Source organism: Musca domestica, unplaced genomic scaffold, assembly GCF_030504385.1.
Source record: "Musca domestica strain aabys unplaced genomic scaffold, Musca_domestica.polishedcontigs.V.1.1 22, whole genome shotgun sequence".
NCBI lineage: Eukaryota > Metazoa > Arthropoda > Insecta > Diptera > Muscidae > Musca > Musca domestica.
Window position 1 is genome coordinate 5,985,424 of NW_026712262.1, and position 933,439 is coordinate 6,918,862.

At 35.6% G+C, this 933,439-nt stretch overlaps 11 protein-coding genes and 3 long non-coding RNA genes across 26 annotated transcripts; 6 read left to right on the forward strand and 8 right to left on the reverse strand.

The window, feature by feature from the left end:
- Positions 1-1,679: 1,679 nt before the first annotated feature.
- Positions 1,680-453,775, forward strand: LOC101893749 (protein sprint). Of its 6 annotated transcripts, none has more exons than XM_059122991.1 (10): positions 1,680-1,720; positions 10,319-10,397; positions 135,371-136,701; positions 349,988-350,501; positions 403,002-403,208; positions 437,880-439,305; positions 439,370-440,461; positions 440,530-440,718; positions 451,965-452,791; positions 452,863-453,775. In XM_059122991.1, the coding sequence occupies exons 1-10, from the start codon at positions 1,695-1,697 to the stop codon at positions 453,193-453,195; spliced, it is 6,024 nt and encodes a 2,007-aa protein (XP_058978974.1). In that variant the 5' UTR covers positions 1,680-1,694; the 3' UTR covers positions 453,196-453,775. The 6 variants fall into 6 exon arrangements, with proteins under 6 accessions (XP_058978974.1, XP_058978975.1, XP_058978977.1 ...); XM_059122992.1 differs by lacking the exons at positions 1,680-1,720; positions 10,319-10,397 and adding exons at positions 51,656-51,955; positions 95,496-95,643; XM_059122994.1 differs by lacking the exons at positions 1,680-1,720; positions 10,319-10,397; positions 135,371-136,701 and adding exons at positions 218,634-218,845; positions 223,247-223,471.
- On the reverse strand, positions 128,099-130,510 carry LOC101894376 (N-acetylgalactosaminyltransferase 4). Its single transcript, XM_005180734.4, has 3 exons — positions 129,863-130,510; positions 129,033-129,804; positions 128,099-128,954 (listed from the first exon to the last, which is right to left on the reverse strand). The coding sequence occupies exons 1-3, from the start codon at positions 130,405-130,407 to the stop codon at positions 128,295-128,297; spliced, it is 1,977 nt and encodes a 658-aa protein (XP_005180791.2). The 5' UTR covers positions 130,408-130,510; the 3' UTR covers positions 128,099-128,294.
- On the reverse strand, positions 277,891-279,345 carry LOC131802622 (uncharacterized). The gene is made up of 2 exons (XR_009342295.1): positions 278,941-279,345; positions 277,891-277,944 (listed from the first exon to the last, which is right to left on the reverse strand). It is a non-coding gene; the product is annotated as an uncharacterized LOC131802622 (long non-coding RNA).
- An 8,025-nt stretch (positions 453,776-461,800) lies between the features above and the next one.
- On the reverse strand, positions 461,801-466,591 carry LOC131802583 (uncharacterized). Of its 2 annotated transcripts, none has more exons than XR_009342273.1 (5): positions 466,074-466,591; positions 463,501-463,715; positions 463,316-463,425; positions 462,621-463,250; positions 461,801-462,529 (listed from the first exon to the last, which is right to left on the reverse strand). It is a non-coding gene; the product is annotated as an uncharacterized LOC131802583 (long non-coding RNA). The 2 variants fall into 2 exon arrangements; XR_009342272.1 differs by having other exon boundaries at positions 461,803-462,529; positions 462,597-463,250.
- A 529-nt stretch (positions 466,592-467,120) lies between these two features.
- LOC101895192 (ATP-binding cassette sub-family B member 10, mitochondrial) lies at positions 467,121-469,677 on the forward strand. 2 transcript variants are annotated; one of them, XM_005180739.4, is made up of 7 exons: positions 467,121-467,551; positions 467,613-467,822; positions 467,886-468,088; positions 468,146-468,427; positions 468,530-469,048; positions 469,102-469,326; positions 469,395-469,677. In XM_005180739.4, the coding sequence occupies exons 1-7, from the start codon at positions 467,248-467,250 to the stop codon at positions 469,662-469,664; spliced, it is 2,013 nt and encodes a 670-aa protein (XP_005180796.2). In that variant the 5' UTR covers positions 467,121-467,247; the 3' UTR covers positions 469,665-469,677. The 2 variants fall into 2 exon arrangements, with proteins under 2 accessions (XP_005180796.2, XP_019891346.1); XM_020035787.2 differs by lacking the exon at positions 467,121-467,551 and having other exon boundaries at positions 467,685-467,822; positions 467,873-468,088.
- Positions 469,678-470,484: 807 nt separating this feature from the next.
- On the reverse strand, positions 470,485-474,217 carry LOC101894700 (protein vreteno). Its single transcript, XM_005180736.4, has 7 exons — positions 473,784-474,217; positions 472,994-473,344; positions 472,675-472,920; positions 471,818-472,538; positions 471,481-471,662; positions 471,225-471,424; positions 470,485-471,165 (listed from the first exon to the last, which is right to left on the reverse strand). The coding sequence occupies exons 1-7, from the start codon at positions 474,098-474,100 to the stop codon at positions 470,999-471,001; spliced, it is 2,184 nt and encodes a 727-aa protein (XP_005180793.1). The 5' UTR covers positions 474,101-474,217; the 3' UTR covers positions 470,485-470,998.
- Positions 474,218-479,034: 4,817 nt separating this feature from the next.
- LOC101895365 (cyclin-dependent kinase 10) lies at positions 479,035-481,545 on the reverse strand. Of its 3 annotated transcripts, none has more exons than XM_005180740.4 (7): positions 481,384-481,545; positions 480,849-480,958; positions 480,715-480,787; positions 480,482-480,656; positions 480,217-480,419; positions 479,702-480,148; positions 479,035-479,282 (listed from the first exon to the last, which is right to left on the reverse strand). In XM_005180740.4, the coding sequence occupies exons 1-7, from the start codon at positions 481,391-481,393 to the stop codon at positions 479,116-479,118; spliced, it is 1,185 nt and encodes a 394-aa protein (XP_005180797.1). In that variant the 5' UTR covers positions 481,394-481,545; the 3' UTR covers positions 479,035-479,115. The 3 variants fall into 3 exon arrangements, with proteins under 3 accessions (XP_005180797.1, XP_019891347.2, XP_058978896.1); XM_020035788.2 differs by lacking the exon at positions 481,384-481,545 and adding an exon at positions 481,333-481,350; XM_059122913.1 differs by lacking the exon at positions 481,384-481,545 and adding an exon at positions 481,020-481,065.
- A 1,787-nt stretch (positions 481,546-483,332) lies between these two features.
- Positions 483,333-488,101, forward strand: LOC101894858 (uncharacterized). Its single transcript, XM_005180737.4, has 7 exons — positions 483,333-483,473; positions 483,529-486,081; positions 486,146-486,693; positions 486,775-487,101; positions 487,155-487,292; positions 487,356-487,781; positions 487,844-488,101. The coding sequence occupies exons 1-7, from the start codon at positions 483,458-483,460 to the stop codon at positions 488,003-488,005; spliced, it is 4,170 nt and encodes a 1,389-aa protein (XP_005180794.1). The 5' UTR covers positions 483,333-483,457; the 3' UTR covers positions 488,006-488,101.
- A 928-nt stretch (positions 488,102-489,029) lies between these two features.
- LOC131802613 (apoptosis regulatory protein Siva-like) lies at positions 489,030-489,918 on the reverse strand. Its single transcript, XM_059122963.1, has 3 exons — positions 489,641-489,918; positions 489,267-489,576; positions 489,030-489,201 (listed from the first exon to the last, which is right to left on the reverse strand). Exons 1-3 carry the CDS (start codon positions 489,765-489,767, stop codon positions 489,147-489,149), a joined length of 492 nt encoding a protein of 163 aa, XP_058978946.1. The 5' UTR covers positions 489,768-489,918; the 3' UTR covers positions 489,030-489,146.
- Positions 489,919-531,394: 41,476 nt separating this feature from the next.
- LOC131802652 (forkhead box protein P1-like) lies at positions 531,395-551,986 on the forward strand. Its single transcript, XM_059123040.1, has 2 exons — positions 531,395-531,767; positions 550,390-551,986. Exon 2 carries the CDS (start codon positions 550,430-550,432, stop codon positions 551,909-551,911), a length of 1,482 nt encoding a protein of 493 aa, XP_058979023.1. The 5' UTR covers positions 531,395-531,767; positions 550,390-550,429; the 3' UTR covers positions 551,912-551,986.
- Positions 551,987-567,389: 15,403 nt separating this feature from the next.
- LOC101899975 (dynein axonemal assembly factor 5) lies at positions 567,390-571,001 on the forward strand. 2 transcript variants are annotated; one of them, XM_011293910.3, is made up of 5 exons: positions 567,390-567,602; positions 568,068-568,922; positions 569,057-570,435; positions 570,486-570,716; positions 570,781-571,001. In XM_011293910.3, the coding sequence occupies exons 2-5, from the start codon at positions 568,120-568,122 to the stop codon at positions 570,906-570,908; spliced, it is 2,541 nt and encodes an 846-aa protein (XP_011292212.1). In that variant the 5' UTR covers positions 567,390-567,602; positions 568,068-568,119; the 3' UTR covers positions 570,909-571,001. The 2 variants fall into 2 exon arrangements, with proteins under 2 accessions (XP_011292212.1, XP_011292211.1); XM_011293909.3 differs by lacking the exon at positions 567,390-567,602 and having other exon boundaries at positions 567,743-568,922.
- LOC131802624 (small ribosomal subunit protein uS14m-like) lies at positions 570,937-571,553 on the reverse strand. The gene is made up of 2 exons (XM_059122996.1): positions 571,395-571,553; positions 570,937-571,342 (listed from the first exon to the last, which is right to left on the reverse strand). The coding sequence occupies exons 1-2, from the start codon at positions 571,455-571,457 to the stop codon at positions 571,019-571,021; spliced, it is 387 nt and encodes a 128-aa protein (XP_058978979.1). The 5' UTR covers positions 571,458-571,553; the 3' UTR covers positions 570,937-571,018.
- Positions 571,554-574,708: 3,155 nt separating this feature from the next.
- LOC131802600 (N-alpha-acetyltransferase 15, NatA auxiliary subunit-like) lies at positions 574,709-580,677 on the forward strand. Its single transcript, XM_059122942.1, has 5 exons — positions 574,709-575,061; positions 576,019-576,507; positions 576,563-577,778; positions 577,848-578,494; positions 579,394-580,677. Exons 1-5 carry the CDS (start codon positions 575,005-575,007, stop codon positions 579,598-579,600), a joined length of 2,616 nt encoding a protein of 871 aa, XP_058978925.1. The 5' UTR covers positions 574,709-575,004; the 3' UTR covers positions 579,601-580,677.
- Positions 580,678-870,673: 289,996 nt separating this feature from the next.
- Positions 870,674-923,928, reverse strand: LOC131802625 (uncharacterized). Of its 3 annotated transcripts, none has more exons than XR_009342297.1 (4): positions 923,645-923,928; positions 923,377-923,575; positions 871,045-871,143; positions 870,674-870,977 (listed from the first exon to the last, which is right to left on the reverse strand). It is a non-coding gene; the product is annotated as an uncharacterized LOC131802625 (long non-coding RNA). The 3 variants fall into 3 exon arrangements; XR_009342299.1 differs by having other exon boundaries at positions 923,377-923,544; positions 923,645-923,927; XR_009342298.1 differs by lacking the exon at positions 923,377-923,575 and having other exon boundaries at positions 923,645-923,922.
- Between the last annotated feature and the right edge of the window lie 9,511 nt (positions 923,929-933,439).

The following is a 933,439-nucleotide window of genomic DNA, read 5'->3' on the forward strand; positions in this document are numbered from 1 at the left end:
TCAATAATAAATGTTACTCTCTTGCCGCTTCTGAGAGATTATAGGTGTTTGGGAAATATTGGTTCCAGATCTAGGAAGACCATTTACGTGCAACATCTACCAATAAATTGGAAATGAGCAAATTAGTTTAAGTTGCTATTATTCGAAAATTAGAGAACGAAACCTGATGGTTTTCTTTTATTATTTGTCACAATATCTTGTGGAATTCTTTCGAGTATATCGCCTATATAAATTGTATCGATTATTATAGTGTTGTAGGGTATTCAACGGTCGGCTCCGCTCGACTGCAGCCTTTGCTTACTTGTTTCTAATGTACATTTGTAGTGTTTTTTATATTTTATTTTTGAATTCGAATATTAATACAAATTTATTTTATTGACTTGATTTCTTGAGAACTGAAATTGATGGCGGGTTACATGGAAGTGTAGTACCGAATTATGTGGTAGCGAAACGGAATAGATGATATCGAAATAATTTAACGCGAAAAAAAGATTTCTATCCTTTCAGAAATTCTTCCCAAACATTCAAGATACCTTAAATCGCTTTTGCAGGTAATGATATAGATCATAACTCACGGATAAGGGTACAACCCGATTTCATATTTATATAACTATCGTATGATTTAAGCTATTTTTGGGGTCTTGGCCACTTTTTTCATATTTTGGCCCTTATTTGGCATTTTTGTTTGCTAAGGGGGTAGAGAACCTCTTCGCATAAAATTTGAAATTTTCAGAGTAGGGCATGGGCCCTTATATTGGGAAAAACCTGCGAAACAAGAACGGAATTACGGGGATTTTCCACAAGATTGAATCTAAAATAGTAGGACAATACAGTTTTATCATAAAATTGTACAATTTGTTACCCATTCACGTTGAAAATTTGCATTTATTTTGCAACCAATTTGAAACAATTTCAAATTATTGTATTTTTTATTCAAAACAAAATGTGTATATGTTTTGCTTTAAAAAAAAAAAACAAAAAAAAAATCGTAAGAATTATGTATCAGAATTTTGAGTTTGAGAGTGAGGTGTGACGAATCTAAAGGGACCGCCCTATATGAAGATGCATAATAATTGGAATGCTTTATTGTTTTAATAATTAAAAGATATACGCAATTTTATAACATTTTTGTTAAGATTATTAATAACACATAGTATTTATTGAATATAAATATTATATCCATGGTTCACAAAACAGTCGGTTTTTTGGTCATTTTCATAATTTAAAAATTATAGGATGGGCACATTTGAGACTGCACGTTAATTACAATCGAACCAAAAGTGGACCACCATTTTTCTTCAGTAGATGAAAAAATAATACTTCAATTGTTTTGAAATGTATTTACAAAATAGAAGACGGTATTTTTTTGGAATCTTTATATATTTTGAAATACGAAAAGGTACTGCGAAGCACGCAAGTTATGATCCAGAATTTTTCTTTTGAAAACCGCTATGTTTAGTTTTGAGCAGTTAAATATTTCGCATAATAAATTTTTTCTTACAAAAATAATTCAAATAAATCAATTTAATATAAGCGTTGTACGATATAATCATATTAATCCAGAATTTCTATCTAATGATAACATTTTTTATTTTGCTTTCAGAACTTTCCAAAAAGCATCTCAATAAATACGACCACGTCTGTACTGTAACCAATTACGGTGATCCTAAAAGTATGCAACAATAAACGTCATCATGACAACAGACGAAGTAATATTGCGGTAAGTCTCCACTCTCCAATTTTACGAATAACGCCAACAAACAATTGCCAACCAATAAAAATAAACAGCCAACAACAGCAAAAGCAACAACAACAATAAACATTTTGACTTGTTACTCTCGCATCTTAACAAATGCAATAAATTTTCTGCCTGAGTACCCTTGGCCTTCTTCAAACAATTTTATTTGCTATTCGCAAGCCAGTGGTGGATGGTGGGTCTGACTTGGACTGATAGATACGAAACCAAATCCAAGTAGCTACTACGTGCTGCAACGTTAGACTCCCTCGTCAAGGACTCCAATAAACATAAAATATCAAACATTAAAAATTTAACTCTAATTTTTGGTATTAGGTTTCGAGTGGAATTTTGTTAAGGGAGTTTGTTGAGTTTCTCCGCAAGTTTCGGTGCCGTAATGTTGCAAAACAACAAAACAAATGTCTGGTACTTTCATACATTGCAACAACTCGGATTATAAACGAAACAGTAGCAGCTCCGGCAACCAAATATCCGAAGAACGAAAGAGTTTCAGCTGCAATAAAGACGAATGCGAAGATGTCGTTTTAGTTATAGTTTCAATGGGTGGGTGGGTATTATCCTCGGTGTACCGCAAATAACTGTGGCTTTACAAATCCCCTTTTTTCAATTGTTCCCCTACACAATCACCATAAACAAATGAGCTTTGGTATATCTTGTAACAGAAGTAAACAGCGGAAGGATAATGGTACAAACTTCCTTTAATGCACCAAAAAAAGTTAGCTTGCCTATAACAAAACCTTGCACAGTGGTGGCGCCCAACGAAAGAAATAAAAAAATCGTGTCTTAAGTTTAAAAATGTAAACACACTAAGTTCGTTAGACACGAGGACATTTTCGAGAATCTAGTTGCTTGCTTATTTAGTTATTCTGTTTTTTTAAAGGTGGTGGTGAAAATTGGAGAAAATTCTTTAAAAGTGATGCCAAAATGATGATATTATAATGATTTTCTATAACTTATTTGGCAAATCACATGAACCTAACTTGTTTCATGGGTTGCCAGGTGATTAGTTTGAAAATTGGGCCAAAATTAAATTTTTCACATAAACGAAAAGATTTTCCAAACGTTTTAGTTGCTTTGCCGAAATTTGCCGCCATCGAAATTAATATCTGGTGTTACAGTTATATGAAGCCATATGATAACGTGGACCTCTATACCCAGAATGTAGCTAACATCATAAAAATACTGAATAATTATAAAGATGGACAGGCAGAGAGACGTTCATTCCAAATATTCTAAGATGGGTGTCATCCAAAATTATATTGGACCACGCCTATCTTGACAAAAGACTACTCAAGGTCAAATTATGCGTAAAGTATATAGTATATTGTTTTTTTTTGTTTCAAAATGGTCAGGCTTAATCCCATTATTGTTGTTTTTATAAAAACAACGTTTGTTTCCTAGTGGAGAACGGTGGCAATGTTTACCAGAGGGTAAGGCAGGGAACACCTAGGTAAGAAACTGTTTTACCAAGTTTCAACATTCGCATAATTTCATTCATATATTATTCGATTTTTTCCTTGTTCGGAAAGAATAATTATAAAATGTTTACCTTGTACCCCAAAAAGTCTTCAAATTCTTTCATTGTAAATTTTACCGAGGATAATATTTGTAAAAACATTGCACAATGGACCACATCCAATTTTTCTGTCCAAAACTATTTCAAAGTCTCCATATGAAAACCCTAGTAACCAACAGTGACTTGGATATCCGTAATCCTTATTAATTTAGTAATTAATTTAATAATATGCGTAACATTTAGTACCCATATCGAAACAATCTAAATCTCTCCCTCCTAGACACCAATAGTGATTCAAAATTGGTACCATTTAATACTTTTCGTACCATTATAGTTCGCATTTGCAAAACTAGCACAAGATTTAAACATATGGTACCAAGAGATACCAGAATATCAAACTTCGTGATTTCAGCTCTATCCCTTCAACCAATCCCAAATGAAGTTCCACTTAATACTTTCCGTACAAATATAGGACGTATTTCTAAATCACCACCAAATCTGAAGCATAGATACCACCAGTAATCAAATTTCAGATTTTTTTCTTTACCCCTTCACCCAATACCAAGTAGAGTAACATTTAGTAATTTTTATATAATTTTAGTAGACTTTTCCAAAACCACCTCTACAGTCAATCCCTCTCAACCACAGACGCCAACAGTGACATCTATTTCAAACTTCAGCATTTCAGCTCTTTAACTTTCCGCAGACCTCAATGTAAAATTTGAGGATTCCAACCCTATCACTTCACCCAATACCAAATTTAGTACTTTCCGTACAATTATAGTACACCTTTTCAAAACAATTTATATATCTCAATTCCACATAAAAACAGAGACCTCAGTATCACCCAAAACAAAATTTAGTAATATTTAGTACTCATTTATAAAATAATCTACATCTCTCCCTCCTAGACATCAAAAGTAGTACCATTTAGTCCTTTTCGTACCATTATAGTTCACATTTGCAAAACCACCACAAATTTTATCAAATTTTGGTATTCCATCTATTCTATCCCTTCAACTAATATCACGTTAAGTTCCACATATTATATTTCGAACACATTTCCAAACCACCGCCAAAGCTCAAATACAGATACCTCCAGTAATCTAAATATCAAAATTAGAATTTTTTTCTCCACCCCATCATTCAATATCAAGTACAGTACAATTCAGTGCTTTTCGTACAATTATAGTACAAATGTCCGAAGCCACCTCCACATGTCCCCAATACCGAATTTCAGATTTCAAGCAATACAGGGTGAGATGAAAAAACTAGAATCAACTTCAGACTGCTGTCATTTCTAAGCCACTCTGTTAAAATTATTGCAGACATCTGTTAAAATTATTGCAGAGACAGCTCATTATATTGTTTACAAGCGTACAAAAGCATTTTGATGAGAATTTTCCAGAAAAAAAGTTATTCGTGATGGAATTCAAGCGTGATAGTGTGATTTATTTATATTTGGCTGGAAAACCACAAGTGGCTATCGTTAGAGCACTCCAGCACTTAAATGAGAAAAACTCTTTCGTGTCTCGTACCATTGCTCGTTACCGTGATACTAGTAGCGTAGCCTGACGTCAAGGAAGTGGACGGAAGAATACAACAACATCAGCAGAAAAGGTTCCCAAAGTAAAGAAGCGCAGTGGCCGAAAAATGGCTCGTGAGCTGAACATATCGCAATATTACATTCGCCAAAAAATAAAGCCATTGAAATTCCAAAAGTGAACTTACACCGCAACAGTAAGAAAATAGACTTAAAAGAGCTAAAGAGTTGCTTCGCTTGGCCGAAAGAGGTGAACTGCCGAATTTGGTGTTCTCCGATGAGAAAACATTCGTTGTCCAGCAGTTTGTCAACAAAAAATGATCGTGTTCACTTGCCAAAGAGTTCAGCTGAATATGTGCACCTTCGGTTGGCCACCAGAACTCAAGCGCCGTCCATGGTGATGGTATGGGCCGCCATAAAAGCCGATGGTCGCTTTCCGCTCGTATTAATCGACCGTGGCATCAGAATAAATGCCGAATTATATCGCGAAAATATTCTGGAGGGTGTATTAAAACTTTGGGCACGCAAACATTTTGGCCGCAGACCTTGGACATTCCAACAGGACTCAGCACCATCACTCAGTACACGCCACCAAAGAATGGTTACAAAATGAGGTTCCTCGCTTCATTTCCAGCGCACAATGGTCACCAAAATTTCCCGATACCAATCCGTTGGACTTTTGTGTCTGGACTATTTTGAAAAGCAAGGTTGGCACTAAAAAATACCAGAGTGCCGATCACCTCAAGCAAGCGCGAATGGGCCAAAATACCGCAGAGCAAAATTCGGGCAGCGTGTAACGGTTTCATTGGTCATTTGAAGGCCATAATTCGTGCCAAAGGTGACCAATTCGAACAAATCTAAACTAATTCTAAAATTTGATGCTATTTCTGACATTTTTTGATTTCATTCAATAAAATTAAAACAAGTAAAAAGCAGTAAGTTCGGCCGGGTCGAACTTTGAACACCCTCCACCATTTGGAACGAATTAGGACATTTATAAAAAATAAATATAAAATCCATTAAAAATTCTGTTAAAATTTCTGAAGGTGCCGATATATGGGGGGATAAACGATATAGTCGACCTATATAGACAAATCTACGTCTATGGATAAAGTGCTCACAAATAACTCCTTGTATAGAATTTAAGACAATTCGTTTAAAAATGTGGCTAAAATCATCAAAATACCGAATATCGGGGGGTACAGTTTTATGGGGGATGTACGATATCATGGACCTATATAAAGAACTCCCTGTCAGGGGGTAAAGTGTTCACAAAGAACCCCTTGTGTAGAATTTCAGACAATTCCGTTGAAAATAGTGGCAAAAATCATCAAAATACCGAATATCAGGGGGTACTGTTATATGTGGACTATATGATATCGTGGACCTATATAGATAATTCTCTTTCACAAGAAACTCGTTGTGCGGATTTTCAGACCATTTCATTGGAAAATGTGGCTAAAATCATCAAAATACCGGATATCGGGTGTACCGTTATATGGGGGCTATACGATATCGTGGACCGATATCGAACTTGACCTGCCTGCAGACAAAAGAGAGATCTGTGCAAAATTGTAGCTTCCTATCTTAATTCGTTTAGACTGTAGCGTGATTACAACAGACGGATGGATAGGGCTAAATCATCTTAAAATTTTACGCTGATAAAGAATATATATACTTTGTTAGGTCTAAAATGATTATTTCGATGAGTTACAAACGGAATGACGAACTTAATATAACCTCCATACTATGTATGGTGGAGGGTATAAAAAAAAATGAAAATGATGGCGTTTGACTTTGTTGCAGTTTTTTTATCTCACCCTGTATATTTCGTCCAATATCAAATTGTACCGAAAAAAGAACTATTTAGTACTTTTCGTACATGTGTACGTGCAAACTTTCTTTTCTACATTGGTTCTTATGCCAAATTTTTAAATTTTTAGCTCTATCCGTTCACATAGTACCAAATGGTACCAATTTAGAAGTTTAGAATTTGCAAAAACCCTTTGGTACGTACATCATTTGAGCCCACCGTACAAATTATAATGATTTCAACACTGAAACATCCAACTAATCTTATCCCTTTCCTGCGATGTTCACAACAGGTTTTCCTTTCAAGGCTAGCAGACATAATCGTGCATCTCTTCTTACCATGGCACAGCTGATCCTTGGCATGTTTTCGGAATTCGAGTTGGAGTAAATTGCAATAATTTGTTAACCTGACATCCTCGACGATAGTCAATAGCTATTGTTGTAACTGAAACAGCCAGGATGCATACCATATAAGAGTAGTCTCCCGAAGGAAGATGTGAGGTGAGCTGTAACTTCCTTGGCGGATTCTTGTTACAACAATAGAAATTTTTTTGTGTCGACTCATCATCATCGTCGTCGTCATTGACTTTTGTTAGTTGATTGTGGCAAAAGCCAATTTTCCTCAAATTCTTTCTTTCGGTTGCCAATTCGCCATTACAGTTGGGGTCCTTTGTTGCGCGCACGTGTTCGTGTGTGAGTGAGATAGGGACGGAGGGAGTTGGGAGTGATGTTGATACTGTTGTTTAAACAATGCGTCAACCGGGGCGTATTGCATACAAAAATACGTTTAATTTGCTGACATTAAACTGACAACAATGCCGCCTGTCTGACAAATTTTTATCACATTCGAGACGGACAGGCAGACAGACAGACGTAAGGTGAGAAGATCCCTTGAGTGTTGAGATTTAATACACAGACATGCTGTGGTTTAAAGAGATTTCTCTTTTTTTGGTATCATCTGTAATTATAATGTGTTGCAGTGAAATTAATTAATTGGAAGCAATGCCGAGCGATTTTCGGCTACAAATAGCAGCCATAGCCTACGGAAGATTATGTTTACATGACATGTACCTGAATGCTGTTAAGAACCTAGTCAGGAAGCACTTTAATTTTAAAATCGCTTAAGTAATGGGATATTCATTACTTTTTGATCCTCAGCCCTGATACAAACGATATATATCACTTTATACGACTAAAACGGTGTTAGGCCCTACAGGGTGAGATAAAAAAAAAACTAAAAAAAAGTCAAACGCCATAATTTCTGCATTTTTTCAATTTTATTGAATGAAAGCAAAAAATGTCGGAAATAGTATCAAATTTTAGAATAAGTTTAGATTTATTCGAATTGGTCACCTTTGGCACGAATTATGGCCTTCAAACGGACAATGAAACCGTGACACGCTGCACGAATGTTGGTTTACTTACTTATCCGGAAATTTTGATGGCCATTGTGAGCAGGAAATGAAGCGAGGAACCTCATTTTGTAACCACTCTGTTGGAATGTCCAAGGTCTTTGGCCAAAATATTTGCGTGCCCAATGCTTTAACACAGCCTCCAGAATATTTCCGGGATAATATTCGGTATTTATTCTAATGCCTCGGTCGATTAATTCGAGCGGAGAGTGACCATTGGCTGTTATGGCGGCCCACACCATCACCATGGCCGGCGCTTGAGTTCTGGTGGCCAACCGAAGGTGCACATTTTCAGCTGACCCCTTTGCCAAGTAAATACGATCATTTTGTTTCTTTACAAACTGCTGGACAACGAATGTTTTCTCATCGAAGAAAACCAAATTCGGAAGTTCACCACTTTCGGCCAAGCGAAGCAACTCTTTAGCTCTTTTGAGTCTATTTACTTTCTGTTGCGGTGTAAGTTCTTGCACTTTTTGGAATTTCAATGGCTTTAACCCGAGATTATTTTTCAATATTTGCCGAATGGAATATTGCGATATGTTCAGCTCACGAGTCATTTTTCAGAAACTGTGACGCGAGTTTCGATCAAGTCGCTTCTTTACTTTTCGTACCATTTTTGCCGATGTTGCTGTTTTCTTCCGTCCACTTCCTTGACGTCGGGCTACGCTACCAGTAACACGGTAACGAGCGATGGTACGAGACACAAATGATTTATTCACATTTAAATGCTGGAGTGCTCTATCGATAGCCACTTGTTGTTTTCCAGCCAAATATAAAAAAATCACACAGCTGTGGGACGAGTGGCTTAGAAATGACAGCAGTCTGAAGTTGGTTGCCGCTGTTTCATCTCACGCTGTATATAGAAAATTTTCAATACCAAAAGTCCTGCAGAACAAATATACATCTCAGCTAAGCTAGAGTGATTTCTGCAAACGGACGGACATCGCCAAGTCGACATATAACTTAATGCTGAGCAAGAATATTAGAGATGTTAGAAACTGTATGACAAACTTAATATACCCTATGAATGGTGGAGGGTATAAAAACAAAGAAAAAACCAGTTAAAAAGCAGTAAGTTCGACCGGGCCAAACTTTGAATACCCTCCACCATTTGGAACGAATTTGGAAATTTTCAAAAACTAAAATCCGTTAAAACTTCTGTTATAATCTTAAAAGTACTGAATACAGCCGCTTTATTGGTGTCTATACGACGTGGACCTACATAGGCATTGTTTGTCATAAACCATTATCATATTCAAATTAGAAACTTGAAATAAACGGCGAATAATGTAGCTAAGATCATCAAAATACCGAATAGAGGGAGGTACCGTTATATGGGGGCTATATGAAAACGTGGACCTACACAGACAATTTTCTATCTTAGGCTGTAGTATCCACTTCGAAGCAATTATTCAATTAGTCTCTACTTGAAACAATTCCGATGAATAATGTCGCTAATATCATCAAAATATCGAATATCGGGAGGTACGGTTATGTGGGGGCTATATGAAATGAAATATATGTGTACAAAATTTTAGCCTTCTATCTCAATTCTTTCGAGAGATAGCGTGATTACAACAGGCAGACAGACATTGCTAAATCGACTTAGAATTTTACGCTGATCAGGAATATATATACTTTGTTTTGTCTGACATGAGTATTTCGAGGAGTTACAAACGGAATGACAAAGTTAATATACCCTCCATAGTATGGTGGAGTGTATAATTATAGTTACTTACAAAAACTGGATCTGTCAATGTCAAATACATTGGGTTACTCAATGCAACGCAGCAATTGATGCTCGAATTTCCTAACAACTCCTTTGGCTTACAGGAAATGCCTCCACCTCTCATTACAAATTTTAAAATTTTAGGCCTATACGTTTGTCACATTTAAATGATAAAACATAGTTATTACCATTTTAGCACTTTTCGTACGCTTCTAGTACAAGTTTTCTAAAACCCACCTCCGAACCGAAGGTTGACCCTGAAGAATTTAAAGATTCTATTTTCTATTTAAAGATCCTATACACATAAAATAATGTGGACTCTTCCTTAATTTCAATTTCGTTAAGAGTTTTATGGTGATCAAAAATAATTAAATAACTATTCTTAATGGGTGCGAACGTAAAATTGACTTTTATGGTTATCTTTAAAATAGCTTTTTTTATACCCTGCTGTAGGCTTTGAATATTGGCAATGAAAGACGAGTGTGTCAATGAAATTATATTTAAAATAATTTTTATTTCTTCTAATTATTCGTGTTTCATATTTTTGCAGACGTGATAAAGCAGCTGAAAATGGTGAAGAATATCGAGAACCACCACCTCGTTTGCGGGGTCAAAGTACATATCTGGCGGTAAGTTGTGAATATATTTCACATGCATCTTTGCATTGTTGCTTCCCTTTTTATGTTTATTTTATGAATAATTTCAATTTCATTACAACTCATTTGTTATCAGACAATGTTTTAAAACACTGCAAGTTTTAAAACACTGCAACCATCCTGTTTTTGGCTTGCTGCCTGATTTCTGCGGACCGACGGATGAATGGATGATCCATTAAAATTATTTTGATGCTGCAGAGAATAACTCCTGGTCTGCTGCTGATTTATGAACTGAATTTTAATGGACATCCACTGTCGCTGCAAATCAGGTCGCCCTGATTCGCGGTTGTTCGTCGTTCACGACAATGGTGAATATGTCGGTAGGCCGTTGCTTAACCAGATGTACTTTATGAGATTGTCCATTCGTCTGGTGCTTTGTCAAAATGATCTTTATGCCTACGTTTACGACATTATCGTCAATTGTTTCCCGAGTACATCATGACATTTTGTGTATGTGTGTTCTCCGCGAATGCCATTATTTTGCCTTCGTTGTGCGCACATTTGCAGTAAATTTAATCCAGAACTGGCAAAATTGTATTTTAGAATACCCCAAAGCTGATACTTTGATTACATTTAAGCACTTTATGTTCGTAATGATGTGCCTCTTTGTCTGGTGGGGTATGTCATACCTCGTCCTTTGTCTGCCCCACGCCAAAAAGACATCACACATTTAGCTTTATTAAGATGTGAATAATGCCTCAGCTTTCAGCGAGAAAGCTTGGAGTAATATAAATGAACATTCAAATCGCTCTAAGCTGAAGTGTACATTATCAGGCCCATAGATGATAGTTATTATTTTTTTTAGATGTACTCAAGAATAGCAAGGTACGTCGACTTTGATAAACATAAAGCGTATGATAACAAGTGAGAGTGTATTTTTGTTACTTACACTGTATAACAGCCAGTATGATGGGGGTGGGGAATTGAAAGTGGAGGTGATAGTTTTTAGTTAGAAAGTCCCAAAAGGGGACAAACTGTTTTTGGGGCCCATTTATATAGCCTTAACAACACGCAAAGGGCCTCAAATAATTTGGTACATAATTTAAGACTAAAATTTGATACAGGCACTTGTGTAATAATAATAGTTCTACATGTATATTTGAACATCCTATGGGTCGTATACCGACACGTTTTGGTATAGCCGCCTATGGAAAGATATACCCCGTTTTCAAGTATTTTTTTTTTTTACATTTTAGTCATATCTACACCCTACAAGGACATTCTGTAACATCTTGAAATATTGATCCAAGATATAGGATGTTAAATATGATTTTTCCTGTCTCGCCTGAGTCGATCTAGCTATGTATGTCCGTCGGTCCATCTGTCCATGTCAAATTGTAACCACGCCACAGGTCGTAATTAGAGCCTGATCCTCACGATATCTTGCATGGAGGTGGGGTTAAAGTCAAATTGTAAGGGGAGAAATATTTAGGGGTAGAAATGGACCAAACAGAAAATTTTCTTGATTTTACAGTGACGTAGTTTTGCATGGGGCAAAAGCCTATTAATTTAGATAGTCATCGAATTATATTAATTGTTATGTAAAAAAATACGGAGATTTCCATTAAACCGCGAATATTTTTAATTCTAGCGAAATCACAAATACATGGAAAGTTCACTTCTGAACGTTATATTGATGATTATATCCAAAATATCGCATATATAGCAAAATATATACAGTCTCATTTATCAAAGAAGGGGATATTAGTTAGACCGCTTATAACCCAAAAACGGATAGACGGATTATGACAATTCTCATAAATTCAGAATTCTTTTTGGCAGAAAAGAATAAAATATAATAAAATCGCATTAAAATATCTGTAATATTTTATGCTATTTTTTTATTTTTTGTTATATTTTTTTTGGCATGATATTTTTTTATTTGACCAACAATATTGTATTGAAAATTTTGTAATAATTTCTATACCACCACCATCCTTCTACTCGAAATACTCATGGTAGACTTTACAAAGTATATATATTTTGGATCAGCGTAAAATTCTAAGGTCATTTCCGTCTGTTTCTCTGTCGCTATATTTTGAACGAATTGAGAAAGAATGTTAAAATTTCGAACACATGTATTTTTTTCCGGTTGGCAGGTCCAAGTTTTCGAATAGCCCCATATTAACGGTACGTCTCAATACTTGGTATTTTTATGCGACATTATTGGGATTGTTTCAAATTTCGTATTGGAAATTCTTAATGGGTACCACAGCCTATGACAAAAAAATTACTTATGCAGGCCCACGTTTTCGTATAGCCCCCATATAACGGTACGTCCCAATTTTCTGTATTTTGAAACATTATTCACCGGAACAATTTCAAATTTCGTATTTAAAGTTTGTAATGGTAACTACAAAATATTGCGTATGGAGGTTCACATTTTCGTTTAGTCCTGCCCGTTATTCGGTATTTTGATGATATTAGCGACATTATTCACCGGAATTGTTTCAAATTTGGCATTTGAAGTTCGAAATGGATACTACAGTCTGTGGACCCCCATATAACGGTACCTTCCAATATTCGGTATTTTGGTGATTTTAGCGTCATTATTCACCGGATTAGTTTCAAATTACGTATTTAGAATTCGTATTGGGAACTACTGTGACAGAGAATTGTGTATGCAGGTCCAGGTCTCATATAAGCCCCATATATCAGTACCTCCCTATATTCGGTATTTTGACGATTTTAGGTACAATACTCACCGAAATTGTTTGATATGTCGTATTTGAAGTTCGTAATGGATGCTACAGCCTGTGACAGATAATTGTCTATGCTGGTGCAGGTCTACGTATAGCTCCGATAAAACGGTACCTCCCTATTTTACACCGTTTATTTCAAGTTTCGAATTTTAATATGGTAATGGCTTATGGCATACAAAGCCTATGTAGGTTCACGTCGAAGAGACCCTAATATAACGGTTATATTCGCTATTTTAAAGATTTTAACAGACTTTTTAACGAATTTTATTTTTTGAAAATTTCCAAATGGTGGAGGATATTCAAAGTTCAACCCGGCCGAACTGCTTTTTAATTTGTTTACTTGTTTAACCTTACAAAAGTATGTTTTGGAGGTATTATATTATATCCAGGTGACAGTGATAGTCCGATCTTCACCAAATTTTGCATGGGGTTAAGGTCAGGATCAGAATTGAAGTCTATTGTTTTGGAAGATATTCGCAAAATGTTTAGGGTTTGAAATGGACCAAAAACATAAAAATGTCTACATTTTGCAGTCGCCCTACACTTTTCAACTAAGGACAAATAGACATGAAATTTTTTATGAAGTTATAGTTAAGAACAGCGCTGAAACATAGCATTTTGGATGGTCATCGAATAATGTTTAGCTGGTGAACTGGACCACAATTTGCGGTGAAAGAACACCAGGATTACCTAAATCACAAATACATGTATGGTGCGCCTGACCTTTATGATGATTTCGTTGACGAATAAAGCCAAATATCGTGGTTTCGGTCAAAGCGAAGATAAAATTTTAGCAGGACTATGTGACATTATTTCAAGAATGAAATGAAAATATAACATATATATTTCTGTTTTTACCGAATGCTTCGTCAAATGATGATGCTTTTTTAGAGATCGTTTGATAAATAATTAGCTTCAACACTTTGCTTTTATTATGTAGTAGATTTGTGAATGTTTCTTAGGGGAATCTTCATTCTAGTCAAAAGGGTTTCAGATCTGCAGAAACTTTATCACAAAATGTAGTGTTCTACGGTATGAAAAGGTCTGCTCCGCCCGCCTAAAGGCCTTGCTTACTTGTTTGCACACTAATTTCGACAAATTTTTGTTCTAAATTTTTTTTTGGTTTTTATTAAGAAGAAACTATCCTGGCAAAAACATATTAATATATGCCCACGTTTTGTATAACACTTATATGAAGGTATCCCCTGATTTCAGCTATTTTCGGGGTCTTGGCTCCATTTTGGCCCTTATTTGGAATATTGTTTTATAAGGGAGTAAATGCAAGAAAATTGTCCATGTAGGTCAATGTTTTGGAATAGCGCCTCCTGATTTTACCTATTTTGAGGGTCTTGACAACATTTTGCAATAAACTTGCTAGCCAAATTAAATATTATCTGTTGGTTTTGCTGACAGATGTATACCCCCAGCCTTGCGCTATGATTAATCAAACTGATGATCATTTAGGGGGGAAGTTCCGATATTATCTGACCTAAATCTGATGTAAATGTTGCAATGCACCAGTTTTGGGCTATTTCGACTATTTTCTTCGTATTTTATGAGATATGTTAAAACCCTTTGTGAGGGAAGACCAGAAGGAGTAGGCGGATGTATCTCATCTCCATAGTAAATCTTGTGTTGATGGAAATATTAGGATGTGCCAATTTAGAAAAAAATCGGATGCTTATTTCGCCTTTTATGAGAGTCTTGGTTGTGGGAGAGGTACAAGAAGGAGTGGTTCCGCATCTTATGTTGGTGGAAGAATTGAGATGTATGAAATTTGAAGACAATTATTCAAAATATTGACCCTTTGTGTGGTGTATGTAACTTAAGGTGTGAACTGATATATCCTATCTCCACACTACATCTTGTGTTGACAAAATTATTGAGATGTGCGAAATTTTAAGACAATCGGAATCTTATTTAAAATTTTATAAGAGTTATAATTATTCAAAATTTTGACCATTTGTGGAGGAGATACTTGACAGAGTGCGCCAATATATTCCATTTTGGTACCTGACCTAACACTGATAAAGATTTTGGGATTTACAAAGATTGTTAAAAATTTGAAGTGGAGCGATATTGACCATTGTCGAAATCGATCTAAGTATGATAATAATATTATGATGTGCCATGTTTGGACCAAATCGGCCAGTCAGCCAAAAAAAAAAAAAAACAGACGGATGGATGGACGGACAACCCTTGATCGACTCCAATTGTCCTGAAACGGATTTGGCCCAACGAGACCTAGGCTATTAAACCGTTATTAAAAGATATGACGTATTAAATGATATATACCCTCCGTGGCCACATGGCTGAGGGTATACAAATTTGTATTAGGCTACTTTGGAGATAGGAAACTATCTTACAGAAAAATTTCAACATAGGTATACATTTTGGTATAGTCCCCACACATTGGTACCTCCCAATGGTACTTACAAACAATTATCGATAGAGGTTCACGATTTGGTACAACCCTTATATACCCTTTATTTTAGTTATTGCGACAATCTTGGTCATATTCTGCAATTAACTTGGTTTTAACTTGACAAAGAAGCTTTTCAAAAACGTCTCCTCCTGGCGTGCCAAATATGTCCCAAAACAGAACTTCATTACAAGAGTCTCGACTAAATAAGATAAACAACTAAGAAGAAATAATTCAAACAAATAGATGCGACCCTGACATGATATGTTAATAAACAGACAAAATGGGGAAGCAGAACTCTTCTACCGCTCTCGTCACGGTCGTTCGGATGAATAGAACTCAAGAATCATGCAAAAATAAACTTCCAAAATGCCAAATTGGCTTTGGGAGTAAGGCGAAAAATGGCAAAAATATTACTAGCCTCTTTAGGATGAAATTGTTTATAACTGCTTGTGAAAAATATGATTACATTAGAGGCCAATAAAAGCAATTGCAGCAGCCGGAGCAGCAACAAAGGCAGGCTGACAGACAGACGGACAGCAGCATCATCATCATCAGCAGCAGCAGAAATGATGAAAGAGCTCTAATAAAAATTGTTCGTTCATACCTCGGGGTATAGTTAATTTTCAATGATGTCTGTTATTTTGTTTATTTAAGAGCACTCAATAGACCCAAACAGAAGGTGACGAACATACAGACGCATGGACCGTTTTTCTGTTGCTATTTGTTTGTGCAACTTGCTGACCATTTGACTGTGCGTCCCATAACTACTGATGAGGCAATAAACCAAGAGTTTTTGTTGTATGTTTGTTGTTCGGCTTTTCGACTTTGAATACGTTTGCCTAGTTAGTTAGGCATCCATCCATGCATCCGTGTACAAACTGTCATTTATTTTCATAATTTTTCATATTAATTTGCGAAATCACCTCAGGGGGCCGGCCGCACTTCTTTTTCAAATCTTTTGGCGTTTCGTTTTTTTCTCGTGGCCATCGTTTTCTTCCTTGTAACATGGCTACACAAGGGGTAGTTGGTCGATGTGGAGGGCACGAAATGAGGTAAACAAATTCAAGTGACACTTGACTCTTGTCAAACATATCATCTGTACACACAAACAAACATGTGACTGGTGGTTGTGTCTGAAAAGTGGTTTCCAATTGTTATTAGAGGTTATCTGCATCTGTGATAGTTCCATTCGATCCGTTATTAAATGTTGATCAGCCGACTGCATGTGAAAGATGCTGTATTCTTAAAGAAGTGTGAGTGTGTGTTAGTTCTGCAAATAAAATTAAATTCAATCATTGCATTTTCATCTGCACAGTGGTTCAAAATGTCATTATGATGTTGAAAATTGAGTAAAAATTTTCAAATATGTTTGTGTGTGTGAAATTTGAAGTGAATTGGATTCTTATTTCCCTTTTTTTTGAGCGTTTTGTTTTTCAAAATGTTGAACCTTATGTGGGGAAGGTACGAAAAGAAATGGCCCGATCTCTACCATCTTTATTACAGATCTTGTGTTGATGGAAATATTGAGATGTACCAAGTCTAAATGGAATTGGATATTAATATCCAGTTTTATGAGCTTCTAGGATATTCAAGGAGTGGACTGATATATTCCATCTTAACACCAGACCTTGGAATAATAAAAATATTGTGATATGTGTAATTTGAAGACAATAGGACTCATACATCACATTTTATAAGAGTTATAAATATTCAAAATTTTGACCCTTTGTGGGGGAGGTACTTGATGGAGTTGACCGAAATTGTGCATTTTCGCACCTGACCTAGCACTGATGCAAAAATTAGGATTTGCAAACTTAGAGCAAAATCGGATTATCATTTCTCTTTCTGTGCAGTGAAATATATATTTTTTTAAAAATTTCTGATATTGCCCATCTCCGAACTCGATCAACGTTAGATAATAATATTACGATATACCAAGTTTGTACCAAATCGGATACTCCCTTCGAGAGTTATCGTGTGCAGCAGGCAGACGGACGTACGGTTATTTCTATATCGACTCTAAATATCCTTATACGGATTTGGTCCAAAGAGACCTAGGGTCTAAAACCGTTATTTCGATGACTCATGTTGTGGCTTTATCAAATGATATACAGGCTGAGGTTTAAAAAAATGCAACAAAATCAAACGCCATAATTATATCTTACACCATAAGGTGGTCAGGGTATTATGTCTTTGTGCATTTGTTTGTAACAGGCTAAAGGACACGAGATAGACCCATAGTTCCTTTTGATGATCTGCATAGAATGGCATTCTGAGTCGATTTATGCATGTCCGTCCGTCCGTCTGTCCATGTATTTTTGTAAACAAAGTACAGTTCGCATTTATTGCCCTATCCAGATGAAATTTTGCACAAATCATTTGTTTGGCCCAAGGACGAACCCTATTGAAATTGGAGATAATCGGTCAAAATTAAGATATAGCTCTCATATATTTCTTCGTCCGATTTGCACCAAACGTGTAATATCAGTCCGAATTGTATGGAATTTTGCACGTACGATCATGTTGGACCTGAAAATAAGTATGCCAAATTTGATCGAAATCGGTTCAGATATAGCTATAGCTCCCATATATATTGTTCATCCGATTTGTTATTTTTGTCCTCCGCAGCCGTAATATGCACTCTGTAACAACAATATTTGGGGAAATATATAATTACAGCTTAGAAATACATTTTCTACATTTTATCGAGATCGTGTATGATTGAACTCTCCCATAAGAACTTTTAATTGTTATGTGGAGCTCTACTAAATTAGCAAAGTGGTGTCGGAACGAGCATCAAATTTTAAAATAAATTTAGATTTGTTCGAATTCGTCACCTTTGGCACGAATTATGGGCTTCAAATGGCCAATGAAACCTGCGCTATTTTGGCCTATTCCCGCTTGCTTGAGGTGATCGACACTTTGGTATTTTTTAGTGCCAACCTTGCTTTCCAAAATGCTTCAGACACAATAGTCCAACGGATTGGTATCCGGAAATTTTGGTGGCCCCTGTGCGCTGGAAATGAAGCGAGGAACTTCATTGTGTAACCCTTCTTGGGCGGCGCGTGCTGATTGCGATGGTGCTGATTCTTGTTGGAATGCCCAAGGTCTGCGGCCAAAATGTTTGCGCGCCCAAGGCTTTAATACACCCTCCATAATATTTTGGCGATGATATTCGGCATTTATTCTGATGCCACGATCGACTAATACGAGCAGAGAGCGATCATCGGCTATTATGGCGGCCCACAGCATCACCATGGCCGGCGCTTGAGTTCTGGTGGCCAACCGAAGATGCACATTTTCAACTGACCTCTTTGGCAAGTAAACACGATTATTTTGTTTGTTTACAAACTGCTGGACAACGAATGTTTTCTCATCGTAGAAAATCAAATTCGGTAGATCACAACTTTCGGCCAAGCGAAGCAACTCTTGAGCTCTTTTGAGTCTATTGTCTTTCTGTTGCGGTGTAAGTTCTAGTACTTTTTGGAATTTCAATGGCTTCATCCCGAGTTCATTCTTCAAAATTTGCCGAATGGAATATTGCGATATGTTCAGCTCACGAGCCATTTTTCGGCCACTACGACGCGGGTTTCAATCAAGTCGCTTCTTTACTTTTCGAACCATTTCTGCTGATTTCGCTGTTTTCTTCCATTTACTTCCTTGACGCCGGTCTACGCTACCAGCATCACGGTAACGAGCGAGACACACAAGATTTATTTACATTTAAATGCTGGAGTGCTCTAACGATAGCCACTTGTGGTTTTCCAGCCAAATATAAAGAAATCACACTATCACGTTTGAATCCATCACGAATAACTTTTTATCTGGAAAATTCTCACCAAAATGCTTTTGTACACTTGTACACAATATAATGAGCTGTAACTGGAATAATTTTAACAGCTGTCGGACGAGTGGCTTAAAAATGACAGCAGTCTGAAGTTAGTTGCAGTTTTTTCATCTCACCCTTTAGCCATATGGCGGAAGGTATAATAAATAACCACTTGGAATAATAAAATATTTGTTTTGGAGTTTGAAAGAATTTGCTTTCATATTTAAGTACAAAAATTAAAGAGGTCACAAGATTCACTTTTGGCCGAACAATTCCCATTTGGAAACATAGTACAAATTTTAGGTCGTCAGAAAAACTGATACACGACGGTTTAATTGTATTCCTCCGGACATGTGCTTGGTATAGGTAGGACTTGGAAGATTTTATTTTCTTGACTATCAGCTGCGTGAGACTGACATCTTCTGGAGTTCGTGAGAAAAGCAACTACCTCGGCGTAGGTCGTGTGTTTTATTGTTTCGGATAATAAGTCTATGAAATGGGGATTCAGCTTAGCACTATTCCTGTTCGGCAAGTCATTCTATTATTCTTTACATTCCTAACCGATTCTAATCTAACTATATTCGATTTGTTTGCCAACAAGAAAATTTAACCAGTGACCCAGAGCTTTGTACACTCTGTGCTGCAGTACCTCTTTATTTGGTGCGATATAAGCAACTTATTTTGCCTTTTAAATCTTAAGGGGTTAATTCATTATTTTTGAAGTTACAGATAATGCAGAGTGTATGTAGTTGCGATTACCAGCAGGGGCATATGTACCTGTTAAGATTTGTCTTCTCCTCCGAACAAAATCAAAAATACTACTATTATTTCTTATTGATTATTTAATCGCACATTGTATTTTCATCCGTTCCACTGTTTTCTTTTTCACATTTAGTTTTTGTTTTTCTTTCTGTCTGTCCGTTGTCTGCTGCTCCAGTCAAACTGTGATGCTGTTGTCTAGCCGCTGCTCGGATGATATGTAAACACGCTAATAAATTTATTACCACATGCAATGCATTTTGACTGAAATGCTGAATTCGCTGTGGCAAAATATCGTGTCCATCGATGTTGTTGCCGATGTTGATGTTCTTGCATTTGCATTGAAATTCTTATTTACATTTGAGTGCATCGGCTATTTTGGCTGAATGGATTTCAGATATACCAAGCAGATTATCATTATCTTGCTTTTGTGTTGTTGTTGTTGCTGCTGTTATTTTGTTTGCGGCTATGATTGTTTTCCGTCTTCTTTCATGCCCAAGAATATGGAACGCTGGATGCGGTTTGCGGTGGTGGCAGTGATGTATGGTGCCAGTGACTGCGGCAAGTGTCACATCGTTTTGTCGTACTTTACATAAGTACGACCGACGAGTACACAAGGTGCCACTTTATGGTACTCTTTTAGCATCTCATCTTGTCATTTTGTTTTGTGGCTTCGGATGACATTCGTTCGGTCAATTTCAACTTGTCACATCTGTCTGTTTTGTAGCATTTTGAAATGACACGAAAAGATGTTGTAAAGAATTAAGTATTTAGTTCAGAAACTAGTTTATGGGGAAGAAGAAGAAGAGAGTGATTATATATCTATGGATCTAGGAAAGACATGGTGACGTTGTGCCTGGCAAATATTGAGAAGGACTGGAATTGATAAAATATATATCTGGTCTCAACTACAGGTTAAAAATTATTAAAATATAGACTGGTTTTCATTTTATTCTTAGGTACGAAAACTTCTTAAATATAATATTCGAAACGAAAAGGTGCTTTAAATATTTTAAAGTTTACCTTCTCGTCATTCCAATAAATCATATTCCAATGCATTCAAATCCCAAGATTTTTTCAACCGAAGTTTTTTTTTTTAATCAGGTTCGTATGGACCCACAGAATGTCTTTATTGTGCAAAATCCACAAATGACCAAAGTGCTAAAGGGCAAATATTTCTTATGTGACTATAAAATAAAAACAAAAAACTTATGGATTTATATTGTTATTTTTTTCACATTTATTTTGAAACACCTGAAGTATAATTTCTTAATTTTTCATTTAAAACTGCAATCTTGTAATTCATAAAATACAATGGTCTTTACTAATGACTATGGATATTAGGTTGGGGTGTCCAGAAACGCTTTGATCCAATATCATAATCGGTGGTAAATTAAAGCGAATGATCGCGATTTGTGCGTAAATATCATTCACAATGTCAATAAATTTTCGGGATGCGAAATTGTTACTAAATAAATAATGTTAGAGTCAAATGTAATGCTACATTTTCCAAAATTTATGTTAAGCATTTCATTACTTTAAGGCTATTCACACAATTTGTTATCAGAAGGGAATCGCTTTATAGTATAGTACAGGGGTGCAAAAGTATTCATCCTATCGGAAAATACTACACATTTTACCAATAGCGCCTAATGAAAAATCGTACAACTTCCGATGTTTTTTGGCTGTAATTAAGACATTGAATTTATCGCATTTTCTGATAGGAGAATTACTTTTACTCCACATTGTATATATTCATAGTATTAGTGCAATAACATTTGTATGTTATATAGTATGTGTGTACTACTAGCATAAGGAAGCTATCTCCCAATCTTAATCTATTTCCAGAACAGAGTTTGGCTTGCTTGTTTGGGATACCATAGTATTTTGTTGTTGCAAAAACGTCAGGCGAAATCCCATTATTGTTGTTCCACTATTTCCACTAAATTAGACGGAGATTTTTAAAACATACTTCACATACATGTAGTACTGGGTATTTTGTCTTTGTTTGTTTTGTGATCTTCATTGAATTCAATTCTGAGGCGACATATGCATGACCAACCGCAGATATAGCTCTTAAATTTATTGCGCTCAAAATGTGTAATATAAGCTGATATATGATTGATTTTGTGACATACAAGCGAATTTAGCCTAGAAGTAAGTATTATTTATTCATTCCGTTTGTATCGCCCCATATAGAATATACATTCATTATCAGAACAAGTAAAAAAGCCGAACTTTGAATACCCTCCACCATTTGGTACAAATTTAACATTTTTCATAAAAATAAAATCCGTTAAAAAGTCTGTTAAAATCTTAAAAATACCGAATGTAGCCGTATATTAGGGTCTATACGATGACGTGGACCTGCATAGGCAACTTTTGTAACAAGCTAATATAATATTCAAATGCGGAACTTAAAAAATATGTTTATAATGTAGCTAAAATCATCAAAATACCGAATCTAGGGAGGTACCATGGGGGTTATAAAACGTGGACCTGCACAGACAATTTTCTGTCATTGGCTGTAGTATCCATTACGAACTTCAAATGCGAAATTGGAAATAATGTCGCTAAAATCATCAAAATACCGAATATCGGGAGGTTATATGGGGGCTATACGAAGACGTGGACCTACATGGCCCATTTTCTGTCTTAAACCATAATATCTACTACGAACTTTAAACATTAATTTTGAAACAATTCCGTTAAATAATGTCGCTAAAATCATCAAAATACCGAATATCGGGAGGTACCGTTATATGAGGGCTATACGAAGACGTGCACCTACTTGGTCCATTTTCAATACCAAAAGTCCTGCATATATAATACACATTTGAGTAAAATTGTATCAACCTACTTCATTTCGTTCGGAAGCTAGAGTGATTTCCACAGACGGATAGACGGACATTGATAAATCGACATAGAATTTTATGCTGATCAGGAATATATACTTTGTGGGGTCTGAAATGTATATTTCGAGGTGTTACAAACGGAATGACAAACTTAATCCACAACCGTCCAACATATTATGGAGGGTATAAAACAAGTAAAAAACATTAAGTTCGGCCGGGCCAAACTTTTAATACCCTCCACCTTAAGGTAAAGGAAACATTAGAAGAAATGTGGCAAAACCATTTAAATGGCGAATATCGTGAGGTACCGTTATATGGGGGCTATACCAAATCGTGGATCTACACATGCAATGTTTCGCCAAAGGAGCTAGAACCCATTATGACCTACAAATACCAATTCTCAGACAAATCCGTGAAAAAATGTGGCAAAAATCATCGAATATCGGGAGGTACCGTTATACGGGGCTATACCAAAACGTGGACCTATAATTACAATGACTCGGCACACGAACTGGGACCCATTATGGACTACAACTACCAATTTTCAGAGAAATTCTTGAAAAAATGTGTCAAAAATCATCAAAATACCGAATATTAGAAGGTACCGTTATATGGGGACTATATCAAAACGTGGACCTATACATACAATGTTTCGCCACACGAGCTAGGACCCATTATGACCCACAAATACCAATTTTTAGACAAATCAGTGAAAAAATGTGGCAAAAACCATCAAAATACCGAATATCGGGAGGTACCGTTATATGAGGGCTATACCAAATCATGGACCCATACATGCAATGTTTCGCCACCGGAGCTGGAACCCATTATGACTAACAAATACTAATTTTTAGACAAATCCGTGAAAAAATGTGGCAAAAAAAATTAAAATACAGAATATCGGGAGGTACCTTTATATAGGGGCTATACCAAAACGTGGACCTATACATGCAATGTTTTAAAAATTCTATGTCGTTTTAACAATGTTTGTCTGTCTGTTGAAATCACGATACAGCACACATTAGTTGACGTAGAGCTTTAAAATTTGGCAAAATAGCTTGTACTTCGCCAAGGTTGGCGGTTTTGAAATTTGGGATAGCCCCCATATAATACTTCTCGGTATTCGGTACTTTGTTTGTTTTAGCTACATTTTCCTCGGATTTGTCTAAAAAGTTGTATTTGTAGTTCGTAATGGATTCTAGCTCCTGTTGAGGAATATTGTATATAGATCCTCGTTTTGTATGAGTTTTCCAAGTTTGATATTAAGTGTTAGTAACGTGTTCTACTTTTTGTGTAGAAATTGGCTGAAAAGGTCCACGTTTTCATATCGACCCATATATTGAATATTGATTTTTGGGTTAGTTCATTCCACATTTCTTATGTCGATACCTATACCTCCTGCATTTTTTAAATTCCAGACACCTCGTTCACCCAGGTTTCCATGTAAAACAATCAATGGTGCATAGCATTCCACCCTATTACAAACGTTTATGTGGTTTGTGGCAATAACAGTTCCATCGACTTCTAACGTTTGAAAAAGGTCATTTCGGTTTATCCACTCATGGGGCACTCCAATCACCGTCACCACCACCACCACTACTACCAATTGAAAACACTCAGTGATTCCGGCCTCTGTGAGGCTAGTCTTTAAGAGACATGACGTCTCTCAGGTGTTTCGGTGTTTCAATATCGAACGTCAAAACACGACAGACAACGACGTTCAAACAAAACACAAAAATTCGATATTTTTGATAGTTTGTTAAACGCTCAAAACAAGATAAAGAATAATTTGCTGTTTCGTTTAGATGCAACGCTGTCGTTGTTGTTGTTGCTGTTGTTGTTAAAGGTAGAAAACAATTTTTCAAAACAAACCAATAACATGAACGGTGATGCAAGGAAACAAAACAACAAAAAGCGAGCAAATTAAGAAAAAAAAGTTAGGAAAACAAAAATCGAATTGAACATTTAACACCACCAAACCCATTTTAATTCAAATATTATGTTTTATGCAAATCTATATTCGAACTAAACCCAAAACAAACAAAAATATCTAACGAATCCGATTACACACTCCACAAATCGATGCTGGAAATTTGAATACGACCAGGGAATTTCAATTGGCAGAATCGACGGTCATGTGAAAAACTAAAAGTCACAAATTAACAACCACCACCACCATCAACAACAACGACTACGACGATAGCTTGTTGAACGAACGTTTCGAATTCAATCTATGACTGGGGCAAATTGCTGAAAATGTTCGAAATCAGCATGAGAAGTGATTTTGCATTCGGACTTAGACGGCGAAGCAGTTCTTAATTTGCATTCGAGCAGTGGCCGTTGTGATTGTGGCTGTCATTTCGATTGCCATTGGAGTGCGCACAGCTTATCGTCGCGGTGCGTATTAACGGCTTTAATTGCACCAAAATTGCAGATTTTTTTTTATTAAACTATGAATTAAATTAATATTTTTCCAATCTAAATATTTTTAAGTATGTAAATAATAGGCAAGTCGTTATCGTGTTGATTTGTGCAAAATTTGAAAGTTATTAGTTAGTGTTTATTTTTTGGGGATTGTATTTGGGTGTTGTATTGTTTTTGAAATGCTTTTTTTTCCCGATTTCATGAAATTATGCACAAAATTTATTGAAATACATATTCGAGAAAGTTGTTTAAAATATCATATAGTCGCTATACTCACATTAAATTGCACAGTGCTACACAAAAAGTAATTACAAGGAAAATCCAGCAAGTTATAAAAGTAGGGCTAGAAATAGAAAGTTTACAGAATGAGGTAAAAGACTGCTACAAAGTCAAATGCCATAATTTTTAGATTTTTTTTTTATTGAATGAAAGCAAAAAAATTCGGAAATAGCATCAAATTTTAGAATAAGTTTAGATTGGTTCGAATTGGTCACCATTGTCATGAATTATGGCCTTCAAACCGCCAATGAAACCGTCACACCTGCTCGAATGTTGCTCTGGGGTATTTTGGCCCATTCCCGGCGAAGCGCTTGCTAGACTCGACTCGACTTTACGGGTTACTTAAGTTACTTAAGACCGAATAATCTCGACATCATACCGATCAGCACCATCCAGGCACTATCGAGCCGTCATCCACAGCCTTATCAAGCCAAGCCCTCGACCCGAAGACAATTGTCGTGGAGCTAACAGTACGAATCCTCCTAGCTGAGATATATCAGCAACTTACTTTAAACTTATACTGCATCACCAATATACCAATTCACATGTTAATCATAATTTAGGCACCAAGAGGTGATAATAAAGAATTGAAGATTACCACACTCGTGTTTTTACTTAAGATTCGTGGGTCCTTGACCCTGGCTGCGACTGAACTTACCTGAGCCTTAGATGAAACTACTCGTTATAATAAATATTCTTAAATTATAGCTTGAATTAAAAAGAAAATACATTCACAAAATACAACTGACAATCAGATGATTAACTTAGAAATGTTTATGGTTTTTTTTATTAAGGATTTAATCATTTGATTTCTTAATTTCATATCTATATCTATAAAAGAGGAAAATGTTTTTCACGTTTGTTTGTTTGCTTGTTTGTAATTTATGGACTCGAAAACCGCTGAACAGATTTTCCCGAAAATTTCCATGTATACTACAATATCGACTGAAAGTAACATAGGCTATATAGATTTTGATATTCCACATGGAACTGGAGATATGGCATCAGAATCGGAGGTACCTCCCCAAAATTCATATTTTATATGCACATATCTATTGATCGATTACAGACAACGTCTTCAAATTTGGAATAAGTGACAGGATTTGATTAGAAAATATATCTGTCAAATTATATGGGAATCGGTTCAGATTCGGATATAGCTCTCATATATATTTTCGCCCGATTTCACGTCACATTTCAATGAAATTTGGAATGTGTAATGGAATTTGATTAAAAAATATGTTTGCCCAATTATATTGAAATCGGTAATGGAGTTGGATATAGCTCCTATATATATTTTCGACCGATTTCGTTTTTTTGATGCCCCAAACACGATATGTATGTTCGATTCCAATGAAATGTGAAATATGTGACAGGATATGATCAGAAAATAAATTTGTCAAATTATATTGAAATCGGTTCAGATTTGGATATAGTTCCCATATATATTTTCGGCCGATTTCATGAATTTGATGCACCAAACACGAAACGTATGTCCGATACCAATGAAATTCGGCATGAGTGACTAAATTTGATGCAAATATAAATTTGCCAAATTATATTGAAATCGGTTGAGGTTTGGGTACATCTCCCATACATATTTTTCGGCCGATCTCGTGAATGTTATGTACCAAACACCATATGTATGTCCTATTCCAATGAAATTCAGAATGTGTGGCGGAATTTGGATACAATAATAAATTTGACAAGTTAATTAGATATCGGTTAAAATTTGGATATAGCTCCCATATATGTTCTCGGCCGATTTCACATATTTTATGCAACAAACACGGTATGTACCTTCAATTTGAATAAAATATGGAAGATATGACGGAATTTGGAGTAAATGTAAATTTTGTCAAATTATATTGAAATCGTTTCAGATTAGAATCTGATTTTATTAAGAAGCATTGACCCACAACGCCTTTGCAATGGTATTTGGCTAACGAAGACGTGGACCTGCAGAGACAATCTTCTGTCATAGGTTGTAGTATGCATTACGAACTTTAAATAGCAAATTTGAACAAATTCCGGCGAATAATGTTTCTAAAATCATAAGAATACCGTATATCAGGAGCTACCGATATATGGGGGCTATACGAAGACGTGGACCTACATAGCCCATATTCAATACAAAAGTCCTGCAGACATATTATGCATATGAGTAAAATTTTATCAATCTACTTCATTTCGTTTGGAAGCTAGAGTAATTTCCACAGACGGACAGACATTGCTAAATCGACATTGAATTTTATGCTGATCAATAGTATATATACTTTGTGGGGTCTAAAATGTATATTTCGAGGTGTAGCAAACGGAATGACAAACATAATGTACCCTCCATACTATGGTGGTAGCGACATTATTTACCGATTTTTTTCAAGTTTCGCATTTGAATATTGTAATGGCATATTACAGAAAGTGCCTATGCAGGTCCATATAGTCGTATAGACCCAAATATACGGCTACATTCGGTATTTTTAAGATTTTAATAGAATTTTTAACGGATTTTATTTCATTGAAAATTGCCAAATTTGTACCAAATGGTGGAGGGTATTCAAAGTTCGGCCTGGCCGAACTTACAGCTCTTTCACTTGTTTTAAACTAATTTTAAGTTAGTTTTAAACCAATTTATTTCCCCGCAGGGATACTACTCTATACTATAGACAGTGACTGCGACTTCAATAGTCCATCAGCTTAATCCAATTATTTTCTTCCCAACATTTCCCACGAATAAATGTGTTCATGTCGTCTTCCAAGTCGTTAATTGAAGCGGGCTTGCCTGTATACATGTGATCTTTAACATAGTCTCACCAAAAATCGCACAATCCTGAAAGCAAAATAAAATATTCACCGAACTTGCCTCTTAATAATTTGGAGACGTTCTTATTTTAAGTGAACACAGTTTCATTTCAATTTAATTTGTAAAAGGTTTCTTTTAATTTGGAAATGTTTTATATATGTATGACGTGAAGAGCCGCGGACAATGTGTGATGCAAGGGTGTAGGTGTCATAACTTGTTAATTAGACTAGCAAATTACAATTGGAAATGAGAAGCATATTACCAAGACTGTTCGTTTAACAAAAGGAAATAATTTAGTCCTCTTATAAAATTACAAAACAAAAAAAAAACGGTATAATTGCCAATTTAGCTATACAACATTAAATTGCTAAACAAAACTAATATTTCATAGAAACTGTTTGTACTTTTGCATTGGATTATGCCCTGTGGACATATTTGAGGGCAAAAAAAAAAAAAAAACAAACAAAAACCTAAATAAAATTAAAAAACAAACGTAGCCTTCACTTAAACAAACTTGGAAAAGTCAGCCGTTTACTTTGAAAGCTATTTTTTCGTTTGTTCAATTGTCTCTTGCGGCTAGACAAATAGTTTTATTTGCTTTTGGAGCTCTTTGTTATTGTAATGCTAAACAAATCGTTAGAATGTTCTCAACAGTAGTAACTGTAACAAGAAGGTTTTTTTTTTTTTTTTTTTTTTTTTGTATTTGCTTATTTAGCTGAAGTGAGTAAGGACGGCTTAAATTCATATTTGAATTTTAATCAAAATTGCTAAAAAATCATGTGATAAAAACTTTTTAAAATATTTTGATATCGGCAATTTATAACCTAATATTATTATGACTCATAGGGTAGTGAGTTATATCTGAACACATATTGAGAGCTTAATTTGTTTGGTAATCTGAAGTAATAGTCTTTTTGTGACATAAAAGGTACTACCTATATTGGTTGGTTTCGTTGTTGGGATCAAATCGGATACACCCTTCTAGAGTTATCGTGCGTATCAGCCGGGAGCCAGACGAACGGATACTCCTAGATCAACTCCAAATGACCTGAAACGGATTTGGTTAAAAGAGACTTAGGGTCTAAAACCGTTTTTTCGATAAGGCACTTTTTGGCCGTATCAAATGATATACCTTATGTTACCATATGGCTGAGGGTATACAAATTGGAGTTGTGTCTTTCTGACACAATGCCCACAAATCCACTAGAAATTTGTCACACCGCAATTAGTTGTACTAATAATAAACAGCATCTGTCGGAGGGTTTTCTACACTCAAAGAAAACAGCATTCTTAGCAAAACCTGGGAAATATTAAAACAGCATTCTTAGTCAAATCTGGAGTATGATCAAGACTCTCGAAATTAATGATAGCAGGAGCTACTCTGAAACATGAATCCAAATAGAAAGATATTGCTAAAAAGCGTCCAATGAAATCAAATTAAAGCCTATTCGATTGGAAAATATGGCCAAGACCATCGCAATAACTATAATCAGGTGTATCTTTATACATAGGCTGTACCAAAAGTACACTTTTTGTGGGGGTTTTATAAGTGCGATTGAGCCAAATATTATGTTACACCTCGAAATATTGGTCCCACTCATAGAGATGGATCTTCCTATCTCGCCGAGTTAAATCGATCTAGCTAAGCATATCCGTCCATCCGTCTGTCCATGTAAATTTGTAATTGAAATGAAAATGCAAAATATTTAGGGGTTGAAATGGACCAATAACAGAAAAAAAATCCTTATTTTGCGGTTATTCTATAGGCCACAATTATGAACCATTAGACGCCGAAATTTATATGGAGTTAGAGTTTATTACTGGTCAGATGCCTACCAATTTGGTCATCGGCCATCGGACAATATTTAGCGGGTAAAATATACCATAGCTCTTATGTCAAAAAATACGAAAATTTCCACTACACCGCGAATATTTTTAAATTCAGCCAACTTATAAATACATTTAAAGGTCATTTCTAACCATTAATAGCCAAAAAATCGGATATATAGCAAAATAGGTACAATATATATGTAAAAGAATAGATCTTATTGATTCTGCTTATAAGTCAAGAACCGCTGGGCCGATTTTCACAATTTCCATCAATTTGGAATGGTCTCTTGCCAGAAAAGGATAAAATCTAAGAAAACGGGGAAAAATATGCCAATAAAAAGTGCACATCTTTTGTTCTATTTTTGTCATATTTTTATCGCATGCGATATTTTCAATTTGACTTACAATTTTTAATTGTAAATTTTCTAAATGTTTACACCTCGCAACACTACGTTTTGATGGTATTATATACATGTCACAATTATCCTCACCAAATTTTGCATGGCGGTAGGGTTAGGGTCAGAATTAAAGCCTATTGTTCTTAAGAACAAGGCTAAAAAAATTAACATTTTTCTAATTTTGTAGTCGCTCTATAGGCCACAATTGAAAATCAATCGACACGGAATTTCGCATCAGAAGAGAGTTAAGGACAGGGAAGAAGTCTAGCATTTTGGATGACTATCGGGTTATGTTTAGCTGTAAAATGGAAAACAACTTTCGTTTGAGATTGTTTTGAATACCTAACAACACGACGGAGTGCTTAAAAATTGGCCAAATTCCCCGTGTCAAAAACATAAGGGTAACATCTGGGCAGGGATCTTTGACATTAATTCAAAATCGAAACTTTCCAAAGTGGATTTGGACATAAGGGGACTTCGAACATATTGTAATGTTGTAGGGTATCATATGGTCGGCCCGCATGGCTATAGCCTTTGCTTACTTGTTTTAAATAACTTGTGTATATAATAAAAAAATTAAAATGCCAACATTTAGTGGATTTAAAAGAGAACAAGTTAAGAAGCAGTAAGAATACCTTTGAATACCCTCCACCATTTGGAACCAATTTGGAAATTTTCAAAAAATAAAATCCTTAACAAATTATGTTTAAATTTTAAATATACATAGGCATTGTTTGTCATAAGCCATTACAATATTCAAATTCGAAACTTGAAATAAACGGAGAATAATGTAGCTAAAATCATCAAAATATCGTATATAAGGAGGTACCGTTATATCGGAGCTGTGCGAAGACCTGGACCAGCATAGACAATTATGTCACAGGCTGTAGCATCCATTACGAACTTCAAATACGACATCTCAAACAATTTCGGTGGGTACTGTACCTAAAATCGTCAAAATACCGAATATAGGGAGGTACTGATATATGGGGCCTATACGAAGACCTAGACCTGCATAGGCAATTTTCTGTCACAGACTGTAGTTTCCATTACGAACTCTATATACCCCTGCGAATAATGACGCTAAAATCATCAAAAAACCGAATAGTGGGAGGTACCGTTATATGGGGGCTATATGAAAACGTGGACCTTCATGGACCATTAATGAACTTAACCTGCCTACTTCGTTCGAAAGATAGTGTGATTACAACAGACAAACAGATGGACAGACAGGCGGACATCGCTAAATCGACTTAGAATTTTACGCTGATCAAGAATATATATACTTTGTTGGGTCTGACATGAGTATTTCGAGGAGTTACAAACGGAATGACAAAGTTAATATACCCTCCATGGTATTGTAGAGGGTATAAAGATTACCGAAACGTAAAAATATACCAGAAAGTGAATCGATATAACTCTCTTCTGTATACAGAATCATGAATATAATCCAAAGGTATCAGTCAAATTTACTTCGTTGGGGGTTCGATCTTTAAACGAGTACAAGTCCACTTGGAATTCTTCAAAACCGAATGCACAACAAGGTTCTATTGTGGAGTTTCAATTTTTAATAATTTTGCAGTATATTGTAACTTGCTACGATCCAGTTTAAAGGGATCAAAAAGACCCATTTGTCGACCCAAGTGGATTGAAATATTTGACAAAAATTCTCGTCTTTTATATGCAATATTGCCGAAGACACCATATACCTTTCGGCCAAGTGACCGAAAGAAACTTTCTAACTTGTTGTTACAAATATCGACATTTTAATCTATTATTTAATTTTGTAGAAATACACTGCTTATTTAGGAGATAACCGAATGGTTAACTTAAAGATAATCAAAGGAAAGCTATGATATGATGATCGAGAAACCCAATTTAAGTCAAATTCGATTGGCTGTCTTCGTTTTCATTATCCAGTAAGTTAAAAAAGCTCGACCTAGGTTCTACAAGTTCATGATCGACAATCAAGTCATCAACGGCAACAACACTAAACATGAATTGTAACGTCGCTCATCATTTTCAGACGCAAACACTAGAACGCCTCTGAATGGAGGATATGATACGCATTTAAATGCTTGCAAAAATGCCAGGCGCAATCATACCATCATAGACTCGCTCGCATTCTTACGGCTATTTTGAATGTTCTACGCATTCTTGATATCGTGTAACTTTGTATGCCACGAAATTTTGCGTTACATTGCCATGCATCACAAAAACATCGAAATGGGGAAACGCAACATCATTTTAGGTTTTTATTTTTATTATTCTCGTTCTTGTTCTCAGCTGCATAGCAATGGCATTTAGTGCTGGCGCAGAGCGTCGGTAGCTCCAAGCTGCGCCCGATAGTCATCAGCTGCGCTCGCTTTCTTGCTTTGGATGGATGCTATGCATCACTGGATTTTGATCTCTTTGATGGCATCAGTGTTGTGCGTTCATGTCGGTACTGTCTTCTGTCAACTCCGTCAAAGAACCAAATAGACGCAGTTTTGGCAACATGTAGCAGATTTAAGTGTTGCCACGCACAGGAATGGTTGGGCTTTTCTTTGTGTTTAAGTCGGGCAGTTATATCATTTTCATTTTATATCAAAAGTATTTGTGTTTAATTTCTTGTTGTTGTTGTTCTGAGGACTGAGGGTGTAGGCCGCAGCTGTGAAACTTTAAGGTGTATATAGGACTGGTATTCGTGCACAAACTCTTGTGAATGTGTGGGAAAGGTCTGGAAAAAATAGATGCAGATCAGTACTACCTTTAAATGATTTTTATTCAATCCACCAAAGAACGGGGGTATATTAAGTTTGTCATTCCGTTGTAACACCTCGAAATATAAATGTTAGACCCCACAAAGTAGACATTCTTGATCAGCATAAAATTCTATGTCCGCGTTTTGGGATAGTGCCCATATAACTGTACCTCCAAAAATTCGAGTTTTAGATGATTTGTATCACACTTTTCATCTGAAATATTTCAAATTTGGAATTTGAAGTTCCAAATGGGTACTACATAGTATGGCATAAATTTGCTAAAACAGGTTCACATTTTTGTATAGCCCCCATACAATGGCACATCACTATATTCGGTATTTAGACGTTTTTAGCGACGTTTTCCGTCGGAATTGTTTAAAATTTCATTTTGAAATTCAAATTGAGTATTACAGCGGTGTTCCCTTTTTCCAAAATCGCAATTATGGCATTCTGCAACATTACCATAATTACCAAAGTAATGTCGCAATCTTTCCCAGCGTTGTTCAAGAGTATACAAAACCCGATTCGTTCAGCGGACGGAATTGGCCTTAATAATTGTTCAAGGCCTTAATAATTGTTCAAGTAAGAATGCAATAAAATTTGAGGATATACATGCAGGGTGAGTTTAAAAAAATGCAACCAATTTCAGACTGCTGTCATTTCTAAGCCACTCGCCCGACAGCTATTAAATTATTCCAGTCACAACTTATTATATTGTTTACAAGCGTGCAAAAGCATTTTGGTGAGAATTTTCCAGAAAAATGTTATTCGTGATGGAATTCAAGCGTGATAGTGTAATTTCTTTATATGTGTCTGGCCATAAGCGGCTATCTTTAGAGCACTCCAGCATTAAAATATGAATAAATCTTTTGTGTCTCGTACCATCGCTCGTTACCGTGATACTGGCAGCGTAGCCCGACGTCAAGAAAGTGGACGGAAGAAAACAGCAACATCAGCAGAAGTGGTTCGAAAAGTAAAGAAGCGACTTGATCAAAACTCGCGTCGCAGTGGCCGAAAAATGACTCGTGAGCTGAACACACCACAAAATTCCATTCGGCAAATATTGAAAAATGAGCTCGGGGTAAAGCCATTGAAATTCCAAAATGTGCAAGAATTTACACCGCAACAGAAAGAAAATAGACTCAAAAGAGCTAAAGAATTTCTTTGCTTGGTGGTGAACTGTCGAATTCGGTTTTCTTCGCTCCGATGAGAAAACATTCGTTGTCAATCAGTTTGTAAACATACTAACAAAATGATCATTATTTGCCAAAAGGTCAGCTGAAAATGTGCACCTTCGTTTGGCCACCAAAACTAAAGCGCCGACCATGGTGATGGTGTGGGCCGCCATAACAGCCGATGGTCGCTCTCCGCGTGTATTATTCGACCGTGGCATCAGAATAAATGCCGAATATTGTCGCGAAAATATTCTGGAGGGTGTATTAAAGCCTTGGGCACTCAAACATTTGGGCCGCAGACCTTGGACATTCCAACAGGAAAGCAAGGTTGGCACTAAAAATACCTAAGTGTCGATCACCTCAAGCAAGCGCTTCGCCGGGAACAAAATACCGCGGAGCAATATTCGGGCAGCGTGTGACGGTTTCATTGGCCGTTTGAAGGCCATAATTCGTGCCAAAGGTGACCAATTGGAACAAATCTAAACTTATTCTAAAATGTGATGTTATTTCCGACATTTTTGCTTTCATTCAATAAAATTAAAAAAAATGTAAAATTTATGGCGTTTTACTTTGTTGCAGTTTTTTATCTCTCCTGCGAGGAGCCTAAATAATTACTCAAGAGAGGATGAACAAAAGTTCCATTAGTTTCCATTTGGAGTCGATCTAGGGTCGTCCGTCCGTCTGCCTATCTGCCTGGTGCACAAGATTACTCTCAAAGGGAGAATCCGATTTAGTATCCAAAGTTAGGACATTGTAATATAATTATCAAAATTATATCGATTTCGAAAATGGTCATCGTTCCACCCCTTCCAATACCTCCCACTTAAAAGCTGAAAAATATCAAAGAAAATAATATACCTCATATAAAGAGAAACGACCATTCGATTTTGTGAAACCTTAATAAATCCCAAAAATTTTGTCAGTCCACTCCATCAAGTGGACTTTTAGAATAATTGTAACTCTTATATAACAGCATAATTACCGATTTTAAAAATTTTATTAGTTGTTACTGTCCCAAAGTTTGTCCATCTCTGTACCTTGCCGAAGGCATAATGATGTGTAAAAATCTCATTTGAAAGCTGTCAGACAGACAATAATATCACACACACAAGCACACAGAATGCACCAAGGCAAAGCGGAGGCGTATACAAACACGTCTGTCAGCCTGTCCGTCCGTCCTTCTGTCTGTACGTCATATCGCCTAACTATTTTATGAATACCGGCAGTTGGTTACAACTTTAAAGGGGGCTATTTTTAGCAATTTGCTGTTGTAAGTGATGTACGAACATCTTTTATTTGTAATGTAATCGCAATTGTTCATCTCTTTCTCTGCTCAAACGATATCGGAGTTTTTCCCCGCTTAGAGATCTTGTGAGGATTAATAAAAACTGGATAGGGAATACTACAACCATGACACACAGACAATCAATTCGCCTTCGTATTGGACGAGGTTGCGGCATGCTGTATGAAGGCGGCCGATAAATGTTGTATTGATATTTTATACGAATGTATGTAGTTCCTTCTAAAACTCCTCTTCAATTGATTTACGGTGCTCTGGCATGGGTCGTTCTTCGATCGTTCCTCCATTTATGTTCTAATGTGTGGGTTGTTCGTAATCGTAATCCATTGCCAATTTTAGGTATATTGACTTTCATGTGGAGCAGATTATCGTCTTCCTCATTGAGAGTCTTAAAAATCAATCATGTGTGCTAAGCTTGGGTGTCAGTGTCCCTTTAAGTAGCTGTACAATGAAGATATTGCAAAAGGAAGACATAAACCACTCGTTGTGGGTCATGAGGGTTATCTAAGAGATTGAATGGCCACTACTTATATTTATCGTCAGTCACTGCAGTTCAAAAGATCACTTTTGGATCTTGAGAAATTTATTTTCGTGGAATGGCTAGGACTTAATGCTTGTGTGCACTAATATCGTCATCTAAGGGGATGATTGAAATCAAGCGTTCATTGGAAACGTTTGAAAGTATTATTGCAATTTCATTTTGATAAATAATTAAAAAAAAAAAATAAGAGAATTGCATTTGAGTAGAAACAAATACAAGTAGTAGTGCATCTAATTGTATTTTTTGTACAAAGCTTTCTTACTGAGAATTCAAAATACCATAATTTTTCAAAATTAAATAGAAAACATGGCCAACACGTAAAAAATACTTGAAATCGGAGTAATATATTACTATTCGAAAAAGTGGACCCATATGTCCCATTTTCTGTACTAATGATTCTGGATGTAATTCAAAGATCTATATCAAACTTCAAAGATCTATTCTAAATATTGCGAAAAATATCTCATATTATAACTATCCCTTTGTATATGGTCGAAACTAAAGGCCTTAAGAACGTTTTGCCTGTGAACCAGAAGCTCCTTTAGAGTTTTCATGGCAAGATAAACATCAAGGGCATTTGGCATTTTCAACAACCCGTACTGACCGATATTATAAGAAAATTTGCAAGATATATTAGGTTTTTTAATAGTTTGTTATTATTTTCAATATAATTTTCATAAAAACTGTTGTGAGAATATTTTTTCTTTTGACACCTTCTGCCAATTTAAAAACTTTCAGGCATCAAATTGAAAAAAGTCCAAAGAAAATTGATAAAAAAAATTAAAGAATATTTTATTTTATTTGGGAACGGTGATGCAAATTTATTTATATATTAAATATACAAGGGGAATAAAAACTTCCATCTCCGGTGAACATTGTACATATAGGTCCACGTTTTCCTATAGCCCCCATATAACAGTTCCTCCCGATATTCGGTATTTTGATGGTTTTAGTCACATTTTTTACGGATTTGTCTAAAATTGGTATATGAATTTCATGATGGGTTCTAGCTCCGGTAGCAGAATTGAACATCTGGGTCCAAGTTTTCATATAGCGCACATATAACGGTACCCACTGATATTTGGTATTTTGATCATTCTAATCATATTTACCAAGGATTTTTTTTAATTTGATACTTAAGACTCGTAATAGATAACATTCCTTGTAGTATACAATTTCCTATATAGGTTCTCGTTTTGGTAAGGCCCCCATATAACGCTCTATGCACTTTATTGTTTATTAAAAAGTTTAACTATATTATCCAAACGGAGTTACTGGTATTTGTAGTTGAAAGTGGAACACTTTTAAATTCAGATACTAAATGTTTTCTTAACCCAATGGTGGAGGGTACTTAAAGTTCGGTCCGGCTAAAGTTAATGTTTTTTACTTGTTAATATGCTCGTATATGAATTTCTGGCGTCATGTTAAGAATTAGACTCTTGATGTCTCCTAGAGCCTATAGTAGAATTTTATGACAAATAATTTTGGTAAATATTCTGACTTGCTACTATCCGTTTTTAACAATATTTTTAAAGGGACTAATAAACCTCTATATAAATTAAATTTCCTTCATTTTTAGTTCTACTTGAATTGAGTTTTGTCGCATAGTGTAATGAACTAGGAACTAGTTTCGTGATCTAGTCCAGACAAAAGAGGTGAACTAGATGTAACTTTCACTAAAATTAACAAGATTTAACAACTCTACAAGGCATGGATGAAATGCTTTTGTTTCCTAATGTCAGTCTACTAAGATTTCGGACTAGCCAAATATCTACTTCACTTGAACTGTTCACAAACTTTTGCTCTTGACAAATTCGTTGATGAAATATCGACCATCTTATCCATATGGTGTTATGGAGTTATAGATAATCATTTTCTTACTCATTGAAAGACAACCACTCTGAGTTTTAATTTCTCCGTCTGTCCGTCTGTTGTAATCACGCTACAGTCAAAATGAATTAAGATAAGAACTTAAAATTTGGCACAGATCTGTCTTTTGTCTGCAGACAGGTCAAGTTCGAAGATGGGCTTTATCGGTACACGATATTGTATAACCCCATATAACGATACTCCCAATATTCTATATTTTGATGCTTTTAGCCACATTTTTCAATGGAATTATCTGAAATTCTACACAAGGAGTTCTTTGTGAGTATCCCCCGAAAAAGAGAACTATCTATATATGTCCACAATATCGTATATCCCCTATATAACGGTACCCCGATATGATTTTAGCAAATTGTCTGAAAATTCACACAAGGAGTTCCTTGTAAGTACTTTATCCCTTAGAAGAGAATTGTCTTTATAGGTCCACGATATCATATACCCACCATATGACGGTACCCCCTGATGTTCGGTATTTTTATGATTAAAGCTAAATTTTTCAATGGAGTAGTCATAAAATCCACACAATGGGTTCCTGCTGGGTGCTTTACCCCTTAGGAGAGAATTGTCTAAATAGGTGCACGTTGTGTTATAGCGCCCAGATATTCGGTGTCTTCATGATTTTAGCGACATTATTCACCGGAATTATTTCAAATTTCGTATATAAATTCGGAACCGTTACTACAGCCTACGACACAAATTACTTATGCAGGACCACGTCTTCATATAGCCCCATTTGAGCGGTATTTTTTCGAAATCATTCATTGAGCGGTATTTTTTCGAATTTTTTTTTTTTTGAAAATTTTCAAGTTACTTACAAATTGTGGAGTGCATAAAAAGCTCGGCCCGGCCGAACTTAACTGCTTTTTTTGTATTTTTTAATTTTGTAAGAACATGTGACGACGACGAAGACTTACATTGGCTCTGATATCGTCGGTAGAGTTTTTCATGTCGACTTTCATTTTTAAGTGCTTTCTCGACAAAATAAAAATGGACAAGTAAAAAAGCTGTAAATTCGGCGGGGTCGAACTTTGAATACCCTCCACCATTTAAAACGAATTTGGCAATTTTCAAAAAAAATCTTAAAATACCGAATGTATACGACGACGTGGGACAGCATAGGCAACTTTTGTCATAAGCCATTACAATATTCAAATGCGAAACTTGAAAAAACTCGGTAATTAATGCATCTAAAATCATAAATATACCGAATACAGGGAGGTATCATTATATGGGGGCTATACCAAAACGTGGACCTGCACAGAAAATTTTCTGTCATAAACTGTAGTATCCATTACGAACTTCAAATACAAAATTTGAAATAATTCCGGTGAATAATGTTGCTCAAATCATCAAAATACCGAATATCGGGGGCTACCGTTATATGGGGGCTATACGAATACGTGGACATGGCCCATTTTCGAACTTAATCTGCCTACTGGTAAAGTATGCATGTCCGCAAAATTTTAGCCTTTCATATCGATTCGTTCGAAAGATCGCGTGATTACAACAGAAAGAGATACGGACATCAATCGTCTTATAATTTTACGCTGATCCAGAAGATATATACTTTGTAGGGTCTATTATAAATATTTCGAAGATAAAAAATAACAAGTTCAAATCACTTTGATAAATTAGTTAAAGAATTGGAAAAAAAAATAAATAAACAGCCGACGCTGTCACGGAATACAAAAAGTGACGGCGGTGTCGACGTTAACATGTAGAATACGGCCGAATATCACAGAAATAATATTTGCATTTAAATTTTCATGTATACTAATGTTAAAAATTAGTCGACAGACATTTGTTCGATATCTTACATTGATGTGCCGTAATTTTTACTATTCCTAAATATAGCACTACCTTCGATCTCCACGGAATAATAATGTTAACGCCATTATTCCCATCCCCATATATTATTGAATGTTAAGGGTCCTTTTTCCTCTTTCCTATCAGTACAATTTATCACATTCCATACAAATGTCAATGTTTTTATTAAATTGCCTCTTGTAAAATAGTTCTCATGTCTAAAAATGATATTACTGAAACTTGTTTTCCAACAAATATACAAAAAAAAAAAAACATGTTTTATTTTTTCTTCTAAAAAACAATGGGCAATTATGCGATGCAATTTGCAGACTCAGCCTAAGACTGTAGTAAGACATTAAAAAAAAATACAAAAAATGCTGATCGTAATCGAAAGATGAGCTAAGCAAACACAGAAATTATTTCGACCAATTTAAGTGTCGAATTGTTTTGACGATGTTGAAGTTTTTATTGATGGCGAGAAGACGACCAACCAACCAACCAACGACCATCAGCCACGAAGTTCATTTGTTTGCCTCACTCTCATCATTTTCTTTTCTTCCCAGGAACGGAAGATGAGCATGGCTAGCTAGGAGTTTATAATTTTTGCTTTCAATTGCCTGAACACTCGTGCCAGTCCGTTCAACATCAATCCACATGCTTTGCCGTCGGTCTCTCTGTCTGTCTGTCCATCTGCATAATTTGGAGGTGTCTTCCAAATCTTGATAAATTTGTTTCGTTTTGTCGTTGATTATTTTTAAAGTATGTGGTTTTTTTTAAATTTAGCCATTGTAGTCGTGGATAAGAGTTGTGAACCCGACAGTGCTCCAACATATGTCCGTCTTGTGTTTCTGCCAAAAATAATAAATATTTCAATTAAAAATTATTTTTGGCGTTTGTTTTTGTTGTAGAAATAGGTATATCCTTATTAATATCAAATAGAAGAATAGCTTTTTTAAAAAAGCAAGCAACCTAGTTTTAATCAACGTGAACTTTGTCAAAATTTTAGGATAAAGTTGATTTTAACCTAGTTTGATTTTTACATGTCTCCTGACCGGATATGTTTCGAAAATGCAATTTGTAATCTTGTAATTTTTTTGCAAATTGTTGCAGGAAGACCTCTGTTAAGACAAAACCTCTACAAAAGAGATCAATTCGACAGATAAATTTTGACAAATTTTTTGCTGAGTTTTTGTAAATTCTTGTCGGATAAACTTCTTTTTTGCAATCATTTGCAACTCTCCCAGTGACATCCAGTTGGTTTTGATTAATCAGCGATTTACGTTGATTGGTGATATCCATGCTCCGTTACTGTTGATTAAACCTCAAGAGCCGATTGACGATACCGTAATAGTCGACGAAACGAGATCATTAATTTGTTGCGGCAAAAATTTCCTGTCCCTGAGATATTATGATTTAAGAACTTTTAATTTCTTCCTTTAGGACCACATGAAAGATAAGATCTTTGCCAACATCCCAACGATGATTTATGACTTCAATGGTGGAATTCGTGAGGATATTTAGGACATAAGGCAGGCACTTTCCGATTTGGATATCGGAAAATTTTATGAAAATAAAAAGGACATTCAAGTGTGCTCGTAGTGGCCCTTTGGCTGATATTATTATACCCTCAGCAAATAACCTCATCGAAATAACCGTTAAGACCCCAGGTGTCTTTCAACCAAATCCATTTCAGGACATTTGGAGACGATCTATGTTTGTCCGTCCGTCCATCGATAAATCTAAAAGGGACCATCAGATTTGGTCCTAACTTGGCAGATCTCAATATTTTGATCAAACTTAGATCGAGTTCGGAGATGGGCAATAGGGTCAAAAAGTCAATTTTGGCAGAAAATAATTTACCTCATAGAAAGAAAAAGTATAAATGAATTTTGTGCAAACTTTATGGACAAATAGACAATATCATTTGACTCCATTAAGTACCTCCCCCAAAGGTTCAAAATTTCGAATAATTATAAGTTATTAAATGTGAAATGAGAGCCCGATTATCTTCAAATTTCACACATCCCAATACTTTCATTAACACAAGATCTGGTGTGAAGATGGGATATATCGGTCCCTCCTTTGGGTACCTCCCCACAAAGGGTCGAAAATTTGGAATAACCCAAATTCTCATAAAATGATATATAATATTTCCAATATTTCCAGTAATACAATTCCCTAATTTTTATAGGGTTTCTTAACCCCATGGTAGAGGGTACTGTGGAGGGCAAATTGTTTCTTTTTTTTTTTTTTCAAACCAGCTGATTACGGAATAAAGAGCAGGTCATTACCTTCTTACTTACTGCTAATACATAAAACAATTTGTTTACCTTACCTCTTAATGTGTTATTCGGCTCATACAGCTTCTAATTAGACGAGAGTCCTTGATATTCGAAATGATCAACATTTTTCGTTCATTCTGGTTAGGAGTGTTTTAGATCTGGAGAAACATTGCCACAAATGTTGGTGCTGACTTGTTTGGAATAGTAAGATTGACTGGGTTCCATTTTAGGTTTATTTATATTAAATTTCAAAAATTTTTCATATTCATTCTCCTTTCAATCATTTGACATGCATTCTCAAACTGACAGAAATTCCCAGCTCCAAGTGCTGTCCTGCACGCCCATAGTGTATGGGCCGCAAAAAAAGAATGGAAATAAATATCTATAGAAAATATAGAACATGGAGAATCGTCTTCGGGTTAGAGTCTTTTTAAATATGGCGTTTTTGACGGAGATCATTTAAAATTAGTCCAAATCTGGCGAACCTATTTTGATAAAACTTTATAGCAGCAACGTTAATCATTCGTATAACAAATATTAAACAACCTTTAAACAATATAAATAATATCCAAACACTATTCTTAAACGATGCTAAAATCAAACCACTCGAAATAAAGCTGTCAATTTACAATCCATAAATCAAATTTCTCCACCTCCCATAAAAATAACACCAGAATTAGTTTGACTCGTTGCTACCGTACCACTTCTAATGCCAAAATAATATATTCTTTTGAATAGCAAAATATAAACAATGTCTAATTCTTCTACTGTCCGCCGGCATACTGCTCAGTCGGATTTGTGGCTATTACCAACGGATGCCTGCTAAAACATATATTTCGATTTTTAGTTTCTATGCAAAAATACCCTGCTTACAGAGATCAAAGGTGATAATTTATGGTTTAACCTAAAACGCACCTTGATTGCATGGCAATTGGAGATTACGTTGCACGTTCCTTAACTTCGGCTGCAGCTGCTTATTCTATGGCTTCTTCTTCGTCCACTGCAACTTTGTAATTGCATGAGAATGCAAAATAAATACAGCTCAATGGATTTCGAATATAAACGAAATCGCGCCAATAAAAAAGAGTGTCCGATAGACCTCGCCGAATGTCGGTGAGGTAATGTGAAACCATTCAATTTCAGCACCTCCATTGAACGTCGTATTTAAATGCTGTGGCCTTTTTCATTTCTTCGCTTCACTTCTATGGCAGCGGTAGTAAATATTTGGCAGCGGTAGTTGATAATCACAATTATGAAGTACCAACCGCTTAACAACATTTCTGTAGCTAAATTCGAATACGAAGACGACTGATGATAAATTGCCATTCGCAGAGTTCCAAATCTTAGAAACGAAACAAAGCTGGTCATAAATCTTTTGCAGACGCAACGAAAGATAGTTATTGGAAATGTAGTGTCAGAAAATAGGTCTACCACGACTGGGTCAGCTGCCGACAATGTCATGACATTTCAAAAGCGAAACTGCAATGAGTAATGATCTGGAAAAAATCAAAATATGAATATTTGTATTAAACTTAGCTTGGAAGCTATACATAACAGTGGATGTCTTAAATGCTTTATTTTTGACACTTTTTTATGTTAGAACGTTGTAAATATTATGTTACCAGCAACAATTTGGTAGCCTTATGTAAGAACTCTCGGATTTCTTTTTAAGATTTTTCCAGAAGTCGGTATTGGTACCCTGATTCCGGGAAAATATTTTTTTTTGAACCGACCCGGATCCACGGATATTTGACCAGTTTGAACCTGTATGGACAATATTCGTATCATTTGAAAGCTAATGAAAATAAATATCCAACATGATTAGTACGTCTCGGGAGTTGTATCAAAATTACCGATATTTTAAACCCGGATTTTAAAAAAATACACCAAAAGCCGGAAGAGACCGCATTTTGGGAGTCCATGAAATATAGGCCAATTAAAGTTGATACTAAAATAACCTTTCCAAAATTCTAAAATGTGTGTAATTATTTTCCTCCAGAGTTACAATCTCTGAACTCGGACGACCCGATTCTGTATAGTACAATGAGGGGATGATTTCAATATACATAACTTAACTTCGCGTAGCCGCTGTTGGACTTACCCAGATGAGGAAATCACAAGGCCCGGTCGAAGACCTGCAACCTGTCAATTTTAGAAAAAAAAAAAAAACAAGTTAAAAAGCAGTAAGTTCGGCCGGGTCGAACTTTGAATACCCTCAACCATTTGGAACGAATTTGGACATTTTTAAAAAATAAAATCCGTTAAAAATTCTGTTAAAATCTTAAAAATACCGAATACAGCCGTTATATTGCGGTCTTTTCGACGTAGATCTACATAGGCTTTGTTTGTCACAAGCCATTACTATATTTAAATTCGAAATTTAAAATAAACGGTCATTAATGTAGCTAAAATCATCAAAATAACGTACATAGGGAGGTACCGATATATCTGAGCTATACGAAGAACTGGACCTGCGGAGACAATATTCTGTCACAGGCGGGAACTACAGCCCAAATTCAAATACGTAATTTGAAACTACTCCGGTGAGTAATGTCGCTAAAATCATCAAAATACTGAATATAGGGAGGTACCAATATATGGGGGCTATATGAAGACGTGGACCTGCACAGACAATACAAAATTTGAAACAATTTCGGTGAATAATGTCACTAAAATCATTAAAATACCGAATATCGGGATAGGCTGTAAGAAGACGTAGACCTGCACAGACAATCTCCTGTCATAGGCTGTAGCATCCATTACTAACATCAAATACCAAAATTGAAACAATTCCGGTGAATGCTAAAATTATCAAAATACCAAATATCGGGAGGTACCGCTATATGGGGGCTATACCAAAACGTGGACCTACATGGGCCATTTTCAATACCAAAAGTCCTGCAGACATTATATACAATTGAGTAAAATTTTATCAATCTACTTCAATTCGTTCGGAAGCTACAGTGATTTCCACAGACGGATAGGCGGACAGAGGGGGGGAAAGACGGACGGACATCGCTGAATCGACATAAAATTTTATGCTGATCAAGAATATATATACTTTGTGGGGTCTAAAATGTATATTTTTTGAGGTGTTACAAACGGAATGTCAAACTCCATACTATGGTGGAGGGTATTAAAATGTCGAAAGTTTTTATGAACTTGTATAATACCCAGTAATGAATAACGACTGAATACAGAATCTGTATCAAATCTCGTGCTTTTTCCATTTTATGGACAATCTCTTTATACCCTCCGCCATATGGCTACCATATGGACAAATCTTCCAAATCCCAATATTTTCGTCAGCGCAAAAATGGACAATATCGTTCCACTCCATCATGTACCTCCCTTGCAAGGGGTCAAGATTTTTAATAATTATAACTCTCATAAAATACAAAATAAGCAACCGATTCTCTTCAAATTTCGCACATCTCAATACCACTCCTTCTGCTACCTCCCACGCAAAGGGTCAACATTTGAATAACCAAACTGACACACATCTCAATATTTTCACTAAAACAAGACTTGGTGCCAAAATTGAAAAGGAGAGAGAAGGTTGGTATCAAATTATAAAATTCCAAATATCGTGATGTACCCGTGTATTTCGGTATGGGAAAACGTGGACCTGCGTAACAATATTTTGTTACATTCATTAAGAACTCTAAACAACATTCATTTAAATACAAATATATTTTAGACCATAGCAAATAACATAATTTTTGCTATAATGTTTACAATGAAAAAAAAAAAAATAAAAAAATAAATTAAAAACAAAAAAGTACTAAATTACACCAAAATAGCTATCTCGCAATGGATAATGATGATGACGATGATCATAATCGGAATGTTTTTTGGTATTCTGTTTGCTTTAAATAACCACAGACTTGTCGTGAATGAACGACATACAATACGAAAAAAAAAAAAATAATTCCAATACAACTCGCCAAGATCAGCAACAATACTTTACCCAGATAATACATATTCAAAATTTGTTTGCGAAATTACTCACAACCATGAAATAGGTATTGAAAACAAAAGTAGTACGGCTAAAATCAATATCGACTGGGTTATCGCTCGAATAAATACTGGCAAGAAAAACAAACAAAAGCCGTGTAGATGTCGACACACAATCTTCTTTCTGGGTTGCTGTTGCTGCTTCAATGCTAGGCCAGACCAGACCAGACCAGACTTGAGCCAACATAGTACACATCCATCATGTTTTTTTTTTTGTGTCTTCCACCCATTACCCTCCGTTGCAGAGATTACCGTCAATGGAGGGTTTCTCTTTATTCACGAGAAACATATTTGTTGAGATACTTACCTTTCAATATTTGTTTATTAACAAAACCAAAAAAAAAAAGGAAAAAAACGAAACATATGGTAAGTGAGGAGTTTAAATATTTTGTACCAATCGACTATTATCAGCGGTTGGATCATATTTAACCCGTACAATATTTCACTTAAATATTTTGTTTTTAATGAACCTAACCACTAAAGAGGTGTTAAAATTGTTTAAACTCTCTGTTTGGTGTTGAGCTGGTTTAAATTGTTTTAAAAGTGTACACAACCATTAGTTAAAGTTCAATATATTGAGCTACGACTAATCAACAAAAATAAATTATGTTGATTAATATATTTAATTGGACATCAATGCTTTGGATTATATCTGAAGAACGATTTAAATTTAATTTATATTTGTGAATTCAAATATTAGTGTAATAAAAATTTATGATTTTTTAGATTTTCTTACCAAATGGTAATATAAATGTATAAATTCACAATTACTTACATATTCATTGCTTTCTGTTTATATTTATAAAAAAATAAAAATATTTTTTATTTCTGTTTTCAGGTAAGTCTCTTAACTTTGTTTTATCTAAATCACGAAATCTGAAAAAAAGTGGTAAGTGAATTGCACAGATTGTATACATTCTGTCTCCATTGTTTTATATTTATTAAATATGACATGATTTTTGAATTAATTTTTCATGAGTCAAATGTCCAAGAACAAATCGTGAAATATAGGTTACATATACATACATGAATGCTGTTTAATGTTACTGGCTTATGTAAAATGCCTTGAATTCTTAACCTCATTTGCTGGGCTAAGTTTGAAAATGTTGGATCATTATGGGTTACAAGTTGACATGTTATTAATTCACAGAATACTTTTAAGTAATTTAAATATTGCAAAATTGACATTGAAATGAAAGTTTTGGTCAGTTAATCGGATGTCTGATATTGAACATAGAATTGAAAATTATGTAATCCCCATGTAAGGTTTTTTGCCCATAACCCCCATAATAGTGTGGGGAGCATGACCGTTTGATGTGGCGATTATGTCCGAAAATATTTGGACATTATATATATTTGGCACCATTTGGAAAGGCAAGATGACTGATATTACGATAACCATTATGACTCCATTTTCGACTTTTTAGGGGTTTTTCAAAAAAGTTCCGGTACAGAAAATCACATTCAGGTCGAATAGCTAAATGTTTCCCCCACGAAAAAATTACTTTGCCGTACCTCATAATGGAGTTTATAGTTTTGGATATAGTCCTCATTTATAGGGGTTTTGTGTCAGCTATTTTCTGGTGATTATAACAATTTTTTTTGTCATAATCCCCATTCCATAGATAAATTTTAGATATTTTGAAAAAAAATTAATTTGTGGCGGGTATTCATTGAATATTGAACATCACAGATCTTAAAATGATAGGACTGTACAAGTCTGGTATTTTATCCAAAAAACTTTCGAGTATGTATTCTGCAGCTTGAAGAACTTCCGCTTTCCATCTATGCGTATAATACTTCCTCAGGACTCCTGTACACATCCCTGGAATCACATTGGAGTCAGATGGCTGATTGTGTGGGAGTTACCAGAAGGAGTGTAGCAATATTTTTCTACCCTCCACCATACTAGGGAAGTTATATTCATTCCGTTTGTAACTCCTCAAAATATTCATGTTAGACCTTTAATTGATATTCTTGATCTGCCTAAAATTCTTATTCGATTTAGCGATATCCACCTATCTGTTGTAATCACGTTATTTTTTAAACGAGTTAAGGTAGAAGGTTACTTTTTTGCATGTATTTGTATTATGTCCGTAGAAATGTTAAGGTATCTCCTGATATTCGGTATTTTGACGATTTAAACCACAATTTCGAACGGAATTGTTTAAATTTTGATACGTGTAGATCGTAAGGGACTCCACCTCTTCTGGTAGATTATTGTCTTTATAGGTCCACGTTTTGCAATAGTGTCCATGTTTCGGTACTTACTTCTGTTGAATTTAGTCAGTCAGGAATCAGAAAGTAGTTTAAAATTCAGTATGTAGATTTGTAATTGTTTCTGTCTTCCGTAGCATTATTCAATATTTTTTATATCACTCATAAAGCGGTACCCTCGAATATTTGGTAATTATAACTACATGTTTTTATTAATAGTTAAAAATCACAGTAGTAGGAAATCGTTACAATCGACTTTACGGGTTTGAATACTTTTTACCAAGGAATTTCACTGCAAAATTGGAAGAGGCTCAAAATGCAATCAGTATAAAATCATTCAATTCAGTATAAAATCAGTTTCATTCCATACATTTACAATGGAGATAAAGCACGATTTAATTAGGTTTTGATTTTTACACCCTACGCCACACTATGGAACACGGTATTACGCCTTGTAACATGCTGAAGGTAACGAAATAGACCCATGAATCCTTTTTATGATCTTCGTCATAGTAACCTATTCTGAGTAGATTTATGCATGTCCGTCCGTCAGTCTTTGTATTTTTGTATACAAGGTACAGGTCGCATTTATTGTCCGATTGAGATGAAATTTGTATACCCTACGCCACAAGGTGGTCAGTCTTTGTGCATTTGAGGATCTCCATAGAATCACTTTCTGAGTTGATTTATGCATGTCAGTCCGTCTGTCCATGTATTCTTGTGAACAAAATGCAGGTCGGATTTATTGTCCGATTGAGATGATGCACAAATCATTTGTTTGGCCCAAGGACGAACCCTAGTGAAATTGGAGAATGTAGTATGCCAAATTTGGATTGAAGGTCGGTTCAGATATAGCTATAGTTCGCATATATATTGTTCATCCGATTTGTTATTTTTGTCCTCCGCAGCGGTAATATGCACTCTGTAACAACAATATTTAGGGAAATATATCAAATACAGCTCAAATATACCTTTGCCAAATTTTATCGACATCGGTTCCGATTTGGATATAGGTCCCATATATATCTTTATCTGATTTCAAATTAATTTTGCACCAAATGGGCAATACAAGTCCGAATTTAAAAGACACAAATGCTTCGGCATATTTAGTCCTTTGAACTTTAAATTATACTTATAATCATAGCGTGTATGATTGAACTCTCCCATTAAAACTTTTAATTGTTATGTGGGTCTCTACTAAATTAGCAAAGTGGTGTAGGATATCAAAAAATCGGTCCCGCCCGACTTTAGGACTTTCTTTACTGGTTTTTCCACTGCCCCATTGAAATTGTTGTGAATAGGTCCCAATTGTTTATTGTGCTCCATATGTGAAATATTCATCCGAATTGGATGTATTTCGGCATATCCGACCGAGCTTAGCCTAGAATTAAAAAAAATTAAAAATTGGTTAAAATGGATTAAGATATAGCTAAAGCTTCCATATATATGTTTTATTCGATTTGGTGTTTAAGTCCCTCACATTCGTAATATGTATTCTACAACAATTATATTTGATTCCAGGTATCTAATACAGCTCAGAAATACATCTGCGAATTTTTACACATACGACCGAATTCAGCCTAGCAGTAATTCAGCAATTCAAATTTGGTTCATATATATATATAGCTCCCACATACATATATTTCATCCGATTTGGTGTTGAAGTCCCTCACTCTTGTAGTATGCACTCTGCAAGCAATGGCATTTGGTACCAGATATCTAACACAGCTCAGAAATGCTTGTGACAAATTTTATCGAGATCGGTTCAGATTTGAATCTAGCTTCCATATATATCTTTATACGATTTCACGGTTTTTGTGCACCATATATGTAATATCAGCCCAATTTAGATGGATTTTTACACATTCAAAAGAATTTTTCCATTTGGCGAAACTCGGTTTCCATATATCGATTGCCCCGATGTAAGTTATTTGATATGAGAGGCACAAATATCTCCGTCAAATTTGGTCGAAATCGGTTCAGAGTTGGAGATATGTAAAAAATGTTCCTAGTTGGTATGATCTACTTCACATAAATTCTCAATGAAAACTTCTATTTTTTCCGATACTTCTATTTCTGAACTCGAAATTGACTAAAAATCGAAAATTTAGTAACTATACATTAAAATAATTTGACATTCAAATAACCTATTAAATTATAGTAATTCGGACAAACATATGTTAAGCAATTTCCTTGATATTTCAAGTTTAAATAGGCACCAATTTTCCAGTTAATTTATTGGAAACTTCCTTCAGCTATTCCAGCAAAATGATCTCCAATCATTATCTCTTTCTACAAAAAAAAAAAAAAAAAAAAAAAAACATTGGGCGCCATTCGTTGCATTCCGATGTTTGTCACACGTTGTGATTCAAGTTCAGTCATTTGGCGACGATGGCCACTTCAGGCAATAAATTTCCCTTCTTCATTGCAATTGCTTCTTTGTGCATTATAAGGCTATTAAAAACAATAACAAATCTTTCTTCATTAGCTCGCTGACTAGCTGCTGCCGATCCAGCTAGCCAGTGGTTGCACGAAGTGTGCTCTTCTTCTGCCTGCTGCATCAGAAGTAGTGAAAACCAGAATCTACCTCAACACGAAATCCATTCGGATAAGATAATTTCTGTTTGAGTGTTTATTTTTAGGGAAACCATAACAAAGTCTGCAAAATGTGCTCAACCGGTTTCCCAAAGCGTACTACTCAAAACAAACCGAATGTCTCCAATTCTTATCGCCAGTGAGAGCTCAAATCCATGTTCATCAGTTTGTACGTTCGCTGAGTAGCAAGAGAAACAACAAAACCACCACAACAGTCTCTGTGGAGAGTTGAGATACTCAACACAGCCGGCAAGTAAATCATGATTATGTTGTTGTTCTGCTGTGGTGTATTGGCGTTGGCTGGCTGATTAAATGGGGAGACTCTCATAACTCCGCAAAATGCTATGGACATTTAGTCGATCGCGACTTTAGCTCTGGCAACGTAATGGAATAGCGTGCGCGCGTAATGCCATCGAAGCCCCACCAAATAAACAAGAGTGTGCTTTGTTGACAAATGATCAAGTAACGACAACCGATTTCAAATTCGCATCTTATGGATACGCGTTTCTTAAGTGTATGGATGTGTGTGTGTGTGTTTTCGTGTTAAAATTGTTAACCCAAAAAAAGAGGAAGAAGAAAGCCTATTAAAGAAATCTTAACGCCTCACTGGTGTTTTCTGGCGATCTTGCCAAAAAAAGTGGCCAGCCAGCCAACCAGCCAATGGTAAAGTGAAGCGAGAGAAAAAAGTGATGAATAAAGCGAAATAAATAAATATTTGCCAGCCGCGTTGTGATGTAATTGCATTATGACGATTATGATCATGATAATGATGGTGTCACTCAGTTTGTCCGCCAGCAAGCAGTCTTTTCTTTTTTAACTTGGTCGGTCTAAAAATAAATAAATAAAATATTTTTGCTGTGGAGTTATTCGTAGAACAGCACGGCGACAACTGCAACAACATTAATAATAAAAACAAAAGAACAACAAAAACTACGTATCTCAACTTGCTGCCAAAGCCATAAAAGGCAAGTGGGATTTTTTTTGTAGTTTTTCTTAACGCGAATCGCCAACAAAGAGTCGTCGTCGTCTAAAGTTATTGAGGAAATTGTTTAAAAAATAAAAGTAAAATTGCGCGTATCTAAAGTGATCTAAAGCCCATTTATGGTCGTTTAAGTGAATCTACCCGGTCAAGTTTTAAAGCCAAGCCATTGATCATGAATTTCAGTTCAGTTGAGTGTGCATTTGTCCGATCCGTTCGGGCCTTGTGTGTGGATGGGTGTGTGCCTTCTTTTGTTTTGTGTTCGATTCGGGGTTTCGGTGTTCACTTTTTATTTTTGCAACAACTCCTGTCCTCCGCTCAAGTTCAAGTTCAGCAGCAACGCTTTAATTCGTTTTCAATGCCGGTGTCATTTATGGCATAACGACTATGACTTCAGTGTCTTCAGCAAGAACAACAACCAGTCAATATAATAATGATGACTATTATTGTGATAATGATGATGACAAGGATGATGATGTTCCACAGCCATCCTATGTGTTTTAATTTTGCCTGGCTTCCTCTCTGTACGAATCTATGCTATTCGTTCACTTCTTCATATTCTTGTCGTTTGATGTGATCCTATGAAATGCCTTTGCAGCTTTTTATTCGTTTTGGGAGAACAAACATTCATGCCGAATCATATAAAAATTACACAGTTGAACGCCTCAGTTTTCAAAATATCACCCTATGGCATATTATTTAGACGAGTGTATACGAAAGAAATTTCCATTGCTACGACTGACGGAGTTTTCCTTTATATTAAAAGTCATAGAACATGAAAAAAAAATAATAGTGAGGGGTATGTTTACTGTTTTCAGTGAATACAAATATTTGCAATGTATTGTGGTATTAAAAATGTGGAAAAACATTAAAAAAATACCTTCAAAACTTTTAACTTTCCAAACAGTGTAAACGGGTGTATTTCGAAATGTGAAGATATAAATATCGCCAATTTTGCATTGGCTAAAACTATCAAAAACTTTTGAAACCTGGATCGAAATTAATAACTCTCAATGTTTATTTAAAAAATTGTGAAAGTGTTAAAGAACCTGACAGCTTGACATAAAAATTTTATAAAAATATTATATATACAAAAATTTTCGATTTAACAAAGAAAAAGTTTTATCGGATATAAAGTCTATTGTTTATAGAAAAATTTGTAAAAAGTATAATATCTGAAAATTTTAAAATTTTTTTGAATATAATTTCATATTCTGTTCAAGAAATGCCGACCAAAAAATCAGAAAGATCTAAGATCTCGGTGATCGCCTCTTTGGGAAATAACACGATCCGGTATCTTTGCCCTTAAAAGAGCAATGGTTTCGTCTTGTTGAAAATAAATGTTGTTCCGATCAATGCCATCTAACTCCGACAATAAATAGCAATAACACTTCGGGTTTTCGAACCCCAGATGTGAAAATTTAGCTTTTTGTCGCAGCAACCTAGTCGGCCAAGATGATTTTTTCCATTATTCTCCGAGTGCTTTACTAAACTGACTGCAAAACTTTCAGCATTACTATATTCTCTGACATCTATAATAATTGTAAATCTCAGAAGATGAAAAATAATTAACCGATGAAATACATTCACCTACATTAGGCCTAAAGTGAATATTGGATCGGCCAAAGTCCAAAGAAGGTAAACAATTTTCTATCTTAGGCTGTAGTATCCATTAGAAACTTCAAATACCAAATTTGAAACAATTCCGGGGAATAATGTCACTAAAATCATCAAAATACCGAATGTCGGAAGGCACCGTTATATGGGGCTATTCGAAGACGTGGACCTGCACAGACACTTTTGCTGTCTTAGGCTGTATTATCAATTTCGAACTTCAAATACCAAATTTGAAACAATTCCGGTGAAAAATGTCGCTAAACTCATCAAAATACCAAATATAGGTAACCTCCCCTCCTCCCCGTTATATTGGGGCTATAAAAAGACGTGGACAGACAATTTTCTGTCACAGGCTGTAGTATCCATGGCGAACTTCAAAAACCAAATCAAAAACAATGAATGTATATACTTTGTGGGGTCTAAGGGAGGTATATCCATTTCTGAACGGATTTTCACCAAATTTGATGGAGGCAATTTTACACCTAATGCCTAATAACATTGCTATAGAGTGCATGATATCGAAAAGAATTAAATTAAACAAGTAAAAAACATTGAGTTCGGCCGGGCCAAACTTTAATTACTCTCCATCTTAGGGTAAAGGAAACATTAGAACCCATTATGACAAATTTTAGACATATTAGTGGGAAAATATGGCAAAAAATCATCAAAATGCCGAATATCGGGAGGTACCGCTAAATGGGGCTATAAAAAACGTGGATCTATACATACACACAAACCCATTTATCTAATTTAGGATTCATTTGTTTAGGAAATTGCTAATATATGTGAATTCGACAGCCCTGACATTCCTGGACAGTGCTGGTGATTTGAAAGAAATAGGTCACACATGGAATCCACACATTAAATGTAAAGCTACATACCATTTTACTCTCCTTGAGAGACCATCAAAACTCCCATAAAATCAAATCTCAGCGCTGTGGCGAATCTTTAAATCGTCTTTAACGGCAATTTTTCAAATAAAATTATAATGTCTGTAATTTGTCGACAGCTCCGCCCAAACAATGCATCCATCACCATGGGGGGAAACGAGTTATCTGACTTCTTTTTCGTTTTTTGGTTTTATTTGACTCAATGTGAATAACTCCTACCTTCTACATAAGCGATTTTTTTTTTCGAACACATTAATATGCAGATTGTGATGATCAGAAATGAAGAAGAGTCAAAATCAAATCCAACTGCATGACGCCAACGCAACGCGATGCGGCTTTTATTGACAAAGAAATCAACGAAGAAGCAAAACAAAAATCACAAAAGATAAATACTTATATTAAAAAGCAAAAGTGAAAACATATTCAACACAAAAATAATAAAATAATCAATAACAAATAATACGAATGCTCGATCGTATCAAAGGCGATTCAAAAGATAGTATTTCATTATCTCCAGTAAGAACCTCACAGCCATCATCATCATAATGATGATGAGCTTCATTATCAGCATAAAAGAACAACAAATAAAAGAGTGCAAAAGAATAACAAAGAAAGGATGAATGTAGTTCGAGGGTGTGTGTGTCTGTATGAAAACGTCTTCGGAACGTTAATAAATGCCACAACAAAATTGAAAAAACCAACAACAGCTACAGAGAAAACATTGCCGGCTTAAGAAACTACAAAATTGAAAAAAAAAAAAAAAAATAAAAACAAACAAAACAAAATAAAATTAATAATCAAACAAAGGATTTAACAAAAGAAACCTCAGCACACAATGGCAGTGGTGAGCAAAAGTGAACAAATCAAATGATTCAAACATGTGTTTTGAGATTAAAATATTAAATTATTTCAAAAATAAAATGCAAATGGTTTGTTTACTTTGTTCGCAACGTAATCGGCTAATTTGTTTCGACATCGGTAATCTTTCCATCTAGCGTCTCATAAATTCCGAGTCTGTTCGACAACTCGTACTCGTAATGTAGATCGTAAATAATGATTTCGAATCTCAGTTAATGGTGCCACTGCCACTGTGGCCCCTTGAAAATGTCACAAATGAGATAATTTAACAATTAATTGAGTGAGTCTTTATAAATAATTCAGAGCTGTGTTCTCGATGCTATCTATCTTGGCCAACAAAATACAATGTAAATGTCGCCATGCCAACATATTAACATGACAAAATGTCTAATGAAATATTTAAATTAAGTGAATACTCAAGCCTTTACCGAGTGGATGGTTATAAAATAATTTAAAAATAGTTTGAAGAATTTGCAGATTTTGTTTTTATACCCTAAGTCATTTGGATAAAGAGTGTATATATCATTTGATACGGCCAAAGCGTATCTTATTGAAATAACGGTTTTGGACCCTAGGTTACTTTGGACCAAATCAGTTTCATGATATTCGGAGTCAATCTGGGGTGTCCGTCTGTCTGGCTGATGCGCACGATAGCCTTCGAAGCGAGTATCTGATTTGGCCCCAACTTGGTACATCGTAATATTATTGTCAATCATATATCGAGTTCAGATATGGGCATTATCGGTCCAAGCCTTCTGGTACATCCCACAAAAAAGGTCAGTTGTTTCACAGGAAATAATTTACTTCATAGAACAAGAAATGATCATTCAATTTGGTTTAAACTTTGCATATCTTAATATTTTATAAGTGCTAGATAAGGTGCTAAAATAACAATAACGATTTACTCCTACTCTTCCTCGTGAAGGGACAAAATTTTGTACAATCACAAGGTTTATAACATAGAAAAGAGGAGTTCGATTGTCTTCAAAGTTCGCACATCCCAATATTTATAATAACCCTAGGTTCTGACACTACTTCCACTATCTCCCTCACAAAGGGTCAAAAGTTAACTTGTTCTAATTTTATTTGATTATTAAGCAAATAAAAACGCCTTACGTTCGGCCGGATCGAACTTTTAATACTCTCCCCCATGAGGTATACCAAAACCTTAAAAAATTAAAGTATCGGGATTTAATATTGGAGTAAGTTCCATTCTTGCCATTGAAATCGGTATCAAAAAGTCTTCAGAATACCATTGACTCGATAATATCGATTTCCTGCCAGAGTATTTTTCTTATTTATTACGAGTTTTAAATGTCGAATTTGAAAAAAATCTGTTAAAAATTGAGACTGGAAACACCTAAATATCAAATATTCGGAGGAACCGCTATGTGGGTTACAAAAGAAATCATGTGTCACAGAAGACAGAACTCTATGCAAAGAATTTTAAACTATTCTGCAGAAAAAAAAATCGGAAGAAACTGAAGTATAGGGACACTAGGAAAACGCGATGTATAGATCTGCCACAGGAGGTAAAATCTATTACGAACCATAAGTATCGTATAGTTAACAATTCCGTTAGAAAAAGTGTCAAAATGCCGAATATCGGGAGGTTCCATTACATGGAGGCTATTGGAAAACATGGACCCATATAGATAATGTTCCCGCCACCATAAGTAGATAACATTACGAACCCAATTTCCAACGATTCTGCTGAAAAATGTGTCTTGTGTGACCGATATTGCCCATTTTCGCACATGTCGAAAAAAGACACGCCTTTTCAAAATCTAAGCCTCCTATCTCTAATCGTATGAACTCCAGCGGAATTAGTTCGTACGTTCCTTAATGTTTACACCTTCTACCATGTGAGGTTGGCCTTAAAGGCTTAATATTTGTTTCAGATATTGTTGGACGAAATAGGATGCATTTCCAACAGCTGCCCATGGTCTAACCCATAGCTATCCTCATAGCTAAATGTATAACATCTGCTCTATTCGTTCACTCTTGGCACATTTAGTACTCTTCGTACACGTTACAGTACACCTTTCTGGGTTCACTCTCTTATTTAAATGCTACACTCTCTCCTCTTCTAAACTCTATAACAAATTTAGTACAATTTGGTCCTTTTTGTTCACGTTATGTTACGCATTTCAAATTAGTCTTCTTATTTCTCATAACGCTACGTATTCACGGTGATCTCATTATCAAAATTCATAACTCCAATTCATTTCCCACATTTTAAGACAAAAAATTAGTACTAAATATCAACATGCCACCTTCCTCAAATCCAAACCCAAAACCATATTGTACCAAACTATGTTGCAGCAAATTAAGTACCATTTGGTATAATTCTTACTATTAGTCTGTCGTACACAAAATTAAATCTCTAGCTTTCAAATTTTTAATTCCTAGCTCAATTTCTTCTCCAAATAAAATATGTAATACCATTTTATATTTTTCGTACTTTTTAGTACGTCTTTCAAACCCACCTCCAAATTTCAACCCCACACACCAACTAAAATCGCATTACATATATCAAGCACTATCCGTTCACCCTATACCAAATGCAGTACCATTTAGTACTTTTCGTATAATTTAAATATGCGCACCCAAAAAAAAAAAAAAACATTTGGAACATTAAAATTCAGAATTTTAGGCCAATCTGTTTGACAAATGCATTGGATACAATTTTTAGTACCTTTCAGTACACTTATGTTCGATTTTTTAAAAGTACAAACTTATCTCAGCCCTACACAGCAATATTGACCCACGTGCTAAATTTCAAGATTCTAGTTTCAGCCTGGGCGTTGATGAATCAGTAAGTGAAAAATATTGGAATTTGCAAAACTTGAAGACAATCGAAATCTTGTTTCGAATTTTATAAAAGTTGTGGTTACACAAAATGTTCACCCTTTTCGAGGGAAGCACTATAAGGTGTAGGCCGATATTGTCCCTCTTCGCACTTGACCTAACATTTTCACCATTATTAGAACTTACAAAGTTTTATCAAAATCGGATGGTCCTCTCTCTTTGCATGAGGTAAATCAAACCTGACTAAGTGAACCGATATTGTTAATGTTTTAACTAAATCTAAGTTTGATGAAAATTATTACCGAGTACCGCTAGATCGACTCCTAATTACCCTAAATTGATTTCGTCCCAAGAAACCTCGTATCTGAATCCGTTATTTTGATGATGTGTGTAAATGATTTTTAATAAAGGTACGATAATACCAGACCATTCAAAATTCGGTTTACGAACTTTGATGTTCTTTTGCTTCCCTTTTCTGTCAAAAATATAAGTAGGATGGTGATTTTCGAATTGGAGAAAATTAGACGTAGTTGATACATGTGGATTATACCGTTATCGATTAAAAACAAAAATCTGAATGATTACAGCCTCTATTCAATGAAGAAAATTTTTGAAAATGTCATTTGCTAGAATTTCACTACAAAAAAATTGAATTCATATATGAACTTGTCTTTACTTTATCTCACCACTGTAAAATGTTTATAAATTAAAAAAGAGTAAAAGAACAACAAAACAACATTTATTTCGCTCTGACTTCACGTTCTGCACTAAAAGACAAATAAAAAGCAGCAAGAAAGAAATAAATGTAAAAAAACATTAAGACCAGAGAAAATGACGTAAAAAACTGAAGAGGATCTCCATACGCCGTTGATGTTGTAGTACCATTAAATGTTTGACTTTATATTGCAACAATTTGTAAGTAAACATAAAAAAGGCAAACCAAAAAAAAATAAATTAATAATAATAATAATGAACGTCACCATGTAATGACGACAACTTCGAGACCCTTTCAAGAGCTCAATCGATGACGACATCAATAGTAATGATCATTTTAACTATGTATCGACATCTTGCCCCAAAGCTTATTCCACAGCTCTATTAAATTAACTTATACAAAAAAAAGAATAATAACAATAATATTTATTCAGGTGGGGAGGCACATGATTGCAATTGTCTTATCATTTCCATTCAGTATGCAGCGCCATCTAAGTCCATAGACATTTTAGTTGCATTCGAAAGGAAATGAGTGGAAGGTATACCTCCTGTCAATATCTTTTTTTATTTTTTTTTCCTGTAGGCGTTTTATATCATGCAAAAATTCTTGTTAATAATTTTGGAATTGCGAAGATTTCCGTGAATTATTTTTCTGAATTATGGTTATTCGTTTTGCAATTCGTGGCTGGCAATCAAAGAGGAAACCAAGAAATTTCTAAACCAAAAAGAATATTAAAGAACGTACCATGTACACCCAGCCCCACTATCACAAATTGAAACAAACTTATTTGATTGGCATTAATAATGATAGGTTTGATTGTTTTCAGTTTGTATACCTTCCAATATATGGTAAATTAAATTTGTCATTCCGTTTGTAATTGTTTTAAGATAAAAGTCTTCATCAAAAAATAAATAAATAAATAAAAGTAAATGAATAAAAAAATAACATGATATAAAATGAATATACAAATAAATAAATAAAAAAAGAAAAAGACGAAGAATATGTCGACTTTCAGGTTTTTCAATTTTTATATCCCCCTTTTTGGAAAGAAGGGTTTATTGTAATTTCGTTTTTAACACCTCTAAACATTCAGATAGGCCATAAAATGTATTTATTCATCATCAACATAAAATTCTTAATCGATTTAAAAATGTCCGTCTGTCTTTGAAATACAATAGTTTGTATTGTGTCTAGAATGGTTGGTATTGCGATATATCGGTCTAAATTTTCGATATTCGGTATTTTCATATTGATAGTTTTAGCAAACCTTTTTCACGATTCTTTTTCTTACTTTAGCATTTAGAGTTTCCCATGGATTTAATTCAATTTAGGTATTTAAGACTCGCAATAGATAACAATCCTTGTAGTAGAAAATCTATATCTATAAAAGAGGAAAATGTTTGTATGTTTGTTTGTTTGTTTGTAATTTATGGACTGGAAAACCGCTGAATAGATTTTCCTGAAAATTTCCATATATACTGCAACATCGCCTGAAAGTAACATAGGCTATATACATTTTTGAATTTCCACTTGGAACTGGAGATAAAGCATCAGAATCGGAGGTACCTCCCAAAAATTTAAAATTTTATATGCATATAATTATTGATTGGTTGAAGATACAGTCTCCAAATTTGGAATACATAACGGAATTTGGAACAAAAATAAGTTTGCCAAATTATATTGTAATCGGTTCAGATTTAGATACAGCTCCCATATATATTTTCGACCGATTTCGTTTATTTGATGCCTCAAACACAATATGAATGTTCGATTCCAATGAAATTTGGAATGTGTGACGGGATTTAATCCGAAAATAAATTTGTCAAATTATATTGAAATCGGTTCAGATTTGGATATAGCTCCCATATATATTTTCGGCCGATTTCAAGCATTTGATGCACCAAACACGCTATATATCCCCAATTTCAATGAAATTTGAAACGTGTGATAGATTTTATCTAAAAAATTGATTTCCAATTACATTGAAATCGGTTCAGATTTGGATATAGCTCCCATATATATTTTCGGCCGATTTCATGTATTTGGTGGACCAAACACGATATGTATTTCCAATTGTAATGAAATTTAAAATAAGTAACGGAATTGGGAGCCAAAATGAATTTGTCAACTTAAATTGAAATCGGTTCAGATTTGGATATAACACCCATATATATTTTCGACTGATTTCATGTATTTGATGCACCAAACACGCTTTGTATCTCTAATTTCAATGAAATTTGGAATGTGTAGCGGAAATTAAAACAAATATACATTTGTCAAATTATATTAAAATCGGTTCAGATTTGAATATAGCTCTCATATATATTTTCGACCGATTTCATGTATTTTATGCACCATACACGATATGTATGTTCGATTCCAAAGAAATTTGGAATATGTAACGGAATTTTGATTAGAAAATAAATTAGTCAAATTATATTAAAATCGGTTCAGATTTGGATATAGCTCCCATATATATTTTCCGCCGATTTCACATATTTGATGCACAAAACACGATACGTATTTCCGATTCCAATGAAATTTGGCATGAGTGGCTAAATTTGGTACAAAAATAAATTTGACAAATTATATTCAAATACGCTCAGATTTGATTATAGCTCCCATATATATACTCAGCAGATTTCACATATTAGATGCACCCAAAGCGAGAGAGACAAAATCTGTCACCAGAAAAAATTGTCAAATTATATTGAAATCAGTTGAGGTTTGGATATAGCTAACATATATATTTCCGCCAATTTCATACATGTTATGCGCCAAACATGATATATATGACCGATATCAATGAAATTCAGAATGTGTGGCGGAATTTGGTTACAATAATAAATGTGACAAATTAATTGGAAATTAGTTAAGATTTGGATATAGCTCCCATATATATATTATCGGCCGATTTCACATATTTGACGCACCAATTTCAATGAAATATGAAAGGTGTGGCGGAGTTTGGTGTAAAAGTAATTTTTTTAAAATTATATATATAACAAAGTATGTTGCTATCTCGAATTCACTAATTGCAATAGAAATGCCACTCAACTTCAAAAGATTGCAGTTTACTGCACGCTTGGTATTTGCTATGAAAAAAATAAATCCGAAGGACAAACCCTTCGTGTATGTATGTAGAAAAGCAGTATTCTAATGGTTTTGGTTATTTACGCATTAAAGTAGTGCAATAATTTTTTTTAATTTTTAAATTTGTTTTTTTTTTTTAACCAACATATATTCGTAAATAAAATTTTGAATGCATATAAAATCAAAAGGGGTAGCGAAGCGCACCGGGTTCAGCTAGTTGTCTATATAGGTCCCGCTATAATCCCCCATATAATCCTTCCACCCACTTTTCGGTATTTTGATAACTTTAACGGCATTTCCAACCGATCTCACTGGTATTGGAAAAGTTTGAATTCAGATCCTTTTTTATCTAATAGTGAAAGGTATTAGAAGTTCAGCCCGGACGATTTTTACTTCTCTGCACAAATAGTCAAGAATAAAGTTTCCACTTTGACTGTTTAAAATATCGGTTAGGATTTAAGTATATAGATTTATACAAGTTTTATTAAATTTAGTTTTTTTTGTGAAATAAATCATAAGCAAGTAACAAAGCAGCTAAGTTAGACTGGGCCTAAGTTTTTATGACCTCCACCATGTGGAAGAAATTTTAAAATTTAAAAACCAGTAAAGAAAGTCTTAAAGTCGAGTGGGCCGATTATATGAAACCCTACACCACTTTGCTAATTTAGTAGAGTTCCACAAAATCATTAAAAGTTATTATGGGAGAATTCAATGATACACGCTATAATTATAATTATAATTTAAAGTTCAAAGGACTAAATATGCCGAAGCATTTGTATCTTTTAAATTCGGACTTGTATTGCCCATTTGGTGCACAATTAATTTAAAATCGGCTAAAGATATATATGGGAGCTATATCCAAATCTGAACTGATCTCGATAAAATTTAGCAAAGTTATATCTGATCTGTATTTGATATATTTCCCCAAATATTGTTGTTACAGAGTGCATTTTACGGCTGCGGAGGACAAAAATAATAAATCGGATAAACAATATATATGGGAGCTATAGCTATATCTGAACCGATTTCGATCAAATTTGGCATACTTATTTACAGGCCGAATTTGGTTGCATGTGCAAGATTCCATACTATTCGGTGCACAATATTCCATTACACGTTTGGTGCACAATAAAAGGCAAATCGGACGAAGGTATATATTGGAGCTATTTCTAAATTTTTACCGATTATCTCCAATTTCAATAGGGTTCGTCCTTGGGCCAAACAAATGAGTTGTTCAAATGTTCACTTGGGTCGGGCAATAAATGCAAACTGTACGTTGTTTACAAAATGCATGGACAGGCGGACGGACGGACATGCATAAATCGACTCAGAATGTGATTCTATGCAGATCATCAGAAGGAACTTTGGGTCTATCTCGTCTCATTTTGCCTGTTACAAACAAATGCACAATGACCCTGATCACCTTGTGGTGTGGGTATAAAAATATACGTCGAAAAATACCGCTCAAATGAAACCAGTTATATGTTGGCTATACAATGAAGAACTTTAAATACGAAATTTAAAAAAAAAAATCTATTAATAATGTCGCTAAAACATTTCTCTTCCAAGAGATAAAGTACCCAGAAGGAACTCCTTGTGTGGATTTTTAGACAATTCCATTCAAAAAAGTGGCTGAAATCATCAAAATACCGAATATCGGGGTACCGTTTTAAGGGGGCTATATGATTTCCTGGACCGAAAAAATATTGTACGTGTATACGCCAATATAAATATTTATTTATAATAAAACACATAACCAAGCCTACCAAATGGTTCTACGTTCCTTTGATACTTACAATGCCGAATCCTCATACGAAGATATCTGCTGCGAATGTGCAAAATACCTGTGATTCATCCAAATTTCAATCCAGTATTTACTTTAAAAATACATTTTGCATTCCGCATTTGTTTCCTCTCCTTTAAATTAGTTGTAATCTGCATAATCTGTGCATTTTTAATTCAACAATTGTATATTTATTTGTTCAAATGTCAACACAGCCAACGCTGCAATGACTTTATCTTTGATTAACATTTTAAAATGCAAAATAATATAAAAATGTGGAACATATGAATAAATTCCATACGAATATGCATACATACATGTGTAAATATGGGGTCTTTGAACTGCTCTCCGAAGCTAAAGTTGGTAGTTTAATGTTTGTTCAACTGCATATAAATGAATTTATTTATGCGTGGTGTTAGGGAAGAGTAGTTTGGGTTGAATGCAGTTCATTGTGATATACTGAAGGAAGGAAGGGAACTATGGTGGAAAATTAAACATTAAAATTAATAAAACAAAATAGGCGGGTATATATAGGTTCCTCAAGAAAGTTGGGATTTATTTCCGATAACACCTTCATCTGTTTTTCTAGGGGGATATGTAAAAAGAAAATTTTTAATGTGGAAACAGCTTTGTGTTGGATATTTTAAGTAGGTCTTCCCGACCAATTATTTTTATATTGTTACCTCAAAACTATAGGACCAATTTATGCAAATTGTATTAGGTGTGCAATTCAAAAAAATTGAGATTCAAAACTGCTTCCATCAGTATCAGGGGAATTCTTTACTTTTTTTCTCATTTTCTGTTTAATTTTTGAAAAAATATAAAATGTTTGCGTGTATTATTTATATTTTTTTGACAAATCAGTTGAATGTTCGCAGATATTTTTTAAAGAATTTAAATTTTAATTCGATCAATCAGTCGATTTAGACTGACATTTCGACTTTCTATGCAAAGAGTTTTTGTTATACCGTTGTAGAAGTTATAACTATTTGTATGGACAAAGCCATGCCATTTTTAAAAGTATTTCCAAGAGACTTATTATAGAGGTTGGTTAAATCCTCTCTGATAAACTGCATCACCAAACACTGTCAGAATCAATATCGAAAGACAAAATAATATAACAAGTAAAAAAGCTATAAGTTCGGCCGGGCCGAACTTTGAATACCCTCCACCATTTGGAACGAATTTGGCAATTATTAAAACAATAAAATCCGTTAAAAATTCTCTTAAAATCTTAAAAATACCGAATGAAGCTGTTATATTAGGGTCTATACGACGACATGGACCTGCATAGGTAACATTTGTAATAAGCCATTACAATATTCGGTAACAATGGAGCTAAAATCATCGAGATACCGAATATCAGGAGATACCGTTATATACGGCTATACGAAGACGTGGACCTGCACAGACAATCTCCTGCCATAGGCTGTAGAATCCATTACGAGCATTAAATACCAATTTTGAAAGAATTCCGTTAAATAATGTCGATAAAATCAACAAACTACCGAATATCGGGAGGTACCGTTATATGGGGGCTAAACGAAGACGTGGACCTGCACAGACAATTTTCTGTCTTAGGCTGTACTATCCATTACGAACTTCAGATACCAAATTTAAAACAATTTCGGTGAACAATGTCGCTTAAATCATCAAAATACCGAATATCGGGAGCAACCGTTATATGGGGGCTATACCAAAACGTGGACCTATGGCCCATTTTAATGCAAAAAGATATAACATATATTTGAGTAAAATTTTATCAATCTACTTCAATTCGTTCGGAAGCTTGAGTGATTTCCACAGAGGGATAGACGGACGGACATCGCTAAATCGATATAGAATTTTATGCTGATCAAGAATATATAAACTTTGTGGGGTCTGAAATGTATATTTCGAGGTGTTACAAACAGAATGACAAACTTAATATACCCTCAATACGATGGTGGAGGGTATAAAAATCAGAGATCATTGAACTAGAACAGATTTGAAACTACTAAAACGTGCCTCATTAGAATAACGAGCTAAGACCCCCGATCACTTTGGACCAAATCCGTTTCAGGATATTTGCTGACGATCTAGGGTTGTCTGGCTGGTGTGGTCTTGTAGTATCCGATATAGTTCAAAATTGGAACATTATAATATCATTGTCAAACTTAGATCGAGTTCGGAGATGAGCAACATCGGTGCACTCTTCTGCCACAATCCCCCAAAAATATCGAAATTATGATATAAAATGTGACTGACCACTACTTCTAGTACCTCCCCAACAACGTGTCCAAATTTTGAATAATTACATCTCTAGTAAAATGCGAAATAAGTTTTTTCAGGTTTCAAGGTTTCTTTAGGCATCATATATTGTATTTCTACATGTGACATTTCTGATCGGAAATCTTTCAAAATGTGTGTGACCGGAAATTGTCCATGCAGGTTCACGTCTTCGAATAACCTTCGGATGATTTTAGCGAAATTATTCACCGGAATTGTGTCAAATTTTGTAATTCCTAATGGATTCTACATTCTACGACAGAAAATTGCATATGCTGGTCCTAGTCATCGTATAGTACTCATAGGCTCCCAGACATAATTCTCACGGACATTATCCCCATTGCAAAATGGGGATTATGACCGTTCTTTTGGTACTAACCCCCGTAATGTCGGCTTCCACAACGTACACAATCCCCATGGGGAGTATGACGTTTGCTGTGAGGACTACTTACAAAAACCGGACATACCCAGAGGAGAAACATTTCAAGCCCCGGACGAAGGCCATCTATTTGCAAAAAGTTTAAAATTTAGAAGACTTTGGTTCGCAATAGCCGGACATACCTACTCTCAATTTTTTCACTCACCTGTTTATGTCTGCATTTGTTTTGAACGTACTCATTATGATATTATGATGGGGATTATGTCCGCTACTTCTAGGGCATTATGACCGATTTTTTCTTGGACATGATCCCCATTCCATTATGGGGCTATGACCGAAAAAATTTCATTATCCCCCGAATTGTAATGATTCTTTTTTTTTTGGAAAATTTGCAAATTCTTTCCAAATGGTGGAGGGGATTTAAAGTTCGGCCCGACCTAACTTACTGCTTTTCCTGGTCTTTACTGGTTTACGTTTTTATGATGTCAATAGAACCTATTATAATACCAATGCAATATATTCTGAGGATAGGTAATAAACAAATAACTAAACCTTCAAATGAAAGCATTGAGGCTTGTTATAAGATTACGATTCATGGTTAAAACCGGCACCCTTCCATACCAAACCGCTTGCAGTCTATGTAGCAGCAATAATCTGTTGTAGTGGCATAATCTCCCAACAATTACAAAACAATGGAGTCGCAAAATGAGTAACTCTTTAGGCCACACCTTAATGACAGATTAGATGATCGGTAATTTAAATAATGACAAATCTACTGGACAAGGACCACAATTCACGAACGTTGTAAATCGCTCATCTGAAGATTCCACTAAACGTCAACATCTTTGCATTCTGCTCAATCGCACCCAGTTTGAGTTCAGAGTCGACATAAAATAAAGTCACAACATTCTCGAGCGGGGTTGTCATGTTCCGCAATTATCTAAATTGCCACAATTATGGCCAATTATTTTCATTATTTTTTTTTCTCTTCACATTGTCGTTGATGTGCGTTTTACACACGGCGACGAATACAAGCTCTCTGTACATGCACTCTGCTAAAAGCTACGTGCAACATGTGTCCTCTTAACACTTCAAGTGTCTTGAGACAAAGATCTGGCCATAATTATGGCTTGTAAGTTTTGGCCGTAAGAAGAAACAACAACAGCAACAACGAGAAACAACTAAGATAAGGCTTATGTGTCAATTGTGCCAAAACTTATCTGTACATGTTTGTGTTGTGGTTGTTACAATCGGAAGACGGCAGACACCCCGTCACCACATCCATATCCGTTTGAAGTAGCAAACCGCTGTTGAAAAAAATCGAAATTCAATTGATTTTCAATTTGGAATTTCGAAAAAAAAAAAAACATAGTCTGCTAGCTGTGTACGGTTGGTTTATTTATTTTATTTAACTGAAAAGTGCCTACAAATTGTTTGATCTTGTGTTCTTTTGAATTGTAATAAAGAGAAACAACAAAAAGAATAACAATAACAAAAAACACATTAAACTGGAGCAACAATTAACAACCAATATTGCTTTGTTTACGATTTTGTCTTGGCTTTTTATTGCCACGACTTTTTTGTTTGTGAGAGAGTCTGGGCCAACTGAACAACCAGTCAGTCAGTCGGTCAGTCGGTTGGTCTATGGTCAATTGAGGCTTAAGGCGGCGAGCAATAGCGTAGACCAACCACTTGAGGAAACATAATATTCACTACCCATGACTTCTTCGATTCACGCTACAGCGTGGCGAATGACAGCCAGCGAGCGCGGGCAGATGACAAACAAACAGATAAGACCCACTCGCCGCCGTCATTCAATGACCACCATTCCTCGGCTGTTCTGTTATTGATACACATTTTAACTCACAATTAATTTGCAACAAACAGGCGGACGGATGGATAGTCGAACGAATGAACAGGCAAACGAAAGCAGCGTGTAAATTTCTTTAGAAAAACCTATAATAAATCCAAATAAATCATTGCGTCATTCGTTATTTGTGTTCAACTAGCTCAGAATGATGGAGTCGGTCAGTCAGTCAGTCAGTGAGTTAGCCGTCGTGAAGTTTGCCCTGGCTAGAATTGTTTTTTTTTTTGTGCTTTGCCAAAAATATATCCAACAACACAATAAAACTGAAGTTTCGAAGAGATCATCAGAACAGAAAATCGTGCCCGTAATTGCTATTTAGTGGCTCACAATGGAGAATACAATTTTACAGATGTTGTTCTTATTTTTTTTAAAGAGAATATCGGTCAATTCATTTAAGCTAGTACTAAAGGCGGATCTTAACAACGAACAATGCTAGTTCTGGGCTCAATACAATACGGGCAAATTTTGTAGGAAAACATTGTAACACAAATCTACACAAAAGTGAACCCATTTAATACGTCTTGATAAAAAATATCGCGATGTGTAAATTTTAAAGACGAACAGAAACACCCATTGGAAATTACAGGGCGTATAAGCCAGGCAGGCAAACGAGCCATATGATATTGTTTAATGTACCAAAAAAAAAAAAAGTAAAAAACTATAAGTTCGGCTGGGTCGATCTTTGAATACCCTCCACTATTTGGAACGATTTTGGCAATCTTCAAAAAAAAAAAAAAAATATTTATTATTATAAAATAAAATCCGTTAAAAACTCTGTTAAAATCTTAAAAATACCGAATGTAGCCGTTATACAACATTTGTCATAAACCATTGCAATATTCAAATGGGAAACTTGAATGAAAAAATCGGTGAATAATGTAGGTAAAATCATCGAAATTCTGAATATAGGGAGGTACCGTAATATTGGGGCTATACGAAGACGTGGACCTGCACAGAAAATTTTCTGTCATAGGCTGTAGTACCCATTACGAACTTCAAATACCAAATATTAAATATTTCTTGTAAATAATGTCGCTTAAATTATCAAAATACCGAATATCGGGAGGTACCGTTATATGGAAGCTATACGATGACGTGGACCTGCACAGACAATTTTCTGTCATAGGCTGTAGTACCCATTACGAACTTCAAACACAAAATTTGAAACATTTCCGGTGAACAATGTCGCTTAAATCACCAAAATACAGAAAAAAGGGAGGTACCATTGTATGGGGGTTATACCAAAATGTGGAGCTATATCAACCATTTTCAATACCAAAAGTCCTGCAGCATAATATACATTTGAGTAAAATTTTATCAACCTACTTAATTTCGTTCGGAAGCTAGAGTGATTTCCACAGACGGATAGAAGGACAAACGGACGGACATCGCTAAATCGACACAGAATTTTATGCAGATCAAGAATATATATAATACTTTGTGGGGTCTAAAATGTATATTTCGAGGTGTTACAAAGGGAATGACAAACTTAATATACCCTCCATACTATGGTGAAGGGGGTAAAAACAAAGTCCTGAAGTGGAGTATATCTTCCAGAACTATCATCCTGGTGACATAAATGTCGAAGAAATGCATCAGAGGTACAAATTCGACCCAGATAACGAAAATCGAATAAAAATGTTAAGCTCGGCCGGGCTGATTTTTTATTACCCTCCAACAAGAGATGAGAAAAACGTTTATGAATAACTGTATCTGAATTTTATATCCGAGCGGGCTCTATTGTAAATCATATATACTCCAAAATACTCCAGACACAATAGTCCCACGGATTGGTATCCGTAGATTTTGGTGGCCATTCTGCGCTGGAAATGAAGCGAGGAACCTCATTTTGTAACCATGTTTGGGTGGCGAGTGCTGAGTGCGATGGTGCTGAGTCCTCTTGGAATGTCCAAGATCTGCGGCCAAAATGTTTGTGTGCCCAAGGCTTTAATACACCCTCCAGAATATTTTCGCAAAAATATTCATCATTTATTCTGATCCCACGGTCGATTAATACGAGGGAGAGCGACCATCGGCTGTTATGGCGGCCCACACCATCACCATGGCCGTCGCTTGAGTTCTGGTGGCCAACCGAAAGTGCACATTTTCATCTGATCACTTAACGCGACGATTTTGTTTGTTTACAAACTGCTGGACAACGAAAGTTTTCTCATCAGAGAAAACCAAATTCGGCAGTTCACGACTGTCCAACCGCCAAGCGAAGCAACTCTTTACCTCGAGCTCATTTTTCAATATTTTCCGAATAGAATATTGCGATATGTTCAGCTCACGAGCCATTTTTCGGCCTCTGCGATGCGGGTATCGATCAAGTCTCTTTGTTACTTTTCGAACCATTTCTGCTGATGTTGCTGTTTTCTTCCGTCCACTTCCTTGACGTCGGGCTACGCTACCAGTATCAGGGTAATTGAATGCTGGATATAGCCACTTGTGGTTTTCCAACCAAATATAAAGAAATCTCACTATCACGACTGAATTCCATCACGAAAAAATTTTATTTGGAAAATGCTCACTAAAATGCTTTTGAACGCTTTTAAACAATATAATGAGCTGTCAATTGAATAATTTTAACAACTGTCGGACGAGTGGCTTAGAAATGACAGCAGTCTGAAGTTGGTTGCAGTTTTTTTTTTTCATCTCACCCGTACTTCACATAATTTTCAAATATAAACGTTTATTTGTTACGGGTAGCTCTATTAAATATGCATACTTGTTCAGGGTGTCATAAAGTCGATACCGCCTCAATTTTGACCTTTCTTCACTGTGTATTTTAGACGTTCCTGTAAACACGTGATTTCAAAACAACTTTATTCAATTTTCATGAATTGCACACAGTTTCTTGATTCCAATGTAGCTCTGGAGTCTTTATTTGCATTAGTCTATGGTATAGGGTTTATAAGCTTCTATCTGTCTAACACTTCAATGATATTCTCTCAATATCTTATTTCCTATCATATGTACTTTTTTCATAGAAATAAAGTTCCACGACTTACAACAAATTCTTTTTTTTTTTTTTGTTAAATAAAAAAAATCAATCACTTTTTGCATGCAAAGGGGGTCAGTTTTTTTATTTAATTTATTATCTTTTCCGGTTCATTCGAAAATATTGCAAAACAAACCTGAACATTGTCCGTGTATTTGATAATAACCATGTCTTTTGGTGTCAATAATCATCACAAAAAAAGTTTAATAACTCAGTAATCTTGTTAACGATCAGATCGTAATCAAATTGAAATTAGTTTTAATTCTTAAACCCAACGCGATTGAATATCGGCGCTCATTTAACAAACTCGGCAAATCAATTCATTCAAAATAATTACTAGCCCGGTATTATTTGTTGTTTCCTAGCTAATCTTATCATTTATACCGCTCTCATTTTCCCATTGTGTTTTCTCGTTTCTCTTGTTTCAACTGCTCGAGAGCAGAGCTGTTCGAATAATAATAACTTCTAACCCATGTAGATACTGATAACGCGAAATAAACACAAATTTACTTGGCGAATTCCATATCATTACGGTTGTCAAGATAAGAATCGCGCAAATTGCGGGTGATTTTTTTTTATTTGATCGCTTCCACTTCTACGGCATTCGTCATGTTTCTCATGAATTTTAATGAAACTATTTGGTTTATTTTTAATTTTTTATTGTAGGTGCAATATAAGGGGCATATCTCCCCCGCGCCACTCGCCGCCCCAAAAATTGCCTTCTCACATTGCCATTGTTAATTCATTTATATATTCTTTGCGATGACTCTACCTCTACCTCTGTCTCGACGGCGATGATAAATGATTGCGTTGGTTGTACTTGACAGATTTTGTCTATCTCATTATCTAACTCTGTGTCTCTGAGTTGTTCAGCTGTTGAAGTGAAGTCATTGTACCACAACGAGCTGGAGCTGGAAGTTTAGAATCTGCAACAATGGTCGTAATTGCCGTTCACGTTTGTAGCCATTATTTGTGTGACGATGATTGGTGCATAATAGGATTAAGGGTCACTAATGCTAAATGATGTATTTATGTATGTATATGTATATAAGGTGGAGGGAGAACGCCATGCTTGAGTTGTTATAGTTTTAGGAAATTGTATGCCAAACGAAGTTAATTTAAAGGAAGTTATTATTTAGTTCCATAAAAAGAAACCATTTGGAAAAATCATCAAAAAAGTGGAGCGATGTTCACACTTATTTTAGAGTAGGCAAACTATTAGGTCATGCTTACTTTGATGAACAGCGGGTACTGATTTCACATTTTGTTGCTAAAAATATTGGAAGATTAAGGAAGGTTTGGGCAAATATTACCAAATTTTACCAAATTTTTGTCAAATTTAAATTATATAAGGGACTTCCGTCGCTTAATATGATATTTATATTTTTCAATCAATGGACGGAAGTTCTCCCAAGGAATTGAAGTTTTCCAAAATTTTGTTTCTAAAGTGACTGTATTTTGTATTTTAAAGAATACAAGGGTAAAATAAATGTGCACAAAATTTGATGATCTTTTTTATACCCTCCACCATACATAGTATGGAGGGTATATTAAGTTCGTCATTCGAAATAATCATTTTAGACCCAAAAAAGTATATATATTCTTGATCAGCGTAAAATTCTAAGACGATTTAGCCCTGTCCGTCCGTCCGTCTGCTGTCATCACAATACAGTCAAAACGAATTAAGATAGGAAGCTAAAATTTTGCAGAGATCTCTATTTTGTCTGCAGGCAGGTCAAGTTCGAAGATGGGCTATATCGGTATACGATATGGTATAGCTCCCATATAACGGTACCCCCCGATATTCGGTATTTTGATGATTTCAGCCACATTTTTCAATGGAATTGTCTGAAATTCCACACAAGGAGTTCATTGTCAGTACCTTATCCCTTGGAAGAGAATTATCTATATAGGCCTACGATATCGTATAGCCCCCATATAACCGCACCCCCCGATAATCGGTATTTTGATGATTTTAGCCACATTTTTCAACGGAATTTGTCTATATAGGTCCACAATATCGTATATCCCCACATATGTAGGCACCTTCCAATGTTAGGTATTTTAAAGATTTTAACAAAATTTTTAATGCATTTTATTTTTTTGAAAATTTTCTAATTCGTTCCAAATGGCGGAGGGTATGCCCGAATCTTGCTCTGCGATATTGTGGCCCATTCCCGGCGAAGCGCTTGCTTGAGGTGATCGACACTTTGGTATTTTTTAGTGCTAACCTTGCTTTCCAAAATACTCCAGACACAATTGTCCAACGGATTAGTATCCGGAGATTTTGGTGGGCGTTGTGCGCTGGAAATGAAGCGAGGAACCACATTGGGTGGCGCGTGCTGAGTCCCGTTGGAATGTCCAAAGTCTGCGGTCAAACTGTTTGCGTGCACAAAGCTTTAATACACCCTCCAGAATATTTTCGCGATAGTATTCGGCATTTATTCTGATGCCACGGTCGATTAATACAAATTGAGTGAGAGGGAGGGGAGGGACCATCGGCTGTTATTGCGTCCCACACCATTACTAACGTCGGTGCTTGAGTTCTGGTGGCCAACCGAAGGTGCATATTATCAGCTGACCTCTTTGGCAAGTAAACACGATCATTTTGTTGGTTAACAAACTGCTGGACAACGAATGTTTTTCATCGGAGAAAACCAAATTTGGCATTTCACAACATTCGGCCAAGCGAAGCAACTCTTTAGCTCTTTTGAGTCTATTTTCTTTCTGTTGCGGGGTAAGTTCTTGCACTTTTTGGAATTTCAATGGCTTTACCCCGAGCTCATTTTCTAACATTTGCCGAATGGAATATTGCGATATGTCCAGCTGACGAGCCATTTTTCGGCCACTGCGACGCGGGTTTTGATCCAATGGCTTCTTTACTTTTCGAACCATTTCTTCTGGTTTTGCTGTTTCCTTCCGTCCTCTTGCTTGAAGTCGGACAACACTACCAGTATCACGGTAACGAGCGATGGTACGAGACACAAAGGATGTATTCACATTTAAATGCTGGAGTCCTCTAACGACAGCCATTTGTGGTTTTCCTGCCAAACATAAAGAAATCACACTATCACGCTTTAATTCCATCACGAATAATTTTTTTTTCTGGAAAATTCTTACCAAACTGCTTTTGTACGCTTGCAAACAATATAATAAGCTGTCACTGGAATAATTTTAACAGCTGTCGGACAAGTGGCTTAGAAATGACAGCACTCTGAAGTTGATTGTCGTTTTTTTATCTCACCCTGTGTACCCTCTGTAGCCATATGACTGAGGATCTAAAAAATAGTGCATCAGTCGACTACTACCGTTTGCACAACCAACTTAAGGTTGGTTCAATTCGAACCCTATAACAGTAATTAAAAATAACGTTTCGAAACCGAAAACCACTCGTGTATTTGGGCTTCTTCATATATTCCAGGCGATACGTTGAGCAATTTTTAAAGGTTTACAACGCGATGTTGACGCCATTAAAATTTAACTTTAGATACACCTTTATATTAAAGTTTCAAGATACAAAAATGTCCTCGGAAAATACTCCTGGCAGTCGATTGTAGTTATTACCCACTCAAACTGTCAGCAATGAAGCAACCTGGCAATGGAGAGTCAGTCAGTCAGTCATTGCATTCATTTTTGTTGTAACAGAACTTGCAACTAAAGTTTATGCTCGAGGAGAAATGAAAAGGAAAAAAATGCAAAACTTTGTTGTTGCCAAAGTACGAAGACGATGGCTTCCTTGCAATTGCAGTGTTTTTGCTGCTGCTGCTGTAAGGCAAAATGCCTTGCGACTTGGCATGTAAATTGAAATTGAAATATGCAAATTAAACAACTTCAAGTTCAAGGAAACTAAACACGCCTGTCAGTGCTCTGTTGTTGTTGTTGTTGCTGTTGAGTAAATTCTAAACAACATGAAAAGCAGAGGTGTAAATTTGCAACCGTTCGCTTCGTTCATTGCACTCATTGACGACGACAATACCTGGCGATAATCAAGAGCCAAGACAGGCAGACGGACAGACAGACAAATGGGACAGACACACAAAGAATTGCAATCCATCCAAGTATTCGTCCAAACATTGATGTGGGATGCCTGGCGGTGTAAATTCTTGTTCGGATCGCAGTGGAGTCAAATGTGAAACGCCTTAGACGCCGGCAAGTTAATTATGGCACTTAAAACAAAAGCAGAATAAAATAAAATTAAAACAAATAAATACCTAGGCTATTTTATGGAATCAATTACTCAGTCAGTCAGTCGGACGGCCAGTCAGTCACTCACTCACTCATTAATTTGTGTCTATGACCAGCAAGTTGGACAATTGATTAACAGTTGCCCGCATGATCTGCAAAGCAGTTCAATGACTTTGACTTTGTTGCAACAATAAAATGTTTGCAGTATCATTCAATTAGAATTGAAAAAGGCTTGAACCACATGGACGTGGCTAAGGAGGGGACAAAATGTTTCTCCCAAGCTTTGGGAAATTGTAACCCTCGAAATCATTTCATATTCCAACTACCTCAACATTAATTTTTACATAAAAAATCTGATGATCTTTCATCCTCCTCCCAAGAAATTGCCAAAAAAATAATTGTCAACACTTTTACACAACGCAAGCAATTGAAATGTTCACGAAACCTGGCAAGGCGTTGGATCCACAAAATAAAAACTTCATTTAAAATTCAGCAGATACAATGCGGACAGGACAACAAAACGAAAATGAACACAACAAAGACAAAAAACAGAAAAAATCTCAGTTTATTCTTGGAGAAATTTAAGCGGTTTGATTTTTATTTGGCTTGCATTTGGTTGTTGACGACCGAACGACAGTCCGGCCGTCGTCATACCTTTTTCAACAGAGAATTAAGAACCGTTTTACAAACCGAAGGGCATTGACTTTCTGCCAGTAAAAGCAACGGGCAAAGGTTCTCAAAAAGGCCCATACGAAACTCACAATAACAAAATGCAATTCCCGTTTTGTATGTGGTAAAACAATTGACCAAAATCAAATGAAATGAATTACAGCACGGCATAATCAGTCACATTCACCTTTTCGTTCTGGGTTAGGTTGTAAAACAAATCTGAAAATAATGTCACAGTGTTTCTCTGGTACATTTTTTCGTAATCTTACTAAAGTGGTAAATGCAATGGTGTCGGAGGGTGAAGGTTAGGTTAGGTTGAAAAGAGAGGCGAAAACGATCGCCACATGTCCTGGTTGACATACACTTAAGCCAATATAGGCTTGTTATGCGCTCTACACTAAGAGGTTCTTGAAAGAAGACGGGTAGTTTACAGCCTATTGTAATTGATATTCAGTCGCCCTTACAAAGTTCCTTAACAGTTTTATTTCATTTTTCATGATCTGATTTAGGTCTGGAGTCGTTCTCTAAGAATTGGTGTCTGATATTTGCAGACGCTGGGCAGTGGGAGAGAAAGTTTCATCATCTTCCCTGCATGTCCTGCATATGCTGTTATCTGCACAACCTATCTTGTACAGCTGAGCTTGTAGGCCAAGGTGACCTGCAATTCTTCGTTTTTATCTCATAGTTTTTTTTTTTTTGTGGCGTAAGGAGCCTCTGTAGGGATATATGGGCGTTTCTTGTCCATGTTTTATACCCTCCACCATAGTATGGAGGGTATATTTAGTTTATCATTCCGTTTGTAGCACCTCAAAATATACATTTTAGACCCACAAAGTATATATATTCTTGATCAGCGTAAGATTCTATGTCGATTTAGCGAAGTCCGTCCGTCTGTGGAAATCATTCTAGCTTCCGAACGAATTGAAGTAGATTGATTAAATTTTACTTAAATGTATATTATGTCTGCAGGACTTTGGTATTGAAAATGGACCTTGTAGGTCCATGTTTTGGTATAGCCCCCATAAAACGGTACCTCCCGATATTCTCTATTTTTTAAGTTTCGCATTTGAACATTGTAATGGCTTATGACAAAAGTTACCTATGCAGGTCCATGTCTATGCGACCCTAATATAACAGCCACATTCGGTATTTTTAAGATTTTAACAGAGTTTTTAACGGATTTTATTGTTTTTGAGAATTGCCAAATTCGTTCCAAATGCAGGAGGGTATTCAAACTTCGGTAGGGCCGAACTTACATCTTTTTTACTTGTTAACTCTAGTCGTGACGCATTTTCGGTGGCCGGCCTCGTGTTGACACTACAGTTCAGACACTCTGCAATCGTTCGGACCTCCGCTTGAAGGATCGTACTATGATCGGGCAAGCGAAAAGAGATTACGGTATAGGTTCAATAAAAAGATAAGATATAAAATAAAGATAACAAATAAAAGAGATTCAATAAAAAGTCACAGTCCCGCATTGGTGTGGGATACTGACCTAATTTACTTTGGCACAAATTTAAAAAAAGTTCGTTTTCTTTTTTTAAAAGTAGAGTTGAACTCTCCGTTTAATTTCAACACATTCACTTTTTGCACCATAGTACTCGTAAAGTGGGCACACAAAGTTTGTATTCCATCTGTAACACGTCGAATTATATCAGCATGAAACGCTATGTCGGACAGTAAATCGAAATCATTTTACCTTCCGAGCGAAATGAACTAGGCTGATAAAATTGAACAGGATTTTTGGTATTAAAAATGTACTTTTAAGGTCCAAGTTTCGGCATGACCGCCACATATATTTTTCTTCAGATATTTGATATTTTATTTCGGTCTCTTGTTCTAATTTTGTCGTAATGGGTACTAATGTCTATGACAGAAACCCCCTTTATAACGGTACCTCTATATAGTCAGTATTTTGAAGATTTTAGCTACAATTTTTACAAGAATTTGAATTTGAAATTCGCAATGGGTGCTACTTACTATTGCAGAAATTCCTGTATAGATCCGCGCCTTGGAATAATGAGTTACCTTCCAATATTCGGTATTTTGTTGATTTTAGCCACATTTTTTTTCCAGAATTATTTCAAACTTTGTTTGTTTGGGTTTCATAATAGGCACCACCTTCTTTCTCTGGCAGCTAATTGGCCCTGGAGCTACACGAGGGCTCCCGAGTCACTCCTGTTTGAAAAATTCGAAAGGGGAAAAGAATCGCTCGAAATAGAGTGAGTGTTTGCTCTAAGAGTGAAATCGAGCAGAGAAAAATGTTTTGTTTGTTGATTTGTGATGATCGCGTAAAAAACAAAAGCTTCACAAGTTTTTGCTTTTCCGGTTTTAGCTCCAGTTTCAAAAACTCGGCTACTTTCGCGGGCTGTAGGTTTGCCAGGGCAGCGTTTTGTGAGAGCCTGAATTACACGTCGGGCAGACGTTTCGCACAACTTCTTCAATTCGTGCCCAATACGAATTGAGACGACTGCACCATTCTGAATGTAATTGCGCAAAAACTGCCCTAGTTTGTCTAGGCAGCCAACGTTCGTCAGCTGCAATGGATGGGGTGGACTCCGAGGATGGCATTCAAACTGTAATTTATGATGGCATCTGTGACTATATTCATACTGAGAGGTTTCGTAATTTAGAGCATTGGACCTCCCTTTCTAGATCATATATGTTATTCGTGACACGCCTGAGTGGGGGAGTGATGACTCCCATGATACAACCCAAGCATGTACTGCAAAGAAAGCATATGGTTATGCTGACATAGGGGAGTGACCTTCGCCTCCTTATTTAGATGTTCCACTGCTGCCATAAGGAGAAATCCTGTCGCAGTTCTCAGGGCAGTATTATTATAGGTCTGTATTTTATTTCACTGCGTACAAATTATATTTGCAGACCACACTGAGGCCGTATATCTGACCACAGGCCGACCTATAGCGTTGTAAGAGGTCAACAATGTCTCCTAGTTCGTTTCCCAAGTGCTGCCATTGCCTTCCACCGCCTTAAGGACCTCGTTCCTACTCTTAATTGTGTCGCAGATAGCTTTGGCATGCGCTTACGACTTAAACATGCTGTCGAATGGGGTAATTCGTGTACGGATTATATTTCTCTCAACCTGCACATTCAACTCTGTTCTCATCTCCGCAGACCATGTGGTAAAGAGTGTGGCCGTTGATTTGGTGACGGATGTCATCAATACAATGATATGTCATCAATGCCGGCCCGAGAAATTTCGAGGAAGGTACATAGATGTTTAACGGTTCCCCATCTTGGGAGTTACCCTGTTTCACTCTATGGGATTTGGATTTTTGTTTCGGAATTCCAGGTACGACTGGCGTCAACACATGTAGTTGATTATCCAAGGTTACTCGGCCTGAGGGCCGAAACAGTATGGGGTTTATGACTACATCAAATTCCTTTGATTAGTCAAAGACTACCAACACAGTTCTATGACACGGCGTGGTTTGGTTTAATCCTCGACTGATATGTGTAGATACGGCGTATGTTGTGGACGGAATCCATGGTGATGCTTAGTATCTGGGTAGCTTACTTTGATTCTGAAAAGAAGTAAAGCCTCAAGAATAATTGCTACTGGCGACGAAAGCGAAATTGGCCTGTATGAGTCGCTTTTGCTGGCATCCTTGCCTGGCTTCAATAGCAGATCCGCCCTGCCCATTTTTTGGGTTTCGGGAACGATGTGGGTGGCTAGCGACATGTGGAGAACTTTTGTCAGGTACTCCAACATTTGGATGACTTAGCATTTCAAACGACGTTTGCAACATCACCCATCGTAAACTGTGGTGGTGCCTCCTCGGCGGGAAGAGATCTCGCACTCTGGATCCTCAACAAATTGTCGGTTAAAATATCCAGCGCATCTCTACGAATGAGTCGCAGTTACGTCATTAAAAGTGAACATTTGGTTTTATGCTCTATAGGTAATCGATATTTTAAATACCTTACAAATTATCTTAATTCACATCAGATGCCCGCATTATCCCATGTATCGTTTTGCAACACTGTGTTTCATTTTATTGTCCAGAACGTACAATGTGCTGATTGTCAAACATTTATGCTAACAAAGCACTGACAGTAACAACAACAACAACAACCAATAAGGGACAGCATCTTCCCCAAAACAATATTTACAATAGCCCCAACTCAACAACAACTTGGCTGAAAGCAACAAGTGAAACATGCGTCTTATTTGTGCCAGAGGCTCATAAAAATCTTCTTAAAGGAATTTTAAAGTGTAAGGCTTGTTTCCAAGACGTTTTTGTTGCTGTTGTTGTGTTTATTCTTAGCAAAGTCCACGCAAACCCAAGATGCAGCAAAACTTCGTCCAAAAAAAATCTGATGGACGAATGGCCTGGCTAAATGCCTGCTGTGCCATCACAACGTAAAGGTGTTGGCTGGTTGGATGGGGTTTTCCCCCCAAAGTGTCTTGCGGTTTGCCGGCCGGTTTGTCGTGCCACAGACGATGACGACAAAAGGTGCAACATGTTAATGTTGCCATGAAAAAGGGCGTTTAAAATGCATCAAATTGAAAACGACACCAAAAGGATTACCTCCTCTCTTTAGAGTTGTTTTTGCCTTCTTGATATTCTGTTTTGAAAACTGTCTGCCCGCCTGTCTGTCTGTCTTTCTGAACATTCTTATGCCAATTTAATGGTAATGAATGCATAAAGGTCAATGGCATGGCAACTATCAGTGTAGGATTTTTATCTGACTTTTGCCAACGAAAGGAAATAAATAAAAAAAAATCCGATAAGACCAGATAAGGAAGTTTTGATTTTTTTTATTGTTGATTTTGAATTCAGGAATTCAATACAATTTGAGATATTCAATGGACATTTAATATTAACGGACATTGTAAAAAACAAGGTTTTCAGTTACATTGTTTTGTTCCAGGAAATTGGTTATTTCGGGGTTTCCATACAAGAAGACATCGATCAGTTTATTTTGGAATATACATTTCCAACTTGGGTTATAGGGAAAAAGAAATACATTTCGTTGACATCGACATAAATTTACCGCTTGATATCAACCTCGAGTCGGAATTACAGACACAAAGACAGATATGGAAAAAGTAACTGACCAATAAAAATATGAAGCGTATATTGAATTTGTTTTATTCCCTTTGTAACTCCTCAAAATAAGTATTTTAGACCCACATACAATTCTCTGTCCATCTGCTGCAATCTTTGTAGCTTCCGAACGGAATAAAGTAGGTGGACAAAATTTTAAACTAATTAACATTGGACGGTATCTCCGAATCTATGGTATTTTTGGTATCTCCCAAACATTTCCACCGAATTTGCTGTAAATTACTAATAAAGAATTGCCCGCATAGGCGCAAATTGAGTGTAGTGATACCTCCCGACATCCAGTATTTAAAATTGTCCGAAACAAGCGGTGCTTCACGTTCTCAGAAAATTTTCAATAAATATAACTTTAGTTTTAATGATTTAAGCCAATTTTTTCAACAGATTAAAAGTTGCTGTCAGTGTCTATGCAGCTCTAGCATTTTTCTCTCAAACGTATATACCAACAGTGGAATCTATATTAAATTTCATACGTACCGCTCTACCCTAAGATCCAATCAGAAATTTATTACCATACTTTTCGTACAGTTATACTACGCATGTCGAAATCCATCTCTTTCTCTCCACCCTGGACACCAACAGTGACCTCGATATCAAATTTCAGAGTTACATCTATATCCCAAGTCACAACGGCACATTTTGTGCACTTTTCGTACGTCCATATGTACGCATTTCAAAAATCACTTCCTTCTCCCAACTACAAACGCCAACAATTACATTCATATCAGTATGTAGGATTTCAGCTCTTTTCCTTCACTCAATATCAAATTTAGGTACTATAATTGTACGCAAGGTACTATTTCCAAATTAATCATTTCTATATCTCAATCCCATATATCAACTGAGGCCTCAATATAAAATTTCAGGATTTCAGCTCGATTCCTTGACCCAGTACAACATTTTGTATCAATTAGTACTTTTAATACAAATATAGGACGCGTTTCAAAACCACCACCAAATCCCAACCTCTGATACCAACAATTATCTAAATAACAAAATTCAGAATTTTATATATATCCCTTCACACAATACCTAATATATTACCATTAAGTACTTTTCGTACAATGATGGTACACATTTTCAGAATCAACTCCATATCCTAATCACAGACACCAACAGTGAAATCTATATCAAATTTCAGGGTTTCACCTCTGTTCTTTCACCTAACACCAAATGTAGTACCATTTTGCACTTTTCCTTCAAATATAGGACGCATTAAAAACCACCGCCAAATCTCAAACACAGATACCATCAGTACACTAATTATCATATTTCAGAATTGTAAATCTATCTCTTCACAGAATACCAAATTTTGTACCATTTAGTAATTTTCATACAACAATAGTACACATATCCAAAACCACCTCCATATTTTCAGGCTACACATGTACAGCGACCCTAATACCAAATTTCTGTTCTGTTTACCCAATACAAACTTGTAGCAAATATAGTATTATTTGGTACTTTTCTTGCACTTGTGTGTAATACACATTTCCCAAAACCACAAATATAACAAACCAACCACCCCCAATACAACATTTCCAAATTCCCGCCACATCGGTTCACCCTATAATAATCTGTTCCAAATTTTGTACCATTTTGTGTAAAATTTCTAGCTTCAGCCATTTCGTCTGGGAGTTGATTCTTTTTTAGTCACTATTCCTTTACAGGGTGAGATGAAAAACATGCAACCAACTTCAGACAGCTATCATTTTTAAGCCTCTCGTCCTACAGCTGTTAAAATTATTCCAGTGACAGCTCATTACATTGTTCACAAGCGTACAAAAGCATTTTGGTGAGAATTTTCCAGAAAAAAAGTTATTCGTCATGGAATTCGAGCGTGATAGTGTGATTTCTCTATATTTGGCTGGAAAACCACAAGTGGCTATCGTTAGAACACACCAGCATTCAAATGTGAATAAATCTTGTGTCTGGTGATGGTGTGGGCCGCCATAACACCCGACGGTCGCTCTCGCTCGTATTAATCGACCGTGGCATCAGAATAAATTTCGAATATTATCGCGAAAAAAATTGGAGGGTGTATTAAAGCCTTGAGCACGCAACCATTTTGTCCGCAGACCTTGAACATTTGAACAGGAATGAAAAAAAAGGCATTTCAACAGGAAGAAATCTGACAAAAGCCATTAAAATATTGAATATCGGGAGGTAAATCGTGGATCAATACCAAAACGTGGACCTATAATTACAACGATTCGCCACACGAATTGGAACCCATTATGACCTACATCTACCAATTTTCAGACAAATCCGTGAAAAAATGTGGCATAAATCATCAAAATACCGAATATTGGGAGGTACCGTTATATGGGGACTATACCAAAACGTGGACCGATAAATCTCATTTTCAATACCAACCATCCAAGACACAATACAAATTGCTCTGCTTTACAATTTTGGCGCTCTACGTCAAATATAGTGGGCTGTATCGTGATTTCAACAGACAGACAGACAGACGGACGTCGTTAAATCAACTTGGAATTTTATGCTGATTATGAATATATATACTTAATGGGGTCTACGACGAATATTTAAGGATGTTACAAACGGAATAACAAAGTTAATGTACCCTCCCTTCCAAGGTGGATGGTATAATTAAACAAAACTTCATATATCATACTAAATTTTCAGATTTTCTAGGTTTTATATATTATTCAAATTTTTTATTTTATGGAAAAAAAAATTGTTGGAAAAATACCTTTTACACCAATTCCAATTGCTCGAAACTAGTTCAACGTCTCCATATGTAAATCTTTGAAACCAACAGTGACTTCAATATGAAACACCTTCGGTGGCAGACACTTGTCTGACAAGATTTGCATTTTCGTATATCCCCCATATAACGGTACACTTGGAATTCGATATTTGGACGATTTTAGACATATTTTTTAAACTGCGATTCCTCAAAGTTGGTATTAGGATTAGATCCACGTTTTCTTGTAAAATATCCCTAAACTGGTTACTTGATGACGTAAGCCGCATTTTCAAGAGAATTGTTTGAACTTTGGTATTTGAAATGCATTCCGTTCCCTCTGTTAAAAAATTCTTTGTATGATCCCAGGGTTTAACAAAGCTCTTATATAACATTACTTTCTAATATTTGGTATTTCGATAATTTAGCCGCATAATTTTTATACCCTCCACCTTGGAAAGGAGGGTATATTGAATTCGTCATTCCGTTTGTAACATCGCTAAATATTCGTCGTAGACCCCGTAAGGTTTATAATATGTTTATAATCACCATAAAATTCTAAGTCGATTTAACGATGTCCTTCTGTCCGTCTGTCTGATTTCAACAGACAGACGGACAGGTATTCGTTGATCATAATGGGTCCTAATTCGTGTGGCGAAGCATTGCATGTATAGGTCCACGTTTTGGTTAAGCCCCAAATAACGGTACCTCCCGATATTCGGTATTTTGATTACTTTTGCCACATTTTCCCACGGATTTGTCTAAAATTTGGCATTTGTTGGTCATAATGGGTTCTAGCTCCTGTGGCGAAACATTGTATGTATAGGTCCACGGACTCTAATTTTTCCTTTACTCAAAGGTGGATGATATTAAATGTTCGGCCCGGCCGAACTTAGTGTTTTTTTACTTGTTAATTATGGTATTACACCTCCGACATTATAGACAGATTGTAATAAATGCAATTTTCCAAATGCTGTTGGTCACAAAAGTTCGGTTCAAACGAACTTAACCGCTTTTATAATTTCTTCCCTAATATAGGAGCGGACTTAAGGCTTCTTATTGACTTTTAAATTCCGTAAATGGAATCCCTAAAACAATATTTTAAATAATTGCCTTAGATTTGTCCATTTTTTTACATCAAATTCCAACTTTGATCAATGACCCTGACTAAAACAGTAACGAAATAATTTTATCTTCAAAAGAATCATGATTTTGATGAAATCGACGAAGCGCAATTAATTGTAATTGATGCAACAACCACAATAAAATAACAAAAATACCGAAAAAAAAATTAGCAAAACCTATGTTTTATGCCATTGATCAGTAAACCGTGAAAAATTCTTTTCAACGGATGCAACGAACTATGAAATTAACTCGAACAAATTTGTAGGTCCCACCACTCATACCACAATACAACATTCCAAACTCCATAGACATTGACCGTCCGACGTTCGGTAGTAGGTTGTAAATGTGACGAAAAACGACAATACTATGAACTTCTAACGAGCGCGCATTGAGTTCTTGTTTTCCGCTAGTTTTTTTGGAAGTAACTAAAAAATTACCAGCTCTTTGGAATGATCGGAGCCCAATTGAATATCACCCACCCACACAATGGCTGCTGCCAACAACTTGACTTCGCTTTCGATTTGGATAAAATTAAATCGCACACCATTCGAGAGTCATTAAAAACTTGTTATCCGTCTGTGTTACGTTTTTTGTCTTCTCCTCGTTTTCGGTTAAATTCGATAAGCGTTCACACATTTTTTTGGAGGGGGCTATATTTATTGTAAAAAGTATAAAACAGACGGAGACTAGACCAGGTGAAGCAGCTCAGATGCCGGTGGAATTCACATGTGGGCACATTTCGAAATATTTGAAATAAAACGTTGTTTTATTATAAGTCTATGGTGTAAACGACACCGATACGCAGCAGCAGCGACAGCAGCCATAACACCAAAAAATCCATATTAGATAAAACAAATATTAGCCTCTGATAAGCGGCATCATTTGAATATTTCTATGACAGAGAATTACAGAAAACTTCGTGGGTATTGTTGTCAACAACAACTGAATTATGCAAATCAGTTCGGAGCCTACTTTACATTAGATGTGATAAGCACGAGCTGGAATTTACATATCTGCTCACTCAGTACCATTGTCCGGAAGACTTTAGTGCTTTACAAATATGCCAGCCGAAAATGAATTATTACAAGAGATGCTGTGTTTAATTTACATTTTTTGTTTCTAATATCTTCAAAATCCATAGCTCCAACTTGCTGTAATACGTATTGATGACATTATTAAGTCTATGTATAGATAAGGTGTGGAATATTTTGGCTTACAAATCTATGACTTAGCCGTTTTAAGAGAACAAATTCGTGCCATTTACACCTTCCATCTAGGCATTGTTTTATGTGATTGTTACATAGTTGTTGCATCATAATTCTGTAGCCGGCTCTTTCTTCATCATTTTCCATTGCAAATGGATCAGCGTAATATGTATGTCGATTTAGCCATTTCCGTTTATCTCTCTCTTTCCGTAGAAATTACTCTAGATTTTTGAAATTATTTTTTTTGCTCGGACAGGTTGGTATGATTGTGGCTATAAAGTCCTCGCATTGATATAGCCCGAACGGTAGAGCCAGATTGAAGTCGTTTTAGTTATATTTTTGAACCGAATTTACTATAAATAGGTAGGTTGGGTTCCCTGTATGTAGGAAACACCCTTGCGAAGAAATGTCCATATAGATCCTGGTTAACATCCATATAAATTTACCTCCATATAAATGTTCCTCCAAATATTCCGTATTTTTATAACACGGGTGAGATAAAAACAAATGCAACAAAGTCAAACGACATAATTTCTACTTTTTTTTTAAAATTTTATTGAATGAAAGCAAAAATTTTCGGAAATAGCATAACGGCCAATGAAACCGTCACACGCTGCCCTAATGTTGCTCTGCGGTATTTTGGCCCATTCCCTGCGAAGCGCTTGCTTGAGGTGATCGACACTTTGGTATTTCTTAGTGCCAACCTTGCTTTCCAAAATACTCCAGACACAATTGTCCAACGGATTGGTATCCGGAGATTTTGGTGGCCATTGTGCGCTGGAAATGAAGCGAGGAACCTCATTTTATAACCATTCTTGGGTGGCGCGTGTTGAGTGCGATGGTGCTGAGTCCTGTTGGAATGTCCAAGGTCTGCGGCCAAAATATTAGCGTCCCCCAGGCTTTAATACACCCTCCAGAATATTTTCGCCATAATATTCGGCACTTATTCTGATGCCACGGTCGATTAATACGAGCGGGGAGAGACCATCTGCTGTTATTGAGGACCACACAATCACCATGGCCGGCGCTTGAGTTCTGGTGGCCAACCGAAGGTGCACATTTTCAGCTGACCTCTTTGGCAAGTAAACAGGATCATTTTGTTTGTTTACAAACTGCTGGACAACGAATGTTTACTCATCGAAGAAAAATCAAATTTGGCAGTTCACCACTTTCGGCCAAGCGAAGCAACTCTTTAGCTCTTTTGAGTCTATTTTCTTTCTGTTGCGGTGTAAGTTCTTGCACTTTTTTGAATTGCAATGGCTTTACCCCGAGCTCATTTTTTAATATTTGCCGAATGGAATATTGCGATATGTTGAGCTCTCGAGCCATTTTTCGGCCACTACGATGCGGGTTTCGATCAAGTCGCTTCTTTTCTTTTCGAACCATTTCTGCTGATGTTGTTGTTTTCTCCCGTCCACTTCCTTGACGTCGGGCTACGCTACCAGTATCACTGTAACGAGCGATGGTACGAGACACAAAGGATGTATTCACATTTAAATGCTGGAGTGCTCTAACGATAGCTAGATAGAAATCACACTGCCACGCTTGAATTTCAATCACGAATAACTTCTGGAAAATTCTCACCAAAATGCTTTTGTACGCTTGTAAACAATATAATGAGCTGTCACTGGAATAATTTAATAGCTGTCGGACAAGTGGCTTTGAAATGATAGCAGTCTGAAGATGGTTGCAGTTTTTTCATCTCACCCTGTAGTGACTTGTTAGTCCGTTGCCTCTAATCTTTTTGTGGCCTGATACCCATATGAGGCATACTGATCCTTGTGTATCCGTTCTGACTTGGCTGTTATTGCCTTGTTGGCGAATTTACTGTCCGTGGAAGTATTTATGGTTTCTTGCATTCCCGCCTAGAGAGCCGCAGTGGCATTCGGTAAGCGGAGAGAGATTTCATTCTCCATATCTTTTGAAAAGAGGTCTTGCGCCGTTCTCTCTCTCTCTCCTTGACTCTCCGTCCGTCAAACAGCATCTTCCGAATAGCATACTTGCTAAGTCTCCGGTGCTCTATGCGTCCATTGCCGGCCTTTGTGTTTCGCCTAGTGTAACTAATTTCTTTTCTGGTACTCGGTAAGAAATTTTGCAAGCTGCTACAGCTCCACATTACAAGCTTACCTAAGTTTTCATAGAAGTTTAAGTCTTTCTCAATTTTTTATACTCTTTTTCAGTTATAAGAATTGAACGCTATTCGAATAACTGATTTATTTTTGGATGAGTGATAATTTGCAATAAGAAATGAATATTTTGAATCGATGCCAATTCAAACTACTTAAAATGCATTCGGCGAGCTGCACTTCATCAGTGTCATCCTTCCTCCATCAGCATTAACATCGCCATCTTCTTGTTTATTTACATGGCAACACTAGACATAGACGACTGATTAAGACATGCATGCCTGTCGCGCATCATACCACCAAGAAGCCAATGGACGATGATCTTGCGACGGAACGGACAGACACATGTGAATATGTATGTATGTATGTAAGTATGGAGGAATTTCGAATGCATGGAAAGGAGACAACTTGGACATAGGCAAGCACATGTTATTGCAGATATGAATTTGAAGTTGTCGATGTTGTTGTTGCTGCTGCTGATTGCAATAGTCAATAGTTCAATAAATCAATTAATATTTATGAATGCTGATGATAACAAACAAGGCAGACAAACGGCCGACTTAAGGCATTTCATGCCGCACAGATCTTCTCGTCCGTTCGAAGTTTCTCATTAAGACGAGCAGCTTAAGGCTTGTTGTTTATTGACGCAGATGTTGAATTTGTTGTTGCTTGCTATTCGTTACTTTATTTTGTTGTATTCAATTTTATTTAATTATGCCAACCGGAAAACAGTTTTCAAATTATTTCAGCTGTTTTGCTTAGAGCCATCAACTGGACAACACATCAATAAAAGCAACAGAAAAAAACGTTAATAAATGGAAACGGTAAACCGAACCTTTCTCAGGCCTGTTGTATTTCAAATTATTGGATAATTTATTTATAGCCATTACTTTGGCTTTTTATGGGAAACTTAATTAATTTCCAATGGCATCTAAAATGGACCACAGCAAGTCCAAAATATAATTACCAAAGAATCATTTTTCGTGGAATAGTATCGCATTTCAGCCAAAACAACTTTGTATCTGTTTATTCTACGCGTAGGAACCTCCCAAATTCTGATATCAATTAACCAAAAAAAAAAATCGAATTGAAAAACCACAGCCACCAATGGGTTAGAGCCAAGGCCGAATTTCTGTTGATTAACGATACGATAAATGATTGTACTCCGATTTGTACTGATTTTTGTGTAATTAAACGTAACAAATTAATCTCATTAACCGTAGTTTGGCTAACAATGAACACTTCAATGGCTTTCCAAAAGCAATTCAAGCGGATCATGAATCTAATCATCATGGATGATTGGATTACTGATAGATAAAACGTGGTTGGAAGATATAACGGCGAGACATGAAAGCCGTGGTGAAAGTTGGATTAATATCTAAAAATAATAAATATGTGAATAACTACGAAGCTCCAATATTTATGTAAATATAAAGCATAAAAAATATCTGTGAAAAAAGTCGCAGCATATTCTTTAATATTAAACTTACTGTTTAGAGCTCGCATTTTGCCATTATGTACAATCTATTCTATTGGCGTATACATAAAATTATAAAAATCGGACATTTCATTCAAAATTGAGGGATTTTTTCATTGATTCGGAACAGGAACAAATTTTTAAGCCCGAAACTTTTTTATACCCTACACCACAAAGTGATAAGGGTATTATGTCTTTGTACATTTGTTTGTAACATGGAGAAGGAAGCGAGGTAGTAAATTTTGAAGATCTTCATAGAATCACTTTCTGAGTCGATTTATGCATGCCAGTCCGTCCATGTAGTTTTGTTAACAAAATATAGGTCGCATTTATTATCAGATTGAGATGAAATTTGGCAAACAAGATTTGTTTGGCCCAAGAACGAACCCTATCGAAATTGATTCATATTTAGATATAGCTCCCATTTATATCTTCAAGCGATTTCGGGTAAATTGTGCACCTAAAGACCAATATCAGTCTCAATGGAATTTGAATTTTGGCACATCCAACCGAATTCAGTCTAGAAGCAAGTGCATTCAATATAGCGGTGTAGACACAGCTATAGCTCTCATATATAGACTTCATCCGATTTGGGATTTTAAATTCCTTAAGTGCGTAATATGCACACCACAACAGTAATCTATTGTACTAAATATTTGATACAGCTCAGAATAATTGTTTAAAATGTTGTCAAGATCGGTTCAGATTTTGATATAGCTCCCATATACAGGGTGAGATGAAAAAACTGCAACCAAATTCAGACTTCTGTCATTTCTAAGCCACTCGTCCGACAGCTGTTCAAATTATTCCAGTGACAGACATTATATTGTTTACAAGCGTACAAAAACATTTTGGTGATTATTTTCGAGAAAAAGGTTATTCGTGATGGAATTGAAGTGCGTTTGTGTGTTTTCTTTATATTTGGCTGGAAAACCACAAGTGGCTATCGTTAGCATTTAAATGTGAATAAACCTTTTGTGTCTCGTACCATCGCTCGTTACCGTGATGCTGGTAACGTAGCTCGACGTCAAGGAAGTGGACGGAAGAAAATAGCAACATCAGCAGAAATGGTTCGAAAAGTGAAGAAGCGACTTGATCGTAACCCGCGCCGCTGTGGCCGAAAAATAGCTCGTGACCTTAACATATCGAAATATTCCATTCGGCAAATATTGAAAAATGAACTCGGGGTAAAGCCATTGAAATTCCAAAAAGTTCAAGAACTTACACCGCAACGGAAAGAAAATAGACTCAAAAGAGCTAAGAAGTTGCTTCGCTTGGCCGAAAGTGGGGAAATGCCGAATTCAGTTTTCTCCGATGAGAAACCATTCATTGTCCAGCAGTTTGTAAAGAAACAAATAAATGAATGCCGAAGAGGTCAGCTGAAAATGTGCAACTTCGACTTGCCACCATGGTGATGGTGTGGGCCGCCATAACAGCCGATGATCGCTCTCCGCTCATAATAATCGACCGTCATCAGAATAAATGCCGAATTTTATTGCGAAAATATTCTGAAGCGTGTATTAAAGCCTTGGGCACACAAACATTTTGGACGCAGACCTTGGACATTCCTACAGGACTCAGCGCCATCGCACTCAGCAAAATGAGGTTCCTCGCTTCATTTCCAGCGCACAATGGCCACCAAAATCTCCGGATACCAATCCGTTGGACTATTGTGTCTGGAATATTTTGGAAAGCAAGGTTGGCACTAAAAAATACCAAAGTGTCGATCCCCTGAAGCAAGCGCTTCGCCGGGAATGGACCAAAATACCGCAAAGCAACATTCGGTCAGCGTGTGATGGTTTCATTGGTCTTTTGAAGGCCATAATTCGTGTCAAAGGTGACCAATTCGAACAAATCTAAACATATTCTAAAATTTGATGCTATTTCCGACATTTTTTGCTTTCATTCAATAAAATTGAAAAAAATATGGCGTTTGGCTTGTTGCAGTTTTTATACCCTGTCCGTCTGTCTGTCTGTCCGTCTGTCTGTTGAAATCACGATACAGCCCACATTATTTGATGCAGAGCGTCAAAATTTAGCAGAATAATTTGTATTGTATCTAGGATGGTTGGTATTGAAAATGAGATATATCCGTCAACGTTGTGGTATAGTCCCCATATAGCGGTACATCCCGATATTCGGTATTTTGATGATTTTTGCCACAATTTTTCATGGATTTGTCTAAAAATTGGTATTTGTTGGTCATAATGGGTTCTGGTGTTTCCATTACCCTAAGGTGGAGGGTATTAAAAGTTCGTCCCGGCCGAACTTAATATTTTTTTTACTTGTGATACCCTGCACCATACTATGGAGGGTATATTAATTTTGTCATTCCGTTTGTAACTCCTTGAAATACTCATGTCAGACCCAACAAAGTATATATATTCTTGATCAGAGTAAAATTCTAAGACGATTTAGCCATGTCCGTCTGTCTGTCTGTCCGTCTGTCTGTCTGTCTGTTGTAATCACACTATCTTTCGAATAAATAGAGATAGAAGGCTAAAATTTTGCAAACATGTATATTTTGCCAGTAGGCAGGTTAAGTTCGTAAATGGGCCATGTAGGTCCAAGAAATCATATAGCCCCCATATAACGCTACCTCCCGATATTCGTTATTTTGATGATTTTAGCGACATTGTTTACCGGAATCGTTTCAAAGTTGGTATTTGAAGTTCGTAATGGATACTACAGCCTAAGTCAGAAAATAATCTATGTAGGTCCACGTCTTCGTATAGCCCCTATATAATGGTACCCCCCGATATTCGGTATTTTGATGATTTTAGCGACATTATTTAACGGAATCGTTCCAAATTTGGTATTTATAGTTCGTAATGGATTCGTAATCCTAAGTCAAAAAATGAGCCATGTAGGTCCACGTCCTCATATAGCCCCCATATAACGGTAGCCCCCGATATTCGGTATTTTGATGATTTTAGCGACATTATTTAGCGAAATCGTTCCAAATTTGGTATTTGAAGTTCGTAATAGATACTGCAGCATAAAACAGAAAATGGGCCATATAGATCCAAGTCTTCATATAGGACCAAATACCGTACCCCCCGATATTTGGTATGTTGATGATTTTAGCGACATTAATTACCGGGATTGTTTCAAATACGGCATGTGAAGGTCGTAATGGATACTTCAGCCCATGCCAGAAAATTGTACTTGTATAACGGTACCCCCCATATACGGTATTTTAATGATTTTAGCTACATTATAAACAGATTTTTCTTCAAGTTTCGCATTTAAATATTGTAATAACTTATGACACAACTAAACTATAAGCATTCGGAAGTCTTAAGATATTAACAGAATTTTTAACGGATTTTATTTTTTGGAAATTGCCAAATTTTGTACCAAATGGTGGAGGGTGTTAAAATTTCGGCCCGGCCGAACTTACAGCTTTTTTACTTGTTTTTATCTCACCCTGTAATGGTAATAAATTTGGTACAAATGGATTTGTGTGAGTCGATAGGCCTGGAATCTTTAAAATTGGAATTAGGATTACTGTTGAAGAGTAGGATTGGGTTATGTACTAAACAGAACTGAAATTGATATAATTTGGATTAGGGTGAACTGATAGGGTTGTAATCCTGAAATATTAAATTGAGATTACTGTTGGAGGGTAGGTTATGTAGGAACTTTTGGAAATTCGTATTTATAGTAACTTAACGTTGTGAAGTATTTAAAAACCCAGTCGGTTTAAAATGTCAAATCAATTGTGTTAACCTGAAGATTTATTTGAGGTAAAATCTTCATAACAAAGGTTAACCCGAAAAGAAGCTCTGACGTAAACATGTATATACTGCCTTTATGTATACTAAATGTCCGCATCCAAAGTAGCAAGCATTTGCTATTGCTTGATTTCAGCAGAGAGGCAGACATTCTTAAATCAGATGAGGTCAAGACTTCTGATAAATCAAGCCTGTTTCTTAACAATTTTGGTATAAATTTCCAAAGTACTTCAACGCAAAATTTGTTTGCAGCTCCAAGTTTTTGGGGACATTTCTGGAATGCTGAAACTATTTAAATCTGCTTAAATTCTCAATTATGTTTTATTTTTCATTTCACTCAAAAACCCTTTTACCCCAACTAAAATATTGAGGTGTATTTTTTATCGCCAAGTCTCCAACAAGTTGATATAAACGTCGATAACATTGGTTGGTCGTCGTGTGACCAATTCAATAGCTATTTTTGGTTTTGTTTACAAAAGTCATAAAAATTTATTTATATTTATTTATTGTTTCAATTTATTTACTCTAGAGATAAGCTAAGCAACAGAGGAACAATGAAATGCCAACAAGAAGATTTTTTATGACATAAGGTCAGTATGTTTATGTCTGGGAGGCTATCAAGGAATATGAATATGAAAAGGAATATTGTTGAGGTAGGGCTGCTTTTTCATTACGGGATACAGTTCGGAATTTATGGGATTTAAATGGGAAAAATTTAGGTCTGAAAATCAAATAATTAATAAATAAATAAAGATTTATGAGTTGCCGTTCGAATGAGATTACAAATTGTGGTAAACAAGTGAATTTGAAGCTCAACAAAACCGATACCAAAAAATACAAAAAAAAAAACCAAACAAAAAATAATGAAAGTAAAAATTGCATTGGCCTGAAAATCAATTAAAATCAAACAAGTGTAAAAATTGTTAAATACAAATATTTATCAGTGGTTAAGTGAAATCGCCATAAGCTTCCTAGAAAATTTCTCGCTTTATTTTGCGAACAAAAATTAAAAAAGCAACAACGTATGTTAATCTTGTAGTGCTGGCGATAGTGACCATAACAATTGCATTTCCCGCAGTAGCTCTTACAGCTGCTACCGCGCAAAAGAAAAAAAAAACAAAAAAAAAATGATTTCAATTTGTAAAAACCCCAATCTGCTGATATTTTCTCAACATTAATTCCTTCCACCATTTAAATCGAAAAAAAAAAAAAAACAAAAAAAGGAAAAGTCGAAAAATTGCCACTGATGTTCGCTACTACAATGTGATATCTCTTTTTCTCCTCCTCCTCCTCCTCCTCGATTTCTTTTCGGGTTTACTCTATTCTACTGGAAATTCAATCATTTTTATGGATTAACTTGTATTAAAAGTGACAGTAGCCGGAAAACTCTTAAATCGCTGGCGACAATGATGAAGTGAACGAATGGGTGTCGTCCAAACCAGAGCTAAAGCAAAGCAGTTTTCATTCACCTCTTTCAATGCAAATGGTAGCACAACTGAGTGAGTGAGTGTGTGTGTCTGTGTGTTTGAATCCAGCGGCTAAATTAAATGTCAACAACTTATCAGTGGCATCATCATCATCGTCGTCATCCCAACTCTTTTTCTTTTCCAAATAGCATTTGGTGCCTTATCGCCAACAGCCAACAGAAAGTGAAAATTAATATTGAAAAAATAGAAAAGAAATACAAAAAAAAAATTCATTTTCATCCGTTTTTAATTGGAAACATCTACAGAATGGTTAATGCTGTCATGGATGCCATTGCGGTAAGTTAAATGGATTTTTTTCTAATTTTTACTCACCACAAAATTCATTTATAACTAAATTTTAATTGCAAATGGTTTTTATTTTAAATATATCAAATCATTAATATACCCAATGTATATGATTACTAAAATGTGCAATGGGATCGTGGTCAGAGACGTATTTTCCATTCTGGACTTTAAATTTGGATTAGAGCATCGTACGGGGTGTGTCATGGCAAAACAATAGAGATAGACTCATTTGCTAAATCAAATATGGAAACCCATTTTCTGAAGTACTAGGCTTTGTCACCTTTTTCAATTAAAAATTATTTTCATATCTGAAATATTCATGTATGTGCCATCCGTCATATTTTACACAAAATAATAAATATTTAATTATTTCCGAAGTTCCTAGGCACATAAAAAACGTCCATATCCTAGGAAGACGAATCTCATTTAGCTTGTCTTAAGCTTTCCCGGGGGCAGGGAATTTTTAACCTGATATATTATAAAACATTATTTTTTCCCAGATCTTCTCAAAATAAGTCCTGTACATCTAGATTGTAAATTTAGATCATACATTATAGTCTGAAGTGTTACTGCCTATTATTATTACTATCTCCAATTATCATGTTTTTGAAAAAAAGGCTCAATAAATTAATCATAAAATCTTTCTTAAGCTTAAACACATAAAAATAGAGATTTTAGTTACTGTGTAGTTTTCTAATGACCTTCTATTTTAAGTCAGTCTTTAAGCATCGAAACCCCAGAATAACCAACTGAAAAAATAAGTAAGAAAGCTGTAAGTTCGGCCGGGCCAAACATTGGATACTCTCCACCATTTGGAAAGAATTTAGCAATTTTCAAAAAAATAAAATCCGTTAAAAATTCTTTTAAAATCATAAAAATACCGAGTGTACGAAGACGTGGACCTGTACAGACAATTTTCCGTCTTAGGCTGTAGTATCCATTACGAACTTTAAATACCAAAGCAATTTAAATAACAAGCAATTCCGGTGAATAATGTTGCTAAAATCATCAAAATACCGATTATCGGGAGGTACCTTATATGAGTGCTATACGTAGTCGTGGACCTGCACAGACAATCTTCTGTCATTAGCTGTAATATCCGTTGCGAACTTCAAATAGCAAATTTGAAACAATTCCGGTGAATAATGTCGCTAAAATCATCAAAATACCGAATATCAGGAGGCTACATCAAAACGTGGACATACCCATTTTCAATACCAAAAGTCCTACTGACATAATATACCTTTGAGTAAAATTTTATCACCTAATTCATTTCGTTCAGAAGCTAGAGTCATTTCCACAGACGGACAAACGGACGGACATCGCTAAATCGATATAGAATTTTATGATGATTAAGAATGTATGCATATACTTTGTGGGGTCGAAATATATATTTCGAGGTGTTACAAACGGAATGACAAACTTAATATACACTCCATACCATGGTATATGGATTCTGCTATATGGATTCTGTATAAAACGCTGGCAATTTTCTGTAATGAAATAAAGGTTAAATTCCGAATTACAATCTTCTACCAATATTATAGCTTAACAAGCCGTGATGCTATCGATCTTCATACTTGTACTTGCTCCCGCAAATGACATTTTGAAACAAATTTCAACCATTCTATAATCTAGCTTAACATGACTTTTGAGGTCAATATTTCAGTTGTCACATTCTTCTCTGACTTTTATACTTTCCAGAAGGCATGAAAATGACAAAATATTTTTAGTCGGAAACAAATCTAAATTTTACTAACTGTACGCCCCTATTAAGGGAAGAACTACAAAATTTAAATTTGACAATTTATGGACATTAAATAAAGAAAATTGTAATCGTATGATTGCATGAGATTACTTGGTGATTGTGGGGAGTGTATAAAACCCAATAGATTTGTTTAAAGTCACCAATTACAGAAAACATACCATACTACTACCATGAAACTTTTGTTAATTTTCGAACTCTCGAAATGTACATAGACATTACTAGTACTCCTCTCCTTTGGTGTAATCTCTGTATAACGATATGTTCCAAATTTTCGATATTTTGAAGTATTCTATCCAAAAATTCCAATCATATCAACTGCATATTAACGTCTAGAGCTATTTGTAGGTCAGTTTTTCCATAGTGAATAAAAATGTATTTGTAGGTCAGTTTTTTCATAGCGAATAAAAATGTATTTGTAAGTCCTATATTGTATACCGAGCTACCTCCCACTTTGAAGTATTCTGTAGGTTTCAGTCTCATTTCTTTCAAAAAGTTTTCAATATCGGACCCCGTTTTAATGTAAACTTTAAATACAGGAACCCGCCGATTTTAAAGTTTTTTATGGTCCAAATATTCCAACCACAGTAGCTGCAATTCGAACATTTAAAATAGTATCGGGTAGAAAATATCCTCACGAAACATATTCAGTGAACGGCCGACATTTTTGAATTACCCTCAGGTAGAATAACCCTAAAATCAATATTTAAATGACCGACAACACTTCGTGGTGCAGGGTATTATGTCCTTTGTGCATTTGTTTGTAACAGACAGAGGAACTGAGATAGACTCCCAGTTACTTTTAATGATTTTCATAGAATCACATTTTGAATCGATTTATGCACCCCGTCCATCTGCCTCCGTCTGCCTGTCCATGTATTTTTGTGAACAAAATATAGGTCGTATTTATAACTCGTTTGTTATGAAATTTCCCATACATCATTTATTTGGGCCAAGGATGAATTTTGTTGAAATTGGTAACAATCGGTCAAGATATGGATATATCTTCTCTATATATCTTTGCTAAATTTCAAGTTTATTGTGCACCAAAAGCGTAATGTAATCTAAAATTTGATAAACTATAGAATATACAATCGAATTTAGCTTTTCTATGGTACCAAATATCAGATACAGCACAGAAATATCAGTGCCAAATTTTATCGAGAACGGTTCAGAGTTGGTTATAGCTCCCATATATATCTTTATTCGATTTCACGTTTATTATGCGCCAAATCGCTAATATCAGCCCAAATAGAGTGGATTATGTCACAAACGACGTAATTCTGCCTAGAAGCAAGTGTGTCAAATTTGGTTACAATCGGTTCAATATAGCTATAGCTCCCATATATATGACTTATCCGATTTGGGGTTCAATTCCCCCATATTCGTAATATGTACTCCACAATAATGATATTTGGTACCTAATGTCAGATACAGCCAAATTCGAAATCGGCTCAGATTTTGATATAGCTACCGTATATATCTCTTTCGATTTCTAGAATATTGTTGGTAAAATGTGTAATATTAGCCCAAATACGATGAATTTTGGTAGGTACTACCAAATGTGTCTTAGAATCAATCGGTTCAGATATAGCTGTAGCTCTCATATATATACGTTTCATCCGATTTAATATCTAAGTCACCCAAATCCGTATTACATATTCCATAACAAGGATATCCATTACATGATATTAGGTGGATCCTAAAAATACCTTTTCCAAGTTTGGCGAGATCGGTTCAGATTAAGATATATCTGCACTGTAACGCAACTATATTTGGTTCGAGAGGTCACATACAACATAAATTTACCATAATCAAGTTTGGTGGAAATCAATTAATCAATCACATAAGAAACTATATATGGATCTTCCTATCTCGCCGAGCTTAGTCGACCTAGCTGTATATTTCCGTAAGACCGACTGTCCATATTAATTTTTAATAACGGTATATGGTCAGAATAGAAGCCTTTTGCTTTTGGAGATGATCGCAAAATATTTTGTGTAATAGTATGGGGCTAGAGTATTGGGGCCGGGCAGAAGCCAACCAGTGGATGGTCATCAAATAATATTTAACGTTAATAATATGTATAGGGTGATATATACAATCTCATATATCAAAGAGGAGGATGTTGGTTAGATCGCTGGACGGACTTTTACAATTCTCACCAATTCAAAATGACAGAAAAAATAAAATGTAGAAAAATCGCATAAAGAGATACTAATGAAAATGTGAATATTTTTCTGTTATACTTTGTGATATTTTGTCATATTTTTTATAGCATGAGATTTTTTCAATTTGACTTACAGTATTGAATTGTACATATTAACTGTACAAAATTTAGCACAGCAATTTGTATAGTGTCTAGGATGGTTGGTATTGAAAATGAGATATATCGGTCCACGTTTTGATATAGTCCCTGTATAACGGTACCTCCCGATATTCGGTATTTTGATGATTTATGCCACATTTTTCACTGACTTGTCTGAAAATTGGTATTTGTAGGTCATAACGGGTCGCAGTTCGTGTGGCGAGACATTGCATGTATAGCTCCACGCTTTGGTATAGGATTATTTCTGCCACATTTTTTCACGGATTTGTCTGAAAATTGGTATTTGTTAGTCATAATGAGTTCCAGCTCCGGTGACGAAAATGGGTCCACGATTTGGTATAGCCCCCATATAACGGTACCTCTCGATATTCGGTATTTTGATGATTGTTGTCACATTTTTTTCACAAATTTGAAAATTGGTAGTTGTAGGTCATAATGGGTCCCAGTTCGTGTGGCGAATCATTGTAATGATAGGTCCACGTTTTGGTATAGTCCCCATATAACGGTACCTCCCGATATTCGGTATTTTGATGATTTGTGCCACATTTTTCACGAATTTGTCTGAAAATTGGTATTTGTAGGTCATAACGGGTTCTAATTCCTTTGGCGAAACATTACATGTATAGGTCCACGATTTGGTATACCCCCATATAACTGTACCTCCCGATATTCGGCATTTTAATGTTTTTTGCCACATTTCTTCGCGTATTTGTCTAGAAATTGGTATTTGTTGGTCTTAATGGGTTCTAGCTCTTTTGGCGAAACACTGTATGTATAGGTCCACGTTTGTGTATAGCCCCATATAGCCGTATTTCACGATATTCGGTATTTTGATGATCTTTGGCACATTTTCCCATGAATATGTCTAAAAACTAGTATATGTGGGTCAAAATGGGCTCGAATGTTGCTTTTACCCTAAGGTGGAGGGTTTAAAAGTTGGCCCCGGCCGAACTTAATGTTTTTTTGCTTGTTTAAAGCTCGTATGTTTTTGGAAAATATTGGTTCCAGATCTATGATGATTATTCGAAAAGAGGAGCAATTGTGGTCAACATTTTCTTTTATTATGTGGATGATTTCTTTAGGAGAATCTTCATTCTAGTCAAAAGGTTCAGATTTGCAGAATCTTTACAGTAAATAGTGGTCGGCTTCACTCCACTCTCTTCATCCGCTCCACCATAGTCTTCTCTTACTTGTTTTTATTTTGGGTTTTATCTCTTACAAAAATTGCCCATTATTAACTAAATTGGAACAATTCTTAGATCACTTTCAGAATTTGTCAAATCTTTGTTTTTTTAATATCACCCACAAACAATTGAAAACTGATCATGCGCCCACAAATAATATTTGCCCACAGTTGTTATCAATTTTATCAATGATAAATTTTATTAATTCTTGAGTGTTCTTTCTAAACACAAAATTTTCAAAACCTGAATCAGATAACGCTGATGGTTTCTAAAACCAATCAATTGTGACGTAAATTATATAATAGATTGTTGGACTTTGACCCACATTTGAAAACATTGCAAAACATCCAGGCCAATTCAACATCACACAATAGAGTCTAGCCTTTTTAGTACTTTCTTGCAAAATGTCAAAAATACACATATGTTTTGTTTTGACAATTAGATTTCTCTTTATGTGGGCGTCCATTGGTCAAATATAACTTTCGAACTACTTCGCAAGTGGCTTCTCAAATAACACGTTATTCATCCGAATGACACATTTCTTTAACTTGTAAGTTCCCAAAATGTTATCTGAGATTAGAAACGGAGAAAAGATCATGCATTTATGTTGTTGAACATCTAATCGATTGCTCTCCCAAGATACTCTTCACATTTAATCCCTTCGACATGGTATCCGGAACTTTATGTTTATTTAAAAACATTTTCAAGTTTGTCTTCGATCTCCATGACAAACTTCAGAACTCAAGTGGATTGGGATTTTCTCCCTTGGTTTGACCATTTTCTTGGTGTTGTGGAGTTGGATACCGGTGACGGTGGTGGGGATTGAAACACAACAGCTTTGCGCAAAAAAAAAAAACAAAATCGGATATCATTTTGTGTCGTGTTCATGTTTATGTTATTATGTCACTGCCTTCAAAATTTTAGCGTTAAACGCCTTTATAAAGTACTTTGTTGAACTGTAAAATTAGCACAAGGCGTGGGAGTCCACAGCACTCCAAGCAAACTGCTACGGGTGCTATGGGGCTTAGCTGACGTTTCTATGACAGTGCTGTGCAGTGTTTTGTTGCTTTTGCAAAATTTTGTATGCATGTGTGTTTCGAGTGTTAGCCGGTGTTGGTGTTGGTCACAACAGCGGTAGCAGCAGCAGCTGTTTGTACCGACAATTGTTTTCATTTTCCTTTTTTTGTGAGTTGGCAAATTTTATTTTATTAATACGATACATTTTTGGTTGTTTTTTTTTTTTTTGTTTTTGGTTCCCCTGGTCATGGGGAGGAAAAAAATGGCATTTTAAATATAACTTGAAATTGTACAGGGTAGACCAAACCCAAGATTTGAATTTGGCTAATTGCCATTGTTAAGAGAAGAGAATGACTTCATCGGCCACCAACGTTTAGATAAAATTGAATTATTACGGTAATTTCGAATTTGGGTTTTCAAATTTTATTTATAATAATTAAGAAAAACATTTCTGAATTGTGATAATGAGATTTAAATGACGTTGGGATAGATTTTAAATATGCAGCTTCCTATAAATATGAAACAGCCACTGTTTTCGAAATCCAACGATCCATTGTATTTAGTGAAGAAAAAAATAATAATCGAAAAGAGGAAAGGAAATAAAATAGCAAAAAGGGAAGCTGCAGATAAATAAGATTTAAAAATGCAATATATAATTAATAAAAGAAATAAGTTAAAAAGCAGAAAGTTCGGCCGGGCCGAACTTTGAATACCCTCCACTATTTGGAACGAATTTGGAATTTTTCAAAAAATAAAATACGTTTAAAAATTCTGTTAAAATCTTAAAATTACTGAATATAGACATTATATTGGGGTCCATACGACGTGGACCTACATAGGCATTGTTTGTCATAAGCCATTACCATATGTGAATAATGTAGCTAAAATTATCAAAATATTGTATATAGGGAGGTACCGTTATATCGAAGCTATACGAAGACCTGGACTTGCGTAGACAATATTCTGTCCCATCTTACGAACATGTCCCACATTACGAACTTCAAATACGACATCTCAAACAATGTCGGTGAGTATTGTTCCTAAAATCGTCAAAATGCCGAATATAGGAAGGTAATGATATATGGGCGAAGACGTGGACCTGTATAGACAATTTTCTGTCATAGACTGTAGTTCCCATTACAAACTCTAAATACGTAATTTGAAACGATTCCGGAGTATAATGACGCTAAAATCATCAAAATAAAGAATACCGTTATAGAGGGGCTATATGAAAACGTGGACCTTCATGGCCCATTTACGAACTTAACCTGAATACTGGCATAGAAAGGGATGCAAAATTCCTTTCTTTTCTTTAATTTTTTAAGTGTGCCGGGGAGGAAATTATAAAAACCAATTTTTCTGTCGAAAAAGAGTTCAACGTAATGTAAACCTCGGAATATAACAGTGACCTTAGTATCAAATGTCAACATTTCAGCCCAATCCCTTCAACCAAAACCAAATTTAATAACATTTAGTAAGCAAGTCCAAAACAATCTTCATCTCTCCATCCTAGACAGCAAAAATGATTTAAATTTAGTACTATTTAGTACTTATCGTACAATTACAGTTCACATTTCCAAAACCGCCTACATATTTCAATCCCAGATACCGACAGAGATCTCAGTGTCAGTTTCCAGTTTTATACCATCACTCAATACCAAATATAGTACTACTTAGTGCTATCAATATTCTAAATATCATTTATTTATTTATCTCTATCCCTTCATCCAACACCAAATCTAGTAACATTTAGTACGCATATCCAAAACAAATAACATCTTTCCCAGACACCAAGATTGATCCAAAATTATTGCCATTTCGTACTATTCGTATAAATATAGAACACATTTCGAAAAAGTTATCTTTAAATCAAATTTCAGAATTGTAATATTGTGTACATTAGTACAACTCAGTATTTTACGTACAATTATAGTACACATTTCCGAAACCACATCCATATATCCAAATTACTATCTATACCAAATTGTATCAAATATAGTAGTATTTTGTATTTTTGGTTCACATATAGTACACGTTTTCAAAACTATCTCTTTTTAACAAACGTAATACCACCCAGAGGGAATACCGAATATCGGGGGGTACCGTTACATGGGGGCTATACGATATCGTGGACCTGCATGGACAATTCTCTGCCGAGGTATAAAGTACCCACAAGGAACTCCTTGTGTGGATTTTCAGACAATTCCGTTAAAAAATGTGGGTAAAATCATCAAAATACCGAATATCGGGGGGTACCGTTATATGGGGGATGTACGATATCGTGGACCTGTATAGACAATTCTCTCTCAGGGGGTAAATTACTCGCAAGGAACCACTTGTGTAGATTTTAAGACAATTCCATTGAAAAATGTGGCTAACATCATCAAAATACCGAATATCGGGGGTACCGTTATATGGGGGCTATACGATATCGTGGACCGATATAGCCCATCTTCGAACTTGACTTGACTGCAGACAAAAGAGAGATCTGTGCAAAATTTTAGCTTCCTATCTTAATTCTTTTAGACTGTAGCGTGATTACAACAGACGGACAGACGGACGGACAGGGCTAAATCGCCTTAGAATTTTACGCTGATCAAGAATATATGTACTTTGTTGGGTCTAAAATGATTATTTCGATGAGTTACAAACGGAATGGCAAAGTTAATATACCCTCCATACCTTTTTTGGTGGAGGGTATAAAAATTCTAGCTTCAGCCTTTTCGCCTTGACGTTGATTCTCAGTCAGTAAGTCAGTTATTTCACCACTTTTTATACCCTACAACACTATGTGTTGGGGGTATTATAAGTTTGATTGCGCCAGAATTTATGTAACACCTCGAAATATTGGTTTCCCATATAGGAAAGTATATATGGATCTTCCTAGCTCGCCGAGCTGAGTCGATCTAGCTATGTATGTCCGTCCGTCCATCTGTCCGTCTGTCCATGTTAATTTGTAATCACGCTACAGGCCCGATCCTTACGAAATTAGGGTCAGTATAGAAGCCTATTTCTTTTGGAGATGATCGCCAAATGGTCGCAATTATAGACCAATCGACGCGGAATTTCGCATGTAGCTAGAGTTTAGGGCGGGGAAGAAGCCTACCAAATTGGAAAAATTCAAAATTTTTCATTAAACCGCGAATATTTTAAATCCCAGCGAAATCACAAAGCCATGACTAGGTTACTTCTAATCTTTACATTGATGTTAACATCCAAAAAATCGGATATATAGCAAAATATGTGCGATATATATGTCTATCAAAGAAGATATGCTTAAAAGATCTTTTATATGTCGAGAACGGCTGAATTGATTTCGACAGTTCTCATTAATTCAGAATGGCCTCTTGGCAGGAAAGAAAAAACGTCTAAAAAAATCGCATAAAATAACTCTCTAAAGATGAAAATATTGATTTTGTAAAGTTTTCTCATATTTTTTCAATTTTGTCATATTTTTGGCATATTTTCATTTTGAATTAAATATTTGGTAACATTTCTACAGCTAACAAAACTAAGTAGTTAGGACATCAGGATATCATATACAGATCGCATTTATGGCCCGATCCTTACAAAATTTTGCATGGGGATAAGATGAGGATCAGAATAGAAGCCTACTCTTTTTGGAGATGATCGCCATATATTTAGGGGTTGAAATGGACCAACAAAAATTGTCAGCAGGTCGTAATTATCGCCCGATCCTCACGCACATTTGAATGGGGGTTACCGGTCATTGCAAAAGCCAAGCAGGTTTGGATGACCATCCAAAAATATTCATTGTGTGAAATAGTTTGCCAACTTTTGTAGACAAAATACGAAAATGTCCATTCCAGTGACTTTTTGAAGAATTCACAAATACAGGAAAGACGCACTTCTGACTATTTCGTTGAAGAATATAGTCAAATGTCTGTATCTCATATAGATGCGTTTCAGTCAAAAACCAATAATAAATGTTAATCTTTTGCCACTTCTGGGAGATTATAGGTCTTTGGGAAATATTGATTCCAGATCTAGGCCATTTACGTGCAACATCTACTTATAAATTGGAAATGAGCAAATTAGTTTAAGTTGCTATTATTCGAAAATTAGAGAACGATGTCACAATATCTTGTGGAATTCTTTCGAGTACCTCGCCTATATAAACTGTATCGTTTATTATAGTGTTGTAGCCTTTGCTTACTTGTTTATATATATAGATATATATACGACATTTGTACATTTTTGGCCATACTTTTTCTCCTCCCCTCGTAGATTTCTGGTAAGGTGTACCTGAGAGTACCAACAAAAATCCAAAATTATATTGCATATTTTGTGTGACTACAATTTAAGCACATTAAATGCATTTACTTGAAATGCTACCTCAGAAGGTCTGATGCCAATGTTTTCCAACCCTCGCCTTCTTGTGTTTTGACATAAAGTATTTTATTTGGCTTGTTTAATGTCAACATGATCTTTTCAAAATTCGCCAAATAAAAAACAACGATATTAGCCTGTGAAATGATGGAGCATTACATCCATCACTCATACAACGACGACGAACAACCAGCAACTATATCTAAAAATACAACAACAGGAATGCAACGCATTTCAAGACAAGTGTTCATGTGTTGTACGCCCAACAAAAATAACACACTCAATTTACATAGAAAACATACACACACACATAAACCAAGATATATTATAAAAAAATATGGTTGGTAGTTTCCTTGGCCCCTGTCTTTAGGCCATACAGCCGTAGAATTGCTTGACTGTTCATTTAGTTACTATTTTATTTGATTTTGGTGCTGTGCTGGTACTGCTGCTGTTGTTGTTATGATTTTAACGCTACTGACATTCGACATGGTCGTGCGAATAAATTATGGCCGAAACAAGCCCTGAAAGGCAGTCTCATAACCAGAATTACTAAAAATCAACAACCACAGCCGTACCAACCACTACCACCACCAACGCCATCCATCGGATTTTTTAAGATTTTCGTAGAATATTAACTACTTTTAATGGATAGCCTAAATGGTTCGTGGTGATTTGCGTTTTATTATCAAAAGTCAAATGTTATTGATGGAATTAATCTTGTTTAAATTGCTCATAGTTTGTTTTTTTCTTTTCTATTAATTGATATGCCTTCAAAAAAACAGTTAATTGATTTTCATTGGATATTGGAAACTTAGGTGATTGTTTTCTTTTTCTTAATATAAGTTATTGATGATTTTTCTTTTCATATACGCTTGCAACAGGCCCCATAGACACCACAATTGAACGAGGAAAATATTTATTTCCCGATTTTCCCACAAATGTCAAGGATTAACTATATTTTTTCATAAAAACCAGTAAAACGTATCAGTTGGTTTTGCCGTCAGATGCATACCCTCAGCCTATGTCAGTTTATTAAAATATGTTCTTAAAATATGTCTTGACTTATTTAAAATGCTGAAACTTTATGAAGGAGCTACCGAAGGAGTGGACCAATATTCTCATCTGAAATAACTCTGATATAAATATTATAATATTATATGAGATATGTGATATTTTTTGAAAAATCTTGAAATGTGCGTGCGCGTTATACTGATAAATATATATGGAAGTGCAACATTTTGAGAAAGTCAGACATCTATAGCCACTTTTTGGGAATAATCTGGTGTTATGCACATTAAGCATTATAAACCGTGAATCTTTGTTGGAGAGTAAAGGCCTGTACAAGACGAATTGTATGAATTATACTTTTTTTGACACACTGACTTTGTCTATTCAATCATGTGCTATGTATTTGGTAGACAATGACAACCAACAACATCCCCCATTTTGGTTTATGTGTGCCATTGTCTAAGGTTCGATCGTGGCATGGCTGACTCGAATATTTGCATGCTGTTCTCCATAAATGCAGGTTGTCGACGATGACATCGAACAATGTCATCGTCAAATTGTGTGTCATTTGTGTACGTGTTCTTAAATTGAGAGAGTGTGTGTGTTACTTTCGACGGTGAAGATGTGTTTTTGTGTGTGCGGTAATTTTGAAGTAACAAACACGGCATACATATAAAAGTGAGTATGAAATTAATATTTAAAAAAATATTCTTTATGACGTAGTTGAGGGCAGAGATATAAAGAACATTTATCAGTTTTTTTTTAATAAGGATTGACATTTTGTATTGTTTCGTCAATAACCGAAATGTGAAAATTTTGTGTGGACCAATTAGAAGTACCTGAAATATGTTATTATTCGCCAAGAAATGCTTTATTACAAAAATGTATTTTTTTCACATATCGGAAAAAAGGTAGCGATTGCGCTTTGCCTTTGTTTCATTATTGTTGTAATTTTTGTGGTAAAACATTTTTGTATGACACACTATTCAACATCCCCTTTTATTGGTCATTACATGTTTTGACGATAGGTTTGAGTCTGACCGACATGACGAGACGTCGAGCATTTGGTTGGATGTCATGTACTGTTATGCGTTTGATCCAACAGGGCACAACATGACGAGCGTTTTCTCTCCATGGCATAAATAGAGAAATATGTCACATTTGCAGCCCTTTATTGGAGAGGTACCAGAAGGAGTATGCCGATGTCTATCAATTTCACACCGGAACTTGTGTTAGTAAAAATAGTGTAATACATGATATTTGAAGAGAATCTGATGCTTATTTCACATTTTATGAGAGATTCTAAAAGTTGACCCGTTGTGGGGGAGGTACCAGTTGGAGTGGTCTGGTATATTACATCTCCACAACTGAGTTTGTGTTGATAGAAATAGTAGGATATGTGAAATGTAAAGAGAATCTTACGCTTATTTCGCATTTTTTGAATGATATAATTATTTAAATTATTATTTTATTCGAACCACTGTGGGGGTGGTACCAGAACGAGTGGACTGATATATCCTACCTTCAAATCAGATTTGGTGTTAATAAAAGTATTGGAGTGCATTTTACATTTTATATTGAAGTGTGTTTCACACTTTATGAGAGTTATACTTATTCCTTTGTGGAAGAGATATTTCATAGAGTGGTCCGATATATTCTGTATTCACACCAAATCTTGTATTGCGGACTCTTTTCACATTTTATGAGATATAGGGGGGGGTATGTTGTACCAGAACGTGTGGTCCGATATGTTTCGTATTCATAACAGGTCGTGTGTTGCTAGAAATAATGAGATGTGCAAAATTTGAAGCACTGACAAATATATTGGGATTTGCAGAGATTGCACAAAATCGAATGGTATTTTCGCTTTCTATGAGGTAAATTATTTCCTTTGAAAATATTGACCTTTTTGGAGGATGTACCGGAAGGAGTGGACCGATTTTGCCCATCTTTTAACTCGATCTAAGTTTGACAATAATCTTATGATATACCAAGTCTTAAATCGGATATTTCCTTTGAGAGTTATAGTGCGCACCAGCCCGACAGACGGACTGACGGGCGGACATCGCTAGATCGACTTCAAATGTCCTGAAATGAATTTGGTCCAAATAGACCTAGGGTCTAAAATTTCGATGAGGCATTTTTTGACCATTTAAAATGATATATACCTATGTGGATGGGAGAGAATAAAAAAGTTATTTCAATAGACCAGAGAATCCATAATATATATTTATTCTTGGATACATGGCTGAGGGTATAATAATACGCAATCCAGATCATTGCGATTTTAAATGAACATTCCTAGGCTACAATATTTTGGGTACTCGACAACAGACAATAAATGTTTACAAGAATGCGCAGCAATTGAAATTAGAGCATCAATTGAATGAACGGCAACGATCATAGGTGACCTACCTATTTCAAAAGTAGTTTTAGGCTACGGCGGCAACATCACTTTCAATAATTTAACACACTTCTTAAGTGGATTCGCTTAACATACCTACAGAATAAACTGACCCACAATTGAATTGCTGGTAATTGAATAATTTCCATGTCTTACACACTGGGATCCCGTGGATAGTTTAAAGATCTGAATAATAAGCATGAAATTATTTTATTACTCGCCAATTGCGGTAGTAGCTGTTTTAGCTACAATTATTTTATGATGTTTATGGTGCTAATCTTTTGACGGAAGATGAGGAATCATACAAGGCCCCGTCACACGTCGCCTCTATCTAATAAGCTTACTGCATGCGTGTATGAATCGTCGTGCGTTGTCTTTCAATTGTCCATGTCGTCAAGTGGCTCAAGCATTTCAACCTGTTGCTCGTACACTGACATACATACACAGATATTTATGTCATTATGACGACGACAGCAACAGGCGATTTAAACCCCATCATGCATCACAACATCACGCATCAAACATAGCCCTAATAAAGAGTGATAAATGGCAATTATTTTCTCAAGCTGATCATTCGGCGTAAAAGAATTTTGCGTGACCAGCACCAGTAAAATTTATGCCTTGTTTTTTGTTCGTGTTTTATTGCAAATAATAACATTTTTTTCTAATGCGACATAGTTCAAAAGTTATTTATTTATATTTAATTATTTCGTGTGTATTTTTTGATAATATATGAGACATTAATCGGAGTTATAAATTATGTCCATATGTAATGTAAATTTTGTTGCGGAATATCAACTCGGAAAAAAACACCATCGCCAAATAATGGATTTTCTAACCAGACGTAACTACTTGCCAATAAATCTTTTATCCCATTATTTTTTCAAGGACCTGTAACCTGACATAAATAGTTATTCTTCGACCATTAAAAGTCGGAAAATACACACAAATTTTGTTTACTTCATTGCCTCTTGAAGTCACATGGAAATTTTCGGTAAAGTACTCAGGTTACTAGTTACTTGTGCTGGAAGAGCACGAGTTTTATACGATGCTTACTCTCGAATCTTTTGATTTATGTGGTAGTTCCCACGAGTTAATCCTCTTTGAAAAATACGAGTTGAAGTCTAAATGCTCGAGCAAGAAGTGAAGTCGAGTAAAAAAACATTTTAAACGTATTTCGTTGTTTCGCTTGTTGCTGTACTCCACAAGAGTGGAATCTGCTCGAATTCTAGCGAATTTTATTACTTACTCTAAAAACGAGCAAAGCTCACTCATATATTCTTGATCAGCGTAAAGTTCTAAGTCGATCTAGCAATCCCCCAGTGTCTGTCTATTGTAATCGCAATATCTTTCAAACGAATTGAGATAGAGACTACAATTTTTCATACATGTGTATTTTGTCAGCTGCAGGTTATGTTCGTAAATGAGCCATTTTGGTCCTCGTTTTAGTATAGCTCCCTGTACCTACATTCATATGGACGATTTAACCCACATTTTTCAAGAGGATTATTTGAAATTCGGAAATTCTACCCCCCTGTGACGGATCATTGTATATGTAGGTACACGTTTTCCTATGTACACGTATTGTAGAATTAATTTTCGCCACATTTTCAGGGGAATCGTTTAAATGTATGTAGAGTTTGTAACCACTGCAGGAGGAAATCGTTATATCGATCGTACATCGACTGTACGGAATTTTAAAGACTTTCAAAACGAACGTAACGCGTTTTTACTTGTTAATACTTATATTGGAGCAATGCAGCTCAAATATAAGTAGAGAGTAAAACCAGCACGACATCTACTATTCACGTCGGTATGATAAATACCACAAGAGGGGCAGGATGAAGCGAGGAGCATTATGAAGCATCAGATTTCTTTTCGAGTTTATTACCTGTGTCAGGCGTTAGCCACTCATATCGTTCTCCCGCTACTGAAGGCAGATAAGGATACATGTAAGGGTGTATTCAAACATTTCTAAGGTTCGCATCAGGAGCTTTTAGGATATGGTGATATTTTCCATTCAATTTAACCCCTTCTACTTTGGAAAACAAATTGCAATCAAGCAGAAATATGAGAAGTACCGGTATATTCCAACATATGTCATGTATCCCGCCAATATGTATTTCATCTTAATCCTTCATCTAGTCTTGGCAGAAATCCTATAATGTGGGAAAAATTCATTCACACCTAATCGAACTTTAATAAAAGTATTGCAAAGCACGAAATTTCAACCAAATTAGACTCAGACGAAGTGGACCGGTATAAAGCCCATCTTCTCATTATATCTAGTATTGATAGAAATATTGTATTGAGCAAAGATTGAAGAAAATCAATGGTTAATTTCGCATTTTATTATACACAAAGCCATATGGTTACAGAGGGTATATATCGGCCAAAACGTGATTCATCGAAAAAACGAGGTTAGACCCTAGGTCAAGACATTTGGAGTCGATCTAGCGATGCCTGTTTGATTGGCTGGTGCGCACGATAACTCTCGAAGGAAATATCCGATTTAAACGTTATATTATTACCAAACTTAGATCGAGTTCGGACATGGGCAATATTGGTCTATTCCTTCTGGCATCGCCTCCACAAAAGGTCGACATTTTAAAAAAATATATATATTTCTCTACACAGAATGAGAAAGGATAATCCGATTTTGCTCCAACTTTGCAAATCCTTCTAATTGTATTCGTGCTAAGTAATGTGAGAAAATGGAAAATATCGCTTCACTACCTCAAGTACCTCCTCCACAAAGGGTCAAAATTTTGAATAATTGTAAAATGGGAAGTAAGAGTCCGATTGTCTTCAAATTACACACATCACAATCTTTTTATTAACCCAAGGTCTGGTGTGAAGATGGGATATATCGGTATCATACCGACTGATACTTTTAACTTATTTTTCTTATATATTTATTTTTTTTTCCTTTTTGTGTGAGATACATAATTTTGACAGGATCTGCCAATTAAAGCTAATTGATAACCCACCTTGAGTGTTATAATGCGGACCAGATAGACGTTTTGCCGATATAAAATAACAGAAATCCATGTTACCAACTTGGGGTACGAGGGATCTATAAGAATAGACGAAAATGCATCCCATTAGTCAGAATATTTTTGCAGTACTTGTTTAGGTGTCACCATGAGAGATGTACAAATCATTCCATCAAGAGTTCTCAGGCTCGAACATGAATGAAATCATCTGAATTAACCTGAGACAGATGATTTCACATATATTCGTAGAAAGGAACGATCCTTGCCAACAGGTCTGGTCGTGGATGTTCAAAGTTCAAAGCAAAGAGAAAACCTCATCAGCTGAACTGAATAGTTTTCGTGTTCATATTAACACTGCGATTTAAACTATTCTGCGTGATTGCCATAAAATCCTTTCATATAAAATAATGATGATGTAGCCGTATCAACTCGTAGTTGGTATGATAACATACTTTTTCTCGCCATCTCCTCACAATACAAAACAGCAAGGTAAAGACAGGCAAATTTGCATAAGATTGCAATTGCAAAACAGATATCATAATGATCAAATGGAAATTTATTCTCTTGTTCCTGGCTCTGACCGACACTTGAAAATCGTCGTTATTTTTACGACCAATCTGTTCAAATATCATAATTTCTCAGCTTATCAATGTTAATATACAATTTACGATTGTTGATCGTTTGGAGTGCATTTTTGTTTATTATTTACATGGAAACGATAGTTTCCGATAGCTTTACAATGCAAATTGAATAGATTTGAATTTATTTCACTTTAAAAAGTGAATTGGCCTTTGTAGAAATCCACACACACGCTCGTAAGTATATTAAATGTTCGAGTGCTTGCGATAAGGTTTGTGTTCAAATTATGTGGTTATCCAAGAAATAACGCAACACTTCAATGGCACTGACAGAATGTCTGACCTATCGTCACTCTTGAAATGTTGAGCTCTATAAATGTTTGACAGTTGTTAGATATCCCAAGTGTCTGTTTGTTTTGCTGCTCTGAACGCCATCTCCTCCCTGCAGCATAATTTATGTTGGCCTGTGTGTGTCTTGTGCATTTGGTGCGGCCTCTTGTGTCTTGAGTTCGAAATGCGTTTCAAACGATTATGTAAATCAATCCCATCTTTCATCGCAACCAACTAAGCCATTCAGAGATATGAAATATATTTTTATTTTATTTGACGTTTGCCGCCCCAATGAGAAGGAAATCAATTGCCTCTTTCGACATTTCAATGTCAGCGTCCATCACAATTTTTCTTAATAACATTTGTTGAGTGCTATGCTGTTAGATAACATTGGAGGAAAAGAGTTTCGTTTATTTCAATCTTGATATTTGTGTGAAGTTATCATTGCCTTGTTTGAGAGCAAATATTAAAAGGAAGTAAAAAATTTGCAATCAAATCGAATATAGCTTTAAAACTATGCGGTTTGATCTTTATACACTACACCACATAGTTTTGTCTTTGTGCATTTGTATGTAACATGGAGAAGGAAGCGAAATAGGCTTATAATTAGTTTTGACGTTCTTCATAGAATCACTTTTCAGTCGACTTATGCATGTCAGTCCGTCTTTCAATGTATTCTTGTGAACAAAATGCAGGTCGCATTTATGAACCGATTGACATTAAATATTTCTTTGGGCCAAGGACGAACCCTATTGAAATTGGCGAAAATTTGATCATATTTAGATAAAGCTCCCTTATATAATCAACCGATCTCGGGTTTATTGTGCAATAAATCGCCAATATCCAAATGATCTGAATTTCGGCACAGCGGACCGAATTCCGTCTAGAAGCAAATACACCAAATTTGGTGAAAATCGGTTAAGATACAGCTATAGCTCCCATATATATGTTTCATCCGATTTGGTGTTGAAGTCCACCACATTTGTAATATACTTTCAACAACAATGATATTTGGTGCAAGATAGCTTATAGAGCTTGGATATACCTTTGCCAAAGGCTAAGATTTGGATATAGCTCTCATATACAGGGTGAGATGAAAAAACTGAAACCAACTTCAGACTGCTGTCATTTCTAAGCCACTCGTCCGACAGCTGTTTAAAATATTCCAGTGACAGCTCATTATATTATTTATAAGCGCTCAAAAGCATTTTGGTGAGAATATTTCAGAAAAAAAAGTTATTCGTGATGAAATTCAAGCGTGATAGTGTGATTTCTTTATATTTGGCTGGAAAACCACAAGTGGCTATCGTTAGAACACTCCAGCATTTAAATGTGAATAAATCTCTTGTGTCTCGTATCGTGATACTGGTAGCGTAGCCCGAAGACAAAGAAGTGGACGGAAGAAAACAGCAACATCAGCAGAAATTGTTCGAAAAGTAAAGAAGCGACTTGATTGAAACCCGCGTCACAGTGGCTTAAAAATGGCTCGTGAGATGAACATATCGCAATGTTCCATTCGGCAAATATTGAACAATGAACTCGGGGTAAAGCCATTAAAATTTCGCAAAGTGCAAGAACTTACACCGCAACAGAAAGAAAATAGACTCAAAAGAGCTAAAGAGTTGCTTCGCTTGGCCGAAAGTGGTGAACTGCCGAATTTGGTTTCCTCCCATAAGAAAACATTCGTTTACCAGCAGTTTGTAAACAAACAAAATGATCATGTTTACTTGCCAAAGAGATCAGCTGAAAATGTGCACCTTCGGTTGGCCACCAGAACTCAAACGGCGTTCATGGTGATGGTGTGGACCGCTATAACAGCCGATGGTCGCTCTCCGCGCATATTAATCGACCATGGCATCAGAATAAATGCCAAATATTATCGTGAAAATATTCTGGAGGGTGTATTAAAGCCTTGGGCACTCAAACATTTTGGCCGCAGACCTTGGACATTCCAACAGGACTCAGCCCCATCGCACTCAGCACGCGCAACCCAAGTGTGGTTACAAAATGAGGTTCCTTGCTTCATTTCCAGCGCACAGTGGCCACCAAAATCTCCGGATACAAATCCGTTGGACTATTGTGACTGGAGTATTTTGGAAAGCAAGGTTGGCACTACAAAATACCAAAGTGTCGTTCGCCTAAAGCAAGCGCTTTGCCAGGAGTGGGCCACAATACCGCAGAGCAACATTCGGGCAGCGTGTGACGGTTTCATTGGCCATTTGAAGGCCATAATTCGTACCAAAGGTGACCAATTCGAACAAATCTAAACTTATTTTAAAATTTGATGCTATTTCCGACATTATTTGCTTTTATTCAATACAATGAAACACAAAAATGTAAAAATTATGGCGTTTGACTTTGTTGTAGTTTTTTTTATCTCAGTCTGTATATCTTTAATTCGATTTTAGGTTTATTGTACAAATAATGGCTAATATCAGCCCAAATCGAGTGAATTTCGGGACGTACGTTTCCATTTTGTGGAACTCGGCTCCGATAAAAATTTTTTAATAATTTTAATAGAGTCAAATTTATTTGGTATAAAAGATTAAAATGTCTCTGTCATATTTAGTGAAACCAAACTATAACTGCTCTAATTTATTCATAGATCTCATTCTGTACAGACGATTTCATCCAATTGGACATCCATCCATCCATATCCATTTTTTTTTAATTTCATGATTTATATTTTCTGTATATAATTGAAAAATTTAAGATTTGTTTTAATAAAGTCATAATTTCAATATTTGTGTCATAGTTTCACTTTTAAGACGACACAGAAGATATTATAAACCTGACGCCATTGTAGTCCATCTTCCAACATAAACAAAGCTATAATAATTTTTCATTACCTTTCCAAGATCTTACCATGAGATAAATAATTTAACAATAACAATAAAAAAAAATTATGTCAAATAAAAATTAAAATTACAAAACTAGGCTATGGCCGAAGATATGGCAAAACAAAACATTTAAACGTGACCATGCTCGAAACAATGAAAAACATGCTGCGCCTAAATTATTTCAGGTTCCATTCGAACAGAGTTGTAAATTATTGCTCACTAATTTGCCATTAGTACTCGGCCATTGTTTGGAGTGCCGCGAATTGTTTAGCCAGCAGTCGGCTATCAAATTTCTGGCAGTCATTCGAAGCTAAACACCCGCCAAGAAAGGAAAATTAAAGTTACACGATTCCACGGTTTGCGGGCGGGTTGGTTGATACATTGCAGCGACAGTTCAATGAAGTAACAAACCGAAAGCACAAACAACTTCGTACAAATTTGTTTTATTGTTGTAACACCTCCAAAATGTTGTTCGTAGTTAATTTAACCATGATGGATTGCTTCCTGAACATTTTGTACTGCTAATGCGATCAAATGTCTTCGCAGTCGATTATTTTCTTTAAAGGGATTTGTAGGAGAAATGGGATACGAAGTGGGAAGAAGAATACTGAAATTGAAGAAATGTTTAAAGTTTTTTACAGTACGAAAAATTATTGTCACTTGATTCCTGAACTTACAATTATTTTAACGCCCTCCACTATACTAACTTTGTCATTCCATTTGTAACTCCTCGAAATAATCACGTTACACCCAGAAATTATATACAATATTTATCAATTTTTATTCGAATTAGCGTTATATGTCTGTCCCTTTGTTGAAATCACGCTTTATTTCGAAATAATTGAGATAGCAGGCAAGTCAAATACTAAATTCGCTGGTAGAAATATGTAAATCCAGGTTTGCCAATAGCCCCTATATAACGTATTCGAAGTTCTTAATGAGTATTATAGCCTATGACAAAAAGTTACGTATGCAGGTCCACCAGTGCAAGTCAAAAAGTTGCATATGCAGGTCTTCGTATAGGCCCACTTTAACGATACCTCCCGATATTCTATCAAATTAAATTAATTAATTGCCAAATTTAAGATTTTTAGTACATCCAATACCAAATTTAGTACCAAATCAGCTCTTTTTTCAGTCATACCTACAACCAACAAACTTATATCAACTTTACTCTTATACCAAATCCCATTCACAGAATATCGGATGGTACTAAATTTTGTGCCTCTTAGTTACTTATAATTCGAATTCCTAAAAAGACCTTTGGTACAGATATCCTGCACCCCATCTGCGACCCGCATTCCAAATTTCAGAATTCAGGTTCTATCCGTTTGCCCTTACACGTATAGATCAAATTTCCAAAACTAGTCCAGTTTCTCCTAAAATATAATATCTACATTTTTATAGCCTCCACCTTGAAAAGGAGAGTATATTAACTTTGTCATTCCGTTTGTAACATCCCTTAATATTCGTCGTAGACCCCATAAAATATATATTTTCATGATAAGCATGAAATTCAAAGTCGATTCAAAATTTGGCACAACAATTTGTATTGTGTCTAAGATGGTTGGTATTGAGAATGAGATATATCGGTCCACGGTTTGGTATAGCCCCCATATAACGGTACCTCCCCATATTCGGTATTTTGATGATTTTCACCATATTTTTTCACAGATTTATCTAAAAAAATGGTATTTGTATATCATAATGTGCTCTAGCTCTGGTGACGAAAAATTGTATGCATAAGTCCACTTTTTTGTATAGCCCTAAATAACGGTACCTCCCGATTTTCGGTATTTTGATGATTTTTGCAACATTTTTCACGGATTTGTCTAAAAATTGGAATTTGCAGTTCGTAAGCTCCGGTGACGGAACATAGTATATATAGGTCTACGCTCTGGTATGGGTCCAATACAACGGTACCTCCCGATATTCGGTATTTTGATGATTTTTGTCACATTTTTCTACGAATTTGACTACAAAATTGTATTTGTAGGTCATAATGGCTTCTAACTTCGGTGGCTAAATGCTTTGTAATTCGAAATTTATCATTGCCCCTATTGGAGTGGCCGCTTATGACTGAGCCTTCAGATTTAAAACAGTTTGAAAGTTTTGCACACATTAACAAACCAACAACGTTTTTATACCCTACACCACAAGGTGGTCAGGTGTCTTTGTGCATTTGTTTGTAACAGGCAAAAGGGAACGAAATAGACCCATAGTTCCTTTTGATGATCTGCATAGAATCACATTCTGAGTCGATTTATGCATGTCCGTCCGTCTGTCCATGTATTCTTGTGAACAAAGTACAGTTCGCATTTATTGCCCTATCCAGATGAAATTTTGCACAAATCATTTGTTTGGCCCAAGGACGAACCCTATTGAAATTGGAGATAATCGGTCAAAATTTAGATATAGCTCTCATATATATCTTCGTCCGATTTGCCTTTTATTGTGCACCAAGCGTGTAATATCAGTCCGAATAGTGGAATTTTGCACATACAACCAAATTAGGTCTAAAAATAAGTATGCCAAATTTGATGGAAATCGCTTCAGATATTGCTATAGCTCCCATAAATATTGTTCATCCGATTTGTTATTTTTGTACTCCGCAACCGTAATATGCACTCTGTAACAACAAAATTTGGGGAAATACATCAAATACAGCTCAGAAATACATTTGCTAAATTTTATCGGGATCGGTTCAGATTTGGATATAGCCCCATATATAACTTCGTCCAATTTACATTTTATTGTGCACCAAACGTCTAATATTTGTCTAAATGGGATGGAATTTGGCGAAGATCGGTTTAGATATAGCTATAGCTCCCATATATACTGTTCATCCGATTTGTCATATTTGTTACCCACAGCCGTAATATGCACTCCGTAACAACGATATTCAGGGAAATATATTAAATACAGCTCAGAAATATATTTTCCAAATTTTATCGAGATCGGTTCCGATTTGGATATAGCTCCCATATATATCTTTATCCGATTTCAAATTAATTGTGCACCAAATGGGCAATACAAGTCCGAATTTTAAAGATACAAATGCTTCGTCATATTTAGTCCTTTGAACTTTAAATTATAATTTTAATCATAGCGTGTATGATTGAATTCTCCCATAAAACTTTTAATTGTTATGCGGAGCTCTACTAAATTAGCAAAGTGGTGTAGGGTATCATAAAGTCGGCCCCGCCCGACTTTAAGTCTTTCTTTACTGGTTTATACAGTTATTCTGCAAACATTTTTTTTTCTTAAGCTCCAATAGTTGCTACAGTCCGTATACCTCCAATCTTCAAATTGTTGGTACTTGAAAGGGCTCCAGTCCATTATTCCACAGAACTTGGTTTTAATTGAATAAAAATTCAAATTACGGAAATTGTTTTAATTTTTTCATATTTTGATACAAACCCCATAGCTATAGCTCCCATAAAATGATTTCCAACAAAATCGATAGACTGGGCAAAAATATCAATTGTCTTAATTATATATCAAATCGAATTATAAATACGATCTGAACAATTTCGCCTCCATCTTTTTGCTTCAAATAAAATCGTATATCACATTTGGCTTAGGGTAAAAATAATTTTCAGACATAACTCAAAATTTGATTTTAGGCAATCAGTTCATGTTGCTTCAGTCAGTGGTTTTCAACCAAGGTAAAGCAAAAATAAATATGTTTTGAGTTACCGACAAAAGTCGATAAAATTAATATGCTTATAATTTCGGTATTTAACGAAAATTTTCTGGAATTTAGAGACGAAATCAAAGTAGTCGCTAAGATCTACCTATAGATATCAACGTTGTCAACTTTAACTTATTTTTTATAAAAAAATTTTGGGTTTCAAATTTACCGATTTTTGTCGGTAACTCAAAAAGTGAGTTAGAGAACCCCACTACTAATGTATAAAAAAGTTCTACAATTTGTAACAAAAGATATCTCGATCCAGTTCGTAGTCGCCTTTGGCCAAATGCTTCCTTCTGTGTAAAAAATTCAAAAGTAGTTCACATCTAATACAAGAAATCAGAAAACAATCAGTGATATGGAAATTAAAACCGTTACAAAAACACTTCCCAAGATATTGATCTGCAACAGCTCTCCGATATTATGGAAACAAAACATCGCTTGTGAGCTCTCACCATTCACAGATGCCATGGCATTACAGCCAACCAGCAATGCGATGAACATGACATGCATTTAGCAATTAATAACACCATTTAACCAGGGAAATTAGCCGTCTTTAAATGCAACATTAGACGACACCAACACCAGGAAGACCACTCCAATCGGAATCATCATCATCATCAGCAGCAACTTCGACATCTGCCTGCAACCACATTAAAGTGTATCAAATTTCTTGGATGCGGTGGGTTCATTAGGTGTTTGTGATGTGGTGCGCTGGGTGCATGCCCACAGTTTCAGATGCAACACCACTTGAGTTGAGGCCAGCATCGGTGCTGGCTAACAACTCTATATTCAAGTGTGGTAATAAAAGACAATGACGATGAATGACGACGAATCCGATACGAATAGTGTGGTTTTGTGCCAAGTGTGTGCTATTGTACCACGGCGAACTGGTGTGAAGATATTGATAACAATATTCAATACAGTCACGGGTCATTGCATTGTGACAGGGAAGACATTCTCTTTTTGGTATTAAATGTTAAATAAGTAAGTTAAATAAGTACAGCTCCGAATTTCATCACGTATTACATCACATATTGGTAATTATACCCCACACCACATAGTGGTAAGGGAGCGAGTTAGACCCACAGTTACTTTTGAGGATCTACATAGAATCACTTTCAGAGTCGATTTATGCATGTCAGTCCGTCCGTCCATGTATGTTTGTGAACAAAATGCTGCTCGCATTTCTTATCCAATTGAGATGAAATTTTCCAAAGAAGATTTGTTTGCCCCAAGTACGAACCCTCTTGAAATTGGGAGAATCGATTCAAATTTGGATATAGCTCCCATATGCTGCCCGAATATTGCTCTGCGGTATTTTGGCCCATTCCCGGCGAAGCGCTTGCTTGATGCGATCCACACTTTGGTATTTTTTAGTGCCAACCTTGCTTTCCAAAATACTCCAGACACAATAGTCCAACAGATTGGTATCCGGAGATGTTGGTGGCCATTGTGCGCTGGAAATGAAGAAGGGAACCTCATCTTGTAACCATTCTTGGGTGGCGCGTGCTGGGTGCGATGGTGCTGGGTCATGTTGGAATGTCCAAGGTCTGCGGCCAAAATGTTTGCGTGCCCAAGGCTTTAATATACCCTCCAGAATATTTTCGCGATAATATTTGGCATTTATTCTGATGCCATGGTCGATTAATACGAGCTGAGAGCGACCATCGGCTGTTATGGCGGCCCATACCCTCACCATGGCCGGCGCTTGATTTCTGGTGGCCAACCGAAGATGCACATTTTCAGCTGACCTCTTTGGCAAGCGCCGATCACACGATCATTATATTCGTTTACAAACTGCTTGGACAACGAATGTTTTCTCATCGGAGAAAACCAAATTCGGCAGTTCACAACTTTCGGCCAAGCGAAACAACTCTTTAGCTCTTTTGAGCCTATTTTTTCTGTTGCGGTGTAAGTTCTTGCACTTTTTGGAATTTCAATGGCTTTACCCCAAGCTCATTTTTCAATATTTGCCGAATGGAATATGCGGTATGTTCAGCTCACGAGCCATTTTTCGCGAGCGACGCGGATTTCGATCAAGGTACGGTAATGAGCGATGGCACGAGACACAAAAGATTTATTCGCATTTCAATGCTGTAGTGCTCTAACGATAGCCACTTGTGGTTTTCCAGCCAATCATATAGAAATCACATCACGCTTGAATTCCATTACGAATAACTTTTTTTCTGGAAAATTTTCACCAAAATGCTTTTGTACGCTTGTAAACAATATAATGAGCTGTCACTAGAATAATTTTAACAGCTGTCGGACGAGTGGCTTAGAAATGACAGCATTGAGAATTGTTTCATTGTTTCATCCGCTTTGGTGTTTAAGTCCCTCACATTCGTTATGCGTATTCCAGAACAAAGATATTTGGTACGAGATATCAGATACAGCCCAGAAATAACTCTGCCAAATTTAAGATCGTTTGGGATTTGGCTATAGCTAAGATATATTCCTTTATCCGATTTCAGGTTTACTGTGCACCAAATGGCTAATATCAGACCAAATGGACTGAACTTTGACAATTCCGACTGAATTCAGCCTAGAAGCACGTACATCAAATTTGGTGAAAATCGGTTCAGACATAGCTATAGCTCCCATATATCTGCTTCGCCCGATTTGATGTTAAAGTCCCTCACATGCGTGATATGCACTCCACAACAATGACATTTGATACCGGATATCAAATACTGCTCGAAACAATCTCCGCCAAATTTTATCATAATCGGTTCAGATATTTATATAGCTTCGATATACATCTTCATCCGATTTTACGGTTATTGCTCACCATATATGTTATATCAGCCTAAATTGAATATACTTTTCATGTTCAATCGAATTTTACCGTTTGCTGAAACTCGGTCCGGTATATCTATTGCTCCAATAAATATTTTTTAATACAATCCTTATCGATGTCATATCATGCACTATAGCGCAATATTATTTTGTTCATAGTTGGTATGATCTGCTTCACATAAATTCCTAATTTAACCTTTTTTTGTTACGGGAGCTCGAACTAAATACGCATTGTTGTGTTGGGTATCATATAGTCGGCTCCGCCCGACCTTTGACCTCTCCTTCTGGTTTTTATTTTTTTTCCATTAGTTACCGTAATAACCCATTGACCAGATACTGTACGCATACTTAATTTGCCATGCTCTCTCTCTCACATCACACATCACAACACATTAAACTTGTGGTCTATGAGCATTGTAAGCCATCAAACCACTTAAGATCTCCCATGGCAAGTGATAATCATGCCGCCGAAAAAATAGACATACTGCAGCAACAACAAAGTCTTGTCTGATGCACCAAAGGCACAGATGGTCGGCCGGTCGTCTGGAGATACCTGTCACAGTACTGTTGTTGTTGGTGTCGATGGAAAACTAAAAACCCATTTAACTTTTCACGGATTTGCTGTTAAACGTTAGACAATAATTTTCGGTATGTTATTGTTTTTTCTCTGAGTTGTGGTTTTGGCTTTAAGCCTTTGTGGTTAACTTTAAACTGAAATCAACAGTTAATTTATCCATAATGATTGATTAAAACAAGGTCATGAGGGTTGTGGCACATGCATTTTTTATAGCTGCTGCATGATGTTTGTCCAGAGATAACATGGCATATGTGTGTGTTTAGATATGATTTCTCACAAGCTTCTTGCTTATTGATCTGAAGAATTTGGCGGTCTTTAATTATGGAGGTGCAGACACTGTTGTGTCACAATTTCCACACATGCTTGTGTCGGCTAAATTGTTTGCATAATCCATGCAAAACATGGGAAAAATTGCAAATATTTGAAAATTTGTGTTCAAATCAGAGGTCGGCAACAGTTGAAAATTTTCCATAGATTTGCGTATTTCAGCCACTAACGAAATAAAACAACTGCTTGTGAGTTACTTTTAAACATAGAAAAACTCTATTTCTTTTAGTTTTTAGTTTATCGAGGTCCACTTCGTGGTTAGCATTAAATAAAAGGATTTTAACAATTCTAAAAAGTATGGGAGTAAACCTAACTACATTACAACAACAAAATAACTACGACATCCTAAATAAAATGCCAAGTTTGTTCTATAATTCTAAAACTAGAAGAAACAAGTAAAAACAGCAGCTAAGTTTGGCCAGGCCGAACTTTTAAACTTGAAAAACTTCCCAAAAAATCCGTCGAAAGGGCTATATGAAGAAGTGGTAATTTCCAAAACAATCCGTTGAAAGGTCTGTATGAATAAGTGGTAATGCATATACTATTTTTTTGTCATAGGCTGTTGTACCCATAACGAACCTTAAATACGAATCCCGGTAAAAATGTCGCTAAATTAATCAAAATAGCGAATATCGGGTGCTATTCGATATAGTGAACCTATATAGAAAATTCTCTTCCAGGGGTAAAGTAATCCGAAGGAACTTCCTTATGTGGATTTGGCTACATTCATCAACATACCGAATATCGGGAGGTACCATTATATGGGGAATATACGATATCGTAGACCTATATAGACAATTCTCTTTCAAAGGGTAAAGTAGTCACAGAGAACTCCTTGAGTAGAATTTCAGGCAATTCCATATAAAAATGTGGCTAAATCATCAAAATACGGGGTTCCATTATATGGGGGCAAACGATATGTTAGACCGCTATATTCCATATTAACCTGCCTGCAAACAAAAGACTGATATGTACAAAATGTTAGTTCTCTACCTTAATTCGTTTGACTCTAGCGCGATTGAAACAGACGGGCAGGGCTAAATTGTTAGGTTTAAAGTTATTATTTCGATGAATTACAGACGGAATGACGAACTTAATATATCTTCCATACTATGGTGGAGGGTATAAAAATGTGGCTAAAATAATCAAAGTACCGAATATCGTTTATATGGGGCCGTTTATATCGTGGACCGATATAGTTCGTCATCGAACTTGGCCTGTCTGCAGACAAAAGAATGATCTTTGAAAAATTGTAGCTTCGTATCTTAATTCTTTTTGATTCTAGCGCGATTACAGCATAATATCGGTCGGACATAAATTCTTATTTCGATGAGTTACAAACGGAATGACGAACTTAGTATACCCTTCATACTATACACGAGTATGGTGGAGGGTATAAAAACCGATTGGTATTTGAAAATATTTTCCTCCACTTTAATATGATTTTCTAATAATTCTCAGCCTAAGAAGACTTCCCAACTACCAGCTTTCCAGAAAACCATTCACTTTAATTGACTACTATATGTTCCGTTATCTCCTTTAAAAAAATCATTTATAGCTTCAATGGTTTACATTACTGACAACACCTTGCATTGCCCCTAACATCTTTACGACCAATAGCCGCCGCCTAGATGAAGTGTGTGAAATTAAAATTACTGTAAAATGCCATCAAATTCATAACTCATCAATATTTATGTACTGAAAAACGCAACATCGGCCAGCCTCAGACATAACACTGGCATTAACATCAATGGCACGAACAGATAAGAATTCCGTCTGTCGGTATGGCTGTCTGTCCGTGCCATAACTCCTTTAGAAACAATGGAAGTTATGATCGCTGCTAGTCATCTATCTGGCAATTCATTCAAACAATCTCCCATCTTTCGTTTGTATCTAGGCTGGCTGTTTGGCTAGCTGGATGGATAGATGGATGGATACGCGTTTGGGCATCAATCGTTAGATTGAACGATCGATCGTCTGAACGGTGTGTCTCGCGTTTCCAATGAACTATTCGACTATTAGGCGAAACATAAAAATCTCTTAACTACCAATATTTCAATCAATTTTTGACATCTGAGCCAGCTACTTGATGTGGAACATGTGTTTTCGTATAGACGTAGTAGTAGAGCCAACACAGTGGTCAGAGAGGATATCACAACCGTCGATCGTGAAACCAATGCCTGTAAGAAGCAATTCTTCGTTGTTGTAAAAGATGTTGTAAGACCTTTATTGATACACTTAAGCTGTAGGAGGAAAATCCTGATTGCCCTGCTTGCTATTTTTCTAATATTAGATTCGAATTTTAGAAAACCAGTAAAAATGGAATTGAGTTCGACCGGGCTGAAGTTTTAATACCATCCTCAATTTGGAAGGAAATGCAAAAATTAAAAAAAAAAACCTTTATTGGTGGCTTCACGAAGACGTGGACCCGCATACTCGATATTTTGTCACAGACTGTAGTACACATTTACAAACTTAACCTGCCTAAGGGCAAAATACACATATGTGCAAAAAAATTATCTCAGGGAGACAGACGGATTCTAAGTAGACTTAGAATTTTACGCTGATCAAGAATTAGTTGGATCTAACAAGAGTATTTCGAGAAGTTACAAACGGAATGACAAAGTCCACATTATGGCAATAGTTAACCAACATCGACCGATTTTCGGTATTTTGAGGGTTACTGCCACAATTTCTAACCAAAGCAACTGAAATTTAACATTTGGGGTTTTTGGTTGGTCTGTTCTGTTCCTGCAATAAAATATTCACTATAGGTCCACTAATTGGTATAGCCTCCATATTACGGCACTTCACGATTTTCGGTATTTCGAATGTTTCTGAAACAATTTTTAACCGAAATAGATAACAATATGGGTTTCACTATTTGTTTTTTTATACCAAAGTATGGAGGGTATATTAAGTTTGTCATTCCGTTTGTAACACCTCGAAATATACTTTTTTAGACCCCACAAAGTATATATATTCTTGTGGAAATCACTCTAGCTTCCGAACGAAATGAAGTAGGTTGAAAAAATTTTACTCAAATGTGTATTATGTATTCAGGACTCTTGGTATTGAAAATGGTGATGTAGGTCCACGTTTTGGTATAGCCCTCATATAATGGCACCTCCCTTTTTCGGTATTTAGGGTGATTAAAACGACATTACTCACCGGAAATGTTTCAAATTTGATATTTGAAATTCGTAATAGGTACTACAGCCTATGACAGAAAATTGTCTGTGCACGTCTTCGTATAACCCCCATTTAACGGTACCTCCCGATATTCGGTATTTTGATGATTTTAGCGACATTATTCACCGGAATTGTTTTAAATTTGGTATTTGAAGTTCGTAATGGATACTACAGTCTGTGATAGGAGATTTTCTGTGCAGGTCCACGTCGTCGTATAGACCCTAATATAACGGCTACATTAGGTATTTTTAAGATTTTAATAGACTTTTTAGTTATTTTTTTTTTTTTTTTTGAAAATTGCAAAAATCTTTCCAGACGGCAGAGTGTATTCAAAGATCGGCCCGGTCTCATAGAAATAAAGGTTGTAGACCCTAGGTTTCTTTAGACCAAATTCGTTTCAGGACATTTATTATAAAATCCGAAATAAGCATCTATTTCTCTTCATATTTCACACATCCCGTTATTTCTAGTAATCAAGATCTGCTGTGAAGATGGGATATATCGGTACTCTCCTTCTGGTCCTTCTACCCACAAAGAGTCAAGATTTTGAATATCCATGAAACTCATAAGACGCGAAATTAACATTCCATTTCATTAAGATTTAGTACATCTCAATATTTCCATCCACACAAGATATGTTGTATAGACGTTAGATCAGATGAATATGAAAATGAAATACTTTTGTCGACTGTATCTGGCCCCACGCAAATTTAAAGATTTTCTAAAATTATCATTATTATCATTCTCGAAAAGTACTAAAATGTGTTACATGCCGCACCAATATATGTGGGGGTGAGTTAAGCGTGAAACAGCTATATTTTGAAAAAAAAAAAAAAAAAAAAATGGTCTAAAATATTTATCAATGACTATAGGTCACTAATTACTAATTTCACCACTCCACAAAATTATCACTTTTATCTACTGTAAAATTGTCTTATGCATTGTCTATGCTTTTATAGGTCTTAGACTAAAACGTACTTTCAATTAATTGTTGTGTTCCTCTCTGGAATATCTTACACGGAACACTGGGACACCGAACTAAACTTCGTGAAGTTTGTGTGGTTATTGCCTCTTCAAAATTTATTGATTGAGATTTCGGTTGGTACAACAATTTGAAATGTCTATCTGGCATGTAACATCCCATCATTGCGGGTATGCTTATCAATAAATCTTATATGGCTTTTAACAATAATAAACGTTAAATCAATTAAAAGATAAGAATCTATTAAAAACAACAAAACAAGACACATTAATCCAGGCCAAAGTGGAATGTGTCCAACAATTCTTCATTAATTGTGGCAAATTGCCATTTCATTCGGGGATTGCTGTTGTCACATGCATTGGCTATCACCGACATTTGATCACCCTGCCGCACTGCCTCCAAACAGTTGATACCAGCCTGACCATGGACCAACCACTTGAGCTCACGATCGTAGAACCAAAACTGATTGCCACCCTGCTGATGGCATGGCCACATCAAGACCTTTGAATTGGGATTTAAACCTGGAACATCCAGGCACAGATCGCCATCATGTTGACGTACATCACGATGTTCGCTTAATTCCCAGAATTGATTAGGTTGAGGAAAGGTTTTGTTCTCGGCACATGGATATAAGCCCACTTCACTTTGGCGCCCATTGTTGAGTGTATCCAGACAATACTGGGGGAAGGCAAGACTTTGTATGGCACCAGAGGCATAATTCTCAAATTGATCAACGGGATATTTCAAGAGCAAGTCTGGAACGATTTCATCTAAAAACCATTGAAAGGACTTGCATTCTAAAGTCTGGCGAAGTTCCTGCTGTTTGCTTAGATCACCAGCATCCAAGTTGTGATAGAGTTCAGGATTCTTTTTGTAAAAATGATATTTGTAGTCATCCATCCAAACCTCTGCCACACGTTTGTGGTTCTATGGAGAGAGAGAGAGGGAGAGAGAGAGAGAGAGCTGGATTACTAACAGTTACTTTCAGACTGGAATTTTACTTACCCTCGCTACGAAGTTGTAATCTCTGGGTTTCTCCTCCGTTTTCCATGGTCCCCGGAAAATGTGTGCCACTCGTGAACATGGCACATCATAGAGGTAGCCACCACACATCCAAATTTTAAAACTCAATTCATATTGTTCGGCTCCCCAGATATCCAAACCCTCGTCATAGCCACCCAATTCCCAAAAGAATTCTCGATTTATGGCAAACAAACCACCCATCATTATGGGATTGGGATACGGCATGGAGCTGTCGCCGCCAAACTCCGGTAATTGAGGTAACATCTTATACAGCATAGACCAATCGAAAGCCCCGCGGACGCCTGATTTTTCAGCAGCTCTATATTGGAAAGTGGCATGTTCTATGACATCCACAATGGGACACGTGGCAATTCTGTGATTTAAGGCAATCGGTTCCAGTAGAGGTGGCAGCCAATTATAGGAACACTCAATGTGGGAATCGAAGAACACCAAAACATCGCCTTTTGCCATGCGAGCACCCGCCAAGCGAGCTGCAATTAGACCACTTCTCTGTGGCAGCCGCAGAATTTTTACTAAATCTCCAAAATTTTGCCCAACATATTCGTCCAAACGATCCTTGAGATATTCACGAACGCTGCCATCATCCACAATGATAATTTCCACCAAAAGCTGGGGAGGGGTGCGGTTTACAATGCTATGCAAAGTTCTTGCCAGAACGCTAAAGTATTCGTTGTAGAAGGGGATGACAACACTCACAGTGGGCAACTGGGCTAAATAGGGTTTCGAAAGACATCTAAGAATATTAGGAATAATTACAAATTGCACAGAAATAACATTTAACCACTTCTTACCCTCCAGGTCGCACATCAAGTACGGAGCGATTAACAGAAATTTGATCAGAGAGAATGGCATTGAAACCATTTTCCAAAGAGGTCTTTTCAAGAACTTCCGATGGAATATTACTTTCAAATGTGGCAGCTTGACCTTGTTCTCCCAAGCCCTGCCGTTGTTGATCAGCTCTAATTAACTCCAAATCTTCCCAATCTTTTCGTAGACCAATGACTTCTGGCAACCGAAAATAATCGACATTAATGGAGATTTTCTGTTTCTTTCGTTCGGAAAAATAATTTGTTAAATTTTCCTTGGGAATTCGTAAGGGATGCCGTTTTGGTGGCCTGGGTGGACGTAGTGTCGTGAGTGGTACATCATTTCGAAATGCTGGTGTTACATCTTCGGAGGTGGAATTTTCCTCTGTGACTGCCACGTTATCTGTTTTGGGGGTTCTTCGGTCCACGAATAGAGTTGCAAATATGGCCACAAAAAGAGCTGCCAAAGCGTAGAAAACCGGTTTGTAGGATTTACGATGTTTTACGGCGCGCTTTTTGATTTTTGCCATTTTCTATAACAAAACGGTGATCTTCAAACTAAAAATGTGAACTGTTACCGGAGAATGTTGGCTTTGAACCACCCCCGACACCAACTACTAACAGAATATTGACTTGACACCAATGTTCGATGTCGACTTCGATTTCTCTCAAAATAGTTATAATTATCTTAAAAGCCTTTTCTTGTGAGATACCCACTGAACTACAGACATTTTGTTGTTTTACAATAATTTTTCAGATAAGAAATTCTGTTAACGATGGGTGTCTGCACTATCTTCGACAAGTTATGACGTATTGATACATCGATACAATGAAGATATTTCAATGACGAATACCTAGTCTAGTTGTATTGAATAAAAAGAATATGCTTCATCAAATTTTGTGTATTGGACTATATAGGTCTAAGTTTTGATATAGACCCCCTCCCCCATGAATTTAAGGTGCTTTTATTACCTCAGTCAGAGCTTGATGATCTGAAATTTGCACGGAAAGGGAAAGCCACTACAATGGTGTGGATGATGGCTTACAAGGTCCGTTCTTTGCAAATTAAACACCGAAAAACCTCCAAGTTCGGCTTAAGTTCTACTAGCAGCAAAGTTTGTTTTTGTACTGATGGACTTTTTGTCCACAACATCTACATTGCTTCCAATGCATACACCTGTTATAGTGCTGCTGATATATACTGCTCGAATACCAAATCTTAACACATTTTCAAAAGTGTTACTTCCTAAATGATGGAATACCCTCAAAGTCCTGCCCTGCAGAAATTAGCTCCTATCTTCTTGTTGGGGTGTTATAAGTCTGATTTGGCCCAAAAGTTTTTAACACTTCGAAGTACTGGTCCTTATATAACGATCTTCCTATCTCGCCGAGCTGAGTCGACCTAGCTATTTGTGTCCCTCCGTTTTTATACCCTCCACCTTGGAAAGGAGGGTATATTAACTTTGTCATTCCGTTTGTAACACCCTTAAATATTCGTCGTAGACCCCATAAAGTATATATATTCATAATCAGCTTAAAATTCTAAGTCGATTTAACGATATCCGTCTATCTGTCCGTCTGTCTGTCTGTCCGTCTGTCTGTTGAAATCACGATACAGCCCACACTATTTGACGTAGACGCCAAAATTTAGCAGAGCAATTTGTATTGTGTCTAGGATGGTTGGTATTGAAAATGAGATATATCGGTCCACGTTCTGATATAATCCCCATATAACGGTACCTCCCGATATTCGGTATTTTCATGATTTATGCCACATTTCTTCACGGATTTGTCTGAAAATTGGTATTTTTAGGTCATAACGGGTCCATGTACGTGTCGCAAAACATTGCATGTATTGGTCCACGTTTTGGTATAGCCCCCATATAAAGGTACCTCTCGATATTCGATATTTTGATTATTTTTGCCACATTTTTTCACGGATTTGTCTAAAAATTGGTATTTGTTGGTCATAATGGGTTCCAGCTCCGGTAGCGAAACATTGCATGTATGGGTCCACGATTTGGTATAGTCCCCATATAACGGTACCTCCCGATATTCGGTATTTTTATGGTTTTTGCCACATTTTTGCACTGATTTCTCTAAAAATTGGTATTTGTGGGTCGTAATGGATCCCAGTTCGTGTGGCGAAACATTGTATGTATAGGTCCACATTTTGGTATAGTCCCCATATAACGGTACCTCCCGATATTCGGTATTTTTATTTTTATTATTTTGATAATTTTTGCCACATATTTTTGCGGATTGGTCTAAAAATTGGTATTTGTAGGTCATAATGGGTTCTAGCTCCGTTGGCAAAACATTGCATGTGTAGGTCCACGATTTGGTATACCCCCATATAACGATACCTCCCAATATTCGACATTCTAATGGTTGTTGTCAAATTTCTTCTAATGTTTCATTTACCCTATGATGGAGGGTATTAAAAGTTCGGCCCGGCCGAACTTAATGTTTTTTTACTTGTTCCTCCTGTCCATGTTAATTTGTAATCGCACTACAAGTCACAGCTGTGGCCCGACCTTAACGAAATTGCACTGTGTAAAGATCCGAATGAAAATCTACTTTTTAGAGATGAATTAAAAATATTTAAAAACTGAAAACTTTCCTGATTTATCACTCAAATAGTCAGAAATTTCACATGGGTCCGTATTTCCGTTCCAAATCCAAATCAGCGAGAGAAGGTAGTGCCGAAGGTAGTTATAAGGGAGCTATATGAACATGTGGACTTGTATAGGTAATGTTCTATCAGTAGTAGCTATTACAAACTCCAAGTGCCGATTTTGAAACCATTCCGGTAAGAAGTGTAACAAAAATCATCAAATATTTCCGAATATCTGGAGGTACAAATATACAGGGTGAGATGTAAAAACCGCAACCAACTTCAGACTATTCCAAAAAGTGCAAAAACTTACACCGCAATAGAAAGTAAATAGACTCAAAGGAGCTAAAGAGTTGCTTTGCTTGGCCGAAAGTGGTGAGCTGCCAAATTTGGTTTCTCCGATGAGAAAACATTCGTTGTCCAGCAGTTTGTAAATAAACAAAATGATCGTGTTTACTTGCCAAAGAGGTCAGCTGAAAACGTGCACCTTCGGTTGGCCACCAGTACTCAAGCGCCAGCCATGGTGATGGTGTGGGCCGCAATAACTGCCGAGGGTCGCTCTCCGCTCATATTAATCGACCGTGGCATCAAAATAAATGCCGAATATTATCGCGAAAATATTCTGGAGCGTGTATTAAAACCTTGGGCACTCAAACATTTTGGCCGCAGACCTTGGATATTCCAGCAGGACTCAGCATGCGCCACTCAAGATTGGTCACTAAATGAGGTTCCTCGCTTTATTTCCAGCGCACAATGCCCACCAAAACCTCTGGATACCAATCCGTTGGACTATTGTGTCTGGAGTATTTTGGAAAGCAAGGTTGGGACTAAAAAATACCAAAGTGTCGATCACCTTAAGCAAGCGCTACGCCGGGAATGGGCCAAAATACCGCAGAGCAACATTCGGGCAGTGGCATCAGAATAAAAGCCGAATATTATCGCTAAAATGCTCAGGAGGGTGTATTAAAAACATTTTGGCCGCAAACCTTGGACATTCCAGCAGGACTCAGCATGCGCCACTCAAGAATGGTTACAAAATGAGGTTCCTCTCTTCATTTCCAGCTCACAATGGCCGCCAAAAACTCCGAATACCAATCCATTGGACTATTGTGTCTGGGGTATTCTGGAAAGCAAGGTTGGCACTTAGAAGTACCAAAGTGTCGGTCACCTCAGGCAAGCGCTTCACCGGGAATGGGCCAAAATACCGCAAAACAACGTTTGGGCAGAGAGTTTCGGCGACGGTTTCATTGGCCGTTTGAAGGCCATAATTCGTGCAAAGGTGACCAATTCGAACAAATCTAAACCATAAAATTTAAAAAAAAAATGTTACAATTATGGCGTTTGACTTTGTTGCAAGTTTTATCGACAGTTCACCACTTTCGGACAAGCGAAGCAACTCCTTAGCTCTTTTGAGTCTATTTCCCTTCTTTTGCGGTGTAAGTTCTTGCACCTTTTGGAATTTTAACGGCTTTGCCCCGAGCTCATTTTTCAGTATTTCACGAATAGAATATTGTGATATGTTCAGCTCACGAGCCATTTTTCGCGAGCCACTGCGACGCGGATTTCGATCAAGTCGCTTTTTTACTTAGCGAACCATTTCTTCTGATGTTGTTGTTTTCTTCCGTCCACTTCCTTGACGTCGGGCTACGCTACCAGTATCACGGTAACGAGCGATGGCACGAGACACAAAAGATTTATTCGCATTTCTATGCTGAAGTGCTCTAATGATAGCCACTTTTGGCTTTCCAGCCAAATATAAAGAAATCACACTATCACGCTTGAATTCTATCACGAATAACTTTTTTTCTGGAAAATTCTCACGAAAATGTTTTTGTACGCTTGTAAAGAATATAATGAACTGTCACTGGAATAATTCTAACAGCTGTCGGACGAGTGGCTAAGAAATGACAGCAGTCTGAATTTGGTTGCAGTTTTATCATCTCACTCTCTCCCTCTCTCTTTATAACTAATAAGGTTTGTTAATAATATGTTCATGGTAAGGGTTATTTTCTTGAACTTCGTTTGCAAAATGCATATGCAGCTCTGCATTTACTGTAATTTAATTCGTCAAATCCGATTTCTGATTTGTGGGTATGTAACTGCTGTATGAATATACTTTTTAGCAATTAGATGTTGTCAAATGCATTAACTTGAAAAAAATGCAAACATATTCTGCGAGTTACCTTTTTAATTCTGACATGTATTTTTTTAATTCTTTGTGGAAAAGCCGATAGTTTCAGGGACTTTAGCAAAGTTGGACATTTGGCAAGAAATATGTTAAACTGCCGGCATTTCTTTTACAATTCATTTTTTTCTTTATTTTTGTGCTCACTTCATCCCTATGACACGATAAATTTAAACCAAAACAAATGAAAAAACTTATTGAAAATAACATCTCGTGTTTCAGGAATTATAATTAAAAAATATAACGTTCCGAAGCGTTAAGCGTGAAGTAAGTGCATTCATTTATTCGTTGCAACGTTGTTGCAAATTCCTTTCACTTATGTAAATGCTTAAGCAAATTCACCCGCTCCATACATCTCGAATTCACTGATATTGAACAATGGAAGAACAATGGCAGGTGGTTACTTAAAATTCTAACAACGAAAGCGTCAAACATGTTTCGGAATGAATACGAATTGAATTTCAATTCCATACGAACTGGCCGCCAAACCTTTTTCCTTCTTCTTTGAATTGGATTTAATTGACAGATTTAAATGAGAACAAGTGTGGAGTGGAAGCAATTAATGATTTGTAGAATATGTAAATGGAAAATAATAATTCTTACATTTTATTATGGAGGCCTGCCAATGCAACAACAACATTCACATTTAATTAATAAAATATTACTTTGTTTTCTTCTCCTTTCATTGCAGCTCTTGAGCTCATTGGCCACAGACTTGGATATTATGCTCAATGACCTGAGGTCATCGCCCAGTTCACGCCTAAGTTCAAATAACCATCACTTGCATGTGCCACGTTCCGCCACCTCAACGTACACACCGTTCTCTTTTACGAATATTGGCACGGCATCCAGCTTCACAACACCAACAACAACTACAGCAGCAACATCATCCTCCTCCCCAGTGACAACGACAAATCACTCCCATCTATATCGACAAAGTGCATTGCGAAGTAATTATCCACTGAATGCAGAACATAAATCTAATAGAGATGATAGTGGCTGCGACAACAACAACTATCGTTCAAATCAACAGCGACAGCAACAACAACAGCAGCAGCAATCAAAAAACAGTCAAAGTTCATCAGTGTTACAACAGCGCCAGCCAACTCCACTAAGTGGAAATCGTAATCAACAGCATCAACGTTTCAATCAAAATACAGAAACAAACAACAACAACATCAAATACTACGAACAACAACTGGGCACCACTGCCGACTATGCCAATAGTGACCGAAACAACAACAACAGCAGCAGCAATGGAGCCAACAACAGTAGCAGCAAACATCACATTAAAGAAAGCATTTCATTCACAACCATCGCCAAGACCGGAAGCTGTGACAGAGCCAGCAACGATAATAATTTCAGTGTCGGCACTTCAGGAACTCCATCAGTTTCTGTCTCCTGCACGTCGACGACGACGACAACAACAACGACAGCAACATCATTCCAGGGATTTTCAACAGATGTTACCCGTGTCTCGAAGCTACCACTGTACACCTACCAACATCGGCAGTTGCAACAGCCCCAGACGCTGCACATCAAACTGTTGCAGCAACAGCAGGCCACAAAGGCCATAGCATCGCAAATAACGGAAGCCCCAACGGATGCTGCTGCAACCACACAGAATGTGGTCAATAGACACAAGACTATGGCGTTGAGTGATGGAACACTGACTGGGACCACCGGCAGCAATCCGAGTAATTGCTCAGCAACAACAGCCAGTACGAGCAACACATCAACTAGAACAACCACCACAAATCCATTATCGACCACATCAACATCTTTGGATTTTCGAATAAATGCATCAATAACGGCACCTGGAACAGGAACAGGAGGAGGTGGTGGTGGTCGTGGTGGTGCACGAGGCTCCAGCATTGCTAGTAGCAAATCACATCATATTTGCAACATCAATACTTCGTCCACAACAACAACTACAACCAGCAGCTGCAGTTGGCAACTACAATCGACAACATCAGGCCATGCCGCCGCCGCGACATCATCATCAACAACAAGTTTCCTCAGGTAAGTGCCGACCACAATTGCAATTGCATACTCCAAGTGTTCCATTTGTCTTTAGCGCGTTTGTCATGCCAGCTCTTCATCATCAAAGGCAGGCAACGGCGACCGGCTGGTCTGCCTAGAATCCATTCAATTTCTCAATGATTAAATGTTTCATTCATTAGAAACATTCATTCGTTTGGCCGTTTATTTGTCCATTGGTCGGTCGTTCGGTTGGTCGGTTGGTCAATCGTTGGCTTGTACGTATTTATCAAATAATTGGGTTAATTTTATGCTCCCATCCTCTTTCTTTCACATTTAACGTTAATTTCATGCTTAAACATGATAGCGCATTGGATATCATTGTGCAACTTTACAACAATTGTGCCCGGCATCTAGACTTGATTATCATAATTGCGGCTAGTGATATGTCATCTTGTATTGTGGGTTAGGAGAACGAATGGGCAAAATCAGCGGCAACGTACCGAGAAAGAAGATCTCTCTAGAGTTAAAAGGAAGTGATTTACTTAAGACTAAAATTTAACAAAACAAAGTTAATTCCAACCGATTAGATTTTACTCTCAATTGAAAAATACTCGCGAGTGGGAGTACTCAATGAGTACGAGTTTAATAAGAAATTTACTCTTCAATATTTGTTTTATGTGGCAGTGCTTTCGAGTTCTCCTGTTTGAAAATGAGGGCAAAATGGACAGAGCGATTACCCTAAGAGTAAAGTCGAATTGGAAAACATTGCAAGAGTAGAATTTGTTCGATTTCGAGCGTAATTTACTCCATTGATGAGATTTATGCACACTAGCGTTTCTGTCTCTTATTTTCTGTCATGAGTGAACCATAAATAAATAAACTTATATGGATGATTGTCTGCCAAATTTCAAAGCTTTACATGAAATTATGTGGCGCGTTTCTTGATTTTCATATTCAGCCGATGACCCAGACTTAGAATTTAATGCAGATCAAGAATGTTTTATTATTTTGTACCAGAAATGTAGAAATATTTCGAGTTATTGAAAACCGAAAAAGTTAAAAAGTATCAGTTTGTTTTACCGGAAAATGTATTCCATCAGTACATCATTCCATATGTACATCAGATCTCTTGTTGAGGGAAATATTTAGATATACCAAGTTTGAATAGAAACGCTGTCTTGTTTCGCAAGTTATGAGAGACTTAAATATTGTGATCTCTTGTAGGAGAGGTAGTAGAAGGGGTGGGCCTATATCAATCATCTTCACACCATATCTTTTGTTAGTAGTTAGAGGCTAATATCGCATTTTATGGGCGTACTGTTATTCAAAATATTGATCCCTTTGTGGGGAAGGTATCAGAAGTAGTGGAGGGATATACTTCATCTTTATGATACCCTACACCACTTTGCTAATTTAGTTGAGCTCCGCATAACAATTAAAAAGTTTTTATGGGAGAATTCAATCATACACGCTATGATTATAATTATAATTTAAAGTTCAAAAGTCTAAATATGCCGAAGCATTTGTATCTTTTAAAATCGGACTTGTATTGCCCATTTGATATATATGGAAGCTATATCTAAATCTGAACCGATCTTGATAAAATTTGGCAAAGATATTTCTGAGCTGTATTTCATATATTTTCCTGAATATCATTGTTACGGAGTGGGTAACAAATCGGATGAACAATATATATGGGAGCTATAGCTACATCTAACCCGATCTTCACCAAATTTGACATACTAGCTTCTAGACTCAATTCGGCCGTATGTGCCACATTTCATCCCATTTCAGATGAATATTAGATGTTTGGTGCACAATAAAATGTAAATCGGACGAAGTTATATATAGGAGATATATCCAAATCCGAAACGATCTCGATAAAATTTAGCAAAGGTATTTCTGAGCTGTATTTGATATATTTCCCCAAATATTGTTGTTACAGAGTGCATATTACGGCTGCGGAGGACAAAAATAACAAATGGGATGAACAATATATATGGGAGCTATAGCTATATCTGAGTCGATTTCAATCAAATTTGGCATACTTATTTTCAAGTCCAGTCTGATCGTACGTGCGAAATTCCATACTATTCGGACTGATTTTACACGCTTGGTGCACAATAAAAGGCGAATCGGACGAAGATATATATGGGAGCTATATCTAATTTTTTACCGATTATCTCCAATGTAAATAGGGGTCGTCCTTGGGCCAAACAAATGATTTGTGCAAAATTTCATCTGGATCGGGTAATAAATGCGAACTGTACTTTGTTCACAAAAATACATGGACAGACAGACGGACGGACATGCATAAATCGACTCAGAATGTGATTCTATGCAGATCATCAAAAGGAACTGTGGGTCTATCTCGTTTCCTTTTGCCTGTTACAAACAAATGAACAAAGACATAATACCCTGACCACCTTGTGGTGTAGGGTATAAAAATGTTTGGAATTTTATGACTTGAAGGAATGGTCCGACATATTCCAGAAGGAGTGGACCAATATTGCACATCTCCGAACTCGATCAATGTTTAATGATAATATTACGATGCGCAAAGTTTGGACCAAATCGAATACTCCCTCCGAGAGTTATCGTGCGCGACAGCCAGACATACGGATGGACGGACATCGCTAGGTCGACTCCGAATGTCCTATGGCAATAGCTAATGTTATTGGGTTATATCCTCTAAAATTTCCAATACCAAAAATTCCATTTCGTAATATAGCTGATCTATACTTTCCTATCCGACATTATCCATATTAGGAGCTTAGTTAGGAAGTGTCAGTCGCTTTGTCGGCAGGTATGTACCGTCTGAATATGACCCTTTATAAATACCTCTTTGTGGTCAAGGTAGCAGGAAGAGTGAATTTTTATATCGTAAAAGTACCCACTACTTCGCCAGCGAAAAGTCTACCTTAAAATGTTTGATGCGTTCCAACAATTCATATGAGGCGTTTTAACCATCCACCATAGTATGGAGGGTATATGAAATATCCATTTCAGACCCAACAAAGTATATATTTTGGATAAGCATAATATTCTATTTCGATATAGCTTCTCTCTGTGGAAATCACTCTAGCCTCCGAACGAAATGAAGCTGGTTGATAGAATTTTACTCAGATGCGTTGTAGGTTCGCATGTTTTGGTATAGGCCCCATATAACTGTTCCGACTGATTTAAGGTTCTGTTTGGGGGTGTTAGTCACAATTTCAAACCGAATTTGCAAAAATTTGGGAGTATGAGTTCCTCGTATGAAGGAAACATCCTTGCAGAGAACAGTCAATGTAGTTAAAAGTTTTGGTATAGACCCCATATAACTATACCTCCAGATATTCGGTATTTTGATGATTTGTGTCACACTTTTTCACCTGAATTGTTTCAAATTTGGAATTTGAAGTTGCTAATGTGTGCTACTGTCAGTGACCGAAAATTGCCTATGCAGGTCCACGAATTTGTATATATTCGCCCCCAACTATATCCGTGTTTTCATGCTTTTAGCGACATTACTCACCGGAATTATTTCAAATTTGGTATTTGCAGGCACCACCTTCACTCGCAGATAATTGATTGTAGAGGTCCACGGATTCGTATAGTGCCCATTTATGTATTCAGATATTCGCACTTTTTCACACTTTTTCATCGGAATTGTTTCAAATTTGGAATTTGTAATGGATACTATCTTCTATCACAAGAAATTGCCTATACAGATCCACATCTTCGTATAGCTCCCTTATTAATGTATGTTTACGATAACTCTCGAAGAGAGTATCCGATTTGGTCCATACTTGGAACATAGGTCAGGTGCGAAAATGAAGAATATCGGCCCACTCCATCAAGTACCTTCCCCAAAGCGTCAAAATTTTGAATAATTATAATTCCTATAAAATGTGAAGTAAGTGTCCAATTTGTCTTCAAATTAGACATATCACAATTTTTTTATTAACCCAAGATCTGAGGTGAAGGTAGAAAATATCGATCCACTCCTTCTTGATCCAAAAAGATTATAAAATCCGAAATAAGCATCCGGTTCTCTTCATATTCCACACATCCCATTATTTTAATAACAAAAGATCTGCGGTGAACATAGAATATATCGGTCCTACTGGTACCTCTCTTACAAAGTGTAAAATTTTTGAATACCCATGAATCTCATAAAACGCGAAATTAACATTCGATTCCATTTAGAGATACATTTATAGGGGAGGAATAATCACAACAGAAGTTAAAATATATGTAAACAATTGAACATTGGCTGAGGGTATACATCTGTCGGCTAAACCGACTGATACTTTTTAACTTGACTTTTATTCAAAACTCCATACATGGTACTTAATTTTAAGTCTTTCAAGGTTTTATATATTTTGAAGGTCACGGAAGGGGATATTAGCACAACCTTTGCACATTGCATATGTATAAATCAACAGTGACCTCAATATCAAACTTCATAAAGCTCTATCTTTTTATCCAATACCAAATTTTTTACCGTCAAGTACGCATATCTGAAACAATCTAAATGTTTTCATCTTAGATACCAACAGTGATCCAAAATTACTACTTTTCATACAATTATAGTACGCACTTCCAAAAGCTCCGCAATAATCACAGACACCAACAGTGACAGCTATATCGAATTTCAACTCTATTCAATCTCTGTTCTATTCTATACAATATTTAGGACTATTAAGTACATTTCGAACAATTAATGTACACATTTCCAAAACCACCACTCAATACCCGATATCAACAGAGACTTCAATATCAAATTTCACGATTCCAGCTCTTCCAGATATTTTTCACCGAGAGATATTTTTAATATCAGGAAATTCCATTCAAACATCTGACTGAAATTATGAAAACTACGAATATAATGAGATACCGCTAAAAGGGTGCCATATGAAAACGTGGACCATTTCTGCAGAACAATGTCTGCTCTTCACCTTATGAAGAAATAAATTTATCCAAAGTCAGAAGGCTTAAATTAATTTTAAGCTCACCGATTAAATTTCCACCACATCTTTACTTTGTCTCTTTCTCCCCGAACAGTAACTTTTAATGTGAGGTTCGTGTCAAAGTTCACTTTTTTATTTGCTTCTATCCTGTTGCCTGCCATCGCATCGCAGCAAAAAGTAAAAGATACAAGGATAAAGTGTTTTATTACTTGTAGTTCTAAATGAATTCTTTATGAAGCGTTGTTGTACCGAAAACTAGACATGTTCAGAAAATAAATACCACAAACGTATATTCTTCTTCGTTCATACACGTAACTGTCTGCCGGGCTCGATATTCCATAGAGCCAAAGGATTCTGGCAAACAGGCAAAGAGACAAGTCCTCTGACCGAAGGTGAGACAGATGTAAACATTTCTGCAACTGCTAAACCCACATGGACACGATGCGAAAATAACCGCCATTCTAATAGCTATGTGGGTGGGGTGGTAGGTATGTTTTTAGCTTGGGATGATTCGGTTTGGGATATTGAAGTTCAACGATAGTCATGATGTTGTTGTGGTTGTTGGGGTCAACATCAATTATTGTTTTTTTTTTTTCATCGTTTTTTGGCAATGTCCCTCCCTGTGTGTGTGAGTTTCGAACAAGGTAAAAGTCTCGCCAAAAAGGGCTGTTCGGCAAACATTTAACATGTGTTTTTGTTGTATTAGAACATGTAGTAGCTCGCTAGTTGGACCACTAGAAATAACAACACCAACAAATACACACAAACATTATTTTGTCATAAAAAGACAATGGCCAAACCTCAAACTAAAAACCAAAAATTTTCAGATGAAAACGTGGTTTATTGATTGAATTTTGTGGTCATCTGTGAGTTTTAAAATAACATTACGCTCCAATGAAATTGTCTTTGTTACAGTCGTCGACCATGAATGGAAATAAAGTGAAACGGAAAAAACAAAAAACAGAGAAGGAAAGTACATAACCCAAAAATGATCAGATCTGAGGGCATATATCTTCTCTCGCTTAGCTGCAATAGGTAGATATTTATGGAATGGGCATAAGTTTATTTAAAAGTCTCATGTTGTGCAAATATCTACCACCAACCGGGCAGCAGTCATTAATTACAAATACTCGACAAAGACAAAAAGAACAGAAAGCAGGGCTAAACATCGTTTATAATTCCAATATAATAAAACAAATATTTGTCAACTGGACATGGATGTATTTATTACATATCCAATTGAGTTTGGTATGTGGCATTGATCGACTTTAATTCTTGTGGAAATGCATTGAAAATTGAAACTTGAAAACAGTTCAATGGTTGTAAATTTAATTAAAACGTCACTGAAAACTAATAAGATTATGTGAAAGGGTTGAGAAATACAGAACAAAACGTATCGGTCGGTTCAGAGAGTTAAATACCCTCTGCCTTAGGATGACACATCTTCATCCGAGACCTGAGTTATAAGATATTTGAACATGCATAGTTTGAAGAACATGGAAATATGAAAAAATCTTTTTTTTTTGGGATATAGAAGCAAGTGGATAAATATTGTAAATATTGCCTCCTTCCGTTCCGTTATATGCAGGGTGAGATGAAAAAACTGCAATCAACTTCAGACTGCTGTCGTCTCTAAGCCACATTTTGGCCGCAGACTTTGGAAATTTCAACAGGACTCAGCACGCGCCACCCAAAAATTATTAAAAAATTAGGTTCCTCGGATACCAATCCGGTGGACTATTGCGTCTGGAAAAATTTAGAAAGCAAGATTGGCACTAAAAAATACCAAAGTGTCGATCACCTCTAGCAAGCGCTTCACCGGGAATGGGCCAAAATACCGCAGAGCAACATTCGAGCAGCGTGTGGTTTCATTGGCCGTTTGAAGGCCATAATTCGTGCCAAAGGTGACCAATTCGAACCAATCTAAACTTATTCTAAAATTTGATGCTATTTCTTGCTCTCATTCAAATTTAAAAAAAAATGTAAAAATTATGGCGTTTGACTGTGTTGCAGTTTCACCCTGTATATTGCCATGTGCCAAATTTGGACATTATACTTCACTCCCCTCCCCTTTTATGAGATATATGATATATATGTATATATCGACTCTAGCCTCTAGGTTTCTTTGGACGAAAGCTATTTCAGGGTATTTGGTCCATTTTTCCATAGATATGTCAAAATCGGCTCATGCTTTCTTGTACCTCCCCCACAAAAGGTGAAAATGTTCAAAGACAATAGCTTTCCTTTTAAGAAGGCACGTGGTATCTGATGCCGTTTAAATTTTACATATCTTTATATTTGAAAAATCTTTAGGTCCTCTCATATAGGGAGTCAGCATCCTTCTAGAGCCTTCCCAACAATAGGTCAGAATTTTGAATAATTTTATCTCGCATAGAAAGCCGATACCTTAGCCGAGGTTTCTTTTAACTATACATATGAAGTTGAAATACTACCTGACCTAATACCATCACCTGCATTTGGAATTTTCCACCCCGGAGAATTTTGGTTGGGAACGTGGACTTGTGAGTACCGTTGAGGGGAAACTATAGAAAAATATAAAGTTCTCTTCCTCCAAAGTAGCCAAAATAACAGTTTTAAGCTAAATCAATTGGAAAATGTGGTACAGACCCTCGTAATAGGTAAACTCAAGAGGCACCTTTATATGGGTACTACTCCAAAATATTCTTTGATGATTCTCTATGAAGAGATTTTCTACCCCCTTGGAAACCAAGAGTACAAATAAGGACCAAATCAATTGAAACGTGTGGCCAAGTCCATATAAGTCTTATACCAAAACGTATTTTTGCAAGTATGGTTTCTTCTTTCTAAGAACTCATTTAGTAAGACAAATATGGCTAAAATATAAAAAATACTTGAAATAGGGGGAATACCCGTATATGCGGACTATATCATACATATAGACATTATCCATAGTTTGTACAAATAATTCTCCCATAGGCTTGCATTAATTTTTTCTTATGTATTGAACGAATTATTTGAGGCTCTTTCTGAATGGTTAAAACCCCATATATAATAAACTCTAAAAAAGTTTAGCCTGGCTGTTTCACGATGCAATAGGTCTAGTGTGTAGTTGGGTCTTATAGGACTTTTCCTTCTGATTCAAAATATTGAATAATTATTATTCTTAAAACAATACAACGATTTCCTTCAAATTTCGAGAAAATTGAACATTTCTACCACACAAATATCTAATGAAAATATGGGATGCGCATATACACACCTTCTGGTCCCTTAGAAATAATTGTCTGTTTTCTTTCAATTTTGCACATGCCAATATTTTTATCAGTACTCGATCAAATATGAAAGCGGACTATATCGGTCCATTTTCAGGTACACCCTCTACAATATTTCAACATTTGACAAAAAAAAAAAGTTCGGCAGGGAAATGTTGACCTATATAGAAATTGTTCTACTAGAGGAATAATACATGGTATCGTTAAATGCGGGCTTTTGGAAAAGTGGACCTATATAGACAACATTCTGCCACAGGGGGTATAAGCCGTTATGAACTCTAAATAGTGAATTTTAAATTATTCCGTTAGAAATTGTGGCTAAAATTGTCCAAATAGCCAATATCGGGAGGTACGACTATATGGGGTCAATACGTAAACCTATATATGGACCTATATGGATAATATCCTGCAGGAGGGTCCTACCTATTATGAACTCTAAATACAAAATTTTAAACTTTGTTGGGTCTAAAATGATTATTTCGATGAGTTACAAACGGAATGACAAACTTAATACATCCTCCTCACTAGGTATGTGGAGGTTATCAAAAATATACTTATGTCTCATGTAAAGTGAGGTGAACTCGAAACCTTCTAAATCGCAATACTTATATCAGACCTCAGTTAGAAGCGAACATGGAAAGTATTGGTCAATTCATATTTATACCTCCCCCAAATATACTCAAAATCTTGGCTTCGCATGCCCGAATATCTCGCATGGAGATGTGATGTGGTGGTATATACGTTTTGAAAGCTTACATTGCTTACAGCCATATGGATACACAGGGTACATATCATTTGACACGGACAAATCGTGTTTCATGGTTTCTTTGGATAAAATCCATTTCCGGACATTTGGGGTCGATCTAGGGGTGTCTGGTGCGCACGACAACTCTCGAAGGGAGTATCTGATTTGATCTAAACTTGGTACATCGCAATACTATTGTCAAACTTAGATCGAGTTCGGAGACGGTCCACTCCTTCTGGTACCTCCTTTATTAAAGGTCAAAATTTTCACAGAAAATAATCTGCCTTATGGAGCATGAAAAGATCGTCCACTTTTGTTCAAGCCTTGCTACTCTTAATAATTGCATTAGTGTTAAGTCAGGTGTGAAAATCGGTCCACTCCATCAATTACCTTCCCCACAAAGTGTCAACGATTTGAATAACCAAAACGCTCTAAAAATCCAAAAAATTCAATTAATTTTTTTTATAAACTTTTCCTCTGATTTTTTTAAATTCGCAAATAGTTATATCTATTTTTTTCCTATAAATTTGGAATTTTAAATTTTGATTTATTTTTAAAATTTTAACAAAAATATCTCTTAAAACATTTGATACCATTCTTTCTCCACTATTTAGTATCCGTTGTTTTTATAAAAAACCAGTAAAGAAAGTCTTAAAGTCGGGCGGGGCCGACTTTATGATACCATACACCACTACAAATATTGTTGTTACAGAGTGCATATTATGGCTGCGGTGGACAAAAATAACAAATCGGATGAACAATATATATTGGAGTTATAGCTATATCAGTACCGATTTCGATCAAATTTGGCATACTTATTTGCAGGGCTAATTTGGTCGTAAATATTCATACTATTAGGGCTGATATTATACGTTTGGTGCACAATAAAAGGCAAATCGGACGAAGATATATATGGGAGCTATACTAAATTTTTACCGATTATCTCCAATTTCAATAGGGTTCGTCCTTGGGCCAAACAAATGATTTGTACAAAATTTTATCTGGATCGGGTAATAAATGCGAACTGTACTTTGTTCACCAAAATACATTGACAGACGGATGGACAGATGGACGGACATGCATAAATCGACTCAGAATATGATTCTATGCAGATCATCAAAGGAACTATGGGTCTATCTCGTTTCCTTTTGCCTGTTACAAACAAATGCACAAAGACATAATACCCTGACCACCTTGTGGTGTAGGGTTTAAAAATAACAAATGTGACTAATCCGGTAAAAGTTATTTCTTAAGACAAAAAAATAAAGTTAATTTTAAACTATACGAAAATGCTCCTCAAAATTTAAACCATGGAAAATAGAAGGAAAAAAATAAATATACTTCCTCAAGCCTTTTAAAGCTCACCATCATAAAATAATTGATGTTAGTCAAATAAAGCCCAAAAATCTTTTAATGATCTAAAGATATTTATATTCGCCCAATGTATTTCTTTATCCATCTACTACCATCAATCATTACAAGTTCTACCATAAAAAATTTGGCACATTTATGGTCAATCTCGTATACTTTATTTTAAAGGTCTTTATTTCAACATCATTAATTACAAGCAGATGATAGTGTTACTTGACATGGATATGGGCATTTGAATAATGCCTACAGTATCTGATTACTCAAAAATCAAACCCACACAACAGCCACACACATGATGGCGCTTATTAGCCCGGTCTGGTGGCGTTACAGTCATTAAAAGAATTCCTAATCATGTAAATTAGATGATTATTAAATGCCCCTCACGTCGTCATCTATTTTTTTTTTTACATTGTAACTTTGACTTAACAACAAAGTACGGCTACCCATTGGTGTCGCATTCCATTTTCGTTACGCAGTAGCGTCGTGTCGACGCTTGATTTTTGCTGGCCATTTGTAAATATTTCGAGTGACAACAGCAGTACAAAATAAAGTGACAAACGTGACAAATGCAAATAAAAATCGTCAGCAGATATCGAGGAGAACGGCCGCCGGCATGAGTGCGGACAATATGACATATGAGTAGTTTAGGATCATGTTCTGGCATCTGTGACAGCCTAACGGAATGACTAACTTACTACTCTCTAGTCTAGTCTTGTATGCATGTCAAAAAAAAAAAAAAAAAAAAAAAACGGAAAGAGTAACACAAAAATCAAAAGTCAGTTAGCCTCCACGCTTTAATATTATGATCCGTCAACGGGTTTGTTATTTTCCAACACCCATTGCCACCAGTCGAAAGAGCCCACCACTACCACACAGACCGAAACACAAAGTGTGACTTATTGAGTTCTTCGGCGTAAATGAAATTCATACGAGTCTGGCCAATTTGTGTGAAAGAGAAAAATTGCGTGACATTAATAAATGGCGCCGCATCGTATAATGTCATCACTGGTGATATTCACACAAACTTCGAGAAAAAGCCTTTCACCATCATTACCAACCAACACTGTTACACACAACCGCCGAGAAACACTTTTGATGAAATAACCATTTTACAGTTCCAAGATGTAAATTAGGTGGCCGTGTCAACACCATTTCTCACATACTGTGGGAAGGAAAACTTTTCGGTATTTTTTCCTTTAATACAAGATCTAAGGGCTTTAGAATTTAGTCCTTCTTGCACAAAATGTTTTTCAAGACATTTGGAGTCGATCTAGCCATGCGTTTCTGGTAGGTTCTAATGATTACTCTCGAAGAGAGGAACCGATGAGGTACAAACTCAGATCAAGTTCGAAGGTGGCCAATGTCGGTCCTTTCCATCTGCTAACTGCACTATAAAAGTTTCAAGTTGTTCATTTTAAGTATAGTTCAAAACCTACACCACTTTGCATATTTAGTAGAGCAATATGTATGGAGGAGCTATACCTATATCTGAACCGATTTCCACCAAATTTGACCTACTGGTTTCTAGGCTCGTACCAAATAAGTACCAAAATTCCATTCTATTTAAGCTAATATTACACGTTTGGTGCACAAGATGAAGATAAATATGGGAGCTATATCCAAATATTAACCGATCTCGATAAAGTTTAGCAAGAATATTTCTGAGTTATATTTGATATAATTCCCCAAATATCGTTGTTACAGAGGTATTATTACGGCTGCGTAGGATAAAAATAACAAAATATTTGAACCGATTCGATCAAACTTATTTTCAGGTTCAATCTGGCCGTACGTGCAAAATCTGTATGGGAGCTATACCTAAATTTTGACCTATTATCACCGATTTTAATAGGTATAGTCCTTGGGTCAAAAAAATTATTTGTGCAAAATTTAATCTGAATCTAAATTTGAAATATACTTTGTTTACAAAAATACATGGACAGACAGACGGACGGACATGCATAAATCGACTCAGAATATGATTCTATGCAGATCCTCAAAAGGAACAATGGGTCTACCTCGTTTCATTGTGCCTGTTACAAACAAATGCACAAAGACATAATACCCTGACTACCTTGTGGTGTAGGGTATAATAAGCCAGTTACCACTTTATACCTTCAGCTACAAAGGGTATATATCATTATATGCGGCCAAAACGTGCCTCATCGAAATAACGGAATGGTCTAAGATCTCTTTGGACCAAATTATTTTTTGGAGATTTGGAGACGATCTGGAGATATTCGCTCATCTGTCTATCTTGATGAATCACACAATATCTTTTGAAGGGAGGATGCGATTTGGTCCAAACTTGGTACATCGTAATATTATTGTCAAACATAGATCGAGTTAGGATCGAGATGGGCAACATCGGTCCACTCCGTCTGGTACCTCCCCCACAAAAGGTCGAAATTTTCAAATAAAATAATTTATTTCATAGAAAGAACAAGTAAAAAAGAAGCTAAGTTCGGCAGGCCGAAATTTGTATAACCTCCACCATTCGGAAGGAACTTGAAAAATGTCCAAAAATGCAGTCCAAAAATACCGCTTAAATGAAAAACTTTGTATGGGGTCTATACGAAGACTTGGTCCTGTATAAGTAATAATTTTTGTTATGGGCTGTAGTACCGATTCCGAACTTCAAATACGGAATTTAAAATAAACTCCGGCGAATAATGGCCCTTTTATAATCAAAATACCAAATATAGAGAGGTGCCGTTGTATGGGAGCTATACAAAGACGTGGACCTGCATAGACAATTTTCCGTTGTAGGACCCATTACGAATTTCAAAGACGAAATTTGAAACAATTCCGGTAACAATTCTACGGCAGCGGGTTCTACGATACCGGATTGACCCGAAACAACAACATCCTAGTTTCGGCCAACGGCTGTCAACCTAGTATGTACATGTTAGTGTCTGTTTATTATTCTGCATTGGTGGCAGCATATTCCGGAATGCTTCAATTGGTCCGTGCCGGGATTGAGGAAAACCCCGGACCTTGGTTCTGCTCGGTTTGTCAGATCTGTTTCGGTGCGATGTAATGGATGTAGCGAATGGGTGCACTTTAAGAACTGTTCCGAACTAAAGCGTTTGCGAGACTACAGTGAAAGGGATTATGTTGCGAAGTGCTGCAATAGCGTAGTCCCCTGCGAGTTCACTTCTTTGTCGTCCTCATCAGAGGTGTCGTCGGAGTATGGAACTCCACTGCAGTCTCCAGAACAGCAACCAACACCGCAGCATTTAACGCCACATGTTGCCGTTCCAACTCCGGATTGTGCATCGTTCTTGCAATTCAAATGCAACGGACTTCGAAAAATTCAATATCGTGGACCTATATAGACAATTCTCTTCCAGGGGATAATGTAGTCACAAGGAACTACTTGTGAAGAATTTCAGACGCTTCCATTAAAAAATGTGGTTAAAATCATCAAAATACCGAATATTGGGTGTACCGATATATTGGGTCTATACGATATCGTCGACCGATATAGCTCGTCTTCGAACTTGACAGATCGGTGCAAAATTTTAGCTTCCTATCTTTATTCGTTTTGACTCTAGCTAAATCGTCTTAGAATTTTGCGCTGATCAAGAGTATACTTTGTTATGTCTAAAATTATTATTTCAATGAGTTACAAACGGAATGACAAACTCAATTTATTTCCATACTATGTGTGGTGGAGGGTAAAAAAGGATCATTCGCTTTTTTGTAAACTTTGCAAATCCCAATATTTTTGTCCAGTGCTAGGTCATGTGTGAAAATGGGCACTATCCATCACTCCATAAAGTACCTCCTCCACAAATTACAAAATTTGAAATAATTAATAATGTCGCACATCCCAATATTTTTACTAACGAAATATCTGCTGTGAAGATGTAATATATCGGCCAACTCCTTCTGCTACCTCCCAAAAGAGTAGACAAAACGCTCATAAAATTCGCAACAAGCTTCCGATTCTCTTCAAATTTCACGCATAGCAATATTTCTTCCAACAGGAGATCTGGGGTGAAGATGTTAGACATCGACTCACCCCTTCTGGTACTTCCCCCACAAAGTGACACAATGTGCAATATTTATATGTCTCATAACATGGGAAACAAAATCGCCGATTCTATGCCAAATTTTTCAGAATCCAAAAAATGTATGCGGACTGGAATGGACAATATTGGCCCACTCCTTCGTAACTAAATGTAGTGCAAATTTCTTAGGAAAGCTTAGTTAAAACATAGGAAATGTTTGTAATGGTGGTGGCTAAAGAGAAACCTCCTTTTTTGCAAAAAAAAAACTGGAAGTTTGAGTCCAATTTTTGACAAGAAAAAAATTTCCAAGAAAGTAAAAATACGAGCTCAATGGATATTAAACTCAAGAGACGGGAAATTTTAATAAAAAGTAAAGGGTGAAGAGTACATTAAAATGTTCAAGACCACATACCGTACACTTATTCATGAATAGCGTACAATTTTATGTCCATCAGTTAAAATTACGTTAAAACTCGCGCTTAAAAATGGAAATTATGGGTCGATATTTAGATATAGCCCCTATTTCGGAACCTCCTGACTTTCGGAATTTCAAATATTTCGCCTGTAGTTTTATATTTCACTCTCTATGTGCGTAGATTCAGTCATTCCAAAAAATCTTCAATGTATTTATATCTCACATATAATGGAACTTTCGAATTTGAGTAATTTCGAGGATAGTCGAATTGGCCCTGTTTTTCCATTTTGAAGCGTATAAATAGCGTATAAATAGCTCGTACATAACGCCATATTTAATCACCACACTAAACCATTACTTTGTTTTGTATGGGAATGTAAAAAAGCTCGCCTTAGGAAATGGTGCAACATAACCGCCATGAGCTTAACAACATTTTCATTTTCAACTCTAACCCAAAGTGATGATAAAGGTCGCTGTCATAAAAAGCTGTTAGAACTTGTGTTGTGTGTATGCCATGATGATGGGGTTAAAAGGGTTTCTATGCCGTTTTTTGTGAAGTTTTTTCTAGTGATTTTTTTACAAATGCCGGAGTATTATTCGAATGCCTTAAACCCTATTATAAGACCGACAACATTTTTTATTGTGGATTATATCTCAAATTAGTAAAACTCGAGTTACTTTCATATCATCTGCAATGGTTGGATTATCGTAGCTGGCTAATTTTTATTATCCGAACTTACATTAGTGTTACACTCCTTTGGCTCTGTTATTGTTTCCCTTTTAATGGCAAATGTCTGTTCTTATGTTTGTATGTGTATGTCTGTGGGTATACTATCTGTCTAACTAAATGTGTAATGCTATCTCTCATTGACAATGTGTGCGCGTGTGTGTGTAGGTGTTGTTTGGGGGGGTAAATATGTTTGTCAAGGATTAATTAGGGGTTCTACAGGTGTTGTTCGCCTTGTGGTTGTGGTCGTTTCATCTTCATTGTGTCTGGTAATTTTCAACAGCTTTAGATGTCTACGCCCCCCCCCCCCCTTTCTTTATTATAACTCTTCATTATCATCGTTATTGTTGATGTCATAAAATTAGTTTAAACAAATCCACCTAATTAATTTATATGTTGATATAAATATATTTACATTTTTACAAGTGTTGAAACATAGACACAAATACTTGCCTTTATTAAGGAAAAAACATAATGAGATGTGGGGAGTAATTTAGGTAGAAGATAATTAAGAAAAGCGTAGAAGGGTTGGAGACATCTAGTTTTCTCTGCTATTGACGTTATGAATCAGTGAGTATTCGTTTAGGCTTCACTTCATTATTCCGTTTGTAGCCACTTTTTTCAATGGAATTGTCTGAGAATCTACACAAGGAGTTATTTGTGAGTACTTTACTCCCTAGAAGAGAATTGTCTATATATATTCCACGATGTATACGCAATATAACGATACCTCCCGACATTCCAGATTTTGAGGATTGTAGCCAAATTTTTTAATGAAATAAAATTGGAAGTCTTTGTGAGTACTTTAACCCCTGGAAGAGAATCGCTTACATAGGACGATATCCAGTATTTCCATGATTTTAGCGACATTATTAACCAGAATTGTTTCAAATTTCGTATTTAAAGTTCGTAATGGGTACTATCACCTAGGGAAAAATTGTCTATGCAGGTCCACGTCTTTGTATAGCCCCATACAGCGGCACCTCCCTTTATTCGGTATTTTGATGATATTAGCGACATTATTCATCGGAATTTATTTCAAATATCATATTTAAAGTTCGGAATCGGTACTACAGCCTATGACAAAAAATTACTTATACAGGTCCACGTATCATAGCTGCTTCTTCACGGAATTGCTCTAAATTTAGAGAATATGTAACAGGTTCTAACTCCGGTGCTAGAACTTTGCTACATATGTTCACCTTTTTCCTATAGCCCCTATGTAACGGTACCTCCCGATATTCGGTGTTTTGGCTTTATTCTTCATATTCCATAGTAGAATTTCATGACAAGTGGAATGTGGAATATTTTAGCTTGTTACGATATCGTTTAAAGAGAGTTTTAAACGTATTTTAAAAAAGGATCAAAAAAATACACCTTTGTTCATTCGATCGAGGGTTACAATTCTACTGAAATATTGTATCTACAATATTGTCGAAACCTAAAACGCACGGATTTCGAGGGATCGAATCTGAAAATTTCCAAAAGTGTTGAAGAGGGCGGAACTTGCGGCCCCAATTTAGGTAACTTTGCTATCTAAGCTTTCAAAATGCCGATACACTTGTCTTCTTGTTTTAGCTCTACTTTCATAATCTGCGGAATTTTCCCGGTAATTATTTTTATTTACATTTTTAAAAATGTACCAACTTGTTTTTTACAGTATATCTATTAAGGATTTTTATTATTTCTTGGTTAATCAAAATCCTTTTTCAGATCGGGAAATAAACTTCTTTCATTAACTGATGCACTAGACATGAAAACTGCTACAATTTTACAACCTTTTATATTGCAGTGTGACCATAAAGAGTTATTGTTGGACACATATTTGATACAATTATTTTAGAGCATGTCAAATCTTGTTTTGAAGATCTAAATGTATATTGGACCTGCAGTTGGGTTTAATTTTGCATAAAAGCTATTTGATATGTTCAAAATGTGCCTCATTCAAATAAGGGTCTTAGACACCAGTTTTTAGTTAAAAGAAATCCGCTTTAGGACATTTGGGGTCTATTTTGCGGAGTCCGTCTGTCTTTCTATGGATGTATCCGATAATGTCAAAATTTGGTACATCATAACTTTTTTATTGAATTTATGTCAACTTCGAAAATTTACAATTTACACAAAAGTTCAAAGTTTTCAGAACAAAATTAAAAAATCTTATTAAATATATCTGATATATTTCAGATGCGAAAATCAATAGCATATGTCCAATATTTGTGGTACCTCCGCTGTAAAGGGTTACAATTTTCAAAAATTTTTATACATTCCAATATTTCTATCAGCATTAGATATAATAACAGTAAGGTTAGGTTAAAGCAGTTGGTTTAACAGCCACTCCACTCGGCGACCTGCTGGTCCATTGTGTTCATCCTAATTTGGAGAAAATAGAAAATAAAATAAGGAAAAATACATTTTCGGGCTAATTGAAGCATAACTTCTGGCTCGGTTTCGGAGAAAAGGGAAAAAGTCGGGCAGAATTTGCTTACCCAGTAGCTTCTGTCTGGCTCCGAAAAGAGTTGAACAGTGTCAGAGTAAGTGATCCACCGTCTCGGTTTCCTCCTCCTCCTGACAAAGCCTGCAGTATTCAGTGCCGTCGCACCCCCCAAATGGAAAACATAGCCCATATATTGCTGTGACCTGTGATTAAACCCAACACAAGCTTAAGTGAGATTTCGTCATGGAGATGAGCGACCTTGATCTTGCTTCGGAGATCAATGGTCATATTTTCTTGGAGACATTACATCTCCTTCCGCCTGTCGACAGTCACCGGTCCATCCAGTTCACTGATTCTATTTGATTGAAGGATCTCCGGATTCTCAAGTATTCACAGAAGACCCCAGCACTTTCCATCTTTGAACCATCGGTATAGACGGCTATACCGTTAAAATCCGGCTATAAATTAAAATCAAAGCTTTGCCTGGGTGATATAGTCGTATAATCATTGGCTATAGCTCGACCTCCTATGTTCCCCACATAATTAAGAATGACAGAGTGGCTCCGCCATTGGCCCGGTACATTGAGTCGCAAGGCACGCCTAGCAGCCTGTTCCTCTACAAATATACTTAAGCCTTTTAAGTTGAGTAGGGTGACTAGTGCATATTGGGGTGTACTCCTAAACGCACCTGCAATTAGTAACGATACCACTTTTTTGGCTTTATCAAGAGATGCTGATTTAATTCAAATCTGTTAAACTCATCCTGAAGTGTCATCAAGGTAATATTTGGTTCAATTTTTTCCAAATCAAACTAGGAAATCACAGGTTTATAGACGGTAGTCAAGAAAAATCCGAGTTGACCTCACCAAAAAGGATAGCAAAACAAATTTTAGATAAGACCTGATTATGATTATGCGTATTCCGTATATGAGATGAGAATTGATAATGATTGTATCTTCCTTCATTAAATGAGAATGATTGAGTCTTCCTTTACGAAACGTTTCCAATCGATTTGATAAATACTTGTGTGATGTGTGGTGGTTATATCTAATTTATAAGCTTTGCACGTTTCTCTTAAAACTGTTCATGTTCTGTAGAAACTTCTCTTGTCTCGAAAGGTTCAAGATATTTGTTATTCCTTGTTTTTTGTAATATTTTAATATTTTATTGTCAGAAAATTTTTGAAGTTTCCCACAGAATGCTTCTCGTATTTCATTGTTTTTCAATGCAAATGACCTAAAAACCGACATTGACCCACCCATAAGTAAAAAAACCAACAATATAAAAATTGGGTCCCTTGCGGCAACAAATTATGACAACAATGCTCCCAAAACATTAGTTACTTTATTCAAACGAAGCTCAAAAATCTGACTAACATTTTTCGAAATGTTTATATTTGCATGTTACTGTTTCTCAACATATTTCAGATTGTCGTTTTTCAGACAACGACAAAATGCTGCAATCTCTGACAGCAATGCACTTTACAGGCAGCTATATTACCTATCGAATTTCTTGTGAACCAAATAGGGGAAATCATTTGGATATCTCGATTATACCACACTTCGTGGAGTTCAATTCAATATTAAATGCAACTCAGTCTGTGACTCTTGCCAGGGAGCAAGGCAATGGCTGGAACACAGTCAAGTGTTAATAAATCGTATTTAATTGATTGATAAAAATCGAGAGAAAACACTTTAATCTGGCCAATTGTGGAGGGAGGGGGAGTTAGGCAAAGCCAATCTCCCATTGCTAACTGGGAGCCACTTTTTGTGCCGTAAACCCCAGACAGACAGACACACCGAAATTCAACATTTGAGCCTTTGCAAATGACTGCGCATGTGTACACCGCACACGGTTTCAGTTTGCTGTTCCCAGGAATTGCCACAGAGTCCAGGCAGGGAGTGACTTTAAATGTTATCTGTCTGTTTGTCCGTCCGTCTGTCTGTCTGCTGCCTGCTGCCTGTTCCCCAGCCGACCTGTCTGTCCGACTGTCTCACAAACTAAGATAGATGGCGTACTTGCAGAGGCAAACATATAATTTTTCACTTAATATAATTACATGGTGGCACGGTAAAATTCACTAAATGGACCGCATAACAAATTCAAATCCCATGGATTTCAATAAATTTCACAGTTTGTGTTCATAACGCAGTTGTCTACTGGATTTCGCTACCAAATGAGTGGGTTGTGTATGTGTGTGTGTGTGTCAAACACCGTATAATGAAATGATTCTTAATTATGGTCACATTGAAACGATGCCATGGATCACCATGAAGCCGCTTGTCATTCAAACGGATGCATTTCCAGGCTTTGCTATTTTGTGGCGAAAACAAAAATTATGCAAAAATGTCATATTAAATATTGTTTAGTTTTGAATATTTGTAAATTAACCGGAAATCCTTTGAAAATGATACAAATGTTTTAATGAAAGTTACTCATGGCTCTATTCAGAGCGTAACATTATTTACTTCGCTACAACAGAATGTTTATGGAGTGCTTACATTTGCATTCATTTAATATGTCTATGAGTGTGTGTTTGAGTGTGTGTTCGAGTGTGTGTGTGTGTGGGTTTACAAATGAGAAATTGCATTCGAAATTGACTAGCATTTTGATTTACATAATTTACAGACTATTTGCTCTAGTTGTCAAATGACGTTTAACAATGCATTTCAAATGACTAAAAATTGAAGATGCCATGTCATTAATTGTGAAGCGACAGAAATATAGGTTAGGCAATGCTGACTTGAAAATATAACTTTAAAATCATGTAGAGAGTATGTTGTTGTCAAAAGTAGTAGGTTTGACATCATACATGTGCGGATAAGGTTTTTGCTGTGTACATGCAACGGTTTCGGATATATTTGTATTTGGAGAAAGTTCTAGCTAAAATTTATAAAAGAATTTCTCATCTTTGATAGAACTTTGAAAAATTTGGCTGCTCCGTCGACATTTTCTATTGACTCGGGAAAAATAAAATTTTCCTTGGCGCGTTTAATAGCAGTGGGTAATTTTTTTTTTAGTTTCATAGAAAATAGTCGAAATAACGGTTTTAGACCCTAGGTCTCTTTGGACTAAATCCGTTTCAGAACATTTGGAGTCAATCTAGCGATGTCCGCCCATCTGTCTGGCTGGCTGGTGCGCACGATAACTCTCGAAGGGAGCATCCGATTTGGTCCAAACTGGGTATATCGTAATTTTTTTTGTCAAACTTAGATCGAGTTCGAGGATGGGAAATATCGGTCCACTCCTTCTGGTACCTCCCTCACAAGTGATCGAAATTTGCTGAAAAAAATGGTCTTCAAATTTCACATATCCTACTATTTTTATGAACCCAAAATCTGGTAGTAAGACGGAATATATCGGTCCACTCCTTCTGGTACCTCCCCTACAACGGGTCAAAATTTTGAATAAAATTAACACCCGATTCCATTCAGACTTGGTACATCTCAATATTTTCACCAACACAAGATCTGTTATAAGGATGGTAGAGATTGGACCGTTTCTTTTGCTACCTGCCCCACATAGGGTTCAAAATTTTGAAAAACAAACGCGAAATAAGCATCCACGTCTCTTCAAATGTCACACGCACAAATGTTTTTGCTAACACAATATCTGTTGGGAAGATGATAGATATTTGCGAACCTCTCTGGTATCTCACCCACAAAGGGACAAAATTTTCAATACTTTTATCTGTCATAAATTGCGAAACAACTCAGCGATTCTTCACAGCTTGCTATATCTAAATATATGTCTCTCATCCAGAATCCTGAGATGAATATGAAATGTATGATTTCCCATAAATTGGATATAAATGTTCGATTTTCTTATATATTCATAATAATATTTATATCATATTTATTTAGGTCCGATACGAAATGGACAATATTGAGTGACTGTTTGCCTGAGCAACTCCCAGAAAAAAACGTATATAATATTGAATTTGAAAATTTGTGTTTGTTTGAGAATTTAATGTATGTCACTCCCGATACGAGAAATTTAGAGATTTGTAATAAATGTACAAAATCTTTGTTTTTATACCCTTAGCCATATGATTACAGAGGGTATATATCATTTGATACGGCAAAAACCGTGTTTCATCGAAATACCGGTTTTAGGCTCAAGGTCTCTTTGATAGAAAATAATTTGCGTCATAGAACAAGAAAGGATCATCCAGTTTTATTCAAACTTTGCAAACCCCAATATTTGCATTCGTGCTAGGTGCGAAAATGGACAATATCAGTCCACTCCATCAAGTGCCTCATCCACAAATGGTCAAAATTTTCAATAATCAGAATTCTTATGAAATGTGAAATAAGAGACTGATTGTCTTCACATTTCACACATCCCAAAATTTTTCGTAACACAGGCTCTGTTGTGTACATGGAATATATCGGTCCGCTTCTTCAGGTACCTCCCCCACATCGGGTCTACATTTGAATAGCCATGATGCTCATAACACACGAAATACGCATCCGCTTATTTTCAAACTCGGCTCTTCCCAATATTTCAACCAACACAAGATCATGTGTGAAGATGGAATGTGTCGGACCATTACTTCCTTTTCCACAAAGGATCAAATGTTAAATATTTATGTCTCTCAAAATTTGCGAAACAAGTCAGCGATTCTATTCAAACTAGGTACATCAAAAAATTTCTGTCAACTAGAGATTTGACATGAATATGGAATTTACCATCTCACTCCTTTTCACAACTCCACCACAAAAAGTTTTTTTTTGTCCACAATTATTCCCATTAAATTGATAGTCTGAATTCCTTTAAACTTTGCACATTTATCAGTATATCTGTTCCCCTATAACTGATTCCTCACTCATACAGGGTGAGATAAAAAAACTGCCACAAAGTCAAACGTCATAATTTTTACATTTCTTAAAAAAAAAAAAATATTTAATGAAACCAAAAATTGTTGAAAATAGCAAGAAATTTTTGAATATGTTTAGATTTGATCGAATCTTCACCTTTGGCACGAATTATGGCCTTCAAACGGCCAATGAAACCGTCACACGCTGCCCGAATGTTGCTCTGCGGTATTTTAGTCCATTCCCAGCGAAGCACTTGCTTGAGGTGATCGACACTTTGGTATTTTTAGTGCCAACCTTGCTTTTCAAAATACTCCAGACACAATAGTCCAACGGATTGGTATTCGGAGATTTTGAAACGAAGAAATGAGCGAGGAACCTCATTTTGTAATCATTCTGTTACCACGGTCGATTACTATGCTGTAATGGCGGCGCACACCATCACCATGGCCGGCATGGAGTTTATTTTCTTTCCGTTGCGGTGTAAGTTCTTGCACTTTTTGGAATTTCAATGGATGTACCTCGAGCTCATTTTTCAATATTTGCCGAATGGAAAATTGCGATTTGTTCAGCTCACGAGCCATTTTTCGGCCATTACGACGCGTGTTTCGATCAAGTCGCTTCTTTATTTTTCGAACCATATCTGTTGATGTTGCTGTTTTCTTCCGTCCTCTTCCTTGACGTCGGGCTACACTACCAGTATCACGGAAACGAGCGATGGTAAGAGACACAAAAGATTTATTTACATTTAAATGCCACGAAAGCAACTTGTGGTTTTACATTTTTAATATAATCCTTCTCGAAGTCATATTATGTCCTCTATAGCAATGTTATTTGGTACGAGAGGTAAATGCCTCCGTCAAATTTGGTAGAAATTGATTCAGAGTTGGATATGCATCCCATACATTATTTTCCTCTGATTATAAATGATCTAAAGCTATAATACGCATTCAAAAAAGGTTCATGATTGGTATGATCTACTTCAATGAATAAAAGGATAACTCTACTAAATATTCATAGTGGTGGAGGCTATAATAAACTCTGCCCCACCCGAATTTTGACTTTGCTTATTATTCATATTCATATATTCTCTCCTACTTTGTCGAACTCTAACAATATATTTGACCTGCTGTAGCCCTTTGCTAAGGACTTCATATTCTAATTGAGCCACTTTCAAATATAATATCCCATATACTGGACTATTAGAAGCCGCGTGCACCGGTCTTTTGATAAAAAAAACCAACTTATATTCGTAATGCTTACTGCTCCATTGCAGACAAAGCTTGTTTGTGCCGAAGTCCATGCAATGCAGAGTGTACGATTTACTTGCATTTGACTTATTTATCCATTTCAATGAATTGACTGGTGAGCTGTTTTCCAATTGGCGTCAAGTAATTGATACTTTGGCCCAATAATGGGGCATACAACACAACACAGACACAAATACATGCACATACACATATACATATCAAATTGGATTTCCATGTACAAGGCGGTGTTTATAAGCTCACTAATAAATACACTTTCACATGGTTCATTTATATTTAATAAATACTTATGTATGTGAGTATGTATGTACGTATGTATGACTGACTTGAATCGGAATATCGATATCTGCACATGTCATAAGATATCCATAAAATTGGGTCACTAATATTGCTGAACATTGTCATTAATTGTCTGTTTTGTTGTTACTTCGGCATATCGGTCATTGTGTCCGACAGGCATGGTGGAATTCTGGATAATTCCTGTTGTTTACAATTTAAATTGTTGAAGTAAATAGGCCAATAAAATATTTATTAATTTGATATTCGATAGTTCAAAAAATGTGGAATATATTTGTTGTCTGATGATAAAAGTGAATGTCATTTGAGAGTATTTTGTATGAATTTCGTACATAACCTGAATTATTGGGTGTAGGATATATACAAAAACATGTCAATTGGAAATTTGTTTTCATCAGTGGTGAGTTGTGTATGTGTATATCATTTCATATGCTGAAGTGTACCATGTCTAAGTATCAGATTTAAATGAAAATCCATTTTCGGATATTTAAAGAGGTGATATTCGTTCATCTGATCTATCTTCTTCCCCGCCTGACTAGTGCATACGATGACTAGGAAGGATCTAAAATTGCAACATATCATAGTTTTTAGCAAAATGAGATAGATGTTTAAAAGGGACAATAATTTAACAATAATTGTTTACCTCATGTCAAGCAAAGGATAAGGTTACAAATAGTATATCACATTACTTATATGTGGTACCTCTTTAAAATGTGAAATCAGTGTGTCTTTTTATACCCTCAGCCATATGGCTAGAGAGGATATATATTATTTGATACGGTCAAAATGTGCCTAGTCGAAAAAACGGTTTTAGACCCTAGGTCTCTTTGGACTAAATCCGTTTCAGAACATTTAAAGTCGATCTAGCGATGTGCGTCGGTCCGTCCGTTTGGCTGGCTGGTGCGCACGATAACTCTCGAAGGGAGTCAAACTTAGATCGATTTCGGAGATGGGCAATATCGGTCCACTCCTTCCGGTAACTTCCCCACAAAAGTTCGAAATTTTCAATAAAATATATTTTTTTCACAGAAAGAGAAGAGATAATCCAATCCTTTCCGATTTTGCTACAATTTGCAAATCCTAATATTTGCTTCAGTACTAGGTCAGGTGTGAAACTGGACAATATCGGTCCACTCTATCAAGTACCTCTCCCACAAATGGTCAAAATTTTGAATAATAACAACTCTCATAAAGTGTGATGTAAGAGTCGGGTTGTCTTCAAATTTCACACATTCCAATATTTTTACCAACCCAAAGTCTGGTGTTAAGATGGAATATATCGGTCCACTCCTTTTGGTACCTCCCCCACAAATGGTCGAAATTTTCAAAAATATGTATTTTTTGCACAAAAAGAGAAACGATAGTCCGATTTTGTTCCAAATTTGTAAATCCTAATATTTGCATCAATTCTATCGGTCCGCTTTTTCTGGTACCTGTCCCACAATCGCTCAATATTTTGAATATGCATGAAACTCATAAAAAGCGAAATCAACATCCGATTTCATTCCAGACATGGTACATCTCAATATTTCCATCAACACAAAATCTGTTATAAAGGTGGTAGAGATCGGACCATCACTTTTGCTACCTGCTCTACATGAGGTTCATGATTTTGAAAAACAAAACGCTCAAAGAAAGCGAAATAAGCTTACAACTCTCTTCAAATTTCACACATACAAACATTTTTTCTAACACAAGATCTGTTGTGAAGATGCTATATATCTGTCAAGCCCTTCTGGTACCTTAGCCATAACAAGGGTCACAATTCCCAATACTTATATCTGTCATAACTTGCAAAACAGGTCGGCGATTCTTTACAACTTGCTAAGTCTGAATATTTTTCTTATCCAGAAATTTGATATGAATATTGTAATTTATCGGAACTTATGATTTCGCATAAAATTGGATATAAATGTTCGATTTCCTTAATATTTTGCCGATACTAATATTTTTATCTGTATTAGATGAAGTATCTGTTACAACACGCATCTTTCCACAGTTTCCAAAAATTTGCATATATCTCATATAAAGTGGAGGTATAGTCCAAATCTGTCACGTCGGTATAGTCCAAATCTGTCACATTGTAATATTTATATCAGACGTATGTCAGTTACGAATTGGCCAACTGCCTCGGAACCTCCACCATAAAGTGTCAACAGTTTGAATAATAATGACTCAAGGCTGGGGGCATAAATCTGTCGGCAAAACCGACGGATTCTATTTTACTTGTTCTTCAAAAAATCCGCACATGCCAAGATCCCAAAAAGCAAACATAAATCACATTTAAATTGAACGGATAATAAGTATTTTAAAGAGTCACTGATAGAGTGCAGGATAGATGTACTAAAGGTTTTCGAAAAAATCGCACGTTAAGGTTACGAAAAGTTCTAAAATGGTACTAAGGTTATAAATGGTATTCTGTGAACGAATAGAGCTAACGACTTGAAATTTGGAATGACAATAAAGGTTGCAAAGTAAGTCTGATATACGAAGGTTGTTTCGGAATTATGTACTAAGTGTGCGAACTCTACTAAATAGCACTAAATTTGGAATGGTCTGGTTTAGGTATAAGCTATAATTTTGAAATTTTGTATTGGGATCCCTGGTTCGTAATAAAGATGTGGGTTTAAAAATCTGTAATACAAGCGCACGAAAAGTACTAAAGAGTACAACGTTTGGTACAATTTGGCTTTGAATACATAGTGCTTGAAATATGAAATTTGGCATTAGGGTCGCTGTTCATGTGTAGTCTGGACATATGTAAATAATTGCGTGAATGTGTACTTTAATTGTACGAAAAGTACTAAATGGTACTACATTTGGTATTGGATTAACCGATGTATATAAAATTCAGAAATTTGATAATTAGATTACTGAAGGTATTTGTGTTTGGCGGTGGCTAGGAAATGCGTCCTATATTTGTACGAAACGTACTAATGTTGGTATTGTTTTAAAGAATATGTCTAGAATCCTGCAATTTGATGTAGAGGTCTCTGTTGGCATCTGAAATTGAGATATGGAGGTGGTTTTGGCTGCTATCAAAATTAGGTATTGGCCGAAGGGATAGAGCTAAAATCCTGAAATTTAATATGAATGTCACTGTTTTGAAAATATGTACGAATTGTACTAAATTGTACTATATTTTGCGAAATTTGAAAATGAGTATTAGGGTCGCTGTTTATTTGTAGACATAACATATGGAGGTGGTTTCGGAAATATGTACCATAATTGTACGAAAAGTACTGAATGGTAATATATTTGGTAAATCTTAGGTAATCTTGGTATCTGAAGTTAAGATTCGGAGGGTGGATTTGAAAATGCGTGCTATAATTGTTCGAAATTTACTAAATTGAATTCAATTTAGTATTTGGTGAAGGAATAAAGCCGAAACCGTGAAATGTTATAATGCGATATGAGAAGGTTTTGCAAATGACTACTAATATTATTCGAAAAGTGGTACTAAATACGGTATTGGTTGAAGGGATAGGGCTGGAGTCCTTAAATTTGATATTGAGGTCTCTGTTGTTTGCTAGAGTTTACATATGAAGGACTTGAAATAGGTTTCGAAAAAAATGGATGTGGCTACATTGAACAATGGTTGAACTAATATCCTCCTCGGTAGACTTCAAAATGAAAGATTTTGAAGACTTTTTGTTTTAAAAAGTGAATATTTTCTATTATGTATGAAGTTTTTTTTTTTAAAAAATTGTCAAACTAAACAAGTTGTATAGTTTGAGTAATGAAAAGGCCTAACACCAACTGTTGGAACGAGTCTATAGTTTTAAGGTGGACTCTTTGCTGAGGCACTTGCTAGTAACATATCTTGTCACCTATACCGAATTTTTTTTGCGCATTGTTAGTCATACGTCTATCGAATACTATTGTTGATTTAAAAAAAAAACTTCCTAATCGAAAATTATGAACTAAAATATTCGATTTTTATATAAAAAAAAAAAATTGTGATTTTATTTAAACATGTCCAATTTTTTAAATTTTTAAACTTTTTTCCACGTTCATTACCAAATAATGGGATTATTAAGTACATCAGTAACTACTTACAAAACATGAAGTATGTGCTAGCCAACCTGGCACAAAGAGCTAAAAAGATTAATTCCATTATAGAATACCAGATTTTTTTATAACTTAACAAAACGTAATTTGTATACCCTCCACCATACTATAGAGGGTATATTAACTTTGTCATTCCGTTTGTAACTCCTCGAAATATACATTTTAGAAGGTCCGTTACGATAAATTCCGAATTTAACTAGAGCCACGAATTTAACAGAGAAAATAACATAGCTATGTTAACTTAACAGAGCTACATAAAAATTGTTTTTTTCCTTAATATTTTTGATTTTTAATTACTTATCGTATAAAAACGCTTACAAAATGCATTATATAATCATAATTAAATTATATTCCAAAGATCGTAAGGCAACATACACCTATTAACTCGTAGCACAATACTATGTGCCAGGACAATTTTACACCAAACTGTGCCTTCCAGGACAATTCTGCCGGCACAATATGGGTATCTACGGAAAGCTTTTGAAGTCTACTATCCATTGGCATTAACAAAATTATAGGAAGGTCCGACCAGTTCCGAGGTATATGGTCATTTCTGGAGGTATCCTTGGAACAGGATAACTCCATTGGCCAATATGCCTTCCAGGACAATTCTGCCGGCACAATATGGGTATCTACGGAAAGCTTATGAAGTCTACTATCCATTGGCATTAACAAAATTATAGGAAGGTCCGGCCAGTTCCGAGGTATATGGTCATTTCTGGAGGTATCCTTGGAACAGGATAACTCCATTGGCCAATATGCCTTCCAGGACAATTCTGCCGGCACAATATGGGTATCTACGGAAAGCTTATGAAGTCTACTATCCATTGGCATTAACAAAATTATAGGAAGGTCCGGCCAGTTCCGAGGTATATGGTCATTTCTGGAGGTATCCTTGGAACAGGATAACTCCATTGGCCAATATGCCTTCCAGGACAATTCTGCCGGCAAAATATGGGTATCTACGGAAAGCTTATGAAGTCTACTATCCATTGGCATTAACAAAATTATAGGAAGGTCCGGCCAGTTCCGAGGTATATGGTCATTTCTGGAGGTATCCTTGGAACAGGATAACTCCATTGGCCAATATGCCTTCCAGGACAATTCTGCCGGCACAATATGGGTATCTACGGAAAGCTTATGAAGTCTACTATCCATTGGCATTAACAAAATTATAGGAAGGTCCGGCCAGTTCCGAGGTATATGGTCATTTCTGGAGGTATCCTTGGAACAGGATAACTCCATTGGCCAATATGCCTTCCAGGACAATTCTGCCGGCACAATATGGGTATCTACGGAAAGCTTATGAAGTCTACTATCCATTGGCATTAACAAAATTACAGGAAGGTCCGGCCAGTTCCGAGGTATATGGTCATTTCTGGAGGTATCCTTGGAACAGGATAACTCCATTGGTCAATATGCCCTCCAGGACAATTCCGTTGGCCGTATCAAATGATATATACCCTCTGTAGCCATATGGCTGAGGGTATAAAAAGCGATGTCCGTCCGTCCGTCTGTCTTTTTGGCTGGCTGGCCGCAAAAAAACAAAGAAGAAAATATGAGATAAATTTATTATAATTGAAATAATACAATTCACATATTGTTATTTTGCACATTATTTTAATAAAATTGTGTTTGTACCAATATGAACAGTTTATTTGGTTCACGTTCACTGTTGTCCTTTCATGTAGTTGCATTTCTCATAACAAACCATTCCCTTTAGTATACATTCAAGCTAGCGGCCATCAAAATGTAAAACTATTGTTTTTATTTAGATTGCGAAATCATCAGTAGTGTTGTGGCTCAATCGGTAGGCGGCTGGCGCTGAGTTATTTTTGTTGATTGCGACTCAGGTGACCCTGGTTCAATTCCTGGTCAGGTCAGTTTTTTAAACACAAGTTTTTTTTTAAAGAAATTTATTAGTTGAATCATTTTCCACTGATACCTGTATTTTTCAGGTAAAATGAAAGGCAAAGGTATTTTTCGAAAGAAAAAAAAAAACAAACAAATAGACATACACGTAAATGGTCTGAGAGTTTTACGTTCATCAAGAATATGTATACTTTGTTGGTCCTAACATGATTATTTCGAGGAGTTACCTAGCGAAAGACATGTATATATCACAGAATTGCGATGATTAAGGGCACCAAAAAAGTTGATAATTTGGTAAAACATGGTAACCCTATGAATTTATTTTTTTGGTTTTTTTACCGAAAAATCATACTTATTGACTATACATATTGAAAATTAAGGTGTATTTAAGAAAAGAATATGTGGATATTGGAAAAAAAACCAAAAATATAGACATTTAAAAATTTTGTCCCCGAATTCAGAATGTCCTCTAATAATTCGCAGCCCCTGGTGAGATGTAGATATATATATGATACGATATAAATATATATGTTGTAATTATAGCTTGTAATATAATAAAATACTTTTATAATACAATGCCTTAAAATGTACTATCGCTTCAAAATATATTGGTGAAATGGGTTCCACTGCAATTTACGTTTTTAAACAATTATTTTTTAAATTACGAATGCACAGCACTATTCTCCATATATAAGCTCTACTCCAATAAAAAACAATTTGAAAGCAACTATTGAAATTAACTTTTAAAAGCTAATTTTAAAACACTCTTACGTAAGTAATCGTATTGTTCTTTTATTTTCATATAATAATTCTTCCTGCTTTTTTTTTAAAATTATATGTCAAAAAGCCAGACAGACCTAATGTTTCACTCAATGGAGCTTTGAATCGAAGTAACTTCTCCGTTGACGTTATTAACCACTGTTAAAATTTGAAGTTATATAACATTTCAATAGTCTATTAAGGTCAACAAATACGCTTGTCATAGATAGTGTTGAAAAACTTAAATTTTCACCACGATTTCCATTTGAGTATGTTATATAACAGCATTTCTGCATTGATCTATCTTAACGTTCCAAAAAAGAAAAAGAGACAGATGTATACACTCATTTGCAAAAAATGTGTTTTTCTTGATTCTAAGAGGTTTGCATAATATTTGAAATTGTGAGAGGAGAATCTTCAATGGATTGTTGATAGTATAGTTCAGAATGTACATTTGGCACTTATTTTTCACCACAGTACGTAGTGCGGTGGGCCAAGCGGTGTGTTTTCGGACCTGGTGGTTCGGGTTCGAATCCCGGAGACGGCGCGAACTTTTTTCTTACCTGTTTTTTTTTTTTTTGAATACATTGTTAGTATGTTATGTGAATTTTGAGCGATCTGTAAGATTGCCCAAAATAAACCTTTTAATTTTTTCATTAACAAATACTCAGTTACTGTAAATTATATTATTATAGGGATTTCAACAAAGTTTAGCGTAGCGTAACTGTTTAGAAGCAATGGTTGCTTTCCTTATTTATTGCGGTCCGGGTTCAATTCCGGGTCGGGACACTTTTCTCTAATGACCAAATTGTTCCGTCAACATCTAACTGACTGTACGTACATTTTGTATTGAATTTATACTTAAAAAAAAAAAAACGTCCGAAATGCCCAAATACCTTAGAATCTGTGTGTGTGTGATGTAACACACCCACTCACTTTGCTGACAGTGGTCCGGGTTCAAATCCAGATCCCAACAATTTTTTTCCGCATATTTTTTCTTAATGCCAATGGATAGTAGACTTCATAAGCTTTCCGTAGATACCCATATTGTGCCGGCAGAATTGTCCTGGAAGGCATATTGGCCAATGGAGTTATCCTGTTCCAAGGATACCTCAAGAAATGACCATCTATCTCGGAACTGGCCGGACCTTCCTATAATTTTGTTAATGCCAATGCATAGTAGACTTCATAGGCTTTCCGTAGATACCCATATTGTGCCGGCAGAATTGTCCTGGAAGGCATATTGGCCAATGGAGTTATCCTGTTCCAAGGATACCTCCAGAAAGGACCATATACCTCGGAACTGGCCGGACCTTCCTATAATTTTGTTAATGCCAATGGATAGTAGACTTCATAAGCTTTCCGTAGATACCCATATTGTGCCGGCAGAATTGTCCTGGAAGGCATATTGGCCAATGGAGTTATCCTGTTCCAAGGATACCTCCAGAAATGACCATATACCTCGGAACTGGCCGGACCTTCCTATAATTTTGTTAATGCCAATGGATAGTAGACTTCATAAGCTTTCCGTAGATACCCATATTGTGCCGGCAGAATTGTCCTGGAAGGCATATTGGCCAATGGAGTTATCCTGTTCCAAGGATACCTCCAGAAATGACCATATACCTCGGAACTGGTCGGACCTTCCTATAATTTTGTTAATGCCAATGGATAGTAGACTTCAAAAGCTTTCCGTAGATACCCATATTGTGCCGGCAGAATTGTCCTGGAAGGCACAGTTTGGTGTAAAATTGTCCTGGCACATAGTATTGTGCTACGAGTTAATAGGTGTATGTTGCCTTACGATCTTTGGAATATAATTTAATTATGATTATATAATGCATTTTGTAAGCGTTTTTATACGATAAGTAATTAAAAATCAAAAATATTAAGGAAAAAACAATTTTTATGTAGCTCTGTTAAGTTAACATAGCTATGTTATTTTCTCTGTTAAATTCGTGGCTCTAGTTAAATTCGGAATTTATCGTAACGGACCTCATTTTAGACCCCTTAAAGTATATATATGTTTGGTCAGTGTAAAATTCTAAGTCGATTTAGCGATGTCCGTCCGTCTGTGGAAATCACTCTAGCTTCCGAACGAAATCAAGTAATTTGATATAAATTTACTCAAATGTGTATTATGTCTGCAGGACTTTTGGTATTGAAAATGGACCTACGTCTTCGTACAGCTCCCATATAATGGTACCTCCCGACATTCGGTATTTTGAGGATTTTAGCGACATTACTTACCGGAATTGTTTCAAAATTGGTATTTGAAGTTCGAAATGGATACTACACCCTAAGACAGAAAATTGTTTGTGCAGGTCCACGTCTTCATATAGCCCCCATATAACGATACCCCCGATATTCGGTATTTTGATGATTTGAACGACATTATTTACGGGAATTATTTCAAATTTTGTATTTGAAGTTTGTAATGGATACCACAGCCTATGCCAGAAAAAGTCTGTGCAGGTCCACGTTTTATAACCCCCATGGTACCTTCCTATATTCGGTATTTTGATGATTTTAGCTACATAATAAACAGATTTTTCTAAAGTTTCGCATTTGCAAATTGTAAAAGCTTATGTTGTCACGTCGTCGTATAGACCCTTATATACGGCTACATTCGGTATTTTTAGGATTTTAACAGAATTTTAAAGGATTTTATTTTTTTTGAAAATTGTCAAATGCATTTACAGCTTTTTTACTTGTTTGTTTTTGTTTATATGTCAGATTATAAATTTTGAAAATTTTTCTCTTTGTCTCACAAAAATATATATTTTCACTTTTAAGCCTTTTCTATATCTGATTATGCATTTACATACACACACACATACAAGTAAAGCTAAGCCCCTTAAATTGAACCCTGAGGCGATGTAGTCACCAGAAGAATTGTCTAAATACGAATAATTGCAACATTACGACATTTGACTTCTGACAATGTTACTGTCTCAACGACAACAGAAATACCAACTGCCACCGAGCAACTGTGACAATGGTAACAGCAACAAACATTAACAGCAGCACGACAACAGCAACAACAACTGCAAACAATTGTACCGATCGTATTACTCAACAAATATTCTTGCAATATGGGTACAATGCAAGCAACAACAACTGCAGCAGAAGCGACATCGCCAACGAAAACTGAAAGCGAAACAAAAACAGCAACGATAACAACAAGAAAGCCGAGAAAAAAAACTGCAACACAAAGTGTTTGTGTTTGAGTTGTTGCACATGCGCAAACAAATATGACAAATGTTTCGCTTCGTTTTGGTAGTCTATTTGTGTTTTTGTTGTTGTTGTTGCTATTCGAACTTCTCTTGTGAAGGCACCTCTGGTTGGATTCATTGTTTGCCACGTCTCCCATTATGGCCAGCCAGACCAGAGTGTGCATAAAAGGTCTGTGTGTGTTTGCGACAGTTGCATGTCGATCCACCACTGCTAAACATTTACTATTATTTTACTATTCGCTCCTTTTGGCCAAGTTTAGAGAGCCAATAAATATCCACGACCATTGGCTTCCTATGAAAGTGTTTTGTACTTGGCGTATATTTTTTGTATTGCTCTTGCAGTGGGTTTCGTTCGCTTTTGGTCGCTGGTAAGTAGTTTTATTTGCAAACAGCAAAATTTGCTTATTTGTGTCACCAGCAACTGTCAATTAGTGTCAAACTACCAATTTTATTGTCATTTGTATGTTGACAAGTGCAATAATACTCGGCTGTACTAATAACAATAATAACTCTATAGTCGTGCAATGAGGGTCGATTGGAAATGAGAGTTATTCGTAAGCGTCTGGTAAAAAAAAATAACAGGGCAGTATAAAACAAACAAGTTAAAACGCCATAGTTCTTACATTTTTTCTTAAATTTTATTGGGTGAAAGCAAAAAATGTCGAAAATAGTATCAAATTTTAGAAAAAGTTTAGATTTGTTAAAATTGGTCACCTTTGGTACGAATTGTGGCCTTCAAAAGGCCAATGAAACCGTCACACGCTGCCCGAATGTAACTCTACGGTATTTTGGCCCACTCCCGGCGAAGCGCTTGCTTGAGGTGATCGACACTTTGGTATTTTTTGAGCCAACCTTGCCTTTCCAAAATACTCCAGACACAATAGTCCAACGGATTGGTATCCGAAGATTTTGGTGGCCATTGTGCGCTGGAAATGAAGCGCGGAACCTCATTTTGTAACCATTCTTGGGTGGCGCGTGCTGAGTGCGTTGGTGCTGAGTTCTGTTTGACTGTCCAAGGTCTGCGGCCAAAATTTTTGCATGCCCATGGCTTTAAGACATCCTCTAAAATATTTTCGCGATAATATTCGTCATTTATTCTGATGCCACGGTCGATTAATACGAGCGGAGAGCGACCATCGGCTGTTATGGCGGCCAACACCATCACCATGGACATGCTTGAGTTCTGGTGGCCAACATATTTTCAGCTGACCTCTTTGCCAAGTAAACCCGATCACTTTGTTTGTTTACAAACTGCTGGACAACGAATGTTTTCTCATCGGGGAAAATCAAATTCCGCAGTCCACCACTTTCGGCCAAGCGAAGCAACTCTTTTGAGTCTATTTTCTTTCTGTTGCGGTGTAAGTACTGGTCCTTTTTGAAATTTAGAATTTCAATGGCTTTACCCCGAGCTCATTTTTCAATATTTGCCAAATGGAATATTGCGATATGTTCAGCTCGGGCCACTGCGACGCGGGTTTCGATCACGTCACTTCTTTACTTTTCGAACCATTTCTGCTGATGTTGCCGTTTTCTTCTGTCCACGCTACCAATATCACGGTAACGAGCGGTGGTACGTTACAGAAAAGATTTATTAACATTTAAATGCTGGATAGCTCTAACGATACCCACTTGTGTGTTTCAAGCCAAATATAAAGAAATCACACTATCACGCTTGAATTCCACACGAATAACTTCTTTTCTGGAAAATTCTCACCAAAATGCTTTTGCACGCTTGTAAACGAACGAGTGGCTTAGAAATGACAGCAGTCTGAATTTGGTTTCAGTTTTTTCATCTCATCCTGTATAGAGAAGATCCTTGCAAAAAACCGTATATATAGGTCCAAGTTTTGAGATATACATATAACTACATCTCAGGATATTCGCTATTTTTTTAATACTGTGTCGCATTTTCACCGGAAGTCCTTGTTTTCTGGAGTTCATAAGGGTACACTCATTAATTGCTGAAAATTGCCTACATAGATAAACGTCTTTGTATAGACCTTGTATTTTGAAAATAATAGCCACATTTATTAATTTTCTTTTTTTAATTTGATATCGCAACTTCCTATTAACAGGCAAAATATATACTGATTAAGTACAAAATCTCAGTAATTTTAAAGGCATATTTTGTAGTGGTACTATTTAAATAGTAGAGGTTATTAAAAGTCTAGCCTGGCCGAACTTAACTCCTTTTTTACTTGTTTACCTAATAGAGGAGCTATGCATACACAATAATTGGTGTCTTAGGACGAGCATGTGCATTGGCAAACTTTTCCATACTGTGGAGGGCATAATAACTTTGTCATTCCGTTTATAACTCCTCTAAATACTCATGCAGGACTCTACAAAGTATATATGTTTCTGATCGGCGTAAAATTCCAAGTTGATCTAGTGTTTGTCTATCTAACTGTCCCTCTGTCTATTGTAATTACACTATCTTTCGAACGAATTGACTGACGAATTTAAAAGACAAAAATTAAGTTTGTAAATGGCCATGTCATTTTAAGTTTTTGTATACATCCATCGGTATTTGAAAGATTTAAGACACAATTTCTAACAAAATTGTTTCAAATCCTGTATTTTGAGTTTGTAATGGGTTTCCTCTCTCGTTTTCCTTCCCATTTTTGGTATTGTAATGACCTTAGCCACGTTTTTTTAGCGGAATCGTTCAAATTTCTATTATAGAGTTTGTAGTGTAGTAGCTTGCCTGAATAGGTCCATGTTTCCTTATTTCCTTCATTTAGCCACATTTTGAACAAAGTTCTTTCAGCCGGGCCGAATTATGAATACCCTCCACCATTTGGAACGAATTAGAAAATTTTCAAAAAATACGATCCATTAAAAATTCTGTTAAAATCGTTAAAGTACTTAATATCGGAAGGTGCCGATATGTGGGGGGATATACGATATTGTGGACCTATATAGACAAATCTATATCTGGGGGTAAAGTACTCACAGAGACAAAGTACTCACTCAGACACTTCCGTTGGAAAATATGGCTAAAATCATCAAAATACCGAATATCGAGGGGTACCATTATATGGGGGCTATACGATATCGTAGACCTATATAGATAATTCTCTTCCAAGGGATAAGGTACTCACAATGAACTCCTCGTGTGGAATTTCAGACAATTCCATTGAAAAATGTGGCTGAAATCATCAAAATGCTTAATATCGGGGGGTACCGTTTTATGAGGGATATACGTTATCGTGAACCTATATAGACAGTTCTCTTTCAGGGTGTAAAGTCCTCAGAAGGAGCTCCTTGTGTGGATTTTTAGACCATTCCATTGGAAAATGTGGTTAAAATCATCAAAATACCGAATATCGGGGAGTACCGTTATATGAGGGCTATACAATATCATGGAGCTATATAGACAACTCTCTTTCAGGGGATAAAGTACCCACAAGGGACTCCTTGTATGGAATTTCAGACAATTCCATTGAAAAATGTGGCTAAAATCAAAAAAATACCGAAAATGAGGGAGGAGCACCGTTATATGGGGGCTACACGATATATTAGACCGATATAGCCTATCTTCGAACTTGACCTGCCTGCAGACAAAAAACAGATCTGTGCAAAATTTTAGCTTCCTATTTTGATTCGTTTTGACTGTAGCGTGTTTACAGCAGACGGACAGAAGGACAGGGCTAAATCGTCTTAGAATTTTACGCTGATCAAGAATATATATACTTTGTTGGGTCTAAAATGATTATTTCGATGAGTTTCAAACGGAATGAACGATTTAATATACCCTCCAAACTAAGTATGGTGGAGGGTATAGAAATGGCATACCTAGTTTCTTGGTGCAGTCCCATGTAACCGGTACCGCCAAATTTATGGTATTTTGATAACTTTTATCATTTCCCTGTCAAAGATGAAATGAAATTCCCGCGAACATTAAATCCCGATGCTTTTATTTTCAAATATTTTTTACCTCATGGTATTTCATGATCCCGTAATATTAATATTGTTTGCGATTCCCATTTGTATTCTCCATTGGCCTCCTCAATTGTCCAATCCACCTCTTAAACAAAAAAAATCACAAACGGACTTGTTGGTGCGATGCTGTTAAAAACCACTTAATAAGTGAGTGGTAAAATATTTGTAGTTTTTCCAAAAAACAAAATTCCATTTTTACAAGAGTGGCTGGCCCACTGAAATAATGATTGGTGGTGCTGGGTCAGATATTTGTTAGCCGTTTGTTCAACACCTTTGAACCAAATGCTGCTGTTGTCATGGCTGCCATCGCGTTGCGTGAATTTATGCTACGCGCTCTTTGCGAATAATAAACAAAAATTGCTGATAAATTATTTCCGATTTATTATAAATTAAAAACAGGTTTTGTTGTGCTGCGTTGTGTTGCGTGTGTCTAGTACGACTTACTGACTGACTGAATGCACATTTTTAATTAAAATTTCAATTTAATTTATGACAGTTTAAACAATACACCAGCCATTCATACCAACAGAGCAACTAATTGGCGTACTTTGATGTCGATCTACTTGGTTTCACATCTCGCAGCGAGAGTTCTCTGACCCACCTCTGCATTGGAGTTTGAATTTCAGATAGTTGTAGGTATTTGTTGAAATTATTACAACAAAAAAAATGCGTTGGTATTTTTTGCAGTGCAAAAGCATTCTAAATCTAAGGTTGATTGTGCAATTGTTGGATGCCAATATATGGGTATTTCCATACTGGAAAAATTACTTTAAGCAGTGCTAGAAAGGAATTCGCCAATTACAACCCCATGCCTCTATGAAAAGTGGCCATTGAAGTTCTAAGACATAATTTTCTTCCTTCATCAAAATGTTTTGTGGAAACCCCCATATGTTCCGTGACAAATAAAACTCAGTTCAATTTATTTATTTATTTTTCATACTTTTTTTCTACTAATTCAATTGGTTTATTGTAATGCCGTTTACCCTCGTGTCGCTTTGTATGAATAAATTCAAAACAACCTACTTGCAACGTTTTGTGGCATCCAAGACAATTTATTTGATCACTGCAAAGTTCAATGCATGAAGGTGTTATACGTGTGAGCCTTTGGTGTATGTGTGTGTTTGTGTAATTTGACTTCTTTAATGTTCAAACAAGGCGTTGTACGCTTCAAACTCATGCCAAGTGAACGAGGAAAATAAATTTTATTCGCGAGTGTTTTTTTTTTCTGCTGTTGTTTTCTCTATTTTTCGTGTAGCAAACAAATGTAAAATAAAATGTCATAATAGTTTGCAAGAGGAGTAAGATTTGTTCAACATCTCCCTCGGTCTGCCACTCATATCCATTGTGTAATTTTTTTAAAAAATCAAATAAAACTCCACCTAATTTCTTGCGGTTTGGGATATGAAAACCGGAAACTGTCAATAAAGATATATGATTCAAATTGAAAAACTTTTTTTTTAGCTTTTAGTCATAATATGGCAAAATAGAGACACAAAATAAAACTTTTTACAATTAAAGTTTCTCACAAATTAAAACAAAAGCATTACTTTTATAGAAAAAAATTCTTACCAATAGTTATAGAAAAAATGTATCTACAAAATTATTTCTTATCGAGAAATCTCTTAAAAAAATCCATAAAAATCTTTATGGGTTTCACGACGGCTGGGGTAAGCTCAATCGTTTCCGGGTTCTTCATAAGGACCCTCAAAACCTTATCAAAAGAAAAGAGTAGAATTCTTTCTTTCCTGGGGGGTAAAAATTCAGTGTTTTGTAGATTTAAATACTAAATTACAGTCTACTCGTGCCTAAAAATGGATTTAAAAGTTGTTTATTTCAGAGGTAACCAGGAAATAAGTATTTTGCTTTTCAGGTTTAATTGATGATCGGACATTAGATGTTTACGTCCCTCGGGGATTCTAGTTTTGTGATTCGATTTCTTGAAGATCTGTAGATAATCGGGAACTATGGTGTATGGACGTCGGGTTCGGGCTGTAGACGATTTTATTGTTCGGGTTATAATTGGGAACTCTGATGAATCACATTCTGCTTACAGTTCTTTCATGATGATGATGCTCCGCTTGTAGATGATTTCGCGGCTCGGATTATAGTCGGGAATTCTAGAGAAACAGGGGTTCGGCTCGTGACGAGGAGTAAATGACCGGGAACTCGTATTGGAGCTCGGAGGTCAGTTAGTCAGGTTATGCCACGACCTAAGCTTCTCTATCAATGACAGCTGTTAAAATTATTCCAGTGGCAGCTCATTATATTGTTTACAAGCGAGCAAAAGAATGTTGGCGAGAATTTTCCAGAAAAAAAGTTATTCGTGATGGAATTCAAGCGTGATAGTGTGATATCTTAATATTTGGCTGGAAAACCACAAGTGGCTATCGTTAGAGCACTCTAGCATTTAGATGTGAATAAACCGATTGTGTCTCGTACCATCGTTACCGTGATACTGGTAGCGTAGCCCGACGTCAAGGAAGTGGACGGAAGAAAACAGCAACATCAGCTAAAATGGTTCGAAAAGTAAAGAAGCGACTTGATCGAAACCCGCGTCGCAGTGACCGAAAAAACTACTCGCAATATTCCATTCGGCAAATATTGAAAAATGAGCTCGCGGTAAAGCCAGTGCAAGAACTTACACCGCAACAGAAAGAAAATAGACTCAAAAGAGCTAAAGAGTTGCTTTGCTTGACCGAAAGTGGTGAACTGCCGAATTTGGTTTTCTCCGATGAGAAAACATTCGTTGTCCAGCAGTTTGCAAACAAACAATATGATCGTGTTTACTTGCCAAAGAGGTCAGCTGAAAATGTGCACCTTCGGTTGGCCGCCATAACAACCGATGGTCGCTATCCGCTCGTATTAATCGACCGTGGCATCGGAAAAATGCCGAATATTGTCGCGAAAATATTCTGGAGGGTGTATTAATGCCTTGGACACGCAAACATTTTGGCCGCAGACCTTGGACATTCCTACAGGACTCAGCACACGTTCCTCGCCTTATTTCTAGTGCACAATAGCAACCAAAATCTCCAGACACCAATCCGTTGGACTATTGTGTCTGGAGTATTTTGGAAAGCAAGGTTGGCACTAAAAAATACCAAAGTGTCGATCACCTCAAGCAAGCGCTTCGCCGGAAATGGGCCAAAATACCGCAGAGCACAATTCGGGCAGCGTGTGACGGTTTCATTGGCCGTATGAAGGCCATAATTCGGGCCAAAGGGCTAAACATATTCTAAAATGTTATGCTATTTCCAACATTTTTGCTTTCATTCAATAAAATTTAAAAAAAAATGTAAAATTATGGCGTTTGACTTTGTTGCAGTTTTTTTTTTTTTATCTCACCCTGTATATACCTTTCGAGTTTTAAATTTGAATAAATATTTTGACCCAGATACATAGTTTCGGTTAAGAAAAACCCCCTAAAGTTATTCTGGTACATCTTCTTTAGTTTTGCATTCACAATTAGTTCGTCGTCTAGTCGAAGAACAATAATATTTAATAAAATTGTTCCGCTTTTATTCATTAAATCAATTGCCAATCAAATTTACAATATCAACATTGTCCGAATTGAGGTTGTATTAATTCAATCATAACGAAATTGTTCAATCAAATTGCACTCAATTCGAATCATTTCCAGTCTCCGTTTGTTTAACATCATCACCAATTCAGTTGACTGGGAAGTAAACATGTCATTCCTTATGTTGTTGTCAAACGATGTTGAGCCAAATACTTTTCAATTAAGCAATTGAGTTCAATTTATCCGCCACCAATGAAAGACAATGAAAATATTTCCTAAGACTAGATTTGGTTAAAAAAAAAATTAAAGCACGCTTTTATGAATGTTGCTAATAAATAAAAAATATATATTTTTTAACTTTTATGCGAATTTTCATGGCTGTTCCTTTGTCTTCTTTTCCGATTGGTATGTACCATGACGACATAAATAATTAAAATATTTAATTACTATTAAAACATAAATAATTTCCAAAGCCTTAAATTATCTTAAATTGTTCATAAACGCTTTGTGTGGCATTGTGTTGTATTCAATTCAAGTGTTGGGGTCGCTCCCTATGACGGCCAAGTGTGAATTCATTGCATGGCAAGTGAAAATGGTTGTTGAAACATTTAATAAATGCAATATAAATCATTACCAACATTTCATACTGACTCACTCACTCACCCACACCTAGGCACTAGACCTCAACACACAAGGACAGCCACAGTTGTCACCATATTCCACAGATTCCCTAACAGTTATGCCATCATCCCCACTGGCTACCATTACTTGGTTGGGGATTGCAGTACGAGCCGGTGGCAGAGAGTAACAGACGCAAAATGAAACTCATATGGAGTCATATCGTGATGTTGGAAAGGACTGCTTACACGAGGGTTGGCTTATATAGATGTGTGTTTTAATTAAAGAAAGTTGGAAAAATATGTTTTCTTGTTCTCTCTTTCTCTTTTGGATGATAAATTGAAAATTAGAAGGGTTAGACCCAGATAGGGCGAAGCGAAGATTACTACATCCTATAAGCTCTCTTCTCTTAAGTTTCTGATGGTTGATGTTACGAAAGTCATCCGAAACATCGAGTGATCCATAGCGTTGGGCCCGGACGAAACCGAGTATCTTACTAAAATCCTCAACTTGTCGTTAGCCACCCATATAGTTATCTGAGCCTTGAAAATGGGAGGGGTGATACTGTAAATGAAGCCAGGCACGGGTGCTAGCAAAGGCTAGCTTCAACCAGAGCCAAGATTCAACCGGAACAAGGCGTACCACAGAAGGATAGTTGAGGCTCTAAATTTAACAAAGGCCTTTGATACTGTCAACCATGTCACGCTGTTCGATGACGTTGAAAACACTACTCTCCGACCGAGTTTGAAACGTTGGACTGTCAACTATATGTGCGGACGCCAGTCTTAAGTAGAAAACAGAGCCTCATTGTGTTCTCCTTGGAGGGTAGTATCCCTGGTACTGTTTAACCTCTACCTTTCTGGAATTCCGCGCCATCTAAACGCCATTGGGTGTCCTTGATGGCATATGTGTCAGAGTGAAAATCTGCGAATATGAGTGCCAAACAATGGAAAAGTATTCAGACCTGTCAGAATGCCGCTTTGATAACTGCCTCCTGAGACCAGATTGCCTCCTTCCGATCCTAGCGAACGATTTACATGAGGAGACGAAGGTTCTTTCAGCATAATCAAATGCTTTCGTTCCATACCTGATTGGTTGTTACCATGTGAGTCAGCCCAGCCATTATATGATGGATTGTCAGGAAGGGCCTGCATGATAAAGAGAGAGAGATCCAAGAGACAGTCTCTAGATGAGGAAGCCTATCAGGCAGGTCGGAATAGCACTCACACTGATGTAGTCGCCGATGTAGTTAACCATTATAGTATGAATCCCATCCCGCCTGCCTAGACAACTAGTGTAGTTTTGGCTCAGCTACCTTCAGGGTGGTGTAGCCGCCTCAAATCTATTGGGCGCGAGTTGTTGGAGACGTACGGAACGTCTGCTCAGCGTGTGTACAGGTCCGCACAATATGCTGCATCTTTTAGTTGTCCTGCCAAACCTACCCACCTCACTCCAGTGGAAGCGGAAGCAGAACTGAACTACAAAGAGTAAAACTCTAGTAAATACGGAAAGATCTGAATCTAAAATCTGATCCGACTTAAGCGTGATTAAACGATTATGTTGTGCAAAGTTTTGATAATATGGGGTACACTATGCGCAAAATACGAGATATGCGTTTGAAATTTTTTACTTTTAACAGAGAAAGTGGACCGATAGCATAGGATCTGTAATTGCAAAAATATTAGGATGGGTTAAGATTGAAGATTGATGGAAGAAAGTCAGTAATTTATATATCGCTTTATGGTCGTTTTGATTCTTACAAATATTTTCCATTGAGGGTTGAATCGGGAGATCTTGTCCATTTTCATCTTCATACCTTATTCTGATACCAAGTCTAACAAAAAAAAATCCACAAGGAGTGACTCGATACGCGAACCGAAAATGCAAATTTTTATAAATTTTCTAAACATTTTGCTTGAAAATTTCCATTGTTGTCATTTGGGAACCCCGGAAATCCTGGAAATTCCTTTGGGAACCCGAAATTCCTGTGGTGTTACGATGTAGAAAGTTTTGACAAAATGAGACGAATACAGCTAGTGAAACCAAATGTCACTATAGTGCACAAGAACAACCGGTTTTTGTGAGGTAACCCGGGCAAGATTTCCGGGATATCAAATCTGGCATACCTCGAAAAAAAGTATTTGCTGACGATTTTTTAACTTCATATCTTAATATGAAGTCAATTTCTCTTCAGAATAAAGTGAAAAGTGGATATACGCCGCCTTCACTCTCTAAATATATATAGAGCCCATTATATTAACGACAATGATTGAAGTCATAACCCCACATCCAGTTTGTAATTAATCTCGCTGTAAACTTGGATGGTTTCGAGAGATTTCCGAAAATTAAATGTCCTGCATCCCGATCTTTGGAACACTTCAAAATTCGCAGAATATACCTCACAAATATGTTTAACTTCCGCTCTTTCATATGTCTTCGTGTGCGTGCCTCGATCATACGAACCCAACTAAAGGACCACCACCTCCACCGCAATGCAATGTGGCCCCATGGCTGTCACAGTGGATTCACAACTAAATGGGATAGACATCTTTTTATAGCCAAATTCTTGTACAAATACCATGGTAACCATATTTTGAAGCAGCTACAACCAAAAAATACCACAACAGAGATAGACTCAAATGCTACAACGACAACACAACGTTGGCCACAAACCGGTAGGAACACAAAAACGCCGGAAACATATCCTCCGTAAGGTCATAGTCTCATTCCAGTCTACTGAATAAATACGAAGCGACAAACACACAGACACACTCGCACTCACACATAAACCTTAATGTTTACAACATTCGTATGTACCACCACCTCCACCCCCCACGCAACCACAACAATAGTAACATCCAGAGAATAAAAACAAAAGCCATAGCGTATGTTTGTAACCTCAACACGCAACATTAGTTGCTGCTACTGCTCATCTCCATGTTCGGTCTGAATGGTGATTGTGTATGTGTGCCATAGTTATGTAGTTGTTGTATTACACATTGTCTAGGTGTGAGTTACAGTTTTCTCGCATCACATCACACAGCGTGTCGTTGTGGGGAATGGGATATAGGAGGTTACCTGCAGACATTCAAAATACCCTCATCGTTTTATGAGGTTGTCACGCTTTTTGTTTGGCTGTGTGCGTGTATTTTATAGCAAGTGTGTGGGTCACATGATGAGCATGATGATGGTGCCTGTGCCAACGCATTATTCCCATTGTTGTGCAGATGTTCGTCTCGGTCTTCCACCTAGGAATCCTTACAGGAAACACAACAACTACGAGAACAAAACACAGTCTTTTGGCATGCTGCGGTCATTATGATGTGTCCGCTTTGTGTGTGTTGTTGTAGTTATTGTTGCTGCTGGATGCATAGGTCTTACCAAAAACACAACCAACATTAATTGCTATCCATAAATCAAAAAAACTTTTCTTTTTTTCTTCTTTTGCGTGGGGAAATTTGCTACAAGTCTTTGCGGCGTTATTACCGTAGTTGGGACAGAAAAGTTACATTTAAAATATTGATTCATATTTGAAGAGTTTTAACGTTATTTAATCTAATGTTGAAATATTTAAAAAAAATATGTTTATAAGAAAATATATATAAGATGGTGACGTATGAGTTATATTCGATGGCTAGTAATGTTACTCATACGCTGTTAAATTTTAATTTAAATTTGTGTTTGTTTTTTTTTGTTATGGCACTCTTCGAGTAAATATGTGATATGATATTCGAACACAATTATGATGATTCCATTGTTGAATATATGTTTATATAAAGTTTTCTGGACAATGTTTCTACATATCTCATCCAGAAATGCGTTTAGAAACACCAAAAACAAAAGTATAAAATATTTCTTTAAAAATATAAAAGGGTATACCATGGTCGGCTTGCCCAAAAACTATTAACCTTAATCTATTAAACTTAAAGTAAAACGATATTGATTAAGTTTTGTTATATAGAGACTATAGTTCGGAATTTGCAAAAAAAAAGGAAACTAGTTTCCCAAGCAGAAAGCTAAAGGATCAGGTGGACATTTTTGACAAATTTTTAAACGAAAGTCTTTCTTACCGTTTCCTCCATAATATATACTATTTAATTAGTTTTTTTTTTTTAATTAATAACACCACTATTGCTTTGTCCGAATCAGAAAGCCTAAATTGTTGCATTATTCATATCCCATCTTCAAACTATATAAAGTTGAAGGAAATATTTAAAATTGGGACGTTATTAGAAAATATGATATTACATATTGGGAGATATATGATATTAAAAATGTTGCCCCTTGTAGGTGAAATGGATTGATATTATCAATTTTATACACTACAACACATAGTGGTAATGGTAGCACGTCTTTGTGCATTTGTTTATACAATGGAGAAGGAAGCGCAATAGATCCACAGATACTTTTGAGGATCTTCATAGAATCACTTTTTGAGTCGAATTATGCATTTCAGTCTGTTTATCCATGTATTCTTGTGAACAAAATACAGATCGCATTTATTATCCGATTGAGATGAAATTTTCCAAACAATATTTGTTTGGCCCAAGATCGAACCCCATTGAAATTGGTAAGAATCGGTTCAAATCTAGATATAGCTCCCAACAGATTTCGGGTTAATTGTGCACCAAATGGCCAACACCATCCTACCGAATTCAGTGTAGAAACAAGTAAATTAAATTTGGTGAAAATCGGTGTAGGTGTATATCTATAACTCCCATATATATGTTTCATCCGATTTGGTGTTAAAGTCCCTCACATGGCTTCCACAACAAATTAATTTGGCCAGATATCAGATACAACTCAGAAATAAGGTTTACAATTTTACTAAAATCGGTTCAGATTTGGATATAGAAATTCGGTCTAAAACCAAGTGTATATATATATATATATATATATATATATATATATATATATATATATATATATATATATATATATATATATATATATATATATATATATATATATATATAGGCCGAATTTCTATATAACTCTGCCAAATTTTATCGATAAGGATAAGGTTTATATATCTTCGATAAACATGCTCATCATACTAAATAAATTCTCAATCTGAAGTCTAAGTCTGATAAAAATCAAATTGGATACTCTTTTTTTAATTGTATGTGTTTTATGCGTACTGGAAGTAATGGCCCGAAATTTAAATGAAGTGCGAAGATGAAATGAAAGTGATAGAAATAAAAAAGTCCTTTGGAAGTTATCATCCCCACCACCCAGCTATGAAGTCGGACCTTCCAAAGAAAAATAGGATATTTGAACCGTTATTACGATAAGCAAATCCATTTAGCTAAATGTTTAAAAATATACACATTTAATTTTCTCTTCATCCAAACCTACATAAAAAAAAAAAACGAAAATATAAATGTTGAGCCTAATTCTCTAAATTTGCCCGTTTGTCTGTTATATACTGCCTGCTCTTTTATATTCTTGTATATAATTTTCCAATGTAATATAAAATATCAATTCGAATTAAATAAAAAATAAGTTTTCCAAAATATTAACTGAGATATTTTCAAAATAAATGATTGCATCCTTCTCTAACTTGCAATGACATTGAATTGAATTTAAGAATTAATTTTATTTGGTTATAAGTTATAACCCCTTTCCAAAACCACCTCCTTGTATCAACCCTACGTTCTAAACTTGGTTTATATACCAAAATTCTTACCTTTAATTTATCAACATTTAGTACATTTTAATACTTTTGATGACCAAAGGCTTTGTTGAATTTTGAAAAATAAGTGTATTATTTAAATTCTCATAATCCCTTCCTTAAATGCCAAAGTTTATACCATTTAGTACTTTTTGGAACGATTTTGAAAACTCGCCTCTAGGTATCAACTCCACTTCACAAAATGACTAATATCAGATTTCCAGATCTATCCCTTCCTCATTTACAAAATTTAGTACCATTTAGTACTTTTCGAACTTTATAGTGCAAATTTCCAGAAGCATCTTTAAATCTTAAGCCTACATACTAACAATGGCCCCAATATCAACATTTCAAATTTCCAGCTCCATCCGTTCAACCAATCCAAATTTTACCAAATTTAGAACAGTCCTTACACTTAGTACATATTTCAAAAATTTCCGTCTTATATCAACCATATTTACCGAACTTATTTTTTATACCAAACTTAGCATTTTTGTTCAATGCTGAAAGTTGAAAATATCGACCCAATCTTCCTAAGTGGTTTCGCAAGTTAGTAGGGATAAAATTTGTTTCACAAGTTATTAGAGATAAAAGTATTTAAAATAGTGTCGCTTTGTGGAAGAGGTACCAGAAGGGATAGGTCGTTATCTATTGACTTCACGCAATACTTTGAGTTTATAAAAGTATTAAGATGTGTGAAATGTGAAGAGAATCGGAAGTTTATTTTGCATTTTATGGGCTTTTTGGTAATTTGAAATGTTGACCCCTTTTGTGGAGGAAGTGCCAAAGAAAGCGGGCCCATATCTGCCATGTTCACACCAGATCTGGTGATCAGAAATATTGGAATCAGAAAAATTTGAGGAGAATCTTATATAACTATTGAAAAATTTGACTCGTTGTGGGGGAAGAATGAACCGATATATCACATCTTCAAACCGTATCTTGTGTTGAAATATTGGTAGGTTACGAGTGTGAAAATAATCGGATGCTCATTTTGCGTTTCATGAGCCTCAAGGCTATTCAAAATTTTTACCCCTTGTCGGGGAGGTACCAGAAGGAGTGGATCGGTATCTACCATTTTCACTCCAGTTAAGAAATTAGAATGTGCGAAATTTGAGGAGAATCGCGTATTTATTTCGTATTTTATGAGTGTTATGATTATTCATTCCAGAGTAGACCGATATTCTCCATTTTCGCACCTGACATTACACAGTTGCATTTATTAAGATTTGCTAGCTTATCACAAAATTGGATGATCTATTCCGTTTTATTGGGAAAAATATATAATAATATTAATATTTATAAAATTTCACTTCACGTAACCAATGACTTAAAATCAATATTTATATTTTAAAAATATTAAAATCAATATTTACAATTTTTTATGCCCGAATACAACAGTGTAAAGAAAAAAAAATAGTCTACAGAAAAGTTATGTCATTTTGTTGTTGCAAAATATTTCGGAGTAATCCCATTATTGTTGTCGTTTTTATTAAAACAACGTTTGTTTTCTTAGTGACATCAGAACAAATGTTTACCAACTTCGAGCGATTCATTCTTCCACAAAAAATGAATTTGACAAATATTTATTTAAATTTTCCAAAATCAAATACATTTAATGCAGTCATATGTCGAAAGCTTACAAATGCTAGCTAATTTCAGTAAATGCTAGCTAATTTCAGTATAACTTTAAAATCATTTACAAAGGAATTTCAAAACAATGAATTCCAAATGATTCTACCTTCACCCTTTGCTGGCTGTCAAAATTATAGTAACCAATAATAAACTGTTGATTCCATTGTGCCACAAACACATTTCTCGATAAACGAGTAAATTTTCTTTCAATTTTTCGTAGTCACGTGTTGTCCGTAAAACTAATTTGCACCTTTGAATCCTTGGGGCGAAAAAAGTAGGAGGGTCAAATAAGAATTTGACTACACCCTTTTTAATACCAAAAAAAAAGTCTTATCAACCATTTCGCTAACCTGTTCCTTTAACAAAAAAAAAAAAACTAAAAGTATTGCGGTCATAAAAATGTTTCCGTAATCACATTTGCGAGCTACAAGATGATCAGTTTAAGGAAAACAACAAAGGAACAATGCCATAAAAATAAACTAAAAACCATTGAAATATTCCCAAATAAAAGAAACTAAACTCTCCTAAAATTGAGAAAAAGATGTGAATGTTGAAGCAATTTGTTTTCCTTTCCGCCTTTTGAATTGCAATTTTCCTTCCGTTTCCGCACGTTGCGTGGAAATTTGTGTGGCCGACTAGCATATAAACAATTTGGGCCACTATTGCTCTCCTCGCTGTGGCTATGAGATGGCGTCTACTGTTCCGTTCGGTCTTATCATTTGGTGGGCTTCAGTTTTCTTGGCGTTGGCTTATCTCGATAGGGTTTGAGTAATGGATTGAATTTCATGCTAGTTTTTTATTCAGTCATCTGTGCGAGTGTCGGTCGGTCGTTGTGTGGGTATTTTTCTTCGATATCCCAGAAAAAGTGATTTTCGCTTCTTTTCCTTAACGATTTGATGGTGAAAAGTTTTTCCATTGTCACGATTGCAATTTTTGATGCTGCTTTCCGTTTTCTTTTTTTATGAAGGGTACGGGGTGGGTTTTTGTGGAATAGTGTGAAGTGGTTGAAAGTGATTCTACTGTGTCTACCTGTTGTTGTTTCCTGCCAATGGCTCGGCATGACTTCCAATGTGACCCTTGTGGGCTCATAAAATTGTTTTCTTTTCGTAGTGATAGAGTGCCTTGGTGAGAGACCTAAAGAGTGGGGGATGCTGGTATTTAATTTATTGAATTTAATAGCCTTTAAGATTGTTCTGTGTCTACTTCTTTTTGATACTTTTTAAGGGTGTATAAACAAATTGATTTAATGTTTTCCCTATTTCGTCTTCTATCATTTTATTATTTGCTCAAACACGACTTTACTATTACTTTTGTAACAATGTTTGCCAACATTTGACTCACTGGAACAGCAATACCTAATTCCTCAACTTTCAGATATATTTCAAGTAACTCCGTTTAATATTCAAACTAATTTTGCAGTCCACCAAAAAAAAAAATAAAGTCACATGTTGCCACAATGATTATCTGTAATCCACATAGACTGGCTTTTTTCGATTGGTTGGCATTATTTTTTCATTTTCGCTTTTTCGTCCCCATATCTGCATCTGCGGGTTACTTGAGTTTGTTGCTGCATGGGATTATCATTAATCAAATCGACATTGCTGTGACAACCTACATGAACATTTTGCATGGGCTCCAATAAGTTTTTTGGTGACTCTACGCGACCCACTTGCAAATGTTCGCACATAGAAACGTAATTTACACACTTGCCACGCCGCTTGCCAAACTTTATTCTAATCTGCTGGCTGCCAATAACTTTTGCTTTTACAATTTTTCCCGTCGCGATTTGCTGCAGCATGAGATTTGAAATTATTAAATATGACTTTTTGATAATTTCACATTCGATTTTGTTGGACATAATTTATGCCATACTCATAGTGACGATGTCTGTGCGGTAAGCAGGTTTAATTGAATGATCATTAGTACTTTTAGTTCAACGCAGGCACTGTTTGTTATTTTATTTGAATAAAATTTTTATATAACATCGCTTATTTTGTTCTAAACGTTTCCAGAATCAAAAGTTCACTCTTTCTAAAGTTTTTTTGACGACAGAGAAAAATGGATGTTCAATTCTGAATTTCCATACCTAATTCGGCAAAAGTCAATTCTTGTTTTAGATCTTTTCATGTGTAGATTATCCAACAGATGAAGAATCGATTTTTAGATATTTTAATAGCAAAACATTCAAACAATAAATCCATCAAAAATCAACTTACGCATCTCTATTTATACACTACACCGCATAGTGTTAAGGGTATTAGGTCTTTCGTGCATTTGTTTGTAACATGGAGAAGGAAGCGTCTGAGGACCTTCATAGAATCACTTTCTGATTTGATTTATGCATATCAGTCCTTCCGTCCGTCCTATCCTTGTGAATGAAATGCAGCATTTATTATCCGATTGAGCTGAAAATTTTCAAACAATATTTATTTGGCACAAAGACGAACCCCATTGAAATTGGTGAGAAGCTGTTCAAATTTAGATAGAGCTCCCATATATATCTTCAACCGATTTCGGGTTAATTGTCCAATATCAGTCCAAATGACCTGAATTTTGTTACATTTGACCGAATTCAGTCAAGAAGCAAGTTCATCAAATATCGGTTCAGACAGCTATAGCTCCCATACACATATTTAATCCGATTTGGGGTTTAGGTCCCTCACATTCGTAATATGCAATCTACAAGAATGATATTTGGTACCAGATACCAGCCCAGAAATTCCTCTGCCAACATTTATCAAGATCGCTTAAGATTTGGATATAGCTCCCATATATATCTTCAACCGATTTCGGATTAATTGTGCACCAAATGGCCATAATCAGTCCAAATCGCCTGAATTTTGGCACATTCGACTTAATTCACTCTAAAAGCAAGTACAATAAAAATGAGATGAAAAAACTGCAACCAACTTCAGACTGCTGTCATTTCTAAGCCACTCTTCCGACAGCTGTTAAAATTATTCCAGTGACCGCTCATTATATTGTTTACAAGCGAACAAAAGTATTTTGGTGAGACTTTTCCAGAAAAAAAGTTATTCGTGGTGGAATTCAAGCGTGATAGTGTGATATCTTAATATTTGGCTGGAAAACCACAAGTGGCTATCGTTAAAGCACTCCAGCATTTAAATGTAAATAAATCTTTTATGTCTTGTTCCATCGCTCGTTACCGTGATACTGTTAGCGTAGCCCAACGTCAAGGAAGTGTACGGAAAACAGCAACATCAGCAGATATGGTTCGAAAAGTAAAGAGGCGACTTGGTCGAAACCCGCGTCGCAGTGGCCGAAAAATGGCTCATGAGCTGAACATATCGAAATATTCCATTCGACAAATATTGAAAAATGAACTCGGGGTAAAGCCATTAAAATTCCAAAAAGTGCAAGAACTTACACCGCAACAGAAAGAAAATAGACTCAAAAGAGCTTGGCCGAAAGTGGTCGAATTTGGTTTTCTCCGATGAGAAAACATTATTGTCCAGCAGTTTGTAAACGAACAAAATGATCGTGTTTACTTGCCAAAGACGTCTGCTGAAAATGTATACCATGGTGTGGGCCGCCATACAGCCGATGGTCGCTCTCCGCTCGTATTAATCGATCGTGGCATCGGAATAAATGCCAAATATTCTGGAGGATGTATTAAGGCCTTGGGCACGCAAACATTTTCGCCGCAGACCTTGGACATTCCAACAGGACCCAGCACCATCGCACTCAGCACTCAGCAGCCAACCAAGAAAGGTTACAAAATGAGGTTCCTCACATCATTTCCAGCGCACAATGACCACCAAAAACTCCGGATACCAATCCGTTGGACTATTGTGTCTAGAGTATTTTAGAAAGCAAGGTTGGCACTAAAAAATACAAAAGTTTCGATCACCTCAAGCAAGCGCTTCGCCGGGCCAAAATACCGCAGAGCAACATTCGGGCAGCGTGTGACGATTTCATTGGCTTTATGAAGGCCATAATTCGTGCCAAAGGTGACCAATTCGAACAAATCTAAACTTATTCTAAAATTTGATGATATTTCCGACATTTTTTGCCGTTTTTCAATAAAATTCAAAAAAAAAAAAATAAAAATTATGGCGTTTTATTTTATTGCACGCTGTATATCCTTAAACCGATTTGAGGTTCATTCCATTTTGGGAAACTCGGCTCTGATATATATGTTTTTAATATAATCCTTCTCCAAGAGATATCATGCACTCTATGGTTATGTTATTTGGTATAAAAGATAAAAATGTCTCCGTTAAATTTTGTTAAAATCGATTCGGATGTGAATCCTTAAAGAACAAGAAAGGATCGTCGAATTTTGTGGAAGTTATTCTCTTTAAAAATGTTGGCCTTTTTTGGAGCAGGTACCAAAAAGAGCGGACCAATGTTTCCCATCTCGCAACACGCTCTAAGCTTCACAATAATATTACGATGTATCAAGCTTGGATCCAATTGGATAGTTCATTCGAGTTTTATCGTGCGCACAAGACAGCGAGACAGACGAAAGGATGGACGGACACCCCTAGATCAACACCAAATGTTCTAAAACAGATTTGCTCCAAAGAGACCTAGGCTCTAAAGCCGTTATTTCGATGTGGCCCGTTGCGGCCGAATCAAATGATATAAAACCCCTGTAGCCATATGGCTGAGGTTAAAAAAATCCAAAGTTTCATAATTAAGGATCACATTCAATATTTTGAGGTGTTCAACATTGAGGCAGCCTTTTACAACATGTGTATTTGAACGTGAGAGCCGACAATACATCCACAAGTCATCCATGTGGTCGCTTCTTAATTGTACTTTTCTTGCTTATTTGGTAATCAAAGATCGTACCTAAAATGTTTAGCCAGCCTGCCAGTAACTTCATCCTATTGTCATGAACGTAATCTATCAGTTAGTGTGTCAGAGTCGTACAATTTTGCTGGTGTCTGAGTCGTTAAAATGTTAATCCGTTAATAAAATTCTTTATTTCTCAGTTATCCTATTGAAGATTTACTTTGTTCTTTGTCATAAATAAATAAAAAAAGGTGTATTGGGTATTTGAGGTGCTTAAATACTTCAAATTCTTCCTTCCTTATGAGTGAGCTAAAACTGGAAGCTCATCATATGCATTGAGTCCTTTTTATTTGCAGAGGAACTAAATTGTGAAACTTACCGTCTTTATGGTGAGATTTTCTTACGAGCAAGACTTCCTTCCTTATAGGCGAGCTTAATCAAGAAATATTCTTTCTTGGATGAAATCTTGAAAAAATCATGTTATTTCTCTCTTTTTTGCCTCCAATGGGCCTTACACTGGACTGGGTGTAGCTGCTTATTTTGTGTCAGTAACGAATGTATAACATTCAAAGATGATTTTTCTTTTGATTTCCGTTTTCTCTATATATGTTACACTGCCTTGTTTGTGCAACGGGCCCATTAAGCAGGCAACCCTCTCCTTCAACCTCACGGTTGTCAAATAACCATTGCCGAAAATGTAATTACTTTTATTTACAATTTAATTTTTCATGTTGTCGACGTTTGACGTACAAATACGATGTAGTTTTTGGCGCTCAGCCTAATTACCATGTTTGGGATATATATGGAGCTACAAATATATCAAATCATCGCTCAATATTAAACATTTTTACACTGCTCCCTAAAATATGCTAGCCATCTTGAGTTGTCACAAACCATCCACAACATAGCATCCACTTTAAATGTAGCTGTGAATTTTTGGTTTAGCCTGAAAGTATACTCTGATATTTGTTATTCATTTCTTACAAAACCACAACCACCCTCTATGTGAGCAACAATACATAACCATACTTATTTTAATTGCAAATAGTAACAATTTTAACAGATTTTTTTTGGTTTGTTGTATCCCCCCTTCTTCATTTTTTCTGTTTGTTTTGGCATAACTTTAGCTATTTGCTGTTGTGTCCTTTGTTGCCTTGGCATAGTGTGAATGATAATAGAGGGTAGCCGTAGTACAATGAAGCCATTTACATACGAGAACTAGAACAATGTCCTTTCCAGCAAATGAACCATTCTTCGAGAAAAAAAAAACAGTCTAAATGACTAGAAAATAAAACATTTAAATGGCATGAAATATTTTGTTTACTTTAAGAATGAAAAGAAAATGTAGACATTTACACCAAAATAAAAACAAATAAAAAATAAAACAAAAGTTTAAGGAAATACTAAAGAGATATGAACAGTGTTGACATAACACCCGAAATGGCGCCCAACTGATTTCATAAGCTAGGGTATGGGTGGGTGTGTGATATAACTTAAAAAAATCATATTTCTTTTTGTTTTTATTTCATCGAAAGTGAGGGGAAAGAAGTTTATATTGTATGCCCCCCTTTTGGCCCCTTTAAAGGGTGCTAAATTCTAATGACATCCTTAGGAAACAAAAGTGTCGAAAATGAATATTATTTTGTTTGTCTGTGGAGGAAAGAAAGTATGTTTTTCCGAATATTCTGTTTTTATTATTAACATTGCTACATAAAAGTTTATTATCTGTCTTGGTGGAACAACATAAATTTCATTTTCTATTTGAAAAAAGAAGCAACAAAATATGTAAATTTTATTTCAACGCCAAGAGTCTTGATTTCTTTGGAATATATTTTTGTTTGCCAAAATGCTTAAACTATGGCTAGGAAAGAGGTTTTACCTTATGAATAATGCTTATTTCTTTTATTTTCTTTTCTTTCCAGGTAAGCTTTTCTAAGATCTCAAAGGGCTTTTAGGACTGTAAGTGATTTTATGCATTCAATTTTATTCTGCCAATTTTAATAATATTCCCTTTTTCCAAAATGTCTGTATAAAAAAAAATAAATAGAAGAAAATGTTTTTTAACCGTACACATTAAGTCAATAAGAATGAAAAATATACAAAATGATATGTATTTGATTTAAATTGTAAGAAAAAAAAAAAAAAACAAATGTTTTGGCATCTTTCTTTTGTTTCTTTACATTTAAATCGACTTACATTAGCAATACCAAAATGGTATTTTCGAAAAAAATATATTTATTAAAGAGCGAACAAATATCATTTAGATAATTGAATCAAAAATTACAACATTTAATTACAGGATTCGTGTACATTTGTTTCGAATACAGTAAGAAATCGAACCAACAGTTCTACATTATAGTTGACAAACAAAAATTGTAAAAATTTGTAACTATTCCTGTTAAAAGGAGATAAATTTTAAATTTTTCCGCGACGCCGTACAATTTTCTAAAAATACATTTTATTTTTATTTATTTATTGAATTTTAGTGGTCAAGGAATTACTGATTATTTCGTGTGGCAAATCCTGATTTGTAAGTAGTACTGTGCAAACTCGTCTAGCGTTTTTTTTTTTCGCTTACTGAGCAAGTTCCCTCCTTTTCCACATTTTTTATACCCTCCACCATTTTATGGAGAGTATATTATCTTTGTCATTCCATTTGTAACTCCTCGAAATATTCCTGATAGACTCTACATATTCTGGATCAGCGTAAAATTCTAAGATGATTTAGCTGACGGTCTGTGTGTTTGTCTGTCTCCCTGTCGGTCTGTTGTAATCACGCTTTCTTTCGAACAAATTAAGATAGAAGGTTAAAATGTTGCATATATGTGTATTTTAATAATAGGCAGGTTGAGTTCGTAAATGTGTCATGTCGGTCCACGTTTTCGTATAGCCCCCATATAACAGTACCTTCCTTTATTCGGTGTTTTGAGGATTTTTGCGACATTTTTTGCCGGAATTGTTTTAAATTTCGCATTTGATTTTAATGGGTAATACACACTATTACAAAAACAAAAACATACTTATGTAGGTCCACGTTTTCGTACATCCCCTGTATAAAGGTCTTCATTTAAACAGTAAAATTGAAAAATTTCAAGTTCTTTGCAAATGTATTGAAAGTTCGGTCCGGTCGAACTTTGCTTTCTCGAAAACTATGAATTTTAGGTATCTAGTGTCTCTGGCAATATTACTGCTTCTTCGTACCTTTGTAATATGAATTTCTTAAATTCCTTTCCTCTATAAACCCTTCGTACAAGGGACGACCTTCATACAATTTTTCAAAACTGTAGTTCTTACTAGTCGGTATATAATAATTCCGCCTTTAATTGCACCATTTGTAACATTTACCTTAATGTTTTCCCTCACTTCACCTACAGGATGAGATAAAAAACTGCAACAAAGTCAAACGCTACAATTTGCATTTTTTTTTTAATTTATTTGAATGAAAGCAAAAATTGTCGGAAATAGCATCAAATTTTAAAATAAGTTTAAATTTGTTCGAATTGGTCTCCTTTGGCACGAATTATGAACTTCAAACGAATGAAACCGTCACAATCCGCCCAAATGTTGTTCTGCTTTATTTTGGCCCATTCCCGGTGAAACGCTTGCTTGAGGTGATCGAAACGATAATTTTGTTTGTTTACAAACTGCTGGACAACGAATGTTTTCTCATCGGAGAAAAAAAGCAAATTCGGCAGTTCACCACTTTCGGCCAAGCGAAGCAACTCTTTAGCTCTTTTGAGTCTATTTTCTTTCTATTGCGGTGTAAGTTCTTGAACTTTTTGGAATTTCAATGGCTTACCCCGAGCTCATTTTTCAATATTTGCCGTATGAAATATTGCGATATATTCAGCTCACGAGCTATTTTTCGGCCACTGCGACGCGGGTTTTGATCAAGTCGCTTCTTTACTTTTCGAACCATTTTTGCTGATGTTACTGTTTTCTTCCGTCCATTTCCTTAACGTCGGGCTACGCTACCAATATCACGGTAACGAGCGATGGTACGAGACACAAAAGATTTATTCACATTTAAATGCTGGAGGACTCTAACGATAGCCACTTGTGGCTCTCCAGCCAAATTTAAAGAAATCCCTCTATCACGCCTGAATTCTATCACGAATGCCTTTTTTCGTGGAAAATTCTCACCAAAATACTTTTGTACGCTTGTAAACAATATAATGAGCTGTCACTGGAATAACTTTAACAGCTGTCGGACAAGTGGCTTAGAAATGACAGCAGCCTGAAGTTGGTTGCAGTTTTTTCATCTCACCCTGTATTGTACCATTTTACACCTAATCTCGTTTTATTTTGTAAATTTTATGAACGTGTCGTGACTTTTCAAAACTACGCCCAAAGGCAACCCACGTATAGAGCTTCAATTCTAGCTTTTCAGTACTAAAATCACAATTCCGTCTTAAACTGCACCTTCCGTAGCATCTCCCTAGCTACGCCCCTTTACATTATCACCTCACCTCTATGCCAAACATCAGGGTTCTATCTTCAATCGTTTCGCCTATGCCTTGATAGGCCCGTCAATCACCTTTGTATTTATTGATTATAATGCGGCTTATCTTTCACTTACATAAAAACTTTTTTTCTAAATTTTCAAAATTCTTAAGAGTGTGTATAGTTTACTTGTCATTATTTACCCTTTGTGTACAATAAAAATTTACTTTGAACCCTTTTTTTATTGTGAATCTCAAACAAATTCAATGAACTAAAACAGTCCATTATAAAATACAAAAGAGTACTTTGTAATTTGGCAATTTTCCACACATTAAACTTAAACAGAACCCTTTTTTCAATAAACTTACTTCTTAAAGAAAAAAATTGTTTTCTTAAGTTGGGAGTATGGATAACTAAAAAAAGAATGTTTGATTCTGGACATGTGATGCCCAATAGCCATAAAATACAAAGTTACATCAGTTGTATATGTTTCAGTTTGGCAACCAACAATCAACTCAAGTTTTCCCCCACTTTCATGGGTGTCTTCAACTTTTTGTTTGTTAAAGTGAACAGTTGATTATAGAGTTTAAGTATTCACCCTCTCGAAGTTGATTTGTTCTTCTTCAAACTCCCACACGTTTGATTGGCACATGTTCATATGTTATTTGGCATATGTTTGCCCCACACCAAAAAGTCTTGTGGACTTTGATTGTCCGTCTAAGGAAAATAATTCGACTAATTAGATAATTGCTTTTTTGTCCTTCAAATATAGAGAAAACGAAACTAATGAAATGAGTTCATCCTCAATTTCATCATAATGAGATGCGTTCGAAATGAAAACTAGGACAAAATAGCGTACAGATACGCTACGTCTTAGTCATCAATATCTATAAACTTTGAGCAAACTTTCGGCAAAACACATAACAACGTTTGGAATCATGCCCATATTGTTTTCTACTTTTATTTATTTAATCGTTATTTCTAAGGAAAACTTTATTTTCCTTGGTCTACTTTAGCCAATGAGGGGGGCACGAGGATTTTCTTAAATGTGGATAAACTTTGTTCTTGTTAATCGTTCGCCATTATCGATAATTAGACTTGAACACTTTTGATTACATGAAAACGGAGTTATTTACGTTACTTTAGCCTAATCGATATTTTGTGAAATAGTTATTAAAGTCAAATTACTACAAGAAAACTTTTAAATAAGACATTATCAAAATAAATATATGTAATTTACCGGAAAGTCTTTCGTTAACAAATTATTTCATATTTAGGTGTAATTATACCAATTTCGACGAGATGCTTTTTTCGAGCTTATATAATATATTTGTTGTTTTCTGGAAACCCCCTAAGTGAACTTATGCCAATTTTAAGTTATTGGTACTACCGCTATTCAGAACTCTAAAATACAAATATTAGAGAAATGTGGGTACCTTGTTATATTTATATAAGACCTGGTTCAGATACAGAATGGACAATATTTACCAACCCTTTCGGTACCTCTCCCATAAAGGATCAAAAGCTTGAATAACCATAAAATCATTTACCTTACTGCGGCTAACAGGAATTGTTCATTGGGAATATATTTTTTGGCTGACTCTCATTAACTTAAGTGGCCTGTAATTCATTGACACAGCAGCTTCGGACTCGCTGTCTCACTGGACCTTTGAGCTAACTGTTCCACATGAACTTCTGTCTCACTATCCCACAAAGATTAGAGAAATGTGGGTTCCGATTTATTTTTGAAAAACTTGTAAGACCCGCCTTTTTATAGAAATATTTCCAACACCGGCAACTGAACCAAATATGCAGTTCTATTTTGTAAAATGAAATATTTTAAAATTTATTTCAAAGTTTCATGTCGAAATCCTCCTCCTCAGTTTTCAGAAAAATATAAACCGCATACTCAATAAGTAAGCAAAAGCTAGTGCGTTGCCGACCAAGTGATACCCTATAACACCACAATGTGTTGGAAGCCTCCTTAGGTCCAAATTCATTTTGGTCGTTTTTAAAATAATGCAAAACAGTTCTGAAAAATGTTATCTTTGATTTTTGACCGGTGGCATTCGCCCTCTGTCATGCTAATCAATATTCAAAACAATTTCATGCAAAAGTTGTGGTTCATTTCCCAGACTAAATATTATCCGATGGCCATTAATAAAAGTATGCTTCGGCCTGTCCTAAACTCTAAATCTCATGCAAAATGTTGTGTCCATTGGTCTTTAATTGTGACCTGCTGAGCGACAGTAAAATCAGATATATTTTTTATCCATGTCAACCCCTAAATATTTTGCAAACATCTTCAAGGACAATAGGCTTCTATTATGACCCTATCCTTGGCTCCATGCTAAATTTCGTAGGATCGGGCAGTAATTTCGCCACGTAACAAATACCATAAACAAATAGTGTTGTAGGGTGGGAAAAATGTTCACTTTTTTGTTGGTACGATTTTACCCATTTTTAGATTTTATTCTTTTCCTCCTAGAAATCATTCTAAATTTGTGAGAATTGTGAAAATATCTCAAGCCGATCTTGAACTGAATCGTGGTCTAACTAACGCCCCTTCTTTGATATATAAGATTATATTCTTGCTTTATTTGCGATATCATGGATATCGGCATCAATGTAACGGTCAGAAGTGGCCTTTTTATGCAATTGTGAATTCGCCAGGAGTAAAAATATTGACGGATTACTGATGCTGTTAATATTTGTTGTACTAAAAGTTATGGTCTATTTCACCCGCTATATATTATCCGATGACCATCCAAACTGCTAGCCTCAGCCCTAAACTCTAGAGACATGCTAAATTCCTGTTGATTGGTTTTAATTGCGACCTGTAGGGCAACTGCAAAATCAGGAAATTGTTCCATTTTTGTCCATTTCAACCCCTAAAGCAATATTCTGACCGTAACCCTACCACCGTGCAAAATTTTGTGAGGATCAAGCCATAATTGCGGCATGTAGCGTGAAAACAAATTAACATGGACAGACGAACGGATGGACGGGCATACATACCTAGATCGATTCAGCTTATCCAGATAGGAATATCCACATATAAAATCCCATGTAAAGCACCAATATTTAAATATTTTGAAACAGAGTGTTGTAGGGTGTAAAAATACAAATTTAAAAATTAAAAAAAAAAAAAATTATTTAGGCTTGGGTGGAGGCATTTGTCCGCGCTATTGGAGCATACAGTCTCATCCTCTATTTTGAGGACGGGCATAGAATGTCAAGTTCCAATCATCACGTGTGTGTTCCAATTGCCAAACGGTGCTAACTAACTGGTCCTTATCTTATCTGCTTGTTACCTCTGGCCTTGAACAACTGGCTCCGTCGGCTCCCGCTGCCTTGTTATTTTTCAGACGGAATTCGATACCATTATTTGGAATTTGTGCTGCAGTATCGTCGTCATTACCGTTATTAAATACCAACAGCTTTCCATATTCTCAGCACACTATCATTATCTATTAACATATTGTCGATCATCTCTAGACGAGCAGTTTGGTGTTTCACTCTTTGGTAAAATTGCAGATTCCATATTGGTTCCTCTCCTTCTCATTTTTTTTCACACTCCCCGCATTTCTATTTCTTTCTTTTTTGCGGAAAACAGATTTCTTCTCCCTCCTTTTCTCCCTAAACATCTATCGTGTGCTCACGTTGCCACTTTTTCTAGGGTGCCCTATATGTTCCTTTTGTTTTCCTCTGTAGCATCAAGACACTCCTGGTCGTACCATGACTTTGTTGGTGTGTGCCTCTGATACCCAGGTACGTATTTTACGGCCGTTTATTTGAAATATCATGCGCTGTTATGTTATCGGTACATAGAAACAATTAAGTAAGTAGAGTTAAATACGCTGTAGCCCATTCCATTACCACTCTAACCTAAGATTTATATAAATATTAAAAAGGACCACGTTTGGGCTATATAAGGTATTTTAATTGTTTTACTTGAAATTTTTGAGAAGTTGGATAAGAAAAGTAATTGTTAGTTGCCTAGAGTACGCTGATCAAGAATATATAATTTGTGGTGTCTAGAAATCATGAGTCAACAATTTAAATAATAAAATAAAATAATAAAAAAATAAAAATCTGAACACCTGGACAAAGTTGAACACTGCATTTTATAGAAATACCATGACATTCGTACTCAAAATCAATACGGCTACCCTTTCGACATATATTGGTTTCAGAAATATTTCCCACTCCCACTATATCATTTAATTTCCAATAGTTATGTTTTTACCGTAGCCAATGCCATACACTCACACATACAGTCATAAGGGTGAGGGTATAACAATACTCCCCACTAACCATTTACTCTCTCTCTCTCTCTCTCTGTTCTAACACTTACTCTAGCGTTTGAGTCAATTTCTATAAGTGGTTCTTTAAAGACTTATAAATTTTACTTTCACTTTTGTGAACATTCACAAAGTTTCTTTTCGATTTAGCGTGGGATTTCAATACTCGAAGTTCAACACAACGAGAATCCCAGAAGTGCTAATCTATTCAATTTCCAAAACAATTTATCGTTTTTTAACATTTATCCCAATGCAAATTGTACAACATGGCATGTTTTAGAATTTCCGCTCACGTTTGGGTGAATGTTTTTCTAAAAACCATAAATTAAAGATTCCCCAAAGTGCAAAACAAAACAAAATCAACAAAAAGAGAAAAGAATAAACACAAAATGCTAACAAGTGTTAAAATAGAAACAAAAAAACATTGTTCAAGGAAGTCCGAAATAAGTTTTTGCAATTTAATAAAAAACATTAAACATCAACGAAAGTGAATAGTAATGTGTGGATGGTATTATTACAGTGGTATATGAAGGGATAACGTTCGCTTAGGTACAATAGTTGGCAAAAAGTTTAGCGGTAAACTTACATATATCTTATATTTCTGGTATACACATTGACCCTTTAAGGGTGTTTAAAGTTTTTTTAGAAATAACTTTGAAAATTCGTTGAAATTCATTTCTAAGAAAACAATACATTAAGGAAGGCTATAAAAATGTAATGGCTATAAGCCGCGAAATTTGCGAGTTCGATGCCAGTGACGGATAAAATACAGACGTAAATTACTGTAAAAATTTCTGAAAATGCAGCAGATTCTTAAAATACTTATTTTGTATGATATTGTATTTGGTTAATAATGACGTACAAATCGGTCTGTAAGTAGTTAAGACTGCGAAATTTGATCCATCAAGATAATCCACTTCTGCCAGATCTCTCCAACATTTCTGCCGTTATCTCGCCAATAAAGTCAAACGCAATAATTTTTACATTTTTTTTTTTAATTTCATCGAATGAAAGCAAAAAATATCGGAAATAGCATGAAATTTAAGAATAAGATTGGTTCGAATTGTTCACCTTTGGCACGAATTATGGCCTTCACACACTGCCAGAAAGTTGTTCTGCGGTATTTTGTTGTTCCCGGCTTGAGGTGAGGTGATCGACACTTTAGTATTTTTTAGTGCCAAACTTGCTTTCCACAATGCTCCAGACACAATAGTCCTACGGATTGGTATCCGGAGATTTTGGTCGCCATTGTGCGCTGGAGATGAAGCGAGAAACTTCATTTTGTAACCATTCTTAGGTGGCGCGTGCTGAGTGCGATGGTGCTGAGTCCTGTTGGAATGTCCAAGGTCTGCGGCCCAAATATTTGCGTGCCCACGGCTTTAATACACCCTCCAGAATATTTTCGCGATAATATTCGGCATTTATTATACCCTCAGACATATGGCTACAGATGGTATATATCATTTGATACGGTCAAAATGTGCCTAGTCGAAATAACGGTTTTAGACCGTAGGTCTCTTTGACCAAATCCGTTTCAGAACATTTTGAGTCGATCTAGTGATGTCCGTCCGTCCGTCTGTCTAGCTGGCTGGTGCGCACGATAACTCTCGAAGGGAGTATCCGATTTGGTCCAAACTTGGGACATCGTAATATTTTTGTCAAACTTAGATCAAGTTCGGAGATGGGCAATATCGGTCCACTCCTTCTGGTACCTCCCCCCGCAAAGGATCAAAATTTTAAATAATTACTACACTCATAAAATGTGATGTAAGAGTCCGATTGTCTTCAAACTTCACTCATCCCAATATTTATATTAACCCAAGGTCTGGTATTAAGATCGGGCCACTCCTTCTGGTACCTCCCACACAAATGATTGAGATTTTCAAAAAAAATATTTTCTGCACAAAAAGAGAATCGATAATCCTGATATTTACGTCAGTTCTAGGTCAGGTGCAAAAATGGATAATATCGGTCCACTCCATCAAGTACCTCCTCCACAAAAGATCAACATTTTGAATATCCATCAAGCTCTTAAAACACTGAATTCAGACTTGACATTCTCAATATTTTCATAAACGCAAGACCTTTTATTAAGATGGTGGAGATCGGACCATTCGTTCTGGTACCTCCCACACAAAGGACCTAAGTTTTGAATAATATAACAAACAATATTAACAATATTACTGTATTAGATGAAGTATGAAAATGGAATACTTCGGTCCGCTATATTTGTTACCTGACGCATATTTCCATTTTCCGAAAATGTGCACATATCTCATATAAAGTACAAGAAGTAGTCGATATAGTCCAAATGTGTCACGTTCATAACTCAAGGCTGGGGGTATACATCTGTCGGCAAAACCGACTGATACTATTTTACTTGTTCTGATGCCGCATTCAATAAATACGAGCGGAGAGCGACCATCGGCTGTTATGGCGGCCCACGCCGGCGCTTGAGTTCTAGTGGCCAACCGAAGGTGCACCTTTTTAAGCTGACTTCTTTGGTAAGTAAACACAATCATTTTGTTTGTTTACAAACTGCTGGACAATAAATGTTTTCTCATCAAAGGAAACCAAATTCGGCAGTTCACCACTTTCGGCCAAGCGAAACAACTCTTTAGCTCTTTTGAGTCTATTTTCTTTCTGTTGCGGTGTAAGTTCTTGCGCTTTGTGGAATTTCAATGGCTTTATCCCGAGCTCATTTTTCAATATTTGCCGAATGGAATATTGTCATATGTTCAGCTCACGAGTTGTTTCGATCAAGTCTCTTCTTAACTTTTCGAACCATTTCTGCTGATGTTGCTGTTTTCTTCCGTCCATTTCCTTGACGTCGGGCTACGCTACCAGTATCAGGGTAACGAGCGATGGTACGAGACACAAAAGATTTATACAAAACATCTAATGATAGCCACTTGTGTTTTTCCAGCCAAATATAAAGAAATCACACTATCACGCTTGAATTCCATCACGAATTACTTTTTTTCTGGAAAACTCTTACCAAAATGCTTTAGTACGCTTGTAAACAATATAATGAGCTGTCACTGGAACAGCTGTCGGACGAGTGGCTTAGAAATGACAGCAGTCTGAAGTTGGTTGTAGTTTTTTTATCTCACCTTGTATATACATGAATTTAACATAGCCCCAAGAAATTAGCTGATTATAAAAAGGAAGAAGCGTTCGATGAACATTCTTAACAGAATTCAAATTTTGGTAAAACAATTCAATGATTTGCAAGCGTTATTCGTTATCAATCGTCCCGGTAAAATTAATTATTATTTAAAGTTTGATTTAGCTTGGAGTTACCTTGAGAAAGAGTAGGCATACGTATTCCATTTTTACACGAGATTCTATATAAAAAAATCGAAAAAAATCGACGTGCAAACTTTGACGAAAATCAGTCATAGATCTCCGTCGTAAATGGATGTTTTTAGTCAAAGTGTTGACTGTGGGGTAAATGAAGGAAGTGGACCAATATTATCAACATTCGCCCCTTAAATTTTATGTAAATTTCAAGGTGTATTTGAACTACTTCCATCGTCCCATATTAGATTTTTATATTCATATTCATTCATAGATTTTTATATACCATACTATGGAGGGAATATCAAATTTGTCATTCCGTTTGTAACTTCTCGATATACTCATGTTAGACCCTACAAAGCATATATATTTTGGATTAGCGTGAAATTCTAACTCGATTTAACTGTCCGATGTCCACCTTCCCTTCTGTTGTATTCACGCTATCTTTCGAACGCATTGAGATAGAATGCTAAAATTTTGAATATATGTGTATTTTGCCAGTAGGCAAGATAAGTTCAATAATTGACCATGAATGTCCACGTTTTTGTATAGCCCTCATGTAACGGTATTTCTTGATTTTTGGTATTTTGATGACTCTTAGGGACATTATAGACCGGAATTGTTTCAAATTTAGTATTTTAATTCGAAATGGGTACAGTCTATAGCAAAAAATTGCGTATGCAGTTCCATGTCTTCGTATAGCCCTCATATAACGATACTTTCCGATATTTAGTATTCTGATGGTTTTAGCGACATTATTCACCGGAATTGTTTAAATTTCGAAGTTATTCGGATTCGGTTCTATAGCCTATAACTTATGCAGATCCTCGTCTTCGATTTTTATTTAAGCGGTATGATTTAATTCTCATAAATTTCCAAAAAAAACATATATTTTTGTTATATGTAGCTCTACTATACACTTGCTCCAACATTAGCCAAAATATTGGGATGGGCTAGGTTTGATAGTAATTGGTCATCGATTTTACATATTACGAGAGTTATTATTATTATTCAAATATTTTGCCTTTTGTGAAGGCGGAACTAGAAGAAGTGGACACATATTTATTGTAAATATTGTTATTGTTATATTGTTCCCTTTGCTCAATATGATATTTTAATGTTTTAATATATTTTCGGATTTTTTTTTTTTTTTTTTGCAAAATTTTCAACGATTTGTGGAAGGTTCCGTGAAGGCTGCGCATCGATCTTAGTTAGGAAAAAATTCTACGATATACCAAGATTGTGCCAAATCGGACACTAATTTCGAAAGTACAGACAGATTGCCATAGATATATTTACTCAAAAAAAAGCGAATCGAATTCTTGATTTAGTCTAAACTTTAATTGAATTGCTCTCTTAAAATGTTTCTAAAATATTTCTCTTCATATTATATCTGGTGTGTAGCGGGTTAAGTATTTTCCCTTACGTTACTCTTATAAATTAATAATTTCATGTCTACTGCAGCATTCTCTGCTTTATTTTGTTCGGTTCGTCTTGGTGACCTTATTCGGGTATTTTATTATAATTTCGATGGTCGTTTAACAATAATACCACATCCAATAAAAATATTATCCATATTGAAGTTGTCCTGGAGCACTTAAACATTTTCTATGCACTGTGTCGTCTTCAGAATTAAGGCCACGATATTTTTTTAAATATACATACATATGCATGTAAGTTATCTTTTTCCCATCATAAATTAAAATGGATTTGTTTAATACGCAAAATATAACAAATGCAGTTCGCAGTTCTTAGCCACAGCAGATGAAAAGCGCCATGGCAATTATAAAATGGTACATTATGAAAATTAAAATTAGAGCATACTTTTAGGCTTACAACATTCACACCCTCTACTTTGCTATAGAACTCACACAGAGTGCTTTCAGACTTGTAAAAACTGTGTTTTCTTCAGGATCTAAAAAATATAGCTGGAATGCATAAAACATTCTTAAGAGTTTGTGGATAAAGTTAATGTAAATATTGTTGACACAACCAAAAAGAAAAAAAAAAGAAAATATTTTTTGAAATTCAAAAGTAACCTCATCTACATATGAAAGTACCAACATAAACGCACGACTTATGAGTTATCCGAGAGTGTAGTTAAGTAAATAAACACACATACAGTTATGTACGTATGTTTACAAGGAATGGCGAATGTGCAACTGTGGTAGTGGTTGCAAATACGCCAAAAACCATACTAAATATAAAATAAAATTTTAATCCTCTTTTGGAAAACTCTAATGGAATTTATGTGTTTTAAGCCACACGCATACTCTCACATATTTTGGCCCGTGCATAAACATACGAAGGGTCTTTGGATGTCGGTGTATGATGCGGCTGTTGATTATGGGCTTATGTCTGTATTTTATGGTGAATTGTGTTGGGGGCCATGGAGATATGGTATATGGCGTTACACACACACACTCACATTTACTTACCAAAGTTTGCAATGGTGAATTAGCAAATTGCCTGGGGCGAACATTAACAGCGTTTGCAACATAAATTTCAATGTCAATCTGTGGTTGTAAAGTTTTGCAACAACAAAAAGAATGAGTGTGTTCTTGAGATTAACTAAAAAGCTTTTAACTGAATTTAAAAACGAACAAACGATAAACACAGTTTTGTAACATATGTACTTTTAGACAACATTTGTGAGGCAATTGGAGCAACCGATCCATTTCTTCATTTCATACAACCCTATGGGTTATATGTATAATCATTTTACAAAATATAGGTCATGTCGGCCAATGTTTTGGTGTGGTCCCCACATAAGGGTATACCTCGATTTGAAGTATTTTTTACATGTTAGCTTTAATTTCAGCCAATTTTGGCCAATTTGTGTTATTAGAAAGAAAAAAAAAAACATCCTTGCAAAAATATCAATATAGACATTCGTTTTGGTATAACCCTCTTATGAAGGTATCCCCAGATTTTAACTATTTCCGGGGTCTTTGACACATTTTTCAATGGATTTTGGTCCTCATTTGGCATCTTGGTTTCTAAAGAGGCAAATAACCTCTTCGCAGAAAATGTTAAACGTGGGTCAATGTTTCGGACTAGCTCTCATATAAAAGTGTCTCCTCGCTTCAACTATTTCGAAGGTCTTGAACAAATTTTCAACGCGATTTGGCTAGAAATTTGTATGTTAGCTATTTTGGGGAGTGGAGAACCATCTTACAGAATAATATCAACATAGGTATATGTTTTGCTATAGTCCCCATATAACGGAACCCCCACTAATATGAGCCAAATCTGTGGACTACTATGCTTTAAAAAATACAGGGTGAGATGAAAAAACTGGAACCAACTCCAGACTGCTGTCATTTCTTAGCCACTCGTCCGACAGCCGTTGAAATTATTCCAGTGACAGCTCATTATATTGTTTTTTTAGAAGCGCATTTTGGTGAGAATTTTCCAGAAAGAAGTTATTCGTGATGGAATTCAAGCGTGATGGTGCGATTTCCATATATTTGGCTGGAAAACCACAAGTGGCTATCGTTGGAGCACTCCAGCATTTAAATGCGAATAAATCTTTTGTGTCTCGTACCATCGCTCGTTACCGTGATACTGGTAGCATAGCCCGACGTCAAGGTAGTGGACGAAAGAAAACAGCAACATCAGCAGAAATGGTTCGAAGATTAAATAAGCGACTTCATCAAAACCTGCGTCTCAGTTTCCGAAAATAGCTCGTGAGCTGAACATATCGCTATTATTCCGTTCGGCAAATATTGAAAAATGAGCCATTGAAATTCTAAAAAGTGCAATAACTTACATCGCAACAGAAAGAAAATAGACTCAAAGGAGCTAATGAGTTGCTTCGCTTGGCCGAAAGTGGTGAACTGCCGAATTTGGTTTTCCCCGATGAGAATACATTCGTTGTCCAGCAGTTTGGAAACAAACAAAATGATCGTCTTTACTTGCCAAAGTGGTCAGCTGAAAATGTGCACCTTCGGTTGGCCACCAGAACTCAAGCACCGGCCATGGTGATGGCTGCTATGATGGGCCGCCATAACAGCCGATGTTCGTTCTCGCTCGTATTAATCAACCGTGGCATCAGAATAAATGCCGAATATTATCGCGAAAATATTTTGGAGGGTGTATTAAACTCTTGGGCACGCAAACATTTTGGCCGCATACCTTGGACATTCCAATAGGACTCAGTACCATCGCACTCAGCATGCACCTAAGAATGGTTACAAAATGAGGTTCCTCGCTCCATTTCCAGCGCACAATGGCCACAAAAATCTCCGGATACCATGTGTGTATGTGACGGTTTCATTGGCAGTTTGAAAGCTATAATTCGTGCCAAAGGTGACCGATTCCAATAAATCTAAACTTATTCTAAAATTTGTGTCAAAGGTGACCAATTCGAACCAATCTAAACTTATTCTAAAATTTGATGCTATTTCCGACAGTTTTTGCTTTCATTCAATAAAATTTGCCTGGTGAAGGTTATAAAAACAAAAGAGTATTTGAAAATAATAGAATCAGCTTTCGAGGGAATTCTGCTCCCACTCTAAAGGGCCCACAGCATACTCACTCTTACTTGAGCTACATCGAAATATAGCTCATAATCAATATAGATCATAATCGATTTATGTTTTTACTCCTAGGAAGTACTTTTGGTACCTTTCGGTACTTTTCGTACCTTTTGATACTTTTCGTAACTTTTGCTACTTTTCGTACCTTTTAGTACTTTTCGTACCTTCTAGAAACCACCTAAATGGGTCTATGCCACTGGGAACACAAACTGCCGATTCACAGCACATTGGGTTGAGATATGACCTAAAACACAAAAATTACATAAATGGGGTTATGGTGCTTTCTTGCAATTTAAAGCACCTCCCTTCTACGAAGTGATGACTCTGTAAGCCTTCTGTTTAAAGATGGTATTATTACTGTACATAGATTTTTTATTTAGAAATGCCTTTAATATAATAATATAATAATTTCCAGACAAATTAAAATTTAACATTCTTCGTAAAAGCTCTTTTAAAGTTCAAAGCATATTTTACGATCCAATTTACCTGAGAATGGCAGCCATTCATAAAAAATCACTTAGTCATATTTATAGAAATGACTTAGGCGTCGACACCAGAATGGGATACTTTGTAATTTTATTTCGAAAACCAAATATGCACACTTTTGTTACAAATTGTCTGGGCTGTGCTGGTGTCATTCTCAAGATTTTTAATGGTCCACAATTCCTTGAGTGCTCCAGTAGTTTTATGGTTTTTGGCATGGAATTCAAATGCGGAAATTTAAGCAAAAACGTTACAAACCCTACGGCGGGTGAGGGATGTATTTACTTGAAAACGGCAACAATAATGACAACAACATAAGAATATTCCATGTTCATAAAAACTTACAACAAATGCAGACAGATGTGACCATAAGAGCCCTGGCTCGTCTTCTCCTCCTCCTCCTCCTACTTCGTAGTCTTCTTCCCCTTGGCACTGTTGCTGCAGCAGATAATAATGATGGCAAAAGTGGAATGCGTGTTTGAAAACTATGCCTCAGTGAGCACAAATTTGCTTCCATTGCAATTTTCCTAATATGCCTCTGTTGGATCGGTTCGGTTGTTTGCACTTCTATGTGCACTTAAATATACGTTTTTTCCTCTCCTTAACTAGAAGTGCCAAACATAAGAGTCTTAAAATTTCTGTTGAAAATACCTCTATTCGAAATGTTCAATGTGGAATTGTAGGTTAATGGGTCTGTCTACCGCTCTGCTACGAGTGTCTGATATCCGGAGTATGTGTTTCTTTAGAAGTTGCGGAGGAGAGGAAGGCGAAGCGAAACCACCTCGGCAGTAGGTGCTTATTATTTGCAATTACTCCACCACCATTAATGAGTAGTTTTTTCTTTTTCGTTGTTACTCTTGGCATTGCAGTCACCGAAGAAAGTTGTTTCGGATATGTAATTGCGTTCAATTAATTAACACTCAAACCGTGTGAGAAATCACTAAATTTTTCATAATTATTTGAAATTAACAACATGATGTTGAACACCGTCAAAGGAAATTGCTATGGCGCCATGGTGAAAATGATAATAAATTTTAGATAAATAAATGTTAACAAATTGCCTATGATTGGGCTTGAAACAAGAGGCTTTAAATGAAACTACGAATAGGGGGAGAGGGTGAGGGTACGCTTTGTTGGAATATGTATGTGAGTATGTTAAATTTCTCATATCTATAAATATAAATACATTTATACCGCATAAATATACAGGGTGAGATAAAAAACTGCAACATAGTAAAACGCCATCGTTTTTACATTTTTTTAAATTTTATTGAATGAAAGCAAAAACTGTCGGAAATATCATCAAATTTTAGAATAAGTTTGAAATTTGATCGAATTGGTCACCTTTGGCACGAATTATGGCCTTCAAACAGCCAATGAAAACGTCACACGCTGCCCGAATGTTGTTCTGCGGTATTTTGGTCCATTCCCCGCGAAGCGCTTGCTTGAGGTGAACGACGCTTTGGTATTTTTAAGAGTGCCAACCTTGCTTTCTAAAATACTCCAGACAGAATAGTCCCACGGATTGGTATCCGGAGGTTTTGGTGGCCATTGTGCGATGGAAATGAAGCGAGGAACCTCATTTTGTAACCATTCTTGGGTGGCTCGTGCTGAGTGCGATGGTGCTGAGTCCTGTTGGAATGTCCAAGGTCTGCGGCCAAAATGTTTGCGAGCCCAAGGTTTAATACACCCTTCAGAATATTTTCGGGATAATATTAGGCAAATATCAGATGTTATGGCGGCCCGCAACATCACCATGACCGGCGCTTGAGTTCTGGTGGCCAATCGAAGGTGCACAACTTCAGCTGGCAAGTAAACACGATCATTTTGTTTGTTGTCAAACTGCTGGACAAGGATGTTTTCTCATCGGAGAAACCCAAATTCGACAGTTCACCACTTCCGGCCAAGCGAAGCAATTCTTTAGCTCTTTCGAGTTTCATTTTTCAATATTTGCCGAATGAAATATTATGATATATTCAGCTCAGGGTTTCGATCAAGTCGCTTCTTTACTTTTCGAACCATTTCTGCTGATGTTACGGTTTTCTTCCGTCCATTTCCTTGACGTCGGACTACGCTACCAGTATCACGGTAACGAGCGATGGTACGAGACACAAAAGATTTATTCACATTTAAATGCTGGAGTGCTCTAACGATAGCCACTTGTGGTTTTACAGTCATATATAAAAAATCACACTATCACGCTTGAATTCCATCACGAATATATTTTTTTCTGGAAAATTCTCACGAAAATGCATTTGTACTCTTGTAAACAATATAATGAGCTGTCACTGGAATAATATTAACAACTGTCGGACGAGTGGCTTAGAAATGACAGCAGTCTGAAGTTGGTTGCAGTTTTTTCATCTCACCCTGTATATGGGAGCTATAGCTATATTTGTACCGATTTCGTTCAGATTTGATATACTTTTTTAGGCCTAATTTGGTCATATGTGCAAAATTCCATACTATTTGGGCTGACATTACACGTTTGCTGCGCAATATGATGGAAATCGGACGAATGTATATATGGAAGTTAAATCTAAATTTTGACCGATTATCTCCAATTTCAATAGCGTTCGTCCTTGGTACAAACAAATGATTTGTGCAAATTTTCATCTGGATCGGGCCATAAATGCGACCTGTAATTTGTTTACATAAATTCATGGACGGACATGCATAAATCGAATCATAATGTGATTCCATGCAGATCGTCAAAAGGAACTATGGGTCTGTCTCGTTTCCTTTTGCCTGTTACAGAGAAATTCACAAAGACATAATACCCTGACCACCTTGTGGTGTAGGGCATAAAAAGGAAATAGTGGCCATACAATTAATACATTCTACTTGGGGTAAAAATAAAAATAAAGAAATACCCTTTTCCGCATACGAAGTGGCAGGCATTTGGCAAAAGCTTTACACTGCGAATTTGATATTTCCAAAAAAATGGACAATACGAAAGTTTTGATCTGTATTTTTTGCTTCCTAATATTTGTTTAGATTTTTATATGTTTCACTGATTAATCTCCTTCGTTTGTTTAATACCGACAAGACAAACTGTCTCTCTCTCTCGCTCTCTGTCTGAAATTGTTTAATCATGAACTTGCTTTTGTTATAAAACAATTGGCAGTCATCCATGAAGAGAACTTCCTCTTTCATCAAAAAAAAAAAAGTTGCTTCGCTATGTGGGTTAACAACTTCTTGATGTCACTCATTTCTTTTGCAATTTTTTTTCGTCTTCTTCTTCTATACACTATTTTTGCCATTTATTCGCTGTGATCCGTCTTAGCGATAAGTTGCCCCTACTGACCATCCAGCACTTGTTTGGCAAAAATCCAAATATTTTGCTATTCACCATTAATTACAAACTCAAAAATCTGGTAATATCTGTTATTTAATTTATTTCAAGTGTGTGTGTGTGAGTGTGAGTAGACAATCATACACACACATATATACAAGTCGCAACAGATTCCCAGCCATCTACGCGTTTTTCTAGTTGCAATCATTGTCGAGGTTAGTGACATTGGTCTTGGCCAATAGCCGGCGATCATCGACCGGATGCAAAGAGGTTAGTTAACCAGACCAGACAAGTGGGCTTAGCAAGTCGACTCAAGGAGCTGCATGGGAAGTTGATTCGGACTGTTGCAAAATGATTAGATTGTTGATGGATGCAATCTTCGGTTTCAATTGGCTTTTTTTCATTTTTCAAATGTTGAAATGTTGTTGTTTTACAAATGCAATTGTATTTAATTGGTTTCATCGGCAATATCTATAAAATAGCTTAATCATATTTCCAAGAATACATCGCAAGCATGTGTTCAACTTTGCCTTCTATGGAAAAGGGTGTCATTTTTCACATATTTAAAATGACAAGCCAAAACTGCGTAAAACCAATCCTTTGCCTAAGAATTGTTTTCAAACCGGATTTAAACAAAGGGATTTTTTATTAAGATACAGAATGCCTTCTTTCGATGTCGAAACACAAAAACTCCAGATGTGTTCTTTGTCTCAAATTTGCAATTTTCGCACCGAATTCCATTTACGCTACACTACATGAAATTACTGTATCATTTGAATGGAAGAAGATGTTTTTATTACTTCTTCTTTGCTGGGCAGTATTTTTCGAGTCCAATTGATGTTTTTTTTTTTTACATTTTAATATCAAAGACCCACAACGATTCTTTGATGACACTTCGACTCTTTTTTGATTTATAACCATTCAATATTGGCAATATTGGTATCAAAGGGCCACAACGACACTTTGACTCGGCGATGATTTTTTTCTCACTTCTAATATCGAAGGCCCACGACGGTATTACAGTTTTTGATATCAAAGGCCCAACATGATATTTTCCTATCGTTTCAAGTCTAATTTTTCCACTTTAATTATCCAAAGCCCACGGCGGCACTTGATTTTCACTTCATTCAGTTTTAATTATTTTTTATTAATATCAAGAGTCCAAGACGGCACCTTGATTCTGATTAAATTTCGCACTTTCTCACCATTACTTCCAAAGGTCTAAGATGGCAGTATGTTACTTCTCCAATTTATTTATTTATTTATTTTCATTTTGTAACCAAGGCCCACGGCTCTTGTATTTCACCTCAATGACTCATTATTAATACCCAATGCCCTATTTTCCGACACGAAATTCATGTTAATGTTTAATGTTTTACCGTGACCCACGACGGTACTTTATGGCTTGTTTTGGCTGTACTATCATAATTATGACTAAGATCATAATAATAACTGATCTACTTGACATGAACTTTTGACCTTTCTTTGCGGGTGTTAATAATAAATGACTGTTTTTATACCCTCCACCACAGTATGGAGGGTATATTAGTTTCCGAACGAAATGAAGTAGGTTGAAACATTTTACTCAAATGTATATTATGTCTGCAGGACTTTTGGTATTGAAAATGGGCCATGTAGGTCCACGCTTTGGTATAGCCCCCATATAATGTCACCTCCCTATTTTTGGTATTTTGGTGATTATTCACCAAAAATGTTTCAAATTTGGTATTTGATGTTCGTAATGGATACTATGAAAAAAATTGTCTATGCAGGTCCAAGTTTTCGTATAGCCCCCAAATTATGGTACCTCCCGATATTCGGTATTTTGATGATTTTAGCGACATTATTCACCGGAATTGTTTCAAATTTGGTATTTGAAGTTCGTAATGGATACTACAGCCGATGACAGAAAATTGTCTGCGCAGGTCTACGATTTGGTGCAGCCCCCATATAATGGTACCTACCTATATTTGTATTTCGATGATTTTAGCTAAATTATTCACCGATTTTTTTTTTCAAGTTTCGTATTTGAATAATGTGATGGCTTTTGTCAAAAGTTGCCCATGCAGGTCACGTCATTGTATAGACGGTATTCTTAAGATTGAACAGAACGGATTTTATTTATTTTTTTTTTAATTGCCAAATTGGTTCCAAACTTACATCCTTTTTACTTGTTTTTAATATCAAAATTGGAGTCGGGCGAAAGATGGGCGAAAAATGGCCTTATGTCCACTTAAGCCAGTATAGGCCTGTTGTGCGCTCTTGGCTAAAGGTTGTCCTGGGTTTGAGTTTTCTCCGCTCCCATGCCGACTGTCTATAAGTTCACGGAAGTTCTTTTAGATCTTGAACTGAAGCGGAAAGCATTTTCACCTTCAGTGCTTTTGGTGATTTCAATATTCAACGTCTTTAGATTGTGTCCCAATTCAAAGCCGTTGTTCTTAACCGTAAAGCAGCTGCCCTTTGGTTGGCTTTGTGGGAGCTTGAGCTCAGAGCACGGTCAAACATTAATAAGGATAGAAATATAAACTGATATTTCGGTGGGATGACAATCTCACTAACAGGTTCCCAAAAAACCCAGCCCGAAGCTATATGTCCGTAATATATGCATGTCATTTATGAAAGTCATGTCATATCCTTGACATCCACCGCTCGATGGTCTGGGTATGCTTATTTAATTCGCAGCTAAACTACATATCCGTGGGACGTTCAGTTCTTCGCCGCCACTATGGTAGATCTGAACATGGAGCCCTAAGACATAATTTAGCCAGTCGACGAGGTAGCCTCCAATTATTAGCATTTTTAAGGTCTTCGATACAGCTGTTAGGTAACCCCGAATTTAAGATATTTTGCATACAACCAATTTAGTTGTTGTAATTTAACATTATTCTTTTACCATCTTCTACAAGTCACCTTTGTGAATAAGACCATTTACTTATTACAAATTTAAAAAAGTGTAAGACAGATAGTACGGACTGGTCTGTAGTTCATATGGGCGGTGAGAGGACAATCCCTGCTCACTTTCTACCTATTCCACCAAAAACATATATAATATCTCATCTTAATATCCCTTAAATATTTTATATATAGATGAAAGGAAAAAATTCATTTTTCCGAATTCTGAATCACTGTTCACATTTAGAGATAAACTGAATTTCAGTATATCTGAATTTTTGGATTAACTGAATTTTTGAATTTCGCTAAAGGTCAGGGTCGGCGTTGACATACCAAACTATAAAATATTCTCCTTTTAAACATCCTAGATAGATAGGGATCCAGCGAAAGGATTGTGTCTGAACGTTTACTACACAAGCTATATCAATTATAAATAGCAGATATTTTAGAATAACCTTAATAATCATAATAGGTTGAAGGTCACACTTTTCATATTCGATTCAAAGGTTCATTTTATCATAGAATTACACAACGTTGCAAAATGTCGAGTTAACAGATTATGCCCTCCATTTCAATGGAAAAGCTTCTGTTTAAATATTTAGAGTTACACACCCGGCTTTTAAGGATGGTTGATCTAGGGCAATTTCATCAGAAGCAAAAGCAATAACACCGATCATCAACAATAAGAACCATATGAATCATGTTCAAAGACGTCACAAAGATCAACGACAGCAACTTTTGAAATATGGAATCCACGGAAAACCCCTTCTCTTTTAATAACAATTTTACAGCAGTCAGTCGTCATAGCAAGAAAGCAAAAAAAAACATCAAACAATAACAACACTACTTGAAACAATAACAAAACGTGCAAAACAATGTACAACAACAACAGAAACTAGAAGAGCAACAATAATTACGCGGCAACTATCTCAAATCTTGGAAATAAAAACAAAACAATGCCACCAACAATGGATATCTGGATGGTCGGATGGATGGCACAATGAGAAGAGCCATAAGGCACACCACCGGCGGCAAACGTTGGGCGAAAGCAACAACGACAACATCAATGGGCCAAAGAAAACTTTGCCACATTCATTCAGCCACACTCTTCCAACACACGTGCAATTCGTTCGTAATCACGAGTCAATGCGACGCTCGACCCTACTCGCTGCTGCTCCTAACAACGGCTCTTTCCGGAGAGACTACGACAACACAAAAATGACGACGACCATCATCGAAGCTCGAAGCGTCCAAGTAAGTCATGGTGAAATGTGTGCTACTCACGGTGTAAGAACGCACACATGTTTATCGCACAAGTGCATGTGGAGATAACCCAGCAAACTTAGCCGCCTCAAAAAGAACAATTTATAGGTTAAGAAAAGATAATGACAAGTACAATCCAGAGATAATGGTTCAGAAATTCTCATGCAATACTCAGGCACTTTATGTTGTTTGGCGGAACCACGTCTAAGGAGGAGTTACATTCAACAAATATAAATGCAGATTAGACGTCAAATTACCAAGGGGATGGTCGAGTGAAAAAAATGAATCGTGACATACCATTTACATATATACATACAAGCGGTCACTACGACTACGTTATGCGTAAATTACTTTTTCACGTCTCTAAGTCATGAATTCTGGGATGGGATTGCATCCCGGGTGTGTCCTTTACAACTTTGTAGGTCCTAAGTACCCTCGTATCCCTACATATCATTGAAGATCTGGTTTGGGTCCTTATTAAGGTCTCTCGCAGCCTTGTAGACCCAGCTTTTGATTTTTTAAGGTCTTTTTTTAAGGTCTTTGTGGCGTTGCATGTCCTTGTGGATTTGCTTGAGTACTTATTAAGGGCTCTTGCAGCCTAACGTTGATATCCTGGCGGACCTTGCTTGAGCACTTGATATGATCGTTTTCTATCACTATATATCTAACCTGAGTACTTATTATGGTCTCTAGCAGCCAAAGCTCCGCACACCCTCATATATCTTAGTAGTTATTCTTCGTAGCTTTGCATACCCTCGTCGTTCTTGCTGGTGTACATATTAGTTTTTCTGTAGACATAGTCTTACATTTCTTCGTACGCCCCGCTGGTGTACTTATCAAGGTCCCTGTTCTATAAATCCACCCGGTTGTATTTATTGAGCCATCCCGAATCCAAAGGACTAGTGTACTTAGTCAGTCTACAATATTTTGCTTCCCTGCTACGTAACAAGTGTACTAAAACGTGGATCTATTTAGACAATTCTCTTCTAAGGGGTAAAATACTAAGAAAGAACCCCTTGTGTTGATTTTATGACAATTCAATTCAAAAACTTGGCTCAAATCATCAAAATACCGAATATCGGGGGTACCGTTATATGGAAGCTATACGATACCGTGGACCTGGGTGAGATAAAAAACTGCAACAAAGTCAATCGCCATAATTTTTAATTGTGGCCATTGTGCGCTGGAAATGAAGCGAGGAACCTGATTTCTTAACCATTCTTTGGTAGCACGTGTTGAGTGCGATGGTGCTGAGTCCTGTTGGAATGCCCAAGGTCTGCGGCCAAAATGCTTGTGTGCCCAAGGCTTTACTACATCCTCCACAATATTTTCACGATAATATTCGGCACTTATTCGGATGCCATGGTCGATTAATACGAGCGGAGAGCGACCATCGGTTATTATGGTGGACCACACCATCACCATGGCCGGCGCTTGAGTTCTGGTGGCCAAGGAAGGTGCATATTTTCAGCTGACCTCTTTGGCAAGTAAACACGATCATTTTGTTTGTATACAAACTGCTAGACAACGAATGTTTTGTCATCGGAGAAAACCAAATTCGGAAGTTCACCACTTCCGGTCAGGGTAAAAAAACTCTTTAGCTCTTTCGAGTCTATTTTCTTTCTGTTGCGGTGTAAGTTATTGCACTTCTTGGAATATCAATGGCTTTAACCCGAGCTCATTTTTTCAATATTTGTCGAATGGAATATTGCGATATATTTAGCTCATGAGCCATTTTTCGGCCACTGCGATGCGGGTTTCGATCAAGTCGCTTCTCTACTTTTCGAACCTTTTCTTCCGTCCACTTCCTTGACGTCGGGCTACGTTACCAGTATCACGGTAACGAGCGATGGTACGAGATACAAAAAATTTATTCACATTTAAATGCTGGAGTGCTCTAACGATAGCCACTTGTGGTTTTCCAGCCAAATATAAAGGAATCATACTATCACGCTTGAATTCCATCACGAAAAACTTTTTTTTCTGGAAAATTCTCACCGAAATGCTTTTGTACGCTTGTAAACAATGTAATGAGCTGTGACTGGAATAATTTTAACAGCTGTCGGACGAGTGGCTAAGAAACGACAGCAGTCTGAAATTGGTTGCAGCTGTATGTTAACCATTTGGCCCGCAATAAAGCGAGAAAAGATATCTATGGGAGCTATATTCAAATCCAATCCGATCTCGAAAAAATTTAGCAAAGGTATTTCTGAGTTACATTTGGTATATTTTCCTGAATATCGTTGTTACGAAGTGCATATTACGGCTGTGGAAGACAAAATTACAAATCGGATGAACAATATTTATGGGAGCTATAGCTTTTTCTAAACCGATTTCGACCAAATTTGACATACTTGCTTTTAAACTCAATTTGGTCGTATGTTCCAATTTCCATCCCGTTGAAACTATTTTACAGGTTACTGTTTTGACATAATTTGTTCTTTTTCAATGGAAAATTTAACCTTCTCTTGAAGAAGTTCCGAAGGGCTACACATAAATGCATTTCTCTAAACGCAATATATAGACTCAGCATTTTTAATAATATTTAAAAATTTTGCTTCATCTTTTCCGAAGTATTAGGTTAAATGATAGATAGAGGTGCAAAGTATCAGCGAGTTTTATATTTTTGGTCTTGAAAACGATAAATTAATTTATAACCTCTGGTGATAAAAATATTTAACAATTTCAAATTTTCCTCAAGAGAAGAGTGAATTTGTGTTATATAAATGTGTGGAATATCTCCTATCAAGTAAGTCTACATTCAATAAAAAGTTCCACAATGTTTGCTGGGCATCATATATCTGTCATGCATGTGCCTCAGTGGGTCTCTTTTGCCGGATGAATGGCTGACTGATTGTGTGCGTGTGAGTGTGTGCTTGCGTTTGTGTGGAAATTATCCAATGGAACTAAGAAATTTTTAGCTGGATCATTAGTGTAAGATTTAGTCGCCGAAAAACTTTCAAACCGAACGAATGCGTCCAACGTTGACGTCGTCTGTCCGTTTATTTCTTTTACAAAGAAACGAAAAAGAAGAATAATAAATAAAAAAGAAAGAACGACGCAAAAAAAAAGAAAACAAAACGAAAAAGAAGAAAATTCTGAATCTCATAAACGAAAAGACTGACTGACTGACCAAGCGACTTTTTGGAGCGGTCGGTAGCCAAACGAATTCGCAAGTGGTGTGCGATCATCTGACTCGTTCATTCGGGCGGTCGGCCGGCCGGTTTGTTTATTTTTTATGCGTTTTGTTTATGTCGCGGGCAGTAAAACATGTAATAATTCTTATCGTCCATTATACACACACACACACACACACGTACATGCAAACCGAAGTATTATGTATCTTTTGGATAGCTGTAAGAAGACAATATACCCGAGTCATACCAAAGTCCCGAATTTGCGTGGCAATGATTCATGATAAAATTAAAAAGAATTTATTTTACACTGACAAAAGTATCTGGAATACTTGTTTGTATTTTTTTATGTTTTTTGACAACGGTACTTACCATAACCTATGTGACCCAAGCCCCTGAAATACCCGATCGTTTTTTTGTGCAAAATGAGGAAATGAATGAATGTAATTCCAAATCACCGGCCGTGTATGAAGAAATATTTGAAAAGTGGCTGCATTTAACCATGTGTGTCTCCAAGTATATGAGTGTGTGTGTGTAAATACATTAAGAATATGGTGTTAATGTGTATAAATTATGATTGTCATGGATCAAATAATTTAAAAAATATGATTTCCAATTGTGACACCGCACACATATCGTCCAATACAAGTAACGGCAAAGTGTTGATGCAACTCAGCAAAATTTTATTTCTGTGCTAATTCCAAATCATAAAACATGGATTAAATATAATCCCCAATATATTCATGATATGAATGGTGTTAAATGCTAAATTTGACGAATAAGATGTGCGTGTGTGTGTGGTAATTAAATACCATTGGCAATATATGTAAAATAAAAAAATATCTGAAACGTTTTCCAGTGAAAAAAAAAAAACAAAAAAGTATTTTGCAATAGCTACACATTTCTGAAAAAATAAAATTTTTCTATATCAAATTGTTGTGTAAACAGAAACATTCTGTAAAATATAAAAGAGTGAATTATTTTCTATTAATGGGAACCTCTATGGTCTATTGATCGTTATGAATTATACGACAAAAATTAAAGGCTTTGGGGAACATTTCGGACAATTAATTTTGATAACAGAGAATTAATTTAATTCAACTTTTTGACAAAACGCAGAACTCCAAACGTCCTATTCTTGTGAATGCATAAATTTTAACCAAACCTGAAGGTTTTAATATCAAAAAAATCCAGTTTTTTTCATTACATTAGGGTCACTTTTAAATTGTAATATTATTTTGTAATCGTTACGAATCTGAAATTCCAAATTGTACGACATCCATTGAAGAAATTTGCTAAAGCCAAATACTCCGAAATCAAGGTTTTATGTCAAAATTACGCCAAAAGTGAGAAATTACAAATAAGTTATTTTGAATTGGAGTCTAGAAAAAAAGGGATACCTTTAGGACTGCCATTTTAAAAGCACAACATGTAAAGGGCGAACTTTTCATACCCTCCACCACTATGTTTGTCAAAGAGAAATTTTATAATGAAAAGAGTAGAACATGTTAACTTAGAATATCAATCTGTTTTAATTAAAATAAAAATAACACAAATAGCGAAACCCGTATTCACATGTAATTTGATTGGAAATTGTGGCAGAAACCCTCAAAATACTGAAAATCGGGATGTAACGTTATTTTAGGGCTATATCAATTAGTGGACCACAATCGCAGCTGGTTTGGTTGGAAATTATGGCAGAAACTTTCAAAACAAGGAAAAATCGGGAATTACCGTTGTATTAGTGGACCTGAATACCAATTAGTGGACTTGAATGGTACCTTTTTTGCAAGGAGAGAACAGATCTACCGAGAACCCCAATTGACAGGTTTCAGCAAATTTTATATATTGGGGCAAAAACCTTCAAAATGCAGAGGTACTATATAATGGGGCTATACCTAAACATGGACCCATTTTCAATAAAAACCAATTAATCTTCGTGCCAAATTTTTGAATTCTAAAACTCTATTGTTCAACAGACAGACGGACATCGCTTAATCGTCTTATAACTTTACTATAACTTTTCTAGATAGGGCCACGATATCATATATCCCCTATATAAGGGTTCCTCCCGATATTCGGTATTTTGAAGATTTTGGCCATATTCTTCAATGGAATTGCCTTAAAATATACACGATGGGTTCCTTCTGAGTACTTTACCACCTAGAAGAAAATTGTCTGAAGAGGTCCACGTTTTAGTACAGCGCCCATATAACGGTGTACCCAAATATTCGGTATTTTCATGATTTTTGCCACAATATTCACGGGAATTGTGAACCGTTATTACAGCCTTTGACACAAATTACTTATGCAGGACCACTTCCTTTGTCAATTTTTCAACTTTCGGCCTTGCCGAACTCAGTTGCTATTTATACCCTTCACCATTCTATGGAGGGTATATAAACTTTGTCATTCCGTTTGTAACTTCTCGAAATATTCATAATAGACCCTACAATGTATATATATTCTGGATCAGCATAAAATTCTAAGACGATCTAGGGATGTTCGTCCGTATGTCTGTAGTAATCACGCTATCTTTCGAACGAATTGAGATAGAAGGCCAATTTTTGCATACATGCATAGTTTACCAGTAGGCAGGGTAAGTTCGTAAGTTCCCGATATTCTATATTTTTATGATTTTAGCGACATTACTTACCGGAATTATTTCAAATTTGGCATTTGAAGTTCGTAATAGGTACTACTGCCTATGACAAAAATTTGTGTATGCAGGTCCAAGTCTTCGTATAGCCCCCATATAACGGTACCTCCCGATATTCGGTATTATCATGATTTCAGCGACATTATTTACGGGAATGATTTCAAATTTCGTATTTGGATTTCGTAATATAAACATTTTTGTATGCAGGTCCACGTCTTCGTATAACCCCTATATAACGGTACCTCCCGATATTCGGTATTTTCATGATTTCAACAACATTATACACCGGAATCGTTTCATATTTCGTATTGGAAGATTCTATTGGTTACTACAACCTATGGAAAAAATATTGTATGCAGGTCCACGTCTTCGTATAGCCCCTATATAATGGTACCTCCCGATATTCGGTATTTTGATGTTTTTATCGACATTATTCACCGGAATTGTTTCAAATGACAAAAATTTTCGTAAGCAGGTCCACGCCTTCGTATAGTCACTATATAACAGTTTTCATTTAAGTGGTAGTTTCCGGAAGTGTTTTAAAAATTTTCAAGTTCCTTCCAAATGGTGGAGGGTATTAAAAATTCGACCCGGCTGAACTTAACTGATTTTTTACTTGTTTTTTTCTTGTTTTCTAATAGTAGACGGTATTAGAACTTCGACCCAACCGAATTTAATGTTTTACTTGTTTTATGCTAGTCTTGAAGACCCCATAACTCCAATGAATATTTAGAGGTGTTACAAGGGGAATGACAAATTTTATATAACCTCCTTTCCGATGTCGATCTACCAATTGTTAAAGCTTACATAACACTGTGCTTTTAAATTTTAAATATTTTGAAGGCCTTCGACTCTTTCTTTTCGAAGCAAATTAGTATAGTTTTGCGATTCAGGTTTTACGATAATGTAAACTCTTCTGGCTACGATTTTGGCGATCAGGTCTAGGTCACATCTTCCGGGTGAAGTGACTGCAATTGGATTTTTGTAGGAAGAGCACATCCTCCATGTGAATGCAGAATGTCCCTCATATAACCATATCTCCGTATTATCGGCTTTTGTAGGTCCAAGAAACATTTTACAATTGAATTAGGGTCTTAAGGACAACATATTTGGCCATGTTTAATATTGCGCTTTAAGTATTTTTGTTATACACAAAATGAAAAACGGAATTTAACTCCGTATTGCTTTGTATTTAAATTAAATATTAATAAAAATCACTAAGTGTCATAAGTTTACATAAAATGGGACATGAATGTAATTGAAACCCATTTGGTAAACACGAATGAGGGTTAAATGTGGTGGCCATGTATTCGAAAACGGAATATTTTGAAGAATTTATTGTGGCACTACTATTAACACTTTTATCCCCATTTCCATTTTTATCCCCGTTCAAATGGCTGTTCTTGCTTGTTGTATTTATATAATTGTTAAAAAAAACTGAATGCTGATACCGCTCAATTTCCCTCGTCCAAAACGCAATACTTTACTTAATAAAATATTTTAAAAACAACCTTGTGAATTTATAAAATTTAATAAATGATACAAAAACAAAAAAAAAGTGAATAAAAATTAAAACCATAAATAAATAATAAATAAATGTGACAAATAACCAATATATTTAATCAATCATCCTCATTGTGTGATGTGCCAAACAAAGTGTATCTCAAATATTCAATTCAGTCCGAAATATTCTCAACTTAATAAATGGCCACTTGATTAAATTCCTTGCCTTCCATAAAATATCTACGTATGTTTGTTTATGTGTGCGCGTAATATATTTATCAATTACTTTTGAAAATATGTGTCATGCAAACGTCAACTTCTTCATTGGCTTTGTTCGGAAAAAAAATGTGAAAAGTTTCTTTTGTCTTTGTTTGCAGAAAAGTGTTTTATGTGTTCTCAATGTAAAAAAAATAAACCAAAATAATAAATAACTTTAAAAATTAACGCAAAATCATCATTTATGTCTCGCTTCAAAAATTGCCAACATTCGAAAATTCTATTTTCGTTTGATTAGCTGATTGCTGTTTTATGGAATTTTACAAGGCAATGATGACAACCAGCAGCATGGGGCGCAATTTCTTTGAGAAGCTATTCAGTTTTCGGTATGTATGTACGGCGATGACCCTGAAAACAAAAGTTTAATGTTTTATTTGTAACTTCAACCATGGGCATATAATATACGATTGACGATATGTATACTTGTCTGTGTATGTTTAAAAAAACATACAATTCTTGTTGGAAACCGTATTTTTCCTGAACCTATGACAATAATTTATTTCCCAATCCGATGTCAGATTAGGACTCCACTTTATTTCCATGGCGCCATTTGACTTATTTCTCCCCAGATTATTTAAATCTGTTTATTTTCATTTTCATTTAGGCCACATTTACAGCCCTGAAAGCTATCAACGCCCTGCAAAGATTTATAGGTCGACAAAAAATAGCTAATAAATATTATTTTATTTGTGAAAATATTTGTCGTCTTGTATACGCACAACATAAAATCATTAAAAAAGGAATAACTAATGTTAAATTTGATGGAATCGCAATTCCCAAACATAAATCTAGCAGCATTTGCTTTTATAATTTATAAGGTCAAATTACACATGATGTTAGAGTCATATGTAATGTGACTTTTTCCATAATTAACTCTGCCATTTTTATAGGAAAATCCGTTGCACATTCCAAATTTCATTTTATCAATTTCATTTGGTGCATCGAATACATGAAATCATCCGAAAATATATATGTGAGCTGTATCGAAATCTGAAGTCAAATTTTTGGAAGAACAAATTCCGTCAAACTATCAACATTGTTATATATATATATATATATATATATATATATATATATATATATATATATATATATATATATATATATATATATATATATATAGCGTGTTTGAGGCATCAAATTGGTACATGGGAGCTAAATCCAAATCTGACCCAATTTCAATATAAATTGACAAACAATTTTTTAGACAAAATTCCATCACACATTCATATCTGCATTGAAATTGCAGATACATAGCGTGTTTGAAAAAAATCGACCGAAAAATTATAACGGAGCTATATACAAGTATGAATCGATTTCCATATAATTTGAAAAATGTATTTGAAGAACAAATTCCGTCACACAATCCAAATTTAATTGAAATTGAGGATATATAGCGTGTTTGGTGTATCAAATACATGGAATTGGCCAAAAATATATAGGGTAAGATAAAAACACTGCAACAAAGTCAAACGCCATAATTTTTATTTTATTTTTTTTTTTATTTTTTTTAAATTTTATTGAATGAAAGCAAAAAATGTCGGAAATAGCATCAAATTTTAGAATAAGTTTAAATTTGTTGAATTGGTCACCTTTGGCACGAATTATCGCCTTCAAATGGCCAATGAAACCGTCACACGCTGCTCGAATGTTGCTCTGTGATATTTTGGCCCTTTCCCGGCGAAGCGCTAGCTTGAGGTGATCGACATTTTGGTATTTTTTAGTGCCAACCTTGCTTTCCAAAATACTCCAGACACAATAGTCCAACGAATTGGTATCCGGAGATTTTGGGTGGCCATTGTGCGCCCAAATTCAGCTCACGAGCCAATTTTAGGCCACTGCGACCAGGGTTTCGATCAAGACGTTTCTTTACTTTTCGGACCATTTCTGCTGGGGGCTACGCTACCAGTATCACGATGGTACGAGACACAAAAGATATATACACATTTAAATGCTGGAGTGCTCTAACGATAGCCACTTATGGTTTTCCAGCCAAATATAAAGAAATCACAGTATCACGCTTGAATTCCATCACGAATAACTTTTTTTCTGGAAAATTCTCACCAAAATGCTTTTGTACGCTTGTAAACAATAAAGCTGCCACTGGAATAAATTTAACAGCTTTTGGGCGTGTGGCTTAGAAATGACAGCAGTCTGAAGTTGGTTGCAGTTTTTTCATCTCACTCTGTAAATGGAAGCTATATCCAAATCTGAACCGATTTCAATAAAATTTGACAAATTTATTTGTAGAACCAAATCCGTCGCATATTTCAAACTTCATTCAAATTTGAGTTATATGACATGTTTGGTGCATCACATATATGAAATCATCCAAAAATATATCTGGGAGCTACATTAAAATCGGAACCGATTTCAATATAATTTGATAAAATTTATTTTTAGAACAAATTCCGTTACTCATTCCAAATTGTGTTGGAATCGGATATACATATCGTATTTGATGTATGAAGTACATAAAGTCGCCCGAAAATATATACGGGAGCTATATCCAGATCTGAACCGATTTGATTATAATTCGGCAAATTTATTTTTGTACCTAATTCCGTTACTCATTTCAAATTTTATTGGAAAATAAATCGGCCGTAATTATGTATGGGAGCTATATCCATATCTGTACCGATTTCAGTAGAATGATATTTTAGACCAAATACTATCACACATTCTAAATTTGAAGACTCCATATGTAATCGTACATTTTGAAAAAATCTGTTTAGCGGTTTTCAGTCCATAAATTACAAACAAATCAAATGTACACTTTTCGCTTTTGTAAGTATAGTGGAAGATGTAGGGAGCTCCTTAAAGTAGGCTGTAAAAACGTGAAATATAAAATGTGAACAATTCACTTTACATATGACTCTGTCATAATGTGTAATCGGGTCTTACGGAATAGCAAACTGTCTGTAACGCATCTGACAAAATTGTATTATCGAACTCCTTGTAACAATTTTAATATATTTTTGTGTTATCAATCTTAACTATTTTCCTCATTGCCCCCAACCTTGTTATTTTGTCTGCCTATAATGTCGGAGGCTTAAATAAATTATTACAAATTTCACAAAAAAAAACCAACTTCACCCCATAATTACTATCAACAATAAAACATAAATAAAATCCCAGAAAAAAACCTAGTTTACACAAAAATTAAAATATTTTGCAAGACATTCACATTCATTGTGTATAACAATTGTTGTTATTTTTTTTTTAATTTAACTATGTTTGTGCCATTGTTAAGCTCCAACATCTATCCAACAGCGAGCATCTGCATATATTTATGGGCTTTGGCAAATCCACGTACTCTGCTACTTCAATACAATATGTTATAACTCTTTTGTTTTTGGGGGGGTTACATCGTCCGTCAATAGTTGTGTAATAACATTTCTTCTTGTTTTTTCTCTGCCAAGTAATGAAAATAGCATTGGGCCAATATTTAAACTGAAAATTGCAAATTGCATAAAATATTAGTCAGTTTTATGCATGACATACATACATACCTACCACATGTAACAAAATACCCAATGTAACTTGCTATTGATAATGGCATGATTGCAATAAACAAATATTAAATAATAATTATTTAAATTGTAATTTGTGTGCGTGTTTTTTTTTTCTCTTTATTACTAATCATTATTGTTATGGCATATTGAGATTTGAATTTCAATTCATTTTCACATGTCGGAGAGAGGTTTTGAAACAAAGTAAACTAGAAATGAATGCAACCGAAATGATTAAAATGCATCATTTATCCCTTTATTGAGACATTGATTGAATGCCGCTATAGACGACTGGGATATGTAGCTACTGGCGATAGTGAGGCAACAGGAGCGTAGACCGACTATTTTAAAGAGTTGGATGAAATCTGTCCCAGCAAACACATCCATAATTAAATTATTATGAGCTCCTATTCAAATATTGTCAGTCATCGCCATTGAAATAGTCAGAAGTGTTATTACTCTGTTATTTTTTTATCCTACACCACTGGAAACAATTGGAATTTATAATTAATGATGATTTCCCTAGATTTGATTATATTTCTCCCATAGATCTTCCTCTTCCGCTCAAACTATATGACGAAGAATATATTTTGACACAAATAGCCGAGTTCAGCTTGGAAGTAAGTTTATGAAGAATGGTGAAAATCAGTTCAGATATAGCGATAGCTTCCATATATTTTTTTCGATAAATCACAATGATATTCAGCATTAGATATCAGATAATACCTAGATACACCTCTATTAAATTTTTTTCGAAATCGGCTCGGATATAGATATATCTTCACATTTATATTTCCTTTGATTTCATGTAGATGATCCACTAACCATGCTACGAACGCTGAACTTCTTTCATGTCTAAGAACTTGCCGACTGACCTGTAGATAAATGAAAGGAGGTTGTGAGATCTTGTCGGGCCGGAGACTCCCTTACCTATCGGAATTGGGATAACCCGAAAGGTACAGTTGACCAACAAAAGGATGACAGCTTGTGAAAGAGTATACCCAGTAATGATTGCTTTCAATAATCAAAAACCTCCATAAAGGCGAGAGTCTTACCTATGCTGGCCGAGGTCCGGGTATTATCTTATACGAGAAGGACGTTTCCAAAGTAGAGTAATCTTTGCTGTCGTTCCGGTCTGCAATACTTGCTCAGCATACCGAACAGGAAGTTTTTGTCCGAGAGGTAAACAAGTTACCCGAGAGTCCAGCACTACCTCATTGACGAGTCTTTGAGCACTACCACAGTTTGTGTACCAGAGCTAAACGACGTCTCCGATTTCAAACCAAACCAATAAAGGTCTTAAGAAGGCAAAGCCTTTAAAAATTCCAGTCAAATCACCCCCAAACGCTTGCAAGCCCTAAAAATAGCGGCTGGCTTACAGCTAAAAAGCAATTGCTGTCCCGTCGACAAGGTACTCGTATAGGTTGATGACAACTGATCCAGGAACTAAACCTCTTTTGCAGAAATATCAACAACAAAAGACGACCGAAGCTTGGCAGTCCGAAGCTATAACCCATTATGACCAACAAATACCAATTTTTAAACAAATCCGTGAAATTGTGACAAAAACCATCAAAATTCCGAATTTTGGGAGGTACCATTATATGGGGACTATACCAAAACGTGGGCCGATATATCTCATTTTCTACACCAACTATCCTGACGATCTCCTTTCCAAGGTGGAGGTTATACTATTGTCAGAATATACAACAGCAGTCATTGTATCCATAGTAACAACAACAGCAACATCATAATCACAAGAACATGCGACGATAGCAATGAGACCAGCGTCAACCAAACACCCCAATATTCGTGGGCCGCGTTAAGTACAATTCAGCTTTCGGCAATATGCCCTTTACCGCATAAGGCAAATTATTCTCATTCACTTGGCAATGCCAGTCACATAAAGTGTTTCGACTAGAATGAGATCAACCAAATTAAGACCAAATCGATCCCATATATCCCACATATATGTTGCATTCGATTTTATATTTGAGCCTTCTCAAAGTCATAATATGCACCCAAAAGCAATGATATATGTAATGAGAGGTCACAAAGAGTAGAAAAAAAAATCATCAAATTTAAAAGAAAACGATCAATATGGCTATTAGATCCATTCGATTTAAAAGTTCAACCGTTCTAAAGCCAAATTCGCATTTAATAACGAAAATCGCAAAATTGCTAAGTGGTGAAATAGTGCTTAATTTCACAATACTTTGATATTTTTCTGAATTCAATTTCGTCCGCTGGCTTTGGATCAGAGTCGTTAGATCTTGTAGTCCGACGACGAGCTCTCTCAGTGCCGCTGGTTACTCATTACATGCTATGACAAAATTAAGTCATCTTTAGGAATAACTCACTATTTGTTAACTTATTACAACGCAGAGGGTATGTAGTATGAACAGACCTCCGAAAAACTCAAGAGTGAACCTCGCTCGGAGTCGAGCGGGCGCATCCTGGGAGTACAAAAACAAAACAAGCAAAACTTAATTTTTCGGTTTCGCTCGAATAAGGACGAGCATACTTTGCTCGTTTTAGAGTGAAAGTAAAATTCGTTCGAAAACGAGCAGATTATACTCCTGCCGATTTTTTTTTTTCATACCGTTGCTATATCTCCAAGTATTTGCATTTTCTCATACCACTACAGCAAACGACATAAGACCAAACTATACCAACAAAGCACATAATAGCGTTGTTGCTGTTGCATACAAAATTCCCATAGCCCAACACAAAACAGCCAACAAAAATATCTTTTTCTGCTCGATTTCATTTTTAGATTATCACTCTATTTCGAGCGATTCAGCTCCCACTATAATTTTTCCAATAGGAGTGACTCGGGAGCATTGCCACACAAAAGAAAAGAGTAAAGAGTAAAAAACGTCATATAAAACTCCGACTCTTCGAGCAATCCCTCTCGCGTGCAAGTTTCACTCCCGAGTGAAAATGAGTAAATCTATGCTCTGCATTTAACTACCAAAGTGTATATTTGTTCCGGATAGTTCTGCTTAATATGTATAATGGCTTAGAGTATTTTTTATTTATTTTGCCGATGCAGAGTCTCAAAGTCACAGTCTTTGGTTTTGTACTCGAATACTCACACTATGTGTAGTAGCAAAGAATTACTTGGTATTGAGGAAAGTAAGTTAATTTTCTTTGTAATTTTTATAGGGAATGACCCTATACAAATTACCTAGTAATGGACTATTCGGTTAACATGGCGCCCAATTTTTGCTGGAGTGGATATTATACCACCCCTGTTCCGAACAATACACAATGTGGCACCAATTTAAAATTAGGGAAATATAGTGCCCCCCTACACATATCCTAGGCAACGCCACTGCCGAATGAGGCTAATAAATACTTAGCAACTCCATTCCGCTTTGTTTTATTTTCAATTCATTTGCATGCAAATTTTCAAATTTCTTTGTAAAAATGCAACAACATCAACAAACAGGGAGTGCTTTTCCATTTATTTGTTTGTTTTTGTTGTTGTTATTTTTGTGTTGCGTATGTTGCAACTATGCAGCTAGCATGTGAAGTACCCGCAAAGTTCGTCGAATTGTGGGCAAGGAGGAAGTTAATAAAGTAGTTGGAAGATGAGGGGATTATTTCTACACTGCTCTTCATAATGCATTCGCAAGGCATTTAAATAGCAGTGGCATTTGTGGAAAAGTGTTTGAAAATTGCAATTTGCAAACGAGCAGTACAACAACAGTTGCTAGTGAAAAAAAAAAAGATAAAAATTGCAACAACAAATAACAAAAATAGAAATAAAACGTTTACGTGATACAAATAAAGTGCGATAAGAGGCAACGCGAAGCCATCGTCGCCACAAGTAGAGATAGAGAGAAATGGAAAACAATTTGTAATTATTAAAAACACATTCGACAATGCAACGCATGGCGTGGCATTAAACTGAAAACGAGTGCGCAAAGTGGGCATTTATGGGATTGTGAGTTATGGTAGCAGCCATGACAGAAATCCCGACCATGGCTGGCCTCCTATCACCATGCCACCAAGCCAAAGCAGCAATATGTCAATTTTCCTTGTGGCGTCTCCATCAGTCAGTCAGCCAGCCAGCCTGCCAACTGACTATTTCTATTCATGACTTGTCCGTCGGTTGTACTTATTGTAGGATTTGTATTCATGTCGAACAATGGGTGGACGTATGACTGGCTGGCTGGATGGATGGGTGTAGGCATATTTGGATGATATAGAACATATTGCTTCGTTGCCCAGCCAACACTGGCAACTGGTCCAGCACTGAAGTCTGTCAACCCCTTAAGGCTTCAATTGGTCTATTGTGTCTTGTCCCATTGTTGGAGAATTGCTGCTAAAGAGATGAGAATAGTTGGATAAAGGCAAAACAGACGAGATGGGGAATCCAGAAATGTAGATTTAAACAAATGGCAAACTGCAATGTAATTCCTCTCCCATTCCCAATTGCTGTTCGAAATTATTTTTCATAACAAAACTGAATGCAATGCCACTCTGCACTATAGCAGCAACAACAACAACAATGCTAACAAAATCAAATTCAAATTCTAGACATGCAGATAGATGCAGGCATAGCTGGCTGCATTTGTTTCCCATCTTTGTGTGATCTCGTTTTCCTTCTTTCTTTCTCGGCATATCACATCGTTATATGGCGAATTGTGGATTTTTATTGAAATACTTTGTCATGTGAGAAAGTGTGTGAACAGCAGCGCTTCCTCGTGCACTTTCTCACTTTCCATTGAAATTGCATGGAGAGGCACTTGTACATTTTTAACAAATATTTTCATTTCATATGGGATATGAGACTGTCCACGACAGATGAGCGTTACAGCTACTAAAAAAATTTAAGCAGTAAGGAAAGGACAGTCTGGCGATTCCGACTATATACTGCCCTAAATAAACATACGTTCAAATTGGGAAATTGCATGAAGCAAATCATTTCAACTATGATCGTTATTGAGAGCATATTAGGTCTTAAGAGCGGTTGAAGCTTGAAATTGGATGAAACTAAAACATGGGAGATACATGGTGAGATAAAAAATTGCAAAAAATTAAACGCTATAAATTTTACATTTTTTTTTAAATTTTATTGAATGAAAGCAAAAATGCCGAAAATAGCATCAAATTTTAGAAAAAGTTTAGATTTGTTCGAATTGGTCACCTTTGGCACGAAACGGCCATGGAAACCGTCACACGCTGCCCGAATGTTGCTCTGCGGTATTTTGGCCCATTCCCGGCGAAGCGCTTGCTTGAGGTGATCGACACTTTGGTATTTTTTAGTGCCAACCTTGCTGTCCCAAATACTCCAGACACAATAGTCCATCGGATTGGTATCCGGAGATTTTGGTGGCCATTGTGCGCTGGAAATGAAGCGAGGAACCTCATTTTGTAACCATTCTTGGGTGGCGCGTGCTGAGTCCTGTTGGAATGTCCAAGGCCTGCGGCCAAATTGTTTGCGTGCCCAAGACTTTAATACGCCCTCCAGAATATTGTCGCGATAATATTAGGCATTTATTCTTATTAATACGAGCGGAGAGCGACCATCGGCTGTTATGGCAGCACACACCATCACCATGACCGGCGCTTGAGTTCTGGTGGTCAGCCGAAGGTGCACATTTTCAGCTGACCTCTTTGGCAAGTAAACACGATCATTTTGTTTGTTTACAAACTGCTGGACAACGAATGTTTTCTCATCGGAGAAAACCAAATTCGGCAGTTCACCACTTTCGGCCAAGCGAAGCTCCTTTGAGTTCTTTTTCTTTCTGTTGCGGTGTATGTTCTTGCACTTTTTGGAATTTCAATGGCTTTACCCCGAGCTCAATTTTCAATATTTGCCGATTGCAATATTGCGATAAGTTCTGCTCACGAGCCATTTTTCGGCCACTCCGACGCGGGTTTCGATCAATTCGCTTCGTTACTTTTCGAACCATTTCTGCTGATGTTGCTGTTTTCTTCTGTCCACTTCCTTGACGTCGGGCTACGCTACCAGTATCACGGTAACGAGCGATGGTCCGAGACATAAAAGATTTATTCACATTTAAATGCTGGAGTGCTCTAACGATAGCCACTTGTGGTTTTCCAGCCAAATATAAAGAAATCACACTATCACGCTTGATTTCCATCACGAATATTTTTTCTGTATTTTTTGTAATTTTCGGATTAAGATTCTTGCTAAAATCTCCCTTTAGTACAATCCCGTCTAGTCAAAATAGTCCACGTCAAAATATTCTACACAATTATTTATCATAAATCCTATTGTAGGCCCTAGAATAATTCAAAAATCTAAATCTTACCTATACGCAAAGAATTAATGTAAATTAAAATTACATTTTACGGTTAAAGCCGAAAGGATATTGTCATAGTCAAATCTTGCGGAATACCTCTCAAACCAAAGAGGTCCCTTTGTATATGGTGAAATTATATAAAGGCTTTAACAAAAGTTGGCCTAAGAACTCGAGACTTCGTTGGGGTTTTGATCTACAAGAGAGTACTTGATACTATGCACTTGGAATTTTCCACACCCAGAATGATGTTTAACAACTCATTCAAAAAAATGACCATATATACATATATATATTTGATATGAACATACTTAAAAGTTCAAAAGAGAGATTCGGTTTCTTCGTTATAGCGATATGAAACAGTGTTCAACCTTTTATCCAAAATTTTACAATTCTTGATAATGTAGCACCATGAGGGATATTTTCTCTTCAAGCTGCATTCCTTTCCCTTCCTTCATCCTTCATCTGGACCCACACGCGGACAGTGATCATCATACCGAATTTCATAATTCAGATCTGCCACTAATCTCTATTAGGTGCGCATTTTCAAAACTGACATCACCTCCGTTGCAGCAAAATTCCATTTAGTACTTTTCGTACATTTTAAAGTACAGATTCCTAAATCCATCCAGATAACCGCTATAGACCATAACATAACAAAAACTGAAAGAGTCCTCAGCAAGAAGATAATCTGCCCTATTTCGAACGAATTTTGCTCTCACCCTAAAACGAGCAAATCATACCTGATCTCACTCGAGCGAACCAGAAAAAGAGAGTTTGGTCGTTTTGTTTTTTTGCTACTCCCAGGATTGCTCTCTCTCTCTCTTTCGACTTGGAATGAGTTTCACTATTTACCTGATTTCGAGCAAGTTTTTCGGAGGTCGGAAATATCTAACATTGATACCTTTACAAATTCCTGTATTATATACCGAATTTAGTACTATTTTTTATTTTTGTGCACTATATACCATGCATTCTCATATTCAGCTCCTTATAACAGGCATACCTCTCAACTTTGATTCCAATATGAAATTTCAATATTTTAGTTCTATCCGTTAAAATCATCATGGTGCCAAATTAGTGGGTTTTTAGTAATTTTCGTACACCATAAAGTTCGAATTTTTCTAAATTTCTAGTACAAATTTTAAAAATATTTTTTCGGTACAGATTTCTGGTGGTTTTGATCTCCCAATATTAACGATACCATAATTATTATCGTTTCGTATTTTCCATACCCTTTAAACTTTTATCACAACCTTATTTCTTAACTCTGCATTCCAGGTTGAACCACATCCAACAATTTCAAGATTCTACTTTAGCCGTTTCGTCTGGCCGTTGAAATCAGTCAGTCACTCAACTCTTTTTCTTTTCATTTGTTTGTCGAAATACTATTCAGGACATTTGGAAGCGATCTAGAGATCTTGTCTAGTTATAGTTCAATATAACGGCAGTATCCAATGTGGTTCAAAATTTATACAACATAAAAACTACGAATTCGGTTTAGATCAGGTGCAATATCGACTTACTACACTGGTACATCTCACACAAATCATATATCGCATAATAAGTGGGGGAGTAACATTGGGATCGAAAATTTACACATTTTAGTATATGTATTAAATTTAGGCTATTATGAACAAAATCGTTCCACCATTTATGTTGGCGCCCACACAACGGCACAAAACGTTGGAAAAAATAATTGCCCATTTTTTATACCCTACACCACAAGGTGGTCAGGGTATTATGTCTTTGTACAGGCAAAAGGAAACGAGATAGACCTATAGTTCCTTTTGATAATCTGCATAGAATCACATTCTCAGTCGATTTATGCATGTCCGCCCGTCTGTCCATGTATTTTTGTCAACAAAGTACAGTGCGCGTTTATTACCCGATCCAGATGAAATTTTGAACAAATCATTTGCTTGGCCCAAGGACGAACTCTATTGAAAGTGAAGATAACCGGTAACAATTTAGATATAGCTCCCATATATATCTTCGTCCGATTTGCCTTTTATTGTGCACTAAACGTGTAATATCAGCCCGAATAGTATGGAATTTTGCACATACAACCAAATGTATGGCTATAGCTCCAATGTATATTGTTCATCCGATTTGTTATTTTAGTCCTCCGCAGCTGTGATATGCCCTCTGTAACAACAATATTTGGGAATATATATTAAATACAGCTCAGAAATACCTTTGCTAAATATTATCGCGATCGGTTCGGATTTGGATATATCTCCCATATATAACTTGGTCCGATTTACCTTTTATTGCGCGCCAAACGTCTAGTATTTGTCCAAATGGGATGAAATTTGGCACTTACGACCGAATTGAGTCTAGAAGCTAGTATGTCAAATTTGTTATATTTGTTATCCACAGCCGTAATATGCACTCCCTAACAACGATATTCAGGAAAATATATGAAATGCAGCTCAGAAATATCTTTGCCAAATTTCAGATTTGGATAGAGCACTCATGTATATCAAATGGGCAATACAAGTCGGAATTTAAAAGATACAAATGCTTCGGCATATTTAGTCTTTTGAACTTTAAATTATAATTATAATCATAGCGTGTATGATTGAATTCTCCCATAAAAACTTATAATTGTTATGTGGAGCTCTACTAAATTAGGAAAGTGGTGTAGGGTATCATAAAGTCGGCCCCGCCCGACTTTAAGACATTCTTTACTGGTTTTAAATTACGATATGTGGGTTCAACAGTCAAAATTAAAAAAAATATATATAACCTTAACCATAGGAGTGTGATTGCAGATGTTTGGCGTTATTGAACGCCGTTTGCAATATTCGCAGATCGCTACCAATGTGGCCATAACTTTAGTTTTTGGAACGTACAAATTAGAGTTTTTTTTAATATTCGTTTAAACACGTTTATTGACATTCCTAAAATACATAATTCACTTTTATAGATATTTGAAGATCAGTTTCATATGGAATGTCCCATACGTGCATATAATGCTGCATTGTTGATGTGGATCCACCTCCTTCTTAGACATCATTATTTTCATCATCACTGCCATTATCGCATTGTGGTGGCACAATGGGAAATCTACTTTTCCCCCTCGCACAACAACGCGCTGAATTACAATAATTTAATTTAATGCATTTTTCGTAGTATGGAAATCTTTTGTGAGTGTGTGTGTGTGAGTGGTTACATGTGTGGCTTTTCTTTGGAAAGCTTTTCTACAAAATAAAACAGCGCAATTTCATGTAAATCAGATTTCTATGACTTGTTTTCTATAATTTTCGGCAGAATAAAAGTAATCATATGAATCAGTACTGCAATTGAGTGAGGAAGACAACACAAGTTATTACTTTGAAATGAGAAAAAAACGAAAAGAAAACTATGCAAATAAGGTTAGAATATAAATATGTTTCGCCATATAACAATGAGTATAACTTGCTATGTTAGTTAGCCTCTTTTGCTTTCCAACACCGCATTCATTTATTCTTTTTGCATGATTCATCGAAACACCCCGAAAATAGCAAGAATTTCCGCATTTCGTAGTAATCATTTTAAATCCCAAACTGGCAATTCCCCCATATAATAAATGAAATGAATGGCCGGTCGGTCGCACCACGGTTTCATTTGCTAAAATGTGCCTAATTTTTATGACAAACTACATTGACAAATTTCATTGGTGAAATGTCTGACTGTTGCAGTAACGAATACAACACAGGCGGACAGATTTACAAAACCATCCGTTGCCATCAATAAAAATAATCTCCTGTTGCAGCCAAATGTGGCACTGTTGTCATCAACTTGTTGCAAATGCACTATTTAATGCGGCTTGCAGCAGAACTTCAGGATGCCTACAGTCAATTCTATTTTTTTGCAATTCAATTGAGACGTATATTTTCAAAAATTGAATTAGCTGCAGCGGCTTGTTCTTTTAGCGGGTTTACAAACTGAAATATGTGTGATATGAAAATCATACCATAGTATGGAAGGTATATTAAGTTTGTCACCTCTAAATCAGCATAAAATTTTATTTCGATTTAGCGATGCCCGCCCGACAGACGTCTGCCCATCAGTGGAATTCACTGTAGCTTCTGATCGAAATTAAGATTGATTGATTTTTTTCCCAGATGTATTTTGTGTCTGCAGCACTTTTGGTACTGAAAATGCGTCAAGTGGGTCCAAGTTTTATTTTAGCCCCATATAACTCTACCGCCAGATTTAAGATGTTTGGTTGTCTTAGCCACATTTTTAACCCGAATTTGCTTTCAATTGGCAGTTTGTGTTCCCTGCATACAGGCAACATCCAAGCATAGAACTGCCTATACAGGGCTAAATAAAAAGACTTAAACCAATTTCGGACTGCTGTCATTACAAAGCCACTCGTCCAACAGCTGTTAAAATTATTTCAGTGACAGCTTATTATATTGTTTACAAGCGTTTGGTGAGAATATTCCAGAAAAAAAGTTATTCGTGATGGAATTCAAGCGGGATAGTGTGATTTCTTTATATTTGACACTCCAGCATTCAAATGTGAATAAATCTTTTGTGTCTGGTACCATCGCTCGTTACCGTGACACTGGGAGCGTAGCCCGACGTCAAGGAAGTGGACAGAAGAAAACAGCAACATCAGCAGAAATAGTTCGAAAAATAAAGAAACGACTTGATCGAAACCAGCATCGCAGTGGCCAAAAAATGGCTCGTGAGCTGAACATATCGCAATATTCCATTCGGCAAATATTGAAAAATGAGCTCGTGGTAAAGCCATTTACATTCCCAAAAGTGCAAGAATTTAAACCGCAACAGAAAGAAAATAGTCTCAAAAGGTCTAAAGAGTTGCTTCCATTGGCCGAATGTGGTGAACTGCTGAATTTGGTTTTCTCCGATCAGAAAACATTCGTTGTCCAGCAGTTTATAAACAAACAAAATGACCGTTTTAACTTGCCAAGGGGTCAGCTGAAAATGTGCACCTGCGGTTGGCCACCTGAACTCAAGCGCTGGCCATGGTGATGGTGTGTGCCGCCATAACAGCCAATGGTCGCTCCCCGCGTATAAACATTTTGGCCGCCGATCTTGGACATTCCAACAGGACTCAGCACGCGCCACCCAAGATTGGTTACAAAATAAGGTTCCTCACTTCATTTCCAGCGCACAATGGCCACCAAAATCTCCGGATACCAATCCGTTGGACTATTGTGTCTGAAGTATTTTGGAAAGCAAGGTTGGCACTAAAAAATACCAAAGTGTCGATCACCTCAAGCAAGCGCTTCGCCGGGAATGGGCCAAAATACCGCAGAACAACATTCGGCCAGCGGGTGACTGTTTCATTGGCCGTTTGAAGGCAAAAATTTGATGCTATTTTCGTAATTTTTTGCTTTCATTCAATAAAATTTTAAAAAAATGTAAAAATTATGGCGATTGACTTTGTTGCAGTTTTTTTATCTCACCCTGTATACATTGCGGCGTATCCAATGAGAATTTCGAGGCTTTACCAAATAAATTGAAAGTTCGTTAGAGACAGATTCCGCTCTAGCTAGTTCGTCTGCCTTTTCTTTACCAACAAGACCCTTTCTCCACTAAATTGCCCTAAATACTTCAAATCTTTCAAGGGGTTTGGCCCACTCAGCCTAAAACTGTCTCTCTAACTTGAGTTTACCCATCCTCCATTCCCTTATTTGTCATCTACACCGTATTTTGTAGATCTCATGCTAAAAAAAAAAAGAATTCATAAAAAATTTCCTCATTCCAAAATTACAAGTGCCAACAACAAATTTGTCTCTTCGCATTACATTTTGTCGGGCAAAATGTTTTGCATCGTTCCACATTTTGAAACTGCGACTGACATACTCTTGCCACTTGAAGGTACTTTGGGATGAGAGGGAATTTCTTGGAAAATTCGTTTTTCTTTCAATTTCATCTGGGTTTCTTTTCTTTTTCTAGAAAATATCACATATTTTTAGAATTTAAGTGGTGTTCTTTTTGCGAATAAGCAGCAAAATTACTAAAACTGCAACAACAAAAACAACAAACAAAAAACATGTTGCACTACTTAAGTGCAAAGTAATGCAGCAACATCAGCAGGAAATTTTAAAGGTTTTTTTCTTCTAAAAATATGACAAATAAGTGCTTTAGGCGTTTAAATACCCCGCCCGACTCTGAGAGTGTGTCAATAGTTATTAGAAGTACGCCTAACTGGGCAATAAAACTAATTTAAGTTTATCTGATGTTGTTTCAGCAGACATAGGGCCTGGCTCGGTGCTCCTCAAATGTGAGGTGATGATGAATAGGCCGAGCTGTTCACATTCTTAGTCTTGTGGATTTTCACTGTAGACCACATTTTATTACAACAGGATGGATAATGGATTCTCTTCTTCTGCTACTTAAACCGACAGACCATCTACAATCCGTATTAATCATGGCCATAAAGATACGCTGTACATTCATGACTTTCAAGATGTCGAGCTTGAAAATGGCTTCTTGTGATGATGGCGGCGGAGATGATGTTGCTGTTGATGTTGATGATAATGACGTCTTCGCTCGGATGTTGTTTGCAATTATAATTTTCATTCATTCAACCTCTCGAATTCATTCCGTTTCATTTCACTCCATTCTGTCTTATTCCATTTCATTGCTCCTGGTTTGCTGCTTGCAAAAGATAATTGCTTTCGGCATTAACTTCATTTTGGGAGAGGTTGTCTTATCCGTCCGTCCGTCCGCCCGTCGCATTGCTGGTTGTGAGTGAACCGACTTGCCGTGAGATGTTTGTTTGGATAATAAATTTAAACTTTGACTGTTTATAACTGTTTCTTTGTTACTTGAATTGGTAAATTCATTAAAAGTTATGTTTATTCTCTTTTGTGGAAATGTTTAAAACTTGTTTTTCTCCATTCGCCACCGAACAAAAGATAATTCTACGTTCTATAGTAGTTGGGGTATTGAATTAATTAGAATTCATTTCGGAACTTGGGAAATAAAACTCTCAACAAATTATATTTTATAATATAGTTTAAGTTATTATTTATTATGGAGAAAAAACCCTCCTGAACTATAAAAAATTTATTTTCTCATAACTACAAGCAATAAAAAGTATCGCAGATATTAATTGATTATTACTAAATAAGAGCTAAACACTAAGCGATGAGGATATTTACCAAAAATAAAAAATATATATTTTTTAAAAGAGGTTCTTAGCTGCCCAAGAAAAACTCATTGCAAATCGGATTACCAACCCATTATTAATATAAGGCATAATGAATGCCTTGTCGCGCGAATTATTCGACAAAAAGTAGTTATTCTTTGTTGTTGACTTTTTGTAGTCAAATAATAAGAACTTAATTCGAAAAAAAAATTAAATTCGGAAAAGTAATTTTAAAAAGAAAATATCTCTAACCGTTAAAAAGGTACAGAATTTTAACGATTCTGAACCACTGTGCGGAGGATTTGTGCATTTTTAACGGTTTTGGCCATATTTTTTGCAAAAATTAATAATTCAAAAACTTTATGGGCAGAACGCCTCGTTAAAAAATCATCAGTGTGGTCAACAATTTGGAATATATTGAAAGCTCTACATAATTAATACTCGACGCCTTACCCTACTAAATACCATAGCGAAGAATTTATATTTGTATACCCTCAGCCATTTGGCTATTGAGGGTATACATCATTTGATTCGGACAAAACGTGCCTCATCGAAATAACGGTTTTAGACCCTAGGTCTCTTTGGACAAAATTCGTCCGTCCGTCTGTCTGGCTGGTGCGCACGATAACTGTCGAAACAGCAACATCGGTCCACTCCGTCTGGCACATACCCCCCCCCCCCCCCAAAAAAAAAAAAAAAAAGTCAAAATTTTCACAGAAAATAATTTACTGCACAGAAAGAGAAAGGATGTTCCGATTTTGCTCCAACTTTGAAAAAAACTAATATTTGCAGCAGTGCTAGGTCAGGTGCGAAAATTGATAAAATCGGTCCACACCACTCAAGTACCTCACACACAAGGGTCAAAATTTTGAATTATTATAGCTCTAATAAAATGTGATGTATGTGTCCGATTGTCTTCAAATTACACACATCACAATATTTTTATTAACCAAAGGTCTGATGTGAAAATAGAATATATCGGTTTACACCTTCTAGTACCTCCCCACAGAGGGTCAAAATTTTGAATATTCTGGAAGCCTATACAACACGAAATTAACATCCGATTCCATTTAGACTGGGCACATCTCTATACTTCCATCAACACAAGATCTGTCATAAAGATGTTAGAGATCCATCCATTCCTTCTGGTACCTCCCCCACATAGGTTAAGGTTTTGAAAAACAACCGCTCGAATTTCATACATCTAAATACTTTTGCTAACGCAAGATTTCTTGTGAAGATGGTATATATCTGCAAACCCCTTCTGGTAGCTCACCACAAGGGGGCACAATTTCCAATACTTATATCTGTCATAACATGTGAAACAATTCGGCGATTCTTTACAACTTGCTATATCTAAACATTTCGCTCAACAAGAAATCTGATATCAACATGTAATTAATCGAAATTTATGATTTCGCATAAGATTGGATATAAATATTCAAATTCCTTCAAATTTTGCACATACCAATATTTTTATCTCTATTACATGAAGTATGAAAATGGAATACTTCGGTCCGCTATATCTGTTACCTCACGCATTTATCCACATTTTCCGAAAATTCGCAAATATCTCATATAAAGTGTAGGAAGTAGTCGATATTGTCCAAATATTGCACGTTGAAATATTTATGTCAATGTTAAGTCAGATACGAATTGGTCAATATTGGCCAACTGCTTAACCCAAAAAAGGGTTAACAGTTTGAATAGTTATAACTCAAGACTGGGGTATAAATCCGTCGGCAAAACCGACTTACTTGTTCCATTTCTTTCTAGCAAAAAATCTCTTCCCGAATATTGGGTTTATGAGGAACTTTTTTTCACCAGTAACCACTTACAAAGCAGCATCCTGTTCCTTATTGACATGTACATGTCAAGATCCAATAGATGGCGCCAAGAACCAATCAGTTAGTTCAAAAAGCAGTGGTTCTCTTTTTAAAACACCACAAATAATTTGTATACCCTCCACCATAATACGGATAGCATATTAAGTTTGTTATTGCATTTGTAAAACCTCGAAACATACATTCTAGATTTTATTCTTCATCAACAAGAAATTCTACTTCGATTTAGCGATATTCGCCCGACCTTGGAAATGGAACAAAATGAAGTAGGCTGATAAAATTTTACTAAGATATATTACATGTCTGTAGGGAGTATGCCCAAGTTCTGATATATATATATATATACAAATGATTGTGTTTACTATATATATATATATATATATATATATATATATATATATATATATATATATATATATATATATATATATATATATATATATATATATATATATATATACATATATATATATATATATATATATATATATATATATATATATATATATATATATATATATATATATGTATATTATATTATATATATACACAGGGTGAGATGAAAAAACTGCAACCAACTACAGACTGCTGTCATTGCGAAGCCACTCGTCCGACAGCTGTTAAAATTATTCCAGTGAAACCTCATTATATTCTTTACAAGTGTACTAAAGCATTTTCGTGAGCATTTTCCACAAACAAATTTATTCGCGATGGAATTTCACGATAGTGTGATTTCTTTATATTTGACTGGACCTCGTTACCGTGATACTGGTAGCGTATCCCGACGCCAAGGAAATGGACGGAAGAAAACAGCAACATCAGCGGAAATGGTTCGAAAGGTAAAGAAGCGACTTGATCGAAACCCGCTTCGCAGTGGGTATCGCAATACTTCATTCGACAAATATTGAAAAATGAGCTCGGGGTAAAGCCATTAAAATTCCAAAAAGTGCAAGAACTTACAACGCAACAGAATGAAAATAGACTCAAAAGAGCTAAAGAGTTGCTTCGCTTCGTGGTCGAAAGTAGTGAACTGCCGAATTTTATTTTCTCCGATGAGAAAAAATTCGTAGTCCAACAGTTTGTAAACAAACAAAATGATTGTGTTTTCTTGCCAAAGAGGTCAGCTGAGAATGTGTAACTTCGGCTGGCCACAGGAATTCGAGCGCAGGCCATTGTGATGGTGTGGGCCGCCATAACAGCCGATGGTCGCTCTAAATACCGAATATTACCGCGAAATTTTCTGGAGGGTGTATTAAAGCCTTGGGCTCGCAAACATTTTGGCCACAGGTCTTGGACATTCCAACAGGACTCAGCACCATCGCAGTCAGCATGCGACACCCAACAATGGTTACAAAATGAGGTTCCTCGCTTCATTTCCAGCGCACAATGGGCACTAAAATCTCCGGATACCAATCCGTTGGACTATTGTGTCTGCAATATTTTGGAAAGCAAGGTTGGCACTAAAAAATACCAAAGTGTCGATCACCTCAAGCAAGCGCTTCGTCGGGAATTAGCCAAAATACCGCAGAGCAACATTCGGGCAGCGTGTGATGGTTTCATTGTCCGTTTGAAGGCCATAAATCGTGCCAAATGTGACAAATGCGAACAAATCTAAATTTATTCTAAAATTTGATGCTATTTCCGACATTTATGCTTTCAAAAAAAAAATGTAAAAATGATGGCCTTTTTTTATCTCACCCTGTATATTCTCGATCAGCATAAAATGATCAGCGGTGTCAGTTCATCTTCGAAGGTTAATCAAATTCTACCCAAATGTTTATAAGGTCTGCAGGACTTTTGGTTTGCAGGTACCATAGTACCACGCTATGGTATAGTCCCCACATAAATGTACCGACAGATTTAGGGCATTTTAATAAACGTTTTTTTTACCCAAATTTCCTGTAAATTAGTACCTTGTGCTCTAATAACGTAAGATATATCCTTGCATAGAACTGTCAATATATGTCTAAGTTTTGGTATAGTCCCAAATAAGAGAGTAATTCCTGATATTCGGTACTTTGATAATTTGTGTCACACTTTTCGCAGGAAATGTTTCAAATTTGAAGCTCCTAGTGGGTACTACGTCCTATGACAAAAAATTGCTCATGCAGGTCCACGCCTTTGTATAGCCTGTCTATATTCTGTATTTTGATGATTTTAGAACATTATACACGGATATTGTATCAAATTTTGTATTTGAATATCGTAATGGCCTATGACAGAAAATCGCACGTCTTCCTAATGCATGAATATAACTATAACTCCCAATCTTCGATATTTTTTATAATTTCACCAGTATTTTTCAACTTTTTTTAATTTGCGAATTCCTTCCAAATGATGGAAAGTATTCAAAGTTCGGCCCGGCTGAACTTACTGTTTTTTACTTATTTCCCTCCTTATATGATTGATAAGAGGCAAAGAATTTGTAGCTATAACATATCAGTCACAACAGATTACGGGGCGCAAATCTGAAGATTTGATAGTTATTTTCATTATAAACCTATTTTGTATATCAGTCCATTTCATCAAATTGGAAGCAAAATATATCCAATCAATGGTGCCATAATGGCTGATGAATCACGTCAAATCCCATAAAGCTGTTGCCATTACAAAGTTCAATCTGCTTATGAGTAATTAGAAATATCGCATAAAAAATACTCACAGTCAAGAAGTGGCACTGCCAACTCTTTGCTCCACTAGTAGATGTCCCGCTCCCTTCACTCTGCATTTATAATTATTTTCATTTTTCTCACAGAGTCATTTGCCTTTTGTTGTTTTATTCTGCTTTGTTTTTTAAGATGATATTGTTGCTGTTGTGTTGATGATGTCGCTGATGTTGCTGCCAAGAAAATTATTAATTTCCCCCTTGAGAAACATAAAGCTATGAAGCAGGAAAAATGTTTTAAAAAACACCGCACAAACACAAAAAAACACATCTAATGTAAACAACCACACAGCTCAGGCGAAAACCAACAAAAAGTACTAAATGTAAATAAAACAGAAGAAGAAGGAACAAAGCAGAGTGGCTATTGCTCCGAATTGCTAACCCAATGTAACCATCTGTAACAATGTGGAACCACACATAAGAACAACCAAAAAAAGGGGAGCTTTGGACACTAATGGATGTGGGGCATCAGAATTATTAAAATAAGGAAAAAGAAAGTATTGCTAGGGTTGGAATGGTTTGCAGGGTGTGAAATAATTAAGGAAGGGGGAGGGGTAGTGGTAAGAATGTGTGAATATTATTTCATAGGGAATCCAAGGTCCTGTCTTTCTCTCTCTGAAATGTCATCAACGATATCTTAAAAGGAAACTATGTATAAAAAATTAGTATGGACCTGAAGAAGTTTTTAAATTAAAAACGACTCATTACCAATGTTCATACCAAAGAAGAGATCGAAGATGCTACTTTTCGAATGTGAATTTCAGCAAAATATTTAAAAACTTGGTCAGTATATTAGTAATAGATTTATAGTATAATAGATTTATCATTTGTCGACACTTCTAGAGTTCAGATGCCGTTTTCCAAAAAATCGCATTACCAAATAATGGATTTATGAGGTAATTTTTATGACGGAGTGCAGTAAAGATTTACCAAAGGGTTTGGAAAATTCAAACTTTCAGGTTACGAAAAGTTCGTAAAATGATATCATTTGGTATTATGTGCACGGATAGAGCTAAAAACTTAAAATTTGGTATAAGAATGGAGGTTGGAAACTGAGTTTGATATATGAAAGTGGTTTTAGAAATGTGTGCTTAGTGTGTGAACTGTACTAAATTTGGTATTGGATTAATGGATAGGGCTGGATTCCTCAACTTCTCACTCTCTCTCTCTCTCTCTCTCTCTCTCTCTCTCTCTCTCTCTCTGTTAGTATCTAGAATTGAGATATGAAGGTGGTTTTGAAAATGTGTAGTCGTAGTCGTAAAAATAGTACTAAATTTTGTATTGGGTCATAAAATAGAGCTGAAATCCTAAAATTTGATATTGATGTCACCATTGGTGTCTTTGTTAAAAATATGGAGGTGGTTTTGGAAATGTGTACAATATTAAAATTACTAAGTTGTTCTATATTGGGTATTAGGTGAAGGGATAGATCTGGTTTGATATTGAGGTCTCTGTTGGTATCTGGAATTGAGATATCGAGGTGCTTTTGGAAATTTGTGCTATAAACGTACGAAAAGCACTAAATAGTACTAAATTTGGCATTGGATGAAGGAATAGAGCTGTAATATGATATAGAGGTCTCTGTTGCCATCTGGTTTTGAGATCTGGTGGTGATTTTGTAAATGCGTACTATAATTGTCCAAAAAGTTCTAAATGGTACTACTTTTGGATCCAAGTTGTTTTCTAGGGATTATATATGGAAACGTTAAAATAGCTTTGGATAGGAAAATTGGATGTGGGTACACACTCCGCTAGACTTCAAAATGAAAAAATGTGAAGAATATTTGGTGTCAAAGGTAAGATTAGTAGGAATATCTTTCCGAAAAAGGAAAAACTTGAATCTGTATTAAAAAAAATTATTAAAAGAGTAAAGTAATTTACTGACTGACTTAGGGATTCATCAACGCCCAGACAAAACGGTTGAAGGTAGAATCTTGAAATTTTGGGTGAGGTCCAAAGGGGTCAGATAACGTTGCGTTTTTTTTTTTTTTTGGAAATTCGTACTAGAACGGTACGAATAGTATTAAAAGGTACTAAATATGGTATCCTTTGTATTTGAGGAAATAGTAGAGATAGAACTCTTACTCGTACATTTGGAATGAGGGTCACTGAAAGAGTGTATGATAGATGTACCAAAGGGTTTTTGGAAAGTCGCACTATAAGTGTACTTCATTTGGTACCATTTCGTAGTATCTGAACAGGTAGAGCTGAAAACTTGAAATTTGAAATGGGATTCAAAGTTGAGGAGTAGAGTCGATGTACTAAATTTGGAGGAACGGATGGAGCTTGAATCCTGAAATTTGAAATTAATAATACTGGCGGAGTTTTGGATTACGATAAGGAGGAAGTTTTTGTTACCGAAGATGCACATTTTCAGCTGACCTCTTTGGCAAGTAAACACGATCATTTTGTTTGTTTACAAACTGCTGGACAACGAATGTTATCTCATCAGAGAAAACTAAATTCGGCAGTTCACCACTTTCGGCCAAGCGAAGCAACTATTTAGCTCTTTTGAGTCTATTTTCTTTCTGTTGCGGTGTAAATTCTTGCACTTTCTGAAATTTCAATGGCTCATTTTTCAATATTTGCCGAATGGAATATTGTGATATGTTCAGCTCACGAGCCATTTTTCGGTCACTGCGACGGGGGTTTTGATCAAGTCGCTTCTTTACTTTCTGCTGATGTTGCTGTTTTCTTCAGTCCACTTCCTTGACGTCGGGCTACGCTACCAGTATCACGGTAACGAGCGATGGTACGAGACACAAAAGATTAATTCACATTTAAATTCTGGAGTGCTCTAACTGTGGACTGTGGTTTTCCCGCCAAATATAAAAAAATTACACTATCACGCTTGAATTTTATCACGAATAACTTTTTTCTGGAAAATTCTGGAATAATTTTCACAGCTGTCGGACGAGTGGCTTAGAAATGACAGCATTCTGAAATTGGATACGCAGCAACAAGGGTGAGGTATATACTTTTTTTTGGATCTGACATGAGTATTTCGAGGAGTTACAACCGGAAAGACGAACTTAATATATCCTCCATACTATGTATGTTGGAAGGTATAAAAAGGCCTAACACGATCTCTTGGAACGAATATAAAATGTTAACTTGGAATATTCTATGACGGAATAGTATATAGACTAGTATATAATATAAAACTCAAGTGACCAGAGAACTAATTACTGTCAGAAAAAATACAATACAAAAAAGAAAACAAAAGATAATATGTTACTTCACTTTATCCAACGTGCAGGTTCGAGTGAAGCTTAAATTGAAAATTTCATTTAATTACAACAGTTAGCACACGGAAAGAAACAAACTAAGTTACTAAAAATTTCATTATCGAAAGTTCTTTTCTCCAACCCAAATTCCAGGCTCGCATTCCCCCACAGGTCGTCGAATCATGCCGATGAAACAAAAAATAACAAAACAGCGCTAAACTACTTAGTCTTTGTTTTCATGCGATTCCCAATGCTTTGTGTTGTTTGTTGTTTTTATTTTCGTTAAAATTAAAAAACAACGAAAACTTGCTTATTACTTTTTCTTTATTATTGTGGTTGTTGTCGCTTCTGTTGCCTCTGTTATTGTTGTTTTTTTGGTAATAATGTTTGAGCAAAATATTCCCTTTGGCAATTTACAGGTTGTCAAAGTATTTCCGTCCGTCCTCTGTTTCGGAACAAGCCAAAATTTATTTACTCTAAACAACATTTTGTTGTCGTTGTCCTTGTCGCTGGTGGTGCCCGGGTGCCCCTGTATAGGACATAATTTCCTTAAAGTCTCACAGGATTTAAACTTATGTTGTTATCCACAAGTGGTGTGGGGGTGGCGGGATATTTGTTGCTACTACCAAAAATGTTAGAAGCGAAAGTGAACTTGTTTCGAAAACTTCCGTTTCCGTTTTACGAGATAGCATTGAAAGTTTCGAATGAAACAATTGTCTGTTGTTTGATGGACAAATTTGCAGAGAAAATTGTTTTCGGGAGAAAAACAAACAATTTGTAAAATATTTATGAAAATTGTCAAGTGTTGTTTTTGTTTTCTTTGAAATCCATTGGGTAAAGCAACTTTTTTTGTTAAGCATCCATGAGGGCTTAACAAGAACTTGATAAATTCTTCCACATGGGATTTTTTTGTAATTGATTCTTTTAAAGTTATTCTAAAATAACAGAAGATGGCTCATTTCATAGTAACTAAATTGAATATTCATGGCAGTTGAACGTAATATGGTTATCGGTCCAGTTTGAGTTTTAAAATATATTTTTATCCTAGTATTTAAGTCACTTTATTTAAAACGAATATTTTTGGACTTTTCAGTAATTCTTCTTCCCATGTACCTCATCGAATAAACGGTCTTCAGGACATTTGGAGTCGAAATCGACAGTCTGTTTGGCTGGCTTGTGCTCCTTATAACTCACGGAAGGAGGAAGTAGTATTTTTACCAAATTAAGATCAAGTTCGACAAAAAAAAAAATCATACAACAAAACAAGTGGATTAAAAAAATCAATGGCTTCTTGGCCTAAAATCCTGGATTTTTTTAATCCTTTTTAGCTCTTTTTGTCCAAAATTTCTTGGAGTTTTGATAATATTTTTAGAGATTTCTATATAAAAAATTGGGAAAACACTATGGTGGATGTTATGTTAAGTTTGTCATTCCTATTCTATGTCGATTTACCGATGTCCGTCCGTCTATCCGTCTGTGGAAATCACTCCAGCTTCCGAACGAAATGAAATAGGTTGATAAAATTTTATTTAAATGTATGTTATGTCTGCAGGACTTTTGGTATTGAAAGTGGGCCAAACCGTTGACCTTGGTTTGGTATAGCACCCATATAACGGTACCTCCCGATATTCGGTACTTTGATTATTTTAGCGTCATTATTCACCGGAATTGTTTTTTTAAGTTGGTGTTTGAAGTTCGTAAGGAATACTACAGCCTAGGACAGAAAATTGTCTGTGCAGGTCCACGTCTTCGTATAGCCCCCATATAGCGGTACCTCCCGATATTCGGTATTTTGATGATTTTAGCGACTTTATTCATCGGATTTGATACGGCCAAAACGTGCCTAATTGAAATAACGGTTTTAGACTCTAGGTCTCTTTGGATCAAATCCGTTTCATGACCGTCCGTCCTTCTGGTAGGCTGATGCGCACGAAGGGAGTATCCGTTTTGGCCAAAACTTGATGCATCGTAATATAATTATCCGACATAAATCGAGTACGGAGGTGGGTAATATCGGTGGCCTCCTTCCCATACCTCCTCTACAAAGGGTCAAGATTTTGAATGATTATAACCCTTAAGACATGTGATATAAACTCTAATTATCTTCAAATTTTGCACTTCTCAATATTACAACACAAAGTCTGGTATAAAGAACATACCACTCCTTCTGGCACCTTCCCCACAACGGGTCAACGTTTGCACAGATCAGTCTTGTGCCACAGATTTGTCTTTTGTCTGCAGGCAAGTCAAGTTCGAAGATGGGCTTTATCGGTTCACGATATCGTATAGCCCCTTATAACGGTACCTCGCAACATTCGCAATGATAATGTCTGAAATTCTGCACAAGGAGTTCTTTGTGAGTACTTTACCCCCTGTACGAAGATTGTCTATATAGAATATCCCCCATATAACTGTATCTCCCGGTATTGGGTAATCTGATGATTTTAGCCAAATTTTTCGATGGAATTATTCGAAAATCCACACAAGGAGTTCCTTGTGAGTAATTTATCCCCTGGGAGAGAATTGTCTATATATAGATCCACGATATCATATCGCCCCCATATAACGGTATCCCACGATATTCGTTATTTTGATGATTTTTTTCGGTATTTTGATAATTGTGGCCAAATTTTTAAACGGAATTGTCTGAAAATCCACACAAGGAGCTCCTTCTCAGTAATTATCCCTAGGAAGAGAATTGTCTGTATAGATCCTCGTTATAGTATAGTACCTATATAACCGTACCTGCAAATATTCGGTATTTTCATGATTTTAGCGACATTATTCACTGGAATTGTTTCAAATTTTGTATTTGAAGTTCGGAATCGTTACTGGAGCCTACAGCAAAAAGTACTAATGCAGGACCATGTCTTCGCATATCCCCCATATAATGGTTTTCATTTGAGCGGTATTTTTTTATTGAAATTTTTCAAATTTCTTCTGAATGGATATGAAAAAACTTAGCTGCTTTTTACTTGTCTTTTGCCACAACGTTTAATTGTTATTTGATTGTTCCATACATATTTCCCTTTATGCCATAAACTTTATACTTAATCTAATCATTTTCAATTCAAATTAACGTCTTAATTTAATTTCTACTTCTTCTCTTTTTTTCTTGCAGGTAAGTGCACCAGTTCCGGGTAATTTATGCCGAATTTTTATTATCAAATTTCACGTAAGTTTCATTCTGGCCAACAACTTGGGCCATTTTCAATGGAAGTTGTGTTTTAATTTGTTTGCCATTTTAATTACAACAACCAAGTGCTGCAATAAAATCGAAAAACAACAAAAAAGCAATGAAAATTTACTTCTCCTCACCACCCAGACGTCGACCCCAACCCCAAGTTTCGGCGAATTAATGAAACCAAACAACTTTAGTTGACCAAATGACTTTTACACATGTTAGACAAACAACCAGGCCAACTACCCCAACACCGACCCTTCGATTAGTTTTTATCATGCCCACCGCCGCCGCTGTGGGTTGATGGAAAAAATATACCCCTGGGAGTAATGTGTGGTCTCTATTAAATCACTTTGAAACAAACAAAACGAAAAAAGAAACGCTACCAGGAGATAGAGAATTCCCAGGAAAAGTCAAAACATAAACATTCGCAAATTGCTGAATATTTTGGCAAAAGGCAATGGAACGAAAACAATAACAAACACCGAATAAAAGGGAACAAAACTATAACATATCCGTTTTTGCGCTTTTCCATATGAGAAAATGTTTCCTCAACCGCTCCGCGGTTGTTGGTGTTTATTGCCCGGTGACATGTAACACATTTTGCGTGTCACTCAGGCATTTGGAATTAAAGTCGTTGAAATGGAAATTTAATGTGTCACCAAGGTGGCTGGTGTGTTCGGTAAGCTGTTGCTCTGCTCTGGGTCGGTAGGTGACAATGGATTAAAGTGAATTCCAAGAAAACTAAAGAATGCTCCTCCATTCGCAACTACAACTTTAACAAATTACCAATGAATTGTAATTCGTGCAAGAGCAGCGTTTATACTCGCATTGTGTTAGTCTTTACCGCAACATAACCAAAAAAATAACACTCAACGGAATAACTATTGTCTGTCTGATGAGTTGCCAAAAAAATATTATTGTAGTGAAAATTACCAGAATATTATTAAGCAATTTATTTAATGTGCAAACGTCATGTTCATGGCCAAATTAAATGAAGAAAAGGAAAATTGCTAACTGGGCTAATTGAATTTAATGCGATTTGGAAATAATTTTATGGTTTTGGTCTACTTAAGCTCGATTTGTGCATTAACCGACGTAGTTATTTGTGCCTTGACAATTGCAGTATAAAAACGGAGATACAATTATTTGAAATTCCGGGATAGAAAATCAATATATTCAACTTTGAAATTATTCTTAAAGTAACATTAATATCCCAATTAAAACTAAAAGTTGTAGATGTTTTGATTTGAAAATTATGTCAACTTCAGATTGGATAAGGGCTGCCAACAATTGTAGAATTTAATGTGTATACATTAGGAATGTCTTTATACACATAGGCTGATAAGATTCTATATTAATTTAACAATATCTTGTTTCCGAACGGAATGAAGCTAGTCGCGAATGTATTGCACGTCCGTACAATTTTTGGTATTAACAAATAAAAAAGCAATAAGATCGGTCGGGCCGAATTTTGAATACCCTCCACCATTTGGAATGAATTTGAAAATGTTCAAAAAAATAAAATCCTTTAAAAATCTGTTAAAATCTTAAAAATACCGACTATAGCCGTTTTATTGAAGTCTATACAAAGACGTGGACCTGTATAAGCAATTTTTGTCATAAGCCATTACAATATTCAAATACGAAACTTGAAAAAAATCCGGTGAATAATGTTAAAATTATAAAAATCATGAAAATACCGAATATAGGGAGGAACCGTTATATTGGGGCTATACCAAGACCTGGACCTGCATAGACAATTTTCTGTCACAGGCTGAAAATTTCATATACGAAATTTTAAACAATTTCGGTGAATATTGTACTTAAAATCGTTGAAATGTCGAATATAGGGAGGTTATGATATATGGGGTCTATATGAAGCCCTGGACCTGCATAGACAATATTCTGTCATAGACTGTAGTTCCCATTACGAACTCTAAACTCGAAATTTGAAACAAATCCGGTGAATAATGTCGCTAAAATGATCAAAATGCCGAACAATGGGAGGTATCGTAATATAGAGGTTATACGAAGACGTTGGCCTGCATGCGCAATTTTTTGTCATAGGTTGTAGTACCCATTACGAATTCTAAATACGAAAATTTCCGGTGAATAATGCCCCTAAAATCGTCAAAATATCGTATATCGAATAACGGTAGCCGTTGTATGTGGTCTATACGATATCGTGGATATATAGACATTTTCCCTCCAGAAAGAGGTATCTAGTATCGATTTTTAGAAAATTCCATTGAAAACCGAATATATTCCACCAAAATACCGAATATATAGAGGTACCGTTATATGGGGGCTATACGATATCGTGGACCTATATAGACAATGCTCTTCCAGGAGGTAAAGTACTCAGAAAGAACTTCTTTTGTGGATTTTCATACAATTTCATAGAAAAATTTGGCTACAATCATCAAAATACCGAATGTCGGTGGGTACCGCTGTATGGCGTTATACGATATAGTGGGCCGATATAGCCCATCTTTGAACTTGGCCTGCTTGCAGAGAAAAAGCTGATCTATGCAAAATTTTAGCTTCCTATCTGTATTCGTTTTGACTCTAGCGTGATTACAACAGACGGACGGACGGATTTGGCTAAATCGACAAAGGAAGGCTAAATCGAAAATGTTATTACTGTTATTCTTATTTGAAATTACTTTACGATCAAAACATTATTAAGACTCTCAATATTTTTTATATTTTGATAATAGGGTGATATTAAAGCCGAAAATATTTTCTTCGATGCTATAAATATAGTTTCATTTTCAAAAATACTTGTTACTTATTTTATTCTTAATATTTTATTTTAGTTGTATGTATTATCTCTAGTTCCATCTTTTTGCATTGCTATACCAATATTTCATATTTTTGCTTTGTCGACAGCGGACACATTTCACATGAAAAATGTTCCATTCCATTTTTTGGAAAGAAAGGTAAAGATATGAAAACACGATATTTACACAAAAATGTCAACCTACTTATGCAAAAATAGCAAAAACTAAAATCACCGACAGAAATGGAACATTCATTTAATGTCTCTCAAACAACGGCGAGTGAAAAAAACGGTCATTTTAATCAAAAAGCATGTACGTATGAGTATTGTGTTTTTGCAATCAGTCTAAAAGTATGCTATGCTTCATTACCGCACATTTATTTTCCAACTAAAACTGGCGTGGCGTTTCCATGCTGGTCTTATTACTCTTTTGTTGCAATGATGTACAACGAATAGAAAGAAAATCTAGATAAAACGGAAATATTTCCACATTCCAATTATAAATATATGTATATGGTGTAAGTATTTACCAGAACTAATATTTATTATAGATCATTTCTAATCATGAGTAGCATCATTTGTTACTGTCTGTTGTTATCTTTAACGTTGATGATAAACAAAAATAGTTGGAAATCGTTTTGCATTCCACATTTAGCAAATATATACACAATTTGTATTATTTTTGATAATGTCCCCACTAATAACTGGGAAGAATATCCGATACACAATTTTGTGTAACTTTTTAGGAATTAGAATTATAGACTCCCATAACATGGTCTACGATCATAACATGAAAGTAAGATCCTTTAAAGTTTTCGAATATAATAATGCATTTTTATACCTGTCGTACTGAAAATACATATTCGTTAAAAACTGAAATTATAGCTAAAAATGGTTAGCGTCAAAGGCCAAACACTTCAAGAAATATATGAAAAAGTGTATGCTATTTTTATACCCTCCACCTTGGAAAGGAGGGTATATTAACATTGTCATTCCGTTTGTAAAATCCCTGATATTCATCATAGACCCCATAAAGTATATATATTCATAGTCAGCATAAATTTCTAAGTCAATTTAACGATGTCCGTCTTTTTGTCAGTCCGTCTGTCTGTCTGTTGAAATCACGATACAGCCCACATTATTTGACGTAGACCTTCAAAATTTGGCACAACAGGATGGTTGGTTGGTATTGAAAATCAGATATCGGTCCACATTTTGGTATAGCCTCTATGTAACGGTACCTCCCGATATTCGGAATTTTGATTTTCGCCCCATTCTGCATTTTAATAATCCTAGCCACATTTGGTATTAAAGAAGATTTGATTGATGACAATCCTTGAAGCATAAAAATGACTATATAGGTTGTGTTTTCACAGTCTGCTCAAGTTTGAGAGATTGACAATAGCAATCCAGTTGTAGGTATAGTCCTCATATAAAAGTACCCCCCGATTTATTTTCTTCTGACGTTTAGTATTTAGCATATCATATGGGTAAATCCCGTATAAAATTGGAATAGGTATGTCACGCATATTACGTCAATTTTGTTAAAAGGAATCCGCGTTTTGAAATTTCCCCACACAGTCAGGGGATTGAATATATGTTTGTGTTTCAGTCAGACCACAGATTTCCTCGTTTTCACTCGGGAGTGAAACGGGATTGCTGAAAGAGTGAGAGTAGTGTACGAAGTTTACCGTTCACTCTTTTCTTTTGTGTGGGAGCGCTTCCGAGTATCTCCCATATAAAAATCAGAATTGGAGGCGAATCACTCGAAAAATAAAAAAAGTATTTGTATATTGTTGGCTAAATGTGTTTGTAAGTGTGCGTGTAACAGCAAGCCGATTTTGATGTTGCTGTGAACTGTGAGAGATGGGAATGATCGTGTACCAAATCGATGAAGAAACGAACAGTAGAAGCAATAGAGCGTTTTTTTCACTTCCGGGAATTCTCACCTACTGCGATTTTCACTCCTTAAAATTATCTATACAGGACCAAGTTTTGTACTTATCCATATAAGGGCGACTGCCAAAAATATTACATTAAAAAATTACAGGGAAATCCCTATGAAAATAGTACCAATGTTGAATGTAAAAGCAATTGTTCAAGTTAGCAGAAATTACAGTGCGAGACAAAAAAAAACTACAACAAAGTCACACTCCATAATTTTTACATTTTTTTTTAATTTTATTAAAAAATGTCGGAAATAGCATCGAATTTTAGAATAAGTTTAGATTTGTTCGAATTGGTCACCTTTGGCACGAATTATGGCCAATGAAACTATCACTATCATACTCCAGATACAATAGTCCAATAGTGCGGAGATTTTGGTAGCCATTGTGCGCTAAAAATGAAGCGAGGAACCTCATTTTTTAACCATTCTTAGGTAGCGCGTGCTGAGTGTGATGGTGCTGAGTCCTGTTGGAATGTCCAAGGTCTGCTGCCAAAATGTTTGAGTGCCCAAGGCTTTAATACACCAGAATATTTTCGCGATAATATTCGGCATTTATTCTGATGCCACGGTCGATTAATACGAGCGGAGAGCGACCATCGGCTGTTATGGTGGTCCTCATCATCGCTTGAGTTCTAGTGGCCAACCGCAGGTTCACATTTTCAGCTGACCACTTTGGCAAGTAAACACGATCATTTTATTTGTTTACAAACTTCTGGACAACGAATGTTTTCTCATCGGAGAAAACCAAATTCGGCAGTTCACCCCTTTCGGCCAAGCGAAACAAGTCTTTAGCTCTTTTGAGTCTATTTTCTTTCTATTGCGGCGTAAGTTTTGACACTTTTTGGAATGTCAGTGGTTTACCACGAGCTCATTTTTTAAGATTTGCCGAATGGAATATTGCGATATGTTCAGCTCACGAGTCATTTTTCGACCACTGCGACGCGGGGTTCGATCAAGTCGCTTCTTTACTTTTCGAACCATTTCTGCTGATGTTGCTGTTTTCTTCCGTCCACTTTCTTGACGTCGGGCTACGCTACCAGTATCACGGTAACGAGCGATGGTACGAGACACAAAAGATTTATTCGCTTTGAAATGCTGGAGTGCTCTAACGATAGGCACTTGTGGTTTTCCAGCCAAATAAATCAAAATAGCTATATCCCTTCACCCTTCACCCAATACCAAATTGAGTAATATGAATTACGCATATCCAAAAAAATCTTGATCTCTCAATAGCCACTTGTGGTTTTCCAGCCAAATATAAAGAAATGAATTGAGTTCTATCACGAATAACTTTTTTTCTGGAAAATTCTCATCAAAATGCTTTTGTACGCTTGTGAACAATATGATGAGCTGTCATTGGAATAATTTTAACAGCTGTCGGACGAGTGGCTTAGAAATGGCAGCAGCCTGCAATTGGTTGCAATTTTTTCATCTCACCCTGTATATTTTTCTAATTTCGCTTTGCCCCAAAACCCACCCTTCTGCAGAACATTAATGCAACTTACATCTATCCACCTCAACCTCAACGCATATTTATAAACCCACCTCGTTTGAGGCAAAGCTTTCATATGAAAGCTTTTTGTTTTGTGGAACTAAAAATGCCGGCACACAACATAACACAAAAATGCCGGCAATCGGTTTTATGTGGAACGCAACAGATAGTCGGGAATGTGTCTATGTGTTGGTATGCATCCATACACACACACACGCACACACAGATACTATCTAATGAATTATGGTAGACATTCAAAAAGTACATTGCAGTGCAGTTGGATAATTTATACACATTTAATTTGAGAATAAATACACCTGTTCGACGACTACTTAGTGGGGTTGGGAGTAAAGTGGTACGATAGTTGGGAGATGTTTGAATTTTCTGGTGAAGTTATTAAAATAGGATATAAATATTTTTGTAGTTTTTTGATATAGCTATGTTTAATGAATGGGTAGAATTATAAAACTATAAATGTGGGTCTCCGCTGGTGAAAGGGTTGAAGTACGGTTGAGGTCTTCAAACTAAAAGTGTACTAATTGTACAAAAAGGTGTTAAATGCTAAATAATGGTATTAAACAAAATGAAAGAGCTATAACTAACTCCCGGAATGTTGATTGGCGTAACAATGCCGGAGAGAGATGCTTGGGCCGGCGGTGAACCTCCTCTGGACGGTCTGGCCATATACACAAACGGTTCCAAAATGGATGAAGGCATCTCAGCGTAGATTCTTGCAATCAAGAAGGGAGTCGAAATGCTAAGAGAACGTTGTTATAGAATAAGAGCACCGATATTCAGGCGGCCTTTAAACCCATCAAGTCAAGTGTCATTAAAACTAGAGTCATTCTTGGCTGCAAGAAAGCCCTTCTTGAAATGCAGACGCTATTTTCTTTCGAATTGAGGAAGAAAAGAAAAACTTGACCTCTCCATAGGTCAAACTTGACCTCTCCATAGGTCAAACTTGACCTCTCCATAGGTCAAACTTGACCACTCCATAGGTCAAACTTGACCTCTCCATAATTTCCTGTCAGACATTCAAAATCTCTTATTTTACATCTACTCAATGTCAAACACTTAGTTTATGGCAGAATATATTTTTCAAATCTTAAAACTCTCTCCTAAAAAATACGCCAAACCTTGATGTAAACACAACATTTGCATGAAGTATTTCTTTAAAACATGTTGTTCAACATTCTAATAGAACCAGTGGTAAATTATTCATTCTTATTTTTATTACACTACTTAACTATTTTATTCCAACATTTTAATCTCTCTATGAATCATCATCGTTAACTATGCGATTATCCGTTTATCTTTGCGGTTTCGTTTTATTTCTTTCATTTTCATTCCACTGGGTCATTTTTGTTTTCTATTCAACAGTTCATTGCACCAATATCTCCATGAATCGCAGTTTTATACATAGATACTGGCAAATCAACAGCCCCTCCTTTTATGGCAAAATAATAGCTCTCTAGTTTCAACGTACGTTCGTCACTCCCTCGGCTCGTCTCTCTGCCTCCCAGTCTTACATACAACCATAGTGAGTGAGATAGATAGCAAGAGATCATATCAGATTTTCATATCCGCGATTAAATTGTATTCTCCGCAAACATACACAAAGTGGATACGAATGATTCCAATCGATTGGTAACCATATAATAATAAAAAAAAAACAAGAACAACAACAAAAAACAAAAGCGGCAACTATAACAACAATGACATGTGTTTTACTATTCCATGTCTTGGGAGTATCCCCTAACCCAACAGCTAGATTTGTAGCTGATTATTGTTGCGATATACGAATGATTATGATGGAGAGGATGATGACGATGCTAATGTTGTTTTTTTTTTTTTTATTAGGAAGATGAGTTTGGATCCAATGTAGAGTAGGGTATGTTTTGTTGTAGAACACTATGTGGCGCATGAATTATGACTAATCTGGCTAATTTGTCGAATCATCCAAGCTCAGTCGAATCACTTGAATCACTTGAGGCTATAATCCAAAAATTTAGAATAAGATATACTATTGGTATCCCTATACTTATATTATATATCTTTCGTAGGAAGATTTTCCCACACGAAGACAGGAAAATATAAATTTCATTTTTCAGAGATATCGATTGGAAAATATGTCAAAGACCCTCGAAATAACGGAAATCATGGGCTACAACGTAAATAAGTAATAGAACTTCAAAACCTTCAAAACAAACAAAGTCCATCGAAAAATACCGCTCAAATTAAAAACGTTATATAGGAGCTACGCGAAGAAGTGGACCTCCATAAGTAACTTTCTGCCATAGGCTGCAGTACCGAATTCGAACTTTTAAAACCAAATTTACAACAGTTTCCGTCAATAGTGTCGCTAAAATCGTCAAAATACCCAATATCGGGAGGTACCGTTATACCACAGAGAGGCAGGCTGATATCGGAAAATCTACTTATAATTTTTCGCTGCTCAAGAACATATACTTCGAAAAGTAAAGGAGCGACTTGATCAAACCCGCGTCGCAGTGGCTAAAAAATGTCCTTGAGCTGAATCTATCGCAATATTCCATTCGGCAAATATTGAAAAAAGAGCTCGGGGTAAAGCCATTTAAATTCCAAAAAGTGCAAGAACTTACACCGCAACAGAAAGAAAATAGACTCAAAAGAGGTAAAGAGTTGCTTCGCTTGGCTGAAAGTTATGAACAGCCGAATTTGGTTTTCTCCGATGAGAAAACATTCGTTGTCCAGCAGTTTGTAAACAAACAAAATTATCGTGTTTACTTGCCAAAGAGGTCAGCTGAAAATGTGCACCTTCGCTTGGCCACCAGAACTCAAGCGTTGGCCATGGTGATGGTGTGCGCCACCATAACAGCCGATGGTCGCTCTCCATTTGTAATAATTGACGGTGGCATCAGAATACATACCGAATATTATGGCGAAAATATTCTGGAGGGTGTATTAATGCCTTGGGCACGCAAAGATTTTGGCCGCAGACCTTGGACATTCCAACATGACTCAGCACCTCTGAACGCGCCACACAAGAATGGTTGCAAAATGAGGTTCCCCGCTTCATTTCCAGCGCACAATGGCCGGATACCAATCCGTTGCACCATTGTGTCTGGAGTATTTTGAAAAGCAAAAAAACCAAAGTGTCGATCACCTCAAGTAAGCGCTTCGCCCGGAATGGGCCAAATTACCGCAGAGCAACATTCGAGCAGCGTGTGACGGTTTCATAATTCGTGTCAAAGGTGACCAATTCGAACAAATCTAAGTCATTGGGTTAGGCAGAATATGGCAGCACCGGTGCCCTCATCCATCTTGTTGATGTCTGTTTCGCCACTAGCCCAGCTGCCCTTATCAGGTATCATAACGTCAATGTAGTTTAAGTCGAAAAAGGTGGGCATGTAATCACAAATTGTATTACGTTCACTTAGGATATTCCGACTTTTTGAAAAGTCTAGGATTCGTGCATGACCAATCCGTCATAATTCGGCATTGAAATTGATTTTGTGAAGATCATTTACCTTCCGACTCGTTCTTTAAGTTACCAGCCATTCCTAGTTTTTTTAAGTTACCAGCCATTCCTAGTTTTTCGTAACCTATTTTTTTTTTAAATTTTTGTTCCGATTCACTTCAACTGCTTAGAAATTGCAACTGTCTCAATTGCCAGACCTGATGCTGTTCAAATGTATTTGTTGTTTATTTACTTTTTCCAAAGGAGGCATGGTGAAGATGTGTCATAATTTCTTTGATATATTTCATATTTTGTATCTGACAGATACACAAACAATAAATACAAGCGATACTTTTAATAAACAACAAATGGAGATTAAAGAAACAAATCCAACATTGTTGCTGCTTCGAGACAATCTCCATTATTTGCCATTAAAGATCAATTTAAAATATATTTTCAAATTAAATGAGAGATGTGAACCAATCGCCACTGGTCGGCCACCGAGGCGGGCAATTAAATACAGTTAAACGATTTTTTATCAGCCATTTTTATGGACATTTAATGATAGAGCATCTAAACGAAATTAAATAACCATGGCAAAAAACATAATGCCATACAAAACTTCCTATTTGTTGGAAGGCTGTAATGGTAGTGGTGGTGGTGTTTGCTCTGACCTATATCGAAGACAGTCACATTAAAAAAATAAAAAACGTTATAAATAATAAATATATCAGGCCGAAAAAATATGACACAAATTTTAGAAATTTGTATACAATTTAATGCTGTTCCAAGCCATTAAGAGAACTGTTGGTACGTCTGACTGGGTGCCAGCAGTCAGCACAACACACCCACTTCCAACTCAACGCAAAGTAGAGACAAGACAACCAAAAACCCATGAAAAGAACTGGAAATCGCACAACAACACATGTTGCACATACCAAATTCTGGGGCATGTTTTCTTTCGCATTTCATCTTTCATTGAATATTGCAACAAAACGATGACATGAAAAAGGTGGAGACGACGATGATGATGCTGATGAAGGAGGGGGAGATGCATATGGAGATAGTAATGGGGGTTTGCAAAAAAAAGCCAACTAAAAAGTTTCTTTTTCATAGTTTTTGTCTTGCTCTACTCTAAATTTGTTGGCTGGAGTTTTGGGTGCATTCATGAAATTGTGTCTTGTGTCACGACGATAAAGAAATTACGCTTTGCTAAAATCGAAGCGAACCACACACAACGACTGAGAGAAAAATGTAATTAACCCGGGTGAACTTTGCCAAGCAACTCGCATTATGATGATCGGGAGTCATTAATGAATGGCGCATACGATAACAGGCAACATCAACCCCCACCCTCTCCCAGCACAACTTGCCACCACAACTCCATCATGGCAGGCGAAGAAATGAAGAAACAGAGATACATAAAATCAAATTAAAACTTTGGAAATCGCTACTGCTTTGTGTGTCCGAACCGTTATTGATGCAGTATGGCCACACACACACGCACACTTGCTCAACTTAATATGAAACATACGCTAAAAGTCCCATTAGTGTTTGATTGCTTGGTCGGTCGATCCGTCGTTTGTTCGGTTTGGACATGTGCTCGCTCGAAGCACTTTTACTTTTGCTGAACAGCGTTGTTGTGGCTGGTATTGATAGAATATGTGACCCGGGCTTCTGTTTACATGTTCTAATGACTAATCGAAAGCCTAAAAGCTGTTTCTTCGCTTAAACGATAGCCAACTAATCTCAGTTCTTAATTTGTCTTTTTCCAAACACAATTTAATAATTTAGCACACTTTCGAAGATGAAGATTAATGTTCTAGTGTAACGTATTTTTTTTTTAATTTTTTAAAAATATAATCCTCAGGGGAGGAAATAACCGTCAGGGGCCTAGAAATTAAAACATATTGAGCACAAGTAAATATGGTGTGGAGGCATAACTTATCTGTTTATACCCTGCACCATGAGAAAAAAACTTCGAATTTTGAATATTTTTCTCATCGAACTATTCTGTTTCATGATGGAAAGTCCAACAGAAATGGTTTCTGCAACGATTTTTGTTTGGGGAGCCATCGGGTATTAGGATATTCACTTTACCACCTCAAAGAGAAATTTCACACAAGGAGTTCGTTTTGGCTATTTTACCCCCTGAAAGAGAATTCTCTATATATGTCCACAATATCGTATAGCGCCTATATAACGGTAACCCCCGATATTCGGTATTTTAATGATTTTAGGCACATTTTTTAACGGAATTGTCTAAAATTCTACACAAGCTGTTCTTTGTGAGCACTTTACCCCCTGAAAGAGAATTGTGTATAGACCCCCCCCCCCTATAATCGTAAATTTCAAATTTCACTAATTTAGTTTATTTTTTGACAAATGTAGGATTTCCTAGTATTCTTATAATTTTACTGTCTAATAGCCAGTCTGGGTGGGGGACAATTCAAACTGGATTTGTTCTATGCCAAACTTTTCAAGGCCATTATATTGCCTTTACTGTATACAAAAAGCTTTGCAAATAAAATAGGTCTGTGGAATATTTAAAAAATCATTGGTTTAAAAAAATTTTCCATAAAATTATTTGTAATTTCTGAAAATGTTCGGTCTGGTTCCAATAGTTGGTATATGCCCCATAAAACAATATTTTTGATATTCTCTCCTTAAATCGACGCTATCGCCGACTTCTAAGGATTTTAGGGCAACAGGTTTGTTCATAATACAATTTTTATTTTGTACCTTAAAATTGTACCTTAAATATTTTAACAGTTTAGTCTTTGAATATAAATAGAGAACTAAATAAGAACTTTTTTCCTAAACTACCACTTTACTCTTAACGAGCATGAGCTGTAGAAAACTTTAAATTCTATTCCCTAAGCATATAGCAATGAGTAGGCCCTTGCCATGATATGCATGACAAAATGTAGTTGTTTATGGCTAATGACCACTGGTACTGACCTTACATCATCTATTGTATACTTTTACATTTCTTTGGGTATTTTATTTAGGCATTTGTGCTTACAATTTAAGAATTAACTTTTGGGGAATACTCGTAGTAACATATTATACTTGAAAATATTACATATTTTTAAAAAGTATTTCTCTTGTATAATCTGCATTACACTGTGGTATAGGATTTATATCCTTGTGCATTTGTAACCCTAGTGCCTTTTGCTTATCTCCATAAAATCGCATTTTAAGTCAATGTATGTTTTTAACCGATTAAAAAAAATTTTGAACAGCTTTTTCTTTTTCCCAATAATGAAACCTGTTGAAATTGGTTAAAATCGGTCCAGACTGGGATATAGATTCCATATATATTTCCCCCAAATGCGTAATATCAGCCTAAATAGGATGACTTTTGTCTAATACGACCGAAATTACTAGGTAAAATTTAGACATAACTATAGCTGTCATACATTTCAACCATTTACTTAAACAGGTCCACATCTCAAAAAATTCAGTTTCGAGAAAATCTAATATTATTTTTTATATATAAATTTGATTTCCCGAATTAAAATCATTTTTGCGCAAAAAGTGATGTAGCTATAAGTGTTTCATACACTCCATATCAAGTTCTCTTTGATTTATGTCAGACCCCAAGTAAATAAAACAGCACGAGTTCTACAGATATAATTTGATGAAATAAATGATATAAAGATAAAGTAAGATTGATAGAAAAAATAGGAAGGGGAACTTAAAAACCGCATTTTTTAATTATGTCACTCTTTTAGTAAATGTGCGATATGTTTTATCCAATTTCGTATTTAAGTCCCCAAAGTAGTAATATGCCCTGCATATTTGATACAAGATTGCAGATACATCATAGAAACAACTAGGCCAAATTTTGTTAAGATCGGTTTAGATTTAGATGTAGCTCCAACATATAATTTCCTCTAATAATGCACGTTACTTTTGTCCAATAAGCTAAATTATAGATCATATGATGAGGTTTTGACTACAATAAAGTCTGTCAATTTAGGACCACATTTAGGACCACGGATTTAAATTGGAGCCAAAGTCAAAGAAGGCACTCTGATTTGAAATGAGATGTCACATCCACGTCCAATTATGTTAGTTCCGTTCGATTTGAAATATAAACAAGTAAAAATGCCAAAATCTAAATTCGCTTCACCATGGAGTAAATACAAATTTTAAAAATAAAAGTTTTGGAATTAAATATTGTGCTCACTTCTATTTTGGCCAGTGACCTTGGTTGGTATAACATATAACAGTAACGTAAAGTTACTATCGACTTTACGTTTCCGATTTTCCACTGAAGCTATTATCTATTGAAGATTTAAAATATCAAATCTAAAAAAATGTGAATAATGACAAAAAAATTACGTGTAATATAAGAAATCATGGGCCTATTCCAGCATTCTTCGACCATAGAAGACTGAACCCATTACTACTACATACCGAATTGTAAACGATTACAATGAAAAATGTGGCTAAAATCATCAGAATACCAAATACCGAGAGGAACCGTTCTAGTAAAACGTAAACTCGTAATCGTATATAGGCAACGCTCTGAAGAACCCATTATGAGCTCTAAATATCGAATTGTAAACGATTCCGCTGAACATGGGATTAAAATCATCAGAATATCGAGAGGTACTAAATATTGGACTTCTTAAACAATTCTGTTAGAAAATGTAGCTTAAATCCCTAAAATACTGAATATCGGAAGGTATGAAAAAGTGGGCCCATATATACAATGATCTGCCATAGGTGGTAGAACCCATTACAAACTCAAAACACCGAATTTTAAACAATTCTGTTAGAAAATGTGACTTAAAGACAAAATATTGAATATAGGGAGATCCAGTTGTAAGAGAGCTTACGTAATCGTGAACCAACATGGCACACATATGTGCAACATGTTTGTTTTCTGTATTAATTTGTTCAAAACTTAGGAGTTACAAACGGAATTATAAAGTTAATATACTCTATGAAATATGGTGGAGGGTATAAAATTAGTATCTCTAAAACGCGAAATGATTCACCATTTTTTTATTTTCACAAATCTCAAAAATGTCTACAAATATTAGATTTAGTGTAAATACCTCTTACTAAAATACTCCCCTACTAAAATTCACTCGGTTTTGCCGATAGATGTATACCCTCGGCCTTGAGTTGTGAGTGTTGACCCTTTTTGGGGGAGGTTCCGAAAGAGTGGGAGCCAATATTGTCCAAAGAAATAAGTCTGATAAAAATATTACCTTATATGAGATATATGCAAGTTTTTGAAAATATGCGTGAGGTACCAGATACAGATAAAAAATATTGGTGTGTGCAAAATTTAAAGGAAATTGATCATTTATATCCACTTTTATGCGAAAACATAAATTCCGATAAATTACATATTAATATCAGATTTCTGATTAAGAGAAATATTTATATATAGCAAGTTTTGTAGAATCGCTGACTTTTGACACGTTTTGGCTCTATTAAATGATATATACCCTCTGAGGAAATAAACATACGGAAAAATTAAAATATCACCTCAATGCTCCTTTCTCTACCTTACCCACAAATGGTTAAAATTTAAAAATTCGGAATGAATCAAACGTGGATTACCACTAAGTACAGGCTTTAATAATCTTAACATTTATTGATATAAAATTTAGGTCTGTTGCAAAAAAATAATATCTGTCTACTCTTCTGTTACAACTACCCCCACTAGGGAACTCAATTTTTATAAATTATTACAATAAAATTACAACTTATATAAAATGTGAAATAGATGATTTTTTCCAAATTTTGCACATATTTTTCTTCCGAACTGAAATATTGGCAGTTGTTAATGTAGGTTGTAAGAAATCAGAATCACATGAAAATCATGTTGAATTCTGAGCCCAATTAAATAATAATTTTGTAATTTCCATACTACCTAATTAAATTATTAAATAAACTCAAACTTTACATCAACAGTGATCGTCACGCGAAACTTAACAATTCCTGTTTCAGTGCTTTCCCTGAAAAACTGTGTTGAAATAGAAAATCACATATCGTACCTCTTAAATAATACAAACTCTAAAGAAGATTCAAATTTTAAATTTTCAATTTTTCTAACGTGTCCACAAAATTATCGTATCGTTTTGGAATCCCTCAATCCACCATTCTCCTACAATTTTCACACAATGCTATAGATTTATGGTGTGCATTATTTATATTCTCACACGACAAGCTTGAAATATTTATCGCATGCGAGAAATATTCATGCAACCACTCGGAGAAAGAAAGAATTTTTACAGTTAATGCTATCTTTGGAATGTCAAAGTATCTCGAAACTTGCTTAACTTAACATCCACAAACCAGAGAACTAGACGGTGAGAGGGAGAGTATAGAAAAAGACGGATAAAGTTAAAAAAGAAAAATACAAAAATAACAAATAAAATCAAAACAAAAAAGAAGAAAACAAAAATAGAAACAATACGACAAGCCAGACACGGTAGAATTCAACCACCATGTGAGCAAAGGCAGCTAAATTGAGGCTCTCTGAGAATTTTTAGAATTTTATGTTGTGCTGTGTTTTGGTTGTTGAGTTGTTGTTAGTGGTGGTGGGTGACGGAAAAGGAAACGCCAACATACCACACATCATCATTGTATGCGGCAATGCTGCTGATGGTGCTTAGTTGCTGGTCGTGGTGGGGTGGAGTGGGCAATAAATGCAGCAGCGGTGGCATGTGCAAAGTTAAATATAGAAGGTATTTCTTTTTGTAGCAAGCTGGATTCTGGAGTTTTCGTCAACGTTTTGCAAAAGTTTATTCTCGCTCTCCCGTTGTGTTTCTTGGTGAGAGAGAGTAAAAATTAAAAATTGGATATGTGGAACATAACTGATAAATGGAATGCAAATAGCGGAGTAAAGCTATGCCAAGAGAGCTATCGCAAACCGTTTTGGCTCATTCGTGTTTTTGTTACAGACGTGTACGGGTCGTGTTGTCGCATAATTTTCTTGGACGCGCGGCGGTTGATACTTCCACTTGAAAAGTTTGAATGATGTTCAGTGAAATATAGTTTTTATTGTGGAAATAAAAGTGGTGAATTGTAAAGGAATTTGAATGAAAAGATAATTAATATTGAAAAGTTTCAATTCGAATTATAAACCTTCATAAGGTGTACCAATAATTGGGGATCATTGGAAGTGATTGGAATCGGAAAAGAGTGAATTTCGGCCGATTGTTGTTCTCGGTGAAGTGCAAAGTAAACTTGAATTGCCTGAATTACATTAAAAAAGTGTTGAAATCGGAAATTGCAATTTTTGAAGTCCCTTGCGTTTGGAATTAAAAAGTCTAGTTTCCACTATCCATCCCTCTCTCTCAAAAAATAAAAAAAATACAAAAAGAGAATCCAAAAAATAAATATTTTAAATAAAATTTTTAAAAAACTTTAAAACGCATTCAAGGAAAATAAAATAAAATTAAAATTGTGAGCTTTGTGTGTGTGAGAGAACAAGTGTGTGTGTGCCAAAAAGCAGCTGAGAAACAAAAACAACAACTAAATGCCATAAAAACCAACAACAACAAAAATAACAAATTTTATACATTGCAGAATCGAATGTGAGTAGTAACAAAACAATAACAAACAACCAGCTTTGCTGGCTGGGTTGTATTGCATTCATTGCCCAGTGGTGAATAATACCAATGTAGGTGTGAGTGAGCGAGTGTGAGTACCACCATGTGAGTGTGTGTGCGTTTGTTTGGTTGGTTTGTTTTAAACAACGACGTCTGCCAAACAAACAATTAAAAAACCAGCAGTAACAACAACAACAACTGGACGGGCCCCAACAATATAGTAGCCAGTGGGTCCGAGATGTTGTTTTTGTTGTCGTTTTGATTCGAATTGTATTTCAATTCGCCAGAAACATTATTTCTTGTTTTTGTTGTTCTTATTGTACTGCAGCAGCATTATTTGTTTATTTGAATTACGGCTGCCGCCGCTGTTGCTGCTGTCGATCATGGTCGGCTGGCCTTAAATTGCGTAAAAAAGTCTCATTTGAATGGGACACCAAAAAAAAAATTTTCAATTGAAATATTTTTTTTTCTTTATTTTGTGAGTCTACTAGATGCCCATCTTTTTTGAAACACTTATTTCACCACAAATTTCCAATTAATTGAGACTATTTTTTCTGTGGCAAGTTAATTGGTTTGAGTTACATTTCTTTTATTAATTACAATTTCAATTTTGTAAAAAAATAACAACAACGAAATGTCTAAGAATACTGTGCTTCACGCTCTGAAAAGAAGCTGTTTCTGGGAAACCTAAAAAAAATGAATTGCAAAAAAAAACTTAATAATAATAAACGCGAAACCAGGCAAAAAGTGGAAAATCATAACAAAGCAAAGTATAAAAAACATGAAATGAGTCATTGAACTAGGCAAACGAATATCACAGACGACGGATCAACGTGGTGCCGGCCATAAATTTGGAAATATTTTAATTATTTTTTGTTTTGAATTATGAATGAAAAGAGTATAGATGTGAGAATCACATTTTTAAATCTTTTTTTTACCTGAATAGATATTTAGATGTTTCGAATTTCAAATATAAATCTCACATGTTTTCATAAAACGTGTTATTTATAAATAAATAAAATAAATCGCGAATCTTTGTAAAGCGGACTCATGATATTTGAGATCACATGCAAAATATGCAAAACATATGCCAAATATATGCAAAATATGCTAAAAATGTGAAAAAGTATGCAAATAACAAAATAATTAAAAATAGGATAGAAGTCGGGTAGTTAGGATTTATGCTAACCCACAGCCTGGTATACGGATGGGGTGCTTCCTCGAGAGTTATTTAAAGTATTTCATTAAATAAAGTTTTATAGAAGTTCAACAGTTTGGGGACAATAAAAACTTAAATAATATATAAAAACTTCAGGGTTTTTTGCATGTAACGACGGGTTCTTTCTCGTTCAATTATATTTTTCATCTTCCATCTTCACGTTCATATATTTTGTATATTTTTGCGTATTTTGCATATATTTGCATATTATACATATTTTGCATATGCCCTATATGCAAAACATTATAAAATATGCCTATGTCGTTTGAATCTATTTGAATAAGACCCCATATAGTATGTCTATATTCATGGTTAGCATACAATTCTAAACCAATTTAATTATGTCTGTTGAAATTGCGAGACAGCTCACATTATTCGAAGGAAACATTTGACAAGATAGTTCCTATTCTATCGAGGATGGTTAGTACTGAAATTGAGATAAATCGGTATAAGTTTTCGTTAACCCCCATATAACGGTACTCCGCGATATCCGTTATTTTTACGGGTTATATGGGTTCTACCGATGTCAGAGCATTATCCATATAGGTAACCGGTTTCCATATAACGATACTCACCGATATTCGGTAATGATACAAATTTGGTACTTAAGACTCGCATGTATAGCCATTCTTGTGGTAGCAAATTGTCTATATAGGTTCCTGTTTTGGTATGGCCTCATATGGCTCCAGCCGAACTCACAGGTAATTTAGTTTAGAGTGGAACACGCTTTAATTTTTATAATTTTATTTAAAAATGTTTTCTTTAGACAATGGTGGAAGGTGTTGCAACTTCGTCCCGGTCGACCTAAATGTTTCGTTACTTGTTTTATTTGAAGTATTCGAAAGATTGTAAATATAAAAAATCGATATGTAGCGATTAAGCATACATAGGTAGGAAAATATATTATTATAAAGTCAACCATCGGATAACTTTAAAATGAGCTGTGGAATTGCAATAAAACACGTTTAAAACACAGCAAAATTCCTTCCACAATTTACTAAATGAGCGACATTCCGAAACATGTGTTCATATTTCAAAATATAGACATTTTGAGACCTTTGTCCACCATGGATTCTGGAAGTTATGGCTAAAACACATTAAATATCAAGCAAAGACTAAAGTAAGTTAGGACAGACCATTTGATACCCTACAACACTACAATTTGCGGTAAAGTTTTTGCTGATCAGAATTCCACTAAGAAACATTCCCATATCTACTACATAATAAAAACAAATTTTGAACCAAATTGCTCCACTTCTCAAATAGACATCATAGATCTGGGACCAATAGAATGAAGAAGCAGATGGTTCACATTCAAAAATATTTTCCATGCATATTAAACATTTTGTTATTTATTTCTTGAAAAAATGTCACCTAGTCGTCCTGCAAAAGTTTCATCTTGGCTTTTGACCACATGACTTCGTGATGCAAATCTCCGTAGCATTTACCCTATGTCGTGTTATGTTTATATTCCTCTATATGGTTTTCCGTATCTCCGATATTTGGCTACATTCATCAACGGTATTATTTTCCACAAAATTGTGGTCTATTTCACCAACTAAATATCATCCGATCACAATCCAAAAATTCTAGGCATCAGCGCAGAGAGGCACTTAAACACAAAATCAGATGAAACATATATATGGGAGCTATAGCTATATCTGAACCGATTTTCACAAAATTTAATGTAATTGCTTCTAGACTAAATTCGGTCGGATGTGCCAAAACTCACTGCATTTGGACTGATATTAACCATCTGGTGCAAAAACGTGAATTCGGCCGAAGACATATATGGGAGCTATATATAAATTTAAACCGATCTCGATAAAATTTGAAACAAATATTGCTTGGCTGTATCTGATATCTGGTACCAAATATCATTTTTGTGGAGTGCATATTACAAATATGGTGGACACCAATCGGATGAAACATATATATCGGAGATATAGCTATATCTGAACCTATTTTCACCAAATTTGATGTACTTGCTTTTAGACTGAATAAGGTTGCTTCTAGACTTAATAAGGTTTCTTCTGGACTGATGTTGGCCATTTGCTGCACAATTAACCCGAAATCGGTTAAAGCTATAAATTGGAGCTATATCTAAATTTTAACCGATTCTCACCAATTTCAAAAGAGTTCGTTCTTGGCCCAAACAAATGATGTTTGGAAAATTTCATCTCAATCGGCTAATAAATGCGACCTGCATTTTGTTCACAAAAATACGTGGACAGACGGACGGAGGGATTGACATGCATAAATCGACTCAGAAAGTGATTCTATTGCGATCCTCAAAAGTACCTACGGTTCTATCCGGCTTTCTTCTCCATATTACAAACAAATGCAGAAAGACATAACACCCTTACCACTACGTGGTGTAGGGTATCTAAATATGTGTACCCTTGCCCTTACTGCTTAAAATCTAGGTAATTAGGTTGATTTTTACTGCTACCTTTCCCATAATTTCATAAACTTATGTGTTCCATACTTGATTTGGTTTTTATGCCAGAAATATAACAAACCAATTTTGGATACGCTTCTTTATACCGTTCGAGAAAAAAAATCTGTTCAGAAGATATATAGTATTGCCTAAGAAGCGAATGAACCAACACTTCCCTTGAACAGTGTTTAATTTTCCTCTGTAAATGAAAGCTAATTCTAATAACAAAAAAAAACTGCCACATCCTTTCTTGGAATTTATGCGTCTTGATCTGGAAGCTTCCCATGGATATTTGAATACAACATTGAATTGGTGAGTTGTGGATTTTTCCTAAGAATTGCGATAGGGAACTGAAGGATATTTATCTAAAACTATCTGATAATTTCCTTTGGAAAATTTTATATTATTTCATCGAGTACCTTCCTGAAACTTTTCTCTGAGGAAGTTCATTTCAATATTTAGTGTTTTAATTGATCATTTTATCTAAGTAAGGCACTCCAAAAATTCCTTACAAACTTGGCCAAATGATCAACATAAAACACCCTTTTATAACCGAAAAATTGTAAATGGTTTTTATGATCTCAACATTGCCATAAGGTACCCATCATTCAACAAATACGGCGCACAAAATGTTAGTTCTGGGAAAATATGATTGCTAATTTCTAACAAACGTGTGTGAGCACCGCACACGTCTGATTTTTTCGCTTTTTCATATTTTATTTATTTGATCGATTTGTTTGGCTCAACATAAGCTTTTGTTCTTTTTCACTCTTATCATTGATCAACTAACAAACTAATTATTATTCGAGTCAATATTTATGTGTCCGGTATATTAATCAATATTAAATGGCTCAATAAAGAACTGATAATTCTTGATTCGAATGGCAATTTGAATTTGGTAATAATGTTCGTGATAGTGGAATTCATTTGGTGAATGTGAATTCGGGAACACTATCAATCGAAAAGGCCATCACCTTATTTCAAAACACACCAAGACTCTTATTAAAAAAATAAGATGCATCAAACCACTGCCTTAGGCAGCTGATTAAAACTGTGTTTTAATAATGTTAATGCATTAACCCCTGTGTGACCTCTTTGCCGCATGGTTTTTGGGGGCAAATGCCTGATATTGTTGATTTTGCAATGTCCTCTTTTTTCCGTTCGTTCCTACATTCATTTGAGTTGGCTGCCATGCTTCAATATTTATTCAAGTTTTTGCAATATTTATATTGTATGTATTTTTTTCTTTTTTACTTTGCCCGGAGGCCCTCATCTCACAGCATACATAACGCAGGTTTTTGTTCCTGTTTTTGGGGTTTCATTTACGTTCGGTATTCTATACAAGAAGAAATGAAAAATAAACAGAAAAAAAAAAACCGAAAAGCAAACAGATTCATCTGAAATGAGTTCAGACATGAATTCGTTGGGCGCCACAACTCATACATTGCTGGAAGATGGCTTTCGGAATGAAATAATGATGAAAAAAACTCTTAAATAATTATGACTATAAAAGGAAATAAAATATTAAAACTTAAACAAATTGACTGAATGATGAAAAAACGGCAAAAGCTCTGGCTCATAAGCCTCAGCAACGTGGAATACTTACGTACCAACCAACCAACCAACCGACCGACCGACATGGTTCTGCTTGAGTTCTTCTTTAAGATTGCGTTTCAGTGGCTTTTTATGTTTCGAGGGCATGGCATTCTAGTTCTGAATTTTTTTAAGTGTAAACCAAATTGTGTGTAATTAAAAGAAAATGTTTTTTTTTTTTTTCAAAAAAAAAAAAAAAAAAAGCGGCCTACAACCCATAAATTAGTCTTGAAAATTAAAGTTTAAAAACCTAGATTTCCTCCTATCTCTCTCCCTATCATTAATCGAACTTTGGCGTTGAAAGCACTCACAATCCAAATTGCCACAAATCAAAAGCGAAGCGTGTAATCACACATTTTGCTTTCTGAATTGGCAAATATGGCTGGCAATAATGAAATAAAAATAAAAATGTAGATGATGAATTGTCAGTAATAGCAAATAATTGCCATTATTATGAGAGTAATAATTTTGCAATTATTTTGATGGATGTTTACTTCATTCAGCTGTGGAAAAATACTTTTTTTATCTCTCAAATATCACTCACTTTCGAGGGTGCAAAGAATTTATATTTTTTAAATAAAAAAAAGGAAGGATGGAGGGGGATTTAACCCTTTATTTATCCAAAAACGGGTGGAAATTGTTTTATCAACTTAAAGCTGACGGGAATCGCATGTTATCTGTTGGAGGGGTTAGTATAAATAATTAATTTTCCACAATAAATTTATCACTTCGCTAAGAATCACAAACGTCGGCTTACTGTTTAATCTGTTTCATAATGTGGCAATATCCTCATCCTTTTAGGAATCAGATTCTATCAGAAGTCAAAAACTGATGTGGAGTAAAATCGAATTTCCTAATTCATGTTTTATTTTTCTTTCATAGGGGCTTCGACGAGTTCTGCATTGCCATCAGTAATTTTATAATGCTGGAAACAGCAACGAAAGCTTTAAGTCGTCAAAATTCGATTCTAAGTCAGTTAGGCAATTTTTTTCAAAGTCAAATCAAAAATTGTAAAAAATCGACATTTTGTAATATTTTTATCAAAACTGGCAAAGTACAACCGCATTGATTTATAAATGTTTCTCCAATAGCAAAGCTTTAAAGGAAGCAAATGGTTGAAAGGTCCATAGGTTTTGGATAGTGGAAGGCCCAAAAGATACATTGTTTATCGCCATCAGTGAAAATCCATGCTATTGACAAACATTGTTTGGCTCTCCTCTATGAATTTTTAAAATTTAGATGCAGCTATCGCCATAATTTGCACAAAAACAAATAGTAAGTATTATCTTATAATATGAAAAATGTAGAACGACCATTAAACTTACGTTCAAACTATGGATATATAATCTAGCTATGAAGCTATGAATAATGCGGATCGACTGATTCCGTTTCAATACCAATCTGCTGAAAAAGTATCTGAAGTTGGGTTGAAACGTAAAATGGAATCTGAATCTCGATGGTTTAAACGCTGTCAATATCATCGCATATTTTCAGCGGCAGTCGAATATGTGCTAAAACCTGAAGAACAGTTATTTCTCTTTACCTGCAATTTTCATAACCGCATTTTGACTTTTACTGGCCCACAAAACATTTTAGTCAACATCTTTATACCCTCAGCCACATGGTTAGAGAGGGTATATATATCATTTGATACTGCCAAAACATGTCTCATCAAGTAACGGTTTTAGACCTTAGGTCTCTTTGGACCAAATCCGTTCCAGGACACTTGCTGTCGATCTAGGGATGCCCGTCCGTCCAACTGGAGTATTCGATTTGGTACAAACTTGGTACATTGTAATATTATTATCAAACTTAGATCGAGTTCGGAAATAGGTAATATCGGTCCACTCCTTCTGATACCTCCCCCAAAAAAGGTCGAAATTTCCAAAAAAAAATATGTATATTCTATTGCACAGAAAGAGAAAGAATATTCCGGCTTTGATTCAACTTTGTAAATCTTAATATATTTGCATCAGTGTGATATTTTGGTCAGGTGCAAAAATTACAATATCGGTAATTTGTGATGTTAGAGTCCGATTGTATTCAAATTACATACATCACAATATTTTTATTAACCCAAGGTCTGGTGTGAAGATGGGATATATCGGTCCACTCTTTGTGGTACCTTCCCCCACAACGGGTCAAAATTTTGAATATCCATGAAGCTCATAAAACGCGAAATTAATTTCCGATTCCATTCATACTTGGTACATCTCAAATTTCCATCAACACAAGATCTGTTATAAAGATGGTGGAGATCCGAACACTTCCTCTGGTACCTCCCTCACAAAAGGTCAAAGTTTTGAACGACTATAAAATCCGAAATAAGCATCCGGTTCTCCTCATATTTCACACATTTCATTATTTCTAATAACACAAAATCCGCTTGAAGATGGGATATATCTATCCATTCATTCTGGCTCGTCCCCCACAAAAGGGTCAAAATTTAAATATCCATGAAGCACAACTCTCATTTCAAATTTTACACATACAAACATTTTTGCTCACACAAGATCTATTGTGGAGATAATATATATCTGCGAACCCCTTCTGGTACCTCACCTACAAAGGGTCATAATTTTCAATACTTTTTTTAATCAAAAATCGAAGTAATCTTTGCAGGTAAATAAAATTAAGCCCCCTGTATTTTGTATATCTATGACAGTGCAGTTAAGCAAGAACATTGTATTTGGGCGCCAATTTTCGACCCTATATTTTGATGCATAAAATATGTCGATATATGTCGGATATGTTGGGTACCGACTAAAACTGTGTTCATATTAGTATTAAATCATAATCGGTTATTCTGCAAGGAATATCTGTGTAGTTGTCGGTTTTTTTGTGGCTACGTAATGACTACTTATTTCGTATGACATGGGCTTTTTAAAATAATGTGTTAGTAATGCGATTTGTAATGAGTTTTTGATTGCCTGACATTTTCGAATTTTTTTATTCCAATACCTCCATACCAGAAAAGATTTAATAACAAAGACGATTGACTTCGACAAAGTCAATATTTTTACGAGTTCCTCGGCATATTATTAGCCATTAGCTAGCGTAAATGTGTGTAACGCCCCTGCAATATTGTAACTCATAATGGGATACCAGATTACTAAAGTATATTTTACCATAAACAGTCTTTAAGATAACCAAACATCCAATTAAGTTTTCCGATGAGACGACCATTCCACTTAAAAACAAACTTGAACTCCAACGCAGATTACGCTTATGGTCGATAAATGATTCTTTAATTGAAATAAAATTTTAAAAATGCCGACAACATTACGAATTCAAGAATTCTCAGGGCAAACAACCGCAAAGAACAAAATCTCGGTTATTTCATGATAATCACTTTGATATTTGCATCAGCAGTGGCAGGGCGAAGTAACTTGGCTCTCTACAGCAGTGCTCTTTATGACTAATAAAATTTAATGAAGTAGAACTAAAATCATTACAGGGCCTATACTTCATTTCACTTCACTTCAGTGACTTTCACTGTTTTCTGGCTGCTCAGTGTGTCATGGACATGAAAGAATATCACCAACGAGGGCGTCATTCCGCCCTCGTCACAAAAAAAAATGAAAAGAAAAGCGGGGAAAACAGACAAATCCCATTTGTTTACAGTGATGACATTTCGTGTTGAATGTGGGTGTTATATCTTAAATGTATGTATGTCAATTGTTTAGACATTTAGCCAAAAACCAAAAAGAGAAGACAAGGCAGCACAACTTTTCTACTGGAAATTATGCTCTAAATTGATATATTGGGAAATTGGCACACTTATTTAACTTATTCAACTTATTTATAGACTTGTGTCAAAACGAAAATAAACTTTAAAGGTTCGCTGCAGAGAAACCCCCCAACAAAAGAACAAAATTTCCTATGAAAATTATTAAGGGCCGGCTCATTACTCTGTTCACCAAGTAATCTTATTATGGTAAAATGATTATGTGGCTTTTACCACGGCCATAAGGGTTTAGTGGATGAACAAGCGATATGCGGTTGCTGCTGTTGCTGTTTACACGACTTGTTTTGAATGCCATGAAAATTTACATGACAGGCGGGGGGCGATAAAAATATTAATGGAATATTAAATGAAGTGCCTCAATAAAATGAGGGCTATCATTTAAATTTTGTAGAATTTTTAATTTTTTATTTAATAACCTTTTTTCAGTGGAACAGATGTTGTCATTCATGGTAACTTAAGTAAAGAAGCTTAAGAGAAATAAAATAAGATGTGGTCAATTTCATGTAAAAAAGAAGTCACAACCCATCAAACCCTTACGGGAACCACCTTCAACCCTCTAAAATTTATAATTTGGAGTTCACCAAATTATAGTTAAATCCATTTAAGAAATATGATTAAAACCTTGACAGTCAGGCATGTCACAGAAGTTTTACGAAATCGATTTATTTCACCTTATCCAAATCGTTACGATTTGCTTTTGCTTCTTCAGCACTCGAACGTTTTGACTAATCCGGAAAAAAAATCATTTCACATTTTTGAAATAAAAATATGGTAACTCCATGAAAAAAAAAAATCGTAAACAAATTATTGACAATTAAAAAAGGAGTTTGAATTGTTTTTTATAATATAAACACCAAAAGTAAAAATGCCAGGGGCTTCAATACTTGCTGTAAATGATGATGTAATGAATAAATCAGCGGTCTACTGAAAAAATTCGTCGCCGGACATTGAGGAACGCATCAGATCCTTTATCTCACTCAAATGCAGAGTAAGGATCCACCATTTTTAGTCCATTGTGTAAAATAATGTAAAGTTAAGAACGAGTCGTATTTGCTTTTTCCTGTTCTACAGCTTATTTAAGAGTTTCAAGTTCAACTATTTTGACTTTCATTTCGTTCCGTTCACGCATTCTCTTTTGCATTTCAATATTATGTAACTGCTCTTCCACATACTTTTTTCCAGGATGTTACAAAGTCTGTCCAACTTTTCAGTTTGTTTTTTCATTTCCTTACTGTTACCTTCTAGAATTTTACAAATTTTTTCCAAGTTTTGTAAATGAGAATTTTCCTCAACTAAAAGCGCATTTAGATCTTGCTTTGAGGGAGTTCTTGCCCGGGGTCTTTTTACTGCAGGCGTGGGTTTTGCTTTTGTTAGGCTGCCCGACACTTGTCTTATTGGTGTAGATGGCGGAGAACACGATAAGCTTTTATTTCTAAGTCGTTTTTGAATAGGTGTTCGCGAACGGTTTTCTTCCAATGTTGGTGTTCTTGGATCAATTGCCAATGTAGAAACATTTTTAAAAGCAGCTGGAATGCATGATCTTGGTCTATCTTTTTTATTTAAAATCGAAGTGGTCTGCTTTGAAGTTGAGGGTGAAAAATTAAGCTCTTCGTTTTCAGATTCACTTAAAACTAATTGACTTGATTTTCGAGTTCTTGGAATATGTGTAGATGATGACGAATCAAAGTTTTCTTTTTCAGAACAACTGAACAACAACTTACAAAATCCGCAAAGCTTACTGCACCACCAACTCCATCGACACTTTTATACAATCCGCAAATTCTGATTAAACTGTTCTCGTGTTCACTGAAAACATATTGATTGATATCACCACCACCAGTTCCTCGCAAGTCCTTTTTATTATTTTTCATCATGGATTAGAAAAATTTTTTGTAAAATAAATTCCAAAAACATGTTCATTCTAAGAGAATTTGGTTAATACAATATTTTCTGTTAAATGTATGTGTCTTCTGTTTATTTTTTACGTTAAAATCACTAAACATTTCAATTTCACCCCGCTTTTTGAAAGTGATATCAAAACGCAAAATTTTTGCGTTTTCCGTTTTTTAGAGAAGCTAAAACCGTTTTCGTTTTCACTCTTGAACGATTTTACATTCTGTGACATGCCTGAGTATCTAAATTTTAAACCGTCCCGATCGCGTTTTGGACTTTTGGTCTTTTCTTTCATACGGAGTTGATCGAACCTGCAAGAGTCCCTAAATCGGGCGTTACCGACCTATCAATATGTCGACCAACATTTTCTATTTTTGTATAAAGGTTCTCGACTTACTTAGAGCGGAAATTACATGTTTTTAATCACTTCTGTCAAATCAGCGATATCTTTATATGGGTGCCTTGATGTGAACCTGTATAGCCTATCTTTAAACTTGGCTTTGGTACTTGGCTAAATTAATTTAGAACTTTAAAATATAGATATGTACTTCCTTGGTTTTAAAATGATTTTTTTGCGACTGAGAATGACAAATTAAATATAGCTTCAATAGGTTGATGAAGAATATAAAAATGCTGCTCAATTTTAAATAAAAATGTGGTTGACATAAGTGCCGCCTCCTTCATTACTTGTAATGACTACTGCATGCCCTCTGCATTAACAGTAACTCAAAAATAATGACATCTTCATACGAATAATGAATTATTTTTATAAAATTTAAAAATATATATATTTTTTTTTTTTTATTTAGACTATAAAACCTAATATAGCTGTTTGTAATTTTCGCTCCCACATCTAGCAAAAACCTTTTTATACCCTGAGCCATTGAGCTAGATGGTGTATATACGAGTAGACCATAACTCAAGGTCGGGTGTGAAGATGGTTCCTTCTGTTACCTCCCCTACAAATGGTCAAAATCTTGAATATCCACGAAATTAACAACCGATTCCATTTAGACTTGGCACATCTCAAAATTTCTATCAACACAAGATTTGTTATAAAGATGGTAGAGATCGGACCATTTCTTCTGGCACCTCCTGCACAAAGAGTCAGAATTTTAAACAACCAATACGATCATAAAATCGGAAATAAGAATCCAGGTCTCATAAAATTTCACACACACCATTATTTTTACTAAGACCAGATCTGCTGTGAAAATAAGATATATCGGCGCACTCCTTCTGTAACTGCCCCTTTAAGGATTCACATTTTTAAAAAACAGAACGCTAATTAAAACTCGAAATAAGCATCCAACTCTCTTCAAATTACACATATCCAACATTTTGCTAATGCCAAATCTGTGATGAAAATGATAGATATCTGCCAACCAGTTCTGGTACCTCAACTACGAAGGGTCACAATTTCCAAAACTTATATCTGTCATAACTTGCGAGACAAGTCGGCGATTCTATACAACTTCTAAATATTTCTCTTAACCATAAATCTGATATGAATATGTGCTTAATCGAATTGGTCAATATTGTCCAACTGCTTCGGAACGCCCCCATAAAAGGGCAATAGTTAGAATAACCATAACTCAAGGTTGGGGGTATACATCTGTCGGCAAAACCGACTGATACTATTTAACTTGTTCAGATATAATTTCAAACATTTAAATTCTAATTTCAGAATTCTATTTGTAATTCGAATTATTCCAATTGTATTTTGAATCATTTAAATTGTAATTCGAAGTAATGAGCTACTGCTGCACAGAGTGTGCAAGTGTGACTACATTTCCAAAGATAGCTGCTCCAGCTCCACGCGCTAGCAATCGACCAAAAAAAAATTGGTAAGAGTATGTGTTTCATTTAGCATTTTTAGTTGAGACAACCAAATACCCCCTGCGTTACCATAATATCTAAAATAATGACAGCTTCATACCTTTTGCATTACCAGTAAGCAAAAAACATTCGTAAGTCTTCGCTGGATTCCAATGTTTTAATGCCATTGATAGCTCAACTTTAAAGATAAATTATCAAACATAACAAATTATTCCCATAAAATTTGCATGGTAAAATAGCTTACTTTCATCATACCAAGTAATTAGTAATGGCGGCACAACGTGGGCACGTTCGCTACAAAAAAAGAGAGTTTGCCCTCGCACAAAAAAGTGGCCATAAACATTCGATAATCTTAACAGTTAAAAACATTTAATGATTTTAACAGTAGCTGAGTGCATTGGGTACATGGGCTGCTCAAATACCAATCAGAAGATCACGAGTTCATCCTCTTCATTAACAAGATAAATAAATAAAAAAATTAGGTCTTTTTACATAGAACCAATGCTTTTGAACTGCTTGTTTTCGTCCCTTAGTAACAGTTTGATATGCATTTATTGACATCTCAAAGTAAGGATCGGAAGGCGGTTCTGTAAGCGGTTACAATGGGCAAAATGTTCTTAATAAAGCCATTATTATGAAATGCAATTTAGTGCTGGGTATTCCAGCTCCAATTTCAAAAAACTATTTTTGAAAAGATAAATCAAAACATTATCTTTAAAAATAAGTCAAAAAGAATGAAACCTTTTCGGTCTTTCTCAATACAAGGATATTTTATAATCTTATTTTTAAGACATATTTTCATTAGATGTTTTGTTTTCCCTCTTCCTTGTATCCTTGTTTTGCCTATGCAGGACAAACAGTCTTACACTCTTCTTGCTCCTTTATAAGATAATGTTAAAAGTAGGTTACTTGACAGTTAATTCGATAATGTTGTCCTTAATTATAAACTTCTGCCAATTTGAACAATTTTCCGATAGGAAAATATCAGTCCAATACAATCTCAAAAAGTTTTCAGTGGTGGGACATCTTCTTCTTCTTTTCGAATTACCAAACATTTTTCATGACAACTCTCAATTATCTCATTACCAAAGCAAAAACCACAAACTAAAATGTGACAATACCAAAAAAGCAAATACCATAAAATAGGGGAGCCAAGGGGATATTGGAAGAGTAAAGAACTTCGGTTTGAGGCAAAAGTTCTGTTTTAGTCACATTCAGGTTGGAATTTTGTGCATACCGCACAATAATTTTCTACTTGCCATACTTTACAAACAACTAAGCAAACGAGCAAAAAGAAGTACTGACACATCAGAAAAACTCGACCAACCGCAGCTCCGATAACAACAACAAAAAAAGTATTGAACTTTTTTCTGTTGTGTGGCATTTTTTGCTCGCTGCTGGTAATTTGGTTTGTAAATAGTTTGTGTGTTTGTGCGACAGCACTTTAGAGATAAGCCAACGAATAAAGTAGGGAAAACGAAAGTTTAATAAACGCTGATATAGACCACAAATGTAAATGAACGCTTCAAGCATGTTGGTAAAGGTAAACGGTAACCAAAAGAGCTGTAGTGACAACCGGCTAAATGAAATTGCAGTCAGTCAGTCGAACAGACCGACAGACGAAACCAGACCAAGATAACAACAATGACATAGGTAATGGATGGAAACAAAAAAAACTCAGTTTGTTTTCTGTTTTCGGGACAATTACAGACAGCAATCCATGAGATAATAAATATTTAGACCAACCAAAAGCTGTGTCGATAGATAGATAGATGCACGAGCATATTTCGATGTTGAGGTATTTCGATATATTCAAAATCCATTTACTGCTGATAACAAATATGTATGTATTAATATATATATATATTTGGGTGATAATGGTTAAAAAAAGAGGTTGCCCCGGTTCACTGCCGTCATTAGTATTGTCATACATATGGCCTTATCAATGATTTCAAAATACGGAATGAAGTGGAAGTGGAAGGGGGTGGGGTAGTGGTATGATGTCAAACCTAGTAGAATGTGGGGTACTTTTTGTTGCATTTTTTCTTCATACTTTCCGTATCCGAAGTGAAATGCTAACCTGCATTTTGGGAAATATTGTAGTACCTATATCAATAAAGGACTGCCGTAATTGGCTGACTGAATGACTTCATTAACGTCCAGATGAAACGGCTAAAGCTATAATCTTGAAATTGAAATTTTGGGTCAGTGTCACTCTTGGTCCGAAGGAGTCGGATAAGGCTGGGAAATTTGGAAATTTGTACTAGAACGGTACAAAAACAATTAAAATGTACTAAATATGGTCCCCGTTGTATTTGAGAATGTAGAAAAGGACTTTTGGAAATTCGTACTATAAGTGTACGAAAAGTATAAAATTTACAATATTTAGTACCATTTCGTATCATGTGAACGGTTAGAGCTAATAAACTTGAAATTTGGAAAAGAGTCGATCTAAGGAGGTAGTTTTGGTAAACGGTACTAAATGTAGTACAATTTGAATTTGAAGAAACGGATAGAGGTGGAATCCTCAAATTTTAAATCATCATTACTGGCAAATTGTAGGATTGGGATGTGGAGGAAGTCTTCGAAATTTGTTATTATGTGCACGAAAAGCACTAAATGATACTAGATTTGGTACAATTTCGATTTGGGTAAACCGAATTCTGAAATTTAGAAACAAGATTTCTGTTGGGCTGTATAATATATGTAGTTATGAAAATGTGTACCAGATGGTACTACATTTGGTACAATTTGAATTTGGGTGAACCAATAGTCGTTCTTTAGGATTAGCATATGTAGGTGAAATTTGTACTTATATGTACTAAATAAAGTACAATTTGTATTTGAGCTATCCAACAGGGGTCGAATCCTAAAATTCGGAATTGGGGTGTGTAGGAAGCTTTGGAAATTCGTTCTTATGTGTACTAAATGGTAATAAATTTGGTAAAAATCGAAATTGTGCCGAACCGATGGAGCTGGAATTCTAAAATCTAGAATGAGAGTGAGAGAAAAATAGATGGAGTGCAGGGAAGAGGCGCCAAAGTGTTATGGGAAATTCGAACTTTAAATATAGACAAGTTAGAAAACAGTGCGGAATTTTGAATACCCTCCATCATTTGGAACGAATTTGAACATTTTCAAAAAATAAATTCCGTTAAAAATTTTGTTAAAATTTTATTGGGGTCTATACGACGTATTCAAATTCCAAACTTGAAATAAACGGCGAATAATGTAGCTAAAATCATCAAAATACCGTATATAGGGAGGTACCGATATATCGGAGCTCTACGAAGACCTGGACCTGCATAGACAATTTTCTGTCACAGGCTGTAGCTTCCATTAGGAACTTCAAATACGACATCTCAAACAATTTCGGTGAGTATTGTACCAAAAATCGTCAAAATACCGAATATAGGGAGGTACTGATATACAGGGGCTATGCGAAGACATGGACCTACACAGACAATTTTGTATCTTAGGCTGTAGTATCCATTTCTAACTTCAAATACCAAATTGGAAACAATTCCGGTGAATAATACCGATAAAATCATAAAAATGCCGAATATCAGGAGGTACCGTTATATGGGGGCTATATCAAAACGTGGACCTATATGATCCATTTACGAACTTAACCTGCCTACTGACAAAATAAACATGTGTGCAAAATTTAAGCCTTCTATCTCAATTCTTTCGAAAGATAGCGTGATTACAGCCGACGGACAGACATAAAATCGACTTAGAATTTTACGCTGATCAATAAGTTACAAACGGAATGACAAGGTTAATATACCCTCCATTGTATGGTAGAGGGTATAAAAATGTTCAAAAAAGTTTCTTTACTTCAAAAAAGGGACCATTTGGTATTATAAGGCTAAAAACGTAAAATTGCGTATGCGAATTAAGGCAGGTAAGGAAAGTAAGCTTGATTATATGAAAGCGGTTTTGGAAATGTGTGCAAAGTGTGCGAACTGTACTATATGGTACTAAATTTGGAACAGTTTGGTTTAAGGTGAACAGACGGAAGTGGAATTTTGAAAATTTCTACTGAGATCCCTGTTGGTGGTAGGCTTGTGATAAATAGGTTGTTTTTGGAAATGTATACTACAAGTGCACGGAAAGTACGAAATTGTACTCTATTTGATATTGGGTTAAAGGGTATGGCTGAAATCCATAAATTTGATATCGAGGTCTCTATTTTTATCTTGAATTGAGTTATGGAGTTGGTTTTGGAAATGTGTACTAAAATTGGACGAAAAGTACTAAATGTACTTAATTTGGCATTGAGGGGAGGAATAGAATTGAAATCCTGAAATTTGATATAGATGACTGTGTTGGTATCTGTTGTTGGAGAAGGAGTAGGTTTTGCTCATGCGTACTATAATTGTATTAAATATGATAATGGGAGAAATTACAGAGCTCAAAGCCAGAATTTTTATATTGCATATATGTAAACTTACCCTGCCACCAACATCACTCAAGCCCCCTTATTTTTTTACAGTTTCGATTGCGAACAAATAATTCGAAACCCCATTTTTTTTTGGTAATGGCCGTTTATGTTGTGATGTTATTAAAAAATGATTTGATTTCTTTTTAGTCCTCCAAGTTAAAAAATGTATACAATACAATATTCCACACATGGCTTCTGTAAATATTATCGCTTAATTCCACTTCAATTGTTTGCAATTGTAATAATCAATTTACAATGGCAAGCGGCTTCGTCTGTTCGTAAAAGTTTTAAATCGTGTTTGGAATTTTTAAATGAATCTTTTTAAAATCCCACAAAAAAAACATTAGCCACCATCACTGGATGAAAATCTGGCCAGCTGCCTGGCTGCCTTGTTGGTTTAAAATGTCATATCTCTGTATCGCCATAACAAAAGAAACAAGTAAAGAATTTTTAAAAATGTAGATTTATTTCCAATGGCAGATTATGAGCACCGCCAAACGATGTATAAACGAACGAGCGCGCGAGCGAATCGTTGTAGGTTTATATCACATGGCTGTCTGCCTGGTCTTGCATGTCTCAAGTTTCGCCGCCAAGTGTGGGAGTTATTTTCGTAATTATATTTTTGCTTTTTTCTCTCGCTTCCATTTTGGATGAAAACAATTTTGCATTGTATTTTGGCCAGAATGTGAACTCGTGTAGCACGTGTGTGAATGGCATTGTTGTTGTTGTCTGCTACCGCTTTTGTTTATTTCATTCATTCATTCATTCGTTTGAGATGAAAAGCTAGAGCTTATCTAACGACAAGTACACGCACTGCTTAAACGATATCACAAAACAAAGATAAAAGTAGCTGCTCGAGAAGCAAAAAAATAAAGTAATTTAAATACTGGCATGTCAGTACAATGTAAATGTCACTCACACACAGACACAATGGCAATGGGTTAAAGTCAAGTTCATCAGATTTAGATAACAAAGAAAGTCATTTAGGGTTTTATAAAAGAGATTTCAGATATTTTGTAAACACATTGACATTTTTTCTATGAAAACATTTTTGAATGATAATAATATATGTTACCTTGTCCCGAATAAGGGGAACAGGTCCTGATATTTGATTGGAAGATTAAGCTTACGCCCCTAGAAATGACACTGAATAGAGGTCGAGATACATAGAGTGATTGGCATAACGGATTTAAAAAAAAAAAACGTATTTCTAAATAATGGATTTATAAATTTAATGTTGGCACTGGTAACTACTTACAAAACGGCATCTTAACTACTTATTATATCATAGCTATGTCAAAGGTTGTAAGTAAATACAGGGAGAGATGAAAAAAACTACAATCAACTTCAGACTGCTGTCATTTCTAAGCCACTCGTCCGACAGCTGTTAAAATTATTCCAGTTACAGGTCATTATATTGTTTACAAGCGTACAAAAGCATTTTGATGAGAAGTTATTCGTGATGGAATTCAAGCGTGATAGTGTGATTTCTTTATATTTGGCCGGAAAACCACAAGTGGCTATCCTTAGAGTACTCCAGCATTTAAATGTGAATAAATCTTTGTGTCTCGTACCATCGCTCGTTATCGAGAAATTGGTAGCGTAGCGTCAAGGAAGTGGCCGGAAGAAAACATCAACATCAGCAGAAAGGTCCGAAAAGTAAAGCAGCGATTTGATCGAAACCCGCGTCGCAGTGGCCGAAAAATGGCTCGTGATCGCAATATTCCATTCGCAAATATTGAAAAATGAGCTCGGGGCAAAGCCATTGAAATTCGAAGAAGTGCAAGAACTTACACCGCAGCAGAAAGAAAAAAGACTCAAAAGAGCTAAAGATTTGCTTCTCTTGGCCGAAAGTGGTGAACTGTCGAATTTGGTTCTCTCCGACGAAAAACCATTCGTTGTCCAGCAGTTTGTAAACAAACAAAATGATCGAGTTTACTTGCCAAAGAGGTCAGCTGAAAATGTGAACCTTCGGTTGGCCACCAGAACTCAAGCACCGGCCATGGTGATGGTGTGGGCCGCGATTGTCGCCCTCCGCTCGTATTAATCGACCGTGGCATCAGAAAAATGCCGAATATTATCGCGAAAATATTCAGGAGGGTGTATTAAAGCAGACCTTGGACATTCCAACAGGATCCAGCACCATCGCACTAAGCACGCGCCACCCAAGAATGGCGACAAATGGCACAATGGCCACCAACATTTCTTAATACCAATCCGTTGGACTATTGTGTCTGGAGTATTTTGGAAAGCAAGGTTGGCACTATAAAATACCAAAGAATCGTTCACCTCAAGCAAGCGCTTCGCCGGGAATGAGCCAAAATACCGCAGAGCAACATTCGGGCAGCGTGTGACGGTTTCATTGGCCGTTTGAATGCCAAAGGTGACCAATTCGAACAAATCTAAACTTATTCTAAAATTTGATGCTATTTCCTACATTTTTTGCTTTCATTCAATAAAATTAAAAAAAAATTAAGAACTATGGCGTTTGACTTTGTCGCCGTTTTTTTATCTCATCCTGTATATCATTTGATGTAGCCGATATTGCATGATGTACATGAAGATTAGATCCTACGTTTTTTTCGAGCAAATTTCTTTCAGTATATTTCGAGTCGACCTGGGGCGTCCGTCTTTCCGCCAATTCATCTGTCCAGCTTAGTGTATCGTACTGGTGTATACGGTTTGGTCCAAAATTCGTACGTCGCAACATTATTATCAAATTTATATCGAGTTCGGAGATGGGCAATTTCGGTCCACACCTTCTGGTACCTCCCACACAAAAGGCCAACATTTTCAAAAAAAAAATAAATTGACTTCGTATAAAGAGAAAGGATCATTCGATTTTGTACAAACTTTGCAAATCCCAATTGTCATTTTTGTCAGTACTACGTCAGGTGCTAAAATGAAGAATATCAAGTACCTTACCACAAAGGGTCACAATTAGGAATTATTTTAACTCTTATAAAATGAGAAATAAGGGCCCGATTGTCTTCAAATTTCACACATTTCAATATTTTTATTTAGACTAGATATGTTGTGAAGGTGGGATATATCAGTTCAGTCCTCCTTGTACCGGACCACTCCTTCTGGTACCTCTCAGACATCGGGTAATTTTTTTTTGAATAATTACATCTCTCGTGAAATGGGAAATAAGCATAATATTATCTTTAAATTTACTAACGCAAGTTATGGATGAGAAGTGGATAATATTGCTCTATTCCTTTGGTATATCCTCCATAAGGGATCAAACATTAACTGACATAGGCTGAGGGTATACATCTGTCGGCCAAACCGACTGATACTTTTCAACTTCTTTTTTTCCTCCAAAAACTCATGACTTTGTGGTGTTTGAACTCCGTCTAATCAGCTAAATATCGTTCTTAATTCTGCCTTTTCAGTCCGAAGTCGACTAAAGACGATTTTGATGTTAGATTTTTGTAGTGTAATTTTGCCAAAGCATGATAAATTATTATTGATAATTATTATTAAAAGAATAAACATCAAAACTAATCACAAATCGATTCCACTTTGAAATACCAAAAATGGATTTATCCATCAATCAGAAACCGATTTATATATGTCTATTTAAAACCATGCACTTTTTTGCTGCAAATATTTAAAATTACTTTACGTTTATATTCAACTTCATTTACTTTCCAATTTTTTTATAATGTTTAGGATACTCAAAACTGCCTCTGTTGTAAATTACAAATCCACAATCATGCCACCAACAATTTGAGATATCAAATTCAGAATTCATATACATATTTATGTAATTTTTTGTTACACATACGAATGTGGGATGTCGACTGTATTGGGCATTGCCAACTTAAAAGCCAATTTAGAGTTTTGGCCATAAAAAAAAAAAAAACAAAACTTACACCCACAATCCAAAAACAAAACCTCTTTGGCACAACAATATTCCATAAAAAGCTGCATTCAGTTCTTCATATTTTTGTTTATGATTCTTTTTTTTTGTTTCGTTCGACGATTGCCAAACAGAATAAAATGGAAAATTAAATTAAACGAATTCCCTTGATTTGGTGATTTATTGAAGAGTTGGCGTGATTTGTTTACAAAAATATGCGGGCATAACGCGATTCAGTTACAACACGACGATAAAGTTAACACCTACGTCTTGGCATTAGGCCAATTAGCATAAATGTGGTGACATCTGGTGGTAACTTAATTTGGGAAATAAAATCGATTTTAGAGGGGAAAAAATATTTTTTTTATTATTGTTTTAGTCAATTGAGTGCTACGCTGCACTCAAGTCAATTTTTTTAAAAAGTATTCACCAATAACCACTAGCACCTGACAAAAAGTTGGCCATCATCTCTGTCTTACGTGAACCACTTTATGGCTGGATCTAATAGGTTTGTACCCTTAAAACAAATAAAAATATATTTTCTAAACGGATTTCCAGAATTAAATATTTATTAAAAAACGGTTTCTTTAATCTACCTTAACTTCTACGGCTTATTCATGACATCTTCATATGTAGCTGCCATTAAATTGTTAAACTTCATAAGAATCTTGGGAAAACCTCCAAAATACGCCTCCAAAGATTAATCAAATGTATTTTCTTTTTCTAAAAAGAAACAACATTTTTTTTTAATGGATCCACCATCAAGGTGTTGCAACCGGTTCTTTAGACTTGTGTGGCAGCCAATTTGTCGCTGCAGCCAATCAAGTTTAGGTTGCAACGCTTGTTCGTTCATTTACCCAGCTATTGAAAGTTGTTGCATTTGATTTTAGTTTTTTTGTTTTCAAGTTTGATGCGTTTAGATTTATAATCCATCTCGTTTGGTTAGTTTTTTTTTTTTTTTTTTTTGTAGTTTCGAAGAGGTGTTGTTCGAGGCACCTTCACCTGTAGCTTGGATTTGTTTTTTTTGTTTTGTGGCTAATAAAATTAGTTTGTAATAAATTGTTTATCGTTAGACAGCTGTCACAACCAGGGTTATTTTAAAGTCTCAACACAAAAAACAGATGTTATGGGCCTTAAGTTGTTTCACCTTTGGCTAAATAAACTCAGTTATGAATCAGATTTTGGTAGCGTTTAAACAACCAAAAAACATGTAGGTGCCTTACAAACAGCTGTTAGAATTAATTTTTGAAAAAAAAAAATTATTTTCCTTTCAATGTGAGAACGTAGCATCGATTGGATTTTTTTGTGCCTTCTTCTTCAAAAAACTGTAGTATGTGCCGAATTGAGATATGTGTTTGCATTGTCAAATGTTGTAGGTCTACATAGGTAAAAGTAGTTTTAAATTTGTTCGTCCCAAAAGTGTGGTATTCAAAATTTTGACCCCTTGTGGGGGAGGTACCAGAAGGAGTGGTCCGATATATTCCATTTTCACACCATACCTTGGTTAATGAAAAACATTGTGATGTGTGTAAGAAGGTATGGTATTGGATGGTTGGTATTGATCCACGGTTTGGTATAGCCGGCATATAATAGTACCTCCCGATATTCGGTATTTTGATGATTTTTGCCAGATTTTTTTTAACGGATTTGTCTAAAAATTGGGATTTGTAGGTTGGTGGCGAAACATTGTACAGTGTGAGATGAAAAAAAATGCAACAAAGTCAAAAACCATAATTTTTACATTTTTTTTTAAATTTTATTGGATGATAGCAAAAAATGTCGGAAATAGCATTAAATTTTAGAATAAGTTTAGATTTGTTCGAATAGGTCACCTTTGGCACGAATTATGGCCTTCAAACGGCCATTGAAACTGTCACACGCTGCCCGAATGTAGCTCTGCGTTATTGTGGCCCATTCCCGGCGCAGCGCTTGCTTGAGGTGATCGACACTTTGGTATTTTTTAGTGCCAGCCTTGCTTTTCAAAATACTCCAGACACAATAGTCTGGAGATTTTTGTTTCCATTGTGAGCTGGAAATGAAGCGAGGAACCTCATTTTGTAACCACTCTTGGGTGGCGCGTGCGATGGAGCTGAGTCCTGTTGGAATGTCCAAGGTCTGCGGCCAAAATGTTTGCGTGCCCAAGGCTTTAATACAACCTCCAGAATGTTTTCGCGATAACATTCTGCATTTATTCTGATGCCACGATCGATTTATATGAGCGGAAAGCGAACATCGGCTATAATGGCGGTCCAGACCATCTCTATGGCCGGCGCTTGAATTCTGGTGGCCAACCGAAGGTGCACATTTTCAGCTGACCTCTTTTCATTTTGTTTGTTTACAAACTGCTGGACAACGAATGTTTTTTCATCGGATAGAACCAAATTCGGCAGTTCACCACTTTTGGCCAATTTTCTTTCTGCTGCGGTGTAAGTTCTTGCACTTTTCGGAATTTCAATGGCTTTACACCGAGCTCATTTTTCAATATTTGCCTAATGGAATATTTCGATATGTTAAGCTCACGAGCCATTTTTCGGCCACTGCGACGCGGGTTTCGATCAAGTCGCTTCTTTACTTTTCGAACCATTTCTGCTGATTTTGCTGTTTTCTTCCGTCCACTTCCTTGACGTAGGGCTACGCTACCAGTCTCACGGTAACGAGCGATGGTACGAGACATAAAAGATTTATTCACATTTAAATGCTGAAATGCTCTAACGATAGTCACTTGTGGTTTTCCAGCCAAATATAAAGAAATCACACTATCACGCTTGAATTCTATCACGAATAACTTTTTTTTCTGGAAAATTCTGCTTTTGTACGCTTGTAAACCATATAATGAGCTGTCACTGAAATAATTTTAACAGTTGTCGGACGAGTGGCTTAAAAACGAAGCAATCTGAAGTTGGTTGCAGTTTTTTCATCTCACCCTGTATTAACCGAAACTGTTTCAAATTTAGTATTTGCAGTTCGTAACGGGTACTACGGACTCTTGGAGTAATTTTCTTACACAGGTGCAGGTTTTCGTGTAGCTCTTATATGTCGGATATTTGCAAAATTATTTACTGAAATTGTTCCAAATATCGTATTTTCAGTTCGTAACTTGTCCTACAGCCTGTGACAGAAAGTTGCCTATGCAGGTCCAGGTGTTCGTACCATAACGGTACCTCCCTATATTGGACATTTTTACGATTTTTATAGTTTTTTTTTTTTTTTTTTAATTTCCAAATTCCTTCCAAATGGTGGAGGGTATTCAAAATTCGGCCTAGGCCGAACATTCAGCTTTTTTACTTGTTTTCTACTTATTATAAAACAACTCTAAAAAAGAGGTCGATTAGTTGTATAGAAACATTTTTTTCACACCTTCCCGTACATGTGGGACCATCGAGTATGAATGCGATTCTGAGTCTCATCTACAGAATAAGGCAATACATGAGTTAGAACTAATAATGTGGCTTTTTGAAAGTTATTGGATATCAGTTTTGCTTTTTAAGAATATTCTGGAGAAAAGTTGACATCTTTTCTCATTCAAAATTTCCAGATCTCTTTATTTATCTACGATTTTGATACGCTCCCTTTTCGAAGCCGTTGCTTACCCGCCTCTGCATCCATTTATTTAGCATCCTAATTCACATTTGTGTATCTTCTCAAACTACGTTATCCGAATGTATCATATTGTGGCATATAAATGAATGTAAATGCCATTGGAGAATTAACTCATCACATGTTTCTTATAAATCTCCATCAAATTGTAGAGTCTTATTAAATTTAATTCAATTAATACTCAAAGTCTCCGGGCGTACTATGGCAAATCAGTCGGACGGATAACCTTCGAAATGGATGTGTATGTACACTCAAATAATTGCTTAAGATGGCAGGCATGAACTTATATTTTGAGATGTATATATCTGTAGCTCTTTTTTACAATTTAATGTGTGTACGTATGTATATATGTGAGTGGTAAACCTCAAGAGGCAACAAGACCAATAATAATACCCATAATATGTAAATATGCATACATAACCACAAAATGCAACAAATATGCATTCTGGTTTACCCACCAGCCCTAAGCCCACATTTGCCATATAATCCCACAGCATTACAGACACTCGGCCAGATCCATAAAATTGCAATGAAAAGAATTTTGAATACAAACGCAAAACGCATTATGGTCTCCTAATACAGACTACCACCTCTTGAGAGCTCATTTTCATTTAATTTTGGAGGACGACTGCCAAGCTAACCATGTGATGAGTCTTTAAATAAAAACAAGAAAATTCTGATCATTTCTTTCCATTGCTAAGCAAACGCCAGCTAATCGATGAAAAAATAGACATAATTGAGCACAAGATCATTAATTCCCACAACAGATATTTTTTTTCTTTTTTGGTAACTTAGCTGGGTGTGTCGCTGATATTTATCCAAATGCCTATTGTATTTGTAGCGACAGCAGTGGGGGATAGGCCGGCATGTTAAGGTTGGGTTGGTTTGGCAAGAATATCAATTTTTTTACACATTTTTAACGAATTCTTTTATGGCATTACATTTCACGTTGTTAGCGAAAAACACAAACGCTACCTTTGGACAGTGGCAGTTTGGAATTTTAATAAAATGAAACAATTTCGAGGGTTGTGTTTTTAAATTCAAACTAATTTGAACCACTGTGTCCAGCATTCCATTCATACCATTTATGTATGCGTCGAATGGAGAGAGAGCGAGCGAACGAACGAGCCTTATCTTAATCCCACAAAATATCTACTTTAATGATATCCAAACAATTGGAGCCCTTTGTTTATTGACTTGTTCGTTCTTTCTTTTTCTCGACTGGAGAAATGCAATGCCACACTCATAGGCTTATGGGCCACAAACGCCGACCGGAGTATGGAATGTAAAAAAAAACACGAAAAAAACTACATCGAACATTTATGAGTCTTCCCGGCCAATGGCGGTCCATGTTGTCGGCAAATATATGCTTTTTTAAATAGCCTTTAAGAAATGTAATGCCAAAAAAATTACTCACCACTGGCCACCAAACGACATGCAGCTATTTTTGCCATAAAACACCAAAGAGACAAAAACAGCAACTCCAATAATATTGTAGAGTCTTGTACGTGCCTTGCCACAAGTTGCATAAGAAGCCCGTTGGCGGGTGCAAGCGGTATGCGTGGTCAGTACGAGATATGATTTTTTAAAACAATTTTTTTCTCATAGGGCCTGAAAGAGAGGTTGTGAGAGAGAGGGGCGAACAATGCCAACTACCAACTTGCTTTGGATGCAGTTTGAACAGGAAATTCATCTTTTTCCATTGGAAAATTATTGTGGTTGCTGCTCCTTCTTCTTCCTCTTCTTGGTTATGATTTGTTGAGCTCTGGCCAGTTGTGGTGGTATAATCGCGTAAATGATGTAGTGGTTAAATTGTGGCAAATGTGTTCTAAGGTCGCAAAAAAACAAACAAAAATTTATGAGCCTTAAAAACTGGTCTTCAAAACTTATTTTACTTATTTTGTTTTGGAGGTTTCCTCGTTTTAGTGGTCGAGAACATTCCAACGGTATCTGTAGTTTCCTTTTTCAGTTTTTTTTCGTTTTATCTCGAGTAGTAGGAAAAAAGACTTAAAATGAAGTACTGTGGTATAGAAGTACTATATCTAATTCTAAATAAACCAAAGAAGACAAGTATCGGGATGGGGTTTAAGTTGGGAAAACTACTGCGCTTTCCTTAAGAGGAACTACATCTCTTCGCAGTTGTAATTCGAATAATTTTTGATTTAATTCGTAACATTTCATTTGTACTTCGAGAATTCCATTTGTAATTTGTAATATTTCATTTGCTATTCCAATTGTTCCATTTGTTATTCATATCATTTCAATTTTTTCTTCGATGTTTGTATGGACAATTCGAATTACATATGGAATAATCCGAATTACAAATGGAATAACCATTTCTGCTGATGTTGCTGTTACCTTGCGTCCACTTCCTTGACGTCGAACAACAATTGGAATTCTCGAATTACAACTGAAATAATTATAATTACAATTGAAATTTTCGAATATAACAACAAAAATGTTTCGAATTACATCTAAATAAGGTGTTGTTCTTCCTTGAACTGCCGGGAATATTTCGAATTTCAAATGGAATAATTCGGATTACAATTCGTATTCTGGAATTTCAACTAAAGCAATTCTAATTACAATTGGAACTTTCAAATCACATTTCGAATGATTCGAGTTACAAAAAGAATTCTCAAATTACAGGGAGAGATAAAAAACTGCAACAAAGTCAAACGCCATAATTTTACATTTTTTAAAATTTTATTGAATGAAAGCTAAAAATGTCGGAAATAGCATCAAATTTTAAAATATATTTAGATTTGTTCGAATTGTCACCTTGGCACAAATTATGGCCTTCAAAGGCCAATGAAACCGCCATACGCTGACCGAATGTTGCTCTGCGGTATTTTGGTGCATTCCGGGCGAAGCGTTGGGTTGAGGTGATCGACACTTTGGTATTTTTTAGTGCCAATCTTCCTTTCCAAAATACTGCAGACACAATAGTCTAACGGATTAGTATCCGGAGATTTTGGTGGCCATTGTGCATTGGAAATGAAGCGAGGAACCTCATTTTGTAATCATTCTTGGGTGGCGCGTGCTGCGTGCGATGGTGCTGAGTCCTGTTGGAATGTCCAAGGTCTGCGGCCAAAATGTTTACATGCCCAAGGCTTTAATACACCCAGCAAAATATTTTCGCGATTTATTTATCTTGATTTATTTATCTCGATTAGTAGGCGATACGCGGAGAGCGATCATCGGCTGTTATGGCGGCCCACACCATCACCATAGCCGACGCTTGAGTTCTGGTGGCCAACCGAAGGTGAACATTTTCAGCTGACCTCTTTGGCAAGTAAACACGATCATATTGTTTGTTCACAAACTGCTGGACAACAAATGTTTTCTCATCGGAGAAAACCGAATTCGGCATTTCACCACTTTCGGCCAAGCGAAGCAACTCTTTATCTCTTTTGAGTCTTTGAGTAAGTTCTTGCACTTTTTGTAATTTCAAAGGCTTTACCCCGAGCTCAGTTTTCAATATTCGCCGAATGGAATATTGCGATATGTTCAGCTCACGACCCATTTTTCGGCCATTGCGACGCGGGTTTCGATCAAGTCGCTTCTTCACTTTTCGAACCATTTCTGCTGATGTTGCTGTATTCTTCCGTCCGTCCGTCACGGCAACGAGCGATGGTACGAGACACAAAAGATTTATTCACATTTAAATGCTGGAGTGCTCTAACGATAGCCACTTGTGGTTTTCCAGCCAAATATAAAGAAATCACACTATCACGCTTGAATTCCATCCCGAACAATTTTTTTTTCAGGAAAACTCTCACCAAAATGCTTTTTAAGCTTGCAAACAATATAATGAGCTATCAGTGAAATAATTTTAAAAGCTGTCGGACGAGTGGCTTAGAAATGAAGCAGTCTGAAGTTGGTTGCAGTTTCATCTCACCCTGTACAATTAAGATATTGCGAATTACATCTGGAAAAGGTGTAGTATTTCTTTGAACTGCCGGAAATAGATACAACAATATCGCTCGTTCCTCTGGTTCTGGTTCCTTTGGTTCCATCATTTGCTATTATTTCGACTTTGTTCAACACTCAGTCTTAGAGAACTAAGTTTTCCACAAAATTTCGACACTAAAAAATATTCAATATCTCTATCTTTCAATTAGCAATCACACTATCTCCTTATAATTTCTTAATCAAGAATTTAAAAAAAGCGAGCCTTATATTTACTTTATATTCAATCAGTCCTCCGAAAGTCTCGCTCGAAATCACGCAAAGAGTGAAAGTCTCTCTAATTGGAGTGGGAGCACTACTGGAAGTAGAAAAAATCGAGTATACTTTCCTTTTCGATGTCGCTTTAATAAGAGCGAGCGTGTATTGCTTGTTTTGAGAGTGGGAGTAAAATTCCCTGAAATTTTGTCATAACGTCTTTGTGTTTGCATCGTTCACTTTTCTTAGCTGAACCTAAACAAGGTTTCAATTTATTGACCCTATTTCTCTGACCTTTGTGTAGTTTAAAAACATAGCGTTATATTTGCTTTATATTTAGTCAGACCTCCGTAACTTTCTCTCCCTCCCTCTCGAATTCGAGCAAAGAGTGAAACTCGATCTGATAGAAGCACTCCTGGGAGTAGAGAAATTTCGCGCACACTCAATTTTTTCGATGTCGCTCGAATAAGAGCGAGCATGTTTTATCCGTTTTTTGAGTGAAAGCAAAATTCTCTGGTAATCGAGCAGCTTTTGTTAGAGTGTCGAGCAAAAATATTCTAAGAACTCCAATAATCTAAAATCACTTACCACTGTATGTTGTGGTAAAATAAGCATTTATTGGTTTGGCTGGTTCGCTTTTTTGTTTTATAAAGACGTGATGCCATAAACTTTTCTCTTTACCCCTCTCCCACTCTCTTACCCGACTTGGAATGTCGTTTCCTTTCTCGTTAGCGCGGTGTTGTTGCCGTTGTTACCATGAATGCATCTACATTGAATGGACCAGAATTCTTGTACAACTTTTACAACTTTTTGTTTTGGGATTTCTTTCCCTCCACTCTCTATCTCAGCTCTCCCCTACTCCAAAACATCTTGACCAGTATCAACCCACTTTTTACACAACAGAATAAATAAGTGGGCAACTGGCTAACGAACCGAACAACTCAACAATGCAACGGCCAATATCTGGTATTTGTTTGAAGAGTGGAAAGCAAACCAGTTTTGTTGAGGGGAGGCCTTTTTTGCTCAAGTTGCAGTCATCAATAACCTGAAGGTAGGTTGATACGTAGGTAGGCGGGTTGGTGCAGAGGTGCAGACTGTGGGGGTGCCCCACATGCAGTTCAAACCTCCTACGAAGCATAAAAGACTTCCAACTGCATGGCAATGTTGGAAGTAAGAAAAAAAAAACAGCAACAACAAATGCTACCATCGATCGCTGTTGTTTATGAATTGAAAACAACAGCTCTTCTTTGTTTTCCACCTTCACATTTTTGACCTGATTAGAAAGCAAAGCAACAACAACAGCAATGGCACATTTAAGAATAGAAGTCGAACACCACTGATTCATTTGCATAGTAGTGGCCAGCAATCTAAAAATAGCTGCCAAAGATTAATTGAATTCAATTCAATTTTTAGTGCAACGCCTTGCCAGCCATCGCCGTCGCCTCGAAACGAACGAACGAGCGAATGAATGAATGAGAATTCATGTTTGTTTAATCGAATCACTGGGCCAGTGGTGCTAATAGAGCAAAAGCAAATTTTCAGAATTTCCCAAATAGACAGACAAGGGGGGGGGGGGATGAAGAGGGGTTGAATTTGCAATGAAATGTTGACCATGCAAGTGATTGGCTGGTTCCTTGGGTAGAGTCATGTAAACAAAAGATTTATATTTTCTCCATTACGGAACCTCCTACGGTGTAACAAAATTAATCTCAGATTTACTAGGTTGCCTTGCCATTGGAGAACTCTGCGTGTTAATAAAGTTGTTCTCCATTAGATACTTCTCTTCTCTGTATCCTCCTCTACAAACACATACGAGACATGTAAAGCTATCGGCTAACAGAGGAATCACATGAAACTCAGCGTATTTTCAATTAGAGAAAAATTACTTTCCTACGTGATGTTATTTCGAACAGAAAAAAGGAAGAACAAAACATTTTTTTATTTATTTGTTTATAACAAAAACACACATGCAAACAGCTGGTCGATCGGCATACGAAAACAAAAAACGCCGACAGCTAGACACATAAAAAGTTTAGTACCTTATTTAGAGGGAAGATTTTGTAAATTTAAATTGGGCTTTCTATGGACAATGTGGAGGGAGAACAAGGGGAGGGGGAACAACACATCTGTTGTGGGTGCCAAAAGGCGCAGAGTGTTAAAGGTGGAGGCCGGAGTGAGCCGCTAATGCGGCAAAACACTTAATTAAAAACGACGACAGATATATTTTCGGGAGGAAGTAACATTTTTTTTTCGTGCACACAGGAAAAAAAAAGTAGAAGCGGAATAACAACGAAACCTTGAAAGCATAAATCGAATCTTTCAGCAAATACTTAATGTGTCTGCCCATATTTGGTCGGTTTTTTTTGATAAAAATAAAAATCGATTCTTAAAGAGAAAATTAATGTTCTGCCATTGAAAGCTATTGAGAAAATTTACAGGGATTTCTGTTAAAATAATTAATAAGTTATATAAATGAAACAATGGTACAAAAAAAAATATTTTTTCCTTAAAATGGGAAAATGTTGTGGTTTTGCAGGACTAAATTGAAAAATAAATACTCAATGTTAGTCTAAATGTGTATCTAAATGGCATCAATGCCCTAATGCTCATAGATGGCTACATTATTCCTACATAACGTATTCTGTGGAAAATATTGAAAATATAGGAGGCTATTTCAAATATGGACTTTTTAAAATATAGTGACACCCTACAACACTGTTAGATCTGAAGCCAATATTTTTAAAACACGTATGATCTCTACAAATTACAAAAGTAAGGCATCGGTATTTGACGATGTCGGTACATCATCCGCAATTGGGTTCAGAGAGCAGATTAACAAATTCAACTGTTAAAATACTTTTCTCGAAGCCTAATTATACCCTCCTACACAATGTGTATAATGTTTGCAAAGTCTTGCTTAATCCACTTGATAGCCTAGACCTTGCCGCTTTGACTTGCAGTTTTTCTGGCTGATACAGAAACGCGAGTCTGGAATAAGGTTCTCTTCAAAGTAGGTTATCGTATTCTATGTTTCTCGAGCACCTGCTACTTGACGGATTGGGAGAAGATTAAATAATTTGTATTATTTACCCTCCACCATAAGATGGCAATTTCGTTTGTAAACCCTCAAAATAAATATTTTAGACTTTACGAAATATACATATTCTTTTATGCCGTACAATTGTTCTCCAAGTTAAAATATATCTATAATCTAACGCCCGAATCGGTTCAGCTGTAACTTATCAAGATGATAAGATTGGCAAAAAAAAACTTCAACATAGCCCCATTAAACGGTCGTCCCCGTTTGAATAATTTGATGGTTCTGGTTGCATTTTCCAAACAAATTAGCTGCAATCAGAGCTCAGATTTGCTTGTTTCTACTCCCGAGTGAAACTTGCTCATGAGATGGACTGCTCAAAGAGAAGAAGTTTACTCTCAACTCTTTTGTTAATGTTGGAGCGATGGAGAGATATTTCTGTTCCAAATAGAGTAAAATTATATATTTATTGCTGATTTATGTGTATGTTTAGTAGCAGATTTTGATATTGCTTTGGCCTGAGGGGTGATCGTGTACAAAAGCCAAGAAGAGAAAACCAGGTGAATTTTGTGTATTTTTATGTTACAAAAGCAACAGCGATATTATAAGTTTTTTGGTACAGATTGGCGACAATTGTCTTGAACGTGTTACGTTTTGTGTCGCTTGCAGTTGCCGCTTGAGAAAACACGAAGTAAAACAACGGTATGACAAAAACTAAACGAGTTCACGACAAGAGTGCGAAACGGGCAATATATATTCATTCTTATTCGAGTGACATCGAAATTTTTCTACTCCCAAAAGTGCTCCCTCTCGAATTTGAGTAGAGAGTGAAAATCGCATTTCGCATTAAAATAGGGTAAATATACTTTCTTTTGGATTCTATCTCCTATGGTAGAACATTGTCCACATAAGTCTACGCTTTCGATATTTGTTATTCTGTTGAATTTAGCCACATTTTTAACCGAATTTTTGAAAATTTTGTTTCACAGTTCGTAATGAGTATTACTTCCGTATCATAATAATATCCGTATAAAATCCGAAATATAAAATAGCTATAGATTTTTGTCAGATTTTGGCATTACTTTTTTTCTGACCCATAGTCGAACAAATTAAAAAAAAGTGATTTTCTAAACTTTTATCTCATTTTTCTAATTAATATTAGATTTCCCTAAATTAGCTCAATCACTTTGCTCATCTACACGTGTCGTTGCCGTTTTGTTTTTCCGATACAAAACTTTTTCACTTTTCATTGCCTATAAGATGTTCCATGTCAACGATCTGTCATTATCACGGGGAATCGCTTCTTTGTATGTATGCTTGAATATACAAATGTGTGTGTGTATGTATGCCAGCTTTTGTATAGGCTATCATTCGCATGCATATGAGGGGGCTGTGGCTGGATATAAGCGGTGACACGGTGCACGTTATGCGAACGGCTGTTATCACATCACCCATAAAAGCTGCGTCTATTTGTCTGGCCACTTGGCTGTTTATTCTATCTGTGCTTGGTTGGCTGTCTGTCCGTCGAACATGGGACTTCTTTGTCATACTTGTGTTTAAGGTTGTATTTTGTTTTATTTTTGCTATTTCTAGCTGCTGCTGTTGCTAGCTTCTGTTTTGTGTTTTTTTGTTTTAGTTGTCATTGTAACATATCACTCGGATAGTCTTGGCACACAGTCGTCGTCGTTGATGTTTACAAACAACACTGAATGAGAATGAGTGTGAGTGTGAGTGTGAGCTTCTTAATGTTACGATAATTATTGCAACATTTGTATTCTTAACTTTTCTTTGACAGTCGATGTTTTTGTTTTTATTTTTTTATTTATTTGCTAAAGTTTTTTATTTATCATTAGTGGTTGTTTGTTGTGTTTTTCATTTTGAATGATATGCTGACAATATTAAATGCCGTAAATTAGGTATGTCGTGTAAGGTGATTTGGGTTTACGTAAATTATTAATTAGTAGCTGCACTTTGGCATATTACTTTTGATTAATATTGAGTATGGTCTTATGGTCTTGCATTAATATTGAGTATGGTCTTATTTTTTATGCAAATCAGATAGGAACGAGTAGACTTTGTGTTCGAGTGAGTAAAATCCGCTCGTAATCGAGCTAATTTTTCTCTTCCCAAGTACTCTTTCAGTTTCATTTATAAGCATTTATATTTTCTAACCAAACAATCGCAAAGAAAACAAAGCCATGAACGCATACATTAGCATTTGGTATAGCCCCCATATAATGGTACCTCCCTATAATCGGTATTTTGATGATTTTAGCTACATTATTCATGAATTATTTCAAATTTGATATTTGAAGTTCGAAATGGATACTACAGTCTATGATTTTAATGATTTTGGTGACATTATTCACCGGATTTTTTTTTTAAGTTTCGTATTTGAATATTGGCTTATGACAACAGTTGCCTATGCAGGTCCACGTCTTCGTATAGACCCCAATGTAACGGCTATATTCGGTATTCTTAAGATTTAACAGGATTTCTAACGTATTTTATATCTTTATTTATTTATTGATTTTTATTTTATTTTTGTTTTTTGAAAATTTCCAAATACGTTCCAAATGGTGGAGGGTATTCAAAGTTCGGCCCAGCCGAACTTACAGCTTTTTTACTTGTTTCAAACAGAAGTTACTCCCGCTTTTTGGAAACCCTCTGACATAAAACAAAAGAGTGGAACGAAAGAGTTGTTTAAAACTCCTACTCTTCGCTCGCGAGTAAAATTGAAAAAATTTATGCTCTGATGCCATGTTTACGAACATCCATTAACTTTGGCATTCCGTTTGGAACTCATCGAAATACTCTTGACCCTGCTAAATATCATATAACGGTACCTTCCAATATTCGGTATTTTTATGATTTCAGAGACATTTAGACCGCAATTGTTTCAAATTTTGTATTTGAAGTTCGTAATGGGTTCTACGACCCATGACAAAAAAATTTCTATGCAGGTTCACGTCTTCGTATGGCTTCCATATAATGGTTTTCATGTTGGCGGTATTTTTCGAAGGGTTTTTTTTTTTTTGAAATTTGTCAAGTTCTTTCCAAATGGTCGGGTGTATTAAAAATTCGGCCCGGCCAATGTTAGCAGCCTTTTTTACTTGTTGTCTATTTATTTCTTTCACGTTTCAAAGTATAAACTTTAATTTTGGAGTCGGACGCGCACACTCTGTGCCGTTATTACTCATTACTTTGTAATGACAAAGGTATTTTCTTTCACTTTTTATTTTTTAGGATTAAGCCATTATTTTCAACCTACGAGTAACCCAGAAGGTAGTTTATGAAGCTCCTTTTAATGGGTTATGCTGCTCCTATACCTTCCAAGTTTGTGCTGGTTAGTCATGCATTCCATTTCTCTTAGATAATTTCAAAAAATTCATTGGCCGGTAATAATTTGTTGAAAATTCTACTCAGAATTCTACCGGGTATACTTCTTATTTGTTTTTAATTCTTACCTATCTTTCTTCTGGCAAGCGATCTTTGTTTTTGTGGGCTCTAACAGTTGTCCAAAATTTTTTTAGTTTTCATTTTTGTTTTTCTTTTAGTAGCTATCCTTTGATTGTGTCTAATACGTTTTTCCATCGTTTAGAGATACAAAACATTTCAATCACTCCTTTAGTTTTGCTCCACTCCATGTGTGAACTGGAAAAATAAAAGAAGATAAAACAAAAATCCACATACACAATTCCATTGCCCAGTTCCCATCTCTAATCTTCTCCAACTCAACTATGGGGATGGCAAATATAATTGCTTTCTATTGAGGAGCAGCAACAAAAAAGCAAAGGAACAAATATCTCTCAACTGAAATTCTGTTTTTAGTTTTGAATGATTGCAGACTGAAAGATAGATAAAAGAATGAAGTTGTGTGGAATTGTTGTTTTCTATGTTTTATTTTTCGACTTCTTTATACATCCCTATCTGAAATGTGCGCGGGACGAAAATTCGAATACATGAAACGAAAAAAAAACAAAGAATCGAATTTTTATCTTGGCATTTAGAACAGAGGCAGATAGTGTGCGAAAACTGGTTGCTTGATAGCATCAACCATTTCTTTTTTGAAGCCAAGCAGGCCTGCTGACGGCCACATGATAAATAATAAAAGAAGGTAATTTGATAGTTTTTCTCTTTTTTGGTGAAAGAAATGCAATGAGCCAGAAAAATGTTGACAAGACGGAGAGTACTTCACATCCTATAAATGAAACACTACGCAAAAGATAGCAAGGACTTTATGGTGAAGTTTTAAGCTCACTTTATAATTTCAGTTTAGACGATTTCACAATTTTCTCCATTTTTCCATGCAGTTACATGACATTGTCGTTTTAACTTGATTTCCCCGTTCATTCATACATATTTAGTTTATAGCTACTCCAATATGTCAACTGTCACAAACAAGCGTATCATATTTATGATGAACGACCGATCGACCATACATGAGTTTTTTGCTTTTTTGGTTGCCATGTAGTTTCTCTTCCCCAGGCATCAGCTGTCACTCTGTAGCTGGCTCTTTTACTCAATTCCAACACAAACTAAAATGGCCTTAGCTAAATGCCATTTTTATTAAACAATTTGTCCACTGTCACAGCGGGAATGCTGAAGAGACTAGCCTATTATGCCGCCGTATCCATTGTCATTTGTTATTCAATAGAATAATTCTAGTAAATCTTGATTTTTTGAATGCCACTAAATCTGAATTCTTGTGACATCTCCTCCATAAACTGTCTGCTGGGCTTTAGTTATTTTCAATGTTATGCACATCGTTTGGTAAAATTTTACAGAATTTGAAGATATGATATTTAATATGAGAAATATGGTCAATTATATTATGTAATTATTGGTCATGAATGGGTGTGGGAAATGGACCCTGACCCATTTCACCTGGCACAATAATTCTCTAACAATAAAACGATTTTTTTTACAAAATTATAGAAAATTACACATGATAATCTACAGGGTGAAATAAAAAAACTGCAACAAAGTTGGACGCCATCATTTTTATATTTCTTAAAACTTTATTGAATGAAAGCAAAAACTGTCGAAAATAGCATAAAATTTTAGAATAAATTTAGGTTCGAATGGTCACCTTTGGCACGAATTATGGCCTACGATTACTATGTTACGATACTATGTTGCTCTGCGGTATTTTGGCCCATTCCCGGCGAAGCGCTTGCTTGAGATGATCGACATTTTGGTATTTTTTAGTGCCAACCTTGTTTTCCAAAATACTCCAGACACAATAGTCCAACGGATTGGTATCCGGAGATTTTGGTGGCCATTGAATGGTGAAAATGAAGCGAGGAACCTCATTTTCTAACCATTTTTGAGTGGCGCGTGCTGGGTGCTATGGCGCTGAGTCCTGTTGGAATGTCCAAGGTCTGCGGCCAAAATATTTGCGTACCCAAGGCTCTAATACACCCTCCAGAATATTTTCGGTCGATTAACACGAACGGAGAGCGTATGCAGTTTTTTCATGTTACCCTGTATATTCTATATACATTCATACCAGCATGCATGTATATACAGGGTGAGATTAAAAGACTGCAACCAACTTCAGCCTGCTATAATTTCTAAGCCACTCGTCCGACAGTTGTTAAAATTATTCCAGTGACAGCTCATTATATTGTTTACAAGCGTACAAAAGCATTTGGTTAAAATTTTCCAGAAAAATAGTTATTCGTGATGGAATTTAAGCGTGATAGTGTGATTTCTTTATATTTGGCTGGAAGACCACAAGTGGCTATCGTCAGAGCACTCCAGCATTTAAATGTGAATAAATCTTTTGTGTCTCGTACCATCGCTCGTTACCATGATGATGATAGCGTAGCGCGACGTCAAGGAAGTGGACGGAAGAAAACAGCAACATCAGCAGAAATGGTTCGAAAAGTAAAGAAGCGACTTGATCGAGCTAAACATATCGCAATATTCCATTCGGCAAATATTGAAAAACGAGCGCGGGGTAAAGCCATTGAAATTCCAAAAAGTGCAAGAACTTACACCGCAACAGAAAGAAAATAGACTCAAAAGAGCTTAAGGGTTGCTTCGCTTGGCCGAACGTGGTGTACTGCCGAATTTGGTTTTCTCCGATGAGAAAACATTCGTTGTTCAGCAGTTTGTAAACAAAACAAAATGATCGCGCTTACTTGCCAAAGAGGTCAGCTGAAAATGTGCACCTTCGGTTGGCCACCAGAACTCAAGCGCCGGCCATTGCGATGGTGTAAGCCGTCATAACAGCCGATGGTCGCTCTCCGTTCGTATTAATCGACCGTGGCATCAGAATAAAATCCGAATATTGTGACGAAAATATTCTGGATGGCGTATTAAAGCCTTGGGCACGCGAACATTTTGGACATTCCAACAGGACTCAGCAGCATCGCACTCAGCACGCGCCACCCAATAATGGTTACAAAATAAGGTTCCTCGCTTCATTTCCAGCGCACAATGGCCACAAAAATCTCCGTATACCAATCCGTTGGACTATTGTGTCTGGAGTATTTTGGAAAGCAAGGTTGGCACTAAAAAAATACCAAAGTGTCGATCACCTCAAGCAAACGCTTCGCCGGGAATTGGCCAAAATACCGCAGAGCAACATTCGGGCAGCGTGCGATGGTTTCATTGGCAATTTGAAGGCCATAATTCGTACCAAAGTTGACCAATTCGAACAAATCTAAACTTATTCTCAAATTTGATGCTACTTCCGACATTTTTTGCTTTCATTCAATAAAATTAAAAAAAATGTAAAAATTATGACGTTTGACTTTGTTGCAATTTTTTTATCTCACCCTGTACATCAACGTTAACTCACCATTTCAAATAATAATATTTCTTTCTAATGAAGTGCCAAATTCCATTCTCTTATTGCCGACTCCTAGCCAGCCAGCCTTTCATTCATCACATGAAGCCTTTCCAAACAAGTTGGAGAGGTTTTTTGTTTTGTTAACAACTTTTCTTTAGATCTTATTGTTGTTGTTACTATTGTAAAACGTAATAATAATAACAACATATACATAGCTCTAACATGTTGTGTGGCGCCCAATAAGAAAAAGTTGCAAGTCTGGTTTGAGTTTTTTGTTTTGTTTTTTTTTTTCTTTCTTCTAAAGCGAGGAAACATTTGGTGCATTCAACAACTTTTCAATATTTCTTTTTGTTTTATGAGAAAGAAAATGTTTATAATACTTTTCAAAGATTTTTTGGTTTTTTCTTGGATTTCTTCTATTGTTTTTATGCGATGACTGTGGATATTTTCCTGCACTTGTTCAATAGAAAGAAGCTGGCAAACTTTGAAGTATGGAGCTTCAAATGAAATATTAATGGAATGGATTTGAGGCAGGCGCTGCATTGCTATATTTTTTCGTTAGAAAGCGTTATAAATGCCAAGCGATTGTTTTTCTGCTTTAACTGACAATGGACATTTGTTTCTGGTAAACGAGCAGGCACAAGTGGCAGTTTTATGAGTGGAAATTGAAGTTTTCTTTTTTCGAGGGAGGTGGGGGGTGGCTTTTGCCCCGGTGTTTTTGGTGAATAGTGGTCAGTGAGTAAGAGCTGGTATTTAATTATATATGATTTTGATTATCTCCATAATTGAACAACAAATAAAGAAAATTTACAAATTGCTAAATTACAAAAAACAAAAAAAAAAAAAAAAAACTGGTGAAAATATTTATCAAACCCCTGCAATTATGAATTAAACACTAAATAAAGCTCTGCACATTTCTCATGGTTTTTATGGGAGTTTTATAATTATTTTTGTAAGAAATATTTTTTTTCATTCGGATGGTGATTAAAAAACCCTTAGCATTTAGTTTTTAAATCAGCCTCCTCAAAAAAACTTCCTTTCATAAGAAACATCAAAATTTCATGCCAAACCCACATTAACCTTGAAAAGGATACAATATTGGCTGTCATACACCATTTTCACAGAGAACTGAAAAAAAAACTTTCCCACTGCACTGCACTTGTGTAGATAAAATCCGGGTTGTGTCACAGCCATACGGCAGCACCATACTTGTCAATAAGATGATTAAGGCATTACAAAATTATCCACTAAACACTGGGCCACACCCAACATTTGCTGTATGAATGGAAGGTATGGAAGACATGCAGCCAATACCAAATAAAGTAGGAAGCAATTGATTCTGGCAAATTATCTATAATAAAACACACGCAGACAACCAGATAGGTAGGGGTTGGTAGCAAATTTCGCCAAAATAAAAAAAAATCGATTTGAGATTTGGTTAGCGTGTGAAATTCCGCAAAATACCCTAGCGAGAAAAAAAAAACAATCCCAGCAAGCGATTCATTGTGTCTTTGTGCAAATGTCAAGAACTTTGATTTAATGTCATGTCGAATACTCGGGGTTACAACAGAGCAGGCTGCACCACCTTTACTAGAAACCCCGGGAACAACTTTGTTGTAACCGCTTTTGACAGCCATACATGCACCGCGCACCGGGAGGGGAGGGAGGCCAAAGTCTTGGGCAAAATGTGAAACGTGTGAATTGTATATTGATGAACTCTAATGGTTGTATGGTTTGTATGATTGTATGTTCGTTCGATTGCCAACAAATGATGGTTGTATTTGCAATAAATGATGTTCGGTTTCTTTTGCTCAAGAAACAAAGGAAAAACACACATTCACATGCTGTTAATGCGTGTGTATTCTTCTACAAAAGTTTTCCCTGTTTGCAAAGAACATGACCGATAGAAATCGAACACCATGGCCACGTGAGGGTGAAAAAGTTTCGCCAAGTTATGTGATATGTGAATTTCTTTGGTGGTGGGAACTTATCCTACGGGGCTACAGTGGGGTGGTGGAAATATTTTGAGGAAACAAAGAATCCGAAATAAATAAAAAATCTAAAGAAAACATTTAAAAAAATTAAATTTAAGAAAAATTCGAAGCTATTAAAAAAACTCTTCGAGGCCATTCGTTAAGACCTTATGATTTCATATGCAATTCCGCAATAGTTGTAAGACTTTGGCAATTATTTTTGTTTTTTTCAATGTTTTTCCAAATTTTGAGTTCACGATGGTCCAGTTTCACAACTATCCATTATATTCTTCATAGAGGTTGGATGAACTTTTGAATTTTTCATTGATACTCTCCACAATGTGGGAGGTAACCAAAACCACTCATCGAACTTGATATTAGTTTAGAACGAAAATCAAGGGTATATTTTTAGAAATTCACTTTGATCAACATATGTCTATACTTTATTGGATCTTTAATGAATATTTTAAGAAGTTTAACGAAACATAAATGAAGGGGCCCTACTAAAGATCATGGAATCGAGGAGTAGGTACTTGCAAGATTTGAATACCCTCATTCTAAGGGATACAGAGGTTATAGAAAGCAATTGATCGGCTTTTGGTCCAAAACCTTTTGCACGAAAACCTCTCATGGTTATTTGGAATCAATATAGAGAAGTCCGGACAGATGACTGTCGAAGTGGGCATATTTGATATGATCACAATTTTGCATAACCATATTATATACAATATTGCTACAGTATTTCTATAAAATTAAGATCGAGTTGGATGATGGACAAAAAAAGGTTCGCCAACAGCAGTATTATTCTTAAATCAGAAGAAAAGAAGGGCAATATCTTCCTACTCCTTCTGCTACCAGTTCCAAATCTGGAAGTATATTTCTCTCTCTCTAAAAACGGTTTCCTAAACATTGTAAAAGCTGGGCAGGGAAAATTTTTCTAAAGTTCCATCTCCTCCCCCGCAAGTTCTGCAAGTACTTGAGTCCGTAACATTCAAACTGTTTCTGCAAACCCAGATATCCTTTTATTACACCCGCTAGTCTGCTCGTTTCCCCTTAAGTATATTTGTACTACCTCTGATAGTTTTGCCCATTCTAGATTTATGTTCCTTAAACTTCTGGCATATTTCGCCAGTGAGTTTGCCCGCTCGATATCTCTAATCTCTTTCGTGGTACTGATTGCCATATGATGCATACTGATCCTTGTTGAATTTAACTGTTGATCTCCGTTCTGTAGTTCAATACCATTCTTGACTTGACTCTATTGGTTTTTATTGCCCTGATGGCGAATTTACTGACCGTTAGTATATTTATAATATTTGGTCTTATGTTGGTGCTTAACAAGTTCAGATCATCTGCGATCCCTTGGATGTCTGCCTGGAGAACCGTAGAGTGATTTTGTAGACAGAGAAAGAGAGATTTCGGTCTCCAGGTCTTCTACAAAGAAGCCTAGCCGCGATTTATCCTCTAACTTTGAGCCGTCCGCTAAACAGCAGCTTCAGTATGGCCTACTCGCTAGGTATCCGTTGATCCACGAGTCTCTTTTCCGGGATTAGTGAGTGTTTCTCACAGTGCAACTAATTTTGTTCTGGTACTCTGTCAGAAACGGTCTCCTCCAATGAGTAGCCTGCTGTGACCTGCATAACTGTTAACTAATGGTATGTTGTGTGACCTTTATTGATCCACAATTCCATTGGTTTCGGTCTCATGGCTGCGACAGCTGATTCATACCTAATCTCCACTTCTATTACGTGAATATAAAGAATAGTCTCAAAAAACCCTATTGGTTAGTTCTCATTGTCCCGCTGATGACACATTTTGGACCAACAGTAACCTCAATATCAATTTTCAGGATTCAAGCTCTATCCAAATTTAGTACCATTGAATACTTATCGAACAGTCATAATACGCATCCCCCAATTCATCTCCTATTCTCAAAACTATATATCAACAGTGGCCTCCATATCTTATTTCAAAATTTCTGCTCAGTACTAAGACCCATTCCCAAATTTATTACCATACTTGTCGTACAGTTATAGTGCGCACATACAAGCCCGCCTCCTTCTTTCGAACCTAGGCACCAACCGTGACCTCGATATCTAATTTCCGAATTTCAACTGTATCCCAATACCCAATGGCACATTTTCATAGTACGTATTTCCAAAATCAGCTACTTCTCTCAACCTTAGACACCAACAATGACATCCAAATCAAATTTCATGATTTCAGCTCTATCCCTTCAGACAGTACCCAATTTAGTACCACTTAGTACTTTTCGTAGAAATATAGGAAGAATTTCCAAACCACCGCCAAATCTCAAACACAGATACCATCCTTAATTTAACTATCAAATTTCAGAATCGCATCTCAATACCAAATAACGTACCATTTAGTACTTTTCATGCATGTATGGTACACATTTGAGAAATCTTCGCCGTATGTCCAAGCTATACAAGAACAGCGACCCCATACCAAATTTCAGATTTCAAGCACTATCGGTTCACCCAATACTAAATTGTACCAAATAAAGTACAATTTTTAGTTTTCGTGCACGTACGTATTTCCAAAAACCACCTCTTTGCCATAATCTACCGCCAACAAAATGCCAGTTTCATCCGTTCCCTCTAAACCAAAACTGTTTCAAATGTAGTACCATTTAGTACTGTTCGCCCACTTAGTACACATTTTCAAAACCACCATTATATATCAAGCTTACCTTTCAACCTTGATTCTCATACCAAATTCTTTTTTTTTTCCTGCCGTTCACATAATACCAAATTGGAAGTTTAGTGCAATTTATGAAATTTTTATAACCTTAAAGCCTTTGGTACATCGATCTTGAACTCCCTCAGTGACTCACATTCCAAATATCAGAATTCTAACACATTCCATTTGTCGAGTATAAAGTATTAAATTTTAGTACACTTTAGTACTTTTCGTACACTTGTAGTAAAAATTTCCAAAATCCTAGCCTTATCAGACTGACCCTCGTGCAAAATTTAAAAAGACTAGACTATAGACTTGTTTAAATAGACAAATGACTATAGATTTATTTATTTGCTTATTTCTTCCTTTATTTACTAATTTATTTATTTTTATTTAGTTCTGTAGTTATTTTTTTACTTTTAAACAATTTTTTTATTTTTATTGTTATATTATTATTTCACTATTTGTGTATTTTTTATAGAATATTATTATTTTTATATTTATTTAACCATTTATTGCTAAAGTATTTTTTTTTAATTCATGTGCCCTACATATATCGATAATTTCCTTCCGAAGAGACCACTGTTCGGTGAGAACTAGAAATCACCCTTAAATATTGACATTTATTGTTCAAGGAAACCATCATTTATTTTTGTTGTGTTTGTGTGTGTTGCTTTTCAAGATCGTTGAGTTTATGAATTACGGCTAAACTTTCTTGTAGCGTTGTGCCCGGGGAAAATGTTGCCACGGCCTTGGTCAGCGGGGGTATTGTTTTTCAGGGCTCGGTTACACTTTAATGGTCAGTTACATGAATTCCCTCCCCCAATTGATGTTGGTAACATGACATTTGATTCATTATTTTTTCTTCAATTCATGCCGCTATTAAAGTTACAACAGCTGGATCACGCTTCTCTTTTTGTGAATATCAAGGACATTACGTAGAGAAAAAACTGCCATGGTCTTTTTCTCCCCCATGTTGCTGGAATGAACGAACAAAAGGATATCCGGCAATTACAGTGTCAAGTGGCAGGATTTTCATATTCATATTGTCTCTGACTTTCTTACCATTCTTCTTCATTAAAGCGAACAGGCACGTATGCTCTGCTCATGCATCGTGAGTTCGTGTGTGTGTGTGTCATTGGAGAGCGACAAAGGAACACGAAAAAGGACTTTATGATATCATATTAAAATTTACAAATTATTTTTAATGCCATAATTCCTTTTGTTCTGTTCTGTTCTCTTTCATTCTTCTTCATTATTCCTGTTCACTTTAAGCTACACCAGCCAGGGACTCATATCATCCATACCAGCAAAGTATGTCCTTAAAAGGGTTGTTGTTTATCCTACACGACAATACTCCAAAGGATTGAAGAGTCATTTTGTAGCGGTGTATCGTCGAAAGAGAGTGTGTGTTTGTGTGTGTGTGTACGAGCGTGATTGTATTGTTTATGCTTAAGCCGCTTGATATCCTTTTTTCGGTGTCGGTGATGATACTGCTGCTGCTGCTGTGAAAGCTCTTCGAAGTTTTATGGCCGTGTTGATTTCATTTTGCTACTCTGTTTTGGTTTGGGAGATTTATGGGTTCTTACCATTAGTCCATGCAGATTAGCGTCTGCCATTAAACTCCGTGGATGACATGTCACTGCTGGCGTTTCAATGCCTTATATTTTGACACTGTGTGTTGTTGCTGCCTTGTTTTTATGGCCGTTTATTGATGTTTATTTTATAGTCCTTCCCAAAACAGTTTTTATGTTTGTTTAGAGAGTGTTCTTTCGGTTTTATTTTTTTGGCATTTTGAGAGTGCTTTTTAATGGCTGAGAAATAAAAATTTGCCTTAACTAACCAAATTGTGTTAATTAATGAATGATTTTATTCGTTTTATTTTTTTTTTTTTTGTGCTGTTAATAAATGTGTTAATACAAACCACGTTTGGTATATTTTTAGCGGATTTTTTGGCGTGTTTGTGTGAATTTATTAAAAATTAAATTTAAGCAAAAAATAAAGCCATTTTAGGAAATAATAAATCTTTATTTATAGGTCAGTGATTATATAATATCTTTCATATTAGCTTTCCCAAAATATGTGAACCACCAACCTAAATCAGAAAATATCCCAATTTCGGAATTCATTATATTTCCTCCAATAAATCATATTTCTAATTAAGAGGCTCAGCTTTGGTTTGGCTTAATCTGAACTGGTCGATTTAAAAAAAACTAAGTCACGTTTTGAATTATTCTTACTTCGAATACTTTTAAAATTTAAAAAAAAAATAAGTTGAAAGGAGTTTTTTTTTTTTTGGTTATATTGGCTGAGGTAAACTCAGCTGTATCCAGGGTGTCCATAAACCTTACGAAATTAGAAGAATAGATTTCTCCCTTTCCTTGAGATGAAAATCAGATTTTTTATTGAAGTACGAAAGTACAACCTACTGGTATTCCAATGCGATAGTGTTGATATTCAGAGGGTGGCAAACGGTAATTATGATGTAGCGATGTCGGGTTATTCACGATTGGTACTCCGGTGATTGATATAAATTGATTAGCCGGGCATAAGATAATAGGATACTCGCGGATGATCCTTGGATGTTGACAACTGCGGATGATGGTGTTGACGATTCACAGGTAATCGGGAACTTTTATTTATGACTGTCGCTTGTCAATGGGATCAATGTAATCAAGAATAAGGATATTGTGGTTCGGATTGATGTCAGTGTTCGGGATGTTGACGATTTGAAGGTAATCGGGAACATCAATGAATGGTCATCGGGCTGACGAGTGCTAGATAATCAGGGTTTACACCGGTTGTGGAAATGTTGATGTCCAGGTTTTCGGAGACGGGTTGATGACTCGTGGAATAATCGTTCGGGGACGGCAGTTCGCTGTTGGGAGAAAATTTCTACGTCATCTTAGGTTGTCAGGGTTTGAAAGCTCACTGTGAGAATATACGGGAGCAGATTGCCGAAAGCTAAATTGTCCATTACGTGGCCAATGAATATTGAGATAATTGGTTGACACCGTTCTCATTGCTATCGTCCTATGTTCTTGTGGTCTTATTGTTGTTGTTGTAATGGGTGTGGTTGTATGTTCGGAACATTATATGTTATGAAATCATCAATTTACAATGTGTTTCTGCCAGGGCTCCGATTTGTTCGATTTTATGCAAGCGGCAGCACTTATTGGGTTTATCTGAAGGCACTCGAGAGCATTCTGGCTTGAAAATAAGACAAGGGTATGACAAAAACTAAAAGAGCGCCAGACACGTTTTCTATCGTATTCTGCTCTTACCCGAAAACGAGTAAAGCAGGCTCGCTCTTATTCGAGTTGCATCAAAAACTGAATATGTTCGGTTTTTTTCTACACCTGCAGTGCTCGCGAGCGAGTTTCATTGTCGAATCGACCTTGTGTGAGAATTACGGAACTCTGATTTGGATAAAGAACAAATATATGGAATCAAGACCAAAGACTTTTACCAAAATCTGACAGTTTCTTGAACATTTTTTATAGCAATCGCAACTACTTATTTTTCGTTCTACCAGCCCATTATTTCACAAGGGCATGCTACCCATAATAGAATAGTTGATTATATTAGGCCAAACTAGTAATGCAGCAGGTATTTTGTTTACATTAGTCGTTAACGGTATATTGGGCTAATGCAGCTTCCTGTGTGGTATTGCACTTGAAATATCCTGATTTGTAATTGGATAACGAAAAAACCACGATAACGATCATTAAGTCTAAAAAATACATTTTCATTAAAAACTCCTCTTAATTTACTCTTTATTTCCTCGTTCACTTACATAGAACACCGGACTTGCAACCTTCGGCTTTGTAGTCGGGTGAGCACATTTTGTGCCGATGTTTCGTCCTTACTTCGTCGTATTGTTTAAGAAATGAACCAATATTTTCAACCTACTGGTAATGCTAATTGTAGATTGTTTACGTTACTAGTCTCGACTCATACAACTTCCAAGTTTTTGCTGGGTGGTATTGAACCCGCAACATTCGTGCAACTTTTCTCATTACTTGGAAATGTGTAAACGAAGGTCTTTTACTTCGATTTTTTTTGAAAAATTGCTTTATCTCTCACCCACAGGTAATGCAGGTGGAAGTTTACCTTGTAATGCTGATCAAGAATAAATATTTGTGTGTTCTGAAATGCTTATTTCGAAGAGTTACAAACGGAACGATCAACTTAATATATCCACTTTAGCGATGGGTATAAAAATATTATTATGAAATCGGGGATCGCATATATTGTTTTCATGTAAATCAGCCAATACATTCTTATTTAATGTTTTTCAATACACTACGTCGGTCAACACACTTGTCGTATTTAGGATTTTAGACACATTTACAAAACAAAAAAAAACTCCTGTCGAAAGTGTAATCCCTTCCAAAAATACCATTATCTGATGTTTCACACATAAATACGTTTTATACAAATGTCTTTTCTACTTATCCAGTTTGTATAGCTTCAGAATTTTTGCTTCACAGTGTTAAATAAATATAAATATATTTCGTACTATATATAAAATGCGCCATTGACATCTCCAAAGGGGAGAATATGTTTTGCTAAATATAGACATTTATCTACCTCCTACCTTTCCACATTTGTAACCATTGATCAACCCTTCAATGTTTGAATCATACACATTTCTGTTGTCTTCATACCTTACAAAATAACCTATGATTTATTCATTAAAGGGTTTTTGGCTCTAGACTGGTCCATAACTTCAAAGGTAGATTAGTTGTATGGCTTTTGAAGTTTTTTGTTGTTATTTATTGTTTTTGTTTTGAAACACCACAAGAAAAAAAAACACACCGAAATAAATGAATATTCCAAGGAAAACGGAAGAGACAATATTAATTCAATTGCAACAACCCCTTTTGCGTTATCTATCCAAAAAAACCGTTTTCTAGTTTGAAAAGGTTCAACAGCCACCAGTTGTAGTTGGTGTTGGTCTTGTTTGCTGTTATGATATCCTTTTTACCACCATTTCAATCAATTTTTTGGTTTGAAAGCCTCGCTGGCTGAGTGGGGGTTGTGAATGAAACGACTCGGATCCATCGAATGGAAATGGTATTGTTGTGACAATTTTAGCACATTTGTCATTAACACCACCCCTTGCCCCTTCGGCATTGTCTTTTTCGGTCCAACTCGTCTCTTTTTGTTTTCAATTTTCTAATTTAATCATAAATTATGACTTTAGCACGTGTAACATAGCCTACAAAGCGTACATGACCAGAACCAATTGCTGAATAGAGTGTGCCCAGAGATAAATGAACACGAATGGTCGCAGTGGAGGGAGGGGAGAGTGGAACGTGTTTACTTCAAAATATTTCAAAATAAACAAACATGCCACACTTTCCTGGCGTTTATCTTAAAAATGATGAACATAATTTCTCATGTTGTCAAACATTTGTTTTTCACACTCTACACTTTCCAAATGGAAAATCAATTTTCTCCAACATTTTCTAATGGAAAAAGGGGTTGGTAATACAAATGGGGGGTAGTTTAACTAATAGACCTTCATTTAAAATGATTTAATTGAATTGATTCTTTACGATTTTCAAATATTGTTCTGTCATAAAAACAAACATGTTCCGAGCTTGTCATACAACTAAGTTGCATGTTCTGTAATTTTCCTTTGAGGGAGACTAATATTTTCAAATGAATTGCAACCAAGTCACGCTAATATGTTCAGCTGTCTGTCTGCCCGTCTGTCCGTCCGTCTAGCTGGCAATTGTAATTGATAAATAAAATCACTTTTAATTAAAGAGCCAGGGCTCAAGTCAGTTTGCTGTGTTTTTTGTTGCTCTTTTCGAAATGAAAATTGTATTCAAATTAGTTGGTGACGAACGAGGTTCGTCATGTTACATGTTCGTTACTGATTTCAATCGTAGTTTGTTGTCTAAACACGGCAATAACAACTCACGAATTTGCAATTTGAGGTAATTAAATGGACCCGGGTAGAGGTCCAATTTTTGTTGTTGTTCGCCCAAAGCAAGATAAATGAAATATGACCATTAAAAAGAATTGTAACAGAAATTCGAGCAGGGAAGTTGATACGTGAGCAGCCCCCACAGCAACAATAGATTTTGTTGTTTTTTATTTTCCTCGCATTTCAAATAGATAATTATGTAATTGAATTAAGGCTTTACAAACAAACATTCCTACATTTACACACATTTACTTACATTTCTTGGGTTATTCGTTTGACAGGTCAAACAAAGTCGTTAAGTTTTGAACCGCAGTTTAAATGAGGGCAATTCGACACCAAAGGTTAAATTTAAATCACTGTCTTTACTTTGTGGCGGATTACATTTTTAATGTAGCCATTTAATGGGGGAAATTTCAAAAAAGCTTTATGATTTCGATTCGAAATACACCGTTAGATTGACCTTGGGGGATTTCTTTTTCGAATATGAAACTGGAATGAATAGCCTCCAGTGGAGAGCAGTATATTTTGAAGGGCGAATTGAGAAAATGAGAATAAAAACCAGAAGGAATGAAGTAACAAATGAGAGCCTTAAACGGAATAATTTTGAGAGAAAAAAGTTAACAAAAGGCCTGAAAAAAACTGTTTTTGTTTTGAAATCGGGTTCTTGCCTTTTAATTTGCAAATTCTGTATTTGGATTGAAATGTGGCCAAAATGTAGTAATTCTCTAACTGAACAAAAAATCTCATTAAAAAATGTTGACTTTCGGCAGCTACTACTTACGAAACAGCAGCCTAACCCTTTATATCGACATTGGCATGTCCAAGGAAGTAAGTTTTTACCAAACTGTCATGCCTAAAATTTGAGTATACCCCAAAAGCGTGACAGGAGGCGGGGGTAGTTTTCATACCCAAACCTGGTAAGATACGCAATACCTAAGCCTTATGGACATCGTTCTTACTCAAAACCATAATTAACGTGCATACGTTAAAGGAAGTTCAGTGGTAATCTAGAGCACCTTCGATAAAATACGTATACACTGGCAGTATGCATTGATATCGAACGTGCTTCCAATAGCGTCACCTCAGATACACTCATCCAATCCTTAGTCAACTTCCAGGTTGACCAGGCTCTCAGGGCTATATGACGTTGACATAAGACACACAGTTGTTCTAGGAACGCCACAGGGAAGTACTTTATACCCTCTCTTGTAGGTTACTATCATAAACAGTCTTTTAAGGACTTCAACCAACGGAGGATTTGAGCCAATCTGCTTATAAACGACGTTATAATACTTCTGAAGGAAAGAGAACTGACTTGTTGAGCAAAAGGTCCAGAACAAGAAGCCTTAATATAAACCCAGTATTCAGTATACAAAATGCTTAGGGAACGACTCCATACCAGATCTAAATCAGACCATTGTATTAGGTAATTTACCATGAACTTAACCTACCAAACTGCCAAAAATAACTAATAAATAAGATCAAGAAAAGCTGGCGTTATACATTTGGAACAATATTCGTAATTCGAGAATTCCATTTCTAATTCGAAAATTCCATTGGTAATTTGAAACATTTCAATTGTTTTTCAAGAGCTTCAATTAAATTTTAGAACTTAAATTTTGAATTAATTCATTTGGTTTATGAATTTTTCCATCAGCAATTCGAATTTCAAATGGAGTCATTTGAAATTCAAATAGAATAATTCAAATTACAAATGGAGTTCTTGGATTGCAACTTATATGTTTCCGATTACATCTGACAAAGGTAAAGAGTTGAATTTACGCTTCATTTTTATACCATATGCCTTAGTATGGAGGGTATATTAAACTTGCTCGTCTGTCTGCAGGCAGGTCAAGTTCGAAGATGGGCTATACCGGTCCACCATATCATATAGCCCCCATATTGGAATTGTTTGAATTTCAGTGGAATTGTTTGAAAATCCACACAAGGAGTTCTTTCGAAATACTTTAACCACTGGAAGCGAATTGTATGTACAACGGTATCCCCTGTTATTCGGTATTTTGATGATGTTAGGGCCAAATTTCGTATCTAAAATTCGAAATAGGTACTACAGCCTATGACAAAAAATTGTCTATGCAGGTCCAGGGGGTCGTTTAGCCCCCAAATAACAGTACCTCCCGATATTCAATATTTTGATGATTTTAATGACAATATTCACCGGAATTGTTCCATATTTCGTTTTTGAAGTGAAAATACTACAGCATGGACAGAAAATTGTCTTTGCATAGCCTTCGTATAGCCTCCCTATATTCGGCATTTTGATGATTTTAGCTACATTATTCACCGAATTGTATGATATTGTCTATGCAGGTACAGCCTCTTGGTGTAGCCCCCATATAACTATACCTCCCTATATGCCGAATTTAGATGATTTTAGCGACATTTTTCACCGAAATTCTTTCATATTTCGCATTATCAAAGGATACTACAGCATGTGACAGAAAATTGTCTTTGCAGGTACAGCTCTTCGTATAGCCCCCACATAACGTTACATCCATATTTTCCGTATTTTGATGATTTTAGCTACAATATTCACCATTTTTTTTTTTTCGTATTTTAATATTGTAAGGGCCAATGACAAAAGTAGCCTATGCTGGTCCGTGTCTTCGTATATATCTCAATATAATGGCGAATTCCTATAGTTTTAAGATTTTAATAGAATTTTTAACGAATTTTATTTTTTTGAAATTTTCCAAATTGGTTCCAAAAGCTAGGTTTGGCCGAACTTAATGCTTTTTACTTGTTAGATTACTGATAGTGCATAGGGTATGTAGTTGCCAGTGATTACTTTCTGCTATAACAAGTAAGGACTAACCTCGACTATGACTTATCCGACTACAAAACCGAAGATTGTGGGTTCTTAGCGACTGCATGTCGCACGAAATAAGTAGTTATTTTCCAGCCACTTAAAATCGAAAAAGAAGCACTTATTTAATCGACTTTTCGTGGTCGAAGTCCCCAAAAAAAAAATTACATATTTCCATACCAAAGCCAAACCATATGAAAAGCCTTTGTTGAAATAATGGGTTGGTAACTAGATTTGTAATGAGTAAATTTGCTGGGAACTCATCGTACTTTTTTACGTTTTCTTACATTTATGTTGCAGTTAGACACGAAGAATTTTGTTTTTTATTTTTCTATTTTTTTTAAGAAAAAAAAAAAAACTATTATTCTCAGCGCTTTTTAACATCAAAATTTTATAGGTTATTCGGCTGGGCTGCTAGGTTTTCAATCTCTATTGGCAACAATAAATCCAAAGAATTTATGAATAATCTCAAGATTTATCACATCATTTGGTAGATCAAAGAATTGTTTCTGCTCGCCAAAGATCATACCAAAAATTAAAAAAAAAATATTTTTTACCGCAACGATGCTATTTATTTTTTCCCTCCATGGAAAAGGCCAATAGAAATCTCATAAATTGGAATGTGTTAAAGGCTTTCATCTGCATTTTACCCAACCGTAGACATTGGATCAACTCAAATGCTTATTTATGATGTGTTACACACACATACACGCAAACCATTGGATTTTCTCATAATTTTTGGGATTTAAATTTATGATTATTAGACAATCTGCTTAATCAGTTTTACTCAGCCTCAGGCTATACGACAAATGACATTCATTAATTTGACCTTCAAAAAAAAAAAAAAAAAAAAGGAATTGCTTCTTCGTTGTATTTAAAAATACACAGCCCTTGTGCTTTTGTTTCATTTTTTGTTTGTCGATTCCAGTGGCGATAAAAAATCGTTTTTACATTTTAAATAAATTCTGGGTGATACGAGTATGACAGCAGTGGTGTACCCCTGGTGTCCACACAATTGAAATTGTAATGTTGTTATTTTTTACTACATACATACAGAATGTGTGTTTGTATGTATGTATGTTTAAAAATTCTAGTTGCTTCACAGTGGAAGCGTTCTGTTGTGACACAAGTCCGTTGTCGTCGAGGTTTGGGGGAGCTATTCAAAATTACACAGCTTAAGCGAATGGCTAATTTTGGATGCAAAGAGCATATGTCGAAATGGTGGAAATTAAAGCAAACATTTTGGCGCCAGTTATTTTAAATTAATATCATAAAACGAGAGTAATAAAAACAAATCGCATATTTATCGAATTGTGTTGTGGTGTGTGGAGGATGTGGTATGTGGGAGGCGACAACATTTCAGCGAATATTGACATTGAGTAAATGTGCGACCGCCACTCACAGCCCGACTCCAATGTTGTAAGCTCCATTGTTGTAACATGTGTTACAATTGTATGCGAATATTTGTTGCTGTCATTGTTCTTCTTATTACATCTGGGAGTTCAATGAACGGCGTTACTTTGAGTGTATTGAAATGCTTTGAATATTATTGTAAAATGTTATGACTAAATATGAATTGATTTTGAATAAAAAAAATTCAAATGGAATATTTAAAAATGTAAATTTAGAGTCGAAACATGCAACAGTCAAATTTTAATCGCAGAAAATCATGTCCCGGACGGTTCATGGTAAAGGGGTTAAGAAAGCCAATTTGTAACTCGTATCTAAGTTATAAATGCAATGTTGTGGTTTAGGTTAGAGAATAATGATGAACTATTCCATAGGAAATGACAAAAAATTAACATTCTGGCTTCCCATTTTCACATGTAAGCCCAAGTTGAAGTCACATAATGTTCCGTAAATGACATCTGCGTCAGAAGAAAAGAAAACTTATTTTATATCCAAGGCATAATAGGTATGATCTACAAGATCTAACAGTCTAATGCCTATTTTTTGACGACATTTTTTTAAAGCTTTACAAATTTCTTGCAAATGTTGGAGGTTATTAAGAGCTAACTTAGGTGTTTTTACTTGTTTTTTAATAAGCCCGGTTTTCCGGTCGGAGTAGTCTTTGGGAAGGACTCATAGTCTACTCATAAACGTGATCCTATGTACAGGGTGAGATAAAAAAACTGCAACAAATTCAAACGCCATAATTTAATTTTTTACATTTTATGATTAATTAATTTTTTTATTTTATGAAAGCAAAAATGTCGGAAATAGCATCAAATTTTAGAATAAGTTTAGATTTGTTCGAATTGGTTACCTTTGGCACGAATTATGGCCCTCAAACGGCCAATGAAACCGACGCACGCTGCGCAAATGTTGCTCTGCGGTCTTTTGGCCCATTCCCGGCTTGAAGTGATCGAGACTTTGGTATTTTATATTATATTATAGTGTCAACCTTGCATTCCAAAATACTTCAGACACCATAGTCCAACGAATTGGTATCCGGAGATTTTGGTGGCCATTGTGCGCTGGAAATGAAGCGAGGAACCTCATTTTGTAACCATTCTCGGGTGGCGCGTGCTGAGTGCAATGGTCCTTTTGGAATGCCCAAGGTCTGCGGTCAGAATATTTTCGCGATAATATTCGGCATTTATTCTGATGCCACGGTCGATTAACACGAGCGTAGAGCGACCATCGGCTGTTATGGCGGCCCACACCATAAACATGGCCGGGGCTTGAATTCTGGTGGCCAACCGAAGGTGCACATTTTCAGCTGACCTCTTTGGCAAATAAATACGATCATTTTGTTTGTTTGCAAACTGCTGGACAACGAATGTTTTCTCATCGGAGAAACCCAAATTCGGCAGTTCACCACTTTCGGCCAAGCGAAGCAACTCTTTTGAGTCTATTTTCTTGCACTTTTCACGGTAACGAACGAAGGTCCGAGACACAAAATATTTATTCACATTTAAATGCTGGAATGCTCTACCGATAGCCACTTGTGCTTTTACAGCCAAATATAAAGAAATCACACTATCACGCTTGAATTCCATCAAGAATAACTTTTTTTTCTGGAAAATTCTCACAAAAATGCTTTCGTACGCTTGTAAACAATATAATGAGCTGTCACTGGAATAATTTTAACAGCTGTCGGACGAGTGGCTTAGAAATAAGAGCAGTCTAAATTTGGTTACAGTTCTCTCATCTCACCCTGTATAGCCACTTTGGTAAAAAGTCATGAGTAAGGTATCTATGGTTGTATCGTGGAAAAGTTAATCATATACTCTTTTAGATTAGAGCTCCTTTTATTAGAACTAAAAAACAGACTTTCAAACACTCTTTGAAATGAACTATTTCACCTTAAAACGCAAAAAAATTTAAGTAAATTTGGATAGAACGAAAAGTAAAAAAAGATATTAAAATAACACTTAAACAAGGTCTTCTTTTGGTATCCATTTTTAATAATTTTGTCAAAGTGTCCTCTGCTCGTTTCCACGACTTGCACACAAAACACATTTGCATTGCCAACGGAACTGTTTCTAAATTTGATTCAATTTGATACATTTTAAATTAGCTTTGGCGACGACATGAAATGCATACCAACTACGGATTTCACTGCAGTCCGACATCGAAGCCATGGAATCAGGGAATGCATTCAAATGCCAAACGCATTGCAAGAGCGGTTAAATTCAATTGAAGTCCACAATGTTTTTGTCAACACGTTTTGCTTAAGCTTGCCACCCGGTAGTTGGTAGTCTGGCGTTGTTTTTGTTGCGATAATAGAGTTGTTTTAATTTATGATTCTTCTTTGACTTTTTTACGAAACGAACTTCATAACCATTTGCGATGTGACTGTCAAATGTGCAGCAAGTGTGTAATAGGTTGGCTATCCTAAAAATTGTACAAAATGACAAACAATTGAAAAAAATTAGAATTATTGGAAGAAGAAATTCCAGTGGAATGGGGGGGGGGGTATATAAACTTTGTCATTCCGTTTGAAACATATTCGTCGTAGACCCCATAAAGTTTATATAATCATGATCAGCGTAAAAATTTAAGTCGATTTAACGATGTCCGCCTGATTGTTGAAATAACGACAAAGTCCACATTATTTCACGTATTCAAAATTTGGCAGAACAATTTGTATTGCGTCTAGGATGGTTGGTATTGAAAATGAGATATATCCGTCCACGTTTTTGCATAGCCGCTATACAATGGTACATTCCGATATTCGGTATTTTGATTGATTTTTTGATTTGATTTTTTCCACAGATTTGAAGGTCATAATAGTTTGTACCTTCGGTGGTGAAACACTGTAAGTAAAGGTCCACGTTTTCGTATAGTCCCCATATAACGGTACCTCTGGATATTCGGTGTTTTGATGATTTTTGCCAAATTTTTAACGGATTTGTCTAAAAATTAATATTTGTAGTTCGTAAAGGGTTCCAGGTCTAGTGTCGGAACATTGTGCATATAGGTTCACCTTTTCGTATAGCCCCCATATAACGGTACCTCCAGATATTCGGTATTTTGATTGATTTTTTTCACATTTTTCCACGGATTTGTCCAAAATTAGTATTTGTAGTTCAAAATGGGTTTTAGTTCCGGTGGCAGAATATTGAATATTAAGGCCCATATTTTCCTATATAACGATACCCATCGATATTCGGTATTTTGATAATCCTAGTCACATTTCCCCACGAAATTGTTTCAAATTTGGTATTTAAGAAGATTTGGGAGATGACAATCCTTGAAGTATAAAACTGTCTATAGAGGTTGCCGCTGGCCCACATACAACGGCCTCACCCACTTTATGGTTTTTTATACCCTCCACCATTCTATGGAGGGTATGGTAACTCCTCGAAATATTCATAATAAACCCTACAAAGTATATATATTCTGTATAGTATATATATTCTAGCGATGTCCATATGTCTGTCTGTCCGTCTTTTGTAATCACGCTATCTTTCGAACGTATTGAGATAGAAGGTTAAAATTTTAGTTTACCAGTAGGCAGATTAAGTTCCTAAATGAGCCATGTCGGTCCACGTTTTCGTATAGCCCCCATATAACGGTGCCTCGCGATACTCCGTATTTTCTTGACTTTCCGACATTATTTACCGGAGTTATTTTAAATTTCGAATTTAATGGGTACTACAGCCTATGACAAAAATTTGTGTATGCAGGTCCAAGTTTTCATATAGCCCCCATATAACGGTACCTCCCGATAGTCGGTATTTTGACGATTTCAGCAACATTATTCGGCGGAATCGTTTCAAATTTCATATTAAAAGATCTTAATAGGTACTACAACTTTAGGCAAAGAAAATCGTATGCAGGTCCACGTCTTCATATAGCCCCCATATGACGGGTTTCATTTAAGTTTTAAATTTTTTGAAAATTTTCAAGTTCCTTCGAAATGGTGGAGGGTATTAAAAGTTCGGCCCGGCCGAATTTAACTGCTGTTTTACTTGTTTTTTTTTTTTTTTTTTTTTTTTGAAAAGTAATATTCACGGTCTTACTGGCATTTGTAGTTTAAAATGGAACACGTTTGAATTCAGATACTTTTATATTTAACGAAGGTGAATGGTATTAGAAGTTCGGTCCGGCCTAACTTAATGTCTTTTCTTGTTTTTATTATATTGTTTAATAAAATTTATTCCACTGCAACATGTATACGCCACTGCGTGCGCCACAGCACATTTTTCTTCCATTTTACTCCGACGAATAGCCAACCCATTATTTACTCACACGTAATATTCACCAAATATGGTTACGTAAACAGTTATTACGCCTCCCATGTCAACGAGGGGAGGAGGGGAACTTATTAATAGCCAACTACAGCTACTCTTTGGAAGCCAATATTAATGAACCATAATCGAAAGTGATTAATGATGGTTAAACACTTTTTTTCTTAACGAAAAGCGAAGAGAAGTAAAGCGGGAAAACGTAGCAACAAAAAAAAGACGGCTACAATTACAGTAAATTGTTGTCTGTCTGTCGGCTTTGCTTGTTTATTGGATATTGACAAAACGTTAACATCTCAAATGCGTAGAAATTTCAACACAAAAAAAAAACCTTAACTACAATGGACATAAATGGCGAATGAACGGCCAAAGATGAGAAATAAAATCTCTTAAGTGAATGACCATTACTTTGGTGCAAAATTGTCCCGAGTCATTGCAATGGGGCTGGGATAATAAGTTGAGATGCGTATGTGTGAGTGTATATTTTGTGAAGATAAAAAAATAACCGTAAAATACCATTAATGCACAACAATGCTCTTTCTCTCTCTTGCCCTATGTTTTGTCGACAATAAATGTTTCCCATTGTTGTTTACTTTATTAATATTAATAGCAATAGCAACAACAACAATTACAACAATAATCATAAAAATATTTAATTTTTACAACATTTTTGTTGCAGAAATGTCAATTGTATGACCATTGACCATTTTGTTATCCACAACAAAAAAAAAACACGTTCGAAGTTCGAGTCTGTTCGAATGAATAATGACTCTCAATCAAATTGTCATTAAAAAGCCCCCCTCCTCTGAATTGAATTTGCCATTTTGTGAAAGAAGTGAAAATATGACTTAACAATTACAATAAAATGTGTTGTAATATTTCAGAAAATGTGAAGTTTAGTTACAGTGAACATTTTATTGATGAAAATCTTAATAATGACATGGGTTAAATGGCCTAACTATTCTATAAATAAACATGTTTTATTCAGCGTCCACTTTAAGTTAACAAAAAGTGTCTGTGGGCTAAAATAAAAATAATTTCCAGAAATTCATATTATTAAAAAAGGCCTATAGAAAGATAAAATTACAGCTCAAAGGTATTCCAAAATTTAAAGTTAAACTTGACACTTTGGTGTCGATGTTGGCTAGGTCTGTTCGGTTACCCAAAAATGTACAACTATCGTTCACAATAGTCACTTAACATAAAAGTTCCCCGATTCGAGAGAGAAATGTCGACAGTTCATTCACTGAAAGTTTGCATATTCTTGACAGACAGGTTTTTTCTTCTTGAGAAGAATGATTGCAAACATTTGTAGCAAACATGTTCCAGAACCTAAAATGTAGTACCAAAATTTACTCGAATTTAGGCGAGAGTACGCCTGCGAGTATATTCTATTTTTCTATGACACACAAATAGTAGCGAGCAAGCTTTGTTCGTTTTCAAGTGAGAGTACAATTCGTATGAATTCGAGCAGATTCTACTCATTCCGAGTACCATTGTTTTATTTGTAGGAATGTGGATTTTTTCAACCAACAGCTACAAACGAAATAAAACCAAAAAAGCGCTCCGGCCAATCTGTGCCAGCAAATCATAAGATAGACTCTAATTTTCTGCTTTTTCTCTTCTTGGCTTTTGTAGACGAGCATCTTGACTTCACCTCATATTTTTCAAACAAAAGAGTGGAGGGTAAACTTCGTTCACTCGAGAGTGAGAACAAGCAAATCTTAGCTCTGATATTTCTATCAAATTTAAGTCGAGTTTTGATGTTCGTCATACAATAACAAATTTGAAACCCACAAGTCAACATCGGAGTCCGTTCCTAATTAACTCTATCGTTAAAGAGCGTTGTCACCAGCGTTTTTTAGACACGAGAACTGAGTGCTCTCCCTTGCTTCTGTGGATTTTCTCTACAAAGTTTGCGTACACCATTTCCCCCAGGAAGTAACTCGTGAGCGCTCCCACATAAGACAAACAAAAAAGTGAAGAGTTAACTTCATGCAAAACTTCTACTCTTCGAGCACTTCGAGTATATTTCCTACAAGAAAATGTAACTAGTAGTCCGATTCTGTAACTTTTTGACAACCTTACTCATTGTTTACTTTACAAACAATACTTAATTAATAAAATATTGAAAAAAAAAAATTCAAACGATAAAAGAAAGTTACACATTAGACCTATAAATGTAGATGTTTTTCTTGATATTCCATTTTCGTACGAGCCCAAAAGTACGCAAGGTTTAATATGTTTTCAATATGATTTTCTATTCTTCAAACAATACCCACTAAATAAGTAAAAAAATCAATTGTCGATTTTGATTTGATAAGGCAAAGTCGAACATTGGTTTGTAGCTAATTAGATAAAATCGGAAATCGACATTTTATTGAATGCAAAACTCGAAGATTCTTAAGTCCTATTTTTCGATTTCGTAAATCTTGCGCTGACATTTTATTGAAGGCAAAACTCGAAAATTCTTAAGTCGTTTTTTCGATTTCGTAGCTACTTTGATCTTCTGTTTTTTTTGTCGCTCATGAGAGGACAACTAGGTATCTTTGGCCGTTTCCAAGTGCTGATGATGATCATGGAATTATCGATACTTAATTGATCTGTATTCCATCAGGAGGTCTTGTACCTCAGATATCGCCCCAGTTTTGAGAACTAAAAGCTGCGTCTAGCGTCACCAACTCTTTTCTATGGCACTTTTTTAATATAGCTGCACTATTTATGTTTAGCTGCACACCTTATTTTAATACCTGTCACCAAAAGATAGGGTACTTAAATTATGAAACCCATTTTTAACATCAGCAAAAAATATCATTACCAAATAATGGCATCAGTAATTACTTACAAAGCAGCATCCAAAACACATATTTTAACACGGGCATATCATAGGAAGTAACTACTTACCATAATACCATTAAGAACCGACGAGAATGAAGTAGTTCTATTTTTGGTTTGTTTTGTTTTACCTGATGAGTTGAACAAGTAATCTTCTAATTGGAAGTCGGGCGCATAAGAACACAGCCACGTATATGTTCGTTGACAGGTTTTTCGTATTATTTTTTCAGACGTCGGACGTATTCTCGTTACTTCGTATAATAAACATTTCTTATTTTACCTTATAAATACTACAGAAAAACTCATTATTTTTATGCATATTAGTAATGCAAGGGATTGCACCTGAAATTCTGAGAAAACTCGACAAAGTGAGGGTCAATATACCCTAAACAAATAATAATAAAAATTTCCAATATGAACAAAATCTTCAAAATTCCACCTGGAACACAAAATCCAAAAACCAATTGATAAAAATAGCCATTTTTTTAAATTTGTAAAAACAGCTATTAGCTTAAAAGGCATATCCAACACCTTAGTTAGAATTTATGAATTATAGAAGATTTGGGCCCGTTTCCAATCGATGTGATATGATATTTTATAAAAATGCCGTAAGATTTATCTTGGCCCAGAGATTGCCACCTCATTTTCAATTGTACCTGTGGAATTTAGAATTTTAAGTAATGAATTTGAATATTTTAAAATTTTCTAATTTTTTACTAGTAACTGTCATTCAGAATATTTGGAGGTTCCATAGCTAATGTTTCTAGGTGTCGTTTACAATTTTATTAACTAGATAGCCTCCCTAAAGACTTTAAAACTTATTCATTCCAATACCACAACTTGATGTGCCCAAGAATTTCGTTTCACATTTCTGCACACACAGACAGTCAAAATTCATTTCCTTTTCGTTTCGCTATTTTAATTTCTCGAACATATGGTCTAAATGCAATTCGATACAATTTATTACAGTAGCTTCCCCCCTTGGGCATAGCTCAGGAGGGTTGTTTCGTTTGGTTACAAAAAGAAATGAGAAAAAATATACAAATTTATGAATGGCTCTGGCTGACTGACTTAGTTAATGTTACGACGATGGAATGACTGAATAAATGTAAATGACAAATACCACAAAAAAATGGATGACGATGATGATGTTGACAACGACAACGACGATGATGATGATGTTATTATTATTTAATATTCATCAAACATAAATAATCAAACGATCATATTTACACCTCTGTCGTCTCATTGACTTGGCTGGGTTTTGGCTGGTGACTGCATAGGAAAAATATCAATTTCCATAAAACCAAAAGAAAAACGAAACAATAAAAGAACGAGACAAACGTGAATTATTATCTGTGACACACAGACACATACACACACAATGACACTTAGGCAGTCAGCCAGCCAGTCAGTCAGTTGTACACAACAGTGTTGACAATGTGAAATGAAATATGAAAATAAAAATATGTTTGGAAATCAATACAGAAATTCCGGTGCCATAACCTGTGCGGGGGAGGCACGGGCACAGCCATCGAAATTCAATGGAACTGTGAACGGGGCTATCAAATGCACCAACCCAACATTCATAAATGTGCGCCATTAAAACAACGCCTCCCTCGGAACAAATGTGACTTGGAAATTTATGAAATATGATTGACAAGTGTTGATATTTAATGAAATTTTCGAAACCATAAAAATTCTATCAAAAATAAAAGGAAGGGAATTCCAACCAACAATCACATCGACTCACACTCACTCTCACATGGCTACAGCGGTAAAAAAATGTATTCGATTTCGATTTTCGGTGATTCTAAAATAATTCTTAACTTTCAGATATTCAAGAAAAGCGCGTAGCAGCTTCAACCAAAATCGTTCTCAAAAATGTATTTCTAATTACATTAAAGACATTCCAAACCACAAATCCTGCAAAATGTCGGCCGATATTATCAAGGAAAGCAAAACCAAGGAGGACCATTTAAATGGCAATTCCAAAGTCGAAGTTATTGTTGCCGCCAAGTCGGATAAGACTTTAACCAAAAACATTGACTCCAAAGATGATTCGTTGCGTAAACGCACCTCCCTGATCATTGTGCCCCAAAAGGACTCGCCCAGCGACACGGAGGACCAAAAGACCATAACACACAACATGAGCTCCTCCACTATTGATACGGAGAATTGCAATGAATTGATAACGGATGCCAAACAATCTTCGCTGAGCAAATCCTTTGACTCATCCATATGTTCGAATCACTCTTCCACCGATGAAGAGGATCTCAATGAACATAAAAACTCCGCGGCAAAAGCTGGTAAAATCAACAACAAAAATCGCAATTCCTTGGTTAGTGTAGATAGTTGTGTTAGTCGTTCGAACACCTCGGCCTCATCGTCATCATCCACCTCCTCGGAGTGTACTTCGTCGGGCGATGATGTTGTCCTTGATGATTATCACGATTTGGAGAATGGTAATGTCAGCATTGATGATCTTGAGGCGGAACGTAAAAATTGCATTTCCAACTCGTCGTCGTGCATCGATGATTATTCGTTGCGCGAAAAGCTCCATAATTATGTAAATGCCTCCTCAAAGCAGCAACAGGACAACAGTGTGGGTGGTGAGGAGGAGGAGGACCGCGAAGCGGGTGGTACGGGTAGTTCCACTGACATTGATGAGGGTAACATTGAACCCGACGAAATCGACTCACAGCCCTGCAGTCTGCCATTGCAGTGCGATGCACTGTTGAGTCCACAAGAGGCTCCCATGGGCAGGCGGTATGCGGAAGTGGCTCAATTTAAGGGCAATAAACGGTAAGTAGAACAAAATTTACTGAAGTCGATGTTTCATGGGGGTGAAATTTCAAAGATTCTTATTCAAATGAAAGCTTTTTAAGAGATATTTGAATAAATAAATATGAGTGATTTACATTCCAAAGAAAGTCAGCGAGGCATTAAATGAAGGTACCAACAGAAAGAAAAACTAAATAATATTTTTCTTTGAAAAACTGAAGTTTTTTTTGGAGTGAAATAGGGAGGACTTGGAATAATTTACTTTTGATCTGAAGGATAAATTTTTTTCTTCATTTTCAATTGTCCCCTCAACGTTTCACTAATGTCTTTCCCCAAAAATATTAGTCTTTTGCTTTTTATAGATGATATAAACACCCACATTGTGACACATTCCATTTTTCCACCCTACAAAAAAATCTGCTCCATTCTTAATAGTCACTCCGTCAAATCCATCAATATTTCACGCGGGACAATCATAAAAATTGGAGCATAAAATCAAAGACGTGTGACGAAACCGAAAGCCATTAATCATCCCTGACACAAGTTCTCCACTCGATTAAATTAAACTTGAAATGTCAAAATGCAATGTTTCAAAAGTTAACCTTTTGACAGCTGGCATATTGCTGGCTGACCTGACTCGAAGAGATTTTCCGAAAGGGAAACAAGGCATAATAAATATTTACCATTTTTTATGAAATACTTGTCATAAATTTTATATCCCACATTATGATGTGTAACAAATTTTATTTTATTAGTTATGAGAGAGAGTGCCACGAGTAAAAACAATAAACATTGCAATAAAATTATGTTAAAAGGGGCGATAATAAAAATAAAATTAATATGTTGTTGTAATGTATTCATAAAATACAATACTCAGTACCAGATATTATGTTCTATATGTAAATTAATGGGGAGTGGGGTTTGGGGAGCAATATTTTCGACAAAGTATTATTAAAATGAGCCAAAAGTTTGTCCCTTTGTCGGTACATCCTTTCTAACGAATTGAGATATAAGATTTAAATTTAATTTTTTAAGGAAGAAGGCAGTTTGAACTGCCTACGTATCAGTCCCATAAAACGATACCCAGAGCAAAATCAATCAATGTGGGCAACCTTTTTGGTTAACCCTTAAATTTAATGAATTTTTAAGAATTTTCGGATCCCAGCTGATAATGTTTCGGTTAGTTTTGTTTTCTCATAAATAAAATATCTATCAAATCCCGATGTGGTACAGATTATTATGCTGAAGGGAACGAAATAGATACATATTTCTTTTTAATGGTCCTCATAGAATCACATTCTGAGTCCATGTATTTTTGGTGGCATTTATTGTCTGATTTTGTTGAAATGTTCCACAAATAATTTGTTAGCTCCAAGGACGAACTTTACTGAAATTGGTGAGAATAAATTTCAAATTTATTGTGCCGCCATATGTATAATATTCGTCCAAATAGGAAGCATTTCGACACATCTGACCGAATCCAGCCTGGCAGCGAGAACTTCATATTTTATCAAGCTCAGTTCCTGTATTTCGGGTTTATTGTGCACCAAATGGTTAATATCAGCCAAAATGGCATATACAACCGAATTTTGTCTTGAAGCAAGTACTTCAAATTTGGTGAAAATCGGTTAAGATATAGCTATAGCAGTTAAGCTATATCGGTTAAGCACCATGTTTATGATTCATCCCATTTGATATTTAAGCCCCTCCCCTTCGTAATATGCACTCTACAACAACGATATTTGCTACCAGATATCAGTTACAGCTCAAAATTACCTCTGCCAAATATTATAGAGATTTGGATAAAGCTTCCACATGTATTTTCATCCGATTTTACAGTTATTGTGCACCAAAGATATAATAACAACCCAAATTCGATGGATTTCTGCATATGCAACCAAATTTTTCCATTTGGTTAAACTGGGTTTCACTATATCTAGTGCTCCAATATAATTTTTTTATCATATCATGTACTCTATAGAAATATTATTTGGTAAGAAATGTACAAATGTCATCGTCAAATTTGGTGGAAATCGATTCAGAGTTGGATATACCTCCCGTATATTAGTTCCCTCCGATTTCGAATTATAACTGCTCCTAAGCCATAATTCCCATTCAAAAAAGGTTAATAACCGGTATGGTATTATTCACATAAATTCTCAATTTTAACATATAGTCGGACCCGCCCATCATTTGACCTTTCTTTACTGGTTTTATCTCAGATATGCTATCGCGATAAAGACCTAAAACGACTCTCAAAAACGTTTATATATAGCCGAATAGATTTGATACCAATATCCAATTTTACTAGCGGTAAAGGATGCCGCAAATATGGGAACTTCGCAGGATTGGGGCTTGGGAGCCTGTAAAGATTTGAATGTATTGATCTGTTTTGGGAATACACACGTCGAGTCTAGATCAATCAATCAATCAACTTTTGGTATCACGAAGTCTAGTAAAAATCGCAAATTCGATTTTTTGAAAATGGATCTTTGTTCGACCTTCATTTTGCATTGCATTTTGCAGCGCTTTCGTTGTAATTTTCACTACTTTAATGTACCCAAAATCAAAACACTGTCTGTTTGGCAGAACTACACCTCAAACTTAAAAATCGAAATCGATTTAAATAGACTTTGGTTTAAAAATTTAAAATCGAAAATCAAAATTTAACTGATTGGACAACTTCGAAAAACTTAGCAAAGGACACATAAGTGTTGAGACATCTGCACCATTCTCAGTGTAGTTAAATTAAGCTGGGTTTCAGGCAGCTAACGCTCAGAAACTCTGTGACAAGTTTCCGAATGTGTAGGATCCATAGCCTGCCATTGACCAACATGTTCCCCTTATCCCCAAACACTTTCCCTTAAAAATGGTTCACGTAAAAAGGATTACTCGAAGAGCAGGCACCGTTCCGAGTCACTCCCGTTTGAAAAATTAGAGTTGGAATTAAATAAAACAAGAGTTTGCTCTAAAAATTAGTGAAAATATTTTATTTCCTGACTTGTGTGTGCAAGAGCAAACCGAGTAAAGAGGGGGAAGTGTGATGAAGAGGATGTAAAATACATAGAAATACAACAACGGTATGACAAAAACGAATGCTCGGCAAAAGTAGAATCTTCTCATTTTTGAACAAATATTGCTCCACTTAAAAAAGAGGATAACATGCCCACTCCTATTCGAGCGACATCGGAAAATTGAGTTTCCAGAAAGTTTCGCTCTTTGATTAAATTCGAACGAATTTTCCGGAGATCTACTTTTTACCGTAGTTTATGGTCACAAAGACTTCCCTATTGAATGGAACATTCGTCTTCACAGTTTTGGTGGCAAACCACGGATTTAATGATAAATATTCTTGGTTTTTTTTTATAAATACTCTCAGCGATAGAACTATATACAATAAGACATAGAATTCTATAAGTATAATGAGCAAAAAGTTCTCTAGACAAATATAGACTTCTTCCTATAAAATAAAGAAAAAAATCATATAAAGTTACTATATCGGGTACCTGACTCTCTATTAATGTCACACGTCGTTTGAATAACTGAGTGAAATCATAAAGATATTCTTCGTATTATTTGTGACTTTATTTTTCGTTAAAATTGGGTTCATTTCTTTTTTCAAGAATTTTAAACCAGAATTCCATTTATAATTTTAGTCTTTAAAAATAGTAAAAAGTATTTTATTTATGTTATTAAAGATTTTTTGTCTACGCATAAAACAGTAAAAAGAACCAAGATTTATCTCAGTAATTTTAATGAATTATAAAAATGTTAAGTGTTTTCCCTGCCTTTGAAGAAAAGTTCACCTAATTTTGAATTTGACTAAGGAGGAAAAATACCTTATCTCGTTTAAACGCTACAGGATTGTATTTTAAAATTTCTTAAAGTCAACATTCCACAAAAAAATAATACATTCCCAGACACGAATATTTCTATCCCTAGAATTTTTTACTTTAACCAAGAAAGAATCTATTCTGAATCACTGTACTTCGGTGTTCTTTTTTTCATTTCTTTTTTATAAATAACTCAGAGTCGAAAACCTAAATTTCCACATTTACTTCCTAGAGATTTGGTATCAAAAATCAAGAATGAATGTTTACATTTTGGTATTACAGTAACTTAGAATGGTAGTTTCTTTATATTCAACATAATAAACACATTATTTAACAGTGACCTTGAACCGGCCGATTATTTTTGATTTTTCCGTAAACAAGGCGCAATGCTATTGTAATAATTAATAATCTGGTGATTATCCTAGATATTTGAAATTATTCTTCTTTGGTATTCTTAAATACCAACATGGCCTTATAATAACTATGCTCTCTAAATTCGTTTGAAATAATATTTTTCAACATTTTCTCTTTTCATCTTCAAGTCTCACCTCTACCACGCCACAAAAAAAAAAAATTCTTTCCCAAAGAAATTATTTCATCCCAATTTAAAACAAATTATTATGTTAATTTACATTTAATACTATTAACCTCATAAATTTCATACTAATTCCACCACTTATTTCTAAACCACTCCGCCTCCGGCAATAATCCTTATACAAAGCCCACAATTAAACTTCTATTGATCCCCCAATATTACCATCCAATTGCCATGGAACAAGGAAATGCAAATGGAAATTTAATCGAAATAAGAGTAGAAAAAACCAATCTCATTAATTCCAACATCCGAAACACTTGAAATTAAAAGCGGGTTGGTCGACATCCTTGGAAATTGGAACACCAAAATGGGAAATCTGGATAAGCGAGAAACAACATGTCACGGGACAAAGTGGAAAATAAGAAACCAACTTGTTGCCCCAAAATTTAGTTGGAATGCCCATTCCACCAAAGACCGAGTGTGCCACGTCATTGCCTGTTAGTGAGTGAATATTTGTGTTCCTAAATACAATGCCTCACTGTGACGATATGGGTAAATGATTACACTGAAGTACACAAAAATTCCCTGCAGCAACCCTCCGCTGGTTATACATCTCAAATATGCAGTTGATGCTTGATTCTTCACTCTCCCTGCTAACGCTCTACCAACCCCCATTAGGTAACTGCTAACTACCCACTCTGCTTGCCTTGAAGAAAAAACGAAAAAGAAACGAATTACCTCTTCAGAGAAGTATTCAAATATAAGCTAGTCGTGTAACGACATGTTTTTCACTTTTGTGGGGCTGATGTCGAACTCATTGTCGTTCTGATGATGGCTGCCATTATTTCAAGCTTAACTACATTAATTAAACATACAATTTTTTTATTGTTCTACCACCCGACGTACATGTGTACCTGTGAGTGAGTTTGTTTTTCTTGTAAAACATGAGGGTTGCCGGTAATGGTTTGTTGTAGCTTGAGGTCTAAGGTATGGTGTTGCTGTGTACTTTTTGGTCCTGCAAGGCATTGCAAAACCAAAAAAAAAAAACAAAATCTTTTCCTAATTAGCCCAGTTGTTGTAAATGTTATGTGTCCTTCAAGGTTTCTTTACTGTGCTATCAGCAGCTCTGTTTGGTGATATAACCTTTTAAAGCAATGCTTGAAAATTGTTTAAATTATTTATTAAAAACGTTTGTACTCTAGTAAGTACATTGAATATTTTAAATCAGTGAAAATGCCATTAACGTAAAATGAATGTGGAAATACTAAGTATAGTTATAAAAAGCTTAAAGAGCCCTAAAACAATTTGATGCACAATAAAAATCAGTAAAAAATACAAATACAGGGTGAGATGAAAAAACTGCAACCAATTTAAGACTACTATGATTTCTAATCCAAGCGTCCGACAGCTGTTAAAATTATTCCAGTGACAGCTCATTATGCTGTTTACAAGCGTGCAAAAGCATTTTGGTGAGAATTTTTATGAAAAAATAGTTATTCCTGATGGAATTCAAGCGTGATAGTATGATTTCTTTATATTTGGCTGACCACAAGTGGCTATCGTTAGAGCACTCCAGCATTTAAATGTAAATAAAACTTTTGTGTCTCGTATCATCGCTCGTTACCGTGATACTGAGAGCGTAGCCCAACGTCACGAAAGTGGACGGAAGAAAACAGCAACATCAGCAGAAATGGGTCAAAAGTTAAGAAGCGACTTGAGCGAAACCCGCGTCGCAGTGGCCGAAAACTGGCTCGTGAGCTGAATATATCGCAAATTCCTTTCGGCAAATATTGAAAAATGACCTCGGGGTAAAGCCATTGAAATTCAAAAAGTGCAACCGAAAGATAATAGACTCAAATGAGCTAATGATTTGCTTCGCTTGGCCAAAAGTGGTGAACTGCCGAATTTGGTTTTCTCCGATGAGAAAACATACGTTGTCAAGCAGTTTGTAAACAAACAGACCTTAGACATTTCAAAAGGACTCAGCACCCGCCACCCAAGAATGGTTACAAAATGAGGTTCTTCTCTTCATTTCCAGGGCACAATGGCCACCAAAATCTCCGGATACCAATCCGTTGGACTATTGTGTCTGGAGTATTTTGGAAAGCAAGGTTGGCAATAAAAAAATACCAAAGTGTCGATCACCTCAAGCAAGCGCTTCGTTGGGAATGGGCCAAAATACCGCAGAGCAACATTCGGGCAGCGTGTGACGGTTTCATTGGCCGTTTGAAAGCCATAATTCGTGCCAAAGGTGACCAATTCGAACAAATCTAAACTTATTCTAAAAGTTGATGCTATTTCCAACATTTGTCGCTTAGATTCAATAAAATTAAAAAAAATTCTGTAAAAATTATGGCGTTTGACTTTGTTGCAGTTTTTTTATCTCACCCTGTAGTGTATATTATTGCTTTGGGGTACTTCAATGTCATATCGGCTCAGACATATAGCTATATCTGAACGAATTTTCTGCAATTAACAAAAATTTCTATCAGGTCTAAATTCATTCGTATTACCCTAATCTATTCTATTTGGTCGGATAATAAGCACATGGTGTACAATAAAAGTGAAATCAGTCGAAAATATATTTGGGAGCTATATCCAATTCCATATATTTCGTTAACGGGCCAAAAAATGAATTGAGTTTTGTCTTAGTCGGGCAGTAAATAGATCCTTTAATGTGATTACAAAAATACATGGATAGACGGATGGAGGATCGGCTTCGTTTGTGATTGTATGCGTATCCCCAAAGAAACGGTTGTCTATGGTATAATTCGCAAAAATAACTTTTCATAATCGATTTCCGACTTTGAGCCTAAAAATGTGCAACGATTAGCCTGTTTCTTTTAATACGGGTTGCCCATATTCGACGGGCCCATGACTCTTTGGGCCCATTCCAATCGACGAGGCTTGTCCGCAGGCAACATTCTTTGCGTCAATTGAATTTTGTACGGGAACAAATGCAAATCAATGCGAATAATCCGTTGTAAAGTGGACCGAGCCATGCCCAACTGCTGAGAACGGCGTTTTTGGGATGTTCTTGGGGACCTCTCAATACTGGCTCGTACGGCAGCGATATTCTCGGCCGATCGCCTTGGTCGACTTTTATATGGCGTCTTCGGATTAGAAAGAGCCTTACCAGTCGAAAATTTTTCGTATAAACGCTTAATGGTGTTCTTAGAAGGCGCACTTCTCACATTTTTTAATGTTTTAAAAGCACGTTGAGTTTTCACAATTGACTTCTTCTGTTGAATGTAAATTTCAACTATTTCAGAGCGCTCGCGTGGCGTGTATTGGTTCATGGTAAAAATCTGCTTGGACTGACGCTTCAAACGCGGTATGTCATTAAGCGATGTGACATCTCTGTCAAAAGTTATGGCGTTGCCAGATGGGTCCGTCGAATATGGACAACCCTGTATTGGCTACCAAAAATGCATATGTAAAATTCAAAAATCGTTATCGATTTTCGTTTGGTATTGGTATAACGATTTTAGCTTAAGGCACGAAATCGAATTAAACTAAGTATTCCTAATTGGAAATCTTAAAAAAATGTTTTTTACTGCTAGAGTAGTCTCCTGTCCTGCCCTTCAGGCTCATCTAAAGAATGTGAATTTTATTTGGAGCAAACTTTTCAATGTTCCCATATTTTAAAATCCTCCAGAATGTTGATCTCATTCTTACTAATGATTTATAGAATGGCCTCTCTTCCTCCCCGGATTTATTCGTGACGTACTTGTGGTTATACCCTCGACTACCAAGTAGCCAGAGAGGAACATTCTTCAGATTTTTAAGGACGGTTATTAGACTAATATTTTCAAATTAGGACGTGAAAATCCTATCTCTGGGTTAGTTAAGGTTAAAGGACGCGCCTTTTGGTAGCCGCTCCACTTCGAGAACTACTGGCAGAAAGAAAATAATGGTGGGAAAAGTGAAGGTATTACTGGTTATAAGGGTGGCCCACGGCTAGAAATCTTGCCGTGTCGTCTTTAGCCACTTAAGTCTCCTGGCTAATTGAAGAATTACTGTAGAGAACGACGACAAATCATGTGACACTTGTTCCCCCACCAACCGTTGTCATGTTAATGAGTACTGTGCAGTGGCAAAGTAACTGTTCGATGATCTCAATTTCTTCTTCGTCGAGGTCATTGCCCTCACCTTGCAGTGACCTATGATGATACCCACCACAAGTTTTAAATCAGGTTTCGACAAGGACCGTAGCGATTTTGTTCTCTTCTACGAGAGATTTTTGGAGATGCTTCATCTTTTTAAAATTTCCAAACCTCAAATAGGTCTTCTTTTGGATAATTCACGAGTGAGCTAGTTCAACTGAACAATTGAATGCAAAAAAAAAAAAATAAATAAATAAATAAAATAACGAAATATGAAAAAATGACTATTGAGTTTTACCTAAAAAAGTGAAAGAGTTTCAAAATTGAGCAGTTAACATTAATAAAATTTCGAAGATCTATGAACAAGCAACACAAACCTCCTGAAAAAAGAACTGAACGACTTCAAAAGAACTGTTTTAAGAGAGTCAATGCAGATTCAATTTTAGATTGTTTATTAGAACAGTTCGAAGAACTTCCATTCTTAACGACAATTAAAAAAATATATGATTTAACCTATTAAAAGCAATGAACTAACGGGAACTAATAACACGAATGGGTTATATTAATAATATTAAGGAACTAGTTCTTCTTGAGAAAACAAAAGAAAGTAATCGATCCTCTTTATAAACCAGCTTGGTCAACAGCAAAGACAAGCCGTTGAACAAAACAACTTAAGAACATTATAGTTAAATAATAAAAATTGTTCTTTAAATATTTTTAAATTTCCTTAAATTTTTGTATTTTCAATAGGCTAATATGTCGTAAATTTGAATTAAATTACGTAAAAGTGTTATGGTTTTAAAGTTGCATTCATAACTCCAGTGTACACCATATGTACATTACGAAAGTTATTGGCACTACTCTGCATTGGCGCCCAACAGTTGCAATAAATGTTGTTGACAAGACAAGTTTTTAATACATTTTTATGTGTCTTTCATACATGTATGTATATATGTACTAAACAAGTATGAAACGTTATGTACCCTTGGAGTCAAATAGGGATAATCACACTGATTATTTATATAATAACCATATCCTGTATGGAGGCATATTCAATTTTAAAAGCTTTAAGTCATATGGGAAAAAATAAAATTATTCCAGATTTTATGTGTATTTTACACTCTACAAATGTATATAAAATTAAATTGTCAATATACTTTGTATAGGGTATTAGCCAAAATACCATGACGGTCCATTTTTTCATCAAATTAAAAGTGTGTTGCGCCGTTTTCAGTTTTGCTCGCTTGCCAACACATAAAAATCGTTAATAGTTTTATGAATGCGTTTGACGGCATGTTCAACACTGGGTCGGTTGAGAAAATGCATTTTTTATGCAACAGACAGTCGTCATAAAACTAGGAAAGAAAATGGATGACAGCAACAAAAAAAAACGGCTATTACAGAAAAATAGTCATTAAATGAAACCAAAACAAAGTGCCATATAGACAGAGAGACCGGCAGACAGACAGACATAGGCACCCATCACAACTTCAACATATTAAAAGAAACACGCACATTCGTTCGCTTTGCAATCGTTACGTGGCATTGTTTTCAAATTAGTATTCGACGAAAATACTTTAGTATGCCAATAAACCGCAAATTGTATTTTAATTTTAAAGTCATTCTCTGAATGCAGTCAAAAGAAAAAAAGAAAAAAAAAGAAAAATAAATGAACAGCCGCAAACACAGCGACATCATAAAGCTTTGGCTGTCTGGCTAGCTGTTGCTGTGAGGAGAAACTAGAAAAAAGCCAAAATGAATGAAAATCGAAGAACATTTTCAAATAGAACGAAACCGAAATGAATGAAGCCAGAACACAGTGGAGAGGCATTAGAACAAATGTGGGTCAGTCATTTGGGTGTGCGTGTGTGTGGGGCTGACGCTGCCTACCCGGAACGTCACAGCCACTGAACGAATTTTACTCAGTTTTTTTTTCAAACACCCCGTTTATTTCTGGCCTACCCAATGCATTCTAATGTTCTAATAATCATAATGGCAAAAATAATAAAGCTTGTTAAATACCAACAACAATAATGCCAATTTGAAAATGTATGCTTTGGAATTTTTATGATGATGTTGTCGCCCGTGTCATAAAAACATATTCAATTATTGGAATGCGCAATTGAGTTGGACACCCCTTAATTGCATTTGCATTCCACTTACGCAGCGCCTACTCGACGTTAGCTCAGGAAAAGTGGACTTGGACAGACAAATAATGTGGCATTTTTCTCTAAAATGTTTTGAATGTGTGTAAAACATTATTAAAAAAATAATATTTTTAATGCTACGGAGAAAAAAAAATTCCGGAAAGGAATAAAAAATTGAATTTTAAGGGCCACTATAAAAGCTTCCGATAGGTAAGGGTAGGAAGATATCGGAACGATAAACTGTTTTAATACTCTACAACACTCTGTGGTACAGCGTGTTTCATCTTTGTTCATTAGAATTCAGCCTAAAAGCAAGTTTATAAAATTTGGTGATAATGGTGGAATATGAAATTCGGTACAAAATGAAATTCGGTTCAGATGTAGGCATTGCTTCCATATATATACTAGCATGGTTTCATCCGATTTTATAATAAAGCAATAGAATTTGTTACGAGAGGTCACAAACATCAGATCTCCGATCGTGTACAAAAGACTGGAAATAACGGTTTTTGACTCCAGATTTCTGGACCAAATCCGTTTCAGGACATTTGGAGTCGATTTAGCGATGTTTGTCCATCTGTCTGTCTGGCTGGATGGTGCGCACGATAACTCTGGAAATTAGTATACGATTTGGTCTAAACTTGGCACATCGTAAATTTTTTCTCAAACTTAGATCGAGTTTGTGCCCATCTACAAACATCGGTCCACTCTTTCTGGTACCTCACCTACAAAAGATGGAATTTTTCAAAAAAAAAAAATAAATAAATAAAATAAATAAATAATAATAATAATATTTTATTGCACAGAGAGAATAATCCGATTTTGCTATAGCTTTGCAAATTTTAATACTTGCATCAGTGCTAGGTCAGGTGTGAAAATGGACAGGTATCTCCCCACAACTCTTATAAAACGTGATGTGAGAGTCCGATTGTCTTCAAATTACTCATATCACAATATTTTTATTAACCCAAGGTCTGGTGTGAAGATGGAACATATCGGACCACTATTTTTGGATCCACCCACAAAAGCGTCAAAATTTTGAAAAACCACGAAGCCCGTAAAAAAATTAACATCCGATTCTATTCGGACCTGGCACATCTCAATATTTCCATAAACATAAAATCTGTTATAAATATGGTAGAGTTCGGATTATTTCTTATGGTACCTCCCCCACAAATGGTCGAAGTTTTGAATATCCATGAAGGTCATAAAACGCGAAATTAACATCTGATTCCATTCAGACTTGGTAAATCTCAATATTTCCAGATTTCCAACACAAGATTTTTTACAAAGAGGGTAGAACTCGGACCATTCCTTATGGTACCTCCCCCACAAAGGATCGAAGTTTTGAATAACCAAAACGATCATATAATCCGAAATAAGCATCTGGTTCTCTTCAAATTACACACATCACAATATTTTTACTAACCCAAGGCTTCGGTCTACTCCTTCTGGTACCTCCCCCACAAAGGGTCAACAGTTTTAAATACTCATGAAGATCATAAAACACGAAATTAACATCCGATTCCATTCAAACTTGGCACATCTCAATGTTTCTATTAAGACAAAATCTGTTATAAAGATGGTAAAGATCGGATAATTTCTTCTGGTACCTCCCCTACAAAAGGTCGAAGTTTTGAATAACCAAAACGATCATAAAATCCGAAATATGCATCTGGTTCTCTTCAAATACACACATCACAATATTTTTATTAACCCAAGGTCTGGTGTGAAAATGGGATATATCGGCCTTCTACTTCTGGTACCTCCCCACAAAGGGTCACTATGTTGAATATTCATGAAGCTCATAAAACACGAAATTAACATCCGATGCCATTTAGACTTGGCACATCACAATATTTCTACAAACACCAGATCTGTTATAAATACGGTAGAGCTCGGACCATTCCTTCAGGTACCTCCCCCACAGAGGGTACAACATTTTTGAAAAAACAAAACGCTTAAAGAAAGCGATATAAGCATCCAAGCAAGATATTTTGTGATGATATATATCTTTCAACCCCTTCTGGTACCTCACCCAAAAAAAAGTCACAATTTCCAATACGTATATTTGTCATAACTTTCGAAACAAGTCGGCGATTCTTTACAACTTGCCATATCTAAATATTTTTCTTAACCAGAAATCTGAGATGAATATGGAATTTATCGAAATTTTTTATTATTGAAATATAAGAAAATTGGTAGTGCTATTATTTTTTCACTTCTGTACATTTTTCCAGATAACCAAAAAAACATTAAAAAATTCTTACAATAATATTGGCTAAATCCATAACACAAAAAAAAAACAATAATAAATAGAGATTTTTTACCATTTCCCATTTGACAGCCCATCATCCAACTTATCCATTTCAATTCCATTGACCTTCACGATGGCCGAAAAAATTTCCCTTCAAAATCCGTCCATGTGTGGCTGAGTGAGTGACTATTTGTTGTTGGTGTCATGGGGATTTCATCAGTGGATATTTTCGTATTTTCATTTTAACGGTTTGCTTTGGTATGTCTCATTTTGTGGATTTCTTCACACGACATGTGTGATGTCGACTCTGGCAGATTCTGATTTTAGCATTTGTAAAAATAAATAAATATTTTGTAAATAAACAAGTTGTTGTTGGATATAAACTTAATTAGGTGAAGTGAGTTAAAATTTCAATAGAAGTACCTTCAGGGGCACCACTTACATAGAAACTGCTAAAAATAGAGATACAAAAGTTTCAAATGAGTTAAAAATCCCAAAGTCGACTTTCGCATTCGATTTTCAAAGTAAAGACCATAGACAAAAACATGCAAAGATAAACATTTTTACCCTCCAACTTGAAAAGGTTTGTAACATCCGTAAATGTTCGTCGTAGACCCCATAAAGTATATATATATTCTTAATCAGCAGAAAATTCTGAGTCGATTTAACGATGTCCGTCTATCTGCCTGTCTGTTGAAATCACGATACAGCCCACATTAAAATTTGGCAGAACAATTTGTATTGTGTCTAGGATGGTTGGTACTGAAAATGAGATATATCGGGCCCCGTTTTAATGTGGCCGCCATATAACAGTACCTCCTGATATTCCGTATTTTTCGCGGATGTGTTTAAAAATTGACATTTGTAGGTCATAATGGGTTCTAGCTCCGGTGGCGAAACATTCACGTTTTTGTATAGCTCCCATGTTACAGTACCTCCCGATATTCGGTATTTCGATAATTTTTGCCACATTTTTCACAGATTTGTCTAATAGTTGGTATATGTAGTTCGCAATGGGTTCTATCTCCGGTGGCGGAACATAGTATATATAGATCGACGTTTTGGTATAGCCCCCATTTCACGGATAAGTCTAACAATTGGTTTGTAGGTCATAGTGGGCTCTAGCTCCGGTGACGGAACATTGTATGTAAAGTTCTAAAGTTCCGCATATTCAATACTTTGATGATTTTTGCCACATTTTTCCACGGATTTGTCTTAAAATTAGTATTTTTAGGTCATAATGGGTTCTAGCTCCTGTGGCGGTCCACGTTTTCCTATAGCGCACATATTTTGATACCCACCGATATTCGGTATTTTGATAATCCTAATTATTTTAAATAATCTAATTGTTTCAAATTCGGTATTTAAGAAGATTTGGAAGATGACAATCCTTGAAGTATAAAATTGTCCATAGATGTTCCCGGCCCATCCACTTTATGGGTTTTTGAAAAGTTTAACAGTATTATACAAAAATCCACTCCACATAAGTTGAGCACTCAAATTACCATAACAAGTCCGATATGTATCCGTATTCTGACTGCCACCAATTCCCAGAGTAGTCTACTTTGTGTTTACTGCCGGAAAACTTCCGTTTTATTTTCTGAGATTTAATTATAAAAAGCAACAACTTTTACTTTTCAGTGATTTCCCCATGGAATAAAAACAAAAAAATCAGAACAAACTTTCAATCGCCGAAGGTCAAAAGCTCTCAAGCTAATGGAAATAAAGTTAAAAATGTATCTCTTTAGCAATGGTGCATAAGGATTTAAAGTTTCTCTTTTTAAAGGTCAGAGTCCAAACAAGATTTTTTGAAAATTGAAAAATCAATATTCATAAAAGAAAATATTTATTTTCTGAAATTCCCCTACAAATAATATTCTTTTCAAACTTTCATTGGTGTTCATATTTTCATTTCAATTTTCTTTGATAATCTCTCGAACAATATTTTATTTGGCAAATAATGGTTTTCTCTGCCTCCTTTTTACTTTGTGATCCATCAAAAATCAAACTTAGAAGTGCACGTAGCAGCATTCATTTCTATTGTTCGTAAGTATTATAGACGAGAATACGAGAACTTTTTATTCATATGAGAATAATGCAGGGAAACAAAGACAACAAAAACTTCTTTGCATTGTTTGTAGTTTTCAATTTTGCCAAATAGAGAAATAAAGAATCCTACCTAATGCGATGCTGATGCTATGACTGCATTCTGCTTGCAATGCTCTTTGAAAATTTGTTTTCAAAGCAAAACTGATTTGAATGGAAAAAGTTTTCATTGACAAATTTCCTATGGGAAAAGTTTTTGTTTTTCGCTGTTTGTGCATCCTTCTGGGTGTTTTTCTTTTATTTTCTTGAAAGTCAAAAATGATTATGTTGTTATAGACATTATAGAAATATGCAAAATTGCTTTAAAATACTTTAAATTAATGTTTCTTAATAAACCAACAAAATATGTTTATAATATACAGTGTGAGATAAAAAAAACGGCAACAAAGTCAAACGCCATAATTTTTACATTTTTTTTTAATTTTATTGAACAAAAGCAAATCATATCGGAAACAGCATCAAATTTTATAATAAGTTTAGTTTAGTTCGAATTGGTCACCTTTGGCACGAATTGTGGACTTCAAACGGAAATGAAATCGTCACATACTGCGCGAATGATGCTCTGCAGTATTTTGCCACATTCCCGGCGAAGCGCTTGCTTGAGGTGATCGACGCTTTAGTATTTTTTGTGCCAAACTTGCTTTCCAAAATACTCCAGACACAATAGTCCAACGGATTGGTATCCGGAGATTTTTGGTGGCCATTGTGCCCTGAAAATGAAGCGAGGAATCACATTTTGTAACCATTCTTGGGTGGCGCGTGCTGAGGGCGATGGTGCTGAGTCCTGTTGGAATGTCCAAGGTCTGAGGCCAAAATGTTTGCGTGCCCAAGGCTTTAATGTTCGGCATTTATTCTGATGCCGGCAGTTATGGCGGCCCACATTTCGCCGGCGCTTGAGTTCTGGGGGCCAAGCGAAGGTGCACATTTTCAGCTGATCTCTTTGGCAAGTTAACACGATCATTTTGTTTGTTTACAAACTGCCGGACAACGGAGAAAACCAAATTCGGCAGTTCACCATTTTCGGCCAAGCGAAGCAACTCTTTAGCTATTTTGAATCTATTTTCCTTCTGTTGCGGTGTAAGTTCTTACTCTTTTTGGAATACCGAGCAATATTCCATTTGGCAACTATTGAAAAATATATTTGCCGAATGGCATATTGGGATATGTTCAGCTCACGAGCCATTTTTCGGTCACTGCGACACGAGTTTCGATCAAGTCGCTCCGTTACTTTTCGAACCTATTCTGCTGATGTTGGTGTTTTCTTCCGTCCACTTGCTTGACGTCTGGCTACGCTATCAGTATTACGGTACGAGCGATGGTACGAGACACAAAAGATTTATTCACTTTTAAATACTGGAGTGCTCTAGCGATAGCCACTTGTGGTTTTCCAGCCAAATATAAAGAAATCACACTATCACGCTTGAATTCCATCGCGAATAACATTTTTTTCTGGAAAATTCTCATCAAAATGCTTTTGTACGCTTTTAAACAATATAACGATCTGTCACTGGAATAATTTTAACAGTTGTCGTACGAGTGGCTTGGAATAGACAGCAGTCTGAAGTTGTTTGCAGTTTTTTTATGTCACCCTGTACATATGGGAGCTACATCCAAATCTGAACCAACAATTTGTCAGAAGTATTTCTAGGCTGTATCTGATATCAAATATAATTGTTGTGGAGTGCATATTACGAATGTGGGGGATTTTAACACCAAATCGAATGAAACATATATATGGGAGCTACAACTATATCGGAACCTATTTTTATTAAATTTGATGTACTTACTGCTAGACTGAATTCGGTTGCATTTGCCAAAATTAAGGTCATTTGGACTGATATTGGCCATTCGGTGCACAATTAACCCGAAATCGGTTGAAGATATATATGAGAGCTATATCTAAATTTAAACCGATTATCATTAATTTCTATAGGGTTCGTCCTTGGGTCACACAAATATTGTTTTGAAAATTCCATCTCAATCGGATAAAAAATGCGACCTGCATTTTGTTCACAAAAATACATGGACAGACGAATGGACTGACTGATGGAATGACATGCATAAATCGACTCAGAAAGTGATTTTATCCGGATTCTCAAGAGTAACTATGAGTCCTTCTCCATGTCACAAACAAATGCACAAAGACATAGTACCCTTAACACTATGTGGTCTAGGGTATAAAAAGTATAACATTTCAATATATCACCTACTGCTATGATACGGCCACCTGTATTATTGTACAATTGTAACAGATTAATTTGACAGACTCGAAAATATTCAAACAGGCATTACCTTCAAGCTATGCTATGGTTGTAACGCGGACATGTCTTGTTAAATATCTACCATTTCTATAGATACCGCCAACAATCTCGAAAATTTGTTCGCAATCGATTTTGACGATATCTCTACTTCAAATACATCATAGAACTCAGAGGGGCTTATTGGTCGGTATGCACCTTTGTGTAGGGTTTCTCTGACGGAGGTCCGTTATTTTAATATAGCTGGTACCCATAGTCTCACGTAGTATCCCCACATATAAGGTACTTACGAATATGGTCAAAAATACCATGCTCCTCGTTTGGAGGTTAGCTAAACTTACTTTATTCTTCTAATTAGCCGCAATTTCACAGTAAAATTTTTTCACCGAAAAAATCTACAGCTTTAACCCGATATAAATTATAATTTCTAGTATCAATGTTGCTCAATCCATTTGTAAATGTTATTGTTTACAAAACCGATAACTGTAGAAAAATATTTACAAACAAATATTCAAAGTAATCAAAAAGCAAACATAATAAAATTTCTAAAAAAAATATGAAAAGCAAATAAAGAATCGAAATCAAATTGTGAATCATTGCAAACACATGTATATGCATTACTAATAATTGCCACTTATTTGATATCGAAAAAATATTTAAAAAATCCGAATAAAAAAGTTTATTGCCACTTCAAATCGGCAGAAAAAAAGGCCAACAAAATAAAAACAATTCATTGCACACTTTCATTCTTAAATGCATGCCAAGCAACAAGACCCGCATTCAACAACTTGCCAACAAGTTGTTCAATTGGACTTCCAACAAAGTTGTGTCGATAATGTGCTTTTATTTTTTAACCATTTTTTTTTTGTTGGTATTTATTGGTGCAATAAACTTGGCTTAATTAACATAAAACATGCAAACTTCAAACTCCTTTCAGGCAAATGAAAACACACACGCACACGGTTTGTTCAAACGAAGGAGTTCAAACTTGGTCATAGAACAGCAACAACAACCAAGCCAACTCTGAAATTTACATTCAACATACCATGCCTTAGCAGACAAAATTTAATTAACTCGAAATTAATTTCCCCAATCTTTTTTTGTTGGTTATTTGCAGATCTTCCGATTCCACATTGGCTTCAGCAGCAACAACAACAACCACCCATCACCAACAGCAACAGCAGGGCTTAAATGCAACAGCCGGACAAAACAATCAATTAAAATCGAACGCAACAAATACTGCATCGACAACAACGTCCGCTACAAATAACAACAATAACAACAACACAAGCAGTAGCGGCCTTAGCAGCCATCAACGTCTACCATTTTGTGGTTTAGATTCCATTAAAGGAAGTGACAATAATGGTGGAGATGGCTCGCTTGGTGGTGGTGGAGGTGGTGTTACTGCCACTGGTGGCACGACTGCAGGCGGCAAAACCAATTTAAGTTTTGATCTGAATCTACAAAACGGCAACCCATCATCGGGACACAACATCATGTCGCACGACAACGCCTCGGAACAGTTTCATTCACTCGATGCCACCGATAGCTGCGGCGATGGCCAGTTTGAAGATGACATGCAAGCGTTGCTGCCAAAATGTTCTCGGCTATCTAGAGATGAACTAAGTCAGGTAAGCTGAGTGATTGTGATGGATAACTTTTTTTCGATTTTCGGTTTTCAATTTTATTGAATATTGGGAGTTTGAATTGAATAGAAGGGGGAATAAATGAGTGTCAAAATCGTCGTAAATACATGTGCAACAGTTTTCACGGTTTATATGATCACAAAATAGCATCATAAACCCTTATTTTTAACATATTACTTATCACAGGACGTAAGCACTTACCAAATTTCCACCGAGAGCCAAAAATAGGTAAAAAAGCAATAACACAACAGGGTGAGATAAAAAACTGCAACAAAGTTAAACGCCATATTTACTATTTTTTAAAATTCTATTGAATGAAAGCAAAAAATGTCGGAAATAGCATCAAATTTTAGAATGAGTTTAGATTTGTTCGAATTGGTCACTTTTGGCACTAATTATATCCTTCAAACGGCCAATGAAACCGTCACACGCTGCCGGAATGTTGCTATGTGATATTTTGGCCCATTCCCGGCGAAGCGCTTGCTTGAGGTGATCGACACTTTTTATTTTTTAGTGCCCAAATTGCTTTCCGAAGTTCTCCAGACACAATAGTCTAACGGATTGGTATCTGGAGATTTTGGTGGCCATTGAGCGCTAAAAATGAAGCGAGGGACCTCATTTGTAACCATTCTTGGGTGGCGCGTGCTGAGGGCGATGGTGCTGAGTCCTTTTGCGTGCTCAAGGCTTCCATACTGACCTCTTTGGCACCTCTTTGGCACGAATCTTTTCATCTCATCGGAGAAAACCACTTTCGGTCTAGCGAAGCAACTCTTTAGCACTTTTCAGTCTATTTTCTTTCCGTTGCGGTGTAAGTTCTTGCTTCTTTTCGAACTTCAATGGCTTTACCCCGAGCTCATTTTTCAATATTTGCCGAATGGAATATTGCGATATTTTCCGCTCGCAAGCCATTTTTTTGGCCACTGCGACGCGGGTTTCGATCAAGTCGCTCTTTACTTTTCGAACCATTACGCTACCAAAATTACGGTAACGAGGGATGGTACGAGACACAATTCTCATTTAAATGCTGGAGTGCTCTAACGATAGCCACGTATGGTTTTCCAGCCAAATATAAAGAAATCACACTATCACGCTTGAATTCCATCACGTATAACTATTTTTCTGGAAATTCTCACCAAAATGCTTTGGTACGCTTGTAAACAATATAATGAGCTGTCACTGGAATAATTTTCAGAGTGACGCTTTCAAAAAATTTCAAAGGACTAATATTCTCCGATCACCCATCAACAATGTTGCTCTTTGTAGTATATTGTTACCCTTTAAATTTTCAAATACCCTTCCCTTAATTTCGAAATATCCCGCTTTATCCTTCAAATTATATATTAAACGAGTAAAAAAACATTAAGTTCGGCCGGGCCAAACTTTTAATACCCTTCACCTTAGGTTAAAGGAAACATTAGAGCCCATTATGACCCACATATACCAATTTTTGGACATATTCATGGGCAAATGTGCCAAAATCCATCAAAATACCGAATATCGGCAGGTACCGTTATATGGGAGCTATACCAAATCGTGGGCCTAAACATGCAATGTTTCGCCAAAGGAGCTAGAACCCATTATGACCTACAAATACCAATTTTCAGGCAAATCCGTGAAAAAATGTGGCAAAAATCATCAAAATACCGAATATCGGGAGGTGCCGTTCTGTTCTTATTACAACATTCGTATCCCTTAGGTTTTTTGGAAGACGAGAGGGAGACTTACTTCTTTATATTTTATCCAAAATAACTGAAACTGAACTGAACATTGTTTTTTGTATCTTAAAGTTACCCCTTTAAAACGTTGTAATAAATCCAACAATTACACAATAAGATTTAAGGATGTTTCTCTGATAAATCACAATTTTATTTATACATAGATTTTTTTTTATTTATTTATTTTTTTCAAAAACTTATTCTCATATTCTAATTGCTTTTTCACTGAAAACAGAAATCAATAAAATTACACCCTTGAGCCTTGTTTCCGTATTTTTCTCTCCTTTCCCCACTCTCCTCCTCTCCTGATGGAAATCCTTTTTTTTCTGTTTTATACGCCTCAAGGCAAATAAATTAGACGGTTTTCAAAATTCAAACACATTCACAAATCCAAACCCGGCAGACATCTTTTTGTTTCATTCCTTTCTCATTTCTTTATTTGTTTTCTTGTCTGCTTCCCCCCCATTCTTTTTTGTTTGGTTCGTTGGGAATATTCCGACATTTACACTGTGTTTTTGTGTTATTTACACTGGCTTATGAGTAATTTCACAAAACAAACAGCCGTGGCATGAAGTCTATCTTTAAGAGTTATTTATTCGCAAAAGATTCACCTTCCAAATGATGCCTTCCACCCCACCTTCGGCCAGAGCAACAGTAGCGGCATTATCAACATCAGGTGAGGAAAAACAATAATGGAATGGGTTGTCTGTCTACCTGCAAATACTTTGACTTATGGCTGTTTTGAGTTATTTGCATAAATAAGGACATTGTATCCTTGTTTTATATGTTCTCGCAAAATGACATAAATTTTATTTCAATGCAAAGGATTTTTCTGTGGGCTTTAAACGGCAAGAGCTGTTGCGGAAATCTTTAAAGAGGAATGTTTGTATTTTTATTTCCGTTTCAATGTAAGGTGTTTTTGGTGTTGTGAAATGATATGTTTGCGCTGAATGATGGACTCCTGATGCTGCATATGTATTTTATGATTTTTTATGATGTGCGAAGTTTGTATTGCTTTAAATACTCACTACTCTCTCTATAAAATACATGATTTGTTGGAAATTTTGTAATTTTATGTTAGAGTTACCGAAGGAAAGGAAACGATGTTTCCAGTTCTCCCACTAGATTTTATATTGGCAGAAATGTTGATATTTGAAAAGTTTGACAAGATTCGAACAGGAATTTCAAAATATTTTAGAGTAATCCATCACGATGCTGACCTTTTGTGAAGGAGTTTCCGGAAGAAGTGGAACGATATATGCAATATTTTATCTCAATTAGGTCTTGGGAGCAGAGCACAGATTTCCTCGTTCTCATTAGCGACCGGAATTTGTGAGATTTTTATATAATGTTTACTCTTTACTCTTTTGTTTTGTGTGAGAGCGTTTCCGAGTCACTCCTGTTTGAAAAATTAGAGTGGGAGCCGAATCGCTCGAATTAGAGTGAGAGTTTACTCTATGAGTAAAATCGAGTGAATGTTGCTGTACTCTGTAGAAGAGGAAGGAAGATGGGGGTATTACCGTGTACAAAAAATACACATACATAGACATACAACAACGATATGATAAAAAAATATACAAGTGCTCGGGAATAGTAGAATCTGCTCGAATTTTTCTTCCACTCTACAATGAACAAAGCAAGCTCGGCCTTATTCGAGCGAAACCGAAAAATAAAGTTTTGCTCGTTTTCTTTTTCCCACTTCCAGGAGTTCGACTTGGAGCAAGTTTAACTTTTTCCTCGAATTTTACCATGTTTTTTCGGAGGTCCGCTTGGAAGTATTAAATTCTCGAAGTTATTCTTAAGTGTACCATACGACAAGGTCATGGTTAACAATTCCAGTCAGAAATTAAAACGCAACTCTTAATCAGCTCCAAACAAATCAAGATTCAAACATTAAAATGCATTTTTCTCTAAACATGACATATACTCGCTTTCGACATGAGGCTGAGGGTATAATTACTGTTTTGATGTCCTTTGTCAAAAACGATATAGATATTTTTGCTCATGTAGGTCCAAGTTTTCATATAGGCGTACCTCCCAATACTCATATGACGGTACCTCCTAATATTCGGTATTGTGATGGTTTTAGCGATATCATTAACCGGAATTGTTTCAAATTTCGTATTTGAAGTTCGTAATATTTACTACAGCCTATGAGAAAAAATCGCGTATGCAGGTCCACGTTTTCGTATAGCCCCCATATAACGGTACCTCCCAATATTCGGTATTCTGTTGATTTTTGCGACATTTTTACCAGAATTATTTCAAATTTTGTATTTAAAGTTCGTAATGGGTAACAAAAACGAATACAACATCTAACGATACCTCCCGATATTCGATATTTTTATGATTTTTGCGGTATTAATCACCAGAATAGTTTCAAATTTCATAATTGAAGTTGGTAATGGTTACTATAGCCTCTGCCAAAAAAATTCCTTATACGTCTTTCGTATGGCCACCATATAAGGAGTCTCATTTGAGAGGTATTTTTCTCCTTTTTTTTTTTTTTTTTTTTGAAAAATTTCATGTTCCTTCAAAATGGTGGAGAGAGTAAGAAGTCCGGCCCGGCCGAATTCAGCTTTTTTTACTTGTTTCTGATCATATGAGTAGGCTTTCACTTAAAAATTCAATTACTATACTACTACTATTAGCTTATATCCCGGTTTCTAATGAAAAGATTTGGTAAAGCCTGTTGCTTTCCAATAGCTTCTAATTTTTCAATTAAATTTTAATTTATTTTAAATTTTCTTATTGTAACTTGATAGTCATAGATGGAAATTAGAGTTTTAGTTGTGTTTTTTCTGTTAGGAAATAGCTAGGAAAAAACATTATGAATGCAAAGATATAAAGAAAACCAATAGAGTTCATGTTATGCTTTTAAAGTCCATTTTATCTCCTTATAATAAATTGTTGCCAGTAGGACCAAATCTTATATCCCCAAGGGTGCATATGCATTCATATACTCCTTGCATAAATCTAAAAACCATTGACCATTACACAGCGGCATTGAAATCCTTCCATTACCAGCTTAAAATTTCCCATCAAATTGAGTTCCATCTTCCGAGCAACGAAATCAATTAAAAAGAATTCATTAAAAATTTGGCCACAAAAATGTGTCTACATTTTATTGAAAGCCAATAAAAGCAAATCACAGACACATCACATCACAGATACATTCATCACATCAGCCATAACGACAACACAACACCCCCTCTTGTGATGGCGCTCAAAGGCCTATGGTCGGTCGCCTTGTGTTTTGGCAAAGAGGATTTGACTCGGCTTTGAAGATGAAAATATATTCAGGACCAAAGAAGCGCTGTGAAATCTGCTACTTACGCACATGTTGCAAATGGGGAAATTACACACATATCATGATGTCACACAGAAACGAATACAACATCGTTTTAAGAAGGCATACAAATAAAAACGTACACAAATAGCACAGCTATCACAGATGCTTGTGTGTGTGTGAGTTTACTTTATGCATTAAGACCAAATGACAACAGACACAAACAAGTGGGTAATAATACCATCAAATAAAGAATTGTAGCGGTAGAAGTTCAACGAAACAGACAAACACGACGTTAGGCAGACACTGGAAGGCAGACGTTGCGAAAAGGACGAAAAACTGATGGAGGGGGAAATATCTTCACCACAAAAGCGTAGCACTCTCAGACGTAACATAAAACGCAAATAACAAAACCTCAAGGGATGCACTTAAAGCATATAAATGTCACAAATACGCACGCATTCATGCACACGAATGTGATACACTTGTGTGTATTTGGTGGGAGTGCGGAAGGGCGGGAGAGGATTCATGTTGGGCGGGGGGCAAGAAGAAGTAAAGAAGTACAACTACTTTAAACTATCATTCAATAAATGTTTAAGTCATCAGGAGGCGCAGAAAGATTATAATTCCTAACAAATCATATCGGAAGTAGTCCTTACATTTATGGAAATATTTAAACCTTTGGAGAGAGTATTAGCATTTTTAGAAACCCATAGTCGACTATTATACTATATCTTGATGAAGAGCTTTAATCGTGAGATCCTATAAAGTATGCGTAAATATTCTTAATTAGGCCCATATTTTTTCATATTAAGTCAGTTCAAAGATCCTGATATCATACCACTAATCTTTAAATTAAGATTATATTCTCTTATTTTTTGATCAATTTTCCCTCAGAATTTTTCCTAGCTAACGCCTGAAATTGACATAAAATTTCATTTTGGCGGAATTTGCCAAAAGAAGAAATTTTCTTCACAAAACTTTACTATAAACCTAAGATTAAACCATATATCCCAAACCACAAAGGGCCACAATTTCCATATTTACAGGGTGAGATAAAAAATTGCAACCAACTTCTGACTGCTATCATTTCTAAGCCTCTCGTCCGACAGCTAGTAAAATTATTCCAGTGACAGCTCATTGTATTGTTTACAAACGTGTAAAAGCATTTTTGGTGAGAATTTTCCAGAAAAAAAGTTATTCGTTATGGAATTCAAGCGTGAAAGTGTGATTTCTTTATATTTGGCTGAAAAACCACAAGTGGCTATCGTTAGAGCACTCCAGCATTTAAATGTGAATAAATCTTTTGTGTCCCGTACCATCGCTCGTTACCGTAATACTGGTAGCGTAGCCCGACGTCAAGGAAGTGGTCGGAGGAAAACAGCAACATCAACAGAAATGGTTCGAAAAGTAATGAAGCGATTAGATCGAAACCCATGTCGCAGTGGCCGAAAAATGGTTCGTGAGCTGAACATATCGCAATATTCCATTCGACAAATATTGAAAAGAAATGAGTTTGGGGTAAAGCCATTGAAATTCCAAAAGGTGCAAGAACTTACACCACAACAGAAGGAAAATAGACTCAAAAGAGCTAAAGAGTTGCTTCGCTTGGCCGAAAGTGCTGAGCTGCCGAATTTGATCTGATGAGAAAACCTGTATTATCCTGCAGTTTGTAAACAAACAAAATGATCGTGTTTACGAATATTATCGCAAAAATATTCTGGTGGGTGTATTATAGCCTTGGGAACGCAAACAGAAGTAGTATCTCTAGTTCCACTATTTGAGAAACTTTCGGTCAGGCTATTTTCACCGAATTTGTAATTTCGGTCCTCTACATATTTCAGTCCTCAGCTAAGTCTAACCCACACACATAACGGTACAAGGACGTGGATAGGAGGACTGGGATCCGGGTCACCCGAAATGGTTATTTTTTGACAATTTCCTAATTTGTTATAACAAATTATTTTATTGCATTGCTGAAAATTCCACACGCAAATTAAATTTTTACCACCCATTAAATATAATGAACAAAATCACCACAATTTGTTAAATCTTTGCACCAAAAAAAATCTGATACCTTTTGTAATGGAGCATAATGAAACAATACCGAAAATTAAGTCATAAATACGACAAGAAGTGTTCTCTTTTTCCCTTCCAAACCGCTGGCCAACAAAATGATTCGGATTCTTTATTATCCCCCAAGCAAGAATGAATAATATCCGCTTTTGATTCTTCGCTCCTAAAAGTATGCAGCATGAAAATCAAATTTAAAGTAATTTTCACTGCATAAAATAAATCAAAACGGAAGGAAAAACTGTACATATAACGAATGTAACGAACCCAAAAAGAATAAAAAACAATGATATATAAATATATGTATGTTTTTATGTATGTAGATATGTATATATTTGTGGAATATAAACCAAAAACAGAAATTATTGGAATACACTGCCAGGAGACATTGTGGGATTTTCTTTAAGGGTTTCAGAAATGTTGGCTACCATTTCATTGTCATGAATGTCTTTCCTCTGGAGTTATTTGTAGATTTCTTTTTCTCTCTTTCTTTTTCGACTTTTTTATATTTCACAGCAATTTGGCTGCTGTTGTCTCTGAGCCAAGGCTGCACCATTTTTTTGTTGCAGTGCCTTTCATTGCAAATGCATTGGACCATCCTCGTCGTCATCATCAACAAGTCTGGCTGGCTGACATTGACTATTTTGTTTGCAATTGCATTTTTTCTCTCTCTACCTCGTCTCTTAAGCCTGTTGACATACAATGATGTGACAATCAAACAGAAATGATATATTTTCCCAGTATCGTTTACAATCAAAAACAAAAAAAAAAAAGAAATGATTTGCATTTCTTTTGTTTTTCCTTTTGTTTTAATTTTTTGGCTATCCTTGAAATATATTGAAAATATGTATTATCTTTTTATATGAATGGGAAAATTGTTTTCTTTCCTTCGGGGGAGATTGTGTATTACAATCAGAGAAATTAAATGAATGTTATTCAAAACAATTAATAGCTGATGTTCTATAAAAAAGACATGAAATATTTATTTCAGATATCATTTATTATTATTTATATATTTCTTACACTGATTATTCATTTCAAAAATAATTATGGCAGATAACCCATAATTATATCATAATAATTCTTCGTCGTATTCTATTGTGATTTTGTATTAAAATCAATCAAACGCTCCGAATAACCCATTAAAAGGCAATATTAAAAAACTATCTAAAATATGGGCTATTCTTCAAAAATACAGATAAACCTATTTCTCCCATTACTGAGAAACATCGGCACAGAGTATACGTGTCCGACTATCAAACGGAAGCTCATGAGCTCAAGACTCAGATTCGGCTAACGAAGAAAAATAGTTAAAAAAAACCAATGAGTTGTTTTAAATGAAAAACTTTAAAAAATATCGTTACATTTGTAAGAAAGACGTAGTGTAATTGTTGCGTTCAATACCGGACAGAGTAAACAAGAGAATTATAGTACAAAAAGAACATTTATTCTTAAACTAAAATAAAAATAAATAAAATAACTTATTATTTGGTCAATATACCTTCGACACGACTGCTGAAAATTGTTTAGCAACTCTCTTCATTCAGTAACGGATTGCTTGCTGGGTAGTAAAGCTGGTAATAAATTCGGTTTAGCTCTTGTTATTTAAAAAAATTGTCATTCCATTTCCATCCCTAAAATCGTACTAAACCCTTCATCGTAACAAAATTGGCGGTGGATAACTGAGCGACTCCTGAAATTTCACTCTAAACAACATTAAAAACTACAAAGTATATGCAGGGTGAGATAAAAAAAAAACAAAGTAAAACGCTATGATTTATACATTTTTTTAAATTTTATTGAATGAAAGCGAAAACTGTCGGAAATGGCACAAATTATGGCCTTCAAACGGCCAATGACGCTACCCGAACGTTTGCTTGAGGTGATCGACACTTTGGTATTTTTTAGTGCAAACCTTGCTTTCCAATATACTCCAGACACAATAGGTCCAACGGATTGGTATCCGGAGATATTTGGTGACCATTGTGCGCTGAAAATAAAGCGAGGAACCTCATTTTTTCACCATTCTTGGGTGGCGCGTGCTGAGTGTGTTGATGCTGAGTCCTGTTGGAATGTCAAAGGTCTGCGGCCAAAATGTTTGCGTGCTCAAGGCTTTAATACACCTTCCAGAATATTTTCGCTACAATATTCGGCATTTATTCTGATGCCACGCTCGATTAATACGAGCGGAGAGCGACCATCGGCTGTTATGGCGGCCCACACCATCACCATGGCCGGCACTTGAGTTCTGGTGGCCAACCGAAGGTGCACATTTTCAGCTGACCTCTTTGGCAAGCACACACGATGTTTGTTCACAAACGGCTGGACAACGAATGTTTTCTCATCGGAGAAAACCAAATTCGGAAGCTCAACACTTTCGGTCAAGCGAAGCAACCCTTTTGCTCTTTTGAGTCTATTTTGATTCTGTTGCGGTGAAAGTTCTTGTACTTTTTGGAATTTCAATGGTTTTACCCCGAGGTCATTTTTCAATATTTTCCGAATGAAATATTTCGATATATGCAGCTCACGAGCAATTTTTTGGGCACTGCGACGCTGGCTTCGATCAAGTCGCTTCTTTACTTTTCGAACCATTTCTGCTGATGTTGCTGTTTTCTTTTGTCCACTTCCTTGACGTCGGGCTGCGCTACCAGTATCACGGTAACGAGCGATGGTACGAGATTCAAAAGATTTATTCACATTTAAGTGCTGGAGTGCTCTAACTATAGCCACTTATGGTTTTCCAGCCAAATATAAAGAAATCACACCATCATGCTTGAATTCCATCACGAATAACTTTTTTTCTAGAAAAAAATGCCAAAATGCTTTTGTACGCTTGTAAACAATATAATGAGCTGCTGAAAATGATAGCAGTCTGAAGTTGGTTGCAGTTTTTTCATCTCACCCTGTTAATCCAACATGATTAGACATTGAGTACGACCTCAATAGATGAACAAGGTTTCTCTTAAGTTTTTTCATATCCTAGGGAAATTGTTGCCCGAGAGTTTTTGAGGCATAGACATAAAAATTTTCACAAAATATGAAGTAAAATATGGACTATGAGCAATATGCATATATTATATACATGGGATGGAATATCCGATATAGGCCAAATTTGGTCGGGATTATATTTACATTAGATATTGGTCAGAGGTTAACATAAAAAATGTTGCCCCACTGCTTCTCGTACCTCCTAGGATGAGATTAATTTTGAATAGTTTAAACTCTCGTAAAATGTAAAGCAGTTTCCGATCTTCTTCAAACTTCGCAAATTCAAGTAGATTGCAATAGATATCGCATCAATATGTGATTTGTCGTTCGATAGTTTTAATTGTCTTAATTTTTCATTTCCTTTTGTCTCGTCAAACTTAGCACATTGCAATATTTGTATTACGATTAGGTCTAATGGAAAGTTGCTATATGTACTCCAAATTGTTATGGTACGTGTCCCAAAGAGTGTATGCGTAAATAAGTGGTGAATACTGGGGGTATACATCTCTCGGAATATCGACAGATACTTTCTAACTTGAAACCATTTAGCATTTTATATTCGGAAATTTTTCTTAATATTGTCAATGTTTTTGAGTTGAACTGGAGTAGTATTTTTGAGCGAATTGTTACCTGTGTATTTTCTAACACCTTAATTAATAGCGTTAATATTTAAATTATTCCAAAATGTGGAACACTTTTATAAGAATTTATTTTCTTCATCAACATACTTTCTTTCAAACTTCGATTGCAAAAAGGTTGCACTTTGTGTCGTATACTCGATGTTTAGCAATGTTACTTATACGCCCCCATTTTTTTAATGCGATCCATCTCATACCCGCATAATGAACATTGAGCATACCACTACTCAACGCACACATTAACGCAATTTCATAAACTACAACGAATAAAGGCGTAAAAATCTGATGACAGCAATATTAGTACAAAAACATAAACAATTCACTGTAATCGTTTCGGGACACGCATACTCAATCAGACCAACCACTCTGCCACCAAGTAGTTTGTGGAATTTCTTCTTGCATTTGCTACGGGCGTTGCCACGCAGACAGACAGCCAACCACATCATGTTGTGTGTGTGATGTTGTTTTGTGTTACAGATATTTTAATTAAATATGCATAATAGTGCAGTATGACACACATGTTTGTCTGTCTCTCGATTGCCACAACTGTCTGCTTCGCTCTGTACTCGGTATCACATTCATTTGTGTCACCTAATTTGCCTTGTTTATGAAAATTTTCTATTCACACACAAAGTCAGTCAGCCAGCCAGCAAATGATACCAAAAACACAATCTGCAAATCATTCTCACTCACTCAATTGTTTTTCACACTCCCAGTTGAGGTCCTTTAATCTGTCTCTCGCACTGCTCTGCATTGTTCTCCTCTAGTCGCAGTGCTGTTTCTTTTGTGGGTGTGAAGTATTTATGTGTAATTTACAAAGTATTTTTCCTATTTGCATAACTAATTACGGTACCAAATTGATTTGTCAATTTGTGTGTGTGTGCGTGCAGAGGATGTTGGTGTGTGTGTGTGCATATAGCTGTGCAATTGTTTTAGCTTTGCGTGTGTAGTAGGTTCTATTGCGTGTCTTTATTGTCTGTAATATCTTGGTGTTAACATTTCTCTCATTCCCCGCACAGCCAGCCTAACTATGATGAATGTTGTACGTGATTGGGAAATTACAACATCATGTCATTCATGCCAACTAAACGTGTTCAATAGGGTGAGAGGGCTTTAATTGAAATGCCAACATTTGTTGGGTCTGAGTTGAAAAGCGGGATTTGTTGATTCTTTCACTGGAAATTTGCTCAACGGAAATCAATGGCGGCTATGACCATGAAATGTTAAAGGACATGGACATTTCATTATTCACGGATTTTCTTTTTCGAGTTTCGTGCCTTCATTATTTTTAATAATGATGGTCATTTGTTGTTTGTTATTAATGATGATGCAAACGCAAACGTTAGGCAAATAGTAGAAATTTTGGAATTTGTAGAGATGGTACACGATGAGTAAATATTTACAAATTCATTTTAGGTTACTAATTCGGATATTATTCAAGATCCGGTAATATATTTTTTGGCTTTGGCAGTAAAATTGACTTTTTCTATAACATGTTATTTGAAGTATAAATAAGTTTAAAGGTCGCTGTGTGCTGCCGGGCTGAATGTTAATTTTTTATAGAATATAGGGCGGTATCTTTATAACGGGTATATACCAAACAGTGGATCAACCCGAAAGGATCTTCAAACCCCTAATATGGGGAAATTTTCAATTATAGTCATTTCCAAAAAAAGTGTGGTCAAACCGCTCGAAATAATTGAATTGAAATATCATTATATGGCTATATGAAGACGTAAGCCGATTTCTATGTTTGCATGATTCTAAATACCAAGTTATGATGACCTTGGGTTGTATATAGGCCAGTATCAAAATATGGATCAATGTTTATTTTTTTATGAAAGCCCTTCTGTTAGAAAAATATTGCAAACATCACTACCTAAAAGTCAAACTATATTGTCCTGACTGCAGAAAAAACGTACAAAATTTTGTGCAAAATCTTAAGTTCCAATCTCAAATCTTCAACCTTCATTACAACATACACTCCGGCTGAGGGACATTGCCACCACGAGTTAGAAATTTAATCTGATCAAGAATACTTTTACTTTCTTGGGTCTAAATAGAATATTTTCTCCATTTTGAACTCAGGATAAACTGCAAGTCTCATCAGGCGTGAAGATGAACAGTATAGATTCACTCCATCAAGTACCTCCCCCACAAAGGGTCAAAATTTTGAGCTTATACAACTCTTACAAAATGTGATGTAAGAGTCCGATTATCTTCGAATTTCACTCATCCCAATAATTTTATTAACCCAAGGTCTGGAGTTAAGATGGAATATATCAGTCAACTCCTTCTGGTATCTCCCCCACAAAATGTCGAAATTTTCAAAAAAAAAAAAAAAAAAATATGATCCGATGATGATCCGATTTTGTTCCAACTTTGCAAATCCAAATATTTGCATCAGTGCTAAGCCAGGTGCGAAAATGGACAGTATCGGTCCACTCCAACTCCCCCACAAAGGGTCAAAGCTTTAAATAATTACAACTCTTATAAAATGTGATGTAAGGGTCCGATTGTCTTCAAATTTCACACATCCCAATAATTTTATTAACCCAAGGTCTAGTGTTAAGATGGTACCTCTGGTACTTTCCCAAAATAGGTCAAAATTTTGAATATCCATGAAGCTCATAAAGCGCGAAATAAACATCCGATTCCATTTAGACTTGGCACATCTGAATATTCCTATCAACACAGGATCTGTTTTTAAAACGGTATAGATCGGACAAAGGGTCAAAGTTTGGAATAACCAAAACGTTTATAAAATCCGAAATAAGCATCAGTTTCTCTTTATATTTCACATATTCTACTAACACAAGATCTGTTGTGTAGATGGGATATATCGGTCCTCTCCTTCTGGTACCTCCCCGCACAAGTGGTCCATGAAGCTCATAAAACACGAAATAAACATCCGATTCCATACAGACTTGGCACATCTCAATATTTCCATCAACACAAGATCTGTTATAAACATGGTAGAGATCGGACCATATCTTCTGGTATGGGGGGAATAGGGTTCAAAATTTTGAAAATTAAAACGCTCAAAGAAAGAGAAATAGGTATCCAACTCTCTTAAAATTTCACACGTACAAACATTTTTGCTAACACAAGGTCTGTTGTGAAGATGATATATATCTGTGAGTCCCCTTCTGGTACCTCACACACAAAGGGTCACAAGTTACCAGCCAGAAACCTGAAATATGGAATTTATTAGAATTTATTAGGTTATAAATGTCAGATATTCTTTTAATTTTGCCCATATCAGTATTTTTATCTGTATTAGATGGAGTGTAAAAATGAAATACTTCGGTCCACTATATCTGGTAGCTTACGCACATTTCAACATTTTCTAAAAATTATCACATATTTCATAGAAAATGAAGGAAGTAGTCGATATAGTCCATATCTGACACGTCGCAATATTTACATTACATTTATTTAAGTTCAATATTGCCACATTCCTTCGGAACCTACTCCATATACGGTCAATCGTTTGAATAATAATAACAGAATTCGAAATATATAAAATTAATCGAACATTACCTGAGGGTATACAACTTTCGGAAAAATCGACTGATATTTTAAAATTGTTTCCAAGTAATAATAATCCGAAAATTCCCAAAAATGTGGAAGGGTCGGGGTGAACTTTTCCCCTTCTATTTAGTTTACTTTGCGGTGTAAAATTTCCAAACGCCGAAACACATGTCTTCTATCTTTAGCTTTACTTTCATAATTTCATAACCTTTAGAACTTTTCCTGTAATTATTGAAAAAAAAATTGAATTTTGTCAAGGATTCTATCGGATCTTTAATGATTATTTTAAAGAATTACAGAGCAATGAAAATTTTACAATATTCCGTACGCTATTGTGTAGGAGTATCTATTCACGAAATATGTAAAAAATCACACATCGACATTTTTTCTTGACTAATAACTGTTCTTAAGTAAAGCCTCTCCCGCTCTTTTCCATACTCTCAACCAGCAACTGAGCAAAGAATAATTTACCAAGTCGATGAGACATTCACTATATTAGAAAAAAAAGGTATCCATAATTTTCTTTAGACTCCATCAAGGGTTCATTTTACCCAAAAATGCTTATCAAGTCATTGTCCTCGAGTATTTGAAAGTCACAAAACACTTAATTGTGGTATGGGCCAGTATGACTTTTCAATAGGGTGTTTAGGACGAAAAAGAGTGTTCGGTTTCCTGTTGCCGCAAATCAAAAGCAACAATCCCTTTTTGTGTTGCAGCAAGGACAATTTTCAAAGGATTTTGGCTTTACTCAGACATATGGCCACAAGTTTGCCTATTCTTCACATTTCTATTAGTTTCATCCAATCTCCTCCCTAACCCCACACATTTTGGTGTGTGCTTATATTTGTTGTGGTTTATGTTTTAGTTTCCGGTTATTTTGGTTTGCTAATTCTCCACTACAACTACAACAACTCGTCTACGACCGAGAACATTTTTTTGTTCGTTCGACTGTCACTGACATGGACAAGGTTTTCTTTAGCAAAGCCCCATTTCCGCCTTGTCTTGATTTGTATGGCAGTCCTTTCATACACCTATCGTATATGTAGCTGTCTGTGTATTTAGTTAATGTTGCCAAAGTAAACATTGTCTCTGATCCTGTGACAGTATATACCGCCCCCTCTCTTGGCCAACATTATCTCGTTTTTTTCGTCCAGCTCTTATGCTGTTGTCATCAAAGCCTTTCTAGCTATTAAAGCTAATGTTGTGCATATTGATTTTGTTGCTTTCTTCAGAGATTTGCATAAAAATTCTAATGTTCCTCGATAGACACAAAAACACTCACACACACACATTGGAGATTGTCAAAGGATACAAAAAATGTTTCCTTTCACTTGAGTTTTTCTGGTTACAAGCTGTCTTTTGTTTTATGCAAATCTAAAATGTTTATTTGCATTTACATTTCAAATAATAGTTTTTACTATTTGCAAAGAGATGTTTGCAAAAGGAACTTTTGGAATGGGGGAGATATGTGTACGAAAAAGACAGGGGTTTAAAGACATTTTCCTAATCAAAGTTGTTGTGTCGAAAAATTCCAGCATTTTGACTTCAAAATGGGTCCAAAGTAATAGATTTGATTTAAAAATATAGGAAATATTTTTTAATTGAATGAAAATAATAATAATTATCGTTTATATATGACCATAAATCGCACACTCGATATCTTCTAAGAGCTTGTCATGACTTCACGTAGCGAGAAAAAGGAACTGCAGAACAGTTTCACATCACTGGGAGAAGTAGGGACTCATGTGTGTTTTTGGTTCAATAACATTCACCCTTGCTGAATTTATGAACAGGTTCAAACTTACTCTCTTTCTCAGACACGTGCCTCTTCAGGTCGAGCACTTCCCACTGTTAGCACTATCCATAATGGCCATAATCGAAATAACGGTTTAAGAACCTATATGTCTTCGGGTTAAATTTTTGCTGAAATACTCAAGCGAGTTTCACTCTTTACTCAAATTCGAGCGCTAGCATAACTTGGAGTAAAAAAACAATCAAGATAACTCCACTTTTCCATGCCACTCGAATAAGAGCAAGTAGAGTTTTCGAAATCAAGCCGAGTTCTCTCCTAATCTCTCCACACTCCTTGGCGAGTACTCTCCTGATTTTGTTATGCCGTTGTATTTGCCACTCGAATAAGAGCGAGTAGAGTTTTTCCGTTTTGGAGTGAGATTAAAATCCGCTCGAAATCGAGCCGAGTTCTCCCCTAATCACTCCTGTCTCCTTGGTAAGTACTCTCCTAATTGTTGTTTTACCGTTGTATTTGTGCGTATGTTGAGGAACAAGTTGAGGAACATTATCGCCAATCTGTGCCACAAATTTTACCAGTCTCTGCTTCTGTCACTTTTGTCTTCTTGGCTAATGAACACAAGCATTTTGACTTTCACTCTTCAAAAAGGAGTAAGTCGAGAGCGCTCTCATATAAATCAAAGGAGTGGAGAGTATATTTCTTGTAAGACCCCCAATTTCTTCGAGCACTCCTGCTACCGAATATGTTTCACTCGCGAGTAAAATCAAGCAAATCTGAGATCTGATATTAATATCAAACCCAAGTTGATTTTGTATTCATCTCCATACAATAATAAATAAAAACCCCTACAAGTCCACAAGTCAATATCGAAGTTTTTCCCCGTTTGTTCGGACTTTATTTTCATAGCGATACAATCTTCAGACTTTAATTTCGTCTATAAATATGTTCCTTAATTTTTCAATTCCAATTCAGATTAGTTCGTCGAATTTGTATGTCTTAATGCAGAAACTGAAGTTTCATCTACCAATACAAGCATTAATTATTAGCTTCATTAAAATGTGAGGTTACTTTTATTTCAGTCATCTTCTTTGTCAATTTGCCATTGCGGAATATTGACCCCACGATTCTTTTATAGCCGGCATTAATCGACTGCCACTAAAGAGTTTAATAACCAGTTTATGACCCGGTTGATATGTTATTGGAAATTCAAATATATGTTAGGATTTTAACGAAGCAGAACTGAGGCAAATAATACAGTCAATGCTAACGAAGAACAAAAAGAAGAGGAACTTGCAAACAACAGATGCTGCCAATGGCTTGATAAACCGAACCTGTTAGGTCAACAACTTGCACTTGCAACGAAGTTTGAGGATTATTTTGCAATTCTGTTCAGTCTAAAGATGTTTTATCTCTACCTCTCTCTCTCTCTCTCTCTATTTGCAACTCCATGGTTTGGTTAAAAAAAGGAAAGCTTAAAAAACAGGCAGACACTTTTATCGTTTACAGTTGTTTTTGTTATTGAATATTCATAAATAATGTTAAAGTTCATAAACTCCAAACCTGCAGCAGCATTGCAACCGGCTACTAACCAGCCTGCCTGCCAGACATGAACTTCAAACGCACAAGGATACCGGTAGCAAAAAATCAATACAGCTTCATTCAACAGCTGTTGAGTTTGGGAGACAATCATACACATATTGCGACAATCTTCTCTGTGTAGGTCTGCGTTGCATAGGCTTCCTCGCCAGCCCCACCCCCTTCCGATTCTTTGCTGTAAATTATTTGCATTTGTTGTTGTTGTCACTGTCGAACATAAATCGTTTACGAGAAAACAATTAAAAACAGTTGTTTATTGTTTTATGTTTGGAAATGAATAAAGTTTAGCAGTTTTCTCCCGGTCCGTCTGTCTGTCGGTCTGTCTCACAGTTACAGCAGTGAACTGCCTGACAAGATTTTACATAAATCAAAAGGAAAGTTTTTAATCAAGACATCCGTTTTTGATTCCTTCCGCTGCAGAAAATTTACAAATTTTGGGAGTTGAGAATTTTTGTCATTAAAATATAAACAGCATAATGACTTCCTCCTGTTCTGAATAGAAAATTATTATGGATTTGAAGATGGGGGTGTTGTGAATGTGAATTAAATTTAATGTTAAATATAACTACATGATTTGATAAAAGAAAAAGGAAGGATGATACTTTTTTGGTTGGGGATAACCAGACCTCCACAAAAATAACTCGCGGTCGAGTGAAGTGTGAAACTCGCTCAAAGTCGAACGGGAGCACATCTAGAAGTAGAAAACACAAAACAAGATAACTCTCCTTTTCCGGTTTCGCTCGAATAAAGCCGAACATACTTTACTCGTTTTAGAGAGGGGGCGAAATTCGTTCGAAAACGAGCACTCTTTTCGTTTCTGTTATACCATTGTTCTGTTTTAGATATTTTTCGAACCACAGCAGCAAACGCGTTGAAAATCGTTGTCCCAAAGGTGTAACAACAAACATGTAAGAGTGTTGTTGGCTTTGTTCAAAAATCCACCGGCCTGTTGTTCTTTCTTTTCTTTGATGTAACGGTCATTCTACTCTGCGAAAGATCACTGTAATTTTTTCAAAGAGGATTGGCTCGGGAGCTCTCAAATTACTCAAAAAGAAATTGAAGACTGAACTCAGTATAAAGCTCCCACTCTTCGAGCAAATCCTCATGCGAGATTCCCTCCCGAGTGAAAACGTGCAAACCTGTTGTCTGGCAAGAACTAATATGTATGCAAAAATCGAAAGAAAATACTACAAGAAATAAAAACAGACAAAAAAATCGATCGCAGCCTTTTATTATTGATCATAAATGGAAGGACAATATATAGACCGATATTGTATATTTCAGCACCTTTTCTATGATTGATTGACAAATCTATATCTATATATACAGGGTGAAATAAAAAAACTACAACAGAGTCAAACGCAATTTTTCATGTTGTATTGAACGAAAGCAAAAAATGTCGGAAATTGCATCAAATTTTAGAATATGTTTAGTTTTGTTCGAATTAGTCACTTTTAGCAGGAATTATGGCCTTCAAACGGCCAATAAAACCGTCACATGCTGCCCGAATATAACTCTGCGGTATTTTGATCCGTTCCCGGGGAAGCGCTTGCTTGAGGTGATCGACACTTTGGTATTTTAGTGCTTTTCAAAATACTCCAAACACAATAATCCAACGGATTGGTATCCAAGGATTTTGGTGGTCATTGTGCGCTGGAAATGAAGCGAGAAACCTCATTTGGTAACCATTCTTGGGTGGCGAATGCTGAGTGCGATGGTGCTGAGTCCAGTTGGAATGTCCAAGGTCTGCGGCCAAAATGTTTGCGTGCTCAAGGCTTTAATACACCCTCCAGAATATTTTCGCGATAATATTCAGCTTTTATTCTGAGGCCACGGTCGATTAATACGCGATACGTGGAGAGCGACCATCGGCTGTTACACACAATCACAATGACCGGCGCTTGAGTTCTGGTGGCCAACCGAAGGTGCACATTTTCAGCTGACCTCTTTGCCAGGTAAACACGATAATTTCGTTTGTTTACAAACCGTTGGACAGCGAATGTTTTCTCATCGGAGAAAGCCAAATTCGGCAGTTCACCCCCTTCGGCCAAGCGAAGCAACTCTTTAGCTCTTTTGAGTCTGTTTCTTTCTGTTGCGGTGTAAGTTCTTGCACTTTTTGGAATTTCAATGGCTCATTTTTTCATATTTGCCGAATGAAATATTGCGATATGTTCAGCTCATGAACCATTTTTCGGCCACTGCGACGGGGTTTCGTTGCTGTTTTCTTCCGTCCACTTCCTTGACGTCGGTCTACGCTACCAGTATCATGGTAACGAACGATGGTACGAGAAACAAAAGAGTTATTCACATTTAAATGCTGGAGTATTCTAACGATAGCCACTTGTGGTTTTCCAGCCAAATATAAAGAAATCACACTATCACGCTTAAATTCCAGCACGAATAACTTTTTTCCCAGAAAATTCTCAGCGAAATGTTTTTGTACGCTTGTAAACAATATAATGAGCTATCACTGGAATAATTTTAACAGCTGTCGGACGAGTGGCTTAAAATTGACAATAGTCTGAAGTTGGTTGCAGTTTTGAAGAGTGACAGACTGGCTGATTCATGAACGCCTAGGCTTGATTTTTTTTTTTTTTTTTTTTTTTTTGAAAATTCGAACAACAAGTGTTCATTCACTCTGTTGGTCAGAAGGATAGATCTAAAATTCTCAAATTTGGATTGAGTGTCACTGTATATACAAAAGAAATTTTGTAATTTCGAACTAAAGGTTTACTAAACGTACTAAAAAGCGCTAAATTTCGTACCATTTTCTATTAGTATAAGACTTTTTTAGTTATTTTTAGGACGGAAACCCTAGATTTAGAAAGATTTAAAGGCATATTTTGAAGATTTCCTAGTAAGAAAGGCGAATAATATTTTTAAGGATTACCTGGCAAAAATCGTGGACGTTGTAAGAACAGATTTTAAGATCATGATATGTGGATATTTTTATTTGTGTGTATTTTGTTATATCTAGCCTGTTAAGTCGAAATATTTTCGAAAGCCAAATTTGACCGAATAAAAATCGGTAGCTTGATGAGCTGATTAGTTAGTTTTGACATGGATTGTCATTTCATTTAGAAGTTACTACTAGTTTTCCGTTTCTTAACTTTCTAGGTAAAAAAGTTTTCAGAGAGAGAGCGAGTTTACATTTCTCTCCTATCCTAATTTTACTCTTAAGAAGTTACGATCACCGACAAGACAAAAAGTAAATCAATTAAAGATTTTAAACGACGAGAAGATCTATCAAAATATATGCACATTTTTTCCTTTTTTATCAAAATTCAAACCTCATTACTGGCATAGCAGATATAGTTGCGTTTTAAAGTCAAAAATCTAATATATATTTTTATTTATTCTCCTATTTCTGCACTCTTTAATTTTTAGAAGTCATTGACTTTCTCATTCACGCTGCCACATTATAATCTGCCTGCACCAGAGACAAAACAACCGAATAGTTGCTTCAACAATTTACTGCATAAAACTGTTGGGGGATATTCCAGCGCCTCTATCTATCTGCTGAAAGTCTCCTATGGCGATAATGTCACGTTGCATATCTCCAAGAATTGTGGTCATTCATTTGCTGGCCGTTTTATTGCCATTTGGCGCAGCAGTCCAACAAAGCAATGCCACCAAAGAATACAAAAAAAGAAGAAGCGCACGCTAAAAACCACTGGTGGGGCACCGGCCAGCCAACATCTCGTGCCACACTTTATAATGATACACTTTGCCTTGTTATTTCGTCTGTCCCTCCCCATTGTAACTGTGGTCATTTGTGGTTTTCAAATTATGGAATAGAACACACACAGAAGTTTTTTTTTTTTTTTTGTTGATTTCGATTTGGTATGACTTTTTTCGTTCTGCTTCTTGCTGCTGCTAGACTGCTGGCCAACTGGTTTGGTTGAGGCCTCATCATACCATTTGTATGTGGTTTTCTAGAACATTTGCCATTTCAATGTCTACGACAGAGAATCACTACAATGAACATGACAAAATCAGTTGCGGTTGTGTGTGTGTGTCTGTAAATGTTCGAAGACATATGTAACATATGTGAACTGCTGCAGTCTCATGGGTGTTCACCGGCAATGGGAAACCTGCAACGAGTCAATGGGCCAAAATACCGTCAAATGTGGATAGGAATTCAATACTTTCTCTAAAATTCTTCTACCAATGTTTATAAAAACAAATTGGTATCGTCAATAATTTTCCATACTTCCAGTTGGGTAGGCAAAATAGGGGGTTTTCCAATTGTGGGAGACTTCCCAAAACAAATATTTTCAATAAACTTTTGCATGACTCAATAGGTTTTTTACCAATTTTTCGTAGATATCATCCATGGCCTTATAAGAGCACATCCAGGTGAAAACTTTCGTAGCTATCCACTTTCTTGGCAAATTGTTAGCTTGCGCCACATATTGGCCATACCAGCTCTCACGCCTTTCTCTGCAACATAAGTATCGGGATTTTAGTTCGATTTTTTTCGGCGCACTGCGTTATTTGTAGCTATTAAAATATTCACGACTACAAGGTGTTGTTACGTGTTTATCAATGGGAAATTTGTAAAACCGCTACATTGGAGAACATAAAAGATGGAATATTAGCGAAAAGGGAATCGAAATAATGCCAGATGGATGTGTTGAAATATAGCCTTAGAATTCATGGCACAGTGTAATGTTTTGTCATTGTTATTTCAAATTGATTCTGAGTAAATATTTCTACGTAGAGAAACAGGAATAAGTAATTTCAAATATATTTTAAGAGGACACTGTGATTTTCAAAGGAATTCGACGACAAGCCTGAAGAACAAAATGCAGATCAATTGATCTATTTTCTCTATTTTGAGTAATCTTTTGTTGTTGTTATAGCAGCTATATTTGTCTTGACTGTCCCTCTCATTAGATTCTGGTTTAAATATTCAGAAATACGCCATCCATTGCTGGATATAACGACAGATCATCAGATGTAAATTGGGTAGAGTTGCCAGAGCACTGGATAGGTTGAGCGTTTTAGCCGGGCCTTTGGAGGACGAAAGATGGTCCTAACAATATTTTCTTAAGATCATTAAATCTGTTCTGATCTTTTTTCCGATTTTTTGAATATCGACCCTTGATGAAGGAGATACCAGCAGAAGTGCTCTGACATATACCGTTTGCACTCTGCGTCTACTGATGTCAGAAATGTAAACAGTAAATTTTTACAAATTTCTCCCTTTGTGGGGGAGATACTGGAAGGACTGAGACGCGTTGTCTAGTTAGGTATTCCCAAAGATTTATATGAAATTTATATTTTTGAACTTTTGAACAATTTTTAAACTCGATTTAAGTTTCATAAAAAATAAAAACGGAGTATCAGGCATTGCCTTTTTTAGGTTGGAAATTGAGGCAGAAAAGATATAGAGAATTTTTTTGGGAATAGATTTTGGGTCTAGTGAGTACCCTAAATGTCAAGTTGCAAGGAAAACAGTTTGACATTGTTGGGGAATCCTTCAAAATAGGAAAATCGGGAGGCACTCTTATATGAGAACTTTACCTAAACATGGACCAGGAAACCCTTTTTCAACTCCATTTATCCTAGCAAACTATCTTATCAACTATTTTACCAAATTTCAGAGCTCTACATAAAATAATGTGGACTCTAAACTGATTTCAATAAACGGGCATAGTAAAATCGACACAAAAATTGACATCTGCAGATCAAAAATGTATATCTCTTCCAGGTCTTCGACGAATATTCCAAAGTGTTTCAAGCGGAATTACAAGAAATTTGTATGCCCTTTTTCTTATGATGGAGGGTATGAAAATTCTGCAAACCGAAGCGGATGCACACTTCAAGAGTTATCGTGCACACCCGCTGCCAGATAGACATAATCGTGTACAAATAGCCTGAAACGTATTTCATTATTTCGATGGGGCATATAAAGCTGAAGGTTCAAAAGTTACAATCCTTAAATCTACAGCTATTTATTATCTGATCTTCAAAATCTATTTAACAGGGTATTGGTATTATTGTGGCAGCAAACCAATAATGAGGTCACACAGAGAGCGAATTTAGATCTTATGCTTCCTGTCAAATTTGTTTCTTTGTTAAGTCCATAGGAAAGGAAGAAAACTCAAAAGAATATTTAAAAAATTTAGATTTTGACGTTGCACACGAATATTTTGTATAAAAATTGAATATTTTAAAAAAAGCAACAGCTGGCTTTACCATGTCACCCTGCAAATACCCCTGTAACCGCCTAACACTGATTGAATTTTTCTTTCCATCTCCAAAAAACGCTTCGGGTTTCACTTCTTATATCTAATTACGAATTTACATAAATCATTGAAATGGCGGCCAACGTGGGTCACAGTGGATTTAGCGATAGACTTACTTTTCCAGCATAAAAAATTAAAAAGGCATAAAAACTATTCCAAAATTCAACATATTAACGTAAAGCTTACATTTTTATATCAACAATATTACACAACAATGTCTATTTTGCTACAGTGGCGCCCAACGTTGAAGATGTTTTTGCAATAGCGAACTATTCAAGTTAATTACCTATAAGGTCGCCTACTATTCATTTATCATAAAAATTTCATCCTACCTAGAATATACAGTCCTACATAGGAGACCAATATAAAAACATTTTTGCAGTGGCGCCCAACGTAAAAGTTGTTTTTACAATGGCGAATTAATTTAATTATTTAACAATAGTGGCGCCCAACCTACAACGTATCATAAAAACTATCATCCTAACTGGAATGTACGTCGGCATCCAATATCAAAAATTCTTTTGGATTTTCACTTTATCTGAGGCGCCTATGTACAAATTTTGCAGAATTTTCATCAATATTTGCTTGTCTTTTTCTGAATTCCATTAAAGAAACCAAACGAATTCTTATCCTATTCTAAGATTATACTTCATAAATATTTAAGCCACATCTTTTGTTCAACTTGAAATCAAATCATAACACATCCCCCACAGTGTCACAGCGTAACGATATCACATTGTGACTCGTGCTCTAGGCGCTACTAAAACTAACAATTGCAGATGAACATTTCACAGATACTTTGTAAAACGCGCATAAAATATTGAAAGGACAAGGACGGCAGTAAAATAGCGAATTCCCAAACAACAGCAGCGGCAGCAGAATAGTAAAATTCATCCAACATTTATCAACTGTTTCAGCAACATCAAACAGTCACCATGCCACAACATATGAGTGTTGGCATGTGGAAACGACGGTTATGTGTGTTCGCATGTATGTGTGCTGAACAATATATCTATTCGTGGGAATCCTAAAAGAGTTATGGCGGCAACAAAACAAATAAAAGTTGAATGGAGGAAAACCCCGGGAAAAATAAACCGAAATAAAAAACAAAAACGACAGAGGTGCGCAATGCGACAGTGCTAACGACAGTGTTAAATATTAACAGAACAGCAACAACAACGACGACAATGAATACAAGCTTCAGTGGTAGACAGACAGACAGCAGCCCTCTCCATTCCAGCTCAATCCTTTGATAGTTACTGCTGCAGCTTTTACTAATGGAATATCAACAGCAGACAAAATATTTCGCTGCAGCCATTGTTAGACGGGAATAAAAATCTATATGTGAAGTGAAAAAAAAAACATCTATACCCCGAAAATGTATATATCTGTATCACCATAAACTGCTAACATCTTATCTTGCTCGATGAGTCTGTGGGCAATCCAAAGCCAGAGATACTTGGCTCAGATGATGACATAGAAGTCCGACCCAACAAATTGTAAATTGCTTGCAACAGTCTGTTGCACTTCTGAAAAGTTGGTGTTTTTTCTCCTTTTTCGCTTTGCTTTTTGCCATAAAAGATACCAAAACATTTTCTTAGCCAAGTTGTCGTTGTGTTTACAACTTCTAGTTTCATTTTTTATTTTGGTCACAACCCTGACCATGAAATTCTAAACTGTAACATACACCGTCGTCTACCTCAACTATTTCCACTTCATTTTTTTTCTTCGTCTTCCTTCTCCCATCCAGCCAAGTTTTCCATTCCACAAAGACACACGACAAGACAAACAAAGTTGGAGAAGTTGTGTAAACTTCTTTCACAAATTCAACTTAACGTTTTGCAGACACTTGTTTACCACTAGAATGTAGCCGGAAGGTCTTTGATTTTTGGTAGAAAGGAGTTTATATCTGGAAAATGAAGAAAGTATTTATTTTTCATTTAAATTTGTTGTTGAAATAATATTGAGAGTTTAAATGTACTTATGCTAGATAGATAGCAAACCGATTCCGGATTAAGATCAGTATTTTATTAGAGAATTATCTTCCGTTTTCCATATTCTATGAATGGAGTTCATTAAACAAAAAATCCTGATATTTGATGTGAGAGAGATAACGAAACAAAAATATAGCACACTGTTACAACGCAGTGAGCTGGCCCCACCCAAAGAGGTGGGGTTGTTTGAGAATACACTATCTAATAACCGCGTTAATAAATTATGAAGGAGATAATGCGAACTGGCCTCATTTTACTCATTTTCCCACGCCGCGTAGCTTTCGAACAAAAATTATATATTGAAAAAAAAATATGAAAATAATTTAAAGAAAAAATAAGTTATGAAAAATTGTGGAATGTTTTACCACCATTCCACTTTCCACACTTTACCGATATCAACTCGAAGTGTTAGAGAATTAAAAGCATAAAATACCAAAAGAAAGAGATGCGAGAGAGTTGATCTATAGAGAGAGAATCTACGTTAATAAAAGAGTAAAGTACTTGACTCTCTTAAAGATTCATCAACGCCCAGTCGAAACGGCTGAAGCTAGAATCTTGAAATTTTGGGTGAGGGTCATAGTTGGTCCGAAGGCTGTTTTTTTTTTGGAAATTTGTACTAGTACGGTACGAAAAGTACTAAAAGGTACTTTTAATGTTCCAGTAGAGCTAGAACTCTTTAATTTGTAAGGAGGGTCACTGACGGTTTTGCCGATTGTAAATTTGAACTTTAAGTGTACGAAAAGTACTTAAATATACTACAATTGGTACCATTTCATACCATATTAACGGCTAGAGCCAAAAACTTAAAATTTAAAATGGAAATCAAAGTTGAGGTATGGGGTTGATATAAAAAGGAAGCTTTATGTAGATTCGTGCTTATGTGTACCAAATTTGGTACAATTTAAATTTTGGGAGATCCGGTAGGATTGGAATGCTAAAATTTGGAATTAATACTATTGTTGGAGTTTATGACTGATATATGAAGGCAATTTTCGAAATTTGTACTTATGTTCACGAAAGGTACTAAATTTGATACTGCGTAAGCGGCTACTGCTTGAAACCTGAAATTTGGCATTAGGATCACTATTAGTGTTTAGGGTTAAGATATGGAGGTGGTTTTGGAAACACGTACTAAAAAGTGTCAAATGGTACTAAATTTGGTATTTGGGTAAGGGATGGAGTTGAAAGTCTAAAATTGGGCATTAGGATCGCCTTTTTTTGTGGATTTGTAGATACGAATAGTATTAATTTTGGTATTTGGAGAAGGAGTAGAGCTAGAAATCTGACATTTGGATGGAGAGTCTTTGATGTTGACAAACGAAACACTTTTTATAAATGCAAACAATTCCTGTACCATAAGGACTAAAATGCACTCAATTAAGAATTCTTTGAACGGAGATTGTTAAAAAATTGAAATTTGGTATGAGAATCAATTCGTGGAAATAGGGTTGATATATGTAGGGAATTTTGGAAATGTCCACTAAGTGTTAGAACTGTACTAACTTTTGTATAGACTGTAGGAAAATATATAGAGTGGGAAAAGGAATAGAAGTATGCATGTCGGTATTAAGATCACCGCTATCTATATGAAATTTAGTCATATTTAACAAATGAAGAAAAATACTAAGCTACAAAATCTATGTACCCATTTTTAGACATTTATTAGACAGAAAAGTACCATTTTGTACATACGTACATAATTTATCATATACAAAGCAACTTTTTCGATGTGTATTGAAATTTGGGCTACAATTTATAACTTGAAATGGTGATCTTTTACCTAGAAGAGGAAAAATAATACCAAATTGGTTGAAAAACACCGCAGTCACCTTTTTAAGGCGACATATATAATCGTTATAGCGCCCAACATGGGTCCCAACGGAGTTAACGATAGGCTTATTTTACTAACATCATCATCATTATTTTACTAACATAACATCAACTGGATGATAGACCAGCTTGCAATGTTCGATACATATTATTAACGATTTCGTTTTATTTGTATAATGAGAATTTCTCTGCAATGGCGCCCAACATGGAAGGTGATAAAATTTGCTTGTTTATTCCCAAGTTTCATTAAAGAAACCAAAGGTTTCATCTTTGTAGGCAATGTCGTTACAAATTTGAAAACTCATCTTAATAGATCCAACGGTGCCATGGGGAACGAACAATTTGTTTCTATGACAAAAAGAAGTAACCTTTCGTCTGAAATATATCTCAGCCACCCGTATAAATTGGTTGACTGTGATTTTATTCATTTCCAAATTTTTATTATATTTTATTTGTTTTAGGATTCTGTTTGTGAACAAATGTGTGATGAGATTGCCCTAAGGCAATTTCCGTACTTTTTTATTTAACATTCAGATTTTCATTGACAAGAAATTTCCCCTCTATTTGAAAATCGTTTTTTAAAATATTCAATACTTCTTTGTCAATCACTGCACAATTCCCAATTCTTATCTGCCACGGAACAGTTGTGCCCTTTTCTTTTTTCCTTCTTTTGGCTTACCCTCAAGAGAGAGAGATCCAAAAAAAACGGAAAACCGTAATAATAAAAAATAAACTTAAGGTTACACTCGGCAATTGTGGCAAACAAACACTTGTAAAGATTTCAAATCCCATCAAACGGATATACCCTCAAACAAATAAAAATACAAACAAACAAACATTCGAACATTCTTAGAAGCAAACACTTTTTACTAATAATATGCAAATAATACACCGAGCAACTGTTTTGGAAATTTAACGGAGGATGGTGCATAAAAAACTACCCGAGTTAACATTCGTAACCAATAAAAGGGAAAACAACCCCATTTCTTAAATATCCTGCCCTTGACAAGCTAAACAGAAAATGTAAATAAAGCCATCCAAAGGAGAAACGAAGACGTTGGCGAAGAAAATGCAATTGCCATTTGTGCGTATAAACCTCATAATGGCACTTCAAATAAAATCTGAATATGACATTTTAAAGACAATTTCCCACCAAGACTATTTTCAATTTCAAAGCGTGCCATATGTACCGGGCTTGGCGGGGATTATGGCATCTTTTCCACCACTTTTTTTGCTTTTGCTCACTCCTCCTGTTGTGATTACAAGTTATGATGTTTCTTCGTTTATTCAATTTTCTGCATTCGGTAGCGTAAAAGCATTACGAAATGAGTATTTATTTGTGTTTTATGTATCGTAAAATGTGCCCCCGGTAGAAATGGAATGTTATCTCGTGTTGTGAATGTTATTGCAACGTCTTTTAGCGCAGAATTATGTTTTCCATTTTTTTATTTTATTTTTGTTGGCTTAGAACTTTTTGTTCCTTTTAAGTCTAATAATATTTTTAAAAGACTTTTTCATTTTCTCTACTGGTATTCAGTTTGCAACTAGGCATTAAATTTAAAAGTACCCTACAAAAACGTGGGAAGGATGTTTTCACCCTGACTTGATTCTAAATATTGTAATACATCTTGAAAGTAACAATTTCAACTAAATACATCGATTCTTGAGATTTTTAATTTCTTTAAATTTTTGAGCCAAAGTTTCGTAACCCACCTATCATTTGTGTTAATTTGTGCTTATCCGAACTAAAAATGAAAGTTATCGTTCGATTTGGTTTTAAGATGTCTGATCGTCGAATTTGGCGTTGTAATAAAAGTAATCACGTCGACTTTTCGATTTTCTATTTTGAAAGTTGATATATATATTTCGATTGAACTATAGTTCAAACCAGTAGGGAAAGGTCAAAATTTCGGCGAGGTCGACTAAACAGGGTGGGATGAAAAAACTACAACAAAGTCAAGCGCCATAACTTTTACATTTTTGTTTAAATTTTATTGATTGAAAGCAAAAAATGTCGGAAATAGCATTAAATTTTGGAATAAGTTTAGATTTGTTCGAATGGGTAACCTTTAGCATGAATTATAGCCTTCTAACGGCCAATGAAACCGTCACAGGCTGCCCGAATGTTGCTCTGCGGTATTTTGGCATATTTTCGACGAAGCGCTTGCTTGAGGTGATCGACACTTTGGTATCTTTTAGTGCCAACCTTGCTTTCCAAAATACTCCAGACACATTGGTATACGGAGAAGCGAGGAACCTCATTTTGTAACCATTCTTGGGTGGCGCGTGCTGAGTACGATGGTGCTGAGTCCTGTTGGAATATCCAAGGTCTGCGGCCACCATGTTTGCGTGCCCAAGGCTTTAATACACCCTCCAGAATATTTTCGCGATAATTTTCGGCATTTATTGTGTTGCCATGGTCGATTAATACGAGCGGAGAACGACCATCGGCTGTTATGGCGGCCCACACCATCCCCATGGCCGGCGCCTGAGTTTTGGTGGATAAACGAAAGTGTACATTTTCAGCTGACCTCTTTCGCAAGTAAACACGATCATTTTGTTTGTTTAGAAACTGCTGGACAACAAATCTTTTTTCTTATGGGAGAAAACCAAATTCGGCAGTTCACCACATTCGGCCAAGCGAATCTGTTGCGGTTTACGTTCTTGCACTTATTGGAATTTCAATGGCTTTACCCGAGCCCTTTTTCAATATTTGCCGAATGGAATATTCCGATATGTTCAGCTCACGAGCCGTTTTTCGGCCACTGCGACGGAGGTTTAAATCAAGTCGCTTCTTTACTTTTCAAACCATTTCTGCTGATGTTGCTACGCTACCAGTATCACGGTAACGAGCGATGGTACGAGACACCAAAGATTTATTCACATTAAAATGCTGAAGTGCTCTAACGATAGCCACTTGTGGTTTTCCATCCAAAGGAAGCATACGATTCTTTCCTAAATTGCCACATCCCAGTACTTTCACCAACACAAGATTTTGTGTGGAGCTGAGAAATAGCGGACCACTTCTTCTTCTACCTCAAACACAAAAGGTCTATATTTTTTTATAATTATAACCCTCATGCCATACGAATTAAGTCAACGATGTTCTTCAAACTTCTTCGCAAAAACATTCCTACCCACCATAGATATAATGTTAAAATGGGATATATCGTTTTACCCCCTAACTTTTAAAAAATGTTGAATTATGTACCGACATTTTTTTTCAACTCCGCACTATGCTATAGTGTCCAATCCTTATGGTACGTCAGAATCCTTATGGTACGTCAGAAAAAAACGCGTCGGTCGGTCGATATTTTTTGTCTTAATACATTTCCTCATTTTTCGGATTTTATTTAAATGGTTTAGTTCAAATGTAGCGGCATAGCGTACCGCACAGTCATCCATCCCGCCCATAGCCTTCATATATTTGTTCACTTCTCTTCGGTATTATTTCTAGGCATTGAATTACATTTTTTGATTTGTAGTTTTTCTTCTAACCCTGACACATCGCAGCACTCACACACGCAAAAACTCAAATATCTTCTAAGGACTATCTGGTGAAAGGAGATTTTTAGTCTTTTCGTTTTCTTTGTGAATATTCACTCCCTCTGCAGCCCCCTTCTTTTTTGCTAAGATCTTGTCTATTTGATTCTTAAGCTTAAATACAGGGATTATAACAGCATTTTTGTTTCTAGATTCTAACTGGTGTATATGTGTGTGTCTGTGCCTATGTATGTGTGGGTGTGTGTGCGGGGGTTTATGAAGTTAAGAATATTTTAAGATGATTTATGTTCCATTTTAAGTAAAACTTTACATTGTTAACTCTCGCTGTAAAGCCAGTGTAGCTGTAGCTGAAGCCGTCGACATAGGAATCAAGGGGCATTAATATTACATGCTTTTTACTGTCTGTTCTTCTGTCTGTCTGTTTGTCTCTCTGCCTGTCTTACATTTGTCTGTCTATCCTTGTTTTTGTCTCCATCTCTTTTTTAAAACGACTTGAAATTGTGTCTGTTTATTTGTTGCACAGCGGTGAATGAATCATCATGAAGATTAATGAAATTATTTAAAAATATTTCGCCAAGCAAATGGAGCATCCCTAAATGGCCTTTGAATTATACATTTGCTCTAAATGGTTTCATTCGTGAGAGAATTAAACAAATATGCAAACACATTAGGATCCTTATTCAAAGTCCCCAAAAATAATAATATAGGAACATAATATTTCGTGGCATTATTTTTCGACAGGTTTTCAAAATGACTACCTTATGCCGTTTATTTGCGGTTTTTATCAATCTAACAAATGAAACCCACAATTTTCTAGTCATTCAATCTGTTACACGACTTTGAATTAATCGACTTTTGGCATTGATAATTCATTAAGGATACTCTTCACATCGTGTTAAAGTCATATGTAAAGGGATGTTTATAATTTTTAATTAACATTTTTGAAGAAGACTTTTAAGGGCACAAAACAATTTTTGTACATATACAGGGTGAGATGAAAAAAACTGCAACCAAATTCAGACTGTTGTCATTTCTAAGCCACTCGTCCGACAGCTATTAAAATTATTCCAGTGACAGTTCATTATATTGTCTACAAGCATACAAAAGCATTTTTGTGAGAATTTTCCAGAAAAAAAAGTTATTCGTGATGGAATTCATGCGTGTTTTCTTTATATTTGGCTGGAAGATCACAAGTGGCTACCGTTAGAGCACGCCAGCATTAAATGTGAATGAATGGTTTGTGTATTGTCCCATCGCTCGTTACCGTGATACTGGTAACGCAGTCCGACGTCAAGGAAGTGGACGTAAGAAAACAGCAACATCAGAAGAAATGTTTCGAAAAGTAAGGAAGCGACTTGATCGAAACCCGCGTCGCAGTGGCCGAAAATTGGCTCGTTAGCTGAACATATCGCAATATTCCATTCGGCAAATATTGAAAAACGAGGTCGGGTGAAGCCATTGAAATTCCAAAAAGTGCAAGAACTTACACCGCAACAGAAAGAAAATAGACTCAAAAGAGCTAAAGAGTTGCTTCGCTTGGCCGAAAATGGTAAATTGCCAAATTTGTTTATCTCCGATGAGAAAACATTCGTTCTCCAGCACTTTGTAAACAATGAAAATGATCGTGTTTACTTGCCAAAGAGGTGAGGTGAAAATGGCCACCAGAAATCAAAAGCCGGCCATTGTGATGGTGTGGGCCGCCATAACAGCCGATGGTCGCACTAATCGACCGAGGCATCAGAATAAATGCCGAATATTATCGCGAAAATATTCTGAAAGGTGTATTAAATCCTTGGGCACGCAAACATATTGGCCTCAGACCTTGGACATTCCAACATTACTCAGCACCATCGCACTCAGCACGCGCCACCCATGAATGGTTACAAAATGAGGTTCCTCGCTTCATTTCCAGCGCACAATGGCCCACAAAATCTCCGGATACAAATCTGTTGGACTATTGTGTCTGTAGTATTTTGAAAAGCAAGGTTGACACTAAAAGATACCAAGCAAGCGCTTCACCGGGAATGGGAAAAAATCGGAGAGCAACATTCGGGCAGCGTGTGACGGTTTCATTGGAAAGGTGACCAATTCGAACAAATCTAAACTTATTCTAAAATTTGATGCTAATTCCGACATGTTTTGTTTCATTCAAAGTCATTTGACTTTGTTGCAGTTTTTTCATCTTACTTTGTATATAATATACTCGTATTATATTCATATCACACTTATACTATTCATTAATACACACTATACTATAAAGCGTTTCCTTTCAAATAACAAACTGTGTGAAGCCCCTCAAAGTATGCTATGAAAATACTTAACATAAATGTATAAAATGTAGCTTTACATATGACTCCAACATTATGTGTTGCCAGCCTTTAAGTCGACTGTTTCTTGTAATAAAAATAACAAGTTCAACTGTCTGCAATGGATTTTCGTTTCTTATAGCTTTCACATACAAAATCTCCACCCGAGTTAAAATTAAAAATTGGCCAATCACAATAAATTATATGCATATTTTCTGTAGTGAAATTTATTGTGATTGGTCTATTATCAGTATCTATCCGGGTACAGATGTACTTTTACTCTAGTAGTAGCCACGAAGTATGCAACGCTTATCGTTCACGTAGTTTTGTTTGTCTTCTCTTTTAAGAAGGTCTAAAATCATCATTCCTGTTTTTGTGATTGAGATTTTAGTCAGATCTGGTTTGAAAAGACAAAAAAATTGAAATCGATGTTTAACTTATTGAAAATCATCGAAAGATCCAAGACTCATATTTTTGTCAAAACCAAAAGTCAAAAGCCTTTAAGTCGACTTTTGCTCTCCTCTACATATCTACATTTTCTACTGAAGATACAATTTGCCCTTGACAAAAATCAAGATTAAATTCAAAACCCAATATAATAATTCAATTCCCGAAATAAAATATATAAATTGTTCAAAGCCAAATTCCCTCTCAGTGCTGGGAAATTCAACAAAAGTAAAGAGGGGAGACACGTACAAAACAAAAAATGCGCAACAACGATTTAATTTAATTTGATTCATTTCAAATTCATTTATTATTCTCCCCTCAATGGCACATTGTCACAAAGTCAGTGGCTGACTCGTTTTTCTTCTACACGCGTTCACTTCCCGCATTGTCCAGAATGTAAAGTCAGCACTAACGGAAAAAAAGAGGAAACAATCACAGCCGCAATGTGAAGTTAAAGTCCGAGTTGTTTGGACTGCTATGAGAGAGGGTGAGGCAGAGAGAGAGAGGGAGCCACAAATGTTTTTGACACATGAGCTGGACAGTTTCATTTCTTGTTCTATTTTAACTTTACTTTTGGGTAAATTCATCTTCCTTTCTTTTACTGCAGAACTACTGGTTGGTTGACAAACGCTTAGCCAATGGACAGCAAAAAGATTAAATGTTTTGTCAGAGTAATCCAAGGGAGAAAATGTAACGAAAAGACAAGTAAAAATATGTTGAAGTCCAGCGAATTTTGGCTATGCTATCCTATACCATGAAAACAAAATTTAGTTATAGGTTGGCGATTCAAAGTAGAAGAGTAGTTATTTATTCCTTTAGTTCTGTGTTTGCTATAAAAAAAACGAATTTTAGTTTCTTTGGTATAAAATTAGTATACATTTAAGAGCTATAGGAAAGTTTAAAAAACACACTAAATGCATTAAATTATTATTTGAATTAATAGTACGGTCCACAAAATCTAATGTTTGAAGATTATTTCATGCAAATGTTGATCGAGATTGAGCCTCAAATGGTCCATACGTTTTCATAACATATTTAGCCGGTAGCTCTCGAATTAATACTTCAATATTCTATTCCAATGCGTCAATTAAAGCGAGCTCGTTATGAGCTTTAACATAGCCCCACAAAGAATATTCTAAAGGCGTAAAATCGCAAGATCAGGATAAGCGGCTAATTGCCCGGTCCGAACGTTAAATAAAAAGTCCACCGAACTCGCCTCTCTATGAGTTCATTGTTGGCATGTGGCACCGTCTTCTTGAAACCACATGTCATGCACGTCGAGCTTTTACATTTTAAGCAACAAAAATTGGATATCATCTCACGGTAGTGCTTACCATTCACAGTTACGTTACGATTCGCAGTAACTTTGAAGAAGGTGACAATGATGCCCACAAACCGCACCACAATGTGACTTTTTCTGGATGCTTTTGACAGAAAGCAACATAATCGTGCAAATTCGATGCGAAATTTAGTCGCAACGGCTCGAATATTCACTTAAGAGGGTCGAATCTGCTTATTATTAAACCATTGAGGCTAAAACAAACCTCATCCCTGAAAAAGCGTAGCGCCCGGTAAACTTTCTTAACAAAGCGCGCATTTTGATAATAAAATTTAATGATTCGCAAGCTTTGCTCGGCTGTAAGACGATTCAGAACTGGCAAATGATACTACCTCTTTAAACAATCCCACGGCAGCGGGTTCTACGATACCGGATTGACCCGAAACAACAAGATTCCAGTTTCGGCCAGCGGCTGCCAACCCAGTATGTACATGTTTGTGTTTGTTTATTTTTCTGCATTGGGAGCAGCATATCCCGGAATGCTTGCTCCGGATTTTATTGGTCCGTGCCGGGATTGAGGAAAACCCCGGACCTTGGTTCTGCTCGGTTTGTCAGAACGTCATCCACCACAGATCTGTCTCGGTGCGATGTAATGGATGCAGAGAGTGGGTGCACTTCAAGAACTGTTCCGGATTAAGGCGTTTGCGAGACTACAGCGAAAGGGACTATGTTGCGACTTGCTGCAGTAACGCAGTCCCCAGCGAGTCCTCTTCTTCGTCGTCCTCGTCAGAGACGTCGTCGGAGTATGGCACTCCACCGCAGTCTCCAGAACAGCAACCAACACCGCAGCACCTAACGCCACATGTTGCTGTTCCAACTCCGGATTGTGCATCATTCTTGCAATTCAATTGCAACGGACTTCGAGGCAAAATAGATGAGATAGTGGAATTTATGAGTCGGAGGAATATTAAGATCGCAGCGGTGCAGGAAACCAAGCTGAATGAAAATTGCAGCCTACAACGTTGTTATGGTTACAACGTACTAAGGAAGGATCGCACCAGAAGTGGAGGTGGGGGATTAGCGTTCCTGTTACACCATTCTGTTCAGTACAGACCTATCTCGCTTGAGCTAGTCTCTAGTGACCCATACATGGAATGTATGGGGGTAGCAGTCAAGTGTGGAACTGCCGAGGTAGAGGTGCTTAATGTGTATATCCCGCCGATTAATAGCTGTGAACCACGTTATTTGCCTGATATTAGCCCATTATTGGTAGGCAATAACCGCCTGGTACTAGGGGATTTTAATGCCCACCATGAGTTGTGGCATTCCGTCCTAGGTAATGACCAGAGGGGATCAGCGCTGGCAGAGCAGATTAACTGCTCCACATTCTGCACGGTTAACGAGGATGCCCCCACCCGAATAAGAGGAGAGTGTCACAGTTCGCCAGATTTAACCATAGTGTCACCTGGTCTGATAAATGACGTGACTTGGCAACCCGTCATTTCTCTTGGCTCAGACCATCTCCCGATAATCGTCTCCATAAGCAGGTCGCCCGATTTCATAACCTCTGAACGCCGCACTTTCCTTAACCATGGGAAAGCTCACTGGCCAGAGTTCAGAGAATTCACCAACCGCCGCTTCAGAGAACTGCCCAACCCTTCTGATGTTCGGGTAGCAGAAAGGATTTTCCGAAACATCATCAGAGCTGCAGCCGCTCGCTATATACCTGCTGGTCGAATACCCGAGATAAGACCAAACTTCCCAGCAGAGGCAGCGGGATTAGCAAACGAGTGTGATGATCTCCGTCGTACCAACCCTACTGATCCTAGAATCAGTGATTTGACAGTGGAAGTCAACCGGTTGGTACAGGAGCATAAGAGGAAAAAGTGGCTAGACCATCTGAAGTGCTGCAACATTGGAACCGATATGAGTAAGCTGTGGGTAACGGTTAAGTCGCTCTCGAACCCTGGAAAAAAGGATGATAGGACCTCAGTCACTTTTAACGACGTAACGGTGACTGATCCGAAGAGGTGCGCGGAATATTTTAACCGACAATTTGTCGAGCACCCCGAGAGTGATAGGGCGAAGCGAAGAGTACTACGTCGTATCAGATCTCTTCCCGCCGAGGAGGAACCACCACAGTTTACGATGGGTGATGTTGCAAATGTCATCCGTAACGCTAAGTCATCCAAAGCGTTGGGCCCGGACGGAATCTCAATGGTAATGTTGAAGCAGCTGGATACGCCGGGAGTCGAGTACTTAACAAAAGTTCTCAATTTGTCGCTAGCCACCCACATAGTGCCCGAAACCTGGAAAATGGGCCGGGTGGTCCCGCTACTGAAGCCAGGCAAGGATGCCAGTAAAGGCGAATCGTACAGGCCGATTTCGCTTTTGTCGCCAGTAGCAAAGACTCTTGAGGCTTTACTCCTCCCCAGCATTAGAGGAAGCTATGCAGTTGCCAACCACCAGCATGGATTCCGTCCACAACATAGTACCACAACAGCATTACACGCCATTTCCACACATATTAGTAGAGGACTAAACCAGAACAGGCCGTGTGACAGAACAGTGTTGGTAGCCCTTGACCTATCAAAGGCATTTGATACGGTCAATCATGCCACACTGTTTGAGGACGTACAGAGAACTACCCTCCGGCCAAGTTTGAAACGTTGGATAATCAACTATATGTGTGGACGCCAGTCGTACGTGGAATTCCGGAACAAGAAGTCCAAAGCCCGTAGAGTGAAACAGGGAGTTCCCCAAGGTGGGGTGATATCTCCGGAACTGTTTAACCTCTACCTTTCCGGAATTCCTCGCCCTCCAGACGGCATTGAGATCGTAACGTATGCGGATGATTGTACGATCATGGCGTCGGGTCCAGTGGTCGATGACATATGCGAAAGGTTGAACCCATATCTCGCGGAGCTTGCCGCATACTTCCACGCGAGGAATATGAAAATATCCGCCACGAAATCAACGGCCACACTCTTTACCACATGGTCTGCGGAGATGAGAACACAGCTGAATGTTCAGGTCGAGGGGAATTTAATACCGACCACGAACTACCCCAAGATTCTTGGGGTAACGTTCGACAGCATGTTCAAGTCGTCCGCGCAAGCCACAGCTATCTGCGACAAGATGAAAAGTAGGAACAAGGTCCTCAAGGCGCTAGCCGGCAGCTCTTGGGGTGCGGACAAAGAAACCTTGTTGACCTCTTATAACGCGATAGGTCGGTCTGTGGTCAACTATGCGGCTCCAGTGTGGTCTGCGAATACTAGTGCTACGCAGTGGAAGAATATCCAGACCTGCCAGAACGCTGCCCTGAGAACTGCGACAGGGTGCCTCCTCATGACACCAGTGGACCATCTACATGAGGAGGCGAAAGTCCTTCCCTTACGTCAGCATAATCATATGCTTTCGTTGCAGTACCTGCTTGGGTGTTACCGTGAGAGCCATCCCAACCATCACATGGTGGATAACTCTCCCCCACCCAGGCGTGTCAGGAAGGACATACATGATCTAGAGAGGGAGGTCCAGCGCTACAAGAGAGAGCCTCTAGATCAAGAAGCCTATCAGGCAGGTCTGAGTGGCATTCACACCGATGCAGTCGCGGATGCTATTAGCAGTTATAAAGTGAATGCCGTCCTCGGAGTCCACCCCCCATCCATTGCAGCCGAAGAACGTCAGCTGCCTAGACAAACCAGGGTAGTTTTGGCGCAATTACGTTCAGGATGGTGTAGTCGCCTCAATTCGTATTGGGCACGAATTGATGAAGATGTGCGTGACGCCTGCCCGGCGTGTGATACAGGCCAGCACAATACGCTACACCTTTTTAATTGCTCAGCCAAACCTACCCAACTCACTCCAGAGGATCTCTGGCTACAGCCCGTTAAAGTAGCCGAATTTCTAAACCTGGAGCTGGAACCAGATTAGCAGAACACAAACACACACATGTACTACTGCTACAACAACAACAACAACAACCTCTTTAATTTTAGTAAATTGTATTACAAACTTTAGATATTATACAGTGAAACAAACCACGAAACGTGCGTGAGCTGTTTGAACCAGTGTTGCCAAAAAATATAATAGCTAAAAATCAGACTTTAATTTGGCAATTCAAAATCAAATAAATTGGTGTTTCGAGTTTTAAAAAAGTATGCAGCAGAAATGCCCATTACAAATCTGGTTACCAACCCATTATTTTAAAATAAGGCATGTCGCTCGAAATAAGTAATTAGTAGTTGATCCCGTAAAGCCCATTAATCATTGATCGACTTTTGCCTACAAAAGTCTTTATTTAGGAACCTGTTTATCGACTTTTATTGTAATGTGGTGAGCCCTTATTTAACTGATGGGTTGGTAACCCGATTTTTAATGAGATTTTGTCTGAGTAGTGTTGCCAACAGTTACTATTAGCAAAGCATCCCATACTTTTTGACTCGTATGAAAAAAATGTTATTTATACAAACTTTGAATGGGAAATCGAAATTCAATTACGGAATGACGGTGCAGTTGTACATCCGTGTTTGTACGTTTGAAATAAATTTCAGAAGTCCACTTTTTTGAATTCATTTCGTTCCAAAAGGCCCGATACACCTTATTATTTCAGCTCTATTCAATGAACTAGTTCGTACTTTTACCTTATTTTTGAGTCTGCTGCTGACTCAGTCATTAATCTGTTGGGATATCCTTCCTTTTCTTTTAACCAAAATTTAGACTTTTCAAACCAGAAGCCGACTAAAATCGATTTCGATTTTAAGTTTTTGTGATGTGAAATTTTGCGAAACTGGTGATAGGATAAGCTCCGTTCCAGAACCTGCAAGAATCTTTAAGTTTTGCAATTTTTATCGATATTATAAAAGAAAAATCGGTTAACGTAGTAAAAACGTTTACATTCTCGCAGTTCTGGAACAGAATAATTGATTGTTTAACATGTGTGTGGAAATTATTAAAAGAATGGAATATTAAAAGACAACCACAAATCTATATCTCAAAATCGTAAATGGGCGAAAAAGTGATTTTCGTAATCTTTGGAGGCAAACAAACTAATTGATAGTCGACTTAGGTATCCCTATTTAATTCGTAGTTCGTCAGACAGTTTAAACTACTTTTCGTCATCCATCGCTCACCTCCAGTCGGGTTTTCCTTCTTGTATTATCCCTATCTTCTTCAACTTCATACTCTATTTCAGAAAAAAATACCACCCTTCTTATTCGGTGAGTGGGGTCGTATAAAAATTAATGATTCCTCGTCAAGGCGACAGCAAAAAATAATAGTCAGCCAAAGGAGAATGTTTAATAAATGTGCTAAATATGTAATAAAGTACGTGTAACAGCCAACAACAGCGCCAGTTACAACAAAACAAACCATTACAAATGCTGTTGTTGTTAAAAGGAATGAAGAAACTAATGTGTCGTTTGTTGCAACATCTGTTGAATTTGATGTGACACAAGGAAAGTTTTTCAGACAATCGGTCAGCAAAAACAACGAAACACGAACAGGAGAATATGTGACAATGAAGTTTAATGGAAAAAAGAGGACAAGAGACAGTTGAAGATTATTAGTTAAATAAATTATATTTTAACTAAAAACTGTGTACTCTTTGAGGAGGGAGAGAGTGAGAGAAAGTTACATGGATAGTAACTGCAGTTGAAACGCATTTTTTTTGTCAATTTGTTGAGTTTTATTAAAACTTTCGGGGCACAACGTTTTTTATAGATTTAAATGTGACTTTTGTGGGGTATATTCAGTTTTTATTCTAGGAATTCGATTTCTTACCAGAAGTTAAAGAGAAAACATGTGCTTAACTCTTAAGAGAATAAAAGTACTACCATGGCAAAATTAAAAATGGAGATTTACACCTTTGAAATGTACGCACAACTTGTGTCCAGTGCCAAATAATACAATATTGTGTATAATTGGAGATACTTGGCTTCAATTCACCAAAAAAACACAATTGTAAAATAATTTGAAATTGATAGATAAAGTCTAGAAATATAAAAGTTTTGTCATTACCGATTTGGCAAATGAGACTGCCTCTTTAATTCTACCATAATGTTAGCCTTCTTCGCATAGAAATAGCCTCAACATATCAATATGTAAATGGTAATAAATCATCAAAGGCAACTATCCCCATAGTCTTATGCTCCCACAAAATATAGTTTGGTTTTCCAATATTTTCTTTATGACCTTCGACTACTGTGCAGCATTTGGTTGCTAGGTTCCATTTTCATGCTAAAATAAAAAGAAGATGTTCCAAACCAAGTCTCAATTTTTGTTTATACATTTACGATGCTTTGTGATTTTGCTATACATACACCCTAACCATGAAAAGGGTTTCCAGTCGATGAATGTTGTTTTATGATGTGTTGCCTGGTTATGTGCCTGAAGGACTCTTCCCATAGGCATCATCGACATATCAAGAGACAGAATCCGAATCATAAAAGTATCAGCATCACAAGGTTTGCTTCAGTTTTCATTTCATGTTGGTATTTTTTTGTGAAATTCTAACATTCTCTGCACCGACGATGGAGTGCGGTTGGCTTAGTAACCCAGGTTTCCTTTGGTTTGTCTCTGATGGATGGGTTAAATTTTCCTGGATCTGTTGTTGATGTCGAGTTTTTTGTTCGTATTCTTTTTCTATTTTAACAAAATGATGTTGCCAAGAGCAATTCTGCAATAGACAACCGCTGTGCGAGATGTATAGGGATGACATAGACGACGATGGAAGACCGAAATATTTCTGTCTTTGGCACTCAACTGTAACTTAAATAACAAAATAAAGATTTCATTTACTAATTAAGTTGGGGAAGAAAACTTATTTAAATTTCCCATCGACAATGGAAGCAGGAAGTAATTTTGTTAAATTACATTTTAAATGAGTTGTTTGCGCTTTAAAGAGTTGTCATAGATTTAAAGGATATTTAAGTGTATGGAGAATTTCAATGGGGAAGCAATGGTAGACTAGCCTCAATAAAAAGAGACAATTTGGATTCAAAATTGCATTATTGGGCTGATTTAAGGTATTGTAAAAACAGATGCTAACTTCTTGTTTTGACAATGGAATAGGACGTTTTTACACGCCTTGCTAAGTCCCTTTATGGCAACTTTAGACAAGTCAAAATTAAAATGGCAAAAACACACAGAACGCCAATGCGTTTGCCGTAAAAATTAACCAGCCATATGTTAAGCTTATAATTCGAGCAAAAATATTAAAATCGCGTGTAGAATGGTTTCACAGAATGACATTCATTCGTACACATGTCATTTTCAATGCTGTCCATGTTTAGCGTTTTTTTAATAAACGCAAATGCAAGACTCTTTAAGAGCATTGCGCTAAATATTAAGAAATGGTGTTACACAAAACAGCAACATTTGTTTCAAATTACAACAGATATTACTTTACATGCATCGAAGTGGAGTGAAGAGAAACTTTAAAATGAAAAAATGTACACCTAGACAGGATTACCTTGGCATTATAAGACTTTATTTTAAAGCACAGATGTTGTGAAGTAGTGCAGGTACAGTGAATTGTGGAAATATACGGATTAGAAGGAACTTACTTTGTGGATTAAAAACTCAAAGTCAACATGGCCATGTCCGTCCCACGAAATTAAATAACGGAAAAATGTCACTGGATACCGTTTGTTTGCAGACAGGCCAAGTTTGAAGATGGTACTAAATAGGCCACCCGTTAACTTTATCACCCCTAAGGTTTCAGTTAAAATTTTCAACTGAATTATATCTAATTTTATTTTTTGGTACCCCGTGGGTAGCAACAGTCTATTATTTAGTATGACCTCATAAACGGTTTGGAGGAGCGTACCATTTTTTTTTTTGTATTTATTGCTTTGAAAAAACCAAACATTTTTTCAAAATCGTGGACTAGAAGAATCTTTTGTTGTAAGCTCCCATTAAGGGTATTAACTAGATTTGAATAGTTTGAATCATATTTATGAAAGAAAATCTAGGCATTTCATTCATATTTCGTCTTATTAACTCATTTTAAAAATGTACAAAAAGGCAAATAAATGAAAATAACTTGTGCGTCTAATTTTGAATGATTTTGACTGAAAGCTGGCATAGCCTCTGGGCTGTTTTTAAGAAGTTTTAAAAAATTTGTTCTACCTCCCTGGTTTAAAAGCGGAATTGCAATTAAGTACCAGAGAAAGAAACTACTGCTGAATTTCCTGTAATTAAACTCAATTGACAGTAATTTTGATATCCAGAGCTCATGGGAGAAACTTGTATTAAATTTAACCCATTCTGGACTAGCCATGCATATATGAAACCCCAGTTTCAACATGGGATTAGGGTCTTCTAATTCGGAGGTACTGATCGCAATTTATGAATTCCCTTTTTTATGTTTTAAGCATAACACAGATTTGTTCGTTTTCACTCGGTAGCGAAACTTGCTCGCGAGCAGGATTGCAGTTTTTTGCGTAGTCTACTCTTCACTCTTTTGTTTTGTCTGGCAGAGCTCCCGAGTCACTCCTGCAAGATAGAGCAAGAGTTTGCTCCAACAGAGAAAATAAAATTATTTTTTAGCTGATTTGTGGGTACCAACCGATTTTGATATTGCTATGTACTGTAGAGGAGGGGGTAGAAAGAGAGGTGGTGATCGTGTGCAGAAAAAATACACATACATGGAAATACAACAACGGTATGACAAAAACTAATAGAGTGCTCGGCAAGAGTAAAATCTGCTCGATTTCGAAAGAATTTCGCTCTCACTCAAAATCGAGGAAAACATGTCCAATCCTATTCGAGCAACATCGAAAAATGGAGTTTACTCGATGGTTTCTTTCCGCTCCCAGGAGCGCTCCTGCTCGAATTCGAGTGAGTTTCACTTTTTGTACAAATACGAGCGGGTTTTCGGAGATCTTGTCGAAAACAAATGCAGATTTTAAAATTTTTTCACTTTTGCCTTCAAATCATGGACAATAAAAACGTGGACAGTATAAAAATGAAAAATCTATGATCTCAAAATAGGAAATCGATCAATAAAAGTGGACTCTTGAACAGAAAAAGTCAATTTATCGACTTATAGACATTCATTTTAGACCGAAAGAATTGTTGCATAAAGTTTGAGCCTGGTTCCGCTCCATAAGACTTTGATATCAGATGGTGAGTACCTTATGCTGGCAGTCTCTTGTAAATCTTCGGATGGCCCTGTTGGTAAGGTACCAACGTGGTTCGGAACTCAGCTAGTCAAAACTCGTTTGAATGAACATGTTTTACTCTAAACCGTAGTACGACTTCAATTAAAATTAAAAATAAATTCTATATTAAACTCAAGATTTTCTGTTTCAAAGCCTCCAAAAATATTATTTATTTATTTTATTTATTTATTATTATTATAATTATTTATTTATTTATTTTTTTTTTTTTTTTTTTTTTGCAAAAATGTCTTCTGTCTTTGACGAGCAAAAGAAAATTCTAGCGAATTGTGGTTAAAAACTTCCAAAAAAGAAAGTGTTGAGGTTGGAGGATATACTGCAATGTCTATTTAGACAACTAGTTTTTCTCAAAAGAAGTCGGTTAATACCAAACCACCTACGGCCATAAAATACCGAATAACGGATGGTACCGTACATGCGAACTTCCAATATATAATATGTACAAAATTTAAGCATTCAATTTCAATTCTCTCAAAGGAAGAAAAGATAAAAACGTAAAGGGAATATATATTTAGAGTTTCAAAGATATATCTTAAATATTGAGATCTCTATCGTGACGGACAAACGCACAGGCACACAGATGGCCTTACCCTTATGGACGTATAATTTGACTCCCAAAAAATCTCATTACCAAATAATGGGGTCATGACGTGCATTTTGGCGTCAGTAACTTCTTTAAATTCTGCCAACCTTATTTTAACATAGACATGTCGTAGGAACTTTTCAAATTTCCAACAAGAGCCAAAATAAAGTTTTAAAGCAAACGTTCGATTTACAGAATTTATGGAGGGGTTGAATTTGGGTTCTCCTGGTTGGTAGTAGGGCAAGCAATCTGTAATAGGAACCTGACTCTAATTTCTCGGTTTTTATACTGTCAAATTAAATCTAACATCTTTTGTCTAACACTAGCTTTCACTTTTCTTGCCCACATTTTCCTGGCCCAAACCCAGTGTTCTTGCTAATGCCTTGGCCTCTTGTTTTACATGGTCGCTAATAGAAGTAGCTATTTAACAAAATATCTATGCTCAGGTGTGTCTCTTGCCCTCTGCTAGATCTCTCCGCTACCTTGTCGCCAGGGCAACTTCATTACGTTTTTCTTGTCTCATTTTTTTTTCGTTTCTGTGTGAGTGGCTTTTTGCATCTACGGCAGACAGAACGGCATCGAACGGAAATGCATACCTTTGGAAGAGAAGTTGAATCGCAGCCAACAGCAGCCCTAGTCGCTTTATTGGAGTTCATATTTCAGCGTAAATACAATATTATGCAAATGTGACGACGTTGTCGTTGTTGTTGGCTTCCCCTCACGAAAAAACAACAACTAACAGCAAAATATAAATATGAGAAAAATATCTAAAAGTGAAAAAAAAAAACAAACAAAATGCGAAATATTATTCTTTTGTTTGCCTTTTGATCCGGCCAAACACAATTTAAGTGCGAATTTTTCTTGTACCACCCCCTCTCCTCCTTCCCCTAGTGGAGTATCAAATTTTTGCCATTCAAAATGTCATTTATCGTCACATTTTTATGCAAAAAATCCAGTGATACCCAAGAGTATCATCGTCAACACAGAGCTCCATCACCATCATCTGTCGCCGTGTATCGCCCAGTGTTGAGTGTATTTTTCGGATTTACCACGGTCACATTAACAACACCCGGTTGGTTGGGTGGAATCATCATGAGTTGCCATTATTAGGAGGGGGATTGAGTGACAACGTTGTTGACTTGCTGCTGTTGTTTTTGTTATTTATGCAAAATAAGAGAAACAAAATCAAAAAAAAGTGACGAAACAGTCATCATAAATATTTTGCACGCTTCAATTGACACGCGTTTCGTTGGTGTAAACATTTTCGTTTGGTTTAAGCCAAGCAGCAGCAACAACAACAACGACAAGAAAAAATCGATGCAGGAAGGAGTGGGAGGATTTTACCTAGAGCGCACACAATGATATAAGGAGGTGCCTTATTTCAATAGACTGAGTGGTATTACTGCAATATTTTTACTGGTGTTTAAACAACGCCCCTTCCATCCACCGGCATAGCCTTCTTCCTGAAGCAACGTATGCATGCATCCTCAAAAAGACAGTGTAAAATGATCTTTTGATATTGTTTAACAACAACATTGTGTCTGCTGTTGTTGTCGTCGTCGTTAAAGTAACAACAAATGAAAAATTACACAAAATAAACGTCGGAGCAAGGGAAAGTGTTTTTCTTTTTTTGTGTTTTATATGAGAAAGTGTTTCATATCCGGGGGAGGAGGGATGGCAAACATGTGTATGGAGACTGGATTAAATTTGTGGCATAAATGTGGAATTTAAATGAATATTATTGGATTTTATTATGCAAAATGGAAAAAAGAGAAGGAAAATAAATAATAAAAATATTTAAACTTTTTTAAAGAGTATGAATTTAAAGAAATTCTTACTGGGTTTGGCTTTATAATATTCTTTATTCCTTTATATAGAAAATTTCAAGTCAAAAAAGGTCTTCGCCAGTCGCATAAATAACATAACTTTCCAGGATAATAAACGCAAAAAGAAATAAGAAATAAAAGTAAAAGTTCAATTGCGCTAAAAATCAATAACACCAACAAAGGCCAGAGGCTGACTGCGCGCTCAAGCAAAAGATGAAAAGAGGAAGAAAAAAATGAGTGTTTAAGCACATGTGCCAGACCTAGCCCAGCCCAGCCCAGCCCAGTCCAGCCCAAAGATCATAAACAACCACAATGACAAAGAGTTAGGGTCAGTTAGGCAGACACGCGGGAAAAAACTTGTTCTAAGATTAAATACCCTGCAACCACAAAACTTGAAGAACTTTTATGTGTTCCCCCATTGTGCAAGGCAATAATTAAGGAAAAGGATTCTTCTTCTTCCGTTAACTTTAGATTTATTTTCGGAAATTCCAAAAATACGAGTAGAATAATTAAAAAAAAACATTAGATTCGACCGGGCCGAACTTTTAATACTCTCCACTTTTGAGTAAAGAAAGCATTAGAACCCATTATGACCCACAAATATCAATTTTTAGACATACTCGTGGGAAAATGTGCCAAAAGGTACCGTTATATTGGAGCTATACCAAAACGTGGACCTATACATACAATATTTCGCCACCGGAGCTAGAACCAATTATGTCCAACAAATATCAATTTTTAGACAAATACGTAAAAAAATGTGACAAAAACCATCAAAATACCGAATATCGGAAAATACCGTTATATGGGGCTATACTAAAACGTGGACCTATACATGCAATGTTTCGCCACCGGAGTTAAAACCACTAATGACCAACAAATACCAATTTTTAGACAAATCCGTTAGAAAATGTAGCAGAAATCATTAAAATACCGAATATCGGGAGGGGACTATACCGAAACATGGACCTATCAATTTTCAGACAAATCTGTGAAAAAATGTGACAAAAACCATCAAAATACCGAATATAGGGAGGTACCGTTATATGGGGGCTATACCAAAACGTGGACCTATACATGTAATGTTTCGCCATTAGAACCCATTATGACCAACAAAAACCAATTTTTAGACAAATCCGTAAGAAAATGTAGCACAAATCGTTAAAATACCGAATATCGGGAGGGGACTATACCGAAACGAGGACCTATACATGCAATGTTTCGCCACACATTATGACCTACAAGTACCAATTTTCCGACAAATCCGTGAAAAAATGTGGCATAAATCATCAAAATACCGAATATCGGGAGGTACCGTTATATGGGGACTATGCAAAAACGTGGACCGATGTATCTCATTGTCAATACCTAGACACAATACAAATTGTTCTGCCAAATTTTGACGCTCTACGTCCAATAATCTTAGCTGTATCGTGATTTCAACAGACAGACGGACGAACATCGTTAAATCGTCTTTAATCGAATTTTATGCTGATTATGAATATATATGCTTTATGGGGCCTACGACGAATATTTAGGGATGTTACAAACGGAATGACAAAGTTAATATACCCTCCATTCCAAGGTGGAGGGTATAAAAATATTAAGAATACCAAGTACAGAACATTTGTGTGGGTATAAATGAGATGTATGGGACCCATGTGATCAAATCAAAAACATTGATTTTGATTAAATCGAATCCATTCTATCTTCAAGATAGTGATGACCCCTTACCTCGAAAGTTCGACTAAGGAAGCTGTATATAGTAGACCGGTTCCAGAATATTCAAGAATCCTTACTTTAACAATTTTTGCAACTATTCGATAGTCTCCTCAAAATTCTATATACAGGATGAGATAAATGGGCTTCGCTTCACCGAGAATGGGCCAAAATACCGCAGAGCAACATTCGGGCAGCGTGTGACGGTTTCATTTGCCGTTTTAAGGCCATAATTCGTGTCAAATGTGACCAACTCGAACAAATCTAAACGTATTCTAAAATTTGATGATATTTTCGACATTATTTGCCAAAATTTAAAAAAAAATGTAAAAACTATGGCGTTTGAATTTGTTGCAGTTATTTTATCTCACCCTGTAGAAACTCTGGAGAACTGCTCAATTCTTTATAGACTCTTTTATAGCCATTTTAGTGAAATACTGCCCCATTGTGCAGCTATCATTTATTGTCTGTTAAAAAGAATCTATACCCTACCATTATTATTATACCTCGAAGGAAAGCAAGTTCTCTTGTCATTTCTTTCACATTCACATCTTAAGATTTACAGTTCAAGTGTCGTCTAGTTCTTTTTTTTTTTTTTTTTTTTTTTTTTTTTTTTGTTATTCAACTCCTGGTACGTACGTCAAAGGAATGTCTTTGTTGCAGACAATATTTATACGTTGGATGTATGTATATCCATGGACCACTTCAATTTGATGACACATTCACACCAGCCCAAGTGGGGAAGGTGGGCTTGGAAGAACCCATTTAGATGCCGGTTACATCAACATTAAGTGTGAATATCACTGCAGAATAGAATGCGTAGAGTAATTTTCAATTTTGTGTCAGCATAGAGGCGTTCCACGTTAAAACGCTGCAGCTACGCCTTTTTTTTTTTTGGTGGACAAATCTCAGCGAAAAATTCCTCAAACAATTTCAGAAGCGAGCAAAAAGAAACCTGGGCGTTTACTTTTCTTTTATTCGATGACATGTCAGCAGCGGCATTGGCAGTGGCAGCAAGGAAACTACATTATAAAATATACAGAGAGAAGTGAACGGAAATTAAGTTGTTTGCCACTGTACTCCGGCAAAGATGAGGGAGTAGCCAGGGAAGGAGGGCTGTATATGTGGGATGATTCCAGACCAGAACAGGACTAAGTGATTTTTAGTGCGTGTTTAATTGAAAGGAAAACCTATTCTTCTTGCCTTATTTTTATGCTTTGCTGTGACATTTTGATTTAATTATTGTCTCCGATTTGAATGGAGAGGAATTTAATTTGATTTTAACAATGCGAAAAACGGAATTGGTCTATTAGGAAAATTATTGGAAAAAGAGAAAGCAGACACAGGGATGGGCAATGATGTGGAAGATGCTGTAGTTGTGGGGTAAAATAAGGCAATTTTATTAAAATAAAGTAAGGCGAAATTCGACTGGAATGACAAATTGATGGAAACAAAAATTTGTAAAACTTTCTCGGGTATTGACGGAATTTGTCAAAATATGAGATTTTTCAAGCAAAATATTCTGAAAACATCTGCAAAATAATCATTTAAATTCTAGTGCTAAGAAAATGTGAAATGAAAAGTTATCAAGAAAATGATTTGATTTTAAATTTTCATAGAACAAGAATCCAACCGCTTTCCATTTTATTCATAGGTTTGAAGTTTTAACACAACAGTGTTTACTAAATCGATGATTGATGATTGTTTCAATATTGGCAACAGATGAAAGGTAGATTTTTGACTTTATAGGTGGTTAACTAGAAGAATTAAAAATCGAAACCAAAACAAGTAAATCTTCTAATATATAAAAGATAAATGATACTCAACGCCCAGACGAAACGTCTGAAGGTAGAATCTTGAAATTTTGCACAAGGATCAGTCTTGGTGCGTATACGTGTTATTAGGCTGATTTTTTTGGAAATTCGTACTAAATGGGGAAGTAGTAAAATTTGAATGGGACAAACGGAATGAGCTAGAATTCTGAAATTTGGAACGAGAGTTACAAAGTGTTTTTTGGAAAATCGAAGACTATCAAAAGTTCTAAAATGGTACTAAACTTCTAAAGTGGTACCATTTTGTATATATCAACCGATAGATTTAAAACTTGAAATTTGGTGTGAGAATGACGGATGGAAACTAAGTTCGAAATATAAAGGTGGTTTTGGAAATGTGGACTAAATGGTACTAAATTTGAAACAGTTCAGTATAGGGTGAATGGATGAAGATGAAATTTGAAATTTTGTATTGGGGTACCGTCAGTAGTTGGTTTATAATAATGGGATATTTTTGGAAATGTGTACTACAAGAGCACGAAAAGTACTAAATAGTACAATATTTGATACAATTTGGTATTGGGTGAACAAATAGCGCTTGAAATGTGAAATTTTGTATTAGGGTCGCTGTTCATGTGTTGCCTGGACATATGGGGTTGGCTTTGGAAAAGTGTATTTTAATTGTACTAAAACAACCAAGTCGAACTAAATTGGGCATTGGGTGAAGGAAAAGATCTGGAATCCCGTGATTTGTTATTGAGGTCTCTGTTGGGATCTGGTGTTAAGATCTGATGGTGGTTTTGTAAATGCGTACAATAATTGTAGGAAAAGTACTACATGGTACTAGTTTTGGATCACTGTCGGTGTTTTGGATGGAGAGATACACATTGTTTTAGTTATGTGTACTAAATGTTACTAAATTTGGTATTTAGTGAAAGGATAGTACCGAAATCCAAAAATTTGATATGAAGATAGCTGTTGGTTTAGAGAAGGAACTGGTGTTGGATTGCTTCACTTACACTAAAGAGTTGCTTCACTTGGCCGAAAGTGTTAAACTGCCGAATTAGGTTTTCTCCGCTGAAAATGTGCACCTTCGGTTGGCCACCAGAATACCGCAGAGCAACATTCGGGCAGCGTGTGACGGTTTCATTGGCCGTTTAAAGGCCATAATTCGTGCAAAAGGTGACCAATTCGAACAAATCTAAACTTCTTCTAAAATTTGATGCTATTTCCGACATTTTTTGCTTTAATTCAATAAAATTAGAAAAAAATGTTTGACTTTGTTGCAGTTTTTTATCTCACTCTGTATTTGCACTAAATGATACAAACCAGCAATTAAATGGTACAAATAGCAATAACTTTTTGAACCCATTATTTGCTTATGAGTTTTTGAGAGGACGCACCAGAAATATGAAATTTTAAAGGTTGTTATAAGCGTCATCGTAGGAGTTATCGTATTTTTTCCTAGATTATTATGTCTTGTAAATTATTGGAAAATTACCCATTATTTTTCAACGCACATAACTTCGTAATTAGTTAAGTTGTTACAATCCTTTTGCTGGGTATATATAAGTATACCTATATGGTCTGAAACATGTGACATTTTTATTGCAAATAATACAGAAGACGACAAAAGTAACTACAACCAAAGCAAAAAAAAAAAAAGAAATTAAACATAAATGTTGGCACTCAAGCATAAAGTCACCCCAACGATGACACCACATGACATTTTCATCAATTTCCTCGGCCCACACTCGAGCCAACTGGGCATACGCATATCATGTCCTTTGGACAACTAACTTGGCTAACAGACTGGAAAAGAACAAATGTCTGCAGCAAAAACGGTAACATCTGTTTGGACAAATTTACAGATAATGAAACTTAACTCTGGCTAAAACTTTTAAGCCAGAATATTTAACAATGCCAGGATAAAAACAAAAAAGCCTCTTTCGGCCCTACTCTTATTAAAAATCCCATATTTATTTGTATTGGTGTGAGAGGAAACATGTTTTGAATAGATCTGTTTTTCATGTTTACACAAAAAACGCACACACACACACAATAGCAATTGTTTAAGCCGATTTTGTACAGAAGAAAAGAAGGCTAATAATGAATTTAGCCCAAAAGAGAAATAAATAAACTTTTAACCCATACTTTTTGTCAAAACAACTTATTCATATTTTTCTCTTTCTCCCTCTCTTTACAGTCCCGTACATCTCTTGTTTCGAGTTCAGATGGTGGCATTCTGGCCGAGGGTGAAACATCGAGTGAAACTTCCCGTGGCTCGGATGATGATTCGCCTCCCTGTGATTTGGGTCTGGTGGAGCGTTTGTTGTTGACACATCCAGTGTGGTTTTTACCCGGCATTCAGCGTTCAGGTGCCGTTCATTTTCTGCAAGGCAAAGAAGAAGGGGTAAGTAGAGCTGTCATCACTTTTTTTTCACTTTGCCCGTTACAAATTTAAGCCCAAAACATGGTTGAGAGCATTGCCGTGAAAGCAAGAAAAAAAGGAGGGGAGGGAATACCTGCTTAGCAACTGAGTAAAATTAATTAGCAAAAATTGCACGGAAATTTTGAGTCATTGACTTTTTATTGAAAATGTGTAGAGAAAAAAATAACGAAGAGAACATCATGCATAGCTTTGTCCTCTGTAAATACACGACAAAGGTAACTAACAAAGGACCAAGGATTTCTATGAGCCCCTTTTCAAACAAAGCCACCATAATAATGAATTCTTTAAAGTTTTTTTTACATTTTTTCTTTTACACGCAAAAAAACACAACAAAGCTTTGACATCAAAGGTTTTGACGAATATTTCGTTAATAAAATTCGAATATTTGCAAAGGCAGGAGTGCTGCATTTTCTGGGTATTGGAAATTTTCAAAACAAAAAACTTGTCCATTGTATTTTAACAAAGTAAATGAAAGCCAGTGAAATTTTGAAGGCAATAAATTTTAATTATCATTCCACTCACACTTTGAAAGCGTTCCGAAATCTCTAATGTATCTAAAGATTACAAAACTTCGAAAACGAATTTAAACGAACAGGGCAAGATTGTTTTTAAAATGTTTAACTTTATAGGGACTCACGTTCACAGGATCCTGTTTATATCCTCCACTTTCCAAACAATCCCAATAACAATTAAGCTGCCCCAATCAAAGTTACAGTTATACCACTTTCAGAACCAAACGTAATTTCCACTATATACCTTCTGCAAAACCAGAAAACTGAAAAATAATTAGTTATTCTCATCAAATTTTGAAGTTGAAATTTTACTACCCCTCGAACTCTTTTCGAGAGAAATGGAATAATAGAGTCAACTCATTTTTATACCCTCCACCATACTATGGAGGGTATATTAACTTTGTCACTCCGTTTGTAACTCCTCGAAATACTGATGTAAGACCCAACAAATTATATATATTCTTGATCAGCGTAAAATTCTTTGTCGATTAAGCGATGTCCGTCTGTCTGTCTGTCTATCCGTCTGTCTGTTGTTGTAATCACGCTATCTTTCGAACGAATCGAGATAGAAGGCTAAAATTTTGCAGACATGTTTATTTTGCCACTTTTGTTTTGTTTTCATATAGCCTCCATATAACGGTACCTCCCGATATTCGGTATTTTGGTGATTTTAGTGACATTATTCACCGGAATTGTTTCAAATTTGGTATTTGAAGTTCGTAATGGATACAACAGCCTATGACAGAAAGTTGCCTATGCATGTCCAGGTCTTCGTATAGCCCCCATGTATAAGTACATCGCTATATTCGGTATTTTAACGATTTTAGGTACAATACTCACCGAAATTATTTGAGATGTCGTATTTGAAGTTTGTAATGGATGCTACAGGCTGTAACAGAAGTCCAGGTCTTCGTATAGCTCCGATATAACGGTACCTCCCTATATACGATATTTTGATGATCTTACCTACATTATTCACCGTATATTTCAAGTTTCGAATTTGAATATGGTAATGGCTTATGACAAACAAAGCCTATGTAGGTTCACGTCGTAGAGACCCCAATGTAAGGGCTATTTTTCGGTATTTTTAAAATTTTAACAGAATTTTTAACGGATGTTATTTTTTTGAAAATTTCCAAAATCGTTCCAAATGGTGGAGGGTATTCAAAGTTCGGCCCGCCCGACTTACTACTTTTTAACTTGTTTCTATTCTGTTTTTCTCTTAAGAATACTCCCGCTTAAATTCGACATAGTTCTACTCTCTACTCAAACACTGGCGAGTATTTCAGAGTTCTGATTATTTATATCGGTCTACGTTGTTTTGTATAGTTCAGCAACAATATCCAAACGAATATGCTGTAATTTTACATTTCGAGTTCTCGATAAGGAGAGTTTCGTCTTGCATTGCAACTTTTTTTAGTGTAGATCCCTATTTTATGAGCTTTCATTTTTAGTACTCTGATGGATTCAGAACTTGGATTGACGATCCAAGTTCTTAGAGAATATAAACAGCATTTGCACAAAATGTCCAATATAGGTCCACTTTTTAGTGTAGCTCATGTGGAGACATTAAAAATGACGGACCGTACATTAGTATTTTGAATTCCATTTCCATTTTGCTTTGTTTTTATTCATTGCTTAACTATTTTACTATGTTGACAATTATCCCATTATTTTTTTTTTAATTCTCATTTGAATATAAATAATTTATAGAGAATAATTAAAATTTGTCACTCGGACACAATGTTAATTTTTAATTGTACTAATTAATTTGTTTTGTTGTTATTGTTTTTTTTTTTCTACATTTTTATTTTCAAATGCCAGTTACATAATGAAGGCCTTTGACAAAAACAAAATTGAGTGTTTATCATTTCTGTGGTTGGCCACAAACAGCATTTAATTACATTTATTTAAAGAATTATTTGCAAACATTAGCCGGCTGTTGTCGTTTCCAACGAACACATCTGTTTGTTCGTCCATTAAATTATAAGGTTTCGATTCATGCATTATCGATTTTTTTTTTATTTTGCTTTTTTGTGTGGCATTCGAATTCAATTGAATGTCATTAAAAATTCATACGCATTCGCATTTTACCACCACCAATGATCGCCAGAAACCAAATGGTGTTCATCTGCATTTAAATGGAAAAATGTTAAAAAAACGGATTTAACAAATACTGAAATATGTTTTTTTCCACTGAATTATTAAAATGAATTAATGCACGTTTGGCATAGCGAAAAAAATTGATTAATAAATTAAATTACAATCTTTTTTTCGCCCATTTTGTCGAACTGGCTCAGCGGAAACAGTATTGAATTGAATCTCGAACAATGGTAAATTATCGTAAATTACACAATTTCCATGGATTTGTTAAAAATATTTCCACAATTTGCAATCAATTACTACGGTTTTGGTGTTTTTTTCTGCTGCTGCTGCTGTTGTTGTTGTTTTTGTCTTCTTTTTCCTTTTGTTGAAAATTTGTGTGATAATTCGTTGGAAATCTCTGAACATGTGCCACATACGCAACTCATTTGCGTATGGTTATTTCAAACCAACAAAAAAAAAGAAGTTGCGATTGAAAAGCCGTTGCCAGAACAGTGATGCCCATTGGAATGGTTTTTAGTACCACACATCGGGTAAAATGATGGAAGAAAAACTAGGTAGACTTTTACACACTTCAACACCTGTAAGTATAAATTATAGGCAGATCGGTTGTCCTCGAACTCCATAAAATTTGAAGAAAATTTTGAAGTTCCATGGACTAATGCCAATATTAGAAAATATGGAATATTTTTGTGAGATAGGGTTTTACCGGTTACCAATGGAAAATGCCACGTGTAACCCATTCGAGTGAAAAATTCGACTAGGAACCTCAATGAACCTATAACTTGAAGATACCCTTTCATGGGGTTATACCAGGACCCAAATCTACATTAAACAATTTTTGAGGGAATACCAAACTTAATTCACTTTTTCAGGAAGATGTAGGGGCTTACGTCAGAATGTGAAACGATATTGAAAATTTGTCGAAGATCGAATCTGAATTTTAAGTGAAATCAAATAGCTGAAGAGAGGCTATGCCAAATACAGGGCGAACTTGCGAAATTCCATTGAATGATAGCAAAAAATGTCGGAAAAATTATCAAATTTTAGAATAAGTTTAGATTTGTTCAAATTGGTCACCTTTGGCACGAATTATGGCCTTCAAACGGCCAATGAAACCGTCACTCGCTGCCCAAATGTTGCTCTGCGCATTTCGGCCCATTCCCTCGAAGCGCTTGCTTGAGGTGATCGACACTTTGGTATTTTTTAGTGCCAACCTTGCTTTCCAGACACAATAGTCCAACGGATTGGTATCCGGAGAACCTTATATTGTAACCATCCTTGGGTGGCGCGTGCTGAGTGCGATGTTGCTGAGTCCTGTTGGAATGTCCAAGGTCTGCGGCAAAAATGTTTGCGTGCCCAAGGCTTTAATACCCCTCCACAATATTTTCGCGATAATATTCGACGTTTATTCTGATGCCACGGTAGATTGATATGAGCGGAGAGCGATCATCGGCAGTTATGGCGGCCCACACCATCACCATAACCGGCGCTTGAGTTCTGGTGGCCAACCAAAGGTGCACATTTTCAGCTTTACAAACTGCTGGACAATGAATGTTTTCTTATCGGAGAAAACCAAATTCACCACTTTCGACCAAGCGAAGCAAATCTTTAGCTCTTTTGAGTCTATTTTCTTTCTGTTGCGGTGTAAGTTCTTGCACTTTTTGGAATTTCAATGGCTTTACCCCGAGCTCATTTCTCAAAATTTGCCGAATGGAGATTGCGATATGTTAAGCTCATTAGCCATTTTTCGGCCACTGCGACGGGGGTTTCGATCAAGTCGCTTCCTTACTTTAATATAGACCTGTGTGGTAATTTTTCCTACAAAAATAGTTCAGATGCTTCTTGATAAGAGATTAAGCAAGTTTTATTATTTGTCTCACATACTTTATAAGTTATGATCTTTTCATCGATAGATGTCCTTCCTACAGGAAAATCTCAATACTCCTTTAATATCTTTCGGATAGCACTGTTTTTTTTTTTTTTTTGTTTTTCAAATGCAAATTACAAAATACCAACTCATCCGTTAGTTGCTAAATGAAAATTGAAAAAAAGAGGTAAAATCCATAGCAACAGACAAACATCAATACAAACACACGAAATCCGCACAAAGCAATTTGCTTTAGGTGTGGTGTATGGTGCAATGCGTAACAATAACCAGCCAACACGTATAGTCAGTCAGAGAATGAAGCTTCGTTTTTTGCACATCACCAGCATAAACATTCGAGCCTATATTGTTGCCACCACCGTCTCCCACCGATGCAAACTCGAACGAACAATCAATGACGGCTCAGCAATAACAACTGCTAACAGTACCGCCAAAAGCAAATTCATTAACGCATACCGCAAACCCTAACGAGCCAAACGATGAAAACACGGTGAGGAAGGGGGGTGATGGCAACCAAAACAATAGCACACCAGATCAGCCACTGTATTCATGGACCGAAACCAAAAGCTTTTTGTGCAGGCGAAAGAATATTTGAATGGAGGAGGAAATACGCCTGCAATTTATCTCTGTTTGCCAGCCAAAACGAAATACTCCAGAACGTAGTTCCGAATTGAAAACGAAAGACAATTCAATACGTTTTGCGTAAAACTAAAAGCAAAAGTAAAGCAAGACAATGACTGAATGAATGAAAGAAAAACCTTCGTGGAACACCACAGACCAACAGAGATAACAAAAAACACCGATGATATTGGGGTTTTTGTTTCTTTTTTTGTGAAACCAAATACTACTGCCATGCCGTGGCTACCATGAAATGCCGTCATTTGAATATGAAGACAAGTCATAGTCATCGTCATATTGAAACGTTTCTGGTTCAATGGCTAGCTTATCCGTGCATCCATGCAGCATTGCCAGCAAACGTACGTGTCGTTCCCTTGGCGAATTTGAAAACCATTTTTTCCTCTGCTTAACCAAATTGTTTAAAAGTCATTTTCTAGAAGATTTTCAAATGAATTTCAAATATCTTCTCACATCCCACTGACTTGTGTGACAGAATGGACCATGTTGTGAGTTGGAATTGAAAAATTATACTAAAATTACGGTTAAGCTCTAAGAAATCCTCTTAGAGTATCTGTCAATGTGTTATGTGAACGAAATAGAATGAAAGATAAAGCTAAAGAGCGCCACTATATGTTACAGTGGACACAAATATCTGTAAAAAAATGGGAGGAAAGTCGACTACTTCCAAAATACCTGCTAAAGGACTTATATCTACAGAAAGCTTGAAGAAGTATTTTACCAACCTTGCCTAAGAAAGTCTTCTGTGTGCCGAAACACTGGAAATACATTCCATCTATTAAAGGGCTTAAAAATTTTTAGTTATCAAGGTCCTAAAGAGGTCTTCTATTTATAAATGACATTAGTCTATAGCATAAGGCATAAGAAAGAATTCATCTCAACAGATGACCTGAAAATGTCTGTTAAGGTCTCCTTTATATAGAGGATCTATAGAAGGTGCAGAGAAAGGTTCTGGGCTATTCAAATGTTGGCAAGACATTAATCTCATTTATTCAAATTTATCCTTACGTACTGCCTTACAAAATCATTCTAGCTTACATATTCTATAGATCTGAAAAATGTATAATATTTTTGAAAAACTTTTAGATTTTTTACGATTATCTTCTATTGTTTATAGAAAACCTGAAGAAGAGGTCTTACCTTTAGAGAATATGTAAAAATTGTCTACCTTCAGAAGACCCAAAACAAAACAAAACAACAGAAGACCTTAAGGTATGATTCGTAGCAATAGAAATCCGTCTACAGGAGATTTTCTGTGGTTAAAAGATATGCCGAAAATGTTTTATATTCCCATTTCCCATTTTTAAGAAACTGAATAAGTTATTCCAACTACAATACCCCATAAAAGGTATGCTATCCATTGACAAAACCACCTGAATAGTATTGAAAGAAAGTTGCTCTGCAGTATTTTGGCCCATTCCCGGCGAAGCGCTTGCTTGATGTGATCGACACTTTGGTTTTTTTTAGTGCCAACCTTGCTCTCTAATATACTCCAGACAAAATAGTCCAACTAATTGGTATCCGGAGATTTTGGTGGCCATTGTGCGCTGGAAATGAAGCGAGGAACCTCATTTTGTAGCCATTCTTGGGTGGCGCGTGCTGAGTGTGATGGTCCTGTTGGAATGTCCAAGGTCTGCGGCCAAAACGTTTGCGTGCCCAAGGCTTTAATACACCTTCCAGAATATTTTCGCGATAATATTCGTCATTTATTCTGATGCCAAGGTCGATTAATACGAGCAGAGAGCGACCATCGACTGCTATGGCGGCCCACACCATCATCATGACCGGTGCTTGAGTTCTGGTGTCCAACCGAAAGTGCACATTTTCTTTGGCAAGTAAAGACGATAATTTTTTTGGTTTACAAACTGCTGGGCAACGAATATTTTCCCGTCGCTTGGCCAAATTCGACAGTTCACCACTTTCGGCCAAGCGAAGCAACTCTTTAGCTCTTTTGAGTCTATTTTCTTTCTATTGCGGCGTAACTTCTTGCACTTTTTGGAATTTCAAAGCCTTTACCCCGAGCTCATTTTTCAATATTTGCCGAATGGAAATTGCGATATGTTCAGCTCATGAGCCATTTTTGGGCTACTGTGTCACGGGTTTCGATCAAGTCGCTTCTTTACTTTTCGAACCATTTCTGCTGATGTTGTTGTTTTCTTTTTTTTTCCTACGCTACCAGTATCACGGTAACGAGCGATGGTACGAGACTCTCTAACGATAGCCACTTGTGGTTTTCCAGCCAAATATAAAGAAATCACACTATCACGCTTGAATTCCATCACGAATAACTTTTTTTCTGGAAAATTCTCACAAAAATGCTTTTGTACGCTTTTAAACAATATAATGAGCTGTCACTGGAATAATTTTAAAAGCTGTCGGACGAGTAGCTTAGAAATTACAGCAGACTGAAGTTGTTTGCTGTTTTTTCATCTCACCCTGTATAGCGTTTGCGATGTATCGGGTTGGTTGGTGTTGCAAAGTATTGGGAAGAAATTCTCAATTTCCTGTTTGAACATTTCGACTCATTATTCGCCGAACGTTCCTGTGTAGTTTTCGACGTTTTATAGTTAAAAACCACCTCACTAGTCCAAGTAAGATGAAAATGCCGATTCTGGCGCAGGAATTTAACAAGCCATTAAAATAGTACCGGTAATTGCAGCTGTGTAGCCTAGTCACACTCCAAAGTGCCCAGTTTTCAATAGCATATACACAAACCTATTGATGATCAACAATAACGGTTAATCACCCTGTAACGCATGTAGTGAATGTTGCGTTCAGTAGCATGGTCACAAATATTGTACTGACATTTAGTCAAGATCAGAATGAAGTAAAGTATAGCCACTAATTTAAGGTAATAAAGGTTCCGGACACTAGATGGCTCATAGTTAGAAAAAATCCATATATAACTTACAGTCAAAGTACTTATGTGTTCACACCTTAAAGTATGCTTTAAAAAAATGTAGGATTGACATTTTTTCATGAGGAAATACGATTTTGGCATGAAAACATCTTTATATAGAATACCTGAAAAGGTCCTGTTCTAATAGACGACTTACGAAAATCCTGTTTCAAGTTTTATAATCTTAAACATCGAAAAATAAAGATAATCCTCCAAGCCATTTGAGACTTGGGCATAACAATTCAATGACACCTTTCTCTTCCGTTGCCCACTGTGCCCCAAAACGATACTCTTGCTTGTTGTGATTTCCTAGTTTGAAATGCATGACCACAAAACCGTATGCGGTCAAATTTCGGTGTGCGTACCAAAGTGTCCAACTAACGTCTGACATTCCTCGATCCCTCATCATCCCCTGATAAAGACACAATATGAAAAAAGAGCACACAAAAATAAGACACAACCTAACAGCTTCTCAAGGGAATTTGAAAAGGATTCAATTTTCCAGAAAAAAAAACGCAGAAGTAAAGACAAACCAAAGGAAAACTACAAACCAATTTAAAGATAAAGGCAATGCTACCGAAATACCAAAAACTGTGAACGAACTGCTAGACTTTGCACAGCTGAGCCAGGGCTCCCTGCGTCTTAATAAAAAATCAACGAAAAAATGCGTAGGATAAGTGAAAAAATGGGAAGTAGTTCATAAATGTAAACGACGAAGCAAAATAAACCCAAAAAATCCAAAGAAAGCATCAGGCCAATATAAAGTGAAAGCTAAAAGTGTCCCGTTGAGCATTACTTAATGTCCTTCCAACAGTGGCAACAAAAATAGCAACATCTTACCGTCTACTATGGGTAATATGAAGATATGGAGCGAGAGAGAGAAAGAGACTTGTCATATAACATCAACTGTTGTCTTTGATGTTTTTTTGTCTTCACATCATTTTGTCCCTTAACCGCCATCCGTTGCATTCTGTTTACCTTCCATATTAGACAAGGGATTTGTTTTCTTATTGGCTGTTGGGTTATTTGTTTCAGTGATAGCTGAATTATTTTCTTCCGACTCTTCCACCACACACTCTCCACCTAATAACAAAGCTCATTTCATCAATTTGAATAAAATATGAGATTTTTATTATTGACTCAATATAAACTAATGGCCACCAATGGGATCATAATGATGCAGTTCAACATTGGTTGGTTGGGAAATCAAAACCTTATCGTTTCACTTGGATGTGTAAGTTACGGGGGTAGTTTTAAAAATATGTTTCGAGAAGATGTGCCACAAGTTGTATTTTCAATTTCGAATTTTTAACGGGGAAAAATCGAAGAAATTGTAAAATAAGTATCTTATTTTGATAAAAATTATTTCTAATTTTTTTAAACAAAATTTAGAGAAAACATAAAAAGAAAACTCGTCCATTAAAAATTTGTTCTAACAAATCTAAATACGAAATAAGAAGAGTCCGATCTACGTTTAAAAATTGTTTCTCAAACTTTCAAAATACCGAGATATGAGAAAATGGAGTCAAAGGTAGATTTGTACTGGTCATTTTATCCAAAAAGAAAAAGAGAGGAGAGAGAAGAGAGAAGAGGACAATGAAAAATAAAAATACAACAGTTTTGGTTGAAAATTATGGCTGCTTTCTTTAAAATATCGAAAATAGCCACATTAGATATAAATCTTAATGAAAATACTTATAGTCCCCATTTGCGATATTTTGAAGAATGCAACCATAATTTTTAACCAAATCCGTTGTATTTTCATTTTTCCTTGTCTCAGGAGATATAAACCCTCTCTATATATCCTAGACCACATAGTGGTCAGGGTGTTGTCTTTGTACATTTGTTTGTACCATGGTGAAGGAAGCGAGATACACCCATAGTTAATTTTGAGGATCTTCATAGAATCACTTTCTGAGTCGATTTATGCATGCCAGTCCGTCTGTCCATGTATTCTTATTAACAAAATGCAGGTCGCAATTATTATCCGATGAAGATGAAAATTTTCAAACAATATTAATTTGGCCCAAAGACGAACACTATTGGAATTGGTGATAATCGGATCAGATTTAGATATAGCTCCCATATATCTTCAAACGATTTCGGGTTAATTGTGCACCAAATCGCCAATATAAGTCCAAATGTACAAAGTACATCAAATTTGGTGAAAATCGATTCAGATATAGCTATAGCTTTCATATATATGTTTCATCCGATTTGGTGTTTAAGTCCCTCACATTCGTAATATCACTCCACAACAATGATATTTGGTACCAGATATCTTATAGGGCTCGGAAATGAATTTGCCAAAATTTCAGTTCAGATTTGGATATAGCTCCTAAATATATCTTCAACCGATTTCGGGTTAATTGTGCACCAAATGGCCAATATCTGTCCAAAAGTCCTAAATTTTGGGACATCCGACCGATTTGTTATTTAAGTCCCTCACACTCGTAATATGCATTTGACAACAATAATATTTGATGCCAGATATCTTATAGAGATACATTTGCCAAATTTTATCGAGATCGGCCCAGATTTGGATATCGCTCCCACATATATCCTTATTGCGATTTCAGGTTTATTTTACAAATAATGACTAATATCAGCCTAAATGGAGTGAATTTCGGGACTTACGTTTGCAATTTGTGGAAATCGTCTCCGATATATATCTTTTTTAATATAATCCTTCTCGAAGTGATATCATGCACTCTATAGCAATGTTATTTGATATAAAATAATAAAATGTCCCCGTCAAAGAAAAATCGGTTATTATAGTAAAATCTTTTACATTCTTTACAGGTCTGGAACAGACAATTAATTTTAATCTGCTTGAAATTTTAAATTTAATTTAATTGTGACAACTGGGGCGTATACATTATGTCATTAATAATACGCCAATTAGATGACTTAGCTAGGTTAATCAAGTCTCTACTCTCAATGTTTAGAATTCCTCAAATTTTTGTTTTCCCCAAACAAATATTCTACATCTTTATTTACATGATTACCCATCCCAAACATTACACATCCTTCCTACCCATCCCACGTTCCGTGTTCTTCGAATTGCCCATTTCCATTGATTTTCTGTGTAAGCTTTCAAATTTCTCTTCTTTAGATTCTTATTCTTGATTGCTTCTCTCCATCGATAGTCGAATAGCTTCCTGAATGTCATCAATTTTTTCAGCATTTGCTTTTTCCAATAACTGAACTGTATCGAAGAGTTTTTGACGCTGACGAAAATTATTCACGTCGATTGCATCGACATCAGCCAATTGAGCTCTGACAATTCGATTTAAACGTTCATGTCGTGGAGTGATGGTAGCCATCGGCTTTGGGAGATTTTTCATTTTCTCACCTACTTCTTTCTTTAGGTTTTCCAAAACTTTTAGATTTTCTCCATCTAATTTGTAGATTTCATCTATGCGAGACTTAAGTTCGCTATGAAGCCTTTGAGCCTTGGTTGTTTTGAAAGACGATGCGGATTTGGAAATGGACATGTTTTATTTTACAAAAAATGAAAAAAAAAACAAATTTATTATATCTATTTGAAATATATTTCAATGAATGATGTTGGAAAGAAATAAAGCAACAGTAGTAAAATAACATATCTTTGGCAACTATTACTCTCCGAGTTAATCCCAAGGCCTTTAAAAGGTCGGCCAAGAAGACCACTCTTCACCACCGTTTAACAATACACTTAAGGCTAGTATAAACATATTGTTAGGAGTCGTATGTAAAGCTACATACTTTGAGGAGCTTCACACAATTTGTTAACTAAAAGTATAGTATATATCAGGGCTTTGTTTCGCAGACATTAACATCGAGAGAGTTACTCTCCAAGCAGTTCTAGAGTCCGAGCAGTTCTGGTGGTGAATTTAGTGATCGATGGTGATTGTATGCATGGTGTGGTGAATTGCCCATGGGCGAAAGTCATGTTTTCTATTTTTATCTCTATTTTCCACCAAGCCTGAATCAAGGCCTCACCAATATTTAATTATTTCAATAACCCATCAGCTTCAGATAATGTGTTCCTTTGTTTGTTTTAACCCACCACCACTATCTTTCAATATTTCTCTATCTTGCAACCCCACACATACGCATTTATCTCCGCATAAACGTCCATCGTTTTTTCTGGCTGCTGTTAAACACAAATAAAAAAGTTCCCCCCACCCGCTATGACAAAATATCCAACATGACTGACTATCGTATATTAATGACCCTCAGATTCCTTCAAATGCTGAAGGACTCTTCTCCTTATTGCCCTTCATCGACGAGCATTGTGTTTGTTTTATTAAATGGTATTTAGCCAAGAGTCATTAAAACGAGATGCTGATCATGACGGCAACGACGACGATGATGTCTGCGTGCCAATAAATGAAGCAAATTCCATGTTCCGGTCGGAGGTCAATGGAAAAACAAAATACCCAAACATAGTTGGGAAAAATACACAGGGGATTGTGGGGGGCTGGGGTGGCTGAAATCAAAAAGTATTTAATTACGATTCGAAAATTTTTTCGCTTTAATTAAAAATCAATCATTTGTTTGTTAAACAAGCAATGGAAACCTTAAAAGCGGAATGGGAAATTAACCATGACAGACAGATAGCTTCCATTCGCATGGGAGGAATCTTCAATGTGGCGCCAATTGTTCGATGATGATTAAAAGCAGATTCCTCAAGACCCAGCTAAGCTGGGAGGCAATGGCTTGTGGTTGGTTGAATGCAAAAATCAATGTTGTATGGACAATTAAATGTTGGAAGACAATTACAACAACAACAGCAATAACCATAGTGATTATCGTTTAGGAAAGTTGGGCTGGGAAAACAGTTATCCAGTTACCCTTGTTGACTAGCGGCTGGCTGGCCGACAGACTGGTCCGGTAATTGAGGTTGTAGTCGTTTACGCTGCTGCTTCAATAATTAAGTCCGGCCAGTAGGAGCAGCACATGTTTAATGTTAAACATTGGACCATCCGTCATCCATCATTGAAATGTGGTTTCGTCTACAACAAAACAAAACGAAAAAAACAACAACAACTGTTAACACCACAACATATCCTTATTATCCTGCAACAGCAAGTATAAGGTATAACAAGTCAACGGTCATTGCCAAGAGGGGGAATGGACATTTTTTTTTTCAATTTGTTTATCATTAAATATTGAAAAGATAGCATGGCTAGCTTCGTTGATATCCTGTTAAAGGGAAGTTTACATCGTAAATCACAGTCCTTTTTCCAATCATTGGTATTTTTTTCGTTGTGGTCTCTATTGTTGATGTTGTTGCTGCTGCTGCAAATATTATTTGCAATGGCAGTTTGATGAGCGAGTATTTACCACAAAATGTAATTAGCAGCAGCTGTTGGCTGTACCGCAATCCACATTTGGTAATATCGAGGACCATCAATGGCAACCATATGGCCGAGTATGTGGTCATTAGTTAAACTCAAGTTTTTATGCAGTAACAGTTTTTGGGGAGATATGGAGATTATTTAATTTTCTGTTAATTCGAAAGTATGCAAAAAAAATAGCTAGATATAATATTCAACAGTCCACTAATAAATTCAGAATCTCATATCTATCCCTTCACCCAATACCAAATTTAGTACCATTCAGTACTTTTTGTACAATTAGAGCACACATTTCCAAAACCTCATGTTTCAAGTCCAGATACTAACAGAGACCTGAATATTAAATTTCAGAATGTTATCTCTTTCCTTTAGCCCAATATCAAATTAAGTACCATTTGGTACTTTATGTGCAAATCCGCCAAACCGCCCAATCTCAAGCACAGTAATATAAATACCAAATTTCAGAATCTTATCATCATCCAATAACAAATATAGTGCCATTCAATACTCTTCGTATAATTCTAGCACACATTTCCGAAACATATGTCCAGGGTACACATGAACAGTGTGTAACAGTAACCCTTATACCAAATTTCAGTTTTCAAGCACTAACTGTGCACCCAATACCAAATATAGTACTATTTGTGATTTTCGTGCGCACGTAGTACACATTTCCTCTTTATCGCAAACCTACCACCTACCAGGGACACCTATACAAAATTTCAAAATGCCAGCTTCATCCGTTCGCCCTAAAACAAACTATTCTAAATTTAGTACTATTTAGTACACTTCTCACACTTAGTACGCATTTCCAAAATCGCCTTCATATATATAACTTATTTTCCATTATAGATTCTCATTCCAAATTTCAATTGTTTAGCTTTATTCGTTCACATGGCACCAAATGGTATCAATTTAGAAGTTTAGTACCATTTTAGAACTTTTCGTAACTTTAAATTTCGAATTTCCAAATATCCTTTGGAGTATCTATCCCGTTCTCCATCAGTAACTCCCATTCCATAATATTAAATTCTTTGTGCATATTATTATTGAGTATTATACCCATTGAGTACGAACTTCCTGAAGAACCTGCTAATTTGGCCTTTTATCGGTATCATAAAGGAAAAATTGGTTATCGTAATAAAACTAACATTTTCCAGATTCTATATAATGTAATATGCACTCAATATTATGTGTCCCTGTTATGTCAAAGTTTTAGCCTAAAACTTAAAATTCTTCATTGCATTATTCTCCCATTCTGGCTCTGCGCCTTTTTTTGTATATTTTTCTATATTTTCCCCTTTGCTCCCAATCAAGGTCCACTCTGGTTATTTTAATAATTTTTTAATTTAACCTATCAACATCGAAATGTTACTTGTTGATTTGTAAAAAAAAACAAACAATTAACTGCCTAACTCACCATACCCCCTAAGCTGCCAGATCAAACTCCTTGTCTATTTTTTTACAACTCCAATTATATCTCTCTCTTTATTGGCATTTTAAAATAACAAACGTTTTTATATCGTTCACTTTTATTACTGCAACTGGGACCGGCGGAGAACATTAAACAGTATTGTAACTGATTTTATGAACCATGAAAAGGCACTGGGATGGAGGGAGAATAAATATGCGTTTTGATTGCTGTCCCTTTTTAACGGTTTTCGAAAATGAGTACAGAATGAATATCTCGCCTTTATGGACCCAGCAATAAACACAGCCATATGATTTTATTACAACGACTCGCTAACTGCCAAAGGGGGTTTGGGAGGGTGGTTGAGAGTTAACATTCTACATTTAGGCCCCCTTTAAAGGAGACCTCATCTTTGGTGAGAGATGACAAAAATGCTCCATTTGCCAAATGATGTTTGACATTTATGACAGCAAAAATAGTAGGTGGTAGCCCTTTCGAGAGTGCTTTAAGGCTGGACGCATTGTCAATCAACCTTTTTTCCAATGCACGTCAGTTACAACGTGTGTCTATTAGTTCAATTGAATGGGATTTCAATTTATGATTTTTAGTCCGACGACGTCACCGTCGATGATGATGATAATGGCGATGAGTTGTGAGATGTGTCATTGTTGATAAATATTTCATTAGAAAAATTTTTTTGAATAAAACCACAACATAAATTTACAACAAATGGCCATTGGTGACCAGGCGGAGAGGTAGAAAGTGTCAAACACACTGTCCTACCCCCGCACCCTTACGGCACATGGACAATATTTATGGCGGACATTATGTTAAACACTCATCCTGCCATAATAAAAACATATTATTAACAGCTTTGGTCACAAACAAACAAACAAACTGACTGTCTGTCGGTCTCCTCCACATATTCTGTCATCTATCCATCCATCCGGTCGTCATCAACATTGTATCCTTTCTCTCGAATAGGCTTTCATGGCAAAAATCAACAAAGGATGCGTTGTATATGCAGCTTATCAACATCAAATGCTCATTGTTGTTGTTGTTGTTGCTGTTGTTGGACAATGGGATATTAAATATTTTCCAGTCGCTGGTGCATCATCTGCAGGCTGTAATGTCCTTTTTTGTGTTGCTTTCATTCTTAACCAGGAGGATCTACAAAAAGTCCTGACATCATGGTGATGGTTTTCCTTACTTTTTCATCATTTTTTCCTGTCGTTCCATTCCAACCTCCACAGCCTCTACCTCTATCAAATGTTATCTTTTCATGTGATATATGTATTCTGGATTGTCCATGTCTGAATTGCGCTCCTGCAAACAATTTATAGGCCTCCTACCACCACAAGGTGTGCAAGCAATTCAAATGTCATTTGTGTTCTCGTGTCTGCCGTTGTTCGTTCCTCTTCGCTGGGCAAACATTTGCTTTTACTTATTGTTAATGTATATTTTTGTGGTTTATACTTGCGTTAACGGTTGGCTTTTTTTCTGGCTTGTGTTATCGCGTTCAATGTATTGCATGAGCCTCACACCACCCAGTGTCCTGACCATTTATTATTATTTGTATCTAACACCAGAAACCAATGTTTGAAATGTTTAATCGTTTGAAACGATTTTCAATTTATTCAATCCAAAAATGGGAGAAAAAACATAAGTCATACATTCATATGCAAATATATTTTGCAATCATTTTATTGTTCTATCAAAAACATTGCCATATTACAAACCAAAAGAATTGTTCGTATGATGAATGTGTTTCGCATGGATTAGAGACTTTAAAGCAAACAAAAATATATAAAACTATTAAAAATGCAATGGTATTTGAATATACCATTGCAAGTTTTTTTATACATATATAGAAATAATAAAAACTAAAAAATCTACCACAATTTTTATACTAAACGTAATAAAGTGTTGAATTTTTAGTTACTCCTCTCCTTATTATTCAATTGATGAGATTAATGGAATGTTGTCGGTTTTAAAATGTCTATGAGTAAAAGATGTTGCATAGTTTAAGGATGATAAGAACAGACTTAACCACACTGTCACCCAGTCTGTTAACTGACGGGGCTTGGCAACCCGTCATTTCTCTGGGATCAGACCATCTCTCGATAATCGTCTCCCAAAGCAGATCGCCTCATCTCATAACCTCTGAACGCCGCACTTTCCTTAACCGTGGAACTGTCCAACCCTACAGATATTCGGGTAGCAGAAAGGATTTTTCGAAACATCACAAAACTGCAGCCTCTATTTGTCGAATAGCCGAAATTAAACCACATTTAACAGAGGACGTGGGACTAGAAAATGACCCTACTGATCCCAGAATAAGTGAATTGGCACAGGAGTATAAGATAAATAAATGTGGTTAGACCATCTGAAGTACTACAGCATTGGAACCGAACTGTGGGTAGCTGTTATATAGCTCTCGAGCCCTGGGAAAAGTTTTATTGGACCTCAGTCACTTTTAACGACTGATCCGAAGAGGTACGGGATATTTTAAAGGACAATTTGTCCAGCATCCCAAAGCGAAGAGTACTACGTCGTATCAGCTCTCCTCCCGCTTCGTTCCCGAAGTCTGGAAACTGGACCAGATAGTCCCGCTTTTGAAACCAGGCGTGGAGGCGAAGGTGAATCATACAGGTCAATTTCTCTTCTGTCGTCAAAGACTCTTGAGTCTTTACTCCTCCCCAGCTATCCAGATGCTAACCATCAACACGGGCTCCATCCATAACACAGTATCACGTTGTTGGTAGTCCTTGATCTATAAAAGGCGTCAACCAAACCACACTGTTTGAGGTTGAAGAGAGAACTACCCTCCGGCCAAGTTTGAAATGTTGCATAATCAACTATATGTGTGTCGTATGTGGAATTCCGGAACAATTAGTCTAAACCCCGTAGAGTGAAACAGAAGTCCCACAAAGTAGGGTGATATCTCCGGAACTGTTTAACATCTACCTTTGCGGAATTCCTCCCTTACAGACTTTGGATAATCATGGCGTCGGGCTCTGAGTTTGAAGTAGGAAACTTCGATGCGAGGAATAAGATAATATCCGCCACTTAATCAACTGCCATACTCTTTACCACATGGTCTGCGGAGATGAGAACACAACTGAATCTGCACGTAAAGGGAAATTTAATTCCGACCAAGAATTACCCAGGATCCAATGGTTCACATTCAGCCCATGTTGAAGTCGTCCGCGCATTAATAGATATCTGCGAAAAATGAAAAGTAGGAACATGGATCTTTATGCGCAAGCTGGCAGCACTTTGGGTACGGCAAGGAGACCCAGTTGACCCCTTATAGGTCGGTATGTGGTCAGTATGGTCTCCGCATATTAGTGCTACGCGGGGGAAGAACATCCAGTCCTGCCAGAATGCTCCCCTTAGAACTGCGACAGGGCGATTCCTCATAAAACCAACGGACCATCACATGAGGGAGGCGAATGTCCTCCTCGTACGTCAGCACAATCATTTGGCTTCGTTACAGAGAGCCTCTAGATCAAAAGGCCTGAGTGGCATTCATACTGATTCAGTCACGGATGCCATCATCAATTATAGGATAAATTCCGTCCTCGGAGACCCTCTACTTTTTTACTTCAACTACAAACAGTAAACAGGTTCAACATTTTCATTATTTTTCCGTTATTATAAGTTCATTGTAAAGTTGAGTGAACCTTAGTAAAAGTTGGTAAAACACCAATCGATGACTGCCAAAGGCGAACCAAATGCAAATGTAACCCCGTTTTCGATAGCAAATATGGTGCATATTTTTAGGCTCTTAAATGAATTATCAAAGTTCAATATTATTTAATGCTATTCCATTATATGATATATTTAAACAAACACAATATTAAAGTTCACTAAAAATAAATACGAATTTAACAAACATATCGGTATATTCCCACTGGCTATTATAAACAATGTCTGTTCAAAACTAACCACAAAAATAAACGGTAAAAACACAATTTGTTTATTTTGATCTAATTTATTTCCACAAAATACATGCACATACACACACACCCATACCCACACTCTCTCACAGACATAGACAAAAATAATAGTCATTAGCACAAACATTTGCAAATGAAGTTTATTTTATAAACGTCAATTTCCGTTCGCCTATGCAGCAGGCGAGCGGGCCAGACTTGACGTAGTTCGTTTCGTTTGTTCAAATACAAAACAGAAAAAAACCCCACATTTCCGAAATTATTAACATCAAACATCCATTCGCTTTAGTTGGCAGACATTTCCATTCATTCATGCGCCATTCAAAATGATGTTGCAAAAATCGCCTCCAGAGTTGATTTAAAATTATGACGTAGCCCCATTTGCAGCAGACTACAATGCAATGGCATAGCAACCCACATCGTTCGTGGAAAGGCCAGAGTCGTCGTATCAAATATTCAATCTTTAAAGCGCTCAACATGACAGTTACTGTCATAACAATTATGTTGCATCGACGAGAATATGCCACAGCTACCTCAATGGCCGCTTACCCAGTGTTGGGGGCGGCATTCAGAAGCGGTTAGCGCTGCTTGGTTGATTGCCTTTGCATCGACATACATCGGCATTTGTTTGAAGCTCGAAGCAAAAAAAAAAAGTTCATTTGAAAATGGATTTTTTGTGAAGTTTAGTTGTCAGAACGCCAAAGGCTATTTACTAAGCAGGAACGAGACTGAACCGTTCAACCCCCTCCCCCCTTTACATTTCTCTTCCGATGAATGAGTTTTCCAAAGAGGGTTTCAAGTTATTTTTCATACATTCTAGTTTTAAGTTTTTCTTTTTTGAGGAAATATCAACAACCATCTTTTATTGGCCCACACATAAGAAGCGTTGTGTTTTTATTTCACATAGCAGCTTTTACTCTACACTACAGGAAGAGGAACTAAAGTTGGTTTCTGAATTTTCTTCAAAAGTTACAAACAAAAATGTACAAGAAGTGCATACTAATGCTTCTTTGTGAGCGAGAAAAAGTAGAACACTCTGTACGGGTCATTAGACTTTGTATGATGTGTGGGAGAGCGAGTGTGTTGGTGTGTGTGGAGAGTATGCATCTGTCAGCCAAAATGTTTTCTTTTAACCATTGTTGCGAATTGCTTTCAGACCCAAGTACGTCTCCTTCGACACTTGAATGTGGTCGGCTTTAATGTATTCCTGTTTTACCTGTTTTTCCCCAAATCCTGTGTAAATGGAAATGGGAAATGAATGAATGCTCGGTTTTTGTTGATGTTGCTGTTGTTGCTGTTCTTAAAACATATTTGCCTAAAAGGTGTTGCATGCTTTTAGGATGATTGGAAAAATCTTAATATTGCTTATAGTTTCTCGGTTGGAAACTATTCATTTCCAAGATTTTTTACGGAATGTGGATTTTAGTTGTAAGTTTTTGCGAACAACGTCTACTTTACACGTCCTGTTAAAGTCAAATCTAAAGTATGATTTCCACCTTTTATTTGGCATTTTATGGTATACTCTTAGGCCTTGGAATATAGCATTAAGAATATTGCTGTTTTGTATGTCATACTTATTATGTGGTATAAAATATTTCTAAAACTCATTTAAAAATGGTTGGGACCTCAAAAAAGTATCTGAAAAATTGCTGAATTTAAATTTGAGTCCAGTTAGAATGTCCAAGGTCTGCGGCCGAAATGTTTGCGTGCCCAAGGCTTTAATACACTCTTCATAATATTTTCGCAATAATATTAGGCATTTATTCTGATGCCAGGATTCGATCATTTTTTTTTTTTGTCTACAAACTGCTGGACAACGAATGTTTTCTCATCGGAGAAAACCAAATTCGGCCAACTTTCGGCCAAACGAAGCAACTCTTTAGCTCTTTGGAGTCTATTTTCTTTCTGTTGCGGTGTATGTTCTTGCACATTTTTGAATTTCAATGGCTTAAGCCCGAGCTCATTTTTCAATATTTGCGAAATGGAATATTGCGATATGTTCATCTCACGAGCAATTTTTCGGCCAATGCGACACGCTTCATTACTTTTAGAACCATTTCTGCTGATGTTACTATTTTCTTTCGTCCACTTCCTTGACGTCGGGCTACGCTACCAATATCACGACAAAAGGTTTATTCAAATTTAAATGCAGGAGTGCGCTAACGATAGCCACTTGTTGTTTTCCAGCCAAATATAAATAAATCACACTATCACGCTTGAATTCCATCACGAATAACTTTTTTTCTGAAAAATTCTCACCAACGCTTGTAAAGAGCTGCCACTGGAATAATTTCAGCTGTCGGGCGAGGGGCTTAGAAATGACAGCAGTTGCAGTTTTTTCATCTCACCCTGTATATTCTATACAATACTAAATAATATGCCTATACAATGTTTATATTATATTTATTTTAATAAATATATTAATTGACGTGTGTCTTCAATAAAATAATCTTTGAAGCTCCTTAAAGTATGTTGGAAAAATGATTTACATATGACTCTAGCATAACATGTAATCAGACCTTAAGTCAGATACGCATATTCGAAATGGAGTTATCTTCTTAATTCTGCAATAACTCTCACTTTAAACACCCAAAACCATTTTTAAAACATAAACGAAACGCTATGCTATACAAAATATAGATTGTACATTGCTGTGTATGAATGTATAATCAATCGTTTTCTGTTATATAACAAATTATTTGAAGCGCCTTATAATATGTCAAATAAATGCTTAACAGAAACGTGGAAAAAGTAGCTTTACATATGACTCCAACATTATGTGTACACTAGTCTTAAGAAAATCTAAGCTTAGTTTGTAATTTTAAGTTCGCAACCAATAATTCTTTATTTATTCCAGAAATTCGAGAGAAAATAATGCCAGAAAAGTAACAAATAATATTTAAAAAGAAAACAACAAATTTCAAAAAGCTTTTTTCCATTCTTACATTAAAATGTTAATTTCTTTATCAAACCGCAATGCTTTAAAGATTTTTGTGGAATACTTTAAGGCTGTTCGCTTAGCATTTCTTGTAATGACTTTATAAGACCGCCACACATTTTAAGTTGAAAAGTTATTTCAACAAATTCGAAGGTAATTAATGAACCTCACCAAAAAATACTCAAGTTCATATCGTCCATCAACATCATTTAGCACCCATCATTGCAGAGCAGCCAACCTCTAGACATCCTCTTAGGGATTACTCTAATAGGCTTATCGTCTTAACAACAACAACGGCAGCAACTACATACTGTGCTACCACAGAACCCAAAAACAACCAAGAATTAATACCCACGAAACCATGGAAAAATTGTATGTGGTTTCCACTCTCATTACGGCCAACCAGACAATGAATTTCCAAATAAACTGAACCAAAATAAAAGAGAAAATCATTCGCAAGTCTAAAAGCCAGAATGAAAGTAATGAACTTTTTAATATACTTCCATGAAGAAGTGTTCTTCCTAGTATGTATGATGAAAAAAAATCAATTAAGAAATATTATTAAATCCTGAAAGTATGCAATACATAATATGTACAATTTTTCCCAATTTTTGGTATTTATATTGAGCGATTTAGAACATATTTTTATGTGTTCCTCACAATTTGTAAGTTTTAAAAATAAGGCTTTAGTATATAAACTAAATACGATACAATTTTACAATATAATCTTATATTATATTTATACCAAACTTATAGTAAGTTTACAATATACCGAATTTGCTAAACCGAGTAGGTTCATGTTTCCAATTTCTTATATAAATATACCATAAACATATACACTTATAAGCCACTCTTAAGGGTTTATTTATAATTTGAAAATTGGTTAGAGAACCTAAGAGTATACTATAAAAATGTGGAAAGTTTATTTACGCTAAGTGTCGGCGGCAAGCTGTTCTTGAAATAATGAAGACAGTAAACGAACTGCTCAGGAAAAAAAATAATCTCAACTTTAGTCTAATTTCTAATTTTAACAATTGCCCCACATTTTTATATGAATAGGTTGCTGCTTCAAATAATGTGACGTATAGACTAGGCTTTAGATTTCAATTATATTATAAATTCCCATTTTATCTGATATTATTCAATTTTAAATTGCCCAAAAATATGCTAATTATAATTGCGCAAAATATGTAATGCCATTCACATCCATGAACATTTCAAATGTTTTCCATCCTTATTCTTCAACTTGTTTCTCTTTGCACCAAAAAAAAAGAAAACTGAAATAAAATTAAATCTTTCAAATGCCCTTTGGATATGAAGTCTATGATTTGGCAAAACTTTTCATATTCACATCATAAAAGATTTAACAAGTGATCCCAAGTATAGCAGTACATAAATATGGCTGGTCTGAGAATCGGACATTAAGCGGAGCAGTTATGCAAATTTTTAATACGCACATACAGCACACACAAACATATTTACAAACATTTATAATGCATGAGTGAATAACTTGATGTTTGGTATTTGTATTTACGGTACAATTGTTTCGAATCAGAATTGTAAAGTTTCGTCAATAACAAGAAGAGCTCAGAACAGTAAAGTCTTGCGTTGATGACCATCACTCAAAAGCAATTGATTTTATTATACAGTTGAAGGCTCGATTATAAATTATGTCCTATGTAAACTGAATTTTCCATTATTTATATTTCAAATGTTCATAGCATACTTTAAGGAGTTTCCAACAATTTTAAACTTGAAAATACGATATGTAAACTATGTATATAGTATACACTATACATTACTTATTCAATACTTTAAGTATATTTATATTAATTTATACCTTATTATGAAGCATTTCTTTCTAGATTAAAATACAGTCTAAAAATATGCTATAAAATACTACAGTTAATTGTACAAAAAGTCACTTTAAATATGGCTTTAACATCGTGCGTAATCTAGCCTTAACTAGAACTGTTTCTGAAGATCCAAATCAAATACTACGTAGTTAAAAGACTTACTTGAAGATTGTTACACAAAACAGTTTTTAACGATAACACACTTTGTTATAGGCAACACCCCTACTTTTTCCATAAACTACTTAATAATACCCCTTTTTCTAAATCCCAATATTCATTACTGAGAGGCCCTACTGTACATATATGTGTATGGGTATATTTCAAATTTCCAAATTCCATTAACGTTTCCGATTTCCGTTTGTATATTGTCGCAGTGCAAACTGAAAAACTTCAACAAATGTTGAATTTCAAATATCCAAGACCACTTCAAACTACCACATGACTTGTTAGCATTCAATACACGATTTGAGAAAATATGCAAAATTGATGTTATTGAATATGTAGTGCGAATGTTTGTCAAAAATACCCCACAGCCAGTGAAACAGCAATGAAAAGCTGCTCAACACCACCCCCACTCCCGCCATGTCGAGCAATCAAACGAAATGAACGCTGTGGCTCATTGACGAATTGATGTCCTTGATGCTAAAAGGAAATGGGATCACAAGAAGTACATATTGATAGAACAAGTGGGGAAAGAGTACTTCACCACACAATTCATGATGGAAAAAACCACTGAAGTAGTTTTTAAGGTCATTTTTTGCGGGGGAGGGAATTTCAATAAAAAAAAAACTGTCAACTCTAGAAAATTATCCTTTTCATGTGTTTGAATATGCAATGAGAGGATATGTTGAACAAGTGCTTGCGGTTGTTGAACAATTTCAATATAAGGTTCAAATTTGTGTTAAACTTGTAAATTGTTTTATAAAATAATTGTATATTTTTGGGGGTACAAAGAGTAACTAGAGATTTGAGTGGAAACTAGTAAAAAAGATTTATGTTGCGTAATTCGGTGAAAAGATGAAATTTTTGAATATTTGTCAAAAGTACATGGTTATGCTAACGTACGGGAAGGACTTTCAGCCTCATATACATGGTCCACTGGTTTCATGAGGAGGTAGCTTGTCGCATTTTTCAAGGCAGCATTCTGGCAGGTTTGGATATTCAGTCATTTGGCTACATAGGGTATATATCATTTGATACGACCAAACGTGCCTCATCGAAATAACGGTTTTAGACCCTAGGTCTCTTTGGACCAAATCCGTTTCAGGACATTTGGAGTCGATCAAGTGAGGTTCGTCCGTCTGTCTGTTGGCTGGTACGCCCGATATTTTTAGAAGGGAGTATCAGATTTAGCGTAAACTTGGTACATCGTAATAGTATTACCAAACATAGATGAGTTCGGAGATGGATAATATCGATTTACTGCTTCTGGTACCTCCCCCAAAAAAAGGTCAAAATTATCAAAAATATTTTACTGCACAGAAAGAGAAAGAATAATCCGATTTTCTGCTCCAGCATTGCAAATCCTAATATTTGCATCAGTGCTAGGTCAAGTGCGAAAATGGACAATATCGGTCCTCTCCATCAAGTACTTACCCCACAAAGGGTCAAAATTTTGAATATCCATGAAGCTCATAAAACGCAAAATTAACATGCAATTCCATTCAGACTTGGCAAATCTAAATATTTCAGTCAACACAAGATCTGTTATAAATATGGTAGAGATCGAACCATTCCTTCTGGTAAATCCACCACTTAGGGTTCAAGATTTGAAAAACAAAACGCTCAAATCCAACTCTCTTCAAATTTCACACACACATTTTTGCTAAAACATGATATGTTGTGAAGATGATATATATCAGCGAACCCCTTCTGGTATCTCACCTACAAATGGTAACATTTTTCAATAATTTTATATGTTATAACGTGCAGAACATTCCGTTCAACTTGCTATATATAAATATTTCTCTCAACCAGAATCCTGAAATGAATATGGAATTTATGATTGCGCATAAAACTGGATATAATTCTTTGATTTTCTTGTAATTTTGCCCATACCAATATTTTTATCGGTATTAAATGAAGTATGAAAATGGAATATTTCGGTCGACTATAACTGGTACCTCACGCATATTTTAACATTTTCTAAAAATTAGTGAAGGAAGTAACCAATATAGTCCAAACCTGGCAAGTCGCAATATTAATATCATATTTATTTAGATGCGATACGAAATAGACAATAGTCTCCTGCAAAAATTCAATATTTTAAGTTCAACTGTTTCGTCTGGTCATTCATTATTGAAGCAATGAAGCAATGTTTTCATAACCGTTATAAGTTCCAAAACTAAAATATGGTTTAGTATCTGAAAATATATCAAAATGTTTAAAACTTAATATTTTATTCATTTTCATACTAAATTCCAACCTTAACAAACTATTTGCCACTTAAAAAAATAATTAAATTACATCCCTTTGATTTCAAAATCAAAGACTCTTCAATTCTCATCAATTCTCTGTAACAACAAACATAAACAAACTTGCTGTCTGTCATTCGAGTTTGGTGTGAGATTGCATAGATTCCAAAGCATGCTTTTAGGCTGACATTCTGTATTCATTTATACGCCTCTCGAGTGTTTTCGCATGAATGCATTGTCGTTCGTATTTTTTTTTTGGCGCGCGCGTTTTATTCCAAGCGATTACACCATTAAACCTCAACTCTTTTTTGTCGGTTTTGCTGTTGTCTGTCAGACAACACGTTTTGCAAGCAAACCAAATTTGAAGCCAAGGGCAAAAACAGCGGATGTGTACAAAATTTTCAAAAAAGTAGACTTTATTTGTACGGGCTCAAGGCTCTAAGCTAAATTTCCTTGCAGAACTTATTAAATTTAAATTCTATGTAATTTTCCTGAATTATACAAACTCGATGGGGAGTGAGTGTAAATTGCCTTGGGCTTTTCGAGAAAAAATGTATGCTGATTGGTCTGCTGATAAGATTTGCGGAAATGTATGTGGTTTTTTGTGTTGTGGGGTATTCTGGTGATAGGAATCCAATCACGAGGGAGGTTTAAGTATAACTGCAAAATCATACTTACCAAATAAAATACAAATTGTAGTCACTACAGTAAACAGTAAAAATTGAGAGTCCATCTAAGCATATGAGTTTGTCGGTACTCATACGCCAACGTTGGGCAATTTTCAATAATAGTTATCTGGTAAGAAATTTAATAAAACATTCCTCTCCGTCTGACTGTCAAAGTGCATTTAAATCTTGTTTTATGACTTTATCTACACAACTACAGGCTTTCGAGGCTCAACATACAACCAGCCAACCAAACTATGAACATAAAATTCTAAAGGTTTTCCCAAGTTTTCTTTTTCACCAACCACCAACCATAAAAATGCGACTCAATCAAAAGACTTAAAAGAAAGCAGCAAAGTCCACAAAAAAAGGAAATTGCAAAATTTCAATAGCTTCTTTTATGCAATTCTTGTTGGCCATCGTTTTCCAGGGTTTGAGGGTAGCAATAAATTTTCCATGTAGCCATTGCAAAATTTAGGGCCATGCACAGAAGGCATTTTCTGCAAAATTGATGTTGGACCCTATCAAGTGCCATAATAATATTGACTCTGTCAATAACAATTTCAAATATATAGCAAATACTTGGTTAAATTGCATTTGCTTATTGTTTGGACCGGTCCGGAAGTTTATGATGATTATTTTGACCAATCTACTTACTAAAGACCATGGCCAATGCCATTGTACAAACGGAGGTAAATTACACATTATCGAACAAAACTCATTAAATTGTATAAATTATACGATCGCTTGCGAACGATAAGCAGAATATACAATAAACGTTAAATTAATTACCAAGGATGTAGAGATGCATGCATAGCATCCGGTACACATACATGCATGCTATAGTGACACATGGTAGGAGCATTCTGTGCATGCATACACACATATATATGAATGGGAGAAGAGTTCTTTTGAAATAAATGCTGCATGAAAAGAGATAAGACAAATGCTGATGCTGTATTGGTGAAGGTATTGTGTAAACGGGGATCCAACAACGACAGGCGAGTGGTGTATATGTGTATGGGACATGGCAGAAAAGGTGTATATATTTGAACCGCACATAACCGAGTTGGAGAGTAATTTTATTCTTAGATTTGGCCATTGGACGGATATGGTCAAAAACAATTATTTTGAGTTTTCTCACTGAGTGCATAAAATCTCTCATATGTGCAACATATTCATTTTCCTTCCCCCCTTTGATATATATACAAATTAATATTACATGAATATGTTTGCTTGTTTGTTTGTTGATAAACATTATTGTTTCCGTTTGTGCCTGCAGCCACACCAGATCAACGATTAACAAAAATTTTGAAACAAAACAGAACACAAAATGATGCCATTAATTTTCGTATTAATGCCCCTCGGAGGCATTGAACATAAATTCGCAGGGTCATAAAGAGTATTGGAAGGATTCCAAGGTTAGCTATTTTCGCTAGTCCAAAAAAAATGTTTTTTACATTGAAATGTAAACACGAATTGGAATAAATGGTTGGTCCAAGTTTTCAACAAAGTCGAGGTTAGACATTTTTAGCAAAATCTTAGAGAATTTGGTTGGAATTTGCAAAAATCTATTCAAACCATTTCGAACGATAATCAATAGTACTTTGAAATGTGTGTAACCAAACTCTAAATAAATTCTGTACTATGCCTCAAACCTTTAAGAGTACTTGAACAAAATATGTCCCTTGACCAACTTGAAAATATGTCACAGAAATGAAAGTTAGTTGAAAATATATCCATAATGCGACGCTTAGCCAAGGCGTAACTTAACGGTGAAGCTGTGCTTATAATCACGCGATACTCAGAGATCCATATTGAAGCCATTTCATAGAAGCCTTTTCTGCACATCGTGTTGGAGTCATAGGTAAAGTGAGTTTATTTACGTTTATAGTTTTTTATTGGTAGCATAGCTTTAGGCGCTGCGGGTAATTTTTAAACTTTAAAGAAACGCATACTATTTAAACTATATATTTTTAAAACGCTAAAGGTAAATGTGGAAAAAGTAAATTTACCTATGACTCAAACATAATGTGTAATCTCACCTTAACTAAATAATCTATAACTTGGCAGTAGGGGTTCTCGGTCGACGAAAAATCACCCTTTCATAAATTGTTTGTAAAGGTAACCCTTTGAAGGTTACTTTAAAATTTTCAGAATAGAGTAACGTTTTCTACCCGTCCCAGGATGATCTGGCGATCTTCTAATTGGTAGTCAGGTATACCCTGCACTCAGCCTCCATTAATTGCTGCTTAACAACTTGCGTGTAGAGAACAAGTCACATACTATGTACACTTGGTAAAAAAACAAAAACTGCAACAAAGTCAAAAGCCATAATTTTTACATTTTTTTTAATTTTATTGAATGTCGGAAATAGCATCAAATTTTAGAATAAGTTTAGATTTGTTCAAATTGGTCACCTTTGGCACGAATTATGGACTTCAAACGGCCAATGAAACCGTCACACTCTGCCTTGCTTTCCAAAATACTACAGACACAATAGTCCAACGGATTGGTATGTGCGCTGGAAATGAAGCGAGGAACCTCATTTTGTAACCATTCATGGGTGGGGCGTGTTTAGTGTGATGGTGCTGAGTCCTGTTGGAATGTCCAAAGTCTGCGGCCAAAATGTTTGCGTGGCCAATGCCTCAATACACCCTCCAGAATATATTTCTCGATAATATTCGGCATTTTTTTTTTTTTTTTTTTGATGCCACGGTCGATTAATAAGAGCGGAAAGCGACCGTCGTCTGTTATGGTGGCCAACACCATCACCAATACCGGCGTTTGAGTTCTAGTGGCCAACCGAAGGTGCACATTTTCAGCTGACCTCTTTGGCAAGTAAACACCCTCATTTTGTTTGCTTACAAACTGCTGGACAACGAAAGTTTCTTCATTGGAGAAACCCAAATTCGGCAGTTCACCACTTTCGGCTCTTTTGAGTCTATTTTCTTTCTGTTGGGGTGTAAGTTCTTGCACTTTTTGGAATTGCAATGGTTTATCCCGAGCTAATTTTTCAATATTTGCTGAGTGGAATATTGCGATAAGTTCAGCTCACGAGCCATTTTTCTGCCACGGCTACCCGGGTTTTGATCAAGTCGCTTCATTACTTTTCGAACCATTCCTGCTGATGTTGCTGTTTTCTTCCGTCAACTTCCTTGACGTCAGGCTACGCTACAAGTATCAGGGTAACGAGTGATGGTATGAGACACAAAAGATTTATTCACACTTAAATGCTGGAGTACTCTAACGATAGCCACTTGTGGTTTTCCAGCCAAATATAAAGAAAGCACACTATCACGCATGAATTCCATCACGAATACCTTTTTTTCTGGAAAATTCTCACCAAAATGCTTTTGTACGCTTCTAAACAATATAATGAGCTGTCACTGGAATAATTTAACAGCTGTCGGACGAGTTTTTTTCATCTCACCCTGTATACTTGGTATAATCCTTTAATAATAAGGTATTCAAGGTACAAAGTTCTCCAAAATTATTATAATACATAATATATAACTTCCATGGGAATCTTCTTTTTTTACCTCCCGCCAATCACTTACATTAAGAAAGCTCAAATATTCATATGCATTGTCTTTTAAATCCAATAATATTGCCAATACTTGATCTTATTACAAATAATGTTCCATTCCTTATCCCTAACAACTCCATAAAGGTCATGATGATTAGATTATGGTAACGAGTACATTATACACGAAGAACGAAGAAAAAAAGGAGCAGAAGCTCACACATACTCAATAACAGCGTAATATGGCTGATACACATACATTTACATTCTCTATTTAAGTCCGACATGCAGACATGACAACATGCTGACGGTCGTTTTGCCGGCAAATGGTTGGTACGTGTAAAATTGGCTTGTTTATGGGGACACAAGTATATCCTTTTGCTATTTCGTTTCTTTTTTTTTGGCAACTTCATAAAATGCAATCTATTGGAATGTGATTTTATTAGAAAGAAATCTGCCAGGCAAGGAAAAAGAAGCAAGAAGAGCGGAGCTAACAAATCATCAGGAAATAAACTGAGAAATCTGTGGAAAAATCGTCTCGACTTTTTTCTCGTTCTGCTTTATGATAGCCGTCCATTTTTGATTTAATTTCCTTTAACGGAATTCGGTTTGTTAAATTTATCTTTTCGCCCAGACATGCATATTTTTTCTTGCTTTTCGGATTCTTTGCAATTTTTTGGTTTATTTTGAAAGAACAAGAATATGAGACAAAGTGAACGGATATGCAATTTGGTGTAAACAATGGAAATGTGGGAATGGTATGTAATACCTTAAATGGGATGAAGAAATATTAAAATTGACTAAAGTATCTTTAATTTTGAGTTACAAAACATTTCATTTTTTATTGAAGATGGTTTATGTTAAATTTTAAATTTTATAATAAATAAATTTTATTTTTCCATTTAAAATGATTCTTAATTTTAAGGTTCCTAACTACGCCCAAGAAGTATACACTCCATATTTTGACTTCATTAAAGAGGGGTGGAGAATGTCTAAGTAAATTAAACTTCATCCGACAATAATTCAAACCATTTAATTTACTTTGAACCAAACTACTTCTTTATTAATTTCACTCTTCCTTCTCTCTCTCACACATACGCACACACTCTGTAAGCGGTGTTCTTAAATCCTTATAAATTTCAATAGTTTATGGCTTTTAATTTTAGATCTCTCATTCCTTTCGGCCAGCCGCAATAAATATTCACACTAAGTCTCATTGTATGTGAGGATGGATGAATGTATGCACTTGGCTCGATAATATGTCACAAGAGTGGTATTCTCGAAATGTCCCTGGACGTGGCTTAACTTTAAGGAAATATTTTTAATAGCCCAAAGCATTAGCTTTTCCAATATCGAATCTGCAAGAGATTACTACTCTAACAAGTTTTCGTGCTACGCCACTGGCAATACCGAACAAATTGCAATAATGTTGCAATTTATGGTTGTTTACAAATTTATCGAAACCGTTTGAAGACACTTGGTGCAACACTTGTGCAGTAGTGCAGTTCGGCCGAAAAACCTGGCAAAGAGGCACACACTTTCGAACATACGTCCATGGGTATAAAGATTTCCCAGCATATTTAGATCAGTGCATTTAAAGTGTCCTGAACAATTTCTAGATTCAGAATGAATTGGATTTAACGTGTAGAATATGTGGTGTTTTATAAGTATCAGAACTAAAATTTCGAAAGATGTTTTCTGATAAGATTATAGATATTTAATTTAATTCTAGTTTTCCTAAAACTATATAATTATTGTTTATTTCTAATTTTTTTGTACAAAAAATAAAATTTATTAGTCTACAGCAGACTTTAAAAAATACTCAATAATGCATTGCATACGTTTAGGCAATCATTTTAAATAGAAATATTTTTTTTTACATTTTCAGCATCGACAGGTGTTTCCTATAGAATTTAAATTTACATTTTCGTATTTTCTTCTTAAGGTTTTATTTTTCTTTAAACCTTATTAAAGGAATGAAATAATAATTAAATAAATAATAATTAAGAAATAATAATTTAAAGTTTGATTTTAAAAGAAGAATTAATTTTTAGAAAATGTTGAAATGTGCGTGAAGTGCCAGATATAGTCGACCGGAGTATTCCATTCTCATACTTCATCTAATACAGATACAAATATTGATATGTGCAAAATTTGAAGGATAAATTCCGATAAATTACATATTCATATCAGATTTCTGGTTAGGAGAAATATTTAGATGTAGGAAGTTGTAAAGAATCGCCGAATTATTTTGCAAGTTATGACAGATATAAATAATGGTTAGCAAAAATGTTTGTATGTGGGAAATTTAAGGAGATGGATGGAGGGATTTGGATGCTTATTTCGCTTTCTTTGAGCCTTTTGGTTATTTAAAATTTTAACCCTTTGTGGGGGAGGTAGCAGAAGGAATGGTCCGATATCTACCATCTATATAACCGATCTTGTGTTGATGAAAATAATGAAATGTGCCAAGTCTGAATGAAATCGGATGTTAATTTCGTGTTTTATGAGCTTCATGTATATTCAAAATTTTGAATTTGTGGGGGAGGTATCAGAAGGAGTGAATCGATATATTCCATCTTTACACCGGACCTTGGATTAGTAAAAAATATTGTGACGTGCGTGATTTGAAGTTGATCGGATTTTATAAATGTTATAATTATTCAAAATTGATGCTGTGGACCGATATTGTCAATTGTCAAACCTGACCTACCACTGAGGCAAATATAAGGATATGCAAAGTTGGAGCAAAAACGGATTATCCATTCTTTTTCTGTGCAGTAAAATATTTTATATATTTTTTACTCCAGAAGGGGTGGACCGATATTGCCCATCTCTGAACTCGATCTAAGTTTGACAATAATATTACGATGTACCAAGTTGGGATCAAATCGGATACTCCGAGAGTTATCGTGCGCACTAGCCAGCCAGACAGACGGACGGACGGACATCGCTAGATCGACTCCAAATGTCCTTAAACGGATTTGGTCCAAAGAGGCCTAGGGTCTGAAACCGTTTTTTTTAAATGGGGCACGTTTTGGCCGTATCAAATGAAATAGGTACAAAAATTCTGGATTATGTTCAAAAGTATGATGTCAAAATACTAAAGATAATTGTGGAAATCTGTAGTATTACCATACATTTAGACGGAGGAAGAAATTGTGAAATATATATTGTGAAAAGTCTCTTTATATGTAACTTTAGTACAGACCCCTGACAAACGCTTCGAGCGAGTGGGAGCACTCCTGTGAGTTGAAAAAAACGAGAAAACTCTATTTTTCGCTTTCGCTGGAATAAGGGCGAATATGCTTTGCTAGTTTTAGAGTAGGATTCAAATTTGTTTGAGCATTATTTTGGTTTTCTCAACACATAGCCAATCTGTACCTATTAAGCATATAATAGTGATGTTGCTTTTGTTATTATTGTAAAAATTCAGGACTGAAATAATTTAAAGCTCAAGTCTACATCTCAACAATAATACATGATCTATAAATTTATCCAAAAATTTAGAATGTGCAACACTACTTTCTCAAACTCTTCGTCATCTTCAACTGAAAAAGGACTTCATTATTTCCCACCTCTCAACAGACACACACACACAAACGCTTTGTTCAAAAATATGGCAAAATTAAATGTAGCGTTAACAATTCGCTCATAAATTTATCACCCATTCCGCTTTTAAATCATTAAATTATTTAATGTCCATCTTGGTACACCTCCCCTCTCCTCCACACCACTCACCACAACCTCACACATACACAACATTGACACAACAATGGAAAAGGTCTTAGCTTTTGTTATTTCGCTTTTTTCCGGTCGAGACTTTTTCCCCAGATGCGTGTCTTCCTCTCCACGAAAAGATGAGCAGAACAAAGATTTGTTCGAAACGAATGAGGGGCAGCTAGCTGTTCGTAACTCTCCCTTGGAACCTTAACAAAAGAGAAAGCGTAAAAACTCGTAACGAAATTAAAGTTAAAAATCGTCTGTCGGTTGTTAAAGTAACGACAGCTACTTGACTATACTTAGCTGCTGCAGTTTGCCTATCATCATAGACATGGTCGGCAGATCCTTATTCCATCCATGGCCATGGCAATGCCTTCGCCGTTTATGCAAACGAAAATAAGCATTAAAAAGTTTACAGACAATGTGAATAAAAGAAATTTGGTAAAATGTTAGCGAAAGAGAATCTTATTTGAGTTATAAGTTATTTATTGGAGGAAGAAATCGCCTTTTTATACTCAAGGACCTGTTAAAATCTTACCTTCCCCCTATGGTCGTTGTTTTTATGGCACATTGTAGTAGCGTTTTGTTGAGAAGGTCAAACAAATTTCTTGGTGTTGTAATTATTGAACTTCAATCGATGACAAGGGTGACCACAGCACTTAAATCACAAAAAGGACATTTTAATTAAACAGACTTTCACTTCACCTCACACGCCACTTCCTGTCTAATAATCTTCTGCTTTCTACTCTATTTTCAGAATTTTATCGTGCGCGGCTCAAGCCAACCCAACACAATGGCCGTGTCAGTACGTTTGCCACCCGATACTGGACCATACATCGAACACTATCTCATTCAATCCAACGAAGGCATTCTTTGTCTGGAGAGTTCCCGCTTCAAATTTGATTCGATACCCTCGTTGATAGCTCATTATGCTCAGTGTTGTGATGAATTGCCCGTTCAACTCGTCTTGCCACGGGCCCTGAGAGAGGCTAAGAATCGTCAGCAGCTGTCATCGCTGGCATTGCTGGGTCAGGAGTTCTGGCGTTATCCCATGTCCTGTCCCAAAGAAAAAGAGGCTACTTTCCTCGATGCCAAATCACCCAATTCCATAACGGAAACCAGCGGCATTGGCACGACCATTTTTAGCAATTCAGGTGGCAGTTCCAGTGCCACGGGTGTGAATCAGAACAGCAAGGTGTTTAGTCCCATCAGCAATATAACAAGTATTTTCAGCCAGGCCGGTACACCCTCAGATACCACATCCAGCATGAGTTCGTTTACTACCAGCGGGGGTCAACATATGCAGCTAATGAGTCCGGAATCGGTCGATTCGGTTATTCTGACCATGTCCCCAGTAGATATCAACAATCAGCGGAACGGTATTTTGGGTCTGGGCAATAATCCGACGGACAACTTTAAAACGTCATCCAACAACCTATCCACATTCAAATCGAATGCCCTACAAAATTCTCAACAAAATAACTTTAAGAACTCAACGAAGAACATAATGGACCAAGAAATTCGCACACAAAGGCCCAAGCCACCAAACACATTGAATCTGGACTTGCGAAAGGCCGCACCAGCTCCACCAATGCGCTGGTCCAAACCCCTCTCGCCCAATAGTCCACAGCCACCAACGGACATTAATGGCCTGAATGCTGCCAATAATTTCACCGTCACCACTACCGTTACATTTTCCGTAGACAATGCCAATGCCCCGCAATTCGTTGAGGTTACAACACCAGCTGCCAATAACGCTTTGACATCGGTCATCAACTCCAATACCACTTTCCAAACATTCTCCAAACGTCTATCGCCCGAAGGTGAGTGCAAGGACACTCTATCCTCGCAAGGCTCATCAGGCGGCAGCAGGTGGCAGTCTCACAGCAGCAAGGACTCTAATAGTAGCCAACGAAACATACTGTCGCCATGTACGCCCACAAATGCTAATGTTGGTGGCAAATCTCGCAAATCAAAGTCTCGCAAGGAATCTAAACATTATCAGGAGTCGGACATTTTGGAGAGTCCGGAGATTTATTGCCGCAGCACTCTGCACGATAAAATTAGCGACTATGAAGACTTGTGGTCGCACGATCCCAGTGATAGAACAGGACTTGTGACCAGTTTTAAGCCACCGCCAGACGGCCAGCAAGGAAAACGACCCGATCTGCTAGCGGAAACACGTAAGTCAAAGTTGATTAGAGTCAGTGGCCCATTAATCCATTGTCGTTTATCTTTTATTTGTAGCTTCAATTACCTCTTCCTCGAATACAAATACAACAGCGCCTGCCGTTACTTCTTGCCCGCCTCTAACACACACTGCCGACCCGCTTACCATGATGTCCTCTGAGACGACATCCGACACTCAACAGCTGTTGAAGTTTCCCGAAGACTCTAAACCTCGATCCAGAGCTGGTCTTATCTTGCCCGGTCTCATGACCCAATCCTTGTCCGAAGATCAAGTCTTCAAGTGCGAAGCCACAGAGGGTGATGCAACACCTACTGCCCAGACCCCGGTGTCACGCAGCAAACAGGGCAGTCCATTTTATGCTGAACCTGCTGATGCCCTGAAGCAAGCTGGTCTTACCACGGCCAGTATTCTAAGACGGTCCCAGCGTGGTCCTCTACTGCCGGCAAACCATCGCCATTCGGAACCACCAAAAGGCGGCTTTGTACGCACACCCATGTGTCCGCTCTTGGTGCCAGCTGAAATCGAGAAAATTGCCGGAAGTCTGGACGAACTGAAAAAGAAGCAACAACAATTGCAGCAACAAGCCCAGCCTCAACAACAGCCCTCGAAAAGGGCCAGAGGCCGATTTGAGCAATGGCAATTGGATAGCAGTTGGGAATTTATGGCCAAGGGGGATGATAATGATGCTGAATATGGAGATTACGATTCAGCAGAACAATGGAAGGATGTCAATGCCTCGGAAAATCCAAATAAAGAGAATTCTTTAAATCGCGAAGCGAATAAAGAAAACAAACAGAAACCCTTGACAATACATCAAATTATAGCCAAGAGATTACCTGATCTTAACCTGCCCGAGTTGGTGAGATGCTCTACGCCACCTCAACAGCAACAACAGCAGTCGCAACAACAACAGCATCATCAACAAAATGGCAATAACAAACATCTCAACGAATTAAATGGCAGTCAGAAATCCTTTGAATCGTCACAAAATAACACTTGTCGTCTCTCAGCGTACGATAATGTTGAACGTAATTATGCCCTAAGTCAGTGTTTCTTCACCGGTCTAGACTCTGCACAGTCGGATGATGGTACAGTGTTTTCAGAACCATGGGATTCATCACAGTGGGATTCGTTTATGCCTCATGATGGTAAGTGCATCGTTATGATGGATCCAAAAAAAAAAATAGGAACTAATCGATGATTGCTTCTCTTTCAGATGCTACCATTAACTCGGACACCATACATTTGTCGAAATGTCGACCGGTCCTCTCAGAAGACGATACCATTATCGAAGAGCTCAGTACCAAAGAACTTAATGGCCAAGACACATTAAAGCCGAAAAAGACAAGTGGCAAACATGCTACGATTTTACGAAATCCCAGTATACGAGATCGAGAAATTCTATGTAAGTATATGCGTAGCATTGGTAATTTAAAATGTTATTTTGATAGAGAAGATGTAATATTATATTTGAGGTAGAGAGGATATTGAAATACCAAATATGACTTGAGAGATTCTAGGTGTTCATTAGACAAAAAATTTACTTTATTGATTTAAAAATCAAAAGTGATTAAAGCTATTGCCAATTATTTCGTAATTACTCACAAATATATTGCATTTATCATTTAATTGTTTTATTACTTTGTTCCGTGAACAATGGAGGCGTAATTTATTTGTTTATAGTTTCAATGTTATTAAAACACTTGACTATTATCAAGAAGCTATCAATCATCAACACTTGCACTGATTTGCGTTGCATTGTGCAAATAATTGCAATAATTACGTCATACAGCATGTCAGACATAGTGGCACTAGAAAAGTAAAAAAATACTAAGGGATTCTCTTAAGGTCTAAAGATCAACATGACTTTCAGAATAGATTATTGGGAAAAATGTTAAAGTACATAACTTTCTGGCGTCGAGTTTTTGAATTAAATATTTAAAAAAAAATAATAATAATTTTTCAAACAAAAACATGTTCCAAATTAGCTCAAATCTAATTTTAAGAAACAGTTGTTGATTGTAGGATTGCGTGCATGAATGCCCATCTATGCATTCATGCACATATATCCAATTGCAATTGGATACAAACTTTGCATACTTTAAGGCGGCTTAGATACCGTATTATAGCAAATCACAATAATACAATTTCATATCTATGTTATGCGTGACGCATTCGATTTACTGGAACATGGAATATCACAATTTGTATATATTTTCTTTTGAAATTATTTTATTCATAGCATTCTATACAATTTCTTTTTATTTCGTTTTATAAAATAAAGCCACACGTATACGTGATTTTTTAACAAAATTACATATAACAATGATTGGATATTACCCGAGGAAACATAAATTCTTGATACATAACCCATATCCGGCTATAGTTAAATCATACACAAATATTCGATCAACGTTTGTGACGAAAGTAGCTAAGTAATAATAAGTGTAAGCTGCCGCAGGACATTCTGGTGGATTATTTCTCGCATTATATATCGAACAAATATCCAGATGTCATTGTCGCAAATTTCATTTGCAGCACAGTTTTCTTTTCTCGTCCGGCATCATTGCCCAATAAATATGTTTTGGCAATGTAGGCTTATTGCCAAAATTAACCTATTATTTTACAAGGACATGTCAGTAAAATAAACTTTTTTCAATTTATTGAACAGTTGAAATAAATTAATTTTCATTTCATCACACTCTACAATTTTATTTTCATCGCGATTTTTCGAATTTTAGTTTTATACACAAAGCACTGTTCCATGATTACGAATATCAAAGTCTCATATCTACATCGACAGCTCATCGTTTTTGTTTTTATTTTGTATTTTCTTGCTAATGCTGTTTTTAATATTTTCTTGTTGACTGGTAGTGAGTAATGCTTTCTAGTTTGTTAAGAAATAACCCAATTGTTTTTACACATTGTAAAAAATTATTTGGTGTACATAATGTAATGAATTCTTCAGTCTGTTAAATTTCAACTTTTTGCTGGGCTTCTCATTGATACCTTTGAAGAAAAAAAAATTCACAAACTATCCTTAGACACTAATGTTAGTGTTGAGGTAGGAACATTCAGTACTCTCCAGTACTCATTTGATAAGCCTTTACAATGTAAAACTAAAGAATTCATGTTATCAGTCCCACCATCTGACAAATAAGGCCGAGCCAAGATATTGGCCTACTTTATCAAATCATTGGGGAGAATTGTTGGTTCTTTTTTGCTATTTACACTGACTGATTGATTCGCTGACACATGGCAGAAAGGCTGGAGAAAAACATTGTAATGTAGTTTTCTTTGAACTGATTAAATATTAGCTAATAGTCAACTAAGTACGCACATATGTACATTCGCATACAATAGCGGCTTACATTACTTATGCGGTTTATCAAATCTAACCAGTTCTAACTGGTTACACAATGCAAATCCGCATACTGAAACGGACGATTTTAATGATGATGAATATTATGTGAACTTTATGGACCTAATTATAGTTTTGCCTTAACACACAAACGCTTGTGATACACCAGCGGCAATTACAAATGTTGGCACTCCGTGTATGTGTGAGTCAGTGAGTGAGTGGATACAATGAGGCAGGCACTTGATTGTTTGATTTTCAAGGAATGTGTAACGTCCATGTGTGTTCATATGTAAATGCTTACATACACTCAAATACGCATGGCCATCAACGTTCCGCAGAAAATATTAAAATTGCGACGCAATATAAATGAGTGTCGTGGTCGTTGTGATCGCCACTCTATTTGACTCCACCTCCGTTGCCGACTCCTCGCCCACCCATCCGAAACTGATAAAAGAAAAACTATGAACGTCGGCAGTGATTAGAAAAATATTGAATGTGAAAACAAGAAACTGAAAAATATCAAACTTTGTAATTGTTAAATTCTCGTGCTTGTTTTGTTAGGGCGCACGAGCCACCCGATTAGATTTGAGACCATTCGCACACACACTTTATCAGCATTAGACAGGCTGACGGGGACGACACACAAACTGTGTCGATGGAAATTGCTATTGATTTTTTCAGATGGTGTCGATGATCGTGATTGTTATCTTTTGGCTTGCTTGCTTGAGAGAGATGTATGAAAAAACTATCATTTTAGTAATGCTGCTGCTACTGTTGTTGTTGTTTTGTTACAGTAGCACCGACAAAAATACTGAAAACGTCAATCATATTTAAAATTAAATTGTTTTCTTTCTTCATAGCCTGGTATTTTGGGTCATGGTTCATAGTTAAGAAAAATATTATTGTTATTTTCTTATATTCAATTTAATCTATAATAATAGCTTAAACAACAAATAATACACCGGGGGAAATTAAAATAATAAAATAAAATGTTGATTCGCTTGAGAAAAAGTTCATAACATATTCCAAATTGTTGCAAAATATGTGAAACTCTTTAAAAATCCAGAGAATATTTCCAATTAATTTCGTTATTCAAACACGATTTCGCTATGAAGCATAAATTCTGAAACTATTTATTACTGCTGAAAATAATTTTCCTCTATCCAACACAATATTTTATATATAAAGAAATTTTCGAATTCGCCTCAGTGTATCATATAATACATATTTTTTGAAAACGAAATAATGAAATATGCATTCCAAATGACGCTATTGTTTACAACGATGACTTTTATGTGTTGATGTTTACATTTTTAGTTCAAATCACACGTTATTTTAGAAGAAATCAAACACGAGATGTCCGCTTTCAATGCTGAGAACTCAACATAAAGTTTGGTCTCATGATTAACACGGTTTCAGTTAGTAATTAATTTACAAATATTTATACACCCATACATATGTTTATTGTTTATTAATATAACTGTTCATAGAAACTCACATGCATTTACTAGTTGGGGTTCTTGATGGTTATTTCTTAAAATAGACACGGTATTTTTATGGGGCGAAACATAATGCGACGTTTACACACACCTACACATGAAGTGAGTTGTATTTTATATAGCGTGTCTAATTTGTAATGAGATTAGCTGATATTAACCTCTTGTGGCCTGACTTTATTTCCATTCTAATTTTTTATATACACGTACTGATTGTTGTTATTAAAAATAAAATTTGAATGATTGTAATTTGAGAGGCATATGGTTTATTTTTAAAGAAATAAGAATAAAGTTATAGTGTAAATTTTTTATCGTAATAGTGTAAATATTTTGTTTCATTGTCTCTTATGATGAAAAAACTGTTTCGGAAAAAATCATGTAATGAAATATAGGCGCCCGAACACAGTTTTCTCAGTAGACAAAGGGTTAAACACTACACTGATGTAAATAAAAAGTTTTGACATCAGACACATTGGCCCCTAAAACAATCTTTTATTTGAAATAACTTAAAAATCACATATAAAATCCATATACAATACCATGCGGTCGAACCATTAATTCGGGATATACTGTATATTCTCTTTATTATAAAGGAGAAGAAGATTTTATGCTGGATTCTGGAAAATCCCTAAATATAGTGAAATAATAAACAATTATGTTTAAGATATAGCTTAAAAATAAATAATTGTCAAGACAATGAAATATAGGCTCAGGAATTGTCCAGCAGCTTCTTTCTGTGAGATTCAGGTAATTTTATTCTCTTTTGCAAGAAAACAAGTAAACAGACGGAATCCCTGCAGAAACTTGCAAGCAATCAGCTGATATGTCAAAACAAAACAATTTGACTGCGATATACAGGGTGAGATGAAAAACATGCAACCAACTTCAGACTGCAACCAACAGACTAAGTTACTAGTCCGCTCTAAAAATTATTCCAGTGTCAGCTCATTACATTGTTTACAAGCGTACAGAGGCATGTTGGTGAGAATTTTCCAGAAAAAAGGTTATTCGTGATAGAATTCAAGCGTGATAGTGTGATTTATTTATATTTGGCTGGAAAACCACAAGTGGCTATCGTCAGAGCACTCCAGCCACCAGAACTCAAGCGCCGTCCATCAAGCGGCGATGGTGTGGGTTGCCATAACAGCCGATGGTCGCTCTCCGCTATTATTAATCGACCGTGGCATCAGAATAAATGCCGAATATTCTGGAGGGTGTATTAGAGCCTTGGGCATGCAAATATTTTGGTCGCAGACCTTGGACATTCCAACAGGATTCAGCACCCGCCACCCAAGAATTGTTACAAAATGAGGTTCCTCGCTTCATTTGCAGCGCACAATGGCCACCAAAATCTCCGGATACCAATCCGTTGGACTATTGTGTCTGGAGTATTCTAGAAAGCAAGGTTGGCACTAAAAAATACCAAAGTGTCGATCACCTCAAGCAAGAGCTTCGCCGGGAATGGGCCAAAATACCGCAGAACAACATTCGGACAGCTTATGACGGTTTCATTGGCCGTTTGAAGCCCATAATTCGTGCCAAAGGTGACCAATTCGAACAAATATAAACTTATTCTAAATTTTGATCCTATCTCCGACATTTTCTGCTTTCATTCAATAACAATTAAAAAAAATCTAAAAATTATGTTGTTTGACTTTGTTGCAGTTTTTTCACCTCACCCTGTACAATGTCATGCGGTTGGACCATTAATTTGGGAGATACTGTACATTTTCATTAAAAATATCTTTATTAAAAATAAGGATAACCCCTAAATGTGTACTCAAGGAATCTAGTAATATAATCAAAAATTATGTTCAAGATATAGCTTAAAAATAAATAATTTGGACTTTACAGATTTTCCAAGAGAGATGTGTACATAGACAAAGAAATATAGACTTAGAAATTGTCCAGCAGCTTATTTATGTGAGAGTAAGGTAGTTTTATTCTCTTTTGCAAGAAATCACTAAAAAGTAAACAGACGGAATCCCTGCAGGAACATGTAACAAAGACATGGAAGTGTAAAGATAGGACAAAACAGGGTCAAGATATGGTAACCCTGTGAAAATAACTCTGTTGTTACGATATCATGACAACATAGTTACCAATGTTGACTGGTTAAAACCGCTAAGGCAATATGCAAATTTTCGGAAAGGTCCATGGAATAGACCGCTCTCTTTTGCAAGAATTTTGTGGTAACAGACGACTTCCAGTAACAATTTGCAAAAATTCTTACAAATTTTAGGTTTACCAAGGAAATTCGACCTTAAAGTGTACGAAAAGTTCAAAAAGCTACTAATTTGGTGACATGATGTTTTTTAACAATACATTTAAATTAAATATTATATGGGTATCATAGTTGAGAAGTATGCCTCACATAAGGAGGTGGGTTTGAAAATGCCGTCCATATAGTTTACCCAAAAGTTCTAAATGGTACTGAAATTAAAAAAAGTTGATATATGATATACGAAATGTAGTAAATGATACTAAATTTGTTACATAGTGTAGGAATAGAAAAGAAAGAAATCTTTGCAAATTTGTAATTTCAGATAAAAACTAACTTTTTCAAGCATTTACAAATCTGAAAATATTTTTTGCTCATTTTTACAGCCCTTTGTTATTTGTTGCTCTATATTCTCTATTTGTCATTGTTTTTAAGCAAATAAACAACAATAGAGCAGATAATCATTATAAAAGTGAATAATACAAATATGACACAGCTTGGAATTTGAAATGAGCATTTCAAACGATAAATCGAACTCAATGAATTTACGTTATGTTCTATGCAGGAGCACATTTCTTGCAAGATAGATTTATTGCTTTTAGATACTTTCGGAAAAAATTAAAAGGCTTGCCCCCTCAGTTTTATATTTCTATGATTTTTGACATATTGCAATAGATGTCTAATTGACATAATTCTATTCAATCTTTCCTGTTGATATAAAAAAAACCACCTCAATATCAACAGATTATACATCACGTTGTATTCCCATTGTGACCTGGTTGCTGGGCTAATTAAGCAACGATTACTTTACATTTACAGTGTTTACACATTTTATTTCTTTAAATATTTATTTGAATAATAAAATTATGAAGATTTATTGTGTAAGAAGGGAAAATAGATAATGTATGTCTGAATATCTGTCTGTCTCTATGTCAACGCTTTACCTTCTCAGCTTTAGATGGTTGACAAAAATAACATGCGGCGCTGTGTTTAACTACTAAACACAATAATTTTATTATAAATAGTAGTTATATATATTTTTACAGATATGTAAATACGAACTTGCTGAGATTGTGGGCCCTAATAATTCGTTGAACTCGACTAAAAATAACACTGTCGCCTCGGTAAAGTTCACTTTTTTCTTTGGAGAAACCAAAATAATTACAAAATATTTGTTTTCTTATCAGAACAATAACAACCATATTTGTCCGAATTACTTAAAAAAATATGAAAATCCCACATTGTTTTTGATAAGATAACTCGAGCATACATAATTTGGTCAATGCTTTTGACTCTTACATAAAAATCGAGATATGCAAAAGAGTAAGGTTCAATAATCTTGTGTGTTTACTTCCTCATTGTGTGTGGCATAGATGGGAATTTAAAAAAAATACCGTTAAAGAGCGGACACCTAACCTAACCAGCGGTAGTTGTTAAGTAAAGAAGAAAACACCAAAAATCAAACATATATTTCATGGAACATATGTTTCCGATTGCCAGCTAATTCCTTGAAAACGACTATCGACGACAAAGGACAAACAAATAAATAAAATAACATGTCTTGTCTAAACAAAAAAATGTAAACAGTGGCATATGATATTTGTTTACACATCAAAAAAACACACAACTCCTTCCATTATCCTTTGCCAGTGTAAGAAACATTTAACATTGGGCGCCGTTCATAATTACATGCATAACAAACATATAGGCCTTCAGATTTGGGTAGATAAATGTCTTTATTAAGAATCTAGACATTGAGAGACATTTAAAATGATAGGAAAACTTTGAATATCTATAACAACTGCACCCAAAGTTCTGTAAATTTTCGAATACAACAATTTTAAATATCATTAATTATTCAGTTTTAGACATTTTTGTAATCTCGTGCTTTTTATAGCAAAACTAGTAAACGAGAGAAATGTACAATTCTTTCTGCCCAGGTAAAGTACAAAACATTTAATAGAATCAGAAGCTGGTAATCATGGTACTAGTTTACACGGCCGTCAAGTAAACACTTTTTAATGAGAATATCACTTCGGGCCATTTTTTTCAAATTTAGCCTACCAATGTACAAGATTTACGGATGCAAAAACAATTTTCTAGTAAAAAATGAAAAAAATACACTTTGAATTTCCTGGAACGTCGTTTTTATAAATTCGACAAATATATATTTAAAACTCATTTGGTCCATTGAAATGAAATTTGAGATTTTTGATGCATGTTGAACACGTTAGGTACACGTGTCAGATAAAATATATCTAATACTAAAATAAATTTAATATCAAAATATCAGTGTGTTTATATTTCTATTTACGGTTCACACCAAAATCTACAAAGATATATTGGCATAATAAGTTCAGAAATGTTTAATAACGCGTCCTTGGTTATCAATAGATCCATGCCCCAAAAACAGAAGATAGTTTCTTTGATAAATCGTTAATAGCAACTCTTTTTATTTGTAACTCATCTATGAACAGCGACCCTATTCTCTTTATAGACAGAGGTCTGAAAATGTGTGTATTACTAACAATATTTATAAAAAATCAATGTCAATTTGTTTTAAATTTGAAACCCCCAACTGCACAAATTGAATTGATATTAGCTATCAGTTTAACTGTTATCTCACAATTAAAACATAGAAAGAAAAATAATTAACAAAAGCTTTGACTTGGCGAAAACGTTATGATTCATTCGTCACTGGTGCTCCTAAACAGAGGCGCTGTCACAGATGAAAACGTAAAATCCTATTCCACGGACTTGTATGCAGTGTGATAATCATGAAGTGATGCGTTCTTACAACGCACAAAACTTATGTTCGCCTATTTCCGGTTCCTATGATTGTGTCTCCTTGTCTAGAACAAAAATAAAACTGTAAATGCGCAGTATTTTAAATACATATCACTCATGTCGATGGGAAAAATACATCCTTGTCTCATTCATTCAACCTCGTTTAGATGAACTTTACTTTTTGTATTTGGAATAGAAGTGGACACACACGCACACCAATACCAACACAATCCGACGATGAGGATGATGATGCAATCATTCATAAATATTAACTAAGCAGATGTCCATCAATAGATGTAAACGCTTTCTCAAATATTTGTACATGCCAACTACAGGGCTTCTCAGAACCTCCTCACCATACACACGTTGCACTTCCAAGGTGCCGTTAAACGTCTATCGACCTGGAATTAAGTTTGTTAGATTTTGTTTCAAACATTACTGTACTTAAAGAGAAGAAATATCTGCAAACCAGAGGTGATTTCTTCTTAGCGAAATTTCTTGTTCTCTTGTAGTAGATCGTAGTCTAGTCTCATTTCAGAGAGAATATTTTAGTCATGCCATATAGAGAGCGAAATATTTGAAGGATTAAGCCATTATTGTATTTTGCAATAGGTAACTAAGAACTCCAGTTACTTATACCTCCTCTCGTTCTACCTGCAAAACCACTGTCTTAGATTTACATGTCCATAAATTCATAAAAATTTTGCACAACTGTACCTTAGATAAGCTCTTAATACTTTATCCCGGCATTTGTGTAAATCCCAATGTGTACCTGTCAACACAACACAATTTGAATATCTTTATAGATAGATTGTAACAATAAATCAGTGGCCGGGGGAGTGCACGCGCCCATTCTTTAAACCGTGCTGTAAAGGTTCAAACATAATTCTCCCCGATTAATGAGAGGAGGATAGTCGGCAGGCATTAACTAACATTTGATCAGCCATAAAAAGATAAACATTGACGTATGCCATGTTAACACATTTACATGAGCATAGATAGAGAGAGCAATGTTGAGCATAGAGCGGAAATGGAGAGCAAGCCTTACACACCGTTAGACTACATAGAAACATAGATAAATTTACCCTGTGACATGTTGGTGTGTGTTCTCGCGCCTTATCATTGGAGGAGAGAAACAATTCATGAGAGAGGCACTGAGAACAAGCATGCTAGACGCATCGAGGGTTTTTGATGTTATAAAAACATTTCAACTCTTCGTAATTTAAGGCAGAACGAATTTAGCTCCCGTGCGTGTAACAACGAAACTATTTCAATGAATTATCGCCGCGCCAGCTGCTTGTCCATAAACAAAAATTGAAATAGTCTCGTCAAATGTGTCACAGTTTTTATTTATTTTTTTCGTTATCGTTGAGCTCGGAGTAGTGCAAAGTGGTAAAAATTGATCGTTTCATTCGTGTCGCTTTTAACGGTCGACGACCCGTTTGCTCGTCTATTTGTTTTTGATCGTAGGCGGAGGCACGTGCGTGCTCATGAGAAACTTTCGTTTTCGTCAGTTCGTCCTATCCGGTAAAAACCGTTACCATATAAATCATGAAGTGGTTCAAAAAGTTGTCGCCTGCAAGCCCAGAGAGCCCTCATAATCATCATGAGCACCTTCGTGCTAAAAATAGTGATCTACACCCGCTGAAAAAATCGAACAGTTTGCCAACAAGTACTGCCGCCTCCAGCGAGGAATGCCCCACCAGCAACAAAATGCAAAAGTCTTTAAGCGTACTGGCATTTCACAATTTCGAAATTATTGACCCCGAACTGTTCTTTCAAGATCCCGATCATGTACGCAACTACAAAGAAGAAGAGGTCTTTCTCAAGATAATGTCCGAATGGGAGATTATCGAAAACCCATTGGCCAACATGGGCAATTACTTTTCGGCCGACTTTGAAGAGGAGTTTGTGCAAATGATAACACAACAGACAGCCGACAATGCAGCTGTTGGTCAGTCAGCGTCTGCGGCCGCGGCAAATTTTCAAAGCATAACAGAATTGTACGATAACAGCTGCTCTGCAACTGCGTCGAAGGCCAGAAAACGCACATACAAACGTTCTTTGACGGAACTAATTTTTGCCGACAAAATTGAAATTGGTCTACTGCCACCAATGGGCGGCGGTTCAACGACCTCGTCCTCATCGGCTACTTCCTCTCCCCTGCTGAACAAGAAGCGACGACGCCTGAAAGCGTCCGACAGTGGTGGCTCCCAGGATGAATATCCGGCCACCTGCTCTAATCGTATTATCAAAGACTGTGCTATTGATCGTTCCCAACTAAAGACTGAAGCTTTGGCCTGCTCCATAATGGGTGCCATTGGCAAATGTCCGGCCAAAGACCGAACGCCACGTTCCTCTATCAATGATCTCATTAGCAAAGCTAGCGATATATGCCACCCCGTAAACAGCTGTGATCATTACGACATTAAGCAGTTTTTTCGTCTCGACGATAATGGAAACATCCTTCTGAACATGAGTCACATAGAAGAAATCAAAGGTATTGGCTTGGCGGCCCGCGAAAATCAAAAGCTATACAAACGTTATTTGAAGGAGGGTCGTTCGGCGGAAGAGAATAGGCCCTGCAACCGAAGGTGTTGCATGGAATTGTTGAAGCATATGTTAGAATTGTTGTGGGATAAAATTAAATGTAAGTGTTGCGTTAGGTATTAGGAGGAGTCTGTTAAATTGATTAGTCAGCCGAAAGGAAAATCTATTGAAAATTTAACGCAAACTGCCGGACATCCGAACTAATCCAATTTTCTTTATTGTTTTTCTCATTACAGGTCACCCACGCAATAAGATCAACATATACAATGGTGGTCCAGGTGATACTGTTAGAGACTATACTCTACTGCTGGCCTCCGATCAGGGCACTACGTTCGCCCGCAACATTGAAAACTTTATTTCTTGTACCAAGGAATCACGAGAGGCAGCACCACAGGTGGTCATGCGTAACATGCGCCAGTTCATGAACGGCATGAAAAACTACCTGGTCAAACACGGTGAAGGCAAATTCCATCAAGAGGTTGAAGCGGCCCGCTCTCGCCTGAAATCTGACGAGTTCTTGAATTTGGATGCCATTCTGGAAACTGTGATGCATCAATTGGTTGTGCTGCCACTTAGAGAACATTTGTATGGAATGTTCGTAGACTATTATACCAGATCTGAGGACATACAATTGCTGGCCCAGAATGTAAAATATGCCTGTGGCAGGGCTGCCAGTGACTTTGGTATACGATCCTCGGTCACTCCACCCTCACCAACTTCCTTACAAGTTATATCGAATCTATTGTTACGCCTGCAGGAGGCGGAACTGCCATTGGAGAAGTTGGAATTATTCCTGTGTGTTATTTCGACGATATTCGATGCTACAGGCTGTCCCAGAGGACAGCAATTGGGAGCTGACGATTTTCTACCTATTCTCGTATATGTTGTGGCCAAATGTGGGTTTGTTGGAGCCGAAATAGAAGCTGAGTTTATGTGGGGTCTCTTACAACCCACGCTCTTGAATGGGGAGCCAGGCTATTATTTGACCGCATTATGTAGTGCAGTACATGTCTTGAAGAGTTTTATGGCCTCGGAGAATGAAAGTGGTACTGGTTCTTTAGATGTAAGTATTTAAAAGGTGCCCATATCAGCATCGAATGGTTATTAAAAAAATTTTCTTTTGTTTAATTTCAGTGGCGTTCTTCTTCATTACCGGCTTGTTCTTCCGTTCTAAGAGTAATCATTCCCGATGAATGCAATGGATCGTTACAAACACGTACACTACCTGTCAGGCCACATACCACAACCCGGGAAGTATGCCGGATCATAGCACACAAGGCGCGCATTACCAACCCCCAAGATTATGCTCTCTTCAAGTTGGTAGACGGCGAAGAAACACTGCTCAACGATACCGAATGCCCGCAAGATATTCGATTGGCAGCCAAGGGAAAACACTGCATGCTGGCCTACAAACGCATCGATGCCAAAATAGCATGGCCAACAAGCGCTCAGCCAAATTTTAATTAAACACAAAATCAATTTTAATTGAGCAGCATTAAAACATGACTTAATTATTTACATAATTCCCCTATATAGAATTTTAATATGTTTAAATCTTGAACAATTGCTCAAACGTATGAAACCCCTTTAATTCGTCGTACATAGAAATGTGCCAAAATGGCATACCCAAACTTTTTCTTTTAGATCTTAATAAGTCTAATTTTAAGATGTACTAAAACAGTATTGCAAATAAGTTTTTTTTATTAATATTAAATACATATTGTAATGTGCTGAAAACAAAATCAACCAACTTGAAAAATCGTTGAAAATGTAAAAAGAAAGAAATTTGACAATTTCAATCATTTCGTTGAAATGCCAATAAAACATGATTTAATTTAAAACCTCTGTATATTTCTTATTAATTATAATTTTACTTTTAACCCTATCCCGAAATAAACTATGAAATTTAAATAATATCATTAATATTTGAAAAATATTAAAAAACACACACACGACAACACAAAATTAATACAGATAAGATAATTACATTTATTCTCAAATATAACTTTACAAATATACATTTTTTCAAATCAATCATTTAATAATAGCCTGGTAATTTGGTTTCATTTCATGTAGTGCAGAAAAAATCTGTTTTAGTTTCCATTTTATTTAACGTTCACGTCCCAATAGGTTGTTAAATATAATTTTAAACCGAGACATCCGTGATAACAGTGACAAATTTCTTTATCCGCTATTTCAATGTTAGACGAAACTCTTTTCAAACTTGGATTTGTTGGTGAAGAACCATAGAAGACAATCACAATTGAAAATAATCGGTGTGTACCAGAATCTGCAAATAAGTACTAGCTAGTACTATATCATAAATGAAAAATCTCAGGTTCTGGAACAAAACAACTATGTCGATTCCAAATTACCGTTTAACAAAACCATCAATTAACGCAAATGTAATGTAATTTTGCAACCTGTATTATTTTAGTTATTGTCTTTGTTTAAGTGTTTTCTATTTGTTTTCTTTGTATGTATATTTTTCCCCATTTTAGTATTTATGATGTAGAATTTGTTTATTAATATGTATTGAATACATTTTAAATATTAACAGCTATAACAATTGAATAAATCGTAAGAATGAAAAATACTAATTTATTGGCCGACATTTGTGAATATTGAATCCATTCTCACAATCAATTCATTTCTGTGAATTAATATTTTCATCCATCATTAATAATCATCGATATTAAATCGAATAATTATTTAATCGTTTAGAATTTTAAGCTTACTTTCGTCTTCGATACAAAACAAACAACAACAACACATATTAATTTAACAAATTACAATAAAAACGAAATAAACATTTCTAAAAACTCATATAACCAATTACAAAAACAAATGTGTTTTATTATTATGGCGGACTATGAATTTATCGGAAACCATTTCGAATCGATACAAATTTCTTCAAAAATAAATAGTTTTTACATTATTTTCTTATGCGATGTCTTGCAGAGTTTTTCAACGAATTTTCTTATTTTCTTTCAAACCTTTTGATTCCAAAATTGTTTTGATATTTCATTGTACAACAAGCTGTGTAGGTCTGGAATCATTTTTATACCCTACAACACTATGTGTTGGGGGTATTATAAGTTTGATTGGGCCAAAAATTATGTAACACCACGAAATATTGATTTCCCATATAGGAAAGTATATATGGATCTTCCTAGCTCGACGAGCTGAGTCGATCTAGCTATGTATGTCCGTCCGTCCGTCTGTCCGTCTGTCCATGTTAATTTGTAATCACTCTACAGGTCGCAATTATGGTCCGATCTTCACGAAATTTAGAATGGAGGTGGGGTTAAGGCCAGAATAGAACCCTATTTCTTTTGAAGATGATCGCATAATATTTAGGGGTTGAAATGGACCAAATACTGAAAAAATTTCGGATTTTGCAGTAGCTATACAGGTCGCAATTATAGACCAATCGACGCGGAATGTCGATTAGCTAGAGTTTAGCGCGGAGAAGAAGCCTACCAATTTTGATGGTCATCGGATAATATTTAGCGGGTAAAATAGACCATATCTTTTTTGTTGAAAAAATTCAAAATTTTTCATTAAACCGCGAATATTTAAATCCCGGCTAAATCACAAAGCCATGACAAGGTTACTTCTGATCTTTACATTGATGTTAACATACAACAAATCGGATATATAGCAAAATATGTGCGATATATATGTCTATCAAAGAAGATATGCTTGAAAGATATCATATATGTCGAGAACGGCTGAACTAATTTCGACAGATCTCATTAATTCAGAATGGCCTCTTGGCAGGAAAGAAAAAACGTCTAAAAAATCGCATAAAAATATCTCTCTAAAGATTAAAATATTGATTTTGTAACATTTTTCATATTTTTTTCAATTTTGTCATATTTTTGGCATATTTTCATTTTGAATGAAACATTTGGTAATATTTCTACAGCTAACAAAACTAAGTAGTTAGGATATCAGGATATCATATACAGATCTCATTAATGGCCCGATCCTTACGAAATTTTGCATGGGGATAAGATGAGGGTCAGAATAGAAGCCTACTCTTTTTGGAGATGATCGCCATATATTTAGGGGTTGAAATGGACCAAAAAACTGCAAAATTGTCAGCAGGTCGTAATTATTGCCCGATCCTCACGCACATTTGAATGGGGGTTACCGGACATTGCAAAAGCCAACCAGTTTTGGATGGCCATCCAAAAATATTCAATGTGTGAAGGAGTTTGCCAACTTTTGTAGACAAAGTACGAAAATGTCCATTCCAGTGATTTTTTGGAGAATTCACAAATACAGGAAAGACGCACTTCTGACTATTTCGTTAACGCTGATTTCGTTGAAGAATATAGTCAAATGTCTGTATCTCATATAGATGCGTTTCAGTCAAAAACCTATAATAAATGTTAATCTTTTGCCACTTCTAAGATATTATAGGTCTTTGGAAAATATTGGTTCCAGATCTAGGAAGGCTATTTACCAATAAATTGGAAATGAGCAAATTAGTTTAAGTTGCTATTATTCGAAAATTAGAGAACGAAACCTGATGGTTTTCTTTTATTATTTGTCACAATGTCTTGTGGAATTCTTTCGAGTATCTCGCCTATATAAACTGTATCATTTATTATAGTGTTGTAGGGTATTCAACGGTCGGCCCCGCTCGACTGTAGCCTTTGCTTACTTGTTTTATTATACCACGGATTTATAATTATCTCTTTGAAGGTCAGTAAGTAAGCATGGTATGTTAATTTACAAGACGTAGTATGGTACAATAAAAATTCATAACGGCTGGATTTCCTTTGAAAAAGATGATACGAACAGTTCAACCTTTCGATTCCATGGCAAAACTTGTTAATGTCTTTAATGATCATCACATGTTTAATTTTTTTTTAAATTATTAATTTGACAACATCTGATTGCCAAAATTTATATTTAAAAATCCATTGTGTATACACCATTCAGAAATGTGAATATGTTTTCTATGTAGTGAAATTTGATAATGTAAATTACAGAAAATGCAGAGATGGATATAATTATTTGAAATGACTTTACGTTCTTAATTCTACCGTGGTGCAAACTTTGCAAATCCTATTATTTTATTGGTACAAAGATCGGGTTCTACCAACACTAGATATGGGGGGTTACTATGTAACTCGATTCGAAAGTTCGAACAAGTCGAAAGTTGTATTCGATCCGAATTTAAACTCTTACTATGTAACAGTTTCGGATCGAGTAAAAAATACTGCAACAAAATGGATTTATTTTGGCAGTACTTTCGAGTGTATTATTCAGAATTGGCAGCATTTACTTCATAAAATATCGAAGATATAAAAAAGAAAACAAACAAAACTCAACTCAAAGAACTAAGTTTCACGCGTCTCAAAAAAAATTGATTCATTTGCTGTCATTAGCCAACTGAGGATGTGCCGTCGTAGAATTGAGTATTGTCTGAAATTGGTTTTGCTTTGTATTGATCCTCTATAATGGAAGCAGGATATATTCAATTTTTCATTTCTTTTGTAACACCTCTTAGTTTTTGTCGTATAACTCATAAAATAGTAAGTCGATTCAAATAAATCTGCCTATTTGGTGATATCACGATACAGTCCACATTATTTGACGTACAGAAATTTGGCACAATAATTTGTATTGTGTCGGTAACGGTCCACGTTTTTGTTTAGATTTTTTATAACGGTTGCTCCCTATATATGATACTTTTCAACGGAATTGTTCAAAATATGTTATTAAGAGTTTGCAAGGGGTTCTAAGAGTTTGCAAGGGGTTCTACATATTGTAGTAGAACAATGTCTGTATAGGTACCGACTTATATTCCTCATTTTTTACGATTTATGCCACATTTTCTATCGGTTTTTATTTAAAATTCGGCATTCGAACATTGTCCATATTGGTGCACGGTTTCTATGTAACAATACCGACCGATATTTGGCATTTCGATGATATAAGCCACATTTTCCACATAATTATTACACATGTGGTATTTAACACTTACAAAACATAACAAACCTATATGGATTTTTTGTTTTGGTATGGCCCACATATAACGGTTCAACCCACTTTATTATTTGTAGAATTGAATTTCAACAACGTTTTTCCCGTTTTTAATTCGTATCCGTTAGCTAAATATCAAACGAGTAAAAATGTCAACTTTCGAACAACTTTGACTTCTAAATTCGAAGTACATAGTGATTCAAATCCGAAAGTAGAGTACGGTTATACTATACTCGGATATGGCAATCCGAAAGTAGGAAATGGATTTGCGAATTCGAGTTAGTTGGTAGGAAAAATTCGCATCCGAAATATTTTACTTTGGAATCGAGTTACATAGTAACCCCCTGGTATGAAGAACAGACCACTCTTACTGACACCTTATCCACAACGGAGCAAAATTTTGAAAAATCATGAAAGTCATAAAACGCGCAATGAGCATCGAATTCCGCACATCCTAATACTTCCATCAACATAAAATCTTGTGTGAAGGCGTAATATATTTGAATAAGTATAACCCTCATAAAATACGAAATAAGCATCGCATTCTCTTCAAATTTTACGCATCCCAATATATTATGAATTCTTGGAACATCCTCCACAAAAGCGACCAAGATTTTGAAATGGTCACAATTTTCAAAATATGTATCTCACGTAACTGCAATCATCGTAGAATCAAGAACTATGCATATCCTCTCATACTTTCAAGTTCGAAGTTTACGTTGTTTTAAATTTATATATAGCTTTGTCAAATGGAAAATTATTAAAAAAAAATTGTCAACATATGTGCTCTGTTCTAGTTTTGCTATTTTTCGACATCACAATGGCAAAATCGGTTATCGTAGTGACAACTTTTACATTCGTGCAGTTCGGGAACAGACCAATGGTTGCACGACTTCACCTTCTTAATTCTACCATGGATGCAATGCATGGATGCATTCGGAGGTTATTAAAGACAATTCGTGTTTTCAAAAATTTTTACATATTTAAATAATTTTTCATTCAACATTTTCAATTCCAAAATTGGTTTGGCAGTTCATTGTCCCAACAGCTGTGTCGATGCGTCTACCTATAGTCTTCTACCATGATAGCCGATAAGTCTATAAATTAACATGGCCTCAATATCCGCCATAGATGTCCAAATATTCGATTGCAAAATCTCTTATATCTCTCTCACCCATTTCCCTAACCCCTTACTATGGCAAACAAAAACTCCCGAGAAATTAACAGACAATACATATATAAATATCCACGAGATTATTTCATTCCATTTGCACAACATTTAATATATTTATAAAATAAATGTTTTAAATGTTTTCTTTTTTGCTCTAATAACAAATTTTGATACTAAATATAGATCGCAGAGTTGTACTTTTTGGAATTCCAAACTGGTAGACCTTATAATTGGGCCATGTAAAGGTTAAAAGAAGTTAAAGGTTAAAGCATTCCACTGCAGGTTCTGGAACAGAGAACGTGTGCACTACCTTATAATATACATACATACACTTTAATGTTGATAGTTAAACATCTGAAAGGATTTCGCTGCACTTCCTTGCAAAGAATTTTCTCATGGTAAATTAAAGAAGGTAACGTCATGCAATCATATGTTGCAAAATTATTCGTTTGACATCATCTCATTGTCAAAATGTATATTTATAAATCCATTGTAAATACTCAAATCAGAGATGGGAACCTATTTTCTATGCAGTGAAATTCGACAGGATAAGTTACAGAAAAATGCAGAATTGGGCATTATAATTTGAAATGAAGTTACCTTGATTTAATTGTACCATGCATTTTCCCGCCCAATCCAAGTGCCTGCACCGTTTTGTTCAATGGTGTGTAAACCACCTTAAATCATTTTCATCTTTCCCTTTTTTGTTCATCAATGGTTCAAATTTAATTTGTAGCTAGTTCCGCGCTCTTTTAGTGAATGTGTTCAGTTTTCCTCATGTCTTATTCGTAAACAACAGAGATCCCTCGGGGATTTTGCTTTTTGGCCTTTATATTCGTTTCGTTGGGGACGACTTTTATTTTGGTTTTCAAAGCGCGCATTTGCTATCTCACATTAAGGGCCTGTTCCAGAACCTGCAAAATCTCCTAGTTTTGCATAAAGGCAAAAGTGGTTATCATAGCAAAAACTTTTACATTCTTGCAGTTCTGGAACAGACTATAAGTTGAACAGGGCCTCAATTCTTGTTCTATGAAAATGTGAAATGAAAACTTTTATAAAGAAAAAAATCTCAAATGAGAAATGTTATAAAGGAAATATTTTTCATTTCATATTTTCATAGAACAAGAATCCAGCTCCAGGACACATTAGTTCAACAGGAATTTGAAATCGACTATGAATAGTCGAATACTCGGTTTTCACCCAAGTCCATAGTCGAGTTCGAATTTCAGATTATTCACAACAACAAATAAGCGTCAAAACCCAGCCAAAATAAATATACAAAAAGAGCGCAAAAAACAAAGGATCGAAAGCGCCATATCACCGATCAACATCGACATAACTGATCTTAATGAACGATTAACGAACCATAATCCACAAGATCAAAACAAATATGGAATTCTTGGTGCTCTGGCCGATGTGGACATCGGAGTGTCTGCTCCTGTAGAAAACACCAAAAATTCGAGTGACTGTGATGGTGCTCATAAAACCAAAATTTCGTGGTGCCCTCCAATTATTATTTTTGATGTCAATATCAAAGCTCTGGTTGAAAAGCTAAAAACAAGTTTGCCAGAATCACCTTTCAAGATCAAGAATGTCAATAGATCTAAAAGTAAATTATATTTTTCAGATCTCAAGGCCCACTCATCCATGATGACAATATTAAAGGAAAAAAATATACGATCATACTCATTTACACCTAAATCTGTACTCACTATATGACACAGAAGAAATAAAAAGGGAACTAGACATACTGGTTCCAGATACTGTTGCCAGAGTCACCAAATTCACAACGCCATTGTCAATTAAAAATAACGTCGATACTGGACTTTTCATGGTAACACTTTTTCCATACTACAGAAATATCGCATATTAGAACGCTCCAGAACCAAGCTATAACATGGGAAAAACCAAGAAAGAAGGATAGTGAAATTCAGTGCCGCAGATGTCAAGGTTTAGGCCATATAGCTCGGAACTGCAACAGTCCATACAACTGCGTTAAATGCGACCAAAAACACCTCCCTGGTGAGTGCCAACGTACCATCTCTGACGCAACAGATCCTTTCTGCATTAATTGTAAAAAACATGGTCACCCAGCGAATTGGAAAGGATGTCCAATTTATAAACAATATGTCATCGTCAGAAAACAGAAAATAGCAAAAGCCACCGAAAATAAAAACATCGCACAAAGAAATGTTAAACAAATTTTTAATATGTCGACAATTTCACCTGTAAAAACCTTTTCTAGTTTACTCAGTAAAATGCCAACAGATCGCACGGAAAGCTTTCAAAAACCGCCGTTAATTCAAGTATTCTTGAAACTGGCCAATTTCTTCCTACAACCTGAAGAACATACCCTGGAACAGGAAATTCAAAATTTTTTAAATGAGTTCAAGAATATGCCAAAGAACGAAGCCAAAAAGGAGTTTTTACAGCTTCTAGCTAAAGTAAAAACCAGTTATGGTCCATAAAATCTTTAAATGTTTAACATTCAACGTACGTTCACTAGTTGCTACTAGTCGAAGAATTGAACTACAAAATATTCTACATAGTGAAAATATTGATGTTGCCTTCATACAGGAATGTCATCTCCAAAGACAAAGATATGTAAAGATTTATGGATACAAATTTTTATACGACAATTCTTCTCTGGGAGTTGCAGTCATAGTGAAAAACAATATTGTTTTTAAGCGTATAAACCCAATTAATGTTGGTATAAATTCAACTTTAATAGAAATTGAAACCATTGTGAATAACTGCTCAAAAAGGTACTTGTTGGGGTCACTGTATGTACAATGTAGCTATCCTGTGAACTTGCTTGACTCTGACTTGAATAAGCTTCTTCAATTATGCAATTCCTTTGACGGACCAAATAAAATAAAGAAGTTCCTTAAAGTAAAGCATCAATGGCAGAAAGAATTAAAGAAAATTTTTCATAGGACGGGAAACAGAATCAGTCTTGAGTATTCTATACTCTCTAAACAAGTCCAACTTTTAAAAACTATTATTAAAGAATTAGTTAATATAGAGTCTGCCAGGAAATTCAATGAAAAGTTAAAAAATATTAAACCCAGTCCATCTGCATTCAAGCAAATTTCCCAAATAACAGGAAAAAACAAATCAGCATATTGTCAAAAACTGCAACATGGAAATGACTTTATTACAAACAGCCTTGAAATAGCAAACAAGTTTGAATCTTATAATTCTACTTTATTTGAAGAAAAGTTACCTTTAAATCCAGTCGACGATCTCACTTCTCGAGTTGATTCCTGTTTGATTATCACCACAACGCACATTTATTCTTTTGACGATAGATTTTGTGCTATGAACAATCCAGATAGATTCCACTTCACCTCTTCTGAAACGATAAGGAACATTATTATGAATATAAATACAAAGAAATCAAGTGGTCCGGATGGCATTTCAAATTTTTTAATCAAGAAATTTCCTGATTCTATTATAAATTTTTTTACGTGCGTATTTAATCACTGCAAAAACAACGGCTATTTCCCTTTACAATGGAAACTGGCGAAAATTATTCCAATCAAAAAGAAAACAAATAGCACCACGGTGGACGACTTCAGGCCAATTTCACTTCTTTCAAACGTTGGAAAAATACTTGAATCGGTCCTGAAAGAAAAAATTGAAAATCAATTAATTATTAATCCAATCCCGAACTATCAGTTTGGATTCAAACCTGCCCATTCAACACTATACTCACTCCTCAAGTTCCACAACGACATAACATCAAATTTAAGAAATCAAAAGTGCACCGTTGCTGTATCTTTGGATATTCAAAAAGCTTTCGACTCCGTATGTCATGTTGGAATTCTATATAAGCTCATTGAAATTGGCATAGATCTATACCTCATAAAAATGATGCTTAGTTTCTTCAATTGCCGCAAATTCATGGTGCACATCAATGGTATATCTTCCTCAATAGGTTTAGTAAGGAGTGGTGTACCTCAAGGAAGTGTGTTGGCGCCACATATGTTTAACTTTTTTCTGTACGATTTTCCCCACATTGGCCAAAATTCGCAATCGATTCTTTACGCGGACGATTGCTTGATTTACTCGCACTACGCTTCACCGACAACCGCTCTGAATAGCGTAAAAGCCCATTTAAATATTATCAACAGCTACTACAAAACGTGGGGTATGCAAATCAACGCTTCAAAATCAGCCGCAATTTGCTTCCGAAACGCCTCTGGAAAATGTGCAAAATATGTAGTCCCAGAAAGTAAGCTGTTACGGTTGACATTGGAAGACATTGAAATTCCATTGAAAACGTCAATAAAATATCTGGGGGTTCATTTCACCAACCTTTTCAAATTCAACCAGCACGCACGATCTATCATAAAAAGGCAAAAGGAATATTAGGAAAGTTCTCACACATTTTAAACAACAAATACTTACCCCAGAACACAAAACTACTTCTCTATAAAGTAGCGATAAGGCCTATTTTATTGTATGGGTTCCCGGTCTGGTTTACCATTTCACCAATAGTAGCCAAAGAACTGGAAATCCTTGAGCGGACAATATTAAGAAAATGTATCAACAAATCTTACTCAAGTCAACAAAAAAGATACTCAAATACTTACATTTACAATACATCAAGTATTGTTCCTCTCTGTAAGTATGCACAAAACCAACAGAAGAGATTTGTTGAAAAACTGGCCACGCATGAGAACTTCCTCCTAAATGAAATCCACGAACTGGAAAAATACACGAACTGGTCGGAATCACCATATTTGTCTCCAATAGGAATTATAAATGAACCCGATGAAGATTCCGCTGTATACACACTGCCACAGTTCTACGAAAAAATATACAGGGTTGTCACAGAGGATAAGAATTAATTTAAACAAGTAAAAAAGCAGTAAGTTCGGCCGGGCGGAACTTTGAATACCCTCCACCATTTGGAACGAATTAGAAAATTTTCAAAAAAATTAAAATCCAATAAAAATTCTTTTAAAATCCTTAAAATATCCAATATAGGAAGGTGCCGATATATGGGGGGATATACGATATTGTGGACCTATAAAGACAAATCTATGTCTGCGTGTAAAGTACTCACAAGGAACTTCGTGTGTGGATTTTCAGACAATACGATTGGAAAATGTGGCTAAAATCATCAAAATACCGAATATCGCGGGGTACCGTTATATGAGAGCTATACGTTATCGTTAACCTATATAGAGAATTCTCTGTCGGTGGGTAAAGTGCTCACAAAGAACCCCTTGTGTACAAAGAACCCCTTGTGACCATTCCGTTGAAACATATGGCTAAAAACATCAAAATACCGAATATCGGGGGGTACCGTTATATGAGGGCTATACAATATCGTGGATCTATATAGATAATTCTCTGCCGAGGTATAAAGTACCCACAAGGCACTCCTTGTGTGGATTTTCAGACAATTCCGATGAAAAATGTGGGTCAAATCATAAAATACCGAATATCGGGAGGTACCGTTATATGGGGGATATACGATATCGTGGACCTGTGTAGACAATTCTCTCTCAGGGGGTGAAGTACTCACAAGGAACTACTTGTGTTGATTTTAAGACAATTCCATCGAAAAGCGTGGCTAACATCATCAAAATACCGAATATCGGAGGTTACAGTTATATGGGGGATATACGATATCGTGGACCTACATAGACACTTCATTTTGAGGAGGTAAAATGCCCACAAGGAACTCCTTGTGTGGATTTTCAGACAATTCCGTTGAAAAATGTGGGTAAAATCATCAAAATACCGAATATCGGGGGGTACCGTTATATGGGGGCTATACGATATTGTGGACCTATATAGATAATTCTCTGCTGAGGTATAAAGTACCCACAAGGAACTCCTTGTGTGGATTTTCAGACAATTCCGTTGAAAAATGTGGGTAAAATCATCAAAATACCGAATATCGGGGGGTACCGTTATATGGGGGCTATACGATATTGTGGACCTATATAGATAATTCTCTGCTGAGGTATAAAGTACCCACAAGGAACTCCTTGTGTGGATTTTCAGACAATTCCGTTGAAAAATGTGGGTAAAATCATCAAAATACCGAATATCGGGGGGTACCGTTATATGGGGGCTATACGATATTGTGGACCTATATAGATAATTCTCTGCTGAGGTATAAAGTACCCACAAGGAACTCCTTGTGTGGATTTTCAGAAAATTCCGTTCAAAAATGTGGGTAAAATCTTCAAAATACCGAATATCGGGGGGTACCGTTATATGGGGGCTATACGATATTGTGGACCTATATAAATAATTCTCTGCCGAGGTATAAAGTACCCACAAGGAACTCCTTGTGTGGATTTTCAGACAATTCCGTTGAAAAATGTGGGTAAAATCATCAAAATACCGAATATCAGGGGGGTACCGTTACATGGGGCCTATACGATATCGTGGACCTATATGGACAATTCTCTGCCGAGGTATAAAGTACCCACAAGGAACTCCTTGTGTGGATTTTCAGACAATTCCTTGAAAAATGTGGCTAAAATCATCAAAATACCGAATATCGGGGGGTACCGTTATATGGGGGCTATACGATATTGTGAACCTATATAGATAATTCTCTGCCGAGGTATAAAGTACCCACAAGGAACTCCTTGTGTGGATTTTCAGACAATTCCGTTGAAAATGTGGGTAAAATCATCAAAATACCGAATATCGGGGGATACCGTTACATGGGGGCTATACGATATCGTGGACCTATATAGATAATTCTCTGCCGAGGTATAAATTACCCACAAGGAACTCCTTGTGTGGATTTTCAGACAATTCCGTTGAAAAATGTGGGTAAAATCATCAAAATACCGAATATCGGGGGGTACCGTTATATGGGGGCTATACGATATCGTGGACCGATATAGCCCATCTTCGAACTTGACCTGCCTGCATACAAAAGAGAGATCTGTGCAAAATTTTAGCTTCCTATCTTAATTCGTTTAGACTGTAGCGTGATTACAACAGACGGACAGACGGACGGACAGGGCTAAATCGTCTTAGAATTTTACGCTGATCAAGAATATATATACTTTGTTGGGTCTAAAATGATTATTTCGATGAGTTACAAACGGAATGACAAAGTTAATATACCCTCCATACCTTTTTTGGTGGAGGGTATAAAAAAAAAACTTAGTTACAACAATTTACTCACCAATTATTGTGAGCTCTACCTGGGCATTCGATTTTATAACAATTCATGTTATTTAAAACAAATCTGTGATATTTACACATACAAATCTGTTAGTCGCTGTCTAAAACAGATCTATTTGTTATTTAGTTTTTTAAGTTTTGTTTTGATTTTAGTTGTGTTCCAGAACCTACAAATTAGTACTAATTAGTACTAATTCTGCTACAACGCGTTCCCGTACTACAAAAACTAGCAAAACTTGCAGCTCTCTCGAGAAAAAAATGGCGCTGAGTGGTGCACATTTCTGCTTGTTTTAGCTACATGAATTTGGCCGAGCAGAAATGTGCAAATTGTGAATTTGACATTTAATTGGCAGGGCTAACAAGGTTGAAAAATGTATTGATACATTTCAATGTTCCCGCGTCATAACAAAAATAAAGAAATGATCTACTTAAAAACTAAAGGAAAAACTAATATTTGTAGTGCAAAAAAAAGGGAAAATATGGAACACTTTTGGATGATTCCAGTAGTGAAAAGGACTGGCTGAATGATGAATCAGATTATTAATTATTATTATAGATTATTAATTTCAACATATCGTCTTCAATACTATTTTTTTTTTAAATTTTGGCGTCCGTTTCAGTAAGGTTTCACCAGTCCGATTTGGACTGTTTACTCTTGGAATTTTGAATTTTGACATTTTATCGCATTTCTGCTAATTTTCCGTTCCCTTATTTTTTGAGCACACCTAATTGAGAATGACATTTCGAACTGTTCTCTCTTCTGCTAGTTTTACTACTAAAAAAGTACTGGAACACAACTTTTATATTTATTAGTTTGCAGACACAATCGCTCTGTTCGTCACAGCTGAGGCAATGAGCAAGCCTCTCTCTCACAACCATTGTTTTTATCTTTTTACTCTTTGTTATCGTTCGCATGTAGCAAATGCTTCAATCACTATAGTTAGAACAAGACGAATATAGTTCTAAGTATTATGATAACCATTCGCTTTGTATGTTATCATTGTACTGAAAAGAAGAAGACTCAAATAAAATATACTATACTATACTTAAGTTTAAGAATATAATAAAAAAAACATATTTTTTAAGTAAAAAATTTTACAAACCCCTTGATAATAAATGAACATATTAATGAAAACATCATAGCTGCCGGTTCACATAAATCACTCCAACTAACAATGTTGTTACAGTGTCTGAAATGTGCACGTCTTACGAAATCACCATCACCCAACGTCTTTTGGACTTTTAGAAACTTTACTACCGGTCGACAGAATTTATCTCACCGATTGTTGCAGAATGGTATGCCAAAGTCTCAAGGACAGTTGTTGCAATCCAGGAATCGTCAAGCTAATTCATGGATATCACGGCGGCTGAAAAATGTTGAAGCTGCCGGAAAGGGTAAAGCGCCAAAGGTCAAAATTAAGAAAAGCGATGTTGCAAGACTAATGGGCTTGGCTAAGTCTGAAAAACTGGTATTGGCTGGTAAGGACAGTTCACAGTCGTTTTTTTTTTCTTAATTGGCTACTTACGTGTACTATTGTAGCTGCCATTGGCTGTTTGGTTATTTCCTCCTCCATAACAATGAGTGTTCCGTTTGTTCTTGGGAAAATTCTGGATATCATATTTGACAAAGATAGCGAAAAAGCTGGCCAAGCACTGGACCGATTAAAACATTTTTCTTTGATACTATGCGGCGTTTTTTTAATTGGAGGTTTGGCAAATTTTGGTCGCATTTACTTTTTCAATAGTGCATGTAAGTTTAATTCATTCTTTAAATTGTTTGACGCAAATGCATTTCTTCAGTTGTTACCTCTAGCTTTGCGGATTGTTCGCGACCTACGATCAAAACTATATAGACGGATGTTAAATCAAGAAGTCGGTTGGTTTGATCAAAAAGGCACTGGCGAACTAGTAAATCGTTTGGCAACAGATACTTATTTAGTCGGAAATTCACTGAGCCAAAACTTATCAGATGGTTTACGATCGACGGTCATGGTGTTAGCAGGTACAGGAATGATGGTATGTAATCCTAGATTATAAAATGACATGGATATGCAATTTTACAATCGTTTTCAGATATACACATCACCTCAGTTGGCCCTCATCAGTACATGTGTGGTGCCATGCGTTGCAGGGATAGCTATTGTCTATGGCCGTTATGTCCGCAAAATAACACGTAGTCTTTTAGACAAGTTGGCCGATATTTCCAAGTCTGCAGAAGAACGTTTGGGAAATGTGAAAACTGTAAAAACCTTCTCAAGAGAAAATGAAGAGTGTAAAACATACGATAATTTGCTGGGAGAAGCTTTACAACTGGGTTATAAAGAAACTCTTGCTCGAGCAATGTTTTTTGGAACGGTAATTATGTTTTTATTCAAAAAATTGAGAACAGAGCCTATTTTATGGGAAATAACATATTTTAATTATTTATTCTTTTCTTTCAATTCCTTTACTTTTTAGACTGGCATGTCAGGCAACATCATTATAATATCAGTTTTGTATTATGGTGGCAATTTGGTAATTCAAGACGCTCTATCTATTGGTGCTCTGACGTCGTTTATTTTATACGCTGGATATTCGGCAATATCACTAAACGGACTTTCCAATTTTTACACCGAGCTTAACAAAGGAGTGGGTTCAGCACAAAGAATATGGGAAATTTTAGACCGCAAATGTCTGATACCAACAAATGCTGGTATGATACCAGAGATAAAGCCGCGTGGAGAAGTTATTTTCGAAGGTGTTAATTTCAATTTTCCCGCCAGACCGGATTCCGTAGTTTTAAATGATTTTAGTTTAGTTTTAAGACATGGGCAAACAACTGCTCTTGTTGGACGTAGCGGTTCAGGAAAAAGTACAATAGCATCATTGTTACTAAGATTGTACGATCCATTAAAGGGTCGCATTTTATTAGATAATCTCGATTTAAGAGATGTAAGTCCGGTATGGTTAAGAAAACACATTGGAGCTGTAAGTCAGGTAAGTACGTGTATTTGAAATTTATTAAAAATAACAAAAATTTGTTCTTCAAGGAACCTGTCCTCTTCTCTGGGACAATACGCGAAAATATACTATATGGACTCAATCCAGGAGATACAATAAAAGAATCTGACTTCGAAGATATTGTACGAAAAGCTCATGTTGACGAATTCGCGGAACAATTACCCAATGGTCTGGATACTTTAGTGGGCCAGAGAGGCATGATGTTGAGTGGGGGACAGAAACAAAGGGTCGCAATCGCAAGAGCATTAATCAAAGTGAGTTGTATATGTGAACAGTATAAGTAATAACTACATGCTTAAAAATATATACATTTTTGTTTTAGAATCCTACCATTTTAATATTAGATGAAGCAACAAGTGCGTTGGACTCCGTCTCGGAAGAATTAGTTCAAAATGCTTTGGAGGAATTGGCGAAGGGAAGAACTTGTTTGACAATAGCCCATCGACTAAGTACCATACGTAATGCTAATACAATAGCTGTATTAGATAATGGACAAGTTGCCGAACAAGGCACCTATGACGAACTTATTACACGAGATAGTGGGACATTTAAGGAATTAGTAAAAAAGCAAGCTTTCCTAATGAATACATGATAGCACAACTAAATTTATTGTATATACACACAAGCGACCTATGTTTGGTTTAAAAGTTTTAGACAAATTATTAAACATTTGTTGTTAATAAATACAATGTTTTGTACAAATTTATATTCGGCCAGGGTAAAGTATTTGCAATCAGCATATTGCTGAAATATAAACATACAGGGTGAGATGAAAAAACTACAACCAACTTCAGACTGCTGTAATTTCTGAGCCACTCCCACAGCTGTTAAAATTATTCCAGTTACAGCTCATTATATTGTTTACAAGCGTACAAAAGCATTTTGGTGAGAATTTTGCAGAAAAAAATTATTCGTGATGGAATTCAAGCGTTATAGTGTTATTTCTTTATATTTGGCTGGAAAACCACAATTGGCTATCGTTAGAGCACTCCAGCATTTAAATGTGAATAAACCTTTTGTGTCTCGTACCATTGCTCGTCAAGGAAGTGGACGGAAGAAGACAGCAACATCAGCAGAAATGGTTCGAAATCGCATCGCAGTGGGAGAAAGTGCAACAATTTGTTTGGATTATGTTAGGGTTTAAGGTTTAAATACGACGAACCGTATAAAAATACTTACCTTTCATACTAGGCTTACATGTTCTTCACTGCTGTATTATCCAAATAGGGAAGGTCCAACCAAGACAAAACAATGATAGTTACAAAAATAAATGAGGATTACTAAAGCATTTTACAGATTGAAATTATTGTATTGTTTTTTTTTTTTTTTATTTTCAACATAGTTCCATTAATGTTGTTTTTTTTTTTTTTTATTTTCAACATAGTTCCATTAATGTTATTTTTTTTTTCAAATTTAAAATTTGGTGCGCACGACACATTTCGGCATAATTGTACATTAGATGGCAGTTATCCAGCCGTATGAGACTAAGACTCACCCTATATATATATTACAGGTCCACTATTCTAAAGTTTCCGCCACAATTCCGACCGAAGATTTTCTCATCGTAGGATAGAGGGAAAATATTGCAAAACAGCGCAATGAATCGCATTTAATAAAATATTAATTAATTAACTTTCTTCAATGATCTAGGATGAGTCATAAGGATTCCTTAGCAATTTAATTGAAGATTCATAATTCTTTTGTAAAATAACTAATTTATCTTATTCTTAATAATGTTGTCATTTGTTTAAAACAAGCCTTCATACAATTGATAAATTGGCATATTGTATAAAATTTAAAACCCAGATTTACGAGTCGCACATTTAATGCTCTCAGTACTAAAAATTATTATACAAACGAATATTGGAAACGTGCACGATCGTTAAAATATTAAACATTAGGATTACTTATTCAAATATTGTTCAATTACAGCAAACCACATTTGGATAATCTTTGAATAACATCTGGCAATGAAATGGAATAAAAATGATCATCAGAAAATGCTTTGACGCGATTGCACTTCACAATGCTGCCATGAGGTATAAGTTCTTCAAGTTTAGCCACAATTTCTTCATTGCAGGATTCCGGCAATCCTTTAAAAAAATAAATTACAATTCTAATAAAAAAAAACAACTCAAAACTTTACACTAACCTTCAATTTCACAGTCTGCTGTATAGATTGGATAAGTAAACTGTGTTGGGTAGCGTCGAATGTCATCGATGTGAACTATTGACACATTACCGTAATCAATGAATAGAATTGTGGGATATCCATCTCCCACCACTTCCAAGCAACGTCCTCGATACCAAAGACCATCTTCGTTGTATTTTACAATACAAAGTTCATCTTGTCTACGTGGGAAACAAATTGTTATATTATGGTTACGCCATACACAAAACAAAATTACCTCGGCGCATATCCTTCTTTTGGTATCATTTCCACATATTTTTGCAATTCCTTCTGGAACTTCTGGATCTCCACTGCATAGGGCTTTGTGGTACAAGATATACATCCGGTACTCATTGATGAATTGTCCATTACAATTAATTCGATATTTTCACCACTGGGTAAATGTTTCTGTTGGAGGTACTGCGGGTTTTGAAAGAAAACATGTTATTAGCTTTATTTCGTTTATAAATAAACTTGGCTACAAATTGGTCAGCATCAGCACACAGTTTTAGTTATTGCAAAAATACTGAAATTTAAAAGAATTCAAATTAACGTGATTTTTTAAAATTACTTACCTCTATATAGCAAATTTCATTGGTTGACTGTGGTTCTGTAGGCTTAGACAATTTTACAATCATTTTGTTTAAATTCTGTTGTGTCGTCTCATCGATAAGTTCCACCTGATAAACACCCTTTTCCTGCTGGTAATCCTCTGGTTTGTATTTTATACAAACATTAATGCCATTTAGATAAGAATACATAAAATTCCTTATCTGTTCGGTCATATAGCAATCTGGAACATCCTTAAGTATTACTGGCAACGCATGCCTTGGTTTTTCAGAAAATTCGATTGGGGCTTCATACAAATCCTCCAGTCTTAAGTTATCCAAATTGCCATAGTCCATATAATTAACAAATATTTTTTCAGAATTATCGGAATTCAGTACAAGTGCTCGATTGTATTGATCACCAAATTTAGCAATAACAACATTGCCACACTTTGGTTTATCTTTTAGGGGTTTTAATTTTTTCCCTAAAGCTTGTATGCCATCAATTGTTTTAAAATAACTCATATTATCTTCATACGTCTTGGCTCGAATAAATACAATGTTTGTTTTACTTATAGAAGTTATTGTAACAATATTACCACTCCTAGGAATTTGAGGATTGCAATAACTTTCTGTTGTGTTCTTGTTTGGGGAATTTAATGTTTTCGAGCATTCTACAGCACTTGGCTTTGATTGTGTAATTGTTGCTTGAGATTTTTTGTGTTCTAATGAGATTTTCTGCAAGTTCCTAAAAGTGCATTAATAAGTCATATATAGTGAAGTATTTTCAATAATTCTGCGCCTGTTTGAATGAAGATTCTATTTTTGTTAATGTAAATGTATGAACGATAAATACAAAATCTTGTAAAAATTTGTTTACATACTTTGGTTTTCCACATACGTAACGATGTTCCTGCCAATCATTTCTTTGGCATTCCACACTGCAGTAGTGGGTCGAACAACGGCTACAAATTGTGTCGCATTCACGTTCGCAAGTATTGCATTTTCCAATTTGAGAGGGTTTTTCAAACCCATTTAGTTTATTAACATATTTTTCGGTGGATGGTGAGAACCTACCGGTGGATTCCTCGCATTTCTTTGCTACGAACTCCCTTATGTTGTCCGACATTCTGAAATTTGTTTGCAATAAAATCAAATTGCAGAGGTCTGCCACATCTATGTTAAAACATTGCAAAAACTTACTGTATATAGGAACGACCTGTTTGATATTTGAATTTGCTGTGCTTTATGGGATCGTTTACGTCCTCACGTTCTAAGTAGTGGGCATCATTGTTAAATATTTCTGCTGGATAGCCGTTACATTTGTCCTCTTCAATCTGTCGATTTTGTTCAACTATTGGTCTAGGTAGTTGTTTGCTTGAAACTCTGATTGTACGATTTTGATAATCAATGCCAGTTGTGCGTGGCTGTACGGCTATTATATTATTTTCTTTGTTATAATCCATTGGCGTTAGATTTTTCTTGTGTCTTCCTACAAACACTTGGAATCCGTAATTATTGTTCTCCAGTGCACGAAATGTGGCTTCCATATCACTATATAAAATAGAGATAATATGATATTGAACATGAATCGTAATACAATTTATAAATATGTTATCGACTTAAACACAATACATCAAAGGGACGTTGTTTCTCATAAACATTATACTTAAAACTTAGATTTATGCTGTAACCTGTTGCAGATGATGTATACTAATAGAGTACTCCATACCATATTGCAATAACTAAATAACGCAAAATATTTTTTACTTTTTTTATGCAACTTCTGTTCAACATTCAACATAATCATTCGTGTGGCGATATAAACTTTAGTGGCCAATATCAAAGGAGGTGTTAAATCATGCAGACATGCCCATCGTTTTTGATGGAAAAAACTACCTCCAGTAAAAGTTATCTTTTCCCGGTAATTGGTTTCAAGTTTACAAATGCAAATATCTTTCGCTTATTGAGTTTATGTTACACTCATACTTACGCCACTGTCGCGAAATCAACAAAGAAGTAATCACACTTTTGACTATCCCTTACGGATTTTACGCTGCCATGCTTTGAACAAATATTTCTCAAAGCAGTCTTGCTCATTTTGGGTGGCATATTTTTAAATACCAAGTATGGTGTTGGAGCATCCCTCGTTGGAGTTGCCTTTCCATTGTTGTAATTGTTTGCCAATTGCAAAGACGAATCAAGGTTGGCTCCAGGTCCTGTACAATATTGATTGAATTCCACGCTTTTGTAGTCTTTTTCCATTGGATTCCATTTATGGAAACCCTCGTTCAAGTTGTCGTCACTCATAACAAGTAAAATTGTATGTATTTTATGTAATTATGATATAAACAATAAAATAAATTTTCGAAATCCTTTAAAGCTTAAACGCCGCTACCCCAACAAATTAGGGAACAACAAATCGAGTTTTCCGATTAAGAAGCCGGGCATGCATGACATGGTTGACGCTCATCGGCAACACATCAAATTTCGTATTTTACAGTAATGTCAGCAAAAAAGAGCAACTATTGAAACGTGTGGGAGAACTGTTTTACCCATAAAGAAAAGAGAATAAAAACTTGTAAAAATGTATGATAAAATTATAACAATATACAATAACCTTCCCAAACCCTTTTTGGACTTCAGAGTTTTAAATGAAAATTTATTAAAATTATTGAAATTTGTTAAAAATTAAAAACCTCTGAACTTGGCTTAACTCTAGTAAAAACTCTTCAATTTTTTTTAAAATTTTTCCAGTGGTAGGTATTTTTACCCTGATTCCGGGAAACTATTTTTTTCTTGGGGGACAGACCTGGGACCCCAGATTTTTTACCCGAAAGTCCGGGTTCAAGACCCCGACTAGACCCGGATCCAAATACCCGATATAGACAATATAGATATCGTTGGAAAGCTTATGAAAATACACCGGCTAACGCGAACCAAAGATTTCTGAATTTAATGCTTACGCGAAACAAACCCTTTTTTAATTGAAAACATCATTTTAATGAACTGGTTAGAATCGGGTTATGAGGATGGAAAGACCCATATCTCTGGACCCGAAAAAGTTATTAGCACAAATTGTAGCATTTTGGATAGGTAAGAGTGTCACCCATAATTTGGAAACAATTTTGTTGACCCCCATAATGGGCCCTTTTTTACTTTTTGGGGGTTTCATAAAAAATCCGGGTCCAAAAAATCGATAATTTGACTATAACTTCCGAACCATGACAACTTACCCCTTCATGTGACCACTTGTTGGATAGGTATTTCCATAGGCTTTCAATAAGGTAAGTGGATCCGGGTCTAGTCGGGGTCTTGAACCCGGACTTTCGGGTCTGGGGTCCCAGGTCCGTCCCCCAAGAAAAAAATAGTTTCCCGGGATCAGGGTAAAAATACCTACCTCTGCAAAAAATTTCTTTCATCCTAATTAAAAAATACGAGAATAGAATAGGGAGGAGAAAAGGAAATGGATAGCGAAGAGTGAAGAAGTAAGATTTGTATAGAGAGTAGAGAAATTAGTAGGTTTCTATTCACTGTGTGTTAACGTGTCGTCTTTAGCCATTTAAGTCTTCTGGCTAACTGGAGAATGACTGCTGCCTTGGTGTCGGAGAGGCAGGAAAAGAGTTGGGCAGTGGATTTGGGCAGTGGACAAAGATTTCTGCTTAAAAAACGCTACAGTCATTGTTTAGTTTGAAGGATCGTTGGATATTTAGACTGTCACCGTAGACCCGGCTCCCGTTCCACTTTCCATCTTTGATCCATCAGTATAGACAGGTATACCGTTAAAAGGTGGAGTGTCACGAGTCCAAATGTCTCTGTTAGGTGTATGGATATCAAGTAGTTCAAATCTGTGTCTAGGTGATATAAAATCGCTAGCTATAGCCTGATTTACTATGCTTCCCACATACTTGATAATGGCGGAGTATCCGAAGGGCTGACTCCGCCATTGTCCCAGTTTATTGAGTCGCAGGGCACACCTAGCGGCTTGTTCCTCTACAAATAAACCAAACGATTTTAAATTGAGTAGGGTGTCTAGTGCGGATTGAGGTATGCTCCTGAACGCGCCTGTAATTAGTAGCGATGCAACTCTTTGGACTTTATCAATGCTTTTACTGAAGGTGGTTTTCCCTAAGGAATGCCACCAAACAAGCCCCCCATAGGTTAGAATTGGTCGGACGACAGACACATATAACCATTTGATTATGTGAGGTCTGAGACCCCAGCTTTTTCCTATGGAGTTTTTGCAGGAATAAAGTGCAATCAGGCCCTTCTTCGCTCGCTCCTCGATGTTCCTCTTCCACCTTAGCTTCTGGTTTTGCTTAGCTTAGCATAACACCATCAAGGATAGGCATCAGTTTTTGATGGGTTCACGCCATTCCATTGCAGCGTGCCAATCTGGAGATTTTAACTAGAACTCCCTGCGTAAGATATGAAAAAGTTTGAGGGAATTTCCCAGCAATCAGCAAGACAACATCATCGGCGGAAGCCACGACCTTTGTCCCACCTTGTTCCAGTTCGATAAGAATTTTATATATCACCAAAAGAAGGGGTAGTGGTGACAGAACCCAACCTTGCGGGGTGCCCCTAGTGACCGTTTTCCTGACAGAACACTCCCCGATGCTTGAGTTGATGATTCTGCTGCTGAGCAACATCAATCCAGTCAACCAGGAATGGTGGTATACTAAGTTTTACTAGGGGACTGTGAATTGTGACATTATTGAAGGTTCCCTCGATATCGAGAAAGGCTGCCAAAGTGAAAAACGAGTTGTTCAGGTTTCTCTCTACACAACCCACGACATCGTGTTGCCTTGATTCAACAGATCTGTCTTTCATATAGGCATGTTGAGCTGTGCTCAACAAGGTCAGGGGTATCATAGATCTAATCTCAATGTCTAATAGTCTCTCCAGCGTTTTCAGTAGAAAGGATGAGAGACTAATATGCCTGTAGTCGTTTGGAAGTACATGACTTGGTTTCCCAGCCTTGGGAATATAAGTGACTGTAACTTTCCTCCACAGTGATGGAATGTGAGAGAGACGCAGGCAAGCCTTAAAAATCGCCTCCAGAAATGTATTATTACCGTAGCATGGCGGGAATAATGTCATCTGGTCCCGGTGACTTGAAAGGTTTGTATGAGTTTATAGCCCACAAAATCTTGGGAGCGCTTAAAATCCTCTCAGTCAGACTTACATCCTCCGCCCCACGATGCTGACTAGACCGATCTAACAATTGGTCATTTACCACATCGGAGCAGTTCGGAAAGTGAGTACTGGCTTACAGGTTGAGTGCCTCTAGACCAAAGTCATTCCGCTTTATACATCCAATGGGTGTGGGGTCCTTTAACATTGTTTACATCTCCTATGGACTCAGTAAAGAAAACCCAAGATCTTCGTTTGGCCTTTTTGATCACACTGTTGTACTTGTTGAAGGCTGATTTATAAGCCTCCCAGTCCGAGCCCAGTTTGGTCTTATTGGCCCTATTATAAAGGCGTCTGCTTGTCTTCATGAGCTGGGCTAGGTCTTTCGACCACCAAGCAGGTTGGCACTTTTTTCCCGGGAAGGTAAGCGGACAAGCTCTTTCAATCAGGACTTTAGTTATCAAATTTCCCAATCAGGACTTTAGTTATCAAATTAACGGACTCGTCCACATCGGAGGCGGAGTCTACTGGGAGATTACCAGTAGATATCAACTTCCATGCAGTGTGCTCCGCAAATTTATCCCATCGAGTCTTTCTCGGGTTCCTATGCAGTTTTTGATGCAATCCCTCTACCGATACCTGGAATGTTATTATATGGTCCGAGAAGGAACAATCGGTGGAAACTTTCCAACTCAGTATGAGTGACTCATCCATGTTGTAAGGGTGAGATCAATAACCTCCTCCCTATTCCTATTTTGAAAAGTTGTCTCATTTCCCCTGTTACATATTTTGGGATTATGTGTTAAAATAAAAACAAAGATGGACTCACCTCTTGCGTTCGTATCCTTACTGCCTCCATTGAAAATGGTGAGCGTTAGCATCACATCCAACGACGAGATTGCCTCTGCTTCCCAACTCAGTGAACAGCTTCTTTACTACTTCGCCTGGCGGGTCGGGGTACTCAAAGCGTAGGTAGATGGAGACAAAAAAGAGTACCCTTCATGCTCGTGACTCCAATCTAACCGTCGTGGCGTCTCCTCCGATTAAATTATTAAGGAAGATTAAGTTCTTTTTAGCTACGATACACGTTCAAACCTTTTCTCCATTCCATATGTGATGTACCGCTCACTGGACCCGGGCTATGTCTCTTCAAACTTGGTGAGGGACGAGAGAAGAAGCTGCGGCTGGTTACAGTGGTCCTCCCTCCTACTGCGACGATGGCGTTAGACGGAGTCGAATCCATCCTGTGCCAAAGTGCAGTTTCCTCCCACGAGCCTGAAAGTATTCCTGGCCATCTGTATTAATGGATACTTTGAGGACCAGGCCTCCCCCCTCCGTGCTTGAGCCGACTAAACGCCAGCTCTCCGTACTGAGGTTGGGATTTTATTTACCCAATATTGTCAGCACGCGTGTCGGATCCACTGAAGGTGGTGGCTCCCATGCTGTCAATATTTCTTTTTAAATAATAATATCCAGCTTTGTATTTTCCCCAATTTACCTTGTCAAATAAAATTTATTGAAACAGGTTCCCATCTCTGATTTGAGTATATACAATGGTTATGAAAATATCGCCATCTTACATAGGGTGACAAAATTATGGGTCGAAATTAAAGATAAGTAAACAAAACAAAGGTTCTTTCTTCTATCATGAATAGCCAGCTTATGTCTTGTGCCAAAAAGAGTGAACAGGGACATATGCAAGAGTATTTTTTCTTTTGGCAGTCAAAATCTGCCTTTTTTCATTTATGACCACGTTTAAAATCATATATTTCATGGAAAAAGAAAGAAGCGTACGTTTAAATTTAAATTATTTTCGTTAAAATTGGCCCGTCTTTTCTTTTGTCAACTTCCCATATATTAAGCATTGCATCAAGTTTAAAAAAACAGTGTGTTAGTCCACGTCACCTCCTTATTGTACCTATTTACATTCTTAAACTGAAAGAAATTGAGCAGGATACATTTAGTGAAAGTTTACTTCATCCCAAAAAATTATTGTTTGGTTATTAATTTTTCAAGCAAACAAAAAAAAAAAACAGAATTTTTAACTACCAGTAGTTTTGTTTCAGTAGCATTTATATATCTGTAAAATCCAATAAAAAATGTAAACGTTTGTAATTTAAATATATTAGTATCTTGTGGCACACTACTGCACATATTTATTTTATTGTATAAAAAAAATCATAAGTAGTTTATTCCATGCGGCTTTTTTTTAAAAGACTTCCGAGCAAATCTGAAACCGCCGGTAATTCAGGAACTGATAGCCCAAGCTGATGGGTGGTGCTTACAGTAGGCTTTGTAGAGTTGTGTTGTAGGTTGCGATGTTGTGGAAAGGTCGGCATCAATTTTGGATCGCAAGCTGAAAACAAAGTACAAAATATAATTGATATCAATGGTCGAAAAAATCATAAGTCGTGATTTACATTAGGCAACTGGCAGATTGTTGTTGAAAGGGGTGAGGAAAATTGAGACCCCAATACTTTCAACACGCTCTTACTAACAAACTGACAATTTCTGCTATAATAACTGCCTAGTGTAAATCGAGACTAACTTAAATTATTTCTGCTATCCTTTTATATTGCCATAAAACAAGGCCTACATAAGGTCGGACAGGAATACAACGATTAGCCAATAAACTTAGTAGTTTTTGCACAATTGTGAATTGACTCTCTCAGAATTTCAAATCACAATTATGTTTTTGATAGCACACTTCTTTGTCAAATGGACTTTCTGGCCCATCTTATGTAGGCCTTGTTCTACATTAAGTTATGTACATACGTAATGGTGGTTCCTTAAAATAACTACTGTGAAGGCTTTCCTCTGCTGTGGCCCTTTTCTTGGGATCATACATAAATAAGAAATTCAGCAATCGCAAGCCTGCAGCGGATAAATAAGGGAATTTAGGCTTCAAATTGTTGTATGGCTGCTTTTTGAGCGTGAAATTTTGAATGGCAGGCATTTTCGTATAATCTGGCCATATTGTTTCTGATGGTGTGCCTAATAAGTCAATTATTAGCTCTAGCTGTGCGATTTCTGTGTTACCCGGCAGAAGTGGTTTGTGAGATAAAAGTTCTCCAAAAATACAACCAACTGCCCACATATCAACAGCTGTTGTTTGTGTGGGAGATCCTAAAAGTAATTCTGGAGATCGGTACCACAATGTAACAACCTGAGGAGTCATTGGTCCCGATGGCAAACCAAATAGACGGGCTAGTCCAAAATCAGCTAAAAAGAATTAAACAGTTAATTTCATACTTCCGATGTAACAATTCAACATTCCAGTGACTACCTACCTATTTTGACGCAGCCTTTATCAGTCATTAACAAGTTTGATACTTTTAAATCTCTATGTATTATAAAGCGCGAATGTATATATTTAAGTCCTTGAAGAACTTGCAGTACTATACATTTGACTTCTGATTCAGAGAAAGGCTGAGACATATTGTCTAAAAGAGATGCCAAATCTTGTTCGCAATATTCCATAACGAGGAAAATACTAGAAAAAAAAAATAAAATGTAATTTTATACGAAATAATTAAAATTACTCAGTTTTTCTACCTTTCCAAGCTCTTACCAACTACTACATCAATTAAATTGACAATATTATCATGTTTACATTTCTTTAGAATTGTAATTTCCCGTAATCCACTAACAGGAAGTCCATCTTTTTCCTGATCCATTCGCACTTTTTTCAGAGCAACAATTTGATTGGTCCGTTTATCTCTAGCACGATCTGAAATGAGAGATAGTTTGCAAGACTTGTGGAATACATAAATATTGCTGTTACTTACAAACAATGCCGTAGGTACCCTCGCCAATTCGATTAAGCTTCTCGAATTCTGTTACAGCCCTGCAACGTCCGTGCTGTAAAAGGCAGTACTTATTTGTAGAGGATAGTCATAAAAGTCATAAAATATAAACTTACAACATCTCGCTCACGGATTTCTGTCCGTTCTCCAGTTTTTAATGAAATTAAATATCCTTTCCGGGTTACCGGTTCCTGTGGATCTGCAGCTTTCGCTTCGCCTACTTCCACTAAAAGGATAAAAAATATTTTAATTAAACTCGTCACCATAAAGTGAAATGTATAATAAACTTGTCTTTCTTTTCACTACACCAAGACACATTCGTCGGGGACCCCATCAAATTTATATTGAAAATTGTTAATGTTTAGTGTCCGTCCGTCTGTTGAAATCACAAAATACTTCGCTTGTAAAGCATTGATATTATTTCTAGGATGTCTGGTATTGAAAACTGAATACAACTATATCTGTCTACGTTTGTCGGTCTCACATATAAGGCTAACTCCTGATTTTCGGCATTTGGGAGGTTTCAGTCAATTTCCTGCTAAGCCCGTAACTCCCATAAGTAAAAGTAAATTGGGTATAACAACTTCGGCCCGGCCGTACTTAGCGTAGTTTCTACTTCTTTACAATAACGAAATGAATAAACGAACATACATTTGCTCATTATAGATGGAAAGATATTCTATTGGTTTCACTTAATACAGCAAATTTTTGCTATGATAACCACTTTTCCCCTTATGATTCTTGCAGGTTCTGGAGCAGCCCTTTAATGTGAGATGAGTTGTTTTTGTTTTGTTACAGATCGCGTGGAAAACAACAATGAAAGACGTCCCCAACGAAACAAATTAGAAATCAAAAAGGAATGCCCGATAAAAAAGAAAGAAACAAAATCCCCGAGGGACCTCTGTTGTTTACGAATGAGACATAAGGAAATCGAACCGATGGACACATTCGTTAAATGAACCGCGGGAGTATGTTCCTTCAACTCAAGGAAGAAATCGGCCGGCTTTAGGTCGTCATTTTGACGCCGTTAAGAATATTAAACTGAGTACACACTAAAACAACTAAAACATTTCTATCTTTTAATTCTTTTCATTTCATTTATTTATATGTTGCGATGAAAAAGGGCTTAACTCATGGTACAACAAGGAGGTAGAACAGCTTCGTAAAACTACAGAAATACAGCCCTGAGGCTATGCCCGCTTTCCAAGCCAAACAGGTAGACCTGTATACTAAAAATTTGTTCAAAGTTAGCCTACCTTTTCTTCATTGTACCATGGGTAGATGCATCAATGCTTAAGAACATTGATATGTCAAAATTTTTAAAATGTTTTATCAAAAATAAGTAGGTTTTTAAAAGTTTTCTTATATAACCATTCAATGGAGGGTATATTAACTTTGTCATTCCGTTTGTAACTCCACGAAATACTCATGTCAGAACCAACAAAGTTTATATAGTATTGATCAGCGTAAGATTCTAAGTCGATTTAGCGATGTCCGTCTGTCTGTTGTAATCACGCTATCTTTCGAACGAATTGAGATATAAGGCTAAAATTTTGCACACATGTTTATTTTGCCAGTAGGCAGGTTAAGTTAATAAATGGGCCATTTAGGTCCATGTTTTCATATATATGAGAGAAAATTGTATGTGCAGGTCCACGTCTTCGTATAGACCCCATATAATGGTACCTCCCATATTCGGCAGTTTAATGATTTTAGCGTAATTATTCACCGGAGTAGTTTCAAATTACGTATTTAAAGTTCGTAATGGAACTACAATCTGTGATAGAAACTTGTCTATGCAGGTCCAGGCCTTCGCACAGCTCCAATTTAACGGCACCTCCTTATATACGATATTTTGATGATTTTAGCAGCATTATTCACTTTTGAATTTGAATATGGTAATGACTTATGACAACAATGCCTATGTAGGTCCACGTCGTATGAGCCCCAATATAACTGCTATATTCGGTATTTTTAAGGTTTAAACAGAATTTTTAACGGATTTCATTCTTTAAAATTTCCAAATTCGTTCCAAATGGTGGAATGTGATAGCAGAACTTACTAGTCATATGTAAATTAACAATTTCCACATACATACGGAAATAAACATGGTTAAAAAAATGATTGCACATATGTAAATCCCTTTCCAACATAATTCATAAATGTTTTATTTACTTTTCAATCGCGATTTGAAACCTTTCCTTTTTATTCACATTTTGTAAATTAACCAATCTATCTTAAATATGCCTAAATGTGCACATCGTTTGCATTGTTCACCGGTAGATGTAAAAACGTGGTAGAAGAATACAGGTAGTCAAACAAATTTTGAAATTGAAAATTATGACTGAAAAATTATTGAAATTTGTAAAAACTGTTGAGAAATGCTTATTATAACAACACTCGATTTGCGTCGTACAAGAAAACATAAAATATCTACTCACTGTTAACAAAACATTTTAAAAATTTTGACACATCAATGTTTCTAAGCGTTGATGCATCTTCAACCATGTGTAAAAGAGATTGTATAAAGAGCTGGATCTAGTTCCGATCGTTCCTTTCGCGGAATATTTCATACGAACTGGTTCGTTTCGAAACTACAAAACTCTAGTTACCAACACATTCATATCCACGTGCATTTTGTTTTTTGTTTTGTTTTTCTCCCAAGTTTCAGGAGGATCTTAAAAAGTATATTTTCTTGTTAAATTTCACATATTTTGTGAGTAAAATGTCTACAGAAGAGGGTAAGAAAGCGAATTCTAGCCGCAGAATGATTTTATTTTATGTATTTCTTTGTAGAATTCTCAAAATGGCTACGCCGCAAAGATAAAACCTTTGAGGAAAACTTAAAATTTGCAATTAAAGCATGGCAATCTGTGGAATTTATATTGCCAACAAAATATGAAATAATACTGCAGTGGATATCAGAACACACTGATGTGCCGGATGACCATCTAAATAAGGACGATCTAAAAGAACTTCTCAAGTTGAGAGCACAGCCTGGACTGATTAGCAAAGATGTAAAGTACACATTTATTAAGTGGTGCTTGCAAATGAGCGGACTCTATGACCATAGTACAAGAAAATGGTGCGAAATCTTAGCATTGCTTATCGAATTTGAACTGCTTCAGGACCTTCTTAGGATTGACTACGAAATACAAGCAAAAGTGTATGAAGCAATTTTTACCAGCTATGAGTTGTACCTGTCAAAGATTGTCAATAATTTTCTAAGTACCAACGAAACCGAGTTTATAGCTTCCATTTTGAGAACATTAAAGGAAACAATTCAGAGATGTGGGGATGTGACGAAGTTTCAAACCAACTACACCTCCAATACATTGGATGCCATGACAAATGTAGTACTTATCATGAGAACTTTGAAAGTGGATTTCTTCCAAGAGTTCACTGAAATTGAGCGCCTGCTAACCATGGAAATGAGTGATATGGATTTAAGTGAGCGCATTAACAAGATGTCTTTGCACGTTCGATTGTTGGTACTAGAATCGTCTATTGTTAATCGCAGAAATGTTGATGACTACACCAATGTTATATTAACCAATATTTTCGATGAATCTACGGAAGACACGTCGCTCAAATTGACTATTGCTGCTTACGTATTGGAAATGTTTTCGCGTCATGATGTTAACATAAACATGGAATGGAGTAAAAGCGAAACTGCATTGCAGTTCCTGGGCAAGCGAATATATGATGTTATTAAAGAGGTCCAAGATACCCACCTGAAAGAAGTTTTAATGGTGCTGTGTGCAGCTTTACGTTTAAATCCATTAATTTTGGAGGACAATGTATTCAAAATTACGGCTAATGTAATTTTAGCAACGAAATCTGGTGATATTAAAGAGAAGCAATTGTTTGAAGAATATTTGGTTCTATTGATGGATATGTTTCGCCGATTGAGTCGGGCAGAGAAATTTGTTAGTAACCTAATAAAAGCGCTCAATACTCGCTTGGAGAAAGTTGACATTGCTGCAACTAACAAAAGAAAGGGCCAAAATGAAATTAATTGCACATCTTCAAAGAAAAAGAAAATGGAAAAACCAATTGAAAGTGAGAACCCTAACCAAGGCATCGCAAAAAAATATCTGGACATACTATTTCAAGATTTCTTTAAGCCTGTCATGACACAAAAGAAATTGGAAGAAAATTCGGCACTGTCCATGTCATTGTCATTTCCAACATTGACAAATTTTTGGCCCAGCAATCCAGTGGGAGTTGCCTTTTCAAAAATAGTAACTGGTTTAGTTACAAAGCCCTCGTTGGTGATTTGGAAAACCCTCTTGTTTTCGCTTAAGGAATTAATCGAATCATATCAAGATAAGAGAACTTTAAATGAAAAAGAACTTCTTCAATTGGATTTCCATGTTGCTTTGCTGGCTCAATATTTTGCAGGGTCGAAGTTAGCCGAACAATCTGGGCACTATCTCAGCGATATAAATAATCAGCGAAAATTAACCGTAGAGGTACTACAGGTGTTTGGAAAATTCATATTGGATCGAGAACATCAACCCCGAACTATGGCTGCATTTTTAGAATTGTCTTATTTTGCTACATCTTTGGAGCTAATGATAGTTTTCTATCGGCCGGATGGCAGCGCCGACGAAACATTGCAACCACAAAAGTTATTGGAAAAACTACACTGTTTTCTGTCTCCGGAAGAGTGGTTGCTAATACAGCAACGTGTACTAAATTTTGGTCAGTCGAGTTGTAAATATTTGCTTCAACGTCTAAGTATGCAAAAATCTCAATCGTCTTTATTACTGATGGTTAATTCCCCCCAACAAGAAAAAATGCAGCTGGAACGAACATTTGAAACTGGTGACAAGGAGCAATTGCATAGTTTCTTAAAATCCAACAATGCCAAATGGTTAATTTCACAACTGCCTAGGAGTAGAAAGATCCCAGTTGCTGAATATGTTATTCAAAGTAAAGATTTATTGACCATTGCCTGCCATGATCTGGATCTATTAGAGTTTTCTTGCTTGGCTATTTACGAGAACATATGTTCATCATTTTCTTCCAAGAGTGTCTTCCGTTTAAAGTCTCTGTCGTGTGAATTTGACGAAATTCGTCAATGCGTAGAAGTTTCAGCCACGGAAACTTTAATAAAACGTTTAATTTCTGTTATTAATGAACGCACTGACAAAGAGTACAAAATAAAAAGAATTGATACCGATCAAATACGGACAAATTTAAATTTACTTTCGCAACTTCCAATTGGACATTTGAGGCGCCAGCGGAAAACAATTATATTTGCCTTGCATCTGTGCCTTTATCGTGATCTTAAATGCGGGAACGAAGATGAATTGGCTGCACAAGCATTGGACATAATGAAAGGTTGTGTTTTGTTTTTCATAGACATTTCCAGGAAATTAAGAACTATTAATAATTCTCTTTACAGATATCCTCCACTTCGGTCAGCAAGTTTTGATTTTCAAATATTTTGACGCAAAACGATTGCTGAATCTATTGCCCACGGAAACTTGTTGGCAGCTCTATGAATTCTTGTTTTCAACTTTAAAAAATGAGGAAAAAGGCACTGACAAATTTCTTGATGATTTGGTTGCAATTATCAATGAAGCACTATCGCTGCATACAATGGATAATGAGCATCGCAAGCTACTGTTAATTGCTATTGATTCACTTGCATCGATAACTGGTCCCAGTGCTAAACGAATGCGAAAGCATTTGATGTCTTTTTTGAAAATATTCTCTAAATATTTAGATGAACATTTTGATGAATCGAACGATGGTACTTCCAAGAAAGATAAAAAGTTTGTTCAAAAAACCTTGGCTGGTTTCGCCTCATATGCCTCGGTATTATTGGCTAAGGCGACAAAAGTGAAAGATGAAAAAGAAAATCAAAATGAACATTCTAATGATACAATGTTGGAGCAAGAAATCGATGAAAACTTTAGGCGCATCAATAAAATTTACATTGGTCATTCGGTAAGTTCTAGTATATTCAAAAATCGTAACAATTAAAATTGATCAGGACAATAATTTTGTTAATCTTTGTTTTTGATACAGATGGATTACCGAAATCCCCATGCTTTACGTCTCATGAATTTGGCTTTAAGTCATCGTGAACTTCTGCACTTAGATCAAGATGAAATTGAATTTGTTCTCACAAATTATTGGACACAAATCAATGCAGATTTACAAAGTCTGGAAGGTCATAGTAACAGCAAAACCATTGAAACTGCTATTAAACTAATTATAAGCAATAAAACTAACGAAGACCTGCTGCTTACACTCAAGTATCTAGCCAATAATGCGGAAAATACAAATGTTTCAAATGTATTGAAATTGTTAAGACTGATTGCAAAATGTCCATTCAGTACAATAAAAGGAGCTGTAAGTTAAGCTACCATTATTACGGAATATTGTAAACTATTTTTTTCTTATAGATTTTCAATGAAATGTACAAGAAGATTACCTTCAATATAACGCTGCATCTGGAAAGAGATGAACGACAACAGTTTACCGATTACGACAAAGTAATTGAAATTTTGCTGTGCCATGAAGCTGTTCTTGAAAATAAAATGGTATTTGTTGTTAAAGCAGTTTAAAAATGTCTTTACATAACCTAAACTAATCATATTTTTCAGATTTCCATATCCACAGATACCATGGACAGCATCCTTTCGTTCTTAATGGAGATTAATATTAAAAAGTTTCCATTATGTGATACGAACATACATATCTTCAATTCCTTGCATATATCCATTAGTGGAGTTTGTTCATCGATTATTAAACATCGTCACTTACTTTTAATGGACCGCGCACCGCAATATATGCATGTCTTCAAAGATCTAATACAATCTGTGGTTTGGTATAAAAGTGATCGTCAAAAGGACACAGCATTGCCCAGCGATGAATTGGATAACCTTGCCGAATTGGCGATGAAGTTAGAGGCTTTAATGCATTTAATTGCGCAGCACAGTGTCGCTTTTAAGCGAGTCTCTCCATTTATTTTGACATTTATAATTAATTTAATGGTCAAAAATCAAAGACCCACCACGCTATACAACAAGGTAGGTTTCTGTAGCACCTTTTTCTCAACCATATAAACTATATTAATTTTCTCGAATTCTAGGTAAAAACTCACGTTGAAAGTATATGCTATGATTTGGTTGGCATTTGCGATCATCGTGCTAAGCACTTCATTTTACGTTGCTCTAATGAGGCCGGTCGTCAGCTATACGAAGTTCTGGTTAAAGATTATCAAAAATACCATAAATTCAAGGGTAAAGTGTAAACTATTCGTCACGCATATTCAATATGCTACATTTATACATGTAGATTTCACAATGTTTTCTATCGTTTTTTTGTAATAAAACATTTTTGAATTTTATTATTGTTCGTATTCCTGTCAAATTTGTTATTTTATATTTAATACAACGCATCATCAAATTAATATTTTAAATGACATTGGGCATGCAACTGGAAACCTCGATTTTAATAAACAGATTGATAGTTTGGTTGAATTATATTACAATATGGGATGAGACTTATACAATTTTGAAACATTTCTAATAGAAATCCAAATTATTTCATTTTTAATAGGAAACTTTTAGAATACAAGTATTTAATTTATCAAAAGTCTATTGAGAAAAGTAAAAATGCCGCAACAATACTATTTTTTAAGATGTTGATATGTTATATCGGTAGGGTCAATATTTGTAGCTTTTACATTTATTTAAGAATCTAATCAGACATTATTGTTCTGTTTAAAAGAGCTTAGCCATGCTGGTTATTCTAAATTTAGCGACAGAATCCGAGAATCAACATAACTATTTTCTGAGAAAATCTTTGGCCATAATATCCGAGAGTTCTGTATATAAAAATAAATACTTTAAGAGAACCCAAATACACAAGCTTTTTAACAGTTTAATTCTACGCAAGAACATTAATGGGTGTAAACGTAAAAAATCAAGTGATAATTTGAGAGCAGAGCTTTGACGTGTTTCGACGTCGCCAAATAAAATAATATCATGTACTCAATAATTTTAAAACGTATTCAATTCCCGAAAAGTTCCTTTTGTGCCTGGTTATTCCCAGTGTTAGTAACGTAGTAAAATCTTCAATCGATCCGTGAGGTGACACCAAATGCTTTATTTGTTTTTTTTTCGCCCCCGTATTTCTATTATATCAATCAGAATAAAATAATTCTGAAAGCTGTTTAAAGTTACAAGGTGGGACCAGCGTCCGCCAATAAACTCTCTCGTTGAAATCCTATGTTCAGCGCAGAAAGAAACGTCAACAAGGAACGGTAATATTTGTTGTTATATATTGACCAGCAATTCATAAAGGTATTTTTATTCGAAAAAAAAAACAAAATGTTTACTACAACTATTATAAATAAGAAATATCTCATCGCTAATGGTCATATGTCAGACCTAAGCAAACAGGGAACATTTTTCGCATAATGGTTGTTCGACATTTCCACTACCACTGTAATTATAAATAAGATTTCCAAATTAGAAATATAATGTAAGAATATACTTGAAAATACATACAACAAAGAAATACAAGGACTGCATACAAACTTTCCACACTCGACGCACGAATAGCCACATTCTTCACACAAATCATTTTGGCAGTTCACACATTTATCCTGAACATAGGTATCTCTATTGCAGCACTTGGCCTTGCGTCGAACCCACAAGAATTCGTCGTCTTGTTCATCGGCCTGCTTAGCTGGTTCGATTTGACCATTGCCTGAAATAACTACTAAACGGTGGAGTGGAGTCTTCTTGTTGCGGTCAGGCTGGATGTTATTGTTGCTGACAGAGCGGGCAGCTTGGAATAGCATCTTAGTTGTTTTTGCTATATGGTAATATCGTTTATTGCAAAGTACAATAGAACATAATATGAAGTTGTTTCATCTTACCATAGATCTGTTTCATTTTGTTGCTGTCATGGGAATCAACAATCTTTTCATTAACGTGCATCTTAGTTTGTAGAATATATGGTGAGGATTCCTCAGAGCGCATACGCTTCAAACTCACTCTCTGCATTTTGTTAATTTATTTCAAAGGATTCTATTAGCAGTTTACCAAATATTCAACAATTTTAAAAATGTCCTATACTTTGCACTGTGAATTGACAACTCAATCAACTAAAGCGTACATTTTAAGGACCACTCTTCTTTATTTTCTTAAGTCTTTTTATTCGTTTGGGACGCTTTTTATAAATATTACCACCGTCTCTTTGTTTTTCTTTCCTCATTCGTAATCATCTTTTTTCTCTTTCTTAGCCTAAAAGATGGTTTGGGGAAACTAGGTCGATTTTTGAACAAAGAGCAATAGGTCTGTCAGGCAACCCACACAGTTGCGACAATTGTTGCAATTTGCCACTGGAAGTCGGAGAAGAACGATTCCAGAGAGAAATTTTGAAAGTAAATGTGTTCGAGATTTACTATGCTGGAATTGTAAAACTGTTGCGGTGCTGTGATGCGAACAATTCCAACACATATAACATTAAAGTAGCGTGGCAAAAAGCACAGCTAGAAGTCACAGTCACTAAAACAATTGGTTTGAAATTTTGTGAACTCTTTAACTTCACATTACCCTGACCATTTGCTATTTCAAACATTTTTATGCAATTTGTGAGTATCTATGAACGAAATGTTACTATACTAGTTTTTACATAGTATAACACTGTACGACAAATTTAAATTTTACGATAAATATAGGAAAAATTCAGCAGACTATGACAGTCGAGCTAATATTGGAAACATGTCTATTGCAAAGCAACGCAAATAGAGTGGAAAAGTTTCCCAGTTTTCCACATTTTTCGATTAAGAATCCTTGGAATCGTTACAGTTTTGGAATATAGCATGCTAAAATTAAGAAGGTCACTCGCTGTCATATGTTTGCAATTTATTCAAAAGTATACATATAATAACATCTTATTGTTAAAATGTTTATTATTTACCCAAGTGACGACATCGTATGCTGAATAACAGAGGAACCAAAGAATAGAATTGAAAAAAAATTCTTTTGGTATTTCTTATAAGTATTAGGTGAGAATACGTAAAACGCTGGCTTTTTTGGGTGAAGGGCGAAAATCGATCTAAGTCAACCTTAAACTCCTTCGTTCCTCCACGAAGAAATCAGCCGATTACTTAAGCCAGTTAAAAATGCCTTTTATGTACTTTCGCCTTCAGTCTTACACCCGCACGTATAAACATTTTCATCTATCTGCAATGGTTATGCATTCATTTACCTGAAAGAAATGAGCATAAACATGTATGTTGGTTTTGTCTGTTGTAATAAAAATACCTTCGTCGACGGTATTATTTGTGGGAGAAAAATGTTGAAATTTAGTGGAGGATGCCATAATGTCACTCATATTTCGCGAACAAAAATTCAGCCCCCTATCTCTACCCATTGCTCGTACTGGGGGTGGTGCGTTTTCGCACCCGTCGGTGTTACTGAGTACAATTTTAGTACTAGAAAATATTTTAACAAATTAATAGCATTGTAAAGGAAAATACATGAATTAAGTTGGAATTTTAATAAAATTACTCAATAATTAGATGATAATATTAAAAAATAGAGAAGTAATACATGTTCCAAAGGTTGCACGTTATCGTACCCTCCACCTTGGAAAGGTAACATCCCTAAATATTCCTCCATAAAGTATGTATATTCATAATTAGCACAAAATTCTAAGTCGAATTAACGATGTCCGTCCGTCTGTCTATCTGTCAGTTGAAATCAAGATACAGCCTCATTATTTGACGTAGAGCGTCAAAATTTAGCAGAACAATTTGTATTGTGTCTAGGATGTTTGGTATTGAAAATGATATATATCCGTCCACGTTTTGGTATAGTCCCCATATATCGGTACCCGCCGATATTCGGTATTTTGAAGATTAGCCACACTTTTCGATGGAATTGTCTGAAATTCAACACAAGGAGTTCCTTGGGAGTACATGACCTTCTGAAAGAGAATTGTCTTTATAGGTACACAATATCGTATATCGCTCCATATATCGGCACCTTCCGATATTCGGTATTTTTACATTTTGCTTATATGTATATAGAAAAGCTTAATTTATCAAATTTACAATATAAGGATTCGAATATAGGTGCTGGATGTTGATAAGTCTGAAGAGTAACATAAAAGATCGAAAACATGATACTAAACGACCAATTTTATTTATGTCTCTTTCTCGCTTTTCCGCAACGTCAGTCTTATGACTAAGAGGGTAATGTCATTTGATACAAAGTAAATATTTTACCTTATAAAAAGAGAAAGAACCATCCAATTGAAAATCTATAGAAATTGTAATTAACGGATCAGATTTGAATATAGCTCCTATACATAGTGTCGTCCGATTTCATAAGTAGTGCACAATACAATACAATACAAATGCGTAATATCCGTCCGAATGAAATCAATTTAGGTACACGCAGGTTCAGTGTAGAAGTATATCTGGCAATCGGTTCAGATTTCGATGCTCCGATATATATTTTCGTCCGATTTAAATTTTATTGTGCGCCACATGTTTAATATGTATCCAATGTGGATGGATTTCGACACATCCGAGTGAATTAAACCCTGAAGCAAGTACTTCTGATTTGGTCAAAATTGGTATAGATATAGTTATTGCTCCCTTATACATGATTCATCCGATTTGGGGTTTTAAGTCCCTCACATTCGTAATCTGCAGAAATATAATTCAAAAACATTTCGACAAATTTCATAGAGATCGGTTCAGGTTTGAATATAGATTCCATATATATCTTCATACAATTTCATATTTACTGTGCAGCAACTAACTGTGCACCAACTTTATCCTGGAGCAAATACGATACTTGTTGAGACTCTGTTATCGTATCGTATTTGCTCCAGGATAAAGTTGGTGCACAGTTATTGGATACATATTAAACATGTGGCGCACAATAAAATTTAAATCGGACGAAAATATATATCGGAGCATCGAAATCTGAACCGATTGCCAGATATACTTCTACACTGAACCTGCGTGTACCAAAATTGATTTCATTCGGACGGATATTACGCATTTGTATTGTATTGTATTGTGCACTACTTATGAAATCTGACGACACTATGTATGGGAGCTATATTCAAATCTAATCCGTTAATTACAATTTCTATAGATTTTCAATTGGATGGTTCTTTCTCTTTTTATAAGGTAAAATATTTTCTTTTTATCAAATGACATTACCCTCTAAGTCATAAGACTGACGTTGCGGAAAAGCGAAAAAGAGACATAAATAAAATTGGTCGTTTAGTATCATGTTTTCGATCTTTTATGTTACTCTTCAGACTTATCAACATCCAGCACCTATATTCGAATCCTTATATTGTAAATTTGATAAATTAAGCTTTTCTATATACATATAAGCAAAATGTAAAAATACCGAATATCGGAAGGTGCCGATATATGGAGCGATATACGATATTGTGTACCTATAAAGACAATTCTCTTTCAGAAGGTCATGTACTCCCAAGGAACTCCTTGTGTTGAATTTCAGACAATTCCATCGAAAAGTGTGGCTAATCTTCAAAATACCGAATATCGGCGGGTACCGATATATGGGGACTATACCAAAACGTGGACGGATATATATCATTTTCAATACCAAACATCCTAGACACAATACAAATTGTTCTGCTAAATTTTGACGCTCTACGTCAAATAATGAGGCTGTATCTTGATTTCAACTGACAGATAGACAGACGGACGGACATCGTTAATTCGACTTAGAATTTTGTGCTAATTATGAATATACATACTTTATGGAGGAATATTTAGGGATGTTACCTTTCCAAGGTGGAGGGTACGATAACGTGCAACCTTTGGAACATGTATTACTTCTCTATTTTTTAATATTATCATCTAATTATTGAGTAATTTTATTAAAATTCCAACTTAATTCATGTATTTTCCTTTACAATGCTATTAATTTGTTAAAATATTTTCTAGTACTAAAATTGTACTCAGTAACACCGACGGGTGCGAAAACGCACCACCCCCAGTACGAGCAATGGGTAGAGATAGGGGGCTGAATTTTTGTTCGCGAAATATGAGTGACATTATGGCATCCTCCACTAAATTTCAACATTTTTCTCCCACAAATAATACCGTCGACGAAGGTATTTTTATTACAACAGACAAAACCAACATACATGTTTATGCTCATTTCTTTCAGGTAAATGAATGCATAACCATTGCAGATAGATGAAAATGTTTATACGTGCGGGTGTAAGACTGAAGGCGAAAGTACATAAAAGGCATTTTTAACTGGCTTAAGTAATCGGCTGATTTCTTCGTGGAGGAACGAAGGAGTTTAAGGTTGACTTAGATCGATTTTCGCCCTTCACCCAAAAAAGCCAGCGTTTTACGTATTCTCACCTAATACTTATAAGAAATACCAAAAGAATTTTTTTTCAATTCTATTCTTTGGTTCCTCTGTTATTCAGCATACGATGTCGTCACTTGGGTAAATAATAAACATTTTAACAATAAGATGTTATTATATGTATACTTTTGAATAAATTGCAAACATATGACAGCGAGTGACCTTCTTAATTTTAGCATGCTATATTCCAAAACTGTAACGATTCCAAGGATTCTTAATCGAAAAATGTGGAAAACTGGGAAACTTTTCCACTCTATTTGCGTTGCTTTGCAATAGACATGTTTCCAATATTAGCTCGACTGTCATAGTCTGCTGAATTTTCCCTATATTTATCGTAAAATTTAAATTTGTCGCACAGTGTTATACTATGTAAAAACTAGTATAGTAATATTGCGTTCATAGATACTCACAAATTGCATAAAAATGTTTGAAATAGCAAATGGTCAGGGTAATGTGAAGTTAAAGAAATTGTAATTAACGGATTAGATTTGAATATAGCTCCCATACATAGTGTCGTCCGATTTCATAAGTAGTGCACAATACAATACAAATGCGTAATATCCGTCCGAATCAAATCAATTTAGGTACACACAGGTTCAGTGTGTACCTAAATTGATTTGGGTCTATTTATTTGACTTTGGTTGTTTTTTCATCAGACGGGACCTACATGATGATAAACGCATCGCCAAGTGCAGGTTTTCCCACATGCAAAAAATAACCCTATTATACAAGAAAAACATAGAGAAAAATAATATTTTTTTTAATATGTATTGGTATGGATCGGTAGCCCTTTGCCCTATATTCAACTCATAAAATTTTCAAAATTGTACATTTGCATATATACGAGTTGTGCGTTTTCGCACCCGCCGGCGCTAATAGGTATTTTCTCATGCATCTCTTTAATGCATCATTTCGCTTAAAAAATATCTAAAGAGATTATATATATATATATATATATATATATATATATATATATATATATATATATATATATATATATATATATATATATATATATATATATATATATATATATATATATATATATATATATATATATATATATAAATATATATTTATATATATATATGCGTTTATCATCATGTAGGTCCCGTCTGATGAAAAAACAGCCAAAGTCAAATAAATAGACCCATCCATCTAATATCTTTACCAAGAAACAGAAAAGCAATATTAAATATGAAACCGTTTCTATGCATGCTAAAAAACACATCAATTTTGGTGCGTTTTCGCACCGTTCGGCGTTAATGGGGCCAAAATAGAAGAAGTTTGCAAAAGTGGATGACATTTAGTACAATGTCAGAGACCAAATACGGGAAAGATAGGTCCACATTTTCGTATCGTCCCTATACCTCCCGATATTCGGTATTTTGTCGATTTAAGCCACATTTTCCGATGGAATTGTTCGGGTATTCGGTATTTAGAGTTCGTAATAGATTCTACCCCCTTTGGTAGAACATTGCCTATACAGATTCACGTTTTTCTATAGTCCTCGTATCAGTATTTTGGCGATTTATGCCACATTTTTAATTTAGCAAACAATTGTCTACACCGCCGTTTTCAAATAGCCCCCATATAACGGTACCTCCCTATATTCAGTATTTGAAATATTCAGTATTTCTAACGGATTTGCTTGAAATTCTAAATTGATATTCTGTAATTGGATCCACCTGTCGTGACGGAACATTGTCTATGTAGGTCCACTTTTTTCTATATCGCCCATATAATGGTACTTCCTGATATCGGGATTGTTTATGACTATTGCCACATTTTCAATGTATTTGTTTTTACAGGCTTTCCAACCGATTTTGCATGTATTTGCAGTTTAAAATAAAGCTCATTTGATTACTAAATCCTAAAGATGAGAATACATAAAACGCTCTTCTGACTGGCTTAAGTCATCGGCCAGTTTCTTTGGACAAGAACAGAGGGGCATAGGTCCATAGGTCTCGTAGGGTTCCGGCACTCTAAGTCGTGGCATTTCGTTCAGAGGGATTCTCAACCCTCACCACCAGCAATTCTGCCCCACCATACAATCCTATGTCAAGCAATAACCCTATAGCCGTTGTAGGTGGCACATAACATCAGTCAAAAATGCTTTTTATGTGTTCTCATCATAATACTTTTATTTTTAAAAGTCTTCTTTACCTGTTGAGAGGGGTATTAAAAGTTCTGCTCGACTGAACTTAACGTGTTGTTACTTGTTTACATTTTAGACAATATACAAATAAAATGTTGTTATGACTTCCGCCAACATCGATAATAAAATTTCAGTAATTCATCGGCATTTAGTTCTGGCTGAATTTTCCATACATGCAATATGCTTGAGCGACCACTTAATGTAGAGTTATCGGATTCTAGATAATAAAAATAGTTTTCTTAACACTTTGAAGAATAGGTAAAACCTTCAAACTTGCAAAATCCTAATCAAATGCACCGCATCGAGTCAATCTTTTAACACTGTTTCTTTTTTGTCTGTTTTTTTTTACCATTTTTAAACAATCTTATGTAAATTCTTAGAAGTTTTGTTTTTGCTTTATAAATAATAAGATTTTTTCGAGCTTTAGGCCATTTTCGGATTTATTTTATTGATTACAATAATAGGTTCTCAATATTTCGCAATTATCAAATTGCATCTTCAGGGGCAATCTATTTTAGAAAACATAATTATTAGTATCACAGCATTTTGTTATGGGCACAATTATTTTCCAAAAAAGAGATTTCTTACATTTACATAAAATTGTCAGATTTACTTAACAGCTAATGTAGTTTTTACTACCATTGTCTGGCGTTATTATTGCACTGATTATTTCTAAGTATTGCACGATCTCTTCTTTGTCAAGTGTCGATAACAATAAGCTGCATTATCGGTGTCGCTTTTGTAATTGATCTTTTTGTTTGTTGGTATGTTATTTATATGCAGCATCTCCAATGTTAACCTTCTGTTGTAGTTGTTCTCCGCCTGTAATACTCGTATTTTGTCAAAGTTTGGTATGTGGTTGTTAAGTTTACAGTGTTCCGCAAGTGCTGTTTTTTGAATATTGTTTTGGCTCCTTAATTTGATGTCTGATTTATGTCCCGATATTCTAGTTTTTAATTTGTTTTTTGTGGTACCAACATATATTTTTCCACATTTTTCGTCTTTTGTTCCATCACATTCAATGCTATATATTACATTGTGTCTCTCACTTAACGGAATTCTACTTTTGGTATTAGTAAATAACTTTTTAGTGTATTGTTTGTCCGTGTTGCTATTTGCAGTTTATCCTTGTCATATAAATCGGAATTTTGGAATCTCTCAGATAATCCAGGAATATAAATCATTGATTTGTAATATTTTTCTTGAGATTTGTCCTTAGATTTCGGTATATTATAGTCATTTATTAATTTTTCAATTAATAATTTTGGAAAACAGTTTTTGGACAGTATTTTTCGTATTTTGTTTTTATTAGTTTCGTGGAATTTATGGTCGCTAATATTCAATATTCTGTTTATAAGATTTCTACCTGTGTTAATAATCATTAGTTTTGGATGTTTCGAGTGGAAATTTAATATGCGACTCGATGCCGTCGGTTTTTGATACCAGTTCATTTCTATTTTATTGTCCTTTCTCATTACAAGTGTGTCCAGATATGGGATGGAACCATTATGTTCCTTTTCAATGGTAAATTTAATATTTTTGTTGAAATTATTGAAAGTCGTCAATGTTTCTTGTATTGCATTTTCCCCAATAATCATAAATAAATCGTCTACATACTTTGTTAATATCACAGGTTTCGTCTTAAGTTTTTCCATGCAGGTGTCAAGTAGTTTCTCCATCACTATATCAGCTACAATCGGAGAAGCTGGTGAACCCATAGGTAGTCCTTTCTTTTGTTTGTATATTCTGCCCTCATATTGAAAATATCGATTATCTTTAATACAAAACTTTAGAATACTTAAAAATAAGCTCTTTGACATATTGGTGTATTCCTCAATTTCGTTCCATCTTTTCTCTATTATTTCTAGTCCCAGGTCCACAGGTATACTTGGAAAAAGTGACACAACATCAAATGAGACCATCTGCTCTTCGTCTTTAATCGTCAAGTTTTTAATCTTATCTCTAAATTGCATCGAGTCCCTTACATTGTATTTGGAGTTTTTGGTCAGATTTTTTAGAATATTTACCACATATTTGCATAATTGTATTGAAGGTGAGTTAACCGATGAGCATATAGGTCTCAAGGGGAAATTTTCTTTATGAATTTTGGGTAGTCCGTATAGTCTTGGTGCTATAGCCACGTCAGTTTTCAGACATTTTTTCTCTGCCGTCGATATTATATTGTTTTTAAACAATTCTTCCACGAGTTCATTGTTTTTCTTGGACAAGTTAGATGTGGGGTCTTTAATTAATCGTTGGTAAGTCATCATGTCACCTAATATCTCATTCATTCTTTGTTGATAATCATCTTTATACATTGCTACTGTCACATTACCCTTATCCGCATTTAAAATTAAAATATTTTTATTTTGTTTCAAAAATAAAAAAAAATTTGTCTCTGTAGCTATCTCTCATTTTGTTTAGATGTGAGTCTAGCATTGTTGTAAATTTGGTTCTCATTATTTCCTGTTGCTCTTTGTCGTTGTTTGTTTGTATGATGTCGTCGCCGTCAGCAATGACTTTGAATAGTGGAAAGTTCTGTTTGCTAGTTGGTAATCCAAATTTTTCTCCTAACGAGAGTAACCATTTTACATCTTTTGGGAATTCTACGTTAGTTTTATTCACGAACCAGCCATCGTTGAGAGTGATGTTTAGTTCTCTCATTTGGTTTTCTTTTAGTTTGTCAAATTAGATATTAGGTGACATGATGACTTACCAACGATTAATTAAAGACCCCACATCTAACTTGTCCAAGAAAAACAATGAACTCGTGGAAGAATTGTTTAAAAACAATATAATATCGACGGCAGAGAAAAAATGTCTGAAAACTGACGTGGCTATAGCACCAAGACTATACGGACTACCCAAAATTCATAAAGAAAATTTCCCCTTGAGACCTATATGCTCATCGGTTAACTCACCTTCAATACAATTATGCAAATATGTGGTAAATATTCTAAAAAATCTGACCAAAAACTCCAAATACAATGTAAGGGACTCGATGCAATTTAGAGATAAGATTAAAAACTTGACGATTAAAGACGAAGAGCAGATGGTCTCATTTGATGTTGTGTCACTTTTTCCAAGAATACCTGTGGACCTGGGACTAGAAATAATAGAGAAAAGATGGAACGAAATTGAGGAATACACCAATATGTCAAAGAGCTTATTTTTAAGTATTCTAAAGTTTTGTATTAAATATAATCGATATTTTCAATATGAGGGCAGAATATACAAACAAAAGAAAGGACTACCTATGGGTTCACCAGCTTCTCCGATTGTAGCTGATATAGTGATGGAGAAACTACTTGACACCTGCATGGAAAAACTTAAGACGAAACCTGTGATATTAACAAAGTATGTAGACGATTTATTTATGATTATTGGGGAAAATGCAATACAAGAAACATTGACGACTTTCAATAATTTCAACAAAAATATTAAATTTACCATTGAAAAGGAACATAATGGTTCCATCCCATATCTGGACACACTTGTAATGAGAAAGGACAATAAAATAGAAATGAACTGGTATCAAAAACCGACGGCATCGAGTCGCATATTAAATTTCCACTCGAAACATCCAAAACTAATGATTATTAACACAGGTAGAAATCTTATAAACAGAATATTGAATATTAGCGACCATAAATTCCACGAAACTAATAAAAACAAAATACGAAAAATACTGTCCAAAAACTGTTTTCCAAAATTATTAATTGAAAAATTAATAAATGACTATAATATACCGAAATCTAAGGACAAATCTCAAGAAAAATATTACAAATCAATGATTTATATTCCTGGATTATCTGAGAGATTCCAAAATTCCGATTTATATGACAAGGATAAACTGCAAATAGCAACACGGACAAACAATACACTAAAAAGTTTATTTACTAATACCAAAAGTAGAATTCCGTTAAGTGAGAGACACAATGTAATATATAGCATTGAATGTGATGGAACAAAAGACGAAAAATGTGGAAAAATATATGTTGGTACCACAAAAAACAAATTAAAAACTAGAATATCGGGACATAAATCAGACATCAAATTAAGGAGCCAAAACAATATTCAAAAAACAGCACTTGCGGAACACTGTAAACTTAACAACCACATACCAAACTTTGACAAAATACGAGTATTACAGGCGGAGAACAACTACAACAGAAGGTTAACATTGGAGATGCTGCATATAAATAACATACCAACAAACAAAAAGATCAATTACAAAAGCGACACCGATAATGCAGCTTATTGTTATCGACACTTGACAAAGAAGAGATCGTGCAATACTTAGAAATAATCAGTGCAATAATAACGCCAGACAATGGTAGTAAAAACTACATTAGCTGTTAAGTAAATCTGACAATTTTATGTAAATGTAAGAAATCTCTTTTTTGGAAAATAATTGTGCCCATAACAAAATGCTGTGATACTAATAATTATGTTTTCTAAAATAGATTGCCCCTGAAGATGCAATTTGATAATTGCGAAATATTGAGAACCTATTATTGTAATCAATAAAATAAATCCGAAAATGGCCTAAAGCTCGAAAAAATCTTATTATTTATAAAGCAAAAACAAAACTTCTAAGAATTTACATAAGATTGTTTAAAAATGGTAAAAAAAAACAGACAAAAAAGAAACAGTGTTAAAAGATTGACTCGATGCGGTGCATTTGATTAGGATTTTGCAAGTTTGAAGGTTTTACCTATTCTTCAAAGTGTTAAGAAAACTATTTTTATTATCTAGAATCCGATAACTCTACATTAAGTGGTCGCTCAAGCATATTGCATGTATGGAAAATTCAGCCAGAACTAAATGCCGATGAATTACTGAAATTTTATTATCGATGTTGGCGGAAGTCATAACAACATTTTATTTGTATATTGTCTAAAATGTAAACAAGTAACAACACGTTAAGTTCAGTCGAGCAGAACTTTTAATACCCCTCTCAACAGGTAAAGAAGACTTTTAAAAATAAAAGTATTATGATGAGAACACATAAAAAGCATTTTTGACTGATGTTATGTGCCACCTACAACGGCTATAGGGTTATTGCTTGACATAGGATTGTATGGTGGGGCAGAATTGCTGGTGGTGAGGGTTGAGAATCCCTCTGAACGAAATGCCACGACTTAGAGTGCCGGAACCCTACGAGACCTATGGACCTATGCCCCTCTGTTCTTGTCCAAAGAAACTGGCCGATGACTTAAGCCAGTCAGAAGAGCGTTTTATGTATTCTCATCTTTAGGATTTAGTAATCAAATGAGCTTTATTTTAAACTGCAAATACATGCAAAATCGGTTGGAAAGCCTGTAAAAACAAATACATTGAAAATGTGGCAATAGTCATAAACAATCCCGATATCAGGAAGTACCATTATATGGGCGATATAGAAAAAAGTGGACCTACATAGACAATGTTCCGTCACGACAGGTGGATCCAATTACAGAATATCAATTTAGAATTTCAAGCAAATCCGTTAGAAATACTGAATATTTCAAATACTGAATATAGGGAGGTACCGTTATATGGGGGCTATTTGAAAACGGCGGTGTAGACAATTGTTTGCTAAATTAAAAATGTGGCATAAATCGCCAAAATACTGATACGAGGACTATAGAAAAACGTGAATCTGTATAGGCAATGTTCTACCAAAGGGGGTAGAATCTATTACGAACTCTAAATACCGAATACCCGAACAATTCCATCGGAAAATGTGGCTTAAATCGACAAAATACCGAATATCGGGAGGTATAGGGACGATACGAAAATGTGGACCTATCTTTCCCGTATTTGGTCTCTGACATTGTACTAAATGTCATCCACTTTTGCAAACTTCTTCTATTTTGGCCCCATTAACGCCGAACGGTGCGAAAACGCACCAAAATTGATGTGTTTTTTAGCATGCATAGAAACGGTTTCATATTTAATATTGCTTTTCTGTTTCTTGGTAAAGATATTAGATGGATGGGTCTATTTATTTGACTTTGGCTGTTTTTTCATCAGACGGGACCTACATGATGATAAACGCATATATATATAAATATATATATATATATATATATATATATATATATATATATATATATATATATATATATATATATATATATATATATATATATATATATATATATATATAATCTCTTTAGATATTTTTTAAGCGAAATGATGCATTAAAGAGATGCATGAGAAAATACCTATTAGCGCCGGCGGGTGCGAAAACGCACAACTCGTATATATGCAAATGTACAATTTTGAAAATTTTATGAGTTGAATATAGGGCAAAGGGCTACCGATCCATACCAATACATATTAAAAAAAATATTATTTTTCTCTATGTTTTTCTTGTATAATAGGGTTATTTTTTGCATGTGGGAAAACCTGCACTTGGCGATGCGTTTATCATCATGTAGGTCCCGTCTGATGAAAAAACAACCAAAGTCAAATAAATAGACCCAAATCAATTTAGGTACACACTGAACCTGTGTGTACCTAAATTGATTTGATTCGGACGGATATTACGCATTTGTATTGTATTGTGCACTACTTATGAAATCGGACGACACTATGTATGGGAGCTATATTCAAATCTAATCCGTTAATTACAATTTCTTTAACTTCACATTACCCTGACCATTTGCTATTTCAAACATTTTTATGCAATTTGTGAGTATCTATGAACGCAATATTACTATACTAGTTTTTACATAGTATAACACTGTGCGACAAATTTAAATTTTACGATAAATATAGGGAAAATTCAGCAGACTTTGACAGTCGAGCTAATATTGGAAACATGTCTATTGCAAAGCAACGCAAATAGAGTGGAAAAGTTTCCCAGTTTTCCACATTTTTCGATTAAGAATCCTTGGAATCGTTACAGTTTTGGAATATAGCATGCTAAAATTAAGAAGGTCACTCGCTGTCATATGTTTGCAATTTATTCAAAAGTATACATATAATAACATCTTATTGTTAAAATGTTTATTATTTACCCAAGTGACGACATCGTATGCTGAATAACAGAGGAACCAAAGAATAGAATTGAAAAAAAATTCTTTTGGTATTTCTTATAAGTATTAGGTGAGAATACGTAAAACGCTGGCTTTTTTGGGTGAAGGGCGAAAATCGATCTAAGTCAACCTTAAACTCCTTCGTTCCTCCACGAAGAAATCAGCCGATTACTTAAGCCAGTTAAAAATGCCTTTTATGTACTTTCGCCTTCAGTCTTACACCCGCACGTATAAACATTTTCATCTATCTGCAATGGTTATGCATTCATTTACCTGAAAGAAATGAGCATAAACATGTATGTTGGTTTTGTCTGTTGTAATAAAAATACCTTCGTCGACGGTATTATTTGTGGGAGAAAAATGTTGAAATTTAGTGGAGGATGTCATAATGTCACTCATATTCCGCGAACAAAAATTCAGCCCCAAAAAATTCAAATAGCCCTCATATAACGGTACCTCCCTATATTCAGTATTTGAAATATTCAGTATTTCTAACGGATTTGCTTGAAATTCTAAATTGATATTCTGTAATTGGATCCACCTGTCGTGACGGAACATTGTCTATGTAGGTCCACTTTTTTCTATATCGCCCATATAATGGTACTTCCTGATATCGGGATTGTTTATGACTATTGCCACATTTTCAATGTATTTGTTTTTACAGGCTTTCCAACCGAGTTTGCATGTATTTGCAGTTTAAAATAAAGCTCATATGATTACTAAATCCTAAAGGTGAGAATACATAAAACGCTTTTCTGACTGGCTTAAGTCGTCGGCCAGTTTCTTTGGACAAGAACAGAGGGGCATAGGTCCATAGGTCTGGTAGGGTTCCGGCACTCTAAGTCGTGGCATTTCGTTCAGAGGGATTCTCAACCCTCACCACCAGCAATTCTGCCCCTCCATACAATCCTATGTCAAGCAATAACCCTATAGCCGTTGTAGGTGGCACATAACACCAGTCAAAAATGCTTTTTATGTGTTCTCATCATAATACTTTTATTTTTAAAAGTCTTCTTTATCTGTTGAGAGGGGTATTAAAAGTTCTGCTCGACTGAACTTAACGTGTTGTTAATTGTTTACATTTTAGACAATATACAAATAAAATGTTGTTATGACTTCCGCCAACATCGATAATAAAATTTCAGTAATTCATCGGCGTTTAGTTCTGGCTGAATTTTCCATACATGCAATATGCTTGAGCGACCACTTAATGTAGAGTTATCGGATTCTAGATAATAAAAATAGTTTTCTTAACACTTTGAAGAATAGGTAAAACCTTCAAACTTGCAAAATCCTAATCAAATGCACCGCATCGAGTCAATCTTTTAACACTGTATCTTCTTTTCTCTGTTTTTTTTACCATTTTTAAACAATCTTATGTAAATTCTTAGAAGTTTTGTTTTTGCTTTATCGGTAATTCGTATTACCATTTTGTCCTCAATAGGTAGAAATGGTAAATACCATGTTCGTCAGCAAAACTCAGCAGCTGGAAACTTTTAACAATTGAAGCACTCATTTTTCTCAAACAAAAATAATATCGATATACACTTTTATAAAAATTTTCCCCAATCCATTCATTTTAAAATTTGCTTCACAGTTAAGTTATGAACTTAGTACCACATGTTTGGGTAACTGTAAACACTATATTATTCATATTTTCACGGAAATAAAGGTGGAGCCAGGCTTATTTCATCGCAAGAAAGCTTACTAATTACTTACGTAGCGACCGATGAATTAAACTTTTAAATATTTGATCATAATACAATTTAAAATTTTAGATTTTAGAAAAAGGTACAAAAATACCGACTATCTACAATTGTAGGATTTAAATCCTCAAATAGTAACAAGAATTGACGTATCAATACCAAAGATTCAGTGGAAGTCAACCGGTTGGTGCAGGAGGAAAGTGGCTAGACCATCTGAAGTGGTGCAATATGTGAGAAAGCTGTGGGCAACGTTTAAATAACTCTCTCTCTCTCAATTTTAACGATGTAATGGTGACTGATCCGAAGAGGTGCGAAAAATTGTCGAGCAGCATTTACACTGTGTGATGTTGCAAATGCCATCCGAAACAAACAGTTCTCAACATGAGGCTAGCCACCCACATTGTTCCCGAAGCCTGGAAAATGGGCGGGTGGTCCCGCTACTGAGCCAACAAAGCCAAATCCTATAGGCCAATTTGCTTTTGTCGCCAGTAGCAAAGACTCTTGAGGCTTTACTCCTTTAACACGGATTCCGTCAACAACACAGTACTATACCACAACAGCTTTGTAAGCTATATCCACACATATCAGTCGAAGATTAAACCAGAACAAGCCGTGTTATAGAACGGCAAGTTTGAAACGTTGGAGAATAATTTTATGTGTGGATACCATTCGTATGTGCAATTCCGAAACAAGAAGTCCAAATTAGAGCAGGGAGTTCCTCAAGGTATGGTGATATTTCCGAAACTGTTTAATCAACCCTACCACCTGGTCTACGGAGATGAGCACACAGCTGCATTCTAGGGGTTACATTCGATAGTATATTCAAGTCGTCCGCGCAAGCCACAGCTTTCTGCGACAAAATGAAATGTAGGGACAGGCTTCTCGAGGCTTTGGCCGGCAGCACTTGAGTGCCGACAAGGAGACCTTGTTGACCTCTTATAGGTCGGTCTGTAGTCAGCTTTGTGGCCTCTGCGTTGTCTTTAAATACATTGGAAGAACATCCAGAACTACCAGAATGCCATGAGAACTGCGACATTGTTCATATGGTGGATAAAACTTCCCCACCAAAAGCGTGTCAGGAAGGACATGATCTAGAGGTCAACTTCGGCTAAAGAACGTCGGCTGCCACGATGAACCTGTCTAGTTTATTTTTATACCCTCAGCCATATGGCTAGAAAGGGTATATATCATTTGATGCGGCCAAAACGAGCCTCATCGAAATAACGGTGTCGAAAATGTAAAATATCGGTGCACTCCATCCAGTACCACCCCCACAAAGGGTCAGCATTTTGAATAATTACAACTCTTATAAAATGTGATGTAAGTGTCTGATTTTCTTCAAATTACATCACTATATTTTTATTAACCAAAGGTCTGGTGTGAACATGGAATATATCGGTCCACTCCCTCTGGTACCTTCTCACAAAAGGGTCAATATTTTGAATATTCATGAAGCTCTAAAAACACGAAATTAACATCCAATTCCATTCTGACTTGACACATTTAATATACATTGGAGCTATAGCTATATCTGAATCGATAGTCTCCAAATTTGATGTACTTGCTTCTCCGATTTTCACTAAATTTAATGTACTTGCTTCAAGACTGAAGTACCAAAACTCAGGACTGATATTGGTTATTTGGTGCTCAATTAACCCGAAATCGGTTGAAGATATATATGGAAGGCATATGCAAGTCTGAATCGATCTTGATAAAATTTGGCAGGTGTATTTCTGGGTTGTAGCTGACATCTGGTACCAAATATCATTGTTGTCGAATGTATATAATGATGGACTTAAACACCAAATCCGATGAAGCATACATGGTTAGATAAAACAACTGCAACAAAGTCAAACGCCATCATTTTTTAATTTTTCTAAATTTTTATTGAATGAAAGCAAAAAATGTCGGAAATAGCATCATATTTTAGGATAAGTTTAGATTGTTCGAACTGGTAACCTTTGGCACGAATTATGGCCTTCAAACGGCCAATTGAATCGTCACACGCTGCTTGAATGATGCCCTGCGGTATTTTGGCCCATTCTGGGCGAAGCGCTTGCTTGAGGTGATCGACACTTTGGTATTTTTTTGTGCCAACATTGCTTTTCAAAATACTCCAGACACAATAGTCCAACGAATTGGTATCCGAAGATTTTGGTGGCCATTGTGCGCTGGAAATGAAGCGAGAAACCTCATTTTGTAACCATTCTTGGGTGGCGCGTGCTGAGTGCGATGGTGCTGAGTTGGAATGTCCAAGGTCTGCGGACAAAATGTTTCTTACCCTAGGCCACGTTCGATTAATACGAGCGAAGAGCGACCATCGGCTGGTATGGCGGCCCACACTATCACCATGGCCGGCGCTTGAGTTCTGGTGGCCTTCGGTTGTTGCACATTTTCAGCTGACCTCTTTGGCAAGGAAACATGATCATTTGGTTTGTTTACAAACTGCTGGACAAAGAATGTTTTCTCATCGGAGAAAACCAAATTCAGCAGTTAACCACTTTCAGCCAAGCGAAGCAACTCTTTAGCTCTTTTGAGTCCATTTTTCTTTCTGTTTCGGTGTAAGTTCTTGCACTTTTTGGAATTTCAATGGCTTTACCCCGAGCTCATTTTTCAATATTTGCCGAATGGAATTTTGCGATTGTTCAGCTCATGACCCATTTTTCGGCCACTGCGACGTGGGTTTCGATCAAGTCACTTCTTTACTTTTTGAACCATTTCTGCTGATGTTGCTGTTTTCTTCTTCCTTAACGTCGGGCTACGCTACCAGTATCACGGTAAAGAGCGATGGTACGAGACACAAAAGATTTATTCACATTTAAATGCTGGAGTGCTCTAACGATAGCCACTTGTGGTTTTCCAGCCAAATATAAAAAAAATCACACCATCACGCTAAAATTCCATCACTTTTTTCTGGAAAATTCTCACCAAAATGCTTTTGTACGCTTGTAAACAATATAATGAGCTGTCACTGGAATAATTTTAACAGCTGTCGGACGAGTGGCTTAGAAATCACAGCAGTCTGAAGTTGGTTGCAGTTTTTTCATCTCACCATGTACAGAAAGTGATTCTATGTAGATAATTAAAGTAACTATGTGTCTATCTCGCTTTCTTATCTATGTTACAAACAGATGCACAAAGACATAACTCTTACCACTTTGTAGTGTAGTGTTTAAAAATGGAATGGATGAGGTTTATACTTTTTGCATATTTTCCAAAAATTTGCACATATCTAATATAAAGTATAGGCACGTTGTAATATTTATATCAGTCTTAGGTCAGATACGAATTGGTCAATTTTGACCAACTGCTTCGGAACCTCCCCCATAAAGGGCCAACAGTTTGAATAATCTTTTCTCAAGGCTGGGGGTATACGTCTGCCGGCAAAACCGACTGATACTACTTTACTTGTTGTACCTGGAGTTAGAACCAGATTAGCAGAAATTAAACAAAATATGTGTAGCCGTTACAACAAGAACAATAAACGGACGGAAAGGACTAATTCGTCTATGAATTTTACGCTTATCGGTAATATATACTTTGTTGGATCTAAAAAGAATATTTCGACGAATTACAAAACGAATGACAAACTTCGCATACCCTGCTTACTATGTATAGTGGAAGGTATAAAAAAAGCACTACCGACAAAATATTTTAACTTATCAGCCTTGAATGCAATTATGAAGAACCTGTACTAGTAAATTTGGTAGTATAGCCACGGCTCGGCGTCTGAGAATGTATAACAACTGGGTTACTTCTTCCGGTCGAAAACCTGAATTTGAATAATTGTACTTCAAGGCCTAGTATTGTTTTTTAATCGTGGTGCGTGTTGAAATTTTATTTAAGAATTGATAAAACTATGTATATGACTGGATAAATCGGATTTCCCAAATCCTAAAATCTCTTTTCCAAAATATAATCAAAATCTATTTGTATCAATTTAATCTAATGCAAACAATTGATGAATTTCGTTACATGTGTAACAAATTTCGCCAAATATTTGCACAGGAACATTTTATCTAAATGACGTGGTTTATTTGCACAATTCCACCAAAATGGAAAAAAGAAAAATGCAAATTGAATTGTCAGGATAACACCCTCGGCATACGAATACATAACAAGTAAAAAAACATTAAGTTCGGCCGGGCCAAACTTTTAATACCCTCCACCTTAGGGTAAAATAAACATTAGAAGAAATGTGGCAAAAACCATTAAAATGCCGATTATGGGGAGGTACCGTAATATGGGGTCTACACCAAAACGTGGACCTATAATTACAATGTTTCGCCACACGAACTGGGACCCATTATGGCCCACAAATACCAATTTTTAGACAAATCAGTGAAAAAATGTGGCAAAAACCATCAAAATACCGAATATCGGGAGGTATCTTTATATGGGGGCTATATCAAATAATGGACCCGTGCATGCAATGTTTCGCCACCGAAGCTGGAACCAATTATGACCAACAAATACCAAATTTCAGACAAATCCGTGAAAAAAATGTGGCAAAAATCATTAAATTACCGAATATCGGGAGGTCCCGTTATATGGGGGCTATACCAAATTTTGGACCCATACATGCAATGTTTTGCCACACGCTCAGGGACCTGCTATGACCTACAAATACCAATTTTAAGACAAATCCGTGAAAAAACGTGGCATAAATCATCAAAATACCGAATATCGGGAGGTACCTTTATATGGGGACTATACCAGAACGTGGACCAATATATATGATTTTCAATACCAACCATCCTAGACACAATGCAAATAACTCTGCTAAATTTTGGAGCTCTACGTCAAATAATGTGGGCTGTATCGTGATTTCAACAGACAGACAGACAGACGGACAGACAGACAGACGGACAGACAGACGGACATCGTTAAATCGACTTAGAATTTTATGCTGATTATGAATATATATTCTTTGTGGGGTCTAAGACGAATATTTAAGGATGTTACAAACGGAATGACAAAGTTAATATACCCTCCTTTCCAAGGTGGAGGGCATAACAACATACATATGTGTGTCGTTCGTGTGAGAAGTATCATCGATGTGTTTTAGGTTTTACAATTGCTTTCCTGTTCAAATTGTAGTGGCGCTCCAAAATGTTTAGGTGTGAGATAACATGGGAATGACTCTGTATGGGTTGATATGTCTGTAACAAGTAAAGGTACTTGAGCAAAAGATTTGAATACTTCTGTGTTAACTGACAGTGTCAAATCTCGCTGTGCTGTGTTACTAAAAGCACTTTGCAACATCTGGCTTGGGAATATGTGTTGCAGATTCGGAATCTTTTGTGTAGACAGCATCATATTGACAGTTGAGGAATACAAATTTAATATTTGCCGTAGAGATTTTGAGGTAAGTGATTAAATTGACATTTGTGCCACAGATTTTGATTTTATTTATAAAATGGGAATTGATACAAAAATATTTTAATTAAAAATTGAATATGTATGGAAATAAATAAAATACGCAATATAAACGATTATTGTAGTCAATATAAGAAGTACGTGAAATTTTGATTTGAATGCATAAATATGTAAACTTCTTCGATTGCAACATCTTAGAACATTATACATTAGAACATAAAAATGCTTTTTTTCTCGTGTTCACTCATCTGAAAGATGTACAAAATGACGGTGGGTTTTAAGTTACATGCATATTGAAATGGTTAGTATTTTCTGTTTGTTAGAGAAGCGACAATTTCCCTATATCTGTACGTGGTGAGGGTACAGTGAGTGAGTATATATATACATTTTTTTTGCTCAATACTCAGTTATTATTCAATTGCGATCAGAAACAGTTCAGCGGTAAAATTAGCTTAAGTATAACTGTGATTTATTTATTTAATTTATTATTTATTGTATTAATTATATGTCCTTTATATAATTTTTATAATTTTTTATATAATTATTAATTATATGTCCTTTTATACCCTACAACACTATGTGTTGGGGGTATTATAAGTTTGATTGGGCCAGAATTTATGTAACACCTCGAAATATTGGTTTCCCATATAGGAAAGTATATATGGATCTTCCTAGCTCGCCGAGATGAGTCGATCTAGCTATGTATGTCCGCCCGTCCGTCTGTCCATGTTAATTTGTAATCACGCTACAGGTCGCAATTATGGCCCGATCCTAACGAAACTTGCACGAAGGTGGGGTTAGGGTCAGAATAGAAGCCTATTTCTTTTGGAGATGATCGCCAAATGTTTAGGGGTTGAAATGGACCAAATACTGAACAAATGAGCATGTATTTAGAGTTTAGGGCGGGGAAGAAGCCTACCAATTTGGGTGGTCATCGGATAATATTTAGCGGGTAAAATAGACCATATCTTTTGTGTTGAAAAAATTCAACATTTTTCATTAAACCGCGAATATTTCAAATCCCGGCGAAATCACGAAGCCATGACAAGGTTACTTCTGACCTTTACATTGATGTTAACATCCAACAACGGATATAACGGATATAAGATCTCTTATATGTTGAGAACGGCTGAACTGATTTCGACTGTTCTCATTAATTCAGAATGGCCTCTTGGCAGGAAAGATAAAACGTCTAAAAAAATCGCATAAAATATCTGTCTAAAGATGAAAATATTGATTTTGTAACATTTTCTCATATTTTTTCAATTTTGGCATATTTTCATTTTGAATTAAACATTTGGTAATATTTCTACATCTAACAAAACTAAGTAGTTAGGATATCAGGATATCATATACAGATCGCATTTATGGCCCGATCCTTACGAAATTCTGCATGGGGATAAGATGAGGGTCAGAATAGAAGCCTACTCTTTTTGGAGATGATCGCCATATATTTAGGGGTTGAAATGGACCAAAAAACTGCAAAATTGTCAGCAGGTCGTAATTATCGCCCGATCCTCACGCACATTTGAATGGGGGTTACCAGACATTGCAAAAGCCAAGCAGTTTTGGATGGCCATCCAAAAATGTGTGAATAGTTTGCCAACTTTTGTAGACAAAATACGAAAATGTCCATTCCAGTGACTTTTTGGAGAATTCACAAATACAGGAAAGACGCACTTCTGACTATTTCGTTAACGCTGATTTCGTTAAAGAATATAGTTAAATGTCTGTATCTCATATAGATGCGTTTTAGTCAAAAACTAATAATAAATGTTAATCTTTTGCCACTTCTGAGAGATTATAGGTCTTTGGGAAATATTGGTTCCAGATCTAGGAAGACCATTTACGTGCAACATCTACCAATAAATTGGAAATGAGCAAATTAGTTTAAGTTGCTATTATTCGAAAATTAGAGAACGAAACCTGATGGTTTTCTTTTATTATTTGTCACAATATGTAGTGGAATTCTTTCGAGTATCTCGCCTATATAAACTGTATCATTTATTATAGTGTTGTAGGGTATTCAACGGTCGGCCCCGCTCGACTGTAGCCTTTGCTTACTTGTTAATACATAATAATAAATTATTATGCAAAATAATTAGAAATTTCAAATTAATAAGCACTGAAAATGTTGGAAAAATTCAACGAAACGTCGAGCAAAAATGAGATAAAAACATATTTCCATTTAAAAATAATCTGACCAAAAAAGCCCGATAAAAACCTGTAAGTATTATATTTACTATTTCCACTTATTATTTTTTGTGAATAAGAGCTGTTTTTTTACCAAATCTTGTTTCGTGTGGAAATTGGTTATTTGTACATTGAACTGCGGTTTGCACACCTATCTAGAAAGTGTTCTTATACGGTGGGCAGGGAAGGTCTGTTTCATAATTTTTTGAAGAAGAGCTGAACTATGGCTGGACTGGAAGATTAAGCCTATTTTGCAACAACAAGTCAAGCCAAGTTGGAACATTTAATGATATTATCTCAATTTTCCAACGGAAAATAGATCCACTTCCTGGTAAAATGGAGTGTGAAAAAATATCCGCGATATTACCTTAAATTCGAGTAGTTTCTTGATATTTTTAGTATTATTACCAAAATTGACAAATAAGAAATTCGCTGCTTTTCAGAAATTCGCTTCGAAAGCTCTCTTAAAAATCATTGAATTTTACTATCAATTTGCGTGCTCCAATTTATGGCCCAATAGAAAGCATAGCAAAAGCTGGCGCGGTTTGTGAGATATCGGCATTATTGCATTGTACTTCTTCAGAGATATTGGGAATCGTAACGTAACTGTGAATGGTGAGCGTTGCTGTGAGATGATATGGTTTCAAAAAGACATGCCACACAGCACGCTTAACAATGGTCTTATTGAATGGCGAGTTCGGTAAACCTTTTATTTCACTTTCGAGACCAGTCAATATGCCACCTATATCATTCGATTTAACGCATTTGAACTATTTTTTGTGGGGCTATGTTAAAGCTCAGACAAACAAGACAACGTTGAAGCATTTATTCGTGAGATACAGGCCGAAATGTAGGAAAGGTTATAACAAAATACGACTAAGCGGATGGAGCATTTGAGGCCCAGTCATGGTAAAGATTTCCTCAAAATAATCTTCAAACATTGAATTATTATAATTATGAATTAATTACCAATGTAAATAAAGATCTCATGCATTTTTGAATTTAATGTGTTTTTATACCCTCCACCATACTATGGAGGGTATATTAATTTTGTCATTCCGTTTGTAACTCCTCGAAATACTCATGTCAGACCCAACAAAGTATATATATTCTTGATCAGCGTAAAATTCTAAGACGATTTAGCCATGTCCGTGTGTCTGTCTGTGTGCCTGTCTGTCTGTCTGTTGTAATCACGCTATCTTCCGAACAAATTGAGATAGAAGGCTAATATTTTGCACACATGTATATTTTGCCAGTAGACAGGTTAAGTTCGTAAATGGGCCATGTAGGTCCAAGTTATCATATAGCCCCCATACAACGGTACCTCCCGATATTCGGCATTTTGATGATTTTAGCGACATTATTCACCGGAATTGTTTCAAATTTGGTATTTGAAGTTCGTAATGGATATTACAGCCTAAGACAGAAAATTTTCTGTGCAGGTCCAAGTCTTCGTATAGCCCCCATATAACTGTACCACCCGATATTCGGTATTTTGATTATTTTAGCGACATTATTTACCGGAACCGTTTCAAATTTGGTATTTGAAGTTCGTAATGGATACTACATCCTAAGTCAAAAAATGGGCCATGTAGGTCCACGTCTTCGTATAGCCCCATATACCGTACCCCTCGATATTCGGTATTTTGATGATTTTAGCGACATTATTTACCGGGATTGTTTCGAATTTCGCATGTGAAGTAATGGATACTTCAGCCCATGCCAGAAAATTGTCTGTGCAGGTCCACGTCTTCGTATAGCCCCCAAATAACGGTACCCCCTTTATTCGGTATTTTGATGATTTTAGCGACATTATTTACCGGGATTGTTTCGAATTTCGCATGTGAAGTAATGGATACTTCAGCCCATGCCAGAAAATTGTCTGTGCAGGTCCACGTCTTCGTATAGCCCCCAAATAACGGTACCCCCTTTATTCGGTATTTTGATGATTTTAGGTACATTATAAACAGATTTTTCTTCAAGTTTCGCATTTAAATATTGTAATAACTTATGACAAAAGCTGCCTATGCAGGTCCAGGTCGTCGTATAGGCATTCGGTATTTTTCAGATTTTAACAGAATTTTTAATGGATTTTATTTATTTATTTATTTTTTTTTTTGGAAATTGCCAAATTTGTACAAAATGGTGGAGGGTATTAAAAGTTCGGCCCGGCCGAACTTACAGCTTTTAAACTTGTTTTAAACTTAAGTTGTTCAGCGTATCAAATGTTCGGCACTGCCCTACTATTTTATTGGTTTATTCTATAAATGTTGAATTTTAAAGATTTAAATAAATCATTCTTAATTTTAGTCTTATTATATATTTTTTATGAAGGTGTGCCTGTAAGTATAAATAGAATTAAAATGTGACTGACATTGATTCCAGTAGATGATGTTCATACGAATTTCACAAAACATTCGTTCTAGCCTTTAACGAATATAGTATTTCAAAAGAATATTTCAAATGAAAATACACAGAGAACAGTGGACAAAAAAAGACTGCGAATAATAAAAGGGACAACTGTCAACGTGCAAGACAGGAATAAATAGAAAATAATTAATGATATCAAAGCTATGCTGACAAGCCTTCAAAATGAACAGATTTAAGGTGAGGGTACATAAACAGCTTGGCATCATGGCTAGGCATATTGATGTCAAATTGTAAAGGGAAACGACGGCAGAATTCGAGTGCGGCTTTGACATCCTTTTACGATATGTCACAAAATATGCCATGCCAAGCTGTTTATGTACTCTCACCTTAACAAATCAGATGCTAGCGTTCAGGCTGCTTAGTTCGGCCTAATTAATCTAGAATTTTTATACCCTCCACCATAGTATTGTAACACATCGAAATATACATTTGAGACCCCACAAAGTATATATATTCTTGATCAGTGTGCCTCCCTTTATTCGTGTTTTTGGTGATTTAAGCGACATTATTCACCGGAAATGTTTCAAATTTGGTATTTGAAGTTCTTAATGGGTACTACAGCCTATGACAGAAAATTGTCTGTACAGGTCCAAATATAAGAAGATTTGGACCTGTACTCCATCACGGTATTCGGTATTTTTATGATTTTAGCGACATTATTTACCCGAATTGTTTTAAATTTGGTATTTGAATACGAATGTTGCCTATAATTGGTATTAAAGCTTCTTAAAGAAGTAAATGAATAATACATAAACGTTGATTGGTTGGCTGTTTAACAGAAAGTAGGACAAATTGGTCCTTCTTGTAATAGCAACATTTAATATTTAAACGGTAAGAATATATAAAGTTTACGGAATTTCGCATGTATTTAGAGTTTAGGGCGGGGAAGAAGCCTACCAATTTGGGTGGTCATCGGATAATATTTAGCGGGTAAAATAGACCATATCTTTTGTGTTGAAAAAATTCAACATTTTTCATTAAACCGCGAATATTTCAAATCCCGGCGAAATCACGAAGCCATGACAAGGTTACTTCTGACCTTTACATTGATGTTAACATCCAACAACGGATATAACGGATATAAGATCTCTTATATGTTGAGAACGGCTGAACTGATTTCGACTGTTCTCATTAATTCAGAATGGCCTCTTGGCAGGAAAGATAAAACGTCTAAAAAAATCGCATAAAATATCTGTCTAAAGATGAAAATATTGATTTTGTAACATTTTCTCATATTTTTTCAATTTTGTCATATTTTTGGCATATTTTCATTTTGAATTAAACATTTGGTAATATTTCTACATCTAACAAAACTAAGTAGTTAGGATATCAGGATATCATATACAGATCGCATTTATGGCCCGATCCTTACGAAATTCTGCATGGGGATAAGATGAGGGTCAGAATAGAAGCCTACTCTTTTTGGAGATGATCGCCATATATTTAGGGGTTGAAATGGACCAAAAAACTGCAAAATTGTCAGCAGGTCGTAATTATCGCCCGATCCTCACGCACATTTGAATGGGGGTTACCGGACATTGCAAAAGCCAAGCAGTTTTGGATGGCCATCCAAAAATGTGTGAATAGTTTGCCAACTTTTGTAGACAAAATACGAAAATGTCCATTCCAGTGACTTTTTGGAGAATTCACAAATACAGGAAAGACGCACTTCTGACTATTTCGTTAACGCTGATTTCGTTAAAGAATATAGTTAAATGTCTGTATCTCATATAGATGCGTTTTAGTCAAAAACTAATAATAAATGTTAATCTTTTGCCACTTCTGAGAGATTATAGGTCTTTGGGAAATATTGGTTCCAGATCTAGGAAGACCATTTACGTGCAACATCTACCAATAAATTGGAAATGAGCAAATTAGTTTAAGTTGCTATTATTCGAAAATTAGAGAACGAAACCTGATGGTTTTCTTTTATTATTTGTCACAATATGTAGTGGAATTCTTTCGAGTATCTCGCCTATATAAACTGTATCATTTATTATAGTGTTGTAGGGTATTCAACGGTCGGCCCCGCTCGACTGTAGCCTTTGCTTACTTGTTAATACATAATAATAAATTATTATGCAAAATAATTAGAAATTTCAAATTAATAAGCTCTGAAAATGTTGGAAAAATTCAACGAAACGTCGAGCAAAAATGAGATAAAAACATATTTCCATTTAAAAATAATCTGACCAAAAAAGCCCGATAAAAACCTGTAAGTATTATATTTACTATTTCCACTTTTTATTTTTTGTGAATAAGAGCTGTTTTTTTACCAAATCTTGTTTCGTGTGGAAATTGGTTATTTGTACATTGAACTGCGGTTTGCACACCTATCTAGAAAGTGTTCTTATACGGTGGGCAGGGAAGGTCTGTTTCATAATTTTTTGAAGAAGAGCTGAACTATGGCTGGACTGGAAGATTAAGCCTATTTTGCAACAACAAGTCAAGCCAAGTTGGAACATTTAATGATATTATCTCAATTTTCCAACGGAAAATAGATCCACTTCCTGGTAAAATGGAGTGTGAAAAAATATCCGCGATATTACCTTAAATTCGAGTAGTTTCTTGATATTTTTAGTATTATTACCAAAATTGACAAATAAGAAATTCGCTGCTTTTCAGAAATTCGCTTCGAAAGCTCTCTTAAAAATCATTGAATTTTACTATCAATTTGCGTGCTCCAATTTATGGCCCAATAGAAAGCATAGCAAAAGCTGGCGCGGTTTGTGAGATATCGGCATTATTGCATTGTACTTCTTCAGAGATATTGGGAATCGTAACGTAACTGTGAATGGTGAGCGTTGCTGTGAGATGATATGGTTTCAAAAAGACATGCCACACAGCACGCTTAACAATGGTCTTATTGAATGGCGAGTTCGGTAAACCTTTTATTTCACTTTCGAGACCAGTCAATATGCCACCTATATCATTCGATTTAACGCATTTGAACTATTTTTTGTGGGGCTATGTTAAAGCTCAGACAAACAAGACAACGTTGAAGCATTTATTCGTGAGATACAGGCCGAAATGTAGGAAAGGTTATAACAAAATACGACTAAGCGGATGGAGCATTTGAGGCCCAGTCATGGTAAAGATTTCCTCAAAATAATCTTCAAACATTGAATTATTATAATTATGAATTAATTACCAATGTAAATAAAGATCTCATGCATTTTTGAATTTAATGTGTTTTTATACCCTCCACCATACTATGGAGGGTATATTAATTTTGTCATTCCGTTTGTAACTCCTCGAAATACTCATGTCAGACCCAACAAAGTATATATATTCTTGATCAGCGTAAAATTCTAAGACGATTTAGCCATGTCCGTGTGTCTGTCTGTGTGCCTGTCTGTCTGTCTGTTGTAATCACGCTATCTTCCGAACAAATTGAGATAGAAGGCTAATATTTTGCACACATGTATATTTTGCCAGTAGACAGGTTAAGTTCGTAAATGGGCCATGTAGGTCCAAGTTATCATATAGCCCCCATACAACGGTACCTCCCGATATTCGGCATTTTGATGATTTTAGCGACATTATTCACCGGAATTGTTTCAAATTTGGTATTTGAAGTTCGTAATGGATATTACAGCCTAAGACAGAAAATTTTCTGTGCAGGTCCAAGTCTTCGTATAGCCCCCATATAACTGTACCACCCGATATTCGGTATTTTGATTATTTTAGCGACATTATTTACCGGAACCGTTTCAAATTTGGTATTTGAAGTTCGTAATGGATACTACATCCTAAGTCAAAAAATGGGCCATGTAGGTCCACGTCTTCGTATAGCCCCATATACCGTACCCCTCGATATTCGGTATTTTGATGATTTTAGCGACATTATTTACCGGGATTGTTTCGAATTTCGCATGTGAAGTAATGGATACTTCAGCCCATGCCAGAAAATTGTCTGTGCAGGTCCACGTCTTCGTATAGCCCCCAAATAACGGTACCCCCTTTATTCGGTATTTTGATGATTTTAGCGACATTATTTACCGGGATTGTTTCGAATTTCGCATGTGAAGTAATGGATACTTCAGCCCATGCCAGAAAATTGTCTGTGCAGGTCCACGTCTTCGTATAGCCCCCAAATAACGGTACCCCCTTTATTCGGTATTTTGATGATTTTAGGTACATTATAAACAGATTTTTCTTCAAGTTTCGCATTTAAATATTGTAATAACTTATGACAAAAGCTGCCTATGCAGGTCCAGGTCGTCGTATAGGCATTCGGTATTTTTCAGATTTTAACAGAATTTTTAATGGATTTTATTTATTTATTTATTTTTTTTTTGGAAATTGCCAAATTTGTACAAAATGGTGGAGGGTATTAAAAGTTCGGCCCGGCCGAACTTACAGCTTTTAAACTTGTTTTAAACTTAAGTTGTTCAGCGTATCAAATGTTGAATTTTAAAGATTTAAATAAATCATGCTTAATTTTAGTCTTATTATATATTTTTTATGAAGGTGTGCCTGTAAGTATAAATAGAATTAAAATGTGACTGACATTGATTCCAGTAGATGATGTTCATACGAATTTCACAAAACATTCGTTCTAGCCTTTAACGAATATAGTATTTCAAAAGAATATTTCAAATGAAAATACACAGAGAACAGTGGACAAAAAAAGACTGCGAATAATAAAAGGGACAACTGTCAACGTGCAAGACAGGAATAAATAGAAAATAATTAATGATATCAAAACTATGCTGACAAGCCTTCAAAATGAACAGATTTAAGGTGAGGGTACATAAACAGCTTGGCATCATGGCTAGGCATATTGATGTCAAATTGTAAAGGGAAACGACGGCAGAATTCGAGTGCGGCTTTGACATCCTTTTACGATATGTCACAAAATATGCCATGCCAAGCTGTTTATGTACTCTCACCTTAACAAATCAGATGCTAGCGTTCAGGCTGCTTAGTTCGGCCTAATTAATCTAGAATTTTTATACCCTCCACCATAGTATTGTAACACATCGAAATATACATTTGAGACCCCACAAAGTATATATATTCTTGATCAGTGTGCCTCCCTTTATTCGTGTTTTTGGTGATTTAAGCGACATTATTCACCGGAAATGTTTCAAATTTGGTATTTGAAGTTCTTAATGGGTACTACAGCCTATGACAGAAAATTGTCTGTACAGGTCCAAATATAAGAAGATTTGGACCTGTACTCCATCACGGTATTCGGTATTTTTATGATTTTAGCGACATTATTTACCCGAATTGTTTTAAATTTGGTATTTGAATACGAATGTTGCCTATAATTGGTATTAAAGCTTCTTAAAGAAGTAAATGAATAATACATAAACGTTGATTGGTTGGCTGTTTAACAGAAAGTAGGACAAATTGGTCCTTCTTGTAATAGCAACATTTAATATTTAAACGGTAAGAATATATAAAGTTTACCAAACTTTGTTAGGATGAATCTCATTGCACACAACGGTACATTTTTTCCTGTGTAATTGACGTATCTATGCAGCAATTTTAAAAAAGTGTTTCCAAGGACTTTTTTCCTTTTTATGACAAAAAACCAAAAAGAGGAAAAAGAAGAAAGGAAATGCAATGCATTGTTATATTATGAATGTTTCTATATTCACTCATACCAAAACAAACCGACTTACATACAAACATTGTAATAAAAACACATTGCTTTTTCCCAGGCATAAGTTGTTACCATGTGGTGGCATATGTGTGTATGTCCATATCCCTGTAACTGTTGCCTCACGAACGTTGCACGTCTCACAGCTTTCAATCAAACTTGTAATGTATCCTTCCGTTTGCTATCTTCAAACACATATTATCATGATTGTTTGTTGCGTGAGTACATTCGTCTCATCGTTAACACCATCACCAAACACCATTAGGCAATGTGGAATGGGAGTTTTGCTTACAAATTTGCAGAACGCAGACCGAAAAGCACATAAGGGAACATTTTTTTTTTTGAAAAAGTGTTTTAACAATGGTTAAAAGAAACAACAAAAACTTTCTCTAACCAACAACACATCACAATGTCGTACTGCGACTGGCGAATTTCCATAACAACACCACAAATCCTAAGTGTAAACAATATGCAACAAATCCTACCGCATCACCATCAAATCGCCTCCTCTTCTCATTTCTTTTCTGTATCTAGCATACGAATGGAGAATATCATATTTTATATTAAAACGTAGCTGTATTTAAATTTAAAAAAATGAGATTCAAAAAGCCGAGGAATGCATTTATTTCATTTTATCTATGGACAGTTTATTTTATTTTTTATTTAATTTTATTTAATAATCGCGTAAAATGGAATGAAATATGAAAATCATAGAAATATTTGTGGGAGCTATGAATGGTTTGACAAAATTATAAGATTGTGAGATTTATTAAAAATGTCTTTCAAAGAAATTGACTTAGGATAATACATATGCTAAACATATATCAAGAAATATATTTCTTCCTAATACCTGCTTCCGTTTAGAAATGAGTTCATTATAAATTTATAGAAACGCACTTCCACCCAATAATATGCAACAAATAGTCCAGTATGTGAAAATTTCTTCATGGTCGAAGTGCACATTTTTAATTCTTCATTATAATTATAGTTATTATTAGATAATATACTTTCCTAATTTTTTATAACATTAAATAACTCATTTGTAAATTTACAGGGTGAGATAAAAAAACTGCAATAAAGACAAACGCCATAGTTTTTACTTTTTTTTAATTTTATTGAATGAAAGCAAACAAGTAAAAAACTTTATGTTCGGCCGGGCCGAACTTTGAATACCCACCACCATTTGGTACAAATTTGGTAATTTTCAAAAAAAAAAAAAAATAAATAAATAAAATCCGTTAAAAAATTCTGTTAAAATCTGAAAAATACTGAATGTAGCCATATATGAAGGTCTATACGACGACGTGAACCTGCATAGGCAACTTTTGTCATAAGCTATTACAACTTTCAATACGAAACTTGAAAAAATCTGTTTATAATGTAGCTAATATCATTAAAATAACGAATATAGGGAGGTACCATGGGGGTTATAAAAAATGGACCTGCACAAACAATTTTCTGGCATAAGCTGTAGTATTGATTACGAACTTCAAATACCAAATTTTAAATAGTTTCGGTAAATAATGTATCTAAAATCATGGGGACCTACATGACTAATTTTCTGTCTTAGGCTGTAGTATCCATTACAAATTTCAAATGCCAAATTTGAAATAATTCCGATAAATAATGTCGTTAAAATCACCAATATACCCAATATCGGGAGGTACCGTTATATGGGGGCTATACGAAGATCTACATGGCTCATTTTCTGTCTTATGCTGTAGTATTTATTACGAACTTCAAATACCAAATTTGAAATAATTCCGGTAAATAATATCGCTAAAATCATCAAAATACCGAATAACGGGATGTACGGGACGTTATATGAGGGCTATACGAAGACGTGGACCTACATGGCCCATTTTCAATATTATTATGTCCTGCAGACATAATACACATTTGAGCAAATTTTTATCAACTAACTTCATTTCGTTCGGAAGCTAGAGTGATTTCCACAGACTGACAGAAGGATAGACGGTCAGTCGGACGGACACTGCTAATCGACACAGAATTTTATGGTGATCAAGAATATATGTACTTTGTGCGGTATTTGGCTCATTCCAGGCGAACCGCTTGTTTGAGGTGATCGACACTTTGGTATTTTTTAGTACCAACCTTGCTTTCCAAAATACTCCAGACACATTGTCCAACGGATTGATATCAGGAGATTTTGGTGGCCATTGTGCGCTGGAAATGAAGCGAGGATCCTCATTTTGTAACCATACTTGGGTGGTGCTGAGTCCTGTTGAAATGTTCAAGGTCTGTGACCAAAATGTTTGCGTGCCCAAGGCTTTAATGCACCCTCCAGAATATTTTGGGGATAATATTCGGCATTTATTCGATTAATACGAGCGGAGAGCGACCATCGGCTGTAATGGCGGCCCACACTATCACCATGGCCGGCGCTTGAGTTCTGGTGGCCAATCGAAGGTGCACATCTTCAGCTGATCTCTTTAGCAAGTAAATACGATCATTTTGTATGTTTACAAACTGCTGGACAACGAATGTTTTCTCATCGGGGAAAACCAATTTCGACAGTTCACCACTTTCGGCCAAGCGAAGCAACTCTTTAGCTCTTTGAGTCTATTTTCTTTCTGTTTCTATAAATAAATCACACCATCACTCTTGAATTCCATCACGAATAACTTTTTTTCTGGAAAATTCTCACCAAAATGCTATTGTACTCTTGTTAACAATTTAATGAGCTGTCACTGGAATAATTTTAATAGCTGTCGGACGAGTGGCTTGGAAATGACAGCAGTCTGAATTTGGTTGCAGTTTTTTCATTTTACCCTGTATAAATTAAAAATTTGGATTGGTTTCGAAACTATTTCCAAGTGTGACGTTTATTTTTTGGGAACACAGCTTTATTTCTGAAATAAGATTCAAAATTTGGGGTAAACGGGGTTTCTTTTATGTGATATTTTCATAATACAAATTGCTAAAAGCGGTTTCCTTCAGATTGAAAAACGTCACCTTCAATATATATTTATTCTTATAGCATAACAACGACACAGGCAGAAAACCCTTTCAGACCATTACGAGTGGGAAGAGCCCAGGACCCATCAGACAAATTAAACTTTTCGCGGAACTATGTCGCGAATTCGTTTAACAGTGGCCAAAAATAGAAGGAGTTGGCAAAAGTGGATAATTTTTGTTACAAGTAAATATAATTGGCTTATAGTGTCGAGGACCAACTACAGGAAAGATAGGTCCACGTTTTCGTATAGCCCTCTTACAATGATATTCGATGTTTTTCAATTAAAGACACATTTTCTAATGGACTTTTTAGATACCAACCACTATAGCAAACTATTGTCTACATAGGACCACGATTTCTTAAAGTCCCCATATAACGGTGCCTCACTATATTCGGTGTTGTTATGATTTTAACCATATTTTCTTACGGTTTTGTTTAATATATATGTATTTTCTAGAATGGAATCCACGTGTGCTAACATAATATAGCCTGTATAGGTCCACCCCACATATATCTGTTCTTACCGATATCGGAAATTTTTATGATTTTTGCCACATTTTTCAATGCAATTGTAACAACGCCGCCCTCCGCTCTCTTTATAATATTTGAAATTTTTTTATGTATAGTGAAATAAATGACTGACTGAGAATCAACGCCCAGGCGAAACGGCTGAAGCTAGAATCTTTACATTTTTCATAAGGGTCAGTCTTGGTACGTAGGCGTGTGAAAAGGCTGAGTTTTTGAAATGTACTATAAGTTGAATAATTTGTATTGGACAAATGGAATGAGATAGAATTCTGATATTTGAAATGAAAGAGACTGATGGAGTGCAGGATAGGTGTTCCAATTGGTTTTTGGTAATTCGAACTTGAAGGTTGCGAAAATTTCTTAACTTGTACCATTTGGTATTATATAAATGGATATAACAAGAAATTTGTTATGAGAAGGAAGGTAAATTTGATATATGAAGGTGGTTTTGGAAACGTGTAGCTTGGAGACGTTGAAATAGTTTTGCACAGAAAAATTGCATGTATGTCAATTGTGCAATAATTTTACTAATATCCTACTCTGTAAACTGCAAAATAAAAGATTTTGAAGACTTTTTGGTGTAATTATTCGTTCCAATAACTTGAATAATATATAGAACATGGACTGTCAGAAAATTAGCTACGATGTATGAAGTTTTTATTAAAAAGTTTTATCAAACTGAACAAATTGTGAATTTTGAGTATTAACAAGTAAAAAAATATTAATTTTGGCCGGGCCGAACTTTTAATACCCTCCGCCATTGAGTAAAGAAAACATTTTGATATAAAAGTATCTGAATTCAAACGTGTTCCGTTTTAAACCACAAATATCAGTAAGCCCGTTTGGATAATGCTGTTAAACTTTTCAAAAAACTATAAAGTGGGTGAGGCCGTTGTATGGGAGCCATACCAAAACGCAAACCTCCGTAGACAATTTTATACTTCAAGGATTGACATTTCCAAATCTTCATAAATACCAAATTTAAAACAATATCGTGGGTAATTGTAACTAGATTTATCAAAATATCGAATATCGTATGTATCGTTTTTTGTGAACTATAGGAAAATGTGAACCTAAATATTCAATGTCCTGCCACCGTAGCTAGAACCATACAAATACCAATTTTTAAGTAAATTCGTGAAAAAATGTGGCAAAAATCACCAAATACCTAATATCGGGATATACCCTCATATAGGGGCTATAAAAACGCTGACCTATATATACTATCTTCCGCCACCGGAGCTAGAACACATTACCAACTACAAATACCATTTGTTAGACAAATCCGTGGAAAAATGTGAAAAAAATAATTAAAATACCGAATATCGTTAGGTACCGTTATATGGCGGCTATACCAACACGTGGACCGATATACCTCATTTTAAATACCAACCATGCTAGATACAATACAAATTGTTCTGCCAAATTTTGAAGCTCTTCGCCAAATAAAGTGAGTTGTATTATGATTTAAATAGACAGACGGACAGACACTCAGACGGACATCGTTAAATCGACTTATCGAGTTTTATGCTGATTATGAATAATTGCACTTTATGGGGTTTACGTCGAATATTTAGGGATGTTACAAACGGAATGACAAAGTTAATATACCCGCCTTTTCAAGGTAGAGGATATAAATATGTCTAACACGAACTGTTGGCACGAGTCTAAAATTTTGAATTGACTTTTCGTTGACGAAGTAGCGGGCACTTGCTAGTTTATTTATATCTTCGACAAACAAAAAAATTAGTTCGGTCAATTTTGAATTTGTGAAGCTTTGGTATATACCAACAATTGAAATTCTAACGGACACCACATCTATATAGTCCCAAATATACCTTAATTATGTGTAGTAAAATTTTATTTATTTACCTTAAATATTGCGGCATCTTGATTTCAACAGACGGACAGACATTTTAAATCTACTTAGAAATATTTGTTATGTTTGCGATGCAACAAAAAAATAATGTATATCTGTTGCAGCATATCATAGTTTGCAACATGTTGACAAGGTACCTACTGTCATCATTGGCTGGTTTAAAGTTGTGTCTAGAGATGTTTCACAGCACTCGGAACTTCTATGTCACACATTCTCGGCGACGTTGATGTGCCAATGAGTGTGATATGTTTTGATTGACGGGAATGAATGGAAACAGTTTTTGCGACTAAAATAATCAACGAAACGTTGACGTTCCTTCATTACGTATTGTGTGCACAACATGAGTTATATACAACCATTGTACGAAGAAAACATGAATACGTGAAATGACACTAACAGAAAACATGCCAATATAGTACTATTTTTTTCATCTACACATTTTAAATAAGCCTGTTTCTGATTGCGAGAAGTATTGTATTATTTAATCAAAACTGAAAAATGCACCTTGAATTTAATAGAATATGTTATCACGCGGATCAATGAAAAGTTAGCTACTCAAACACAATTTTGAGGTTATGCTCGCTTTCTGTCTGAATTAATTTTTAAGACAAGTCTCAACGAATAAACTCGCATGGGATGTCTGCGTGTTCACCCATACAATAAAAATGTCATTCTTAATGCCATGCAAATTATTTCTCCATATTCAATGTTATAGTGAATTTTATAATTTGGAAGAACATAAAGGTCGCTCTGTTCCAGGAGACGATGCTGCAGACTCAAAAATGAGATATTCCGAGTAAAATGTTTTGAAATCATCTAAAAATTTACCATTTTCCTTTAGGCTCAGATCCCCTCCCCATTATAGCCAGCGCCAATAGACCACCTGACTTCTCGTTAGGAACCGGCTATTTGAATACCGGAAATAAGACCACATTTTCAGCAAGAGCTGGCGGGAATAATAAAATAAGTGTGTTTAACCTCGCCGTGCGGTCCCAAATGGAAGTAAATAGGTAGTTGGTGAAAAACTGTTGAGGTGCTCTCAAATTCTGAAAAGAAGGATGGTTGGTGTAAAGATGAAAGATCTGAAGAAGAAGAAAAGGCGAAGAGAGGAATATTACGTCTTATACAAAATTTCCGGACGCGATAGCACCAATAGCCCCATGCTCTCTGCAATATGACGTAGGGAGAAGATTCCAATGTCGCAGGGAATCTAATAAGGAAAAACTGAATTGGGATTTTGCAGCCGTCTCAATTCGTAATGGGCCCAATCCAACAGCAGAGAGCAGATTACCAGCACAGCATATTGCACAAGCTCAAGGCCCATTAAATAGGTCGTCCGATTAGCCCAGCTGATTTCACCCATTCTGTCAAAATACATTTGTTTATATTTGGAATTCGCGAAAAAAAAATGACAAGCTATCATTATACAATAGGCCTGTGTGGTTATTTTCCTGAAGTAATTGTCTAGTAGATTCTTTCTGAGAGTTTTATTCTCTTTTATTCTCAGCTGATTTATGAAAAACGAAGGAATAACAAGTAAAAAAGCTGTAAGTTCGGCCGGGCCGAACTTTTAATACCCTCCACCATTTGGTACAAATTTGGCAATTTCCAAAAAAAAAACTCGTTAAAAATTCTGTTAAAATCTTAAAAATACCGAATGCTTATACGACGACGTGGGCCTGCATAGGCAACTTTTGTCATAAGTTATTACAATATTTAAATGCGAAACTTGAAGAAAAATCTGTTTATAATGTAGCTAAAATCATTAAAATACCGAATATCGGGGGGTACGGTATATGGGGGCTATATGAAGACTTGGACCTATAAAGCCCATTTTCTGTTTTATGCTGCAGTATCTATTACGAACTTCAAATACCAAATTTGGAACGATTTCGCTAAGTAATGTCGCTAAAATCATCAAAATACCGAATATCGGGGACTACCGTTATATGGGGGCTATATGAGGACGTAGACCTACAAGGCTCCTTTTTTGACTTTGGATTACGAATCCATTACGAACTGCAAATACTAAATTTGAAACGATTCCGGTAAACAATGTCGCTAAAATCATCAAAATACCGAATATCGGGGGGTACCGTTATATGGGGGCTACACGAAGACGTGGACCTGCACAGATAATTTTCTGTCTTAGGCTGTAGTATTCATTACGAACTTCAAATGCCAAATTTGAAACAATTCCGGCGAATAATGTCGCTAAAATCATCAAAATACTGAATATCGGGGGGTACGGTATATGGGGGCTATACGAAGATGTGGACCTACATGGCCCATTTTCTGTTTAATGCTGCAGCATCTATTACGAACTTCAAATGCCCACTTTGAAACGGTTCCGGTAAATAATGTCGCTAAAATCATCAAAATACCGAATATCGGGGGGTATGGTATATGGGGGCTATACGAAGACGTGGACCTGCACAGATAATTTTCTGTCTTAGGCTGTAGTATCTATTACGAACTTCAAATGCCAAATTTGGAACGATTCTGTTAAATAATGTCGCTAAAATCATCAAAATACCGAATATGGGGGGTACCATTATATAGGGGCTATACGAAGACGTGGACCTACATAGATTATTTTCTGTCTTAGGCTGTAGTATCCATTACGAACTTCAAATGCCAAATTTGAAACAATTCCGGTGAATAATGTCGCAAAAATCATCAAAATACCGAATATCGGGAGGTACCGTTATATGGGGGCTATATGATTTCTTGGACCTACATGGCCCATTTACGAACTTAACATGCCTACTGGCAAAATATACATGTGTGCAAAATTTTAGCCTTCTATCTTAATTTGTTCGAAAGATAGCGTGATTACAACAGACAGACAGACAGACAGACACACAGACAGACAGACGGACATGGCTAAATCGTCTTAGAATTTTATGCTGATCAAGAATATATATACTTTGTTGGGTCTGATATGAGTATTTCGAGGAGTTACAAACGGAATGACAAAATTAATATACCCTCCATAGTATGGTGGAGGGTATAAAAAGAAATGAAGTACACACAAATTTAAAAATAAGCCGTAAGACTATACAATTAGGCTTTTGATTACTAAAATAAATATGTTTTAATTGTGCATCGGAAGGAGAAGAATAGCAAATGATTGCAAGAAGAAATTTGTCCAGGAAGAATTTGCAAACACTCAGTGAAAGAATTCCTCTCTCGAGTAACTCTCTTTTGCAGAAATTTTGTGTTAAAAGTAACAGTAGTTAACAATTTTAGGGTAACCAGACACACCTAATTCTATTCTGGCTGCTTGACTGCAAATGCGATTTTTTCTCCATTCCAAAATACGAAGACGCATGATCAAAAAGATCACAAATTGCCAAAATATGTTCATTGAAACGTCTTGCCTTCTGTTTAATTTTAATACTATGCTTGTGTGCTTTGTTTCGTATGCTTTACTTTGTTTTTTTTTTCTCGTCGATGTTTACAAATTTGCGGTATTTTGGCCCATTCCCGGTGAAGCGCTTGCTTGAGGTGATCGACACTTTGCTTTCCAAAATACTGCAGACACAGTCCAACGGGTATCCGGAGATTTTGGTGGTCTTTGCGCGTTTGAAATGAAGCGAGGAACCTCATTTTGTAACCATTACTGGGTGGCGTGTACTGCGTCCTGTTGGAATGCCAAAATGTTTGCGTGCCAAGACTTTATACACCCTCCAGAATATTTTCGCGATAATATTCGGCATGTATTCTGATGCCCCGGTTGATTAAAACACGCGAAAAGCGACCACACCATCACCATGGCCGGCGCTTGAGTTAAGTTAACACGATCATTTTGTTTGTTTACAAACTGTTGGACAACGAGTGTTTTCTCATCATAGAAAACCAAATTCCGCAGTTCACCACTTTCGGCCAAGCGAAACAACTCTTTAGCTCTTTTGAGTCTATTTTCTTTCTGTTGCGGTGTAAGTTCTTGCACTTTTTGGAACTTCAATGGCTTTACCCCGAGCTGATATTTCAATATTTGCCAATGGAATATTGCGATATGTTTAGCTCATGAGCCGTTTTTCGGCCACTGCGAGTCGGATTTCGATCAAGTCGCTTCTTTACTTTTCGAACCATTTCTGCTGATGTTACTGTTTTCTTCCATCCACTTCCTTGACGTCGGGCTACACTACCAGTATCACGGTAACGAGCTATGGTATGAGACACAAAAGATTTATTCACATTTAAATGCTGCAGTGCTCTAAAGGATATAAATATAAAATGTAAAGAAATTACACTATCACGCTTGAATTTCATCACGAATAGCTTTTTTTCTGGAAAATTCTGGTCAAAATGCTTTTTTACGCTTGTAAACAATGTAATGAGCTGTCTCTTGAATAATTTTAACAGCTGTCGGACGAGTGGGTTAGAAATGACAGCAGTCTGAATTTGGTTGCAGTTTCTTCATCTCACCCTGTATATAAGATTATTGAAAATCGCCTTATTTCCATATAAATATTGGGATTTGGGAAAAATTGGAAATTACTTTTTCATTTTATTCAAGTTTTGAGAGTGGGGGTTGTTACTCCCCCACAAAGTGTGGATCGATAATTTTCATATTCGTGCTTGACTTACGTTTTATACAAATTTGAACTCCGTTTGCTTTAAACTTGTTGACGCATTTGATCGACTTCAAATGAAGCCACTTTTGTCCAAAGGGAAATGCTGTCTAAGTCTGAGGGTATAAAAACTACCTAAATATCGACACAACCAAATTTGGTCCTTTTTATATCCATATTTTAGTTTGCATGTGGATTCATTGGATGTCTAAAAGGTACTTTTCTGTACTCCTCTGGGGAGGTAAGAAAATATCGAACATGTCAACAATAAAAAGTGTAACCATTTTTCCGACGGCACAACATCATCCCTCGCACTTGATGCACGTTGTTGATTGTCCTTTGTGTGCGGAGTATTGTCGATTTCTAGCACATGTTTGTTATTGTTTTGTCTTTGCCTTGGTCGTTTTTTTTTTTGTTTTGTCTGTTATTCGCTTTGATTGTTATTGGTGGTCGGAATGGTGATGCACTAAGCTTTTGCCACATAGAAATGTTGCGCGCCAAAATACTCATCGGCGAGGTCTTCATGTTGCCAACGAAACACCACTACAAAGGATCTTTATTGTTGTGGGGGTGGTTTCTGGTAGTTTTGTTTGGTCTTATTTCCATGCTTTTGGTTTCTTTTGTTGGTAGCGCCTGTGGCTGCTGCATCCGCACACTCCCACCAACGTTTTGGGGTGTTGGTAATGGTGGTTGGTTGCCTGGCTGGCTGGCAAATCAGTTCAGTTTCAGATTAACACTTTACTGTGCTTCCATGTATCTTGTTGGCATGGCTTGGCTGTGCGACTGTTGTTTGCGCCTTCGTACCGGTGGTGCTTGCTTCGCGCACTTCTTCCGCTCGTTAGAATAAATATTTTTTAATAATTTTAAATAGCCGTAGACTTTTGCCAACGATTCATTTGATTTTTAACTGTCATCAGCATCAGTTGTCGTTCGGACGGTTTGCGGCTCGTACATTGTGGTGCGTTGTGGCGCGTTGTGGCGCGTAATCTCGATTAAAACTCGGTGAATCAGATAAGGCATCATCAATTGATTTTATACGTTGAATATTTTATTTGAATCACGTTAAACTCTATACTCTGGCAAAGGAATTAATACATCAGTGAATGAATTAAAACATCAAAACGAATGCATCAAGTGAATAATATGTGAGTTCTACAGGATATTTGGTTGTGATAATAGCGCAAAGGATTAAATGAAGACGTGTGTGAAACTATATCCGACGGCACTACAAGTTTTTTGTGTTCATTGTTGAAAGCACAAAAGTTTTTGAGTTTTCAACATCATATCGAATTGAATATGGAACTGCCGTAATTAAAAGAGTCTTTTTTTATTATTTTAAATCAATAGAAATTTAATAAAATGCCGCAGTTTAAATTTCAAACTAAAAGAATTATTGATTTTAAAAATATTTATAAAATTACAAATGTCCATAATTGTGTGTTAAATATCACTTACACGGATTAAGATGGATCAATGAAATTCATGTAAATGTTCGAAACTGATGTTTTTTTAGTTCCAGAATAAGCTACATCTATTATTTTCGATTTACCTCTGTGGTATCAAATTACAGGGTGAGATAAAATAACTGCAACAAAGTCAAACGTCATAAATGTTTTTTTTTAAATTTTTTTTGAATGAACGCAAAAAATTTCGGAAATAGCATCAAATTTTAGAATAAGTTTAAATTTGTTCAAATTGGTCAACTTTGGCACGAATTATGGCCTTCAAACGGCCAATGAAACTGTCACACGCTGCCCGAATGTTTCTCTGCGGTATTTTGACCCATTCCCGACGAAGCGCTTGCTTGAGGTGATCGACACTTTGGTATTTTTTAGTGCCAACCTTGCTTTCCAAAATACTCCAGACACAATAGTCCAACGGATTGGTATACGGAGATTTTGGTGGCCATTGTGCGCTGGAAATGAAGGAACCTCATTTTGTAACCATTCTTGGGTGGTGCGTACTGAGTGCGATGGTTCTGAGTCCTGTTGGAATGTCCAAGGTCTGCGGCCAAAATGTTTGAGTGCCCAAGGCTTTAATACACCCTCCAGAATATTTTCGCGATAATATTGGGCTATTTGAGCGAAGTTCAATGGCTTTACCCCGAGCTTATTTTTCAATATTTGCCGAATGGAATATTGCGATATGTTCAGCTCACGATCGGCCATCGAAACCCGCGTCGTTTCGATCAAGTCGCTTCTTTACTTTTCGAATCATTTCTGCTGATGTTGCTGTTTTCTTCCGTCCACTTCCTTGACGTCGGGCTATGCTACCACTATCACGGTAAAGAACAATGGCACGAGACACCAAAGATTTATTCACATTTAAATGCTGGAGTGCTCTAACGATAGCAACTTGTGGTTTTCTAGCCAAATATTAAGAAATTACAATATCGAATAACTTTTTTTCTGGAAAAGCTTTCAAAATTGGCGAAATTGTCTTGTAGTAAATATTGAAAGAGAAAGACATATTTGTAAGGGTTCTCACAAACCAGATAAACTATTTTTTCGGGTAAGAGGATTTTCTAGCAAAAAGTTGCAAAATGATAAAAGTTGTAGATCCCTGCATGTAAAGGAACAAAGCTTATATGGAAACATGCAACTGCTTGTTCCATTTTCAATACCAAAGAAAATTGTGATTAATGGCGAATGTTTCCAACCCAAATTTAGACTCAAGAAATCTGTATTTTTGTTCTGTTGATTTCAAGTTATTTACAATTTCGCTAACTTTCTAATGAAGCTAACATAAAACCAGTTTACAGAATAGTATCACTCATACCTGTTTACCTGCTGTTTAAAAATTAAAATTTTAGAAAAATATTGTTAAAGGAAATATTGATTTCTTGCCATCAAGAAAAGATGGCTGAAGGAAAATGAAGGAATTAGGTTATTAGGAGGAAATGTTGTACAAAAATTATCTGCAATCGATTTGAGTCAAGTCATGTCATTTTGGAAATGAGTAACAAGAACACCAAACATAGGTATAGCGCTATATCATTATGTATTTTTCTGTCATAGGTTATATTAAGTTTGTCATTCTGTGTGTAACACCTCTATGGTGAAGGGTATACTAAAAGTTGGGACTGAAACTTTTAATATATAGCGGGTTGTCCACCCACGCTGAACAATTACTGTAGGAAGCGTTAATAACAACTAATGGTTTGAAACTCTGTAACATTCAAAATACATGAAATCCATGAGGACCATCGTATGAGGACCTTACTAAATTACAAACTAACAATAAAAAATACGTGAAGATAGTCCGGGCGATCTTTAAATATCCTTTACAATTCATAAATAAATGTGCATGCATTCAATTAGAACGGGTTCTATTTTAAACTGCAAATGCCAGTGAAATCGGCAGGAAAATACAGTTGATATCCTCAAAAAATCATATTGTGCTTGGTATCATTATTAAATCTTCAAAATACCGAATATTTGAAGATACCGTTACATGGGAGCTACAAGAAAACTATTATGACAAATTTCAAAAGTTCTATGTAAAATATTATGGTCTGTATGTTGATTTCAACATTCAGACGGAACATCCTTCAATTGAATTAGAATTTTATGCTGCTTTCGAATATACAGACTTAATGAAGTCTCCGACGAGTATTTAGAGGTATTACACACGGAATGTGTATGGACAATGTAAAAATGACAAATTATAGCTATTTCTGTTTTCATTACCGCACAAAAGAAAAATACCGCAAACCAGAAGGAATATTGGAACTTCGGCCGATTCAACAAACGGACAGACAGACTGACGCGGCGTTATCGACATCTAATTTCAATTTGGACGAGAATACATACTACTTAGATATGACTTCAACGAATAGGTCGATGTGTTACAAGACGTCCCCTAGTCGACTTTAAAGCTCAATTCTTATACCTGTTTTATTTAAAAAAAAATTAAATATATAACACAGAATAAACAATTGCATTTAATTATGTGAACTTACTTCCATTTGTTTATGAAACCTTATTCAGCAAAAATGCAAAACGATTGTCGAACTCATTTATCATTTTATCATTCATCTACCCCGAAAACGTACCCAAATTACTGCGTGCGTTTACACGTAGTCAAACAACATTCGCACACACATGTAAAGGGCAAAGGCTTAAATACGAAATGATTAACAGGGTTCATACTCAAATAGCGGTGAATGATGCCATCCCCCACATGAAAGTTAACTACGAAATACACACGTACTCACACACACACTTGCATTCTCATCAACACGCATTCACGTTTTGCCACATAAAAGGACTTCATGAAATTTGATTTAAGGGTAAACGCAAAAGTTCGACTATTCCTATATGTCACAATTTCTTGCACAGTGTTTTCAGTTGACAAATTTTACATCTATATATATAAAAATCAATTGTTGTTCGTTGGTATTGGAATCAGTTGAGAACGGGTGGACCGATTTGAATAATTTTTTGTACAAACATTCGTCATACCCCGAGTTAAGTTTTTAAAGAAAAAAATATTGACCACGACTACTTTTACGCCCACTATTTCGATTTATCTAAAATCCTTATATTTGTCAAATAATGAAGATATCGGTTTTAAAATTATTACACGACATACTGTTGACTTTCCCTCCAATCCTAAGTATTTATTTGGGGGCTGAGGAACTAGCTACACCTACTTCTTTAAATTTATATGTAAACATTTTGAAAAAGTATAGTAACACATCAGTTGAGAACGACCGATTTGACCCAATTTTCTTTTGGTTATTTGTAAATACAGTGGAAACGTTGTCATGAAAAAAAATTTTGAGAAAAATCGCGGAACTGAAAAAATTGTTCTATTATAATATGGAATTTTGTGTAGAATTGTTTCAGAATGCCTTTTGGAATTGGAAATTCTTATTGAAAAAAACTGAAAAAATCGAGAAAGTTTGCACATTTTCTATACATGCTGTTATAAGGTTGCCAATTTTGATTAGATATGGAAATAACTCATCCAATGAGAACTCAAAATGCAAAAATCATTGGGACTTTAATCAGTGAAATACCGAATATGAAGAGGCACTGTAATTAAAAATATAGTAAGAAAAGGATTCATATACTCGGAAAATTCATCCGAACCCTTTAAAGTAACCTTAAATCATAGGTAACGTTATACGGGTACTATGCGCTATCGTCAGTAGTTACACTGCGCCGCAGATAATTTTGGGGTTAGGAAAATTTTCTGTTGGTAAATAAAAATCCCAAAATCTAACTTTTTTAGAGTCCATTTTATATAGCTTAATCATACACAAAGGACCGCAAATAATTGCCCTATACTCCGCAAAAATTACGATAAAGTTTTAAATTTGATACAGTCCTAGGGGTTACATGAGGAATTATTTATAGAAAATTTGTATCAGGTTGGTCTACTTTGTGATATAGCCCCCCTCAAATGATATAGCCCCTTTCAAAATCCTCAAATGTTGGTAATTTGAGATTTTTAAAAGAAGAACAAATTCTTTCAAATAATTATAAGTATAGGACCATGCTTCATTTACTTCCGAAAAGACCTCTTCGCGGAAATTTTTCAATGTCAATGTTTCGTAGTAGAACGATTTCACTTAAAATGTGTGTTTAGGCAAGTTTGGGGGTAGAGAACCATCTTATATAAATAAACAGTTAATGTATACTTTTTAATATATATGCTATATTATTAAGGTTTTTAACTCTCAAACTAAAACCTCTTACTGAAAAATAGGATCAGGTTTTTTGAAATACGTATTTATTTCTATTTAATCGAGTTATCATATATAAATTGTGCCACTTATGTGAACACGATTTGTGAATTATTATGCTTTAAAAACTATGAATTAAAAACTAAAACTGCGGGCCGGCAACGCGGACTGGGCCAGCTAGTAAGAAATATTTATACAGTGACAGTAATATGTTTATATCTTATTACTTAAAGAGTTTTTTAATTGAATCTAGAGCTATAGAAAACTTTTTCAAAAACGAAATAAAACACATAAAATTCAGAAACATGCATGAAATCTTTTTTCGTATCGATAGTACGGTCCATATAATTTAATGTTTGGAGAGTACTTCATGAAAATTTTGACTGCGACGAACCTAAAATGGTCGCTTATCTAATTTTTGCATACTCTTTCGGCAGGTATCTCAGGAATAAATTCTTCAATGTTATCTTTCAAAGAATCAATTGAAGTGGACTCGATGACCCTGCCCGAAAGGAAAATAAAATGTTCATCGAAGTCACCTCTCAATAACACCATCAAGTCAAGCTTTTGCATTTTGTGCATAGTTAAAAAACTAGCGTCCAATGTGACTTTTTCGCGATGTATTGGTAGCTTTTGCGGTGCTTCTGGCTGATCTTTCAAAATATTCTCCAAAGTCGACAATTCTGCTTATTCATGTGCCCATTGAGTAATGAACTTTCTTAACACAGAACGAATTTTAATAAATAAAATTAAATGATTTGCTAGCTAAATTGTAGACCAAACTAAAGATGTTTGACAGTGAAACAAAATATGGAATGTACGTGAGCTGAACCAATGTTGCCAAAAAGATAATAACTAAAAATGACCTCATTTTCAATCAGCAAAAATAAAAATTCCTCTGAAATCGTTAAATATTTTCATGCTTGTGATTTGGAAGGTGTTCTACAAACGTGAATTTTTCTAATACCAATGAACAAACTTATGTTACAAATGGCTTGAAAATACGAATATAATTTTTAGCAGTTCACAACTTTTGGCCAAGCGTAGCAACTCTTTAGCTCTTTTGAGTCTATTTTTCTTTCTGTTGCGATGTAAGTTTTTGCACTTTTTTGAATTTCATGCTTATTTTTCAATATTTGCCGAATGGAATATTGCAATATGTTCAGCTCACGAGCCATTTTTCGGCCACTGTGACGCGAGTTTCGATCAAGTCGTTTCTTTACTTTTCCAGCCAAAAGATTTACTCACATTTAAATGTTGAAGTGCTCTAACGATAGCCACTTGTGGTTTTCCAGTCAAATATACAGAAATCACACTATCACGTTTGAATTACATCACGAATAACTTTTTTTTTGGAAAATTGTAAGTTTACTTAGTTCGATTTTGGTCCTACGCTCCTTTGTTCTTTTCCAAAGAAGCCAGTCAAAAAAGGGTTTTATGTTCTTTATTCTCACCTCTAGGCAGTTTACCAACGTCCGCCCGTCTGTTGAAATCTAGATAGTGCCAACATTATTTAATGTGCAGCTTTAAAATGTTGCTCAAAATTTTGTATTGCCTATACTTTTATGTTTTATCAGTTGCTGAAATTGAGCTAACAATCTTCTGAGAGTTCTTCCAAGTCTTACATCTCCATCAACAACTCATGGTATTTATACCCTATGCCACTCTGTGGTATTATGCCTTTTGTTTGTAACATGCAGAAAGAATCGTAATAGACCAATAGTACCTCTTGATGATGTTCATAGAATGACATTCTATGATTTATACATCCCCACTCGCCCCTCTATCCGTCTAACCATGTATTTTTGTAAACAAAGTACAAGTCGCATCTATTGTCCGATTGAGAAGAAATTTTCGGAAAATCATTTGTTTAGCCCGAGACACATCTTTTTGATAGTGTTGATAATTTTGTTGTTATTATTGATTTGGGTATAGCTCCCATACAGACGAAAATGCAATTTAAATTTAATTTTACGCCATATTCGTCCAAATATCTATACCTACCTATAGTTGCCATACATAAATTTCATCCTATTAAGTCCCTCACATTCGTAATGTGCGCTCCACAACAATGATATTTGGTACCAGATATCGGATACAGCCCAGAAATACCTCTCTCAAATGTTATCAATATCGGCAGAGATTTATATATTTTTTACAATTTCAGATTTATTGTGTCCCAAATTGTTAATATCAGTCCAAATGGAGAGGATTGGTTTTCACGCACGACCGAATTCAGCCTAGAAGCAAGAACTTCAAATTTGGTGAAAATCGGTTCAGATATAACTATACCTTCCATATATATAAGTTTCAACCAATTCGGCGTTTAAGTCGTTCACATTATTTGGTACCAGACATCTCATAGAGCTCAGAAATACCTCTACCAAATTTGAGATCGCTTCAGATTTGAATTTATATTTTATATATATCTTGGCCTTTTTATATCCTACACCACATAGTGGTAAGGGTATTATGTCTTTGTGCATTTGTTTGTAACATGGAGAAGAAAGCGAGATAGACCCATAGTTATGTCAGTCCGTCCGTCTGTCCATGTATTCTTGTGAACAAAATGCAGGTCACATTTATTATCCGATTGAGATGAAATTTTCCAAACAACATTTGTTTGGCCCAAGGACGAACCCTATTGAAATTGGAGGTAATCGGTAAAAAATTTAGATATAGCTCCCATATATATCTTCGTCCGATTTGCCTTTTATTGTGCACCAAACCTGTAATATCAGCCCGAATAGTATGGAATTTTGCACAAATTAGTCCTGCAAATATGTATGACAAATTTGATCGAAATCGGTTCAGATATAGCTATAGCTCCCATGTATATTGTTTATCCGATTTGTTATTTTTGTCCTCCGCAGCCGTAATATGCGCTCTGTAACAACAATATTTGGGGAAATATACCAAATGCAGCTCAGATATACCTTTGCCAAAATTTATCGAGATCGGTTCAGATTTGGAAATTAATTTTGCACCAAATGGGATATACAAGTCCGAATTTAAGAGATACAAATGCTTCGGCATATTTACTCCTTTGAACTTTAAATAATAATTATAACCATAGCGTGTATGATTAAATTCTCCCAAAAAATCTTTTAATTGTTATGTGGAGCTCTACTAAATTAGCAAAGTGGTGTTTGGTATCATAAAGTCGGCCCGCCCGACTTTAGGACTTTCTTTACTGTTTTTTACTGGCTTATTATGATTTTATTTGTGTACCGGAACTGAATGTCGAATTCGCAACCTTTGCTTTTGGCGTCATTTATCATAAATTTGTAATGAGGACAAAACGATTTTTGCTTTAACCCAGAAATAACCCATTATTTTTAACGTACTGTTAATACAAACGGCAGTTTGTTTTTATTGCCTCGTAATAAGTTATTCGGTTTATTCTAATTTTTTATGAGATCCACTTACAATAAATTTTATTTATTACATTTTGAAATTACTGATTGAAAATGATTCTTTGTAGAACTACAGCAAATACAATTCAACAACTATTAAATCTGCTTATTTCAATCACTGTGCTACGAGTACTAACGAAATCAAGTGTTTAGATAGAACTTACTTCTAACTTCGACCAAACTCGTACATTTCTGGCCACATCGACATTGAAGTTCGACAAACCTTTCAGAAGGGCAGTCAGTAATTGCATGTAAACTGATGTTGGAATTGAATTTTAAAATTTTTGTGGTTGAAATTTGTTTGTTAGCTCCCGGCTCTAAACAAGCCACAAGTTGTGCGATGTTATGTCCTTGTTATCCTGTCATAGACGTTCAACAATGGTCGGTATCCCTTTCACATGTGTGATAATCTATGAATATGCTCGAAGTGGTGGTGCGAGGCGTACGGACAAGTAGTTTAGAATACGTACTCGTTTGTCAGGGCTTTTTGTAAAAGCTACGTGAGGGGTTGGAGTGCGTTCAAAATTTTTTACTTCGTTATAATTAAGTCGTTGGGTTGTTTACAAGTTAAGTGTTGGTATAATGTTTTTAATATGGGATCAGGGTGGGATGTATCAGCCACAAATCAATCATTGCATCTTTGAATGAAAACAACCCTGTTGAGGTACTTCTATTTAAAGATTTGTGATGCTTAAATGTTTTTATAATTTCTTTAACATGTAGTGATGTATAGGATGTATATATCCCGCTTTATAAATGGCGTTACTTTATTTGTAAGTCTAAAGACAAATAAATAAATAAAGACATAAATAAATTTAAAGTCCATTTTTTGAAAAACTGGGTTTTTATTAAAATACATCAAAAAATGCTACACTAGCCCAACACGGAGTGCTTCGATACCTCACTAATGTATGTTGTTCCCCAGCTACTCCTTCAGCTTTAGAAATGTCGATTAAAAGAGTTTTTAACAGACTTGATCGCTTATTTGGTTCTGAGAAATAATCAAATTAACAGGTCCTCCAACTGTTTTCTTGTGTATGAACTGTAACTTCGCTCAATTTTCGTTTGTGATTCATTCAAATAATTATTTGCACATTTATGCTTAAAAAGGGTAAAATTCTGAGATGATGTTACGATATCTGTGTATTTTAAGCATACTAACGAACATAAGTTTTGTTATGGATTCCTAAAAAAAACTGTACAAAAAACACAAATCCAAACAAAATTTAACAAATAGCCTTATTATACCCTCCACCTTGAAAAGAGGGGTATATTAACTTTGTCATTCCGTTTGTAGCATCCCAAAATATTCATCGAAGACCCAAAAAGTATATATATTCATAAAATTCTAAATCGATTTAACGATGTCCGTCTGTCCGTTGAAATTACGATACAGCCCAAATTATTTTACCCAGAGCTTCACAATCTGGCAAAACAATTTGTATTTTGTCTAGCATGGTTGGTATTGAAAATGAGATATATCGGTCCACGTTTTGGTATATAACGGTACCTCCCGGTATTCAGTATTTTGATGATATCGCCACATTTTTTCTAACGGATTTGTCAAAAAATTGGTTAACGTTTTGGTATAGTCGCCATATAACGGTACCATTTTTTGGGTTTTGGTATTTGTAGTTCCACTGGGTCCTCGCTCCGATGGCAGAAAGTTTAATATCTAGGTTTATACTTTCCCAAAACACACATATAACGATACCCAACGATATTCGGTATTTTGATAATCCTAGTAACATTTACCCACGACATTTTTCAAATTTTGCATTTAATCGTTGTCTACATATTAGAAACCTACAAAATTTGTACGTTAAATTCCATTTTCTTTGTTATTGTTTGTATGAGTGGTGGTTAAAATACCAGTATTTTTGTAGCAAGAATTTAGTGTGTGATTCCCTCTTCCAAACTCAATCGGATGTACTAACCATCCTCGGAGAAAATGAGAGACATGTTCTAGAATCTGCAGGAATGTATAAAATCTTACTACGATAACCATAGGAAGGATATTTTTATGTTACAACCAAATGCACAAAGACATCACACAATGTACCTGTCGTAGGGTGTAAAATATTCTATGGCTTCTTTATTTCAGTAGGTATTCTTTTCAAATCTTCTAGGACCATTTCATATACAATTCTTAACAATTAAATCCCAGCCACATTTTCCACGGAATTGTTTCAAATTTGGTATTTAACTTTTCTTGTAGTAGAAAACTGCTTATGTGGGTTTACGTTTCGGTATGGCGCCTATGTAACAACCTTATGGCATTTTGAAATCTTTTACAAAGACATAGCAGTATAAAGATGGGACAAGACAGACTCAAAATATGTCAACCCAGTGAAAATACCTCTCTTGTTAGGATATCGTAACAACATAGTTAGCAATTTTAAGCGATTTAAACCGCTTAGGCAATATGTAATTAATTGCGAAAGTCTATGGAATTTTGGATTTTTCAAACATTTATTGGTCCTTTTCTCTATAAATGTGGTTTATATATTTACATGGTCATGTCATAAGCTGTTATTCTAGATTGTATAGACACAAACCATCTGCTCAGAATGCATTTTGTCTAGAATGCATTTGTCTGCAGAATGTGAAAAACATTCGGACTGCAACGTTTAAAATGCTATACCAATAGAAAATATTATTTGCTTCAAAATAATTCAAATTAGAAGGTCAGTTTTTTAAAAATTATTACTTTTTTGCCATCGTACAAATCCATAGAATCTACAGAAGCTCATTTATCATAAAAATTATTGCATAGTCGCATATTCAATTCTTAACTTTCAGTGCAACAAACAAAACTTTTTTCTTATTTTCTATTACTTTTCTTCCTTGTATTTGTCCAAGAAAACTTAAGACATATTTATCCAAGTGCCAAGAGAGAAATAATTATTTGTCGGCTATAAAAACACAGTTATGCTAGACAAACAAACAGCGAACAAAAATAAAAATGTCACTTCTGCATGTAATTGCATAACTTCGCGGACAGGAATTTAAACATCATCGGTAGGATGCAACGTTGTTTTAAATCTGAAATTCTTAGGAAATATGATGTCGTTCTTTTACTGTAATGGTAACATAACTCAATATACTGGTTAAACAGGAAATGTTCTTTTTTATACCCTCCACCATTCTATGAAGGTTATATTAACTTTGTCGTTAGTATAATTCAATATAATAATAGAAAGAGGTCAGAACTCAATCGCCGGCCATGGTGTTGGTGTGGACCGCCATAACCGCCGATGGTCGCTCTCCGCTCGAATTAATCGATCGTGGCATCAGAATAAATGCTGAATATTATCGCGAAAATATTCTGGAGGGTGTATTACAGTCTTGGGCATGCCAACATTTTGCCCGCAGACCTTGGACATTCCCGCGCCACCCAAGAATGGTTACAAAATTAGGTTCCTCGATTCATTTCCAGCGCACAATGGCATCAAAACCTCCGTATACCAATCCGTTGGACTATTGTGTCTCGAGTATTTTGGAAAGCAAGGTTGACACAAAAAAATACAAAAGTGTCGATCACCAACATTCGGGCAGCGTGTGACGGTTTTATTGGCCATTTGAAGGCCATAATTCGTGTCAAAGGTGACCAATTCGAACAAATCTAAACTTATTCTAAATGTTGATGCTATTTCCGACATTTTTTGCTTTCTTTCAATAAAAATAAAAAAAAATGTAAAAATTATGGCGTTTGACTTTGTTGCATTTTTTTATCTCATCCTGTATATATTCTGCGTCGGCGTAAAATTCTAAGTCGATTTAGCTATGTCCGTCCGACTTTTGTAATCACGCTATCTTTCGAACGAATTGAGATAGAAAGCTAACATAAAACGTGTATTTTGACAGTAGGCAGGTTAAGTTCGTAAATGGGTCATAACTACTCACGTTTTCGCAGAACGATACCTCCCAATATTCGGTATGTTTCAAATTTCGAAGCTCGTAATGGATACTTCAATCTAGGACAGAAAATTTTCAATGCAGGTCCAAGTCTTCGTATAACCTCCATAAAACGATACCTCCCGATATTAGGAATTTCGTTAACGTTAGCTTAGGAGGCTGAGTCTATCCCAAATACAGGTAGTGATAACTTTCAGGAATTTTAAATTTAGCCCATTTACTTTCAGATTTCTTGTATTTGCAATACAAAAATTTGACGAGTGCTAGAGTTGAAATTAACTTAAAGTACTTGAAAATTCAAAATGACGTCAACTGCTGTAAAACCGCAAATGCCTTTGAATGGGCAAAATTAGCATAATCTAATTTAAGCATCATGTTGATGGGCAGATTCTTAATTTTCTTTTGCTTATGCCACTTACGTGGAAATCCATCAGTGCGCACCAACATTTTTGTCAAATCCTTAAAAAACTTTGTTATTCCAACGAAATGAAAAAAACAATAAAAATAAAACTTTGGTGCATTTCATTAACGTTACGGAATGACAAGTGAATTTCCGTCTCCCACCTAAACATTGGGAGGTGTTGTCATTCGACTTGCAAAACAATCGAGCATCGGATGGATGTACATAAATTGCCATAGGGTGTTTTCACAAATGAAAATCAACGTTTTTTAATGTGAATATAAAAGAGCGCTAAATTTCGAAGTGTGGCAACAGATTGTCAGCAAATTAAAACATTTTTTCTTTTTTTCCCGGCATGTTTGGTTTAGATGATGGCGGCAATGGAAGTGGCAGCTTGGCGACAATATTGTTTTGTTTGCTTTGCAACACCCAGCCATGGCAGACTAAATGTGGGTAGCATGGACTTATTTAGTCCTATTTTTCCTACTCCTCGGCTCACTGGCAAGGATAACTAAAAGCAAATTGGGATGTAAACAAAGAGAGTTTTGTTGCCGCTCCTTCCACTGATAATTATATTGTTGTTCTTGTTGTGCGCTCAGATACTGGCTTATTAGAATATTCCCGCAGATAATTTGTGGGTGTGTGTGTGAGGGTGAATATGGTGTGCGTTCGCGCTGTGAAAGTAGTACATCCATACATAACTTGTTTATCACTTTGGACAACTGTCAAAAATGTAACATTCCGCATTGTTTGTTATTCGGCCGAAACTTTTCAACTGGGAGGTTGTCAAACGGAAAGGGATACGTACGTTGACAACCCATACGTTATGTCCACACATATATCGATGTGATGTTTCAGCCATCATCTGTGTATGTAAAGTATTGTATTGTAATTTGCATATGTGTGAGGAGGATCTACACACATCCGCATAACCGTGACTGTTGTTTACCTTATTTTAATTAACCATGTTTGGTGGTGTTATTCTAATTTCTAAAAGTTTACCTTGTTGAGTTTTAGATTGAACAATAAGGCTGCAACAACAAAAGATGGACAGACAACTTTTACTGACATTATTATTTATGAATCGAAAATATTTGTTGAAAAACTGCAGTGGAATTCTCTAACTTATTTTTTTACAAAATTGGTAAAATAAAATGGCTTACAATTTTGGTATTTAACGAAATTTGTCTATAAGTTAGCGACGATATCAAAGTAGTAGCTAAGACCTACCGATTGATACTAATGTTGTCAATTTTAACTTATTTTTGTATCATCATTTTGGGTTTCAAAGTAGAGTTAGAGAATACCTCTACTGATGTTAAGGGACCTAAAATAGTAATGCCAGTGGTAATAATATATAGAGAAGGTATTCAATATGACGTTTGATGTTTGGGTACAACATTCTACCGAATTATGCAAAGTTTGGGTGCAATACAAAGTCAATATTTATATTATCGACATATTTGTGGGTTTCGGGGTAGAAAACCTCCCAGCCGTTCCAGCACCTGTCTGGCTTCGATTTAGAAAGGTCTAAACCACATAAACAATTAATATTCGGGAACTTAGATAGCTATAAATTGTATGTGCCGAAAGTACCAAATTATAGACAAATTGGCTGAAAAAATGAACCGTGATCCCAAATATTTAATTTCCATAGAGCCCTACTATAACTTACGAGTGAATGCTCATTATATTTGAGACCGAAATTGGATTGCTCCATCAATCCAATTTGGATCCCGATCATATATTAATAGCACGATAAACACTATCATTTTCGCTTCAGTAAAATACTAAAAGTTAATTCTGAGATGGGACCGACTTGATTTACCAATAAGGAGGTGATACTGATTTGAAAAAGTACATAAATACAGCCCTGAGGCTATGCCCGCAGAAAGCAGAAATATTCAAAATAAATGCAAAAAGTTTTTCTCATTTATTTAATGTTGGTTATTAAAAAAACGAGAAAGGTAAAAGAAATGCCTGAATTTTCTCTTCAAAACATGAAAAAGATCTGCCAATAGAACTTGAGTCGAACCTGGAGAGTTTCTAGTGTATAATAAGCTCGTCTCGAAAGAGAAAACAAACACATAAATCATAAAACATATGATCTTCGCCTTAACAAGGCAAAACTCATGATCAATATTGTTTCATATTTCAATTCAATAACAAAACTGGTTGATATCCTTAATGCAGGGCCCGCAATGTAAATTTCTTCTCGTCGTTGATAATAAAATGCTTTTGTGTTCATTTTTTAAAACAACAAGTAAAAAAACATTAAGTTCGGCCGGGCCAAACTTTTAATACCCTCCACCCTAGGGTAAAAGAACATTAGAAGAAATGTGGCAAAAAACATTAAAATGCCGAATATCGGGAGGTACCGTTATATAGGGGCTACACCAACACGTGCACCTATAATTACAATGTTTCGCCACACGAACTAGGACCCGTTATGACCCACAAATACCAACTTTTACACAAATCAGTGAAAAAATGTGGCATAAATCATCAAAATACCGAATATTGGGAGGTACCGTTATATGGGGACTATACCAGAACGTGGACCTATACATGCAATGTTTTGCCACACGCTCAGGGACCTGTTGTGACCTACAAATACCAATTTTCAGACAAATCCGTGAAAAAATGTGGCATAAATCATCAAAATACCGAATATCGGTAGGTTCCGTTATATGGGGGCTATACCAAAACGTGGACCTATACATGCAATGTTTTGCCACACGCTCAGGGACCCGTCATGACCTACAAATACCAGTTTTCAGATAAATCCGTGAAAAAATGTGGCATAAATCATCAAAATACCGAATATCGGTAGGTTCCGTTATATGGGGGCTATACCAAAACGTGGACCTATATATGCAATGTTTTGCCACACGCTCAGGGACCCGTCATGACCTACAAATACCAGTTTTCAGATAAATCCGTGAAAAAATGTGGCATAAATCATCAAAATACCGAATATCGGGAGGTACCGTTATATGGGGACTATACCAGAACGTGGACCGATATATCTCATTTTCAATACCAACCATCCTAGAGACAATACACACACTTGTGCCAAATTTCAAAGGTCTACGTCAAATAATGTGGGCTCTATCGTGATTTCAACAGACAGACAGACAGACAGACAGACGGACAGACAGACAGACAGACAGACGGACAGACAGACAGACGGACATCGCTAAATCGTCTTAGAATTTTATGCTGATTATGAATATATATACTTTATGGGGTCTACGACGAATATTTAGAGGTGTTGCAAACGGAATGACAAAGTTAATATACCCTCCTACCCATGGTGGAGGGTATAATAAATACAAACACCAAATTGAAAGAAATAGGGAGCACTCAGAAAAATCAGCTTCTAATCAGCTCCTAGCTTTAACTTAACTTTTTACTGTATAGCGGATTTATCCACAATTTAAAAAAAATAATCAAATTTCAGAGTTTTATATTCAATCTTTCTCGGAATGAATAATAGGAAAATGCTACCTTTTACTCCAAACAGTCTTTAAAATCATTCATTTTGAAGTTAACCGAGGAGGATACTGGTAAAACCATAGCACAATGGACCCACATCCAATTTTTCTATCTAAAACTATTTCAACGGTTCCATATGTAAACCCTAGATACCAACAATACTATTTAGTACTTTTCGTACAAATCCAACAGAAACCTCATTATCACGACTATACGTATTTAGTACTAAAAAATAAAAGAATATTTATTGCAGCAATATATATACCAGACCGAGTTTCACCAAATGGTAAAATTCGGTTAAATATGAAAAAATCTATTCAAGTTGGGCTGATATTACAATATTTGAGCAATATTTGATGATCAAAATTAATGTACTTACTTCTAGACTGAATTCGGTTGGATGCGCCAAAATCTGTGGAAATCACTCTAGCTTCCGAACTAAATGATGTAGGTTGATAAAATTTTACTCAAATGTATATTATGTCCGCGTATTATGGACCATGTTTTGGCATGGTCCCCATACCTCTCTATTTTCGGTATTTTGGTGATTTAAGCGACATTTTTCAACGGAATTGTTTCAAACTTGGTATTTGAAGTTCGTAATGGTACTACAGCCTATGACAGAAAATTGTCTGTGCAGGTCCACGTTTAGGTGTAGCCCACATGTAATAGTACCTTCATATATTCGGTATTTTGATGATTTTAGGTACATTATTCACCAATTTTTTTCATGTTTTGCATTTGAATATTGTAATGGCTTATGACAAAAGTTGCTTATACAGGTCCACGTTGTCGTATAGACCCTTATATAATGGCTACATTCGGTATTTTTAAGATTTTACCAGAATTTTTGACGTATTTTATTTTTTTTGAAAATCGCCAAATTCATTCCAAATGGTGGAGTATATTAAAAGTTCGGCCCGGCCGGGAACTTACAACTTTCTTTCTTGTTTTTTTTTTTATCAAATTTATGTTAGGTTTGAAATTGTGAAATTGATCACAGATACAGGTGTGCCTACAACTCAGAGAACCCATACAAGACAGGGAAGTCTGGACCTGTAACAACCCAACCCGATATAGCGACTGTAGCGTATGCCAGGCAGAGTTCTTTGCGATTAAAAAGACATAGACATCTTGTGAAGATAACGGTCCGGCGATTATATACATTGAGTTAAGTGGTACTAAATTCATTTACCATTAAATCTATGACAGTTATGTAGTGTAGAAAAGCCTTGGAAAAAAACCAGGTTGTCCATCAAGCTCTGTTGGATTCCAAGCCATTGTAATATTCCCGGTAATGGAGCAGAAGATAAATTGGCCAGACTGGGATCCGAATCAATGAATATTGAAGTCGAGAACTCTGTTGGACCACCCTTGTACCACTTCTTTAGTGCGATACACGAACATTACTTCGGAAGATTTTGATATAAATTTCTAGATGAATGGGGATGTAATGTCTGGGAAGAGAACAAGATCGCTCATCTCCATAGCGAAATCTGATATAATACTTGTGGTGGACATGATCACAGGTTACAGGAATGGCTTTCAATCTGTAGTGCACATTTTTGGACTTTCAATGTTTGACATATTGATTTAAACAACCAAACACTACATTTCCAAAATGGTCTGCACCATATTGTGAATATGGTAGTGTAGTATTGGGGGAATGTCGAAAGTAGTGACCAAAGCTAGTAAAAAGTACTTTAAATCCATTGGAAGTGCTGTTATATTTTTTGCCAGGACAACCCGAAGTATAAAATTGCAGCTGATTTAGTAAGAAATTGGATCCAAAACCTTGAAAATGCCGAAAATCAGATGGTACCTTTATATTGGTCTAAAATAGTTTATTATCAATACCAACACTCTTAGGAGTGCTACAAATATCTAACCAATGTTCATTTGTATCTTATAAAATCCATCCTATTCTAAAATTTTTGCATGCAGGCTCTTTTAATGCATAGAAGGCTCAAATGCATGCTCTTTTAATGCATAACATTTTTAATTTTGGAAATTTTGTGAAAGAAGTATGGTTAGGGCTCTTAAAATGTCAAAAAATCGGTAGGGATTACTTTGAATTGAGATTCTCCATTTACTTAGCACCTTAAAAATAAAATTTACTGAGAATATAAGTGGCTAATTGAAATAAGACACATCCCAGAAAATTTAAACTTATATACCGAATTGCAGAATTTTACATAAAATGAAAGCAACAAACACACTAGTATCGATAAAGTGATTTGTAATCATGAGCATGAATATTTTGAGAAGGTAGATTTAGTTCCTTTATTAAAATTCATTCTTTGCAACTCAGGTCGTGACGTAACGTAGGTTTATTTTACTGCCGATTCAAGCGAAATCTTTGGAGCATCCAAAATTACCACAAAGCTGTAGTAACTCCATTCCAAGATTTGTACTTGTTTCTGTCATTACACCATGCTGTGTTGTGTTCATTAAGTCTTTGCGACAGTTGTTCAAGTTGTTCCTTTCTTTATTATAAAACAATGCCAGAAGAGTTGAAAGGCAGCATCTTCAAAATTTGATACCACCTTCATTGTGTAAAAAGCACTGGAACATCTTGAACACAATTAAATAATGGAAGATGAAATTTGTCTAATGGATTCAAGTTGTCTTTGTTTATTCTTCCTGCTTTTGAGGTAGACCCAATGCAGCGATAGAGGTGGGGTTATGTGTTGACTCACACACACACACCGCCTCACCGCCAACATTGCATTTCAAGGAGAAGCAAATTTACATTTAAGAAATCCATTTAGAATCCATTTAAAAACATATTTTTGTCTTTCTTCATCTTTTATTTCTTTTTTTTTTCTTCTTTTTAATTGTAGACACTAAACAAATAACAAAGAGAACCACAACGAGAGAAACATGTCTGACGAACATCAACAACAACAACAGCAGCAGCAACAACATCACCAGCAGCAGCAGCAACGACAACAGCAATTGCAGCATCAACAATTACAGCAGCAGCAACAACAACAACATACACAAATTAAATCCCCCAAGGATGCAAACACAAACAACAACACCAACACTACGACGCCACCACGCAAATCCAACATCCATGAAATGAGAAATCAGGATTTTGTAAGCCGTTTGATGGCCGCCACCCCACCCTATCTGTATTCGGCCCCAATGGGACCCAACAATTTCTTTTTCAGCGACATGCTGCGTTCACTTGTGGCTGCACGCAACCAAGAAAACGTTCGGAATCTGCAATTACAGCAATCTGCCGCATTGGCACGGCGTCCCAGAAAGCGGACATGGTCCCATCATCGCTCCTACTTTAAGGAAAATGAAACGATTCTAGAAAAGGCACAGCAGCAGCAGCACCAACAACAGCAAACGCCCCACATCACAGCTACCGAAAAACCTTTGGAATTGACCACACACAAGCCATATCTGCAGCATTTGGCCAATAAATATCGTAAATTAGAAGCCGACTCGGCCAAGGATGTCTTGCCAACGCAAAAAATAGGCGATAGGCAATTGGATCAAACGAACACCACCGTCAGTGGTGGAGGTGCGAGTATCGCCGACCCAGCACTGCAGAGTACACCCCCAGCTGCATCGTTACCACCCCAAGACTTGGTATTACCACCACCGCCGCACGTCTGGTATCCACCGCTGTACCCGCCATATGGCATTGATCCCCTACATTTCTTTATCGATTTACGCGTATCCGGTCACATCTATGATCGCAAAAAAGAGAATGTCTCTCCATTAGCCAGTGCTGAGAATAATGGCAACAACACAGCATCGGCTGGCGATAGCGAAAATTCTCCTCCTGCTGTTGCAAATGCCCTCAACCTGCCCAATAAACATAGACATGGTTCAGCGTTTACGGTACCCACACCCAGATCCAATGACCTCAAAACATTGGCTTCGCTTCAGGCTACGAACGATGCCATTAACCTCAGCTCCACCGGGGCTGGAGCTGTAATGAATAAATTTGAAAACTATGCCAAGTACTACGACTTTGGCGAGAGCAAAGAGAATCAACCGAACATAGCCAAATGCAGCGCTAATTATATGCTTCAACATCTGCCCCGTCTCTATAGTCAATTTGCGGCACGTGATCTTATCGCCCAGGCACAGACGGAAAATGACCAGAATAATTCGGCAAACAGTGACATGGTCGAGTCGGACAATAAGTCCGACATCGAATGCGATGCAGATTCCGAAGGACATCACTCGATCACCAACTCCGATGATAATGACATTGAAGAGAGTTCAACTCGTGAGCGGGACATTGATGTTGAAATAATTGATTCAATCAAATACCGAAATGATGGTAATAGCAGTCGTTGTTCTAGTCCCGATGAGGGTTCCATAACACAAATAGATTGAAATATGTCATTGAGAATTTAATTTCAATACTGAACGAATTTAAATAATTGCAAATAAATATAAATGTTGTGTGAATTTCATTTGGTGGTTTTAATAGGGTTTTTTGGTTATTAACGGCGAAGGTATACAGGTAAGTTATTTTTGTTTAGCCATGGCTGTCTAACGGAATTATTTAAAATTCGCATTTAGAGTTCGAAATGGGGGTATGCTCCTAGGACAGAACTTTGTCAATGTGCAACCATGTAACTGCAACTTGCTTTAATGATTTTTGCCCCATTTTCCAGCGTAAGTATTTTGAATTTGTAGAAAAAAATATGTTAGGGTTCACCTTCTGAAATTTTGCCTATATAACAGTATTGGACCCTGATGTTTTAAATACAGATGCCGCTGGTATTTGCTATTTAAACTCGCTTGAAGATTGAATCCCGAATCTTTTATTTTTAAAGGAATATTTACCTGGAGGTGGAGAGTATTGAAATTAGGCCCAGCCAAAAATATCCTACTTTTATTCACCCTTCACCTTGAAAAGGAGGGTATATTAACATTGTCATTCTGTTTGTAACATCCCTAAATATTAAAGATTAATAATCAGCATAAAATTCTAAGTCGATTTAACGATGTACGTCTGTCTGTCTGTTGAAATCGCGATACAGCCCACATTATTTGACGTATAGCTCCAAAATTTGGCACAATAATTTGTATTATGTCTAGGATGGTTGGTATTGAAAATGAGATATATCGGTTCACGTTTTCGCATAGCCGATATGCGGTATTTTAATGATGTTTGTCATATATTTTTACGGATTTCTCTAAAAATTGGTATTTGTAGGTCAAAAAGGGTGGCGAAACTTTGGTCCACGCTTTTGTATTGCTCCCATATAACGGTAACCCCCAATATTCGATATTTTGATGATTTTCATCACATTTTTTCACGGATTTGCCTGAAATTTGGTATTTGTAGTTCGCAATGGTTTCTAGCTCCGGTAGCGCCGATATTCGGTATTTTGAAAATCCTAGTCACATTTACCCATGAAATTGTCTTAAATTTGGAATTTAAGAAGATTTGGTAGATCAAATGAATTTAATCACAATTGAATTCAGATACTTTTATGTAAACATGTTTTCTTTGCATAAAGATGGAGGGTATTAAAAGTTCGAAATTATTGTTTGTTTACTTGTTTACTTAGTACCGCTACATGGGTACGGTATACGGTTAGATAAAAAAACGTCAACAAAGTCAAATGCCATAATTTTTACATTTTTTTTTTTTAATTTTAGTGAATGAAAGCAAAAAATATCGGAAATAGCATCAAATCATTCAAACGGCCAATGAAATCGTCACACCCTGCCCTAATGTTGCTCTGCGGTATTTTGGCCCATTCCCGGCGAAGTGCTTGCTTGAGGTGATCGACACTTTTGTATTTTTTAGTGCCAATCTTGCTTTCCAAAATACTCCAGACACAATTGTCCAATGGATTGGTATCCGGAGATTTTGGTGGCCATTGTGCGCTGGAAATGAAGCGAGGAACCTCTCCATAATATTTTCGCGATAATATTCGGCATTTATTCTGATGCCACGGTCGATTAATACGAGCGGAGAGCGACCATCTCCTGTTATGGCGGCCCACACCATCACCTTGGCCTGCTTTATCCCCCCTGTATAACAAAATAATGGTCGGTCTAGATAAGTAGTTACACTCAATATTAAATAGTTTTTAAATTGGAAGACAAGCATACGTAAGGGGTGGTGGAAAAATCAGAAAAGTAATTTTTATCTCAATAGTACAAAAAAGTACATACACAGACAAGCAAGCGAGAAAGACTCATAGTTCCTTTTGATGATATGCATAGAATCACTTTCTGAGTCAATTTATGGATGTCCGTATATTTTTGTAAACAACGAAGGACGAACCCTATTGAAATTGGGAAAAATCGGTCGATATTTATGTATAATTCCCATACATATATATTCTTCCGATTTGCCTTCGATTGTGCCCTAAATGTGTAATATTTGTCCAAATAGGATAAAATTTGGAACACATACCACACAAGCCTGACAAAATGTATGTCAAATTCCGTGGAAATCGGTTCAGATACAGTTATATATATTGTATATTGTTCATTCCATTTTTTATAATTGTTTTATATTTGTTATTTATGTTATTATTGTTTTAATGATATCAAATGCCTCACTCTACAAAGAAGAATTAAAACGATCATGCTCATCCAAGATTGTTGTCCCGTTATTAACAATCCAACATTAGTTCAAGAACAAATCACTCATATCAGCCTTCTCTTGACGCTACGTGCTATGAAAGAAGCGAAACCTTTTCTCTCTATGGGGAGAGAGATGACACGGATTACTTGGACTTTGTACCCTATACAAACCTAAACCTAAAAACTGACCTAAAACGAAAAACTTTTTAGTCGATTTCCTGCTACAGTGGTTATTATCTTTTAAGAGTTCAAACCAAATTTAAAAAAAATGTTAAAATATGTGGCTAAGACCAGCAGAATACCAAATATTTGGAGGGGTTGATAGAAACAGTTACAAATCCTACATACCGAATTCTAAACGATTCAAATGAAAAATGTGGCTAAAATCATCAGAATACCGAATGCGTCAGCACTTTTTGTTCTTTTGATTTTCGAATATAAGTTAGGGATATATTTAAGATTTTTACCTTTTTTTAGTTATTCATGGAAACAACAACTGTTTTATTGTTTTTTTTTTTTTAACAAGAATTCATTACGCGATTTCGGAGCCAAATAATCGTTGCCGTATAGCCAGGGCTACAAAGGAGGTCCCTTTCTGATCGACTCCAATTCGGACTCGGGGTCGTTCAAAATTGTAACCCCAGAATGACTAAGAGTTGTGCCAATCTCTTCTCCCAGCAAGTTAGATTGTCTCTTTTATTTTCAAAAATTAAAAAACCACGGAAAAATCGTATGCTTAAATTGAGAAAATGGAGTTAAAAAGAATTATCCGCAGTTGCATTATTAATTTTTCGTCTCCGACTACAGCGACATTTTTGGACTTCGTTTCAAAGACTCCGAAACACACACAACTCATTTAAACGAAAGCAGAGAAATTAATGAACAAATTCCAAACATGTTATTTATTTGATATAAAATATAGATTCAATATGAATGAAATTTTGATATTTTATAAATTTTTGACACTAGATTTAGTTTTCGAAATGCAAAAACTAGGAAACTTGATGTACCCCTACTTTGATGCAATCGAACTTTAAACCTCCTTTTGTGTGAACCGTGCTATTTACACATCGAACCTAAGATTTACATCAATGAATTGAATTCCCTGGGAATTTAAGCAAGTATCACATTTTCTTGGTAAAAGCTACCAATGAGTAATTTTATGGAGGTCTTAGGTATTATTAATTTTATTGTAAATGAACATAAGCAAAACCATAAGATGTCAGTGTAAATAAAATTCGAATTATATTTTTATTTCGAATTACTTTATAAAAAAGAAAAAAAAAAAAACAAATTACAATTGTATTTTAATATACAATTATAACGCACCAGGTGTTGCAGAAGTTTTGAAGTTGGAAACCCAATAACAGTAACAAGCACCCTTCACTCATCACTTACACTGAAATTACAGAGATGGGCTGCTGTCAGATTTGACAGGAAGAAATTCGGAAGCGTGACACACCACCCATCGTTAATGACACGAAACTTTGCATAGCCATAACGAATTTATATATTCATAAATATCCCAAGTGGAAATTAAAAAAGACAAGAAAAATACTCTGCCGTAAACCAGAGCCGTTATGTTTAATTGACAACGACCAAGAAAAGAACGAAAAAAACTTAATTCAACAAAAAATCTGATTTCATAAATCATTTACTGGCAGCTATGCCGTTCCACGATTATGATGGTGTCCTTAACCGCAAGGCATATCTCAATTGCCGAACGAAATGATAGATTTCTCACCGACAACAGCTGTGGTGTTAAATTGAAAAGACGTCGGGCAGGAAACTCCAACAACGAAAAAATCCAAGTAAAACAAAAAAGGAAAAATTAAAAAACTGCTTCTGGCTTCATTGAAAATAAATACGAACATTAAAATGGAAAGGGCGAGAGTGGGCTGCTGCGCCACTCTGTTATGATTCATTACACAAAGTCCTCTCGCCGAGTAGGTGTATATCAATGATTATGCTGTCGTTGATTTTTTTCCAGGATATTAATTTTTACAGCATTCATTGATTTCCGTTACAGTACAAAACAGTTCGCAGTTATGAATGTGCGCCAGGACGAATGATGAACGATTTAATCCGTGTCGGTAATAGTACACAGCAAAATAACCGTCGATCTTGGTGTGAATATTCAAAGTTTTTGGAAGCCTAAAATTATATTTACCAATTTGGGAGAAATTAGAAGAAGTATATGTGTGTAATATGCCATATTTTGACAAGTTCTGCAATTTTTTTTTGGTTTGACTGAAGAAATGTCATCTCAAAAACAAGTAAAAAAAACTTAAGTTCGGCATGTTTATATAAAAGTATCTGAATTCAAACATGTTCTACTTTAAACTACAAATGACAATAAGAAAGTTTAGATAATGCTGTTAGACTTTTCAAAAAACCATAAAGTGGATGAGACCGTCATATGGGGGCTATACCAAACCGGGAACCTATATTGATAATTTTATACTTCAAAGATTTTTACCTACCAAATCTTCTTAAATACCAAATTTGAAACAATTTCGTGGGTAAATGCGACTAGGGTTATCAAAATACCGTGTATCGGTAGGAAAACGTAGACCTACACATTAATGTTCTGCCACCGGAACTAGGATAAATCCGTAAAAAATATGAGACTAAAACCATAAAAATACCGAATATCGGGAGGTACCGTTATATGGGTGATCTACGCAAAGCGTGGACCTATATGTGCAATGTTCCGCAACCGGAGATGGAGCCCATTACGAACTACAAATACAATTTTCTAGACAAATCCGCAAATTTATGTGTCGAAAATAATCAAAATACTAAATATCGGGAGGTACCGTTGTATGGGAGATATACGAAAACGTTGACCCATGCCTAAAATTTCTATACAAATCTGCAAAAAAAAACATGCGGCGAAAATCATCATAGAGGTGCCGTTACGTAAACGTGGACCGATATATCTCATTTTCAAAACCAACCATCCTAGGCACAAAACAAATTGTTGTGTCAAATTTTGCAGTTCTAAGTCAAATAATGTGGGCTGTATCGTGTTTTCAACAGACAGGCAGGCATGTTTCCTAGATATAAGATTCTCCGATTTTCTAATAACGTTTTTGTTCCTATTTTGTTGTTCCTATAAATACATGTCTTTAACTTTTATGGTTAATGAAGTTGATTGCGTACGTCAGATACTAGATAGGGGTGTAACATGCTCAATTCTTTCGAAACTTGGCGTTTCCATATTTACAGAAGTCTACTACTGAACCTATATTTGCAAAGGGCTGTTACAAGTAACACAAACCAATGTCTACGACCCATTCAGGATATTGTAGCTGCCTGGTGTATAAAACCAACGTCGAACAAACAGTATCCGCGTGAAATTGTCCTCGTATTGCATGTGAATATTTCCGTTTTATTTTTCGTATTGCAAAAATACAACGACAATAAAAACAATCAAAGAACATCTTTTGGAGTTAACGCTGAGATCGATTACATTCAAATGTGTTCAGGCAGAAAAACTGCAATGAAGCTATTTTTTCGTAAAAATTGTCATCGCATGATGTCTCTTTCCACTCGAATGAGGACTGCTTCCACTGTTGCCAAATACACCGATGCGGTATGACAGAAGAAATATCAAAAATTATTGGTAAACTAAAGAAATCAAATGTATATGTGTGTATGAATGTTTTAGTGGTTCAACAATTACTTAGTTGAAGTTTACTATTTTGAATAAAAAAAGTGTTTGAATGCATCCGCATTGAATTAAACTATAAATTAATATTGGCGAAGCTGACTATTGGCATGAAAACTCGAAATCATGAAATCATAAAATAGTGAAATAAGCTTCAATTACCAAAGCTGTCGGATGTATGATACAATAATAACAAGCTAGGGCAGATTTATTAAATTTAATAAACGCAAGGCTAGAGTCTTCACAGCGTTCACAGTGTTCACAGTGTTACCTAAAATTCGACGTATGTTTTATATGTCCTTATTAGCCAAATACGCAAGATCCATTTCGTAAAATCTAGCAAATAAAAAAAATTAAAAAAATTTAAATTCACCCAATTGTAAAATATTTAATTACAAAAATCCATTTTTTTATTATTCGTTCCTATTTGTTTCGTTCCTATTCAATTTTCTATGTTGAAAATGTTTAATTTTTGAAATTTTTTACGCCCGACTTATTTGTGGTGAACTATGTCGACCGTGTACGTTGAATTTTAGGTAACGCTGTCAAATTTATTAATTATTAAGGGAACAAGTTGTTTTATTCATTTGGCACTTTTAGCAAAAAATCAATGTAACACCACGGATTTTTCTCAATGTCGAGTTCATAATACTATTACGTTTTTTCATCTCAAAATCCAACAATTGTTTTTCTTTTCAACAGAATTTCAAAATGTTCAAAATAATTTCGTTTATTGTTGAAAACAAAACATACACATATAAGCTCTCTTCCAGAACTGCAAGAATGTAAACTACCTAACCGTTTTTTCCTGTATGACATCGAATAAAATTGCAAAAGTAGTAGATTCTTGCAGGTTCTTGAACAAAGCAATATAAAAACTGTGCATATGTTTTACAGGACTACCATAAAAATAAATTGTATTCAGACGATTTATAAGCCTTTAAAACTATTATACCATGCCTTGGTGCAGTTGTTATAATATTTTTGAAACAAGGAGCGCCAGTTTCCGAAACTTCTTCCAAAACTTTTTTTAAATTATATGAGAGATATTCTTATGGTAGGTAAGAAAGCAATTTCTAACACGTACACCGAACCTTTTATACCTTCCATCATTTGGAAGAAACTTGCAAAATGTAACAAGTAAAGAAGCAGTAAGTTCAGCCGGCGTGAACTTTGGAGTCCTTCCACCATTTCGATGATAGTTGCAAATTGTCAAAAAAAAAAAAAACAAAAACGTTGAAACATACTGCTAAAACCTTAAAAATACCGAATATTGGAGCTGGACCTGTATATGCAACTTTTGTCATAGGCTATTATTCAAATACGAAATTTTAGACAATTCCAGTGTACAATGTCAGTAAAATCATCAAAATACCGAATATAAGAAGGTACCGTTATTGGAGGCTACACGAGTATGAACAATTTTCTGTCATAGGATGTAGTACCCATTAGGAACTTCAAATTCCAAATTTGAAACAATTCCGGTGAAAATTGTAACAAAAATCATCCAAATACCGAATAGACTTATATCGATTAGACCTAATACCGATTAGACCTATATTGACAGTTCTATGCAAATATGTTTCTTACATAATGGGAACACATGCTACCAATTTTCAGTAAAGCGTTCAATTTGTGACTAAAACATCAAAACAACTTAAATCTCTCGGTACTGTTATATGGGGGCTATACCAAAACGTGGGCCTATGTATTCCATTTTCAATTCCAAAAGTCCTAGATCTGTAGGACACAGATATATATTTTTTGTGGGGTCTAAAATTTATATTTCGGTGTATAAAAATGACAAATTTAATATACCCTCCATACTATGGTGGAGGGTATAATAAAATCTAAAATATAAATATGGGAGTTATACAAAAATTGGGATTTTTACAGGTCTAAGCAATTTTCTGTCATTTAAAGTGGTATCAAGAAGAACTGCAAATATCAAATTTAATGAAAATCCGGTGGAAAATGTGACACAAATCATCACAATACCGAATATCGGGGGAACTAGACTTAAACTTGTATCTTTGTAAATACAAATTGCAAATTTACAGCAAATTCTGTTAAAAAATGTGACTAAAACAACCAAAACACTTTAAATATGGCGGTACAGTCATATGGAGACTATATAAAAATGTGGACCTATGTGTCCTATTTCCAATACCAAATCTACAGACCTAAAATGCATTTCAGCATCAGCTGGAGTGACAGAACAGACAGACAAACATGACATAAAAATAAATGTGAGATATCTTCTCAGACGAGAACAAATTGTTTCATCACAGTTCGTTAAAAAAAAGAAGCGATAAAGAAAGGTCTGAGAAAAATAGTAGTGCGAGGAAATATGACTATAAAATAATATTTAAACATAGTTTAAGAGTAAAATTATTGTTGAATCCAATAGGTTTGAAGGTACATTATTGTCCTAGATTAAATTTTACTAAAAAACTGAACTATTTGCTGAGCTTTGTGTCGAATTGAGGTGTAGGGAGTTTGAGCAACATCAACAAGTCGCTCAAACTCCCTACACCTCCACTCGACACTGCAAATTTATAAATTAATCTCTTTACATTTGTCTCTTTTTGCGACTTATTTTAACCCCAAATTTACATCGTCAATAACACTTTAAATGGCGCCAAATTTAAAAAATTGCGTTCTATTGCGGGACACACTTTAATATACGTTTCAAAAATTTTAAGTTAGCAAAATCGCTTAGAACCAAATACATGCCATGATCAATTAATGAATGGTAACCTCACCGTATAATAAGATGGAATTTATATACCAACATACATATAACGGTAATTTGTAATTTCACATTTCCAAGTTCTGTCCCAAATTCCAGCCATATGCGGTGAAATTTGACGTGGGAGAGGTACCAAAAGGGATGGATCTATATATCTATCATTTTCACACCAGATCTAGCCTCAGTAAAAATATTATGGGGTATGTTAAATTTGAAGAGAATCGGATGATTATTTCCCTTTTTTAAGCGTTATTCAAAAGTTTGACCTTTGTGGCGGAGGTACCAATGGTCCGACATATTCCATGTTCATACCAGATCATCTGTTGGTAGAAATATTAGGATGTACCAAATTTATATACAATCGGAGTTTAATTTCGAATCTTATAGGTGTTATAATTATTCTAAATCTTGACCCTTTGTGTGGAATGTATTGGATGGAGTGGGCCGATATTTCCCATTTTCGCACCTTATATAAAAATAATAAAAATATTAGGATTTTCAAAGTTTTCACAAAATTTGACGAAACTTTCTTGTTCTGTACGGTAAATTATTTTCCCCGAAAATTTTGGCCTATTGTGGGAGAGGTACAAGAAGGAGTGGAACGATATTATCCATTTTCGAACTCGATTTAACTTTGACAATAATATTGCGATGTACCAAGTTTGTATCTCCGTGCGCGCAAGCCAGCCGGACAGACAGACAGACGAACGGACAACCCTATATCGACTCCAAATATCCTGAAACGGATTTGGTCCAAAGGGACCTAGGGTTAGACCCCATTTCAATAAGGCCCGTTTTGGTTGTATCAAATGATATAACCCTCTGTAGCCATATGGCTGAGGGTATAAAAAGTATTAAAAGAGAACCCCATATTTGTATGCGATCTTTACATTTTGACTATACGATTTTCTAGGTTTTCGTTTTAAGTTCTGCAACACAACTTTAATTAAATACTCATTCAGTCAACATTTTACAGAAATACGTCTCACATCCCTTACCTTTGTAATCACTACATGTTCCAGCATGAACAAAAAATTCGAAACTTCGTGTAAACGAAGTCTATAATTTGGGAGTAATTTTCGCTTCAATGGGGAAGTTTTTATACCCTACACCACAAGGTGGTCAGGGTATTATGTCTTTGTGCATTTGTTTGTAACAGGCAAAAGGAAACGAAAGACCCATAGTTCCTTTTGATGATCTGCATAGAATCACTTTCTGAGTTGATTTATGCATGTCAGTCAGTCCGTCTGTCCGTTCTTCCGTCCGTCCGTCCGTCTGTCCATGTATTCTTGTGAACAAAATGCAGGCCGCATTTATTATCCGATTGAGATGAAACTTTGCAAACAACATTTGTTTGGCCCAAGGACGAACCCTATTGAAATTGGAGATAATCGGTAAAAATTTAGATATAGCTCCCATATATATCTTTGTCCGATTTGCTTTTTATTGTGCACCAAACGTGTAATATCAGCCCGAATAGTATGAAATTTTGCACATACAACCAAATTAGGCCTGAAAATAAGTATGCCAAATTTGATCGAAATCGGTTCAGATATAGCTATAGCTCCCATATATATTGTTCATCCGATTTGTTATTTTTGTCCTTCGCAGCCGTAATATGCACTCTATAACAACAATATTTGGGGAAATATATCAAATACAGCTCAGAAATACATTTGCTACATTTTATCGAGATCGGTTCAGATTTGGATATAGCTCCCATATATAACTTCGTCCGATTTACATTTTATTGTGCACCAAACGTCTAATATTTGCCCAAATGGGATGGAATTTGGCACATACGACAGAATTTAGTCTAGAAGGTAGTATGCCAAATTTGGTGAAGATCGGTTCAGATATAGCTATAGCTCCCATATATATTGTTCATCCGATTTGCTGTATTTGTTACCCACAGCCGTAATATGCATTCCGTAACAACGATATTCAGGGAAATATATCAAATACAGCTCAAAAATATCTTTGCCAAATTTTATCGAGATCGGTTCAGATTTGGATATAGTTCCCATATATATCTTTATCTGATTTCAAATTAATTTTGCACCAAATGGGCAATACAAGTCCGAATTTAAAAGATACAAATGCTTCGGCATATTTAGTCCTTTGAATTTTAAATTATAATTATAATCATATAGTGTATGATTGAATTCTCCCATAAAATCTTTTAATTATTAAGTGGAGCTTAACTAAATTAGCAAAGTGGTGTAGGGTATCATAAAATCGGCCCCGCCCGACTTTAGGACTTTCTTTACTGGTTTTTTACTTCATAACGCAACTGTAGTGTTTTAAGGTACCACTTGGTCGCCACGTCTGCCTATGTCCCTTTCTACTATTACTATTTCTATTAAGTTGAAATATTTTAAGAACTATTAGAATTTTTAAAATAGTTACATACTTATCCAACATTTATATTCGCGATACGCACAACTACATTGTTGAAAAAAAGTTGTTGGCCCTTTAAAGATACAGACTTCAAACTGATGATGCGGTCTGGATTGCTACTGCAACCACCCAAATGTGTCGTCCCATTTGAATTATTTCAATATTTTAGTTTTAAGTGGCTTTTATGGAAAATTGAAATTCAACCTAATTGCGGCAAATTTGTAACCATCACTCCCTGCCAGACTTGGCCTCCATTGTTTGTCGTTATGCATTGTTTGCGATAGACTTTTTTCCCATTTCAGCCCTGATGCTTTAGCATCTTTTGTTGTGGTCTTCCTTACTCAAATCATTCAAATCCGCATTATGGGGTTGCAAAGGGAGGACAACCGATTGTAAGTATCACAACTAGGATATGGTGGGTAGGGGGTATGGGGTGACTGTTTACATTTTGAGATGATTTAAAAAATATCAAATATTTTTTGTCATTCATAAATCTTTCGAAACTCTCATAATTCATCGGGCTTCAAAAGTTTTGTTACACATTTTCGTTTTGCTTTTCGCTTGTATACGCCTTCTCAGGTTTCTATACTTTTGTATTGTTGTTGTTATTGTTTTGTTTGCGGATTTATTCGCTCCCTTTGGTTAATTTCTTTGATAAGCGTTAACATCCTTTCTCCGTTAGTGAGGTTACCGTAGCTTGCGCCATGCAATCCTCTTGAGGATTACGAAATTTCAAGCATGCAGAAACGGAGCAGGATTTTGTATATCGATGAAATGGAAACGAAGGCGGAACCCTTTCTACATTTTTCAAATTCAATTCGTCTTGGAAAGTTTTTGATCGCTTTATAATTTGTAGGCAAAAGAGCTTTTAAAATGATTGCTTTTTAATTGGCTGGCAGACAATTAACGTGTAATATTAGCTGGTTTCAAATCTTGCTAGAATTTGCAGGCCCTCCATGCAATTTAGAATGGAGAATGAAATGTAAATTGGTTTATATGCGAAGGGTTTGATCTGATAGTTAGCTTGATGTTGGTTTTGCAAGGTGCCTAATATTTTTCTTCATGCTCGAATTAACCGAAGACGTTTTCTCTTCAATTATAAAAATGACAATATTTGAAAGTTCTGCTATCTGAAGAATTGGAAAGACCTTCTATTGAGTGGACTACAAAATCTTGATTCAATAACTTATAGCCTGCTATGTCTTGCGGATAAGTTGCTTGTTCCGTTGTTTACACTTTGCCTCCGAACAACAACAACAAAAATGATTAGTTTCCTTACAGACACTCACCAAAGAGAATTAACACTTATTTTTATACCCTCCACCATAGTATGGAGTTTGACATTCCGTTTGTAACACCTCGAAGTATGCATTTTAGACCCCACAAAAATATATTCTTGATCAGCATATAATTCTATGTTGATTTAACGATAACCGTCCGTCTATCTGTCCGTCTGTGGAAATCACTCTAGCTTCCGATCGAATTGAAGTAGGTTGAGAAAATGTTACTCAAATGTGCAGAACTTTTTTAAGGTATTGAAAATGGGCTATATAGTTCCACGTTCAAGTATAGCCTCCATATAACTGTACCTCCCTATATTCGGCATTTTGTTGTTTTTGGCGATATTGTTCACCGGAATTGTTTCAAATTTCGTCTTGATTGTTCGTAATGGGTACTACAGCCTTTGACAGAAAATTGGCTATGCAGATCCATGTCTTCGTATAACACCCATATAACGGTACTTCCCTATATTCGGTATTTTGATGATTTAAGCGACATTATTTACCGGAATTGTTTCATATTTCGTGTTTGAATTTCCTAATAGGTACTACAGTCTATGACAGAAAATTGTTTATTCAGGTCCACGTCGTCGTTTTGCCCCTAATATCGATACCTCCCGATATTCGTTATTCTGATGATTTTTGTTCACGGGAATTGTTTCAAATTTCGTATTTGTAGTTCCTAGTGAGAACTATAGCCTGTGACAAAAAGTGTCTAAGCAGGACTTCCTATAGCCCCTAAATATCCCTATATTCGGTATTTTGGTTTGAGTTTGGTTGAGTTTAGAGGAATCGTATTAGCTCTTCGTAAAGGGTACTGCAGCCAGTGACAAAAAATTGCAGGTCCACGTCTTCGGATAGACCCCAAAATAACGGTAACACTCTATATAAATGGTATATTTAAGATTTTAACAGAATTTAAAACGTATTTTATTACACCCTCCACCATACATAGTATGTAGGGTATATTAAGTTCGTCATTCCGTTTGTAACTCATCGAAATAATCATTTTAGACCCAACAAAGTGTATATATTCTTGATCAGCGTAAAATTCTAAGATGATTTAGCCCTGTCCGTCCGTCCGTTGTAATCACGTCTAAAAGAATTAAGATAGGAAGCTAAAATTTTGCACAGATCTCTCTTTTGTCTGCAGGAAGGTCAAGTTCGAAGATGGGTTATATCGGTCCACGATATCGTATAGCCCCCATATAACGGTACCCCCGATATTCGGTATTTTGACGATGTTAGTCACATTTTCAATGGAATTGTCTTAAAATCCACACAAGTAGTTCCTTGTGAGTACTTTACCTCCTGAGAGAGAATTGTCTATATAGGTCCACGATATCGAATATCCCCCATATAACGGTACCCCCGATATTCGGTATTTTGATGATTTAACCCACATTTCTCAACGGAATTGTCTGAAAATCCACACAAGGAGTTCCTTGCGGGAAGTTCTCGGCAGAGAACTATCTATATAGGTCCACGATATCGTATAGCCCCCATATAACCTCACCCCCGATATTCGGTATTTTCATGATTTTAGCCACATTTTTCAACGGAATGGTCCGAAATTGTACATAAGGGGTTCTTTGTGAGCACTTTACCCACCGACAGAGAATTTTCTACATAGGTTAACGATATCGTATATCACCCATATAACGGTACCCCCCGATATTCGGTATTTTGATAACTTTACCCACATTTTTCAACGGAATTGTTTGAAAATTCACACAAGAAGTTCCTTATGGGTACTTCATACTTCGGCAGAGAATTATCTATATAGGTCCTCGATATCGTATAGCCCCCATATAACGGTGCCTCCCGATATTCGGTATTTTTATGATTTTAGCGACATTATTCACCGGAATTGTTTCAAATTTCGCATGTGAAGTTCGTAATGGATACTTCAGCCCATGCCAGAAAATTGTCTGTGCAGGTCAACGTCTTCGTATAGGCCCCATATAACGGTACCCCCCCCCCCCCATATTCGGTATTTTGATGATTTTAGCTACATTATAAACAGATTTTTCTTCAAGTCTCGCATTTAAATATTGTAATAACTTATGACAAAAGTTGCCTATGCAGGCCCACGTCGTCGTATAAGCATTCGGTATTTTTAAGATTTTAACAGAATTTTTAACGGATTTTTTTTTTTTTTTTTTTGGAAATTGGCAAATTTGTGCCAAATGCTGGAGGGTATTAAAAGTTCGGCCCGGCCGAACTTACAGCTTTTTTACTTGTTTCAGATATAATTGGTTTTTTTGATGGCTTACGGGCTTGCAGACCAACTGCACTACTCGTCTACGCACTCATCTCGAGCTTATATCCAATGATATATCAGAAAACCCACTTAGTATACGAGAAATCACAGAAATATTTATGAAATATTTCTCGAAAATCATTTTCTGCGATAGCTTGCTTGTTTTCATAGTCACTGATAAGCTTTTTGGGCAGTACTTAAAAAACGGAAACAAACACGTGCTTTTGTAAAAAACTTCTCAAAAAAGAGTTATGACAAGCGAAATTGTTGAAGGAAACAAAAAGCGATAAATATAGCAGTAAAACAACTGAAATTGCAGCGATCATAAAAATGTACAACAGAGTTACTTTTATTTTGTCCAAGCCAAAATCAGGTTAATTGGCTTTACCATACCTTATTTTTTATAAAAAAAATTAAATCGGGTTTTTTGTTTTAAGTTTTTAAAAAATGAATAAAGTGACTAATTTAAAACTAGACAAACTTTCCATTTTCTTAATTTTTAAAAAAGTTACATGGCATTCATTCTCCTTGTAAATTCAACAGACAGGCAGACTGATCTCGCTAATTCGACTTAGAATTTTACGCTGATCAAGAATATATATACTTTGTTGGGTCTGACATGAGTATTTCGAGGAGTTACAAACGGAATGACAAAGTTAATATACCCTCCATAGTATGGTGGAGTGTATAAAAAGGAATTATGTTATTATGAATTACGAATCATGCCGTATGAACGGGTTCATTTGTGTACCTAATTTGCAGAGCGAACAGCGTGATTGAAATTGCAATGAGAACATAGCATAAGTCGAACAATCGACTATGAATAGTCGAGAACTCAGTTTCGCCCAAGTCAATAGTCGAGTTTGATAGCATTTGGAAAAACGATAGTAGCAGCTAGTTCCGCGCTCTTTAGTGAAGATGTTCAATTTTCTCATGTCTCATTCGTAAACAACAGAGTACCCGGGCGTTATGCATTACACTCATTCGTAAACAACAGAGTACCCGGAGTCTTTGCTTTCTGTTTATTTTTTATCAAGTATTGCTTTTTGGCCTTTATATTCGCTTCGTTGGGACGTTAGTTACTTGCATGGTACAATGAAGAGAAGGTAGGTAATTTTGAAAAAATTGCAGTATAGAGGTCTACCTGTATGGCTTGTAATGTCAGAAATAGTATCAAAACAATAACAAAATCAACAAAATCAAACAACTTGTTGCATTTATTTTGAATAAATAATTGAAAAACGCGATAACTGAATGAAAGGTCAACACTTCTTTTCAAAATCGTGTACTATATATCCTATATATCTCTAAAGGATTATTTCGCTACAAAAACTCTAGATTTTGTGATGCATACGTTGAAATAAACATTTTGAAAACACCCGAATTTGAATATTTTCTGAACAATTTTTTTATTATAGAAAAGAAAACACACATAAGCAAATAAGGATGACATATTAAGCCAAGAAAATAAAAAAAAATATATCATATGGTATCATAGCCCTACCTTGATATCATAGTACCATGGTTACTTGTTATTTTTTGAAAACAATAAATTTGTTTATCCAAATAAGAATTTGTGACAGGAAGAACTGCTTGGAAAATCCTAATTGAACGGTCGCAAAAATGTCTTTGAGTCTGGAAGAAATTTGCATCAAATTGCAATCCAACGAGAGAAGGGTGAAATTGGGAGCTCTGGAAGATTTGCAAATGAAATGCCGAAATCGCCAGGAATTCAGTGATGACAATATCATGGAAATTTATGATGAGTGTTATCTGCACTTGCTGAAATGTTACAGCGACAAATACGAAAGTGTCCGGGACCAATCAGTGGAAACTGTTAACGAGTTTATGGAACGATTACCGCCAAATGACTTCCACTTGCTTAACATTGTATCGAGTTTGGCCGAACGTTTGGGGCAACAGGAAACGGTGGAAGAAAGTGAAGAAATTCGCCTGAGTTTTGTAAAACAATTGAACAAACAGGTCGAGCGATATATTCAGACGGGCAACAAATGTTCCATTCAAGGTTGTGTGGATGATATCGTTAGAATTTTAATAAAAGTTCTCAAAGATCCCTATCCCGCTGTTCAGAGGGAGGCATGCCGATGTGTGACACTGCTTGCGTCTTCGATTGATAGTCATTATTTTCGAAATCACTCTGAGTCACTAGCAAAAGCACTTTATGGAATGTTAAATCACAAACATTCTCAGGCTCGTATAGCTGCCGTGAATGCTTTGGGCTATGTAGCTTTGCACATTGATGCTGGCGAAGCCTTGTCGCGATTGTTAATGGAAGTTTCTCCATTGCTTATGGACTCAATGCCCTTAGTTCGGCGCGAATGTGGTGAACTGGGAATCAGGCTTTTGCTAGAGCTGCGGGATCGGTACTCATATTTCGAGAGGCTAATACCTTTGGTGCTCTGCTGGTAAGACATTTGATATATTAAAATATAATTGATATATAAAAATAATATATAATTTGGTACATAAAAATAATATAATATTTCCTTTAAATTGATTAATGATTTAAAAAAGATTGACTAACTCCTTACGATTTCAGCCTTAAAGACGAATCGCCTGAAGTACGTGAATACATATTGCCTCTATGGGTAAAGTGTGGAAAACAGTACTACGATGAAAATGAAGCAGAATTAAGTAAGCAAGAAATCGCCGATTTACCCCCAGCCAACTATCCGGTGGATATAAAACGTCCGACTATTGGTTGCCGTGCTATTGTTCAAAGGTCCTTGCGTCTGCTAAATTTGATAACTCGAGAATCATCTGATTGGAAAGAAAATGTTCGCCTACATTCGCTTAAATTATTATATCAATTTGTATTGCATGCCGAAGCTGCAATGACTGCGAAATTTTTTGAAATTTATCCAGATGTAGCAAGAGCGTGCCGCGATAATGAACATATTGTGGCGCAGGAAGCCTGCAATCTTGCCGACTTGATGGGTCGTCTGTTGAACTATGATGACTGGTGTGAACATGGATTTGATGGCTTAGTAAAAAATGCCAAAGAGGGTTATTTAAAATGTTTTTACTACATGTACAAATCCGCTTTGAAAATTAAATTTGACGACCATGTCCGATTAATGGATTTACTGGTTAAGCCAGATTTTTCCCAAACACTGAAGAGCGGATTTCAAATGTATATTTTGTTGATGAATGAAACAGTTTTAGATAAGACCGAAAATGAAGCAATTTATTCTGCTGATTGTTCCTCGGATTTATGTGAGAAGTTGGACAGTTTGCACAGGAACTGTTATACATCCACAATAAAGGTAATGGCACTATCATTGGAATCAGAACAAAGTAATGGCGAGGAGCTGCAAACTAAAGGCAATACTATTTTGGAAGCTATTGCCAAACGATATAACTTCACAGTGGATGATTTACATGAAAAATATTTCGCAAATGCCTTGAAGTATGTTGACAGTATAGATGCTCATTTGGATGCCTTGAGTGAGCCCATCTTGCTGCTATATGGTCTAATTAAATTGGGTCAATTTCGTGAGCCATACATTCACATAATAACAGAAAAAATGAAAACAGTTTTCGAACATTGTGCTGATGAATCAAAGGTTAAAGTATTTACTGCCGTTTCCATAGCAATGCTAGACTGGCATAAGACGCTCCGAAAACCATTGAATCGTAGTTCTGAACTATTGCAGGAGTTTGTTAAAGAAGTTATTGAAGCGCATTTGATATGGAAGGCGGGAGCTAATGCAGAGGCAATGCGGTCTTTGGCTACCGCTACTCTTTGTGCCATATCACAGGGGGCAGCTGAAGAAGCACGTTTGGTTCTGCCTGGCTTAGCAAAATATATGCCCAGTCTGTTAGAGGATCAGTCAGTGTCAACGCGTCACTATGCCATCAAATGTCTGTGTAATTTCGGTTCGATACCATTGGAGGATATGAAACCTATAGCATATGGTAGGAGAGAAAATGTTTGGATGAAAAGTTATTTATATAAATATTTTTAGGATGTTTGCAACGCTTAGATGATGCCTCTGCTGGTATAAGAATATTAGCTGTTTCTGTTATTCCAAAATTGGAGCCTGTAGTGGAGGCGAAGGACGAAATAACTGAAAGTACAAATGCTTCTAGAACTGCTATTAATCACGATGTGTGGTTAACATTTGTGAAGCAGAGTATGGATATGTTGTTTCTACACTATGATAATCCAGAAAAACGTTTACAGGCCACAATAAAAGGTAAATATTTTATTTGTCAGTTAAAGCAAATAATGTATTCGATTTCTTCTTTCCATTTACGCAGAAACCATTTTGGAGATGTCGAAGCGCTATCCGGAAATAGCCAAGGACAGTTATGAGCGAACAATGAATTTAACTTACAACAACTTTAATTTAAAAGCGCTTGAGAAGGAACTACCCTTCATTGAATGAATTGCAAATTATTACACATATCGTCAAATGTATTTTAATTCTTGAATACTCTTAGCATTTATTTTTAATAAAACACACAATTTTAACAATAAATATCTTTGAGTATGCTTTTACCACATAGCTCTCTGGACACCCGACAATTTATTGTAATCAGCCAGATGACGCCACACAATACGACTGAGGCGATATTTGTGTACTACACCGCGAGGTCTGGAAGTTAGGGCACAACGTTCACGAACGCGTACCAAACAGGAATCTCTGGGAAATGCAGCAATTTCAGCATCGGCAATTTCTCTTAACTCTACTGGTAGTATGTCGTTCTTCCGCAATGCATTAACGCGCAACCGTTCTTTGGCATGCTCGGTCACACACTTGCGGCGTTTTACATCACGAATCATTTTCCAATCCGCCCATTTGTTGCGAACTTGTTGGAACTGAAATGAGAATAAATGTTAGATTTAACAACTAAAGTATCGGAAATCATACCCCACATCCGGCAAATTGCAATGATTGAGAGACAAAACTTCCAGCTTTAGTCAGGGAATTCATTTTGTTAATTCTTTTTCCTTTTTCCAGATGAGAACTAAATGGATGAGGCTCCGTAACAATAACAAAACACTTAGGTTAGAAATTGGTCAGGAAAACAGCTGACGGCAATGGAAGTGTTGGTAAACGTAAGTGTAGCCAACTTTCAATCGTTGTTCAACACTGAATTACACTGTGGGCCAATTTCGGGAAATTTATTGATATATTGTATAGGCTAACCGCGTGTTTATGAGAGGTAACAAATATAATAAATTTTAGGATAGTACCCTTTCCTAACAATTAACAAATAGGCTTGCACAAACTTTCCAGAATAATCATAAATTTATCACTGAAAACTTTAAAATTACATTTATTAACTCTTAATTGTTTATTGTTGGTCTGTTCCAGAACTGCAAGAATGTAAAAGTTTGTACCACGATAAGCGATTTTCCCTTTATGATATCGAAGAATATTGGAAAACTAGTAGAATCTTGCAGGTACTGGAACAGAGAATGTATTTAAAAAAATTGAGTATTTTTTTCATAATTTGTTTGGGTTTTTGAGTGGTGTTTCTGTTTTGCATTCAAGTTCGCATCGACAACGGAAACCGTTAATACTATTGAAGATTAGCCCACTGGGTCTATTAGATTCCTTAGGAGGATGTGAATGCAGCTCAGTTGATTATTGTTTAGGTATTCCAAAAGATAATGCAATAAATAGCCAAAATTGATTATGAACAATAAGTGTTTATTCACATTGGTTACTTTCTGCAAGGAAAATAATGCACCTTTCAATGGATTATCATAAGCAAATAAAATTTTAAAGTTGTTGGTTGTTTTAGTGTTTTATGTATTCTCGCCTTTAGTATGTAGATTCCAAACCGGATTCAAAATATATCCAGTCGTGAAAAGATTTATTTTTAAACGATAAATTCGTGGTACAATAAGTAGGTAAAGTGGCTTCGTAAAACTACATAAATACAGCCCTGGGACCAAGTCCGCTTTCTGTGTGAACTATTAAAAATGAGATGCAACAAGATATTCTAATGTTTTTGATATTTTCCCACATGTTCAAATACGTTAAAATGGTGAATACCCCGGATTATTTTGTTTTTTAAACATGAGCAAAACTATTCAATGTTCCATTTCCATTGCAAAACTGATTAATATTCATAGGGCGCGTTCCGCCATGTACATTTATTTTAGTCATTGACTTTTAATTTTTTTTAGTTTTTATATTTCAAAACAATAAGTACATACACAAAATTGGCAGAAGTCGGACACACTCAGAAAAAAACTGTAAACAGCTGTAGCTTTACCTTACCTCTATATTGTACTATTGGTAAATCTGGTTAAATAAATTCGGATTAGACAATAAATCCTGATAATGGGAGTTAATTCGGGTGATATTTAGTATCTAAACGCGCTATTGTTTTAGTAAAAACGATGAATACACAGTAGGATAAGTTTGAGAAAGGAGTCCTACAAGAATTGTCTTAATTAACGATAAAAAGCGAAAACTGAATCAAAGTTTTGATTTATCACAAAATGGGTATTTTATTTAATCAAAACATGATTTGTAATCATGTCAAATAATTTTCAAGGTAGACTATAGATAGACTATATGAAAGACACCGTTTTTGTAAATGTATGCATGGCACAATATAACAAGTGTTCTGAACCTGCAAGAATCTATTAATTTTTCTTGACTCGTGAGCTGAACATATCGTAATATTCCATTCGGCAATTATTGAAAAATGATCTCAGGGTAAAGCCATTGAAATTCCAAAAAGTTCAAGAACTTACACCGCAACAGAAAGAAAAAAGACTCAAAAGAGCTAAAGAGTTGCTCTGGTTGGCCGAAAGTGGTGAACTGCCAAATATGGTTTTCTCAAAGAGAAAACATTCGTTGCCTAGCAGTTTGTAAACAAACAAAAGTTTGTTCTGAACCTGCAAGAATCTATTAATTTTTCTTGACTCGTGAGCTGAACATATCGTAATATTCCATTCGGCAATTATTGAAAAATGATCTCAGGGTAAAGCCATTGAAATTCCAAAAAGTTCAAGAACTTACACCGCAACAGAAAGAAAAAAGACTCAAAAGAGCTAAAGAGTTGCTCTGGTTGGCCGAAAGTGGTGAACTGCCAAATATGGTTTTCTCAAAGAGAAAACATTCGTTGCCTAGCAGTTTGTAAACAAACAAAATGATCGTGTTTACTTGCCAAAGAGGTCAGCTGAAAATGTGCACCTTCGGTTGGCCACCGGAACTCAAGCGCCGGCCATTGTGATGGTGTGGGAGCCATAACAACTGATGGCCGCTCTCCGCTCGTATTAATCGACCGTGGCATCAGAATAAATGCCGAATATAATCCTTGGCACGCAAACATTTTGGCCGCAGACTTTGGACATTCCAAAAGGACTCAGCACCATCGCACTCAGCACGCGCCACCCAAAATGGTAACAAAATGAGATTCCTCGCTTCATTTCCAGCGCACAATGGCCACCAAAATCTCCGGATACCAATCCGTTGGACCATTGTGTCTGGAGAAGTTTAGAAAGCAAGGTTGGCACTAAAAAGCACCAAAGTGTCGATCACCTCAAGCAACCGCTTCGCCGGGAATGGGCCAAAATACCACAGAGCAACATTCGGACAGCGTGTGACGGTTTAATTGGCCGTTTAAAGGCCATAATTTGTGACAAATGTGACCAATCCGAACAAATCTAAACGTAAAATTTGATGCTATTTCTGATATTTTTGCTTTCATTCAATAAAATTAAAAAAAAATGTAAAAATAATGGCGTTTGACTTTGTTGCAGTTTTTTTATTTCACCCTGTGTGTATCAAAATAAGTTGTAGTTTTTTCGACAGAAAATATATGTTTAATACATTTGCTCGGTTCCAGAACCCACAAGAATTTAAAAAGTAAAACACGACAGCAAAACTAGTAGATCCTTTGGCTTGTTCCAGAACTTCAAGATTGTAAAATTTTTTACTATGATAACCGATTTTCTCTTTATGATATCGAAGAAAATTGCAAAACTAGTAAATTCATGCTACTGTAGTAGATTCATGTACTGGAACAGAGCACTTGTTTCTTCTTGACCAGGGGCTGGATTCTTGTTCTCTGAAAATATTAAATTATTTTCGGGATGCAGCTTTTCAATTAATTATTGATATGGCTACCTTTTCAATCTGCCTTACCTTGCAGCCAGGAACCATGTGTAGACTTTAGATACCTATCAAATGTCGATTAACCGATTATACCAAAGTCGACTTTTAAATCCCTATTTTCAACCAGAACTGGCAGTGGACACGATTTGCTCGTGGTTCCACATAAAATACATCAAAAGGAAAGGAATATTCAAGTGAACCTGGAAAGATTAGTAGCCACTTGCTCTAGGCGGTCTAAGTGAACCAAGTGCGGATCATCTGGAAAGTATAATTGAGTGTTGGTGTTCTCTTGTCGACATAAGCGTGTTTCGACCGATTGAGTGCTGATTCGCTCGCTTGCTTAAAGTGTAACCGGTGTTCTTCAAGAAAAAGTATCATCGAATAGGCAAACTACGGAAATATGCCTTCCAGCGATCCACTGCCCCCCAAAGAGAGTGCTCTCTTTAGGAAGTTAATGGTACGTTTGCAACAGCAACCGCATATCAAGTAGGCAATCCCATATACTGTGTGTCGCGGTGTTGAAGAAAATCGTTTTGTAAGATGTGCTCGTATTTGCTATTATCGTTTGTGTGCGTGCTGCAAATGCCACCCCCTCCCATTTTCTTAGCTTGGCCAATGTTGTGTATATTGTATTGGTTAAACAGGATCGTAGGACATTGCCAAGGTTAATTGGAATGATGTTTTGGATTAAATAATTTGTTAATGTTTTCTGTTTGCTCAAATTTCCCGTTGAATATTTTGTGCAAATTTATTAAACATAACCTCAAAGTTGAGGGCGATACTGGCCTCAAAACGAAAGCAAAGAACAATAATTCCATTTTTAAACATTCATGCATGCTTGCTTGACACTATTAGTTGTCTGGGACAGATTATTATTGTTAGTTTGTCTTGTGTTCGGTGATGTGTTATGGAAAATAATTAAAAGAAAATGATTATTTTTTGTATAAAAGAAGACATGGAGTTGGAGTTTCAAAACAAACTACAAGTGCAGTTATGGTGTCTTCTATTGTAATCAGTCGTTTCTTTTTAGATCTAGAGTGTATGGGCTTTTAATTACCAGAGTATAGAATTTGTAGCAAATATTTTTTAATAATAATAAGCTGTGACCAAAATATATGTTTTACTTTTATCTGTTCTGTTCAAAAAATAACCAAAGGATTTTAAAGCAATAACTTCGCCGGGTGCATATTGGACATACATATATTTCAGTTATAATTTATAGAAGATGCTAGTAGAATGAATAGAAATTCGAGGGTTTAAAGTAGATAGATATATTGGGAACCTTGAGCAATACGTGAATACTTTCCAAACAGACTGGTAGTAATACAAAAAATGTTGTCTTATATTTAATTATAACTTACGAATATTAACTATCGCGTTTAAATCACTCAACATTATCCATTTATATTTTCAGAAATGTTACGAAATGAAGCAGTACAAAAATGGCCTGAAGTTGGCCAAACAAATTCTCTCAAATCCCAAATACACCGAACATGGTGAAACATTAGCCATGAAAGGCCTGACACTAAATGGTCTTGGTCGCCGGGAGGAGGCCTATAAATATGTGCGTCTAGGTTTACGTAATGACTTGAGATCTCATGTGTGTTGGCACGTCTACGGCCTTTTGCAACGAAGTGATAAAAAATACGATGAAGCCATTAAATGCTATCGCAATGCCTTGAAATGGGAGAAGGACAATTTACAAATTCTCAAAGATTTGTCATTGCTGCAGATACAAATGCGCGACTTGGAAGGCTACAAGGAGACTAGGCACCACTTATTCAAACTACGACCATCTCAGCACGCATCATGGATTGGTTTTGCGATGAGTTATCATTTGCTGGGCGATTTAGAAATGGCCAATAGTATATTGGATGCATTTAATCAATCGCAAACATCTATTGTAAGTCTAACTTATATTTTCAAAGCAATTATCAATAACAGATTTATGCTTTTAGGAACCAAATGATTATCGACACTCCGAACTTCTTTTGTATCAAAATCAAATTCTTGTTGAAGCTGGCAAATATCAGGAAGCATTGGAACATCTGATCAAATACGAAAATCAAATGGTAGACAAATTGGCCGTTCAAGAAGCCATGGGTGATCTGTATATTAAAATCGGTCAACAATCCAAGGCTGTGCCTATCTTTGAGGAACTTATCGATCGTAATCCCGAAAATACCCTTTACTATAGTCAATTCTTTTTGGCTAAACAAATTTCGGATGCTGATCAGAAACTAAGTGCTTTCAAGAAATTCCAAGAAACCTACCCCCGAGCCATGTGCCCCAAACGGCTGCCTTTAGATGTTGCCACTGGTGATGCTTTTCAAACTGTCCTAGATAACTACCTAAGAAGGGGTCTTCGTAAGGGAGTTCCACCACTGTTTGTTAATGTTCGCTCTTTGCACACACAACCGGAAAAGGTTGCCGTCATGGAGAAGCTTATCCTGCAGTATTATGAAAACTTAACTCGCTCCGGCCACTTCTCACGAGAGGATGCTGATAAAAACTTGCCCGTAGAGCCGGCGTCGGCTGTAGTGTGGACGCTTTTGTTCCTGGCCCAACATTACGACTATAAACGTGAAACAGATAAGGCCCTCGAGTATATCAATGCTGCTATTGAACACACCCCAACACTGATCGAATTGTTTATTACCAAGGGACGTATTTATAAACATGCTGGCGACCCTGTTGAGGCTTATATGTGGCTTGACGAGGCTCAAAGCATGGATACGGCGGATCGGTATATCAATTCCAAGTGTGCCAAATATATGTTGCGAGCAAATTTAATCAAAGAAGCTGAAGATATTTGTGGTAAATTTACCCGAGAGGGAGTCTCGGCCATGGAAAATCTGAATGAAATGCAGTGTATGTGGTTCCAGACAGAATGTGCGTTGGCTTACCAGCGTATGGAACGCTGGGGAGAATCGCTTAAAAAGTGTCATGAGGTCGATAGGCATTTTGCCGAAATCATTGAGGATCAATTTGATTTCCACACATATTGCATGAGAAAAATGACAATGCGTGCCTATGTAGGTCTTTTGCGACTGGAGGATGTTTTGCGTCGTCATCCATTTTACTTTAAGGCAGCCAAATGTGCCATTGAAGTTTATATTCGTCTCTATGACAAACCTCTGAAGTCTGAGGAAACGATTGAAGAGATTGACACGGGTAAGTACAATATTAAAATGCCTAATTTATGACGTCTGAAATAATTGAATTACTTTCCTTTTTTTAAAGAAAATCTGCCTCCATCTGAATTGAAGAAACTCCGTAGCAAACAACGCAAGGCTAAGAAGAAAGCCGAACTCGAAAGTGCACAAGCTGCTCAAGCACAAATCAAACGCGAACAACATCAAAAGTCGAAACAACAAGCAAATCAAGAGGCTGATCCCGAGGCCCCACAACTCGATGAACTAATTCCTGAAAAGCTTGAACGTCCCGACGATCCATTGGAGAAGGCCATCGAGTTTTTGAAACCTCTCCAGCAATTAGCCAAAGAACGCATTGAAACACATTTGCTGGCTTTTGAATTGTACTCGCGCAAGAGTAAAATCTTACTTATGATTCAATCGATTAAACGTGCACTCGCTATCGATGCCGGGCATCCGCAAGTGCACAGTTGCATAGTGCGCCTAATACGAGCACTGCCAACATTGACAAAAGATCTAAACGTTGCCGTCAAAACGGTCGTAGATAAAGCCGTTAAAGAACTGATAGGTACTAAGAGTGCTCAGCAACTGAACGACGAGTTCATAGCGAAGCACAGCTCTTCCATAATGCATTTATACGAAGCTGCGCGTATCATGTATGAATTGGATGCTGGAAAGCAAGAAGCGGCCATTAAGTTGATTACCTCATATGATGTAGCTAAACTTAAATTGGAGGTAAGTTGTTGACCATTTAGTATGCGACAATCGACAATGAATCTGTGGAGAAATGAGACTATGTCGACAGTTATAATTAGCATTGGGTTGTAGTTCGTGTTTTAATTATGTCTCAAAATTCAGCATATTTTTATTGAGACTCTTTTTTTCTTGTCAAAACAAAATATATACAGTACGTAATATATACAACATTATACAACATTTTCAACAGCTAAAAATCCTTTAAAATATTTTTAAAAAATTCACATGAAAGGAATTGTGGAAGATGATTTTAGAGATTTCCCTCCCTAAAATTATTTTCAAAAACTCACGCCTTTGGCAAGACTGTAAAATTTCCAGCTGCTGCAATTCAAGCATGCGTCTATTTATTGCACCATGCAATCATAGGATATTTCAATTTTCTCCTACAATTTAATATTCTGGTGAGCTTTTTGGCGTATTTTCGTTATTTACTGTAAGCCCTACACTGTAAGGGGATATCGAAAATATTCTTTAAAAGTCTGGAAGTTTACTGAAATAATTTTAAATACAGTTAATATAATACTATGAAAAATAAACTGAAATTTGACAAAGCGGAGAATAACTACCATTCAAAACGATAAAAAAAGAATATTTTTTGAATTCTTTGACTATTTTGGTTAAAACTCTGCTTGTAAGTAGTCAAGGAACTAGTTTTGCTATTGCGAAAGATCATAAGCACCCAATGTTAAGCTATAGAGTTTAAAATATTTCCAATCATGGAAAATAGTTATTTCTGTCGTTGTTGTGTAAGGGTTTGTTAATCGAAAATGCAAATCTTTATACACCTTATTTTCTTCTATCAAATATCTAATTTGTGGTCTATATGTAATTATTCTCTATATTCTTTTTAATAATACATAAATGTTTTCTTTCTTCAGGACGCAACAAAGATATTTGAATCGCTGCGCGATGGTATCTTTGGCAATTGTGAAGATGCAGTTAAAAACTACAAAGAAACCTGTCATAAACATTTTAAGTACGCCCGTCTATTTCGTGATAATGTAGAAGAAACAACAACAGAAAAAACCACCGAAGAGGGTTCAGATGCCGGTAATCATGTCGAGAAAGCTACTGCAGATTTGTAATGCAGTTGCCAACGCCTCAAAACAATTGCCTGGTTTATCCGCAACAATAACAACTACTATTAGAAAACTACACACGATGAAGAAGGAGAAGAACCGAAACATCAAAACTTTATTAATTTTTAATGTTAACAAATAAATCAATAAAACACTACAGCAACTACTTGACTGGACAAACAATTTTAACACCAAATAAAATACCAGCTACAAAAAGAACTGTGACTTCACACATATATACATACACATCATACAGATTCAAGAAGAGATCATATAAATTAACTATGGAACAAGTGCTGAAACACAATGGGATTGGACGAATTGGCGTCGACATGCGACATGTGGCTGAAATTAACGTCACGGGTTTATGTGGTATATGTTGATGTAAATTCGTAAACCACTACCATTGCGTTTCTCACTGGTGAAAAATGGATGAAAACCAATAAAGCAAAACAAATCATAGAAATCCAATAATAATCTAAGCTTAATTTTAACTCAATATTTATGTAGAAATCAATTGAAATTTTTAACCCATTATTTTGGTGACTATCAGTGATTTATTGGTGAAAGAGAATAGTCGTTTTCATTATGTCGTCTTACACATCACATGTTTTAGTAATTGGAACTATTTATAAATGCTAACTCTAACTCATTATTCGATAATGTCATACAGTTTATTATTTTTTCACCTGACGCTTCCTTCTCCATGTTGGTTAATAATGAGAAAAAATAACATATTTTGATTATAGAGCCTCCTCAATGTTTCCATACCATACCCCAAAACCAAACAACTGTTGCAATTTACACCCCTCCCTCTACTACCAACAAGCATATTGTTTTCAATAGCACATAAATAAAATTCGTAGCAACTGAACGAAATATGGAGATCCTAGCATTACAACATAATCTAACCACACACGCAGAATCCGCAACGTCTTAATTCATATGAAGAACAAACTAAATTTTAATATATTTTATATAAACAACCAATATAAAAACCCTAAAGATGAAAATTATAAAATCAAGAAACAACAAATAAAAATCTATTTCTTAGTTATATGCCAATAATGAAGAAATACGGAATTCAATTGTGTTTTTCATGGTCTCATTAGTTTGGTTTAAATTGTTTTGAAGAACATAGTGACAATTAGAAGCTTTAAAAAATGACACGTTGTATCTTGTCGATACCGATTCATATTATCCAGAGCTTCCATTAAGCGGTTCTATAAAATGCAATATGAAATATAAAAAATACTTTAAATATGTATAAAAAATGTATCAAATGATCAAATGTTATACAAAGGATTTAAAAGTGAGGATAAAGCACTTTCATGAAGGGTTTCGGATTAAAGTAATAGAAACAATAAGGTTATAGCTTAAGCTGTGGATATTAAAGAAATTAGGGAGTATTTTTGTAAATTAGAAGTGTACTTAATCACGATTGTGAGATTTAGTGATGTGGCTTCCTCATCGGATAATTAGTTAACCAAATAATTACATTTATCAGGGGAATCGTTTAAAATTTGCTTAGTAAAGTTTTTAATGAGTCTGTCTTCTATGGCAGAAGACTGCTGGAATAGGCTCATTATTTTTTTACCACTTATAAGGCTGCACCTCCGAATTTGTTATTTGAAACTCGCAATAGATAATAACCACTTTAGCAGGACATGTACCATCGACTTTACGGCATTTTAAGACCGATCTCACTGGCAAAAATTGAAGTGGACCCAATATTCAATCACTATTCTTTTATTTTTAAAGATTTTCTTTGCCTTATGGTGAAGGGTTTTTACTTGTTTTATCTATTTTTGAAAGTTAAGTTTTAAAGTTTGCGAAGGAGCCACTAATCATCATCAGTTTCCATGGTTTTTGTCTGGGGATATTCTCCCCAGAAGTTATTAAAAATAAATTCTATGGCAAGATTTTTTGTTACCGAAGTGACGGGATCGTAAGCTCAATAGAAGATGAGGATTGGTGACTCTTTCCGAAACCATGACATTCCATGGATGCTTTCCACAAGTATGTAGGTTTCTTACTGGCTGGCTGGAACACACGATAACTCTCGAAGGGAGTATCCGATTTGCCAAACTTGGTACATCGGAATATTATTATCAAACTTAGATCGAGTTCGGAGATGGACAATATCGGCCCACTTCTTCTGGTACCTCCACCCAAATGTCGAAATTTAAAAATAAAAAAAATCCTGCGCAGAAAGAAAACGGATAATCCGATTTTGTTGCAACTTTGCAAATTCTAGTATTTGAATCAATTCAGGGTCATGTGAGAAAATGAACAATATCATCCACAAAGTCAAGGGTAAAAATTTTTAATAATTAAAATTCTTATAAAATGTGTTGTAAGAGTCCGATTGTCTTCAAATTAAACACATAACAATATTTTTATTAATCCAAGATCCATTAAGCTCATAAAACGCGAAATTACAGTTGGTTCCATTCAGACTTGGCACATCACAATATTTCCATCAAAACAAGATCTGTTATTAAGATGGTTGAGACCATTCTTTCTTGTACCTCCCCCACAAATGGTTAAAGTTTTGAATAACCAAAATGATTATAAAATCTTCCATTCAGACTTGGCACATTGCAATATTTCCATCAACACAAGATCTGTAATTAAAATGAAAGAGATCGGACCATTCCTCCTAGTATCTGCCCCACAAAGGGCCAAAGTATTGAATATATCATATGTCATTTCATTCCCATGTTTGCATTTTCGGTATTTTATCTTGTTAAATTTCACTGAATAGAAAACAGGTTCCGATCTTTGATTTGTGTATGTACAATGGATTTATAAATAAACACTTTGACAATGAGATATTGTCAAATGAATAATTTTGAAAACATTGTAAACATAGGATTGCATAGCTTTTCCTTCTTAATTCTGCCATGTAAGATCTGAAAAAAGCATCCGGTTCTCTTCATATTTCACACAACCCTTTATTGCTACTAACACAAGATCTACTGTGAAGATGGGATATATTTGTCCATCCCCTCTGGTATCTCACCCACCAAGGGTCAACATTTTGAATATCCAAGGAGGTCATAAAACTCGAAATTAACTAGGATTGAAGTTATACTCAGTGATGAAGCTCATTTTTGGCTAAGCAGAATTGTCGATTTTGGAGTGAATATCAGACAGAAGCATTGCAGAATCTACCAATGCATCATTGAATCGTTCTTCGTTAAGACGCTGCCAATCCTCCCCCACAAAGGGTCAAATTTGGAATAATTATAACTCTTGTCAAATCGGAAATAAGAGTTCGATTGTTTTCAAGTATCACGCACCTCAATATTTTTACCAACACAAGATCTTGTACACAAGTAAATCGGACCACTCCTTCTGATACCTCCCACACAACGGGTCAAAATTTTGAATAATTATATATATCATAAAATGCGAAATAGGCACCCGATTCACACATCCCAACATTTCTACTCACACAAGATGTGTGTGAAGATGGTGGATATCGATCCACTTTTTCTTGCACCTCACCCACAAAGCTGTCAACTTTTTGAATATACATGAAGCTCATAAAAAGCTAAACAAACCAGAGATTATTTTTCTTTGATCAGGTGTGAAGATGGAATATATCGGACTACTCCTTCTGGAACCTCCCACACACCAGGTCAACATTTTCAATAATTATATATCTCATAAGCATCAGATTTTTTTCAAATATCGCACATCCTAACATTTTGGATTACACAAGATCTGTTGTGAAGATGGTAGATGCCTCCACCATAAAGGTCATAACTTTGAATAACAAAACGCTCATAAAAGCGAAATAGACATTTGATTCTCTTTAAATTTCACACATCCCAAAGTTTTTAGTAACGAAAGATCTGGTGTGAAGATAGGATGTATCGCTTCACTTTTCTGGTACCTCCCCTAAAAAAGGGTTAAATAACCAAAATACTATTAAAATGCGAAACATTGATTTCTTCTAAACTTCGCACATTCCAATCTGGTGTCAAGATGGGATATATCGTCCAAACCCTTCTGTTATCTTCCCCACAATGGGTCACGATTTTCAAAATTTATATCTCTCATAACTTGCGAAACAAGTCGGCAATGCTTTCCAAACTTGGTATCTCTAAATATCTCTCTTAACCAATGATCTGAATCTATCGGCTACTTCCTTCTGGTCCTTCCCGACAAAAGATTATGTAGGACATTCCCCTTAAGATGATTAAGATAACTTCTTGTGTGGATTATCAATTCAGCTTTTCAATTTATTATTTGACAACTTGTCCACACCAGTAAATGTTATAGACTAACAAAAATTATTTTTTCTTTTCATTACGAATACATATAAAAGCAAAGTCTACTTTTGTAACATAAAAAAGTCAAAAAGATCTAAGTAAGTAAGCCGAAATTTGGAGGGTATTCAATATTCCATTTGGAACGAATTTGGCAATTCTCAAAAACAATAAAATCCGTTAAAAATTCTGTTAAAATCTTAAAAATACCAAATGTAGCTGTTAAATTAGGGTCTATACGACGACATGGACCTGTATAGGTAACTTTTGTCATATGCCATTACAATATTCAAATGCGAAACTTAGAAAAAATCGGTGAATAATGTAGCTAAAATCATCAAAATACCGAATATCGGGGGTACGTTATATGGGGGCTACGAACTTCAAATACCAAATTTGAAAGAATTCCGGTGAATAATGTCGCTAAAATCATCAAAATACCGAATATCTGGAAGTTCCGTTATAAGGGGGCTATAAGAAGACGTGAACCTGCACAGACAATTTTCTGCCATAGGCTGTAGTATCCATTACGAACTTCAAATACCAAATTTGGAACAATTTCGGTGAATAATGTCGCTAAAATCATCAAAATACCGAATATCTGGAAGTTCCGTTATATGGGGGCTATAAGAAGACGTGAATCTGCACAGACAATTTTCTGTTATAGGCTATAATATACTTTACGAACTTCAAAAAATTACGAAAAACAAAATTGAAACAATTCCGGTGGAACGTCGGAAAGGTAAAATAATCAAAATACCTAATATCTGGAGGTAGCGTTATTTGGGGGCTATACCAAAATGTGGACCTACATGGCCCATTTTCAATACCAAAATTCCTGCAGACATAATATACATTTAAGTAAAATTGTATCAATCTACTTCAATTCGTTCGGAAGCTAGAGTGATTTCCACAGACGGACCGACATCGCTAAATCGACATAGAATTTTATGCTGATCAAGAATATATATACTTTAGACCCCACAAAGTATATAAATTTATATTACGAGGTGTTACAAACGGAATGACAAACTTAATATACCCTCCATATAATGGTGAAGGGTATAAAAAGCATATGGAGAACTGTGATCAATATAAATTTTTGTACTAATATTAGATGAAGTAGAATACTTCGGAGTATGGTTTTATATTGTCGGTCCCCAATTACTTTTGGTGGCTGTGTAGTAAAACCTATGTAGAAAGAGAGAGAGAGAGAGTCATTGACAACGATTTTTGCTTGCTTTCTTTAAGCCTAAGCGAACAGTTGTAAACGAAGTTATAAAAAGTTTAGAATCAGCCAAAGGAACAAAGCTTTAATTACTCCTGTAGAACAGCATGTGATTTTTAAATTATGCCAAATGTGTCTTATGTGTCCTTATTGATGAATATCAAACTTAGAACTGCCTGACGCATGTCAGTAATTATCAATGACAAATCTCGAAATGTTTGTCTTCACCTAATTTGAAATTGTTCGTTTAATATTTTTTTCACTTGTTGTCGAAATATCAATTTTGATTTATGGAAGTCAACTTGCATTCGTTTCTATCCATCTTACATGGCCATACGTTATTGTGGATGTCGATGTTTTGTTAAGTATAATCTGATCCAGCTGTTTGCATCCAACGAGTTTGATATATTTATATTTACGTGCGTACCTTCGATGTGTCATTTGTGTATTAAGGGGCATTACGTGTAGCTTTGATGTGGATCAAGTTCTCAGAGTTGTTAAATTCACGCAAATTTGGGGGATATAACCTGATGGTAATATCAGTTTGAAGATTTATAACAATAGCGAATATGACTTTATTTATTTTGAAAGTTCCAACAAACTTTGATTGATAATATCTCCCACTTCCAAATCCAAAATTGCACTAAAATGAGGCAGTTTATTAAAAAATGCAAAAATTGTCTTACTTATCCTCATGTTAATAGGACTGGACTCTACATTTCTTCTGACCACAAAGACACGAGGCAAGTGATTATTTGCCTGTAAACATTCTAGATATCCGGTTTATTTGCAGATGGGAATGTGTGATATAGTAAAAGAGAGTGTATGTGTGACAATATGTTTGGAGAGATATTATGTACAAAGTCTAGGACAAACAAACAAACACACATGCTCACATAAACACGTACACATCCAATACAACGTCATATCCGCACACTTTTGGATAAAGTGCAGTGCATAGAGTCTGAATGACATAACAAGTTTGTGCAAATGATGACCAGGCGGACTGGCAGAAAGACCTTAAGCTATTGGCAAAGCGTAAATTGAGTTGCAAAAAACATAAATAAGTTTTATCATGTTAAATCTAGCCTTAGAGGCCAAGGTAAATATCCGTATCAATTAAATGGAATTATACAAAATAACTTTAAATTCCAGGATTAAAAAATAAAAAAATATATAAATCGCTTTAGACATGGTATTATGTGGTATATACTAGTAGATACAAAATTGCATGAGTAAACAATTATATGTATATTTTTAAATCGCTTCATTTTAAGTTTTTTTTGTATGAATTCTTAGAGTATATTTTTTGGAGTATAATAGCTATATTTGGATTTTAAGACCAGTGCTTCATTGCTCTGAGAATTCTTTGGACAAAAGTCAATGTTTTGTCTATATTATCACAATATGAAAGTAAACAGTTCAAAACAACAAATAAAACGTGTTGTTGTCGTAAATTTGTATTTACAATTTAACGGTAGACTGTCCAAGTTAAAATTTTTTTGTGATGATTTCATTTGCTTGTATTTTTGTAACCAAGCTTGTTAAAAAATAACCAAAACGAAAAAGATAGTACAGGGCGAGATAAAAAACTGCAACAAAGTCAAACGCGATAATTTATTTTTTTTAAATTTTATTGAATGAAAGCAACAAATTTTGAAAATAGTATCAAATTTTAGAAAAAGTTTATATTTGTTCGAATTGGTCACCTTTGGCACGAATTATGGCCTTCAAACGGCCAATGAAACCGTCACACGCTGCCCGCTTGTTGTTCTGTAGTATTTTGGCCCGTTCCCTGCGAAGCGCTTGCTTGAGGTGATCGACACTTTGGTATTTTTAGTGCCAACCTTGCTTTCCAAAATACTCCATACACAATAGTCCAACGGATTGGTATCCGGAGATTTTGATGGCCATTGTGCTCTGGAAATGAAGCGAGGAACCTAATTTTGTAACCATTCTTGGGTGGCGAGTGCTGAGTGCCATGGTGCTGAGTCCTGTTGGAATGTCCAAAGTCTGCGGCCAAAATGTTTACTTGCCCAAGGCTATAATACAACCTCCAGAATATTTTCGCGATAATATTTGGCATTTATTTTGATGCCACGGTCGATTAATACGAGCGGAGTGCGACCATCGGCTGTTATAGCATGGCCGGAGCTTGAGTTCTGGTGGAAAACCGAAGTTTAACATTTTCAGCTGACCTCTTTGGCAGGTAAACACGATCATATCGAGTTTTAAAGGGCCAATAAGATCTTCTGTGATCATGAATGCGACTGTTTTATGATACGACTGTTCTGCTTTAATCCTTGACTAACATAACTATATTGTAGACTAGAGGGCTCCAACGAGTATGATTGAGTAGGCTCGATCACACTTAGTAGAATCAAAGAGCTCACATGATTGATTTGATTTTGATTTTTCTTTGTAGAGAGAGAGGCACAGAGAGAGAGAATTGATTTGATTAATACACAAAAGATCGAATCAGAGCGATTAACTATGCATGTTACAATTAAGCCCCCCTATGAATTGATACAAATGGTTTTTAAAAAATAAAATTTGCTATTTCATTTGGGGTTTTAGTATGTTTGATTTCAGTGGCCAAATTCTAAAAAGAGAAATCATTATTTTTAAAAGTGAAACACATCAATGGTATTAAATAAACCAAAAATTTTTTTTATTATTTTACATTATGGGTCAAGATGCTTTACATTTACCTTCATTTCAAATATTTTAAATGTAAAAATACTACACCGACTTGACTGAAAGATGCTAAGCAAACTCGATTAAAAAAAATACACTTCAATCACTTCAATTCATGTGTCGATGAACTCTTGTTGCTGAACAATCAACTCCGGTTTATTACGTTTGATTACGAGTGAAGTGATTCAAACTGATTGTTTGATCCGATCCGATGTAAGTCAACTAGTATGATTGAATTATTCGTACTCGTTGCAGCGCTCTGTTGTGGACGGTATCTCTGAATTGCTAGGGAGGAGTAAATCCACAAGAGTCTTCGCTACTGGCGACAAGGGCGAAATCGGGCTGTACGACTCGCTTTTGCTGGTTCCTTGCAGGCTTCCGTAGGGACCACCCATTCCTTTTTTTACAGATAAATAACTTTTGATAGGTACTAAATTCCCGGTGTACCCAGTTGTTTCAACATTACCATCGAGATTCCATCTGGGCTCAACGCTTTGGATGACAGAGCTTACTCATGTTGGTTTCAATGTTGCAACACTTACGTTTCGAGTTTTTTTTTTCACTGTCAAACATCTTCGGTTTGGTCTATAATTTAACCAGGAACAACACCTGCAACTCTTTGGATTTCGTTGGCAAAATGAGAGCTCTGTTAAAAATATCATTGTGGGCTCCTTCGAAAAAATTAATATATACAATTTTTTTTGCAAGAACTTGACTTTCAAGACATGTGGTTTCAACAAGACGGCGCTATACAACATGCGGAACAAAGTAATTATTGAGAGGCGAGTTCGCTGAACATTTAATTTCACGTTCGGGACCGGTTAATTTTCGGACTAGATCGTGCGATTAATCGCCTTTAGATTATTATTTGTGGGTCCTCTTCAACTGTCGCATTGAGAAACCGGCCGAAATGTTACAAAGACTATGTCAAAACAGGACTAAGGTGATGAAAGCAGTCGCGGTCAACTTTTGCAATAATCTTCAAATAGGTGAGATGAAAAAACTGCAACCAACTTCAGACAGCTGTCATTTCTAAGACACTCGTTCGACAGCTGTTGAAATTATTCCAGTGACAGCTCATTATATTGTTTACAAGCGTACAAAAGCATTTTGGTTAGAATTTTCCAGAAAAAGTTATTCGTGATGGGATTCAAGCGTGATAGTGTAATTTCTTTTTATTTGGCTGGAAAACGACAAGTGGCAATCGCTTTTGTGTCTCATACCATCGCTCGTAACCGTGATACTGGTAGCGTAGCCCAATGTCAAGGAAGTGGACGGAAGAAAACAGCAACATCAGAAATGGTTCGAAAAGTAAATAAGCGACTTGATCGAAACCCGCTTCGCAGTGGCCGAAAAATGGCACATGAGCTGAACATATCGCAATATTTCGTTCAGAAAATATTGAAAAATGAGCTCTGGGTAAAAGAAATTGAAATTCCAAAAAGTGCAAGAACTTACACCGCAACTGAAAGAAAATAGACTCAAAAGAGCTAAAGAGTTGCTGCGCTTGGCCGAAAGTGGTTAACTGCCGAATTTGGTTTTCTCCGTCTCCGATGAGAAAACATTCGTTATCCAGCAGTTTGTAAACAAACAAAATTATCGTGTTTACTTGCCAAAGAGGTCAGCTGAAAATGTGCACCTTCGGTTGGTCACCAGAACTCAAGCGCCGGCCATGGTGATGGTGTGGGATGCCATAACAGGCGATGGTCGCCCTTCTCTCGTATTAATCGAACGTGGCATCAGAATAAATGCCGAATATCATCGCGAAAATATTCTGTAGGGTGTATTAAAGCCTTGGGCACGCAGACCTTGGACATTCCGTCAGCACTCAGGACGCGCAAGAATGGTTACAAAATGAGGTTCCTCGCTTCATTTCCAGCGCACAATGGCCACCAAAGTCTACGAATACCAATCTCTTGGACTTTTGTGTCTGGAATAAAGCAAGGTTTGCACTAAAAAATACCAAAGTGTCGATCACCTCAAGCAAGCGCTTCGCCGGGAATGGGCCAAAATACCGCGGAGCTACATGCGGACAGTGTGTGACAGTTTCATTGGCCGTTTGAAGGTCATAATTCGTGCCAAAGGTGACCAATTTGAACAAATCTAAACTTATTCTAAAATTTTATGCTGTTTCCGACATTTTTTGCTTTCATTCAATAAAATTAAAAAAATGTAAAATATATGGTGTTTGACTTTGTTACAGTTTTTTATCTCACCCTATATTATACTATATGGACCTACTATCAATTCAAATAAATATTTCATGCATTTTCTGAATTTCTTATAGCTTTTAATAAATTACCCTTTATGTACGGGCAACATCAATGGCAAATTTCATTAAATAACCGAATTATGAATAAAAGTAAAGCATAAATATGTCAGCTAATATTATTTGTTAAGCAGATGTTTTAGCAAAACAAAAGAAACCCATTACAAACAATAAAACAATCATAGCTTTTGAAACACACATGTCCATCACTCATCACAAAACCAACAACAACACAAATCCATTTTGCCAATAATTGAATGTAAATTCTTTAATCGACAACAATCAGCGTCATAATGACATTACCAAGATTGTTGTTTTTGTCGTTGTCGTCGTTATTGTTGTTGTTGTGTTAATAATTAAATGAATAGCATCAACAGCTAACGACTAACCACAACACATGTCAGGACCAGCCAATAACCATGCCCACTTGTACGTCTGCCCTCGACAGATCTACATTGGCTGACTGACATCCAACAGAAACAATCGTACTTTAATCGTTCGGTGTTTAAACGCTCCATGTGAATGATATGGAAGAACGTGAACGTGATACAAGCTCGTAAATAAAATTAACAACTACACAAATGTAGATGAGCTCAATTTAAAACGAAATTTCCAACGTGCATGTGGCTATGTGTGAGTGTATGCATGTTCGGATGTGTGCAAACGAGAATTCGCACACAATCAAAGGACCACCAATTCAGTCAGCTACTCATGACCAATTGAGCCATTATCGCTGTTATTGTCAGTGGCGGTTATTGTACATACATATATGTATGTATTGTACGTATGTATGCGTGTATGTACCACATGTATGAATGGAACAACATTCGAATTGTGGGTGGTGACTTTCTTAACTACCTTGAAAATCGAATGGTTGGGTGCGAAAATTCGAAAATGCGGCGTCGGTTCTCTGCAAACAAGTTATGTATTGTGCGGGAGACTCGAGACAATAATTGTTATTACGACTTAATTGCTTAATTAACAGAACAATTCAATTAAAATTCGTATTTGAATTGTCATTGCCATTAATTTTAATTAATTGTGAATGGTCCTTTATCCTGGCTCATCTTTTGGTACATTGATGACAAATTGCCTATGACATGGCGGTGAGAAAGACACAGTTTATTCACATGTTTACATGAAATAGTCGTCAAAAAACTGAAAAATATACAAATATCATTGGTATTTATAAAGCAAATGGATAAATAATATTTGTATAAATAACGACTTAACACTGTTTTGTTCTTGATTTAAATAAGCAAAGAGAAATTTGACTGAAAAGAGGTATTTTTTTCTTGAGCAAGCTATTCACATTTCCATCTGAAATCACTATAGCGGTCACATCAACAACAATTTACCCCGGAAGATTGTTGTTGGCTTAAACTATTCAATTTTGAACAACCATTCTATAGAGGACGTTAACTCTGTATATTTTTATGACTTGCATATAATTGACATTACCTGATTTTAAATGAGTGGATGCCTATATTTATAATCGTATGAATCTTTCCTCATTTTAGTTCCTTCAGTTGACTAGGACTTCTAAAATACCAATAATTTTGGAGATACGGTTTTATATGGGGCAATTCCTAAATCTCCATACCATTTCTAAAATCTTCATATTGGACTACTTTTTGTACCTATAGGGAAGATAAAAAACTGCAACAAAGTCAAACGCCATAATTTTAACTTTTTTTTTAAATTTTATTGAATGAAAGCAAAGAATGTCGGAAATAGCATCAAATTTTAGAATAAGTTTAGATTTGTTTGATTGGGTCATCTTTGGCACGAATTATGGCCTTCAAACGGCCAATGAAACCGTCACACGCTGCCCAAATGTTGCTCTGCGGTATTTTGGCCCATTCCCGGCGAAGTGCTTGGTTGAGGTGATCGACACTCTGGTACTTTTTAGTGCCAACCTAGCTTTCCAAAATACTCCAGACACAATAGTCCAACGGATTGGTATCCGGAGATTTTGGTGGCCATTGTGCGCTGGGAATGAAGCGAAGAAGCTCATGTTGAAATGTCCAATGTCTGCGGACAAAATGGTTGCGCACGCAAGGCTTTAATACACCCTCCAAAATATATTCGTCATAATATTTGGAATTTATTCTGATGCCACGGTCGATTAATACGAGCGGAGAGCGACCATCGGCTGTTATGACGGCCCACACCATCAGCATGGCCGGCGCTTTAGTTCTGGTGGCCAACCGAAGGTGCACATTTTCAGCTGATCATTTTGTTTGTTTACAAACTGTTGGACAACGAATGTTTTCTAATGGGAGAAAACCAAATTCGGCAGTTCACCACTTTCGGTCAATCGAAGCAACTTTTAAGCTCTTTTGAGTCCATTTTCTTTTTCTTGCGGTGAGGTTTTTGCACTTTTTGGAATTTCAATGCCATTACACCGAGCTCATTTTTTAATATTTGTCGAATGGAATATTGCGATATGTTCAGCTCACGAGCCATTTTTCGGGCACTGCAACGCGGGTTTCAATCAAGTCGCTTCTTTTTTTTCGAACCATTTCTGCTGATTATGCTATTTTCTTCCGTCCACTTCCTTGAAGTTGGGCTACGCTACCAGTATCACGGTAACGAGCGATGTAAGAGACGCAAAGGATATATTCACATTTAAATGCTGGAGTGCTCTAACGGTAACCACTTGTGGTTTTCCAGCCAAATATAAAGAAATCACACTATTACGCTTGAATTCCATTACGAATAATTTTTTTTTTGGAAAATTCTCACCGAAATGCTTTTGTGCGCTTGTAAACAATATAATGAGTTGTCACTGGAATAATTTTAACAGCTGTCGGACGAGTGGCTTAGAAATGACAGCAGTCTGAATTTGGTTGCAGTTTTTTCATCTCACCCTGTATACATAAAAGTCAAATTTCAGTCACAACAGATGGAAGATGAAGCCATGACCTTCAGAACACCAAAAATTAATTGTTACAACTTTATGGGTTTTATATAAAAATGTGAGCTGATATTTGCAAGTGGATCTGAAACCTTCAAAACACCGAAAGTGAGGGCATCACTATGTGGAGATTAAAAAAGTAAAAATGGTGTTAAGTTCGGTACTGTTTTTATACACTCCACCATACTATGATTTTGATGATTTTAGCGTCATTATTCACCGTAGTAGTTTCAAATTACGTATTTAGAGTTCGTAATGGGAACTAAAGTCTGTGACAGAAAATTGCCTATGCAGATCCAGGTCTTCGTATAGGCCCCATATATCAGTACCTCCTTATATTCGGTATTTTGACGATTTTAGGTAAAATACTCACCGAAATTGTTTGAGATGTGGTATTTGAAGTTCGTAATGGAAGCTACAGCCTGTGTCAGAAAATTGTCTATGCAGGTCCAGGTCTTCGAACTTCCTCATGTACGTTATTTTGATGATTTTGGCTACATTATTCACCGTTTACTTCAAGTTTCGAATTTGAATATGGTAATGACTTGTGACAAACAATGCCTATGTACGTGCACGTCGTACAGGCCCTAATATAACGGCTGTATTCGGTATTTTTAAAACGTTAACAGAATTTTTGGCGAAAATCGTTCTAAATGGTGGAGGGTATTCTGCTTTTTTTCTTGTTAAATCTGATTTTGGGAATGCGTTGTATGATGATTGTGCCAAAATCTGTAAATACTGAATATTTTTTCCAGATAGTTTTTATTGCCTACGAACATAAAATGCCAAACCGAGGATACTCCAAATACTAACAAGGAAAGCGAGTTAATTTAGGCCAGGCCAAAAAACCCTCCACCACGAGGTAAATAATATTGAATCTACATCCATTTTATCAGTGAAATCGGTTGGAAAAAAGTCGTCGATCGATACCGAACTCTGAACGTTTCTGTCGAATTGTGTGGCTAAAGTCACCAGAATAGCGAATATCGGTCGGTACTGAAATTTGAAAATAATTCTAAACAATTCTGTCAGAAAATTTCGTTAAAATCTTCAGAGTACTCATTATCAGGAGGTACCGTTAACTTTATGTTACGAATTTAAAATTTTTGGACCAGTATTATGATTATTCAAACTGTTATAGAGGAGGTTAATTTCGTATCTGATATAAATATAACAACGTGCCAGATTTGGACTATATCGACTACTTCAATCACTTTTTGTGAGATATGTGATACTTTTCGAAAAATGTTGAAATGATTCAAATACCAACAATAATATTAGCATGTGAAAATCTAAAGAAAATCCAATTAATTTTCAATTTTATGCGAATAATTTTTAAATAAAAAATTTGACCTCATCTTCAAAACAGATCTTGTACCAGTAGAAATATTTGAATGTGTAATGTTAGAAAAAATAGGATGCTTATTTCGCATTTAACCATTAATTTATTCAAAATGTTGACCCCTTTGAGCGGGAGGTACAAGAAGGAGCTGGCTCATATATCCAATTCTCACCCCAGCTCTTGTATTAATAAAATTTTTAGGATGAGTGAAATTGAATGCTTATTTTGGATTTCGTGAAAGATATCAATTTGGACATGTTGTTGGAGCGGTACCTTAAGGAAAATTCTCATATAGGGTAAGTGCGCCTAAGTTCGGCATGTCCCAGTAGTCGGCAGTTTTGAAATTTAAACTTAAATAACTATAAGTAGAATTGACCAAATAATGAAATAATTGCAAAAAAAAAAAAAAAAAGAAAAACGTCAACAGTGTTCCCTGCTCTCTTTCTGTAAAAAAAACAATGAGCTCCGATCGTTTATTACGAGAGAATAACGGTGCTTGTTTTTAAAGAAAAAATTAGTGGTGGCGTCAACTTAATAATTGATTTAAGTAAATTAAATTTAATACTTTTGGAATCAGAAATATTTTATAATAGTAAATAACAGTCTAAAGATAATTTTATAACTTAAAAAACATTAAAATCAACCATTTTATTTATTTGTTATATTATTTAATGCCGACAGTAGGAACAGAAAAAAAGAGATTTGCCAGTAGTCGGCAGGGGGTGCCGTTTACTAGAAAAATTTCATTTTTGACCAATTTCACCAAAACTTGAGAAAAGTAATAAAAAATAATCCAAAAACTACTCAAATAAAAAATAGTTTTAAGTCGGCAGTTGCTTTTATTTGTGCTTTTCGACAAACTTGGCTATCTAAATGAAAGAGATCAATTCACAAATTCCAAATATAAGAATATTTTATCTCATTTTTATTTCAATTGAAAATCCATACGGTACTGAAGGTAAACATATTATTCTTGATTTTCTACCTATATTTGGTTTAGAATGATAATTAAATAAAACACTATTTAAAAGCAAAATTAATTTCAAATTCTGGATTAAACTGTGAATTAGTAATATACATTGCTTTATACTATTTAAAATTAAAAAATTTACATAATAATATTTTTTTACTGAAATACCATATGGCGACTACTGGCAAATAATCATTCCGAGCATTGGAAAATGGTGTTGGCAAAAAACTACTATTTTAGTAAAATTGCAAATTTTGCAATTTAAAAAAAAAAACAAATTCAATTTTTGTTTATTATTTCGAAAACTAAACCAAATTTGGAATCTGAACAACTTTATTTTTCTGCAATTGAAATATTTCACTTAGAATGTTGAAAGATTGAAATATTGAAAAGCCTAAAAGTGCCGACTACTGGTACACTTACCCTATTTCATCTTCACACCAGATCTTGCGTTAATAGAAGTGTTGGGATGTGTCAAGTTTGCAGGAAATCGAATGCTCATTTCACATTTATGAACTTTATGGTTATTCAAAATGTTGACACGTTGTTAGGGAGGTAAACAGTAGTCCGTTCCATACGGTCTTTATACCAGATCTTGTGTTATTAGAAATATGGAGACAATAGAAATAGAAATATAAGAGACTCTTATTTCACATTTTAAAGGAGTTATAATTATTAAAACCTTTGATCCTTTGTGGGGGAGGTAGTTGATGGAGTGGACTGCAATTATCACTTATAAAACTATGATAATATGATCTTATTCTCTGAGATAAATTATTTTCTGTGAAAATGTTGACCTTTTGTGGGGACGGTAGTTGTAGGAGTGGACCAATATTACCCTTCTGTGAACTCGATCTACGATGTACCAACTTCGGACCAAATCGAACACTCCCATCGAGTGTTATCGTACGCAGCAACCAGCCAAATTAACGGAAGGACAGACATCCCTAAATTAACTCTAAATGTCTTGAAATGAATTTGGTCCAAAGAGGCCTTGGTTCTTAAACCGTTATATCGATTATACACGTTTTGGCCGTTTTAAATGATATATACGCTCTGAAGCCATATGACTGAGGGTAGAATTAATTTGTTTACCATTGACATCAAAATCATGAGGTGCCGGGGACCCATATAGTCTCCTTTCAGTCGCAAATATCCTATATAACAACAATTGTTGAGTCGAAGCTCTGCATTACAAAAATACTGGCTCTATTTAATTTTTGCCATACAGATAAGTGTTGGAAAATTTCACATCTTGAGAGGACTTTTCAAGTGAAGACATCTCGCGATTTGAGGGATGTGTGTGTATTAGGAGTTATGAAGTGTATTTGTGGATTCTTCATTAGAGCTAATTAAAATATTGTCAAACTGTTCCGCAAGAAAAAAATCTGCAAAGAGTTTCTATATCAACTTTCTTACAAAAATAACACTGTGAGACAAAATTAATTTTTTTTTTCAATAATTACAGGAAAAATATAGTAGACTATCAAGGTTGAGATAAACTTTACATCGCAAAGTAACCCAAATAGAGGGGATAACTCACCCCTCTTAGATTCTTGAATTGAAATTCTTGAATTAAGACTCCTTGGAATTCGGGCATTTTGAGCAGAATTTTAAATTATCATTTCCAGTAATTTTATCGAGACAAAATAATTATAACTATAAGCAAAAAAAATGTATTTTCATTGATCATTCCCAGAGAGTGGGTCTTGATTTTAAAATGTCAACTACCCCCTCATTTCATTTTTTTACGTGTTAAAAATGTAGATTTATTTAATTCACGCCTCTATTTCACTATAAAAAATGATTGTTGCAAATGACATCAGGATATTGATGTTGTCCATTGATATGAGGAAGACCATATTTCATAACATATCTCTGAGAACTCCTTTCCTTCTGTGGAAAATTTGATTACGTACTAGTGTGAGATACACGGGTACTTTTTTCTCACATAAATATTTATATACATATGTAGTTGAGGAATTGCGACGTGTTTCGTTTGCCTAATGGGTTTGGGTTAAATCAAATGCACAACGCAGGCTATTTCCTTGAAAATTAAATAGCATTTTATGGGCGTTTCTATCCCCGGTGTCAGAAGCAGTCCTCATGTCGTTCATCAACGTGGCAACAGGAAACTATTAATTTACGTTAAGTTGGGTTGGACAGTTCGTAGTTTTTTTCCCATCTAAGTATCGAATGACTTTATTATTACACAAATGTATTCAGAGTTTTGGTTTTGCATTGTAATGTCATAATCGACCTACGTTCCATTCCATCCATGGATTTGGTGGAAAGGCACGGGGAAAGAAGGAGTAGGGGTATGTAAATGGATGGCAAGAAAACACTTTGCAAGACTAATAGGCATATAATTATAATATAAGTGAATTGATGGTATTTTGCCTTATGACATAGGAAAGGTTACTTTTGACTTTAATTGAAAAGGGAAAAGTGTTGGAGTTGGTAACTGAAAAGATTGCGGTGCTTTTGGCTAATTTCAGGCTAAGAACGTCAATTTTTTTTGCTTCTTAAATTTAAACTCTCTCACTCTAACTTAGATTGTCTCACACCCAAAGTAAGTAGTTGTATTTTGTAAGAATTCTACAAATTCCCATCTATCTTTATATACAAAAGCGTAGTGAAATAACTGACTGACTGACCCAGACGAAACGGAAGCTAGAATCTTGAAATTTTGCCCAATGTTCTGTTTTGGTTCGTAGGCGTGTGATAATGCTGGGAAATTCGTACTAAAAGGTTACGAAAACGTGATAGAATTAATTAAAAACTGAATACCTTGTACCATAAGTGGTTGAAATTTGATATTAAGGTTGAAGTTCATGTGTAGCCTGACATATGGAGGTAGTTTCGGTAAGTGCTAAATAGTACTAAATTTGGTATTGGGTGAAGGGATAGAGCTGCAATCTAAAAATCGATATTGGTCTACGTTGGTATCTAGGAATGAGATACGGAGATTGTTTTATTGAATAGTACTATATTTAGTATTGGCTGAAGGGATAGAGATAAAATTCTCAAATTTGATATTTAGATAATATGGAAATGCGTCCCATATTTGTATGAAAAGTACTAAATGCTACTTACTTTGGTATTGGCGAAGATATATATATATATATATATTTGGAATTGAGATTTGAAGGTCGTTTTTTATTTAAATGTGTACTATAATTATACGAACAGTACTAAATTTAATTCGTTGTTAGTATCTAGGACGATGAGACAAAAATTGTTTTGGATAGATAGATGTAGATGTAAAATGGGATAGAGTTGAATCTCTGAAATTTTATATTGACGTCGCTGTGGAATTCTAGGGTTTAAATATGGAGATTTTGAAATAGTTATGGACAAAAAAAAAATGGATGGTCCAGTGTGCAATGGTTTTACTGCTATCCTCCTCGACGACCCTCTAAATAAAAGATTTTGAAGACTTTTTGGTATAAAAGGTAACCACATTTTCCCATTATTCTTACCAAAAAAGAAATGAGTAAAAAGACACTAAGTTCGGCTGGGCCGAATACCCTCCACCATTTGGAAGGAACTTGAAAATTAAAAATATACGTTGAAAAATATTGGTAAAAATAATAAAAATGCCGAGCATAGGGAGTTACCGTTATATTGACGGCTATACGAAGACGTGGATCTGCATAGACAGTTTTATGTCACAGGCTATAGTACCCATTACGACCTTCAAGTACGAAATTAAGACAACGGCAATAACTAATGCCGCTAAATTTTAAAAAATATCGAATTTAGGAAGGCACCGTTATATTGGCGGCTATACGAAGACGTGGACCTTATGGCGTGGATTTTCTCAGAGGCTTATATTTTTCTCAGAGTTATATTAGTATGAGTGACATATGTGTGGTAGATTCGTATACGAATCTACCGAACAATTCCGGTGAATAAAGTCGCAAAAATCACCAAAGAACCGAATATATGGAGGTACCGTTAAATGGGAGCTACACGAAAACGTGGACCTGCACAGACAATTTTCTGTCAGAGACTGTAGTATCCATTTTGAACTTCAAACGCCAAATTTTAAACATTTATGCCGAATAATGTCGCTTAAATCACCAAACTACCGAAAATAGGGAGGTAACATTATATGAGGTATATACCAAACCTACTTCATTTCGTTCGGAAGCTAGAGTGATTTCCACAGACGAACTGACATCGCTAAATCGACATAGAATTTTATGGGTTGGGTCTAAAATGTATGTTTCGAGTATATTTCGCTTATCGATAGATTCGCCTTAAATGCCTTAAAAGGGATTTCGTTCGTTATGATATTATTCGAGAAGATATTTTAGTATCTCTTTCATATTTCAGAGCCTATCTGAAATGTAAAGGAATTTGAGACTTTTGCGACTTTGTTTAACTTATAATATTACCTCCAAGCAAAGATTGGCTTTGATTTTTGATACCTAACATTTTGGAACACCATAAGGCTCATTGTTAGGCTTTGAAAAGTACGAAGTCAGGGGTTTGAACTCCAAATTATTTCCCCGGGCACTCTCCTACTTTATTTATCCGGCTACAGAAATTTTAATATTTGGAATTTTAACAACTACATGGCTAAACAAATAATAATAAAAAAATAACAATAACAAATAACAAGGGAAACAATTTCATTTAAATTTGTTTTTATGTTATGTCACCTCCATCCATCCTTTTTTGCCGTAGACGTTATACTTTAATACACAAAATATTGATTTTCCTCTCTTCAAAAATAAAAATGTTCAACTGAGTGAAAAACAAAATAAAATATTTGCAGTCTAATCATCATATTTCCCTGTTTGTCTAGACACCAGTTGGGTTTTTTCCTTTTGCTCCCTTTTCGTTTGCAACCAAACGAAATGAACTGCATCGCCTTACTAAATCAACGTTCAAATAAATATATTATCCTGCCTTCTGGGGGGACGATGGGATTTTCGTGCGGATTCTTTCGACTGCATAGAACGAACACAGGATTCCGCATTGTTGTGCTGCTTGCCACAAACAACATATTGTGGCTAGTTTTCAACTGCTTTTAAAGAATTTTCATCAGTGGATTTCTTGGAACAAAGAAGCTTTCTGGCCAAAAGAAGAAAGAGATTTTATTCTCCAACTTTAATGTGTTACGAATTGTTTTCTTTTGATTGTTTCTTTCGCCCGACCGGAATGCAACGAAAAAAAAGGCTTAGGAAATGGGAAATAGTTTTCTATTGTTTGTTATGTTACAGTGGGTTTATTTGAAAAAAAAAGTATATTTTAATTCCAATATTTTAAAATGGTAAAGTATTGGTGGACAAAACATGTAATAGAGTATAAGATGTTTGATATGGATTCCACACTGCCGAACCAGTTTATTATTGAGTGAACCTCGGTGCGTATGTGTAATAAATGGGTTTGTTACGTAAATTATACGCAACATATTCCAATTACAATTCTCTGTGCCTCAGAATTGTCTTTATTATACCCTCCACCATACTATGGAGGGTATATTAATTTTGTCATTCTTGATCAGCGTAAAATTCTAAGACGATTTAGCCATGTCCGTCTGTCTGTCTGTGTGTCTGCCTGTCTGTTGTAATCACGCTATCTTTCGAACAAATTGAGAGAGAAGGCTAAAATTTTGCACACATGTATATTTTGCCAGTAGGCATGTTAAGTTCGTAAATAGGCCTTGTAGGTCCAAGTTATCATATAGCCCCCATATAACGGTACATCCCGATATTCGGTATTTTGATGATTTTAGCGACATTATTCATCGGAATTGTTTCAAATTTGGCATTTGAAGTTCATAATGGATACTACATCCTAAGTCAAAAAATGAGCCATGTAGGTCTACGTCTTCATATAGTCCCCATATAACGGTACCCCCCGATATTCGGTATTTTGATGATTTTAGCGACATTGTTTACCGGAATCGTTTCAAATTTGGTATTTGAAGTTTGTAATGGATACTACATCCTAAGTCAAAAATTGAGCCATGTAGGTCCACGTCTTCATATAGTCCCCATATAACGGTACCCCCCGATATAATTGTTACAAATTTGGTATTTGAAGTTCGTAATAGATACTGCAGCATAAAACAGAAAATGGGCCATGTAGGTCCAAGTTATCATATAGCCCCCATATAACGGTAGATCCCGATATTCGGTATTTTGATGATTTTAGCGACATTATTCATCGGAATTGTTTCAAATTTGGCATTTGAAGTTCGTAATGGATACTACATCCTAAGTCAAAAAATGAGCCATGTAGGTCTACGTCTTCATATAGTCCCCATATAACGGTACCCCCCGATATTCGGTATTTTGATGATTTTAGCGACATTGTTTACCGGAATCGTTTCAAATTTGGTATTTGAAGTTTGTAATGGATACTACATCCTAAGTCAAAAATTGAGCCATGTAGGTCCACGTCTTCATATAGTCCCCATATAACGGTACCCCCCGATATAATTGTTCCAAATTTGGTATTTGAAGTTCGTAATAGATACTGCAGCATAAAACAGAAAATGGGCCATGTAGGTCCACGTCTTCATATAGCCCCCATATACCGTACCCCCCGATATTCGGCATTTTGATGATTTTAGCGACATTGTTTATTGGAATCGTTTCAAATTTGGTATTTGAAGTTCGTAATGGATACTACATCCTAAGTCAAAAAATGAGCCATGTAGGTCCCCGTCTTCATATAGTCCCCATATAATGGTACCCCCCGATATTCGATATTTTGATTGTGTCAAATTTCGCATGTGAAGATCGTAATGGATACTTCAGCCCATGCCAGAAAATTATCTGTACAGGTCCACGTCTTCGTGTAGGCCCCATATAACGGTACCCCCCGATATTCGGTATTTTGATGATTTTAGCGACATTGTTTACCGGAATCGTTCCAAATTTGGTATTTGAAGTTCTTAATAGATACTGCAGCATAAAACAGAAAATGGGCCATGTAGGTCCACGTCTTCATATAGTCCCCATATACCGTACCACCCGATATTCGGTATTTTGATGATTTTAGCGACACTATTTACCGGGATTGTTTCAAATTTCGCATGTGAAGATCGTAATGGATACTTCAGCCCATGCCAGAAAATTGTCTGTGCAGGTCCATGTCTAAGTATAGCCCCCATATAACGGTACTCCCCATATTCGGAATTTTGATGATTTTAGCTACATTATAAACAGATTTTTCTTCAAGTTTGTAATAACTTATGACAAAAGTTGCCTATGCAGGTCCACGTCGTCGTATAAGCATTCGGTATTTTTAAGATTTTAACAGAATTTTTAGCGGATTTTATTTTATTTATTTTTTTTTTTTTTGGAAATTGTCAAATTTGTACCAAATGGTGGAGGGTTTAAAAGTTCGGCCCAGCCGAACTTACAGCTTTTTTACTTGTTTTTCTATTTCTCTGTACTGGTGAATCCAATTTTTTTACGTCAAGTATTTCGATTATAAGAAGGTGCGCCGGTAGTCCCGATAATTATGCTTCAGCAGGAATATACCTCAAACTATATTGAAATACTTTTTGATACTGATCAGAATCGAAAAAGGGACAAACCCGGGTTGGGTCCGCTTTCAATGAATTCCCGAACTATACGACTATACCTGCATATTCAGTAAAGCTACAAACAAAGCAAGTCAAACTAACTTTGATCGATATTGTATCTATACAATATGCTAGAAGTCCCCTTATATCCAAATCCATTTTGGAAGATTTCGTTTTTGAAATTATGTCACGGACTACTGTCCAGATATTACCCTGAGCATTTTGACCAGGGACATTTGCCCAATATTTACACACTCCGTTTTGCTGTTAGTTGTTGTGCCGTTGTGTCCGTTTTATGTACAGATAAATATAATCCAATGGTCATCCAAAATACTAGAATTCTAGGTTTTTTTCACACAAAAGTAGTGGTCCATTCTACCCGCTGTTCAAAGCTCTAACTTCATGCGAGATTTCGTGTCCTTTGGTTTCTATTTGTGACCTTCATTACGGCTGCAAAATCAGGGACATTTGTTGTTGTTGGTCCATTTCAACCCCTAAATATATTGCGGACATCTTTGAAAACAATTGAAAATTTTCGTGAAGATCGGACGATAATTGCAATCCGTATATAATAACCCCAACCTGTGTTGTAGGGTGAAAAAATATTACAAAATATACACTTCAATATTATAAGTCAAATTGAAAAAAATAGAGCAATCCAGCATTTAAATGTGAATAAATTTTTTGCGTCTCGTACTATCGCTCATTACAGTGATACTGGTAGCGTAGCCCGACGTCAAGGAAGTGGACGGAAGGGAAGAAAACAGCAACATCAGCAGAAATGATTCGAAAAGTAAAAAAGCGACTTGATCGAAACCTGCGCCTCAGCGGCGAAAAATGACTCGTGAGCTGTACATATCGCAATATTCCATTCGGCAAATATTGAAAAATGAGCTTGGGGTTGTGCCAATGAAATTCCAAAAGTGCAAGATCGTGTTTACTTGCCAAAGAGTTCAGCTGAAAATGTGCATCTTCGGTTGGCCACCAGAACTCAAGCGCCGGCCATGGTGATGGTGTGGGCCGCCATAACAGCTCGTATTAATCGACCGTGGCCTCAGAATAAATGCCGAATATTATAGCGAGCATTGAGCACGCAAACATTTTGGCTGCAGACCTTGGACATTCCAATAGGACTCAGCACCATCGAACTCAGCACGCGTCACCCAAGAATGGTTACAAAATTAGGTTTCTCTCTTCATTTGCAGCGCACTTTGACCACCAAAATCTCCGGATACCAATACGTTGGATTATTGTGTCTGGAGTTTTTTGGAAGGCAAGGTAGGCACTAAAAAATACCAAAGTGTGGATCACCTCAAGTATGCGCTTCGCCGGGAATGGGCCAAAATACCGCAGAGCATCTTTCGGGCAGCGGGTAACGTTTTCATTGGCCTTATTATTGGAAACTTATTCTAAAATATGATGCTATTTCCGACATTTTTTGCTTTCATTCATTTTCAAAAAAAAAAAAAAAAAACTTGGAAGAGGTGAAAACTTGCTTTTCAATTTAGGTTACTTTGTGATATAAACTTCTATACGAATGTATTCTATTTTCAGATCTACTTTCATAATCAGCTGGATTTTCTTTGTAGTTATTGAAAAAATTGGTTTGTTGTACAGTATATAATTTATTCATTCATTGCAATATAAGTTGCTAATAAAAAAATGGTCAACCAAGGAATATTGTTTCAGGCTGAGCCGCTGATAGTTATCAGTTCCTCAAATAAAATCCCAAAGAAGTTGTTGATGATCTGCGAACAGTTCCGGAAGTATGGTTCTCTTTGTCTTATCCTCTCAAAGACAGAAGTATAAAAAATAGAAGCATTTTGAGTCCAAATTTTTGGTATATAGGAAATGCTATTTGTTAAACTGCGCTGTAATTATGCCACTGTTGTGAGGAGCGCCTCTACTTTTTTCACATTACCTATTTTTCCATAATGTATTTTGTCTAGTCTTTACCATTATAGATCTTTGGCCTTTTGTGTAAACAATTACAACATTTCCCAAATTGTAAATGAACATTTTGTTCTACAAAATATAAAAACAACATGCCATTTTCAAAAATGCGATGACTTTGGAATTTTAGTCTTATGGCCCAGTGTATTGAAACGCAAGAATCAAATGGCAAAATTTCCCACCTTATTTCTGCTTTTATGTTTCTTTTATTAGAACATTTTCTCTCCATCGTGCTTTTCGACTTTATCCTGTTGTATTAGATTTGATTTCATTGTTCGGTGATGTTTTACTGGGTATTTACTTGGCTGACTGGAGTGAATTCTGTGGAAGAAAAAGACGAAGAAGAAGAAGAAGAAGCTTATTAAATATCTGTCTACATTCTTTAGACTAAATGAAGTGTGTCTTTGTTCAAAGAAACCAAGAAAAAATACGGCTACGGTCCGATGGAAAACTGTAATCGAAAATAAGTTTTAAGGAATCCATTGAAATAACTGCAATTTGACGACTCTAGAATACGGTACAGTTTCTTTTCATGAATTGATGTTGAGTGTTTAAATTACATTTTATTGGCGTTGTATTTTTTGTTTGGCTCTAATAAAACAATGGGGCTTTATGTTTTATTTGTAATATATGAATAATTATTTAAAAAAAAAATATATATATAAGCATAGAATTCTGTATATTCTACTAGTGCAGAAAACTATGAAATACACATTATAAATTCGCACTTAACATTAAATCCATTATTACGAGGATTTGGTAGTATAATACCTAATAGACCTGTTACATACATTTAGTATTGCCAGAATCTGTAGTCGTAGGGCATTAACATTTTAAAAGTACTTAGAAAAGTAAAAGCGAAATGAAGCACGTAATGCTATAGACAGCCTTTGGTTGTAAGGAACAAACGTCCATTAACTACTTATATTTATGTGTAAGAACGAAACGACATCTATTGGTTTTGAAAGTTTAAATTTACAACATAACTCGTATTTATAGATTCACCCCGAGTTTAAGAAGTCATGGTTCTGACGAAGCAGCCGACAAAACATTTGAGGTATTTTGAACGTTTTATAAATATTTTTTAACAATTTTATCATGGAAGAAAGGTCGAAAGTCGGACGGGGCAGACTATATACAACAGTATGTGTATTTAGTAGAGCTCACGTAACAAAAAATTTTTTATTGGGACTTCATGTGAAGTAGATCATACAAATAATGTCAAAGAGCCCTGAAAAAATCGCATGCAATAATAAATATGACAAAAATTTAACAAACGATAATCACCTTTTCATGGGTATTTTTTCTGCGACTTTCTTAGATTGTATCCTTTTCTGGCAAAACACGATTCCGAATTAATGGGAATTGTGAAAATCGGCCCAGCGGTTCTTGACTATGTAAAAGATATATTTCTTGAGATAAAAAAACGGCAACAAATTCAAGCAGCATAATTATACCCTCCACCTTGGAAAGGAGGGTATATTAACTTTGTCATTCCGTTTGTAACATCCTTAAATATTCGTCGTAGACCTCATAGAGTATATATATTCATAATCAGCATAAAATTCTAAGTCGTCTGTCTGTCTTTCTGTTAAAATCACGATACAGCCCACATTATTTGACGTAGAGCGCCAAAATTTAGTAGAGCAATTTGTATTGTGTCTAGGATGGTTGGTATTGAAAATGAGATATATCGGTTCACGGTAGCTCCCGATATTCGGTATTTTGATGATTTATGCCACATTTTTTCACGGATTTGTCTGAAAATTGGTATTTGTGGGTCATAATGGGTCCCAGTTCGAGTGGCATGTATAGGTCCACGTTTTGGTATAGCCCCCATATAATGATACCTCCCGATATTCTGTATTTTGATGGTTTTTGCTACATTTTTTTAATTATTTGTCTAAAAATTGGTATTTGTAGGTCATAATAGGTCCTAGTTCGTGTGGCGAAACATTGTATGTATAGGTCCACTTTTTGGAATAGTCCCCATATAACGGTACCTCCCGATATTCGGTATTTTGATGATTTTTGACACATTTTTTTACGAATTTCTCTGAAACATGGTAGTTGTAGGTCATAATGGGTCCCAGTTCGTGTGGCGAATCATTGTAATTATAGTTCCACGTTTTGGTATAGTCCCCATAAAACGGTATCTCCCGATATTCGGTATTTTGTTGATTTTTGCCACATTTTTTGGCGAAACACTGTATGTATAGGTCCTCGTTTTTGTATAGCCGTACCAGCCGAACTTAATGTTTTTATACCCTACACCCCAAGGTGGTCAGGGTATTATGTCTTTGTGCATTTGTTTGTAACAGGCAAAAGGAAAAGAGATAGACCCATAGTTCCTTTTGATGATCTGCATAAAATCACATTCTGAGTCGATTTATGCATGTCCGTCCGTCTGTCCATGTATTTTTGTAAACAAAGTACAGATCGCATTTATCGCCCTATCGATGAAATTTTGCACAGATCATTTGTTTGACCCAAGGATAAATCCTATTGAAATTGGAGATAACCGGTAAAAATTTAGATATAGCTCCCATATATATTTTCGTCCGATTTGCTTTTTATTGTGCACCAAACGTGTAATATCAGCCCGAATAGTATGGAATTTTGCACATACAACCAAATTAGGCCTACAACCAAATAAGTATGCCAAATTTGATTGAAATCGGTTCAGATATAGCTATAGCTCCCATATATATTGTTCATCCGATTTGTTATTTTTGTCCTCCGCAGCTGTAATATGCACTCTGTAACAACAATATTTGGGGAAATATAGCAAATACAGCTCAGAAATACATATGCTAAATTTTATCGAGATCGGTTCAGATTGGGATATAGCTCCCATATATAACTTCGTCCGATTTAACTTTTATTGTGCACCAAACGTCTAATATTTGTCCAATGGGATGGAATTTGGCACTTACGGCCGAATTGAATCTAGAAGCTAGCATGTCAAAATTTGTAAAGATCGGTTCAGATATAGCTTTAGCTCCCATATATATTATCCGATTTGTTATATTTGTTACCTACAACCGTAATATGCACTCCGTAAAACGACATTCAGGGATATATATTAAATACAGCTCAGAAATACCTTTGCCAAATTTTATCGAGATCGGTTCAGATTTGGATATAGCTGCCATATATATCTTTATCCGATTTCAAATTAATTGTGCACCAAATGGTCAATACAAGTCCGGCATGTTTAGTCCTTTGAACTTTAAATTATAATTATAATCAATCAATTCATGTTTGAATTCTCCCATAAAAACTATTAATTGTTATGTGGAGCCCTACTAAATTAGCAAAGTGGTGTAGGGTATCATAAAGTCAGCCCCGCTTAGTCACCTTGTTCACCTCAAACGGAAAATGTTGCTCTGCGGTATTTTGGCCCACTCCCGGTATAGCGCTTGCTTGAGGTGATCGACACTTTGGTATTTTTTAGTGTTAACCTTGCTTTCCAAAATACTCCAGACATAATAGTCCAACGGATTGATATCCGGTGATTTTGGTGGCCATTTTGCGCTGAAAATGAAGCGGAACCTCATTTTGTAACCATTCTTGTGTGGTGCGTGCTGAGTGCAATGGTGCTGAGTCCTGTTGGAATGTCCAAGCTCTGCGGCCCAAGGCTTTAATACAACCTCCAGAATATTTTCGCTATAATATTCGGCATTTATTCTGATGCCACGGAAAACCGAAGGTGAACATTTTCAGCTGACCTCTTTGGCAAGTAAAAACGATCATTTCGTTTGTTTACAAACAGCTGGACAACGAATGTTTTCTCTTCGGAGAAAGCAAAATACGGCAGTTCACCACTTTCGGTCAAGCGAAGCAACTCGTTAGCTCTTTTGAGTCTATTTTCTTTCTGTTGCGGTGTTCTTGAACTTTTTGGAATTTCAATGGCTTTATCCCGAGCTCATTTTTCAATATTTGCCGAATGAAATATTGCGATATGTTCAGCTGACGAGTCATTTTTTGGCGACTGCGACTCGGGCTTTCGATTAAATCGCTTCTTTTCTTTTCGAACCATTTCTGCTGATGTTGCTATTTTCTTCCGTCCACTTCCTTGTCGTCGGGCTGCGCTACCAGTATCACGGTAACGAGCGATGGTACGAGACACCAAAGATTTATTCACATTCAATGCTGGAGTGCTCTAACGATAGCCATTTGTGGTTTTCCAGCCAAATATAAAGAAATCACATTTGAAAAAATACGCTTGAATTCCATCACGAATAACTTTTTTTCTGGGAAATTATCACCAAAATGTTTTTGTACGCTTGTAAACAATATAATGAGCTGTTACTGGAATAATTTTAACAGCTATCGGACGAGTGGCTTAGTGGCTTGGTTGCAGTTTTTTCATCTCCCCTGTATTAAAAAGCCAATCCATGTGGTGCCAATTTTAAATAATCATAATTTTCATAAAAGTTAATTTAATTCCTTGATTTTTTCAGAAATTGGCATATTCCAACTTCTGTAACAAAATTGAGAATCTATGAGAAAAGAGATTATATAGGAAAAATGATTTTTTTTTTTTGAATTAGTGGAAGCTTTTTTGAAACCACGAATAAATTGGTGTTAATTACCTTTGCATTGCATTTTTGCTGGACTTAGAAAACAGCAAAAATGTGAAAAGATTCTTTTAAATATAAGTAAAATATGGATCTGCATTAAAAAATTTTCCGGCAAATTACATAAAAACATGGCTTGCGTCTTTAAAATATCCTAACATTTTACATTTTTGGACCATATCCCGAGATATAAATGAGTTTATTCACGCTCAGAATTGAGAATTTATTAAAAAACATATATACAAATACATATAGACTTTCATAAAAATTGTACGGGTGAAGAGGGAGGGAGAGAGAGAGGGAGTGAGGAGAGAGAGAGAGAGAGAGTAAATACTAAATAAGTAGTAGTGAAAGTCAATGCTGATGATTGACATCCGGTCTTTTAATTAACTTACTAACCTTGCCAGTTGCTTAAGTAGTGCCGTTGATTCGATTCAATTAATTTATTTAATTGACATTTTATTTACTGGAAAATATCAAGGTAATTGTCTTCATTTGTAAATGCTTTAATATAATTATTAATATTATTTACGTAATTTATTATTCTCAGTCGGCGGCGTGTATGTAACTCAAATGTAATTTGTTTGTGTGCGTGAGTGTGTGCGGTTGTGCGTTTTATGCAAACCCCGGATATTTGATTTGCCTGAAACAAGCCACAAATCCTTTTGCAACGGCATTAAATCATTTCGAATGTTGCGTTAATTTTATTACTGAAGCCTAAGACAGGCCAAACCACTCATCTCCTCCCGGCCCCTCCCCACTTTAAATGGAGATTTATGTTTCGAACATTCGAAAGGGAAACCGCAGCATTTACACAGCTCGTAGCTGCTGGCGGTTTATGGCCGTTGGTCTTCCAGTTTGTCCGTCTTTCTTGCGAAGAACTTTATGTTGCCCATGCGAAAGTGTCAATAATAAATAATTCAATGAAACACCTTCACTAAATGTGAATGGCATTTGTTCTAAACGCAGCGGACGCACATTCAGTTTTACACGTCCGTCAATAGACATACGTACATACACACATGTAAAGAGGCACATACTCTCAAATGGAATATCTTCAAAATGTATGTGCTCCCGAGGATTTCATGGCAACAACTAAGGATTTCCAGATATTTGATTCCAGCCAAACACTGCAATTGCAAACAACCCAAAGCCAAATAGTGGACAGCCTTGGGGGATATAAGGGATAACCAACTTGACGTTATGTGTATGTGAATATGGCAGCTATTCACACTTGTGAGTGTTTACAGTCGAGGAAAGCACTGGATATGTGAAATATTGCCAAAGAGAGATTATTAAATAATTTGGATGTTATTGTAGACATTACTTTCGAATATTACTTAGTGATGAGGGTTTCTGTTTAAACATCACGCATAAGATTAAGTAGAGTAACTTGCATGCAATACACCGGGATATTTGTTTATTAGGGTAATTCGATATGATTATGACATGGCCGTAGTTCATGATATGAGAACCAGTAAAAAGGTCAAAAGTCGGGCAAGGCCGACTATTCGATGCCCTACACCACTGTAAATATTTAGTAGAGCTCTCGTAAGAAAAACAAGTAAAAAGCATTAAGTTCGACCGGATCGAACTTTTAATAGCCTCCATGTTAGGGTAAAGGAAACATTTGACCCACAAATACCAAATTTTAGACATATTCTTAAGAAAATGTGACAAAAGGTGTAAAAGGCGAGAAAAGAAAACCAACCGAAAGGTTTGGCTGTAGATTCAATTCTGATTTTATTTAAAAAATATGTTCCTTACGTACTACTGAAACTAATCTAACTTAACCTAGTCGCAGCCACACAATTGTTCTTATCTATTCTAATATTGAATGGAGAACATTGCAGGGCTGATTGACATCTCATTTAAATGGTCTTGTGCATCTACTGAGCGCATCGATATATGTGGGTGTGGGTCATAACCTTTATTATCTCTCACATTATCGTATGCGTCAGCGCACAAGATCACCGAATTCTTCACATGTGATATTTTATGGCGGCTGGGAAATATTTAATTTTAGAACATTTATTTTTTATTGCTACATTTTCCCAGCGCCTCAATCGCACTCAAAAGTATGTACAAAGTATTTTGTACAAAAGGTCATAAAAATAACGAATATCGAGAGGTACCGCTATATGGGGCTATGCAAAAACGTGGACCTACACATACAATGTTTCGCCAATGGAGCTATAACCCATTAGGACCCTCAAATACCAATTTTTAGACAGATGCGCGAAGAAATGTGGCAAAAATAATGAAAATATCAAATATCGGGAGGTACCGTTATATGGGTGCTATACCAAAACGTGAATTACACATACAATGTTTCGTCACCGGAGCTAGAACCCATTATGACTAACAAATACCAATTTTTAGACAAATCCGTGGAAAAAGTGACAAAACCATAAAAATACCGAATATCGGAAGGTACCGTAATATGGGGGCTATACCAAAACGTAGACCGATATGTCTGATTTCAATACCAACAATCCTAGACATAATACACATTGTTGTGCCAAATTTTGATAATAATGTGGGCTGTATCGTGATTTCAACAGACAGACGGACGGACAGACAGTGGAGATACTTCATGGGGTTTACGACGAATATTTTAAGATGTTACAAACGGAATGACAAAGTTAATATACCCTCTCTTTCAAGGTGGAGGGTATAAATGTATATAGGTCTATGTGATATCTGGATGTAGAGTGCATGGTACGAAAGTGACAAAGGAGCGGTGGCTGTATCTGAAACCGATTTACACCAAATTTGAAGTACTTTGTTCTAGGTTGAATTCACTCCATTTTTCCTGATATTACACATTTGATATCAATAAACCTGAAATCGGTAAAAGATATATGAGAGCTACATCTAAATCTGAACCGATCTTGATAAAATATTAAACAGGTATTGCAGGGTAGTATTTGATATATGACAACAAATATCATTGCACATACGAAAATGAGGGATTTAATCACCAAGTCGGGGGAAACGCATGTATGGCTATAGCTACATCTGAACCGATTTTTTTCCAAATTTGATGTACATGCTTCTAGGCAGAATTCGGTCGGAAGATGCCAAATTCACCTCATTTGTAATAATATTAACCATTTGGTGCAAAAAATTTTTGTGTATCTGATATATGGTACCAAATATCATTGTTGTGAAGTACATATTACGAATATGAGGAGGAAACATATATATGGGAGCTATACCTGAATCGATTTTCACAAAATTTTGATTACTTGAATGAATTCGGTGGGAAGTTTCAAAATTCACCCCATTTGGACTAATATTAAGCATTTGGTGCACAATAAACCATAAATCGGTGGAAGATATATATGGGAGCTATATCTAAATTTGGACCGATTCTGACCAATTCCAATCGGGTTCATCCTTGGGCCAAACAAAATAGACGGAGTGACATGTATAAATCGATTCAGAAAGTGATTCTACGATTCAGAAAGTGATTCTCAAAAGCAACTATGGGTCTATCTCGTTGTCTTCTCCCTGTTACAAACAAATGCCCAAAGACATAATACCTTTACCTCTGTGTGGTGTAGGATATTAAGAGATTTGATATCTACAGACACTTTACTGCAAGTGATGGTGGAGTAGAGCATAGCATGGAAATTACGTCGCCCGGACATACCCCCCATGGACATAATCCCCCTTGCAATTATGGAGATCATGACCGGTTTTTCGGTTATAACCACCATATAAAGTGGGGATTGTTTCCATTTGGAGTATGACCTTTTGCTGTGGGGACTACTTACAAAAATTTGGTTCGCATTAACTGCTTTTGTAGTAGACTTGGGTTCGCGTTAGAGTAGAAAGTCGCAAGCCCCGGCCAAAGGCCGGCTACTTACAAAAAGTTTAAAATTTAGAAAACTTTGGTTCGCGTTTGCCGTCATGGGCAAACGCAAGAGGAAACCAGTAAAGAAAGTCTTAAAGTCGGGCGGGGCCGACTTTATGATACCCTACACCACTTTGCTAATTAAGTAGAGCTCCACATAACAATTAAAAGTTTATATGGGATAATTCAATCATACACGCTATGAATATAATTATAATTTAAAGTTCAAAGGACTAAATATGCCGAAGCATTTGTATCTTTTAAATTCGGAATTGTATTGCTCATTTGGTGCACAATTAATTTGAAATCGGATAAATATATATATGGGAGCTATATCCAAATCTGAAGCGATCTCGATAAAATTTGGCAAAGATATTTCTGAGCTGTATTTGATATATTTCCCTGAATATCGTTGTTACGGAGTGCATACTACGGCTGTGGGTAACAAATATGACAAATTGGATGAACAGTATATATGGGAGCTATAGCTACATCTGAACAGATCTTCACCAAATTTGACATACTAGCTTCTAGACCCAATTCGGTCGTAAGTGCCAAATTGCATCCCATTTGGACAAATATTAGATGTTTGGTGCACAATTAAAGGTAAATCGGACGAAGTTATATATGGGAGCTATATCCAAATCTGAACCGATCTCGATAAAATTTAGCAAATGTATTTCTGAGCTGCATTTGATATATTTCCCCAAATATTGTTGTTGCATAGTGTATATTACGGCGGAGGTGGACAAAAATAACAAATCGGATGAACAATATATATGGGAGCTATAGCTATATCTGAACCGATTTCGATCAAATTTGGCATACTTATTTTCAGGCCTAATTTGGTTGTATGTGCAAAGTTCCATACAATTCGGGCTGATATTACACGTTTGGTGCACAATAAAAAGCAAATCGGACGAAGATATATATGGGAGCTATATCTAAATTTTGACCGATTATTTCCAATTTCAATAGGGTTCGTCCTTGGGCCAAAAAATGATCTGTGCAAAATTTCATCTTGATCGGGCAATAAATGCGACCTGTGTTTACAAAAATACATGGACAGACGGACGGACGGACATGCATAAATCGACTCAGAATGTGATTCTATGCAGATCATCAAAAGGAACTATGGGTCTATCTCGTTTCCTTCTGCTTGTTACAAACAAATGCACAAAGACATAATACCCTGACCACCTTGTGGTGTAGGGTATAAAAATCTCAAGCCCCGGCCGAAGTCCGGCTACTTACAAAAGAATTTAGAACTTTGGTTCGCGATAACCGATGCCAGTCATACCCAAAGGAGGAAGTCTCAATTTTTTCGCACCCCGGTTTATGTTCGCATTCGTTTTGGACGTACTGATTATTATGGAGAATATGTTCGCTATTTTCCGATTTTTTCTTGGACATAATCCCATTCCATTATGGGAGTTATGATCCAAAAAAATTGGCCATAATCCCCATTACAATTATGGCATAGCAAATGACCATATAATAAATGTATCGCTCCGTTTGCAACGATGTCCGTCTGTCTGTTGCAATAAAGATACAGCCCGCATTATTTGATGTAGAACTTTTGGCACATTTGTTTCCATTGTGTCTAAAATGGTTGGAATTGAGATATATCGGTCCGATATTCGTATATCCCCCATATAACTGAACTTTCCGATATTCGGAATTTTGACTATTAAAGCCAAATTTTCTAACAGGTTTGTCTGAAATTCGGTATATGTGTATAAATGTTCTTTTACGAAGAAACCAGTCAATAAAAAAGTTTTTTAAGTAGCTGCCTCTTAAACCCTCATACAAACAATTGTAACGATTAATCCATGGAACAAAATTTACCTCGCAAAGCTAAAGTCTTGTAACCTTAAATTTAATATTAATAAATAACGCAAGTTTTTTGTTTATGCGATACTATTTTTTACGATATTTTAACGTCGTAAGCTTTTCGCAATATCTAGTTCCTAGAATGACTAAGTATTCCTTCAACCGAAACTGCATTCTGATTTGTCGTTCGATATTCTTCTTCATAATTTTTTTCCATTGTTTTTTAACTAATTTTCAGCTTCTCAAATTTACTTTTTATCGACAAATCAAGAAATTATCACCCCAAATATGTCAGAGTATTTTCGAAATATTCTGTTACCAATGATGGAGTATAAGAAGTTTCGACACGTTGAGGTGCATATGTTCTTATATACATATGTAAATGTGTATGGAATAGGATTTAAAATTGGCTGTCAAACTCACAAGACCACGTTTATTAATTAAACACAAGAAATTATCGCTAATTACTCTTAAGAAACCCCAAAAAACCTGTTTCAGTTCTCATTAACTGGTGTGTATGTGGTTATACCCTCAGTCATCGTTGACATACACACACTACTGCTGCTTCTTAACACATTTGATTTGCTATTAAGGTTGTGTTGGAGATATGCTACATCCACACACACACGCACACACAAATTTGGTTTCTTAAAGATACTCTCATTGTTATTCCATGTGGTAGATAAACCATTCTAGTATCTTTAGATATAATGGGTCTTAATGTCACATATACACATTTACACACACACGCACACAAATATGTAGAAGTTCTATTCCGCTTTAAGGCCTTATTTTCAATTCAATGATTTTCGTTGTAACCGAGCAAATGAAAGTGAAGTGAATCTTTTGTTCGTAATTCACGTCAACTGCTGCTACTTCTAATGTTGGCCGATATTAACAACGAAAGCGACAATGATATCCTCTAATGTAATAGGGTATGTCGAAACTAGCGTTGTTTGTATTTTCTTATTGGCAAAAATATTTTACAATCAAATATAGAGTATCTGAATTCTATCAGTCAAGTAGATAAAAAATGTTTCGGTGTGAAAGAAATTATTGAAGAAATTAAGTGGTCCAAGATCAATTCGTTTCTAAGCTCTTTATAGGATGAAGATGCTTTAATCTCTTCAGTCATATGTCTACTAAAGAGGGTGTGATGAAACAACTGCAACCAAATAACCATTTCTAAGCCACTCGTCCGACAGCTGTTAAAATTATTCCAGTAACAGCTCATTATATTGTTTACAAGCGTACAAGAGCATTTTGGTGAAAATTTTCTAGAAAAAAGTTATTCGTGATGGAATTCAAGCGTGATAGTATGAATCTTTGTAGATAGTAGAATCTTTTGTGTCTCGTACCACCGCTCGTTACCGTGATAGTGGTAGCGTTAGCGTAACCCGATGTCAAGGAAGTGGACGGAAGGGAAGAAAACAGTAACATCAGCAGAAATGGTTCGAAAAGAAAAGAAGCGACTTGATCTAAACCCGCGTCACAGTGTCCGAAAAATGGCTCGTGAGCTGAACATATCGTTTGGTAAAGCTTGGTAAATATTGAAAAATGAGCTTACACCGGAACAGAAAGAAAGTAGACTCAAAGGAGCTAAAGAGTCGTTTCGCATGGCTGAACGTGGCCGAATTTGGTTTTCTCCGATGAGAAAATATTTGTTGTCTTGCAGTTTATAAACAAATAAAATGATTGTGTTTACTTGCAAAGAAGTCAGCTGAAATGTGCACCTTCGGTTGGCCACCAGAACTCAAGCGCCGGCCATGGTGAGGGTGTGGGCCGCCACAACACCGATGATCGCTCTCCCCTCGTATTAATGGACCTTGGCATCAGAATAAATGCCCAATATTATGGCGAAAATATTCTGGAAGGTGTATTAACAAAGCCTTGGGCATGCAAAATTTTTGCCGCAGACCTTGGACATTTCAACATGACTCAGCACCATTGCACTCAGCACGTGCCACCCAAGAATGGTTACAAAATGAGGTTCCTCGCTTTATTTCCAGCGCACAATGGCCACCAAAATCTCCGGATACCAATCTGTTGGACTATTGTATCTGGAGAATTTTGGCACTAAAAAACACCAAAGTGTCGATCACCTCAGCAAGTGCTTCCAGGGAAACATTCGGGCAGCGTGTGACGGTTCCATTGGCCGTTTGAAGTCCATAACTGGTGTTGCTGCCTTTACATCAATAACAGACCCAGTTTCGGCAAATTTATCCATGAATCTTAATTAATCTATTTATTTTTTGTTTGTTATGTTGCCAAATTTTGCCGATTTTTGTTCAGATTTTGATCAAGCGGAATTTTTCGATTTTAAGATATGGCTCAGATATACCTTTAGCTCCGAAATCTGTAAAAAGCATTCGATTTGAGTTTGGTTTTGATACGACTTACAGAAAACCTCAATTACGACAAGTACCATTGATAGATATCCACATTGAAGAAGGATATTATGTAGTCGGCCCTGACCGACCTTTATTCTACTGTTGATGAATAATTTTTTATTTGGTAACAGAAATCTCCCATCACCGTGGCGCCCAATATACATCACATAACATTAAAATGTCGATTCACCCTAATGTCCAATGCTTTCCCATTCACAATTGTTTACATTGTTCCTGTACCACAAACATTCATTCCACATACACATATTTATACGTATATATTTACATAACTTTATATCTCTGCATAGAGTTGATGGCAGCCATTGTTTGCCCTTTAGATTATAATATATTGTGCTGTATATGTATGTATGTGTATACTCGTAGTCAATGTTGATAACAAAACCAGAACAACAGCAATAGCAACAAAAGGGGACAAATTAGCAGAAGTATCCAATAAGTCATCAAATAATTGTCAGGTAAATGGACATTTAACATGAAAACAACATTTGTCCCCAAAGCGTTTCGTCCTTTTGTTGTGTTTTATTGTCCTGAAGAGCTACATTGATTGCAAATATATTGGCAATAGAAAAATTCTGTGTAAGAGGGGAGAAATAAGTTAACCGCAATCTGGGAGTTTGAATTAGTTCCAAGAAAAAAATGAAAATGAATATCAGACACATGAATCAGTTAAATAGAAATTAAACAAACAAAAGTTAAAAATATGAGATTCAAACCCGCATTGGGAATGATTTTACCATTATCAATAACACATATCACACAAGAATTTAAGCTAAAGGCAAGTCTACTAAATTCGTAAAAATTCGGCAGTCGCTAAGCCAAATAATCCACTAGAAGGTAATATTAATAAACTACTTTCTGCATTACTAGAAAATTAAAGATAATGGCTTATTCCTGAAAAAACTACAAAGCGTAAAAACTTACTTTTCTCATGACTAAGTAATAAGTAGCATCGGCATAAAGTGTGCCCGTCCGGCGACCAACCCAAGGAGACAGCAAACCAAAACAAGTTAAAAAGTACTAATTGAATGCCATCCACCATTTGGAACGAATGTGGAAATTTTCAAAAAAAAAAAAAAAAAATAATAATAATGATAATAATAATAAATAAATGAAATAAAATCCTTAAAAAATTCTGTTAAAATTTTAAAAATACCGAATATAGCCGTTATATTGGGTTCTATACGACGTGGACCTACATAGGCATTATTTGTCAAAAGCCATTACCATATTCAAATTGGAAATTTGAAATAAATGGTGAATAATGTAGCTTAAATCATCAAAATTTCGTATATAGGGAGGTACCGTTATATCGGAGCTGTGCGAAGACCTGGACCAGCAAAGACAATTTTCTGTCATAGGCTGTAGCATCCATTAGGAACTTCAAATACGACATCTCAAACAATTTCGGTGGGTATTGTATCTAAACTCGTCAAAATACCGAATATAGGGCGGTACAGATGTGGCATTTTCAGATTAAATGAAACCTTTTGCAATTCAAATGAAACTTTTTGCAGCGGGAATGAAACCTTTTGCAGTGGAATTGAAACCTTTTGCAGTGGAAATGAAACCTTTTGCAGTGGAAATGAAACCTTTTGCAGCGGAAATGAAACCTTTTGCAACCGAAATGAAACCATTTGCAACCGAAATGAAACTTTTTGCAAATCAAATGAAACTTTTAGATTTTTAGAAGGAAAAATAACACAACATTTTTATTTTTAGTAGGGTTAAAATTAAATCAACTAATTATAACTAATATATTGACAAAGAGGATTTTTTATTATTTATAAATATCTATATTTATTTATATTATTCCTTAAATTTTCAATTATTGTAATAACAAATGGTTCTTTATTGATTTGATATAAAATGCTTCCATATTATTAAATTCCAAATGCTTAACGCTCAAAAGAGAAATTTAAACAAATTTTGGCCTTTATAGGTATGGCCATGATTAAAATGTGAAATTAAGCTTTACCACAGTTTTTTATAGTTATAGTATACTATTAATCTTACCTAATAAAGGATTCCCGCTTCGTAGCTTTATTGATTATGGAGATAGAGCAGTCGTGATTTCAATAGACAGATAAGTGGAAATCATTAAATCAACTATGATCATGATTGTATGTACTTTATGGGGTCTACGACGAATATTTAGAGGTGTTACAAGCCGAATGACAAATTTAATATATCCTCCTTTCCATGGAGGAGATTATAAAAAGGTACCTAATTCGGGTCCTTTGAAAAAAATACCTTGAAAAACTTTTTTCAATCTTTCTGCATCTACACTTGTGTTTTATGGAAGCTTTAAGAAAAAAATTATAAAAACATAGATATTAATGATCAATAAAAATTCCTCTTTAACTATATATTAGTTATAATTAGTTGATTTAATTTTAACCCTACTAAAAATAAAAATGTTCTGTTTTTTTTTTTCTTCTAAAAATCTAAAAGTTTAATTTCGGTTGCAAATGGTTTCATTTCGGTTGCAAAAGGTTTCATTTCCACTGCAAAAGGTTTCATTTCCACTGCAAAAGGTTTCAATTCCACTGCAAAAGGTTTCATTCCCGCTGCATAAAGTTTCATTTGAATTGCAAAAGGTTTCATTTAATCTGAAAATGCTATATATGGTGCCAATACGAAGACCTGCTCCTGCGTAGACAATTTTCTGTCACAGACTGTAGTTCCCATTACGAACTTCAAATAGCAAATTCCGGTGAATAATGTCGTTAAAATCATAAAAATACCGAATATCGGGAGGTACCGTTATATGGGTGCTATATAAAGACGTGGACCGATATGGAAACGTGGTATTCGTTCGAAAGATAGCGTGATTACAACAGACAGGCAGACAGACGGACATTGCTAAATCGACCTACAATTTTACGCTGATGAAGAATATATATCGAGGAGTTACAAACTGAATGGCAAAGTTAATATACCCTCCATAGTATGGTGGAGGGTATAAAAAACGTAAATAAAATACAATGAGCAGGTGTGTAACTTTTATTAATATCTTATGTTGAGAACAGTGGCACAGAGTGTAGTGTGTTCTACGACAAATCACGAGGTTGTAAGTTCTATATCAGTGCTGGACAACATTCTGCCTATTTGCCGAGTATTTTTTATTTATTTTGGGTATCTTGTCCATATAAATATGGATAGAAAGAAATTAGTTTCGACTGTCTGAAATTGGTTAGGAATTGCATTATTTGATAATGGGACTTTATGTTAATCATGATTTTGTGATTTGCTGCAGAAAAAACGCAGCTTATAGGGAAAACTTAAATACAGTAGTAAATCGTAATGCGTGAGAAAAGGGTGCAAAGAACGGAGAGAAGAGAAATCTTATTCAAAAAAAAAAAAAAAAATGAAGTCTGGAAATTTTACTAACGAAGGGCTGATTGCTCTTAACATTTTTTTTAAATTAAATAAACATTTTATAATAAAATAGAACGCATTCAATCCAAACCAGTAAAGAAAGATTTAAAGTCGGGCGTGGCCGACTTTATTATACCCTACATCACTTTGCTAATTTAGTAGAGCTCCACATAACAATTAAAAGTTTTTATGGGAGAATTCAATCATACACGCTATGATTATAATTATAATTTAAATTTCAAAGGACTAAATATGCCGAAGCATTGGTATCTTTTAAATTCGGACTGGTATTGCCGATTTCGATAAAATTTGGCATACTTATTTTGAGGCCTAATTTGGTTGCATGTGCAAAATTCCACACTATTCGGACTGATACTACACGTTTGGTGCACAATAAACGGCAAATCGGACGAAGATATATATATGGGAGCTATATTTAAATTTTTTCGATTATCAAATTTCAATAGAGTTCGTCCTTGGGCCAAACAAATGTTGTTTGGAAAATTTCATCTCAATCGGATAATAAATGCGACCTGCATTTTGTTCACAAGAATACATGGACAGACGGACGGACAGTCGGACAGACGGACTGACATGCATAAATCAACTCAGAAAATGATTCTATGCAGATAATCAAAAGGAACAATGGGTCTATCTCGTTTCCTTTTGCCTGTTACAAACAAATGCACAAAGACATAATACCCTGACCACCTTGTGGTGTAGGGTATAAAATCCATTCGTCTGTCCTTCTGGCCGGCTTGTGAGCCCAATGGCTCTCGAAGGGAGTATCTGGTTTGGCCGGATACCAAAGAAAGTGTTAAGAGATTGCCATATCGGTTCACTCTTTCTAGTACCTATTCCACAAAAATTCAAAAATTTTGAAAACAAAACTCCAAAATCATTGAGCGAAGGGAGAATCCGATATAGTTTAAACTTGGCACATCGTAATGTTATGATACTAGCAAATACCCACTACTTTGTACGGGAAAAAATATATTTATATTCAGTGAATTTATGTGTGATTTTTTTACCCCAAATATAATATCAAATTATAAGTCACCATACAGAAAAGCTACACAATCACAATGATTCCTATATCAATATTCACAATTCTTTTTCAACACTTTATATTACATTTAGTACCATACACAATTTTTGGTACACGTTATGTATTTCCAAATTCGTCTCCTCATCTTAACGCTTAACAGCTATTCTAATATCAAAATTTAAAATTTTGATCAATAAACGACATCCTTTAACCATTCATCCAAAACTACAGGGTGAGATGAAAAAACTGCAACCCACTTCAGACTGCTGTCATTTCTAAGCCACTCGTCCGACAGCTGTTAAAATTATTCCGGTGACAGCTCATTATATTGTTTACAAGCGTACAAAAGCATTTTGGTGAGAATTTTCCAGAAAAAAAGTTATTCGTGATGGAATTCAAGCGTGATAGTGTGATTTCTTTATATTTGGCTGGTAAACCACAAGTGGCTATCGTTATAGCACTTCAGCATTTAAATGTGAATAAATCTTTTGTGTCTCGTACCATCGCCCGTTACCGTGATACTGGTAGTGTAGCCCGACGTCAAGGAAGTGGACGGAAGGGAAGAAAACAGCAATATCAGCAGAAATGGCTCGAAAAGTAAGGAAGCGACTTGACCAAACCCGCATCGCAGTGGTCGAAAAATGGCTTGTGAGCTGAACATATCGCAATATTCCATTCGGCAAATGTTGAAAAATGAGTTCGGGGTAATACCATTGAAATTCCAAAAAGTGCAAGAACTTACACCTACAAAAAAGCTAACGAGTTGCTTCGCTTGGCCGAAAGTGGTGAACTGACGAATACGAATTATGGGGGGGGGGGGGGGGGGTGGGTTGGGTGGTGTGTACCGTTATATGGGGGATATACGATATCATGGACCTATATAGAGAACTCCCTGTTAGGGGGTAAAGTGTTCACAAAGATGTAGAATTTCAGACAATTCCGTAGAAAAATGTGGCTAAAATCATCAAAATACCGAATATCGGGGGTTACTGTTATATGTGGACTATATGACATCGTGGACCTATATAGATAATTCTCTTTCAATGAATAACGTGCTCACAAGGAACTCGTTGTGCGGATTTTCAGACCATTCCATTGGAAAATGTGGCTAAAATCATCAAAATCTTGAATATCGGGGGATACCGTTATATGGGATTTATACGATATTTTGAACCTATATAATTCCCTTTCAGTGTGTTAAGTGCTCACAAGTAACCCCTTGTGTAGAATTTTAGACAATTCCGTTTAAAACTGCGTCTAAAATCATCAAAATACCGGATATCGGGGGTACCGTTATATGGGGGCTATACGGCTAAATCGTCTTAGAATTTTACGCTGATCAAGAATATATATACTTTGTTGGGTCTAAAATGATTATTTCGATGAGTTACAAACGGAATGACGAACTTAGTATACCTCCATACTATGTATGGTGGAGGGTATAAAAATGATGGTGTTTACTTGTCAAAGAGGTCAGTTGAAAATGTGCACCTTCGATTGGCTACCAGAACTCAAGCGCCGGCCATGGTGATGGTGATGGGCCGCCATAACAGTCGATGCTCGCTCTCCGCTCGTATTCATTGACCGTGGCATTAGAATAAATGCCGAATATTCTGGAGGGTGTATTAAAGCCTTGGACATTCCAACAGGATTCAGCACCACCGCACTCAGCATACGACACCCAAGATTGGTTACAAAATTCCTTACTTCATTTCCAGCGCACAATAGCCATCAAAATCTCCGGATACCAATCCGTTGGACTATTGTGTCTGGGGTATTTTGGAAAGCAAGGTTGGCACTAAAAAATACCAAAGTGTCTATCATCAAGAAAGCGCTTCGCCGGGAATGGGCCAAAATACCGCAGAGCAACAATCGGGCAGCGAGTGATGGTTTCATTGGCCGTTTGAAGGCCATAATTCGTGCCAAAGGTGACCAATTCGAACAAATCTAAACTTATCCTAAAATTTAATGCTATATTCGACATTTTTTGCTTTCATTCAATAAAATTTAAAAAAATTAAAAATTATGGCGTTTGACTTTGTTGCAGTTTTTTTTATTTCACGCTCTGTTATAACCGTATAGCCATTCAAGATTTGGAGTAGGTGCATTCGGATATATTTTTCACTGTTTTCATATCCTCACAGTGGAGGGTATCACAAGTTCGTGTTAATAACAATTAATCCATAATACAACATTTTTGTTGAAGTATACAATTGTTATACCCTACAACACTATGTGTTGGGGGTATTATAAGTTTGATTGGGCCAAAAATTATGTAACACCACGAAATATTGGTTTCCCACATAGGAAAGTATATATGGATCTTCCTAGCTCGCCGAGCTGAGTCGATCTAGCTATGTATGTCCGTCTGTCCATGTTAATTTGTAATCACGCTACAGGTCGCAATTATGGCCCGATCCTTACAAAATTTTGCACGAAGGTGGGGTTTGGGTCAGAATAGAACCCTATTGCTTTTGGAGATTATCGCCAAATGTTTAGGGGTTGAAATGGACCAAATACTGAAAAAATGTCGGATTTTGCAGTAGCTATACAGGTCGCAATTATAGACCAATCGACGTGGAATTTCGCATGTAGCTAGAGTTTAGGGTAGGGAAGAAGCCTACCAATTCGGGTGGTCATCGGATAATATTTAGCGGGTAAAATAGACCATATCTTTTGTGTTGAAAAAATTCAAAATTTTTCATTAAACCGCGAATATTTTAAATCCCGGCGAAATCACAAAGCCATGACAAGGTTACTTCTGATCTTTACATTGATGTTAACATCCAACAAATCGGATATATAGCAAAATATGTGCGATATATATGTCTATCAAGGAAGATATGCTTGAAAGATCTCTTATATATCGAGAACGGCTGAACTGATTTCGACAGTTCTCAGTAATTCAGAATGTCCTCTTGGCAGGATAGAAAAAACGTCTAAAAATCGCATAAAAATATCTGTCTAAAGGTGAAAATATTGATTTTCTAAAATTTTCTCATATTTTTTCAATTTTGTCATATTTTTGGCATATTTTCATTTTGAATTAAACATTTGGTAAAATTTCTACAGCTAACAAAACTAAGTAGTTGAGATATCAGGATATCATATGCAGATCGCATTTATGGCCCGATCCATACGAAATTTTGCATGGGGATAAGATGAGGGTCAGAATAGAAGCCTACTCTTTTTGGAGATGATCGCCATATATTTAGGGGCTGAAATGGACCAAAAACTGCAAAATTGTCAGCAGGTCGTAATTATTGCCCGATCCTCACGCACATTTGAATGGGGGTTACCGGACATTGCAAAAGCCAAGCAGTTTCGGATGGCCATCCAAAAATATTCAATGTGTGAAATAGTTTGCCAACTTTTGTAGACAAAATACGAAAATGCCCATTCCGGTGACTTTTTGGAGAATTCACAAATACAGGAAAGACACACTTCTGACTATTTCGTTAACGCTGATTTCGTTGAAGAATATAGTCAAATGTCTGTATCTCATATAGATGCGTTTCAGTCAAAAACCAATAATAAATGTTAATCTCCGCCACTTCTGAGAGATTATAGGTCTTTGGGAAATATTGGTTCCAGATCTAGGAAGACCATTTACGTGCAACATCTACCAATAAATTGGAAATGCGCAAATTAGTTTAAGTTGCTATTATTCGAAAATTAGAGAACGAAACCTGACGGTTTTCTTTTATTATTTGTCACAATATCTTGTGGAATTCTTTCGAGTATCTCGCCTATATAAACTGTATCGTTTATTATAGTGTTGTAGGGTATTCAACGGTCGGCCCCGCTCGACTGTAGCCTTTGCTTACTTGTTTTTATTAAGTTGGTGTTCTCTTTGCATACTTTAATTTTTGCTCAAAAATAGCACCTTGGAAAATTGACTGACCATCCGTAAAACGGTGTAAACGAAAATTACGTTCAACGTACTTGTACAACCCTCTCATTTCTAATTGAATATATATTTATTCCGAGTCCATTACAACCTTTAATGCAACATTTGTATTCTAATTTACTATTTCAAAAAGTCCCAAAATAGTCAAACAAGTTTAGACATGTTCGCAATTGAATATTAACATAATATCGTTATTCTGCTGCCGTTGTTGGCTTTCCTTAAAGTTTGGTCAAATTGTTAATTCTCAACTGTGGTCTATCTGCTACAAGAAACCATTTTTACCCCTAAATGGCAACATTTAAATTCATGTCCTTATCAAAACTCAACGAAGCGAAAAGAAACTGAGATACAAACCATTGTGCCCGTGTTGGCTCCAACTATGTGGGACTGACTGCCTCTGTTTTCAATGCCATGACCTCAAGTCTTGGAAATGTCTGGTGAAAATACCACAATTCCCTGTCAATTAAAATAGAATGACCCGCATATTTATATCTTTGGAGTGTTTGCCGGAAGTTTGTCAATTCAAAACAACAAAACACACACACACATACAAACAATGACAACAGCAACAGGAAAGGACGAAACAACAGTGAAAACATAACCGTTGTTAGGAAAAGGATAATGTTACCTATTTGGTAGTGTTGTCGGCCTGCTAATGTGTGGGCAATGGAACCACGTCAAAGAAACTTTTTTTGAGAAATCACAAACTTATGCAAAATGCCTCGACGTTAACTGCGGGGCTATATCGTTAGTTTGGGGCTCTGCTCTTTGTTAATGTTCCCGCATAGCTTCACATTTTCTTTTAGTTTTTATCATTGACAGAGGGATTGAGGTGTTTATTTGGAATAGCATTAACACCAATAAGCTATTGGGAGCAATCAGAAAATATTAAAAGTTATCTAAACTTGAGAATTTTCAAATTTTCTAGGAAATTTTTAAAAGAATACATAGAGTATGAAACTAATATTCCTGTTTGCAAGGTATTGAATTCGGACAGCGGGCGACGGTTTCATTGGCCGTTTAAAGGCTTTAATTCGTGCCAAATGTGACCAATTCAAACAAATCTAAACTTATTCTAAAATTTGATGCTATTTTCGACAGTTTTTGCATTCATTCAATAAAATTAAAAAAAATGTAAAAATTATGGCTTTTGATTTTTTTGCAGTTTTTTATCTCACCCTGTATAACTCCTTCCGATAGTGTAAATAAAGATGAGCATTCCGAATAGCGTGTGTTAACAAAAAGTCAGACGCACCCAACTTTTTTCCGTTCTCTGTGTTTTTTTTTTTTCAATAGTTAAAGACCACAACCATAAAGAAAATACAGTGATAGTTCCACCAACAGGGAACATCTTCTAAAAGAGATAGAATTCAAGCGTGATAGTGTTATGGATGAAAAAAACACAAGTGGCTATCTTTAGAGCACTGCAGCATTTAAATGTGACTAAACAGATAGAAAAAAAAAACAGCAACATCAGCAGAAATGGTTCGAAAAGTAAAGAAGCGACTTGATCGAAACCTGCGTTGCAGTGGCCGAAAAATGGCTCGTGAGCTGAACATATCGCAATATTCCATTCGGCAAATATTAAAAAATGAGCTCGATGTAAAGCCATTGAAATACCAAAAAGTGCAATAACTTACACCGCAACAGAAAGAAAATAGACTCTAAAGAGCTAAAGAGTTGCTTGTCTGGTCGAAAATTCCGAATTTGATTTTCTCCAATGAGAAAACATTCGTTGTCCAGCGGTTTGTAACAGTCAAAATGATCGTGTTTACTTGCCAAAGAGGTCAGCTGAAAATGTGAACCTTCGGTAGGCCACCAGAACTCAAACGCGGGCCATGGTGATGGTGTGGGCCGCCATAACTGCTCTCCACTCGTATTAATCGACCGTGACATCAGAATAAATGCCGAATATTATCGCAAAACATTCTGGAGGATGTATTAAAGCCTTGGGCACGCAAACATTTTGGCCACAGACCTTGGACACCATCTCACTCAGCACGAGCGACACAAAAATAGTTACAAAATTATGTTCTTCGCATCATTTCCAGCGCACAATGGCCACCAAAATCGCCGGATACCATTCCATTGGACTATTGTGTCTGGGGTATTTTGGAAAACAAGATTGGCCCTAAAAAATACCAAATTGTCGTTCACCTCAAGCAAGCGCTTCGTCGGGAATGGGCCAAAATACCGCAGAGCAACATTTGGGTAGCGTGTGACGATTTCATTGGCCGCTTCGTGCCAAAGTTGATCAATCCGAAAAAATCCGACATTTTTCTTCAATAAAATTTCCGACATTTTTTCTTCAATAAAATTAAAGCAGTAAAAAAAGTCCTAAAGTCGGGCGAGGCCGATTTTATGATACCCTACACCACTTTGCTAATTTAGTTGAGCTCCACATAACAAGTAAAAGTTTTTATGGGAGAATTCAATCATACACCCTATGATTATAATTGTAATATAAAATTTAAAGGACTATACTATTTTCTATACTATTTACTATTTTCTAGACTCAATTCGGTCATATGTGCCAAATTCCATCCCATTTGGGCAAATATTAGACGTTTGGTGCACAATAAAAGGTAAATCGGACGAAGTTATATATGGGAGCTACATCCAAATCAGAACCGATCTCGAAAAAATTTAGCAAAGGTACTTCTGAGCTGCATTTGATATATTTCCCCAAATATTGTTGTTACAGAGTGCATATTACAGCTGCGGTGGACAAAAATAACAAATCGGATGAACAATATATATGGGAGCTATAGCTATATCTGAACCGATTTTGATCAAATTTGGCATACATATTTTCAGGCCTAATTTGGGTGTATATGAAAAATTCCATACAATTCGGGCTGATATTACACGTTTGGTGCACAATAAAAAGCAAATCGGACGAAGATATATATGGGAGCTACATCTAAATTTTGACCGATTATCTCCAATTTCAATAGGGTTCTTCCTGGGGCCAAACAAAAGATCTTTGCAAAATTTCATCTGGATCGGGCAATAAATGCGACCTGTACTTTGTTTACAAAAATACATGGACAGACGGACGGACGGACATGCATAAATCGACTCAGAATGTGATTCTATGCAGATCATCAAAAGGAACTATGAGTCTATCTCGTTTCCTTCTGCCTGTTACAAACAAATGCACAAAGACATAATACCCTGACCACCTTGTGGGGTATAAAAAAAAATAAATAAAAATTATGGCGTTTGACTTTGTTGCGTTTTTTTATCTCACCCTGTATGTGTTGGGGGTATTATAAGTTTGAATATCCTTCTGTTTATGTTAATTTGTAATCGGTCTATAGGTAGCTATTATTATCCGGTCCTCACAAAACTAACATGGAGTTTGGAATAGGGCCAGAATAGAAGTCTGTTGATGGAGGAGATGACTGCAAAGGAAGATGAAATGGATCAAAATAATTTTTTGTTTTCAAAGTGTTAGTCAGCTCGACGCGGAGTTAGGCTTAGGACTTTAGGACAGGGCGAATATTTTGTATTTAAAATACCAATATTTTCATTCAATCGCAAACATTTTTAATCTACTGTCTGTCACTTCCAGCCGAAATCACAAGTAATTCATTAGGCACTTCTGAGCTTTATATTGATGCTAATTAGTCCAAGTAGTTGCAATATTTTATAGGATTTTTTCCTTCAATTTCAAGGTTATCACATCTTCCGAAACTTTATCATACATTTAAGCGATGTAGGGTATCATACTGTGACGGCGGTAGCCTGTAGCCTTTGCTTACTTGTTAAAATATTGTTCTTACGCCATTTTGGTATGTTGGGATATAATAGGTGTTATACGTTTGTATATTTATGTGCAAATTTCATTTTATTATGGTTTTACATTTCAATTCACTTCATTGATTCCTTCAGCTGTACATATCTACCGGTATTCATGCTTTTGGGATAATCGAAGCGTTCGTATTCTTTTTTATGTTTTACGTCAATATTTAAATGCTAAACACTCCGTAAGCTTTTACTATTTTTAATCGATTTTATTTTTAAACAAATAAACGCAAGCAGCATAAAATATTCAGATAAAAGATGCGTCTGCAAATGATTTATGCAAAAGTGTATATTCTTCTATTAAAAAACAATGTGGTGTTCAACATTCGTATGCACCAGCATATGACAAACTTGGAAATTGTACCTAACTGCGAATAGTTTATATTGAATTAAAATAAATTATACGCCACATGGGAAGTACAACAAAGATTAGATGAAAAGAATACCGTCAGTGTCATTCTTAAGCGTCAAGATATCCACGTAAAAGCTGTAAATTTTGCGAGAGCCCATAGTTATAACATCGAGAGGAATTAAAAATCGCAAAGATCGGATAAAATGTTTTCGATATTTTTACCGGAATTGTTTTTAATTTCGTATTTATAACTGCCCTAAGTCTACTTTACATAACTTCCCAATATAAACGTTTATTTGTTAACAAACGTTATTTTGTTATTTTTTTTATACCTTACATCACATTGTCAGGTCAGGGTATTATGTATTTGTACATTTGTTTGTAACAGGGAGAGTCGATTTATGCATGTCAGTCCGTCGTCCGTCCGTCCATGTACTCTTGTGAAATGCAGGTCGCATTTATTATTCGATTGAGATGAAATTTTGCAGACAATACATGTTTAACCTAAGGACGAACCCTTTATAAATTGGTTATAATCGGCTAGCATAAGCCCAAATGACCTGTATTTTGGTACATCCCACCGAATTCAGTCTAGAGGAGAGTTAATCAAATTTGTAGACTATCTGTTCAGATATAGCTATAGCTCCCATATGAAACATATTCATCCGATTTAGGATTTTATGTCCCTCACATGTGTAAGATGCACCACAGAAAAAGGATATTTGGTACCGGACATCAGATACTGCTCGAAAATACCCTTGTCAAATTTTATCGAGATCAGCTTAGATTAGGATATAGCTCCCATGTATATCTTTATCCGATATCAGGTTTATTGTGCACCAAATGGCTAATATCAGCCCAGATTTCGTGTAAAGCTGTTCAGATATAGCTATAGCCCCCATATATATGTTTTATCCGATTTGGGATTTAAAGTCCCTTGCAAGCGTAATATGCATTCCACAGACACATTCCAAATATTATTTGGTGTCAGATATAAAATACAGCTCTGAAGTAAGTGTATCAAATTTTGTCAAGATCGTTTCAAATTTGGATATAGCTCCCATATATATCCTCAACCTTTTACGGGTTATTTGTGCACTAAATATCCAATATCAGTCTGAAAATCCTAAATTTCTGTACATCCAACAGAAGTCAGTCTAGAAACAAGTACATCGAATTCGGAGAAAATTGGTTCAAATGTAGGTATAGCTCCCATATATATGTTTCATTCGATTTTCATACATATGTTTCATCCCATATATATGTTTCATTCGATTTTAAGTTTCTTAAATTCGTAATATGCATTCGACAACAATGATATTTGGTACCAGTTGTCAGATACAGCCCAGATATACCTCTGTCAAATTTTATCAAAATCGGTACAGATTTGGATATAGGCTCCATATATATCTTCAAACAATTTCGGGTTATTTATGCACCAAATGTCCAATATTTCGGAAATACCTTTGTCAAACTTTATCGAGAACGGCTGAGATTTGGATACAGCTCCCATATATATCCTTAATCCGATTTTAGGTTCATTGTGTAAAAAATGGCAAATGTCAGCCCAAATGGAGTGAATTTCGGGACGTACATTTTCATTTTGAGCAACTCGGCTCCAATATATATTTTTATACCCTCTACCATATAGTATGGAGGGTATATTAAGTTCGTCATTCCATTTGTAACTCATCGAAATAATCATTTAAGACCCAACAAAGTAAATATATTCTTGATCAGCGTAAAATTCTAAGACGATTCAGCCCTGCCCGTCCGTCCGTCTGTTATAATCACGCTACAGTCAAAACGCTAAAAGCTAAGCTAAAATTTTGCACAGATCTCTCTTTTGTCTGCAGGCAGGTTAAGTTCGAAGATGGGCGATATCGGTCTACGATATCGTATAGCCCCCATACAACGGTACCCCCCGATATTCGGTATTTTGATGATTTCTGCCACATTTTTTAATGGAATTGTCTAAAATTCTACACAAGGAGTATTTTGTGAGCACTTTACCCCCTGAAAGGGATATATCTAAATAGGTCCACAATATCATATATCCCCCATATAACGGTACACCCCGATATTCGGGATTTTGATGATTTCCGCCACATTTTTCAATGGAATTGTCTGAAAATCCACACAAGGAGTTCCCAGGGTGTACTTTAATCCCTTAAAGAATAATTATTTATATAGGTTCCCGATATCATATAGCCCTCATATAACGGTACCCCCCATATTCGGTATGTTGATGATTTTAGTGACATTGTTACCGGAATTATTTCAAATTTTGTGTTTGAAGTTCGTAATGGATACAACAGCCTATACCAGAAAATTGTCTGTGCAGGCCATGGTACCTCCCTATATTCGGTATTTTTATGATTTTAGCTACATTATAAACAGATTTTTTTCCAAGTTTCGTATTTGAATATTGTAATAGCTTGTGACAAAAGTCGCGCATGCAGGCCCACGTCGTCGTATATACCCTAATATACGGCTACATTCGGTATTTTTAAGATTTTAACAAAATTTTTAAGGGATTTTATTTTTTTGAAAATTGCCAAATTTGTACCAAATGGTGGGGGGTATTCAAAGTTCGGCCCGGCCGAATTTACAGCTTTTTTACTTGTTTTAATATAGTCCTTCTCCAAGTGATATCATGCACTCTATAGAAAACTATAACTGCTCTTAAGGCAAATCTTGATAGCTGGCTTCTTCGGAAATGAACAAATTTAAAATTTATTTTATAAAATGCCATTCAAAAATAAACATTTGTCAAAATAATTTTTGCTTTTTTTTCAATTTTGAAGTACAAATATCTGTGAGGCTATTAAAATACATAAGAAAAACTTGAACCAATTTGAATATGTATTGGTATATTGCTCGCGGATTCAAACACCATTCTACAAAAATCAGCAGTGCGTAATAGTGGTCGTGTAATTAAACGTTACAATGCAATTCCCTTTTACGTGGACTGAGAGTTTTTATGGAAGATTGCGTCATAGTAAGTACTCATCTCTGTCTCTACTACATTCTAAGATATTTTACAAACGCGTTATTTCGAAAGTTTGGCATAAAAGCTAACTAGAATTGATTTTAGGATGAACAATAAATGTTTCGCGGTGGTGCAATTATGTTTTTCGCAACTGAATATATTTTTGTACAAAGGTAATTTTCCATAACATTAACCTTCTTATGTTTCGTCTTCCATAAATCTTCAATTTTGCATTAAGAATGAAACACAAAACTTACGGGAAATTCGCTGTCATTTTTGAAACACCCGATGCCTCCCAAAACTCGCTATTTAAAAAGTTTTCTGTCAACATTAAATTATCTGCTTTTTCATATTTAAATGAATGATTTTTTATTTGACCTATCAATAGAATTATCTACTATTTAACATTCGAGATTTCAAGGAAAGTTTAAGGTCGAACAGTATCACACGAAACTAACTCGGTATGGCACCCAAATGAAAATACTGTATTTTTAAGATTCTGCGATGAATATGACTTAAATATGGAATATAGACAGCCAATTCATTTCATAAATGCTATTAAAACACCAAACTTTGGTTTATTTATATATACACTTGAGCTATACCACAATACCAAAACTTCTTTATCAATACCAACAATTCTTCGAACTTTAATAAATTTTAACCAAATTTTACCTACATAGGCTTGTGCTCATGATATATTTGGAAAAGGAGTATCCGTTTTGGTCCAAACTTAGAACTTTGTAATATTGTGTACCAAACCCAGATATAGTTCAGAGATGGGCAATATTGGTCAATTCCTTCTGGTACCATAGAACGAGAAAAGATCATCCTATTTTGTTCAAACTTTACAAATCCTAATATTTGTATCATTTCTAGATCAGGTGCGGAAGTGAACAATAATAGCTCATTCCTTGGAGTACCACCCTTACAAAGGGTTCAAATATTGAATTATCATCATTCCATATATATATAAAAGAGTGGTAAATTAACTTACCTAGGATCAACCTCAAGACGAAACGACTGAAGCTAGAATATTTAAAATTTGCACGAGAGTCTGTCTTGACTTGGCATGCGATAAGGCAGGGTTTTGTGGGAATTCATACTAAATGAGTACGAAAGGCAAATAAATGTACTAAAATAAAATACTGTGTATTGAAGAAACAGAATGAGCTAGAATTCTTAAATTTGGAATAAGAGTCACTGATGGAGTAAAGGATGGATGTACCAAAAGGTTGAAGGTGACGAAAAGTTCTAAAATGGTACTAAACTTCTGAAATGCTTCCATTTGGTATTATTTGAACGAATTGAGCCAAAAACTTAAAATTTGCTTGGGTAATAAATTTGATTTATGAAGGTGGCTTTGGAAATAAGTATTAAGTGTACGAACTGTAAAAATGGTACTAAATTAGCAATAGTTTGGGTTAGGGTTAACAGATGAAGGTAAAATTTTGAAATTTCTTATTGGGGTTCCTATTGGGTAAGTTTCTGATAAAGAGGTGGATTTGGAAATGTGCACTACAAGTACGCGAAATGTACTAAAAAGTACTATAGTTGTTAAAAATCTAAAATTTGGTACCCCAAATTTGGATATATAGACTATAATTGTACGAAAAGTACTGAATAAAACTAAACATTAATATTGATATCAATGCATACTATAATTGTACTAAATTTGGTAATGGAAAAACTACAAAGCTTTGACATTAATGTTGATTGTTGGTATCTGCGGTTGAGATATGGACATTGTTTTGAAAATGCGTTCTGCAACTTACGAATTTGAAAGACATTGAGCTGCAATCTTTAAATTGGATATGAATGTCGCTGTCGGTGTATGTAGTTGAGAGAAGGAGGTCGTTTTCAAAACGCGTACTATGAACGTACGAAAAGTGCAAAATTTCACAATTCTGAAATTTGGTATCGAGGCCACTGTCGGTGTGTATGGTGGAGAGAAGAAGGTGCTTTTGGACATGCGTAAATTGCTAAAATTTGGTATCGAGGTCATTGCTGGTAAATAGTTTTAATAAACGGAGGTGGATTTGGGAATGCGTAAAGAAATTTCAAAAAATGTCTAGATTTTATTCTTTTCTGCCAAAAGCCCATTCTGAATTGTTGAGAACATCCGTCCGCCCGATCCGTCCAGTCGTTTTAGAGTAATAAGCGTCCTTTTCTTTCATATATGAGATTGTACATATTTTGCTATATATGCGATATCTTGGTATGCTGATAACCAATGTAACGGTCAGAAGTGACCTTTTAATGTATTGGTGACTTTGCTGGAATTAAAAATTGCGGCTTAATGGAAATTTCACCTATTTTTAACATAAAATTTCTGGTCTATTTCCCCCGCTAAATATGACCTTCTACCCCCATGCAAAATTCCAAGTCGATACGGAAGGTCAAAAGTCGAGGACGAGGCCGTCTATATGATACCCTACACCACTTTGTGGTATGATTACGATAAGGATTAAATTAAACAATATTTATTGGAGCAACAGATATACGGAACCGAGTTTCATCCAATGGTAAAATTCGGTTGAATATGAAAAAATCTATCTAATTTAAATCGGAGCTATATAAAAATCTGAACCGATCTCGATAAAATTTGGCAGAGGTATTTTCGAGCAGTCTCTGATGCCTGGTATCAAATATTATTCTTGAGAAAGATGAAAATGTTTATAAGTGCGGTTGTAAGATTTAGAAGACTTTCCAAAAGAATTTTAGTTTTATTTAATTCTTTGGTTCCTCTTCTATTGAGCTTACGATCTCGTCACTTGGGTAAAAAATGTTTTTTTTTTTTTTTTTTGTAATAGAAGTTATTTTAAAATAACTTCTGGGGAGAATATCCCAGACAAAAAACAAGGGAACTGATGAGGATTGGTGGCTCTTTCCGAAACCTAGGTATTCCCTGCCTTACCCCCTGGTAAACATTACCATCGTTCTCCACTAATAAACAAACGTTGTTTTTATAAAAACAACAATAAAGGGATAAGCCTGACCATTTTGCAACAACAAAATACTACGGTATCCCGAACAAACAAGCCACACTGTTCTATTTATAGACAAGGCACGGTCGACGAAGGGGTTTTTGTTGTAACAGACAAAACCAACTTACATGGTTATGCTACTTCGTTCAGGTTGAACGAAAGCATAACAAGTGGAGAAAGATGAAAATGTTTATAAGTGCGGTTGTAAGATTTAGAAGACTTTCCAAAAGAATTTTAGTTTTATTTAATTCTTTGGTTCCTCTTCTATTGAGCTTACGATCTCGTCACTTGGGTAAAAAATGTTTTTTTTTTGTAATATAAGTTATTTTAAAATAACTTCTGTGGAGAATATCCCAGACAAAAAACAAGGGAACTGATGAGGATTGGTGGCTTTTTCCGAAACCTAGCCTTACCCCCTGGTAAACATTACCATCGTTCTCCACTAATAAACAAACGTTGTTTTTATAAAAACAACAATAAAGGGATAAGCCTGACCATTTTGCCACAACAAAATATTATTCTTGAGGAGAGAATGTTACGCATGTGAGGGAATTTAATACCAAATCGTATGAGACATATACAGGGTGAGACAAAAAAACTGCAACAAAGTCAAACGCCATAATTTTTAAATCATCACCATGACCATCACCATGGTCATCGCTTGAGTTCTGGTGGCCAACCGAAGGTGCACATTTTCAGCTGACCTCTTCTGCAAGTCAACACTATCATTTCGTTTCTTTACAAAATGCTGGACAACGAATGTTTTCTCATCGGAGAAAACCAAATTCGGCAGTTCACCACTTTCGGCTAAGCGAATCAACTCTTATCTCTTTTGACTCTATTTATACCCTACACCACAAGGTGGTCAGGGTATTATGTCTTTGTGCATTTGTTTGTAACAGGCAAAAGGAAACGAGATAGACCCATAGTTCCTTTTGATGAACTGCATTATGCATGTCCGTCCGTATGTCCGTCCGTCTGTCCATGTATTTTTGTGAACAAAGTACAGTTCGCATTTATTGCCCTATCCAGATGAAATTTTGCACAAATAATTTGTTTGGCCCAAGGACGAACCCTACTGAAATTGGAGATAATCGGTCAAAATTTAGATATAGCTCCCATATATATCTTCGCCCGATTTTCCTTTTATTGTGCACCAAACGTGTAATATCAGCCCGAATAGTATGGAATTTTGCACGTACGATTGGACCTGAAAATAAGTGTGCCAAATTTGATCGAAATCGGTTCAGATATAGCTATAGCTCCCATATATATTGTTCATCCGATTTGTTATTTTTGTCCTCCGCAGCCGTAATATGCACCCTGCAACAACAATATTTGGGGAAATATATCAAATACAGCTCAGAAATATCTTTGCCAAATTTTATCGAGATCGGTTCCGATTTGGATATAGCTCCCATATATATATTTATCCGATTTCAAATTAATTGTACACCAAATGGGCAATACAAGTCCGAATTTAAAAGATACAAATGCTTCGGCATATTTAGTCCTTTGAACTTTAAATTATAATTATAATCATAGCGTGTATCATTGAATTCTCCCATAAAAACTTTTAATTGTTATGCGGAGCTCAACTAAATTAGCAAAGTGGTGTAGGGTATCATAAAGTCGGCCCCGTCCGACTTTAAGACTTTCTTTACTGGTTTCTTTCTGTTGCTGTGTATAAATAAATCGACTCAGAAAGTGATTCTATGAAGATCCTCAAAAGTAACTTTGGATCTATCTCGCGTCCTTCTCCCTGTTACAAATGCACAAAGATATAATACCGTTACCACTATGTGGTGTAGGGTATAAAAATAATAGTCTTATATTCTGATCTTAACAACACTTCCATAAGGATCGGGAGATAATTGCTAGCAGTAGCGTGATTATAATTTAACATGAACAGACCACGGACGAACATACATGGTTAGATCGGGTCAGCTCAGCGAGATAGGAAAATCCATGTATAGTTTCCTATGTCGTGGATCAATATTTCTAGGTGTTACATAATTTTTGGGCAATAAAACGTATAATACTCCCAACACACAGTGTTGTAAATGTTGTCTATCTTGCTTTCTTTACACATTGCATGAAACTGCTTACATGTCCTTTAAACTGTGTAAGATGAGTAGCAGTCGGTATACAATGGAATCGTAGCTAGTTATTCGTCATAGTTCGGTGGTAGATATATTAATTGGAATCACTGTTGGGCATATAAGAGGAAATCATGAAATTTTCAATTTCCAAGTCAAATTTACCTTAAATACAAGATGTTTCTTAGCCAGTAAGAAGGCATGCGACTTATCAGGCTTATGCACAATACTATAAGTTATACAATTTCGATTTTTTGTTCTTCATATATAAATTGTTAATTTAACCTGTTTTATAAATCGGTCCTACAAATTTAATTCACGTTTCTTGTTTTCTTTTGAAATACTATTTTTCATTTTTATTTTGTAACCCATATAAATTCCATGCTGCTGGATGCATTCTGTCTGTATATCTTATCTGTGAATTAATCTACATAAATACATACACAGATTCATGCATATATGCGTCGTACACATGCATTGCCACAAGCCAGTCAGTCAGTCAGTCGGATATAAAATTTTATTTTACATAAAAAAATATAGTCTGATCTTCGGATTGATTGAATTTCCGCATTTCGATTCTGTATTTTATGGCGCTGGCTAAAGGATTTGCCAGCTAAGAAGTCAATATAAATGCGCATGATTTTGCATAGATTTTTCTGCTTGAAAACTAATTTGAACATGAAAATTGAACAAAAGTTAACTGTCATTGGCAGCGACGACGATGACGGCGATGTAGCGAGTGAGACGTTGTTAAGAAAAATAACCACAAACTAAATAAAACGTGTTGCGGGCGGAATGTGGTGGTGTGGGCGGGGGATGGGGGAGAGTCAGTGGCAGGCATTCGAAATATAGACATAAACTTATGGTTTTACGGAAAGGCATAAAACGAAACAGACTGGCTGGTAGGCGGGCAGGCAGGCAGGAAGGAAGGAAGGAAACAGAAATGTTTAGTTGTTTGACTTTCCTTCAACATGACGTTGTTGTTGGGCATTGAGGTTGTTTGCTGTTGTTCTCAATGATTTAACAATAATTTAACAATTTATATTCTCTTCCCGGGGTTTGGTTTGAGGAGCGCTGTGGGGGATTCAGGCATATGAGCGTTTTATAGTTTCGCAATAATGTTTATTATTTTATTAGAATATTTTAGTGCTGAAAATAAAAGTGGTTTTATTTTTCCATAACCAAAGTGGGAAGATGGGAGAAGAGTTTGAATGACAGATAAATGCGAAGGGGTATTAAAAGGCCACAAATGGCTTCTTAGCTAAAAAGATAAAAACACACATTCCAAATATTCCAAAATGTATGCATTGAAATTTGAATTGATCGGGTCTGATGTATGAGAGCTATATATCAATCGGTTTGCACTTAAATTGACATTCTTTTTATGCAGTACATAGCCTTTAGTACCATAGAACTGTAGAGTGCACATAAAGACTCTGATGCAACTATAGCTATAAGTAAATTCCTATATCCTCAGACATATGACTACAAAATATATACAGGGTGAGATGAAAAAACTGCAACCGACTTCAGACTGCTGTCATTTCTAAGCCACTCGTCCGACAGCTTTAAAAATTATTAAAAATTATTCCAGTGACAGCTCATATATAGTTTACAAGCGTACAAAAGTATTTTGCTGAGAATTTTCCAGAAAAAAAGATTTTCGTGATGGAATTCAAGCGTGATAGTGTTATTTCTTTATATTTGACTGGAAAACCACAAGTGGCTATCGTTAGAGCAATCCAGCATTTAAATGTGAATAATTTTTTTGTGCCTCGTACCATCGCTGAACATATCGTAATATTCCATTCGGAAAATATTGATAAATGAGCTTGGGGCGAAGCCATTGAAATTCCAATAAGTACAAGAACTTACATCGCAACAGAAAGAAAATAGACTCAAAAGAGCTGCTTCGCTAGGCCGAAAGTGGTGAACTGCCGAATTTTGTTTTCTCCGATGAGAAAATATTCGATGTCCAGCAGTCTGTAAACAAACAAAATGATCGTGTTTACTTGCCAAAGAGGTCAGCTTAAAATGTGCACTTCCGGTTGGCCACCAGAGCTCAAGCATCGGCCATGGTGATGGTTTGGCCCTCAATAACAGCCGAAGGTCGCTCTCCGCTCGAATTATTCGACAGTGGCCCCAGAATAAATGCCGAATATTAATCCGAAAATATTCTAGAGGGTGTATTAAAGCCTTGGGCACGCAAACATTTCGACCGCAGACCTTGGACTTTCATTGGTCGTTTGAAGGTCAAAATTCGTGCCAAAGGTGACTAATTCGAACAAATCTAAACTTATTCTAAAATTTGGTGCTATTTCCGACATTTTTTGCTTTAACTCAATAAAACTAAAAAAATATGTATAAAATTATGGCGTTTGGCTTTGTTGCAGTTTTTTTTATCTCAGCCTGTATGTCATTTGATATGGCCAAAACGTGACTCATCGAAATATCGGTTTTAGACCTTTGGTATCTTTGACCAAATCCGTTCCAGGATATTTGGAGTCTAGATCGTCTCCAAATTTGGCCTTCCGTCCTTCTGTCTATCTGGCTGGTTGGTTGATGCGCACAATAACTCTCGAAGGGTGTATCCGATTTGATTGAAACTTGATCAAGAATATATATACTTTGTTGAGTCTAAAATGATTATTTCGATGAGTGACAAACGGAATGACGAACTTAATATACCCTCCATACTATGTATCGTGGAGGGTATAAAATGGAAGAAATGTGCTAGTTTTTTAACCGACAGTTTATAGAGCACCCCGAAAGTGACAGAGCTAAGAGAAGAGTTTTACGACACCTAAAACACACGTTTTCAGTGGGCTTAATTTTTCGTCTCAAAAATAATATAATCAGAGAGTAAAATTGGGAGAACATAAAAATGCGTTTTTCTGTCCGACCCAGTTCGAGGTAGTGCTGGTTGATAATCCGCTGGAAGTAATGGTGGAATACAGAGGGAATTACGTCCTCGGAGATCATTCGCCAACTATTGTGGTTTTGGCGCAATTGAGATCGAGATGTTGCAGTCGACTGAATTCGTATTAGATACAAATTGAAAGCAGCATCTACTCATCTCCATTATCGCTCTGTCGCCTTTTTCTTGTATTCAGATTCAGAAGCAAAGTCAAAGGCAAATTAGAGATTGATCAGAAGCAATACATCAGTACGAGCTGCTACAACAGCCAACCTATTGTTTCTCGTTTTCTTTTGCCGGGGTTTTCTAACAAATGCATGAAGACATTATACCCTATACTACAGTGTTCTATGGGGTACAGGGTAGGAAAGGGGGCATACATCTATTGGAGTCAATTAAGATGGCATAAGTTACAACCAAATATAAAATCTCAAACACAAATTCCATAAGTAATCTAAATATCAAATCTCTGAATTTTATCTCTATCCATTCACCCAATATAGTAAATTATAGTAAACATTTCCGCAATCACTTCAATATGTCCAGGCTACACATGAACTGTGACCCTCATATCAAATTTCAGATTTCAAGAACTATATGTTCGCCCAAAGTCAAATTGTACCCAACGTAGTACTATTTAGTACTTTTCGTCCACTTGTAGTACACATGTCTAAAACCACATCTTAATTACGAAAATAATGCCAACTGGGACCCCAATACGAAACTCTAAAATATCAGCCTCATCCGTTCACACTAATCGAAGCTGTCCCAAATTTAGTACAGTTCCCTCATTAAGTACACATTTACGAAACCACCTTCATATATCAAATTAACATTCCAACCTTGATTCTCAAACATAATTTTAAGTTTTTTAGAAGTTTAGTACGATTTTAGAACTTTTCGTAACCTTAAAGTTCGAATTTCCAAAAACATTTTGGAACATCTATCCTGCACTCCATCAGTGACACTCGTTCCAAATTACAGAATTCCTGTTCTATCGGTTCACCACAATTCCAATTTGTACTAAATTTGGTACCATTTAGTACACATAAGTACAAACAACCTGCATCACACAATCCAATAGAAATATTATTTCCCAATTTCAGGATAGCAGCCCCGAATCTAAATTTTACCAAATTTTGAGAAATTTTTCTTACAGCAGAGTGTATTAAATATTGACCGACCCCATTTCTAAGGAGAAAACGATTGTTATAAACGTTTTATTTATACTTTTATTTATTATTTTACGTTTCTAACCTATCCTCAATTTTGCCAGAAAATTCAACCACACTCCACCAATTTTCAAGTAACTTCATAATAACATTATTCGAATTAATGTTAATTTTTTATGATTTGGATACACGTGTAAATGATACTTAGCAACAAAGCATTGACACTGGCAATATTTGTAGACAATTATCACTTGACTTTAAATTCAAATTGTGACATACATACACTTATGTGTACATACATACAGACCATGGCGATAAGAAAATATTTACCGATCCATTTATTTGGGGTGAACCCAATTGAGTACAAAACACAAAACACTCGAGGTAATAGAAAACAAATGAAGTGCCAAACTTGTAAAAAGTATAATTTTTCTTGTTACCCTCGCAACGACGCCTGGCAGTGGGGTGCAGATAAATAGCAACATATTGGGAATATACAGGGTGAGATAAAATCAACAAATTCCATAATTTTATTTTTTTTAATTTTATTTAAGTTCGAATTTTAAAATAAGTTCGAATTGGTCACCTTTGGCACGAATTATGGCCTTCAAACGGCCAATGAAACTGTTACACGCTGCCCGAATGTTGCTCTGCGGTATTTTGGCTCATTTCCGGTGAAGCGCTTGCTTGAGGTGATCGACACTTTGGTATTTTTTAGTGCCAACCTTGCTTTCCAAAATACTCCAGATACAATAGTCCAACGGGTTGGTATCCGGAGATTTTGGTGGCCATTGTGCGCTGGTAATGAAGCGAGGCACCTCATTTTGAAACCATTCTAGGGGGCGCATACTGAGTGGAATGTTGCTGAGTCCTGTTGTAATGTCCAAGGTCTGCGGCCAAAATGTTTGCGCTTGATTTCTGGTGGACAACCGAAGGTGAACATTTTCAGCTGACCTCTTTGGCAAGTAAACACGATCAATTTGTTTGTTTACAAACTGCTGGACAACGAATGTTTTCTCATCGGAGAAACCCAAATTTGGCAGTTCACCACTTTCGGCCAAGCAAAGACTCAGAGTCTATTTTTTTCTCTTGCGGTATAAGTTCTTGTACTGTTTGGAATGTCAATGGCTTTACCCCGAACTCATTTTTATACCCTACACCACAAGGTGGTCAGGGTATTATGTCTTTGTGCATTTGTTTGTAACAGGCAAAAGGAAACGAGATAGACCCATAGTTCCTTTTGATGATCTGCATAGAATCACATTCTGAGTCGATTTATGCATGTCCGTCCGTCCGTCCGTCCGTCTGTCCGTCTGTCCATGTATTTTTGTAAACAAAATACAGGTCGCATTTATTGTCCGATCCAGATGAAATTTTGCACAGATCATTTGTTTGGCTCAAGGACGAACCCTATTGAAATTGGAGATAATCGGTCAAAATTTAGATATAGCTCCCATATATATCTTCGTCCGATTTGCCTTTTATTGTGCACCAAACGTGTAATATCAGCCCGAATTGTATGGGCTGATATACACAACCAAATTAGGCCTGAAAATATGTATGCCAAATTTGATCGAAATCGGTACATATATAGCTATAGCTCCCATATATATTGTTCATCCGATTTGTTATTTTTGTCCACCGCCGCCGTAATATGCACTCTGCAACAACAATATTTAGGGAAATATATAAAATACAGATCAGAAATACATTTGCAAAATTTTATCGTGATCGGTTTAGATTTGGAAATAGCTCCCATATATAACATCGTCCGATTTACCTTTTATTGTGCACCAAACGTCTAATATTTGTCCAAATGGGACGGAATTTGGCACTTACTACCGAATTGAGTCTAGAAGCTAGTATGTCAAATTTGGTGAAGATCGGTTCAGATATAGCTATAGCCTCCATATATATTATTCATCCGATTTGTTATATTTGTTACCCACAACCGTAATATGCACTCCGTAACAACGATATTCAGGGAAGTATATCAAATGCAGCTCAAAAACATCTTTGCCAAATTTTATCGAGATCGGTTCAGATTTGGATATAGCTCCCATATATATATTTATCCGATTTCAAATTAATTTTGTCAATACAAGTCTGAATTTAAAAGATACAAATGCTTCGGCATGTTTAGTCCTTTGAACTTTAAATTATAATTATAATTATAATCATAGCGTGTATGATTGAATTCTACCATAAAAACTTTTAATTGTTATGTGGAGCTCTACTAAATTAGCAAAGTGGTGTAGGGTATCATAAAGTCGGCCCCGCCCGACTTTAAGACTTTCTTTACTGGTTTAATATTTGCCGAATGGAATGTTGCGATATGTTCAGCTCACGAACCATTTTTCGGCCAGTGCAACGCGGGTTTCGATCAAGTCGCTTCTTAACTTTTCGAACCATTTCTGCTGATGTTGCTATTTTCTTCCGTCCACTTCCTTGGCGTCGGGTTACGCTACCAGAGCGATGGTACGAGACACAAAAGAGTTATTCACATTTAAGGGTGGATTGCTCTAACGATATCAAATTAAGGTTTTCCAGCCAAATATAAGGAAATCACACTATCACGCTTGAATTCCAGCACGAATAATTTTTTTTCTGGAAAATTCTAACCAAAAATGCTTTTGCAGGCTTGTAAACAATATAATGAGCTGTCACTGGAATAATTTTAACAGCTCTCGGATGAGTGGCTTAGAAATGAAAGCAGTCTGAATTTGGTTGCAGTTTTTTATGTCACCCTGTAGAACCATCATACTCTCCACCTTCCAGATTTTGCAACTACCACTTGGCTTAAAGTGACGCCTATTGCATATGTGTGAAACAGGTTAATTCCATTTGAACTATTCATATAAGTTCAACCAGATTAAAATTGGCAATAAAATATGAATAACTTGTGTGTAGATCATGTCCATAAATTTCAAGTTATGTATGTATGTATATAAGTATGTTTGCCCCCTATTTTTCTTATGCTGTGCTATTTTCTCACATCAGATGTGTAACAACAAAAGTGGAAAGACTGAATGCCAACAAAGTTTCTATGAGATATTTGTCACCCTTGTTGCTTTTCCATTCAACCGCTAAAGTTTACTCCTCAACATGTATATTCGCACACAAAGCATGGCGGATAAACGGGGCAGTAGGAACGGAGAGTAGGAGCCAATGAAAGAAAAAGAAGGCCATGACTATTTAATAACTGGCAGACAATTTGACTTTCATGTGGTGTTAGCGTCATTCCTTGAGGGTTTTGTATCAGAAGTGAAAATCAGCGCCACAGCAGCAGCGGCAGCGGCAGCAGGGCAGGGGGCACAAATAAAAGTTTCCCCTTCCAGAAAACTTTGCAGTTTCCTCTCGGCACAAATTCTGTTGGCAGTCCTTCATTTGTACCACAAAAAACCCGAAACGAATGCATAACTCTTCCTCGAATTGGTGTGAGAGTGTGCATCCCATTTACCTTCCCACCTATCTATCTTCATAAGTATTTTCGTAATCTATGTGCAAAGATATTCATATGCATTCTGCAATATAAATGTATGTGTGTGCCCGTGTGTACCTACAAACATATCTGTGTCGACTTTCTCCTTCCGTTTTAAGATTCACACTTTGACATAGACAAAAAACTTTTGGTTTTCGTACATTTTATTGGCCTGGAACCAACAATTCGTTGCAACCACAAAGAGAGAGAAAGAGAGACACAAAAAGTGCCAAAAAACTGAAAAACAAAATAGGTTAAGGCATTAAGCTAAAAAGACAATGGAGCCTAAAGTCCAACTTTGAGGGAATTGTAAGACAGTGGTTTGCTGTTTATTTTTTTGAAATATCCTCAAATATCAAATTTTAGAATAAGTTAATTTTTTTCGAATTGGTCAACTTTGGCACAAATTATAGCCTTCAAACGGTCAATGAAACCGTCACACGATGCCCTAATATTGCTCTGCGGTACTTTGGCCCATTGCAGGCGAAGCGCTGATCGACACTTTGTTATTTTTAAGTGCCAATCTTGCTTTCCTAAATACTCCAGACACAATAGTCCAACGGATTGGTATCCGGAGATTTTGGTGGCCATTGTGCGCTGGAAATGAAGCGAGGAACCTCATTTTGTAACCATTCATGATTGCGCGTGCTGAGTGCGATGGTGCTGAGTCCTGTTGGAATGTCCAAGGTGTGCGGCCAAAATTTTTGCGTACCCAAGGCTTTAATACATCCTCCAGAATATTTTCGCGATAACATTCGGCAATTATTCTGATGCCACGGTCGATTAATATGAGCGGAGAGCGATCATCGGCTGTTATGACGACCCAAACCATCACTAGGGCCGACGCTTGAGTTCTGGTGGCCAACCGAAGGTGCACATTTTCAGCTGACCTCTTTGGCAAGAAAACATTTATTTATTTATTTAATTATATCAATTTACAATACAATTATAAATGATATATTGAAAACTAAGCTATGACAACGAAGGTCTTAAGCTTATTGTAAAAATAATTTATTTCAAATAAGATTATACAAATTACATTTCTTAATATATTTTAGGATCAGTTCTACGTTTTTTGAAGTTAAATTATTTAAAATATTCAAAACATTATTGCCTGAAAATATGCTCGTTCGCTCGGTTTGGAAATAATTACAGAAAGCTACTATGTGTTTCAAACTCATAAAAAATACGCTTATAAACAATATAATGAGCTGTCACTGGAATAATTCTTACAACTGTCAGACGAGTGGCTTAGAAATTACAGCAGTCTGAAGTTGGTTGCTGTTTTTTTTCCATCTCACCCTGTACAAGCCAAGATTGGTATTTTAATTGTGGCGCCCAATATGTCTTTCAAACTTTAGCACAATTCATGCAGCCGCAGACAAATTTGTAAAAAACGTGGGTAAAAATATTCCATTAATTCTTTATCGAGCTTTGAATGCATTCGACAACATTTAACATTGGAGTGGCAAGGCCAAGACATTTGTGTCCGAGTTCAAATTATCAAAAACAATGTTTGTGGCAACATGCTCCGGTTGTCTAATCGAGATTGTAAAACATTCGAAAGAAATCGGCTGTTACTCGTAACAACCTTATTGCTTTTATATTCGAAACTGCTTATTGCTGCTTAAAGAGGCCATGTACCTTCTAGTATTTTCTTAAAAATTGTCGTTGTTCTATTGTAGCTCTAGCACCAGTTTCAGAAATGTATATTGTTTTTTCAATATTCTCCAGCAAAATTAGACCTGAAACTATCACCTATTATAAGTATTTCAGCAGACTTTCTCAACCGCCAGCTATAATTTGATATTTCAGGTTCTTAGGAATTGAGTTAGGTATATTTCTTCACAGATGGACTGTTCAATCTTATGTTCGCCTTATTTTGTGAACTCGCCTATTTTTGTCTGGATGTATTCTTGTCATATGCAGTAAAATAAAATTTCACATTTATGTCAAACAGGCCACTGTATCCACAATGTTGGCCAAGCAAAAAGGTCTACCGCACATGGAAATGTGGCTGGTTCCACACAGCCACCACCACTTTATTCACTTGAACTGCCGAGTCATTGTTGATCCAAAACCAAAAAAAAATGTACGAGAAGCGAATTTGGAATGAAACATTTGCTGTTAAGTAAAAGTGAATTATGATGGTCCATAAAGAGAATACTTCGCTTTATTTTTCTTAGTCTTTCTTAAAGACAACCGACTGGAAAAACAAATCCAAATGGTGGTGGTGAGAGAAAGTGCAAGTACGAAATGTCGTTTTTTTTGGTCGTAACGTTGGAAAGTGTTGTGAAAAATTCATTTTTATTTGCAGGGCCTTTCATTCTTTTTTATGGTTTCGGGCAAATGAAAGCGTGCCTACGTAGCTGTCCTGGTCGTACGAGTGATAGTAGTTAATGGTATCATCTCATAAACTTTAATATTTAAACTGGGCTAATTAAGTCATTAAGTAGAGCTTGTTGTCTCCTCTTCTTGCTCGCCTTCGCCTTCGTCTTCTGCATCTGCATCTCATGCCAGTTGTTCTTCTCGTCGACGTTACGATAATTATGCTTATTGTCGTATCATCGTCACAATCAACGTCGTCGTCGCCGTCGTCATCATCATCATCATTAGCAAAGGGTGACCTCTTCTTCTTCGTCGTATTCTGGAAGCATTTAACACCGCGACTGTTCCACTTGTTTGGCCATGTTTCTGTTTCTTTTCTGATTGTTCAGTTCAGTTAGCTCGACATTTTATTCTGTTTTCTGCTTCCGTCCTTCTATTATTTGCGGTTAGTTGTTTGAAATGAACGACGCAGGGACAAAAAAGGGAACACTTGAAATTACAACTACACGAGAGTCGTTAAACGTCCTTTGGTTGGCTCTGCTGGGCCTGGCTCGGAGCGGAAATCATCTCGTCCACTTAGGACAATTACAATTGCATGAACAGCATTTGTAGATTGCGGTCTGCCCACACACACACATGCACACTAAATGGGACAAGTCAAGTTGTTGGCTTCTTAGTTTCCTTTGTTGGCAATCTTCTTTTATGCGCCTGCATACATATTGCCCACTCTGTTAGTTCCTTCAATCCTCTTATGTTCAAGCATTTATTCGTTGTTCCTTTCTGAGCTCTTCCCGATCTGGCCAGTTTTAGGAAATAGTTGCTCTTGGACACCAAACAAAAAGTTAATCTGTATAAGAGTCATCACAATCCAGACTATCGTCAATTGAAAATGGGGGTGCTGGTGAGGGTTGAGCGGGTGGTGGCTAACAGAACAACAAGAAATATTGATCCACAAAAAACAAAGGATAATAACTGACCACCATATGGTGCAAATTGCTTTGTGATTCCTCGATGTGGCAAATTGTGTGTTCTGGTTTCACCAGAATCGATGCCTAAATGCCACAAATCCTAGCAACACATTTCGATGACGTTCTTTTCGAAATTAACTTGATGGTCAAACAAGGATGTGTTGATATTTGCCACACAGGCACACTTGAAATGATGCCTCCGATGGCCGTACTAGAAATGTGTGAGTGTGTATGTGCGTGTTAAAAATAAATAAAAAATGTTGAGATACTTGTTGTTATTGTTATATTATTATATAAGTGTATTAGTTGCATATGTAAGTGGATTCGAAGTGGCCTTATTAGATAATACAGAAACAAATATTGTTGGTTTATACAAATATTTAAATTTAAATACTTCCATCGTTTCACTGAAATCAAAAATGGGAAATTCTGCGAGTTTGTTCGAAAGAGAGCAACAATGAATTAGAGCAACTTAATTGATTTTAGAAAACTTGATTTGCCAAGAGGAATTTTCAAAGTTTCAAATTGGACATTGGAAATGAGGCAGAGCTGCCTAAGTTGTTTAAAAGCCTCTGCTAATTGTCGTCTGTATTGCTTTGGAGGTGTAATTGCAGCCGAAATGAAGGTGGTGTTTACAAATTGTAAAATATTAGCTAACTTTTGGTAGGCAATAACCGCCTGGTATTGGGGATTTTTAGGACCATGAGGTGTGGTATTCCGTAATTCGTTTCAGGCTTTACTTCTTCCCAGCAGTAGAGACAAGACAAGGAGACCTTGTTGACATGTTATAACTCAATAAGTCGGTCCATAACTAGCTATAAGCCCTGAGTATCTGCAAATACTAGTGCTATGCAGTGGAAGATTACTCCTCATAACACCAGTGGACCATACACAGGATGAGATGAAAAAACTGCAACCCACTTCTGACTGCTGTCATTTCTGAGCCACTCGTCTGACAACTGTTAAAATTATTCCTGTGACAGCTCATTATATTGTTTACAAGCGTACAAAAGCATTTTGGTGAGAATTTTTTCAGAAAAAAAAAAGTTATTCGTGATGGAATTTAAGCGTGATAGTATAATTTCTTTATATTTGGTGGATAACCGCAAGTGGCTATCGTTAGAGAACTTCAGCATTTAAATGTGAATAAATATCTTGTGTCTCGTATCATCGCTCGTTACCGTGATACTGGTAGCGTAGCCCGACGTCAAGGAAGTGGACGCAAGAAAACAGCAACATCAGTAGAAATGGTTTGAAAAGTAAAGAAGCGACTTAATCGAAACCCACGTCGCAGTGGCCGAAAAATGACTCGTGAGCTGAGCAATATTGCATTCGACAAATATTGAAAAATGAGTTCGGGGTAAAGTCATTCAATTCCAAAAAGTGCAAGAACTTACAATGCTACAGAAAGAAAATAGACCCAAAAGAGCTAAAGAGTTGCTTCGCTTGGCCGAACTGGCCGCTTGGTGAACTGCCGAATTTGGGTTTCTCCGATGAGAAAACATTCGTTGTCCAGCAGTTTGTAAACAAACAAAATGATCGTGTTTACTTGCCAAAGAGGTCAGCTGAAAATGTGCACCTTCGGTTGGCCACCAGAACTCAGGCGCCGGCCATGGTGTGCGCCGCCATAACAGCCGATGTTCGCTCTCCGCTCGTATTAATTGACCGTGGCATCAGAATAAATGCCGAATATTATCGCGTATTAAAGCCTTGGGCATTTTGGCCGCAGACCTTGGACATTCCAACAGAACTCAGCACGCGCCACCCAAGAATGGTTATAAAATGAGGTTCCTCGCTTCATTTACAGCGCACAATGGCCACCAAAATCTCCGGTTACCAATCCGTTGGACTATTGTGATTGGAGTATTTTGGAAAGCAAGGTTGGCACTAAAAAATACCAAAGTGTCGATCACCTCAACCAAGCGCTTCGCCGGGAATAAGCCAAAATAACGCAGAGCAACATTCGGGCAGCGTGTGACGGTTCCATTGGCCGTTTGAAGGGCATAACTCGTACTAAAGGTGACCAATTCGAATCTAAATAATCTAATCTAAACTAATTCTAAAACTTGATTCTATTTCCGACATTTTTTGCTCTCATTCAATGAAATTAAAAAAATGTAAAAATTATGGCGTTTGAGTTTGTTGCAGTTTTTTTTTATCTCACCCTGTACATGAGGAATTAGACATTGTTCCCGTACGAAAGCAAATTCATATACTTTTTTAGCCGTACCAACTTGGTTGTTACCGTAGGATTCAGAAAGGATCTACACGGTCTTGATATAGAAGTCCAATGTTACAAGAGAGAGAGCTAGAGATAGAGAGAGAGAGAGAAAAATTAAGAAACCTTTTATGCAAGTCTGAGTATCATTAATAATAATGAAGTCACATACGCTAATAACCTTTACAGTATGAGATTGGACTTTGGAGTTCTGACATTGCAGATGAAGAACGTCGCTGCCTAGACAAACAGGGGTTGTCTCAATTTTTATTGGGAGCGAATAGATGAAAACGTGAGAAACGTCTGCCCGCAGACTACGCTGCATCTCTCCAATTGGCCGAATGTTTAAATTTTGAGTTAGATTGGGTCACTTTCACTCGAGAGTGGGATTTCTTGCTCGCGAGCGGGACTTCGCGAAGAGTGGAAATTTTGTAAGGAGTTCACTTTGCACTCACTTTTGGTGGGAGCGCCCCTCGAGTCACTCCTGTTTGAGTGCGAGCCAAATTGCTCGAAATAGAGTGGGAGTTTGCGAAATCGAGTGGAAATTTGTTTATGCGTGTGTGTGGAAGAGCAAACCGGTTTTTTTATTCGTTTTATACCCTCCACCATACTATGGAGGGTATATTAACTTTGTCATTCCGTTTGTAACTCCTCGAAAAACTCATGTCAGACCCAACAAAGTATATATATTCTTGATCAGCGTAAAATTCTAAGTCGATTTAGCCATGACCGTCTGTCTGTCCGTCTGTTTGTTGTAATCACGCTATCTTTCGAACGAATTGAGATAGAAGGCTAACATTTTGCACACCTGTTTATTTTTCCAGTAGGCAGGTTAAGTTCGTAAATGGGCCATGTAGGCCCACGTTTTCATATAGCCCCCATATAACGATACCTCCCGATATTCGGTATTTTTATGATTTTAGCGATATTATTCACCGGAATTGTTTCAACTTTGGTATTTGAAGTTCGAAATGGATACTGCACCCTATGACAGAAAATTATCTGGGAAGGTCCACGTCTTCGTATAGCCCCTATATAACGGTACCTCCCTATACTCGGTATTTTGATGATTCTTGTGGCATTATTCACCGGAATTGTTTCAAATTTGATATTTAAGATTCGTGATAGATACTACAGCCTATGACAGAAAATTGTCTGTGCAGGTCTACGTCTTCGTATAGCCCCCATATAACGGTACCTCCCAAAATTCGGTATTTTGATGATTTTAGCTCCATTATTCACCCGAATTGTTTCAAATTACGTATTTAGAGTTCGTAATGGGAACTACAGTCTGTGACATAAAAATGTCTATGCAGGTCCAGGTCTTCGTATAGGCCCCATATATCAGTACCTCCCTATATTCGGTATTTTGCCGATTTTGGGTACAATACCCACCGAAATTCTTTGAGATGTGTTTTTTGAAGTTTGCAATGGATACTACAGCCTGCGACAGAAAATTGTCTATGCAGGTCCAGGTCTTCACACAGCTCCGATATAACGGTACCTCCCTATATACGATATTTTGATGATTTTAGCTACATTATTCACCGTTTATTTCAAGTTTCGAGTTTGAATATGGTAATGGCTAATGGAAACAATGTCTATGTAGGTCCACGTCGTATAGACCCCAATATAACGGCAATATTCGTTATTTTTAAAATTTAACAGAATTTTTAAGGATTTTTTTTTTTTTTTTAATTGCCAAACTAGTTCCAAATGGTGGAGGGTATTCAAAATTCAGCCCGGCCGAACTTACTGCTTTTTAACTTGTTTTATTTTAATTTTTATTTTATTTTTATTTAAAGCCCAATTTTTCAGTTAATGGATTAATAACATAAAAATATTAAAAAAGCATTTTAAAAAGCAGATTATTGTCTTTCAATTTTGTAGAATCAGAAAATTTGTTGTATATTTCTTCCTTTTCATACATTATATTTATTCCCTACACAAAAAAGGCCCAAGGGCGAACCTTCTTGAAATTGGTGAGAATCAGTTTCAATTTAAATATAGCTACCATACATATCTTCAACCGATTTCGGGTAAATTGTGCACCAAATGGCCAATATCCGTTAAAATGACTAATGAATTTCGGCATATCCGACCAAATTCAGTCTAGAAATAAGTAAATCGGTTCAGATATAGCTATAGCTTCCATATACATGTTTCATCCGATTTGGGGCTTAAAGTCCCTCACATGTCTAATATGCACTCCACAACACTTATATTTGATACCCGGCATCAGATACTGCTCGAAAATTTTTATCAACATCGTTTTAGATTTTTATGTAGCCTCGATCTACATCTTAATCCAAATTTACGATCAGCCCAAATTGAATATTCATCCGAATTTTACCATTTGGTGAAACTCGGTCCGATATATCTATTGTTCCATAAAATATTTTTTAATATATACTCATTGAAGTCATATCATGCAATACACACAATGTTATTTGGATTATAGTTGGTATGATCTACTTCATACAGATTACCAATTTTTATACCCTTCACCACAATATGGAGGGTATATTAAGTTTGTCGTTCCGTTTGTAACACCTCGAAATATACATTTTGGAACCCACAAAGTATATATATTCTTAATCAGCATAAAATTCTATGTCGATTTATCGATGTCTGTCCGCCTAATCGTCTGTTGAAATCACTCTAGCCTCCGAACGAAACGAAGTAGATTGATAAAATTTTACTCAAAAGTATATTATGTCTGCAGGACCTTTGTAACGGTACCTCCCGATATTCAGTATTTTAATGATTTTAGCGACATTATTCACCGGAATTGTTTCAAGTTTGGTATTTGAAGTTCGTAATAGATACTACAGCCTAAGAAAAAAAAATTGTCTGTGCAGGTCCACGTCTTTGTATAGCCTCCCTATAACGGTACCTCCTAATATTCCGTACTTTGATGATTTTAGCGACATTATTAACCAGAATTGTTTCAAATTTTGTATTTGAAGTTCTTAATGGGTACTATAACCTCTGACAGAAAAGTGTTTGTGCAGGTCCACATTTTGGTATGGCTCCAATATAATAGTACCTCCCTATATTGATGATTTTAGCTACATTGTTCACCGATTTTTTTTAAGTTTCGCATTTGAATATTGTAATGGCATATGCCAAATGTTGCCTGTGCAGGTCCACGTAGTCGTTTAGACCATAATATGCGGCTACATTTGGTATTTTTAAGATTTTAAGAGAATTTTTAACGGATTTTATTTTTTTTAAATTGCCAAATTCGTTCCAAATGGTGGAAGGTATTCAAAGTTCGGCCTGGCCGAAAATATATCTTTTTTACTTGTTTGCATATAGTCGGGACCGCCTGTCTTTTGACCTTTCCTTGCTGGTTTTCTTAAGGCCCTTATGACACGCAGTGCCATATATAAGCTTTTTTTAATTTATTGTATTAAAATTCTTTATTATTAATTGCAAATACAAGTCATAGAAAATGTTATTCTAATTTAATCTGGGTATTTCAACTGGTTTTTATTAGCTTCGAGATGGTGACACTTTTTCCCCTAATTTCAATCATTGTAAGAATAGACACGTTTTTATTATTTCGACCAATATATAACCCTTTCAGAACATTTTTTAATCTCGATTGAATATTTTCTAATACTTCATATCAAAAATGTCAATGTACACGTTCCTAACATTACATCATCTGAACAATTCCATGTAAAGCATCAAATTGATGCATTTTTCCTGTTTTTGCCAACACATGCTGGCGAGGCAAAAAGAAAAACTTTCAAAATCTAAAGAAGGTTATGAAAATATAGCCGAATGCACTCAGGAACATAGAAGACATTTCATCATAACGCTTATGAAATATTCAAATATGAGAGTATGTTTTGCACGCTGAACGACAAGATGCATTGATGCATCTGCATGCAAATATTTCGAATTTTCGGAATGGGGCTGAAGTGTTCAGGTTGAAATTTATTTTCACTTTGAAAAAATACACATAATGTAACAAAACCTGAAATAATAAATTTAATTCTTGAACTATTCATTTCTTTTTGTTTTTGTAATTGGCGGTAATTGCTCTGATCTAGATATATGTCCAAAAATATAATTTCCTCCTTATTGAAAAAATATAAGTAAGATATGCCCTAATAAAATGGATATTTACACATTATCTTAAATTCAACCTTGAATTAAATGTGCCAAAATTCGAAGATTTAATAGTAGATTTAACTTATGAGCTATCTGTAAATCATAGTTTGTGTCCCATATTTACGAATTTAACAAAAATAATTCCCAAACAGGACATCACATTTTTAAAACAATACAATACATAGTATGGAGGGTGTATTGAGTTAGTCTTTCCATTTGTAACTCATCGAAATAATAATTTTAAACCTAACAAAGTGAATATATTCTTATAAGCGTAGAACTCAAAGACGATTTAGCCCTTTCCGTCTATCCTAAAATTTTGCACAGATCAGGCTTTTGTCTGCAGGCAGGTCAAGTTCGAAGATCGTTCCACGATATCAAATAGCCCTCAAATAACGGTACCCTCGACATTCGGTATTTGGTTGATTGTAGCCTAATTTTTCAATATAATTGTCTGAAATCCACACAAGGAGTTCCTTCTGAGTACTTTACCCCCTGGAAGAGTATTGCCTAAATAGGTCCACGATATCGTGTATACCCCATATGACGGTACCTCCCTATATTCGGTACATTGATAATTTTAGCTACATTATTCACAGGCGTTTTTTCAAGTTTCGTATTTGAATATTGTAATGGCGTATTAAAAAAGTTGCCAATATGACGGCGACTTCTTATATTCGGTTTTTTACGATTTTAACAGAATTTTTAACGGATTGTTCAAAAAAAATATTAAAAAAAAAATAAATAAATAATATTTATTTATTTTTTTAACATTTCAAAATGGTGGAATGCATTCAAAGTTGGGCCCGGCCGAACTTACTGCTTTTTCTTGTTCTACTTCCAATAACTATCGAGGAAGTGACTTCCGTGATTATTAGAAGTAATGCTGTCTGCGCTATTTAGTCACGCTAAAAATTATGGCGGTCGTGGTTCATTTCTTCCCGAAAGATATAAATTCCGCAATGAAAAAACGATATTAACTGTAATGATTTTTTTCGCTTATGTGCGACTTTTATGTGACTTCCGGGATATTTTTGTTTTTGTTGTCAACAATATTATACCCTATATAATTTTGTGCTCGATGTTTCCTTTTTGGCTAACAATTATTATTTAAATTTCCAGAACAGTGTTGGCATTTTTGTTCAGGTTCCCATTATTTTTGTTTTTATAAAAACAAAGTTTGTTTATTAGTGGATAACGATGGTAATGTTTACAAGGGGTAAGGCATGAAATAGAATTCCGAAACCTAGGTATTCCCTGCCTGACCCCCTGGTAAACATTAGTGAGTTTCGATCAACTTCGAAAGAAGGCAGTAGCATATGCCGATGACATAGTGGTAATGATAAGTAGTAGATTTCTTCAAAAAAAATTATAACCGAATGCAAAGTGCACTAGTAAGTTGTCTGGTTGGTCTGGGAGTATCCCTGAAAAGAATGGAGTTACATTGAATGCTATACCTCTGTACGATCTTGGATCAGCATATGCAATAGGGAAATACTTGTGGTCTAACGGGTTTTACACTGGAAGTATGTCACAGGGGTCTTGACTGGTTTCTGACATACGGGTGGCTCGTCTGGTAGCATGCGACTTAATCCATGACATGTCTACATTAACCACAGTGCAGAGAACCGCGTCCTTACTGGAAACCGAAGCTTTTAATAGTATTTCCCAATCTGCATTGAATGTGCTGCCACTAAATATTTTAGCTAAATTTTAAGGAGCAAGGACTGAGCTGAGACTGCGGAAAGCTGGAAGATTGCACTCTTTACGTTATGGTCATGCACTAATCCTGGAAATACCAGTTAGTCGGAATATTTTTTGTGAAAGTAATACAATTATGCCTTACATGTCCAACATGTTAGACTTTAATTACATTGATGTGACTATACCTACACGGACGCCTGGGCTGGTGGTGAAACTCCTCTGGACGGTGTGGCCATTTATACTCCAAAGATAAAGCACTCTTGCAATCAGGAAGACAGCCGAAATGGCAAGAGAACCGGAACAGCTAACAGGACCAGAAAATTCATATATCGATAGTCAGGTGGCCATCAAAGTCATTAAGTTAATTGGCATTATCGAGAGTAATTCTTAATTGCATTAAGTTTTGTTTTGTTCCAGGACATTGCAATATAGCGGGGAATGAAGTGGCCAATGCATTAGTTCGAGGCGGATTGGTCTACCGATTGATGAGACTGTTAAGCCACCAATAAGCTATTATGTCAGCTCTCATCGAAGAAGCTTGCAGAGGATGGCACTTAAAAACCGTTTGCAGGGTATTTACGGCCGTCTGACCAGTAATCTCAAGAAGAAGAGCAAGCTCCATTATACTACTTAGTAGGTCTGATCTAAGAATCATGGTAGGCATACTGATCTGTCATCAAGATGGGATAGCAGTGTTTCTCACTTCTGTAGGCTATGTGAACATGAAAAGGTGGTAGGGACGATGAAACATCTTCTTTGCAGATGTCTCATGTTATCCAGGTGAAGGGAGATTAGGGCTAATGTTCTTTTCAGACAAAGATCCCATCATAATTTACAAGTTTGCCCAAGTCATTTCCTGTCTAGGCAGACCACCCTTCTAACTATACTTCTCTATACCCTCAACCATGTGGCTACAGAGGGTATGTATCATTTGATACGACCAAAACGTGTCACATCGACATAACGGTTTTAGACCCTTGGTCTCATTGGACTAAATCCGTTATATGACATTTGAAATCGATCTAGAGGTGTCCGTCCTCCTGGCTGGTGTGCACGATAACTCTGGAAGGCGGTATTCGATTTGGTCCAAACTTGTTACATCGTAACATTATTATCAAACTTAGATCGAGTTAGGAGATAGGTGATATCGGTCCCCTCATTCTAGTACATCCCACACAAAAGGTAATATTTTTCAAAGAAAATTATTAGAAATATAATGGATAATTCGATTTTGTGTAAACATTGCAAATTTCAATATTTTTATTGGTGATAGGGTGCGAAAAATACAATATCGGCCCGACTCCATCAAGTACCTCCACCTCAAAGGGGTCAACATTTTGAATAACAAAACGCTCATAAAATAAGAAATGAGCATCCGATTATTTCGAATTTGGTACATTCCAACGCAAGTCTAGGCATGAAGATGGAATATGTTGGACAACTTCTTCTGGTACCTCCCCACAACAGGTCAACATTTTCAATAATTATAACTTTTTTTAAAATGTGACATAAGCATCAGATTCAGTTCACATTTTACACATCCCAATATTTTTGTTAATATATGATCTTGTGTGAAGATGGGAGACATTGGTCCATAAAGATCTGGTATGTAGATATCGACCCACCACTTCTAGTGCTTCCCCCAAGACGGATCACAATTTTAAATACTTATGTCTCTCATAACTTGCGAAAGAAGTCAGCCATTCCTTCCACTCCTTTTGGTGCCTCCTCCATAAAAGGTAAAATCTTTGACTCACAATTGTTCGCATAATATTGAAAGTAAATGTTGGATTTTCTATAAAATATACTCAATCGAATATTTTTTATCAGTATTAAATTAAAAGAATTATTTCGGTTTACTATATCCAGTACCTCAGGCACTTTTCAAAATATTTTCCAAGTAAATCAAATGTAGGGTGAGATGAGCAAACTGATACTGGTAGCGTAGCCCGACGTCAAGGAAGTGGACGGAAGAAAACAGCAACATCAGCAGAAATGGTTCGACAAGTAAAGAAAAGACTTGATCGAAACCCTCGTCGCAGTGGCCGAAAGATGAATCGTGAGTTGAACATATCGCAATATTCCATTCGGCAAATAATAAAAAAAATAGCTCGGGGTAAAGTAATTGAAATTCCAAAAAGTGCAAGAACTTACACCACTACTGAAAGAAAATAGACTCAAAAGAGCTAAAGAGTGGCTTCGCTTGGCCGAAAGTGGTGAACTGCCGAATTTGGTTTTCTCCGATGAGAAAACATTCGTTGTCCAGCAGGTTGTAAACAACCAAAATGTTCGTGTTTACTTGCCAAAGAGGTCAGCCGAAAATGTGCACCTTTGATAGGCCACCAGACCTAATGCGCCGGCCATGGTGATGGTGTGGGCCCCATAACAGACGATAGTAGCTCTCCGCTCGTATTAATCGACAGTGGCGAAAATATTCTGGAGGATGTATTAAAGCCTTTGGCACGCAAACATTTTGGCCGCAGACCTTGGACATTCCAACAGGACCACCATCGTACTCAGCACACGCCACCAAAATATGCTTAATTTCCAGCGCACAATGGCCACCATAATCTCCGGATACCAATCCGCTGGAGTATTTCGAAGGCAAGGTTGGCACTAAAAAATACCAAAGTGTCGATTACCTCAAGCAAGCGCTTCGCCGGGAATGGGCCAAAATACTGCATAGCAACATTCGGGCAGCGTGTGACGGTTTCATTGGCCTTTTGAAGGCCATAATTCGTAGCAAAGGTGACCAATTCGAACTAAATCTAAAAGTTAATCCTATTTCCGACATTTTTGCTTTCATTCAATATAATTAAAAAAAATGTAAAAATCATGGCGTTTGTTGCAGTTTTTTTTTAACTCACCCTGTTTATTTATAAAAACTTACATAGGCTGGGGGTATACCGACTGATACTTCTTAACTTGTTTTATAAATCATTTTTTGCAATCGGTGCCATGAACCAGGAACATCAACCAGATTCAAATCACGTAGTTTTGAATAAGGCATTACTCGTGAATTATTAAAAGGTATATTAGACTGGCTTACAATCAGATCACTCAAAGAGAAGAACTTGACCAAGAAAGTGCTGCTAAATTTTGTTGGCGAAAATTGATAATATCGTTGTTGAATGTCCTTTGAAATCGGATGAAATTAGTATGAGGGAGCAATATCGTAATCTCGATCGATTTTAACCAAATTCCATTTTAAAAAAGATTTAAATTTGGTATTTGTGTCAACCTTAAACCGTTTTTGTCTTATTTTAATATTTTTTCACATTTTTTGAGATTAAAGGCTAAATAAATGAAAACATTAAACCTTGACCTTTTTGGCCAATAACAAATTTTCATGATTGCCATGTTGTGTCATAGTCGACAAATTAGTTAATTTTATTTGAGCTAAGACACCATATACAATATAGACTCAATTGAACTTCGACTTTGTAAAGCTTTAGAATCATCATCCAATGAAATTGTTTTTCCGCTTTAAACTCGTTCATGTCTCGCTTTAAAGAAATTAAATTAATTATTCCTTCTTCTTCGACTTCGACAGTTTTATGTATGTGTATATTTTTCGCACATGCCGTTATTTATAAATATCAATTTGTGTCAATATTGCGTTGTTGATAGCGTCTCTCACCTGTCAACTTCCTATCGCGAACACTTCAGAAATGTCCTTGGATTTGTGTAAAAGTGTTAAAATGCGAGACATTCTTCATTCGACAGGCGACACATAAATGGACGAAAACCCTGTACCTGTATTTCATATTCACGTTGAGCGTTTAAAACCATCTGATGTCGTTGTCCTTTGGAGGACTGGCTGAAGAAAGAAAGAAAGAAAGAAAAGAATGTGAAAGAGGAGAAATAAAATACGAGAAACTGGAACACCTCCCAACAACGAGTGTTCCGTTTGCAGTGGCACCAGAAGGGGGCCACAAAATGGTGTTGCATTTTAAAGCCAATTTGATGGAAAGTAACAATTCTGTATTGAACGACAGGAGGTGTGCGTATGTGTGGTTGTGAGTGTGTGCTGTGTAGAGCACCCTCATGGAAAACGATAAACTGTGGATAGTACAAGACTCACAATATTCGACAAAATTATCACTTATTTGGGAACACGGATGTTGGTGAAAAAAGTTGCTCTAGTAAACCAAAATAAAACACATTTTATCGAAATACATTCAAATATCCCACACACACATCCGCTCACATTCACTTATCATACCCATTGCATCGATAGACGAACATCGACACTTTTGTGTGTTGGAATTTAATTCAATAGACTGCCAGTGTCGGTGCTCGCAGATACACTTTTTATATTGTCAAATAAGTATATTACCGAACATCGATACCAATTAAGAAATGAAGACAACATCTGGGAGCACGTAGAATGTAAATATATAAATTAAATGGTTCCACTGAGCCATTTATAATTTAATACCACTCGCAAGCATATTCAAATGAACATCAGAGATGTGTGTGTGTGTGCGGAGGTATTCACATTTTCATAAATGGTGGATTATTATTTAAATTGTCACACCTTCGACAATTTGTGCGACTCCTTGTAGAAATGGCATACAAAGAAGCAATGAAATATCGATGAATAGAATGCATGAAATGAGAGCTATTGATTACGGATAATTTAATTACAAAGTGTGGTTAAAATTTTCAACAATAAGTTTTTGAAAATAACAGTACCGGGGTTTGGCTTACGAGCGAGTTCCGTTTAAAACTGCAATGACTGTGAAATCGGTAGGAGAATATGGTGAAAGTTCTAAAGAATGTCGGTATCATTATATGGTGCCTGTACCGAGAGGTACTCTTCTATGAGAAGACAACTTTATAGAATAAGAAATGCCAGGAAGCAAGGACTGTAAAGACCTTTAAATATCGGGCAGTTCAGTAAGGAAAGGACAAAAGTCGGGTAGCAGGGGTTCTTGTAACACATATACGTTTACATTGGAAGTTTGTTTGCATTAAACCGTACAAAGTATGATGAGTATGGAATGCGGATTACAGTTTTGGAGAGATTTGAATTTCAAAAAGGGGTAGGAGCTTTTACACAGTGTGAGATAAAAAACTGCAACAAAGTCAAACGCCATAATTTTTACATTTTTTTTTTTAAATTTTATTGGATGAAAGCAAAAAATGTCGGAAATAGCATCAAATTTTAGAATAAGTTTAGATTTGTTCGAATTGGTCACATTTGGCCCGAACACATTTCACCTACAAACTGCCAATGAAATTGTCACACGCTGCCCGAATGTTGCTTTGCGGTATTTTGGCCCATTCCCGGCGAAGCGCTTGCTTGAGGGGACCGACACTTTGGTATTTTTAGTCTATTTTCTTTCTGTTGCGGTGTAAGTTCTTGCACTTTTTGGAATTTCAATGGCCAATAAATCGGATCTTCTGTTGGTAAAAATATTAGGCTTGGCATCATTTTATGAGGGTGATTGGTATTTAAATTTTTTTTTGATTTATTTCATTTTCATACAAGATTTATAATTGGGAGATATATCGGGATATGCGAAATTTCATGGCATTCCGACTCATTTTTCAATTTAAATACGCGTCGCGATTATTCAAAATTTTGACCCTTTGTGGGGGAAGTACCAGAAGGAGTGGTCTGATCAATCCCATTGTCATTTCAGACCGACGTTGTTACAAATTAAAAGACAATTGGATTCTTCTTTCACATTTTGTAAAGGATGCGATTATTTCAAATTATGACCCTTCGTAAGGAGGAGGAGTAAACCGAAATTGTCAAATTTAGCACCGTAAATAGTACGGATACAAATATTAAGATTTGCAAAGTTTGAACGCAATTGAATGAACCTTTCTGTTTCTACGAGTAAAATTATTTTCTTTGAGAATTGTTACCTTTTCTGAGGGAGGTACCTCAAGGAGTGGTTCAATATTGCCCACCTCCGTACTTGATCTAAGTTTGATAATAATGTTTGGTCAAAATCGGATACTCCCTAGTTTGGGAACCCAGATCCCATAGTAATGTTGGATGAAATGGTCATAAGGGGGAGGTGGAAAGGCAACAATGTTATGCTTGGTTAAATTGAGGTGCAAATTAGTAGCCACAAGTTCCAGCGGATGTAAAAATAGGGCTGAATTTTGGCTTGCCATGCACCCTAATGCCTCTTCTCTTTGAGAAAGTCAATGCTCAGATTGACCTCAATTTACAAATTCTGAATTTACTTTCTTATCTGACAGTGTGGCTCTACCCAAGAAATGTTGCTGAATATTTGGGCAATCTTGATCGTGGTGTAGGATATGTTAAGATATAGGATATATGTCCTCGTTGTCCTTAGGATGTATTGGCGTTCTTTGCCGAAAGCGTAAACTCGGAGTTTCGTACATTCTACACACATGTCTCATAAATCTCTGGCATCTTTTTCTCGGGAGTTTTGTACATTCGTTAGACCTAGCCCATATATGAAATGGTACCTTTATAAAGCGTACTGATCCATGCCGAAAATGCTGTCTGAGTAGTTGCCTTTACGCAGTTCATTACAGGTCTTGATTTTACTGTGTTGGTTGTTATCGTTCTATTGGCGAGTTTATCGTAGTTGGTCTTGGTCACTCTAAACCAAGTCAGATTATTTGGGGTTTTGCCTGGAGGTCTGTACTATGGTCCTGTAAACGAAGAGAAATGTTGGTTCTCGGATCCTCCATGACGTAGTGTATAAACACGTGTGCACATATGTAAAGAACGGTTTAAAACTTTGACAGATGATAGATCTTCAAAACGTAAAAAAATCATTAATAATGGTTTAATGTTCCATACAGTTGTCAAAGTAATCGGTTCTGGCAGATTTGCCTCAATGGAGAATAGTCCACATCGATCCAGCTGCTCAATGACCGATGAGTCGCTTAGGCAAGGCTAACCGCTTTGCATGACGGTGGGACCTACATCGAAAGATAACTAAACCAATTACAACTCAACCAACTTTCTCCAAATTTAGCAAATTCCATTCATTCACGAAAACCTATGAATGAGGAGAAGTTCGCTTCCCAGCATCTCTTGTGGCAAATAAAATGTTAACAACCTTTATTAGGGCATAAACACAACAACTCATTAAATTATTATGTTGGTCGTATTGTAGTTCCCAGTAAATGAGATTAAGTGCAATAAATTAACCAAACTACAGTTACAAGTTGTTGTTTAGATCTCCATTTGCCACCATAAATCACATTTGATGGCCGACTCCATGGGGCAGACAGCCGATACAGCCTCTCTAACTGGAGTTGAGAGAGAAACAAACGTTTGCTTAACAATGACAAATTAGTTATGCGTTAAGACAACTTCTTCAATTAGAAGAAAAAGTAGAAGCTGAAGATGAAGGGGAAACATTTATTAGCATGGTTACTGATTAAAGTGTTATCCAAGAAAGTTAATTTGTTGTAAAGGTTTATGTAAAACATATTCATTTACAATTTCTATGTCATTGGAAATATTTTTGATTTTCACCATTTCAAATATAAAATTAGCAGAAATACTTTTATGTTTTCAAAAAATTTCCAACATCCCATGCATCCCTAATAAGCATGGCCACACAACACGGAACATTAGCACTCATTATTATTAAGGCATTTCAGATATATCCCCCACCCCCTGACTGGGTGAAGGAGGCAATCTAACAATGACTAATTTATGTTTCCTATTTAAGGACACATTCACCCCAAGGCATGTGAGCAGACATAAATCTACATGATAGAATCTTTAAGTGGCCATTCTCCGGACAATAAAGACCTGCATCTGCCGAACGAGGCAGACAGTGGTCAGTTAATAATTTGTTATCACATAGATTGCCAACCACTTTGCTTTTACAATGATTTGAACATAAATCTAACAAGTTAATGTTATTAATGTTAAGCAGTTACCTTATAGTTCATTACACTGTGCAAAACTAAAAATACAAAACAACTTAAAATAATTAATTTTGAAAGGGTAAAAATTGTACTTTGTTTGTATTTGAAGGCTGTTCGAAAGTACCCGGCAAAATTATTTGAAAATGATTCCATGTGAAATAAAATTTCCACTGCGGCTTTGCATGGTACAATAATAAAAATAGCCTTGTGGAAAATTGAGCGGTTAAAATATTGGAATTCAATGAAAAGTAAAGAAAAATCGTGTAAACTTATTAAAGTTATTTAAAATGTATTTTTGGGATCACTTACCCATCCCTGGTTAACGCTGTTTACCACTGTTTTGGTTTGGTACCTACAATCCAAGAGAGAGGGAGAGAGATCAAAATCAGCGTAATCGAGTGACTACGAGTAAAAAGTGGTACCACAGCTTTGTCTCCAATTGAATAATGCCTTCCTTGCATCACGGGCAATTGTTGATGCACCAGAGATTATGACGCTTGCTGGTATTTAATTTTTATACCCTCCACCATACAATGGAGGGCATATTAACTTTGTCATTCCGTTTGTAACTCCTCGAAATACGGACGTCAGACCCAAAAAAGTACATATATTCTTGATCAGCGTAAAGTCGATTTAGCAATGTCCGTCTGTCTGTATGTCTGTCCGTCTGTCTGTCTGTTGTAATCACGCTATCTTTCGAACGAATTGAAATAGAAGGCTAACATTTTGCACACATGTTTATTTTGCCAATATGCAGGTTAAGTTAAATGGGCCACGTAGGTCCACGTTTTCATATAGCCCCTATATAATGGTACCTCCGGATATTCGATATTTTGTTTTTTTTTGCGACATTATTCACCGGCATTGTTTCATTGTTGAAGTTCGTATTGGATACTACAGCCTGTGACAGAAAATTGTCTGTACCGGTCCACGTCGTCGTATAGCCCCATATAACGGTACCTCCCGATATTCGGTATTTTGATGATTTTAGCGACATTATTCACCGGAATTATTAAATTTGGTATTTGAAGTTCGTAAAAGATACTACAGCCTGTGACAGAAAATTGTCTGTGCAGGTCGACGTCTAATATAGCCCCTATAAAACGATACCTCCGGATATTCGGTATTTGGTATTTAGAGTTCGGGAACTACATTTTATGACAGAAAATTGTATACCAGGTCTTCGTATAAGCCCCATATACCAGTACCTCCCTATATTCGGTATTTTAACGATTTTAGGTACAATACTCACCGAAATTGTTTAAGATGTCGTATTTGAAGTTCGTAATGGATGCTACAGCCTGTGACAGAAAATTGTTTATGTAGGTCCAGATCTTGGTATATCTCCGATTTAACGGTACCTCCCTATATTCGGTATTTTGATGATTTTAGCTACATTATTCAACGTTTATTTCAAGTTTTGAATTTGAAGATGGTAATGGCTTTTGACAAACAAAGCCGATATAGGATCACGCCGTAGAGACCCCAATATAGCGGCTATATTCTGTATTTTTAAGATTTTAGCAGAATTTTAAACGTGTTTTAATTTACAAATTCGTTGCAAATGGTGAAGGGTATTCAAAGTTCGTCCCGGTCGAACTTACTGCTTTTTAACTTATTTCTCTTGTTCCACTGTCAATCATTATACCCTCATCAATATGGCTACAGAGGGTGTATATCATTTGATACGGCAAAATGTAACTCATCGAAACAGCTGTTTCAGTCCCAAGGTCTCCTTGGACCAAATCCGTTTTAGGGAATTTGAAATCGATCTAGGAGTGTCCGTCCGTCTGTCTGACTGCTTTGTGGGCACTATTACTCTTGAAGGGAGTATTTGATTTCTAACTTGGTACATCTTAATATTAATGTCAAACTTTGATCGAGTTCGGAGATGGGCAACCTGGCCTACTCCTTCTAGTACTTTCAACACAAAAGGTCAGGAATGAGAAAGTATCATTCGATTTTGTGCAAACCTTGCAAATCCCAATATTTTGAAAGAACCACCAAACACTCAACACATCTCATTATTTCTATTAACACAAGATCTGTTGTATACATGGTAGAATCGACCCACTCCTTCAGGTCAACAATTTTAATAACCGAAACCATCATAAAACTCAAATTGAACATCAAAATATCTTAAAATTTGACATCTCTCAATATTTCTGCTAATATAAGACTTGGTGTGAAGATGGAGAATAAAGGACCACTCCTCCTGGCACCTCACATATTACCACAAGATCTGATGCGAAGGTGTGATATTTCGATCCACGCTTTCTGGTATCTCCCCACAACCGATCAAAATTCATAAGACGGTCAAAAGCTCATAAAACGCGAATGAGTATCCGATTCCTCTTAAACTCGACACATTCCACACAACTAAAAAATACTCTTTAATGTTAAAAATTTCGAATATGAGTTGTTAAAATTATACGGCGCTACACGAAAACTTAAACCTCTACAGCCAATTATCAGCCAGAGAAGGTAGTGCCCATTACGAACTCGAAACATAATTTTTTTTTTATGGGGTACATATGATGACGTGAATTTGTATAGGCAATTTTTTGTCATAGGAGGTAGTACCCATTGCAAGCTTCACATAGCAAATATGAAACAATTTCGGTGAAAAGTGTGACAGAAATCATCTCAATACCGAGTATCTGGAGGTATAGTTCTGTGGCGCTATAGGAAAACTTGGATCTATATAGCCAATTTTATGCAAGAGCAGTTGGCGTCTATTACGAGCTCTAAATACATAGTTTGAGATAATTCTGTTAAAGGTAATTCTATTAAAGAATGCTTAAAATATCAAATATCTGGAGGTACAGTCATATGGGGACAATATTAAATGTTGGACCTATGTAGACAGAGCTTTGCAAGGATATTGCCCACATGTTGGGATTATAAACTGCCAATTTAAAGGTTAAATTCAGGTTAAAATTGTGACTAAAACAACCAAAACACCTTTATTTTTTGGTGCAGTTATATGGGGACTATACAACCAGTAGTGCTGAAGACACAAAATTCATCTGAGTAACATTTGATGAACCTACATCATTTCGTTCGGAAGATATAGTGCTTTCCACAGACGGATAGATAGACAAACAGAGAGATGAACGAACATTGCATAATCGGCATAAAATTTTATGGTGATTAAGAAAACCTATACTTCGTAGGGTCTAAAATGTATATTTCGAGATGTTGCAAAGGGAATAACAAACTTAATATTCCTTCCATGCTGTGGTGGATGGTATAAAAACAAGTAAAACAGTATCAGTCGGATTTGCAACAGATGTATACCGTCAACAAAAATCTATGTTTGTTTAGATATATATTGACTTGTATTATGATTGTTCAAGCTTTTGACCCTTCATGGGGGAGGTTCCAAAAGGGTTGGTCAGTATAGTCCATTTCGTACCTGACCTAAGTCCGATATACATATTACAAGGTGCCAGCTTTGGCCTATGTCGACTGTTTCCTGTACTTTATATGAGGTATGTGATAACAAATGAAAGTATATCAAAATCGATTTCCACTAAACTTGACAGAGTTAAATTGATGTTGTATGAGACCTTTGAACTGATCTCTCCAAGCTTAGCTCATGTATTTCTTGAATGTGTCTGATATCTTGTACTGCAAATCATTGTATGAATTGCATTTTATGGATTTGAGGGAGTTAAATATATATTAGATCTATAGCCATATCCTTTCTGATCATCATCTTCATATTGGTAAATTTTGTACTATGTGCCTAAACTCAATTAATCGAAATTTTACCCTTTGCGGGCTACGTATGGAAAGGAGACGACCAACGTATCACATTAGGTGTATGTTTGAAAAAAAACTATTGATCTCAATAGGTGTGAACGAGGTTTGAAGATTATCGCTGACTTTGAGAGAGTTTGAATTGTTCAAAATTTTGGTTCTGTCTTATGGAGGTACCAGAAGAAGTAGGCCACTATGTCCTATATCTGTTGTTGTGGGGAGTATTACGTTGTTAGAAGTCATCTTTTAATTATTTATCAGTTTATACAAGTTTAAATGTTTCCGGGGCAGGCCGATTCGAATTCGATTTATGTTTAATATATCGCTATCGACTCCTTCAGGTACCTTTCCCACAAAGGGTCAAAAATTTTAATAACCAAAACCATCACAAAACTCTGATTGAACATCCAAATATCTCAAAACTTGAATATAGGACCACTCCTTCTGACACCTCCCCAACAAAGGGGGATTATGATGTAGAAAATTTGCATGAAATTGGATGCTCCCGGTCAGTTAGATGGACGGCAGATATACATGTAATGCTACCATGACTACAATATCCAGAGATGAACTTTTTACTGATGAGGCGTATTTTTCACTCTCTAAGATAACTATGTGTAATTCTAAAGGAGCGCTGACTGACGCGTCATAACACGACCCCGGTGCATCTTGGAGGTAGCTGTTAAAGCGAGAATCATATAAGTCCTCTATAGCCATAAGGCTGAGAGTTTTAAACATCTTTTGACCAATTTCGTTTCTGCCTCTCACATTCCTCGCTCCACTATTGTGTCCCTTTTTTACCCTCCACCTTGAAAATGAGGGTATATTAACTTTGTCATTCCATTTGTAACATCCCTACATATTTGTCGTAGACTCCATAAAGTATATATATTTCCATAATCACCATAAAATTCTAAGTCGGCTTAAAAATGTCCGCCTGTCTATCTGTCCACACATTATTTGACGTAGAGTTTCAAGTTTTGGCAGAACGAGATGTATTGCGTCTTGGATGGTTGGTATTGAAAATGAGATATAACGGTCCACGTTTTGGTATAGCCGCCATATAACGGTATATCCCGATATCCGGTATTTTGATGATTTTCGCAACATTTTTCCACGCATTTGTCTAAAAATTTGTATATGTAGGTCATAATGAGTTCTAGTTTAACTGGCGGAACATTACATGTATAGGTCCACGTTTTCGTATAGCCCAATATAACGAATGATTTTCGCCACATTTTTTCACGGATTTGTGTAAAAATTGGAAATATATATGATGTGTTTTAGCTCTAGTGGCGGAATTTTATATGTCTAGGTCCACGTTTTCGTGTTGCCCCCATACAACGGTACCTCCCGGTATTTGGTATTTTCATGATTTTTGCCACAATTGTCCACTATCTATAAATTGGTATTTATTGGTCATAAAAGGTTCTAGCTCCGGTGGCAGAACATTGTATGTATAGGTCCATAGCCATCATATAATGATACCAATTGATTTTCGGTATTTTGATAATCCTTGCCACATTTACCCACGGATTTTTTAGCATTTAAGACCTACAATAGGTAACAATCCTTTTAGTATAAAGTTGACTAAATGGGTACCTTTTTTGCTATGGCTCCCATATAACGGACTCACTCACTTGATGATTTTTTGTTTGTTTTTTGAAAATTTCAATTGCATTATCCAAACGGGTATGTGTAGTTTAAATACGGAACACGGTTGAATTAAGATACTTCTATATAAAAATATTTTCTTTATCCAATGGTGGAGGGTACTAAAAGTTCGGCCCGGCTGAACTTTGTGTTTTTTTTACTTGTTATGCAAACCAATAACCTATTGCCAACTGCATTGATTTTAAAATACAAATTTTGAAATTAACACCTGTCAATTTACGGCTGTTGTGTTTTAATTTGCTGCCCTCGGCTATTGGCTACTTTTATTAAGCATTAACTTTTTTATGCATTGGTGGTGTTTTGTTGTTGCACATTAAAACTTGGCCTGCAGCCGTAATACAATGTGCAACAAAAACATAAACAAACCAATTACGAGGACAAACTGTCAGACGCAAATGTTGCATTCCATTTCAAAGAGTTGAAATCTCTGAAGGTTATTGGCGTAGTGCTGTGGGGTTATTTGTGTTCTTGATGTTGTTGTTGTTGTTTTTTGTCGTCGATGTTGTTATTCCGGGCTTTAAACTTGTATTTTTATTGTTCTGTTTCCCTTTCACTGTGACATTCTCGATGTCGGAAAACTTGCCTTAATCGTGACAAAACTATTAAAGATTTTCTCGTTCTATGGAAGTGTGCGGGAGAATGGTTTGGAAATTTTGGGAAAGTATAAGTGTCGTTATGTGATAGTATGGGTGGCAAAATTTACATTAGGTTGTATTTAATTGTTACTTAGCAGAGCTTATATTTCTTTTGAACTTTATAATATATGTTTCAAATTCCCATTTTTGCGTCTGCAGCCTCGTCAACGGATTAAAATGTACCAAGTGCAAGTGTAAAACTAGCAAATATAATTTTAAAAGCTTGTTTCCTTTCTCTCTGGTATTGGCAACTTTTGCAAACATTTTAACATGTGATTTTATGTGAATGCCTTTCACATTTGAGATCCCAGAATTCAATAGTTTTGTTTTGTTATTTGCTTGTTCTGGCTTTTGCCGAATAATGAATATAAGGTCATGCTGTTCGTATTCGTTGGTGTTCTTGTTTTTTGTGTAAAGTTACAGTTCCCAATAAAAGAACATACTATAGTACAGCACCCTGAGTAAAAAAAAACTAAAAGTTTAAGACATGAAAACAATAAAACGGAAAAGAGAAAACAAATTCCTATAATCTTCACAACGACTCCCACCAACGAATCAAAGTCCCATAGCCAGTTGTCTACATGCGTCTATGTGTAGTCCTTATTATTAAGAATCTGTCAAAAATATATTTATTTTTAACTTTAGCTTTGTTTTCATTTTAATAGTTAACTGAGTACAGGAAGTGATGTGAAAAGAAGTTCAAAAAACTTTGTATCTAACGATGTTTAAAAGTAAAAGGAATAAAGATGGAGGAATTAAAATAAATCATTTGCTGTGAAAGTTGAAGTATAAACAAGCAAAGTGCGTTTAAAAATTTTATTGATAACACAGTGCAACACTAAAAAAGATTTCAGGAGACATTCAGCCGGCAGCGAAAATAGAGCTTACAAGTTAAAAAGAATTAGTCGGTTTTGCCGAGAGATGCATACCGTCAACCTATGTCTGTTTATTAAAATAAAATTTATTCCCTTTGTGGGGGAAGGATCCGCTTTATACCTTTTTATGGTAGTGAGGTTTTCCACAAAAATTATAAGGTATTTGAAACATTATAAGAAATTTTAATGACATACAAATCAAACTAATCAAAAATATAAACTGCCTTTTAAGAACAAAAAACCCCTTTCTCCCGACAGTTGCATTACAAGGGAAGTTAATCCCCAAAAATTAAACATATAAACTGGAACTTCCAGACTAAGTTAAATGGAAAAGTAAACAGGTTAAAACTGGTAAGTGAATACCCTCCACCATTTTTTACGAATTTGGAAATTTTGAAAAAAAAATCCATTAAAAATTCTGTTAAAATCTTAAAAATACAGAATGTAGCCATTATATTGGGGTCTTTGCGACGTGGACCTACATAGGCATTATTTGTCATAAGCCATTACCATATTCAGATTCGAAACTTGAAGTAAACGCTGATTAATGTAGCTAAAATTATCAACATTGCGTATATAGGGTGGTACCGTTATATCGGAGCTGTACGAAGACCTGGACCGGCATAGAAAATGTTCTGCCATAGGCTGTAGCATCCATTACGTACTTCAAATACGACATCTCAAAAAATTTCGGTGAGTATTGTACCTAAATTCGTCAAAATACCGAATATAGGGGGCGTATACGAAGACCTGGACTTGCATAGACAATTTTCTGTCATAGACTGTAGTTCCCATTGCGAACTCTAAATACGTAATTTAAAACTATTCCAGTGAATAATGACGCTAAAATCAAATTTGAAAGAATTCCGGTGAATAATGTCGCTAAAATCATCAAAATACCGAATATCGGAAGGTACCGTTATATGGTTGCTATATGAAGACGTGAACCCGCACAGACAATTTTCTGTCTTAGGCTGTAGTATCCATTTTGAACTTCAAATACCAAATTTGAAACAATTCCGGTGAATAATGTAGAGGTAGAGAGAGGTACCGTTATATGGGGGCTATACCAAGTGGGGGCTATACAAGAGAGAATTGTGTATACAGGTCCACGATATCGTATATCCCCAATATAACGGTACCCCCGATATTCGCCATTTTCATTTTTTTAGCCACATTTTTTAACGGAATTGTCTGAAATTCTACACAAGGAGTTCTTTGTGAGTAATTTACCCCCAGACATAGATTTGTCTATATAGGTCTACAATATCGTATATCCCTCCATATATCATCTCCTTCCTATATTCGGTATTTTTAGAATTTTAAAAGAATTTTTAAATGATTTTTTTGTTGAAAATTTCCTAATTTGTTCCATATGGTTCCATATGGCCCGGCCGAACTTACTGCTTTTTTACTTTTGTAATATAATTATTCTCGAAATGATATTATCATATTGGGCTGATATTAGATATTATTAAACCTGAAGTCTGATTAAGGATTCGAGCAGTATCTGATGTCATATTACAATGTGAGGGACTTAAAACAATGGGGTTCGTCCTTGGGCCAAAAAAATATTGTTCGCAAAATTTCATCTCAATCGGACAATAAATGCGACCTGCATTTTGTTCACAAGAATACATGAACAGACGGACGACTCAGAAAGTGATTCTATGAAGATCCTCAAAGGTGACTATCTCGCTTCCTTCTCCCTGTTACAAACAAATACACAAAGACATAATACCCTTACCACTATGTGGTGTAGGGTATAATTATGAATTATTTTAAAGTTGGCAGAAAATTATCTATACAGATATTTTAATGATTTATGTGTCTTTTGAGAAAATTACCTTTGATTACTTTATATTCTGTTTTTTCGATTTTCACTACATTTTTTCAACGGAATAATCTCAAAATTGATATTTGGAGTTCAAAATGTGCCTTCTTTGGGACATAATGGGCAATACAGGTTCATGCTTTCAGCATAAGTGTACCACCCGACATTCGGTATTTTGATAATTTTGAAGGCATTTTTGCAATTTTTATCACATTTTTAAGGTTCTTTGCAAATGGAGGTGTTAATTAAAACTTCGACCCAGCCGACGATTGTGACGTTCGAATTGTCCCCTGTGCATATAAGTCCACGTTTTCGTATAGCCTGACATAAAGGTGAACGGATGTTCGGTACTATTAGGATTTTATCCACAATTTCTACCTATTTTTTTAAATTGGTATTGCAGGTTCCAAATAATAGAAATGACATGTGCTGTTCGAAATCATTGCTTTCGTTTTGAAATGGGTGGGTATAATCCATTCCTGGTCCTGGTTTTGCTATAGTTACCTATCGATATTTGGTATTTTGAGGTCTTTTGTCATATTTTTTCCACGGAGTTGTTTCCAAAGCTCCTTCAATCAGTCGATCTAAATTCACGTTTTGGTATAGCGTGTTTTCGATATAGCGTATAGGCATATAACGGTATCGCCCACTTTATGGTATTTTGAGGGCATTGTATTCTCCAACCAAAAATTCCGATACTTTTATTAATAAATGTTTTAAGTTGGTCTTTTTCACTTGTTTTTTTTTTTTTCAAACAATTCTTAAATTTCACAGATGTTGGCGTTTTCACAAATATGAAGATAAAGATGTCAAATGAATCCTTCACAGACGATAAGACATTTTGTGCTACTTCCATTTAACTAATCTGTAATACGGGGTTTATATTGATTGTCCGCCCAATTCGATTCCCTTCTTCGAATTAGTTCCATATTTAGCAAAAATATGCTAATGCATGAAAGAATAAGAATTATGAAATATTTTGTTTTCGTCAAGGACCCATAAATTGTTTTGCTTTCCATTTATTTTGTGACATTTTGATTGTTTTTGCAAAGTTTTTGTTATCACTCTGCCATGAAAATAACAATCATGTCTCTCTGGCATCCTATCCATATATGTGCATATGATTTGTGCACCCTTAACGATTTGATAGATTTGTACCCAAGACCATCATCATCATTCATCTCCGCCCAACGCCAACGCAGTACCGATGGAATGACATATTTTGTAAAATGTCCGAATGATACTTCAAGGATGGATAAATATCCTCGTTTTCTGTCCGAAACAAAACAATTATGTCATACAGGACTAGAGTGATTTATCACACATTGATGTGTTTTCTGTTGGACGAAGGATGCGGAAATTCTTATCTGACATTAGTTTGACAGCATCTTCCTGGAGACTCAATATTCTGCATAAAAAAAAGAAACAATGAACACAATGTTGACAAACATAAACATCATCACTGGAGCGATTTTTTTGTAAAACCAAACAATGGGAACAAAGAAGCAAACGAAGATGGATGGTAGATCGTATCCGAATATATTATGCCCTAAATTTCTTAATATTGCTGCAGCAAAAGATTTGCAGTCATTTTTGCTCCTTAAATTAAAAATGCTGTATTCACGAAATGTAAAATTGTGCATTTAAATGTGGATGAATTTCGTTTATTGCAGGTACACCATATGGACCAGGTGAGTTCGAGGCATGGGCGACATAAAACCTGCGCAATAGTTTCACAGCATATATAAAATTATTCCGAATTCGGTAAAAGAAAAGGTTTTTGGCCCTAAGTTCTTAGAATTTATCGCAGTTTACGATTTGAATTACGTCTAATGTTAGCACTTTGTCATTGAAAATGATAACCGGACTAACGAGTTAATTTCGAATAATTAATTTAAAATATATACAAGACGGATTTTGGACAAGTAGGATTTTTTGAAATCGAAGTCTGGTCAAAGAACGCTCTGTATTTTACCTGACTTCGTTATTATATTTTTATACCCTCCACCATAGTATGGAGGGTATATTAAGTTTGTCATTCCGTTTGTAACACCTCGAAATATACATTTTAGACCCCACAAAGTATATATTCTTGATCAGCATGAAATTCTATGTCGATTTATCAATGTCCGTCCGTCTGTCCGTCTGTCAGTCTGTGGAAATCACTCTAGCATCCGAACAAAATGAAGTAGGTTGATAAAATTTTACGCAAATGCGTATTATGTCTGCAGCACTTTTGGTATTGAAAATGGGCCATGTCGTATAGCCCCCATATAACGGTACCTCCCGATATGCGGTACTTTGATGATTTTAGCGACATTTTTTACTGGAATTGTTTCAAAATTAATACTTAAAGTTCGTAATAGATACCACAGCATAAAACAGAAAATAAGCCATGTAGTTCCACGTTTTCGTATAGCCCCCATATAACGGTACCCCCGATATTCGGTTTTTTTGATGGTTTAAGCGACAATGTTTATAGGAATTCTTTCAGTTTTGGTATTTGAAGTTCGTAATGCATACTACTTCCTAAGACAGAAAATGAGCCATGTAGGTCCACGCCTTCGTATAGCCCCCATATAACGGTAACCCCCGATATTGGGCATTTTGATGATTTTAGCGACATTATTTACCGGAATTATTTCAAATTTTGTATTTGAAGTTCGTAATGGATACTAAAGCCTATGACAGAAAAATGTCTGTGCAGGTCCACGTTATATAACCACCATGGTAACTCCCAATATTCGGTATTTTGATGATTTTAGCTACATTATAAACAAACAGATTTTTATCAAGTTTCGCATTTGAATATTGTAATAGCTTGCGACAAAAGTTGCCTATGCATATCCACGTCGTGGTATAGACCCTAATATGCGGCTACATTCGGTATTTCTTAAATTTTAACAAAATTTTTAACGGATTTTTTTTTTGGAAAATTGTTAAGATTGCACCAATTGGTGGAGGGTATTCAAAGTTCGGCCCGGCCGAACATACAGCTTTTTTACTTGTTTATAACTAAACTTCGATTATATTTCAAAACGCACTTTATCGGCGTATCCGATTGGGTGTTTAAGTCCCTCAAATTCGTATTTCTGTCAAATTGTATGATCATCGGTTCCATTTATATCTTCATCCATTTTCGCGGTTATTATTCACCATATAAGTTAAATCAGCCTAGATTGGATTTTTTCATATTCAACAGAATTTTTTCAATTTGTGGACCTCGGCTTCGATATTTTTGGATATAAATCCCATATATTAGTTCAATCTGAAACCAAATTATACCTGCTCTAAAGCCATGATACGCATTCAAATATGTACGGTTCGTAGTTGGTATGGATACTACAGCTTACATGACATAAATTCCCAACGGAATCTCTACTAAATACGCATAGAGATGTAGGGTATCGTATAGTCGGTCCCCAACGATATTTCACCCTTCTTTACTGGTTTTAGTTTTTAATTTTAAATCAATCCACCTATATTACTGATTTAGCAGTCAATCGATTTCAAAAGGTATATGTATAAAAGGTTCGGTACAGTCAAACTGAAGACCGATTTTACCGAAAGGGATGCATTTTGGCATCTAATTTAAGATGCACTTTATTTTGTTATTTACAATAGTCTTTATAGTTTTTATAATTCATTATGCACCAAATGTGTAATATCAGCCTAAATAGGAAATACCAGCCCAAATTTGTAGCACCTCGAAACATTGGTCCCAGATCCACTATTTTATACTGAGTTGATTTAGGTATTTGTTTCCGTCCGTTTGTATATGCTCATTTATAATCGCGCCGGTCACAACTATGAACCAATCTATACGAGTTAGAGTTAGCATGGAGTTAGGATTGTGACCAGAATATAAAGTATTGGTTTTGAAGATGTTCTGGACCAAAAATTAAAAAATTTTTTGTAGCAATTGCTCTATAAGTCCAATTGTAAACCCGTAATTTGAGGTGAGATTAGAGCTTAGGACAGACCAGAAGACCTCCATTTTGCATGGTTATCCGATAATATTTGGCGGGTGAAATGAACCATGACTTTTATATAAAACATAAATCGCGAATATTTGTAAACAGAAAATCAACTCTGGCAAAATCTGAAATACATGAAAAAGACACTTCTGACCATTACATTGATGCTGATTTCTTTACAGTATATAGTCAGATATGCGGTCACATTTTGCATGATCTCGTGCTCCGGTCACAAATTAAAATTACTCATTTGCGTAAGTGCAAGTTTTCCTTTGGAGCCAATAGCGGAGATATACAAATTCTGATGTTTTGGTTTTTGGAAAATATGGGTTCCATATCTATAAAGATTAGTCGAAAGGGGTCGTATTAATCATACCATCTGCTTTTAAATTGAAATTGTTTACATTACTTCTAAAAACTACAAATCGAAAATTAGAGAAATACATTGATTTTTTGAATGATTTTTTAAGTAGACCAATTATGTGTCCTGATATCTTGCCATATTTTTCAGCGGATTCGGATGTAAATCAGCAAAAAACAGAATTCTTTTAATTGTTTGAATTGCCTGCAGTGGCAAAGTTGGACCACCATATAGAACGTTTTCGTGTAGACACCTTCTGATAAATATGATGATTTTATCGAATTTTATATTCGGGTTTCTTGATAATTTTTGCCACATTTTTTCACGGATTTGACTTAAAATTGGTATTTGTAGGTCATAAAAAATGTTATGTATAAGTCCACGTTTTGGTATAGCCCCCATATAACGGTACCTCCCGATATTCGGTATTTTGATTAGTTTTGCAAATTTGTATTTGTTGGACATAAAAAAATTTTATGTATAGGTCCACGTTTTGTATAGCCCCAATATAACGCTACCTCCCGATATTCGATATTTTGATGAATTTTGCCACATTTTCCCACGGATTTATCCAAAATTGGTATTTGTAGTTCATAATGAGTTCTACTCCGGTGTCAGAACATTGAATATTTAGTTCCACGTTTTCCTATAGTGGAGAGTATTAAAATTTCTGTCCGGCCACACTCAATACTTTTTGTACCCTCCACCATTGTATGGAGGGTATATTACGTCTGTCATTCCGTTTGTAACACCTCGAAATATACATTTTAGACCCCACAAAATTCTTTATCAGCATAAAATTCTATGTCGATTTAGCGATGTCCTTCTGTCCGTCTGTGGAAATAACTCTAGCTTCCGAACGAATTGAAGTAGATTGATACAATTTTACTCAAATGAATATTATGTCTGCAGGACTTTTGGTATTGAAAATGGATGTGGACCTACGTCTTCATATAGCCCCATATAACGGTACCTCCCGATATTCAGTATTTTGATGATTTTAGCTACATTATTCACCGATTTTTTTAAGTTTCGCATTTGAGTATTGTAATGGCTTATGACAAAAGTTACCTATGCATGTCCATGTCGTCGTATATACCCTAATATAACAGTTGCATTCGTCACTTTAAGATTTTAACAGAATTTTTAAAGGGTTTTATTTTTATTGAGGATTGCCAAATTAGTTCCAAATGGCAGAGGGTATTCAAAGTTCGGCCCGGCCGAACTTACAGCTTTTTTACTTGTTTTATTTGCTTTATTATAAAGGTGTTACTTTGTACATTGATTTCTCTTCTAGTTTTGAATGCATGTGTTAGTTTGTTGGCATTTTTTTAAGAGTCAAACTTTTTGTATGTACATGTCGATATTCAAGGAGATTTCTATTTCTCACCTAGTTGTATCTGTTGTTCTGCTTTGATAAACGAGTGTCAAGTGAATTTATCATTTTTAATGAGCTCCAATTATTTTTTCTTGACATATTTCTACACCTTGGGAATTCGCATTGGTTGGGCAAAATGTGTTAATAATCTGTGGATGTGTTTGAATAAAGGAAACTGAAGATAATTTAGTATCCATCTGATATTTGGCCATGGAAAATGTCAGTATTTTGGATCTAAAGACACCCGGTGATGGTGTCGTTGGGAATAGGAATAGGAAATATCACAAATTAATTATGACGAATTATTTCAAATTTTTGGTAATCTTTTTTTTTTTTTCAAAAATAGAGGTTTGCATTTTTTAGTGGAAAAATTTTCTCTCAAAAAGTGGAGTATCTTCCTCCCTCTACCACAAATCGTACTTTACGAGAAACTTCAAAACTTTCTACATTTATTTGTGTTTTCATCAAACATATTTCTCGATAAATCCATTGTTCATTTAAACATCTGAAGTCTTTCCCCTCCAACCCCTTCATTTATTGCTTGCTGTATTACTATTATTAACTTTGTCTTTGGTTTGCCATTTGAAATTGGAAATACTCAATAATGAGAATTGTAAAGAAATTATAGAGGAGTATGGTCGGTCATTTGCAGTCAATTAGTTCTGGGCCAACTTAAATGTTACATTACTATTATTATGAATGGTGTACAATTATCCGCAACCGTCCAACTATCGTCATTCTTACGACGTCTCTTGCCTTGCCACATGACTGTCCATGTGTCGTGTTAACTTCCTCTTCTAGTGAAGTACTTTCAGTTATTCTGACGTGCAATCATTAGCCGATGTCGTGACTTATTTCTCACATTACTTGTCTGGGACGGGTTACTGTCCATGACCAGTTATGTTCTGAGAAGTTCGAACAAAGTTAGGTCAATTGATAGGTTTTACTGTTGGTGGTGTATGTTCTCATTTCGTCATTGTCTGTCCAGAGGTAGGTCAGACAGCTATGGTTTTCAAGGAAATTGCTTGAGGATATAAATTGAAAGAAGCGCTAAAAAGTTAATTAAACTTTTCTCAGTAATTAAATTTGATATTGTTTTTAGTGTGTGTTAATTAACAATCGTAAAGTCCATTTAGGAGCAACAAAGTTGTTCAATATAAAATTACATATATCATTCGATATATATATTATTCGGAACACGTGGTTTGTAATATCAATGACGTATGAGCTATTCGGTTACTGCAACATTGGAAGACACCTGCTTCAAATTATTTACGGGAGAAATTTGGATTGACAACAATCGTAAAGGCCTACGCGACTGCTAAATGTTTTAAAATCTCACGGAAACCCGTATATTGGTTGGTATCGTAATATAAGGACTATTTCGTTACTTTGGGATAAGAATATGAAGTTCAAAATGACGCAATGTTCTAAAATGCTTCAAAATCTGAAATAGCCTTTAAAAATAAGTGCTAATCTAAAATTCGTTATATGAAACTATACCAAAAGTGTAGCGATATCGGTTGTTGTAAATTCTTTAGAATACCAAGATTTGGATGCTACTCTTATATGGGCGCTATTGAAAAGCAAGAACTGATATGTAACCCCAGAGAAAAATAAAGGCAAATTTAGTTATACACAGGGTGAGATAAAAAACTGCAACAAAGTCAAACGCCATAATTTTTATTTTTTTTTTCTTAAATTTTATTGAATGAAACAAAATATGTCGGAAATAGTATCCAATTTTTGAATAAGTTTAGATTGCACAGTGGTCGAGGTCGTATGGGAACAGCGACCAAAAATACTTTCAGTGCAGATATCAATATGAATCTTTGATTATGGTACATTGAGGGGATACAAATAAAAAATGTGACAAAATGGATATGGTCGAGATATGTTTTGGCATGGTCCCCTTACAACGTACCTCCCGAATAAGGGTTATTTGCCCAATTTTCGTCACATTTCTACAATAGATTGTTCTGTTATTTGACATTTTACGTTCTAAAGAGCTAAAAAATAGTCTTACTGAAAATTATTTGGAACGGCATGCCTTCAGGCAGAGTCCCCCTGTAAAGGTATCTCCAAAAATAGAAGTAATCTATACAAATACAAATCAATTCCAAATTTGATTATATTTTTGTAAACAAAATAGACAATGTTTTTGTAAAAAAAAATAAACAATTCAATATAAAATTAAATCAAAGTTACTAATGGATATATATAAATTTCAGTATTATTCAAATAAATCAAATGCAGATTTTAATAATATATATATTTTATTGCTTGGTAACGTTCGCTGTCCCGTTATAAAAGGGTCAGAGCTCAGAAGAAGACGGTTAATAAGATCTGTGTTTGTTGAAACACGAGAATTTTTTCGGGTATGATTTAGTCGAAACTTTTTTATATCTTTTTGCCAAACTTCGCGGCCTCCCTATAATTTATGAACTGTGGGTGTAAGATAGTGTCATGGATATCTATTTGTTAACTCTTTAGCAGTTTCCAGTGTAAAGTGGTTAAATTTTTCGACATTAATATGGCATCCTTGTAACAATATTGAACACCTCTCATTTACATCTTTATCAATACAAACAACAAAAACATATTCTATATCATTAGAATTGACAAAATTGCAGCGAAGTCACTTCAGTATATTGGGCATAACATACAAATCTGACAAAATCTGAAAGTTAAATTAACACTTCAAGAATCTTAGGACACATTACTAATGGCGCGAGAAAAGTTACATTGGAGGATTCAGGGGGGAAAGAATTAAAACTTTAACTGAAATCCAATTTTATTTTCAAAATGAATCTTAAAGGCAACTCAGAACACTCACATCGTCTATATTATAGCCAACAACTAAACACACAAATTACTGCACAAAAATAAGTCAATACCTTGCTTTTCAATAATTATACAAAGATTTGTCATTTAAATATGTATTTAATTTTGTAATACAGATCTATTTTTACTCCACTTCTTCACTGATCCCACTGAAAAAAGCAACTAACTGCATTTTCTCTTTTTTGATGCTATTCTAGAAGTGGGCAGTTAGAATGAAGCCAAGATTATTATGTTTTCTAAAAAGCTTAACCTCTTAAGAGTTCATGTGTACACATTTGATAATAATTATCTGATTTTCATTTTTTGAATTTTGGCCAATGGCAGCGACCACTGTGGATTGGTTACCTTTGGCACGAATTAGGGTCTCCAACGGTCAATGAAACCATCACACGCTTGCTTGAGGTGATCGAAACTTTGGTATTTTCTAGTGCCAAACTTGCTTTCCAAAATACTCCAGTCACAATAGTCGAACGGATTGGTATCTGGAGATTTTAGTGGCCATTGTGCGCTGAAAATGAAGCGAGGTACCTCATTTTTTAACCATTCATGGGTGGCGCGTGCTGAGTGTGATGGTGCTGAGTCCTGTTGGAATGTCCAAAGTCTGCGGCCAAAATGTTTGCGTGTCCAAAGCTTTAATACACCCTCCAGAATATTTTCGCGATAATATTCGGAATTTATTCTGATGCCACGGTCGATTAATACTAGCGGAGGCACCATGGCCGGCGATTGAGTTCTGCTTGCCAATCAAAGGTGCACATTTTCAGCTAATCTCTTTGGCAAGTAAACACGATAATTTTGTTTTTTCACAAACTGCTGGCTGTTCACCAGTACCATGCGAAGCAACTCTTTAGCTCTTTTGAACCTATTTTCTTTCTGTTGCGGTGTAAGTTTTTGCACTTTTTGGAATTTCAATGGCTTTACAACGACATCATTTTTCAATATTTGCCGAATGGAATATTTCGATATGTTCAGCACACGAGCCATTTTTCAGCCACTGCGATGCGGGTTTCGATCAAGCCGCTTTATTACTTTTCGAATAATTTCTGCTGATGTTGCTATTTTCTTCCGTCCACTTCCTTGACGTCGGGCTTCGCTACCAGTATTACGGTAAAGAGCGATGGTACGAGACACAAATATAAAGAAATAACACTATCACGCTTGAATTCCATCACGAATAACATTTTTCTGGAAAATTCTCACCAAAATGATTTCGTACGCTTGTAAACAATATAATTAGTTGTCACTGGAATAATTGTAACTGATGTCGGACGAGCGGCTTAAAAACGACAGTAGTCTGAAGTTGGTTGCAGTTTTTTCATCTCAAAAAAATTGCACAGAATTCTCACCGAGTGTTTTGAAAACGCTAGAACTTTTAAAATGTTTATAAGGATCAATATTGATGACAAGGAATTGTATGCTTTAAGGTTAGGAAAAGAACGGACACGTATATAATGGTACAACATTGCATTGATCGATAATAACAGCTAGGTCTTCGCAAATTTTAAAATTAATGTTGTGGTGGTGGTATTTTTAGAAATTCAAACTTTAAGGAAGTCAATATTGAGGAACAGATAATAGCTACAACTTTGAAAATTCGAAAGAAATGCACTTAAAGGTGTGGTGAGACGCAGTTTTGGGAAATCTGTACTGGAAGGGCATGGAAAGTAATCAAATGGTCAAAATGGTACGATATATTTATTGGACCAACGTTGTGATATAAAAATTAGGAAATGTTGTGAAAAATACTGGATAGTACAAAATGGTACAGAGTTTTTACTGAACGATCGAAATTTTGAAACAATATGGTTAAAATTGGTTATTGAGAATTCCTATTTTAAGGGTAGGGAAGTACTAGCAGTTACAAAATGTTACAACATTGTTGTTCAGTGATTGGTAAGAGCCAAAACTTTGATCTCTTTTTTTGATCTGATTTGGATCTTTTCATTTTAGAAGTAAGAAAAAGACGTAAAGTTCCGAAAATAGTTCAATATTGTTATTAAACGTTCGATAGGAGCTATAGCTACGAAATTTTGCGTGGGGATCATTCTTGGAGTGTAGAAAGGCCGGATTTTTGGAAATACGGTTTCAAAATATTAAAGGATAACAATTTTTATAACATTATTTTAGATAGATCGGTCAGAGCTATATCTTGAAAATTGTTAAATATCGGCAGAGATAATGCGGTATTTATACTCGACACCACATAGTAACTTGAAAAATGAACCGAGATATTCCTTTTGACTGTTGGTTTTTTTTTTTTTTTTTTGGATAGATCCATATATACCACCAAATGTGTAATATTAGTCAAAATGGGATGAATTTTGGCATAGACTATTAAATTTAACTTGGAACTTTGTTAAATTTGTCATATATATGTTTCATCGCATTTGATAATTAAGACTTTCACAGTCATTTCAAATATAGATTTCAAATATAGCTCGGAAACACCCCTGCCAAATTGTGTAGAAATTAGTGCAAATTTGGATATAGCTATCATATATATATCTTCACCGATTTCACATATATTATGAATCAAACTGTTAATATCAAATTTAGTGGAACTTTGTACAGACTACTAAATTTTTCCTAGAATCAAGTATGTCAAATTCGGTTAAGATTTACCTATAGCTCTTATGTATATATTTCATGCGATTTCATATTTGAGTCCTTCACATCCGTAATATTCTCTGTATAACAATGATATTCGTTACAATACATCAGATACACCTGAAAAATATCCTTGACAATTTTTGACAACATCGGTTCAGATATGGAGCAATATAAAAAAAACATGCAGGAGCGGGTCATCTGAGGCATGTCTTATTAAACAACATCCAAGCAGGACATATTAATAGTAACACACTTGTCGCTGCTGAAGTTCCAATGCAATTTTTGGAAACTGAAACCTATTTGCAGTACTCTCGATGAAAAGTTTAAAGTGTGATGTGAATAAGCATCCTTTCAACAGTGAAATGAATTAAAAAAAAAAAAAAAAACACAGCAACAAAACCCCACCTCAAACCGAGTAAAATTAAGTGAATGTGTGGCAAAGAATTTCACACTTACATTCAACCGGCATTCCTAGAATGGTGAAAGAGTGAGTCTGTATGCATTTCCAGAGATTCCATACGCACACACAAACGAACACATTAATAATTCCATACGATCCAGAAGCGCCAACAACAAGTTAAATACACTTTACTTGATCAAACTTCCATATGATTGTATAAACACAGTAGCACAGAAAGGACAAACACACACACACAAATAGTTACCCATATACACATACGGACTGCCAGGTGAAACTGTTATACAAATATGTAGACTTAAATATGTGCGTATGTGAGTTGGTGTGCACAGTCAAAACAACGGATACTACCAACACTACCACACACACACACATCCATACATTCTTAAATACAAATGCCAACACACCAGGAAGCAAGTGCAGAAAATGGGAAAAGGTAACGTTTTCATAAATTGCAAATTGCATTTATGCAAAAGTTTATTGCACTCTTAGTCAATTATTTTTGCCATTATTTTGTGAAATACAATTACACGCGAACCTCCTTCATTACACACACTTTAAAGATGACTTCTATGGCGACAGCCCCAACAACGACAACCAGCACACTGGCATCGAAGAGGGCTTAGAAAAAAAAATTAATTTACGGTTGCGTTGAATTCAACAGGAGCGGACTTAAAACATATTCGGAGAGAATTGTAGGCTGTTTTCCATCATTACGCAATGGGTTAGAGTTTTAAGGCGTGCTAAAAGGGAAACTTTGTTTGTCACACCCAAATCGGTAAAGAAAGCTGGGTAAGATAATCCTTACAAAAATGCCCACATGGGGTATTTAAATAATATGCCAAATACCTAACTGTATATTTCTGTAATATACATAAGTAAAATATTGATTCGTAAAGGTGGGAAGTGTATTATTGGTACTGTACCGAAAAGTAGGCATTCATTTAGTGTAGTTGGCAAAGAGGTTTCTTACTCTATAAACATCATATTTGCTAAATTGACCGGCCTCAAATCCTTAACCTTAAAAAAATCTTAAAAAATCTGAATATTGTGTCTTACAGTTATGAGATTCTTCCTAAATAAAGGTCAGTTTCTGTGGAAAATGTGATCAGAACCAATATACAGTTAAATGGAGTCTATGCCAAAAGATAGACAGATGTTTACAATTTTTCATATAAAGTTTATCGACTCAATAAGGATCCAAGATTTTAGATACCAGCACTTCTGATACTTTATGGGAGAGATACCGAAGCAGTGGCCAATATTGCCAAATTCTCTTCTGGTCTAAGCCTGATATAAGTTTTGGACTATATGCTCCACTTTATACGAGAATGTACACATACATGTTTATACCCTCCACCATACATAGTATGTATGACGAACTTAATATACATCATTCCGTTGGTAACACATCGGAATAAGTATAAGTAAGAAAGTATATACAGGGTGAGATGAAAAAACTGCAACCAACTTTAGACAGCTGTCATTTCCAAGCCACTCGTCCGACATCTGTTAAAATCATTTTTTAAGTGACAGCTCATTATATTGTTTACAATCGTACAAATCATTTTGGTGGGAATTTTCCGGAAAAAAGTTATTCGTGATGGAATTCAAGCGTGATAGTGTGATTTCTTTATATTTGGCTGGAAAATCGCAAGTGGCTATCGTTAGAGCACTCCAGCATTTAAATGTGAATAAACCTTTTGTATCTCGTACCATCGCTTGTTATCGTAGCCCGACGTCAAGGAAGTGGACGGAAGAAAACAGCAACATCAGTAGAAATGGTTCGAAAAGTAAAGAAGTGACTTGATCGAAACCCGCGTCGCAGTGGCCGAAATATGACTCGTGAGCTGAACATATAGCAATATTCCATTCGGCAAGTATTGAAAAATGAGCTCGTGGTAAAGCCATTGAAATTTCAAAAGTGAATTTGGTTTTCTCCGATGAGAAAACATTCGTTGTCTAGCAGTTTGTAAACAAACAAAATTATCGTGTAGACTTACCAAAGAGGTCAGCTGAAAATGTAAACCTTCGGTTGGGCACCAGAACCCAAGCGCCGCTCATAACAGCCGATGGTCGCTCTCCGCTCATATTAATCGACCGTGGCATCATACGAATTCTGGAAGGTGTATTAAAAAGCCTTGGGCACGCAAACATTTCGCAGACCTTGGACATTCCAACAGAACTCAGCACCATCGCACTCAGCACGCGTCACCCAAGAATGGTTACAAAATGAGGTTCCTCGCTTCATTTCCAGCGCACAATGGCCACCAAAATTTCCGGATGCCAATCCGTTGAACTATTGTGTCTGGAGTATTTTGGAAAGCAAGGTTGGCACTTAAAAATAACAAAGTGTCGGTCACTTCAAGCAAGCGCTTCGCCGGGAATGGGCCAAAATACCACAGAAGGTCATAATTCGTGTCAAAAGTGACCAATTCAAACAAATGTAAACTTATTCTAAAATTTGATGCTATTTCCAAAAATTTTGCTTTCATTCAATAAAATTTAGAAAGAAATGTAAAAATTATGGCCTTTGACTTTGTTGCATTTTTTATCTCACTCTGTGTATTAAGTTCTGCATTCCGTTTGTAACACATGGAAATTATATTTTTAGACATAACAAAGTATACATATTCTTGATCAGAGTAAAATTCTAAGAAGAGTTAAGCATGACCATTCGTCCGTCTGTGGAATTACGCTAGAGTCGAAACTAATTAGGAAGCTACAGTTTGCACAGATCAGTCTTTCAATTGCAGTCAGGTCAAGTTTGAAGATATCGTATAGCCACCATATAACGGTACACCCGATATTCGTTATTTTTACGATTTTAGGGACACTATTCACGGGAGTTGTTTCAAATTTCGTAAAAGGACTACAGCCCATGAAAAAAAATTGTGTATGTAGGTCCACGTCATCGTTTAGTCTACATGTGACGGTACCTCCCAATATTTGGTATTTTGATTTTAGCGACATTATTCACCGGAGTTGTTTCAAATTTCGTATTTAGAGTTCGTAATGGGAACTACAGTCTATGACAGAAAATTGTCTATGTAGGTTCAGGTCTTCGTATAGCCCCGATATAACGGCATCTCCTTATATTTGGTATATTGATGATTATGGCGATATTATTCACCGGATTTTTTTGTCAAGTTTTGTATTTAAATATTGTAAAGGCTTATGACAAAAGTTGCCTATGCAGGTCTACGTCTTCGTATAGACCCCAATATAATGGCTTTATTCGGTATTTTTAAGATTTTAACAGAATTTTTAACAATTTTTTTTGTTTTGAGAATTTCCAAATTCGTTCTAAATGGTGGAGGGTATTTAAAGTTCGGCCCGGCCGAAACTTTCTGCACAAAACACCAACATTAATGGACCCACGTATTCCATTTTCACATTTTATTAATAGTAATCAAAAATACTAGGATACGCAAAGTTTACAGAAAATCGGGTTATAACTTTTTTACATTTTTGACTTTTTGAGGGTTATGTTTTTTGAGTAGTTATTTGTTTAAAGATCTTCTAATTAAATCCAGTATTTTGTTGGAGAACCTAATGGACAAGGTCATGTCCATGAGTGAAGTTAATTAATATTTATAATAATATTTGTGGAGTATATTCATATCATGATATGACTATGTTTGACTGTAATTTAAAACAACTTGCTCAATTTGTTCAACAATTTCTCGGAAGTTGAACTGCAGTGTTGAACTCATTATGAATAGGCCCACCTCTCTTGGAATCCATCCCTGTGCAAAAGTTTGTATGAAAGAAAGAATTAACCATTTACTGAAGTAGTTGTATCGTTAGCTAAAGAATAGCGGAGCATAATCCTGTAAATGGTAGTTGTGGATCGTAAGTGTATTAGTGTGACACACATTATGGTATCAGTTTTACCTTTTAAGATTTGTTTTAGCCTGGAAAATATACCAAAAGCATGCAATGAAATTTTAAAGCGAAAATACCTTTTAGTTATTCGAATATATCTTCTGTTATTTAATGTGCACATGAATATAAGAAAATGTGGATACATTTTAATACATAGGTAGGGTATATTCGTATTAGTTTTCCGTTTGTAATCGTTGGAAGCAATCCCTATACAGTAGATATTTTCTTCTTCAAAATATAGTTTAAAGTTGATTTAGCGATGTCCATTCACCGGTCTATTGTAACCACTTTACCTTCGGAAAGAATGGAGATTAAATTTTGTACACATTTGTCTTTATCCATATTTATCCACCATACTATGGAGGGTATTAACTTTGTCATTCCGTTTGTATCTTCTTGTAATACTCATGTCAGACCCAACAAAGTATATATATTCTTGATCAGCGTAAAAGTTTAAGTTGATTTTGCGACGTTCGACGTATTTTTCGAACGAATTTAGATAGAACGCTAAATCTTTGCAAGCATGTGTATTTTGCCAGTAGGCAGGTTATGTTCGTAAATGGATCATGTAAGTCCACGTTTTCGTATGGCCCCCATATAACGGTACCTTTCAATATTCGGTATTTTGATCATTTTAACGACATTATTTGCCGGAATTTTTTCATATTTCGTATTTGAAGTGCGCTACTACAACCTATGGCTCGGCACTGAATGCATAATTTTTATGCATGAATTGTGCATTCATGAAGTCTTCTCATAAATTAATTAAATATTGTTATACATCTTAGATATGTCATATAAAACTATACCGCCGATTTTATTTATTGCAAATTCCTAGGAACATTTCCAAATCGTCTTTTTTTAATTTCTGAGTGCTTTCCAAATTCAGGTATTTGTCAAACATGTTAATGTATTACAAGTGTCTATGCAAATTTATGAACGCTCCACAGGGAGAAGTTCAGTGCCAATATAGACATGGAGAAGTAAAGGGTAATTTTTGAAAAGCTATATAATAGTTAAAAAACGTAAAATTCAGAAAAATGTATTAAACCTTATTTTAAAATAATAATAATAATAATAATAATAATAATAATAATAATAATAATAATAATAATAATAATAATAATAATAATAATAATAATAATAATAATAATAATAATAATATAATAATAATAATAATATAATAATAATAATAATAATAATAATAATAATAATAATAATAATAATAATAATAATAATAATCATAATAATAATAATAATAATAATAATAATAATAATAATAATAATAATAATAATAATAATATAATAATAATAATAATAATAATAATAATAATATAATAATAATAATATTTTAATTTAATGTTTGAAGATTATTTTAGCAAATGTTGACCGCGACTCAATTGGTATATCCGCATAGTCCGATTTTGGCATACTCTTTCCAACATTTCGGCCGGTATCTCACGAATAAATGCTTCAACGCTTTCAATGGGTCGGCTGAAACGGGCTCGTCTCTATAGACCTGGGCTTTAACAAAGTGCCTCAAAAATAGTCTAAACAAGTAAAAAAGCTGTAAGTTTGGCCGGGCCGAACTTTGAATACCCTCCGCCATTTGGTACAAATTTGGCAATTTTCAAAAAAATAAAATCCGTTAAAAATTCTGTTAAAATCTTAAAAATACCGAATGTAGCCGTATATTAGGGTCTATACGACGACGTGGACCTGCATAGGCAACGTTTGTCACAAGCTATTACAATATTCAAATGCGAAACTTGAAAAAATCTGTTTATAATGTAACTAAATTCATCAAAATACCGAATATGGGGTGTTACCATGGGGGTTATAAAACGTGGACGTATTTGTAGCTTTTGTTATGTTTCTGGCTGATCTTCACTCCAAAATCTACAATTCTGCTCATTACGTTCAGATAGAGCCAAAAATGGGCTGATTATAAAATAGAAGAAGCGCGCGATTAATTTTCATAACAGAGCATGCATTTTTATAATCAAATTCAATGAGCTACTCGTTTATAAGACGATTCATGATTAAACTGAAGATATTTGACCGTGAAACAAAACACTAAACGTGAGATGATAATAAAAAAAATAGAAGATTAAATACTTTTAGACCCCAAGTCTCTTTGGACGTCCGTCTGGCCGGCTTGCGCCCACGCTAACTCTCAAAGGATATATCCAATTTAGAATACACAGATGGTCAGTATCTGTTCATTTCTTTCGGTATCTCTCCCACAAATCTTCAGAATTTCATATCGACCGATGACAGTTCCCGATATAGTTCAAGCTTGGCACATCGCAATATTTACATAAGCCACAGATCATGTGCGAAGAAATAAAATATCGATCTACTGCTTCTTCTACTTTCCTTACAAGCATTCAAAATTATGAATAGCACTAACTCTGGTAAAATATGAAAAAAGTGAGCAATTTTTTTCAAACTTTGTACATCCCAATGTTTTGGGCCAATTAGAGCAAGTAAAAACATTTTTGGTACCTCCCTCGCATAAATTGAAAAAGTTTGCAAACAAAAAAAAAATAAATGTATCATATTAAGGGAAGGGATTACCCTATATCGATAAAATTTGACTAATCGTAAAATTTTGACAAAACTTAAGTCAGATGCGAAGATAGGCTTCTGCTACCGCACTTTACCCACAAAAAGTAAATTTAGAATACCAATACATAACTCTCATCAAATGTGAAATCAATGTCCGATTTTCTTCAAATCGCTATTAGACAATTCTATATCGCTCATGCCGATCCCCTCCTTTTGATACCTTTCTTATAAATGGTTTACATTTTTACACTCATAAAAACAAAAATATTCCCTAAGTATCTTAAAAGACGAACATTGCAATATATGTACCAATATTAGACCTAGTGTAAAGATGGGATGGGATTTTCATAAAACGTCCTCTTATGTGGTTATACATAAAGTAGCAAGTACCCGCTACCATGTTAGCAAGGAATCGAAACTAATAGAAAACCTGATTTTAAAATTGAAAGGTTATCGATTGGTAATTATAAGTATCATCCGTTCATATTTTAAAATTTTTGGGGTACGGAACAAATACAAATTTCGGTACAAAACAAGTAAACAAAAGCTAGACAGACCATGTGATACCCTATAACACTATAATATTTTGGATATCCCCCTTAGATCCAAGCCCAAAACAATTTCATACAAAATTTGCGATACATTTTACGAACTACATATTTTCCGATGGCCCTCCTAAGTGCTAGGCTTCCATTCTATCCCAAACACTAACCTTATTTGTAATTCCGTGTCGATTGGTCTTTAATTGTGACCTGTAGAGAGACTGCAAAATCAGCATTTTTCAGTTTTTGGTCCATTTCAATCCCTAAATATTATGCGATACGTAATGTTGTAGGTGATTATTAGTCACAGTATCAAACTATATCTATTCCAAATATAGTCACCTACGATAAGTTATGATTCAACCACATCTATTTCCTCCATTGGGCACTTATACCAACCCTACACAAGAACAGTGACCCCAATACCAAATATAGTAAGAAAAAAGGCAGCAAATTTTGGCCGAACCGAACTTTTAATACCCTCCACCATACCTTCCTTCGCTCAAAGGAAAACCGTTATATGGGAGCTATACGAAGTCTTGGTCCTGCATAAGTAATTTTTTGTTATGGGCTGTAGTTCCCATTACGTACTGGACAATGTCGTTCCACTCCATCAAGTACCGTCCCCACAAAGGGTCAAAATTTTGAATAATTATAGCTCTTATAAAATGTAATGTTAGAGGCCGATTGTCTTCAAATTACACACATCACAATATTTTTAATAATCAAAGTTCTGGTCCACATCTGGTACATCCTCCACAAAGGGTCGAAATTTGGAATATCCATTGGAATACCCATTTGAATAAACAAAGCAATTAAAAAATCCGATATTAGCATCCGATTCTTTTAAATTTAACAAATCCCATTATTTCTACTAACACTAGATCTGATGTGAATATGGTATGTATATGTCCACTCCTTCCAGTACCTCCCCTATAAAGGGTCAACATTTTGAATATCCATGAAGCTCATAAAACGCGAAATTAAGATCTGATTCCATTCAGACCGGGTAGAGATTGGATCATTTCTTCTGGTACCTCCCCCACATAGCGTTCAAGATTTTGAAAAACAAAACGCTCAAAGAAAGCGAAATAAGAATTCAACTCTCTTCAAATTTCACACATACAAATATTTTTGCTAACACAAGATCTGTTGTGAAGAAGATATATATCTCCGATATCTAACTCACCCACAAAGAGGAACAATTTTTAATACTTTTGTCTGTCATAGCTTGCGAAACAAGTCAGCAATTATTTACAACTGGATATTTCTCTCAACCGGGAAAATGAGATGAATATGCAATTTATGATTTAGCATAAAATTGAATATGAATGTTCGATTTTCTTGTAATATTGCCCATTCCAATATTTTTATTTGTATTAGATGAGGTATGAACATGGAATACTTCGGTCGACTATATCTGATACCTCATGCGCATTTTAACATTTTCTGAAAATTGTCACATATATTATACAAAGTAAAGGAAATGGACAATACGATACGAAATGGACAATATTGGCCCATTTCTACTCCATAGAGGGTCAGTAATTTGAATAATCATAACAGAAGTCAAAATATATGTAACTAATCAAATATTGGTTGAGGGTATGCATCTGTTGGCGAAACCAACTGATACTTTTTCACTTGTTTTTAGTAAAATATAGTTTCTTAGGTCTAAAAAATTCAGATAGGCTCGAGATTTAAATTAATAGATTTCTAAAAAACATACATTGAGCACTAGCGATTTAAAAAAATCCAGATTGTTTTTCATATGCAGTTTGCAAATTTATCTTAAAAAAATGTGTTTTTTCTGCATGCAAAACAAATATCTTTTGACACAAAACATCGCATGATTCGTGGTACCTGCTGCGGCCTTTCTTGTGTATTCTCTACTATTTGTTTATTTATACACACGCATACGAATGTAAATTTGTTGTGCAAGGATTCTACACAGAAAAATCCTTCACAATATATACAAACACACTAACAGCACATTTCCCTGGTGTAAGGCAAACAATAAAATGTTCCGTTCTGCTTCCATTCATTTAACTTTTGCTTTTTGTATTACTTCTACCTTGCCACTGCAACTGGAGCTGAGTGTGTCATGTGCCTGTGTGTATGTATGTGTGTGCGTGCGGTTGTTTGTCTGTTAACTACCAGTCTTTGTTCTATAATCCAGTTTTGATGTTGTTCATCTATGACGATACATATCAGCGCCAGCGATGCCAACTTAGTGCTTTTTAGACCCCCCAAAACGCCAAAATAGTAGGCATAGCGCGAAACGAAAAAAAAGCACTGTACGTACGCTTTTCATCTTTTCTGTTGGTGCTTTTAGCGGGTTTTAGATTTTATAATGTGGCAATGTTTATGCATTCGAATATTTTGATAGTATGGCATCAACTTATCGCAAGTTCTTTACTGCAAATTCTTTACGTGTCTTTCATTACTGTCATTGAAGTTCTTTTGTTTATATCGGAGCTGTGCGAAGACCTGGACCAGCATAGACAATTTTCCGAATATAGGGAGGTAGTGATATATGGGGCCTATACGAAAACCTGGAACTGCATAGACAATTTTCTGTCACATAGTGTAGATCCCATTACCAATTCTAAATACGTGATTTGAAACAATTCCGGTGGATGATGGCCCATTTACGAACTTAAATAAACATGTGTGCAAAATTTTAGCCTTCTATCTCAATTCGTTCGAAATATAGCGTGATTACAACAGACAGACAGACGGACATGGCTAACTTAGAATTTTACGCTGATCAAGAATATATATACTTTGTTGGGTCTGACATGAGTATTTCAAGGAGTTACAAACGGAATGACAAAGTTAATATACCATCCATAGTATGGTGGAGGGTATAAAAAAACATAAATTCATACATGGCTGCTTTGTTGTACGAGTTTACAGAACTTCAACTGCATTTGAAGCTATGGGTTTTATGGGTGAACATAACTGTCTTCCAAATATATCATATTTTTTAAAAATATGTATGCACTTATATGCATGAAATATTTATATAATATACGATCTCAATTTTTGAATAAAACAACATTTAGTTAAAAAAAGTGTTTTATTGACAATTTTGCTATTTTGGTTAGAAAAAATACATAGCGCTTTTTACGCTTTTTTAAGGAAAGTTTTTACGCCATTTACGCTTTTCTGGTTTTTAATTACGCTTTTAGCTCTCAAAATGTTGGCAACACTGATCAGCGCAATGTCTTTCTTCGAGCTGTGCGACTCTAGACTAGTTTTGCCTCTCTCTCTCTCTTCGGCAGTTCCCACCTATGACAATTATCCGTTGTGAGCTGTTCGCTTGCTCTTTTGCCTCACACAGTTAAACCTTAGTAATGACAACGCTTTCAACTATGACAGTTTTTTTGTGTTGGGGTCGTTGTTGTTGTTGCTCAGGTGAATGAATGGCAAACGGAAGTGCATCATAGTTTTCACATAATTATAATAAAGTCGATAGTTATCAACTCTAATATAGTTGTCGACTGCAGATTTCCTCGTCCTAGGGGTTTGTTTTTTTTTTAACACATATATTCATATATAAGTTTACTCATTTGAGTGTATTAGGTTGGTCTGGCGAAATGGTTGCTGCTGCAACATAACTGTGCTGTTAAGTATGTGAATCAGAAAAAAAGGAAACTATTGAATGGGAATTTGTTGGGTTTCGGGTGATATACTGTTTGTATTGAAATATGTTGATGTTATTTCTCGATTTGAAATTTCAAACTCTTTAAATACTGTGAGAAATACATTTTGACAAATGTCTTTGATAAATACATTGTAACATAAATACAAATATGGATTCATCTTTATACTACCCTCCTCCATACTGTGAATGGAATATTTACTTAGTTATTCCGATTCGACATACTTATGTTAGACCCTACATGGTATACCAAAGGTTCTAAGCCGATTTAGCCGATTTAGCGATGTCCGTCTGTCTGTTGACTTGAGATAGAAGGCTAAAATTTTGCACTCATGTATATTTTGTCAGTATGAAGGTTAAGTTCGTTTTCATATAGCCCTCATATAACTGTACCTCCCGACATTTGTTTTTATACTTACTTAGAGTTCGTAACGCAATCTACCTCCTGTGGTAGAACATTGTCTATATAAGTCCCAGTTTTCAGTATTTTAGGAATTTAAGCCACATTTTCAAACGGAATTGTGTAAACTTTGGTTTATAGATTTCATTACGGATTCTACCTCTTATGGCAAAACTTGTCTATACAGGGTCAGATGAAAAAATACTGCAACCAACTTCAGACTGTTGTAATTTCTAAGCCACTCATTGTGGCAGCTCATTATATTGCTTACAAGAGTACAAAAGCATTTTGGTGGAAATTTTCCAGAAAAAAAAGTTATTCGTGATGGAATTTAAGCGTGATAGTGTGATTTCTTCATATATGGCTGGAAATCACAAGTGGCTATCATTAGAGCACTCCAGCATTTAAATGTGAATACATTTTTACAACTTTTGTGTCTCGTACCATCGCTCGTTACCGTGCTACTGGTAGCGAAACCGGAAAATGTGCACCTTTAGTTGGCCATCAGAACTCAAGCGCCGTTCATGGTGACGGTGTGAGCCGCCCTAACAGCCGATCGTCGCTCTCCGCTCGTATTAATCGACCGTGACATCAAAATAAATACCGAATAATCTTGTCAAAGTTGACCAATTCCAGCAAATCTAATAATTATGGCGTTTGACTTTGTTGCAGTTTTTACCTCACCCTGCAGTTACTTTATTATTCCGTTTCGACATACTCATGTTAGACCCTACACGGTATATATAAGTTCGAAATTGTTTATAGTGGACCACGTTTTCATATATGCGTCATATAACTGTACCTCCCCATATTTTGACGATAAAATTCGGTACATTGTGTTCGTAACTATCTACCTCCTGCGGCAGAACATTGTCTGCATAAGCACACGTTTTCTCATATACCCCATATAACGGTACCCTACATTCTCTGTATTAAAGGTTCATATATTTTATAACGGGTTCTACCTCTTATCGCAAAACTTGTCTTTATGGGTCCACGTTTCTCTGTAGCCCTAATATAATGGTACTTCCCGATAATCATAACGCTTTAACGGGTTCTACCTCCTTTGGCAGAGTAGTGTCTATATTGGTTTGCGTTTTTTATAGCCCCCATGTAATGCTAGCTCCTGATATTCGGTATTCTGATGATTTAAGACCCATTTCTATAGGAATTGTTTTACTTTTAGTTTGAAACGGGTTCCACATCCTGTGGCAGATTATTGTCTATATAGATTCAGTTCCTCCTATAGTCCCTATGTTTCAATACTTCCCGATGTTCAGTATTGTGATGATTTTAGCCCCATTTTTCAGGGGAATCGTTTAAAATTCGGCATTTAGAGCTTGTAATGGGTTTTGTCTGAAGACTACTGGAATAGACCCATTACTTCTTATATCGCTCATAAAGATATATTACACATTTCGGTATTTTAAAGATTTTTTACTAACAGCTATCATGGGCAAAAATGAAACTATACCCAATTTTCAATACCGATACTTTTATTTTAAAGATTTTTTTTTAGCTTCCCGACATCACAAGTCAATAAGAAATATATTTTCGGCTGAGTATACTTCGGAGTTCGTTCAATATATATGTAATTTATGATTTGTCCATATTTTTATCGTTTGCCGACTATTGAACTAGAGTGCGTGGACAAATATTCACTTAAGATACAATATAAGCAGAATTTTGGTAGATTTGTCATATTTTTACACTAGATCTTATATTAACAAAATTTAAATTTTGAAAACGATATATTTCATCTTCAATCTTAATTTGATGATGTTTGAAATATTGAAATGCGTAAAGTTAATTTTAAATCGAGGATTTTTTTCCGAAAATAACTGAATGGTACTATATTTGGTATTTAGTGAAGGGAGGTTGAAATTTAGAGGTGAGTTCAGAAATACTGCATATGTTTGCACGAAAAGTACTAAATGGTACTAACTTTGTAATTGGGTGAAGGGATGGGGCTGAAATCCTGAAATTTAATATTGAGGGGTCTCTTGGTATCTGGAATTTAGATTTGGCGGTGCTTTGGAAATGCGTCCTATACGAGGGCGGATCGGAAACTTCTTAGCCTATCAATGGAAGAGAATATCTAGTTTTTCAAAAACATTTTTATTTTTCAATATAATCCCCTGAAACTTCAATACACTTAGTCTAACGCTTTTCTAGCAATTCTATCCCTTGATTAAAATAGTTTTTCTCAAGATCTTCAAAACAGTAGTTTACAACTGTTATTTCATCTTCATTTGAGGTAAAACGCTTGCCAGCAAGGATTTTTTTCGATTTGGGAACATGTAAAAGTCACTGGGAGCTAAATCAGGAGAATAAGATGGGTCGTCAAGCAACTCGTACTTTAATTCGTTGATTTTGACCATTGCTTATTATTTTATTTTTTTGTGTTGTAAGCCAGGACGTTTTTCTCGAATTTGTACATTTAATTGGTCCAAAAGGTTGCAATAGTACTCTGAATTTATTGTTTTACCCTTTTGCAGATAGTCAATCAAAATAATACATTTGAAGTCCCAAAAAAAAAACCGTTGCTATAACCTTACCAACCGATTGAATTGTTTTTTTCCATTGTTTGGATTGTTCTTATGTCCCTGGAGTATAGTGGGGAATCCATGTCGCATCAACAGTTATGAAACGACGCTTAAATCCATTTTATTTTGCTTAAAACGATCCAAACAAGCTTGAGAAATGTTCAATTTTATGCGTTTTTGATCTACTTTTAACAAATGCGGTGCCCATCTTGCAGAAAGCTTACTCATCTGTAGTTCTTCATGCAAAATTAAATGGACTCGATAATTTGAAATGCCCATGATATTAACAATTTCAAGCCCTTTTATTCGTCGATCATTAAATGCCATGCACTTTGGGTACAATCTCTGTTTTGAGCACTTGTCTTTTCTGAACACTGGTTTCTATATGAAGGAGCTGCTAGATCGAAACAAAATTTAATATGAGTTCATAACAGAGAACAAAGTTTCCAAAACACTTAACTTTTTTCTGTTTATACCGAGCTTTTTGTGCTATGCTAAGAAGTTTCCGAACTGCCCTCGTATTTGTGCGAAAGGTACTTAATACAATTAAAGTTTGTATAACGTGAAGGGATAGAGCTGGAATCCTGAAATCTGATATGGATGTCACAGTCGGTGGCTGTGATTTTGGATCTGGTTTTAAATATGTCTACTATAATTATAGTAACTTTGGTATTGAGCTGAAATTTAATATTACGGTCACTGTTGGTATCTCAGGTTGTCGTCTGGTTTTGCAAATGCGTACTATAATTGTTTATTTTAACACAGCTGCGCTGATGCAAGTACCCGATACATCTACACCAATGCAAGCCCCACAGAGCCGTTCGCTATACCCCAATTTTCACATAAACATCTCGATCCGTCCGCTTTACTCAATTGACACTATTAATCCGACCACATTAACCCGAACACGTCGAGCCCACCGCACCAGAATACCCGTTTGCCACCAATTCGACTTTATTAATCTGAATACGGCTTGCCGACAATATAAATTTGATTAACATCGAACCGACTCTTAACTACCACCCACAATAGAATTAAGAAGGCGACATGGTGCAATCAAATGTTTGGTTTTTCAAAATTATACATTTTACATTTTCACAAGTACAGTTTATTTAAAAAATGGGCTGAGTTGAATATTCATATATGAAATGAGGTTACATTGTCAATTCTAATATTCTATCATCGAGTCGACACGATCTATATTCTAATAATTCCAAACTCGGGTTTCTCACATTTAAGACATCAAAAGAATAAAATAACGCTCATTATTTGTACTCATATCTATAATAATTGGGCATTGTAGTCGGGATAATGTACGTTCGTTTTTAAGTCCCAAAGTGATTTGACCACCGAAAATTATTTCCATTAAAAGTAACATGTGGGTTCTTACTATACGTTTAAGAAATAAAAACTTTATACATGTAGTGGATGGTATGCAATTTCTTTTGGCTTTAATTGCCGTAAGAATCGATCACATCTCATTTCCAAAATCCTGTATTTATGAAAACATTGGAAGTACGATTTACAAGTTGTCAGGCTGGAATTAAGTGTCCGAATAGTTAACCGTTTTAGAAAGGTTTTCAATTGAATCGAAAGATGTGAGTACTTACAAAGGACGGTCACGGCTAGAGCAAGTCAGAATTTTATCCTGATCAAGAATAACCTACTCATACACCTACTATTCAATTTTTTATTTTGCCAACTTCCACTAGATTTTTATTAAAGAAAAGGCGCTTTGCATTGAAGGGTATGAAAAAATAAAATAAAAACACAAGTAAAAAAGCTGTAAGTTCGGCTGGGCCGAACTTTGAATACCCTCCACCATTTGATACAAATTTGGCAATTTTCAAAACAAAAAAAAAAAAAAAAAAAAAAAAAAAAAATAAATAAATAAATAAATAAAATCCGTTAAAAATTCTGTTAAGGTCTATACGGCGACTTGCATAGGCGAGTTTTGTCACAAGCTATTACAATATTCAAATGCGAAACTTGATAAAAATCTGTTTATAATGTAGCTAAAATCATACAAATAGCGAATATAGGGAGGTAACATGGGGGTTATAAAACGTGGACCTGTACAGACAATTTTCTGTCATAGGCTGTAGTATCCATTACGAACTTCAAATGCGAAATTTGAAACAATTCCGGTAAATAATGCCGCTAAAATCATCTAAATACCGAATATCGGGGTACGGCTATATGGGGACATGGACCTGCACAGACAATTTTCTGTCATAGGCTATAGTATTCATTACGAACTTTAAATACTAAATTTGAAATAGTTCTGGTAAGTAATTCTCTAAAGTCATCAAAATACCCAATATATGGAGGAAACGTTATATGGGGTCTATACGAAGACGTGTTTTTCTGTTTTATGCTGTATTATCTATTACGAACTTCAAATACCAAATTTTAAACAACCGGTAAATAATGTCGCTAAAATCATCAAAATACCGAATATCGGGAGGTTCCGTTATATGGGGGCTATACGATGACGTGGACCTACATGGCCAATTTTCCATACCATACCTGCAGACATAATACACATTTGAGTAAAATTTTATCAATCTACTTCATTTCGTTCGGAAGCTAGAGTGATTTCCACAGACGGACAGACAGACAGTCGGATGGACATTGTTAAATCGACATAGAATTTTATGCTGATCAAGAATATATATACTTTGTGGGGTCTTAGATGTTTACTTCAAAGTGTTACAAACAGAATGACAAACTTAATATACCCTCCAAACTATATACCCTCTACGTATAATAAAGCTGATGAAGAATATCTGTATCCATGATATATAAATATACCCTTTATATTATGGTGAAGGGTAAACAAGTAAAAAAAAAAAACAAAGTTCGGCCAGACCGAACATTTAATAACTACCACAATTAAAAAAAAAATTGAACAGTTAAAAAAATCGTGAAAAAATACCTCTCAAATGAACACCGTTATATGGGGGGTACACAAGGACGTTGCCCTTCATAAGTATTTTTTGTTTTGTTATTGGCTCTAGGACCGATTCCGAACTTCGAACACGAAAAACGGAAGGAACCGTTATATGGGGGCGTTTTTTTAAAATCATCTTCGAACTTAACCTGCCTACTGGCAAAGTACACATGTATACAAAATTTTAGCCCTCTATCTCAATTCGTTTGAAATATAGCGTGATTATAGCAGACAGGCAGACGCACATCGTTGAATCGACGCAGAATTTTACGCTGATACAGAAATACTTTGTGGGGTCTATCATGAGCATTTCGAAAAGTTACAAACGGAATGACAAAGTTAATATACCCTCCATAGAATGGGTAAGGGTAAAAAAGTTATTAAGCTATAAAATCTGGTAGATACGTATATTACAACACTGCTATTTGTAGCGAATGAATGTAACCATGTCTGACTGAGTTGTTCATTCACATCGACACGCAACACTAATACAAATGAATGCAACTGCGACTGCATTACAACACAACGCGGCGCAGACAAAGCCTGAAAGCAACAAAACCCCATCTTGTTTTGTCGTTAAGAGCTGAAACACCGACAAACGGCAACGGAAAGAAGCCATTATTCAAAACTATTCCAAATGTAGACAGAACAACTTCTGTTTTGCTGCATTTCTAATTCAGCATTGCCTCTCGTCCCCCAACCCTCGCTCCGTTGGATATCCGTTCGCCCGGTTAGTCTGGTTGTCCATTCAACCAGTTTCGCAAAATCCGTCTGCACGCCCTCGCCAAGCATCGTTATTTCGTATTTAAGATAGTTTCGACTTAAACTTTATGCCAAACCGGAAACGCAAGTAGTTTTGCGCTTGGAATGCAATGAACTCGGCCTGTTGTCTATGTTGGTGTGTATGTCTTGAATTAGTAAAGAAATTTAGAGCTGTGTAATAAGTGGTTGTTGTTGCTGTTGTTGTGACATGATATGTCTTCAATGTTAGCGGCAAGTGGTTTGAAAATTTATCTTTTTGTCATTTTTTGTTTTGTGAAGAAAGAATTTTTGGTTTTGCATTTGAATTATTCGTTTAATTGTTGGAAAGCTCGTTTTAACGTCTGGTGAATTAATTCAAAAGAATTAAAAAAACAAAATAGTTTTTATTAAAATGTAGATCTTCATTGTCCAACGATTTTAAATACATTCGTTATCTATATTTTATGAATTTTTTACAATTTAATAGAAATGCTTTGATGATATCTCTTTAAGGAGGAAGAAACACAAATTTGAGTATTGGACGTATTTGAAGGCCTAACGGACACTTTATTTAATGATTAGACGATAACTGACATTCTAATATAAAATAGAACTCTACTAATGAGTAGGAAAGCTCCCATCATCATCATAGTATGGAGGGTATATTACGTTTGTCATTCCGTTTGTAACACCTCGAAATATACGTTTTAGAACCCACAAAATATATATTCTTGATCAGCATAAAATTCTTTGTCGATTTAACGAATTCCGTCCGACTCTAGCTTCCGAAGGAATTGAAGTAGGTTGGTAACATTTTACTTAAGTGTGTGTTTGGTCTGGAGGACTTTTGGTATTGAAAATGGGCTAAATAGGCCCTCATATAACGGTACTTCCCTTTATTCGTTATGTCGTATTTGAATATTGTAATGGCCTATGACAAAAATTGCTTATGGATGTCCACAATTTGTACTCTCTAAACTATTCATGTCCTTCTAGTGCGACTGGGAAACTCCAGCCTTTTGCTAGACCATACAAAAAGATTCACAGATATAACTTTAACTGATCGCCCAATAGAAATGTCATAAAATTTCTCCTACAGTGTTGTACTTCTTAGCACATTTCTTTAACTTCAAGCAAGAATTTTTTAAAATCCTACCTTATTTTGCCTTTCATCTCCAAGAGTTGTGTTTTTGCGACGATTTCAAAGTCCTAGCTACACAGATTGCTTAATTACAATATTGTTGAATTTCGTACATTTCAGATCGAATCGAACAATAAGTTTGAATCACTTTACTCGTAATCAAAGACGAGCGTTTGTTTTGTTCAGCAGCATGAGCTGATCGAACAAGTGAATTGAGCAATCACAACTGTGATTTTATACCCTCAGTCATATGGCTACAGAGGGTATGTATCATTTGATACGGCCAAAACGTGGCTCTTCGAAATAACGGCTTTAGATCATATGTCTCTTTGGACTAAATCCGTTCGTCTGTCTGTCTAAATGGCTGGTGCGCATGATAACTAAACTTGGTACATCGTAATATTATTATCTAACTTAGATCCAGTTCGGAGATGGACAATATCGGTCCACTCTTTCTGGTACCTTCCCCTCAAAAATTCGAAATTTTCACAGAAAATATTTGAAATAGAACGAATAATCCGATTTTGCACCAACTTTGAAAATCCTAATATTTGCATTAGTCCTAGGTTAGGTGCGAAAATAGGCAATATCGGCCCACTCTGTCTAACTTTTATAGAAAGTGTTGTAAGAGTCCGATTGTCTTAAAATTACACACATCACAATATTATTATTTAACCAAAGTCTGCTATAAGTATGGGATACATCGGTCCACTCTTTCTTGTACTTCCCCACACAAACGGTCAGAATTTGGAATAACCATGAGGCTAGTAAAAAGAGAAATAAACACATGATTCCTTTAAAATTTCACACATCTCAGTACTTCTACTTACACAAGGTCTGCAGTGAAGATGGGACATATCGGTTCACTCCTTCTGGTACCTTCCCCACAAAGGCTGAAAATTTTAAATACCCATTATACTCATTAAAAGCGAAATAAACATCCGATTCCACTAAAACTTGATGCATGTCAATATTTCCGTCATGACAAGATTTCTTATAAGGATGGTAGAGGTCGGACCATTTCTTCTGGTACTCCATCCACATAGGGTTGAAAATTTTGAAAACAAAACGCTCAAAGAAAGGGAATAAGCATCCAACTCTCTTCAAATCTCAAAAACTTTTGCTAACACAAGATCTGTTGTGAAGTTGATATATATCAGCGAACTCCTTCTGGTACCTCACCTACAAATTTTCACTACTTTTACCTGTCATAACTTGCGAAACAAATCAGCGACTCTTTACAACTTGCTATATCTGAATATTTCTCTCAACCGGAAAACTGAGATGAATACGGAATTTATGATTTCGGATACAAATGTTGGATTATCTTGTAATTTTGCTCATACCAATATTTGTGTCTGTATAAGATGAAGTAAGAAAATGGAATACTTCGGTCGGCTATATCTGGCACCTCACGCACATTTGAACATTTTCTAAAAATTATCACATATTTCATATAAAGTGAAGGAAGTAGTTGATGTAGTCCAAAACTGGCGCGTCGCAATATTTGTATTATATTTATTTAGGTACGATACGAAATGGACAACTACTACGGAAACTACTTCGCGGAGGGTCAATAATTTGAATAATCGTAACAGAAGTCAAAATATATTTAAATAATTGAACTTTGGTACTTTGGATATGTCGGCAGCACCGACTGATACTTTTTAACTTGTTTTACTTTCAATCGAGTTTGTTTGGAATCATTGTCTATTTCAACCATTCAATCAAGTCGGTGCAGTTTATTATGAAGTTTATAATAGTTGATATAGAAGAAAATTGTGTGAGTCCTAAAGTATTGCAAGTGGAAACTACACACTGTCTTGTAAACGAAAATGTCGAAGTTGTATGAAAAAATTAAAAATATGATTTCCTTGTTCGATCTTTTAACAAAACACTCATGTGATCTGTTTCATTGCAAACACAGAGCTTTGATCAATTTGTGTTTGCTAACAACTCATTCCTCTCATTTGAGCAGCACGAATCAACACCTTTGTTACAACTGACTGACTGTGTTTGAATTTCTACTTAGTGTGATTAAGCCTTACTCAATCACACTCGTTCCCAGAGGACTTCATACCCTATATGACTCATCTTAACAGGGATGGGCCTCAAATAACTTTTGAAAGTTGTTGTTAGAATTACGCCAATCTAACTCTATTGAAGGATATAGTTTCTTATCTAGTTCCTTGGACTCCGGTCTTTTGTATGAAAACTCAGCGTATGAGTGATATGAAATACATGAAATTACTTATACGTTTGATGCTGGTGTACGTAACTATGAATTAGATTTACACAATTCTAGTTGCTTGAAACTATTTCTCACGCCCTCAAACCATACTCAAAAACGGAGATTAATTAAGGAAATCACCCCATCGCTTTGAAATTTTGTTCAGACATTTATATCACCCTCGGTATTTTTGATAAAAAAATTGATCATATCTACCCACGTTTAGGTGTGGCCCCCATTTTGCGCTACTTTTCGATTTTCGGTATTTTTTAATGTTTTGACCACAATTTTAAACCAAATCATAAGCAACTTCACATTTTGAGTTCTGAGCTGACAGAATCTCTACCCGCTTTAATTGTTGTTATATATAGGACCTTTATAACGGTATTCCTAATTTTAGGTATTTTGAAGCTTTTAGACAGAGTTTTTTTTTTCAAACCTATAATTTGGTATTTTGTTTTGCGGTTGATATAAACTACTTTTGTTATGATTATTCAAATTGTTGACCTTTATGGAGTAGGTTTCGAGGAAATGGGCCAATATTGTCCATTTCGTATCGGACCTAAATAAATATGATATGTTACGGGCTAGGTTTAGACTATATCGACCTTCACTTGTTATGAAATATGTGACAATTTTTAGAAAATATTAAAATGTGCTTGAGGTACCGACCCATTTTCATACTCATCTAATACAGATAAAAACATTTACAAGAAAATCGAACGTTTATATTCAATTTTATGTGAAATCTAAAATTCCATATTCATCTAAGGTTTCTCGTTGAGATAAATATTTAGGTATGGCAACTTGTAAGGCCACGCTGACTTGTTTCGCAAGTTATGACAGATTAAAGTACAGAAAATTGTGACCCTTTGTGGGGAGGCACCAGCAGGAGTGAACCGACAGAGGACCTTTACATCAGAGCTTGTGTTAGTAGAAATAATGGGATGTGTGAAATATGAAGAGCATTGGATGCATATTTCCGATTTTATAATCGTCAGACCTTGGGCTAATAAAAATATAGTGATGTGTTTAATTTGAAAAAAAATCGGACTCTTACATCATATTTTATAAGATTTATAATTATTCAAAGTGTTGACCGTTTATGGGAGAGGTACTTGATGGAGTGGACCGATATTATCAATTTTCGCACCTGACACAACACTACTGCAAATATTAGGATTCGCAATATTGGAGCGAAATCGGATAATCTTTTCTCTTTCAACAACAAAATATTGTGCAACAAAATATTTTCTTTGAAAATGTTGACCTTTTGAGGGGGAGTTACCAGAAGGAATAAGTAAAAAAGCTTTCAATTCGGCCGGGATGAACTTTGAATAACCTCAATCATTATAAAAGAATTTGGCAATTTCAAAAAAAAATAAATAAATAAAATCCGTTAAAACCTTAAAAGTACGGATGTTGCCGTATGTAGACGACGACATGGACCGTGAATAATGTAGCTAAAATCATCATCAAATCATATATCAAATATAGGGAGGTACCATTATATGTGGGCTACACCAAAATATGGACCTGCACCGACAATTATCTGTCATAGGCTGTAGTATCCATTACGAACTTCAAATACCAAATTTGAAATTGAATTGTCGCTAAAATCATCAAAATACTGAGTATCGTGAGGTACCGATACTATACGAAGACGTGGACCTGAACAGAGAATTTTCTGTCATAGCCTGTAGCATCCGTTACGAATTTTAAATACTAAATTTAAAACATTTGCGGTGAATAATGCCGCTTAAATCAGCAAAGTACCCTTATATGGGGCTATACTAAACCGTGGTCTTCCCAGATCTGGAACCAATATTCCCAAAAAGACCTATAATATCTCAGAAGTGGCAAAAGATTAACATTTATTATTGATTTTTGACTGAAACGCATCTATAGGAGATACAGACATTTGACTATATTCTTCAACAAAATCAGCGTTACATAAATAGTCAGAAGTGCATCTTTCCTGTATTTGTGAATTCTCCAAAAATTCACTGGAATGGACATTTTCGTATTTTGTCTACAAAAGTTGGCAAACTATTTTACACATTGAATATTCTTGGATGGCCATCCGAAACTGCTTGGCTTTTGCAATGTCCGGTAACCCCCAGTCAAATGTGCGTGAGGATCGGGCGATAATTACGACCTGCTGGCAATTTTGCAGTTTTTTGGCCCATTTCAACCCATTTCAAATATATGGCGATCATCACCAAAAAGAGTAGGCTTCTATTCTGACCCTCATCTTATCCCCATGCAAAATTTCGTAAGGATCGGGCCATAAACGAGATCTGTATATGATATCCTGATATCCTACAGCAAAACTAAGTAGTTTTGTTAGCTGTAGAAATATTACCAAATGTTTAATTCAAAATGAAAATATGCCAAAAATTAATGAGAATTCTGAATTAATGAGAACTGTCGAAATCAGTTCAGCCGTTCTCGACATATAAGACATTTCTTTCAAGCATATCTTCTTTGATAGACATATATATCGCACATATTTTGCTATATATCCGATTTGTTGGATATTAACATCAATGTAAAGATCAGAACTAACCTTGTCATGGCTTTGTGATTTCGACGGGATTTAAAATATTCGCGTTTTAATAAAAAGTTTTGAATTTTTTCAACACAAAAGATATGGTCTATTTTACTAAATATTACCCGATGACCATCAAAATTGGTAGGCTTCTTCCCTGCCCAACACATAGTGTTGTAGGGTGTAATAATTGTACTGAACCATTTGTTATCAATTCATTTGCCATGTGAAAATATTAGAAACAATATATTCAACCCCCCATTTTTGTTGATATGAAGTTTATTAGCCTTTGTTCCCAAGAACAATTTTCAACATTGATTTTCTGGGTTATAAAAAAATAAATGTCAATGTCAACAAACCTTTTTAGATGACAGCCAAATGTCAAACTTTTCATCATTCCATTAACTTATCTGGAATAACCAACATGCTGTTGTAATTACAGGGTACACTGTACCGATGTCATTGTCTTATTCATGTCATTTGGAGGAGATATTTTAATTCAAATCAACATTTCCATGAACTGAAATAAAATGTTTAGCTAATTCGTGTGCAGTGTTGGAAAATGCTAATTTTGAATTCAAAGTGTCACTCATCAAATTATGGAAGGGAAGGATAGATGCATGCAATTAAGGGTCAACATACGCAGAAGGCGCATATTTCTGAACCTCCATTAGCATAAAGAACATTTTAAAAAGGATGTGGCGACCGTGAACTCAGACAGACCGGCGAGCAGAAAATGTAAATTAACATGCATACATATCTTTTTAACGCACATAAAATGCCGAAAGTAAAATGTGGTTTACACACACAGATACAAACATATACTCCGGCATGAACGCACTCTCTTATTTAAAACATGAGACCACTTAACAGCAGCTTTAGGGGCGTTTGGAAAGTTTCACATCCAACTGCAAATGGAACTATGGCGCTTTACACCCTTGACGAGGGTTCATTTACAAGCCCTCCATAAGGCCAATTTATGACATTTGAAGCGAACATTGAACCATGCAGCAGAATATTGGGAACAAAGAGTATATTTTTGCTAAATCTAATAGACCTGTCGTAGACATTCGTACAAGGCGTACATTTTTATGATAATAATTTTGTAGGATTTCGATTTAATCAGTTAGTTAAAAAAAGGAAAAAAATATCACACACATACATATATGTATAGACTCCAAAGATGATATTGCCTCCGTATGAAAATGTATATAAAAATATATTATCATGTCCATAGTTGTGCAATATAATTCATGCGAACAATGGTAATGGGCAAGTGATAGCCGCTACAAAGATGGAAAAATGCATTTGGACGTGTATCATTTTAAACTGCAAATTAAAGTAAAATTAACCTTCACAAATACGGAATATTGGGAGGTATCTTGATATAATGATTATTATACATTTTTAGGTTTTTCTAAAAAGTTTTTATGCCGCCTTACAAATTTTCGCACATAAAACTCCAAATAAAAAAAAAAATTATTAAGGCCATAGGCAGGGTGACTACAATGTGATGCCCTACAAAGGTCCAAATCCATTATGGTATTTTCGTTTTTGAAATGATGCTACACTGCCCTGTACAAATGTTACGCTGGGGTCAAAACTATTCGCGGTTTTAGTGAAAATTTTCGTATTTTTATGCGCTACTCACACACACCGTGGTCAAATTTAGCCAAGAAATAAGTGTGTTAAATTTGGTAAAAATCGGTTCAGATATAGCTATAGCTTCCATATATATTATTCATCCAATTTGTTAAATTTCTCTTCCACATCCGTAATATGCACTACGTAACAACGATATTCGCAAAAATATATCAAATACAGTTCAGAAATACTTTTGCCAAATTTTATTTAGATCTTTACTTATTTCTATTTCATTGTGCACTAAATGGTTAATATAAGTCCGAACTGAATGAATTTTGGCACATACGAACGAATTTAGCATGAAAGAAAGTATGTCAAATTCGGTTAAGATATAACTAAAGGTCCTATATATACAGGGTGAGATGAAAAACCTGCAACCAACTTCAGACTACTGTCCGTACAAAGGCATTTTTGTGAGAATTTTCCAGAAAAAAGTTATTCGTGATGGAATTCAAACGTGATAGTGTGATTTCTTTATATTTGGCTGGAAACCCACAAGTGGCTATCGTTACAGCACTCCAGCATTTAAATGTGAATACATCGCTCGTTACCGTGATACTGGTAGCGTAGCCCGATGTCATGGAAGTGGACAGAAGAAAACAGCAACATCCGCAGAAATGGTTTGAAAAGTAAAGAAGCGACTTGATCGAAACCCGCGTCGCAGTGGCCGGAAAATGGCTTGTGAGCTGAACTTATCGCAATATTCCATTTGGCAAATATTGGAAAAAAGGGCTCGGGGCAAAACCATTGAAATTCGAACAAGTAAAAAAGCTGTAAGTTCGGCCGGGCCGAACTTTGAATACCCTCCACCATTTGGTACAAATTTGGCAATTTTCTTAAAAAAAAATTAAATAAAACAAAATCCGTTAAAAATTCTATTAAAATCTTAAACATACCAAATGTAGCTGTATATTAGGGTCTGTACGACGACGTGGACCTGCATAGGCAACTTTTGTCACAAGCTATTACAATATTCAAATGCGAAACTTGCAAAAAATCTGTTTATAACTAAAAACATCAAAATTCAGAATTTACGGAGGAACCATGGGAGTTGTAAAACGTGGACCCGCACAGACATTTTTCTGTCATAGGCTGTAGTATTCATTACGAACTTCAAATGCGAAATTTGAAACAATTCCGGTAAATAATGTCGCTAAAATCATTAAAATACCGCATATCGGGAGGTACCGTTATATGGGGGCTATACGAAGACGTGGACCTACATGGCCCATTTTCAATACCAAAAGTCCTGCAGACATAATACACATTTGAGTAAAATTTTATCAACCTACTTCATTTCGTTCGGAAGCTAGAGTGATTTCCACAGACGGACAGACGGATAGACAGACAGACAGACGGATAGACGGTCAGACAGACGGATATTGATAAATCGACATAGAATTTTATGCTGATCAAGAATATATATACTTTGTGGGGTCTAAAATGTATATTTCGAGGTGTTACAAACGGAATGACAAACTCAATATACCCTCCATACTATGGTGGAGGGTATTAAAAGTGCAAGAACTTGCACCGCAACGGAAAGAAAATAGACTCAAATGAGCTAAAGAGTTGCTCCGGTTTGGCCAAAGTGGTGAACTGCCGCGTTTGGTTTTCTCCGATGAGAAAACATTCGTTGTCCAGCAGTTTGTAAACAAACCAAATGATCGTGTTAACTTGCTAGAAAGGTCAGCTGAAAATGTGCACACCACCAGAACTCAAGCGCCGGTCATGGTGATGGTGTGGACCGCCATAACAGCCGATGGTTGCTCGCCGCTTGTATCAGAATAAATGCATAATATTATCGCGAAAATATTCTGGAGAGTGTTTTAAAGCCCTGGGCACGCAAACATTTTGGTCGCAGACCTTGGACATTCCAACAATACTCAGCACGCGCCACCCAAGAATGGTCACAAAATGAGGTTGCTCGCTTCATTTACAGCGCACAGTGGCCACAAAAATCTTCGGATACCAATCCGTTGGACTATTGTGTCGGCGCTTCGCCGGGAATGGGCCAGTTTCATTGGCCGTTTGAAGGCCATAATTCGTGCCAAAGGTGACCAATTCGAACAAATCTTAACTTATTCTAAAATTTGATGCTATTTCCGACATTTTTGGCATTCCTTCAATAAAATTAAAAAATATATATGACGTTTAAATTTGTTGCAGTTTTTTATCTCACCCTGTATATTTTATCCGATTTTGTCTTTTGCTTCCTCAGGCCCGTAAAATACTCTGCGCAACAACGATATTTGGTGCCAACTATCAGATACAGCGTAGAAATACAATAATTAATTAATTAAATAGAGATCGGTTCAGATTTGGATAAAACTTCCATATATATCTTCATCCGATTTCATGTTTGTTTTGCCTAAAAAGTGTAATATCAGCCCAGTCCGACCTTGTCTTTTATTTACTGGTTTTACATAAAAGTTATGGTCTATTTTCCTCACTATGCAAAAATTTGCGTTGATTGGTCTATAATTGTGCCCTGTAGACCAAGTGTAAAATCAGAAAAGTTTTCTGTTTTTGGTCCATTTCAACATATTTTGCGATCATTTCCTAAAAAAGGGCTTCCATTCCGACCCTAACCCCACGTTCATGCTCAATTTCGTGGGGATCGGACCTTTAGCGTTTTTACAAATTAATATGGACGAACGGAGGGACGTACATACATAGCTAGATCTACCCAGTTCGGCAAGATAGAAAGATACATATATACATAACTATTTGCAGGACCAATAATTCGAGGTGTTACATAATTTTTAGACCAATCTAACTTATAGTACACACAGTGTTGTAGGGTATAATTATAGGAACGTCCGTTTCAGAATATAATCAAACTCTTAAGAATACCGAAAATCGGCCGGTACTAGTATATGAGTAAAGTATGAAAACGAAGACTGTGTTTCGTTTTAATACGGAGTTGATATATCAATTCTGAGATCTGAAAACCAAGTAACGATCAATTTCGTTGGAGAATTGTGATCACATCAGAACACCGACGTCCTCTCCGAATTTGTAAATTTTTCAGATAATTTCAGATCATTTTGCTTAAATAATTCTGTTGTGGGTCTGTTGTCTCCTCGACAAGATTTTGAAAGGTCTTTCTGGTTGCGTCGCTGATTCATAACATGGGCCCATTTTTCCTATTTTTAGCATTGAGCCACTGTAAGGTGTGCGAATTCATCACATTCATTATCTATAGCGACGACGGTGACAAGGACAAACCTAAGTATACGTTAGCATAATCACTGTGCATTAGGAGCAATACTTCTCATATACTGTTGTATGACAGGAGAGGCTGGTTATTGCAGGAAGCTTACTTACGAGTGGTGGGTGAATATAGGCATTTTTGTCACAAATTTAACACAATTGTCAGTTGAGATTAATTAACCAAACTGACATTCAATAATTTGTGTAACCAATAACAAATTAACGTAGGAACCGTTATACATATATATTACTGACGTAGATAAATGCGTAGACTATAGCATAGACAAACTCGATGGTCAATACAACACGGTCCTGTTCAATCATTCGTCTTACCGACTACCAAAGCAGTTCATAATCACAAAGCGCCTACTAATCATTAAAACCCGACATCCAAATACCAGAGTTCCAGATTTAATTCAAATTGTCCGCAACCCGAACATCCACATCGTAATCCCGGACTGCCTACCACTAGTGAAAATCCGATGACCTTTCCAGATTATCTCTAAATCGGTTTAGATTCAACAAGTTAAAAAGCAGTAAGTTCGGCCGGGCCGAACTTTGAATACCTCCACCATTTGGAACGAATTTGAAATTTTTCAAAAAATAACATCCTTAAAAAATTCTGTTAAAATTTTAAAAATACCGAATATAGCCGTTATATTGGGGTCTATACGACGTGGATCTCCATATGCATTGTTTGTCATAAGCTATTACCATATTCAAATTCGAAACTTGAAATAAACGGTGAATAATATAGATAAAATCATCAAAATATCATATATGTATATGGAGGTATCGTTATATCGGAGCTGTGCGAAGACCTGGACCAGCATAGACAATTTTCTGTCATAGGCTGTAGCATCCCTTACGAACTTTAAATACGACATCTCAAATAATTTCGGTGGGTATTGTACCTAAACTCGTCAAAATACCGAATATAGGGAGGTACTGATATATGGGGCCTATACGAAGACCGGGACCTGCATAGACAATTCTCTGTTACAGACTGTAGTTCCCATTACGAACTCTAAATACGTAATTTAAAATAATTCCGGTGAATAATGTCGCTAAAATCATCAAAATACCGTATATTGCGAGGTACCGTTATATGGGGACTATACGAAGACGTGGACCATAAGCTGTAGTATCCGTTACGAACTTCAAATACCAAATTTGAAACAATTCCGGTAAATAATGTCGCTGAAATTATCAAAATACCGGATATCGGGAAGTACCGTTATATGGGGGCTATATGAAATCGTGGACCTACATGACCCATTTACGAACTTAACCTGCCTATTAGAAAAATAAACATTTGTGCAAAATTTTAGCCTTCTAAATCGATATAGAATTTTACGCTGATCAAGAATATATATACTTTGTTGGGTCTGACATGAGTATTTCGAGGAGTTACAAACGGAATGACAAAGTTAATATACCCTCCATAGTATGGTGGAGGATATAAAAGTCAACATCGTACTATTTGTAAACAATAATAAAGTGTTTGTTTAAAACTCTTCCTCTTCATGCCCAACTCCTTACAAGGTTTTATGCATTTGTACAATTGTTTATAAAAGGTAAAAGAAAATCAGATAGACCCATACTTCATTTTCATGACAACCAATCCATGTACAATCGACATGTAAGCGAGCCGCCAAGTGCGAAATATTTTGCTTTGTGATAAGAGCAGGATTTGAGATGCAAGGAATCGCTCACCACACAGCTGCATACGACACCAACATGCGCGACTGACACTTATGAAAGAACAAAGAGGGATTTCCTGTAATAAAAAAAAAACGTTTCAAAAAACCAAGAAGCAATAAAATGTAATGGCTAAACTTCTGTCGGTGTGCTTGTTTCCTTCGTGTTAGGAACATTTTTTTTTGTTCGCGTTTTTTGGAACATTTATAAAACATTGTCACATCTATTGTTATAACCATGAGTCCGCAAAAAATGATATTTATTGAATTAAAGTGTGAAATCATAGATGTTTACCTATGAGCAAGGTAATTGACTTGGCTAAGATCTATGACCGTAGCATCATTTACTCAAACAGTTAAGGAGAAGGAGGTAATAATGTGTATAAGGCCAGCTAAGTGCGTTACAATAATTTTTAAGCTCGAGGAATCGAAATATTAATTTATAGCCTGCCGGGGCTTGTTTGACAACTTTAAGAAATGGGCCGGCATTCACTCCGTTATCAGGCCTGGTGAAGCAGCAAGTTCGGATGTAAATGCAGCTGAGGCTTACATCAAAACATTATCCGAACTGATAGAAGCCAAAAGATGTATCCCCCAACAAGTCTTTGACTATGACGAGACTGGACTTTTCTGGAAACAGATATCGAGTAGGACTTACATAACGGCAGAGGAGAAGAGGATGCCAGGTCACAAACCCATGATAGAAGTGTCAGAGGTAGAGGAAGTGTCTCTGGGAAAAGCCATGGGTCTGGAGATGGATGAGAGAGATGTGAACTAACTCGTCTAGTATACGGTGGATCAACGAAAAATTAGTTCTGATTAGGTATGAAAAATGCTAGAGGTTATATCTATAAGAGCGGTAAAAGACATACTGGGAATGTCGGAGAATGTTTTAGAATTCGTGGATAAAAATCACACCGAAAAAGTGGCAACTGATCATGCATCGGAGTTGTAGAATGAAACTTGCCTAACTCATTACCGCATTATGCTGAAAGCTAGAAAGAAGCACACTTCTTTGGAAATTTTTAAACGATCTGCTGATCAAAGCGAAGAAAGCTTGAGGAAACAACTAATACCATTAATGAAAATTGAGCGCTCCTTAAACACTATACTTTTTCTATTATATATTATGTTTCTGCAGAATCTGAATTTGTTATTATTATTTTTTTTTCATTTTGGTGTTTTGGGAGCTGGAACGGACTAAAGGCATTTTAGTTAGTTTCAAGGGTTTAGTTTAAGTCTACAAGCAAGTACTTTAAAGTTGGTGGAGAATCGTTTTAGATTGGGTTGCTGATTTTAAACGTGGTCGTACAAGCATTGAAGATGAACCACGTAGTGAACGTCCAACAACAGCAACAACAACAGAAATTGAAGCAAAAGTGCATGATATGGTATTAAATGATCGACGAATAAAAGTGAGTGAAATTGCTAATGTCATGGGCATCTCAAATGATCGAGTCCACTTAATTTTGCATGAAGAACTACAGATGAAAAAACTTTCTGCAAGGTGGGTGCCGCGTTTGTTAACAGTCCATCAAAAACGCATGAGAATGAACATTTCTCAAGCTTATTTGGATTCTTTTCATAACTGTTGATGAGACATGGATCCACCACTATACTCCAGAGAAGCTGAAGGAAGTGCCCCAAAGAAGGCAAAAACAATTAAATCGGCTGGTAAGGTTAGGGCAACGTTTTTTAGGACTTCAAAGGTATTTTATTTATTGACTATCTGCAAAAGAGTAAAACAATAAATTCAGAGTTCTATTGCAACCTTTTGGATCAATTAAATGTAAAAATTCGAGAAAACCGTCCTGGCTTACAACACAAAAAATAATTTTTCATGAAAACAACGCACCTACGCACAAGAGTGTTTTAACAATGGCTAAAATCAACGAATTAAAGTGCTAGTTGCTTGACTACCCACCTTATTCTCCTGGTTGAGCTCCCAGCGACTTTAATTTGTTCCCAAATTTAAAAAATTCCTTGCTGGCAAGCGTTTTACATCAAATGAAGATGCAATTACAGTTGTAAACCACTATTTTGAAGACCTTGAGGAGAACTATTTTAATCAAGGGATAGGATTAGTAGAAAAGCGTTGGACTAAGTGTATTGAAGTTTTAGGAGATTATATTAAAAATAAAAATATTTTTGAAAAACTAACTATTCTCTTTCATTGATAGGCTAAGAAGTTTCCGAACCGCCCTCGTATACACATCCAAGGTGTTTCTCTCGAAAACAGTTCAGACTTGAATATACCTCCAGTATAAGAACTCGTACGCATAAAAAATGTGTAATGTCAGGCAAAAGGCACGTTCGACCGAACGGTTTGGTATTTAAGCCTTAAGCCTTTTGATACATGTGGTCATATAAAACAAAAAAATTTCTTAGTGGACATTTTTTCAAATAAAGACATAGTTACTGTTCCGTGATTTCATCCGATTTCATATTTCAACCGATGTGGTTATAATTTTTAATTTAGAAATTTTAATAGGCAAAACATATCCTCACAAAAATGTTTAATGCTGATTTGGGTTTTTGAATTTTAAAGGCCCCGGTTACAATTTCCACTACTGACTGGCATGCAGTTTGGTATTTGGGGTTTGCAACTGTCTCACAATCATATGAAGAATTTTTTATAAGGTGGAGGGCATTAATATTCTCCCGAATCATTATAAGCACTTACACATTTTCAATTAGAACAAGTAAAATAGTATTAGCCGGTTTTGCCGACAGATGTATACCCCCAGCCTTGAGTTATGATTATTCAAACTGTTGACCCTTCCGAAGCAGTTGGCCAATATTGACCAATTCGTATCTGACCTAAGACTGACATAAATATTACAACGAGCCAAATTTGGGCTATATCGACCAATATTGACCAATTCGTATCTGACCTAAGACTGACATAAATATTACAACGAGCCAAATTTGGGCTATATCGACTACTTCTTATACTTTATATGGGATATGTGCGAATTTTTAGAAAATGTGGGAATTTACGTGAGGTAACAAATATAGGTACCGAATTATTCCATTTTCAACGTCACCTAATATTATGCGAAATCATAAATGTCGATAAATTACATATTCATATCAGATTTCTGGTTAAGAGAAATATTTAGATATAGCAAGTTGTAAAGATTCGTCGACTTATTTCGCAAGTTATGACAGATATAAATATTGAAAATTGTGACCCTTGGTGGGTGAGATACCAAAATGTTTGTATTTGTGAAATTTGAAGAGAGTCGGCTATTTATTTTGGTTTCCTTGAGCGTTTTGTTTTTTAAAATCTTGACTCCTATGTGGGGAAGGTTCCATAAGAAATGTTCCGATCTCTACAATCTTTATAACAAATCTTATGTTGATAGAAATATTGAGATGTTCCAAGTCTAAATGGAATCGGATGTTAATTTCGCGTTTTATGATCTTCGTAGATACTCAGAATTTTGACCTTTTGTGGGGGATGTACCAGAAGGAATGGTCCGATATATTCCATCTTCACGCCTTGGGTTACTAAAGATATTGTAATGTGAAGACAATCGACCATATACATCACATTTTTTAAGAATATTCAAAATGTTGATCCTTTGTGTGGGAGGTACTTGATGGAGTGGAACGATATTGTTCATATTTGTAAATGTCCTAAAACTGATGTAAATATTAGGATTTGCAAATTTTAGGGCAAAATCGTATTATCCATTCTCTTGGTGTGCAGTATTATTATTTTCTTCGAAACTGTTGACATTTTGAAAATGTGGACATCGATATTGTCCATCTCCGAACTCGACCTAATTTTGACAATAATATTACGATTTACCAAGTTTATCGTGCGCACCAGCCTGATAGATCTACAGTACCTACTACTAGTGAGGGGCTCCAAACGCTGATTGGTCGATTTTGAAAAGTTTTTATCCGTTTTCGTTAACTTTGGCTATGCTTGAACTATTAAGTAATTCCGTTAATGGACGAAAATGAGTTCCCCCATAAGCTCAGCAACTTTTTTCAACATTCTGTAAATAAAGACAAAAACGGAAAAGTGTTATTTTTAAAATCAATAATATGCATGACATTCGACTTTTTGCTAATTAACCTACATAATTGGTGTCGTAGTTGTAAAAAAATCAAACTAACAACAACATTTTACAAATTTGGTCTACTTAAAGCGCATCATTGCCAGCGAGCGACTGATAAAATCCCCACTGAAATGGCAAAATTACTGCACACCACTTGATGTCAACGAATCGCAGTGAAGGACACTCTTGGAGTAGAAAATTGAGCGCATACAACGTGTTAATGTTAACACGTCATCCAGTACAGCACTAGGCAGTGCTTATGCTGCCACTCCAACCTCCTTAACCTCCCCACAAATAGGAGGTTCCTTTTGTTTTTATAGTGGGGTGCTCTTTTGCACCGACATTAATGCAATTTTAATGAAAGCATCAACAGAATACGATGGCTTCCAGCCAACTATTCTTCATTCAAATTTCAGCCATTTAATAAATTCACAATCCCTTCATCCGCTGAACCATCAATTCAAGCGCCATTTATCCATCTCCATCTCCCATTCCCATTCATATTCTTTTATTTAGGTATTCATCTGTGAGTTGCACGGCTGACTGCCACGAATGATATCTCCTCCACTGTGGTGGTCATCCGGGTGCCAAGTTATTGAGGTATTTTACAAATGTAAATGGTATCCTCCGTTCGCCGTTCGCGAGTTGTGGTGCATCAAAGTTTCATTAGTCATTTGCCAAAATGCATCTGGAAACACTGTGCCGTCAGCGAAAGAGGAATCTCTAATTGGTGGCGAGTGAATGGATACAGCTCATTATACATTATGCTAATTTTGTATATCGCTGATGGATGTTTTCAATGCAGCAGCCGCAGCAGCAAATTTGCAATTGTTGTCGTTGCTGTTGTTGTAGCTGGAACTGCAGCTGCAGCTGCATTATGACAATGAGCTATTACTTAAATCACATTCAGTTATATTACATAGTCATCAACGTTCTTGTTGTTTATGTTTCCGTTTTCAAGGATTATTCCACGAAAGGGCAACGAGTCGACCCCCATTCATTGTTCGGTTCTTATACAAAAAAAGAGGACAATGGACGTTTTTTATGTTCTCTAATACTCTACTGCCAATTTGCATTGCATTATCGTTAACCGATTTTAATGAAAATATTTTCACATAATGAGAAAATTTTATGGTGAATTAACTTGTAAGTGGTTGCATTTTAATAAAAAAAAAACTTTTTACACAGGAACACAAAAGTAATCCTTATATCCTGTAAGATAATGTGTCTAGAAAATTGAAACAAAAAATTTGGTGTTTCCAAAAATAACGACCAAGAGGCCGTTTTTGACTGGAAATCATTTGATAATATATCAGGTAATCGTTGAATGACAAAGTGACAGCTCATTATATCGTATACAAGCGTACAAAAGCATTTTGTTAAGAATTTTCGTGATGGATTTCAAGCGTGATAGTGTGGTTTCTTAATATTGTCTGAAAAATCACAAGTGGCTATCGTTAGAGAACTTCAGCATTTAAATGTGAATAAATCTTGTGTGTCTTGTACTTTCGCTCGCTATCGTGATACTCGTAGCGTAGCCCGACTTCAAGGAAGTGGACGGAAGAAAAAAAGCGTCATCCGCAGAAAAATGGCGCTTGAGCTGAACATATCGAAATATTCCATTCGGCAAATATTTTAAAAAATGAGCTCAGGTTAAAGCCATTGAAATTCCAAAAAGTGCAAGAACTTACGACGCAACAGAAAGAAAATAGACTCAAAAAAGCTAAAGAGTTGCTTCGCTTGACCAAAAGTGGTGAACTGCCGAATTTAGGTTTCTCCGATGAGAAAACATTCCTTGTCTAGCAGTTTTTAAAGAGGTCCGCTGAAAATGTGTACCTTCTGTTGGCCACCAAAGGTGGTCAATTCAAACAAATCTAAAGTTATTCTAAAATTTGACGCTATTTCCGACATTTTTTGCTTTCATCCAATAGAGGTTTAAAGTCTAAAAATGATGGCGCTTGGCTTTGTTGAAGTTTTTTTTTACCTAATCCTGTATAGCCTAGAAATACCTTTACCAAGATTGGACCAAATCGAAATCCGATGTGTATGACGGCCTTCTTAATTTCGTTATTTTTCATACCGCAAGGTGTCTGAAGCTATCGCGTACATAATAAGTACACCCTAATCAAGAGATTGGTACAGGAGCAAACGCGGAAATGTGGTTGGACCATTTGAAACGTTGAAACATGGGAATCGATATGAGTTAGCTGTGGGTAACGATTAAGTAACTTTCGAACGCTGGGAAAAAGGATGATAGGACTACAGTTACTGTTATCGACAATGGGTGATGTGCAAATGTCATCTGAAAATAAAGTCATCCAATGCGTTGAGTATCTGACAAAAGTTCTGAACTTGTCGCTAGCCACCCAAATCGTTCCCGAAGCCAGAATAATGGGCCGGGTGTTCCCACTACTGAAGTCAGCCAAGGATGCCAGGAAAGGCGAAACATACGGGCCAATTTCGCTTTTGTCGCCAGTAGGAAAGGCTCTCGAAGTTTTACTCCTCCCCAGCATTACAGGAGCTATTACCAACCATCTACACAGATTCCGTCCAACATACAAAAGTTCAAACCCCGTAGAATCAAACAGGGAGTTCCCCAAGTTTGCGTGTAATCTCTGGAACTGTTTAACCTCGAAATACCTCGCCCTCCAGACGTTAAAAAATCGTAACTTATGCGGATGATTGTGCGATCATGGTATCGGCCCCCGATGTAAGGTTAAACGCCTATCTTGCGAAGCTTGCCGTCTACTTCCACGCGAGGAATATGATAATATCCGACGCTAAATCAATGGTTATCAATGGTTATTTCAACCCCTTCAGCAAAATCATTTCGACAATAACCCGAACAACGAAATCGTCTACAATCCGAACAGCAAACTCATCTATAGCCAGTAGATCATCATCGTAGCTCCCGAACGGAGTTCCCAATTATAAACCGAGCAGCGAAATCATCGACAACGGGAGCGTCATCATCGTGGTCTCCTACGATCGTTCACAAAAATTCACAATTATTCTCGTATCTTCTGCAATCCGAATATCTTGATTCCCGACGATCATTTATCAGAGTTCCCAATTATCTCGAAATCGTGTACAGGCTAAACACGTTCTTCGTAATTCCCCTACAACCGACGTTCATTATCAGACTTCCCAATTGCCTTCAAATCGTCTACAACCGAACGTCATCGTCGTGGTCCACTGCGTCTGTTCACTAGAAATGGTGATCCTCGACGAACATTCACCAGAGTTTTCTCAATTACCTACCACACAATAGCATATCTCACTTAGGAATAGCCTTTCATTTGCCATCATTATCTGAAAAACCCAAGAGTAATATTTATTCCAATAGTCTACAACCCGAAGATTATCATCGTAATCCTCGGACAACCGACGTCTATTATTCAGAGTTCTCGATTAGCTTCAAATCGTCAGCAATCCGAACCTCGCAATTATCGAGTTCTTACATGTCGTAAATATCGAAATTCTATAGTACGAGTATTAACATCGTGACGGTAGTAAACATCGAATTCCCGATTATCAATTGCAACTGAGCTTAAATCTCGGAGTATCTCCACGAGTATATTGTAATTTAGTATTTAAATCAATAAAACACTCGATTTTTACCCCCTGAAAAGAGAAAATTCTACTCTTTTTATTTCATAATCTTTAGGTGGTTCTAATTGAGACCTAGCCGACTAGAAAACCTCGTTACAATAAATCGATTCATATTAAAATATAGTTCCATATGATTTTGAAGTTTTCCCGCTCTAAAAAAGTCGTAATACGCATTCAATAAACAAAGGGTAAAATTGTTAAAAAAATCATAGTGGTGTAGGGTATCATACTGAATACTGGTAGGTACCGTTATATGAGGCCAATACGAAGGCGTGTACAGACAATTTTCTGTCACAGTAGTTACTTCAAATACCAATTTTGAGACAATTCTGGTGAAAAGAGTGACATAAAGCATCAAAATACCGGATATTTGTTGGTACACTTATATAGGAGCTATACGAATACATGGGCAACTGTTGACAATTATCTGACAGAGAAGGCAGCGCCTATTACGAACTTCAAATATCAAGTTTAAGATGATTCTTTTGAAAAACTTGGCTAAAGTCCTTATAATACCGAATATCTGGAGGTACAGCATATGGGGACAAAATTTGAACCTATATACACAGTTTTATGCAAGGATATTGCATGTATGTTGGGAACACAAACTGCCAATTTACACAATTTAGGGTTAAAACTGTGATAAAAACCACCAGAACACTTTAACAAAACATAGGTTCACGTTGGCCCATTTCCAATACAAGAAATCTACTACATTTCGTTCAAAAGCTAGAATGATTACACAGACGGATAGACAGATAGAGAGACAGACAGACGGATGGATGGACATCGATAAATCGACATAGAATTATATGCTGATGAGAATATATACACTTTGTGGGGTCTAAAATTTATAATACGAGGTGTTACAAACGGAAAGACAAACTCAGTGTACTCTTCATACTATGGTGGAGGGTATGAAAATCAATTACTGAGACCATGGTGAACAAATAAAATTCGCTTACTAACGAAAACTACCTACAATAGCTTGACTAAAAACATTGTAAGAAACTATTTAAAAATAAATTATTAAAATACGATAAAACAATATTCTGCTACAGCAAATGCATACCATAAAATTAACTATATCATATTCTCAATTTATATTGTCGTATATTAACAGCAACAACAGCTTTAAGCTAAATGATAATATTATTATTAAATTTGCTTTGACTATTATTCCGATTTGCTCCGAACTTCTGTGGCAGCACAAACTTTAATTCATATTAGGCGCATTAAAGTACATAATACTTTTAGTTTTTAAACGGTGAACCTATTTCATAGTCAAAACCGTAGATATATATACATACACACATACATACACACATCTGTATAAAGGCCAAAGGCAACTCCAGCAAGAGGTTAACGCTCATTAATGTGCCTGCGGCCATGAAAAGTGGTGGCGCATAAAAAAAATAGTAAATGAGAATTAACACTTTAATACGGCATGAATATAGACACACACACACTCACTCACTTACACACACAAATACACATAGTTTGTTTTAGTCTCAACAATAAAACCACTTAGAACATTAAAAGTACAAAAGGAACATTAACATGCTCGAGGGAAATGGGAAAATTAAATTTAACTAACTGCCGGGGACTGATGTGTGAGCGTGTGTGTGTGTGTGTTTTAATAGAATTCGTGAGTTCAAGGATTGTTTTTCTACAAGGTCGGAGCAGAAAGGAGAAAAATATTTATTTACAAATTATAAACTAAGTATTTTCCTGTTGATTAATGGCCGTTCCTAAGGACGCTTAGGTACTCTGAAGTTTTGAAGATTTTTAAAGTGTGATATAACGTGTTTTTGTTAAGCAGTGTTGGAGGAATGTGTATGCTAAAAGCAGACCGTTTTTATTTGAATACTAAAATTTTTATTATGCATTTGGTGGGCTTTGGTTTTTTCCTTTCATGTAATGTTTTTGTCAAACTTAGATCGAGTTCGGAGATGGGCAACATCGGTCCACTCCTTCTGGTACCTCCCCCGCAAAAGGTAAAAATTTTCATAGAAAATAATTTAAAGCACAGAAAGAGAAGGGATAATCCGATTTTGTTCAAACTTTGCAAATCGTGATATTTGTATTACCGCAAGATTGGGTGCAAGATCGGAGTACTCCTTCTAGTACCTCCCCCACAAAGGATCGAAAGTTGGAATATCTAAAACGCTCATAAAATCCGAAATATGTATACTGCAGATTCTCTTCAAATTTCACCCATACCAATAATTTTACCATTACGTAGAGATTAGAGAAATTTGGCACAATAGTTTGTATTGCATCTAGAAAGCCGTACCACCCGATATTCGATATTTTGATGATTTTAGTCAAACGGATTTGTTCCCAATTCGGTATTGAGAGTAACGGGATCTGTCTTCAGTGGCAGAAAATAGTCTGTAGGGGTCTATGTTTCCCTGTTGCCCCATATAGCAGTACCTCCAGGCATTCAGGTGCCTTGGGATTTTTGGTATTTTGACGATTAAAGCCAAACTTTCTAAGAAATTTGTCTAAACTTTCATGTTTGTAGATAATAAAGGCTTCTAGATACGGTGGCTGTTATTTGTATCACCCACGATTTTGTATTGTTCCCATATAATGTTACTTCCCTATATTCAGTATTTTAAGATTAAAGCCACATTTTTTAAGAAAATTATTTAGAATTCTGAACATAGCCTCAAGGCGGTATTTCAGTAGTTTTACGAAGCTGTTCTAAGTTATTTAGTACACTTGTAGTTCGACTTTTCAAAGATCATTGACCCACATGCAAAGTTTCTAGACTGTAGCTTCAACCGTTTCATATGGGCGTTGAATAATCAGTCAGCCAGTCATCACTCTATTCTTTTATACCAATATATATGATGAAAAATTCTATAGACTTTTTATACCCTCAGTCATATGGCTAGATGATATCATAGATATCATTTTATACGACCAAAATGTGCCTCATCGAAATAACAGATTTAGACCCTAGGCCACTTTGGGCCAAATTCGTTTCAGGACATTTGGAGTCGATCTTGTGATGTCCGTCCGTCTGTCTGTCTGTTGGCTGGTACGCACGATATTTCTCGAAGGGAGTATCAGATTTGCTCTAAAGTTGGTACATCATGATATGAATATCAAACATAGATGAGTTCGAAGATGGGCAATATCAGTTCACTTCTCCTCTCCTCAAATTTCACATATACAAACATTCTTGCTAGCACAAGATCTGTTGTAAAAAATCGTTGAAAAATACTTTTAAAAATCATAAAAATTCCTAATATAGGTAGTTATCGTAATATTTGGGGTCTATACGAAGATGTCAACCTGCACAGGTGAGTAGGTCAGTACAATATTTAAATAGGAAAATTGAAAAAATCTTGTGAATAATGTCTACAAAAACATCGAAATATGTGCCGATATATGGTGGCTATACGAAGATCTGGACCTGCATAAGCAATTTTCTGTTATAGGCTTAAGTACCAGTTACGAACTGCAAATACAAGTTTTGAATCAATTCCGCTGAATAATGTGACTAAAATCATCAAAATAATGACTATTGGGAGGTACTATTATGGGGGCTATGCGAAGTCGTGGACCCGCATAGTCAATTGTCTGCCATAGACAGTCGTACCAACAGCGAACAACAAATACGAAATATGAAACAATGAGAAAACATTCGTTGTCCAGCAGTTTGTAAACGAACAAAATGATCGACCAAAGAGGATATCGTATATCCCTCATATAACGATACCTCCCCCTAGAAGAGGAATGTCTATATAGTTCCACGTTATCGTATAGCCCACGTACAACGGTACCTCCGATATTCGAATTTTGACGATTTTAAAGACATTATTCACGGGAGTTGTTTCAAACTTCGTATTTAGAATTCGTAATAGGTACTTCAGCTTATGGCTAAAATTGCGCATGCTGGCCCACGTCTTCGTTTAGCCTCCATATTGATTCAAACTTCTAGAGATCGTAATGGAAACTACAGTGTATGACAGAAAATTATCTATGCAGTTTCAGGTCTTCGTATAGTCTCCATACAAAGGTATCTCCCTACATTCGGTATATTGACAATTTTATGTACAATATTCACCGAAATTGTTTGAAATTTCGTATTTGAAGTTCCTAATAGATACTACAGCCTGTGATAGAAAATTGTCTATGCAGGTCCAGGTCTTCGTTTAAGGCGGATATAACGGTACTTCATATATATTCGATATTGCTAAGATTTTAATAAATTTTTTAACGGATTTTATTTTCTTTTGGAAATTTTCAAAATTCGTTCCAAATGGTGGAGGGTATTCAAGGTTCGGCCAAACTTACTGCTTTTTTTTTGTTAATTTTGCTTTTATCACTAAATGCGTGGAAAAGATTGACCATATACGTAGACTCCTCTATTTGTAATTACAATATTATACTACCTTCTTGCCCACGTTTCTAATCTTAAATATATCATTCTTCCTGCCTAAATTTTGAAATACTACTAATCTTCAAAGCTATGCCGCAATAAATAAAACTATTGCTTCATCATAGGGATTGTATTTTCTTATGTGTTAATTACAATGTGAAAAATTATAAAATTTGTGAAAATATCTAGTTGCCATGAGAGACATTTTTCGTAAAATGATTTAATGAAAAATAATATTTTCATTTTCTAACGCTATTAGGGAACGTGGTTCTCTAAGATAAGATTTAATTTCATAAATTTCCTCGAACTGCCATCATCCTAAGCTAAATACTGCAGCCGAAGCGCATACGGTGTGTTCTTGCATTTACTTTGAAACTTTTTGTTATTTTAACTTTTAGAAATGTCAAACTCCCTCAACCGTTGCACACAGCTACCAACTGTGCAGCGGCAATGATGATGCTATTGCCACAGAATAATAATAACAGCAGCAGCAACAGCAACAGTGTCAACAAAATCTTCAAGTTAAGGATGTTGAACTTTTTCAGCAACCAACAGCTGAGGTAGGTAGACAAGCATAATATTTGCTTTGATGTTAACCCACTGACAACAAACAGCTGGCAACATAAACACGAGCTACAACAGCAGCAACAACACCAACGGCAGTAACGGCATGTCAACAACAATATTTGAATGCATAATGATCCTGCTGTTTGCCAAAAAGGAAGTTGACGATAAAGTCAAAGATGTTCCTATTAACAACAACAGCAACAACACCGACAGCGATAGTAGCAACAACGAATGAGTATCCGTTCATTCTCATCGCCGCCACGATTATCATCAACGGCATTAGAATTTCATTCAACATCCTTGTTGCTGACGTTCATTACCTTTGTCTTCGGCAAATCACTGAGATAAGCTGGGGTGGCACAGGGTGGCGGATGCTAAACACTCGACGTTCTAAACAACTCTCTTAAACTTAAAATTCTCTCAGCGTGGCAGCGCGACAACATAAATTCATAGCTAAAAACGTCTAGTGGTCATGGGACGTCGTCCGGCTGTTGAGAATTTATTGCTGCCGCATTTTGTGCAACAATGTCTTTGTTCTCATCCATTATGTCTGCTCTCGTCGCTTCCGCTGTTGTGCACGCCAGACAAATAGTCGATTTGTACTGTGCAGTCAGGGAATCTAGTTTTTTTTTCCAATCATCCCAAATGACATGAAATTATGTTTAAAGTCAAAACAATTTCCCTTGGTATTACGAAACGTTGTGAAATAAGTTCAATGAAGATAATAACGGAGACAGAAAACAATTTAAAGATAATTGTGAACAACTAACTTTTTGTCTGATCTGGCGATTAGCGCCATGTCCGAGGTAACATAAACTTTGATGGTGGTGCAGGAAATTTGTTGTGGGCAAAATAGATACATATTTCTATAGTACTGGCAAAGTCCTTTGTGTGCAGTTCATAAGTAATTATATTCTCAGCAAAATGGCTTGAGAGGGTATATATCATTTGATATGGTCAAATCGTGCTTGGTCGAAATAACGGTTTTAGACCATAAGTCTCTTTGGATCAAATCCGTTTCAAGACATTTGAAGTCGATCTAGCGATGTCTGTCCGTCTGTCTGTCTGGCTGGTGCGCTTGATAACTCTCGAAGGGAGTATCCGAATTGATCCAAACTTGGTACATTGTAATATTTTGTCAAACTTAGATCGAGTTCGGAGATGGACAATATCGGTCCACTCCTTCCGGTACCTTCACACAAGAAATCTAAATTTTCAAAAAAATATATTTTCTGCACAGAAAGAGAAAGGATAATCCGATTTTACTCCAACTTTCAAAATCCTAATATTTGCATCAGTTCTAGGTCAGGTGCGAAAATGGACGCGAAACAAGCATCAGGTTATCTTTATATTTTACACATCCCATTATTTCTACTAACACAAGATATGTTGTGAAGATGGAATATATCGGTCCACTCTTTCTGGCACCTTCCCCACAAAGGTTCAAAAATTTGAATATACATGAAGCTCATAAAAAGCGAAATTAACATCCGATTCCATTCTAGACTTGGTACATCTCAATATTTCCATCAAAACAAGATCTGTTATAAAGATGTTAGAGATCGGACCATTTTTTTTTGCTACCGCCCCCCTTAGGGTTCAAGTTGAAAAACAAAACGCAAAAAAGCGAAAAAGGCTTCCAACTCTCCTCAGATTTCACACATATAAAAATTTTTGCTAATACAAGATCTGTTGTGAATATAATATATATGCTAAACCCTCCTGGGACCTCACCTACAAAGGGTCACAATTTTCAATACTTTTATCTGTCATAACTTGTGAAACTAGTCCGCCATTCTTTACAACTTGATATATCTAACTACAGGGTGAGATGAAAATACTGCAACCATCTTCAGACTGCTGTCATTTCTAAGCCACTCGTTCGACAGCTGTTAAAATTATTCCAGTGTCAGCTCATTATATTCTTTACAAGCGTACAAAAGCATTTTGGTGAGAATTTTCCAGAAAAAAGATATTCGTGATGGAATTCAAGCGTGATTGTGTGATTTCTGTTTTTTGCTTGGAAACCCACAAATGGCTACTCCAGCATTTAAATGTGAATAAATATTTGTTGTCTCGTACCATCGCTTCTTACCGCGATACTGGTAGCGTAGCCCGACGTCAAGGAAGTGGACGAAAGAAAACAACAACATCAGCAGAAATGGTTCGAAAAGTAAAGAAGCGACTTAATCGAAACCCGCGCCGCAGTGGCCGCAAAATGGCTCATGAGCTGAACATATCGCAATATTCCATTCGGCAAATATTGAAAAATGAGCTCGGGGTAAAGCCATTGAAATTGCAAAAAGCGCAAGAACTTACACCGCAACAGAAAGAAAAAAGACTCAAAAGAGCTAAAGAGTTGCTCTGGTTGGCCGAAAGTGGTGAACTGCCGAATTTGGTTTTCTCCGATGAGAAAACATTCGTTGTCCATCAGTTTGTAAACAAGCAAAATGATCGTGTTTACTTGCCAAAGAGGTCAACTAAAAATGTGCACCTTCAGTTGGCCACCAGAACTCAAGCGCCGGCTATGGTGATGGTGTGGGCCACCATAATATCCGGTGGTCGCTCTCCGCTTGTTTTAATCGACCGTGGCATCAAAATAAATGCCGAGTATTGTCGCGAAAATATTCTGGAGGGTGTATTAAAGCCTTGGGCGCTCAAACATTTGGCCGCAGACCTTGGACAGGACTCAGCAAAATCGCACTCAGCACGCGCCACCCAAGAATGGTTACAAAATGAGGTCCCTCGCTTCATTTCCAGCGCACAATGGTCACCAAAATCTCCCGATACCAATCCGTTGGACTATTGTGTCTGGAGTAAGGTTGGCACTAAGAAATACCAAAGTGTCGATTACCTCAAGCAAGCGCTTTGCCGGGAATGGGCAAAAATACCGCAGAGCAACATTCGGGCTGCGTGTGACCGTTTCAAAATTTTATACACTAATATATGTTGGTAAAAAAATAAAACAAATTCAATAATTAAAAAAAAAGATAATGTAATACTTTAATGCGTAAATAAACAAATAGCTTGGTGTACTAACTCGTGAACACGACAGGAACAGCTGACCATGAGAAAAGCAGGAAAAAAATAAAACAAATTCAAACATTTCGACCTTATACACTAAGAGTTTCTTCTTCGGATTTATTAATTTGATAGCAAATGCGAAGCGTGCAATCTTTTGAAGTTGAGTGGCATTTCTGTTGCAATTAGTGAATACAAGGTATAAACATAGTTCCCAGTAATAATCGTATCCTCAATTGAATTGTTGTGTTGTTTTTACAGTTTTACATTTTTTACCATTGCAAAAGTTTTGTGGGTCAATGCTTCTCAATAAAATCTTATCCCAATCTGAACCGATTTCAATTTAATTTGACAAATTCTTTTTGATACCAGATTTCGTCTCTCTTTCCGAATTTCATTGGAATACATATCGCGTTGGGTTATCAAATATGTAAAATCGGCCAAATATATGGGAGCTATATCCAAATCTGAACCGATTTGAATATAATTTGACAAATTTATTTTTGTAGCAAAGTCCGTCAGTCATTCCGAATTTCATTGGAATCGGACATACATATCGTGTTTGGTGCATCAAATACATGAAATCGGCCGAAAATGTATATGGTAGCTATATCCAAACTGAACTGATTTCAATATAATTTGGCAAATTTATTTTTGTTCAAATTCCGTTACGCATTCCAAATTTGGAGAATGTATCTTTATTCGATCTATAGGTATATAAAATCGAAATATTTGGGAGGTACCTCCGATTTTGATGCTATATCTCCAGTTCCAAGTGGAATTTCAAAAATGTATATAGCCTATGTTACTTTCAGGCAATGTTGTAGTCCATAAATTACAAACAAACACACAAAAATCTTTCTCTTTAGTAGATATAGATAGATTTTTAATAACGGCAGTTTGATTCGAAAAACAAATTCCCTATCCACTTGGATCAATTTTATGCAGCATAATTTCAATTCATTTACTTCAGAACTATTCCCATACCCATAGAAAACTAAACACACCGAACCCATACGAACATAACTTTCATAAAATGTGAATGTGCTGCCACATAATGCAATAATAATACAAAACATTTCTTAAATAGTTCGAAAGTCACGGGACATGGAAAACTTTCTTAAATCATTCGCTGTAGAATGGAATGCAAAACTATTGCGACATGTTTTTAATATATTCATAGTGAACATTGGAAAACACAAGAACCCAACCAGCCATCCAACCAACCAAATATTTGCAAGTCACACGCAAACACCATGACATTGCATTAATCAGACAGGGTCGTAGAACGATAACATAATGTAAATACATTTGACGTCGGTATATAACGTCGGAATCAGACTTGAATTACATTTTCACAGCACATTGATGAAACATTCCATCAGTAGATCATTCAACTTGTAATTATTAGTCTGCAGCAGAAATAGCTATGATTCAATTAGAAATTGTAGGTATGACCTTGATTGACAAAATCCGATATTTGTTTATGAAAATTGAATAAAACAAGTAAAAAGGACCCGATCATGAAATATCCTACTTATCTCATGAAGATATTAATTTAAGTAACGGAGAATGTATATAGGAAAACATTTTCCTTTAATGATAAAAATGTTAGGTCTCTCACGAACAACAGTGGGTATAGAAATTGTCTAAATGGAAAAATTAAAGTGGAAAAATACTACTGTATTAGCCATATCATTGCTAGCTTAAACTCGGAGATTGAGATAGGTGTCAAAACTTTGTTTAACCATTTTTCTTAAGTTCTGAAATAGTCTGTTGTACAGCATTCAATTTTCTTGTATAAAGCGCATTTTTGTCGTCACCGATTTCTTATTTGTATGTGGAATTCGTAAGTAAACATATTATAACTAAGGAATTCCAACAAGTTAAAAAGCAGTAAGTTCGGCCGGGCCGAACTTTGAATGCCTCCGCCATTTGAACGAATTTGGATATTTTCAAAAAATAAAAAGCGTTAAAAAATTCTGTTCAAATTTTAAAAATACCGAATATAGCCGTTAAATTGTGGTTTATATGACGTGGTTCATAGGCCAGTACCATATTCAAATTCGAAACTTGAAATAAACGGTGAATAATGTAGCTAAAATCATCAAAATACCGTACATAAGAAGATACCGTTACGTCGGAGCTATACGAAGACCTTGACTTGCATAGACAATTTTCTGTTACAGCGTGCAGCATCCATTACGAACTTCAAATATGACATCTCAAACGATTTCGGTGAGTATTGTACCTAAAGTCGTCCAAATACCGAACATAAGGAGGCAGTTATTTGTGGGGCCTATACAAAGTCCTGGACCTGCATAGGCAACTTTCTGTCATAGGCTGTAGTATCCATTACGAACTTCAAATACCAAATTTGAAACATTTCCGGTTAATAATGTCGCTAAAATCATCAAAATGCCGAATATCGGGAGGCGCCGTTATATGGGGCTATATGAAAACGTGGACCCATTTACGAACTTAACCTGCCTACTCGCTAAATAAACATGTCTGCGAAATTTTAGCCTTCTATCTCGATTCGTTCGAAAGAGAGCTTGATTACAACAGGCAGACAGACGGACCTATTCAAATTCGAAACTTGATATAAGCGGTGAATGATGTAGCTAAAATCATCACAATATCGTATATAGGGAGGTACCGTTATATCGGAGCTGTGTGATGACCTGGACCAGCATAGACAATTTTCTGTCACATACGACATCTCAAACAATTTCGGTGGGTATTGTACCTAAACTCGACAAAATACTGAATATAGGGAGGTACTGATATATGGGGCATATACGAAGACCTGGATCTGCATAGACAATTTTCTGTCACAGTCTGTAGTTCCCATTACGAACTCTAAATACGTAATTTAAAACAATTCCGGTGAATAATGTCGCTAAAATCATCAAAATACCGAATATAGGGAGGTACCCTTATATGGGGGCTATACGAAGACGTGAACCTGCACAGATAATTTTCTGTCTTAGACTTTAGTATCCATTACGAACTTCAAATACCAAATTTTAAACATTTCCGGTTAATAATGTTGCTAAAATCATCAAAATACCGAATATAGGGAGGTACCGTTATATGGGACTATATGAAAACGTGGACCCACATGCTTTATTTACGAACTTAACCTGCCTACTGGAATATAAACATGTGTGGAAAATTTTAGCCTTCTATCTCAATTCGTTCGAAGGATATCGTGATTACAACAGACAGCCATGTCTGTCTGTGTGACATGGCTAAATCGTCTTACAATTTTACGCTGATCTAGAATATATATTCTTTATTGGGTCTGACATGAGTGTTTGGAGGAGTTACAAACGGAATGACAAAATTAATATATCCTCCATAGTATTGATGAGGGTATAAAGACAATGTCATTATACCCTATTTATCATTTTATACGACCAAAACGTGACTACTTGAAATAACGGGTCGAAGCCTTAAGTTTCTTTGCACCAAATCCATTTTAGGACATTTTGAGTCGATCTAGGGGTCCGTCCATCTCTCTGTCTGTCCAGCTTGTTGATGCGCAGGTTTACTCTCGAAGGTAGTATCTGATTTGGTCCAATCTCGGTACATCGTAATGTTATTAACAAACTTGGATCTAGTTCGGAGATGGACAATATCGGTCTTCCACAAATAGCCAGGTGAAACAAGAGTCTGAATGTATTCAAATTTCGCACGTCTTAATATTTCTACCAACACCAAATCTGAGATAGAACGGACCAGTACTTCTGGTATCTCCACCACAACGGGAATAATTATGAAGCTCATAAAACGCAAACTAGGCACATCTCAATAAAACAACAAGAAAAGATCAAGTGAAAAAAATTGAAAATATTGGACCACTCCTTCTGGTATAGCTCCCCCATCAAGTGGGTCGAAATTTTGAATAAAAAATCGCTCATAAAATGCGAAAAATTAATTTTCAAATTCAATATTTCTACTAACATAAAAGAATACTTATATCTCTTATAACATCTGTCAGAAATTCTTTTCAAACTGTATGTATCTAAATATTCCTCTTAACCAATAGATCGATTAATAGTTTATATTGCCCTCCACACCAACGGCTAACATATTTGTTAACATTTTTTAGTATTAAAATGTTTGATTTTCTTTATGTGCATCATATCTCAATATTTTTATCAGTATTGGGTGAAGTGTGAAAAAGGAATACTTCGGTCTACCATATCTCGTACCTCTAAATTTTTCCAAAAATTATCACATATCTTATATAAAGTAGAGGAAGTTCAAAAGGTTAGTAATCAAAATTTCCATTCAACACCCAAAATGCATCTAAAACGAAATCACATATACATGGAAAGGGCACTTCTGATCTCTACAGTAACGCTAATTTCGTAGACATGTGTAGTCAGACACAGAAGATATAGCAATATATACACATAAATTTAAATTTTGGAATACTGTTTACATTCCCGATAGAACGACAGAGGGCGACAGAGGAATGATGTAAGGCAATAGCCCGTATAATTTTCATGGTCGCGTGGGTCCGGTCAAAAAATATTACGAGTCTTAGATGTGCGGATAGAAGAACGCACATGTTCAGATTCGTATATATGTTTTGATGCCTTATCAGAATATTTGTACTGGCTGTTTTATTAATCAATATTTTTGTCTTTAGGAAATAATAAGTTCACATCGTACTCGCTGAAAAAAATCCTTATACGCCCCTGAAAATGTGAACAAATTTACTAGGAACAGGGCGCTGAGAATGAACACAAACGGCAACTATAATAAATAATTTCTGTTGCTTTTTCTGGTCGTTGGACAGAATTTTAAATGAAACAAGGAATAAGTAAGTATTCCTTTATATTCATTAAACAAAACCTAAGGAAGCTATAAAGGCTGATGTTGTCGGGTATATTTCGTTTCTTCCTACGGTCGTTGGTCGGTCGTCCGTCCAGGCGAATGTTTTTGGCATTGTCGCATTTCATGAAATACAAGTAATGCTAACAACGACATAGGTATCAGCAGCTACACACTCGTAGTTAGCAAGCCTGATGTTACAGATCCAAGCTGACACCTACAGTGCCTGTAGACCACTAAGGAAGAGACTGACTGAAATACCGAGAGACAAGTTTGAAATATTTGATTAAAATTTGAACGTCAAATGACGACAAAGCAACACTACTACTCTAAACTCAAATTCAAATTTGCTCCCACTGAAGAGAGACAATTGGAAAGCAGAGTCAAGGGATGCAGCATGAATGATGTTTGAAACCTACTTGTATGGAAGGATGCTGCTTGTTTGTTTGTTTGTTTGCTGGCGACATAAGTGAAATATTGGTCAAAAGTTATGTAGTCAACGACCTCTTGCTGCATCATTGGATGGCAAACATGTCTGTGTATGGATGAGTGTCGGTGTGTGTGTGTGAGGGCGAGTATGGCTGACTTTGAGAAGGATAACTGTGGCATCAACAACATGACGTTCACTCACCACTCGCTCGTCGGATTAACAGAGTCGAATTATATTTCAAACGAAACGTAGCTAACTGTCATGTTCATTTAAAAAACAACAAAATGTAACGAAAAACATTAATAACAACAAACTACAGATACAGAGATACAGCCAGTCAGTCATCGTTCATGTTTAAAGTTGAGTGGGGAGAGATATAGAGTGTGACAAACAAGAGTGTATATACACATGCACACACACACACACATACACTCAAACAAGATATGCAAACAAGTGTACACGTTGACGTACTTTTACATTTGTGTAACAAAATATCCAAAAAGGAGTCAGTTTTATGTACTTACACATAAGGCTCATCAACATCAGCCAAGAGGCATAAAATAGCAGGATGTACAACTGATAATTTCGTTGTGCACAATATAAAGAAAACAGCAAGACTTTGATCGCCATGAATGTGGATTTTGAGTTGTCAATAATGTAGCACATCGAAACTACGAAGTTACGCAAGACATATTTGTCTGGCAGGATAGACGCTTCAAAACTCGTGAGATTTGGTAACAACTTTACACAAGGCCATTTCCACGAGCATGTATTACTCAGTTAGGTCAAGAAAAGTCAATAGAGAGGATCTCATCATTCCATAGTGTTCCCAAACCATGTACTGGAGTCTTGGTTTTGTCTATTTTACATTTTACACAAAATGACTATATCATGTAAACCCCACTTTTCCACAAAATTGAATCCAAGATAGAGGAACAATATTGTTTTATCCCAAAATTAAAAATGTTGTTTCCCGTTAACGTTGAAAATATGCATTTCTGTAGCATTCTCATTTTTACAAATTTCAAATTATTTTCTGTTTAATTCAATACACTACACACATATATACAAACTGTGTATATATTTTGACAGAATAGGGGCACCAAAAGAAAGCAAGTAAAAAAGCAGCTAAGTTCGCCGGGCCGGGCCGAACTTTTAATACTCTCCACTATTTTGAAGGAAATTTAAAAACTTAAAAAAAAAAAAAAAAAAATCCGAAAACTACCACTTAAATGAAAACTATTACATGGGGATTATACGAAGATGTTGACCTGCATACGATTTTTTTGCCATTGGTTGTAGTACACATTAAGATCTTTCAATACGAAATTTGAGACGATTCCGGTGAATATTGTTGCTGAAATCGTCAAAATACCGACTATCGGTATATACCGTTATATGGGGGCTATACGAAGACTTGGACCTGCATACAACAATTTTTGTCATAGGCTGTAGTACTCAATAGGATCTTCCAGTACGAAATTTGAAACGATTCCGGTAAATTATGTTGCTGAAATCATCAAAATACCGAATATCGGGAGGTACCGTTATATGAGGGCTATAGGAAGACCAGCATACAAAAATTTTTGTCATAGGCTGTACTTTAAATATGAAATTTGAAATTATTCCGGTAAATAATGTCGCTAAAATCATGAAAATACCGAATATCGGGAAGTACCGTTATATGGGGGCTATACGAAAACGTGGACCTACATGGCCCATTTACGAACTTAACCTGCCTGCTGGTAAACTTTGCTTGTATGCAAAATTGTAGCCGTCTATCTCAATTCGTTCGAAAGATAGATGGACAGACAGACGGACATCGCAAGATCGTCTTACAATTTTACGCTTGTCCAAAATATATACACTCTGTAGGGTCTATAATGAATATTTCGAGGAGTTACAAACGAAATGACAAATTCAATATACCCTCCATAGAATGGTGAAGAGTATACAAATTGTATACACGAGGTAGCTTTGTTCTATCTTCTGTAATTGTGCCATGGTGCTGCTATTTTCTATTAAAATATCAAATTTTAATGATCCAACCTTTTTTTTACTCCTAAAACCGCATTTGGCAACCCAGTAGAGAAATTTGAGCGAAATTGAATTATTTTTTATGATTTTGGTTAAACTTGAAGAACTCATTGCAGTATAGTCAGTTCAAACATTAAATTGCATCAAATGTTAGGGTTTTATATATCATTTTTAGATTGAATGTTATGTTTATTGATATTTTTACTCAAAGACGTATTTACATTTTCAGTAGAAACTGCAGTAGAAAAGCACTTTTTCGCAGTATACTATTTAAAGAGGTTAGGTTCTAATTTCTGGGGAGGTCCTTGGCATTTCAAACTTTTTTCTAAAATACTGAAAAAAGTGTGTATATAGAATAGGAAATTAACTTTATGAGGCCATCGCAGCACTAAAGCTAAAGATGTGAGCGAGTGGTTCAATAATAGGCTATGTAGTGTAACCATAAAATATTTTAAACCATATGTATTTGTTTGACCGCATTCCCAAATATTAAAACAAGACAGAGACACGTAAATGGACCAAACGTTATCATAAATCTTCTAGAAATGGGTTTTACACAGTCTGCATGATGCCAGGGAAAAAAGGGTCTAGGGCACTATATAGAATTCCGGTTCCCGCCATGTTTCAAATTCCAAATTACAAAGTGTTATGCTGTTAGAGTCCAAAGTGGACTAGACTAGCTTACGGAAGTTTTGAGAGAATTGTCAAAATTAGCTTTGAAGTCGCAATGACTCAAAATGCAGTAGGATCGAACATCTATAGTGAGACACAAGTAAGCAAAGGTCGACCATTTGATACCCTACTAAATTTGCGGTAAAATTTGTGCTCATCTGAGACCCTTTTGACTAGAATGAAGATTCTCTTAAGAAACATACCCATATCCATGGTACAATGAAGACAAGGTAGGATAAATTAAAAAAAAATGCAAGTAGAGGTCTACCTTGTAATGTCATAATTACTATCAAAAAACCAAACAACTTGTTACATTAATTTTGAATAAATAATTGAAAACCGCGAAAATTAAATGAAAGGTCAAAATGTATTTCCAAAAACAAGTTCTACACATCTCTAAAGGTTTAAACGAAACCAAAATAGAAAATTAAAATCATATGGTATCATAGCCCTACTTTGATTTTATTGTAACATATGGTATGGTATAATGAAGAGAAGGTAGGCTAAGTTGGAAAATTCTTCAAGTAAATAGATCTATCTGTATGGATTGCAATGACAATGACAAACAATGACTATCAAAACAAATGTAACAAGTTGCTTATTATTAAAAGAATGAAAAGAACACAAAATGCACAAATTAATTTGACATGTTCAGCCAGGCAAATGAAAAAATTAAAATAGATTGGTTTCCGTGTCCTACCTTGATTTCATAGTACTATATCCATTTCTACAAAATAATACAGGGTAAGATGAAAAAACTGCAACAAACTTCAGACTGCTGTCTTCTAAGCTACTCATGTGACAGCTGTTAAATCTATTTCATTATTATATTGTTTACAAGCGTACAAAAGAATTTTGGTGAGCATTTTCCAGAAAATAAGGCCTTCGTGATGGAAATCAAGCGTGATAGTGTAATTTCTTTATATTTGGCTGAAAAACAACAACACTCCAGCATTTATATGTGAATAAATTGTTTGTGTCTTGTACCATCGTTCGTTACCGTGATACTGGTAGCGTAGCCCGATGTCAAGGAAGTGGACGGAAGAAAACAGCAATATTAGTAGAAATGGTTTGAAAAGTAAAGAAGCGACTTGATCGAAACCCGCGTCGCAGTGGCCGAAAAATGGTTCGTGAGCTGAACATAGAAAGAAAGAAAGAATTCGCTTCGCTTGGCGGAAAGTGGTGAACTACCGAATTTGATTGTAAAAAAACAAATTCAAGCGCCGGGCATGGTGATGGTGTGGGTCGCCATAACAACCGATGGTCGCTCTCCGCACTTATTAATCGATCGTGGCATCAGAATAAATGCCGAATATTATGGCGAAAATATTCTAGAGGGTGTATTAAAGTCTTGGGCAAGCAAACATTTTGGCCATCGCATTCAGCCCGCGTCACCGAAGTATGGTTTCAAAAAGAGTTTCCTCGCTTCATTTCCAGCGCACAATGGTCACCAAAATCTCCAGATACCAATCCGTTGGACTATTGTGACTGGAGTATTTTGGAAAGCAAGGTTGGCACTAAAAAATACCAAAGTGTCGATCACCTCAAGCAAGCGCTTCACCAGGAATGTGCAAAAATACCGCAGAGCCATAATTCGTGTCAAAGGTTATCAATTCGAACAAATCCAAACTTATTTTAAAATTTGATGCTATTTCCGAAATTTTTTGCTTTCAATTCAATAAAATTTAAAAATTATGGTGTTTGACTTGGTTGCAGTTTTGTATCTTACCCTGTAGAAGCAAATGTTGCAACTAATCACTCCTTTTTTCGAATAATCATCATCGGAAAGAACAGAGATTTTACATTCAAACTTTTTGCACTGTTCCAGAAGCTGAAAGGACCTACTAGTTTTGCAATTATTTTCGATATCTTAATGGGAAAATCGGTTGTTATATTAAACATTTTATATTTTGTATTTGTGATTTCGTTAATTTTGCTATTTTTCACATAAAATTGAGGTCTATTTTGCCAGCTAAATATTATGTGATGACAATCTATTATACAAGGTTTCAGCGCTGTCCTAAACTCTAACTTCATAAATAATTCCATGTCTATTGGACCTTAATTAGGAACTATAGGGCGACTGAAAATCTTTATAAATTTTATGTTTTGCTCCATTTTAAACCCAATATATTTCCCAACATTTTCTGAAACAATAGGTTAGGGTTAGAAACCTCCTCATTCTGCAAAATTTCTTGAAGATCGGACAATACTTACGACCTGAATATAATATACCCTACACGTAGTGGTACATTTAGTCTGTTCCAGAACTGTAATAATGTAAAAGTTTTTAATATAATAAACGATTTTTCCTTTATGATATCGAAGTAAATTTCAAAACTAGTAGATTTCTACAGGTACTGAAACAGAGCAAATTTGTAATTCAAATTTAAAAATTCTCATTATGTAAAAAATAACCTTTAAATTTTAATTACCTTTCATTGATTGGAAATTGTGGCTGAAAAAATAATAATACTAATAAAGGAATATCATTGCAAACGTTGGCCATTCTTCAATTTTAGATGTTCCCTATCAGGTTGTATTGCCAATCGAAACTATACAGAAAATGTTTACTTGATGTCCCACAAAACTGCTAACTAGCCCCAGCATATACATTGTATTTTGTATGTAGTTGTTAAAAACTGTTTCCCATTCATATACAACTTCGGTGCTATAATTACGACCACGACTTTTCATCTGGCCGAATATTGCATTTGAGCATTGGTTTAAGAATAAATTTAAACCTTCATAAATCATTATGCGGCATTGTTGGTTTTGTCTTTGTTGTAACGCTGGCATGCAAATGTGGGCGTGTATGTGTGTGCGTATTCGTATTCGTATATTTACAATTGCAAGCAGGAGAACAAAAAATTCAGTAAACAAATATGAGGATACTTGGCAAAAACAAAAGAGAGAGAGAGAGAGAGAGAGAGAGAGAAAGAAACAAACAGACACATGAATTCCATTTCCTATACATATAGATACACAAATATGTGCGTATGTAGGTATGGGTTTGCATTCACTCACATGTATGCGTTGGCAACAAAAGATGTAAATTAAAGTTATGTCGTCGGACTCGTGCTTTGCAGAAACTGTTTTGTCATTGATGTCTCTCGTCCTGGTTCCGTTTCAAATGGCATTCTTTTCCAGGCATTGCTGGTTGGTTGTTGGCGGTTGATGTGGTTCGTCTTCCATTTGGATTTTGACATGTTCGGTATGTTTTTATTGAAATGCTAATCATGTGTGTTGATGCGCTGCTAAATTGTTATATCATTATATTTAATATGCATGTGTGTGTGTGTGTGTGGGTGAATATATGTGTGGGGAAGGGGGAGGATTAACAGTGATCTTCAGAAATATGTTTACAGCAAAAATGTAAATTGTAGGGATGTGATGTTGCATAATTTATTACAATGAATTGAAGTGATTAAAGTATGAATCGATCATGACCATGACGATTTAGAAATTAGACCCAAAGCCAATTACAACGAGTACATTGGGCATATTTTCTAATGATATCATTTCCTCATGGTGGAAAAAATCAAAAGTTCAGAATGGCAAACTAACTTATTATAAACAAGTAAAAAAGCTGTAAGTTCGGCCAGGCCGAACTTTGAATACCCTCCACCATTTAGAACGAATTTGGCAATTCTCAATAACAATAAAATCCGTTAAAAATTGTGCTTAAATCTTATAAATACCGAATGTAGCTGTTATATTAGGGTCCATACAACGACATGGATCTGTCATAAGCCATTACAATATTCAAATGCGAAACTTACAAAAATCTTTAAATAATGTAGCAAAAAATCGGGAGGTACCGTTATATGGGGGCTATACGAAGACGTTGACCTGCACAGACAATTTTCTGTCTTGGGCTGTAGTAACCACTACGAACTTCAAATATCAAAGGTTGCTAAAATTATCAAAAGACAGAATATCGGGATGTACCGTTCTATGGGGGCTATACGAAGACTTGTACCTGCACAGATAATCTCCTGTCATAGACTGTATCATTCATTACGAACATTAAATACACATTTTTAAAGAATTCCGGTGAATAATGTCGCTAAAATCAACAAAGTACCGAATATCGGGAGGTACCGTTATGGGGGGCTATACCAAAACGTGGACCCATTTTCACTGCCAAAAGTCCTGCAGACATAATAAACACTTGAGTAAAATGTTATCAATCTACTTCAATTCGTTCGGAAGCTAGTGTGATTTTCACAGACGGACAAGCGGAGGGACATCGCTAAATCAACATAGAATTTTATGCTGTTGTGGGGTCTTAAATGTATATTTTGAGGTGTTACAAACGGAATGACAAACTTAATATACTCTCCATACTATCGTGGAGGGTATAACAAGACTGAATGGAACAACAGTCAAAGTATATAAATGTTTACAGATTTTACCCTCATTTAATTTCTTCCGCCATCATTTGAAATTGAATATAACACTTTGCATTTTTTTCCAAGAAACAACTTTTTATTTTTTTTTCAATAAAGGAATTGGAAAGTACCTACATTTAACATAATACCTACATGGGAATAACATTTTTATTATGTGCATCCGGACGTATACACAATACAAGAAATTAATATAAAGTATAAGCTCCCGTTAACCTTAGGCGTTTTCAGCGTTTTGCTGCATCGTGGAGAAAGGAGATGCATCACTACTGATTGCAACATCCTGACGAAAGGCCTAGGTTTTCAATCCTGAAAATTGCCAGCTGTGATGATCAGTTTGGGAAAAGGGAAATTTTGGAAATTCGTACTAAAAAGTACAAAAATTCTTTACTTTTAAACTAGAATCTTCAAATTTCGCATGTGGGTCTCTCTTGATGCGGGACTTTAGATTATTGGAGATTCGTTGTAATGTAGTAAAAAAAAGTACTAAAACTATATATTTTTTTAATTTAGATATTTTGAGCCGGAATCTTCATATTTTGCATGTAAATGACTAATAATGCAAAATATTAGAGAAGGTGATATTTGTGGAAAATCGCACAAAAAGTTAGTAAAAATTATAAAAAAAAATACTATTGGAGCCAGAATTTTGAAATGTAATTTTCAGCTTTGTTTGACAACGAAACGTTTATACCCTAAGCCATATGGCCACGGACGGTATATATCATATGATACCGCCAGAACGTGTTTCATAGAAAAAACGATTTTAGATGTTAGGTCTCTTTGAATCAAATCCGTTTCAAGACATTTGGAGGCCATCTATCGACCGTCCGTCTGTCTGTATGGATATATTTTGACTTTACCATGTGCCTTATTTACTTCTTATTGAAATTTCTATTTTGATATGACATGATAGAGCTGCAATAGTGCTTATTTCGTAATACTTAGTTCATGGTAACATATCTGCTGGATCAGATTGTGTGCATCAAGCGCCATCAGTATCAGTTCACCATCGTTCTCAACAATTGGACATGTCGAAGACATCATTAAGACGAATTTTGTATAAAGACCTTGGTATGACGTCATAAAAAGTCCAATTGCATCTTACAGAAGTTTTAAATTATGGCTCACAGTGGTCTTAGCACCGGGTGAATATAATGCGTCTCTCAACGCTTGCTCATATTTAGAAAAATCATTTCGTTGGGTAGGAGCGGAGGCTATATAAACTTCTGCCCCTCTAAGGCACCCAATTGATTATGAAATTCCACATATAGGATCTATGGGCACATGGCACCCGCGGCACTAAATAGAGCCCCCCGTCAGGCTTCGTAGCATCTACTATGTACCATCACCGTCTCCTCTAAGTCTTGGCTTTCTTTTTTAGAGGCGAAAATCTGGCCGGTCCAGAACGAACGTTACCCCATAAATTCGTTCGTCGGCCTTGCCTTGGTACTGTTCGTCAACCTTGTCCATACACCAGATCAAAAGGGCTGAATCAGTTTTCATCTTCTGTCCTTAAATTTATACAGAAAAGCCATAGTTCTTACTTCCAGGTCAACCGGTACGGCGCTAAGCAGCACCTGCTGTATACTAGTGGACACAGTCCTACATATTGGCATACACGCTAACATTACGACCCTCTGATACGACAGGAACTTTTTACGACACAACACAGACGCACCGGCTTTGTACACAAGCGAGTCACACCTTCAACCATAATGAGCAGATCATCCGCAAAGGCACAAACATTGACGGATGCCGAGAGCTCTAGCAAGAGGATTCATCGTGAGGCTCCAAATATAAGGGCCACAGATGGATACCTGAGAGCAAACACATTGGACATCTTCAAGACTGTCAATACCAGGCGATTTTCTGTTTCTAATCCGGTAAATACTGTCCAAAACTTCTTATCTTTCCAATGTCTAATCCATCAACAAGAAAATAAATGACTGAGCCTCCGAACTAAGAATGAACGATCCCAACAAAGCTCTCCCCAACTCCGAGGTCATTACCGTATAGCTGGTACGCTACGCATGTACGTCGTCCTGAAGACACAGTGAAAAAATACACAAAACATTCCTGAGCAGTTTAAACCAGTGTTGCCAAAAAGAAAATAGATTAATATTTCCCTTTATTACGATTTGTCAAGTTTGAACAGTACCGGGTACTAGCATCGCTTATTATGAGATTTTTTCTAGACATATTTTATTTTTTTTGTAGGGAGGACTACCAGAAGTAGTGGAACAACTTCGAAATTCGATCTAAATTTCGTAAAAATTCAAATCGAATACATTCTTGGAAAGCGAGAAAAACATACATGACTTGGTCGACATTTTACATGAAAAAAATAATTTTTCGCTAATTAGACCCCGTCCATTCCCGAAATGGGAGCTAAAACAGTTATCTCGAATAAGTATATTTTTTGCACTATTGACCAATATATACCTTCTGTAGTCTTATATCTGTGTATATATGGGGTGTGCCATTTAAACTTATATCTGAGAATCCCGAATACATACAATGAAAAGTCGAGATTTTTTTCGGATTTTGGTTCAGAGGTTCGAAAATGAACAAAGACTGGCCGTTATCTATTATCGGACCATGTTGAACGAATTTTGGTTCAGAAAAATTGAATAGGGGGACATTGGCAATCTTTGGTTTCAACAGGACAGCGCTTCATGCCACACAGGCAAAGCTACATTCGAAGTTTTCCGCCCTGTGTTTCAAGATCGCCAATCAGCCGTAGAATTAATGTCCATTGGTCACCTCGGAGCTGCGATTGTATGCCGTTGCTAAGTAATAAATTTTAAAATCTATTAATATGTAAAAAAATAAAACAATTTCAATCAAAACTTTTAATTCTCAATTAAAATTTTAAAAATTAGTTGAATAAAGCTCAAAAGAAGACAAGTAAAAAGTATCGGTCGGTTTTGGCCAATATTCCATTATTTACAAATATTTTGACTTCTGTTATGATTATTCAAATGTTTAACACCTTATGCAGTAGGTTCCGAAGGAATGGGCCAATATTGGCCATTTCGTATCGGACCTAAATAAATATAATATAAATATTGTGACGTGCTAGGTTTGGACTGTGTTGTGTTAATGGAAATATTGGGATGTACCAAGTCTTGAATGGAATGGGATGTCGATTTCGTTTTTATGAACTTCATGGATATTCAAAACTTCGAGCCATTGTGGGTGAGGTACCTGAAGGAGTGGGCCGATATATTCCATCTTCACAACGGATCTTTTGTTAGTGGAAATAATGGGATGTGTTAAATATGAAGAGAACCTGATGATTATTTCGGATTTTATAAATGTTTTGGTTTTTCAAAACTTTCACCCTTTGTGGGGGAGGTACCAGAAGGAATGGTCCGATTTCTACCGTTTTTATTAACAGATCCTGTGTTGATAGCAATATTCAAATGAGCCAAGCCTAATGGATTAATTAATTAATGGATATTCAAAATTTCGACCTTTTGTGGGGGAGGTACCAGAAGGAGTGGACCGATATATTCCATCTTAACACCAAATCTTAGATTTCTGAAAATATTGGGATGTGTATAATTTATTATTATTCAAAATGTGGGAAGTACTTGATGGAGTGGACCGGTACTGTCCATTTTAGCACCTGACCTAGCACTGACGCAAATATTAGGATTTGCAAAGTTAGTGCCAAATGTGGGGGAGGTACCAGAAGGAGTCGACCGATACATTCCATTTTCATACCAGACCTTCTGCTAATAAAATTATTGGTATGTGTGAAATTTGAAGTCTATCGGACTCTTACATTACATTTTATAAGAGTTGTAATTATTCAAAATTTTGACACTTGTGGGGGAGGTCCGATATTGTCCATTTTCGCACCTGACCTATCACTGATAAAAATATTAGGATTCGCAAAGTTCGAGCAAAATCATTATCTAAACTAAGTTTGACAAAAATATTACGATGTACCAAGTTTGGATCAAATCGGATACTCCCTTCGAGAGTTATCGTGCGCCCCAGCCAGACAGACAGACGGACGGACGGACATCGATAGATCGACTCCAAATGTTCTAAAACGGATTTGGTCCTAAGAGACCTAGGATCTAAAACCGTTATTTCGACTAGGCACGTTTTGGCCGTATCAAATGATATATACCCTCTGTAGCCATATGACTGAGGGTATAATTAGTTTCTGCTACAATTCCAAAACTGATTAAAAACACTTTAAATATAATGTACAGTCCATTCGACGAAAATCTACTTAATCAATCAATCAATAATATTTATTTATTTTGAATGTCGCAGCAATAATAATTAAAATAATTTTTGAAAATCAACCTACATATTACTTTGAGCAATCAATTTAGATTTTATGAATTCCTAGAAAGACATTTTTAAAATTCTCAATTGATAATTTTTATTAAGTCGATATATTTATTTTAAATATCTCAAATTACTTGTAAAAGAGCTTATAAGGATAATGTTAGGCAAACATCACACACATATAAAGACATTTAACTTTTATATCACACTGTACAATGGCCGTCCGACTCATTTATTATTTTAGGCCACACCACAACACCATTTGTGACAATACAAAATTGCATAATAACTGTCGGACGTGACATATACAAATAGATTTACATTTGTGTTTAATGGGGATTCAAGCGTTTCTTGTTAACATCATATTGAGCTTAACATAATATGTGATAGCTGAGAACAGGATAGCAATAAGTTAAAGTTGGAGTTTAATTAGCAATTATGATGTCATTGATACAGGGCATTTGAACGTATATTACTACCCTCTGAAGTACTGCCAACTTCGTTGGGTGAAATTATTGAAATTATACGGAAAGTATTTCAAAATTTGAATAGAAGCACCCATTTTCATTTTTATAGAGTCTATAAAAAACTTAAAAGTTAATCTACATCATTTTTCTCATGATGAAGGAGGATATATTGTTAAGGAGCCATCCTTCTGGCTGACAACCATTGACCCTCAATTAAGTTAAGGTAAGATAATATTTATCTGTGGAAATTACAAAAAGTGTCCACGAATCCAAAGATTGCCACAAGGACGCAAATTAATCAATTTAATCGCTTTTAAAGCTTATTATGTTTAATTGAAACATTTGTGATGTTTAAATCTTCTTTTTTCTGCTGATGTAAAAAAATTATAATTTTTTTTGCTTTTCCCGAAAGAAAAAACAAACACAAGAGTGAATCACAAATGTCTGTGTCGCCAAGTATTAATCAGTACGTAATCTGTGTAAAAAAGCTTGCCCCTGGGATTCAGCTGGACACAAATAAGTCGCATTGTGCTTAATTACTTCTGGCATGTGCTCACACATACACTAACACAAAAACCCCGGAACAGATGTATTTAGGGTGGCGGATGGCATTCGACAAAAACTGCTACAATAATTACATTGACCGACCAACCGGGCGAGCTACGGAGCAAAACCTAAATCCCGTTTTTACGTAACAATCGCACACACATAAAAACCGAGTAGAACGTAACGAAACGGAGAAAAATACGAAACAAAATAACATAATGTGCATTAATTTCCCTTAAATACATATTAATGAGAATGATGGCGATTACGCGATGGAAAGTGGTATTATGCTGAAAGGGAATCCAAAAAAAAGTACCAAATGTTCAAGGTCCTCGTAAACAGAAAAGTACTCAACATAGATGTTGTTGTTGTGTCACAGTGACAGGTTGTTAGCTGCAATTGGAAAGGAAAACAATTAAAGTCCCAAGAGGTAAAGTTGTATGTTAAAAGACTCTTGTTAACACACAGAATGAAACGAAAAACATATAATGTTTGGAGGAATAAAGTTATATATCAGCATTAATGTTCCCGGAGACAAGCGTGGATATAATGTACGGATTATTATTGCTGATTCCTTGCATATAATAAGATAAATAATAATATAGAAAGATAAACTGTGCAAATCTTAATATATTTGTGAGTTCTAAGTCTCGTGAGAAAGCCCACTCCATTAAGTACCCCCCATTAATCGACCGTGGCCTTAGAATAAATGCCGAATATTATCGCGAAAATATTTTGAAGGGTGTATTAAAGCCTTGGGCACGGGAACATTTTGGCCGCAGACCTTGGATATTCCAACAGGACTCAGCACCATCGCTCTCAGCACGCTTCTTCCAAGAATGTTTACAAAATGAGGTGAGGATACCAATCCGTTGAAGTATTGTGTCTGGAGGGAAAGGGCCAAAATACCACAGAGTCACATTCGGGCAGCGTATGACGGTTTCGTTGCAAATAGGTGTTCGATTTTCTTTAAATCTTGTACCTCCCAATATTTAGGAAGGAAGCGAGATAGACCCTTAATTACCTGAATCAGTCCGGATGTCTTTTCGTCCATCCATGTATTCAAAGAACAAAAGGCAGGATGCATTTATTATCCGATTGAAGATTTTTTTCCAAATATTCCAATATATATATATATATATATATATATATATATATATAGATGTGAATATAATCCTCGAAGTTATATCATGCTCTCTTTGGTAATGTTATTTGGTCAAATTTAGTGACAACCATTCAGAGTTTACTTCCCTCTCAAACCAAACTATAACTCTCTAAATTCAAATGTTGATAGGTGGTATGATCTACTTCAAAAAATTTTTTTTGCGGGGCCTCTACTAATTATGCAAGGATATTGTTGCCGCCAATTTAATGCAGCACTGAAAATATGCAGCTCTGTACTTTTATTTTTCATTTTACTATTGTGCTTATACCTTTGTACCTCATGCACTATTCATCTTATGTTTTGCTTTACATCCGGAAATTCCTTTTAGAAACTGTTTTTCATACCAAGCAGAAGTAGTTGCGCACAACTTGCGCTATAATTTCATAAATGAAAAGTTGATGGTTTGAAACCAAAAAGTAAGTCTTAACATAATTAACTTAACATTACTAATTATGTACTATTTTAAGGAATTATAACATAAGGTTGCGTCACAAGTTGACAATAAAGAAATAATTGGATTTCACTAAAATTAACCTGTGTTGAAAATCAATTCAAGTCATCACGAGCTACTATTGCGAACAGATATCATATTGTCGGCCACGTCACTTTTCCTGTTTATACCCTCGACTATACTCTGGAGGGTATATTTACTTTGTTATCCCGTTTGTAACTCCAGAAATACTCATGCCAGACCCAACAAAAAGTATATATATTCTTGATCAGCGTAAAATTCTAAGTCGATTTAGCGATGTCCGTCTGTCTGTCTGTTGTAATCACGAACGAATTGAGATGGATGGCTAAAATTTTGCACACATGTTTATTTTGCCAATATACAGGTTAAGTTCGTAAATGGGCCATGTATGTCCACGTTTTCATATAGCCCCCATATAACGGTACCTCCGGATATTCAGTATTTTTATGATTTTAGCGACATTATTAACCGGAATTGGTTAAAAATTGGTATTAGAAGTTCGTAATTGATACTACAGCCTGGGACAGAAAACGTGACAGGTAACGAATATCCAGTATCACGGTAACGAGCGATGGTACGAGACACAAAAAATTTATTCACATTTAAATGTTGGAGTGCCAGCCAAATATAAAGAAATCACACTATGAACCTTGAATTCCATCATGAATAACTTTTTTTCTGGGAAATTCTCACCAAAACGCTTTTGTACACTTGTAAACAATATAATTAGCTGTCACTGGAATAATTTGTGGCTGTCAGACGAGAAAATGACAGCAGTCATTGGTTGCATCCGCTTCATTTCACCCTGTATATTAATGATCACCATTAAATCGATAAAACGATGTCCGTCTGTCTGCCTGTCCGTCTGTCTGCCTGTCCGTCTGTCTGTTGAAATCACGATACAGCCCACAATATTTGATATAGTGCTTTAAAATTGGTTGGTATTGAATATGAGATATATCAATCAGTTTGAACATAGTTCATATCAGTCCCACGGATTTATCTAAAATATGGTATTTGTAATTCGTAATGGGTTCTATACATTGTATGTATAGGTCCACGTTTTCGTATAGCTAGCATATAACAGTTCCTATTCGATATTTTGTTGATTTTTAACGCATTTTTCCATGGATTTGTCTAAAAATTCGTATTTTTAGCTCATAATGTTTTATAGAGGTGGAAAAGAATTGAATATATAGGTACATAATGGCGGAGTTCGGAACTTAATGTCTTATTACTTCTTTGATATAATTCTTCCAGAAGTCATATTATGCGCTCTATAGCAATGTTATTTGGTAGGAGAGGCACAAATCCCTTTGTCAAATTTGGTCAAAAATCAATTCAGAGTTGGATACACCTCTCAAATATTAGTTCCCCCAGTTCTTCCTGATTTGAGTTTATTTATTTGTTTTTTGTGGTATTTTGCTGAGTATTTACTTCCCATGATTTGTCCATATTATAAGAAGAGATTATGATTTATAATGGTGACAAAATATACCATTGTCCAAGCCGTTCGCGTGTCGGGTAGTAGATAGGTTCTTCTACAGCTCCGTTAATCGAACTGGGCAGACTGAGTGAACACTTATTTTGCAAGTTAGGCTGGAATGCTTGAAAATTCAGAAGCCTTCGAAACTTCCAAAATCGGCGGAACTCAGATATGTGGCTTATGTTGATATAATTGAAAGAAATCTTTGGAAATCAAAGATTGAAATAGGGCACATGTCGATCAGCATAACAAATCTGTACTTTTTAACTTTGATTATCAGATTATAAACCATAAGTCGGTTTGTTAACTGACTATTAATGTATATAAATGTATATATATTTAGACCTGAAATACACTAACATATTTTATTTTCAAGTGTTCATATTTTGGAATTCGGGCAATAAATTAAAATTTGTTGAGATATATTATTATTCAAAATGTTGAAACCACAAGGGAGAGCCCTGAAAGGGAATTATCATTTTATCAGATTATATTCTAATATAACAGTGTGAAAAGTTACACTAGTCGATTTGTGTCTCATTATTTGTTACTAGCTGACCCGGTCCGCATTGCCGGCCCGTAGTTTTAGTCTGTAATGCAAATTTTTTATAGCATAATCTTTCACAAATCTAGCTCATAAGGTGAACAAATATTAATATAAATATTGATCCGACTAAATAGAAATAAATACCTATGGAAGGAGGGCAAAATAATTTTTGAATAGTCAAAGTTAATTACGCTTTTACGCCCATTACCATAGCACTTCAAATTGCGCATTAGCGTCCCCAAAAAGTCTATGCTCTTGTTCATAGTAAAATTCAATGACGATTAAACAATGCCCGTGTTGTCGTCCGCCAATCGATAAAAATCACTATAGGTCGGCGGCCCTGGGGACTATATGGGGACTGTACCAAAATATTTACGTATGTTGACATTTTTCTGCACGATGGTTCTCTACTCACAAAGTAGCCTAAATACAGCAAAATCGATTGGAATATGTGGTCAAGATCTTCGAAACAGAAAAGCCAAGATGCCAAATAATGGCCAAATCAGTTGAAAAACGTGGACTACAGTCATAGCTGGAATCAGGGATACATTCATATTAGGGTTATACCAAAACGTGGCCCAACCAATATTCTATTAGGGGTTACAAATTCAATAGTATACAACATTTTCTTTTCTGACCACACATTACATGTGAAAGTGGACTTGGGGATACTCCAACGTGGGGACTTTACTTAAATAAATTCCTATGTGGCAATTATCTGTATGACGGTTCCCTACACCAGGGTAGCATAAATAAAATTTTTTAGTCAAATCAATTGATGAAGGTGGTCAAGACCAATATGGGCCCTACTCTGAAAATTTCAAATTTTATGCGAAGAGGTTCTCTAGCCCCTTAGAAACAAAAAATGCCAAATAAGGGCCAAAAAATGAAAAAAGTGGCCAAGACTCCAAAAATAGCTTAAATCATATATGGTTATATAAATATGAAATCGGGTTGTACCCTTATCCGTGAGTTATGATCGATATCAAGACCTGCAAAAGCGATTTAAGGTATCTTGAATGTTTGGGAAGAATTTCTGGAAGGATATAAATCCTTTTATTACTAAAAGTCCCATTCGCTCTACTATTTTGCACCCTTTATATTTGGTATTTTACTGAGTGTACTCCCAAAGAATTTTGCATTTCGAGCTCTCATTGGACGGATTATTGTCACATGAAAGAAGTAGGTCCATGCTTTAAAATGAGCCCCATTAGACTTTTTCGGTCATTTTTGTTTGTTTAAATGTGTTCGCATCTTCCAGCTGAACCACGATATAGGCCCGATTCCATTCGATTCCATTGAAATTTTTTCGTGATTTTTTAGCGATTTTGATAAAGTAATTATCTTTTAACTTTGGTGTGATCGCGTCATATTATATAACATCTATTCCGTTTCGCCACCACATAATTCGGTACTACACTTCCATGTAACTCGCCATCAATTTCAGTTCTCAAGTAATCAAGTCAATTAAATAAATTGGTATTAATATTCGAATTCAAAAATAAAATATACAAAACACTACAAATGTACATTAGAAAAAAGTAAATCAAAATGGAAAAAAAAATCATGCAAAATAAAACATTACTATTGTACATTTCAAAAGTCAAAATAAAAATGTTAATATATCACATTTTTACGCGATTTTTTTAGATATTATCCTTTTCGGAGAGGAGACAATTCAGAATTTGTGTGAATCGTTAAAATCAGTCCAGCGGTTCTTAAGTTATAAGCGTAGTAACTAACACAACTTTCTTTTATATATATAGATTACTTTCTTTTCAGAACTTTGAAAGTTGCTCACACTTGAGCGTTAAACAAAGGGCCTCAAATATTTTGACCTTTACTTCGCAAAATGTAAGTTAGAAGTTTTAAATTTGATACAGGCTTATGGGTTATTTGTGGAATTATTTGTTCAAAATATCGGTCATGTTGGTCCACGTTTTGGTATAGGCCTCATGTAAGGATATACCCCGATATCAAGTATTTTTTTATATGTTAGCCATGTTTTTCATGCTAATTTTGATAATTTGAGTTTTAAGTTAAAAACAAGTAAGCAAAGGCTACAGTCGAGCGGGGCCGACCGTTGAATACCCTACAACACTATAATAAACGATACAGTTTATATAGGCGTGATACTCGAAAGAATGCCACAAGATATTGTGACAAATAATAAAAGAAAACCATCAGGTTTCGTTCTCTAATTTTCGAATAATAGCAACATAAACTAATTTGCTCATTTCCAATTTATTGGTAATTAAATGGTCTTCCCAGATCTGGAACCAATATTCCCAAAAAGACCTATAATCTCTCAGAAGTGGCAAAAGATTAACATTTATTATTGATTTTTGACTGAAACGCATCTATATGAGATACAGACATTTGACTATATTCTTCAACAAAATCAGCGTTACATAAATAGTTAGAAGTGCGTCTTTCCTGTATTTGTGAATTCTCCAAAAATTCACTGGAATGGACATTTTCGTATTTTGTCTACAAAAGTTGGCAAACTATTTTACACATTGAATATTCTTGGATGGCCATCCAAAACTGCTTGGCTTTTGCAATGTCCGGTAACCCCCAGTCAAATGTGCGTGAGGATCGGGCGATAATTACGACCTGCTGGCAATTTTGCAGTTTTTTGGCCCATTTCAACCCCTAAATATATGATGATCATCACCAAAAAGAGTAGGCTTCTATTCTGACCCTCATCTTATCCCCATGCAAAATTTCGTAAGGATCGGGCCATAAATGCGATCTGTATATGATATCCTGATATCCTAACTACTTAGTTTTGTTAGCTGTAGAAATATTACCAAATGTTTAATTCAAAATGAAAATATGCCAAAAATATGGCAAAATTGAAAAAATATGAGAAAAACTTACAAAATCAATATTTTCATCTTTAGAGAGATATTTTTATGCGATTTTTTTAGACGTTTTTTCTATCCTGCCAAGAGGCCATTCTGAATTAATGAGAAATGTCGAAATCAGTTCAGCCGTTCTCGACATATAAGATATCTTTCAAGCATATCTTCTTTGATAGACATATATATCGCACATATTTTGCTATATATCCGATTTGTTGGATGTTAACATCAATGTAAAGATGTCATGGCTTTGTGATTTCGACGGAATTTAAAATATTCGCGTTTTAATGAAAAATTTTGAATTTTTCCAACACAAAAGATATGGTCTATTTTACCCACTAAATATTACCCAATGACCATCAAAATTGGTAGGCTTCTTCCCCTCCCTAAACTCCAGCTACATGCGAAATTCCGCGTCGATTGATCTATAATTGCGACCTGTATAGCTACTGCAAAATCCGACATTTTTTCAGTATTTGGTCCATTTCAACCCCTAAATATTATGCGATCATCTCCAAAAGAAATAGGGTTCTATTCAGCTCAGCTCGGCGAGCTAGGAAGATCCATATGTACTTTCCCATGTGGGAAACCAATATTTCGTGGTGTTACATAATTTTTGGCCCAATCAAACTTATAATACCCCCAACACATAGTGTTGTAGGGTATAAAAAAACATCCTCTCAAAAAATGAAAAATATAGGCCCACGGTTTGGTTTAGACCCCATATGAAGGTATCTCCTGATTTCCGGGGTCTTGGCAATTTTTTTTAATTAATTGGGCATCTTCGTATTTAAGGGGGTGGAAAACCTCTTCGCAGAAAAATGATAATGCAGGTCAGTGTTTCCGAGTAGCGCCCATAAGGCCCATAAAGATATCTCCTGATATTACCTTTTTCGAAGGTTTTGGCCACATTTTCGATTTCGATCGATTAGGCTTAAAATGTGTATTTAGTCTACAAATACCCCTCTTCTTGGAATTCTCCACCCCAGACCATATCCCGAAAAATTTGCCTAGTGTTTTAGAGAATCAAATTCATGTATGTTGAGTGTTATTGATATTTAAAAGCTTGTTAAAAAAGGGTTAATGTAGAAGAACGAGAGCGCGTATATACCGTTTATGGATTAAGTGATTTGTTTTTTTCCACAAGACATTTGTGCACTAAAATCATCGTTTTTATTTTTTCACATATCTATAATCTTCATTTAGAAACATAAAATAGCAAAGAAGAAATGTTGAGCAATGTTTTCTTAATGATGCCGATGTCTCTCTTAAATAAAAAACTTCAGAATTAACATTAATTTCAGCAAATTCCAAACATTTCAAATTAAATATAACAAAATGTTTATGTTTCACTTTTCGGCAAATCATTTTCGTTTTAAATGACCTGTCTGCCTTGAAATGTTATCTTTTGGGCCATAATATTGTTTACAGCTCAGTATAGGTACGAAATTGCAAAGTTTCATTATGTCGTCCGTCTAGATGTAATTGCAACATTTCATTTCTGTTGAAACATTACGTTTTGTGTTTTACGAAATCTTTCCAGAAAGTAAATTGGGACTTCTGCGGAGATTGCGTGTTGAAAGTACAGAGAAAATCGATTAACCCTTGGCATTGTTTTCAACCTCAGTTGGGGATTAAATTGAAAAACAGCCACAAAGTTCGATGACAATTTGTTGGTATTCCAAGAAGGACGAGAGTGTTAGAAAAAAAATATCACCAAAGACATAAATCAGAAGCATAATCATTGTTGACATTTTCACATTAACATTACCAATAATTTGTCAACAGCGTTGTCTGCTGCCTAAAACATTTCATCGTGGCTTTGTAGGCTGTTAATTTGTTTGCTGACAATTTTGAATTAAATTAAATCACTTGCGCTGATTTAAATTTTCAGGCTTTGTGAAAAGACGCTAAACTTTTAGCGTGAAAAGATGCTCATCATAAGTGGTAATTTTGTTTTAAGTTTAATTTTTTGAAAACGATACGCGCCTGCACGAAGAAATGTCTGTTTAAATTTATTTCTCATGGAAATGATGTACTCCCTTAAAGAGTTCAATGTAACATGTCATGGCACCAGTTAAAAAAAAATATTGTCAAAATGACAGTGAACTCATTGAATTTGAGGAATTTAAAAATTAGTGCCCAAAATTTAAAACATTGAAGTTGTTCCATTTTTATAAGTCAAAGGTTAATGCCAATGTCAGAGAGGATTATCACACAACTACTTCGAAATGTGATTTTCCTATACAACGCACAGCTCAAATATTCATGGCTTTTCATTTATGACCATTTGATATTTAGTTGAACTATTGTGTGTTGTTCACACATTTGTATTTTCGAAATGGACAAATGCAAATGAAGAATTCAAGGACATCACACAACCCTTTTCTTTAATTTATGTTCCTAAAATCTTTGATTAATCACATTTTCTGAAGTTATATATTTTCTTTAACTTGCATATCGATTTTTACAAAGGTTTGATTTTGAGTGTTATTAGTATTCCAAATTGTTACCCTCAGTGGTAAAGGTAGAAGGAAGAGTGGACCAATACTGTTTATTTTCGCATCCGACCCATCTGCGACATGTAAAGCTTGAATTTGGTTGTTAGCTGCTTCTATACTATGGGTGATCTGTTGTTTTTAAAAGTGAGAAAATATGGACTATCCTCAGATATAATATTACAACAAATATTGGAATGTGGGAAGTTTGAAGGGAATTGAGTATTGATTTCCTATTAAGTGTTGTCATTTTGTGGAAGATATAGGGACAAAAAGCGGAGCAATACATTCAATTTTTCACTTGACTAAAATCAAAAACCAGTAAGGAAAAGTCAAAAGTCGGGCGAGGCCGACTATATGATAGCCTATACCACTATGCATATTTAGTAGAGCTCCGGTAACTAAAGAATTTATTTCAATATTTGGCTTTAAAGCAGTTATAATTTGCTATAGAGTGCATGATATCATTGGAACAGGATTATATTAAAAAAATATGTATCGGAGCCGAGTTGCACAAAATGCGAACGTACGTCCCGAAAATCACTCCATTTGTGCTGATATTAGCCATTATTTTCACAATAAACCCGAAATAGGATTAAGGATATATATGGGAGCTATATCCAAATTTTAAGCTGAACTGGATAACATTTGGCAAAGGCATTTCAGAGCTCCGGTACCAAATATCATCGTTGTCGAATGCATATTACGAATGTGAGGGACTTAAACACCAAATCGGTTGAAACATATATACGGGAGTTATAGCTATATCTGAACCGATTTTCGCCAAATTTGATGTACTTGCTTCTAGATTAAATTCGGTCGGATGTATCAAAATTCAGGATTTTGGCAGATATTGGTCATTTGGTGCACAATTAACCCGAAATCTGAACCGATCTTGATACAATTTGGCAAAGGTATTTTCGAGCACTATAAGATATCTGGTACCAAATATCATTGTTGTCGAATGCATATTACGAATTTGAGGGAGCTATAGCTATATCTGAAGCTATTTTCTAAAAAAAAATTATCGGTTGAAGACATATGGGAGCTATATCTAAATCTGATCCGATTATTACCAAATTCAATAGTGTTCGTTGTTTGTAAAATTTCATCTCAATCGGATAATAAATGCGACCTGCATTTTGATCACAAGAATACATGAACAGAAGGACTGGCTGCCGCATAAATCGACTCAGAAAGTGATTCTATGGGGATCCTCAAAAGTAACTATTGGTCTATCTCACTTCCATCTCCATGTTACAAACAAATGTACAAAGATATAATACCCTTACCACTATGGTATGATAAAACTTTACTTGGGGTGGATCGTTGTGGTTCATATTCGAAATTGATCACAATTAGATATAAATTTAACGATATAAAAAGATTGGACCCAATCGAATTTTCCCATCTAGGGCTATCAGGCATACCAGACAGATATTATAACTCGAATTTAAAAAGACCAAAAAATATTTTTAGCATTTCAAAGAGACGTGGATCTTAAGGAGATCACGGTCTCTTTGATTTTTTATCGTCCTTTGATTTTATACAACAATTTTTTGTTTCCGATGTGCATCTCCTAGAAATATGTTAGTATAAAGTTTTACCTATGTTTAGAATATGTCCTAGATCCCATACTTTATATTCATTGTCACTCATACATCCACATTTGTAGTAATCTCCTGCCGTGCAGCCAGGCAATGACAATGGACGAATTGTTTGCGAGTTCTGTCGTCCACTTGGTTTCCGTAAACGAAGACATTTGTCACGGATAAACAAATTTTATTATTGATAAAATCCGAAAAATGGAGTGCGCATTTATCAATAACCTTTGTTTCTTTACCGGATGAAATCTGACCACAACAAATGTCGAACAATTTGTTAGAATTATTGTCCGGTTTATTTTGACTTGTTATATCTACAATCGAAAATATACAAACAACTTGTAAAACTAAAAATGGAATTTAAAAAATGAAATACTAACCTGTAATTTTAAAAGGAAATAAAATTCGATTTTTTTTTTGAAAATTTGATTTTTTTCTTGGCTATTTGTTTATCTATTCTTTTATGTTTTCTATCACAATAATGCATTTTGACATTACATTTGGTAGCTTGGGTCATGGCTGGATGAGAATCTTATTTTCTGGATGTCTATCGATTATTATTTAGAAAAATCGATTCATTGAATTAATCGAAGGAGAATTTACAATACAATTAATAGCATGGAAACCGAACAACGTTGTTCGCTCTCAGAATTTCAACAAGAAATAACCCGTTCACACGGCATTCGACACACAAGAAGTTATTTCTTAATACTTTACCCCCTTTAAGAGAATTGTTTATATAGATCCACCATATCGTATAGCATCCATACAACGGTACCCCCTGATATTCAGAATTTTGATGATTTTAGAGACAATATTCACAGGAATTGTTTCAAATTTCGTATTTAGAGTACTAATCGGTTCTGCAGCCTATGACAAAAAATTGTATATGCAGGATCAAGTCTTCGTATATGCCTCTTATTACGGTACCACCCTATATTCGGTATTTTGATGATTTTAGCAAAATTATTCAATGGAATTTTTTAAAATTTCATATTTAAAGTTCCTTATGGGTACTTCAGCCTGTGACAGAAAATTGACTTTTACAGTTTCAGGTCTTTGTATAGCCTCCATATATCGGTACCTTCAATGAAATAGAGAACGTAGAGAGGTTATAACAAATAGTTATTACAGCATGTGACGTAAATTTGTAACGGTAGCTGGCTATACAGGGTTGCCCATATTCGACGGACCCATGACTCTTTGGGCCCATTCCAATCGAATAGGCTTGTCCGCAGGCAACTTTCTTTGCGTCAATTGAATTTTGTACGGGAACAAATGCAAATCAATGCGAATAATCCGTTGTAAAGTGGACCGAGCCTTGCCCAACTGCTGAGAACATAACAGCCGATGGTCGCTCTCCGCTCGTATTTGTCGACCGTGATATTAGAATAAATGCCAAATATCATCGCGAAAATATTCTGGAGGGTGTATTAAAGCCTTGGGCACGCAAACATTTTGGCAGCACACTTTGGACATTCCAACAGGCCTCAGCAACATCGCACTCAGCACGCGCTACCCAAAAATGGTTACAAAATGAGATTCCTCGCTTCATTTCCAGCGCAAAATGGACACCAAAATCTCCGGATACCAATCCGTTGGACTATTGTGTCTGGAGTATTTTGGAAAGCAAGGTTGACACTAAAAAATATCAAAGTGTCGATCACCCCAGCAAGCGCTTCGTCAGGAATGGGGCAAAATACCGCAGAGCCGGTTGACGGTTTCATTGGCCGTTTGAAGGTCAAAACTCGTGCCAAAGGTGACCAATTCGAACATATATAAACTTATTCTAAAATTTGATGCTATTTCAGGCATTTTTTGCTTTCATTTAATAAAATTAAAAAAAATTATGGCGTTTGACTTTGCTGCAGTTTTTTATCCCATATCAATTTGATACGGCCAAAAAATAAACGGTTTTGGACCCTAGGTCTCTTTGGACCAAATCCTTTTTAGGACATTAGGAGTCGACCTACTGATGCCCGTACGACTAGATCTTTGGCTGATGCCCACGACAACTCTCGAAGGGAGTATCCGATTTGGTCCAAACTTGGTACATCGTAATATTATTATCAAACTTAGATCAAGTTTGGAGATGGCCAATATAGGATAGTCCGATTTTGATCCAACTTTGCAAATCCTAATATTTGCATTAGTGCTATGTCAGGTGGACAATATCGGTCCACTCCATGAAGCACCTCCCCCACAAAGTGTCAAAATTTTGAATAATTATAACTCCAATAAAATGTGATGTAAGAGTGTGATTGTTTTCAAATTACACACATCCCATTATTTCGACAAACGCAAGTTCTGCTGTGAAGATGAAGATATATCGGTCTACTCCTTCTGATACCTCTTCCACAAAGGGTCAAAATGATATCCGTGAAGCTCATAAATCGCGAATTTAACATCGTATTTCATTCAGTCTTGGTACATCTCAATATTTTCATCAGCACAAGATCTGTTATGAAGATGGTAGAGATCGGACCTCCCCAACATAGGATTCAAGATCCCTCTCTCTCTTTTCAAATTTCACACATACAAACATTTTTGCTGACACAAGATCTGTTGTGAAGAGGGACACAATGTTCAATACTTTTATATGTCATAACTTGCGAAACAGCTCAGCGATTCTTTATAACTTGCTACATCTAAATATTTCTCTCAACCAGAAACCCTTGCACATAAAATTGGATATAAATGCTCGATTTTCATGTAAATTTGCCCACACCACTATTTTTATCTGTATTAGATGAAGTATGAAAATGGTATACTTCGGTCGACTATCCTCATGCACATTTTAAGATTTTCATAAAATTATCTCATAAAGTTCTGTTTATCGATTTTGCATTTGTTAACTTTAAATTTTGTAGCTTATGCCACAGTGATTCCTATGTTCCAACATTGTAACAGCACGCGTTGAAAATTTACTCCGATTTCAGTTTTCATTGATTTATACAACAATATTCACCTATTCCCGTTTACATGTTTGCCCTCACCCCCTCTTGTAGTCTGCTACACTTTCAACACTGAATTTGTAATCTGCATCATTCATTCTACGACTTTTGGTGTCAACGAAGCATGTTCCGCTTCTGGGTTACTTAGAGACTGGGCAGAAATTATAAATTCGTGCCATTGATATGCTCAACAGCATATTTCCAAAGGAACTCATGCAGGCATGCCGACAGACGCACGAATTGGAGACGACCCATAGCGAAATCTCGTGAACGTTAAATTTGAATGTATGAGTATGTATTTGGAATTTGATTTTGATTTTGAACATGACCAAGTATGCAAATGTGTGGCTCAAGCGACATTCTAGCAGAAATCATAGCAAATGTTCAACCTAAAGACCTATAGAAGCTGACAGTTCATTGTTGGTGTGCCTGTGGCCACATTGAGCTTTGGAAGGTCATTCTGAAGCATTTGAAATTTGAATCCAATTGCCGTGTCAGGGCATATCAAAGTGTGAGATCGGATGGATATAATTGAATGAATTTGTTGGAACATCACGATGGCCCTCACACAGTAAATCTGCAAAAGACAAAAAGATTGTTTGACAATCGAATTGGTGGAAAGTGAATGCTGCGAAGGGCAGATATTGAGAACTGCATTCAATGACATACAGTTTAATTAGAACAGCATTAATTTTGAATTTCGCACTGATTAAAGCCAAAATGAATAAAAATTTAAATTGCCATTGTCAGAAGTGATTTGTCGGAAATACAAAGTGAAAAATGTATTATTTGCAACTGTTGCTGTTTTATACCTCAGAAATATGGCTACTGAGAGTATATATTATACGACAGACTTCGCCGTATTAATTTGATGCACAAAATTCACTACAGTCATATTTAGCTTTTAAGTTAGTATGTTGAATTTGGTAAATATCGATTCAGATGTAGATATTGGTATTTAAGTTCCCCAAATATAATATGCACTCCATAGCAACGACATTCGTTATAATATCAGATACAGCGTAGAAATGCTTTCGCAACATGTTGACGAAATCGGTTCATATTTCGATAAGTTACCTATAAATATCTTCGTCCGATTTCAAGTATAATAGTCCTGGCATGATGGATATTGGCACAGGGGTGTCTGTCCGGTGCGCACGAAAACTCTTGTGGGGAGTATCCGATGTTTTCCAAACTTGGTATACCCTTATATTATTGCAATCTTAGATTGAGCTCGTAGATGGGCAATATCGGTCCACTTCTTCTGGTACCTTCCCCACAAAAAATAATTTACCTTATAGAACTAGGAAGGATCATCTAATATGCTGCAAACTTGCAAATTCAAATATTTTTATTAGTACTAGGCAGGTGCGAAAATGGCCGATATCGGACAGCTCATTCGTATCGTACTACCCCCACAACGGGTCAAAGTTTTGAATAGCTGTAAACCTCACAAGAAATACCAAATAAACATGCGATCCGACACATTCCAATATTTCTAACAACACAAGGTATGGTGTGAAGATGGTTTAGATCGGAACAATGTTTCTGATACCTCCCTCATAAAGGGTCAGCATTTTGATTACCAATAAACTTCAAAAAATGCAGAATGAACATCAAATTATTTTCAAACTTGGCTCATCCATATATTTCCAAACAAATAACACAAAATGTGGTGTGGAAATGGTTTAGATCAGAGCACTACTTCAGATACCTCCCCCACAATGGATCAAAACTTTGAAATCTTATAAAATTTTAAATAATAGTCCAATCATCTTTAAATTTCGCAACAGTTAATATTTCTACCAACACAAGATCTGGTATGACGAACGGATAGAACGAACCACTACTTCTGGTATCTCCTCCCCAAAGTTTCAAAATTTTGAAATTACCATGAAGCTCATAAAACATTGAAAATTGATCAAACTCGGCACATCCCAATACGTTTACTAACACAAGATCAAGTGTGAAAATGGTATGTACCGGACTACTCCTTCTGGTATCTCTCACACAAAAGGGTCAACATTTTGAATAATTAACTCTTATAGAATTAAAAAAATCCGATTGTCTTCACATTTCACACATCCCAATAATTTATTGACATGAGATCTGGTGGGAAGATGGAATATATCGGTCACCCCATTAAGTACATCCTCCACCAATGGTCAAAATTTTGATTAACTATAATTCTTATAAAATGTGAAATAAGATTTCGATTGTGCAAATTTCACACATCTCAATACGGACCACTCCTTCTAATACCTCCTCCACAATGGGTCAATATTTTGAATAATTATAACTTCCATGAAATACGAAAAAAAACTCTGATTCCACATTCCAATATTTTTTCACTGACGCAAGATGTGGTGGGAAGACAATAGATATCCAGCTACACCTTCTGGTTCCACCCCTACAAAGGTTTAAAATATTAAATATTTATATCTCACATAACTTGCGAAACATGTTAGCGATTCTATTCAAACTTGGCATTTGTAAATATTTCTATCAATCAGAGATCTGATGTGAGTATGAAATGTAACTGCCTCATTCCACAAAATGTTATAATTTTAATCTCCCACTCCTTTGGAGCTGCCTCCATAATGGGTCAACATTTTGAATAATCATAACTCAAGTCAAAATATATTTAAATAAACAACCGTTGACTGACGGTATACATCCGCTGGCAAATTCGACTGATACTATTTTTCTTGTTATTTAATATTGCTGGGTAAGAATATATTTGGCATAGAGTACAACACGTTCGGTAGCGTTGACTAAAGTATCTTCTAAACCCCTATAAACAGCCTTTGTGCTCTATTTTATTTTTCACACAAATCATAAATAATAATGCTACTTCATGAAATTGTTTATAAACATAATTTAAACATAGCACTTTAAAAAAGGTAACAATTTTATTTATAAATCAACACAGGGTTGGAAAACGTAGACCACTTATATCAGGAATTCGAGTAAAACAATAACAAAATTCAGCTCCTTAAACTGATCATCTAAATGGGCCTTTTTATTTATACTTTTTAACACCTTTTGAATATTATTTCTATTCAAATATGTATAAAATAGTATTGGGAGAATTGATATAAAGTCTTACCAAAAAACACATCCAACGTGCACCAGCAGCAACAACAGCATCCGAAAATTTAAAAATATAACACATATCAGAGTTGAATATGGTAATCATAAAATAAAATTGTGTTAACAGTTATGAATTTATTACGAACCTAGAAAAAAAACACCTAGGCTTGCTGCCAGAAACCAAATCTTTAGCTCCACTTTCGTCGCAGGCAGTATGGTCGTAAGTATGTATGTAGTGCTACTTGTGTGCCGACAGGAAGAAGAGGGCAAGTGTTATTAAAAATTGGCATTATATAGTTTTGCTATTCATAGCACGCTTGGGTATAGAACATTGAATGGAGCAAATGTTTGGGGATGAACTTTTCGAAAAGATTGTTGCAAGTCCTTCTTCTTAGGAATATGATAGCACACATACACACATACAAACACTTACACGAATGTGTCCATCCAGTTTGTATGAGTATGAATCCCATTTAGATGCCAAACAATTATGTGGCAATCTTTTCATTCTTGTATTTTTTTGTTGTTGTCTCGAGTGAAAAGTCAAAAGTCTTTTTAAGAGTTTTACATTTCCCCAGAGATGCTTGTGTTCAAAATAATTGGTCAATTCATTTGAGTGCCTTTTGGTAAAAATCCTCAAAAACTATTATGGCAAGTTTGTAGATGTTGGCTAAGCTACTAATCTTCTTTAATATGACTCCATAGAGTCTTTTTTTATTGTCCCATAACATACGTAAGTGTTGAGATACAAGAGTACCGCAAAAACAAGTTATTTAAATGTAAGCATATTAGAGATAGACATATAGAGCGAAGGAGTGTCTCAAGTTAACCTCTTTGATGATGATGTGCATAATCACATAAATACATCAATTGAGACCATATGCTCAATTAAAAAAAACTGATGGTCTCTGTTGGCTAATTATTTGTTAAAGGAAAAGAAGAAAGTCCATACAATGAGAATATTACGAATAACAGTTGTCGTGCAGATAGAACAACTACCAAACTATTGGGATTTCAAACAAGATACATATTAGAGAAATCTTCAAAAAATGTAATCAACTATTCCTTAGAACATTTTGAAGTTGAAAACGCTTCAAACACTATTGACAGGAAATGATATTCCGTCTTTTTGGAATTTTGGATCATATTTTTCCGAAATGGCCGCTGTAGGATATACCAGAAATAACCTAAGAAACCAATTTTAGAATAGTGGAATGTCCTGAATAGTTTTTACGAACCAGGATCATATAATATAAAACCCAATTAGTATTTTTAGTTAGGGTCTGCACTATCACAAAGTACTCTTTAGAAGATACATACACTGTATCCAAATCAAGAAGATGATGAAATTCTAAAGCAGGAATTTTGGAGTATTCTTTTTAATTTCAATTGAGGGCGAATAGGTTGAGGTTATTACAGGACTCGTATTTTTACGTCGTATATTTTTATCATATCTATACTGGGTGAGATAAAAAACAGCAATAAAGTCAAACGCCATAATTTTTACATTTTTTTTTAAATTTTATTGAATGAGAGCAAAAAATGTCGGAAATGGCATCAAATTTTAGATTAAGTTTAGATTTGTTCGAAACGGCCTTCAAACGGCCAATGAAACGCTGCCCGAATGTTGCTCTATGGTATTTTGGCCCATTCCCGTCGAAGCGCTTGCTTGATGAGATGGACACTTTGGTATTTTTTAGTGCCAACCTTGCTTTCCAAAATTCTCCAGACACAATACCTCATTTTGTAACCATTTTTGAGTGGCGTGTGCTGAGTGCGATGGTGATGATTCCTATTGGAATGTCCAAGATCTGCGGCCAAAATGTTTACATGCCCAAGCCTTTAATACACCCTCTAGAATATTTTCGCGATAATATTCCATATTTATTCTGATGAGCTCATTTATTCTGTTCAGCTGTCACTGGAATAATTTTAACAGCTTTCGGATGAGTGGCTTACAAATGACAGCAGTCTGAAGTTGGTTGCAGATTGAAGAGGAAAATGTTTAAACGTTTGATTGTTTGTTTGTAATTTATAGACTCAACAACTGCTGAACAGATTTTCCTGAAAATTTCCAAATATACTACAGTATAGCTTGAAGTAACATAGGCTATAAAAGTTTTTAAATTCATTTTGGAACGGGGGGTTAAGCATCAGAATCGGGGGTACCTTCAAAAAATTTAGTTTTTGTATAGACATATTTATTGATTGATTACAGATATAGTCTTCAAATTTGGGGTGCGTAACGGAATTTGGAGAAAAAATAATTTTGTCAAATTCTATTGTAATCGGTTCAGATTTGGATATAGCTCCCATATATATTTTCGGTCGATATCACATATCTGATGCATCAAAATCGATATGTATGTCCGGTTTCAATGAAATTCGGAATGAGTGATTGAATTTGGTACAATAATAAATGTGTCAAATAATGTTGAGACCCGTTGATATTTGGATATAGCTCCCATATATATTTCGGCTGATTTTATGTATTTTGTGCACAAAACACGATATATATGCCCGATTTCAATGAAATTAAGAATGTGTGGTGGATTTTGGTATAAAAATTAATTTTCCAAATTATATTGAAATCGGTTGAGGTTTGGATCTCAACTGCCAATACCTGCCATATATACTTTCGGCCGCTTTCGTATATTTGATGCACCAAATACGCTATATATCTTCAATTTCAACGATATATGAAGGGAATGACGGAATTTGATCCATAAATAAATTTCGTCAATTTATATTGAAATAGTTTCAGATTGGGATATGATTTTGTCCCACAAGGCCTCTGCAATGGTATTTGACTAACAGTGAAAAACTACACAACAATTTAACTGAGGATACGATTATAACGAGGAAGTATGTTGCTACCTTAAATTTACAAATTGCAATAGAAATGCCACTCAACTTGATAAGATTGCAGTTTCCTGAACGCTTGTCTTCTCCAAACAGACTGAAACATTGATGTGTGAAATTCGAAGAGAATCGGTTATTTATTTGGCATTTTATAACTTATAATTATTTAAAAATTACTCCGGTCCGGTAAGAACGGCCTTTGACTCTCTCTCTCTCTCTCTCTTTGGAAGACATCCAATTCAGGACATTTGGAGTCGATTTAGCGGTGTTCGTCAGTCAGTCTGGATGGTGCGCACGATAACTCTCGATTGGGCCCAAACTTGGTACAAAGTCAATGGTTTTAGCCCACAAAGGGTTAACATTTTGAAAAAATCATAACTCTTATAATATGTGAAATAGGTCAAATTTTGCACACACTAATTTTTTTTTTATCAACAAAAGATCTTGAGTAATTATGAAATATAGTGGACTACTCCTTCAGGTACTTCCCCCACAAAGGGTTAATTTTTTGAATAACAATAACGCTCATAAAATTCGAAATAAGCATACGATTATTTTCAAACTTCGCACATCCAAATACATCTACAACGCAAAATCAGGTGCAAAGATGGGATTTGGCGGACCAGGCACCACCCACACAAAGGGTTAAAATTTTGAATACCTTTAACTCTTATGGCATGCGGGACTTGTCGTCCCATTCTTTGTGGCACTTCCCCCACAAACGTTCAACATTGTGAAATATTCTAACCTTCATAACATGCGGAATAAATCAGCGATTTTCTTCAAACCAAGTGAATCTCAATATTTTCATTAATCATAGATCGAACGAAAACACGCAATGTGGCGATCCACTCCTTCTTGTACCTGCCCTGCAAAAGATAAAGAAATTGAATATCAATTAATAGCATAAAATTATAGACAAGTAATATTTGCACATACCGTAATATTTATCAGTATTAGATTAAGTGTGAAAATTAAATACATCGGCCCACTCCTTCAGGTACCTCCATCACAAAAGTTTAACACTTTTCAACAAATGTATGCACAAATCTCATATAAAGAACACAAATTAGTCGATATGATCCACGTCGCTATGTTTTTTATCATACATGTCCATTTCTTCGGTTTTCGTCTAAGTAGAATGGGGTGGCAGATCAGCATTTCTCGGCACATAGTTTTAAAATATGTATTTGTTGAAGTCTTTTTTTGAGGATTAATTTTTATGCAGCCTTCCTGCTACGAAGTTTTTTTTTTCACCGGTACCGTTAAAGGTATCGCACGTTTTTGGGCATTTCGAAATTTGCTGTTAAGTTTGTAGGGTTCGAAGGAATTGCTTATAGTGTGGCGAACGACTTTTCCGAGAATTTTCTTGAAAATGCCATCATTTCATTTATTGTAAATAGTTTAAAATTGTTCTATTTGTAGTTGAGTTCTTAACTTTCCAATGACATTTTGACATTTCTATCATTACCAGAATTTGTAAAATTTCATCTCTCCACTCCGGTGTAGAAGTGGCTTCCTTTAAAAAGTCATTAGCATCTAATCAGTTTGCAAGAAGAAACAATCTTAACATGATAAAGTTTTTGATTTGAAATGAATATTAGACAAGACTTGGTATGCCTGGGGGAAATCAAAAACCATTTGTATTGTTGCAATGAGTAAAGGACAAAGGAGTAAAGTGAAAGAAACAGAAAAAAAAAAAAAAAACAAAATAAACATAAACATAAACACGAAGCTTTGCATATCCTTTTTCTGGCTTTAATTTACAATTGTATGTCGGTTACACGTGTATGCCCAGCTGCAGTCTCACAAACACGCACACACACACTCATATATGTATATTTGGGGATACATGTATATGTGTATTGGCGTACTTCTTTGTGAGCATATGCGTACGTTTGATATTTTGTTCTAATAAAAATTTACATACATAAAAGAACATACAAGTGTTCTTCTTTTTTATTTTTTGGTCTTACAATGACAGATACAATACCCAACACATGCACGTAAATACACATGTTTACACCGGAAATTGTATTTGTGTTTTGCGTGTGTGCGGGTGTGTGTGTGTGCGTGAGAACACAGGTTTTGCGGCCAAATCAATAAAAGAGTAAGGGCGAAGTAACCAAACCATATGAATATGTAAGTAGACACATGTGCACGACTGTGTTTGTGGGATCGTGAAAGCAAGCAAAAGTTTAGAATATTTACTTTTTACAAAACTTTATTGATGCCGGAGGGAATCTGTTGCTTACCTTTGTATGTATTCTCGAGTAACGAGAGCGCCATAAAAAGTTTCAATTGAACGAGAATTATTTCCCAGCGATTCTACTTAAACACAAGGCAGGTTCAATTACATCACAGGTATGTGTGTGTGGTTTAGAATAGATTTGAAATAAACTCAACATTAGCCTAAGTCAGTAATGCTGTAGAACCACAGTTTATCCTATTTTCTTAGAATGCGAAATGGAACTTTTGCTCCATCGAATACGAGATTTGAATATAAGAGAGAATGAGATAACTTGTTTTAATATAGGTTACTATGTTGCTGGTACAAACGGATTAAAGTGATACCTATCACATTGCATATTTTTAACTGGGTGTAAATAAGAAACAAGTTTTATCATTATTTGAAGAAAGAGGCGGTCTAACATGCAACTTTTAGTGGTCCAAGTGATTTCACACTTTTTATTGAACATTTGATATTTTTCATCATGGTTGAACATGATTTATTCGGCAAATGTGGGCGAACCTAATCTTAATATTTTTATACCCTACAACACTATGTGTTGGGGGTATTATAAGTTTGATTGGGCCAGAATTTATGTAACACCTCGAAATATTGGTTTCCCACATAGGAAAGTATATATGGATCTTCCTAGCTCGCCGAGCTGAGTCGATCTAGCTTTGTATGTCCGTCCGTCCGTCTGTCCGTCTGTCCGTCTGTCCATGTTAATTTGTAATCACGCTACAGGTCGCAATTATGGCCCGATCCTCACGAAATTTAAAATGGAGGTGGGGTTAAGGTCAGAATAGAACCCTATTTCTTTTGGAGATGATCGCATAATATTTAGGGGTTGAAATGGACCAAATACTGAAAAAATTTCGGATTTTGCAGTAGCTATACAGGTCGCAATTATAGACCAATCGACGCGGAATTTCGCATGTAGCTAGAGTTTAGGCCGGGGAAGAAGCCTACCAATTTGGGTGGTCATCGGATAATATTTAGCTGGTAAAATAGACCATATATTTTGTGTTGAAAAAATTCAAAATTTTTCAGTAAACCGCGAATATTTTAAATCCTGGCGAAATCACGAAGCCATGACAAGGTTACTTCTGATCTTTACATTGATGTTAACATCCAACAAATCGGATATATAGCAAAATATGTGCGATATATATGTCTATCAAAGAAGATATGCTTGAAAGATATCTTATATGTCGAGAACGGCTGAACTGATTTCGACAGTTCTCATTAATTCAGAATGACCTCTTGACAGGAAAGAAAAAACCTCTAAAAAATCGCATAAAAATATCTCTCTAAAGATGAAAATATTGATTTTGTAAAATTTTCTCAAATTTTTTCAATTTTGTCATATTTTTGGCATATTTTCATTTTGAATTAAAAATTTGGTAATATTTCTACAGCTAACAAAACTAAGTAGTTAGGATTTCAGGATATCATATACAGATCGCATTTATGGCTCGATCCTTACGAAATTTCGCATGGGGATAAGATGAGGGTCAGAATTGTAGCCTACTCTTTTTGGAGATGATCGGGGTTGAAATGGACCAAAAAACTGCAAAATTGTCAGCAGGTCGTAATTATGGGGGTTACCGGACATTGCAAAAGCCAAGTAGTTTTGGATGGCCATCCAAAAATATTCAATGTGTGAAATAGTTTGCCAACTTTTGTAGACAAAATACGAAAATAACCATTCCAGTGACTTTTTGGAGAATTCACAAATACAGGAAAGACGCACTTCTGACTATTTCGTTAACGCTGATTTCGTTGAAGAGTATAGTCAAATGTCTGTATCTCATACAGATGCGTTTCAGTCAAAACCAATAATAAATGTTAATCTTTTGCCACTTCTGATAGATTATAGGTCTTTGGGAAATATTGGTTCCAGATCTAGGAAGACCATTTAAGTACAACATCTGCCAATAAATTGGAAATAAGCAAATTAGTTAAAGTTGCTATTATTCGAAAATTAGAGAACGAAACCTGATGGTTTTCTTTTATTATTTGTCACAATATCTTGTGGAATTCTTTCGAGTATCTCGCCTATATAAACTGTATCGTTTATTATAGTGTTGTAGGGTATTCAACGGTCGGCCCCGCTCGACTGTAGCCTTTGCTTACTTGTTATATTTAAACGAAATCCTCAAAATAATCAGAAATATCAGGGCTAGTTCTCTATTTTTCGTGTCCCATTGAAATAACGGTTTAAGACCATAGCTCACTTTGGACGAAATCTGTTTCAGAATATTTTAAGTCGATCTAGGTGTGTCCCGATGGTATGCCTGTTTGGATGGCTGGTGCGCACGATAACTCTCGAAGGGAGTATTCGACTTGACCCAAACTTGGTACGTCATAATATAATGATCAAATTTAAATTGAGTTCGGAGATGGGCAATATCGTCCCACCCTTTTTGGTACCTGCCCCACAAAGGGGTCAACATTTTTATACCCTCCACCATACATAGTATGGAGGGTATACTAAGTTCGTCATTCCGTTTGTAACTCATCGAAATAATCATTTTAGACCCATCAAAGTATATATGTATATTGTTGATCAGCGTAAAATTCTAAGACTCAAAGTCAAATCAAAACGAATTAAGATAGGAATCAAAAATGTTGCACAAGTATGTCTTTTGTCTGAAAGCAGGTCAAGTTCGAAGATGGGCTATATCGGTTCATGATACCGTACAGCCCCCATATAACGGTACCCCCCATATTTGGTATATGGATGTTTTTAGCCATATTTTTCAACGGAATTGTATGAAAATTCACACAAGGAGTTCCTTGCGAGTACTGGAAGAGAATTATAGCCTCCCAGGATATCTTATAGCCTCCATCGGTACCCCCCGATATTCGGTATTTTGATGATTTTAGCCACATTTTGCAATGGAATTGTCTGGAATTCTGCACATGAGTTCTTTTTGAGTACTTTACCCCCAGAAATAGATTTGTCTATACCCACAAATAGATTTCCACAATATCGTATATCCCCCATATATCGTCACCTTCCGATATTCGTTATTTTTAAGGTTTTAACAGAATTTTTAAAGGATTTTATTTTTTTGAAAATGTTTTGATTCGTTTCAAATTGTGGAGGGCATACTTGTTTAATAACAAAATATTTCTACTAACACAAGAATTTGTGTGAATTTGATAAATATCGGCTCACCCCTTCTGGTACCACCCCACTTGCGAAGAAGTCAACGATGCTTCTCTTGGTATATCTAAATATTAATCTTAACAAGAAATAGAAAGTGAATTTGAAATTTATCGGCACATTCCTCTGGTCCCTTCCTCACAAAAGGTTAAAAGTTTGATTAGCAATTATTCTCGAAAAATTGTTAATAGATGTCTGATTCTTCATAGTTTGCATAACCCATTATTTTTATAAGTGAAATACGTCGGTCAACTATATCTAGTACCGCACGTACATTTCAATATATTCCAGAAATGATCACATATCCCATATAAAGTGATGGAAGTAGTTGACAAATTCCAAATCGATCGCGTCGTAATATTTATATCAGAATAAGTTCAGAGGAGAAAAAGATAATATTGGCCAACTTTTTCGGTATCTCCTAAATAATGGGACAACTTTTTGAATAATTATAATGTAAGTTGCCATAAGTCTGGCAACTCTTGTTGTGTTTGGAAATGTTTTTAAAATTGTAAATAGCGACTAAAATTTAATTGTCAATTTGTTGCTGTGTTAGAAGCTTCGAGAATTTTTGAGTCGTAAACGTGATATTTAAGCAAATAAGCAACAATAATTTTTTGGTAAGCTTGTGTGTTTACTTATTGTTTCATCATACTCTACACCACAAGGTTGTTAGGGAATTATGTCTATGTGCATTTGTTTGCAACACACAAAAGGAAACGAAATATACCCATAATCCCTTTTGATGATCTGCATATACTGATATGATTTATGCGTGTCCGTCCATCTGTCTGTCCATGTATTTTTGTAAACAATGTACAGGTCGCAATTATTGCCCGATCCAGATTAAATTTAGCATAAGTCATTTGTTTGACCCAAGGACGAACCCTATTGTAATTGGAGATAATCGTCAAAATGTAGACATAACTCCCACATATATCTTCGTCCGATTTGCCTTTTTTGTGCACCAAACATGTAATATTAGACCAAATAGCATGGAATTTTGCATATACGAGCAAATTAGGCCCGGAAATAAGTATGCCAAAGTTGATCGAAATCGGTTCAGATATAGCTATAGCTCCCATATATTGTTCATCCGATTTAATATATTTGGGGAAATATATCAAATACAGTACAGAAATACCTTTGTTGGTTCCAGAAGGAATTGATCGGTATTGCAATGAATAAAAAATAATCGGTGATTTATTTCGCATTATATAAGAGTTATGTTTTTTCGAAATGTTATCCAAAAATCAGAAAATACCAAATTGGGCAATGTACTAAATTGTGGACATTTATTGGAATTCTTTTTGGGAAAACTTAATTACACCTAATTTGATATTCCTATTAGATATCTTAAACAGTGAGGCACCACTTTATGTGGGCTCTACCAAAACATTATATTAGACCTTTTGAGGGAAGAGAACCCATTTATTTGATGCCAAAATATGAAATTATATGTAACTGAATTTGTGGCGCCAGAGTCCGAAAATCGGCAAGTGTAGATATGTAGGCTGTATTATAAAACATGGACCGATATTTACCCTTTTTCATTAAGAACCTTCCTACACATAATACGAACAGAAGTATATTAATGCTCTGCTTAAATTACGTAAGCTTTTTTGATTTTAACAGAAAGACAGAAAGCCGTAAAATAGACTTGACAATTCTAGGGTTGAACAAATGTTGTTGAAAAGTTTCGTCTTTGAAAGAGCTTATTTTGGTTGCTTGAATTGAAGTATTAAAATTAGAAAATGCAAAAAATTAGCAAAGTCTATAGTCGTGCGGGGCCGACCATGTGATACCCTACAACACTACAATATGTTAAAAGGTCCTTATGTCCAAATCCATTTGGGAAAGTTTCGCTTTTGAAATTATGTCACGGAGCACTGCCCAGATATTATCCTAAGCATTTTGACCAGGGACAGTTGCCCAATATTTACGAACTCCGCCGTGGCATTAGTTGTTGTGAACCATTTTACAGCTAAATATAATTCTATGGTCATCCAAAATGCTAGAATTCTTCCCTGTCTGTAGCTCTCTTTCCAGGCGTGTCGATTGGCTTCAATTCGTTTGAACCCCTAAATATTTTGCGATCACCTCCAGAGTAAAAGGCCCCTCTGTATCTCCAAATTTAGACTCATCTAAATGATTTGCTTGTCTACGATATTTGGCTATATTCGTTAACGAAATCAGCTTAAAAAAGAAGTTCGCCTTTGGGTATTTCGGATATCCAAAATGTTGGTATTTTGTCATACAAAAGTAGTGGTCCATTCTACCCGCCGTCCTAAACTCTAACTTCATACGAGATTCCGTGTCCTTCAGTTTCTATTTCTGACATTTATAAAGGCTTCAAAATCAGAAACTATTTAAGTTGTTGGCCGATTTCAACCACTAAATATATTGCGGACATCTTTGAAAACAATAGGCCTCGCCCTTCTGAGCCTAACCCTACCCTTGTGAAAATTTTCGTGAGGATCGGACGATAATTTCAATCTGTATATAATAACCCCAACCTGTGTTGTAAGGTGAAAAAATATTACAAAAGGTATACCTCAATGTTATAAGTCAAATCAAAAAAATCGCATGCGATAAAAAATATGAAAAAAAATTCTCAAAATACTACAAAATCTATATAAACATCATTATTGGCAACTTTTTTGCGATTTTTTAGATTTTATTCTTTTATGTCAAAAAAGCATTCTGAATTAACCAAATTTGTTAAAATCGGTCCAGCCATTCTTGGGATATAAGCATTCTAGCTAACATCCCTTTCCTTTGTATATAAACATCCTAGATATATCGCTATATATACGATATATTTACTATCGGCATCTACGTAACGGTCAGAATTGACCTGTTCGTCTATTTGTGATTTCGCGGGGATTAAAAATATTCGAGGTTTAATGGAAAATTTTACTTTTATTTAACACAAATGTTATGGTCTATTTCACCCACTAAATATTACCCGATGACCATCAAAATTGGAAGGCTTCTGCCCAGCCCTAAGCTCTAGCCCCATGTTAACTCCTGCTTCCATTGGTCTATAATTGCGACCTGTAGAGCAACTGCAAAATCAGCAAATTTGTTAGTTGTTGGTCCATTTCGACCCCTAAATATTATGTGATCATAATAGGGTTCTATACTGGTTCTAGCCCCACCTCCATTCTAAATTTCGTGAAGATCGGGCCATAATTGCGACCTGTAGAGTGATTACAAATTAGCATGGACAGAGGGACGGATGGACATACATAGCTAGATCGACTCAGCTCGGCGAGATAGGAAGATCCATATATACTTTCCTTTATGGGAAACCAATATTTCGAGGAGTTACATAATTTTTGGCCCAATCAAACTTATTATACCCCCAACATATAGTGTTGTAGTGTATAAATACTACTAAAGCACTATGAACTTATTCATTTTCTTCTTTTTATTTTTTCACGAATTTGATATAGTTCAATGACCAGACGTGCATTGAGTCAACGCCAGAGCATTGGCATAACTTCAAAATTGAAAGAAAAAAATGACATCATCTTTGTATTCCTTTCACATTTGCTTAGCACTACCGAAATTGGCATTTGGTTCTCAATTTGTGCAACAACTTGTTTCCAATTGATGAACACAATTGAACACGTTTTCCGATCGAAATCTAGTTATGCAGGAATTTTTGCAGCCACTTTTTTTCCGCGACACTCTTCGTACGCTGTGAGCGGCTCTTGGATATGAAAGACATTTGACATCAGAGCGAACAGCTCAATGTGCGATAGACGAGGGATATTGACATGGCAGCAGATACAACTGCAGATGAATGCATTCGAGTTTTCCGAGATGCGTTTTTGTTCCTTAGCATTGGTGTTACCTCGGCAGCTTTCACATATTTCCAGTATTGTGGTTGCCACCCAGCCACTTGATATATTTTTATTTTATTGGCATTTCCGCCACAGAGGAAACGGAAATTTTATTCGCTTCGTTGCATTTGGAATGTAAATACATTGCGTACAAGCGAACAATTTAAAGGGAAAATATAGGATAGCAAACTTGGAAATATTTTACAAACAAAATAAAAAAAATAAGTCAAAAACAACAGACAAGGTAATATATTTGTTTCAAGCTCAAAAATATGCCTAATTTAATATTATATTTCATCGAAATGATGTAAGGCGAAATTTCTGATACGACATCATGTAAAGAACTATTCTAATCTTGATACCATTGTTATTTTGTTATTTTGAAATAGTCAGGTTAATGTATACTACTTTATTTTTATAAAAACAACTCTTGTGGTGAAAAACATCGTCTGGTATTAAATAGGAGTGTTATTATGTGTCAAATGTGTCACAAAGCATTTCGTTACTAGAATAGATTGTAACATATAAAAAGACGTTAAGTTTGGTCGAACGTTCAATACCCTCCACCATTAGGTGAAAAAATCGTATATAACTAAAAGTTTTTGGATTCAATTTTCAAACTTATTCCATATCACCATAAAGTGGACGGTACCAAAATATGGATGGAATTCCAAAAAGTTATTCTACAGGGTGAGATAAAAAAACTGCAACAAAGTCAAACGCCATAATTTTTACATTTTTTTATTTTATTGAATGAAAGCAAAAATGTCGGAACTAGCATAAAAATTTAGAATAGGTTTAGATTTATTCGAATTGGTCACCTTTGGCTCGACTTATGGCCTTCAAACGTCCCATGAAACCGCCACACGCTGCCCGAATGGCGATGCGCTTGCTTGAGGTGATCGACACTTCGTTATTTTTTAGTTCCAACCTTGCTTTCCAAAATACTCCAGACACAAAAGTCCAATGGATTGGTATCCGGAGATTTTGGTGGCCATTGTGCGCTGGAAATGAAGCGATGAACCTGATTTTGTAACCATTCTTGGGTGGCGCGTTCGGAGTGCGATGGTGCTGAGTCCTATTGGAATGTCCACGGTCTGCGGGCAAAATGTTTGCGTACTCAAGGCTGTAATACAACCTCCAGATGTTTTTCAAGAAAATATTCGGCATTTACTCTGATACTACGGTCGATTAATACGAGCGGAGAGCGACTGTTGGAATGTCCAAGGTCTGCGGACAAAATGTTTGCGTACCCAAGGCTTTAATACAGAATATTTTCGCCATAATATTCGGCATTTATTCTGATCCCACGGTCGATTAATACGACCGGAGAGCGACCATCGGCTGTTATGGCGGCCCACACTATCACCATGGCCGGCGCTTGAGTTCTAGTGGGAAACCGAAGGTGCACATTTTCAGCTGTCCTCTTTGGCAAGTAAACACGATCCTTTTTTTTAGAAACTGCTGCACAACTAATGTTTTCTTATCGGAGAAAACTAAATTCGGCAGTTCATCACTTTCGGCCAAGCGAAGCAACTCTTTATCTCTTTTGAGTCTATTTGCTTTCGGTTGCGGTGAAAGTTCTTGCACTTTTTGGAATTTTAATGGCTTTATCCCGAGCTCATTTTTCAATATTTGCCGAATGGAATATTACGGTATATTCAGCTCACGAGCCATTTTTCGGCCACTTCAACGCGGGTTTCGATCAAGTCGCTTCTTTACTTTTCGAACCATATCTGCTGATGTTGCTGTTTTCTTCCGTCCACTTCCTTGACGTCGGGCTACGCTACCAGTATCACGGTAACGAGCTATTGTACGAGACACAAAAGATTTATTCACATTTAAATGTTGGAGTGCTCTAACGATAGCCACTTGTAGTTTTCCAACCAAATATAAAGAAAGGTTGCAGTTTTTTCATTTCCCCCTATATATCATTTTGAAGGGTATACAAATATAATTCAAACCTGATCCTATATTCTATGGTCGAAAATAAGAACAGATTTCAGACAAATTCGAGAAAAAAGTGAAACACGTTTCAATTAAAGCAGGACCACACCTGGAAGTAGAAAAAATCTCTTATACTCTATTTCTATGTTGTTTGAATCGGAGCGTTTTCGATAGGGAGTAGAATTCGCTTGAAATCGAACAGATTCTACTCTTGTCGTGCGGTCTTTCTGTTTTATCATATTTTTGTTTACACTCCATCATACTATGGGGGGTACATATTAACTTTTTCATTCGCTTTGTAACGCCTCGAAATACTCACGTCAGGCCCAACAAGGTAAATATATTCATAATTTCCGACTGTCTGTTGTAATCTTTCGAACGAATTGAGGAAAAAGGCTAAATTTTTGCACACATGTGTATATTGCCAGTAGGCAGATTAAGTTCGTAAATGGAATCTACATTTTCGTAAAGCCCCCATTTAACGGTATCTCCTGTTATTTCCTATTTTTATGTTGTTAGATACATTATTAACCAGAATTGCTTCAAATTTCGTATTTGAAGTTCGTAATCGATACTTCGACATATGACAGAAAAATATCTATGCAGGTCCTCGTCTTCGTACAGCCCACATATAACAGTACCTCCCTTTATTTGGTACCATTATATTGTGACATTATTCACCGGAATTGTTTCAAAATCGGTACTACAGTATATTGCAGATAATTAGCTATGGATGTCCATGTATTCTTATAACTACCATATAACGGTTTTCGTTTAAGCGGAATTTTTCGATGGATTTATTTTTTAATTATTCAAGTTCTTTACAAATGGTGTAGGGTATTAAAAGTTTAGGCTGGCCGAACTTAGTGTTTTTTGTAGTTTTATTTGCAAATGTGTGTATTTTCTCAAATCTACAGCTGCAAACGAAATAAAACCAAAAACGTTGGAGAGAAGTTTTGCCTATTTGTACGATAAAAGCACATGATATTGCTGTTCCTTTTTTTTTTTTTTTTGTACACAAAATTCGCCAGCGCCTTGCTTCTGCTGCTTTTTCTTGTTTTATTTGGTACACGTTTGTCCCCCTTCCCAATAGTACACAGCAACATCAAAACCGGTTCGATTTACAAAACAAACAAATCAGCAACAGAATATTTGTTCTCTATATTTCGAGCGATTCGGCTCCTACTCTAATTTTTCAAAAGGAGGGGCTCGGTAGCGCTGTCACACGAGCAATCCCGCTTTGATCTGAAATTATATATGAATTACGGGTGGTAACTTCCCGTCCAACCACTCTATTAATAGTAATAAAATTACTTTTTTACAGAAAAAACAAGTAAAAAAGCTGTAAGTTCGGCCGGGCCGAACTTTGAATAACCTCCACCATTTGGTACAAATTTAACAATTTTCAAAAAAAAAAAAAAATAATAATAATTAAAATCCCTTAAAAATCTGTTAAAATCTTGAAAATACCTAATGTAGCCGTATATTAGAGCCTATACGACGATGTGGACCTGCATATGCAACTTTTGTCACAAGCTATTACAATATTCAAATGCGAAACTTGAAAAAAAAAAAATTGTTTACAATGCACAGGCAATTTTCTGTCATAGGCTGTAATATCGAACTACACGAACTTCAAATGCGAAATTTGCAAAAATTCCGGAAAATAATGTCGCTAAAATCATGAAAATACCGAAGATCGGGGGGTACCGTTACATGGGGGCTATACGAAGACGTGGACCTACATGGTCCATTTTCTGTCTTAAGCCGTAGCATCTATTATGAACTTTAAATATTAATTTTGAAACAATTCCAGTAAAAAATGTCGCTAGAATCATCAAAATATCGCATATCGGGAGGTACCGTTATATGGGGGCTATACGAAGACGTGGACCTACATGGCCCATTTTCAATACCAAAAGTCCTGCAGACATAGTACACATTTGAGTAAAATTTTATTAACCTACTTCATTTCGTTTGGAAGCTAGAGTGATTTCCAAAGACGGACAGACGGACAGACGGACGGACATTGAGAAATCGACATAGAATTTTATGCTGATCAAGAATATATATGCTTTGTTGGGTCTAAAATGTATATTTCGAGGTGTTACAAACGGAATGACAAACTTAATATACCCTCCGTACTATGGTGGAGGGTATAATAAAAAAAATTGGAACATGTTTTTGTAGTGAAGATGCATACTTATTTTGCTTAAGGTTAATGGTTTATATCAATATATCTTTCAGTTTCGGTGTTTCGGAGACCTTTTTACTCCATAGGGTTCTGAATTTTGCTTAGAAAACTCCTCCAAAGTTTAATATTTAGTTCCACTTCGTAAAACATTCAAATTTTTCGATACGATGACATTTTAAATACAAACTCTTGTAGAACTACAAATGAGAGCAATGTAAAGCTTAACTAGCGATAAAGTACCGTTTTTCTACTAATTTCTGAAAAAAATAATTGAGAAATGTTATTTGTGTAAAGTATTTTGTGACACCTGAAAATTGTGTTAGTTTTTATTATGTTGGAATTTAGTGTCAATTTATATATATATTTGAAAAAAATTCATTAAATTTTAGCTAACAATGTCCTAAATTAGAATTTTGACTGACATACTGTAAAATTTGTTAACATTGTTATAACTGAAATACTCAAAGAGAATTACATAAAGTGTAACTCTTAATGTAACCTTAAAAAGTTTAATACCAATGGGCTAATTTGCCACTCTATTTATTACAACCATATACCACTTAGGAGATAGAAACATATAAAAATAAAATTTAATTTTTAATCAAAAATCCACTTGGAGTTTCGTGGTAGTAGTTCCGACAATAATTTACTACAGAATTACATATTCCTGGTATTCAGCTATCTTGCATTCCATCTAGATGATCATTGGCTATGGCTCGGATAATTTTAAAAGAACTTTGTGCTTTTTGTATGCTGCACAACTGTATGTAAAATGTGTTCGTGTGTGTGTTGGCAGTGTGTAATAAATATTTTAATGAAATCTCTGTCTTGGAGTGTTACACTGTAAACTCATCTTCCTTTTTTTAATAATAGATAAAAATCTGCTATGCCAAACAATAGAGGAAAAACAACAACCTGCGAATGCTCAAATAAAGATAGTGAATGCAGTGCCTTTATTGCCATTATCCGCTAAAGAAACGAAGACAAATTCAAAAGCGTAACCACATAACATACAATTACCCTCACATCCGTAACCGCTGCAAGGCAGTAAGTCATAGCCAATACGTAGAGTGTTATGAAAATCTTCCAATCCCAAAGGGTTTCTGAGGTTGTTTCTTTCAGCATAAAGTAACTAACAAATGACCATTTTCTCGACACGAAACATAACAGTTGGAAATATATAACGCTGTTGTAGGAAAGAGTGAAGCTAGGTGAATTTTGGCATTCATTTCGCATATGCTTTATCGTAATATCTTAAAAAACTTCTTTCCAAAGCACGGCCTTTGTGAGTCAACTCTTCAGATCATTATTAGCTTGTCTCGAAAGAGAAATAGGAGACAAAGCCATAAATCTATGATCTCTATGTTAACAAGTCAAAAATTTAAAACTTGTTTCAATAAACTAATACCGGTGCGGTAAGAAAATGATAAAAGTCGGACATGGTACCCTACAGCACTATGAATATTTATGTGAAGTAAATCATATCAAATATGATCGTTATTATATTCCTATGGCGTCTTCAATGCACTTTAAATTTTATTTAAACTTTATCTTTATTTTTACCGATTTCCACTACAATTGACGAAGGAATTTGAATGCTGTATGTGACCTCTCGTACCAAATAGCTGTAGAGTGCATATAATGACTTTGAGAACATTTATATGCAATCGGGTGAAACATATATTTCGGAGCTTTAACTATATCTCTACCGATTTGGTCTTAACTTGACATTTTTTATTCGGGCCTTGATGGTATGATCAAATATTAACATAATTGGGCAAATGTAGCATATTTGGTGCGTAATTACTATTTCCTTTGTGAGAAATATATATGGGAGCTATATATTAAACTGAACTAATCTCGACAGAATTTGTCAAAAATATTTCTGAGCTGTAGCTAGCGTCGAATATCATTTTTATGGAGTGAATATGAAGGCGTTGGGGCATACGTATCGAATCAGATAAAATATATAAAATGGGCGCTACAGCTATATCTGAACCAAATTTGACACACTTGCTTCCTGTGTGAATTTGGTCGTATGTGCCAATAAATAATCCATTTAGATTGATATTACACATTAGGTGCAAAATAAACTAGGAAGCGATCGAAGATCCGATTAGCCATCATGGGCTTAACAAATTAACTGTGAAAAATTCCATTTCAATTGAACAATATACAGGGTGAGATAAAAAACTGCAACAAAGTCAAACGCCATAATTTTTACATTTTGTGGAATATTATTGAATGAAAGCAAAAAATGTCGAAAATAGCATCAAATTTTAGAATAAGTTTACATTTGTTCGAATTGATCTACTTTGGCACGAATTATGGCCTTCAACGGCCAATGAATCCGTCACACGCTGCCCGAATGTTACTGTGCGGTATTTTGGCCCTTTCCCGTCGAAGCGCTTGCTTAAGGTGATCGACACTTTGGTATTTTTCAGTGGCAACCTTGCTTTCCAAAATACTCCAGGCACAATAGTCCAACGGATTGGTATCCGGAGTTTTTGGTGACTATTGTGCGCTGGAAATGAAGCGAGGAACCTCAGTTTGTAATCATTCTTGGGTGGCGTGTGCTGAGTCCTGTTGGAATGTCCAAGGTCTGCGGTCAAAATATTTACGTGTCCAAGGCTTTAATACACCCTCCAGAATATTTTCGCGATAATATTCGGCATTTATTCTGATGCCACGGCCGATTTATACGAGCGGAGAGCGATCATCTGCTGTTATGGCGGCCCACACCATTACCATGGCCGGCGCTTGGGTTCTGGTGGCCAACCAAAGGTGCACATTTTCAACTGACTTCTTTGGCAAGTAAACACTATCAGTTTGTTTGTTTACAGACTGATGGACAACGAATGTTTTGTCATCGAAGTAATCGATCAAGTCGCCTCTTTACTTTTCGAACCATTTCGGCTGATGTTGCTGTTTTCTTCCGACCACTTCTTTGACGTCGGGCTACGCTACCAGTATCATGGTAACGAGCGATGGTACGAGACACTAAAGATTTATTCACATTAAAATGCTGGAGTGCTTTAACGATAGAAACTTGTGGGTTTCCAGCCAAATATAAAGAAATCACATTATTACGCTTGAATTCTATCGCGAATAACTTTTTTCTCTGGAAAATTCTCACCAAAATTGTTTTTACGCTTGTAAACAATATAACGAACTGTCACTGGAATTTTTTAAATGGCCTTGAAGTGACAGCAGTCTAAATTTGGCTGCAGTTTTTTCATCTCACCCTGTATATGTCAAGACAGAGAGATAAACGACTTGAAAAGTGATTCCATATAGATCATCAAAAGTAAACATGGATTTCAATTTTTGTGATTTGTCAAAGATATACCTTTTTCAAGAGCGGGGCAGTCTAAGAAAGAAATTGGTAACGATTACGGCGATTTCGTAGGAGAAAAGTACACCCCAATACTAAAAATTCATAACTTGTACAATTTGACTTCATTTTAAAATCAAAACTGTATCCATCGTACTAAATCTTCATACTTTCATGGTTTTACGTATTAGTTTAGTTTTCTTCTTTTGGAAGAAATAATAGTAAAATTTTTACCTTTTACACCAAAAAGTCTTCAAAATCATTTATTGCTGGGTAGGATATTATTAAAACAATAGACCCAAATCCAGTTACTCTGCTCAAAACTATTTCAACGTCTTCCTACGTAAACTTTAGAAAACCAACAGTCACCTTAATACCAAATTTCAGGATTTTATCGCACAATTATTGTCCACATTTCCAAAACCACCTTTATGTCTCAAGCTCACCTTTATGTCTCAAGCTCAACAGTAACCTCTTAATATCAAATTTCAGGATCTCAGCACTGTACTTTATCCTATTCCCAGGCACCAACAGTGACATCCATATCAAATTTCAGTACTAATTACCAAATTTAGTATTAATTATTAAACAAGTAAGCAAAGGCTACAGTCGAGCGGGGCCGACCGTTGAATACCCTACAACACTATAATGAACGATTCAGTTTATATAGGCGAGATACTCGTAAGAATTCCACAAGATATTGTGACAAATAATAAAAGAAAACCATCAAGGTTCGTTCTCTAATTTTCGAATAATAGCAACTTAAACTAATTTGCTCATTTCCAATTTATTGGAAGATGTTGCACGTAAATGGTCTTCCTAGATCTGGAACCAATATTTCGCAAAGACCCATAATCTCTCAGAAGTGGCAAAAAATTAACATTTATTATTGATTTTTGACTGAAACACATCTGTATGAGATACAGCCATTTGACTATATTCTTCAACGAAATCAGCGTTAACGAAATAGTCAGAAGTGCGACTTTCCTGTATTTGCGAATTCTCCAAAAAGTCACTGGAATGGAGATTTTCGTATTTTGTCTACAAAAGTTGGCAAACTCCTTTACACATTGAATATTTTTGGATGGCCATCCAAAACTGCTTGGCTTTTGCAATGTCCGGTAACCCCCGTTCAAATGTGCCGAAGGATCGGACGATAATTACGAACTGCTGACAATTTTGCAGTTTTTTCGTCCATTTCAACCCCTACATATATGGCGACCATCTCTAAAAAGAGTAGGCTTCTATTCTGACCCTCATCTTATCCCCATGCAAAATTTCGTGAGGATCGGGCCATAAATGCGATCTGTATATGATATCCTGATATCCTAACTACTTACTTTTGTTAGCTGTAGAAATATTACCAAATTTTTAATTCAAAATGAAAATATGCCAAAAATATGACAAAATTGAAAAAATTTGAGAAAATTTTACAAAATCAATATTTTCATCTTTAGAGAGATATTTTTATGCGATTTTTTAGAGGTTTTTTCTTTCCTGTCAAGAGGTCATTCTGAATTAATGAGAACTGTCGAAATCAGTTCAGCCGTTCTCGACATATAAGATATCTTTCAAGCATATCTTCTTTGATAGACATATATATCGCACATATTTTGCTATATATTCGATTTGTTGGATCTTAACATCAATGTAAAGATCAGAAGTAACCTTGTCATGGCTTTGAGATTTCGCCGGGATTTAAAATATTCGCGGTTTAATGAAAAATTTTGAATTTGTTCAACAAAAAATATGGTCTATTTTAGCCGCTAAATATTATCCGATGACCACCCAAATTGGTAAGCTTCTTCCTCGCCCTAAACTCTAGCTACATGCGAAATTCCGCGTCGATTGGTCTATAATTGCGACCTGTATAGCTACTGCAAAATCCGACATTTTTTCAGTATTTGGTCCATTTCAACCCCTAAACATTTGGCGATCATCTCAAAAAGAAATAGGGTTCTATTCCGACCTTAACCCCACCTACATTTTAAATTTCGTGAAGATCGGGCCATAATTGCGACCGGTAGAGTGATTACAAATTAACATGGACAGACGGACAGACGGACAGACGGACAGACGGACGGACGGACATACATAGCTAGATCGACTCAGCTCGGCGAGCTAGGAAGATCCATATATACTTTCCTATATGGGAAACCAATATTTCGAGGTGTTACATAAATTCTGGCCCAATCAAACTTATAATACCCCCAACACATAGTGTTGTAGGGTATAATTAATACTAAATTATTAAATTAAATTAAACCACTTCCATATCTCAATTTCAGATACCAACAGAGTCCTCAATATTAACATCCATAATTTCAGCTCTATTCCTTTACTCAAAACCAACTTTAGTACCATTTCCAATCAACTCATTCCAAATTTAAGAATTTTAGTTCATTCCATTTGTGCAATACAAAGCATTATTTTTTTAGTACATTTTTGTGCTCTTAGTACGAATTTCAACATCCTAGCCCTATATATCAGCACAAAGACTGACACTGGTACCAAATTCCAAGGCTTAGCTTCAGCCGTTTCATCTGGTCGTTGATTCTCACTCCGTCAGTTATTTCACTACTCTTTTATATTATAAAACAATGGCTTCGAAGTAACGCCACCAGTGGAAAGAAGGTCCAAAACTGAACAAGTTAAAAAGCAGTAAGTAGTAGTTGAATACCCGCCACCATTTGGAACGAATTTAGAAATATAAAAAAAAATAAAATCCGTTAAAAGTTCTTTTAAAATGTTAAAAATACCGAAAACAGTCGTTATATTGGGGTCTATACGACGACGTGGACCTACATAAGCTTTGTTTTTCATAAGTCATTACCATATTCAAATTCGAATCGTGAAATAAACGGTGATTAATGTAGCTAAAATCATCGAAATACCGTATATAGGGAGATACCGTTATATCGAAGCTATACGAAGACCTGGACCTGTCACAGGCTGTAGCATCCATTACGAACTTTAAATACGACATCTCAAACAATTTGTGTGAGTATTGTAAATAAAAACCCCAAAACACCGAATATAGGGAGGTACTGATATATGGGGCCTATACGAAGACCTGGACCTGCATAGACAATTTTCTGTCTTAGACTGTAGTTCTCTAAACTCTAAATACTCCGGCGAATAATGACGCTAAAATCATCAAAATATCGAATATTGGGAGGTACCGTTATATGGAGGCTATACGAAGACGTTGACCTGCACATACAATTTTCTGTCATAGGATGTAGTAGCCATTACAAACTTCAAATAACAAATTTGAAACAATTCCGGTGAATAATGTCGCTAAAATCATCAAAATACCGTATTTGTGAAAACGTGGACCTACATGGCCCATTTACGAATTTAACCTACCTACTGGCAAACTAAACATGTGTGCAAAATTGTAGTCTTCTATCTCAATTCCTTCGAAAAATAGCGTGATTACAACAGACTGTAGGACAGACAGACGGACATCTCCAAATTGGCTTAGAATTTTACGCTGATCAAGAATATATATACTTTGTTGGGTATGACATGAGTATTTCGAGAAGTTACAAGCGGAATGACAAAGTTAATATACCCTCCATAGTATGGTGGAGGGTATAAAAAGGGATGGATCACATTTCGTTTAGTTTGCGAGGTGATTATAGTTCACCACTCGTGTATTAGGTTTCTTCCTCTATCATATATCCATCCTATTATTTTGTCCAATATAACAAAGATAAAAATATATATTTATCTATTCTTTAATAGATAGATACCAGGTCTCATCGATCTAGACTGCAAAAATGTTGTAAGGATATGTGTTCACGTCTGATATAACTATGGAGGCCGCTGGTTCAAATCTTCTGGTCGGTGTAAAAGTCAAAAATAAGAAAATACGAAGAGTTAATCTAAAACAATTTGGTCTCACAAAATAAGTAGATGTTTTCTGGATGCTGCACATCGATAAATAATTATTATTATTAATTTTTTGTGTGGTCAAATAAGTCTACCGAACTCGATTTAAGTTGATTGAAATATTTGGACATATACTCACTTCGAGAGTAGTAACTACACCAAATAGAAGGACAGTGGATGGACATCTTTATATTGGCTCCAAATTTTCTGAAACTGATTTGGCCCAAAAAAAATCTAGGTTTAAAAACCAAATTTGGCAGGACCATCTGCTAATCTGGAATCACAACCAAATGAAAATAAAATTCTTATTTTGATCACAATGGCGACAAAGCTATTTTTCCGAAACTGAATTTACCAAATTATTAATATAATATTAAATTCTTCGTTTTCATTTTGTCCGGCCAATCAGGACTTTATATAAATAGATTTAAACACTGTCAGTATTAAATATATTTCTAAAGATTAAACCCAGGGCAGAAGGATTTTTCTTGAAATCTAGAACATCCGACGCACAATTCTTTGTTGTGAAGACAAAGAATGCAAACATCCTTCAATGAGATTTAGTCCTATGGTGATGTTAGCGGTACAAACGAAACCAACAACATCAATATCACATAAATTATTCCATTTTCACTAACCCATATTTTTCCTAACTACTGCCGCAACATTCATACAAATGCAACGCATTTAAATTGGTGTATATGTGTGTGAGCGTGTGTGTGTTTAATTCCATGTAACCAGGATACAACCAAAGGTAGTAACTTGTTTTTTTCACTTCTTCTTCTTGTGTTCATCGCTAAGTTTCTTGTTATTGTTCAGGTTTTCCATTTGGAGTAACTTCCGTTAAGATCTCATAAAACGACGTGTGTAAGGGGTTTGTTGGCTCTCGCCGTTTTCATAGTTGAATGTTAAGTTTTACCTGCAGTTTCCAACGGCAGGCAGTCTCAGTCTAACACTCAGGTGTCATTTATGTGAAAAACTCGAACGAGCCAAGTGAAGCATAAGAACTATCCACGGCCATAAATGGAGTAAGCAAAGGAAATGCAGCAAATCCCCTCCTAAATGCGAACACGGGAATAACAGCCGTAAGGTAATAAACAATTGTCCTCGTATTGGGGGACAGTGGAGGAGAAGTTGCCGAGCTGGGCTGAGTTGGTGGAAAGTCCCACCACTTTAAAATCACTATGCAACTTGGTGTCTTCAGTTAGTTTCTGTTGTTGTTGTTCTTGTTTGCTTTGGTTCTTTTCTTCGCCAAAGTGCATCAAAAAGAAAATAAAGAGTAAAACAAAACTTTTTATGTACGCCAGAGATTTAAGTACTGTATTTAAGGACATTAAAGTGCAAAGAATCTGCCAGTAACACAGAAAACAAAAACGAGAAAAGCCGTTGCTTGTATTATATGACGACATCCATTAGAAATACAGAGGGAGGTAGAGGAATAAAACCAAAATGTTATATGGTTTATATTTCTCATTAATTTGTATAAATGTTACAAGCTGCGTATTTTTATACCCTCCACCTTAAATGAATATTCGTCGTAGACCCCATAAAGTATATATTCATAATCAGCATAAAATTCTAAGTCGATTTAATTATGTCAGTCTGTCTATCTGTCTGCCCGTCTGTCTGTTGAAATCGCGATACAGCCCACAATATTTGAGCTTCAAAATTTGGCAGAACAATTTGTATTATATCTAGGATTGTTGGTATTGAAAATGAGATATATCGGTCCACGTTTTGGTATAGCCGCTATATAACGGTACCTCCCGATGATATTCGGTACTTTGATGAGTTTAGGGACATTATTCACTGGAATTGTTTCAAATTTTGAATTTGAAGATCGTCACAGAAAATTGTCTGTGCAGATCCACGTTTTGTTATCCAAGTCGTCGAATTTTTAACGATTTCTATTTTTTGAAAATTCCCAATTCCCAAATTGTGGATTGTATTCAAGGTTCAGCCTGGCCGAACTTGCATCTTTAAACAAATGTAACGATGTTTGTTTGCCTGTTGAAATCACGATACAGCCCACATTATTTTACATAGAGCTTCAAAATTTGGCACAACTATTTGTGTTGTGTCTTGGATGGTAATGGTCGTAATGGTAAAGACTGGGGTCTGACTGAGATCTGCTACGAAAATGGAGAACATTGACCCTCCTCTTCTAGAACCTCGTGATATGTAAAATCAGTTCCCAATTTTCTTCAATATAAGCTCATCTCAATATTTTGGTCATTTCTATGGAACATATCGGTCCACTCCTTCTAGACATTTTCGGATTAAAATTCCTTGGAATCCGTTGATTTAAGGTACATAGTGTCTTTGGCAGTATTGCAAATAAATGCATTGAATTATTCACAAAAATTTAACCCCCAAATGAGTCAACAACCGCGACATTTGGGTACTATTTTGAAAAAAGGGTAAAATTCCTTCCAACGGGTTCGAAGCATGTGAAAATATTCTAAAAGATTATCTATATCTATAAAAAAGGAAAACGTTTGTTTGTTTGTAATTTATGGATTCTTAAACCGCTAAACAGTAAAAATTACCAAGTATACTGCAACACCACCTGAAAGTAATATAGTCCATATAAATTTTTGAAATTCCACTTGAAACAGGAGGTATAGCATCAGAATCGGAGGTACCTCCTCTATTGATCGATTACTGACACAGTCTCCAAATTTGAAATGCGAAACGGAACTTGAAATAAAAATTAAATTTGCAAATTTTATTGAAATCGGTTCAGATTTGAATATAGCTCCCATACATATTTTCGACCGATTTCGTTTCTTTGATGCACCAAACACCATATGTACAGTGTGTGATAAAAAACTGCAACAAAGTCAAACGCCATAATTTTTACATATATTTTTGTAATTTTATAGAATGGAAGCAAAAAATGTTAGAAATAGCATCAAATTTTAGAATGTGTTTAGATTTGTTCGAATTGGTCACATTTGGCACGAATTATGGCCTTCAAACGGCCAATGAAACCGTCACACGCTGCCCGAATATTGCTATGCGGTATTTTGGCCCATTCCCGGCGAAGCGCTTGCTTGAGGTGATCGACACTTTGGTATTTTTAGTGCCAACCTTGCTTTCCAAAAAACCCCAGACAAAATAGTCCAGCGGAGACTTTTGTGGCCATTGAGCGCTGGAAATGAAGCGAGGAACCAAATTTTGTAATCATTCTTGGGTAGCGCGTGCTGAGTCCTGTTGGAATGTCCAAGGTTAGCGCCAAAAATGTTTGCGTGCCCAAGATAATAATCGATGCCACGGTCGATTAATACGAGCGCAGAGCGACCATTGGCTTTTATGGAGGCCACACCATCAGCATGGCCGATGCTTGAGTTCTGGTGGCCAATCGAAGTTGCACATTTTCAGCTAACCTCTTTGGCAGGTATACACGATAATTTTTTGTTTACAAACGAATGTTTTCTCATCGGAGAAAACCAAACTGGCAGTTCACCACTTTCGGCCAAGCGTAGCAACTCTTTAGCTTTTTTGAGTCTATTTTCTTTCGGTTGTTCGCGTTGTTCGGGGTAAGTTCCTGCACTTCTTTGGAATTTCAATGGCTTTATCCTGAGCTCATTTTTTAATATTTGCAGAGTGGAATATTGCGATATGTTCAGCTTTCGATCCATTTTTCGGGCACTGTGACACAGGTTTCTATCAAGTCGCTTCTTTACTTTTCGAACCATTTCTGCTGACGTTGCTGTTTTCTTCCGTCCACTTCCTTGACGTTGGGCTACGCTACCAGTATCACGGTAACGAGCGATGGTACAAGACACAAGATATTTATTCACATTTAAATGCTGGAGGGCTCTAACGATAGCCACTTGTGGTTTTCCTGCAAAATATAAAGAAATCACACAATCACACGCTTGAATTCCATCACGAATAACTTTTTTTTCGGAAAATTCTCACCAAAATGCTTTTGTACGTTTGTCAACAATATAATGAGCTGTAACTGGAATAATTTAAGAGCTGTCGGACGAGTGGCTTAGAAATGTCTGCAGTCTAAAGTTGGTTGCAGTTTTTTCATCTCACCCTGTATATATACACTTTATGGGGTCTGAACTTTGTATTTCGACCATAATACCATGTTTATTTCTGAAAAAAATTCCAAGTTGATAGAACTTGTTTGTTGATCAAAACACCAAAGGAGTTTCGGTTTCATAGGCCAAACTTTGTTTAGGCTTTTATATATTTTTGACCATATATATTTCGCAACATTTTCGATAAACCATTGAAATTTAACAGAGACCTTTGGATTACATCCAGAATCATTGGTCCAGTTTTTTTTTTGAAAGCCTCTATGTAAAGATAACTACGCTATTTAAAAATACAAACGCTATTTAAAAAATGATCAATATAGGTCTTAAAGTGAAAACTTAGTGTACAATTTTTATCAAAATTTGCGCACCTCAATGCTTTTCCCTAAGTAAGGGAAAATTTTAAAATTTAAAAAATTAAAATGTTCAAAAATTTAGAGAAAATAAATCTTATATGAAACGAGTCTTGTATAAAACGAGCCCCAACTTGGTCCGTGGTAATATTTTTATCAGTATTAGACAGTGGCATAATTTTGTTTTAGAAATTTCCTTAATAATCATAATGAACATTCGAACAAATTGCCACGAATGATGTCTATGGTAAACTAAATTCCGCCCCCAACCCTGTGTCCAATTTCAATACCATAACAAAGGTAAACACTTGGAACTGCACATCCGGTGTCTAACGATGCATACAATGAAAGTGAATGACATTTGCAATTCGGCAGTGAATATTTGTAGTTCTAATCCAAAGCCCGTTAGGAACGGATATCCGGAGTACGATGCTATTGCCACCACATATGCAAATGAATCAACGTCTTGATTACTAGGCAACAAAGTTTTAGTCAACCGAAAGGAACTATTTGACATTTGCGTAAATGAATTTAAGGGTGACAGAAGAAGGCGTTATGTGTTCGAAGGCCAATCACCGTGTTTCAGTTTGGGAATCTTATAAACATTTTAGTATGAAAACATCTTAAAAATTACATATCTGACATGACCTACATTTGTAAAGACAAATGGTAACATTGACCGAGAATACCCGACTAGCTTCGTAAAGACGTAACAAGGCTTAATTAAAAAATACAACCAAACACTTTTCCAAGTTAGGAATGGAAAATGGAAAAAAGTGCTTAGAAAAGAGATTGTTTTTCTTGGCCGCCTGCATGACTCCCAAAACTGAGAGTGTGGTTACGGTCACCAGATTGTGGTTTTGTTTTAGACAAATGTATGTATGTATGTATGCGCTTACAGGCAAAATTGATTTCAAACTTATTATAACGAGGTTGAAGTGCTTCTTGACAAGACAAGTGTACGATATCTGTCTAATTCAAATATTGTGGCTTTAATGTTTGTTTTTACCCCCTTATGTATTGGTCATATCTATGCCGGTCAATTGGTAAACGTGCAGAGTAATGCCATATAATCGTGAGTAACTACTTGTTTCCTGAACAAATAAGCATAGGATATTTTTAGAGGACATAATTAAACTACAAAAGCAGGTAGGAAATTTGTCCTGATAAGATGGAGGGAAATACTCATTAGATGTCCATAATGTATGCAAATAGATATTAGTCATTCGACTTAATTTGTCTGTCTAGTATGCATACACGTTCCACAAAACAATTTGATCTCATATCCCTGCCAGCATTTTCAAGTGAGTATCTCACTCCCTCCCCTAATACGTCACTTACAACGGACTTCTTGTGCGATAAATGCTACAGTACAATGACAAAAGTACGGTTAACTACTTTTTAACGTATTGGAGTTACTACTTAGTGACGCGAAGTAAGATAAAAGAAGATTGTCAGGGCATTACAGCAACAATTTCTTTGCATTATTAAAATTATCTTATTTTATTGCGTGTGCAGAAACTTTTTCGTGACTTCTATCGGATTTAAAAATCTAGTTTACATTTTTTTAAGAACTTAACAAAAATAAGACTTTATTTAGGGAATTTTATGACACGGTATTGTATTGAAAATCATGCACGCTTTGTTTTCTGAACACCGGGTTCGATCAAAAGCATTAGACCCATAGTTGATAGAAGTATATTTGAATAAATTTGAAGAAAATCGCTGAATTTTTATTCCGGAAGTGATTTAAATATTAGGATTTGCAAAGTTTGGACAAAATTAGTTGATCACTTCTTGTTCTATCAGGTAAAATATTTACTTTAAAAATACTCACCATTTGTGGGAGAGGTACCGGAAGGAACGGATCTACATTGCCCATCCCAGAACTCGATCTAAGATTGATAATAATATTAACAACGTACAAAGTTTGGATCAAACCGGAAACTGCCTTCAATGTTTATCTTGCACAGCAGCCAGACAGACAGACGAAGGAGAGACACACCTAGATCGACTCGAGATGGGGCAAGGGAAAAACTGAGCGACTTCGACCACGTATATATGAAACTCATTGACAATGTTGCAATATTCTTCGTATACGCGTGTTTTTGTCATATAAATGTATCTCTATATCTATAAAAGAGGAAAATGTTTGTACGGTTGATTGTTTGTTTGTAATTTTTAGACTCAAAAACCGCTGAACAGATTTTTCCGAAAATTTCCAGATACACAGGGTGAGATAAAAAACTGCAACAAAGTAAAACGCCATAATTTTTACATTTTTTTTAAATAAAATGTCGGCAATAGCATCAAATCTTAGAATAAGTTTAGATTTGTTCGAATTGGTCACCTTAGGCACGAATTATGGCTTACAAGCAACCAAAGAAACCGTCACACTCTGTCCGAGTGTTGCTCTGCGGTATTTTGGCCCATTCCCGGCGAAGCGCTTTCTTGAGGTGATCTACACTTTGGTATTTTTTAGTGCCAACCTTGCTTTTCAAAGTACTCCAGACACAATAATCCAACGGATTGTTATCTGGAGATATTGGTGGGCATTATGCGGTGTAAATGAAGCTAGGAACCTCATTTCGTAACCATTCTTGGGTGGCGAGTGCTATGTGCTATAGTGCTGAGTCCTGTTGGAATGTCCAAGGTCTGCGGCTAAAATGTTTACGTGCCCAAGGCTTTAATACACCCTCCGGAATATATTCGCGGTAATATTCGGCATTTATCTGATGCCACGGTCAATTAATACGAGCGGAGAGCGACCATCAAATGTTATGGCGACCCACACCATCACCATGGCCGACGCTTGAGTTCTGGTGGCCAACCGAAGGAGCACATTTTCAGCTGACGTCTTTGGCAAGTAAGCACGATCTTTTGGTTGTTTACAAACTGCTTCTCATCCTAGAAAACCAAATTCGGCACTTCGCTACTTTCGACCAAGCGAGACAACTTTTTAGCTTTTTGCGTCTATTTTCTTTCTGTTTCTGTTGAATTTCAATGGTTTTACCCCGAGCTCATTTCTTAATATTTGTCAAATGGAATATTGCGATATGTTAAGCTCACGAGCCATTTTTCGGCCACTTCGATCAAGTCACTTCTTTACTTTTCGAACCATTCCTGCTGATGTTGCTGTTTTTTTCCGTCCACTTCCTTGACGTCGGGCTACGCTACAAGTATCACAGTAACGAGCGATGGTACGATACACAAAGGATTTATTGACATTCAAATGCTGGAGTGTTCTAACGATAGCAACTTGTGGTTTCCCAGCCAAATATAAAATCAAACTATCACGCTTGAATTCCATCATGAATAACTTTTTCTCTGAAAAATCATCACCAAAATGCTTTTGTACGCTTGTAAACAATATACTGAGCTGCCTCTGGCATATTTTTAATAGCTGTCGGACGAGTGGTTTAGAAAGGACAGCAGTCAGAGTTTGGTTGCAGTTTTTTTTCATGCATTGTAGCATCGCCCGAAAGTAATATTATTATTCATATTTTTTGAAATTCAATTTGGAACTAGAGATATTGCATCACAATCGGAGGTACCTCCAAATAGTTTAGATGTTGTATGCATGTATCTATTTATCGGTTATAGATATAGATTTAAAATATGGAAGTGTAAGAAAATTTGGTACAAAAATCAATTTACCAAATTATATTGACATCGGTAGAGGTTTGGATATAGCTCCCATATATTTTTTCGGCAGAATTCTTGTATTTGATAAACCGAACACGATATGTATGTTCAAATCCAATGAAATTCGGAATGAATAACGGAATTTGGTAAAAAAATGAATTTGCAAAGTTATTTTGGAATCGGTTCAGATTTGGATATAGCTCCCAAATTTATTTTCGACCGATTTCATGTATTTAATACACCAAACACGATATGTGTTTCTTATGTCAACGAAATTTGGAATATGTAACGGAATTTGGCACAACAATTATTTTTCCATATTATATTGCAATTGCTTCAGATTTGAATATAGCTCCCATATATATTTTCGGCCCATTTCACATAAGTTATGCACTAAACACAATATGTATCTCCAATTCCAATGGAAATTTGAATCTGTAACGGAATTTCGCAATGATTAATTTGCCAAAATATATTGAAATCGGTGCAGATTTGGACGTAGATCCCTTATATTTCTACAACTACTACACAATAATTTAATAGAGGCTACGATTCTTACGGGAAATACCTCTGATAGCAACAGAAATGCAGTTTAACTTAAAAAAAAATGTAGTTTCCTGTACGCTTGGCATTTGCTATGACAACTGACGGATCACAAGGACAAACTCTACGTGTAGAGGTCTAAATTTGGTATGTTTTTGCTTTTCTCGTGGCCAGCTGCACCTGACGCGTTGGAAAAAAGGGTTGTACATTTTAAAGCATTATAATAGAAACGTGTTTTAAATTCTTGAAATCATTTTATTTTTATTAAACAGCGAATATTTCGTATACAGAGTGTTGAATGCATATAAAATCAAAAAGGGTAGAGGAGCGCCTCGGGTTCTGCTAATTTTATATAAGAAACTAGTTTTTTAAATGCTTATATGCAGGTGGACCACGATAGCTCGTGTTTGATGGCATATTAAATTTGTCGTAAATTGTCGTTACAAACGTATTCATATAAAGTTTGGACTACATCAGTTACTTAACTCGCTTCCTCCGAGGAATATGCTTGTTTTAAACGATATGCAGGGTTGAAAAACTATTCTGTTCTGTTTTTGCACCTATACATCTTTATGAAGAATTCGATTTAATACAGAAGTTGGGGAAATCAATCACAAACACACATCTAATACATAATGTATTTGAATACAATTACTTTAATGCTAATGTAGTGCAATCAGTGTCAGTTTTTCCATTTTTATTTTCCAAACTACTTTCGGTCTGTGTGTTTCTTACGGCCTTTTCTACTTCCTTGGGTGAGGCATTTGCTTGAATTTAATTCACGTAAAACTTTTCTTCTCACGATGGCACATAAATTTATGCAAAGGTTTTGAAACTTCATTTCGTTACAAGTTCTGCCTGCAACAGTATCCGCCTTTAAAGTGGGGAAGTTTTTCTTTTGCATTTTCTTTGAGTTGAAGTGTTCCACTAGCGGTGGGTCCTCTTGACATTTGAGTAGAGGGTATTTTAGACGTTGTATACCGTTAAGCACTCACTTGAACGGGGAACAAATTCTAAATTGGGTTCTCCAGCAAACAAACAAAACATTATGCAACTATTAAAAGTTTTGATGATTGAAGTTGGAATGTCACTGTGTTTTTTTTCGGTTTTTTTTTCCTTTTTTAGGCAATTGTAACTTTTTGGATTTGGTTTTATTTTCTTGTCTAAAAGTTCATTTTTCTATTTAATAATTTGGTTGAGAGATTTATTTAAAAATGTCAAAACTTATTAGCTGGGGAATTCCTGGGACGGATTGTATAAGTAAGTAACAGGGAGAATAAAATAGAAAATCTAAAAAATCTTATTTTGAAAATAAAACGAAGTTAGGTCATAGGTGATGGGTTTTAAGGCTCCTAGTGATAGCAGGATGGGTTCTTTGGAAAGCGGTGCCAATATTATCAATGAAATCAAGCCGATCTAACAATGAAATCTATTGCAATACAATTTTTAACTATCCCTTTATCCTATTCCAAATTTAGTACGCATATCCAAGTAATCTACATCTCTTCCTCCTATTTAGTACAATTGAGTAAATTTCGAAAATTGTAGCAGGCATTTTCAAGACCACCACCAGGTATTAACACTGGATACTAACTGGGACCTTAATATCAAATTTCGGCTACATACATTCAGCTCTATACATTTACTTAATGTCACACTCAGTAACAGATAGTACTTTTCGTATAATTTAAGTACTTATTTCAAAACCGTTTAAAACCTTAACTTGAGACACCAACAGTAATCGAAAGGTAAACTATTAGGGTGCTATTTAATACTTTTCGTAGAATTATTCAGATTTCAAGCGGCATCTGTTCATGCAATACCAACTATAGTACTATTTAGTACATTTCGTGCACTTGTAGTACACTTTTCCCAAACCACTTTTTTATCATAGCAACAGGTGCCCCAATACCAAATTCCAGTTTCTTCCGTTCAAAGTAAAAAAATTTATTATCAACAAAAACCAAATTTATTACCAATTTGTACAGTATATATATATATATATACGACGATATTCGGGAAATATATCAAATACAGCTCATAAATACCTTTGGCAAATTTCATACAGATCGGTTCACATTTGACGGATAGGACACCAATATATATCTGCATCCGATTTGACATTTCTTGTTTAAAAAAATGGTCAATAAAAGTCCGAACGGAATGAATATTGGTACATGCACCCGCATTCAGCCTTGAAGAAAGTGTGAAAACTTTAGTGAAACTCAGATCAGATACAGCCATAGGTCTGCAACAAAGTCAAACGCCATAGGTTTTACATATTTTTATACCCTACACCACAAGGTGGTCAGGGTATTATGTCTTTGTGCATTTGTTTGTAACAGGCAAAAGGAAACGATATAGACCCATAGTTCCTTTTGATGATCTGCATAGAATCACATTCTGAGTCGATTTATGCATGTCCGTCCGTCCGTCCGTCTGTCCGTCTGTCCATGTATTTTTGTAAACAAAGTACAGGTCGCATTTATTATCCCATTGAGCTGAAATTTTGCACAGATCATTTGTTTGGCCCAAGGACGGACATATTGAAATTGGAGATAATCGGTAAAAATTTAGATATAGCTCCCATATATATCTTCGTCCGATTTACCTTTTATTGTGCACCTAACGTGTAATATCAGCCCGAATTGTATGGAATTTTGTATATACACCCAAATTAGGCCTGAAAATTAGTATGCCAAATTTGACCGAAATCGGTTCAGAAATAGCTATAGCTCCAATATATATTGTTCATCCGATTCGTTATTTTTGTCCTCCGCAGCCGTAATATGCACTCTGCAACAACAATATTTGGGAAAATGTATCAAATGCAGCTCAGAAATACATTTGCCAAATTTTATCGAGATCGGTTCAGATTTGGATATAGCTCCCATATACAACTTCGTCCGATTTACTTTTATAGTGCACCAAACTAATATTTGTCCTAATGATATGGAATTTGGCACTTACGGCCGGATTGAGTCTAGAAGCTAGTATGTCAAATTTGGTGAAGATCGGTTCAGACATAGCTATAGCTTCCATATATATTGTTCATCCGATTTGTTGTATTTGTTACCCACAACCGTAATATGCACTCCGTAACAACGATATTCAGTGATTTATATAAAATACAGCTCAGAAATATCTTTGCCAAATTTTATCGAGATCGGTTCAGATTTGGATATAGCTCCCATATAAATAAATTATTTGTCACCAAATGGGCAACACAAGTCCGAATTTAAAAGATACAAATACTTCGGCATAACTTTAAATTATAATTATAATCATAGCGCGTATGATTCAATTCTGCCATAAAAACTTTTAATTGTTATGCGGAGCTCTACTAAATTAGCAAAGTGGTATAGGGTATCATAAAGTCGGCCCCGCCCGACTTTAAGACTTTCCTTATTGGTTTATGTTTAGATTTGTTCGAATTAGTCATCTTTGGCACGAATTATGGCCTTCAAACGGCCGACGAAGCCATCAGACGCTGCCCGAATGTTGCTCAGCCGTATTTTGGCCTATTTCCGGCGAAGCGCTTGCTTGCGCTGTAATGGCGGCCCACAGCATCACCATGGCCGGCGTTTGAATTCTGGTGGCCAACCGAAGGTGCACATTTTCAGCTGACCTCTTTGGCAAGTAAACGCGATCAGTTTGTTCGTTTAAAAACTGCTTGAAAACGAATGTTTTCTCATCGGAAGAAACCAAATTCTGCAGTTCACCGGTTTCGGCCAAGCGAAGCAACTCTTTAGCTCTTTTGAGTCTATTTTCTTTCTGTATTTGTGGAAGTTCTTGCACCTTTTGGAATTTTAATGGCTTTACCCCGAGCTAATTTTTCAATATTTGCCAAATAGAATATTGCGATATGTTCAGTTCGCGAGGCATTTTTCCATCACGAATATCTTTTTTTTTCTGGAAAATTCTCACCAAAATGCTTTTGTACGCTTGTAAACAATATAATGAGCTGTCACTGGAATAATTTGTGGCTGTCAGACGACTGGCTTAGAAATGACAGCAGTCTGAAGTTGGTTGTAGTTTTTTCATCTCGCCCTGTATATATTTTCATCCGATTTTAGTGTGCACCAAAAGTGTAATATCACTCCGCCAAACTTAGCGAAAATCGATTTAGAGTAGAATATACCTCACATATATTAGTTCCTTTCGGTTTCAAATTATAACAGCTCTAAAACCATAACAGGCATTCAAAACTGTTCTTTCTTTTTTTTGCTTTGACACTATTTCAGTAAATTACGGTTTTAATTTGATATAATTTGAAATTTTGCGGCATCCAATATATTGGTAAGGACTGCGTTGCAGATCTCACATGATGGTACCGCCCGTTTTGGAACATTTTCATGTGAAATTTCGGCATCTCACTCCCTACAAAAATTTTCTAGGTTTTGGAAATGCCGATTTTGCTATAATTCAAGTTTTGCTCACAGATTAAAATAAGCTTTTAACTTTTTTGCCTCTCTTTCAGGTTTGGTAAATCAGTAAACGAACTCAAAGTTCATTTTATGTTCCGTGAGTTAATCAGCGCAGCGGTGAAAAACTTTTCATTGTAATAGCGAACTTCGTGTGGTGTTGTTGCATGGGTAATGTTGATAAAGAAGTTTTAATGATATGAAGTAAACGCTTTTTGCTCAAGAGATGAATCTTTAATATTTTGAAGATTACTGTTGGTGCAGGAGGCAAATAGCGCAGATTTTTTGTAATAATTACTTTGAAACAACACAAAAAAATAAATACTTGAAATATCAAGTACATTATAGAAAAGAAGACACGTGTATAGTCGTTTAGAAAGTTTTCATCTCAAATAACCTAAATAGAGAGAGGGCAATTTTCCCCTCCTCATTTTTATACCCTCAGCCATATGGCTAGAGAGGTTATGTATCATTTGATACGGCGAAAACGTACCGCATTGAAATAACGGATTTAGACCCTAGATCTCTTTGGACAATTCGTTTCAGGACATTCGTAGTCGATCTAGCGATGTCCGTCCGTCTGTCTGTCTGTATTTGATCCAAACATCCACTACAAAATGTCAAAATTTTTAATGAAAATAATTTACTGCACAAAAAGAGAAAGCATAATCCAATTTTGTTCCAACTTCTAAATCAACTTTGCGAAAATGGGCAAAATCGGTCCACTCCATCAAGTACACACCACCCCCCCCCCCCCCCCCAAAAGGATCAAATTTTTGAATTATTATAACTCACATAAAATGTGATTAAAGAGTCCGATTGGCTTCAAATTACACACATCACTATATTTTTATTAGCCAAGGTCTGTTGTGAAGATGGATTAACAATCGATTCCATTCAGACTTGGCACATCTCAACATTTCCCCCAACGAAAAATGATAGAGATCGGACCATTTCTTCGGTTACCTGTCCCACATGGGGTTCAAGATTTTGGAAACATCGTAATATTTTTGTCAAACTTAGATCGAGTACCTACCCCACAAAAGGTCGGAATTTTCAAAAAATATATTTTCTGCACAGAAAGAGAAACGATAATCCGATTTTGCTTTAACTTTGCAAATCGTAATATTTGCGTCAGTGCTATTTCTGGTATACAATATCGGTCCACTCCATCAAGTACCACCCACACAAAGGGTAAACATTTTGAATAATTATAACTCTTATAAAACGCGACGTCAAAATTTTCAGTGCCCATAAAGCTCATAAAGCGCAAAATTAACATCCGATTCCATTTAAACTTGGCACCCCTGAATATTTATATCAACACAGGATCTGTTATAAAAACGGTAGAGATCGTATCATTTCTTTTGCTACCTGCCCACATAGGGTTCAAGATTATGAAAAACAAAACTCACATAAAAAGCGAAATAAGCATTCAACCCTCTTCAAATTTCATACATACAAACATTTTTGCTTTTGTGCAGATGATATATATCTGTGAACCCCTTCTGGTACCTCACTCATAAAGGGTCAACATTTTCAATGCTTTTATCTGTCATAGCTTGTGAAACAAAGTCAGCGATTCTTTACAACTTGCTACATCTAAATACAAATCTCTTTGATTTGATTTCCCATAAATTGGATATAAATGTTCGATTTTCTTGTAATATTGTCCATACCAATATTTTCGATCGACTATATCTGATACATCACGCAAATGCTAACATTTTTAAAAATTTTCATATATGTAATGTAAAGTGAAAGAAGTTACCAATATAGTCCAAAACTGGCACGTCGCAATATTTATATCATATTTATTTAAGTCCGATACGAAATGGTCAAAATTGGCCCATTCCTTCAAAAGCTACTCCATAAGAGGTTAAACATTTGAGAAATCATAACAAAAGTCAAAATATTTTTAAATAATCGTACATTGGCTGAGGGTATACATCTGTTGGCATAACTGACAGAAATTTTTTAAATTGTTAAATTTCAGATCATTAAGCTTGTCTCAAAAAAGAAATAAACAAATAAAATCAAAAACAAGTGATTATCGCCTTAACACGTGTGATTATAGCAAAACTGAAAAATTCTATGATTTTATTTGTCATAAAATTTTACTACGGTTTCCAGACTTCATAATAATTTTGTCGACGTATACTTCTTTGATGATGCTTTATAGGTGATTTTTCCATAAACTAACACAAAGTGCGGATTTAACATTAAAATTGGTGACGTACGGGTAGGGCTTAGACTTTTGATTTATTCTGTGACCCATAATAGAGTTGTAAATACCATTGTAGAATATTTTGACTTAAACGGGAACAGTTTAAGGGAAGTTTTTAATCACATTTTGCGATGTAAACTTTCAAAACGACAATGCAGGTGTCTTCTTTTTTAGCTCTACTTTTAAAATCTGTTTTCAAATCCGTTCAGTTTTTTATTTTTTTTTTATTTTAAGTATTTGAAACTATGCAAAAAGCCTATGTTTACTTATTACACAATGCTGTTACTAAGCAACTAAAACAATTCAATAAATATTGGACCACACTTATCTAAATTTATTTAATTCTACTCCGCCTTTTGCTCTTTGTTCATTTCATTATTTATGATCTTTAAATAACTACATATTTCATATACTCCACATGCATTTTAAGGCTTACTATATTTGTATATAAATATTTACTTAAAAATAAAAATATAAACTAATCGAATATCGAATCTATTCTTTGGCAATGTTTCATTTTAGCTTTTGTTTGTATTTGTGAAAATATAAATTTTTTGTTTAATAAATTAGAACGAGGACATAAAATTTGGAGTGTACCCTTGTATCTATGGCAGCCGCAAAAAGTGGGCAGCAATAAATATGAACACTTTTTGTTGCCGTCACACTTTCACTGAAAGCGGCGGAAATGCAGAATGCTTTCACGCTTACCACATCTGATGCCAACATTTTAGTTTTATTTTTGTTTCGACTGTTTCTTTTTTCTTTCGGTTTGTTTGCTTTATCAGCGGGAGATTTCGTCATAACTTTAAGTGAAAAGTGTTCTTGTGCCAATTGTTTAGTATGTTTATATTTAAATATGTGCATTTATATATTAGATATATTCATAGTTTATTTTGAAATTAAAGTGGCGATAAATTCAAATAATTTAAAACTTTTTATTAATTTTTGTCTACCATGGGACATAAAATATGAAGAAGTCAAGGGGAATGCATTGAACAACATTACATAATGCTAGGAAGTTTAAGACGTCTTTGTTTATTAATATTAAATGAAATCCTGTTTAAGTATTTGGATTCTTGACATGAATTTCCATCTGTAATTCGTAGTAATTCATTTGATATTCAGATTTTCCGACAACAATGTTCCACAAAGTATCATCTATGACTGACACCAAATTCTGCAAAATTTTGTTAACTGATGTTTGACTCTTTTACGGCTGAATTAGTAAAATGGTTGAGTTATATAATTTGTATACCGTTCACCATAGTAGGGAGGGTCTTTTAAGTTTGTCATACCGCACAAAGTATATATATACTTGATCAACACAAAACTTTATGTCGATTTAACGATGGTCGTCCGTTCCGAACGATAGAAGTGGATGGATAACGTGAATGGATAACTTTTCGTATTGAAAATTGTCTATTTAAGACTAGGTTTTGGAATAGCCCCCACATAACTGAACCGACAGATGCAAGGTTTTTTGAATGTTTTAGTCACAGTTTTAGCCCGAATTGGATATAAATTGGCAGTACGTGTTCCCATTAAGTAATCAACATCCTTTCATAGAACTGAAAATACAGGTCTGAGTTTTCGTATAATCGTATAATAGGGTAAGTGTACCAGTAGTCGGCACTTTTAGAATTTTCAATGTTTCAATCTTTCAACATTCTGAGTGAAATCTTTCAATTGCAGAAAAATAAAGTTGTTCAGATTCCAAATTTTGTTTAGTTTTCGAAATAATAAACCACAATTGAATTTGTTTTTATTAAATTGGCAAAATTTTCAATTTTACTAAAATAGTAGTTTTTGCCAGTAGTCGGCACCATTTTCCAATCCTCGGCATGTCTATTTGCCAGTAGTCGGCATATAGTATTTCAGTAAAAAAAGTATAATTTTGTATTTTTTTTATTTCTAATATTATAAAACAATGCTATATTACCAATTCACAGTTCAATTAATTAATTTCGTTTTTAAATAGTGTTTTATTATCATTCTAAACCAAATATAGGTAGAAAATCAAGAATAGTATGGTTACCTTCAGTAACATATGGATTTTCAATTAAAATAAAAATGAGATTAAATAAAAAAAGAAAAAAGTACCTTTCATATATTTAAAATTTGTGAATTGATCTCTTTCCTTTCTTCAAAAATGCCACCGCTATCTAAAACGTCATATAGCTGATTTAAAAAACCTACTTAATTTAGAAAAGTTGGTCAATAAGCACAAAAAACAACTGCCGACACAAAAATATTTTTTCATTTGTGTAGTTTTTGGATAATTTTTTAATAGTTTTCTCAAGTTTTGGTGAAATGGGTCAAAAATTATATTTTTCTAGTAATCGGCACTCCCTGCCGACTACTGGCAAATCTCTTTTTTTCTGTTCCTAATGTCGGCATTAAAGAATATAACAGAAAAATGCTTGATTTGTAAATTTTTTAAGTTATAAAATCATCTTTAGACTGTTATTTACTTTAATAAAATAGTTCTGATTCCAAAAGTATTAAATTTAATTTACTTAAATCGATTATTAAGTTGATACCACCACTATTTTTTTCTTTGGAAACAAGCACTATCGCATGCGTTGGAAGACACTCACTGACGAAAACCGTTATTCTCTCGTAATAAATGATCGGAGCTCATTGTTTTTTTAAAGAAAGAGAGCAGAGAACACTGTTGACGTTTTTTGCAATTATTTCATTATTTGGTCAATTCTATTCTTACTAATTTAAGCTTAAATTTCAAAACTGCCGACTACTGGGACATGCCGACCTTAGGCGCACTTACTCTATATAATAAAATTGTAATTTGAAGTTCCCAATGGGTACTACAGCCTACGACAGAAAATTTGGTATGCAGGTCCACGTCTTCATATATCTCTCATATATTCATTCGAATTATTATTATTCATCGGAATTATTCATTGCAAGTTCCTTTCGAATGGTGGAGCGTATTAAAAGTTCGGTCCGGCCGATCTAACTGCCTTTTACTTGCATTCGTTCGTTACTTCTTCAAGTTTTTTCGCGAATATAAAACCAGAAAGGTAAAAGTCGGTCCGCGCCGAATATAGGATTCCCTGAACCACTATGCATATTTAGTAGAGCTCCCGTAAAATAAAAATAATAAAATATATAAAAAAATTATATTAGGAATTAATGTGGAGCAGATCATATCAACTTTGAACCTCACAGGGTGTATAAGTTCGATACGTTCCACCACAACTTTCCAATGCTCGATCAATCACGGATGCTGATTGGCGCACAGGCATCTCCTCTACAACTCCCCTGGCGGAGACCGTAGTGAGCGGATCGTCGCTGGGCATTGGTTGTTGTCGGTAGGCTCACCTTGCTCTCATTGGAAGTAGATGTAGTTGTAATTGTAGACAGACATGGGACCCTCAGCGGTCACTCAGAAACATTGCGTTCACTTGTCTCGTGGAAACGAAAGCGAAAACACACGGCCTCTGTCGCCACTATCACATACCAAAAGGCCTCTGTCGCCACCCCAATTACTGAAGGTAATTTGTCGTCGTCGGAAAGAAAGAACCACAAATAAAGCATGCATTTAATTTACAATTTCACTAATTATATTTCTGTGTTTTATTTCTTATATTTTGTCTTTCTTTTACACACCACACACGCGTATCACCCGCACCGCACCAAATCCCTCAACTACACACCTCTCACTCTCAAATAATAACTCTGGGGAGTTATCGTTGTTGTTGCCACTGTCGAAGTCATTCTCCCCCACTCCCCTGAGTTAAACACAGGGTGAGATGAAAAAACTGCAAACAATTTTCAGACTGCTGTCATTTCCAAACCACTCGTTCGACAGCTGTTAAAATTATTCCAGTGACAGCTGATTATATTGTTTACAAGCGTACAAAAGCATTTTGGTGAGAACTTTCCAGAAAAAAAGTTATTCGTGATGGAATTCAAGCTGATAGTGTGATTTCTTTATATTTGTTTGGAAAACTACAAGTGGCTATCGTTAGAGCACTCCAACATTTAAATGTGAATAAATCTTTTGTGTCTCGTACCATTGCTTGTAACCGTGATACTGGTAGCGTAGCCCGACGTGAACGAAGTGGACGAAAGTAAACAGAAACATCAACAGAAATGGTTCGAAAAGTAAGAAAGCGACTTCATCGAAACCCGCGTCGCAGTGGCCGAAAAACGGCTCGTGAGCTGAACATATAGCAATATTCCATTCGACAAACATTGAAAAATGAGCTCGGGGTAAAGCCATTGAAATTCCAAAAAGTGCAAGAACTTACACTGCAACAGAAAGAAAATAGACTCAAAAGAGCTAAAGAGTAGCTTCGCTTGGCCGAAAGTGGTGAACTGCCGAATTTGGTTTTCTCCGATGAGAAAACATTCGTTATTCAGCAGTTTGTAAACAAACAAAATGATGAGCTGAAAATGTGCACCATCGGTTGGCTACCAGAACTCAAGCGCCAGCCATGGTGATGGTGTGGCCTGCCATAACAGCCGATGGTCGCTTTCCGCTCGTATTAATCGACCGTGGCATCAGAATAAATGCCGAATATTATCGCGAGAATATTCTGGAGGGTGTATTCGAGCCTTGGGCACGAGACCGTAAACCGTGGACATTACAACAGCACTCAGCACCATCGCACTCAGCACTCACCACACAAAAATGGTTACAAAATGAGGTTCCTCGCCTCAATTCCAGCGCACAGTGGCCACCAAAATCTCCGGATACCAATCCGTTGGACTATTGTGCCCGGAGCATTTTGGAAAGCAAGGTTGGCACTAAAAAATACCAAAGTGTTGATCAGCTCAAGCGAGCGCTTCGCTGGGAATGGGCCAAAATACCGCAGACCCACATTCGGGCAGCGTGTGACAGTTTCATTGGCCGTTTGAAGACCATAATTCCATAATGCCAAAGTTGACCAATTCGAACAAATCTAAACTTATTCTAAAAGTTGATGCTATTTCCGACAGTTGTTGCTTTCATTCAATAATTTTTTTTTTTTAAATGTGAAAATTATGGTGTTTGACTTTATTGCAGTTTTTTATTTCACCCTGGCTTTTATATGGGAGGTATATTAAATTCTAAATGTTCACCAAATTTGACAGATGCATTTATATCTCCAATACAAAATAGCATTGCTAATGAGTGCATGATATCACTCCGAGTAGTATTATATTAAAAATATATCGGAGCCGAGTTCCACCCAATGGAAAATTTAGGTTGAATGTAGAAAAAACTATCTATATGAAAGCTATAAGCAATTCTGAACCGATCTCGATAAAAAAATGTTCAATTTGAAGTACATGTTTCTATTCTGAATTTGGTCAGATGAGCTAAAATACATCTTCCTTAGTTGGCACGATAAAACTTAAAATTAAATATCATAATTTGTAACGATTATCCCTAATTTCCGTATTCAAATTGACGTTTTCTAGACTTTTAATGAAAATCCTGAACTTCAATTAACTTGTGGAAAACCTGAATTTAATATGAAAAGTTAGAATTGCAGTTGAAGTTAGAATATGATGGATCAATACAACCTCAACTTATAGCTGAAATTTGTGGTCCAGTAATGGTAAATTTTGGTCCTTGTTGGAAGTACTAAATCTGTAAGATAGTATGTTGGAAACCGTTGAAATATTTAAAACTTATAAACCAATAGTCTTTTTTAACTTTTATAATATAACCAACTAAGTTTCCATTTTTTTAATGTTTTTAAAAATGTCTTGCGTCCTGATGCTATTATCCATGAATATACATATGAATAGCTTCCCTTAAACCAGCATTGTAACGTCATTCGATATTTAACTTTAAAAAAATTAACCTTTTTAAATGGGAAAATAATTTAAGATAGATTTTTTTTTGCATTGACTCGATTTCAGTGAACCGCCATAAGTTTTCATAATCCGTCGAACAACATTAAAGAATGCACTTTAATAACTTTTTAAGTGTTTCCATTTTTTTAACTCTCAACTGTCGTAGACAGATGCATATTACAAAAACTGCAAAATTGAAGAAAGCACTTTCATAAGTTCGCTTGCCTATAAAACTAATAAAGTCCTGAGATTCGGAAAACTTTTCTATTTGACTAGAGGAGAATGGAAATGATTTATTCTCAATAATATTATTGTCATATCTAGTGAAAGTTTCTTAAACAAGAATACCAATTCCAAAATAAATCACATTTTATTTTCTTACATTTAACTGAGCCACATACATATACATATATGTTCATCTCTCTTTCTCTGGATGCACAAATGTATCTAAATGGCTACATTGTTCTGCCTTGGTATGACAGTGAATGGAATTTTGGTATAAATCTGTAAATTGTCCCAATTGAGATTCTTGTAATCTGACCGAATTATATAATTTTCCCTCAATTCTTTACTGTTTCAAAGTTTGTCCGCATAAATGCGGACATGTCTTTGCTCTCCTTCCCCCCCACCTCCGTCGCCACAAAGAACGTGTGAAAATTCTTCTTTTGTTTTGTTACATTCGTATCCACAGATGGCTGACAAATCCTTAAAGGATTCAGGCAAATCAAGTTAAAGACATACTCAGACTTAAGACAAGTCACAAAGCTGCTAAAGACGAAGCATCTGTAGCAAATGATGTAGAACGCTGGGGGACGTCTCTGTCGGTTTTGTAGGATTGTGGATGTTAACCCACAAAAGTTGACAACAGAATACGAGACTACATTTCTGGTGTTTAAATTTAATATTCAGAAATTCCTTGTAGATCGTTTTGTTTCATTAATAATGCTACATATTTCAATGCGAAATAACAAATAGGTACACTCGACAAAAAGAGTTTGTAAGAGTTAAAAATATTACACTTAGCAAAATGGATATAGATATATGTGTATTTGAGTACAAATAATGCTTTGATTTGAAAATCAGGAAAAGATGAGGTATCTTTACGCCACACTGGGTTTTAATAATTTCGACAATCTGCGCTTTTCTGAAGGGTAGGTTTACCTGAAAAATACAAACAAATTTGAACAGAGCATATTTTTATATTTTTTCAACTTACAAAAAGAAAAAATGAAAATAAGAAAACATTTTTAAATATTCTTAAACTAAATTAGTGCATTAAAAATAACATTAGTTGACCAATATATGGTATAATATCATATAATTATTAATAATCTTTTTATACCCTACAACACTATGTTGGGGGTATTATTAGTTTGATCGGGCCAAAAATTATGTAACACCTCGAGTTATGGTTTCCCACAGAGAAACGTATACATGGATCTTTGTATCTTGCCGAGCTGAGTCGATCTAGTTATGTATGTCCGTCTGTCCGTCGGACCGTCTGTCTATGTTAATTTGTAATCACTATACAGGTCGGAATTATGGCCCGATCCTCACGAAATTTAGAATGGAGGTGGGGCTAGAGCCTATTGCTTTTGTAGATGATGGCATAATATTTAGGAGTTAAAATGGGCCAAAACTGAAAAATTTCCTGATTTTGCAGTTGCTCTACAGGTCGCAATAATAGACCAATCGAAGTGAAAGTTAACATGGGCTAGAGTTTAGCGCTGGGCAGAAGCCTTCCAATTTTGATGGTCATCGGGTAATATTTAGTGGGTGAAATAGACCATAACATTTATGTAAAATAAAAGACAAATTTTCCATTAAATCCCGAATATTTTTAATCCCGGAAACCACAAATATACCAACAGGTCAATCCTGACTGTTACGTAGATGCCGATAGTAAATATATCGGATATATATAGTCAATGTTTATATACAAAGGAAGGGGATGTTAGGGGATGCTTATACCTCAAGAATGGCTGGACCGATTTTAAAAAATTTTGTAAATTCAGAATGCCCTCTTGCCATAAAAGTATAAAATCTAAAAATCGCATAAACAGATGCGAATAATAATAATGTTAATATAGCTGTAGTATTAATATAGTTGTAGTATTTTCTGATTTTTTTATTTTTTCAAATTTTTTATCGCATACGATTTTTTAAATTTGACTTATAAAATTGAAGTGCATATTTTGTAATACAACACAGGTTGGGGTTTCTATATACATATTGCAATTATCGTCCGATCCTCACGAACATTTTCATATGGGTAGAGTTAGGCTCGTAAGGGCTAGGCCGATAGTTTTTAAAGATGTTCACAATTTATTTAGGGGTTGAAATGGACCAAGGTGGGATTGGATAAATTAAATTAGAGATTGTAAAATATTCATGGTCTGTTCTTAATATATTTCAATTAGATGGTCTTCAAAAACTCTATAATATCTTTGAAAAGAAAAATTATTTAGAACCTGAAATATCAAAAAAGTGGCATACATTGAAGAGTTTACTTTAAATTACAAGTATATGGAGGAAAATTTGGAAGATGCGATACAAATAACAGCAATAATTGGCAAGTATTGCAATGGCAAAAATGTGTCTATGCTAAATCTTTCAAAATTAGCAGGCTTGTTTAATATCTCATTTACCTAATACATACGGCAAACAATTTACACGTATCCGATTTTGAGTACCATTTAGACGAAAAATCTAAACTTGGTACAATTATTAAGATATATATAATTTTCAAGTGATACAATTTTTTTGCACTAATTTGGGTTATATTTCATCAAAACAAATAAATACAAAAATTACACAATTTTAAAAATATATCCGTTAACCAGAGGTTCTCATTTTAATCAAACTATGTTTATTAAAAAGTGCTGTGGAATTATTCGTTTCAGTTTTAATAATTTTATATTTCGGTTATTTATTTTTGTAACTTTTAATTTATTTTCCAATAACTATGTTAGTTATGAATTGTAATTCATTAAATTTATTAACTATTCATTAACAACGAACATTGCAAAGCATTGCCTGCTGATATGCAACTTTGCTAACTTATTTGCATAAAGCATCAGCGTGAACACAGATCTGGCAATATGCACACAAGCAAAAATATTTTTGTTAAAAAAAGGAAGTCAACTACAGGAAGGGAAGAATGTAAAGAAATATAGCTACTGTGAAAAGTTTTCTTTGTGTTGAGATGAATATGTGTTTTTTTATACCATAATCCATTTCTTTTTTTAGTCCGCTGCTGCTTTAGAGGCTATATTATTTCTATCGTTTCGCGATGTAGATTGTTTTGTATAGACTCCATATAACAGTGCCGACCATTTCTTGATAGTTTGATAATTTTAAAAATATTTCACAAAGGAACTTCTTCGAATATGCACTCTCGATACTATTTGTTTCAATTGCTTTCTTTACCTCATGGTGGAGGGGCTTTGAATCTCGGTCTGGGCGATTTTTTTTATGTTTTGTTCTTCGTTGGTTGAGGCGGTTCTCGAACTTTTAACCTTCGGTCTTGTAATCCGAGACGCGCAATTTGTGCTGCCTTTATTCACGGATTGGTAAGAAAGTATGTTATTTTTAAAGGTATTACCTGTTATTTTCAACTTGTTTTATCATCGGAGAAAACCAAATTTGGCAGTTCACCACTTTCGGCCAAGCGAAGCAACTCTTTAGCTCTTTTTAGTCTATTTTCTTTCTGTTGTGGGGTAAGTTCTTGCACTTTTTGGAATTTCAATGGCTTTACCCCGAGCTCATTTTTTAATATTTGCCGAATGGAATATTGCGATATGTTCAGCTCAGGAGCCATTTTGTGGCCACTGCGACGCGGGTTTCGATAGATTCGCTTCTTTATTTTTTGAACCATTTCTGCTGATGTTGCTGTTTTCTTCCGTCCACTTCCTTGACGTCGGGCTACGCTACCAGTATCACGGTAACGAGCGATGGTACGAAACACAAAAGATTTATTCACATTTAAATGCTGGAGTGCTCTAACGATAACCACCTATGGTTTTCCGGCCAAATATAAAGAAATCACGTTATCACGCTTGAATTCCATCACGAATAACTTTTTTTCTGGAAAATTCTCACCAAAATGCTTTTGTACGCTTGTAAAAAATATAATGAGCTGTTACTGCAATCAGTGAAGAACAGAATATAAAGCGTGCAAAATAGTAGAGCAGTAGAGTAGTAGTAAGAAAAGATGTTTTTCCTAAACTTTCAAGATACCCTAAATCGCTTTCTCACATCATGATACGGGTCAAAACCTTCGAATAAGGATACAACCCGATTTTAAGTATGTTTTACGTTTTAACCATATTTTTAATACTAATTTCGGAAAATGTTGGTAATTTGAGAAGAAACCATTCTTACAAAAAATGATCACGTTTTGGTATCACCATCATATAATTTAAGCCATTTTCGGTGTCGTGGCCATTTTTGACAATTTTTTGGCCCTTATTTGGCATCTTTGTTTCCTCTTCGCATAAAATTTTCAATTTTCGGAAAAGGGACCATCATGGTCTTGGTTTGATTTAATAATAAAGATAATTGGCTACAGAGGGATTTATTTAAGTATAGTCGACATTAGTGCACCCCCAAGTGTGGTCAGAAAAGAATATTTTGTATTTTGTATTCGTATAATTTCAAGTTCTGCCAATATGATGCAAACTCATTAAGAGTGCTATATAAAAATCAAGAAATATATACCAAAACGGTTGCAGAAAAGCAATGACATATTAATTATATCAATTTTAATAATTTTGCAGAAAAATAAATTACACTTTTACTTGTTCGATATAGACAAAATAAAGTCATAAATAACTTCAAAGCACAAACAACTACCAAACATCGCTAAATCCACAGTCAAAGTTCACTAACCCTTTGATCCAATTTATTCAATTTATCGAATTTTCAATTTCATTGGTTCGCCTGTCTTGCGCCACAATCCACTCCATGGCAATTTTCTACATAACCAAATCTTCCTTGTTTTTCACCGAAGCTTTTCGCTAATATTTTCATTGCGTGGTTCGGCCACATTTATCAAACTGGCGCTCTGTGTGTGGCTTATTCCAGGTATAATAATAATTTTTCAAAAGCCAGCATAAATCAACTTGTAGTACTTCGGCTAGAACGAAGAAAAAAGCCAATAATGTGGCGCAAATATGAATACTGATTTCTTATTTCGGCCAATACATTTTACATTGGATGCAATGAAATATGGCTTCATGAAATGCTGAAGTTAATAATAATGGTAAATAGCCATGTACAAGTCGTGTTATTGAAAGTTTATTGGTTTGTGATTTATTCATGAATATTTTGTCTCATGAGAATATTTTTCAATTTATTAAACAAGAAATGTTGTGAATATATACACGTACACACGAACATAATTTCAAAATTCAAATGCACGATTGCATTTTCTTAAAGGTTTATTGCGATATCATACTTTCCAAGAGATATCGAGACATCGTATGGGGGCTATTGTGTATGTTATTTCACATAAGCAAGAGATCGTCCCAAATCTTGAGTAATAACAAGTAAAAAAGCAGTAAGTTCGGCTGGGCCGATCTTTGAATACCCTCCACCATTTGGAACGAATTAGAAAATTTTCAAAAAAATAAAATCCAATAAAAATTCTTTTAAAATCTTTAAAATATCTAATATAGGAAGGTGCCGATATATGGGGGGATATACGATATTGTGGACCTATATAGATAATTCTCTGCCGAGGTATAAAGTACCCACAAGGAACTCCTTGTGTGGATTTTCAGACAATTCCATTGAAAATGTGGGTAAAATCATCAGAGAGATCTGTGCAAAATTTTAGCTTCCTATCTTAATTCGTTTAGACTGTAGCGTGATTACAACAGACGGACAGACGGACGGACAGGGCTAAATTTAGAATTTAGAATTTTAGAATTTTACGCTGATCAAGAATATATATACTTTGTTGGGTCTAAAATGATTATTTCGATGAGTTACAAACGGAATGACGAACTTAATATACCCTCCATACCTTTTTTGGTGGAGAGTATAAAAAACGTACAAAAAAGTTTTTAAAATTATTAAAATACTAATTAATGGGGGTACCGTTATATAGAGGCTATAGGAAAATATACACCCATCTGAAACATGAATAGGTTAGATAGATAGACCCATAGTCTTCATAGAATCGCCTTCAAAGTTATTCATGTCCGTCCGTCTATCTATTCTTGTGAACAAAATGCAGGTCGCATTTATTATCCGATTGAGATGACATTTTCCAAGCAATGTTTCTCTGGTCCAAGGACGAATCCTATTGAAATTGCTTATAATCGTATCAGATTTAGATATAGATCTTCAACCCATTTCGGTTTAATTGTGCACCAAATAGCCAATATAAGTCCAAATGACCTGAATTTGGCACATCCAACCGAATTCAATCTAGAAGAAAGTATATCAAATTTGGTGGAAATCGGTTCAGCATATATATGTTACATCCGATTTGATGTTTTAGTCCCTCACATTCGTAATATGCATTCGACAACGAAGATATTTGGTACCAGATATCAGATATACCCCTGAAATACCATTTGGTTTCAGAATCGGAGGTACCCCTCAAAAATTTAGATTATATATGCACATATCTATTGATCGATTACACATATAGTCTCCAAATTTCGAATGCGTAACGAAATTTGGAACAAAAATAAATTTGGCAAATTTTATTGAAATCGGTCCGGATTTTCGACCGATTAACTGCCGAATTTGGTTTTCTCCCATGAGAAAACATTCGTTGTCCAGCAGTTTGTAAGCAAGCAAAATAATCGTGTTTACTTGCCAAAGAGGTCAGCTGAAAATGTCCACCTTCGATTAACCACCAGAACTCAAGAGCTCGTATTAATCGACCGTGGCATCAGAATACATGCCGAATATTATCGCGAAAATATTGTGGAGGGTGTATTAGAGCCTTGGGCACGGAAACATTTTGGCCGCAGACCTTGGACATTCCAACAGGACTCAGCACGCGCCACTCAAAAATGGTTACAAAATGAGGTTCCTCGCTTCAGGGCACAATGACCACCAAAATCTCCGGATACAAATCCGTTGGAATATTGTGTGTGGAGTATTTTGGAAAACAAGATTGGCACTAAAAAATACCAAAGTGTCGATCAACTCAAGCGCTTTGCCGGGAATGAGCCAAAATACCGCAGAGCAACATTCGGGCAGCGTGTGACGGTTTCAAAGGCCATAATTCGTGCCAAAGGTGACCAATTCGAACCAATCTATACTTTTTCTAAAATTTGATGCTATTTCCGACACTTTTTGCTTTCTTTCAATAAAATTAAAAAAAAAAAAAAACAGGCAAAAGGAAACGAGATCGACCCATAGTTACTTTATGCATGTCAGTCCGCCTGTCCGACCGTCTGTCCATGTATTCTTGTGAACAAAATGCAGGTCGCATTTATTATCCGATTAAGATGAAATTTTGCACAAATCATTTTAGATATAGCTCCCATATATATCTTCGTCCGATTTGCCTTTTATTGTGCACCAAACGTGTAATATCAGCCCGAATAGTGTAGAATTTTGCACATACAACCTAATTAGGCCTGAAAATAAGTATGCCATATTTGATCGAAATCGGTTCAGATATTGCTATAGCTCCCATATATAATGTTCATCCGATTTGTTGTATTTGTTACCCACAGACGTAATATCCACTCCGTAACAACGATAATTAGGGAAATATATCAAATACACCTCAGAAATATATTTGCCAAATTTTATCGAGATCGGTTCAGATTTGGATATAGCTACGATATATATCTTTATATGATTTCAAATTAATTGTGCACCAAATAGGCAATACAATTCCGAATTTAAATGAAACAAATGCTTCGGCATTTTTAGTCCTTTGATCATTAAATTATACTTATAATCATAGCGTGTATGATTGAATTCTCCCCTAAAAACTTTTAGTTGTTATGTGGAGCTCTACTAAATTAACAAAGTGGTGTAGGGTATCATAAAGACGGCCCCGCCCGACTTTAGGACTTTCTTTACTGTATATATGATATTCGCCTTAATGAGGCAAAATTGAAACAAATTTGTTTTGTTTCGAAATGGAGGTTTTATGTATTATTCCATAGATATATTTGAATACTATATTCTCTTCTGATTGATATATCAGAAAAATTGGCATCAGCAGAAGATTATAACTAGTTTTGTTTTGGTTTCAATATTTAAAACATAGCTGTATATAAATATATTCACTATTTTTCTTTTAACATCTTAAGGATTGAATCCATATCCCTATATATCAATCCAAAAGCAAGGTCAAATGAAATTTAGTTAGAAGGTTTTTATTTAAATCACAAACCAAGTTGCATGAAGAGATTACATATTTTTCCTTATTTTTAACATTAACTGACTCAGTCGTTGAAAATGTAAACTGTGTAAAAGAAAAATAGCAGATTCGCTGCAACATACACGTATGTCCAGTGTATTTTTGTTAAAGTTCTAGTGGAACAATAAAAACTGATGTTACTTCCGAGTTGCATGTCCCTGGGGGCGAGTGGATTTTTTGCTGACAGCTAGACAACTGGGCGGGCAAACAGCATAAGCCACTTTAACATGTCATTGCCACAAACTGACTTAAGTTTGCTGACATTTCGAGTAGTTACATTAACGACAAGATAACAAGAACAACACCACCAACAACAACAACGGCGTAATATACCCATATGTACATACATCCATCCAGAACTGAACTGAAAACTGAATTTTTCTTTTCGAAAACAAGCATGTTTATCCGTTTTTCATGTATTTACTTGTATTTTCATGTTTTTCTAGCTCCTAACAATGTTTCTGAAGGATAAACCAGAATGGAGGAAGAGAGAAAAATGTTTAGCAGCATGGAAGATAACATTACAATATGACAATAAAATTTACAAATTTAAAAACACAAAGATTATGACTCTACAACATTTCATTGTATGTTCTGAACATGTAGTCTACATATTTTCATAGATAGTATGTACAACGTACGACAACGACGACAGCAACAGCGATATATATTTATAAAACTACATGTGATTCATAATGAAATGTTCGTGAAACTCAATGTTATTGGCTTTTAGTTTAACCACGGGCCAAACAGATAAATGATGAGCATACATTACGTTTGAAGATGTTAGGGACATATTTTCACATTTGTTTGTGCATCAATGATTTCAGGGCATAAATGTCCCCACGCCCACGCAAGTTTATATGAGTCGCCCGAGACAAAAACTACAAAAGTCGATGTTCTCTTTTAAAGAACAATTTTCAAAAATCCTTATCTGGTTCAATTAATTCATAAATTGTTAACAGTATATCATGTTTTTGGTGGTATCGTATGTTAAACATCTATTGAGAAGTCGAAATAGATAATTTCAGATAAAGTTGATTCAACTTGAAGTTATGATAATCGTAAACCTATTATTTTTATACCCTCCACCATATACAGTATGGTGGATATATTAAGTTGGTCGTTCCGTTTGTAACCCATCGAAATAATAATTTTAGACCCAACAAAGTCTATATATTTTTTTATGAGCGTAAAATTCCTGTACTTCCGTCCTTCTGTTGTAATAACGCTAGAGTAGAGTACCTATCTATATTCGGTATTTTGGTAATTTTTGCTACATTTTTCAATCGAATTGTCTAAAAATACATACCTGGAAGAGAAAATTCCATATAGGTCCACGATATCGTATAGCCCACATACAATAAAAATACATTCATCGAAGTTGTTTCAAATTTGTATTTAGGGTTCGTAATGGGAACTACAGTCTATGACAGGAAATTGTCTATGCAGGTCAGGTCTTCATAAGCCCCTATATTTGGTATTTTGAGGATTTTCGCTACAGGGTTTACAGGATTTTTGTCAAGTTTCGTATTTGAATATTGTAATGACTTAAAAATTGCCTACGTCTTTGTATAAACCCCAAAAAAACGTTTAAGATTTTAACAGAAAATTGCTAAATTTGTTCGAAATGGTGGAGGGTATTCAAAGTTCCTTCCGGCCGAACTTACTGCTTTGTTACATTTTTAGACTCCTCCCGATTATTTGTATTTATAGTATTGTTGTAAATTAGAATAGAGTCCAATCTCCCTCTTCGATTGTCAACTCTATCCCTTTTTCTGTGAGAAAAGAAACACGACCGCTTCGTTAGGGTGCTATTTCAATTCTGATTTTATTATGAAAATATTTTTTTTTGTTTACGTACTACTGAAACTAATATAACTTAACCTAGTCGCAGCCACACAATTGTTCTTATCTATTCTAATATTGAATGGAGAACATTGCAGGGCTGCTTATCATTTCATTCTAGTTGTCTTGTGCATCTACTGAGCGCAGTAGACATCCCTAAACATTCTTCGTAGACCCCATAAAGTATATATATTTATAATCAGCACAAAAATCTAAACCTGTTGAAATAGTCCCCATATAAAGGTACCTCTCAATATTCGGTATTTTGATGATTTTCGCAACATTTTTTCACGGATTTGTCCAAAAAAATTTCGTTCGCAATGAGTACCAGTTTTGGTGGCGAAACATTGTACATATAGGTTCACGTTTTCGGAACCTCCGGATGATGATTTTTTTTACATTTTCCACTGATTTGTCAAAAAATTGGTATTTGTAGTTCATAATGGATTATATCTACGGTGGCAGAACATTGAAAATCTAGGTCCACGTTTTTCTAGAGCGCACATATAACAATACCCACCGATATTCGATATTTGGTATTTAAGACGCGCAATATATACCAATCCTTGTTAAAAATTGTCTACATAGATTCCCGTTTTGTCAAGGCCTTCATATAACGGCCTCACTCACCTTATGGTTTTTTTGAGAAGTTTCACTGCATTATCCAAACGGCCTTACTGGTATTTGAAGATTAAAGTGGAACACGTTTGAATTCAGAATTTTTTTTTATAATTTTTTTCTCTTTACGCAATGGTGAAGGTTATTGAAAGTTCGGCCAGCCCGAATTTTACGTTTTTACTTGTAATTGATTTTAAATGGCTTTTGTTTGGCTCCAGAATTTATGAAGTGCTGGTGTTAAACTGGGAATACACGATATTGACTTGTGGCAGTGTCCGCAGTCCACCTCGTACTCAACATAGCTGAACCTTAATGTTTCTTCCCGTTTCAGGCTGAGTAAACCGAAGCGCCTAGCTATAACCCCCACCCGACCACTCATCCGAATACCACAGTTCCAAAGACAAGAGCCGACCACCAAAAACACGACTCCAATAGCAAAGTGGCAGCACTCGAAAAGAACACTGCCGCCTAAAAGAACCAAATACTCAAATCCAAGCATCATCGAATCGAGTGCAGCTAGCCTGGTGTGTCCAATGCGAATCCTCCATTGAACTCGGACGAAGATATATATGATAACCATATCCAAAACTGAAACAAAAAATTTCTGGGCTGTATCTTTGGGTGACTTAAATATTAAAACGGACGAAACATATATATGGGAGCTATAGCTGTATCTGAACCGATTTTCACAAATATGACATATTTGCTTCAATGCTAAATATGGTAGTCAATAACGAACAACTTTTTCTTTTCTAAGCCATTCGTTCGACAACCGTTATTCCAGTGACAGCTCATTATATTGTTTACAAGCGTACAAAAGCATCTGGGAGAGAATTTTCCAGAAAAAAAGTTATTCGTGATGGAATTCAAGCGTAATAGCCACAAGTGGCTATCGTTAGAGCACTCCAGTATTTAAATTTGAATAAATATTTTGTGTTCCATACCATCGCTAGTTACCGTGATATTGGTAGCGTAGCCCGACGTCAAGGAAGTGGACGAAAGAAAACAGCAACATCAGCATAAATGGTTCGAAAAGTAAAGAAGCGACTTGATCGAAACCCACGTCGCAATGGCCGAAAAATGGCTCGTGAGCTGAACTTATCGCAATATTCCATTCGGCAAATATTGAAAAATGAGCTCGGAGTAAAGCCATTGATATTCCAAAAATTACAAGAACTTACACCGCAACATAAAGAAAATAGACTCAAAAGAGCTAAAGAGTTGCTTCGCTTGGATGAATGTGGTGAACTGCCCCATTTGGTGTTCTCCAATGAGAAAACATTCATTGTCCAGCAGTTTGTAAACAAACAAAATGATCGTGTTTACTTGCCAAAAAGGTCATATAAAAATGTGCACCTTCGGTTGGCTACCAGAACTCAAGCGCCGGCCATGGTGATGGTGTGGGCCGCCATAACAGCCGATGTTCGCTCTCCGCTTGTATTAATCGACCGTGACGTCAGAATAAATGCCGAATATTAAATATTAAAATAAAATATTCTGGAGGGTGTATTAAAGCCTTGGACTCGCAAATATTTTGGCCGCAGACCTTGGACATTACAGCAGGACTCAGCACCATCGCACTCAGCACGCGCCACCATTACAAAATGAGGTTCCACGCTTCATTTCCAGCGCACAATTGTCACCAAAATCTCCGGATACAAATCCTTTGGGCCATTGTGTCTGGAATATTTTGGAAAGTAAGGTGGGCACTAAAAAATACCAAAGTGTCGATCACCTCAAGCAAGCGCTTGGCTGGGAATGGGTCAAAATACCGCAGAGCAACGTTCGGGCAGCGTGTGACGGTTCCGTTGGCGACCAATTCGAACAAAACTAAACTTATTCTAAAATTTGATGCTATTTCCGACAATTTTTTTCTTTTATTCAATAAAATTAAAGAAAAAATGTACAAGTTATAGCGTATGTATAAATTATAGCAGTTTTTTATCTCATCCTGTATGTAGATCATTAAAAAGAACTATGATTGTAGACCAAATTGAAGATGTTTGTCAGATTTTTTGTGGCATTACAGGGAAAATGTTGCGTAATATAAATGGACTTTACAAATTGCTATAGAAAAGTATTTCAAGAGTATAGTAATCAAACAAAGGGGTGTTCATGTAGTTCATATTAACAATATCTTTTGGCCAATTCATTCTTTGCTTTTTATTGATAGTCGATATTTTAAATTAACATAAAATTTTAAACAACTCCTCTCACATATTTGTATTTTTTCCATTCATATATTTTAAATGTCAGAATATTGTTTAGGGTAAGGATGTAATCAATTTATTTTTATGTTATTGGCTTTTTATTATATTGGACATTGAATACTGCTAAAAGCCTTGAAGAGACCACCAAATATCCATTAACACACTTATGAGAGCTATAAAATATCGCATAATGTACATGACAGATAAAATGACTTTGTCTCTTACCTGGCGTTGCACATTGGTGTTATAAACGTTTAGGTTAGAATTCAAGAAAAATTTCGTCATTACATTTTATTTATTGCAAGATTTAGGATACTAGCTGAACACGGTACGCTTCGCAATTTCATTTGCTTTTATATGCATTCAAAATTTTATATACTAATATTTCATGGATTTAAATAAAAATAAAAGAAATTCAAAAATTAACAAGTAAAAAGCAGTAAGTTCGGCCGAACTTTGAATACCCTCCACCATTTGGAAATTTTCAAAAAAGTAACATTTGCCAAAAATTCTGTTAAAGTCTTAAAGATACCGAATATAGCCGTTATATTGGAGTTTATAAGAAGGCGTGGACATGAATAGGTAAATTTTGTCATAAGCGATTACAATATTCAAATACGAAACTTGAAAAAAATCCGGTGAATAATGTAGCTAAAACCATCAAAATACGGAATTAGGGAGGTACTGATATATGGGGCTTACACCAAAGCCTGGACCTACATAGACAATTTTCTGTCATGGACTGTAGTTCCCATTACGAATTCTAAATACGAAACAACTTCAGTGAATGATGTCGACAAAATCATCAAAATACCGAATATTTGGATGTACCATTATATGGAGGCTATACAAAGACGTTGACCTGCATAAGCAATTTTTTATCATAGGCTATATTTTTAGAAAATTCCATTGAAAAACTTTGCTAAAATCATAACAATACCGTATGCAGGGAGCTACCGTTATATTGGGGATAAACGATATCGTGGACCCATATAGACAATAATCTTCCAGGGGATGAAGTACTCAGAAGAAAATGCATATGTGGTTTTCATACAATTTTATTGAAAAATTTGGCTACAATCATCAAAACACCGAATATCATGGGGTACCGTTGTAAGAGGGCTATACGATATCGTGGACCTATATGAATAATTCTCTTCCAGAGAGTAAAGTATTCAAAAGGAACTCCTTGTGTGGATTTTCAGACAATTCCATTAGAAAATGTGGTTAAAATCATCAAAATACGGAATATCGGGTGCACCGTTGTATGGGAACCATACGATATAGCACATTACAACAGACGGACGGACAGACGGACTAGGCTAAATCGTCCTAGAATTTTACGCTGATCAAGAATATATATATTTTGTGGGGTCTGACATGAGTATTTCGAGGAGTTACAAATGGAATGACAAAGTTAATATACCCTCCATAGTATGGTGGAGGGTCTAAAACACATTTAATTCTATTTATTTTTTTTAAACATTAAGTAGATGAGGGTGTTATATGGGAGGACTTATCAAAACGGGAACCTATACAGAAAATTATATAGTTCAAGGATTGTTACCTACCAAATCTTCTTAAATACCAAATTTAAAACTTTTTTGTGGGTAAATTTGACGGATTATCAAAATACCGGATATCGGTGGTTGGGCCAAAGGTGGTGAACTGACGAATTTGGTTTTCTCCGATGAGAAAACATTCTTTGTTAACAAACTTTGTAAACAAACAAAGTGATCGTGTTTACTTGCCAAAGAGGTCAGCTGAAAATGTACACCTTCGGTTGGCCACCAGAACTCAAGCACCGCTCGCAATAATCGACCGTGGCATCAGAATAAATGCCGAATATTATCGCGAAAATATTCTGGAGTGTGTATTAAAGCCTTGGGCACGCAAACATTTTGGCCGCAGACCTTAGACAATCCAACAGGACTCAGCACGCGCCACCCAGGAAGGGTTACAAAATGAGGTTCCTCGCTTCATTTTCAGTGCACAATGACCAAAATCTCTGGATACCAATACGTTGGACTATTGTGTCTGGAGTATTTTGAGTTATCATTACAAATCCGCATTTAGTTATATAGGTTTTACATTATTTGCATGTATATATTCATTCCTAAAAAAGTTCATATATGTATCTGTGGATGATTTCAATTAAACTTAATTAAACACAAAATGCCATATTGCCCACTGTGCGACACGATTTATTATAGAGAAGACATCTTACTAAAGTACATTACCTTGTTATATTGGCTAAATATTTTCCTATTCTATAATTTGTGATCTACTTTGCGATATTAAGAAATATATAAAATAATTTGGATATAAAATAACCCGCTACAAAATATGGTATTTTGTTTCAAGTGTTAAGGCAGATGTTGTAGTAAAAAATAAAAAACAATTTTAGAAATTGAAAAAAAAAAAAAACCAAGCAGTTCTAAGAGTTTTAATGTATTTTCAAGCGGCGAATATTTCTAATGCTCTTACTCGTTTTTCTTGTATGAAATTACACAGACGACATGAATTCATTATTTCCATTCTGACGATGCCACATTTGGAATTTGCTTGCTTTCGATATCTGCAATTCCAAGTCTACTCTAAGAATACATTTTGATGCTGGGTGTTTGGTAATGTATACAAATCCGTTGCAAAGCGTAATGCAAGCCGATGACAAATCCTCAAAAATACGCCAATGTTATTCTTTAACAAATTATATAAGCAAAATAAATTTCATAAATATAACAAAACAATGCCCTTTAAATCACACAGAATGTAATGTTGCACAACGAAATGTAACAAAAAACGGGTTTCAAATGTTAAGCAGCTTTAACTCGAGATAATGGTATTAAATCACACACGTATCCACACACACTCACAAACACTCGCACCAGATCACACCATACGACGCGTAAACCAAAACACTGCGAATGAAAAAGGATTTTCCTTAATTTTTGGTTTCACTCTCGAATCCGGGCGCAAATACCAAAAAAGCACTTAAAAGCACTTTAATCCCGGCAAACCATAAAATGATACAACGAACATTAAACCGTCACTGTCGACAACACTTGGAACGAACAACAGCGACAGAGACAGCAGCAACAACAACAACAACAATAACGAAAATGACTGCAGCAGCAACGGCATTAAGAAATATGCCACATAACAATAACCCAACAGCAATAACAGCTGAAACCTTACAACATCAGCAGCACCAGTACCAGCATCGGCACCGGCTCGAACAGCAACAAGAAATCCTCCAAACAACAAAAATAAGGCCTGTGAAAACATCAAGGCGATTAGGAGGGGATGACAACAGCGGTTTTTAAGCGGTTTCCGATGATGTATATACATACATACATCATCTCACGGTGCGTATTTACGCACACACATACACGCACAACCTTATTGAAATGCAGAAAATACATGTGTGTATATACTCTCGTACGTGTAAGCATGACCGGGATACCCATGAAGATGAATTTTCCTTCATTCTGGCAAAAAGATAGAGGGAGAGAGGGGGCGGGGAGACATGGGTGTTTGTTTTAATGCCGCTGACATAATTTCATTAAAATAACACATCACAATGTTATGTTGGCTTTTTCCGCCATAATGAAAGAAAATATCTTTAAAAATGCCAAATGACATTGAGGTTTGAAGCGGAGTGAAGTTTGCCACTGCACTAACTAAAGGCAACAGCAACACCAGCATGTGGGATGTGGTTAGTAGCGGTTTCGATTAAATGTATTCAATATGAAGGACTATTTTGAGCACGAGTCCAAAGTTTCACTAGCAATCTACACTAACGGCAGTGACAAATCAATATGAAATGGACAAAAATCGGACCGGTTCGATTACAAAATTCCCTATGCCTCTAAGTATAATTAGCAGTTCTGTCCGTAGTAAATATACATTAATGTTGTGGTTTGTCGGCTTTACCCAATATATTGTAGCGAATATCAATGTTGTAGAGTAACTATAAATCGCATAGGGGCTGAATCTTAGACTAAATAGATTTCCCGAAATTTTACACAGATTTTTAGGCACAATTTATACAAAATTTAAGTTGATCGTGTAAACGGATTTGAACATCAAATCAGATACGTATGTTAATTATATTTAAATCTGGTTCAGATTCTATTGGTTAATATTTAGTAATATTCTAAAATTGTATCTAAATTGGACCACAAATGCAACCCATATGTAAATGCATGCATAGAGAGACTTTAATTAACCGACATAGAAAATTATTTAAAATTAAACATTGGTTTCTCTCGCCCTCGGCATAATACACTTTACCACCCAAAATGATTTCGAAAATAAGAATTTTCTGGCCAAAATGGTTTTTCCTTTGCTTTTTCTTTTAATAACTTAATAATTATATTATATGTGAATAGAGTCGCTGTATTTGAATCTCAATTACGCCTTCGAGTCATCTATACATAAAAAACAAACTGGTTCATCAACCCCTGGAAATTACTGAAAATTAAATCTATTGTATGTCAAATATTGAACGAATAGAGCTGGAATTCTGTAATGGGATTAGGGTCGCTGATAATATATAGGACATTTTTTTTTTGATCTAGTTCTTATTTCGTGGATGGTAACACTTACCTCATGTCTGATTGGAGAGATAATTAGTTTTATCCTTCCGCTTAACGAATAAAAACGAATTTTTCTTCACAAAAATTGGAGAGGAGGATATTGGACGTTTTTTTGAAAACAAGCCTTCCTGGGATTGACAAACCCGCTATCTTCCCAAAGAGAACTGTGGTCCACAGAGCAGCGATTAGCAGTTATTGAACTACTAAACGACACGTAAAGACAATGGTCTCCAATTCCTTCCACCGCCAAGTTAACTTGACGCTGAAAAGAATCGTCGACCGAAACTCCATGTTGAAGCGTTCCTGCACATGGTCCGGCAACATCTCAGCCCTATGTTCAACAGAACTGCCCCTAGCACCAATGGAGTCTACGAGGGGACTGACTAACTGAGGCGAGGCCGCCCATTCGCTTGAATAGAATAGAATTAGAATAGACCGTAATTCCCTCGAGAAAGTCCTTATACCGATCGTTTTTGATTCGGCGAATATTGGCTTCAATGATCTGGTCGGGGTTGCGGATGTCAGCCGTGCGGATTATTCGTCGCTCAGGATCGCCAGATCTACGCAACACTCGACAAAGCCGTCTACGTTCCCCACTAAAGCCTAAGACCCTAGGAGGGAGATTGCTTTTTGCCCGGTATTGTGGCACTGAAGCATCAATGTCCTCTCGAAAAGCGGAACCTAAGTCCTCAATGTAGCTATCTATTTCCGAAATAGAGATATTTGCGGTTGGCTGTTAGAGTTACCTCCTCCAAGCCACTGCGCAAGCGGTGCCTATATCGACGGATGTTCATCCGGTCAAAGTTAAAAAACGATCTGACTTCTTCATTTTGCAAGGAGCCATTTTCTAACTCTATGAGAATCGCCCTATGGTCGGACTCAAAGTAGTGGGTCGTTGACATGGTTCTCCCCGCTGCCAGTACTGCGCTTGGCGTATGCAGGAAGAAGTTGATATACGAAACCGCCACATCGTTGGGCCTAGTGGGCCTGTCGGATGGAATGGCTGCTACGTCCGGACAATCGAGAAGGAAGGTAGATATTACCCTTCCCCTGTTATCGACCTCTGCACCACCCCATGAGGAATATTTTGCGTTCAGGTCTCCGCTAACTACTAAGTCGCCTCTGTCGCGTAAAGCGAGTATGGGGTCCAGATCCAAAATTTGGAAGGATCCTAGAGGGCGCTGTAAACTGAAGCGAAGGCTATGGAGGACCCATCATCCCTCCAGACCCTAGAGAAACAAGAATCTATACCCCCTGAGGAGATGGTAATTTTTCCCGAGCGAAGACTATTTTTGACTAAGACTGCAGTGCCCCCTCTTGGGCCTGACAGTCTATCCTGCCTATAAGTTTTAAATCCTGCCATAAGAAACCTATGACTCGGAGTCAGCCATGTTTCGGCCAGCTAAATAATGGCCGGCTGATGCTCTAGGACAATATTCCGCAAGAAGTGTCTTCTAGTTTTAGAGACTATTGAGCTGCAGTTTAGAAAAACGCACTTTAACATTCCTAATCTAGAGCTATGTGGACCATATGGGTCCACCAAGCTTCCGCGTCACCCCTTTCCTCGCGGATACGTCTAAATTAAGGACCGAACGATCTAACCTTAGCCAGCGTTGACAAGTATCCAAACTCCTTCAGCATGTTGCTCGTTAGTACTCCAATGTCTTGGGTGGGTCAAGATGGGCGAGCCGTGGCAGCAGAAGCTATGGGGGTAGTAGCTGGCACGGTGGGTTTCTGGGGTTGCCCAGTTTTTCCTCGAGCTACGGCAGCATTATCCATTTTTTTCTTCTCCGACAAAATGCGGCCAGACTTGGCATATTGCTTTGCCTCGGCTTCCTTCCTTCTTTGAATCCTGGTCTCCAGAATGGCCTTCCGTTTCGGGCAGGAAGGGGAACCCGCGGAGTGGCCTCCACTTCCCAGTTCACACACTTGAGGACTGCATCTGTCTCCTTATCCTCTCCAAACGTAGGGCATAACTGCGTTGCGTGTCTTTCTCCACACTTCTCGCAATTTGCATTCCACAGTTTGCGGCGATGTGGCCATGTCGCTGGCAATTGTAGCAGCGCGTTGACTTGATGGCTTTATCCTTACTAATCACAACGCAAAGACTAAACAACCTATCAACCCTAACGAGCCATTTATCTGGTGCGATGTTGACAAGGCTCTGCACGAAGACTGGAAAGTCTAGGTCACCGAGCTCTTCCTTAATCGCCGTATAGCCTATATACAACAACTACTTTAATAGTGACGTCGTGCGGCTTGAGTGTCGTTGCCAACGCAGTACGGACTTTCTTCACACCAGCGTAATATATGGTGATAGGAGGAGCCGCCTTCTTCGCGTTGCCGTCCTTCGGGGGGTAGCCGATGTAGCCTTCGTTACTGGCGAGACATTCGTCAGCACCGCCTTGGGGGAAGCAGCCTTGGTTGCTGCTGTTGCTGAAGCCTTGGACCCAGGCTTCGACACGGTCTTCGGTGAAGGACCGTCCGTCCTCTGCGAGGATATTGCAGGCCAAGCAGCATCCTTCGCCGGTGCGCCCTTCAGTGCTGCCATACAGGCAGCGGACGTTGAAGGGCCGTCCACCCTACGGTTGCTGGGACCGTCTGGCCTAGCCAAAGTGGTTGCTGGCACCGCAACACACCCCACCTCCATCTGACCGTCCAACCATCTTAAGAATTTCGTCTGCCTTGACGGTACCCTCTATGCCACAGCTGTTGATTTAAGGCGACAGCCTGCCATTTTCTTCAGCCAGCGTCCTCAGCTACGTTTCCAGCTTCTTGGTGGTGCGTTGGAGGGTAGCGACCGTGTTCTCCAAATGGAAATAAATGTACGAAATTGGCCGAAATTTTATATAGGAGCCATATTAACATCTGAACCTATTTCAATAAAATTTTACGAATCTATTTGTAGAGGAAATTCAGTTACACATTCGTTTCGTAGCAATTTCTTTGAAGTAGGAGATACATAGCGTCTTCCCTGCATCAAATACATAAAATCGGGCGAAATATAAATGGGAACTACGAGAAACTTTAACCAATTTCAATATAATTTGAAAAATAATTTTTTAGACAAAACTTCAAATTTCATTGCAATTGGAGATTCATAGTGCTTGGTGCATCAAATATACAAAATCGTCCGATAATATGTATGGGAGCTATATCCAAATCTGCTAATTCAATATAATTTGAAAAATATATTTTTGTTCCCAATTACATTACACATTCCAAAGTTGAATACTGTATTTGTAATCGATATGTAGGTATATAGAAATTGCACACAAAACCAAAATTTTTGTGAGAAACCTTCAATTCTCATGCTATAGTTTCCGTTCCAATTGGAACATGGGAACATTTCTTCTTTTATAGATATAGATTCTTTTTCCCTCATACCAATCAATGTTTCCTAGTTGATAATATAAAGATAATTTCAGTAATGCATTATTCAGATTCCTTTTAACATTTTCTCATTTTCTTACAATAAACAGCGCGAGTAATACTCAATCCTAGGGGAATATTTTAAGATGAAATAAGAGTAAAGAATAAACAATGCCTAAGCAGTGTCCATTCCCATCATTTTAACAAGAAAATTACGGAAATATAAAAATATTCTGGTGCAGATATAAAAATAAAAAAATTCTGAATTTCCTCCTGGCTTAATTTATAATTTCTAAAAGAAATCCATCTTCTTGCCAGTGGAGGAACATGCCTTACATTTTTCCGTATTGTTGTTTACAACAAGCGTTTGCTTTTGATGTTGAATGATTAAAGCGTTGGTTTGTTTTCTCTCTTTATTCTTAGCGCTTTTGCTGAGCCAGCACATGAAAGCAATTACGGTGTCGAGCTTTAACCACAAAATTTTATGCATTGCATGTAAAAGTTATGATGCGGAAAATCTGCGGGCATGAGAAGATAAAATTTGAGAAGAAGGCTATTGTGACAAGTATATACACATGAGTGTACGTATGTATGAACAAAAAGGAATGTGTCCTCCAAAAAGCACTGGCAAGGAATATGTATGTGTACTGTTTGGTATGTATATGCATTAAAAAACAAAAAATGTTTCTGCGTCTTCTGCTTATAGTAAATAGGGTCAATACCAGATAATAGGACATGATCTATACTATATGCTATACAGTTTAAATTGAATCTACTTAAATTTTAGATATCGAGGATTAAAAACTTGAAAGAGTAAATAATTTAATCTGAATTAATCTGATTAAATGTCTGAATTACATAAATTTTAAATTTCGTACTGGCTTAATTTCTAATAATTATTCAATATTTGTCTAAAAATGATTTTGGTTGCTGTAATTTTACTGAATGCTTTGCCTATGACCGATCTACAGGGTGAGATGAAAAAACTGCAACCAACTGCTATCATTTCTAAACCAGTCGTCCGACAGCTGTTAAAATTATTCCACTGACAGCTTATTATATTGTTTACAAGCGTACAAAAGCATTTTGGTTAGAATTTTCCAGAAAAAGGTTATTCGTGATGAAATTTAAGCGTGATAATGTGATTTATTTGTGAAAACCAAAAGTGGCTATCGTTAGAGCACTCCAGCATTTAAATGTGAATACATCTTTTGTGTATCTTACCATCGCTCGTTACCGTGATACTGGTAGCGTAGCCCGACGTCAAGGAAGTGGACGGAAGAAAAGAGCAAAATCAGAAGAAATGGTTCCAAAAATTAAAGAGGCGACTTGATCGAAATCCGTGTCGCAGTGGCCTCAAAATGCTCGTGAGCTGAACATATCGCAATATTCCATTCGGCAAATATTGAAAAAAAAAAAAAATGAGCTTGGGGTAAAACCATTAAAATTCCAAAAAGTGGAAGAACTTACACCGCAACAGAAAGAAAATAGACTCAAAAGAGCTAAAGACTTGCTTCGCTTGGCCGAAAGTATGAACTGCCGAATTTGGGTTTCTCCAACAGTTGTCCAGCAGTTTGTAAACAAACAAAATAATCGTGTTTACTTGCCAAAGAGGTCAGCTGAAAATGTGAACTTTCGGTTGGCCACCAGAATTCAAGCGCCGGCCATGGTGATGGTGTGGGCCGCCATAACAGCCGATGATCGCTCTCCGCTCGTATTAATCGACCGTGTCATTAGAATAAATGCCGAATATTATCGCGAAAATATTCTGGAGCGTGTATTGAAGCTTTGGTCACGCAAACATTTTGGCCGCTGATCTTGGACATTCCAACGCAGCGCCATCGCACTCAGCATGCGATACCCAAGAATGGTTAAAAATAAGTTTCCTCGCTGCATTTCCAGCGCACAATGGCCACCAAAATCTACGGACACCAATCCGTTGGACTATTGTGTCTGGAGTATTTTGGAAAGCAAGGATGGCACAAAAAAAAATACCTAAGAGTCGATCACCTAAAGCAAACGCTTCGCCGGGAACGGGCCAAAATACCGCAGAGCAACATTCGCGCAGCGTGTGACGGTTTCATTGGCCGTTTGAAGGCCATAATTTCTTCACTTACGTTAGGCAGGTCTTACAACTAATAGTACCATTGCAGCAATAGTACCACAAACAAAAACCAGAACATGCGTCGAAAAGAGAAAAACGTTATCCTACCACCCCAGTATCTGTTGGCAATGTAACTGAAAATTCAGATTTCAACAATATGCCGTTTACCGTATAGGGCAAATAACTCTGATTCACTTCGTAATGCCGGTCACATATAGTGTTAGCTTTGGGTTCCGCAGGAGCTTTGTTTCCTTGTACCGTAACATCGTTTAAATATTGGTAGTTAATTAGTGGTAATCATAAGCCGTAGTAATACATAGAATAGTTTCTTAGTCATTGTAGACCACCCAAACAGCTGAGCATACCTACAGTAAGCTGCCGTCGCCGAACGATCAGGAGCACTCGATTACTTTCGAGTCGCCGATTAATCACATCATCAACCCCAGTCCACGAGTCGTTCACCCTATTGCTTACCAACCTAACTTTTAATTCCCGATCATCTCCGAAGTCGAACCGTCATCCTATATCTTAAATATATCTCATCGCATAGTAGATTGTAATTTAATATTTAAATAAAAAATCAATAAATTCAGTGAATCTGAATGCTTCTAAGCTGTCATAAATAAAAAATTAAGATCTCTGGTTGCCCCATTTTTATATCTATAATAGCATATATGTAAATTTTTAGAAACATTCCTAATTTTTGTTACGAATTTCCAAATAGCTGCACTCATAGGGTGTCCCTCATTTTCGATATTAATATCAATCGTAATATATACAGCGTACTTTAGCACTTTTTCAGCTCATTCTTATTTTAATGCTGAATACCAATGCGACCCAAATTTCAAATTAAATCTAATTGTAAAATATTGCAATAATTAAATTAATAATTAAAAAATGACCCAAGCTGGAATAAAAAAATAAATGTTTGCACAATAATGTTTGTGACATATACATGTCTAAAAATTGAGATACAGTACCATTGTCGAATTTGAAATAGACTATTCCTTAGGTCTAGCCTTCTCTTTCTTTTCTGTCGACGTTCTCATTGTCCCATCATCAGCATCATCATCCCCAACTTTGTTCTCCTTAACTCATTCATATTTGCATTAATCTGCATGTGGGTCATTACTTTCGTCCTTGCAAGTTTATGAGCGCGCGTGTGTGAGTGTGCACTCTCAAGTAAGGGAGAATTAGTATGACAATATTTGTTTAGTACAAATACAAGTGTATGTGTATGTGGGTCTATTGTTTGAAGTATGACTTTCTGTACACACAATACGACGATGGGCATATTTGAATGACAGTACACATACATAATTTGCATATATAGCAATCATCATCCGGATCCAGATTATTGTCATTATCATTGCCAGTTAACAACAATAGAATTAATTGCGTATTCAGATATGTAGAAATTAATCTGTTTGAAAATAGTTGAGGGATGACAGAAATTCAATTTTGAAATTCAAATACATGTGCATACGTCAGACTTGATTGATCCAAATATCATTCAAATGGAAAAATCTTGTTGTCCGATGGTTTGCGTTTTATCATTAAAAACTCATCCTAATAGAGAAGGAAGTTGTAATCAATAACCGAAGGAGGCTAACAATTGGCATTCAGTTTCTGCCTAATCGCGAAATATTAAAAATTGTGTTTCTATAGATTGAGAGTTGTTAACTTGATCGCAACAAACAAAATAAAATGTAAGTAAAAAAAGTAGGTCACATCTTAAAAGAATGAACTCATTTTTAAATTTTAAGTGCCATTAGCTAAATGTGAAAACGTTGCATAATTTTTTATTCTACAATCAGCTGTGGTCTCTCTTTTTAACAATTGTTGCCCGTCAGCCGAATATGCGCCAAAAATATTCAATGTGCCAAACGAGAAGAGGATGCTAATCACACTCCGAATATGTTATTAGAAATGTATTAGCACAATATGTAAAGATTGGCATTATCTTAGTACCACTCTACCACCATAAAATCATCCGTCCCATTTGAGTGTCAGCATCACCGCAACCATGGCACAATGGAAGGATGAAAATTGTAAAACAAAAATGACAAGTGGTGAAAGGGATTTATTGAAAATGTAACGAGAATATGACACCCCCACAAGGCGGGCGGGGGTGGGTGTGTTGGTGTACGCCAGATTGTTATTTCCAATACGGTTTGAGCTGAAGTGACAGGCAACGTTTTCACATGGCACGGCTCCACGCCTGTCGACTTCTGATGTTGATGACTTTTAACCTGAAATGTCAACTCCCATCCCATCAGTTTACAATATTTTCAATAAAATTCCACAAAATATTGGTTTCGTGTATATCGGATGTTGTTTCCGGCACTTTCCCTTGTCCACCTTTATGCTTTGTGTGCCAATAATATGATGTGGCATGTATAAGGTTGTTTTTAAAGTTTTATGTAATTCTTTTGTTACTCTTCTATTGAGCTTACGATCTCGTCACTTGGGTAAAAAATGTTTTTTGTCATAGAAGTTATTTTTAAAATAACTTCTGGGGAGAATATCCCAGACAAGAAACAAGGGAACTGATGAGGATTGGTGGCTCTTTCCGAAACCTAGGTATTCCCTGCTATCCTAATATTTGCATTAGATCTACGTCAGGTGCGAAAATGGACAATATAAGTCCACTCCATCAAGTATCTCTCCCACAAAGGGTCAAACTTTTGAATAATTACAACTCTTATAAAATGTGATGTAAGAGTCTGATTTTCTTCAAATTTCACACATGCCAATATATCTATCAACCCAAGGTCTGGTATATTTTTGCACAGAAAGAGAAATGATAATCCGATTTTGCTTTAACTTTGCAAATCCTAATATTTGCGTCAGTGCTAGGTCAGGTGCGAAAATGGGAAACATAGGTCCATTCCATCAAGTATCTCCTTAACAAAGGGTCAAAATTTTGAATAATTACAATTCTTATAAAAAGTAATTTAAGAGTCCGATTATCTTCAAATTTCACGTCTGGTGCCAAGATGAAATACATTGGTTCACTCCTTTTGGTACCTCGCACACAAAAAATCGAAATTTTCAAAAAAAACAAAAAATAAATATTTTTTGCATAGAAAGAGAAGCAATAATCCGATTTTGCTTTAACTTTGCAAATCCTATAATATGCGTCAGTTCTATGTCAAGTATAAAAATGGATAACATCCGTCCAATCCATCAAGGGCCTCACCCACAAAGGGTAAAATTTTTGAATAATTATAACTCTTATAACATATATAAATATAAACCCTAGATCTGGCGGTAAGATGGAATATATTGATATTTTGAAAAACCAAACGTTCATAGAAAGCGAAATAAGCAAATTCACACATACAAACATTTTTGCTAATACAATATCTATTGTTTTGGTACCTCACAAAGGGTCACAATTTTCAGCACTTTTATGTGTCATAACTTGCGAAACAAGTCAGCTATTCTTAACAAATTGCTATAGCTAAATATACCTTTGTCAGACACCTTAGATGAATGTGGAATTTATGATTTTCCATAAATTGGATATAAATGTTCGATTTTCCCGTAATACTTTTTAATATGTATTAGATGAAGCATGAAAATGGAATATTTCGGTCGACTATACACAAGTACATGTTAACATTCTCTAAAAATTATCATATATGTCATGTAAAGTGAAGGAAGTTACCGATATAATACAATCCCAAGTCGCAATATTTATATCATATTTATTTACGTCCGATACGAAATGGCCAATATTGGCGCATTCCTTCGGAACCTACTCCATAAGGGGTTAAACATTTGAATAATCATAACAGAAGTCAACATATTTTTAATTGGCTGGGGGTATACATCGGTCCGTAAAACCGACAGTCACTTTTTAACTTGTTTTTTTTTTTATTATTTAGTAGTTTTCAGTACACAAAAGCCCAGATTTACGTCGTAAATGGGACGAAAACAACTCGACGCAAATCGAGTGATCTTTTGCCATACGTATACACTGAAATCAATATAATGAGAGAAAATGTTTTTATCTGTTGAATCGAGAAGTTGTCGGATAATTCGTCGCAAATAATAGCGTTTGAAATTAGGACCGCCCAATTTCCTGACCAATCTGTAAAAAAAAATTTAATTACAAAAAAAAAAAAAAATAAAAAAAAATAAAATTTGTTGCTTTGTTTTGGATATTTGTATTCAGTGCATTTTGTATATATATAGAAAAATGTGATTCGATTTGCGTCGTTTTGAGTTGCGTTGCGATTCTCCGGTCCCCATTAACGACGCATGCAGGGGCTCTAGTGTAGTAATTCACAATGTAGCTCGGACCGACGCAACTTGAAATTGCAATGACGCAAATCGAATTTTCTGGTTTTTGAAAAGCGACGAAACTTGAAACGGCGCAAATCGGGACGATGCAAGTCGGGGCTCTAGTGTATTAGAATGCAGGGCAGTATTAGCAAATTGATTCAATGTATTGCTGTGACATACAATGAAACAGACAAGTGTTTTTACCACCAAATATACACACAGTAAAAATGAAAAAGGAATTCCTCACATACATTTTTTGAAAATCTTAATTCACGACTCTAATCGGATTTTACAGTTTTCAGAAAACGACCAACTCGAAAGTCAGCGATGAAAGTCGTATTTTGCTCATTTCAAAAAAGTAGTGTAACTCGAAACGATGCAACTCGGATCGACGCAAGTCGGGTCAGTGTATATTATTATTAGGTTCGACACAAATAATTTTTCCGTTTAACTGTTCGATACCTGGAGTCAAATAAAAACATAAAAGAATGCCATTAATGTTGTCAGATTTTCTTAGATTTAGAAAAGAAGCAAAGAAAGGTTGTATGTAAATACCGTACAACATTATACAATTTTATGGACCGTACTATCAATTCAAATGAAGATTTAATAATTTTTTCTCAATTATATGCTTTTCGGTTTGTTGGAAAACTTTCCATTAGTAATCAAAAATCATACTTCGTTAATTTTGTACCTTTCATCTCATTTAATATCGTTGACTTACGAATTTCCAAAAATCCTTCCTCATATTAGCCACCCGCTAATACGGTCACACTGGGAAAATATTTGAAAGAAATTTGTTTTCTCAAATTTGACTGAACAAGTGTGAAATTCATACAGAGTTGATTTCATGTTCACATCACATTGAAATGTTTTACAAATTTTGTTTTTTTTTTCAATCAGTCATCAAACAGTGTCAAATACTGCCATGGAACAACATTGTGATGAAAGACACTTTATGGAAAAAATCTGCCTGCTGTTTTTTTAGCCGGCGCTTAAAAACGCCACTGACCACTAAAGGATTTATCTGTTTGCTGGCACTTAACAGTGCCAAATCAATTTCCTTTTAGAGCACTTTAGAGTGCTCAAATAAAAGACTTGTAGTTTACTTTATGCCGACAGATCGGCAGATAAAACTTGATTGATTTTTATTACAAAAATGTCCTACATATATACATAAATAACGGGATTTTACTTATTTTCTATTTTCTTATAAACTATTATCCTTAATTGTAAACAATAAAACAAATGCTAAATTACAGCTGATAAATTACAGCTGATCTATCATGTGATATTTTGGGATCTCTAGGTGCGCGTATCGATAACAGTCGATTACACTACACCCTCACCCTTTAAAAGAATAATTTTTATGCAATAAAAATTATTGGTGTTTATATATTCATATTATATTCCATTTCTTTAGCATATTGTTATGATATTCTTTTAATTTACCATCTATCGATATTGAAGAATTAACGCCATTTCGTTTAATAATTGTGTACGGACCTTGATAGGGAGGTTGATTCTTTCTTCGATTCATAACTTTAAGAAGAACTTTATCTCCGATTTTTAGATTCAATGGATTGGTATTACCTTGTAAAGAAGTTCGTTTGATTTTGCTTTTTTCTAAGAAATCTTTTGCTTTGCTAAGAGAATAATTTAGTCTTTGTTTCAATTCTTTTACATAATCTTCTTCATTATAAATAGGTGCATTGTTTTTTACCTCATCATTTGGTAGGTAAGGAAGCTTACCAAATACTAGTTCATATGGTGAGTAACCTGTTTCAACATGTGGTGTTGTGTTGTAGGCGAAAGCAAAGAAAGGTATCCAAGTGTGCCAATCGTTGTCTTTAGAATTAAGAAGAAATTCATTAAGCACTCTGTGATTTCTTTCTATTGAACCCAAAGTTTCATGGTGGTAAGGAGTACTAAAAGTCTGTTTAATCTCGAGTAGTTTACATATTTCTGATAACAATTGGTTGGTAAACTCAGTACCTTTGTCTGATTTTAAAATTTTGAAGGTACCATATACGAGAATGAATTTATTAACTAATGTTGTAGCAACAGTCTTTGCGTCCTTCGTCTCCATTGGGCAAGCTACTATATATTTAGTTAAGTCACATTGAATAGTTAGGATATAACGATACTTGTCTGCTACTCTTAGAGGCCCCACAGTGTCTAAGGATACAGTTTCAAAACTAGTTCCTGGGGTGTTAGTTAAAATGAGCTTTTCTCTAGTATGTTTTGTCAGTTTATTGAGTTTGCATTGAGGACAATTTAGAATGTATTTTTTGACCATTTTATTCATATTTTTCCATATAAATCTTTGTTTTAATTTCAGAGTTGTTTTTCTCACACCAAGGTGTCCGCCATGTATTGAATTGTGAAATTCTTTAATTATTTCTGTTTGCGTTTGTTGATTATAGACCTTTACTGGTTCACAGTAGATTAAGATTTTTATTTGTTGTTTTTGTTCTTTTTGTATATTTGTAAATATCATCTTAAACTCTTCGACGTCTATATTTTTGAATATGTCATCATTTTTATTTAGTGCTAACTCGTCCGATCTCGAGTTACGCACTTTTGATACCAACTTCTCTAGAGTCAACTTTATCTTTGATGGATCTTCGCTGCATTTGACTATTACGCTATCATCTGATATTTCTATGTGAATTTCTTCAGTATTCTTTTGTGGTATAAATTTCAGTTTTTTCATGCACTTTATATCACTAATAGATGTGCAATCCCAAATAAGGATATTATTGATTCTTGATTTTGTGCTAATTTTCTTGTCTTGTTGTTGGTTGTTTGTGGTTTTATTTGAATTTTTAGTCATGGATCTTGTTATTGCAAGTATTCGCTTTTCATCTGTTCTGATTGGAATCATTGCTTTCAGTGTTTCGATGTTTAGCGGTATCCGGGATAGTGCATCAGCATTTGTATTCATTTTGCCCTTTTTATATATTATATCGAAGTCATAATCAGAAAGATCCATTCGTATGCGAGTCATTTTAGATGATGGATTCTTATGGGAGAACAGCGATACCAAAGGACGGTGATCTGTTACTACAGAAAATTTCCTACCATAGAGGTATGGTCGAAAGAAATTAATTCCCCAATGAATTGCTAGTAACTCTTTCTCTATGATTGGTTTGTTTAGATCATGTTTTTGCAGCGTTGTGCTAGCATATGATATAGGTAAATCGGAACCAATACTTCCTTGTGAGAGGACAGCACCAAGGGCATAATTTGAGGCATCTGTTGTTAGTATAAATGGCCTCTTAAAATCCGGATATTGTAAGATTGGCGGTTTCAATAGTTTTTCTTTTAGTGTCTCGAAAGCTTTTTGACATTCTTCGTTCCATACGAAAGGTTTGTCTTTTTTAGATAGAGCATTGAGACATTTTGCGATGTCCGCGAATCTCGGTATGAACCGTCTATAGTAGTTACAGAATGCTACAAATCTTCGGGTTTCATCCGCATTTTTCGGGATAGGATATTTTTTGATTACTTCGTCCTTCTGTGGATCAGTTTTTATGCCTTTGTCTGTGATTAAATGACCAAGATAAATCACTTCTGGTTTGAGAAAGCTGCATTTGGTTGCATTTAATTTTAAATTGTATCCCCTTAAGCGGTTAAAAACTTTTATCAAATTGTCATTGTGGTGTTTCAGGCTACATCCGAATACTATTATGTCGTCAACATATAAGAAGGCAGCAGCATCCAGACCGCTTAACGCTATTGTTAGCATGCGTTGGAAACTGTTTGATGAAATTTTCAGGCCAAACGGTAGTCTCTTAAATTGATAGTGACCATTTCCTGTGGAAAACGCTGTAAGTGGGCGAGATTCGTTGTCGAGATTAATTTGATGAAACGAGCTTGTCATATCGAGCGTGGAGAAATATTTCGCTCTGCCCAACCTGTCTAGAACATCTTCTAGTCTGGTTAGTGGGAATTTGTCATTTATTATCTTACTGTTTAATTTTCGAAAGTCTACAACAAGGCGCCACTTCTTTTTATCATCTTTTGACTTTTTTGGTACCACTAGCAATGGTGCATTGTAGGGACTGACGGAATTCTCAATTATGTCATCTTTATAAAGCTCTATTACTTGATTGTTAACTTCATTCATTTGTGCTTCTGGTAATCTATAGTTCTTAATATATACTGGTGTGTTATCACTAACTATTATATGTTGTGAGTAAAAGTTGTTGACTGTTAGTTTATCTCCCGGTAAGTGAAATATATCGTGGAAGTCTTCTATTATAGAGGTAATGGAATCTTTTGCTTCTGGATCAAGTGTACCAATGTCCAAGTTTGTTAGCAGCGTTGAAACTCGATTGTGTACTTGTGAACGATTGTTAGCAACTTTATAGATGTAGTAATCCTTTAAGTTATGTAGCTCAAAATCTAATTCTTTGAGTACTACCGAGTTGTTTGTTGTATTTAATAATTTAACATGTTTTAAACCGTTTCCTGGTATTATGCAATTTGCTATGAACACACCACTTGAAACTTCTTTGTTCAATATTATGCTGTCTTCATCGATGTTTAGGTGAACCGGAATTACTAGTTCTGTACGTGCCGGTATCTTAATCTCCTCTGAACGTTTGTCGTTAGTATGTAAGGGAAGCGTAATTTCGCTGTTGCTTATTAAGAAGTTGATGGTGTACGTTTCAAAGTCAACTTTGCATAAAAATTTTGTTAATATATCACGTCCAATTATGCCATCAGTTGGTATTGGGAATTTTTTTTTTACGATGTAGAACTTGTGTGATATGTCTTCAATGTCAACACATAAATCTAGACGTGAGGTTCCCAAACAATGAACTGAATTTTCTGTTATTCCACTCAATTTTGCAATTTCATTAGTATTTATGTAATTCAGATTTATGTCTTTGCATATTGATACATCTGCGCCTGTATCTACTAGGAATGACAGGTGTTTATTAATTGTTTTGCACTTCAATATAATAAATGCACCAGAATTAATAGTTATATTAAATATCTTTACATTTGGCCTTCGTGGACAACTTCTTCCGTCATCCGGCCGTGGCAGTTTCCCTGCTCCTCATAAGCAAATGTTTTGAAACTGTTGTCTTTTCTGTTGTTAAATTGATTGTACTGTGGCGTGTTTCTATTATTTTGCTTTCCATTGTTATAAGATCGATTTTCACTGTTGTAACCACTGTTGTTATTATTGTTTCTGTAATTCCTATTATTATAATAGTTGGAGTGTTTAGTGCGGCTGTTGTTTCTATTATTTTCACAGCAATTGCATCTATATTCATTGTATCTTTCCCTTGACTTATAATTATTATAGTTTTTACGTTCATCGTTGTATCTGTTATCAGTATCTTCACTGCTTCTGTATCTATCATTGTAATTTCTCTTCTTTATAGCATATACGTTTTTGTTATCGTTTCCAAAACTCTTTTCTGCACTCAGGCATCTTTGAACTGCCTCGTTTATATTGGTTGGTGGATTGGATAGCAGTATAGTTTGATATTCTGGATTCACTCCTTTTACGAATACATTCAACGCCATATTGTCGCTAACCGTATAAATAGCATCTTTCGTTTCTTGTGATGGTCTTGTTAAGCTATTTATTTCAAAAGCGCTTAATTGATCTGCAAGCTCTGATATTTGTTCTCTAAATTCACTTATTGTCGTATTCCCTTGATTTGTCGTTCCTAATTCCGTTAAGACTTGCTGTAAAGTTCTAGGGTTTGGATATGATTCAATTAGAATTTTCTTTAGTTCTACATATGTCGTTGGTTTACTTGACCTACCTAATGTGCTTCTTACTTGGCTCGTAAGTTTAAAATTGTAAACATATTTAATGAATAGGCGTCTTTCTTCTTCTATCACTAAGTCGTGTAATAATTCAGTTTGTGACAAAAAATCGTCTAAATATTTGTATGCACCCTTGAATACCTGTAGGTTTTTGCCTACAACTGAAATGTCGAACTGTGCCATATTTAGTAAACTTTCTTTAATATCTACCTTTTTAGTTTTCAATGCTTTTAAAATTTCTTCAACTTCTTTACAAAGTAGTACAATTCGTTGTTTTGATTGTATTAATTCTTCAGTATCATCGATTTCATTTATTCTATTTCTAATAAATTCTATTCTATCTAATTTCTCGTTGATATATTTTCGCGAGAAGATTTTGTTAATACTTTTCTTTAGATTTGTTTTTAATGTATATAATTCGTGTACATATTCAATATATTCTTCCATTTATTAAAATAAATATTTCTTAATTATTAAAGATTTGTTCAACATATGTCTTCAAATATATGCATTAGTGTGAACCCCCTTTAAACTTTTACAGCATTGCCATCACTGAATCTGTTTCATTTGATCAACTGTGCATATGGTTACTGGTTAGTTTGGTTATTAGGTATTTAACATTCGAGTAGTTGTTATAAAACATGATAATTCATTTCTTAGTTTTATTTGTATTCTTCTTATTGTTGTTTCAACAAAATATTTAGTTTAATGTTCTTTTTTTTTGATATTTTGTGGAATAATTATTGTTTTTAATATGTTATGTGTTATTTTCTTTTTAAATAAAAAAAATACAACCAAATTTTAGTGATTGTTATGTGTTTTATTTATCAATGTTAATTTTATTCTTTTTTGGCATTTGTGCCTCAATTTTGTCAACGAGAATCCATAGCTCGGATGCTGTGTTCCATGGTGGTGGAGGATCCGCGTTGATGCGAGACTTTAAATCGGCTAATTGTCGCCGCAATTTTACTATTTTGCCACCTCTTCTGTGTTTCGACTTTTCGGTAACTGGAATCCGAGTTAAAGTGGCCTCTTTTCTTCTCTGCTGCCTAGCCAAGTAGTCACGTATGGACAGACGGGAAGGACCAGGTTGAGGTACGGCTGGAATCTCAGCTTCCTGAGGTAAAATGTCGGAATTTGGCAGGATCGCCATGTGATGAAAGACACTTTATGGAAAAAATCTGCCTGCTGTTTTTTTAGCCGGCGCTTAAAAACGCCACTGGCCACTAAAGGATTTATCTGTTTGCTGGCACTTAACAGTGCCAAAGCAATTTCCTTTTAGAGCACTTTAGAGTGTTCAAATAAAAGACTTGTAGTTTACTTTATGCCGACAGATCGGCAGATAAAACTTGATTGATTTTTATTACAAAAATGTCCTACATATATACATAAATAACGGGATTTTACTTATTTTCTATTTTCTTATAAACTATTATCCTTAATTGTAAACAATAAAACAAATGCTAAATTACAGCTAATAAATTACAGCTGATCTATCATGTGATATTTTGGGATCTCTAGGTGCGCGTATCGATAACAGTCGATTACACTACAACATGTTTGACATGTGTTCACATTCGTAAAACATATTTTCCGCATGAAATTGTTTGATCAAACTGTGATGAAACATCCGTTTATTTGACCGAGAGAAATGGATTTTTATGTATTATTTGGGTTGGATAATTGAATGAAACAAACAGCTGTTTAGGAATAAATGCATCTTGCAAGAATGTTTTTTGGAATTTTTGTATCTATTAATGTACATACTTGTATATATCAAGGTAAAATAAAATCAGTGTGTAGTTGTGTTTGTATGTGTATTCTTTTCAGTTCAATGAGAAGTGCTTACAAAATATTCAAATTTAGTTGTAAGAAGACCTTGGCTTTCTTCTATTCAACCTTGGCCTATTTCTATTGAATTTCGAAGTTGCTGTTATTTTTTTAAAAATCGAATAAACATAAGCACTTATTGCATTTATTAAATATCATATGACAAATACTTCATTTTATATATTATCAAACATTTTACTTTTACATTGCCCTCGTTTTAAGGTTCATTTTTCAGCCGACATTTTCCACTAATTGACCTTACAAAACACTGTCAAATAATTGTTTGACTTAAAAAACAAGACAATAATTGAAACGGTACTTCCCGATATTCGGTATTTCGATGATTTTAGTGACACTTTTCACAGGAATGGTTTCAAATTTGTTATTTGAAGATCGTAATGGATACTACAGCATATGACAGAAAATTATCTGTGCAGGTCCATGTTTTGGTATAGCCCCATATAATAGTACCTCCTTATATTCGGTGTTTTGATGATTTTAGCTACATAATTCACCGATTTTATTTCAAGTTTCGCATTTGAAAATTGTAATGGCTTATTACAAAAGTTGCCTATGCAGGTCCACGTCGTCGTATAGACGGAATTTTTAACAGATTTTATTTTTCTGAAAATTGCCAAATTTGCTCCAAATGGAGGGAATTCAAACTTCGGCCCGGCTGAACTTACAGCTTTTTTACTTGTTTTTATACCCTCCACTATAGATGAAGGGTATATTAAGTTTGTCATTCCGTTTGTAACACCTCGAAATATACATTTTAGACTCCACAAAGTATATATATTCTTGATCAAAAAATGAGCCATGTAGGTCCACGTCTTCATATAGCCCCCATATAACGGTACCCCCGATATTCGGTATTTTAATGATTTTAGCGACGTTATTTACAGGGATTGTTTCAAATTTCGTATGTGAAGTTCATAATGGATACTTCAGCCCATGCCAGAAAATTGTCTGTGCAAGTCCACGTCTTCGTATAGCTCCCATATAACGGTACACCCCATAAAAGTTCGGCCCGGCCGAACTTACAGCTTTTTTACTTGTTTTTGTTTTGCATTGCTATGTAATGAGTAACTGTGACATAGGGTATGCGTGTCGGGCAACAAAACTGAAGTTATCGAGTTCCATATTTAGAAAACAAAGACAAAAAAAATTATAAAAAAATGTAAAATACATTCAATATTTTACCTGATTTCTTTTTGCCAAAAAATTTGATAGCTTGGTTTCGTGTGAAAATTTTAAGTAGTTATGACTGCAAATAAAACAGGAAACCCATTATTTGGTACTAAGTAGCTTTGCTGGATAGATGGGATTTAAAGTGGATCATGATATATTGCTAAAACATTTCCTCTGCAAATATTGCATTTGTACCACAATCTATTACTTTTTAAGGCTCCTAACTGGCAAAATTCGTCCCTGTCGGTATAATGTTAAACAAAAAAATGAGACAGGAAGCCATTAAATTCTATTCATATTCTCAGTAGGTGATGTTGTTGGCTGAGTTAATGTTCAATTATTTTTATTTCAATAATATTTAAAACTGCATCAAATCCGCAAAGGTTTCACATAATTAGTTTCATCAAACTGTTGTATCAACTCTACAAATTCGTGATTGTGAAAAAAGTCAATTGAGTCCCAAAAGAAATGTGAATACTTCGGTTTTTATTTTTTAAAATTTACAATACCATTTGAATTAGAGTTGTGCTAACTTAGTTTGATGGAACGAAATTAGTTCCCTTTTTAGTTCCGTGGTCTCCAGCCGTTTGTATAAAATCCCTGCGTATGAGTGATATGAAATGTGCGAAATCACTCATACGTTTAGGAAATGGTGTATTGATCCATTAACGGGTTTGACACATCTCTTATTTCAATATTCCGTACAATTATTTCGTTAGGTTTGTTGGGTTTTTTTGTTACGCTAAGGAAAATCTTATTGAAACCCAATCGGCGTTAAACTCAAACGTGGCGAAACTTTCATAATGTGACAGTACTTGTAAATAGTGGTTTGTCCGATTGTTTTTACCTTTTTGCTAAGGTGCTTTTGCATATTTGGGTTTTAAAATTTTAAAATGAAGCCTGTTTTTTAAAAGGTCCCTACACTTTGGGTCATCCTTACATAACCACAGGTCACATATATTATTTATACAAGAGATTTAACTCATAAATATCTGGAAGCTATTGTTATATAAATGAGAGCAATAGAAACCCTGAAGCACAAATGTTTTATTCTAATTTTCAACCATTTACCTTTATAGGGCGCTTATGTCACAAAGTCAACCGAACTTGATATATGTTTAGGTATGAACTCAAGTAATATTCAAACTGCCAAATTAAATTCAAATTATTTGGAATTTGGTAATCATGTAATAATTTATTACCCATTTTTATTTTTTTTGCAGCGAAGATAGTCGGTTGAATGTCAGCGATTTATGTCGGCTATGTAAAAATATATACTGAATCCTTCGAGTTACTTCTAATCGGGAGGTGCGTGGGGAACAAAAATCATAAAATTCTATATAAAACACGTTGGAACTTTTCAGTTCTATATTGCAAAGTACGAAGATTAAAGAGAACTAGATAAAACTTGTGGTTATTACTAAGATATTAGCCTGATACCAAAAGAAATGATTAGAAAAATCACATTTTCATACGGAATCTAATGGTATAATGTCTAATGATATAAGTGAAGATAATCAGAAATTGATTTTTTCTAATTTGTAGTTTTGGAGGAGAGGTACGGGAAGCTTTGGCTAAATCAGGCAAACATACAGGTTGAGATGAAAAAACTGCAATCAACTTCAGACTGCTGTCATTTCTAAGCCACTCGTCTGACAGCTGCCAATTTCTTAAAAAAATGTTCCCGTGACAGCTCAATATAATGAATTTACGAGCGTAAAAAAGCATTTTGGTGAGAATTTTCCAGAAAAAAAGGTATTCGTGATGGAATTCAAGCGTGATAGTGTAATTTCTTTATATTTGGCTGGAAAACCACAAGTGGCTATCGTTAGAGCAATCCAACATTTAAATGTAAATAAATCTTTTGTATCTCGTAACATCGATCGTTACCGTGATATTGGTAGCGTAGCCTGACGTCAAGGAAGTGGACGGAAGAAAATAGCAACATCAGCAGAAATGGTTCGAAAAGTAAAGAAGCGACTTAATCGAACCCCCGTCGCAGTGGCCGAAAAATGGCTCGCGAGCTGAACATATCGCAATATTCCATTCGCCAAATATTGAAAAATGAGCTAGGGGTAATGCCATTGAAATTCCAAAAAGTGCAAGAACTTACACCGCAACAGAAAGAAAATTGATTCAAAAGATCTAAAGAGTTGTTTCGCTTGACCGAAAGTGGTGAACTGCCGAATTTGGATATCTCCGATGAGAAAACATTCGTTGTCCAGCAGTTTGTAAACAAACAAAATGATCGTGTTTTCCTTAGGTTGGCCACAAGAACTCGACAATGGTACAATGGCCACCAAAATTTTTGGATACCAATCCGTAGGACCATTGGGTCTGGAATATTTTGGAAACAAGGTTGGCACTGAAAAATACCAAAGTGTCGATCACCCCCAGCAAGCGCTTCGCCGGGAATGGGCCAAAATATCGCAGAGCTACATTCGGGCAGCGTGTGACGGTTTCATTGGCCGTTTGAAGGCCATAATTCGTGCCAAAGGTGACCAATTCGAACAACTTATTCTAAAATTTGATGCTATTTCCGACATTTTTTTGCTTTCATTCAATAACATTTAAAAAAATGTAAAAATTATGGCGTTTGACTTTGTTGCAGTTTTTTTATCTCACCATTTATTATAATGTACCAAGTTTGGATCAAATCGCACACTACTTTCGAGAGTTATCATGCACACAGACTGACAGTCGGTCAGACCGACATGGTCCTGAAAACGAATTTAGTCCAAAGAGAATAATTTGTTTGGCGATATAAAATAATATTTAGTCTGAGGCTGGGGGTATAATTAATAAATATGCTCTGTTTCAATTTCGAGAGGTGGGCTGACTTTCTTGGGTTGGCGGAGTTTTTTCGACTTAGATTCCTAGTCTATGATAAAGTTCCGACTTTAACTTCGAAATTCTTATTGAAAACCACTAAGCTTTATGCATTTTACATGTTTTGTCTTACAAGAAAATATAAAATGCGGGAAATAAAAGAAAAAAAAAAAATGAATTAAGATCCGAAATTAAGAAATATTTAATAATATTTATGTTGGGTGTATTCATATTGATTACTTTCGATTAAAAAGTTTCGATAACTCTAAAATGTAGAAAATTAAGTTTTAAAATTTAATATTCTTTTAACTTCTCCTTCCCTTCACACAAATGCACAGATATCCTTACGTGCTCGTATACGAATATTTGCGAAGACAGCATAAAACTAAAAGGACTCTTTAAGTGTTAATTACATTTCTTCTTTATAACCAGATTAAACCCGAAATGAGTCTCTTATTAAAAAGGCGACCATACATACTCGACAAATACATACATATTATGGCGCCACAATACGACTACATACAAACGTTAAGTACATGTAACATAAGGACAAGAAAAGGCTAAAGATAAACAAAAGCAAATGAAAACATTAACGGACACCGACATATCCCCGTTCGGAAAGAAACACTATAGCAGGACTGGGAATATCCTTGGAATGTCAACAGACAGAATAATAAAACCAACATCACACTTCACCTGGTTGGAGGTGCCTGTTGCCCGAAGGCAGTCGTGCATTGACACTGGGTTGATTGTATGTATATAGAAGGGTTGGGTGGGGAGAAGTAACGAAACAACAAAATGAGCATGTTTGTGCAGTGATTTCAGGGGGGAAATGCATCCAGCTAGGGAGGCGCATTGATATATGCGTGACATGACCAGAATCTCTTAAACTTTTATTAAATCGCAATCAGGACTTTGTTGCGTAACATGGGGAACACGGTAATATTTAAAATTAATAAACAAAAAGTTTTTAAAAATGTAATAGCATAGTTAGTGAATTGACTGCTATATGATACACTTCTAGCAGTGTTATATAAAAATAAGGCACTGCAGCAAAATTATACTTTCAATCCTTCTGTAATTAAGTCTCACATTTCTTCTGGGACAAATTCGAGAAATTACAAACATTCTTCCTTCTTCCTTAATACCATATGAAAATGAAGGTAGTCTCTCAAATACCATAAAGTGGGCGGTGGGGCTTACGAAAGGTAGGGCCGGTTTGGCCGCTCCATGAATTTAATCTGCCATAATATCGAGATGCTAATGGGAGACGACTTGAATAAAGGGACAAAGCGGCTTTGGTTCAATGTTACTCCAAAAATAAGAATTATTTAGTGAGTACTGTCCGCCAAAGCTTGATTAATTCAGATATCACTTAAGTATACATATTTTAAAAAGGGGTAGACCATGAAAAATACCTATCATAATTTCCCGATGAATGAAGTCCATTTCCGTCTAGTTATTCATTGGCGTATGTGGTGATATACCAATATCCTGAAATATGGTCTCGTGTCAAAATAGCCAATTTTAGTAAAGATTTCAGCCAATTTTTATTTAAATATTTCTATCTTGATCCAGAAAAAATGCTTGATCTAATGGACAGGTGTATGAATTGAAAACAGCGCAGTTGTCTATGAAAGAATTTGCTAGTATAACTAGAGTCAAATCTATCTTTTTCTGATATTTAATTTTGATACTCCTTCTCGCAGAAAGTTCCTAACGCTATTCTTTCCCACCCCAACTGTGGGGGTGACCTCCCCATTACGTAGTGCTCGCTTACTCACCATAATCCGTAGTGTGGTTTAAAAATAGTGGTGCCGTGTTATAATCCCCACGGACATAATCCCAATTAAAATTATGGGGACCATGACCGTATCTTCTGTCAAACATTGGAATTTTCTCCTCTGGGGTATGTGCAACTATTTCATGATTTTTATCACTAATATCACTTATCCAATAAAGGAAATATCACAAAAACTGAAGAGACATCCTCAAATAAGTATGCCAGATATCTTTACTAATTTCAGAAGAAATATGCCTTGCAAACTTATATGAGGACATTTTCTACGGCACCACTTAGTCCATTAAATTATATTTTCGCATCAATTCGGCGCAAATATCATGTGACCGTTTGAGACACAACCGCTCAATTGTCGTATCGGAGCCTATGAGAATTATCACAAGAGTAGGACATTAAAACAAAATAGCAACAACTAATTCAAAATGGAATAAAAAATAAAAATATCTAAGACAGAGTTAAATTTATTAAAAACACTTCAATGCTAATAAGTACTTTTTGAGAAATGCATACATATCTACAGAATAATATACATTTTCACCATAATTGTTTGAAAATAAAAACAAAACAAAATAATTTTATTTTAATTTTATGGCGGAGCATTATAAAATTATCAACTTTCTCACAATAGAATTGCCAAGTGAATAGAGGCGTCGCTTAGAAATGAGCGTGTGATGATGTTTCTGTGTCCTTCCTTTCACTAAAAATTGAAGACCGTTAATCTCGACTCGAAAGAAAAGCAAGCAAAAAATCCTCAAAAATTTTAAAAAATCTTGGCCATACCAATCACTTCGTCGTTTGTGACGTAGTGCGTAGATTCAAAAAATATGTAAAATTTGTTTATAAAAATTACGTTTTTCCAAATATAAACCTTGCCTCTCCTTAAATATTTCACGTGACATATATATCGTATTGATATTCTTCCTTGTTTCCGATTTACAATTGTTGTCAACTTGTTATTGTAGCCAATATTAAAAACGTATGTCTTCAATTTCGGAATTTCCTAATAAAATGTATAGAAATAATCTGAAAAAATTTAATATGGCAAAGGTCAAAAGAATTGTTGTGCAGTAGGAAGGTTAAACGGAAACAAAAAATTGTTTTTGGTTTGAATTGACATTTACAGAAGTAATTCAATTGCAATAAATCTATACGTTAAAGGTTATTGTCCTTAAATTAAATATATGTTGTCTGTCTAATTAATGCTTAATTAATGCTGTTCTTATATAATTTTATATCCATCGCAAAGAAAATTGTACATTTCACTTATTATTTATTTCCGGGAATATTAACGAAACATTAAGTTAAAAATAAATTAAAACATTTCAAATGAAAATCAATAAAGTCATAGAAACAGCTAATTATTATTTAATAGAAACATTAAGAGATCGTTGTGTTGCGTAATCGAAGAATAAGGTGTACATTTTTGAGTACAGGTCGGTTAATTAGGCAGCGTGGCGTATAATTATTGTGTTAATATTTATAGCACATAAATAATACGCCCATATGTCCGAGGGCAATGAATTGTTTTTATTTTATTTTTTTATTTTGGAAAGCGAAGCCATGCACGTGTCATTCGTGGTTAGCGTGCTGGTAATTTAATTCTCAATCAAGTGAAGAAATTGATACGCAAGCCTAAACATTTACTGTTAATATTTCACTTACAATAGTAATAATTACACATTTTTAATGAAGTAGTGGAAAATTAGATACACTTTTATCATTACTTATACCATTATATATCTTGGTACATAGAAATTTTTATAAAAAAACTTAGATTTGGTACGAAAATGGACACTACAGTGTCCGATCTTCTTTAAACTTTGCACCTAGCAAAATCTTTTGTATATGACCACTTTTCTCGGCACTTTCTCCACAGAACATAAAAAAATTTGCTTTAGAAGCATTAAATGGAAAAATCAGTTTAAACTTGGCAAATCGTAGTATTAAATTGATATTGCATCTCTTTTTTTAAAAAATACTGGATTTTTGTGTGGAAGATAGCAGAAACAGCAAAAAGTCTAATATTTCGTCCAAATTTAAGCGAATAATTGTTAATGAAAATTTTAACATTTTATGTGGATCGACATATGCCATTCTTACTTTAGTACTCTTGTTGAAAGAAATACTGAAATACACGATGATTGAAGAAAATACCTGACCTTATTCGCTTGTATAAAGGTTATAATTATTCTAAATAAATTCCATATGCAGGGTGACATGAAAAAATGCAACCAAATTCAGACTGCTATCATTTCTAAGCCACTCATCCGACAGCTGTTAAGATTATTTACAAGCATACAAAAACATTTTGGTGAGAATTTTCCAGAAAAAAAGATATTCGTGATGAAATTGAAGCGTGATGGTGTGATTTCTTTATATTTGGCTGGAAAACCACAAGTGGCTATCGTTAGAGCACTCCAGCATTTAAATGTGAATAAATCTTTTGTGTGTCATACCATCGCTCGTTACCGTGATACTGGACGCAAGAAAACAGCAACATCTGCAGAAATGGTTCGAAAAGTAAAGAAGGGACTTGATCAAAACCCGCGTCACAGTGGCCGAAAAATGGCTCGTGAGCTGAACATATCGTATTATTCCATTCAGAAAATATTGGAAAATGAGTTCGGAGTAAAGCAATTGATATTCCAAAAAGTTCAAGAACTTAGACCGCAACAGAAAGAAAATAGACTCAAACGAGCTAAAGAGTTACTCCGGTTGCCCGAAAGTGGTGAATTGCCGAATTTGGGTTTCTGCGATGAGAGAACATTCGTTGTCCAGCAGTTTGTAAACAAACAAAATGATAGTATTACTTGCCTAAGAGGTCAGCTGGAAATGTTCACCTTCGGTTGGCCACCAGCACTCAAGCGCAGGCCATGGCGATGGTGTGGGCCGCCATAACAGCCGATGGTCGCTCTCCGCTTGTATTAAACGACCATGGCATCAGAATAAATGCCGAATATTATCGCGAAAATATTCTGGAGTTTGTATTAAAGCCTTGGGCTCCCAAACATTTTTGCCGCAGACCTTTGACATTCCAACAGGACTCAGCGTCACAAAATGCGGTTCGTCGCTTCATTCCCAGCGCACAATCGCCACCGTTGGACTATTGTGTCTGGAGTATTTTGAAAGCAAGGTTGGCACTAAAAATACCAAAGTGTCGATCACCTCAACCAAGCACTTCGCCGGGAATGGGCCAAAATACCGTAGAGCAACATTCAGGCAGCGTATGACGGTTTCATTGGCCGTTTGAAGGCCATACGTCATGCCAAAGGTGACAAATTCGAACAAATCTAAACTTTTTCTAAAATTTGATGCTATTTCCCACATTTTTTGCTTTCATTCAATAGAATTAAAAAAAATGTAAAAATTATGGCGTTTGACTTTGTTGCCGTTTTTTTTTATCTCACTCCGTACACATCAGATCTGCTTGGTGAAAGTATTGTGATACACAAATTTTCACGAAAATCGTTGACTTACTTTGGATGTGTTGAGAGTTATATTTATTCAAAACTTTGACCCGTTTTTTATTTCCTTCTGATACCACCACCATTTCCGTACTTGATCTTGTGTTCGTCGAAATATTGGGATGTGCGGAGTTGCAAAAAAACTTCGAATTTTATGAACGATATACTCATATACTTTGAACCATTCGTTGGGGCGGTACCAGAAGGAGTGCACCGATTTATCCGATCTTGTGTTAATAAAAATATTGGAACGTCTTAAGTTTTAAAACAACCGGTCCGTTATTTCACATTTTATAAGAGTTATAATTATTGCAAATTTTGGTTAGAGATGACAGATATTGTCCATTTTTGTACCGGGCCTGAAAATCAAACTCTGATTTTCTTCAAATCGTTCACATCCCAATATTTTTATCGACATTGAATATGTATGGGTCCACTCATGGTATAATGAAGACAAGTAGGCTAACTTTTAAAAAATTGCAAGTATAGAGGTTAACCTGTTTGGCTTGGAATACCAGAATTACTATCAACACAATGAAAAACTAAACAACTTATTATTAAAACGAACACACACATATAAACAAATAAAATTGAAATATTAAGCCAAGAAAATAAAAAAAAATTATATCATATAGTATCATAGCCCCACCGTGATTTAATTATACCATGGGTCACTTTTTCTGGTCCAAAACGTCGACAATTTAAAAAAAAAAACACATTTTTATGGTAATTGAATAAAAACTCGAGTTCTCGATATATACTCTGGTTGGGATTGAACATGGAAAATATTGCGCAACTACTCCTTCAAAACAATATTTGGAAATTTTGATTATTGTATATAATTTACTATAACTTCGATAGCTGACCATACATATTAAAAAACTCAGAATCAAAATTAAGGACAGAAATGCTCTGTTCGTGTAATTGCGATTTAACCGGGAAGTGCTTCGTGCTAAATTTTGTGAGGATCGACCATTGCTGCGACCTATAGTTGGATTATAAATCAATATGGTCAGACGTACAGACATTCCTATATCAATTCAGCTCGCTGACATATGATGACCGGTATACAACATGGCGGGTTGTATCTATCTCGAGATATTGCCTATTTTTTGTTCATATCAAACAAATACACATTCAAGAAAATAATTTTTGTCCCTATCAAACAAATATGAAATATGAAAATGCTCGGCTTTGATTCCTTGACTTGGACTAGGACAACTAATGACGTTCGGTTTCAGGTAAAATTATGGACAAAATATTTTGCCTATTACCATATTGTAGCCCATTGATTCGCTTACAGTCTTCAACGATTACTTGCAATCAATTTCTTACATAAACATTTAAACATCACAACCCGATGCCAAGCAAAACTGTTGTTATGTATGTTCATTAAAAAGACGGCTTCAGGGCACAGGATAGCAACGCTCATAAACAATGAGCAGACAATTTTCAAAGAAATGTAATAATTGGAATCCTTATTATCCTTAATGGCATTTTATTTGAAACATGTTTGTTGAAGCCATACGTTGCGTTTGCCTATCCAATTATAGACACATGTTTTTCCAAGCCTACTCCATTTGGTTTCTCAAAAAAGAAATTCATTTCAATTTATATTCTGTATTGAGATGTGGGTGGAAAAGTAACACGGATGCACGTGTAAGAGAGAAAGCAATAACAATCAACAAATTATCACTTTAAATGTTATACAAATAAATATTAATTTCAAGAAAATTATGTTAAAATGTTTAAAATTCCGGAATGTGTTTAAGAAATCGGTGTAAGATTTAGTCCTACAGTCCACTGAACAATAAAAGATGGATATGGTTATGAGCATATAATAACATTAGACAATTACGATGCACCGTATTAAGTTCATTGAGTCGTTGAGTCGCCTATCTTTATCCACCATGGCAGGCGATGGCGCCATCAACAAGTATTAGTAGTACCAACTACAGAAAATATACTTCATTAAAACGATTAATCATTAAAAATAAAAACAATTTAATAAATAATGTCATAGATACCGCAAAGTACTTTTGAAGTTTTTGTCCAACCACAATAATCACTACCTGTATATATTATTCAAAATTCTGAATGTCCCGAGGTACAGTTATATTAGGGGCTATAGGAAAACATGGACCTATTTAAAAAATGTTTTGCCATCAAAATGTCGAATGGAGCCTATATGAAGGAGTTTTTACCCATTACAAGTTTCAAATTTTAAACTACTCCAAAATAAATGTGGCTAAAATCATCTTAACTTGGAATATCGGAGCTATCGTTTATATATCTCTATGAGAGGGATTATTACCAATTACGAAGTGCGCAGACCATTCGAAGGAAACTACAAAAATATCACAGGTACCGTAATCGTATGTTAGTCTATACGAAATCCTGAACATTTTTACACCCTACACCACAAGTTGGTCTTTGTGCATTTGTTTGTAACAGGCAAACGCAATCGAGATAGACCCATAGTTCTTTTTGATGATCTGCATAGAATCATATTCTGGGTCGATTTATGCATGTCCGTCCGTCTGTTCCTCTGTCTGTCCATGTATTTTGTACAGGTCGCATTTATTGCCCGATCAAGATGAAATTTTGCACAAATCAGTTGTTTGACCCAAGAAAATTGAAGATAATCGGTAAAAACTGAGATATGCTCCCACATATATCTTCGTCCGATTTGCCTTTTATTGTGCACCAAACGTGTAAAATCAGCCCGAATAATATGGAATTTTGCACATACGACCAAATTAGGCCAAATTTGATCGAAATCGGTTCAGATATAGCTATAGCTCCCATATATATTGTTCATACGATTTGTTATTTTTGTCCTTCGCAGCCGTAATATGCAATCTTTAACAACAATATTTGAGGAAATATATGAAATACAGCTCAGAAATACCTTTACCAAATTTTATCGAGATCGGTTCAGATTTGGATATAGCTCCCATGCATAACTTCGTCCGTTTTGCCTTTTTTTGTGCATCAAACCTGTAATATCAGCCCAAATGGGATGGACCGAATTGAGTCTTAATGCTAGTATGTCAAATTTGGTGAAGATTGGTTCAAATATAGATATAGCTTGCATATATATTTTTTATTCGATTTGTTATATTTTTTCCCCACAGCAGTAATATGCACTCCATAACATCGATATTCAGGGAAATATATCAAATACAGCTCAGAAATATCTTTGCCAAATTTTATCGAGATCGGTTCAGATTTGGATATAGCTCCCATTTATATCTTTATCCGATTTCAAGTTAATTGTGCACCAAATTGGCAATACAAGCCCGAATTGAAAAGATGCAAATGCTTTACCATATTTAGTTTTTTGAACTTAAAATTATAATTAATCATAGCTGTAGTGTTCAAATCCCGTTCAAAAAGAAGTGCTAAGGTATTTCGTTTCCTTATGAGTGATAAAGGGTACATAGTTTGAACAAGCATGGAAGGGGAGGTAGAATTGGGAAACAAATTAAATTAACCTGATCAAAATAGATACAAGGGAGCCATTTAAACCCTAGCTTCAGTCGGGTGGGGGGGTTCGGATCTACTTTGAGCTGGTGCCCATTCCATAGCACATAAACAAAAATTTTATTCTAGACTCCCGAATTATATACAAACAAAAAAGAAAGAAAAAAAATCAATATCAAATATGAGCTTTATCATGAAAAAAAGAAACCCCTGCGATTAACTAGAAGAAAACTATGGAAAAGACTGAAATCATCATTAAATAGTGGATTCCTAGGTGTTCGGGAATCCTAGCCTCATTGCCCTACCCAACCATGGTTTTAGCGGCAGAATAGTTACTAAAACCCCTACTTCCATACCTACTTTATGATTACGTCACCACGTAAGCAAAATTCTCAAATTAGAAATTCATTCTGTTAAAAAAAATATATATTTGGAAAAATAATTCACATAAAAATATACGAATAGTGGTTGATATTGTAAGGTATACAAATTAATCATAACATTGCGAAAAGTATGGATTCTTAAACAATTCGATTCGGACTTAAAAGTATTATTAAATTTAGGTATGATGCGGAAAAGGGCGTTCTATCGGACGAACATACCAGGACATATAGTATGCAGTTTAAAGATTTCAACAGATAAATGTTTTAAAATCAAATATATATGGAAATAAACGCCAAAAAAAATATGCAAAATTCAAGGATTCTTTTTTTTTTTTTTTGTTTTAACTTACTGGATTATATTATTAGGTTGTCCTTGTTTTTTTTTCTCAATATTGCTGATGATGTCGCCGAGGCCTCAGGATCATTATCGTTGTATTGGAGATGTAAAGGATGTCATTCAGGTATGTGTGTGTCTGTGTGAAAGGATCAAGGATCTTTCTTGGTTTTAGGCTAAAGTGAGGGGAAAGATTCAATGGTTATAATAATTTTGCATATTTTTAGGGTTTAGAATTTAATTATTTTACAAATCTTTCTTACGATACTATTATTTTTATGTTTAGTTCTTTTTTTTCTGGGCGACATCAATATTCAAAGGCTGTTCTTGTGGATTGATTTATCATCATATAGAGGGTGTTTTGTGGGGTTGTATGCAAAGTAAGTGCTTTGCTTTTGTGTGCGCATATGAAGTTGCTGGTGAGTTAATATAATTTTTGTGTGCACTCATTTGTGTTCACGTCTTTTAAAAATGAAATTTTTATGGATATTATTTTTGGACGACCGTGGCAGGGATCGAACTTGCGACCCTGAATCTGGCTACTATTCCTACGCCAGCCGTTTGCCCACTAGGCTATCACGACTCTTGAAGTTGAATTGCTTCTCGTACTATATTAGGCGTTCCGTTAGGTGTCTAGGCTTTTGGATTTCTGGAAGTGGGGAATAGAGCCGAAGCATCAATCCCAACACAGCTGTCTCGTTGCTGATTGGTGCGTTCAGAATGAGGGGACACAAAGGAAAAAAAGAAACACGTGGATAATCCGTCTTCCAAGATGTGGCGGTTACACTGCGGGTTAGCGGATTATGAGCACTTTAGTTATAACCCAAATTAAGTGTTTTTTTTCGGTTAATCTCAATATTTCAGTTTTCGTTTCGAGCCGCAAATAAATAAATAGCAATGACCTAATTTACGGGTAATTGTAATAATTCCCGCAAATGAGGATTTTGATTCGTATATGTTTTTGTACTGGATTGATTGAAATTCTAAAAAAAAAAATTATATGCACCATCACTTATCTATTTATATTTACAATTGAAAAAATTCTTACCTAAAGTAGTGTTTTTTTTAAAGAAAAGTATTAAAACAAATATTCAAAACCATTCAATGGGTTTAGGATTTATAAAAATAATTTCAAAATTTAATTTAGTAAAGAATTACTTTTTTTCTTTTTGTTTTAATTGTTCACAGACTATGTTGTGTTCTGCAGCCAAGTTGAAAAGGAAAAGAAAGAATTTGGTTTGTCGATCACTAATGAAACTCCAATGCATTAGTTTGTCGCTTGTGCTGTGCGAGTTTTGGACGAAACTACAATTGAGAACCAATGAAACTTATTTCTGATTGGCTAATCAATTCAGCAATTGTTCTCAAAAGGAATGCAGTTCAACTCTTGTTGGCGAACACATTAATTTTGGGAAATTTTTTTATTTGGGACACTTTATGTTTTTTTTTCTGGTAATTTCAAAAAAAATAACATCAGACGATGTGAACTTCATTAGAAAAATATAAAAATATAATTTTCTTGAATAAAACACAAAATAATACAGAAGAAAAATGAAATGCCGTTTGCGTGGTTTGAACTCGGACGTTTGGGTTGCTAGTCGGGCACTCTCGCTCTAGGCTACATCCAGGTATCGAGCGCGGCTGCTTATTTGCAATTACGTTGGGCTATTTTGGAAGCCAGGGGAAACGATTTCCAATTTTGTGGAAGAATTCTTAATTTAAATTAGAATAAGTTGTTAACTTGTTTCTAAAAATAGATTAGAGTTGTAACTGGGAAGAGTACTTTCCCAACAAACATTGTGACGTTAGGATGGTTATAGTTCAGAATTGAACAACGTTCACCACAAACCGGGTAATATCGGTCATTTTGACGACGATATTAACAGGCATTTTTAGTTGTGTGATTAGGGTCGCATATCTTTAGCATGATACGTTCCTACTGATTTCCCTTCTACATCTTCAAGGACATAATAGTTGGTGCCTAATTTAGATTTAACGACACATTGAATGTAGACAGGAGCCAATTTGGCGTTAAATTGTTTTTCAGCACTACTCTGAGCAAAGTTTCTTCGATATACTATCTGTCCCAGTGAATAGGATATGGGTCTGGTTCTGAGGTTATATTGATTTCTGTTAGTGATGTGGGCTTCATGCAGATTTTTGCGTAATTGGATTCTCAATAAGCTGAGTTGATCCTCCCGAGATATGGGAGATATAGAATCATTTAGCACATTAATGTTTTTCAAGAGAGTATAAGAATCTCCGTGAGTGATCATGTCGAAGCCGAACGTGGCAAAATATGGGGAGCATTTTGTAGCTTGATGATATGAATTGCGTAAAGCACAACTGATTGAACTTAAATGTTCATCCCACATTTTATGATCCTTTTTGAGATAAGCTCTTATGGCTGCTATAATTGAGCGGTTAACCCTCTCGGAAGCATTAGCTTGAGGGGAATATAAAGCAGTATAGTTATGCTTAATGCCTAGTTTCGTCAAAAATGCGTTAAAATCATTTGCTTTAAACTGAGTACCATTATCACTAGTGATAAACTCAGGCACACCATAGATATGAAAAATCTGCTTTAACAGAAAGTCTTCTATATGCTTTGAGGTTAATTTCCTCAAAGGACACACCCAATGAAATTTAGTTAAGTGGTCCAGCACAATTAAAAGACCTATATTTCCATTTCGGGATCTGGGGTATGGACCTATTAAATCGATGAACAGTCGTTGGAAAGGTCTAGTAGTGATTACTTCCTTTCCCATTTCTGGTTTAAGATTTACATTTGGGTGTTTGGTAGATTTGCAAATTTCGCAATCACGAACATAATTACGAACATCTACTACCATCCCTGGCCAATAAAAATGCCGTCGTATGATGTCTAAAGTTTTGTACATACCACCATGAGCAACTATAGCAGGGTTATGGAATCGGGATATGACAGATTGTCGTAAATTATTGGGGATCCACAATTTCCATGTAGAATTTTCTTGTTCTTCTCCCCCACGATAAAAATCTGTGCGAATATAAACAAATTTGTCGATAATTTTTAAATCTGGGTACTTATTTTGATTAGCTTGGATTTTAGACCGCAAGGCTTGGTAATCAGTATCATCGAAACATGCTGAATTTAAATCAATTTCGGGTTCATTTAGTTCAATGCTTGCGATCTCATCAGAATTTACTCGGGATAGCGCATCCGGAACCACATGGTCTTTTCCTTTCCGATGACTGATATTAAATTTGAATGTCTGTAACTTTAGTACCCATCTGGCTAATCGACCGGATAGATCCGGTTGTTTCATTAACCAGAGTAATGAAGCGTGATCGGTCACTATTTCAAAATCTTGCATTTCTAGGTAGCATCTAAATCTCTTCACAGCTTCGACAGCAGCCAGACATTCCTTTTCAGTAACACTATAGTTACGCTGTGCTGTGTTCAATTTTCGCGACATATAGGCAATTGGTCTTTCTTGTCCGTTTTCGTCCAGTTGGACTAATACAGCACCAATTCCGTAGTCTGACGCATCACAATGCAGAAAGAATTTTTTTGAGAAGTCTGGGTTAGCTAATACTGGGGCTGTGGTAAGACGAATTTTGACTACATTAAAAGCTTCGTTCGCCTCAGGGGTCCATTGAAACTTGCGTTTGGAGGATAAGGTTTCCGAAATAGGAAATGTGATAGAGGAAAAATTATCAATAAATCGTCTGTACCAGCCTGCCAATCCTAGGAAACCACGGACTTGTTTGATAGTTTTTGGCACAGGCCATTTTGTGATTGCTTCGATTTTGTCGGGGTCAGTTTTTATGCCCCCATTCCCGATTATATACCCCAGGTATTTTACTTGGGTGACACAAAAATAACTCTTCTCTATATTTAGGGTTAAATTGGCTTTTTTAAACTCTTCTGCAATTCTCACTAAAACAGATATATGGCTTGGAAAATCTTCTGATACAATTATCAGATCATCCAAGTATCCAAATACGGAATTTCGAAGATCTGGTGGGATAAGGCTGTCCATTAATCTGCACATGGTCTGTGGCGCGTTGCACAGACCGAATGGCATGACCACAAATTGATATAAGGGACGCCCTGGCACGGTGAAAGCTGTTAAAGGTTTCGCCTCATCACTTAACCCTACCTGCCAGTAAGCATCCTTCAAATCCAATTTAGATATGATATTCGCCTTGGGCAATCGAGCGAAAATGCCTTCAATGCTCGGGTATGCATCTTTTTTTGTTACGCTGTTTAATTTTCGGGCATCTAAACATAAACGAACTTTCCCGGGTTTAACTACCAACCTCATTGGCGAACTCCAAGGGGAGGTGGACGGTTCGATGACACCTAAGGCTAACATACGGTCAATTTCCTCATACATCAGTTGCTCAACCGCAGGGGAAACTGGGTAGTGCCTTTGCTTTATGGGTTTAGAGGACCCTACGTCAATGTCGTGACTGATTAATGCTGTTCTACCCAATTTTTGTTTTGCAAAGTTGGGAAATAGATTAATGATGACTTGTAATTGCTGACGTTCAATTGGATTTAAAGGATATTGGTTTTCAGATTCATTGTTACCCGATGAACAATCAATGGCTAATATAGTGGCCAAACTTTTTGTTTCCAGTCCGACATTAGAATCAGATATAATGGCAGATTCGAAAATATCAGCGGCCAAACGAAAAGCTTGTATAAAATCAATACCTAAAATTAGTCTTTGGGTTATTGCGGGAATTATGAGAAATTTTAAACGTTTCGTTTGGTTACGAAAATTAACATCTACGTTAATGGATCCTGTAATCCTTTGGAAGTTACCATCCGCGGTACGGACAGAGGATTTTGAGGGATGAAATCCAGCCATTTGAGTAAAATCTTCAGTAGCTAAACTGGATCCAATGCAGGATATATTAGCCCCTGTATCTAGCAATCCTAATTCGGTGAAATTCAAAAATTGGATTTTGGCATAAAATCTACGATCAGCTGGATTATTGACAATAGAGGATACGATATAATTTGCGGACTTTCTACGCCTTTTAAAATAATTTCGCAGACGAATGGTTGAACGTTTTTGAGGCTTAATTAAACCACAAATTCCGTCACCAAAAATTTCATTCCGTTTTTTCATATAGAGAAATCTTGGTATGATTAACAGCAGTGGGTTCACGAGGCAGGATATTAATTTTGGACTTATCTGGGGGTTTTGAATTTGAAGAATCTTCAGAGCTGTGGTTTATGGAGGATTTATTATGGAATTCTGGCGCATGAAGTTTTTTGATACCTTCTTAGCAGAACATTTAAGGCAATTGGGCTTGTACATATTCTTGGCCCCACAGCCATAGCAGAAAACTCTACGTTCCTGAACGCAATCATCCCAGAAATGACCTGTTCCGTCACAGTTCCAGCAATGATAGACCTTAGCCGTTTGGCTTACTGCCTCAACGCAATCAAAAGGGGAGTTTTTTTGACAATTCTCTTCTTCTACTTCAGCGACATTTCTACGCGCTGGTAAATTAGGACCTGCTTGAGATTTGTTCATATAAATTCTTTTATACGAATCCTCCGATAACAGATTTTCCCGCATTTGAACGAGTCTTCGCAAGTGAGCTACGGACAAAATAGGCACGTATAATAGTTCATGTCTTATATCAGGACGTAAATTCCGTACGAGGATTTCGACGAGCTCATCTTCTTCGATTGTCTGGTCCATACGATCCATTAAATAACAAATGGAATCGTAAAACGCTTCAAAGGATTCTCCCGGTTTCATTTTCCTGTTACGAATTTCTTCCTTTTTATCATATTTAGATTTCAAATCCTTATATTGAGCTTTTAGAGCAACACAAAATGAATTCCATTCAATATATTCTACTTGTTTATGATATCTCCAAAACCATTCATGAGCTTTATTGGTTAAGAGAATATTTAAATTTTTGCATATCAAATCGAAATTGCTGTTGAAATGCTCAGCAGTGAGTGATTTAATTCTGTAGAGAAACTCTTCTACAGTTAACCCATTAGTTGAACCATCAAACTTGACATTCCAACTTTGAATTATTGAGGTTACCTTTTCGGAGTTGGGAAGGGATTTTGGTCGCGAACAGGGTGAATTTGATGAATGAGGTGGAGGATTTTGTACAACATTAGTCAATTGATTTGCCATAGAGGCATGTAATGGACTTGGTTGACTTTGCATTAAATTCATATCTTGCAATTTCTGTGCAATGGTATTCTCGATTATTTGTTCGATCCTATTATAACCAATCTCAATTAGAGATTTGTTATTTTTCGACAAATTAGAGGTACGGGTAAATTCTTGCCCTTCCTGTTGTGTTTGAAGGTCATCGTTGACTATGGTACGTCTTGCATTTGGGGAAAAAGGATCAGTAGTGTGAGTAGTATTTAGATTTGGACGATAGTTTAACTCTAAACTAGTGTTATTGTCCTGGAAAAGATTCTTACTTAAACTTCGAGTATTAGGGCGATGAGCTAAAGCTCCTCTGCATTTACCTCGACCGGTATTTTTAGTGGGTTTAGCTGAACCTGCAATAATATGGTGAGTGTTAGTATTATCCTCACCTATTAGCTGATCGGGAGGATATTTTTTTAGATCCGATAGTTCGCATGTTTTATGACAAGTGGGACAGCTTGCTGCAGAAGACAAATGCTTCTCAATACAACTGACATGAAAAATGTGTGAACATGTTATTATCTTGTAACAATCTTGGATACCAAAATTCAATTCTTCATCACAAATTGTACAAGTGTTGTTGGTAGTCAATGAGGTTGCTCCCAGAATTAGAGGACCAACTGGACTTCTTGACATAGCCATGTTGATTTTCAAAATAAATTGATTTTAAAATTTGTCAATTAAGAAAATTTAGATTCGCATCAATAAGTTTTCAAAACATTAACATATAAGCTTACGTTTTAGGTGACATAAAATAAAGTGGTTGAAGGATAATGATACAAGTCTTTAGAAAACAAATTGGGCTATGGAGAATTGAATCAAAAAAAATCCTATGATATAAAAATTAGCAAACCAGTGTACTTCTCTAAATATCTCAAACCATGAATCATGGACTGCAAAATGCAAACAGCGAAATTGAAGGTTTTCCAAATAATTCACAGGACACTTGTAACTAGCACAATTTAACACCAGGAATTTTTTGTTAACAACTCTAGGAATTATATAATAGATCCTTGTAAGACTCATATATCATTGGAAAAATTAGGGATTTATTCTCGGTCTTGTATCCGAAGCCTCAGATAACAAGAATATCCTGAGAAGATCTCTAAGAATCCAATGAAATCTTCATCCTTACCAAAATTTACCATATAATCTCCTTCAAATCTGAAATTTAAGAGTGAAATTTAAGTTATTTTAATACTATGGAGCAACCAAGAACCTAAAGGATTTGATGAAATATTCCTTCGTTTTAAATGGCATCGAATCTCTACCAAATATTTGGGTTAGTTGGCCCCACGTTGGGCGCCATTTTATCTATGTAGTGTTCAAATCCCGTTCAAAAAGAAGTGCTAAGGTATTTCGTTTCCTTATGAGTGATAAAGGGTACATAGTTTGAACAAGCATGGAAGGGGAGGTAGAATTGGGAAACAAATTAAATTAACCTGATCAAAATAGATACAAGGGAGCCATTTAAACCCTAGCTTCAGTCGGGTGGGGGGGTTCGGATCTACTTTGAGCTGGTGCCCATTCCATCGCACATAAACAAAAATTTTATTCTAGACTCCCGAATTATATACAAACAAAAAAGAAAGAAAAAAAATCAATATCAAATATGAGCTTTATCATGAAAAAAAAGAAACCCCTGCGATTAACTAGAAGAAAACTATGGAAAAGACTGAAATCATCATTAAATAGTGGATTCCTAGGTGTTCGGGAATCCTAGCCTCATTGCCCTACCCAACCATGGTTTTAGCGGCAGAATAGTTACTAAAACCCCTACTTCCATACCTACTTTATGATTACGTCACCACGTAAGCAAAATTCTCAAATTAGAAATTCATTCTGTTAAAAAAAATATATATTTGGAAAAATAATTCACATAAAAATATACGAATAGTGGTTGATATTGTAAGGTATACAAATTAATCATAACATTGCGAAAAGTATGGATTCTTAAACAATTCGATTCGGACTTAAAAGTATTATTAAATTTAGGTATGATGCGGAAAAGGGCGTTCTATCGGACGAACATACCAGGACATATAGTATGCAGTTTAAAGATTTCAACAGATAAATGTTTTAAAATCAAATATATATGGAAATAAACGCCAAAAAAATATGCAAAATTCAAGGATTCTTTTTTTTTTTTTTGTTTTAACTTACTGGATTATATTATTAGGTTGTCCTTGTTTTTTTTTTCTCAATATTGCTGATGATGTCGCCGAGGCCTCAGGATCATTATCGTTGTATTGGAGATGTAAAGGATGTCATTCAGGTATGTGTGTGTCTGTGTGAAAGGATCAAGGATCTTTCTTGGTTTTAGGCTAAAGTGAGGGGAAAGATTCAATGGTTATAATAATTTTGCATATTTTTAGGGTTTAGAATTTAATTATTTTACAAATCTTTCTTACGATACTATTATTTTTATGTTTAGTTCTTTTTTTTCTGGGCGACATCAATATTCAAAGGCTGTTCTTGTGGATTGATTTATCATCATATAGAGGGTGTTTTGTGGGGTTGTATGCAAAGTAAGTGCTTTGCTTTTGTGTGCGCATATGAAGTTGCTGGTGAGTTAATATAATTTTTGTGTGCACTCATTTGTGTTCACGTCTTTTAAAAATGAAATTTTTATGGATATTATTTTTGGACGACCGTGGCAGGGATCGAACTTGCGACCCTGAATCTGGCTACTATTCCTACGCCAGCCGTTTGCCCACTAGGCTATCACGACTCTTGAAGTTGAATTGCTTCTCGTACTATATTAGGCGTTCCGTTAGGTGTCTAGGCTTTTGGATTTCTGGAAGTGGGGAATAGAGCCGAAGCATCAATCCCAACACAGCTGTCTCGTTGCTGATTGGTGCGTTCAGAATGAGGGGACACAAAGGAAAAAAAGAAACACGTGGATAATCCGTCTTCCAAGATGTGGCGGTTACACTGCGGGTTAGCGGATTATGAGCACTTTAGTTATAACCCAAATTAAGTGTTTTTTTTCGGTTAATCTCAATATTTCAGTTTTCGTTTCGAGCCGCAAATAAATAAATAGCAATGACCTAATTTACGGGTAATTGTAATAATTCCCGCAAATGAGGATTTTGATTCGTATATGTTTTTGTACTGGATTGATTGAAATTCTAAAAAAAAAAATTATATGCACCATCACTTATCTATTTATATTTACAATTGAAAAAATTCTTACCTAAAGTAGTGTTTTTTTTAAAGAAAAGTATTAAAACAAATATTCAAAACCATTCAATGGGTTTAGGATTTATAAAAATAATTTCAAAATTTAATTTAGTAAAGAATTACTTTTTTTCTTTTTGTTTTAATTGTTCACAGACTATGTTGTGTTCTGCAGCCAAGTTGAAAAGGAAAAGAAAGAATTTGGTTTGTCGATCACTAATGAAACTCCAATGCATTAGTTTGTCGCTTGTGCTGTGCGAGTTTTGGACGAAACTACAATTGAGAACCAATGAAACTTATTTCTGATTGGCTAATCAATTCAGCAATTGTTCTCAAAAGGAATGCAGTTCAACTCTTGTTGGCGAACACATTAATTTTGGGAAATTTTTTTATTTGGGACACTTTATGTTTTTTTTTCTGGTAATTTCAAAAAAAATAACATCAGACGATGTGAACTTCATTAGAAAAATATAAAAATATAATTTTCTTGAATAAAACACAAAATAATACAGAAGAAAAATGAAATGCCGTTTGCGTGGTTTGAACTCGGACGTTTGGGTTGCTAGTCGGGCACTCTCGCTCTAGGCTACATCCAGGTATCGAGCGCGGCTGCTTATTTGCAATTACGTTGGGCTATTTTGGAAGCCAGGGGAAACGATTTCCAATTTTGTGGAAGAATTCTTAATTTAAATTAGAATAAGTTGTTAACTTGTTTCTAAAAATAGATTAGAGTTGTAACTGGGAAGAGTCCTTTCCCAACAAACATTGTGACGTTAGGATGGTTATAGTTCAGAATTGAACAACGTTCACCACATAGCTTGTTTGATTTAATTATCCCGTTAATACTTTTAATTGTTATGTGAAGCTCTACTAATTATGCAGATTGGTGTAGGATATCAAAAAGTCGGCCCCGCTCACTTTAAGACATTCTTTACTGGTTTCAATTACAAATCTTAATTACCAAAGCTCAGTGAATTCTTATTAAAATTCTAATCAATATTCTGAAGATTGGAGGATACCGTTATATGTTGACTATTTGAAAATGCTGACCTTCATGACAATTTTCTTCTAGATGCATTTAAATCTTTATTAAATTTTACTGAATTTCATTCCAAAAATTCCAAATAGCCAGCAAAAAAATATGAATGTATAAAAGCATATGGTACCTATTATCAACTTCGCGTGCGACTATTCTTGTCCAAAATTATCAAAATTCCAGATATTTGGGGATACCGTCACAAAGCAGAATGTGATTTTAGAACTGTTAAAATAAACTGAGTTTGGTAGATTAGTGTACTTCTTTAGATCCTGAAGTCCAAGATATTTAAAAATCGTAAATAAAATATAATAATCAAGTTCTCAGATATGCCAATATGAACCAATCCCTGGAGAAAAAGTGTTGTAAAAAACGATTATATGGATTTACGGATTGGAAAGTTGGATCGGCAGATAGGAAATCGTGGTCAGTTTTTTTAACTGGCGATGTGTGAAACAAAACAAGTAAAAAAACAGCTAATTTCAGCCGGGTAGAACATTTAATACCTTCCACCATTTAGGTGGCACATGAAAAATTTCAAGATATTCAGCTAACATTGTTAAAATATGGAATATCGGGTGGTAAAATTATATGAAGGCAATACGAAAACGAGGATCTGGCGCGAAGGCATTGCCTATTGTGAACTCCAATTATTTCGTTGAACAATGTCGCTAAAATCTTCAGAATAAACAATATAGGAATGTACCGTTATATGGGGTCTATACGAAGACGTGAACCTGTACTTTCTGTGATAGGAAACATTTGAAAACATTATGGAGAAAAGTATGAAAAATCATCAAAAGTCCAAATATTTGATGGTACTGTTATAAGGGTTTAAGTTAAATTTCAAGGACGTGTCCTACATATTCAGAACACAAACTACCAATTTTACAGAAAAATCGGTTAAAAATGCCGGTACAATTATATAGGGGCTATACCAAAACGTGAACCAACATAACTCATTTTTAGGAAGCGTATAGACCCATAGTAACTTCGATGATCTCAATAGAATCACTTTCTAAGTTGATTTATGCATGTCAGTCCGGCTGTCTGTCCATGTATTTTTGTGTAAAAATGCGATCGCATTAATTATCCGATTGAGATGAAATTTGTTTGGCCCAGTGACGAACCTTGAAATTGGTGAAAATCGGTTCAAATTTAGAAATAGCTCCCATATATATCTTTAACCGATTTCGGCACCTAATGATAAATATCAGTCCAAATTACCGAATTCAGTCTAAAAGCAAGTAAATCAAATTTGGTGAATTCAGATATAGCTGTAGGTCTTCATACATATGTTTCATCCGATTTGGTGTTAAAGTCCATCATGCGTGTTATGCACTTCACAGGAATGATATTTGTTACCACAAACCTTATTGAGCTCAAACATATCTCTGTCAAATTTTATAGAGATCGAATCATCTTTACTCCCATACATATGTTTATCCGATATTAGGTTTATTGTGCACCAAATGGCTAATAGCAGCCATTCCGACTGAATTCATCCTAGAAACAAGTGCTTCAAATTTGGTGAAAATCGGTTCGGATAAGAGGGCAGTTCGGAAACTTCATTGCCTAGCACAAAAAGCGTGGTATTAACAGAAAAATCTTAAGTGTTTTGGAAACTTTAATCTCTGTTATGAACACATGTTAAATTTTGGGGGTCTAAAATGTATATGGCAAACTTAATATATCCTTCATAGTATAGTAATCTGCAGCGACAAATGAAATTATTTATATCCGAAATCTGCTGAATGAAATTAGGTCTAGAAAACTTGTGAAAAAAATTGTCAAATCCATATTTGCCATTCTAGGAGCATGAACATATTCCTCATACTCTTCATATACTACTAAGTTGAAAGTGTATTTTTACAGTATATAACGTCATCACGTATATTAGAACGAAAAAATAACCGCACCTATTGCACAATAACAACAACGTACAACTAGTGCGACGCCAACAGCACCAACCAACCACCACCACAACGTTCAGACAGGCAGCACACAAGGCGACAACAGCACCAACCAACAACCACAGCATTCGTTGGGCGAAAAGTTTTTTAATCCCTTTTTGTATAAAGAACCATCCAAGTAAATTACAGAAAAAAATTTTGAAGAAAGCGAAAGTGAATTTCTTTCGAATTGGAAGGAACATAAGTATTTTGATTGAAACAGGTCACTAATTTCTTAAATATATTGCTTTGTTTTGGGCTGTCCTCATGGTAGCTTGTACTTTATTTGCTGCAGCCTTAAAAATTCTTTATTTGTACAACCCATTCTATCCTATCTTCCAATAGAGATATTCCATTTGTGTCTGATGGACATTGCAGATTTGTAGACACTTTCGTAATTTAGAATTTCCTTCAAAGAAAAATAATTTATTTCTTTTTAAAATGATTAAACAAATAAGAGATTTTCTTTTTTATACTTTACAACATTTGCATTACTGACCCGGCACATTTCGACACTATTTAATGCAACGTGTGTATGTACATATATACATATGTCAACATGGATACCTTTGCATCTAAAAGATAACAAAAATTAAATGTGGTAAATTCTTTGTTAACAATTGTTTTCTATTCCAAGATTGTAAGATTTGAAATGAATAGAGCTGTCAGGTTTTTGTCTGTTCGGTAATACTGCATACTTGTTATTATTTCCCAAGCCTTTGACATTCTGCAGATGCCTTTGGAAGGAATCGTGTGTGTGTGTTAGTTTTGCGGTTTCTCACTACCTTCTAGATTTCCATGCACACAAAGTCATGCTCATAATAGGTGTGTGTGTGTGTGTGGATGCAAAGGACGACTCTATGTCAATTCTTTGTTTCGCCTGTTTTATTTGTACGCCTTTGTAAACACGCTCTTTGTTTGCTAGGTTTATTTGTACATTTTATTTGAGTGTTTCGCATACACTCGCTCACTGACTCATTTGACAAGAAACTGTCGCTCAAGGTCGTGTCATTTTGTTGTTCATTTGAATGGATGGAAACACGTCTGCTAGCCAGACTGTGGAAGCTGGCGCATTCAACACTCACAATTTAAACCTTGAATGCTGCGCGTGATTATTGGTGATTAAAGATACCAGCGGGGTGTTATCACTAGTTTTGAGTTAGAATAACCCTGTTGGTAGTCTTAATATCAGCATATTATCTCTAAATTTATGTGTGAATCAAAGAATTTGCAGGAAAATAAAACAGTGAGAAAGTACTAGTTTGTTTTATGCATTAAAGTATTTCATTCATTCCTTATTTCGATATGAGTGTTCCACTTATCGGAGGCGGGCAGGGTATAATTTAACCTTGGCCTAATTCGGATACACCAAATTAATTTTATGAGATTTATGAATATTCCAAATATTTATCATTTGTGTGGAGGTCGTAGAAGGCATCTGCCTATGTACTTTTTCTTTCGACATGATCTATGATTGGATATAAATGCATCGAGAGAAAAATACTAACGAGTGGCAGCACTCAAATAGTACGAGTTTTTTAAGAAAATTGAATTACATTCCTTTATGTTAGAAGCGCTTGCGAGTTATCCTGTTTGAAAAATAAGAATGAGAGTTAAAATGTTTCCTAATCAAAGTGCTTGCCGATTTCGATACAGATAGCCCCATTTCAACGCTGCCCTCGAATTGAAGATATTTTGTCAGATTAAGCCATGCTTTGGGCACAACGAAAACTTAGTTACAACAAGTAAAAAGCATTAAGTTCGGCCGGGACAAACTTTTAATATCTTTCACCTTAGGGTAAAGGAAACACATTAGAACAAATTGTGTCCCACAAATACTAATTTTTAGACACATTCGAGGTAAAATGTAGCAAAATCATCAAAATATTGAATATTGGGAGGTACCGCTATATGGGGCTATACAAAAACGTGGCCTTATATATGCAATGTTTCGGCAACGGAGCTAGAACCCATTAGGACACAAAAATAACAATTTTCAGACAAATCCGCGAAGAAATGTGGCAAAAATCATCAAAATACCGAATATCGGAAGGTACCGTTATATGGGGACTATACCAAAACATGGCGGATATATCTCATTTTTAATACCAACCATCCGAGACACAATGCAAATTGTTCTGCCTAATTTTGGCGCTCTACGTTAAATAATGTGGGCTATATCGTGATTTCAACGGAGAGAGGGATAGACGGACATTGTTAAATCGACTTAGAATTTTATGCTGATTATGAATATATAATATTTAGGGATGTTATAATATTTAGGGATGTTATAAACTGAATGACAAAGTTAATATGTACCCTCCTAACTATCAATATGATTTTATTAACGAAATCTGAAAAATCTTGGATTTTGCAAAACAAAAGAGAAAGATGATCTCAGTAATCACACAAAGTATCCAAGGAACAGTGCGTTGACGAACACTGTTTTGTAGTGGTCGATACCAGCAGTGAAGCTCGCGAGCACTTGGAGTTTTGAAACCATTTCATTTCAAAATATAACAAAGAAAAGAGCTGTAAGTTTGGCCGGGCCGAACTTTGAATACCCTCCACCAATTGGAACACATTTGGCAATTTTCAAAAAATTAAAATCCATAAAAATGTTGTTAAAATCTTAAAAATACCGAATGTAATCTTATATTTGGGCCCATAAGACGACGTGGACCTGCATACGCAACTTTTCTCATAAGCCTGCACAGACAATGTTCTGGCATAGGCTGTAGTACTCATTACGAATTTCAAATACTAAATTTGAAATAGTTCCGGTAAACAATATAGCGAAAATCATAAAAATACCGAATATCGGGAGGTACCGTTATATGGAGGCTATACGAAGACGTGGACCTACATGGCCCATTTTCTATACCAAAAGTCCTGCAGACATAATACACATTTGATTAAATTTTTATCAACTTACTTCATTTCGTTCGGAAGCTAGAGTGATTTCCACAGACGGACTGACCGACGGACATTGTTAAATCGACATAGAATTTTATGCTGATCAAGAATATATATACTTTGTGGGGTCTAAAATGTATATTTCGAGGTGTTACAAACGGAATGACAAACTTAATATACTCTCCATACTATGGTGGAGGGTATAAAAACAATAGACAATTTTGTCGTGAAAAATAATTTTTATACCCTCCACCTTGTCATTCCGTTTGTAACATCCTTAAATATTCGTCGTAGACCCCATAAAGTATATATATTCATAATCAGCATAAAATCCTAAGTCGATTTAACGATGTCCGTCTGTTTTTCTGTCCGTCTGTCTGTCTGTTGAAATCACGATACAGCCGACATTATTTGACGTAGAGCGCCAAAATTTAGCAGAGCAATTTGTATTGTGTCTAGGATGGTTGGTATTGAAATTGAGATATATCGGTCCACGTTCTGGTATAGTCCCCATATAACGGTACCTCCCGATATTCGGTATTTTGATGATTTATGCCACATTTTTTCACGGATTTGTCTGAAAATTGGTATTTGTAGGACATAACGAGTCCCTGTGAGTGTGGCAAAACATTGCATGTATAGGTCCACGTTTTGGTATAGCCCCCACATAACGGTACCTCCCAATATTCGGTATTTTGATGATTTTTGACATATTTCTTCTAATGCTTCCTTTACCCTGAGGTGGAGGGTATTAAAAGTTTGGCCCTGCCGAACTTAATGTTTTTTTACTTGTTTTGTATAATTTATTCATTGAATGAATACATTTTAAGCCGTTTGATATAAGTCCGAGAAATATTTAAAAAAAAAAAAATTGACTCACATTTATAGTTACAAACTAAATGCCCTTGTAGATTAGGACATTAGCGTATCTACAAGGGCGTATCTATCCTTAATCCAACTTAAATTTAATATGCAATAAAAACATGTTAACATTATTAGATCCAATTTGGAAATACGAGTAAAAATCTAGTGATTTATTAAACCCGAAACCATGTGGCCACAAAGGGCGAAATCCGTCCGTAAATCCTTCCGTCTGTCTTTCAGGTTGGTGCACACGACAATTTTCGAAGGAAATATACAAATTGGTCCAAACATGGTACATTTTAATTTTTGTTGCCAACTTAGATTGATTTTGGTGATGACCAATATCGGCACCCCAAATAGAGTTAACATTTTGAACGATTATAATTCTTATAGAAGCTGAAATTATTCTTTCTAATATATACATGTCTCACATAAAGGTAATGAAGTAGTCGATAAGGTCCGAATCTACCACGCCGCAATGTCTATATGATGCTTAGGTCAGATATGAAATGTACAATACCAACCCATATCTTCAGCACCTGTCTTATACATGGTCAACATTTTTAGTAATTACACTGTCTGAAAATGCCAAGTTCTGGGGGGTGGGAAATCCTAGGTGGATGTGATAGTGCACTGTTAGTGGATCAAAATTCCCAAAGGGTTCTGGATTCTCAGATGAAACCTTTTTAGGGTCCATTTTTTATATAGCCTTAACAAAGGGCCTTAAATATTTTGTTCTATGCTTAGCAACATTTAAGACAGAGTTTTCAAATTTTTTACAGGCCTCACTCACTGACTCACATGGTTACATATAGAATCATTTGTAAAATATGGGTCATATCTGTCCACGTGTTTTTTTTTTTTTTTTGTTTTTGAGTAGCGCCCTTATGATGGTACCTCCTGATGTCTTGACTACATTTTCCAATCGATTTGTATCTAAGCAACCTTGAGGGTTGATAACCATCTTACAGAAAAGTTCCAGCAAAGGCGTGTATTTTATTTGGTTTTAGGTGTATATTTGTATCTAAGTCCGAACCGATATTTTTGTACCCACCACCTTGAAAAGGTAAATATTCGTCGAAGACCCTATAAAGTATTTATATTCATAATCAGCATAAAATTCTAAGTCGATTTAACGATGTCCGTCTGTCTGCCTGTTGAAATCTCGATTTTTTTGACGTAGAGTTTCAAAATTTGGCACAACAATTTGTTTTGTGTATAGTATAGTTGGTATTGAAAATGAGATATATCCGTCCACGTTTTGGTATAGCCCCTATATAATGGTACCTCCCGATTTTTGGTATATTTTTACCACATTTTTCCGCGGATTGGTATTTTAGTTCATAATGTGTTCTAGCTCTGGTGGCAGAACATTGAATATCTAGGTTTTTGCTCACATTTTTGTCTAGAAAATGATATTTGTAGTTCGTAATGGGTTCTAGATCCGGTGGCAGAAGATTGTACATGTAGTTCCACGTTTTCGTATTTTGATGGTTTTATTTTAGGTATTTGTAGTTTGTAATGGGTTTTAGCTCCGATGATAGAACATTGAATACCTGGGTTCACGTATTCCTCTAGCTCACATTTGAAGGTACTTCATAATGGGTTCTACAACCGGTGTCAAAACATTGTCCATATTGGTCAATGTTTTCTATATAACGGTACCCACTGAGTGTGGTATTAAATTCTAGCTATTGATAACAATCCTTGTAGTATAGAATTGTCTATACTCTTATAGGTTCCCGTTTTAGTATTGTCCCCATACAGCGGCTCCAGCCACTTTATTGAAAACTTTTCCTACCGATCCTATTTATGTTTGTAGTTAAAAGTGGAATACGTTTTAATCCAGATAATTTTATATACAAATGTTTTCTTTACCCTTTGGTGGAGGGTATTAAAAGTTCAGCCCGGTCGATCTTAATGTCTTTCTACATTTTTTATTACCTATTTATTCCTAGTTCCATTGATGATACAATTTTTACCAAATAGGGTAGGTTTATTTGACATTTTAATCAAAATATTTCAGAACAGTGTTTTTTGTTGCAAAATAGTCAGGCTTAATCCCATTATTGTTGTTTTTTATAAAAACAACGTCTATTTATTAGTGAAGAAAGATGGTAATGTTTACCAGGGGGTAGGGCAGGGAATACGTAGGTTTCGGTAAGAGCCACAAAGCCTCATCAGTTCCCTCGTTTTTTTAAAATAACTCCTCTGATATAAAACATTTTTTACCCAAATGAAGAAGAAGGAAGAGGAATCAAAGAAATTAATTAAACTTAAATTCTTTTGAAAAGAAGTTTTCTAAATCTTACAACCGCACTTATAAGCACTTTCATCTCTCACCACTTGTTATGCTTATCTCAAAAGTAACTATCTCCTAATCTCCTCTTTCTCATTCATTTCCAGAACATTTTTTTGAAGAAATCAAATTATAAGCATACAATCCTTATCCAAAACAAATAATACTACAATATAAAGAAACAAAACTCATTTTATATTTGTTTAGCTAATTGCCTTGCACAAAAAATTACAACAGATTTCCCAATAATTCTGTTATAATTTCATAAGCAAATATTTTTTCTAAAATTGTTTAATAAATATTTTTGAATCTTTACTTATACTCATGTGAATCTTTACTTATATAAGCAGTTCTGCGTAAAATTCTGAAAAGTATTACAACACCTCATACAATTTGTAAATACAAATTCAGCAACTCTTTAACTCCTCCATTCAGTATTCGATACAAATGAAAAACAAAAAACCGTGTACCTCCATTACCCTGACATGAATGTGAATTTGCTTAGTACGGAAAATGGAATTCGTACAGACATGGCGTTCGTTTTCAGAAACAAAGTTGGGGAAAATTAAAATTTTGTGTTAGGCTTTGTTGTTCGCTTTTTGTTTTATTTTCATTATTTCGAGGACAATGAGTCTTTGTAAACATTTATGCAGTATTTCGTAACAAAACAGACAGGCAACAACAACAGCAGCAACAACAGCAGCAACATCAGCAGCAGTACTGCGTAGAAGAAAAAGAAAACATTTCATTCATTCATACATTTCGTTTTCATTTTACAGTTGTTGAAGAGAACAAACAATAACAAGGACTAGCACTTGCAAGATAAGTTAGGGCTATGCCGAGCTGCAGGACATTGTATTTAGAAGGTCCTTACTTGTTCGTTACTTGTCCTACATAAATAACCCAAGATGTATTTTTTTATTACATTTTAAAGATGGAAATGTCTGAAGGCGTTGCTGGACAGGCATATGTAATACGAATTGTCCAGCGTAGATTCTTGGTATTTCAAATGAGCAGGCCAGAGGAACTAAACGACACTATGTAGAATTGAAATAATAAAAAGTAAATACATTTAATGGAAGGAATTTCAATTTAATTTGTAAAAGCTGTTTTTTAGTTTTTATTATTTGTAATAAATATCGAATTAATATGCTAAGACTTAAGCTATTCAGAAATATCCTTATTATTCCCTTCAAACACGTTTTTCTGTGGAAGTATTTAGCATTACTTCTACAACTTTTCCAAATGTTTTTATTAAACACCAGAAAATACTAAGGGTTCATCAAAACACATACATGCATACATTTCTGAATACATTCACTTGCACATCTAACCAAAGCTAACCTAAGCTAAACTAAACTAATATGTATGAGTAGCATTTAACCAGTTTTCCAATCACATAATTACAATTATGAGTTATTACATATCCATTTTACAAAACTGACCTCAGTACGAATGGTTTTGAAATGATGCTACCGGCATCAGAAATTCATACATTTTTCCATTTCCCATTTGGCCCAGTTTTATTTGTCTGCAAGTTTTAAAAGTTGTTTTCGTAAACAAAACCATAAAACCAATTGAAATGTCCAATCGACTTTATGGATATGACTAGAAAACTTGTAGAAATTTTTATTTCATTTAAATTTAAACCAAAGAAGTGGGGCAATGAAATAAAAATATTTGTTATAACGACTATTGAAGAACACAATTCGTTATTATAATAAATTGATTAAAGTTACTAATGAAAAACTAATATCGGGTGAAATATTGAAAAAAAAACTTTTCTTTCAATGCAAATATTGTAGGCTATTGAAGGTGGAAGCAAATACTTTAGTGGGGTGGAAAGCATTAAGTTCGGCCTTCAGAATACGGCCTTCAGAAAAGAGTTAACTAAAACCAAGTCAGCTGGAAAACGTGGATAGGCCTAAATGCGTTACCACTATAAGGAATTAACTCGTTGAAAAAATATAATAATTGTATTCTTTTAAAAGAAATATGTGATAAAAATATCAAATAAAGAACTTGTTAAAACAGCAAATTTCAGATTGAACATTTTGCTAAAACCTTATTTCTAATAAAATTACATAACAAATTAGAAACCATAAATTTGGCCGGGCCGAAATTTTTTTCAGTACCCTCAAAAAAATATTTTTCGATAACAGTTTGTGGATTTAAACGTGTTCCTCTTTAATCTGCAAATAACAGTGACATCGGTTGAAGAATACAGTTAAAGTTTTAAAACACAATACAGTGCGTGGAACCTATGTATAGGGGCCATACCAAAACGGGAACAATTTTCTACTACAAGTATTCTTGTCTAATTCGAGTTTTAAATACCAAATGGTGGAAAAATATTGCAAGGATCATCTATATCCCGAATATCAGTGGGTACCGTTATATAGAAATCTTGGACAAATATGGACAATGTTTTGATACCGGTTGTAGAACCTATTATGAACTACAAATATATTTTTAAGCAAAAATAGAAAATGTAGCCCAAATGGTAAAAATACCGACTATGGGGAAATAGAAAAACCAGGAGACAGTAGGTAAAACCCATTACAAACTGTGAATACAAAATTATAAAAAAATCGTGAAAAATGTGCTTAAAATTAACAAACAATTAACAAATCGGGACGTACCGGTTGTTATATGAGGGCTGTAGGGAAACCAACATACCTCTTTTTCAACTCCAACAGTCCTAAACACAATTTAAAGTATTGTGCAAAATTTCGCAAAATTGTGGACTGTATCTTGGACAGGCAGACAGGCGAACGGACATTGTTAAATTGACTTATAATTCTATGTTGATCATAAATATATATGGGTTTACGACAAATATTCTTGTTCTTAAAAAATGAGAACTTTTATAACGGAAGGTTTTTTGAATGTTTTTGACATATTATTTTCTTTAATTCCGCAATAATGTCACGTAGTTTCAACTTTTTAAGTTCTACAGTATTATTGTAAGAGAATTTTGGCGAGAGAGCCTCGATTTCAGCCGTATATATATATATATTTTTTTTTTTTTTGAAATTACAAATATGTTGTGCGAAATACCATGTGCATATTCCTAGTTCAGCTCCAATCAGTAGCTGACGAAACATCACAATTTCCTAGATCGGCTCGAATTTCTCCACATTATATACCGATTTTTTACAAATTTCTGTTTTGAAACCATCGTGTAGTTTCTGATTTTCCAGTTGAAGCGTAGTTTTTAATACAGATATACCTGATTTATTTTTGGGGAAAACTAAAGGGAAACAGATTCCTTTAAATTCTTTATAACAATGTAGTTAAACTCTTTAAAACGAATATTTGGATCTACAATTATAAGTTGAAAATTGGTCTGTTTTAGTTTAGCGAAGCACAGCTACAATGAGTCTGCAGCTGCTTTACTGTAAAACCTTTGGTCCATACGAACAAAAATTAGAGATAGGATAGACGGAAGATTATTAAGTAAAAAAGAAAGGTTCGTAGAGGCAATTTAGTTGAGTTGTTTACCATTTACATTTTAAATTTCATTTTAATACCAAAAATGCACAATTTATTCATTATTTCTTGAAAAAAATTCCAAAAATAACTTCATGCACCGTAATAACTTTTCACATTCATTTATTTTCTTTATCGAAACGAATGATCTAAAGTGCTATTTTATCATTATTTTTCAATATTCATTCATGTTTTGATCCTTTTCTAATAATGTTGACGTTTTTAATATATTTTTTTGTGATTTCTGTTTTTTATTTTTGCTGGAAAGAAACTTGTGAATCCATTTTTTGTGAATGCTAAATTATTGAAAATAGTACCTCTTTAGTTTCCAGCTTTCTGCGAATACTCCAACTCTTGGACAAAAGGCGTACTACGAATGAGGAAGAAAACAAAGTTTACTCTAGTCTGAATGTTCATACGCCATTCAACGTTATATTTTTCATTCATAATTTGCAGTCTTCCTGAAAAAAATTGAAAATTTCGTAAAATTTTTCTATTTTGAATTTTTAAATATCATAATTTACTTTTTCGATATATGCTCTCATTTATTAGGGATGACACATATTTCATCTTAGTTCTGTAAGTGATTTGAATGGAGCCAAGAAAAAAATCCTTGTTCGTTCAGCAAATTTTATGTGGGGAATTAAGAAGATATTTTATAATTAATGGTCGAACAACGAATAGAGAGCGAATCAAGTGTCATGTGAACTTAGCATTAGTTAACTCTTTCCACATTTTTTTTTTCCACATCAAATTTTTTCTGGCCAAAAGTTCAACGTCTTTTTATAATAAAAATTGACCACCACCATATCAAACGAATAAGAATTTAAAAAGCGAGTTCCTTCTCTCAGCTACAGGCACCAGCAGCAACATCCATATCAAATTTCAGGACCGTTAATATCAATATAATAATTTCAAATGTTAAAGTTTCAGCTCTTTAACTTTCACCAATTTGCCAAATTGAGTGCTATTTTGTTCAATTATAGTACGTACAATTATTGTTCAAAATCAAAGTCTCCTTTGGCACCAGCAGGATTTCAGCTCTATCCCTTCACACAATACCCAATTTAGTATTTTTCGTGCAATTATAGCACACATTTCCAAAACCTCCTCCATATCTCAGCCCTGGATACCTACAAAGACCAGAATATAAATTTTCGGGATTCCATCTATTCAACCAATTACTAATTTAATACCACTTTATATACAATTGAAGCACAGATTTCCGAAACCACCTCCATATGTCCAGGCTACACATGAACAACGACCCTAATACCGAATTTAGAGATTTCCAGCACTATCTGTTCAACGAATGCCAAATTGTAACATTTCCAAAACTACATCTTTTTCATAAACCCAACAACCCAATACAAAATTTCAAAATCCCAGCTTCATTCGTTAGTTCTATTCGTTCACACAATAACAAATGGTACCATTTTAGGAGTTTAGTACTATTTTAGAACTGTTCGCTACCTTAAAGTTCGAACTTCAAAAATACCTTTGGTACATCTATCCTGTACTCAATCAATGACTTTCATTCGAAATTCCAGCTTATTTATTTGTTTATCCAGTACAAAGCATTAAACATTTAGTGCATTTAAGTACTTTCCGCACCCTTTCAGTTCGAATTTCAGAAAACTCAGTCTTATCAACATTTCAAAATTCTAGCTTAAATTTGTTATTTTATATTTATAGGAAAGCCTCCCCATAACAGTAGCCTAGTTTTAAATATTATTAATTTATATCATATCGAATTAGTTTTGTGGCTTTAGATTTACAACAGGAAGAAATAATTATCAAACACTCTGTATTGCTAGATGGCTTAAAGGTTCAGACTTCATCACCAATGTTCGGCGTATGTTGGAGTTAGAACAAAGTATTAACTTTATGGTAACAGTCGTCCAACCCCGTGCGGAAGACAAAAAAATCTTAATTTGCTAAGATAACCGAGTAAACCGACCATTGACTACATCGAGCCCACCACATAATTGTCAATAACATGTTAAAACAAACAATTTACCTCTTAATAAGTCCAAAAGCATGTTCCTCATACCAAAATAAAACAATAATGAATGGAAGTTCAACACCTGGTGACTCTGGTTGCGATCGGGCTTATTCCAGCCTCAGATGAAAACTCTCGATAATCAACCACATAAATTTGGGCAGTTTTATAAAAGAATTTCATGTTGAGAGCTTGATCTAAAAAGTGCAGCCGATTTCGATGAAAATGTGATTGAAAGGCTTGGGGGAGGGATGGAAAAGATCTGGCCGTTAGATATAATCTGTACGGTTACATTTAAAAAATTAACCTACGGGGGATAACAGATAACACATGCAAGCTACACTGAATATTATTGATATTATTTGAGGGTAAGTTCGCGTTTCATCCGATAACATAATTGTCGCAATAATTTCTTAGATCAACTTATTTTTTTTTTTTTTTTTTTTGTTTTGATAATAAGACTACATTATCAATTTTTGTTATTAAAGAAAGAATATCGAAATCATCAGTCTTAAGACAAGTCCGTCCGTCCGTTCATAGGTCTGATTAAAATCCGATTTACTTCATACTTCACTTAAGGTAATATTTTTTATACCTTCAGCCATATAGCTAGAGAGGGTATATATCATTTGATATGGCCAAAACGTGTCTAACACTCGAAGGTAGTACCCTATTTGGTCCAAACTTGGTACATCGTATTATTATTATCCACTCCTTCTTGTACTAAAAAATTATTTTACTGCACAGAAAGAGAACGGATTTTGCTCTAACTTTGCAAATCTTAACATTTCCATCAGTGCTACGTCATTGCGAAAATGGGCAATATCTTTCCACTCCATCAGGTATCTCCCCCACAAAGGGTCAACATTTGGAATTGGGAAAATTATAACTCTTATAAAATGTGATGTAAGAGTCCGGTTGTCTTCAAAATAGACAATAGACAATGAATAGACATAGATGGTCTGGTGTCCACTCCTTCTGATACAAAATTTTGAATATTCAAAAAAACGCGAAATTAACACCCGATTCCATTAAGAATTAGGCATTTCATTATTTCTATCAATACAAGAACTGGTACAGATCGGACCATTTCTTCTGGTACCTCCCACACAAAGGGTCAAAGTGTTGAAAAACCAAAACAATGATTAAATTCGAAATAAGTATCCGATTCTCTTCATATTTCAGACATTCCATTATTGTTACTAACACAAGATCTGCTGTGAAGATGGAATATATCGGTTCACTCCTTCTGGTACCTCTCCCACAAAAGGTCAAAATTTTGTATGTCCATGAAGCTCATAAACAGCGAAATTAACATCCAATTCCATTCTGAACAGCGAAATTAACATCCAATTCCATTCGGCACATCTCAATATTTCAATCAACACAAGATCTGTTAAAACTATGGTAAAGATCGGACTATTCGTCAGACGTAGAGCGTCAAAATTTAGAAGAACAATTTGTGTCTAGGATGGTTGGTATTGAAAAAAAGATATATCGGTCCACATTTTGTTAAAGTTACCATATAATGGTTACCATATAATGGTACCTCCCGATATTTGGTGTTTTGATGATCTTTGCTACATTTTTTCACGGATTTGTCTGGAAATTGGTATGTGTAGGTTCATAATGGTACATACATAATTGTATGTATGGGTCCACGCTTTGGTATAGTCCCCATATAGCGGTACCTCCCGACATTCGGTATTTCAATGGTTTTTGTCACATTTTTTAACGGATTTGTCCAAAAATTGGTTTTTGTTAGTCATAATGGATTCCGGCTGCGGTGGCGAAACATTGTATGTATAGGTTCACGTTTTTGTATAGCACCACATTGCGGTACCTTCCGATATTCCATATTTTGATGATTTTTGCCACATTTTCCCACGAATATGACTAAAAATCGGTATTTGTGGGTCTCAATGGGTTCTAATGTTTCCTTTACCCTAAGGTGGAGGGTATTAAAAGTTCGTCCCGGCCGAAGTAAATGTTTTTTTTTTACTTATTATCTGTCATAACTTGCGAAACATGTCAGCGATTCTTTACAAATTGCTATATCTAAATATTTATCTCAACAAGAAACCTGAAATGAATTTGGAATTTATAATTTCGCATTTTGTATTTTCTTTTAGTTTTGCCGATGCCAATATTTTTATCTGTATTAGATGAACTATGCAAATGGAATACTTCGGTCGACTATATCAGACAAGTCTCGCATATTTTAACACTTTCTAAAAATTATCACATATCGCATATAAAAAGAACGAAGTTGTCGATATAGTCCAAATCAGGCGCGTTACAATATTTATATCATATTTATTTAGTTCCGATACGAAATGAACAATATTGGCCCATTTCTCGGAATCTACTCCTTAGAGGGTCATCAATTTGAATAATCATAACATAAGATGAAATATATTTATATAATCGAATATTGGCTGAGGGAATATATCTTTAGGTAAAACTGACTGAGCCATATCGCTTTGAACCTGAGCCATATCGCTAAACTTTTTCTGGTTCCTGCCTTACAAACGGTCAACATATTGAATAATCCTATCTCCTATAATAACGAAATTAGGTTGGATTTATACATCAACTCCTTCTAGTACCTCCCCCACAAAAAGCCAAAAATTTGAAGAATTATAACTCTAAAAATAATTTCAATTTTTCCCCTATTTCCTAAGAAACTCTCAATAAATAATCTCATATTATATTCAGAATGGAAATGCCGAGTGTACAGGCCTTTTGACCACTTGACCGATATATTTAAACTTGCTTTAATTTTACCCGGCATGTCTGATTATGAAACACAAATATGCAACCTTTGAAAATAGAACAATTTGCTTCACTACTGTATTGGTAGTTTCTGTGTATGTGTGTTTTTTTAACACACGATAGGTGTTAAAAACACACACACTAACAACGGGAGAGTTCAAAATTGGAAAATAAGTCCAACTTGTTTATGTATCCACATATACTGATGTACATATGTGTGTTTTACAGCCATTCCATGTAGTTTGTTTCCCTTTCAGCTTCGATTGACCATAAAAACCATTCCGAAACATTGTTACCAATCTTCATTTCACCATAAAAATTCAATGTTTTTTGAAGCAGTCCTTAAGTAACATAGAAACATTAGTTCTTACATTTACGACGCAAATGGTGTGAACTGAGATGAACAACTTTCAATTTGATTCTGAATGTCCGACAATTGCAACATTAAATATTCCAAAATCTGGTCGCAGGGAAATGTTGCAAGTCCAACATCCTATGGTGGCAGTCATTCGAATATTTGGAAATAGGGTATTAAAAATACGACTGCAATCGATGGTAGTTTCAGCGGGATATATTACAGTTTGTATTTGTATGTGTGTGTGTGTGACAGAGAGATTTTTTGTGAATTTTATTCAGTTTGGGTTTAAATGTTGATGTCTTCTTCGATTACAATGTAAACCACACTTTGGCTGTCTGTGAAATGTTACACCAGAGAAGGAAAAAATGTTGGAGGGATTTTCGTAATATCCTTGACATGTGACACGGACTCCCAGAGCCGTGTCCAGAAAAGGGATCAATTCAACATGGAGGAGATATTCCAAAAATGTTTTGTATTTTGTTGTGCGGCTCCTCTGTTTTCCAATTCGCATGCTGTTTACAGGTTGCGGACTTTCAATATAGATGTAGAGACATGTGTATATGTATGTGTACATAAAAATGGCCATTCTGACGTAATACCAAAATAGCTGGACACTTGAATTTATAGTTCTGCTTTCTTCATAGAATATTCTAGAATGTAATTTTATGCATGTATCTGGGTAGGAGATTGAGATTTAAATTTACATTGATTTCACATATATTTTGTAAATAAAAAATATATTTTTCTTAAAACTATTGAATTTTTGTTCTGCTGACAACATCAGGATGGGGCCGGAAGTGTCTTCAATGCAATTTTAGTTATTTTATTATTTTATCAGTTCAAGAATTATATAGTCAGTATCAACACTATGAATTTAATTTTGATGATCTCCCGGTATAGGCCATCTCGTTCTGGTGATCGAATCTACGGTCAGCAAACAAAGAAAAAAATAAGAAAATGCGGCAAGCACTTACAAAGCGCTGAACAACAATACATATCTGCGGGTTTGAATAAGTGTATGGTCTTCCAAACTACCTTTCAGAAAATATCACGTTCAAGGTATGTTGTATAAGTAGTTTCTTGAAATAGTGAATTACTTAATAATTATTTAAACACATCAACTTTAGTCTGTCGCATTTTACAGGTCCATATTCCTCAAATGTTTGCTTGACAATTTTAAATTTTATTTTAAAATTTTTTGATCAATTGTGAATTCATTTGAGTTGCCACAACAGCACTACTTCTAATGGAATTAAATTACAAAATTAACAAAATATCAAAGCCTTTTGGAAATTAACGAAAACTTTCACAATTTTTACAGACACCAAAATTTAAAACGAATACGTATGAATACAAACGATTCGAGTGAAAGTAACTATTTTCATAAAATAAGGCTGTAAATTTTAGAAAAATTCTAACCAATTCTTTTTTAACAAATAAGGTTTTTTTCATGATCCCGTCCAGAGACTATCACTGAAGATGTTTTTTTGAAGAAATGATTGAATGCATTGGTTTATTATTTTTGGTCTTGAGAAAATTGTAAAAATTTTAATTTCTATCTTGTGTACTAAGAATAGAACGATTTTTATACTTATTTGTTGAATTTAGGATAACCTCCAGCACGAGTAAATTAACACATTGGGAACTATGTGCAGCTATAATATAACTGTAAATACCGACTGCATCATATATACTGGACCTGTATTGAGATTTTTTTTTTTTTTTTTTTTTTTTGAAAAAAATGCTGAGAAGCCCAAATCAGGACTGGGGAGTCAAGCCATTTTTGATAAGACTCCGACTTCTCAACCCTGGTCGAATTATAAATATAAATGCTTTAAAACTAATCGACAACCGCAACAAATACCTTGGATCGGTCGGAACCAAAATGTAAATCGATTTCAATATTTTCTATACAAATATCTACCCAAATATCAAATTGTCATTTCCAAAACTTTTTAAAGACCTTAAATCGAACGGATCATCATCAAAGGGATCTATGTGAACCGATTTCTGTTTTTTTATTCATAGCTTTATGGTCACAGAGATTTTATAAACAAACGAAATATGAAAAGAAAAATGGTTATAGATCCCAGGTATCCTTGGTCAAACTCGTTTCAGGTCATTTGAAATATATCTGGTCATGTCCACCAGCCAGTCCTCTTTTCTGTTCGACCGAAGGGAGTAACCAATTTGGTGAAATCTTGGATCAGGTGCGAAAATAGAAAATATTAACACATTCCTTCTACTGTTTCCGAAACAAAAGGTCAAATTATTGATTAATAATAACTCCAGTAAAATATAAGATCAATTTCCGACTTTTATCCTTAGCACATCATATCATTAGGATTAGCTTTAGGTCAAATGAAAGGTCAAAAGTCGAGCGGGGCCGACTACACCACTATGCACATTTAGTAGAGCTCTCGTAAAAAAGGTTTATATTGGGCATTTCTGAGCTCTATGAGATATCTTGTACAAAATATCATTATTGTAGAGTGCATATTTCGAAAGTGAGAGATTTAAGCACAAAATCGGTTGAAACATATACATGGGAGCAAATCTATATATATAAATGAAAGTTGTGTTAGTTACTACGCTTATAACTTAAGAACCGCTGAACTGATTTTAATGATTCATACAAATTCGGAATTGTCTCTTATCCGAAAAGGATAATATCCAAAAAAATCGCGTAAAATATATGTGATATGTTAACATTTTCATTTTGACTTTTGAAATTTACAATAGTAATGTTTTATTTTGCATGATTTTTTTCATTTTGACTTACTTTTTTCTAATGTACATTTGTAGTGTTTTTTATATTTTATTTTTGAATTCGAATATTAATACCAATTTATTTAATTGACTTGATTTCTTGAGAACTAAAATTGATGGCGGGTTACATGGAAGTGTAGTACCGAATTATGTGGTGGCGAAACGGAATAGATGATACCGAAATAATTTAATGCGGTCACACCAAAGTTAAAAGATAATTACTTTTTCAAAATCGTTAAAAAAAATCCCAAAAAAAGAGATCTATTGCAACAATTCTCAAAACGGGAAAATATTGAAAAAAATTTCCAATGGAATTGAATTTTAAAACAAAAGTACATTCTATTGACAAACTTTGTAAGGATCTTTAAACAGTTGCTGTAAAAAATCAGCGAACAAGTTGAAGATTTTTTCAATTTGTTATTCTTTTGTCATTTTTTTCTATTTGTAATATCATATTGAATTCAGTGGATTTTTTGTGAACAAAATAAAGAATTATTTTTCACTATATACAATTTTTCACAAAAAAAAAAAAAAAAAAATGAAATAAGTGCGAAATACGATGGTAACTGACATCTACCTTTCAACTCCAGGGCCTACATCGTGCTTCAGCTGGAAGATGCGCAGACATTTAAACAAATAAAAATGACCGAAAAAGACTGATGGGTCTTATTTCAAAGCGTGGCCCTACTTCTTTCATGTGACAATAATCCGTCCAATGAGAGCTCAAAATGCAAAAATTTTTGGGAGTACAATCAGTAAAATACCAAATATAAAGGGTGCAAAATAGTAGAGCGAATGGGACTTTTAGTTAGAAAAGGATTTCTATTCTTCCAAAAATTCTTCCTGAACATTTAAGATACCTTAAATCGCTTTTGCAGGTCATGATATCGATCATAAATAACCATCGTATGATTTAAGCCATTTTTGGAGTCTTCGCCACTTTCTTCTATTTTTGGCCCTTATTTGGCATCTTTGTTTCTAAGGGGGTAGAGAACCTCTTCGCATAAGATTTTCGGAGGAGGGCCCATATTGGTCTTGACCACTAAAAAATTGTATTTATGCTACCCTGGGGTAAAGAACCATCGTACAGATAATTGCCACATATAAATTTATTCATGTAAAGTCCCCACATTGGAGTATCCCCAAGTCCACTTTCACATCTAATATGTGGTAAGAAAAGAAAAATTTGTATTCTATTGAATTTGTAACCCCCAAAAGAATATTGGTTGGGAACGTAGATTAGGGATATACATCTATATGAAATAAATTGTGAAAACATGAACAAATTACAAATATAAGAAAGTAGCACGGGATCGAATCTTTGTTGAATTTGTTGAATGAATGAATTATACTATGATGAAAAATATGGACTTTATGGGGTCTCTAATTTACAATTTAAATGACAAATAAAATTAGTTCCCATATTACGGTAATGGGTGTAAAATAGTAATTACATTTGACTATTCTGAAATCAGTCTGACCACAATTATGAGGTGGATAAAACTATTTTTACTTATTTAAATAACGTGATTTTTTTCGGTTTGACATGCTATGTTGTTCTGCTATATTTTCGATTTGGCCTCTATTTGTCATCTTGGATTATAAGGGGTGAAGAAAGTTTTCAATGTAGGTCGATGTTTCGCATTTTACCATATTTCAAAGGATTTGGCTAAAAATGTGTATTTGGGGGTAAAAATCTTACACAAAAATTTCAACATATCTACAAATTTTAGAATTTTCTCCATATAGTAGACCCCCTCAAGTCCACCTTTTGGCGGACAAACAGACCGACATAGTTAGGGCGACTTATGAGGACACTAATGCACAATATGTTGTGCTAATGGGTTTAAAAAAGTAATAAACTTTGCCTATTCTTAAATCAATTAGCCCTCAATTATAAGTTTTACAAAGTACAGTAAATTCCAAATTACTGCTCATTTGACTAAAAATTAAAAACTAATCGACCAGTACGTGAACATTTATAATATTCATATCTTTGAATAATTATGCTTTGACAAATATGCATAATAGACAAAAACTACGGGCCGGCAAACGGGGACCGGCCCAGCTAGTTTGAAATACTTGCTTCTAGGCTAAATTCGGTAGGAAGAGCAAAAATTGACTCTATTTGGGCTAATATTAGCCATTTGGTGTACAACAAACCTGAAATCGGATAATGATATATATAGGAACCATATCCAAATATGAACCAATCTTTATAAAATTGAAAACATAATTTCTTGGCTGTATCTAATATTTAGCACCAAATATTATTCTTGTATAGTGCATTTTACGAATTTGAGGGACTTAAACACCAAATCGGATGAAACATATATATGGGAGCTATGGCTATCAGGGCTGCCATAGAAACCAATTTTGTCACTATTGGTTTTAAAAACGACAAGAAAAAATGATTTGGTGTCATGAAAATCAATGTTATCGGTTTTATTTTCGAATTAGAATTTTATCGGTTTTGGTTGTCATAGAAGCTGTTTCTCTTCCTACGAGACGCTGATGTTCTCTCAGGCATACAAACCGTGACCGTATAGAAATAAAAATAAATAAATAAAACCAAATAAGGATTAGTATTAAATATAATATAAATGACCGTTTATTGAGACGTTGTGAGAGTTTGTCAACCCGAGTCGACAGATTACCTTTGTTATGCGGTTAGCTCCGTAGCTAGCAATAGAGTCACTATGAATGCAAAGTCCCAATGCATCGAGGCTTCCAGGAAATCTCTAACAGCAACACGGGCTGAGAGAGTACCCAGAGAGAGTTGTAGAGAAATGACTTGGAAAAGCTGCCTACGGTCCGAGCTGTGCGAACGTAGGCCCCAAGGAGAGTTGTAGGGAAAATCTTCAGACTGGGAAGGCTTTCTCCCTACGGCCCGAGCCAAGTGAACGTAGGCTCCAAGGGGAAGTTGCAGGCAACCTTTTAGTCCAAGAATGCATCCCTCTACGGTCCGTACTAAGCGAACGTAGGCTCTCTGGATCGTTTGGCAATTTGCAATTCTAACTTAAACAGAAGCCAATGTTATTGGTTTTGTTATTGGAAATAAACCTTAGAGTTGCTTAGAGCTCTCAATTTTCATTTGCTTTGGATTTTTTAAACAATTTTTAAAGGATATTCAAAGAACTAAAAATGTGGATTTTTTAAAGAATTTTTAAAGGACTATAAACGTGGATTTTTTAAAGAATTTTTAAAGGATATTTAAAGGACCATAAACGTGGATTTTTTAAAGAATTTTTAAAGGACTATAAACGTGGATTTTTTTTTAACAATTTTTAAGGGATATTCAAAGGACTAAAAATGTGGAATTTTTAAACAGTTTTCAAAGGACTAGAAACTTGGAATTTTTAAACAGTTTTCAAAGGACTAGAAACTTGGATTTTTTAAAGGATTTTTAAAGGACTGTAAACGTGGATTTTTTTATAGAAATTTTAAAGGATATTTAAAGGACTATAAATGTGGATTTTTTAAAGATTTTTTAAAGGATATTTAAAGGACTATAAACGTGGATTTTTTAAAGGATATTTAAAGGACTATAGACGTGGATTTTTTAACGATTTTTTAAAGGATATTTAAAGGACTATAAACGTGGATTTTTTAAAGATTTTTTAAAGGATATTTAAAGGACTATAAACGTGGATTTTTTAAAGATTTTTTAAAGGATATTTAAAGGACTATAAACGTGGATTTTTTAAAGGATATTTAAAGGACTATAAACGTGGATTTTTTAAAGATTTTTTAAAGGATATTTAAAAGACTATAAACGTGGATTTTTTAAAGATTTTTTAAAGGATATTTATAGGACTATAAACTACTTTATTTATAGCGACTTATTCCTTTTTTATTTACTTTACTTTTACTGATATTTCAATGACAAATTAACAAACAACACATGTAAGCAACAACAGCTGTTTCGAACATTGGTTTTATTTACATTCGAAATTGACAAAACCAACTTGGCTTCATGACACCCAATGAAACCAACATTGGTTTACAAAAACGACAATAAGCAAAACCGACATGGTTTCTGTGACAGCCCTGTATATCTTAAGCAATTTCCTCCGAATTCGATGTACTTGCTTCTGGACTGAATTCGGTCGGATGTACCAAAATTCAGGTCACTTGGACTGATATTGGCCACATGGTTCACAATTAAACCGAAATCGGACCTATATCCAAATCTGATCCGATTACCACCAATTTCAATAGGGTTCGTACTTGGGCCAAATAAATATGGTTTGAACATTTTCATATCAATCGGATAATAAATGCGACCTGAATTTTGTTCACAAGAAAACATGGACAGATGGACTGACAGGCATAAATCGACTCACAAAGTGATCTTCAAAAGTAAATATGGGTATATACCGCTTCCTTCTCCATGTTACAAACAAATGTACAAAGACATTGTACAAAATACTTTGTACATACTTGAGTGCGATTGAGGCGCTGGGAAAATGTAGCAATAAAAAACAAATGTTCTAAAATTAAATATTTCCCAGCCGCCATAAAATATCACATGTGAAGAATTCGGTGATCTTGTGCGCTGACGCATACGATAATGTGAGAGATAATAAAGGTTATGACCCACACACACAGATATCGATGCGTTCAGTAGATGCACAAGACCACTTGAATGAAATGACAAGTAGCCCTGCAATGTTCTCTATTCAATAATAGAATAGATAAGAATAATTGTGTGGCTGCTACTAGGTTAAGTTAGATTAGTTTCAGTAGTACTTAAGAAAAATATTTTCATAATAAAATTAGAATTGTAATAGCACCCTAACGAAGCGGTCGTGTTTCTTTTCTCACAGAAAAAGGGATAGAGTTGACAATCGAAGAGGGAGATTGGTCTCTATTCTACTTTACAGACATAATCCCCTCACCATTGTGTGGTGTAGGTGTATAATGAAGAATCGAATGTCCTCAAGCCGAAGAAACGAATATAAAAGAAATTAAAAAAAAAAACATTTAAACATTTTTCATTATATTGTTATTCAACTTCGCAATTAATACATTAATAATTGGTACTGTTTAATCTTGTGAGCTGTGTGGTTACAATTGTAGGAAAGTACATTTAATGCTCTTTCTACGGACCATTGACTTGATGAAACTGCTAAAATTAATTAAGCCAGATTTAGGGAATTTTGCTTTAGTTTACAGATTCTTCAAGTAGTTACATGTATCACTACAGACCAGAGCTGAGCAAATTCGTATAAAGAGATTGTTTAAGAAAAAATTAAAATAGAACTTTTCATAATATTTTATAATTTATTTCAACCTTTTTAACACGAATGTTGTCTAAAATTGTTGTTAAAGCTAATTTTTAATGAATTAAATATATAATACATAGACATTGATTGGTTGGTTGGTTGTTTAACAAAAACTATGAGAAATTGGCCACTTGCACTAGAACACCTTCTAGCTCAGCATTGCTATAGACTAAGCACAATTGTTTACCCACGCACAACCGGCAAAATGAGTGAAAAATGAGAAGATCGTATTTTCAATCATTCGTGATCGAATTTTTACGCAAAATGTGAATCAATAGAATAGATTTCTTCAAACTTCGCTCATCTCAATATTCTTGCCTATATTATAGCAATTGTGACAATAATACCTTTCCATTAGTTTAACAATGTTAAAAAAAAACAGTACCAAGTATGAAAAATATTGCGCACTACTTCTCGTTCCTTCCCCAATAGGTCAGTAAGGTACCATTACTATATGGAGGCTATATGCTCAGGAAATTTCCAGTCATAGAAGGTAGTTCATTACGAAACCCAATTACAAAAATTTGAAACAATTTCGGTGGAAAGTGTGAAACAAATCATGAAAATACCGAATATCTGGCAGTACAGTTATATGTGGACTACACGAAAAATCGTACCTATATAGACATATGTGGACAGTTCTCAGATGTTGTACAAACGGAATTTCGGTGCACGCTTTCTTTAAGCCTCATATAACAGTACCTGCCAATACTTTTAAATTGCTTCAAGTTTGGTTTTACCTCTGGTAGCTGATAATGGTCTGAATAGGTCCACGTTTTACTATTGCACGCATATAACGGTATCTTCGGATATTTGGTATTTTGAAGATTGAGCCACATTTTTAACGAATTTGTTAGAAGTTTGGTGATTGTAGTTTGTACTGGGTTCTAGATCCGATAGCAAAACATTGTATATATAGATTGATCATTTTACCTATATTTTTCAAGAAATTTTTTGAATCTGGTATTTACAGTTTTTAATGGGTTTTATGGGTCCACGATTTCATATAACTCCCATATAGTTGTACCTGCAGATATTCAGTATTTTTTGGCCACACTCTCCATCGGAGATAGCTTACTTAGATATAGATATAGCTCTCATACAATGTTCCTCACTGATTTTTTAATATACTGCCAAATTTACCAACGGAATTTAATTAAAAAAGCAAAAAAAAAAAAAAACAGCAAGTTCGGCCGGGCCGAACTTTGAATACCCTCTACAATATGGAAAAAAATTGGAAATTTTCAAAACAAAAAAATGAATCGGTTTAAAATTCTATTAAAATCTTAAAAATACCGAATACAGGGTGTTAACATTATTTGGGGTTCTGTACGAAAACGTGGAACTACATAGACAATTTTTATTTCACGGCTGAAGTACCCGTTACGGACCTCAAATACGAAATTTGAGTAAAATTTTATGAACATACTTCAATTCGTTCGGAAGCTAGAGTAATTGCAACGGACAGACGAACAGACATTGCTAAATCGACATAGAATTTTATGCTCATCAAGAATATGTATACTTCGTGGGGTTTAAAATGTATATGTCGAGGTGTTACAAACGGAATGAAAAATTAAATATACCCCCCATGGAGGTGAAGGATTTAAAACTCGTATATTTACACAGCAAAATTATGCAGTGGAAAATTCACAATGGCGTTTGACCATTTAAAAACTTATATTGCACAAATTTTTATTTCAATAATGGGTTTCGTTTCCTAGGAAATTTGGTTTATTAAATGAGATTACCATGGAAAAATAAATTGAAGAGAGTATACACTTCGAACACTTTCATTTAGCATTTCAAATGAACCCTTACAGTATATTTGATAACAGTATTTCAACAAATACTCGTACAACTATTTGTTAATCATAATTAAAATTCAATTTTGCTCCTTTTCCACTTGCAAATTAATACTAATGAATTCAATACCGTTTTGCATTTTCAGTTTTACTAACGAAATCAAATAACGCAATTTGTATTTATTTGTATTCGCATATCTACGCCTTTTAATAGCCTCTGTGCCTTGTTTTTTCAAATGCATAGAACACGGGTTTTGAACGCAACCTGGCAATTATCGTCTTACATGCAATTTGAGAATTAACTTTAATGTGTTGTTAAGTTTCGGTAGTGTTGCATAAATTCACAAAGTTCGCGTTAATTAAAAAGTTTTTTTTTCGCTTGATGTTCTTTCCATTTTTTTTTTTTTGTTTCTTTTGCAAAACAAATTTTACTTTGGCAAACATTTTTATTGGCCAGGCATAACACGGAGGTGTGATTGTATGTGTGAGAGGGATCTCTGTTGGTTTCTTCCGCCGATTTCGTTTTCTTTAAAGTTTCCTTATAACAGTTTTGCAAAAAAAAAATCCAACATCGAGGAAGTAAGAAATGGTTACACGAAACTGATAGAAAAAGTAACAAAATATATTAAGAAACATCAACTAAGGTCTACAGTATGAGGAAAACCAGTAAAGAAAGTCTTAAAATCGGGCGGGGCCGACTTTATGATACCCTACACCACATTGCTAATTTAGTAGAGCTCCACATAACAATTAAAAGTTTTTATGGGAGAATTCAATCATACACGCTATGATTATAATTATAATTTAAAGTTCAAAGGACTAAATATGCCGAAGCATTTGCATCTTTTAAATTCGGAATTGTATTGCCCATTTGGTGAACAATTAATTTGAAATCGGATAAAGATATATATGGGAGCTATATCCAAATCTGAACCAATCTCGATAAAATTTGGCAAAGATTTTTCTGAGTTGTATTTGATATATTTCCCTGAATATCGTTGTTACGGAGTGCATATTACGGTTGTGGGTAACAAATATAACAAATCGGACGAATAATATATATGGAAACTATAGATATATCTGAACCGATCTTCACCAAATTTGACATACTAGCTTCTAGACTCAATTCGGTCGTAAGTGCCAAATTCCATCCGATTTGGTCAAATATTAGACGTTTGGTGCACAATAAAAGGTAAATCGGACGAAGATATATATGGGAGCTATATCCAATTCTGAACCGATCTCAATAAAATTTGGCAAAGGTATTTCTGAGCTGTATTTGATATATTTCCCCAAATATTGTTGTTGCAGAGTGCATATTACGGCGGCGGTGGACAAAAATAACAAATCGGATGAACAATATATATGGGAGCTATAGCTATATCTGAACCGATTTCCATCAAATTTGGCATACATATTTTCAGGCATAATTTGGGTCTATATGCAAAATTCCATACAATTCGGGCTGATATTACACGTCTGGTGCACAATAAAAGGCAAATCGGACGAAGATATAAATGGGAGCTATATCTAAATTTTGACCGATTATCTGCAATTTGAATAGGGTTCGTCCTTGGGCCAAACAAATGATCTGTGCAAAATTTCATCTGGATCGGGCAGTAAATGCGACCTGTACTTTGTTTACAAAAATACATGGACAGGCGGACGGACGGACATGCATAAATCGACTCAGAATGTGATTCTATGCAGATCATCAAAAGGAACTATGGGTCTATCTCGTTTCCTTCTGCCTGTTACAAACAAATGCACAAAGACATAATACCCTGACCACCTTGTGGTGTAGGGTATAATGAATTGTTCAAGCAACTACCAATAATGGAAACAAGCAAAAAAGCTTGTTTCCATCATGTGCTGAAGAAAATCTTTAAAAATAAAAGTATCAAGATCTCATTTTCAAATGAGTTTCATTTTGAAATGCAAATCCAGCGAGTTTTGTTGAAGTTTTCAAAATATCATAAGGTGGACAGATCCATTGCTAAACCAAATCGACTATTTTCTGTTACATGGGTTGGTTTCTATTAAGTACCAAAATGGACCCATGTGAACAATGTTTTTCCACAGGAGACAGAACCCACTGCAAGTTCTAAATACTTAATCTCCATTTGATTCTTTTATATAACGCGACTTTAATCGTAAAAATATCGAATATCGGTAAGTCAATATTATGGGAGCTATCGCGAACGAAATTTAAGTTTTTTATCTCAATTCGTTTGAAATATTACAACAGAAATACAGACAATCAAAAGGTGATAAAGGATATGTATATACTTTTTAAAGTCAACGTGATTATTTCGTGGAGACAAACTTAATATAACCATGCCCAGAAATCATTTCATGTCGCTGACATAACTAAAAAGTCACCAACAGGCGATCTCGAATCTTTAACAAACACCCGTCGAGATGAAATGAACCACGCACTCGTTACTTCCTAACATAGACTTTTCAGTGACAGAAAAAGTTACCGACTAAGTGGCGTTCAGCCGGCATTTCTTCCCGAACGGTTTGCCATTTTGGTTAAAGAGTCGAGATCGAGGTCGTGGGTTTCGTCGCTTGGTGGTGATTTGTATGCAATATACAATGCTTTCAGAAGTCTTTAAAATTTAAGGTCTCAAAATAAAATTATTATTTGCAAAATTTTATTGATATGATTATACCCTACGACACTATGTATTGGGGGTATTATAAGTTTGATTGGGCCAAAAGTTATGTAAAACCTCGAAATATTGATTTCCCACATAGGAAAGTATATATGGATCTTCCTATCTCGCCGAGCTGAGTCGATCTACCTATGTATGTCCGTCTGTCCAACTGTCCATGTTAATTTGTAATCACTCTACAGGTCGCAATTATGGCCCGATCTTCACGAAATTTAGAATGGAGGTGGGGCTAGAACCAGAATAGAAGCCTATTGCTTTTGGAGATGATCGCATAAAATTCAGTTGAAATGGACCAAAAACAGAAAAATTTCATGAATTTGCAGTTGCTCTACAGGTCGCAATTATAGACCAATCGACGCGGAAGTTAGAGCTAAGGGCTGGGCAGAAGCCTTCCAATTTTTATGGTCATCGGCTAATATTTAGTGGGTGAAACAGACCATATCATTTGTGTTATATAGAGTCAAATTTTCGATTAAACAGCGAATATTTTAAATCCCGGCGAAATCACAAATAGACGAACAGGTCTCTGACCATTACGTAGATGCCGATAGTAAATATATCGGATGTATATAGCGAAATATATACAATAAGCTGAACCCGATGCGCTTCGCTACCCCTTTTGATTTTATATGCATTCAAAATTTTATTTACGAATATATGTTGGATAAAGAAAAACAAATTTAAAAATTAAAAAAAATATTGCACTAATTTAATGCGTAAATAACCAAAACCATTAGAAAAGCAGTAACATGAGATACATACACGAAGGGTTTGTCCTTTGGATTTATTTATTTCATAGCAAATACCAAGCGTGCAGGAAACTGCAATTTTTTTAAGTAGAGTGGCATTTCTATTGCAAGTAGTGAATTCGAGATAGCAACATACTTCGCCGTAATAAGCGTATTTCAAATAAATTGTTGTGTTGTTTTTTAGTGTTAGCCTAAGGCGTTGTGGGTCAATGGTTCTTATTAAAATCATATCCCAATCTGATCCGATTTAAATATAATTTAAAAAAAATTACTTTTACACCAAACTCCGCCACACCTTTCATATTTAATTGAAATTGGTGCGTCAAATATGTGAAATCGGCCGAGAATATATATATGGGAGCTATATCCAAATCTTAACTAATTTCCAATTAATTTATCACATTTATTATTATAACAAAATTCCGCCACACATTCTGAATTTCATTGGCATCGGTCATATATATCGTGTTTGGTGCATAATATGTATGAAATCGGCCGAAATATATATGTTAGCTATATCCAAACCTCAACTGATTTCAATATAATTTGGCAATTTTTGCTGGTGCCAGATTTTGTCTCTCTCGCTTTGGGTGCATCAAATATGTGAAATCGGCTGAGTATATATATGGAGCTATAATCACATCTGAGCGTATTTGAATATAATTTGTCAAATTTATTTTTGTACCAAATTTAGCCACTCATGCCGAATTTCGTTAGAATCGGAAATACGTATCGTGTTTTGTGCATCAAATATGTGATATCGGCGGATAATATATATGGGAGCTATATCCAAATCTGAACCGATTTTAATATAATTCGACTAATTTATTTTCTAATCAAAATCCCGTTACATATTCCAAATTTCTTTGGAATCGAACATACATATCGTGTATGGTGCATAAATCGGTCGAAAATATATATGAGAGCTATATCCAAATCTGAACCGATTTTAATATAATTTGACAAATGTATATTTGTTTTAATTTCCGCTACACATTTCAAATTTCATTGAAATTAGAGATACATAGCGTGTTTGGTGCATCAAATACATGAAATCGGTCGAAAATATATATGGGAGCTATATCCAAATCTGAACCGATTTCAATATAATTTGAAAAATTCATTTTTGCTCCCGATTCCGTTACTTATTTTAAATTTCATTAAATTTGGACATACATATCTTGTTTGGTCCACCAAATACATGAAATCGGCCGAAAATGTATATGGGAGCTATATCCAAATCTGAACCGATTTCAATATAATTTGGGAAATCAATTTTTTAGATAAAATCTATCACACGTTTCAAATTTCATTGAAATTGGGGATACATAGCGTGTTTGGTGCATCAAATGCTTGAAATTGGCCGAAAATATATATGGGAGCTATATCCAAATCTGAACCGATTTCAATATAATTTGACAAATTTATTTTCGGATCAAATCCCGTCACATATTCCAAATTTCATTGGAATCGAACATTCATATTGTGTTTGAGGCATCAAATGAACGAAATCGGTCGAAAATATATATGGGAGCTATATCCAAATCTGAACCGATTACAATATAATTTACCAAAATTATTTTTGTTCCAAATTCCGTTACACATTCCAAATTTGGAGACTGTATCTTTAACCGATCAATAGATATGTGCATATAAAATCTAAATTTTTGGGAGGTACCTCCGATTCTGATGCTATATCTCCAGTTCCAAGTGGAAATTCAAAAATGTATATAGCCTATGTTACTTTCAGGCGATGTTGCAGTATGTATGGAAATTTTCAGAAAAATCTATTCAGCAGTTTTCGAGTCCATAAATTACAAACAAACAAACAAACAAACAAACGTACAAACATTTTCCTCTTTTATAGATATAGATATACAAAGGAAGGGGATGTTAGCTAGAATACTTATATCTCAAGAATGGCGGCACCGATTTTGACAAATTTTGTCAATTTAGAATGCCTTCTTGGCATAAAGTATAAAATCTAAAAAAATCGTTTAAAAATAGCCAATAATGATGGTATTTTGAAAAATTTTTTATTTTTTCATATTTTTTATCGCATGCGATTTGTTCATTTGTTAGAAGGGCTAGGCCTATTCTTTTTAAAGATATCCGCCATACATTTAGGGGTTGAAATGGACCAACAACTACAAATGTTTCTGATTTTGCAGCCGTAAGAAAGGTCACAAATAGAAACCAAAGGACACGACATCTCGCATGAAGTTAGAGTTTAGGACATTGGGTAGAATGGACCACTTCACCGAAATACACAAAAGGCGAACTTCTGGCTTTTTTATGCTGATTTCGTTGACGAATATAGCTAAACATTGTAGACAAGCAAATCATATAGATGAGTCTAAATTTGGAGATACAGAGGGGCCTCTTGCATTTGGAAATGATAGCAAAATATTTAGGGGTTCAAATGAACCAAAAACCGAAAAAATTTCCTGATCACACAATTGAAGCCAATCGACACGCCTGAGAAGAGAATTAAGAGCAGGGAAGAATTCATTTTGGATGACCATTGAATTATATTTAGCTGTAAAATGGACCACAACAACTAACAGCACGACATATTGTAGTGTTGTAGGGTATTACATGGTCGGCCCCGCACGACAATAGCCTTTGCTTACTTGTTTTGAATAATCTTAATTAAACAATAGTTAAAAAGTACACAAAACTCATAAGTAAGACTCTGTTTTTATACTCTCAGCCATATGATTAGAGAGGGTATATATCATATGATACGGTCAAAAAGTGCCTACACGAAATAACGCTTTTAGACTCTAGGTCTCTTTGGACCAAATCCGTTTCAGAACATTTGGAGTCGATCTAGCGATGTCTGTCCGTCCGTCCGTCTGTCTGACTGGCTCGTGCGCACGATAATTCTCGAAAGGAGTTTCCGATTTGGCACAAACTTGGTACTTTGTAATATTATTGTCAAACTTAGATCGAGTTCGGAGGTGGGCAATATCGGTTCACTCCTTCTAGTACTTCCCCCACAAAAGGTCGAAAGAAAATACCTATCCTACAAAGGGTCAAACTTTTGAACAATTATAACTGTTATAAAATGTGATGTAAGTTTCCGATTGTAAGGGTCAAACTTTTGAATAATCAAAACGATCATAAAATTCCAAATAAACATTCGTTTATCTTCAAATTCGTAAAACACAATATCTGCTGTGAAGAGGGTATCTGGTACCAAGATGTTGAAAAACAAAACGCTCAAAGAAACCGAAATAAGCATCCAAATAGCTTCGAATTTCACACATCTAAACATCGTTGTGAACACTAAATCTGTAAGTGAATTCCTTCTGGTACCTCATCCACAAAGGGACACAATTTTCAATACTTTTATCTGTCACAACTTGCGAAACAAGTCAGGGATATCGTTTTATCGACTGTGAATTATATGCTGATCATGAATATATATATACTTTATGGGGTCTATGACGAATATTTATAGTTGCTACAAACGGAATGACAAATTTAATAACCCTTCCTTTCTAAGGTGGAGGGTATACAAATTTAGTTCAGGAATATGCAAGTATGTGTGAAAGAACATTCAAAAATAATTTAACTTATAGAACAGGAAAGGATCATCCAATTTTGTGCAAACTTTGCAAATCCCACAATTTGTAGTAGTTTTAGGTCAGGTACATCACAGTATTTCTACTAACAAATCTGTTGTGAAATTGAAATATGTCGGTCCACTCCTTCTGGTACCTCCCCTACATCAACATAAATAGCGTCCGAATCCCTTTAAATTTCATACATCCCAATATATCTATTAACACAAGCACTGGTGTGAAGATCATAGATATCGGCCCACGTTTCGGGTATCTCTCCCACAAAGGGTAACAATTATCAACATTTATATCTCTTATAATTTGCGAAACAAGTAAGCGAATCTTTTAAAACTTGGTAACCTGACATCTGTTGTGAATACAAAATGTTAACATTTTGATTAAACTTGGAAATAAACTAAATATTCAATGTTCCGCTACCGGGCTAGAACCCACAACCCAGACAAATTCGTGAAAAACATTTGGCAAAAATCATGAAAATACCGAATATCGGAGGTACCATTATATGGGGGCTATACCAAAACGTGGACCTATACATACAATGTTTCGTCACATGAGCTAGAAACCATTATGGCCTACATATGCCAATATTTATAAAAAAAACGTGAAAAACGTGGCAAAAATCATCAAAATACCGGATATCGGGAGTACCGTTATATGAGGACTATCCCAAAACTTGGATGATATATCTCATTTTCAATACTAACCATCCTAGATACAATACAAATTGTTCTGCTAAATTTTATTTCAACAGATAAGGTGGAGGGTATGATAGGTGGAGGGTATAATAAATTTAAATAAAATAACAGTGGCTGAGGGTATACATATGGCGGCAAAACCAACAGGTACTTCTCAATTTGGTTTTTATACCCTCCACCAGACTATGCAGGGTATATTAACTTTATCATACCTTATTTGTCCTCGAAATACTCATGTCAGACCAAACGAAGTATATATATTCTTGATTAGCGTAAAATTCTAAGTCGATTTAGCGATGTACGGATGTGTCTTTCTTTCGAACGAATTACAATAGAAGGCTAAATTTCGTAAATGGGTCATGTAGGTCCACGTTTTCATATAGCCCCCATATAACTATACCTCCCTTTATTCGGTATTTTGTTGATTTTAGAGTTATTTTTTACCGGAATTAATTCAAATTTCGTATTTAAAGTTAGTAAAGCACATGGTACAATGAAGACAAGGTATCAAAACAATCTAAAAATCAACCAACTTGTTGCATTGATTTTGAATTAATAATTTAAAACAGCGAAAACTGAATGAAATGTCAAAATTTTATTTTAAAATCATATTCTATATAGAGATGGGTTTATTTGGCTAAAAAAAATGTAGATTTTGTAGGTACATACGTTGCAACAAGCATTTTGAAAACACCCGAATTTGAATATTTTCTGAACATTTTTTATTATTGAAAAGAGTACACACACATAAACAAAAAAGTTGACATATTAAGCCAATAAAATAAAAAAATTAAAATCATATGGTATTATAGTCCAACCTTGATTTTATTGTACCATGCTACAGGCTATGACAGAAAATCGAGTTGGCAGGTCCACGTCTTCGTGTAGCCCCTACCTCCCGATATTTTGTATTTTGATGATTTTAGCGACATTATTAACCGGAATTGTTTCAAAATTCGTAGTTGGTACAACGACGTCCCAGCTAGCATTTGGAAGGTTGTTTTTTAAAAAATCACTTCGGTGAGTCTTTTTGGTGATCAAAAAATGATTAACTCACGTATACGACCGAAAAGCGACTCGAAAATGACTCTCTTTAATGAGTAAAAAGAGGTCAACCAAAATACAACAACAAAATGTAGGGGAATCGGAAATCAATCATTGAGATGTGCAAAATGTGACTGTTTTTTCCGTTATTTATTATCATATTGCGATCATGTACAGATTGAAAAATGATTAGTCTTAAAAAGATCATGCAGCTGTTTGAAAAGTGATCGTATTGATGTATTTTTTATCATATTTCGCACAGACAAGTGCTTAAATGCTACTTGTTTTTCTATGCATAACGGGTCATTTTGTTGCGTTTCTGGAGTGGCTATAGAAAAGTTGACTTATTGGTCATTTATAAAAAGTGCGTGGAAGCGTCAACAGCAAAAGTGTTAAATATTAAAAAGTGATAAAAAAAATATTAAAAAGTGATAAAAAAAATATTAAAAAGTGTACGTTTATCTATTTGTTTGTTTATTAATTTATTGTTTTTATAAAGAAAAAATTTCAGAAAGCCAATTTAAAAAAATAGGAAAGGCTAAAATAAAAAGGATGGCAAAAAATGAATTGGTGCAGCAAAATGAAACGATACTTAAACAATTTGTAAGTATACAAAATTGGGTCTTTGATTGATTAATTCACTACTTTGCAATATATTAATACTTATATAATTTTTGATAATCTATTTCCAGAAAGAACTTATTGCAAAAACCGGCGGTGAAGGACCCCCTCAATTCCTTCGGGCTGCCGTTCGAAAGATTTTTTCTGACAATTTAGCCTGCCAATACAGCTGGAAGGGCACCAGTGTAAAGCCAAGTGCAGAAAAGTGTTATTTAGTGACAGTAATCAAAAGTAAGTTTGTGTTTTTAACACGTATATAAAGATTTAGTAAAATGGACAGACTTGTATATATTTAATTTCAGATATTTGTCATCTAAAATACACAAGTAACGACAAGGATGTGAAACATTTTGTTCACGCTCGAGACCGGGAAAGAAAACGATCAGATTGAAGTTCCTGATTTTTTTTATTTTTTGGTTTTTCTTTTTTTATTTAATTTTTTACTATATTTTTTACCACTGGCATTTACTAAAATACACCTGAAAATGAACTAGTACAAATTATAATTATAAAAGTTGAATTATTTTTATTTTAAATAAACTATTTTATAAACAAATATAAACAAATTCTTTTTTTCACGGTACATCCCAATATTTAGAAATCACGTACGAGATTCGTAGGATCGTAAACTCTCATATAGGACTCATAAATGACTCGAATTTAAGACAAAGGCGACTTAAATAAGACTCGTAAATGAATATAAATATGAGTGACATATGACAATTAAAAGACTAATAAATGACTCATTAAGGACTCATAAATGATCAAAAAATGATTTAAAAAAGACTCGTAAAAGATTCACAAATTAAAAGTTTTAGCACAATAAATGATTAAAAAACGATTCGAAAACGACTCGTAGAACGATTAGAAAATGGTCGAAAAAGACTCTTAACTAATCTAGAGGAAGACTCATATGTGATTTATTAAGAAGAGTCGCGGGAGGTCACGTTTTTCTCCCGACAAATGTGTCTTTTATATTCCACATTTTTAATCGCGCGACCGGATAAAAAAAGACTCGAATGTGATTAAAAATTTCAAAAAATGCTGACTGGGGTATAGCCCCCATATAACGGTATCTTCCAATATTCGGTATTTTAATGATTTCTGCGAGGTTTTTACCGGAATTGTTTCAAATTTTGTATTCGAAGTTCGTATAAGTTTAGCACGGTCGAACTTTTTTTTTTTTTTTCTTGAGAAATATAGTCAAATTATCAAACATATTGATCCCATTAGAAACTCTAAATACTAAATTTTGAACGATTACGCTGAAAAATGTGGCAAAAAACCGAACATTGAGGGGCACCTTTATATGTGATGTCTAACAGGAGTATTTCGAGGAGTTGCTAATGAAGGAGTGGAGGTAATGAAAATACTCACATCTTTTTGGGAAGGTATCAGAAGAAGTGGACTGACAGTCCCATATTCACACTAGATCTAATCTTGGTGGAAGAATAGTAATGTTCGAATATAAAATAGATAAACGGCAAAGAATTATAATTATTCAAAATGTTGATTCTGAGTGAGAAAGGTACGAGAAGGACTATGCATTATATCAGAACTCGTATATTTAAACATGCGAAGCCTAAAAAAGTCGTAAATTTGGTTTGCCTATTAGATAGTCATTCAATATTTTGACCCCTTGTGAAATAGGCACCAGAAGGAGTTGTCCGCTATATCATATCATTACACCGGAACTTGTGTTGTTAAAATATTGAGATGAGCAAATATTGAAAAGCTCGGGTAAAGTTTAATTCGGATACTCGCTTCGAGAGTTATCGTAAGCGTAAACAGATTTCGTCCACAGGGATCTAGAAGATGTGGACATTAAAATACATTTAGTCAGTGTTATAATAACAATTCCAAGCACTGTATCTCTTCTCCCTCCGACTAATGTAGTAACAGTAGAAATAGTGTTATTTGCTGTTTTTCAATAAAAAAATGTCTGTAACTTTGTGTTTGCTGTAAAACATACTCACGGAAAGTCACTATTTAAGTAAACCTAGAAAAAATTGTGAAAGAAAGTAGGAAAAGTGCTCATTATACAAAAGTTTTTCTGTGTAAACTCAAGCTTTCTTCGTAAAGAAAATCAAAACTGCTGAAATAAAACTTGTTTTTTACATGAAACATAGATTTGTGAGAAATAATAAATATTTCAAATTATAAAAGTGGAATTAAACGTAATCTTTTTTGTTGAATAATTTTCATGTTAGCAAACTTCAGCCTTATATTAAAACCTAGGAAATTCAATCAATAACATTAAAAGTGAAAGAGGACACAAACTGCAATTTTTAACTCTTTTTGTATAACCCCTTTGAGTATAATAAAATTCGCTCTCAGTGAACCGCTTTTCACAGAAGAAAGGAAATAAAGGGGGAGAAATAAAATCTGATAGTGTTCTCTTAAATTTCCCAATATTAGTAATGTTCGGATATTGAAATGTGGTAGTAAAAAGTTGCTAATATGGTATAAAATTTAGATGCTGGCACCTGAAGGACGCAAAGCGTTATATACATTTCATTCAACTACTGCTTATTTCGTGAATGGTAGCACTTAGCTCATGTATAATTTGAAGGATAATTAGGTTTATCCTTCCGTTGAACGAATGTGTAATGCTCCAGAATGTGTGCGAAAATTGTGTACGGATTTTGGAGGAAGAGAAGCGTCGTCGGGCCCGTATATAAACATGCAAAATTGTTGCATTTGGGGCATAGAAAGCTCGGAAGCATACATTGAAAAATCTATGCACCCAAAACGAGTCACTGTTTGGTGTGTATTTGGGTCCAGAGATATTTTTCTTCGTAAATGATCATGTAGTGGCCGTTACTTTAACGGGCCATGTTAAACGAATTTTTGTGCACAAAAATTGCAGAGAGTAAGAAGTAAAGCGTCTATTGACATTTGTTGTCAACAAGATGGCGCTACGTGCCACTCCGCCGAAGATGCACTCTAATCTCAACAGAAAAGTTACATGAAATATGCGTGATAAAAAATCGTATACCGATTTCATACAAGAACTTGTGCTAATGGAAACATTAGGATGTGCCACGTTTAACAAGAATCGGACGCTTATTCCGCCTTTTATGAGCGTCATGGTTATTCAAAAAATTGATCCGTTGAGGGGGAGGTACCAGAAGCGGTTGATACCAGATCTTGTGATGGCAATAGAACTGGAATGTGTGAAATTTGAAGACCGTTGGCCTTAAAAATTTTTTAACCCGTTGTGGGGGAGGTACCGGAGGAGTGGGTCAATATAGTTCATCTTTATACCAGGTCTTGTTTTGGTAAAAATGGAGATATGCGAAAATACAAGACAATCCGTCTCTTATTTCTTATAAGAATTAAAATTATTTCAAATTGGGAGCCTTTGTGGGAGAAGTACTTGATGGCGTGGCCTTGACCTTTTGTTGGGCAGGTACGAGGAGAAGTGGACCGATATTCCCATCTCCAAACTCTATTTAAATTTGAAAATAATATTACGATGTACCAAGTTTAGATCAAATGCGTTCGTTCATTTCACGTTTAGAGTAATGTATGCCCAAAATGAAAAGCATTTTAACACATGAATCCGAACTCGGCATAGAAGTAGGTCTGTCGACTGTGTGGATGATCGATTCAGTATAGCTATAAATCCTATATACATGTAGCCGATTTGAGCTTTAAACCATGTGAAAGATGAAGTATGATCGGTGCTAGGAACAGTTTCCACAGTCAAGAAATCAAAATGATCAAGTTTTGGTTGTCACTTCTACCTAAACAATTTTCAGAAGAACTAATGTCTATTTATTTCCTATCCTCTTCAAAAAAAAAAAAATAATAACATCTGGAAGGGAATAATCTCCATAGATAAAACTACAAAGTTACGAATTGTTAAGTATTGATGCCGTCTTTACAAAAGATTCCCATGTTCTTGGTATACTCATGTGTTATTAGGCTGATTGTTGTTTTAAAATGTTAGACATTGCATAAAGTGTAAATATTTATTTATTCAATGTATCATTGAAATCCATTTTGTTTCACAGATAAGTATGCCATGGAATTACTTCGACATTTCTTCATTCGTTTCCATTTCTTCATATCTTACATAAGAAAATAACATTGTGTTACATACAAACGGAAATCTATTCAAATAGATTTCCACGTATTCTTGTCTAAATTTATTATGTTTATTGAATGACTTTCAGGAAATATTCTGTTTGTTCAATGGAATCGTAGCTTAGATATGATTCTGTATTTTCCGCAATTTATGCAGAATTTGTTTTGCTAAGAGGCGAAAGAACAATAAGCTAAGCAAATTGATAAATCGATTTAAGCGCTAGTAGGTGTTGATAGCGTACTTCTATATCATAATATTAATGTTGTTGACTAAAGCTACAAAAGTTTTTACTTGGAAAAAAAGACCGTATCGCTTAACCAAATTGTTTTAAAGAATAAAAAGAAAGAATGATACGATATTTTAAGAGATCACAATTAAAACAAGTAAAAAAGCAGTAAGTTCGGCCGGGCCGAACTTTGAATACCCTCCACCATTTGGAAGGAATTAGAATATTTTCAAAAAAAAAAAAAAAAAAAATAAAATCCAATAAAAATTCTTTTAAAATCTTTAAAATATCTAATATAGGAAGGTGCCGATATATGGGGGAATATACGATATTGTGGACCTATAAAGACAAATCGATGTCTGCGTGTAAAGTACTCACAAGGAACTCCTTGTATGGATTTTCAGATAATTCCATAGGAAAAGTGGCTAAAATCATCGAAATACCGAATATAGGGGAGTGCCGTTATACGGGGGATATACGATATTGTGGACTTATATAGACAATTCCGTTTCAGGGGTAAAGTGCTCACAAAGAACTCCGTGTGTGGATTTTCAGACAATACGATTGGAAAATGTGGCTAACATCATCAAAATACCGAATATCGGGGGTACTGTTATATGGGAGCTATACGTTATCGTTAACCTATATAGAGAATTCTCTGCTCACAAAGAACCCCTTGTGTACAAAAACCCCATTCCGTTGAAAAATATGGCTAAAAACATCAAAATACTGAATATCGGGTGTACCGTTATATGAGAGCTATACGATATCTTGGATCTATATAGATAATTCTCTGCCGAGGTATATAGTACCCACAAGGAACTCCTTGTGTGGATTTTCAGACAATTCCGATGAAAAATGTGGGTCAAATCATAAAATACCGAATATCGGGAGGTACCGTTATATGGGAGATATACGATATCGTGGACCTGTATAGACAATTCTCTCTCAGGGGGTGAAGTACTCACAAGGAACTATATGTGTTAATTTTAAGACAATTCCATTGAAAAGCGTGGCTAACATCATCAAAATACCGAATATCGGGGGTTACAGTTATATGGTGGATATACGACATCGTGGACCTATATAGACAATTCTTTTTGGGGAGGTAAAATGCCCACAAGGGACTCCTTTTGTGGAATTTCAGACAATTCCATTGAAAAATGTGGCTAAAATCATCAAAATACCGAATATCGGGGGTACCGTTACATGGGGGCTATACGATATTGTGGACCTATATAGATAATTCTCTGCCGAGGTATAAAGTACCCACAAGGAACTCCTTGTTGGATTTTCAGACAATTCCATTGAAAAATGTGGCTAACATCATCAAAATACCGAATGTCGGGGGTACTGTTATATGGGGGCTATAGGATATTGTGGACCTATATAGATAATTCTCTGCCGAGGTATAAAGTACCCACAAGGAACTCCTTGTGTGGATTTTCAGACAATTCCATTGAAAAATGTGGCTAACATCTTCAAAATACCGAATATCGGAGGGTACCGTTATATGGGGGCTATACGATATCGTGGACCGATATAGCCCATCGTCGAACTTGACCTGCCTGAAGACAAAAGAGAGATCTGTGCAAAATTTTAGCTTCCTATCTTAATTCGTTTAGACTGCAGCGTGATTACAGCAGACGGACGGACAGGGCTAAATCGTCTTAGAATTTTACGCTGATCAAGAATATACTTTGTTGGGTCTAAAATGATTATTTCGTTGAGTTACAAACGGAATAACGAACTTAATATACCCTCCATACTATGTATGGTGGAGGGTATAAAAAGAAAGAATGTAACGACATCTTAAGAGATCAAAATTAAAAAAAAAATATGTCATGCCGTAGAAAAGTCATAATCAATAATTTTTCGTTCCTATTATATTTTAAACCAACCAGGAAAGGACAAAAGTGGGGCCGGTCGTGTATAGTGTACCCTACCCCTCTAGGCATATTGACACCTATTAACGCTTTAGAGCGGTTAAAATTTGACTTCTGAAGGAACTAAAACGTGCTAGCTATATCTTAATCTGAACCGATTTCGACAAATTTTAACAGCTATATCTATATCAGTATCGATTTACTCCAAAATTGACTTTATTTATTCTATATATGAAATATAATATAATATATTTTTTGGCTGTATCTGATATATTGTTATATGTCATGAAACGCATGTATTCAATCAAAATAAATTCAAATTTAAAATATTAATCTGACTGGAGGTGGGCCAGCCATAGATTAAAATTTTCGAAATTATAAAAATTGCATATCGCAGAGGAATCAGAGGGAGTACAATTACATTCAATATTGGTATATCGCAATATTTTTTAAAAAGAAAGGTGTCTGTCACATCCCACTCTAAGGATCAAAATTTCGAATAATGGAAACTTATAGAATACAAAAAAAAAAATACAGATTTTTCTGAACTTTGCACATTCAAATACTTCCATCAGCACTATATCTGGAGCAAAGATGACCCGTATCGGTACAGCATGTCCCAACAGTTGAGTTTATGTTAGAATAAGTGTGACAATCAAATATGTCAAATATGTTTTCCCCCACAAACGTTTAAAATTCATCAAAGTTCTTTAAAATTTGGTATTTGATGTTTGTAATGGGTGCTACAGCCTATGACAGGAGATTGTCTGTGCAGGTCAACGTCTTCGTATAGCTCCCATATAACGGTACCTCCCGATATTCGGTATTTTGATGATTTTAGCGACATTATTCACCGGAATTCTTTCAAGTTTGGTATTTGATGTTCGTAATAAACGCTACAGCCTATGACAGGAGATTGTCTTTGAATATTGTAATGGCTTATGACAAAAGTTACCTATGCAGGTCCATGTCGTCGTATAGACCCCAATGTAACAGTTTCATTCGGTATTTTTAAGATTTTAACAGAATTTTTAACGGATTTTATTGTTTTTGAGAATTGTCAAAATAGTTCCAAATGGTGGAGGGTGTTCAAAGTTCGACCCGGCCGAACTTACAACTTTTTACTTGTTTTTCCCCATACCAATAATTTTGTCTTGATTGAAGCTAGTGTGAAAATATAATACAGGACCCGTAATCCAAGGTTTTTTTTTAATTTGTGCTTATTTCATGTGTGGTAACACAGCTCATGTCTGATTTGAAAGGTTATTAGTTTTACTTTTACGTTAAACGAATATGGTTGTGTATATGGATTAAAGAAGCTGGTAATTATTGCGATTTTTTTTGAAAATCATGTTAATGAGATCGAGAATAACGTACGAATTTGGGAAGAAAAGAAACACCGCCAGCTCAGCATGTAAAAAAACAAACTTCTCGCATTAAGGTAAACATTGATTAAATTTTTTAGTTTCAACAGAACAACCCTAGGTGTCATTCGAAGGTACAGTCGATTCTCAAAAAAAAAAAAAGTAATAATAATAATAATTTTACGGACCCTCTGTATCGTACGCAAAAAATGATCATCCATTTCCAAAAAAATCATAGAAAAACGAATATGGTCCGAACATGTTCCGTGGTAATATTCATTTCAAATAAAACAAGTAAAAAAACATTAAGTTCGGCCGGGCCAAACTTTTAATACCCTCCACCTTAGAGTAAAGGAAACATTAGAGCCCATTATGACCCACATATAATATTTGTAGACATATTCATGGGAAAATGTGCCAAAAATCATCAAAATACCGAATATCAGGAAATACGACTATATGGGGCTATACAAAAACGTTGACCTATACATACCGCGTTTCGCCAAAAGAGCTAGAACCCATTAAGTCCAACAAATATCAATTTCTAGACAAATCCGCAAAAATTATCAAATTATCGAATATTGGGAGGGCTATACCAAAACGTGGACCTAACAATGATTCGCAACACGAACTGGGACCCATTATGACCTACAACTACAATTTTTCAAAGAAATTCGTGAAAAAAGTGTGTCAAAAATCATCAAAATACCGAATATCGGGAGGTACCGTTATATGGGGACTATACCAAAACGTGGACCTATGCATACAATGAACCCATTATGACCTACAAATACCAATTTTTAGACAAATCAGTGAAAAAATGTGGCAAAAACCATCAAAATACCGAATATCGAGAGGTACCGTTATATGGGGGCTATACCAAAACGTGGACCGATTTATCTCATTTTCAATACCAACCATCCTAGACACAATACAAATTACTCTGCTAAATTTTGGCGCTCCATGTCAAATGTCTATGTATCGTGATTTTAACAGACAGACGGACATCGTTAAATCGACTTAGAATTTTATGCTGATTATGAATAAATGGTATAACAAGTAAAACAGTTGTAAGTACCTTCCACCATTTGGAACGAATTTGGCAATTCGCAAAAACAATAAAATCCGTTTAAAATTCTGTGAACCTGCACAGGCAATCTTCTGTCATAGGCTGTAGCATCCATTGCGAACATAAAATACCAAATTTGAAACAATTCCTGTGAATAATGTGGCTAAGATCATCAAAATACCGAATATTGGGAGGTACCGTTATATGGGGGCTATACGAAGACGTGGGCCAACATGACCCATTTGCAATACCAAACATCCGGCATAGTAAACATTTGAGTAAATTGTTGTCAACTTATTTCATTTCGTTCGGAAGCTAGAGTGATTTCCACAGACGCACAGACGGATAGACGGACGGACATCGCTAAATCGACATAGAACTTTATGCTGATCAAGAATATATATACTTTGTTGGGACTTAAATGTATATTTCGAGGTTATACAAACAGAATAAAAAATTTAATATACCCTCCATACTATGGCGGAGGGTATAAAAATTTAATGAAAACTTTTATAAACTGCAAAATTATGTCCAATATTTTGATACACGGAAACTTATTATTTATATTTATTATAACCTACAACACTATCTGTTGAGGGTAGTAAGTTAGAGTGGGTCAAAAATTATAACACCTCAAAATATTGGTCCAAGATATAGGAAACTATACAGAGATCTCGCCGAGCTGAATCGGCGCCCTATGTCGGTTTATCCAAGTTAAATTGTAATCACGCTGGAGGTTTGGTTAAGATAGAAATAGAATAGAATATAGAATATAGAAATAGAATAGAATAGAATAGAATAGAATAGAATAGAATAGAAACCTATTGTTGGGGGAGATGATAGCAAAATATATACAATTATGGAACAACCGAATCCGAATTTTGGATGGGGCTGGAGTATAGGACTCTAGCCCTTTCCATCGAAATCAAAAATATCCGAAAAGGTGACTTCTGGTCATTACCTTAATGGCCATATCCAATATACTATTCGATATATAACAAAATATATACAATCATAGTATGGAGGGTATATTAAGTTTGTCATTCCGTTTGTAACACCTCGAAATATACACTTCAGACCCCAAAACGTATATATATTCTTGACCAGCACAAAATTCTATGTCGATTTAGCGATGTCCGGCCGTCTGTGGAAATCACTCAAGCTTCCGAACGAAAGGAAATAAGTTGATAAAAGTTTACTCAAATGTGTATTATGTCTGCAGGACTTTTGGTATTGAAAATGGGCCATGTAGGTCCACGTCCTCGTATAGCCCCCATAGAACGGTACCCCCGATATTCGGTATTTTGATCTTTATTCTAGTCAAAAGGGTTTCAGATCCGCAGAAACTTTGCCGCAAATTGTAGTGTTGTAGAGTGTCAAATGGTCGCCCGTCCGACAATAGCATTTGCTTCCAAAAATTAATTAGGAGACCCATTATTATTATTAATTTATTAATTGTATGTTATTATTATTTGGCTATTACTCAAGTCTTCCCAACTATAAAAATACAAGAGATGTCGTTTAATTTTTTGAAAGTGTTGAAATATTACAACTTAAAAAACTCAAATAAACGAACAATGATCGACATCACATTATAAGCACCTAATTTTCCAAATAAATCGCATCAATCCCTCACAAATAGTATGTATTTAAAAACAACAAGTAAAAACAACAAGTCTAAAATTAGTATTTACCCTCCATGCTATGTATGGTGGAGGGTATAAAAATAAAGCATTAGTTGCTTTTTCAAAATTTCATTAACTTATTTACTCCGATTCAGCAAAGAAGCCCTTCAACTGTCGCGGAGAAGCAAATCATTACTTTTTTTAAAACTTATATACATTTTGTGCATCAATTTTATATATTGCAAATTACCCTGAATTAACTTTCTAACTTGGTCAACTAATTCAATTGCTTAAACTCACTCAGCCTTCGTTGATAGCCTTAATAAGCTACCTTTAGACATAATTTCGGAATGATACATTTTATTTCTTTGATCAAAATCTGTAAGATTTAATTTAGTATTTAAAATTATATAGCATTTCCTCGTTTAATATGCGATGCAACTTCGAGAAGAATGCTTAAAAGTCAAAAATATTATGTTACACGAATACGTGGCCAATGATCGTTTAAATATCCATAAACTTATTTCTAACATATTCACAATTAGATTTGTTCTCACTCTCTAAAATTGGCCATTCTACGTGACTGGAATTCCACCGGATGATAAATTTGATATTCACGTTCCGGGTTTTCCCGACACATATGAATTGGTATCTCGTCATTATGCTTTGATGCTATTTGCCAAGTTACAAGAGATGTTTACACCATCATTTCAAACGTTTGCATATCAACATAGATAGCAATCACATATTGTTGTTCATTAACAATTTAAATAACCCAGAAATGAAAAATTAGAAGGCAGGATGTTTTTAATATTCTCTTTTTTTGCTCCGTAATTTAGAATGGGAATAAACATATGATATAAGTGTATTTTCCATTTGCTATAAATAACAAGATGTATTGGCGATAAAGTACAAATATATAAATTAAGTTAAACTATAAAAACAAAAAAATTCAAAGGTGGCTAAAGACTTCATGTAGGACAAAAAAATTAAAACTAGATATTTTCAATTTTCTTAAACAAATTAAGGCAATTCTCCTGCGAAGCCAACATATCATATTACAGACACTAACGTTAAAATATGAAATTTTAGAAATACTATTAGGATGCGATGAAACATCGGTTGTAGATGTGTTATGTTAGACCATTTTTTATGAAGGGTTTGTATCAACTAACAGATCATAATACCGAATTCCACCAACATCTGTCAGTACATATGACCATAATCTAGGAAATAGATCGAAACGGGTAGTGCTATTGCATTGGCTAAGGAGTAAAAGTTGACTTGGTAGAACCAATTTGGTTTCTATTCGCAGACAGCTCAAATGCCAAACTAAAGTAAAGTGTATTAAAAGGTAAATCTTTTCAACATACACCATAACATTTACTCATATATGCTGCGTTCTTATACGTTTAAATCAGCGGTGCTCAAAACCGTGTTCTAGAACATGAAGAGAAAAAAGAAATAATTTAAGTGAAAATTAAAATTCTGTTTTTCTTTATATTTTACGGTTCTATTTAATTGTTTTTAAACACGAATGTTTGCCAAAATAATTTATAAAGCAAATGGATAAAAAATATTTGTTTAAATAATGACTTAACACGGTTTTGTTCTTGAATTAAATAAGCAAAGAGAAATTTGACTGAAAAGAGATATTTCTTTTTGAGCACCGCTGGTTTAAATGCTAAAACTAGTAAAAGAGAGAATAGTTCTCTCTCGCTCTCAGAGAACTGAATTTACGGGAAAGAAAGACTAACAAAAATGTTGAAACTACTTCAAAATAGAGATGTAAAGATATACATATAAAGACCCATAACGAGTAGTAAAAGATAACGGCATATTTGCGTGTGTTTTCTTTATTTGTAAAAAGATTTAAAAATATTATATTACCCTATCAGAACCAAAAATTAAAAATAATACAGCACAATTAAAAATATATATACAACTACACTGAAATTCTTTTTGGTATCATTGCTTTTTATACCCTGCGCGACAAGGTGGTAAGGGTATTATGTCTTTGTGCATTTGTTTGTAACAGGCAAAAGGAAACGAGATAGACCCATAGTTCTTTTTCATGATCTGCATAGAATCACATTCTGAGTTGATTTATGCATGTCCATCCGTCTTTCCGTCCGTCCGTCCGTCCGTCTGTCTATGCATTTTTGTGAACAAAGTACAGTTCGCATTTATTACCCGATCCAAATGAAATTTTGCACAAATCATTTGTTTGAACCTAGTACGAACAGAATTGAAATTGGAGATAATCCGTAAAAATTTAGATACAGCTCCCATATATATCTTCGTGCAATTTGCCTTTTATTGTGCACCAAACGTGTAGTAATAGGCCGAATAGTATGGAATTTTGCACATATAACCAAATTATGCCTGAAAATAAGTATGCCAAATTTGATCGAAATCGGTTCAGATATAGCTATAGCTCCCATATATATATTGTTCATCCGATTTGTTATTTTTGTCCACCGCCGCCGTAATATGCACTCTGCATCAACAATATTTGGGGAAATATGTCAAATACAGCTTAGAAATACATTTGCAAAGTTTTATCGAGATCGGTTTGGATTTGGATATATTTCCCATATATAACTTCGTCCGATTTGTCTTTTATTGTGCACCAAACGTCTAATATTTGCCAAAATGGGATGGAATTTGGGACATACGACCGAATTGAGTCTAGAAGCTTGTATGTCAAATTTGGTGAAGATCGGTTCAGATATAGCTATAGCTTTCTTATATATTGTTCATCCGATTTCTTATATATGTTACCCACAGCCGTAATATGCACTCCGTCAGAACGATATTCAGGGAAATATATGAAATACAGCTCAGAAATATCGTTGCCGAATTTTATCAAGATCGGTTCAGATTTGGATATAGCTCCCATATATATCAAATGGGTAATACAAGTGAGAATTTAAAGGATACAAATGCCTCGGCATATTTAGTCTTTTGAACTTTAATAGCGTGTATGATTGAGTTCTCTCATAAAAACTTTTAATTGTTGTGTGGAGCTCTACTAAGTTAGCAAGGTGGTGTAGGGTATCATAAAGTCGGCCCCACCCGATTTTAAGACTTTCTTTACTGGTTACCCACTAGAAACCTTTGTATAAAAAAGTAAATCGATGAGATGCATTGTGACACCTTCCTAAACAATTAACTGCCTTCAGTCGAACTGCAACTTTCCAATTAAAAACCAGTAAAGAAAGTCCTAAAGTCGGGCGGGGCCGATTTTATGATACCCTACACCACTTTGCTAATTTAGTTGAACTCCACTTAATAATTAAAAGTTTTTATGGGAGAATTCAATCATACACGCTTCGGACTTTTATTGCCCATTTGGTGCAAAATTAATTTGAAATCAGATAAAAATATATATGGAAACTATATCCAAATCTGAACCGATCTCGATAAAATTTGGCAAAGATAGAGCTGTATTTGATATATTTCCCTGAATATCGTTGTTACGGAGTGCATATTACGGTTGTAGGTAACAAATACAACAAATCGGATGAACAATATATATGGGAGCTATAGCTATATCTGAACCGATCTTCAACAAATTTGGCATACTACCTTCTAGACTAAATTCGGTCGTATGTCCCAAATTCCATCCCATTTTGGCAAATATTAGACGTTTGGTGCACAATAAATGGTAAATCGGACGAAGTTATATATGGGAGCTATATCTAAATTTTTACCGATTATCTCCAATTTCAATAGGGTTCGTCCTTGGGCCAAACAAATGTTGTTTGCAAAATTTCATCTCAATCGGATAATAAATGCGACCTGCATTTTATTCACAAGAATACATGGACAGACGGACGGACGGACGGACGGACGAACTGACATGCATAAATCAACTCAGAAAGTGATTCTATGCAGATCATCAAAAGGAACTATGGGTCTATCTCGTTTCCTTTTGCCTGTTACAAACAAATGCACAACGACATAATACCCTGACCACCTTGTGGTGTAGGGTATAAAAAAATGAAAGTTGTGCTGAATTTTAATAGGATTGTTTACAATTTTTCCAAAAAATAAAAAGTAGTACTGCATCAAATCTCAACCATTATATCAATAAACAATTAAAATTACTGTTACGTTCTTATGGGCCGAAGTTTCGATATCCTACACCGTGAAGAAATTAAAATATTGAAAGGTGTGTCCAATTACACCTAATGTAATTAATTTTTACAATATATTGTTACCGTAATATTAAGCGACTGTGTCTTTTATTAAAAAGCAAATCATAAAATGTCAAATATTTTCTGAAGCAACCAAAAACGGTGTAAGTTTGGGCAGTACTGAAATTTGTATATCCTCCACCATTTGAAAAAAATTGTTGTGAAATCAATCGTCTTAAATTCACAACAACTTTGTCCCAGATCACATATAACCCGTAAGCTAAGGTCAAGTCGGGCGGAGCGGACTATATGATACCCTACACAACTATGCATATTTAATAGAGCTTCTGTAACAAAAAACGTTCATATTGGCAACTTATGTTAGTAGATCATATCAACTATGAAGCTTATTTGAATCATGGCTTTAGAGCAGTTATAAAATGGTTTCAGAGGGAATTAATATGTGGGAGACATTTCCAATTCTGAATTGATTTTCGCCTAATTTAGCGGAGGAATTTTTACAGAGTGCATAATATGACTTCCAGAAGGCTTATATTAAAAACTATAAATCGAAGTAAAACATATCTGGGAAACCAATTTCTCCAAATGGAAAAATGTTCGGTTGAATGTACAAAACTCTCTCCAAATTGGGCTGATATAACATATTTATAACCGTGAAATGAAAGATTTATGTGGAAGCTATATTCAAATCTGAACCGAAATATCTGGTACCATATATCATATCAAATGTTGCGAATGTGAGGAACTTAAATATTAAATCGGATGATATTGCTTGTTTCTAGGCTAGGATAGCTATAGCTTGTTTCTAGACTGAATTTGGTCGGATGTCCCGAAATGCATCCTATTTGGACGCATACTACACATAAGGCGTACTATAAAACTGAAATCGGAAGAGGATATACATGTGAGCTATATCTAAAGTTGGGTTATCCGTTATATCAATTGGGTTATCCATGGACCAAACAAATGATCTATGGAAAATTTCATCTGAATCAGACAATAAATGTGGCCTGCATTTTGTTCACAAAAATACATCGACAGACAGGCGGATGGACATCCAAAAATCTACTCAGAAAATGATTTTATGAGGATCTTCAAAAGTTACTATGGGTCTATCTCGTGGCATTTACCATGTTATAAACAAATGTGTGGCGAAGGGTATGAAAACCAATACAAATACTGAATTGTAATACATGCAGTTAAAGAATGCAACCCTTAAAATTCCACTAATTGGGACAAACGTTAAATGAGAGCTACACTAAGCACTTTTCGCTTAGTTTTATTTTTCTACTCGTCAAGATTTCAAATTATTTAATTATAGTCATTTCGGTCAAGAACCTTCAACCTGCCGAAAATCAAGAGGCTGTAGCAAGATGGAAGTAAACTTCCATCCATGGTGAAGAAGATAAAGTCATTTCAAATAAGCTTATCCATCTCTGTATTTTCTGTAATGTACCTTGTCAGATTTCGCTACACAGAAAAGAAGTCCTCATTTCTGATTTGTGTGTATACAATGGATTTGTAAATAAAAAGTTTGAAAACGAGATGTAGTCAAATGAAATATTTTGAAAAAATTTTAAACATATGATTGCCTGACTTTACGTTCTTAATTCTACCATGCACCCATCTGTTAGTATTTCACTATAATATTCTTTGTAAATAGAAAACCTCATTTAAATTGTCAATTTATTCCCATGTCTTTGTATAGCCACAAGATTCTAACAAAATTTTCCTACGAAGCATACACGCGGTTTAAATATGTATGTCGTTATTTTAAAAGTTCCCTTATGGTAAAAATAGCTCCAATTTCTTTGTGGAAAGACAATTTGCTCATACAAACTATCTTATATTTTAACAAGTAAAAAAGCTGTAAGTTCGGCCGAACTTTCAATACCCTCCACCATTTGGCACAAATTTGGTCATTTCCAAAAAAAAAAAACAGCAAAGAAAGCCTTAAGTCGGGCGGGGCCGTTCCACTATATTAAATTAAAAGTTTTTATGGGAGAATTCTACCATACACGATATGATTATAATTATAATTTAAAGTTCAAAGGACTAAATATGCCGAAGCATTTGTATCTTTTAAATTCGGACTTGTATTGCCCATTTGGTGCACAATTAATTTGAAATCGGATAAAGATATGTATGGGAGCTATATCCAAATCGGAACCGATCTCCATTAAATTTCGCAAAGATATTTCTGAGCTGTATTTGATATATTTCCCTGAATATCGTTGTTACGGAGTGCATACTAGGGCTGTGGATGAACAAATCGGATGAACAGTATATATGGGAGCTATAGCTATATCTGTATCTATATTCACCAAATTTGACACACTAGCTTCTAGACTAAATTCGGTCCTAAGTGCCAATTCCATCCCATTTGGACAAATATTAGACGTTTGGTGCACAATATGAAGTAAATCGGACGAAGTTATATATGGGAGGTATATCCTAATTTGAACCAATCTCGATAAAATTTGGCACATGTATTTCTGGGCTGTATTTGATATATTCCTTCAAATATTGTTGTAACAGAGTGCATATTACGGCTGCGAAGGACAAAAATAAAAAATCGGATGAACAATATATATGGGAGCTATAGCTATATCTGAACCGATTTCGATCAAATTTGGCATACTTTTTTTCAGGGCTAATTTGATTGTATGTGCAAAATTTAATACTATTCGGGCTGATATTACACGTTTGGTGCACAATAAAAAGCAAATCGGACGAAGATATACATGGGAGCTATATATAAATTTTGACCGATTATCTCCAATTTCAATAGGGTTCGTCCTTGGGCCAAACAAATGATTTGTGCAAAATTTCATCTGGATCGGGCAATAATTGCGAACTGTACTTTGTTTACAAAAATACATAGACAGACGGACAGACGGACGGACGGACATGCATAAATCGATTAAAAATGTGATTCTATGCAGATCATTAAAGGGAACTATGGGTCTATCTCGTTCCCTTTTGCATGTTACAAACAAATGCATAAAGACATAATACCCTGACCACCTTGTGGTGTAGGGTATAAAAATAAAATCCGTTAAAAATTCAGTTAAAATCTTAAAAATACTGAATGCCTATACGACGACGTGGACCTGCATAGGCAACTTTAGTCATAAGTTATAACAATATTTAAATGCGAAACTTGAAGAAAAATCTGTTTATAATGTAGCTAAAATCATAAAAATACCGAATATAGGGGGTACTGTTATATGGGGGCTATACGAAGACGTGGGCCTACACAATTTTCTGACATGGGGTGAAGTATCTATTACGAACTTAAGATTTTAAACAATTTCGGTAAATCATGTCGCTAAAATCATCAAAATACCGAATATCGGGGGGTATGATATATGGGGGCTATACGAAGACGTGGACCTACATGGCTCATTTTCTTTTTTATGCTGCAGTATTTATTACGAACTTCAAATACCAAATTTGGAACGATACCGTTAAATAATGTCGCTAAAATCATCCAAATACCGAATATCGGGTGGTACCGTTATATGGGGGCTATATGAAGACGTGAACCTACATGGCTCATTTTTTGACTTAGGATGTAGTATCCATTATGAACTTTATATACCAAATTTGAAACGATTCCGGTAAATAATGTCGCTAAAATCATCAAAATACCGAATATCGGGGGGTACCGTTATATGGGGGCTATACGAAGACGTGGACCTGCATAGAGAATTTTCTGTCTTAGGCTGTAGTATCCATTACCAACTTCAAATACCAAATTCGAAACAATTTACGCTGATCAAGAATATATATACTTTGTTGGGTCTGACATGAGTATTTCGAAGAGTTACAAACGGAATAACAAAGTTAATATACTCTCCATAGTATGGTGGAGGGTATAAAAAGTCTTTTGGTAAACAATGTCAATCTATGAATCGCATTTATTCAAATATTACAATGATGTTCATAATTAATTGAACCTCCAAACTTATTATACACGTGCAGAAGCGTAAATATTCCCTTAAAGCTTTCCCTTAAATGGTCTACACAAATTTGAATCCTGAAACTTATTTAACTTAATTTGATTTGTTCGTACGGTAGTTGCTCTTGTTGTGGTAATGTGGCCTGACATTAAGTGCAACAAAAGAAACAAAGTCGCTTTTATTTGCAACTTAGAAATGAGATTTTAATACGCTCAAAGATTGAGGCAAACAAGAAATTTTTAATTAATACTCAACTGTCTTGTGGAGAACTAACTAACTTCAGATGTTGTCATTAAATATAAATGTTCTTAAAACAAGATTGTGGATGTTGCAGTAGAAGGTATTATACGAGAATTAAATGTTAATAACTGAAACATTATAAAAGTTTAATACAGCTGTGTGCATACACACATACATGCGCATATGTACTGAACAAATAACAATCAAACTACATACCTATATATGAACATACTTAGTTGAAACATGAGTAAGATGTGCAATATTCGTTCTTTCATAGTTGCCAGGTGAAGGATTTCCATTCAATGTAGATGGGAATATGAACATTTCGTTTTTAAGAGGAAAGCCAAATTTCACTAGAAATTTTGCAGCATTTGATTGGTTTCGGGTTATTTATCTGATGCTGAGTACAAAGAGCATTAAGAGTCTCGAATCTTTCCAATGCCATAAAAATTCTTATTAATCTCTAATATAAATATATCGGATCGACAGACTTGTTATACCTGATTTGATTATATTGCATTTGGTTCTTAAATACATTGGTGCATATTTCGCCCGATCGTTATCTGAATTTACTGCCATTGTTTTCGACTACTTTCTTTGCACATTTTTATACATTCACTTGAATCTCCGGAAATCTTTTTTAATGCAGCTCCAGTCATTTGATGATATAGAGCGGTCTATCCAAAGTCAATGTTTTTTCTTACTCTGAGTCTCCACAAATGACAAGAAAATAGAAAAATGTATATGACACATTAAAATAGTTTAAATAAAAAATTGGAACGTAAATTCAAAGCTGTCTACATTTTTTTTTCAAATGGCATAGTCACCTTTTTATAAAGTGTATATTTTCAAACCAACCTACTGCGTTCTCACTTGTATGAGAAGGTGAGACAAATCGCTAAAACTTTTGAATAAAAATGCAATGAAACAAAATATTTTCCAAGATAGATAGGTACAAAGTAGTACACTTTATTTCTGTAACAAAAGCTGTAGTACTGTACACATATTTCCGTCATAATAGTACAGTATCTTACTGTACTTTACTTTATCCCTTAAGGTATGCTTCAGATTTTACGAATAGTGCAAATGGTAATTGTACGAAGCAAAAGCGAAGTTCATTAAGATTAAGTCGTGATGACTTTCGCCAATAGTCATAAACCCCTATATTGGATATATATTGAGAGAAGTTATACTGCCATTGAGAACCCGAAATATCACGGATGGGCAAGCATGCAAGCAAGCGTTGATGTCTCCTATTCTCCGTCATGAGTGAAATATCAAACAGATATATGTAAATAATATTCAGCAATTGTTTCCATACAATAATTTATTAGATAGTTTTGATTATATTTTTCTTTAAAAAATATTAATTTTGTTAAAAATCCAATAAAGGGATAGTTATTTAAAAATTCCCTTAAGCATTTACCATTCACTATTTTGCCCTTCTATGCAAAATAACAAATTCCAGTTGATTTTTTTCGGTTGTCTTTCCAACCATGACAATAACCTTTCCTGCCTTAGTAAATATTGTAAGTTTTTTTATTTCTTAAATATTAACATAACGTCCTTTTTATTAAAATTAAAAAATTGAATTAGCTCTGACTATTTTGAAACACCAACATTCCTAGAGGAATACGTGTGTTGTCGAACATGTCGAACATAATTTGTATTTTAAATTTTGGCAGTGTGGGAAACGTACCAAAAGGAGTGGTACGATATATTCCTTCTTTAAACTACATCTTCTGCTGATAAAAAATATTACGATATGCTAAATTTGAAGACAATTGGACTCTTATTGCACATTTTATAAGATTTATAAAAATTCAAAATTTAGACCCTTTTTGGAGGAGTAGGACTGATTATTAAGAATTCACAAAATTTTACAACCCTATCCTATTAGGAGCATTATTTTTTGTGAAAATCTTGACCTTTTGTAGGGGGGGGGGGGGGGGGGGGTTGGGTACGAGATGAAGTGAACAGATATTGCCCATCTCCGAATTCACTCTAATTTTGACAATAATATAACTATGTTTCATGTTTTGCCCGAATCGGTAAATAAAACTAAAACCCAGCGTCATATGGAATTGGATACTAATATTTCAGTAGATTAGAGCTGGGTTTTGCTGCTACCTTGTAATAATTATACCATGATAATTTTCACTGGGTGCGAAGATATCAAATAATAGGTCCTTCGGTTAGAAATAGTAGCTGAAACGTTCAAAGTGCAGAATCTATTGGGATGATGTGTTAATAGTCCTGATAATGGACATAATTATGTACTTAACATGATCTCGACGAATATTTGAATCGGAATTGCATATTAATTGAAATTAATTGAATTTGTACATGCAACATTCGTTATAAAGTAGGTAAGGTTGATTATACATGAAAACCTCAATTCTGATGCAAGTTCCTAATGTGATACGATAAGTTCTTAATGTGATAATAATTTTTCTTCATATAAAGTAATAAATTTGAATTTCGACAAAATCTTAAAACATTTTGGATGTTTTAACTTTACAAGCCTACCATAACAAAAAAAAAAAAAAAAAAAAAAAAAAAAAAAGTAAAAAACATTAAGTTTGGCCAGGCCGAACTTTTAATTCTTTCCACCTTAGGGCAAAGGATACATTAGAACCCATTTTGACACACAAATACAATAATTACACATATTGGTGGGTGAATGTGGCAAAAATCGTCAAAATACCGAATATCGGGAGGAACCGCTGCATGGGGCTATACAAAAACGTGGACCTATATATACAATGTTTCGCCAACGGAGCTAGAATCCATTAGGACCCACAAATACCAATTTTTAGACAAATCCGCGAAGAAATGTGACAAAAATCATCGAAATACCGAATATCGGGAGAAACAGTTATATGGGAGCTATACCAAAACGTGGACCTATATATACAATGTTTCGCTAACGTAGCTAGAACCCATTATGACAAAACAATACCAAGACAAATCCGTGAAAAAATGTGACAAAAATCATAAAAATACCGAATATCGGGACGTACCGTTATATGGGGGCTATACCAAAACGTGGACACCTATACATACAATGTTTCGCCACACAAACTAGAACCCATTATGACTTAAAAATTTTAATTTTCAAATATATCTCATTTCAATACCAACCATCCTAGACACAGTACAAATTTTTATACCCTACAACACTATGTGTTGGGGGTATTATAAGTTTGATTGTGCCAAAAATTATGTAACACCTCGAAATATTGGTTTCCCACATAGGAAAGTATATATGGATCTTCCTATCTCGCCGAGCTGAGTCGATCTAGCTATGTATGTCCGTCCGTCTGTCCATGTTAATTTGTAATCACTCTACAGGTCGCAATTATGGCCCGATCTTCACGAAATTTAGAATGGAGGTCGGGCTAGAGCCAGAATAGAACCCTATTTCTTTTGGAGATGGTCGCATAATATTTAGGGGTTGAAATGGACCAAATCTGAAAAATGTCCTGATTTTGCAGTTGCTCTACAGGACGCAATTATGGACCAATCGAAGCGGAAGTTAGCATGGGGCTAGAGCTTCAGGATGGCCAGAAGCCTTCCAATTTTGGTGGTCATCGGGTAATATTTAGTGGGTGAAAAGACCATAACATTTCTGTTAAATAAACTTCAAATTTTCCATTAAACCGCGAATATTTTTAATCCCGGCTAAATCACAAATAGACGAACAGGTCAATTCTGACCGTTACGTAGATGCCGATGGTAAATATATCGGATATATATATATATATATATAGCGATATATATACAATACATATATACAAAGGAAGGGGATGTAAGCTAGAACGCTTATATCTCAAGAATGGCTGGACCGATTTTGACAAATTTTGTCAATTTAGAATTCCCTATTGGCATAAAATCTATTATTTTCACAAGGGTAGGGTTAGGCTCAGAAGGGCTAGGCCTATTATTTTCAAAAATGTCAGCAATATGTTTAGGGGTTAAAATAAACCAAAAGCAGAAAAAATTTCCTGATCACACAATTGAAGCCAATCGACACGCCTGAGAAGAGAGTTATGGACAGGGAATAACTCTGGCATTTTGGTTGACCATTGGATTACATTTAGCTTTATAATGGACCACAACAACTAACAGCACGACGGAGTGCGTAAATATTGGCGAATGTCTCTGATCAAAATTCTGAGGGTAATATCTGGGCAGTGCTCCGTGACATAATTTCAAAAGCGAAATATTCCAAAATGGATTTGGACATAAGGGGGCTTCTAACATGGTAGTGTTGTAGGGTATCACAAGGTCGGCCCCACACGACTATAGTCTTTGCTTACTTGTTTTTCTACTGAATTTTCATGCTCGACGTCAAACAATGTGGGCTGTATCGTGATTTCAAAAGACTGACGGACATCGTTAAATCGACATAGAATTTTATGCTGATTATCAATATATATATTCTTTATGCGGTCTGCGACGAATATTTAGGGATGTTAAAACGGAATGACAAAGTTAATATGCCCTCCTTTATAAAAAAGCTGTATTCGAGTGATTTGATTTGAGTGTAATTTTATTGTCAAATATTTATGAAATTCTAATATAAGGTCACTTACATTTTTTCAAAGAATGCGTTTCTTGTAAAAATACAGAGCAAAATTAAGGCCATTAATGGACCTATATCCATAGAAGAGTTCCTAACATAAAAATGTTGAAAACGTTCATTTTTCTCTTTTATTTCTTCGAATTACGACACACTCATATTGCTTTGGGTTAAGGTTACACCCCATCATAAACATGCAAAATTCTGGCATGCTGAACAGAATAAAGTGGGCTGATTTAAAAGAAATGGTAAAAACCTCAATGCGTAGTGGTTAATAGTGAAATCCGATAAAAACTAATCTTCTTTTTGCCCACAATCCTTCGAATTATTCAACAGTTTTTACATTCATTAAATCCCATCAAAGATAAAGACTGTCTGCCTCCCCTATCACCTGTGGCATTCCCCGCAGAATATGAAACTTTTTTTTTTTTTTGCTGTCCACGAGAGAAAATTGAAATGTAAGCACATTTTAAGCTGACAGTAACAGCCACGTAATAAAGCTGTTCTGGCATATCCGAATACCACAACTTTGTTTGTTCGTGGTTGAATATTAAATGAATAGTGGATTCGCATGTTTAAGGATGACAGTTGTAGATTACAAAATTGAAATTTCAATATTTAAAATGTTCCGTAAATGTTTGCCGCTTAGTCAGCGTTTTTGTTTTCATTTACTCGTTGTATTTTAATCAACTGTAGCTGCGAAACAGTAAATTATTAGTTTTGTTTTGTTAGTTTGTTAAGTTTATTAAAACAATGGAATAGGGGAATAGGTAAAAAGTTTTCTAATACTACTACTTAAAATTACACCATTCTCAAGTGCGGAAATTTCAATCAAAATAATACCTTTAGTACATCTGAAAAAAAAATTGAGAATCTATTGAGGATTCTATTGAGGAATCTATTGGGTTTCGATCACTTTAAATATCTTATACGCTTGTATACCTTGGTAACAAATCAGTTATGATTATAATCTCTAAATGTTGAGGTTACCGTTGTACTGGCTTCAAACATATTAAATGAATGTATTAGTTAAAAGCCAAAATTCCAAATTTTACCCCAACCACCTGAAAAATGTGGCTAGATTCTTTTAAATTTCAGTAATTGGATTTACCGTATGGGATTTACAAAACCTGAGAGAGAGTTCAATTCATTAAGATTTAAAATATCAAATTGCATCCACTTCAGCTGAGAAACATTGCAGAAGAAAAACTGCAACCAACTTCAGACTGATGTCATTTCCAAACCCGACGTCAAGGAAATGGACGGAAGAAAACAGCAACATCAGCAGAAATGGATCGAAAAGTAAAGAAGCGAATTGATCGAAACCCGCGTCGTAGTGGCCGAAAAATGGCTCGTGAGCTGAACGTATCGCAATTCGGCAAATATTGAAATATGAGCTCGGGGTAAAGCCATAGAAATTCTTAAAAGTGCAAGAATTTACACCGCAACAGAAAGAATATAGACTCAAAAGAGCTAAAGAGTTGCTTCGCTTGGCGGAAAGTGGTGAACTGCCGAATTTGGTTTTCTCTAATGAGAAAACATTCGTTTTCCAGCTGCTTGTAAACAAACAAAATTACCGTGTTTACTTGACATAGAGGTCAGCTTAAAATGTGCACCTTCCCTTGGCCACAAGAACTCAAGCGCCGGCCATGGTGATGGTGTGGACCGCAATAACAGCCGATGGTCGCTCTCCGCTCGTATTAATCGACCGTGGCATCAGAATAAATGAAGAAAAAATGCCGAAAATATGCTGGAAGGTGTATTAAAGCCTTGGGCACGCAAAAATTTTGACCGCAGACCTTGGACATTCCAACAGGACTCAGCACCATCGCACTCAGCACGCGCTACCCAAGAATGATTACAAAATGAGTTTCCTCGCTTCATTTCCAGAGCACAATGGCCACCAAATTCTCCGGATACCAATCCGTTGGACTATAGTGTCTGGAGCATTTTAGAAAGCAAGATTGGCACTAAAAAATACAAAAGTGTCGATCATCTCAAGAAAGCGCTTCGCCGGGAATAGGCCAAAATACCGCTGAACAACATTCGGGCAACGTTGTTTCATTGGCCGTTTGAAGGCCATAATTCCTGCCAAATTTAAACTTATTCTAAAATTTTATGATATTTCCGAACTTTTTGCTTTCATTTAATAAAATGTGAAAAAAAATTAAAAATTATGCCGTTTGACTTTGTTGTAGTTTTTTTATCTCACCCTGTATGATACTCTACACTACTTTGCATATTAATTAGAGCTACGTGTAACAAATAAATATTTATATTGGGAATTTATGTGAAGTATGATCATTATTGATTGGGCGGTACGGCTTTATACCGGTACCGGCTTAAATTTGAATTCAGACGGAAGCTTTATTATAACCTTAATTGATTTCCACTAAGTTTAACTGAGTTATTTGTATGCCTTATTTCATCTCGTTCTATGTTATGACATGGGAAAGACTTAAATGAAAATCTTGCGAAACATATTGGAGATATAGCAATATCTCAACCGATTTTCAGCAAATTTGATGTTGGTTTCATGCTAAATTCGGTCGAATTTTCCAAAATCTATCCTAATTCGGACGAGAATATATGGGAGCCACATCTAAATTTGCAGCAATCTCGATAGAATTTTACAAATTAATTTCTAGGTTGTCTCTGATATCTTCTGCAGAATATCATTGTTGTAGAATGCATATTTCGACTGTGGGGAACTTAACTACCAAATCGGATGAAATATATATTTATGGGAGCTATAGCTATATCTGAATCTATTTTCACTAAATTTGAAGTACTTGTTTCTAGCCTGAATTCTGTCGCATTTGCCCAAACGGACGAATTTTACAAATTTGACGCAAAATAAAATTGAAATCTGTAATATATGGCAGCAATATTTAAATTTGGTCCGAATACCACCAGTTTCAATAGGGTTCGTCCGTGGGCCAAACAAATGATGTATTGAGATTTTCATCTGAATCTGAAAATAAATGACAGACATAATTCCCAGCAAATTCGACATATAGATGCTTTTCTATGATCATACGCACAATTAAAGTGAAATCGGACGGAGATATGTATGTGAGCTATATCAAAATGTATGGCCTGATTATCATGAAATAGGACTTGTATTTGGACCAAACAAATGATTTGCGGAAAATTTAGTCTCAATCGGATAATAAAAACGACCTGTACTTGGTTTACTAACACACACGGACATACCTACAGACGGATGGATTTGACCCAGAATGCGATTTTACGGAGATCATAAAAAGGAACTATGAATCTAACACGTCTCCATCTGCATGTTACAAACAAATGTACAAATACATAATACCCTGTACCACAGCGTGGTGGAAGCGACGCTGTAGCTTCGATCCACTTGCATAATTTTTTAGCTTGAGCAATTCGGAACTTATAACCAAATATATTAGTTTCAGTAATATTTTGATACTCAGAACCATAAAGAAATTTGCATAAAAATCTCCGTAAGTTCTAGTAGCCAATAAAAATCTTAGACGATATTTTAATGAAAAAAATCTGAGAAATCCTATTTTAATGTCCGTCTGTCGTAACAACTCTAACTTGTGAAGGGATTGACCCAAATGTTAAAAATTAGATGATGGTCAGAAGGATTGTCCACTTTTTCCAACGGAATTAGCTATAAATTGAAATTTTGAATTTCCATTAACAACTGTGGACTGAACTTCGACGTTCATATAGACCCCATTTGACCTATTTTTCCAACGGAATTGGCTATAATGTGGTATTTCGAATTTTCATTTGTACAAAAAAACTAATTGGTTTAGATTTCTTTTAAGTTCGTCATTCCGTTTGAAACACCTCGAAATGTATATTTTAGACTCCATAAAGTATATACATTCTTTTTCAAAATAAAATTATATGTCTTTGTAGCGGTGTCCGCCTTTCCATATGTGGAAATCAAACAAGCTTCCGAACAAAATAAAGTAGGTTGATACAATTTTATTCTGATATATTTTAGGTCCGTAGAACTTTTAGTATTAAAAATGGGCCGTATACCACCAGATTTAAGGTGTTTTGGTTTTTTTTTTTTTTTTTTGTCACAATTTGAATCCGAATATGCTTTAAATTGGCAGTCTGCTTTACCAGTATGTGGGCAACACCCTTATATTGTACTGTCCATATATGTTGGTACAGTCCCTACATAACTTCATCCCCAGATATTCGGTATTTCGAAGATTTGTGTCACACTTTTGACTGGATTTGTTTCAAATTTGGTATTGGGATTACGTAATGATTACTTCATCCTATGACAGTATATTGCCTATTAAAGTCCAAATCTTCGTATAGCCCCCATTAATGGTACCTCTTGCTATTTTGATGATTTAAGCTAAATTTTTCTACAGATTTACATCAAATCTGGTATTTGGATTTCGTAATAGCCCTTCTCTGGCAGCTATACACATGAGTATATTGCCTAGCCCCCATGTAACTGCAACATTTAATATTCGGATTGTTTAAATTTAGAATTTTCAAAGTAACTATTTATATCCTAAGAGTATTATGTCTTTATGCATTTTTTTTTTTTTTGTATTGTGGAGAAGAAAGCAAGATAGAAGTTACTTTTATTGATCTTCATATAATCACTTCCTGAGTCGATTTATGCATATCAGTCCTTTTGTCCGTCTGTCCATGTGTTTTTGTGAATGACACTTTCCAAACAATATTTGTTTAGCCAAGGACGAACCCTATTAAAATTGGTGATATTCGGTTCAAATTTAGATATAGCTCCAATATTTCCTATTTCGGGTTAATTGTGCACCAAATGTCCAGTGTCAGAAATGACTTCAATATTTCCAAATTGTTTTGCTGTTGTTATTGTCAAATGTCAAATACAAAATGGTTAATAAATCAACGTCGATTAAAAAATATAATGTCGTCACAATTTTTTACGGCGACACTTCCATGGGCACTTCCGCCCTAAGGCATGTACTTCAAATTTGGTGAAAATCAGTTCAGATATAGCTATAGCTCTCATATATATGTTTTTTTCGAAATAAGTACATAAAATTTTGTCAAGATCGATTCAGATTTGGATAGAGCACCCATATATATACTTATCCCATTTCAGGTTTTTTGTGCACCAAAGAGTTAATGTCAGCCCAAATAGACTGAATTCAACCCAGAGGCAAGTACTTCAAATTTGTTGAAAATCAGTTCAGATATAGCTATAGCTTTGGTACTAGAGGTACAAAATCCTCAGTTCCCAGTTCCCAAATTATGACTACTCTAAAGCCATCATAGGCTTTAGAGTAGTCATAATTTGGGAACTGGGAACTGAGGATTTTGTACCTCTAGTATTCAAATATAGTTTATAGTTGGTATGATCTACTTCACATAAATCCCCAATAAAAACTTTTTTTGTTACGGAAGCTCTACTAAATACGTAGAGTATCATATAGTTGGGAGCTCCACTAGGGTATGGTGTGTGTATCATATAGTCGGCCCAGCCTGACTTTTGGACATTCCTTACTGGTTTGCCTTTTGAAATTTTCTTTCAAATGTTGTTTACAATTTACTGTTGCTACTTATCAACGCGACACAAAATGTTTAAAGCAAGTTCGTTTTCATCATACTACGGCACCAATCTACAATCGGAATTTTGAGGATTTAAAGGATAATTTACTTGTAAGCGATCAAAACAATTTAGATATACAGGGTGAGATGAAAAAAC

What these genes read in the sequence shown, in the direction of transcription:
- LOC131802613 (XM_059122963.1), bottom strand. Translation starts at nt 489,767, where the DNA reads ATGCAGAGAGTGAGTTTGAAGCGTATGCGCTCTGAGGAATCCTCACCA. An exon ending in CAAAATGAAACAGATCTATG is followed by an intron (nt 489,577 to 489,640) that starts GTAAGATGAAAC and finishes ATTACCATATAG; the next exon opens with CAAAAACAACTAAGATGCTA. An exon ending in AGTCCTTGTATTTCTTTGTT is followed by an intron (nt 489,202 to 489,266) that starts GTATGTATTTTC and finishes TTATAATTACAG; the next exon opens with TGGTAGTGGAAATGTCGAAC.
- LOC101895192 (XM_005180739.4), top strand. Translation starts at nt 467,248, where the DNA reads ATGTTGTTACAGTGTCTGAAATGTGCACGTCTTACGAAATCACCATCA. An exon ending in TGAAAAACTGGTATTGGCTG is followed by an intron (nt 467,552 to 467,612) that starts GTAAGGACAGTT and finishes GTACTATTGTAG; the next exon opens with CTGCCATTGGCTGTTTGGTT. An exon ending in TTACTTTTTCAATAGTGCAT is followed by an intron (nt 467,823 to 467,885) that starts GTAAGTTTAATT and finishes TGTTACCTCTAG; the next exon opens with CTTTGCGGATTGTTCGCGAC.
- LOC101899975 (XM_011293910.3), top strand. Translation starts at nt 568,120, where the DNA reads ATGTCTTTGAGTCTGGAAGAAATTTGCATCAAATTGCAATCCAACGAG. An exon ending in ATACCTTTGGTGCTCTGCTG is followed by an intron (nt 568,923 to 569,056) that starts GTAAGACATTTG and finishes TTACGATTTCAG; the next exon opens with CCTTAAAGACGAATCGCCTG. An exon ending in TTTACAGGCCACAATAAAAG is followed by an intron (nt 570,717 to 570,780) that starts GTAAATATTTTA and finishes CCATTTACGCAG; the next exon opens with AAACCATTTTGGAGATGTCG.
- LOC101894858 (XM_005180737.4), top strand. An exon ending in TCAGTACAATAAAAGGAGCT is followed by an intron (nt 487,102 to 487,154) that starts GTAAGTTAAGCT and finishes TTTTTCTTATAG; the next exon opens with ATTTTCAATGAAATGTACAA. An exon ending in CCACCACGCTATACAACAAG is followed by an intron (nt 487,782 to 487,843) that starts GTAGGTTTCTGT and finishes CTCGAATTCTAG; the next exon opens with GTAAAAACTCACGTTGAAAG.
- LOC101894700 (XM_005180736.4), bottom strand. Translation starts at nt 474,100, where the DNA reads ATGAGTGACGACAACTTGAACGAGGGTTTCCATAAATGGAATCCAATG. An exon ending in AAAGAAGGATATGCGCCGAG is followed by an intron (nt 471,425 to 471,480) that starts GTAATTTTGTTT and finishes TTTCCCACGTAG; the next exon opens with ACAAGATGAACTTTGTATTG. An exon ending in AGCAGACTGTGAAATTGAAG is followed by an intron (nt 471,166 to 471,224) that starts GTTAGTGTAAAG and finishes ATTTTTTTAAAG; the next exon opens with GATTGCCGGAATCCTGCAAT.
- LOC131802652 (XM_059123040.1), top strand. Translation starts at nt 550,430, where the DNA reads ATGTCTGACGAACATCAACAACAACAACAGCAGCAGCAACAACATCAC.
- LOC101893749 (XM_059122991.1), top strand. Translation starts at nt 1,695, where the DNA reads ATGACAACAGACGAAGTAATATTGCG. An exon ending in GTCAAAGTACATATCTGGCG is followed by an intron (nt 10,398 to 135,370) that starts GTAAGTTGTGAA and finishes CTTTCATTGCAG; the next exon opens with CTCTTGAGCTCATTGGCCAC. An exon ending in ACGAGATCGAGAAATTCTAT is followed by an intron (nt 440,719 to 451,964) that starts GTAAGTATATGC and finishes TTCTCATTACAG; the next exon opens with GTCACCCACGCAATAAGATC.
- LOC131802600 (XM_059122942.1), top strand. Translation starts at nt 575,005, where the DNA reads ATGCCTTCCAGCGATCCACTGCCCCCCAAAGAGAGTGCTCTCTTTAGG. An exon ending in ATCAATCGCAAACATCTATT is followed by an intron (nt 576,508 to 576,562) that starts GTAAGTCTAACT and finishes TTATGCTTTTAG; the next exon opens with GAACCAAATGATTATCGACA. An exon ending in GATTGAAGAGATTGACACGG is followed by an intron (nt 577,779 to 577,847) that starts GTAAGTACAATA and finishes CTTTTTTTAAAG; the next exon opens with AAAATCTGCCTCCATCTGAA.
- LOC101895365 (XM_059122913.1), bottom strand. Translation starts at nt 481,050, where the DNA reads ATGTGTCTTGGTGTAGTGAAAAGAAAGACAA. An exon ending in AAATCCGTGAGCGAGATGTT is followed by an intron (nt 480,788 to 480,848) that starts GTAAGTTTATAT and finishes TGCCTTTTACAG; the next exon opens with CACGGACGTTGCAGGGCTGT. An exon ending in TTTTAAGGAACCACCATTAC is followed by an intron (nt 479,283 to 479,701) that starts GTATGTACATAA and finishes CTTTGTTTTCAG; the next exon opens with CTTGCGATCCAAAATTGATG.
- LOC131802624 (XM_059122996.1), bottom strand. Translation starts at nt 571,457, where the DNA reads ATGAATTCCCTGACTAAAGCTGGAAGTTTTGTCTCTCAATCATTGCAA. An exon ending in TGCAATTTGCCGGATGTGGG is followed by an intron (nt 571,343 to 571,394) that starts GTATGATTTCCG and finishes TTCTCATTTCAG; the next exon opens with TTCCAACAAGTTCGCAACAA.
- LOC101894376 (XM_005180734.4), bottom strand. Translation starts at nt 130,407, where the DNA reads ATGGCAAAAATCAAAAAGCGCGCCGTAAAACATCGTAAATCCTACAAA. An exon ending in CTTGATGTGCGACCTGGAGG is followed by an intron (nt 129,805 to 129,862) that starts GTAAGAAGTGGT and finishes TAATATTCTTAG; the next exon opens with ATGTCTTTCGAAACCCTATT. An exon ending in ATTACAACTTCGTAGCGAGG is followed by an intron (nt 128,955 to 129,032) that starts GTAAGTAAAATT and finishes CTCTCTCCATAG; the next exon opens with AACCACAAACGTGTGGCAGA.